Source organism: Stenella coeruleoalba (genome assembly GCF_951394435.1).
Source record: "Stenella coeruleoalba genome assembly, chromosome: 1".
NCBI lineage: Eukaryota > Metazoa > Chordata > Mammalia > Artiodactyla > Delphinidae > Stenella > Stenella coeruleoalba.
In genome coordinates, this window is record NC_137169.1 from 53,959,655 (window position 1) to 55,069,036 (window position 1,109,382).

A 1,109,382-nucleotide genomic window follows, 5' to 3' on the forward strand; every position below is an offset into this window, starting at 1 on the left:
AACATAATAGCCATAATTAAAAGCACGCTAACAATGCCATAAATTTATCACACAATTTTACTAGCTTTCTGCCCCTAACTGCTCTCTCATCGTTAATTAAACGTGTTGCCTTTTACAGAATGGATGTTTATACATTTCCAATATAAATAAATTCGAAGCCATCCTCTCTCCCTCTCTCTTCCTTTCCCTTTGGTCTCTCGCCATTACAAGGCACTTCTTGGCATGGGCCTTGAGTGGCGGACACCTTGTAAATAAATGAAGTTTTGAGATGCATGTACATTAAATTAATCTTTTTTCCCGCAACCCAAAGAGATCTGGAAAGGTATACAAGGGTGGAAATAGAAATAACTTGGATGCGTTGGGGACCCGGATATCATCTCACCCCTTCCCACCTCCCTTGGTGGCGGCCATCCAGGCCGAGGCTGATAATAGTTTCACACATCTGTGAAGATTGTCAAGAAAGAGCCGACTTTGGTTCTTGCGGGGTGAAGAGAGGGGTATATTCCAGATGGGCTCCACCCACGTTTTGTTTCCCCTGCAGCAGAGGGAGGGTGGCTGCTCTCTGTGGGAGTCGCGCCCCTCACTGCGCTGAACGTGGTCCTTTCTCCCCGTATTGCAAGAAAAGCGCACACGCGCGCGGGCGTAAAGATTTATCTCACCTCGGGCCAACGATTTATTCAAACCATTGGCATAGTCTCTGACTTAAAGGAGTCGGAAGAGGGCACCTGGGTTCGCTTGGGCCTGGTGAGGGGTAGGTGGGCCATTGCAGCTTTCCGCAGACTCTGACCGTGCCCCTTGTCCTGTGTTGACCACTTAAGAACCCAAATTGAGTTGTAATTAATTTCCCCTTCTCCGTCATAAACTGTTCCATCCACTATGTCTCCCCCACCCCCATCTCACCCCCCAGGACACACATTCTAAATCTCCCCTCCCCCAGACGTCTCAATTTCCTTCCAATCGATCCGAACTCCACTTTTCCTGTTTCCTGTTGCTAGAACCTCGGTCCGCTCCACCACCACTACCAACCCCCGCCCCCAACGGCCTCGCTCTTGGCGGCTTCCGCAGCTGGGTACCACGGACTCTGCCCGCCCCAGGAGAAACGGAGGGAGCCTCATTACATTCTCTTTGGCTGAAACGTTTCAAACATTTGAACAGGTGAGACAGCTGGCTGCCATCTTCTTTAAATCCCTCCGGGGAAGTTTGCTTGTTGTGACCCAAGTAGTCACTCTCACTCACAGTAATTGTTTGTGCTTGTGTGTTTTCATTCTACCTCCCCAGTAACCCTCTGAGACTCAGAAAATGTTTATCCACATTTCTCTTTCCTTCCCCCCCCCCCACTAATATTTCCGTTCCCTCTATCACATCTTTCTTCCCCCCACAAATGTTTCCCTGTCTTTCTGTATCCGTCTCACTTCTCCCATCTCTGTCTTTTCTAAAGTTTGGCGGTAACTGACGACCTGTGGGCTTTTAGCTGCAAGCTGAGATTACGCGGCAAACAGGCTTTACTCAGCCCGGAATCTAGTCGGCCTAGGACAGGACCCTGCACCTCGTCTGGCTCGGGTCCTTCCGCCCTGGCGGCGTCCCGCGGCGATGGCAGCGGGAACCTTCCTGCCTCCCACCTGGGCTGCCGCTTAGCCTCCTTCCAACAACGGGAGGTTGCGCGGCGCTACTGTCCGCCGGGAAGGAGGAAAGGGCGGCCGGCTCCCTAGCCTAGAGAGGTCGCGGGAAAATCCGCCGCCTCCGCTGGAAATCGATATTCAGCCGTTGGGCCCGCACGGGTGCAGGACGTCGGGGCCGCAGCCAGTAGGTCCCGCACGTCTCATCATTTAGCTAATCGAGTCGAAAAGTTTCTGTAAGGGCCAGACCCGGCATCAGATGGTAACACTGATTGAACAAGAGATTAGCACAATAGATCGCTAACCGAGGGGAAGCGTTGCTTTTCACGCTACGCCCCGTAATTAATGGTATGAATCAATTAATTTGACTTTTATTGTGTCGAAGAATAAAAGCGCAACAAATGGAACTGGCGGCTGGGAGCTGTTCACCTCCCACCCCTTCCCCCAGGGAGGTTCCAGAGACACCGGGGAATGGACGGATTGGGCCAGGTCTTGGCCGAGGGAGGCTGAGAGGCAGAAACAGCGGCGCCGAGGGAGTCCTGAGAGCCAGCCCTGACGGGCAAAGAAATCGAAATTAGGCTCATTTGGAGGATACTTCAAGAACACTGCGGAGGGCAGCCCCTGGAGCCGTCACCCTCCTGCACGCACACACACACACGCGCGCGCACGCGTCCACGCGGGCCCAGCCTCCTAGGCTGCGGTAGGGCTCCTGCTGCGGCCCGCGCCTGCCTCTGGGGCTCTACAACCGAAGCTGAGCAAAAGGAATTTGTGAATTTGCGAATTTCGCTTTCTTTTTCGTGTCCTTCCGACCTTCCTTTTGTAATTATTGGTTTACTGGGACAGTTGCAGCCGGGACCAACGCTGCCGGGGGGATCGGTGGGCAGCCAGCTCGCCGCTCCGGTCGGTTTCGCTGGAAGCTGTCTAGGTGGTATTGTAAACGGTTCGGAGCCTGCGGGCCACAAAGCGGTGCAGCTGCGGAAATGAACCCAGATGCATTTTAGGGTCAGGTGCAATCGGGGTTTCATTTAGATACAGAAAAACCTTGGAGTTTCGTGGGCGTCTCAAGTTGGAGTAACTGCCCCAGCTTCAACCAGAAACATGCTGCGAAGTGGGGATCCAACGTGCTAGTGTTTTAACCGGGAAATTATCTAATGAAAATTAAAGTCAATCTGTGTGTCGCACTGCCTATAATGAAGAAAGTTTACGTGTGTGTCTAGGCTAAGGAAAGAGGGGGGTCGTAGGTGAGAGACAGGGAATCAGAAGTACTACTGTTCGCCAGGAAATGTATCAGTTTCTTAGTGTCTTCTGTAAATTTTTCTCTCGGACCATCTGCCCTTGTGCTCCTTCTGGTGAGGCCTGCATTCCCCTCGCAGGCCTCAGCGGCCAGACTGAGCTTGGGTTCCAAGAGCCCGCCACACCCGGTAGGCACTCGCGGCTCGCAAGGAGGCTGCCTAAAAATGCGGGAGGGGAAGAGGCGGCCCATCGCGGATTCACCCGGTCAGGAGCACTATTTTGAAGTGCGAGGTCCACGCGCCCCAGCAATGCAACGCACTCGGGTAGGTTTGCGCCCCCGCCAATCCCAGTTAAATGCCCACAGTCTTTCCTACCATCACTGACTTTCCTTGCCAAAGAAACTCGGTGCTCAATGGCCGCATCCTCCTCCACCTCCTCTGTTGCCGGTTTCTGAGGAAGTTAAATCTTGGAGGGTTTGTTTATGCCCTGAGGAAAAAGAATCCACGTTAGTTAGCAGCAGTGAGAGCCTAGCCCGCTGGCAAGCTCGGGGCCGGCCCCGCTCCCAGGAGGCTGGGCCTGGGCGCCTGCGAAGTCACACCACCCGCTCCCCGCGTTGTCTGCCCTCGCAACCTGGGCGCGGCGTCTAACCTAGAGGCCCGAAGCCTCTTCCCGGCCCCACTCGACTTACCCAGGCCTCCTTCCCCAGCGCCTCATTTCCGACTTTTTCACATGCTAAGTCGTTTAACAACTCCGAGCAGCTAGTTAGGGCTTCTTTATTTATAGGTTCCCTGTTATTTTACGTCTTTTTTATTTCTCTCGGCAACTATTCTAATAGATTAATCAATAGCCATTTTCTGACCTTCGGGAACCCCAACTGATGCTGCTGTGGCCGAGCGGGGAAAAAAAAAAAAATATATATATATATATATACATATAAACACGCCCACATCGAGCCTGGAAAGCGAAGGCAGGACCGGGTGGTTTGACTTTACGGGGAGGAGGAGCGCCTCCCCTCAGTAGGTGTCTCCGCCGACCAAGCACTGAGGCAGGAGGGGCTCTTAAGTCTAATTAGCAAGACAGAGCCGGGGCGCAGCCCTTACTCTTTAGAGCTAAAAAGAATCAAACAAAAAACAAAACAGAGACTACTAAGTTTTTCTTTAAAAAAATAATAATAACAACGGGATGGGAATCTTGTCCTATGTTCTACGCCCAGCCCTTGCCTAGGGAGCGTTGGCAAATGGGGGAGAAGGGAGAGGGGGCGGGTAGGGCAGGGCAGCGGAGCCTCGGGGTTCGGCGGACGCTCACAGGCCCACACCCTCACTCGTTCACACGCACCCATCCGCACTCACACCCACAGGCTCCCTCGACCCCCGCGCCGGGCTGCAGCCCAAGGTGGGGTCTCAGGGCGGACCGGGGCGCCCTCGGGACCCGCGGGATGCTGGCGCACGGTGCGGCGCAGAGTTGCGCGTCCCTCGTCCCTTTGTTGACAATTCTCTCAACCAACTTGAGTTTGGCCGGCTCGGCGGCGGCCCTGACGTCACGCACGGTCACGTGGCCCCGCCTCCCGCTGGATCTTTAAGTAGAAAGTAATCTATCAGGCCAGTCCTTAAAACGCGACTTTCGACTACGGGGGCTTCAGCGTCCCTGACACCCCCTCCCCCCGTTGCCCCTGCCCGCGCCCTCCCGAGCTGCTCGGCGCCCGGCGTCCCGCGCCCGCCAGCACTGCTCCTGCTCCCCACGCCCGGGCCAGGGGCAGAGAAAGGCGGGCGAAGTGAGGGGGCGCGGCGTGGAGAAGCCGCCGGGGCTGGCAGCGGCAGCGAGCGCCTAGTACCGAGCGCCAGGGACAGCTGGAGTTTGCAGAGCGCTGCCACTGGGGGCGGACGGCAGAGCCCGCTCCGCGCGATGCCGGGCCGCCGAGTGTGAGCCAAGCCCGGAGGGCCCCGAACCACCTACGCCCCCCTCCCCTCTCCCAATCCCCCATCTTTCGGGGGCGCCCAAAACCCCTTTTCTGAGGTTGGCGACAGCCCCTGAAGACGCCCATCGCGCACCGCTCCTTCCCCGCCGCCGCCACCAACCCCGAGGAGGGATGACCCTCTCCGGCGGCGGCAGCGCCAGCGACATGTCCGGCCAGACGGTGCTGACGGCCGAGGACGTGGACATCGATGTGGTGGGCGAGGGCGATGACGGGCTGGAGGAGAAGGACAGCGACGCGGGCTGCGATAGCCCCGCGGGGCCGCCCGAGCTGCGCCTGGACGAGGCGGACGAGGTGACGCTGGCGGCCCCCCACCATGGGCAGCCTCAGCCGCCGCACCAGCAGCCCCTGGCACTGCCCAAGGAGGCCGCTGGAGCCGGGGCCGGGCCAGGGGGCGAGGCGGGCGCGTCCGAGGCCGACGGCTGCAAGGGCGGCGTTGGCGGCGAGGAGAGCGGCGGGAGCGGTGGCGGGCCTGGCTCGGGCAGCGGTGCGGCGGGAGGCCTGGCTCCGAACAAGCCCAAGAACAGCCTGGTGAAGCCGCCCTACTCGTACATCGCGCTCATCACTATGGCTATCCTGCAGAGCCCGCAGAAGAAGCTGACCCTGAGTGGCATCTGCGAGTTCATCAGCAACCGCTTCCCCTACTACCGGGAGAAGTTCCCCGCCTGGCAGAACAGCATCCGCCACAATCTCTCGCTCAACGACTGCTTCGTCAAGATCCCCCGTGAACCGGGCAACCCGGGGAAGGGCAACTACTGGACCCTGGACCCGCAGTCCGAGGACATGTTCGACAACGGCAGCTTCCTGCGGCGCCGGAAACGCTTCAAGCGCCACCAGCAGGAGCACCTGCGTGAGCAGACGGCGCTCATGATGCAGAGCTTCGGCGCCTACAGCCTGGCGGCGGCGGCCGGCGCCGCGGGGCCCTACGGCCGCCCCTACGGCCTGCACCCTGCGGCCGCGGCCGGCGCCTACTCGCACCCTGCTGCTGCGGCAGCCGCGGCGGCGGCCGCGGCGCTCCAGTACCCGTACGCTCTGCCGCCGGTGGCACCCGTGCTGCCGCCCGCCGTGCCGCTGCTGCCCTCGGGCGAGTTGGGCCGCAAAGCGGCCGCGTTCGGCTCGCAGCTCGGCCCGGGCCTGCAGCTGCAGCTCAACAGTTTGGGCGCCGCCGCGGCCGCCGCCGGCACGGCGGGCACCGCTGGCACCACGGCGTCGCTCATTAAGTCCGAGCCGAGTGCGCGACCGTCGTTCAGCATCGAGAACATCATCGGTGGGGGCCCCGCAGCGCCCGGGGGCTCGGCTGGGGGCGCCGGGGTAACTGGGGGCACCGGGGGTAGCGGGGGCGGCGGGGCGGCGCAGTCCTTTCTGCGGCCGCCCGGGACCGTGCAGTCAGCAGCGCTCATAGCCACGCATCAGCCTCTCTCTCTGAGTCGGACGACGGCGACCATCGCGCCCATCCTGAGCGTGCCGCTCTCTGGACAGTTTCTGCAGCCTGCAGCCTCGGCCGCCGCCGCTGCCGCCGCCGCAGCGCAGGCCAAGTGGCCCGCTCAATAGGGACGTGCCGGTGGCCGGGATGCTGGGCCCGGCGGCGGCCTCGAGCGTCGGCTGCATTTGCAAGCTGCGCGCCCCGCCCCGCTCCTGGCCCCCCTGCCCAATCCTGGACTTTGCCTCTCTTCCATTTCCTCCCTCCAACCCGTCGACACCGACTTTCGGCGGCCTCCCCCCGGTCCTGCATACCTAGGCTGGCGGAGCAAACTCTCACCGCGCACCCGCGGGGAATAGCTTTCCGTACAGGTAAAACCGAAAACCGAATTTCCGAAAATGTACCCCGACGGCACCTGCTCTCAGTACCTTGGGGATGGGAGGGAAATTCTTTGTATATATTTGTATAAAAATTATTGACTTTCCTTTTGGGGTTTTTATTTTTTTAAGAAAAAAACAAATTCAGTAGATTTAAAGCTCTGAACTTTCATTTTTTCTGAAGGTTCACTCTCCGCAGTTTTATGTGAGAAAAAAATGTATAGAGATGTTGGGAGATTTTAAATATTAAAAAATTTTCACAAGGCGAAAAGTGTCATTCTATTATAAAAGTCTGTTTATATATGAATGAATATATATGGTATTCTAAATGTTATTCCATCGTGTTGTACACAACTTTGTAAATAAAATTTTTAAAGGCTCAGCCTAGTGTTTTATTTAGGTGTCTGAGATAAATGACAAGATTTTAAAATAGTATTTGCATTTTATTTTTCCCAGATATTAGAGGAGTTTCAAGGAATGACCTTTTCAAACTTTGCTAATTCAGAATTTGGGTGTAAGAAATTTTAATTGGAGAAAGAATATACCTAATTTAAATTGTATTAATATTTTCTTTTAGTTTTCATATAAAATCGGGATGTTGGTGGTGATCTCCTTCCTATCAATTCATTAAATCAAAATGACTAGATATTTCTGAAGATAAAGTAAGCTGCCATTTAAAAAAACCAACCTAATTCTAAACATCAGCACAATTTAAATATTTTTTAAATACAAGACTTTATCTTTCACAATGAAAACTTCTCAAATGAGAATTCTTAGTCGTTTCAATTATCCTTTCAAAAGAATGTTAATTCCAAACATCTCCCTCATTTTAACATTTAAAGCCTTGATTTTTCAAACTGTTTATTTTCATCCCCTAAGTGGAAATGGTAATAAACTCAATTAACTTTTTAAATATATGTATGGCATTTTAAATTTTGCAGTGGAGTTATATTACCTATATTAACCTGATAGATGATACATAGTTGTTTTATTCTTTCATAATATTTTCAAATCAGGTACCTCTTTTCTATGATAGTAGTCACAACATAATTTGGATTTCTGAAGGATTCCTGTAGATGCCTCCTCCAACCCGCAGCTTTTCGGAAGGCCAAGAAATAGTGGCCTTAATATCCTTTGAAAAACAGATGCACATCACCCCGTTTTTTAACCTTTTTAAAAATACCTTAGGCTAGTTTAGTGTGAAATGCGAGATCACAGAGCAGGAATGGGGAGATGTCCTTGCGGATTATTTTTAATGTGCATTTCAGCTGTTGCAACCTTAAGTATTAAGGTAGAAATGAAACATCTAGACGCGGGAAGCCGGTTCCCATCACCAATAACATATTCTCAAATGGCATCAATTCTAATTATTTCTTAATTAATTTAGCTGTTACAATTACGTATGCGAAATCACTTTTTTAAACTGGAGCGGATAGCAGTACTGTCAGCTTGGCCCTATGCGCGTGCTGTTTGCAAAACACCGCCAGTCCCTGGCGCTGGCGTCCACCTCGCCTCCCTGGTCGCGGAGATGCCTCCCGGCTGCTGATCCGAGCCTTATTTCCCTGCTGTCGGCGTGGGCTAGGGAGTCGCTTTAAAAGACCCTTCTTCGCAAAAACCGAATCGGTCTTCCTGGTAAACAGTAAACATTATTGTGTCCTGAGTAAACATTCCTTCTGGATCAGAGTCCTAAAATAAAACAAGCTGCCGGGGGTGAGATCGTTTAACCTGATAAACAAGAACTTGATAATCAACCGCCACAGAGAGGAGCAACAGTTACCTTCACGGAGAAGAGATTATGGACCACACAGTCTCCGGGTGGGTCCCTTCTAATCTCTTTTTACAAGGAAAAATAAACGGATCTAAATTTGTTTGTGTGTTGCAGCTATAAAAGTAACAAGTTGTTTCACAGTTGTGTCTGGCTAATCGGTTTTTACACAAACAGCAAATGGTACATGATTTGTGCAAACACATAGAGGTTATTTCTAAATTTAGCTGACACCCCTGGGAAAAGGGAAAGGCAGGGCTTCTTGAATTCACTTTTAGCCTCAAGAAGCTGCTGATCCAAGGCTTCTAAATGACATTGGATAACAGGGGCCTCATTCCATCCCTGATCCTTTGTTACTTATAAAATTACTCGCTCATATTTCCGCGCATAGCAGCAATACCGGCCGAGCCTGCGCCCGCAGCGTGACACTCGGCCACAAGCTGCCGCTTGAGATTCGCAGAGCTTCCCACCCCACTCCCCCGATGCATTAGGCGGTGGAGTGTGGAGGAGAGATCCTCCGGCAACTTTCCTTACAGACACTTATCAACCTTGAACTAGAGCCTGAAGATGGTCCCCCTCCTTTATTTCTTGGAGGGTAGGAGACTCTTAGACGCAGACCCCAAACCGACCAGCGGCTGTTTAAAGTCCCGGCAGATGTCAGGGAGATAGATAGGCCTAGCCATAGCTCAGCTGAAAAGCTCTTTTCGGTTTAAGCTTGTTAAACCACGAAAGCTTAGAACAGAAGGAAAAAATGCAAATATTGTATATAATGAACGCAAGCATTTGGGGAAGGGAGGGCTTGAAACCCACATTTGATATGAGCGGACGCGGGCAGCAGCGAGGAAAGGCACTGAAATCTCCTTTTACACTGAGATTTAAAGACAACACGACTGATATCGGCTTTTTATTTCACTTAGGCAGATTTATTTGTAATAAAAAGAAGAAACGGGTTATTTTTTATGGGGAGGATTTTAGCTTTCGGCTACACACGAATTTAAACTGGTTTCCACTTCTTCCGGCATTCATTTCTAGAAAGTCCATCCAGTTCCAAGGCCTGTGGCCCTTAGAGTATCCCCTGGACGAAGTCCCTGAGTGGGGTCCCGGTACTCAGTCCCTCAGGGAATGGAGGGTGGATTCGGAGGTCCAGGGAAAGGCGAACGAAGGCTAGAATACACGCACGGGCTCTGCAGGGCTCTTGCTGCGATGGCGGACGTGGCCTGTAGGGGGCGACGAGCAGATGGAAAACTTCCGCGTTTTGTCTCCGAGGGTCCACTCCCAACCCTGAGAGACCTCTGCTTCCCTCCCAGGCTCTGAGCACACTGACACCCTTCTTGTGCTCATCCTCCCGTCCTGGGACACCCAGGTCGAATCTCGGAAAAACTGTTTTTCTCGGCCTCTCTCCTGGAAGGGACAAAGTCCCGAGGGAAGTTTGCCCTAAAGATTGGGAAGCAATAAAGTTTAGTGATGGGGAAACATGGACTTGGAAGCAATTAAGAGTTATGTTTGAGGTTATTTATTTTATATGGTTTATAGGACGAGTCTTGGCAGTGAGGGGACTATGAAAGGCTGGTGTGTGTGTGCGCGCACGTTTTAACGTGGGTTCCTTGAAGAACTGTACTGAAGAGACTATAATGTGAAGGAAAGCCAGTTCCAGAGCCATGTGTCTGTTAGACACATGCTGCAAACTGCAGCATAATTAGTAAATGAACGCCTCTCTGGGAGGTGAATGGGGAGGCTGGAAGGTGTTCTCAGAGTGCCCAGGTCGCGTGGCGGTTGTGTGTGTGTCTATTTCATGGGAAGGAATGACAGGAAGCAGTGGAATGAGACATGCCTTCCAGAGGCGGGGAGGCGTCCCGATCAGGGAATGGGTACTTCCTGACTGTGACCTTGGACAAACTGCTTGGTTTCTTTCTCTCCATTCCCTTGCCTCTACAATGAGAATGAGGAGTCTATTTGTCACTTGGGCTTGCAGGATTAGGTGAGTTGGTTTCAGTGAAAAATGTTTTATAAACTGTAGAGACCTAAGGGGATGTAAGGAGTTAATTTGTTTGTTAATGGCTTCTAGAAAGACAAACAACTCTGTTACAAACACTTGCAGTGTTTGGCTTGGTTTTGAACAACTAGATTTTAGGTATAAAAAAACGGGTTTTTCTATGAGGGGTTGCATAACCTATTCCAGTCCCTTGCTATCTGAAAGGATGGAGCAAAAGAGAGTCTAATCAGAAGGGGTTTTTCAAAGGTGGGGTCTCCTCCTGGTCTTGAGTCCTTCAGCCCAGCCCTGGGCCTGAGGAGAAGCCCGTGGTGCCCACTAACTCTGTGTCCGCACCCCCTGCTCCAGAGGCCTGGCATATTTCTTTCTGGTTGAGTGGTCTACTTTGCTTTTTGCCCCTTTGCTTCCACTGCCCGAGGCAAGTGGGGAAACCTGAGCCCTCCGCTGACAGATGCCCATTAACGCAACACGCAGTCTCAGGGCGAATTAAAGGCAACCAGATCTCAGACCCGCGTAAAAGACCACCCTCCCTTTGCCTCCCTCCAACAGTTGGCATAGTTACACCCAGAGCCAACTTCTCTCTTAACCATCACTACACCCTCCCCTTGCCCTCTCAGGAATGTACCAGCCATTCTTTGCTCCCCGAGGGCAGCACCAGACAAGGGAGGCGAGTATGCAGAACAAAATTTGGAAATAAATGTTGCAAAATCAGCGAAGGAGTCGTAGAAAACATCACCTTATTTTTATTTCCCAATAGGGTGTCTTACATCCGAATTTTTCAAAATAAGAATTAAGTTAGTCACCTCCCTTATTTTAATATAAAACTCGTACCAAAAGCCCTCCTTTTTCAGATGATTTTGTGCTTATGCACACAGCTCCGTCCTATCAGTGGTGAGATGGGGAGGGAGAGGGAACACCTTCATTCCCTTGAGTCCTCTGGGGCTAAATTTCGGAGGCATCTTCAGAAAAACAGCCCTAGAGAGCACCCTTCCCTCTTTTCACACAGTTCCTGAAAGTTCAGTGACTTCCCCAAGGTCACTCAGCGGCCCAAGGATAAGCCATGGAAATACTCAGCGGAGGAAAAATTGTTCTCTACCCAGGAAGGATGCCCCCCTTGAGGAAAGAAAAAAAAAGCGAACAGTGGGGCAAAGAAGGTTGGGAAGAGTGGAGAGAAAAAAAAAAAAAAAAAGACAAACGCAGAGAAATACTGGGCCGAGCGGGACTCAGCTCGCGGAAGACCAAGACCTAGCCCGTGGGTGGCCCCGCGGCCCTGGGCGCCCGATCCGCCCCAACCCGCCCGGGCCTCGCCGCTCTGCTCGCCCAGGGCTGAGCGGTTCTCCGGGGACCGACGGCTAGATCTCCTTCTTGCCTCAGGATTTGGGAGGGGAAGAACGAAGAAGGGAAATCCAGGCCCGAAGCTCCGCTCACCCCGAGGGTCAGAGGTCCAGCCTCAACGCCCGGGTGTCGGGAGTCGGCCTCCATGGGCGTCTCCACCCCCTCCCACTCCGGGTCCACCTTTGCGCCAGCCACTAGGGCTTGGCCTGCGGGACTCCAGCTCCCTCTGCCTGGGGGTGATGCAGGGGGCCGGGGTTGGGGGGGGGGGTAGAGAATTTGAATTGCTTAGGGAGGAAACCCATCCGTAAAACGACACCCGCTCCCGCGGCGCCCCGGGGCCCGCGCTGGGTAAGCTCCCGACGGGAACAAATCTCCGCGGTGTGAACCAGGGCGGCCGAGACTCCCCAACCCAGGATCTCTGGGGAATCAGGGACAGCGCTACTAGGTTCTAGTTAAGCCACAGCCTTAAGGAGGGTCGTGAGAACTCGGGCGACAAGGCCAGGGTCTTGGGACGGGAGTGCCCCTCGACTTGGGCCTGTTCGCCTGGCCGCCAACGCGTGGCAAGAAGTCTCCTCTCCGCCATCACCGCCCAGCTGCTCCCGCTTCAGCGGAGCGGGCATTTGGAACGCTCCTTCCCGGGATCCGGCAACAGGAGCTGCAGTGCACGTCTTATCGAAGAAGGGAGCTTTGGTTCTTTTCCTCCCTCCATTCCTTCCACTCTCTCCTCTCGACAGATGGTAAGCGAGACTCAGTTTTCTCCAAAAGACCAACAACACATTTTCGCCGTTACCCTAGCAAGAGGCGCATGCCGGGGATCACAGCAACCTAGCAACCCCAAACCTTAAATTTTCTCTTTGCTTTCAAGCTCCATCTGGGAGGCACCGCCTCCTCCGGGAAGCCTTCCTGAGCCTCCCAGCTCAGGTCACTTGCGCCTTCTTGGAGCCCACGGTGCCAACTAGTGAGCCGTTGTCTACGATGCTCTGTGAGCTCCTTACCGTCTAACATTGCTGAGCACAAAGGGGACGATCAAAAGTATTTGTCTAGTAAAAGACAGACTAGGACCATGGGAGTGGGGATGAGGAATCTTGAAGGTGCTTATTGATCGAATGAGGTTCTTCTCGAGTTTGGGGGACTGTTTTCTTCCCATTCCTTTCCTTCAGTCCCCCCTTTTTACAATAAATGCTTTTATAAACACCGTGTTAATTTTTAATGAAGGAATTTAAAAAGCATTTATTAGAGATTTAAAAAGTATAACACATTTCAACGTTCATAATATAATTGGATTTTCTGCGATATTTTTTCTGCCACTGTGAAATTAGTTGAAAACTCCTTGGCCTAGCCTAAAGTACCAGCAGACAGTTCCCCCTCCAACCTAATGAAGAAAACTCCTCTAGAGTACCTCAGGGGTTTCAGCCAGCCTCTGCTTCAGTTCTCCCAGTAGAAGAGGAATCGCTACCTCACAAAACATCCATTGCACGCAGGGGCAGCTTTATTTGTTAGAGTGTCTTTCTTTTATAGAACTTTTATTTCCTTAGTAAAGTATAGAGAATTTGAGAGTCATTTGCTTAGATTTCAATACTAAAGATGTTATATTGTCGTGTGTTGGGTTTCTTTATCTTGACACACAAAGAATTCAACGTGGTTTGGCCTCTATGTTAAGACTACTGTTTGTGGAGAAAACTGAGCAAAAGCTATAGCTTTGAGAAAGTATCAGGATTCTGTATTTAGTATACATGTTCCAGGACTGTCTACAGGGCCTGCTCTGAGATCTATTTGGAGATCCCTAGTTATTTACCACCTCTCCCAGGGTTGGGTTCAGACTATACTGGTGGTAAAATTTTTGTGGGATAGTTGTCAGAATCTCATTCTTTCTTTTAATGAGAAAAAAAAAAAAAGCATTTTTAAAAGCTTAAACAGTTATATAATTTATCCTTCATTGCTGTGAACATTGGCATAAACGTTAATCTCTCACCTGTCAGTTATCCAAACCATTCACCATACGAAACTAGGACCTTTGATGGCTTCCCTGAAAGATATTCATACAGATTCTAGTATTTAATATAGAGAAGAAGAAAGTAAATCCCAGATTATTTTGTCATTGCCCTCCAATTGGGATCAAGATAATATGCTCTTTAGTGTTATACACTTAATGCATTTTTTTTTTTTGCAAATTTATATCTAGTTTGTGTGGTCCCTATTGATTTAGGTGGGTTTTTTTTTTATTATTACTGAAGTATAGTTGATTTACTGATTTAGTCTTTATATAGCTCAGTTAGCTTCTTTCTTTGCCATTGTTACAGATTATATCAGTAAACCATCTCTCAAATTCTACCATTTTACAAATGTAAATGTTGGTTACAAGAGCAAGGTGGTATCAAGATCAGCACAAATTAATCACAACCACTGTGAAACATCTGCTTTATTGATGGTACTTCAACAGCATCACCTTTCCACATACATCAGGAATTATGATTTTATGATAAAAGTTGCTCTTGCTGCTGGAGGGAATCGAGTATAAGAGTTAACAGATTGGATTAAAGGACAAGGCTAATTCTTAGTCCTAGGCCTGACATTGAACTTGGAAGTATCTGATGGAGTCTGCCCACATAAAGACCACTATTTTTTTTTTATTATAGAATATTGGCTATATTTTTCCTGTGTTATACAATATATCCTTGTAGCTTTTTTTTTTTCTTTTCTTTTAATTTGGCTGAGCTGGGTCTTAGTTGTGGCATGCGGGATCTTTTAGTTGCAGCATGTGGAATCTAGTTCCCTGACTAGGGATGGAACCCAGGCCCCCTGTATTGGGAGCAAGGAGTCTTAGCCACTGGACCACCAGGGAATTCCCCTTGGTTTTTTTTTTTTTTAAGATTTTTTTGATGTGGACCATTTTTAAAGTCTTTATTGAATTTGTTACAATTTTGCTTCTGTCTTATGTGCTTTGGTTTTTTGGCCTCGAGGCATGTGGGATCTTAGCTCCCCAACCAGGGTTCAAACCCACACCCCCTGCATTGGAAGGGGAAGTCTTAACCACTGGATGATCAGGGAAGTCCCTTCTTGTAGATTATTTTATACATAATAGTGTGTACTTAATCCTGTACTCCTGTATTGCCCCCCCTTCCCTCTCCCCACTGGTAACCACTAACTTTGTTCTCTTTATCTGTGAGTCTGTTTCTTTTTAGTTATATTCACTAGTTTGTTGTATTTTTTAGATTCCAAATATAAGTGATATCATACAGTATTTGTCTTTCTCTGTAAAGACTACTATTGAAAATTTAGCTGAGAGAAAGAAAGGAAACAGAGGAATTATACTATTATAACTATCATTTCAACATTTCCGGTAACAGATATTTTTCAGTAACTATTTAAACATTTAGAGATTTTTTTTAAACCTTAATTTCACTTTTGTCTTGATTTAAGATATCTGATATTCCAAGGTATCTGTCGTTCAAGCCTCCGGCAGTTTGATGACTCCTGCCCTCTGATATTGATAGTGTATATTGTAGTTCAGGCGAGGAGACTGAATCACCCTCCTCTACCACCACCACCTATGGGGCCCCATGAATAAAGTGAAGAAGCCCCACAGGAGACTGAGCGAATCTGCTCTCTACTTTGGGAACCATATTCTAGTACAGAATATTCAATATATATACTTAATGGGTTACTTTTTTTTTTTTGGCCGCACAGTGTGTCACTTGGGATCTTAGTTTCCCGACCAGGGATCGAACCCGTGCCCCCTGCAGTGGAAGTGCAAAGTCTTAAGTACTGGACCACCAGGGAAGTCTTAATAGGTTACATTTATTTATCTATTGCTTTTAAATATTCTTGCATAAATGAGATGAAGTGTGAGAAAAAAAGTATTAAATTATAAGAGCTAAAAACTTACTGTGTAAGAGATAGCTATACTGTATTTTCAAAATTCTAGGGAGGGTTTGAGACGCAGAATAATTATCTGGAAAGAGCATGGGCTTTGGATCTGATAGTCCTACAGTCAATCAAATCCTGGCTCTGTCACTTCTGAAATGATTTTGATCAAAGGTATTTGGCCTCTCTGAATCTCAGTTTTCTTATCTATGAAATGGGAAACATAATATGAAGATTTACTATGATAATGCATTTGGAGTGCTCAACACTGGTGGCTATTATTACTTTACAGTTTTGCTGACTTAATAGCAGTCATATTTTCATGAGGCTAGCTTTTTTTTTCTTCTGATATTATATACCCACGGTTGTCACATTTCATATTTTAAAATGACATTGCTGATACCACTGCCCCTTCCATCTGTGTGAGCTAGGTATCATTTTTGTGTTCTCACAACTTAACAAATGTGAAACAATTTACTCTGTAGTGCCACTTGGTAAATCACTTTTTCACTTTCAGGGTATTTTTCAGTCTTGTGGATGAGAGGTCTTGACAATAGTCATTAAAGATATGATAGCACTTTCACAAGAGCAAGGACATGTGCCTTATGTCTTTGCTGAGCTCTGGTCTAGGTAGACTAATTTTAACATTTTTCTATATCTACACTAAGATTATACTAAAAGAAGTTACTATCTGCCTAGATTGTATCTGATCAGGCAAATACCTAATTTTCAGCTTGTAAAGACTACCTCAGTTATACTGTCTGGTTAATGGGAGGATGTGATGTTGCATAGTTAAAAGAAGATGGGGTAGAAGTCAGCTGATTGACTTTTGCTGCCTGATGATTTTGGCTAAGTTACTTGAAACTGTAAACCTCAGATTATGATAATCTAGTGGGGACATTCTATGTCTATTTAGCTTAAGTTAAACCAAACATCACTTTAAAAGTATGAGAAAGAAACAGAGATGGAGAGAAAAAAGGCAAAAGAGAGAATGAAAAATCATTTAAATGTGAAGTTGCCATGAATTCCATTCAGTGGGCATGGACAGAGGGAAATGAAGAAAGGGTGGCATGAAGTTGCTGGATGCAGTTAGTCTCCATTCCCTTATGCATTTTACAATGTAAGCATCTTGCTACAGAAAATGGGATGACATCTCTATGGTTAAATACACTGCCCTTATATTTTTGTACAACATGGACTCTAAACACAAGCAAGTTCTTACATCTAGAGTTCAACCAAAGAGGTATCAACCTGTTCCAACAGTGGAAAAGCTGACAATTAGATTAAGGGAGCGATGGTATGCTTCTATACTGTAAGGGCAAATTGAAGGGAGTTTGTGACTAATTTTTATTATATTTGATTTTTTTTTACCTTACATGTTACTTTAGCTCCTGGACAAAATGCAATTTCCATTGTAATACCTGCCTTACCAGGGCTGTTCTGGGAATCAAATGAGATAATATATGTTAAAGTGCTTTGCAAAATTCACAGTGCTATAAAATGTAAAATGTTTCTTTTCTCTGGACAAAACTTGGCCAGGAATCCACTTAAATGGTTTTATTCTGTGTTGCATACAGAAAGTGAATTGTGGTTGAGTACAGAACAATAAGCACAATAATAATAATAAGGATAGGAGCTAAGAAGATGAGTTGACCACTTACCACCTGCCAGGAAATGTGTTTCCTTCTTCAAGTATATTATCTCAATTAGATACTGCTTTGGGAGGAGTTTTTCCTCTTGGATTTCTATCCTTCTAGGCTCTCCTAAGGCTCTGCAATTTCAAATATTTTGTACACTTTCTGGGATGCCTCCACATTACGTGTGTGTGTGTGTGTGTGTGTGTGTATGTGTGTGTATAACCAATTTTTTTTTCCCTTCTCATATTGCTGAATTTAATAACTAAGAAGTGCTAGGTGAGAAAATACTTATTTCCTATTCAATATGTTTCCATGGGAAGGACTTTTTACTAGAGGACATGTGAGCCTTTCCCTCTAACTCCCTCCTCTCCTGAGGGAGGGAGGATGACTTCTCTCATTGGTGAGTTTAGAAGAATGAACCAGGCATTTGTGAATCAGCCCCACTCCTGCGCATTTTAGACTTGCTTGCTCACAGAGAGGATGCCTTCTGGCTTTCAGCCTCTGCCATGCCATGACCTTAGCAGAACATAGAACATGCTCTGTGCTTGTGGTTGAGGTCTGCAACTGTTTAGTACTTCCTATGACTGGGTAGGAAAGTCTGACTAGTTCAGCAACTATAAGCAAGTCCATTTGGTTGCACATCATTTAATTTAGATTTCATTAGAAATAAAGCTAGTACTTCTTATCTCTGATTCCTGTGTCTACTTCTCAGTTGGTTTTAAATTTAGGTAGGAAAGAGAAGGGTTATGAATTAACCGCTTAAAACCCTAACAAGAGACAGTATAAGGGAGTGAGTGGTTAAGGCCACAAGTGTGGAAATGAGATTGCCTAATTTCAAACTCTGGCTGCATTACTTTTCAGCTGTGTTACCTTGTGCAGGTTACTTAAACTCTCTGTGGCTTAGTTACCTTATCTGTAAATCGGGGACAATAATAGTACCTACCCTCCTAGAGTTGGTGAGAGGATTAAATAAGTTAATACACGTAAAATGTTTAGAATAGTCCTTGGTATACAATAAGCATTCAACAAATGTTAACTTTTCTTATTATTAATACTAGTAACCCAAAGATACAATCTAAAATTTGCAAATAATTTGCATTCAGCTTCTAACTTCCCTCCTTAAAGATGTTGATTTACTGATTGTCTTCACAGGGGCTTTCTACTGGTTGATTCTCTAGGCTAAACATAATAATTTAGTCTTTTATCTCTACTTGTCACAATCTATAGCAATGTGACTCACAGCGACATTCCTTAGGGACACTTTTAGACTTCTTCCTCGAGGTCTTCAGGCTAGCCTGCTGTGCTTGCTCTTATTTCAGAGTCACTTTGCCTATCCTATACAATTTAGCAATAAAATATGTGCTGTCATATGTAATGGGGTGCTGGATAGAGTAGAATTTTAAAAAAAGACAGAAGCACCTGAGCTGCCCTTCTTAGGGTACAAATGTGCTGCAGTTATTTGGGGGAGATGTTCAACATTTTGCCATGGAAAATTTCAAGCATACAGAAAAGTTGAAAGACTTTTGCAATAAACACCTGTATACTCATCATTTTACCATTAACATTTTAATACACTTGCTCCATCATGTAGTTGATCCAGCCATTCATTCTTGATCCATCCATCATTCCATTTTACTTTTCTGATGCATTTCAAGGAGAGTGTTGCAGCAATATTCAGAAATGCCAACCACTGATTCTTTCCTTGACATTTCCTGCAACTCCTCTATTTCCTCTCAGAGGCAGAAGCAGTGTGGCATAGAGAATGGATCTGAATCCTGACTGCTTGAAATACATCCCTGCCACTTACTAGTCATGTGACTGTGTAACCTTACTGTTACTTAGTGTCTTCATCTGGAATAAGAGGATAATAATAGTACCTACCTCATGAAGTTGCTGTGAGAATACATGCGAAGTGCTTACAACAGTGCTTGGCCAGCAAACACTTGTAGGGTACTAACTCCTGTTAGACAATGTCAGCATCTAATTCTCTTCCACTGGGCTTCCCTGGTGGCGCAGTGGTTGAGAGTCAGCCTGCTGATGCAGAGGACACGGGTTCGTGCCCCAGTCCGGGAAGATCCCGCATGCCGTGGAACGGCTAGGCCTGTGAGTCACGGCCGCTGGGCCTGCGCGTCCGGAGTCTGTGCTCCGCAACGGGAGAGGCCACAACAGTGAGAGGCCCACTTACCGCAAAAAAAAAAAATGATTCTCTTCCATTTTGGTACCACCTAAAGTCCATGGGGTAGTACCATTATTATTAACTATATGGTATATTAGCTGTTATTATTTGTTATAGCAGAAAAAAATTCAGAGGGAAAAAGTGTCTGCTTAGTTTTGAGTTTTAAAACAGACATTTTGAAGTTGATGGCAAAAAGGAAGGAAGGCTTTTGGAAAGAAACTGGGCTCCTTGCCTGTCAAAAATCAAAGTACTGGGGGGGGGGGGTGGGGGAAATTTACATCATTAACATTTGATTTTGGAACAATAGGTAAAGACTCACAGCTGGCCAAATTGTATAAACTTTCTTAGCCTTGAAGAGGAGAGAGGAGAAGCAACCAGGGAGAAGCTGATGGGGGTAAATGGGACCTTCCCCAAGCCAGGCTGATTCCAGAGTTGGGATAAATGTCCCTGTGGATGAGAATTTTGTTTCCTGTTAATATTTTTTGGACTCCTGAGATGTAATCTTTTATTTTTAAATCCCATCCCTCTCTCCAGTTCAAACTAGGATATCATCCACTGCCACAGGAAAAGGAAACCATAAGAAACAAAATGTTAAATATTTAGCTTTTGAGCACCAAAACCCAAAGATGTGGCAAAACAAAAAAAGCGAAAAACGTGTTTGGATGAGTACAGTTGTTTCTGGTTCCAGAGGAGATGCAAATTTTCTGGACTAGAAGAGAACTCAAGGACAGCCCCAGGCAAACCAGGACAGTTGGTCATTCTAGTTGGGGAGGGGAGTGAATCTTCTGTTTTCAACTATACTTGATATTTACAAAATGAATTACAAATTTCCTGGACTAGAAGAGAGGAACAGTCCTAGGCAAACTGGGACAGTTGGTCATCCTAGTTGGGGGTGGTCTTCTGTTTCCAATTATACTTGATATTTACCAAAAAAATTAAGTGTTGTTAGGGTACATTGAGGACTCTAATTTAGTATTCTACTAATAAAGGCAAGACTCGGCAATATTTCAGTGTTTCCATTATATATGACATAAGTAGATAGCTGGAACTCCCCAAATTTTTAGGAGGGATGCTTTATTCGTGCACTACTGACTTGAGTTGGCTATAATTTTCAATTCTATTTTTCCTTTTTAATTGAGAATTAGTTCTAAGCACTTTACGTGAATAAGCTATACAATATAATTCATACGTATTATTTTCCAGTTGTTTTTGTATAACCATGTTTATTTACAACATAAATAAATTGGAAATGACTATAATAAGTATAAGCTATGTTGAGTTAGAATTAAGAGCATAGGCTTAGAGCCAGACTATTTGAGTTTGATTCGTAGCCTTGCCTCTTACTAGCTGTGTGATATTAGGCAGGTTCCATTTCTTCATCTGCAAAACGGGAATTGAAATAGTATCTACCTAATAAGGTGGTGTGAGGATGAATTTAGTTAATATATGTAAGGTGTTTGTAACAGTACCTGGCACATACTAGGCACTCAAGGATTGTTAGGTGATTTGCAAGTTCTTTTGCCCTATTAATGAAAAAAGAGTTTATCGCTAATTATTTTCATAATTAAGACTTCATTAAGAGTTGAGAAGGCAGGTGAAATTGTTTTTCTGAGATGACAGACTGTTTTTTGGGTTTTTTTTTGAATTTTATTTTATTTATTTTTTATGCAGCAGGTTGTTATTAGTTATCTATTTTATATATATTAGTGTATACATGTCAATCCCAATCTCCCAATTCATCCCACCACCCCCACCCCTCCCCGCCGCCACTTTCTCCCCTTGGTGTCCATACGTTTGTTCTCTACATCTGTGTCTCTATTTCTGCCCTGCAAACCAGTTCATCTGTACCATTTTTCTAGGTTCCACATACATGTGTTAATATGCGATATTTGTTTTTCTGACTTCACTCTTTATGACAGTCTCTAGATCCATCCACGTCTCTACAGATGACCCAATTTCGTTCCTTTTTATGGCTGACACATTGGTTTTTTCCTAACTTTTAATGAGGTCATGCTGTGGACTGCACTGTATCCCATTCAACATTCATGTGTTAAGTTGTAACCTCAAAATGACTGTATTTGGAGACAGGGTATCTGGGAGATAAAGTTACATGAGGTCATAAGGGTGAGGCAACAGTCATCCAAGTTTTCTTTTCCCATTCTGCCCTACACAAAGGTGCCTGATGGAGCAGAATGATGAAGTAGAAAGAAGGCCTGACATCTTGGCCCAGGCCTGCCCCTCATCAACTGAACGATTTGGTGTAAGTCTTTTAACCTCTTCATGTCTCAGTTTTTTCATTAGTAGAAAATGACGTGCAGGAGATTAGTGTATTAATTGGGTTGAATTACACATCTGAATTGATGACAAGGCTGCAATGAAGGAGAAGCAACAATATAGAGACCAACAACTTGGAAGACAAAGTAGTTAGAGCCAGAAGCAGCTTCCATGAGGATGAGTACCTAGGTTTTTTCAGTGATGTTGGGAAGGGCATTCGATATTCCATAGCAGGTGGAGTGGAAGTTTGAGTCCATTTTGCTTGGTCTTAAGAGGCAGGGAGACTTTGGCTGCCATCTGGGTTATGAAGAGCTTTTGACTAGAAGCTCTATAACTCGTCTTCCAATTCTTGGGTTCTATTAGTTAATGACTATAGGGGGTGAAAATGGAGCAAAGAGCGAGGATGAGGTCTCATTTATGTAAAAAATGAAATGAAATATATAATTGGTCCCCAAGTTCCCTTTCACTCCTGCAGGCTACAGGGGTCTGTCTTCCTTCTTTCACATATGTTTTTCTCTACCAGCCCTTGATATCCATTTTAACTTGACTGAAGTACCTTGTCTGGGTCCTCAGCATTCCCTGGAACAGCCCTGGTCCTGTAGGTCACTAGGGGCAGTGTTATCCCCTTTCAGCTTACTTCTCATCTATACTTGCAGCATGCATATTAGATTAGGGCTAGGCTTCCGAGATAAACCTTGAATTCCAGCTCTGCCACTCACTACCATGAGCAAGTCACTTAAGCACTCTATGCTATGTGGCATTTTATGTTTTAATCTATTAGGTAGGGATAAATAAAATACCTATGTCATATTGTGGTTGAAAGGATTAAATGAGATAATACTTGTAAACTCTTCAAATATTAACTGCCTTGGGAACAGGAACCATATCTTTCTTTTTCTCCTGCCTAGCATGTAGTAGGTGCTCAGTAACTGTTTTTTAAATGAAAAAAAATGGCTTAGCCTGGTGTCTGGAATATAGTAAGTGCTCAAGAAAAGAACGCTTTATGTATCACCTTCTCTAGTAATCTTCAGTTGCTTTTGCTGCCCAGCATCTATTTGCTGATTTTCTAGTAGCAAAGCCCCAGTTCTCCTTTGTGAAAGTTCCCCTTCTTTATTCTCAGTTCTTGAGGTTCTGGTGGGGCTGACCCCATATCTCTGCTCCATGAGTTGGTATGTGGCCCAGGCCTGGCTCAATTTAGGACAGTGAGAGTCAGGCCAGATCTTTTTCTGGACCTAATGTGAGAGAGATTCTCTCTTTCCATCTAGGCTGCGAAGTTGGTAAAAGGTAATCTTGAAGCTACTGGTGGCCATCTTGTTCTATGTGGAAGAATCTGCCCAGGAATCACGTTAAATCTTGCACAATGAAAACAATGTACCAGTTAGAATGTGTTCAGTTGCAAGAAAATGAAAACCCAATTAATGGTGACTTAAGCAATGAAGACATTTTACTACGTAGAGGTATACAGCCCAGGACTGGTACTGTGATTCTGTAACGTCATCAAGCATGTGGGCTCTTCTATCTTTCTGTTTTATCATCTTCAGCTTTTGGTCATTATGCATATTACTTTTGGTAGAGAGAATAAAAACTCCCCAAAGATGTCCACATCCATATACTCAAAACCTATGAATATATAACTTTTGATGGCCAAAGGGACTTTGTAGATGTGATTTAGTTAAGAATCTTGAGATGGGAAGAGTAATCTGGTTTATCCAGGTAGGTCTAATGTAAACAATGGTCCTTATAAGAGGGAGGCAAGAGAGTCAGAGTCAGAGAAGGAAATGTGTTGAAAGAAGCAGAGGTCAGAGAAACAGAGATTTGAAGCTATTATGCTGCTGATTTTGAAGATGGAGGAAGGGGCTGTGAGCCAAGGAATGCAGGCAGCTTTTAAAAGGTGGCAAAGATCTAACTTCTAGAACTGTAATATAATAAATTTGTCTTTTTTTTAAGCTACTAAGTTTGTGGTAATTTGGCAATAGAAAATTAATACATCACCCATGGTTGCAAAATGGCTGTCAGAGCTCCAGGTATTTTTGTATTTAATGCAGGAAGAAGAGATAGGAGCTAGAAGGGCAGAGCACACTGCATTTATCCCCTTTGTTAGAAAAGGAAAAAACGTTCACAGATGCCCTACCAGCTGACTTCCCCATACACATCACTGACCAGAACTTGGACACAATGGCTACTTGTACCTGCAAGGGAGGGTAGGAAAGTATCTCACTTTCCAGCTTCATTCGTTTTGTAGATGGGTTCTTCATTATTTTATTTTATTTTTTTGCGGTACGCGGGCCTCTCACTGCCGTGGCCTCTCCCACTGCGGAGCACAGGCTCTGGACGCGCAGGCTCAGCGGCCATGGCTCACGGGCCCAGCTGCTCCGTGGCATGTGGGAGCCTCCTGGACCGGGGCACGAACCTGCGTCCTCTGCATCGGCAGGTGGACTCTCAACCACTTCCCTGTGCCATCAGGGAAGCCCGGTTCAGTTCATGATTAATGAAAGCATAAGAGGTTATGTTGGGGTGTAGAACCTGGGAGCATATGATTGAAGGTGCCTTTCATCTGGGAGCAAGGGCCATGGGAAAATCTTGGTCCTATGTGCTGCGTGTCATTCACCCACAGCAGCCTGAGGCACAGTGATGGAGTGTCTCAGAAACTGGTCTTCTCATAATCCGAGGTTCAAGTATTTTTGGAAAATGATAATGGAGAGCATTTGAGAGCCTTTGGCTGGAGAGTACCGGTGTGTGCCTTGAACCAGAGCACGGGAAGCCAGTGTTCTTCATAAGTGGATTCTTCCCATCAGGCATTTGTGGAGAGGGTCAAGCCTGCTCCAAAACTGTAAGAACGAGTGAAAGCTGAAAACTTAGTCAGAAGAAGGGCCCTAGAAAGCACAAAAGAAGGTGAGAGCTGAAGTGGAGAGGGGAAAGAGAGGCAAAATCAAGTATCTTATGAGGGATATAATGCAGAGAAATCTAGGTATGATTTTTATCAGTGTTTACCTGCTTGATAGTTCTCTTGTGGGGACAGGCTTTCCTCAGTGAGAGGCAGTGATGAGATTGGTGATTATAGCCAGAAGCTTAGATAGACTCCCTAGCATACAATGGATATCTGGGCAAAGTATATAGCAACTGCAGCTTTTGACAAAAGTTCAGAAGCCTGCTGTGGTATACCAGAAGAAACACACAGCACTGAGAACAACAGAGTGACTTTGACAGAGCGATAAAAGCTAAAAAAAAAAAAAAAAAGTTGGCTTTAGTAGGGATCACCCTCATTGGCATTGACTGGACAGTAGGATTGCCTTACTAGTCCTGCCTGTTGGATAGAAGTTTGTTTGTTGGTGTGGACTTTCCACATATCTGAGTGAGGGAGTACCATCCTCGATCCCCATCCCCACCTCCTAAAGAAATATAGGTATACATGTATGCATAGATGTATATGCACAAAGATGATCATTGTATCAATGTTTGTAAATAACAAAAAAGCAGAAACTGCCTAAATGTCTATCTGAAGGGAACTGGTTAAGTGAATTATGCTATATTATCCATATAATGGAATGCTCCAATGCTATTTATATGGCTGATATAAATTCCATATTATATTAAAGGAATCAAGCAAGATGCAGAGCAGTGTGCAGAATATGTTCCCATTGTGGGGACTTTGTCTCTGGGGATGGGAACTCAGGCTTTTGGGAGGAAGGAAGACATATTTTTGCTTGTTCTGATTTTTTTTTTTTTTTTTTGGCGTTATGCGGGCCTCTCACTGCTGTGGCCTCTGCCGTCGCGGAGCACAGGCTCCGGACGCACAGGCTCAGCGGCCGTGGATCACGGACCCAGCCGCTCCGCGGCACGTGGGATCCTCCTGGACCGGGGCACGAACCTGCGTCCCCTGCATCGGCAGGCGGACTCCCAACCACTGCGCCACCAGGGAAGCCCTCTGATTTTTTTTTTTAACTGGTGGTATTATACTAGTTATCTATTGCTATATATAACAAATCACTTCAAAACTTAGTGACTAAACACCCATTTTCTTTCGTAACAATTCTAAGGGTGAGCAAGTTAGGGCTGGGCTCACCAGGTAGTTCTCCTGGTCTTCTCTTGGTCATGTGGCTGCAGGAGTCTGGTGATTGGACAAGTCCACGTTATGATTTAACGTGGACTCATTTAGGTGTCTGGCTGTGGATGCTGGCTGTCATGTGTGCCATCTGCCTCTAGCAGGTCAGCCTCAGCTTCTTGACATGATGCCTGTGTTCAAGGAGAGCAAGAGCTGAAGTTGCAAGGCCTCTTGAGGCCTAGACTCACAGGAACTCACACAACACTTCTGCCATATTCTGTTAGTCAAAGAAAGTCACATGGCCAGCCCAGCTTCAAGGACTGAGGAAATAGACTCTATCTCTTACAGGGAGGAGCATCGAAGAATTTGTGGCCAATTTTAATCTACCACACACACATATTACTCTTTCCAATAAAAGACTACTTAATTAAAAAAATAAGTATGTAAACAAGTGGGACCTAATCAAATGTATGAGCTTTTGCACAGCAGAGGAAACCATAAACTAAATGAAAAGACAACCTACAGACTGGAAGAAAATAATTGCAAACGATGTGACTGACAAGGGATTAATTTCCAAAATATACAAACAGCTCATGCAACTCAATATCAAAAAAACAAACAACCCAATCAAAAAAATGGGCAGAAGACCTAAATAGACATTTCTCCAAAGAAGACACACAGATGGCTAACAAATACATGAAAAGATGCTCAACATCACAAATTGTTACAGAAATGCAAATCAAAACTACAATGAGATATCACCTCACACCACTCAGAATGGCCACCATCAAAAAGTCTACAAATAGTAAATGCTGGAGAGCATGTGGAGAAAAGGGAGCCCTCCTACACTGTTGGTGGGAATGTAAATTGGTGCAACCACTATGGAAAACAGTTTGGAGGTTCCTTAAAAACTAAAAATAGTTACCATATGATCTAGCAATCCCACTCCTGGGCATATATCCAGAGAAAACTCTAATTCAGAAAGATACATGGACCCCAATGTTCATAGCAGCACTATTTACAATAGCCAAGACATGGAAGAAACCTAAGTGTCCATCAACATATGAATGGATAAAGAAGATGTGGTACATATATATAATGGAATATTACTCAGCCATAAAAAGAATGAAATAATGCCATCTGTAGCAATATGGATGAACCTAGAGGTTATCATACTAAATGAAGTAAGTCAGAAAAGAGAAATATCATATGATATCACTTATATATGGAATCTAAAAAACAGTACGAATGAACTTTTCTGCAAAACAGAAAGAGACTGACAGACATAGAAAACAAACTTATGGTTACCACAGGGGACGCGGCGGAAGGGATAAATTGGGAGTATAGGATTAACAGACACACACTACTGTATATGAAATAGACAGCAAGGATTTACTGTATAGCACAGGAGACTATATATATATAGTCACTTTGCTGTACAACCTGAAACTAACACAATATTGTAAATCAACTATACTTCAATAAAAAAATAAGTATCAATGCTATTTGTAATAAATTTAGAGTATTTTAATAATTTGGTGGAACTTTGGAGATTAGTATAAAAACCGTCTAATTGTATAAAAAAGGAAACTGTGGTCAGAAAGGTAAAGTATTTTGGATAAGATAACATAGTAACAGCACCAGGAGTAGAACCAGGTCTCTGACTTCCAGGCGTGTACTCTTAATTCCACAATAGGATTTCTTTTTGCAAACAAAGCTTATTAGTGATCTTTGTTCTAGAGAACCTGACAACATAGCTCTACTGCTTTTATACTTAAGAACTTTAAAGTTTATAGCTCAACCAAGCAAAGGAAAAGACTAAAGAAAGAATCCAAGAAACAATTCTGAGAAAAGTAAAATGGGAATTTGAATTATCTAGGTTATCTAGTCTCATTGCTCCATTTTTTTTTTAAGAAACATAACCTTAGTGTATCTGTAGAATAAATAATTCACCAAGTCATAAATAACTTGGTTAAAATTGCTTTATGAAATGTTCAAATGGGTCTAGATGATTTTTCCTCTTGGGATATTTTTAAAAACAAATGTACTGGGACTTCCCTGGTGGCAGAGTGGTTAAGAATCCACCTGCCAATGCAGGGGACACGGGTTCGAGCCCTGGGTCAGGAAGATCCCCCATGCCACGGAGCTACTAAGCCCCAGCGCCACCACTACTGAGCCTGCGCTCTAGAGCCTGTGAGCCACAACTACTGAGCTCGCATGCCACAACTACTGAAGCCAACGTGCCTAGAGCCCATGCTCTGCATCAAAGAGAAGTTACCACAATGAGAAGCCCATGCACTGCAAGAAAGAGTAGCCCCTGCTCGCCACAACCTGAGAAAGCCCACGTGCAGCAACGAAGACCCAATGCAGCCAAAAATAAATAAATAAATTAAAAAACAAACAAAAAACCAAATGTACTGTCAAGTATATTCAAGTTATTCTTGTTGATTCCACTGGGAATTTAAGTGTTCTCTAACAGCTCTGCTTAGTCTTTAATTAATGTAATCTTTATTATTAATTGGTTGGTTAATGAATTTTTAATTAATTTAGCAAAATGTTTATTGTGAACCCACTAATTCAAAATATTGTGCTGACAATTGTAAAGAATATAAAATAGAATAAGGTATTTAATCTCCTCTTAAGAAGCTTAACTTCTTGTTGGGGGCAAACATGTATATAGCTAACTATAACACAAAGAGGAATGAATTAGATGCTGTAAGGGAGATATTAGCAAAGTGGAATAAGAATATAGCAGAACAATTGAAGTAATGCCAGCTGGGCAGAGTGGTAAAGGCTATATCATTTGTGGCAGAAAGGAAGAAGAACCAAAAGAAACTTTTTCTATATATAGAGTGGTTAATAGAATTTCTTCACAGGAAGTGGAAGTTGGGGAATTTAAAAGGCTTAAGTGCTTAAGATGCATGTCTGGGTTATTGGGAACCCTCAGAACAGATAGCCATTTTTTCCCTATAAGGGGATTTTTGGGGTACATAAAGTTCTGAATTGAAGAATCCCTGTAATCATTATTACGTATGGATATCTGGATTAGATGGAGTCTACCGAACAATTAAAATCAAAGTTCTGGCATGCCACAGAAGGAAAAGCAGGTAAGTAGCCTTTCTAACAGAATTCTCCATTAACAGACTTACTTCTTTTTGGGTTTGCTAACACAGTACAATAGATTGTAAACTTTGATGAAAGAGGGGGAGACACAGGAAGATAACTTCTTAATTTATGTAAGTTGTTTTTTTTTTTTGGCGGTACGCGGGCCTCTCACTGTTGTGGCCTCTCCCACTGCAGAGCATAGGCTCCGGACGCACAGGCTCAGCGGCCATGGCTCACGGGCCCAGCCGCTCCACGGCATGTGGGATCCTCCTGGACCGAGGCACGAACCCGTGTCCCCTGCATCGGCAGGCGGACTCTCAACCACTGCGCCACATAGGGAAGCCCTATGTAAGTATTTTTAATTTTTATATTAAAGGTTTATCTTATGTTCATTCATTGACATTTTCTTTTGTGTTCAAAGATCACCTAAATAAAAAGGCAAACAGCCAGGCAGAAGTTCCTTAAAAGACAACAAGAGAAAAATGCTCAAGGTGGCCCAAGTTGCAGTAAGAATGAGTGGTAAAATATTTCTGTTCATTAGAAGCCCATAAACTACTCCTTTCAGAGCCTTGAAATCCTGAGAACAAGTTGAGTTGATGTGAGGATGCAGTTTTAACCAGTTATTGTTGCTTTTTTGGTTTAAATAAGACTTGGAGACTCATTTTATGAGTGCCTATGTTATTTTTTCAACATCTGGTCACCTTATGATATGCAGCAGCTAATGGAGCACAGGATGTATATCATTGGATAAATAAGAACACTGTATTTTTCTTGAGGGACAACACATATTCTTGGGACTTTTATTGAGTTATGTTTTACTAGTCCTAAAATATTAAGAGTTATATACTTAAAAGATACAGAGCATAGGTATTACATCCACAGAAAGTATTTTAGTCAGTGAATGTTCAATGTAGCAGGTAGAGATGAACTTAGCACGTCTTGTAGACTGAACTGGGAACAGACTCTTCAGCCATAAAATGCACTTAACAGTCTATTTAATAGTGGTGAGGTCCTTGAAAATGCAATATCCATGCTAATCTCACCTTTTTCTAAATCACAGATGAAAAATAGGTCAGTTAAGCAGAGCCTTCTCTTTCTATTTAAAGTGTGACGTTTAATCTATTTAAACAACTACCAAAACTTTATTAATTCAATGTAAGATAAGCGTGCTGAGAAAGTAGAGAAGTTTATTAAGAACACAAAGTTTTCCAAAATTTGATCTGGATGTCTTAGGTTTTAGGACTCGATAAAAATCTCTGCTTGGTGGTTTTGATCAAATCGGTAACACCAAGGAGAGCCCAGGAAAAAAGCAAACCAGAAGGTAATTAAATCTTACACTGTGAAATGGCTTAAAGGAACTGAGTATTTCACAAAAAGTAAGGCAAAAATTAAAAAAGGAGCCTCCAGAGAAAGACTTTCCACTTCCCTGATGCCTCTAGGGAAAATTCATTTGGGAAGAGAAGTATACACAGACAGGAAAGCTTCCCACAGAGAACAAACCAAGGAGTCAAATTAGGGCTTAATGTAACTAGATACCAGCCTTGGTGCATTTCATTTAAACCACAGTGTTCTGTAGAAGTCTATGGAGAGGAAAAGGCAGGGTATCTGATAAATCCTAATTGCACTTCACTGGGGTCTATTTTGGAGAATCACTGTTCACACATTTCTTCTCCAGCCCCCTCATTTATTTGAATAGGATTTAGTACTCTCTGGCCCCAACCTCGCAATCAGCCCAAATGCATACCTATGGTAATGCAATAGTTCCAGTCTTTCCCAAGAACAATTATAAAGAACAAGAGCTCCATTATTTGGATAGTAAACACAATGATACTCTACTACAGCTTTGTATAGGGGTTTTGGGAAAAACTTGCGGCTGTTTTTTGTTTGTTTGTTTTTAATTTTTCTTATCATATGTTCTTGGGTTGCAGGTGTCAACTGAAGGGAGAGAATGTTTTCCTTTTCCTAGCCCTCTTCTCCAGATCCTGAAAGAAATCCTAGAGGAGGAGAAAGGGCACCCAGAGGTTACGAACTGACTACTGTGGATTCAATAATAGTTTAGTTCTGTTCAGTTCAGCTCTTATTCCAGAAAACTAACTCCATCAATTATAGGAAATAACTTTTTATAGATAGTTTTTTCCAAACCTGCCTTCACTGCATATCCAGAAAGGATTATTTTCCTTCACACCATCAAAGCACCTAGGTTCTTCCCTTCATTTTATGAGAATCATTCAGGTGATTTATGTAGTAGCTACTATTATTGGGCACATGTGTTATCTCATTTAGATTTTTAAATCCAAGTTCCTAGAGGCAGAGTGCTACTACTGACAATATCTGCCATCCCTTTCTCATTAAAACCAAACCCAAAACCCACTGTAAAACAAAATGGTGATTAAAAAAAAAAAATCACATCCTATGTATTTTGGGTCCTGCCCCTCTCCTCAGAGCTCTTTTTTAGTTTGGTAATCTTTTTAAAAAAATTGGTGAGCAAAAGCTAGGAAGCAAGGCTTTATTTTGTGACTTACCTGTTTTTCTGGTATGGACTTTCATTCTTTACTACAAATAAAAATTTACTTAAAAATCTGACTTTACATCTTGATGTATTTACTGTAAAATTTACAAGTTGGAACCTCCTACCATCTTGATTTATATGATTTTAAAACGGAGTTCTTATCATTTCCCTTGGGGAGACTTTTTGGTTTGAATAGTTCTTACTGGCAGGTTGCCTCCTTTATATTTAGCCCAAATTTTCATTTTCAAAGACCATTTTAGACAAGTACCATGATAGCTCTAGCCAGTGGATCTGTGGGCCACATAATAGAGTGTGACAGTCCACTCAGTTGTGAAAGACACTGAAGATAAAGTAATAAAATTGCATTTGTGTTATCACATTGGCTTTACAAATCTGCTTAAACATCGGCCCATCAGTGTTTCTCATTATTGGAAATTATAGATGTTTGTAATTCTCCAAAATATGTTGGGCTAAGTTATGTCATATATTTAAATTTAAATTCAAAGTCCTGGACTGAGAGAGATGTAGATTTATGACACTCCTTGAAGGTGTGGGGGTCCATGAACCCATGAATATATTGCATTGCCACATTAAAGATCTCTTTTTATCTGTAAAGACATAAGCACCATCCTATATTTTAATAACTTTTAAAAACAGAATTTTAAAATCTTATGAGTTTATAAAGCTTCGACTTCCATACCAAATTATACCTGTGGACCTTTATACATTTCTATTTCTTCTGTCTTATTTAAATAACATCTGGATAAAAATAAAGATATAAAAATGATGTTCTTAGAATTGTTCCTAGATTCTGTGACAGTAACACCATTCCAACTATATGGCAGGAACGTGTATTATTTATTTTATGGCCCAAATTGACAAAATTATATGTATGATTATGTACATATATACAGTTGAAAAATCTGTATTTGTATGAGAGTAATTCCAAGTGGCATCTGAAATTGACAGCAAAAATAACAATAATTTATATTCTCCTGGGCTGTCTACAATACTGGTCTATAAACACCTTAAGGGCAGGTTATTTATTCAAAAACTATTTGTTGAATAAATGAATATATCCATAAGTAATTATAGATGAGCCTGATTAGCTTCATTTAAGCAGTAAAGAAATTTAAATAATTATACTTTTACAGCAGATAATGCAGTTTTATGTTGATTCCACTTTGGTCTCTTTCAAATAGGGGCTTAGTTTCTGAAGTTTCCAAAACATTTCATCTCATCTATAAGGCTATTTGGTGGTTTGAAACAAGGGTGATTCTGTGCGTGTGCGTGTGCGTGTGCGTGTGTGTGTGTGTGTGTGTGTGTGTGTGTAAAAAGGGAGAGGGAAGGGAAGGGAGAGGAAGGAAAGGGAGAGGGAAGAGAAAGGTAAGTTGAATACTCTATAAAGAGAATCTTTCCCGTATCAACTATTTGGCTACCCACCGGAATAATTTATATAACAAAGACAGAATAACTACTTGATTCTTTTTCTTTATTTACCAGTTTTCAAAATAATGAGTGGTTTGCTAGCTTCCTCCACTGGTGACCTTTTCTTTTTTTAAAGTATCTTTACGAGCGCATGGACAATGTGACAGACAATTCACGTTTGATGTGTTTCAATCCATTGCAGTTATTATGCTTACTGATGCTCAGTGTGTCCCATCCGTGGCCCTCGGGAGTCTCTTCAAGGTGGCTCTGGAGTCTTTCTGACATTGACCCTAGTAGTCTTTGATAGTTTCCTTGATACCTGGTGAACAAAAGTTTCCAGATTTATTTTTATGTATTTCTTTTCCAAACCTGTAATTAGCTACTTCTCCTGTGATCTCCCTTTCCTTTTTAGTAGAAATGGTGTTTCAAGACTACAGTCTGTATGCTAAGGATGCTCATTGTTATTGAATTGGACTTTGTTTTTAGTCTTTTCAGTAAAAAGAGCTAGGAAATATTTCCTCCCTCCCTCCCTCCCATTCCCTCCCTTTTTTCTCTTCAGTAATTAGGTAAAATAAATCATAAGTTCATATTGATACTTAACTTCTATCTTACACCTTTTACTCCTTTCCCACACCAAGAATCCTGGTATCAAAATACCAGGATGGTAGAGTCTGAATACCACATAAATCTTCATTTTCTTTACCCCACTTTACACATACAGTAGTCTTAGAATAATCACACTAATCCTAATGCTAACAACATGAGTTATTAACAACAATCATTTAATTTTTTTTAACAGATCTTTTTTTTCTTAGGGTATATTGCACTTGGGATACATCATTAAATTACAGTGTTTTAAAGTCACTTGGGGGAATTCCCTAGTGGTCCAGTGGTTAGGACTCCACACTTCCACTGCTGGGGGCCCGTTTTCGATCTCTGGTTGGGGAACTAAGATCCCTCAAGCCACGCAGCATGGCCAAAAGGAAGAAATAATAAAGTCACTTGGAACATTTATTCTCTGTGTAGTTGAGCCACCAACTGGTTACACATTGTATCCAAATTTGTTTCATTCTATTTCTGGTTTTGGGGGATTTATTTTTTTCCACTTAATTTTGTTTTATAATTAATTTTCAAAGTTCATAATCATACTAAGGACAGTCTTCATCAATATTTTGTCTTTTTTTAGGGGTGCAAAAAATGAAAATGACTTGAAAATGAATGAAAGTAACTAAGATTCATGTTTAAGTATAGTCCTGACATCTATTTGCTGTATTTCTTAGGGAAATTACACCAGGTCTCAAACCAGCATTTCCAAAAAGTGTGTTTCATGAACCACTCTGTAGGGTGGGATGTCAGAGTGGGGTTGGGGTGTGGGGATAGGATTTCATGGTTAATGTCTGAAAATTCTGTATTCTCTTAGAGAGTCATGACTTACAATAACACACAAAAGCCTCTGAGAAAACCTGGAGTAAAGAATCCTTTTTTAGATTTGTGTAACCCATTGTTTTCAAACTTATCTCTGTATCAAAAGATGGTCCCCATACTTTTCTTTTACCTTTTTTTTTCTTTGACAATAGGTATCACACTGAATGACAGTTCTGTGGAACATTGGGAAATGTTGATGTCAAGTTTTCTTGTATGTCCAAAAAGGATAATAATACCTGTTCTACCATTCTCAGGGTTATTGTGAGGATCAAGTGAATTGGATATGAACAACTTTTAGCATATAAAAGACAAGACTATTTTGCCAATGGCTACATGGAAATTTGGAGGTTCACTCTAACTCTATGCTGCTTAGGTGGACTTATTCCCCGGAGTAGGCAAAGGTATGATGAAACCTGGAGATTTCAGAAGAATGGCAAATGACATATAAGGGTCAATTGAGGAAGATGTACAGAGAAGAAAAAATTATTTCAGAAAACAGCTATGATCAGATGAATGGTTTTCACCTAGAATCAGGGAAGTGCTGGGCTTGATATAGAAAAGGGTTTGTTTTCTTAATAAGTGGAAGTGATCTGGGGACGGGACTAGAAACTACTATAAAAGTATGATTTGTGTGAGGAAGTTTGCCTAGTACATTGAGTATTCAGAGTACCTTTGATAAGGTATGTACTGATTTGTTAGGGCTGCCACACAGAAAACCAGAGACTGGGTGGCTTAAACAACAGAAATGTATACTCTCATACTTCTGGAGGCTAGAAGTCTGAGATCAAGGTGTCAGCGGGGTTGGTTTCTTCTGAGACTTCGCTCCTTGGCTTGTAGACTGCCATCTTCTCCATGTCTTCACATTGTCCTCTGCGCGTGGGCATGTCCGTCGCCAAATTTCCTCATCTTATAAGGATAACAGTCATAAAGAATTTGGTTCTACCCTAATGACCTCATTCAAAACGCATTTACTGAGCATCTGTTATATATAGGCACTGGACATTCAGAGGTGGTAGTACCTAGTGGAGGGAAAGAGCAGGAGTAGGTATATAAATGTAATGGTGGGGTAGTTCAGGTATGAATTAGAGGCTTTGACGTTCCTTCCACTATTTATTCAATGAACATTTTAAGCATCAACTTTGTTCTAAATACTGTGTCAGAAGCTATTGGGTTGGGAGGCAGAAAGGAGACTGATACCAACTGTAATCATTTGAAGATACATCTTTTATCATGTATTGATATTTCTGAAATTATATGTGTTTTACAATCATAGGAAGTTTAGATGGTAACTTTTGTTTCTCTCAGTGGTGCATAAAATAGTGGTGCTTCTTACAACTGACAGAGCCAATTAGATTTAATAAAACATGATTTTTGGGGCTTCCCTGGTGGCGTAGTGGTTGAGAGTCCGCCTGCCGATGCAGAGGACGCGGGTTCGTGCCCCGGTCCGGGAAGATGCCGCGTGCCGCGGAGCGGCTGGGCCCGTGAGCCATGGCCGCTGAGCCTGCGCGTCCGGAGCCTGTGCTCCGCGACGGGAGAGGCCACAACAGTGAGAGGCCCGCGTACCGCAAAAAAAAAAAAAAAAAAATGGCTGTACGTTCAATACTCTTTCTTCCATGAATTGACTTCCCAGCCTTAATACCTTCTTCTTCGCAGGCATGTAGCCTGAGGAAAGTAAAGCAGGACTAGCCATGGGGCTGTTCACTGTGGGAAGCGAGCCAGGACGCGCCCCTGACAGGAATCCGTGGACTAAGCAGGCTTTCAGGCCTTGGCCCCGATCCCAGGAAAGAAGAGCAAGGGGCTTTCCACCTGCCCCAAGCCTCACCCGGACACCAGGCCTCTCGGGTTCCAGCCGCTGGGACTCCGCCTCCAAAGCCGGCCACCTCCTCTCCGCGCCTTTTCCCCGCCCCTCCCCTCACGCTCGACGGGCTCGCTCCCGCGCAGGGCACGCGGGCGGCGCGCGAGCACGCGGACGCGGAAGGAAGGCCGGCAGGGCACTCCACCGCGGTGGCGAGCGCGCAGGCGCCTTCCTGGGACCCGCAGCGGCGCGAATCCCCGCGTTCCGCGGGCGGCGGGGTAAGGGGTCGGGTCACTGCTGTTCTGGGGCGCGCGGCCGGGGTGGGGAGAGACTGGGGCTGGCGGCCCGGCTCCCGGCACCGCTTCGCTCAGAGGAACGGCACGCGAGGCCTCCGCAGACCAGCCCGCAGGCTCGCTTGGGAGTCGGCTGGGGGACGCGGTGATGGTGGGGGGACCCTGGGCTGGAGCGGCTTGGCACCCTTGTTCCTGCGGTCCTGAGGGTCTGGCCCGCCGGAGAAAGGGAGAGACACATCAGGAGGGGTCCCTTTGGCGAGACGTGCTCACCTGGGATAGCAGTAGTCCCTGGCTGTGGTGTCCACCTGGGGGAGGCACCTTTCAGGCTGAAAGGAGCAAGTTCAGCCCTGGGACGTGGACGGCAGACTTTTTTTTTCTGTCCAGACGCACCCTCGGGGCAAAGTAGGACGGAAAACTCCTCTGCTGCCCGCGTGGCAACTTCGTGGCGCGAGGATGGGTTAGGAAGTTACTGTGCTTTGCTTTACAGATGGGAAAAGTAATAACCCTTTTTACTGTTCAAGGAGAAGAGATCGGTTAAAAGTCTCACAGAATATCTTTGACCATAAAGGGCTCAGTAAAATTAGGTACTTCCCTTCACACACGAAGATCTCCATTCAGCAAATATAATACTTTATGAGTACCTGCTTTCTGCCAACATTGTTCTAAGCGCAGGGAACCCAGCCACGACTAAGGTAGGAGAATCCCTCCTTGCCTGGAGCTTATATTCTAGTTGGCAAATAAAGGTAATTTCCTTTATACTTTTTAATTGGAATATAACATGTACAAGAAAATACTGTACACAAATCATAAATTGTAACTAGTTGATTTATCATTAAGTAAACACATCTTTTAACCACCACTCAAATCAGGAAGCAACATTCACAGCGTCTTCTCAGAAGACCTTCCTGGAGACCTTTCCTCCCCAAAGGTAACCTCTTTCCTGATTTCTAACGCCACAGATTAGTTTTGCCTATTTATGAGCCTTTTGTAAATGGAACCATATGGTGTGCATTCTTTGGTGTCTAGCTTTTTAAACTCAAGATTATGTTTGTGAGATTGTTTCATGTTGTGTGAAAATATAATTTCTGATAGTGAAAAGAATTAGGAAGAAAATAAAAGAAGGTAACGGTACAAACAGTAAGAAGTGGAAACCTTAGTAAGGGTGGTCAGGGATGAACTTTCTGAGGGGATGACTTGAGGTATAAGATGAATGACAAAAGATTGGCCAGTGAGCTGACTTAAGAGCATTCCAAGCAAAGGGAATAGAATTGGAAAGGAACTGAGGTATGAATGAAATGGGCAGGTTCTAGAAAGAGGGAAGACCTTGTGGGAAAGTGGGAGGAGATGAAATTGGAGAGGTAGGCAGGATCTTATGGCTGAGGTACTTGGATTTTATTCTAAGCGTAATATATTAGGCCAGGAAGAGATGTTTTTTGTTTTTTGTGGTACGCGGGCCTCTCACTGTTGTGGCCTCTCCCGTTGTGGAGCACAGGCTGCAGACGCGCAGGCTCAGTGGCCGTGGCTCACGCGCCTAGCCGCTCCGCGGCATATGGGATCTTCCCGGACCGGGGCACGAACCCGTGTCCCCTGCATTGGCAGGCGGACTCTCAACCACTGCGCCACCAGGGAAGCCCAGGAAGAGATGTTTTTGATGTCCTTCAGTTTCTAACATGAGCCACTTGTGGAGGATGTGAAGGCCTACCCATTTTACTCATTAAAGAAACCCTACAAAAGTGGCAATACTTGTCACTTACTGGGGATTAGGACATGTTGGGAGACGAAATCATCTTTTGTATTGTCAGGATTTATATTAATTCAGATACATAATATGCATCCAAAAATCAGATTTAAAACACAGTTTAGAAATTAGTTATCTGTTCTCCTCTCTAAAATATTCTTTTCAGGTTGTTGCTTAGCTTCTGCTTGAACCTTTCAAAGAGAAACTCCTTTCTCAAGAAGAAGCTCATTTAATTTTTGGACGGCTCTAGTTGTTAGAAAAGTTTTTCTAATATTTAATATAATATTGGTCATCAGTTCTGGATCCATACAGAACTGATAATTATCATCTGTTATTTGTTGCCTCCCTTTAAATACTCAAGCAGTTGATTTTTGTTGGTTTTTTCTCATTTAAGTGCAGAACTTTGAATTTATTTGAATTTATCCCTGTAATGATTTCTGGAGTTAGATTTGGTCCATCATAGATGTTGTCCAAATCTTCTTGGATATGATTCTTTCATCTGCCAGCTGTTCCACCTTTGTGCTTTTTAATTTTTAAATTTTTTTTATTTTTTAATTTATTTGTTTATTTTTGGCTGTGTTGGGTCTTTGTTGCTGTGCGCTGGCTTCCTCTACTTGGGGCTACTCTTTTTTTGTTGTTGTTCAGGTGTGCAGGCTTCTCACTGAGGTGGCTTCTCTTGTTGCAGAGCATGGGCTCTAGGCACACAGGCTTCAGTCGTTGTGGCTTGCGGGCTCTAGAGCGCAGGCTCAGTAGTTGTGGTGCACGGGCTCAGCTGCTCCGTGGCATGTGGGATCTTCCCAGACCAGGGCTCGAACCCATGTCCCCTGCATTGGCAGGTGGACTCCTAACCACTGCACCACCAGGGAAGCCCCATCTTTGTGCTTTTAACAAACTTGATCAGAAAAGTTCCGTGGTGGCCTAGTGGTTAGGATTCCTTGCTTTCACTGCCGGGGGCCTGGGTTCAATCCCTGGTTGGGGAACTGAGATCCCGCAAGCCACGCGGTGCAGCCAAAAGACAAAAAAACTTGATCAGCATGTTATTAGTTAAGCATTATGTTCTTTTAAAGTTTATTATGATTATTACATGTTGTGGATTATTGATTTAACTTGTTTGTATTAGTGATTTAAATTTCCAAGATGGAATATTAGTTAAGCTGTATTTTTAAATCCAGGAATTAGCATTTGTAAAGTCAATTTTAAACTTGATATCTCAGCAGAAAATAGAGTGTTGTATTGCAATTCTGAAATATATAGTGCAATGCGTTGTTAAAAGGGGCTTTTCGAGTTAGACTAAAAAAGGATTTGAAAAGTTTATAAATGGCCTATAAACTGTGTCAAACCTGAAATCAACATTGGAAAGTGATTTAATTTTAATTTTTCCTCCTACCTTGCCTCTGTGTTGGAATTTCTAATGAACAGTGGAATGATCAAAGGTGGATGCAGTAGGAGGGAGGAAAGAAAAAGGGAATTTACATAAACCAAATTTGAATAATATAGTCACATAGCCTTATTAAATGCTTTGAGTCATTCTACCTGATTGAGATGCTAGACTTATTAGTTCTAGAGTTGTCCCTTGCTATTTTTAAGTAAGAAAATACTTTTTTGACCTGTAGGTAGAATATGCCAATTTTTCCCTAAAATTTTCATTTATATATTAATTGCATTTTTCTGAATATATGTAAATTAAATTATATCCTGTGGTTAAAACGGCCCATGATTTTTCAAATCTTTGAACTTTTAGAACCCCGACCCAATAGGGAAAAAGTAAAAAAAAATGAAGCATGTAAGTGGTTAATTATATTTTACTGCTTTTGTATTTTCTCTTAAGAGTTGGGGCTATTCTTATTGATTCTGACAAAGGTTCATTCTCTAGAATGGAAAGTAGGTGTAGTTAGTTCAACTATATTTTGGAAGAAAAGAAAAATCAAACTACATAAATTACTTTAGTGGAAGATTTTCTCAAGCTGAATATAAAGATAAAAGTCCTCTTTCTGTCTACACCAAAGGTAAAATCACCCCTTTGTTTATCTTTGTGGTCTTGTTTTTACCTGTAGGTAAAAATTCTCTGTTTAGAACTGACCTACTATCTATGTTGTTTTTCTTCACTCAGAAATATTTCCTTGTGAGAGCAGATCCTTACTATATCTTTAGATATATTGAGTCACATTTAATAGGGAGAGCTACATTTTGAGGTACATTTCCCAACTAGAGGACTAGGGGATAAGGAACTTAAAATTATCCCCTTTCCTCGATTCCCCGCCTCCGCTTCCCCCACTTCTCCATCTTTCTACTTGGTTTAATGGGTTTGTTGTTGTAGGTACTATGCTCAGCTAACTCTTGGTATCTTTTGTCTTTTTTTCTGCAGGCTACTTCTTCATAGACAGAAAAATCAGTATTTGACTGGAAACAAAGCATCACTTAAAATCCTCTCAAATTCCTGATTCCAAAGAATTGATAACATTTCTCTGATCGAGAAAAGAAGTGATTGACTGCGTGTTAAAAGTATTCCAGCATTGGTCCTGGTATTTTTCCTCTCCCTAAATTCGAGAAGAAATATGGAGAAATGCTACTTGATGACAGCTGTTGTCTTACTAGGACTAACAGTACGGTGGACAGTTTCTCTTAATTCTTACTCAGGTAATGCATTTGTCGTTTAAGATAGGTAAATAATTTTTTGAATCATTTTTCTTGTTTGTTTTTTGAGGTTTTTAGTTTTTGGTAATAGTTTATAGTCTTCTGACCGGGACAGAGAAGAATTTTAGGTTTTATTGGTGTAGTCAAGAAAATACACTTAAGCATCTAATTCTAATAAATAGAATTTGTATAAGAGCTAAATAGAAGCATGGGCTTTGTGATAATGATAAAACAAAGATGTGTTTTAACTGGGAAGATGACAGGTTGAGAAACAATTATCTATTAGGCATTGAAGAGAGAAATGAGCTAGTACTTCAAAGGGGGAGCAGAATCAAAAGAGGCTTTTTTGTTTGTTTAGGGTAGAGAAGGCATGTTACTACACTGAAAGGAAGAGATCAGTGGAGAATAAGATTGGGGACGATGTGAGAGAAAAGGAGGAGGAATTGATGGAGTGTGGTCCTGGAGGCTGGGGATGTGATTAAATTTAACCTTGTGAGTATTTATTTAATACTTCTCATGTTCCAGGCATTATGCTAAGTGCTAGAAATTCCAGGTGAATACTTAAATATTTAACGGATCCAGTACTTAAAGAGTCCACATTTTAGTAGATAAGTAGTCACAATACAATGTGATAATTATAATGTTGAAGTATGTGTGAGGTTCAAAGGTAACATAGAGAAATGAGTGATCAGGATGCACTGGAGAAAACTTTTCAGAGAAGATGATTTTTGAGTTCAAGGTTTGAAGGATGAGTTGGAATTTGCTAGGCAAATGAAATGGGGAAGATATTCTAGACAGCAGAACATGTGCAAAGACGTGGTAGATGGCATGAGAGCATGGTTAGAAGTGTTTGGTATTGGATAGCATAAAAAGAAGGAATGAAAAGGATGGGGAGGGATGGCTAGAGGTTTGGCTATACAGTTAGCTCGGGAAATTATTTGTGTCTTAGAAAAATAACTTTCATTGTAATAAAAAATGATTGTAGCAAGAAGGTTGGGTGTAAAGAGACAAATGAGACAATCTTAATAATAGAAGTAAGAGCTACTCTTTTTTAAGTATTTACCAAATGCTAGACACTGAGCATTTTCCTTAATACCACACCACTGAAGATAGGTATTATCTCTAATTTACAAGTGGAAAATGAGACAACCAATAAATGACAACTGGGACTCAAATATAGTTACATTTTATTCCAGAGTCAGTGCTTTAACTCTGCTCTCTGGCCTCTGAGAAAGAAGTCTTGAACTAAGGCAGTTAGTTGAAAGATGGAGAAATGAATTTAAGGAATATTGAGGAAGTAAAGTCACTTGAATGCAGCCATAGACTTGGGTTCAAATCTTAGTCCTTTCACCTGTTGGCTGCCTGATCTTGGAGAAGGTTCTTAATCTTCATGAACCTTGTGTACCTCTTCTACAAAGTATGAATATTAATATGTACTTTAACAGAGTTGTTGTGAGGATTGAGGTAATATGTATGGATTGTGCTTTATTTTTAGTAATGTAGGAATATAATCAGCACATTAGTGGTTCTTAACTGTTTTCTCATTTGATCCTGACATCAGATCATTTAACTCGAAAATATTTACCGAGTGTCTGCTGTGCAGCAATAATAGGTCTTGCTGGTGATCATATCTTTAGGTCTGGTCTTTAGGGTGACCAAGAACAATACATGGTATGTACCTGTGATATTGTGATTCATAATAAGACATATATATTTGGTCTTCATCTGTGGTTTTGGCACAGAGCTCCTAAAACTGCTGGAATTTTCTAAGTGAGATGATAAAGTTGTTTTTTGTTATGTTAATGAGGTGGCTTTGGGTCCCCCACTTAAGGATGGAGGCTGGTTGCTAGGCAAACCAACCTTATGCTTAGAGGGTGGGAACTTTCAATCCCACTCCCTGATTTCTGGGGAGGGGAGGGGAAGGGTTAGAGATTGAATCATTGCCTATGGCCAGTGATTTAATTAGTTATGCTTATGTAATGAAGCCTCTATTAAAACCCAAAAGGACTGAATTTGGAGAGCTTCTGGGTTGGTGAACACGTGGAGATGCGGGTAGAGTGGCATGCCTGGAGAGGGCATGGAAGCTCTGCTCTCCTTTCCCCACATCTTGCTCTATGCATCTCTTCCATCTGGCTGTTCCCAACTTACATCCTTTTATAATAAACCAGTAATCTAGTTAAGAAAAATGTTTCTCTGAGTTCTGTGAGCCACTCTAGCAAATTGATCGAACCTAAAGAGGAGATTGTGGGTACCTCTGATCTATAGCCTGTCAGTCAGAAGTACGTGTGATAACCTGGATTTGCCATTGACACCCTGAGTTGGAGGGGGCAACCTGCAACCTGTAGGCAGTGGGTCTTGACAGTGGTGTCTGAAGTGGGTGTGGGGTGTGGGATGCAGTCTTGTAGGACTGAACCCATAACTTACAGGATCTAATGCTATCTCCAGGTAGAGAGTGTCAGAATTTAGTTGAGATATAGGATACCCAGGTGGTGTCCAGAGAATTGCTTGCTGGATGTGTGTGGGAACCCCCCCCCCGAAATGTTGTAATTGGGTTTTAGAATCACACTTTTACTTCCCTAGAGAAGTTCACAGTCTAGTGGGTAGGGCAGACATGTAGGTATATATTACATTAAAATATAGTGTGGTATAAACAAAGTAGACTGGGAGCACAAGGGACTTCTAATTCAGATGAGAAAGGCTTAGAATGCAGTAAGTTCCCTACATACGAACCTTCAAATTGTGAACTTTCAAAGATGCGGACGTGTGTTCACCTGTCCAATCATGTAAATTAGTTCACGTGACTGGCGTACCTTATCACGTGTGTGCATCCTCTACAAGTGGTTGTGCTTTTGTGTACTTTACTGTACAGTACTGTATGGAGTACAGTAGTACAGTATCTTTATTTCAAGCCCAGGATGTCCAGAAGCAAGTGTAAAAGCAGCAGTGACATAGCTGGTACTGCTAAGAAGTGCCAGGAATTGGAGGCCCAGAGAAAGGACGGAGAGAGACAAGAGGAAGAAGAAGTAACTGAAGCACCGAAGAGATTCACGACGCAGGAAGTGGCAAGGGGATTTTCTTTATTTGAGGAGGCAGTTAGTTTTGAGGCACAGAACCTGAACGTAGAATGGTACACGAAGGTTGCAACAGCCATTCAGAATGCAATTCAGTGCTACCGTGTCATCTATGACGAGAAAAAAAGAGCTACTGCCCAGACATCACTGGATTGTTTCTTCAAGAGGGTAGGTAGAATTGAATCCAGCAAGGAACCAGAACCTGTGCCGTCAACGTAAGGGCTGAGTGAAATTGCAGCTTGCCCTCCGTCTCCTATCACTGACGATCCTTCAGCTCTCCCATCTCCCAGCTCCTCTCCCTCCTCCAGTCAGTAACTCTTCTTGCCTGTTCACTCGATGCCAGCCCCTGTATGCCGGCTGTTGTACTGTACTACTGTACTTTTCAAGGTACTGTACTGTAAGATTAAAAATGTTTTCTTTATTTTTTGTGTTCGTTTGCTTTTTATGTATTATTTGTGTGAAAAGTATTATACCTATTACAGCACAGTACTATATAGCCGATTGTGTTAGTTGGGTACCTAGGCTAACTTTGTTGGACTTAACGAACGTGCTCTCGGAATGGAACTCATTAGTGTGTAGGGGATTTGCTGTATAACATTAAAGTTTGTTCTAAAAAGGAGGGAAGAATTTTACTAGGCAGAAAAGGAGGTGAGGAGAGTACTCCAGTAAGAGGAAATAGCATGACCAAGGGATTAGAGTTCTTTGAGGTTTGGTGAGGATGTAGGTGTGACTGGAATACAGGGTGCACGGTAAGTGGAACAGTAAGAGATGGGGTGGCAGAAATAAATTTGAGGCAGACTGTGAGCTGAAGTAACGTGTGAGGGATTTATCTTTTGGGCAATAGAGGTTTTTAAGCCGGGAATTCACATAATCAGATTTGTTTTTTACGAAGACAGCTTTAGAGGCAGCATGGTGTTTGGAGTAGAACGTGTAGAGACTGATGGTAGCATCTATGTGCAGTGGCCTCATGTATGTTTATAATGCTTATTTGAAGTTGTTATGCATAGCTGGTTTCAGTGGTCTTGGAAAGGGATGATGAGGGCCTGGACTAAGTGACTAAATTTGAGAGCCATATTAGGTAAAAATCAGCAAAATTTAATGACTAATTGTATGCAAGGATAAATAAGAAGGAAGAGTTTGAGAATGAGTCTGGTTTCTAAGTTTAGAGATACTGAGACTGAAAACTGAGAGGTAGGGCAGATTCAGTGGGGGAAGGTAATGAATTCTCTTTTGGTTATGTTAAGATTTGGGTGCATTTTAGTCATATAAAAAAGCGGGAATTTTGGGAGATGCACTTTGTCTGGGGGCACAGGAACACATAAATCCATCTTCAGCTGGTCACAGAGAACACTTTGTTATTAGAGTTAGTTTCTAGCTTCATACTCCAAATGCAGCCTGGTGGTGACCTTGGCAGGGCCAATAGCAGGACTTCTTTTTCTTGGCTAGAATCAAAGTAGACAGATCGTATTTTGTCCAATTTCTCTTTAAGCTCATGCCTAACCTCAGAGCTAGAACAAAGCAAGTGCAAGAGATGAACCAGAAATCATTTGTGCCAATTCCTAGAGTCAATTTTATGTAGATGGTCCATTCTGAGCCTTTCTAGTATTGAGGCACTTCCCAAGTGGGAGGGTTCCTATTACTCCACATTCTTCACAGCATTTGGTAGTGTTAAACTTCTGAATTTTTGCCAGGCTGGAGTGTGTGAAATGATATTTTATTGTGATTTTAATTTTAATTTCCTTCATTGCTGAATTCATTTATTTATTTTGAATTTCATTTCTAAAAGATTGAGCATACTTTTGTGTTTATTAGTCATTTGTATTTCCTTCTCTGTGATATTTGCTTATGTCATTTGTACATTTATATTAGTTTTCTTCTTATGTATTCTATATTTTGTCTTTTGTTTTTTTCCTATGTGTTCTGTATTCTGGAAGCTAACCTTTGTACAAGTTGCAGATATCTTCTCCCAGGTAATGGCTTATCTTTTCACACTTTACAGTGTCTTTTGGTGAACAAGAATTTTTGACTTTAAAATAATGAAATTTACCAATCTTTTTCCTTTACGATTTGTGCTTTTGTATCTTTAAGAAATCCTTCCCTACTTCTGGGTCACAAAGATATTTTTCTAAAATTTTCTTCTAAAAATTGTAAGATTTGGAAATTCCCTGGTGGTCCAGTGGTTAGGACTCTGCGCTTTCAATGCTGAGGGCGTGGGTTCAATCCCTGGTCAGGGAACTAAGATCCTGCAAGCCGTGTTAAGTGGCCCACAAAAAAAAAAAAAAAAAAAAAAAAGTAAGATTTGTCCTTCCTGTTTAAGTCTTTATCTCCTTAGAACTGAACTTTATGTATAACATGTGAGTTAGGGAGCCATTAAAAATTTTTTTTTTCACATGGATAAAAACAGTTGTTTCAGCTCGTTTATTGAATAGTCCATCCTTTCCCATAAATCTGCACTACCAGCTCTGTCTATATCAGGTTTTCATACACACAAGGGTCTGTTTCTGGCTCTCCATTCTGATCCATTGTTTCATCACTGCCATGTCTTATTACTATAATTTTACCTTGTCTTGATACGTTGTGAGGCAAGTTCTCCCACCTGATAGTTCCACTTCACTGGTGTCTGAGCTATTCTGGGCTTTTCTCTTTCATATTGTAGTAGGAAGAATTTCTTAAATGGTCCCCCAAAGATGTTCTGCCTTAATCCCCAGAACCTGTGAAAATGATGAGATCTATTTGGGAGTGATTATGTTATGTCATATGACATAATTGACTTTAAGATAGATTGCATTGGATTATCCAGGTTTGCCCACTGTAATCACATGAGACCTTAAAAGCAGAGAACTTGCTCCAGTTGACAGTAGAAGAGAACCCTGGAGAGATTCAGATCGTAAGGACTCAGCACTTTTTCTGGTTTGACAATGGAGGGGGCCATGTGATAAGGAATAGGAGTGACCTCTAGTTGCAGAGAGTAGCCCCCAGCAAGATACAGCGACCTCAGACCTGCAGCCAATCGCCTGAATGAACTTGGAACTGAATTCTTTCCCCAGGCCTCCAGGTAAGCGTCTAGACTGGCTGACACCGTATTTTGGCCTTGTGAGCCCTGAACAGAGAACCAAGTTATGCCCACCCAGACTTCTGACCTGTAGAACTATTAGTTTACAAAAGAATATTGTTTTAAGCTGCTAATTTTGTAATAATTGTTATGCAGCAATAGAAAGCTAGTACACACGTGTCCTTTTTTTGGGCTGATGGGATCTTAGTTCCCTGACCAGGGATTGAATGGCAGTGAAAGCGCCAAGTCACAACCACTGGACCATCAGGGAATTCCCCATATATGTCTTTTTTAAAAATCAGATTGTTAAAGTCCTATGAAAAACCCTGTTGGGATTTTTTTTTTTTTTTTAACATCTTTATTGGGGTATAATTGCTTTACAATGGTGTGTTAGTCCCTGTTGGGATTTTGACTGGAATTATATTCTATACTATTGATTAATTTGGGTGGAATTGACAATCATTACCATAGTAGGTAGGGCTTCTGATTCATTAAGATGGTATGCTTCTCCATTTATTTGTCTTCTTTAATGTCTTTCAACAAAATTTTATATTTTCTACATGAAAGTCTTATACATCCTTTCTTAGATGTATTCCTAGGTGTCTTAAATATCTTTTCTTCCTCACCATTGTAGATGGTATCTTTTAAAAAATTGCTTTTCTAAATGCTTTTTCCAGGGGTATAAAAATGTGGTTTATTTTTTAATATTTGGTAACTTTCCTAAACTTGTAATTCTAATAATTTCTCTGAAGTATTTTTTGGATCTTCTGTGTAAAATAAAGTGATCTATGAATAATGACAGTATTATTTCTTCTTTTCTACTTCCTACCCTTTTTATTTCCTTTTTCTTGTCTTCTTAATTCTAGGACCTTATTACAGTGTTGAATAGAAGTAGTGATTCTGGCTTCTTTCTCTTGTTCCTAATTTTAATAGATGCTTTTAATATACCATTGAGTATGTTTTTGTTCTTTCTAGCATTGCACCAACCTTGCATTCCTAGAATAACTCTATTTGTGTTATATTATCTTTTTTTAAAGTATATTGATAGATTTGGCTTATTAATTTTTTATGATTTTAGCATCCATGCTTACAAATAAAATTGGCCTGCAATTTTACTTCCTTAAAATGCCTTTGTCAGATTTGTTATCAAGGGTGTGCTAGCCACATAAAATGAATTAGGGAGTATACCCTCTTTCCTAAAATCTGGAATAGTACTCAAGACTGGAATTGTTTTTGGTTTAAAATATATATTCTCCAGTTTAATAGTCTGCATATATCCATTTACTTAATATCAGTTGTTTTGATTCAAATTTTTTATATTCTTACTGATTTTTGCCCATTTGATCTACCAGTTATTGAGAGAGCTGCAGTTTCTTTTTGTAGTTCTGTCAATTTTTGTTGGAATATTTTGAATCTATATTATTAGGTGATTTAGAATATTTTTCCTTGTGACTTGAATTTCATGACATCATTGTCATGTCCCTGTTTATTTACAGTAATGCTTTTGTCTTAAAGTCTATTTCCTGTAAAATTAATATAGCTTTACTAGTTTTCTTTAGGTTAATTTTTGCTTGGTATATCTGTTCTCTTACCCTCTACCTCTGAATCCCTGTGATTTAAATATGTCTAACCAATTCCCCTCCCTAATTCCATTTTCTCTCCCCTACTGATTTGGAAGCTATACTTTATTTTGTTCTTTCAGGGCTTACTCTGGAGATTTTCACATACATATTTAACTTAACAAAACCTAAAATTCGTATTTATATCCTCTTTTTGAACAACACTAGGACCTTAGAATGTTTTAACTCTAGTTACAGATCTTCACCTCCTGCCTCAAATTAAAACGGTATTATTGCCTAGGATTTCAGTTCTTTCATGATTTTAGATGTTAGTCACTGTTATTTTATACAATTTATAGTTACCCAGTTTTACCCTCATTTTCTTTTTACCCTTCCTTCTTACATAGTACATCTTCCTTTGAGATCATTTTCTTTCTTCCTGGGAGGTATTTTTTGGGAGGTATTTTTTTTTTTAGTGAGAGTCTGTTGCTGGCAAACTCCATTTTTGTCTGAAAATACCTTTATTTTGCTCTTTGTTAAGTTTTTCTGGGTATGGAATTCTGTATTGACAGTTATTTTCTGTTAATACTTTGAAAATCTTCTCTCATTGTTTTTTAGTTTCTGTTGCTTATGTTCAGACATCAGCTGTCATTTTAATTGTTATTCCTTAGTGGGTGATTTGTCTTTTCTCTCTTGCTGCAATTTCACTATGGTATATCTACATGTGAATATTAAAAATTTTATCTTAGGATTTTTTGGGATTTCTGGCTCTAAGGAATGGTACCTTGTGTCTGTTTAGAAACTGCTCAGCCAACCGTCTCTTTTCATACTTTTTCTTCCTTGTAGAACTCTGGTTAGATATATGTTATATCTTTGTTCTTTTAACCATTCAGCAGGTGTGTGTAGGACACTCACTTTATGCCAAGGGTAGGTGATATAGCAGAGAATAAAATAGACAACAGTTTCTTCACCTCATTGACTTCATAATTTTGTTATCTCTTCAGATATTGCATCTCTCTCATTTCTATTCTCCTTGTTCAAACTATGTTGGGTCTTTTCATTCTCTCTATACCTCATAATTGCTTGTCTTTCCCTTCTCATAGTTTCTTCATACTGCTTTCTGTATAATCATCAGATCTGTCTTCCTGTTCATTACTTTTCTCTTTAGCTGTGTTTAATCTGTTTTTTTTAACCTGTCTATTGAGTTTTCAAATTTCAACTATTATATTTTTAATTTCCAGAACTTCTACCTGTTTCCTTTTCAGATCTTTTTGATCATTTCTGAAGATCTCTTGTTCTTCAACATACTCTTAATGTCTTCTCTTATATCTTTAAACATACTAAACATGCTTATTTTATATTACCTATCAGAAAATTCTAATACCTGCAGTCTGATTTCATAGTTTGTTGTTGACTCTTGCTTATGTTATTTTGTTTCTTCATGAGTTTAGTGATTTTTTAAAATTGTGAGCTCATGTTACTTAGAACTTTTATCTGTGGGAATTCTTTGAGGCCTCAGTTTACTGTGTATTTCTCCACAGAGGGTTTGGGTTGCCTCCTCCCAGGCACCTGGGGCACTTTTAACAAAAGTCAAAGTGAATTCTCATCTTAAGATTCCTTTGGCAAATACTTGATGTAAATTCAGGCCCCAAACTGGGTGAGTGCAGGCTTATGGTTAGGAATTTTTGGGAGACTTCTTTTTTCCTGTAATACCAAGAGCCAAGGCAGAGATAAATACTATCTTCACCATCTCCTCAGAGGCTTTGTATTTTTAATCCTAGTAGAGATTTTTCTGACATTGAATTCCTACTTGTTCAAGTACTCAGGGCTTTGCCTCCTTACTTATGGCATAGAGCTTTTCAGTACCTAGGGTATAGGCCACCAAAGATCATTGGATTCCCTCAGGACAAATGCTTACTCTTCTGGGTCTACGCTTTTTTTGTTGTTTCTGGCCTCTAAGGAATTCTCTTATTTTGCTGCTGATTCAGCCATATATTAAAATTGTACATGTATAATATATAAAATAAATAATTAAAAAATACATACTTTTCCTGTATTGGAGGTGTTTTTCTGACCTTTTGAGTCTGCCATGTTGCTGGAAACTAGTTTCATCTGTATTTTTTAAAGCTCCACAGGTTATTCTGATTTTTACAAAAGGTTGATAGAGATGATGGTTGAAGCCACAGAGTTGGGAGCATCTGTAGTACAGAAGAAAACGGGTTTAACCACTGATCATCTTCACAGAGAAGGGGTAATGATTAAAGGAGACTGAGAAGGAATCATGTAACAGTAGAGCCCAGAGAAGTTATTATCCTGGAAGCTGGGGAATTAGAGAATTTTAAGAAATAAGGACTGGCCAGCAGTGTCAAGTTCTAGACATGTCAAGTAGAATGAAAATTTAAAATAGACAAAGGATCACTAGGATGCCATTGTGAGCTTCCTAACTACCAGACCATAATGGACTAAATGGGAGTTAATAAGTGGACATAGCAACTTTTAGGAAGTTTGTTAGTGAATGGAAGGAGGGAGTTAATTGGTAGCTGGAATGGGATAAAGGAGTGCTGAGGAAAAGCCCAGTTAAAAGTTGTCATATGAAATATGTAATTTGTGTTACCTTTGCTTTCAATCCATAACTGGTCCTTTGGATAGTCATTCCCTTTTCTTACTTCAGGCTGTATTACTCCTGATCATTATTTAGTTTGCAATCCTATGTCTTCTAATTTTCCTTTAGTCTTCTAATTTTGACAGATATATTATTTTCTTTGCACTCTTTATCTCAAGAGAAAGTTAAATTAATATCAGGGTATAGAGTTAAATAATTAAAAAAAAATCACACCATTTCAGTATTACTAGTGTACATAATCAAATGCTTAATGGGAATCAAGTAGAGGACAGCATGCGTATATAATACTTTTCTATCCCTGTGGCTTACATACATTACTTATTCTAACATTTCTCTCCTAAAGTCTGAGTTTACTCAGTTACTTCCCTCATCTGAAAACAGGACTCCTGTTACTTATTTTATTTAATTAATTAATTAATTTATTTATTTATTTTTGGCTGTGTTGGGTCTTCGTTGCTGCTGCGGGCTTTCTCTAGTTGCTGCGAGCGGGGTCTACTCTTCGTTGTGGTGCGCGGGCTTCTCCTTGCGGTGGCTTCTCTTGTTGCAGAGCGTGGGCTCTAGGTGCACGGGCTTCAGTAGTTGTGACATGCAGGCTCAGTAGTTGTGGCTCGTGGACTCTAGAGCGCAGGCTCAGTAGTTGTGGCACACGGGCTTAGTTGCTCTGTGGCATGTGAGATCTTCCCGGAGCAGGGCTCAAACCTGTGTTCCCTGCATTGGCAGGCGGATTCTTAACCACTGCGCCACCAGGAAAGTCCTGTTACTTATTTTAGACCTTACTCTTAACAGTATAGAGTTTACTTAAAAAACTAAAAATAGAGTTACTGTATGATCCAGCGATCCCACTCCTGGGCATATATCTGGTGAAAACTATAATTTGAAAAGATACATGCACCCCAGTGTTCATTGCAGTAGTATATACGATGGAAGGAACCTAAATGTCCATTGACAGATGAATGGTTAAAGAATATGTACAATAGACTATTACTCAGTCAAAAAAAGAATGAAATAATGCTGTTTGCAGCAATATGGATGGACCTAGAGATTATCGTACTAAGTGAAGTAAGCCTGACAGACGAATATCATGATATTGCTTGTGTATGGAATCTAAAAAAAATGATACAAATGAACTTCCTTATAAAACAGAAATAGACTCACAGACATAGAAAACAAATTTGTGGTTACCAAAGGGGAAAGGGAGAGGAGGGATAAATTAGGAGTTTGGGATTAACATACACACTACTATATATATATAAAATAGATAACCAACAAGGACCTACTGTATAGCACAGGGACCTATACTAAATATCTTGTGATAATCTATAAGGGAAAAGAATTTTTAAAAGCATAGATATATATGTATGTATAAGTGAATCACTTTGCTGTATACCTGAAACTAACACCTCATTGTAGGTCAACTATACTTCAAAAACAAAAAAGTTAAACCTTACTCTTAAATTGTCTTCTAAGAAAGTCAACAGAACAGGAGTATTTTTGGATCACTATGTAAGAGGAGTATTGTTATTGCATATTAAAATATTTGTAGCATCTTTTGTAGGTGGTTGTTGTATATTTTTGTCGTTTTTCAGATAAGAAAAATAAAAATGCTAAATACTAAGAAAAATGGTGATTCTGTCAGAGTTCTCAACTCCATCGTAAACAGTGTGACATTTAGTGTTCACGTGTGACGAACTTCTATATCAGAGGAGGCTGGGAAGATTACTGAATGAGTGTAACATCTGTGACTCCGTTGAGATTTTTTTCCCTCTATTAATTAAAATACTTATTTTGGTTATAATTTGCTTTTAACATGCTTATTTTAGTTTGCTTTCTGTTTTTCTTGTTTTAAGATTGTAATTAGGAAGCACTGGAGTGAGGAAGCTCAGGTGAGCTTTGTTAGTATTAGTCCGTTATTTCTTCTTTTGAAATGCACATACTGTATAGTTTCTCAGCTTACCCATTGTTATTTGTAATGTTTCTTCTCACTCACTAAGAATATATAAAAGGGGGATTATTATGGAAAATTTTAACCAAATTCTCTTCCCTTAGAATGTTTAAAGTTTCAATGTAAAGGCAATTAGTATGTATTGTTATCAAAGAAACTACTTGTTTTTTAAATTCTAACATAGTTCTGAATAGTTCAGCAATTAATAAAATGAACATTTAAGTGGTGCTTAAGCCCATTTTCCTAAGAATGAGACAAAATTGAAGCTTTGTAAATGTACATTAATACGTTTTCTTTATGTAATTCTGAATCTCATGTAAATGAATTTGTAGAATTAATCACAGTAGAAGGAATCCATTTTGCCCTTCCCAAGTGAAGCTCCCATAGGTACAGTTGGGTTGGTCTTCTGGGTTGCTTTAAGGGCACTTTAGCAGTTTTAAAAACTTAAGTACTAATTTCATAGCCAGTGTCAGCTGCATTTACTGAAGTAGGTCAGACTCTGGATAGAAACTTGTTTCTCAACCCTGAAGAGAGTCATTATCCACTCTTCTCTTTGTTAGAGAATGGTAATAAATTCTTCCACACTGACCCCAAGTCTAGAGCAATTTCAGAAAATCTAGATAGTTGGATTTTTTCAGGTGTAGGAAACTACTTAAGATCCTCTATGACTTAAGTAGTTTCCTGTGCCCACTGTATAGGTATTATCCCAGTGGGCTAAAAACTACTTAAGATCCTCTATGACTTAAGTAGTTTCCTGTGCCCACTGTATAGGTATTATCCCAGTGGGCTATCCCAGTGGGCTAAAAAAGCAAACAAAAGCAAAAGAAAAAAAATAAAAATCAATTCCTTTCTCCCTGTAGATAGCAGCTGTATCACCGAAAAGAGAAACTACCCCCACAGCACACACACATCTATGAAGTGCACGCGTAAAGATGCAGTTAATTCAGTGGGAAATTATTTTCCTTCTTTAAAAAAATTGTAAGTTAATCCCCCCCTCCTGTTCAGTTAACTGAGCAAGTTTTAACTGAAAGTATGTACTATATGCCTAGCAATATGTTTCCTGTGAACTCTGGAAAAATCACATTCTATGTCCACTGGAATTAAAATTCTTATTTGGGTAGCTATTAGAAAATAGTATAATCATGTGACAAAATATATGATACTGAAAATATAAGTATTATGAGAAGTCAATAATTTTTTTTTCCTTTTTAAAATCTACTTGACTTAACTATTTTGATTTCTACATTTTTTCACATGCTGTTTATTAAACAGAAGGAGGAGATATAGCTCTGAGATACTGTGGTAATGGGTTTTCAATTCACTAAACAATTGATATATTTCAAGTTTGGTATTTATTTCTTGTTATGGCTATTGTCTTCTTTTTCCTATTCAAATCATGGCTCTACTGTTTACTCTCTGACAAGGACACAGGTATTGAGATTTAACGCCGGTGGGTTTGAATGTTACTAGCTGTGTCTTATTGGCTGTGTGACACTGGGCAAGTTATTTTAAAATTTCAGGGTCTCAGTCTCCTCATCAGTAAAATGCTGGTAAAATCATAGGTTGCAGATCAAATGAGTTACATCTAAAGCTCTTGGCATTTTATTTTGCTCTTAAGTACTTAATAAAGTTTTCACTACTGCAGTTGCTAATAATTCTTTTTCCTTAATCACTCTGACAATCCCTAGCCTAATATGAAGAAAATAAGTATTTCAACACTTGCTTGTTAGACTTACTGTAATGAATAATAAAATAATATGTATAAATATGATGTCTGTAGTTTGCCCTTAATAAAGATTAGTTCTAAGAAGTCAATAATTAATGATCAGTATGTTTTTAATTTACAAGGGAAGGTTTTGTGGAGAATTTGGCAGTTGGGATGGTTCTTAAAGGTTGGATACGAGTTGATAAAAGAGGTGTCTGAATAGGGAGAGGAAGTAAGCAGCATGAGCAGAGGCTTGGAATTTCAAAATGCCAGATAGTAACTTAAAGATGTTTTGAGACAAGAACCAGTATATGGGCATTGTGTTAAAGTAGCCTTCGCATAATTAATTGGTCTGCCATCACAAACTGCTTAGTGTTGCACATTCAGTAAGTGGAAAATCAGGGACTCAAAAATTCAAATCTTTTTGAACTAAAAATCCTTGCTATATCATACTGATAATATTGACATCCTTCCTACATCATCATTCACTGAGAATCTGCTAGGTACAGTTACATCCTGAGAATGCAAAAATGAATAAGATATGGTACTTTCTAAGAGAGAGACAGCGGTAGGTTTGTGTGTGTGTATACATGTGCCTGTACTGTGGGTAATGTTTTGCGGCAGTCACTCAATGTGTATGTGCTTTGGAGATGTTAATCTGCTTTTCCCATGATTATCTCATACTTGGGAGTATCTCCTTGGGTGGAGATGCTAGCATTTAAAGAATAGTGGAATAATACAGCTGTTAAATGCAAAAAATCTACTTAATGTAGTGTTCTAACGCTGGAGGACGTCTGGGTTAGAGTTCGGTGATTGATAACATATCATTCACCAATGTGGCACACCTTCCCAATGGATTAATGAATATATTTGACTATATGTGATTTTCACTTGCTCATTAAGAAACCTGTGTCTGTAGTGTACCTATTTGGGCCTTCTCACAGTTTTGTAGTCAACTGCTAGCTAAATAGTGGTTGTTTACTATTTACTAAATGGAATTACCTTTATATCATTTAAAATGATTTAAGGTTAACAACCTACCTTAACCAAGTTGTGAGGCAATACACAGTAGGAGCCCAGAACATGGATTATGGAGCCAGTCTGCCTGGGTTCCAGTCCAGACTCTGCTATTCATTACCTGGGTGACCATTGCCTCTGTTTTGCTAGCTGTAAAGTGGGGATGATAATAATAACTGCTCCATTGTTGTATTTGGTATGTAGTAGACACTGTCAATTGTTAGTTATTAAAGATCCATTATCCCTTATTTGTAATTTTGAAGTAAAAAAAAAACTATAAAGTGGCAGTTTTTGTTTGATTTTTGTTTTTGTTTTTTTTTTTTGCGGTACGCGGGCCTCTCACTGTTGTGGCCTCTCCCGTTGCGGAGCACAGATTCCGGACGCGCAGCCTCAGCGGCCATGGCTCACGGTCCCAGCCGCTCCGCGGCACGTGGGATCTTCCCAGATCGGGGCACGAACCCGTGTCCCCTGCATCGGCAGGCGGACTCTCAGCCACTGTGCCACCAGGGAAGCCCGTGGCAGTTTTTATATAACTCATTTGACATCAAAGCCTGACCTAACCAATGTCTTTGCAATATATAGTCCGTTTTTGGTTCTGTACTTGACCTTAAGTTATTTATATTTAGCTTGTAAAAGTCCTTGGTAAAGTATAGACATTTGTTATTATTATTGTTTTATGATACTTATTGGACAGTATAGTTGACAGTCTTTCTCATGAAGTAAAAATAAACTTGGATATCTTATGATTAGTATTATCAACTAATTAATTAAAAACTAATTAAGGGACTTCCCTGGTGGTCCAGTGGTTAAGACTCTGTGCTTGCAATGCAGGGGGTGCAGGTCTGATCCCTGGTTGGGGAACTAAGATCCCACGTGCCACGCGGCATGGCCAAAAAAAAAAAAAAACTGATGTTAATAACTAATTAATGTTAACAATCTTTATTGAATGTTTATGTGTGCCAGGTACTATACAGGTTATTTTATGTTCATTATTTTCTTTATTCCAACAGTCCTTTAGGTGACAGTATTGATTCTGTTTTTAATGTACTGAGGCTTAGGGAGGTTAAGTCATTTGCTTAGGGTTACACAGTCACTCAGTGTGCTAGCAGTGCTAGGATTCAGACCTCATCTCTCTGACTTTTTAGGTAACTTCTGTGTTCTTTTCCTCCACCTATACTATCTCTATAATTTAGAAAAATTTCATAAGGATTTTATTTCATAAGGAAATAAAATCACTGATATACTAAAGTGTATTTTTATTTTGCTTTTTTTACCTTTCATCTTAGGTGCTGGAAAGCCCCCTATGTTTGGTGATTATGAAGCTCAGAGACACTGGCAGGAGATTACTATTAATTTACCGATCAAACAATGGTATGGATAATTTTAACTTGATTTTATTGTTTATCGGTCAGTTAATGTAGATTATTTGAAGATACTTAAAAGGAAAATATGCTATTTCTTCATCTTCAGAATCCTCATCTTCCTGTATACTGATGTCACATATATTACCCTGTGTATTGTCGGTTCATTTTGAAATTTCATCCTCCTGAAAGTTACCCATATATTTAGTTACCAGCTGGAATCTGGTGCTGAACTAGAACTTTGAGGATAGGACACTGTATGCCATGGAAGCTCCTCAGGACATAAACGGTGGAAGTTTATGGACTAAGAGTATTTCTTCTGGAGGTTTCGCAAAGCTTCCTCCTGTAAGGAATGTATGAGATGAAAAAAAAGCAGTAGCTTAGTGGTGAAGAGTGTAGGGCTAGAGTCAGACTGCCAGACTTCAGATCAAGGCTTGTACCCTTTACTAGCAGTGTGAGCTTTTGCAAGTTATTTAACTATCTCTGCCACAGTTTTATCACTCATAGAATGGAAATAATAGAATACATATTTCACTGGGTTATTGTGAGGATTGACTAAAATGATTCATTTAAAGCACTTTAGATCAGTGCCTGAAGTGTAATGAGTTCTCAATAAATGTTAGCTGTAGTTATATCTCACAGAAATCCATGCACTGTCATTTTTGTTGAACACATTCTGATAACAATTGATGACAGTATTTTTTTACTTATTAGGTGCCTGGTAGATTATTGATTAAACCTGGCTATACAAACTGTTTATATTGTTCTGTTGATTGCTTTGGTCACTGCTTTTTTTTTTTTGCGGCACGTGGGCCTCTCACCGCCGTGGCCTCTCCCGCCGTGGAGCACAGGCTCCAGACACACAGGCCCAGCGGCCATGGCTCACGGGCCCAGCCACTCCGCGGCATGCGGGACCCCTGGGGCACGAACCCGCGTCCCCTGCGTCGGCAGGCGGACTCTCAACCACTGCGCCACCAGGGAAGCCCTGGTCACTGCTTTTATATAACTCCTTTCTGAGAGAGTTACATACAAGAACTTCATATTAAACTCTCTATTAATAGGTTGGCTGTACCCTAGTCCAAGTTTGGAGTATTTAAAATAGAGGTCAGCTGAATATTTGATACTATTCTTTTTTTTTAATAGGTGTGTGCATGTTTGTTTATTTATTTACTTGACCTCACTGCGCAGCTTGTGGGGTCTTAGTTCCCTGATCCGGTACTGAACCTGGCCATGGCAGTGAAAGTGCCAAGTTCTAATGTTTAAATGGTGTGATTTCTTTTTTTCCCCCTAGTTTGAAGTTCATTGCTGTATGATTGATAATGACTATCATTGAAAAAGATAAATGACACAGTTTATAAAACAGAAAATATATCCTTGGGACAGGTTCACTGTTATCAACAGTGGATATAAATCTATATTGGAAATAACATTTCTAATATTCTGAATTTTTTGGCTAATTTTGTCAAACTTGGTTAGTTTACCATTATTGTTACCTAGCAATGTGGCTGAGGAATGGTTTCTCATTTAACTTCAGTTTTCCAAGAGTGGGGACTTCCCTGGTGGTCCACTGGTTAAGACTCCGTGCTCCCAATGCAGGGGGCCCCTGGTTCAATCCCTGGTCAGGGAACTAGATCCCACATGATGCAACTAAGAGCCCACATGCCACAACTAAAAATCCTGCATGCCGCAACTAAAGATACCGCATGCGGCAACTTAAAATGCCGCGCAGCCAAATAAATTAATATTAAAAATTTTTTTTTCCAAGAGTGAAATCTTTCTGTCTTCATCTAGAAAGTTAGCCATAGTGTACTCAAAACTTTCAAGTGACAAAGTTGTCTAAAATGTGAAATCAGGATCTATGAGGTAAACTTTTAAAATGTCAGTTTTGGGACTTTACTGGGGGCACAGTGGTTAAGAATCTGCCTGCCAACGCAGGGGACACAGGTTCGAGCCCTGGTCCGGGAAGATCCCACATGCTGCGGAGCAGCTAAGCCCATGCACCACAACTATTGAGCCTGCACTCTAGAGCCTGAGAGCCACAACTACTGAGCCCATCTGCCACAACTACTGAAGCCCACGTGCCTAGAGACTGTGCTCCACAACAAGAGAAGCCACCGCAGTGAGAAGCCTGTGCACTGCAACAAAGACACAATGCACCAAAAATAAATAAATAAATAAATTTGTAAAAAAAAAAGTCAGTTTTATAATTCTAAATTTAAACATTTATTCCATGTCAATACACATAGCTATAAGTAATAGAGGAAAGTTGAACTTTTTTTCTTTAATTTTATAATGACAATTCCTTATGTGTGAAGTCAGGAGTACTTTTGGCATCAAGTAGTAGAAAGCCTAAGTAATAGTAGTTTAAGCAATAAAATAATTAACTTAATAAGTAGGTCTTTGCAGGCCTGGTAAACTGGCTCAATGATAGCAATTAAGGGACTTCCCTGGTGGTCCAGTGGTCAAGACTCCGCACTCCCAATGCAGGGGGCCTGGGTTCGATCCCTGGTCAGGGAACTAGAGCCTACATGCCTCAACGAAGATCCTGCGTGCTGCAACTAAGACTCAGCACAGCCAAATAAATATTTAAAAAATAATAGCAATCAAAGACTCAGGCTTTTCCATTTTTCTTCTCTTTCATTCATTCTTCTTGGCATGTTGGCTTTTCAGCCTGAGGCTTTTCACCCCATGATCAATAGATGACTGCCAGGGCTATCAGCACTGTGACTTTGTACAACCATATTCAAGGCAGGAATAATAGGAATACCTTATTTTTTTTATTTTTATTTTTTTTGCAGTACGCGGGCCTCTTACTGTTGTGGCCTCTGCCATTGCGGAGCACAGGCTCCGGACGCGCAGGCTCAGCGGCCATGGCTCACAGGCCCAGCCGCTCCGTGGCATGTGGGATCCTCCCGGACCGGGGCACAAACCCGTGTCCCCTGCATCGGCAGGTGGACTCTCAACCACTGCGCCACCAGGGAAGCCCGAGCATGTTGCTTTTTAAAAAAAATCACAGGTTTATAAGTCAGGAATTGTGGGAATGACTTTATTTCAGCATTGTTTATAATTATGAGAAGCCTGAAACACTCTAAATATCTTTTAGTAGGTGAATGATAAAGTACATTTCTCCTGTGTACATGTGTACGTGTTTTTCCTAGGTAGATTCCTAGAAGTGGAATCTCTAAAGTAGCCAGTTTTAATGGATACCAACACAAGAATATCTCTTTCCATATATCCTTACCAATATTTAATAATAACAATTAACACTAGACTTCTAAAATTTCCATTTCCTTGAGTACTTGTGTTGTTATCTTTTAATATATTTACTGACCATCATATTTTTTCTCAAATTTGCATATTTATATATTTCCCCCATGTTTCTGATGGATTGCTGATCTTTTTTGTAATGATTTATGATTTTAAAATAAACAATTACATTAATTTTCTATGCTGTGTTAACAAGTGACCATAAATGGTACTTACTTAAACACACATTTATTATTGTAGTTTCTTTAGGTTAGAAGTCTGGGCACAGCTTAGTTCAATATTATGATCAGGGAGGGTCTCAGGAGGTTGCAGTCTAGTTGTCATCTGAGGCTGCAGTCTTATCAGAGGCTCAACTGGGGAAGGAACTGTTTCCAAGTTCCCTCAAGTTATTGGCAGAATTAATTTCCTTGCATTTACAAGACTAAGGGCTTTGGTTTCTTGTTGGAAGCTACCCTTATTTCCTAGGGTCTACTTGCAGTTTCTTGCCATGTGGCTTCTCCAGTATGCCCACTTACTAAAACATGACAGCTTGATTCTTCCAAGTCAGTGAAAGGGAGTCTCTGTAGCTTAGCCAGCAAGATGGAATCTTACATATACATAAAACATAAGCACAGGCGTGACCATCCTATCACGTTTGTTGTATTTTGTTGTTTACAAGCAAGTCACAGGTCTTGCCCACACTTGAGGGGAGGGGATTGATTGTACACACTTAAGGCAGGAACACCAGGAGATGGGTTCATGGGAATGACCTTAAAGTCTGTCTGCCACAGTATTCAACAGTATACAATAGTATTCTATATTTTAATCAGTTTTTGGTGTGTGTATATGTATAAAATAAATAGCTTCTTCCTGTTCTTGTCTTTGAATTTTTCTTATGGTGTCTTTTGTTAAATAAATTTTTACATTTGATGTACAGAAGCTCTTTGAACTGTTCTTGAAACTTTTAAGTTTGGAGCTATTTATTTATTTTTAAATTTTATTTATTATTAATAAAAATTTTTTTTGGCTGTGTTGGGTCTTCATTGCTGCGCACGGGATTTCTCTAGTTGTGATGGGTGAGGGCTTCTCTTCGTTGCAGTGTGTGCGCTTCTGATTGCAGTGGCTTCTCGTTGCGGAGCACGGTTTCTAGGCGCGCAGGCTTCAGTAGTTGTGGCACGCAGACTCAATAGTTGTGGCTCGTGGGCTCTAGAGCGCAGGCTCAGTAGTTGTGGTGCACAGGCTTAGTTGCTCCATGGCATGTGGGATCTTCCTGGACCAGGGCTCGAACCCATGTCCCCTGCATTGGCAGGTGGATTCTTAACCACTGTGCCACCAGGGAAGTCCTGGAACTATTTTAAATTAAAGTTTTTTTTTGTAAAAAGCAAAAATACCCATGATATGTTAGAAAAAATTACATTTTGAAGTTAATGATAACACTCTTGAATATAATTTCGTTCCTTCCCATTCTGAGCAGTTAGAGGAGTCTGTTAAGTTATGAACATTAGATCTAGCTTTCTTCCTTAATTCACAGAATTTTGCATGTAATAGGCTCTCATTACATGTTGGTTGAATTGTGTTCAAAGTGTTATTAAGAAAAGCATACCTGTTTCATGCAATATTTCTTTCTTTGTAAACCAAATCTTTACGTCGTCTTTGACATTGATTTTTTATTTAAATTGTTATTTCATATTGTTTCTTTAATTTTTTAGACTGTCAGAAGCAAATTCTCTTTCTGTTGCATATTTTCTTTTGTATAAGTGTTGGTCATTAAGTTTACTAATAGTAGAGTGATAACAAGTTCCGGTTTGCCTGCGAGAATCTTGGTTTGCCTCTATTGTTATGGCTTAATTATTTACAGCTTCTTTCTTAAGAGTACCTTGGTTTAGACAATAAATTATTTAGTCACACTACTCAATAACAACTTTTAATTGTGAGTTCACAAAAATTTTTAGGAGAGGGGAGAAGTTTAGATGAATTTTTTTTAACCTTGTATAACATTTTTTCATGTTAATTAAGTTAAATGAAGTGAGATGTTAAATATAAGTATTTCTTGAATATTGATTGTTGGAATGGTGCTTTCTTTTTCCTTTTTCTTCAGGTATTTTAACGGCAGTGATAACAACTTACAGTATTGGGGATTGGACTATCCACCTCTTACAGCTTATCATAGTCTTTTATGTGCATATGTGTAAGTTTTTCTTCCTTAACATAACTTTAAATATTTATGCCCTTAGCAGATGTAGTAAGGAAGAGTTTGTTGAATAGAGAAGAAATCGTTTGTAGCTATTATTGTATTATGGTTTGTAGAGCACCATACCTTTATAATTGGATTATAGGAAAGTTTATCAGAGTTTGACTATTTTCATAATTTTTTTGGAGGAAAGTCTAGAAAGAGATGCAAAAATCTAGCTTTGTTTTGAAGTAGAGATGTTACCAACTACGCATGGATTACTGAGAAATACATCTAATATGGTTAGTTGTGCATAGAAAAGCTTTTTTCCTGGAATGACCCAAAGTAAATGAGAAATAAAGGTCTAAATGGTATTCTGACTAACCTGTCAAGTAAGAAACCAGAAGTACCGTAGTGTTTCACTTATGATTTAAGATCGGGATTGGAATTCCTTTTTCTTTTACAGAACTGGAATGGTTTATGGAAGATTAGGTGCTTCTATTTAGTGGAGAACCAGTTCTACTCTGTCCTGGTATTCCAATTCAGACTTGAAGTGTATCAGCAGAAATTTGAGGAACTTCTTCACATTATCTTCTGAACTCATTTTATTTGTTCTATTTTGTAAAAATTAGCATCCTGGATTAAAAATAAGCTTCCAAACTTCAGGATAATCAGATATACTTTGCAGTGTTCTGGAGAATGTAATATGATTGAAAACTTAATTTATCTTTAATAATTATGTTCAGTTTTATGCAATGATTTATGATTAATAGCTATTTATTGTAGCCTATTATGATAACTGAAAAGATTATAAAACTATGATCCTCTTGTCAATATTAGTGTATTGCTCTTTACAAAGTATATGTTTAATAAATGAAATGTGACATCAGATTGTTTTCACACTGGAAGAATCATGAAGGTAGGGCTTTTAGTTAACACGCTACATGGGTTTGTTGGAAGATAAGCATGGCAGATTCTGATAGCGTTAGTCAGTTTCACATGGTTAAATACAAAGAGTAAAGCTTAAGCCTTAACTCCATTGCTTTATAGGAGCAATGGCAACTTCTCAAAATAGATTCATATGTCCTCAGATGTCCTTATTGCTAAAAGTAATGGGGAATAAAGTGCATGTACATATGTTTGATTTGCAGGGCAAAGTTTATAAATCCAGACTGGATTGCTCTCCATACATCACGTGGATATGAGAGTCAGGCACATAAGCTCTTCATGCGTGCAACAGGTAAAAGAGCAATAGGCATTGAGTGTAAAATTTGATTAAAATTTTTTTTGAACTGATGACAGGTTCTATTATTGTCCTTACTTTTATAGTTGTGTAACTAGAAATATGCATATATATGTATAATATGTGAGCAAATGTATATGTAAGCTAAAAAACGAAAGGGTAGAAACTAATAATTCTGGGTGCTTTACATTTACTATTATCTCTCTTAATAATTTGGACACGCAAATGAGGTAAATACTGTTGTTATCCTTACTTTAAGCTGAGGAAACCGAGGCCTAGTAAAGTGAGGCTAATATTAATAGCTCACCTGAAGTTGGTTAGCTCTAAATTAAAGTTTTATTTGTTTAGGCTGTTGCTTTAATAAATCCCTTTCACTTTTACAGTGAATTACAGCTGTATGTCATATATTGTATTGCTTTGCAGTGTTGCTAAATTAATCCTTACAACAAATGTTTATTGAGCATTTATTGTGTGCCGTTTAAAAGTTGAAAGTAATAAGCTTAAATTTCTTTAAAAGCTTTACAAGACTTAGGCTTTAATGCTAGCCTGGGTCTTTTCTTTAATTAGTCTAAATCTAGTCAGGGTTTCTTCTCTTTACTATTCATCAAGTCATGGAATATCAGGCCCAAGAGATAACCTGTATTGCCTGTCTTTCCCTCTCCCACACCACTCCCTCTTCCCAATGCTTTAATCCTTTTTGAACCACATACTCACCACATGATATTTAGCTTCTGAGCCAATACCTGTATCTGCAGGGAACTTACAGCCTTTAGAGACTCTATTCTATTTTCAGAGAGCCCCAGTCATTAGAAATTTCCTTCTTATATTGAACCTTCACTAGTCATTTTAGGTTCTGTTTCCTTGGGCTACATAGAACAAGTCCGATCCTTTATATATCTAACACCCTCCAGACATTTGAAGTCATCCCTTCTCGAGGTTGAACATTCGTAAATACTTTAGCTGTTTCTTAGACGACCAGTTTCTTGAATGTGATTATGGTTTTGAGGCCTCCGGTTGTGCTCCTTCAAATATGTTACAGTTTGTCAGTGTCATCTAAAATGTGGCATCTGGAGCTGAAAATAGGATTGCATGCATCTGACACTGACAGTTTACTATCACTTATCTTATTGTGCACAAATATATATGTGTGGTACAAGAAAAAAATAGGCTTTTTGGATAGCTATGTTGTACTGTTGAAGAACTTAATATATTAGTTTTTCTTTGTTCTAAAAGGACTGAACATTCAGAATTATGAATTGCTTTATTTTTTTCCCCACTTTTTTTCAGTTTCCTCCTCACCTGGACCTATCAAGCTCTTTGTAGGCATTAATTAGCAAAAATTTATGAATTTTTATAAATATTCACATTAAAAAAGATTCTCCTATGCATCTCCACATTTGAGGTATTGTTCACATCAGAAAACTTGGAGTATACAGATATTGAGGGGAAAATAAAAGTTTCCTTCCCTTGCTTTGAGTATTCTTAATTTTTATGTCCAAGTCAGAGCAAAGAGAGAACTGGTTTTAGATACAGCTAATTGATTTAATATGTGAATTTGTTAGAGAAAATTAAGAGACTCTAGTACTGTATCAGTTGAAATTAGGCACAGGTGAAGGGAATGGAAAGTGCTCAACATGGAAAGGACTAGTCCAGCGTGGGTAGGAACCTCGTGTTAATAGAATTCCCACTCCGGGTTGGAGGAAGGCTGCTAATAGGTTATAGTAGACCCTGATGGACTCAACACATAAAATCATTTGCTTGTTTTTTCAGTGTTAATTGCTGATTTGCTGATTTACATACCTGCAGTGGTTTTGTACTGCTGTTGTTTAAAAGAAATCTCAACTAAGAAAAAGGTATGTTTTGAAGTAACCTGACATTTCATCTCTGAAATGTTTTATTGCCTTAACTATTAAGTGTAGAGCTTAGGGAAGTCATGCTTTTGGGAATAGATAATAGGGAACAGTATATCTTCTGTCAATTTTCATTTAGAAACATTAACTTAGAGTAATTATTTTAATGTCCAAATATAGTAATAAGATGCACTGAATTTTAGAAGTTATATACTGCTGAATTGCACAGCATGCTAAATTTATTGCTTAACTGGTAAATCTGAATTTTGAGTTGGCTTGTGAGAATGACAACTGAAAGTCATTTTGAAAAGTTGCGATATATTCTCATATTCACAGTTAACAAATATGCTCTTTTTTTAAAAAAAATCAAACGGTTTGTGTTAGAATTTTATTTATTTATTATTTATTGGCTGCGTTGGGTCTTTGTTGCTGCGTGCAGGCTTTCTCTAGTTGCGGTGAGCGGGGGCTACTCTTCGTTGCAGTGTGCGGGCTTCTCATTGTGGTGGCTTCACTTTGTTGCAGAGCACGGGCTCTAGGTGTGCAGGCTCAGTAGTTGTGGCTCTTGGGCTCTAAGTGTGCAGGCTCAGTATAGTTGTGGCTCATGGGCTCAGCAGTTGTGGCTTGTGGGCTCTAGAGTGTAAGCTCGGGAGTTGTGGCGCACGGGCTTAGTTGCTCCGCAGCATGTGGGATCTTCCTGCACCAGGGCTCGAAGCCGTGTCCCCTGCACTGGCAGGCTGATTCTTAAACACTGAGCCACCACGGAAGTCCCATGACTATTCTCTTTGGTCATTTTATATAGATTAATCATTAGATTAATTTATCTGATTTATATATCTAAAAGTGCTTTCTCAGACAAACACCTTTTAGGGATTTTTTTCCTTTTTACTGAAGTATACTATGTCACTTCCATGAAGACTTTAGTGTTTAAAGAGTTGCTTTATAAAAATGGAGTATTTTGATAAATAGAAGGTAAGAGGGGAACATTTGCTACTGTGTTAAATGAAACTACACTTTTACCCGGTTTGATTCAAGTAACAGATTACTTTCTTATTTCACAATAATTTTCTTTACAGATTGCTAATGCATTATGCATATTGCTGTATCCAGGCCTTATTCTTATCGACTATGGACATTTTCAGTATCCTTTACTAATTTAGAAATGAAGTCAGATGCATATCATGAAATCTAGGCTCAGTTTGTATAATGTTGTCATCTAGTTATGTCTTATTTACTAGGGTTCTTGCTTATATAAACCATTTTTAAAATGGTAAAAGAATCTCTTCAGCAAGTGTTTAGTTGAAGGGTAAAGTACAAATTAAAAGTAGCAATGTTTTTTCACAACTGTTTGGATTGGGAACAGAATGTTGGTAACTGATCAGCTGTTCTGGAGCTAATTCTGAAAAGGTGAAACATTTTCTATCTTTTGTAAATGTTTTCTGCTGCTGACAAAAACAGTCTTCCAGTTTTTGAGTTTTAAAACAAAATGTTTCTCTAACAGATAGTGGTAGCTGGGAGCTTTAGGAAACTAAAATTGAATAAATCTATGTGGATTTTATGTGCGTAATTTTTGATACCTAAAATAAGGAACATTCAAATAAACAAATTATAGAGGAAAGTTGATAAAATCTGTACATGGCTCTCCAGTTTGTCTTCTAATGTATTAAATATTACTATCTGTCCCAAAGGAAAATAAATAATCCACACCATAATTGCTTAATTAATATCTTTTCCTTTTGGTGCCAATCTGTTTTACTTATAAAATTAAAATGTGTATCTGTCAAAGGACTTGCAAAAATATTCAAATAGGTAGTTATTTCCATCATATTTTTTATTCAGTCCTCTTTCCTAATTGAGACCTTTTTTTTGGCATTATAGGATCATGGCTTTTAGATAGTTTGATAATATCAAGAACACTGATAATAAAGAAAAGAAAAAAGTTGTTTACAAGATTTTTTTTTTTTTTTTTTTGCGGTACGCGGGCCTCTCACTGTTGTGGCCTCTCCCGTTGCGGAGCACAGGCTCCAGATGCGCAGGCTCAGCGGCCATGGCTCACGGGCCCAGCCGCTCCACGGCATGTGGGATCTTCCCGGGGCACGAAACCGTGTCCCCTGCATTGGCAGGCGGACTCCCAGCCACTGCGCCACCAGGGAAGCCCTACAAGATTTTTTTAATACTATGTTTACTTTGAAATATTCTCATACAGAGAAGTACACAAAATGTAAATGAATTGGCTATTATCCATGTCGAGAAATAGAACATTGCCAGTATCCAAAACCACACCTGTACGCATCCCAAGTAGTTCTCCCTCCTCCTTTCTCAAAGATAGCCACGTAACTGACTGCTAGTACTATAGTTTGGTTCTCCCCCTTTTTTGAACTTTCTATGAAAAAGACAACACAGGGCTTCCCTGGTGGCGCAGTGGTTGAGAGTCCGCCTGCCGATGCAGGGGACACGGGTTCGTGCCCCGGTCCGGGAAGATCCCACATGCCGCGGAGTGGCTGGGCCCGTGAGCCATGGCTGCTGAGCCTGCGCGTCCAGAGCCTGTGCTCCGCAACGGGAGACTCCACAACAGTGAGAGGCCTGCGTACCGCAAAAAAAAAAAAAAAAAAAAAGACAACACAGTAGGTATTCCTTTGTGCTTGGTTTTTTTGGTTCAACATTCTGTTTGTGAGTTATTCGTGTAGTTGTATGTAGCTGTAGTTCGTTCTCTTTCATTGCTTTATAATATTCTATTGCATGAATACACATGATTTTATTAGATAGACATTGGAGTGTTTCCAGGTTTTGGCTATGATGACTATGTTGCTTTGACCTTTCTTGTAAATATCTCTTTGTACACATGTAAATATATTTCTTATGAGTGGAATTGCTGAATTATAGGGTGTGCACTTGCTTAATTTTAGATATTCCCATATGGTTTTTAAGCATGATCTACCAGTTAATACTCCTGTTAGCAATGGTGTAGGAGTCCCAGGTGTTCACCTTCACCAGTTGTCAGTTATTTTCCTTTTAACCATTCTGGTAAATTCGTAGTGGTATCTTCTCTGTGATTTGAATCAAACTCTGGAAGCTTTGGGGATTATGTCATTTTGTAGGGACACCTTTTTTTAACCACTGTTTACTTTACTTTCCTCATTTGTAAAATGGAGATGATATTAACCCTTACTTTTTAAGCTTTTTGAGAATTAAATGAATTCATATTTGTAAAGCATTTAAAGCAGTACTTGGGAGGTACTAAGCACTACATAAGTATTTATCGCTATTACTAACTGTTACTGCTGCTGCTGCTTTTGTTGTTCCTATTTGTTACTTTTCGGGCTCTGAAGTTTTATAACGATTTGTTTGGGCAAAGGTATTTTTGACAGTTGTTTTGGAAACTATGGGTCATTCATTTTGAAGACTCATGTTCTTCAGTTCTGGGAAATTCTCATAAATTATTTTTTTTGATAATTCTCTCCCTTCTTTCTTGAGCTTATTAGACAGATATTAGATCTTTCAGCTCCATCTTGAGCATCTCTTTGTCATTTTGTTTTATAGTTTTGAAGATTGTCTTGCTTTATGAGTAACACTTCTATTAAATTTCATTTGTTCTGTTAAGCATTTAATATCTTAAATTTCAGTTTACTCTTTTTTTCCCGCACTGTTCCCTGAATTATTTCCATTCTCCTAGGGGTCAGTCTTTTCTCCTCTTTACTTTGGTCCTTTTTCTGTCATAGGTGTTCCTTATATGTCTATTTGATCCTGGTGTATTTATTCTAAGAATAAGGCAGAAGAGAAAGCTGCATGTGAGCTTTCTATACATTTGGTCCACTATAGGGTACATGGCAGGATTCTGGCCCGTACTCTGGGATCCTTAAATGTCACAATGTGGAGGAATTTGCACTATAGTGTTGACTTCTACACTAGTTGCTCAGATAGTTTATTCCATTTCTTTGGAGAAATATTCCTTCTTTTGTTCCTTCTTTTGTATTCCTCCTTTTAAACCTAAATGTTTTGGCTGCCAGATAATCTTTGCAAAGGAGTGAGGTGGGATTTGACATCTCCATCTAGGAGTTTTCAGTGCATCCTCTTGTTTTCTCTTCAACATACTCAAGCACTCCAACCTGCTTGTTTCCACAGTTCTCTGGGGCTTGTAGGGTGGATTGGCTCCTTGCTAGCCTGAGCTTCCTCTGTGCATTCACTGAGCTGTGGCTTCTTCTTGTTTATTTGTTGCCACTTCTCTGTCCTCTTTCCATCTTCTAGAAATGTGTTGAAATCTTCATCTCTTGTAATGCGTCTTCCTGTTCCCTTTATGGCTGTGAATTTATACTTTAAAAAATTCCCTATCGTTTTAAGGGGGTCTCAGGAAGGAGAGGAGGTAAACATGAGTACTCAGCTCACCGGTTTCAACTGAAAATCTAGTTGTGATATTGTTTTCATATAAGTGTTATTAGTTTCTAATCAAGCACATATATTAATTTATATTATTGATGCATATTATAGAGGAAAAATAGTGATATCAGTAAGTTTGGTGTTTTTTTTTTTAACTTTTGGAGCATTGATTTTGGTATGTGTTATAGTAATATTGTGAAATAGCCTAGCAGAAAACAAAGCTATGTGTTAATTATTTAGAGCTCTTTTAAACCTAAACAAATCAGTTGCTCTGTTTAGTAGTAGATTTAATATATTTGAAGGCACTACATATAATTTCAAATTTGTTTATCAATTCAATACTTTTCAGCTTTTATTTAGAAATCGTTTTCATTATAATGTATCATTACAAAATCACATAAGAAAAATGTTCTATAAAATGCAAAATCTATCTCTTTTAATTATTGAGATAATTCCTTGACACAGGAACATATATAATTCTGTGAGTCTTGGCTTTGCCTTGTGGGGTGTTCTTGGAGTATCTTACGACTGGGACCTGCTGGGGTCCCTGGCGTTTTGCTTAGCTATAAATTATAAGCAGATGGAACTTTACCACTCCTTGCCATTTTTTTGTTTTTTACTTGGCAAGTGTTTTAAGAAAGGCCTCAAAGGAAAAGGGTGAGTGTCTTTTAAACAACAGAATTCAAAAAATTACTTCAGATAATTTATTTGGCATACTTACCTTTGCCTTCTGGTGATTTCTCATTAATGTGTTGGTGGCTATGGAGTAAATGGAAAGAGAGATCAAGTCATGTTCTATATTATTGTATTTTAAATCTTCCTAACTAGAGAAATATTTTGACCGATGTATATTTACTGGAGGTAATGTGAATTGGCTTGTTAGAACATTGCTGTAGGATTTCATCCCTTTAGAGCATATTACATTATATACTTATTAGAAATACATCCCAATTTGACATTTTTCTTCATAACTGCATAGGAATGGCATCTAAGTTAAATGTTAAGAAGGATGGTGATAGTCTTCTTGTTGGGGAATTGCACATCTTAATAGCTGTGAATTTCTTAACTCTGATTTAAGTAGACTCTCATCTTAAACCCGTATCGGTGGCATAGATTTTTACTATACATTTTTACTATGCATTACTATACGTTTGCATTTATTATATTTATAGTAATGAGACGCGATTGATTTCTCAGAATTACTAACCTCTCCCTATCTTACCAGTTCCCTTTGTTTTTGTTCTAGGTTTGTGTTGTTGATTAAACTGGCTTGTACTGTTGTGGCTTCCTTCATTCTCTGCTGGCTGCCATTCTTTACAGAAAGGGAACAAACCCTGCAAGTTCTAAGAAGACTCTTCCCAGTTGATCGTGGATTATTTGAGGCATGTTTAAAAACTTCTCTCGCTCCTTTCTGTTACAGTACCTTCCCTGTGACCTTTGGGGATTTCATGTAGAAGCACTTCAGCTGCTCTTCTGCAGTCATTCCTTGCCAGTTATTTAATCTGGTACATAAGCTGTAGCTCATCTGGCATTTTCCAGTACATTGTACAAATAGGTAATATTTATGTCATCCTGAGATCCATAATTCATTTATACATTTTTCTAATGAAATAGGGTTCATAATGAAAGACAGCATGAGAAGTTGCAGCTACAAAGCTAACAGCTTTGTGGGGTTTTTTTGGTTTATATTCTTTTTTTAGTCCTAGGAAATTATTTATTAAACTAATAATCATGTTTGCTTCAGAAAGATCTCATAATTCCTTATGAGGTATATAGCTTTCATCCATAGTAATTTTTAATGAGAATCATTCATTTCATTTCATTTAATGCCAGCTTAATCACTCTTGTTAAATTTTTATTGCATGGATAATTTGATTTAGAGTTAGTAATTAAATTAAACAAACCATTTTTCTGAAACAAAAAGGTCTTTTAATAAAGTTAGACAGAGACAACATATTTATAGATAATTTGCTTTTGAATAAATATTTCTTTTAAAAAGAATTGGAAAAGCATATATATCTTTCTAGTTTTTGAGTATATGAAATGCTATAGAGTATCTTTCAGTGGATCTGTGGGAGGATGGAACCAGCATTTTGAAAGAGGCTAAGAAAGAATTTGGTGTTGTGAAGGAACAGAAATGTGTGCCGTGTATGTCAATGGGGATGATGATAGTGATAGTACTGATAATCATAAATAACCACTATTGCTATCACCACCACTTTCTTACTAGGTACCAGGCACTTCACATGTAATTTTATTTGATCCTTAACCATAGTGCTGAAGTAGCTGTTATACCCACTTTACAGATCAGAAAACTGAGGTCAGAGATTCATATAGCTTTTGCATGGCAGAGCTGTAATTTGAACTTTGAGAATTGTGCTCCTAACTTCTTTATATATCCTCTCACCTTAATACCTATATAAAGAAGAGTTTAGTTCTCCATGTAAGCTGCCTGGTTATTTGCCTTGCCTTCTTTTGGGTTGGCCAAAAAGTTTGTTCAGGGTTTTCCATAATATTTTACAGAAAAGCCAAACGAACTTTTTGGCTAACCTAGTATTTCAGAAATGGTATTTATCATGATAAGTATAAAAATGAGTGTCATACACTTTTGATGGTGCTGTTGGTTACCTTCACTCACTTGTTGCCCTCAAAATCTGAAGAGCAATTTCATTGGCCCGACAGAGGGAAGTAGGATGGTACAGTTGCCGGTGATAGTTACTTTCTTTTTATTTATTTGTTTTTAATTGGAGTATAATTGCTTTACAATGTTGTGTTAGTTTCTGTTGCACAATGAAGTGAGTCAGCTATATGTATACCTGTATCCCCTCCCTCTTGTACCTCTTTCCCACTCTCCCCACAATCCCACCTATCTGGGTCGTCACAGAGCACTGAGCTGAGCTTCCTGTGCTTTATAGCATATTCCCACTAGCTATCTGTTTTACCCATGGTAGTGTATATATGTCAATCCTAATCTCCCAATTTGTCCCTCCCCTTCCCCTCTGTGTCCACATGTCCATTCTCTATGTCTGTGTCTCTATTCCTGCCCTGCAAATAGTTTCATCTGTACCATTTTTCTAGATTCCACATATATGTGTTAATATACAGTATTTGTTTTTCTTTCTGGCTTACTTCACTCTGTATAACAGACTCTAGGTCCATCCACATCTTTACAAATGATGCAACTTCATTCCTTTTTATAGCTGAGTAATACTCCATTGTATATATGTATCTTCTTTATCCATTCATCTGTCATTGGATATTTAGGTTGTTTCCATGTCCTGGCTACTGTAAATAGTGCTGCAATGAACATTGGGGTACATGTGTTCTTTTTTTGCGGTACGTGGGCCTCTCACTGCTGGCGCCTCTCCCGTTGCAAAGCACAGGCTCCAGACACGCAGGCTCAGCGGCCATGGCTCACGGGCCCAGCCGCTCCGCGGCACATGTGTTCTTTTGAATTATGGTCTTCTCTGGGTATATGCCCAGTAGTGGGATTGCTGGGTCATATGGTAGTTCTACTTTTAGTTTTTTAAGGAACCTCCATACTGTTCTCCGCAGTGGCTGTATCAATTTACATTCCCACCAACAGTGCAAGAGGTTTCCCTTTTCTCCACACCCTCTCTAGCATTTACTGTTTTTAGGTTTCTTGATGATGGCCATTCTGACTGGTGTGAGGTGATAACCTCATTGTAGTTTTGATTTGCATTTCTGTAATAATTAGTGATGTTGAGCATCTTTTCATGTGCCTCTTGGCCATCTGTATGTCTTCTTTGGTGAAATGTCTGTTTAGGTCTTCTGCCCATTTTTTAATTGGGTTGTTTGTTTTTTTGATATTGAGCTCCATGAGCTGTTTGTATATTTTGGAGATTAGCTAATAGATTACTCTGATTTCAGGTGTGTGGTAAAATGGGTCAAACAATATGTGTTCTACATTAAATGAAGTAAAGATTTCTTAGAAACTAATTTCCAAAGATGAATAACTTCAGTATTTAGGAATAATGTGCTGCTCTTCGAAAAATATTAAGTATTTCTTGGGCGCATCTAAATTATGGTTGGCTAGATCACCTCCTATTGCGAAAAATGTGTGTGTATGTGTTCCTTAGAGAGTTTAATCAACTTAGTTATGAAATTGTGAACAAGTGCTTCTCATGACCCCAAAGTTTACCTATTTAGAAATTATGGGCTGTACTTCATGGAGTTTAATATTTCTTTCAATTATACTAGAATGTAAAACTAACAAATTTCTTTTAAGGATAAAGTAGCCAATATTTGGTGCACCTTCAGTGTCTTTCTGAAGATCAGGGATATTTTGCCACATCACATCCAGTTAATGATCAGGTAAGAGACACCAAGTTTGTATATAGTGTTTTATAAGCTACTCTAAAAGTGTCGTGGCAATACCTCATTTATCTGGCATCATAGGGAGTAAGGTAGTCTTCATTAGTGAATATTCCACATAATGTAAACTCATTGCTCTGTATAACAGAACTTTTTTATTTGAAACATTTTATGTGAAAGTTACTGTTACCTACTTCCGTCTTCCTTAAACAGTATATTAAACATGATTTAACATAACATTGAAGAGTCATAATTTTCAGCGCTGTATCAGTCAGGGTCGACCAGAGAAGGAGAATGAGTAGGAGATCACTGTGTGTGTGTATGTGTGTGTGAATTTATTATGAGGAATTGGCTTATACAATTGTGGGGGACTGGCTAAGCAAACTGAATGCCAGTCCATAAGACAGACATTCAGGAGGGGCAATCTAGAGGGAAGGAAGAGCTGTACTGACCCCACTGCTGTTTGGAGTCTGATCTCAGGGAAGGCCTAAGCCTTTTAAAGGGCTTCCAGGTGATTCAGGCACCACCCAAGGCCACACCCTTTTGATTAACTTAAAATCAATTGAATAGGGACTTTAATTACATCTGCAGATCTCTTCACAGCAGCACCAACATTAGTGTTTGAATAACTGGGAGGTGTGTGTATGTGTGTGTGTGCTGCCTTTCTCTTTCCTCCAGTTCTTTTGGTTGGAGAGTATCCTTTGTAGCCCACCGTAACAGGAAGCAGACTAGTCGAGCTGAAGCCACAAAGCCTCCTCAAGTGGGAAAATTAGTTATTGTTTTGCATTATAATACTTGTTTTCAGGGCTTTCAAAGACTGTTTGCCTTGGTACTAAGTGGCTCCAGACTCCTCTGCTCGTTGAGTTCTTTTTTCCTCCTTGCCCATCAACCATCACAAGGAGAAGCTCTAGCAGCTTCCCACTCTCTTTCTAGCTTGTTCTTTCTGATTTGTCATGGGCTTGAAAATCAGATAATCAACTTTTGTGAAATTGAGGGCCAAAGAGGTTCTCTTGTGAGTAACTTTTATGAATGTTTGTGTTACAAATATAGCATTGTCTCTTTATACCTGGTTATGTTTTCTTGTTTGATAATTGACTTTTAACTATCTTTGTATCTTTTCCATAATTGATACTAAATACTAAAAAAAAAAAAGCAATATTTAGTTCTATAATATTTTGTTCTATTTTATATAATCATGTATATATTAAAGTGTGTACATATTTCAGTGTATGGATTTTATTAAAATGTTATTTGGTCTTGAATTTATTATTTAATACATAAAAAACTTTAATTTGAAATCAGCTTAAGTTGATAAGTAATGTGACCCTTACATTAAAAAATTGTTTCTTTGTTTTAGCTATATACCTTTATAAAGAAAACAAATGTCTAATTTTTATTAATTTTTTAGCTTTTGTTTTACATTTTTGAGCCTGCTTCCTGCATGTATAAAATTGACACTTCACCCCTCTCCCAGAGGATTCAGATTTACTCTGGTAAGTTTCTCATTACTTTAGATACTTAATTCTTGCTGCAATTGATCCTTTAAAAATACAGATAATTATTTTCCTGCTTTGAACAGGATTATTGGATTGAGACATAAGACATTCATTTATTTGGCAAACACTGAGTGTCTGACATACTTAGGTGCTGTTTTGCACTAGGCTGAGCAATCAGAATCTTTCAGTTTAATTCAACAACTATTTAATTTCTTTGTGGTGGTCAGTGGGGGAATACAAAGAAGAAAACAGTGGTGATAGACATGTTTAAATTATTATGCTCTAAAGCAGACGGTATTAAGTTCTGTCAGGTACAATGGAGTGCTGTGATAGTGTGGGAAAAGGAGATATTGCTTTGAGGGCAGATTTTAGCCTATTTCTTAAAGCAAGTGGGATCAGAGCCAAATTTTGAAAGCTGGGCAAGATTTGGAATAGGTGGTTATGTAACAGGAGAGTTCGAGACAGGAGGAAGAGCTTGAAGGTACAGATGTGGGAGGGGATAGGGAATGATCTGGGAACAGCTATTAACCAATGAAATTTGTGTAACTTTTACGTGGGTATGTGTGTGTTGAGGTTAGGAGAGGATATAGTGAGAGAGAAGAGTCAGAAAGAATCAAATTATGTAAGAGCTTGGATGCTGGGCTGAAAAATTTGGAGTCTGATTTGTGTGCTAGAGGAGCAAAAAAGATTTTGGAGAAGGAGCGGGAACAGATCTCTGTTTTAGGAACATGACTTGCATCAGTTGGAACATGGATCGGGTATATATTTTATATTTTAGGGTTTCTCTGCGTGGGTTTACAGATTCCTCCTGGTTGTATTTCTGTGGTATTTAGAATTTGTTCCTGTGTACCTTGGTCTATAAAATGACATTTAAAGGATATCCTTTTAAAATATCAAGAAGAGTTAGTTTATGAAAACAGTCAGTCTTAGTGGACTTATAAAGGGACAACCTTTTATTTTTTATTATTTAAAAAAAATTTTTGGCCATGCCACGCAGCTTGCGAGATCTTAGTTCCCCTCACCAGGGATTGAACCCAGGCCCTCGGCAGTGAAAGTACGGAGTCCTAATCACTGAACTGCCAGGAAATTCCCTAAAGGGACAACATTTTAGAAATTGGGGTTTCAATTCTGGGACTGCCACTTATTTATATTGCATTCTAAAAACAAGCCAGAACAGAGCATGTCAGTCAAATATTTCAAAAGTGCTTATCGGTTCCACAGTGCAAAAAAATTCATGTTCCTCTTTTTTAAAGTTACCTTTTTATTGATGATGTCTGTTGTTTCATTCTGTGAATGAACTCTGAGCATAGTAAGTCATCTATAGTTAATATTCTGTAGAATGTTTAGAATAGGAGGGATGTGGTTAGTAATATTTTGACGTCTTCAGTAGCCCTAACTTGAAATATTTGCAAGCTTATGTAAAATGGTTATTTATCATGCTAAATAAAGGTATATTTCAAAGATGATGGAATGGAATTTCAGAGTTTCGGTAACTAGCAGTGTTAGAGATGATTACTTTTAGGATTATAAAGCAGAAAAAGCATTTTCTTTCTCTTAACTTCCTAATTTTATTTAGTTTGTTGTGTTTTAATACCAGACATTGTGTTTAAAAAATAGAAAAGACATATTAATGACTTATTTTTGTTGATAATGTTTTAAATTCTTATTGAATACTTCTGAGAGCTTTAAAACATTTCCCATTATAATTATTTTAAAGTTTTTTTTCCTTTCAATTTAGATTGAATTATTTCTTAATATAGGTCTATAATTAAGGTAATTGATAGTATGAATACTAATATATCTATAGCAGCAAAGTTACTTTTATGTATATCTTTTCAAGTAGTATTTATTAAGTGCCCTCTAATGTGTCAGGTCCTCTTCTAGGAATTGGCATATAAATGAATGACAGCTAATATCCCTGCTCTCTTAATTGGGGGACATTCATGCTAGTGGCAGGAGAAGAACAATAAACAAAATAAATCAGTTAACAGGAAAATATCTGGGAGTGATGAGGATTATGAAGAAAATAGTATTATGTGAAAAGAGGGCTGGTGGGGTTTGGTTAGGGGGGTACTACTTCAGATTGAGTAAGGGAAAGCCTCTCTAGGGAAGTGACATTTCATCCTGGAACTGAATGATTCATTGATCAGAAGGAACCAATTACAAGAAGATTTGGGCTCTGACTTGACAAAAGCAAGTTTTTTCTCCAGGCAGGAACACATTTGGCATGTTCAAAGCATTAAAGGGACAAATATGAAGTGGCTGGTGTGAAATGAGTGAGGGAGACAGTAAGAAAGACTGGAAGAGGAAGGCGGGACCCAGATTATGTAGGAGTTTGGATTTTATTCTAAGTGTAATGGGAAGCTATTGGAGGATTTTAAACAGGGAAATTACATGATCTGATATGGTGGCTAAATGGAGAATGGATTGTCGGGGGCAGGAGCGTTACCAGTTGGGAGGTTATTGCAGTGGCCCAGCAGAAAGGTGGGCGTGGCTTAGACCACTCCTCTGCCACCATCAGCAGAGGGGAGTGGAGAGAAGTCAGTGGATATTGTATTTGGGAGACGGTGTAGATAGGGTTTGCTGATGGATTGGATGTATAGCATGTACAAGATAGTGATCCAGGTTTTTTGTTTGAGCAACTAACTAGATTGGATGTATATAGATAAATGTCTAATATGCAGAATATAAACTCCTGAAAATAGATCTAAGTCATTATTAATTTAAAATCCCAAATAGCAAGTGATTACTTTATAGAACATTGAATATATTTTATTGAAGTGCACATTTTAAAAACACTAAAATGGATTTACTTTGCCAGTTTTAGATTTTGACTTACTTGTCCTTCATGCTTTTTAATTTAAATTGTCAGAGTTTCCAAGGGAGGATGAAGGTATGATTGTCGTGTCTGGATTATTTAGTAGTTTTGTTATTAATAACTGAGACTCAATGAACTTGTTGTAGATGGTTAGGTATAGCCTTATAATAATTATTTTTCAAAATATTTTGATTATTAAATTTGAATAAAATATTATGCACATTAGAGTTGTGTATATATTTTCCTTCTAGCTACAAGCTATATTAAACTTTAAAATTTTACTTGAAATGATTTTTAGTCAGATTCATAATTAAATTGATATTATATTTTGTAAGTTGTTATATCTGATTTTGTCCCCTTTTTCCTTAAGGTTAGCTGTGCACTGTCATTCTTTCTATTTTCTTTCCAAGTACATGAAAAGTCCATTCTTTTGGTATCATTGTAAGTAAAAATGTTTCAAGTATATTTTATTTGTTTATTGTGATGTGTTTATAATATGTAAATAGATTTATTACTTACATTTAATCACCTAAGTGCAAATCAAAACTATGCAAATGTTACATAATTTCATAAAATTATTTCATAAAATCACATGTTTTCCAGAATGATGATCTCTTACAATTTTACTTCTTTATGATATATTTTAAACTGATGAAATTTTATGGAATAATTTCTGATATCTTATTTCTTCCTATTTTTTTCATTTATATTTTCTATATGCTAATAAAAACTGTCTTCCAAAGAGGCTCTACTTAGGTTGGAGCCTGTGTGTCTTCTTTGCCTTTTTCATTTCATTCATTTCCACATCTATTCAATGGCCTGTTCTCTCCATCAACCTCTTTAGAGGCTTTTATATGTTGCCTCCTTTTTAGTTCTTCTGTCAAAACCTTTGTTTAGACCCTATTGGCAATCCCTAACCACACTCCTTTTTTTTAGGAGCATTAAAATTTTTTCCTGTTCTTCATAGAAATTGAGTGGCAGTTGGGGGTATATTATCCCAATATTAAAATAGTATTTGCCCAGAACACATTGGAATACTTGAATCCTGCCCAAGATCAGTCCCACCCATGCCTGCCACACCCCTCACCCTGTGTTTGCTAGGTTCCTGTGGAAGATGCATGTATGAAATGACTAATGACAAATGGAAGGGTGTATTGCTTTTATTAGGTGGAGCTTTGAACTAAAACCTTAGTGCAGAGCTTTATAGTAGGTGGGGCTGGCCTATGGGGAAGCCTTCTTTCCTCCGAAAAAAATAGTCTCGTACCATTGCAGACTGGGAGGGCAGCTTAATTTCATCCCCTGAAGTCTAAACTTGAGTTAGATCTGACCACTGTTACGTGAGGCTAGGCTGACCCTATGCAAATCCCTAGTGCCAGGGGATGGAACTGTGGAGAGGTATTGCTTTCAAACATGTATAATCTTCCCCAGGATTCCTACTCCAGAGAAAGGAGCTCGATCAGTGAGTGACCTTAATCTGACCATTCAGATTAGCTCGTGGGCCCTGAATTTCTGGAAGTTCATACTCTACAACTGTACCTAGATTATTCATAACAGTGCATGACTTTAATATAATTTTGATCAAATATTTTAAAGTTCCTCTTGACCTGGTTCCAGCTAAGCTATCATTAAACAAATATTTCACCCAATAAATATTTATTGAGGGCCTACTATTTGCCAGATACTGTTCTATGCACCTGGGATATATCTGTGAACAAAACAGACAAAAATCCCTACTTTCTTAGCTTTCATTCTCAAGGTCAGACACTAATAATTAAATAAAAATAAGAAATTAAATAATGTGTTAGCAGGTAATAAAAGTCATGAAGGATACATAAAAGAGGATAAGGGAAGTTGGGGGTACTGGAGCTGGGGTTACAGGAGTAAGTGCAGGTTGCAGTTTTAAACAAGGATGTCAAGGTAGGCCTTGTTGAGGAGACACTTGAGTGGACTGGAGGAGGTGAGGGTTAGCCAAGTAGATATCTGGGAGAATAACATTCTAGACAGCCAGTGCCAAGGCCCTAAGATGGGAGTATGACTGATATGTTTAGGGAACAACAGAATGGCCAGTGTGGCCAGAGTGCAGTGGTCAATGTAGGAAGTAATAGGAGGTGAAGTTAAAGAGGTAACAGGCATGTAAATTATATAGGATCTTGTAGGCCATATTGGGAACTTTGGCTTTTATTCTGAAGGAAACGGGGAGCCATGGAAGGATTTTGAGGAAGACGCATGATCTGACTTGATGTGTTTTTTTTTTGTTTTGTTTATTTTTTATTTTTGGCTGCGTTGGGTCTTTGTTGCTGCACACAGGATTTCTCTCTAGTTGCAGCGAGCAGGGGCTACTCTTTGTTGCGGTGCATGGACTTCTCATTAAGGTGGCTTCTCTTTGTTGCAGAGCACGGGCTCCAGGGTGCGCGGGCTTCAGTAGTTGTGTCACGTGGGCTCAGTAGTTGTGGCGTGCGGGCTTAGTAGCTCCACAGCATGTGGGATCTTCCTGGACCAGGGATTGAAACGTGTGTCCCCTGCATTGGCAGGCGGATTCTGAACCACTGCACCACCAAGGAAGTCCCGTGACTTGATGTTTTAAAAGGATCACTTTGCTTATCAAATTATCCATGTTAAATATGTATAGTTAATTGTATATCAGTTATACCTCAATAAAGCTGTTAAAAAATAAAATGATCATTCTGGTGGCAGGTCAAGAACAGATTGTACAGAGCAAGGGTAGAAAACACAGAGACCATTTAGAAGGCAATCACCATTATCCAGGTTGAGAGATGGTGGCGATGGGGACCAAGATCGTAATAGTGGAAGAGGTGAGAAGTGGTCACTAGAGCCTGAATGTTTCCCAATGATTTGGATACAGCATGTGAGAGAAAGAGAAAAATCAAAGGTGTGTTCATGGATTTTGGCCTGGAACGGGAAGGATGGAGTGGCCATTGACTGAAATGGGGAAGACTGCAAGTGGAGCAGGATTACACTAGATGTGAACAAGGTGGGAGGTTCCCAAGTTCAGTGTTGGACGTGTCTTTGGACATCAAGTGGAGGTGTTGAGTTAGTATTTAAATACAAGTCTGGGTTGGATATATGAGTGGAGTCCAGAGAGAGACTGAGCCAGAGACATAAAATTAGTAATTTCTCAGTAGAGATGACATTTAAAGTCATGAGACTAGATGAGATAACCAAGGAAGTGAGTATAGACAGAGAAGAATACCAGAGACTGAGTTCTGGGCCACACAATATTAAGAGGCGGGCTTCCCTGGTGGTGCAGTGGTTGAGAGTCCACCTGCCGATACAGGGGACACGGGTTCGTGCCCCGGTCCGGGAGGATCCCACATGCTGCGGAGTGGCTGGGCCCGTGAGCCATGGCCCCTGAGCCTGTGTGTCCGGAGCCTGTGCTCCGCAATGGGAGAGGCCACAACAGTGAGAGGCCCGCATAACGCAAAAAAAAAAAAAAAAAAAAGGAAAAAAAAAATGAAAAGGCAACCTGTGGAATGGCAGAAAATATTTGTAAATCATGTATCTGATAAAGGGTTAATTATCCAAAATATATAATGAACTTACACAACTCAGTAGTAGAAAAAACAAATAATCCAAAGGACCTGAATAGATATTTTTCTAAAGAAGGCATACAGATGGCCAACAGGTACATGAGAAGGTGCTCAACATCACTAATCATTGGGGAAATGCAAATCAAAACCACAGTGAGATATCACCTCACACCTGTTAGAATGGCTCTTATCAAAAGGACAAGAGGGACTTCCCTGGTGGTGCAGTGGTTAAGAATCTGCCTGCCAATACAGAGGACATGGGTTCAAGCACTGATCTGAGAAGATCCCACATGCCACGGAGCAACTAAGCCCGTGCGCCACAACTACTGAGCCTGTGCTCTAGAGCCTGTGAGCCACAACTGCTGAGCCCAAGTGCCACAGCTACTGAAGCCTGCATGCCTAAAGCCCGTGCTCTGCAACAAGAGAAGCCACCGCAATGAGAAGCCCGCATACCGCAACGAAGAGTAGCCCCCACTCGCGCAACTAGAGAAAGCCCACACACAGCAACAAAGACCCAACGCAGCCAAAAATCAATCAATCAATCAATAAATTTATTAAAAAAAAAGACAAGAGATAACAAGTGCTGATGAGGATGTGGAGAAAAGAGAACCCTGTGCACTACTGGTGGGAATGTAAATTGGCGCAGTCACTATGGAAAACAGTATGGAGGTTTTTCAGAAAATTAAAAATAGAGCTACCATATGACCCAGCAATGTTTCTGAAGTAAATGAAATTACTGTCTTGAAGAGACATCTTTACCCCCTAGTTCTTCACAGCATTACTTGCAACAGCTGAGACATGGAAACATGGAAGTGCCTGTCAACAGATGAATACAGAAAGTGGCGTATTACTCCCCCCTCCAACACACACAAAGGAATATGATTCAGCCATAGAAAAGGAAGGAAATCCTGGGGACTTCCTTCCTCCAGTGGTTAAGACTCCACGTTTCCACTGCAGGGGGCACAGTTCCAATCCCTGGTTGGGGAAGCAAGATCCCACTGCCATGCTGTGGCGCGGCCAAAGAAAAAAAATGGAAGGACATTTGCAACAACATGGATGAACCTTGAGGGCATTATGCTAAATGAAGTAAGTCAGACAGAGAGAAAGACAAATACTGTATGAGCTCACTTAAATGAGGAATGTTAAGACATAGAAGCATTGAAACTAAACTCACAGGAACAGAGTAAGTTGGTGGTTGCCTGAGTTGGGGTGGCGGGGAAATGGGTGAAGGTGGTTAAAGAGTACAAACTTACAGTTATGAGATGAATAAGTTCTGGGGATCTAATGTGCAGCATACACTGTAGCTGGCTGTAGTTAGCAAAAGTTAACAAGTCCCCTACATACGAACCTTCAAGTTGCGAACTTTCAAGGATGCGAATGTGCATTCCTTCAGCGTCACGTGTGAGTGAAATTGCAGCTTGCCCTCTGTCTCCTGTTGCTGACGATCCTTCAGCTCTACCATCTCCCACCTTTGCTCCCTCCTCCAGTCAGTAACTCTTCTTGCCTGTTCACTCGATGCCAGCCCCTGGATGCCGGCTGTTGTACTGTACTACTGTACTTTTCAAGGTACTGTACTGTAAGATTAAAAATATTTTCCTTATTTTTTGTGTTTTTTTAATGTATTATTTGTGTGAAAAGTATTATAAACCTATTATAGTATGGTACTATATAGCCGATTGTGTTAGTTGGGTACCTAGGCTAACTTTGTTGGACCTAACAAACAAATCGGACTACAAACGCGCTCTCACTGTGGAACTTGTTCGTATGTAGGGGACTTACTGTATTGTATACTTGAAAGTTGCCAGGAGAGTAGATCTTAAAAGTTGTCACCACAGACACACACAAGGGCACACACACACACAAAAGGTAACTTTAAGTTGATGGATGTGTTACCTTATTGTGGTAATCATTTTGCAATATATACCTATATCATCACATTGTACACTTTGTTCACATTGTGCAATGTTATACGTCAGTTACATCTCAATAAAACTGGGGAAAAAAGGACATGATGTGATCAGTTGTATCAGATGCTGTTAATAGGTCAAATAAGATGAGGGTTAAGAATAGACTATTTGCCATAGTGAAATGGAAGTCACTGATGAAAAGTGACTTTTCTAGGTCACTTAGAAAAGGCTAGTGTTGGTAGAGTGATGCAGGGAAGAGCCTGACTGGGGTGGGTTTAAGACATAATGAGAAGAGAAGAATTGAAGATAAGTATAGATGATTCTTTAAAATATATATATATATATATATATATATATATATATTTAAGTATATTATATATATATATAAAATGGTGAAATACACTATTAGTACATTCACAATGTTGTATAACCACCACCACTGTCTACTTACAGAATATTTTCGTCACCCTAGAAGGAAACCCCGTACCCAGTAAGCAGTCATTCCCCGTTCTCCCCTTCCCCTAATCCTTGTAACCACTAATCTACTTTGTCTCTGTGGATTTGCCTGATTTGGATATTTCATATAAATGGACTCATAAAATATGTGGCCTTTTGTTTCTGACCTGTTTCACTTAGCATAATATTTTCAGAGTTCATCCATGTTGTACTATGTATTGGTACTTCATTTTTATGCCTGAATAATATTGCATCATATGGATATACTACATTTTGTTTGTCCATGCATCAGTTGATGGACATTTTGAGTTGTTTTCACCTTTTGGCTATTGGGAATAGTGCCACTATGAACATTCATGTATACGTTTTTGTTTGAACACTTGTTTTCAGTTCTCTTGGGTCTCCAGGAGTGGAATTTCTGGGTCATATAATAATTCTGTAAACTTACTGTGGAACCACCAAACTAATTTCCACAGTAGCTATCCCATTTTATATTGTCACCAGTAATTATAAGTGTTCCAATTTCTCTGCATCCTTGTCAGCACTTGTTATTGTCTGTTATTGTTTTTGCCATCCTAGTAGGTGTGAAGTAGTATCTCATTCTGGTTCTCATTTGCGTTTCTCTAAAGACTAATGATGTTGAGCATCTTTTTATGTCCTTGTTGGCAATATGTATATCCTCTTCAGAGAAATGCCTAATACTTAAATCCTTTGTCCAATTTTTAAGTGGTTGTTTCTCTTTCTTGTTGAGTTTTAGAAGTTCTTTATATATTCTGAATATTAAACCTTTATCAGATATATGATTAACAAATACTTTCTTCCATTCTTTGGATTTTCTTGATAGTGTTCTTTGATGCACAGAATTTTTAATTTGATGAAATCCAATTTATCTATTCTTTCTTTTGTTGCTTGTGCTTTTGATGTTGTATCTAACAAACTATTGCCAAATCCAAGGTAATATTTACCCTCATATTTCTTCTAAGAACTTATGGATTTAGCTCTTATATTTAGGTTTTTGATCCATTTTGAGTTGTTTTGTATATGGTGTGAGATAGGTAGGCAGTTCTTTAGATGAGTTTTGCCAAAAAGGAGAGCAGAGAAATTAAGCAATAACTGGTAGAGAAAGTGGGGTCAAAGAGGTTTGTTATTTGTTTTCAGATAGGAGAGATAATGGCATGGGAATGGTCAGTAAGAGGGAACATTGATGATACAGGAGAGGTAAGAGTTGCTGGAGCAGTGTCCTTCAGAGACAGAGGTGGAGTAGGATCTAGAGCACAAATGGAAGGATTGGCTGTGGACAGATGCATGAATCATGCATCTTAATAAAAAGAGGGAACACACTGTATCAGTACAGATGCTGGGAAGAGAGTAGATGTGATGCTGACATCTGTGAAAGTTCTCTTTTAATTGCTTTAGTTTTCTTATTGAAATGGAGGACAAAGTCATTAGGAAAGAGTGGGTTAGAGCTGTTCGGAATATGAGAAGAGAGGAGAAGGTGGAATTATCTTTGTAAGGAGACACAGAGTATGAACAGACTAGGGAAATATATACTAATTGCTGGACACTTGAATATCATGATCATGTATTTAAAGTGAGAATAGTTAGTGTGGGTAAATGTTTTCCTCCAGAGCAGTTGCTCAGTAAGGCCAGAGTAAGTGCAGGTGGAGAGTTGGGTATTTCCAGGTTTATGGTTTTGTCTAGTGAGGATAACTCATTTGCTTGGGATTTGAGATTGAATACATGGGAGTGATTATGATTGATCTTAGAATTTAACCTGGGTAAGAAGGGAAAAGGCCATTAAAATAGGCAAAGTGAAAATGTGCTAGGAACAATGGATCGAAGGTCTTGGGGGAGATTGTTGGAGTACTGAAAAGGTAGGAGATAGTAGTCAGAATGCAACTGATGAGTTGTGATTATGGAGGGCTTACAGTCTAGCATATGACCCTAAGTGCAGGACTGAAGATGAGATCACTAGAAGAGAAGAGTTCCAGCAAATGAGAGGTCTGGGTGTTGGAAGATCATCTATGTGTACGTTAAAATTGCCAAGAATTGAGATGAGTAGGGTTGTAGACAGTGACAGTGTGTAAGAAGTTGAAATTATTGAGTAATGAGTGAAGTGATCCTTGAGGCTGGTGGATGATAACAAAGATGAGGAATAATAGGGGATATACAGCCAGATGACAGGAGATTCAAAGCTGGAAATTGTTAAGGTGGGGAGAGGGAGAGTAGTGTGGAAGTACTGATGAAGAGCAAAGAGGTTATGTCCCTTCTCAGGGCCTTTAAATTGTTTGAAGGCTGTGGAAACAATAGCAGAACAGGCACAATGGACAGGGCAGAGGGGCAGCATTTTCCTTAGCGGGAGAGAACCAGGATTTGTTTTGAACAAGGTGGTGAAAGGAAGGGTTCAGAGAAGAGGTTGAGGTTGTAGGCGATTTTGCAGCTTGATTATAAATATTAAGTACCTAGAAGTTAAGGGCTGAGTTACATTCATCACTGCATTCCTTTCAGAGCAGTGCTTTTACATACTACATTTTCAATAAATGCTTATGTTCAGTAAATGAATACCGAATGATTAAGTGGGAAAGAATTAAGACCTAGAAACAGAAAATAATGTTTATTGAACACCTACTGTGTGCTTGTAATTAACAAAAATACATTCCAATTATAAAAGCATAAAGCAATGAAATTGAAAGTCCTCTAGTATTTTCTTTTAGTGCAGTAGTTTTCAATCAGTTTATAAACCTAGGCCTCCCATCTCGTACTCTAGCTGACATGAGGAAGAGTCATCCTTCTAAGAAAGGAGAATACTTAAACCTTTTAAAATAAGGAGACGAATAATAATAACAACAAAAATAATTATTCAACAACTACCACCATTAGTAAAAAGTTATTTTATTCTTGTTTTACTAAAAAATAAACACTAGATAATACTCACAGAAGAGTTCTTTCAACTACTTAACAATCCAAGGTATTGTTATTATTTCCATTTACACATAAGAAAAAGGTTAAATTAATCATTTGTTCAAAGTCAAACAGTAAGTAAGTGGCAGGGATGGGACTAGGTAGGACTTAAGTCTTCTGACTAGACCCTTCTTTTGGAGCATTGCCACAGTTGAATCCAGAAGGTAATGCAACCTGGGGTAGTACCAAGGAGGTCACAGAGCTTGGACCTATGACCCTACACAGCTTTCTGATAAAGCCAGTGGTTCCATCTACTGGTGTTATGCTTCCTCTTCCTACACTATTGTTCTTTTCATGTAGCCTCTTCCTACTCATTTTGTCCTTTTTTCTTTTATTCTACCATCATCAACCCTTTATAATTCTTCCTTGCCTCTGTTGTCCTCTCTGCAGTGGCAGATGATGATCCTGTCTTTTAGTTTTTAACTTAGCTGAGCATTATGTCATATGGAAGATCATAAAAAAGAAGTTTGAAAACCACTGTACCAAGTAGGATATTCATGTTTACCAAGTAGGATGAAATATGTGAAAAAGCTCTTTTTCTCTGAATGTTCAGTTCTGTTTGATCCTTTCTTTGAGCTGCGTTTGTATGATAGGGAAAAAATGTTTCATTAATGGATACTGGAAGTTTTCCAGTTATTATGAGGAGTTGACACCTTCTCTGTGTCTAGATTCATTTAGTTTGCATTGATAGTTATAAAAAACTGAATCAGTAGTCCCTATGGAGTATTTTGTGTGTGTGTGTATGTGTGTTTTTCTTACTACCTCAAAAATCAGACAGGTAAAATGTATTCATATTTTTACATATAAGCACTGAAATTATATTCTCTAAGATTAACATATTTTTCTTTGTCATTTTAGACCAGTCTGCTTAGTTTTAAGGGAAATTCCTTTTATGTCTACTTGGTTTTTACTTGTGTCAACATTTAGGTGAGTCAAACCAATTTCCAGTATAATATTTTCAGTGTAGTACTTATAAACTCATTTAAAACTTTTTTACAAAGTGATTATGGTTTGAATTGACAATTCTCTTTTTAACGTTTTTTCTGTTTTCCCATATAGTATGCTGCCTCTTCTATTGAAGGATGAACTCCTAATGCCCTCAGTTGTGACAGTGATAGCATTTTTCATAGCTTGTGCAACCTCCTTTTCAATATTTGAAAAGACTTCTGAAGAAGAACTGCAGTTGAAATCCTTTTCCATTTCTGTTAGGAAATATTTTCCATGTTTTACATTTCTTCCCAGAATTATACAACATTTGGTAAGTTGTTCAGTTTTTAAGATACTATTTTAAAAAAGTTATTATAATATCTTTTTTCTTTTATAGCATTTTTGAGATATAATTCCCATAAAATTCACCCATTTAAAGCATGCAACTCCGTGTTTTAAGTATGTACACAGAGTTTTACAACCATCCTCCTAACCTAGTTTTAGATTATTTTCCATCACCCCAAAAAGAAACCCTGTGTCCTTTAGCAGTCATTTCCCATTCCACCCTCACCCCTAACCTCAGCCTTGGACAGCCACCCAATTACTTTCAGTCTCCATAGATTTGCCTATTTGGACATTTCTTATAAATGGAATGCATTAGTCCCTTAGGGCTGATATAGCAAAATACCACATCAGATAGCTTAAACAACAGAAATTTATTTTCTCACAATTCTGGAGGCTAGAAGTCCAAGATCAGGGTGACATCAGCATTGGTTTCTGGTGAGGCCTGTCTTCCTGATTTGTAGGTGACCTTGCCGTCTCCTCATATGGCCTCTTGTGTGTGTGTGTGTGTGTGTGTGTGTGTGTGTGTGTGTGTGTGTGTGTGTGTGTGTGTGTGTAGAGAGAGAGAATTCTTTGGTGTCTTTTTCTCTTCTTATAAGGACATCAGTCCTATCAGATTAGGGCCCCAGCCTTAGGACTTCATTTAACCTTAATTTAATCTCATCTCTAAATGCAGTCACATTGGGGCTTAGGGCTTCAACATATGAATTTTGTGGGGACACAGTTCAGTCTGTAACATGGAATCATACACAATGTTGTCTTTGATGACTGGCCTCTTCCACTTAGCACATTTTTGATTTTCATCTGTGTGGTAGCACGTATCAATACTTCATTCCTTTTATTGCCAATTCCATTATATGGATATACCACATTTTGTTTATCTGTTCTTCAGTAGATGCTTGCTTCCACTGTTTGGCTGTTATAAATAATGCTGCCCTGAAGATTTGTGTATTAAGTTTACCAGTGCACATATGTTTTCATTTCCTTCAAGTATATACCTAGGAGTGGTAATTCTGTGTTTAACATTTTGAGAAACTGCCTGTCTTCCAAAGTGCTGCATGATTCTACATTCCCCCCAGCAATATATGAGGATTCCAATTTCTCCACATCCTTGACAGCACTGGTTATTGGCTTTTTTTTTATTATACCCCTCCATTATTATAGCCATACAAAGTGGGTGTGAAATGGTATCTCATTGTGGTTTTTGCATTTCCCTAGTGACTCCCTAGTGACTAATGATATTGAGTATCTTTTTTTTTTTTTTTTGAGTATCTTTTTGTAATTTCTTTGGAGAAATGCCTATTCAAGTCCGTCTCCCATTTTTTTTTTTTTTTTTGGCCACACTGCACGGGTTGTAGCACCTTACCTCCCCAACCAGGGATTGAACCCAGGCCCTTGGCATTGAGAGCATGGAGTCCTAACCACTGGGATGCCAGGGAATTCCCATCCTTTGTTCATTTTTAGTTGTCTTTTTTTTTTTTTGAATTGTAAGAGTTCTCTATACATTCTTGATACAGGTCTCTTACTAAATTGCAAATATTGTCCCCCATTCTGTGGGTTGCTCTTTGACTTTCTTGATGGTATTGTTTGTAGCACAAACGTTTTCATTTTTATGAAGTTTAATATATCTAGTATTTCTTTTGTTGTTTGTGCTTTTGGTGTCATATCTCAGAATCTGTATATAACCAAAGGTCATGAAGATTTACTCTGATGTTTTTTTTAAGAGTTTTATAATTTTAATTCTCTTTAGGACATTGATTCATTTCGAATTAATTTTTGTGTATGGTATGAGGTAGGAGTCCAACTTTATTCAGTTGTTCCAGCACCAATGAATTGTGTTTGCACCCTTGTAGAAAATCAACAGATCCTAAACGTAAGGGTTTATTTCTGGACTCTCAATTCTATTTCACTGATCTATATTATCCTTATGCTGCTACCACAGTCTTGATTACTGTGGTTTTATAGTTAGTTTTGGGATTGAAAATTGAGTCCTCTTAGTCCTCTAAAAAATTAGTCCTCTAACTAATTCATTTTCAAGATTGTTTTAGCTATTGTGTCCCTTGCATTTCCATATTCTTTTTAGGATCAGCTCATCAATTTCTCCGAAAAACAAGCTGAGATTTTGATAGGGGTTGCTTTGAATATGTATTTAAATTTGTGGAGTATTGCCATCTTAGCAAGATTTAGTCTTCCAAACCTATGAACATAGGATGTATTTCCATTTATTTATTCTTTAATTTCCTTCAACAATGTTCTGTAGTTTTCAATGTACAGGTCTCGCACTTCTTTTGTTAAATTCATTTCTAAGTATTTTATTCTTTACGCTTTTGTAAGTGGAATTTTCTTAATTTTGTTTTCATAATGTTCATTGCTACTGCATAAAAATACAATTGATTTTTTTATTCTGAACTTGTATTCTGTACTATGTTTTTAGTGAATTCCTTATGATCTTCTATATACAAGATCATGTCATCTGTAAATCATGATAGTTTTATGTCTTCCCTTTAAAACTGGATGCCTTTTATTTCTTTTCCTTGCTTAATTACCTGGCTAGACAGCTCCAGTACAGTGTTGACTACAACTGGCAAGAGTGGATATCTTCGTTTCTTCAGATTTTAGGGGAAATCATCCAGTCTTTCAACATTAACTATGATGTAGTTGTGGGATTTTTATAGATGGCCTTTATTTGGTTAGGGAGTTCTCTTCTGTTCCTAGTTTGAATGTTTTTTCATGAAAAGCTGTTGGATTTTGTCAAATGCTTTTCCTGTGTCTAACGATATTATGTGTTTTCCTTTATTCTATCAATATGGTATATTACATTGATTTTTGTATATTGAACTAACCTTGCATTCTTGGGATAAGTTCCACTTGATCATGGTATATAACCTTACTTATATGCCACTTGCTCGGGTTTGCTAGTATTTTGTAGAAGACGTTTGCATCTTATATTCATAGGGGATATTGGTCTGTAGTTTTCTTTTTGTGATGTCTTCGTATGGTTTTGTAAATCAGGCTTAGTACTTGCCTCATTGAATGAGTTAGGAAGTGTTCCTTTTCTACTTTTTGGAAGAGTTTACGAAGGACTGGTATTAGTTCTAGAAACATTTGGTATAATTTACCAGCGAAGCCATCCGCCTGTTCCTGGACCTTTCTTCGTGGGATCTTAAAGATGACTAATTCAGGAGAGAGGGATAAAATAGGAGTATGGCATTAACAGATACAAACTACCATACATAAAATAGAGGAGCAACAAGGATTTACTGTATAGCACAGGGAGCTATAGTCAATGTCTTGTAATAACCTATAATGGAAAAGAATCTGAAAAAACTATATATAACTGAATCTCTTTGCTCTACACCTGAAACTAACAATATTGTAAATCAACTGTACTTCAATTAAAAATGATTAATTCAATCTCTTGTTATAGGTCTATTCAGACTTTCTGTATTTCTTGACACAATTTCAGTGGTGTGTCTAAGAATTTGTCCATTTCATCTATGTTATCTAATTTGTTGGCATACAGTTGTTCATAATATTCCCTTATAATCCTTTTTATTTTTATGTATGGTAAGGAGTGATGTTCCTTTTTCATTCCTGACTTGGGAAATTTGTACCTTCTCTCTTGGCCTTGGTTAGTCTAGCTAAATTTTGATAGTTTCATTGATATTTTTGCAGAACCAACTTTTGGTCATTGATTTTCTCTCGTTTTTCTGTTTTCTATGTCACTGATTTTATATACCCTTTTTATATACCCTTTTATATACCCTTTTTTATATACCCTTTTTCATGCTTGGGTTTGGTTTACTCTTTTTTAAAAAAATATTTATGTATTTGCCTGCGCTGGGTCTTAGCTGTGGCACGTGGGATCTTTGTTGTGGTGTGTGGGGTATGTGGGATCTTTAGTTGCGGCATGCAGGATCTTCAGTTGCAACATGTGGACTCTTAGTTGTGGCACGTGGGATCTAGTTCCCTGACCAGGGATCGAACCTGGGTCCCCTGCATTGGGAGTGCAGAGTCTCAACCGGCAGACCACCAGGGAAGTCCCTGGTTTACTTTTTTACCTAGTTTCTTAAAGTTCAGGTGGTTGATTTTAGACCTTTCTTCCATTTTTATATAGTCATTCAAACCCATATATAACCCCTGTGCCATTCTTAAGCAGTATTCCATAAACTTTGAAATATATGTTTTTTAATTTAGTTAAAAATATAGTCCATTTCTTCTGATTTCTTCTTTGGCTCATGAATTATTTAGGCATTTGTTGTTCAGTTTCCAAATATTTGGGAATTTCCTTGACTACTTCATGTTTTTCTATTCTAATTTAATTCTAATGTACTTAGAGAACATACTTTGTATTATTTCAGTATTTTCAAATGTATTGACTTTGTTTTGTTAATTTCTCCTTCAGTTTTGAAGGGTATTTCTTTTAGCAATTTGAATATCGTCCATCCTACTGTCTTGTGGCATCCATATTTTCTGATAAGTCAATTGTTAATCTTATTGAGGATAGTTTATATACATACATACATACATATATATATATATATATATATATATATATATATATATATATATACACACACACACATACACACTTACTTTTAGGTGCTTATTAGATACCCAAGTGGAGATTTTAAGGAGAACTTGGATATATGAGTCTGGAGTTTAGGGGAGAGGTCCAGGCTGGAGACAGTAATTTGAGTCTTCAGTATATAGACGGTGACTAAAGTCACTGTGACTAAAGTCATCACTGGATGAGCTCACCAAAGGTGTGATCATACATTGAGAAGGAACCAGCGAAGTTGTCTGAGAAAGATTAACTAGTGAGGTGGGAGGAAACCAGGAGAGTATGATGTCATGGAAGCCAAAGGAAGGGTTTCAAGATGGCAGTGATGTATTATTTCAAATGCTGCTGAGAGATCAAATAAGGCAATAAGAATTGACCACTGGGTTTAGTTTAGTGGAGGTCATCATGGATCTTTCATTGGAGTGATTGGAGTGAAAGCCTAGTTGGTGCAGGTTCACTAATGAAAGGGAGAATTGGACACAGCAAGTTATAGTTAACTCTTTTAGGAAACTTTTTTCTAAACAGGAGCAGACAAATGGGGTAATGGCTGGAGTTTGACACTGATTCAGGATCATAGTATCATGACATTTCATTCAGTCCCATATTTCTTAAGTTTGAAACTTTTGATGATTTCACTTCAGACATTTTCATTCGTCACTAAGATTGACTCATATTTTCCGTTTGGAGGATATTTGCAGCCTATTTATACCTGTTTGTAAGCCTTTTTGGCTTCCATCCTTCCCATTCTTCCATCTGGAATGATCACTGCATTACTCTCTTTACAGGTCTTACCAATTCTGTCATAATCTAGCCATTAAAGCATCTTTCAGGGTTCCATTTATGTCCCACTTCCTTCATGGAAGTCACTACTGTTTCTCACTGCTTGTTTTCTACATTTACTTAAGCAGCTTCCATGTCCTTGTCTGGCTGGTCCTTGTTTCACAGTCTACAGCTATATTGTCCAATATGGTAGACACTAGACACACGTGGATTTAAGCTTAGTAAAGTTAAAAATTCAGCTCCTCAGTTACAGCAGGCATATTTCAAATGCTCAGTAGCCGTTATGTGGTTAGCAGCTACTCTTTTGGAGTACACAGATATAGAACATTTCCATCATTGTAGAAAGTTCTATGGTGCGGTGCGCTGGTCTAGAGAAGGAAACTGACTGCTGCACAATTACAGTAAATGCAGTAATTATGTCTACTGCTTATCTTGGCATTTAATAAACTGTGACTCTGTGATTTTATTTCATTCATTCCCCTAAATTGGAAACTCTTCGAGGCCAGAGGACATTTTCTTTCACGTGCCCCACCATGCTTTACTATAGCACTGGCTCACTGAGTGTGTTCAGTGAATATGAAATGTAATTTTGCATTTTCTGTAGAAAACTTTTTCATAGATGAATTCTTAGATTAACTTAGAATTTTAGATCCTGTAGGACCCTGGAGCATGCCATGAATTTAACCCTGACTAGCAATATTATCTATTTCAGATACCTTTTTTCAGTGCTTGGGTGATAAGAAGTATTAGATAGGGGTTCTCAGGTTTTGGCTACACATGGGAATCACTTGGAGAGCCTACCCCAGAAGCTCTGATTTAATTGGTCTGGGATGTGGTCTGAGGATTGAGATTTTTTTAAAACCCCCAGATGACTCTTCCATACAGCCGAGGTTGAGATTCATTAGTAGAAGAGACTGAACCCCCAGCTCTCCCCTTCAATTCTGCTCATTTACAACTATAAATCAATGTTACCAGTACATTTAAATGTTATCTTTTATCCTATGCAGTAACATTTTTTTTTCCCTCCTTATAGTTTCTTATCTCAGTAATCACTATGGTCCTTCTGACACTGATGACTGTCACACTGGATCCTCCTCAGAAACTACCGGACTTATTTTCTGTATTGGTGTGTTTTGTATCCTGCTTAAACTTCCTGTTCTTCTTGGTATACTTCAACATTATAATCATGTGGGATTCCAAAAACGGAAGAAATCAGAAGAAAATCAACTAGCTATATGCCCAAAGAAATGTGAAAATGTTAATAGTGCTACAAGCTTTTGTGAAATTTTTGCCGTGTATAAAAAGAAATGATCATTTTGAGAATCATGGAATTATAGGAAAGGAGATGGTGAAAAGTCATTGTTGTCTACACAAAATAAATGTATGTGGGGACCAGAGCAATCAATGGAGGCTTTTATTTTCTAACTACTGGGTGGCCAAGAAATATTGTAGTTTTATTAAATTCACAGTTATTATTCAAATGGGAAAATAAGAGAAACATGTCCTTAATCTCAGTGTTTACTTAGGAAATGTACTCTGTAATTTGTTGTCTTGAAAAAAATCTGCAAATATAGTGAGTTTAATGGGAGAATTTAGCCCCTTATTTTTGAAGGAAATCACTAATTTTGGTATTCAGATTTAGTTTTCTTTACAGTTTAGAATGCTTTAGAAATTATATCTCAGGGATTAAATTTGTGATAATCTTTTATATTACTATGAGAAGGCAATTTAAACTATTTAAAGTTTGAACATGCCTCATTACATGTGCAAATTTGAATTTTTTTAGCAAGGCAGAGATTAAACTGTGTTCTTATTTATTTCCAAGAACTCTTGATTTCCCTGAATGCAATTAAACAATGAATTTTCCTAAATTTAAATCTAAGTGGTTTGAATGAAGTCTTTTTAATTACTTATGATCATTAGTTCTAAACTTTCAGGATCATTCTGTTTAAGTTAAGTGGCCTTATACTGGGTTCATCCTTCTGTTTTTCTTTGTTATGACATGGTTCAAGGTTACCAATGCCATATGCATTGATCCATATCATGCTTCATGTTAACGTAGCCCTGTTAATAACTATATATCACTCTATATTAGAAGAAGCCCATCTTTACTATAGTTCAGTTGGTAAAAATAATTTATTGTAGCCATGTTGTAGATTCTCATGTAAAGATATGTTTTCTTCAGTCTCTGTAATAAAAATAACCATTTCCCCATCAACCCATGTTTTTAATGAATATATTTCTTTAATAAGCCATTAAAGCATAATAACTAAGTGGTGGTATATTTTAAAACAATGCAAGCCAAACACATATACTCAAAGAAAATTTGGTTCTAGACACGGACACCTACAGGCTGATGCAACAAGGTATATGTTTTTAAGTCTGATAAAGGAAGTGGGTTTAGACAAAGCAAAAAATCAAGAAGTATTTCCTTCTCAAAGCAAATGTGCATAAAGACTCAAAGGGCAGGTCAGCACAGAAAAGCAGCCTTGAATCGCTGCCGAATCAGCAGGAACATCGCTGTCCATGGTCACCATCTGTAATCACTGTGCCCAAATGTCAGCATCTTGGCTGGCTGGTGTCGTCTTTTTTATTTTTTGTAATAGAAAACTTGCATTTAATACAGGATGTTGATTTAATTCAATGATGAGGAAGTTCTGACAACTTCTAAATAGCTGGAGTAGAGAAACATTATTTGAAAATGAAAGTATTATTTAAACATTAGTAAAATGGAATGCACCCATATTCAAGGTATCTTATAGGTGAATTCTAAATAAAAATACATTTCCAGGTGATTTAATCTAGTCATATGGAGTTACACTGTAGCTTTAATGGAGACTTGTAGCAATTATCTCATAAGTCAAGGATCTCATATCTATTAGAAACCGGTTTAAGAACAGTCCACTTTGAACTTTGAGGGATTAAGTACCAAAATAACAAAAATGTCCAGTGATGAATTAAGATCAGAAATAGGCAATTCCAAAGCATTTCTCTCAGCTATATTCAGGATTACAGGGGTATTTTAATATAAAGATATTTAGCTTATACAAAAAAATTAAAGACTTCTCACTTTATTCACTGATATACCTGTCAAAAAATGATCTGTTATTTTCCAGTTCATTTTAGAGGGAAGGGCTGTTTCTGAAAAATGCAGTTTTCTTTGTTGCCAATAAACTTAGGTATGCGTCTTAAAATGAAGAGAACAGGGTGTATGTTCATGTATCAAATATGAGGCAACAGAAGTCATTTTGTCTTGAAGCCTTAGGGAGGGGAGAAAAATCCCCGATGTAGCATTCTGTCCAAATGATAAAACACAACTAAGTGAGTGAAACATTTACAAAAGTCAAGGCAGCCAAAGGAGCCTCTCTGTTCAAGGGAAAGAGAGTAAGAGATGGATAGGATGTAACTAAATAATGGTTGGAGTAACACAATGGTTTCAAGTCTCAATTGGTCTCTCTCTTCTGTTATGTTCATTGGAAGATCAGGGCCAAGTGTATCCCACGCCTTCTGCCCCCCCCCCCCCGCCCCCCTGCCCATATAAACATTAGTTTTGTGTGTGGATCTTTCTGCTTTGTCCTTCATGTGGCCTCCAAGGGTGATAAAGCGAGAGTCATCTGATCTACAATGAACAGAACTGGGAAGGGATTCTTAGCCGACCCAGCTGTTCTGAAAGGCAAAAGCTTAGTATATCAAGAGGTCAAACATACAGTAACTGATTTAATAGCATTAAGCAAATAGCTACATAACTTGGATTACATATGAAACCAATCTACTTCTTAACCCTTTATTTCCTGACTAATGTAGGTTTCTTTATATGTTTTGGCTTACATTCTAAGGTAAGTTTTCAATGGTAGAGCACAAAGGAATTATCCTTTTTGGTATATTTTAGGCAATGTTCTATTAGCACTGTATCACAAAGTATCCTTAATATTTAGCAGATTCTCTAAAAACCTTATTTAAGTAGTACCAATAAAATCACTAGTGAAGGCAATTAGTTTTATTGAGTTACTGTTTAGTATCATTTCAATGAATAGTTTTTAAAAAATAACTCATTTTCATTTTAAGAGGTGAATCTGAAATTTCTGTAAATGGAAAATTAGTTATTTTCAACCTTAATTTGTTAAAAATTTTGTTTCAAATTTTTCATAGTATTTTTATTTTCATGATACAGTGAATTAAATGACATGGTAATACCTTACACAAATTTTGTCAAGACAGTTTGTATAAGATATTATACAAGGGAATAGCATTTTTTTTCCCTGTGGAAATGGTCAAAGAAAAGTATATAAGGTTTAAAAAAACGTGCTATCAATTCTGTGATTCTCTCTTCCCCTTTATTTTGTGACAGCACAAATGATACAAAAAAAACTAGAAAATTAAAAATTTAAAATAATGCTTCAAAGTAATTTGGAGGGGATCTCTCATTGCTCCATGAGATATGTCTTTTCTTTAAATTCAGTAGAGTCTGTGTAGTTCAGTTTAAAAACAACTTCATATTTAAAAGTCTATACTGAAAAATACATTCCAATATTTTATAAAAGGAGATGTGGAAATTTTAAAAGTTTGAAAATACTTTTTCTCTACAAGCATAAGAATAACTAGAATATAATGAAGACTCATCCCTGAGATAGCTAAAATAAACTTATAAATTTTAAAAGCTTTCAAAAGAATCTAATAAATACACATCTGGAGCTTTAAATGGGAAAACTGGTACCTAATACCACTATTAGATTTAATCTGAGTTTTAAAATATATAGCTCTACCAAAGGTGCCATTTTTATTAATGCTTTATTAAGTCTACCCACAAATGCTAAAAGTATATAGAAGCATATGAGATACAAAATATAAGTCAAGATCCTCTTCTACATGTTGGCTTACTTTAAAGGGTCAAGAAGAAATGTATTATTTACGTTGAGATTATCTACTGGTGCGTGTAGAAAGTTTAAATTAGCTGCAAGAAATTTTATCTAGACATGCACCTGCCTGTGCTATGATCTGGTATTTATTGGGCAGATTAATTACAAACATTTCTTCTGTTCCTTTAAATATGATCAGGCAGATACAGAAGTTGGCGTTTTCATAGTGAGTGCATTTCTTCTAAATGCCTGCAGGATAAAAAAGATGCTTATTAAATCATCAAGAATTAGTTTCCAAATTAACATGCATCTCATACATGATTTAAGAAATGATTTAAACACCCGTTTACTATGTAATTTGGTACCTAGTTTAGTTAGGTACTGGTCATCTCTCATTTACTTATTTTTGAGTCTTCAAAGCGAGATTCACCTTCACAAATAATTGTCAATATGACTACTCTGACATAGCACTCTTCACTTTATGTGAATATGGATTTGAGATACTTCGAGAGGGTTCTAAAACTCCAACATGACCTAATGAAAACACCAAATCTTACATGCCTTTTGTCTATAAGCCTTCAGTGCCTTTCAGCAGGTGTTTCCTCCAACAGCTGCCCCCGCAAAAAAGAGTCTTTACTGACATTCCTATTCAGAGTATGTCCCTCTGGGGACTCCTAGTGGTGATAGAAGTTCTTGTCTATTTGGCCTTAGGACACTTGTGTGAGAGGAAGGAAGCCTTTGAAAAAAGCACCCAATGGCAACTGATGGCATATATTCCCATAGGGCATGTGGACCCTTTACTTCCTTAAATATCCCTTCCTTGCTTATATTGGCAGCTATGAATAAGTAATACATGGTGGGCCCCTATATTTCCCTATTCATGACAGTCCACCTATATTCTTCTTGTCCTACAAGTAGATAGGTTGCCAACTTGACAACCAACTTTTGCCAACTCATGAGCTGAGTCTGATCTGAATACTAGTAGAAGATTTTAAGCATCCTAGGGTTCACTTAATATCCTTATAGGTTATTGATACACAGTTATCAGAACTAATGATAATACTGTGGAGGAAAGGAAGACTGCCATTTATTAAAAAGTTACTGTGGGAAAGGTACTAATTAAGCTAATTAATTAATTTGACTTTTATTTTATTTTTGTTTTTTTTGCCACACCGCGCAGCTTGCAGGATCTTAGTTCCCTGACCAGGGACTGAACCGGGGCCCTGGCAGTGAAAGTGCCAAGTCCTAACCACAGGACCACCAGGGAATTCCCTAAGCTATTTTATATAATCCACAAGGTAAACAGCATCGGTCCCATTTTATAATTAAGGTTTTGGGAACCGAGTGCCTTGTTTAAGGCCACTAGCTAAAGTAGGTAGTAGAGCTGGTGCTGGACATCTAATCCAAATCCCATTCTCTGTTACAATGCCAGGCCCTGCAAAGAAGTCTCATCAGTTGATCATGGCTGCCAGGACAGTTGTGTTGAGAAAGATTCTGAGGCCAAATTTAGGATCCAGCAAAAATCAGTACTTCGATCAATGTGATGTATATCATAGCACAAGAGTAAGGAACAGCAGCATGTTTGTTTTCTCTACACTGTCTTACTGGTTCTGGAGATGAAGATCTCAGAACACAAATGAAAAGAAATTTACATACAGTGGTGCAGTTCATGAGTAGTATTTTGACAGAATTCATCCTTTATATAGCAATTATATTCTTTCTAAAGCATATTTTGGATTGTTACTTCCTTAATAATCTTCACTGGTCCATTTCCGCCTAATGAATAAAGTCTGAGCTAATTTATTAGCCTGGTGATCATAACTGTCAATGATATATCTGGAATCTACTGTTCAATCATTCTGCTTCTCTGCCTTTTTTCTTCATGCTGTTATCTCTGCCTAGTATGTTTACACAGCCCATCAACATTACCCATTTTTCAAATTCCAGCTTCCTAGTAAAATACAAACATTTCTATTACTAGGGTCTTGGATGGCCCTCTGTTAGAGATTATGTACAGTGGAATAACTAAAACTGATTTTAAAATCATGAACCCTTAAATAATGACCTAATCACTCTATCCTAAAGGCGGTCTATGTTGTGTATTCCTATACTACTGCTTATTCTTCATTTCGTACTTAGAGTGGGAAAGAATGTTTACTCTCCTCAGTCTGAAGAGGAAGAAATTTCTGTCAACTATTCTGCTCCCTACAGCCCATGGAAAAGTGACAAATTTGACTGAAGTCCCGAACAGTAGTCCACATTTTACCAGTCATATTCGGCCACTATTCTTACACACACTCTTCTTCCCCACTATTCAGCTTCCCCTTCACCGTCTGTCTACTCTCAAGTCCAGCTGGCCTTCATGCTTTGTAATTTCATGTTGTAAGGAGACCAGCCCATTTTCTCTCTCTCTTCTGCAACCAAGCATGTAAGGTAGGTCTGTGGTCTTTACTGTTATAGACACACGTGGACTTGCGTCTATTTCAAGGATCCAGCTTTCTCCTCAGGTTCAGGAGAGCATATGGGATTCAAGATCTAGATTCAGTATGGGAGAGGGGAGGTTCCACTTCTGCCTTAGTCCACATTAGTTACCCCAACCTTCTACCAGAGGGCCTGCCATGTTGGAGGTTAATTCCTCCACTAATCAAGTTGACACTTTGATCCTCGTTGGATTCATAATCTTTTTTTGTACTTGCTATTGTACAGAATCCTAGAAAGAAGAAGGGTCTGAACTTGTATCACTTATCATAGCTTGCCTTATATTATTATTATTTCATGTATATAATATGAATCTTATATCCTTAGCTTGAATACTAGGTTGGCATTAAGCAAAGCGCTTTGTTTATACTAACCCTCACACTTTTGTTAACCAAGTGATTTATTTACCCTGTTTCTAGGAAATGTATCTCAATATCGCTCGTCGACATTAGCCCAAATCATGCTTTCTCCGCCTCTTTTGCTGGTCTTCATACTGTCTGTGGCCTATGGGTTGCTGTCTCCCTTATGCAGTCTCTCTTATTGTAACATTATTTTATAAAGGCTCCATTTTCTAAAGGCTCTGGGAGCGAATGCATATGGGGTGCTTACCCCCAATGAATAATATAGGTCAGGAGGAATAATAACTGAAGTGTGACAGAGGGCAGAAGTGATGTGCAGACAGGGAATCTGGCCACAGTGGTGTCAGGGGCATTGTGACTGTCAGAGGTTTCTAGGGCATAGGACAAGATCAGGGAGTTTAATATCCTCCCTTAGTCATACCAGTTAGGCAGCTGTGACAAATGTATAAAAGAACATGGAAGAGAGGGATCTAAGGAAGCCTTGTGTAAGGTAAGTTATAAGCAGGTTTTGAAAGACAGGTAACATTTTGATGATGGGGGAAAAGGTATGCCAAGTAGAGGAGACAAGAACAAAGATAAGGAAATGAGAAAGGTGCTTTCTGAGGAATGTGTCTAGGTATGAATGGCAAATAATCTGGAGTGACTGAGGCACAAAGACAAATTAGAAAGGTAAGCTGGGGTCAGATCAGGGAAGAGTTCTGAATGATGGTATACATTTGGATTTTACTATGAATATGGTGGAGTGATACCTTCGAAAGCATAATTTGTTCAGGAGCAGGACAGGCTGTAGGGAAACGAGATCGAAGAGCAGAGAGGCAGGTTACAGTGAGGATGCAGATAACCTGGATGAGAGGTAACGAAGGAATAAACCAGCGCAGTGGACATGGGAAGAAGTAAACGTTTTGGGAAGTGATATGCCTTGGCAGCAGTTTGGATGTGGGGACAACTGGATCAGACAGAATTGTAAGGTTTTCAGCCTTATCACTGGATGAATGTAATCCCTAGAAAGATAATATGAGGGATAATATGAGGGGGGGATGAAATCAGCATATTAGGGGAATAATGTATGGGAGCTGAGATTGTTTACAGCTCAGGAGGAGGGTGACTTATACACTAAGGTGAGAACTAAAGTCAAGGAATGGATGAGATCATGAGGAAAGCACCCAAGGTGAGAAGAAAACATGATCAAAAACCCAGGGAAATGTCTCAAAGGTAGTCAAGTACATTTCACTGTTATTTCTCTCTGTTGCTTCCCACTAAAAGGGAAGTTGACTAGTAGGTCAACCTTAATTCTATCAAGTTTTTTGAAGGTACTACTCAAAATAAAGACTGAAAAACATCCCTAACATGTGATGATGTTTACTAGAATCCATGAACACAAAGCTATTCTCAGTACTCTTAAGTTTCCCAAAAGTTCATTAATGAGACTGTCATATATTAAATGTGTATATTCATTTGCCAAATGTATGACTGTGAATATTTATGTGTGTATATAACTGTGTATTTATGACAACGATCTAATAGTTTGCTGCTGGATTTCCATAGGTCAGAAATTGTATAAAACATTTTACCCTATAATGAATGAATGTATGCATTTGTATATATATTGTATACGTAAAGCTTAATAGGATCTAAAACCTTTGAGCAGTCATGAAACCTGACATTCACTGATTACTACCACGTAGTGGGCAAGAGCACAGGCTCTGGCACCAGACTACTCTGGTTAGTATACTGGCTCTGTCCCTTAAGTGATTCTCGTACAAGGTACTTAACCTCTGTGTCTCAGCTTCCTTACCTGTAAAATAAAGATAATAACTATCTACTTCACATAAGTTGTTGTGAAGGTTAAATGGGATGCGTATAAAGTGCTTATAACAGTGTCCGTCATTGAAAGTGCTCAATAAATGTTAGCTATTATTATAAGCTATTATTTATTGTATAATACAGAATGAACATTTTAAGGAGTGAAAGTGATACAATTTTCTGTAGAAGATGCTTTGCAAATATTTTAAAAACAGCTAGTTAAGAAGATAATATTAATCACTTGAGATACCATTTCCAAAGAAACGTATTTTCAGTATAGAATTCTTTTTTTGCATTAATTTTTTTCTGAGAGAAAACAGGCAACATCTGGTTAGCTTCTAAGAATCTTAATATTGATGCCACTAAGTCTGGGATAATGCTAGTTTTTACTGTGAACCTTCAGTTGCAGGTACACTAAACACTAATGTTACATCATGACTCATAATGCTTCTAGCTAATATGTTATAGTAAGCTATTTATAAATATATCATTTTTACTTGTATTGCTGAATCCACAGGAATTGTTTTGAAGGAAAGGTACAACTAATTAATATGTAATTATTTACTTAATTCAGCACATTTCCAAATTCACTGACTTGTTATGTCTTTGTTCAGTCAGATGTGCCCTACAGAAACTATAACCTACCTCTCACTATTTAGTTAGCTATTTTTACTAAAGGTACTCAATTAAGGGCCCTCTTTATATTCACTAAAAAATATGCCCTCTCTGAAAGCTAGCCCGGTAAGCTCAACAGTGTTCTCTTTCAACAGCCCCTAACTCACAGATCTTGTTAGACTGCCTTCCTATTATTTATAAGAATAGATAAAATATACTTTCAACTAATGTCCCTATTTTCTTTACAGACAGACAATACCAAGTTTGATAATATAATTAAAATGTTTCCACCTGGAAAATAAACAGTGAAATCTAACAAGGCTAAACCTAATTATAAAGGTGAAACAGTACCTCGGTTTAAAATGGTTTTAAGGAATTCATAGCTATCAAGATCATATAATTAATTCTATATGAAAGAAAAAAGACTTTTTTTTTCAGAAAACAGTGCAAAGTAAGTTGTCATAGTAATGATGCAGAATAAATGCTTAGAATGAAATTAAAGAACCTACACATAAAGTTTTATTTTACATTATAAATAACAGCTTTGGGGCTATAAATTCTTGTTTCAACAGCCTACAGATTTGCCTGATTCTGTTTCAGAACGTACATTTAAAAATTTAGGATGAAAACTGCCAAGAAACATTATTATAATGTGTGCTTATGTTTTATTATAATTATTCATCTTTTGTGCTAGGTTCTATAATCCTGAGGGCAGGACTATGTCTGTCTTGTTTATTAGTGTATCCCCAGTGCTAGAATAGTGCCTGGCTCCTAGTAGGCATTCAATAAATATTAAATGAATGAGGCATGTAAGGAAATAGCAATTTATAAGTATTTGAAAATATCTAAATAATTCCTTTAAAAAATTCTTAAGAGTGGCCATTTGTTTTTATTCATTCACTGAATATGCATTATGGACCTTCTATCCAGGTTCTATACTAAACTCCGGGACTATAGTATAGAGATAAGACTTTTGTTTGTTTGCCAAGGAGAAGCCCAGAGAGAGCCCTGTAACCAGACAATTACAATACACTATCACATGATACATTTATAATCATTCAGACAAGTGTTGTAGAAGCCTAGAAGATGAAGCAACTTAGCCTTTTACCTAGGCGAGCTGGGGAGAGTTTCAAATGATGTGACACTGAAGGCTGACCTTAAGGAATGAGCAGGAGTTTGCTAGACAAAGAAGGAAGCAAGTACAATCCAGGCAGAGAGAGAAGTAGTAGAGAAGCCTGGCGTCCTGAGAGAGAGAGAGATTCCAGAGGACTGAAGCATATGGTATGAACAGTGTGAATGAAAAAGACTACTTTCTGCCTATGTGAGGTCTGAGCTGGAGTAAGAAAAACACCTAATATGTACTGATTGCCCAAGTCCTGCTTTTAACTACATAATTAGTTATATAACACTATAAATATCTGCTTTATTATTATATACATGTGTTTAAAATACAAAAACCACTTAGAGAATTTATCTAACACTTTGAGGAGCTTTTCTGACTACTCTAAGAGTTAAAATGGGAAAAAAATGTTCACCTGTCAGGTGACATAAAACCGATTCCTACTAAATGTGCCAGAATAATTTTTCTCCACCTCAAGAACAGTTAGTCTTCAGTCTGTTCATTACTGTCTTTTTATAGTATTTTTATTTAATAAAACCTATTAAGACTACCATACAAATCTCTTTACTTATGCTTTTATCTTTTAACTGATCAATTTTTATATTGCTGACATCCCTTCTTCACCATTTGCTCATTTAAAAATTCATAGTATATGAAATATGTCTCTGGAGAAAATGTCTATAAAATTTGTTACAGCTGGCAAATGTGTATGAGTCAGTGATAGCACATGACTAAATGCTTCACAGAAAATAAAATTTGTTTCTGTAGTAAGCAGAACTGTTTAAATGTTATTTATTTTTATGTTTCAAAGAAAATATATTGTGAAGTGCTGCATTGATTTAATACGCAACAATGTCTGTGTACACGCTGTAGAAGGAAAATTTATGAAACCTTTGCACAACTCCTTTAATTGAATTTTCCAAATCTCTCACCACACACAAATAATCAATATCTTCTGCAGAGAAAACCAGTCAGAATTATTACTGTCTTTCGTTTCAATTTTGTTGTCATCAGCACATACAGAGCACCTGGATATTTGTAATGCCTGATAGCAAGTTATTTACTATATTTACACCTCTTAAACACATAATTGCTATTAAATGAGTTAAAATCTATGGTTTAAATTATTTTACCTAATTATTTAAAAGATAAAAGCATCATACTTCTAGTAAAGTATAAAAAAAATTAAATCTTGGAAGAAATTATTTAAAAGGCTTTGAAAAGTAATAAACCAGTTTGTTTTTCCTTAAATCCTAGACAAATCTCAAGTAAGCAGTCGAAATGTAGCTCTAAAAGTGATGAATAGTGTAAAGCAAAAGCATGAACATTTATTAATAGGAAAAGGTATGACCCACATACAGCATATGTGACAACTGAATCCTTATAAAGAGCTGAGGACTACAGTTGTACATTAATGTGTACTTGTGTCACCAAAACTAACATCTCTATTTTTTATCTCCAGATAAACTAATGTTTATCTGGTGATAAACATAAGAGTGTTAACATAAACATAAGAATGTTAAAGCATAGGGGAATTTTTGTTGTTTCTCCTAAAATTCATCATGTCTAAACCTCAGTGCTTTTAATATTGGAGTATTTGTTTGAAAAAAGATATTGCTTAATGTTAAGATATAACAGAAAAAAAAGGGTAGAAGTTTTCTAGTAGTAAAATTATTTAGCTGATATGATGAATACTTTTTCAAGACTGAGTGGGGGAAAGAACAACATATTTTTAAGCTAAAAAATACTTCAGTGGGTGGTTAGAATGAAAAGGCAATATCAAACTATTTTATAGTCTTAGAACAGAAGGAGTTTAAAATTTGTCCTGTGGTCCAAGAATTTGAAAACTTCAAAATCCTATAACCAAGATGAATTTTACAATGCAAGAAGACAGTAAGTTAGCTAAAGAAAGCCAGAACATGATAGTTTGTGCTTTTTTCTTTTTAAGGCCAGAGCTAGAAATTCTGAAATATTTTGTATTATAAACAGCTGAAACAATCAACTTTTTTGAACAATGTAAAGTTCAGATGGTTACATTTCATTTAAATTATGCATACTTCAACCTACACAATTATTCTCAAAACAGATAAAATATGTTTTGGACTGAAGCTAAGTGTCTAGATTTCATATCTTAAGTGTCTAGATTTCATATCTTGGCAACTGCTCTATAATTTGCTTACATTCTTTTAAAAAACATTTTGTTTACTGGAAGTACTAGTCACAGACAAACAATGCTGGTATTTTCTAATATCTCCAGAAAAAATGAAAATACCAAGTACAATATAATGCCATCTATTGTCTCAGGAATATTTGTATCAAGTTGTTTTATGTAGGGGTTGATTATGCAAAGTAAATAAATTTCATGCCTTCCCATGTGATGATAATGTGACATTCCATCTGTATCAACCCATTGAATGGTCATGTTTTAAATCTTCAGTATAACAAATTAAAAATAATTTTGAAAATTCACATCCAAATATAACAGAAAAAGAACCTTTCATTTCATTATTTTTCTAATAGTCATAAAGCCAATATTATTAAGGAAAGTGAAGTTAGGCTTACTTCCTAAGTAACTGAAAAAAGAAAGAAGCCTTCCTTTGTTTAGGAAATTTGTAGTTAGCAAAGGAGGTCCTCTTTATTCATATGCTCTATCAAGGCATTCCCTAATGTGTAAGGTCCAGTTCTGAAAACTATGAAAATCTCAGTGTACCTTTTCATGTTACTGTGTATATTTTAAATTTCCCTGGAATAGTTTATATAAAGCCTTAGAATGTGTGTCAGATGTCTATTTAATTAAAACAATAGAGTCTTATCTTTACAATTATACTTCTCTGCCTGTAATAAAGACTGCAACTGATGCTAAACAAACAAGCACTGAAATGAAATAAAATAAACAGAACTAAAGGACCAATTCAAAGGTGCAATGACAGCATAAATGTTGGAATTCTTCTGTTATTGTGTATTTTAACTATTCTGGGAAAATTTGATAAGAATCTGAAGGACATTCTTTTTTTTTTTTTTTTTTTTTTTTTTTGCAGTACGTGGGCCTCTTACTGCCGTGGCCTCTCCCGCGGAGCACAGGCTCCGGAAGCGCAGGCCCAGCGGCCATGGCTCATGGGCCCAGCCGCTCCGCAGCATGTGGGATCTTCCTGGACCGGGGCATGAACCCATGTCCCCTGCATCAGCAGGCGGACTCTCAACCACTGTGCCACCAGGGAAGCCCTGAAGGACATTCTTTTGATAGTGAAACAAGTAATCTGTTTATTTTCATTTTCATAATTACCTAATAAAACAAATCCAAAACATAGGGCTGATTTTTATATTATGTAATTTGTGACTATATAGTTTCTAATATTATGGAGATTCTCAAAACATTTTAAAATTTAAATAATTCTGGGTAACAGCATAGTAAAAGAAAAGATTAATTAGAAATTTTTATAAAAAGATGAAGGCTAGATCCCCAAATAAGGAATATATAAAGCAAATAGTTTGAACTGTCAAAAAAACTAACAAAGCCCTCTTAAATTATAAATGTATGAATAGAAGGGGGTGAAAGTTAACTTAGCAAAGAAATTTACATATAACATGCATGTGTTTGGTGTCCATCACCTTTAACCGAAAAAAAAAAATCCCACTAATATTAAAAAATACACATATTAGGAACCAGAGAAAAAAACAGGGAAAAGTATTCCGTAAAAATATTTAGCTCAAATTCAAATTAAAAAATTCAATCTATTTTTCAGGCAATATTACTTTAAAAAATAAGTTGATACACTAATGAAGATTTGAATACCTCAGTAAATATTAAGAGCTAATGTAGCTCTTGCCAAGAAACAGAAATGGAAAATGACATATATTTTCATATATATATTTCTATATAATTTATATAAATATTATATATTTAATATATCTTAGCTCAGTTTTCATTTAAACCACAACAAATAATCAATGCTTATTAGAAACTTTAAAGCATGATTTAGTGATAGAATCTCCTCTATGCATGAACACTCAGTTCTTAGGGAACACCTGGTAATGGGCAAGTCAGTTTTAATGCCTAAAATACTAGAAAATGGTTTTAAGGCGATCATGCAGACACACACAAAGAATCAGTATGTACTGGATAACTGAAAGGAGATGACTGTTTTAACATGTGGAAATAACTTTAATGTCTTAATCAATGTTTAGGGAAGGAAACAATACTTTTGGGAAATTTTTTCCCATTAATTATTAGCAGTGACAGTTCACCTATTTGTTCTACAATTTTCCCTTCCTCACAAGCCTAATGTAAAGCCTAATTCTAATTAATTCTAGGAAATTACAGATTAAAAAAAAATTACACCATTGCCACAGAATATATAGAAGAAAGATTTCCTCTAGTTGGGAAATAATAAATATTCCAATTTCCCATTATGATCCTCTAAAACTTGTCAAGTTAGTAGAGATTAAAACCACTGAAAACCAGTTACACATTATAATCCAGTTACACAGCATCAGAAGAGATCTCAAGCCTTTTCTAAGGAAAGAGCTGCCTTCATGCTCTTAAATTCTATGGACCCTAATGGGAGTTAGCTGCCCAACTGAATGGCTCAGGAAGCCTGCTCAGTTCCTTTCCCACATGAGTTTTGGAGGAGTTTTTCCATGGCTGCTGCCCTGCCATGACCCAGTTGGCCTTTGGAACTGACCAGCAGGGAATCTAGCTCTTTCCACTGCAAACTCATTGCTGGCTTTGTTAAAGATCCTAAACACAGACTAACATACTAGAATGGTTGAACCAGTTTCAGTTATGCCTTATGTTTGAATCTGAGAGCAGGGATGACTGGATGATTCATTTGTTTTAGGAAGAGACAACATGGAAAAATGCAAAGACCATACTTTTTGAGTAAGACTGGTCTTTAGTTGGAATCCCTGCTCTGACACTTAAGTAGCAGTGTCTTTGGGCAAGTTACTTAATATTTTTCTGTGTCTTTGCTGCTTACCTATAATGACAATAATAGCTATCTTGCAGGGTTGTTGTCATGATCTGCTGATTCTAGTATTGGGAACACAGTAATTATTAGTCCTCAACAAATGGTTGTCATTGGTACTCAAAAATGGTAGACTAAAACATGGCTATCCACTTCAGGGCTACCTCTATCTGCAGAGATTGCCAAATGGCACTCATGTCAGTAATATTAAAATCATCCCTCTTAAGTTGGTCTAATGGTTTTAATATTTTATAGTATTTTGCTTACTGAGGTATGAATGTGCATGTGTTATGAGAACTTAAAATCTGCTAATTTAGTTTCCCATACTGTGAAATGCCCCAAGGTGTGAGTTCACAGTAGATCAAATGTCATTAATAATCTGAAAGTTTTCAGAACACTGGTTACAAAGTAACTTTTTATGTTTTGTGGATCTTTCTAATTCACCATTAAAAGCTGCCATATATTAATGCATTGTTGCCCCATTTGTCTGTATTCTCAAAAAGAACTTTTAATAGAAGAAAAAATTTAACTCTTGAACTGGAAATTGTATTTCAAAAGTTCAGTCATCAGGGAAGCTGATCTTACCAGACACGGTCTTTTGCTAAATGCAATATAATGTTTTTCAAATGAGATTCGTGGTCTTTTAAAAAAAGGGCCCATGATAATTGGTTGAAATGGTAAAATGAGATGAAAGGATCTCTTTATGTAATAAATTAAAACACAACTCTCACCTTTGTTGGGAAGTCCTGAATTCTTCTTTTCAAATAGTTTTTGTTTTGTTACTTTTGTCACTAAAGGAAAAAAAATCTCACATTAAAAATTAATACAGAATATTAAATAATTTCTCATTTTGGAAGAAACTTCATAAGAAATAATTTCAAGCAATACATACTTATAAATATCAAGTATAAAATGCAATACCTTATATCTTTTGTAAAGAATGAGAACTGCATTAAAAAAAAGCCTAATACCAGTTACCAAGGTACATTCTTTCCCAAGAAGAATCCCTGAAATAACATATCCTGGCAAAAGATATGTGGCTTCCTGTTCTAAGTTTGCAAACAAGTAATAGAGAGACACGATCAAAAACTCATAAATTTCTCTTACGTAGGTCTTTTGTTTTCTGCATTTCTCTTTTTAAGACACCTGATGTATGGGAGATACCAATGAGATTTTCAAGCTCTCTACTGTCCTCCAAAGCCTAAAAGAAAGTCATCTTAAATGAGTTAAGTTCTCTACAAATATAATACTACTGACAAGTCTAGTGAAAATACAGTATACTGCTTCCTTCATATGAAAAACTTAAACTCTATGATAATGAAATTTAACTTTTTCTGTTAGGTTAACTACTGCAAGCCTTAAAATACCTGAATAAAAACAATTCATTAACTAAAAAGACTAAACATAATTAATAAATTTACTTTTAAATGTGAAGAAGCCAGATATTACTAAAATATTATGGTTAATTAATGTTCATACATGAAAAGAAGTTCCCATGAAAAGTAAATTGAACATATCCCCTGTAAGTTCTTTCTGGGACTGGATTCTCCTATTCTTTTTCAAATAGGGTAATAGAATATGAAAAATTATATGCCAAAAAAAGCAAACCTGTATATTACTTAAATTTTGCATTATTTCCATGAATTCGTCTGATGATTTCTCAACTTTAGATAGCAACACCATGAATCTATGAATGAAGAAAAAAGTATTCAGCAAGATCAGGCACTTTCAGAGCTTTAATTCTTTTGAAAGCATCTTTGATTCAGTTTTCTAATCCTTTTCTTTATATTTTTCAAAGTGGTAAAAGATGTAAATGCTCCTCCTTCATGCTTTCATTCCTTTACAAACAGTATATTTTACCAACCATCCTGTCCTTTGGTGTTTCACTTTCTCATTCCCACTTTGCAGTGGGAGAGAAGATATAGCTGGCTTGTCCTTTCTCCCCCATACCACTTTGAGAAAACTAATACACCCCCATCTCCTTATTGACCTAGATCTAAGCCTATGAATCAGTGTTACCCAGTGATCTTCTTTAATAAAAAACCAAGTGTTTTAGCTTTAATATATCTCAATGTGACAAAGACACAAAGGCACTCTTTTAAATTTGAAAACAAAGAAAACTTCACTTTGTAATTCTACCTTCCTTCTAAACATATCTCTAGTTAGCATATTAGCATTCTGGAAAAATCTTAGGTTTTTAAAATATTTTTATAACTTTATACCACACTTTCTTGCCTTAATATAACATTACACACACACAAACACACACATATTCATGTGTCTATAATTTTAAAAGCTGCACAATATTGTACCTAGTGAATACACCAAAGATGATTTAACCATTTCCTTATGGCTGCAATTTTAGTTTCTTTTTCAATTTTAAGATCTCATAGCTGTGTATGATAATCTATACCAGTGCAGTCTAACAAAAATATAATGCAAGCCACATATGTAATTAAAAATTTTCTAGTAGCCACATTAAAAGAAGTAAAAAGAAATAGGTGAACTTAATTTTAATGATATATTTAACTCAATATATCCAAGGTATTACCATTTCAACATGTAATCAGTATAAAAATTATTCGAGATATTTTATACTTACTTTTTTTTTTCAAAATTCAGTGTATACTTTACACGCATAGCACAGCTCATTTCAGAATAGTCACATTTCAAATGCTCATTAGCCATGTGTGGCTGGCTAGTGACTACTGTTTCGGAGAGCACAAATCTATACTATCGATTTTATGAGAGAAACTAGATATTCTCTTTAAATGCTTTTCAAAATCACATCAGTGTTATCCATTAACATTTGTGTGCTATTAAAAAATAAGACAAATGTGATGTTAAATGTACATACACAATGAATATGAACAGTATGTTTTTCTTTTTTTAATTAATTTTTTGCTGCATTGGGCCTTCGTTGCTGCACGTGGGCTTTCTCTAGTTGCGGCGAGCGGGGGCTGCTCTTCGTTGCGGTGTGCGGGCTTCTCATTGCAGTGGCTTCTCTTGTTGCGGAGCACGGGCTCTAGGCGCGCAGGCTTCAGTAGTTGTGGCATGAGGGCTCAGTAGTTGTGGCTCACAGGCTCTAGAGTACAGGCTCAGTAGTTGTGGTGCACGGGCTTAGTTGCCCCGTGGCATGTGGGATCTTCCTGGCCGAGGGCTCAAACCCGTGTCCCCTGCATTGGAAGGCGGATTCTTAACCACTGTGCCACCAGGGAAGTCCTTGAACAGTATGTTTCAACTAAGTAAAATATATATCTAAGTATACAACAAGGAATGGAGAGAAAGCATTATGCAAAAGCTAAAAATTATGTGAGGACAGTGGAATTACAGGTCATATTCTTTCCTTAAAAATTTTCCTTTATTATTACGCATTTTAAATTAGAAGTCATCTATCTGTCTGAGGCCTCAACTGCTCACCACTGGAACCTCAGTTTGTGACAGAGTATCATAAAAGGATTCCAGCTCCTCCAGTTGAGCTCCAAAAGCCTGAAGGAGCAAGACGACTTAAGTGACTCCCACCCAGGGCTGGGAACCTCCAGCTTCCCCTATATTATACGTAAGCCTACTAAGTGCTTCAGAAGTGCAAAGCTGAGGCAATTAAGCTACTCTGCTATGAGGAGGAGTCCTAGGGGCTCTTTTCCTTGCATCCCTTTCCTGGGAGGATTGGAGGGGCAGAGCCTCTCCACACTGTCTTATCATACCTTAAGGAACTGATGCTGTTCCCTGTCTACCCTCAGGGAATTGTGTGGGAAGGGCTAGGTCCTGCAGGATTGCCATCTTGAATAACTCAAAGGAGCTCTGTTCAGATAGAGTAAGATGTGAATGGTGCCCCCAGGAGCTGTGCTATGTAGCATCCCCAACAATCCTATTAGTAAATCTCTCTCCCAAGTTAAGATAGTTATCCAGCAGCTAAGCAAACTGTTTGTAACCTTGGAGTTTTTGGACTGAGTATCAATTCTCTGACTATCAAGATATTCTTCACATGCCTAAGCTACTTTTGCAGGGAAACTTGCCTCCACTGCAGGACCAAGTAGAGTAGTGGACACTCCATCACCCTTGTAATTTTTATTTTAATTTCCTTTCCTTTCCTCCTCCTCGTCCTTTTACTTCTTCCTAGGTGAAATCAACTCCTTTTCCCATCTCGGTTGCAACCAAATTCACAGAACGGTTTTAAAACTGTCATCCAACTGTTAAATTTTGAGAAATTCAGGAAGTGTGTTCTCCATTTCTACATCTTCTGACTCAGTGGACACGGCTTCATAATCTTTGGAGATAAACTACTTGCTGAGCAGCTTTTGGGAGAAAAATGGTTGCCACTGTCTTCATCCTAGACAAAACGGCAATTTTTATATTTAATCCCATTTGTGCTGGAGACTGGATTTTTATTGCTGCTAATAGCATTTTCTATATTTTCAATGGATGGTTCAAACTGTACTTTGTTGCCTTAAGACAGCATCACTGTTTGCTTTAATATCATCTCGATGTCCCTTCACTAATTTACTTATTTCTGAAAACCAACCATCTTTTATTCCTGCCTGCAGAATACATTTGTTACAAAATTTCCAAGTTATTGTTGCTCCCTCTTTCAAGTTGGTGAGTGAAAGTGTCATCAGTAGGTGCCGTTCAGATTTTATAGAACACTACTCCTTTCTTAAACAGATTTACCTCTGGCTGGACTAAATTGGATCAAATCCTTCATCTTATAATGACCATTGCAAGCTATGCAGATGTTGATGGGTACTGCATCCCGATATCTAGTGACTGCTGCCAGCTTCATGGCATCCTTATAAGATTTGATCACATCCTATATTATGGCCAAAGACCACTGTAGTACAACTTGAGAAATCTGAAATCTTGGTCCTCCTTGAATGAATCTTTTTTTGTTTGTCAATAGAGTAAAAGTCCAGCATCATCTTTTTTTACCAACGGGTATTTTTAAAGTGTCTGGGTTAGTCCTCTAAGATACCTTTAAAAAGAAACTATGATCCAGTTGCTCCTGCACAACAGAAAGTTGTTCACGTTTTGACATGTTTTTGCCAGACTGCCTTACGTCAGGGCAGATCCTTATGGTATGTTCACTATGAATATCTCTTTTTCTCTTGAGAATGCCACATGCCAAAAACTCAGGGTTTTCGGTGCCTTTTCCAGTTTGCCTAGAAAAGTCTCACTGTGAAATTCAGAGTTCTCTCATTTTCGCCAAAGAGAAAGTCTTATTATTCTGAAGAACAACTGAAATTAGATGCTTCGACCACATAAAATCCATGGAGGGATGTATCCATTAATTATACTTTAAATTTCTTCCACAGAAATTTCTTCAGTTTCAAGCAAGTCATATGTAATGTAACTTTCAAAACTATCATTCTGCTCCAATTCTGTTTTTTTCCCATCTTGACTGCTTTCAATTATTTTCCATTCTTACCTTCAAATTTAGCTTCATCATTTTCCTTTTCTCCATAAAGTTCCTCAGATATATTCTGAGGGGAGAACTAAAAGAATAAGGAGAAACTATCGTTAAATTGGTGGGTCTGACTAAAAATTGCTGATACAGGTGGTTAGCAAGCATTAACTCAGCTGTTGCTGTGCCATTCTAGATGTGGAAGAAGGGAGGCAAAGGAGATAGGAAAGGAGCCCACTAATGTCTTCAAGATTCCCTGGCATGCGCCTCATGGTGCCTACTGTATTAACTGTGCAGGCACTGTGGGTGTAGTGAGAGAAGAGGAGAAACGTCTAAAAGCCATAATGGTCTTTAAAGATCCTGATTTCCCCCTTTCTGTAACTTCCAATTGTTTGGCATCTGTCTTCCTCACCAGACTGTAAGTTCCATGAAGGCAAGGACAGGCTCTACTTGTTTACGTTATAAACCAAGTTACCTAGCATGGTGTCTGTAGTATGGTAGATATTATCTGATGGATCAATGAATAAAATAAAAAAGACCTAGTCCATTAAAGATCCATTCCTAGATCCAAGTGAAATATGCTCATCTTTTATTTTTTTCTTTCTTTTACGTCCTTCTAATCATAGACTTCATAGTTCATGTTTGTTGCATCACTGAGAAAGCTGGGTGGGGGAAACAGGGAGATGCTGGTCAAAGTGTACAAGTCTTCATGTATAAGATGAATAAGTTCTGGGGATCTAATGTACAGCACGGTAGCTATAGTTAAAAAATACTATATTGTATACTTCAAATTGATAAGAAGAGTAGATCTTAAGCATTCTCACCACCAAGAAAACAAGGTAACTATGTGAGATGGTAAATATGTTAATTAACCTTACTGTCATAATTATTTCACAATGTATACATATATCAAATCATCATGTTATACACTTTAAATATATATATTTTATTTGCCAATTATACTTCAATTAAGCTGGAAAAAACTTGAAGAATAAGAAAATTTTCTCAGTCCCTTAACCTTCTGCCACACACATGGGTGTCTAATACGTAATCCTGGATTTCCTACCTATTTGTTTTCTTCATTCCTGGCCCAAGCTGTGAGTGCTAGAGAAAACTTACAGCACTACTGTTGGTCAATATTACGAGTACATATATGATTTTGCTGGGCCCCTGATGCTTTTAACTCTTTTACTTAATGAATATTCTCTCTTTTACAAACCATTGCTCAAAATAATGGTCTAGATCAATCTCCACTTCCTCCATCCTGAAATTAAATTCAAATATTCAGATTTCTGCCTTACTCCTCTACTAACACTATACTCTCAAAGGCCACAAGTGAACTCTTAATTAATTCCATTACTAAAAACTTATCTGAAAGTCACTACCCATAAGAGACTGTATTTTTATAAAATCTCAAGAAACCTGAGAACTGCATGTACATAACAGGGATAAAATCCTCAAGATTTTCTTTTTATAAAATTTATTTTAATTTTTCTTTCAATTTTATTGAGATATAACTGACATGCAGCACTATTTAAGTATAAGGTGTACAGCATAATGATTTGACCTTCCTACATAATGAAACGATTACCACAATAAGTTTAATGAACAAGTTTTTCTTCATTCTCACAATATTATATATACACTACCAAATGTAAAATAGATAACTAGTGGGAAGCAGCTGCATAGCACAGGGAGATCAGGTGGGTGCTTTGTGACCACCTAGAGGGGTGGGATAGGGAGGGTGGGAGGGAGACGCAAGAGGGAGGAGATGTGGGGATATATGTATAGCTGATTCACTTTGTTATAAAGCAGAAACTAACACACCATTGTAAAGCAATTATACTCCAATAAAGATGTTAAAAAAATGTCTTATACAGAAAAAGGTTAATCCATCACTGAACCTCTACTTACCTAACTCTATTCATCTAAATTATTTTGGATGATGATAGCTGGATTATAAAAATGAAATATATTGCTAACATTTTTTGAGTTCTTTCCAAATACAAGGCATTGTATTTATTACTTTACAAGCTGTATCCTGTTTAATCTTTAAAACAACTCTCTGGGGACTTCCCTGGTGGTGCAGTGGTTAAGAATCCGCCTGCCAATGCAGGGGACACGGGTTCGAACTCTGATCCGGGAAGATCCCACATGCCGTGGAGCAACTAAGCCCGTGCACCACAACTACTAAGCCTGTGCTCTAGAGCCCGCGAGCCACAACTATAGAGTCCACAAGCCACAACTACTGAAGCCAGCACGCCTAGAGCCCATGCTCCGCAACGAGAAGCCACTGCAATGAGAAGCCCTCAAACTGCAACGAAAAGTAGCCCCTGCTCACCCTAACTAGAGAAAGCCCACGCGTAGCAACGAAGACCCAACACAGCCAAAAATAAATAAAAGTAAATAAATTAAAACAACAACAACAAAAAAGCAACTCTCTGTGGTAAATATTATCTCCATTTTATTGGTATGGAAACTGAAGCACAAATAAATTATTTAATTATTCAAGGGTACACAATAAGGAGCACAGTCAGGACTTGAACCCAGGTGGTTTTTTTTCTCTTTACTTTGAGGTAATATTGGTTTATAAAATTATATGTTTCATGTGTACAACCTTATACTTCCACTTCTGTATTCACTACAGTGTGCTTACCACCAAAAATTTAGTTTCCATCTGTCACCATACAGTTGATTCCCTTTATCCATTTTGCCCTCCCTCTGTCCCTCCCTTCTGGTAACCACTACTCTGTTCTCTGTATCTACATGTTTGTTTTGTTTAGTTCATTTATTCTGGTTTTTTGTTTCTCTGTCTTTTATATTCCACATATGAGTGAAATCATGTTGTATTTGTCTTTCTCTGACTTATTTCACTTACTATATACCCTCAAGGTCCATCCATGTTATCACAAATGGCAAGACTTCATCTTTTTATTTTATGGCTGAGTAGTATTCCATTGTATATATATATATATATATATGCTATGCCACATCTTCTTTATCCATTCATCCACTGATGGGCACTTAAGTTATTTCTATAGCTTGGCTACTGTAAAATAATGCTGTAATGAACATAAGGGTGCATATATTTTTTTTAACTAGTATTTTTGTATTCTTTGGTTAAATACTCAGAAATGGGATAACTGGATCCTATGGTAGTCCTATTCTTAATTTTCTGAGGAATCGCCATACTGTTTTCCAAAGTGGCTACACCAATTTACATTCCCACCAACTGTGTATTAGACAGTATACTCTTTTGACATCGGTCTTAGCAATATCTTTCTAGATATATCTTCTCTGGCAAGGGAAACAAAAGCAAAAACACATCAATGGGACTACATCAAACTAAAAAGCTTCTGCACACCAAAGGAAACCATCAACAAAATGAAAATGCAGCCTACTGAATGTGAGAAGATATTTGTAAATCATATATTCAATAAGGGGTTAATATCCAAAATATATAAAGAACGCATATAACTCAACAACAACAAAAAACTGATTAAAAAATGAGCAGAGAAGCTGAATAGACATTTTTTCAAAGAAGACACAGATGTCCAACTGGCACATGAAAAGATGCTGAACTGAGGTGTTTCTGACCTATGTTTATAATAATATTTCCCAAAGTGTAACTCACCACTGGCATCAAAATTCCTTGGTGAGACTGGTAAAGATACAACTTTTTAAAAAAGAGGCTGCATTCAAGATCTACTAATCAAGAATATCATTAGATGGGGCCTAGAAATACGTTTTCCAGGAGATTCTTATGCACATCAAAATTAATTAATGGCATTTTTCTCTGAAGAAAGACTGGTTAAATAAAAAATCTAGACAATATAAAAAATTGGACATTTCTTATCAAAAGAATTTTTTTCCTGTATTTAGGTCTATTTATTCCATTATATTCGCAAAAGCTTTCTCAGGAAGGTTTTCTTTAGCTGTTCCTGTAGCTGTTTTTCTCTTTTTAAATTTTATTTTGGAGTATAGTTGATTAACAATGTTGTGTTAGTTTCAGGTTTACAGCAAAGTGATTCAGTTATACATACACATGCATCTATTCTTTTTCAAATTCTTTTCCCATTTAGGTTATTACAGAATACTGAGCAGAGTTCCCTGTGCTATACAGTAGGTCCTGGTGGGTTATCTATTTTATTTTTAATTTTTAAATTTTATTTATATTTTTATACAGCAGGTTCTTATTAGTCATCCACTTTATACACATCAGTGTATACATGTCAATCCCAATCGCCCAATTCATCACACCCCCACCCCCACCGCTTTCCCCCCTTGGTGTCCATACGTTTGTTTGTTCTCTACATCTGTGTCTCAATTTCTGCCCTGCAAGCCAATTCACCTGTACCATTTTTCTAGGTTCCACATATATGTGCTAATATACAATATTTGTTTTTCTCTTTCTGACTTACTTCACTCTGTATGACGGTCTCTAGATCCAACCATGTCGCAACAAATGACCCAATTTCGTTCCTTTTTATGGCTGAGTAATATTCCACTGTATATATGTACCACATCATCTTTATCCATTCGTCTGTCAATGGGCATTTAGGTTGCTTCCACGACCTGGCTATTGTAAACAGTGCTGCAATAAACATTGGGGTGCATGTGTCTTTTTGAATTATGGTTTTCTCTGGGTATATGCCCAGTAGTGGGATTGCTGGGTCATATGGTCATTCTATTTTTAGTTTTTTAAGGAACCTCCATACTGTTCTTCATAGTGGCTGTATCAATTTACATTCCCACCAACAGTGCAAGATGGTTCCCTTTTCTCCACACCCTCTCCAGCATTTGTTGTTTGTAGATTTTCTGATGATGCCCATTCTAACTGGTGTGAGGTGATACCTCATTGTAGTTTTGTTTGTTTTTTATAAATTTACTTATTTATTTAATTTATTTTTGGCTGCTTTGGGTCTTTGTTGCTGTGCGTGGGTTTTCTCTAGTTGCGGCGAGCGGGGGCTACTCTTTGTTGCCATGCACAGGCTTCTCATTGTGGTGGCTTCTCTTGTTGCGGAGCACAGGCTCTAGGCTTCAGTAGTTGTGGCTCGCGGGCTCTAGAGTGCAGGCTCAGGAGTTGTGGCGCCTGGGCTTAGTTGCTCCGCGGCATGTGGGATCTTCCCAGACTAGGGCTTGAACCCATGTCCCCTGCATTGGCAGGTGGATTCTTAACCATTGCACCACCAGGGAAGCCTACCTCACTGTAGATTTTTTTTTTTTTTTTTTTTTTTGGTACGTGAGCCTCTCACTGCTGTGGCCTCTCCCATTGCGGAGCACAGGCTCTGGATGTGCAGGCTCAGCGGCCATGGCTCACGGGCCCAGCCACTCTGTGGCACGTGGGATCCTCCCGGACCGGGGCACGAACCCGTGTCCCCTTCATCAGCAGGAGGACTCTCAACCACTGCGCCACCAGGGAAGCCCCTCACTGTAGTTTTGATTTGCATTTCTCTAATAATTAGTGATGTTGAGCAGCTTTTCATGTGCTGTCTTCTTTGGAGAAATGTCTATTTAGGTCTTCTGCCCATTTTTGGATTGGGTTGTTTGTTTTTTTAATATTGAGCTGCATGAGCTATTTATATATTTTGAAGATTAATCCTTTGTCCATTGATTCGATTGCAAATATTTTCTCCCATTCTGAGGGCTGTCTTTTCGTCTTGTTTATGGTTTCCTTTGCTGTGCAAAAGCTTTGAAGTTTCATTAGGTCCCATTTGTTTATTTTTGTTTTTATTTCCATTACTCTAGGAGGTGGATCCAAAAATATCTTGCTGTGATTTATGTCAAAGAGTATTCTTCCTATATTTTCCTCTAAGAGTTTTATAGTGTCTGGTCTTACATTTAGTGTCTTACATTTAGTGTCTGGTCTTACATTTAGTGTCTTACATATAGTGTCTGGTCTTACATTTAGTTCTCTAATCCATTTTGAGTTTATTTTTGTGTATGGTGTTAGGGAGTGTTCTAATTTCATTCTTTTACATGTAGCCATCCAGTTTTCCCAGCACCACTTACTGAAGAGACTGTCTTTTCTCCATTGTATATCCTTGCCTCCTCTGTCATAGATTAGCTGACCAAGGTTATCCATTTTAAATATAGCAGTGTGTACATGTCAGTCTCAAATTCCCAATCTATCCCTCCCTCCTATCCTTCTGCCCTGGTAACCATAAGTTCTCTCTCTAGGTCTGTGAGTCTGTTTCTGTTTTATAAATAAGTTCATTTGTATCATTTTTTTTTAGTTTCTGCATATCAGCAATTTCATATGATACTTGTCTTTCTCTGTCTGACTTACTTCACTTAGTATGATAATCTCCAGGTCCATCCATGTTGCTGCAAATGGCATTATTTCATTCTTTTTAATGGCTGAATAATATTCCATTGTATATATGTACCACACCTACTTTATCCATTCATCTGTCAATGGACATTTAGGTTGCTTCCATGTCTTGGCTATTGTAAATAGCACTGCAATGAACACTGTGGCGCATGTATCCTTTCAAACCATGTTCTTCTCTGGATATATGCCCAGGAGTGGGATTGCTAGATCATATGGTAGCTCTATTTTTAGTTTTTTAAGGAACCTCTATACTGTTCTCCATAGCAGCTGTACCACTTTACATTCCCACCAACAGTGTAGGAGGGTTCCTTTTCTCCACACCCTCTCCAGCATTTATTACTTGTAGACTTTCTGATGATGGCCATTCTGACCAGTGTGAGGTGATTTCTCATTGTAGTTTTGATGTGCATTTCTCTAGTATTAGCGATGTTGAGCATCTTTTCATGTGTCTCTTGGTCATCTGTATGTCTTCTTTGAAGAAATGTCTATTTAGGTCTTCTGCCCATTTTTTGATTGGGTTGTTTGTTTTGTTATTGAGCCACATGAGCTCTTTGTAAATTTTGGAGACAATCTTTTGTTGGTCGCATTGTTTGCAAATATTTTCTCCCATTCTGTGGGTTGTCTTTTCGTATTGTTTATGGTTTCCTTTGCTGTGAAAAAGCTTTTAGGTTTAATTAGGTCCCATTTGTTTATTTTAGTTTTTATTTCCATTACACTAGGAGTCAGCTCAAAAAAGATATTGCTGCAATTTATGTCAAAGAGTGTACTGCCTATGTTTTCCTCTAAGAGTTTTATAGTACCCAGTCTTACATTTAGGTCTTTAATTCATTTTGAGTTTATTTTTGTATATGGTGTTGGAGAATGTCCTAATTTCATTTTTTTATATGTTGCTGTCCAGTTTTCCCAGCATCATTTATTGAAGAGACTATCTTTCCTCCATTGTATAGTTTTGCCTCCTCTGTCATAGATTAATCGACTATAAGTGTGTGGTTTATTTCTGGGCTTTCTATCCTGTTCCATTGACCTATATTTCTGTTTTTGTGCTAGTACTATACTGCTTTGATGACTGTACCTTTGTAGTATAGTCTGAAGTCTGGGAGACTGATTCCTCCAGCTCTGTTTTTCTTTCTCAAGATTGCTTTGGGGCTTCCCTGGTGGTGCAGTGGTTGAGAGTCCGCCTGCCAATGCGAGGGGCGCGGGTTCGTGCCCCGGTCCGGGAGGATCCCACATGCCGCGGAGCGGCTGGGCCCATGAGCCATGGCCGCTGGGCCTGCGCGTCCGGAGCCTGTGCTCCGCAACGGGAGAGGCCACAGCAGTGAGAGGCCCACGTACCACAAAAAAAAAAAAAAAAAGATTGCTTTGGCTATTCAGGGTCTTTTGTGTCTCCATACAAATTTTAAGATTTTTTGATTCTAGTTCTGTGAAAAATGCTATTGGTAATTTGATAGGGATTGCACTGAATCTGTAGATTGCCTTGGATAGTATAATCATTTTGATAATATCGATTCTTCCAATCCAAGTACGTGGTATATATTTCCATCTGTTTATGCCACCTTTGATTTCTTTCATCAGCTTCTTATAGCTTTCAGACTACATGTCTTTTGTCTCCTTAGGTAGGTTTATTGGTTCTTGCCCTCTTGTGGGCAGGGCCGTGCTCAGGAAGACTTTAAGCAGCCTGACTGCTGGTGGGTGGGGCTACGTTCCTGCCCTGTTGGTTGTATGGCCTAGTGTGTCCCAGCACTAGAACCTATGGGCTGTTGGGTGGGGCTAGGTCTTGGGGAGGAAATGGCGACCTCCAGGAGGGCGCATGGTAATATGTACTTGCCAGAACTGCTGCTGCCAGTGTCTTTGTCCCTGCAGTGAGCTACAGTCACCCCCCGCCTTGGCGGGAGACACTCCAACACTAGCAGGTAGGTCTGGCCCAGTCTCTTATGAGGTTACTGCTTTTTTTCCCTGGCTCCTGGTGCATGAGACCTTGTGTGTGCCCTCCAAGAGTGGAATTTCTGTTTCCCCCAGTCCTGTGGAATTCCTGCGATCAAAACCCACTGGTCTTCAAAGCCAGATTCTCCTCCCGTTGCCAGACCCCCAGGCTGGGAAGCCTGACGTGGGGCTCAGGACTTCCACTCCTGTGGGAGAACTTCTGTGGTATAATTATTTTCCAGTTTGTGGGTCACCCACCAGGAAGGTTTAGAATTTGATTTTATCGTGATTGTGCCCTTCCTACCATCTTGTTGTGGCATATTCTTTGTCTTTGGATGTACGGTATCCTTTTTGGTAGGTTCCAGCATTTTTTGTTGATGGTTGTTCAGCAGTTAGTTGTGATTTTGATGTTTTTGTAAGAAGGCGTGAGTTCACATCCTTCTACTCTGCTTTCTTGCCAGACAATGCATATTCAAGTAGTCCCTGTAGCTGGTTTTAAATGGAAAAATTTTTTTCTTATTGTGGCAAAATATATATAAGATTTGCCATTTTCATCATTTTAAAGTCTACAATTCAGTGGTACTAGTTACATTCACAACATCGTACAACCATCACTACTATCTATTTTCAAAACTATTCTATTACCACAAACAGAAACTCTGTAACATTAAGCAATAACCCTTAGCCTCTGGTAATCTCTGATCTACTTTCTGTCTCTTTGAAGTTGTCTATTCTAGATATTGCATATAATTGGAATTGTATAATGTTTGTCCTTTTGCATTTGGCTTATTTCACTTACAATATGCTTTCAAGGTTCATTGTGTTTGTAGCATGTATCAGAACCTCATTGCTTTTTATGACTGAATAATTTTTGTACATGGTGTAGAATTTTGATAGGCATTACACTGAATCTGTAGATCACTTTGGGTAGAGGTATTGACATCTTAACAAATTAAATCTTCTGCCCATGAACACAGGCTGTCTTTCCATTTATTTAGGTCTTCTTTAATTTCTCTCAGCAATACTTTGCAGTTTCCAGTGTACAAGTCTTTCACCTCTTTGGTTAAACTTATTCCTAGGTATTTTATTCTTTTAAATGCTACTGTAAATAGAATTGCCTCCTTCATTTCCTTTTCAAATTGTTTACTGCAGGTGTATAGAAACACAATTGATTTTTGTGTGTTGATCATATACCCTGTAATTTTGCTGAATTTGTTTATTAATACTAGCAGTTTCTTGTGCATTCTTCGGGAGTCTCTCTCTATAGGATCATGTCATCTGCAAATAGAGATAGTTTTATTTCTTCTTTTCCAGTTGGATGCCTTTTCATTCTTTTTCTTATCTAATTGCTCTGGCTAGAATTTTCAGTAAAATATTGAATACCAGTGGGGAAAGTGACCATGGTTGTCTTGTTACTGATGTTTGGAGGAAAGTTTTCATTCTTTCCTTTCAAGAATTTTAAACAGTTGAAAATAAAAGTAAATACTGGTTTCCTCTTAGTCTTTGATCACCTACAGAATATAGGCATAACTATATCTTCATCCTAAGCTTTTGATAAACATTTTCAACTAACTTACCCCCAGAGACCCTCATTTAAGCAGAAAATGATCCATAAGTCAGTATTCTTGCTCTTTGATTAAATACTTAAAATACAGTAAAGAGAAAATTAGAATTCTGAAATGTGGTTACTTGCCACAATTAAATTGTATAGATAAAAAACAAAAAACAAAACCCATTTCTGGTGTAACATTACTTTTAAAAAGGTCTTATTTGGATTAGTATAGAAATAAAAGTTACTCTTCTGCCTATAAGAGAATAAAATAAAATAAATAAAATATTTTATTAAATAAAATAAAAGTGATTAAAAATACACTTTATACAGCAGGAGGGATCCTTGTGGTGACAGGACTATTCTGTATCTTGACTGTGGTGGTGGATACGTGAACCTACATATGTGATAAAATTGCACAGAACATATACACACATATACAAATGAATATGTATTGTAAAATTTAGAAAACTGAACAAAGATTGGTGCATTGTATCAACATCAATTTCCTGGTTCTGATATTGTACTACAGCTTTGGAAGATGTTATCATGTCAGGAAAGTGGGTAAAAGGTACACATGATCTATGTTTTACTTCTCAAAATGAAAAACCTACAATTATATGAAAACAAACTTTATAGAAGGACAGTCACCATTACTGCATTTTTTGTAGCAGTGCCAGCAGCAGCAAAAATTGCGAAGAGGAAGAAAAACCAATGGCAGTGAATTATATATTTTCCTTTTAGAGAATAAAGAATATAGAAGTTCACATGAAATATTAATGTGTAGGTGTTTGTTTAATTTATAAACAAATTTTATTGACATATTGAGCTTTATTGACATGTCACTAATTGCTTGTTTTCTGGGGAAAAAAAATTTACATGGAAATTTTAAAACATGGAACTATATTTTCCTGCTGGAGAATTCTTACATTTAAAACTTGCCAAGTCGATTAACAGGCAGTGATTTCAGGACATATTTGTAAGTGGAAAGAGCGAAGTATGAAAGAGTATAAATTGTATGCCATCTTTGTATAAGAAGAGAAATGAGATAAAATAAATGAAATGGCTTAATTTTATAAAAATAAACATATGAAAGGTAAACCAGAAACTAATTAATTTGGTTACTTATAGGGACTACACAGAAGGAATGCAGCAGGGAATAGTAACACATCTCTATGTATACGTTTTTGTAAAGTTTTGACTTTTGGAACCATATCAGTTGTTTTACACAGTCAAAAAACAAAAATAAAAAAGGATGAGAAAAAAATATCAAAATTGCATATAAACATCAACAAGCTAACCTTACTACTTCATATGGAAGTAGTTCATATGGAGAACTAATCCAAGTAGTTCTGAACACAGTAATTTGACTATATACCTTCAAACTAAAGACAAAAAAGAATGCAAACAAAAATGCTTTTGCAGGTTTGTTTTTATCAGTGCAGGAATTTTGAAATCATTTTGTATATACTGTAGGAATAAGCAAGTGTGCAAATGGACTGCTGCTAATAGAAGCCAGAGATCTACTGTTTGAAAAGGAGTGCAAATATGGAAAGGGGGAAGGCAAGGAAAGACACTATATCACTATGAACTCATGACTTTCAAAAAGGCCAGCTAACAGAAAAGAATGATGGGATTAGAAAATCACTGCTATGCAACCGTCTTAGTAATTAATACTGGCTCAGTAAATTGCCTTCCCCAATGTGGGTGGGCATCATACAATCCACTGAGGGTCTGAATAGAAGAAAAAGCAGAGGAAGGGAGGATGGGTTCCCTGCTTGCCTGCTGTAGCTGGGATATTGCTCTTCTGCCCTTGAACTGAGATTTTACACCATTGGCTTCCCTGGTCGTCAGGCCTTTAGTCTTAGACTGAAATTATACCACTGGCTTTCCTGGACCTCCAGCTTGCTGATGGTACATGGTAGGACTTAACCTCCATAATTGTATGAGTCAATTCCTCATAATAAATCTATCTATATAGGTAATTGTATATATAATTCATTATTAATCTATTATTAATTAATAATTATTACATCATTAATAATTTTTATTGTTATTATTATATTACTATATGTATGTACATTTGCTATTGGTTCTGTTTCTCTGGAAAACCATAACCTAATGCAATTGCCAAAACAAAACATAAAATGTTATAATCATTTAAAATTGATCTAAAAGTACAAAATGTTTGGTTTAATTTCAGGTTTTAAAAAATCCAAGTCTTTGGAATGGTTTTACAAAATAATAAAACAAATCTAAACAAATGGAATAAATAAAGAGCTTATTACTAAAGCTAATAAAACAGCTCTATTGACTAGGTCTGAGTAATTTTATGATGGGTGGAAAAAAACAATCAGAAACACATAATTTTTATACATTGTAAGATATCTTGGCTTGTACTTAAATTCATTAATTCTAACACCAAGTCATGGAGTGATATACATAAATAACAGGGATCTTTAGAAACAAATATTGAGGGAAATTAAATAAATACTGGCAAATTCCTAAGTGACCCATAACAAAGTTTCTTGCTCCTCCCTTGCTACTTGAAAGCTCACTGCTATGGGAGCTACTGTGTATATGTATAACTGAATCACTCTGTTGTACTAACACAACATTGTTAATCAACTATACTCCAATATAAAATAAAAAGTTAAAAAAAATGTCAAGCTGTAAGCAGATTGATGGGTTCAGAAGAAAAAAGGAAAAACACTATGAAAACTTAGGATAGCTTGAGTGGAGCTGATTCAGGGGAAAGCAACAGGTAAGTCTGGTTTGCTTACATGGTATCACTACTGTCCAAAAATACTTTCTCATTTCCTGTCTACTTTTACTTCTAAGTTTGTTATACTTCATACAACTGTATCAGAGATTAATTTGGTTTAGCAGGTAACTGCTTTCAAACACAAGATTATATATGTGATTCAAAAATTGTTACTTGCTTTCTATATATCCCTTTGTACAGTTTGAGTTCTTATTATGTACATCTACTGTCTCTTTCAAAATATATTAAATGAGTTGAACAAAAAAATAATGCTTCTCACTTAATATCTAGTTGAGATTGGTTTCACCAAGGAAACTGGAACTTCGGTTAGAGGAAGGAGGAATGGTAATTGACAACAAAAATATCTGTGGGATAGGGCACATGAAAATATTTGGAACTGGGGGGAGTATGGCTAGGGAAAGCAGCTATAAAAACAGATAAAGGGGTACAGGTGATAGATGAAGCTGTCAAAGAAGGACACCTCTTTGAGAAAACTCTTCCCTTTGTCCCTACTGTACTCTAAGTGGCACTCTCCATATCTTTTTATCTAGACTACTACTGATTAATACTATACTTCACCTACATTATGAAAAAAATAGACTTGTAGCCCTGACTTGAGGTTATAACCTCAAATAACAACACAATTTGTATGGAAAATGCATTCTAAGGTTCACTCAAATGATTTAAAAAACACACAGACCCAAGATTGAACCAGAAAGAAATAGAAAATATGAACAGACCAATCACAACTACTGAAATTGAAACAGTAATTTAAAAACTACCAAAAAACAAAAGTCCAGCATCAGATGGCTTCATAGGCAAATTCTACCAAACATCTGGACAAGAGTTAAAACTGACCCTTTTGAAATCATTCAAAAAATTGCAGAGGAAGGAACACTACTGAACTCATTCTATGAAGTCAATGTAACTCTGATACCAAAACCAGACAAACATATCACAAAAAAAGAAAATTACATGCCAATACACACATGTAAATATCTTCAACAAAATATGAGCAAACCAAATCCAATGATACATTAAAAGGATCATACATCATGATCAAGTGGAATTTATCCCAGGGATGCAAGGATTTTTCAATATCAGCAAATCAATCAACATGAAACACATTAACAAATGAATAATAAAAAGCATGTGATCATCTCAATAGATGCAGAAAAAGCTTTTGATAAAATTCAACATCCATTTATGATAAAAACTCTCCAGAAAGTGGGCGTAGAGGGAATATACCTCAACATAATACAGGCCACATATGACAAACCCACAGCTAATATCATACTCAACAGTGAAAAGCTGGAAGCATTTCCTCTAAGATCAGGAAGAAGACAAGGATGCCCTCTCTTGCCACTTTTATTCAACATAATTTTGGAAGTCCTAGCCACAGCAATCAGAGAAGAAAAACAAATAAAAGTAATCCAAATTGGAAATGAAGTAAAAGAAGTAAAACTGTCACTGTTTACAGATGACATGATACTATACCTAGAAAATCCTAAAGATGCCACCATAAAACTACTAGAGCTCATCAATAAATTGGTAAAGTTGCAGGATACAAAATTAATATACAGAAATTTGTTGCATTTCTATACACTAACAATGAAAGAGAAATTAAACAATCCCATTTACCAGCACATCCAACAGAATAAAATACCCAGGAATAAACCTACCAAAGGAGGAAAAAGACCTGTACTCCAAAAACAATAAGACCCTGATGAAAGAAACTGAAGATGACACAAACAGAAACACATACTGTACACCTGGATTGGAAGACTCAATATTGCTAAAATGACCATACTACCCAAGGAAATCTACAGATTCAGAGCAATCCCTATCAAATTACCAATAGCATTTTTCACAGAACTAGAACAAGTAATTTAAAAATTTGTATGGAAACACAAAAGACTCTGAAGAGCCAAAACAATCCTGAGAAAGAATGGAGCTGGAGGAAGCAGGCTCCCTGACTTCAGGCTATACTGTAAAGCTACAGTCATCAAAACAGTATAGTACTGGCACAAAAACAGACACACAGATCAATGGAACAGGAGAGACCAGAAATAAACCCACGCACGTATGATCAATTAATCTACAACAAAGGAGGCAAGAATATACAATGGAGAAAAGACAGTCTCTTCAATGAGTGGTGATGAGAAAACCGAACAACTACATGTAAAAAGATGAAATTAGGACATTCTCTAACACCATATACAAAACTAAAATGTATTTATGATCTAAATGTAAGACTGGATACTATAAAACTCACAGAGGAAAACACAGGCAGAACACTCTTTGACATAAATCGCAGCAGTATCTTTTTCAAGCTGACTCCTAGTGTAATGGTAATAAAAACTAAATTAAACAAATGGGACCTAATTAAACCTAAAAGCTTTTGCACAGCAAAGGAAACCATAAACAATACGAAAAGACAACCCACAGAATGGGAGAAAATATTTGCAAACAATGCGACCAACAAGGGATTAGTCTCCAAAATTTGCAAAGAGCTCATGTGGCTCAATAACAAAAAAACAAACAACCCAATCAAAAAAGGGGCAGAAGACTTAAATAGACATTTCTCCAAAGAAGACATACAGATGACGAAGAGGCACATGAAAAGATGCTCAACATCGCTAATCACTAGAGAAATGCACATCAAAACTACAATGAGAAAGCACCTCACACCGGTCAGAATGGCCATCATCAGAAAGTCTACAAGTAATAAATGCTGGAGAGGGTGTGGAGAAAAGGGACCCTCCTACACTGTTGGTGGGAATGTAAAGTGGTATAGCTGCTATGGAGAACAGTATGGAGGTTCCTTAAAAAACTAAAAATGGAGCTACCATATGATCTAGCAATCCCATTCCTGGACATATATACAGATAAAAACATGGTTTGAAAGGATACATGCGCCCCAATGTTCATTGCAGTGCTATTTACAATAGCCAAGACACCAAAGCAACCTAAATGTCCATTGACAGATGAATGGATAAACAAGGTGTGGTGTATATACACAATGGGATATTACTTAGCCATAAAAAGAATGAAATAATGCCATTTGCAGCAACATGAAAGGACCTAGAGATGATACTAAGTAAAGTAAGTCAGACAGAGAAATACAAATATCATATGATATGACTTATATGTGGAATCTAAAAAAACATGATACAAATGAACTTGCTTACAAAACAGAAACAGACTCACAGACATAGAAAACAAACTTATGGATACCAAGCGAAAAGTGGGGGGAAGGGAGGGATAAATTAGCAGTTTGGGATTAACAGATTCACATTACTCAATATAAAATAAACAACAAGGGCCTACTGTATAGCACAGGGAACTATATTCAATATCTTGTAATAACCTATAGGTTGTAATAACATATATACACACACACACACATATATGTATATAAAATTCAATTGCTTTGCTGTACACCTGAAACTAACACAACATTGTAAATCAACTATACTTCAATTTAAATAAATAAATAAATAACATTTCGAAACATAACCCATAACCCATTTCTAAGTTAGAGTAGATATATTAACTTACAACATGAGACCATAAGCTCCCAATGGGTAGATGTTTTATTTTCCTCATCTTTACCCATCCATCCATCATATTGTATGGCACACAGAAGATACAGTTGGAAAGGTAAATGAGCTGAACATATGAAGTACTTTAAAACTTGAACCCCCTGTTCTGCTTATTTCAATTTTTTCAGCCTCAGTGGATAGATATAAATATTCTTCCCAGAATACATAGGCAGTAGCTTTTTACACATAATGACTTCATTCAAGGCACCCTTGACAGGCCAATATGAAAATAACTGATGGCCAATAAGCCTTCTAGGTTCCTCTAGATTCCTTACTCTGCTGGCTTCACTGTGTTCCTAGCTCTTGAACCAGCAATTATGTTCCAAGACAATGTATTACTTGTCCATCCATGTAAATCCAAAGAGGGTGTTTCCCTCAGTTTTACCCTAAGCTAGTCTCTTAAGCATAGGCTGGGGAAACTGGGCTAAATGGGTATTAAAATAAAGGTATCATATATCACCATCATATGAACATGGCAAAACACATCATAAATAAAGAATTTTACTTCTTTAAGAAAAAATACTTCTACTCAGGTATAAACTATTCATTTCTGCAAAGAAATGATTTATCTTAAATCATCACTTTAACAAATATGACCTTTTTCTTTTAAGACACACGAGTATATTATTTCAGCAACAACGAACTTACTCATCATTGTCTTCTGTAGTAGATTCCTTTCTTTCGGTTATACTGAGGTGATTCCAGTTTTTCCTCTTTCCTATATGTGTGCAATAAAAAGAACGTAAAGTTAAGGCAAAAACTGTCAAATTTTAAATAGAATTTAAATCACCAACTTTTCAACAGAAAATAAAAGGGTTGACAAATGAAAGAAGAGTAGGTAAAGAAAAAGTATCCTGAAATTTGTTACGAGAAAATTTTTTCACTATTGTGGATAACTTTTCAATAGGTAGGTTTTTTTTAAATTTGCCAGTCTCCTAATGTTTTATTCATGATTACATTATATAGAAGAAATAACCTTTTGAATAAAATTTCCACTGGGGCTTGGTATATTAAAAAGAAAAACTAGATAAACCCACTTTGATAATATAATTAGTTTAAAATACATTAGTTTTTCATCAAATATTTTCATGAGGAGGGACCCTCAAGATGGTAGAGGAGTAAGACATGGAGATCATCTTTCTACCCACAAATACATCAGAAATACATCTACACGTGGAACAACTCCTACAGAACACCTACTGAACGCTGGCAGAAGACCTCAAGTTTCCCAAAAGGCAAGAAATTCCCCACATACCTGCGTAGGGCAAAAGGAAAAACAGAGACAAAAGAATAGGGACGAGACCTGCACCTCTGGCAGGGAGCTGTGAAAGAGGAAAAGTTTCCACACACTAGGAAGCCCCTTCACTGGCGGAGACAGGGCGTGCCAGGGGTAAGCTTCGGAGCCACGGAGGAGAGCACAGCAACAGGGGTGCAGAGGGCAAAGCAGAGAGATTCCCGCACAGAGGGTCAATGCCGACAGCACTCACCAGCCCAAGAGGCTTGTCTGCTCACCCACCAGGGCAGGTGGGGCTGGGACCTTCAGCTTCGGCTTCAGAGGTCAGATCCCAGGGAGAGGACTGGGGTTGGCTGTGTGAACACAGCCTGAGGGGGGCTAGTGCAACACAGCTAGCTGGGAGTCCAGGAAAAGTCTGGAACTGCCTAAGAGTCAAAAGACCATTGTTTCGGGGTGCGCAAGGAGAGGAGATTCAGAGCACTGACTAAATGAACTTCAGAGACAGGTGCAAGCCACGGCTATCAGCCCGGACACCAGGGACAGCCCGGACACTAACGCTGCTGCTGCAGTCACCAAGAATCCTATGTGCAAGCACAGGTCAATATCCACACCCATGCCCCAGGGAGCCTGTGCAGCCCACCACTGCCAGGATCCCATGATCCAGGGACAACTTCCCCAGGAGAACACATGGCATGCCTCGGGCTGTTGCAGCGTCATGCTGGCCTCTGCCACCCCAGGCTCACCACACATTCTGTACCCTTCCCTCCCCACAGCCTGAGTGAGCCAGAGCCCCCAAATCAGCTGCTCCTTTAACCCCCTCCTTTCTGGGCAAAGAACAGATGCCAGAGGGCGACATACATGCAGAGGCAGGGCCAAATCCAAAGCTGAACCCTAGGAGCTGTGCGAACAAAGAAGAGAAAGGGAAATTTCTCTGTTCAGCCTCAGGAGTAGCGGATTAAATCTCCACAATCAACTTGATGTACCCTGCATCTGTGGAATACCTGAATAGACAACAAATCATCCCAAAATTGAGGCAGTGGACTTTGGAAGCAACTACAGACTTGGGGTTTGCTGTATGTGACTGACTAGTTTCTGATTTTTATGTTTATCTTAGTTTTCAGCACTTGTTATCTTTGGTAGATTTGTTTACTGATTTTGCTGCTTTCTTCTTTTTTCTTAATTACCTTTCTTATTTTAATAATTAAAAAAAATTTTAATTTTAGTAACTTTATTTTATTTCATTAAAAAAATTATTTTTTCTTACTTTCTTTTTTTTTCTCCCCTTTCTTCTGAGCTATGTTGCTGACAGGGTCTTGGTGCTCTGGCCGGGTGTCAGGCCCGAGCCCTGAGGTGGGAGAGCCGAGTTCACGGCATTGGACCATCAGAGACCTCATAGCCACACATAATATCAATTGGCAAGAGCTCTCCCAGAGATCTCCATCTCAACACTAAGACCCAGCTCCACTCAATGACCAGCAAGCTACAGTGCTGGACACCCCATGCCAAACAACTAGCAAGACAGGAACACAACCCCACCCATTAGCAGAGAGGCTGCCTAAACTCATAATAAGTTCACAGATACTCCAAAACATACCACTGGATGCAGTCCTGCTCACCAGAAAGACAAGATCCAGCCTCATCCACCAGAACCAGTCCCCTCCACCAGGAAGCCTACACAACCCACTGAACCAACCTTACCCACTGGGGGCAGACACCAAAAACAATGGGAACTAAGAACCCCTGAAGCCTGCAAAATGGAGACCCCAAACACAGTAAGTTAAGCAAAATGAGAAGACAGAAAAATAAATACACAGATGAAGGAGCAAGGTAAAAATCCACCAGACCAAACAAATGAAGAGGAAATAGGCAGTCTACCTGAAAAAGAATCCAGAGTAATGATAGTAAAGATGAACCAAAATCTTGGAAATAGAATGGAGAAAATACAAGAAACGTTTAACAAGGACCTAGAAGAACTAAAGAGCAAACAAACAATGATGAACAACAAAATAAATGAAATTAAAAATTCTCTAGAAGGAATCAATAGCAGAATAACTGAGGCAAAAGAATGGATAAGTGACCAGGAAGATAAAATAGTAGAAATAACTACTGCAGAGCAGAATAAAGAAAAAAAATGAAAAGAATTGAGGACAGTGTCAGAGACCTCTGGGACAACATTAAATGCACAAACATTCGAATTCTAGGGGTCCCAGAAGAAGAAGGGAAAAAGAAAGGGACTGAGAGAGATTATAGTTGAAAACAGAGAGTCCCATACAGGATAAATCCAAGGAGAAACACACCAAAACACCTATTAATCAAGTTATCAAAAATTAAATACAGGGCTTCCCTGGTGGCGCAGTGGTTGATAGTCCGCCTGCTGATGCAGGGGACACGGGTTCGTGCCCCAGTTCGGGAAGATCCCACATGCCATGGAGCGGCTAGGACCGTGAGCCATGGGCGCTGAGTCTGCGCGTCCGGAGCCTGTGCTCTGCAATGGGAGAGGCCACAACAGTGACAGGCCCACATACCGCATAAACAAAACAAAACAAAAATTAAATACAAAGAAAAACTATTAAAAGCAGCAAGGGAAAAGCAACAAATAACATACAAGGGAATCCGCATAAGGTTAACAGCTGATCTTCCAGCAGAAACTCTACAAGCCAGAAGGGAGTGGCAGGACATATTTAAAGTGATGGAAGGGAAAAACCTACAACCAAGATTACTCTACCCAGCAAGGATCTCAGATTTGACGGAGAAATTAAAACTTTACAGACAAGCAAAAGCTAAGAGAATTCAGCACCAGCAACCAGCTTTACAACAAATGCTAAAAGAACTTCTCTAGGCAGGAAACACAAGAGAAGGAAAAGACCTACAATAACAAACCCCAAACAATTAAGAAAATGGTAATAGGAACATACTTATTGATAATTACCATAAATGTATATGGATTAAATGCTCTAACCAAAAAGACACAGACTGGCTGAATGGATACAAAAACAAGACCTGTATACATGCTGTCTACAAGAGATCCACTTCAGACCTAGGGACACATACAGACTGAAAGTGAGGGAATGGAAAAAGATATTCCATGCAAATGGAAATCAAAAGAAAGCTGGAGCAGCAATTCTCATATCAGACAAAATAGACTTTAAAATAAAGACTATTAGAAGAGACAAAGAAGGACACTACATAATGATCAAGGGATCAATCCAAGAAGATGATATAACAATTGTAAATACTTATGCACCCAACATAGGAGCACCTCAATACATAAGGCAAATGCTAACAGCTACAGAAGGGGAAATTGACAGTAACACAATCATACTGGGGGACTATAACACCCCACTTTCACCAATGGACAGATCATCCAAAATGAAAATAAATACGGAAACACAAGCTTTAAATAACACAGTAAACAAGATGGACTTTATTTTTATTTATAGGACATTCCATCCAAAACCAACAGAATACACTTTCTTCTCAAGTGCTCATGGAACATTCTCCAGGATAGATGATATCTTGGGTCACAAATCAAGCCTTGGTAAATTTAAGAAAATTGAAATCATATCAAGTATCTTTTCCAACCACAATGCTATGAGACTAGATATCAAGTACAGGAAAAAAATGGTAAAAAATACAAACACATGGAGGCTAAACAATACACTACTAAATAACCAAGAGATCACTGAAGAAATCAAAGAGGAAATAAAAAAATACCCAGAAACAGGGCTTCCCTGGTGGTGCAGTGGTTAAGAATCCACCTGCCAATGCAGGGGACATGGGTTCAAGCCCTGGTCTGGGAAGATCCCACATGCTGTGGAGCAACTAAGCCTGTGCTGTGTTCCACAACTACTGAGCCTGTGCTCTACAGCCCACGAGCCACAACTACTGAGCCCATGAGCCACAGCTACTGATGCCTGTGCAACTAGAGCCTGTGCTCCGCAACAAGAGAAGCCACCGCAGTGAGAAGCCCATACACCACAACGAAGAGTAGATCCTGCTTGTCGCAACCAGAGAAAGCCCACGTGTAGCAACGAAGACCCAACACAGCCTAAAATAAATAAAATAAAATAAATTTTTTAAAAAAAGGTTTTAACAAACATGAAGTTCTAAACAAAAAAACCTAGAAATAAATGACAATGAAAACACAATGATCCAAAACCTATGGGATGCAGCAAAAGCAGTTCTAATAGGGAAGTTTAGAGCAGCACAATCCTCCCTCAAGAAACAAGAAAAATCTCAAATAAACAATATAACCTTACACCTAAAGCAATGAGAGAAACAAGAACAATAAAACCCCAAAGTTATTAGAAGGAAAGAAATCATAAAGATCAGATCCGAAATAAATGAAAAAGAAATGAAGGAAACAATGGCAAAGATAAATAAAACTAAGAGCTGGTTCTTTGAGAAGATAAACAAAATTGATAAACCATTAGCCAGACTCATCAAAAAGAAAAGTGCGAAGACTCAAATCAACAGAATTAGAAATGAAAAAGGAGAAGTAACAACTGACACTGCAGAAATACAAAGGATCATGAGAGATTACTACAAGCAACTATATGCCAATAAAAGGGACGACCTGGAAGAAATGGACAATTTCTTACAAAACCACAACCTTCTGAGACTGAATCAGGAAGAAACAGAAAGTATAAACAGACCAGTCACAATCACTGAAATTGAAACTGTGATTAAAAATCTTCCAACAAACAAAAGCCCAGGACCAGATGGCTTCACAGGCAAATTCTATCAAACGTTTAGAGAAGAGCTAACACCTATCCTTCTCAAACTCTTCCAAAATATAGCAAAGGGAGGAACACTCCCCAACAAATTCTACCAGGCCACCATCACCCTGATACCAAAACCAGACAAAGATCTCACAAACAAAGAAAACTACAGGCCAATATCACTGATAAACATAGATGCAAAAATCCTCAATAAAATACTAGCAAAGAGAATCCAACAGCACATTATAAGGATCATACACCATGATCAAGTGGGGTTTATCCCAGGAATGCAAGGATTCTTCAATATAGGCCAATCAATCAATGTGATACACAATATTAACAAATTGAAGGATAAAACCATATGATAATCTCAATAGATATAGAAAAAGCTTTCTACAAAATTCATCACCCATTTATGATAAAAACTCTCCAGAAAGTAAGCATAGAGGGAACTTACCTCAACAAAACAAAGGCCATATATGACAAATCCATGGCTAACATCATTCTCAGTGGTGTAAATCTGAAACCACTTCCACTAAGATCAGGAACAAGACAAGGTTGCCCAATCTTACCTCTATTATACAACACAGTTTTGGAAGTTTTAGCCACAGCAATCAGAGAAGAAAAAGAAATAAAAGGAATCCAAATTGGAAAGGAAGAAGTAAAACTGTCACTGTTTGCAGATGACATGATACTATACATGGAGAATCCTAAAGATGCTACCAGAAAACTACTAGAGTTAATCAATGATTTGGTAAAGGAGCAGGATACAAAATTAATGCACAGAAATCTCTTGTATTCCTATACACTAATGATGAAAAATATGAAAGAGAAATTAAGGAAACACTCCCATTTACCATTGCAACAAAAAGAATAAAATAACTAGGAATAAACCTACCTAAAAAGGTAAAAGACCTATACTCAGAAAACTGTAAGACACTGATGAAATAAGTTAAAGATGATACAAACAGATGAAGAGATATACCACTTGACTAGAAGAATCAACATTGTGAAAATGACTATACTACCCAAAGCAATCTACAGTTTCAATGCAATCCCTATCAAACTACCAAAACCATTTTTCACAGAACTAGAATAAAAAATTTCACAATTTGTATGGAAACACAAAAGACCCCAAATAGCCAAAGCAATCTTGAGAAAGAAAATCAGAGCTGGAGGAATCAGGCTCCCTGACTTCAGACTATACTACAAAGCACAGTAATCAAGACAGTATGGTACTGGCACAAAAAACAGAAATATAGATCAATGGAACAGGACAGAAAGCCCAGAGATAAACCCATGCACACATGGTCACCTTATCTTTGATAAAGGAGGCAAGAATATACAATGGAGAAAAGACAGCCTCTTCAGTCAGTGGTGCTGGGAAAACTGGACAGCTACATGTAAAAGAATAAAATTAGAATACTCCCTAACACCATACACAAAAATAAACTCAAAATGGATTGAAGACCTAAATGTAAGGCCAGACACTATCAAACTCTTAGAGGAAAATATAGGCAGAACACTCTATGACATAAATCACAGCAACATCCTATTTGACCCAACTCCTAGAGAAATGGAAATAAAAATAAACAAATGCGACCTAATGAAACTTCAAAGCTTTTGCACAGCAAAGGAAACCATAAACAAGATGAAAAGACAACCCTCAGAATGGGAGAAAATATTTGCAAATGAAGCAACTGACAAAGGATTAATCTCCAAAATATACAAGCAGCTTATGCAGCTCAATATCAAAAATAGAAACAACCCAATCCAAAAATGGGCAGAAGACCTAAACAGACACTTCTCCAAAGAAGATATCAGATTGTCAACAAACACATGAAAGGATGCTCAACATCACTAATCATTAGAGAAATGCAAATTAAAACTACAATGAGGTATCACCTCACACTAGTCAGAATGGCTGTCATCAAAAAATCTACAAACAATAAATGCTGGAGAGGGTGTGGAGAAAAGGGAACCCTCTTGCACTGTTGGTGGGAATGTAAATTGATACAGTCACTATGGAGAACAGTATGGAGGTTCCTTAAAAAACTATAAATAGAACTACCATATGACCCAGCAATCCCACTACTGGGCATATACCTGGAGAAAACCATAATTCAAAGAGTCATGGGAGAAGCAGCTTCTCAACTCCTCGAGTCTCTGTCTGCTTCGGCCTCCTCGCCTCCTCTCCAGCCTCCACCATGTCCATCAGGGTGACCCAGAAGTTCTACAAGGTGTCCACCTCCAGCCCCCGGTCCTTCAGCAGCCGCTCCTATACCAGTGGGTCGGTGCCCACATCAGCTCCTCGGCCTTCTCCCGGGTGGGCAGCAGCAGCAACTTCCGGGGTGGCCTGGGCACCAGCATGAGTCTGGCTCGAGGTTATGGCGGGGCCCTGGGTTTGGGGGGCATCACAGCTGCCACAGTGAACCAGGGCCTGCTGAGCCCCCTCAAGCTGGAGGTGGACCCTAACATCTAGGCCATGCGCACCCAGGAGAAGGAGCAGATCAAGACTCTGAACAACAAATCTGCCTCCTTCATCGACAAGGTGCGACACCTGGAGCAGCAGAATAAGATTTTGGAGACCAAATGGAACCTCCTGCAGCAGCAGAAGACAGCCCGGAGCAACACAGACAACGTGTTTGAAAGCTACATCAACAACCTCTGGCATCAGTTGGAAACCGTGGCCCAGGTGAAGCTGAAGCTGGAGGTGGATTTTGGCAAAATGCAGGGGCTGGTGGAGGACTTCAAGACCAAGTACAAGGAAGAGATCCAAAAGCACACAGACATGGAGAATGAATGTGTCATCACCAAGAAGGATGTGGATGAAGCTTACATGAACAAGGTAGAGCTGGAGTCCCACCTGGAAGGGCTGACTGAATAGATCAACTTCTACAGGCAACTGTATGGAGAGGAGATGCAGCCGCAGATTTCTGACACCTCCATGGTGCTGTCCATGGACAACAGCCACTCTCTGGACCTGGACGGCATCATCGCCGAGGTCAAGACCCAGTATGAGGATATCACCAACTGCAGCCAGGCCGAGGCTGAGACCATGTACCAGATCAAGTATGAGGAGCTGCAGACATTGGCTGGGAAGCACGGGGATGACCTCCGTCACACGAAGACAGAGATTTCTGAGATGAACCGGAACATCAACCGACTCCAGGCTGAGATTGAGGGCCTCAAAGGCCAGAGGGCTTCCCTGGAGGCTGCCATTGCTGATGCTGAGCAGTGTGGTGAGCCGGCCATCAAGGATGCTCAGGCCAAGCTGGCTGAGCTGGAGGCTGCTGTGAGAACTGCCACGCAGGACATGGCACAGCAGCTGCGTGAGTACCAGGAGCTGATGAACATCAAGCTGGCCCTGGACGTGGAGATTGCCACCTACCACAAGCTGCTGGAGGGCAAGGCGAGCCGGCTGGAGTCTGGGATGCAGAACATGAGTATCCACACCAAGACCACCAGTGGGTATTCAGGTGGACTGACCTCAGCCTACGGGACCCCTCGCCTCAACTACAGCCTGAGCTCCTACCAGTCCAGCTTGGGCTCTGGAGGGGGCTCTGGCTCCTTCAGCTGTACCAGTTCTAAGACTGTGGTTGTGAAGAAGATTGAGACCCATGATGGGAAGCTGGTGTCTGAGTCCTCTGACGTCCTGACCAAGTGAAAGCCTCCTGCGATCCCTCTCAGCCTCCCCACTCACTTGCTCCTGCAAGAAGGAGCTGTGCGGGGGAGTGTCAGAACCAGAGACCTGAGGCTCAGCCCCGTCCTTAGCCCACCCTGGGGGAAGTCAACTGCCTGGGGCTCCCTATCTTGCTCACGCCCCCAACTAAAAGCCAATCCAAGAGTAAAGCTTCAGCTGGCTCTGCCAACACACACACACACACACAAAAGAGTCATGTACCACAATGTATATTGCAGCACTATTTACAACAGCCAGGACATGGAAGCAAGCTAAGTGTCCATCAACAGATGAATGGATAAAGAAGATGTGGCACATATACACAATGGAATATTACTCAGTCATAAAAAGAAACAAAATTGAGTTATTTGTAGTGGGGTGGATGGACCTAGAGTCTGTCATACAGTGAAGTAAGTCAGAAAGAGAAAAACAAATATTGTATGCTAACACATATATATGGAATCTAAAAAAAAAAAAAGGTTCTAACGAACCTAGGGGCAGGACAGGAATAAAGATGCAGACGTAGAAAATGGACTTGAGGACGTGGGGAGGGGGAAGGGTAAGCTGGGACGAAGTGAGAGAGTAGCATGGACATATATACACTACCAAATGTAAAACAGACAGCTAGTGGGAAGCAGCCGCATAGCACAGGGAGATCAGCTCCGTGCTTTGTGACCACCTAGTGGGGTGGAATAGGGAGGGTGGGAGGGAGACGCAAGAGGGAGGGGATATGGGGATATATGTATATGTATAACTGATTCACTTTGTTATACAGCAGAAACTAACACAATTGTAAAGCAATTATACTCCAATAAAGATGCTGAAAAAAAAAAGGGATTTCACGAGAGCAACCAACTGGTTCCTTAAAAAAAAAAAATATATATATATATATATATATATATTTAAAATCAAAGTATATTAAAGTTTCCAGCTTGCATTATTTAACCCCTATTTTTTTGTCTCAGAGTTGACAACAAGGGATTGTTGATACTAATATCTAGAAAATAGTGAGTTCCTCAGGATATCACAGTAAAATAAATACGATTTTAGAGGTAAAAGTACCTGACTGTTTAAATGCATATTGATTTAGTAAATTCTTGGAAAGATCTTTAGTGCCTATGAAAATATTTCAAATACTGTATGGTATCACTTATAAGTCAAATCTAAAAAAATAATACAAATGAATGTATATGCAAAACAAAACAAAAAAAAGTAATTTTTTTTGATATTATCTCCTCAGGCAAGGAAAACAAAAGCAAAAATAAACAGGACTACATCAAACCAAAAAAGTTTTGCATAGCGAAGCAAACTATCAACACAACAAAAAGGCCACCTACTGAATGGGAGAAGATATTTACAAATGATATGCCTGGTAAGGAGTTAATATCCAAAATATATAAAGAACTTATACAACTCAACATCAAAAAACCAAACAACCTGATTAAAAAATGGGCAGAGGATCTCAACAGACATTTTTCCAAAGAAGACATACAGATGGCCAGCAGGCACATGAAAAGATGCTCAACATGACTAATCATCAGGGAAATGCAAATCAAAATCACCTCATACATGTCAGAATGGCTATTATCAAAAAGACAAGAAATAACAAGTGTTGGCAAGGATGTAGAGAAAAGAGAATCCTTGTGCACTGTTAGTGGGAATGTAAATTGGTGCAGCCACTATGGAATACAGTGTGAAGGTTCCTCAAAAATGTAAAAATAGAACTACCATATGACCCAGCAATTCCACTCCTGGGTATTTATCCAAAGAAAATGAAAACACTAATTAGAAAGGATATATGCATCCCTACGTTCACTGCAGCATTATTTATGATAGCCAAGATATGAAAAGCAACATAAGTGCTCATCAATAGATAATGTGGTATATATATATACAATGGAATATTACTCAGCCATTAAAAAAGAATGAAACTGCCACTTGTGACAACATTAATGGACCTAGAGGGTATTATGCTAAGTGAATTAAGTCAGAGAAAAAAAGACAAGTGTCATGATTTCTTTTATATGTGGGATCTAAAAAACCAAATAAATGAACAAATGTAACAAAACAGAAACTGTCATAGATACAGAGAACAAACAGGTGGTTGCCAGAGGGGAGGGAAATGGAGGGATGAGAGAAAATGGTGAGGGAGATTAAGAGTAAAAACTTCCAGTTATAAAATAAGTAAGTCCCAGGCATGAAATGTACATTTTGGGAATATAATCAATAGTAATGGGATATTTTTTTATGGTGATAGATCGTAACTAGACTCATGGTGGTGATCATTATGTGATGTATAGAAATATCGAATCTCGATGTTGTACACCAGGAACTAACATAGTGTTGTATGTCAATTATACCTCCAAACCAAACAAACACATAGAAAAAGAGATCAGATTTGTGGTTACTAGAGGCACAGGGTAGCGGGGAGGAGGAATGAGATGAAGGTAGTCAAAAGGTACAAACTTCAGTTATAAGATAAATAAATGCTAGGGATGTAATGTACAACACAATAAATATAATTAATACTGTGATATGTTATATATGAAAATTGTTGAGAGAAATCCTAAGAGTTCCCATCACAGGGAAAAAATTTTTTTCCTTTTTCTTTTATTTTGCTTCCATATGAAATGATGGATGTTCACTAAACTTACTGTGGTAATCATTTCATGATGTATGTAAGTCAAATCATTATGCTGCACACCTTAAACTTAAACAGTGCTATATGTCAATTATAGCTCAATAAAACTGGAAGAAAAGAAATTGGTTGAATGACAATAAAAAACAAACTGTCTGTATCTTTCCTAATTTTTTTTTATCCATTTTATCAGTTTCTGAAAGAGGTAGTTTAAAATCTCCTATGATGATTAGGGATTTGTGAGTTTCTCCTTGCAATCCTGTCCTATTTCGTCATGTTTTGAGTTTTTATTTTTGATGCACAAAGGTCAGGATCCTTTTTCTGGTAGTGAATCTTTCCTTCTCTCATTATGTAAAAATTCGTATTATCTTCAATAAAGCCTTTTTGTCTTAAAGTCTATTTTGGTCTATATTAATATTAATATTCTTGTACCAACTCTTAGCTTTTTTAAAAAGCTAATATTCACTGTTTTTTTATCCTTTTACATTAAATCATCTGACGTCTTTTCTTAAAGTATAATAATAATATTTTAAAGTATAGCTAAAATATGTATTGAACACTTACTATATGCCAGGCATTGTTCTAAGTCTTTTTTGTACATTAATTCTTTTAATTCTCACAACAATCCTGAGGTAGATATTATTATTTTCCCCATTTTACAGGCAAGTAAACAAAAATACCATTAAAAAGTGAAGTGACAGATATTCCATCTGCTCCCTGAAAATTATAAGGACCTTAAAATTTTTAATTCCTTTCTGCTTCCTCATATATCTCCCATGCTATTATGGTCTATTAGTATTTGTTTTCAACCCCCTATCAAGTTGTTTTTGTTTTGCTTTATAGTCAGCAAGATTTGTAATCACAGTTTTATAACTAGATTTATAGATCTACCAACATGTTTGCTAATTTACTTTTTTTACCATTGCTCTTTGCATTTCATTCCTTTATTTGAGGCTCAATTATGAGCATGTACTTACAGAAGTACATTCTTTAGTAATCCTTTCAGGGAATATCTGTGAATGGTAAATTCTCTCAGACTGTCTGAAAATACCTTTACTTCATTCTTACTTCCTGAATAAAAAGTTCAGCTGTGACTTTCAGTTGGTATTATTACTCCATTTCCTGCTGCAGCCCATAGATACTGATGAGAAGTCTACTGTCAAGCTGTCATTAAAATTTTCTCTTTGTCTTTGATGTTCTGCATTTTTACCATGATACGATTAGGTGTGAATTTGTTTTAATTTGTTTTATTTCATCCTGCTCAGATGAAGCATGCCAGTCTGATCTGGAAATTCCTGTCTTCCCTCAATTATGAAAAGCCGATAGTCCATATATCTTAGCTACCTCTGCTCCATTCTATTTCCTCCTTGTAGAACTCCTATTTGACATATGTTGGATCTTACTCTATCCATTATTTCTCTTTACTGTTTTATCATATACTCCATCTCTTTATCTCTCTGTGCTGTTACACTGCTACAGTCTGGGTGATCTTTACAGATCTATTGTCTAATTTACAAGTACTCTCTTTGACTATGCAAATTTGTTGTTTATCCTTTTACCCCAACTATTAAAAAATAAGTCTGATGCAATCTTGGGAGTAAAAGAACAGAAAATTTTACCATCTTTCCTCTCCTCTGAAAAGGATACTAGTTTGGAAAAATTTGCTAAGGGGTAGGGGAGGGGATAGCAATATAATGATACACACACACAAACATACATAAATGTAATCAATATATATGATGATAAATAAATAAGAGTGTGTGTGTGTGTGTATCTTTTTTTTTTTTTTTTTAAGCAGGATTTCAGGCACCTTTATTCACGGCAGGTATTTTTGGTCAGGGGAGCTTTCTCTGAAACCTTCCTGTTACTTAAGGAAGACAACTGCTTACATCCTGATGGTCCACTTGCCATTTCCCAGGCTTGGAAGCATCTTGCACGCGGTTCCACCCAGTCCCTGAGTCCAGCTGGCTCTGGGCTTTCAGGGCCACACCTCGCAGCACAACCTACCGGCCCAGTGAGGGAGTTTCTGCAGCTCGGTGATAACAGTGGGGAATTCATTTTATCCCAGAAGAAATCGACTCCTTTGTGTTCCCCATATAATTTATAAATAGGACAAATTATTCCTTAATATTATTATATATTTGCAGTACAAACAATAAAGACTAGTGACATAGGAAACTTTGAAAAAATCATGCTGTGTTGACTACGGGTTTCCCTCTCCAAAGCACTGTTCCATTCCTCAGCTTCTTCCATATTCTCTATACAAAATCATCCTGCTGTGACAGTTGCATGGGTCTCCTTCCCATCAACACTGCCTCTGGGCTCAGCACTCCTGACACTGTACGGCTGAGCCGTAGGAGTTATTTTCCCTGTCTTCCATCATCAATTATAAAGCCACTACTCTCCTCGAATTTAGGTAAGAAACAGTTTAAAGAAACAGTATTTCTTAAAAACCCAAGCCTACTGCTAGTTATTTAGTAGGCATGGATTTAACATGGTCTGTTTTCTTTTTCTGTTTCTTTTCCCAGCCACTAGCTCAAAAGATGGAGTAGCTTAGTTGTAAAGTCCTGCCAGATTTCCTATGGTAACTGCTGTAGATGGACAAGGTAAGGTCCTACTGAAGGTTCAAACCTCATGCAAAACTCTAACTGCTGAAAACCTCATCACATCAGACAACTCTGTCATTGTCTGTATTTAAAAATGCTAACCGTAAAGTGGCTTGTGGTCACTCTTTGTTACTGTAGCATCTGACCTCAGGGACTCAGACATAAAATCGTGGTTCCATTCCGAGTTTTGGCGACAGAGTAGTGCCAGATATTTCTGAATACACAATGTTAAATGTTTTTAACCACTTGGAAAGTATCACCAACACACTATTTGGTGTTTACTCAGTCACTCTGAGGATCAAAGAACCTTAACTATCAATGCCTTACTTCACAAAATCTTATTATAACCAAGGATCTACCCTATGTCCAATAAAAAAATTACACAGCAACTTTTATCAAACAGCAACTACTACAAAGGGAATGATAGGAAAAAAATGACTTCACAAAAATACACTAAAAAATTTGACAATTGTGTGCAGGAACTGCCAAAGTTTTAGTGTTTAATAGCACAACTGACCAAGGTCCAAGACGTGAAGTTACCATGTTCAGGAAACATGGGGGGCAGGGGAGGGAAATTACTCTATAAACCAACTCTATAGTATGTGGTAAGAAGAATGCACACTTTATAATATAAAACCTGTCTACACAGAGTAGTTAGTTGCAAAAAGCTATCCGGCTTCTCTTGGTTTGTAAAAAGGGTGTTCCAGATTCCAGAGCAGATGAGCAACCTTCAAGTCTTCTGTGTGGCAGCAATCCTGCTTTCCCCGTCCAGCTTTTCCATCCCGGCCTGTGTCATGAGGTCTGCGATGTTTTTCTCCAGGCCATCAATGTGACTGCTCATGTCATCAATGCTTCCAATGATCTGGTCAGACATGGTCTGAAATTTATCTTGCATCTGTTGCAGGAATGTCTGCACCACCGAGGTGAGATCCTGCATGGTCTTGGGCTCAGCCTCTGCCATCTCCCGGGTTCCCAGCTTGGCGGTGCTGTCTCAGACCGTCACCTACACTTCCATTTGTCTGCGCAGATGCCCCGTATGTGTGTATATTAAATGTATAAACTGGAAGCATTCACGCCATTTGTGGGCCATGTAGAGTCTAAGTAGAGGGAAGACTTAGAACCACATTTTCTTCCTTTTATAATTATAAATAGATTTAAAGTTAATATTGTCACCTGTTCACATAGTATGTGATTCAAATGAATATAGAAAGTACATATAAATACCTGGAGGAAGAATATTCGAGATTGAGAAAAGTGCAAGTGCAGTTCTTGTGAAGGCAACAGGCTCAGCACGATTGACAAATAGCCAGAAAGTAAGAGTGGCTAAAGTACTGTAAACATCGGAAGGGCAGCAGAAAATGAGGCAGGTGAGGTAGTCAGGTATTAGATGACATATAGCCCTGAAAGTCATGATAAAGTTTTGACTTATATATCCTAAGTGTGATGGGAAGTGAGTAGCACCTAAAATGTCCTTGAAAATGCTATTTAAGTAAAAGTGCTTATTTAAATTGTACCTTATGTTTTGTACAATATTCAAAAAGTGAGAATTGTTAACAGAAGTTATGACTTCATTTGGAACTTAAATTACTTTATAAGACCCAGGCTTTCCTATTTCTAAAACATATATAAGATGACATATTAGGAAAAGCAATGTAATGATTACAAATGACATAATCCGATATAAGATTCTAGACAGAATTCTATTTTGAGATTTCTGTATGTGTGATCTATATATCAAAGAGTACATAAAACACGTATGTGCAGTTTAATGAATAATTATAGCGTGAACTCGCATAACCATCACATAGAAATAGAATATTACCAGCACCCCAGGAACCCTTGCTATATGACTTTTTAAAAAAGAGCTTACCTAGTACTATAATCTGTGATAATTATCCACTTAAATGTCAACCGAGATCATGTGACCAATCTTTTTATGGGCAAAAGAAATGTTCCCATAAGTCCATATTTAATTTCAATATGGAAATTGAGTATGTATCCACTTGAAATCTGTTCACATTCCAGGATAGAGATGTTCTATCTCTAAGGCACTAATTTTTAATTTTAAACAAAAGATATATCAAGCAAATGAAAAAACCCCCAGAACTATATAGAGCTTGAAGAAAACACATAAATCTTCATATATTTTTGTGAAAGCAAACCTAGTAGTGATAGCTTTAAGATTAAAAGCACCTGATTAAAGTAAAATAAAAGTCATTCAAAAGTTTAAGATCTCATTATAGGTTTCATTACAACAAATTAGGTAAAATGAGGAGACTTCTTTGTTTCTCTGTAGTTTCTAGTACATGCTTAGCACTCAAATATTAAATAGTAAATATGAATCAGGCTAATCACAGCATATCTAAAATATATTTTATTAAATTTAAACCTATTTAATATTTTATATTATAAAAACTTGACATGTCACTGATTCATGACCTTTTACAATATTAAAAATTAAACCTATGAAATCTAGATTTCTATATCTTTATTTTTCTCAGCTCAAGTTTAATAAAACTACAGAAGACCAAAAGTGATACCCTACTACTATACACATCAGTTTGCCTGCCCCATAATACAGCTCAGGCCATTCCCTCCAGAGGAAGAAAGGCTGGCCTCCCCAACCGCTGCAGGAAAGGCCTGTCCTGTCCCACACCACATCTGGGCTGAGTGTAAGATCTTGTGTTTTAAGCATGACAATAGTACAAAAGAGGTTTTGTTCTCATGGCCATCTACTTCAGCCTGGCCCTAAAATGGCCCAGTGCTCACTTCTGCTTAGAGAAATATCCTTTGCTTTTCTGGACATCAGGCTGGATGGTATCACTGCCAGGCTTCCAGCCAGCTGGGCACACTTTCCCATGTTTGTCAATAAACTGGAAAGCCTGATCTAGTCTCAGTGTCTCATCCACAGAACGGCCAACAGGAAGGTCATTTATGGTGATCTGTCGAAGGATACCTTTATCATCAATAATAAAAAGGCCCCTGAATGAGATGCCTCTATCGGCTTTTAAGACCCCATAGTCCTGAGCAATGGTGCGCTTGGGGTCTGGTATCAAGGGAATGTTCATGGGTCCTAGTCCTCCTTGTTTCTTGGGTGTGTTGATCCATGCCAGGTTTCAGAAGTGCGAATCCACAGAAGCACGAATCACTTGGCAGTTGAGTTTCTTAAATTCTTCTGCCCTATCATTGAAAGCAATGATCTCCGTGGGGCACACAAAGGTGAAGTCAAGAGGGTAAAAGAAGAACACAGCATATTTTCCTTTGTAGTCAGATAGGCTGATATCTTTGAACTGACCATCTGGCATTACAGAAGTTGCTTTGAACTGGGGGGCACGGTGCCCAATTTTGGCATTTCCTGAAGACATATTGCTATCAGCAGTTCTCACAGACAAACTACAGAGGACAGTCAGGAAGGAGACACGCCTAGATTTCTATCTTTTAAATGAATATTTTAGAAATAAACTACCAGAGAATAAGAAATATGTGTGGTCAAAATTAAACTAACAATATTTTAGAATAAAGAATTTCATATTAAAATTAGGTTACTCTCTAATGGAAAATTCTAAAAACCTTTTGCAAATGCATTTAAAATAGTAAAGAGGATGAAATATAATAAATAAAAGCAAGCTATAAAGACACAGGAAATGTGGAAAAACTAAACGGATAACATGGATAAAAATAACATTCAGAAGTATCATTCTTAAATTGTAGTGTAGCATTACCTGAATTATGTGCCCTTTAATTTATGCACATGATGGATAGCTTGTTAAGGGGCTATACCATTATAATTGATAGTGGCTGAAGGCAGTCAGGCCATAATTTCTATTTAATGGATGGGACAGTAAGAGAACAAAGTCTGCAGTAGCATTTTAAAATAACTGCCTATAAAGTTTACATTTATGTCCCAAGTGTTACCTATATTCTAGTCTTTTCTATGTTGAATTCTTTAAGAAAAAAGAGAAAAATCAGCTGCAGCAAGATCCACATATTATTAAATCAAAATTCTGATTTAACCAATAACTAGAAAAATCTCACAATAAATGGAAAAGAATTTTCAACTAACCATCTGATGGTCCATTTTTGTTCTCTTGTTCTTTAGAGCTTGTGGGAGAAGCAAATGGGCTAATTTGACAGGTTCCAGTTGTTGGAGAATAGGCTGTAACACTTATCTTCCTTGTGATTTTTGAAGAATCAAATGACTAGAAATAAATATTAATTTGGGACAAAAATACTTATGTTTAGTTACAGATCTTTGGAAATACATTTGAAAAACTCGCAAAATTCAAACTAATACTCTTTTCCTTGATCTTTCTTTTCGGATTTTAAATATACACAATTATTATCTTCAAAGTGAACACTGTTATTTCAAGGTATGTACATTTTCCTGGTCTCCATACTGATTAGGGCATCTCAATTTGATTTTATGAAATTTTAACATTAAATGGTTACTACATTCTGAGATGGTATTTCCAAACAAGTAGAGATAGCTGACTCTCCCAATTACATCCTGACATTTGTTGTTAGCTGAACGTGAAGTATAATTATGGGCCTAGACCAGAGAAAATCTCAGAAGTGTCTCTTAGTAAGACCCACAGGGAAACCCTAGGAAGGATTAGTGGTGTCCTTAACCTTCACAAAGTTGCTCTGACACAGTATCTTAATGATAAAACAAAAAGAATGTTCAAACAATTGAGTATGGCATTTAAGGCCTTTGAGAATTTGATCTATTCTACACAATTCTCTCTGCAGCTTCCTCCTCTGTGTTCCCATAGACCTTGTTCATACCTCTTACTGGAGTTAGTAAATTCTAATAATTTATTACATTTCTGTATACCCCATTAGTATTTAAGTTTCTGAAAATACATATTACTTCATCCTTGTACTATAGAACTCAAAAATGTATGATGAATGAATGATTTAAAAGAAACAGCCCAGTAAACTTAGCCAGGCCACTCTATTCAGAATACACTCATTTGGGGCTTCCCTGGTGGCGCAGTGGTTGAGAGTCCACCTGCCGATGCAGGGGACATGGGTTCGTGCCCCGGTCCGGGAAGATCCCACATGCCGTGAAGCGGCTGGGCCCGTGAGCCATGGCCACTGAGCCTGCACATTCAGAGCCTGTGCTCCGCAACGGGAGAGGCCTGATACCGCAAAAAAAAAAAAAAAAAAAAAAAAAAGAATATACTCATTTGTTCACTGGTTCATTCATCTATTATTAACTGACGCCTTTAGTCCCAGTCACTTAGGTTATGCACATTTGGGTCTCAGCTAGTCTTTCTTTGGTTTGGGGCCTCATTCATAATCCACTTCCTCCAAACACCCATTATCACACTATTAATTGCTTGCTCTTCTGAATTCTTTTTAAACGTATTTTCTATAATGCTTACTAATCACCCAGCATTTGCTAACTAATGTGTATACAGGAAGAGAACAAATTGCTCTGGCCTCATAAACAGCAGAGGACAGGTCTAAAGGTAGTATGCTTGTTACAGAAATTCAGAGAAGAGGGAAAACCAAAGTGGGCTGCAGTAATCTCACAGAAGGATTCTTGTGAAGAGGAAGGGTAAGGCTTAGATAACTGAAAATAAAAGGTATGAAAAACCTGAAATCTAGAGGTGAAACAGACAGCACAGGGTGGATTTAGGGATAAAGGAAAGGTCTGAAGGTTCAGGATATGTTGCCAACACTGTAGAATTAAACTTTAGCTTGGCTGCTGACTTGAAATAGTTATATAATTCTCCATTGTCACCTATTCTTTATTTTCAAGACACCATGGCAGAAATAGTGGCTATGTCACCTTTTTCAATAATCTTGGTATTAGTTCCAGAATCTATAGCATCAATTTTTTTTTTTTACAGGTAAGATTTTAAATGATAGATACTTCTTTGTATTGGGGGAAAAAAGGCATTATATTTTTTATTTTATGTATCCACAGTAGCCACAAATATAACCAATATTTAAAAAAAATCAAACTACAATATCAAGTTATAGCTTCAAAGTAATCTTTTTTGTAAGGTGAAAGGGTTTTAAGTCTCTTTAACAGGTGGTTATTATTACCTCTCCATCTTGAGTTTTCAGCTGCTTATAAGTATTCAGTCATAAACTATTGGACATTTATCCAATCCAACCCCACTTTTCTAAGAATTTATTGCCCAGAAATATTTCACTGTGTATGTACAAGAAATGAAAGTCACTACCCTAATGTACATTTATGTCAATCTGTTTTCCTATTTTCACCAAAAATTATTTTTCCAATTGCCAAATATCTAAATATTGCAACTGCAGATCATACATTTCTCCTTGAAAACAATTTTCTAGCTTTTGTAAAATAAGTCTTGGTGTGTGTGTGCGCACGCGCGCGTGTGTGTGTGTGTGTGTGTGTGTGTGTGTGTGTATATATATATATAAATTTTTCCCCCTCACCTTAAAAATACTGTCTTCTCTTTTGCTTTCTTTCTTTCTTTTTTTTTTTTTGGTTATCTGTGTTGATTAAAAAGGAAAATATATGTCTACAATCGTAATGTACTTAGAGGGAAAAAAGAAAATCTACCTTTTCCTACTATCCCACTAAATATTCTTCAGTAAATAATGCATTTTTATATGTCTGCCTACTGATACACACAAATGCATAGTCTTACTTCTTTAAGTTCTTTTTCTCTCAAAGTTTAACCAAGGTCCTCTAATTTTTAAACTCTGAAGATGCTTAAAAGTGATCCTAGAATCCTAAGAATTTCCATTCTGCCAACGCCCAAACGTTGAAGGACTTGGTCTTCTTATTAGTCTCCTACAAAAGGAAGAGTTAAGAAGACTGGGATTTGAGAGAAGACTGAGCTACTAATTGAGAAGTCTGGAACTCTTTCCATTTGGCAATGATGAGTGCTACCTACCAGGTCCTTTAGAAAAATAGAGGAAGAAAAAGTGAGAAGAACAGATTTGGCTAGAGAAAGGAAAGAATTCAGGATGCAAACAAAATATAAGGATATAGAAATCAGATAAGTCACAACTACTTTCTATAATAATTTACAACTGCTTGTAATATTTATTGACAACATTATTTAATACCACACTAAAAAAAAAAAAAAAGATTCTGTCTAGGATCAGTCCAAATGCCACTGTACTTTCTGTAAGGTCAAACCTTGTACATTAGCAAAACTAAAATTTGGTCATTGATTTTTCTGCCCAGAAAAAAAGAAATCAATGTTCTCTCCAGAATTTCAAATATATGTGACATTCTCCTTCAATATGTTTCACAAATTGTAGCTTGCTTCATCACCTTGTTTAAAGCATATTCTACCAAAAAGGTACCTGTATTTTATATATTTTTACCTATTATAGTCTAGAAAGTACTAACTAAGGGTTCTTTCAGGATGAAATGTGGGATATAATGGATCTGCTATTATTATTATGAACTACTAGACTATGCTAACACTGAAATATTTAAAAATACAGGTACTGTAGGTATTTGGACAACCAGAAGCAAAAGAAAAATTAGGGTAGCTAAAGGGAGACAATTCTTTATAATCTTATACTGGTTAATTAGGTTATTGGAATGTTTCACCTAAGGCAGTATTATACATCACTAGTACTTATTATAGAATTTACATTAGAAAATTTTAAATACTAGCTGTCTCAGGGATTTGTCACGATTTGGGCCTAGGGTTCCTAGAAGAGTCCTAAATATCAACTAACTTTTTATCAGTTGCCACAATTATCACCCTTAATGACTCTAATAATATTTAGGTTTTGTTATTTCTAATGGTAGTTATAGAGAACAAAAGCATTTTGCACTTATCCCGTGATCTTACAGGGACATCAGGGAAAGGATATAACCAATATATTAGATCTGTGCTGATGACAATGTTCTATTTCTTGATTGGGTGTTTGATACCCAGGGATATACATTTGTTAAAACTCATTGAACTGTACACTCAAGATCTGTGAATTTCACAATCTATAAATTTTACTTTGATAAAAATATTTTAACAGGAAAAATAAAACATTGGCTAAAAAGTTGATACACTGGTGTTTCTATTTGTGCACACTACTGTTCCACAATTTTAAGACATTAAAATATTAATTTTAATATTAAAGACATGACCATTTTGTTACTCTCTTGCACTGTAGTCTTCAATAAGTTTTTAAAGATATATTTTCATGGCTATTATCATTCCTTCATATGTCCTTCTATTTTTTCAGAATAGAAAGTGAATCCTACCTCAAATATATTTTTGTTTATTGAAGTATGATTTACTTACAATAAAATACACAGATCTTAAGTTGTCTGGCTTGCTGAGTTCTGATAACTGTATATATACACTGATGCCACCACCACCCAAGATGAAGAACATTTCTGTCATCCCAGAAGATTCCCTTGTACCCATTTCCACTCAATTCCCACTCTGCAGCCCAGAAGCAACCACTTTCTAATTCCTATAACCATAGCTATTTTTGCCTATTCTTGAACTTCATATAAATTAAATACATAACTCTTGTGTTTGGCTTCTTCTTTTCAATGTGTTTTTGAGATCATCTATGTTGTTGTGAGTGGTAAGATTGTGTTCCTTTTAATTTTACTATTCCTTTGTATAAATGTACCAGAATTTGTTTTTCTAATCTCCTGTTGAAGGACATTTGGGTTATTTCCAGTTTGGGGCTATTACGAATTAAGGGGCTAAAGAACATTTTTGTATATGTCTTTTGTGGATATATGATTTTATTTATTTAGGAAGCCCAGGAATGAAATTGCCAGACTATAGGATGGATACAGATTTATTTTCTATATATAAAATAAAGGCTAAATAGTTCTCTAAAGTGTTTGTATCATTTTAAATTACAATCAATAAATGAGAGTTCCAAATGCTGCACATCCTCACCAACCCTTAGGTTGTTTTAGACATTCCAGGGTTGATTTTTAAAGCCATTCTGTTTTGTTGTTGTTATTTAGCTATTCAAGTGAGTGGGAATGGTATTTCTTTGTGGTTTTAATTTGTATTTCCAATGACTAATGATGTTGAACATTTTTTCATGTGCTAATTTTCCATTTAAACATTTTATTTGTCTTAGATTTATAAAGCTGGACAGTTGCTGATTTGGTGATCGTTAGGTCACTCAGACTATGTAAATACAATGTATTGATCTTTCTAAATGTTCTTCTGGGTTTTTAATTGTTTACAAATTTCTTTTTGTATTGAAAGCAAAAAAGACAAAGTATCTTTCAGAGGACTGTATACCAGCCAAAGGGATCTGGAATATCATCTTAGGGCCACTCTTCTTAAAGTGGGAAATCCTGTTATTAGTGACAACATGGATGAACCTGGAGGACATTATGCTGAGTGAAATAAGACAGAGACAGAAAGACAAACACTGCATGGTATCACTTAATAGGGGAAAAAAATAAAGTCCAACTCACAGAAATAGAGAGTAAAAAAGTGGTTGTTAGTGGCTGGGGGATGGGGGAAATAAAAAGAGGTTGATAAAGGGTACAAACTTTCAGTTATAAGATGAATACATCTGAGAATCTAATGTATAACATGGTGACTATAACTGATAACACTGTATCATACAGTAACTGAAATTTGCTAAAAGGGTAGAACTTAAACGTTCTCACCAAAAAAGAAAAAGAAAAAAAGAAAAATTTGAAGTGATGGATGCATTAATTAATTTGATGGGAGGAATCCTTTTACGATGTGTGTGTGTGTGTGTGTGTGTGTGTGTGTGTATATTCACAATATATACATCAAATCATCACATTGTACATTTTAAATATCTTATATTTTGGTCAATTATAACTCAATAAAGCTGAAAAAAAGGGAAAGACTTAGATCATCCTTTTTTTTTTTTTGTTCTCCTTTCCCTATTTCCTATTTTAGACCAGATCTTCTGTCCTAAAAACTTGACTCCTACACTACACAGACATACTCATTAGATTCTTGAGTGTCTCCATAACTCCTGAATGATTTGTATAAAAAAACCTGAAGAAGTTAGGAAGATGTCATCCCTTGTGCCAAACCTTGTGAGTCAAGACTATTCCTTGATAAGATTCATGCAAAACACTTACACTGGCATATGGATGGACCAAACCTACTTAATCTCCTATTACAGATTGAGAGAAGCAATGGGGGGCTTTCATGTAGAAAGATGGGGTAGGAAACCAAGAGAGGGAAGATGAATGTATATATCCAAGTCACTCGGGAGCTTTTATACAGATGCAAAAAAATTAAGTCAAAACTTATGTTTAATAAGAGATGGACAAATGTAACTCCATGTTTACTACTAGAAACCAAAGCTTTGTGCTAACTGTTGAATTTATAAGGAGGGAAAGATAGCATGAACCTGTTTGTTCTTTCCCTGATACCCTCCTCTCATTCCTGAACTACAGAAGACTGAGCTCCCTTGGGCTTTGGTGAATCTATCACCAGTGTGTGTTTATGGTTTTAATGGATACTTGCTTCCCTTTCTGCTATACTTTTGCTATATACTTCTGCTATATGCTGATCCTTTCCCCTTCCTCTTCTTTTCTCCAAGAAAACACAATGAATAAAGACTTACTGATACTGAAAAAAAGAAGATATAACAATTATAAACACACACACACATACACATCTAACAAGACAGCCCCAAAATACAAGGAGCAAAAACAGGCAGAATTGAGGGAAAAAATAGAAAATTCAACCATAATAGTTGGAAACTTCAGTGTCCCACTTTCAACAATGGATAGACCAACTAGACAGAAAATCAGCAAGGAAACAGAAGACTTGAACAACACTATATACCAATAAGACCTAATAGACATCTATCGAACCCTCCACCCAACGAAAGCAGAATACACATTCTTTTCAAGTACATATGTAACATTAGCCAGGATAGAAGGTATGTTAGGCCATAAAACAAATCTCAGTAAATTTAAAAAGATTTGGATCATGTGAAGAATGTTTTCTAATCACAATGGAATAAAATCAGAAATTAAAGAAAGAAGGACATTTGGAAAATACAAAAATACATGGAAATTAACAAACTCCTAGATAACCAATCAAAAGGGAAATTAGAAATACTCTGAGGAGAATGAAAATGAAACACAACACATGTAAAAACTTACGGGATGAAGAGAAAGCAGTACTCAGAGAGAAAGTTAAACACTTACATTAAGAAAGAAGAAAGCTCTCAAATCAATAACTTATCCTTCCACCTTAAGAAACCAGAGCAAACTAAAACCAAAGGAAGCAGAAGGAAAGAAATAATAAATACTAATATTAAAGAGAAAACAAATGAAATGTAAAATAAGAAAATAGAGAAGATCAATGAATCTAAAAGTTGCTTCTTTGAAAAGAAAATTGACAAACCTTTATCTAGACTGACTAAGAAAGAAATGAGAATCAAATTACTAAAATCAGGAATGGGGGGCGGATATTACAGCTGACCTTGGAGAGATAAAAGGTATTATAAGGGGATACTATGAACAACTGTATACCAACAAATTAGATAATCTAGATGAAATGGACAAATTCCCCAAAATACACAGCCTACCAGGACTGAATCATGAAGAAATGGAAAATTGGAATCCATCAATAGCAAGTAAAGAGATTAGATCAATTCAGAAAACTTGTCAAAAAGAAAAGCGTGGGACTGGAGAGCTTCACTGGTGAATCCTACCAACATTTAAAGAAGAATTGACACCAATTCTTCTCAGACTCTATCAAAAACAGGGAACACTTCCTAACGCATTCTATGAGACCACATTACTCTGATACCAGAACCAGACAAACACCTTAAAAGAAAACTACAGACTAATCTCCCTTATGAATACAGATGCAAAAATCCTCAACATTCCTGCAAACTGAAACCAGAGAAAAATAAGAATTATATATTGCAACCAAGTGGGATTTATCCTGTGAAAGCAAGGTTGGTTCAATATATAAAAACCAATCAATATAATACATCATATTAATAGAATAAAGGAAAAAAACCCACACGATCATCTCAATAGATGCAAAAAAGCATTTGACAAAAATACAATTCTTTCATAATAAAAAATAATCATCAAACTAGGAATAGAAGGGAAGTGTCTCAATCTGACAGAGGGCATTTAGGAAAAACTCACAGCTAACATCATATTTAATGGTAAAAGACTGGATGCTTTCCCCCTAAGATCAGGAACAAGGCAATGATATCTGTTCTTGCCACTCTACTCAACATTGTTCTGGAGGTTCAAGCCAGGGCAATAAGCAAGAATAAGAAAAAAATGCATCCGATGGGAAAGAAAAATGACATGATCTGATATATAGAATACCCTAAAAAATCTATAAGAAAGTATTAGAGCTAATACACGAGTTCAGCAAAGTTACACAATACATGATCAATATACAAAAATTAGCTGTGTATCTATACACTAGCAATGACTGATCTAAAGGGAAATTATAAAAACATTTACAGGGCTTCCCTGGCGGCACAGTGGTTGAGAGTCCGCCTGCCAATGCAGGGGACACGGGTTTGTGCCCCGGTCCGGGAAGATCCCACATGCCGCGGAGCGGCTAGGCCCGTGAGCCATAGCTGCTGAGCCTGTGTGTCCGGAGCTTGTGCTCCGCAATGGGAGAGGCCACAAGAGTGAGAGGCCCACGTACCACACACAAAAAAACAAAAAACCATTTACATTATCACCAAAAACAATAAAACACTGAGGAATAAATATAACCCAAAAGTATAAGACTTGTATACTGAAAACTACAAAACATTGTTGAAAAAAATTAAAGAAAATCAAAATAAATAGAAATAGATCCTGTGTTCATGGTTCAGAAGAATTACTAATTTTAAAATGGCAGATTCAGTGTAATTCCTATCAAAAGTATAAATTTTTCTTTTTCAGAAATGAGAAGGTGACCCTAAAATTCACCAGGAATTGCAAGGCATATGGAACAACAGAAGCAATCTTGAAAAAGAACAAAGTTGGAGGACTCACACTTCCTAATTTCAAATTTATAGTAATTAAAAACTTTCTTTTTGAAAACTTATAGTAATCAACACAGCATGGTAGTGGCAAAAGTTCAGCTCTACAACCAAATGGAATAGATTTGACAGTCCAGAAATAAATCCATGAATTTATAATCAACTGATCTTCAACAAGGGTTCTAAGGCCATTCAACGGGGGAAATAATAGCTTTTCAACAATGCTAGGACAAATGAATATCCACATGCCCCTAACCTCATACCATGTTCAAAAATGAACTCAATAAGGTCTTAAATGTAACATAAGTGCTAAAACTATAAAACTCTTAGAAAGAAACATAGTGAAAGTTTGCATTACCATAGACTGCACAACAGTTTCTTAGATATGACACCAAAAGCACAAGCAATCAAAGAAAAAGTAAATTGGACTTCATCAAAATTTAAGACTTTTGTGTATCAAAGGATACTATCAAGAAAGTGAAAAGACAACACACAGAATTGATGAAAGTATATGCAAATCATATATCTGACAAGGTAACAGTATAAAGAATTCTTACAATTCAACAGTAAAAAGACAACCCAATTAAAATATGGGCAAAAGTTGTGAACAGATATTTCTCCAAAAAAAATATACAGATGGCCAATAAGTACATGGAAAGATGTTCAACATCATCAGGGAAATGCAAATTAAAACCACAATAAGATAGCACTTCACATCCAGTAGGGTGGCTAGAATCAAAAATTCAGAAAATAACAAGTGTTGTTGAGGATGTGGAGAAAGTGGAACTCTCATACACTGATAGTGGGAATGTAAAATGGTGTAGCTGCTGTAGAAAAGAGTTTGGCAATTTTGCAAAAAGTTAGAATTACCGTATGACCCACCAATTCCACCCCTAGGTATGTAATCAAGAAAACTGAAAACATGTTCATACAAAACATTGTACAAGAATGTTATATACAACATTATTCATAATAGTTAAAAAGTGGAAACAACCCAAATGTCCTTCAGCTGAGGAATGGATAAACAGAAGGTGATATACCCATACAAAAGAATATGATTCAGCCATAAAAAGGAATAAAGTACTGTTACATGTGACAACATGGATAAACCCTGAAAATGTTATGCTAAATGAAAGTCAGTCACATATTGTACCATTCCATTTATATAATATGTACAGAATAGGCAAATCCATAAGGACAGCAAATAAATTATTAGTTGCCAGGGACTGGGGGGGTAGGGAGGAGGAAATTGAGACTAACTGCTAATAGGTATGGATTTCTTTTTGGGGTGATGGAAATGTTCTAAAATCAGATAGTGGTGATGGCTGCACAATGTAATGAGTATATAATAAACCACGGGTGTATACTTTAAAATTATGAATTTTATATTACATGAATTATATCTCAATTAAAAACGCTAAAATTAAAAAAAGAGAACTGAACTGTCAAAAAGTGTATGAGATAATTGGGAATTTGAACAAAGATGTCCATTTGATGATTAAGGAATTCATTCTGAGAGATATAATACTTTTTTTTAAAAAAAATTTATTTATTTATTTTTGGCTGTGTTGGGTCTTCGTTTCCGTGTGTGGGCTTTCTCTCGTTGAGGCGAGCGGGGGCCACTCTTCATCACGGTGTGCAGGACTCTCACTGTCGCGGCCTCTCTTGTTGCGGAGCACAAACTCCAGATGCACAGGCTCAGTAGTTGTGGCTCACGGGCCTAGTTGCTCCGCGGCATGTGGGATCTTCCCAGACCAGGGCTCAAACCCATGTCCCCTGCATTGGCAGGCAGATTCTCAACCACTGCGCCACCAGGGAAGCCCTGATAATACTATTATAGTTTTTTTAAAGTCTATCTTTTAGAAATAATTACTGAAGTATTTAGGATGATATGGATGATGTTTGAGATTTGCTTCAAATCATCTAGTATGGGGGATACTGAAGTATGCGTGGGAATATAAATGAAATAAGATTAGACTTGTGTTGATAATTACTGAAGCTGGGTAATGGGCAGTGCATTCTCCATAATCAAAATTCTCCAAAATCAAAAGGTAAAAAAAAAAGGAATCAATATTTGATAACTGTAGTGAAATAAGGAATCTATAAAATAATCATCAAGGCATTTAAAAAAAATTAGGAGAAAGATTGACGGAGAATTTTATTATGGGTGGATCAGGCTGGTAAAACCAAGACCATTTTGTGCCTCCTGAGGTGATGAGACAGGAACTACACAGACTACCTATGAGGCATTCTTATCAAAATATGAACCACAATCTAACCAAGCCTCTAGTTTTAACTATGAGTTTTATAGGAAATATGAAGATTAGAGAAATCACTTAAAGGACACCACAAGAAAACAATCAACCAAATCTAGAATGTGAAATATGGAAAAAATATTTCAGTTTTTTCCAAAAAATAAATTACAAGAAAAAGAGTGAGATTTTAAAAGATTTAAAAGGAGTTGGGGGAAAAAAAACTCTCAAGGTTCTTAAGAACCACTACAATGTGTAAACCTTGTTTGGATCCTGATTTTAATAAGCCAACTGTAAAAGGACATTTTGAAGCAACTATAGAAATGTGAATATAAACTGGGTGAAAGATATTATTGGGACTTCCCTGGTGGTGCAGTGGTAAAGACTCTGTGCTCCCAATGCAGGGGCCCCGGGTTCGATCCTGGCCGGGGAACTAGATCCCACACGTATGTCGCAACTAAGAGTTTGCATGCCACAACTAAGGAGCCCATGCACTGCAACTAAGGAGCCCATGAGCCACAACTAAGACCTGGCACAACCAAATAAATAAATAATAATTTTAAAAAGATTTTATTAAGGAACTACTTCTTATTTTGTAAGGTATGATAATGGCTCTATAGTTATGAAAGAAGTCATTATCTGTTAGAAATGCATACTGAAGAATATTCTGATGAAATAACATGTCTGGGATTTGCTAAATTCCAGGAAAAAAAATACAGATACATACACACATATATACATTAATATATGTGTACATATATATATAAATAGATGAAGCAAAATGTTAATAATTTTTGAAGCTGGGTGATGGTTACATGGTAGTTCACTGTATTATTGTCTCTACTTTTGTGTATGTTTGAAAGTTTCCATAATAAAAAGGTAAGGAAGGAAGGGAAGAAGAGGGAGGGAGGGGGAGAAAAAGGAGCAGATGAGCCAAATCAATAAGTAAGCCTACAGAATATGAGCTATAATATTTCCTAATGCCCTGAAGTCCCAAGTTCTTTCTAATTTCAGGAGTCAGTAAAAGCCTTATCTCAGAGAGATAAGGTTAGGCCATGGGAATAATCAGACTTAGAACTATCCTACTAACGGTAAGGGAATAATTTCGACTGGGTATGTATGTCCAAATCAGCAAACCTCCCCCAAACTTGCACTGCATTCATTCTAGCAGCATGCCTATTGAGTTGGCCTTGGTAGGAAATATGCTCCTTCCCTTCCCAATCTGCAGCATCTGCTTCTCCCATTCCTTCTCTGAAGTAGCCTGAAAGAGATTAGGTCAAGCTGGCTAGGTATATAACCAGGTAGCCAGCTGTCCCTATAAATTCATCTGGACTGCCATTGGCAACAGTTTGTAATAAATAATTCAACTTTGTTTCTGAAAATTCATCTAGAAACAGTGCTTGGAGGGCAATAACTTCAGCAACCCCAATATTGCAGGTAATGATAAATCAAAACCTTCATCACTCATTACCCCCCAACAATTTGAGAGGTTCAGCAAGTAGTGGTACTCATAGTATATACTCTATATATATTAAAGGAAGATAACAGGGAATGATCCATACCCCTGTTTTCCCTATTAGGGGAATCATAAGGAAAATTACTTTTGCAGACTTGCCCTAACATCATGGAGCATTAATCTCCATGAAGGTCTGTAGCCACATTGGGAACACTGGTATTTGGTAGTTCTAATTATTGCTGGGAGAGAAAACACCAGTTGTTTAGAATGAACAGGCTCCACTTCAACCAACTGGCATATAAAAGCCATCTCCTTTCCTTGGACACCAGAGCCTTCTTCCTTCAGCATCATATGGGTAAGGCAAAATGACCACAAAGTTACTACTAGTTCCTCTATAGCTTCACAGCAATTAGGTGCTCTTAGAGTTATAGGTAATTTTCCTTTGTACGGACTAAGGCAGCCTCAGTGGGATCACTGGCATGTAGGCAGATTCTTGGGAACCAGGCTGCTTCAGGGCTTAGCTGTTACTGGGAATGGATAGAAGCATAAATGTAGCTAAAGAGAGAAGCCTAGATTTAGCACCAGAGCCAAAGCTGTCAGATCTAAGAGCTGCAAACAAATTATGAGGCAAGATACAAAAGCTGAAAATATCAGAAATAATAATAAATATTAGAAATAGGTTAGAAAACAGAAATGTTGAAGGCCCAGGATAGGATGCTAGGAACCTGCATTTAGCAGTTGGTGGCCATGTGGTACCAAGCTAAGTCAACTGGTTTAAAGGTACAGAATTGGGCCAAACATAACAATGTATTTTTCTAATACAGGATATTAGCTGTGTCACTGGCTACCTTGACACATCCTAATCTGGAGAAAAAATGGATAGAAAGCTTGCCATGACGACAACTGTACTTTATGAAAAGGATGAATTCCTAAATGGCCATTCTCTTCCATTCAAATGATGTTACCACCTCCCAAAGAACAGTTTTGGGGCAGGAAAGAACAGTATTTCATTTCAAGCTGGACTACTCATCTACCAAAATACCATTCTGACCAAAGAAACAGATGCAAAATTACAGTCACAGCTGCATTCTGTACAGAACAAGTTGGATAATAGTGTTCTAAATTGCTAATTACACTGCTAATGATTTTTTTAGTGGCATTGCAGTATTCTGCCACCTTTGTTTAAATTTTTAAAAAAAGCATCTAGGAATTTTTAAAAATGGTAAATTGTTAAATACCAGTGAGTCTTCTGAAGAGAAATTCCATATAAAACCCATTTCTTGAAATGGCATTCTCACATAGGAGCCCATTTACTGACTAGCTATTTGTTTTAATTTACTTTCTCACCAATTTACTTGCATTTAAGATTACTAAGGCCATAAGTATCCCAGTATTAGTGTCTGTATCTAGATCCAATATTGGTAATGAAAAGATAATAAACTAGCATATGTCATGATATGCTGGTATTGGTAATGTGCTATGATGAGATTTACAAAAAGTAATAGCAACAGTACAATTTTATTCTTGTTGTGACAACCACAGTGAAATTTATTACAGTGTTAGTATTTAATTGTTTATTCATGCCAGCGTAGCTGAGGGGGTAATTACCTTTTTGATATAAAAATGTTGTTAATGCTTTTATTTCATTTTAGCAGATTAGAGAATGCAGATTAAAGCACTGCCACTGTTCCATCTTTATTTATCTGCATTTAAGTGGCAGAGCATTTTTTTTCTACAAATAGTGAATTAATTTCTACTAAATTATTTCATTAAGGCTTCAAATAATTTGCCCTTTAAATAAAAACCTCAAGCTGGCCAGGAATTTCCATATATTAGATTACAAATTTTATATGTAGAAAATGGTGTACCAATAACAATTATGTCACAGTGGGTTTTTTTGATACTTTTTACATTTAGTATAAGGGTAAATTAGCTGTCAAAAAATTAAAAACACAATCTTATTATGCAATTACAAACTCATAAGTAAATACTTACATTTGCTTTTAACAGATCATCCAATTTCAGTGATCTTTTAACACTGCAAACAAAATAGTTAAAGACATCTTAGATTTAATATGCTTTAAGTAGCCAAGTATTTAAGAGTAATCTATATAAACAAAGATTCTAAGTTACTTTCACCAACTAAAGTAGAATACCTATGAAGAAAGCAATTTTCACAATGATGAAACTGATTTTTTGATAGCATATATCAAGATGAAATCATAATTAAATATTTAGATGGATTTTTATATATGTAGTTTTATATATATGCACCATTATACAATTCAAACACTAAAGTTATATTATAAAATAATCTTAGTAAAAAATTAATATATTTGTGTGTTTTAAAATACCACTAACAAAAATTATACATAAAAGGAAAATAATTTACATACCTTCAATGGAGATGTTGAAAGTATATTATTTGCAGAAATAATACACTAGCTATTAAAATAAAAGTATGAGCAAGGTGAAAAAGTTTTGCACCTTATTCTAGCTTTAAACATGATTCAGTGCTACCAGACTATGACTTAACTGAGGAACAGATGCTCTATGTCTTTATAAGTCCCCAATCCATAAGAAACTATTTTTTGTCTCCTTCACTAAACTGATTCAGGAACATGCCAGGCTCTCTCTGTGCAAAATCTGTTCTGCTAAACTGGATGCCCAGCTGTTGGTGACAATGCTTAGAAAGGAAAGCTGAATATTTATAATACTTTATTTCGTACAGCTGTCTTCTAAAGAGCAGTCATCAACATTTTATTGAACACAGACTAAATGCTCAAAGGAGAAAAAGGTCAATATAAATTAAAACTAGTTTTCCCAGTGACAAATGCAACGTTAAAAGTACTTTCTCGATCTCTGAGAAAAAGAAATTAAGTTATTTAAAATATTAGAAAATTTGAGCATAAAGCAAACAAATTTTATTATAAAGGTTGTACTACAAAAAACAAAACAAAATTTATAGATCCTAGAAAATGACTATACATAAATAAGTGACTACTGACTTTCAAACAAGTGACAGAAGCAGGAATAGAAGAGATGGACAATTTATAAAAATTACTCAGCAATAAATATTAAATACAAAAATTTAATCTATTTAAAATAGTTCACTTAATTTTGCTATTATATCTACATTAGCCTATCACATAACATTATTTCTTAAAATTAACTAAATTGGTTTAAAGAATTACTCATATCTTTTAGAAGTCCACTTGAAATCAATTTAATGTGAATTCTCAATGAAGCAAGAAGAGAACAGAGGTTATGAACAAAAATGGCAGCTAATCAAAAAAAGTACTATATTTAGCTTTGGAATATATATTACCCTATTCAGGTGTGTGAGATGTTTTTTGTATTTATAAAACTTCAAAAGTAGAAATCAAAAACTAAAAGTACACAGTACAGCATTTTTCAGCCTTTGTTTTTAAATGCTGTTAAGATGCAATACTACTTTTTAGAAGTAAATAACCCCCACCCCCGATATTAACCATTCAAAATATTCTTGCTTTATTAGTGATGGCTAATTCGTAGAGAAACTAAATATTTGTATTTAAAAGGTTTCCAGTTTAGGTCCTAGGTTGATCTAAGAAGCCCAAGGAGATATGTAAAAGTAAATAAGAAAGTGATCTGAGTTAGACTGTTATCTCTCACTCTAACAGTTTAGTGAGAATCTAAAAACATGATTTATTGTGGGTAATGTGGTTCTCAGATAATTCAGGCATCTAATATCCAAAAGCTGGTAATAGTTACAAGAATCATAAAGACATTTACTAGACAAGACTAGGAGAAACCTAAGAGATTACTTAGGTCATCCAATAGAGAAGAGTTTAGTGTGATTTGCCCCCTATCACACAGGTTGAGTGAGAGAAACTCAGATTTTACACCCTGTTCATAATAAATCCTTGTTGAATTGAGGGGGAGGAGCTAAAGAGGTAAAGAAAAACAAACCTACTAGAAATTTATGACCATCTATTCTTACCATTCTGGTAGAACTGGGCCCAGTGTCAAGATATCAGTTATTAAATTAAGCACCTACTAAATGCTTTTACCCTTTTTAAAAAACTCACAAACAACTGTAGCATAGATGATGCTAAGTGGATTAGGATGATGTTAACAGAAACAGAGAGAAAGAGACGGATGAAACACACAAAGGAAGGACAGGCAAAACTTGATTAGATATGTGGGACAAATATTTTCCTAAAGTTCTTACTTATTTGCTACCAGTATTAGTTAGCAATTAAAAGTGATATATCTCTGGTAGTTCTGTAAAGTAATAGCAGCTCTTGTGGTTACTACCTTGATTTTAAAAAAATGGGCACCCCCAAATAGGCAAAGAACTCAAATTGACAGTTCTCCAAAGAAGATATACAAATGGCTGGTAAACACAAGAAACGATGCTCAACATCGCTAGTATTAGGGAAATGCAAATCAGAACCACAGACACACAAATCAGAACCACAAGATACCACTTTACAACCATCAGGATGGCTACTATCAAAAAATCCAGAAAATAAGTGTTGGCCAGGATAGAGAAACTGGAACTCTTGTCCTGTGGGACTGTAAAATGGTACAGCTGCTATGGAAATAGTTTGGCAGTTCCTCAAAAAATTAAACCTAGAATGAACATATAATCCAGTAATCCCGCTTATGAATATATATATATACCCAAAAGAACTGAAAGTAGGGACACAAACAGATATTTGTACACCCATGTTCATAACAGCAGTATTCACAATAGCCAAAAGGTGAAAGCAATGCAAGTGTCTGTGGACAGAGGAATAAGTAATAAATTTGGTATATACACATACAAGAGAATATTATTCAGCCTTCAAAGGAAAGAAAGTCCACATGCTACAACATGGATAAACCTTGAAGACATTATGCTAAGTGAAATAAGCCAAGCAAAAAAGGACAAATACTATATAATTCCACTCAAATGAGGTGCTTAAAGCAGTCATGCACCCCAGTGTTCACTGCAGCACTATTTACAATAGCCAGGACATGGAAGCAACCTGTCCATCAACAAAGGAATGGATAAAGAAGATGTGGTACACATATACAGTGGAATATTACTCAGCCATAAAAGGAACGAAATTGGGTCATTTGTAGAGACATGGATGGACCTAGGGACTGTCATACAGAGTGAAGTAAGTCAGAAAGGGAAAAACAAATATTGTATATTAACGCGTATACATGGAATCTGAATAAACTGGTATAGACGATCTTATTTACAAAGCAGAAATAGAGACACAGACATTTATGTATGGATACCAAGGGGGAAGCGGGGGGGGGCGTGGAATGAATTGGGAGATTGGGACTGACATATATACACTACTGATACTATGTATAAAATAGATAACTAATGAGAACCTACTGTATAGCACAGGGAACTCAGTGCTCTGTGGTGACCTAAATGAGAAGGAAATCCAAAAAAGAGGGGATGTATCTATACGTATAGCTGATTCACTTTGCTGTACAGTATAAACTAACACATTGTAAAGCAACTATACTCCAATAAAAATTAAAAGTATATATATATTATAGAAAAGAAAATAGATAGTTGCCAGGGGCTAGGAGGAGGGGTGAATAGGGAGTTACTGTTCAATGGATAGGAAGTTTCAGTTTTGCAAGATGAAAAAAGTTTTGGAGTTGGACGATGGTAATTGTTGTACAACGATGTGAATGTACAGTTGACCCTTGAACAACACGAATTTGAACTGCAAGGGTCCACCTATTCTCAAGTTTTTTTTTTTCAAGAAATACATACTACAGTACTACACAACCTGCAGTTGGTTGGATCCGTGGATGCGGTACCAGGGATACAGAATGCTGACTGTAAAGTTATAGGTGGACTATAACTAGAGTAAATCCCCAATTTACTCAAGGGTTACCTGAACTTAAGTGCCACAGAACTGTATACTTTAAAATGGTAAATTTTATGCTATGTATATTTCACAATTAAAAATAAATAAATAAATTTTAAATGGGCACCTCCCTATTATAACCTAATTACCTCCCTCTTATGGGTAACCTTATAATCTCTATGGCAGGGGTCTCCAACCCCCAGGCCATGGACCGGTACCAGTCTGAGGCCTGTTAGGAACTGGGCTGCACAAGTGGGCAGTGGCGGGCAAGTGAGTGAAGCTTCATCTGCCGCTTCCCATCGCTTGCATTACTGCCTGAACCATCATATCCCCCCACACACACCCTCACCCTGGTCCGTGGAAAAACTGTCTTCCACGAAACCGGTTCCTGGTGCCAAAAAGGTTGGGGACCGCTGCTCTACAGGTTACTTCTCACTTTCAACTTAACCCAAATTTACACCAGTGCCCACAATTTGAATACTACAGTACCCCTAGTACACTTAGGTGTACTAGGTTTAGCTTCACTGGGATCAAAATTCTGGTTGCTACCAGCATTATTGCTAGTGAGAATTTAAGAAAGATAAAGATATGTAGTTTTATATCAACAGGAAAAGAAAAGAAAGTAACCATGTAGAATTAGCCATATTACTCTCTAAGACCATCTTCCACTATTTTATTTAGCTTACCACATGGTAGTATCCTGAATAGGATTCTCTAACTCATCAGAACAGAACAAGTGCATGAGTTTTAGTATGTAACATTAATAACAGCAGTTACAATATTAAAAAAACTATTTTAGAAAAAATAAACTATCATTTGATTCCTAATTAAGAACCAGGAATGACACCTCCAAGACTCATGAAGCAACATGATTTGAGGTTCCCTTAGAGGACTTTTTTTTTTTATATTAAAAAATATATTGCTTAATGGATTATTATAAGGCAACCACCCTTGTAACCATCACCCAGGATCAAGAAATAGAAGTTTGCCAGCTCTCCCCCAAAACCTTCCATTTGTCCCATCTTGTTCACCCCTCCTTTCTCCCACATAAGTAACCACAATCATGACTAATAGTAATACCTCATCCCTTACAGGACTTTTAAAACATTGGATTAAATATGATTTTCAATAGAGCTGAGGGTAAGAGTGTATGTGTGTGGGGAGGAGATAAAATTAGTAAGGCATATAAGACTCAGGAGCCTTGATGTTATGCCAAAATCTTCCCCTAAGGTTGGGCAAATCACATAATCTCACTAAGCTTCATAAAGGTGATAAATAATACTGGCCTGTAAACCAGTGGTAAATTTCTGAATGGAAGATAAAAATATCACTTAGTATATCAGTGCTTCCATTTACTTCTCTCTATAATGGAGATAATAATATTGCCAGCTACAACTACACAAACAGTTTTTAGAGGATTATGGAATATGCTTATGAGATGCTTAGAAATCCTTTGATGAAAGGCAATGGCCAAATTCACAACCCATGTGACTCTTTAGGTACAAATTGAGAAATCTAAAATGATACATTTTCCATTCCATGTATGGGAATGAGCAAAGAAGGGAGAAGAATCTCCTATATCCTTTTGCATTCTCCCTTTCATTCAAGCCTATGCTTTTTTGTGTTCAACACTGACAGAGGTCACATAATAATTCACTAACACAGCATGGGTAAGTGGGATTATTACTCCACTGCATGGAGAAATATGGTCACCACGTGAAAGCAACTAAATAAAAGATTAATCTTGTTATTCTTCATGATAAAACTAGCCAAAACCTTAACCAGTTATTGGGCAACACGTTTATGGTGTCAAAAGTTGCTTTATCAAAAGATTAATAAAGAATTAGCTAAAGAATTTTTACAGACCTAAAGGGATATATTTGGGAATACTGAACCCAGAAGATATATGGATGGAGGTGAGATGTTCTTTGGGTTGAATAAAATGAGAAATGCCATAAGATCATTTCATTCTTAAATGGGTACTCTCAAAAATGAACATTAATAAAACATTCATTACTATTACCTTCTGTGAGAAACATATACATATGTGTATCATCACACATACATATATAAAGGACATGAATAAGTCTTTTAAAAGATTCTATTAAAAGGGGCTAAACAGGTTTATCAGAATTAAATGTGGTAGACTGGTGATATTTTATATACCTTTTTGTATGTATAATATTTTACAACATAAAAATTAACAATAATAAACTAACACTGATGTCGACCTTTTCTCTGAGATTCCAGCAGAGTCATATTTAATTTTTCCCTGACACTGTCCAGATTGCACTAAGGGTTTTTCCATTCCACACCTATAATACTTGTACATGTTCTTCTCATTAAACTTATCAAGTTGCAATAGTATATTTCCTCCCTAGACTAATGTATTTATATCATTAGCATCTTGTCTGTTAACTGGTAAATTATTAGTTCTAAAAATACTTGTTGAACTATCTCTCCCACTAAAATGCAAACTAGAGAGTGTAACATCTGTTCATATTTGAATCCCCAAAGCCCGACACAGTGATTGGCACAAAGGTGTTATATTATATAAATTAATAATCAATTTAATTTTTTTTTACTTAAAACATCAGTCTTAAATTCAAGAACATATTTGAACTCTTGAATTCAAGAACTTGAACTCTTAAATTCAAGAACATATTTAATTCCTTACATTTTTTATAATCCTTCAATTCTATTTAAGGTGCTTTAAATGCAAGTTCCCAAAGGATGTCATATTAACACTGTCTTATCTCTAAGGCAGTCTCTTATATGGATTTGTGTTTTATCAGTTCTGGAAAAATCTAAGCCATAATTTCTCCAAATATTGGCTCTCCTTGATTCTACCTTTCTGAGACTCCCTCTAGAAGAAATTTTAGATTTTCTATTCCATTTTCCACATCTCTAAACATCTATTTCTTATCATTGATCTCTATGCTGTCAGGCAATTTCTTCAGGTCTATCTTTAGTTGTGTAATTCTTTCTTTAATTGTGTGTAATTTACTGTTTAATCCATCCATTAGCATTTTTTAAAACAATTTGATGGGTATTTTGGGGGAACTTTTAATTTTTACATATTTTTAAAGTTAAAAAATATTCTACGAATAACAGTTTTTGATAACCTTTACCCAGACTTAATACCTGTTTACATTTTGTCCCAGTTGCTCTATCATTCTCTATAGAAACATACACACACACATACATATACAATGCAAAATCTTTTTTATGATCCATTGAAAATAAGTTGGAGACACTGTATACCTTTATCCACAAATATTTGTGTGTTTTTCTAAGAACAAGGATATTCTCTTACATAATCACAATACAATCATCAAAATCAGGAAAAGTTTTTGAAATATAATATTAATTTCAGATGTACTACATGATTCAATATATGTATATATTGTGAAATGATCATCATAGTAAGTCTAGGTAAAATCCATCAATCACCACACATAGTTATGATTTTTTCTCTTGTGATAAGAACTTTTGAGATCTAATCTCTTAGCAACTTTCAAACATACAATATAGTATTATTAACTATAGTAACCCTGCTGTACATTACATCCCCAGGACTTAATTTATTACATAACTAGAAGTTTGTACCTTTTGGCCACCTTCCTCTAATTCCTCCTTCCCTATCCCCCATCACTGGTAAACACAAGTCTGATCTCCTTTTCTATGAGTTTGTTCTTTTTAAAGATTCCAAATATAAGTGAGATCATATGGTATTCACCTTTTTCTTTCTGACTTATTTCATTTAGCATAATACCCTCAAGGTCCATCCATATTGCAAATGGAAGGATTTTCTTCTTTGTTATAGCTGAATAATATTCCATATGTATGTATACATATATATATATATATTTCTTTATCCATTCATCCATTGGTGGATATTTGGCTATTGTAAATAATACTGTAATGAACATGGGAGTGCATGTATCTTTTGTTAATGTTTTGATTTCCTTCAGATAAATACCCAGAAGTGGAGTTTCTGGATCATATAGAAGTTCTGTATTTTGAGGAACCTCCTTATTGTTTTCCATAGTGGCTGCAGCCGTTTACATTCCCACCAACACTGCACAGGCTTCCCCTTTCTCCATATCCTTACCAGAACTTGCTATCTCTTGTTTTTTTGATAAGAGCCATTCTAACAGGTGTGAGGTGACATCTCATTGTGGTTTTGATTTGCATTTCCTTGCTGATTAGTGACGTTGAGCACCTTTTCACGTACCTGTTAGCCATCTGTATGTCTTCTCTGGAAAAAATGTCTATTCAGGTCCTCTGCCCAGTTTTTTAACACTTTTATTGGAGTATAATTGCTTTACAATGGTGTGTTAGTCTCTGCTTTATAACAAACTGAATCAGCTATACATATACATATATCCTCATATCTCTTCCCTCTTGCATCTCCCTCCCTCCCACCCTCCCTATCCTACCCCTCTAGGTGGTCACAAAGCACCGAGCTGATCTCCCTGTGCTATGTGGCTGCTTTCCACCAGCTATTTTACATTTGGTAGTGTATATATGTCCATGCCACTCTCTGTGTCTTTTTTCCCGTCTTGCCCCTAGGTTCTTCATGACTATTTTTTTTTTTTTAGATTCCATATATATGCGTTACCATACGGTATTTGTTTTTCTCTTTCTGACTTACTTCACTCTGTATGACAGACTCTAGCTCCATCCACCTCACTACAAATAACTCAATTTCATTTCTTTTTATGGCTGAGTAATATTCCACTATATATATGTGCCACATCTTCTTTATCCATTCATCTGTCTATGGACACTTAGGTTGCTTCCATGTCCTGATTATTGTAAATAGAGCTGCAATGAACATTGTGGTACATGACTGTTTTTGAATTACGGTTTTCTCAGGGTATATGCCCAGTAGTGGGATTGCTGGGTCGTATGGTAGCTCTATTTTTAGTTTTTTAAGAAACCTCCATACTGTTCTCCACAGTGGCTGTATCAATTTACACTCCCACCAACAGTGCAAGAGGGTTCCCTTTCCACACCCTCGCCAGCATTTATTGTTTGTAGATTTTTTGATGATGGCCATTCTGACTGGTGTGAGATGATATCTCACTGTAGTTTTGATTTGCATTTCTCTAATGATTAATGATGTTGAGCATTCTTTCATGTGTTTGTTGGCAATCTGTATATCCTCTTTGGAGAACTGTCTATTTAGGTCTTCTGCCCATTTTTGGATTGGGTTGTTTGTTTTTTTGATATTGAGCTGCATGAGCTGCTTGTAAATTTTGCAGATTAAATTGACAAAGGATTAATCTCCAAAATTTACAAGCAGCTCTGCCCAGTTTTTAAATTGGATTGTTTGGGGTTTTTTTTTGCTATTGAGTTGTATGAGTTCTTTGTGTATTAATCCCTTATCAGATACACGATTTGCAATTACTTTCTCCCATTCTGTAGACTGCCTTTTCATTTTGTTGATTTCCTTTGCTGTGCAGAAGCTTTTTGCTTTGATGTAGTCCCACTTATTTTTGCTGCTATGGCCTTTGCTTTTGATGTCAGATCCAAAAAATCATTGCCAAGACCAGTGTTAAGGAGCTTATGGCTTATGTTTTCTTCAAGAGGTTTATGATCTTAGGTATTACCTTCAAGTCTTTAATCCATTTTGAGTTGATTTTTTGTGTATGGTGTAAGATAGGGGTCCAGTTTCATTCTTTTACATTGGCCTGTCAGTTTTCCCAACACCATTTATTGAAGAGACTGTCCTTCATATTGTATTGTATATTCTTGGCTCCTTTGTTGTAAATTAATTGACAAATATGTGTGGGTTTATTTTTGGAGTCACTATTCTGTTCCATTAATCTATGTGCCTGTTTTTATGTGAATACCATACTGTTTTGATTTTTTATACTTTGTAATATAGTGTGAAATCAGCACGATGCTTTCAAACTTTGCTTTGCTCTTTCTCAAGACTGCTTTGGCTATTCAGGGTCTTTTGTGGTTTCATACAAATTTTAGGATTGTTTGTTCTATTTCTGTGAAAAATACTGTTGGAATTTTGATAAGGACTGCATTGAATCTATAGACTGCTTTGGGTAGTATGGACATTTTAACAATGTTAATCCTTCCAATCCATAAAAATGGAATATCTTTGTGTTTATTTCTGTCTTCTTCATTTTCTTTTATCAATGTCTTATAGTCTTCAGTGTACAGATCTTTTGCCTCCTTGGTTAAATTTATTCCTAGGAATGTTATTCTTTTTTGATGCAATTGTAAAGAGAATTGTTTTCTTAATTTGTTTTTCTGGTAGTTGGTTACTAAAGAAATGCAACTGATTTCTGCATATTGATCGAAATCAGGAAATTTATCATTGATACAATACTACTATCAAGAGACCATATTCAAATTTTACAACTTGCTCCAAAAATGCCCCTTATAGCCAATCCCCCCACCCCTGCCGCCAAGTCTAGGATCCAATCCTGGATCACTCATTGCATTTTATTGTCCCATCTCTTTAGTCTCCCTTACCTAGAACAGCTCCTCCTCAACCTTTCTTTTGTTTGACCTTGACATTTTTCAAGAGCACAGGCTAGTTATCTTTGTAGAAATATCTGTCAATTTGGGTTTATCTGACATTTTCTCATGATGAGGCTATGTGGGTTTTTTGCCATAAGTATTACAAAAATGATGCTGTATCCTTTTGAGAGCATGATAACTTGAGGCACATGATGTTGGTTTCTCACAATATCAGTGATATGTATTTTGATCATTGATTAAGATGTTATCTGCCAGTTTTCTCCAATGTAATATATAAGAAATCTTATATGTAAATATCTTGTTTCCTATCAAACTTTGTCCTAATACTTTTAAAGAACCATTGATGATTTTCTAATCCTATCACTTATATTTATTAATTAGCATTCCACTCCAAGGAATAGCTTTCCTTTCTCTCCTCTTTATTCATTTATTTATATCACTATAGAATCATGGAATTTTATTTAATCCAATGGATTATAATCAATTCCTACCATTTATGTTGATCTTAATTGTCCCAGATTTGGCAATTGGATCATTCCCCTTTCACACTGCCTCCAATGTACCTTATGTACCTGTAATTCTTTGAGCACTTCATTATATTTCCTTATTTGCACATGCACACTCACTCACACAAAATGTTCTCTGCTCCAGCACTGGAATTAGCTTTTGCTTTAAAGAAACTTGGTTCTTTTTAGTGGACAATGGCATTTATAAATCAAAATCTCAGCACTAGGTGTGTTCATTGATACTTATGTCATTGCTTAAAGGCAAGGGACAGAGCTAGAACAGAAAACACACACACATACTTTTCTATCTACCTGGAGTTTAATACATATATTTAAAAATCCATGATTTCATATTGATACCTCCAATGCAAAGGCAACATATTTTAAATTCCTCAGCCTACAGTGAAAGCCTAGCTCACGTTATCTGCAATAAACTTATTCTCTCAAGCGTAGAGCACACAGAAACTAGTTGAAGAAGTGCTAACCCATACTTCTGTGCAAAGCAAATCTATTTACTAAGATTCATTATTCACCTAGTATTCTCAAAATGTATAATGAATACACAGTTGACTCTTGAACAATGTGGAGGGTTAGGGGTGCTGAACCCCCTGCAGTCAAAAATCCACGTATAGGGACTTCCCTGGCGGTCGAGTGGTTAGGACTTTGCCTTCCGGTGTGGGGCTGGGGTGGGGGTGGGGGTGGGCGGAGGGCAGCGGGGTGGGTTCGATCCCCGGTTGGGAAGCTAGGATCCCTCATGCCTCGTGGCCAAAAGGCCAAAACATAAAACAGAAGCAATATTGTAACAAATTCAATAAAGACTTTAAAAATGGTCCACATCAAAAAAAAAAAAAAAATCCATGCACAACTTTATACTCGGTCTTCTATATCTTTGGTTCCACATCCACAGATTCAATCAACCACAGATTATGCAGTACTGTAGGACACATTTACTGAAAAGAGTGGGCATGTAAGTGAACACTCACAGTTCAAATCCATGTTGTTCAAGGGTCAACTGTACAGCTATTTTACTGGGTGTTATATAGTATTTCAATTTAATTTTAACTTGTATTTCCCTGATGTCTAACAAAATGCTTATTTGCCATTCACGTAACTTCTTTTATTAAGTATTGGATCAAGTCTTTGGACCACTATTTTAATAAGGTTTTAATCTTTTTACTGTTGAGTTGTAAGAGTTCTTCATATATTCTTTTTTTTTTTTTTGGCTACTCCACGCGGCATGTGGGATCTTAGTTCCCTGACCAGAGATCGAATCTGTGCCCCATGCAGTGGAAGCACAGAGTCTTAATCACTGGACCACCAGGAAAGTCCCAAGTGTTCTTTATATATTCTAAACTTATATTTAGAATATATAAATTAGATGTAGTCTGATTTATCAATTTTATTCCTTTATGGTTGCTTTATGTACCTTGCCTGAAATTTTATCTACCCCATGTTGTAACAATATTCTCATGTATTTCCTTCCAGAAATTTTACTGGTTACATTTAAGACTATGCTACATCTCAAATTAAGTTTTGTATATGGTATAAGGTGGAAGTCAAGGTTGTTTGGTTTGTTTTTCCACATGGTGTTCCAGAACCAGTTGGAAAGATTTCTCTTTCCCCAACTGAATTACTTTGGTACTTGGTTTGGTTCTACTTCTGGGCTTTTTATTCTTTTCCATTTTGTCTATTTGCCATTAGGCCCAAACCACATTGATTTCATTGCCACTTTACATAGTATAGTTAAGTCTAGGTAGTGTACATACTTTGTACATACACTAAGTCTAGTTAGTCTATGTACTCCAACTTCATTCTTCTTTTTTAAGATTGTTTGGACTACTGTAAGTCCTCAGCCTTTCTATAAAATTTTTGAAATCAGTTTTTCTATTCCTTTAAAATGTTTGCCAGGATTGACAGGAATTGCATTGAATCTGAAGATCAATTGGAGGGCTTCCCTGGTGGCGCAGTGGTTTAGAATCTGCCTGCCATTGCAGGGGACACAGGTTCAAGCCCTGGTCCAGGAAGATCCCACATGCTGCAGAGCAACTAAGCCCGTGCACTACAACTACTGAGCCTGCGCTCTAGAGCTTGCAAGCCACAACTACTGAGCCCACGTTCCACAACTACTGAAACCCGTGTGCCTAGAGCCCATGCTCTGCAACAAGAGAAGCCATTCCAATCAGAAGCCTGCGCACTGCAATGAAGAGTAGCCCCCACTCGCGGCAAGTAGAGAAAGCCCACAAGCAGCAACAAAGACCCAATGCAGCCAAAAATAAATAAATAAATAAATTTATTAAAAAAATAAATATCAATTGGAGAGAACCAACATTTTAATATAGAGTCTTCCAATCCATACATGCCCCTATTTATTTAAATCTTTATGTTCTCTAAGCAACATTTTGTAATTTTCACAGTAGAAATCTTCCATGTCTTCTGTTAAACTTATTATATTTTTTTTTACATAATTATAAATGGAAAAACTTAAGCTTCATTTTCCAGGTGTTCATTGCTAACATGTAGAAATAGAATTGATTTTTGTACACTGACTTTGTGCTCTGCATCTTTGCTAAATAGTTCTAATAACTGTTTTGCAGCTTCCTTAGGATATTCTATGTTCATGATCATATCATCAGCAGATCATCAATTTTACTTTCTCCTTTCCAACATTTATGCATTTCCTTTTTTTTTAGTGCTTTGTTGAATAGAAGTTGTGAGTGGGCGCATTCTTGCCTTGTTCCTAATCTTAGAAAAAGTGTTCAATACTGAGTATGATATTTGTAGGTTTTTCATAGGAAGGAGTTCCCTTCTATCCTAGTTTGCTAAGTTTTTATTTTATCATAAATGGGTGTGTTCTTCGTAGAACTATTAATATGATCTTCTTTAGTATGTACCTATCTATCCACCTATCTATCTATCAATCCACCCAACCAGGAGTCTTTTATTGGTCATTTATATGTCAAGTACCAATATTAGCAAAAAAACCCCAACAAAGGTCAATGTTTCCATCTAACAGAGCCTGTACTCTCCTAGCTTGCCTCTTCCCATAGCGATTCTTTCCCAACTCTGTAGAGCCACAATCACAGTTTAAGACAAATCTTATTCTAAAGCACGGCTCCAGCAACAAGCTGGTATCTTCAAGATTCTTCAGTTCAGACACTGCCAGGAAAACTTTGGGGCAACCAGGTCCTGAGGCTGTTGTGTTCCATCACTGTCATGATCCCAGAGTCCTCACTCACCAGAAAGCTCAATCTTCAGCTGGCACAGCTGAGAAATGACAGGTACAATGGGAACTGTCTTTTCCTGAAATGCTGTAGATCAGTTACAGCAAACAGAACAGTGATCATCAAGGAAAACTGTCACTTTGGAATCCTTTTTGACCAGAGCAGTTATGTAGAAGCAGCTGCATCTTCGATTAGGACCATCTTTTATTCTTTTAAAAACAATAATTGATTTTCAAATATTGAAAAAACTGCATTCTTGGGATAAATCCTACTTGGACATGATGTATTGTCTCTTTTACAACTGCTGAATTAGATTTGCTAATCTTCTGCTGAGGATTTTTGATTCTATGTTCATGAAATACATTGGTCAGCAATGTTCTTATAATTCTTTTATTGTATTTTGGTATCCAGTTAGGGTGGTATCAGTGTTATGAGGATTAAATGAGTTGGGATATATACATATATACATATAAACATATATATATGTCAATCTATATATATTTAAATCCAGTCTGATATTCTGTACCTTTTCGTTGGTGTCTTTATTGCACTTAAACTTAATGTAATCATTATACAGTTGGGTCTACATTTTGCTACTTGTTTTCTATCTGTCTCATTTGTTTTTTAGTCCTCTGATCTTCCTTTCCTGCTTTCTTTTGATTAAACATTTTTTAGTATAGCACCTCAATTCTTCTGTTGTTTTTTATGTATTTTGGGGGTTATGTATTATTTTTCTTTGTATTTTTTATTAGTTACTCTGGGGCATTACAATATGCCTTTTTAACCCATCACAGTTCATTTAGAGTTAATACAATACTACTTTACATAAATATAAGAATCTTACAATGTTACTGTCCATTTCCTCTGTCCTTTGTGCTATACTGTTATACATATACATGTTATAAAACCCACAATAAGTGTTATAAGTTTTGCTTTAAACACTCACATCTATTCAAGAAGTTACAAGCAAAAAATATACACAGTTGATCCTTGAACAACATGCGTTTGAACTGTGCTGGTCTACTTACACACAGATTTTTTTTTCGATAAATATACAGTCAACCCTCCATATTCATGGGTTTCACATCTGTGGATCAAGATTTCCATCCATGGTTGGTTGACTCTGTGGAGAGAAAACCCTCGGATACGGAGGACCAACTGTTTTCATTGTACTATACCATTTTATATAAGGGACTTGAGCATAAAATCTGTGTGATTTTAGTATAAGTGGGGCCTCCTGGAACCAATCCTCCACAGATACTGATGGACAACTATAGTCTTTTATATCTTATCACATATCTACCATTCCCAGTATTCTTCAAATAGATGTAAATTTGTACTTGATATCATTTCCCTTCAGCTCAAAGAATTTTTTTTTTAGCATTTCTTCTATGCAGGTCTGCTGGTAACAAATATTGTTTTTATCTGATAATATCTTTATTTTACCTTCATTTTGAAGGATAAGTGTCTACATATAGAATTCTGGGTTGAGGTTTTTTTCCTTTTAGCACCTTAAAATGTCATTCTACTGTCTTCTGACCTCCATGGTTTCTGATGAGAAGTCAGCTTTCATTTGAATAGTTTCCCCTACAGGTAAAGCATCAATTTTCTCTGGCTGCTTTGAAGATTTTCACTTCATTTTTAATTTTTATCAGTTTGACTATGGCATGTATATGTACATGTGCATAGACAAACACATATTTTTTATCTCGACTGGAGTTTGCTGAGCTTCTTGGATCTGTACTTTATGTTTTTCAGCAAAAGTGAGAAATTTAGGAGCCATTATTTCTTAAAATACATATATTTTTTCATTCCCATTCTCTTCTATTTCTAGGACTCACTTACATATATTAGACCACTTGATATTGTCCCAAAAGTCACTAAGGCTCTGTATTTTATTTTTTCAATTAGATCATTTCTATTATTCTATCTTCAAGTTCTTTTCTTGCACTATAAAGCCCACACAGTAAATATTTTCATTCTACGTATTGTACTTTTCAAATACAGAATTTCCATTGCGTCTTTTTCTCTTCTGAGATTCCCCATGTGTCCTTTCATTATGACCATTTTTTTCCCTTTAAGTTCTTGAACATATTTATAGTGGGTGCTTTAAAGTCTTTGTCTGCTAATTCTAAAATCTAGGTCATCTTGGGGTCAATTTCAATTGACTCTCTCTCAACGAGTCATATTTTGTTTCTTTGCTTGTCTGGTATTATTTTATTGCATCTTGTACATTGTAGATGATGTGACATCGAGACTCTGAATTCTGCTTTCTTACTCTTAACAGTGTTGTTTTGTTCTAGCAGGCATTTAACTTGAATAAACTCAGACTCTAAAATCTGTCTCCCCAGTGATGGACAGCAGCTGAAATCACTGTTCAATTCTTTCAGCATCCCAGCTGTTACTTCTTGCCAGGCTTCATGGAGAATCCCTAATCCATGTGCAGTTAAGGAATCCATCAAGGATTCTGGCAGTTTATAACCAGATTTTGGGGCTACCCTCTTTTTAAGATTTTCCCTTTACTTGCCAGCAATTCTGGTAATCCCAAGCTCTTAACCCAGCTCTTCAAACAAGTAAAACTGGAGCTTTCTCGTTGAGTTTAGCTGTACTACATCATATGGACTGCCCTTGGATAAAACAATATAAATGCAAATTTTGCACATTGTAGTTCTCTTCTTTCAAGGGTCAACTCCCCTCCAATTTCTGCCTAGTATGGTTGCTTTCCAGTGCCTTCAAGAAGTTACTTTTAATATCTTGCCCAGAGTTTAAAATTGTTATCTATGGAAGGTTCAGTTCAACACAATCTACTATGACATGTAAGTCCATCTACTGAGCTTTTATTTCAACAATTATATATTTTTTGTTTCTAAACATTTTAATCATCCTAGTTTAAAATTTGCCTGGTCATTTTGGGTAGTCTCATTACTTGCTAATTTTTGTGATTCAACTTTTTATTTAAGTATTCTGTTCAATTATTTCATATTGTATCTCAGATAATTCCATTTTGTAAAGTCTTTGGGATCTAAATCCATTGATTACTATGTGTTTTAACTTTCACTCATGGTAGTTTGTTTCCTTTTATGCTTGTTTATCTAGATTTTGGATATTCGGTTGATCTTAACCTGTGAAAAAGTAGGGGCCTAAACAGAGGATGCTTCCTCCAAAGATGTACATTTAATTTCACTACTAGCCAAGGGATCCATACCAACTAGAGATCATTTCAGCTCCCTTCCCAGCTTAAATGTAGTCTCAAGTTTAACTTCCTTACCTTGCCTATAGCCCAAGGCTTAGTCTATCAAGCACAACATGGATATCAGTATTTATATTCAGGGTACTCTGCCTTTCATCTGTGCTTACTGATTACGGATCTGGTTTTGGCTATTTTTGTTTCACCTCTTGAGATTTAACTTCCTCCAAGTCCAAGGAGGCAATAAAAAATATGATTTATGCAGGCTCAAGTTGCTTTTTTTTTTTTTTTTTTTTTTTGCAGTACGCGGGCCTCTCACTGTTGTGGCCTCTCCCATTGGCTCCGGACGCGCAGGCTCACCGGCCATGGCTCACGGGTCCAGCCGCTCTGCGGCATGTGGGATCTTCCCGGACCAGGGCACGAACCCGCGTCCCCTGCATCGGCAGGCGTACTCTCAACCACTGCGCCACCAGGGAAGCCCTCAAGTTGCTTTTGACTGATAGAGTCTGAGAGATTCTTGTCTGCCATATGCGGGGAGTCCTTCATGTCACTATTACAAGGCTGTATTATAGCTTCCTCATTTCTGTCCTTACATTTTCGGCTGACTTTTACAAGCAGGAAAGAATTGTATTTAAAATTCATGTTTTTCATACTTATAGCAAGTACTAACAACTTCAATCTTCTTTTAAAATGTACTTATAATTTTAAAGTAAATGAATTAATAGAACTTTGAATATCTACTATGATTCAAAGGGTGTTTATTAAATGGTTAACTTTTACTTAACCTGACACATCACTTCACCCCCCACAACAATAAAAATCATTGTACTTGGCGCTATCATCAGCATGACTACAAACCCAAATAGGTGCAATAAAATAGCTTATCAGACCCAGAATATTCTTATATTCATTTTCCTTTATCAAGGAAAATAAAACGTATTTTAAAGTTCTCTCAGAAAACTCCCAGATTTTTATGAATACATCATCAGAATGGACCCCACAGGAATACTGTTAGCCGTTTCCTCCAACACTAAAGCTATTCCAACTTTATAACCTTAACTCAGTCTATAGCTTGGAACAGAATAAAATTAACTCTTACAGGAATAGATGGAATGTCCTTGGCTGAATTAGCATGATAATTCACACTAATTAGAAAGATTAAGCAAGTGATACGAGGAATCTTTATAAAGGAAAAAATATAAGGGGGGAAAAAGCACTAGAAGGGGATTTGATTATTTACAGAAACAGCTATCACAAAAGTATGTTTCACTTTAGTATTATGCAAATATAAACATGGTGTGAAATTTGTCTATAAAGATGAAATCTCTTACAAGCAGCAAATTTATAATTCAATTACTATTTAATGAGTAACTACACTAATCCACGAACTCACTGAGTAACAATCTAAGGGTCACACAGCTAGTAAAGTAGCAGAACCAAGATTCAAACCCTGGTTTGTCTCATTTCAAAGTCTTAAAATGCAAAAAATAAATAAAAAAATTTTTAATTAAGGTTTCAACCTAGATAGAGAAATGATGATGCCACTAATTTTATAATGTACACAGAGGAGGAGCAAATTTGAAAGGGATGATGATTAGCCTAATGAAACCAGGAAGAGCATTTATCCAATTCATTTGTTTTCCCAGTTCCAAGATAGCATCTGCCTTACAGAACCAAAGAGAAGGCAGAGAAAACTATACTTATTGAGAATGTAATTCAAGATAAGTAATCTCTAAATCCTTTAAAAACATTTTAGGTAGTATTTGATGCATACTAAAGAATACATGTATAATGATCAAGTTATGAAGCATAATAAGAAAATAAACACCCATAAACTCACCACACAATTTAAGAACTAGATCATTACCAATATGGATGGGTACACCTGTATGCTCCTTCTCTATTATGTCTGCTTTCCCGAGAAGGCAACCATTAAACAAAATTTTGTATTTATCATTTCCCTGTTTTTCTGCCCTTAATAATCTTATCATATAGATACAGAATCCCAAATTAAAGTTTTTCTTGCTTGTTCTTAAGCTTTATAAAGATAATATGCTATATGTAGTTTTCTACAAATTGGTTCTTTCACCCAGTATATTTTTAAGATTCATCCATCCACTCTATTGGTATTGGACATTTGTTGTTTATTACTCATTTTAGATTAATTTAGGCCATGTATATTTTCACAGTTACTTATTATATTTTTTTCCTGTCAAGGTTTAAAGAAATTAGAAAAGAGATATATCACACAATCCAATACCCAAAATACCAAGTACCAAAAAGCCAACATCTCAACATCACTTAAAAACCATACGACTTTCACATGTAACTTGCCAAGATGACTTTTTGCACCACCATTTGTGACCCTGCAGTTTAACCACATTGAAAAATAAAAGTTTACTAACAATTGTGGAGATCCTCTACTAAAATACTTTTGCATTATTTAACCATTAATTTGGTCTTATATCACTTTGCCAAAATAAACTCAGTGAAGTTGCTATATATTTAAGATGTCAACCTCAACTTTAAAGTTATGTATTTATTGCCAAAATTACTGCAGACACTCCTAATATAACATGTGTCTGTTAATATGTTAAGAAAACAGTTGTCCAAAAGGTCCCCATTTAACAGTTTTTTTTGGGTTCCCTACTATCTACAGCAGAACAGGAGCATAGTTCAGAAAGTATCACTACTTGTTAAGCAAACACACATGAGTTTCCATTGTATTCCTATTTGGCAGGGACTTTGTTACACTTTCCTCACAGCTTTGTATAAGTGCTAACTGGGTTATTTTTCTAGTGCAAGAGTAGTGAGGCAAGTCTTTTAGCTTCATTTTGGGGAAAGGAAAACCTCTTTAATAATCCATACCTTTTAAGGGTATAAGTGAAACATATATTTATTGATACCTATGTGTAGGACAGGTTATTAGGTGCTGAGTTCCCTAATCTGGAAAGTAGAGATAACAGCAGCGCCTACCTCCCAAGGTCCTTTTTAGGATTCAATGAGAAAATGTAGGGAAATTGCTAAACACAGTACCCAAATCATAATTAAACATTCAACAAATGTAGGTTATTATTTCTGCAAATCTTTCCACTTTCATGTCAGTTCCTATTTGATACAGATGTCCCTCCTCCCACCCTGTGTTACTTTGCCTTTGCTCAAACCTGAATGTAACGGAGAAATAAGTTACTCTAGAAGCACGCAAGAGAGGGTACCTAAATCAGCCTGGGGACAAGAGGCAGCCAGAGAATTTCATGTGTTATATATTATCCCCACCCCCACCCCAAAGAAAAAGTTCTTTACAGAGCTTAAAAAAAAAAAGTCTCTATTGGGCAGTGATAAGCAAGAAAACTGAAGCCCGGAGGTAATAAAGCGATTCGCTCAACGTTGGATAGCTCTTTACAGAATGGGCTATGCTGCCTCATTTGAGAGCTGGAGTTCAGGTCTCTTGGGACCCGGTCCATGAGTTCTGCCACAAGTTTATATGAGCTCACGACACTAATCTAGGCATTAAATGGCTTTATCAAATTATACGGCGTGATGCAGTCTACCCTGTCCTATTCTCGGTATGTTAACCATATTTGAAATTATTTCAAGCAATACATCACTAAATATAACTCACAGCCTATAAAATCTGTCAGAAGCCTTGTGGAATCAGAATTAAAGTGGAGAAATACTACTGGATAAGTAAGGCTGGAAGGGAAGCAGACGTAGGTTGAGGGAACCAAGCACTAGGAACTGTCGGAGGAAAAGATAAAGAAAAAGTACAAAAACTAGGAAAAGAGAAAAGGTTATTGGGCTACATAATATCTATTCTTCTTGCTCACAGAGGGGCCCAAACACAGCAACACCCGGGGAGGAGATACTTACGGCATTTCGACATTCAGGGACGCACCCCTGTCGCTGGATAAAACCACTGAGCAACCTCTTACGAAAACAGAGAACCTTCGGAGAGAAACACTGAAGCCTGAAAAGCGCGGGCGAACGGTCACTCGACGCTGTGCCACACTCCACGCGGCCCGCCGGAAACACTCCCCCAGCTACAAGGGATCCCAGTGTATGCCGGGAAGGGGGGAGGAGAGTCTACGCCTAGGACAGCTCTCAGCCCTGCCAGGGCAATGCAGGACACTCTCTCACGACTCTGACCAGAAGGCCCCCGATAGATGAGAGGCAGAGCCATCTCCGTTAGCTCTGGAGTAACTATCCCTAGGTTTCTAGCCGGACCATTTGGGTAGGTACTCCGTATCTTCTTTCCGGTAGCGGAGAGGTGCAGTTGCCATGGTAATTAAAAGAAGGCCAAGGACCTTCCGGCCGCTGTGAGAGGGTTGCGGAATCCGTGAGGAGAATTGGCTGCGCTTCCTCGTTTGTGACCTGCAGTTAGGTAGCAAGCAGCTCGCTGTCTGTCTCTTCGCCCGCTCCGTTCGTCACTGTTCGGCTTCCCTTTCGCCACCTGCATCTTTTATCTCTCTGTCATACGTACACTTGCTCCATGTCTGTACTTAAAAATGTAAATATAAATGCAGTTTTATTCCCAGAGGAATACAAAAAAATAGATGTTGCCGGAGATCAGCTGTGAAGGTATTTTACTATGTAGGGACGGTGACTGGATGGCTGTTTTCCCTTGGCCCTTTAGAAGCCTTAGGTGCTTGTAAACAGTTTATTTTTCTTGCTATTGTGCGACTGCTTATTTATGGAGCGGTTCGCTGCAATGTACTCTCTAGGCCCTTGTCTTGGTCTTGGGCTGGAGTTTTAGATGCAGGAGGTTTCCAAGCCTGAGGGGCGCAATTATATATTTAATTATATATTTAAGCTTCAGTTTAGTCTCTCGTTACAGAGAGGGAAAAAATAGCATTCTGGAACATTTCAACCATGGGATTTCCACGTGAGGGAGTCACCTTATTTGGAAAGAGCATTTGAGGACACTCTTAAAAAAATATTTACATTTTTAAATTGCTGGCTGCAAAACGAACGTTCATTCTCCCTTACTTATTGGAACAGTTTTCTTTCACATTTGTGAGGAGATGTGTGCATGCGTATGTGTTTAAAACTGTGATGCTTAATTATAGTGATACCAATTTGCAGTAACCAGACTGTGACACCACATCCCTTCGGGGTCCTTCTAAATGTGGTGTAAGATGAAAGTGTCAGGCAGGCCGTCTGTGTATTATAAATAGGGTACTTCATCCATGATAAGCGATTATTATCTATCTTTCCCAAGTGTAAAAGACCTATATAATTCAAGAAGGTGCAAGTGATTTAGGCCTCCTGAGTAAGAATCCAATGAGTCCTGAAGGGGACCCTACCTGTGTCGTCTTATTGTTAAACTTGAAATATTCAATTTATTAGGTTGGAATGTATTTTTGGAAATCAGAGCTGGGTAAAATAATGTTGGAAGCTGTTAGACCTCCAGCACAATTTAGGGCCTCATAGTAACTGTTGTACAAGAAGCCTTCATTCACATTAAAAAACGAAGAAACTGTTATCGAAATTTGCTGCCTTTTGCTACTTACTATTAGCTGGATGACTCTCTGTCTCTCAATTTCCTTATCTGTAAAATGGGCAAAAAATATCTGACCACTGTAGTAGGTATAAATCAAGATGTATGACAGTTTTTTAAGCTCTTATGAGCAGAGGTGCTATATAAACCCCCCAAATTATTATTATTAACATTATTATTGGTAGTAATGGAACACAGTAAAACCTCAGGATAATGCTATAAATGACTGGATTTTTTAAATTCAGTCATTTAAAATGTGGGGCTGAATTACTGAGATGTTAGTGAAATGACCTGGTTGATGCTGCTGTGGAGATGGATGCCAACTGCCAATCACATTATAGTCAAATTCTCATTATGGTGGCGATTCACTCTATCTACAGTTTATTTAGCACTTATTATGTGCCAGGCACTGTTCTATATGCTTCACATGTGTTAATTTACTTAATCCTCATTACAATCCTATGAAGAGTCTTAACTGACTGTCCTCTAATTTTGAGAAAATAGATGAATGCTTTTCCTTTGCCCTGTGATTCTTCTTTTGTATTTATGTTACACCTTTGTTTTGGCTTTGTTCTTTTGGCTCTCTTATATATATATTTAGAAAGCAACTGCCAAAGGCTTATTCTAGCTTAACATATGATAATATAACTGTATGCATATTATAATGTACATCTTTTTTCCACATATAAAAACCTTGATGTCTTGATTCCCCCTCGCCCCAGTTTGAAAGGTAAAGTGACACTTGAATTTTAGGATTAACACTGACTAAAATAAAATTTTAAATTATTTTCTAATAGAATGGCCATCAGTCCAGGAAGTGATGCAGCTTTCTCCAGTCAGAAATCAACGCTTTCAGAGAGTCCTCGATCAAAGAAATTTCCACTAACTGAAGAGGAGATATTTTATATGAATTGTAGAGCTGCCTACTTAACTGTTTTCAAAAGCAGCTTAGATAACATTATTTCTAAAGATCAACTTTGCTTAGGTAATTTTTTTTAACTTAAGTAGCTTGCCTTATTTGTTGAAAGTTAATAGATCAGAAAGACTGCAATTAGAATTACATTGTTGAATCATTCCAATTTCTTAGTTAAGCTTGAGCAGTGGAACTACCTTATGCTATTGTGCCATTTTATATAGCTACATAGTCTAAGAGGTTCAAAATAAAACTTTCAGTGTTCAAATAGACTAGATTAGTATTTTTAAAGCTTCCATCAATTACTTGCTTAAAATTATTTTTAAAATTCTTATCTTGGTACTTTAAGATTCATAAATTCTTATGTTGGTACTTTAAGATTTATAATGATAGAATTAAAACACTTCTGGCAACTGAATTACTAGTCTGAATTTGACCTACACTGGGGAAAATGTAAAGGGAATATATATATATATATATATATATATATATATATATATATATATATGTATATATATATGGTTGAATGATTATAAAAGAGTAGTATTAGAAAATAAGTGAAACTTTAAAAGAAAATTAAGAATTTTGGGTTTTGTCCTGTTCTTTAGGGGTGAGGGCTCGAGAGAGTTGATCTTTTTTTGCTTTTTTCCATTATATTTTTTTATTTTATTTTTTATTGAGGTAGAGTTGAATTACAATGTTGTGTTTATTACTGCTGTACAGCTAAGTGACTCAGTTATATATGTACATTCTTTTTCATATTCTTTTCCATTATGGTTTATCACAGGATATTGAATATATTTCCCTGCCCTATACAGTAGGACCTTGTTGTCTATCTATTCTATATATACCAGTTTGCAACTGCTAATCTCAAACTCCCAATCCAACCCTCTCCCACCCTCCTCCCCCTTAGCAAGCACCAGTCTATTCTCTATGTCTGTGATTCTGTTTCTGTTTCATAAGTAGGTTCATTTGTATCATATTTTAGATTCATATAATGATATATAAGTGATATAATATATTTGTCTTTCTCATTTAGTATGATAATCTCTAGTTGCATCCATGTTGCTGCAAATGGCATTATTTTGTTCTTTTTATGGTTGAGTAGTATTCCATTGTTTATATGTACCACATCTTCTTTATCCATTCATCTTTCGATGAACATTTAGGTTGTTTCATATCTTGGCTGCTGTGAATAGTGCTGCTATGAACATAGGCGTGCATGTATCTTTTTGAATTATAGTTTTTGTCTAGATATATGCCCAGAAGTGGGATTACTGGATCACATGGTAATTCTATTTTTAGTTTTCTTTTTTTTTTTTTTTTTTGGCTGTACGTGGGCCTCTCACTGTTGTGGCCTCTCCTGTTGCAGAGCACAGGCTCCGGATGCACAGGCTCAGTGGCCATGGCTCACGGGCCCAGCCGCTTCACGGCAGGTGGGATCCTCCCGGACCGGGGCACGAACCCGGGTCCCCTGCATCGGCAGGCGGACTCTCAACCACTGCACCACCAGGGAAGCCCAGTTTTCTTTTTTTAAAATAAATTTATTTATTTTATTTATTTATTTTTGTCTGCGTTGGGTCTTTGTTGCTGCACACAGGCTTTGTCTGGTTGCAGTGAGTGGGAGCTACTCTTCGTTGCACTGTGCGTGCATCTCATTGCAGTGGCTTCTCTTGTTGCGGAGTATGGGCTCTAGGTGCGCAGGCTTCAGTAGTTGTGGCACGTGGGCTCAGTAGTTGTGGCTTGCAGGCTCTAGAGCACAGGCCCAGTAGTTAGGCGCACGGGCTTAGTTGCTCTGTGGCATGTGGGATCTTCCTGGACCAGGGCTTGAACCCATGTTTCGTGCATTGGCAGGTTGATTCTTAACCACTGCACCACCCGGGAAGCCCTATTTTTAGTTCTCTGAGGAACCTCCATACTGTTTTCCACAGTGGCTGCACAAACTTTACACTGCCACCAACAGTGTAGGAGGGTTCCCTTTTCTCCACACCCTCTCCAACATTTATTATTTGTTTAATGATGGCCATTCTGACCAGCCTGAGGTGGTACCTCATTGTAGTTTTGATTTGAAGTTCTCTAATAATTAGTGATGTGAAGCATCTTTTCATGTGCCTATTGGCCATTTGTATTTCTTCTTTGTAGAAATGTCTCTTTAGGTCTTCTTCCCATTTCTCAATTGGGTGGTTTGTTTTGTTTTGTTTTGTTTTGTTTTGCGGTACAAGGGCCTCTCACTGTTGTGGCCTCTCCCGTTGCGGAGCACAGGCTCTGGACGCGCAGGCTCAGCAGCCATGGCTCACGGGCCCAGCTGATCAGTGGCATGTGGGATCTTCCTGGACTGGGTCACGAACCTGTGTCCCCTGCATCGGCAGGCGGACTCTCAACCACTGCGCCACCAGGGAAGCCTGGGTGGTTTGTTTTTTCGTTGTTGAGTTGTATGAGCTGTTTGTATATTTTGGAAATTAAGCCCTTGTCAGTCGCATCATTTGCAAATATTTTCTCCTATTCTGTGAGTTGTCTTTTCATTTTGTTTGTGGTTTCCTTTGCTGTGCAAAAGCTTGTAAATTTGATTAGGTCCCATTTGTTTATTTTTGTTTTTATTTCTATTGCCTTGTGAGACTGACCTAAGGAAACATTGGTACAATTTATGTCAGAGAATGTTTTGCCTGTGTTCTCTTCTAGGAGTTTTATGGAGTCATGTCTTATGTTTAAGTCTTTAAGCCATTTTGAGTTTATTTTTGTGTATGGTGAGAGGGTGTGTTAACTTCATTGATTTACATGCAGCTGTCCAACTTTCCCAACACCACTTGCTGAAGAGACTATCTTTTTCCTATTGTGTATTCTTGCCTCCTTTGCCAAAGATTCATTGACCATAGGCGTGTGGGTTTATTTTTGGGCTCTCCATTCTGTTCCATTGGTCCATATGTCTGTTTCTGTACCAGTACCACACTGTTTTGATTACTGTAGCTTTGTATTCTGTCTGAGGTCTGGGATGGCTATGTCTCCTGCTTTGTTTTTTTTCTTCAGCATTGCTTTGGCAATTCTGGGTCTTTTATGGTTCCATATGAATTTTAGGATTATTTTTTCTAGTTCTGTGGAAAAGGTCATGGGAATTTGATAGGGATCACATTAAATCTGTAGATTGCTTTGGGTAGTATAGCCATTTTAACAATGTTAATTCTTGCAATCTGAGAGCATGGGATATCTTCCATTTCTTTGAATCATCTTCAATTTCCTTCATTAATGCTTTATACTTATCACATATAAATCTTTCACCTCCTTGGTGAGGTTTATTCCTAATATTTTATTTTTTGAGTTGTGATTTTAAAAGGTATTGTTTTTTACATTCCCTTTCTGATATTTCATTGTTGGTGTAAAGAAATGCAACCAGTTTCTGTATGTTAAACTTGTATCCTGCTATCTTGCTGAATTTGTTTATCAGTTCTAGTAGTTTTTGTGTGGAGTCTTTAGGGTGTTCTGTCTATAGTGTCATATCATCTGCGTATAATGACAATTTTACCTCTTCCCTTCCAACTTGGATACCTTTTGTTTCTTTTTCTTGTCTGATTGCTGTGGCTAGGACTCCCAATACTATGTTGAGAGAAATTGTGAGAGTGGGCATCCTTGTCTTGTTCCAGATTTTAGCAGAAAGCCTTTTAATTTTTCACCATTGAGTATTATATTGGCTGTGGGTTTGTCATATATAGCTTTTACTATTTTGAGATATGTTCCCTCTATACCCACTTTGGTAAGAGTTTTTATCATAAATGGATGTTGGATTTTGTCAAGTGCTTTTTTTGCATCTATTGAGATGATGATGTGGTTTTTGAGTTTTCTTTTGTTTATGTGGTGTATCATAAACAAAATTGATTGATTTGCATATGTTGAGCCATCCTTGTGAACTTGGGATGAATCCCACTTGGTTGTGGTGTATGATCTTTTTTATGCATTGTTGGATTTGGTTTGCTAATATTTTGTTGAGAATTTTTGCATCTATATTCATCAAAGGTATTGGCCTGCAATTTTCTTATTTCGTGGTGTCTTTGTCTGGTTTTGGTATCAGGGTGATGGTGGCTTCATTGAATGACCTTGGGAGTGTTCCCTCCTCTTCAACGTTTTGAAAGAGTTTGAGAAGGATCAGTATAAGTTCTTCTTTGTATGTTTGGTAGAATTTGCCTGTGAAACCATCTGGTCCTGGACTTTTGTTGGTAGGGAGTTTTTAAATTACAGATTCTATTTCAGTTCTAGTGATCCATCTGTTCAAATTATCTGTTTCTTCTTGATTTAATTTTGGTGGGCTGTATGTTTCTAGAAACTTGTCCATTTCTTCTAGGTTGTCAAATTTGTTGGCATATGATTTTTCATACTATTCCCGTGTGGTATTTTTGTTTTTCTGTGGCATCAGTTCTTATGTCTCCTTTTTCATTTCTTACTTTGTTTATTTGTGTTCTCTCTTCTTGGTGAGCCTGGCCAGAGGTTTGTCAGTCTTGTTTATCCTTTCAAAAACCAGCTTTTGGTTTTATCGACTTTTTCTATTGTTTTTTTTTTAAGCTCTGTTTTATTTATTTCCTGTCTGATCTTTCTTCCTTCCTTCCTCTGCTGACTTTAGGTTTTGTTTGTTCTTTTTCTAATCCTTTTAAGTGGTAGTTTAGGTTGTTTATTTGAGATTTTTCTTTTTTTTTGAGGAAGGCCTGTATCGCTATGAACTTTACTCTAATAACTGCTTTTTCTGCATCCCATAGATTTTGTATGGTTGTGTTTTCCATTATATTTTAAACCTTCTGGTGCAAATATCCCCCAAACCAGTGAATTTGGTCCTTACTAGGTGTGTCAAATGACTTAGAGGTCTTTAGTCTTAAGAAAGTGGGAAACAACAATACCAGATAATACTATACTCATGTCGGTTTCATCAAGGCTAATAACTTTATGAGTAGAAAAACTGAGTTTTTTTGCCAACTTTAGAAGCAGTTTCCTGAAATAAAAAATCTGACATATTCTTGCAACAGTGTCTTGGATTTGTATGCAATAAGATATCTATTTGAGGAAACCCATTTTGGGAAATATAAAAATTGAAAAGATTAAAATTTATATTTTATTATAAACTATAATTTTAGTTTTTTCTCTCTATTCTTTTGGATATTGGTTGAGATCATGAATCTACTAAGTGTAAAAGTTTAACATGTTTTCTGCTACTATGGCATTTAGTTTAAATCAATGAGTATGTATTACTAAGGTGTTATCAGTCGTATAGAATTATCTGGGAAGACAATAATGCAGTGTTCATCTCTTCAACTTTTGATTTTATGGTGGAATATTCTTTGTAAAATTGTAATGATTGATTTCAGATAATCTAGATTTTAAAAAACTGGTTGTGTGAACCAGTGATTCTCTTTCTTAAACTTTTATGCCTTTCATCTATAACCTTCTGCCACTTATGCACATACATGTGCTTTGACATTCCATTTTGAAATAGGATAAAGCAGTACTTTAGCTTATTTGGAAATGGAAAGTCAAAGAGAACTTTAGAGTTCCTTTTTTTCCCAGCTTACAAATAATACAGGTATTATAAACTCATGTCAAAGCTTAAAGTAAACCCTGGCAGAAGATCAGTATTTTGGTGTAAACCTTTAAACATCTACAATTACATTGTGTTTTCACTGTTATTGGACTTAATAATGGGCTCCAACTAATTCTAAAACTAAAGATTAAAGTTTGGTTAGTATTGTACCTATTTCTTAGATATGGGAATGTTTAGTTAATACCATGTTTTGGGGAAAATAATTTTATTCTGAGAAAGTTGTTCTTTTAGACAACAGTAATTTAAAAAATAGTTTAAAAAATTTTGTTATTGAAGATAGCAACAAGCATTTGAGCTGCCACTTGTGGGAAAGAGTTACATATCTGTTTTTCCAGAGCTGGACAGAAAATACCATTTTTTTCACATGGACTTTTGACTTTAAATCACAACTTCATTTAGGTCCTACTTGTATTCCCAGATTTTAAAGGGAGGAGGCTGACTGGGAATGGAATCCTAAAACACATATGCCCTTTTTGTGATTATCTTGATAGATGAATTAAGGAATTGTCCACTTATACACTAGGCAGAGTACTTATCTTTTATTCCTGGGCAACATGGTAATTAGGGCTTTTGTTTACTTCCAAAATAAATGTGTGGAAATTTAAGAAGCCATGTTATCTCCACTGTTACAAATTTCCACAAAGGCTTTCTAGGTGAATGGAAGATGGCAATTGCTATAGCTATAACTTTTGGTAACTCTGAGAGTCACCTCTAGTTGATGATCTTGTTTCTGTTTCTTTGCCAAAGTTTATGTTATCTAGGTACAATGCACTGGCATAATGTGGAAGATGGGAACATTCATCTTAGTCAGTTAACTTCTAATATGTTATTAACCATAAATCTTGACCACCAGTAGCAACTTTACACTTAAGGTGTGGACTTACTATTTAGATTATAAAACTTCTTAGGAACCAAGAAGCTTATATCTTTAAAAATAAAAAGTCACCTCATATTATTCTTGTGTACAATGAATGTTCAATATAATGGACTCACAAATGTCTGCATTTTATTGCCTTGATCTGGTTTCTATTTCCTTGAGGATATTTCTTTAGTTAAATTGTTTTTTATATATTATTCCTTATTACATTAAATTGTAGAATATCTAGATTATCAGTTTTTAATGGTGATTGACAATGCATAGATCTTGTGAAATCTCACCTAAGATAGTTGGAAATATCCAACATAAAGTTTTATAATAGAAGTTTGTAGTATAATTCAGGACAGTTACACCTTTTAAAATTCTGTTAATTTTGTCTGTGGTGCTTAGGAAACTTACTATTGCATCATTTTAGATAGTGTTAAGATATTAAAGCCTTAATATGAAGAGATTAGTCTATTTGCAAATTACCAAGTTACTCCTATTCAACTGTACAGAATATCTACAATTGTTTAAAACCATTATATTTTAGTGTGATATGACCTGCAAATATACAAAGCCTTTCTCACATTGTAATTCTTTGCTTCTCATAGTTATAAGGGCATAGCTTTTAAAATAGGAATGTCTTATAAATAACTGGTTATAGGACTATTTTTAAATGTTCTGGTTAAAAATGAAAAGTAATTTGAGCATTGCATCTCTATAATAGAGTTCTCTCAAAGTTTGTTGACATTCTTGATTTTTAACAGGGCTGTAACTGCAAGTAGGATACATTTTGTGCATGTATTTGACATTTGGGACATGATTCATGTTCTTGAAACTAATAGCTGGCAGTGATGAACATTTTAAATATCATGACTTGTTGCCAGTGATATTCTCAAACTAATGATTTACTCATTTCATTAAGATATTTGTTGAGCCAGAAAAAGTAATAATTTATGCTTTTTTTTATTCCTATGTCCTCAAAACAATTAAGTGAATGGTTGTTATTAGATCTTTTTTTTTCTCCAGGCACTCTTATGAAGTAACTCAGATATTGTCAGTTAATTAAACTATGTAAGTTGAGAACCAACTCTCAGAATAGGAAAAATCTATTTAATTCTGGCATTTTAATATATTTGAGAATCTTTAGCTGGTAACATATATGTATATTGTCATTTTTGAAAGTTAGGCATACATTGATAGCACTAGATTATCAACATCAAAGGTAATGTATTGGTATGTGTGTACTTTCGTGTAATATTGTAGTACATAATGATTTTTTTTAAAATGCACTTAAATACCAATTCCAAATGTTACTGTAACAAATAATACTTGTTTTATTGGGCAGCTCTTCAGCATGCAGGAAGAAATCCATCCCAAAAGACCATTAATAAGTATTGGACTCCTCAAACTGCCAAACTGAATTTTGATGATTTTTGTTTAATTTTAAGAAAGGAAAAACCTACTTCAAAAGCAGAATTGCTAAAATCATTTAAGCAATTAGATGTAAATGATGATGGCTCTATTTTACACACTGATCTTTATAAACTTCTAACAAAGGTAAGATCTGTGAAACAGTTTTGTAATATGCATGTTTTGCAGAACAACTTGGAATCGAGCTTTGGCTACCAAAGTCCACATCAGAAATAACTATTTCACTGGCAGGTGAAATGAATCACATATATGTTGTTTGTAAAGTACTTAAGGATCCTTCTGGATGAAAGGTGCTTTATAAATAAAAGATAAAGTATAAAATTGAGCCTGTGTTGTAATCCTCTTGTGCTCCTTTGCAATTCTTTCCTGCCAGAACTCTTTGTAAATCAGTGATAGGTTCATATGTGATAAGTAAAAGAGAACTAAAGTATAAATGAGATTCAGAAACCATTCTGTTTCTTGGTACAGCATGAGAAAGTATTGTTACTCTGAATTTAATAGTAGTTATTACTGAATCTATGATATATATTGTTGAAATTTAGTAAACTGAAATTCAGCACACTTTTATACAATTTAATTGTGAAAATTGTGAAATTTTATTTCATATAATAGGTTCATTTTTGCTTGACATAATACTCATTCTGAGATTTTTAATGAAATCATATATTCAAATTTACTTGTAGAAAAGATTAAAATTAATTTCCACTCTCCCCGTGCATAACAAAGTGATAGACATGTTGCTTTAAAATAAATCTTTTTTTTCCAGAGAGGTGAGAAGATGACTCGAGAAGAGGTAAATGCCATAATAAATTTGGCTGACGTAAATGCTGATGGCAAATTTGACTACATCAAGGTACATAAGCTCATACTGATGTAAATTTGTTTACTGTATAGAAGTATTTTTAAATGCACACATCTTTTAAATATTGACAATGATATATTTATATATTAAGTACTAATTGTACTTGAAATTTAATCTCTCCAGTCCCACAATTGTAATCTGAATGACTACCTGAAAAATAATGTAACCAAGTTAAAATACATGCATGTGCTCACACATACACACACACACACACACACACACACACACTCCTCTTTGAATATGCCTCTTCTGGAGTGGAAGAATCATAAAAATTATTTAGAACAAACGCAAGTCTACACATGTCTTGTAAAAAAATAATAATAAATCACCTTTCTTTGTGTAACATTTTATTTTCACTCAGGGTATGGCCTCCTTATTGAATCATGGCTGCATTTCACTAGGTCACTTGAGGGTGGTCAATCTGATTCAAGAAAATAAAATGAGTAACCTAGTTCAATAGGAAATATATTTCATCTATCAGTCTATCCCTTGCCTACTAATGTGCATTTTCTTTCTCCTCCCAAATGTATGATTGAATGTTTTACCCACTGGAGTACTTGTTTCCTATAGTTTTGTAAATTATATATGACAACCAATGAACAATGTCTCAAAACCACGCTAGAAAAATTGGAGGTTGACAGTAAACTGAGGCGTCAACAGTTTGGAAGCCACATGGAAGGGTCCCCTGAAAGGGACCCATCACCAGTACCAAAACCATCACCCAACATCATAAGAAAAACTGATCAGGAATCATTCTCAAATAAAGGTATTTACCTTTCTTGTTCAAGAATTAAGGATCATATTCAGATAAATTTTTCTTTCCATCTTAGCTTATCAGTGATAAAACAAACTTTTGTTAGCTACTGTTTCTAGACTCACTTAGCTATAAAAATCTATTGAAGTAAAATTTTATTATGGAACTTGACTTGGCTTTGCTCATTATATTTTATTGAAAGTAAAATTTCAGGCTAAAAGATGACAGATTGAAATAAAGAATCTTATTAGTAGATCAGAAATTAGGAGCCATTAAAGTCTGATAAATATAAAACTTTTGAGTTTATTTCAATAGGAAGAACAAAGAGAATGAAATTAATACATAGTCCTTTCATACTACACTGTGTTCAGAAACAGACTTCTTATTGACAGCTTTTCATAATGTGAGACTGAATAACTATTACTTGTTACAGGAGACACCAGGAGTTCTTCACTGACAACAACTAGAGAGTTCAGAACATCTGTTTCTTTCACAATTACCATGGGTGCTAGTAGTAAGCAAAACTCAAAGTTAACTGAGCCAAACTCAATAAAGGTATAGTATTTTAAATGAATAGGTATGACTTTTTCTGAAAACAAATTTGACATTAAGTTTATTAATAACTTTTTGGTGTTTACAGAGAACAAGTAAAGTTTATGAAGTAATTCTTTGAGGTTTTCTGTGGATTGTAGCATTTCTACCTATAAGCCAGTTTTAATAAATTTAAAGTGAAAATGATGGATAAGAATATTATTAAATGGTCTTCAGTTTAAAAATGATGACTCTTCAGTTTTTGAACTTGATGAATAGATTATGCAATTATGTACTTTGCCAAGCAATTTTTTGGTTTTGTTTAACAAATACTTTTCATAGGTGTTTCTTATAAATAAATCATTCATTCAATATCAGTTCCTTTGAGAGAAAGACAACAAAGTCACTTTGCTAAGTCAATATTTGTAGAGTGTTAATATTGATCTTCCTTTGTTTTCCCTTTCTAGACTCAACCTTTACTAGTTTTCTTTCAACAGAAAATAATAGCTACAGACATATAAAACATCAACTGGAAACTGCTAGGATACATTAAAAATGTGTACCTAGGGGGAAAAATGGTTATGACCACATACTATAACTGCTGTTAGAAAACTGAACTGATTTTTCTCAAGAGCTACATTTTTGTTTCAAATAACAACTCTGTATTTGATATTGAACTCTGAAGTCCCTTATATCTTTAAATTGCTAGACAGTGACATTTGTTCTATATTAAAATTTTAAAACATTATCTCCAAGGAATTTTGTTCAGACTGTTTAGGAATCTATACACCCTAAGCAATTTGGTGTGCATGTCCAACATGTTCACACACAATATTTAGTGTTCCAACAATATTATTTTCCACCAGTGGAAACTTTCTGTATTTTGCAACTAAATTAAATGCTAACTAATAAAATCAACTTAAATAATTGTTGCTTACCCGATTCAAAAGTGTAAATAAATATAATTTTATAAAATATAAAGGAATATTAATATGGGTTATATTAAAGCCATAATAAAACTTTTTCTCTGTTTCATGCTCTTATTAATTGGGTACATACCAGTACAGTTCCTTTAATTTAGTTCAGCTCAACAAATATTCATTAAAAAGGTAACATATGCGAGCTATTTTGCTTAGTGTAATGGGCCCTGAATTAAAAAAATAAAAATTTTCATTTCATTATTAACAATATACCAAGTTAGTATAGCATTTCATTTATTCAACAAATATTTATTTATTTATTTAGGCCGCACCAAGCAGTGTGGCTTGTGGGATCTTAGTTCCCCGACCAGGAATTGAACTCGGGCCCTCAGCAGTGAAAACGTGAAGTCCTAACCACTGGACCACCAGGGAATTCCCACACCAACAAATATTTATTGAATGACTACTTTGTGCAAAGCACTGTTCTAAGGTGCTGATTAAAACCTTTGAATAGACAGACCTGTGTTTAACTTTTAGCTTTATCACTTAATAACTGTGTGACCTTTGGTAAGTTAGTCAGCAGCCCCTCTGAGTTTTAGTTTCCTTATCTATAAATTGGGAATAATTATATTTAGTGTGTTTTTGAAAGATTTAAATCATCTAACATATATAAATAATTTAGCACAATGCCAGGGACATAGTTTTACTTTAATAAATAATATTGTTATTAATATTATTATGGAACTAAGAAATTACTGTAGATCTTTATGTGGGAATAACATGATGAAAGTAGAGTTTAAGAAAAGTTATTATACTGTTGTATATTGTATATGGAGACTTCAAATTAGGGAGACTATAGAGAGGCTGATAGAGTTATTCAGATATAAAGTAAGTACAGCTAGGCCAAGGGTAGTACCTGAACATAGTAAGGAAGGGACAACTCTAATAGACAACACCAAAATTAATCTGTAGGCCATAGTGATTGTATAACAAAAGACTAAAGTTTTGCATCTAAGACATCAAGAGCAAGGAAAGGTACTGATGATAATTAGGAATTAGGTAAAAGATAGTAGGAGAATTTAACGATTAAAAGAAGATGGTGTACTGTCAACTCGTAAATTCTGTGACTTTCATATAAAATTTAACGTCTTTTAGAAATACTTCATAGCTTTCGTATTACTTACCTTTTTATGTCCTTTTTCTGATCTTGATATTGCCCACTGTTTGTACTCGCTGATATTTCTTAGATGAGCTGAAATGATTTTTTTTAAAAATCTGTGATCCTTTTGCTATTCAGCAGGGTTCAGTTCTTTGTTTGCATTTTACCTTGAAGTTATTTTTTAAAATTTCTTAAATTTTATATATTTCTTAAGTTTCACAACAACTCTAAGAAGTATTTGGTTAGGAATACAATTATTGTATAATTTGTTTTAATTGAGATTGATAGAATAAGTTACTAAAAGAATTATTAAATTAATTTTCTTCAAATACTTTATATCTATTTTAAACAAGTTTGGGTACCTCAGTTTCATGTGGAGTGGAGAAGTATGGAATTGGGACAGAAAAGAAAGGTCTTTTCAGAAATTAGAAAATTATTGTAATGGGGTACACATAAGCCAGATTTTAAATCATAAATCTATACAAATGGTAAAAGACCTGAATTATGAGAGGAAAGTACGACCTTCACAGGGATTATACATGTGTTACTTTCTGTATACCATATGTAGGTACTGTATCACTATTCTTTTTTTAATCCTGAATTTTCTCTATTTACTTAGGTTTCATAATGTACAAGGAGTGTCAGAAATTTTTCTTTGAGAGAAATATAGCTTCAGTTGCCAGTCATGACTAAAATTAGAGAAAGCCATGAGTTGTAAGCTCCAGAGATGCAATACTATATCCAGATTCCTAGTTAGAGTATGTCTACATATATTTTACATATATATGTGTTGTGTAACATATATATAATACAACATATGTGTTATATGTGAATATGTTGTGTAACATGTAGGTTATATATGTCTATATATGTAAAACAATACAAATATAAACATTTTAGACTTGAGATGGTTGTCTAACTTAATTTTTGTGAAGGCTCCAAATAGTAATTTTCTTATAAAAGTCTCTCATTTTCAAAATGTTGATCAATTCAAATTGTCAATTAGGTGAGCAATCTATATCAAATTTTCCCCTTATAAATCATCTATTTTACCTCCTGTTTTTAAGTATGTACAGTTTTTAAGTATGTACAGTTTATAATTCTTTAATAACAAAAAGTTCAATAGCAGTCTGTTTACCTACTTAACAAAAAGTAAATAGCCTTCTAATAGCGTGACATACGGTATCTTTATAGAAAACAACGTGATGATGATGATGATAATGATGACATAGAAGTTCCTCCTTTGACTAAGTCTATGGCAGATCTACTGCTTAATAATTCTACCTCACCTAAAACTTTAATAATACAGAATTGTGTGTCAAACAAATCATGTTCTCTACAGTGTTCCAAGAAAAATGTAACTTTACTGATATATTTAAGTTTTGAGAGCTAGAATTTTCAACTTTACTATTTTTAATTTATGCTTTTAAGCATTTCCTTATGCATTGTGAATGAAAATAAATAATATTTGTATATGACAAATGAATTAACAGTTTTTTCCTTTTATATGAATTTACTTGAATTGGTAGATTATAGCACCACCTTATGCCCTATATAAGAATTACAAGCTACTATTTTATTTCTGCTTTATATTGTCAAAAATTATATCATACATGGAATTTCTTACTCTATCATTCTAAGAATTTTTAAAAAACTCAACCTTCTTCCATTTTTCTCATAATACTCAAACTGTCAACTTAATCTATAATCCTTTCAAGTTGATTTATTTGAATGAGCCAGCCAATTTGTCAGTACTTTTTTCCTTTTAATTCATAACATTTTAGTCTAGGTCCTAGAGAAAAAGCTCTGTGTGATTGAAAGTCTATTTGTTTTAAAGTAAATTTGGGGTTGAATAAGCATTGTGTGTTTAATAACTCTGACAGATCTTAAGAATTTGAATTCTTCCTTTCAAACAAGAGAGCTACAAATTCTCCTAGTGGTGTTATTTAATATTCAAAGTAAACTGATTATCACATTGAAGTTTGGTTGATATATATAATATATAGGTTTTCTTCTATTTAATAATAGCTGTTTTCTTACCATTTTCCAGCCTTATTAACCATGTGTTGTATTCAGAGTGATTGTCTTTCAAAGAAACTTGTAAATTCCCTTCTACCTGTACCTTTTCTAAAATTGGAACTTAGGAAAGACGTCTAATAAAAATACTTAATTCGCTCCCCAGCTAAATTTTATAAAGCATCTCCTATCATCCAGAGATACCATAAGCACATGGAGAAACTCTTCCATTTTTGAGTTTCCCAAATGCCACAAGTACTTTTCACTATGTGTACCAGGCAAAATGCATTGTTTTTTAGTTTCATTTAAACATTTTTTAACCGGAGAGTAGGAGGCTGCTATACCCATGGTTCCAATACAAATTTAAGAAATTTTTTAGATACTAAAATCTACATTTTTTTAGTAAGAAAACCAAATAATTATGTTTATCTTAACACTTCAGTATATGTATAATTCTGAATGATAATGAGTTATCATACTTATGATAATTTTATAAACATGAAGTTTTAAAAATATTAGCTTTAGAAAAATCATGGCAGATATTTAAATGTGGGGAAAAAAAGAATTTTGAATATAGCTGGTAGTTTGGAGAGAAAGTAAGGATACTTAGGTTCAGGTCTGGTTCTGCAATCAACGAGGATTGTGAATTAAGCATATCATTTTATTTTTCAGAGTTTCATCAGTCAAAAGAGAAGTCTGACTGAATTGCTTTTTAGACTTCTACCTTTAATATTCTGTAATTCTAAACTAGTATCTTTTACCATTCCAGTTGGGTAAATGTAAAAAATATATTCATAAGTTATATTAGATTAAATTCCATGCGTGCTGCAACTAAGGAGCCTGCCTGCTGCAACTGAGACCTGGTGCAACCAAATAAATAAATAAATAATTATTTTTTAAAAATTGATTGAAAGGAAAACAGTTTAAGTGTTTTCCGTTTGATGTCAGAATCTTAGTTCAAACTGTCTCAAAATTCCATATGATTGTATCTTTCCTTTCTTATCTGTGGCAGTCATCATCCAAGGTCATGTTGATTATGTTCAGGACAATTGGCTTTGAAATAATGCCAGCATCTGTTGTTAGTCAATAATACATTCCCATCCAAGAGATTTACAGGGAGGCTAAATGAAAATCTGTACATACTCTTACTCATCATTAACAGTTGAACTTTTGACTCAAGCCCAACTTTGAACCTCATTGTGTTATAAAAATTTTGAATTTAGTACCTTGAGTATATTTTCTTTTAGAAACATGATTTAATGGTAAAGCTTTGATCCAGAAGTCTTAGACTCTACACCTAATATTTCTACAAACTCCTTGTATAACTCTGAACCCATATAATCTATGGGTATCTCAATTTGTCTGTTTATTAAAATGACTAATTTATATCTACCCCATATTGTCTTATAGGGATGTTGTTGAAATATCATGTATAATGACTTGTTTCTGTCATGGGCAATATACTTGTGAAGATGAATTCCTATAATTTAAGGTCACATTTTAATTTCTCAGAATTAAAAGTACACATATCTTTTTTTTTTTTTTTTTTTTTTTTTTGCGGTACGTGGGCCTCTCACTATTGTGGCCTCTCCCGTTGCGGAGCGCAGGGTCCGGACGCGCTCAGCAGGCATGGCTTACGGGCCCAGCTGCTCCGCGGCATGTGGGATCTTCCCGGACCGGGGCACGAACCCGTGTCCCCTGCATCGGCAGGTGGACTCCCAACCACTGCACCACCAGGGAAGCCCAATACACATATCTTTTAGACCCCAAAGGTGTGACAGTGCATGTGACTAATGACTGACTAAAAGCTTGAGTAATAGTTTAGCAATAATGATAATTTCTTAAAATTCAGTTTAAGAAGAAATCTCTAAAGAAAAGATGAATATAAAAATGGTAAACTTACATAATTGAAAAATAACCAAAACTAAAATTAAAGGAAATAGAGAAAATACATGCAACAAAGTTTACAAAGGTGATTAATATCTAAAATAATCAAAATAACTTATTAAAATACGTAAGAAAAATACCAAGTCCACAATAGATCTATGACAATAAGGGATAAATAGGCAGTTCACACAGAAGGAGACAAAATTATAAACACATGGGGAAATGTTCAACCTTGCTAGTAATTAGGGAAATTAATGCAAAAATCATTACAATACCATTTTAATTTATTATATTTTATTACATTAATATAAATTATTGTAAAAAATCATTAACAATACCATATACAAAAATATATGGAATACTATAATGAATATTTTATGTACTCACACCTAGCTTAAGAAAGCATCCCCAACCACTAACCAATTTTTTAATGGTAACACTACTGACCAAGTTATGGTAATAACAAATTATCAAATTATCACAACTGTAAAGTTGCATCACTTTTATAAAGCGGTATGAACATATGTCATTAGCCTTAAAAATACACATACTTTTTAAAAAGTTTGTTTATTTTTATTTTATTTATTTTTGGCTGCGTTGGGTCTTCGTTGCTGCACATGGACTTCCTCTAGTTGTGGCAAGTGGGGGCTACTTTTCCCTGGGGTGCACAGGCCTCTCATTGCGCTGGTCTCTCCTGTTGCGGAGCACAGGCTCTAGGCATGTGGGCCTCAGTAGTTGTGGCACATGGGCTCAGCAGCTGTGGCTCGTGGGCTCCAGAGCGCAGGCTCAGTAGTTGTGGCACATGGGCTTAGTTGCTCCACGGCATGTGGGATCTTCCCGGACCAGGGCTTGAACCTGTGTCCCCTGCATTGGCAGGCGGAATCCCAACCACTGCACCACCAGGGAAGTCCCCACATACTTCTTGCTTAGAAATTCTTCTAAAGGATATTCATCAGAAGAAAAGCATTTAGACAAAATAGTATTCATTTTAGCATTATCTATACTGATAACCTACATGTCCAACACTTTAGAAATAGTTAAGTAAGTAATGGTATACAAACTCAATGGGTAATAAAAGAACCAGCTAAATTGAAATTTTGAATATTGCTTAGCAAAATTTTTTTTATCGTGCTAAAATACACATAACATAAAATTTACCATTTTAACCATTTTTAAATGTATGAGTCTGTGGCCTTAAATACATTTGTGTTGTTGTAAGACCACTACCACCATCCATGTCCAGAACTTTTTCATCATCTCCACTTGAAACTGTACCCATTAAACAATAACTCCTCATTTCCTCCTGCCCTCAGCTCCTGGCAAATGCCGTTCTACTTTCTGTCTCTGAATTTAACCATCCTAGCTACCTCATATCAGTGAAAGCATACAATATTTGTCCTTTTGCTTTTGTTTTGGCATACATCACTTAGCATATGTCCTCAAGGTTCATCCATGTGTAGCATGTGTCAGAATTTCATTCCTTTTTAAAGCTGAATGATATCCCATTGTAGGTATATACCATATTTTGTTTATCCATTCATTTGTCAATGGACATTTTATATATTTGAGTCTTTGCTTTCAGTTCTTTTGGATATGTACCCAGAAGTAGAATTGCTAGATCATATGGTAATTCTATGTTTAATTTTTGGGGAGGAACTGTCAAACATTTTCCACAGTGGCTTCTTCACTTTACATTCCTATGAGCAATGCACAAGTGTTCCAATTTCTCCACGTCCTTGTCAGCACTTGTTATTATCTGTTTTTTTTTTTTAATAGACATCCTAGGGGGTATGAGGTGGTAACTCATTGTGGTTCTGATTTGCATTTCTCTAATGATAATGCTGAGCATCTTTTCATATGCTTATTGGCCATCTGTGTATCTTCTTCGGAGAAATATCTGTTCAAGCCCTATGGTCATTTTTTAGTTGGTTTCTTTTTTTTGGTTTCTTGTTGTTGAGTTGCAGGAGTTTTTAGTATAATCTGGATAATACTCCATTTCAGATATATGATTTGCAGATATTTTCTCCCACTATGTGGGTTGCCTTTTCACTGTGTTGATAGTGTCCTTTGATGCACAAAAGGTTTTTAATTTTTTTTTTTAATTTTTTTTTTTTTTTTTTTTGCGCTATGCAGGCCTTTCACTGTTGTGGCCTCTCCTGTTGCGGAGCACAGGCTCTGGACGCGCAGGCTCAGCGGCCATGGCTCATGGGCCTAGCCGCTCCACGGCACGTGGGATCTTCCTGGACCGGGGCACGAACCCGCGTCCCCTGCATCAGCAGGCAGACTCTCAATGACTGTGCCACCAGGGAAGCCCGGGTTTTTTAATTTTGATGAATTCAGTTTATCTATATATTTTTGTTGTTGCCTGTGCTTTTGGAGTGTCATATCCAAGAAATCATTGCCAAATCTATGTCATGAAGCTTTCGCCCTATGTTTTCTTCTCAGAGTTTTGTAATTTTAGTACTTACATTTAAGTCTTAGATCCATTTTGTGTTAATTTTAGTTTATGGTATAAGGTAAGGGTTCAAAGTGATTATTTTGCACAGGGATATCCAGTTTTCGCAGCCCCGTTTGTTGAAATTTGAATTGCCTTGGCACCCTTGTTGAAAATCATTTGACCATATTTGTGAGAGTTTATTTCTGGTTTATCTTTTCTGTTCCATTGGTCTACATGTTTGTCTTTATGCCAGTATCACACTGTGTTGATTAATGTAGCTTTGTAGTAAAATCAGGAAATGTGAGCTCTTCAACTTTGTTCCTTTTCAATAGCACAATGTTTCAGATATAACATTAAATGAAAAAGGCAGGACATAAAATAATATTAATTAGAATGTAAAAAAATAGGTTTTTATATAAAGTCAGTATTAGGAATGATTACATAAGAATCAAACTAGGGTGGTAGAACTATGGGGACTTTTTTTCCTTATTTTTAAATTTCTAATTTTAAATGTATTTTGGTACCAGTAAAATAATATAAAATATAAATGTAATTATAATTTACATAGTAGAAAAATGGTGTGTAAGTATATAAGATAGTTTAGCCTTTAAAAATGTGAGTAAGATATCAATATCAATGTAAATAATGTTTGTTCTTGACTCTTCAGTGCCATAGTAAATCCTTCTAAAATGGATTAATAATATTTTTTTAAAAAATATTTATTTACTTGGTTGTGCCAGGTCTTAGTTGCGGCACGTGGGCTCCTTAGTTGTGGCACATGAACTTTTAGTTGCAGCATGCATGTGGGATCCAGTTCCCTGGCCAGAGATCGAACCCAGGTGCCCTGCATTGGGAGAGTGGAGTCTTAATTACTGTGCCACCAGGGAAGTCCCAGGATTAATAATATTTTTGATATTATTGTTACATAGCTAATGCATGCCTTTTCAGTTGTTATCTTAATATTATTAAAGCCTTGAGCTTATTATTTAAATATACTAACAGATAATTTTTCAAAATCATCCTTTATATAGTCACTTCAAAACCTCATTAATATTCTATTTTTGGAAGCCATTACGAGTGGAACAGAAATATGTCTTATAGGTAGGCAAGCCTACTAATGATAAAGTGGAAAGCATATTTTTGCTCACATCTATGGTAATGGAACAATTTCTCATACCTTCAACAAAGAATCCTTTACTTTCTGCAGAAAGTGCCATCTTCAAGTAAAACCTGTTATGAAGTTCTAGTTATGAGATCACATGTAAGCATGTTGGTTTGGAACTAGGAGAAGGAATTTGAGACCAAGAGATAGTAGAGCTAATTTTATAGAGATGTCTTTCTCAAAACTGGTATTTATCAGCATTTTGCTATAGCTGTGAAATGAATTCAGTCTTTAGTTACCTAGACTTGAAACAATTATTCTGGTTTATTATACTTTATCTTTTAAATATAAAGTCCTTTCACTTTTTCTTTCAACATGTCAGTTTTAACAATCCTTACTTCTTCATTCTTAGTATGCTCTAAGCACTAATCTCACCCTGATTATTGCAGCAGCATGTTCATTTATTACTTTGTTTCAGTACTTTTCCAACTCTCATGACCTGTATTTTTCATATTTCTCCTCTCCATTATATCTTTTCCTAACTTTTTGTAATCTAAATGCTGCCTCTTAATGATGTTGCAAATTCCTGGAGGGCACTGGCTCTAGTTGACATTTCTTTTATATGTTCCCTAGGTTTTTTCTCATTGCTCTGCATGCTGGAAACTTGTAATAAATATTGTTTGAAAAAAGTTTTCCTTCATTTCAGGAGTGGCAATGTGTACAATCAAAAGGTTGCTTTTTCTTAGAAGAAGATGGTGAAATCATTAGTCATCAATATAGGATGCAAATAGCTCAGAGATCCCTGGTTTATCTAACAATTAAGCCATTAAACCTGAGTCAAGCTGAAGGCAAGTTTAAATTTTCTGTATTTTTTAAAAAATATCAATTTATGCCCACTTTGAAAATACTTATGTATTTGGTGGTTCTAATTAGTGAAGAAAATGATCTGCCTAAGAAACATGTGGTTACATATTGCAATACACTTAAAGAAAGTCGTTTGTACATTGACTGTGTTGTCATATTATGCAAAGAAAGTAAATTGTTTTGGACATGTTTAAAGTATTTTTCTTTTAATTTATTTAAAAATGAGAACAAACTGTTACCTGGTTTCCTTTTGACATAGAATTAACTTTTTATCTGCTAATAAGTCCTTAGTTTTTTCCATTTATCAATTTTTTAAATTAATATGCATGAGACAACTTCTATAGGAGCATAATTTGGGACAAATATGAACTGCAGGTATTTTTGAATACCTTCAAAGTGCCATGTCATATGACTTAGACAATCCTTATTAATAATTTTCATATCCGTGGTAATATTCTTTTTCTATACATCAATGCTAGATAAAAATTAATAATTTCCTAGTGTCTACATTGGTTATTACATAATTTTTAATTAGTGAAAAATGGCTATATGGGTGCTTTCCCTAGATATCCTTTTAATGTTATTGTTCTAAGTATCAATCTTTATTTTTCTTTTATTATGTTTACATATAAACATCTACTTACTAGAGGATTCTTCCCCACTTACATTACTTTTCCATCTTAAAGTAGAGATTCTGAAAGTTTTCACTGTATATATTGTAGGACACTTACAACATTTGGTTAATGATACTTATAATTTTTTAATTTTTTTATAAATTTATTTATTTATGGCTGCATTGGGCCTTTGTTGCTGCACACGGGCTTTCTCTAGTTGTGGCGAGTGGGAGCTACTCTTCGTTGAGGTGCGTGGGCTTCTCATTGCGGTGGCTTCTCTTGTTGCCGAGCACAGGCTCTAGGTGTGTGGCGAGCGGGAGCTACTCTTCGTTGAGGTGCGTTGGCTTCTCATTGCGGTGGCTTCTCTTGTTGCCAAGCACGGGCTCTAGGTGCGCGGACTTCAGTAGATATGGCACGCGGGCTCAGTAGTTGTGGCTCATGGGCTCTAGAGCGCAGACTCAGTAGTTGTGGCACCCAGGCTTAATCGCTCTGCTGCATGTGGGATCTTCCCGGACCAGAGCTCGAACCCATGTCCCCTGCATTGGCAGGTGGATTCTTAACCACTGCGCCACCAGGGAAGCCCTGGTAATTGATACTTCTAAATGACAATTACAATAGTCATTTTTCAGATAGAAGTATCAAGATAGGTCTGCAAATTCAATGTAGTTGTTTATTCTCTGTATTCTTATGAAGAAGATTTTTTTTCATTTATTTATCAAATATTTATTGAAGACCTTATAAACCAAGTATCATTTTAGGTGCTTAAGATACAGATACATCAGAGTACAAAAAATACAAAATCCCTGCCCTTATGAACTTACATTCTAGTGGAGGAAATAAACAATAAATAATAAACGTAATAAATAGTAGGGGATTCCCTGGTGGCGCAGTGGTTGAGAGTCCGCCTGCTGATGCAGGGGACACGGGTTCGTGCCCCGGTCTGGGAAGATCCCACATGCTGCGGAGCGGCTGGGCCCATGAGCCATGGCCGCTGAGCCTGTGTGTCCGGAGCCTGTGCTCTGCAACGGGAGAGGCCACAACAGTGAGAGGCCCGCCTACCGCAAAAAAACAAAACAAACAAACAAAAAAAACCCCATAATAAATAGTAAATGACATGGTGTGTTAGAAAGTGATAAGTGCTATGGGAAAAACGTAGAGGAAAAGGGACATTGTGAATACGAGGGAATATGAGTTGCCATTGAAAGGGCGTATTAGTGTATGCTTCATTAGAGGTTGACATTTGAGCAGACTTTGAAAGAGGTGTATTAATTATCAACTGCTGTGTAACAAACTACCCCAAAACTCAGTGACTTAAAACAATTAAACGTTTGTTTGCTTATGAGCAGTTCTTTTGGTCTGAGCTGGGCTTGGCTTTTCTCTATAGGGCTTACTCATGCATCTTTGGTCAGCTGCAGGTTAGCTGGTGGCTGGCTTTAACTGATCTTGGCTGGGCCCTTTCCTTTGTATGGGTTTCAGCTGAGACAACTTGATTCAGCCTTTTATAGTCTCTTACCCTCTAGTAAGTTAGCCTGGACTTGTTCTTATGGTATAACAGGACTCTAAGAGAGAAAGCAGAAGCACCATAGGCCTGGGCTCAGAACCAGCTCATTACTTCTGTTACATTCTGTTGTGCACAGCAAGTCAAAAGGCAAGTACAGATTTACAAGGTGGAGAAATAGATTTGATATCTTGATGGAAGAGCTACAAAGTCACATTGCAAGGGGTTGTGGATACAGAGAGGGATGGCCATTTTTGCTGTCTTCCACAGGAGGCAAGGGAGTAAGTTTTGTGGATGTAGGGCTGGTGGAAGGGGATGGGTGAAGAGTGGAGGAAGTGACAGGTAGAGGGAATCCTGTTCAGAGGCTCTGAGATGAGAGTGTGCTTGGTGTTAGAAGAACAAGGTGGCTAGACTTGGTATATTGAAGTAAGTAAGGAGAGAGTGTAGGGGCTGAAGACAGGGAGAAACAGGGACAAAAATCAGGTACAGTTTTGTTTTGTTTTTTGCCATAATGAGAACTTGGACTTTTACTCTGAGAGAAAAGAGGAACCCTTAGGAGGCTGCCATCAAGATTTTCTCTTCATCTTTGATTTTCAGTAGCTTGAATATGTGTCTTGGTGTTTTGGGTTTTTTTGTTGTTGTTGTTGTTGATGCTGTTTTTGACTTTTGGGGAGGTTTTTTGTTTTTTGGTTGTTTGTTTGTTTGTGTTTATCTTTTTGGTATTTATCCTACTAACGGCTCTCTGAGTTTCTTAGATGTATGGCTTGTTGTCTCATTATTTTTAGATAATTTTCCATCTTTATCTCTTCTGCTCTCTCTTTTCTTCCACTTATACACCTGACATCTCGTTCTCCTGTGCGCCACCACCAATAAGCCAGTGCTTGCATCTCATCTCTCCTTGGAGGGGTCTGTCTTTCCTTGGATTTCAGGCTGCTTGGTTGTCCTGTGACCTCAGCTCTGACAGGTTCAAGAAATGTTATAATTTTGTATTTCATGCATTTTTTCTCATTGTTAGGGTGGAAGCAACATTCTTCCAACTTTCAACTGCATTAGAGGATTTTTAAATAGAGATGGAACATAATCTGACATATTTTAACAAGAGCAGTCAGGTTGCTGTATTGAAAACAGATTGAAGGTACAGAAAGCAAGGGGTCCAGCTAGGACTCTATTGCAGAATTCTAAGAGGGGACTGGTGTTGCTTTGAACTGGGTTGTAGAGGGTATAAGAAGTAGAGATTCTGGATATATTTTGAAGGTCAAACCATAGCATTTCCTGAGGCTTCGTTATGATACGTGAGAGAAGGGAAAAGTTAAAGATGATTCAAGGATTTGGGGTTTTAGCAACTGGAAGGAATGAGTTACTCTTATCTGAGATAGAAAAGAGTATAGATGGACAGTTTTTTTTTTTTTCAGATGTTTGGGAAAGCCAGTTTTAGACATAGAAATCCAAGTGGAAATGTCAAATAGGCAGTTGGGTATATGGGTCTAATGTTCAGAGGAAAGGTCCTAGCAGGAGATACAAATTTTGGAGTTAACAGCATATAGATGATGTCTAACATCTCTTCCTCCTATGCTCCTTTACAGGTAAGCCAGTGCTTGCATCTTCTCTCTTCTTGAAAGGGTTTGTTTGTCCTTGGATTTCAGCCTACATGGTTACCTTGCAACCTTAGCTTTCTGATGAGTTTAAGAAAAGTTATGATTTTTAGAAAGTGTGTATATAGAGAATGTTTCTAACAATTTCATTGTGTATAGGTATATGCCTTATTGCAAATGCTATGATATTTATAAAAATGGATGTGTATTTCTAAAAAAGAAATCCGAATGGGAAAGAAACCACCACTTTTTTAAATAGGAAAGAGTAAGTAGTGATTGCTTATTTTAAGATGTTTGGGTTTTTTTGTTTATAGGAAAACCATCCCCTTGGTTATCAGTTGATACTGCCTTGTATATTCTTAAGGAAAATGAGAGTCAAGCAAATCTACAGCTCATGTGTTTTACTGAACTACGAAATAGAGAGGTATGCATATTTATTTTCTAATGTTTAGTTAAAAATATAGTATGACCTCAAGTTTGAGGGAAATAATCGTTTTTCTATATATTTTAAAACTTTTTATCTTCCCTTCCAATTAAGGTATATACAGTAATCACTGTTCATATTACATATGTTTTATTAATTGTGAAGGACTTTTTCTTATTTGCTGAGATTTAAAAATTGAGGATTGATTGGCCATTTTGGCTTCATAACTTATAAGTTGTGTGACATTGTACTTCACTTTCCTCTTTTCTAATGCCCTGATACCGCACATGTGAATATTTTTTTGTTATACTCAATAAAAATGATTGATGCCAGTGGATTTTTTTCCCCTAAATACAAGCAATTCAAGGCTTTGAAAAAGTTCCTCTAGATGTTTGTCTTACTTATACTACTATTGCAAAAAAGAAAAACTTCAAGATTACTATCCTCAGGCTTGACTCATAGGGTCCAAAAATAGATTGATCTGAAGAAATGCTTTCAAATGATTTTATATGTTGCCCATGGGGTTGTTCTGATCTTTTCTAATTATATATTTACTCAGAGGCCAAATATGTGAGGCAGATACATAAATGTGGCTATTTGTTTTATGAGGACTACAAAATATATCTGCTACACAATAACAGGAATAATACTATTCAAGGGCTTACTGCAATATCATATTTAATCTTTATATAGGCCCAACGACAGACAAACATTTCCCTGATGGAATGTTATATAAAAGTCTTTATTGTTGGCTTCCAACAGACAAGAATAGTTATAGGCAAGAAACAAATAAAATGACAGCAGTTAATGTTTTGAAAAAACTCTTCTTCAAAACTGACTACAAAGTTAAATTCAAGATAAAGCATTGTCTAAAACAATAGCTTTCCCACTTTGTTTTGCTTAAAATTACTTTCTTACGAGATTACATGTATAAAAATGTTAGTACATAGCAAGCCTATAATAAAATTTGAATGAGTTTCTATTTACCTCTTTCCTATAGGCCTCTGTTTATCTTTAATATGTCATATTTACAAAGGATTTTTAGTTTTAGTTTCACAATTATTTTCTTTAAGAAGAGTTTTGTGCCCACGAAAGACTTTCCATTATCCAACCACTGTGGCAGTTCAAGTTTATATGTAGAGATAAGGGAGGTTCAAGGGATAACATATATTAGGAAACAGCAAGAACTGCTTTTCATTCCTGGATATCAGTCAACATCTGGCCAATCTAAAAGATTATGATTTCCAAAAGATGGGTTTGGTCAATCTTTAGTTTTCAAAATGGCCCTCACTTTTATAGGATTGCTTCTTTTATCAAAATAGGACATGGTCACTTTAGGATGATTATGGTTCCTCTGACTTGTGAGGGTAGAAATAGGGCCGAACCCAGAATTTGGATGAGCAACTTTGTTTTGTATATGAGTCCCCAGGATGACCTAAAATAAACCTGGGATTTGAAAGGAGTTTTAGACACAATACCAGACAGAATTCCCTAGGGTTATTCTGTGCTGAAGGGCAAATGGCTACTTGCTTAGATATTATACACGACTAGGAAATGCTTAGGTTTAATATATTGGACAGAGACAATCCCTAGGTTTTATAGGAAGACATTGGGCTCCAGAAAGCACCTAGAAGGTTCATAGAGGGATGCCATTTTGCTTTTTCTTATAGAACAGGAGAATAAAATGTTTTCCTATACAAATGTCTTGGCACTCATTATAAATATCCTGTGATGGAAAAGAATTTTGTATAAGGTAGGTTTATCTGGGACTCTGCCTTCTTGTTTTATAGTCCATATTACATAAATAGTAGTAAAATTCCAGTGCTTTTGTCCACATAATTGTATTTTTACAAATATGGTTAATTCATACAAATAGTGAACTCTTTTAAAATATATTTAATTTTTATGTTGTGTCATAGCAATCTGAATTACAAATCATATGTTTATATTTGAATCAAATTAGGCAACTATAACCCAGAAAAATTCCTCTAAGATTTTTCTCTTTGCTTCCTGTTGAAATATTTGCATAAAAAACATTTTTGAGAATTATTGGGAAGATTTAGAAGTTATATAACTTCTAACCTGTTACAGTTTTAGGCATTTGTTTTTAAAATATATAAAGTAATACATCTAATATTATTAGCCTTACCATTAACAAAAAGATTTTGAAGCCTATAAAACATTGATAGAACCATAATAGAATTGGTGAATATTGGTATAAAGAGAAACTGTTTCTAATGCTCCCTTTCATAAGAAAGATTAAAAGTCATTAAGACTCATGGTGGTTGTTTGTTTGTTTGTTTTTAAAATTCTTTTGGAAAAGATGTTTGGGTGGACTGGTGAACTAGGACCTGGAATTTACTGGTTAATTCCTTCCACAACTGGCTGCAGGCTAAAGAAAGAAATAAAACCAATAACAGAAGAAGCCCAACTTGTACATAGAGATGAAACAGGGGAATTATTTCTCACAAAGGAATTTAGGTAAGTTTTGTTTATTAAAGTTAAGAGCTATAACATCTAGACTGTATATATATCAGTAGCCTGTCTTCCATCCTTTCCTTTGGCTAGCTGCAAATCCCAACCCCACATTCTAATCAATAGCTCAACTCATCCACTAGGCATCTGAAAGTGACCTTCTACTCATAGGTCTGGGATTGCCATTCATTTCTGGGTTCCATACATTTGGCAAGTCAACTTTAGTTGCGTATCTACTGATTTCTCATCCACTAGAAATAGGTCCTGCTAGTTGCACTATTAACTTAGATAGCTATCAAATATGAAATCCAAATAGGGTAGTTCTCCCATACCATACATGTACACAGTAAGATCTGGCTGCAGGTAGAGAGGAAGAAGAAAGTAGATGGACAAAGGAGAAAAGAAGAAGGGAACTTCTCTCTGAGTTCCTACTACATGTTGACATGCTGGGGTTGCTTTGGAAACTTGTTTATGTCATGTAATACTAGACTGAGTAACATATATATTTGGATACATTAATTTTATCATTCACAAATATTGTTTTTTATTTTATTCTTTTGCATTATGGTTTATTATAGGATATTGAATATAGTTCCCTGTGCTATACAATAGGACCTTGTTGTTTATCCATTCTATATGTAATAGTTTGCATCTGCTAGTCCCAAACTCCCAATCCAACCCTCCCCCACTCTCCCTCTCCCTTGACAACCATAAGTCTGTTCTCTGTGTCTGTGAATCTGTTTCTGTTTCGTAGATAAGATCATTACAAATATTGTTTAATGCCTTTATATTACTTCCTTTTGAAAGTTATCCTCATAGAAACCTTTTTCAGTCTAGTTGCCTTAGAGACAAATAATTTGCTATTTTTTGTAATTTTAGGTCAACTTTATCAGATATATTTGAAGTAATTGATTTAGATGGAAATGGTCTTCTCAGCCTTGAAGAATATAATTTTTTTGAACTGAGAACAAGTGGTGAGAAATGTGATGAAGATGCTTGGGCTGTCTGCAGAGGTAAGCACTTTTCGTTTTCTTAATGGTTATGTAAAACATATATATATATATACATACACACACCCTTTCATCCTTAAGAAGTGAAATGTCAAATTTCTCCATGGAATATTGTAGCAATTGGGACAGTTTAAAAGTAGTAGTATTGTTTGTAGACCATAAAAAATTAAACATTTATTTTCCTTAAATTGGTAGTTGGTGTAGTACTCAAGTTAAAAGAAAATGTGAATTAATTAATCATAATTTCTATGTTCTTTGGAGCTTAGAATGTAAAAAACTTTGTCTTACCTCTGATAGCAAAGGGACTGAAGTGGTTGAGAGACGCAAACTGTGCCCAGGAGAGGGCAGCAAAGAGCTAATAGGCTAGAGTTTTACTAAAAATTAAGAGGTTTCCAGGAAGTCGTTTATATATGTTAAGAATTCTTTTGTTTTTTGTATTTGAGTTGAATTAAGAAAGTCCATCGATGGACGTATAAAAGCCAAAAATGCTAAGATAGGCAAAGAAAAATACTGAGAGCGAGGTGAAGTCAGTTGTCACTTGCGAGGAGTCTGGGAAGAGGGTAGAGCTTGTATATTTAAGCCAAGGACTAAAAGGTCAAAGCTTGTATATTTAAGCCAAGGACTAAAAGGTCAAGGACTAAAAGGACTAAAAGCCAAGGACTAAAAGGTCAAAAGAGCTTGTATATTTAAGCCAAGGACTAAAAGGTAGAGCTTGTATATTTAAGCCAAGGACTAAAAGGTCAAAGGGGAAAGCCAGAAAGCCACAGCCAACTATAGATCACAGAACAAGAAGTTGAGGAGGCTAGAATGCAGTCAGGAGAGAGATTAACTCACATGTTGCTGTCACTGGGGTAGTAATGTGTCCTAATCCTCTGGTTCTTGAAATGGTCTAAGCTTGGCAGTCAGTGAGCCAGAGAGGAGTCTGATAAGTCTGTTTATCTAAACAGCAAGTAAGGTAGAAATATTATTAATATAAAGGTTTTTAAAAATACATCTCTTTTTAACTGACAGTTTATATACTGTAATCAGTAACAAGAAATGTATATTGATTTATAATAGTATACTTCAATTAACAAGATTGATAACACCCATAATAGAGTATTATTTTTAGGAGGATGTAATCATCCTGTAACTTTAATGATATAATATTTTGATTCTCTTTGTTCCCTTGTCATATATCAGTTGAATATATTTGTATGAGTATTTTCTGAGTTCTCTATTCCACTGATCTGTTTGTCTCATCTGTCACCAGTACCACACTGTCTTGCTTACTGTAGCTTTAATGTAATTCTTGAAGTTGGGTTTTAATAAACTTTAAAAACTTAATGGAGAATTGATCATTTTAAGTTTTAAAAGTAGACTATTGATAGTCTCTATAGCATAGTATCTAGGTACATTTTTCTTGAAAGTAATAATTTCTTTGTATTATATATCAAATATTAATTTTTTTCATCTTGCTTTTCTACTTAGTAGCTCCAGCTTCCATTTTAGTGGCTACCATGTCTTTCTATGATCTAATTTAATCTACATTTACTTTTTTTCCTTACAAAAGTTATGAGTCACTTTCCAAACTCTAAACATTTTAAACTATTAATCAGTCAACCAGTTTTAAGCAGTTATGTCTCTGCCTCTTTTCTCACAGTAATGTGTACAAAAGAGATATCTCAAATAAGAGTACCCATTTTCCTTGGGTATATTACAGATGGGAGTTGGAAAATAAGATCTTTCTTTGTTGTAGGACAATTAACAGAATGTAATCTAAAATGAGTAGCTGTTTATTGTCTATATTATAGAAACATTCAGGAATTATATATATCTAGATATTTCTTCATGAATTTATGCTTATAAACAATGTTAAAATGGGTACTTAGATTTGTCTGGGACATTCGTGGACTTCAAAGTGTTCCCATTATCTAACAGTTTTTTAAGGACCAGTGGACAATTCAGTTAAAATTAAAGCAATTAAGAATATAGCAGTCTCCTTAAACCTGGCACCATCCACATTTCCCTTTTGAAACACCAGTAGTTTGGGAGGTATTACATCAAATTCATTTGGGTTTAAGTAGCAAATATATAAGAAGCATTTTAATTTTTGAAATACAGCACTGGCTTTGGCAGCACATATACTAATTTTTGAAATATATGTCAGTATATACTTTAGATAAGCAGGCAGGTTGGAATTTACCCAGAAAAATTAAAGTTTCCTCTGATTTTGGAATATATTTGCACTATTTTTGACTTCAGATCTTGTTGAAAAACTAAATCATGCACTGTGACAGTGCTTATGCTGAGTTGTGGAAAATTAGAACAGTATCTCTCAAACATGTTTTGAGTTATTCTTATTTCACTTTTGTAGTGCTCACAGTGCTCCTTTAAAATAAACATTTGTGAATACTAATATATAATAGACGTTTTAGTAAGTGTATGGATTTTTAAATTATGTAAGAAAGAAACTTCTGGTTGTTTTGACAGAGAATTTCGATACAAAGAAGAATGAACTAACAAGACAGGGCTTTATGGATCTGAATCTAATGGAAGCCAATGATGGAGAAGGAGATCCTCGTGACCTTTGGGTAACTCTACACTCAATGGGCTACAATAAAGCTCTGGAACTGACAGAGGTAAAACAATCTTGAAGTTTTTCAGTGGGTTTAATGTACATAATATTTTACCCCATGAGCATTTTCCTGACACAGGACTTTTGAATTGGGCTCTAAAATCCTTGAACTTCAATACATGAATGAATCCTGGGTACAACAGTATGTTTCTGCTAGTTTATACAAGTTCTTACCTGAAATTTAGTTACTGCCAACATTTAAGTAATTCAGGAACAACAGGAGTTTGAGCATATGATATGCAGGAAAAAGACTGGTAATATAAAAAATTATATTTCTTAATTGGCGATGGCTATTTGAGTTGCTAAAATTTCATTTCTATTCAGAGACTCTTTGTCCTAATAGAATAAAGGCTCTCATATAATAAGGAGAATATGTCTGGATGAGAACTGGAATTCTGATCTTTTTACAGAGGTACTCCTTGGGTTAATATTTGTAAAACACTTGGAGCAGCACTTGGCTCATAGAAAGCACTGTGTATGTATTAGCTCTCATTATTATTATTTATTAACATGGTAAGGTATAAAAGTTGAATAAGACTCACAATAAACCAGAGGAATAATAAAAATTAGGCCTATTTCTTAAATTTTATCTTTTTGTGTCCTTTAATAAAGTTTAGAATAAAGGATTTAATAGTTTTAGACCACACAATTAGATAACAATACATTTGTTTATAAATTAAAAATAGTATCTGTCCTTTCTATAAATAAATCAACCTCAGAGGGTAACACTACCACCAACAAATTTTAAGTTTTGGGTGTATTGAGTCTTTGGTTTAGTTCCTAGTTTTGACATCATTTAACATTCCTCATAAATTTGTTTTCTAAGAAGTTCTCTATAATTTTTTTTGCCATTTCTATTAATAAGAGGTGAATAGTTCCAGTAACTTTTTACATCCTACTTTAACCTAACATTTAGTGAATATCACATTTTTAAGCATGGTGCAAAATCAGCATCTAATCTGTGAATAATATTGTGTCTGCTACACATGCTTTCACTTAACAAAGGAATTAGTTAAGAGCAAATTAAGACATTTTATAACATTTGCTGATGTCATTGACTTCTGAAGTCATAGGCAAGAAGGATTTCTGAGATAAAGATCTTTTTATTTAAATTTTATTTTTTTTATTGAATAGGTAATATATTCATATCACTGAACGTTCCAAAGCTTAAAAAAAAATTTATACAGTGAAAATGTCAAAGGATGATGAGACCACCACTCAGTAGCTGGAGTAAAAGGACAAAAATGAATTGATTGCTTACTACAAGGGAGAGCTATCTGGTCAGGTGTAGTTTCTCTATGCAAAGCAGAATGTTCATCTTATTTATAAAGTGTTTTGGGGAAGCATGGTTACTCAGGTGAGACTGTTGACTGGTTGGCACTCAGTGGTATATTTATTTACATGAGTCTGTCTGTGATTGCTTGACTTTCAAAAGTAAGGAGCCAACACTGGCTGACTTACAAAAGTGTGTTTATTGAAGTGAGTTGTTGCAGATCAACTGAACAGTTTTAAAACAAGTTTCTGGGGAGAGAGATCAAGATGGCAGAATAGAAGGACGTGGATCTCACCTCCTCCCACAAATACATCAAAAATACATTTACATGTGGGCAATTCTCACAGAATACCTACTGGACACTGGCAGATCTCATACAACCAAGAAAGATCACCACGTAACTGGGTAGGATGAAAGAAAAAATAAAAAGGAATCAGGATGGGACCTGTACCCCTGGGAGGGAGCTGTAGAGAGAAAAGGTTCCCTCACCCTGGGAACCCCCTTCACCAGCTGGGAGATCAGCCGGGACAGAAAGGGAGATTCAGAGGCTCAGAGGAGAGTGCAGCAATAGGCTTGCAGTAGGCAGAGCAGAAAGAGAACAGCACAGATGGTCCTGGCCACCTTGCTGAACACTCCAGTCTGAGATGCGCACCTGTTGGTGTGCACAGTGACTGGGTGCTGAAACTTGGGCTTCAGTGGACAGACCTGGGGAGGGGACTGGGGTTGGCTGCATGGAGACAGCCCAAAGGGGCTGGAGTGTGGCCTGGGCCGCAAATGGGGGTGTGCACGGGATGAAGCCTAGGTCCGCCATAGAAGCCCCGTTGTTAATGCATGCAAAGGGAGGGGCAGGGCCCTACACTAGCAGCCTCATTCTCCAGTGACCTCACAGCAGGCGCAGCCCCACCTCCATGAGCTCTGGGAGCACCAAGCTGCAGTTGCCCACATGCAGAGGCAGAGCTGAAATCTGAGCCAATCTCCAGGGGCTGCTCGACTTCAGAAGCCGGGCTGAAATCTGAGCCTTGTCCAGAGGCTTTGCAACTTTGGTGGGTGTATGCTGCCAGCACCTTTGTAAGCTCAGCACCTGTGGGACATCTGTGAGGATTACTGGTGCTCCCATGGCTGGGGCAGGTCTGGAGTTAGCAGCTGTGGGCTTTGCAGGCACGCACATGCGAAGGCAGGGCCAGCGTCTGCGCTGATTCCCTAGTCCCCACAGTGGGTTCAGAGGCACGACTATATGTGACTACTGTGGGTCCTGGTGCCTATGAACACAGTACCTGAGGGACATCCGGGTTGATTGCCTGCAATCCCATGGCTGAGGTGGGGCAGAGGGCAATGCCAACAACAGTGTACTTTGTGAGCACACAACAACTGACACACGACACCAGAGCACACTACCTTGTGGACAGCTCCCACAGAGGAATACTCAGTGGCTCTCCCAGCAGAGGTACTTCAACCCCACCTACCCCACACCACAGCTCAGAAATGGATCTGGGGACTTCTAACTTCAACAACTGAAGAGCAGACCTTGACCCTGACAGGGCTATGACAGCCACAGAGCAAAGAGGAGGCCCTGCTCAATATCCAGTGAAGGCTTTGGTCACCACAAGTCCAATCACACCCCCTATCAAGGGGATAACAGCCAGCACACACTGAGGAAAAATGTGGCAGGCATCCATACTAAAAACATCCCTCGCACCAAAACTATTAGACTCATGTAGGCTACACAGGAATACTCCCACATAAAAACAGCCCTTCATGACCACAGTAGATACCTGTTTCTCCTAAATTCAGAGTCAGAGAAATATAAGTAGAATGAAGAATCAGAGGAACGACTCCCAATGAAAAGAACAAGAGAAAGTCCCTGAAAGGACAAACAATGAAACGGACCTCTCCAGTCTACTAGATCCCAAGTTCAAAGAGGAGGTAATAACAGCACTGAAGGGGGAGTTCCCTGGTGGTCTAGCGGTTAGGATTCAGCACTTCACTGCCACGGCCTGGGTTCAATCCCTGGTTAGGGAACTGAGATCCTGCAAGCCTCATGGTGCAGCCAAAATAAACAAAACAAAGCAACAACAAACACTGAAGGAATTAAGAAAGCCTATTGGTAGAAATGCAGATCACTGTGACAAGGAACTAGAAACTATAAAAGAGGAGCCAATTAAAATTAGAAAACTCACTTGCTGAGATGAAAGCCAAGGTAAAGGCAGTAAATAGCAAACTAAGTAATGCAGAAGAACAAATAAGTTATCTGGAAGACAGAATAATGGAAATCACCCAACCAGAACAGCAGACAGAAAGCTAAACAGCAAAAAAAAAAAAAAAAAAAAAAAAAAGAAAGAAAGAAAGAAAGCAATATATGAGACCTATAGGATAATATAAAGCAAGCCAATCTACGCATAATAGGGATCCTAGGAGAAAAAGAAAGAGAAAAAGAGATTGAAAATGTATTTGAGGAAATTTTGGCTGAAAAATTCCCAAACCTAAAGAAAGAAACATATCCAGGTACAGGAAGCACAGAGGGTCCCAAACAGGATAAGCCCAAACAGAACTATATCAAGACATATTATATAATTAAAATGGCAAACCTCAAAGATAAAGAGCGGATTCTAAAAACAGCAAGATAAAAACAAAGAGTTAGTTACAAGGGAGGCCCCAAAAGGCTGATTTCTCTACAGAAACATTGCAGGCCAGAAGGGAGTGGCAAGACATATTCCAAGTCCTGAAAGGGAAAAACCTGCAACCTAGGATACTCTACCCAGAAAAATTATCATTTAGAATAGAAGGAGAGATAATGAATTTTTCAGATAAGCAAAAACTAAAAGAATACAGCAATACTAAACCTATCCTAAAAGAAATATTGAATGGTCTTCTCTAAATAGAAAAGAAACAAGAATCTATAGGAAAGAAAAAAATCACAGTCAAATCAGGCATTACACAGAAAAACAGTTTCTTTGTGAAAGCAGTGATAACTACAATGAACAGCAAAAGCATAAACATGAATATGAAAAAGAGGACATCAAAATAAAATGTGGCAGAGAGGAGTAAGAAAATTTAGGGGTTTTTTTTAAGAATGTGTTGGAGCCTATATGACTACCAGTCTAAAGCAATTAGATATACTAATGGGTTAACATACTTGAAAAACAGGGTAACCACAAATCAAAAAACATATAATAGATTCACAAAAAAACAAAAACAAAAGAACTCAAGCATAACACAAAAGAAAACCATCAAACCACCAAAGGAGAAGCAAAAAGAGAAAGAAAGGAACAAAGAAGAAATTGAAAATCTACTGGAAAACAAGGTTTACAATGGCAGTAAATGCATATCTATCAATAATTACCTTAAATGTCAATGGACTAAATGCACCAGTCAAAAGACATAGAGTGGCAGGTTGGATAATAAAACAAGAGCCTACAATATGCTGCCTACAAGAGACCCGCTTTAGGGTGAAGTACGCACACAGATTGAAAGTGAGGGGATGGAAAAAGATATTTCATGCAAACTGAAATGACAAGAAAGCAGGGGTAGATAGCAATATTCAGACGAAAGAGACTGTAAAATAAAGGCCATAAAGAAAGATAAAGAAGGACACTATATAATGATAAAAGGATCAATACAAGAAGAGGACATAACACCCATTAACATATATGCACCCAATATAGGAGCACCTAAATACATAAAACAAATACTAACAGACATAAAGGGAAAAATTGATGGGAATACAATAATTGTAGAAGACTTTAACACCCTACTGATATCAATGAACAGATCATCCAGACAGAAAATCAATAAGGCAACAGAGATCCTAAATGATATAATAGACCAGTTAGACTTAATTGCTATTTTCAGGACATTACATCCAAAAAACAGAATACACATTCTTTTCAAGTGCATATGGAACATTCTTTAGGATAGACCGTATACTAGGACACAAGTCTCAGCAAATTTAAGAGGACAGAAATTATTTCAAGCATCTATTCTGACCACAATGGCATGAAACTAGAAATCAACCACAGAAAGAGAAATGAGAAAAAAATGATTACATGGAGACTAAACAACATGCTACTGAAAAACCAATGGGTCAACAATGAATTAAATAAACAACTTAACCTATTACCTACCACCTTCTTAGAAAAAGAAGAACAAACAAAAATTAAGGTCAACACAAGGAAGGAAATAATAAAGATCAGAGAGTAAATAAATAAAATAGAGATAAAACACATTAGGAAAAATCAATAAAACGAAGAGCTGGCTTTTTGCAAGGGTAAGAAAAATCAACAAACCTCTGGCCAGGCTAACCAAGAAGAAAAGAGAGGACCCAAATAAACAAAATAAGAAATGAAAAAGGAGAAATAACCGCTGATACTGCAGAAATACAAAAAACCATAAGAGTATACTATGAACAATTATTTGCCAACAAATTGGACAACCAAGAAGAAATGGACAAGTTTTTAGAAGCATAAAGCCCACCAAAACTGAATCAAAAAGAAATAGGTAATTTGAACAGACCAATCACTAGAAGTGAAATAGAATCTATAAAAAAAAAAACAAAAAAACTCCCTGCAAACGAAAGTCCAGAATCAATGGCTTCACTGGGGAATTCTACCAAACATACAAAGAAGAACTTATACCAAACCTTCTCAAACTCTTCCAAAAAGTTGAAGAGGAAGGGACACTCCCAAAGTCATTCTATGAAGCCACCATCACCCTGATACCAAAACCAGACACTACCAAGAAAGAAAATTACAGGCCAATATCTTTGATGAATATAGAGGCAAAAATTCTAACAACACATAAAAAAGATCATACACTGTGATCAAATATATTCATCCCAGGGCGACAGGGATGGTTCAACATACGCAAATCAATCAATGTGGTACACCACATCAACAAAAGCAAAGACAAAGCACGTGATCATTACAATAGATGCAGAAAAAGCATTTGATAAAATTCAACATCCATTCATGATAAAAAAACTCTTACCAAAATGTGGTTAGAGGGAACATATCTCAACATTGTAAAAGCTATTTATGACAAACCCACAGCCAACATAATATTCAATGATAAAAGCTGAAAGCCTTCCCACTAAAATCTGGAACAAGACAAGGATGCCCACTCTCACCACTTCTCTTCAGCATAGTATTGGAAGTCCTAGCCACAGCAATCAGACAAGAAAATGAAACAAAAGGTATCCAAATTGGAAGGGAAGAGGTAAAATTGTCATTATATGTAGATGACATGATACTATATGTAGAAAATCCTAAAGACTCCACGCAAAAACTACTAGAACTGATAACAAATTCAGCAAGGTATCAGGATACAAGATTAACATACAGAAATCTGTTGCATTTCTTTACACTGACAATGAAATATAAGAAAGGAAAGTGAAAAAAAATCCCTTTTAAAATCACATCAAATAATTAAATACTTAGCAATAAACCTGACCAAGGAGGTAAAAGACTTATATGCTGAGAACTATAAAACATTGGTAAAGGAAAGTGAAGATGATTCAAAGAAATGGAAAGATATTCCATGCTCTTGAATTGGAAGAATTAATATTGTTTAAATGGCCATACTTCCCAAAGCAATCTGTAGACTTAATGAGATCCCTTTCATGACATTTTTCACAGAAATAGAACAAATAACCCTAAAATTTATATGGAATCACAAAAGACCCAGAATTGCCAAAACAATCCTGAGGAAAAAACAAAGCTGGAAGCATAATCCTCCCAGACTTCTGACAATACTACAAGGGTACAGTAATCAAAAGAGTATGGTGTTGGCACAGAAACAGACATATGGATCAATGGAACAGAATAGAAAGCCCAGAAATAAACAAACACACCTACAGACTATTAATCTTTGACAAAGGAGACAAGGATATACAATGGAGAAAAGACAGTCTCTTCAGCAAGTGGTGTTGGGAAAGCTGGACAGCTGCATGTAAATCAGTGAAGTTAGAGCACTCCCTCACACCATACACAAAAATAAACTCAAAATGGCTTAAAGACTTAAATATAAGACATGACACCATAAAACTCCTAGAGGAAAACATAGGCAGAACAGTCTTTGACATAAATTGAAGCAATATTTTTTTTGATTCGTCTCTTAGAGTAATGGAGACAAAAGCAAAAATTAATAAATGGGACATAATTAAACTTAAAAGCTTTGCACAGCAAAGGAAGCCATAAACAAAGTGAAAAGACAACCTATGGACTGGGATAAAACATTTTCAAATGATGTGACCAACAAGGGATTAATCTCCAAAATATCAAACAGCTCATATAGCTCAATATCAAAAAAAAAAAAAAAAAGCAATGCAATCAAAAAACAGGAGACCTAAATAGACATTTCTCCAAAGAAGACATATAGATGGCCAACACACACATGAAAAGATGCTCCACATCACTAATTATTAGAGAAATGCAAATCAAAACTACAATGAGGTACCACCTCACACTGGTCAGAATGGCCATCATCAGAAAGTCTGCAAATAATAAACGCTGGAGAGCGTGTGGAGAAAAGGGACCCTCCTACACTGTTGGTGGGAATGTAAATTGGTGCATACACTATGGAGAACTGTGGAGGTTCCTTAAAAAACTAAAAATAGAGTTACCATATGATCCAGCAATCGTGCTCCTGGGCACATATCCAGAGAAAACTCTAATTCAAAAAGATACATGCACCCCAGTGTTCATAGCAGTGCTGTTTATAATAGCGAAGACATGGAAGCAAACCTAAAAATCCATCAACAGAGGAATGAATGAAGAAGATGTGGTATATACATACATACACACAATGGAATACACACACACACACACACACACACACACACACACACACACAATGGAATGCTACTCAACCATAAAAAAGAATGAAATAATGCCATTTGCAGCAACGTGGATGGACCTATAGATTATCATAGTAAGTGTAGTAAGTCAGACAGAGAAAGACAAATATTATATGATATCACTTATATGTGGAATCTAAAATATGATGCAAATGAACTTATTTACAAAACAGAAACAGATTCACAGACATAGAACAAAACCTTACGGTTACCAAAGGGGAAAGGGGGGTAGGGATAAATTATTAGGAGTTTGGGGTTAGCAAACTACTATATATATAAAATAGATAAACCACTGCATATAAAATAGATAAACAGCAAGGTCCTACTGTATAGAACAAAGAATTCTATTCAATATCTTGTAATAAACTATAACAGAAAAGAATATGAAAAAAATATATATAATATATACGTACATATCTGTGGGTTTATATATATACATACGTATATAACTGAATCACTTTGCTGTACACAAGAATCTAGCACAACATTGTATATTAACTATTTTACTTATAAAAATTAAATATATATTAAAGAAAAAACCAAGTTCTGATGACTGCTCATTACCATAATGACAGAATAGTCAGTTTTTTCATAAGTTTATGGGCACTTTTTTATTCCCAGTCTTTCCTTTTGATTTTCATCCAGCTAAGGCTGCAGAAAAAACCATCAACGATTCACTCAACCACTGATGTTGATTCTCTTTGAAGAGGTTTCCTCTGTGGAGATCTAATTTTCAGTTTGTGCATGTATCATGATTTCATCCTGTTTTTGCCTTTAAGTCATCTGTTGGGAAAGTAACTTTTTAAGTTACTGAAGCATTTTAAGATTCTGGACAACAGTTAAACTCTGAGACAAGTACAACTAGAAGTATTATAAGAAAGGGCTGAAGGGCACTCCAGAATCATGACCCCAGATTTTCCAGACTTGGCCAAGAAAAGTCCCAAGGACTCCTTAAGTCTATTTTTTATAGCCTTTTGTAGTTTTAGTTAGTTTTACTTCTAGTGTTAATCCAGGTACAACCTGAAGTATTAACATTAGTGCAGACTCCTCCCTGATAGTTCAAAAGAAAGTCGAGGCTTTTTTATTATCTATACCCGTTCGTGTTAAAGAATTTAACTCAACTGGCTTGTTGTGCCCCCAGGGCTTAGGCTATATTAATTACTGTGTCAACCAAAATGAAGGAGCAATGTTTTGATGATCATGTGGAGTGGCATAACTGCTGCGAATCGGCTTACTATCTTCAGAAGTCTTTTGCAGAAAGGGTTTTATAATTTTGGGGTGTATGTCAGGAAATATAACCCACTGAGGGTATTGGAGAGTCATACCCTTGTAATGGCCTAACTAATAGCTGTACAAAATAATTTACCTTGGTTCTGGGTTGGCATTAAATAGTCTGATTTCCACATAGAAGCTGCACAAGTCATGTAATCATCCTTTGTGGGATTGTAGGTATATTGTTTCTTGGTGTTTCTTGGTGCTGTGACTAATAATAAATATTGCATTTTTATTTCTCATAGTTCAAACATATTTTCCTTAAAGCCTAGACTTAGGAAAGTCAGTATTACTAATAAGGAGAACATGATAGGCTAAGTCAGACATATATACCCTTAAATCAGTAAAGAGGAAAGCTATGAATAAACAAGAGTGTTCAAAGAAGACTGTAACCTATAGAAGAATCTTGCTCCAGTGGTCTCAAGAGGAAGCTTCTTACTTCATATGGTCATGTGCTTATTGAAAGGTTTCTGGGTTAGCAGTTAATTCTGTGTACTGCTGGCTTCTGGAGGTTCTCTGGCAAACCTCACTTTAGGATCTTTAAAGGATGTGTCTTTCTAATTCTGTTAAGGCCCTTATCGTTTTCCCAGAGATTTGGGAACGATAAAGACAAAAATGTTTTTGAGTACATAATCCAAATTTATGAATAATTGTTCCAGTTAAATGTGTCCCTTGTCACGGGATCAGTAATTTGGAATGTCCTAGGCAGTCATGATGGTTGTGACCTTTCAACAGGGAAATATTTTGATCCATTCTGAAAAGAAAGGTGCTATTATTAGTACGACATATTCAGAAACCATGGCAGGAGAGGCAACTGTATAAATTCAATTTGGACATGCCCAGAGTCTTTTAGAGCATAGTCTCAGTTCATGTCCCTCAATTTTTTTAGGTTAATTTAGTTACAAATAAAGCATGGACCGACTTTATCCTTCATCATCCTAGGAAGGTTCTTTCCTTAGTGTTTGATATTATAGCCAGTTTGTCCCTATTGGAATGAATTGTTTCACAGAGGATTTTATCCTTTATTTTTGTAGTCCAGGTGGCTATTTTGGTTTTGTCAGATCTTAATCCTCGTGGTTCTTATACCCTGATTGTACCCATTGTTTCTTTTCAGAATTTGGGAGGCCAAAGTTTGTATATCTACAATGCAATCCTTGAACTTTTCCATGGATTTTATTTTATTATTCTTACAATGCTTTTACATAAGGACTTTAGTCAGAGTAGTGTGTTTAATATAATGGTCTGTTAAAAGTATTTGTATAGTACTTCTAAAGTATTTCTGTGGTATCTATAGTATAGATATTAGCTTCTATAGAACTTCTTTTACTGTCTCTTCCTTTATGATAGCAATTACTTTAGGTATCAAATCAGGTATTTGTTGTTCATTTTTAAAGAGTACTTGAGAAAGTGCAAAAAAAACCTTGTTTTTTTCTATAACATTTTTTAAAAGTCAATTATTCTAAAAGCATACTAGCTGTTAGCTAGTATGTGTATTTTACTCTCTTCTTCTAGTGATTTGATATGCCTTAGAGAGAGCCATAATTTAATCATTTGAGCTAAGCTATTTCATGGTAAGGAAATAGATTTTACAAAAGAGACTAGGCTACTTATTATGTCAAGCCTGGTATTGTCCTTTTAATTTTTTTTAATATAACCCCATCAACAAACAATATTAAGTCAGGATTTGGTATTGAAGCATCCAAAATTTTTTTCTGGGTATGGATACTTCTTGATTTACAGAATCATAATGAGGAGATTCTCCTCATTCAGTAAGGGTTATAGAGTTGTTGGGTTGAAAGTATTGAATCAGCAGATGGTAATAGAGGGAGAAAGTAATAATTCATAATTAATTAATTGGTATAAAAATATTGAATACTTCCATTAATGATAGGGATATACACATGTGATAACATTTTATTTAAAGGATTCATACAAAATCTGAAGGTATTTGGACTGATTTAGTTTTGACTGATACCTGTAAGTGCTCTGAGACAATGAGCTTGTTCAGTTAAGGTATTAGCTTTGATAGGCAATGGTTCTTTGATGTGTGCTATGTTACTGAGTTAATATACCTAGAGCATGACCTAACATTTTCATGTTTGTAAAAAAAAAAAAATTTATGATAATCTAGGAAGAATCCATTTAAAATCTTATGAGCTGTGTTCTAATTGGTTTGAATATGTCTGTAGAGTCTTTTGCCCGTAAGGATTCAGGAACCGTTTTTTTGGCAATTTCTTGAGTCGTATATTATGTAAGTAATCTAACGTCTACATGAGCTATATTTTGATCCCACCTATTAAATTAGTAGGTATTGTGTCACAAAGACTAACCAAAGTATCAGTTACAGGTTAGGATTTAGGAAAGGGCTTAGGTTTTTTTGAAATCTCATTAATTGAATGGTTTTAGTAAACCAAAGTTTATTTTAAGCATTCTATAAGTTACTATATACTCTCAGTTTGTCTTATTTTTTTCCTCTACAATCAGGCACAGCCAGTCACTTTTACTTTATTTTTTCTTATGAAACCCCCTAATTCGGTTTTAGAATTATAGGTTATCCACTGTCTCTATCAACTTATAAAGGCAGATCCTCTTTCAAAGAGCTGCATAACTTCTTTATTATTCCTCCTGCAAGAGCATTGCCCCTATGTCACCATAACAATCATTTGTTCTTTATTGGACGTTGATAAGCAAAACGTATGCCTAGTTTTTTTCCTTTTTTTCCTTCTCTTTTTAAAAAAAGAATTTCATGGTATAAATTCCTTTTGGAATTCACAACTGGGAAAAATTTCCTTCATTTTTTTAGATATTGAGAGCTATGTAATACACTCTCTTTCACTTTATCTTGGCTAACAGGTAGCTAAGAGCCACACTTTGTGTAAAATTTTAGTAGCATGCCTTAATCTAGGTTTTTTTTATTACAATCTTCCCCGTCTTCCTTATTATATATTGTTAATATTTTTACAATTACCAATTTACAATGAATTGTTTTCTTCCTTATTATATGCTTCCTATATTAACTTAGTAGGATAAAAAAGATAAGTAAATAAAAGATCAAGTCCATGAACAGAAAAAAGTAATACGGTTAAAGGGCACCATTTTTAGAGTAGGTAAGATTTTATTTAAAAATTTTAGGGAATATGTCTTTAACAAAGACTTTAAGATGTTTACAGTCAGTGATATCTGAATGTAATATTGATACTCTTTGGTTGAATAAGACAAATAAGCAAGACTTGAAAAATGGTAGAATAATACCAGAATCTATTCAGTACTGAAAAAATAAATTAAACCTTTAAAATGCCATAATCATAATTATTACAATTTTTTTTAGAATTCTATATTGTGAAATATTTTGACACATATTACTATTAGATATTTCTAGCAACTCTTGGCAGGATATATACTGTTTATCCCCACCTTCTCAATGAAGAAACCCAGCCTCATAGAAGTGAAGTGACTTCCCCAGATCACGAAGCTAGTAAATGGCAAAACCCAATTACAAACTCAGATCTTCTGCTTTCTTTTCCAGTGATTTTTCAGACTACTATCTCTTAAAAAGGTGACTTTATTATTGCCAAAGGTTGGAGTCATTAAATGTTTTTAAACTTTTTTTAAAAAAATAAAAATGTATATTGTTCTACTAAGTTCAGACTTTTATCTTTTGTCCCCATAATAAAAAGTTGATCATCAATGTGTGTGAATTCATTCATTTACTCAACGAATACACTTTAATGCCTACATAAAGTAAGCTTGTAATAAAGAGGCACAGTGATGAATAAAATAGTCAAAAATTCTGCCCTCATGGACATTCCATGAAGGAAGATGACTGATTAAATGCAAAATTAATAAAATCATTTCAAAAGTGTTTTGAAGGGAACAAACCAGTGGCCAAAGTAGAGAACAGTGGGGGAGTGAAGGAGATTGGGGGACCAGAGCCACTGTCTCTGCAGAAGTGACACTTAAGCTTAAACTTGAAAGAGGAGGATGAGATATATATGTGAAAAGGTATGAATCTTCTAAGCAGTGAGAATACTACATACGAAATCCCTGACACAGGAAAGAGCTTTATTTGTTCTAGGATATGAAAAAGCAGAGTAACTGGAACATGTCCTGCAAGGCAGGGGACTGGGCTGTATAGAGAGGCTACCGTGTACAGTATCTTGTAGGCTATGGTAGAGACTAAAGAGTAGACATTAGAAAAATCTATTTCCAAATGCAGAAAATCTCCTTAGATCTCAGATTTTTAAAGGTGCTTTTACACTAACTATAAACTGTGTGAATTAATTTTTCTACACTTAGTTATTTTTGGTGCTGTATATTCGTGTATTGAGTTTCACATAATTTCTTTAGAGCCTGTTGATGAATTCTTTCTGTAGTCTTTCTGTAGTTAGGAAAGGAAATTAAGTAACATGACATGAGTTAGCTTTAGAGCAAATGGAGGGGTTGGCGTAAAGGAGGTTTCTTTCCTTTTCTATGAACATTATCAGTTAATATGCAACCAAAAAATCAGAATTTCATGCTTTTTTATTAATCAATTCATAGTACTAAAATTTTCCTCATAAATGTGTATCAGAAGGACAAGCTAGAAAGTATGTTCTTAAGTCATATGATAAACATATTAATAATAAATAATTTAAATTCTATCAAAAGGCTAAAACAAGGTTTGATTTATTTTTCATTTCAGGCATGCCCATTTGTCATCGATATCTATGCAGACAAATGCAAGCCAAGAATTAAAACTGTCCATATGGAGGCATGCAGTGGGCAACTTGAGAAGGCCATTTGTAAATCTGTTCTTAACAAAGGCGACGCCAAAGTAATGGATGGCTATGAAAATATAATTGTACATACTTATAAGTGTGACACCTGGATAACATCAGTTATTGAAAACAAGGTATCAGTTATGAGGTGGTTCTCCTCATAACAGCAATGTTTGCTACTATGTTCCATCTTCTTTCTCACCCTATTCTTGCATAGTAATTAAATACCCCATTACATTAATAATATCTATAATAGTCAATTTATTCTTTTTTCTTTTTGAGTTTCTAACTCAAACTGGGCATGATAATTTTTATATATTTTTAAGGTATATATTTACTTTATGTATTAGATATTTATTTTTTGTGTTTCTTTATGAGACAATTGTTTTTCTATTAAAATATTATGAAAATTAAATATTTGGAGATCTGTGAAGATAGAGCATAATCTGAGTACAAAGTATTTTATTTAGTTTGTTACTAAAAGTCTTCACACATACATAGCTATTTTAAACAATGGACATCATGTGTTAAAGAAATATAAACAAAGTAAAGAAAAGAATTTAGCCCAACTGTTTTATACAAACTTTGCAGTATCAGAAATCCTACAGATTATCATCATTTTATCTAATTAAATATATTCTACTGTCCAGGACCTGTTTTTATCAAGCCAATTATTTCTGGCTTTTGGCCATCTTCTTTGCTACTATTGATATTGCTGGTCAAGAGAATACACGCATAAATTCTTAAAGTCAGATATACTGAGTTTTCTAGAAATTATAAATTTTTATAAAATCTTACTCAAAATGGCTAGGTTTTTAGAACTGTTGGCTTATTTCTTTTAGTTCCTGGGTGAGATTTACATTATTTTTATGCCTGTCATAAATTTCTTAAAGTGCTTAAGATTTGGCTGAGTATTGAGTCAATGTGAATATATATTATGTAACTCTCATGGTCACCATAGGGGCCACTAGAAAGTATAACATGGTCTCTGCTGTCAAGGAGTTTATGGGCTAGTTGTAAAGGCAAAATTAATACTCTCGAAATAACAGTTAAATGTTAAATTACGTAATACTGTTTGTATGTGCAATAGGAATTCAACTGTATTTGTATCTCTTGTACTTGACGTTAGTTTGGACTATAGAAGTTGGGGAAGGGTTTGTGATTAGGGGGAAGGGAACTGATGTGGGATTTAAACATGTGTATAGGATTTGAAGGATAACTCGGATTTAGATACGCAGAGAGGCAGCCTTTAGAAGCAGGAGAAACAGTGTAAGGAGAAATATGAGTAAGAGTTAATGTGAACTATAGACGAAAAAGTGAGAATATCTCCTTTGCAGAAACAGAGAGCTTTATTTGGAGAAGTATTTGAAAGGTAAATAACATAGGTTGAATGGGTCCAGATTATATATGTTATCTTGAAAACAAGATAGAAGAGTTTAGACTTGATGAAATAAGATAGGTTCCCCAGCCAGTAGATTGCAGTCTTCAAATGGATCATAACACTTTGTAGAGTGGTTCCTAAGATCCAGCATGTTTCTGTTTCTGCCCTCTATGTTTTCTTGTTTGTTTGGTTTTGGTTGTGTGTGTGTGAGCCCTCTATGTTTCATTAGAATTAAAAGGGTGGAAGAGAGCCACTACTTTACCCCAATTCCTCTGCTCTATTACCTTCATTTCTCAACCCTCCACCTCCTTTTCCCTCAAGGAAAGTTAAATTTCCCTTCACCAAAATGAGGTAATAATAATATTTTAGAGCTTACCATGTGCCAGGCACTTTAACGCTTTTACTTCTCACAACAATCCAATGAGGTAAGTATTATACTATTCCTATTTTCCTATTCCTAAGTATTATACTATTCCTATTTTACACACAAGGAAACTTGTGCACAGGGATGTTAAACTTGTGCACAGGGATGTTAAATAATTTACAGAAGGTCGCAGAGCTAAGTAGTAGAAGAGATGAGAGATGAATCCAAGTAGTCTAATGTTATATTGCCCCTTTGTAGTCATTAGAGAATGATTACAGGTTCTTTAGCAGGGGAATACTTTGACTCCTACATTTCTCTTATTTATCAGCTTCATTCTGCTTTCTCTTGTTTGCTATCCATCCTAGAGGCTATCGTTATTAATGATATATTATCTCCAGTATCACTTCTTCCATAAGGTCTTCCATGATACCCCAGTCTGAGCTAATGTTTCTGTGTTTCTATAATGTCTTCTTTGTTTCTATAGAACCCTGTGAATATCTCTATCACAAGACTTGCAAAGTGTTTTGCAATTATCATTTTGTTTGTATGTATTTAGTAAAGAAAGGACTAGCAACTTATAAAATCTTTTTTTTATAGTCAGATAATAAAGTGATTATTCACATCAACAACGAGCTGAGTAAAAACTGTGTAAACAACAGAGGACTTGACATATTTGCAGTAGAAGTGGCACCAAAATCTACAATGGTAATGCATTGTTTTCTAATTAAAGCCTTTTGTTTTATCAATTTGAAAAAAACATTTTTGCTATTAATGTTATGGATAAATATGTAGATATGAAATAAAGTAGAAAATTATTTTAAGTATGATATTTGTATTAGTACCATCCTGTACTACGAGATAGACTGGTTCTAATCCAGTTCTCACTATTTGGTTCAGTGATTATGGGACATTCACTTAACTTCTCTGTTTCAGTCTCTTTTTTGTTTGTTTCAGTCTCTTTAAGTATAAAATTAATGTAATGTCACCAGTTTTAGGTACTTCACAAAATTAATGTAAAGATAAAAATATAATGATATATGTGAAAGCACTATTGAATATTATATAGAAATACAAAGTAGTGTTAATAGTAATAGGACTTTTGATAACTCAAAATATTTTTATCTACATTATTAAGATTTTCTGAGGTAACCTAAAAGAGAAAATGCCTGTGAGTTTTAGATAACCAACTAAGTCAAGAGCTAGGAATAGCTGAAGTTCTGGTGTTAGCAGAACTCTGGGTTTCTGATTTAGCCAGGAGTTCAAAGGCAGGGAGAGATCAGTAGACCCTGAAACTAGTTTAGTCAATGGAAAAAGGAAAAAACTTTCTATTCTTTCCCTTTTTTTCTCCATACTGTCAGTGAAATCCTAAAACATGCTAAAACAGGATAAGAAGAGTTTATCTTTTCTGTTATCCCAATCATGTTTTTTTTTAATGTTCTAGGCTTAGTGAGGAAAGAATATTTACTTCCCTTTCTACCACTCCTCTTTACCCACATTGACAAATACCAACTACCAAATACTATATTACGTAGAATTTAGGCTGGATTATCCTGTTAGACATCATATCGTAGATTGCAGGTCCCTGCTAAGGATAAATATTAAAGAATTTTATCTGCACAGAGATATTTTTTACATAGGTTCTAGAAATGTTGTCCTATTGAAAAATAGCCCCAAATTACAGTATATAAAAGGAAGGTAAAGGCTTTCTATTTTTATATGCAGGTTTGTCAACATGTAATGCCTCTGAATGAACGACAAGAATGGATATATTATTGTGTGTATTCCCTTATATCTTAAACACTGTTTTTAGGAAATAATTTTGCTTGAGCCTATCAAACTAAGAAGAATTATTTCAAGTTTAGTCTATTATTTGTTGATCAACAAAATGCTAATCAATTTAACTGATGTACATAATAATCTATTTAATTTGTATGCATTTACATTTCATGTCCATATTATATACTTTATTATTAAAATAGAAATAATTTTTTAATGTGTGGCCTTCTTATTAATTTAATGGGAAATCTGGGCATATTTCATTTATGACTAGTAAATTGAAATCAAAGTACAGGTAAGCTTTTAAAAAGTAATACTCAATGAATTCTATAAAATCCTATACACTTTTGATTTATCAAAAAAATCCTGGAATAAAATGTAAATGGGCAAGCTGCAGTGAGTGCCTTGTGCTTTATCCCTGTGCTCTGGCCTGTCCAAGGAGCCCAGTGGATCCAGGACTCCTATCCTCACCGGTATAGTCACAGGCATGTGGCTGTGAGAGGACCAGGAGTCCTTCTTCCCGCTGCTGCTGCTGTGGCTGGTGACGTGCAGCCCTTCACTGCTTGCTTCTTCACCGGCAGCCTCTATCTCCTGCTGCGCCTCTTCAGCCTTGAGCATGTGCCCTCCCACAGGGCTCTGCTGGTGCTCAAGCCCCAGGACCGAGTTTCTGCCATTGGCAGTGGCAGTCACAATGAGTCAGAGAACAGTTGGATGTTGCATTTACTTCTGATGAGATTGCTATCTTAATGCACAATAGTACAAGTAGATACAATAGCACAAGTAGACTGATGGGACTGGTCGATGTGTGATTTGACACTTGAACAAATTAGAAAGTTTAATCCTGCAGTAGATCACAGATTCAGGAATAATTTCCCTGATGAGAAGATCCCTGCCCTGAGGGAAGCTGGAGCAGAGTGCCTGAACCATAACATCACAGTCTTCCTTGATGTCAAAGGCCATGCAAATATGGCTACTGATGTTCTAAAGAAAATGTGTATGGAATTTCCTCAACTATACAATAGTAGTAGTATTTGCTCTTTCTTGCCAGAAGTTATCTATGAGACAAACAGATGACAGTGTAGTAATGGCTTTAACTCACAGACCTTGGAACCTTAGCCATACAGCAGATGGGACTATGATACTCTCTGGATACAATCCATGTTTGCGGTAATAGATGTTTCATTTGCTTGGAGCATACGTAATACCTTATGGTACCTGTGTGGAATTTCAGGTTTCCTCATGCAAAAGGATTTTGTATCCCCAAACTACTTGAAGAAGTGGTCAACTAAAGGCATTCAGGTTGTTGCTTGGACGGTTAATACCTTTGATGAAAAAAAGTTACTATGAATCCCATCTTGGTTCCAGCTCTGTCAGACAGTGTGTCGGAAGACTGCACATCAGTTCTAGAATCTCCCCCAACCCCCTCCCCAAGGAAACATGTACAGAAACTGCCTGCTGGTCTCATGCAGGGATATCAAAATACCCCTTGTGCTAGCCCAAACCCTGGGAGATCAGGTAGCTCACACAAGTAATAGGAACCAAAGCAAAGTCTGGTGTTGCCAACATGCTCCGTGGAATGCCTGGGTTCAACACTTGCTCTTGAAAGTCTGGGTCTGCAAAAAGGCACAACAGGGCTTCCCTGGTGGCGCAGTGGTTGAGGGTCCGCCTGCCGATGCAGGGGACACGGGTTCGTGCCCCGGTCCGGGAGGATCCCACATGCTGCGGAGTGGCTGGGCCTGTGGGCCGTGGCCGCTGGGCCTGCGCATCTGGAGCCTGTGCTACGCAGCGGGAGAGGCCACAACAGTGAGAGAGAGGCCCGCGTACCGCAAAAAAAAAAAAAAAAGGCAGAACAGCTCCTGCCCTGACCTAAGTGAGACATACACCTTAACCTGGTGAGGATAAGCACAGACCGAGTTGTGAAATTTGGGGGTACAGATGCAAATATATGGGAAATGCACCATCACTCAGAGTTGACATTTTAAAACTTGCCACGCTTTTGTAACATTTATTTCAATATTGTATTCAGCTATGTTATCAATGTATTGTGGCTGTCAAACTTGTGACCACACTAAAAATCATTAAAAGGAATAAAAAAGTGAATGCAGAAACAGCCATTTAATTATATACTGTATTTAGTTTTCCCATGAGGAAATATAATTAAAGCAAAATTTGGAGAAATTAATTTTTGTATTAAAGAAGCCAAAATCTAATCACAACAGTAGGAATATTTTGTTCTGACAGTAAATTGTTTAATGGATTTACCTGTGGAGTATTTTTAATTAAATTGTATTTTGAAATAATAGAAATTAAATCAAATAGCAATTAATGAAGTAGTACAGTGCATGAAATACTATATTAAGCAATTAAGAACTGTGTAACCATATCAGTAACAGAATACTTGGCTAGTAAATGTCAGCTTTTGAAATATGAATACCAGTATAGCAGTATATTATTTTTACCCAGCACGTGCTAGCACATAGTTTAACTGTCACTTGGATTTTTGGCCCTTGGTTAGATGTCTGTAAAATGGGTTGTCATTATCTAGCAGTTTGAATTCTTCAGATGATATCTTAAAAAGTAATGCAATGTGAAAGCATTTTATTAATTACCGGATGCTTTCTAAGTCAAATAAATGTGGCCCTATATTCTATTTCACAAAGTATTGAGTTGCAGGAAATAAATTATCTGGCTTTGTTACCAAAAGCATATGATAAAGTTGCTATCTTTGCCGCAAGTTGTAAAAAGGTTTTTAATAATAGAATGATAGGTGACATAACGTGGTATCATTGGAACATGGAGACTCAAGAAAGAATAGTGAGCACTTAAGCCTTATCTTCCACCACTGTCACCACTTAGACATACCAAGCCTTTTTTCTTCTTCCCATTAATCACTTATTAGAGGGGAAAAACTCCAGCTATCTTATGGTCCCATTTTCAATTACTCAGTAGAAAAGAAAGATATTTTGTTTCAAGTTAAACTTTCTTCCAAGCAAATGAAAATCCAAGGGAATCAGCTAGTTAATGATTATAATAAGCTGGGTTCCATTTTTGGACCTTTAAGTAAATGATTTTTTAAGAATTACCTCAGTACTGTGATACTAGAATATCCAGAAAAAATTAATTCAAGTCCTGAAATACCAGACTCATAGGTTGATAACGATTCTTTATTCAACTAAAATAAAGTTGATTAACATGTAAGAATGTTTTCTTTAAATTCAAGAGGTGCTACGCTTTTTCAGGGTAGTTTTGTGCAGATTGACTATTACATTTTCAAAGGTAACTTTTCATGTTGTTTAATTTTAAAAGCACAAGGATTCAACTGACGAAAAAGACATCTAAATGCCCCAAGTCTCTCCTGTGCCCTTCCTATCTTCATGGTATCTACATTAAAGCTCCCCATGAAAAAATTTTATCTACAAACACTTTCTCGAAATTAGCTTTTTTTATTATTATTTATATATGTTCTAGACTTTTCATCTTTAAGAAACCTCTCATTCCCCAACTATCTCTATCATTATTCTGTCCTCCCCTTCACACCAAAAAGACATGAACGAATTGTTTGCTATACCTACTTTTTTGACTCCCATTCATTCTTTCCAGTTAATTCAACTAAGTGGTTGTTTTTCCAGGGACATAAATAACTTCCTTATCATTAAACACAGTGGATATTTTGAAGTCTTCTCTCCAGTGTTAGATATTGTTGATCTCTCTGACACCATATTCTCCAGATTTTCTTCCAACTTCTGACCATTCCTTTTCAGGCTTCTTCCAACCATACTTCCGTACCTTCTCTCAGTTTCTGCATTCTCTCTCACCTCAGGCCCTTTGGATGTAATATTTCCTTCTTGCCCATAGAATAAGTCTTACTTCCCCTTTTCCTCTTCTTCCTTCAGGTCTCATCAAATATGTCAGTTTTCCCAAGAATCCTTTCTTGATTACTCCCCCCCACCAAGACAACTTTGATGGCCCTATTACTTTGTGCTCACTCTTTGTGGTCACACTCAGCATCCTATACAGGAATTACTGTTTTATCTATACTCCTCACTAGGCTGAAAGCAGGGATAGTTACAATTCCAGCATATACCATTGGAACCATAAAATACAATAAATATTTTTTGGATGATTGAATAAAGTGGGCAGAAAATTTAAACTTACATGTGGTATAATTTTTTCCTAGTTCTTGGGCTATTTGTAAGTTAAAAATAGAAACATAAGAAAAGAAACACAAGGTCTCATTACTATCCAATTCCACTTATACAGATTTTGTTTTTCATGTAATTAATTACATGAAACAGATTAAACAACTAAAACAAAATGAAATATTTTTTCATTATCTAAGTTTTAAATGGGAGGGGAAATGGCTAAATGATCGCTGTAATTCCTTCCTACTCTAAAATTCTACAGTTCCAATATTTTAAAGCCAAATTAGTGTTAATTATCAAATGCTGTCATAAGTAATTCTTAAATTACTATATTTAATAAGTTTGTTGATTTTTCCATTACATATTGTAGTAGACCTGTGTTGTTTTTTTTTTTTAAGCCAGTGGCCTTCTTTTAGATCTATTTTTGGTGTAAGTTAAATAGGAAGCAGAAACTTAATATACCACAGTGATCATATTTTGGATATAATCCAGGAAAATGGAAATGTATTTCTGGTTTTGACCACCAGAGGGTGAGCATATTATTTCATTATTCATTAGTGCACACATATGCCCCAGAGAGAGAGAGACTGATAATATTTCTCAGCAGTGGATTAAGTCCTTTATGACTTCTAAGACTGCTTTGGGGAAATATATTGTATATTGTGGATACATCCATACACAGGCATATACACCCATTCTTATTAGAGAATATATAAAAATTATTTCTAACTTGTAAAGTGGATACTAAATCTTCAGCTCTTAAAAGGCTCTTCACTTATTCATGAATTTACAAGTATTATATAAGGACATATAGAGATAGCCCTGCTAGCTTTACATAGGATTATAAAGCCTATCTTTGCTACTCAGCCTTGCTTAATTTCTGGAAAAAATAAACTACATAAAGATTTGAGGAAAAATAAGGCAAATAATGGATTGATTTAGGGAAAGTAGATGCGATTCATGTGGAGACACAATTTAGAGGCCAGGGACTAGGAATTGTTGCTGAAAATCTAAGAGGTAAAGGATTTTGATTAAAGTGTCTGTACTTATTAGCTATGGCTAATTCTTGTCTAAGGAAGATGAAGAATAGGCATTCTCAATTCTTATGAATAATTCACAAGCTGCATATATTTGCAATATTTGACCACAGTTGATTTATAGATATATATGAATGTTAAAAAGAAGACCAACATAAAGTGGTTAGAAGTATGGTTCCATTCCCTCCAAATTTAAAACCAATATTTTAAAATTTCTTTTAGATACAGTTGGTAAACATCCAACATTTTATACATATTCTTAACTTTATTCTTTCCTCTGCAATTTAACACAAGATCATCTAAATTAAATTCAAGACCAGCTTAAGTTCAATCATCCGTATGAGGCTAATGTCAACATATAATATCAATGCAATAGTGCCAGTTACAGAATACCAGCATTGTAACCTTTCTGGCAATTATAGATATGAATATGCAGCATTACTAAAACATACATTTCTCTGTGCCGTTTCTAAACATCTGTTGTAAAAATTGTTTGGATTTAGCTTCTTCAGAAAGACTTGTTTTCTTCCTTGCAGAGCAGTAACAATTTTGGAAGACAAGTAGACTGGTGAATGGTATACAAGGACATAAAATTAACAAGTATCTAGCACACATGGCATTAGTTACAAGGCCGAAGTAGTAGACATGATCTCTGTCCTCAGGAGAAGAAAGAGCTGTTATCCTACTAAGGAATGATATTAAGTCTTAAATTACTGTAGTAAACACTGATCATTAAGCATAAACTAGGGATGAGTTAGGGTACAGGAGCAGAAAAGGAAGGGAAGACTTGCCCAATTTGAGGGGAGAGGGGTGATAAGATTCTCTTGGAGGACTGAAGGAATGAAAGAAGTGTGGTTTGAAGCCGACAAGTGCTTTGATTTGTTTTTAGTCATGCAATACAATGTATTTTAAAATTTAAATAATGGAAAAAGGCACATTTTAATAACTATTAAAGGAAATGAGTCATAGGCTTTAAAATATTGAGAAGTACTACACTAAAATATTAGACCATGTTTGGTAGAACCAGTTTGGACAAGTTAGAAAGATTAGTGTGGCTGGAAGAATCAGGGAGATGAGCTAGAACTTTAACTGAACTTGAAGGGATAAAAGGGATTTAGAAGGGGGAGGAGGAAATTTCAGGCATTTTCTCATGTTTTTCACTTTTCCTACAATTTCCTGTATTGTATCTCTGCCTATTAATATCATAGGCAATAAGTCAATAATCATACACTTATTGATTGCCGAATATGTATAGAGCACTGCTTTATTTACTGCATGTACACAGGTGATCAAACTAGACATTGTTCCTGCTCTCATTATTTATAGTCTATCAGAGAAGATAGATTGTGAACAAGTATTACACACTGGGCCTTTAACATATATTTTTTATATGCTTCATTCTTCATGAAGCCTTTAAACCTTTCCCCAATGGAGAAGAAACTATTCTGCTTCTTGAGCTTCTATTTTAAATCTAATACTTTTTTTTTCTGTGAGTTTTTTTTAAATAAATTTATTTATTTATCTTTGGCTGCGTTGGGTCTTCATTGCTGCACGCGGGCTTTCTCTAGTTTCGGCGAGCGGGGGCTACTCTTCACTGCAGTGCGCGGGCTTCTCATTGCGGTGGCTTCTCTTGTTGCGGAGCACAGGCTCTAGGCACGCGGACTTCAGTAGTTGTGGCATGCAGGCTTCAGTAGTTTTGGCTCGAGGTCTCTAGAGCACAGGCTCAGTAGTTGTGGCGCACGGGCTTAGTAGCTCCGCGGCATGTGGGATCTTCCCGGACCAGGGCTCAAACCCGTGTGCCCTGCATTGGCAGGCGGATTCTTAACCACTGCACCACCAGGGAATCCCTCTGTGTGGTTCTAATTCCATATTAAAATAATTGTTATACAATAAATTTGACCTTTTGTGGGGGAGGAGGTGAGGTTATGTATTTCTATTGGCTTAACACATGTATAGATTCATTTGACTACCACTGCAATCAGGATCCAGAGCAGTTCCCTCACCAATAAACTCCCTTGTCACATCCTCCTCTCCTCCTAGCTCCATACTGCCAGCTCCTGGCAATCCCTGATCTGTCTTCCATCACTATGGTTTTCTCTTTTTGAGAATGTCATATAAATGGGATCATGTATCAACCTTTTGAGACTGAATTTTTTCACTCAGCATAATGCCTTTGAGAATTATCCAAATTGGTGTATCAATAGTTTGTTCCTTTTACTGCTGAGTAGTTTTTCATCATAAAGATTTACACAATTTGTTTATTCATTCATCTGCTAGGTTGTTTCCAGTTTTGGGCAATATTAACAGAGCTGCTGTAACATTCAAGTATAGGTTCCTACGTGAACATAAGTTTTCATTTCTGTAGGGTAGATACCCGAACGTGAGATTACTGGATCATATGTTTAAGTGTATGTTTGACTTTTTAAGAAACTGTTTCAGTGTTTTCCAGAGTGGCTGTACCAGTTTGCATTTCTACCTGCAATGTATGAGAGTTCCAGTTGTTCTGAATCCTTGTTAGCACTTAGTTTGTCAGTATTTTTTATTTTAGTCATTCTAATAGATATGCAGTGTTATCTCATAGTGGTTTTAATTTGCATTCCCCTAATGGCCAATGATATTGAGCAACATTTCATATGCTTCTTTACTATCTATATATATCCTCTTCAGTGAGGTATCTCTTTAAGTCTTTTGCCCATTTTAAATTGGGTTGTTTTCTTACTGTTGAGTTTTGGGATTTTTTTTTGTAATTATGTAATTTTTTTTTGAATTTTATTTATTTTTTATACAGCAGGTTCTTATTACTCATCAATTTTATACACATCAGTGTATACACGTCAATCCCAATTTCCCAATTCATCACACCACCACCACCACCACACCCCCGGGGCTTTCCCCCCTTGGTGTTCATACGTTTGTTCTCTACATCTGTGTCTCAATTTCTGCCCTGAATACCGGTTCATCTGTACCATTTTTCTAGGTTCCACATATATGCGTTAATATACGGTATTTGTTTTTCTCTTTCTGCCTTACTTCACTCTGTATGACAGTCTCTAGATCCATCCACGTCTCTACAAATGACCCAATTTCATTCCTTTTTATGGCTGAGTAATATTCCACTGTATATATGTACCATATCTTCTTCATCCATTCAACTGTTGATGGGCATTTAGGTTGCTTCCATGACCTGGCTATTGTAAATAGTGCTGCAATGAACATTGGAGTGCATGTGTCTTTTTGAATTATGGTTTTCTCTGGGTATATGCCTAGTAGTGGGATTGCTGGGTCATATGGTAATTCTATTTTTAGTTTTTTAAGGAACCTCCATACTGTTCTTCATAGTGGCTGTATCAATTTACATTCCCACCAACAGTGCAAGAGGGTTCCCTTTGCTCCACACCCTCTCCAGCATTTGTTGTTTGTAGATTTTCAGATGATGCCCATTCTAACTGGTGTGAGGTGATACCTCACTGTAGTTTTGATTTGCAGTTCTCTAATAATTAGTGATGTTTTCATGTGCTTCTTGGCCATCTATATGTCCTCTTTGGAGAAATGTCTATTTAGGTCTTCTGCCCATTTTTTAATTGGGTTGTTTGTTTTTTTTAATATTGAGCTGCATGAGCTGTTTATATATTTTGGAGATTAATCCTTTGTCCGTTGATTCTTTTGCAAATATTTTTTCCCATTCTGAGGGTTGTCTTTTCGTCTTGTTTGTAGATTCCTTTGCTTTGCAAAAGCTTTTAAGTTTCATTAGGTCCAATTTGTTTATTTTTGTTTTTATTTCCATTACTCTAGGAGGTGGATCAAAAAAGATCTTGCTGTGATTTATGTCAAAGGGTGTTCTTCGTATATTTTCCTCTAAGAGTTTTATAGTGTCCAGTCTTACATTTAGGTCTCGATTCCATTTTTGAGTTTATTTTTGTGTAAGGTGTTAGGGAGTGCTCTAATTTCATTCTTTTACATGTAGCTGTCCAGTTTTCCCAGCACCACTTATTGAAGAGACTGTCTTTTCTCCATTGTATATCCTTGCCTCTTTTGTCATAGATCAGTTGACCATAGGTGCGTGGGTTTATCTCTGGGCTTTCTATCCTTTTCCAGTGATCTATATTTCTGTTTTTGTGCCAGTACCATATTGTCTTGATTACTGTAGCTTTGTAGTATAAAGTCAGGGAGTCTGATTCCTCCAGCTCCGTTTTTTTCCCTCAAGACTGATTTGGCTATTCGGGGTCTTTTGTGTTTCCATAAAAATTGTGAAATTTTTTGTTCTAGTTCTGTGAAAAATGCCAGTGGTAGTTTGATAGGGATTGCGTTGAATCTGTAGATTGCTTTGGGTAGTAGAGTCATTTTCACAATGTTGATTCTTCCAATTCAAGAACATGGAATATCTCTCCATCTGTTGGTATCACCTTTAATTTCTTTCAACAGTGTCTTATAGTTTTCTGCATACAGGTCTTTTGTCTCCCTAGGTAGGTTTATTCCTAGGTATTTTATTCTTTTTGTTTCAATGGTAAATGGGAGTGTTTCCTTAATTTCTCCTTCAGATTTTTCATCATTAGTGTATAGGAATGCAAGAGATTTCTGTGCATTAACTTTGTATCCTGCAACTTTACCAAATTTATTGATTAGCTCTAGTAGTTTTCTGGTAGCATCTTTAGGATTCTCTACGTATAGTATCATGTCATCTGCAAACAGTGACAGTTTTACTTCTTCTTTTCCAATGTGTATTCCTTTTATTTCTTTTTCTTCTCTGATTGCCGTGGCTAAGACTTCCAAAACTATGTTGAATAACAGTGATGAGAGTGGACATCCTTGTCTTGTTCCTGATCTTAGAGGAAATGGTTTCAGTTTTTCACCATTCAGAATGATGTTTGCTGTGTGTTTGTCGTATATGGCCTTTAGTATTTGAGGTAGGTTCCCTCTATGCCCACTTTCTGGAGCATTTTTATCATAAATGGGTGTTGAATTTTGTCAGAAGCTTTTTCTGCATCTATTGAGATGATCATATGATTTTTATCCTTCAATTTGTTAATATGCTGTATCACATTGATTCGCATATATTGAAGAATCCTTGCATCCTGGAATAAATCCCACTTGATCATGGTGTATGATCCTTTTAATGTGTTGTTGGATCCTGTTTGCTTGTATTTTGTTGATGATTTTTGCATCTATATTCATCAGTGATATTGGTCTGAAGTTTTCTTTTTTTGTAGTATCTTTGTCTGGTTTTGGTATCAGGGTGATGGTGGCCTCAAAGAATGAGTTTGGGAGTGTTCCTTCCTCTGAAATTTTTTGGAAGAGTTTGAGAAGGATGGGTGTTAGCTCTTCTCTAAGTGTTTGATAGAACTCATCTGTGAAGCCATCTGGTCCTGGACTTTTGTTTGTTGGAAGATTTTTAGTCACACTTTCAGTTTCATTACTTGTGATTGGTCTGTTCATATTTTCTTTTTTTCTATTTTTTCTATTTCCTGGTTCAGTCTTGGAAGGTTATAGCTTTCTAAGAATTTGTCCATTTCTTCCAGGTTGTCCATTTTATTGGCATATAGTTGTTTGTAGTAATCTCTTATAATCCTTTGTATTTCTGCAGTGTCAGTTGTGATTTCTTCTTTTTCATTTCTAATTTTATTGAGTCCTCTCCCTCTTTTTCTTGATGAGTCTGGCTAATGGTTTATCAATTTGTTTATCTTCTGAAAGAACCAGCTTTCAGTTTTATTGATCTTTGCTATTGTTTTCTTTGTTTCTATTTATTTCTGCTTTGATCTTTATGATTTCTTTCCTTCTGCTAACTTTGGGTTTTGTTTGTTCTTCTTGCTCTAGTTCCTTTAGGTGTAATGTTAGATTGTTAATTTGAGATTTTTCTTGTTTCTTGAGGTAGGCTTGTATAGCTATAAACTTCCCTCTTAGAACTGCTTTTGCTGCATCCCATAGGTTTTGGATTGTCGTGTTTTCATTATCATTTGTCTCTAGGTATTTTTTGATAGCCTCTTTGATTTCTTCAGTGATCTCTTGGTTATTTAGTAATGTATTGTTTAGCCTCCATGTGTTTGTGCTTTTTACGTTTTTTTCCCTGTCATTGATTTCTAATCTCATAGCGTTGTGTCCAGAAAAGATGCTTGATATGATTTCAATTTTCTTAAATTTACTGAGGCTTGATTTGTGACCCAAGATGTGATCTATCCTGGAGAATGTTCCATATGCACTTGAAAAGAAAGAGTAATCTGCTGTTTTTGGATGGAATGCCCTATAAATATCAATTAAATCCTTCTGGTCTATTGTGTCATTTAAAGCTTGTGTTTCCTTATTAATTTTCTGTTTGGATGAGCTGTCCATTGGTGTAAGTGAGGTGTTAAAGTCCCCCACTATTGTGTTACTGTCAATTTCCTCTTTTAGAGTTGTTAGCAGTTGCCTTATGTATTGAGGTGCTCCTATGTTGGGTGCATATATATTTATAATTGTTATATCTTCTTGGATTGATCCCTTGATCATTATGTAGTGTCCTTCCTTGTCTCTTGTAACATTCTTTATTTTAAAGTCTGTTTTATCTGATATGAGTATTGCTACTCCAGCTTTCTTTTCAATTCCATTTGCAAGGAATATCTTTTTCCATCCCCTCACTTTCAGTCTGTATGTGTCCCTAGGTCTGAAGTGGGTCTCTTGTAGACAGCATATATATAGGTCTTGTTTTTGTATCCATTCAGCAAGCCTGTGTCTTTTGGTTGGAGCATTTAATCCATTCGCGTTTAAGGTATTTATTGATATGTATGTTCCTATGACCATTTTCTTAATTGTTTTGGGTTTGTTTTTGTAGGTCCTTTTCTTCTCTTGTGTTTCCCACTTAGAGAAGTTCCTTTAGCATTTGTTGTAGAGCTGGTTTGGTGGTGCTGAATTCTCTTAGCTTTTGCTTGTCTGTAAAGCTTTTGATTTCTCCATTGAATCTGAATGAGATCCTTGCTGGGTAGAGTAATCTTGGTTGTAGTTTCTTCCCTTTCATCACTTTAAGTATATCATGTCACTCCCTTCTGGCTTGTAGAGTTTCTGCTAAGAAATCAGCTGTTAACCTTATAGGAGTTCCCTTGTATGTTATTTGTCGCTTTTCCCTCGCTGCTTTCAATAATTTTTCTTTGTCTCTAATTTTTGCCAATTTGATTACTATGTGCCTCGGTGTGTTTGTCCTTGGGTTTATCCTGCATGGGACTCTCTGCACTTCCTGGACTTGGGTCGCTATTTCCTTCCCCATGTTAGGGAAGTTTTCAACTATAATCTCTTTAAATATTTTCTCGGGTCCTTTCTGTCTCTCTTCTCCTTCTGGGACCTCTATAATGCAAATGTTGTTGCATTTAATGTTGTCCCAGAGGTCTCTTAGACGGTCTTCATTTCTTTTCATTCTTTTTTCTTTATTCTGTTCCACAGCAGTGAATTCCACTATTCTGTCTTCAAGGTCACTTATCTGTTCTTCTGCCTCAGTTATTCTGCTATTGATTCCTTTTAGAGCATTTTAAATTTCATTTATTGTGTTGTTCATATCTGTTTGTTTGTTCTTTAATTTTTCTAGATCTTTTTTAAACATTTCTTGTGTCTTCTCGATCTTTGCCTCCATTCTTTTTCTGAGGTCCTGGATCATCTTCATTATCATTATTCTGAAATCTTTTTCTGGAAGGTTGCCTATCTCCACTTCATTTAGTTGTTTTTCTGGGGTTTTATCTTGTTCCTTCATCTGATACATAGCCCTCTGCCTTTTCATCTTGTGTATCTTTCTGTGAATGTGTTTTTTGTTCCACAGGCTGCAGGACTGTAGTTCTTCTTGCTTTTTCTGTCTTCCCTCTGATCTGCTAGTGTTGGAGGGTCTCCTGCAGAGGCGGGGCAGGGCTGTGTGTTACCATGAGGACAAGGACAGCAGCAGCAGAAGTTCTGGGAAGTACTCCTTGGTGTGAGCCCTCCCAGGGTCTGTCATTAGCCCTACCAAAGAGCCTGGGTAGGCCGAGTTTTGGGATTCTTTATAAATTCTGGTACATCTTTTGTTGGAGATGTGATTTGAAAATATTGTCTCTAGGCTATAGTTTGTCTTTCATTCTCTCAATTGTGTCATATGGAGAGCAAGTGTTTAACTTTGATTAACTCCAATTCATCAGTTTTTCCTTTAATGGATCATGCATTTGGTGTCAAATTTAAGAAGTTGTTGCCTAACCCCAAGTCACAAAGATTTCCTTTTGTTCTAAAAATTTTATAGTTTTACTTTGTACATTTATATCTATGATCTTTTTTTCCCCATTTTAATTAAATATTTGACTTAGCTCTTTATTTTTTTTTTTTTTGTGATCTATTTTGAATTAATTTTTGTGTGTGCTGTGAGGTTTAGGTTGAGGTTCATTTTTCTTTTTTTCCATATGGATTTCAATTATCCTGGCACCATTTGCTGAAAAGATTATTCTTTCTCCGTTAAATTGCTCTTTTATTTCTGGACTCTATTCTGTTACATTGATCTGTCTGTAGTTCCCCTAACCAATACTACACTGTCTTGTTAGTGTAGCTTTATATATAGGAAGCCTTTTAATCAGATAATGTGATTCCTCCAATTTTATTGTGCTTTTCCAAAGTCATCTAGTTTCTTTACCTTTCTAAGGAAATTTTAGGACTAGTCTACAAAACGTTTATATATCTACAAAAAGTTTTGCTGGAATTTTGATTGATATTGTGTTAAATGTATTGATCATTTGGGGCAATTGCCATGTTTATTATGTTGATGCTTCCAATCCATGAACATGGCATAACTCTTCATTTATTTAGGCTTTATTTATTTCATAAGCATTTTATAGTTTTTAGCATACAAATCCTATACATTCTTTATTAGATTTGCATCTAAGTATTTTATTTTTATGAGCTATTGTAAATCTATTTTTTAAAATTTCAGTTTAAACAGTTGTACATTGCTAGTATATAAAAATATGATTGATTTTTCTGTATTGGTCTTATATCCTGAGGCTCTTGCTAAACTAATATATTAGTCCTAGGAGTTTTTTGTTTGTAGATTTCTTAGGATTTTTTTCATAGAAAAACATGTCATCTGCAATAAGGACACTTTCATTTCTTTCTTTTCAATCTGTATGCCTTTTCTTTTTTCTTTCTTTATTGTATTGGCTAAGACTTCCATAATTATGTTGAATAAGTATGATAAAAGTGGATATCCTTACCTTGCTCCCAGTCTTAGGGAATAAAGCATTTATTCCTACACCATTAATGTAATGTTAGCTGAAAATTTTTTGTAGAAGCCCTTTATTAGATTTGGGAAGTTTCCTTCTATTCCTAGTTTGCTGAGAGTTTTTATCAGGATCCTGAATTCTGTGAAATATTTTTTCTGCATCATCCTATGGTTTTTCTTCTTTAGACTGTTAATATAGTGGATTACACTGATTGATTTTCAAATATTGAATCACCCTTTCATTCTCAGGATAAACCCCACTTGGTTGTGATACATTATTCTTTTTATATATTATGGATTCAATTGACTAGTATATTACTGAGCATATTTTTGACTATGTATATGAGGGATATTGGTCTGTAGTTTTCTTGATTTGTAATGTCTTTGTCTGGTTTGGGTATCAGAGCTATGCTGGCTTCATAAAATGAGTCTGGAATGTTCACTCCTCTTATTTTCTGGGAGAGATTGTAGGGAACTGGTGTTATTTCTTCTTTAAATATTTGAATTTGCCATTAAAACCATCTGGGTGTGGAGATTTTTCAAGGTTTAATTATTAATTCAATTTTTTTTAACAGTTATGGGACCATTCTGTTTATCTCTTTCATCTCGGGTGGGGGGTAGTTGGTAGTTTGTGGGTTTTGAGGAATTGGTCCATTTTATCAAGCTGTCAAATTCATGCACACAGAGTTTTTAAAAGTTGTTTATGGGGTCTGTGGTAATATCCCCTTTTTAATTCCTAATATTAGTAAAATGTGTCTTCTTTGCCACTGGCTGCAGGTTTATCGATTTTATTGATCTTTTCAAAGAGCCAACTTTAAGTTTCATTAATTTTTCCCTATTTTTATGTTTTCAATTTCATTGAATCTGTTCTTATCTTTATCATTTTCTTCTTTCTGCTTGCCTTGGGTTTATTTGTTCTTTTTCTAGTTTGTTAAGGTAAAAGCTTAGGTTATTGATTTGGGACTTTTCTACTCTAATACTAGCTTTAAAAATCAATACCTTTTTTTGTGCCTCATGCTTTTTTCTTGTATTTTATTAATTTGTATACATGTCTGTACTCTCCTATTTTAAACGCCTTGAGTACAAGGATCTTATCTTACATGACAAATCTGGGCCTACCTAAGTATCTTATACTATATGTTTAGTAAGTATTTCATAGAAGCCTTGAATGGAAGGATGGATGGATGAAAGGAGAGTTAGTGAAGACAATGAATATAAATTATTTCAAAGTTATCTTCGATATTAAGAAAATATACAGCAGGAGCTACAGGAGTCAGGAGTGTCAAGGGAAGGAAACAAAACAATTCACTCTGAGGAAAAATTGCTAAAGCCAATCTAAGCTACTTCTGATAGGGAGTATTCAGAATCTCAGTGTGGTATACAGGACACTCACAGTATGTTATGTTCAATTCTACATAGTGGATGAAACAGAGACTCTGTTTCCTAGACAATTCAACAAAATATTTTAATTTGTTAGATAATTTAAGCAAAACAATAATTTGGAAATAATTACATCCATGATTTTCTCAATTCCTTTTTTATTTGTGATATACCTGACATACTTTCCTCTGTTATTAATTCATTGGTAGAGCCTCAGGATAGCCTTCTTTTCTTATTCTGTCTCTTGCTGACCACCTGAAGTCACACTTTAGGCCTCTAGAGAATCAGGCCATGAGTTTCTTGTCTAGACTTCTCCATAAAGTTAAAGCATCTGTGTTAGTTTCCTATGGTTGTTGTAACAAATTACCACAAATTTGGTGGCTTAATACAACATAAATTTTCTCCCACAGTTTTGGAGGCCAGAAGTCCAAAATCAGTAACACTGAGCAAAATCAAGTTGTCATCAGGCTGTGCTCTTTCCAGAGGTTCTAGAGGAGAAAGCATTTCTTGCCTTTTCCAGCTTTTGGTGGCTGCTGGCATTCCTTGGTGTGTGGCTGCATCACTCCAAGTTCTGCCTTTATGGTCATATTGTTTCTCCTCTTCTGTAGTCAAAATCTCCCTCCTTCTCCCACTTGTAAGGACACTTGTGATTGCATTTAGAGCCTGCCTGATTAATCCAAGATAATCTCCCATCTCAAGATTCTTAATTATATCTGCAAAGTCCTTTTTTTGCCAAAAAAGATAACATTCATGGGTATCTTTTGGGGGGGCATTATTTAGCCTACCATAGCATCTTGATTTCTTAATCGAGAACACTGATGAGGGCCTCCCTGGTGGCGCAGTGGTTGAGAGTCCGCCTGCTGACGCAGGGGACACGGGTTCGTGCCCCGATCTGCGAAGATCCCACATGCCGCGGAGCGGCTGGGCCCGTGAGTCATGGCCGCTGAGCCTGCGCGTCCGGAGGCTGTGCTCCGCAACGGGAGAGGCCACAACAGTGAGAGGCCCGTGTACCGCAAAAAAAAAAAAAGAACACTGATGAAATGGGATAACAGAAGACATTCATTATCTCTTTAAAAATGTCTTTCATAATCTGTATTTTAAAAAGCTTATCTTTTTGTCATTTATATTAATATTTGCATATCAAATATTCATATAAATTAATTCAGACTGATATCCTTTATAGTAGATTCCAAAAATGAATTCTAAGGGAAAAGTCCAATTTATCATATATCCATCTTTTTCACATAAAACTTCATGAATAACCATCTGACACTGAAACATGAGTGCAGAAACTATTATTATTTTGGCAAGGAACAAACAATTTCAGAATCGCTGACTACAGATATCCATTAAGTTTTATTCAAATAAGTTTTAAGCACCTGAATAACTTACAGGTGCAGATAGAATAGATATTGAATGGTTTTATACTACTTACACATGTAGGAACAAGTCATTTCAGCAAATTATAAATAGATCAAAATTTAACATAATGAACTAAATCTACAGCCACAAAGAACCTATGATTTAGGTTTAACAAAAGAACAAAAATGACATTTGCGGTGTTGTTCAGTAATAATTTGTATGGGGATATGGAATCATCAATTAGTTATTTGACAGCTACAGATAATTGAAAATTCTTGTAAAGATTATCTACGACTTACGTATTCCATCAGATTTCTCATAATTGAGAGACCTCCTTACAGGCCTAGTAGAACACTTGGGTAGGAGAGAGATTTGGGTGACCATTCTAGGCCTAAATTGGAGACCATTCCGATATTCCTCAATATATACTGCCCTGCTATCACTTGACACCACCAGATAGGAAATTGAGTGCACAAAAATAATGAGTTGTTTTGTTTTTAACTACAATATGATACACGTTTTTATTGTATGCCATATAGGGTCTTTCTAAGGCCTTGTCTACATGCTGTTAGTTACTTTTCAGTGTTTTTTATTTTCATAATCAGCTTCTGTATTAGCCATATAACCAGTGTTAAATGGCTAATGCCACTAGATCACCCACTTCACCACCCAGTGTTTCCACTATAAATTCCATACATGTCTTTTTCATTATAAAATGCGTACCATCTGCCATTTGTTGAAGTCATCAAAGATTGATATCCTATGGTAAACACATTTCTTTAAATCATTATAGTTGGAATGCAAATGATGATTTGTGGGCTTCCCTGGTGGCGCAGTGGTTGAGAGTCCGCCTGCCGATGCAGGGGACACGGGTTCGTGCCCCGGTCCGGGAAGATCCCACATGCCGCGGAGCGGCTGGGCCCGTGAGCCATGGCCGCTGAGTCTGTGCGTCCAGAGCCTGTGCTCTGCAACAGGAGAGGCCATAACAGTGAGAGGCCCGCGTACCGCAAAAAAAAAAAAAAAAAAAAAAAACACAAAAACAAAAACAACAAATGATGATTTGTGAAGGGTGAAGGTAAAGCTGCTTTAATGAACACTGTATTTGGAAATGGGATTTGACCAAGCATTATATACTTATCTAGCAACGATTTAACCTACCTTCCATTTATACACACTTGTATATGTAGACAGAGAAATCATTCAACTCTTTCACAAAATCGCCCACTGCTTGTCCCTTGACCTAGATCAAACTTAACAAAATTCTGGATACTTTGGTTTATAGGAAGGCTCCTAAATGGCATATTAATAACTTACGTAAAAAGCAAATCTTCCTTGCCTTTGAATGTAACCTAATAGGTTTGAACTCAGGTTTATGGAAGGCTGGATAACATACAGAAGAAACACATTTAAATCTTCCTGCTAGGTCAATGTTCCTAAAGAAGTTGTTTTTCAAAGGTAGAAAAGCCTAACTTTTTCACACTGCAGTTCTTGGCCTTTAAATGTTGGGGTTTCTCAGAGCTTGGTGTTGGACTCTCTTTTTTTTTTTCTGTACTCTATATTCTCTCCCTGGGTGATCTCATTCACTCTCATGTTTTCAAATGCCATCTATATGCTAATGGGTTATAAGTTCATATCACTTGGCCAAGTCTCTTTTCTAAGCTCTAGACCTCTATATCTAACACATTATTCTATAACTCCTCTTGGATGCATGACAGGCACCTCAGACCTTACATATCTAAAACAGAATTCATGATTATACTGCACTACCCTCCAACCCCACATTTCTTATAATAGTCCCAGTCCCAGATTGCCAGGAGATACCACTCCTTTTCACTTACCCTATACATACAGTCTATCAGCAAGTTCTGTTGACTCTACTTTCTGAAAATATCTTGAGTCCATTCACTCCTATATATCTCCTTTGACTTCAACCTAGTACAATCCACTATAGTTTTCCACTTGCCTATTTGGTTTCACTTCATCCACTTTCTTTCATTCATACACACAGGAGCCAGAGTGATCTCTTAAAAATGCTATTATGATCATAGTATTCCTCTGCTTAAAACCCTTTTGGCATGCTACAACAGGATGAACCTTGAAGACATTATGCTAAGTGAAATAAGCCAGACACAAAAGGACAAGTGTTGTATGATTCCACATATATGAGAATAGAATAGTTAACTTCATAGAGACAAAGTAGAATGGTGGTTCCCAAGTGCTGAGAGAGGGAGGAATGAGAGGCTATTATTTAAGTGGTACAGTGGTTCAGTTTGGGGTGATGAAAAGGTTCTGGAGATAGTGGTAATGGTTGCACAATGAATGTATTTAATGCCACTGAACGTACTTAAAAATGGTTAAAGTGGTAATTTTTATATTATGTATATTCTACCACAATTAAAAAAAACCTTTTGGTTGCTCATTGCTATTATGATAAAGATCCTAATGTTTGGCACCATCCAGAAGGCCTGACATGATTAGACCCTCTACCCCTCAGTTTCTATGCTACAGTTACACTGATTGCTCTTTAAATCCTCGATGGCACAAATTTTCCTTCTTACTTCAAACCTGCCCCCTTAACATTCCTTCTCATGGAATGAAATGTTCTTTCCTCCCTTTTCACCTGGCCAACTACTGCTCATCCTTCCAGTTCTCAGCTTGTACATCAGCTCCTCCAGGATATTTTCCCTGACTGCTCCAATGATAGATCCTCCTATTTACATTTTAAAGCACCACTATGTATTTGTAGCACTTATCACAGTTATGATTTGTTATTCAGTATTTGTCTCCTCTAACATATGGAAAACTCCGTGGGATCAGGGACCATTCTGACTTGTTCACCTAACACCTTTTAAAGAGCTGGTGCTCAGTAGCAGTTCAAAACGTATTTGAAGGATGAATGAACCAATACATGAATGAATGAATGCCATCTAAAGGATAACTCATTAATGAAATAACATGAGAATTACCATTTAAAAGAGGTAATAAAAAGAAAAAATGTGTTTTTATTATTATAAAAACAATACAAATTCCCTACAGAAATTCCCTATGGAATACAAATTCCCTATGGAAGATACAAATACAAATTCCCTATGGAAGATCCTGATAAAGCATAAAGGAATATATAAGAATTACCCTATCGCACAACCCAGAAGTAATCATTGTTATATATGTTGATCTATTTACTTTTAGTCCTTTGCATGTATTATGTGTTTCTAAAAGAAAGAAATGAAAACACTCAAGTAGGATAATACTATATACACAATTTTGTTTCTTTTACATTACACTATTTACTTAAACCCATAATATAAGTAATGCTGAGTTAGAATATCCTTTTTTTTTTTTTTTTTTTTTTGCAGTACGCGGGCCTTTCCCTGTTGTGGCCTCTCCCGTTGCAGAGCACAGGCTCCGGACGCGCAGGCTCAGCGGCCATGGCTCCCGGGCCCAGCCGCTCCGCGGCATGTGGGATCTTCCTGGACTGGGGCACGAACCCACGTCCCCTGCATCGGCAGGCGGACTCTCAACCACTGCGCCACCAGGGAAGCCCTAGAATATCTTTTGATAAATCTTTGACAGCATTTTGGATTTTTATTAGGATTAATTAGTGAAAGTAGATACATTGTATGAACATGAAAAAATATGGATCAGAAAAAAGATGAAAGGGGCACATATCTCATTATAATCTAACTGCAAGGAAGACAACTTACTTTTTCTATAACAACTTAATGTTTTCTAAACTCCATTCTGCTCAGGTGGCAGAGACTTAGATTTCTATGAGTAGATACAAATCTTAGTCCACAGAGTTAGGTGTTCAGGAAATAATATTTATTTCTCTAGAATTCATCTTGATTTCTATTTCATTTGCCTGAGATAATCCATCTGGGACTATCATTAGGTACAGTTAGCTTATATGGCACCAAACATTGGGGAAGAATACCTGGCCTCTGATACCAAATGTCTTTGGAGGCACACAATCATCCTGTCGAATTCTTGACCATTGGTCCACACTGCCAAGAATTCTCATTTCTATTTGTATGGGCACTTCAGGTCCAATGGCTTCTTTTCCCACTTCACTTGCCACCCAGGAGGGAACAGGAATCATTCTGCTGCTTTTCTCAATACTACAACTTGGAAATCTGTAAGTCAGTTTTTGAGTGCAGGTAGAATATTCGAACATGATGGGATATAACTTCCATGATTGTTACATTATGTGGCAAAATGGAGGTTATCCAGGTATTCTGATCTAATCACACAAGCCCTTTACAAAGCAGTAGTTTTCTCTGGCTGATGGTTGAAGAGGGAGTCAGAGATTGCAGCCATGAGAAGGACTCACTGTAGGTGGCCTCTAGGAGCAGAGAGTGGAGCCTGGCTGACAGCCACCAAAGAAACAAGGACCTCAGACATACAACTGCAGGGAAATGGATCCTGCAACAATTTGAATGAACTTGGAAGCAGATTCTTCCCAGAGCCTCCAGGTAAGAGCCCAGCCTAGCCAATACCTCGATTTCAGCCTTGTTGTACAGGTACTATGAACATTCAACCCAGCCAAACCACCCCCCCCAAGACATCTGACCTGTAGAACTGTGATAATAAATGGGCGTTAAGTTGCTGACTCTGTGGTAATGTGTTACACAGCAAGACAAATAATATAAGGGGATTACATAAAAGCATGATTACCAGGAGGAGGGGATCGTGGGGACCACCATCTACAGGAGCCCAGTCAAGATCCGCAGAACCACCCAGTTAACTCATAAAATCATGGGCAATGAGAATAAATGGTGATTGTCTAAGTTTAAGAGTGGTTTGTTATATAGCTAAAGCTAATTGTTACAACTTCTGAGGTGAGAGAAGTATGGAACAAGTCCTCTGAAATGAAAAGCCCCATCCTAGTTCCAAAGATAGGGAAGAATAGAGAAAGAGCATGAGATCTGAAGTTGAGCCCACCACTTTATAATAACGAGTTACCATTTACTGAGCAGCTATCAGTACTGTGCGAGGAGCTCTATGTTCAGTATGTCATTTAATCCATACAACTCTGAGAGGTTCGTATTTCTAAGACGCAGTGATTCTATGCTATATTTTCATTTTGTGGAGTCAGGTAACCTTGATTACATTCACCATTCTATTCTCAATCTTCTAGTCTATAAAATGAGTTTGATTATACTACTTAATTCACAAGATGATACTACTCTATAAGCATCATGCTGCTTTACTTACATCAGCTGATTATGATTGAATCTGTTTGGATCAGAACATGGCTAGTTTCTAAAGGGTCTCAGGTGAGTCTACTGTGTATGCATGATTGAGAACTAGGGACATACAAAACCCCATTAATTCTTGCAGAAATTCTCTAAGATAGGTTTTGTGTCCATTTTATAGTAAAGAAACATATGCCCACAGATATTAACTAGCTTTCCCTGGTTAACGCATCTTGTAAATGACACATTTCTCAAGCAGAGGAGACAACCACTCTCACCAAATCAAGGGAGATGCTGAACCTAAAAGACAGAAGATTCCTACTTAACAATCGAGCCTCTTTCATTGACTCTGTATCCTCCAACCCTCTGTGGCCACCTCAGTTCTTTTTGATCTCTTCACCAATTCTGAACTACATAAATAACTGGTGGTAGTAACACTCAGCCTTACCGTGTATTTGTACATATGTTTATCAACGCTTCCCCATACATTTCCTAGTTCTCAAACCTGGTGACATGCAGGCAAATCATGGTAAGAGCCCTGGCTTGGGAGCCACATCCACCTGAGTTGGCCTCCTGCATATACTTATCTCTGTGGCCTTGACTAGTTTTTATTCCTCCCTCCCTCCCTCCCTCCCTCCCTCCCTTCCTCCCTTCCTCCCTTCCTCCCTTCCTCCCTTCCTCCCTTCCTTCCTTCCTTCCTTCCTTCCTTCCTTCCTTCCTTCCGTATGCGAGCCTCTTACTGTTGTGGCCTCTCCCGTTGCAGAGCACAGGCTCCGGACACGCAGGCTCAGGGGCCATGGCTCACGAGCCCAGCCGCTCCGCGGCATGTGGGATCTTCGCGGACCGGGTCACGAACCCGTGTTCCCTGCATCGGCAGGCGACTCTCAACCACTGTGCCACCAGGGAAGCCCCCATTTTATTTTTTGAATCTCAGTTTTGTGAGCATGAAATAGGGGAAAAAATAAAACCTGTACTTTAGAAACGTTATACTCAGTAAACATTATATTCAATAATTACCTATTAGTACACCCACCCTAACCAAATGAAGTGTGGGCCATCAGTAAACAGGTGGAAAGTAGTAGGTTGAATTAGACCTTTGAATTAGACACAAATACCCTAATATTTAGAGAATAGAAAAAATGAGTCAAAATCTAGCTAAGGCTGACACTTCCATCCCTCAGAACGTGTTTCCGGAAAGTTATTTACACATGAAACTCCAGCTTAACCACAGGAAATGTTGTACAGATCTTCTTCCACTTAGGGTTTCCTCCTGATAAACCCACCGTTAGGTGAAACTATCATAAGGGGAAAACGCATTTAATACACCTAACCTAGCAAACACTGTAGCTCAGCTTAGCTTACCTATAAGAGTACTTACTTTACCCTGCAGTTGGGCCAATTCATCTAACACAAAGCCTATTTTATACTAAAGTGTTGAATGTCTCATGCAATTTATTGAATACTGTACTGAAAGTGAAAAACAGAATGGTTGTATGGATACAGAGTGGTTCCACGTGTATTGGTTGTTTACCCTCCTGATCAAGTGGCTGACTGGGAGCTGGGGCTGGGTTTGCTGTCACAGCTCAGCATCTCCAGTGTACAGAGTACCTACTGCATATTGCTAGCCCAGGAAAAGATCAAAAATCAAAATTAGAAGTATGGCTTCTACTGAATGCTTATTGCTTTCGCACCATCATAAAGCGGAAAAATCCTAAGTTGGAACCTTCCCAAGTCTTCTAAGTCCGGCTGTCCCTACTCTATTTTTCCCACTCTGCCTCAAGTCCTTGCCCTGTGACCCGGTCCCTACCCCAAGCTCTGCTCTTCCACTTATGGGAGGAGTTCCGGATTTCATTTTACAGCGGATGGGTTTACGAGGGGAGGGTAAATCAGAGAGGCTCCACCCATCACACTGGTGGCCTAGGGGTGGGCGCACCCCATTCCCCTCCCTCTCGGACCTGCAAGGAGGTGGGCTGGCCGCGAAGGGAGGGCCCTGTCCCCTGTCCCTTTAAGGAGGAGGGACGAGCACCGCTGAGAGAGCCTGCATTGCCCCGACCCGTCAGCGGCCTCACCACACAGAAGCTGCAGCCACAGCTCCGGTCGCCCCTCGCTTAGCAGAGTCCGCTCGGGCCCCAGGAAGCTAGTCGCCACCATGGTGAAGATCGTGACCGTTAAGACCAAGGCGTACCAAGACCAGAAGCCGGGCACGAGCGGGCTGCGGAAGCGGGTGAAGGTGTTTCAGAGCAGCGCCAACTATGCCGAGAATTTCATCCAGAGTATCATCTCCACCGTGGAGACGGCAAAGCGGCAGGAGGCCACCCTGGTGGTGGGCGGTGACGGCAGGTTCTACATGAAGGAGGCCATCCAGCTCATCGTCCGCATCGCCGCCGCCAACGGGGTAAGGGACGCGCCCGCTCCTCGGTCGCCCCCGTCGCCCGCCCGCCTTCTGCCTCACTCTTGCGGGGCCACTTCCGCGCGCGCCGCTTCAGTCTCCACCCCCACAATTCTCTGCGCTCGCTCTTCCTGGCCTAGCGGGCCGGGCAGAGGTGGCCTAGGGCCGGACAGTGGCCACGGGGCACCGCAGAGCTGCTCTTCCGCCAGCTCCTCCCATCCCTCGTCTCCCCCCCGCCCCCGCGGGCGGGGGGGCGCGAGGCGAAGGGCAGGGCTTGACCTTGGGAGGCCCGCCCCTCCGCCTCCTGCGCCTCCCTTCTCTCTCCTCCTCCCTCCCTCCCCTCCCCCCCGCCGCCGTCCAGGCCTCTGACCTTTACGTTAACCTTTTCTGCCGGTGAAGATGCAGTTACCGAGCAGAGTGCAGTCGCCTTAACCGGGAAAGGTTAGAGGTCGCCGCCTTGCTCAGAACCCCTTTGCATCCCGCCGGGTTGCCTGCTATTCTCGTCCGGGACTGGCGCTTCCCGCTGGCTGCGAGCTCAAGGCTTTGGGCACCCGCCCCGCTGGTGGTCAAGCGCTCAGTTCTGAGGAGGCGGTCGCAAAGTCCCTTTCCCCGTCCCCTAAGTTTGCTGGGACGGAGCTTCTGCCTCTGCCCTGGAGCGGCCTGGTTGCTGGGGGGCAGGCTTTTGAAAACGGTAGTCTTTGCTCGTTGTTGCTACTGGATCTGTTCCACCGAGGGGGCTGGAGCTGAATTTCCATTAGAACAGAAACCACCTACCCAAGGGCGCTCTTGTGTAAGCAGTCGTGGCAGGCCAGGAAATTAACGCAATACCTTGGTTCTGCCACCACAGCTAAGGAACGTTAAATGAGTTAATGGGGCAGGTCCACTTAGGTGAAACCTTGAAGTAGACTTTTCAGTCAACCTGGTACGTTTGCGAAAATGCGGCTTTATAAAATAGGTAAATTGGGGTAATTGTTTACTCTTATAAAAAAGTTTTCTAACGAGTTTTTTTTTAAGTTTTCTTTTTTCTTTCTATATTTAACATAAGATTTGACTTACACTCACCTCTTCTGGAACTCAGTAATATTTAGTAATATTTTTATCCATTTTAGCAGTACTTTATTTCTCTTATTAACATATTGAGTGCCATTTTGCCAAGCCCTGTGAAAAATGCTTCCCTGCAGTATCTCATTTATCCTCCTGTAGCCTTATGAGGTAGATGCTATTATGGGCATCTTCAAGATGCCAATTAGAAAACTGAAGCTTAGGCAGGTTCAACAGGAACTCTAATGGCAGCACTGAGAATCTAGTATACACCTGCTAGTTCCAAGGACTTGAACAGTTTCTGGGAATGAAGAGACCCTGAGTCTAAAGATATATTTTCCAGCTGTCTCTCAAATCTAAACTGGGAACAATCTACATCTGCCTCTCTGGGTCAAACATTTATAAGCATCGGTGAGAGAAGATTGTCTGGATTTGTTTTCTTTATAATCCTGAGTTTTCAGACAACCTCACATTCCCTTGAAAGAAGAACGAAGAATGAACAAGACCTGTATCCCAGTACAGCTCTTGTTCATTTCCCTGTTATCACCTGTGTTGAATTTGCATTTCTTCAGCAAATACTGAGCCTATACTATGTCAGAGAAATGGGTGGAATAAAAAGATGATTTAGAAGCAAGATTTGTCCTTAAGGGGCTTACAGCATAGTGGGAATTTAAGGGGTCCAACTGGAAAACTGTCCATTTGAGAGTAGCGTGGGGTGAAAGAAAAGAATTGGTTAAGACTAAAAATATATGTTCTTAAAACCTCTTCACCCTTTTGCTTCTACCCTGTTGCTTTCCCCGCCCCCTTTTAGCCAATCTTTGTAAAGGTTGTGTGCATTCACCATCACAGATTTCTTAACTCCCGTTCACTCACCGCCTTACTGCAGTCTGGCTTCTGTTTATTCCACCACTCCACTGACGTTGCTCTTGCCAAGGTTACTGATGACTTTCTGGTTGCTAAATCCATTGCACACTGTTTAGGCCTTATCTTATCTGACCTGCCTGTTGCATTTGGCACTGCTGACTTCGTACTCATTAAAAATTCTCATTCCCTTGCCTTGGTCACTGTCTCCCGATTCTACTCACACTTTTTGAGAGTTCCTTCATGGACTGCTTACTCTACCCACATCCTAGCTATTCCCTAGGTTTCCATCCTCAGCTCACTGTTCTCTGATTTGATTCTCTCTCTCTCTCATCCCTCACCAGGGATTTAAATATGCTGCTCTTTCTCTTCTGGTGCAATCCAGATAGCATCTTCAGAAAGCGTTTCCCGGGAGCCCCTGTCTGCCACTCTTCTCCCTTAACTGACCTTTCCCCATAGATACCGCTAGGATAGATGAAATTGTCAGTTTACATGTGACACTCCCTCGTACCTAAGGCAATGCAGCATTCAATGAATCCTTGTTCTGTTGCCCTGAATTATGAAGTATATGGAAAATACTTCAAGTATATTCCAGCACTTAAAGCCAGCATATAGTTTATGACCCATACATTTATTCTCATTAAACATTTATTATGTGCTTACTTCTTATCAGTCATTGCACTTAGTACTTGGGATATAATACATTCCTGCCCTCAGTAAGTACATAGCCTAGAAGGGGAGGTAGACAGGAATAAGCAGACAGCACAGTGTGTTAGGTGTTGTGAGGGAGTTATGTGCCAGATGCTGAAGGGATAAGAGCATGGCAGGCTGTACTTGGGCGCGGAAGGGGAAGCGAAAAAGTTTTCACAGAGGGGTGGTAGCAGGATTGAGGCTTACAGGATGAGTTGGAGTTTCTAAGATGGATTTGTTGGGGGAGGAATTCTAGGCAGAAAGAATAAAAATCATAGGAGTTGGGGACAGTTCTCTTGGGCAAGTTATTCAATTTCTGATCCTTTTTCCCCCTTGTCTGTGAAGACAGGAAATGATAATATGCACGCAGTGAGGCTCTTGTGAGGATTAAATGAAACAACATATTTAAAAGTGCCTGGCAGCCCCTTTTCACCTGGAAACTGTTTGAATGACACTTGTAGGGAAACCTCAGGATGAGCCTGAGGGCAGGACTTTCTGTTATCAATGTTCTGCTAATATAGGGACACTAAGTTAATCATACCCAGCCTGAGGCACATATTAATGCCCACACCCCATAGATCTCAGCGTTGTCTCCTACCTTCCTCTTACCCTCCATGGCCCCAACCAAAATAGAGTGATACCTTGTTAGTCAGAACCCAATTGGGTACAAGTGACAAAAACTTAGATTAGCCCAAGCGAAAAAGGAGGGAATTTGGGATACCTTCCAAATGGCTCATTTACTGCTTAAAGCTTTACCCAGACTGGAGAGGGGGAAGGGTAAGCTGGGACGAAGTGAGAGAATGGCATTGACATATACACACTACCAAATGTAAAACAGATAGCTAGTGGGAAGCAGCCGCATAGCACAGGGAGATCAGCTTTGTGACCACCTAGAGGGGTGGGATAGGGAGGGTGGGAGGGAGACACAAGAGGGAGGCGATATGGGGATATATGTATACATATAGCTGATTCACTTTGTTATAAAGCAGAAACTAACACAACAATGTAGAGCAATTATACTCCAATAAAGATGTTAAAAAAAAAAACCTTTACCCAGACTGAGAGTGTCCTCAGCCACTCCCTGCGGGAATCTAGTATTTGGAACACAGTCCTGGCATATCTGTGTTTGCTACTGTGTAACATCTCTTGCATTCCAGGAACAGAGGGGGCAATTCCCAGTCTCTTTTCCTGACTCTGTGAGTGTGGGCCAGGGACGCCTGAAATGTTTGCTGTAGTGAGAAAATAAAGCAGTATGTGTGGAAGTATCTCGTAAAATATAAAACGTGAGGGGTTTTTAGTGTGGTTGCTTCCTGTAGAGCGTGAAACAATAGAGTTGGAGGATGGGGCTCTCTCCAACCAGCCTCTTCAACCTACTTCTTCAACGTGCTCTACTCTCTCACATCTGGTTCCACCTGGAGCGTTCTTCTCGCCCCTTCACCTTCAGGTCTGGGTTTAGTTGGCACTTCTCTGCTCCCAATCCCTGAATCAGGTGCACCACTTTTCTGCTCTCGTAGCCTGTCTTGCTCACCTCCATAACAGCGCTGACTGCATCTTATAGTGGTTGTTGGGTTGCTTGTCTGTAACCCACCTGGCCTCCAACACAAACCTTCTTGACTGTAGGTCTCAAGTGGATGAAGCCTGGGCTTGTCTTGTTCTCTGCTTTATCCCAGGAGACCATTCAGATGAACTGCGAGTTCATCTTGAGCTCCCGCCAGTGTTTGTGGTCCTCACGCTGGTTGGTTTGGCCCCAGAATGGCTACTCACCCTGCTGATTAAGCCCGTGGGACTCACACAATGTAGTGACCATTTCAGCTCACTCTTTAGCAACACAGGTGTTTGTAAGCATATTAGAGCTCAGTATAAGAGACTAATATTTGGGCTTCCCTGGTGGCACAGTGGTTGAGAGTCCGCCTGCCGATGCAGGGGACGCGGGTTCGTGCCCCGGTCCGGGAGGATCCCACATGCCGCGGAGCGGCTGGGCCCGTGAGCCATGGCCGCTGAGCCTGCGCGTCCGGAGCCTGTGCTCCGCAACGGGAGTGGCCAGAACAGTGAGAGGCCCGAGTACCGCAAAAAAAAAAAAAGACTAATATTTATTCAGAATCAAATCCTTACCCCCAGATCCTACCATGTGGTGACTCAGGAGGAAAGTTACCCCAAATCCTACCCCCAAATCCTTATCCCCAAATCCTACCAGGCAGTGTGACCTGGGAGGAAAGTACTCCTTGGGCAGAATCATTCACACTCAACAGCAGGCAAAAACAGATTCATTTGTCAGTTGCCAAAATGAGCCGTACGGTATAATCTGTAGGAAAACAGGATCTCACCCTCCCTGTATGCCACTAACAGCAGTTTAAAAGGAAGAGGCCAAACTTAACCCTGGGAAGATTTTTATAATGTATGGATAGTCATATCAACCCTGGGGTGGTGGAAATTGATATTTCCCAATATCATTCTGGGCCCTCTTGCAATCTCACATGACTCTTTTGTATATTAAAAGCTCTGAAAGTCCTACTTAACATTGCCCAATCCAGTTTTCCCAAGCTTTTAAGTAAGATATAACAATCCCTGAAACTGCTTGCTTTGGGATATACTTATTTATGGAAACGATCAACTGGATGAAATATCAGAAGACCAGAGTCCTGATTCCAGCTCCACCATTTCTAGCAGGTTGGACAAGTCAATCAAGTCTTTCTGTACCACCACCTACCTGTCACGTTTCTTCTTTTCAGAAACACTTTGGGGCACTCATGAAGAGGAAAAAGGGAAGAAATTGTTTCCAGTACGAAAACGTAGTGTTCAAAGTGTTTCAGCCTCATTGGCCTGAGCTGATTGACATTCCTCACTGTATTTATTCAGGGCTTCATTCACCTTTTCTATCTTGTGCCTCAGGGACTCATCTGAATGGTGACTGGGATAAGCATTGGGAAGGGAGACTTCCAACAGTTGAAGTTAAAAAAGCAACAAAACCCTGAGGCAAAGGCAGCCCCTTTTCACCCTTTCCAAACATCCCCCCCACCCCTAGGGCTACCCCATTTGTGGTCCATCCAGTTTGAGGACACCAGGTAAGAAAACTCTTCTCCAAATTCTCCCAACTGAAGGTAAGCCCTCGATTACTTGGCACACTCAGGAGCCATTTAAAATTTTTTTTTTATTTTTTAATTTGTGTGTGTGTGTGTGTGTGTGTGTGTGTGTGTTTTCACATCTTTATTGGAGTATAAATGCTTTACAATGTCGTGTTAGTTTCTGCTGTATAACAGAGTGAATCAGCTATATGCATACGTATATCCCCATATCTCCTCCCTCTCGCATCTCCCTCCCACCTTCCCTATCCCATCCCTTTAGGGGGTCACAAAGCACCGAGCTGATCTCCCTGTGTTATCCCTGTGCTATGCGGCTGCTTCCCACTAGCCATCCACTTTACATTTGGTAGTGTATATACGTCAGTGCTTCAGTAGCCATTTTTAAAAGGTGATTCCCCACTTTAACCACAGCTCCAATGGCCACAGAATGACTGGGTATGTCTGTGTCAAGTTCAAGGAAATTTAAGGGAGAATGAATGGATCATAGAAACTTGCCTGCTTAACTTTCTTAGAGGTGTAGCCCACTCAAATCATTCTTCTGAAAGCTTTTCTGAAGTCTGAAGGGGTCCAGAATACATCACTGTGGCATAAAAACTATTTCGAGCTGAAGGCCTTTGAGAATAGGCATTTTTCTGAACCCCTTTCTCTGCCTAAAAGCAGAGCCTCCTCAGTTGTCATAAATCCCGTCCCTGGGAGAGAGTTTCTGGAAACCAAGGAAAATTGACTCAGCACCACACCTAAACAGACATTATCACAAAATTATAATATCCCCTACCCATTCCTTTAAGGCCCCATTTATCTTTCCTAAAAGTCCTTTGTTTCTCCAACACTGATAACCACAGTGAAAGTTCTCACCTAGATGGAGTTTAGAAGCCTGAAAACATTAGCTTTTAGTTTTTGGCCTCTATGCTTTGTCCCTCCCCTGATTTCTCTGTCACTGATGGTCACTTTAAGACAGTAGGAAAAGCTAGGCTGGGTAAGAAGACAGTATCCTTAATGGGTTATTTGCTGGTAGGCTAGTTCCCACTGTGTGGCAGAGAATCTCGGGAAAGATTTAAGCCTTTTCTGCTACACCTGCTGCTTCATGGGTAGCTGCTTTAGCGTAGGTATACAAATGATCTTCATCTCAACTCTGCAGTGTACAAATTACTGGACTTGGGCAACATGGTGTACAAGCCACAAAGAAAACTTTCCTTAGCAGAACCATCACCTCCATTTCTGCTTGCAGGATGCCTAGTCCTTGCCTGAGCTCCTCTCTGTATTGTGGCAAGAAGCAGCCAACAAACACTCCTGTTCTGAATTCTCCTAACCATTTGCCTAGAGCTACAGGTTTGGTTGGCCCGTGGTCTGCCTTCCAGGGTAGTGGTGGTAAAAATTTTGCCATGGCCATAAAAAGTATGCCAATGCTGCATATTTTGGATTCTGTTTTGGTACAGAACACCAAATTTTATCATTAGTTAAAACTTAGGTTTTGGCTGCTATAGCAGAGTTCTAAAATAAGTTACTTAAAATAAAAGTTCATAGTAATAGGTTCAAAAGTATTACGCTTTCTGTAATAAGACTGGGTGTGGGCAGTCCAGGCCTAGGGTCGGGGCTCCACTGTGTCAGAGGATGCATGTTTTTCTTTTGTTGCTCAGCCTTCCCCAGTGAATTGCCCTTATCTGCATAGTCCAACGTGGCTGCCTACCACCATATGGTCATTCCAGCCAACAGGAAGGGGAGAAAAGGGAGGAAGGCACACCTTTCTCAGAGGCTGCACGTAATCGATTTCACTCCTGTTCCATTGGCTGAAACTTAGGCTAAGGCCTCCTCAAGCAGCAAGGGAGGCTGGGAAACACAGGTATGCCTCATTTTATTGCCCTTTGCTTTTTTGCACTTCACGGATACTGTATTTTTTGCAAATTGAAGATTTGTGGCAACTCTGTGACGAGTTTTTTTCCAGCAACATTTGCTCATTTCATGTCTTTGTGTCAAATTTTGGTAATTCTCGCAATATTTCCAACTTTTTCATCATTATTATATTTGTTATGTGATCAATGATCTTTGAAGTTGCTAGTGCAAAAAGATGATAACTCACTGAAGGCTCAGATGATGCTTAACATTTTATTTTACCAATAAAATATTTTAAAATTAAGGTATATACAATTTTTTTAGACATGATGCTATTGTACACTAAACAGACTGCAGAATAATGTAAACATAACTTTTATATGCACTGAGAAGCCAAAAAATTCGTATGACTTGCTTTATTGTGATATTCACTTTATTGCAGTTGTCTGGAACTGCAATATCTCTGAGGTATGCCTATATCGATGTTATTCTGGGTACTATGTGTTAGGCTAAATATTGTGGGTGTCAGTCTAAATGAAGGGGAGTATTAATCTTGGGGAATACCCCACAGTCCTCATTATCGTAAACATGCTTTCCAAATTTAGTGAAAACCACTCAGTCATTTTCAAGTGATAGATTTACAGAGGGAACATAAAGACCTAATTTTATATCGGTACCTAGATTTTTTTAAAAGACCTTGACTATCATTTATTCCAACTACAGGCTTAGAAAGGAACCTAGGCAACAATCATTCTCATTGTGGAGGACTTTTAAAATAAAACTATTTTATTGAGATATAATTCACACACCACACAATTTATCCATTTAAAGTGTACAACTCAGTATTTTTTAGTGTATTTACAGAGTTATGCAACCATCACCACAATCTGATTTTAAAATATTTCCATCACCCTAAAAGAAGCCCTGTGCATTAACAGTCAATCCTTCTTGCTCCCCTACACCTTCAGCCCTAAGCAGCCACTAACTCTACCTTAGGCCTCCATAAATTTGTATGGGTGGATTTTACACAGACTGAATGTCCAGTTTTGCTTGCCAGGCAGAAGAAATTATATTTGGCAGGCGAAGCCCTGGGAACGTGAGAAGCAAAGGCAAAGGGTCCGCCTCCAGAACAGGGATTAGTGTCCTGTGCTTCTGTGCACATTGTCCGAGCATTGGAGATACAGGATCAAAATAATGTCCTCATTCTCAAGGAGCCTCTAGTTGAAGGAGGTAGATTGACACAAAAACAGACAATCACCACTAAGTTTTATAAGTGCTAATACCTGAGGGAAAAGAGATGGCTGTGGACGCTCAGAGCCGGGATGCCTGCCCCAGCTTGAGGCGGGGGTTATGTGTGGGAGGGGGTAGTGTGTCCAACGAAGACTTTCTGCAGGAGATGAGTCTATTTTTCTCAGCACACTCCTTGTCCAAAGCCAACCAGGCTGTCAAAAAAAGGAGGAGAAATTTCTCCAGGAGAATAGCTTCTTCATTTTCATGAGTGTAAGCAATCAGATTTCTTTTTTTTACAAACATATTTGAACTTATATATTCCAAATTAGTATTGTACCCTGCCAAATCACCACTCTGGGAATCATACACTTATTCCAGTGATGCATCTAGTGCTCAAAGCATTTTGAAACTCCTCTACGGGAATTATTTTTCAGCTAGTCGGTTTATGGGTCACCTAGGGGAACCAGTCACATTATTTTATAGTCATGCCTCATTTTTCACCTAAAATGATGTAACGAGATTTGATTACCCACTTTATTCATTAGACATGGCTCCAACCAATTTTCTTCTGTTTCCAAAGTTCACATCTATTCTCAAAGGATGAAATTTGTTAAGACTGAAGACTTTCAAAGAAAGTACCACAGACGGTAAAAACAGCTGCCTGAAAAAGAGTTCCAGAAATGTTAGTGCAATGTCAGCATTGTTTGAATACATACGTTGCTACCCAGGGTGTTTTGAAGGAGATAATATTAATTTAGATGAAAATACTCTGGTATAACTGTTGAAAATGAGTTACATTTTATACTGTTCAAGCACACTGCCCTGTCGAGAAGGTCTTAGAAGACAGTTCATGCTGAGGGAGATTCTGGCATTCTGCTTTCCTTCTGCAGTTTACCGCAGTGGGCTGGGGATCCAGTTCTCGTCCATCCTGGTAAGCATCTCAACATGCTTTGGTGCATTTAGAAATTGTACACAGTAGAAAGTTTTGTGAAAGCCCAAGTAGACAAAATGACCCTGACCTTGGAAGGCAGTACTATCAGCTCAAAGCCACAAAAACCAGAAACCTAGGTGTTAAGCCTGTGTCCACCTCAACTCTGAGAGATCATCCCATGATTGCAAAGAGGCCAGAAAATGGAGCTGGGTTGGCATAACTGGGTGGGGATGGGGAAAGATCTTTTGCTTTGGTAATAAAACTATTATGTTACGCTGCCCCATGGGGACTTTGAAAGAAATGCGTTCTGTGGAGCCAAATGAAATCCATTTAAAAATGAAGCAAAAGGGAAATAAGCGTAGGAAACTCAGATGGAATTGGGAGTGAGGTTGCCTCCTGTCACAAAAGACAGCTGCCTCTCTGGGTTGGGCCATGCAGTTGGCGCCAAGCCCTCTGAGGTCAAATTCACTAGAAACATGCTTATCACACAGTTCACCATAGCCTTTCACCGTGTAAGTAGATTTGGTATAAAGGGAGTAAAAATATCTGCCTTAACAATTAATGTGAGAACAAAGTAAAATTTGTGAAGCACTCACCATAGTGCCTGACATTGGAAGTATGTAGCTAGCAAACAGAAGATTCTGATGATTCTAATGATTATTCCAAACTCTGAAGCCAGTGGAGGGGCAGAGGGGAAGGTCTTCTATGTCTGTCACCTCCACTGCCTACATGTCCTATCCTGTCTCTGTCCATACGTTGTCCCTTGAATTTGATCTGTGAGGCAGAGGTTCACAGTTGCTCTAAGTGTCAGTCACAAGGCCGTTGATTTGAGGCCTTCACCTTACTGGAGTCATGAGCTAGCAGTGCATAGTTGAAGATGGGTATTTTGGGATGGATCTGTGGCATGGTTACCTGGCCCAGGCCACTGTCATGCTACAGATGGGAAGCTGCACGAAATGCGTGCAGGCATTACTGTGCACCTCCTGGACCACATGTATTTTCTCATTCAACAAGCATTGCTGAGCACTCTTTAAGTGCCAGGCACTGTGTGAGATAGTTGCAGGTACAAAGATAAATAAGACAAAATCTTCATTCTCATACCAGGATTCATGCTGGTAGAGGAGAATCCATAAGTAGTTACAAAAATATGGTGTGAATACTAGTGTATTAGTTTCCTGTTGCTGCTGTGATAAATGACTCCAAACTGGGTGGCTTAAAACTACAGAAATTTATTTTCTTACCGTTCTGGAGACGAGAAGTCTGAAATCAAGGTATTGGCAGGGTTGCACTCCCTCTGAATCTCCAGGGGAGAAGTTCAGGGAATCAAAGGATCACAGAGTCACTCAACCCAACCTTGAAGGGGAAGGAAAGAATGAGGATGTTTTCTCTGCCCAGACAAGGTGTTTTTTGAGGCAAGTGCAGGATGATGAAGAGGAATCAGGGAGACCTTAGCCGAGAGTGAAGTGAGGGTGGAGGCAGGGCACAGTAGCTGCTTTAATGCATATACCTAATACAGTTGTTGTCCTATTTAAAACTATACTAATGGTAATAATTGACGAGAAGATTCCAGTGCTCCATAATCCACACTGCTTCTGTAGACTTCTGACATAATGTCAAACGGAAGACAGGCCACTTGGTGGCTCCTTGCATCTTACCAGATAACTTTAGTTCATAGTGATGGGTTAGAATTGAAGATTTTGGTTCAAATCTCAGTTGTACCATTTACTGTGCAATATCATGTATTCTGCTTAACCGATATAAATCTCAGTTTTCACACTTGTAAAATGGAATCGATTCTAGCAGCTGCCCTATTGGAGAGTTTTATGAGAATTAATTTAAATAATGGGCATACAAAGGTTTGGAGGACTCTAAGGTGCAGTCATTGGTGCAGAGAACTCCAATCTCTGTCTCTGTCTTCACTGGCTTTCTTCCCTATGTGTCTGTCTCTGAATCTCCCTCTCCTTATAAAGACACCAGTGATTGGATTTATGGCCCATTCTAATCCAGTATGACCTCGTCTTAATTTGATCGCATCTGCAAAGACGCTTTTTCCAAATAAGGTCACATTCACAGGTATCTGGGGTTCAGAATTTAACATATCTTTTTTTTTTTTTGGTGGGATGCTCAGTTCAACACACAACACCTGTGCTCTGTCTACCAAGTGCAGTGGGTTGTACAGGCATCAAAACTCATATACTTTGCACTTGCCCAGTATCCCGATGAGAGTCACCTGGAATCTATTTCCTCTTAATTTTTTCCAAGTTCAAATGCACTTGATCATCCAAAGGAGCCATACAGCCTAAGCACCAGCTTTGGCGTTAAAACTGGCGTCGAAGCCTGCCTTCCAGTTTATTAGTTGTGAGGCTTTGAGCGAGTCATTTATTCCCTAAGCCTCAGTTTCCTCATCTGTAAAATGGGGATTGTGAGGATACCTATATCGCAGGGTTGTTATTAAATAAACCTGCCTGAGAACCTACATGTAATCCTGTGTACCATGATAAGCCCTTTACATGATCTCCTTTTATCCTGTCAACAACTCTTAAGAAGTTGGTATTTAGACCTCTGTTTTACTGATGAGGAAATAGAGGGTAAGTGATTTGCCCAAGATCACCAAGATACTAAAAATTATCAAGAGTAAGGATGCAGGGCTTCCCTGGTGGCGCAGTGGTTGAGAGTCCGCCTGCCGATGCAGGGGACACGGGTTCGTGCCCCGGTCCGGGAAGATCCCACATGCTGCGGAGCGGCTGGGCCCGTGAGCCATGGCCGCTGAGCCTGCGCGTCCGGAGCCTGTGCTCCGCAACAGGAGAGGCCACAATAGTGAGAGGCCCACGTACCACCAAAAAAAAAAACTAAAACAAAGAGTAAGGATGCAAACCTAGATTTCCACTATGCTGAATTCCTCAAGGTAGACATTTTTAATAGTTATCTAGAGCTGTAGTCTAAGGGGTTCCCGAATCTTTTATGTTGTGGTGCAACTTTTGATTTTCCTAAAGCCTTGTTCTCACTTAAATCTTAAAACCCAGTGAGAGTGTCCTGCCTCTGCCCACTTGGGCTACTGTTTATCCCAGGAATTCCCATAAATGGTGTAGAGTGGGAAAATGACCACATCTCTTTAGATCGCTGTTTTAAAAGCTATTGCATATTGTGTATTTGCCACATAGTACAGTAAGAGGCAACACGGCATGATGGTTAAGAGGGTGGGTTCTGGAGCCAGATACCCTGGGTTCAAAACCCATCTCCACAATTTCCCAGCTATTTGACCTTGGGCAGATGACATAACCAGTGTTCTTATACCTAAGATAGGGGCTGAGAATAATAGTATTGATCTCATAGGGTTGTTATAAAGATTAAGTGGGTTAATGCTTGTAAAGCTCTTGGAACACTGCCCAGCACATCGTCACCTACTGCAATTATCTCCTACTGTACAACAGCCTTTAAAGCAGTGTCGTTGTCCCTGTTTTACAAATAAGAAAAATGAGACCAGAAAGGCCATACACAGCCAGAAGCTGGCAAAGGCAGGATTCGGACCCAGGCCTGTCTGAAGTCCTCTGGTTAGAGCAGGGACTGTAGATTCCCCTTCCTCCACCTTTACCCTGGCCCATCGTAGGTGTTTAATCTATCCCACAGGCCGACCCAGAGCATTGATTCTCTCCTGCCTGGGCCCACGTGCTTTAGAGATCAGGGGTTGTGTTAGAAGGATGGGATCAGTCCTTCTCAGTATCTCTATTTTGGTAGTTTATATAACATTTACTGAGTGGCTACTCTACAGGCTGGCATTGTGATAAGCACTTTACACGCCTTTCCTCATTTGCTGTCAGAACCTTTAAAGGAAGTTTTACTATCCCCATTTTACAGAAACTCAGACTCACAAAGACCCCATAGAAAAAGATGTCCCCTCTCTGTGGCCACCTTCATTCAGTTTCTTTACAGCTGGACATCCTAGTTTGGCCAGACCGTGCAATTGGAAAAATCCTTAGTGAGGAGACAGAATAATGTAACGTCTCTTCTTCTTAAAAGTCAAGAAATCTGGCACATTTTAATTATTTGACAGAGGGCCAATCACTGTCTGCCACAGAATTCCAAGGGACTTGATTCTCATTGTATTCCAGGTGAATGGTACCCCCGAGAGTTGTGTAATGCTGCTCCAGGCAGGTAGCCCACCCATTCTGAGGCTGTAGGAAATCTTGCTTGTGATTCCATTTTCTAACACAAGAGGGAAGCATACAGCTATGAATGATTTGAAATAAAGCAATTCTTTATAGATAGACCTCTTTTTACCAAAGGATTTTAATACATAGTTCCTGGTAATAGCCAGAATATGGGACAATATTCTGCTAACTCCAAATGATTGTTCTTCACGGATTTAAACGAAAAAAAATTTAAGGATGCTCCAAAAAGGAAATAAGATAAAAATACATATAAAAATTTTATATAAACCATATTCATTGTTTTTTTAGGTCAGAATGATTGAATATTGGTGATTTCTTATTAAACAGGAGTCTTCTTGACATGTGCATTTTGTATGAAAGTAATTCCTAAGCCTTGAGCATCTTCAAGTTGGAGAGACTGTTTTTAGATTTAACCATACAAGCTAAGAATGGTATTTGTGGAGTGGGCAATGCCTTCCAAAAATTTTCTCTCTCCTCTGAACACTCAGAGCACCCTTGCAAGCTCCCAGATTTTACTCCTTTAAAAATGATTTATTGACTTATTAATCTCTCCTTTTAGATCAGGAGTTTGACAACTTGAGTCTGTCATCTTCCCGTGGTGCACAGTGCCTGATGATCTGAATGGAAAAAGTCAGTTTACATAGTTACTGTTGGACATATGGGTGTAAGCAGAGGGCCAACAGACTGGCAGATGCTCAAGGATGTACACGGTCCTAGGCAGCGGTTTTGTTTATTTTTAACTTCAAAATATGCTTCAGGAGTATTTTTTGAGCCTGGGATTCTGTACAACTCTAAGCAAACCATTTGGTCCTTGTAATTCTTCTGGCCTTGTACCTTTATAGTTTAATGTAGTTTCTCCTTTTCTTTAAAGGACACTTCCTAACTCTATTAAAACATATGTACTCATAGATAGCTATTAAACGCAGCTACATATTTTCAGATTGGTTCAGGGTAGTCATAAAAGCTAACTCTTATGTAGGACTCACAGGGCACTAGAACCAGCCAGTGCTAAGCTCTTTATACTTATTAGCTCATTGTACCTTTATACAACAAACCTGTGCTGTAGGTACTATATCTTTCTTTTCTTAACTCTCTTTAAGAGATGCATTTTTTAAAAAATTGAGGTATAATCAACATATAACATTGTGTTAGTTTCAGGTGTACAAGCTAATGATTCTAGATTGCAATACTATGAAATGATCGCCACAGTAAGTCTAAGGAGGTGCTGTTATCAGTCCCCGTTTCAAAGATGAGAAAATGGGGGCGCCGAGAGGTTAAATACTTTGCCCAAGGTCTCCTTGCTGTTGGCTGAGGTTGCTCAAAGTGTGAAGGCAGGAGGTTTCTTTTCTTCCTCTTCTTGCCTGGATGGGACAGCAGGTGGAGCCTGCCTCAGAGCTGGCAAATGGAGGCCATGCACTGCAGAGCCCTGCTCAACACACTGAAGCGTGCAAGTGTGGCAAGTAATAGAAACCCAGTCTGACACACTGAGCCTCTAAGAGGACTGTATCGTAAGGCCAGAGGGTCTCCTGAAAGCCAAGGGCAGGGTGGGCACTTGGGCCTCACAAGAGCCTGAGGCAAGAGGAGCCCAGGCAGCTAGCCTCTGTCTCTCCTCTCTGTTTATCTCAGCACATCTGCTTCGTTTTCCTCTCTCTGCTGACTCCATTGTCAGTGTAAGTTGGTGCGGGGTATGTGTGTGTGTGTGTGTGTGTGTGTGTGTGTGTGAGAGAGATCTTAGCTATATACTCAAACTCCTGTGAATATTTCAAGTTTATAAATCAAATGTTTATTTACTTTTTACAGCCTTTGTCTAACAAGCAAAACTTTGAAAATATTCCCATTGTTCTCATATAATCTAATAATGATAATAGCAGATACTTGTGTAGGGTACCTTATGCCAGCAATGGTTTTAGAATTTTCTGTATATTACTTCATTCAGTCATGACTGCAACAATAAGTGAGATAGGGGGACTGTTGTTCTCCCCATTTTTACAGATGGGGCAATGTAAGCCCAAAGAGGTTAAGTAACTTGTCTGAGGTCACACAGCCAGTGACTGGCAGAACTAGGTTCCAACTCTTGTCAGTCTGGCCTTAGAATCCATTCCCTGAAATATTGCAGTAAACGCTCTGCATCTGATGATTTAAACATATAAGTATGGTGCATTCAAAGTTTTCTTGAATGATCCAATAATGTGTATAACTTTTATAAAATTCTCTTACTTGAAATCATAAGTCAAAATAAGTTACTCACCTATATCTTATAAATTGGAATCACAGGGCCGATCTATTAGATAAACCAATATCCCAGAGTCTCTTAATATACTTAAATATAGATTTTCTCCCAAGCTTATTGCAAAAATATTAATACTATGATTTATTATCTCTCTACTACGAGTTTGATTTACTTCATGTCTACACTTAATTCTAAATCTTTTTATGTTAAGAAGTGCCCAATCCCTGACTTTAAACTATATCACAAAACTACAGTAATCAAGACAGTATGGTACTGGTACAAAAACAGAAACATAGATCAATGGTACAGGATAGAATACCCAGAGATAAACCCACACACATATGGTCACCTAATTTATGACAAGGGAGGCAAGAACATACAGTGGAGAAAGGACAGCCTCTTCAGTAAGTGGTGCTGGGAAAACTGGACAGTTACATGTAAAAGAATGAAATTAGAATGGTACCTAACAACATACACAAAAATAAACTCCAAATGGATTAAAGAGCTAAATGTAAGACCAGACACTATAAAACTCTTAGAGGAAAACATAGGAAAAACACTCTGACATAAACTACAGCAATATCTTTTTTGACCCACCTCCTAGACAAAGGGAAATAAAAACAAAAATAAACAAATGGGACCTAATGAAACGTAAAAGCTTTTGCACAGCAAAGGAAACCATAAACAAGAGAAAAAGACAACCCTCAGAATGGGAGAAAATATTTGCAAATGAAACAACAGACAAAGGATTAATCTCCAAAATATACAAACAGCTCATGGAGCTCAATATCAAAAAAACAAACAATCCAATTAAAAAATGGGCAGAAGACCTAAATAGACATTTCACCAAGGAAGACATACAGGTGGCCAAGAGGCACATGAAAATATGCTCACCATCACTAATTATTAGAGAAATGCAAATGAAAGCTACAATGAGGTATCACCTCTTGCCAGTCAGAATGGCTATTATCAAAAAATCTAGAAACAAAAAATGCTGGAAAGGGTGTGGTGAAAAGGGAACCCTCCTGCACTGTTGGTGGGAATGTAAATAGATACAACCACTATGGAAAACAGTATGGAGGTTCGTTAAAAAACTAAAAATAGAACTACCATATGACCCAGCAATCCCACTACTGGGCATATACCCTGAGAAAACCATAATTCAAAAAGAGACATGTACCACAACGTTCATTGAAGCTCTATTTACAATAGCCAGGACATGGAACCAACCTAAATGTCCATCGACAGATGAATGGATAAAGATGTGGCACATATATACAATGGAATATTACTCAGCCATAAAAAGAAAGAAAATTGAGTTATTTGTAGTGAGGTGGATGGACCTAGAGACTGTCATACAGAGTGAAGTAAGTCAGAAAGAGGAAAACAAATGCCATATGCTAACACATATATGGAATCTAAAAAAAAAATTGGTACCGATGAACCTAGTTGCAGGGCAGGAATAAAGATGTAGACATAGAGAATGGACTTGAGGACCCGGGATGGGAGGGGGAGGCTGGGGTGAAGTGAGAGTAGCATCGACATATGTACACTACCGATGTAAAATAGTTAGCTAGTGGGAAGCAGCAGCATAGCACAGGGAGATCAGCTTGATGCTTTGCCATGACCTAGAGGGGTGGGATAGGGAGGGTGGGAGGGAGGCTCTAGAGGGAGGGGATATGGGGACATATGTATGCATATGGCTGATTCACCTTGGTGTACACCAGAAACTAACACAGTATTGTGAAACAATTATACTCCAATAAAGATCTGTTTTTTAAAACAAATTCTTTTATCCCAAGCAATTAGGAGTTACCTTTCCAATGGAATTGGGGGTGACACTGACTGGAAATCTGGCTATGGAAGCACCCCAGTCCAGAATGCCAGTGCCACCAGGGGAGTCTCAAGTGGCTTGTGTTCAAAGACCACAATCCCCAACTCTCATGTCTCACGTGTCTGCAACCCTTACCCACTTGAGAAGATTCATCTAACCTATATTCTGCCTGAATCTCCTCTGAATTCTTTTCCAGTTCTTCCTATACATCAGGCCCTCAGCTCTTAGGGATGCCTGAGTGGTCCAGAGTTGGATCCTGCATAATATTGTCTCATATTCTCATGTATCATCTGGCTGCCAGTTACAATTCTATAGATATTCTCATGACACGACATCCCTGCCCCACAGCGCCTGAGTTTACCTGTATTCCCAGTTCAAGAACTAACTGAATCTGACTGGCACACTTTTGAATTCTAATTCTAGATTCCTAGGAGAAAAAATATGAGTGATCCAGCTTTGGTCAGGTGTCTGCCGTTGGTGATCATGGCCTGCCATCAGGGTTCTGCAGTAGAAACTTGGCCCTAGGTATCCACTGTTGTGGGGTGGGATAAGGGACAGTTCTCAGAGAAGAGAGAGAGTGAACTGAAGGGGTCAGAGGAAAGAGCTTGTTCGGGTAGTGTCTTCGTATTGGAGGAAAATAACTTAAAAGGGCCCGAACTGGCCAAGACTGAAAGTTGAAGTCCTTTGTAAGAGGAGCAGCTTTTGACAGGATCACAGAGACCAGGATCCTCAGAGCCACCTCAGCTGCAGAGGCAATCCTTTTTTGCAAGCCTTGATTCATCTTTTTCCAGTCTCTCCTCCAAGCTATTTGATGTACCACTGGCAGCCATTCAACTTTCCAAAAAATAGCAGTTTGTATTCCTCTGGCTTAAAAATTTCCATAGCTTTTGGTGTCTGCAGAATAAACTTTATTGTGATTCATGAGACTCTATAATCTTGCCCCAACCACTTTTCAGCCTTACCCCATCACTGCAACCTCTTGCGAGCCATGGCTCTGTCCATGCACCTCCAGGACAGCACCGAGGCCACCAGGCTGTGATGGCTCCTCCAAAAAGAACTTCTTAAGAACAAAAGTCCGTTCGCCTGTTTTTCCTATCCCTATCACCCCTCAGAATGTGAAAAAAATTCATATCTTTACATCATTTTCTAGTTCACAAAGGCTTTCACAGACATTCTGGGAAGTCATCGTCCCCCAAACCTTGTGAGGCAGGTATCATTATCCCATTTTAGAGATGAGGACATTAAGGATGGAAGGGTGAGTGAGGGGCTGACATTTACTGATAATCTGCTGTATGCCAGACACAGGTACTAAGTGTTTTCACACCTGTTGCCTGATTCAGTTCTCAGAACAACCTTGACAGCTATCCCCATCTTACAGGCTCAAGTCAGTTAACTTGCTCGAGATTATACCTCCTCATACATTTTAGAGTGCAAGATATGAGCCTTGGGGCTTCCCTGGTGGCGCAGTGGTTGAGAGTCCGCCTGCCGATGCAGCGGGCATGGGTTCGTGCCCCGGTCCGGGAGGATCCCACATGCTGCGGAGCGGCTGGGCCTGTGAGCCATGGCCGCTGGGCCTGCGTGTCCGGAGCCTGTGCTCCGCCACGGGAGAGGCCACAGCAGTGACAGGCCCACGTACCGCAAAAAAAAAAAAAAAAAGATATGAGCCCTGGTTGTGTCTGGCTCCTGAACCTGTGGTTTTTGCATTATCCTGCAGTGCCTCTCCTGGGGCTGACATTCACTACATGCCTACTTACTGTTGGTTGGAGAAATGAATGACTTACCCCAACTTTTGTTTCCTGTCACTGGGATCAAACACGCCAAGCACTCAGGCAGGCACCTGCAGCTGTCACAAGCGCAGGGCTTTGGGCTGGGGGTCTAATGAGCCCTGCTGCTTTCAGCCCAGTTAGTAGCTTTCTTTCTAGTGCTTGTGCTGAGAGAAAGCGTTACCAGTTCTATCCACTATGCCCACACCTGTGGCATTTTCTAAAGAATAATTCTTGGTGTGAAGAGGCGAACCTTTTCAGGCCCTGGGTCTAGCCCTCCCACTGGCCCTGGGGCACAGCAGTTAGTAACCCAGTAAATATTTGTCAATGGCAAAAAACAAAGAAAGGTAGAATGAATAAAGGATTGGCAAGTCTTCAGTTTCTGCTGTGTTCTACTAGGAAGGCATCATTGCTGATCAGAGTGGGAGCTGGAGTCTTTGCGAGGCTGGGAGCGAAGGGGTTCATAACTCTGCCATTGTGAAATTGATTGGACCCAAGACCAGTATGAAAGTTCCTTGTCTGAAGGGAATAATCCTTAAATCCCCTGCATGGTTTAAATGTAATTTGTGTCATTGTGAAGGAGTACTGGCAAGGCAGGCGAATTCATTAGGCTAAATTGGGTTCGCTATGCTCGACAGTAACGTTTCCGAAGATGAAGTTCAACCTTTGCTGGAGAGCTCAGACAAATGAGTTTCTTAATAGCTAGCCCACTTAGTCTGAGCGTCTTCGGAAGCTTAATGTTTTTAATGCTGCTTCTTTTTTACCACACTTCACAGTCCATCTAACATTGCTGCTTCTGGTAATATTTTTATGTGGGGTTGAATTCTATAGTGTCCATAAAATTATGACCCAGGCCCATCTTTAGAACAGAAGCTTTTCTAGGGCAAGGATTATATCTTTTTGGTTTAGTTTTGCATGTTGACAAACACCATGCTGACGCGTGTAGTTGGTGAAAACATAGCTCTTCATTTGGGGGTACAGAACTCTCTCCTTCGGAGCCTTAGATTTGATGTGCACTTAAATTGCTGGATATTCATTGGCACGTGCAGGGGCCATGAGAGATGAGGTCTTTTCCAGTCCATGCCTCGCCGTAAAGCTGGCTCACAGACAGTGAAGTAAAAAAGTGTATGTGCCCACACGGACATTCCCATCCAGGAAGGGGGCGCTGGGTTCACCTAGTGACCTGATTCCCCAGGTTTCACAGGTAGGACTTCCCGGTGCTCAAACACTGCTGTCTATTTCCATTTGTGTTCAATAATGTTTTAAATATGAAGATGTTCCGCTGGGGAGCTATATTTAAAAACCTTGGAAGTGAGAGGCCATCAAATAATGAACCCCAAAGTGGCATATCAGCTAATTGGAGAGTTAGGAGTAGAAGACCACCAGCATTATTGTTTGCAATGATTCTTCTAAACTACTTTAGAATATATATTTTTTAACCTTTAAGAATCAGAATACTTACGTTTGGAATACTTTCTGTATCAGTCAGTTTTTAGGTGGTTAGAAACTGGTACTAGGCCTAGGGACAGGCTTAATCCTGGAGAAGTGTAGCTCTTACGACACTTTCAATGTGAAAAATATTTTTAGAAACAAATTTTAGTTCATATGAAAACACACTGCTAAGCTGAGGTGTCCTAGTATATGATGTGGCCACTGTCTTTAAAAAAAAAAACAAACAAGCATTTGCCATCCTTTGAAATAACACCTGTTGGATCTTATACTGCAAACAAACCCATTTTGATGCTTGTGGGGTTTTTGTGTTGAACATCTATCGATTTTGAATTTTCATAGTTATGCCTTGATTCTTCATCATTTCTCATTTTACGAAATTGATTTGCATTGACCATAAACTGTAAATAAAATAAGTGAATGTGTGGGAAAAGCCCCCAACAAAACATTACTCTTCTAGTTCTGGCTTCAGAAAGAGCTTCGAGAGAGAGCGGTCGATCACCAGCAGAGAACATGCTGGAAAGTGTGGGCAGAGAAGCTTTAGTGGGGATATTGGAGCCCCTTTTCAACGAAGTGTCCCTGAATCTATGCTGGGCTTTCAAGACCTTGTTAAGGACACTACCAATTACATGGTTGGTTGCTCTGTTATTCTCAATGAAAAGACTGTTGAGTTGATATTTCATGAATGCGGATCTATTATTAAATATGTCAAGACACACAGACTGGCATAATTTGCGAGCCTATCTAAAACCAGAGAAAAATGGCCACGGAACTTAATAAATATGAATTAAAAAAATGCATTTGTAGTAAGTTGAAAAACACTGGGTGTGTAAACTACTGTTCATAAAGGAAGCTTACTTCCTAAGAATTTTGCTTTTAAACTTGAAATAAGAGGGAAAAATAAGCTATAAAAAGCAATTGTCTTTTGGCTGACTGGTTTTCAGCTTAATAGACGTGTCTTGTGAATTGCTATAATGTTATGTCTCGAGGTCCTCTTTTCAGGTGGGCCAGCCCCGTTTGCCATTTGAAGGAGACTAGGCTTCCTTGGTAGTGGCCTGCTTTCCGCTCATGAGCCCGTTAGCTCTCCTGGTCCAGTATGTGTAGCCCCTGGAGCACAGAGACGTTCTTGCCTCACAGAGGGCAGTCTGCTGCTCTCAGGGCCTGTCTGCTTTTGGAACTGGCTCGACAAATTGTTAGAAAAATACTCAGATTTTGTTTCTCAAGAGATTACTACTTTTCCCTTGAAAACCTGACTTTTATGTGCACATCAAACTCCCCAGACACGTGGCCTAACTAGTCTTGATTTACTTTTTAAGCCTTGTTAACAAGTTCACCAAAACCTTGACAACGGAGCTTCGTAATTGACAACTTTCGCTGAGCCAGATAAAGAACACGACATGTATGTACCGAAATAGATTATTAATAAAATCTCAGGGATCAAATGGGATGAGGTAGAACGTTTTTAAACATCTTAGGTTCTTCAAATGCAAAGGACTTAAACTGCTTCACTAAAAATGTTTTCTTAAAAGTCAAGTCTACTTAAAGCTGAGAATATGAATATACAAATTTTAATCTTATGTTCATAGTATTTTTCCAAATAATAACTTGATCAAGCCTCATGCATTCAGAAAAACTTACTTCCCTCTCCCCCTACCACACGCACACTATTCTGCTTATGTTTTCAAGGATGTGGTGCATCTTCATCCCTACTTTTCTATAAGTTCAAGGGAATGACCAAGCTGTTGGTCATTCAGGGCATATTTCTGAATCTATTCTTCTAGAACTGAATACTTTTTTGTTAAATCTTTGGTGGCCAGTGAATAAATCTGTTCTGTTAGATGCTTTTTTTCCTTCTAACTGGGATTGCATGTGGGAAGTAAAAAAAAAATCACTTGAGTATCAAATACTTAAGTATCAAAAATGACAGTGATGAAAGGAAACCAGAGGTAACTGAGATCCTTCACTTCCATTTTAAGATTGACCTTTAACTTGTGAGATGGCCTGGAACAACTTTAGCTGCAGATGGCCTTCTCAGTGATGCCTGCCCAGAGAGGCTCTGTTTTAAGGGGTGTCGGTAGCAGAGAGCCTGGTGGGAGCCACACCAGGGTGTCTTGTTAATGATCCTGCCTCTTAGGACTGCACTTGCTCCGTCTTTGTCTGGCTCTGAGAGTGGAGTCTGGAGGCCACCTGGTGTTTGTAACTGAAGTCTGCTGCATGCAACACCCTCTGGACCCATCTCCACCCTAACAGGGAAACGAGGCAAAAATAATTGAAGGGTATTTGGCTTGGTTATGTGGGCAGACTGTCCTCATCAAAACAACTTTGAAGATCTGTGGATGTGGGTGGGTGTTTGGTCCGTAACTTTTTCACACGGGGTGACGACAACAGGAATTAACTCTGCTTCGTCATTGAGAGTGATCTTCCAGGCAAGACCTCTATTTTAGTTACTCGGCCAACACTGTTGCAGCTTCAGTTTGGACAGACTATTTGGGGGACCCTTGGCTGCTTTCTGGGCACCCTCACTGAGCCAACTGGTGGAAGTGAAAGATGAGTGATCCTGATGAATGGATTTCCGGGAAATACAGAAAAATGGAAGAAGGTCCTCTCCCTCTGTTGACTTTTGCTACAGCTCCCTACTACGACCAGAAACCAGGAACTAGTGGATTACGGAAGAAAACCTATTATTTCGAGGCAAAGCCATGCTATCTGGAGAATTTCATCCAGAGTGTATTCTTTTCCATAGACCTAAAAGATCGCCAGGGATCCTCACTGGTGGTTGGTGGAGATGGGCGGTATTTTAATAAATCAGCAATAGAGACAATAGTGCAGATGGCAGCTGCCAATGGGGTTGGTATACGATAAGTATTGCTATGCTTCTGGCTCTCCACATAACCTCTTGATTTTGCAGAAATATACACAAGTACAAAGATTTGTATATTGCAAACACCTCAATGCTACTAGCATCCAATTAAGTTTCATTGTGACTTCAGAGATTGTATATTGTGATATTACCCCTGAAATTACATGAGTCACATTGGGATATGGGAATGTAAGCTTAATTTCTTATGTTGTGCTCTGTGCCTGTTGCTTGAAAAAGTACCTGTTGCTTTTAGACATTCAAAGCGTACCCCAGGCTTAAGCTGTCTTATCTACATTCAACTAGTTTTGAGGGACACTCTGTCCTGTGTATGAGGCTCTAATGAGCAGCGGAGAGAAGAAGATTTTGTTTTCTTTCAATGGCTTCCTTGTTGAAGTTCAGTCACTTGTCAAACAGGAAAACAAAAGCCAGGGCACGCTGTTATTTGTGGATCCCAGTAGTTGTGCAGAAATGCTAGGAGGGAATTGGAAAATGTTAGGTGTGAGCTTTCCAAGAGGACCTGTTACAGGGGAACCCACTTATAATGACCTTGAACACAAAGAAGCCCTGTGTGTGGTGAATTTGTGCAGCAGGGTAGAGATAATAACTCCTGTAAGACTATAATATATGGAGGCTCTGCTAAAGCTCTGCATCGTGAAAAACTGTGTTGCCTGAATTAACCAAATCAGAAGGAATCTTGCACCAGGAAGCATTGATCTTGATAATCTAACAATTTGCACAGCCTTACTGATTTACAGGAAGGCAGGCATCAGGACATTGGTGTTTTTTGCTCCGCAAATTCCTCTGTGGGACCAAAAATATATTTTTAGATTTTAGATTACACTTAGCAATAATTTGGAGCACACAGTCCTTCAGTACTTATAAATTTTAAAAATCTGTTTTATTTCCTTTCTGGAAGCAATTCTGATTCTGAGAACAGAAAAATTTAGCATTGTAGCCAAATGTGTTGGGCATTCATTTTCAGTCTGTTTTAACAACACACTAAGAAGGTGTGATCACAAAAGCCAAATTAAAAAAAGAGCATACGTTATCAAATTTAGAAGAGTTTGTAGTCCTACTGTTTACGTGAGGTTTCCTTTATACCCAGTTTCAGAATGTGAATGCCTCTTATGTAAAATTTGCTGATAAAGTACTCAAATATGAAATTATGACACATACACATTTTTAAGATAAGATGTGACATGCTGTCCATTTGAGGAGAGCTGCAAAGGGAACGAACGGTATTAAGATGCTTTTAATCTTTGGGGGGAGAACGAATGGAACATTATTTCTCCGAATATATCTAGATTGTTGAGTGGATCTGGTACACTGTCCCCTTTGCTGTGATATATTGGGCTTCATTTCATTTTTGTGCAAAGCAGAAGGATGTGGAAGATGTGGTAGGAATGTGTAATTCAGGCAGACGCTATAGACTTTCTCAGATTTACCATCTGAAGGTTTGCTAAATAATGCAATTAAGTGATAATACTTGACTAAATATGGTAACTGCCTATTTGTTAGAGCTGTGACAGCCCCAGCAATATTTTCAAGTCTTTCCAAGGACATTCCTCATTAAAAATAGTGTTGCATTTAAACGTCACACTACCCAGCTGACTTACATAAAACGTTTAGTGGACCCATAAAGCACTTTCATCTGATAAAACCTATCAAATCCTATATAGTTTGATTTCTTTTTCTAGCGTATCCTAAATTCTGACTATTTTAACATTCCTTTGATTGTGGGCAGAACTTTAGGGAGGCAATCTAAACGAAAGAAAATTTATTGCCACAGATTTTGGTAGAAGTCAATGTTCCTTCCTCAGCTTTGTCAGTACCCACTCCACCCGTGAGCCGATTCTAGGAGAGCTTCTCAGCCTAGTGAGCTACCTGGAGATTATTTCATTTCTCCCCTTTAGTACAGTTTTATCTGGTACATTTACAGATAATGGAATACACTCTGCCTTTGTTTTTATTTGCACAGAGCTGTCTGCATTTACAGGCAATTTTAATGTACAAAATAAAACATTGGTGGGGCCCCGTTTATAGTACGGGTATGTCATTCAGTCCCCCGAGCTTTAAACCTAGAGATAATTTTAGAAATGAGAATAGAACCTGTGTGTATGACTGGCAGAGCAAAGAAAGTGGAACTTGTTTTTTTGTTTGTTTTTGTGTGAAACATAAAACACCAGGCCCTATTTTCAATTAAAAGGAATATTTTAAAGTTTGCTCCCTGTCATGGTTAACTATCAAATGTGGGGTTGGGGGGAGAGTGAGGTATCCAGCTTGGCAGCAGGATGTGAGTCTTACGGAAGGGAGTAGAGGGCCAGGAGGAAGGGCAGGAAAGGCTGCTTGGTGAAGGACTCTCAGTGTGGCATGAAGGGGTATCTCTAAGTTGGTAGACACTTGGGACCCAGGGAAGGTTTTTTTTTTTTTAATTTTCTTTTTTGTGGTAGAGTATACGTAACAAAATTTGCTGTTTTAACCATTTTTAAGTGTACAATTCATTGGTATTCATTACATTCACAATGTTCTGCAACCATCACCACTATCTAGTTCCAGAACCTTTTCATCATCTCATCCAAAACTCTGTACCCACGAAACAAGAAGTCCCCATTCTCTTCTCCCCCCAGCCCCTGGCAACTTTGGTTTTACTTTCTGTGAATTTGCCTGTTCTGTGTCCTTCATATAAGTGGAACCATACAATACTTGCCCTTTTGTGTCTGGCTTATTTTACTTAGTATAATGTTTTCAAGGTACATCCATATTGTAGCATGTATCAGATTTCCTTCCTTTTTGAGGCTGAATAATATTCCATTGTATGTGTATGCCACATTTTGTTTATCCATTCATCTTTTAACGGACATTTGGGTTGTTTCCACTTTGGGCTATTGTGTATAATGCTGCTGTGAACATGGGTGTGCAAATATCTGTTTGAGTCCCTGCTTTCTTTTGGTGTCTATACCTAGAAGTGGAATTTCTGGATCATATGGTACAGGGAAGGTTTTTGAGTAGGGGAGGGACACAGTTAGAACTATGGTTTAGAAAGATGAACTAAGTGGGCCTGAGTAGGTCAGATAGATTCAGCCAGGGTGGGGCAAGGGAGGTACAGGTGGGAGAGAGGCAGGGGAGGTTGAGTCAGGAGCTGTTACAATGCTCCAGACATCCTTAAGGGGAGGAAGATAATAGAGTAATTTCTCCCCAATATCAGGTTGAGGATTAATATTGCTGAGGATAATTCGTGGAAAAGAGTCTGCTCTGGAAGGGAATATTTTGGCCAGCTGTACCTATTCTTGGGCTCAGGAGAAGGAACCTACCGTGGACTTCCCTTGCTTCTCTTGACTTTCTCTCTTACTCTTACCTTCTGGTATAGTCCTCTCAGTCTTGGACCATTCCTGACAGCAGATTTCACCGTAAGGAATGGTAGAATTAAGGGGTGACTTGGGTGGCATAGCTTGATATTCATTTATCAGTTTCCCCTTCCACATTAAGAACATACAGAATCCAAGTAAAAGTCAGTGTGCTTGATGGGGAAACACTGTTTCCAGATAACTCCAGCAGCCACTCTGGCTAATTAAACTGCCATCTGTAAGCTCCTCTCATCGAAATTATGGAACTGCTCAGCCATAGGCTTTTATTTTCATCAGAACCACACCCGGAAACTGCTGGAAGGGTGAGATGTTACCATTACCACTGTATTGAGTCAGGCAGCTACCACTTCCTGAGGGAGGCAGAATGTAAGATATATATTAGGATAACAGAAATTGTTCAGAGAGAGACACATGAGAGCCAAGTTGTGCCTGCAATGAAGTGGCTGCCTCCTGAGAGGTGGGTGGTAGTGGAGAGCGTTAATTATAAGGCAGTCGAGCCGTTAGTGACCTGCGGGAAGGTGGCAAAGCTAACAGTCCCAGAAAAACTTCCCCAGGGAATCCAGGTATCTCATTGGCATTGTCAACATTAGAAATGCATCTTCCACCATCAAGTCATTTCTTCAACCATGTTTATCTTGGGTGGGGCAAGAAGAAATAACAACTGGAAAACTTAAAAACATCCTCGTCCCTTCCTTCTTTCAGAGGGGAGAATGGAGGAAGGGCACAAACTCCTTGTTTTTTAAATCTTTTCATGTAGCAGTCACCTCTTCTCTAGTCAGAGGAACGGACAGAACTTCTTCCTTCTTTTCCAACTTGCGTCGTGTTGAAACAGATATAAATTACTCTCATTTTAGCAAAGGAGCTGTGCTGATACCATCTGTGAGAGATATGGGAAGGTGAGTTAAGAACGCAACAGAAGTACCACCTGTAGCTCTTTCATGTAGGTGTTCTGGCTGGTTTACCCAGTAACACTCCCAGCATTCCCTGCCTTAGGCCCAGGAAGTAGCTCAGGTACACCCTAACATGGGTAGGTGTGTCCTGCTTTGAGGAACCCCCAAATCCACGCTTGACTGGAAACATAAATTTATGAGATACATTTTGTAACATTTCTTCATGTAAAGTTTGCCCCTTTTACTTTGTCAGATATTTTAGTTTACAGAAACCTTGTGTTTGGGTTAGAATTCCTTTAACTAGTTAAATTTATATTCTTTTTCCCAATGTGGATTGAAAGTATGATTATAGTGGATAAAAATGTGGGTTTTCTCACAAATTTTTAATGTATCCAAATTATGAACCTAGTCTGGAAAGGCTGTGTTTTGTTTTCTTGCCAAAGCCTTACAGCGTCCCTGGATCATACACTACAAAGTCCCAAAAAGCTATCTGAAGGAATGGCTTTGTTCAACAATGCTGATTCTACTTCAGTAATAATATTACTCAACAACAGCAATAAAATACTCTACTTCGATATAATAATACTATTAATCCAAGCTGTTAGATGTTCATTAAAGGACATCTTTTCTTGTCCAGTAGACTATTTCTTTGTCCATCTGGCTGTTCTGGCATTTCTGTGCAGTAGCTCTGGATTTATTAACATTAAAGTGTGTGTTCTGGATTTCTTCTCCTAGATTGGTCGCTTGGTTATTGGACAGAATGGAATCCTCTCCACCCCTGCTGTATCCTGCATCATTAGAAAGATCAAAGCCATTGGTGGGATCATTCTGACAGCCAGCCACAACCCAGGAGGACCCAATGGAGATTTTGGAATCAAATTCAATATTTCCAATGGAGGTGAGTTTGCTGTCATTTTGAGTATAGCCAATTTTATGTTCTGTAGGACACACTGATAACCAAGGCCTTGGGAGGTCCGGGTTCCCGTTCTGATCCTTAGCAAGGGAGCTTTTTGTTTCCTTTTGGTGAAAATGAGATGCTTCTCATTTTGCTGTACCTGAGTATGAGGAGCCGTGCATGAATGATCATTAACATAATATTTCCTTTTAGAAAATTCCGACACTTTGCTGCTTGAATGGTGGCATGGCAGATGTGCTAGTAAGGAGGAGTTGATGAGCTTTTTGCCCTTTGTATTTCCATGTCAACTGTACAAAATGACCCACTGTTTGCTGTTTGATTTCCAGGTCCTGCCCCGGAAGCAATAACTGATAAAATTTTCCAAATCAGCAAGACAATCGAAGACTATGCAATTTGTCCTGACCTGCATGTAGACCTTGGGGTTCTGGGAAAGCAGCAGTTTGACCTGGAAAACAAGTTCAAACCCTTCACAGGCATGTTTACTCTTCTCCTCTGTTGCCCACTCCTAGTTCCAACTTGAGGGATTTGCCTTTCAAGGTTTTAATAACATGGGTCTTTATCTTTGGAAAGATTGTGGTCACCAAGCTTTGCATGCATTAATTAGCAGGTCTGGAAGTCTAGAGACCTGGGCTCTTTGGGCCCTGCTGGGGATCAGCTATGTGACCTTGGGTGAGTTGTTTCCAAATCTCTCGGCTTCAGTTTCCATACCTATAAAACGAACAGCCTTGAGGAGAAGACCTGTAAGATCATGTTCATAGCTATCTTTTATTGAGCTTTTATTATGTGCCAAGCTCTTCACATGCATTATCTCATTTTATTCTTACAGTAGCCCTGTGAGGGCAGCACTGTCAGTATTCACTTTTTCCAGATGAGGAAACAAAGGCTGAGAGAGCTTAAGTAACAGGCTCCAGGTCACATAGTCAGTGAGTGGTAAGCCAGGATTCAGACACAGGTGTGAATGATTCCAAAGCCTGGGCTTTGATTTCCTTTTCAGTAAAATCAACTTAGACCGTTTTGGGGGCTACATTGAAACTCCCTGTGTAGCAGCTGTGGTAAACATTTTGTTGTTGAATGCCAAGTTTTGACAATAATTGATGGAATAAATGTTTATAAAATTATTCATATTAATAAACGAGGATGAGATGGGTTAGCAATGTGACTTGCATTTCAACTTTGCTCTAACATGTATTCTTTCCTCTGGGCTGCAAGTTTATGGGAGGCATTTTTTTGTTTGAACCTACCCATAAGGAGCTGACAGTTGCATCCCAACAAAGAGGAAGGGGTGCTTTGGTACATTCTGAAGACATTCTTAGGGTTTAGAAAACACCAGTAGAGAATTTCTTAAACACTTCATGTTTTGAAAATGTTCAGACCCGTGAAAATTCAACAAGAACGATACTTAGTTCTTACATTTGTTTTATTCCTTTAGCAGTGCATGTGAAAAGTGATTCATTAAAAATTATTTTCTCTGGGGCTTCCCGGGTGGCGCAGTGGTTGAGAGTCCGCCTGCCGATGCAGGGGACACGGGCTCGTGCCCCGGTCCGGGAGGATCCCACATGCCGCGGAGCGGCTGGGCCCATGAGCCATGGCTGCTGAGCCTGCGCGTCCAGAACCTGTGCTCCGCAACGGGAGAGGCCACAACAGTGAGAGGCCTGCGTACTGCAAAAAAAATAAAAAATAAAAAAAATTAATTTTCTCTGCTTTTTACTAATATGTCTTGATGGCAAGGGGCCTGGAAAAAGTAAAATAAAGTAAGGTGTTACATTTTCTGTTATTTTTGACACCAAAATACACTTCTCATGGAGACTGATAGGGAATCAACGTGGCAGCAGAACAGAGTTTAGCATCAGGCAAAACTCTGTCAAAATTCCCCTCTGTGCCCCATCCCAGGTGTGTGGGCAAGTTACTTAATCTTTCAGAACTTGAACTTGCTCATCTATAAAATAGAACTGATAACATTTACCTCTCAGGAAATTTGTTAGCATCGAATAAGAGATCATGTAACGCGGCCCTGGCACATTGGAGCTGCTCCGTAAATGTCCTTTTAAAATAGCAATTGCACGTTTACAGCAATATGAGCATTTCAGAGGAGAATATTTCTAAATGTATTTAGTTTCTCCATCTTTAATGTTGCTTGTTCTCACAGTGGAAATTGTGGATTCGGTGGAAGCTTATGCTACGATGCTGAGAAGCATCTTTGATTTCAATGCACTGAAAGAACTGCTTTCTGGTCCAAACCGACTAAAGATCCGTATAGACGCCATGCATGGAGGTATGGAGCCATTTGTTTTCTGTTCCCTTCCCTCAAAGACATGAAGCAGCTCTCGACTTTGTGTATTATGATGCTTTAATAAACCTTTTCTTAAGACTCTCTCTGTTGGACGGTTTTTAAACAGTTACGTTGCAGAAATTTCAGAGTAATATTCACGCAGATAAAAATCTAATTGTATGCAGGAAAGATTCCTAATGGTAAGGTAGTGTGAAGGTCAGCGTTTCCACATTAAGCATCAGGTTTTGAGTAACAGGCAACTATTTTTGTGTACTCTCCCTCCCCCTCAGAAGATGCCTTACATTCTTCTTAAATGCCCCCATCTATTTCTGAGCTGGCCTGTGGTTTGCTAGATGCGATAAACGTGCTTCTGACCCCACACCCCACTAGCCTGCTCCCACATAAGCCTTTACTTAGAAGATGACCAGAGCAGGCTGAGGATTAAATTCAGGAACAACAGGATGTATGTCTCTCCCTCTTCTTCCTCTGTGGGTTGTGTGGCCAGGTCAGTAGAGAGAGCAGCTGTCACTGAACCAGAACCATGAGGTTCTCTTGCATGTAGGGAATTCCTGAGCACTTGAGTTTATTTGTTTTGTAATAATTTACAATTTTAGACTCTTTGAGTCACGGGGATTTTCCCTGGCGTTGGAATCCATCTGCCTTTCTGGAAGGCAGGACTTTCTGCCTGTGGAAGACTTTCTGCCTGTGCTTGAACCCTTTCCATGATGCTGTCAGGGCCTTCTGTTACACTGCAAAACCACAGTTAGAAAACTTCTCCTGGTGGGCTGAAATCTTCTGTCTCTGGAACTTCTCCCATTGGGTCCTAACTTGCCTCTGGAGTCCCATAGAATGAGTCTCCTTCTTGATTCAGACAAAGGCTATTCTGACTTTTCAAAGCATTCAACAGACATGTATTGAGTAGCTACTACATGTATGCTTGGGGGTAGGCAGGGGTTCAGTAGAGACTCTCTTCAAAGAGCTCTGCGATGCTTGGAGAGATGAGGTAGGTAAGAAACCAACCATAGCCAGGCCAGCAAAATGAGGGTTAGGTAGAATTTCAAGTATTCTCCTTGGGGCGTGGAAGAAGGCATAGTTTGACCAAAGGTACCAAGAAAGGTTTCCTGGAAAAAGTGGCAACCAACTCATCTTTTATGAAAGAAAGACGTAGGGTGGTGGAGAGTCAAGTGATGGTCATTCCCAGCTGAGGCAGTTGGCTGTAGCAAATGCATGAAAGCTTAAAGATAGAAGTCACGTTAGGGGAATGAGCAGAAGCCTGGGCTGGCTTGAGGACGGAGCCTGTGATGAGGTATTTGCTAGTCGCTGCTGGTCACGAAGCTGACCTCTTTCTCCAGGCCTTTAAGTTGTTCCTCGAAAGCCTCAGTTGCTATACGCCTCACAGCCCTGGCTGCCTCGGCCTCATTCTGTGGTGTGTCAGTAGCCTCCTTAACGGGAGGCTCCTAATGGGAGACACGTATTCTATACTGTTCTGACCTCTGTCGCATATATTGGTGTCGGTACATTCCTTGGTGAAAAAACATTCTCAGCATTTTAGAGATGAACATTCTTGATCGTTACACTAAGTATCACTGTAAAGTATGTGACTGGTTTTTCCTGTTGTTCATTGTTACTGTTTTTTGTTTGTCTGTATTCTTTTGATCAGTTTTTCGGATAGCTTGATAGAGGAGAAGGATTAGGGCTCTGAATCCTAGCTCCCACTCCTACTATCTGTGTAAGTCTGGGCAAATAACTTCCTTTCAGAACCTCAGTTTTCTTATCTATAAATTGGAGGAAATAATCGTAATACAAAATTTATAAAATGTGCGCTGGTACTGTTCTCAGTGCCTCATATCTATTAACTCATTTAATTCTCACATCAACTATTATTATCCTCATTTTGCAGGTGGGGTAGACGGAGGCACAGCAAAGAGATTACATAGCTTTCCCCAAATGGCACAGCCAGTAATTGGCAGAGCTGAGATTTGAACCCAGACACTCTGATTCCAGAGTCCAGGTTCTTAAGCACTATGCTGTACCAGCTCATGGGCCTTTTTTGAAGGACTGAGTGAGAAAACAGTTGAGAAGCACCTGGCACAGGTGTGTAGCAGGGCCTTCATAATGGTTCGCTCCCTTCCCTTCCCCCACTCTTTCCTTCAACAAATGGCCCCACCCTTTCCAACCTAATCTCTCAATATTCCTGTTTGTAGAACTTTCTACTCCAGACTTATCTCTCCACAAGCCCTTGAATACAGTTTGCATGTTCTCTTTGCCATTCTCCCTAGAACACCTGCACCTTATGTAGTAAGTCCTCACCTCCTGTAGTAAGTTTTATTTTCTGGTTCTTTATTTCACGCTCTGCATAGTTGTGGGACCGTACGTGAAGAAGATCCTCTGTGAAGAACTCGGAGCCCCCGCAAACTCAGCAGTTAACTGTGTTCCCCTGGAGGACTTTGGAGGCCACCACCCTGACCCCAACCTCACCTATGCCGCTGACCTGGTGGAGACTATGAAGACAGGAGAGCATGATTTTGGGGCTGCCTTTGATGGAGATGGGGTGGGTACGAGTGTTTTTAAGTGAACTCTGATGCAGGGCAGGCCTGATCCTAAAGACGGGGGAAAAAGCAGACTGCTTCTACCAGGCCCTGTGGGCCTAGGAGTGCCAGTCAACCTCCTTCATTGCACCTGGAGTCAGGGCTCAGTTATTAGAAGACCCTCTTGAACAGAATGAGTCCTTGAAATGGAACCCATGTGTTTAATGTCTGCTAAGAGGGGCAGGGTAATTGGGGCCTGGTTATGATGTCATGACTGGTGCTTCATGAGCTAGTTGGGTTCTAGGTACCTGTCCTGAGGTAGGTTTTTGCTCTAAACGAGCAGCTAGCTACTTAATCTCTGGCAAGGGTCTTGGCCTTATAATATACCCACCTGTTCATTCACATTAGCTGAAAGATGAAACTATAATGAGAGAATTAGCATTTTATTCTTTAGCTACAATTAATATTTTAAATGAACACGCACTTTTATTTACATTGGTGAGTACATGACAGACGAGGAGGGAAGCTGTCTTAGGTTTGTATACTTGATATCTCAGAGATAGTAAACACTACACATATTTACTTAGCCGAAAATATATTTTGGTGGTTGTTATTATTCTTTAACATCATCTAGAATTCATTGTTTCCTAAAAATAGATATTCCAATATCAAAATTTGGAGAAATTAGAAGGGTCCCTAGCAGACATCATTTGCAATGCATCTTTCTGTGGCAGTGCATGATGGGAGTTTTTCCCTCCATACTCTCAGTTACTTGAGTACTTCCAGTATGTCAGGCACCAGGAGAGCAGTGAGGTGGCAGCATGTTCTGTTGGGTCCTGCACCACATGGAGGGCCCAAGATTTAGAAGCCTTTCCTTGAGGGAATCTGCTTTGTTCCTTGAAGGATGCCTGGTAGACCTACCAGACTCTAAAGAGCCCATATTTCCTCTCATTGTGATCTCTCCTCTCTTTTGGGAGAGAAGAGAGGTGATTAGTTCCAGAGTTTGGAAAAGGTCAGGGAGGTTACAGTCAGCTGGCCTCTGGAGGGAGAACAGAGGATTCGGCCCAGAAGGAGTTTGTGCCTGCACTTTAATTTAAAACAGTTTTAGCTCTTCGGCACGGAGGTGCCACTGGCCCAGTGGTACTGTACAGATCCATTAGGAATAAAATCCAGTGTTTAGAAGCCAGTATGAATAAATGTATCATAGTTTTAAATTTTATAAAACCTCCATGTAAGATAGTTTGGTTTCTTCAGCACTTTGATTAAAAGATCTTCCTTTGAATTCCCCTTCTCCCAAAGGATCGAAACATGATTCTGGGCAAGCATGGGTTCTTTGTGAACCCTTCAGACTCTGTGGCTGTCATTGCTGCCAACATCTTCAGCATTCCATATTTCCAGCAAACCGGGGTCCGCGGCTTTGCACGCAGCATGCCCACCAGTGGTGCCCTGGACCGGTACGTCTCTCCATTCCCTTGGCTCCCGCCAGGCCCTTCACAATGCTGGGAACATCCTTCTTCCCTTTTCAGCTAGGGCATCTGATGCATAGTATGTGCTATGGAAGTGTTTATTTTATGAAGGAATGGATGAACTTTTTTCTGGATTGATTGTCTCCCCTCTGTGCTCCCTTAGCACCCTGCATTTCTTCCATCCTGGCACTTACCACACTGTGTCCTGATAGCCTGTTTACTTGACTATCTGCCCTGTAAGACTAGAAACTTCTACAGAGAAAAGAATGTCTTATTCACTGTCCTAAACTCTTCCTGATCATGGTGTGCCTCACACACACACACACACACACACACACACACACACACACACACACATCATTTTTAAAAATGAATGATTGAATGTTAATGAATAAATGAATGGATAGCACTTCGTTGTAGTCAAGACATCATTCTAGAGACTCACTTTCCCTTAGCAGTGTACACAGAGTTTGGATGAAAGAGCAGTTGGATGTAAGATCAGTGTTTCAGCAGAACTTTCAAAAAACATCCCTCATCCAGCCCCCATCAGATGCCCATACACACACAAGCATAGTAAATGTTCATTTGTCCAAAATCTGAGTAAACGTAAAGCTAGAATAGTTAAAAAAAAAGTGCATTCAGTTTTTGAGAAAGGCGGTACCAGTGACAGTAAACAGTTGATATCTCTGACTTGCTTATTTATTGATTGATTGTATTTCATCTCACTTGGAAAGGCTTTAGGGTAGCTTACGGGATCACATCTAAAACATCTGAAAAATATAAGTTATAAATGAGGACCAACCAGGGAGAGTATTAACTAGACCATGTTAGGTGTCCAATAAATGTTTCCTGAATGAATAGATAAAGAACAAGTGAATGAATAAAAGGTCGAGGCCAGGGAGGAAAGCAGAATGTATGTATCTAGGCGCTTACAATCATAATTAATATTAATTGAACATTACCTTATGCTAGACACTAGATATGTTTTAAGTCATTTAATTGTCAGACTGACCCCATGAAGTAAATGCTATATTTAACTCCTCTTTACAGGTGGGAAAACAAAAGAACAAAGAAATTAACTAATTTGCCCAAGGTCACCCAGCTAGTCAATGATGGAGCAGAATTTGAACCCAGAACCTTTGCTCCCAACCACTGAGCTATACAGTAGTTTTCTATTTCGTGTGTGTGTGTGTGTGTGTGTTATAGAACTAGTGCTGACTTCAGCTAACAAAGTAGTGGCTAATATTCATATAGTAGTTTGTAGTTGACACAGCGCCTTTTTACATTCACCATCTCAATTGATCCTCATAGCAGTCCTTATTTTAAAGAGGAGGAAACCAAAAGAGTAGTTAGCAGTCTTGCCCGGGACCCCACAGCTACATCAGAGCTAGAATTAGAACCTGGTACTTCTGCCTTCACATCCTCCATCCGAAGTCGTGAGCTGGTGTGTGGCCACGCTCTTGTACATTAGACTGATCAGGTCCTGAAATACCTTCTGTGTAATCCAAAACAGTTTAATTCCAAGTTCTGAAAAAATTGATAATCCACATATAGAATCACAATGGAAAATACCTCATTACCCAGAAAAAAGTTCATTGTACTTTCACAGGTTTCAAAATCGTAGATCTAATTTTCCTCAAATATTAGAATTGAAATATGATATTGTGTTGCTAGTGATAAGACAAGCATTTTGGAAAGCAAATCTCACTAAAAGAGTAAATGAATTGTAGGTAACTTTTCCTGTTCAAAGGGCAAGGGTTTAAAAAAACAGTCACTCAAAGGTTTCAAATAGGCTAAGGATAATATAGGGAGAGGTAAAAGATATATTGGGGGGGACAGGGGACCATGCATCAGTGTGGGTGCAGCTGGTGCACACGGGAGACTGCACTGGGCACTGTCCTTGGGGGGTCTTCCAGGGAAATGAAAGGAGCACTGACTGGGCAGCTGGATAGCAGGCATTGGTCATCCTGGCCTTGTGACCTCGGGCTGATCACATAACATTCTGGGTCCTGTTTCCTTCTCAGTAAAATACTGACCTCCCGGACCCAATATTCTATGTCTCTATGACTATAGGTGCATCAAAACATCACTCTTTTATTCACTATGGAATGGTTATAAATATTGTCTGTATCCAAAACATGTGGGTTTAAATGGTCCCCCCAAACAGCCTTGCCCATTTTGCCACTGTTGCTTCTTCTAAAATGTTAAACTCAGTGACCTGAATTAATTCTTTCTTCGTCCCCTTTTCCCCCCTCCGCTGACTCCACATATAATAGCACATTGTGTGCAAGTTTTCTCATATGATTTTTCACCAATCTTAGAATTATGTGTACCTCTGAGGAATACTAAACGGGACCCTTGATACAATAATGGTTGCTGTTTTCCATCCCTCACATGGCTATGCTAGCAGTCCTGCTGTGATGTAACTTTGATTTCATGCCTTTGAAGGGTGGCTAATGCTACAAAGATCACTTTGTATGAAACCCCAACTGGCTGGAAGTTTTTTGGGAATCTGATGGATGCAAGCAGACTGTCCCTTTGTGGGGAGGAGAGCTTCGGGACCGGTAAGTGTGCAGTCCTGAGCCACCGATTTCTTTCCTGTAAATGCTATTTGCAGTGAAAGAAAGCTTAGACTGCTAAAGGCAGCACTGAAATAGCAACGGTAGCTGATGTGTCCTAAATCAAGATACAGCTTATTTATAACAACCCTGATGGAGTGTACACATTTGAAAAGCAATGAGCACGTTCTGCCAGGGAGGGCTAATTTTACTTTCAGAGGATCACATCTACTGAGGCAGGAAGTTTGATCCTTGAGTCTGTGGGGATTAAACAGTGATAAACACATTTTTCTTCCCTCGGTGGTCAAGGAAACCTTTATAAATGTTTTCATTTCTAAGAAGAAATATGGTAGAGTGAGTCAGTTTCTTGTTTTTATTTAAGCGAAGGTTTCACCACAGCATTACATCTTCCTCTTTAATAGGCACACATTTTCCTTAGCAACAGGTTGTGATTTATTAAGGTTAAGTGGAGGGAGACCATTAGGGTGGAACTAAGTTGCTAGGTGATCAAGAAGTTGACGACAAGGATCTATATGTAAATTGTGGTATGATGAAAGAGTAGAACATGGTACGCTTTGGGAGATGTCCCAAGACCCCTAGATCCCACTTTCTATGCTCTCTCTCCTCTTCTATGTCTGTCCAATAACGACCTGAATTCCCACCTCCATGACCTTTCCTGTAACCCATCCTACATCAGTCTCTTTCTTTTCTAAACATTCATTCAGGCGTGTGGCCCTTTCCCTCATGTTGTCTCCAGCAGCCAGGTTACAAGGTACTTCAGTGGCCCTACTTCCTCTCCTCCTATTTCCTCTACCCAATATTTTGAAGTAAAAGGACCCGTCTTCTGGGTCCTTCAGTACTATTCTTCCATCCTTTAGCAAAGAAAAGGTCAAAATCTAGCATTCTATCAGCCTTGCCATTAAGTTGCAAGTCATGCTAGTTAAACAGAATAGAATGCTGATTTCTTTTCCTACCAGTCCTAGGGCAGGGTGGGTAGAATGAGCTGGTAAATTTGAGACACCCATTGACAAAATTCTAAGCAGTTTAATATCCTTGAGGGAGTGGCAATACTTCTTGGTAATGAATTGGCTTGATGGAATCGGAGAGTATTAAGAAAGATGGATGAGTCTGGGGGGTTGAACAATGTCTACAAAAAAGGCTACATGGTTTCCCAAGGTTCTAGGTCTTTGGTAAGAGGTAACAAGTCTACTGCTTAGTCCTTTCCTACCTCATAAATTATGGATGGTGCCATGTTACTCCATGGGATACTAGATGAATACCCAGTGGACCTATGAGGTGGTCTTCTCCCATGAAATCTCCTCAGTGTTATCCAGTGCAGACTTGGTGTCAATAATTCTTCCCTATGGATGAAGCTGTCTTTGAAGGCAGGCACCGTGTCTAAACCTTTGGTTTCCTGACCCCATGTACCTATTTCAGTGCTGAGCCTAGCGAAAAGAGAAAAGTCTAGAACAGGTCTTTCCAGGGTGTTTGGATGTGTGGAAAGATACTAGTTCCATGAAAGAGCTCTGAGTTCAATACAGATTGGGAAACTTGGAATATACCTTTCTGTCTTGGATATTCATGATGATGTTATCATTTGAAGATTCCAAAACATTCTGCTATAAGGAATCCTGTTTGTACAGTTTTACCTAAGCATAGTTAACTGCGATATCTCTTTTTTGTGGTATATCTAGTAACGTATTGCCCCACAGACCCATGTGGGTAGCATTGGTCAAGGTGGGTCAGAGTCTTAGCTGCTCCTCCCTCGCATGACAGGCCTTCAAGATGCCAGAGGGCAGTTCTCAGGTCCTCTCTTCTCTGGCCACCCATCCCTAGTCCTCCAGTCATCCCCCACCTCACGTTGGTTATATACCCAGCATGAGTTTCTTGATGCTTCCCTGTTCACCAATGCCCTTTGGAGAAGATCGTGTCTAGAACTGAGCCCAAATCCTCCACGATTGACCTGACAAGTAAAGAGTAGATGGGATGACTATTTCTAGAAAACTGGACCCTGTAGTTTTCTTGATGTAACTTTCATTTATGTTAGGACATTTCATAATACTGTTTAGCCCATGTCATGTTGTAGATAATTAAACCCCCTTAAGCTTTTACTTAGGAACATTGGCCAAGGAAAGTCCCCATGTTACGTTTGTGGAACTGATTTCTTTGAATCCAAGTATTAGATTTTAAATTATTTCTTGTTAAAGCTTGTTCTTATTTGTTTACTTATTAACCCACTCATCAAATACTAAGTACCAACCATGGTTTTATCTTCCCTTTGATATCTTTTATATCAAAAGAGAGAATTCATCATAAGAACAATCCACAAACTCATTCTCTCTCTCTCTGAAAAAAAGACAATTGTTCTGCAATATTTCTGAGATAAGCATTTAAAACACCAGGCTGCATAGCCATGGGTCTCCACTGCTAAGTGAGTGCAGCTGAACTTATTTAACTGAACTTCTGATCTCCTTATTTATAGAGGAGTTAATTTCCACCTACTATGTCCCTTGTTGGCAGATGCTTCCAGCGGTTCCTTTACAGAGCTTCTCTGTAAAGGAGAAGTGATTCTACAAGCTTTGAAATATTTAAATTCTGTAGCTTAATTGAGTACAGGGTCATTTATGTGTGTATTTTTCTAGGCAAGAGCAGAGGCAATTTCTCAGGAAAGCCTTCCTAACCTCCCAGAGTGGGTCCAATCCCCTTATTATTGGACTTCATGGCACCGCATACTTCTTCCTTGCACGTATTACAGCTGTAACTTTACAATTATTTATGATTACTTGAATAACGTCTGTTGGTTCCACTAGATTGTAAGCTCCATGAGGACAGGAGTCACATCTGTCTTGTTCTCCGTCATATCCCCAGAGCCTCCTATAAATCCCAGAATGGACCAGGTGCTCAGCAAACACTTGTTGAATGAATGGGAGAACACGCTCTTTACTTGGCATCCTCCATTCAGACCAACAGAATCCTGCTGTTGGAAAGGAAAGAACTTTAAACGTTGTCCGACATAATTTTCTGTGTGTTGCTGGAGTCATAAATAACCAGTCAGTGCTCTTCTGCTTAAACACCCACCTCCGTGGAGAATGCCCACCTCACCTCTGGCTGCAGTCTGGGACTCTTGTGGGGACTCACCATCATTCCCTCTCCATAGTCCAGAGCTGAGGACCCAAGGTCTTTGTGAGACGAGATGACCTTTCATGAAAGAAAAGGAGAAGTTTACTGGCAAAGAGGTGCATAGGAGTCAGACTTCAGAACTGGCTCGCCAAATAAAACAAACTACTAGCATTTGAAAGCACAAGCCATAATATGACTCTTACCAGGTATACGTTAGTCTGTTCCTGGTGGAGAAACAGCGACTGTCTAACATGATTACTGTAGCCACCAAGGCTATGACGCTTCCTCAGACATCAGCATTACAAATGCCAGGGATAAAGGTGTTTTTTTTTTTTTTTTTTTTTTTTTTGGTGGTACGCGGGCCTCTCACTGCTGCGGCCTCTCCCGTTGCAGAGCACAGGCTCCTGACGTGCAGGCTCAGAGGCCATGGCTCACGGGCCCAGCCGCTCCGTGGCATGTGGGATCTTCCCGGACCAGGGCACGAACCTGTGTCCCCTGCATCGGCAGGCGGACCCCCAACCACTGCGCCACCAGGGAAGCCCGATAAAGGTGTTTTTGTTAGGGCACCAGAACTAGACAGGGTGAACCTGCTGTTTTTGGTTGATCTAATGGAGCAGTTACTTGCCCCCCTAACTGTGGATGCTGGTGCACGTGTTCATGCACAAGGGTGGAGGGAAACCTTGAATTCTTGGGAAACTGGGAAGGAAATAGAAAGTGAAGTCACTGAATAGAATAGAATGTCACTGCTTTTTAAACTCTTCCTTGGGAAAAGTGGGGGGTCCTGGGAAAGAGGGATGGGAAACCAGGTTGAGGATTAACTTGGTATCATGTAGAAATATGCCAGTAAATTCTGATCTGGTTGGGTCCAAAGGTTAGCAATATTTTTCCCCCATCCCATCTTGAAAAGGTCCTAGTGATGATATATTATATAGGAGTGATATCTTGAAGAAGTACAGCATTCATGCTTTGCAGATTTCTTTTAATTTTAATTTCTTATGAAAAGTCCTTCACATTTATACCTCTTTTCATCAACTCATTCCTCAAATGTTTATTGAGCTTTGACTGTAACCCAGATACTGAATTAGGTTCTGGGAACGCAGTGTTAAGCATAACCTCCCTGTGGAGGACTCCGTGGAGGCCACATTCGGGGAAGGAAATCGGACCCCGGCCAGGCTCTTACAAGTATAATAGAAAGTGATAGAAACTGAAGTACAGGATGCTCTGTGAACTGTATAGTCAGGGCGCCTAACCTGGTTCTGTGGTGTAGGGGATTAGATGTCCTATCTACTTCTCTGCCTGCCCTGATTTGCATACCTACTGAGTACATTTTCCTGTAGGTAAACCCCCCCAGGAAGGTTAGAGCATCCCATCTCTGGAAATTTCCCAGGCAGAACACCCCAGTAGAACTAGGCTGATACCCTAATTATAACTAACTCAGTTAAACTGTTACCTGCATGTCTGTCTCCCTCATCTGTACATCTGTGCTCTTCTGTGAGGGCAGGGAACGTATCTTATTCATCTTAGTATTTTCTCATATACTTGGAACATGGTAGGCACTGATTCAAATTTGTTGAGTATCAAATGGAGTTTGGGTTAAGACACGTTTCTTGCCTGTCAGGCACTTACCAATTTCCTCCAAAGGAAACAAAGTTCCAGGGGCAGTCATGAAGCAGCACAGGATGAATTGATAAGTGGAAAGTTTGGGGGTTACTGAGGAGGAGCCCCCTTGAAGGCCGGCGTGGTCTGGAAAAGGCTTCCTGAGGAGCTTATCTGCCCTTTCACAGGGAAGTCATTTGTGCAGTGGAAGCCAAAGAGGACAGCACTGTGGACAGAGCAGGTCTGCTGGACCTCCCAGCCAGTCAGCTGAGGTCTGGGCATTCTCTGGGCAAGCCTGTATTGAGAGCTGACTGCACACCAGGCATGAGCTGGGGATACAATTCTTGGCGTAGGTTGGGGTAAGAGCAGACAGGGTGTGATAGAATAGGGGTAAGGACAGAGGGTAACAAGTAAGGCATCCTAGATAAGGAAGAAGTTGAAAGTAGTTGCAGGAGATGTTGGCCAGGCTAATAGGTATATGTGGGGTGGACATTTCCAGGCATGTTTAGGAGACTGAAGGAGAGATAGAGGTGGTCAGAGAAAGAGAGAGAGGCAGAGAGACAGAGGCAGACAGATGGATGCTAGGGTTTTCAGAGAACTCTGTGGAGCTCTTTTTCTGCTGCCGTGGTCCATCCACAGGCCTTGGCCTGGCAGAGGCAGGAGCCCGGGCACTCCTGAGATGCTCGTACTGGTAAATGAAACCTAATCCCCAAACTATTGGCTCTTGGCTCCCTGAACAAAGGTTGGCATTTTTCTTGGCTGAGACCAGAGTGTGCCCTGACTGAGCAGTTTATACATGTCACAAGGTGCTGATTAAGTCAAAGTCAAGTGACAGGTGTTTGGAGATGCTGAAAGGGCAGAATCCCCATAGGCTTAGTTGGTCCCTGACCTGGACTAAGTATGAAAAGACCTGAGGCAAAACTCCTGTCAGCTGGGATCAGTGGTGCTTGCTGATAGCTTTCCCTTTCCTTACACTTCAGTGGGATTGGCTTTTTTTTTTAATTAAAAAAATGATACCAGTAATTCACATTCATAACTGGAAAAAATTAGATAAGGAAGAAGAGAAAAGCACTGTAATCACACTGCCCAGAAATAAAGAACATATTGGGTTATATTCCATTTTCTTTCCCATTATGTAGAGTTAAGGGACGTTATTTTTTTATTTTATTTTATTTTTATTTTTTTATCAAGCACCATACCTTCTGAAATTTCTATTCTACCTAATTCAGATTTCTCTGATTCTATATTCTTTTTTTTTTTTTACATCTTATTGGAGTATAATTGCTTTACAATCGTGTGCCAGTTTCTGCTTCACAACAAAGTGAAAAAGTTATACATATACATATGTTCCCATATCTCTTCCCTCTTGCGTCTCCCTCCCCCCCACCCCACCCCCATCCCACCCCTCTAGGTGGTCACAAAGCACCGAGCTGATCTCCCTGTGCTATGTGGCTGCTTCCCACTAGCTATCCATTCCACACTTGGTAGTATATATATGTCCATGCCACCCTCCTGCCCTGTCACAGCTTACCCTTCCCCCTCCCCATATCCCCAAGTCCATTCCCCAGCAGGTCCGCGTCTCCATTCCCGTCCTACCCCCAGGTTCTTCATGACTTTTTTTTCTTTTTTTTCTTAAATTCCATATATATGTGTTAGTATATGGTATTTGTCTTTCTCTTTCTGACTTACTTCACTCTGTATGACAGACTCTAGGTCCATCCACCTCATTACAAATAGCTCAATTTCGTTTCTTTTTATGGCTGAGTAATATTCCATTGTATATATGTGCCACATCTTCTTTATGCATTCATCCAATGATGGACACTTAGGTTGTTTCCATCTCTGGGCTATTGTAAATAGAGCTGCAGTGAACATTTTGGTACATGACTCTTTTTGAATTATGGTTTTCTCAGGGTATATGCCCACTAGTGGGATTGCTGGGTCATATGGTAGTTCTATTTGTAGTTTTTTTAAGAAACCTCCATACTGTTCTCCATAATGGCTGTACCAATTCACATTCCCACCAGCAGTGCAAGAGTGTTCCCTTTTCTCCACACCCTCTCCAGCATTTATTGTTTCTAGATTTTTTGATGATGGCCATTCTGACTGGTGTGAGATGATATCTCATTGTAGTTTTGATTTGCATTTCTCTAATGATTAATGATGTTGAGCATTCTTTCATGTGTTTGTTGGCAGTCTGTATATCTTCTTTGGAGAAATGTCTATTTAGGTCTTCTGCCCATTTTTGGATTGGGTTGTTTGTTTTTTTGTTATTGAGCTGCAAGGGACGTTATTTTTGAAAGCTTAATGAGGTAGTAGAAAATGTTAATTTTCCCTAAAAGTTTTTTTATTTTCCCTTATTAATAATGGTATCTTGCATTTATATTATACTTAACAATTTATAAACTATTTCTACTCTCTATCGCAGTAAAGTCTTAAAATTGTGTGAGAAAGGTGGCATCATCCCCATTTTACAGTTGAAGAAACTGAGGCTTGGAAAAGTTAAGTAACTTGTCCAAATTCAAGCAGCTTATAAGTAAGTTTCAGATTCAGGTTTTCTGACTCTTAAGCATAAAACATTTTCCATTGAACAACAACTGCCACAACTGCAAAAACAACAGTAGCTTGAGAAACACATACACACACCATTGCCTTTTTTCACTACTAACTTGTCATCATTCATTAGAACCCTAAAGAAAATGAAACTTACCCAGACTTCCTGAGTATTAGTCAGAGTTACCTAGAGTTTTGATACATCCAAGGTGATTAGTGAAATTAATGAGAATTTTCAAAGAGACTGGGGATTGTGTAAATGGAATAGAATATTTATTTATATTATCCAAGGCAGATGATTTGTTTATAATATTAGGTGTGTGATTTAGTTATCTCCAAGTAACTTGGTCAGAGTTGGGTGAGATTTTTAGATTTTATTGTCATTTCTACATAAAGGAAAAAGCCAGTTCATTACTTAGAATAGGAAAAGCACAAAGGAACACTGCCCCCTATGCTTTCAGTCTAGCCACCTCCCTTCCGCCTCTCTGCACCCCACCCCCAAGAAAAAAGAAAAGAAAAAGGAGGGAAGGACAGGAAAAAAAAACCAAACCTAGGGGTTCACAGATGAATAATTCCAAGCTGTACACTTCTATCATGAATTCTCAGTATACTGGGGAAGCTGCTAGGACCTTACTGCTCAGGGTAAACTATTGCCAAAACATATCATCATTTGCAAAAGCTGTAGGAGCCAGAGAGCTAACTTTCTGTTCCTTGAAATAGCACTAAAGGCAAATAAAAGTCCATAGCTAATAAAATTAGGTTAACATTTCTTCAATTTGTTATATAAAGTGCTAAAAGTATTGCCTGATATTTCTAGTTTGTCAGCATCCAGGTTTTGAGAACTGCTGTTTCTAAAAGTAGTGTCTTACTGAAGAGGGACTCCTTTGGGGGAAAAAGTTGTATATTTTTATGAACCAAAAAGAGAAAGAGAAGATGTTGGAGTAGAATATTAATTGATTAATTCATTTATGAACTCCTTCACAATTAGTTATTTAATATATTCCATGTGCTATGCTAGCCACCAGACTAAGTTACAAAGATATGAGATGCCTCGAAGACATACGTGGATAGTGGGGTAAAAGGCTCATAAATAGATGGCCGAGGCTCAAGGAGTATGGTGCCGCACCACATGTTTTGAGCAGTTGCTATACGAGAAGAACAAGTAGCTCATCACTGTCCAGGGAAGCTGGGAGCTAGTCTCAGATAGGAGAGGATATTTGAGCTGGGTCAAAAAGGATGAAGAGAGGAAGGAAACAAACTAACCTCATCCTCATCGCCAGCATTGTGCTGGATACTCTCACAGTTGTAAGGAGAATAAGACCCAGTGGGAAGTCAAGAAGGACAGAGAGGTACATAAAAAAGTTCAAGGCATGATAACATGCAAAACATTATTGGAGGGATTGTATCGAGTCCTATTCAGAAATCAGAAAGTAAAGCTCAATATCGTCCGCTCTTTTTAGAATAAGGAAGTTAAAGGCAAAAAAATGAGAGTTCTGTTCCCCATCAGGCTCTTGGGAAAGGGTCTCCATGCATATAAGCACATCCAAAGGAGCCAATTTGTTATTTTTGATAAAGAGTTTAGCAAGGACCTTAGCAGGAGACAGATGTGCCAGAGTTTATTTGACCAAACCCCTTTTGGTTAAAGAAAGATATCCTAGGATTGGAGGAGGATCCAGGAGGATCCACAAGTAGGTCTATTTTTAAGCCTTTCATACTTTTTGCCAAATTGCTCTCTGGAAGGACTGTACCCCTCCCAGCAGCAGCATGTTGGAATCCCATTTCCCTTATGCCTCTTCTGATGCTAGGTGTTTGCATTTTTAAATCTATGGCCATTTGTCAAACAAGCAGCAGTTTCTTATTGTGATTTTAACTTTAATTTGTCTTCTTAAAAATACAGCTTTTTATTATGTAAATTGGGTACCTATATTTATTCTTCGATGAATTGCCTATTTATATCCTTGGCCTGTTTTTCTATCAAGATTTTACTTTTTTCTTATTAATATATAAGAATTTTTTCTATATTGAGTGTTTTAAATATCTACTGTATATTGCAAATGTGTATTTTTTTTTTTAAGTTTACCAATGGCCTTTAAATTTTTTTTTTTTTTTTTTTTTGGTGGTACGCGGGTGTCTCACTGCTGTGGCCTCTCCCGTTGCGGAGCACAGGCTCCGGACGCGCAGGCCCAGCGGCCACGGCTCACGGGCCCAGCCGCTCCGTGGCACGCGGGATCCCCCCGGACCGGGGCACGAGCCCGCGTCCCCTGCATCGGCAGGCGGACCCCCAACCACTGCACCACCAGGGAAGCCCTAGCCTTTTAATTTTATCTATAGTAGTTTTGCTGATAGAAATGCTAATTTTTATGTAGAAAAATACATAGATTTTTTTCTTTATGAATTCTGAATTTATATGTATTTGCCATCTCTAAGATTTAAAAAAATATATATATCTTCTAATATTTAAAGGTTTTCAGTTTTTATATTTGAATGTATAATTCATCTGGAATTCATTTTGTATGGTGTTTTATAGGGAAAAAAACTGATTTTTTCCCAACTGTTTAGCTAGTTAGACAAATACTACTTAAAAAGTAATCCAGGGGCTTCCCTGGTGGCGCAGTGGTTGAGAGTCCGCCTGCCGATTCAGGGGATACGGGTTCGTGACCCGGTCCGGGAAGATCCCACATGCCGCGGAGCGGCTGGGCCCGTGAGCCATGGCCGCTGAGCCTGCGCGTCTGGAGCCTGTGTTCCACAACGGGAGAGGCCACAACACGTACTGCAAAAAAAAAAAAAAAAGTAATCCATTCTTTCCTACAGCCTTAAAGTGACACCTTTATCATTTATTCAAGTCTCATATGTGTTTGGGTCTATTTCTGGGTGCTCTCTTTTGTTCCGTTAAGCTACCAGACTATTTTAGTTATTAAAAATTCACAGTGGTCATGTTCTTTTGTTTTTTCCACTCACATTCATACTTCATAATTGATACATCAAGTTCCACCAAATTATTCTGCTGACATTTTTATTGGCATTTGCCTTAAATTTCTAAAATTACTTCGGGAAGCATCACTTTCTTTTCAATAGTATGTGGCTTTATTCAATACGTGGTTTCTTCCATGTATTCAAGTTCCTCAGTAAAGTTTTATGACTTTTTTGGTTGAGTTATATACTGTTGAGGAGTTTATTCCCAAATATTTTGGAGAAGTCACGTTTCTCACAGCCGCATGCTGTCCCCCGACCAGGTTCTGACCACATCCGTGAGAAAGACGGACTCTGGGCTGTCCTTGCTTGGCTCTCTATCCTAGCTACCCGCAAACAGAGTGTGGAGGACATCCTCAAAGATCACTGGCAAAAGTATGGCCGGAATTTCTTCACCAGGTAAGCCACAGCCTGGCTGCGTACAGAGGTAGCATGGGGAAGTAGATAGAGAGAATTCTCATGTGTACAAATGTTTTACTTCCTGTCTTAAGTGATAATAAAACCTCAGTTCCTTCAGCCTCTATCAACTGAGGATTTTTAATATAATTCAGTCAGGGTCAAGATGAAGTCAACTTTTATGTTAGTCGTAAAGAACGAGGCTTAAAACTTTTAGTTAACATATTCAAAAGAATGAATGTTTTGTCAGCCTTTTAAATGTACCTATCAGGTGGACATGATAATAACATTGGATTTGGATTCAGAAGAACGGATTAGAATTTTATTTCTGCCCCCTAGTAGATTGGGAAGTCATTTAACCTCTTTCTGTACTCAGTTTTCTCATTTGTAGAAATGGAAATAACAGTCTAGCTATTGACTGGATTAAATGAAATATGAGTCTGAAAGTGTTCTATAAACTCTGGGACACTGAAAGTATGGAAACTTTTTCTGAAATTATGGAAACAATTATACTTAGTCTAAATCAACTTTTCTGACTCATTAAAATAGGTCCCCAAAGGCTGTGTAGTTATCAATACTTCATTCATTGATTCAATATATATTGACTGTGTACCTACTTTCTGCCAAGCACTGGGATTCATCAGTGGACAAAATACTTAGACTAGTTAGTAAGTCTTCTTTACCATACATACTTCTATGGTTTTTTTTGTTTGTTTGTTTGTTTTTTTGCGGTACGCTGGCCTCTCACTGTTGTGGCTTCTCCCGTTGTGGAGCACAGGCTCCGGACGCACAGGCCCTGTGGCCCTGGCTCACAGGCCCAGCCGCTCCGCGGCATGTGGGATCTTCCCGGACCGGGGCACGAGCCCATGTCCCCTGCATCGGCAGGCGGACTCTCAACCACTGCGCCACCAGGGAAGCCCCGTACTTCTATTTTTAAGAAGCATTAACATTTTTTTCCAGTTGTACTTTTCACTAATTTCAATTTGCCTTTCCCACAGTAAGTGTAAAAATCTAATAATTTTTTTCCTGAACCTCACTATTCTAATTATGGAAAATAAATATGAGGAAAAGCATATTAAATAAATTATTTATGTAAGAAATACAAAGGTGTTATTTCTCTGAGCCTCAGTTGCCTTCTCTATAAAATAGGTGAGTTAGACTAGAGAATTTTTAAAATATGTCACAGATTTAATGGTCCATGATCTTTGGATAGTCAGGAAAAGAATTCAGCCTTCAGGAACTTGGCCTCCTTAATCAGAATCCTTTTTTTGACTTTGGACAAGTATATTGCTATCTTTCTCCCTCAGGTTATTTTTTGTGGAAGGTATAAGTAGTAACTGCCACGTGGTACCACACAGTAGCCCTGGTAACCAATGCAAGAATCTCTACTTTCTAAGAACCAGAAAAATCTGGTAATTTAGAACAGCAGTCATGAACTCTCTAGAGCCTAAAGGATCATGAAGGCAGGACCATATCTGTTTTTGTAATCCATGGTATCACCAAACACTCATATGTCATAGTGACATTGTGTAAATATGCTTTGAATAGATAAATGAATGAGTTAACAAATGAAAAGTAACCAGAATGGAATAAGGTTAGGAGGGTTTGTTCAGAGAGGGTCACTCTTGAATCAGTTAGGAGTCTCCATCTAAAAACTATCTTAACACATTTTTATTCATTTCAAATAACTGCTCACCAAGTATTACAAATAAAGTCCTCAGAAACTGAATTTATGGTTAGTTAAGACTCCATTATACCCTCCATTTATTTAACAAAAGTGCTTTTTGCATGCATTGTTTCACATCAGCTTCGAAAACAGTTATTGATAAGGCAGCTGAGGTTCTAAGACATGAAGCAGCTTTCCCATAGTTGCACAGTTAGTAACCAATAAAGGCTGGGTTCATAGCTCATTCTGATTCCAAAGCCCAGATTCTTTCCATTATACCCTTCTGTGCCTAGGATTTATAGAACATTTCCCTCAAACACCCAAAGGTCACAGATGTAAAGCACAAACACCTGGTTGTAATTTTTTGCTGTTTATCATTTTAACTGGGGGAAAGAGCTGACTTCAGGATTAAGGGGACTGCTGTCCTTGATTCATAGAATCCTGGAGCCAGAATAGTTGGCCTTAATCCCCTGGTATTTCTCATGTCTCAGAGGTGTCTGCTTGCGCATATCATATTTGTTTCAATATTGCAAATAAATATAGACTCTGCTATCTTGAGCCTCTAAAAAAGAACGCTCTCAAGAGGGTGTGTGCCACTAGGACAGGAAAAGCCACCTGTAAGAGTCTTTAACCTCATAAGAAAGAAGCCAAGAACAATTCTTGGAGGAAAAGTAACAGTCATAGAATTTCATTTGTGATGGACTTTTTTTTCTTGGCCCTTTTGCATCCACACCAGGCCTCCTCTGTCAGGGTGAATGCTGTGGACCGGAATCCACTCTCACTGAGAGGAGGGAGGCATTTCAGGTGTAAAGAGTTAGGGCTTAAAAAAAAAAAAAGAGTTAGGGCTTGGCTCCTTCATTTAGTCAATGAAGAATTGGCCTTGGGCTTCCCTGGTGGCGCAGTGGTTGGGAGTCCACCTGTCGATGCAGGGGACGCGGGTTCGTGCCCCAGTCCGGGAGGATCCTGCATGCCGCGGAGCGGCTGCGCCCGTGGGCCATGGCCGCTGGGGCTGCGCATCTGGAGCCTGTTGCAACGCAACAGGAGGGGCCGCAGTAGTGAGAGGCCCGCGTACCGGAAAAAAAAAAAAAAAGAATTGGCCTTACTTGAGGAAGCTCCTGTGGAGACTGGAACTCTCCTTATCCAAAATCTCAGCAGCCTCAGGCAGGTCCCAGACTGGGAGCCTTCCCGGCATTTATCCCATAGAAGCTCCAGCAGTTTGGAAGAGCAGTGCCTGAGTCACGTGTGCATTTATGCAGATAACGTTGCTTTTGTTTCTACATCCTCAGGATGTGGTGATTAAATGTTAGATAATCTCTCTCAAAAGCCTTTGAAGCTTCTAAGAGCTTTATTCTGTAGAAGAGCCAAGATGGGAGTTTTCTGCTTATTCAGAAGCTCCTAACCCTTTCCTGAAACCCTCCAAACCCTTCTTTTCATCCCTCGTCTGCTCCATCCCCAGAGAATGACACGCTCATATTTTTGCCAGCTTCTTCTGAAGTTAGATGGTTTGGGGGAGGGCCAAACAAAGGCTGTAGAAAGTGGTGATATAAGTTGGTGTGATCTGAAGTCAGCCCGCAGGCCTCAACTTTGTGATTTCTTCCAGGTATGATTACGAGGAGGTGGAAGCCGAGGGCGCAAACAAAATGATGAAGGACTTGGAGGCCCTGATCTCTGATCGCTCCTTCGTGGGGAAACAGTTCCCAGTGGGAGATAAAGTTTACACTGTGGTGAAAATTGATAACTTTGAATACAATGATCCGGTGGATGGAAGTGTTTCAAGAAATCAGGTAGGAACGGACGTATGTGCGATGTGGGAGAGAAGCCTCGGAGCTTCATCTCTGAAATCTCAAGAGAAAAAAGAAAAAGGCTTCTTGGTCATTTGTCCTTTGCTGCCCTGTTTTCTCAAGTGGCTTTCTGCTGAGTCACACATGATTTGCACAGGTACTTGTAGGGAACATGGTTTTTGCCCTGATTCTACGTACACCCCTATGCCCTCATTCTGGGATTCTTAGTGTAGGCTCCAGAAAGACTTTTTACATTCTCCAGGATTCTATGCAAGAGGTCATGTTGTGAGTGTGTGCAGAAAAGAGCCCTAGAATCTTAAAAAGATGGAGAACTGCTGCCTTAGACCTCAACCTGCTTCTTCTCTCTCAAGAGCTTGTAGCAGATGCCGGCGTGGCATGAGAGTAGCCTCTTCATAGACATTTCTGTGATATGTTCTGATTTCTAAAAAAGAAGAAAAAAACAGACAAGCCATTTACAGACTTAGAAACATTCACTGTTATTACCTGTAGCACGTGACTCGCAGCTGACCCTAACACAGCAGCGCGTAGGAGGACATCACAGTTGAGACCCTGGACCGTGTCTGGATATGTACAGAACTGTTAGCGTTTCCCTCACTGGGCACCAGGCGCCCAGGGTGCAGGCTGGGTCAGCCCTTCTCACTAACACCCGGGCTCAGGCTCCTCTCTCCTCTGGTTCTGTTGTTGTTGTCACAGAATGGACTCATAACTTAGAAACAAAGATAATAAAGAGGGAGGTAATATTATGCTATAGCTGTCCAGTTAGCTTTTTTTCTGATCCAGACCCAGATTTTTGGCTGGGTCCTTCTCAAGGCATCCAGCAAGCTTTGAAGGAATTGGGCTGCAGGACTTATTTAAAGTCTCTCTCTGGAGAGCAGGTAGTGGACGAGTGGATGGAGCATGGCCACAGTGACCCTCAGTGCCTGGAATCTCCCTTTGTCAAACTTCTGGCCCCGTGGCTTTTCTTCCTTATGCTTTTTCACCATCTGTGAGAACTTTGGGTCTAGTATGGATGATCGTAAATGATGTCTGAGATAATTAGAAAAAGAGAGGCCTGGGATTGAGGAGAGGGTGGGTGTAGGAAAGCGGAGGGTGGGGTCCGGGGGGCGCAGAGCAGAGCAGAAGATTTTGTGGTGAGGCTTCAGAGAGAGAACAGACCCTTAGGCAAAGTAAACCCCGACTCTGCGCCGCATCCGGCATGTACCAGGAGAGAGGCGGGATGCTGAGGTATGCATGGGACGGGCCCTGTGCTCTGTGCTCAGAGGAGGAAGTCAGCAGCTCCACGTTTTATAATCAGAAAGTCTGAGCATTTAGATGGAAGACCGGGGAGGGGGGAAAATCTTCTGAAGTAGATATAGCATCTGCAGTCAAGTGAAAAAAATTTAAGAGGCTTCAAGTTGAAAGTTGTGGGAGACGGAGGCCAACCCTGGTATGTGTCTAGAGAGCAGGAAATGGTAAACGGGTATTAACTGTATCCTCCCCATGTTGACTAAGTGGGAATGTACTCTGTGTATTTCATCCGCTGTCTTCAGTGCTGAGTGGCATGATTAAACCCTGGGTTGGGTCTGGTGACAAATAGTAGATGAGAGGTAGTACCTTTCCTTTTGGTAGGCCATCAGCTTTAGGCAAAGTTCTTTTTATGGAAGAATTGACAGCCTCATCAAGACTGAAGGGTCTTCAGATAACTGTCTTGCTCAGCCTTCTTACCTCAAGAGTCCCCAGCCTTTTTTCCCTGAATCAAGATTATTGAGGACAAGAGATGCGGCCAGAGAGGGAAGGGGGAGGGCAGGAGATAGAGGGGCGGGGCTTGGCATTGCCCCCACATGGGCCCTGCTCTGAGTCATCAGGCACTGGTGGAGACTGACCACTGGATCTGGCTCAATAGGTCGGAATAGCTGGCCTCTGCCATTTGGGGCACATGGCCCCCTGTTCTACTCTGAGGCTCTCCATCAGTGTTTTGCAAAGAGTTCTTCCTCTGTTTCACCTGAAACCTCCTCTGCTCTGGTTTCAGCCCATTCTGTCCGTGTTTCCCTCCTGATTTGGAAATCGGATTTCCGTACCTAGCAGCTTATTTATTTATTAACTTATTTATTAGGCTTCAAACTGGAATGGTTAGTCCATAAATCACAGGGAAGCGGGATGGAGAGGGCAGGGCTTGTGTCAGCCAGCCTCCCCAGGATCCTGTCTCCCGCCTGACCCTGGGGATGTTTCTCCCCCATGAGCCCAACCCCCATTGGCTGGATGCAGTGACAGGCTGACCGAGGGCAGACTCACGGGGCTCAACTGTGGCCGTTTCTCAAGGATCTAATCCTCCAACTGATCAAGTACGGATGAAATTAGATCTCCAAATAGACCCCTCATAATTTGTCAGCCTTCAATCTTTCTTCCAGCATGTGAGGAAAAAAGAAACTCTGTTACCTTTCCCAGGGCTTGCGGCTCATTTTTGCAGACGGTTCTCGCATCATCTTTCGACTGAGCGGCACCGGGAGTGCAGGCGCCACCGTTCGACTGTACGTCGACAGCTATGAGAAGGACATCGCCAAGATCTACCAGGACCCCCAGGTAATGCCCAGGCCCTGCGCCCCGGCTAGTTCTTTCTGTTGGAGGGAAGGGTAGTGGCTCCATTGCGCCTGTCATCACAACCCGTTTCTCAAATGATCAGACAGGTGGGCTCAATTTCCTCCACGTCTTCTTCAGTGCATCAGAAAGCAATAATAGCTAATAATTATCTGAGCATTTTCTATTCACCAAGCTCTGTTCTAAACCCATTACCCAAGTGGATATACTCATTTCATTCTCAAATCTGTTATTCTTATCTACTAATACCCCTTCTACAGATAAGGAAACGGAGGCTCAGAAAGGTTAAATAATAGTTAATAGGTTCACACGCCTGGTTAAGTGGCAGATTCAAGAGAACTAATCTTTCAGACCAGCCCCTGATCTGGTATTCTGGTCTGTCACTGATTATTTGCCACTTTGCTTGGTCTCATCACCTGCCCTGGCAGAACGTACACTGGCTCTAGATTTGGTCAGGGCTAGGGGGTAGGCAGGGAGAGACTGTTTCGTGGCCCAGAAAGAAAGGTCTTTATGGGAGAGTCTTCGGACTTGCAACCTGTATTTTGGGGTCCCAGCCCCACCCAGAGTGTCTCCAGAGGTATGTTAGAGTGAGGAGGGGCCCTAGGAACCAGAGGTGGAACAGAGAACTTGGAGGCCAACCACCCAAATGGGGAAGCAGGGACGCACAGGGGAGAGTTTCCCCACGGGTGTTCCTTGTTTTGGAAACTGCTCCCCAACCAGAGCTCCAGAGCCAAAACCAGTTTAGGAAGTGCTGGGGTACGTTAGCCCCGTCTTAGCAGCTCACAACACACACCTCGCCTTAAAGCTCGGAGCAGACTTGCAGTACATATGCCAGTTCGCCATGTCTCTTCTCCCACAAAGCCTTTTTCCTTCTGACACCTAATTAGAATCCTGTGAAACTCATTTGGAAACCCCTGGCATAGTGATTTTGATCTCTCTAACCCATTTTGGAGTTAGATCTTGTTTTAAATTCAGTTCCTTTATAACTGTGTGTCCCTGGGTAAGTCTTTTCAATGTTCTGAGCTTTGGTTTCTTTGTCTGTAAAATGGCAGAATGCTACTTACCTCACAGAGTTGTCACCGGGATTTAAGGAGATAATGAAGGCAAAATTCTGAACACTGCCTGACATATGGAACTAGCTTTTGAGGAAAAGTGGCTCTTACAACTGTTTTTATTACAAAAAGAGAGAAATGAAAGGGTGCTTCAAGTTTACAGTTTTTCCAGTGGCCAGGCATTAGCTCCAGTTATCGCCAGATTGCTGTGGTGTTGAGACATCCCTAAAACTAAAATCAAAGGCGATGGTGTCTACGTTGTAGATTCACAGAATAATAGCACAAGAGCAAAAGAGGAAGGAAGTTGTGTTTCTCTGTCGTAATACCTGACACATGGTAAATACAAAGAATGAGTGAGAGTTGTTTCGTCTGAACCATAGTCCTCAGGAAGTGGGAGGGCCCTGAAGGATGCAAGGTGCCCTCATGCCCAGGCGTACCACCATTCTATCTGGGGACGTGCCTTTCCCCTGGGCCTCAGCCTCAGCACTTCATTGGGACTGTTGGAGCCCCAAGGGGGATGGCAAGTGGTATGTCAGTGCGTGCAGTGGTTCTCCAACTTTCTTCCAGGTGTAATGAGTTGGTAGAGATTTAGACGAGGGAAAGCCACAGTGGTCAATAGAAAATGTACTACTTTTGGCTCTGCCCTTGAATCACTTGGCTAAATCACTTCACTTCTTTGGGTATCAGTTTCCTCATCTATAAAATGGGCAGTTCAACTAGATACATAGTTTTCTTTTTTTAATATTAGAATATTTATTTATTCAAGCAACAGCAGCATTCTTTTTTTCCCTTAAGTGAGAGGTAGATGGGAGGGCGGTGTATTTTGAAAAGAGTTCTTTGGGTAGAGTGTGGGAAACAAATAGGAGGATGCAGAAGCGGATGTGGAAGCACAGTTGTTCCAGGTAAGAGGGAGGACTTGGTTTAGCGAGAGCTGTGGCACTGGGATGGAGAGAACTGGGTGACAATGGGAGAGAGGTAGAAGATAAGTCACTTAGGCTGCTGGTGGGTTGGACAACAGGAATATGAGGGAGGAAGGTGTCAAGAATGACTCCTAGTCATTCATTTGCTTTATGTAATAGATCATTGACTGAAATAGGGAATGCTGGAACTGGGTTTTTTTGTGAAGAAAGAACATGTCTTTGTTTTTAGACTTACAGAGTTTGAGGAGCCTTTGGGTTATCGGAGTAGTCAGACATGGGTCTGGAGTCAGACATGATCAGAGTAGTCAGACATGGGTATCAGAGTAGTCAGACATGGGTCTGGAGCTCGAGGCCTACTCAGGGCTGGAGCTATGGATCCGTATCTAGAGAAAGTGATGGCAAAGGTTTTTCTCTTTGTGTCTCCCTCAGGTCATGTTGGCCCCCCTTATTTCTATTGCCCTGAAGTTATCCCATCTCCAGGAAAGGACAGGACGCACTGCACCCACTGTTATCACCTAAGAAGACAGGCCAGATGCGGTACATCCCTCCACCCCAGGCCCTCCGAGTCATCTGATTGAAGAGCATGAACAGAAACAAAGTGTATTCACCCAGGCTTTTTAGGATGCGGTTTTTCCACTAACCAGTCATTGACAAATGGTACAATTCCAAGGCATTGCCCATTGATATGCCCGTAGGAGCCATGCGGGAAAGAGAAAAAAAGGGACCCACGGGCTTATACTACCGTCAGTTCCTTTTTGTGTCCTCGTGCACCACTGGTGTTTGGGTGTTTGTCTCCTTAGCACCAGGTCCTGTTTACACTACAGTGGAAGATGGAGGTCGAGCATCAGCTCATGAGGCTAATTTCCATCCTTAGGATCCACCTGTGAAATGACAGCGCAAGTTCCTTTCTCCTTTGTGAGCCTTTCCCCCCATTTACTGTTTACATATAATCCAGCAAAATGCAGTTTCTGGTGCCTTCTCTCCAATCAGTTCTTTCCTCAGAGTGAGACGTGCTTGTCTACAGAGTTCTGCCTTGTTCTGCAGCGTAGTCCCATTCACACAAATATTTTGGGATATTAAAGCAAAATAAGCTACTATTTCTATCTGTCTTTTTTCTTTCCTACAAAACGCTCTTTTGATTTCAGAAAGAAACCAGATTTTTTTAGAGGGGGTGGGTGGTATTGTATTTTGTTTGGATGTCCTAGCTAGAAAAAAAATGTTCTCTGTGCTTGGTTTAAAATTTGACTCAAGAACTATAATTTCAAATCTTAGCAGGGTCAGCTGGGCCCTGGCTCCTTCTGAGGTGGATAAATTAACCTCGACATGGTTAACTTGGAACAAGGAAAAGGAAGATAGTTTTCAGGAGACCTGAAATAGCAAAGCACCGTCTTGTGCCTTGCGGTGCTGAGATGCCACCCTGCCTGTTGAGGGGACAGAAACGGAACTCTCGGAATCTGAGAGCAGGATTTCTGGCATTTGGCTGGAAATCTTGAGCCCGTTGGCATCTTATTCATCTTAGACTATATTCAGTCCACGAGCGTAACTTAGTAGTTAAAAGCATAGTCCTGGGAGCCAACAGACCTGAGTTTGAATACCACTTGAGACCTTGAGTGATCTTGGAATGTCATTCTCCTTATCTTTAAAATGGGCTTGAAAAATAGTTCTAACTTTGTAGGGTCATTGAGAATACAAAGCAAGTAAGTCTGTGAAAAGCCATGGGCACAGCATCTTATTCATGGTAGGTTATCAGATAAATGGGAACTAGGATTATGTTTACAATATTGTTTCTAGATTTTAAAGAATCAGAAAAACAAAAACTATAAAACAAATATTTGAAATGCATTTTATGGTTTGGAAGGCACTTCCCATAGTCACCTGCCGTGTGGACTGTTCCAGAGAGACAGCCCAGCTCTGCACCCCTCCCCGACCCAGGGTGGAATCCCCATTCCAGGTGGCAGGGTCTTTATCTGGGGTGAGATTTCCAGTGTTGCCATTTAACCGGGGAGTCCAGCCCAGCAAACCGAACTGAGCTTTGACAATGATGAGGTGAAGACGAATACTTGCTGAACATTAATCCTATGCCAGGCGCTGTGCTGAGTGCTTTCCATATACTCTGTAAATGCTCCCAATAACTATGAGGTAAGTACTCTGAATATCCCCGCTTTAGAGATGAGGTTCAGCTCATCACCGAAGCTCGCACCACGGGAGGGTGGTGGCATGTACCCCGCCCGGCGGGGCAGCCCTAGTCCTGCATGGTTTACCAATGCTTTGTATTGCCTCTAGTACTAACTGGCTACTTCTCAACTACTTCTAACAGGTGGAAGAAAGGCGTGCAAATGCCCCTGTATTTTGGTGATTAAAGGGTGATGCCTTGGGTGCCAGAAACTCTATTAATTTTGGCATTGTTGTCCAACCCCTACCCTGGGGATATGGATACCTGGGTGTATCAGTCAGCCAGGAAACACGTATTGACCACCTTAAGTGTGAGATGCCTTGGGAAGGAAAGGATGTGAAACACACTTGCTGCCCTCCAGCTGCCTGTGAGACTAGCTAGGAGAATGGAGTCCCACACAAATAGAAGGCTGTGTAGGACTCATAGACATAGAGAACAGACTTGTGGTTGCCAAGGAGGAGCGGGGGAGGGAGAGGGATGGACTGGGAGCTTGGGGTTGGTAGATGCAAACTATTACATTTAGAATGGCTAAACAACAAGGTCCTACTGTATAGCACAGGGAACTATATTCAATACCCTGGGATAAACCATAATGGAAAAGAATATTAAAAAAAAGAATATATAGATGTGTATATCTGAGACACTTTGCTGTACAGCAGAGATTGGCAGAGCACTGTAAATCAACTATACTTCAATAAAAAAAAAAAAAAAAGAAAGAAAGGCTGTGTAGGATAAGTGCCTTAGGAGTTGTATAGGCAACACATGCTGTTAGAATCCAAATTTTCCAAGCACCTCTTCTGTTTCAGAAGATGGTTTCCAGTAACCCTCCAAGCAAGACATTCTTGTGCCCGTTTTAGAGCTGAGGCAACTGAAACTCAACAGAAGCTTAAGTAATTTGCCCCGGGTTTTCAGCTACCATGTGGTAGAAGTGGAATTTTGACCCTGAATCTCGCTCATTTTCCATGACCCTTTGCTGCACCCCCCATCTGTTGAATCAGCTGCACACAGATCTGGGTCTATGGCCCCTGGAGCGGCTTCAAGAATTTCCTCCTCAAACCTGATCATAACTGAGCTGCTTTCCCTGATCCACTTGGCTATAGGTTTGGGAGCTGTTAGCTCAAAGGAGGAAGAGGGAGGTGTCTGGGGCCGTGGAGCAGTGGGATGGGCTAGGGTATGGGCTGCCCTTCCTCCCTCTGTGGCCTCTAGAGAGACACCCCAACACGTGCCCCCAGGCGTGCAGGGAGACGGAACCCTGAGACGCCGGCCAGCAGCGCACAGCCAAGCTTCCCTGCCTCCCAGGATTGATGTGGTCCGTGAGTCAGGCCTGTTTTCTTTAGGGTGTGGTGAGGACTACAGCGAGATAATTGGGTTTCAACTGTCTGGGCCCCAACTCTGAAATTTCAACTTTTCCCCTCCCTCTTGACATTCAGCTCTGATTTCAGAGAAGGAGGTTCCTGTTCAGGGATGTTCCTCAGGCCCAGGGAATGGCGGGGCTTCCAGGGGGTGGGCCCTGCCTCATGGAGGATGACAGCAAAGGCCGAGCTCACTGCAGTGCCCGGGAGGCCAGCTCTGGGGCCTGGGGCCTTCTGCCCCCTCTGCCTCAGAGCTCATCCCACGCTGCTTCTACTGCATTTCCTGTTTACTCATCGGACAGAACGTGGCCTTACTGTGTTAGAATCTTCCAGAAAACATAATATGTAAAAGACACACCCTTCATCTTTCTATGTTCTGAACCCCCAGCAAAAGGAGTTGGAAATGAGTAGCAGCTCATGCACAGAATCATTGCATCCTGGGTTACAGCAGAGGCCTCCTCACGGCCCCTGGCCTTCATTCTTGTCCCCTCTCATCCGCTATTCTCATCACTGGCTAAGTGCTCTTTCCAACGCTGACTCCTTCAAGTGCTCTTTCTCCAATGCCTTATGTAGCCTACAAGACCCATGCAAACTTGCCTGCCGCTTCCCATCCCACCCCCCGCTCCTCTTCTACCTTCTGCTTTATGTTGGATGCTTCAGCCACGTGAAACCACCTGCAGTTCTCTGGAAATACCGTGCTCCCTTGTCTCCAGGCCTTCGGACCTGCTTGCATCACCCTTCTCCTCCGCCCCACCCTCCCCCATATTCCCCAACTCCTACTCCTTCCTCAGGCCTCAGAAGCTTCTGAGCTTCCAATCTCTGGCTTGGGAGCTTTTTCTAGTGTTCCCGTAGCAGCATCCTCTTCACAGCACTTATTGCACTCTACCTGTTTATTTTCCATTTCTCCTACTGCCCTGGAACTCCCAGAAGGCAGGGGCTGCCTTTTTCACCAATGTTTACCCAGGGTCTAGCCCCATGCCTGCCACATCGTAAAAGTTCAATAAACGTTTTTTTTAAAGAGTGCATCTCACACTGGTCAGAATGGCCATCATCAAAAAACCTACAAACAATAAATGCTGGAGAGGGTGTGGAGAAAAGGGAACCCTCCTGCACTGTTGGTGGGAATGTAAATTGATACAACTACTATGGAGAACAGTATGGAGGTTCGTTAAAAAACTAAAAATAGAACTACCATACGACCTAGCAATCCCACTACTGGGCATATACCCTGAGAAAACCATAATTCAAAAAGAGTCATGTACCAAAATGTTCATGGCAGCTCTATTTACAATAGCCAGGACATGGAAGCAACCTAGGTGTCCATCAACAGATGAATGGATAAAGAAGATGTGGCACATATACACAATGGAATATTAGCCATAAAAAGCAACGAAATTGAGTTATTTGTAGTGAGGTGGATGGACCTAGAGTCTGTCATACAGAGTGAAGTAAGAGAAAAACAAATACCGTATGCTAACACATATATATGGAATCTAAGAAAAAAAAATGTCATGAAGAACCTAGGGGCAAGACAGGAATAAAAACACAGACCTACTAGAGAATAGACTTGAGGATATGGGGAGGGGGAAGGGTAAGCTGGGACGAAGTGAGAGAGTGGCATGGACATATATACACTATGAAACGTAAAATAGATAGCTAGTGGGAAGCAGCTGCATAGCACAGGGAGATCAGCTTGGTGGTTTGTGACCACCTAGAGGGATGGGATAGGGAGGGTGGAAGGGAGGGAGACGCAAGAGGGAAGAGATATGGGAACATATGTATAACTGATTCACTTTGTTATACAGCAGAAACTAACACACCATTGTAAAGCAATTATACTCCAATAAAAATGTTTAAAAAAAAAAGAGTGAATGAAATGTTTGTTGCATGGCAGAGTGTTTCCTTATGCCGTGACCTCCCCAACCTGTGAGGTATGATTAGCTTCATTTTACAGGTGACCAGTGAGTTGACCAACTTTTGCAGCTAGTGACTGGCTAGCCAAGAACTCTTTCCTAAAGCTTTAGAGGCTGAAGGGGAGAAGCACCCAGGACAGAGGGTCGGGGTGCGGGGGGATGCTGGCAGGAGATGGGAGATACGTATCTTGGTCACTTTGAATAAAACTAGATTTACATGTTAAAAAGTATTTTATCTCCCATTGCTACAAAAGTTAATTGGGGGTATAGCTGGAGGAGGATTCTACCAACTTAGCCTGAATCCAAAAGGAGTTATTTTTCTTTAAGGAATAGACTCAACAGAGGCAGGCCCAAGCCCCAAAGCCCCACCTCAAGCAGGTTCTCGGAAGGGCAGTCATGATGGGACTAGGTGGGCAGGCTGGCCCTGGGCCTCGCACTGGAAGGGCACACAGCATGTACTTCTGGGAGGCTGAGAGGCTCTTCTCCATTCTTATTATCAGGGGCAAGAAGCAGTCCCACAACTTGGCGTGTCATTATCTAAGAGAAGTGAGGTCACCGCCAGCAAGAGTATGTCTCATGTCTGCTTGTCATGTGGGAATTTTTGAGGGCTTTGGTTTGGTTTTTACCAAATGTGAAAGTTCTACCTAGATCCATTAAGTTGGATTTGTGGAAGTGGGATAATAACTATTTTCCCAAAGGCACGTCTTTCGTGATTCAGAGTGCCACTCTCCAGTCGACGGAAAGGCTAGTCAAGAGTAGCAATCGTTTGCTCTTCAGGACGGTGTTGTTTCATAAACACTCTGTCTCATAAAAGCTCAGTCTCTATTGGTTTCTGACTTCATTTTTGTACTGTGATAGGAAGGCTATTATTATCCCAGATAAAGGAATGGAAACTTTGAGAGTTTTCCTGTCCTGTGCAGATTCTCACAATCAAGATGAAGGAAAAAGCAGACCCGCCACCAGCACCCACCCTCGGTGTTTGGGATGCTTCTTCTGGTTTACCATTGCTGTGTAACAAAGCACCCCAAATCTAGTGGTGTTAAACTTTTGCATGATATTTTTATGCTCACAGATTCTGTGGGTCAGGAAGGCAGACACAGAGGAGATAGCTTGTCTCTGCTCCACGACGTCTGAGCCCTTACCTGGGAAGGCCAGAACAGCTGGGAATGACTCAAAGGCCATGGGCAGGAATCATCTGGAGCCTCTCAGAATTGAAGGCTGGGTTCAGCTGGGAATGTCGACAGCTTGACCTGCACATGATCTCCTGTGTAGCTTGCTTTTCTTACAGCACGGTGCTGGCTTCCCAGAGGAAGCTTCCCAAGAGCAGGTATGCCAAGAGAGCCAGGCAGAAGCTGGGATTCCTTTCCTACCTAGCTTCGGGAGTCAGGCAGCCTCACTTCTGCTATATCCAATTGGTTATGACCCACTCAGGCCAGCCAAGATTGAAGGGACGGGGCATTACACTCTACCTCTTGGAGGAGTGGCAAGGTCACATTGCAGAAGAGCACGTGAGCTGGAAGCTCTGTAGCCATCTTATGGAAAACACAATCTGTCATAATACTCAAATATTCCACCCCCTCCCACTGCTAAATATACCATTCTGAGTCAGGTGGGCAGGAGAATGAATTTAATCTTGAAATTATTTTCACCAAGAGCATCCATTTGTCAATTTTCTAAGTATAGACATGTGCTATTATTTCACATTCTCATGCCCATGACAGACATAACTAATCAATTGCAGCACTATTTCTACTAAGTCCAGATAGGGCCCCAGACACCCCAATACAATGCACTGGACGAGATATATTAATCAATGGTAGTGGGAATGTCAATGAAAACTTATTTGCTACTTCTGAGGAATATTCCTACTTTCTTTCACAAATGTTTAATTAACATTTGTGGGTGTGAAAGCCTATTTGAAAATAGACCAGCCAATCTGTAAATTGATAAAAAATATGTGCCCAATATACAGACAATTAGTAGTTACTATTAAATGAGATAAATCACAATTGATTTCAGAAATAGTACAAAACATATTAATAAAATAGTTGTACAGATATTTTTAAACTCAGAAGTGAATTAAAGATTGATTTCAGTAGTTTAAGTTCACGGCCCCAGCTTTTTTCTACACTTCGGCTTTTTCCATCTGCCACTTTGCAGCCTCGCCTGTAACAGTTCCCCGTGTCTGACTTCATGATTCCTAAAGCTGTACGGCACTTTCAAAGCACTCAACTCGCCTCTTTAATTTAATCTTCACAACAGTGCTGTCAAATAGGTAGATTTGCAGTAAATATGACATTTTGCAATCAGATTATTTGCCCCAAATCATACAAGCCACCACTACTACTAATATGTATTGATCACCTTTTTGGTACCAGATACCATTTAATCACTTTATATACACCATGTCATTGAATCCTTATCATAACCCTAAAGGTGGGTATTATTAGTTCCATTTTACAGATGAGGAAATGGAGGCCAAGAGATTAAGTAATTTGCCTGAGGTTAAAGTTAGCCAGTGGTGGAACAGAGATTTAAACCAGAGTTGATCAGATTATAACAGTCAAGTAAAACCTAGAAGAAGAAACAAGGCCTCAATTACTTCCTTTGGGAAATAAAATTTTATTCAGATCTAATTTTTTAAATGATGATTTTAGCAAGACGAACTGATGATAAAATTTGATGTATAATTTGATATTATGTTTCTGACAGATGGGTGGTGGTGGTAGGGAGATATTTACACAACTGATACTTGGGGAGAAGTCAAGCCTAGTCTGCACAGAAGCCCAGGTTCAGGGGTTCCAAGTGTTATCAGGAGAGAGCCCCTTGCAACGTGGCTGATTACAGAAGGCAGGAAAGACCTGGGGGTCTGCCGCATCTGTGCAGTCTCCCTGAACCAGTCTAGCCTGGTTGTTGTGCTAGGGAAGTGCTTGGCATCATAAGAGCAGTTCCTCTCAGGGCCCCTAAGTTCATGTTTATGCTCCCACCTCCATGCTCAAGGCAGATTTATGTCCTATTATATAGCAGTTTCCAGCAAATGAAGGGTTGCCTTCAAAATGTCTTTTTGGGGGGTGGGTGGGGAGGGGACCTCTGACAACAGTGGCAGGGGTTCCCACTCTAGTGCCCACTGTGATCTCTGACCCAGACTGGGACCACAGTGAGCGTTTATGGGATAATGATGTTTACCACCATCACTCCTGCCCTGCAGTGAAAGAATGTCCTGACTTCCAGAGAAAGGGGACGATGTTCACCCCAGCTGCTCTTCCCCAGCCTCCCTTTCCAGTTTTATCTCCAATCACACTCCAACTTCTCCACCCTCCACCCTCACAGTTCCCCAAATATCTCATACTTTTCCACACTGGTCTGACTTTGCATGTGCTGTTACATCTGTTGGAAAAATTTTCCCTGTTATGCTAATGTCACACTGTCTGCTCCACCCAATTCCCCTTCTAAGGGAAACTAGCTTCTGCTGGGGAGGAGGATATGGCCATGACTTGAACATGATCCACCCTCAGATTTCCTGGCCACAGCTGATTAGACCAGGGGTGAGCACCTGACTCAAGGGCAGCCAATCCACTGGCCTGTCAACAACTTATCACCTCTGACCTACGGCTTGGTTCCAAAAGATAAGCTGGAATGATCAGGCTCTCTCTTGGGAATCTGAGGTAAGACAAGAACAAATTTGCTCAATCTACCTAGCCAGGAGTAAGACAGACCCTCTCCTTCAGATGAACACAACGCTTCATACTCCTTACAATAGTCTCTGAAGGAGAAAAATGATGTCTTGCATTGTATCCACAGGGTCTAGTTCAATGTCTGGCCCACTGTAGGGGCTCAGTAAATGTGTAGTGAGTCCATGAACTCAGATGGGCCAGAAAAAGTCACATTTCTTATTATCTCAAGGCAACTTGAATCTGGCTGTGAGCCCCATTCCACTAGGCTGTCAGGATTTTATTTTTTTAATTGGACAATTTATGTTACTCATGTAATGCTCACAGCAATGGAAGATTTTTATTCCCATTTTCTACATGAAAAAGCAAAGGTGCAGAATGTTTAGGTAACTTGCTCGAGGTCACAGTGCTAACAAGTGACAGGTCTCAGATAAAACACAGTCAAGTCCTTACTCTTAATCAGATTTCATCTTTTAAAAAAAAATTGTATTGAAGTATAGTTCATTTACAATGTTGTGTTAACTTCTGCTGTATAGCAAAGTGATTCAGTTATACACATATATACATTATTTTTCATATTCTTTTCCATTATGGTCTATCACAGGATATTGAAGATAGTTCCCTGTGCTATACAGTAGGACCTTGTTGTATATCCATCCTGTATATAATAGTTTGCATCATATTTCATCTTAGCCAATGTTGCTACTCACCAATGAATGAACGAATAAGATGCTCTGACCTACAACTCCTTTCCACCATTAGTTGGTCCCTCTTTTTTTCATGTTTCTTCAGCATTTATTTCATTCATATTTAATTTATTCACATCCTTTGCAGAGAAATTCCCGTAGTGTAATAATCAGAGCTAACAGTGAGTACTTGCCTTATGCCAGGTACCGTTCCAGGGAATGTGGAGAAAAAGTTGATTAAATATGGCTGAAAATTATTTGTCTTGAAATATTAATTCAAGTTGCTGTTAGTTCAAGAAGGGGTTCTTTTTTACTGCCCAGATGCTTTCCTCTTGAAAATTTGAACTTTAGAGTAAAAAGTTTCAGATCCTCGAGTCAAGCCCTTGTTTGCTTTCCTTTGGAAAAGCTTAAGTCATGGAATGGTATAGGTTCCAAATACTCTGGAAGTTTTCTGCAGATCATGTGATGTGTGATGTGACAAAACCCAAGCAGTATGTTTATAAAAGTTTATTTTTTATTTAATTAATTTTTTAATGGATCTTACTCTTGTCTGGTTGGCAATTTGGAACTATTGTGTGATCTTATAAATTAAAATAACACTGGTAAAGTCAGCGTGGTGACTGAGCTGTTTTCCCCAGTATTCCACCAGATGGTGATTATTATCCCCATTTTACTGATGAGTAAACTGAGGCCCAGAGACGTTGTGTAACTTCTCCAAGGTCCAGTAGCTATAAGTAGCAAGCAGTTAGACTCTAGAGCCCTTTAAAAAATTGTTATAACTCACATACATGAAATTCTCCCTTTTAAAGTGTACATTGGTTTCTGTGTATTCACAAGGTTGTGCAGGTTGTGTAACCATTGCCACTATTCAATTCTAAAACATCTTTGCCCCTAAAAAAACTGGTACCCACTAGAGCCACTCCCAATTCTCCCCTCCCTTCAGCCCCTGGCAACCACAAATCTACTTTCTGTTTCTATGGATTTGCCCCATCTGGACATTTCATATACATGGAATTGTATAATATATGGCATTTTGTGTCTGTAGAGCTCTTATTTTAACACAAAGCAAATGCCCCTAAACTATGAAGTCCTCCAGTGTGAAGACTTTCTGTTCATTTTTGTCTTCACAATGCCCTGAATCCACTGTGATGATTAAATGAATGACTGAATGTGCAAATGAATTATGAAATAAATATATGTAGACACTAAATAAGCTCAGAGTCTGACGTTTGCTGAGTGCCCACTATGGACCTGGCAGGGTGCTAAGTGCTTTGCAAAAGTGACCTCACTTCACCTTCATAACACCCCCACGAGATGATTACTGTAACATGCCCATTTTACAGATGGAAGACAAGGAGGTTAAAAAACTTGCTGCAAGTCCAAGACAGTGGGTGGTGGAGCCAGACTGCACTCGTGTCCTCAGTCTCTGAGTCTGCACTTCTAAATTGTATGCAAAGGAAAGTCCTTTAGAGATAGGGTCTAACATCCTCTGTCTGCAGCAAGAAAATGGAGATCTATAATGCATTTACAGCAAGTCCCCTACATACAAATCTTCAAGTTGTGAACTTCCAAAGATGTGAACGTGTGTTTGCATGTCCAATCACATAAGCTGTAAGTGAAATTGCAGCTTGCCCTCTGTCTCCTATCGCTGACGATCCTTCAGCTCTACCATCTCCCACCTCCTCTCCCTCCTCCAGTCAGTGACTCTTCTTGCCTGTTCACTCGATACCAGCCCCTGGATGCCAGCTGTTGTACTGTACTACTGTACTTTTCAAGGTACTGCACTGTAAGATTAAAAATGTTTTCTTTATTTTCCATGTTTGTTTGATGTTTATGTATTATTTGTGTGAAAAGTACTATAAACCTATTACAGTACAGTACTATATAGTCAATTGTGTTAGTTGGGTGCCTAGGCTAACTTTGTTGGACTTAAGAACAAATCGCACTTACAAACGGACTCTCAGAACAGAATCCGTTTGTATGTAGGGCACCTAACATTCCTTGAGCCCATGCTATGTGCCAGCCACCACATTACGTTGGAGATCACGTGCTAGTCAAGAACAAAGGTAATTAAACCAACAACAGCAATTCCCTGCAACGGGCACTAGGTAGAGGTATATGTGCACGGAGAGCTGCGGGAATGGTGGGTCCAAGGTGCCTGCGCGGGTGCACATCCCAGGGCCTGAGCCAGTTTCTACCCAGTGCTGTTAGCAAAGCACATCCCCATGCATGAGCTCATGGGGCCCATTGTCACCCTCCTCCACACCTTGAGGGCTGCCTTGAGGGTTGGGTGTGCTTATTCTCCTGGCCTGTCAGGGCTGTCAAGGCCCTTGTCTCTCAGGACAGCAGGTGAGTGGGCCTTTCCTCCTCACTGTGGGGCTGCAGGACAGGGTGCAGCTGGCAGCCCACTCCCTTAGTGTTTCTGGCCTGCTGGTGGCTTTTCTCTTCTCACAAAGACTGCTGTGTTGGATCTGTTTTGAGTCAGATAGTTATTTGATTTCCACCTCAGAACTCTGTGCCAGTGTTCTGTGTTGCCAGCCTCACTGCCACAGGCCATGGTGTGGGAAGGAATTCAGGTTCTGGAGCACTGTCTGGGCACTCCTCAGTTGGGGGGCGGAGTCAGGAGAGACTCCCACACCCACCATCTGACTCGGGCCTGGTCAGCAAGAGGGCAAAGGGGCTCTGTGTCAGGAGGAGCCCAGGCCACACTACCTCCACGAGATGCCACAGACTGGGATGAAGACCAACCCAGAGCCTGTCCTGGTTCATTTCTCCTTTTCTCCTGTTCCCTCTGTCTTTGTCCAGCAAGCAGGGTCAGAACAAACTGAGAGGGGCATAGTGCACATGGGGTCATGCCAGTGTGTAAGATCTCAAAGCCAGGCTGGGCCTAAGAGGTGGAGAAAAACTGTCACTGGGGGGCAGTCAGGGGCTTCATAACTAAAGGAAACCCCAGACTAGGTTGAGAAGAAGACAGAAGTTCCAAACCAGAGAAATGATGCAAAGATCAGGGCTATAGTGGGTTCAGTTCAGCCATAGGCAGGAAGAGGAACCATGAGGACAGACACTAGGAAGGTCAGAAGCAGATTGGGAAGGGGTCAGGATGCTCCAGTGGCCACTGGCCAGCTAACGGCCCATGTGGTCATCACAGGGGAAAAAAGATGGCTGAAAACCTCAGCATGGGATGGTGAGCACATGTTCAGTGGAATTTCTCCGGGTGCATCCTAGATTGAGGGTCTCTAGAGAAATTTGTGTTTGTTTCTTCCAGGTACCCCGCTGGGTTTGACTTGTTTGGAATCCCTTTAAAGTTGAAGATTTCAGGACCACGCCAGCAGAATAAATTTCAACCCCAAACCCATGAGAAGACTCGTATCTATACACTCTCAAAGGGGATGGCTTTTTTTCTACCCAGAGGCCAGGCCAAGATGCAAATACTTTCTTATTCTCTCTCCTTGATGGTGGGTGCATTTTTTCCCCTGGTTCATTATTTCACCATTCACTGAAATTCCCAGCTTTATGTGGGGTATGGGCACGAGTAGGAAGGTTCTCAGATCTAATGCCCATCTCATTTAGGCCTGAGACCCTCTCTCCTTTCCCCATGCGGCTGTTAAAACATAAGTCTCTTGGTTATCTAAGACTGGAAGAACTTCCAAGGGAAAGCAGATTCAGGTACTCACTTAACACTTATTTTTCAGTTTCCTCCTTGTCATTGCCCCCGAGAGGATTTCTCGTACTTTCCTGCAAGTACTACTGTGCATTTAAAAGGATATTTGCTATGATTTATTGAGCATTTCTAGATAATTTCCAGGTAGCTGGGAGGTGTTTCAGTTGGCCTAGAATCTGAAGTCCCTTCTGCTTCTACCCTTTTCCTTCCATTCCAGTCTTACAATAGCCAGTGTGATCTTTCAAAAAAATACACCTTATCTTGTTTTTCACTTGCATACAAACTTTCAGTCGCATAGCTTTTTGTTAATTATGATTTTGTTTTGCCAATGTTTTTGTATATCCCACATTTTTTCCCATTTCCCTTCTATAATCAGCACCACTTTTCTTTGGGGGAAGTCTCCTCCCATATTCCATATGGCCCTACGTCTGTCAGTCATGGTGCCTCCCCTTTTCCTTTATTCACCCTCCACCCTCATTCTAGCTACAGTGGTAGGAACGTGGCCCAGGTTAGGCTGATCATTATACTGCCTCCCTATGGACATAGTGATTGGTCCAGTGAGTCTAATGGTTCCAGCATGTGACCAAAGCTGAGCCAGTTAGAGTTTTTCCCCGATTTTTCTTTTCAAAATGGAGATAGAGGGGTAACTTTCTCTTCCTTTTGGATTATAGGTTGTAAAGATATAGGCCTGGAATATCAGCCTATTTTCCTACCAGATGGACAGAATATGTCAGTGCAAGAGAAAATTAGAACTAATAACAAACGCAGAAACAAGCAAAGATAACTAATTCATTGAAAAGGAAGTCTTGATGATACTATCTGAACTCCTGGATTCAGCCATACCTGAAGCTTTAATGCCAGATTTTCCAATTATATGAACCAATAAATTGCCTTTTCAACTTAAACTAGTTTGCATTAGGTCTTGTCATGTGTAACAAAAAGAGACTTGACCGATAAAGGGCCAAATCCTTAACATGGCATTCCAAGGCCCTGTGTGACCTGTTGGCTGCCTACTTCCGCAGCCTCACCTCACACCACTCTTTTGCTCTCCCTTGATGGCCCGTCAATACAGAGCTTCTTTTAGTTCTTCAAATGCACCAGGCTCCTTCCTGTATCAGGGCCTTCACACATGTTGTTCTCCTAAATCACTTTGCTTTGCTAATTCCTACACATCCTTCAGGTGTCTGCATATAGAGCATGTCCTTAGGGAAGGCTTTCCCGACTGACTGACCAGGCCAGGGTCCTCCTCTCCCCTTCCACATTATGTACTCCTACAGCATCCTGTGCTTTTCCTTCTAAACACTTGTCACAGTAATAATGCACAAATTCCTTGTTTGCAATAAGACAATTCCTTGTTTATAGCCCATCCTTTCCATGGGACTAGAAAATTCATGAAGTTAGGAACCATATGCCTGGATCATCATTGTGCATTCAATGCCTAGCACAGTGTTTGGCACAAAATAGGTACCCCGTAAATATTTGTTGAATGAAAAAAAGTGAAATGAATAGGTCAGTGTTTGACTTGGAAGCCCATACTTTCCATCTCTGTGGGTTTTGTTAACTAATAAATAAACACTGGCAGTCCAGATTCATAATGTGATCACTGAAGGCTCCCTGGGGGAAGCAGAGAAACTAACATGTAATTTAGTCAGGTATTCATTCTGAGCTAGATTTCTGCCTGGCCAGACCAGATGGACCTTGTTCCCAGGAGAGGGCAGTGTTGTACAGTCTTTGGCTCCTCAAGCCTCCCAAACACTTCTCTGAGGCCGTGGGAGCTCCTGGGCTTGGCCTTGACACCCAGTGCCCCAGAAGCCAAAGCTCATGGCCCTTTCAAAGAGCTGCATGTTCAAAGCAGCTCAGTAGCAGAGCCTTTGTTTCAGAGCCTGGCTGTCCCCCAATCCAAGATAAACAATCTTGATTGATCGACTGATTGCTCTGGTTTGGTTCCTCTGTTCAAGAACTCCATCTTTCTCAGGGTGGCCCAAAGGCTTCCCTTATGCTCTACAATCTCCCAGGAGAGAAGACTTCAAGTCACAGAGTTGGTACCTCCTGAGGCTGTGGAAGATTCTCCCTATTCATAATTTCTCTCCAATCCAGAGGCTGCTACTGAGGGTGCAAAATAGCCCAACTACCAATGTAGACCCACAGGTGGACAGTCCTCTGCTCAGATCCTGGCTCTGTCACTCACTGGATGACCCAGGATAAACGCCTTACCTCCTCCCAATGAGAGAATAGTAGTATCTCCTTCTCAGGCTTGTGCTGGTGATGGAGCCAGCAGTGTGGAGACTGCCTGGCGCCCTGCCTGGAGCACAGTAGGTGCTCAGTGAACATCGGTTCCCTTCCTTGTCCCCCTCCCACCACCCCGGGGCAGCCATGTGCACAGGGAGAAAAGATAAGAAGTCCTCCTCAGCAGGTTTTTACTGGCAAAGGCCTAAAAACAACAACCTTCTTCACTTCCCCGAAGCACCTACCTATCCCCAGTGTGACTATGGAGCCAGGTTAAGAAGTTCCCGTGGACACCGGAACACACCCCAGTCAGATAACCCATGTCACTCATCCACGTGAGCCTTGCTTCTGCCACTCCCTACTGTGGGGAACCAGGTGTTCCCTGGAATCCTGAGAGCCACCCTGACCCAAAGGCCCTGGCTCCTTTTCAGTTCATTTCTTTCGTGGTGGAGCGGCTGGGCCATAGCGCTGGAAGTATTTTGGCTCTGAGGCTGGAGCCCTTATCTCTGTGCTGTGTGAGTGCCATTCCTGCCATGTCAGAACCCATTAGCGGCCACTCTGCTGAGGCTTTTGAAGGAGTAATCGGTTTGTAGAGGGAAGGGGCCGTGCCAAAGCCAGGCCAGATGGAGTAAGTAATGAAGGCCCCAGATTAATCTCACTTGTCTCTTTTTTTCCAATATGAAGGCTCAGCCCAAGAGCTTGGCAGTCTCAAGACAAATTATACTTGTCAGCTTCAAAGCACAAGTTCCCTTCCAAGTCAGAATGTTTGCGCTTTCTCTCTCTCTCTCTCTCCCTGTCTCCTTCTCCCTCTCTCTTAAAATAAAAAAACTGGAGTAAAAAATGGGGTGCAAATGAAATGTTGTGACACTTTTGCCTCATTGTAATAAGAAGAGCCTCCACTGGGCATTTACTATGTACTAGGCAACATACCACGTCCTCTACTTGCATTCAACTCATTTATTTCTCACCATAAGCCTCCAAAATAGGGTTATGGTGGACAGTCCTCTGCTCAGATCCTGGCTCTGTCACTTACTGGGTGACCCATGATAAACGCCTCACCTTCTCTCTATGAGAGAATAATAATATCTCCTTCTCAGGCTTGTGCTGGTGATGGAGCCAGCAGTGTGGAGTATCCCCATTTTACAGATTAAGAAACCAAGGTTTAGAAAGGATGACTGACTTGAAGTCATACGGTTAGTAAATTGTGGAGCAAGGACACAAACTTAGGTTTGTGTTATTCCAACCATTACACTTTACACACTCTTTTGTCTTAAGAGCTGCTAATCTCTCTGGTGTAAGTCTTTACCTGAAGGGAGAGTCCAGCACTGAAGCCAAGAACACAGTTTCCTGTTCTTTCTTATTGTTAAAAACTCTCCCTGGAGTCTTGGGCAGAAAGCAAAGGGTAAGGATTGGGTTCCCAGAGAAGCATTTCCTGAGGTATACTTTATAAAATCCTAGTCTTTGACGTATATGGGAACACATATCCTGTGGTCAAATAATGTGGGAACCACTACTTATATCAGTCTCCAAGAGTCACAAGGCATGTGAGCAGGCAAGAAGTCCTGAAAGTAAGGGAACCTGTAGAACTTTGCTATGCTCGCTCTTTCCCCAAAGAATTTGGCCCAGTTATGTTTTTCAAGGCACACCTAGAAAGAAGACATACAGATGACCAAAAAGTACATGAAAAGATGCTCAACATCACTAATTATTAGAGAAATGCAAATCAAAACTACAATGAGGTATCACCTCATACCAGTCAGAATGGCCATCATCAAAAAAATCTATTTACAAACAATAAATGCTGGAGAGGGTGTGGCGAAAAGGGAATCCTCCTACACTGTAGGTGGGAACGTAAATTGGTACAGCCTCTACGGAGAACAGTATGGAGGTTCCTTAAAAAACTAAATATAGAACTACCATATTATCTAGCAATCCCACTCCTGGGCATATATCTGGAGAAAACCATAATTTGAAAAGATACATGCACCCCAATGTTCATTGCAGCTGTATTTACAATAGCCAGGACAGGGAAGTAACCTAAGTGTCCATTGACAGATGAATGGATAAAGAAGATGTAGTACATGTATACAATGGAATGTTACTCAGCCATAAAAATAGAATGAAATAATGCCATTTGCAGCAACATGGATGGACCTAGAGATTGTAATACTGAGTGAAGTTAAGTAAGACAGAGAAAGACAAACATCATATGATATAATTTATATGGGGAATCTAAAAAAAATGGTAGTCATGAACTTATATATAAAACAGAAATAGAGTGATGGATGTAGAAAACAAACTTATGGTTACCAGCGGGGAGGGGGCGGGAGGGATAAATTGGGAGATTGGGGTTGACATATACACTCTACCGTATGTAAAATAGGTAGCTAATAAAGACACTGTATAGCACAGAGAACTCTCCTCAATGCTCTGTAATGACCTATATGGGAATAGAAGGTAAAAAGAGTGGATCTATGTATATGTATAACTGACTCACTTTACTGTAGACCTGAAACTAACACAAGATTGTAAATCAACTACACTCCAATAAAAATTAAAGAAAAAAAGGGCACACCTAGAAACATCCATGGAACTGAGTCCTCAGAAACTCTTCTGCTCCAGAGCCCTGCTACTGAAAGCACTGTGCTCAGACCAGCAGAGCCGCATCACCTGAGAGCTCGCTGGAAATGCCGAATCTCAGGCCATACGCCACTGAATTCTCTGGTGACTTCACAGCATTCACCCCCGGGAAGCCCTGCTCTAGGTTAGAGTACGGCCAAACTACTGTCACTAGACCAGGAAGCTCACTGAGTAGACAGACCTCATTTGGCCACCCAAGTTTTGAAAGATGGCAACACGAGTGCTATTTGGAAAACCAAATTAGAAAGAAAGCCCAGTTTCTTCTTTGTCCCATCAGTCCCAGCCCCCCAACTAAACATAAATAGGACATGGAGTAAGAATGCCATATTTAACTAGGGCCCTGGCCCACCTATAAGATTCTGGTAATTCCTCATTAGGAAGAATTAACTCTATGAATGATCGTTTTCTCCTTCTTTTCATCCATGCTGCCTCAGAATCAAGATCCTATCATTTTGCTTAAAAATTTCTAGACGTTTGAGCAGAGCCATATCTGGCAGCCCCACCATCTGCCACATTCACAGACCTGCCCAAGTGAAGGGGTTCTCCCCATAGCCTCCGAGGAAGACACAGTCCTACGTGCTCCAGGGACATACGGTGTGATCGTCCTACATCTCTGTTGGACGAGGGGCCACTGGACCACAGATGGGCACTTGGCTTAAGGGAAGCCAACCTATATGCTGTCCAGCAAACTGTGTGCCCTGGGGCAGAATGCGAACTATAGGAGGCAGTGAAAAGAGCAGTGGGTCCCAAAGCTGAAAGGTTCTAATACAGACAGGAGCCAGAGAGGACAGGGACAGGCTAAGCGTAAGCCAACGCTATGAGAGAGCAGAAACGGTGAGGAAGCAGGGGCTCTGAGGTGGAGAAAAGATACAGCGGAAGGTGGGAACAAGGGTGAGAGTAGAGCAGATGCGTGCAGAGCTGCGGCCTGCTCCAGGCAGAGCAGCAGGCAGTGAACCGCACCTTGTGTTGGTTTCCTGTGGCTGCTATAACAAATGACTACAAACTTGGCAGTTTAAAACAACAGAGATTTATTCTCTCACAGTCCTGGAGGGCAGAAATCTGGAATAAAGGTGCCTGACGGTTGTGTTCTCTCTTGAGGCTCTGGGGGAGAATCCTTCCTTGCCTCTCCTGTCTTCCGGTGGCTGCACCACTCCAATCTCTGTCTCTGTGGTTATATTGTCTTCTCTTCTGTGTCAAATATCCTTCCGGTTCTCTCTTTTTTTTTTTTTTTTTTTAACATCTTTATTGGAGTATAATTGCTTTACAATGGTATGTTAGTTTCAGCTTCACAACAAAATGAATCAGTTATATATATACATATATTCCCATATCTCTTCCCGCTTGCGTCTCCCTCCCTCCCACCCTCCCTATCCCACCCCTCCAGGCGGTCCCAAAGCACCGAGCTGATCTCCCTGTGCTATGCGGCTGCTTCCCACTAGCTATCTACCTTACGTTTGGTAGTGTATATATGTCCATGCCTCTTTATCGCTTTGTCACCGTTTACACTTCCCCCTCCCCATAGCCTCAAGTCCATTCTCTAGTAAGTCTGTGTCTTTATTCCTGTTACACCCCTAGGTTTTTCATGACATTTTTTTTTTTAAATTCCATATATATGTGTTAGCATACGGTATTTGTCTCTCTCTTTCTGACTTACTTCACTCTGTATGACAGACTCTAGGTCTATCCACCTCATTACAAATAGCTCAATTTCGTCTCTTTTTATGGCTGAGTAATATTCCATTGTATATATGTGCCACATCTTCTTTATCCATTCATCCGATGATGGACACTTAGGTTGTTTCCATCTCTGGGCTATTGTAAATAGAGCTGCAATGAACATTTTGGTACATGACTCTTTTTGAATTATGGTTTTCTCAGGGTATATGCCCAGTAGTGGGATTGCTGGGTCATATGGTAGTTCTATTTGTAGCTTTTTAAGGAACCTCCATACTGTTCTCCACAGTGGCTGTATCAATTTACATTCCCACCAACAGTGTAAGAGTGTTCCCTTTTCTCCACACCCTCTCCAGCATTTATTGTTTCTAGATTTTTTGATGATAGCCATTCTGACTGGTGTGAGATGATATCTCATTGTAGTTTTGATTTGCATTTCTCTCATGATTAGTGATGTTGAGCATTCTTTCATGTGTTTGTTGGCACTCTGTATATCTTCTTTGGAGAAATGTCTATGTAGGTCTTCTGCCCATTTTTGGATTGGGTTGTTTGTTTTTTTGTTATTAAGCTGCATGAGCTGCTTATAAATTTTGGAGATCAATCCTTTGTCAGTTGCTTCATTTGCAAATATTTTCTCCCATTCTGAGGGTTGTCTTTTGGTCTTCTTTATGGTTTCCTTTGCTGCGCAAAAGCTTTTAAGTTTCATTAGGTCCCATTTGTTTACTCTTGTTTTTATTTCCATTACTCTAGGAGGTGGGTCAGAAAGAATCTTGCTGTGATTTATGTCATAGAGTGTTCTGCCTATGTTTTCCTCTAAGAGTTTGATAGTTTCTGGCCTTACATTTAGGTCTTTAATCCATTTTGAGCTTATTTTTGTGTATGGTGTTAGGGAGTGATCTAACTTCATACTTTTACATGTAGCTGTCCAGTTTTCCCAGCACCACTTATTGAATAGGCTGTCCTTTCTCCACGGTACATTTCTGCCTCCTTTGTCAAAGATAAGGTGACCATATGTGCGTGGGTTTATCTCTGGGCTTTCTATCCTGTTCCATTGATCTATCTTTCTGTTTTTGTGCCAGTACCATACCGTTTTGATAACTGTAGCTTTGTAGTATAGTCTGAAGTCTGGGAGCCTGATTCCTCCAGTTCCTTCTTTCGTTCTCAAGATTGCTTTGGCTATTCGGGGTCTTTTGTGTTTCCATACAAATTGCAAAATTTTTTGTTCTAGTTCTGTGAAAAATGCCAGTGGTAGTTTGATAGGGATTGCATTGAATCTATAGATTGCTTTCGGTAGTAGAGTCATTTTCACAATGTTGATTCTTCCAATCCAAGAACATGGTATATCTCTCCATCTATTTGTATCATCTTTAATTTCTTTCATCAGTGTCTTATAATTTTCTGCATACAGATCTTTTGTCTCCTTAGGTAGGTTTATTCCTAGATATTTTATTCTTTTTGTTGCAATGGTAAATGGGAGTGTTTTCTTGATTTCACTTTCAGATTTTTCATCATTAGTATATAGGAATGCCAGAGATTTCTGTGCATTAATTTTGTATCCTGCCACTTTACCAAATTCATTGATTAGCTCTAGTAGTTTTCTGGTAGCATCTTTAGGGTTCTCTATGTATAGGATCATGTCATCTGCAAACAGTGACAGCTTTACTTCTTCTTTTCCGATTTGGATTCCTTTTATTTCCTTTTCTTCTCTGATTGCTGTGGCTAAAACTTCCAAAACTATGTTGAATAAGAGTGGTGAGAGTGGGCAACCTTGTCTTGTTCCTGATCTTAGTGGAAATGCTTTCAGTTTTTCACCATTGAGGATGATGTTTGCTGTGGGCTTGTCGTATATGGCCTTTATTATGTTGAGGAAAGTTCCCTCTATGCCTACTTTCTGCAGGGTTTTTATCATAAATGGGTGTTGAATTTTGTCAAAAGCTTTCTCTGCATCTATTGAGATGATCATATGGTTTTTCTCCTTCAGTTTGTTAATATGGTTTATCACATTGATAGATTTGCGTATATTGAAGAATCCTTGCATTCCTGGAATAAACCCCACTTGATCATGGTGTATGATCCTTTTAATGTGCTGTTGGATTCTATTTGCTAGTATTTTGTTGAGGATTTTTGCATCTATGTTCATCAGTGATATTGGCCTGTAGTTTTCTTTCTTTGTGACATCCTTGTCTGGTTTTGGTATCAAGGTGATGGTGGCCTTGTAGAAGGAGTTTGGGAGTGTTCCTCCCTCTGCTATATTTTGGAAGAGTTTGAGAAGGATAGGTGTTAGCTCTTCTCTAAATGTTTGATAGAATTCGCCTGTGAAGCCATCTGGTCCTGGGCTTTTCTTTGTTGGAAGATTTTTAATCACAGTTTCAATTTCAGTGCTTGTGATTGGTCTGTTCATATTTTCTATTTCTTCCTGATTCAGTCTTGGCAGGTTGTGCATTTCTAAGAATTTGTCCATTTCTTCCAGATTGTCCATTTTATTGGCATAGAGTTGCTTGTAGTAATCTCTCATGATCTCTTTTATTTCTGCAGTGTCAGTTGTTACCTCTCCTTTTTCATTTCTAATTCTATTGATTTGAGTCTTCTCCCTTTTTTTCTTAATGAGTCTGGTTAGTGGTTTATCTATTTTGTTTATCTTCTCAAAGAACCAGCTTTTAGTTTTATTGATCTTTGCTATTGTTTCCTTCATTTCTTTTTCATTTATTTCTGATCTGATTTTTATGATTTCTTTCCTTCTGCTAGCTTTGGGGTTTTTTTGTTCTTCTTTCTCTAATTGCTTGAGGTGCAAGGTTAGGTTGTTTATTCGAGATGTTTCCTGCTTCTTAAGGTGGGCTTGTATTGCTATAAACTTCCCCCTTAGAACTGCTTTTGCTGCATCCCACAGGTTTTGGGTCGTTGTGTCTCCATTGTCATTTGTTTCTAGGTATTTTTTGATTTCCTCTTTGATTTCTTCAGTGATCACTTCATTATTAAGTAGTGTATTGTTTAGCCTCCATGTGTTTGTATTTTTTACAGATCTTTTCCTGTAATTGATATCTAGTCTCATGGCGTTGTGGTCAGAAAAGATACTTGATACAATTTCAATTTTCTTAAATTTACCAAGGCTTGATTTGTGACCCAAGATATGATCTATCCTGGAGAATGTTCCATGAGCACTTGAGAAAAATGTGTATTCTGTTGTTTTTGGATGGAATGTCCTATAAATATCAATTAACTCCATCTCGTTTAATGTATCATTTAAAGCTTGTGTTTCCTTATTTATTTTCATTTTGGATGATCTGTCCATTGGTGAAAGTGGGGTGTTAAAGTCCCCTACTATGAATGTGTTACTGTCGATTTCCCCTTTTATGGTTGTCAGTATTTGCCTTATGTATTGAGGTGCACCTATGTTGGGTGCATAAATATTTACAATTGTTATATCTTCCTCTTGGATCGATCCCTTGATCATTATGTAGTGTCCTTCTTTGTCTCTTCTAATAGTCTTTGTTTTAAAGTCTATTTTGTCTGATATGAGAATTGCTACTCCAGCTTTCTTTTGGTTTCCATTTGCATGAAATACCTTTTTCCATCCCCTTACTTTCAGTCTGTATGTGTCTCTAGGTCTGAAGTGGGTCTCTTGTAGACAGCAAATATATGGGTCTTGTTTTTGTATCCATTCAGCCAATCTGTGTCTTTTGGTGGGAGCATTTAGTCCATTTACATTTAAGGTAATTATCGATATGTGTGTTCCTATTCCCATTTTCTTAATTGTTTTGGGTTCGTTATTGTAGGTCCTTTCCTTCTTTTGTGTTTCTTGCCTAGAGAAGTTCCTTTAGCAGTTGTTGTAGAGCTGGTTTGGTGGTGCTGAGCTCTCTCAGCTTTTGCTTGTCTGTAAAGGTTTTAATTTCTCCATCAAATCTGAATGAGATCCTTGCTGGGTAGAGTAATCTTGGTTGCAGGTTTTTCTCCTTCAACACTTTCAATATGTCCTGCCACTCCCTTCTGGCTTGCAGAGTTTCTGCTGAAAGATCAGCTGTTAACCTTATGGGGATTCCCTTGTGTGTTATTTGTTGTTTTTCCCTTGCTGCTTTTAATATGTTTTCTTTGTATTTAATTTTTGACAATTTGATTAATATGTGTCTTGGCGTATTTCTCCTTGGATTTATCCTGTATGGGACTCTCTGTGCTTCCTGGACTTGATTAACGATTTCTTTTCCCATATTAGGGAAGTTTTCAACTATAATCTCTTCAAATATTTTCTCAGTCCCTTTCTTTTTCTCTTCTTCTTCTGGAACCCCTATAATTCGAATGTTGGTGCGTTTAATGTTGTCCCAGAGGTCTCTGAGACTGTCCTCAGTTCTTTTCATTCTTTTTTCTTTATTCTGCTCTGCAGTAGTTATTTCCACTATTTTATCTTCCAGGTCACTTATCCGTTCTTCTGCCTCAGTTATTCTGCTATTGATCCCATCTAGAGTACTTTTAATTTCATTTATTGTGTTGTTCATCGTTGCTTGCTTCATCTTTAGTTCTTCTAGGTCCTTGTTAACTGATTCTTGCAATTTGTCCATTCTATTGTCCATTCTATCTCCAAGATTTCGGATCAACCTTACTATCATTATTCTGAATTCTTTTTCAGGTAGACTGCCTATTTCCTCTTCATTTGTTAGGTCTGATGGGTTTTTATCTTGCTCCTTCATCTGCGGTGTGTTTTTCTGTCTTTTCATTTTGCTTATCTTACTGTGTTTGGGGTCTCCTTTTTTGCAGGCTGAAGGTTCGTAGTTCCTGTTGTTTTTTGTGTCTGTCCCCAGTGGCTAAGGTTGGTTCAGTGGGATGTGTAGGCTTCCTGGTGGAGGGTACTAGTGCCTGTGTTCTGGTGTATGAGGCTGGATCTTGTCTTTCTGGTGGGCAGGTCCACGTCTGGTGGTGTGTTTTGGGGTGTCTGTAGACTTACTATGATTTTGGGCAGCCTCTCTGCTAATGGGTGGTGTTGTGTTCCTGTCTTGCTAGCTGTTTGGCATAGGATGTCCAGCACTGTAGCTTGCTGGTCGTTGAGTGAAGCTGGGTGCTGGCGTTGAGATGGAGATCTCTCGGAGATTTTTGCTGTTTGATATTATGTGCAGCTGGGAGGCCTCTTGTGGACCAGTGTCCTGAAGTTGGCTCTCCCACCTCAGAGGCACAGCACTGACTCCTGGCTGCAGCACCAAGAGCCTTTCATCCACAGGGCTCCTTAATTTGGGATGATTCGTTGTCTATTCAGGTATTCCACAGATGCAGGGTATATCAAGTTGATTGTGGAGCTTTAATCCGCTGCTTCTGAGGCTGCTGGGAGAGATTTCCCTTTCTCTTCTTTGTTCTGACAGTTCCCAGGGGCTCAGCTTTGGATTTGGCCTCGCCTGTGCGTGTAGGTCGCCGGAGGGCGTCTGTTCTTTGCTCAGACAGGACGAGGTTAAAGGAGCCGCTGATTCGGAGGCTCTGGCTCACCCAGGCCGGGGGGTAGGGAGGGTCACGGAGTGCGGGGCGGGCCTGCAGCGGCAGAGGCCGGCGTGACGTTGCAGCCTGAGGTGCGGCGTGCGCTCTCCCGGGGAGCCGTCCCTGGATCCCGGGACCCTGGCAGTGGCGGGCTGCACAGGCTCCCCGGAAGGGCGCGTGGCTAGTGACCTGTGTTCGCACACAGGCCTCCTGGCGGCGGCAGCAGCGGCCTTAGCGTCCCATGTCCGTCTCTGGGCTCCGCACTCTTAGCCGCGGCTCGCGCCCGTCCCTGGAGCTCTCTCAAGCAGCGTTCTTAATCCCCTCTCCTCGTGCACCAGGAAACAAAGAGGGACGTAAAAGTCTCTTGCCTCTTCGGTAGGTCCAGACCCCTCCCCGGACTCTCTCCCGGCCAGCCGCGGCGCACCAACGCCCTGCAGGCTGTGTTCACGCCGCCAACCTCAGTCCTCTCTCGGCGCTCCGACGAAAGCCGGAGCCTCAGCTCCCAGTCCCGCCCCGGCGGGCGAGCAGACAAGCCTCTCGGCTGGTGAGTGCCGGTCGGCCCGATCCTCTGCGCTGGAGTCTGTCCGCTTTGCCCTCCGCACCCCTGTTGCTGTGCTCTCCTCCGCGGCTCCCAAGCTCCCCCACTCCGCCTCCCGAATCTCCACCCCCGAAGGGGCTTCCTAGTGTGTGGACACTTTTCCTCCTTCACAGCTCTCTCCTGCTGGTGCAGGACACGTCCCTATCCTTTTGTCTCTGTTTAGTTTTTTCTTTTGCCCTAACCAGGTACGTGGGGGGTTCCTTGCCTTTTGGGAGGTCTGAGGTCTTCTGCCAGCGTTCAGTAGGTGTTCTGTAGGAGTTGTTCCACGCGTAGATGTATTTCTGGTGTATCTGTGGAGAGGAAGGTGATCTCCGCGTCTTACTCTTCTGCCATCTTCCCGGAACTCCGGTTCTCTCTTATAAAGATACTTGTAATTGCATTTTGGACCTACTTGGGTGACCCCGAGTAATCTCCCCATCTTGAGATCCTTAGTTTACTCATATCTGCAAAGTCCTTTTGCCAAATAAGGTAACCTCTATGAACTGCTTTTGTGTGGGCGAAAGGGGGACCCATTCCAACGTTGATGCCTCAACTCTCAATGTGACTATATTTGGAGATTGGGCTTTTAGGAGGCAATTAAGATTAAATGAGGTCATAAGGGTGGGGTCCTAATCAATAGGACTGGTGGCCTCATAAGAAGAAGAGAAATCTCTCTCTCTCTCCACGTGCACACGCTGAGAAAAGCCCACGAGAGAACACAGAGAGAAGGCGTCATCTGCAAGCCGGCTTGGAAGAAGACAGCTCTGACCAGGAATCAAATTGACCAGCACCTTGATCTTGAACTCCACAGCCTCCAGAAATGTAGCAAATACATTTCTACTGTTTAAGCCAGCCAGTGTATGGTATTTTGTAATGGCAGCCTGAGCTGACTAATGGTAACAGTTACAGGTTACAGACCTGATGTCTCTGGGGGTCATTATCCAGCCCACCGCATACCTCAAGCCCAGGGTCCTAGCCTTGGGTCTACAATGGCTTTCTGATGTCTGACTGTGCTGGATCCTGGGGTCAGCTCTTCTTATTTTATTCTAGTGTTTCGATTTGGGGCTCACTTGGAGCAAGTGCCTGTTCTTTGTGATCTAAGAGGCCAGTTGACCCAGAAGACTCACACACCTACTTAAATGATGTGTTATGAGAAGCCAGCAGTCCTAAATCTCCCCTCTTCTGTAAAGTAAAATCCCGGTATTTCATTCCTCTGTGATATACAGTGCCCTCAGCCTATATTTTTCTTTTAAAATGATCAGACGCCTGGGAAAGATAACAGATTAACCCTATATTTGCCAGAGTCCAGTCAGGAAATAGAACTCAATAGAGTGGTTTTAATTTAGGGAATTTGTTACAGAGGTGTCGAAAGGGCTGAAAGGACAACCAGAGGAAGGTGAGGTGACCCAGAAATGAATGAGTTTAGGAGGAGGAGATGTATTACCAGAGACTAGGACCAGAGTTGCCTGGTGGGAGCTGGAACCTTGGGGGAAGGGCTGTGTGAGGGGCCCCGTGGCCTGGGTCATCAGGTAAGAGTCCACAGCAGGGGTTGCTTGACAAGAGCTGAGACCACCGAGAGAAGGGTGCTTAGTGGGAAGTGGAACCACAGAGATGTGACCACTGTTAAAGATGCTGCCTGGAGCTGAGAGAAAGGGAGCGAAACACCCTGGCTTCTTCCCAACCCAAGCCCTCCATCGCCCACTGGTGCCTCCGCTGAACCTGGCCAGAATCCTTCGGACAAAGGAGCTTAAGGATCATTGACAAGGATGGTCATGAGATTCAGGGTAGAGCAGGAGAAGGGTGGGGATGGATCAGACAGCCAGCAGGCAAGTGACTGGCGCAAAGCCCTAGATACCCACGTGGGTGAGGGCACCAGCTCTTTTCTTCCTTGAGAACGGGCTGCAGCAGGGAACAAAGGGAATCTGGTGGGGAGAGGATGAGACCACTCATGGAGCAGAGAAGAACCACGTGAAGAGTGGAGCGCCTATACCCCAGCACTGCCTGACTTTCACTCTGACCTTTGCATGCTTCCGGCATATCCAGCTGTTGTACTGCCAGAAGCCCCTGCAGGCCCTGCTGGGAACAGTCCAGGATCCATGCAGACCTCCTCCCCTGCCTTATATAGACACCCACCCCCCATCACTTGTTCGCTCTTCCTGCCTTTCTGACCCCCTTGGTTCCAGATACCCCAGCTCCTGACACCCACTTCAGGCCACTCTTGTTAGGGAGCTTGAGGATATGCCTCTGTGGGTTTGGTTCCAGGCCCTCTCCTGGACCCGCTTGAACATCTTCCGCTACTCATTTCCCCACAGGCTGATGCAGAGGTGCTGCCAAAAGGAGCATCACAATGGCTGATTCTAAAACCGTCCTTTTGGGAAATCTGAAGTCTTGGTCTTACGTGGGGACCTAGGCATTCTAATGATCTGAACTGGCAGGGTGAAGTACCGAGCAATTATTGAGTGGCTGCCGTATGCTCCTTGCTGTATTTGGGATCCTGTGAAATGCACGCAGGCCATGGAACACCAGCATATCCCTTTTTTTTCTAGATAATCCTTTCTCAAAGTTCACTGAGAAATTAACTCCCTTCCTTCCCTCCTTCTTTCCTCCTTTCCTTCCTTCCTCTTATATATCATCAAATATTTATGTGCCAATTGGGATGCAATGGTGAGCAAGGAGGGACGTGGCCTCTGTCCTTAAGGAAGCTCCGTTTGCTGAGGGAGAAAGAAGGGCAATTATAGTTCAATGAAGAAGGCCTGGGGCAGGGAGAGAAGAAAGGCATGGAGGGAGGAGTGACGTCACCATGATGTTGACATAGGTCGATCCTGACCTCGCTCCCCCTCACAAGAATAAGTAACGTCTATTCAAGAACAAGACACCACCAAGAGGATCCTAGAGCATGCGGTGAGGCTGAAGCACCCCCCTGCACCTCAGAGACCAAGACAGACCGCGTTTGAAGGTAAAAGAAGCCGGTACACGTTGGCCGCGTTGCCCCTCCCCCAGCACGCGGAGAGCTCTCCCATGAGCCTCCAGGTCCCCCAGTGGGAAAAGAGAACCCAGGGGGCAGCCAGCCCTCCCAGCGCTGTGGGTCACTTTGCGGGAGCCCCTACTCTGATCTTGCACCATGGAGACTGCAGGGGAGACTGCGGGGCTCAGTCACTGCCTGCATCCTCTGCTCTGAGTAAATCCCCTCGTGCCTCCGCACTGCGGTCACACTCTGGTTGCAACGACCGCAGCCCATGGGGTCCAGGTGGATAGATGCGATTCTCTCCCATTCGCAGCCCACTGATTTTCCATTAAGTAAACAACAGCTGTGTTCAGATTTCAAAATGACTACCTCTGAAGGCTCTGTGCTGTTGAACTATCTTCTAGATTTTAGGAGCTTGGCTCCCAATTCTGGTCTCTGGTCTGTCATGTGTTTGTTTAGAAACTCTAATTAGCGTTCTTTGGACTAGACTATTTCTGTCTCCCTGAAAATACTTTTAATAAATAATAAGTCTTGCATGTTAGGTAGGCTCCTGGCCACAAAAAGCCCCAGGTTAATCAACCCCATGGTATTTACTTATTTTGAAAGTTTCTTTACCTTTTATTGAATGCCAGGTACTATGTTAAGAGCTTTACATGGACTGGTTCATTTATCCCTTTGAAGAGTGCTGTAAGGTATTATTCTTATTATATAGATGAAGAAACCAAGGCCCAGAGAAGTTAAGAAACTTTCCCAAAGTCACACAGCTAGGAAATAGTGAAATACAAATTGAAATCAAGTTAGGAAATAGTGAAATACAAATTGAAATCAAGTTAGGAAATAGTGAAATACAAATTGAAATCTTAACTACCTTAACTACCTTAACTACCTTTGACCTTAACTCTCTTAATTCTTAAGGCAGGTGAACCCCTCCTGGTAATATGTTTACAGGCTCTCTGAGCTGACCCATTTGAGAGACAACAGTGGTTTTCAAATTGACATCTTGATATGCATATTAAAAATCATTCCTATTTCTGTATTCATGTTTTATAAGTGACTATCATGTCTTATATGTAGTGGCATCCATCCATCCATTCCTTCCCCTGCCCATCTGCCCACTCTTCCATCCATTCCTTCCTTCAACCATTCACATTCCAACCTACCTATTCATCCACTCATCCACCTACCCACCTACTCATCCACTTACCCCTCCATCTGTCCACCCACCCATCTATCCATTCCTCCATCCATCCATGAATCCATCCATCCATCCATCCATCCTACAGCTTTCCATGTAACAGACTCTATTCCAGGTGCTGAACACCCCATGACACATCACCTTCATATTATTTCCCACACTCAAAGCGACTTCCCTCTTCCTCTCTGCCTATCCAAATCCTCCCCTGCTCTAATACCCAATTCAAATCCTTCATCTCCCTTAAAGACTTCTCTCACTATGTTCATCCAAATGAACTCAGTCTAACTCTGGATGGAATGTCACATTAAAGAACACAAGGCTTAGAATGTGACAGACATGGGCTCAAATCCCAGCTCTGCCCTCTCCATAACTATGTAACCAAATTGTTCTTTTTTGAGCCTCTGCCTTCCTCATTTGTGAAATGGAAATCATGGTAATGAGAATAGTAATAATGATAATATCTACCTCCTAAGGTGGTTGGATGATTAACTGAGAAACTGAATTTAAATTATATAGTAGGTAGTAGGTGCTTAATAGAAGTTATTTCTTCTCCTCTCCGCATTGCCCCTCCCTCTCCCAAAATTGGACCAATGGTCTGTACTATAGCCATCAGATTCATGCTGTTAAGTTTAATTAATTTAATTAAATTCTAATTAAATTAATTTGATTAAATTCTAACTGATTTAATTAGTTAAAAATTAATTGTTTAATTCACGTTAATCGTTTCCTTGGTAAGAAGCCTATAAATTCCTTCAATGCATAGACCACACCTTGGACATCTTTAGCATCCTTTCCCTCCACGGGGTTTCATATGGTGCTAGGGGCATAGTAGGTGCTCCATAAATAATTGTCAGGCCAAATTGAGTTAGTGTTTCACCCACTTCTCTCAGTTGTCAAGAAAAAAAAAAGGAGTCAGGAACACTCAGGAAGTCCTCAAGAACCTGCCGCAGGCTGGGGCTCCCGTGTGCCTACTTGCTCTGAAGCCCCAGCAAGACTGTTCACATCCTGGGGTTCTCTCCATCACTGTGACTTCCAGATTGTTCTGGCAGCAGGATAGCTCCCACCCAGGGTCTGGGGAAGGAGTATGGACAGGGGTGGAGAGGAAAGCAGCCGCAGAAGCCATGTCCTAAGTCACAGTGACATGCAGTAGAGCTCACCTTAGCTTCTGGCCGTGGAGCCTGCAAACTTTTGCCAATTAGGGTCTCTTAACGCCAAGAAGTAAGGGCAGCAAAAGGAAATCAGTGCAGACTGAGCACTGTGGAGGTGGACGGAGGTGAATGAAGGCGCAGGCCAGGCAGCGGCCAGCCAGGACGCTCATCTATACGGGGCACTGGGACGTCACTAGACAAAATTGGCAAAATATAAATTGGTCCTGTTCCCCTTGAGGGAGATGGCATCTGTCATTGGGAATGAAAAACGCTCCTGGCTAGCCCTGGCCAATCTCTGTTGAGTTTTTGTGAAACTCACAATGGTCGCGCTCTGATGAAATTCTGAAAACCATACAAGGAATGCATGGTTAGTGCTCTTTCCTGGGAACTTATGACTCATTTTATCATCTAAATTTAAAAATCCTCTGAAGTGCCTCCTTAAGAAGTCCACTTCAGGAAGTCAGCAAAGAAAACTGAAGACAGAATCAGAATTCTGAAAGGTAGGAAATTTTGTCAGATTTTCCTGAACATTGATTCTGCTTCAGCCAGGTAGACAAGAACTAGTAATTAAGTTGTTTCTGTAAATAGTATTTATTCATAGGAAATCGGTGTTTATTCATAGCATTTTTCCATAGGAAATTGCAACCTTCACTTAATAACTATTGAATAAATAATCAGAGAAGAGTGATTTGAAGGCACAGCAAGTGACTGCTGCCTGAGTGTGTCCCCGAGGGCAGGATGTGAGCTTTGCGTACAGCTGGCCCTGATTGGGGTTTCCTCAAAGGCTGACTCCAAGACTGGGAAAGTGTAGACAGTTTATTTAGGAGGTGCCCAGCACCAGCAGGGGGTTGTGGAGGTGAGGCAGAGAAGAAAAGAAAGCAAAGGGGGAACGTGTTTTCAATCACCTTACCATTGTGGGAAACTGGAGCCTGACCCCACTGGGGACTCTGGGAGCCAATGTAGAATACCTGCCTTTGACAGGAGCCCAGGAGCTGGAGTATTTATATACCAACTGCCAGAATTCACCAGAGTCCCACCCCTCTGGAGTATGGATTCTGGGACTTGTCGGTCCTGCCTTGTAGCAGGCAGAGCCATTTTCCTCCACTGAAAAACAAAAGAACAGAAAAACAAAGAAAAGTCCCTAAGGCAAAGAGGTGCACATGTTGTCTGTGGGCCAGCTCACCCCGAGATGGGAAAGCCTTTGAGTATTGGTTTCTCTCTCTCTCTCTTCTTTTGTTTTTTAACTGTTACAGATGAACCCCAAAATAGGGTGTTTTCTGGTTTCAAATAAAAGTCACCCCTACCTGGAAAAAAAATGTGGGTACCAGCAGCATCTGTTACCCTAAGGTATTGCCAGGCCCCAGGCAGTGCCTGGCCACAGCTGACGCTCAGTGTTTTCCCACTAAATTGATGAATCCAAGCTGCGCCCATTTTAGCAAGGCCACAGCGAAGGCTGAAGAGGTAACCCGCTGGTGCAGCAGGCAACAGTAGGGCACCCAGGTGCGGTAACTTCTCCACACCTCAGGCGTTCGGATATAACCGTAAGACGACCTCGACTGGAGGACTTGGCCCTCCACCGGGCTGGGGATGAAGAGAGGACTTGAAAATTCTAAAACCAGCTCAAGCTGGAGAGGCAGAATAATACCTAGGGCCAAAACGCTTCCCACGGATCTCTAGGAAATGCTGCCAGACCAATGCTCTGCTGCATCTTAGACCCGGAATTACAAGGAGTTCTCTGATTTAGGAACCAGACTGTTTGGGGGGGTAGGCAATGTTTTATCAAATCAGAGTTGGATGATGAAAGAGGTGAGGTTGTGGCAGGGCCGGGAGAAGCCAGGGGGTTGGGAAGGAGGCCTCAAAGCTCGGGTGGCCCCGAGGAAAGCTTCCAGCCCACCATGCTGACATATGGTGACAGCTGAGCATGCTGGTTAGCTTATCCGGATTCCAAACCTAGTTTCGTCGTCTACTAGCCGTTGACTTTGGACAATTGCTGGACTCTCAGCCCAGTTCTCTCATGTACGTGTAGAGTTAATCCCCATCTCGTGGTTCTGTGAGAATGACATGAGAGAACACGGGCAAGTGACTTTCCGCCTGCAGGTAACGGTGCTGAATACACTGTCTGTCAGGCTCTCTTCAGGATCCCCAGCAGCTAGCCGAGTAACTGGCACAGAGCAGGTGCATGAGAAATAATGTTAATTGAAATAATCATTTGCATTCTCCCTGTGTCTGCTAATTCATCACCTTTCCCCCTTGTATCCGAGGCTTGTCGGAGTTTACTTCCAACGTCCTGAGAGTGTGAAACTTGAATTGAAAAAATTCTGCTAGAACTTAGGTTGGGGACAGATTTACTGATCTTACCTTGTGCCAGGCACTGCGGTAAGCACTTTCTGTGGATAATTTTATTCAATCCTGTACAAGTATTCCATTGAACCACATGGAGTTGTCATTTCCGTTAAGTCAAAATGGTTAAATATGGACAATTTCACGTGCCTGTGTCCTATACGTGCATTAGGTCTTATGATTGTTATTCTCGTTGTACAGATGAAAAATCTGAGACTTGGCAGGGTAAGTAACTTAACCACGGTCTCAGAGACCTGTGCTTCTCAAACTGTATTGTGCAAACCAATCACTGGGGACCTTGTTAAAGTGCAGATTCTGACTCGGTCTGAGAGTCTGCATTCTCCAAGTTCCCAGGTGATTCCTGCTGGTCTGTGGACTGCAGACTTTGAGTCGTAAGGACAAATTAATAGCTGACTTGAGTTTACCTGATCCCTACAGGACCCCTAGAGCTGAGGTGGGGATCAGGTAAGGAGACTACCAGACAAGCATCTTACACTATATTAAACTTTATAAAGGAACTTTCCTTGCATTCAACGTTATTTACTGCCCACTATGCATTGAGCAGCGGTTAGGCACCCATTTTGACAACCAGAAAAGGACTCCCCTCTCCTTTTCTTTACCTTCCCTTCCTCCCTCCCTCCCTCCCTCCCTCCCTCCCTTCCTCCCTTCTTTCCTCCCTCCCTTCCTTCCTTCCTTCCTTCCTTCCTTCTCTCTCTTTTGTCTTCGCTTTTCCCTTTGATTCCTATTGTATTAGTTAATTTTTTTTCAGATGCAAGTGATAGAAACTGACTCTGGTTTCACTGAGTCAAAAAGGATTTGATTGGAAGACTATGTGGGCTCATGGAATTTCCAGAAAGTCTGGAGGACCACGCTTGGAAGAGAGGCTACAACTGAGACAGCTCCAGAGGTCCAAGAAGTCAGCCCCTGAGCCCCACTGTCTAGAGGGACCTGTGGCTGAGACACAGCCTCCTGATGTAGACATGGCCACCCCAGCCATAGATGCCCTTCTGCCAACCAGCATAACTGCTACTATAAAAGAATTTTAATGACTTGCCATTTTCCCACCGTCCCTACAGGAGTCCAAGCGCAGGGCAAGAATGTTCAACTGGCTGATCTTGGGTTCCATGCCAGGACCATGGCTGCCAGGGGACCAGGCGGAGACAGGGTCCTACCCCTCCCAGGCTACTCCCAGCAGGCATTCCCCTAACAGAAAGGGGAACTGACACTGGATAGCCCAACCTGCAGATGTTCACCACAGCCATGCAGGGCTAGTCTCCTTTATTCTCCCTTCTAGAAAAGGGAAAACACCTAAGCCGCCCTGTAATTACTGAGAACCTCAAGAAAAAAGTGAGAAGTACAGCCTGTGAGTCGAGAGCCTAATGACCACAATTCAAACAATACCAGGCTTTTGTCTGCTCAGCTATAGGAGAAAGGAAGAAAGGAAAGAAGTTTTTATTCTGTTTTTTAGAATCTGCTGGTGAAAGTTCTGAAGCCCTTGTTGTTGACTAAATGAGTCTGTAAACCCAGTGTGGCTCTCTGTAGTTCACCATGAGCTGAGGGGCTTGTAGAAAATGTCTTTCCTCCCTCCCTCTTTCCCATCGTCTCAGGCATTCATTATTAAGCATACCTGTTTTTAATGAACTTTTATTGAGTACCTACTATGTCTCAAAACCTGTGCTAAGTGCAGAGGAAACAAAGATGAACAAAACAGAAATCCTCAGGAGCAGCCCTGAGAGAATGAGGTTGTAGGGTATGGGTATGAAAAAAATGAAAGTAAGTGTTAATCGTACAGTTAGTTCTGGAGGGCTCTGAGAATTGGGAAAAGCTTTTATTTATTTATTATTTAGGTAAGTGTAACATGTCTACCTCTGGCTGGCAGATTCATTATTGAAAACAAAACTTTCTTAGCTGCAAAAGCATGGGGGTGTTTTCAAGGCAAGAAGCTTCCAGCCCTAACCCAACAGAGCAAGTCACCCTCCATTTGTCACCAGTAGGGGGCAGCAACACAATGGATTAAAGCTGGAGTTTAGAGGAGGAAACCTACAGAAAACATGTAACCTCCTCATGTAGGAGCTGGGAAAATAAAGTATGGGAGTAAAAAAAAAATCTACATTTTTTTTTTGTAGAAAGCTGTTTCAAAACTTTATAGTCTGTTCTGAGGGAGTAGGTCCTTAGGTCAGTAAGAGGAGAAATTCACATAATCAGGTCCAGTATAAAATCAATGCGATTTAAGTTATATTACAAGAGTCTAGGGGTCCAAAAAATCTAACAAAAATAGTCCTCAGTGTTAAGATATAATGTGTCTTTATGGACCAGTTGATCAGAAGTATTTATAGTGGTGGCTCTAGGGACAAGAGTGGCATTCAAAGAAGGCAACCTGCCTTCAAGAGAAATATAAATTTCAATATTTTTTAAATTGAGCACATGACAATAAGCTTAACATTTTTATTTTTATTTTATTTTTTTTGCGATACTCGGGCCTCTCACTGTTGTGGCCTCTCCCGTTGCGGAGCGCAGGCTCCGGACGCGCAGGTTCAGCGGCCATGGCTCACGGGCCCAGCCGCTCCGCGGCATGTGGATCTTCCCGGACCGGGGCATGAACCCGTGTCCCCTGCATCGGCAGGCGGACTCTCAACCACTGCGCCACCAGGGAAGCCCAAGCTTAACCTGTTTGTTCTGGGATCTACTTTATAATGTTTGAAAAGTAGATGGAATCTGTAGTCACTGCTTCTGTAATAACTTTGGGCTACTGGCTTCCACAAACCTCTCCATACTTGAGAAAATACAACATGACTTCCGTCGTTGGGTTGTCTTACCGATCAATCAGTTACTCAGTCATAAACACCCATGAATTAGTGGCACTTTGTTGGGGTCCTGAGGGATACTGAGATCTCAAAGGCATATTCTCTGTCCGGAAGGCACTAGCAATCCAGTTAGAGAAGTAAAACACAGGAACAAGCATGCTGTTTAGTAGCAATGGAGAGAGCCAGATGGGTGATTTGGATGGACAGTTGGGGCAACAGAGGACTATCCAGCACAGGGGGTGAAGTGTGGGTTTCCGGTCAGCTGGTACCCCGGCTCTGCCTTTGCTGGGGTGACCCGAAGCAAGTCCTCACCTCACTGGGAAGCCAGTGGGACTCCAGAGACAGGATGCTGGGTTTGATTCTGGAACCAGCCCCTCATCCCTGTGCGAACTTGGACAAGTTCAGCTTTCTGAGCCTCACTTTTCTCATCAGTCAAGTGAAATTATAGTAACAGTGCCACGTAATGGGGTTGTGCTGTGGATAATCTAGGTAATCCATGAAAAGTATTTAGTCGACTGTCCGGTGTACTGTTAGCTTTTAGTATATTGCTGGTGCCTCTTTCCTTTTCTGAAAATGAGGGATAACAATGACACGTATTTCACAAGGCTGTTGTGAGGATTAAGTATAGTAGAGGTTGTAAATTACCCAGCACAGTTCTTGGCACATAAGAAGTATTCAAGAACTACTACAAGTGTAAGAGAAGATCACTTTATGCCAGGGTAGTCAGAGGAGGCTTCCCGGAGGAAAAGAGCCTTGAAGGATGGATACTCTTTGGAAAGAACACAGGATGGGGCGTTCAGGCAGGGCCACCGACCTATAAGCAAGGAGTGGAGGTGGAAATATGAAAGGTGTGCTCAGTAGGAGGTAGAGTTCCTGAATGGAGCACCTGATCAAATCAGAAACTTAGGCCACTAGACTCAAGGAGAGCCACACTACAGCAGCCCAAACTGACTGGCCCCTGAGACAAAGCCCTTCAGCAAGCCACTTCCCTCCCTGGGCCTCAGCTTCTGGGCTGGTTGGGTTGGACAGGAATGATTCCCCATCAGGGATTCTTCCAGTGCTAATGTTCTCTAAGTCCAAGTTTGTTCCACAGTGAATTCTAATAAATATGTGAGCATACATGTTTACACAACTCCAGAGGACGTTGACATTCACGTGCAGTGTCCCAGTGCTTACCCAGGAAAAAAGTTTCCTTCAAGTTCTTCATACATTCTTCCACTTCTCCTTTCAACTAATGTCCATCAGATGTTTACTGAGCACCTACTATGTGCCAAACACCGTTCTAGATGTCAGGGCTTTCTTTCTAAAACCAAGATCTGACCACGTCACAGCCTCACTGCTTTCAATGACTTCCCATTGCCAAGTGCAAACTCCAGGCCACATACACCATGTACTTGCCCACCTGCATGCTTCTGTTCACGCAGTTTCCCTCTCTGGATTATCCCTCCTCATGGTCCAGACGCTTTGAAATGTCCCTTCCTCTCTGAAGTTGCCACCAAACTTACCTTGGTTCCCTTCCCTGCTTTACACCGGCATAATGCTCTCCCCTCTGTGCTCACACAGCACTTTGCACCAGCTCTGTTACTGCGCCTGTTGCTTTTTAATTTTAGTACATTGTTTGCATGGCTTTCTCTCCTGCTAGATTTTTAATTTAATGAGGCAGGAACAGTGTTTTATTCATCTTGGTAACCTCAGAATCTAGCCTACCGCTTGACACGTGAGAGATGATTAAACATTTGATGAATTCACTTGTTGAAACATCGGAAGTGGATGAGAATGGTGAGATGAATTATAATGACAATGATAGTAACTATGTTGTATATTTCTTACACGCTGAACGCTGAGCCCAGAGCTTTACATCCTTCTGTGCTCTGTTTAGTTTTAATCCTCACAATGCCCTGTGAGGTGAGGGGCACAGCGTCTCTGGAGTCAGAGAGGCCAGGGTTTGAATTCTGGCTCTCTGAGTGCCTACACACTCCTGTACTTTGTGTTCTGCATGAGGGGCTTGCCTAGGGGGCAAGTGCGGCCAGCTGCTCCTTCCACTTGCCAAAACACGCACTCTGGAATGGGGCTGCATCTGACTTCTCCAAAAGTAAATAAAAGGCATCCTGCAGGCAAGCACTAGCCTCGTCTGTCTCCACCCCTTGCCGGTGGTGGCCTGGCACAAGTTCCTTACCTATGGTTTTTGCCTAGACTTTCTCATCTGTAGAATGGGGCTATAGCACCACCAACCTCAGAGGGCTCTTGTTAGGGTGAGGTGGGATAACGTATGTGATATGCGTGGCACTTGTCTGACACTTGTATTCAATATATGTTAGTTATTGTTATTATTATTAAGTAGCCTTATGTGTCAAACAAGAGAATTTCAAGAAAAAAGAGTTGGCAGAGAGCAGAACATGGGGGCCTTCGTCCATTTAGGGGCATCAGAAGGAACTAGGAGGGAGGAGGGCTGCAAACATTAAGCAAGAGTGAGTTAGAGGAGAAGTTGAGCAAGTGTCAAGTGCTTCTGAGAAATTAAGCTGGAAGAGGCTGAGAAGAATCCCCTGGACCTGACAGTTAGAGGTCAACAGCGACCTTTGAATGAAAAGTATCAGGATAACAGTGGGAGAGGAAACTAGGTTTCTGTGGGTTAAGGAATCAATGAGTGATAAGGTAGAAATAGTAACTGGCTTATTCATCAGGAATTAGGTACTAAAGGGTCAGAGACAAATAGGTTGGTTGCTTTAGGGAGATGCAGGATGGATAAGCAGCTCGCTTTCACAGACTTTATTTCAGGAGATAGGCACCCCCTTCAAAGGGCCAGATCAATGGAGCTCTCAGGAAATGTGGACCCTCTGTCCCCACCTAAATCTGTTTGGAAAATCTGACAGTCTCTCCAGACTCCTGGGATGACGAGGAGGATGACTTGCCTCAAGTACCCAGCTTCTAGATGGGACTCTCTTTCATTTAAGGAAAGAGGAGAGTTCAATGTATTTTTTTTGTTTTAGGCAGAGGACAATCAACAGAATGCAGGTGCAAAACAGATAGGGGGATGTGATCAAGCACCTGGTGGATGGATTCACCCTGGGGGGTGGTGGGGATGGACAAGGAAAGGGTGAAGACACACAGACGAGTCAGGGATATAGCAGAAGGAAGTTGGACTCTCTGGATGGTTTGTCTTTCTTGGAACAGAAAGTGGCAATGCCTGCCAAGAGCGCTATGAGTAAAAGGCGAAGGGCTGTGCATTAGTCAGGATGGGTTGAGTGCTGCGACAAACAAGCCCTGAGTTTTAGTGGCTTCACACAATGAACGTGTATTTCTCTTCCCATTAAATCCAGTCAGCCTGGGGTTCAGAGAGGCCTCTGTTGTGTGCAGTGATCAGGGACTCAGTCTCCATACATTTTATGGCTCCTCGAGGATCTCTGAGTCTTTTTCTGGATCGTCTGCTCTACTGGCAAACACAGGAAAAGAGAAAGACTGTGGAGGATTGTGTAGGAGACTTTAAAGGCCACACCTGGAAGTGTTGCACATCACTTTTGCTAGTGTTCCACTGGCCAAACCTCAGTCCCGTGGCTACTCCTAACCACAAAGGAGGCTGGGAAATATCATCGAAGCACGTGTAGCATCCTGTCCTGACTGCATGCCCAGTGCCTGACAGGGCCAGGGTAGAGTGGGTGCTCAGTAAGCATCATTGAATAAATGTGTAGATGAACTTTATCTTCTTTCTCCTCATGAATTCATACTCTCTGCACCTGTATGCTGGCTACCTGGAGTTAGGTGAACCTGGCAGAGTGAGGATGACTTGCTTTCAGGGAGATAAAGATCAAGGTGTTTCTTCCAAAGCCTGCTGCTATAACAAGTTGAGCTAATCAGCCAGAAAAACATATTAATCAAGCCCTGAGCTACAATTTCCAATCCAAATATGAACTACCCAGCCCATGGTTTTGCTAACCAGATCCTACATGAACTAGCCAGTCCCAAGATGAATAGACAAGTCACTGAGATAACCATCCTCCAGTTAAGCTAACTAGTTCCTATTCAAACGAATTGGTCACAAGTTATCACTGATTCAACTGTGTCCTGGAGAAAATGTTTAAAGCCCAGGACTGGGATTAGTCTTCTCCATGACCTTCATAATGGCCATTTTAATGGATAACACAAGCTCTAGAAAGGGAAGGAAAGCTGGTGATGTGAGTCATAACTTCCCCAAAGGGCAAGTAAAGGACTCCTTATAGGGCTGGTAAAGCTCACCTGCAAGTGGAGCGTGACACGGAGCTGCACAGGGCAGGGAACGCCAGGGATTTTTTTTTTTTTTTTAAAGGCTTCAAATGCTGGGTTTTTGTTTTTGTTTTTGTTTTTGTTTTTAATTTTTGGCTGTGTTGGGTCTTCCTTTCTGTACGAGGGCTTTATCTAATTGTGGCAAGCGGGGGCCACTCTTCATCGCAGTGCGCGGGCCTCTCACTATTGCAGCCTCTCTTGTTGCAGAGCACAGGCTCCAGACGTGCAGGCTCAGTAGTTGTGGCTCACGGGCTCTAGAGCACAGGCTCAGTAGTTGTGGCACACGGGCCCAGTTGCTCCACGGCATGTGGGATCCTCCCAGACCAGGGCTCGAACCCGTGTCCCCTGCAGTAGCAGGCAGATTCTCAACCACTGCGCCACCAGGGAAGCCCGCCAGGGATACTTTTATAAACAACTCCAGAGATGTCAACAATGTGGGACTGGTGCATAGATTCCCCTATTTGCAGATGAGATTTCATGAGCAAGGGTGCCCTCGAATGAGAGTCAATGCCAACAAGCCCAAGAAGGAAGAAGGAAGCAGAAGCAGATGGTTATGAGACAAGTCAGTGTTTCAGACTTGGGGAGACACGGAGGTCATTACCAACATCTCTGACTCAGCCAGCCTGGCCCGGGGCTGCAGAGGTGGGTCTGGGTGGCTGGGTGCCGGGTCACGCGAAGGGCGGTAGGGTGCCCAGTGCCAGAGACCCTGCCCAGACTGAAACATGAGGGCCCCAATGGCGAGGAGATGGGCATCTTCTTGAAAGGGCCACATCAGTGGAGCCCTTGGGGATCATGGACTCTTCTTCCCCACTGGAATCCCAAATGTGTCTGGAGAATCTGGTTATCTCTCCAGACTCCTGAGATGACAGGAAGGATGACTAGTCTCAACTACCCAACTCAACAGGACCTCATTGAGCTGCTCATGATAAAGTAACTCATTATAAAACAACAGTCGTGGTGTCACCGAAAGATGCCGGTCTTTGGGTCAGTGAGTTCTTTTTTTTTTTTTTAATTGATTTTTATCGGAGTATAGTTGCTTTACAATGTTGTGTTAGTTTCTACTGTACAGCAAAGTGAATCAGCTATACATATACGTATATCCCCTCTTTTTTTGGATTTCCTTCCCATTTAGGTCACCACAGAACACTGAGTAGAGTTCCCTGAGCTATACAGTACGTTCTCATTATTTTATCCATAGTATCAATAGTGTATATATGTCAATCCCAACCTCCCAATTCATCCCACCCACTACCCCGTTCCCCCCTTGGTGGTCAGTGAGTTCTAATGCTTCCAGTTACCTCTTAATAGCAATGTGGCATTGGGCAGTTTATTCAGCCTCTCTGGACCCCAGTTTCCTTTTCTATAGAACAGTAATTCTATTTTTCAGGTTAGCGAGGATTTAATGTGATTGTGCATGAAAAGAGCCTAACCCGCTGCCTAGAAAACACGAGGTGCTTAATAATGTTCCCTCCCTTCTCTCCAAGCCCTACTCAGTGCTCTCTGGGCCAGGCTTAAGCCTTGTCACAGTGCAGCCCTGGACCAGCCCATCGTATCCTTCCTACAGTGTCCACCCTGACCGGCCTGCCCTGGCCCACGCGGGCCCGCTAATGGCTCCAGCCCACGGGCTAGCGGTTCCAACGGCTCCCAGGCTGCGATCAAGATCCAGACCGCACATTCTTGGAAAATAGTAGGCAAGAGTCTGGTAGGCAAGGGCTCAAGGCTGAGAACCTCTGTCAGACCTCACATAACAAACCACAGTCTGCCTCATGAATAAGGGCAGCAGTGGCTGGGCTGCCCAGGCCCTCATGTCTGTATCTAACAATGTCCACACTAACGTCCAGTTCTGCAGGTGAAATTTTCTAAAACACAGTGGCTTGACCTAAAGGAGGGCTGAAAGTCAGGCACATTTAAGCCATGTAATTCACATGAGCTGAGCTGGTGTAAATGGGAACATGTTCATGGGCAACCAGAGGTCATATGCATTCTTTTTTTTTTTTTAATAAATTTATTTATTTATTTTTGGCTGCATTGGGTCTCCGTTGCTATGTGCGGGCTTTCTCTAGTTGCGGCAAGGGGGGGCTACTCTTCGATACGGTGCGCGGGCTTCTCATTGCGGTGGCTTCTCTTGTCGCAGAGCATGGGCTCTAGGCTTGTGGGCTTCTGTAGTTGTGGCACGAGGGCTCAGTAGTTGTGGCTCGTAGGCTGTAGAGCGCAGGTTCAGTAGCTGTGGCTCACAGGCTTAGTTGCTCCACAGCATGTGGGATCTTCCCAGACCACGGCTCGAACCCGTGTCCCCTGCATTGTCAGGTGGATTCTTCACCACGGCACCACCAGGGAAGGCCTCGTGTGCGTTCTTGAGTCAGGTTGGGATGGTGTTTCCTGTGGCCCAGGGAGCCCTTTGCACACGCTCGACTCCAGGCTAGTGCTTAGTACACAGGAGCATCTCTGGATCACATTTCCTGGCACCTCCAGGGATGCTTACACACACTAAATTTGGGGAACACCATCCTTCCTCCTTGATCCTGTCTCCCGTCCCTCTCCACTCTTTCACTGTGCTCCAGTCACCCTACTCTTCCTACTTGAACACTCCAAGCTTTACCACCTGGAGCCTTGTTACCACTCTTCCTCCTGCCTGGGACTCTCTTCCCTTACATCCTCCAAGACTCACCATATCAGAGAGCCTCTTACGGACCACCCTTTAGAAAAAGGTGACCCACTCCCATCATCCTCTGTTTCCTTATCATGATAATTTTTCTCCTTAGAACTTAGCATCAGACCTATTACTTATGTTTTATTTATCACGTCTGCTCCCCACTGAAATGCAAGCTCCATGAGGACAGGATTTCCTTCTGTTCACTGCTGTCTTTTCAGTTCCTAGAATAGCCAGGCCCCTGGTAGGCCTTTAATAAATACTTGATGGAGAGATATTGGATGTGACCTTTAATTTGGTCTGTTGTCCGTATAGTGAATTAGGTAAAATGATATCATTAGTCACACTATACAGATTAGGAGACTGAAGTTCAGAGAGGTTAAGTGACTTGCCCAAGGTCACCAGCTAGTTGGAGGCAAGGTCAGGACCAGAACCCAGACACCCTGAGTCTCAAGCTGAGGCACATGCTGAGAACCACATGTGTCTCCTTAACTCTTCGGCCCATTTCCTAAAGCAGGGCATGTTGTCTTGTCTTAAAGACCACCCCTGCACGGAGCACTGCCTCCATTTAAGCTTGACTGATTTTTTTCATGGACTGGTCAGAAACTGGAATCTAGAGATAATAGGCAGAGACTAGGGTTTTTTAGTAAAAACCACTTTTCAGTTTACCCAGCCTCTACTCGGAGCTCTGTTTATTCCAGGTCTAATGGAGAAAATATAAGCACTAAAAAGCAAATTAAAAATAAATGGTAAGTGAGTTAGAAACTGCCCAGGGCTGTCAGGAACTTACGTGCCATGCTATGTGGGTTTTGAGTAAACATTTGCTTTGCAAGCCAAGAAGCACTATGTATTTACCGAGGCCATCTCCGGCCGAGGGCACATATGCTGCTTCTGGGATTTGGAAGTTTCTCCAGAGAAGTGTACACACAGGCCTAAGTACCATGGTGATCTGAGAAGAGGAGGCAACTTGGCATCGGGGGACCTGGGTTCTCGTTTGAGGTCTGCCCCTCTCTTGTTTGGTAAATTCGGGCCACGTGGTACCCTTTCTGGACCCTTTTGCCCTTAGCAGAATCCTATGACTTCAAGAGGAAATATCAGTAGTTTTCTGCTCAGCAAATTACTGAGATGACAGAGAGGGAGCGGGGGAGGGAGGGGGAGAGAGAGTTCTGTGTACTTTAGCTGTCTCTGTCTTCTGTTTTTTCCACTGAGTCAACTTTTTCTTCATTTTTTCCCCAGCACAAGCATCTCTCTTCCCAAGAGCTTGCAACCAGTGCCAGAACCTTCTGCGGGTTTCTGCTTTGCTCTTGAACAAGAGCTAGTACCTGTGCCCAGGTCCGTCTGGCTTGTAGTAAGTGGTTGGCTATGCAGGGAGGTGGGACGGGGGCTGCGTAGCTCCTCTGTCTGAAAGCATTACTTGTCCAATCCCACAAGGGGAAAGACGTTCATTGCACATCTGCACACATTCAGAGCCTATTTATTGACCTTCTGCCACCGGGACACGCTAGGGAACAAAGCCCACGAAGCTTCAGGTCTGGTGACGGAGAGATGGCTGAAGAACCAGGCACATCTCATGCTCCCGTGACACAGCTACAGGGAGCTGTATCCATAGGAGGGCTAATTAACTCAGACCTGTCTTGAGGGGGAAGATTCTAGCAAACCTTCCCAAAGTAAACGACATGTAAACCAAGATGTGAAACTGGGAGAGTAGAAGTTATTCAGGCAAGGGTGAGGAGGGAGGAAGTGTCTGAGGCTGAGAGTATAAATGTGTGTAAATGCAGAGGCCAGAGTGGGGGGCCATGGGTGTTGGGATTGTTTCTAAATAAGGCAGGAAGCCCAGGAGCTGGAGTAGAGAGTGAGGGGGAGGGGCAGGGGATGAGGTCTGAGAGGAAAGGGGATGGGGGAGGTCTTGCCTAGAGCTCTGTGAGCCTCTGCAAAGAGTTTGGATTTTGTGCCCAGGGCAGTGGGGGAGGGGGTAGGGTTCTGGAGTTGGGTAGCATGAAGTTCCGATTTGCATTTTGGAACGCTCACTCCAACTGCAGTGTGGAGCCCCCTCGGGAGGGAGGCAAGGCGGGAGCACCAGACACTGGGCGACCAAGTAAGAACAGTAAGAATGCAGAAGGCTTTGGAATTCCTAGAACAAGTTTTGACTCCTGTCTTTTCTCAGACCCCTGTGGTTCCTTTTCTCCATGCACCACAGCATTCTACAATTTAATTCTAATTAATTCTGGGACTTCTGTCACATTAGAGCAGTGGAATCTAACCCTTTCGAGCAAGAGGACCCTTTGTTAACATAAAAGACCTCACCCGCATGGCACAGTCGTTTTGCTCTTAGTATCTGTTCATTGAGAAAATACCTAAAGAACACAGCCTCTGTAGATGCCTGCACACTTGAAAATTATGCCTACATATATGTGGGAGCCAGTATTTAGCCAGCCTATTGACATGGCTGCTATAACAGATGAACCTCTAGAACCATCTGAAAGAGGCCTGCATCCCCCCGAGGGGTTGGGAACCGCTGTCCTGGAACGTGTGTGTTAAGAAGCCACATAGCCATCTGTCCCCAGAGCGCAGTGCACGGCTGCCTTCTCCGTAAACCGTGGGGCGCATAAACTCAGCTGGTTCTAATTGCACAGGGCATGCCGTATTGTTGCCCGATGTAATGTCAATTTTTATTTATTTGTGTTTGTGAAAAGCAGGGCTGATTAGACCACTTAAAACTACACAGGCTAGTTAGAGCCAGGCTGGCGTTAGTGATTTCAGCTGCCCTCCCTACAGTCCTCGTTGCTCCCAGCTCGTGGCCTCTCTCTGAGAATGTAAACTTGGGGCCTTGTGCTATCATGATTTCTATTTCACCCTGACTCTTATAAACTACCATATAAAAAGCAGCCGCTGAAGATTTTTTTTTTTCAATTTCATTTTGAGGCTTGGAAAATCACAAAATAAAAATAGCCCTGAGAGTGGAAAGTTTGGGGGAGTTTGTTTAGCTTTCTTTGAAATGCACTTTGTGAAGGAATAAGTAAGTCATAAGATCCCTCTTTGTGGAGTGCTTTACGGTCTACATAATTTTTTCACATTCCTTTTTTCCTATTTGATCCTTATGGAGACCCTGTGAGGTGTGGATTATAAATGTCTCCACTTTGCAAGTCAGACAGAAGCTCCGGGAGATTAAAAGATGGGCCTGGCCCAAGATTACATGACCAGGTAATGGCAGAGTCAGGCCAGGTAGGTCCTCACTCCAAATGCTGGCCTTCCCCTGCCCTTCTTGGTCTCTCCAAGAGTCCCCTCACTCAGGCCCAGCTCCTGTCTTCCTCCTTCTTCATGTCCATTCTCATGAAGAAAAGGTGTCCAGGCCATGTCTGGACAAGCACAGGCTCCTGGCTGGTCACCAAGTATCTCTCTCCCCGAGGGACTCAGTATAATATCTACTTATAGACCTGTCTGAGTCTCCTCACAGGCTGCCAGCTCCTTGAGTGCAGGGCCTTTGCCTTGGTCATCTCTGTGTCCTTAGGGTCCAGAACAGGGTCCAGTGGACAGTAGATGCTCTGTAAATGTCTTCCAAAGTGAAACATCATTGAATAAGAAAGTTCAACCATCCTTCTATTTCATTCCATTTCTCTCCTGACGATGAATCGGCCATTAGAAGACTGATTAAAGTCTTCAAGTTATTACTTGGCTCCACATTTCCTAAACTGTGTTTCGAGGAGTGTTCTGAGACACATCAAAAGATATTCCAAAAAATTAAAACTTCCATGGTCATACAAATTTGGAAAATACTGATTCAATAGGGTCAACAGAGTTTTTTGATTGAAAATTTTCTCCAAGCACAGATTCTCTTCCAGGTCTGGTTCCCTTCAAGCTCTCCCCATCTGTATGAGTTTTAGGCATACCTCTCCATTCTCATGATTATTTAATGAATAACTTTTAAACACACACATCTACCCTCATACACAGAACTATTTTCCCAAATGGTCCATAGCTTTCAGGGCTGCTTCTCTTACGGTGTCATCAGTACTCAGCAAAGGGAGAATCTTCCTTCTAATTTTCCCTGCATCCTACCCACCACCAGGCCACAGACCTCCTGATGGCTGAAAAACTCCCTTTCCTCTAGTTCCTTCCTTTTAGCCTAAAAAGCGATAACATCTTTTTTCATTTAAGGAACTCCTTCCTTGACTATACCATGTCCTCACGCTGTGGCTCCATCGTTCCTTCTCTTTGACTTGAAACTTTTGTGAACAGTTGCTTTCATCCAGGGTCACCCCCACACACCTTCCTGAGGGCAGTCAGCCTCCAGTGAGTGGTGAATGTATAGGAATCAAGCCAGCCTCCTTGCCTAGATTCAGGATTATTCTTCAAGTCTGTCCAAGCTCCAGTGGTCCACCTGGGATTAGCTGAGAACTGCTGTGAGTGCTTCAATACCCTACCTTCTCCTTCTGTTCAATTCTGTTCCTCCATGTCCTTCAAGGTGTTTATTCTGAGAATATTCTCCAAAAAGTTTCCAATATGCAAATGTTCATCCCAAAATCTGCTTCCCGGGAAATCTGACCTGCAGTAGTTGGTTCCTGGAGTGTCCAAGAATGCAGATGTTAATATAAAATTTCTGAGCTGGCTGCACGCAGTAAGAATGTTATCACTGGTGGTGGATGGAACACAGATGATTCTTGGCACAAGGTAGCGGTGAAATGGCTAAAATTTTCACTGTGGTAAACTGGGAAGGTGTACAAGTGTATTTCCGTACAGTGGTGGGTCAGATGTTTGAGTAATATGGAGGAAATGCTCTATAAGGAGGATGGAATTGGATGAGTGTGGCAGGGAGCAATTGATGCTCCAGAGAAAGATAATGAAAGACTGAGGGTAAGTATTAAGCAGCTTATATGGAGACTCCCATCACCTGAACTCTGGAACAGAAAGAGCTCAGTTGACCCAGCATTTAAGCATAAGAGTAACAGAGATTCTAAACTCAGGCAGGGTTAGTCTACCAATGTTGAGCCCTGATTGGAAAGGAAGGGGACCCTGAGATGTGGCAGAAGGACATCTGTGTTGACGTACTTGAATATCTTGAGTCTCCAGATTGCTCTGAATTTTCTGGGTCTGCAGCAATAGCCTACCACTCCCCGTTAAAGGCTAGTGTTTCCCCCTCATTTGAAGACAATGCAGAGGCCTTTGCCTTGTGAGCTAACACATGACACCCCTATTTGCCCTCCTTTTAGCCACCAGAAAAATATAGGATTAAATCACAACATATTCCAGCTAGGGAAGTGCCAGGCCTGGTAAAGGAAGAAAGGAACTATAACCCAGAGGAACTGCAGGACAGAGCCAGCATGTACCAGCAGAAGCGAGAGTGTGTATAGACCTAGATTCTGAGACTGCTGAACCAAGATGGGGTTCAGACCATAAAACTGGATACGGAAAAGTTTAAAGATATGGCAGCACTCTCCCTGACTAGGACCCTGGGAGACAGTGCTAACACACTTTCAGGATGACTCTTAAATGTTTGGAGAATGCTTATAGCCCACAGTCAGTGAGGTTGAAATACCATAGTTGCTATGGAAGATGTTGGAAGAGGAGATAAAATGGCTCAGAGAAGTGTGCAAACTAAGGCTGGGAAATCCACCAGAAGACCATGTTGCACAGGTGGGCCCAAAAGACACACCACTTGCCAAATCAATAAGGAACACACTGACCAGAGGAGGATCAGCATCACCAAGAAGCTCAGTGATGGCTGTTCCCTATAGACCAGAGCTCATGGTAGGAGAATTGGGATACTAATAACAATGGAGATGACATGATCCCCAAAACAGAGGTGAGATTTCAGCATTTAATTGTCAAAATCATAGTAGTTGTAATTATCTTAATGAGCGCCAAGACAGAAGAGTGAGCCTGATCTGAAGAAAGCTATGGAGGTGATGTGCTGTCCCCAGTAGGCTGGGGATACATGGATCTGGAAACCAAGGGGTTTATGTAGGAGTAGCCTCCTTGCCAACATTCCCAATTATCCACTTGGGGAATTTGTGCTTCATCCCCATGACTCTGGGCTCTACATAGGTTTATTTACAGAAAGGGAAATGCTTCTGGAAAGAATTCCATTAACTTTTCAGCTACCTCTTGCTCTCTCATCCCTTCAGGCTCCTGGAAGGGGTAACTGATTCTGATTAGCAGGAAGAGGTAGAGCTGATGTTACACAGTGGGGGCAGGGAAGAATATGTTTGGCACCCAGGCGATTTATTTGAGTGTTTCTTGGTACTTCTTCACCTAATTTTGATGGTAAATAGATAAGTGCAAAAGTCATTGCCTGAGAAGGCCAGGGTGACCAAGAGTTCAGATCCTTCAGAGATGAGAGCCTGGGTCACCCCTCCAGGTAAGCTGTTTAAACCTTCAGAGGCACTAGCTGAGGATGAGGGGTCTGGAGAGTAGAGGAAGGAGATGATGAGTATCTGCTTTGTCCTGCAGCAGTCAGTGCAGTAGTTTATACCATTAACCTTATTTTTAAGTTTTTCCAGAAAAAGAGTCCAGTAAATTCCTGAAAGATATGCTTCTAGGACATATTCCAACAAGTAGATCTGAATATCATGAGGGGTGGACTGTAGTGGATGCTCTGGTGTTCCAGCCCAATTCTGTTTCCTACCCCCATCAGGACCAGCTACTAAGAGTGTTGGCAATTGACAAGGTACAGCTGAAGAGAGTTGCCTTGCCCAATGTCACACACCTCTCTTGAGGGCCGCCTCAGTCCAATGAGTCATTGCTGTGAAATTGTAAAGGCTCAGCTACATTGGCCCAGTTTGAGACAATGCTTCTGATTCTGGCCATCTAAGTGCCAGAGTCCCCCACAGGATGAGCTGATGATGCTGTTTTTGTGACTACATCACAACCCAATTTCATCCTGTTCCAATCCTATTCCTTTACTTTATGGACATTGATCCTGAGAACTCTCTTCAAAAAGCTTTCTGCATGCCAATCTTTTACTCAGAGTCTATTTTCCAGAGAATAAGGCATACAACAGAAACCAATTCTCAGATCCAAAATAACAACAAATTACATACACACACACACACACACACACACACACACACACACACACACACAAATACAAATAATGGCAAACTCCAGAAAATCAAAAAAGGTATTTGGAGGTGGGATGAAAGAGAAGATAAGTTGGAAAGAAAAGATAAGACTTTTCTCAAAGGATCAGCAATGTGTCTGATGGCTGACTTCTCTAGAGAAAAAATATATATATATTTTACTATATTATCTCAGTTTTTATGCGGAGTCTCCTTGGGTTGCCATAACAAAGTAACACAGACTGGGTGACTTAAACAACAGAAAATTTTTTTCTCAGTTCTGGAGACAGGAAGTCTAAGATCAGGGAGCAAGCATGGTTGGGTTCTGGTGAGGGCTCTCTCCCTGGCTTGCTGACAGCCACCTTCTGGCCATGTCTTCACATGGCAGAGAGAAAGGACGAGCACTCTGGTGTCTCTTCTTCTTCTTCTTTTTCTTTTTTAAATTGGAGTAGAGTTGATTTACAATGTTGTGTTAATTTCTGCTGTACAGCAAAGTGATTCAGTTATACATATATGTATATTCATATATACATTCTTTTCCTTTTTAAAAAATTTTTATTGAAAAAAATTTTTTATTGGATTATAGTTGATTTACAATGTGTTAGTTTCAGGTGTACAGCAAAGTGAATCAGTTATACATATATGTATATCAACTCTTTTTTAGTTTTTTCCCATACAGGCCATTACAGAGTATTGAGTATACATTCTTTTTCATATCTGTTTCCATTATGGTTTATCACAGGATGCTGAATATAGTTCCCTGTGCTATACAGTAGGACCTTGTTGTTTATCCATTCTATATATAATAGATTGCATCTGCTAATCCCAAACTCCCAATCCACCCCCTCCCCTACTCCTCTCCCCCTTGGCAACCACAAGCCTTTTCTCTATGTCTGTGAGTCTGTTTCTGTTTTGTAGATAGGCTCATTTGTGTCATATTTTAGATTCTACATACGAGTGATATCATATGGTATTTGTCTTTCTCTTTGACTTACTTAACTTAGTATGATCATCTCTGGGTCCCTCCATGTTGCTGCAAATGGCATTATTTCATTCTTTGTTATGGCTGAGTAGTATTCCATTGTATATATGTGCCACATCTTCTTTATCCATTCATCTGTCAATGGACATTTAGGTTGCTTCAGTGTCTTGGCTATTGGGACTAGTGCTGCTATGAACATAGGGGTGCATGGATCTTTTCAAATTACAGTTTTCTCTGGATATATACCCAAGAGTGGGATTGCAGGGTCATATGGCAACTCTATTTTTAGTTTTGTGACGAACCTCCATACTGTTTTCCAGAGTGACTGCACCAACTTACATTCCCACCAACAGTGAAGGAGGGTTCTCTTTTCTCCACACCCTCTCCAGCATTTGTCATTTGTAGACTTTTTAATGTTGGCCATTCTGACCGGTGTGAAATGGTAGCTCATTGTAGTTTTGTTTTGCATTTCTCTAGAGAAAATATGGAAGCCAGAAAATGGTGAATTGATATCTTCAATGTGCTGAAATAAAATAACCCACAATTCCATACCCAGGAAAACTACCCATCAAGAATAAGGGTAAAATACAGAAATTTGCAGAAAAACAAAAACTGAGAAAGTTTACTAACAGCAGATAATTATTAAGGAAAATGATGAAATGTTCAAGGAGATATGGTGAGTGGGGATTTTGGTAAATTTGTAGACGAAACTAAGAAAACTAAAATAATGATAATATCTAGTGTCTGGGGCAAAAAGCCAAGAACTGAAATATGGACAAAAATAGTACATGAGTTTGGAGGAGGAGGTGATCAGATTTAAGGCATTCTAAGGTCACGGTATTTTCTGAGAAAAAAGTGAAAATGCTATTTATACTTTGTTGATAAGAATAGACTTGGAGCATTTAATTTCCAAACAAGTACAGGGAGAAGTAGGATGAGGAAGAGGAAAAATGCAGTCAGTTCAAAGAAGGTAATAAGAGTGGGTGTAAAACAGTAAAGACAGTAAGAATAGAAAAGAGAAATAGAAATAAGAGGGCAGGGGCTTCCCTGGTGGTGCAGTGGTTGAGAGTCCACCTGCCGATGCAGGGGACGTGGGTTCGTGCCCTGGCCCGTTAAGATCCCACGTGCCGCGGAGCGGCTGGGCCCGTGAGCCATGGCCGCTGAGCCTGAGCGTCTGGAGCCTGTGCTCCACAACGGGAGAGGCCACAACAGTGAGAGGCCCGTGTACCGCAAACAAACAAAACAAAACAAAACAAAAAAACAAATAAGAGGGCAGAAATAATCCAAATCAATCAGTGATCACAATATATGTAAATGGATAAAACTCTCCTGTTAAAACACAAAGATTCTTAGGCTATATAGAAACCAATTTAACTATATGATTTCTATGGGATGTTCAACTATAATGTATGAATACAGAAAATTTTAAAGTCAAAGGCTAGAAGAAATAAAGCAGGAAAATATTAACCTAAAAAAGCAGCTACAGCTAAATCAATGCAAAACAAAATAGAGTTCAAGGGGCAAAGCTTTAAGAAAAATAAAGAGAATCACAGCATCATGCTAAGAGGTTCAATTTATCAGGAAGGTAACAGTATAAAACATATTCACCTAATAGCATAGCTTCAAAATTATATATTATATATATTGTTAGATCTACAAAGAATTATTAACAGATCCTTCACTATTTTAATACAGCTTTCTCAGTTATTGATAGATCAAGCAGAAAACAACATTGGCAAAGATATTTAAGATTTGAATAGCACAATTTAAAAACTTCTAGGAAATTATACTGGTTTACATCACCCTCCCTCCCTGCAGTTTTCTCCTTTACTCCACATATACTCCCATTACTCTTCCTCTGGACTTTTGCATTTGTTCATTTCAGGGAAGCTCTTGATTCGTTGTTCTGTGCCTCAGTTTGTTATTTGCCTCTGATTTGAGGCTCTACTCATACCCTCATTTGGCTTCTTAAGCAGGCTCTCTCTTCTAGTATCTGAGCTGGGAAAGGCCCCTGGTGGGCAGGACCAGACTTTGACCACTTGCCTTCCTCATATTACAAAGTGAGTTGGGGAGGCTAGGTTCAGACACCAAATAAATGTTGGCACATGTTGGGTAAGGGCTCATAAATGTATGTAGAATGAAAACATTAAATACTAGCTTATTTGAAGTGTTTTCTTCCAGCAGCCTTTACCTCTAGACCAAAGTACATAGTCAAATCAGATCCTAATTCCTAAATGCAGAGAGCTTTATCAACCTTCACTCTCCCAGCCCTGCATCCCTACACATTCCACTTTCTTCTATATTTAGTCCATATTTCCTACCACTTTGTGCCAATTGCAGGATGAAAGTCTGAGAATGATTTCTCCAGTAAGGCTTTTGACAGGAACAGCAGTGGCAGACAGAAACCACCCATAATATCTACCACAAATGCTGGGCTGTCCCAGCTGAAAGCCTTCTTAGAAAATGAGAATTCATCTGGCAACAAATAACAAGGGCTACAAAGAAGATTCTATTCTTCAATCCAGTAATTCTACTTCTGGGAATTTACTCCAGGGAAATCCCTTAAGGGGGGAAAAAGTCATCTGTGTAAAGATGTTTATAGCAATCCAATTCATAAGAAAAGAAAACTAGAAACCATCCCCACTACCACCATTGGGGAAATGGCAGAGCAAATTGTGGCACATTATCACAATAGAACAGCTATTTCAAATGACAAATATACACACGAGGCCAATTCTTAGAAACGGACTTTTGAAGCAACGTTCAGTGAGAGGCAGCAGACTGGAAAATGTTTATTGTCTGTAGCATGTAAGACCCTCCAAATCCAGAAAGGTGATAGGATCACCTGGTTCTGAGGATGAGGAAACTGAGGCTCAAGGGGTGTGTGAAACTGAGTCAAGGGGTTTACTGTCCTTCCTAGAGAGGACCTGGAATTCGAGCCTGGGTCTCTCTGATTCCAAAGTCCATGTCCTCCTGTAAATGCAGCTCCCAGCTGTGCCTAATTTTCTGGCAATGATATAAAGGAAACATAGAGCTCCAAGGAGACTAGAGTTTATTTTTAATTGTCTTATTAATGAAAAATTGTGTAAATTTAAGTTAGAAGAAAACAAAGGACTAAAATGAGATCTGTCCCATGAAGACCAGGTCTGAACATTAGGATCCTTGTAGAGTAGAAGCCCATACTATTTATCTCTCCATGATGTATCCAAATCACCTGCGGGCTTGTCCAGCCCACACATGCCCTCTTCTCTCTGCCCCCAACCCTGCATTTAAACTCTATGTCTATGCCATAGTGAGCTACTGCTCCCAGTGGAAGCATGAATATTTATTTTTTATTTGTTTGGAGCAAAAAAGACAGACTAGAAATCACTGGTTAAAGCATTGCCTTCCAAAGGTTCCTGTGAAACCCCAGGAGCCTGTGTCTCAGATGGGAGGAATAAGCATTTTCTTATTTTAAACATATCACCCATGCAGGTGACATTGTATTAAACGAAGGGTACATTGGTGTTTGTGTGGATTTGGGAGTAAGGATGATTTGGGTTCAAGTCTTGAACCAGCTATAATTGTAAGTAAGACCTATTTTACACACACACACACACACACACACACACACACACACACGCACACACTGCCTTGGCTTGTCCTTAGAAACTCTTAGAACTGCATGTTTATCTTGCTCTTTACTAAAGTTGAATTTTGTAACCAAGGAAATGTCCTGGTTCTTGGGCTAAAGATGTCTCAGCAAAAGATAAGGATTAGAAATACTTTTTTCCTAAAGGTCTTTTGTTTCTTGGCTGCTATAGATTAAGTATTTCTTCTGTCCCCTCAGGATTCATGTGTTGAAACCTGATCCCCAACGTGATGGTATTTGGAGGTAGGGTCTTTGAGAGGCAGTTAGGTGATAATGGCAGAGCTCTCCTGAATGGGATTAGTGTCCTTATAAAAGAGACTCCAGAGAGCTCCTTCCTCTCCTTCAGCTGTATGAAGACTTAGTGAGAAGACAGCCATCTATGAACGAAGAAGTGGGCTCTCACCAGACACTGAATCTGCCAGCACCATGATCCTGGAAGTCCCATCCTCTAGAACTCTGAGAAATAAAATTCTGTTGTTATAAGCTACCCAGTCTTTGGTACTTATTACTGCAGCCCGAACAAACTAAGACATTGGCTGATGCTTGTGGTTTTACTCCTTGTCCTCCCCTAGCGTACCTGTCAATTAAAGCTGCAATGACAGGGCTTCCCTGGTGGCGCAGTGGTTGAGAGTCCGCCTGCTGATGCAGGGGACGCGGGTTCGTTCCCCGGTCCGGGAAGATCCCACATGCCGCGGAGCGGCTGGGCCCGTGAGCCATGGCCGCTGAGCCTGCGCGTCCGGAGCCTGTACTCCGCAACGGGAGAGGCCACAGCAGTGAGAGGCCCGCTTACTGCAAAAAAAAAAAAAAAAGCTGCAATGACAGCAGTCCTTTGGACTCTTCCTAAGGGCCACCCTGCCGCTGCAGTTGAGCTGGATGACTTCACCACCTCCTTCTTAAATGCTCCTGATTGGAGAAGCAGTTGGATCACATGCATGAACTGACCAATGAATAAAAGGCAAGGGACCATTTTGAAGTAGCAACCTCCTGGTCCTAAAGAAACTGTAAAAGCAAGCCAGGCAGAGAAATGGTAGAGGTCTCCAAGCTCAAGGGCAATAGACCTAGAAGACATCTTGCCATCAGAGTACCAGCTTCTGAATTGCCTTTCTTGGGTGCTGTTCAGAGCCAGGGGCTATTTCTTTAATGGCTTTGGAGTAGCAAGATGAGGTGGTGGGAGAAGACAAGGGACATGGGTTTGTGAGAGCCTTGCAATCAGCTGATCTACCTGCCCTGCTTGCTTCCTGCTGCCATGACCATGTCCTTTGAGTTAAAAATATCAATAATATTTTTTCTTTTTATTAAGTGGCAGATGGTTGGGATTTTTTACTTTGCTATTGCAAACACGTAGGAAGGAAAAAATAGCTGTAAGGCTAAGGAGCAGACAGAATAGCTCAGATATTAAAGTCAGGAACTTGGTTACGGGGCAGGAATTAGAAGATGAGGCTGTGATGTACAGACCTCTCAGAGCCACCAGCTGATACAATGACTTACTCTCAGTATACGTCATCTCTCTGATCCTGAGGTTCCTTATCTGTACAATGGGGCTCATTCTCCTATGTTGCAGAGTTGTATAAAGGTTAGAGAGAATGTATCTAACATGCCTGGCTAGCAGTAGCCACTAACTGAATGAGAGTTACTTCCATCGTTGACATACATTAGTCTGTTGGATTCCCTTCCTCTCGTTTTTGCTTCCCAAGCTGAACTGGCTGTGAATCAATGGGAAAGCAGTCAGGACAAGTGTCACCATCCATGATGGTTAATGTTACGTATCAAGGTGACTGGGCCAGGGATGCCCAGACACTTGGTCAGACATTATTCTGGGTGTGTCTGTAAGACTGTTTCTGGATGAAGATTAACATTTGCTTTTTTTTTTTAAACTTTTTATTTTATATTGGAGTACAGTTGATTAACAATGTTGTGTTAGTTTCAGGTGTACAACAAACCAGTAGACTGAGTAAAGCAGATGCCCTCCCTGATGTGAGTGGGCCTCATCCAATCAACTGAAGACCTAAATAGAACAAAACTGACTGGGTAAGAGGGAATGCCTGCTGTTTGACGGGCTTGAACTGGGACATCAGTCTTTTCCTTCCTTTGGACTCAAACTGAAAAATCACTCTTCTTGGGTCTCAGGCCTGCAGGCTTTCAGACTGGAATTTATACCATTATCTCTCCTGATTCTCAGGCCTTTGGACTTGGACTAGAACCACATCATGGGCAATCCTGCGTCTCAGACTTTTTAAAAAATTTTTATTTATTTATTTTTGCAGTACGCGGGCCTCTCACTGTTGTGGCCTCTCGCGTTGCGGAGCACAGGCTCTGGACGCGCAGGCCCAGCGGCCATGGCTCACGGGCCCAGCCGCTCCGCGGCATGTGGGATTTTCCCGGACCAGGGCACGAACCCGCGTCCCCTGCATCGGCAGGCGGACTCCCAACCACTGCGCCACCAGGGAAGCCCAGTCTCAGACTTCTTGATTGCCGATCTTGGGACTTCTCAGCCTCCATAACTGTGTGAGCCAATTCCTTAGCATTAATAAAGAAATAAACAAACAAACACGTATCTGGTTCTGTTTCTCTGGAGAATCCTGACTAATACACCACTTAGGGCTCTGATTTAGAGGACTGGCCAAGAGGAGGACCTGCAGAGCCAGGGGAGGCCTTCCACACCAGGAAAGAGGAGCCTGCATGCACAAGCCAAGAGGAAGCGCGATAAGGAGGGAAGGGAAACTTTGCTCCTTGCCTTGTTCGCCCGCTTTAACTACTAGAGACAGTCTGACCTAGGCTGGCTCCTGTGAGTGTTCTAGGAGCGGCTCCTGTTGGGCTGAGCCCAGAGTGACCTTAACATAGGAGCAGGCAGGAGGCAGTGTTCCACCCTATGTGTGCCCTGAGCACTTCGTACGTAGTAGAACTCCAGCCATCGCAGCATCCCATCATGTTTTAATAACACGCCTGTCTCACTGGTCTGTGAGCTCTGTGCGGAGAGGGATTGATTCAGATTCATTCCAATTCCCTCAGGGCCCAGCTTGGGACCTGGCACCATGCTTGGCTCATGGCGGACACTTTCGTACTTTGAAATTGTAGATTAGTCTTTGGGTGGTGGAAACACTTTATTCTTTCCCTCTTTCCTGTACATTTGCCTCATCTATTTCTCGGAGGTAAAGGAATTTGAAGCAAACAGGCTTTTTGGGATCAGGTTGGGCTAGGCCGTGTTGCAGTAACAACCCACTCTCAGATCTCAGTGACTTAACACAAGTTAATTTCTGACTCATGCAAAGTCCCCTGTGGTTCTGGGCAGCTCTTCAGAGCAGCTGCTCTCCATCCAGCGGCTCGGCAATCCCAGACTCCTGCGATTTGGTGTCTCCATAACCTCAGCCCCCAGGCAGGGCAGGGTCTCGTGGAGAACACACACCCTCTCAGCCGCTTCAGCCCAGATATGCTAGCGTCAATTTCCCTCAGAGCCCTGGGGCTAGATCTACTCCCACGGCCACACCTAACCACATGGTTATTGGGATGAGTGGTCTTCTGTGTGCCCAGGAAGGAGGGGCGAACTGGATATTGATGGGTACTAACCATACCTACCAAGCTGAAATATAGGACAGCTCAAATTAAAAGTGGGAAAACTACCAAAATTTGTTGTTCTTGTTATGATACATATATTCACTTATTTATTCATTCGACAATTATTTATTGAGCACCTCCTAGGTGTTAAGCATGGTTCTAGGTACTGGGGCACAGCAGTAAGTAAAACAAAGTCTCTGACATCATGAGCTTACATTCTAATGGAGAGAGACATACAAATCGGTATATACACTCTCAGAGGGTTATATGCGCTATGAAGGAAAATAAAAGAGAGTAAAAGGCTAGAGAGAGATAGAGGAAGTTGCTGTTTGGGATACGGTGGTAGAGGAAGTCTACCCCCAAGCCCCAGGGTATTTCCCTCATCTCTTTACCATAAGCTCTCCCCCAGGGTACTTCAAGGCCCTCCCCCATAAAACTTCCTAAGCAGAAAAGTCCTTTGGGAATACAAGTGATGGTTATGCATCAGGAGAAGGATGGGGACACTCCAGTTCATCACTTAGGACACCTTCCTTGGGGTAAGGGTTGGCAGGGGTGTCCTTCACAAGGGTATTTTATTGAGGGATTTCTTCTTTTGTTTTGTTATATGTGTAATGTTCTTAAAGTCCAAAATATTTCCTTATTGCGTCCGCTGTAGTGTTTGTCAGCTCTGTCTGGCTGAGAGAGGCTCAAGGCTTAGTTCAGATTCTCTCCTAGACATTTTAGAAATACTCCCTTTTTTTCTGGTTTCAAGATATTTGCATCAAGTTTCAGTCTTGCGGCCACTCACTGTGTTCTGGTGGCAATGACCTGGGAAGTGATCCGTTCATAGAGCACCTACTGAATGTGTCCTGTGAGCCAGGAGCTGTGCTAGACCCGGGAAGCAGAGAGCAGTGAGAGAGGCCTCAGCCCAAGGAGCTCAGTCTAGTGAAAGCCACACCTCTGGCAAAGGGCCCTTCTTGTCCTCAGAAAGGCTGGTTAACCTATATGTACCTTATTGATTTATTGCCTACCTGAGAGGTAGAGTGAATTATGTTCTACAACAACCCAAAGCCTAGCACTCATCTGCCATATTTAGTTAGCCTAATGCTAGATGCTGTAACAGGTAAACCCCCAAATGTATGATGGACCAACAGAACAGAAGTTCATTTCTTGCTCACATCCAGCCCAAATGTGAGATTCTGTTTACCCAACTGTTCTTCTCCCAGCAGGGATGTCTGCAGTGTCTGTGGTGAGACCCTCTGTTTTCTACCAGTGGATGGGAAAAGTGGGAATAAAGAAGGCATAACCGCTTCTTAAACACACTGCCCCAAAGTGACATGCACGACTTCTGTTCTCATCCCATTGGTGATGACAGATTCCACAGCCACATCGAGATGCAAGGACAAAGGGAGGCCTTGGCTTGACAGTCATTTCCTAGCAACATGGCTCGACTATGGAAGGGGAACACCATGCTTTGCTGGACAACTAGCTGTCTTAGTTATTTCTGCCTTCCATGGGTAGGTAAAAAATCTGTAATGACCTGCCCATTGATTTGCCTGTCTCACCCTTTTTTCTCTGCTTGCTTTGCTCCTGTGTTTTACTCCAGGATCTTATAATTCCCTTTCTAGTATGATGGAATTAAAAGAGCTGTGAACTGGATGTCAGATGATCTGGGTTCTAGAATTACAAACACTATCTCACAGGCTCATCTTGAGCAAGTCATCTTCCCACCGTGTGCTTCCCTTTATCCGTAAAATAAAGGTACTAGTACATACCATACGGGGGTGTTAGGAAGATTAAATGTGATTCACATCCAAAGTGCCTAGCACAGCACTTGACAAATAAGAGGAAACTACGCATATTTATGTATAATTGAGTGAATGATGAAAGACATTTTTATCAGCCATTTTCCTGCTAGCTTCCACTGGTTCCTGTGGCCATGTTTCTTGCCACAGCTACTCAGTAAAGTCACCGAAGGCAGGGACCGTGTGTGAGCTCCCTCATGTACATGCCTCCCCTCCCCCTAGGGTGTGTCTCTGGAGGGGATGCCTAGTAAGCCGATGCTGGGTGAGTGAGTTTTGTTGAATTACAGAGGCGTGATTACACTATTGCCTCCAAGGGGCTAAATGCTAGGGTGACCACAGTTATGGCCATAGACCAGGGCTGGGGTTGCCCAACCTCTAAAACTCAAATTATTTTTGTTCTTCTGTTTTCAAGGCGTGAGGCGACATTTCCAAGGTGGGAAAGTCAACATTGGTCCTTTCCTGACTGAAAATGTGAGAGGACCCTTCTGTTCACCAGGTAGATGGCTTTTGGCCTCCAGGCTGACTTTGGAAGCCAAATCGCCCACTCGAGTATTCAAAGCAATGAGTCTTTCTGGCAAACCATAAGCAACTGGTGCTGGGCTTGAGTTAGACATTGGCAGACTTGGTTTCAAGTCCTGAATGTTCCATTCACTAACTGAACGGGACTGAACGACAGAGTGGAAAGGGAATGAGCTTCACAGTTCACTAGCTCTGGCTTCAAATTTGGGTTTGGCAGGGAGGTTTTCGGCACCTTATTCCACTCTCTGAGCCTCAGTTTCCTCATCTGCAAAATGGAGACCATAATCCTGTCACCTTCCTTTCCTGTCTCCTTTCCTTACAGGGTTGTTGAGAGACAGATTAGTATTGCATAAAGGTTGAATAATTAGGCTCTGGTGGCAGACGCCCTGGGCTCCCTGGACAAGTTATAATCTTTCCATATCTCAATTTCCCAATAGGGACAATAGTACTTCCTACCCTATATGCTTATTGTGAGGATTAACTGGGTTAATTTATGTGAAGTGCTTAGAAGAGTGCCTGGCACAAAATAAGCAGCCCACTGCAATACGTAATAACAGCTATCACATTATTATTATTATTACTATTACCAAGAGAATTAAATGAATGTAGAGTCATCTGATAACTCTAAAGCCACAAATCTTAGCTTTTATTTCTAAAGCAATAGGTCTTCTCCTGTCCCCACCCAGATCTATTTTCTGGTCTCTTTGGAACTGTGGGAAATTCCTCAGCATCAAGGGGGCACTTGCTTGATTTTTATGCTTCCGTTTCCTGTGGCCGAGAGCTGGTGGGCTTCTTCCCCATCAGAGCCTGTGCTCTGGTGTTTTTGCCCTGCTGTGTTTGGAGTACGCGTTCCCTTCAGCGCAGCTCCTAATTGTACTAACCAAAGCATTTCCTACCATGATTTTACACTGTCCATGGGGTGGGAGGGAACTGGCCCCAGGCCAGCACCACGGAGGAGAAATTGGGGTACCAGGACCTCTCTTAGCGTAAGCCAGCTTCTGATGGTCCGCCCTGGGAAGCAGGGTGGGACATGAGGTCAGTGGAGGAGAGACCACACGCTAGGAGGCTGAGAGCGTGGGGCTCGTGGTCTGACCAACCCGCGTTTGAATCTCGGCTTTCCCTTTCCGTAGTTGTATTACTTGACTTGACCTATTTGAGCCTCGGTATGTTCATCTATAAACTGGGGAATATAATACCTACTCCCTAAAGTGGTGGTGAGCATTGGATGTGATCGTTCAGTGTCTGGCACATAGCAAGCATTCAGAAACTGTGAACTAAAGCCAGAGGGCTAGGGGTCAGCAGAACTGGCTCTGGAAAAAACATCTGCTACAAAGGTTCTGCGAGGCATTGGGCAAGTCAGGTCATTTCTCTGGGCCTTAATTTTCTTCATCTGTAAACTGGGTGTGGTGGCTTTATACCATGTCAATTTAGCTACACTGGAATCATTTTTCCCAGAATTCCCTTCCCTGTGTGGATCTCATTTCGAGTTGGCTACAAGACAAATCTGTGCTAGATTTGGAAGGTGGCAGCGAAGCAGGAACTATTTTTATGCTATAACAGGCACTGTGGCAACACACACACACACACACACACGCACTCTCACATTGTTGCTGATCTGCTAGCTCAGCTCATTGGTGTGGCGCTGCACCTGGACCTTCAGCTCCTATTACATCCTCCTGTAGCCCTTTCAAGTCCTGGGTCAGAGTGTGTGCAGTTGCACGTAAAGGGCACGGCTTCTCCTGTAGGTCGTCTGTGACATTGAGGTTGGAGGTGATGGGAGATGGACACAGGCTCTGGTTCATGTTCATGGGGTCCCTATTTTCCATGGGGATTCTAGCATGTCCTTGCTCTCCATCACTTCATGTCCAGCTTTCCCTCCCGACTTCCAGTATCAACTGTAGGCACAACACCTGACACAGACCCTTCTCCATGAGCTTACCCATGGCAGAAGGTCTAATTTCTATGGTAAACCCCTTATTCTATATCAAACCATAGTGATTCCACTTGTCCAATCAAATCATGATGCAGTGGGGAAAATAGCAGCAACCTCACAAGGCTGCTTTAAGGATCAAATGAGATAACGGACAAGCAATTTCTTTGAATATTATAATGTGTGTATGGATGTGTGTGCCTTTTCAAAAAATCACATGTGGATAAATGTTTTACTAAAACTCCCAGGCGTAATTCTTTTCTTTTTTTAAGAGATACTTTTTTTTTTTTTTTTTGGCGGTACGCGGGCCTCTCACTGCTGTGGCCTCTCCCGCTGCAGAGCACAGGCTCCGAACGCGCAGGCCCAGCGGCCACGGCCCACGGGCCCAGCCGCTCCGTGGCACGTGGGATCCTCCCGGACCGGGCCACGAACCCACGTCCCCCGCATCGGGAGGCAGACTCCCAACCACTGCGCCACCAGGGAAGCCCTAATAGATACTTTTAAAATTTATTTACTTATTTATTTTTGGCTGTGTTGGGTCTTCGTTGCTGCGCGTGGGCTTTCTCTAGTTGCGGCGAGCGGGGGCTACACTTCGTTGCGGCGCACAGGCTTCTCATTGCGGTGGCTTCTCTTGTTGTGGCTCACGGGCTCTAGGTGCACAGGCTCAGTAGCTGTGGCGCAGGGGCTTAGTTGCTCTGCGGCATGTGGGACCTTTCCGGACCAAGGCTCGAACCCGTGACCCCTGCATTGGCAGGCGGATTCTTAACCACTACGCCATCAGGGAAGTCCCCCAAATGTAATTCTTCAAAATAGTCCTTAAAGCAGAACTCCTGGGCTCCCCAACACCTGCTGCACTGTCTTCTTTGCAGATGCTTGGGCCCAAATCTTGGATCCTCCTGGACATCATGTTCTCCTACACGTCCTTTCTATGTCCAGCACCAAGTCACTACTTACTACCTCCATCACTAACTCCCTGGTCCAACCCACCAGGCCCCTCGTCAGGGTTAAGGTCTCCTTGCTGGCCTCCCCACTTCCACTCTGGCCCTGAAATGATCCAGTTGGAACCTGAGTTCGATCACAGCCTCCTTTGCTCACACAGGTCCTGTCTCTCACTGCTTCTCTGAGCTCATTGCCCCTACTCACTCTGTTCTAGCCACTGGCTTCCTCATCACTCGTCAGATGTGCCTAGTGTGGGCCAATTCTGCAAACAGGACAAAGTGTTTCAGAGAGAAGGAACCAGACTGGAATGATGGCTACCGGGTGTTACTGTTGGCTTAGACACATCTGGGGACGTCGCTTGCCACCCGTGCACAAGTATTTACTAGTAAGCTCTATGACTGCAGACCAAAGCTGGATGACATTCTGGAAAGTGCTTTTCACCAGGAATTAAACACAAATTGAGGTTACTGTTAGATTTCCAGTTAACAATGACAACTCCGATTTTAATTATTACAATCCACAATAAGATCTCACGTCTCTGTGGATACCCAGGGTTTTAAAAGTGCTTTCATGTCCTTTATTTTATTTAGTCCTCACAACAGCTCTAGCAGTTGGGTGTTACCCTCCCCCACCAACTCTTTACAGGTAGGAAAACTGAGGCTCAGCCTCGCCCAGAGTCAAAGAGCCAGTAGTGGACAAGGTTCAATCTCAAAGGCAGATTTGCTGGTATTCTTCTCTTTGTGCTACAATTCAGAGCTACTTCTAGGGCCAACCTGATACATAAGTAGGGTCAGATGGAGTGAAAAAAAAGTTGTGTTTTTTCCCACTGCCATCATCTACAATTCAAAATATGCCCACTATGCCCAAACTTTCCAAAATTTTACACTTACTTTTAATGCAGATATCCCTGAGATTTGCGTGAAGAGTACCTCCGCAGAGAAAATGGCATTCTTTGTTTTGTGGGAATTAGGAAGGGAGAGAACGGAGGAGTACTGGGAAGCACGTTGTTCAGGTAATTGAACAAGTATATTATTATCCTCATTTTATGAATCAGCAGTATGACTCAAAGTGTTCAAAGTAGCTGCTGGCAGGGAGCAAATCCATCATATCACGTTTGCCTTGTAAATTAGGGATGTTGGATGCAAATATTGCTAAATTCTCTTCTAATGTGTGCCTAACTTGCTGAACCTTTGCAGTGAAGTTGTGATGAGGGGCCTCCAAAAAAGTTTGAGTGTGGTACACTCATTTTTTAAAGAAAAATGAGAGAAGGTGCACATGTCTCAGCATTGAGAGCATGCCCTATAAAAGCAAACAAGTGTTTCCAAAAGCACACGATTTTCTGTCACTCAGGCAGGAACCCTGATTACATTGCTGGGCCATTTGTCATGACCCTGGAAGTGCAGTGTTCCTGGTATTTGGAGCCAATAATCCCTGAGTTTGTATTGTGGTTCTGATGCTTACCATTTATTCTAATAAGCATTGCCTTTTATTGGACACTGATGTCAGGTGTTGTGCTTTACCTGCATTATGTCCCTTAACTAACCACCCCCAATAGCCCCATTAGGGAGGTTGTGTTTATCTCCGTTTTATGTATGAAGAAACTAAGACTTGGGATAACAAAGCTGCTACAGCTGCCATGTGGAAGAGCTGGGATTCAGATAGTCTCCTGCACTCTAAAATCCATGTTCTTTGCGATATGGCAGTTTAAAGCAGAGGGGGAAAGGCACAAGCCCAGGCGATTGCCTTAATTGAGATTAAGAGACAACACGCAAAGCCTGCTTGACTCCAAAAGGTTACTTAGTACTATGGGATACAGCCTCCTTCACAGGTTGTTTTGGGATTAAAGAAACCTGTATAAAGGCTCCACCATAATGCCTGGCACATAGTAGGTATGAGTGAATGGCACAGGAGGTAGTGTAGGATGATACTTGGGAATCCTGTTCTAGTCCAAATCCCACCTCCTCCACTTAATAACTATGTGACCTTGGGCACGTCACATAACCTCTCTAAGCCCAAATTTCCTCGTGGATAAAATGGGGATAATAACTAACTTGTTCCAAGGATTAATTGAGATGATCCTCATAAAGGACCTAGCACGGCATAAAGGACTTGGCTCATCGTCATCATCAAGAAATGTTGACTGTTATTATTACTATGGTTATTTTTTCAGTCCTTATGTGTGCTGCTTTCGCTCCAAGAGCAAGGATAGTGATGGGAGTTGTGGTGAGTAAGGAATGGGGAAGGAGGTGAAACCCCCATTTCCTCGGGGCCCCTCACATTCAGTAAGCCCATCTGTATAACGAGGAGGCCTCCCAGAAGTCAGCCGGATCTGCCGCCTCCCCATTTTCTATCAGCTCATGTTCTCTCACGTGGTTTGGGTGAGGAAGCTGATGAACAGTGAGGAGAGCAGCTCAGGGCCCTGAAGTGGGTTAGGGGGAGGAGGGAGGAGAGTTCTGGGTGCCTGCAGGTGGAGAAGACGGAGGCCCCCACGCTGCTTGTTGGATACCAAGAAGGTCGGTGGCTTCTATATTTACATTCCAGTGTGGGAGGCCAGGGGGCTTAGAGGGAGTGAAGCTCCAGGCTGACCATAACAAAAGGCCAGAGTGACCAGCTAGGGGCTGCCATCTTGTTTCTTCTAGTGGCCCGAGGGGCGGAACAGACTGTCTAGAGATTTTGTGCTCTTTCCTTGGGACAAAGAGATCAAGGCCCCAGGTCAGCAGAGGTGAGAAGGTGAAGGAGGTGTGGAGTGGAAGGTCCTCCTCTCAGGGAGGACAATTCTCCTTCCCTGTCAAGGGCCCAGATGTGACAGGGCGGATAGGTCTGCCTAGAGGTAAGTGACCACCAGTGCTCTTGGAGCAGCTAAGACAGCCCCCTCCCCTGGGCACAAATGAACGAGAAACAACTAGACTATGGACCCTGAGTTACTTCCCACACAGAGTAAATGCCAAGATACTCCCAGGACATCACCTCAGACTTCAGGAATGGAGTTTAATTTTGACGGGTTTTATGTTGCCTTTTTCTTTTCTGTTGCTAGAAATATAAGCCGTCTGTATTATTCAGTGAAAACAAGGGAAAAGATGGTGTTTACCGCGATGACGACGACAATGAAAAAGAACAGCGTTCGACACATAGAAGTAGTTGCTCAATAAATATTTGTTGAATGGATGAATAAAGCCCATACAGAGGGAAAAAGAACTTGCAGGGGGAAAAAAAACCCCCTGGAAACTGTTATTGGTTGGTGATAGGATTAGTGGTGATTTTTATATTTTCTTAATCCTCTACAGTTTTATATTGTGGTAATGAGAATATTATAATAACAGGTAATTATGACCAAAAGGAAATCAGAGCAAAACTAAGGGGTCATTTTCATATGAAGCAGAAGGTGGCTTGTAGAATCAGCAGTTCAGCTGTGGGAACCAAGTCCTGCTGAGGAGGGATACTTTTTTTTTTTTTTTCCCCGGTACGCGGGCCTCTCACTGTTGTGGCCTCTCCCGTTGCGGAGCACAGGCTCCGGACGCGCAGGCTCAGCGGCCATGGCTCACGGGCCCAGCCGCTCCGCGGCATGTGGGATCTTCCCAGACCGGGACACGAACCCGCGTCCCCTGCATCGGCAGGTGGACTCTCAACCACTGCGCCACCAGGGAAGCCCGAGGGATACATTTTTACATCTATTTCACCTCTGCTCTTTCTCCTCAGGAAGTACGAAATCTCTCCCTACTCCAAGTGAGTGCATGCCAATCCCCTTCTCCCCCAAATTAATTAACACCCAGTCTAAAATCCTGCCAGGGTTCCAGAGGCCAGATTTTGTAGTCATTAAGACATGAGGCTTTAGAGGAGACAAATGATTTGAGTGCCTTAAATTCTACTGTTAATTCTTAAAAAAAAAAAAAAAAACTCATGGTATGTAGTTTTTCAAAAAGCATTTTCTCCTGATTTTAACACTGGGTTGAGAACTATATAAAATTTGCAGTAAACAGTTAGCCCTTTTACTGTGAACTGGCACAGTCCACAGGACACAGATTGACTGTTGTCCAACCAGGGCTAGATTAGATTTGGGGAAATCCTCTCCCAGGCCTCCCTGTTCTTTTATGAGGAGTTGGTCCTAAAATATTTACCCATTATCTTCTAACCCCATAGTCCTCTAGGCTAAAATAAAGCCTGCCAAAGGAGATACGGCAGTTTTAGGATTAGGCCAGAAGAGACTGGCTCCTGTGCTATCGGGTGACAAGATTCAGAGACCAGATGGGATTGTCCTCTTCATCTCCTAAGACCTGGTCACAAAGGAGATATGATCGCTCTGGCTGACATAGGCACACCACGAGCACAGAGGCATTTATAAAATAACTCTACCACTTGTCCTTAAACTACCTGGAAACCCTCTTAGTCACAGGGCCAGGTTGAAGCATTTGAACTTTGGGGTAAGGACTAGGTCTGAGAATTCCTAATATAGGAGATTCCTGGAATGCATTCTCCATGCCAGGGAATTCCCATTCCATCCTTATTGGGCAGTTGCCATGGGGATCTGAGTTCTATTCCTGGCTCTGCCATTGACTTACTGGGTGACATTCCTCAAGCTGCTTTGCTTCTTTGGACCTCCGTTTCTTCAGCTGTAAAATGGGAACAATAATCCTCACCTCATAAGTTTGTTGTGCTGATGAAATCAGATACGGTAGATGAGAGCATCTGACTGGTAGAGGAGGTTCAATGATTTTAACTCCCTTTTTTCTTTCTCTACAAAGAATCAGGACAGTGCCTGGTGTACTCAAGGTTGTCAACAGCTGCAGCAACCTATGCTGAGTCCCTCCGTATATACCACCTGAGTCAGAGCTTTAAATTAATGCCAGGTGAACTCTGGGTCGGCTCTAACAGTTCAGGAGCTCTGAGTCAAGCTTCATCAAGGAATTATTGCAGGAGCACTTTGGGAAGAACTCGTGCTGCTCTGGGTGATGGGGAGCTACACCCCGGTGCTTGGAAGTTGGTGGCGGTGGTTGCATTTCGTTGTTAGTTTGTTTGATTTAAAATATCCACATCCTGTCCCACAGCTGGGGCATAAAATCAAGCTTTAGTTGTGGGATTTTTGTTTACCTTATTCACTAGCTGGGCTGGTCAGGAGTTTAACCGAGGTCAGTGATTTTACGTTGCTTGGATTCTGCAAAGAGACTCCAGCAGTTTTCTGGCTACTAAATCTGCTGGTATAAAAAAAGGAACTAAAAAAATAATGGTTGACCTACACAGTCTAATTGCTTTTAGGGCACATTCATTTTTGTTTTGCTTAAAAAATTACAACAAACTTCTAAATGTTTATATGTTTTCATTTTGCCCAGGCAGCTTTGGCAATGAGGAGGTTTGGTAGAAAAAAAATCATTAAAGAAATAAATGTGGCAACTCTCACAGCTGCAAATCATTGATTCAGCTCCACTTAGAAAGAGGGAAGGAAAAAGGGAAGAGAAAAAGAAAAAGAGCGATTAGACTTCTTGCCAGAGGATGACTCCCTGTCAGTTCCCATAAAGTCTTCCTCACGTCCTTTCTCTCGTAACATTTCAGAGGTCTGGAAAGTATTTGATTTGTAAAGGGTGAGAGTAGACAAAATAGAGCTTCCCAAAAACATTTTTTAAAATTTAATAAGACTGGATGCTATTTCCGTGGTAAACATAATACATGTTCATTAAAGAAAAATGAGAAAATATTGCAAAGAAGAAAGGGAAAGAACTCCTGGCTGTCCAAACACAACTATTACTGACATTTTCACATCCTTTCTAGCATATGTTTCTTCATTTGTTTCTCATAGATATAATGATGGGGTGTGTATGCTTTTGCACTCTTTCACTTAACAGATAATAGCATTTATGGAAGCCTTGCTCTGTGCCAGGTACTGTCTGCCACTGCTCAGTATCTCTAAGCCAGCCTGACATTCTCACGTGTCCATCATCGCCATCAGCTACATAAACGTGGTTAAGTTCCTGTCTGTCTCTTTGGCATCACAGTGCGTGAAAACAGCTGGATGAAGTTTCACTCAGTTTGAAGGTGAGGATGGTCTTCATTTGAGGATGGTCTTACTTCAAATATGAGCTACAGGACATAAAATTTCCACCATAGGACACTTCGGGTGGAGGGGGGTGGGGCTCAGCTTTTTTGTTTCTACCCGGAGGGAGTACTGTGACACTTCATTTCGAAGATTTCACTGAGTCAAGTTTAGACATTTACATTTTAAGAATCTTTCCATGATTTTATGGATGGGCTCAATGTATTTCAAAATAGTCACCGTTTTTCCCCTGTGCATACAAGTACATATAAGAAATTATACCTGACCTAATGCCCTCTAAAGGCATTAATTCACTGTCAGGAAGAATTTTTTTGAAAGAGAACTTTAAAAGAATCTAGCACATCAGTCAGAACGGGATAGATGTTTGAAATCCAAAGAGGAGAGATGCAATGAAACGTCTCATGGCAGTTGTCCAAGGGCATCTGGGGCAGATGTCCAACCCGGGGATGTTGAAACACCTATGTTGATAGGTGCTCATCCTTCAGAGCAATGAAACTGAGGTACAAAGAGAAGTACCTGTGATGCCAATTGGGAGAGACAGGTCATTGGGTTAAGCTGCTATGGATATAAAACCAACAGTGGTTTCAAATATGAAGCTTAACCCTAAGTTGCCTGTGGGCGGATACTCTAAGATAGAACAATGAAGCTGCCTCTCACTTGGCAACTCTACATTACGGATGATTCAGGGTGAGAGATGAAGATGTGTTCCTATATATCCCAATCCATAGGACAACAAGTGTGTGTATGAAAACGTTTTTTTTTACCAAGTTGAAAATTGTTAAAGACCTGTTTGAATTATTACAACTCTAAGCATTAGTTTTCAAATAGCTTCTATCAAACAATGATGCTTCTGATCAGTTTCATATAATAGAGCTTGAAATGATAATAAGGGCTAGAGTTGTTAAGTTAAAACCCTCCCTGATACTCAGAAATATGCCAGATGGCATGCTTAGTACCGCATGCTTCATTTCAAATCATCTCTACTATAATCATTGTTATCATGAGATAGATATCATTATTATCCCTATTTTCTAGATCTGGGTCAGGGCTAGGGTGAGGCAAGTCCATTTCCCAGAGTACAAAGTTAAGGAGGCACTCTCAGGCTCCTTAAATTTTGCCAAGTCTACAAGTGAGTGCCTCACTTGCCTCCCCTTAGTCCTGATGCTTTTATAGATGAAGGAACTGAGGCTCTAAGAGGTTAATTGGCTAAGGTCCTCATCTAATAAGGGGCAGAGTGAGAAACTGAGCCTGGTCTTGATCAGCCCCAGGTGATTTCAGTTCTTCATGTACTGAATAGTGACTGGATATCTTCTATGATGGGCACTGTGGAAATACAACATCTACTCTTAAGGAATGAACAGACCAAGGGGGGGAAGGAAAACAGATGTATGTGTAAGAAGATGACTTGTGTATTATCTTAACAGTGGATCTCAATTGACATCCTTTTAGGGAATGAACATTCTTTGTTTACAAAAATGTCTTAATAAATTACTAAGGATAGGATGAAACTTTGTGTGTTGGCAGAAAAATAAAGACCAAATAAAGCGGTTAAACTGTTCATGGAAAAATGAGAGAAGGAGGGGAGAGAGAGAGGGGGAGAGGAAGAATAAGAAGTTGGAGGTGGAGGGAAGAGGAGGGGAGGGGAGATGGAGGGATGAGAGGATCCAATGAGTTGATGTGAAGTTGGGGATTATGTAAGAAGAAATGGCACTAAAATTTGTCTGGTAAAGAGGTTACTAAACCATAGTTTAAGAATAGAAATGCCACCGCCTCCATCTCTCCTGTCCCCCCACCCCCGCCCGCCTGGATTCAAGTTGTCATCTGTATCACAAACCCTTGTTATAAGGAGGGGCACAGGACCACCACTATCCCACGTTGTACATTTTCGTAAATTAGTAAATGGAACCTCTTATTGGTGGATGTTGAAAGTGAGCAGGGCACAGGCTGGTTTTCAGACCTCCCTGCCCCTATAGTTTGATGTCCTTCAGCAGAGCACAATCTATATAGCCCTACGTGATGGCCTTTGTCACACCTGCGTCAACATTGTAGACTAGAAGCACCAGGTGTAGAACCAGGAGCTGCAGATGGGGGACAAGGGAAATATAGATCCCCTGGGAATTCACAAAAGCCATAGGAAAGGCTTTGGACTTCCACACGTCGTAGAATTGGAATTCAATGGGCCTTTTCCAGCTCTGGGGGACTAGGATCTGGATTGCCTGTATAGACACACAACTACACTGTAATATAGTGAGTGTGCTGATGGAAGTAGGTACAAAGTGCTGTGGAGTCCAACAACTAAGCCTGCTTGGGGGAGCTGGGGAGGCTTCCTGGAGGAGGTGACATTTAAGATGCTATCAAAGGCTGAGGTTGGTTAGAAGAGAGATGAGGAAGAGACATTTCATGGGAGAGGGCATTGTGTATTAGGAGCATGGAGAGGAGTTCAATTTGGTTGCTGCAAGGCTTGTGTACAGGGAAGTGGCATGGCATGGGGATGGAGGAAAGCCACAGCTGAAGTTTTAAGGGTCTTAAGTGCAAGGTTTTGACTATTCTGTAGGGGCCAGGGAACCACTGAAAAATGGCTAAGTTATTCGCAAGCTTTCTCTGGCATTGAGGAAGAGGATGGAGCAGGGAGGAAACATTTGCCAGGTTCCAGGTGACTCAGGATGAGATCAGAACTAAGGTAAGAGCAGTAGCAATGGGGGAGACTGTGCTGCTATGAGCAGATGTCTGTTAATTAGGGTTGCCAGGACTTGGTAGGTGGACTTATAAGGGATGAGTCACAGCTAAATCAAAATTTCTAGTTTGGTCATCAAAGCATCTACAAACAACAAATGCTGGAGAGGGTGTGGAGAAAAGGGAACCCTCTTGCACTGTTGGTGGGAATGTAAATTGATACAGCTACTATGGAGAACAGTATGGAGGTTCCTTAAAAAACTACAAATAGAACTACCACATGACCCAGCAATCCCACTCCTGGGCACATACCCTGAGAAAACCATGATTCAAAAAGACACATGCAAAAAAAAAAAAAAAAAGACACATGCACCCCAATGTTCATTGCAGCACTATTTACAATAACCAGGAGATGGAAGCAACCTAAATGTCCATCAACAGAGGAATGGATAAAGAAGATGTGGCACATATATACAATGGAATATTACTCAGCCATAAAAAGGAACGAAATTGTGCCATTTGCAGAGACATGGATGGACCTAGAGACTGTCATACAGAGTGAAGTGAGTCAGAAAGAGAAAACAAATATCATATAATATTGCTTAAATGTGGAATCTAGAAAAATGGTACATATGAACTTATTTGCAAAGAGACACAGATGTAGAGAGCAGACGTATGGCTACCAAGGGGGAAAGGGGGGAGGTGGGATGAATTGGGAGATTGGGACTGACATATATACACTACTATGTATGAAGTAGATAACTAATGAAAACCTATTGTGCAGCACAGGAAACTTTACTCAATGATCTGTGGTGACCTAAATGGGAAGGAAATCCAAAAAAGAGGGGATATAATATATATATGTATAGCTGATTCACTTTACTGTACAGCAGAAACTAACAACACTGTAAAGCAACTATACTCCAATAAAAATTAATTTAAAAAAATTTCTAGTTTGGGCAGCTAGGCCCATTATTGCTTTCCAGTCCTCAAACCAGAATGTGCATTGCTGTATTTTGAGGGCCTCACCCCCATACCTTGTCTTGAGGACAAAAAAGAAGTTGTTTCTCCCAGGCCCAGGTTCAAAGAAGTGAGGGCACCAGGAGGGAAAGACTCCAAGGGCAGGGAAGCCGTGTACAACTTGGCTTTTTCTTACATGTTCAGGAGCAGTGTGGCCACAGGTCAACTGGGGCAGATGTCCTGTCTTTCAGATGGTGGCTGAGGGAGCAGGGAGTGGTCCCTCCATGCCCTCCACCAGCTTCCCTGGAACAGAGCAATGAGCTGCAATAGCACCTAGCATGCACATGGAAGGGTACTGCTGGCGCTGAATCAGTGAGATGGATGAGGAAGTAAAACTAGCAGAAGAATGATGAAATCCCTCTCTCACTCTTGCAGGTGCCCTATCTTTGTGGGTCAGCCTGAGCCAAGCCTTGGTTTCAGGGGCTCTCAGGGGCAGGAAAGCCCATCTGAGGTCTGAAGTTGAAGGATCCATAAGGTAGTATTGCTCTCATTTTACAGATGATGATATTCAGGCCAGAGAGGTTACGGTTCTTCAGGCAACAAGGGTCAGAGCCAATAATGACAGGTAGTATTTTGGTGGTGGATACCCTGTGCGGGCCTTGTTCTCAGCATCTTTTTTTTTTTCCTTTCCAGTTTTATTGGCATATATATAATTGGCATATAACATCATATTACTCCAAGGTATAAAACATAATGATTTGATATCTGTATATAGTTATCAGTTGGTCTTCTTGTGATAAGAAATTTTAAGATCTACTCTCAGCAACTTTCAAATCTACAATATTGTTAAGTATAGCCACTGTGCTGTACATGACCTCCCCAGGACTTGTTATCTTATGACTAGAAGTTTATACCTTTTGACCACCTTCAACCATCACTCTTCCTCCCCCGACTCCGGCAACCACCGGTCTATTCTCTGTATCTATGGGGTTTAGTTTTTTTAGAGTCCACATATAAGTAAGATCATACAGTACGTCTTTCTCTGTCTGACTTATTTCACTTAGCATAATGATCTCAAGGTCTATCCATGTTGTCACAAATGGCAGGATTTCCTTCTTTTGTGGCTGAATAATATTCCACTGTATACAAATACCACGACTTCTTTATCCATTCCTCTGTTGATGGACACTTAGGTTGTTTCCATGTCTTGGCTGTGGTTAATAGTGTTGCTGTGAAAGTGGGGGTGTGGATTTCATTTCCTTGTTCTCAGCATCTTATTTGAATTATGTCATCCCTGTGATGTTGGAACTTGTATTATCCCCATTTTACAGATAGGGAAACTGAGATACAGAGAGTTCAAGTAACCTGTTTCAGGTTACAAAGCATATATGATTGTGCTAGACTTCAATTCCAGGCAGTCTGACATCAGAGCAGGGGCCTGACCACAATGCTCCTTTGAGTTCAGCACCAGCCAGGTCTTCTGATTTCAAGCCCACTGCTCTTTCTAATGCAGTGTAACAGCCAGTTCTTGGCATACAAATGTCAAATATCAGGCCAATAATCTCATATGTAAGGATTTCAAAGGTGTACCTCTGGGGAATCTATGATCTCAGCCACATTGTAGGAAATAAATCGCTGGAGTTTACTATCTTAAATTCAGATCACAAACCTAGGAATAGCAGTATGGTAGAAGTACTAGTAAAAATTTATCTTATTAAACGAACATCTGTTTCCTGGAATTTGACAGCGTTCCCATACACTTATGGCTAGGTTGGGATGGCTCACTGAAAAAGTTTATTTTCTAGTGCAAGCTGTCTAGTTATAAAATCTTTACAGATGAAGTCCGTGGACAAGCAGTCTGAATTTTAGTACCCCGAAAAAAGGAAGGCATTCTTTTATCTGCCTAATTCTAGAGCCATTGTATCTCCCCAGCCAATAAGATGCAGAAAGACTGTGCAAGGAAGTGGCATTTAGAGGAGAAAAGGCAGGGAAGTGGGCATGGTCCAGAATATTAGAAAATGCCACTGCCCTTCGTCTGCTTTTGGGAATGGGGCTGAATCTTGTAGTAGACTGACTGCAAAAAAATGTCTGCAGTTCTCTAAGCACTTTGCAGTGTGACTCTGCCAGCCATCAGGAGACAGAGTCTATTTCCCCACCTCTTGAATCTGGGGGCTGTATTCTGACTTGCCAGTGAAATGTGGCAGAAGAGATGGTATGTCTAAGGTCTTGCACACATCTACTCTCTCTTGTTCCTCTGCCTTCACCATGAGAACAATCCTGAACTGGCCTGCTGGGTGATGAGATATTGTGTGGAGCAGAGCTGAGTCATCCTAGATTAACCATCCCCAGAAGACCTTCCACCCCGTGGCAGACACATGAGCAAGCCCAGCTGACATCATCTGAGCCCGTCCCAGATCAGCATAGTTACTCTGCCAGCCCCTAAATGCATGAGAAATAATAACTGGTTGTGGTTTTAAATCACTTTAATACTGGCCTTTTTTGTTATGCGGCATTATTATGGCAACAGATAATTGATAAAAACACCAAAGGCAAATCTCAGCAGTGGCAGGATGTCTGTTCCCCTCCATCATGCCTTCTTTCCTATGTCCCTGCTGGCTTGTTTGGCATTTGCTTCCAGTAGTGGTTGCAGCCCCACCCTCACCCAAGCCCATATAAAATCTGAAGTCAGGCCATGAGTTACCTACTTGGGAAAGGTGGCCAACTCTTAGATTACAAATGTACACACACATGCTCCCCTGCCTACAAAACCAAGTCGCCAACATGGAAGACATCCAGTCCTTCCTCCCTTGTTCCCATCATGCTTGTACTTTGATCCATCTCCATTTGGTTCCCAGCCATGGCTCCACTTCCCATTTAGAGAGGGGTACAACAGAGTTTAGAATCAAGAAACCTGGGGTTGCACAGATCTGCATTCAAACTCTGGCTTTGTCACTTACCAGCTCCGTACCCTTAAAAAGTCCCTTAACTCATTGAGCCTCAGTTTCTTTGTCCATAAAATAGGAGTAATAATCTGCCTATAGAGTTATTGTGAGGATTGAATGACATGTTAAATGTCCATTAAATAGTAGTTTTGACTCTTTCGTTGATAATCCAACCCCATTCTCTCCAGTTCCTAACTCTGGTTTGGGTCCCTACTGCCTCCTCCACCCCCAGCAGTACTTCCGTGGAACCAGTACTTTCATGGACTCTCTCAGGAGCTGAGAGTCCAGTCTCTGGTCCCTGTGGGCACCCAGATGGATGGCCTAGAATGCCCACTGCAGCTTCACTGTGGAGCGGGACAGAACCCAGAGTCCAGGCCCTTTTGCCCGTGGGTCAGTGGACAAGCCCACCTCCCCGGCCCTCAAGCTCTGCTGACCGCTTTCGATGATTTTCACATGATGCAATGCTCCCTCTCCACTCAGCAGCAGTATTAGGTTTCCTCCCATTCCCATGCACTTCAGAGACTGCTGCCCCTCTCACATTTCAGACGCTGACCCGCTCCTCTGCACTTTTCCCCTCTGCTTGTCTAGAGACCGCATAATGAAAGTCAGACAGCAGTGAATGCTGTGCTCTGTCTGACTGACCCTCCAAACGGGGTGACGAGGCCGGGGCTCCCCGCCTTGCAGGGAGCTTGCTTCTCCCATGGCTTTGACGCAAAACTGGGTGAGAGGAGCAAGTCCGGTGACTTCTTTTCTTTTCGTCAACTCATAGGTTCCTTTTTTTTTGACCTGCCTGTGGGGGTAGGGTGTGGGGTGGAGGATACATGGGATACATAAAATGAAACAAGCTTTCCAAAAACAACAAGGCTGAATCATAACAACTTACATTTGTGGGACACTGTAGTTTCCAAAGCTGTTTCACACGCATTGTCTCATTGGATTCTCACAGCAGGCCTGGGAGACAGACAGGACAATGATTAACATCCCTGTTTGACCGTGAGATCACACGGTGAGTAGGTGACAGAGTCCTGGCCTGCACACTGGTCTGAGGACTGCACACCCAGTGTTCCATCCTCTGCGTGAGGCTGTCTTCTCTCTCACACTTCACACCACGACTGAGGCCCAACATTGGTACAAATTTCCCAGAGAAACATCCCTTATGGCAGAGGGAACGAACAAAATTACTACCACGTCCTGTGTTTCGTCCAGAAAACATTCACTCAAAATATGAATTCTGATTAATTATGTCATTTATATTAAATAGATCTTATATTCTTAATGTAAAAGTAAGGTTTTATTTTAGCTTTCTTCAGCTAAAATAGATATTTCAGGAAGATGGCTTTGCTTAACCCCGGGTAACTTTAGGGATATGTGGCACCAGGTTCTAGATGCTTCCAACCAGAGTGCCAGATGAGTGTGTAACACACATGCATACGACCATGGCAGCCACCCGAAGAAATGCTTAATTTTAGCCCCTATCTCAGGAAGAATGTCTTTTTTTTTAACAAGCGTTGTTGACTGGGGCTTCCTTTAAACCATCTGCCCCAAACATTCCATCCTGCATTCTTTGACAGTGGAAAGACACATATTTATAAGGTATGTTTAGCGTCTGAGAGGCTGAAGGAGTGAGCTTTCCAGCATTCCCAGATGCACTGAGTGCATTGCAGAGCGGAAAACACGGGCCCTAGGCAGGAACCCAGAGCGGAGAGCAAGCAGAGCTAAGGGACTAACTGTGGGGGGCTCAGCTGAAGGGCCTGAACCCAAACTTTAGGTTCTCAGAATTGTTGTCACTCTCTGCAGTACCTTACATCCGCCTCCCGGCAGCTCTCTCTTGGCGGAGCCTTGAAGAGGAGTCCCACTGTCAACCAGGAGTACTTTCCTCTCCACTCCAAGGAGAGGAAAGGATCCGAGAGGGGGATCCCTAAATCCCCCAAGGATCCCTAAATCATAACTCCAATTCCAAAGGGAATCCATAGCTCTGACTAACCTTGCCAACCTTTGCTGCCCATCCCAGAGCCCTTGCTAGTGGACTGTTTGCTCCAGAGAAGCCTCTAGGGACTGGTAATTGGTACAGGTGGCGGGACGATTTCAGCGCACTCGTCAGAGCAAATGGGATGCAACCCCGAGTCAGAGGTGGGGAAACCATCCTGAGAGCTGGCTCCTTTGGTGTGGGTTTGAAACAAATAGGAATATATTCAAAGTGCTCTTGCAATGGGTTGCAACCATGGAGTTGAGATTTACTGAAGGAAGGAGAGGGAACATGATCTCAACAGCCAGCACGTACGAGAGCTTCCTGTGGGCCAAGCACGGATCCATGCGTCGTCACTGCATGAGCTCAGTGTCTTCTCACCACAGTCCTCCAAGGTAGGGGCTCTTGTGCTCACTCCCTTTCACAGGTAGACACTGAGGCAGAGAGGGGGTAAGCAACTTGCCCGGGATTAACAACCAGTGTGTGGCAGAGCTGGGATTTGAAGCCACACTTTTAACCACCATGCTGTGCTGCCTCTCACTGCCTGCACAGTGTACCCAAGAGTAAGAGTAACAGAGTCTTCTTTAGTCCCTTTATGGCAGGCACTTGCTGAATGCTTCTTGACTTGCACTGTCCTCCACTCTCCTTACAGTGTTCCTGGAGAGAAAGTGCTGTCATTACTTCCATTTTCTAATTGAGGAATCTGAGGCCCAGCGATGTGAACTGGCTAAGACATGACTTGAAAGCCCATTCTGTTTTGCTGCCTTCCCTGTAAACTGCATTAACTGTAAATAGCACAAAACAAAGGAAAGAGTTTTGCAGAGAAACTCCTTTGTATTCCGGAACACGAAATAGGTACAAATTCACTTCCAAGAAAATTGTACAGGATTTGAGGTCTGGGAGTCAGGCCATATGGTGAAAAGCAAAGAACCCCGAGCTTGTGGTTAGCAGATCCAGGTTCAAGTCCCATCTTTGGTGCCCACATCCCAGAGCTGCTCATTTTCCTCATTTGTAAAATGGAGGTCACGGCAAGACCTGCACGTGGGACTTGAGTGGTAAGACACGTGGTACTGTTGTTGTTTAACACATGAAAGGTGGGTTTGTTTTTGTTTTTTACATTACTGTTCACTTTTTGTGTTATACATTCTAAGGATTTTGAAAAATATATAATGACATACCCACCATTATATCGATAGTATCATAAAGACTAGTTTCCCTAAAAATCCAGTGTTTTGCCTATTTATCCCTCCCTCCCCCAACCCTTGCAACCACTGATCTTCTTACTGTCTCCATAGTTTTGCCTTTTCCAGAATGTCATATGGTTGGAATCATACAGTGTGTAGCCTTTTCAGATTCGCTTCTCTCACTTAGTAATATGCGTTTAAGTTTCCTCCATGTCTTTTAATGGCTTGATAGCCCCCTTTTTTTTTCAGTGCTGAATAATATCCCATTGTCTGGATTGTCACAGTTTATTCAGGGGTTATTATTTTTAGCCCAAATCTCTTCCTATTATAGATGAGAAAACTGAATCCTAGAGAGGTTAGAAAAACACGCTAGGGCTTCCCTGGTGGCACAGTGGTTAAGAATCTGCCTGCCAATGCAGGAGACACGGGTTCGAGCCCTGATCCAGGAAGATCCCACATGCCGCGGAGCAACTAAGCCCGTGTGCCACAACTACTGAGCCTGCGCTCTGGAGCCCGCAATCCACAACTACTGAAGCCCGCGTGCCACGACTACTGAAGGCCGCGCGCCTAGAGCTCATGCTCCACGACAAGAGAAGCCACCACAATGAGAAACCCATGCACCAAAATGAAGAGTAGCCCCCGCTCGCCGCAACTAGAGAAAGCCCTCGCACAGCAACGAAGACCCAATGCAGCCAAAAATAAATAAAATAAAATAAACAAACAAACAAAAATAACATGCTCAAGTGTCCCAGCTGGTTTGTGACAGAGTCAGGACTCGAAAGCAGCTCTTTAACCTCCAGTCCAGCACTTTTGCTACTTTGATGGGCTGATTTTCTGACATTCTCTAGAGCTTGCGTTTTAGGATTCCCCTCTCATTTCCTTGCAGTCATTTGCTAAACTTCCACTTATCTCACTTGTATTTCTGGAATTAGAGGTCAAAGAGAGTTTGGATAATGCAGATACACAATCTCTACAACCATCTAGTCGGTTAACAGCTTCCGTTTCCTTCCTCATGTAGGAGTTTTAAAAGAGCAGCTGAAAAGTAGTAAAATTGGTAGAGGGGTTTCCATCTCCCCTGTCTCCTGCTCATCTTTGGAGAATGTGCCACCTAGTGATGATGTAAATGGGAGACAGGGAAGGCATGGTAGAGTTCTTTAGGGTAGTCTTGTCTGCTGCAAAGGCAGGTATGGAGCTGTGGGAAGAGGGAATCACTAAAGAAGAAATCCAATAGGGATCAACACAGACCCCTACACTTAGGTTCAAAAAGTCAACTGTACCCGATGCAGGCTATAGTAGAATAAGCCACACAAAAATGGCTTTGGAGTTTAGCTGTGTAAGCGCAATAAGAAGCAATATTGCTATGGGTAGCCTAAAATGTGACTGCACTCCTAGGGTGCATTTTGAATAGAGTTGACTTCTAGTCCTGACCTGTCACAAACAGACTGGGAGACTCAGCTTTTTAAGTTTATTAAATGTTTCAGAGTGACGAATGTTACAGTCCCTCTGTATTCTATATTTAAGTAGAGACGCATAGGAAGGCCCATTTGTGGACATCACTTCTAAACTTGGTACTGACGGGCTGGAGCATAGCAAGAAGCTGCTGACTGGGCACTGGAAAGGGACTCACCTTTGTGGGGACCATCCGTGTACTAGACACTAGGGCTTTATCTACATGGTTTCAGTTAATCTTCACACCAAACCTGAAACGTAGGTTTATTAATCTCGTATTTCTTAGAGGAAGAAACGTGCCCACGATCACTCCTCTTTCAGGTGTCAGTGCTTTCTCCTAACTCTATGTTCTTTTCAGCTTAAAAATAGTGAAAGTCCTAAAAACCATTTCATAAGAGGACAGCTGTAGAAATCAGGCACACACAACCATCCAAAATATTTGAAGGACTTTTCAAGTGGAACAGGGAATTAGATTTATTCCTCCTGGTCGCAGAGAAAACTAGAGCCAGAAGATGAGTGTTACAGCGAAGTCTTACATGGAAGTCGATGTCGGGGAGAACTTTCTGTTAGAGGATGGCTCAGCAAAGGACCCAGCTGCTTTAACTCATCCCGAGTGCCTCCTCACTAGAGGAGCGTTCAAGGAGAAGCAGATTGGGCAATGGTCAGGGATGCTATTCATTCAGTCAGTCAATATTTAATGAGTAGCCATGATGTGTCATCACTAGCTTAGGACTTGGGGGTTCAGCAATGAACAAAACAGACCAATAAAAAAATTCTCATCTTCGTGGGGTTTATATAGCAATGGAATACTGTACAGTGGTAGAGGGAATTGTAACGTTCTCTGGTACATCATAATAGTGGACCCCCCAAGATGCCAGTCATAGATGCTGTCTGTGCCTGCCACTGTTCCCTCAGCTGGTACCACTGCTGGGCATGCTAGCTCCACCTCCAATTGCCAAATCTGCGAATCTATGCCTAAGGGCATGCTCTGGTCATTGCATGCTGCGTGCTGGTAAAACAAGAGCATTGGATTAGATAAAATATATGTGTGTCATCTAGATTCATATCCATAAGCATACCTAGCACTTAAACGTGTAGACTCCTTTACCTGCTTCTGAAAGACCCTTCACATCCGTGTTTGATTTGATCCTCAAAATACCTCTGTGAATTAGACTGGGTACAGACAACTTTGCCGGTTTAAGAGATTAGACAATTCTTCACCATAAAAACTTAGTTTCCTTCTTTCTCTTCTAAACATTTTAACCAATGCTGTCCTGGAGTTTGAGTGATTCCCATCTGTATTCTCCTATTCTCCATCTCCAGTCCTGATGTACAGAACAGGTTTCCTATTTCTTGATTCTCTGAAAAGTAGGTTATAACCAGGAAATGGCTGGAATTGTGACTAAAATAAGAAGGGATCCAGAGGGCATTCCCTGGTGGTCCAATGGTTAGGACTCCATGCTTTCACTGCCGAGGGCCCAGGTTCAATCCCTGGTCAGGTAACTAAGATTCCACAAGCTGCATGGTGCGGCTGGAAGAAAAAAAGAAGGGGTCCAGAGCCTTTGGAATATAAAAAATTCCACCTTCAACAGCTCATCTGTATGGTGCTATGTGGGACAAGAACATGGGGGTAAGCACAGACCCTGAGCTAGATGCAGATGTATTTGTGAATTGTGTATACACCCTCTGATAAGAGACAGCATGAGATACATATATATATTTCTCTGTGGTTTACAGAAGCACTTTCATATCTTTTATCTCACTTGATTCCCACTAGTCCTGTGAGATACTATAATATTTGTATTATTCCCATTTTGATGGGGAAATAGGCTGAGAGAGGTTGAGTGGATGTGGTAAGTGTAATGTATACTTGAAAATGTTAAGGCAGATGCTGGTGGAGGTCATCATGCCCAGCCCTGTCTAATGGAAAGCTGTTGTTATGAGTTCTCACGTAGCTGTGTAGATCCAGTTGCAGGGTGCATTCCAGAATAAGACAGGAGGACTCAGTCATAAAGAACGGAAGAGTAAAGACAGCGACCCTACAGACTCCTTGAGTTATTACTAGAGAGATGACCCATGTCCCTATGCAGAGAGGGAAGTCAGACTTTGGCATTCCACTGAATCTTTAGGGATCTTTCTGGTCCAAATTCTTCTGTGGTCCAGAGAGGGGAGGTAACTTTGTTTAAGGTTGTACAACTTGTAGGGTGAACAACCATCCTGGTGTGCACTGAAATTCCCACTTTCCAGGAAACCCCAAGCCAACTAGGACAGTGGGTGACGCTACAACTGGTAAATAAATGTCTTTGAGACTCCCAAGGCTGTCTGACTTCAAAAGGCTGCTTGTGTAACCACACTGGCACTGACTAATAATGAGTGAGGCACTTTGCCCCGCCAAGCTTCGATTTTCTCATCTGTAAAATGGAAACAATAATACCAGACTCAAAAAGTTTGTGGATTAAATCAGAAAATGCATGTAAAGTGCTCACTAAATGACAGATGCTATTATCATTACTTACGAAGACTAGAAACAGGTTATCCTGGCTTTTTACCCACCTCTCATTCTAGGACTCTAGCAAGATTCACAGATCGCTATGAGGGGCTTTTCTACACATGAAATGAAGTCTCCATATTATGACTGGAAATTTTGGTAAATTTAGATGCACGGGAAGCATAGTTCTTTTTAGTGAACAAAAAGCTTTTGCTTTCTGTACCAAAAGTTACATCTTCCAAGAGGAATTTTGGAATGTAGTTCAACTGTACCCTAACGATTTCTTTTTCAGGTTGTGAGAATAAGCTATTATCAAATACGCAATAAAATGGAAGGATTTAGATGTATCTGGCATCGAGGGTTTAACTAATGTTTGTGGTAGGAAAGAATGACTATATTTTTTAAGTCACATCCAGTTATGTAGAATAAGACTGTATTGGCTATAGCTGCCATTTGATCATATTTTTTCTGTTGCTACCATCCCTGCCCACACAAATATGCTCTAGTGCATTATATAGAGAGAATAACAAAATCCAGCATTTCATGCTAGATTTAGAAGGCTGTCTCGTTCCCCTGTTGTAGTGTTCCGAGTATGCGTTTGAACTCTGAAACCTTGAAGACTGAGCCCCTCAGACAGGCTCTTTCTGCGTCTCAGTGGGAAACTCTTTGCTTCTCTTCTTCAGTTTCTTCAGCTGTAAAACAGGAATCCAAATAATTCCCTCTAGCCCAGGGATTCTCTGAGCTAGTCTGTAAAATTACACAGAGATGAAAAACCCTGTAGTGACAATACACGCCTAACATTGTTATGAGTTTAGAGCTCAGAGTTCAATGAGGTTAAAAAAAAAAAAAGATCCAACATCCAAGAGGAAAACCCCAAAGTGCTCTCTGCTCAAACGGGTATTTTGTGCATAACTTTTGGGGATCAATTTCTGTGCAACTTCCTGGGGTGACCTTGCAAATGTTTTTCTACTCTTTTCCCTAAAGAAAGCCCTCTCTGTCATAGTTTTAGGATTCCCCATCTCCTTATTTCTCTTTTAACTGTAGTAAAGGAAGAAGATTGAGCGCAGCTTCCTTGCTGATTGTGGAGAGCAAATCTGTATCTCTTTGGAAGCTTGTTGATCAAAAGATTTGTGTCATCTGTGTGTAGTACATTTCTCTGAGGGGAAAAGGCAGAGTAATCATGCATGCTCCTCTTCTGAGAGGGAAACAGATGCACTGTGCGTGTAATGGGACTGCGTTTAAAAAACAAAGTCAAGAGCCTGGGAGAATTAAAATGGTGCTGCCTCTGCAAATGTGTGGAGATAATGGGGGCTCAAAAAGAGACCTCACATTCCAGAGCTTTTGGTGTGTATGGCAAGAAGCAGATGAAATGTGTCAATAAAATCTGGCATTTATTAGAGAGATAAGGAAGTCTGGAGCAAAGGGTGTTCTCTGAGTAAGACGAGAAAACAGAAACATTTCTGTACCATGATACTAACTTCTAACTTGGGTCTGGGGGCACCCGGGTTTATTATTTAGAATTTTTAACATATTCCCTTCAAATGATTACTAGTTTTTGGAGTGCTCTCCTCTTGGTTGATGGTGTTTACAAATTACAGCAGGCAATAGATCTTTAATTCTATTATTAAAAAACAGTAATAAAAAACGGGTTGCTTGTCATGCATTTTCTCTAGGGGAATGAAATCCGCAAAAGTATTAACCACCAGCGTTTTCACTGTTTGAAAAAGCAAAACAAAACAAACCATAGACACACAGAGAGTCAGCTGATTCTCCTCCCATGGGTGGCTCTTCCATAGCTGTAGCTAACTGTCTAAGGCAATTACCCTCATGATGACCTGTGTTTCATAATGGCAGCATCAAATATAATCAGAATACTGAAAACTTCAAGGTATTCTTCATATTTTGTAATTAGGAGAGACAAATGAGAAGATGTATCTATTTCCAGATTTTGGTTTTCAAAAATGTTTTTCAGGTGGACTAGTACTAGTTAGTTCATTACAGGCTTCCTGATTCAGTGTTTAGGTTGAAAGAGGAAAAATATTTTGGACTGACAGAAAATCAAGAGCAGATGTATGTCAGTGTTTTTGTGGGTTATCTGTTGGTTTTCCCCTTTCTCATCCTGAATATGTTTTGTGTGTTTACTTCATGGGCTCATTTCAGGTTTAATGCGGAGCTGTCACCATGACCTGGGCAGCACTGGTTTTGACACCCATCGGTTTCCTTGGGAGACTGAATGTGGTTATAGAATCACTTAAAGTTGTGGCTATTGGAACACAGGTCTGTGGAAACAGGGAAGTTCCAGGTCAGTTTGATCAAGGTAGGATGTCAAATTGGATCATTTGAGACTCGGGACCCCCAAAGTATATCCACTTGGGTGTCCAAAAAAGTCCAGATTGAATATCTACACTGCTCAAATATGCTGGAAGGTTGCCAGATCTCTGCTTCAGTTGGTGTGTGTGGAAACTGCTGACACATGCAGCCGCCAGGGAGTCAGTTCTGTTGAATGACTGTCTGAATGTCAACACAGCTCATCGTCATTTCTAGATGACAAATCATAAACATCGTTGGCCCTCTGGAAAGGGTGGTTAACTGTGTGAGGTGGAATGGTGGAGAACACAAGTTGCACATGTAAATGCCTGTGGGTCCAGGTTTATATTATTAATATAAGAAGTGAGGCAGGCCTGGAGTTAGGGTGTGAGAGATGGTAGGGACCATGGAGACCTGAGGGCACCCATCCCATCTGAAGGCTCTCCACTGCCCTGCCTCAGTGGAGGCTCAGTGTTGCCAGATCTGCTAACATTTTTCAAGCCAAGCAGGAAATTCAGATTTTTTATGTGAAATCTCTCAAGCTTTAAATGTTGGCTTAAATTTCTTAAAACACTACCCATTCAGATTCTAAATACTTCAGAAGGCCGGATATGGCCCCAGGCTACTATTTTGAGATCTCTGAATTAAGTGATTCTTTGAGAAGAACCTCCCTACTCTCCATCTATAGACTTTTTCCAGTAACCTCGGGGGTGTCCGTTCTTACAAAAAAACACTGGACTGGGAACTGGGAGACTGGGTAAGCCAACTCTATCTTTCCTAACTGCATGATCAGGGGCAAACCCTTAACTTCACTCATCTTCAGCTTTATATCAATTCATAATACATGTCCCACCCATCTATCTCACAGATTAAATTTGTTAACCTAACTAATATTTATTGAAAATTTACTTGAGCATATCCTGTTTTATTTACTCCTCAAGAAGACCTTATGAGGTAGATATTCTTAACATGAATGTAGAGATGAAGAAACTGAGATTCCACAAATTTTAAGGAAACTGCTCAAGGTCGTGGAGCTAATTAGTGATTGAGTGGAGATTGAGACCAGATCTTCTCATATTAAACTCTAGTTTCCACTGGGAGAGCAAATCTTAAAATAGATAAGGAGCCATAATCCATTTAAAGATTTTTTTGATGTGGACCTTTTTTAAAAAATTAATTAATTTATTTATATTTATTTTTGGCTGTGTTGGCTCTTCGTTTCTGTGCAAGGGCTTTCTCCAGTTGCGGCGAGAGAGGGCCACTCTTCATCACGGTGCGCGGGCCTCTCACTGTCGCGGCCTCTCCCGTTGCGGAGCACAGGCTCCAGATGCGCAGGCTCAGTAGTTGTGGCTCACGGGCTTAGTTGCTCCGCGGCATGTGGGATCTTCCCGGACCAGGGCTCGAATCCGTGTCCCCTGCATTGGCAGGCAGATTCTTAACCACTGCGCCACCAGGGAAGCCCCATAATCCATTTAAATCATCATTTTCATCAACAACATTATTATGGTGTTTTCTTATCTAGCCCCTAGACACAGGGTTTACAAATAGAATCTTACCTGGGCACGTTGCTTTATCTCTCTAGGTCTCAGTTTTCTTACTTCTTAAGCTGGAGAAGTAAGACTTGAGAAGAGGTGCAAATTGGTATTTCAAGGGCTGTATTTAGCTCAGAGATGTCTTTGGTTGGGCCTAAATAATTTTTTCTGTTTTTAAAAAAACCTTGTTATTGAGGTAATACAACTGACATAAAATAAAGAATACATATATTTAAGTGTATGATTTGATAAAATTTGACATATGAACACAACCATAAAAACCATCACAAAAATCAAGATAATGAGCATACCCATCACCCCCGAAACTTTCCTCATGCCCCTTTGTAATCTATGCACTCCTTGCCCCAGGTAAACACTGATCTGCTTTATTTTACTATACATTTGTTTGCATTTCCTAGAATTTTATATAAATGGAATTATAAAGAATATACTTTTGTGGAGGGCGTCTGTTTTCTTTCATTCCTTCCATTATATGGATATACCATGGTTTGTTTTGTTACTCACCTGTTGATAGACATTTGGGCTGTTCTAGATTGGGGCTACTACAAATATACCTGCCCTGACTATCCATGTATAAGTCTTTGTATGAACATATGCTTTCATTTCTCTGGGTTAAAAGCCTAGGAGTGGTATGGCTACGTCCTAGGTAGTGTATGTTTAACTTTTTAAGAAACTGTCAATTGCTTTCCAAAGTTGTATCATTTTACACGCCCACCAGCAGTGTATGAGAGTTCCAGTTTCTCCTCATCCTTGTCAACACTTGAATAAGCAATCTTTAAAATTTTTATTCTAATATGTAGGTAGTGGTATTTTAATTTGGTTTTTTTTTTTTACATCTTTATTGGAGTATAATTGCTTTACAATGGTGTGTTAGTTTCTGCTTTATAACAAAGTCAATCAGTTATACATATACATATGTTACCATATCTCTTCCCTCTTGTATCTCCCTCCCTCCCACCCTCCCTACCGCACCCCTCCAGGCGGTCACAAAGCACTGAGCTGATCTCCCTGTGCTATGTGGCTGCTTCCCACTAGCTATCTACCTTACGTCTGGTAGTGTATATATGTCCATGCCACTCTCTCACTTTGTCACAGCTTACCCTCCCCCCTCCCCATATCCTCAAGTCCATTCTCTAGTAGGTCTGTGTCTTTATTCCTGTCTTACCCCTAGGTTCTTCATGACATTTTGTTTTCTTAAATTCCATATATATGTGTTAGCATATGGTATTTGTCTTTCTCTTTCTGACTTACTTCACTCTGTATAATTTGGTTTTAATTTGAAGTTCCTTCATGACTAATGATGTTGAACATCTTTTCATGTGCTTATTTGTCAACTTCATATCTTCTTTGGTGATGTGTCTGAGTCTTTTGCTCATTTTTATTGTGTTGTTTTTTTTCTTACTATTGAGTTTCGAGTGTCCTTTATATACTCTGGATATAAGTCCTTTATCAGATATATGACTTGCAAATATTCTCTCTCTCAGTCTGTGGGCTGTCTTTGCATTCTCTCAACAGTGTCCTTTGAAGAGCAAGAGTTTTTAATTTTGATAACATCAAATTCATTTATTCTTTTATGGATTGTGCTTTTGGTTATTAATTTAAAAAATATTTGCCTACTCCAAGATCAAAAGATTTTCCCCTATATTTTCTACATGATTTTTCTACTTAATTTTATATAACTTGAAAATTATTTGCCAGCATTTAAAAGTTGGAAGATTTTATGTAAGAAATTTGAATTTCCAGTTTCTCTTAGAAAGGGAAGAGCTGGGTATACTGGCCTGCATTCCTGCAGGAAGATGCTCCATTGGACCTAAATGATCCAGTCTACCAAGGTACCATTGCACTGGCCTCACTCCTTTACGTTCCCAACCTTGCTACTCTGTGTGCACAGACCTACCATCCCATGGCTAGGAGCCCTCTAAGACCCTTTGCAGTTTTAAGCTTTGGTGATTCTACAAATCTTCCTTTTATTATTACATATGAACCTCCTTCCAGAGGCTAAGAGAGTGAGCTACCCTGCAATGGATCTGGAATCAACTTGGAGATTCTGGAAGAATCACAGTAGTTACTGTCTTTAACAATCTGGGGAAATTTTAAAAATAGGTTAAATCTGAAAGCTGTAATTTGACTCAGCTTTGGACATTTGCCTACTCCTACATTTGTCTTTCTCATTTGCTTTCTGCTGTATATTAAAACAATTTATATATGGTAAGTATATAACATAAAATACACATATCTTAATATGTACAGTTTGATGAATTTTCAAAACTATAACTACCACTCCAATTATGATATACAGCATTCTCATCACTGAGAATTTCCTTTCTGTCCCTCTCCAGTCTATCCACGGGGGAGAGAGAGGGATGCAAGTTCCCCCTCTAGAGTCAGCCACTAATATATCTACTGCAGCTGAATCTTCTCTGTTCTTGAAATTCATAAAAACTGAACCATAGAGTAAGTACTCTTTTCTGTCTGGCTTCTTCCTCTGAGCATAGTATTCTTGGGATTCACCCACCAGTAGTTGTCATTACATCCACCAGATGTCATTACATCCACCAGTAGTTTGTTCCTTTGTATTGTGAGTCGTATTCCATAAAACAAATATGCCACATTTTACTTATTCATTCTCCTGTTGGTGAACATTTGGTTGTTTCCAGTGTTTTGCTTTCATGAATAAAGCTGCAATGAACATTGCTGTACAAATCTTGTACATAGATTTTTATTTCCTTTTGGGTAAATATCTCAGAGTGAAATTGTTGGGTCATAAGGTAGGGGTATTTTTACCTTCTTAAGAAACTTTTAAGAAGTTACCACAGTGGTTGTAACATTTTCTACTCTCACCAGCAATGTATGAGAAACACAATGGCTCTCCATCTTCTCAATATTTGGTGTTTTTGTCTCTTTAATTTTAGCCATTCTCATGGATATGAAATGGTAGCTAATTGTGATTTTTTAAATTAATTAATTAATTTTTGGCTGTGTTGGGTCTTCGTTGCTGTGCACGGGCTTTCTCTAGTTGTGGTGAGCAGGGGCTGCTCTTCATTGCGGTGCGCGGGCTCTAGGCACGCAGGCGTCAGTAGTTGTGGCACGTGGGCTCAGTAGTTGTGGCTCGCAGGCTCTAGAGTGAAGGCTCAGTAGTTGTGGTGCATGGGCTTAGTTGCTCCGCGGCATGTGGGATCTTCCTGGACCAGGGCTCGAACCCGTGTCTCCTGCATTGGCAGGCGGATTCTTAACCACGTGCCACCAGGGAAGCCCTCTCATTGTGACTTTAATTTGCATTTCCCTGATGAGTAATGATGTTGAACATTTTTTCTGTGAGTTTATTGACATTCAGTTAAAGGTGTTTTTTTGATGAGCAGATGCTTTTAATTTAAATTCTAATTTATTAATTTACTCATTTACAATTACTGCTTTCAGTGTCCTAAGAAATCTTTGCTAGCCTCTATTCACAAAGATACTCATGTATATTTTATTCTAGGAGCTTTACAGTTTTAATTTACATGTAAGCCTTAATTCATCTCAAATTATTTTTTCTTTATGGTATAAAATGCAGATTAAAGTTCACTTTTTCTCCAGTTGGTACAGCACTATTTGATAGACCTCCTTTTTTTCATTGAATTATATCAGTGCCTTTATAAAAAGGAAGAAAAAAATCAATTGTTGGTATTTGTGAGAGAGCCTATTTCTGGATTCTCTATTCTGTTCCATTTGTATATTTTTCTGCCTTTATGACATATCTATAGTATTGAGTTTTTCAGTTCATGAGCATAATATACCTCTCCATCTATTTAGGTTTTTTGTAATTTCTCTCAATAATATTTTGTAGTTTTTTAGTGTAGAGGTCTTTTTATTTCCTTCATTAAATTTATTCATAGGTATGTGTTTTGGTGCTATTATCAATGGAATTTATTTTTAAATTTTATTCCCAGTTGTTTATTACTAATACATAGACATTCAATGGATTTTTGTATATGGTCATGTATACCTTGCTAAATTAACTTATCACATTTATTTGTAGGATCTTAAAATTGTTGTTGTTAACTCTTGGGTTTTCTACATCCACCATCATGTTATCTCCAAATAAAGACAATTTTATTTTCTTTTTTCCCAATATTTATGCCTTTTATTTCCCTTTCTTGTCATCATTGGCAAGTACTTAATGTGATATTAAATAGAAATGGTGAGAGTGCACATCCTTGCCTTGTCCCCCACATTAAGGGAACATGCTTAATATTCCATTATTAATCATGATATTTTTCTTAGATACCTTTTATGGATTGAGGAGGTTCTCTTTCATTTCTAGTTTTATGAGATCTTTCTTTTAAAATCATAAATAGGTGTTGGATTTATTTATTTATTTTTTACATCTTTATTGGAGTAAAATTGCTTTACAATGGTGTGTTAGTTTCTGCTTTATAACAAAGTGAGTCAGTTATACATATACATATGTTCCCATATCTCTTCCCTCTTACATCTCCCTCCCTCCCACCCTCCCTATCCCACCCCTCCAGGCGGTCACAAAGCACTGAGCTGATCTCCCTGTGCTATGCAGCTGCTTCCCACTAGCTATCTATTTTACGTTTCGTAGTGTATATATGTCCATGCCACTCTCTCACTTTGTCACAGCTTACCCTTCCCCCTCCTCATATCCTCAAGTCCATTCTCTAGTAGGTCTGTGTCTTTATTCCCATCTTACCCCCAGGTTCTTCATGACCTTTTTTTTTTTTTTTCTTAGATTCCATATATATGTGTTAGCATATGGTATTTGTTTTTCTCTTTCTGACTTACTTCACTCTGTACGACAGACTCTAGGTCCATCCACCTCACTACAAATAACTCAATTTCGTTTCTTTTTATGGCTGAGTAATATTCCATTGTATATATGTGCCACATCTTCTTTATCCATTCATCTGTTGATGGACACTTAGGTTGCTTCTATGTCCTGGCTATTGTAAATAGAGCTGCAATGAACATTTTGGTACATGACTCTTTATGAATTATGGTTTTCTCAGGGTATATGTCCAGTAGTGGGATTGCTGGGTTGTATGGTAATTTTTTCAAGTGCTTTTTCTTAACTATTGAGCTCGTTAGATGATTTTATCTTCAAACCTGTTAATTATGTTGATTAGCTTTGTGAATTACATTGTTTTAGAATGTCAAAATAACTTACATTACTGGGATAAACACAACTTGGTCACAATATATTATTCTTTTTATATTCCTGAATTTATTTTGCCAATATTTTGTTAAAGAGTTTTGTATATAATTCATGAGATATATTGGTTTGAATATCTCTTTTCTTGAAATATCTTTTATCAGGTTTTGGTATTAGGGTCATCGTAGCTTATAAAATGACTTAGAAAGTGTTTTCTCCTGTATTTTTAAAAAGAGTTTGTGTAATATTGGTGTTATTTCTTCCTTAAATGTTTAATAGAATTCCCCTGTAAAGTCATCTGGACTAGGGGGTTTCTTTGTGGAGGCGTCTTAAATTAAGAATTCAGGGCTCCCCTGGTGGCACAATGGTTGAGAGTCTGCCTGCCAATCCAGGGGACACGGGTTCGTGCCCCAGTCCGGGAAGATCCCATATGCCACAGAGAGGCTAGGCCCGTGAGTCATGGCCGCTGAGCCTGCGCGTCCGGAGCCTGTGCTCCGCAACGGGAGAGGCCGCAGCAGTGAGAGGCCCGTGTACCGCGCGCAAAAAAAAAAAAAAAAATTAAATTTTCTTTCATAGTTACACAGCTATTTAAGTCTTCTATCAGTTGTAAGTTGTGTTTTTCAAGGAATTTGTCTATTTCATCTACATTGTTTAATGTATTGATAGGACCTATGGTTATAGTCTCTCTTTCATTGTTTTTTTTGTTTTGTTTTGGTTTTTTCGCCACACTGCAGCTTGTGGGATCTTAGTTCCCCCACCAAGGATCGATTGAATAGAACCAGGCCACTCACAGTGAGAGTGCTTAGTCCTAACCACTGGACTGCCAGGGAATTCCTTCTCTTTCATTCTTGATGTTGGTAATTTGTGGGTTTTTTCCTCTTATTTTTATTAATCAATATTACTAGGGGTTTATCAACTGTATTAATATTTTCAAAGAACTAAATTTGGCTTTGTTGATTTCTCTATTATTTGTTTTCTATTTCATTAATTTACTTTTTCTTATCCTCATTTCTTCTGCTAACTTTGGGCTTATTTTGCTCTTTCTTTTCCAGCTTGCTAATAGGGAAGCTTAGATCATAATTTTAGAGATTGTTTCCTTATATAAACATTTAAAGTTATGAATTTCCTCTTTATACCACTGTAGCTATATCCCCTAAATTTTTTTTTTTTTTTTTTTTCCGGTACATTACGCGGGCCTCTCACTGTTGTGGCCTCTCCCGTTGCGGAGCACAGGCTCCGGACACGCAGGCTCAGCGGCCATGGCTCACGGGCCTAGCCGCTCCGCGGCATATGGGATCTTCCCGGACTGGGACACGAACCCGTGTCCCCTGCATCAGCAGGTAGACTCTCAACCACTGTGCCACCAGGGAAGCCCTCCTCTAAATTTGAATATGTTGTGTTTTCCTTGTCATTTAGTTCAACATATTCTCTAATTTTCCTTGTGAATTGTTCTTTGATTTCAGAGTTATTAAAAAATGTTAATTAATTCTCAAATCTCTATGGATGGTCTACATGCATTTTATTATTGGTTTCTAATTTATTTGACTTGTGGTTAGAGCATATACTCTGTATGATTTCGGTCTTTTGAAATTTATTGCGATTTATTTTATTGCTTAGCATATAGTCCTTCTTAATGACTATTCTATTAATGCTTGAAAAGAATATGTATTCTTTAGTTTTTGGATATAGGGTTCCATAAACATCTACTACCTCAAGTTGGTTAATAGTGTTCAAGTTTTTTATATCCTTACCAATTATATTTTTTTCTATCGATTACTAAGAAGTATTTGTCTCCAATTATGATTGTTCGTTTTCTATTCTATCTTTAGTTTTATCAATTTTTGCTTCCCACATACTTTTAAGCTCTATTATTAGGAGCATACACATTTAGGAGCATATATGCATAAACACAAAAAAATTTAGAATTTTTATGTGTTCTTGATGAATTGATTCTTAGCATTATGAAACATCCCATTTTATCTCTAGCAATACTCTTTGTTTTGAAGACTATTTTGTCTGACGATATTAAAGCCACACCAATTTTCTTATAATTACTATTGGTGTGGTGTACCTTTTTTTAATGCTTTTTCTTTCAACCTGTATTTTTATATTTCAACTATGTGTATCTCTTGAATATTGCAAATATGAAATTTGAGTTTCCCTTCCTCATAACCTTGGACTTTGCCCCCATAGAAGGAATTCTTCCACTAAGCTCACAATAAGAGTCCCATTAAATTTTAAGCTACTGTCCAGTTATTTTGGGTTCCTCATACCAAAGGGCTGGTAGGCAAGTAAAGGAGTTATCATCCTGGCAGGAGTAATTGGCCCTGATCATCAGGAAAAGGATGCTGTTTATTTTAATTTAATTTTTATTTTATATTGGAGTATAGTTGATTTATAATATTGTGTTAGTTTCAGGTGTACAGCAAAGTGATTCAGTTATAAATACATATATATCCATTTTTTTCAGATTCTTTTCCATATAGGTTATTACAGAATATTGAGTAGAGTTCCCTGTGCTATACAGTAGGTCCTTGTTGATTATCTACTTTATATATAGTAGTATGTATATGTTAATCTCAAATTTATCCCTCCCCCATACCTTTCTCCTTTTGTAACAATAAGTTTGTTTTCGAAGTCTGTGAGTCTGTTTCTGTTTTGTAAATAATTCATCTGTATCATTTTAAAAAGATTTCACATATAAGTGATATCATATGATATTTGTCTTTCTTTGTCTGACTTAATTTACTTAGTATGATAATCTAATAGTCAAGACTGGGAAGCAAACTAAATGTCCATTGATAGAGGAATGAATAAAGAAGATGTGGTACATACAATGGAATATTACTCAGCCATAAAAAAGAATGAAATAATACCATTTACAGCAATGTGGGTGGACCTAGAGAGTATCATAAAGATGCTGTTTTTTGAATAGTGTGTAACACTTTTCTACACATGGCAGGGCCACACAGAACCCTAAAAGTCTATCCTGTGATTCTTCTACTGAAGGTTGCTATTAATTCCACACAATTTTTCCCACCACAGACACCTTCAAATAATACAGGATCTACTGAGTCATATGGGCCCAAGCAGCAGGGCCACTTGTACCCTACTTGGGCAAGAGCTCTTTCTTTTATAATTGCTGTACTGTTGTAGGGACTTTCTTCCTGAGGATCTGCCTCTCCTTTAGTCAACTGAGTTCTGATCAGAAAACTGGTCCTGGCCTGGAACCTAGCAAAGTACCATGATTTTTTTTTTTTTACTGGGGAAGCTGCCTTCCACCTCTTGATCATCCATCCTTGATTAATTTTGGCTGAATGGTTTGAACAATGCCCTTGTTGCCTGCCCACATAATTTGCTCCTAGTGATGCTGTGTTCTTTTAAACATCTCCATAACTCTGTGAGCCAGGTTTCCCTGGCTGCCCCTCTAGCCTCACTACTCATCACAATAATTGTGTCCATGTTGCGTCTTTGGTTAAGCACTTCCACCTGGCCTTTATTTTGGGATATTATCATCCCTATTACCATCAACAATCCATTTTCTAACAGCATCTCTTAACATCTGCTCTGGCCTTGCAGAAGAGGGCCACTACTGAGCGTCTCATTGATTCTGGTGTCCTCCCATCATCCACCCCCCTTTCCCACACCTACTTCTTGATTTCAATTCTTTCAATCCTTTCTTTCAGTATTTCTCTTCATGATCTTAAATAACATATAGCTGCATCTTGATATTTTAGTTTTAGTCATTATCTATTTATTTTTTATTTTTAATTGAAGTATAGTTGATTTACAAAGTTGTGTTAGTTTCTGCTGTGCAGCAAAGTGATTCAGTTTTACATATACATATATATACACACACAAATATACACACACACACACACACGCATTCTTTTTCTTATTGGGGTATAGTTGTTTTACAATGTTGTATTAGTTTCTGCTGTACAACGAAGTGAATCAGCTATATGTATACATATATCCCCTCCCTCTTGGACCTCTCTCCTACCGCCCACCCCATCCCACCCATCTAGGTCATCAAAGAGCACCGAGCTGAGCTCCTTGCACTACACAGCAGGTTCCCACTAGCTATCTGTTTTACACACGGTAGTGTATATATGTCAATCCCAATCTCCCAATTCATCCCACTCCTCCTTCCCACCCCTGTGTTCACACATCTGTTCTCCATGTCTGTGCCTCTATTCCTGCCCTGCAAATAGGTTCATCTGTACCATTTTTCTAGATTCCACATATATGAGTTAATATATGATATTTGTTTTTCTTTTTCTGACTTACTTCACTCTGTATGACAGACTCTAGGTCCATACACGCCTCTACAAATGACCCAATTTTGTTCCTTTTTATGGCTGAGTAATATTCCATTGCATATATATACCACATCTTCTTTATCCATTCATCTGTTGATGGACATTTAAGTTGCTTCCATGTCCTGGTTATAGTAAATAGTGCTGCAATGAACATTGGGGTGCACGTGTCTTTTTGAGTTATTGTTTTTTCTGGGTATATGCCCATTAGTGGGATTGCAGGATCATATAGTAGTTCTAGTTTTAGGTTTTTAAGGAATCTCCAAACTGTTCTCCATAGTGGCTGTATCAATTTACATTCCCACCAACAGTGCAAGAAGGTTCCCTTTTCTCTACACCCTCTCCAGCACTTATTGTTTGTAGATTTTTTGATGATGGCCATTCTGACTGGTGTGAGGTGATAACTCATTGTAGTTTTGATTTGCATTTCTCTAATGATTAGTGATGTCGAGCAGCTTTTCATGTGCCTCTTGGCCATCTGTATGTCTTCTTTGGAGAACTGTCTATTTCGGTCTTCTGCCCATTTTTTATTGTGCTGTTTGTTTTTTAAAATATTCTTTTCTATTATGGTTATCATAAGATATTGAATATAGTTTTCTGTGCTATACAGTAGGACCTTGTGGTTAGTCGTTATCTATTAAATTCCACTATGAAATATGAGCTCTCTTTCATAGTCACCACCCCCCCAACTCTATACTTCCCATCCTCCCACTCTCTCATAATTGATTGTAATTTTGATTAGATTCAGTGTTTGTGGAATTATGTCTGTGTAATCTCTAGCTACAGCTAAACCATGTAACATACTATGTTTATTTTTCCTTTTTTTACAACTTTTTTTGTATTTCATGGAGTTAATCATTGTTTGTATTTGTTTGTTTGGTTTTCTATATGCTTCTCATCAATTCATCCCAAAACTTTTCCTCAAAAGCAAAAGTTTTTCCTAGACCTAAATCCACCTGAGATTCTATCTCCTAGAGTCTTCAGACCTGTTCCAATCTTGGCTAATTCTCCCTGTTCAATTATTCAGTTTTGCTCCTGGAACACGCTTTCATTAACATCCTGAAAATTCCTCTCCCCTTTTTCCTAGATTCCAAGTGTCCATTTTTTTTTTTCTTTCTTTCTTTCTTTTTTTTTTTGGTTTACTTTCTGAATAGCTGCCATATATTCTCTGATAGTGTCCTTGGAGAGGGTATGTGGTAGGCTGAGTAATGGCTTCCCAAAGACCCCATATCCTAATCCCCAGAACCTGTGAATTTGTTTCTTTACATAGCAAAAGAGACTTTGCAGATGTGATTAATTTAAGAATTTTGTGATGAGGAGATTATCCTGGATTATCCAAGTGGGTCCTGTGTAATCACAAAGGTCCTTATAAGAGAGAAGATAAGAAGACGAAGTGGAGAGAGATTTGAAGATGCTACACTGCTGGCTTTGAAGATGGAGGAAGGGGCCATGAGCCAAGGAATGCAGCTCTAGAAGTTGGAAAAACCGTATTCTCCCCTAGAGCCTCCAGAAGGAACCAGCCCCGTTGATACCTTGACAATAGCCCTGTAAAACTGATTTTGGACTTCGGGCCTACCAAACTAAGAGAATAGATTGGTATTGTTTTAAATCACCAAGTTTGTGGTAATTTGTTACAGAGGCCATAAGAAACTAACACAGGGTACATGGAAGACACTTCTGAGGATTTGCATGTCAGCAGATGTTGTTCTCTCACTTCAAATGATAGTTTAGCTGAGTATAGAATTCTAAGTAAAAAGTAATTTTCCTTCAGAATTTTGAAAGCATTTCTCCAAGGCTTTTCTTTTTATTTCAGACATAATAATTATTTTTAATTTCCAGGACTATTGTTCACTACATCTTTCTCCCTGTCCTCATCCCCTGCAAACTGTTCTTATTCTATAAGAACAATCTCTTCACTTATCCTTCTGAATGTGTGAATGATAGAATGTGTGTGTGTGTATGTGTGTGTGTGTATAAGTTTTCTTCTATCTAAATAGTCTATTTCTTCCAAGGTATTTTTTCTTATTTATTTTTCTCTCTTATGTTTAGAACCTTTCTCCAAATGGTATTATTTGGCTGTCAGCATGTATTACTTAATTTGAAAGTTTATTGAGGTGTAACTGACATACAGACTTTAAATTGAATATATTTAAGGTGTACATTTTTTTAAAAATTTATTAAATTGTAGTTGATTTACAATATTGTGTTAGTTTTAGGTGTACCACATCAGATTCTTTTCCATTATTGTTTATTACAAGATACTGAATATAGTCCCATGTGCTATACAGTAAATCCTAGTCGTTTATCTGTTTTATATATAGTGGTGTATATCTATTAATCTCATACTCCTAATTTATCCCTCCCTCATTCCCCATTTTATAACCATAAATTTGTTTTCTATGCTGTGAGTCTGTTTCTATTTGGTAAATAAGTTGATTTGCATTATTCTTTAGATTCCACATATAAGTGATATCATAATATTTATCTTTCTCTGACTTACTTCACTTAGTGTAATAAACTGTAGGTCCATCCATGATTGCTGCAAATGGCAATATTTCATTCTTTTTTATGGCTGTGTAATATTCCATTGTACATGTATGCCACATCTTCTTTATCCATTCATCTGTTGATGTACACTTAGGTTGCTTCCATGTCTTGCCTATTGTAAATAGTGCTGCTATGAACAATGGGGTGCATATATCTTTCTGAATTAGAGTTTCTGTATATTCCCAGGAGTGGGATTGCTGGATCATATGTTAACTCTATTTTTAGTTTTTTAAGGAACCTCCAGACTGTTTTCCATAGTGGCTGCACCAATTTACATTCCCACCAACAGTATAGAAGGGTTCTCATTTCTCCATACCCTCTCCAGCATTTGATTATTTATAGACTTTTTAAAAAATTTTATTTATTTTTGGCTGCGTTGGGTCTTTGTTGCTGCGCGTGGGCTTTCTCTAGTTGCAGCGAGCGGGGGCTACTCTTCGTTGCAGTGCGCGGGCTTCTCATTGTGGTGGCTTCTCTTGTTGAGGAGCACGGGCTCTAGGCGTGCGGGCTCAGTAGTTGTGGCTCGTGGGCTCTAGAGCACAGGCTCAGTAGTTGTAGCTTGTGGGCTCTAGAGCGCAGGCTCAGTATTTGTGGTGCACAGGGTTAGTTGCTCTGCGGCATGTGGGATCTTCTCGGACCAGGGCTAGAACCCGTGTCCCCTGCATTGGCAGGCGGATTCTTAACCACTGCGCCACCAGGGAAGCCCCTATAGACTTTTTGATGATGGCCATTCTTACTGGTGTGAGGTGATATCTCATTCTCGTTTTGATTTGCATTTCTCTAGTAATTAGCGATGTTGGAGCATATTTTCATGTGCCTGTTGGCCATCTGTATGTCTTTCTTGGAGAAATGTCTATTTAGGTCTTCTGCCCACTTTTTGATTGTGTTGTCTGGCTTTTTGATATTGAGTTGCATGAACTGTTAAAGTGTACAATTTGATGAGCATGTCAGTTATCAACTTATTGTTCTCAGTTCTGAGTGCACCCTTCAATATATGCTATATACTAAATAATGGAATTTCTTTAAGTGTTTGTCCTTTAAAGTGAGCTTTTTCCATAGCCAGGTCTGGGGGGACATTGCAGGAGGAAGAGGCTTCTTGCAGTTCCCAGCATGGGCCAAGTGGTGTGGGTGTGAGAACACAGGTGGTGGCTGCCCCAGCTCAGAACTCCATCTCTCTGCCACCTTCTAGCCTTGGCCTGGTGATAATCTTTCTCATAGCCTTCTCAGCATGGAAACCAAAGCCCCTGTGTGGCTTGTATGCAGTCACCTGTGGCTAAGATGGTCACACACTGAGCAGATGTTCCTTTTGTAAGTCCCCACAGCCCACCTGTGGCTCCAAGTGGTAGAGGGGTACACACAGAGCTGCAGCTCCCTCTGAAAACCCCTCACTGGTCACATGTTCTGAAAGCCTCCTGTCCACACTAGCACCCAGACTCCCACTGCACACTCATGCCATTAGTTGCTCTCAAGAAGGGGGCCTATTGCTTGCTTTAGTCTGGACGAGTCGGTGAACATCACTGCTGCCTGGTGGGCTGAACCATACCTTCTCCAATGAGGTCTGAACCTCTTTTAAGTTTGTAACATATCTAGTGTCCTTATATCTTATAGTTACTCTTTTATCACAGTTATTAATTCATAGAAATAATTAGAATTAAACTTCTCCTGCTTAGTCTATGGTGTGGTTTCTATCACATGATTGGATCTAGACTGCTGCAATGAGTTTTGACATATGTATACATCTATAAAACCATAACCACAAACAAGATAATAAACATATCCATAACTCCCAAAAGTGTTGTTATGCCTGTTTGTCATCCATCCTTCCAATTCTCTGTCCCCAGGTAAACAGTAATATATTTTTTGTCATTATAGATTAGTTTGCATTTTCTAGAATTTTATATAAATTGAATCATGTAGTATATATTATTTTTAAAAATCTAGCTTCTTTTACTCAGCATAATTATTTTTATATTCATCCATGTCATTATATGTATTAATAATTCATTCCTTTTTACTGATGAGTAGTATTTCATTGTATGGACACTAGAGTTTGTCCTTTCACCAGTTGATGGACATTTGGGTTGTTTCCAATTTTTGGCAATTACAAATAAAGCTGCTATAAATTTTCATGCGAAAGTCTTTGGAAATATGTTTTCATTTGTCTTGGTTAAATACCTAGAAGTGGAACGGCTGGATCAAATGGTAGATGTACATTTAGCTCTTAACTGCAAAACTGTTTTCCAAAGTGATTGTACCATTTTACATTCCCATCAGCAATGTATGAACGTTTTAGTTGCTCTACATCCTTGGCAACACTTTTTACCTTTAGCCACTCTAGTAGGTATGCAGTAGTATCTCAACATGGGTTTACATTGCATTTCCTTGATTATTGATGATGCTGAACATCTTTTCATGTGTTTCTTTGCCATCTGTATATCTTCTTTGGTGGTTTTTGTTCAAATACTTTGCCCATTTTTAGAATTAGGTTGTTTCTCTTCTTAACAATGAGTTGTAAGAGTGCTTTGTATCAAGTCCCTAGTCAGGCATATGCTTCGCTAATATTTTACCCTAGGCTGTGGCTTACCTTTTTATTTTCATAACAATGTCTTTCAAAAAGCAATAGCTTTGGGCTTCCCTGGTGGCGCAGTGGTTGAGAGTCCGCCTGCCGATGCAGGGGACACGGGTTCGTGCCCCGGTCTGGGAGGATCCCACATGCCGTGGAGGGGCTGGGCCCGTGAGCCATGGCCGCTGAGCCTGCGCGTCCGGAGCCTGTGCTCCGTAGCGGGAGAGGCCGCAACAGTGAGAGGCCGGCGTACCAAAAAAAAAAAAAAAAAAAAAGCAATAGCTTTTAATTTTGAAGAAGTCCAACCTATCAATATTTTCTTTTACAATTCATGGCTTTTGTGTCTTCTATAATAAATCTTCACCAAACCCAAGACTAAGATTTTCTCCTGTTTTCTTTCAGAAGATTTTATAGGCTGTAACATCTTGGTATTAGTTACTAACAGTACTTTACTGTTCTTGAATTTCTTGTTAATGAAATTCTGATGGTGATACTAGGTTGAGGAGATGTTTTACACACACACACACACACACACACACACACACACACACACGGTATCTCAAAGGTATAGCATGGACATGAAGAGCACAACATTGGGGTGAAACAGGGAAGCACATCTGTCTTTTTATCATCTTTTTTACCCCTATACGAATGGACCTGTGAAGCTAATGGATAAAAATATATGAAATCAAGATTGTGCTAGAAATCCAGGCTGTATGATCAACAAATTAATGCCCCTCTCCCACCCCATAATGTAGAACTTTGGAGAAAAAAATAATAAACAATTCATTGAATAGGCACCATGCTAAACACTGTGTTGAGACCTTTATATTCAGGGTATATAGTATATTATTTTATAATCAAAATAACTTTATAGGATTCGGTCTATTATCTTTTTTTTCAGATGAGAAAATTACATCATAAAAAAGTAAAATTGTTTGTTCAGGTCATCCAGCCAGGTCTAACGCTAGGGCCCCTGATCTTAATCACTAATTGTAATAGCTTATACAAGTGTTAACTAATTTAATCTTCAGAGCAAAGTAAGATGCTAAGTATTACTACTATGCTTCTTTACAGAGATTCAAGCTCTCGCAGCTATTAAGTGCAAAGCCAGGATTTGAATCCATGTAATCTGGCTCCTGAGTCCTCACTTGTAACCATCACGCTCCTTGGTTTCTCCAAGACGAAAAATTAATGGCTATATTTGTTGGGTATATCAAGCAAATGCCCCCAATGAATCTCTCTCTCCAACAACTTTCTGAAATGTAAGGTAGTTTCTTTTACATTCTCCTTGGCACTTGACCCCATTGATTTGCCACTATCCTGCTCCTTTTCCACCTTCGCACTATGACTTACCCATAGTTGTGCCTTCTAAGTGTCCACAGTGATAATAAACAGAGCCATGAGTGTGTGCTTGTGGGAGAGGCCATGGTGGATGGTGGCCTCCTTCAGCAGCAGGAACCTCAGCTGGTACCTCATAGCTGGAGCCAGGACTCTGAAGAGAGTGGCTCCTCCTGGATTATCTGATCCATTTGCGTCAATTACTGGAGTGGTTAAGGAAGAGGGCAGGTCCATAGAAGGCCTGCAAGAGGAACATTTCTATTGCTTATATCTTTTCACACATCCCATCACTTGGGTATAATGTAGAGAGATTTGACTTAGGCTTGACTCCTACCTTTTTGCCTTAATTTTATGGCTTTGGGCAAGTTTGTTTCCTTTTTTTTTTGAGAGTGATAAAAACATTTATTAAGCAGCAGCTCAGTATCAGGCCCTGTGCTAAGCACGTCACATTTTTTATTTAATTAAAATTTCCCATTCTGTGAAGTATATATTTGTATTTTCTTTTAACTAATGAAAGAGGTTAAGCAACTTTGGGGCCAGTTTCTTAACCTCATTTTAGATTAATTTCTTCGTCTGTGAAAAATAAAGATGACACCGACCTCATGGGAATTTTGATGGCCTAAGTAAGCTCGTGTATGTAAATAATAAAATAATAGTGTTATTATATCTATAACATTTTTAAGTGCCTACTCTGTGCCAGATTCTCATAAAAGCACTTTATGTGAGTTACCTTATTTAACATTCATAGCAGTATGGAATAGGTACTATTATTATCATCACCACTTTGAAGACGAGAGCCTGAAGCACAGACGGACTGCGATATTTGTCCAGGTCACTCAGCAGAGACAAGAAAAGCTAGAGCATGCACCCACGCAGCCTGTACTCATCAGCATTGGCATTTACTGAACTTGCATAAATATTTCCTTTGTCTTTTTTTTAAACAGGAAGAGCCTTTTTCTAGCCTATCCTTTGGGAACTAGTATGTTACAGCTAAACTTCCAGGGATCTGGGATGACTGAGGGAGTGCTTACCTGGGTCTGGACTTGTTGGTGCAGGTTCCACTTTTGGCTCTGACCAGCTGTGGGACCTTGGGCCAGGAAGTTTCACCTCTCTGACTCCCATGTTTCTCCCCTATAAAATGTTAAGGGGGGTAATTTCCAGGGCCCTTTCCAGCTGTCACATTCCTCACGTCTATGATTCTGTGATTAAGTTCCTGGAAGGTTTAAGTACTGATAAAAGTGCCATTAAGTTCTGTATACTCAGCACTGGCAGCCGTCTGTTACCTAAGATACCTGGGCCAAGCTGTTATGGGTTGGAGTTTGGGGGTGGGTAGAACAGAAAAGGCTCCTTGTCTGGCAACTAAGTGTTGTTCTGTAGACGACGGAAGACTGTTCAGCAATGTGCAGTGTCCTGAGATTCCTCTGATTTCTGGACCATGGTGTATTGAGGCCGACCATCAAAGACAGTTTTCTAACAAGAGAACCTTGTGCAGTAAGTTCCTCAGGCAAGTGACAGGAGATAATTGAGACAGGATTGAATGGGTCTCAGGCAGAGAAACTTGAGGACAGACCTATTTGGGCGATAAACTGGTTGACCCAAGGCCTCTCTGTCCATCATTCCTTGACCTCAGGTCAGAGTGATAGAAAGGGGAAAAGCTATCAAGGCAGCTGGGGACACTCCTGCCCTGAAGTCCTGAGAAGAATAAGTGACTGTTTGTCCCACATGGGTTAGTCATTCACCTGCCTGAAGGCAGAGGGCCACGAGCCTAGAGTCTAGGACCTGCTGGGACAGGATGTGGGCTACAAAGTCCTTGCCTTCAATGAGGTGACTGCTCATTATAAAATCCTGAAGCTAGGTACTTAGAGGCTATTGCTGCAGCAATAATAACCACTGCCACTCATCGAGTGCTTGTTATATGCTAGGCTCTGGCCAAGAACTTTTAGGCCCATCATGGCAAAGAGACTGAGTCTTGGCTTGGCCATCCATTGTCTGTGTGACTGTGGGCAAGTCACTTACTCGTTTTTGCATTTCAATCTCCAGAATTGTATTATGAGGATAATCTATGTAAAAGTGCAAAGAGATGTAAAAATTTGTAATGACTTTTTTTTTTTTTTAAACTGTCAATGGAAGATTCAGGAGCTAAATGCACACAAAGCACTAGGCAAACAGGAGGCATTCAAGAAACGATTACCTATACTGTGGGCTTCTCGGTGTTCCTCTAGGCCAAGACTGACTGGTGTCTCTTTTTGCTCTTGCATCCTCATAGCCTAAATCAGGGCCTGGAACCCAGCAGGTGCTCACCATTCCATATGATCAAAGGTCCTCTCTACAAGGTCATGAGTATTTATGTACCACAAAATTCATAACGCTTAACCAGGAGAAATGGACAAAAACATACTGTTAGTAGGAGACTTTAATGACCCCTTTGGCCGAGCAACCGGACGAAAAAATATGCAAAGACACAGAAGGCCTAAGAAACATAATATAAAGGTCAAATTGAGATAGTCACCTATCTCCACATTCTGAAGACAGAAAAACACCTTTCAAGAGACCAAGGGGACATTGACAAAAACTGACCACAGAGAAATCCTCAATACATCTCCATAAAGAAACAGTACAGATGACATTGATTTCGATGCAGTGAAACTAGAAATTGAAGACAAAATGGGAACGCATAAATCACTTGGGTCAAAGAGAAACTCAGAAGGGAAATTGCATGATATCACTAAACGTTCTATTACCCGGGGTCACACAGCTAACAGTGGTAGAGCTGAGGCCGCTAGAATCTGGGTCTCCTAAGTCATTCAGCCACGAACCGGTTTGCGAAGCCCGACAAGTGTCCCTGAGCCTCGGTTTCCCTTTCTGCCAAATGGTCCCAAGGGCCCGCTGGGCTCAAGTCCCGCCACCGGTTTGAGCTGTCGCGGGGCAGGGGAGGCGCGGGAGCAACGACTTTTGGGACGTCTGGGAGGGTGCGGGTGTTGAGAGGCAGCAGCAGAGGGCGCTGGGTCGCCGGCCTGGGCTCGCCTCTGCCATTGGTCGGGGCCCGGCCGCTGGGCTGGAGAGTTGGTGGAAAGTGACAAGTTGAGGGAGGCTGAGAGCAAGAGAGCGAGCGCGCAGAGCAGGAGGAGCCGCCGCGGCCGCCACGGAGTGAGCCCCGGGACGGCAGCCGCCGGACGCAGGGCGCGCTCTTCTCAGAGCCCAAGCCGGCGAGACTCTCAGTCCGCGAGTGCGACCCCGACAGCCCGGGACTGAACTGACCGTCCGGACGCGGCGAGGCTGCAGCCAGAGGGCTGGGGAGGGACCGCGTTTACGGGGTCCTGAGCGGCCGGGCGGAGGCGAAGGAGCAGGTTAGAGGGAACAAAGAACTTCTCAGACGCCCCCGGCATCCTGTGGGGAGAGCGGCCGGGACGAGGTGGCCGGGACGCCGGGCAGAGCCCGTGGATGTTCTGCGCGCGGCCTGGGAGCCGCCGCCGCCGCCGCCGCCGCCGCCGCCGCCGCGAGAGGAGGAATGCACCGGCCGCGCCGCCGCGGGGCGCGCCCGCTGCTCCTGGCGCTTCTGGCCGCGCTGCTGCTGGCGGCGCGTGGGGCCGCTGCCCAAGGTAAGAGGAGCATCGGCCGGCTCGCGGGCCCGCCCGGCCCCGGCCACCCTCCCGCCGGCCCGCCCGGCGCTGGCAGACAGGAAGCGTCGCGCCCGCCTCGGGGGGCGGCCGGCGCCCCGTCGGGGGTCTTGCCAGCGCGACTCCAGGCGCCGGTGAGGCAGGCGAGGGGATTCACCCGGGAGCCCCGCTGTGGGCCGGGGGTGCGCCCGGGGACTTCTTCCTCGGCGCCCAGCCGCAGTTGTCAGCGCTGACAGGAAGCGTGGAGGGGTTGGGGGTCGTGGGGCGATGGGATGCTTTTCGTCCCCCCCACATCTCGCCGGACCCCTAACGCACTCCAACCGGTGTTCAGGCAAGTCCATCCTGCTCCCAAACCGCAGACGCCTTGGAGAGCGTGGTCCAGAAGGGAGTTTGTATTTTCAGGGGTGCCTGCGAGAGCCCAGGCTGTCCGCAGACCGACCCAAACAAAAGCCCTGTTCTCCTGGGGCTCGGGCGGCTTCGCATCTCCACCGTCCCCGGCTCGCCGGCCTTCTGGAGGGTCACGATGGAGGCCACAACGTGTGCGCTGCCGCCGCCGCCACTTTGTGCAAAATGTGCTGTCAGAGGAGGCCTGCTGCTCCAGAGTGCGTGTATGTGTGCGTGTGTGTGTGTTACAAACAAGGGGGGAAAAGACAGCTAATGCATACTTGATTTTGGTAATCTCCAAAGACAATCGCAACAGTTAGAGAAAGACTTCACCGAAAGCCAGAGCGTCTTAGCTCGCTGCGGGAAGCTGGGATCCTTGCTGCGTCTAAGCCGGTACACAATGAGAGGGAAGAGCCCGGCTGCGCCTGTGGAGACAGCCGATTCATTCTTTGGAGGTTGGAGGGGGAAAGTTGATTAAAGTCTCCAGGGTCTTGGGCCTCACTTTTAACATGCATCCCTTGAGGGGGTGCTGGAGCCCCTGGATTCTTCCCTCCCCCACTCGCCGCCCCAACCCATGCTCTTTTATCATGCATCTTTCATTTTTAAGTTAACGCTGGCTTTAGGAAAAAAAGGCTCTGGGCTATTTAGCAGTTGAGGGGAAAAGATCTATTCGCTACATGGACTAAGCAGAATTAGTTCAGACTAAAATCTAGCTAATATTTTTCGTAGTAGAAAACACACTCTGGAAGGAAGTTGTGGGTGAATTTTGATTTCTTAGAGATGACTTTGGGGAAGTGGGAACCACATTTTCCGAGGATGATTCTGAAATTGATCCTATAGTGTGGTTGGGCTAATCTGGAGGCTCCTCGGGGTAAATACAGCTCCTAATTGTAATTAAGATGTACATCAGCAGGGAGTGCACCTTCTTGATGAAAAATCCTAATGAAATGTAAACAGCTTGGTCACATGGATGTTTGCTTCGTTGATGCCAAACATCTGGTTCCATGCCACACACCTGGGTGAAAAGTAAAGAAGGGGCCATGCTGCCTAAAACATTGTAAACATCCTTCTGATGTCAGGTTGCCCGGTGAATTGAGGTGGAGATAACCAGGGTGATTCTAGCTAAGGCAAGGAAGGCTCCTAGCGTGGGGCCTTGATTACTTCGGTTATATCCTCTGTTCACTCTACTTCTACATAAGCTTTCAGAGGTGGTTGCTTTTAGATCATGGGGAAGGAGGGGAAGGGGGGAGGGAGGGTACAGTCCACCTTTCCTTGGTTATCTGCCTTTAAATAAATGTACAGGCAATGATTTTGCTGAGTGTAAGACAATTTTGTTATCGGCAGTCACCCAAATTCTGTCTTGTTTAATTGTCTACAGGCTTAAAAAAACTTAAAAAAAATCCTCACAAATTTATTGTTTCTTTGTCTAAAAAGTATAAAAGCTGCCAGCTTTGACCACTTCTTAGGTCCCATTTCTGTGGGACCTCCATGCGTATGAATTAAAATTGTTTCTTTTTCTCCCATGAAATTTTTTTTTTAAAGAAAGAGTATTGCCTATTCTGAGCTCTTCAATATTGAGCTAAAATCAGTTATTACTGTCTTATTTATTGTCTAATAAATCCCTTTCTATTTCTGTGAATGCTTGATATCTTCTCTGGGGAGAAGCCTTCTAGTGGAACTCAGATTTACCTTGTCTGATCCAAGATTCTTAAGGTAACTCAGCCAGAGGCTCAGGAAATCAGCCTAAGGGGAGATATGTTTCATTTATTTATTTATTTTAAAAGTGCTCAGCATTTCTCCCATCATTTCTCTATTTTGTTAGCCAGGAGGAGCAAACCTTTACATTTGCTTTTTCTGGTCTGTTCATTGTTTTCTCCCCATCTTCCTCTTACCAACCGGAGCTAAACCTCTCTAAGAAGCTGAAGCCGTGATAACTGTACCCAGAGCTCAGGGCCTTTAGAACCCACCTAGGCCTCTCAGAATCCTGTAGATTCTGTGGTTTGGCTGCTTGGAGTCAGAGAGGGGTGGCCTGCTACTGTTTGCTGTCATTTTGTAAACTTTCCAATGATGTTTTAATAGGTGCCTGTCCTGTTGGCTTCTAGAATCAGAATCTCTTGAGGGCAACAGGACTGTTAGCTTTCCTGGTGAAAACACTGGAGACCAAGTCATCCAGCTGCATCTTTATTAGAGACACCTGAAAATCCTACCTGGGGGAGCCACACAGAGGCCTAATTAACAAGGGGTGTGGTCCAACTGCCTCTGGCAGTGTGTTGGGAATATTTAATTTTTAATATTGATTCAGTATACCTGATGGCTGTATTGCTATTCTGATACCTGGGATTATCTTTCTGGTATTTAGTTAGGAGTCCTTTTACAAACTTAACTTTGGTCTGTATTTTCCTCTCTCCATCTCCTGCATGGTGAGCATAGGCCTCAAATGAGACTTGAAAGTTTCTAAGTGGTGTGTTACTTGCATTCATTAGTGTTCAACTTGGCTGTGGTTTGGCGGTACCACATACCCCATTTCAAGTATTTTTGAAAATTGTACCCAGCATCCTATGGAGAAAGGAATGCTCTGTAGACTATATATTATGTACATATATATCTATATAAATGGCATATGTTTATACACGTATATAGTAAGTGGGCCATAGATTTTTGTTGAATGAATGGAGAATAACTTTTTTGGTTGTATGTAAAATTGTTGTGTTATTTGCTTTTCCTAGTTAAAAACTCAACATGGCGTATTTTCAAGGATTTTTCCTTTTCTTGTCTCATCTTCTAGTATGAAGGGAGTATAGTAGAACTGAACAGTAGAGCTTCATGGTTATGAGCACAGGTGTTGGAGTTAACAGACATGGGTTTGAATCTTTTCTCTGCCACATACTGGGTATGGTGATTAGTTTTTCTCAGCCTTACCTGAGTGTTATGAGATCTCAATGAAACCATGTATGGCAAGTACTGGAGAAGAGCACCCAGCCTAGAGGGTCTTAACTTGGGGTACCTGAAATTAAGGCTAGGAAACCCCCCAGAAATAATACACAAAATTTAATATGCATTGTTGTGGTTGTATGTTTCTAGCTATAATCTGATTTTTTAAGGAAACTGCAATCCCCCCAAAATAGGAACCATTGATTTGGAGTGTTTGGTGCTTGGGGCAATGAGTTGCCTTCCTGGGTAGGTTGCAAAAGGTTGACGGTTGGTGTGGGGGGGTCCTGGGCCTTAGCCCAGATCTGCACAAGCCATGGGGCCTCTATCTCTCCTCACTTTCTGCTTTCTCTCCCACCAGGCCGGCTGTTATTGGGCCTGAGAGAAGCTGAAGAATGGTGTCAAATCCTTTGACCTCTACCAGGAATGTATTTCCCTGAACCCAAGCATTCTGAGATGCTGGTGTTTGCACAATTTATTTAACAGACACTTGCATAATCCTTACAATAGGCCAGTCACCGTTCTAAGCATTTTTCAAGTATTAACTCACTGAATCCTCACAACAACCCTATGAGGGAGGTGGCATAATTAGCTCATTTTGATTTAGGCACAGAGAGGTTAAATTACTTTCTCAAGGTCACATGGCTAGGAAGTGGCGTTGCTGGCCTTACAGAGGCTAAGAGTTCATGCTCTTATCTAACTGCTGCCCTAGACAGTCTCTCCTGGTTTAAGTCTCAAAATTTACACTATTTTTATGTTATGTAGGAGCCAAAGGTGCCTTTTCCCCAGGTTTTCTAAGAGCAGCAAAGGGATGTTCTCTTAGCCATATCTAGGGGTTATAATAAATGACTGGAGACAGCCAATTTCAGTTTTCCTTCCTGTGCTGGAGTTGCCTGAGCAAGACCTGCTGTAACTCAGAGATAGACCGGAATGGCCTCTATCGTCTGCACTTCTGATCAGGAGGAATTATATTGTTGTAATGAACTGCACCTTGGATGCGGTTTGAGGAGTGTGTCTGGCAATTCCTTCCAACCAGCGATGAGATGTATTTTGATGAAGTGCCTCTGTATTTGCATCTTGGTGTACAACTTGGGGTGTAGGCTGAAAAGGGGTGATTTATTAGAGTGTTCTCTAGTGGGAGAGCTGGCTTGCCAACTCCAAGTTCCTGATGTGGATCAGACCCTCGCAAATCCAGCCCCATCTGGGAAACACTCAAGTCTCCGAGGACTCTTTCTCAAACAGAAGAGCCTCAGCTTGGCCTTACCTAGTCCCCAAGGTGTGTCAGGAGAGTCTGTTCTGTAGACAGACGGAAAGGAATAGTCTTCTGTGATTCTGAGAAAGTTCTCTGGAGTTGAAGGGGGGGATGATGGGGTGGGGGCTTTGGGTTGGGGGAACTCTTCGAGATCCTTAACTAAATGCAGCTGCTTGTTACACGGAGCCTGACTTGCATGCCAGGAATATCTAAAAAGCTAACGAATACAAAATAAAAATAAACAGCAGTAAAAAGGCTCTCTCTTTGTTGCAGTAAGCTCGGTTGGGGTTTTCAGTTTGTTTAGGAATGGGATAATTGTGGCATCCACTTTATTTTGGTAAGGCAGTGAAACGTGGATTGATGTTATGTCATTGGGATGCTACCACCACCTGAACTTTTTCCTTCACACCTCCCCCCTCAGAACGCCCAGGCATGAACAGCCACAGGGCCTGAGTCTCAAACTGTTGCCCCTGAGTGAATTACATTGAAAGAGGGCAGATAATTTAATGGGATAATGTTGGCAGGGCCAGCAAATTTCACACCCCATCTCTCACTAATAGAAAGGCAGTAGAAGGCTACAATATCCTCAGATGAAAAGGTTGTATAAAAAGGTTCTGCGTAACAGTCACTGTCTGTCCATAAATAAGGTTCTGTAGAGTTTTGATCCAAAAGCTGTTATGAAATACTGATAAGCCAACCCTCATAATGTTTGGCCTGCTTACATTTCCTTTTTTTTTCCTTCTCTCATAGAACCATAGATTTTTTTTTTTTTAAGAGGGGGAAGGGACCTAAAGATCAACCAGTCCAAACTGTTTATTTTCTGAAGTATTTCTGTACAGAAAGAACCTTCTTTTATAGCCTTTTAAAGAGGCAGTATGGAGTAACAGAAATGGAATGGGATTTGAACCTGATAGACTAGAGTTTGAAATGGGGCTTTGCTGCTTGCTGGCTGCGTGACCTTAGGCAAAGTTCTTTGACCTTCAGAGCCTCAGTTTCCTTCTCTGCAAAATGGGGATAACAGCAATATCTGACTCACAGGGTTTTTGTAAGAATTAGAGGAGATAATTGACATAAAGCACCTTACACAGCACCACAGACCTAGTAGCTGCTATCATCAGCAGGGTTTGCTGGAGAAATCAGAACAAGTGGTTCCAAAACAATGAGCATTGTGCTGTGAGATACAAACCAAGACTCAGAGAGCAGCAATTTTTTCAAGATGGTAGGACTCTTGAGTGTTCTTTTTTACAGGGAGCATACAGATACTCTAGATGTGAGCAGTCCCAGGCTAGTGCTGGGGACCTGGACTGGAGAAGATTCCACAGGGCAAAGCCTTAAAACAAAGGCTTTTTTCAGAACAGTGAGCTCTTTGGGGAAGAGCAACCCCTCCCTGGTGCTTGGTGTAATTCCAGAATCCTGCAATGGGGAATGTTACATTTCAGGGACCTCCACTTGTAATCTGACCGTTTTTAGCTCCAATATCCAAATAATCTTGCTGAGCACAACTTGAAAGAGAAGGATAATGGCCGGAGGAAAGAATCCTGAGGTGCTCTGTTAGCCATTTAAAATTTCTGAGTACAAAAAAAAAAAAGTTCACGTTACGCAAAGAGAGAAGAGTAAAGAAGTGTGTGGGAAGGGGGAGGGGAGATAAAAACGAACCCGGTCTAAAGACCAAGACCGGGCTTGTGGTTTTATTTTTATTTTTCAACAGTAAAGCTTGTCATTTAATGCATTTCAACTTACATTTGTTTTATATTTATTATATGCAAGATATGGTGTTTGTGCCCAGGAGTAAAACATTATCACTGCCCTCAAGGAGAGATAGAGGAGGGACATTCTTACTTTTTAAAGAACCTACTATGTGCCAGGCATAGTTCTTTACAGGTATTAGGTTTATATGTCCCAACATCCCCTTGAGGTTGGACTTCTGACCCCATTTGTCAGATAAGGAAATCGAGGCCCAAGTATTGAGGTAAGCGTCGTAGCCAACCTCACAAAACTATTAAGTTGGGTTTGGCATTTGAACTTAGGTATTTGGACTCTCAAGTGTATGCTATTTACACTGTCCTTGAAGTGTAATTGGAGAGGCAAGATGAACAGATATGTACCTCCACATGCCAACTGGCTCTCCCATAAGTGAATTATAGGAAAGGGTCGTGAAAAAAGGACTTTGGGAACACAGGGGTGGAAGACATTAATTCTCACTCACGGAATTGGAGGGTCAGAGGGAGAAATCTGTGCCCTTCAGTGGCTTATTGTGAGGATGCAATGAGATAATGTATGGAAGGTGCTCAGCGTGCTGAGTGTTCAGCTGTAGTTCTGTAGCCAGAGAGAGGCCTGGTCAGGATTAATCTGCCTCGAAAGCCTGTGTGCTCTTAATTGTTCTGATGCGCACCTTCTCAACAGGTGTGTGGTTTGTAGGAAGAGTAAGTGGCTATGCAGCCCCCAAACAGAAGGGAACACAGTTTCTCTGGTCTCTTCCCCACCTGCCCTAATCCAGATTTTTGGATTCAGCTCTGCTTTGGGCAGGGTGTGTGTGGGGGTGGATTTGCACAGGCGTGAGTTTGGAGAAAATCACGGAGCCTAATCATAAACCATAACACTTCTGGAACTCTAGCCGGGACCTGCCATGTTCCCCATTCATTCTCTGATCATACATTTTTCTATGCACTTACTTTGAGCCAAATATTCTCCTAGTCACTAGAGACATAAAGGTGAATAAGTCTAGGTCCTTCTCTTGGAGGGTTTTTCAAATGGCAAGTCTGTGGCAGAGATTGCTAGCTGATCATCAGATCTGTTTCATCTCTTCCTGGGCACATGGCTAGACTACATTTCCCAGGTCCCTTGCAGTTAAATGGAGGCCATGTGACTAAATATTAGCCAGTGGAATGAGGTTGAAATCAATGAGTGTCACCTGTACACCTGATCCATAAAAAAACTTCCCAGGCAGGATTGCTATGATCCTGTATGTGGGAACTCTAGAAGTCATGTGTTGAAGACACCACAAAATGGAAACAGCTTGGAACCCACCCTAATGACTGCCCGGTGGAAGCCACCTGCCTGTCCACACTTGTTTAGGTTTTATGTGAGTAAGAAATGAACTTCTATTGAAGTGAAGGCTATTTCAGGGCTTATCAGTTACAGCTGCTAATGGTATCTTAACATTATTTCTATAACTAACATTTTATATCTATCATATAGTTGTAAACCATAGTGCACCATGAGATGAATTTTGTGGGTCTGAATCACTATTTTTAGATAGAATATAATAGGAAATATCAGAGTGCATTACATTAATCTGGTGAGTATTTTGGGAAACTTTAGCTTCAGTTTGGTAAGTGCTGATTTGGGTTATTATTGAGCTCTCATGATCAAAATTTTGAAAGTCACTGTTTTACTGAAGGCATACAAGTCAACAGCTCTGTACAGCAGAGTGTGGTAGTTATGATAATAGTGGTAAAGTCCCAGTGCTATAGAGACTCAGTTAACGAGTGCCTAGGAAGCAGAAATGGCAAAAGGGGTTCATCTTTCCAGTCCATTTGTATTGGCTGCCTGTGGTGCAGTGTTGAAAAGGATTCTGAGGTTTCTTCCAGGGTCTCTGGGAGGGAAGGCTGTGATCTGATAGCAGCATCTGCCATGGGCTTGGGAGGAGGAGTAGAGGCTCAGACCTAGCTTGCATCTGACCACTTTGCAGGGAGTCTGAGCTCCTTCCAGTGAATTCAACCCCTTCCCCAATTATTTATGGCACACAAACGGGGTCTGTAGCGCTGTGCGCAGCACTGTGGGGATTTTAGAAGAACTATGACTAGCCCTTGTAGAGTTTACCTTTTAGGGGCAATAAAATAGACATTTGTGAAATAACTTTGCAGCCAGAGAGCGCAGAGTTGGCAATTACAGATGCAGAATGCCTAGGAAAGAGGGCTTTGAGTGGTGCCTTCGTGGTTTCTTTGCGTATGAAAGGAGCAGGGGAAGGGAGGAAGAAGCAGGGCTTTACTGGAAGCCTGATAACTTACTTTTCTCTCCAAAAGAGAGTCCCAGAGAATTAAAAATCCAGTACATTTCAGGGCTGCTTGTCAAAGGTATCATGTATCTTATTCCCTCTGCTGCAGCAGTTTTGTTTTGTAGTGAAGGTTACTAAATCGCAGTCCACCTTTTGCCTGCGTGATGAACATCATAATAGTTGAGTAATACACATCAAGAATCCTGTGTGCCAAGAAATATTTTAAGTTCTTTAACTATTTTAACTTGAATTGTCTTCGGGGAAACCCAATGAGGTAGGCACTAATTATTAGCTCCATTTTCCAGATAAGAAAATTGAGGTACAGAGAAGGTAGGTAACTTGATCAGTATCAAACAGCAAGTTAAGTGGGAGAGCCAGGATTTGAATGTAGTTGTCCCGAGTCCGGGGCTTTGTCCTTGATCATTAGGCTATTTTACATCTCATTAGAAAAAAAAAATGCGGGCTTCCCTGGTGGCGCAGTGGTTGACAGTCCGCCTGCCGATGCAGGGGACACGGGTTCGTGCCCCGGTCCGGGAAAATCCCACATGCCGCGGAGCAGTTAGGCCCGTGAGCCATGGCTGCTGGGCCTGCATGTTGGGAGCCTGTGCTCCGCAGCGGGGAGGCCACAACAGTGAGAGGCCCACGTACCACCAAAAAAAAAAAAAAAAAAAAAAAAATGCTACCTGATGATTCAAATTCTCTGTAAGATCCCAGTCAAATAGCTGAGTCAAAATAATTATAATTGAAGCCTCCATTTGCACAGGGCTTTGCAGCTTACAAAATTATTTCATGTATATTACCATTAATTTTTCAAATATTCCAATGAAATAGAATTTCTTTCTTTCTCTCTCCCTTTTAAAATTAGGCCTGTGAGGTTTGCAGTTCACCTAAAGTCACTACAGCTGGTGGAGCCTGCCTGAAACCCAGCCTCTTTTTTTTTTTTTTCTCTCTTGCGGTACGCGGGCCTCTCACTGTTGTGGCCTCTCCCGTTTGCGGAGCACAGGCTCCTGACTCGCAGGCCCAGCGGCCATGGCTCACGGGCCCAGCCGCTCCGCGGCATGTGGGATCTTCACAGACCAGGGCACGAACCCGTGTCCCCTGCATCGGTAGGCGGACTCTCAACCACTGCGCCACCAGGGAAGCCCCCAGCCTCTTTGACTTAAGGCTTTTAGTGCTTTCTGCTCTAAATAACTGGGGGAATTTCCTGATGGTCCAGTGGTTAGGACTCTGCGCTTTCACTACCAAGAGTGCGAGTTCGATCCCTGGGCAGGGAACCTGCAAGCCGCGTAGCCAAAAAAAAATTAAGAAACTGGAATTCGTGACTCTACGTCTTGTCACTGCAGTTTTACCAGTAAATGAATTTGCCTGATTCTCCTCAAATCAGCTATGGTTTTTGGAAATAGTTGTGAGGCATTTGTGGGTGGAACCTGGAGCTAGAGTTCCTGTAATCTAAGAAAGTTCACTTGCAAACAGACTGAGAGAAGTTACTTAAAAACAAGGAGTTTCCTAAGTGGTTGGTGATTGCAGCATGCAGTGGAGCCAGTAATTGAAGGGCTTTGGCATCAGAAGGTCTTGCTGTGAAACTGGGCTCACCATTTCTGGCCAGGTCAGCAAATGACTTGACCTCCCTGAGACTCGCCTTCCTCACCTGTAAAACAGGAAGCATAACGGTGCCCACCTGCATGGGGTGGGGAGGACCATGGGAAGTGCATGTACAATGCCTGGGTGGTGTTCAGTACGTGCTTGCAGCTACTCCTGTGAATTAAATGGAGAGCAGCAAGAGTGCACTGCCTCCTTTGAGATTTTCCCAGGACATGACGGAGCAAAATTTCTAAACCTCAGAACCTTTCTTTTATAATATAACCATCCCTGGGGCAGACCTTCCTAGCACCTAGAACTTTTAGGTTATAATTATATTAATATTTCTTCAGGATGGGGACCTTTCTTAAGCTTCGTGAAGATTGAACATCCTGAGGTAAGAACAGATCCTGCTGCCTGAAATCCTAGATTTCCTGGAAGGCTCCTATCTGTTCTTCCAGGAAAATTGACACCATTTCCTGATGGCGTTAGGCATCCGTCACAGCAACTCATTTCACTTTTTCTCCACGAGAGAGATTATATCCTCACCTCTTGGATTTCACTCTGATCTGGTATGTCATAGTTTTTACATAATTTTCACATTTCCTGCACAGGATTTGTTGTTTTTCTTTTCCCTACCTGAATGTTCAGTGTGGTGCTTCTCCATATGGGCTCCCCTGAAAGGCGTGCCTTAAGAAAGTAGTGCTTAGGGCTTCCCTGGTGGCGCAGGGGTTGAGAGTCCGCCTGCTGATGCAGGGGACACGGGTTCGTGCCCTGGTCCTGGAGGATCCCACATGCGGCGGAGCGGCTGGGCCCGTGAGCCATGGCTGCTGAGCCTACGCGTCCGGAGCCTGTGCTCCGCAACGGGAGAGGCCACAACAGTGAGAGGCCCGCGTACCGCAAAAAAAAAAAAAGAAAAAATAGTGTTGAAGAAAGTAATGCTTAGTTCCATGGTGGCTATTTACCTCCTTCCTTCAGAGAATTGCCGTGTGTCATCTAGGAACTTTCAGTCGCAAAATATTGCCTATTTGGGATTAGCTGTGTAGACTGCTGACACCAAGCAGTAACAATTTGTGACGATGTTCTTAATCTACTGGTGAGTTACCTTCTCTTGCTCTAGGCTGCTCATAGCATGCTCTGCCCACTCACATCTGGTGTCCCTAAGCCAAGGAGTCAGGTGCTTTGCTTGTGGCCAGGTAGTCTTCAGATGGTCAGAACCTGCAATGGGGGCCTCCCAGGGGCCACCTGGTAAAGGGCATCTCTCCTACCCAGTGAGCAAGGGAGGATCTGAGCTGAGCATGCCCAGTTTGTTCTACCAGCTGTCAGCAAGTCACCGTATCCGACTGTGCCTTGCAAGGAGTAGTTAAGTCAAGGGGTAGAGAGAGTCCAGCACTTCCAGCACTGATTGGTTTCCCTCCCCAAGATGAAAGTAATGCATTGCTCCCTTACACTGGCTGCAACTTGATTTTTTCTTAAAGGAGTAATTGTCAGATTTTATGGATGTGTTGGGATTAAAACTATATATACATTAGTCAAAACGTTTTATAAATAACCCTCCTACCTCTCAGCCTCAGGGCTCAGGTTTAGAAAGTTTCTTGACCAGTCCAGGATGCTGGTGAAGGTGGCTTCCCTCAGACTCACGGAATCAAATCAACAGGCCAGTGGCTCTGTCTGCTGAGTGTTGGTGAGGAGGAGAGAAGGAAAGAAGGGACCCAGGAGGCACAGCTCGTTACCCGCCAAGTGACATGTCCTGTGTAAACTCCCAGGAAGTCACCGGCGATTCCACTTGGTTAAATATTTGTTTAGCAACTAAAGTGGATGCAGGAGAAATACATGGCTAGATTCTCTTCTGTAGGAAGTTTACTGTTTTTGTCAGGGAGACAAGATTGATATCCCCATATGGCATGAGAATAACTCATTGAATCAAACTCACTGTTCTGGCCTTTGTTTAGGCCCCTTTCTCTATCATGCAGCCTCTAGAATCTGTGTACTTAGCACCCTCCCTCCCCCCCTCAACACATCTGGCTCAAGCTCTTTCCTGTCCATCTCTCCTCCCTGAAATCTTTTTTTTTTTTGGCGTACGCGGGCCTCTCACTACTGTGGCCTCTCCCGTTGTGGAGCACAGGCTCTGGATGCGCAGGCTCAGCGGCCATGGCTCACAGGCCCAGCCGCTCTGCGGCATGTGGGATCCTCCTGGACCGGGGCACGAACCCGTGTCCCCTGCATCAGCAGGCGGACTCTCAACCACTGCGCCACCAGGGAAGTCCAGGTCACACTTTTATTCCCAAGAGAAACTGAGGCTCAGAGATATTACGCAACTTCCCCAGTGTCATAGAACCGGCCACTTTCCATTCTACCCACTTCTTCACGAGCAGGGACCAGATCTTTGTTAGTTAACAGCTGTCTAGTTGAGCATGTTTTACTTGATAGGAAATCACCAAATATGGGTTGAGGGAAGGCTAAAATCAATGTAATTAAGTGCCACGAGGAAGGTGTACACAGTAAGTTTTGTAGATCAAGGAGGAGAGAGGAGTGCATTGTTCGGAATTACTGGGAGGGTTTCTGAAGGAGGTGGAGCTTGACACGGAGAGCCGATATTAATTTGCTTTTCTCCAATATGCAGTGTCCTCAGTGGTCCAAGTCAGCAAGCGGGGACACCAGAGCGCTTCCCACTGCTAGGGTTGGGCACTGCCCAAGACATACTGATTACATTTGAGCTGTTCTGAAAATGCAAAAGGTCAAAATGAAAATGTGTCCATGGCAAAGAGGAAGAGAGGTATAGTATCCAGCAGGAAGTTCACAGCGGTTGGTGCAATAGGAAATGAAGACCTAAAGACTTTGTCTTAAAGAAATTAAGTGGGGGGAGGGAAAGGGTGAGGGTATCCCCAAACATATTATCAAGGAGCCTCTGACAGGGCTTTCAGGCGGGCCTTCCCAGTCTGTCTGCCGCCCCCTCTCGGGTGTCATGGGACCCCTTTGCAACACAGTGGCTTCTCTATGGGCTGTCCCCTCCCACAGAAACATCCTTCCCCAGCCCATCAGTCCTTCGGCCCTGGCTTAAACGTCACTTCCCTGACTGACCAGACTAGATTGGGCTCCCACCCTACTTGCTTTCATAGCACCCTGTATTTAAAAATATTCATCATTACGAGTTTTAGTTAGGTATTTATTTGTGCAGTTATTATTTTTGTGATATCTCCTCTATCACCGGATCAGACACTCCATAGGGTAGGGTTTGAGTCTGCATCACAGCCAGCACAGTGCCTAGGGGCCAACTGAATCAACTCTACTTACTTTTACTAAGCTTTGTCCTTACTTCCTAGAGACTGGGAACATTCCAATTGGTTTTGCTATTACCGTCTAGCAATTTGAAAAGGCATCTTTGAACAGCTGAAAATCTCAAGGCGATCTCTTCCAAAAGATGAGGAATCTAACCCCATAAAAAGCCAATCTGGACTCAATCAAACCTGCTGTGGGCTCTATTTTGCAGGAGAGAAGTGGGCAGCCGAGAGCTGAGCTGTTTTCCCAAGATGGAAGATCTGTGATAACTCTGGCTTCCGCTGCCATAAATTAGGGTCACTCTGTCCTTAATTGGCAACAAATTAAAATTCTCCCTTAAGGTCCTCCTCTTTCTCTTCTTTCATGTATACTCTGAGAGAAGATGTGGGAAATACTGGCATCCTGCCACAGGGGAGAGGGCACAGTGCCTGAGGCCACAGGCAGGTCAGGGCTATGAGGGCCGCCTGAGGATGGGGGCGGCCAGTGATTCTTCCCTGACTGAGCATCCTTCTTCTCCCTCCCCTGGTCCCCTTTCTTGACCTTCTGCTCTCCCCTCCCCTTTCTTTCTCCAGGAAATTTGAAAGTTCTCATTCCTAGGGAAATATCCCCTGGGGAGCTCTTACTTTCTCTTCTTTCTCTTCGTAAGCAGAGGGGAAAAAAATCCTCTAAATTTTGAACTCGCAAGCAATTTGGGTGCAAATATGGCCAGAAAGGCCTGCCTGTCTTTGCATTTCCCACAGCACCTCTTCTTAAATCCCTAGAACCATCTGCTTCAGGCCAGGCCTCCTTTCCTTCAAGCAGGAGAGAGAAAAGAGAGCTGAACAAAAAACTTCAGCTGGGTTTCTTGGGGCGGGAGGCAGCAGTGAAGGAGGAGAAAGGCCTGGGCTGTTTTATTTCTTGCCCTGCTGGGTGGCTTTCCTGGGGGTAGTTGGTCCGCATGCACACGGAGTTCTGCCGGGAGTCAGGAACTGGGTCGGGGCCTGGGACTCAGGCATTTCTCCTGGGAGCTTGTCTTGTGGCTGGCCTTGAAAGCTGATGGCTGTGAAGTAAGGCAGGGGCACAGGTCCTGGAAGTGTGGAGGACGGAGCCGCTAAGCAAGGCGCTGGGTTGGATTGGCAGAGGGGGGAGTCAGGAAAGGTGTCTCGGGGGGGTGGTGCTCCCCTGGAAAACATGTGTCTGGGAGGCCCTAAAACAATAACCCATAGTGCATTTTTTATATTATTGATAATAATAGATGGGTTTATTTTGACAAATGTGTTTGCAAAAGTCTACCTTCTGTGATATCTGGTGCTCGACTAGGTGATAAAAGCCGTTTCCCGGGCCCGTCTCTGTAAGCCAGCCCTTCTTGGGAGCCTCAGTTGCTCCATCATGGCCAGAACAACTCAGAGGGAGGCTGAGACCCACCACATTTAAGTGCTGGATGGAGATAGGGCTCAGGAGCCAGCCCAGGCCTCTGCCTCTCCGGAAAGTTGCTCTGCTCTGAGGTCTGGGGTCTCAGTTTCTTCATCTCGGCAGTGGGGATTATAACTCCATCCCTGAAGATTATGGAAGACTAAAGGAGATGAAGAAAGTAAAAATATATTGTAAACTTTAAAGTCTTATCTGAGATTGAAGGGTCAGATAACAAGCAAGAATTCGTCTCCATTCCTTGGTGAATGGATCCAGGAGGCTTCCTTTATTCACTCAACAAATATTTATGTGGCTGGCGTTGTTTTAGATGCCAGGGGTGAAGCAGTGAGTAAAACAAAGACCCTATTCAGGAGGGAGTCTGAAAATAAAGAAATAAATGCTTTATCAGGTGAGAGAAAGTGCTAAGAAAAATGAAACAGAGTAAAAGAACTTGTGATGGGGTGTGTGATGGGGTGGGGTGGGCCCTGTCGTATAGGTTGGTAGGGAAGGCTCTATAATAAAGTGTCTCTTGAGCAGAGACCTGCAGGTGGTGAAGGAATGAGCACTGTGGCCGTGTGTGTGTTTGGCGGGGGAGGGATGACATCCAGGAGGGGACTCGTGTGTACAAAAGCTTTGGAGTGGGAGTGTGTTCTCAATGAACAATCCAACAGCAATTGCTTCTGTTACCACTAGTAACATTTGTGTGCCAGGCAATATTCAAGCATCACTTAACAATGACCCCATTAGGTACGCCCTATTATTATACCCATTTCTTAGATGAGGAAACTAAGGCATCCTCAGCAACAAGTCAAGCGTTCAGATAACTGGGGAAGAAGAAGTAGCTCTCATTTATATGAGGGTGTATGAGGCAGCCCTGCACAGAGGAAAGACTGCATGGTTTGGAGAGAAAAAAAGTCTGGATTTGGGCCTGGCCTGCCACTCATCTGCTGTGCAATTTTGGGCAAGGTGCTTAACCTCTCTGGGCCTCAGTTTCCTGATTTGTAAAATGGGCTGATAAAATCTCAGATGATTGCTGTGTATATTGAGAAATATGTATATTGTTACATATATTGTATATGGTGAAATGATGTTGCGAACTGCATATCACCAGGCATAGCACCATGAAAATGTTCCATTATTATTATTACTACTACTACCACTACTACACTAGTATACCAATTCTCCTTCCTAACCTCTTGAAAAGAGAGTGAATGAGAGAGAAATAGAAGCTTGCAACTTATATAATTTCCTCTGTTCCCTCTCTGAAATTTCATTTTCTGCTGATGTCTTCGATGGTGAATCAATTTCAGTATCCAATAGAACTGGCAAGCATTTTCCTGAAAGATTAAGGAACTCAGAGGTGAAGTTGGTGGCGAGGCTTCTCACATTCCTAAAGAAATCAGTTGAGGTCCTAGAACTTCCAGTCCACTGTCTTCCATAATCCCAGGCTTCTTGTCATCCCCAAACCTAGAATTTTATGGCAGTTTTCTCTAATTTTGCATCGTGTCGATAGTAGGTGCTCAGTAACTTCTAAGTAAGTGACCCTAAATAACTGTACCTTTAAAAATTATTCTGTGCCTTTCTTAGAGAGTCCTGTGGGATGAATGGGTAAATCCCGGGGGATTTGGAGAGATGCATGTTATTATTTGGGGCTGTAGAATGGGAAAACTGAGGAGAAGGAACTTATCTCAAATCGAATAATTGCTGGTGAGCCTGGGTACTCACTTTTATTTCTGGTGAGGAATGCTTTGCTTCCACAACTATGGCGGTGGGTCAGTAAGTTCATCTGTTTTTCAACTGATGGAACGCCTGCTCTGGTCCAGGCACAGCGCCAGATGTTGGGAATTTGCTCTCGGGAATGCTCTTAGGACATGCTCAGGATATGATCTCTAATTTGAGTGCTTGCTGCTGTCCTACTTGGCACCTCCAGACGATGCAGAGGTGGTAGTTGCTTCATTGTCACCTGCTGACGACTGGCAGGTGTGCACCCGTCCGGTTGGCATCACATCCAGTGCCTGTGATCACACCCGAGTTGTGCAGTCTGCGTTTTATTTCCCCCAGCGTGACAGTGGCTTCCTGTGATAAGCTCCGTCCTTCCCTGGGGTTGGGATAACAGCCTCCTGGGGATGGTGGCTAATCTCAGGAGAAGCGGGAGCCCCAGGGAAAGAATGCTGTCTCTCACTGTGTGCACCTAGGATTAGGCAGAACTGCCGCTAATGCAATTAGGTAAGGGCGAGGACTGATTGCTGGGACAGGAAGCATGGGGGTGAGCCTCCTGTTTGCCCCATGAAGGCCTTCCTCACTGTCATAGCTTCTTATAGTTAAAGGGGCCCCTGAGAAAGTGAAATGAGACAGAAGTCAAAATACTGGCCTGGGAGTCAGGTAAACCCATTCAGCTCACCGTGACCTTGGGCAAACCTCAAAGCCCCAGTTTCCCCATCTATAAAACTTAGGTGCTAATCATATCTACCTCATGGCCTTTGGTGAGGATGAACTAACACACTGCTCCCGGACGCCTGGCAAGTACTGAGCCCACACAGTAAACATCAATAACTCTGAGGTCAGATTGCCATGTTATAGGTGAGAAGCCTGAGGCCCACGCTGACGTTGGTCAGAATTAACCCTTTAAAATTCCTCAGTGCTGGAGTCTGGAGTGGAACTCGGCTTTCCTGCCCTCCAGCACTGGGCCACGAACGAACAAATCTCCTTCTCTGCCGGGTGGGGTGGTGGCCCACCAGCCCTGCTCCCTGGCCTGGAGGCAGGGAATGAGGAGGGACTGGGGTAGGTCTGCCACGGACGGCAGAGGCTGGAGAGGCTCTGTCCAGCTGGACCGCTAACTGGGACACCGCATCCCTTGAAGGTTGAGCTGAATTTCCTCATCTGTAAAATAAGATGGCCTGACTGCCCTTTCTAGCTCTAAAACCTTTTTAAGATGCCTACTGGAGGAAGCAGAGAGCCAGAAGGGAGAAGTGGAGGAAACATACCAATATTATCTGATAAAAGAGTTAGCATTTTCTAAATCCTGACTACTCGCCAGGGATTGTGCTGGGCTCCGGGGATACATCAGGAGCAAAACATGATCCAGTTTCTAGGGGCTCCTGGACGTGGAACCCATGGCGGTGGGCAGAGGGGATGCGGAGAGACAACTAACCAGAGGAAGTAGAATCCGTCTTGGTTTATGCCTTCACAGAAATATGAACAGTGAGTGGTGGCCCCTAGACGAGGCTGTCATTTGCTGTCATGAGGCCGCCTGGACATGTGCAGAACCGTCAGAACACTGGCCCCGATGGTGTACAGTGAAGGGGAGCCAGAGCCCTGCGTGCCAGGAAGGGGAGTTTGTGGTTGAAAGGGCAGGTTCAGGAAGGTTGAGTGGGTGGGTTGGCAGCCAGGCCAGAGCTCCAGGGGGCTGATGGATTACATTCCTCCAGTGAGAAACCATCAGAAGCCCCACTGAGAGGAGCTCTTGAGGCTTGGGAGCTTTGCTGCTGTTTCTTCTTGCAAGGGGGAAAATTAGTTTTACCTTTAAGTGTTACCTTTCTGTCCTCTTGGTTTCCTAAGTGTGGCAAGACCCAAACCCAAAGTATTTGCACTAAACTTGTTAATTTTAACCAAGTGGTAGAATATAATCAGAATGTGAGACAGCCGAAATGCTGCCAATTTTTCTTCCCTTTGAGGTTATGTTTTCTGTCCTTTTAAACAAAGTTCTGTTGAAAACCTGGAGAACGTGTGACTCTAGGTGGTGGATGCGACACTTTCATGGACGTACTATGTACTTGGGCCTGTGCTAAGTAATTTCATGGAGCAAGATTTCTCGAACTTTTCAGATTGTTAAAATACAGTTGAAAGCCCCAGGAGGCTTGTGAGTGATTTCTGAACGGGGGGAGGGCGGGGGAGGCTTTAAAGCCATCCTGTTTGAACACTTAGGCTGCTAAGTGCAACTCTTCAAACACTTCATGTGCCTTAAATGGTCCAGTGCAAAGGATATTCAAGGGACATAAAATCCCTGCTGGTATTGGGATAAAAACCCCTTAGCTCCTCCCTAAATGTTGATTTAGAATAATAGCTTGTTTTGAACTTTCTCCCAGTAAATTAATTTTTAATTTAGAAAAGTACCTCTAGGGAAAACTTAGAGAGTATATAGGTACAGACAATTTTAGAGACATGGGTTAGCTGATCAGAAGCGTGTCTTTAAAGAAATCAAAAAGGGGAAAAAAGGTAAAGACATTAATTAGAATATGGCTCTCCACCCCATCAGATTAACCCACTGACACAGATTATTTTGAGTATCTTTTGTTTGTAAGACTCTGAGCTGGAAACTGAGGGAGAGACTATGATCTAGCCTCTGTCCTCTAGGGAATGTGTGTGTGTGTGTGTGTGTGTGTGTGTGTGTGTGTGTGCGCGCGCGTGTGTGTCTATTTATATGTGTGTGTGTGGTGTAAGAAAATGAGATTTTTTTAGTAACTTGTTTTTTGGGGAGGGAGAAAGGATGACATTAGGGCATAGCAGAAAGAGCTCTGGCCTAAAAGTCAACAAACTTGAATTCATCTCCTAGCCCTGCCTTTAACTAGCTGTGTGATTGCAGACAAGACATTTGCCTTCTCTGATCCTCAAGTTCTCTTCTTCAAAGTAGTGGGACTGGACCCTGCTCTGTGGACCAGCAGCATCTGTGTCACCTGGGAGCTTGTTAGGTAGGAATGGAGAGTCTAAGGCTCTTCTCCAGAACTATTGGATCAGAATCTGCATTTTAACAAGATCCCCAGGTGATTTGTATGCAAATTAAAATTGAATAAGCATTGCTTTAAAGAACGATTCCTGTTCTAATATTCTAGTATTTTGTATTTTTTCCTAATATATAGTAAAATCCAATTATGAAGAGTTTGCTCAGGACTGGGCCAAAAATTTTTACCCTGGAAAAGTGTACTTTGTGAGAAAAAAAGATTTAAAGGCAGAAACATGGGCAAATAGTTATCTATTCAGCTCCAAAAGCTGTATACACATATTTCTCTTTTTGCCTTGTATTTTAGATCTTGGTAGTATGGTAAGAGCAGTGAGAGAGGGGAAGAGGAGCTGGGAAGTCAAGGTGATTGAAGGTGGGGTTTGGGTTGGCAATGGACTGGACCTTCTGAGCTGGCAGGTGGCACAGGGCACTCAGCTCAGGTCCTCAGAATCATCCTAAGGGTTCTGAGAATCAGGAATCATCAATGATTGCCAAATAATATTTCATATTTTTCAAGCACCACATATGAATGGTGCTCTGATGAACTGAATAAAAATTCATAGTGACTTTTTGATATTCCATATTTTCCTAATTAATTGATACTAAATGTTAAACCTATTAGATGGGAGGGGGAGTCTCCATGATTTTTTGCATTAAAAGGAGTCTTCCGACTTGAAACTGTTGGGAACTACTGGAATAGGGAATAATAATTGATAACAATATGATGAAAACAACTAAGAAACATTGAGAACTTTCTAGATGCCAGGCATTGTGCCTTACAAAGAAGGACCTTAGGTATCTGCTGATAAATTTATGGATAAGGAAACTGCAGCTCAGAGTGGTGTGATGATTTGTTTCAACTCATACCTTGAGGGAGTGATGAGTAGACCTAGGACTAGACCTCAGGTGTCTGGGCTGCCGGCCAGGTTTATATCTGCTGTGCTAGACTTCGTGGCTTGTCCATCTAATGCTCTGGGGTAGCACATGCAGGAATGTTGAGTGGAGAGGAGGACACTCTCCTGCATTCCTGCAGAAGGAGTCACAGACTTGCAGAATCAGGAGGACCTCTGGGCATCTGGGCCACTCACCTTATTTACAGGTGAGCACACCTGGCCCAGCAAGGGAAAGGGACTTGTTCAAGGTCAAACAAGTAGTTGGGTTTGTTTGCTTATATGGCTCTCCCTCCACCTGAAACTCAGCTCTTTATAGATAAACTTTTTCACAAAAGAGATGGGTGAGTGAAACAAGCCCTTCTGTGAAAGCAAGTGAGCGTGGTTTCTAATATTGCATCTAAGGTTTTTGTGAAAATTTATGAATCTTTGTAAAGGTTTTAGAGTAGTCGCTGGTAGTTAGTTATAGTACTTACATAATAATAATTTTAGTTTGTTATTGTTCTTATTGTTTTTTGAACAAGCTTTGTATGTTAAATTTAATAGCAGTTTTTTTTTTTTTTTTTGTAAAGTTGGGCTGATTATAGCCTTGACTTTTTCTCACCATGTTCTCTGTCTTAACAATGACCTTTCGGAGGGCAGACTACCAAAATCTTTTCCGCTGAAAACAGTACCACGTAATCATCGGAAATCATTTAACAGAAAGGGAAAAAGTCAGCATTGGCTATTGGGGCAGCTTCATCCATCTTACGAGCCCACAACTTACTGACTCTCATTAAACAGAGAAGCTGTCTCCTAAGCAGTAGGTCTCCTGATCCTTAGAAAATAAGAACAGAAGAATCATTGTCCAGGAAGCTGTCAAGCACCTTTCTGTGTCTTGTACAATTGTTACTGATCTAGGGAAGTAGAAGCTAGGTTAGAATCAGGATCGGCTTTGTGGGTATGCAACCTGTGCAACTGAATAGGGCCCCTGCCCCCTGCCTCCACGGTGGGTTTAATGCTCTGCTGTTGCAGTCCCGAAATTCTTAATATTATTTTGAACAAGGGACATGCTGTTTTATTTTGCACTAGGCCTTGCAAATTATGTATCTGGTCTTGGTTAAAATAATCCAGAATCGGGACCAAGAGCCCCTGAGGAACAAGTCAAGTGGGGACTGCAGCCTTTTGGGGGAAGTTGAGGGGGAAGGGGAGGTGGAGGAGGAGTAAGAGGGGGAAGAGGAGGGGGAGGGGAGGAGGTCTGACCCCTTGTGGTGGTGTCCAAGATTGCGTGCTTAAAACAGGCAGCCTAGAACCTAAATAGACATTTCTCCAAAAAAGATATACAGATTGCCAACAAACACATGAAAGAATGCTCAACATCATTAATCATTAGAGAACTGCAAATCAAAACTATCATCTCACACCAGTCAGAATGGCCATCATCAAAAAATCTAGAAACAATAAATGCTGGAGAGGGTGTGAAGAAAAGGGAACCCACTTGCACTGTTGGTGGGAATGTAAATTGATACAGCCACTGTGGAGAACAGTATGGAGGTTCCTTAAAAAACTACAAATAGGGGGCTTCCCTGGTGGCTCAGTGGTTGAGAGTCCGCCTGCCGATGCAGGGGATACGGGTTCGTACCCCGGTTCGGGAAGATCCCACATGGCGTGGAGCCGCTGGGCCCGTGAGCCATGGCTACTGAGCCTGCGCGTCCGGAGCCTGTGCTCCGCAACGGGAGAGGCCGCAACGGTGAGAGGCCCGCATACCACAAAAAACAAAACAAAACAAAAAAAACTACAAATAGAACTACCATATGACCCAGCAATCCGACTACTGGGCATATACCCTGAGAAAACCATAATTCAAAAAGAGTCATGTACCAAAATGTTCATTGCAGCTCTATTTACAATAGCCTGGAGATGGAAACAACCTAAGTGTCCATCATCGGATGAATGGATAAAGATGTGACACATATATACAGTGGAATATTACTCAGCCATAAAAAGAAACGAAATTGAGCTATTTGTAATGAGGTGGATAGACCTAGAGTCTGTCATACAGAGTGAAGTAAGTCAGAAAGAGAAAGACAAATACCGTATGCTAACACATATATATGGAATTTAAGAAAAAAAAAATGTCATGAAGAACCTAGGGGTAAGACAGGAATAAAGACACAGACCTACTAGAGAATGGACTTGAGGATATGGGGAGGGGGAACGGTAAGCTGTGATGAGGCGAGAGAGTGCCATGGACATATATACACTACCAAGCGTAAGATAGATAGCTAGTGGGAGGCAGCCGCAGAGCACAGGGAGATCAGCTCGGTGCTTTGTGACCACCTGGAGGGGTGGGATAGGGAGGGTGGGAGGGAGGGAGACGTAAGAGGGAAGAGATATGGGAACATATGTATATGTATAACTGATTCACTTTGTTATAAAGCAGAAACTAACACACCATTGTAAAGCAATTATACTCCAATAAATATGTAAAAAAAAAAGTCTATGTGAAGAAAAAAAAAAAGCGCAGGATTGAGCTTCCTCTGATTGGCTGGGTAAGAAGCCTGAGACTCTCTCTGGGATCCAGAGGGACTAGATTAAAACAAAAATGAATCCACCTGCCAGTGCAGGGGACACAAGTTCAATTCCTGGTCCAGGAAGATCCCACATGCCATGGAGCAGCTAAGCCCCTGCGCCGCAACTACTGAGCCTGCGCTCTAGGGCCTGTGAGCCACAACTACTGAAGCCTGCATGCCTGGAGCCCGTGCTCCGCAACAAGGGAAGCCACCACAATAAGAAACCCGAGCACTGCAAATAGTAGGTCCTGACACATTGTGACAAATAACATTGTTTACGTTATTGCTGCCCTGCAGTGCACCATCCATAGGTAACTTTGAAAAAAGTAGGTGAAGCTCTTTGTGTGAGTTGCATTATAAATTTTTCTGTTTTCAGTGTCATCACCATACCGCATCTCTGGATGATCCAGGGGCCTTACACTACTTTCCCTGCTGGTAATCTCTTCCTTATATTAATCCAACTAGCTGGATGAACTTTCCCCGATCCATTACTAACTAGCCATGTGACCTTAGCACTTCCTTCATGTTTCTAAGTCTCAGTTCCCTCATCTCTGGAAAAGAGATGATCATGTTTACCTTGAAGGGCTATCAGGAAGTTTGAAGATAATACATGTAAAGCCCAAGGAATAATAGTGACTGACATAATACATGGTCAATAAAGTAGTATTTCTTATTATAAAATCACAAGATTTTAAGATTATATATGATTATATATGATGTATGAATGATATACAAACAGCTTTCATCATGTTACTTCCCTGCCTCAAAGAAACCTTCAATGGCTCCCTATTGCCATGGAGGGTCAAGGCTCTGCATAATTTAGCCACAGTCTATATTGCCTGACTTCCCCCATTAGTGTTTTAAGTACTTCTAGAATACTAGTTGTGGTTGTTGTTTTTACTCTTTCTATATTGTTTCGTAAGGGCATTGGCAGTAGAATTCTATGTCATCTCTCTAGTGCCCAGGAGAGTGGTGGGCATACAGTGTCTGTGTGGTTGTTGATTGCTGACCACATGTATTTCAGGAATGTACTGTAACATTGCTTGTTTTCCATCTGTTTATACCTCTTGGCTCCTTCAAATTGGAAATGGATTATGATTTTGCATTTGAATCCGGAGGTGGAAAAAACACCCTTCCTTCATCTCCTGTTTTTGTTGTTTTTTAAACAGCCCCTGTCACTCTCTATTGGGATTGTTTGTTTACATGTTTGTCTCCCCTTCTGAACTGTGAGCTCTGTGTAGGGAGGAATGGTATTTAATTCTCTTTTATACCTTCAATGACTGGCACAAATAAAAAAGACATTCATTAAATATTTGTCAAATCAATGAATATTGGAAAGCTCAAATTTTTATGGCAGACAAGGGAGACAGTGGGAGCCTTCTTTTCACTGGAAAAACATTGTTTATTAGATCTGAATGGATCATTTAGAAAATATGCAGTTGAATATCTTTTACAGTCAAAGAAGAAAATCAGTATAAAATGCTTAATTAAAAGCAAAGGCTAACATTTCTCCTTGTAAGGAAGGCAGGATTGTGAATATTTTCCTTTCCTCAGCCCAGTTGGGCAGGCAGCGAGGCTCAAAGACAGGGATGCTGTGCAGACAGATAAGAAGATTTGACATTAGGAGGGCTGGGTCCTGGGATTACCTGGGATTACCCTGGGTCCATCTTTCCTTCAGTGTTTCTCCTCAGGGATGTTGAAAGTTTGAAAGGCATTAACTCCTTTAAGATACTCCGAAGACATTGTCAACTCCTTAGGATGTTTTGTTCTGTTACCTATGAAATTACCACTTGTTTGTGAACTTATAATGGCATGTTTTTCAGGAGTATGTTCTGGATTTGAGGTTAAAAGGCCCAAGAGGTGTGGGTCTTTTTCCTTGTTCTTCTAGGTGCTCCTGGTCCTGGCTCTTAATAAATGGGATGCCTGAAGCTCTTACTCACCCAGCATCTGCAGGGTTGGCCCTGTCCTGGGTGTAAGAAGCTGTTGAGGACCAGGATTTATGGAGGCAGGGAGGGCGATGATGTTCTGAATGACCTCTGCCACCTGGAGGAAAACGGTGAGTGGAGGTGCTCTAGGATAGGACCTTGCTACTTAGTGTGGTCTAAGGACCAGTAGCATCAGCATCACCTGGGAGCTTGGTAGAAAGGCAGAATCTCAGACACCCCCCACACATTAAATCAGATTCTGCATTTTACCAGAATTCCCAGGTGATTCATATGCACATTAACATTTTAGAAGCACTGCCCTGCTGAGAACATCTTTCTCATCCTTGAGGTTTGATTGTCTGGATTTTTGTAATTCTAGGGTGTAGCATGATCCTTGATCCCAGAACTGCCTTAAATCCCAGAACTGCCACCGTGGAGGTATTACTTGGCCCTTTTTAATCTTAGATTGTTTTCATCAGTAATATGTATATGTTGTGTGTTTTGCTAGTTTGTGTGTTAAATGAAATAATGTAATGCTCAGCATATAGTAGGAACTTAATAAATATTGATATTACTTGTTGCCGACACTTTTTAAATCTGGTTTTATTTTTTATATATTTTTAACAGATTATTTTACCTGAACCCTAATGCAAACAGTTCAACTATTTATTATGAGGGGAGAATTGCTGTGCTATCATTACTAAAATGTTGTAATTTTGTATTAACTTTGTCTTTTGCATGAATTAATCAGTGGTTAAAGAATCAATAGCTTCTGAATCCTCACTTTTTTAACCTGTTTTTGTATTTTTCTACTCTTTTTTTTTTTTTTGATGTTGGGGGTAGGAGTTTATTAGTTAATTTATTTTTGGTGTGTTGGGTCTTCGTTTCTGTGCAAGGGCTTTCTCTAGTTGTGGCAAGCGGGGGCCACTCTTCATCGCGGTGTGGGGGCCTCTCACTATCGCGATCTCTCTTGTTGCGGAGCACAGACTCCAGACGCGCAGGCTCAGTAGTTGTGGCTCACAGGCCTAGTTGCTCCACGGCATGTGGGATCCTCCCAGACCAGGGTTCGAACCCGTGTCCCCTGCATTAGCAGGCAGATTCTCAACCATGTACTTTTCTACTCTTAACGTGGACATGTGTTATGTAACTCTGTTTATGGCCATCATCTAGTTTTAAAATATGACTGAATCACTTACATTTTCTTTTTGAGGTTCCTTTCCCCCTTCATTCTGATGATAATAATTAAGCAGAAGTCTTTTTATCCGCAGTAGTTAGACAGTTAATGAAAAAGGTCAGTTAAAGCAGGGAGTGAAGAAATAAAAGCAACCATTTTATTTCACTTTAATGCCTAGATGTCCATTCTTTTAATATCATGGTTTAGGGCCAAGGCTTTTCCTTTGAGCCTGGGTCTGATATTTGGAAGTCCTTTCATGTCCGCACCTTACTTAAAATACATCTTCTACGGGCTTCCCTGGTGGCGCGGTGGTTGAGAGTCCGCCTGCCGATGCAGAGGACATGGGTTCGTGCCCCGGTTTGGGAAGATCCTACATGTCGCAGAGTGGCTGGGCCTGTGAGCCATGGCCGCTGAGCCTGCGCGTCCAGATCCTGTGCTCCGCAACGGGAGAGGCCACAACAGTGAGAGGCCCGCGTACCGCAAAAAAAACCAAAAACCAAAAAACATCTTCTATGATACCCAGTTTGGATTTCTCTAAAGTGGATTAGAAATTTAAAGACATGTAAAGCAATTCAAATGGAGAATTCTTGTACATATTTACCCCCTTCTCTTTTTATCCTTACCTTACAGTTAATACAGTGGGTTTTTTTTTCTTAAGGGGGAGTTATTTTTATTTTACTTTTCCAAAGAATTTGACCTAGTTTTCATAAAAGTAACAGCTCTCTTTTCATACTCTTGTTTCATCAATTTACATCCTGTACAAAGTCATAATTACTAAAAATATATATATATATGTGTGTGTGTGTAATGAGCTTTGGGACCAAACTCTATTGATTCTCGTTAGAATAAAACTCAAGAGGGCTTCCCTCCCTGGTGGCGCAGTGTTTGAGAGTCCGCCTGCCGACACAGGGGACACGGGTTCGTGCCCCGGTCCGGGAAGATCCCACATGCCGCGGAGCGGCTGGGCCCGTGAGCCATGGCCGCTGAGCCTGCGCGTCCGGAGCCTGTGCTCCGCAACGGGAGAGGCCACAGCAGTTAGAGATCCGCGTACTGCAAAAAACAAAACAAAACAAAAACCTCAAGAAGTGGGCGCAGCACGTCGCTTGTCCAGGAGCACCCGTGGACTGCAGGCAGATACTTCATAGTGGGGATGGAGAGAAGTGACTAACCCAGTGAGTCAGTCGTGTGGGGTTGGTTAAAAAAAACGTTTGCATTTCTATTTATGTGCGTGCTGCTTTACAGTTGTCAGAGCGCTTCCAAATGGATTATCCCGTTTAATTTTCACAATACTCTTGTGAAATAGGCAAAGCAAGAATTTAGAGGTGAGGAAATGGAGGTTCGTAGAAGTTGAATTCTGTGAATGGGAGTAAATCACTTCATTGAGGATGAGTTAGGAATAGAATTCTGACTTTTTGGAGTCGCCAACCAGATCTCTATCTGTTCTTCTCTATTGCCTCTTTTTATGCAATTTGAAAGCAGTGATGAGACTTCGGCTTTCTTCAGATAATTACCATTTTCTTACAGCATTATGTTCATGCTCTAGGGCCTGTCAGTAACAGTAATATACTGTGTATGGCAATGTTAGACAATAATCACCTCTAGCAACCTAGATATATACAAATAAACAGAAAGATAAGCAAAATCCCTCTGGACCAGTGCTGTCCAATAACATTATAATGTGAGCCACGTATGTAATTAAAAATTTTCTAGTAGCCACATTTAAGAAGTAAGAAGAAACAAATGAAATTAATTTTATAGTATACTTTATGTCTAAAATAATCATCATTTCAATATGTAATCAGTATAAAAATTATTGAGATATTTCACATTCTTTTTGTACTAAGTCTTCAAAATCAGGTATGAATATTTTACATATTTTACATTTACAGCATGGTTCAATCTGGCTTTTCCACATTTCAGGTGCTCTGTAGCCACGTATATGAGCAGCATACCCTTAAACTTTGGGGAGAATGATTGTAACAAATACAGGAATGGGAGCACTTTGAGATAAAAACTTATAATATTGGGTTGGCCAGACAGTTCATTCAGCGTTTTCCATAAGATGCGATGACAAACCCGAACGAACTTTTTGGCCAATCCAATACTTTGGGGCCATTCAGTTTACAAATAGTTCTGTAGATTTCAGTGGCTCATAATAATGGCTCCAAGTAATTAAAAATAAGATTAAATGATTTACGTCGTACCATAATTAAGAGGGCAGAGTAGCATGTGACATGCATGGTTTTAGAAAACTCCATTGAAAATTTTTTGAAATAAAGGTTTTACATATGACTCAGCAGTTGTACTCTTGTACCTTTATCCCAGATATATGAAAACTTATGTCCACAACAGCATTATTTGTAATAGTCAAAATTTGGAAACAGTTCATATGTCTTTCAATGGGTGAATGGTTAAATAAAGTGTGGTACCTCTGTATCATGAAATACTACTCAGCAGTAAGAAGAAATGAACGGTTGTTACATGCAGCAATTTGGAGAGATGTCAAGGGAGTTATGCTGAATGAACAAAAACTAATCTTAAAAATATGTTTATATAACATTCTGAAAATTACAAAATTATGGAGACGGCAAACAGATTAATGGTTGCCAGGTGTTAGGGACTGGGTTGGGGATACTGGGAGGGGGATGACTATGATGATAAAATGGTAGCATGAGAACCTTGTTCTGTATCTTGATGGCGATGGTGGTTATGCGAATCTACGTGTGATGAAACTGCATGGACCATACATGCACACTCACAACTGAGCACACGTAAAACTGGTAAAGTCTGAGTAAAGCCTAGGGATGTACCGAAGTCAATTTCCTGATTTTTCTCTTACAGTTATGTAGGATGTCACCACTGTGGAAACTTGTGGGAGGGGACATGAGACCTCTCTGTTCTATTTTTGCAGCTTCCTCTGAATCTACGATTATTTTAAATAAAAAAAGTTTGGCGCTTGAATGAATGTTTAAGGCATACCTCATTTTGTGCTTTACTTTATTGCTCTTTGCAGGTGTGTTTTTTCAAATTGAAGGTTTGTGGCAACACTGTGTTGAAGCAAGTCTATCAACGTCATTTTTTTTTTTTTTTACATCTTTATTGGAGTATAATTGCTTTACAGTGGTGTGTATCAACATCATTTGTCCAGCAGCATTTGTTTACTTCCTGTCTGTGTCACATTTTGGTACTTCTTGCAATATTTCAAACTTTTTCTTTATTATTTGTTATGGTGATTTGTGATCAGGATCTTTGATATTAATGTCGCAAAAAACTACGACTCGCTGAAGGCTCAGATGATGGTTAGCATTTTTTTTGCCACAAACTATTTTTCAATTAAGGTATGCACATTGGTGTTTTTTTAGACATAGTGCTCTTGCACACCAAATAGGCTACAGTATAATGTAAATATAACTTTTATATACACTGGGAAACTGAAAAATTCCTGTGACTCGTTTTACTGCGATATTCGCTTTATTGTGGAAGTCTGGAACCAACCCGCGGTGTCCCCAAGGTATGCCTGTGTTTGGAAAGCATCCTGCCCTGAACTCCTAGTGATGGGCCCTAGTGAAGCTGAATAAATGAAGTACACAGACCTTTGCTCAGGACTCCCTTTTCCATGCCTTCGGGGCTGGACTCACCTCTATGCAGGGGGGTGTGGTCATGGCCCAGCTGCACACTCTCACCTGCAAGGAGGCGCTCCTCTATTGATCACTCCCAAGGGCATTCTTGTTCTGGCTGTCTCTTGAGCTCACTGCAGTGGACAGTGCTAGCACTGAGTGCTCATCCGAAGGTATCCTGAGCAGGCCCCTGGACCTGAATGTCCCCTGAGCTGACCCCACCTTGGGAATGCTGGAGACACAGTCTTGGCAGTCTGAGACCTCGTCCCTCCTGGCTGAGCTCGCGATTCACGTTTTCGTATTAATGAGTCACTGGCTTTCAGCAGTTGCCTCTCAGTAATGCAGTTAGTCCCTGGGGAACATTCCATAGCCAGATGAACTTTAATCCCTGAATGCTCCGAAAAGGAGGGTTCTTGTTCCTCTTTTGAAATTTCTGTTTCCCTATAAGAAAAGTGCATGATTTAATTAATGGATGAAAGAAAAGGGCCCAAACGGAGCCAGAAGGGAGTCAGCAGCATTGCCATCCACCTGCAGACACACAATAAGATAAAGGCAGCCCTTGATCAGGGAGGGGAAGGACTGGAGGGAGAGGGCTGCAGCCCAGAGTTGGGAAGCCTGTGCTCCAACCAGCCTGGTCATTGACTAAGTGTGACCTTGAAGCTCAGTTTCTGGGGGATTCTTTTTTTTCATCCTTTAAAAATGGGGATGAGAATATAGATCCTTCCTACCTCCAGAAATGTGTAGATAACAGAAAGAGGAAAGGAGAAAGTCCACTGCAAAGTGGAAAATGCCCTACAGTGCAGTCATTTATATTGCTAATAATGCATTACCTAGAATGAAACTACCAAGCCAATTTAAGAGAGGAAAGATGAGAGGATACTTGTTCATGTTTCTTAAAAAAAAAGCAAAAAAGATGATCTCTTGGTAAAGAGTAGTAGTCTGTCTTTTCTTATAATGATAATAATAAAATTATAGTAGTGGTTGTCCATTCCTCTATAGGGGCATTTCTCAAAGTGCAAATACGTGCTCCTTAGCTTATAAGTAAGGCATATTGTGCTGCTCTTTGGAGATTTATGATGAACATATTAAAAGATCCTGCAACAAAGAAATCTGTTTGACTTTTGTTTAGTCCAGTAATTCCTCAGTTTATTATCCATGGAATCCCTGCCTGCCCCCTGACTTTTTCTTAACTTTTTACATAGCTGGTTTAAGTACCCTGGAACTAGTATTCAGCTCAGCAAAACTTTGAACTGAGTTCTTGAGGGGTTAGCTTGTTTGTGCCTTTCATACGTTATAAATTTTGTAAATAATTTAGTTTTTCTTTCTCTACATTGGCTTCAAGGAAACTCAGAGGAAATTCATAACTCAGCGTTAGCTTCTGTTTTAGACTATTGTGACCTTCCTATTTTTGTACTATATTTTCCTGGTTTTCTTGCCTTGTCCTATTGGTATATTTATGGACTCTGACTTAAATACTTGTTATTATCTTATTTGTGTATTGTCAGCCACTTCAAGTTTTCTCTGGGTTGAAGTGGGCTATGAATACAGATAAAGAAACAACAAACTAATAATAATATAAATAATCTAAAAAAGATGCTAACAAGTCTTTATTGAAGCACTGTTATTTGTCAGGCACTGTACTGGGTCCTTGGCATTAAATGATTTCTTCTTCATTTGATCGAGGTGTTCCTTACTTTTACCCTAGGAAGTTTCAGATCTCAGGATTCCAATTTAGATTCTCAGAATCTTACAACTAGGAGGGACTTTTGAGAGCCTCCAACCTTAAGCAATAACCCTGAGGGAGGTGAAAGTCTAACCATCCAGGACAGATGGTCTTCTGAGACTCTCCATGGCAACCTGCAGCTAATCTCTGCCCTCCTGCCACTTCTGGGAAAATTGCTTTAGAGAAATGCTGTTTTAACTGGGACCATGAAATCATTAATGACAGGCAAGGTGGGGTTTGGGTGGCTTGTGCTTGGAATATGGAGATTCAACGCCTGTCTCTCTGGGGGAAGCAGCAGCTGTGTGCTGGGATTGTCTAGGACACTTTCTGCCTGGTGAAAGAAGAGGGCAATGTCTTCCTCCACCCAGCTGGGCTTTGCAGGGCTCTCTCACATGCTGAGCTGGTGCCAGCATTGGTCTGCTAGTTCCCCTGCCTTCATGTAGCCCAACATCTCATTCAAGATCTGTCCTGTGGGCATGAGTCAACTGATGTCATCCTTCCTCCTCCAGGGCCATTTCTGGCCGTCCTAGGCTTCAGAGAGCTTCTCCTCATTTGCCACCCGGCTTTGCAATTCCTTGCTGCATCATCTTTCCATGCGTTAGTGCCCTCTGGACTCCTTGACTAGACTGGACCCTCCTGAGGGCAGGGATGATGCCATAGCCACAGTTGTTTCCCAAGTCCCAGGGCATATTGGTCCTGGGTGGGGTATTTACTCTTCCTACTGATTGACATCAACACACAGTTGCTAAACATCAGTAGAGTGCAGGGCTCCTAGCTGGCCTCTGGTGATACAAAGGTGCAGGGACGCTTTTCAGGTTGTAGTACTAACACTGAGCTCTTTGAGGGGAAGGGCTAGGATTTATTCATCTATGCCTCCAGTACCTAGCACAGTGCCTGGCATATGGAAGTGTGCAGAGGCTGCTACTTGTTCCTTCTAATGTTTGTGGCTGTTCCTCCCCACCTTCTTCCTCCTCTTCCTCCTTCTACAGTAATAGGAGCTTTCTCTGGACATGTTTCCCGGCTTTCCTTGTAGCTGAATATGGTCATGTGACCAGGTTTTGGCCAAAGGAGTGTGAACAGAGGTAATATGGTTTAACTTCTGAGTTGTGCTCTTAGAAGTAGACGAGTGGGCCATCTCTTACCCTTTTTTCTCCTCCTTGGGCTGGAATGTATGCAGGCCATCTTCAACTATATGAATAAAGGTGACACTTTCAGAATGGCAGAGCAATGAGATGGAAGGATCCTGGGTCCTCGTCACCCCTGAGCTGTCATCCTAGCCATGGACTGAATAACTGGACTTTTTATCTCAAAAAGAATGTGGGGCTTCCCTGGTGGTGCAGTGGTTGAGAGTCCACCTGCCGATGCAGGGGACACATGTTCGTGCCCCGGTCCGGGAGGATCCCACGTGCCGCGGAGCGGCTGGGCCTGTGAGCCATGGCCGCTGAGCCTGCGCGTCCAGAGCCTGTGCTCTGCAACGGGAGAGGCCACAGCAGTGAGAGGCCCGCGTACCGCAAAAAAAAAAAAAAAGAATGTGTATGTGAGAAACAAACTTTTACCTCGTTTAAGTTTTTGTAACTTTGGGTTTCTTGGTACAGCAGTCTAGTTTTATTCTAATTAATTCAGTAATTCAGTGTTTAGTAAATGCCTGTTGAATGAATGAATGACTATCTGCCTTACCTTTATTACATTATAGTTTTAGCAGCAGTCAGTGCACATATTTATATTGGGAAGGAGTCTTTCAAGTGACTTTCATCTACATTTCATTGGCCAGAACTATGTCAGATGTGTCTCTAGCTGCAGAGGGGGCTGTAAATTTGAGTTTCATTCTCTAGTCTCTATATTTGAAGGAGGGAAAAAAAGGGGGTAGGAAAGGGGAGGAATGAATGAACCAATCTATAGTGCCTCTCAGTCACATATGGGAAAATTAGCTTTGACTTATGTTGTTTAGAACTACAGGACTTAAAAAAAATTTTTTTTAATTAAAGAAGAATATAAGCCACCTAATTTGAGTATTGCCAGGAAGAGATACAGTTCTTATCCCAGATGAACCGGATAAGACGTCTTCAAAAGAATACAGATAATTATCAGTAGGGACCCTGGGGCTAGATGTGGTCATCTTGTCATACAACTTGATCCATGGCCACCTGGAACTGACTACAAAGGGGTATTGATGTGAGGCCACCTGCTGTATTCAGTGTCCTAAATGCTTTCTTTGGGGCCATAGCCAGTCCCAGGTAAGGCCTGGCCATCCCAGAGTCTGCAGGTAAGCTGGAAAAGGTAGTGTCACAGCGGTCAGAAATGTTCAGCAGATACTTACTAAACACTTCCGTGTACCAGCCAAACTGGGCTCTGGGGACCCAGAAACAAGCTGTCTGCCATCTAGAGGGAGATGGAGAGGCAAAACTGACGATTACAGTGTAACGAAGGCCACGTATAAAATGTCTGTACATATTGGAAGCAAAGGAGAAAACAAGACAGAAGGTCTTCCAGGAAGAGCAGCAGGAAGTACCTGGAGCTGAAATTTCTCTATTTCAGTGCAAAAGAGACTCCAAAACAGTGGATCTCAAATACCTTGTGTGCTTCCAAATTGTGTCTGAATTAGTATCTTGTGTGTCACATATGCATTGTGCTTGTTACTCTGTGGGGAATGTTTCAAAGCAGTCTTGAATTGAGGCACTGTCCCCCTCTGTGGCTAGGATAGGCACTTCAGAAAATCTGAGACCATTTCCCGTCTGACTCCTGGGCCCTTCCTCCCATGGAAGGGCCAAGTTTCATCAAATGAGTTTTTCATCTTTTAACTAAAGAGAGAAAGTTGCTCATGAGTATCTTTCACTTCAGGCAGTGGGTATGGAATCTGGAAAATATCTGGGTAAGAAAATCTTGGTAAACTAAAATCATGTGCTTGTACCTTTCCAAAGGCAAGAATACATTGGACATTTAGCTTTTTAGACTTTAGATATTCTTAAAGCCAGGCACACAAAAAGATCAAAGAAGGTGCTCTGAGATGCTGACAAAGAAGGTACACAGAATTCAATGCTGGTTAACTCATCTTACCAGGGGAAATTTCAGAAAACAAAGAAAACTCATCAACAGTTTAACTCACCAACACTTGGATTCCAATGCTACAAACAGACTGGATGCAGGCAACTTGCCCAGGTTCTGCGGAGTTTAAAGCCGGGTGTTTGTGTAGGGGAGGAAAAACATTCAAAATTTTTTCAGGAAAAATGTATTCAGTTAAGACCAGAGAAGCCCATTTTGAGAACGTAGTGCATATGTTCATTTTATAGGTGTGTTGGGAAATTATCAGCAGGTGAATGGATTTGGTCACAAAGCCTTTGGGTTGATTTGGAGGAAGAATGTTGCTTCTTGGGAAGCGTCCAGAGGAGTCAAGAGATATTTTGGGAACATTCTCTATTCTCCTTTTTGTTGATGCCTTCCCAGTTGTCTAGCCCTGAATCTCTTCTGTGAGTTAGGAAATCACGTAGAAGTAGAAGGTGTACTTCATTTCTTTACTTGACTATGTGTCCAGAACCAGTGCTGAGTTCTGGAGATGAAAAGACACAGTTCCAGCCTTTAACGAACTCAAAAGCGGGGGTGGAGACCCATCCATATCGTGTAAATAATGTAATGTAGCACAATAAATGGTACGTAGTGTTGTGGGTTTGGAGGACAGTTAATTACCTTGAGGACATCATAGAGAAAATGGATTTAAGTTTGCTGCTGAAGAGTCTTGAAGGTGATTTCCAGGAAGAAGATGAGGAAAGGACAGACCACGTGGAGGGATCAGCCTGTGCAAAGGCATAGAGGCGTGAGACAGATGGCGCCCCTGGGGGAGTAGCTGGTGGTTCATTTAGCTGGAGGAAGGGTTTGGGGAGGCCCATGGAGGGTGCTTTGGGAGGTAATACCAGACTACCAATGGCTTGATACCCTAGCCTAGGAAATCTAAACTTAAACTTTTAGGAGGTAAGTAACTTCTCTGTAGGAAAATAACTGTAAGTGATAGTTATACATTATGTTTGCTAAAAAAAAAAGCCAGGACTTCAGGACTCACAGGTACTGTCTGGTTTCTTCTTGGTTCCAATATGTTGTCAGAAACCTGAATCGTGCCTGAAAACTGACCCTAAGAGAGATGGGAAGTGCTGAGAGGCTGCAGAGCCAACCGACTATACAAGGCTGTGGGATTGAGGTTAATATATAATTTGTTTTAACTTGGCTGAATGTAGCTTGGGGAGAGTGACAGGAAGATAAATTCATGCCCATCTGATTATAGTTGTGTGACTTGAGCACCTCTTCCTTTAAAATGGGTTGGGCATGGAAAGGGATGAACATGCCTTCAACAGAGCAGTGCCTGAGAAATCTGCATGAGGACTGGCCAGGAGCTGAGCTGCCAGTTGCTGGAAACCCCCTGAAAGGACATAAGTTAATGATCAGCGCTCCTAAAACTGTCAGATAGGTAATTGATTGTGAAAAATTGGTCCAGGTGTTGAGGTTACTTTTTTTTTTTTTTTTTTGGCGGTACGCGGGCCTCTCACTGTTGTGGCCTCTCCCGCTGCGGAGCACAGCCTCCGGACGCGCAGGCTCAGCGACCATGGCTCACGGGCCCAGCCGCTCCGCAGCACATGGGATCTTCCTGGACCGGGGCACGAACCCGTGTCCCCTGCATCGGCAGGCGGACTCTCAACCACTGCGCCACCAGGGAAGCCCGAGGTTACTTTTTAAATCAAGATTTTGTGTCTCCTCAGAGAGTCAGTTGTCACGAAACCCCCTTTGGCCAAGGAGAGCCTTGTGGCCTGTCCTTTTTGCTAAAATCCCGCAGGCTTCTGTGAGCAGCTGCTTTTGGTAGACTTTACAGGGGAACCCCTCCCTCCTCCATCTTCAGTTTTTCCATCTGGAAAAGAACACTGAGGTGTAATAGGAAGGACCCTGGTCTTTGGGACTGGAGGCTGGGTTCTGACTCTAGTTATGCTGGTTGCCTAGTGACTGGGGACACACAATGGCACTTCTTTTCTCTGGCCCTCAGTTTCTTCATCTGTGAGGTGAGGGCACTGGAAATGCAAGGTTTGTCATGACTCTGATAAGTTAAGGTTGTGCCTGCCTTCATGGCCTGTTTTGGGTTCACTGCACTCACCGAGTGGCAATGATCTAGAAGGGTCTGGATGGCTCAGGCAGTTGGTATGGGAAGAACTGCCTTACCTTTGGCTCTGCCTCCTCAGGTCCAAGTTGGAATCAATTTCAATAAATAAAGAAGGCTTTCAGGAAGTAAAACCAGACTCTTTTAGATTAGGAGCTGGCAAACTAAGGCCTCCTGGCCAAATGTGGCCTGTGGCTTGTTTTTATAAATAAAGTTTTATTGGAACACACCCACACACATTCATTTACACATTGTCTATGGGGGTTTCTGTGCTACAATGCCAGAGCTGAGTAGTAGCAACAAAGACTGTATGGCCTGAAAAGCCTAAAATATTTACTATGTGGCCGTTTATAGAAGCATTTTGTTAATTCCTATTTAGATCATAAGCTCTAGGAGGGCTGGGGACATAGCAAGCACTCAATATGTTTTGGCTGAATGAATGAGTGAGTGGATGGATAAATAGAGAGAAAAATCTGAATTTATTAAGTACATAACTTTACAATCAACTTTTTGTGACACACTTCAGGTCCCAGTTTCCCTTTAAATAGAATAAGAACAGGAATACTTATGAAATAGGCAGTCCTTAGGAGGATTATTTCCCATAATACAACTTTGAGTGTTTAAATGCTATTAAAAATATAACTACTATCTATTAAGCTTTATATGTGTTGAGCACTCTATGAAGGGCTTTATTTTTATTACCTCATTTAATTCTCATGACCGCTTACTAAGAGGGGAGGAATTACTGACCCCGATTTATAAATGTAGGAATTCAGCCCAGAGAGGCTAAGTCATTTGCCGAGGTCACACAGCTGGGAAGGGATTGAGCTGAGTCCAACTCCAGTGTGACTGGTTCCAAAGCCTTTCCACCATGCCCCACTGCCTCTGAGTGCTGTTAAGTGCTCCTGCCCCCTTCTTAAATAAGAGAAGCAGATATTGGTCTTGAGGGGGTTTCAAGATAGAAAATAGTAAAATGAAAAAGAAAAAGATTGGTTTTCAAATTTTTTTCTTTTTCTTTTTAATTGAAGTTTAGTTGATGTACAATATTGTATAAGTTACAGGTGTACCATATAGTGATTCACAATTTTAGAGGTTATATTCCATTTATAGTTATTATAAAATATTGGCTATATTCCCTGTGCTGTACAATATCTCCTTGTGGCTTATCTTATACATAATAATTTGTACCTCTTAATTACTTTCCCCTATAATTGCTCCTCCCTCCTTCCCTCTCCCCACTGGTGACTACTAGTTTTTTCTCTGTATCTGCAAGTCTGTTTCTTTTTTGTTACATTCACTAGTTTGTTGTATTTTTTTAGATTCCACATATAAATGATATCATACACTATTTGTTTTTCTCTCTCTGACATATTTCACTTAGCATAATACCCTCCAAGTCCATCCATGTTGTTACAAGTGGCAACATTTCATTCTTTTTTATGGCTGAGTAGTATTTCATTGTGTGTGTGTGTGTATGCACACCACATCTTCTTTATCCATTCACCTGTTGAGGAATCACATTCCCTGACATCAGATTATACTACAAAGCTACAGTCATCAAAACAGTATGTACTGGCACAAAAACAGACTCATCGATCAGTGGAACAGAATAGAGAGCCCAGAAATTAACCCATGCACTTATGGCTGATTAATCTATGACAAAGGCGGCAAGAATATACAACAGAGAAAAGACAGTCTCTTTAGTAAGTGGTGCTGGGAAAACTGGGCAGCTACATGTAAAAGAATGAACTTAGAACATTCTCTAACATCATATACAAAAATAAACTCAAAATGGACTAAAGACCTAACTGTAAGATCAGAAACCATAAAACTCCTAGAAGAAAACATAGGCAGAACACTCTTTGACATAAATCGCAGCAATATTTTTTTTTGATCTGTCTCCTAAAGGAAAGAAAATAAAAGCAAAAATAAACAGATGGAACCTAATTAAACTTAAAAGCTTTTGCATAGCAAAGGAAACCATTGACAGAATGAAAAGATAACCTACCAAATGGGAGAAAATATTTGCAAATGATATGACCAATAAGGGGTTAATATCCAACATATATAAATAGCTCATACAACTCAACATCAAAAAAACAAACAACCTGATTTACAAATGGCAGAAGACCTGAATAGATATTTTTCCAAAGAGGACATGCAGATGGCCAACAGGCACATGAAAAGATGCTCAACACTGCTAGTCATCAGGAAAACGAAAATCAAAACCACAATGAGATATCACCTCACACCTGTCAGAATGGCTATCATCAAAAAGACAAGAAATAACGAATGTTGGCGAGGGTGTGGAGAAAAGGGAACTCTAGTACAGTGTTGGTGGGAATATAAATTGGTGCAGCCACTGTGGAAAGCAGTATGGCGGTTTCTCAAAAAATGGTTTTCAAAGTTTTTAACCTTTTAAATAATTTAGAAAACAATGAGGTTGTTTCATCATTAAAAACACACTTTAGAAAACTCTCCTTAAAATTCAGCTGAGTTATATGGAGAAAGCTAAGTAAAAGATCATGTTTCTCCCTTGGAAAGACAAATTTTGCAAGTTTCAGGGATTTGGAAAATTTTCATTTGTTTAGCAATGTTGTATGTAGTGGTAATATGCATTTAAATGCTGCCTTGTTCTAGAAACCTTTTGCCGCATTTGAAAGGACCTCCCTCAGAACCCTGTGCCCAGCACACAGCAGACATTCAATAAATGTTGGTTGAATGAATGAATGAATGAATGAATGAATGCATTCCAGCACTTCATACATACTGCCTTCCAGTATAATTGGATGCATGTGTGTGTCCTTACTTATTACAGAGTAAGCACCAGTGCCCTCACCACATCCTTGTACCCCTACAGAACCTACCTACCACAGTGCCTGGCACTAAACAGATGCTTAATAAACATTTGTGGCATTAAAGTGATGGACAGTCTGTGCCCCCAAAGCTTTGGGGACTTAGTGAATGACATGTCAGAAACTAGTGTGAAGATCAGATGGACTTCTCTCTGTATCAGAGGAATGATTTAAACCCACAATTATATTGAGGGTAAAAAGTCCAATAAACAAAGGCAAAAAGTATTTGTTGCTTTAGATAGAAATCATATTTGTTTCTTTTATTCTGGAAAATATATTTATGAAAGGTCATTGAGCTTGCGCTTTTTTCCCCTACTTAGCTGCCAGTTTGTGGGTTTAACGCGTATACTTAACTTTTAAATGAAACTTTCGTAATACATGTGGCCCTGAATCAGGATTTTTTCCCCATCTGCCCCTTCTGTTGCTAATTTCTCTCTTTTGTGATTTACATACGACCCATTATTTTGTGTGCTGTTTTGGATTGCTGAAGCAGCGACACCTGAAACAATACCCGTGACCATTTTAGCTTTGGGGAGTCAGGCAGCTGCCCTGGGACTGTCAGGTCAGGGTCAGAAATGCTCATCTGCTTTTGTTTCCATGGAAGAAGTTGTCCTGGAGCTCTGGAGAGACACAGGTATCTTCTATGCCCTTCAACAAACACAACAAGCAGGCAAAGTCATGCATCACAACCCTAGTCTGGGGTGACCCCTTAAAAACACATTCCCCAGCTTTTACTCTTTTTTTGGCTTGTTGAGCTTGCCTATGATTTTATGCAACTCCTTTAAAACACAAATGCAGCTATTCAGGTTGCTTAAAGGATCAGGGCATTGGCCGGTGCCTTTTTGCAGCCTCTTACTACTTCTGTATTTTACTGGAATGTCTCTATTCCCCTCAGCTAGGAGTTTGGATCTATTTTGCCCAGTTCCCCCCTCTCCACCAACCTTTTTCCTCTCACTTAATTTGTTTCCGCCTACAGCTTTGATCTCTTTGGAAAAAAAGCACCAGGGCACTGGAATATTATTACTGGCCTCTGTTTATTTTTACAAATGTACTATAATTGGTGGTTGGTCTTTTGGCCAGCCTGATACCACCTGACCCTCAGCAGCCCTAGTTCCTCCAGGGCATTCTGTGGCAGAAAAATTAGTTTTACCCATTTTTTTCACTGATGTTGGTGAGAGTCTCTAAGTGATGATGACTTTTTGGATATGGAAAAAAGCAGAGCCAAGGGAATACCAGTAATTATGCTAATCTGAGAGCATTAAATCTTCAAATATTATGCATTTTTGGATAAGTAATTCTGTTGTTTTTGAAGTGTGGTTGTCTTTTTGTTTCTTGGGTGGTGGCCTGTAATTTTGTATTAAGGAAAAATGCCTAATCCTTCTATGTTGACTTGCTGTGGAAATAGGACTGGCTTCTTTGTTGTTTTCTTTTGTGTGTGTGTGTGTGTGTGTGTGTGTGTGTGTGTGTGTTTGGAGTGTTCATGAAAGGAAGCTAGGAGGATGTGTGGGTCTAATAATATACTACTTTGTGTATGAAGATGAAACAAATAATAATAATAATAGTTTTGTCAGGGGTGAAAGGCTTTTAACTTTCAAAGCATAATTCCTTTTATGAACTTATTTTATCAGTCAAGGTGATTTCAGCTACTTTCCCTACGTGATGATAGGTCTGTGGGAGCTTATCTGACTGTTCAAGTGAGTTTGAGAGACTCCATCCCAGTGGTTCTTAATCAGGGGGGAGTACAGAATCACCTGGGGGCCCACTATAATTTATCCATGCACAGATCCTACCCAGGACCTACAGACACAGACAGTCCAGAGGGAGGGGAGACCTGCTTATTTGGAAAATGCTTCCTGGGTGATTAAGGGCCACCGCATCAGTCCACTCCCTCTACTGGACCCCTTCGGGAGTTGTGGTCATCTGTCGTGGGTAGGGGGTGGGGATGCCATGCCATCTGTGATTGGAAGCCAAGGAGAGTGATTACTAATCTGGGGATTCTGTAGAATCCCCAATGGCAGTCACTCTTGGAAGCTGGCCACAGGCAGAACTTTATTAACTGTTCTAACCATTGAATATTTGTATTGTACCCAGTGACCTTCTATAGAGGGTCCTTGCATATACTGTCTCACGTAACCATTTAAACCAGTTCTATCACCAGAGAACTGTGTCAGCAGCCCCTTGAAAGAAAATGAGCTTTCAGCTCGATTCAGGAGGTGTGGTCTGAGGAGAGTGATTTAATGGATTTTCACCAATAGGGCTTTCTTGAACCTCAGTTTCTTTGTCCGTGGTATGGGGCTAATGCTCTGCGCCTTACCGGACTGGGGAAGAAGTGAGAGTGATGGGCTCAGGGGCTGCCTCTGTTCCATGCAAACCTCACTTAGCCTCCCTGAGTATCCTTGTCTTCATTTGCAGGATGAGGCTAAGAACGCGTACCGTATGGGCTTGCCGTGAGGGCTGCATGTGGCACAGTAAGAGAGACGACTTGCCTTCTGCTTGGTACGTGCAGATGTTTAATCCATGGCAGGTAGCTTCCTTGCTGCTTGGTATTAGAGGTCCATGAGGATGGCAGGGGTGTGTTTTGCACAGCTGTCATCCTGAAAAGTTCTGCCTAATGCCTTGCACTCCTGACAGTTGTGAAGCAAATGATGGTCCTAATGACGGTAGAAAGAGCTCCCTTTTACTGAGTGCTTTTATCGAGTACCAGGCACTGTGCTGGGCATTGGGCATACAATGGGGAGAAAAAGATGGACATGGTTCCTACCTCATTGAGCTTAACAACAAGAAGGCCCTAAAGAGAAAGTTTTCAAAGCATTACTCTTCTCTGTGTGTATAAGAGGAAAGCTTTAATGTGATAGGATGGCTTCTAAATGTCTATTTCATAACATAGTGGGTAGAGTGTGGAACATGTCTACTGGGAGGAAACTGGAGTTTTGCATTTCCTGCCTGCTTGTGCTTTTGAATTTGTGGCTGTAATGCTCCCCTGCCTGAGGTTTCGGCAGTTAATATTTCCCAGGGCGGCATGATGTAAATGCCCTGTGGTCTGTACATACTAGAAGGATATACCCAGGGCAGAATAGGGGGAAAGGACCATTTTCAAGGTCTCTCTTGAAGAACTTTGTTGAGTTTTAACTTGAATTTCTCCCCATCTCCTTCCTCAAAAGTTCCTAGTGCTTGATACACGTAAACCATGCCAATGTTTTGGAAGATTCAGGTTTGGCCACCGTAAATTGGTTCATATTTCCAGCAGGGCAGTTATTTAATTTCCTGTTGGAAGTCTACAAATGTTGGCACTGTTCACTCTTTGGCAAAGGACCAAAACCCAGTACAGTATCATTAGCGTGCTCTGGTGTATAGATTAAAGCACGATTGTCTTTAATAAGAGGCCATCCCTGTTTAGGATGGGGCTTCGGGGGCTGCAAGGGCATGGGGAAGCATAACCGAGCTTTCTAATCAAAACCAAAGTGTAGTAAGTGGGACTCACTCAAGAGAAGGGTTAGGAGGAGGGCAGAACTCTGTTTTCTTGTCTCAATTTCATTTGTTTGGGTTATTTTTCTCTAGACCCTGGGAGAGTTTGGGAGGCTGAGGCTGGCCAGCTTTGTGCCATGTCCTCATGAAGGCCTGTGCTTCTGCCTGACCCCCTCCTCTCTTTTGGCTGTACTGTTTCTGGGAGCCACCCACCTCCAGAGGGCCCAGGGAAGAAACATGGAGTGTCTCCACAGAGCCCATTGTAATAACTGAAATGTGCTAGAGCCGGTATTCATTGGTATTCATTGAGGCTTTGAAATGGGTGAGGCACTTTACATACGTTCTTTCCAACCTTCACAATAACCTTGTGAGATATGAATTATTATTGATGCATTGAGGATGAGATTGTTGAGGTGCAAAGAGCTTAAGTTACCTGCAGCCAGTGAGTATCTGAGCTGGGGTTCGAACCCAGTTTTATCTCTTTGAAAGGTTCTTCCTCTTTCCATATGCTGTGTCTATATCCTAGTAGGGTTCTGGGGAAAGAAAAGGTTTGGGTTTTTGGAGGGAAGGGTGAGAAGTTTGAAAATTTGCCTGGAGCAAATTTGAACTGGAGCTTGGAGGATTATTTCTAGATGCTTCTTACCATGTTAGCTCTGTCTTTCATTAGCAGGGATCCTTAAGTGTTGGCTCCTTGGTAGACTCAGCACAGAGACGTAATTTTTCCCCTCCAAACATTGTATCATGAAAAATGTCAAACATTGAAAAGTTGATAATGGTGAATATTTAAATTCTACTAATTCTTCTTCTCTTCTCTGTGGCAGACACCATGCTAACTGCTTTTTCACCTTATCTCATTTATTCTTTCAGCATTCCCGATTTATACATGAGCAAACTGAGCCTTAGAGTGGTTAAGTTCCTGAGTTTCTATAGTTAGTAAATTGTACAGCTGGGATTTGAAACTGGTGCGTGGAGACAGTGGTGTGATTTCTTTGCATTTCACTGTTTTCTTCTCGGTGTTTCTATTCTTCTTCAATATCATGTTATTTAGAAAATCAGAGTCTAGTTGGGTTGTCCTAGAAGGTTACTAATAAGGCAAACTTGCTAAAACCCCATAAACTGAAGGCTTCCAGAAGCTTCCAGGAGCCTTTGGGGGGCAAGACCTAGTTCCTCTGAGAATCTTCGCCAGACTTCCTCCAGGGAAGGGGCAGAAGTTCTGCTCCCCCCAGAGAGGCCTTTGGAGTTTTTTATGATTGACTCACATCTTCCTTTCACCCGTTAAAAAAATCCAAACTCTTACCTTGGGTCATAGGTCAGTTAATTTTTTAATGGTGGGATTATCTATGGCCTCCTCAGACCTACAGACAAGACATCTCTCTTTCCTGGGGTAGAAGATGGCATTTGTAGGCACTGAGTCATGGGAGCAAGTACAACTGTGTATGTGCCTTTTGTAGGGGACCAAGTTTGAAAGGTAATTGGTGCTTTTGGCATATTTATGCTTGAACCTGCTTCATTGCTGATTGGATGTGCCCTTGGGCAAGTCACATAACCTTCTTAAATTCTGGGCCTCCCTGCAACAGCAGTTATTGTCAGGAGGATAGAGAAAATGGACAGGCAGGGTTCCTTCCATCAGAAAATTTAATCTTCTTGAGTCAAGACACATATCCATGAAAAAGGTGCTGCTGAAGAGGTAGGGCATAGCATAGGCAGGAATTGCTCTAGAAAGGCAGCAACGAGACAAAATAACTATTGGTGGGCATAGTTGAGGGGAGGAAGAGAAAGTGCCTGGGGCTTAAAGTTGGGTTCAGATCACAGCGCTGTCACTCGTTAGGTGCATAATTTTAGACTCTTCGGTCCTCAAGTTTTCATCATAAAATGGAGTTAATAATACCTGTATCATAGTATCATTGTGAGGATTAAGCTTACGTAACATAGGTAGAGCTCCTAACATAGTAGTTCATAGCAGTTGGCAATTGAGATATCTTCAAGGAGTAGGAAATGGGAAAACTGAGGTAGGTCTTGACACCTGAATATGATTTGGATATGTGAAATGACTCAGTTCTGAAAGTATCTTACAAATTACTATATTATCAAGAAGCATGGTTGAAACCCCAAACTCTTCCTTCTCTTAATAAGGCAAATTTGTTTACTTAAATATGTTTACTTGTTTGGTAAAATGCCATTGGTAAGATGTCAAAATGTCGGACAGTTGGGAGTTCTTCCTCCTGCCACCCGTACCCTGCAATCCGCTGTATTTTTCTACACACCTGTTTGGTTATTTAATGAAATCTATGCCTCTGTACTGCCACAGGTACAAAGAACCAGTGTTGAGTAAGAATCACGTTGGAAATTGAGGCTGTAATTGCACTATTGAAAATTTTTTTTTTTTGCTTTGTTTTTAGTTGAGAGGTCAGGGGGAGGAAAATTGCCCCAGAAGAATCGAAATCCTGGTCTAGCACTTTGAGAGAGTGCATTTTTTCCTCGCTTTCTTCTGTCCTACCTTGTGGTCATTTCCACTGTCTGCAGATTAAAGTTTGATGTGAATTTTGAGTTTAGCTGGAATTAGTTCTTTTATGGCCTTGAGGAGTGTATGAATAAAGAACTTAAAGCATACCAGGGGTTGACAGTAAAGTTCAAAGGTCAGATGAGGTTCTAAATATGTCACTTTCTTGGAGTGGTTCTGTAGTGGTAGTATTAGAACTTTATAAACATCTTCTCATGTAATCTTTCTAAGAACACTTTGTTATAAAATAGGTATTGTTCAGTGTTATTAAGTCATCTGTTCATTTCTTGCTAGGTATTGTTTTTATTGCTATTGTACAGATGGGGACAGAGGGGACACAGATGAGGGAATAATTTGTGTGAGGTGATGCAGCTAGGAAGTAGCTGGGATTTGAACCCAGGTCTCTGACTCCAAGCCCTTCCTCTGCATCTCAGTGGAATACACTCTTTCCTCTCTTCTGTAGTAAGTAGTGCTTGCTTGTGCTTTGTAAGGAGGCCCTGGGAGAAAAGGAAGGGGAAAGAGGACTTCTTTGTATTCACTTTAAATCCAACTAAGCTTTTTTATGCTCAAGATTATAACGAGGAAAGAAGCGCCAGAACTACCATGTGTTAAGTAGTCTTTTTGTGCCTGGATCAGAGCAAGGTGCTTTGCATAACTCACCTTGAACCAGGATATCATTATCCTTGTTTTATTGATGAGCTTCAAAAAAAAATAACAAACAAGTACCTTCACCCCGGGAGAACATGCTGGTGTTAAGATTTGAATACAGGACTTCCCTCATGGCGCAGTGGTTAAGAATCTGCCTGCCAATGCAGGGGACACGGGTTCGAGCCCTGGTCCAGGAAGATCCCACATACCGCGGAGCAACTAAGCCCGTGTGCCACAACTACTGAGCTTGCACTCTAGAGCCCACAAGCTATAACTACTGAAGCCCGTGAACCACAGCTACTAAAGCCTGTGCACCTAGAGCCTGTGCTCCACAGCAAGAGAAGCCACCGCAGTGAGAAGCCCGCGCACCGCAACAAAGAGTAGCCCTAGCTCACCGCAACTAGAGAAAGCCCGAATGCAGCAACAAAGACCCAACGCAGCCAAAAATAATAATAATAAAAAAAATAAATTTATATATAAAAAAAGATTCGAATACAGGTGTTGAGTACACCATCTTGCCTCCCTATCCAGTTTTTAATGACCTCTGCCTGACAATCACATGATGGTGATTGTGGCTTTAATTTCAAAGACCTTTTAGATTGTTGCATGGTTGAAATATTTGGTATCTACTGGAAACTGCTGAAACTTATCACTGCTACATTTGGAAGAAAGTGGCAGTGAGTTGACGTGTTTGTGATTCAGGACTTCTGGGAAACTGAAAACGCCCGTGTATACTTGTTTTGCGTCAATACGTTGCTAACGACTCTGGCCCAAAAGGAGAGATATCTGTCTTCTGAAATTGAATGCATGTCTCTTAGTGGCTTACCCCAGCAGGGAGCCAGTTATTACATAAGCTGAATACCAGGTCCGTGGGTTTCCCTAGACCTGAAAAAGAAGCAGCGTCTGCAGTTATGAGGAAAACAGAAAGACCCATTTCTCTGTGGAGTGATATTGAACAGGCAGCTTCAGCCATGAGGATATTCTGGCCAGAGGAAAATGTAGCTTAAGAAAAGCCCCAGCTGGTTCAAGTAACTTAAGCCTAGCTATTCATGAAATATTATCTGACAGCCTCCCCCTCCCCAAGTGGCAGGGGACTGAGTCAGAATTGCTCCAGGAACCTGTGTTCTCATTTTGGCATTAAAGGTTTACCCACTTTCCGCACTAGTTTTGAGAAAAGCTGTATTTAGATCAAACCTTTTTTTCTTTTTCTGTGAACATAAAAGCATTTAATAAACGTACTGGGAGGCTTGCTGTGATGAATCCTTTTATTAAGAAATGAACCAACACTGGGCTTCCCTGGTGACACAGTGGTTAAGAATCCGCCTGCCAATGCAGGGGACACGGGTTCGAGCCCTGGTCCAGGAAGATCCCACATGCTGCAGAGCAACTAAGCTGGTGCACCACAACTCCTGAGCCCGTGCACCTAACGCCTGTGCTCTGGAACAAGAGAAGCCATCACAGTGAGAAGCCCGTGCACCGCAATGAAGAGTAGCCCCCGCTGGCCGCAACTATAGAAAGCCCGCACAGCAACGAAGACCCAAAGCAGCCAAAAAAATAAAAATGAAAATAAATAAGTAAAATAAATAAATTAAATAAATAAATAAATAAAAATGTTAAAGTAAAAACAGGGCATGCCTTTGCTGCAGGCCCTAAACAGTTAAAAAAAAAAATTAAGTAACAACTGATTTCTAAATGAGGGCTTTCACATGTGTCCAGCACTGTGCTTGCTGATGTGGTAGATACAGACAGATGAGACATGTAAAACACTAGAATGGAAGCGCCACGAAAGCAGGGATCTCTTTTGTTTATTAATGAAATCTTGGTATTTGGAAGAGTGTCTGGCACATAGTGGATGCTAACTCGATATTTGTTGAATGAATGAGTATAGGTTTCTGCCTCTAAGAGCTTACACCATTAATTAATTAAGTAGCGCTTGTAGCCTAGTTTGTTTGCATTATAATTAATTAATTAATATCAATGAGTAATTTAATTCCTTTATTCTACTCGTGTGAGTATCCTGGAGTCCTCAGTCTTATTGGATCTTTAATTCCTTTTATTTTAATTTTGTTTAAAAATTAAACCAGTGATGTGTTTATTGTAGAAAGTGAGAAAAGAGCAGATAAGTAAACAGAAAAATAATGAATTAATAATTATTTTCATTTAAGCTCATATCCTTCAAAACCTTTTCTATGTAAATAAACATTTTTTTAAAAAAAAAATGGGCTCATCCCCATGCAAGTTGATTTTATGACTTGCTTTTTCCCTTACTTACCAGTGTCACTGTGAGCAACTTTCTATATCAGAATACTTAACACTCAAATAATCAGTTTTTAATCATTGCAAAATTTAATATTATGTGTGATTATATCACAATTTTCTTAAGCCCTATTGTTAGACATTAGATTTTTTTTCCCCTTTCTCTCTCTTTCTAGTTTAAACAATGCTCTGATTGTCTGTAAACTTTTCCACATATCCATGATGATTTTCTTGGCAATAATTCTTAGAAGTGGAATTACTGTGTCAAAGGTCAAAGGCTTTTGATACATATAATCACATTGCTCACCATAAAGACGGGGAAAATGCATACCCCTCTCTATTGAAAGAAAGTGTTTTTTCCTTTACCTATATTGACACTGTGTATTGTCATTTTAAAATACTTGACTGTCTTCTAGGTTAAAAAAGTGAACATTATTATTGTTGATGTCCAGGTACTTTTGATTTGCTAGTGATGTTAAACATCTTTTTCATATGGTTTTGGGTCATTTGTATTTATTCTTTTGCGAGTTACCAGTGTCTTACTCAGAAAGTCATGAGGATAGATCTTCTTTTCTTGGACCCTCCTGACCCAAATGGGACTTGCTATGGCACTTATGCCATAGTTAGACCTCAAGAACTGTTGACTTCATTCACCCATCTACCCATCTACCCATCCATCGTTCATCTACCCATCTATTTATTTGTTGATTTATTCAACAAGTATTGAAGACTAAGTAGGTGCCAGGCAGAGAAATACAGCCTTATAATTGAAAATAGTGCTTTGAAAGTTTTTGATATTGTTGCTCTCAGCTACAAATCCTATATTTTTAGGAAAGACCTTAATATGAATTAATGCAATGAGTGACTAATCCAAAAGTTTTTTCCCTAATGAATTTTCTTTAGGATAATAGAACTGAGTTTGGCTTTTCTAAGCACCCATCAGGGGTAGGTAGACAGAGGCCAACAAACTTTTTCTGTAATGGGCCAGATAGTAAATATTTTAGGCCATGTAGTCTCTGTGGCAACTACTCAGCTCTGCTCCGAGAGTGCAAAAGCAGTCATAGACAGACAGGTGAGCTGTGTTCCAGTAAAAGTTTACAGCCACTGAAATTTGAATTGCATTTAACTTTCACGTGTCACAAAATATTATTATTCCTTAATTTTTTTCAATTATTTAAGAATGTAAAAACCTTTCTTAGCCTGTATGTCCTATGAAAATAGGCAGTGAGCTGGATTTGGTCTGGGTTTGTAGTTTGCCATCCCCTGGAGTAGAATGCTTTAAGGCAGAGAGGAGCCATCCTGGTTTTGCAAATTTGCTACAAACACCCCCATAATTCATGAAGGGAGAACTGAGTTGACTTTAGCTGGGGCTGGGGAATATCCTGACTCTTAGTGATGTGCAATGTGTAGTTTTTAGTGTTTTAGCAATATTTAAATTTTTAAAATGTATTTTAATTATATATTTACTCATACCAAAAATTCACAGTTAAGTGTAAAGAAAAAATGCTCTCATATCCTTTGGCAAGGATAGGAGATGTGTTTTTGATGTCTTTCAGGTCTTCATAAATGTGTAGGGCTCACATATGTGTGACGCCATTCTATATAAACACTTTTTTTTTTTTTTTTCGCTACGCGGGCCTCTCACTGCTGTGGCCTCTCCCGTTGCGGAGCACAGGCTCCGGATGCGCAGGCTCAGCGGCCATGGCTCACGGGCCCAGCCGCTCCGTGGCATGTGGGATCTTTCCAGACCGGGGCACGAACCTGTGTCCCCTGCATCGGCAGGCGGACTCTCAACCACTGCGCCACCAGGGAAGCCCTATATAAACACTTTTAAATCCTGCTTTTTTTCTTTTCATATTAGATGGTAATATTTTTCAGTGCTGTTAAATATTTTAATGTAAACTAAAACTGCAATAAGATACCACTACACTCTATGCACCGCTACACGCAGAATGGCTATAATAATAATAAAACCCCAAACTATTGATAACTTATCCAAGAGAAATGAAACCATGTGTCTACACGAAGACATGTATGCAAACGTTTGAAAAAGCATTATTTATAATAGCCCAAAAGTGGAAACAACCCAAATCTTTATCAACTGGTGAATAGATAGACAAAATATGGTATATCCATATAATAGAATACTGTCTAACAATAAAAAAGAGCAAGATACTGATATAGATTACAACAAGGATAAACCTCAGAAACATTATGCTAGGTGAAAGAATGCAGACACAAAAGAACATATATGATTATATGATATTTCCAGAAAAGGCAAAAAATTAGACAGAAAGCAGGTTAGTTTTTGCCTGGGGGCCGGGTGGGAGGGGAAGCTCACTGAGACAGCAGAACTCTTTTGGGGTGATGCACATGTTCTAAAAGTGGAATGTGGTGAGGATTGCTCAACTAGGAGCATTTACTAGAAACCACTGGGCTGCACGCTTACAATGCACAAATTGTATGGCATGTAAATTATACCTCAGTAAAACTGTTAAAAGTATTCTTTGGAGACTCAGTTTTTAAGGGCATCATTCCATTGTGTGAATGTTCCATTTCTTTATCCTGTGTGACTTGGGAGAAATGTTCAGGGTTTATTTCCTTTTTAGCCAAAATCTATAATCAGTAGGTTAGATTTGAGCCATTAGCTGTAAAGAAGAATGATTTAGTGGAATGACCCCTAATCCAATGGGCAAGGAACCTAGTATGGTGTCAACTCTGCCTCCTCCTGAATGGACCTCAGTCCCCTCATCTGTAAAATCTAGAAGAGAAGTGGGCATAAGGAAATACTGGGCCCTAAGAGGATGGAGGAATGAAATAGAAAACATAGAAGTGGTGGTAATAAAAAAGACTGATTTCCCCGGAAGTCTGGGGCCAGAGACTGATTACTGACCCGAGTGTTTCCACCTCCCCTCCACCCCTGCTTTCTTGTGCTGGGGGGAAGTCAGTGGGAACTGTGTGCAGGGTTCTGAGGTAGGTGATCATTACCAAGGAGAACATAAGAAATTGGAGGAGACTCTGGAGAGACTGCAGTGATGACAAGGAATAGGGTGGGATCTGCTCTGTAAACTGGAATGTTCTGCTTGGCCTCGGTCCGCGTCACAGTGATGGAGCACCGTTTGGGTGATTCAGTCACTGGGAACTATCTAGGTTTTGTGCTCCCAGGTAGGAGCGTAGATCTCATTATAGGAAGACCGAGGTTAGAAATACTTTTGGAGTCAAGAGTTTAGAAATGTCGCCATGAAATAACAGGTCATCGTGTTTGCTTTCCAAGGGAGAGCTTAAACTGGTTGAGATTGAACTGGTCTGTGACGCCTTGTGTGCTCTGTCGCCAGCCGAATTCCAGGGTTTCCTAGAGTATAGCCAGCAGCCTCTGTACCAGAGAACACAAAAGAAAAGCTGTGGAAACCTAACTTGTAAATGTTTTTTTCATTAGCTCCAGGCTCCCAGCCACCAATAAACTCTATGCTTTTAAAAATCCTTTATTATTTCATGAGTTAAAAAAAAAAAACTGTTTTTTTCCCCCTTGTTCATGGGCTTTTCTTAAAATGTTACTTATCAACCATTTATCTGTTTAGTCCTTCCAAAAGGTAAAACAGCACTCTAAGTTTTTGCTTAAAAGAAAAAAAAAAAAAAAAAACCATTTAATAAACTTGCTGTAACTTGAGCCTGTTGGTGGTCTTGGAACCAAACCCAAATCCAGGTTTGGTTGATACTGTGTAATGTGAATGCAATTAGTAGTGGTTTTCCTAAAGTAGAAAGAGATGTAGAAAAATAACGCACAGCAAATTTAGGTCAGAGCTGGGAAGCTTATAAATCCTTATTTTTGTTTTCATTACCTTAAGTAATAGGGAAGCTTTTGTCTTTATTACGTAATTTCCGTAGCAGTAATAAGTTTTAAAACATTTTTGAGTTAATTTCGTCTGTTTGATCAGAAAGCCACAGTTCATAACCCTGTGATGTGGCTGCTGGCACTGTTTATGTACAGATTTCTTGTTCATCCCTAGGCAGCCAACACTAAAATCACTGATGGGGGCAATGTTCACCACCTGTTTCTTCATTCAGGAGAAGGTCCGACAAAGCAGTTTTCAAGTGATCAGCATCCTCCTGCTAGGTGAAGGAGTGAACTGACCTGTGTATCGGTGTTGTCGTATTTCAGAGGATGTGATTTGATTCTAGCATATTTAAACCTGTGTGACCAGATCGTGAAGTCTTCAAGGATGGGGGCTGTGTTTTCCTGATGATGCTCAGGAAATAATAGCTCTTCGTAGTCTTACCCTCCAGATTCGAGATGCAGTTTTCACTCCTCCCAGCTGCACCATCCTCCGTGCTTCTCCTTGAAATTGCCAGGCCTACTCCTGCTTCAGTACCTTAGCATTTTCTATTTCCTCTGCCTGAAGGCCAGATACCAACCTGGACCACTCCCTCACCTCTTCCAGGTCTTTGTTCAAAGGACACCATCTCAGGGAGGCCCTACCTCTCTCCTTTCTTTGCTTTATTTTTTTCATAGTATCATCACCATCTGATAAACTGATAGGCTAATGGATTGTATATCCTATTTATTTATTTGGTTTATTGTTTGTCCTTCCACCACTAGAATGTGAGCTCCCGGGCAAGGGTTTCTGTCTGATTTGGTCATTGCTGTGCACCCAGTGCCTGGAACATAGGAGTTGCTACAACTTGAATGAATGAATGAATGTTCCACTCTTTGCTAGTTATGTGGCAATGGCAGGTGCATTTGTTCTCTTGGATCCTTTGCTTGATTCCCCATTTGTTCCATAGAATGGCACGTGTGGGTCACATGAACGCTCGTTCATGCTATGTCATGCACATGCATTCATTCGTGTTTTTCATTTAACAAGCCAGACACCAATCCTGCCTTCACAGAGCTTAGTCTTATGAGGGAATTGGACAAATACATGAGTAATTCTAGTAAAGTGGGCTAGCAGCCATGATAGGGAAGGTGTGATGAGCTATGGGAGCACCTGTGAGGGACTCCTAACCCCGTTAAGACCAGGGAAGGCTTCCAGAAGGAAGGGGCATTGAAGCTGAGATCTGGAGGTGGAATAGGCATTGAACAGGCAGAGTCAGGGTGATGTGATGGGTGGTATGAAAAGTATTCCAGGCAGGAAGAAGAATGTGTAGAGCCTGGAAGTGAGGAACCATGAAGTATGGGGAGAACTGAAAGTCATCCAGTCTGTCTGGAGCAGGCAATGTGGAGGTGGCAAGTGGACAGAGGTATGGCTTGAGATATAGTCTGGGGACAGATCAGGGAGAGCCTAGCAGGCCATGCCAGGGAGCTTGGGTTTGATCCTAAGGGCAGTGTGGATCCATGGAAGGGTTCCAGGGACAGGAGTGTCTTGTCAGACACAACAGTCATTTTATGGAGTAAGACAGTTTTTTCTCCCTCGATGAGGAACTTGAATACAAGCTCCCTAGAAGAGAGATTGCGAAAATAAAAAAGCCAGAAAGTGAATCTTTAGGCTCCATGAAATCTGCTGAAATTCTGTTGAATTTGACTGGTGAGTTTCACAGCAATAAGTTTAGAGATGCCTCCCCCCCAACCGACACACACACAAATACTTAAGAAGATTAATTATCTTTGGGTGAATAGCTCATAGCTTAAGTTAGGGGACATGGTGTTGCTGCAGACATAGATACTGCCATTGAACTTCACATCACTGTGGGGCTGACAAATACAGTAAGAGTGGAGGAAGCAGAGAAGGTTCTAATCTTAGAATTTTGACCCAGAGGAGTGAGGGTACCTCCTGCTCAGCACTAGTTGCCAAACGAAAAAAAAGAAAAGGTGGCACCTTTAGGGGATAAAGTGGTGGAGGAGACAGCTGGCAGATCTTGGTCCCATCCTTGCAACTTACGTATCACGAATGATGTGGCTTTGGGAACCACGTAACCTCTCTGAGCCTCGGTTTCTTTTTCCGGAAAATGGAGTTAATACTACCTGTCTTTCAAGGTAGCATTAGGATTCAGTGAGATAAAGTACAGTCAGTTCTGCTGTAACACTTGTTTTAAAAACACAAATTTATTCCAGCCTGATTGATATATTAGGGAAAAATTTGAGGATAATACAGATTTCGCGTTTGTTTATGATGGATTTTATCCATGAGAAGTGCTAGGTGAACTCAGAAAACTGCGCCCAGCAGAAGTGAGCTGTGTAGGAATATGTAGAACACAAACCTCAGACACCTACCGGCTCCATGGTTCACACGGTGAACACAGTTCACCACGTGTGTTCCGAGCCACACCCCTCCACATCTGGTGTGACAATTTTCTGTCTGATTTCCAATAACCCTCCTTCCACCACTTCTCAATAACTCACAAGCGGCAACCCTTCCAGCACCCACTTACACAAGCAAACTTCAGGTCTTTCCCAAGATAAAGTGTCGTATTCATTTTTTTTTTTTTGTGGTACGCGGTCCTCTCACTGCTGTGGCCTCTCCCGTTGCAGCTCCCTTGGCTCACAGGCCCAGCTGCTCCGCAGCATGTGGGATCTTCCCAGACTGGGGCACGAACCCGTTTCCTCTGCATCGGCAGGCGGACTCTCAATCACTGCGCCACCAGGGAAGCCCCGTATTCATTCTTAATGTATGTCAACCATTTAACATGCAATACTATGCTACTGTGTTTATTTGATTCCTATCTTTTATTCTGTGTCACTAATAAAAGTTTTTGAGTGGTGGTCCCCAATCCTATTTTCCAATAAGCTGTGTGGTTTTTATTTCATGATTTTGCATAGTGTGGTGATTTTTTAGAACTAGTATTTTCTGTTATAGCGGAACCATCTATATCTATTTTCTGTTATAGCTAATGCAACTCCTGGCAGACAATGGGCACTTAGGAAAAGATCGTACTTTCATTATCAATATTAATCCACCTAAATACGATGTTGGATTGGGGCAGGGATGAGTAGTTAGACCATTTACAATAACTGCTTGATTGTGAGCATAAGTGAAATGGAATGGCTGGGTGGAAAGGTTTTGGTGCTTCTGTTTTTTCTGAGTGTGTGGTGGACAGATTGGTGACAAACCAAGTATGTCCAGAAAAGAGCAAGCCGGGAAGAGAGAAGGCATGAAAATGGTCTTTAAACAATGTAGAGTGCTGCCCTGGGGAAGAAGGGTTGCTTTGTTTTGTAGGGTTCCAGGTCCCCTGAGCAGAAGCTCCCAGAGGTCAGGGTTCTGCTTTGCCCAGAGAAGTGGTGGCTACTATGAGACAGGTGACGAGTCAAGAGAAGTCAGGCGTGGGTTTGGAGGTTCTACCTTTAAAGTTCCTTTTTAAAAAAAAAACAATGTGCAAAGACAGATAACTGCAAGGCTTACCAGAATAAATTTTACACAAAAACAACCCAAAGTTTTCCAGCAGTACTTGGACTTTTGCTTGCCTTTTTTTTAGTGGTCTAAAGGAATAGTTCGCACATGGACGTATTTACACACTGATTTCTTTAGTTATGCTCTTGAACTGGCAACATAAAGACTCTGCTTTACCTATACTTATGCTCCTGGCATGCTTAGGAATAGTGAAATCACATCAGCGCTTTTTCCATCCAGAGCTCTGTTTTCCCTCTTCTTTTTTAAAATTTTTTTACTTTTTGGCTTTTGTTTGTTTTTGTTGTTTTTTTCAACTTAGGGAGAAAGGGCAACTAGTTGCTGATCTGGATTTAATTTCTCTCTAACATCCTGTTTAGCTTTGGCCCTGCCCACTCTGGCCAGGCTGTTAAACTCTTGTAATAGTAAGATGTTACCCTAGTCTTGGATGCTGTCAGCCAAGCTACGAGGGAGAAGCACCAGGGCATTTGAGTTGGGAGTGGGCAGAGTCCGCCTCAGGTACTTAAAATGGGATACTTTGAGCCTTCAAACTAGAGGCCTTAGGGTAATATCTCTAGGAGAATTATTTTTGGACTTCCAGATGAGTTAAAATGTAATTCTATTGAGCATTCTGTCTATATACTGATATATAAGATTCTAGGTTTCTATTTGATGTTACTTTATTAAGAATAGAAGATATTTCAAACATACTTGATTTTGTTCAGTTAGTTTTCCCTCTAATCATAGAAGGGGTACTATTATTCACATGCCAAAGCTTAACAAAACCATAAAAAAAACTTAAAATGCCATATTTTTTATGGCATTGCTCTTGCTCTGATGCTTTAAAAATAATGTTATCTTTCTTTTTGTTTCTACGAAGAGTACATGGGATCTAGACTTGCTCTTAAATTGATTTTTCCAAAACTAACGGTTATTAAATTTTTTCATCTGAAATCCGTTCTCCTCCCCTTCTAGCTCTCTGAAAAATGTGGTTGGTCTTTCCACATGGGAGTTTTTGAGCTATGCTTGTTGGCTCTAAGAACACATGGGAAATGGACTGCTGTGTCTGACATCCAAGGCTGAGGTATTCTGATGGGCTGGCCTGGACTGGTAGATAATGACCAGAAGGAATTGGGCTAGCATCGCCGTTTTCCCCAGCCACTAGCCTAGATAAATGATCCTGCTTGGCAGATGACTCTAATCAACATTTCTAGCCTTGCTGGACATGGTTTCAGTGGCAAACATATAAGTCAATCATTGACTGGGGCAGGTGGCCCCATCTGGTCAACCTCCTTCCTTAAGACTGACTCACCAGTTGTTTTCACCTCCTTCCTCTCCTAAAGCCATATAACTTCAAATAAGTTGGTCCCATCTATTTTGGTGCTTTTCCCTCTTCCTTAGTCTTACATAATAGAAAGAGCATGGGCTCTAGAAGTGTGGGTTTAAATCCAAGCTCTGTTATTTTTTGGCTTTGCAATTTTGGGCAAGTGACTTAATCTCTCTAAGCCTTTGCTTACTCATTTAAAGAATGGTATCAATCATCCCTCCCTCCCAGGGCTGTTAGGAAAATATGTAAAGTGTCCAACACCGTGCCAGGCACACAGAAGGCCTTCCGGAACTGGAATCCACTCAGATTTTACCAATTACTTTTTTATGAGTAGGCTAATTGCTTTAATCCCAGTTGACATGCCTCCAGAGCAAAAAGATTCATTGATCCTGCTTTCTTCTTTGTGCCAGGCTCAGTCCTAGGCCCAGGGGCTTCAGAGATGAGTAAGAAAGCGGAGTGTCTAGGAAGAGGCACTCCCAGCTTTACTCACATCCATTCATTCAACAAACATATTTTGACACCTAATGTGTGCAAAACCCTGTACCCTTGGGGAAGATGCTAAGATGACTCAGTGACGAATTTATTCCACATTTATAGGTTGTCTGTTGTGTGCCAGATACTGTTACAAACACTAGGGGTAGAAAAAGCATGTAGGACAGCCTTTTCCTTTGAGAAGCTCACAGTGCAGTAAAATATACCTAATGGTGGGAAAAGCAGATAGAAAGAGAATATGATCTGGTTGTGAAAAGGCACTTGCTTTGCTGAGTAATACAGGCTGCACACAGCAATATAAGTTGCATTTTTCCCCAATATTCAGGTCTTGAAACTTAGGGCTTCACTGAGGCAGTAAGCTTTTATTTCACAGCTGGGGAAACAGCCCAGGAATGGTTACTACATCACAAATTTCAAGTAAAAGTAAAGCTGAGACCAGCCTCCAGAATCTTTTATCTATGTAGTGACTGAAGTTGAACCCACTCTTTTTTCTTAATCCTATTGTTATCAGTAGCAGATCTGCCATTTGCCTTTTGTAAATGATCCCATTCCATCCTTCCAACAGCTCCACTGGTATCAGGATCATGATGGGCTTAAGGAACTTGCTCAAGGTCACACAACTTGACATAGAAAGTCAGGATTTGAACTCGGGTTTATCTGATTCCAGAATCCTAGCCCTTAACCTCTATCCCATACCCTATTGATGATTCATCCTCATTGAAGTATCTGAAGGCTATTTTTTCGGGACAGTGTGTAGAAAAGACAACACCATGAATCATTTCTTAGGACTTGCTTATCTGAACCAGTGGGAAACCTAAATTTATGAACAATAAAAAGAGTCTATAGGTGTTCGCATGCCAAGTGGGGCCGGATGTAAGCAGGAAGAAAAGCTATCATCAAAAAAGTTCTCCTATACCCAGTTTCTTAAGATTTCATAATCAGAGGGGTAATTTTGTGCAAATGAGTATAAAAAGACCTCTGCAGGTGGTCTAAGAGATGATGCCCAAGTTCAGAGATCATAATAGGAAAGAGGAACAGGCACTGGAGATTTTCCTCTCCTCCACAATGTCTTATTGCAGAATTTCTGCTTTTGGCGCAGATCATACCTAAAGTTAATTTCTTAAAATCATTGATGCCTTATTTAAAGAGCTTAAAATTCTGAAGATGGCTGCTCCACAGCCAAACAAAAACATCCCCTGGTTCCTTTGTGACTGCTAATGCAATTGACTTTCCACCGCCTCCTTGTCTTCCAATTAATTCATGTTTATTTTATAAAAAATTTATGGGCCTGTTGAGTTGATAATGGTAAAGGCTGAGAACCACACAGAGGTACATCTTACAGCGATGAAGTGTGTGAGCGTGTTTGAATTTTCTTTTAACCAGCATCAAAGACACTGAAGCTCTGTCCTGGATGAGTGGCAGAGGAGACCAGGCTTCATTTGGCCAAAGCAGCAGGGATCTAATAGAATGTTTCTGCTCCCCTTAAAGAAAGGTAGTCAAGCATCTGTACTTCCCACTGAACTCCAATTTCCATTCTGCTTTGAAATCCTTTTAGCTCTGTCAGTGAGAGCCATATGACAAATGTTCAGTATGTCAGATTTGTTTTCCTTTTAAACTGCATGTGAATTTGACCTCCACAGTAGGGCTATGTTAATTTCCCAAAGCTCTTTCAATAATTGTCTGCTTTTAAAAAAAGTGCATACTATTATTCTTTTTTTGGGTTGCATTATGACTGGTGTTTTGAAAGTGGTTAGAGGATCACTGGTTTCATATGAGGTAGTGTGAGCATGCTGCATGTTCCCAGATGTAAACAGCCATTAAGATCATTATCTAGTTTGTATAACTACTCTACTCATTTCACCAGACTCAATTTTAGTAATATCCGGCTAGCAGAGTAGGTTTTTTTCCTTCAGCAAAGTTAAGTTTGCATAAGCTTTTCTAAAAAGCAGCATTAGTTTTGTCATATTGATATTTATATTGATAATTAATTGCTTGTGGCTGCCAGAAGAAAGGGTGTATCTAATTGTGGGTGGACCAAGTCACTCTTCTTGTCGTGTTTGTATGGTGACTAGTTCGTACATAATCAGTTACCTGTACCATCCATTCGGAATTTCAAAGGTTGAATCTATATATCTAGGATGTTTGTAAGTTTCTCTTACCTTAAAAAGTCAGTTGGTTAGTTTAGAGAAGAGGGAGACAGCCTAGGTGGACCGGGAAGCAAGGTCTTGACTATACTTCTAAGAGGAACCATTCTGGAATGCTTTTGGTAAAATATGTCTGTCTCTATATCATTTACCCATCTATCTATCTTTATCTATCTATCTATCCATCTGTCTATCTACCTATCAATCATCTATCCATTAATCTCTCTGTAAAACAAACATTCAATACATTTAAGAAATATAAGAAGTAGTATAGATCTTGAAAGAGATTAATACTTTCAGCAAAGAAAGGGACAAGTAGAGACAGAGTATTAGCTGTCTGGTCTCTTCCATCTCTCCATTCTTCTTCTCCTTCTTCTTCTTCTTTTAATTTGCTTACTGCAATTAAAAGTGTGCAAATAACGTTATGTCCATTAAAGAAAACAGAAGAGTATTGAGAAAGTGAAAAACTATTCGATCTCCCTTAGGCTCATATTACAAACATAAATAATCACTTTTAACATTTTCATATATTTCCTTCCAGCCTCTTTTGCGTATGCATACATATTGATATTTAAAAATTCCATAAATGTGATCATCTTGTATACACTATTCTGTATCAAGTTTTCTCACTTAACATGAAAATATTATTTTTTCCAAGTCTTTATAAATGTTGTCTTTTATGTCTGTGTGATGTTACACACAATGGGCATAGTCTACATAGTTTATTGAACCATCGCTTGATGGTTGGCGATTGGGTATTCCACCTCCACTGTCTTCGAAAATGAGACAACAGTAACGACAACAACAAACTTGGTTGAAGTCCAGGGTGGCCCAACACCTTGGCTATACATCTTAGCCATCTGCTACATTATTCACATGGAAATGAGGGGAAAAACCCTCTGCATCTTTGAGAAGGGTATATTAAACTAATCAAGGAAGTGTTTATGAACAGCCAACAGATCAGTAAGAAATGAGGGTTGGTAAATGGAGTCATTTTATTTCATAAAGTTACCTCAGAGCTTTAAGGCCCACACCTCTCAATTTTGAGTCAGTTTAGATTTCATGGGTCAGTACACTAACGCACTGTGATTTTGCCTTACATGGTATTGAGTGTGAGACATTAACTCTTCCTTACTCAGTTTTCAGAATCTATAAAATAGGCCTGCAGCCAGCCTGGAAAAGTCTACTTGTCTGTTTAGATATCTATGAATCATCTTTCAATACTGAGTAGAAGACTATTAGTAGTTGTCGACTGAAGGTACATGCTTCCAAAGATCCCTGTTCTTTTCTTTTAAAGTATAAATTGTAAAAAGTGCATTCCTTTTCTCCCTGAGGAGGCAATTGGCCTTGACTCTGGAGCCAGACAGCCTGGATTGACTTCCTGCTCTACCACTGTCTGCCGGGTGACCTTGGGCAAGTTATCTGACTTGTGTAGGTGTCCATTTTCTCATCTGGAAAATGGGAATAATACTACTCATTCATAGGTGTGTTGGAATGGTTTATATTAGTTAAAAGACAGTAGGCACTCAGTAGTGTTAACTATTATTGTTTTCCTAAAGTTGTGCATTTCTAGTGCTTTAGGCCACTTCAGTGCATTTGTAATGTTCTTCAAGATCCCTCAGTGAGTGGCTTTTCTCCGAGTACTTCTTCCCCAGCTGGCTTACGATAATGGTAATAATTCTAGCTACCACTTTGAAGGAGTACGAATGCCAGGTGCTCTACATGTATTATCAAGTGTAATTCTCATCACCGTTTATGAAGTACACATTTTTGATTATCCCCTTTTCACACGTGAGGAAATGAAAGGTTATAAAGGTTAAGTAACTTGCTCAAGGTCAGAAAATTGCTAAATGTGGGTCTAGGAACTAAATTCTGGTCTGGCTTATTTGCTGCCACTCTACTTTTGTAAATTCCTTTAAGGAGGGAAATTTTATACTTTTAAAATCCCTTACAGCTTTTAGTGCAGTTCCTTGAACAAATGTAGTAGGTCCTCAGTGAGTCTTTTTTTAAACAAACGAATGAAGAAGTGGTATCGCGGCTAAGAGAACTTGGAACTCTCCTCTAGTAAGAAAACCAACAGTACTGCTTTTTAATGACCATGAAACTCTGAATCTTAGAATTGTGTTCTGCTTCCGAACAGAACATTGCACATGAGAGAATGATAGATTTGTAATTATTTGCATATGAAACTGGCTGTATTTCATGTGAAACAAATTTAGACACTCTGAGATCCTGATGTGAGAAAATCTAGATTAGCATCACAGAGATAGTTGTTGAAGCAACTTTAAAGCTAATTCTAGGTCTGGTTTGGCCATTTTTTGAACAGGCATTTATTTAGCACGTGCACTGTGTCAAGCCCTCTGCTGGGCACTAAGGAGTGTAAGGATGAATAGCATGAATAAGATGGCTCCTTTGAATGCTCTGCCTGGGCACACGGAGGGTCCAGCAGTCTTTTTATATGTTGGATAGAGGATTTTATGTGTGCTCATGGTTTCAGCTACCCCCGATGCTAATGGCCCCTATACCTATATCTTTAACATAGCCCCTCCCCTTTTGGCTCAATCAACCAGCTGTTTGCTAGATATGTCCACATAGAGGTCTCAGAGGCCACGAAACTGAATTTATCCTCGAATCCCCAGGCCCCCTGTGCCCCAACCTTGTACTGGTTATATATTTTATCTTAGTTGGTGACACCACTGTCCTCCACTTCATCCAAATTAAAACACCTGAAGGAATCTTTGATTCCTTTTTCTCCCTCACCTTCTGCGTTTAGCCCATCACCAATTTTCCTGCCTAAATAAATCCTCAGCTGTGAGGGATTTGAGATTTTTACCCTATTTGTAAATAAATTAGTCTGCCAGTTTCATGGATACTGGCAGAAGGCATGAGACTCCTGGGTTAGAGACAAAGGAATTTATTGTTCATAACAATACCAGTAGCCAGAGTGTCAGCATCTTGGGGTGACAATTCCCATAGGGTAACATGAAGAGGGCCAGATGACACCTATATATGCAGGAACCCTGAGCTTAGGGAACCCAAATCTTTTATATTGGGCAATAAACATGCTTTCCCTTTGCTCCAGAGGAAGACTATATCTTCCAAGTCTGTCATCCATACAAACATCTTTGAAAGGATAATCTGTGACCAAAGGCAGCCAGTGCTTTGCTCATGATTTGTATAGAAACTCAAGAGACCCACGGAGAATTGTCTCCCAACAAATGCATGTTGCATCTGTTCCCTCTGCTCTTTCCTTACACCATTAGGTCAGGTCACCCGATCACTCATGGGAATATTGCAACAGCTTCTTATCTGGTCTCCGCAGCCCTTCAAATCAGTCCCTCACACCTTGCTGGAGTAGCCTTTTGTACCCAACCTGACTGTGTCACCCTCTTGCTTAAAACTATTCACTGTCTCCTCATTGTCTATGGGAAAAGCCCAAGCTCCTTAGCATGACACTAATGGGGTTCTCAGAGCAGCCCCTGCTGACCCTTGTAGCCTCAGGAATAGGCAGCATATCAGAGGAGTTACCGCCCTTACTGTTCAAGTTGCTTTACCTGTGTGGCCCCAGTTTCCTCATCGGTAACATCAGGGTTATGGGAACTCCCTCATGGGGTTATTGGGAGGATTAAGTCAGCCTCACATGCAGTAAGCCCTCAGTCAGTGCTGCCTGTTATGATTGTGTTTTTCCACCCTGCCTCACACTTTAAGGTCTGGCCATGGCTTTCTGTTCTCTCTGTGTTGCTTTTCGCCACAGGGAGGGCCTTTGCCTTCACCGCCCCCCAATCCTTAATGCCTGGGTTTGGCTGGTTAGACACAGCCTCTCTCCTTTCTCCTGGATACATTGTGTGTGTCCCATCCATTGAGCTGGAGGTATCTGTTAATTAGTCAGTTATTGTCACTGGACTATGAACTTTGTGAGACTGGGGCTGTCTTATTTATCTTTGCGTTGCTCGTACATAGCCCGTGTTAGAAAATCGTTGAATAAATAAATGAAAGAATAAAAGGAGTTCACATTCTACTGGTGTGTTTGGGGGCTGGGAATGAGGGATGGAAGGCAGTTGAGTAGCTTGATAACAGTGCCGGGGATCTGAGGAAGTATTGGGCTGAGGTGAAAATTAGGCCCTGTAGGAGTCCAGTGCAGGAAGTTTGCTTGTTCGTGGGATTTGGAAGCCTGTTTAAAGTTATCTGTTAAATGAAAGAAAGCGGCCCAGTCTACGTGATTCTAATTATTCCCTTTCCTGAAAGAAGCTATTGCAAATGGAAGGTCATGCAATCCGCCTTCCTGTAAGATTTTCAGTTCCTCAGAATACAATGCATTCTCTGTTACCTGGTGGAGTGGGTAGAATGGAACTTATTTTTAATTAAATCGTCTCTGCAACAGAAAGTGTGTGACCTTATCCTTCCTTCTGAAGTCTCCTAGGTCTTCAAGGCCTGGCTCAAATCACCCTCCCTGAATTTACTGTCCCATTGGTGCACCTTGCATTGTGAGTTATAATTTTATGTGGGCATGTCTAGTTCCCTGATGAGACTGGGGCTTTTGGGAATTTATTTATTTTTCCTGAACTATTTTTTTTTTTTGCGGTACACGGGCCTCTCACTGCTGTGGCCTCTCCCGTTGCGGAGCACAGGCTCCGGACGTGCAGGCTCAGCGGCCATGGCTCACGGGCCCAGCTGCTCCGCGGCATGTGGGATCTTCCCGGACCGGGGCACGAACCCGTGTCCCCTGCATTGGCAGGTGGACTCTCAATCACTGCGCCACCAGTTCAGGAAGCCCCTTTCCTGAACTATTTAATGTCATGCTTTTGAATTAAGAAGGCCCTCCACATACATTTATTGACTGACTGGGATTCTCCGTATATGTGATAACATCTTTTGAATAGTTAGAACACAGCCCTAATCTCAGAATGTCAGCCATCTTCTCCAGGACTTCAGGTTCCCCGCCATAGCTACTTCTCAAAGCATGTTATAAATGTTTAATTTACAACTTTTATTAATTTTGAAATAAGAAAAACTGATGTCTATAAAAAGCTATTTAGAAAATATTGATAAACAAAAACCCTTGAAATAGCCCAGTATCCAAACCTAGTGATAATGACTTTTTGTATTTAATATGTCTCTCTTCCTTTGCTTTACATTATTGTGTCTCTCTCTCTCTCAACATACATTGGGTCATAGTTTACCACTCATCTGGCAATCTGCTTATTTCCTCCTAACTTCAGTAGACATTTATTAGAAGTGATGGTGCTGAACGCTTTCTTGTAGCTACTGTTCCAGCCCTTGACCCACCATGTTGCCTAGGTTGTCACTGCCTGTCCTTTTTGGATTTCTTTTTATCTCTCTGGAATGACCAGCTATTACTTTCTGCTCTTTGACACCTACATGCATCTTGGTAATAAGTTCCTGCTTTTTGGAGTGTCTGCTGTGTCATGCCAAATACTGTGTGTGTTGTACACACTTTAAAAATCTGTTTTCTGATAGACTGAACATTAGTAATGTCCATTTTATAGATGAGGCATTTGGTTTAGGGAGTTAATAACTGTAAAAGATCATGAAGGTGGACCTTAATCTTAGAATCTTTATGTCCAGCACCCTCTCCAGTATGAAAATTGCCACACACACACACCTCCCCTTCACACTACTTACTTAGCTTCAAATTCCTTCTGGAAAACTGGATTTTAGGGGCTGTGTCTGATCAGCTTTTGGCTTTACAGTGTCCCTCCTACAACCCACGCCCCTGGGCCAACGTAGTGAATTTCATAGGCTTTACTTGAGAGAATGTGTGCGTGTGTGTGTGTTTGAGAAATGTTGTGGCTCTTGCTTTCATCCCTCATGGTGCTGAGGTGCACTGCCCCTCACATCTGTTTTCAACCCCCAGCCCCAGTACCACAGTTATATTTTATTAACTCGATGCACCTTTTCTTTGTAATTCATGTCAGTTTTCCTCCCAGCCACCTGCACAGTCACTGTCCCTCTCTCTGGCTTGCTCTCAAGGCTGTAAGTTCTTTGTGTATTTGCTGTTTTTGATAACCTCAGCCCAAGATTTAATGTCAAGGTGGGGCCCCTATTAAAGATGTTATTAATCATCCCGTATCTGTTTGAAGATTTCCGTGTTGGCAAGCGGGCAGATAGAAGTCGTTGTATGTTTCCCAACCAGCTGGACTGGTAGCTCGGGTGGCGGCATTCAGCTGAAGCACATTCCTATCATTATTTGGCAGAGAAAGGGCCACTGAGATTAACAGAATAATCCTTGCTTGTGATCCAGATTCATCGGCTGAATCATAGAGCCTCAGTGCTGTAGAGGACGTTGAAACCATCCACTCCAACGGCATGATTTTATACTTGAGGAAACTGAGGCAACAGATAAAGGAAATGGTTGAACATTACGGAAGGCCAAGGCTGTGAAGGACTTCTGACACGACTGAGCCTTGCTCTCTTATTCTTTGGGGAAGGCTAGTGAGGCCTTGAGAAGTTCAGTTACACCCCTCAAGTCACAGCTTGTTACTGTGGAGCAAGGATTCTTGCATTCCTGACCTCAGGCCCAGGAGGGGTGACCTGGAGGCCAAGCCACCGTCCATCAGTTTCTAGGGTGGATCTGTGGTTTTTGGCTGGTACAGGAGCGTTCTTCTCTCTCACGTTCCTTGTGCAGTGGTGCACGTTGAGTGCTGGTTGGTGAGACAGAAGTTCCTTTTGGTGAGGGTACAGGTGGGTGGAGTTCCCTGATGTTTGCTTCAAGTTGACTCCCAAGGGTCTCTGGTTGAACTCTCAGTCCAGTGTTCTTGCCTCACCCCCGCAGCCCCGCGGAGGTCTTTTTCTACCTGGACAGTTGGAACTGCCTTCTCCAGTATGTCAGGAGTGAGGGAATCAGTGAGGGGAAACCCAGGAGAGAAGAAGCCAGGGAGTGGGGCAGGAGGTGCCAGCAGTTCAGAGGTGCTGATTGCTTGCTGTGGGGTTATGGGTATTTATTTATTTATTTATATTTATTTATTTATTTTTTGTGGTACGCGGGCCTCTCATTGTTGTGGCCTCTCCCGTTACAGAGCACAGGCTCTGGACGCGCAGGCTCAGCGGCCATGGCTAACGGGCCCAACCGCTCCGCGGCATGTGGGATCTTCCCGGACTGGGGCACGAACCCGTGTCCCCTGCCTCGGCAGGCAGACTCTCAACCACTGCGCCACCAGGGAAGCCCCCGGTTCACTCTTTTGCTGTTTTTCAGGGTTCAAGCCTATGGATTGAGTTAGGAGAAAGATGAGGTTTATAAAGAGGTCTTTCTGGTCCTTCCAGTACTAAAGCCCCTTGGATAAGGGCCAGGGAGATTCATCCCCCAGAGTCTAGGTGGTGGTGATGGAGGCTTCCTGCCAGAAGGATCTGAGGCAGAGGGCATGGATGCTGCCATGCTGGCGTCTCCATGCCTCTGGCAATGAAACAAAGAACTTCTGTCTGCCCTACAAGGTTAGGTCGGTAAAACCCACTTCAAATGAAAGCCACCATAATTTTGCAACTTGATAATTAAAATTCTAATATATGAATTACACAAAACATAGGGCTACGTTATCGAAACCCTAAAATACAGCCGCAGTGACTCTACTGTTGTTCCTCCTGCAGATCTGTGGCTTTCCCACACACCTTCTTTGTTTCAAGCCTTGATTCAGGCTTAATCACGTCAGGAAATAAGTCCCATGTGACTACCCCATGGTTGGGCAGTGCGTGCAATGATGCTTTTGTGACGGGGAGAAATAAAAGAGAGTGTCTTCAGATAGGTGGCATCTCAACAGCCCAGGTAAACAAAACTCCCGGGAAAGGTACTTCCGGAGCTCTGCTTTTGTTTTCCTGGCGATTACAAATATGAAGGCCGAAGAGAAGAGAAATAAGAGGCAGTCTTGCCGAGGTGGACCATCAACCTGAACTTATGGATTGATTTATTTCCTTGCATGCTCTGAGAAAATGGCCACTTGTCGCTTTCTGCTATTAATAAAGAGGTCACTTTATCATTAGGCCTTTGAATCTGCATTTGATGGCTAAAGCAGATGGTTATAATTTCTGGCTTCGTGTGGCCACCTTATTAATAAAAAAGAACTGATGGAAAGGAAAAGGCTTCTTCATTTTTAACTCCAGAAGCGTAACACAAATGTCTTCCAGCCTTTCTTTGTGTGGAGAGCAGACCTAGTGACTGCAGTAAGATCCTGTTACACATTTGAAAAAAGACTTTTGTAGAGTGGAGGTAACTCCATTTGAATCCTTCTTTTGTTAAACTTTAAAGAGACACTATGAATACATGCCCCTGCTTCATGGAAAAGGTATTTTGAAGGAAGCTCCAGGATTATATTTAAAAGTAAATTAATATTTTAATAACATAAAGAAGAAAGTAGAAAACATCCACCTCATTTCAGAGAGTGGAGGTCTGTGGTAGTTTCTGAAATTAGTCTCTTTGCTTACATTATTTTAAACTGCTTTTTCGGATTTAATTACTGGGTTTGGGTGAATATATCATGTATCTTATTTTGGTTCTTTTAAAATTCAACTGAATTTTTGTGCAAAAAATAATGGCGAAAATGTATGGTAGTGAATGTCTGCTTGGTTTCACTGAGTCTGTATATTCCCCTATAATGGTCAGGAATTTGAAATCACAGTGATCACACTGGCAGCAGCTTTTTGTTACATTCTAGCATTTTGAGGACAGGTTGGGAACAACTTCCAGTCGTGAAGACAGCATGACTTAGAATCCTAATGCACCTGGTAAACAGGGCAGAGAAATGCGGAGAATTCTATACAGAAGGCTCAGAAGAGTGCTTTAATCAATGCATTTACCCTACAGCTTATATATATTTCAGGCTGTTGGTCATATCCTGGGGTCTGTTATGACAATGAACTTCTGCTCCTTTAGATGAATAGAATGTGATGAGTGTTCAGTGGGTGCCTCTGAGATACGGAAAAAGCAGTGAATTCTAGGGATAGAAAAATCTTCAAAGGTTACTTTGTGTACTTGTTTTCAGTTTTTTTTTTTTTTCTACTAATGATGCCTTTAAGAAGAGCCCTACATTGACCCATATGTAGAAATAGTTTGAATTTCAAATTAGTAGCAATAATTATTTTTTTCCATTTTTATTAATCAAAGACATGTGTAACAACCCATTCAGTTCATTTGGTCATTTATTGGTTCACTTGTTGGTTCATTCATTCATTAACGTTTAGTCTGTATTTACTTTTGACTAAGCACTGTGCTTGGACATGGGGATACAAAGGAGTTTGTGATGGCCATTAGACTCGTTAAAGTGCCCCAAATTGTGGATGGACCATTGTTATTTCTACCTTCTCAGACTCCTGGATACCCAGATACCAATACATGGCCAATCCTCATGCTTTGTTTTCTGTTTTCAATTTTGAAATATCTTAAGTATACAGAAAAAACAGAAAAAAAATTGACAAATTCTTTTTCAAACATCTTACCATACTTGCTTCAGATTTTTTGAAGAAATAAAGCAGCTGAACCTCCCTTCCTAAATCCTGTTTCTTTTCTTCTCCAGAGATAATCTCTCAACTAAATATAATGTTTTTTCATTCCTATGCATGTTTCTGTGCTTTTGCTATGGATGTATAAATCCACTAATGATGCATGTTATTACGTTGCTGATTTTTAAACCTTATGTAAATAGTAACTTATCGTACCTGACCTTCCACAGCTTGCTCTTTTTAGCTCAATATTATGCTTTTGTTATTTAGCCTTGTTAATATAGGAATTGCATGTTAATCTAGGAAGTTATTTTAGCTGTTGTGCGGTAACTATTCTACTATGTGACCATTTCACAACTAAAGTACTCCTTCTCCTGTTTTCCTTTTTTTCTGTATTATAAGCAATGCTGCTGTGAAGAATTTTGGCCTTTTTTTTTTGTGAACATGTGGGGAAATTTCTTTAGGCTCTATACCTAGGAATACGGTATGGTGTGCATGTCTTCATCTTACCTAGATATTGCTGAATTGCACCCCAAATGCCTTGTGCCAGTGTGAACTCCCGCCTATTATGAGTTCCTGTTGCTCCTCACCTTTTTCAGCTCTTGGTATTGAAAGTATTTTTAGTTTTCGCTTATTTGATGTGTATGAAATAAACTGTCTTAATTTGGATGTATAAAGATACGTCAAAATTTGAGTAAAGACGTCAAGCAAAGACTGGAGATTTTTCCCTTCCCTCCTGTTTGAGCTGTATTGTAGGGCAGGTTTGAGTTTCTGGTTGGGGAGGGTCGTCCTCATCAAAGCCTATTTGGGCCTTAATCATCTTGCTATGCACCCATTGTACACAGAACTTATCCTTATATATCTTTCTAAGGAGAGTGAAGATATACAATCCAAACTCATAGAAACTGTGTTGGGTGGGAAGCAGTGGTCGCTATGGCCTTATTTACAGTGGATTTAATGGAAAGGGCCCTGGTCTCTGCTCTAGCAGAGGCTGCTGCCAGCTCGTTACTAGCTGATGCACCCTCATCCATAAAATGAGGGGTTGCATTACTCATTCTTTCTTCAAGTGCTGATTTTTTTTTTTTGTTCCAAAATTCCATATTTCTCAATAGTAATGTCCCTTGGTACTTTAAAATGTTTTTGAATCACTGCTACTCAATTTTTCTTGAGAACAGAGGAACTTGATGCAGGAACCATCACTCAGTGAAGAGCAGTTAAAATTGCTAAGAAGTCCCCTTTGAAATTACAATCTAAATGAAAATTATGTAGAAAAAGATCCATGCATGAAGGTGATAGGGAAGAAATAATAATATATAGACTGAGTGATTATTCCCCTCACTGCCCCATTTTCCTGTTTTCCAAATTTTCTTTAATGGTCATAGAGTAATATTCTTGGAATAAAATAATAAACATATGCAAACAATTATAAGCTCATTTGGTAGGAAAAAAGAATGTGATTTACACAAAACATGTGTTGGGCAAAGGGGGGAACACCTGTATATGAAAAATGATTTGTAATAATTTCTTAGGTAATTCCTGTAATCCTTTCCTGGGTTAAAGTTGGTGGATGATAAGTGTCTTTCTTTATGTATTGCTGTTGGAAGGATCCAGGGAAGATGGAAAACAAGTAGATTAGCATCTTAACGTAAGAGCAGCGGCAAAGCTGAGTGTAGAACAATTTGAGCTTCTCTCAGTTGGTTTTAAGACCAAAAGAGAATGTGGAAAGCAGAACTAGAGAGATTTTAACCAATGGGTCATGTAGATTATCCTGTTTCAAAGGTGTCTAACAAATCCACACTGTTTATCAGAGGTAAAAATAAGAGTGAAAATAATCATGCCAACTACGTATTCAGTGTCAGATACGTGTGTTTTCTTTCAATTCTGGGGCGACCCCGGAATGTCGGAATAGCTGTTCTGATTGATAGTTGAGGGCTCAGATAGCTTAAGAAAACTGCCCCATGTGAAGAGCTAATCAATGGTGCAGCCTGGATTTGCCCCAGTCTGTTTGACTCTGTGGAGGCACGCGTGTGTGTGCACCCTTGCCCTGGGAGGTTCTCCTTATATAGAGCTGAAAGCTGCCCCCCTGCAACTTTTCCACACATTGCTTCTCATTCTGTCTTCCTGAGTGCTCAACATCAGAAGTCCGCTCCCTCTTTCACCTGACAGCCCTTCAGATCATTGAAGAGCGTTATCGTGTCCATTTTCCTATCACCCCCGCTGTCCCCCGACCCCTTACCTCACTCTGTCATTTCTGAGAAGCTTAGAGAGGTGCTTTTATTCACAGATGCCTTGGGAAATTTCATGGTTTTTAGACTCATGCTGAGTTTGTCCAGATGTGCCAATATTTGTCTTATATGATATAAATTAATTGTTCAGAAGAGGAAGAAACCTTTGTAGGCACTTACTCACTAATTCAAACCAGTTCCTTTGGGAAGGGAAAAAAAGTTAAAAATGAACCAGATCATTTCCATTGGGAGAATGTAGTCGTTGAATTCACATCCTACGTTTAGGACAAATCTGTAGCGTGGCAGTTCAGTGTTACCACATATTTTAACCAAGGGAAGCTCGGGCTGACACTTGTAATAGAGCCCAGCTTTTACGTGAAGACGTTGCAGTGATGGAGAAAGTGTGATATTCTCATATTTTATTACCCAGCTCTATGGCCCAGTGTTTACAGCCCGGTGGCAAAGAAATTAGCACCTCTCAGACTTACCAGAGTAACTATTATTATTATAAGATAATTGTGACAGTGTTGAGTAAGGTTTAAATTTATGGAAAAGCACAAACTTTTAAGGAGAGGAATTCTAAGAATAAAATGTTGTCACGTTGTAATATGCACCTGAGTTCTCTTCATGATCCAGAATGAAAAAAATATGTCCAGTATGGGTGAACCTCAAGATCTTGATCATAATCATGAGTCCCCCACCATCATAGTCACCAACTATAGCAACAGCTGCTTCTAATATTTTTTGAACTCCTGTGATGTGCCTGGCAGTGTGCTTTGCATTAGTTATCTCATTGAATTCTCAGAACTTAGGACGTCGGTACTATTGTGAGTCTCATTTTACAGATGAGAAAACAGAGAGCTTAAATATCCTGCCCAAGTTCATATATCTCGTGTGTAGCAGAGCGAGAGTCCTAGCCTATGCTTTACTTCTATACCTTGTTTCTTTTCTCTGCAACATAGACTATAAATTGAACATTAAACAATGCACTGGGGACACATTAAGGAATCTTTCACTGTAAATGGAACACGAATGAAAATTTTCCCATTATGAGGTTTTCTTAGTGAGACACTCATTCTTAGTAAAACTAAAATTAAACCAAGGTTTATTGTAAAGCATCCATTTCCACATCCAAATATTCCTTTCCTATATTAGTATAATTCTCTATGAAAACCACAGCACAAATTAGATCACTCGAAGAGATGGATAAATGCAACGTGATTTGATGTAAAGATCACCAGCTTCCCAGAGGTGAAATGACATGAATTTTAACTAGTGCTGCCACTAACCCTCTCTGGGGTCTTGGTCCAGCCTCATACTCAGTCTGGGTTTCAGTGTTCCCGTCTGCAAAATGTGTGTTGTGCTCTGATTGTGAAACTTCCTTTTAGCTCTGCATAATGCATAGTGTATAATGACTGCTAACTTCAGGAAAAATAAAATGCCTTTCTTCTTTAATGAAAATATCAAATAGCCAACCTCAAGCCAATTGCTTTGAACTTTTTACTCACTAAGGCTTTATTCTGAAAATATGTGACATATTGCTATCCTGCTGCCCATCTATTTAAGTCATTCTCCAACAAACTTGTCAAGGCTTATCTGAATCTTAGCACCGTTTAGGTGTGGTTGATTGCCTGGAAGGAGAAGTTTCCTGACTTCTTTCTTACATGGATTAGTGCAGTGAAAACTAGTGAAAAACTGGCTTCCCTCTTCTTTCTTTTGAGGACTCTGCCACTTATTTTCCAGCAGCAATTTTTGGAAGCCAAATCTGGAGCAGGAAGGGATGGAGATATTAGACATAGGTGACAGTTGTCTGTCTCGTGAATTTCTTCTTTTCTTTTCTTTTCTATTTTTTTCTTTTCTCTTGCTGAGTGAGTTGCTCCCTTCTCAAAACACTTGAACACACTTCCTGTAGAGCATATCTTGCAGGGTGGCCAGTAGTGTTTTCTCTCTTTTGCCTCCTCTGCATTATAAACCCATCAGAAGTAGAGACAGAACATGTCTGTGCTTAGCTAGTATCTGACACATAGATGCTGCTCAATAAAAGGTGAATGAATGAATAAGGCAGAAAGAGTGGCATTTCTAAATATATACTAATGAGCAATGCTTTAAGTTACATGAAAATATCCATTTATGAAACAGACAGTTCAAATGTTTCCTCTTTGACCATTCTTAACCTGATCTTTCATCCCGAGCATGAAATAATTTGTTCTTCTCCTCTAAAGAATTTTGTGTTCCATTTGTTTGGTAAGTAACTATGTAGTGCCTCAGGACATTTTTTCTGTTCTTATAATATTTGCGGTTTTCAAATATTTTATGACCTTATTGTCTTTTTTTATCAAAATTTGTTTCCACATAAAGGTTGTAAATTATTTGAAGATAGGGATTAATATTAATATGTATTAATATAATAATGTATTAATCATCTAAATAATTATATTTAATAATATAGTTAAATATAATATTTCTCTGTTGATTTTTAAAATTCTATTTTCCCTGTGTTTCATTTTGAATAGTCCTGTTATTTGTGTTTTTAAGTTCACTAATCTTTATCTTCTATGATATCTAATCTGATGTTAATCTGATCCAGTGTATTTTTCATCTCATACATTGTAGATTTCAACTCTAGAAGTTTGATTTAGGTCTTTTTTTATGTCTTCAATGTCTCCACTTAATTTTTGAACTTATGGAATGTAGTTGTAAGAGCTGTTTTAATGTTCTTGTCTGCTAATTCTGACATCTGTGTCAGTTCTGGGTCAGCTTTGATTGATATTTCTCCTCATCAGGGGCCATCTTTTCCTGCTTTTTGCATGCTGTGTAATTTTTGATTGAATGCCAGACATTGTGAATTTTACCTTGTTGGATGCTGCCTATTTTTGTATTCCTGTAAATGTTCTTTACTTGTTTTAGGATGTAGTTAAGTTGCTTAGAAACAGTTTGATTCTTTTGGGTCTTGCTACTAAGATTTGTTAGGCAGGACTGGAATAGTACTCAGTCTAGGGCCAGTTATTCCCCATGTCAGAGGAGAGACCTTTCTATGTGCTCTCCCAATGCCTAAGGAATCATGAAGTTTTCTAGTTAGAAACATCCTTTCGGATTTGTTCCCCCAGCCTTGAGTGATTGCCTCACACACATTCACTGATCAATATTCCACTCAAAATTCACTCCCTGTTAGTCTCTGTGAAGCTCTCTCCCCTATCTGGTATTCTCTCTCTCTCTCTTTTTTTTTTAAACAATTAACACTTTTATTTATTGGTAAAATATAAAAATCCAGGTCTCTTAAATCAACACAATCTCTCCAGATATTTGGCTCAGGTCCTCTGTCTTATGGATTCTAGTTGCCTTGGTCTCCCCGGACTGTTAGCTGCATTTACTCACCTCAGGAGGTCCACTCGAGTTTTCCCTGCCCCCGCACACCTCGGCCTGGAGACTCCCTCAGGTAGTAAGCTGTGGGACTCATAGGACTCGCTTATTTTGTTTCCCTTCTCTCAGAGATCATTGCCCTTGGTAGCCTGTTATCCAGGTCTTGACAACTGTCCCTGTTACTCCGTCTTGGCCAGAAGTGGAAGTGATCCATTTTATTCTTTCTATCTAGAATTATCCTCCATCCCCAGCTTCCAAAGCTCACCATCCCTCACCCCATGAGATTGGGTAAGGAGCCCTTCCATTTTGTCCCCATTATACCTGTGCTTACACTAGCTTAGCACAGCACTCAGCTCTCTGTATTGTTATGGCAGTCTTTACTCTCTTTCTTTATTATATTTTATTTTCTTGAAGGCAGGGAATATCTTTTACGTCTGGATTTTCAACACCTAATATAGTCCCAGGCATTTAACAGTTGCTTCTAAGCATTTGTGGAATGAATGAATGAATGAATGAACAAATAAGATTCCACTTACAAAGTATCAGTTTATGAACAACTTTCAGAAGCTTTTTTTTTTTTAAAAAAACACGAAACAAGAATGAGATTAATGGTGTGTTTTCGTGTATGCAGTTTAAGACTAACATTTCTAGGTTATCAATTGTTTATGATGGCTTAGACCTGGTTTTTATCTGTTTATTTTCTGTAGCCTCTCATTAAAAGGTGGATAATGAAAGTCACCCTAATTAATGCTTGAAATAAAATGTGGAAAGTAAAGGGACTAAGAATAGAATAACTATATTTTGTAGATATACACAATGAAGACTCACTTTTCGGTAACCCACTTTATGGTTGTGGTGTATCCCAAGTCTGAAATTTACTGAGATGGTGTTCTTATCTCAAGTGCCTTTTCCATGTTTGATGTACTTGGATATCTGTTATCCAAGTAGACTACAGCTGGTCTGCAAATAGCTGTGAGTCTGTGCATTCTTATCAACTGGAGACAATTGACAGTGGATATGTGCCATGGTCAAGTACAAGTCCATACTATATTTGGGTCTTTTAGAGTCGGTAGAGTGAACTATATTTGGTAAGCCTCTTAAGACTATCTTGTTCTGTTTCCTCAGCACCTCTTGGTTACCAAAGGCACCTTCGGAGTCTCCCTATTCTTTTGTCACCATTCCACAGTTGACATGATGGAAGTAGCTTGAAGGCTTGTGTTCTTCTAGACTCAGTGTTTTTTTGTTTTTTGTTTTCCCTGTGCATTAGGGATAATGAAATTTAAGGCAGGTTGCTTTGAGGATTAAATGAAGTAATAAATGTAAGTTTCCTATCACAGTTCCGGGCACATAGGACCCCCCTCCCACTTCTCCCCAACCTAATTTAAAAGGTAGCTATCTGCCCCTGAAGTTGAACTATACTGGCTGGCTACTAACGTACAGACACATGGAGTTATTCTATCTGTATCTCTCACTTACCAGCTTTTCCTTTTAGGTTTAATGTGTGTTCCTTTGCTTTCAGGCCAAATGCTGATTTTCCTAAAACAGTGTTTTCTTGACTTAAGCACAGTCTTCTGCTTTTTTTTTTTGTTTTTACTGCTCTTGCCTGGTGATCAAATTGTTTAAAGCCATCTTTGTCCTTCCTCCTTCTAATCCATGGCCAAGGCAGGGGGTGGCTTTAATTAACAGGAACACTCTGTATTAGCTAAGCAATTTCTCATTCTACCTCTCAGGTATTGATTACATCTCTTGCTGATGCACAAATGAAGACTGGATGTATTTTGCATATTTTCCTAGAATGGCACAGTGATTCTGTGGCTAAACCAAGATTAGACCTTGCTAGTTCTAAAAAATCTGACTTTTTGCTTTAAAGAAACTGTGTTGCCTCCAGAACTGCGAGTTGAGTTTACCTTTCAAGTGTACTTTGTATTTAAATCTGATGATAGTCTTGTTTTCCATTTGTCTTATTTAGATGAGGGTCTTGGATTCTTTTCTTTACTGGGCTGGTACAGCTGCCCTGACCGTGACCTAGACGGCATGTTTCTTGATGCTGTCAAGAATGCTAATTAAGATAGTTATTCTCTTTTGTCCTACTGTTTATGAAACTTGCAATTATGTCTATTAGATGGTAAGCTCTGTTATCTCCCACTATAATGAGCGTGGCTCTCCGTACACAAAGAAATGTTTGAATGTGTGAGCGTGTGAGCGAATAAATCAATATGTTTATATTGTTACTGGTTTAAAAAAGCCTCCGGGTTACTGGTTTAAATATATACAGTCTTAGGATGGGGGGTGGGATGACAGAACAAGAAATGAGACTGTTTGTTAGGATAGCCACGGGCCTTAGGGTGCCTAGGTACAGATTAGAAAAGGTGCCCCTTCCAGTGCATGTCTGCCATCCCATGTCAGGATGCTCAGTGTGGCTGGAGGAGGGCTGGATGGATTTTTGTCCTCACCTCCTCCCTGGGTTGGGTGCCCTACTGCAGGGCCCAGCCAGCACAGTTGTATGAGGACCTTCTGATTTTTGTCTCAGTAGGGGCGTTGGTGTCAAGTGGTCTTCAGGAGGGCAGTTACTCTTATCCTAGTCAACGTTTCCTTGAAGAGCAGGTCCCAGGAAGATGGAGATGGCTCCCCCCGACCCCACCGCTCCATTCTGTCTTTGGGACTCTTTTGTGATGCTTCTGTCTGCCTCCTCATCTTCCAAATCAGTTTCTCTGTGACGTTTGTCTGTTCTATTGAAGACTTGGAGCAGAATGCTGTTGTCAACGTGCCTTCCTGCTACCTGCGGCTTCATGAGTTTCTCCCATTTTGGTGGAATCAAGGCCAATCGCCCATGCTGGTGTTTGAGGTCCCACTTGTCCTGGCCTTACTCTAGCCATCAAATCACATTTCTTTCTGTTCTTCTTCAGACACTTCTTCTCAAGCCATTGATGGCAACGGGCTTACCACTCACACCTTGTGGCCATGGCCCACGTGGTTCCCTTTGTCTGGATGTCCTCTTCTGCCCCTACACATTCTGTAGAATACTTTGCGTTCTTGTAAGCCCACTTTGGGTAGCTGTTCTTTGATGAGGATATACCGTTCCTTCTCCTTGGCCCCTTGAATCATTCTACAAAGCCTACTTGATTTTTTAAACTAAATATTAAACATTAAATATATAGTCAATGTTAATGGATATTAACTCCTTAGATCGAGGCCCTGCACATAGTTTATGCTCAGTATTTAGCTATTGTTATACTCTTTTTGAATCACTTTAGCCATTCATTCACTCATTTATTCAACAAACAGACATCCCCCCTGCAGGTACTGCTCCAGGTCTGGGGATTCAGAAATGTGTAAGACCTGGAGCTTGTGTGCAAAAGCAGGGGTGATGGCCTCCAGTTCCCTGGAGGGAGATGCTGTCGTAGAAGGTGGGACAGTGTCTTCAAGGCTCTCCCCATAGTCATACTCTAGACTTCTAACGTGACTTCCTCCGATGTTCTGGTCAGCGTGAGGCAGTAGAAATGAAGGGTTCACACTGGGTGGATGTACTAACTCTGACCTTCAGTCTCCACCTCTTAAAATAGGGAGAACAGGGTACGTGCCACATATCATTATGAACTAGGCCCTGGGTTAAGTGCTTTATGTTTGTAATTTAATGGAATTCTCAAAATATCCCTATGAGATAGATCCTGTTAATATGCTTATTTTACAGATGAGGAACCCGGGACACAGAAGGGTTAAGAAAATGGCTTGCATGGTAGAGCTTTGAGCTGAACCCAGGTCTGTCAGAGAGCAGAAGCCACATTCTCATTATCATGTAGCATCATGCTATGTCATGTGTTAAGAACCCAGGCACACAAGGTCAGAGTAAATAGCTATTATTATTAATATTATTACTATTATAATTCTAAAATTCAGGTCTTTCTTCACCACACCAAGTAATGTACATCATAGCGGTTCAATAAAACTTTATTCAGTTTAATTAGTTGTGGATTTTGTGTGTGGGGAGGTGGGTAACTGCCATCTCTAAAGAAATTCTTAATAGGAAAATCTCTTAAAATGGGGAAAGTTAACCACAAAATATAGCAAGCAGCCAGAGAAGCAAACCAGTTAATGAGATTCTGTATTGGAAAGTTGGAAAGAAGCTAAAAAGAAATGAAGGGTACAATCTGGTGGTTGACAACATTTGAAAATACTCTGACCAGCAGACAGTGTTTTGAGCGAAAGAAATAGAGATGAGTCAGTTACATGGTTGTCCCTTACAATAATGACAGAGAGGAGGTGGGGCACAGTCTTTCAAGTTTAAAAAAGGATTTGTCCTTCTGCCATCTCTTCCCTTACCTTGACACAAATCTGGTCATGGCCAAAAGATTCTGCTCTGTCTGATGAGGTTTTGAGGGAATTAGGTTAGGTTTTCTTGAAGATGGCTGGACCAGAAAATAAAAGATTTTCTCTCTTTGGAGAGGAGCTTTACTCCGGGGAAGAGCACAAGCTGTCCAGGAGGAATCTGGGGCGGTAGAGGCCAGGAACTCCCATCCTTCCCCCACCTCCTCCCAGTGTTTCACCAGCAGAATGAGGACATTATTAAAGCTTTGTGATGAGACAAAGCCACACACTGAGACGTGGCTGCCAGCACGTTTATCTCGAGTTTGGGAGTGAAATGAATGCTGCTACGTATGCAAATTGAGAGCAACATTTTCCACTTTGGTAATAGTCCTTTGGTTTTCTTTTGGATTTCAGCCATTTCTCTCTCCTGTTGGGTATTGCTCTGTCCCAGCCTGCATGAGTACTGAATCTTCAGGAGGGCCTGAAAGCCAAGTCTGGATCCTAGATAGCCAAGAACATTCTGCAACAATGCCTAGTTACATTCTGAGCCAGCTCTAGAGAGAATACCACTGCCCTGCTGTCCAGCATCTTGGGCTGACTGTGCTCAGGAAGAAGATACCAGAAGCCCCACCAGAGCCCACACTGCATCGACAGCCTTGCTGGAAGATTACCTTCCAGGAAGCAGTTTCCGCTTCCCTTGACTCCTTTTCCAGCACCCGTGTTTTGCAGAGGGGCTTATGATCGCTTTGCCATAGGACCCCTGGGAAATACAGTTTTTTGGATTCTACTTTGACTTAATGGCCTTCATCAATAAAGTGGGAAACTATCAGGATGTTGAGAAGGTGTTCAAAAGACTTGGGGGAATCTTGAAATACGAGTGTCCACTCCAGTCAGCCAGGAGGTCAGTCCTGGGGTTTTCGTGATAACATGGGGCTTGTGGGTGGAGCGGCCCCTTCTGACAAGTCTAGAGTTGATTTTCTGTATTTGCTAAAGTTTGCTAAAATAAAAATTCTAAATGGCATATTCTGTAAAGAAAGTGAATGTTAATGACATTTTAATTCAGCTGAAGTAATACAATTGGTGTCATATAATTTCTGTTTATTACAATTTTTCACATTTCAGGATCTTTCTTCCTGTGAAGTTTCAATAAAACGCTTAGAAATACATTTTGCTTTGTTGTAGGCAGGATGCGTTTCAAGAGGCCTTCTTCGCCTCTGTGTCTGATCCATTTGCCAAATGTCTTGACTTTATATCTCCCGTGACCCATTTGATCTTTCTGTGGTTGCGGGAGAGACGTACCTTTGAAAGTAGAATTTCGAGTAAAGAAAGCTAGCAGTTAGGGGTTGATGGCTAGGCTCTTTGGCTCCTTGTTAATTCTAGCTGGAAGCTACGTGCTGTCACTTCTTAGGCCCCTTGATCTGCCACTGAGCATATCTTTTTCTTTCTTAGTGTGGATTCTGTCCCTTGGTGTAGATGGTATTTGTCATTTAACTCTGATATAAACATGTAGCCCCTCTGTGCCTCAGTGTCATTATCTGTAAAATGGGGCTATAGCATATTTCCTGACCTTCTTCATGGTTACTGTAAAGCTTGAGTGGTAGCATACAAGGAAACCTTTTTAAGAATTATTAAGTGTAATATAAACATAAAGTGACATACAGTTAATTACAGGCTTTATGATTTCATTCTATTTTGTGACCTCATCAAATTGGGCTCCTTTCAGCTCTATCAAGGCTGTCTCGTCATCTTCTTTTCTTTTATTTTTTTAAACAGATTTATTTATTTATTTTTGGCTGCATTGGGTCTGCATTGCTGCCTGTGGGCTTTCTCTAGTTGCAGCGAGTGGAGGCTACTCCTTGTTGTGGTGCACGGGCTTCTCATCGCGGTGACATCCCTTATTGCAGAGCACGGACTCTAGGCGTGCAGGCTTCAGTAGTTGCAGCAAGTGGGCTCAGTAGTTGTGGCTCGCAGGCTCTAGAGCACAGGCTCAGTAGCTGCAGCACACGGGCTTAGTTGCTCCACGACGTGTGGGATCTTCCTGGACCAGGGTTCAAACCCGTGTCCCCTGCATTGGCAGGCGGATTCTTTTTTTTTTATAATTGACTTACAATATTATATTAGTTTCAGGTGTACAACATAGTGATTCAATATTTCTATACATTATAAAATAATCACCACAATAAGTGTAGTTACCATCTGTTACCATACAGAGATATTCCAATAATATTGAGTATATTCTCTATACTGTGTATTACATCCTTATGACTTATAACTGGAAGTTGTATTTCTTTTTTTTAATTTAATATAATTTATTTTGTTATACAGCAGGTTCTTATTAGTTAACCATTTTATACATATTAGTGTATATATGTCAATCCCAATCTCCCAAATCATCACACCACCAACACCACCCCTGCCTCTTTCCCCACTTGGCGTCCATACATTTGTTCTCTACATTTGTGTCTCAATTTCTGCCCTGCAAACCAGTTCATCTATACCATTTTTCTAGGTTCCACATATATGTGTTAATATGTGATATTTGTTTCTCTTTTTCTGACTTACTTCCCTCTGTATGACAATCTCTAGATTCATCCACGTCTCTACAAATGACCCAATTTCATTCCTTTTAATGGCTGAGTAATATTCCGTTGTATATATGTACCACATCTTCTTTATCCATTCATCTGTTGATGGGCATTTAGGTTGCTACCATGACCTGGCTATTGTAAATAGTGCTGCAGTGAACATTGGGGTGCATGTGTCTTTTTGAATTATGGTTTTCTCTGGGTATATGCCCAGTACTGGGATTGCTGGGTCATATGGTAATTCTATTTTTAGATTTTTAAGGAACCTCCATACTGTTCTCCATAGTGGCTGTATCAATTTACATTCCCACGAACAGTGCAAGAGGGTTCCCTTTTCTCCATACCCTCTCTAGAATTTGTTGTTTGTAGATTTTCTGATGATGCCCATTTGAACTGGTATGAGGTGATACCTCACTGTAGTTTTGATTTGCATTTCTCTAATAATTAGTGATGTTGATCAGCTTTTCATGTGCTTCTTGGCCATCTGTATGTCTTCTATGGAGAAATGTCTGTTTAGATCTTCTGCCCATTTTTGCATTGTGTTGTTTGTTTTTCTAATATTGAGCTGCACGAGCTGTTAATATATTTTGGAGATTAATCCTTGGTCTGTTGATTCATTTACAAATATTTTCTCCCATTCTGAGGGTTGTCTTTTCATCTTGTTTGTAGTTTCCTTTGCTGTGCAAAAGCTTTTAAGTTTCATTAGGTCTCATTTGTTTATTTCTGTTTTTATTTCCATTACTCTAGGAGGTGGATCAAAAAAGATCTTGCTGTGATTTATGTCAAAGGGTGTTCTTCCTGTGTTTTCCTCTAAGAGTTTTATAGCGTCTGGTCTTACATTTAGGTCTCTAATCCATTTTGAATTTATTTTTGTGTATGGTGTTAGGGTGTGTTCTAATTTCATTCTTTTACATGTAGCTGTCCAGTTTTCCCAGCACCACTTATTGAAGAGACTGTCTTTTCTCCATTGTATATCCTTGCCTCCTTTGTCATAGATCAGTTGGCCATAGGTGCGTGGATTTATCTCTGGGCTTTGTCTCCTGTTCCAGTGATCTATATTTCTGTTTTTGTGCCAGTACCATATTGTCTTGATTACTGTAGCTTTGTAGTATAGTCTGAAGTCAGGGAGTCTGATTCTTCCAGCTCTGTTTTTTTCCCTCAAGACTGCTTTGGCTATTCGGGGTCTTTTGTGTCTCCATACAAATTTTAAGATTTTTTTGTTCTAGGTCCGTAAAAACTGCCATTAGTAATTTGATAGGGATTGCATTGAATCTGTAGATTGCTGTAGTACAGTCATTTTCACAATATTGATTCTTCCAATCCAAGAACATGGTATATCTCTCCATCTGTTGGTATCATCTTTAATTTCTTTCATCAGTGTCTTATAGTTTTCTGCATACAGGCCTTTTGTCTCTCTAGGTAGGTTTATTCCTAGGTATTTTATTCTTTTTGTTGCAATGGTAGATGGGAGTGTTTCCTTAATTTCTCTTTCATGTTTTTCATCTTTAGTGTATAGGAATGCAAGAGATTTCTGTGCATTAATTTTGTATCCTGCAACTTTACCAAATTTATTGATTAGCTCTAGTAGTTTTCTGTTGGCATCTTTAGGATTCTCTATGTATAGTATATCATCTGCAAACAGTGACAGTTTTACTTCTTCTTTACCAGTTCATATTCCTTTTATTTCTTTTTCTTCTCTGAGTGCCATGGCTAGGACTTCCAATACTATGTTGAATAATAGTGGCGAGAGTGGACATCTTTGTCTTGTTCCTGATCTTAGAGGAAATGCTTTCAGTTTTTCACCATTGAGAATGATGTTTGCTGTGGGTTTCTCATATATGGACTTTATTATGTTGAGGTAGGTTCCCTCTATGCCCACTTTCTGGAGAGTTTTTATGATAAATGGGTATTTAATTTTGTCAAAAGCTTTTTCTGCATCTATTGAGATGATCATATGGTTTTTCTTCTTCAGTTTGTTAATATGGTGTGTCACATTGATTGATTTGCATATATTGAAGAATCCTTGCATCCCTGGGATAAATCCCACTTGATTATGGTGTATGATCCTTTTAATGTGTTGTTGGATCCTGTTTGCTAATATTTTGTTGAGGATTTTTGCATCTGTATTCATCAGTGATATTGGTCTGTAATTTTCTTTTTCTTGTAGTATCTTTGTCTGGTTTTGGTATCAGGGTGATGGTGGCCTCATAGAATGAGTTTGGGAGTGTTCCTTCCTCTGCAATTTTTTGGAAGAGTTTTAGAAGGATGGGTGTTAGCTCATCTCTAAATGTTTGATAGAATTCACCTGTGGAGCCATCTGGTCCTAGACTTTTGTTTGTTGGAAGATTTTTAATCACAGTTTCAATTTCATTACTTGTGATTGGTCTGTTCATATTTTCCATTTCTTCCTGGTTCAGTCTTGGAAGGTTATACCTTTCTAAAAATTTGTCCATTTCTTCCAGGTTGTCCATTTTATTGGCATAGAGTTGCTTGTAGTAGTCTCTTAGGATGCTTTGTATTTCTGCAGTATCTATTGTAACTTCTCCTTTTTCATTTCTAATTTTATTGATTTGAGTCCTCTCTCTGTTTTTGTTGATGAGTCTGGATAATGGTTTATCAATTTTATTTATCTTCTGAAAGAACCAGCTTTTAATTTTATTGATCTTTGCTATTGTTTTCTTTGTTTCTATTTCATTTATTTCTGCTCTGATCTTTATGATTTCTTTCCTTCTGCAAACTTTGGTTTTTGCTTGTTCTTCTTTCTCTAGTTCCTTTAGGTGTAAGGTTAGATTGTTTATTTGAGATTTTTCTTATTTCTTGAGGTAGGCTTGTATTGATATAAATTTCCCTCTTAGAACTGCTTTTGCTGCCTCCCATAGGTTTTAGGTCGTCGTGTCTCCATTGTCATTTGTCTCTAGGTATTTTTTGATTTCCTCTTTGATTTCTTCAGTGATCTCTTGGTTATTTAATAACGTATTGTTTAGCCTCCATGTGTTTGTGTTTTTTACGTTTCCTTCCCTGTAATTCATTTCTAATCTCATAGCCTTGTGGTCAGAAAACATGCTTGATACGATTTCAATTTTCTTAAATTTACTGAGGCTTGATTTGTGACCCAAGATGTGATCTGTCCTGGAGAATGTTCCATGCACAGTTGAAAAGAAAGTGTAATCTGCTGTTTTGGGATGGAATGTCCTATTAATATCAATTAAATCTATCTGGTCTATTGTGTCATTTAAAGCTTGTGTGTCCTTTTTAATTTTCTGTTTGGATGACCTGTCCATTGGTGTAAGTGAAGTGTTAAAGTCCCCCACTATTATTGTGTTACTGTTGATTTCCTCCTTTATACCTGTTGGCAGTTGCCTTATGTATTGAGGTGCCCCTTTTTTGGGTGCATATATATTTATAATTGTTATATCTTCTTCTTGGATTAGTCCGTTGATCATTATGTAGTGTCCTTCCTCGTCTCTTGTAACATTTTTTATTTTAAAGTCTATTTTATCTGATGTGAGTATTGCTACTTATATCAGGTAAAATATGAACTTCCTTTTGATTTCCATTTGCATGGAATATCTTTTTCCATCCCCTCACTTTCAGTCTATATGTGTCCCTAGGTCTGAAGTGAGTCTTTTGTAGACAGCATATATATGGGTCTTGTTTTTGTATCTATTCAGCGAGCCTGTGTCTTGTGGTTGGAGCATTTAATCCATTCACGTTTAAGGTAATTATCGATACATATGTTCCTATGACCACTTTCTTAATTGTTTTGGGTTTGTTTTTGTAGGTCCTTTTCTTCTCTTGTGTTTCCCACTTAGAGAAGTTCCTTTAGCATTTGTTGTAGAGCTGGTCTGGTGGTGCTGAATTCTCTTAGCTTTTGCTTGTCTGTAAAGCTTTTGATTTCTCTGTAGAATCTGAATGAGATTCTTGCTGGGTAGAGTAATCTTGGCTGTAGGTTCTTCCCTTTCATCGCTTTAAATATGTCATGCCACTCCCTTCTGGCTTGTAGAGTTTCTGCTGAGAAATCATCTGTTAACCTTATGGGGGTTCCCTTGTATGTTATTTATCGTTTTTCCCTTGCTGATTTCAATAATTTCTCTGTCTTTAATTTTTGCCAATTTGATTACTATGTGTCTTGGCGTGTTTCTCCTTGGGTTTATCCTGTATGGGACTCTCTGCGCTTCCTGGACTTGGGTGGCTATTTCCTTTCCCATGTTAGGGAAGTTTTTGACTATAATCTCTTCACATATTTTCTCAGGTCCTTTCTCTCTCTCTTCTCCTTCTGGGACCCCTATAATGTGAATGTTGTTGTGTTTCATGTTGTCCCAGAGGTCTCTTAGGCTATCTTCATTTCTTTTCATTCTTTTTTCTTTGTTCTGTTCCACAGCAGTGAATCCCACCATTCTGTATTCCAGGTCACTTATCTGTTCTTCTGCCTCAGTCATTCTGCTATTGATTCCTTCTAGTGTATTTTTCATTTCAGTTATTGTATTGTTCATCTCTGTTTGTTTGTTGTTTAATTTTTCTAGGTCTTTGTTAAACATTTCTTGCATCTTCTCGATCTTTGCCTCCATTCTTTTTCCGAGTTCCTGGATCATCTTCACTATCATTATTCTGAATTCTGTTTCTGGTAGGTTGCTATCTCCATTTCATTTAGTTGTTTTTCTGGGGTTTTATCTTGTTCCTTCATCTGGTACATAACCCTCTGCCTTTTCATCTTGTCTATCTTTCTGTGAATGTGGTTTTTGTTCCATGGGCTGCAGTATTGTATTTCTTCTTGCTTCTGCTGTCTGCCCTCTGGTGGATTAGGCTAAGAGGCTTGTGCATGTTTCCTAAAGGGAGGGACTGGTGGTGGGTAGGTCTGGCGGTTGATCAGGTGGACAGAGCTCAGTAAAACTGTAATCTGCTTGTCTGCTAATGGGTGGGGCTGGCTTCACTCCCTCTTGGTTGTTTGGCCTGAGGTGACCCAACATTGGAGCCTACCCCGCTCTTTGGTGGGGCTAATGGCAGACTCTAAGAGGGCTCATGCCAAGGAGTATGTCCCAGAACTCCTGCTGCCAGTGTCCTTGTCCTTGCGGTTAGCCACAGCCACCCCCCACCTCTGCAGGAGACCCTCCGATACTAGCAGGTAGGTCTGGTTCAGTCTCCTATGGGGTCACTGCTCCTTCCCCTGGGTCCTGATTCTCACACTACTTTGTCTGTGCCCTCCAAGAGTGGAGTCTCTGTTTCCCCCAGTCCTGTCGAAGTCCTGCAATCAAATCCCGCTAGCCTTCTAAGTCTGATTCGGAATTCCTCCTCCCATTTCTGGACCCCCAGATTGGGAAGCCTGATGTGGGGCTCAGAACCTTCACTCCAGTGGGTGGACTTCTGTGGTATAAGTGTTCTCCAGTTTGTAAGTCATCCACCCAGCAGTTATGGGATTTGATTTTATTGTGATTGTGCCCCTGTACCGTCTCATTGCGGCTTCTCCTTTGTCTTTGGATGTGGGGTATCTTTTTTGGTGAGATCCAGTGTCTTCCTGTTGATGATTGTTCAGCAGTTAGTTGTGATTGGCAGGTGGATTCTTAACCACTGTGCCACCAGGGAAGTCCCGCATCATCTTCTTTTAGAAAAGTTAAATGCTTATTGAATTTCACAAAGCAAGTTAGCACAAGAGCTCAGGTCTTCTGACTCACAGACCAGCAGAATGCTTAGATTTGATTTCTGCTTTGCTTTATCATTTGTGTCATCTTTTCAGTGAATGAGGATACCTATCTCTTTTGGAGGGTTAAAATAGTACCTTAGAAGTAGCAAAGAGTACTGCATCACTTTGGTTCTTTTTAACCCTCATTTCTTGTTGCCTTCTTTGTCTACATATCCTGGGCTGTCATGAAGGTAGAAAGACATTAATGACTAGGTTCTGGGCTCCAGGGGTTGACAATCTAGTGGAAGGAGGCCAACGAACAAATAAACCCCCAAGAATTTGAGTTCTTGGCTCTGCTACTTACTTGCAGGGTCTACCTGGGCAAGTCATGCACGTCTCTGGGTTCAGGTTTCCCAGCTGCCCAGTGAGAGTACTGGACTAGATGTCCAGGATAGCCATGCTCATTAAGGCCTCTTCTAATTTGTCACCATCTATGGTCTATGAGAGTGCAAAGCTATGTGCCGGCCAAGTCTTCACAAGCTGAAATAAAGGAAAGCTATTAATCTGATTGCATATTTTTCTTAATTATTATTTGTGATAAAGTTCTCAGGCTGACTACATTTTCTAACACCCAACACTCCCATTGTATTGAGATACAGGTGGTGATACTTGTTCAGTTAACCAAATGTCAACTTTGCCAAGATAGCAGACATGAACATCTGATGATTTAATAAAGGACATTAATTAATTAATGCCAGCATTCACTACTATTTCTGCAGTTCTCTAGTGCTTTTCTAGCATGAATTTTTATTATATTAGGTCATCTTCCTTTTTTCCTAAAAAGGACCATAGCTAACATTTTTTAGCTAATTTTTTAGCTAATAACATAATTATAGCTAACATTTATTTTGTGTTTGCCTATGTACTAGGTAGAGGTTGCTCTAAGTGCTTTCCTTATAAAGACTCATTTAATCTCTCCTACATTTTGAAGCAGGTTTTATTATCAATCCCTGTCTTATAGATAAGGGAACTGAGGTACAGAGGAATAAGTAAAACCTGTTCCAAGATTACACCACAATGAAGAGACAGAGGCAGGATTGGAACTTGGGCAGTCGGCCTCTAGCAGCTACTGTTTTCATGGCTGGACCATTGCCTACATACATGAAAGCTGCTTGCCCTCAGCTCATGTCAGAGAAGCTGGAGAGACTCACCTGTTAAGAAGCCACAAAATAAGAAAGCAATTGAATCATCTTATCTGCAGCTGTATACTTGGCCAGCCCCTCAAGTGTAACGTCTCTTTCTATGTGCCAGGGTTCTCAGTCTGGATTCTGTGTCTCAGGCGACTCATGAACGTTTGGAAACTTGTGTTAATTGTATTTATGTGTCCATGTGTGTTGTTATGGTGTGAGTTGGGGGGTAGACTGCTTGTTGGTTTCCTGCACATTACCAGAGGGGGCTCCCTAACCTGTTTCTGGCAGCATTCTAGCTGTGCAGGTCCTCCTCAGCCCTAAATCTGGATTAATGTTCTGGGACTGGAAGTTTGAGCGTAACTACCCATTGAACGATTGAGTGGCTGTAGGAACCTAGGAGGACCAGACTTTCCAAAAGTCCCTCTGCCCCTCAGAGCTGTGTTGCCTAGGTGCAGTTGGACAATGCCTTTTTCACTCCTTGAAGCCTTCCAAAATTTTAAATCATTTTTTTCCCTCTCAGAATTTTGGAACCTCAAGGTTTTGAGATGTTTTGTTTTGTTTCATTTTATCTCTTCCTTACTGGCTTTATTCAGAAATCAGATGTTCATAAGCTTTTTATTACTTATCCAATTCATGAGTTCAGTTTCCCATTTAACTTTTATGAATGTTTTCTTTGTCAATATGGGTCCTTTCAAAACCTTGTAAAGAATGTTTTACCACATACTAACATAAGAATGGAGTGGTAAAGCTAGAAAATCCGACAGGAAACACACACAGACGCGAGCATCCCCATAGGCAATTTAGCTTCAGTTCACAGAAATTGAGTTTACCTATTAAGGAAAAAATTTAAAGATGTTATCATTTTGATAGTTGTGTTAATTTGTATTCCCTATTCTGTCCTAGTCTCTGATTATAGTTGATTATGAAGTTCTTTTTAGGGGTGAAAATGGGTCACACGTATTATGCTGGTCTGGATATTCGAGAGATGATGCCATTCTACTACATAATAGTAGAATACTACATACTACATACTACTATATACTACTTTTGTTATGTTTTGGGTTCAGATGAGTAATACAACTAGCCTGTTTCTTTTGCTGTAATCTGGAAAACTTTACCATCTGTCTCATTCTTTTGCACTACAACAAACTTTTAATGTTGTTTCAGTGTGATTTCCTTTAATCATGTTAAGGCTTTGCCTTTGCAGACAGGCTGGGGTTCAGATCCCAGCTCTGTCATTTACAAGCTGTATTACTTTGGGCAAGTTTGCTTAATCTCTTAGAATCCTCTTTTCTGCATCTCTAAAAGGGGAAAGTAATAATTGTATGTTGCTTAAAGGGTTGTGAGGAGTAATATCAGCCTATACATTTACCAAAGGCTTTTCACACAGTAAGCATTTGCTAGATGATTTTGTTGATTGGTTGACTGTTATTATTGTTGGTGTTGTTGTGGTCATTATAACAATATATCGTAATATAATATAATCATTATTGTTATCATCATCATCATTCTATCTATATAATATGCCTGGTATACTGCCTGGCACATAGTAGGCACCAAACAAATATTTTATTGGCTTTGACTGGACATAGCGAGCTTTGGTGACTGAATCAGAGGTGACCAGTGGTCCTGTTTTATTTATTAGATTAGCTAGGATGAAATTGTGGAATGGAATGAATGATGGCTCTACCTTTAAGTCCCCGAACTTCATAGCGAGGTGATCTTGACAGCAAACAATGAAACGTTGCAAGTCTGGTGGAGAAAAGAAACAACTCGGACTTCCCTGGTGGTCCAATGGTAAAGAATCTGCCTTACAGTGCAGGGGACGTGGGTTCGATCCGTGGTCGGGGAACTAAGATCCCACAAGCCACGGGGCAACTAAGCCCGCATGCCACAACTACTGAGTTTGCATGCCTCAATGAGCAAGCCCACGTGCCACAAACTGCACAGCCCACGCGCCCTGGAGCCCGCGCGCCACAACTAGAGAGGGGAAACCCGCACGCCGCAATGAAGAGCTCGCGCACCACAACAAAAGATCCCGCGTGCCTCAGTAAAGATCCCACTTGCCACAACTAAGACCGGATGCAGCCAAGAATAAATAAAATAAATAAATAAATAATAAATCTTAAAAAAAATAAAACCAACAACTACCTTGACGCTATTTCAAGGAGCAGCAGTTGTCTATCACCCCAATTGCTGACATTTTGCTTCTCTCCCTTGAACGAGGAAAGTGGAGTGGGGTAGAAAGGTTACTGGTCGTGTTCATTAATTTTCTTTCCCGAGCTGCCACGTGTCACCAGATTGCCCCCCGGCACCAGTGCTGTTTGGCGGTCTTCTCTTTGCCCACAAGAAGCCAAAATGTTAAATTGGTGGAGCTGACTAGATCTGACAGAGAAATGCTTCACGTCTGGCCTGGGTGTCTAAGTGAATTTAGTGTACTCCTTGTGGTCTGGGGCAAATGCTGGAAGCTATTAGAATTCTGAACAAAACCCTCCATTCAAACACTGCTCGTTTCCTGCTGGGGTAATCCAAGTATCAAACATGAAGAAATCTGGGCACGGAGAATGTGGCAGCTCCGTGCAGAACTCACCGAGGTGTCTACGACAGCTCCCCCAGTGACTGAGACTGTTACTTCCACTTGATTATCTCAAACCAGAAGTTTCTTTTGAAAATCAGAGCGCCACGTTTCCTACATCAAGTACGGATGAGAACTGGTTGAATTTCTTGTCAGTCAAATATAGGACAGGGAAGCTTTCTCCTTCCCTTGAAGTTCTAGAGACCTCAGTTTTAGTTTTAGTTTTTTTGTTTTCTAATTCTTTCAAGTTTCCTTCCAAAATCAGAGAGTATCGTTAGCTACAGAATCTACTTTTTTAGACTTGGCCTGGTCAGTGGCTGGAAACTATTTTATTTAGAAACCTTTATGGAGAAGCTATGGTTTATCTCATGAAATATCTGAGTTTGTCATATACTGTTTCCTTTCTGTACCGAAGTTTATTTTCTGTGAAATTCCAGGTGTTCTTTTGCATAGACTTGAAAGGAATAGAGTTGATAGTCAGTTCAGGGTTTTTTCCTAAGAAGAATATTTTCTTGTGATGGATTAATTGAGGATGAAATCAGATAACATAGGTGAAATCACTGGGTATGCATAGTGAAAACCATTACTGTAATGAATTTTAGTTACACTCTGTTGTACAGCCGGTTTTGAATGGTGTGATGTTGAAGCTGGTAAACTGTTCTGCTTCTGCACTTATCAGACTGATGGGAATTCCTTTCTTAGACACTCTCACTCCTGCTAGACTGGAAACTTCTGGAGAACAGGGACAAAGGCTTATTCACCATTGTATCCCTAGTTCACAGCACCACATTAGACACACAATTAATGCTTTTTAAAAATGAATGAATGAATAAGACATTTTTACAAAACTTGAATGTTCAGCCAGGTGATTGGACAAAATAAAGCATTAGAGTCAGTTTATGGGACTTCCTCTTATGTATTCAACGTCATTTTCAGCTTCTATCTATGCTTTGATTCCTTCTACTAGGTGGTTTATGTAGCGAGTCTGGTTTTCTTTCATCGTTAAGGAATTCAGCTACATTAATTAATAGTCCCAGTCATGTTCCTTTCCCCAAAGAATCTGTCTGAGATGTGAAATACATGAAACGATAACGTCAAGTGGGAAAAATTAACCTATTCTGATGACTTTTAAGGAGTTCTAACTAGCAAGCAGCTCCCTTGTCAGTAGACAGCAGTCCTGTGTTATGTCAGGGGTAACATGGTCGTTTGCTTTCAGAGAGCTTTTTGTCTTTTCCTCCAAGTTATGCTGACCTCTCAGATGAAAATATTCCCCTTCGAATAAAAGTCAGAGCAAATTGATGAACCTGCTCTTGACCACTTGTCCTTTACGCTTTAAAGGAAAAAATAAATCTAGATTAAGATTCGTAGGTTACTGTTGGACCATGTAAATGGTGGTCAGGGGCCAAATATTCCAATATTTCTTGGTTTGCCTATCTTTCCCTGCTTCGGGCTGTTGGGGGGTGTATCAAAAAGCTTGTGGGATGAAGGCTGCTGCAGGGAATGGTAATGTAGTTAGTTCTCTTTACAGGTACAAGCTGTTGTTCTCATGCTCTGGTACCACACAGGAGGCCCCAGGTTGGGTTGAGGTGAGGCCGCGGATGGGAGAGTCAGGACGAATCAAGGTGGGCCGTGTGAAAAGGAAGACATTCTGTAATTAAAGGTCCAGAAAAATATTAGTGGTATCTTATGTTACTATGACAATTGCCCTTTCTACCTGTCCCCATGGGTTTTCTGTCATTTTATCATTCATTCAACAAGGATTCGTTCAATACATACTCTGTATTCTGTTTGCCATATATTTCAGGGATTACTTAAATGGCTCATAAATGAGTGTGTGATGACTCAGACATGGGTCTGGTCCTCCAGGATCTTGTCACCTAGGAAGAGAGATAAATATGAAGTAGAGAGTAACCAGGCCACAGGGTATGACAGGATGCAGAACAAAGGGCTTTGGAATCTAGAAGACTTGCATTCAAGTTCAGGAGCTACCACTGTTTAGCTCTTTTGGCTTTGGGCAAGTTACTCAGTCTGATTCAAGTTTGGTTTCTCAACCTTTAAGTTGTGACTAATACATTCCATTCCTGGAATGGTTGCTTTAGGATTTGAAAAAGCTATGCAGAGGGCTTGGTTCAGAGCAGGCCCTCGATGAATGGCAGCTCTCATTATCTTATTATAATAGGCCGGATACAAATACGTGAGCTTAGAGGAGACGGTCACCACCCACTAGATGGCGGGGAGAGAAGTGAGAGTATCAGAGGGCGGACCAGGAGTTTCAGGGGGGACAGGTGTCTGAGCTGAGCTTGGGAAGATGAGTAGGATTTGGGCATGTGGTGAGGGGAACAGAGAAGAAACAGAATTTAAGACTTGTTATGTATTTTTACACATTTTTGTTTGTTTTAAGCAAAGAGGCACTCATTTTGCATCACTTTTATTTGCAGTATGTGAATCAAATCATCATGTTACTGAAACCTTACCATGAATCCCAGTGCCAAGAACTGTGTATTTCTTCTGTTTTCTTTTGTGATCCCCTAGAGCCCTCTATACACAGCATCTACTGAATGACTGCAGAGGTTCACGAGCTGGCTGTTTTGAAATCTCTGCATTAGTGGGAACGTCCCTCTGAATCCACTGTACCAACAGAGGTGTTTTGGAAAAGATGCTCAGCTCCTAAATTCTAGTTGTTTCTTAGAACAGTGAAAGCCTAGAGGTATTAGAGCAGGATCATAACCTGTGAGCTCACGCAGGGCTAAACCTCGACTATGATAATGATGGTTGTGGTTATTATTAATTATTTGGAACTTCTAATAATCCAGAATTTTAATTTGTCAAGGATACCTCACTCCTCGGTGAATCTGAATACACTGCCCTCAGCCCAGTGTTCTTTCACACTGACCTGCAACCCATTTTGACTAGGCCGGCTTTGGCCTTTCTGCCCAAAGCTGTGTGTCTGTGTGTCTGCGTGTCTGCGTGCCTGGCCTCTGTGCCATCCTGCCAAGTCCTTGAGATAAACTGCGCTTTACTATCTCTTGTCAGGCCTGCTAAGAGAGGGACTTGTGCCCTACAGAAAAGTATAGAAAGAAGGTCTTCGCTGCAAATCTGATTCACAGTGTTCTCTCCTCTTTGCATGCTGTGAACTACATCTTGCTCTTCCCCACATATTTTTAATAATAATAATTTTTTTTTTTTCCAGTACACAGCTTAGCTTCGTGGTGCTGGGTTGTTAGGAATCCAATGTTTGTTCACCGTGATTGTAATTTTGCTGTTTTTCTCCGCAGAGTAGGAAAGCAGTACTTGTGGAATACCTCCATTCTATTATTTTAGAACACTTGTCAAGCTCCCAAAAGATATAGTGTGCTGTCCATAAGATTTGGGCCTAGAGGCATGATCAAAAGGAACCTTGCCACTGGACATAGTTCCTTTTGAGGTGGAGAGAGGTAAGTGAGTAACCCCAGATAGGCATCCTAACTCAGAATTTTCTAAATGACTGATGCTTGGCTGGTATGTTATAAAGCTAATTTGTTTATACTTGTGTCACATAATTATATACTCTGTTTATAATATACTCTTGAATGATTATTTATTTCACACAAATATTATAACAGAAACTGAAAACACAAGGAAAAGTGTGTGGAGGTTCATCATTTGTAGAAATCAAACTTTTGTTTTGTAGAAATCAAACTTCCAACCATACTGTTATGATCCCGGGGTGTTCTACTCTCCCCAGCTTCCCCCTCCACACACATCATTATATTATTCACATATGCTTTCAAAAATAAGTATATCTACATGCAGACATTTAGGTCTCTTATAGAACCTGTGGTTTAAATTCTGAACATCTAGAGGAGGCTCCCACCACGACCGCACCCAGGTACTTTCTCTTTTCTCCTGGTAGTGAGAAGAGGAATTAGGGGCAGTGGCAAGAGGGAACTACCCAGAGTTTATTGTCCGTGGCTGTCTTTGGTGCTTTCATCAGAAACCTAGAGGCATCCTCTGTCAGAGTGAAACCTCTTTGCCTTTCATATTCAAAGAAAAGACTTTAGAAGGGAATATTTGAGGGGCTCTGGGACATTCAGGAGGTAGTTTCCTACATTATTACTTGGAGCGGAGGAAGTTAGGTGCAGGTAAATGGTGACTAAGGGAACCAGTACCTTCGCTTATTTGGCAATGCTTTTGCGCTTGGATTTCAATACTTGTGATGCTGTAGGTGTTCTCTCTCTCTCCCTCTCTCTCCCCTAAGAATGTGCAGCATCACTTTAGAGACTGTTGATACGGATGTCAGGGGAATAAGATGATAACTTGAAACTTTCCAAAAGTTCCCAAGGTGGCCACAGTGCATATGATATTTTCCAAAGGGAGTGGGAAGGAGCTAGAAATGCAGTTGGGGGTGACAGAGAGGGGAACCAGTGGAGTGGAGAAGAGAAGTGGCTTTGAAGTCAGACAGTGGGTAGAGTTCAAATCTTTGCTCTGCCACTGGTTTGGTGGCCTTGGGCAAATTTCTCAATGTTTCTAAATCCTTCTAAGAGGAAGCTAATTACTGTGCCCACCTCACAAGGTTGTGGTGAGGATTAAATTGGATAATGTAAGTAATGCACAATGCCTGATGTAAATAGTAAGCACTCAGTGAACGGGAAGCATTATTACTATTGTTAGTTCCTGTTTCACGTTATAATCTTATAACTTTCCAAACTGGTATCTCTGGACTAAGGTAGTAATGGGGTTTGTAAATCATTTTTGGTGTTTCAGAGTCTGAGAAAAGTACACAGTTCTGCTCATTGTAATAAGCACATGGGAGAGTTTTTTGAAATATGGTATCCATGGGGGAAGAATACTGGAAGGGGTCCTTGGTGTTGAAAAAGTTGAGGCTTCTGACTGAGGAAGTTAGCAAGTTTTTAAATAAAACTTGTGGTTTTCTAGTATTAGTGGGAGTAAATAGAGGATGACTTGCGCAAAGACCTTGATTGATTGGTACAAACGATCATCCCCTGTGGAACATCAGAAGTCTCTGGAATCCCCAGTGCTCAGTTGTGTTAACTGGCTTGTTGAACATGTTGTCACTGCCAAGTGTGTTCTTGGAAACTGGAACCACTGAGAAAACTGCTAGGCAAATGGAAACCGGTTTCTCTATCCAACTTGGTAGAGCATTTGCTCTAGGCAACCAGACAGACTCCAGGAGACGTTTGTCTTTATAGTGCCTTTTTTTAAAGCTGTAATTTAAACTGACATCACTTGACTTTGACATTGCAATAAGGTCTCTGTAGACAACGTTATGTTCATTTTCCCAGGCACATCCTCACTGGAGATTGATGGATTTACACCAAAATGGAAACTGGTTGGAACAGAAACCATCCAGAAAATGGTTAGGGAGCTTGAAGCTTTTTGAAACTGGGCACAGCATGCATTAAGTCATTATTGTTTTAATGAATCTTGTCTTAGCTGAGGTCTCTTAACCACTTGTTTTCTAGTTTTAATATTGAGTCACTAATTTACACTAATGAGATGCTGTCAAGATTAAACACCAATCTTATATGGTGTTTGCCAAAGCGTAAGATCTAACCTGAGATGTGGCTTTGCAAAATCCTTTGTATTAAACTTGTGGAGAAATAGAAACAAACAAACCGCCTGGCTTCAACAGAAACTGTCAACATCCACATCTGGGAAGAAATTCATGGTAAATATGTTTTATATTATAACAGGGTGGTCTACAGTAGGGTCCCATCAGTAAACAACTAAATATCACCCTTCCCTCAATTTGCATACTTACGAGTCTGCTGTGAAATGCTTTTCCCATCAGCTTTTGATGATCTTGTCTGTGGATCATCCACTATGAGAAGTGTCTCTTAAAAAAGGGAAGCAGCAGACAGCAAGGCAGAATAGAAACAACATAGGTGTTGGCGCCAAACACATGTAGGCCCAAGTCCCAGGTCCCTTCTTTTCCAGTTGTGTGGCCACATAAATTTCTTACCCTCCATTTGCCTTGAGTTTTCTTCATGGTGGTGATATTTATGGGGCACTGCTGTTGAAAGGTTTAGTAGAGGAGATTCAAGTAGACAATGCAGCACCTCACATATAGTTGGTGCTCACTTAAAGGTCAGTTTAAACACACACACATTAGCCAATGGAGTTCTTCCCAGATCTGTCCAAGGCCACCCAGACTTTCTTGGCCTTCTCTCCCATTATCAGTTAATGTATATTCTTGAAGGCAGACTGATTTCCTCATTGGTTTGGAGGGAGGAAAATAATTAGGAAGGCAAGCCTACTGCAAGGGAACCTATCTATCTTGCTGCAGGATCATATACAAAAGGTTTTCAGACTGCCAGTTATTTCTCTTTCACTTCTTCCTGTCATTAGTGGTGCTAATGGAGACATAATTATCATCTTACTCTGTTAGTCATAATCTCTTGGTCTCTTCAAATCCCACAATAGTGGAAATATGTTGTCTTTTTATGATCTCTTTTGGCTTCCCAAACCCAAAGAAAGCGGGAGAGAGATGATGACCTGAGAGGTTTCCATTCCCAAGGTTATCAGGGTATATTTATGACTTTTGTTTGTATGAAGACCATATTCCTATAGAGAACTATTCTCTCTGACTCTCTCTGTCCCAACTGGAATTGGAGATAATGGTAAGTGATGGGAGATAGACACTCTGAACTGCTTTCATCAAATCCTGCTATGATTTCTCTTTGCACTTAGTTCTGAGGTCATTGGTGCTCCATGGAGACTTGCCCTCCACTGATACGTTTGCTCCTAGATTCAGGGTGGAGTTGGATGCTTCTGTCTGAGTGATTCTAGCTCCTGCTAAATGGTGTTTCTGTTTCAAATAGTATTGTAAAATTTGGAGTAAGATATTTTTTTTGCCGGGAGATCTTGTTTCTTTTCTTAGTGTATTCTCCACTTTCACTCCTCCAAACCATTCTTTAAAAAACAAAACAAAACAAACAAAAGCCTATATCGAGAAAACATCCTGAAAGAGTGAGCAGCCTAGGTCCAAGCCTTTTCCTGATACATGGTAGAATCCTGTTACCATCCTTTTGATTGGCTAATTTCAATTGTTTTAGACTGATTCATGCCAATCTCTCAGTCACATTGATGGGGACAAAAAGAAAAAAGGTATCATTAAAAACTCTCAGAATTGGTTCAGGAAAAATATTCTTTACCTATGGAAAATTCATTATCCTGTCTAGAAGAATGCCTTGAAAGAGCATAAGATTTTTAGGCCTTTTATACCTTTTACCAAATAATACATTGTTCAAAAAAGAAAAAAGCTTTAATAACATCATACTAATAGTAGTACTGAAAATACATATGCATCTTTGTTTTAACAAGGAATGCTGTAGTTCATGGGAAGTATTGTCTGACTTAAATTTAAAACCATTGCCGTGGTTCTGATTGCTTTTTTCACTGAGAAGGGCTCAGATTCTGGAATGTGTTTATAGATCTTGACCTCAGATGTTTCTCCTGACTCAGAAACTGGAAAACATTTTGTTGGAGGGACCAACAGCGAGTGGCCTCCGCTGCTATAAACTGGGCCCAGGGCTGACGTGGTCCAGGGAGACCCAGGAGGCTGATGCCACAGTTTCTTACTCAGTGTAAAAACATGAAAAACAAACAAGACACACCCTAGGAAAAAGACAACTCTGTGAGATAGGCTAATAAATTCATTAATCAAAGAGGAATTTGAGGAGGAAGTGGAGGAGAGAAATCGCATTTTTAAAAAAAGTAATTACTCTCTTGCTTTAGAACGCAATAGTTGTTTGGCTTATTTTCTAAGTGTGGTATGTTTTACCTTTGTTCAAACTTGTCAGATTCTCAACATAAAGCCCACTGAAAACATTTTTTCTTCCTTTTTGCAGGGGAGGGGTGTGGCGCTGCTTCTTTTGTAATTTGTGAGGATTTCTATGGCAGATTTTGATAGTGGTGGTGCAAGACGGGATAAATGGATCAGAGCAGAGGCTCGCAGGTCACCTGTCCAGTGTTCCATGCAGTGCAAGAATCATATCTGCCCACAGTTCTTCCCACCTCTGGTGGATCTCACTGATCAGAGCACAGATCTACCACTTCTGAAATGCAAGAGTAATAGATTAAGCTAGGGAACATTTCCTTTATCTGATACTTGTTGACTACTCCGTAAAAATTGGTGAACAAATGAATGATGAACAGTTAGGTCCAAGGCTGCTTCCCACATCTTCTTAGGGTAGTCAGGGCCCTCTTGACATTTTGGGAAAATGGTATGTGTACTCTTGGAATTTCCCGTCCAGGCCAAACAGCCCCAATTACTCCATAGTTTTAAGACCTTGTTTCCCTATTTCTCCCCTTCTTGCTGTCTGCTGGAAAGTTCCAATTTGTCAATGTGTTCCTTAAAATATTGTGAAAACACTTGAATGAAATGCCCCACCTAAAGTCAGATGAGCACAGAGTATAAGTGGAACATTTCTTTTTTGGTTCTGGACTCTGTTATTCTTATTAACGGAGCCAGAACCTCCTGGACCTCTTGGGGTCACCATGCTTTGACAGATGGATAGCACAGTGTCAAAGAGAACAGCCTGAGCCAGCTGCCTGGGTTTGAATTTAGACTCTACTACTTATGAAAGGTGTGACCCTGGGCAAGTTGCTCAGCCTCTCTGTGCCTCAGTTTCCTCATCTATTTTATAAAGTTGGGGATAATCATAGTACTTCCTTCAGAGGGTTATTATAAAGAGCAAATGAATTAATTTATGCCAAGTGCTTATAACAGTTCCTGGAAAAAAATAAGCTTTTATTGAACTAACAATGGGAACTAACAATGGGTCTTTCTATCTGAAGTGCAGTTAACTTTCTCAATGAGGCTTTAGAATTAGACAGGCTATGTTTAAATTCTAGCTCTGTTACCCTCTGTGTGTCCTTGGGTAAGTTAGTTACTTTACCTTTCTAAGCTTGTTTCCTCATCTGCAGACTGGGCATATACAAGGGTAAAAATAGTATCTTCCATGTAGGATTGTTGGGAAGGTTAAATGAGATAGCATGCATAGTGCTTGACACATTGTAAGTGCCCTGGAAAGATTTGCTAATATTATCGTCTGAACTTCTGAGCCCTAATTAAGATTCTTGAGGGCAGTGGCCATGGTTTACACTGCTTTGCTTGCTTTTTTTTTTTTTTTAAACTCTACCTAGTATGCCATGTGTAGAAGCACTGCTGAAGTAAAAGAATAAATATTTAAATCGAGTTTTCCCTTTGGGTCTTACCTTGGGTAAGTGGAAAAATGAAATTCTTCCAAGCTACTTAAAACTGTGCTCTCAGTTCATGGTGGTGTTTGTCCTGGTTGTTCTGAAGAGTGTACTTTCTTTGCTGCCATGCACAGCCTCATTTTCTTGGACTTCAGTATAAATAGACTTCCTTGATCACTTCTCTCCTCATTAACTGCTGTCTAGAATTTCTAGGGAATATTTAGGCTGGTAGCTGTGCTGCCCACTAGCTGGAGGCCTCTCTTGCCTTTCAAATGGCCCATGAGGTGGGTAAGTAATCGGGTGAGTGACAAAGGTTATAGGCAATTTTCTAGGGACTCTGGGAACCATTTTTCTTGTGTCCTTGAAGTTTTAAGCAAGTGACTTTTATGGTTGTTGAGAAAGTGGGAGATAGTTTATAGTTATTAATGGTTTATAGTTATTAATGTTTTCAAATCTTGGTTGGATTTTAAAGGCGGGTTAAACTGCTAAAGTGAATATAAATTAAAACCAGTTAAACAGAGGAGTCCCTCGTCCATTCTGTCTTTAGTGTGCTTAAAATTCCATAAATTTTATGGGTTTCAAAATACTTGCCTTGTTTTGAATGTTTCTAATAAGATGGAGTGAAGTGGCTTACACCTCGTGAGATATGGAACCGTTACCCAGGAATGCTGTTTGGCGCACATATAAAGAAAGCTCTGGTCTCTTGATTCATAAAAAATGTGTGGCTCGTTTCCCTGGGACATGTGTATTATTTTCACAGGAATTTCATTTTTCACTCCCTCCCACCCAGTGCATCACTTGTACATGTTTGCAATTCATCAACTGTGATTTCCCAGATTTCTGCCCCACCTCTTTCAAATCCACCTCCATCCAACTACCCAAAGAGAAAGAGATTATGTGGGGGAAATTTTTCTTAAATGCCTCATCTTCCTGCATGCGAAGAACATGATGAATTTGAGAAAGGGTCTGATTGTTAGCCCAGATGACTCAGTGCAATTATGAAACAAATTGGAAACTGTTTCCATGAAAGAGAAAAAGAGAGAGAGAAACAGAAATGTGTTTCTATGAGCTCTTTCTTTCATTCTCTCATTCTCTCTCTCTCTGTTTCTGTCTCTTCCTCTTTTTTTTTTTTTTTTTTTTTTTTTTTTTTTGCAGTCTCAAGGCTATCTTTTAGGTTGCCTGTAGGAAATGAGGTTGTGCTGCACAGACTCACCCTCTACACCAAAATATACCAAGTGGAAGACTGCGTAACTCATCCAATGAGAATCTTGTGTACTGCACTCTTACTTGTCAGTGAGGTTGCCAGAAAAAAGAAAATAGCTAGCTTTGGCTAAGAGAGCAGTGGCTCTTTTCTGCAATGAAAATAGCACTTTTTTTCCTTCTGAAGTTTTTCTTAGAAAATGAGAGTATGCAAGGATTAGTGCTGACTTGTCTAGTTTGGACGTCCAGCTTTTGATTTTCTAGTGAAGCCGGGTCATTTCCCTTTGGATGCTTGATGTAGTGGAAAGAGCAGTGACGTCCAGTTCTGTTCTTATTCAGCCATCAAGATCTAAAGAGCTAATAGGTTTGCCCAAAGTTGAAAGAAAAATTCCCCTGGGAGGACAGTTAAAGTTCCCTGGGTGGAAAGCCAGAGTGGTTAAAAATTTGGCCTTTGGAGCTAGATCGACATGGAGTTCAATTCTGGCTCTGCCACTCAGTGTGCGAGTAGGGCAGATTGCTTAATCTAAGTCTCAGTTTTCTCATCTGTAGGATGGGTATAATAGTGCACACCACCTGATGTTATAGCCATGAGTTAGTGACAGTGTATGTTAAGTCAGGAGTGTAGAATCTGGCACGTGGAAAGAGGAAAGAAAAGACATAGTAACGTATAATTTTTATTCTTCCTTCATTTGTGGTTATGCTGAGAAGACTGGCCTTGGAGGGAGTAGGGTGAGGAGCAGTTTGTGGAAAGGTGGGGTGGGAGTGTGAGGAAGAGAAGAGAAAATTCCGGATATACTGTGACTGGAGACTTGGTACGTAGTAGCCTTTCCTCTTACTGCAGGTCAGGGGAGATTTCTATATTTTTCTCTCCTATTTCTAGAGAAAATTTAGGGGATATTGATTTTTACGGAAGATTTAGACTTCCAATTTAAAGAGGAAGATTTATCAGCTCCTATATTTAGAAGAAACGATTTATTAGAATTTTTGTGGGGTGGCGGCAGGGAACCATTAAAAGAATGAGACGGGGACCCTTTGCTATGTGCTGTCAAAGCTGATAAACTATCTGGTGAATGTGGTACGAACATGTCACATAAGACAGACTCCTTGCCGAGATGCAGGAGGGCTGTGCACAGGTGCGGATTTCCAGCCTGCTTTGGGGTGTGCGGAAAGTCTTTCTCACCCTGGAGCCTGGATTCTCACCGTGGAAGCTTCTCTCCTGAGATGCAGAGTGCTTCCCGAGTGCTTGCATCGAAGGACCTCTCTGACGTCTTGCTGAATTTCATACCATCCTTTTTACTTTGCATCTGCGTCCTTGCCTCACTTTGGCACACAGCCAGAGAGAGGGTGGGCAGATGGTGTGGCCCCGGGCACTCCAGAACGCCCTTGCTGCCCTTCTCTGCCAACAAGGACTATGTAGCGGGGTCCACCTGTGGGGAATCAGGGAGAGGAAGGGGTCTTTACAGGACTTTATCTTTATGGGACTCATGCGGAATGCTTGCGAAGGCTTGATTTCCAAACATACCTAAGCATTCTCAAGCATTAGGTTCTTGCATTTCCCTTTTGCTTTGGAAACACCATTACCATTCCTTGGCAACGTGGAAAGATTGGAAATAAACCTAATTGTTATTTACTTGACCGTTTCAGGCCATGCAGCTTGTAGCAGCCTCCTGTCTCTGTACATTTTCCCTATGCCCTTCTAATCTATTCTCCACATGGTAGCTGGAAAGATTTTTTTTTTTCAGAAACAGAAATCCGATCGTGAGCCTTCCTTGTTTAAAACCCTTTAATGGCTGCCATTTCTTTATAGGCTAAGGGCTGAAGTCCTTACTGTGGCTTGGCTTCCTGTACTCTGTGGGTCTGGCCTCTGCCTACTTTGCTTGTCAGCATTAGCCTTTTTCATCCTTCATCCTTCCCTCTTCCGGAACACCTCATCTGAAGGTGCAGCCCCCTCCACCCCCCAGTCCTCTCCTGGTTATTCTCACTCATAACATTCTCTCTTTTCCTAAGCACTAATAACATTCTCTCTTTTCCTAAACACTAATAAGCATTTGTCACAATTCATTACTATTGTATAGTCGTGTGTTTATTTCTTATTAGTATCTCCTCTAAGGCTATAAACTCAAACAGAAAGAAAGTTACAAGTGTGGGTGAGGATGTGAAGAAAAGAGAAAGCTTATGTACTGTTGGTGGGATTGTAAATTGGTGCAGCCACTATGGAACAGTACGGAGGTTCCTCAAAAACTTAAATATAGAACTACCATATGAGCCAGCAGTTTCTCTTTTGGGTATTTACCTGAAGAAAACAAGAACGCTAATTCAAAAAGATACATGCGGGCTTCCCTGGTGACCCAGTGGTTGAGAGTCTGCCTGCCGATGCAGGGGACATGGGTTCGTGTCCCGGTCCGGGAAGATCCCACGTGCCGCGGAGTGGCTGGGCCCGTGAGCCATGGCCGCTGAGCCTGAGCATCTGGAGCCTGTGCTCCACAACGGGAGAGGCCACAACAGTGAGAGGCCCGCGTACCGCAAACAACAACAACAACAACAACAAAATGGTCCACATCAAAAAAAAAAAAAAAAAATCTTAAAAAAGAAAAGTGTTCGCTAGTCAGGTACCTTTATAAAATACTACACATGATATCCTGGCCTTCTTTTGAAGCTGTTTGCTGCACATCAACAAATAAAGACCTTGAGAAGTATTACAGCAGGGAGGTATTGTTTAGCTGCTTAATCCACCATTTTTCAATCTTATTTGACCACAGAAAATATTATTATGGGACTCCCCTCAGAACAGACCTGGGGAAATGTTCTGTTCTTTTCTTTTCTTTTCTTTTTTTCTGGCTGCACTGCATGGCATGTGGGATATTAGTTCCCCAACCAGATATTGAACCCATGCGCCCTGCATTGGAAGTGCAGAGTTTTAACCACTGGACCGCCAGGGAAGTCCCGGGAAATGTAATTTAGGAGTTAGGGGGAGAAAGAAGAACAGCATATGAGATGAGGTAAATTTTCTGCTTTGTTGAGAAATATTTTTATTTATTTATTTATTTTTTTTGCGGTACGCGGACCTCCCCTTGCAGAGCACAGGCTCCGGACGCGCAGGCTCAGTGGCCATGGCTCACGGGCCCAGCCGCTCCGCGGCATGTGGGATCTTCCCGGACCGGGGCACAAACCCGCGTCCCCTGCATCGGCAGGCGGACTCTCAACCACTGCACCACCAGGGAAGCCCCCCCTTTTTTTTAAATTTAAAAAATTTTTAAGTGCAGTTGTGGGTGGTGTGGAGATGTCTAACTAATAAGGGCTAGGGAGTGAGGGTCTTTCCTTTATGAAGATGGTGGGGGGCACACTCATTTCATTGAGGGCTCTGATCATTAGGAAGACAGGTTGCTGGTGTGAATTCAGGCTCTACCATGTCTCAGGTGGGTAACACAAGAAATTACCTAACATCTGGATGCCTACTTCCTCATCTATTCTTTTGTGAGTTAAAAGTGATGATGCTTGTGTAATGCTGAGTACACTACCTGGTTCAAAGTAAGAGCTTAATGAATATTGGCTATGTTATTAGTCTTGCTGATTAAATGAAGCCAAGGAATTAATAAGCTCTTTACACAGAACAAAATCTAGGAACTTCTGATAGCCAACTTTTTCTTCTCACTGGGCCTTTTCTAACTTGAGAGAGTAACTATTTTTAGAAGCTGATGCGGTACCAGTTTCCCAGCTGGGAAAACCCTAGGCTCCATGATGGATATAGAGGACTGCATTATGTGGTCCTACAGTATTGCTATGGCAGTCATGCTATATACAAGTACATCCAAGTCAGTAATCATAATTAGCCCTGGTGGCAGAATCTAAGTCTTCCTTGGTAATCTCTTGAATTATATATTCAAAGGATACTTTCCCTGGAAAATAATTTGAGCCTAGTAAGTTTACTTATGACTTAACTTGAGTTCTGTTTGAAGTGTTGGCTCTCTTGTTGATTTTGCCAGGTTCTTTTTGGTTTCTAGGAAATTGAATCAAGAGATAGGATGTCTTGTTTTCTAGCTACTCCACAGGTAAAATTACAGGCCATCTTTCCATCCACCTACCCATCCATCCATCCATCCAACCATTCATCCATCCATCCATCCAATCATCTAAACATCCATCCATCCAGTAAACATTTATTGATCACCTACCTCCAGCTAAGTACTACTAGCTGCTTCCATTTTACAAAGCACCTTCACAAAGCCCCAGAATGTGGTTTGGATATAGGAATTCTGATGAGGCCTCTGAAAGTTACTTATGGAAACAAGGGGGACTTTGCTCTATCTTAACTTTCTTAGCCTCTGCAGGTTCTGTTCTATGCACATTGTGACTCTGCAAGAGTAACATTAGAGATTTGATTAAGTTTAAGATCTGAAATATCCATTTGATAGAGATACACAAAGAAGGGATAATTAATAAAAAATTAAGTGATGATGCCAGCCCTAATTTGACCTTTACATAACTGCAGCTGCCCCTAGACTTGTTCCAGGGGCTATATATATATTTTTTTTTTAATTCATTTTATTTATTTATTTTTGACTGCATTGGGTCTTTGCTGCTACGCGTGGGTTTTCTCTAGTTGTGGCGAGCAGGGGCTACTCTGTTGCAGTGCGTGGGCTTCTCACTGCAGTGGCCTCTCCTGTTGAGGAGCACGGGCTCTAGGCACATGGACTTCAGTAGTTGTGGCACGTGGGCTCAGCAGTTGTGGCTCTAGGACTCCAGAGCACAGGCTCAGTAGCCGTGGCGCACGGGCCTAGCTGCTCCGCGGCATGTGGGATCTTCCCGGACCAGGGATCGAACCCGTGTCCCCTGCATTGGCAGGTGGATTCTTAACCACTGTGCCACCAGGGAAGTCCCCAGGGGCTATCTTTAACAAACCTTGAGTGTGATAATAAATTAGTCTCTAGGAATTTTTTCTTTTTGGTTCAAGTGGCTGTCTCTGAAGAGTGTTCCATGGGGAAGCAATCTTCATGATACAGATTTCTTGTAGATAAAACTTTGGCAGACCTGTTTTCAACCCTGGCATTTAGACCTCCTAAAATTACTATCAGCTAATGGATATTTAGGAGACATAAAACTGGGAAGGCAGTCAATGACTCCAGGCCTCTAAGGCCATACATGTTATATGTATCAAATGGGGGCTGTGACTACCAAGACCAATCAGGCCAGCCTCCTCAGGGAGCTCTGTTCAGAAACAGGAGGAGAAAGTTCTTAAGTAGTGGTCAATTATTATTCTCTAATGTTAATCACAATTCTTGCAGTTGACCAGCTCTTGCCACTACCGGAATTATATTGTTTATGAGGATCTTATATGAACACGAGAAAATTTATTTTTTAAGTGCTAACTCACTGGTAAACAAAGTCATTATTCAACAGGCATTTACTGAGTTAATTTAAGCCAGTTACTTTGCCCTAGGCCTAGCAATACAAAGGTGAATGAGGCATGGTTTCTTCCCTTAAGGAAATTAGAAAATAGTATAGGGTTTCAACTTGAGTTTCAGATCCAATCAATTGGTAGTGGCTGCCTGGAGGGTTGTGTTGGGAAGAATTCTGAGGCTTCATCTGGACTCAGTGATCAATTAACACAATCTTCCATGAAGGTAGGAGAGGGATCATGGCACATGTGCCACCCGTTTGCTGTCCCTGGTCTTCTGGGAGACACAGGCAGTTGTAGACTAGTATGTTGGGTACTTTAGTTGAGGATTATATGGGATGCTCTGGGAACACCTAATTCTGCCTGTGAAGCAGAGAATAGCTTCATAGGCAGGTGACACTTGGAGCTAAGACGTGAAAAATCAATAGGAGTTTACCAGATGAACAAGCAGGGAATGGGCACCCTAGGCAAAGGACGCGGAATTAAAACTTGGAGGCAAGGGAAAGTAGATGTCCTTGGGGAAAGGCAAAGTGTTCTCTGTAACAGGGAGAGTGAAGAGCTTTGCAAAGGCCAGATCACACTGAGTAGTTTGCATGTTCAAGGCCAGGAGGACAATGAGACGGCGCCAAAGAATACTGACTCCTTGATAAATATTAATCTGGAAAGAAGGCTCTAGTGGCACCCGTTTGAGCTCTGGCCTCTAGCCTGTTCTGTTCAACTTTTATATCAATGAGTTGAATAGACAAGGGTGACATACATGCTGATCAAATTAGTAGAAGACCCAATGTTTGGAAGGTCTGTGAATCTGGATGACTTAATCTGAAGCTAGATGTCTCAAACAGCTTGAATGATTCTAACCAGAGGATACTTAATAGGGAAAAATAGAAAATTCTGAACTTTGGTTCAAACAACCAATTGCACAAGAACAGGATGGAGGAATGCTTGGCCTGGAGATAATATATGCGAAAAGGGTCAAATCTGGGTTGCAAACATTACTAGTCCACAGTGTGATATGGCCACACATGGGCATAGAATGTTCAAAAGAGGAATAGCAGCCCTGTACTCTTCTATCGTGTTCAGACCACAGAGGGAATGTTCATTTTTATAAAGAATTTAAAGATAAAAGTCAGCTGGCCTGTGTCTAGAGGAAAACAACCAAGCTGGAGACAGGTATTTTGGGTGATAACTTAGAGGTTGCTAAACCTGGAAAGAGAAAACACAAGAACTGTCCTAAAATTTTTTGAATTTTATTAATAGCATGAGAATTGGGTTTATGTCATATGGAATGATAAACAGTTGGGCCCAATTTCAGCTCAGTTTCTCTATGAATCCTCCAATGTTAAGATCTCCAAAGTAGGAAGGGAAAATAGTTCCCTCTCCCAGAAGTGATGATGCAGAGAATGGGTTAGCTCTTGCTGGGGATACTATAGAAGGGATTTCTATGGTAGATAGGGGTCTGGGCCCGTAGACCCTTCCAACTCTGAAATATTTTATGTTCTAGAGAAAAAAAAATATCTCAACACTGTACTGTCTTTGCTAAAGCTAGAAAATGAGCATCCACAAATCTGAGCCCAACCTTTACGTTGAATCTCTTGGTGGAACTGACTTCTCGTTGGGGAAGTTTTTTTGATCTGCTGTGATGACAGCAGAGCCTTTCTGCCTTTCATCCAGTCCTTCCTGGTTCCATTCTTAGACTCTCCATCCTCTTTTTCTTTTTTTTTAACTTCTCTTTCCCTTGCTTTTGGGGCCACTCATGTCAAAGACACTCCATAAAATATTTGCCTGGAAGAGAAGGCACCTTCCTATAAAAGTACGTACCTAGGGCTTCCCTGGTGGTGCAGTGGTTGAGAATCTGCCTGCCAATGCAGGGGACACGCGTTCGAGCCCTGGTCTGGGAAGATCCCACATGCCGCGGAGCAACTAGGCCTGTGAGCCACAACTACTGAGCCTGCGCGTCTGGAGCCTGTGCTCCGCAGCAAGAGAGGCCCACGCACTGCGATGAAGAGTGGCCCCCACTTGCCGCAACTAGAGAAAGCCCACGCACAGAAACGAAGACCCAACACAGCCAAAAATAAATTAAAAAAAAAAAAAAAACAGTACGTACCTATAACTTAGAGGACAAGGTGCAAAACGCCCAATTTACCAGCTCTGAGCATTTGTTAAAACTGGTGTTATGACTGAGTGAAATGAGCTGGCCTCAGAGAGGAGGCCAGACAACACGAGGGAGTCCTTTTGATGACTGGGGGGCATTCTCTGCCACCTGCAAGTCTACAGAACCCATGTTGTCTCTGGCCGCTGACACCCCGTCAGATGTTTTGCCAGCTTCAGTTCTGAGTCTGATTTCTCATGCCAGGTTCATTTTGCTGCTGAATAAACGAGATTCCCCCCATCAAGATACTCCTTCCCCCTCCTCTAGGAGAAATCTTCATCCGAGGGATCTGCAGCCATTATGGACGAGGTGAAGGAGGGGGGAAAGCAAAAAATGTCTATGCTGTGCACCCATCCAGCTCGTGCTCCCAGTTTCCTCCAAAACCTGCCCGTTAATCACCTGTTTACATTGCCAAGAATGCTTGACTGGGTAATGATAACAGGGGGAAAAGCAATGAAAGGAACATCACAGGTCTTGCTCAGATGGAGTAATCCCTTCCTGAGTTCCTGGCGTTCGGTGACTTTCATGCAGACAGAGTGGCTGCTCTCATGCTTTTTGCACTGATGGCCAGCGGCCCCCAGAAGGCAGCTGGACTCTTTGACCCCTTAGGCTGCCCCCTCTGTGGTGCTTTCCACGTGGGGAGTGGTGCTACTGGGCTTGGTGCCGTCTTCTGCCTCACCCCTTCTCAGTTAGCCTTCCTGCCTGCTGTCCTGGTGACTGTCTGTAAAGTCAGACTGGTGGAGTTGCACCTCTGCCTGTGATGTGAGGGACTCACAAACACTAGCTCGCCTCTAGTCTCTTCTCTCGATGGCCTGCCCCAATGCCACAGTCCTAAAATATTGCAGCTGAAAGGGAACTCAGAGGTCGTTAAGCCCAACCCATTCACTTTGGTAGTGAGGAAACTGAGAACCAGAGAGGTAAAGAAGTTGCTCAAAGGTCACACAGCTAGTTGGTAATGGGACCTGAAACTTCTGCCTCTTGATTCACAATCCAGGGATTTTTTTTAGCATTAAATTTTTTTCTTTACATATATAATATATAACATATATGTAATATATATAATTGAAACATTAAAAAAATGTATATTTCCCAGTTTTATTGAGTTATAATTGACATACATCACTATATAATTTTAAGGTATACAGCATAATGGTTTGCATAAATTGTGAACTAATACACTTATTGTTTATTAGTTTAGTTAACACCCATCAGTAAGTTTAGTTAACACCCATCATCTCATATAGATACAATAAAAAAAGCAAAAGTAAAAGAAAAATTTTTTTTCTTCTTGTGACGAGAACTCTTAGGATTTAATTTCCTAACAACTTTCCTGTATACCATACAACAGTGTTAACTATCGTCATCATGTTGTACATTACATTCCTAGTACTTATTTATCTTACAGCTGGAAGTTTGTGCCTTTTGAGCACCTTCCTCCAATTCCCCTTCCCCCCAAGCTCCAGTTCTGGCAACCACAAGTCTGATCTCTTTTCCAATGAATTTGGTTTGTTTTTTATCTTTGTGTTTATTTTAAGATTCCACATGTAAGTGAGATCATATAGTATTTGTCTTTCTCTGTCTGACTTATTTCATTTAGTAGGATGCCCTCAGTGGGGTCCATCCATGTTATCATGAATGACAAGATCTCCTTCTTTTTAGTGGCTGAATAATATTCAGACATAGATAGATCACATTTTCTTTATCTATTCATCCATCAATGCACACTTAGGTTGTTTCTGTGTCTTGGCTATTGTAAATAAGGCTGCTATGAACGTGAGGGTTTTTATGTTTTTTAGTTAGTGTTTTCATTACCTTCGGGTATACTCCCCAAAGTGGAATTGCTGGATGAGATGGTAGTTCTATTTGTAATTTTTTTGAGGATTCTCCATACTGTTTTCCACAGTGGCTGCACCAATTTACAGTCTCACCAACAGTGGCACAAGGGTTCACTTTTCTCCACATCCATGCCAGCACTTGCTATCTCTTCTCTTTTTGATAATAACCATTCTAACAGGCATGAGGTGATATCTCATTGTGGTTTTGATTTGCATTTCCCTAATAACTAGTGATGTTGAGCATCTTTTTTCGTGTGACCATTTATACATCTTCTTTGGAAAAATGTTTATTCAGGGCCTTTGCTCATTTTTAAATTGGATTATTTTTTGTTTTGTTTTATTTTGTTTTTTACTATTGAGCTGTATGAGTTCTCTATATTTTTTGATATTAACCCCTTATCAGATATATGGTTTGCAAATATTTGTCCCGTTCCATAGGTTGTCTTTTCACTTTATTAGTGGTTTATTTTGATGGAGTCCCACGTGTTTATTTTTTATTTTGTTGCTTGTGCTTTAGCTGTTATATCCAATCATTGCCAAGTCTGAAGCCAAGAAGCTTTTTTCCTGTGTTTTCTTCTAAGAGTCTCATGGTTTCAGGCTAATTTTTGTAAGTGATGTAAGATAGGGGTCTAGTTTCATTCTTTTACTAGAATAAATAGCTAGTAAATACATTTAGCTTATAAACTGGATATTCTAGTGAATATCCAATTTTCCCAGCAGTATTTTTTGAATAGACTCTCTTTTCTCCATTGAATATACTTGGCTCCTTTGTCAAATATTAGTTGACCATAAATGCTTGGGTTTATTGCTGATCCAAAGGTCTTTATCCTCTCTCAGATTAAAGCATCGCCCCTTTTGAAATGGACATATTCATTCATTTATTTATTCAGAGATTCAGCAAATATTTACTGAACTGTGACAGAGATGAATAAAGTCTGTCTCCATAAGCTACTTGTAGTGGAGTGGAGAAGACAAGCGCTTACCCAGACAATTTTGATTCAGTGTGGAAAGTGCTGGCAGATAAGGGTAAGAACAAAATGCTCTGAGAACATAGACGGGGAAATGCCTGACTGAATTTGGGGGCGGGGAGGGAAGGAAAAAGCACCAAGGTAATCTGGAGAGCTATATAGTATAGTGGTGACCAAGAGACTGGCTCTAGAACCAGACTACCTGCACTTGAATCCAGGCTCTGCCACTTACCCACTGAGTAACCTTGGCTAAGTTGCCTAATCGCTTTATGCCTCACCTTGCCACTCTGGAAAGTGGGAAAATTAATAGTACTTATCTCCTAGGGTTATTGCAGGAGTATTAATGCATTAATACTCGCAATGTGCTTTGAAAGTGTGCTAGAAGAGAGTAAAACCCGTATGTTAGCTATTATTATTATTGACTAAAAGCTGTATTCAAGTGATTGTATGCTAAGAAATGGGACAGACCCCGTGTTTCATTGGTGACCAGAGATCCAGAAATGTTAGCACAGATGCCAAAGAGAGACAGTGGTTTCCATTGGGGCTGCTCAGAGGGGAACCAGGCACTTGGGTTGGAAATGCCAGGTATCATGTGGAGGCAGTGAACAAGAAGGGATTTAGAGGAGAAGGAATTTGGAAGGCTGGGATTTCCCTTCTTCATGGCTTTGTCTAAGTTGAGGCCACAGAGGGGTGAGCATCATTCAGTGGAACAAACAGGGGGTATTGGCAGTGTCTGAGGCTTTGGGGGACCAGCAGTGGTTCTGGGCATGGCCCTTGATTTGAAGGGGCTTCCTTCCAGAGGTGGAGACGAATGAGCCCACAGGTGCTCTGCCCTGGAGAGGTGCTGCCCAGGGCAATGGGGGAGAGAGGAGGGAGAGCAGGAGCTTAGGATGTTGTCATCTGGTCCCAGTTTCTACTCCTGTCTAAAGTATTTGTTTGCTGCCTGAAAGCTTTCCTTCCCAGGGATAGCTACACAGAGACACCCATGGATACAGAATCAATGCAACAGAGTGGACTTGATTCTTCTGGGTGTGAACCCTCCTATGTGTTATGGGCTACATTCTCTTTTGGAAGACAAGATGGTCAAGGTAGATGGTTTCTAAAGTTTCTTCTGGCTGTAACAATCTCGTCCTTGGGCCTTCGCATTATGAATTTTACACACATTGTTTTCACCACCCACCAGGAATCTGGGAAAGCTTACAACATATGGTCATTGCAATTTTGCTGGGGCAAGTGTTTGACAAGAATGGGTCACATAGCTGGTGAGTAAACCTTGCTGACCACCCAGTCTCCACACTTCAGTTCATGGCACTCATAAACTGTGGGTGAAAAGGGCTCTGGGTCTTCTCCTGCACAGTGTTGAAGGCCAGCTGCTTCACCATTTTTCCTCGGATTTAGAGAAGGAAAATGTCTTCCTCCTAGGGCTCACATGTCTCTCTTCTCCAAAAGAGACTTTTATTTTTAAAATTAGAGAAAAGCCTCACATACTCAACCACTCACTTCTACCCTAGCACAGATCCTGCTGAAATGTGGAGCCCTGAGCTACCCAAGCCCTGCTGCCTCACCACCAGGCAGGTGGGATGGAAGCCAGACTTGAAGTTTGAGCAACTTTGAATTATTACAGTTACCTGGTTATATGATGTTTTTCTACTGTGTATAAAGAAGGATGGAGGGATCCTGAGCTTCCACACTCCCTCCTTCTCCCAACTGAATTTCTTGTTTGTTTGAGGGGCTAGATAGACAGCCAGGGAAACTGAGGGCTTCTGTCTCCACCTGAGCAGGTCAGGCAGTGACCCAGGTGGGTGGCTCAGAGCATGTCTCTGGGGAATGGGCACAGACCACCTCTGAGGGAGAAAGGGGAGGTTGTCTGAGGGCCCATTGAGAGCCTTCACCTTCCTTTGCCCTATTGTTTCCTGTTTGGTTTGGGTTTTATTTTGTGGGGGGGAGTGCATGGCAGGCTATACCTGTCCACTCCGAGGTCCTGGCCTTTCTTCTGTAAGTAATATACAAAAGGAAGAAGAGGAGAGTGGGCTTGAGCCCATGACAGGGGACCAAACCTTTATTTGGTTACGTAAGGTAATTTTTTGGGGTTTATTTTTATCATTTTTTTTGAAGTATAATTAACATAGATGAATTTTATGTGTTCAACTCCATTTGTTTTAACGAAGCAAGTGATAGAACATTTCATCATTCCAGAGAGTTCCCTTGTACCCCTTCCGGTCAATCCTGTTCCGTGTCTCTACTCCCACCCTCCCACCTAGAGGCAATCACTTTCTGACTTCTATCGTCAGAGATTACACACAGGACCATTTTTGAAAACATGTATTCGCTGCAACCTGTATAAATCCAAGAAGGGTTACATTTTATTCAGGACTGTGCCTTAAAAAATCAGAAGGTGGAGTTAGGAGCAGATTTCCCCTTTCCGTGAGCAAATCCTTTGACATGCTGGGCCTTGATGACCTCATCTCTAAAGTGAGTACGATCACAGTAATCCCTACCACACAGCAGAAGGTGGAAATAGCACACATTTATCAACCACTGACTATGTGCCAGACTCTCTTCTAAACACTTCACTTCATTATCTTATTTAATCCTCAAAACAACACACTGAGATAAGTACTGACTTTCCTGTTTTACACATGACAAACTGAAGCTTGAAGATGTGAAGTAACTTGCTTAGTGATGATTCTAAGTCAAGAGCCTCTGTGTCCGGGACTTTAACCCACAGCAGGTCTATGAATAAAGGACTCTCCTTAACTAATGTAACAGCTAAGCAGAGGACACTATTAATTTAAAGGCAGTATCTATGGGTCAGGTAGTACAGTCTTCCTTTTTTCTTTTTCATTTAAATATTTGCATTAAAAAAATTTCATAGCTCCTCAAGGATGGTTAACATCAATGGGCATCTGTAACTTAGAACTGTAGGTGCTAAGATTAAACCTTGTGTCAACAACAGGAAATATGAAAAAAAAACAAACCAGCATTAGGATTGATGACCCTTCTACTAGTTTCTTTCCCACAGGAAAACATTACAGTGAATCTATAATAAAATATTTCTTGTTTTATTTTACACTTATAATTATTAACAATAAAATAATAATTATTAATTGATAGTAAAATTTATTAATATAATTTAAAATTTTATAGCTACCATTTGAGTGCCTAATATGTGCCAAGCGTATGCTCAGCATTTGCTATGTATTATTTCTGATCCTCACTATAACTTTGCACAACAGGCATTGTATTAGTTATTTATTGCTGCATAACAAACAACCCCCAAATTTAGCAGTTTAAAACACCAAATGTTTATTATCCCACACAGTTTCTAAGGATCAGGAATCTGTGAGAGGATTAGCTTAGTGGTGCAATCCACGAGATTGCAGTCGAGCTGTTGGCTGGTTCTGCAGCCCCTGAAGGCTTGACTGGGGCTGGGAGTTCTGCTTCCAGGCTCACTCAGTGGCACATGGTCATCTGTACATGGCTGCTCACAACGTGGCTTCCCCCAGAGTGAGTGAGAGAGAAAGCCCAAGATGGAAGCCGTAGTCTTTTATAACCTAATCTCAGAAGTGACATAGCATCCCTTCTGCTGTATGCTATTGGTCATAGAGGTCCACCCTGGTAAAATGGTAAAAGGTGGGAGGGGGCTACACAGAGTGTGAAAACCAGGAGGTGGGAAACTTTGGGGCCATCTTGGAGGCTGGCTGCCGTAGTAGGCATCATTAACCCTATTTTACTGATGAGAAATGGATGTTCACAGAGGTTCAATAAACTCCCAAATTATGTATCTAGGAAGTGGGTAAGCTGGCATTTGAACACTGATCTGGTTGATGGCATTGTCTGTATGCTTTTCAGAATGCCCGATGCAAGGAACACTGAAGAGAAAACACAGCCCATGCAGACCTGGCTATGGGTATCCTAGCTCATCCCTGAGGGTGCCTCAGATTGCTGTTTGCTCATAGATACCTACCTTTATAGAGTTAGTATGTCCCTGAAGAACTGGGCACAAACCAAAGACTGGCAAATTCAATTTTATTTAAAATGTGTTATGTGACTTCAATATTTAAAAGACATTTGCTTACATCATCTCTATCACTCTGCTGGTAATTTGTAATTGTTTTTTTTCTTTCTTTCTTGATTTTTCCTTTTCTTTAGTTTTGTCTTCCAGTTTTATTGAGATATAATTAACATACAGTACTATATAAATTTAAGGTGTACAGCATAATGATTTGACTTATATACATCATGAAATGATTACCACCATAAGTTTAGTGAACATTCATTATCTCATATAGATACAATATTAAGCAAATAGAAAATAATTTTTTCCTTGTGATTTGAACTCTTAGGATTTACTCTCAAAGGCTTTCATATATAACGTACAGTAATGTTAATTATACTTATGCTGTATATTACGTCCCCAGTACTTATTTATCTTGTAACTAGAAGTTTGTACCTTTTGTCTACCTTCATCCAATTCCCCATCCCCTCACCCCCCTGCCTCTGGTAATCACAAATCTGATCTCTTTTTCTATGAGTTTGTTTGTTTGTTTTTGGAGTATAATTTACCTACAACACTATGTTAGTTCCTGGTACACTACATAGTGATTTGATATTTCTATACATTTCAAAATGATCACCATAAGTATAGTTGTCATCTGTCACCACACAAAGTATTACATAATTATTGACTGTATTCCCCATACTCTACATTTCATACCTGTGACTCATTTATTTTGTAATTGGAAGTTTGTACCTCATAATCTCCCTCAACTATTTCTCTCCTTCCCTCACCCACCTTCTTCCCACACCCACCTCCTTCCCCAACCCACCTCCCACCTTCCCCCACCCACCTTCCTGTTCCATGTATCTTTGACTCTGTTTCTCTTTAGTTACGTTTGTTCATTTGTTTTTTAGATTCCACATATAAGTGAAATCATATGGTATTTGTCCTTCTCTGTCTGATTTATTTCACTTAGCATAATACCCTCTAGGTTCATCCATGTTGTTGCAAATGGAAAGATTTCATTCTTTTTTATGGCTGAGTAATATTCCATTGTACACACACACACACACACACACACACACGTACACACATGCACGCATGCACACACTTAGGCACTTAAGGTTGTTTCCATATCTTGGCTATTGTAAATAATGCTATGGTGAACATAGGGGAGCATATATCTTTTCAAATTAGTGTTTTTGTTTTCTTTGGATAAATACCCAGGAGTGGAATTGCTGGATCATATGGTGGTTCTATTTTTAATTTTTTGAGGAATCTTTATACTGTTTTCCACAGTGGCTGCACCAATTTACATTCCCACCAACAGTGAATGAGGGTTACCTTTTCCCTACATCCTCACCAACGCTCATTATTTGTTGTCTTTTTGATAATAGCCATTCTGACAAGTGTGAGGTGGTAGCTCATTGTGGTTTTGGTTTACATTTCCCCGACGACTAGTGATGTTGAACATCTTTTCGTGAGCCTGTTGGCCATCTGTATGTCTTTTTGGGAAAATGTCTATTCAGGTCCTCTGCCCATTTTTCAATTAGGTTGTTTGTTTTTTTGATGTTGAGTTGTTATAAGTTCTTTGTCTATTTTGAATATTAACCCTTTATTGGATATATCATTTGCAAATCTTTTCCCATTCAGTAGGCGACCTTTTCATTCTGTTGATAGTTTCCTTTGCTGTGTAAGAGCTTTTTTGTTTGATGTAGTCCCATCTGTTTATTTTTGCTTTTGTTTTCCTTGCCTGTGGACACATCCAAAAAAATATTGCTAAGGCTGATGTTAAAGAGTGTACTGCCTATGTTTTCTTCTAGATGTTTTATGGTTTCAAGTCTTACATTTAAGTCTTTAACCCATATTGGTTTTTAAATAAATGTTCAGATATTGGAGTACACCAGTAGTATTCTAATTACATATGAATGAAGCTACCATGAGGGGAAGATTTTGCTTTTCTCTTCTAGGGTAAATGTGGTACTAAGTCCCATTTTAAAATATTTTGAGATCTGTGGAGGACACTAATAAACTACATGAAAGTCTAGTCCTGTTAAAATTCTAGAGGATTGGTGTGTAGATGGTGTTTTCCCAGACCATCCCAAGCCACCCTGGCTTACCACATCCAGAAAAGGACATTTTTATAGTTGCCCCCTCTGCAAGAGGACATGACCACTGAGATAAATCTCCCTGTCATGACCTACTTAAGGAAATTTCATTTTAGGGAAAGAATTCAGGGAGATTATATGGTCTCTAGCTGGACCATTAAAAAATGCAAACATTTATTCACTTTTTCATGTCCATACCAAGCAAATAATAAAAGTTACACGTACTTCGCAAGCTCCTTTTCTTTGGAGAGCTCAGAATATTTTACAGAAATAGGAAGATGTCACCTTTCTTATCTTGTTCACCAATTCCTTCTTTTTATTTTTGATTTGCCAAATTGTCCTACTATTTTAAGGGAACTCTTTATTCATTCTACTCATTCATTCATTTAATATTTATTTAATACCTACTCTGTGCTAGAAGTAATAGGTATAAAATTCCGTGATAGATACTGGGAATAAAAAGGTGAAAAAGGTAAATTTCCTGCCTTCAGTGTGCTCACAGTCCAAAGGGAGATTCAAACAAAGAGAAAGATGGTTACAGTGCAAGGGGATTTTTCATTTATTATAAATCATAGGTGAAAGAGTACTTTATTCTGGATAGGAAATGCTGGAAGATTTCCCAGAGGTGATGAGGAGTTTGCTAAAAAGAAACAATGTCGGGAAAGTGGAAGATTAGGATGGTGGTGGAAGAATTCCAGGTAGAGGGAATCATTCATAAAGACACAAAAGTGAGAGACAGAATGGCCCACTTGGGAATAACAAGTTGTCTGGACCCTAACTGATGACTCTATCTTCCATAGAGATATCAGAATGTTGTATTTCTTTAGAACTGTTCCAAATACAATTGTGTCATTTACCCCAAGGGATACAGTGTATAGTAAAGAACTCAAAAGATGACATCTTTTATTATTATCCTATCACCATGACTGATGATATTTAAAACTGCATTTTGTGCTTGGTGTTCATCATGGCCCTTGGGAACAGACATCTGGGCTTACCATGAGTCAAATACGGGAGCAGCTCATAGCCCACTGCTTCCTGTTAATCAGACCCACCAAATGCTGATTCTCTCAATGTTCCTCAGAGTTGCAGCAGTCACAGGTTCCAGTTTGGGAAGAAATTCTGTGTTTGATTTATAACATTATTTCCATCTCTTTGCATCTTGAGGGCCCTCTTAAAAATAGCAACATAAAAAACTTTCTCTTTTTTGTGGTAAGTTAGAAATACCCCAGAGACTGTCAAAGAGTGATACATGTAAAAGATACTTTGGTATAATTATAACAAATCAAGTGACTGGAGGGTGGTGGTGTGGAGTCCTTTGTCTGAGGCATTCAGAGCTGATGGAGGTGTGTTACCTGTAAAAACACCTCAGAGGAAGACTTGCAGGTGTGAGTGGTTGCCTAGGACTTTCATTTCAGAATTTGCAAGTCAGAGAAAGTATGGTCACCTTTAGTTTGTTTCAAGTCACTTTGCCCATTAGTGATTTTTTTCTTTTTATTATTTTTAAAAAAGAAAACAATTTCATTTTTTATGGGCCCAGAATTGTACTAGGTGCTAAAGATGCAAAGATGATTAAGACATGGTCCATTTTCTTGAGACTCTCACAACCTAATGGGGAAAAAAGCACAAAGAATCATTATAATATAGGGCAAAAATAGATGTGTGCAGGGCAAGCTTCGCCCCTCACTACATCTGGAAGGACAGAGGAGGCTCTGCAGAAGATGAGAGCAGGTTGAGTCTGAAAAGATGAGGAAAAATCCATCTGACCCAGAGGCCTAATGGATCTTTAAACACAAGAAGAAAACTTGCTGTGGTTTATGAAGAATGATTTGTCAAGAGCAGTAACATTTTATATTCCTATAAGCACCTTTAAATATATTCTCAGAGATGAACATCTCCCTTGTGAGCTGTAGCTGTATTTATTGTTTATTTTACAGACGAGAAAGCCTGAGAAGGCATGGATGGGGAAATGTTATTTCCCCAATGTCACCAACCAGTGAGCAGTGACTCTAGGACTGAAACCCAGCATTCTTTTTCTTACTGTAAAACCCACGCTTGTGCAAATCTATATTGGACTCGTACCAGCAGTCCTGGGTTTGGCCCAGCTCTGCCACCACTAATGAGCACCATGAACTTGGACAAGTTGCCAAAGTTCTCTAAACTTTTGTTTTCTCATCTGCAAAATGGAGAGAGTAGGACTTGTAGTGTACCTCCCCTCACCTCCCCCAGCTATGCAGCCTGAGATTCCTAGAAATAGAACCAGGAAGGGTACGATGGGTGGGTGGGTGGGGGGTGACAGGAGAGACCAGCAGCTGCTGTCACAAAGACTAGCTTTGTGGCAAGCCTGGATTCCCAAAGGCACAGTCCCTCCCCCCTGCCCCTCTCTGCTAGGTGCTATGAAACCACTGTGTTTGGTTCATCACTTGCCTTTGCCAAGCACCAACTGGCAGAAGAAAGCAAAAAGCAGCACGGCATATTTCAAGATGGAGGGGTTTCTATGGGGTCAGCCGCAGAGTGTACGATTTCCCTGCCTCAACAGTGGTGGACACAGTGTACAGCGGGGAGAGTGTTTCTTTGAGGGGCGATTGGCTGTGCGCTTAGGCAGTAAACATCTTCTGGGCACAGTGTCACTGGGAGGATTTTGTATTGAGAGGGCAGTGAGGCGTGAAACCTCAGACTTCTGTGGTACTTCCTGCTACCAAAGTGATGTCAGAGTCTTGCTGTTCAGAGTTTCCAGATCTGGTCCTGATTTCTCAAGTTCTGCTTCCACGGTATGGCGAGAGGAAGAGGAGGCATGGTAAACTCTAATTCCTAGGAGGGTACATATAAAGGTGGGGTTGAGAGAAGGAAAAAAGGATGCATTAAATTTGGTCTTAAAGATAATTATTCACTTGTTTGTGACGACTTGTATTTCAGGTGAAAAGAGGCTGATTTTTGGCAATTTTATTTCAAATATATCTCCATGATGTCTAAATAAAAGAGTTTGGGTTTTTTCTTTCTTTCTTTCTGTGCGTGTAGGTTTCGTCTTTTTTTTTTTTTTTTTTTGGCCGTACGTGAGCCTCTCACTGTTGTGGGCTCTCCCGTTGCGGAGCACAGGCTCCGGACGCGCAGGCTCAGCGGCCATGGCTCACGGGCCCAGCCACTCCGCGGCATGTGGGATCTTCCCGGACCAGGACACGAACCCGTGTCCCCTGCATCGGCAGGCGGACTCTCAACCACTGCGCCACCAGGGAAGCCCCCTCGTCTTTGGATTTTTACTGACTGGGTAGGGACTTTCCTCTACCGCCCTCCATCCACACACACCCCCACCCCACCCCCCGCCTTCATCTTCTTCACTAGATTTATAGGCTTCAATGTTTCTAGGAAATAAGGGAAACAGTGGTCTTTTCTCTCAATTAATGACATCAAAAGTATTGGTAATCTCTGGTAGTGCTATCCCATGTGGGTCAACATTTGTGTTCTAAAAGTTTATAAGAGAAAGCCCTTTGATGGTGATGGTAAATGCCAGTGTGCTGCTCTCTGCAGTAACCATTCTCATTCATTCATTCATATACGTATAACCCCCCACCCCCTGAACACATTACACACATCTTACATTTGCATGATGAATTTTGTGAGCCTGGTGTTCATTCCTATCATGTTTAGGCTTGGGCTTCTTTAGCACAGGGGAGACTTCTGGGCTAGGTGAGTTAAAAAAAAAAAGGGAAGGAGGAACAAAGAGGATCTGATTCTTCATTGTTCACACATAGAAACCACTGCCACTGCCCTGTGTATAATCCCTCCTTCAGGGCAATGGATTAGTGAGTCGGCAAAGTGGGGAAGACGGAAATGGTAGTTACAAATATTCTGCAAATTGTAGAATAAAAGCTGGTTTTCATTTGAGTTGGCCATTAGCTTGGAATGTGTTTGGCTAGAAGGTCAAAACCCTTTCTCTGGCAAGAGCATTACATCTTAAATGTATTTTCTTTATTTGCCAAGTAGACTAAAGTCCTTCAAATCCTTGAAGGGAGTGTGGGAAATCCTACAGTACTTGTTTTCCCTTGGTCCAAAAAACTCTTAGACATAAATTATGGGAGGTTTTAGGTCACGTTATTTAAGCCGGCTTTGAATACCTTTATTAAAACATATTTGAAGAAGGGGCTTCCCTGGTGGCGCAGTGGTTGAGAGTCCGCCTGCCGATGCAGGGGACACGGGTTCGTGCCCCAGTCCGGGAAGATCCCACATGCCGCAGAGCGGCTGGGCCTGTGAGCCATGGCCGCTGAGCCTGCGCGTCCGGAGCCTATGCTCCGCAGCGGGAGAGGCCACGGCATTGGGAGGCCCGTGTACCGCAAAAAAAAAAAAAAAAATAAAACATATTTGAAGGACACATAACATTGATAGTCTTATAGAATGATCGTATTTTATATGTAAGCATATGATTTGACCAGAATTTGGGGAAAGTTATAAAGCATTTTAGATAAAATCTCATAATCCCTCAAGGTAGAGGTGACAACCAACAGCATGTTAGATGGCTGATGAAGATCCTTGGACAGAATGAACAGTGTTGCATTCTTATAATATATTCGTGTTCTTCGAACACAGGCCTATTACTCAGATTTAGAAATATAAATAATAGTTATCCACATTCTTCTTCATTGTCTCTGGTTAGGTAGTGGATATAATCTTGTCTTTAAGTTGGCTGCATTTCTGGACTTGACACTTTGAGTAAAGGCTAACACCCACCACCCACAAATAAACCCTGTATCTTGGTCTCATTAAAAAGATGGTTAGACCTTAGAAAGAGGACCATCTAGGTTTACCAAGTTGGAGTTTAAAGTTGAGGCAGATGGAGTCAGACTGAGATTCTGGCATGTGGTTCCCATATAGAAAATGTGACAACCAAGAATAGATATCTACTCGTTTCAGTTAGGCACCCAATGTACCATTAGCCTCTTTCTGAAGTCACTGAGTCACCGCCTCAGCTAATAGAGAATTTTGAGGTGCTCTGTCAGTCTCTTTCCCCTCTCATTTTACCATAAGGGATCCAAGACTCAGGAAGATGGAATCGTTGGTCCTGAACACTTAGCTATTAGACTTTTTCTTTTGAACATTGTTGGAAATTTTTAGACTTTTTTCTTTTCATCTTGATCCTAGATACATTATGATTTTCCTTCTATTTTATCATACCTTTCCTTATTTCCTTTGAGACTGGGTATGTTTTCTGCTCAGAAAGTGATACCCAGAGATGTCATGGAGATGGCATTTATGAGATTAGAGCTATGACTCCTCTGGGTCTGGGATGACCTCTGTTCAACACAGATGATCACAGGGTCTCTAGGTGGACTTTAGAGGTCATGACATCCAACCTCCTGCATGATGCATGCTTCCATCCACAGTATCCTAGATAGGTGAATCCTTGATCCTCCATTCACGGTATGCTTCCTCTTTAACCAAACCAGCCAATCCCATTTTTAAACAGGTTTCATATTATGTCATAATCATTCAATAACCTCTACCATACTGTTAAAGAAACATACAAGTAAATAACACGTGTACACTATCTAAAGTTGTTTTGATAGCAGATAGAATTTTAAAAGGACTTCTTTGGCACCTGGATCACCAGAGCTTTGCTTGAATTATGGTAGCATTTCTGGGAATATGAGCAGGAATCCTCCAGTGTTGTTTTATGTTCAATAACTTGAACTCTATGCTATCTGAAACCGTCTCCAATATATACTGGTTCCTCTTTTATGCTGAATGATTTCCTTAACACTTGGTAGGCACTAAAGAATGCTTCCTCCTCCTTCCCCTTCATTTTATTTTATTTTTTACACATTTATTTATTTATTTATTTGGCTGCGTTGGGTCTTTGTTGCTGCACACGGGCTTTCTCTAGTTGTGGCGAGCGGGGGCTACTCTTCGTTGCGGTGCACAGGCTTCTCATTGCGGTGGCTTCTCTTGTTGCGGAGCACAGGCTCTAAGTGCGCAGGCTTCAGTAGTTGTGGCTCGCTGGCTCTAGAGCGCAGACTCAGTAGTTGTGGCACACGGGCTTAGTTGCTGCGCGGCATGTGGGATCTTCCCGGACCAGGGCTCGAACCCGTGTCCCCTGCACTGGCAGGTGGATTCTTAACCACTGTGCCACCAGGGAAGTCCCTTCCCCTTCATTTTAAATTGACTTGTTGAACTTAAGTGTTCCTTCCTCATCTAATCAAGGAACTGGATTTTGTTGCCTAATGATGAAATCAGGGTAAGGTGGTGATGTTAGCGAAGCAGCCGAACTGATTGGCAGGATGCTGGGGAAAAACTGACGAGTCCCTGGTTCCTTTATGAGACAGCTTGAAATTTCTTATAAGCAGAGGTGAGCCAGTCACTGGAAATGTTGAGTGGTATGTAAGCACATTTAACCCTGTGCTCCAAGGGAGCTGCTGTCTGCAAAGCCCCTAAAATTTGCTTCACACATTCCCACCTCACCTTGGAGCCTTATTCCAAGATGCAGAATAAAAGGACAAGAGTTCGAATTCTGGCTCTCTATTAATTATTAGCCGTTGAGCTTGGGTAAATCCCTTAATCTCTTTGAGGTTAATAATAGCTACCCTAGAGAGCTATTAAATGTGCCAAATGAAGTAATAGATGTGGGAATGCTTCGTAAGCTCTACAAGGCCATAAAAAAGCAAGCTGTTATTAACGGTATTTTCTGTACAATTTTCCTGACTTACTTCAGCTCTCAGGCTTTTGCCTTTGTCTGCACTCACTATTGGTACTGCCCCTTGACCCTTTTATCTACCCATCCATGATGCTGGCTAACCCATCCCCTGGGTAGAACTACTCTCTCTGGCAAGTCTATAGTTCTAATATTTTAAAACTAATTTTGTAATATTTTTAGGAATATAAAATATCCTTTGATAAAATAAAAGGATATGCCATATGCCTAACATATATAAATTTTAGAGAATAAAACCGTGTTTTAGTCAACATTTATTGAGTGCTTATGAAATGCTTGACATTGTGCCAGGTCCTGGAGATATCCAGACAAATAAGACCATCCCTGTCAGGAAGTAACTCCCTATCTGGTGTCGGGGGGCAGAGGGCAGGGTTAGTATTGAACGAACAGACAAAGAGGGAGAGAGGCTTTTCTACCTGGCCAAATTCAGGCTACATTCTGAAAGTATTCTTATTCTAGATTGTTCAGTCATTTGCTATTTTAAATTATTTTGGGGCTCTGTTTACCTGTTTCTCAGTCCCCCCACTCTCTTCTAAAATGCAAACTCAGTGAGTCTTGGAGCTATACCTTCAATAAATATTTTTTGAGCACCTACCATTATGCTGGGTACTCAGTAGAATATCAACTCCAGAAGGGCAGAGATTTTTGTCTCTCTTGTTCACTGATATATCCCTAGAATAATATCTGGCATATAACATATAAAAATTATATATATTATTATATTAATATTTTAGTATTAATAAATATTTGTCAAATGAACTGTCACACTATTAGTTAAGATAGTACTAGCTGTCATAACTGAATCCTTGAAAATTCAGGGGCTTAACACAATAAAAGTATATTTCTTGCTATCTGAAGACCAGTTTGCAGTGGGTTGGGAGACTCTGCTCTGCATAGTCATTCAGGGACCCAGGCTGATGGAGGTTCTGCCACCCTCAACTTGCAGCTTCTACCGTTCGTTACCTTAACATACTGTCTGTCAATCTCCAGCCAGCAGATGGGAGAGGGAGAATGTGAAGGGTTACAAGGAGGGTATTTTTGGCTACAGCTTACTTTGTTACCTGACCACATTTAGACAACTGGGGTGGGGCTGGGACAAGACATGTAGATCCTTGCTGGCCACTTCCCAGCAATAACTCTGCATCTTGAAAGGCACACACAATTCTCTGGACAGCCAGCCATCTCTGCCTTATAGACTAAATAACATGTCTCCTGTTCACATGTGGGTCTCCCGTAACCTGTGAGCTCCTTGGTGGCAAAGGCTATGTCTTATTCAATTCTCTATCCCTAGTTCCCAGCATACTATGATAGTTCGAAAATATTTTCTGAATTGAAATTAATTGTTTTTCTATTGGGTACCTGGCACCATAATAGATGCTTCAATTTTTTGGTTGAAAGAATTTATAAAAGGAAAGAATAAAGGACTAAGAAGCCATTTGCTACAATATTGGTGCGCCAAGTCTGGTACCTGGTGCTAATATGGTAGGTATTCAGTAAAGAATTATTGGAAAAAGAAAGGGAAAAGAGAAAAAGAGAAGGAGAAGGAAGGAGAGAGAGTAGGAAGGAGAGAGAAGAAAGGAGGGGTGAGAGGGGAGGGGAGGAGAGAGGAAGGGGCCTGGAGTGAGTGGGAGAAGGAGGGAGACAGAAAAAGTGAGAGAGGGAGAAAGAGAGGGAGAGAAAGAGGGAGAGGGACAGAAGAAGGAGGAGAGAAAGAAAGAGAACGCAACGTATGTGACTTTATGATCTGCCCACCCTAACCCAGGACAGAAATATCTCCCTGTCCTCTGATGGGGAAATGAAGTTCATAAATCTCCCGGCAAGTTTGTGCTTCTCTATGGAAACGGTACATAAAGTACCCCCGCCACCCACGGAGAAGCACCGGGAGGGGCAGAGCGCTCAGTCACACGTGACCTCACACGCGACCTCACACGCGACCGGCTCCCCCCAGCACACTCCCCTTCCCCCTTGGTCACAGGTCGGAAGGTGCAGATCTAGGGTGTAGGGCTGCTAGTCTCCGAGATCCCGGGAATACAGTGTTTATTTTGCCTCTTTAATCAGTCTCTCTCGCTTCTGGCTCATTGAGTTTTCCCTACAAGATCCACATTGAGAAGTTTTTCGGGATGTGATTGATGGCAGCTGCACACACAGGCGAGGGTGTACCGCGCTCAGATGCCTAGCAGAGTCCCCGACCCAGCGCTGTTAGTTGCAGCCTTGGCGGGTACACCCACTGCAAGCGTTTGCCTTTTGTTTCCTTTTGTGCTTTTAACATTTTTCCCTCTTTGTGCCTCTTGAATTTGCACATTTATGGAGTGCGATACATTTTATCAAGTGCTTTCACACCCGCTTTTGCAGAATTCTTCAAAAGTTATATTAATATGCCTGTTTTATAGATGAGGGAATTGAGGCCCAGAAAGGTTGAGCATCTTGTGCATGGTGCCTGGCATCAGGCCACATTGTTCAGAGTCTTCATCCAATCCTCCTTTTAACAACGAACAATGCTGTGGTCCTGCTGTCACCGATGTAGTCCTGAGTTCTGAAGGGCGCTCATGGATATGGGTTCCGTTGGCACCAGGAAACCTAGCTGGGTTTGGATGACTGGAGTCTAAGAGTAAATTTAACTCCAAGAGGAGGAAAGGCAATGTTCTCTGTGCTCTGTACAGGTACCCTCTTCTGCTTACCTGAGTTTTACAAAATTCTAATTTCTCTGTAGGACTGGACAGAGCTTTTGATACCGCTGTAAAATTGCTAAAACCATAAATGGTTACTCTTGGTTTTAAATATCAAACCAGGTGAAGGGGTGGAGGAACTTCTCAGTGTTAGAGAAGGGAAAATCACTTAAATAGCAGAATGGACACCATGTGGTAGGTTTTTTTTTTTTTTTTTTTTTTTTTTTTTGAGAGAGTGTTATTTCTTTCCTCTAGATTCCAGTAACTGTCTGTCACCACGTAATCCAGGGCTAGGAGAAGTATCGAGGGATTTAGGATTTAGTGAGACTGGCGTTGCTGAAATTAACTTTGTAAAACAAGTCTGTTTACTCTTTATACTAATTTCCATGCTTGCCATTGACTCTGATTTGGTTTGAAGAAAGATATTCTAAGAGGCATTCTTACCATTCTGGAAAGGAAATGTAACGGTGTGTGACTTCATTTTCTTTGGTTGAGCATCTGATAACCATGTATCAGAGGGCAAAGCTGTGGATTCTGAGAGCCGTGCTGCCTCCATCCCAGGGATCAGGAAACTGAGGGCTGTGTTATTAAAATGAATGAAATTGTTGCTTTTCTTATGGTAAAATTTATATAGAAAACGATAGAGAAAATAGATAAAAGCAAAACAACCTGTAATCCCACATCTAAGAGGAAATCACTATTAATATTTTTATCCTCAAATATTCTATCAGTTAGTTGGGCTTTATATTAATTTCCAGGATTGCTTTATGAATTAGGGGCCAGGTATGATTTAAATATATTAAAATTCATCCATTTTGAAAAAAAATTATCTTCTACCAGAGTATTTTCTATTCTTACACGTTATATGTTAAGTTGACATCTTACTGTATACATCTGTTTTGAAATGTCATTTTAAAATTTGAATATATCATGAATATTTACTCATGTTATCATTTCTTCATTCTTCCTTCATTCGCTATTGATAATAACTAACACTTGGACGTGGCTCTCTGTGTGCCAGGCACTCTTCAATATACTTTACAAACAGAAACTCGTTTCATCCTTACAACAACCCTGTGAGGTAGTAGTACTATTATTACCCCCATTTTACAGATGAGGATGCTGAGGCACAGTGGGGTTATACAGCCTGCAGGGTCGTACAGGTAGGGAGGGGCAGAGTCAGAACAGGCACCCGTGGGGTGTGGCTTCTCTGTCCCCTGGGACCCAGTACGGCTCCTGGCCTGCAGGAAGCTAGCAACCCTGAGTGCTGAATAAGTGTTGGTGATTAGAAGACTGACTTGATGAAGGAGATTAGGGAGTCTTGGTTTTGGGAATGGTGATGATAGATAATTGACATGTGAATTACTTTTGTATGGTTCTATGACAGCCGAGCTCAATGCCAACAAGGATTCTGAACCAGCAGCTGATTACCTACAGGTTTGCAGAACTGTAACACAGCAGCTTTACATTTGGCCTTGGGTGTTGTTGGCTGGCTCATCTTGACCCCCAATTTACACTTCTTTACTAAGTCAGTCAGTAGCTGTAATAGAGGATGTAATGCCAGTAGGCTTAAGGGCCTGTGGCACTCCTTGATGTGTTTTGGGGTTTCTAGCTAGCCAAATGGACTCAGCAAAAATTAATCCCACTTTTCAGATTCTAATAATGCTTTTAAATATTTCAGTGAGAATATATTGTCTTAAGCAGTGAACAGAATCTGATTCCAAATGAATTTTCTAATTCCAAAAAAACCTCCAAATACTCTTTCCTAATTTTAGAATAAACTCTTTTTATTAATTTTTTTTTTTCTGAAGGACACACAATTAAGCTTATTAATTACAAGCATACCTTGGAGGTATTGTGGGTTTGATTTCAGACCACCACAGTAAAGCAAATATTGCAATAAAATGAGTCAAGTGAATTTTTTGGTTTCCCAGTGCAGATTGCCAACAAACACATGAAAGGATGCTCAACATCACTAATCATTAGAGAAATGCAAATCAAAACTACAATGAGGTATCATATCACACCAGTCAGAATGGCCATCATCAAAAAATCTACAAACAATAAATGCTGGAGAGGGTGTGGAGAAAAGGGAACCCTCTTGCACTGTTGGTGGGAATGTGAATTGATACAGCCACTGTGGAGAACAGTATGGAGGTTCCATAAAAAACTAAAAATAGAACTACCATATAACCCAGCAATCCCACTACTGGGCATATACCCTGAGAAAACCATAATTCAAAAAGAGTCATGTACCGCAGTGTTCATTGCAGCACTATTTACAATAGCTAGGACATGGCAGCATCCTAAGTGTCCATCGACAGATGAATGGATAAAGAAGATGTGGCACATATATACAATGGAATATTATTCAGCCATTAAAAGAAACAAAATTGAGTTATTTGTAGTGAGGATGATGGGCCTAGAGTCTGTCATACAGAGTGAAGTAAGTCAGAAAGAGAAAAACAAATACCATATGCTAACACATATATACGGAATCTAAAAAAGAAAAAAAAATGGTGCTGAAGAACTTAGGGGCAGGGCAGGAATAAAGATGCAGACGTAGAGAATGGACTTGAGGGGACACAGGGAGAGGGAAGGGTAAGCTGAGACGAAGTGAGAGAGTGGCATGGACATATATACACTACCAAATGTAAAATAGATAGCTAGTGGGAAGCAGCTGCATAGCACAGGGAGATCAGCTAGGTGCTTTGTGACCACCTAGAGTGGTGGGATAGGGAGGGTGGGAGGGAGAAGCAAGAGGGAGGGGATATGGGGATATATGTATACATATAGCTGATTCACTTTGTTATACAGCAGCAACTGACACAACAATGTAAAGCAATTATACCTCAATAAAGATGTTTAAAAAAAAGTTATGTTTACATTATACTGTTGTCTATTTAGTGTGCAATAGCGTTATGTCTAAAAAACAGTGTATATACCTAATTAAATACTTTATTCCTAAATAATGGTATCATCTGAGCCTTTGGTGAGTTGTGGTAGTAACATCAAAGGTCACTGATCACAGATCACCATAATGAATATAATAATAATGAAAAAGTTTGAAATATGTTGAGAATTACCAAAATGTGACACAGAGACATGAAGTAAGAAAATGCTGTTGGACTAAATGATGCCAATAGGCTTTCTTGCCACAGGGTTCCTGCAGACATTCAATGTGTAAAAAAAATGCAATATCTATAAAGTACAATAAAGCAAAACACAATACAATGAGGTATGCCTATGTGTATTTTGCTTCTCTGAGGTCCAGAATAGTTCATTCGTCTTTCCGTCCATTTGTTAATGAAGATAACTCCCACGACGTGGAGGTTGTGCTAGATAGTGGATGTACTAGACCTAATGCCCTGCCCTCAAGAAGCTAGCAACCTAGTGAGGAAGGCAGATAAATAACGAAGAATCGCAACACAGTGTTCTAAACACTGGGGCAAATACAGAGGGGCAAGATGCGTGTGAAAGTGGTAAAATAAAAGACCACTTTATAGTGCGATGTTACCAAAACATCCAAACCATGTTATATTCAAGTGATACGTTCAAGGGTTAGACTTCAAGGCTTTCCTAAATATATTCAGTCTGAGTCAGTAAGTGTAAGAAAAGAGCTTATCCTTAGCTTAAAAAAAAAAAAATCCTTTGTCTATTACCTAGTTAAACGGAAAAGAAGAAAGAGTTGTCATATGCACAGTTTTAAAAGTAATTCAAAGAGTTTCATCTGAATTAATGGAATCAATAGCAACCAGGGAAACTTTCCAATCCCAGCTTAGTTGGACTTGAGAATGCAATAATAGACTCTTATTTTCTTGGATAGATAGGAGGGATGAATCTGTGCAGTGCTGGAGATGTAACGGGAGCTTAGGGATTACTTGTAAGTGGCACATGTGGTTGAAAATACCCTGAACTGGGAGTTAAGAGGTGTGGATTCTAAATCTGGCTCTGTCACTAGTCTCAGCTGTGTCAGAATCTGTATTCAGCCGTGTGTTACAGAGGCCTGAAAAATATTGGTTTAAAATGTTATGGAGAAACACGTTGTTTAATTTTCTCATGTAATGAAAAGGCAAGATTTCATTAGAGATTTTAGAGAACTGACATTTCCATTCCACAGTGTCTTCTGGGACCCAGACACCTCTTCTCTCTCCCTCAGTCATCCTTAGTGTATGCTCATCATCTTGTGGTCATAAGGTAGCTGACCTACCCTCTGCCTCACGTTCATGTTCTTGATGGCTAGAAGGGGATGGGCAAAAGTGTCGTCACCAGCTGAGTCAGCCCCCTTTAAAAAGCTTCCTCAGGACCCCACCACCCTCACCCTAGTTATGTCCAGGTTCATCTCACTGGCCAAACCAATGTCACATGACCACCCCCAGCTATCTGTAAGGGAGGCTAGGAAAAGATCTCAGATGATCCCGTTGGTGCCCCCAATAAAAACAGGGTTCTATTATAAGAGGGGAAAAGGGAGACTGGATAGTGGGAAGAAATCTAACAGTCTCTGTTATATCAACTATGAAACAAATGAACTAAATTAGTGGTTAGCTAACTTTTTTTTTTTTTTTTTTTTTTAATGCACGCTCCTCTCCTTTTCTTCATTAAATCTTCACGGGTCCAGTTCCAAATCCAGGTAAAAGTTGGTTGAAGTTGGAGTTGGGATACCAAGGTTATTTTCCCCTCCTATTTCCCTCTTCGTGATATCATTCATTTGAATTTTAAGTGGGTTCATTTTTGTAGTTGCATTCCATTTTAGGTTTATTTTTACCCATCCTTATTGATTTTGCTTATTTATTTATATGTTTGCTTATGTGTGAAACATTAATATGGTTTTAGAAGTCAGAACTGTACAGAAAAGAATACTCAAAGACATGTCCCTTCTCACCATCCTTCTACCCCATTCCCACCCTCCCATCATGTCCACTCCTATCCCCTAGGCAATCAATCTCATTAGCTTCTGATTTAACCTTCCTGTATTCCCTTTTGCACCAGTGTGCAGGAACATGTATATTTTATCCTTTCCCATTATGAAAAGTAAGATATTATAGTTGTCGTTTGCACTTGAGAGTGTGTAGATAGTTATAAGAAATGAAATACTGTTGAGGCCAGGGAGAATGACACATGTACAGTAAGGGAGGTGAAACCAAACCATACAGGGAGAGGAAAGGTTTTGTGAAGGAGGCTGCATTCAAGCAGGGTCTTAAGAATGGGTGATGTAGCAGGGAAGGGAGGGATTTCTCTACACATCAATTAAGGAGAGGAGAAAAATAGCCAGTAGACTAGTTGGATGGCAGAGAAGGGTACCAGGGCAAGGGGCATCAGTTCAGCGGAGCCCTGCAGCGGAGTGCATGGATGTCCAGCTGAAGAATGTGAATCTTTGGGGGAGTAATGTGATAGGTTTGCGATTATGCAGGAAGCAAGACCCAAGTGTTGTGTGCCTTTTTCGTTTATAGGGTTCATAGAGGTTTTAGAGATCATCTAGCAATTCGTTTTAAACTGACATGGTGCCCACCTGTTATAAAGGAGGAAACTGAGGCCTAGGGAAATAAGGGGACTTACCTAAAGTCTCACAGCCAGGTGGTGGCAGAGTTGGAAATGGCCATGCTCGTGACTCACAGTCCCATAATCTATTCCTCAGGATCTAAGATTTCAAAAAGAACACGAAGCAGCCCTATGCCTCTCAGAGCTGGTGATTGTTTCCTTTGCCGGATTGGGTTGGACCTTTCAGTTCATTTAATCCCAAATCTCAGAATTCAACCAGACTAACAGCAAACTTAAACCAACCTGTTATGGGCTGAGTTGTGTCCCCTTTAAAAATTCATATATTGAAGTCCTAATCCCCAGTACCACAGAATGTGGCTGTATTTGGGAATAGGGCTTTTAAAGAGGAAATTAAGTTAAAATGAGGTTACTAGGGAAAGTCCTAATCCAGTATGACTGGTGTCCTGATAAGAAGAGGAGATTCAGACACAGACATGCACAGAGAAGGGACCAAGTGAAGATAACGGGGAGAAGACAGCCATCTGCCAGCCAAGGAGAGAGGCCTCAGCAGAAAGCAACCCTGCAGACACCTGATCAGGCCTGATCTAGACCTTCGAAGCCTCCAGAAGTGTGAGAAAATACATTTCTGTTGTTTAAACCCCCCAGTCTGTGGTACTTTGCTAGGGCAGCCTGAGCAAACTAAGACACAGCCTTAACCTGTGCTTTGGGGTGGCTGGTGGGGTCTCATGGCCAGCCTGTGGCGTCTTCACTCCTGGTGGTTGTAGCTCCTTCTTGTTGCTGAGAGCCCTCGTTGGGCCCTATCTTACGTTACCCACTCAGTTACCTTGCTTCAAAGGCAAAGGAATAGTGGAGGGGAGTCTGTTGTAATGCAGAGAAGAGCAAAGGGCAGGTCAGGAGCCTGACGGAACCGTTCATGGCCAGCAAATCCTTAACCTTCTGGGCTCCAGGGATGGGGGAATCTAGCCATTTCCAACTGCTAGATTCTATAAGCAATATGGAAAGAAAAACTATTTGTTGGTTTTAAAGACATACTTAGGGATTTAAAGGTATTTTTTAAATTATATGTTTTTAATTAAAACCTTTTTTTTAAAATGCTCTGCCTTACTACAGACTTTAATGCGTAAGGATATTAAGATTTTAAAATAAGGTGGTAGGATTATGAGTTGTTTTAATATTCGTTTTCAAGCATTTCTATATTTTCAGTTTTCTTTAATAAATGTATGTGACTTTATGGGGAAGTATGGGTCATAAAGGTGAAAAAAATTCTAATCCTGTGTTAGAGCCAAACAACAGTAAATGATGGGTGAATAAAAAAAAATCTTAATTTCAAGGAGTTCCAAAAGAAATAGCATATTTCTAAATGAATGGATAATGAAAATAGTTGTAGGGCAGGGGTGTATACAACTCCTGACATCATGAATATTTAATATTTTAAAAATTCCTCCGTTTGTGGAAAAACTAATCTTTCTAACACAAATGGTAAAGAAACAAGGCGTATACAATTTTATATTAATTGACATATAGAGTATAGAAGGGGATGTAGATCTAAAAATAATAAAATATGAAAATATTAGTCAAGTTGAAGATGGAAAAGCTATCACGAGATGTCTATTCATGATCTGTTAATTGGGTCATGGCAAAGCATATGTGATAATAGACTCCCACCATCATGGAAAAACTCATTCTGTTGACATTTTGGCTTGGCCTCGATTGTACTTGGGAAGAAGATGGTGAAGATGAGACTGTAATTTAAAATTAGAAAATAGAATGGGATTCAGAAACTATAGACATAACCAACTAGTCTCATAATAAAAATGAGAAAATTTCACCGTAATTTATAGCCTAATTCCCCAAGTAATTAAGCTGCTTTTTATTTAAGTCACTAATGATCAAAATAAAATAATTCCCTTGAGAATACTGGGACTATGTAGATAAGAGAGTATTATAATAATTAATGATTACTAGCCTCTACTTCCCATTTAAAATGCCCTTCAATAATCTGGATTCTTGTCATTTCCTATAGACCTTTGCCAAACACAGGTCAGATATACAACATCTTTATAATATGGGCAAGAACAGATCTCAGCAAATGGGATTGCTTCGAGACCTTTTTCTAGGTCACTAAGTAAAACAAACTTGTGATGGAAATCCATCCACCTCTATGCACATTTCCGAGTAAACTGCCTGTTGGAACACGGGCCCGTCCTCATAGGTGCAGGTCCTGACAACCTGAGACCTCCTCTCTGGCAGTGATTACAGGAGTGATCACGCCTCCGATGTCCTCTTTTGTAGAAAGCCAGGACCATTTTGGGAACATATGGTTTCATCTCAAGAGCACATGTGCTATCAAGATTTGTGTGTATATGTGTATTTGTAAAAGACATTCTATGTATGCCTTGAGTGACCTTTTCAAGAACTGCACAGCTTGTGGATATTCAGACCTGTTCCACGGATTTCTCTTGAATGCAAATCCAGCTGTGTCAGTTCCCTTAACCCGTCCTGTACCTGCTCAAGGTTAAGCGTTGCAGGCAGCTCCTTAGTGAGTGTCCAGAGCCTAGTTACCCAGATGCACCTGGCTGGGGTTTAACCCCTTGTATCCCCACCCTCCTGCCAGAGTCACGGGGGAGATTCAGATGTTCAAGAGAGGCAGGGTTAGTGAAATCGCTTCCCTCTCTTGAGGTAACTTGATCTTGTCAAGCAATGCTTTTTATAGAGCATATGTGCTTTAGTTTGATTTTAAGGTTCTGAAATGACATTCTCCATTTTGCTCACCACCGAGGCATATGCACAAAGAAGAAAACCCTCTTTTGGTTACACATGAAACTTTTTTTATTTTTATTTTTGTCAAAAGAAAAGCCATACATTTTCCCAAGTTAAAATAAAAGTGAATCCTGCAATGTCACTTTATCCAGAGCCAAAGGCAGGAGAGAAAAGTTGTGAAAATTGAATTTAGGGAAGAGCAGGAGGAAACCGAAATGACTTTCCCAGAAATGGATATCTAGCTGTTTTTCCTTGGCTGTATTTTGGGAGAAGAGAAGAGTTATTTTTTAAAAATAAAAGTTAAACTGCTCAGATATGAACAGCTCTCTCCAGATGCCCTGGGTCTCATTTATGCTGCACATGAGGTCTTGTCTCAGGCATGGGATGTTCTAGGTGGAGGGTAGTTGTGGGCTTGCCCAGGACCATGATGCAATAGCAGCACGTCGGACAGGGACTTGAGGAGGCCCCTGGATGTGGAGTCTCACAGGGGAAGAACTTAGACTTTGGTGGCCTACTGTTGGGTCTGTTGTACAACCTCTGGCAAATTGCTTAAGCTTCCTGAGTCTCAGTTTCTCTCTCTAAAAAGGGTCCATCGATGCTCCCTCATCGAGTTCTTTCAAAAATGAAATGAAACCAACTATGTCAAGTGTTTAGTGCATGCCAGGCACGTTACAAACATTCACGTGAACACTGTTTTATGATTACAAAAGGCAGTTCTGTCACAAAGATATGTGACCCTGGGTGAGTCATGCTGGGTAGATGACTGAGCTTTGCTTTTCTTATCTATACAATGTGAAATTTTAAGCTGCAATGCTTCTAGTTCTAAAATTTGGTGAGTCTTTGAATCCCCTCTTGAACCTTGGTAAATTCTAAGAGTATTTTCTGTGCCTAGCCATGGACAGAGTTGCCAAAGTTCACAGTTAAGTTCTTGCCAGGTAACTAGAACTTGTCTTAAGTGTCAGGCAGTTTTCTTCATCCTGGCACCAAGGCAAGGGAAAGAAATCTGTTCTAATTGCTCCTTAGTCTTATTATGAACCTAAAAACCCTCTCATATCCAAAATCTATATTCTCCTACATCTCAGACTTTCCTGATCTTCCTTATTACTTTAAGATAATGCACAGTAGTGCACTGTTGCTTCCAGACTGTTTTGATTTATGTTCTGACACTGACTCCTCAGAACCATTCCATGGGGGTAGATCTATTATCACCTCCAATTTACAGATAAGGAAACTGAGGTCTGGATTTGCCGAGATCACATAGCCAAGAATTTGCAGATATGTAGTGCATACTCAGGTCTTTTTACTGCAGAAACACATGTTTCTCACCCTGAGCTAGGCTCCCTTCTAAAGTGCTGGAGCCTTTTGTTTACAGATGAAGAAAAGAGGCAAAGAAAAGGATGAGGTCACAACTAGAAATAGTACATAGAAATGCTGATTCCTTCATGACTCATGAGTTTAGGCCTGTGACTCCCAACATCTTTTTACATGAGGACCTATTTTTCTTTTGCAAATAGAAGTTTATTGTTTTATTATATAGGTAAAATACAGATGAGCAAAAGAGAGGATAATAAAAAGCATTCGTACACCAGTGATAACCACTGTTAACATTTTGATGTAATAACTTTCCAGAGATTCTTTTCATATTTATATATTGATGTGTTTATGAATGTGTATTCAAAAAAGTGTCCTTCATTTACACATACTGTTTAAGAACTGATCGTTAGTAACAAAAAATGATATAGGTTGCCCAGCGATAGTTGCATGGAACCCAGATTATGCATTTCCCCAGGATGGCTCATCCACCTGCCTCTTGGGCCCTAGGTTGCTTGCCCTGTGGAGAGCTGGTTGTCATTACTACCACTTCATTCCCTGGGGCAAGCCTGCAACTCAGCCTCTGTAGCTCCTGCTGCAATGGAGTCCGGCAGCATTGGCACCCAGACCTGGCTCAACCTGTACCGCAGAAGCCCTGGCATCTCCCACCGTGCCAGGACTCACCTGAAGCTCTGTGGGCACTGGCGTCTCTGGGAACTCTCCTTAGGGACTACTGGATACGACCAAGAAGTGCAGGGGGTTTAAGACCCACAGGTGAACCTTGGCCAAGGGGAGGCAGGAGATGGGGAGGCTGTTCTGGGCCGTGGTGGGTTCTACACAGCCTTGTCCTGGTGAGCCAGCAGCCAGCAGTTTCTTGTGAGGTTGTGACAGCTTGGTAACTACCTAATGAGTTGCCTTGTATCTGCTTTATCTCCTTTCCTACCTCACCTCTCTTATTCCCTCTTGCCTTCCACTCTGGGATTATACTGTCCTCTCCTCATAAAGCTTTAGCATGTATACTTTTCCTCAGGTCCTTTTTTTTTTTAACCTAGAAAACTGAACAGATGATGGTCATTACATTTATAGTATCTCTCTGTTCAGTAAGTGCATATGAAAGAATACCCCCAAATCAAGCACTTTTCGTGGATGTGGATTTTATTAATGACAATAGTATCTTATGGACTTGAAGAAAAGTAGTATATTGAAGTTGTCTTCAGGTACCATATGGTGATAGGTGGATTAAAGGACCCCTTGAAGTCACTCCATGCCTCTCCCAACCCTCTTGTCCCCAAGAAGGTCTGAAAGCCATGGTTGGAATTTTAGGTGAGACAGAGATCATCACAGCTATTTTGCCTTTCGCTTGACCTTCTTGCTGCAGTGGAAGACTCGCAGCCATAAACGTCAACCTTCCCCTGCTGCCTTTCAAGTGTGTGAAGTCTCGAGGCCTGCACACGTTTTCCCAGAGCGAGGCGCTGTACACATCTGGGTCAACTTTATTCCAGTTTTCTTTTCTCTCTTTTTTTAAAGTCAATCAGTGTGAGTAACTGCTACATGAAACCATGAAGAAAATGGAATAAATATGTTGGAAACACTAGAAAGTGATCTGCAGTTGTTTATTCTCCTCAGTTTTACTTCCTGGGCTTATTTTTAAGCATTCAAAGAGTTTCAGCAATCTTGAAGAGTGTTTGGCATGCTGCAAAAAAAATATGGTCTGTTCTCTAATAGGAAAGAACTTTTACACTGTGCTTCCTGGTTTGGAAATGTGTGGGAGAGTGAGGGGGAAACTAGTCTCAAGGGACGGGGCCTCTCGTGTGCTGACTCAAGTTCTCTTAATAAGACACTTACTCTATTACATAATTCAGTGCATTTAATCTATTAAGAAGTATTCACTGGGTTCCCCTTTGTTTCTTGAAGGCAGGGATTCTGTCTTATAAGTTTCCATGTTCCGCAACAATGCTGACACCTAATAGGCACTGCCTAAACTCCTTGAATCATGAGATGGGCAGCGAATTTCTCCATCGGATGAGTAAATAATAGTGATTTGCACAAGATGCCCATGTTTCAAAGAGCAAATGTTAAAAACATAATTTAATGTGAGCAATTAGTGAACAAGACAGTGTATTTGTTTGCACACTGCACTATTTTCAGACAGAGCTCATTGGCTGTATTCACAGAAAGGGCTCTTTTGGCTGGTTTGGGCAGAAATGGAGAGACAGATCTGTGAAGTCAGGAATGGTGAAGGAAGGCTTGCGTACCAGGATCTCGTGGGGGTGGAAGGGGACGAGGTAGTGGACTTCCAGACTCAGAATTCTGAGTTCCAGTCTTGCCTCTTGAAATCTGGTCTAGCCTTTGGGGCCTGCCCCCTCCACGAAGCTTTTCCTGATCCTTGAATCTAACCTAATGTCCTGTGACGTCATAGGCCTCTGTTGGGACCTTTCTCTTGGCTCTGCTTCTGGATGGCCATTTGTGGTCTTACGTGATACCTTCCACTAGATTACTAAATAAGGGCTGGACTCTTTGTGACTCATCCATTTGACCCCCAGAGTGTTTAGCATCGTGCCTTCCACTCAGGCCACTGCACAAATGCTTGTAGAAGCAGACTTGCCGACCCCGAGTTTCAGAATGAAAAGGACCTGCATCCCATGCAGGGCTTTAGTTGTGTAGTGGGTTGAATAGTGGCTCCTAGAAAGATATGTCCACATCCTGGAACCTATGAACGTGACCTTATTTAGAGAAAGGATCTTGCAAACGTGAGTTGAGGGTTTGTGCCTTTGGATTTTTTCTCTATGGCATTTATCCTTATAATGCATAATCATAGATTTAATGATGCTTATTTTGAATGGCTCACAGTGAAATAATTAATTACACTTAGTATCAATGGAAGTTATGAGTGATGATGCTGAATACCTTGCTACCACAATGGACGATGATCTGGGTCTGTTAGTTTATCATTATAGTGAGTTGCATGGTGGCTCCCATCCTAACCCCTGGAATCTGTGATTGTGATCTCATTTAGAAAAAGGGCCTTTGCAGATATAACTAAGTTAAGACTCTCTCAAGATGAGATAGATCATCCTGAATTACCTGGGTAGGCCCTGAAACCAATGGTGTGTCTTTATGAGAGACAGAAGAGGAGAAGACAGAAGAGAAGGCCATGGGAAGCCAGGCAGAGATTGGAGTGTTGCAGCCACATGCCAAGGAGTGACTCGAGCTACCCAATGCTGGGAGAGGCAGGGAAGGAATCTCCTCTGGAACCTCAGGAGGAAGTGTGGCCCAGTGGACACCTTGCTTTCAGGCTTCTCACACCCAGAACTGAGACAGAATAAACTTCTGTTGTTTTAAGCTACCACATTTATGATTATTTGTTATGGCAGCCCTAGGAAGCTAGTACTATGTGGATTTGTCTAGAATTTCGATTCTACCCCTAACTAGCTGTAAACTCCTGAAGGGCAGGGACTCTGTCTGTCTTGTTCCCAGTGGGGCCCCCAGTGCCCAATGGAGCAACAGACACGTCATAGGCCTTCATGAAATGTTAATTCCCTTTCCCTTCCTTCCCACCCTGTTGTCCAGGGTTACCTCTTTGCTAGTAAGAGCAGAGGTGGTTCCAGAACACACTTCCACTCTTCCTTAATTTCCTATTTGTGACGGAGGTTGTTAGTTATCTCCCAATGTTTGTTCTCCTTTTCTTTGACTGGCCTCCTTTGGCAGCTGGGTGTGGCTGTGCACCTGTGCTCTGGCAAGCTGTAAGTGGCAATGTTATGAGGTAGCTTCTGGGAGCCTTCCCTATAAGACAGCTGGTAGTTGCCGTTTACTCCTTCTCCTGCCTGTTTCTCCCTCTGTCTGCCTGGAATGAGGAGCTACCATTTTGGACCATGAGAGCAGGAACACTCCCTGGGGATGGAGAGTAGTGATTTGGGCAAGGCCAGCATCCCTGTGTGGAGCAGAGACAGTATACCAGCCCTGGGCTGCAAGCTTCTGGATTTTTGTGTAAGAGGGAAATAAAGCTCTTGTGTAAGCCATTGTTCATGAATGTGTGTGTGTGTGTGTGTGTGTGTGTGTGTGTGTGTGTGTGTGTGTGTGAAATTTATCAGCATCTACAACTTTGGGACTCCAAGGGGATTATTTGCTCATTACATGGACTGTTACCTTCAGTTGTCTGAGGGGACAGAAATCGAACGAGAGATACTTCAAGCCTTTTCCTCACTGTGATGTTTCAAACTGTGGCCTCCATTTTTTAACCGAGGAAGCCCATGGCATAACTTCTGGAGTTAAACAGACTTGGGTTGAAACCTTGACTTGGTTGCACACTCCTGTGGAGTGGCCTAACCTCAGTTTTCTCATCTATGCAATGGAGGTAACAGGTAATACCTAGAGTCATTGTTCCATTGCAGCAGGAGCTACAGAGGCTGAGTTGCAGGCTTGCCCCAGGGAATGAGGTGGTAATAATGATAACCAGCTCTCTACAGAGCAAGCAACCTAGGGCCCAAGAGGCAGGTGGATGAGCCATCCTGGGGAGATGCATAATCTGGGTTCCATGCAACTATCGCTGGGCAACCTATATCATTTTTTGTTACTAACGATCAGTTCTTAAACAGTATGTGTAAATTAAGGACACTTTTTTGAATACACATTCATAAACACATCAATATATAAATATGAAAAAAACTCTGGGAAGTTATTACATCAAAATGTTAACAGTGGTTAGGCGTTAGAATGATACTGTGTCTATTATTAGATACTGTTAGTTGTAGTGTTGTATCTTTATTTTGTTTGAACTAGTGAAATCACTAAGGTTGAAAGGAGGAAACACAAAACTGAATGCATAAAAAGTTTAAGCCATAAAGCATTAAAGGAACACTTTGAAACAAGAAAAATCTTAAACAACCTAGCATTTCACCTCAAGGGAGTAGAAAAAGAGCAAATGAAGTCCAAACTTAGTAGAAAGAAGGAAGTAACAAAGATTGGAGTTGAAATAAATGAAATAGAGATGAAAAAGACCAATGTAACTAAAAGCTGGTTCTTTGAAAGAATAAAAAAAATTGACAAACCGTTAGTTAGACTTGCTAAGAAAAGAAAGAGAGGGTGCTCAAATAAAATCAGAATGAAAGAAGAGACATTACAACTGGTACCGCAGAAATACAAAGGATCACAACAGAGTACTATGAACAATTATATGCCAACAAGTTTGACAACCTAGAAGAAATGGAAAGTTCCTGGAAGCATACAACCTTCGAAGACTGAATCATGAAGAAATAGAAAATCTACTGATAAGGAGGTTGAATCAGTAATCCAAAACCTCCCCAAAAAAGTCCAGGACCAGTTGGCTTCATTGGTGAATTCTGACAAACATTCAAAGAATTAATACCAATCCTTCTCAAACTCCTCCGAAAACAGAAGAGGAAGGAACACTTGTAAATTCATTTTAGGAGGCTAGCATTACCCTGATACCAAAACCAGACAAGGACACCACAAGAAAAGAAAATTCCAGGCCAATATCCCTGATTAACACAGATGCAAAAATCTTCAACAAAATATTAGCAAACTGAATTCAACAATATATTAAAAGGGTCACACACCTCAATCAAGTGGGATTTATTCTAGGAATGCAGAGATGGTTCAACATCTGCAAATCAATCAACATGATACATCATGTTAAGAAAACAAAGGATAAAAATCATATAATCATCTCAATAGATGCAGAAAAAAACACTTGACAAGATCCAACATCGATTTATGATAAAAACTCTCGACAAACTGGGTATAGAGGGAATGTACCTCAACATAATAGAAGGAACGTTTTGACCTATACAAGAGATGTGCCGAGGGAACTGGGTAAGGAATTCCTGGTCAAGCTGTCAATATCAGGTTTTGGCCGTGAGGATGAGACTGGATTTTTAAATTCATTCAGCAAACGTTTCTTGAACTCCTACCATGTATCATGTGTTCCTTGGGGGTATCCAGAGGTAAGTTAAGACATGGTCTTGATCTGTACCCTCAGGAGTTCACCGTCTAGTGGGAAAGATAAAGATTATTATAATGCATGGAGAAAACTGTTCAAATGCAGTATTCACAAAGTGCTGAGGGACCACAGGGGTCTATCTGAGGGAAATGGAGAAAGCCATACCTGGTCCCATTTAGGCTGGGTCTTGAAGAATGAACTGGAGTTCAGCAGAAGAGGAGAACATCCTAGAAAGGATAGCTCACATGTACAAAGGCAAAGAGACACAAAAGAACAAGGACATGCCATTGGTTGTGCTGGCATATTACATGTTAGGGATGGGAGAGGAGGGTTAGTGGGACATGAGGCCAAAGATGTATCCTTGACCTTGCTGTCTAAGAAGATGGATTGCTTCTTTTTAGTTTGGGGGAGACCAGGGACCTTTTTAAGGAAGGAAATGATGTGGGCAGTTCTCATCTGATGCTTCTCTTCTCCCTGTCTTTTGAGTTGGAATGCCCATTCAAGGGCAGAGGAGGAGAAATCTTCTGGTAGTCTTGGGGAGACACAGATATCCTCTACCTTGGTTGAGATTAACAAAACAAATTAACCTTGGTGTGAGGAGAAACCCTTCAGATAAGAAATGGGCAAACTCTGCTGGGGTCACTGATAGTGCCACCAAATCTTCCTTGCTTTAACTTGGCTGGGCCATTTACTTTTAGTTTACTCCCCTCTCTTTAAAAACTGTTGTATTTCTAGTAAAAAAAAAAAAAAAAAAAAAAAAGGCTCCATCTTAAGGAATGCAGTGTGGTTTTACTTCTGGTAAGAAGTGAAGGAAATTTAGGTTCTGAATTTTTCTATGCTTGATAGAGGGCATAGTGTGTAAATGTAGGTTACAAGATTATATCTCCAACTTGAGCTCAGATTTATAAAAGAAACTATATGCATATACAATATAAATTGCCCTTTGGGTTACAGAATTTTCTTCTGTATTTTCCACATCTTCTTTTTCAGAGAGCAAATAAATCTTAAATATTTTTAACAAAAGTTCTCAGTGTAATCCCTGCACTCAACCTCAGAAACAAAAAACAAATTTCTTGGGAGGAGGAAGGATAGAATTAGGGGTAGGCTGTGTGTTTTGGAAAGAGTTTGACTCCTCTCTTGCTGATACCTTTTACTGGGCTATTGGTGAAGATTTCAAAGCTTCTTTCCTTATTCAGTCAATGTGTGTTTACTGAGCAGCTACTCAGCAACCAGCTACACCTTACTGGGCAGGCATTTTTGAGACCAAAGGCCAATCCCTGCCTATCTCCCTGAGATTTTCTTAGCTGGGCTCCATGTGGCCACAATGCCCTGTGATTCTGTCATTGCCTCTTGGGCTGTAAGGGGCCACTCCAGAGCCCTTCATAAACAAGCTGTCCAGGCTGTTTCGAAAAGAGCAGAGAAAAGGCGATAATAAACTCGGGAGGATGGCACAGCCAAGGTGGTTCATACTGACCAGTTTTCATGTTTTTTCACAAACGATGAGCTCTTTCTTGTCAGCACTTCACAGTGCTGCCCTCACACAGCCACCCTGTAAATGCCAGCCTCTGCTGGGGAGCCTTCCATAACCTAGCAGCCTCAAGTTCAAGGGAAGGCTCTGGTTCTTTCTTCTGAGAGCAGACATCAATATCAGAAGTCTCCCTGCCTGTGTCTGGGGCTGTAGGTTAGGTGTGCAGAAATGATGGCTAAGTTTTAGAAGCCATGTTAGGTGTTCTAAAAACAGGATTTTGAGAAAATCTCTAAGATTAAAAAAAAAAAAAGATTAGACGTTACTAGCTGCCAGTTTTTCTTTTCCAGCACCAGCTGAATAACCAGAACCCTGAAATGAACCAGAGTATTCAGGAAGGTCAAGCACAGAGGGAAATGTTTTATTAGAAACAGGCTTTCTGGTTGTGACGAATTATATGTGAAATTTCAGGTAGAGACCCACAAGGCTGTGATGGCTTCAAGCATGTTCAAGTGTGGTCAGAAGGAGAGACCTGCCCTGCTTGGTTTCTCGTGTGGTTTTGCTTGTTTCGGGAGAGGGTAGGCAGGGGGAGAGAGGAAGGGGAACACAGCATTCAGGCTGTGGCCCTCCCCGGCATCCCAGTTCCTACCAGGGTCAGAAGACTTTTCAGGAGAAGGGAGAGAGAGAGAAAGAGATTTAGAGAGAGGTCTAGCTGTTAGGCAGAGCCGGGAATCTGTAAGTTGAGCTAGAAGACAGTCCAAATCGCCTTGATGACTCTCAAGGCTTTTTAATAGTCTGATCCTTTCCAGATTGTTCTACTAACCTGTCCTAGTAGCAAATGTTTGTGCATAACCTGACCCTCAGACCCCTCTTCTCTGCTGGCAAACTCCAAATCCTCCTTCAAGCATTGAGTTCAAGTGATCAGTGAAGTCTGAGCCATTTTTAAAAATGGGTTTACATCTGCTCCCTTCTTTCTCTTCACTGCTCCATCATTCCCCAGGGCAGAATCAATTGCTCTTCTGTGTGGCTTCCATGTGACCTGGCTCATGAACACTGTGCGAATTGACAGTCACAGCACCGGGTAGCAGATGGGTTCTGGGAGAGCCTCTCAGGGAACTGGCACCGGATCTCATGAGATAATATGTCGCAGGTTGTTTGTTAATCGTAAAGCACTAACGTGCCAGTGTGGTCATCACTGCCCTTTATTGAGTAGGTCGTGCTTGGCATTTTCTCATTAAATCCTCACAATAATCACTGGAAGGATCACCTTCCTTTTAAAGATGAGGAAACTCAGAGAGATGTTAAGTGGCCTGCCCAAGTCCACGTAAATGAAAGCAGCAAAGTTGGAATGTCAACCCCGTTCTGACTTCATAGTCTTGACCCACGACACCATCTTGCTGGGCCCGTGGGGAACTCAGATGGGAAGGAGACGTGTGTATGCCATCAAAGCTTCCAAGTCTGGGTGGAGAAGTAAGACAGTCACTGCCAGCTGGGAGACAGTGTAGGGTGGGACAAGGGTTCTAGGAAGGTGAATGTGAAAAGGTGATCTGAGTTATTCTTCAGGGAGTAAAAGAGGCTGTGTGGAGAGGGCTCACTTCCCCTGCACCTTGACGACTGGGTAGGGTTTTTACAGTAGAGTTAGAGAATAGGGAGTGGAAGAAATTGCATGAATAAAGGCTTGGGGGAGTGTGTGTATGGGATGGGGAGCATGAGAATGAGTCTCTCTCGGTCACGTGTTATTACAAGGACTCAGGGCTCATAACATTTCCCACCCGCCCCTTACCTCCCTTTGTCAAGATAGAAGATGGTTGCTAGCCAGCACGTAGGAAGAGCTGCTCTTCCAGTAGTCCTCACCCGAGGGGGTACCACTGCCCTGTGCTTGGAAACGTTTTTTTTTTTTTTTTTGCTGTACGTGAGCCTCTCACTGTTGTGGGCTCTCCCGTTGCAGAGCACAGGCTCCGGACGCGCAGGCTCAGTGGCCATGGATCACAGGCCCAGCCTCTCCGCGGCAAGTGGGATCTTCCCGGACCGGGGCACGAACCTGCGTCCCCTGCATCGGCAGGCGGACTCTCAACCACTGCGCCACCAGGGAAGCCCAGGAAATGTTTTTTTGATTGTCACAATGATTGGCAGAGTGGGGTGTGTCGGTTATGTATGAAGCAATGTGCTTCTATCGCTACTCGGTGCCCTCTGAACCACATATGCTAAATATCTTGCAGTGGATGGATCAGTCCTGCCCAAGGAAGAATCCTCCCACCCCAAAGGCCAGTATGTCCCGCAGAGAAGCAGTGGGCAATCTCTCTCTAAGAGTACATGTGCTGACTCTCCCCCCACCCCTGGCCACTGCAGTGTCTCTGTGGGAAGCCTGATTCTGTTCCTGGCATCCCTCCCCTATCACATACACTAGCATGGTCTAATTTTATCCCCAGTCTATACCTAACCTCCAGGACCTGCTATTTATGCTGCTTCCACAGCTTATAACTGAAAATAAAAATTCCTACCCTGTTTTTCTTCCCCTGCAGTATCCTCTGCAGCTGAGACCATTTAAGGAAAAGGCTGCCTTGGTAGGTTTTCATAGCCTTCCTCTTAGCGTGAACAATTACTGCAAAATGATCCATCCGATCTGGCTACCATTGTGGAGGGGAAGAGGATGAAAAGAGTTATTAGTTGGGTCAGGCATTTCTCAACAAGGGCTCATCAAAGTGGAAAGCCAAGTGGCACATACTTGTGGAGCAAGTATGAAAGTAGTAGGGGTGGGGGAGTGGTAGGGATTGAGGAAAACCCTAATAACATGGTAATAAGAGATAACAGACTACAAAACCCCAGTGAAGCTGGGAATAAAAGAGCCCAGTGCCTCACAAATACAGGATTGAATGAGTTTCATGTTTAATGTAAACACACCTGCCATTTGTTCTCTGAAGCGCTGGTTACAGGTTTTAAGGTAAAATAGAGTTCTGAACACCGTGCCAGTGTAATTTGATTTTGCCCCTGCACTGACTGTACACTTTGTTCCGAAACAGTCTCTAGAGACAAAATACTGCTCTGGCCACAGCTCGAAGGTCTCACCTCCTGCTGTTGTCCCTCAGTCACCTCTGCTTCTGCCTGACCTTCGTCTTAGACTCCTGAGCTGCTGACAGAGCAGAGAGAAGGGAGAGAGTCGGCCAGGAGTCATACGTGCTCATTGCCAGAGCAGATCATTTTACTCCAAAGTTTCCCACTGCGTTAAGGATAAAGACCGAAACTCACAATCTTTCCTACAAAGCCCCTGCCTGCTTTTTGCCTCCAATCTCACCATACTCTCCTTAGTCTCTTGGCCCCAGTGATCAGACCTGCTTTTAGTTCCTGGACTCTTAAGTGCAGCATCCAGCCTCAGGGCCTTTGCTGGCTCTCCCCCTGCAGAGCCCTCCCTGTGCCCTCCCTTTCCCCTTTCCCCCTTCCCTTCCTCTTTCCATAAGCCAGCATTAGATAGCTCCTCCTTAGGGCTGCTTTCCCTGAGCCCACCCTCACAACAGAAGAGATCAGATCCCCTCTTACATTTGCTCGTGGTGCCCTATACTTTTCCTTTGTGGCTCTTGTCCCAGTTTATAATTATATATTTGTGCGATTACTTGATTAATATCTCCCTCTTGCACCGGACTGTGGGTTCCGTGATTGTAATTACTATGTTCTCCATAGTAATTCTGGCACCCAGCACCATCCTGATGTGTGGAATGTACTCAATCAGTATTTGTTTAATGAAGGAATTATTGACAGTATTATAAATAAATTAAAAAATGCAAAGAAGCAAAATGGAAGAAAAAATATAAAAAGTGGTAATCAAAGAAAGGAAAAGCACTTTCAACTTTTTGACATATACCTTTTCTGATTTTTTTCTCATCTATAAAATAATATGATGATTTTTCAACTTAATAATATTGTAGACAGGATGAAATATCCATGAAGTTAGTTTACCATCATTTTATTTAATTAATCCTTTATTGTTAGACCCCAGTTTGACAGTATGATTTATGCTTCCTGGAAACTGATGGAAAATAATTTAATAATTATATCATGTTTACTCAACCAATCAACATTTTACTTTATCCAAAAGTAGTGTATAATGTGAAATTGGGACTGGCTGTCTGGGAAAATGGAGACATATGGCAGATGGAACTCTAGGCTGCATGGGGAGAGCCCTGGCCACTGGAAATGGCTGTGGTTGGTGGAGGGGAAAGTGGTGGGTCTGTTAGGAGTCGCCACCTGCCCCGGTGGAAGGCACATCGCTGTGGGGAAGCCACGGTGTGTTATGGCGGGATCTCTGCCGGCTCAGTGAGGCGGGCGAGCAAAATGGCTGCCTTGGGGTTATCTGGGAGCTTCTAGGGCTGAAGGGGTGGTGACTGAGGGTGAGTGGAGAATACCTTAGTGCTGCTTTCCTAGCTTACTGCTGGGTAAAAAGAGGATGAGAAACCTGGTCCTGGGGAAGGGACTGTTGTTCCAAAGCCAGGAATCGGCCCCATCACCGCTCTCTCTGACTCTTGTTTAGCGCCCCTAGTGGCTGCCCCTGTTGTTAACCCTGACTAGGGTGCCTTGGCGCCTGTGGTAAACCAAGCCAGACGCAGCTTGGATTTGGGTGACTGGAACGGGACGAGGTTTCAGAAATTTGTATTCAAGATCCACCATTTTGCACTTGCTGTGGAAGGGTCCCTCCAAGAGTCAGGGTAGTAGAAGGCTGACTGTATTTCAGCCACCACACATTGAATGCTTATCATCAGTAGACATACTACATAAATCTCACCACAATCTCGTGAGGTGCTTACCGCGGTTATCCCCCATTTGTAGACTAAGTACCTGAGATTGGAGAGAGTCAAAACAGAATTTGAACGCAGGTCCGTTTGACTCCAGACCCTGTGCTTTTCCAGCCCCTACTTCTGAAGAATCTCAGTAGATTCTGAAGCACTAGGCATGTTACTCTCTAGAGCATTTGTGACCCAACCGTATGAATTGAAACAAGGCAAGCTCTGTGCTCCCATTTGGGGAAAGTTAATATTTCACATGCTCTCGAGAATTTAGGAGCTTGGTAGAAACTTACTATTAAACAGGGATTTTCTTTAATTCCTTTTGTTTAAAGATTTTCATGTGAAACACTCTATGTACTGTGCCTCCCTCTGAGACGTCAGTGGTGCCAGAGACCGTTAGGGAGTTTGTGTAAATAGAGAGCAGGCCAAGGGCTGCCCACACAAGTAGTGAGGCTCAAGGCTGTGTGTGCAGAACAGTTTCACAGTTATCCCGGGACTCCGTGGGTCTCCGTGCAGACTCATCCCGGTCTGCAGATCTGTGGGTACACAGTGCCATCAGGGGCCCCGTGGGCTTTGTTCTGTAGGTGCCTCAGACTCTAGCCGGCCAGGAGACCAAGACCAGCATGAGGAAATATCTTTCCGCATTGATGTTAAAACAATTAAGTTTGCCAAGGAGATAAAACCAGTTAGTCTCAAAAGATCAATATTATATGTATAACTGATTCACTTTGTTATAAATCAGAAACTAACATACCATTGTAAAGCAATTATACCCCAATAAAGATGTTAAAAAAAAAAGATCAGTATTAACTAATGCCAACACATATCTTGATTTAGAAAAAAAAAAACCTGACACTTCCTACAAAAGGCAGAAATAGAGTAAATAACAGGACAAAAATGCTTTGAAACATCTTTGAAATGATGGTTAATGCACAGGGTCAAAGGATAGAACTGGTTCTTGTCAGGTATTTTTTAAAATGCCTCATTTTTGTCCGTCTGCCGATGCAGGGGACACAGGTTCATGCCCCGGTCTGGGAAGATCCCACATGCCGCGGAGCGGCTGGGCCCGTGAGCCATGCCCGCTGGGCCTGCGCGTCCGGAGCCTGTGTTCCGCAACGGGAGAGGCCGCAACAGTGAGAGGCCCGCGTAGCGCAAAAAAAAAAAAATAAATAAATAAAATAAATAAAATAAAATACCTCATTTTTATTTAACATTGTTTTGGGAAGGATTGCACTCTATCGATACATTGAGAAAAAAATTACTTGTTGTTTTTCTAAAACTAATAGGAGCTTAGGCATTATGATTAAGGACCAAAAGAGAGCCAACTCTGATGAATGCCCCCTTTCTTCAGTTACAAAATTTAATAGCTGCCACAGAGAGTTTTTTCTTTTAATCAGCAAAAATTTATTTTGTCCTTGACATTTTATGCCAAAAATCAGCCTAGAGAGTGTGTTTTATAGCCTGAGCTGAATTGCCTTACAGGTAGAGTTTTCCTGTGAGCAGCCTTTGTTGAATTGGCTTTTTTGCATTAGATAACAAACCAATATCAATTTATTAGATAATCCTTTCAGTGTTTCTGAAAGACAAAGGAAACTTAAGCAGAGCATTATGGGTAAGCATTATAGGTTCTTATGGGAGACTGAGTTGTAGGTTCCATTGGCCCCACTAGTTCCTAGCTCTGTGACCTTGAGTAAATTACTATCCCAGAGCCTGTTTCTTCTTTCATTTGGGGATCATAATAGTGCTAGCATCATAACATTGTTGCAATGATTAATGCACCTAAACATTCAGCACAACCTTGACCCTTAATGATGTCCGCAAAATATTAGTGATGCACCGCTGTATATAACTTAAAACTTTGCCTCGGAGAAGGCCTTCTTATGATTTGACAACAATAGGAATGAGCAGAAAATATGATGGTTTGACTAGCTAGAAAAACTACCCAGTGTAAGTTTAGCACAGGCAAAATCAATGTAGCTTAAAATGCTGAAAGCTGATTTTGCTTCCTAAATGTTATAGAATTGCAGTTATGTTATTAAAAGTGATAGGAGATCTATCCAAAATCTCCTGTCCTTGTTGTATCTATAAAAACAGCTGGGGTGATCCAGAAACACTGAGTAGCTGTTCAGGGCAAGGGACAGTGTTAGGCATATAAGATAGGGCAGAGAAATGTAAGGTGCAATCCCTGCCTTGGTGGAGTTTTTAGTGTAACTTGGGAAGTTAAAAAATAATAAATAAAAAATCACCTAGCTCCCAAATAAGTAAGTAAGGAAAGACCCCCAGGCCGAAGCATTGGTAATGAAGCGGGGATGGATTTGAGCTGATTTTTACAGGATGGAAAGGAGAAGCAAGAAAGCCTCTTAGAGGTATTGGTTTATGGCAAGAGCAAAGGCAGTAAGGTGGGAAAGAACAAGGAATGAGGGAAGGGACTGGTTAGCAATTGAAGGCTCACAACATTTAAGGCTACCTTTGAACCTGAAGTGTCTGTCTGACTGGATTGAGTAGACCTGTCCGTCAAGCCGTTCTCCACCACCAGGATTCACTACCTCGGGGTATCTTATTTTCATATCAAAAGTAAGACAGATACAGATATGAGGAAGTACTTTGCTTTTCACTCCTGTGCCAAACATAGTTTACATAGCAACACTGATAATCTGTCAGCCCACCTCTCCTGGACAGTTAATCATTTCCCTGGAATCCACTGGAATAATTTTTCTACGCATTACAAAGTATGTTTCTGAGAGTCTGTTTCCTAAGATAAGTTTGTATTCCTTCAAGTGGTATTCCTATGCATTTCTTCTCAAAGCCCAAGTGGGCAAGTTATGAATGCAGCTACCTCCATGGCCTGTTAATAATAATGTCTGACACTTATTGAGCACTTACTATGTGCCAGGCACTGTTCTAAGTCCTTCATGTGTACTCATTCATTTAATTGTCTAGACTGGAGAGCAGTAGGAGAAAAGGAAGATGGGCAGATGTTACACATGCTCTGATTAAATAATTAATCATCCATTAGTTCTACAAATATTGATATAGTGTCTGTTATGTTCCAGGCGCCATGATTCAATGCTGGTGAAATGAATGAATAGACAATTGAAGGTTGAAGTAAGTTAGTAATTGCATGCTAACTGCCCGTATGGTTATTTTATCAGCATCCTACATTCTGCATTGACTGTTTATTGAACACATATTGAGTTTTTGAGAGCAGTGCTTATTCACATTTTCATGTGCATATGAACCACCTGGGAATCATGTTCAAATACAGGTTCTGATTTGGAATCTCTGTGCTGGAACCTGAGAGTTTGCATTTCAAACAAGCTCCTGGGGGATAGTGATGCTGCCCATCTTGTTTGCTCTTTAAGTAGCAAGATTTTAGGGACCTGAGTAAATGGCAGAAGGAAACACAAGAAAAGTAAAGACAGGACCAAATTGTCACTTTCACACGAGAAGAGGCAGCAAACCTGGGTTTGGCCACAGATCCCAGCAGAGGACTTAGCTTGATTGTTATTGTCATTGTCATTCCCATTAGATTCTTGTGCACCTGCAAAGAATCTAAGAGATTGGACCCTCAAGGCCCAATGGCTCGCTTTATAACTCCTAACACACATCAAAGTTAAAGGAGCAGTGTGAGCTCTTCTTCTTAGGGACACGATTTGTAAGGTGTGGCAGAGAAGGTGGTGGATTGGAAGCCAGGAAACCTGTGTTCTCTTCAGAGTTCATTTACAGACTCGCCGTGTGACCCTAGTTAAGTCACAGAGCCTTTCTGTGCCTTGGTTTCCTCACCTGTAAAACAGACTAATAACATCTGTCTCGCCCACCCCCGGGCTGTGGACATTAGTAGATGAGGTAGGATGTGCAGAAGCTCGTGGAAAAGCCAAAGGAGTGCTCCAAATATGCATTTTCACAACTAAAAATTACAGGGTCCCCAGCAGTAGGCAGGAAAGAGGGGTTGTCTCATGGGCTCCTACTGTGGTTTATCTATCTCTCTCTCTTTTTTTTTTTTTTTAATTTAATGACTCTCAGCTTATTCTGTATTCACAAGACATGTAGACCTTCTGGGAAGCTAGCTTTGATTTGAGAACAGGCATCTCAGCCTCTACTTGACCGATAGAAACCTCTGGACTATCATTGCTTGTCCTTCCCGACCCTGAGTGGTGGAGGGAAGGTGACATTTACTGGGCAATTTGTGCGAGTTATTTTACTTAATCCTCACAGCACTCCTCGGAGGAAGGTATTATTGCAGTGTCTCAGATGAAACACCTAAAGCTTAGCCGGGCTCATTTGCCTGTTTCATTTTGTCCCTCACAGTGAAAGAGTATCCTTCTCCACTTTGTAGCTCTCGAGATGTGATTACTTCACTTTCACAAGACTATAAAGTTAGCAAGCTCTGGGATCTGGTTAACAGTTCATCTTGGGCTTCTTATTCCAAGGGTCCATATGATGAGTTTAGGGTGAAGCCAGGAATTTTGTGCTCAACACCCAACAGCCCCATGAAGTTGGCTGTTTTGTTACCCATGTTTTAGAGAAGAAGCAGCTGGAGACTTAGTGAGTTAAGAAACTTCTGCAAGGCCTAGTACCCCCAAGGCAGGTCAGCCGGGACCTCAGTCCTGGTCTTTCGGACTGCAGCACTCATACAACCATGTCCAATGGATTAACCACTGTCGTTGACCATCCAGGTTTAGAAATTGGCAATGGCTCTCAGTGGAAAAGAGCTACCTGAAACTAATAATAATAATAACAATATTAATGACAGACTGCCAGCTTGCTCTGCTGCTGGTAGGGTCTCCTCTGTTGGCCCTGTCACATCTCATTATGTCACAGGGCATATGAGATCACAGGGCTGAAATAACCCTGGGTGACGGATGTACGGCAGATGGCATGTGACACCTGCCCTTGGATTTCCCAGCATGGTGCTTCAGCCCCGCTTAGTTTACCAGCTGAGTGCTTGGATCCCTGAAAGAGCTGCAGTGTAACTCTGCAGCTTCCACTGGGACAGGATCCCAGACCCTGCGGAATCTTGAAAGGCACAGATCATTGGAGGAACAAAGTCCTGTTAGTTTGAACTAGTTACTTAATCTCTCCAAACCCTAGTTTTTTCATCGGTAAATGGGAATAATGGTAGCACCTCCCTCAGAACTGTGAGGGTTGCGATTGAACCAGTGGCGCTAGACTGTTGGTAGCACCAACGAAGAGGATCATCGTAGCTTACCTTCTCCTGGATCGCATCATCCTTGATTTTTCCCTTTCCCTCTCCTCTCATTTACAATCCATCAGCACATTCTGTCACTTCATCTCTAAGTTATACCTTGAATCTGTTTTCCATGCCTAGCTACCACCATCGTCCAGATCAGCCTCAGCTCTGGCCTGGATTACTATAATAGCCTCCTATCTGGTCCCCTGCTTATATTCCTGCTGGACAGAGCATCCGGAGTGATTTTATTAAAATATAAATAGTATCATTCATTCCTTTTCTTAAAGCCTTCTGGTGGTTTCCCATTGCATGTTGGACCAATCTGTACCCTTTACCCTACAAGTTGTTACCTGATCTGGTCTCTGCCCACTGCCCCACCTTCACCTCATGCCCCTTGTCCCCAGGCTCACTGTGCTTCAGTCATGGTGACCTTCTTTCTGTTCCATGGATGGGCCAAGCCTAGTGGTCTTCGGACCTTTACACTTGCTGTTTGTTCCTCTGCCAGGAATGATGTTCCTCAAGGTCTTTGCATGGCTGGAAATGTCTTATCATTTAGAGAAGTGTCCCAATTTCTCAATAGAAAGTCACCAGGTCCCCTCCTCCAATTACTTTCTAACATGCTACTCATGCTACTCGTTTTAATTTTCTTCATGTACTCATCACAGCCTGAAATTTTCTTGCTCGTTTGTTTAATAATTTGCAGTTTATCTTCTGCTAGAAGGTAAATTCCCTGACTCTATTCACGATTACATGTCTAACTCCTAGAAAAGGGCCTGGCATATGTGAGGCACTTAGCAAACATTTATTGACTGTGAATAAATGTGATCTTTATTGTAAATTAAAAATAAATACAAACAAGTTAAAAAAAATAAGAAGAAGGCTTTCAATATTTATCTTCAACCTGAGGCCTGGGATCCAGTGGTCATGGGTGGACCTAATGGGAAGTAGTGAGTGGTCGGATCAGCCCATCCTCAGAGCATTGCTATGGTAAGAGACCAGCTGCCTCAGCCCACTGCCTCCAAATGCTTTCATTTGTATCTTCAGTTATTCGGCAAGAGCTTGCTTCCTGCTGGACTCTGTGCTGAACTCTGGGCTTTAAGCAACTAACCATGAGAGGCCTAGGCTCCACCTTCATCAAGCTTAGAGTTTGCAGGGGAGACTGGCACTGACCGCAAGCATTTTCAGATGAAACAAGTATTTAGCAAGGAGAACAGTGCAGGGGGCCCAGGGAGCATTTTGTAGGACAGACTGTCCTGGAGAATTAGGGAGGCCTCCCTAAGGGAGTGATGTTCAAACCAAATCTAGAGGATGCTTCACTTTGCCCACATTTTCTCTTGAATTTCTTATCATCGGTCCTTGAGGAAGGACTGAGAATTGTGCAGGTTGTGCAGGTTGGCCAGCAAAGGGGATGCTTCTTTTGGAATTCCTTTACCCAGAGGACACCTGTTTCTCGCTTCTATTTATAAAGTAGCCCGTATGTAAATACTAGCAGCCGCCTTGGAGGGATGTTGATATCTTCATTATAGATGAGGAAGCTGAGGCTTCCTCAGCAGAGTGGAGGGGAATTTGTGGAGGAGGGGAATTTGTCCAGTCCATGCCCCTTGTAAGTAGTACATTAAGCCCATGTTTTCATGACTTCCAGGTCCTACACTCCTTTAGACACCTTTAGGCTCATCCGCCCCTTTGTGATCATGAGCAATTTAAGGCTCAGGACATTCCATCTTATTGGCTTTGTTCCCCCAGCCACTTGGCCTGTTCTGGATTTTTAAGAGTTAAAAAGTTGGCTGATGCTCGTTTCAGTCCTAACAAAATGTCTCAATAGTCACAGCCCTTTGAGATCTCTTGGCAAGTGAGAGACCAAAAGGCAAGTAGGTCATTTTTTTGCCAGCCAGCCTAATGACTTGGCACGCCGGAGCTGGGTGGTTTTGAACCTTCGGGCTACCTCTGAGTACCTGCATCCCCACCCTTCTGCAAGTCACAAAAACTCTCTGTAAAGTGGCCAATGCAGTCTTATAGAGCTGGTCGTGGAAATGCTCATGAAATTGATCTTGAAGTGCTCGGCAATTGCAAGCTTCATAAGAATTCCTGGTAAGAATAATTAACTTATTTTGGAGGATGGATTTACTTAAGAAAACTCCATCTGCAGTAAGGGTGGGCCCCTCTTTCCTGTTGCTCCTGGCACGTGTCCTTCTCCAAGTAACATTTGTTGCAGTCTGGGTGGTTAGTCTGCATAGAGCCATCCAGAAAAGTCGGTGGGAAAAGCCAACAGGCCGTTGGCACTGAGAGACTGGGGTTGGCACCAATCACAGTGAGAACATTGCTTTTATTAGCAACTTAGTCATTTTACAGCAGGCGAGGCAGAAGTGCCTCATGTGCAGACTCAAGATGCAAATGTGGCTCTGAGGGTGAGAGGAGCAGATACAGCCAGCATCCCACAGGACTCCCAAATTATAATAGGCAGAGCACACCTTCCACTAATGCGGTGGGAAGACTTGACGCAGAGGCTTGCTTCTAGAAAGACTTGCTGTCAGTCTCTCCTAGGCTCCGTGGTGTGGTGTTTGCATCCCAGTTCTGCCACTTATCAGCTCTGTGATTTTATGATCGCATGACCAACCTCTCTGTTCTCACCTGTAAAACTGGGATGTTAATGGCATCTATCTAGTTGTTTTAAGGACTAAGCAGGTTAATACACGTAAAGTGCTTAGAACAGTGTCTGGCACTTAGTGGGTGCTCAGTGATGATTGGTTCTCATTGTTATTAAGCTGCAGCTAAACCTCCATATTGCACCTCTCAGCTTCTCCGGCCTTTAAGTGATTCCTTGGGACTCCTTGGGAATCTGAGCCATGTGGCCCTCTACTCTTTACCTCCCCCTAACAATGAAAGGACACAGTGTACCCTCGGATCAGCCCCGGTTATAGACTAAACCTCATAAAAGTCAGAGGGAAGGGTTTGGAAATTTAACACAGCTGGGCATCCCAGATGAAAAGGATACGTTTTAAAAGACCCATTACAATTTATACAGGCAAACGTACAAATAGGCGGATTGACACTTCCTGCATCTGGGATGCAGGGTTGTGACCTGACACTTTCCAGTCTCCTGACCCCTTGTATGTTTTCTCTTTCTTCCTCTTTCTTGTTTAATATAATTTTTGCTTCCTAGGCTGTCAGTAAGCACTAAATATTGGGCATCTGTCCTGTGGATTGCAGGTGTGATAAGAGAGTCGTGGTTGCTAACGTGGGGAAATCTTGCAATGTCAAAATATATGCTTTTATGTGTGAGCACATTTACCCTGTCCAGATCCCATTCATTCTTTAAAGCCCATCTCAAATATCACCTCCTCTAGGAAGCCTTCCCAGAATTCTCCTTGCACAGTTAAAATTTTTCTTTCTTTTCTTTTTTGGTTGCTTCCATAAAACTTTGACTTTAACCTTATTAAGATTGTGATTGTCTGCTTGTCTGACTCATATATTAGACTGGACGTCCCTTGAGAGGAGAGACCACAGAAGCAACCTAGAGGGATATTATGTAGTTCTTATATATCTTTGTATCCTCTAGTACTTAGGCACTCAGTATATGTTTGTCGAATGAAATGGTAAACAAATGTAAATGGTAAATAGTAAACTAATAACACTTACTGAGTGTGTTGAAAAGCAGTTCTTAGTCCCTCTGTACTGTAATGGTAGCTGACATTTACTGAGGGCTTCCTTTAGCTCTTTGCAATTTTCTTACAGGAGCTTATTTGATCATCTTAACTGCCTTACGAGAAAGTATAATTAGTTGCCATTTTATAGGTGAAGAGACAGAGGCACGTAGAAGTTTGGGAACTCATGCTGGAATTCATACCCAGCAATCTGACCCAGAACCTGGCCTCTTAACAGCTACACTAAACTGCCTTCAGAGACTTCAAAAAGAGTTTTAGAATTTTTTATGGGTCCTCCCTTCCCTCAGTTTGAAGGCAGGGATTCTGGCTTATTGGACTCTGTTGCCAAATGAGCTAAGTCAATTTATCCGTTCAGTAGAGGTCAGGTTCCTTTTTGGTTAGTTTGGGAACTATATCCCCTCCCCAATAACCTATGTTACAATGAAAGCAAGTCATAGGCTAAATCTTCCACAAGTATAGCATTTTTTAGCCAGCAGGCATAAAAATACTCATAAATCTCTTTCCTTTAGGCTCTGTGAAATCCCTTCTCTCTGTCCTGGAGGTCAACCAACCATCATTGCCTAAAAAGTTCAGGCTGAGACCAGCATTATAATAGTCTAATGTCAGAGTTGGCCAGTCTTCTAGCTGCATCGGGTGATAGACTCCCTGTGTCAGGCACATAGGGCTTTCAGGACCCAAGTGCTACTCCCAAGTCCTCTTCTTGCTAGAGTAGAGACGCCCTTACAATGCTGCAAGCCAATCACATTTCTTGAATGTTGATCAATGAAAATTTTTTTCTAGTGCCCCTTATTAATTCATGTTTGTTAATGACTCCTCTAAGCAGATTTAGACAATATTTGATGTGCTTAGAGTTGCATCTTTTACATTCTAACTAACCACCTCTCAGTGTAAACTCCTAGTTAGGGTACTTGAAATGTTAATAACTGCTCCCCCGAGAATACAGACTTCTGTTTAGGCTATGTAAATAACCGTCCATCCCTCAGAGGTAGATTAAGTTTAATTTAGAAACATAGTGTCCATCTCATCATCAGTACTGCGGGGCTTTGAAGTAAATCACTGATAAAGTGACAGCCTTGCTCAAAGATTGTGTAGAATAGTGGAAAGAGGTGGGCTTAGAGGTCAGGCAGGATTTGAACCCTTGTCCAGCTGACTCTATGGCTGTTGCTGTGGAGGGGGGCTGTGCATGGGTGTTTCCCAGCCACCTTGGGGAAACCTGGCCATCTGCTGGGTTTTCAATCCACTGATTTTTACCTGAAGCTTGAAGACTGGACCTGGGTGATGGAAGAACAGGCTCTGGGGCCAGAAAGAACTGGCAGAGTGGGCAGGGCTGTTCACAGCCTTCGTTTCCCACCTGCCCTGAAGCCCTTTCTCTCTGCATCTCAGCAGTAATCACCAGCAGTCCCCAAAGATGCCTTTCCCCTGCCCAGTGGCAAGACCAGGGATCGTGCCACACTTAATTGACTTGTGTTGAAAGTTACAAGAACTGCTCTTCCCTTTAATTTTCCCTAAATTAAACACTGTGAAAGGATGAGATGATGGGAAATGATCAAGAATCCTGAGAGAGAGTCATTGTAGTGGTTGACTTGCGCTGTCTCTCATAGCTGTTGGACCTTGGCCAAGTGAGTCTCATTTTTTTAATGTATAAAACAGGGTTGATAACGTTGGCCTCAATGGTTGTGAGGGTCAATGAGATTCTCCATTTAAGTGCCTGCTGTTAGGCAGGAACTTAATCAATATTCCTTTACATTCCCAGAAATGAGCCTTGATAGCCTAGTGTGGGTTTCAAACCTTCATTCAAATGTCTGGCACATCATAGGTGCTCAGTATTGGATGACTGATGAATGTGGTTGCTTTGCTCTCTTTCCAGGCTTTTAGCTAGAGCACAGAAGGGTTAGGAGGCCATTAAAAGGTGCTACCATTTAAGGGGCAAAGATAGTAACGACTGTTGGACACCAGCTACCACCAAGTGCTTTCCATGTTATTTAATTACAATAATCTTGAATAACTTTATTATGCTTATTTTTAAATGAAGAAATTATGGCTCTGAGAGGTTCAGTGAGAAAGCCAAAGTCACCAACCTAAGTGGTGGGGCTGGAATCTGTATCCAGAGTTGATTCCAAATCCTGTGTTCCCACCCACCAAGCCCATGAGAATGTTTAGCCTGTGTATCTCAGGTGAGACATGCCATCTGCTTGAATTGAACATACAAGACCCAGAACAAGTTCCACATTTCAATATCTGGACATGGGGTAGGTGTGGCTTCTGTACAATGAGCTGCCGTGAGTGACGAAGTGGAGAGAAGCAGGGTGAGGGCTGTTTGGAACCTCAGTGCTTGGGAGCCAGGCTTTATCTCAGCTCCGGCCTCCGTTCAGCTGTGGCTTTGCAGGCACAGGACTCAGTGTGGGCTCAGGCTGTTGGTGAGGAGCTATGTCACAGAGAGTAAGAGGCAGTGATGGCAAACATAAGGGATTCAATGAGAAGAACAAGTTCAGGAGCCTGTGGGGGACCGATAGTGGTATGGACTGGGTGTCTGCCATGGAGCGAGGGGCCCTGGAGCTTTGCATTGAGGGTCCTTACTCTGAGCTATACCCTCCTGGTTTGAACCCAGGCCTGCCACTCACTGGTGACCTTGGTCAAGGCTCAGTCTGCTCATCTGTATAATGGGCATTATGCTAATGATATCAACCTCATCGCCTTGTCACGTCAAGTTGACAATTTTCAACACAGTATCTGGCTCTTGTATGCATATAAAGAAATGTTAGGTATTATCATTGACCAAAAGGCCACATTCTACCCTGAACTTTACTTATTTCCTGAATGGATCTTGTGGGATGATTTTGACAGATAAATCTATTTCCTGAATTCTTACCCTCTGACTTAGATTTAGAACTGCTGGGCAGAATCCAATTTAACACATATTTAAATTTCACAGAAAGAAAACATTTGGGTTGGCCTTGGTAGGGTTTCCTTTTTTAAAAAGTTTATTTAAAAATTTTTGTTTTTGCGGTGTCAGTGTCTTGAGTGACAGACAGACTGTGTCTAATGTCTGGGGCTGAGAAAATCTAGTGAGAGTCAGGCCCACAGGGTCAAATTGGCCTTTCAGACAGAGCCTGTCATAGACTTTCTGAGGATTTAGACGATGTAAAGGGGAGTTAACCCATCCCACATTGTAAATTATTTTTTCAAAGGAAAAACAAGGGAGCCAAGAAGCAATTTGTCATGATTCTTTTACATTTTGACTGGGTAAGAATTTAGCAATCTGCCATCCTTCTCCAGCTCTGTGTGATTTGGGAGAATTTCTATAAACCAAATGTTTAAGAGTAACCTGTTTGTTTTTTCATTGAAATGTAAAATATAATCCAATAATCCATGCAACCCCTCCCCCCACCGCTACCAAAACTATTGTCCATGTGTTAGCTAGACTGTCGTAGGGAAGGGATGGGGTTACAACAAAGTGTGCTTTGCTTGGCAGAAACTAACCATTCAATGGCAAAAAGTGCCAAACGCTTGATGTTTTGAAAAGGTTACAGTGCATTCCAGTCAACAAGATACCACAGTGCAAACAAACAACCCAGCGCCCACTTCCTTGCAGTTTTTTGACTGCCTAGAGTAACCTTCACCTCGTTATAATGATCGTGCCAACCCTGTCATGAATACGCATGCGTAAGACTTTCCCGGTCCAGCAGTTTGGGGAGACGGCTTTGAGAGCTATCTCCCTGTCTCCTTACTCGTCACAAGTAGTCAACGTTCCCTGTCTCCGTACTCGTCACAGGTAATAAATGCTTCTGCTTTGATTGAAAATACTTCGGTGTGTTCTTTGGCTATGCACCCCGAGTGACGGACCCATTGAGTCCAGTAACTCATGTTCCTTGACAGCAAAAGGTAATTTTCAGCCTTTGGTTAGAGAAACAGAGTGGAGGAACTTCATGCTTATAACTTAGCTTTACCAGTCCAGGAGATCATTTACTAGGATCAGGTGGGCAAAGACGTAATTCTGCAACTTCTGAAGTCCAGGCTCTGCTGGCTACTAGTAAAATCATCTTTGTCTCAAAATTCAGTGCAAATAATTGAGTACCTATATTCTCACAGTTCTAGGGGATGAAAGTACAATGATGTGGTGACATGGTTCCTGACGGGGCGTTAGAACTTAATAATATTGATGATGATGTTAATGATGATGGAGGAGGAGAAGCAGCAGTTGCAGCAGCTGCCGTTCACGCAGCATCTGTGCCACTCACTGTCTGCACCTTTTCTCATTTAATCATCTCATAACAGCAAATGCCTGCTTGAAGGAGGTTATTTTTAACCTCATTTAATAGATATGGTAAAGAAATTTCCCTGATATTAAGCAACTTGGTCGTCTCCAAAGAGAACAAGTAGATCAGCTTGTCTTCAGACCTGGATCTGCCTTTTCAAAGACTGTGCTTGAAACCAGGATGCTACACTTGTGCAGGGATTAAAGCCGATGTGTAAGAAGATCACCAGAATATGCTGTGGTGTGTGTGAAAGCAGGGGTATCCCAGGTGCTTTGGGAAAATGGATGAGAGACTCCCCTTTGCCTGGGATGCTGGGCATGGTCTCCTAGAGGAGGCTCCACTGGAGCTGGGTCTGGGGGTGATTGAGTAGGTGTTTCCACTGCTGAGGAAACGGAAAGAAGGCTTTGCCAGTAGGAGACACAGCTAATGGGAAGTTGTGGCACACTGGGCGGGGTGGGGAACGCAGGGAAATGGTCAGCTTCGTTGTACAGGAAGACACAATCAGGCCCACGTGTACTGGGACTAGAGAAAATCAAGTTTCTCTAACTAAAACCTCCAATGTGGTTAAAACATTCTAATCATTTACCACTTGTTTTTTTCATGCTATGGTTTGGTTACTGAGAAGGCCTCTTCTCTGGATTATATATAATGTTCACATACCTGATCACTGAGAAAGGAAGCCAAGACCATATTTAATCACAAACTGTACAGTGTCAGAAAAGGTCCTGGTACCCTGTCTTGTCACTGCCAAGAGTGGTAGTAATTTACAGCTTGAAACGGCAGCTGGAGCAGGAGGGAGCCTTGAAAACAGTCAGATTTGTTGGTTCACTTCGGTTAACACAGAGGTCAGAGCAGTTTCTGTCTAGCACATGAGATAACTTTTGAAATGTTTGACAAGTTGCAGGTAGCATTACAGGAACATCCACACTTGTGATAAAAAGGAGTTATTTATGAGGTAGCTAAGGTTTCAAATGTAAAAGAAAAATAAAAGTCCTGTAAATTATGAAGACTTTGGTAACAAACCCCAGTTGAATGTTGCTGGCATTTCTGAGAGTGGGAAAGCAAGATTTGCCAGGAATAAAATGGGAATGTCCCTTTAAGTACTCGCTGGAATTCCAATGGCATTACCTGCTGATTGAAAATGACAGTCCAAAGAAATGTAAGCGACCATCATGGAGAAAAGATTAATGCCTTGAGCCTTCCGATTGGATGTCTTTTGTGTTATGAGTTACTATGGAAAAGTCTACTGGTGTTTTCCAGCTGATCTAGTATTGTCTAGAAATAAGTGAGAAAAATCGATTGGTTCCAAAGACATCATCACAAAGCATATATAATCTGTTAGTTTCCTGTCTTGACTTATCAAAGCTAAGAAAGAAAGAGGGTGCTCTAAAGTAAAAAAAAGTAGACACCTCAGATTCAGCTGCTCTCTGAAGTCTTTTTTTTTTTTTTTTTATCCCCTACAGAGAGTTCATTGTTGTATTTAGCAATAGAGTACATGCTTAGGGGGGAAATAAGGATTGTATTTTAAATACCCTTACCTCAAATGCTGGAATTTTAGCCTTCTGGAGGATACATGACTAAGTCAAGAATTGTTTTTCTACACACATATGGCTGCTGGAAAAGTAGAAATTAATTAGGAAGAAAAAAAATTGTAATTAGCTCTATTTAGTACAAAATATTTCTTCTTTCCTTCTTTGTCTGTTGGCGTACATGCATGCCACATACAACGGGAGATAACAACCTGGGAACTGGCCTTGGAATAACACATCCTGCCGATGCCACTTCCAGCTAGAGATCTGGGGAAAGTGCTATAACCTTTCTGAGCCTCAGGGACTGATAAGCACCTACTTTAGGTCCTTACTAAGGTTCTTATCAGGATCAAATGTAGTTCTCTGCCCATTTGTAAAGTACCAAGCATGTATGGTGATGAAAGTAAACTCTCTGAGGGCAAGGATTGTAGCTGATTTAGGCGCCTTTATATCCCTGTTACCAAGCGCAGGGCCCTTTGTTGAATAAATGAGACGATCAGCCATTAGACAGCTTTATCTCGTTGACGGCACAGTTTTTATTACACGCCCAACGTGTTTCGTGTCTGAACCTTTAGTTGATGGTTTTATCCAGAGCAAATGATGTGGTCTCTGAATTAGGAGATGCCTCTTAATTGGCCAAGGAAATGAGGGAGGATGTTATTCATTTTCTGCTTCCTTCACTTGACTATAGGCTCCTGCAGAGCGAGGGTCAGGTGTCATTCATCTTTCTAGCTCTTAGCCACTGAGGTTTAGCACAATGTTGTGCATTTGTCAGTGAGCAAGAAGTATTTCCTGGATGGAATTTTTGATGGCCCTGGGCAATCCATTCCTGCCATCTCGGCCCTGTTCTCACTTCCTGTTCTGGATTGGAATTTGGAGCTCGTGCAGAACCTTGGGGCAGGCTTGTGGGCATGCCCTTCTCCCACTCCAGGAATATCCTATCAGGTGCCAACACTGTTCTAGGTGGGCCCTTCCACATGCTGCACCCTGTTTGTTATATAATCACTAATTGCTCACTCGAGAGCCCATTCTTCTAACTTCCGCAGATGTTACCAAAGATTTTTTTTTTAAATCACTTCCGCATGTGCGGTGATCACTTCTCACTTTCTAGTGCAAGCTGCCTCAGATGGCCATCTTGGGCATCTTACTCCGGGAAGGGAGTAATCCTAATCCTGTCTAGGAAGAGGGAGAGGCCACATTGGCAGTACAGTTGTAAGTCAGAGTCCTAAGTTGTCCTTGGAAGGTGGGAGATACCTGAACTTAGAGGCAAGAAATATGACAGAGGAGGAAGCTAGTATTCTTTTAGTGTGTTTTTAATGTTCATGTGACACAGATTACAAAGGAAGCTGTTAAGTCTGAATTTTGACTAGTTGCTTCTTCTAGTAATTAAGTCGTTTCTGTTACCTTAGGGCCCATTTAGACAGGTAGAGTGTGGCTCAGACACCCAGAAGGCTCACAGTTGGTCTCCTGCAATGCTCTTCTGCTCAAATACTAACCACCAGCAGCTTCTATTCATCTCTCCTCCCAGGTCTTAACTCCTTCTTTTCTTCCCAGCCTCAGCTGGGATTTTACCTGCTCAAGGAAGCCTTCCATGATATCCCACAGGGCATATGCCTTGCTTGGTCCTCCTAGAGCCCCCTGCACTCCCCTTAGTGATTTTCCCCAGTGACCCCCATTAATGGTACTTGAGGCCCCGAGTGTGTCCACCTGCTCTCCACTGTATTCCCAGAGCCCTGGCTGATGCCTTGTTCTGAGCTGCTCCACAAAAACTGTTGGGATTGTTTTTCCATGAAATCTCGATTTTGCCCATAATTTTTTTTTTTTTTTTTGCGGTACGCGGGCCTCTCTGTTGTGGCCTCTCCCGTTGCGGAGCGCAGGCTCCGGACGCTCAGGCTGAGCGGCCATGGCTCACGGGCCCAGCGCCTCCGCGGCATGTGGGATCTTCCCGGACCGGGGCATGAGCCCGTGTCCCCTGCATCGGCAAGCGGACTCTCAACCACTGCGCCACCAGGGAAGCCCTGCCCATAATTTTAATCACTTCTTTCACTAAACTAGGTTTTAAGTTTTTGTATGTTGTTAAGTTTCGTTTTATTTTTAAAGTTTATAATTTTATTAAGAAATAAATTTTGGACTTAATTTCATTTTCTAGAATATCCTGGATCATCATAGCCTGAGGGAGAAGGGTCAGGTTGATTTCCAGAATGCCTTAGAGAAGTTATTGCCTTTCCCATTTTATTTTCATTGTGTCTGGCAGTGGTTCTCTAACTTTGCTGCATATTAGAATAATCTGGGGGTCTTTTAAAAATCACGCTGCCCAGCTCAGCTTCAAGCCAATTAAATCAGACACCTGGGGACATGAGTGTCAGCATTTTTAAAGATCCTAGGAGACCCCAATGTGTCTCAAAGTTAGGGTATACTAGTGTATAGGTTTTTTTGTTGTTATTTTTATGAAGGTGGTCTATCAGGTAAATAACTAAGGAGTGAAAACTTTTCTTTTTTTCCTGAAATCCACAGAAACAGATCAAATAAACAATTGGGGGGGGAATACATTCTGCATTTTACTTTAATGAAAAAGAAAATGTCCAGATGTAAACTTATTATTCAGAATATCAGAAAATTATTATTTGTAAAGAAAACAATGTAGGTTAAAAGTAAAGATACAAATGGGAGGAAAATCTACCAAATGAGCTTCTGTGTTGTATCTCGAAGCATATGCTTTGGAGTCAGGTGGTCCTGGATTTGAGTTCTGATTTTACAGCTCACCAGCTTTGTGATCCTGAATGTTACACCTCCCTGAGCTGCATATACGAAAACAGAGATGAAAATACCTTGCATTGGGGAGAGTTGTAAAAATTACAAATAATGTCCTTAGAAGGTCTGGTGCCAAATGTTGACTCCATTTCCCATTCACTTTCCTGTATGTTTTGAGTTGGTGGACTCGGCTCTCTTTCCTAAACCTTTTCACCTGTAACAGGTCTCTAAGAATCCCTGAGGTTTAGAGAGAGTCACTTACGTAAGTGCTTTCTGAATTACCAAGGATGATTCAGTGAGTTTCTGCACCCATTTTATTGTAAAGGGTGAAAGCATGAGTGGCAAAGGAAGAGGTTAATAGTTAGACTTGTGTGTCCTGCAGGCAGGAGTGGATTATAGGCTCCGTTCTGATATAACCATCTTTCAGGAAAAGTCAGATGACAATTTCCTGGCTCTGCAGTGATTCATGAACCCTGCAGGGCAGGCAGATTTTCATTCATTCAGTCATTCATTCAATGACTACGTACCAGACTAAAAATAGAAGTGTCAGCTTATATACTAGTCCCCCCTACAAAGAATCCTTTTCTCAAGGGATCCTTGAGAAAAAAGGCTGATTCCCTTGCTGGGGCAAGGAAGGTACAAATTAAGCCTGGAACATTTTTTTTTTTTTTTTTTTTTTGGCGGTACGCGGGCCTCTCACTGTTGTGGCCTCTCCCGTTGCGGAGCACAGGCTCCGGACGCGCAGGCTCAGCGGTCATGGCTCACGGGTCCAGCCGCTCCGTGGCATGTGGGATCTTCCCGGATTGGGGCACGAACCTGTGTCCCCTGCATCGGCAGGCGGACTCTCAAACACTGCGCCACCAGGGAAGCCCCAAGCCTGGAACATTTTGTTGTGCTAGAAAGTAAGCCAACTAATCGGTGATGTCACGAAGATACATGAACCAGTTTGAAGGGGCTTCAGCTGGCCAAACTAGGACAATTTGAGTGATAAAATAAATAAGGACAGTAATGGATTGTAAACCATTGATTGAAATAGGAATCCATGAGTCAGTTCTGTGATAGATAGGTAGATAGATAGATAGATAGATAGGTATGTGGGGAAAAGGGAAGAGCTCTTCCTTGCAGTGTAATGCCAACTGATGTGGAAGAAGTGGTAGAATTGGAAAAGTCACCATTTTGCAACCCTAGAATCACTTGGGCAAGAATCATCAATGGATGTTAAATCTGGGGCAGGGGGAGGTTTGATAAGCAACAGATATTTGTATGGTCCTGAAGTGTCTCCCCACATATAGCTTATTGGTTATTAGTGGGCAAATGGTAACTGTACTATGGAAAAGAGGGACAACATCTTGGCCAGATGATTAGTCTAATACCACCAGTGAGGAGCAGACAGACATCATGAGGCTTCCAGATATACAGATCCAGGTATGTGACACACCAAGAAGGGCACAGCACCACTTAGGTGGTATTCTGGCCAACAGTGCATCACCTGAATCTAATCAAGAAGAAATAGACAAATGCAAGCAAGAGACATTCTATAAAAGAACTTGCCTGTTTTCTTCACAGGCCAGTGTTATGACAGACAAAGGACAAGGAACTGTCCAAGTTAAGGGTGACTGAAGAGACACAGCTATTAATTGCACTAAGTGATCCTAGACTGGGTCTTGTACTGGAGGGAAAAAATGCTATGAAGGACATTATTGAGACAGTTGACAAATTGGAATATAGCCTCTGGATTAGATGAAAGTATATATCAATATGAAATTTTCTGAATTTGTTCACTTATTTTAGAATGTTTAAATATTGAGATATAATTGACATATAACATTGTGTAAGTTTAAGGCATACAAAGTGTTGATTGGACACATTTATATACTGTGATGTGATTTCCACCATAGCAGTAGCTATCACCTCTATCACATCACATATATTATTATTTCTCTTATGTGGTGAGAACATTTAAAATCTAGTCTCTTAGCAACTTTGAAGTATATAACACAGTACTGTTGACCGTAATCACTGTGCTGTGCATTAGATCTCCCGAACTTATTCATCTTCTAATCGCAGGAATATTCTTATTCTTAAAAAATACATACTGGGGCATGATGTGTGCACATCCTCTTCAATAGTTCAGAAATAGATAAGTATACACACGATAGAGCAGCTGTGGTGAAATGCTGAAAATTGACCCATTGGGTAAAAAAAGGGCACCAGGGAATTCTCTAGAAAAAGTATTTGCAATACAGTCAAGAAGTGGAGGCCAGCCATCTGCCTCTGCTTAGCTGTGTTAGTTTAGGCAAGTCATTTATCATCTCTGAGCCTCAGTTTCCTTGCCTTTCAAATGGGAATAACATAATACCAGTCTTTTTTGCTTTAGGGTTTTATGTGTGAAAGGTCTGACTGCAAAGAGCTGTAGACAGATTTTGGGACGTTTTAATTTACACACTTCCTTGCCTCCAGGGCTCTGGATCAATCTCAAGTGTTTGGCTCCTTCTGCTTTATATACCAGCTACTCGTGTTTATAACATAGCCCCTCCGTCACTAAACTGTGAGATAATGGTACCGCTATCACCACTACCACTAATAATACTACTAATATCTAATGCCTGCAGAGCTCTCTATAGCTTGTATAGTGCTTTCTGTGTGCCTGGCATCTTTCCAATTACTTTGCCTGTATTATCTCATGTAATCCTTACCAATAACCTGGTAGGTAGGTACCGTTATCTCCATTTTACAGAGGAGGAAACTGAGACAAGAAGAAGAGCAGAGGTAGGATTCAAACCCAGAGCTGCACCTGAGCAAAGGGAGTGCCTTTTTCTAAAAAGTGTGATAGGGGCTGGCAGTGGCCCTGGGATTCAAACCCAGGCAGACTACCCTCAGTTTATGTTCTCAGCTAGGATCCTCTACTGAATCAGCCTCTCCTGTGCCCAGCATCCTTCCTGGCATAGACCCAATACATGTCTGTGGAATGACTAGTGGGGAGCAGAGTGTTTTGGAAAGTACAAGGGTTTGGAAATGGAAGGACCTGACTTAGAGTCTTCACTCTGCCTTTACTAGCTACACTCAGCTTCTCTGCGCCTCAGGTCCTGTGTTTGGTAAGAACAGTCTTAGCACGCGGGGAGCGTGCACTAAATGGTCACGATTCTCTTCCTCCTCCTTCTCCTTTGCCTTTTCTTCTTATCTCTCTTTCTGAACCTTTCACTGTGGACAGCATTAATATTGCTTTTAAACAGGCAGTCTTTCTCCCTTGCTTCTATTATGATTTTTTCATACCATGTTTATAGTAATTGTGATCTTATTGTAGTTATTCGTTTTCTGTCTTCACTTAGATTGATTTTCTTGAGGACAAAGACTCATGCTATTTTCTTCTTTATATCACCATTGCCCAGCACCGTGCATGGCCCTGGGAGCAGAGCCATTGCTAGCTCCTATCACACTTTTGTGAAATTTAGAAAAGGCATGCCCTCTGGCCAGGTGCAGCTCTGCAGGCATAAGGCTTGGTCAGTCTCCACATGAAGAAGAGACCCCCGGCCATAGTCCTCTGATGGAGGCACAGCTTGGCAAGTGGAGCTGTATTTCACTCCCCACAATTCCCTGCCCCTGAGCACTTTGTGCAGTCCACAAAGTAATGACTGTCTGCAGCAGCCATGCCTATGGGCTACTCAGAAAATGTTTGTTGAATGAATGAGCGAATGAACAGACAAACAGGTGACACATCCCTTCCTGGGTTCCTTTCCCCTCTCAGCCATGACTCAGCCAGAGAAGTGATTCCACGGCTGCTTTTTACGCAACCCCAGAGCCCAACCATTATCTTCTTAGTCAGACTTTTCAGGTGTAATGATGCTGCCACGGGATTTCTCCCTTCCTTAAATTCTTAATCTGACTGTGAAGATGGTTGCTCCTCTGCCACAGCCTTTGAGCAGAAGCCCAGTGGAGGCCCAAACCCAGGTTGGAGCACAGTACCCAATCCCAAATTGCCCTTCCCAGGTCAGAACAGATGGTCTCTGCATGGATGCAGCTCAGGGCCGGCCCCTGGGCTTCACAGCTTTGGTCTTTAAGATGTGCACAGAGAAACAGGTTTCCCCTTCGCTTCCCCAGTGTGATCTCCAAGTGCAGGAAGGGAAAGAACTTCACTTGGGCCATTGCCAGCACTGCCAGTGCGGATGCCAGGCGAGAGCTCTGCTCCGCAGGCTGGAGCCCTGTGGCTAATTGACCCGAGCTGGTAGGTCACATTTGCAGAGAGAACCTTGACCTTGTCATGTGATTACAGGTAGTCATTTCTCCTTTTTACTTGTGATTTATGATTATTCTTTCTCAGTTAAAATACTTTTCTTTTAAGATAGCAAAGTGCTAAAGCATTTGTTACAGAAAAGCTATGATAATACAGACCAAAAAAAGGAAAGAAATACTCGTAACCCCACTCAGCCATAACCACTGTAAATACCCGAGTTTACTCTATCTCCCGCTCTCTCTTTCTCTCCCCTCCAATACACACACACACACACACACACACCATAGCCTCACCTCCATTCATTCATCATGTTTTGGAACAGGTTGGAAATTTAGAGATTATACTGATCTGTTAAAGCAACAAAGTGATCTACAAATGTAAAGTATTATTAATATGTTAGGAATGGAGGTGAGCTTATACCTTAAGTTCCATCATGCCTGAAATAAACTTACTGGAATGTGAGCCTTTCTTTTATGCCGAGCATACGCTAACCAAAGAACCTACTTCCCAGGAGATGGGCTAAACCAAGCATGTTGTGTTCCATTTTTATGATGAAATGCAGATTTCCCATTAAAAGGAAATCTCTTCCTTTCAGAAGGTTGAAAAAGATGATACTTACAAAAAAAAGGAGGCAGAAAAAAGAATCCCAGCTGGTTAAATTTAGGGCGCTGAAAGAAATCCAATTGGCAGATAATCCCTGGCCGTGGGCCCACAACATTTTCATTTGATTGTGCATTGGATACATTTTCATTCATTTTAAGCCCTTGCCTTTCAATGTTTTGTTCCTTGGAGACAGGCAAACTAGTATCAATAGCTCTCTAGGCCTCCATCAAATGGCTTGATTTACTTAAGTGGTCTATTTCGTTATTCCAGTAAGGAGGGACTTGTATTTGTTGACGCATTTCTGAGAATGATTGTGCAAAGAAATTCTGAGATTTGAATTGTTTTTGCCTCTCCTCTCATTGGTAGACTTGTTTTAAACTGAAAGAAGATGTTGGGGTAAGTGGTGAGTGTGGGACACAGGGAAGAGGGCACTCTGGACCCAGGGTCAGGAGCCTTGACTTCTCAGCTCTGACACTGACATATAGATATGGCCTTGGCTAAATCTCCTAATGGCCTTGAATCTTAATTTCTTCATCTGTAAAGCAGGGATAATCGTCTCTTCTCTGCTTTTCCCTCAGGGATGTTGTAAGGGTGAAATGACCTAATCCAGTGGCTCTCGACCTCAGTTGCACGTTAGAATTACCTGGGGAGGTTGTGAGAAATAAACTTGGCTAGACCTCACCCAGACCAATTAGATCAGACTCCATGGGTGTGGACCCTGGGCACTGGTAATTTTTTATATCCCAAGAGATTCTATTGTGGAATCAGGGTTGAAAGCCATTGAAATCAAGGAGATAATATATTGGAAGGCCTGAGAACACAAGGCATGAGATAATATTGAAACCATCCACATTAGTATGGTGCTAGGCAGTTTTCAAGTGGTTGTCACCTGGAGACTTATTAAGGGACTGTAAGACAGTGGATTTCAAACTTTTTGGAGTGTAACCTAAAAAAAAAAAAAAAAACACATCTCGGTAAACACAGACAAGTAACACATAAATATACTCAGCCTCGTGTAAACACAAGTTTCAGGGAACAGTGCTTTCCCTTCCTATGTACGAGTCAATCTAATATTGTTTTCTTCTTTTTCTATTCCATTGCAGTGTACACTACTCTATTTCATTTTTTTCTTTTTATGCTGGTGGAAAGCCACAGAATTGATTCAGTGATCTGCTAATGAGTGCTGACTTGTAGTTTGAAAAACAGCGATAAAGAGCGGAGTATTCTGGGAAGCAGACTCACCCACTCTCTGATGCTTGTTCCCTCTAGTTCACGTTGAGTCTCAGTGGTGCTCAGATCCACTTCCTTGCTCTCCCTCCCGCCTCCACCTTTACTTGCTGCTTCAAACATACCCACCAGGGCTGTCCTGGTTCTAAACAAATTTGGCCCTGAATTGGGTGACTTGGAGACCTGTTTTCTCTTCCACATTTTAATCCCTGAAATGGTAGACCTTCTACGTTAAAAATTACACTTTACACCTCACCCAGAATTCGTGAAACGAACTCAACCCACATTGTCAATTGAATTATATGTAGTTTGCTAAAGAGGTTCCTTAGCATAAATACAAGAAATTACAGTTAATGGGTAGCTCTAGCTACAACGTGGTGCTGATGATAATTCCCATCTCTCTAGGGAACCGGGGAGCCCCCTAGGTCACATGGGGTGAACAAAACCATCTCCCTCTTGTTCTGCCCAGATCCTCTTTGTTCATGATGCCTGCCCCTCCTCTGCGTATCCTACTGTTCTAAGTAGCTTCGCTTCAGCTACAGAGAATTCTCAGCTTCTGTCTCTGCGCTCATTAGCAGTTTGGCTGTCACAGCCCAGAGTCAGCCTCTATCACATGTCTTTAGCCCTGGTTTGTGACGGCATCTCTTTGCTGGTGTGCGGTGTTGGGCAGGCACTTACAGCTCAAGAGTTCTCTGCCAGGACATACTCGCTAATAGACAATCTAGTCAGATGTCTACTGGTTCCTTCTCTCTGCTTTATTCCTGAAAGGGAGATTTGGGCAGGAAGAGAACATTTCCAGGTATAACTATTTCTAAAAATGTTTCCCAGTGCCTGTTTAACTTTTGGGGGGGAGGGGGGAGCTCTGCTCAATTTGTGTTGTATTGCCTCTAACTTTGACAATGGCACAAAATCAAATGTACTCAAATTTCAACAGATAACAATTGAACATATTGACTTCTGTTATTCTTACTTAGTGTCTAAAGTAGTCTCTGACGAGAGGTGTTAACAGTTTCCGCTGTGTAGAGGGGATAACAGACTCAGAGCGGTGAGGTGACTTACTAGGCTCTTAAGTGTCAGAGTGGGATTCAAACCCAGGTCTAGAGCCTAAGTCATGGCCCCTGTCTTCCACATCAGGGCTCTGTATATCTGTGACAGGCAGTCCTTCCTTCCTCAAGGCATGTCTGACCCAAGACAGAAAGACTTGTAGAAAGGGTGCCCTAATGCCAGGCGTGAGCTTGGCAAGGGTTGAAGTGGTGAGCCCTGCAGTATGCCTGGTTCCCAGAGTCGATAGTTAGCCTTCACCAGAGCTGTCACTCTTCTGAAGACTTACTTTTGGGGGTCAGGCTTGCCTGGGGCCACCGTGACTGACCAACATACCAAATCTTTCCTGGCAGAGGGGGCTGAGTTAGGCTGGGAAAGGAATCTAGTGAAAAAAGAGATCCACCTCGCCTCACCCATGCCCTGCAGGGGATGCAGGCAGCCTTCTCTCAGACGGCTGTCTCGGTTCCACGGTGATAGGCATCCTGAGTAAATACTCTGATAGACTAAACACACGTTACCCGCATTGGCCCAGGGAGCAGCCATCCCGGGAGCGCTCCCAGTATAGTCCCCTGCGTGGCAGGCCAACCTGTTAATCATTGCACTGGCAGGCTGGCCAGGATGGAGATATTTAGCTTGGGCCCTGTGCGTTACCCTGTATGCTAATGTGAGCATTCTTAGAACTGTAATTTCCGTTCTGACCTCCATGGACAGTCTTTATAGGGAACACAGACATAAAACAATTTGTGAAATGTCAGGGAGAAATTGCATCCAATGTGGGGTAGCTCTGCCAAGGAAAACATAGGCTAGTTTTAAAGCGTTCCCATCCATGCAGGGATGTTTGAAAACGACTCATGCATCTGCACTGGGGCCTGAGCGCTTTTCCATGTCCTTTAATAAGTTATAATGCATATACCAGCCAGCTCCACTGCAGGCTCCCCACGGACAAAGGCGGCCTGTGAAGGAGATGGGGTAGTAGGCTGGAGGTGACAGCTGAGACCTGTGTGAACTGGCATCAGCCAGAGATCCTTCCTGGAGGTCAAGACAAGAAGATTTACAATGGGAAAAAACACTATGTACCATAATGATTTACCTGCATCTGTTACAATGGAGAATATGATTCCCAGTTGGGTCTTGAACCCTTGGCCTTCCTGATACCTGATGCCAATGGCTGAGAAGCATGACCTCCACCATTTAGAGTCTTGTATTAGGAGACACACTGTCTGTCTTCTAAAATTGGGCTTATGTTTCCTTAGTAATCTCTAAAATATACAAACAGCTCATGCAGCTCAATATCAAAAAAACAAACAACCCAATCAAAAAATCGGCAGAAGACCTAAATAGACATCTCTCCAAAGAAGACAAACAGATGGCTAACAAACGCATGAAAAGATGCTCAACATCACTAATCATTAGAGAAATGCAAATCAAAACTACAATGAGGTATCACCTCACACCGGTCAGAATGGCCATCATCACAAAATCTACAAATAATAAATGCTGGAGAGAGTGTGGAGAAAACGGAACCCTCTTGTACTGTTGGTGGGAATGTAAGTTGATACAGCCACTATGGAGAACAGTTTGGAGGCTCCTTAAAAAACTAAAAATAGAACTACCATATGACCCAGCAATCCCACTCCTGGGCATATACCCTGAGAAAACCATAATTCAAAGACACATGTACCCCAATGTTCACTGCAGCACTATTTACAATAGCCAGGACATGGAAACAACCTAAATGTCCATCAACAGAGGAAAGGATAAAGAAGATGTGGCACATATATACAATGGAATATTACTCAGCCGTAAAAAGGAACGAAATTGGGTCATTTGTAGAGACGTGGATGGACTTAGAGACTGTCATACAGAGTGAAATAAGTCAGAAAGAGAAAAACAAATATCATATATTAACACATCTGAAAAAATTGGTATAGACGATCTTATTTACAAAGCAGAAATAGAGACACAGATGCAGAGAACAAATGTATGGATACCAAGGGGGAAGGAGGGCGTGGGATGAATTGGGAGATTGTGATTGACATATATACACTATTGATACTGTGTATAAAATAGATGACTAATGAGAACCTACTGTATAGCACAGGAAACTCTACTCAATGCTCTGTGTTGACCTCAATGGGAAGGAAATGCAAAAGAGAGGGGATATATATATATATATACATATAGCTGATTCACTTTGCTGTACAGTAGAAACTAACACAACGTTGTAAAGCAACTATACGCCAATAAAAATTTTTAAAAAATATATACAAAGAGCTCCTAAGAATCAGACAGATGAATATCCAATAGAAGGATTGGCAAGCAAAAGAGGAAAAAAAATTAAAATAACAATAAAAATATTCATCCATGAATATATAAAAATTGTATAAAGCTCCACTAATCTCACTGAGTTGCATTTCCAATAAAATACTTTCTTATATTTAATAACTATCAAAAATAAAATAAAATTGTGCTTGTGAAGAGAGACCACTTAGAAATAATAATAATAATATATTGATAATACTTGCTATTATTATGAGTGTTTATAATATGCCAGGAATATGTCCTCTTAACTAAATGATCTCATTTTAACCTTTTCAATAACACTGCAAGGTAGGTGTTGCTGTTACTCTCAATTTTACAGAGAAAACTGAAGCGCAGAAATTGTCCAAGATCACACAGGTAGTTAATGGCTGACCTGGAATTTGAAAATCATGCCCTAGACCTGTGCAAGATGGTCCACTGGGATAACATAAGGAAAAAACAAAAAAAAGAAATATTAGAACTTATATTTATACTTAGTTTTTATCTCATCCTTTACTCATTTCTGTTTTGTATATATGTTTTATAAAATATAGCATTATAGTACAGAACTACATGTATATAAGTTCTGAATAAATTAATATGCATATTAATGTAGAATCATGGTCAAATATTTTTACCTGTAGCTCAGACAAATTTGGAGATCACTGCATTTAACCACTAAGTCCAACTGAGAAAATTTCTTTTCCTGATAAGTAGATGATATTGATAATATCATGGGAAATCTGATATTTCCAGAGAACGTAAGCTTCTTTTTTTTACATCTTTATTGGAGTATAATTGCTTTACAATGGTGTGTTAGTTTCTGGTTTATAACAAAGTGAATCAGTTATACATATACATATGTTCCCATATCTCTTCCCTCTTTCGTCTCTCTCCCTCCCACCCTCCCTATCTCACCCCTCTAGCTGGTCACAAAGCACTGAGCTGATCTCCCTGTGATATGTGGCTGCTTCCCACTAGCTATCTATTTTACGTTTGGTACTGTATATATGTCCATGCCACTCTCTAACTTTGTCACAGCTTACCCTTTCCCCTCCCCATATCCTCAAGTCCATTCTCTAGTAGGTTTGTGTTTTATTCCTGGCTTACCCCTAGGTTCTTCATGACATTTTTTTTTCTTAAATTCCATATATGTGTTAGCATACGGTATTTGTCTTTCTCTTTCTGACTTACTTCACTCTGTATGACAGACTCGAGGTCCATCCACCTCATTACAAATAGCTAAATTTCATTTCGTTTTATGGTTGAGTAATATTCCATTGAATATATGTGCCACATCTTCTTTATGCATTCATCCGATGATGGACACTTAGGTTGTATCCATCTCCTTGCTATTGTAAATAGGGCTGCAATGAACATTTTGGTACATGACTCTTTTTGAATTATGGTTTTCTCAGGGTATATGCCCAGTAGTGGGATTGCTGGGTCGTATGGTAGTTCTATTTGTAGTTTTTTAAGGAACCTCCATGCTGTTCTCCATAGTGGCTGTACCAGTTCACATTCCCACAATCAGTGCAAGAGGGTTCCCTTTTCTCCACACCCTTTCCAGCATTTATTGTTTCTAGATTTTTTGATGATGGCCATTCTGACGGGTGTGAGATGATATCTCATTGTAGTTTGATTTGCATTTCTCTAATGATTAATGATGTTGAGCATTCTTTCATGTGTTTGTTGGCAGTCTGTATATCTTCTTTGGAGAAATGTCTATTTAGGTCTTCTGCCCATTTTTGGATTGGGTTGTTTGTTTTTTTGTTATTGAGCTGCATGAGCTGCTTGTAAATTTTGGAGATTAATCCTTTGTCAGTTGCTTAATTTGCAAATATTTTCTCCCTTTCTGAGGGTTGTCTTTTGGTCTTGTTTATGGTTTCCTTTGCTGTGCAAAAGCTTTTAAGTTTCATTAGGTCCCATTTGTTTATTTTTGTTTTTATGTCCATTTCTCTAGGAGGTGGGTCAAAAAGGATCTTCCTGTGATTTATGTCATAAGAGTGTTCTCCTTATATTTTCCTCTAAGAGTTTGATAGTTTCTGGCCTTACATTTAGGTCTTTAATCCATTTTGAGCTTATTTTTGTGTATGGTGTTAGGGAGTGACCTAACCACATACTTTTATGTGTACCAGTCCAGTTTTCCCAGCACCAGTTATTGAAGAGGCTGTCCTTTCTCCACTGTACATTCCTGCCTCCTTCATCAAAGATAAGGTGACCATATGTGTATGGGTTTATCTCTGGGCTTTCTATCCTGTTCCTTTGATCTATATATCTGGTTTTGTGCCAGTACCATACTGTCTTGATTACTGTAGCTTTGTAGTATAGTCTGAAGTCAGGGAGCCTGATTCCTCCAGCTCCGTTTTTCGTTCTCAAGATTGCTTTGGCTGTTCAGGGTCTTTTGTGTTTCCATACAAATTGTTCTAGTTCTGTGAAAAATGCCAGTGGTAGTTTGATGGGGATTGCATTGAATCTGTAGATTGCTTTGGGTAGTACAGTCATTTTCACAATGTTGATTCTTCCAATCCAAGAACATGGTATATCTCTCCATCTATTTGTATCATATTTAATTTCCTTCATCAGTGTCTCATAATGTTCTGCACACAGGTCTTTTGTCTCCTTATGTAGGTTTATTCCTAGATATTTTATTCTTTTTGTTGCAATGGTAAATGGAGTGTTTTCTTGATTTCACTTTCAGATTTTTCATCATTAGTGTATAGGAATGCCAGAGATTTCTGTGCATTAATTTTGTATCCTGCTACTTTACCAAATTCATTGATTAGCTCTAGTAGTTTTCTGGTCGCATCCTTAGGATTCTCTATGTATAGTATCATGTCATCTGCAAACAGTGACAGCTTTACTTCTTGTTTTCCGATTTGGATTTCTTTTATTTCCTTTTCTTCTCCGATTGCTGTGGCTAGGACTTCCAAAACTATGTTGAATAAGAGTAGTGAGAGTGGGCAACCTTGTCTTGTTCCTGATCTTAGTGGAAATGCTTTCAGTTTTTCACCATTGAGGACGATGTTGGCTGTGGGTTTGTCATATATGGCCTTTATCATGTTGAGGAAAGTTCCCTCTATGCCTACTTTCTGCAGGGTTTTTATCATAAATGGGTGTTGAATTTTGTCGAAAGCTTTTTCTGCATCTATTGAGATGACCATATGGTTTTTCTCCTTCGATTTGTTAATATGGTGTATCACATTGATTGATTTGCATATATTGAAGAATCCTTGCATTCCTGAAATAAACCCCACTTGATCATGTTGTATGACCCTTTTAATGTGCTGTTGGATTCTGTTTGCTGGTATTTTGTTGAGGATTTTTGCATCTATGTTCATCAGTGATATTAGCCTATAGTTTTCTTTCTTTGTGACATCCTTGTCTGGTTTTGGTATCAGGGTGATGGTGGCCTCGTAGAATGAGTTTGGGAGTGTTCCCCCCTCTGCTATATTTTGGAAGAGTTTGAGAAGGATAGGTATTAGCTCTTCTCTAAATGTTTGATAGAATTTGCCTGTGAAGCCATCTGGTCCTGGGTTTTTGTTTGTTGGAAGATTTTTAGTCACAGTTTCAATTTCAGTGCTTGTGATTGGTCTGTTCATATTTTCTATTTCTTCCTGATTCAGTCTTGGCAAGTTGTGCCTTTCTAAGAATTTGTCGATTTCTTCCAGGTTGTCCATTTTATTGGCATAGAGTTGCTTGTAGTAATCTCTCATGAACTTTTGTATTTCTGCAGTGTCAGTTGTTACTTCTCCTTTTTCATTTCTAATTCTATTGATTTGAGCCTTCTCCCTTTTTTTCTTGATGAGTCTGGCTAATGGTTTATCAATTTTATCTTCTCAAAGAACCAGCTTTTAGTTTTATTGATCTTTACTATCGTTTCCTTCATTTCTTTTTCATTTATTTCTGATCTGATCTTTATGATTTCTTTCCTTCTGCTAACTTTGGGGTTTTTTTGTTCTTCTTTCTCTAATGGCTTTAGGTGCAAGGTTAGATTGTTTATTCAAGATATTTCCTGTTTCTTAAGGTGGGCTTGTATTGCTATAAACTTCCCTCTTAGAACTGCTTTTGCTGCCTCCCATAGGTTTTAGGTCGTCGTGTCTCCATTGTCATTTGTTTCTAGGTATTTTTTGATTTCCTCTTTGATTTCTTCAGTGATCACTTCGTTATTAAGTAGTGTATTGTTTAGCCTCCGTGTGTTTGTATTTTTTACAGAACTTTTCCTGTAATTGATATCTAGTCTCATAGCGCTGCGGTCGGAAAAGATACTTGATACAATTTCAGTTTTCTTAAATTTACCAAGGCTTGATTTCTGACCCAAGATAGGATCTGTCCTGGAGAGTGTTCCATGAGCACTTGAGAAAAATGTGTATTCTGTTGTTTTTGGATGGAATGTCCTATAAATATCAATTAAGTCCATCTTGTTTAATGTGTCATTTAAAGCTTGTGTTTCCTTATTTATTTTCATTTTGTATGATCTGTCCATGGGTGAAAGTGGGGTGTTAAAGTCCCCTACTATGAATGTGTTACTGTCGATTTCCCCTTTTATGGCTGTTAGTATTTGCCTTATGTATTGAGGCGCTCCCATGTTGGGTGCATAAATATTTACAATTGTTATATCTTCTTCTTGGATCAATCCGTTGATCATTATGTAGTGTCCTTCTTTGTCTCTTCTGATAGTCTTTATTTTAAAGTCTATTTTGTCTGATATGAGAATTGCTACTCCAGCTTTCTTTTGATTTTCATTTGCATGGAGTATCTTTTTCCATCCCCTCATTTTAAGTCTGTACAGTGTCTCTTGTAGACAGCATATACATGTATCTTGTTTTTGTATCCATTTAGCCAGTCTGTGTCTTTTGGTGGGCGCATTTAATCCATTTACATTTAAGGTAATTATTGATATGTATGTTCCTATTCCCATTTTCTTAATTGTTTTGGGTTTGTTATTATAGGTCCTTTCCTTCTCTTGTGTTTCTTGCCTAGAGAAGATCCTTTAGCATTTGTTGTAAAGCTGATTTGGTGGTGCTGAACTCTCTCAGCTTTTGCTTTTCTGTAAAGGTTTTAATTTCTCCATCAAATCTGAATGAGATCCTTGCTGGGTGGAGTAATCTTGGTTGTAGGTTTTTCTCCTTCATCACTTTAAATATGTCCTGCCAGTCCCTTCTGGCTTGCAGAGTTTCTGCTGAAAGATCAGCTGCTAACCTTATGGGGATTCCCTTGTGTGTTATTTGTTGTTTTTCCCTTGCTGCTTTTAATATGTTTTCTTTGTATTTAATTTTGACAGTTTGATTAATATGTGTCTTGGCGTGTTTCTCCTTGGATTTATCCTGTATGGGACTCTCTGTGCTTCCTGGACTTGATTAACTATTTCCTTTCCCATATTAGGGAAGTTTTCAACTATAATCTCTTCAAATATTTTCTCAGTCCCTTTCTTTTTCTCTTCTTCTTCTGGAACCCCTATAATTCGAATGTTGGTGCATTTAATGTTGTCCCAGAGGTCTCGGAGACTGTCCTCAGTTCTTTTCATTCTTTTTTCTGTGTTCTGCTCTGCAGTAGTTATTTCCACTATTTTATCTTCCAACTCACTTATCCCTTCTTCTGCCTCAGTTATTCTGCTATTGATTCCTTCTAGAGTATTTTTAATTTCATTTATTGTGTTGTTCATCATTGCTTGTTTCCTCTTTAGTTCTTCTAGGTCCTTGTTAAATGTTTCTTGCTTTTTGTGTATTCTATTTCCAAGATTTTGGATATCTTTACTATCATTATTCTGAATTCTTTTTCAGGTAGACTGCCAATTTCCTCTTCATTTGTTAGGTCTGGTGGGTTTTTACCTTGCTCCTTCATCTGCTGTGTGTTTTTCTGTCTTTTCATTTTGCTTATCTTACTGTGTTTGGGGTCTCCTTTTTGCAGGCTGCAGGTTCGTAGTTCCCATTGTTTTTTGTGTTTGTCCTCAGTGGCTAAGGTTGGTTCAGTGGGTTGTGTAGGTTTACTGGTGGAGGGGACTAGTTCCTGTGTTCTGGTGGATGAGGCTGGATCTTGTCTTTCTGGTGGGCAGTTCCACGTCTGGTGGTGTGTTTTGGGGTGTATGTGGACTTATTATGATTTTAGGCAGTCTCTCTGCTACTGGGTGGTGTTGTGTTCCTGTCTTGTTAGTTGTTTGGTATAGGCTGTCCAGCACTCTAGCTTGCTGGTCGTTGAGTGAAGCTGGATGTTGGTGTTGAGATGGAGATCTCTGGGAGATTTTCGACGTTTGATATTACATGGAGCTGGGAGGTCTCTTGTGGACCAGTGTCCTGAAGTTGGCTCTCCCACCTCAGAGGCACAGCACTGACTCCTGGCTGCATCACCAAGATTCTTTCATCCACACGGTTCTGAATAAAAGGGAGAAAAAGTAGAAAGAAAGAGGATAAAGGAAAATAAAATAAAGTAAGGGAAAATAAAGTAAAGTTATTAAAATAAAAAAATAATTATTAAGAAAAAATTTTTTTAAAAAGTAAAAAAAGAAAAACAGACGGATAGAACCCTAGGACAAATGGTGAAAGCGAAGCTATACAGACAAAATCTCACACAGAAGCATACACATACATACTCACAAAAAGAGGAAAAGGGGAAAAAATAATAAATCTTGCTCTGAAAGTCCACCTCCTCAATTTGGGATGATTCGTTGTCTATTCAGGTATTCCACAGATGCAGGGTACATCAAGTTGATCGTGGAGATTGAATCCTCTGCTCCTGAGGCTGCTGGGAGAGATTTCCGTTTCTCTTCTTTGTTTGCACAGCTTTGGATTTGGCCCCGCCTCTGCGTGTAGGTCGCTGGAGGGCGTCTGTTCTTCGCTCAGACAGGACAGGGTTAAAGGAGCCGCTGGTTCTGGGGCTCTGGCTCACTCAGGCCTGGGGGAGGGAGGGGTACGGAGTGCTGGGCGAGCCTGCGGTGGCAGAGGCCGGCATGACGTTGCACCAGCCTGAGGGGGCTGTGCGTTCTCCCGGGGAAGTTGTCCCTGGATCCCGGGACCCTGCCGGTGGCGGGCTGCACAGGCTCCCAGAATGGAGGTGTGGATAGTGACCTGTGCTCGCACACAGGCTTCTTGGTGGCGGCAGCAGCAGCCTTAGTGTCTCATGTCTGTCTCTGGGGTCCGCGCTTTTAGCCGCGGCTCACGCCCGTCTCTGGAGCTCCTTTAAGCAGCGCTCTTAATCCCCTCTCCTTGCGCACCAGGAAACAAAGAGGGAAGAAAAAGTCTCTTGCCTCTTCGGCAGGCCCAGACTTTTTCCCGGACTCCCTCCCGGCTAGCCGTGGTGCACTAACCCCCTGCAGGCTGTGTTCACGCCGCCAACCCCAGTCCTCTCCCTGCGCTCCGACCGAAGCCCGAGCCTCAGCTTCCAGCCCTGCCCGCCCTGGCGGATGAGCAGACAAGCCTCTCGGGCTGGTGAGTGCCGGTCGGCCCTGATCCTCTGTGCAGGAATCTCTCCGCTTTGCCCTCCGCACCCCTGTTGCTGTGCTCTCCTCCACGGCTCCGAAGCTTTCCCCCGCCGCCACCCGCAGTCTCCGCCCGCGAAGGGGCTTCCTAGTGTGTGGAAACCTTTCCTCCTTCACAGCTCCCTCCCACTGGTGCAGGTCCCGTCCCTATTCTATTGTCTCTGTTTTTGTCTTTTTTCTTTTGCCCTACCGAGGTACGAGGGGACTTTCTTGCCTTTTGGGAGGCCTGAGGTCTTCTGCCAACGTTCAGTAGGTGTTCTGTAGGAGTTGTTCCACATGTAGATGTATTTCTGATGTATCTGTGGGGAGGCAGGTGATCTCTGCATCTTACTCTTCCGCCATCTTGCCCCTCTCGGCAACTCGGATGCAAGCTTCTTGAAGGCAGACATTTTTGTCTGATTTGTTCACTGCCATATTCTCAGTACCAGACCTATTGCCTCATTGGCATTCAATATGAAAGGCGGCCATGAAGTCTGGAACCACAGGTGAACACACACAATGAATAGGTTATTGCTATCACATTATAACACATGGTATGTTCAGTGGTATCGCACGGCGTGTGAATGAATCATCCTTCACTAACGATGCAGAACCCAGTGTTCTGTGCAGAACTGCAGGGAATGTGGTGTGATTTCATCAATCCCTGCACAAGCATGAACCTTTCCACATAATGAAGGCAGGAGTGAGGGCTTTAGTAGAGAAGGGGCTTATGATGAGTCAGGAGCGTGGAGCATAGGAGAAGGGAAAGCCAAAATAAATGAAATCAGATCCAAATTCAGTTTCACGAAGTGATTTTCACGGATCACCTGTTCCTCTCTACCTGCCTGCTGAGGAACTGCTTTCTTTTTGCCCACCACATCCCCACAGAGAAAAGAAGGCTTTTGGCTGAGCTGAGGTAATGGGGGAAGATTCCAGTGAGGAAGTAAGGTTTGAGCCTGGCTTTGGATCGTTGGGGAGGGGAATAGACATGTTTGAATAGCGTTTAGTGCAGTGGTCGCCAACCTTTTTGGCACCAGGGACCAGTTGCGTGGAAGACCATTTTTGCACAGACTGGAGGGCGGGGGTGATGGTTTCGGGATGATTCAAGTGCATTACATTTATTGTGCACTTTATTTCTACTATTACATTGTAATATATAACGATTATATAATATATAATGAAACAATTATACAACTCACCATAATGCTGACAGGAGGTGGAGCTCAGGCGGTAATGCCAGCGATGGGGAGCGGCTGTAAATACAGATGAAGCTTCGCTCACTCACCCGCCACTCACCTTCTGCTGTGTAGCCCAGTTCCTAACAGGCCACGGACTGATAGGGGTCTGTGGCCCGGGGGTTGGGGACCCCTGGTCTAGTGTACAAATCCAAACTTGTTTCCTTCTGTGAGGTAGCCTGGTTTTACACCCATTTTATAAATGAAGAAACTGAGGCTCAGGGTGGTGAAGCAGCTTGCCATGTTCACACAGCAGGTGTTCTGATTATGGCTCTATTCTCTTCTTGCCACACTCCACCATGGGCTTAGACAACATTTCCAGGATCTGCTAGAATTTTTCTAGGTGCTAAGGGCTTAGTGGTTCACTCCTTCAGTGATCTGTTTATTTCTCTTAAAAATGGAAAGATTTCACATCACTTCTAGAAGTGCTTAAGTTTCTTAAAGGGGATAACCTGGGAATTTAAAGATCTTAGTAATTTTCTCCTTCTTCAGTACCCCAGTCCAGCCAGTGTCCTAACTTGTACAGATCAAGGAAAATTGGGTGTGTGTGTGTGTGTGTGTGTGTGTGTGTTTGCAGTGGTGGTGGATGTTTTCGTTTTTCATTAGACAACATTTGTAAAAGTACTTATTTTTCCTGAGTTGGTCCAGTCGTTTTGACCTTTGACCTGTAGCTATCTTGAAGATGCCTTCATTAGCTGAATCTCTGGGAATCTGCATAATGGTTTCCAAACTTGGCTGCCCGTAAGAATCATCTGAGGTACTTGTTAAACACACAGAATGCCTTGCCATCTTCTGGAGATTCTGATTAAATAGATGTAGGTCAAGGACCTCAAATGTATAATAGTCACAAGCATTACAGGTGAATTTGAAGATAGCCAGATACGGGAACCAGTAGGCTATCCTACACTTTCAAAGGAAATAATAAGGGGTGCCTCACAGGGGTTAAACTGTTTTGAAACCAGACTGAAGGAAGCAGAAAATGGCACTGAAATTTCATCAAAGCCTTAAACTGAGTTGGGGGAGATGACCACTCATCATGGGGAAGGATGATGAAAAGATAGCCAAGAGCCTTCACTGAACAAACAAACAAGCAAGAAACATCATTAAATTTACTAGGAAGTCCTAGCATCTCCAAAGACAGTATGTAAAATAAAGCCCCAAACTTTGCATCCTTTCTGAGCAAGAAGTTCTCTCTGGGTTATTCTGCCAAGCTTTTTTAGGTTAGAAATAGAAGGGACCCACTGAGAGGCACGAAGCGATTTGCTGTCTGTCATTAGCCATAAAATGGTCATGGCCCATCTTCTCAGAGGTCACAAGTCATGGAAAAGAGGACCGTTAACCACCCAGTTTCCTTGCTCTGATCCCATTTATCATTTGGGTTTTCAGAGAATGTAGGAGATGGCTGTTGGGCTCATTTTATCACACAGCAGATCTTTTCAGAGCACAGCTATGTGGCAAACATCGTTCCAGGCCCCATGCGCTGTTGAACGAGACCAAGTCTCTCAAGTGCTGATATTCTTGTGGGAAAGACAGACAAGAAATAGGTAGTAGAAATATTAAAAGATCATTTAAAAATGAAAAAGATCATATCAGTGAATGTGAAGGGACATGGAAATATAACAGGGTGATGGAGGGAACTGAAGAGAACACTTCTCTGAGGAGAGGATAACTTTGAAGGGAGGCCTGGCTGCCAAGGCAAGCGCCATCTGAAGATTGCAGTGATCCAGGCGAAGGGAATGTGATTCAGGATCTCTCCGGAAGCGACTGAAGGTGATGCTCTGGGCTCTGTCCTAGGGCTTTACTTCACATACTGTCTTTGGAGATGCTAGGACTTTCTGGTAAATTTAATGATGTTTATTGTTTGCTTGTTTGGTGAGCGCTCTTGGCTGTATCTCATCGTCCTCTCCATGATGAGTGGTGATCTCCCCCAACTAAATTCATAGCTTTGATGATATTTCTGCATGGGAGGGGGCCTTAGCTATTTTGCATGTGAAAGTTCTTTTAAAGACACAACCCACATACCTACCCACCCCTGTTATATAAGCTTCAAGCTCCACAAAACCTAGATCTGTCCCTGGCAACATGGAGTACAAAGGTGCTGAAGTAGGGAGGAACTCGGAAGGACCTAAAGGAAAAAAGAAAGTTAGTGTGGAGAGCTAGACTCAAGGTGGAGTGTGGTACTAGATTCATTCATTCAACATTAGTTCACTGGGTAACGGACACTGACAACCAAAAAAAAACAGAAAAGAAAAAGAAATTGAGTCCCTGTCTTAATGGAGTTTCCATTCTAGTGGAAAGGAACAGAAAATAAAGAAATATATATAAAATGTGCCAGTGGTGAAAAATAGGCAGCCAAGGGGGAAACAGAGTGTGTGTGCGGGGGTGAGGGGAGGTTGGAGGGTTTGCTGTTTCATCAGGGGTAAGGAAGGGAGGCCTCTCTCGCAGTTCCCATTTGAACTGAGATCTAGAGGAAGTAAGAGAGTGGGCCATATGGGGGAAGAATATTCTAGGTAGGGGAATGGCAAATACAAAGACCCCGAAGCAGGAACTTGCTGGGTCTTTTGGGGAAAGGTCCTAGAGGTAGAGGAGAGCAGGGGTAGGTAATGGAGGCCCTTGGTAAGGAATCTGGATTCCATTCTAAGAGCAGTGGGCAGCCTTTGGACGACCAGTGCTTTAGGAGTCTAGGGAAGGAGAGAACATTGGGTATCAGAGGTCTCGGAGCTCATTTCAAAGTGGACCTGTAAGGATCCAATAGGATAGGCAGAGCATAGCATAAAGAGAAGACCTAGCAGGAGCCCAGGCAAGGAGCTGGAAAAGGAGACCTTTCTGTGGGCCAGGTGACAGGTGAGCACTGACTGGGCTGGAGTTTTATTCTGGGAGAGTGCTGGGGATGAGGTAGGACAGGCTAGATTTGCCTGAATCATGGAGAGCCTTGCAGCCAGGCCAAGGAACTTGATATTCGTAATGTGGGTTCCTGGATGCCACAAGTAGTACAGTGATGACTCCAAAGTTTCTGTCTAGGAATATTTTGGGGATGGCTCCCTGGTCAGAGACAGGAGTGATGGAGAGGGGCTGAGGGTGTGTCTTAGAGCTAGCAAGTAAAAGGTTTTACCTAGATTGCATGTTTACTTGAGGGTGGCTTTGGGGTAGGGGTGGTGGTAACGATTTGCGGTCTTGCCCTAAAGCGACATCGTGTAGCAACCACACTGTTCTTACTTATTTGGGGCTATTAAGGGGTGGGGGACAATGAAAAGTAGGGGGCCTAACCCTTGGCTCTGTCTTAGGAGAATGAAAATTACATGATGGAAGCTGTGACTTAGGAAGTTTGACAAGAGTGAGTGTGGAGAGGCATTCATTCTTCCATCCATTCGACAGTTATTTATTGAATGCTCTAATGGGCCAGGTGGCAGAATGGAACTTGGATATCCCTGAGTTCAAATCCTATTTCTACCACTTACTAGCTGTGTGACCTTGGACAGCTTTTATTGAATCTCCTAGAACCTCAGTTTCCTTATCATTAAAATAGCAATAACAATATCTACCTTAGCAGTTGTTGTGATTAGAGGTAATGTGTATACACTGCCCACCCCAGAGCCTGGTACCCAGTATTATGTGTTCAACACATGGTAACTCCTACTGGTGTGCAGTAGATGGGGGACACTGGAGGCAGGAAGCAGTTACTATGGCAGCAGAGATTTGCCACAAGGGCCTCCATTAGGGTGAGGGTGGGGACTGTAGAGCAGGGGATAATTTTGAGAGGCTTCGAAGACCACCTTAAATAGAACTTGGGACCGGAAGGACAGGGTGCATTCAAAGATAACGTGAAGGTTTTCAGCACCCCCAACAGACACACACACACACACACACACACACACACACACACACACACACACACACCAGTAACTGGGAAGAAAGTGGACTGGATAACAAGTTACAGTTTAGGTTGAATCTGTGGTAGTAGCCAAGTAGAGATAGTCTCTAAACTTGGGGAGTTACAGTGGATTTCAAGAGTGAGACCTGAGCTAAGCAAATGCATTTAGTATAATCATCGCTGTGACAAAGTACTAGTCAGGATATAAATTGGGTTGCTATAACAAAGACCCCAAGGAACAGTGGCTTGTGTAAGAGAGAAGTCAGAGCAGAAGTCATTCGGGGCTTTCCAGTCTCGTCTCTTGTTGCTCCATCTTTACTAATTTGTTGTCTTCATTCTTATGGTCCAAGATGGCTTATCTGCATGCCTGCATTCCATCCAGAAGGACAGAGAAATGGGGGTAAAAGTGGGCGTACCCACTTCTCACATTTCATTGGCCAAACTTTGTCATAGAGTCACACCTAGCTGCAAAGGAGGCTGGGAGATGCAGCCTTCTTCTGGGAATCCAGATTCCTAGCTACAATTCTATTATTTTGGAAGAGGTGTTCAGGGTGGCTAGCAATCTCTGCCAAAGCAGTATTAAATAAAGACCTGAGGATGTGTGAGATCATGGAGAAAAGGAGTGAGATAGGAGTTAGGAGGTGGACTTTAGGAAGACCCTCTGTTATGGCAATGGGAGGGCTTAAGAAGTTAACAAAACAACATAGAGGTTAGACCAGCAGGCAAAGGAGGCTGGTGTCGGTTGAGGGATGGGACAATGGACAGCTGTGTCAGATCCTGCAGGGTCCAAGGGAATTGGATTGGTGATTAGTAACTCACTAGGGAAGGTTCTCAGTGGTGAGGGGTGAGGGCAAGCAGAGGCCAGCCTGCAGAGGGGGTAAGGCTTGGACGAGCGGGAGCAGTGGGTGTGGGTCCCCCTGGAGAGGTTTGGCAGGCAGCTAGAAGGACCTCGGAAGAAGGTGGAACCCCAGGGGCCAGCCAGGTTAAGTGAAATGAAGTTCACATGTCTGAAAGAGTTTACAGATATACTTTTACTTTTTTTTTTTTTTTGAATTGAGAAGTGGCCTTTTAAAGAAAGAAAAAATTCTCTTAACTGAAAAGGACTAATCCTTTTAGGGAGTTTGCTAATGTAGGCATACATTTTTTTTCTTTGGCAGTTCTTTTTTTCTTCTTCCTCGCATCTCCCTCAGATAATCTTATCTCAATTTAGAGTCAGAAATCTTATTTATAGCATTTCTAAAGAGAATTATTTCAATGAGGGCAGATTCTTTACCCTTTGGACTTATTTTCTTTTTAAAAACAGATAAGTTATCCCTCCTTTTTCTCGAGAGAGACAGTGAAATTATTAATTGAGAAACAATGATTGTGAGCTAAAAGGGGGCGTAAATCAAAGGAGGAGGAAGAAATTCAGCTGACTTCCTGTTTTTGTGTTTCTTTTTCTTTTTTTTGGAGGGAAAGTAAAAATGCCAAAATTCCATCCTTCCCTCAGGACTAGAAGAGAGCTTCGCACAGCTTACATCCTTAACAGACCTGGAATAAAGTGGGGAATGGTGTGGTCTTCTCATGCTCTTTCCTCCACCTCTGCCTCCCTTCCCTCCACCATATCTGATTTAGAGGCACAGCTTGGCGTTCAAGACTCTGAGATAAGCTGGTCATACATACTTTTAATAGCTATAGTAATTGTAGTTCCTCTTGCCTGCATGCTACTATGTGCATTACAGTGTGTTGTGGGCTTACATACTTTCTCACAGCAGCCTCACTTCTTGCTGTTATCTCAAGTTCAACAATAAGGAAACTGTGGCTCAGAGGCGCTCTCAGCTAGAAAGGCAGCTGAACCTGGTCTTGAAGCCCATCTGAGTCCTAGGCCTGTGTGCTTTGGTCATTGAGTACTTGTGCTGTAAGAGAAGGCATAGGGGCAGCTCCAGCTGTCCCAGTATTCTTGTGAAATGCTCTGCTGTCCTGGCCCCATGGGCACCGTGGCTCCTGATGACGGTTTTAGGACTGGTGATGCCAGCCATCCTAGGGCATGTGTGGTGTCGAGCTTGGATGAGATGATACCTGAAGCCTCTTCAAGCTCTAGCATACTCTGGACCTTAGGAAAAGGAACTGTCACCAATATTCTGAAGGCATGAGGAGGGCATCTAGACCAAGGCGCAGAATCAGTCCCTGTCTCTGGATAAGTTCTTTCTGCATCACTCTGGCGGGATGGCTGGTCCTCCAGTTTGATCACTGCCAGCATCAGAAAGGCAAAGCTCATTCCTAAAGAGGCCAGGGGATCACTGATCAACAGAGCATAGCTCTCAGAAAGCTGAAGAGGAAGGTGGATGTAAACAGGGGCCCCAAGAACAAAGAGTCCCAGATTTTTACCCAGAGTCCCTGAATCTTATTCATAGGGTTGTTGAAGAGTAGATGCATCAATACAGGTGAAATGCTTGACGTGGTGCTTAACACGTTAGTAAGGATTCGGTAACATTGGCTGCTATTTATTATTAGATGGGCCCAAGGCAATGGCCCAGATTCCACCCCAGTTCCCTTAACTCCCACCGACTCAGTGTATCTGAGGGGTCCTGTATCATTATCAAGTATGTACTGTATGAGTCACTCATCAACATCCTGATACTTTGTGGAGAAAGCTTGTGGAACCCACTCCACTGAGAAATAGTTTTAAAACTAATTTCAAACATTTAAAAATTAATAGAAGGCTGTAGTGAAAGAATTCAAACCTGACTGAAAAGTATAAAGCTAAGAAGTAAGGCTTCCTCCCACTCTCCCCAGAATTCCCAGTCCCATTTCTTTTTTTCTTTTTTTTTTTCTTTTTTTTTTCGCGGTACGCGGGCCTCTCACTGTTGTGGCCTCTCCCGTTGCGGAGCACAGGCTCCGGACGCGCAGGCTCAGCGGCCATGGCTCACGGGCCCAGCCACTCCGCGGCATGTGGGATCTTCCCGGACCGGGGCACGAACCCGTGTCCCCTGCATCTGCAGGCGGACTCTCAACCACTGCACCACCAGGGAAGCCCCCCCAGTCCCATTTCTTAAAGGTCAAAATGGTTACCATTTTCTTGGCTATCCTTCCAGAACTTTAAAAAATGCATATGCAAATGTAAGGGAGTTGAAAGCACTACCTCTGCGATGTACTAGAAAATGTAATGTCTTTTTTATTAATTAGCTAGTCTTGTTCCACCTTGCCTCCTTCCTGGAGGGGGAGATAGACTTGGATTCAAGCCCTGGCTTCTTCACGTTCTCTGCTTTGGGTTTGGCTGGGCCAGTTGTGGGCTGGTGTTTATTGACGAAGTCTGTGGCTGGTGAACTTGTAGGCAGTTCTCTTGGTGGAAACGTGGTCCAGATTATAAATCACGACACCCGTCTACTGTCGCCTGTCTACTGTCACGACTGCTTCTTGCAACATCTTCCTGAGAGTCAAGGACAGCTTGGAGTGCCCTCCTGCAGCTCAGGTGTGCCAGTGTTACTGTGCTGTCGCAATTTCAGGTCACGACAGAGCCTCTGGGTGTAGATGTCCCCCTGCCCTCCAAGAGTTCCTGGCGGGAAGTGTAGTGCCTGTTCTGAGCGGCTTTTGCTTTCCCCCTAAAGTGCAGAACTCTGTCGTCCTTCATCTTTGTGGAATTTCAGCCCAGTGTGGAGGATGAGGGTCCACGATGCCAACAAGCATCTTCCTTCTCCTTCTCGTACTTCCCCAAAGGCAGCAGGGTGGGTGGGGCTCCTCTTACATCCTCTTCTCCTCATGCCCTACCCTTCCCATCACCTGAGGTCAGAGTAGTGGAATGGCTGCCGGGAAGGAAATGGAAAGCATATTCTCAGAACATTGTATCCACGGCATAAGTCAGTTTGTCTGTCAGTCATTCTGGCCACTCATTCATTCATTTAACTTTACGAAGTGTTTTGCAACTTGCTTTTTCACTGATCAATGGCCCTTGATAATCTTTCTATTGTAGCACTTACAAGAGTATCTACCTCATCCCTTCTAATTCTGTTGTATGGCTCTATCAAGATTTATTTACTCATTTTCTTATTGATTGAATAGATTTATGATTGTGTAACTATATCTGAAAAACACTTCACGCTCTCTGCTCACATTTTCTTTCCTCTTCCTTTGCAAATTCCTTTACTTGTCACCTAGTACATAAGCAACAGTCTGCCTGTCAAGAGCTTCTCTTTCCTTGTGAGTCCTCCAGCTGCTAGCTGCTGTCCATTCTTCCTTTATAGTACTTGTTTTCCTTTGCTTGACTATTTTGACAACAGAAACATGGGATTGTGGTTTCAGGGGAAGGAGCGGCAGCAATGTCATATGAGTGTTCAAATCCCCAGGTGCATATTTTTTCAGTAAGTGCATATTCGGTGTCCCAAGTAGGAGAAGCACATTTTCAGAAAGGATAAGCATTTCTTCTTCTTTGCCCAGAGACAAGGGAGGAGAGTAGAATTATATGGCTGATCAGTTAGGATAAACCTGAGTATAGTAGCTTTTACAATTTGAAGTTTTATTCTCTTATATAGAAAAGGTCTGAAAGTAGGTGGTGATCCAAGGCTCATATGGTGGCTCCATGAAGTTATCAGGACTTTCTGCTCCATCTGTGTATGTTACACCCACAGCATGTAGTTTCTATCCTCAGGTTCTATCCTCAGGTCCTCAAGATGGCTGCTGGAGCTTCCTGCATCACATCATGTTCCAGGCAGGGAAAAGTAGAAGGTACAGGACAAATGAGGCAAGTTTCAGTTGTCTACCTTTGTAGGAGCTTCCTTTACATCCCACATAACACTTATATTTATATCTCATTGGCCAAAATTTGTCATATGGCTATACCTAGCCACACTGGGGTTCTGTTAGTAAGGAACAAGGAAAGAGTTGATACTGGATAGGCAGCTCGCTGTCTCTGTCTCATGTGGTTTGATCCATGGCTTGGATTTCTCATTTCACCAAGTGCTGACACATGGAATAGTAGTTGCTGCTCACAGCAGAGATGTGAAGTAGCTTAAGTTTCTTTGCTCTTTGCCATCATCTGAGTTTCTGCCTTGTTCCTCCTAAGGATCTCATCACAAACTGTTCCTTCCTGAATGAGCAGGGAACTCTGGTGAAGCGTATCACACGTTCAAAATTTCCTTTCCCCAACCTTCCCTTCAAAACTTACATGTTCTGTGTCTCCTCTTTGCTGGGCACAATTAGGCAGCGGGTTTACTCACTGAAACAATATGAGCTGAGGAGCTAGGAATCAGTAGTTTAACATTCCAATTCCAGTTCCCAATGCCCTCCTTACATTTCCAAATTCTTAACCTCCAACTGTGCTGAATCCCTTCCTTGTATCCTTTAATGAGTCCGGACATTTGCACAACAGCCTCTTCTGCCTCAAGTGTCCTCCTCATCCCTGTATTCCTTCTCCAGCCCCGTCCCTAGCAAATACTGCTCATTTTAAATGACCCAATTCAAACATCACTCCTGCAAGAAGCCTCTTCTAATTCCTTGGCATTGATATCCTCCTGTCTGAGCTCACAGAGTCCCTCAAGTGCCCTGCTGTCAGAGTTTATCACACTGAGTCATCAGTGTTGATGTATGGGGTGCCTTCCCCCACCAAATGCTGAGCTCCTTGAGGGCAGGGCAGTGAATTTACCACTCACCTCTTATGTCTAGAAGGATCCTTTTTACCGTTTGTCGAATGAATGTGAATGACAACGTTCAGTGCTTTGATCCAGAGAGAGAGTAAGTATGAATTTCCTCGATGGAGAGATCTTTTGTTGATGGGAGATCGTCACACAACCATATCATGATGATGGCATCTTCCTGCTTCATCAAAGCACAAAGCATGCCTGGAATTGCTGCGATATTAAACTTCTTAATGGTGTCTCTGTGGTCAAGATTGTCAAGGGAGAAGGTCTTAGCTTGTGCAGCTGAAAGGATTCATGAAACTCCATCAGCCGCTTGAATAAAATGCTGGGCTTTCTATAATGGTTTATTTTTGAATAGGAACAGGTCTGTAGCACTAATCCTGTTTGAATCCTGGGGCTCTGTTTAGCAGAAAGATGAGCTGGAGACCTCAAGTTACATTTGTTGTTAAAGTTTGACCAGACACTTGGTGTAAGTGTTTGTCATGCTTGACTTTGCTTAAGTAATTAACATTCCTGTCAAGGCTTCTTAAAGGGGCTTGTGTTAGAGAGCCCCTCAAAAGACTGGTTTAAACCTTTGAACTTCTAGCCTTTCCGTTTATTGCCAATTACTGATATGCTTAAGTTTCATTTTTCTAAAAAATACAAAAAAGGATTAGATCTTCTAGGAGAAATGTTTATTATTAGGAGAAGCAAGCTTGGAAAGTGGGGCATTTCAAAATGAAGAGGTTAGCCTAAAAGTGGTATTAGAGAATGTGTTGGGGGAAAAAAGCCTAAAAACACTTTTTTAAGTTAGGAAAAGAGAAGAATTAATGTGAATGTGACAACAGCTTTCAAATATTTTAGTGACTGTCTGCAGGCAAAGCAATTTGATGCACCAGAGGGCCGAGTTAGCATTTAATTACCTCTCTCTTTTCTTTCTTCCCTTTCATCTTTCTTCCTCTCTCCTTTTCCTTTCTTCCTTTACTTTCCTTCCTCCCTCCCTCCTTCCTTCAATCCTTCCCTCCTTTTCTTCATTCCTTTCTTTCCTTTTAAAACATTGACATTACAGTCTGAATTCAGTTCCTATTAGGTGCCTTTAAGATTCTAAGGTCTGTGAGAGTAGGAGATGGATCTCACTTGTTCATAGAGGTCCTCTTGAATGAAGGAAGGAAGGAATGGCTGCTCAAATGTGCCAAGCACTGGGAATACTCAAATGAAAGACATAAAGGTGAAGGGAAAGGTAACACAGTTCACTTCTACGTAGAGACATAAGCACATGGAGATGTACACACAGGGGCTGCTAAGGGAGCAGAAGGAGAGTGTGGCATCCACTCCTAGCTGTGGAAGGGGGAAGGAGATGGGGGCAGAAAAGCCTCCTAGAGTTGGTGATGACCTAACTGTGTCTTGAATAATGATCAAGTGACGTTCAGATAGGTGCATGGAGAGAGTGCCTTAGGTAGGACCAAGCAGGAAGAAAGACGTGGAGGTGAGAGTATCGTGACATAGGCTGTGATCCCAAACTATCTCTGTGCTGTCTGTGGGCAGGGGCAGGGCAGGGGTGGTGGGTCATGGTGCTCGGAGAGGTCAGTGGGGCCACACGATGTATGGCAAGTGAAAGAATGCAGGTTCTGTCTGGATGTGATGGGACACGTGATGGATTTAAAGCAGGAAGCTCAAGGGTGTCTTTGAGGAGAAAAAGAAAATTCAGAAGTTGTTCATTAGACCAGAATAAGATGGTTCAATAAAACCAGGTGAAGGCCCAAACTTGGATATGGTAGAGGATGGAGGGAGGGGATGGATTTGAGAAATATTGGGACTTGTTGCCTAATCACATTGGCTGACTGGTTAGATAATAGTGCCTTGCATACTAGACAGTGAGTTTCTTAATAATAGGTGCCACGTATTATCTTTATACCCTTAATGCCTAGGTCAGTATCTGGTTGCCTAGTAAAGTTTAAATTTCAATAATGTTTGTGTAATGAATGCTTTAATTAATTAATTATCTAATTATAGTAACCTACATACCGTATGTGTCAAAGAGTGCTAGTTGCCTCCCAGTATCTTTTCCTCTTTTAGAAAAAGAACTCTGATTTGTAACTGCATACGTTGCCTCCCAGGTAAAAATATATACATTTCCCAGTTGCCTTTACAGCTAGGTGTGGTCGTGTGACTAATTCCTAGCCAATGAGATCCAAGTGTAAGTGCTACTTGGAACTTAAAGGAAGACTTCTAAGAGGAGGAAGCACCCTTGATTCCTTCCCTTCCACTATCTGCTTTTTCCATCCAGTTATCTAGAATGCAGATTCAGTGCCTGGAGTACCAGTATCCATCTTTCTAAGGATGGTAGAGCAGTAAGATGGATGGAATCTGGGTCCCTTCTGTAAAAACTGACATTACAGCCTGAATTCAGTTTTTCATTTCACCCATTCTTTATCACATATTTGAGTTTTATTAGATGTTAGTGCTATGCCAGGAGCAGGGGAATAAAATAATTAAATCACACTTCTTGTCCCATAAGGAACTTACAGTTGATCTTTGAGGATTCTGAAGGAAACATTTCCTTCCCTTCCTAATTTCTGAGGTGATGTAAATCGACTTGTGGATTTCATCAGTTTGTGTGAAATTAGTTGTGCTAATTCACAGAAAGCTTGGACCCTCAGCAGTGGGGCACTTTTGATTGTTCACCCGTGCAGTGTCAGTAACACATGGTGGTCTGATTTCGGTTGTGATTGATTCCTGGTTTCTGAATGTGTGGTCGTGCACTTCACCTCCTGAGTCTGAGCACCTCTATGTATGGGCTAGAGGCATGACCTGAAGCTCTTTTTAAAACAAGATGAGTTTCTCAGCTGGACATGAAGAGGCTTACAGTTGAAAACCTAGGGAACGGGTTTATTAAGGGTTCCCTTAGGGGTTAACTTTGTGTTCAAATTTCCCCATGGTCTTTCTGCCCCCATAGGTACCAGGAAATCGAAAGTTATCTAGTATTAATTGCTACCATTTATTGAGCACTTTTTAGTATGCCATGCGCTTTATGTACCATGAGTTATCTCATTCTAACAACTCCATGAAGAAGAATCATTCTCTATATTTTACAGATAAAGAAGCTGAGGTTTGGAGAAGTTAAGAAAGCCCAGGTCTAAATGCGTCCAGAGCTCCCCACTGCACTCTCCTGCCTCCCTTGGTGACTTTAGGTGTGTACACTTACACTCTTTCCCTGGTGAAGCTGGACAGGAAGGCTTAGACCACCTGGTTTCTCAGCACTTGCTCATGGAAAGAGTGGCTATACTGGCTGCTGATTAGCATAAATAGTGTTGCCATTGGAAACTTCAATAACAGTGTTTCTCCACATAACATTTTCCCAGACATTTCATTTGTTTAGGAAAACACCCAATGTGTTAAACCTATCTGAGCAAACTGACCACAGCTTGTAATATTTTCTTTAAAAGAAGAAAAATTGAACCCTGAGTTTCCAAAAGCCCATCAGGGCAATGCGAGGACCCTTTCCCCAGGGGCTTGCACAGTTGTAAGTCACAGCTGCTGAGAATCACAAGTGTTTCGAGAGATTATTTTATACTAATGTGCTGTTGTTGCCTCATTCAGTGTAATCCCAGTGTTAGTCTGTTAGGGTGGCTATAACAAAATACCATAACCTGGGTGTCTGGGGACTGAAAGTCCAAGATCAAGGCACTGGCAGGTTCTGGAGGGCCTCCTTCGGGAGGGATTCACAGGTGACCGTCTTTTCGCTGTAACTTTTCATTGCAGAGGGGGCTAGCTAGCTCTCTGGGGTCTCCTTTATAAGGGCACTGATTCCAATCATGAGGACTCCACCTTCATGACCTAATCACCCCCAAAGGCCCCCCCTCCTAATACCATCACATTGGACATTAGGTTTTACCATAGGAATTTGAGGGGGACACAAATATCCAGTCCACAGCACAGAGAGTTCTAAGCTTTTATTATATCATTGCATATTAAGAGGATAAGTCCTTTTTGGAGACTTGGGTTTCAAATTAATTGACAAAATACTAAATTAAGCTTGAGGTGCTCCTAAACGAAGCATGGGAGGCAGTGGTCACCCCAGTGAATACCACAGACAGACCTGGACTCTAATTCCATCTTCCTTATTAACCAGCTCTGTGACCTTGGGCAAGTCGCTAAACTTCTCAGCCTCAGTTTATTCCTCTTTAATAATGACCATTACTGACAGTAACCCCCCTCAGGATTGCTAGGGGGGACTAAATCCTATATTGTCAGTAAAGCTTGAGTGCAGTGCCTGACACAGGATAAACGCTGGATACCTGCCACCCACAACCAGTTATCATTCTGATCCTCGTGCTATGTCATGTAATGTCTCAGATGTGGTAAAAGCCAGTTAGCTTCTTTGGAAGTTGCCAAACAAGTAAGTAGCCATAAAGCACACTGGAGACGCTGCGTAAAATAGATAGCTAGTGGGAAGCAGCCGCATAGCACAGGGAGATCAGCTCCGTGCTTTGTGACCACCTAGAGGGGTGGGATAGGGAGGGTGGGAGGGAGGGAGACGCAAGAGGGAAGAGATATGGGAACATATGTATAACTGATTCACTTTGTTATAAAGCAGAAACTAACACACCATTGTAAAGCAATTATACTCCAATAAAGATGTAAAAAAACAAAAACCAAAAAAACTTACCTAGTCTGAGGTGAGCTAAGGAAAGGCTGAATGAGTCTCTGTTGGTGTCCTGCCCAAGCCGCATACCCTCACCTTGCACTCTTCCCTCTAAGTGACACTTCCTGCCCATCTCAACCAAGCAGTCCTGATTAAGAGCCTCTTTTTTTCTTTTTTGTAATTAGTTACTTTTTCTAATTATTTTCCTGCCTCTGAAAACCTCTCAGTAATTGAGAACTAAGTATTGTTTCAGGTTAGTCAAATTTTAGTTTCCACTTTGACTGAGGGAACTGGCATTACGTATTGTGGGGCTAATCTCCTTAACTGGAGCATGAACAAGCATTGAACCAATTGGTCTAAAAGCTTCTTACTTCAGATCAATTCCTGGGCTAGCAGATAGCAGCTTTCCAGGAGGGCTTCACACCTTGTTTTTCAGTGACCTTGTTTTCCAACTTACCTGCTTAACATTCCACTTTGATTCGGTGCTGCCTTATCAGAAGGGCTTCTCTAAGCTCTATGGGATTTAATTTATTTGGCCTCATCAGGTTTGGGATTTTCTCAAATGAGTTCTTAAGGGGACTTGCTATGATTTCGTAGAGGCTCAGCCTAAACGAATTACAGCTGACCCTTGAACAAGGGTTTGAGCTGTGTGGGTCCACTTCGACGCTGATCTCTGTCAGTATTAAATAGTACAGTACTGGGCTTCCCTGGTGGTGCAGTGGTTGAGAGTCCACCTGCTGATGCAGGGGACACGGGTTCGTGCCCCGGTCCGGGAGGATCCCACGTGCCGCGGAGCGGCTGGGCCCGTGAGCCATGGCCGCTGAGCCTGCGCGTCCGGAGCCTGTGCTCCGCAACGGGAGAGGCCACAACAGTGAGAGGCCCGCGTACCGCAAAGAAAAAAAAAAATAGTACAGTACTCCATGATCCATGGTTGGTTGAATCTGAGGATGTGGAACCTTAGATACAGAGGAACTGTGAACATAGAGGGCTTGGCTGACTATAAATTGTAAGTGGATTTTCGACTGTTTGGAATGTCGGTGCCCCTAACACCCACGTAGTTCAACAGTCAACTGTATTATAAGTGAAGGGCTTAGAATAGTGCTCGGCACATAGTAACTATTCAATAAACAAAGCAGTTGTGGAGGTGGTTGTTATTAGTCTAATATTTTATAAAACCTGGCGGATATAATTATTTATGTCCTGTCTCCAATTTTTGGAATAAGTTTCGATTCCTTCTTAAGAAATAACATCATTAGAACCCAAGTTGAGAAGAAACAATACCTGCATAAAATGGAAGATAGGGTAGTAAAGATACTATCCTACAGGGGAAAATAAACACAGTTCCCTTTCATAACTCCTCCTGTTAGTTCTCCTCTTTCTATCTTCTACCATCTTTATCGACCCTGCTGTAGGCACCTCTGTATTTCCACACTTAATACAGTACCTGGCATGTGCAAGAAGTTCAGTAAGCATTGAAGTGACCTAAAGCCACCTGCCCTCATGCTAATTCTGTCATTTACTATTTTATTTGTGTGACTTTATCACTAAAGTGGATGATGAAATCATCCTTTCTGTCTGGTCCTCAGCTTCCTCATTCATACAATGGGAGTTTGGACTAGAGGATGTTCTGGTCCCTCCTGACCCTGACACTTCATGATACTCTGTGGCATTTGGGTTCCTGTGGCTGGTGGTGTGCTATGACAAGTTATGAGTGAACATCTATGTGAGGGTGAGGTCGTCTTACACAAGTTTTTTTTTTTTTTTTTTTTTTTGGTACACGGGCCTCTCACTGTTGTGGCCTCTCCCGTTGCGGAGCACAGGCTCCGGACGCACAGCCTCAGCGGCCATGGCTCACGGGCCCAGCCGCTCCACGGCATGTGGGATCTTCCCAGACCGGGGCACGAACCCGTGTCCCCTGCACCGGCAGGCGGACTCTCAACCACTGCGCCACCAAGGAAGCCCTACACAAGTTTTTTAACACAAGTTTTTTTTTTTAAAATCCTGGAAAATGAATTAGGCCAAAGTCTGCTTAGGAAGTTCCTCTTACAACTGACGCATAATTCCATATTACATTTTGTACTCTTTAGGCCTTTAGAAATTGGTAAGGGTATATGTGTGTATGACTGCATGAGTGTATGTCTATGTATAATTTACGTCTGCATCTGTTAATAATTTACAGGTAGATGGTAAGAAGTTTTTCTGTCAAAGAAGGTTATATGATAATTACATTGTATTTGACCTAGTAATTCATTTTTAGGAATCTGTTCTAGAGAAATGGCCTAGAATACAGATAATTTATAGACAAAGTTATTAATAACAAACTTACAGTACTGAAAAGACAAATACAAAGTAAATGCTTAGCAATAAGAGAATAATTTTATAAATTTGGTATATACATAAAATAGAATATTATATTAAGAAGAAATGTACATAGTTATTTTATTCAATCTCAGCTATTTAAAGCAGTGTATAGAAAAGGAGTGGAGGTAACCCTAAATGACAATAATGATTATTTCTGGACAGTAGGATTATGAAATATTTTTATTCTCTCATTAACATTTCTCTTTCTGTTTTTTTTTAGCAATGCCTATTATTTTTCTTATGAGAAATCTAAAATATAGAAACCTATCCAAATGTCTAAATATCTAGATACTTATATATTTATTTAGGTATTTAAATATTTACATAAACCTAATTTAAATGTTTATATATTTAGATAAACTTCTAAATATAGAACCTTATCTAAAATATAGATATTTCTGTAATGAACGCTAAAAATAACAGTGCCAGTTTCTTTGCTGTGTGGGAAATACCATAACAGAAAAGAGTGAGATGAATCAAACTATCCCACCCTCAAGTTTATTGTACACATCCACTAGTTCTCTAAAAGGTCCTGACCGTAGCATCCGGTGAACTGCCTGGCTGGGATCCATGTCCGTTGCACAGGCAGAAAGAGAAGGTCCCCTGTAAACCGTTCTGCCAGTGACCATGATAGCATAGCCATCAAGTCTGCAGGAATTCACTCACAAAGTTCAGTGTTTACAGAAGGTGGTGCAGACCCAGGAAATAATAAAATGAATGAATAATTTCCCATTAAGTGTTTTGTGACAAGGAGCATTAGACAAGAGCATCCTTGGAATTCTAGAATTATAGAGCTATCGGGGAACCTTACATATCACTTTTCTCTTTACTCCAGATTCTGGACTTTCTCAGCACACAGTGGGAGAAATCCTGTTTGGAGTCATCCCAACTACTGTGGCTTTCTGGTTGTGTGAACTTAGACAATTTACTCATTCATTCAAGAAATATTTACTGAGTTGTTGCTTTGCGCCAGGCTCCGTGCCTGGTGCCGGGAATAAAATACTGAACAAGGTGGAGAACCTGCCCTTATGAAGTTTAATGCCCTCGGGGGTGGAGGAAGATACAGACAAGCTATTTCACTTCTTTAGCAACTCCTGCCTTCTTTACGTTTCCATTAAATTCTGCTGCTTCTCATGGTTTGGTACCAGGTTTGGTCTTCTCTCACATTCCATGGTCTCACTTGAGAGTTTCATCCCCTCCCATCATTCTAGACAATACCTGTTGAGTGATGGCTTCCCATCTGTATTTCCAGTCTGGGTTGCTCTTCTGAGCTACAGACTCAGAGCCGATTGTTAGCTCCCATTGGGAGTCTAAGAGCCACCTAAAACTCAGCTTGTCCAAGACCGAGTTTGGTGTCATCTTCTCCCCCGATCCCCACCCAAACCAGCTTCTCTCCTGTGTTTCCTCTCTCTCCATGAAGAGTCCTCTTGTCCACCCAGTGTCCGAGCCAGAAATCTCTCTTCCTCCATTTCCTTTCCTGCTGTCCAGTCCACATCTATTGAACCACCCAGGTCTGTTGATTACCCCTCCTATGGAGACATTGTTCATTTCAGTCCCCTTCTCTTTACCCTAATCCCTGCTACTTTCCTCAGGTTTTCCAGCCCCCAGTCACTTCTTCACATTCCAGACACTTAATCTTTCTTTGTGTAACTCTGATTACATCATTCCCCTGCATAGCACCTCCTTCGTGGCTCCCTCCTGCCCTTAGAATACAGAATAAAATCTAGTCTCTTTGCCATGGCCCTGCTGACTTCTCCAGTCTCATTGCCTGCCCCCTTTTTCCTTAAATCTTAAAGCGCCAGCCACCCCTTCCCTCACTTGTTTGGACCATTCCATTTTATTCCTTAGATCTTGAGTCAGATATTACTTCCTCCAGGAAATCTTCCCCAAATTCCCAAGTGTGGGTTGGGCACTCCTGCTGCCTGTTCCCATAGCCCCCCATCCATTGCTCCCCTTCATTGCTGTTAGGACATTGCCTGGCTCCTCTCTTACCAGAAGACCATGGGCTCTGTGAGGGCAGGGACCATTACCTTTTGTGTTTCTAGAATCTAGTGCAATAATAGGTAATGGTAGGTACTTAATAAATTGATTAAAAAAAAGGCATTTTTTTATTTCTTCAGATCACATTAATATGGGCATAAAGAGAAGATCAAAATAATAATGATAACAGAACGATTGTTTTGTTCTCTTGGTCCTTCCTTGGCTCAAACCCTGGTTGTTAACTCTTTCTTCCCTTAAGAGGTGCTCCAATCTCTCTGGCAAACTGCCCCCGGGTGGTCCACTCCATGAGCTCATAGGCCCTGCCTGGGGGTGACTAAACTCTAAGCTCAGCCACACTTAGAACTGGAATAAAACTAGCCCCACGTGGAGCCGCTTTGTTAGATTCTGATCAGAAAGAGGGAAATGCCGCAATAAGAACAATAGCTAAGCTTGGTTGAGAGCTTCTTATATGCCGGACGCCATTCTAACTGCTTTTATGAATTAGTTTGATCTTCTCAACAGCTCTATGAGGTAAATATGATTATTTCCATTGAACAGATGAGAAAACTGAGGTCTTGAGAAGTTAAGTAACCTGCCTCAGGGCACAGAGCAGAGAGTGATGGAACCAACTCGGGCAGTATGATTCCAGGGCCCTCACTCTTAGCCACTGCACTTACTGCTTCCCTAGCTGAGGTCTAAAGGACTTTAGCTCTGACCTTCTGTGTCTGTGGGCAATAAGGCATTCACTATTAAGGGGTCTTCTTCTCTCTCAAGCACTATCCGTTGTTGCCCTTGGGTGCAGACAATCCAGATGGAGTCAATCCTTCTCTCAAAGCCCTCTGTGACTCCTTCCTTACTTCCTGCAGAGATCTTCATATTCTTCATGAGAGGCAGAGTAGCATATTGGTTAAGGAGTAGATTCTGGGCCCAAACCACAGCTCTGTCATCTATTAGGTACATGACCTTGGACAAATTATTTAACCCTTCTATGCCTTACTTTCCTCATCTATAAAATGAGGATAATTATAATCTTGCATAACCTATAGGCTGTTGTAAAGATTAAGGGAGTTAATATATGTAATGCACTTAGAACAGGGCTTGGCACATAATAAGCAATATGTTTGCATTAGCATTTTCATAATTGAAATAATCTTGTTAATATTTACTCCAACTGGTAGTAGGATGCTTTGATTATTAAGTACCAGGGTAGTTCTACTACCGTTCAAGATGTAGAAACCTACCAGTTCTTTCGTCTCATTTTGGATTTTAAAAATATATATCACCCAGCAAGATAAAAATAAATCATCTGCAAAACCTCACATGAAAGGTTTTCATAAATCTTGTAAAAGTTGGGCCAAGTTTAAAGTTCACCACTTAGATTGATTTAAAGCCCTTCATTGTGAACATTCTAATGGCAGTGCTTATAAAAGGAGGATCTGGAACGGCCTGACTAACGGTACATGTGTGCCTGTGTGTGTGTGTGCGTGTGTGTGTGCATGTGTGTGTGTGTGGGGTCACTGGAATCATGACCTTTTATCTACCTGATGGGTGTGAGTAAGAGGAGTTAGCTCAGGCGCAAGGAGAGTCTGCAGATGATAAAACCTTATTCTCAGTCACGCTCACGCCCACGATGGGTGGGTAGTAGCCTGTGTGAATCGGGTTTGCGGTCCTTTGCATGGCATTCATGGGCTACCCTCGATGTCCAGATCAAACCCATCTTTCTACTCTGTACCCTTCCACTCTTACCCTTTTTTCTGCCTAGAATTTTCTCACTCATCTCTCAGTAAGACCTGATCCTGTGTGTATCTCAAGGCCCAGATTACAACCCATTTCCTTCCTGGAGCTTTTTCTGAACCCCTCAACCTACTGTGTACGTTTCCTTCTTTGCCCTATGCTTCCCTCTCTGTTGCATATCTTCACCTTCTTAACTTTGGTGTACTTACAGGGAATTTCCCTTTAGCCTGGGCTCTCAAATACATTCTTTCATTTAACCCTTCAAACAACCTTGTGAGGTCTAATATCCTTACTTTCCTGATGAGGAACCCAAGGCTCAGAGAGGTTAAGTGATTTGCCCAAAGACACCAGCCAAATCAGACCAACTCTGGTGCCCTTTTTTCTGCCCCAGACTCCCTCTTTGAAGTCCTGTGCATGTCGTGCTCACTTTTGTATCATCCCCTGAGATGCCTAGCACAGCTTTAGGCTCAATAAATTTCTTTATTCATCAACTCATGTTTATTGAACATATGAGGTATTAGTTAGGTCTTGGGCCCTGGCATTTTACAAATATAGAGGTTTGGGAAAGAAAGAAGATAATGTGGTAGTGGCATCTGTATTTCACTCAGTAAAGTGGGATTCATGTGGTTTACCAACTCCATTGCCAACAGGGCAGGTAGGTGTTTGGGTGAACAAGGTTGGATATAATCCGTTGAAGAGTGATGTGGACATCACAACTGGATATCAGTACTTTGTCTAATGGAAATGGTCACTATGTAACTCTAGCCAATTGTTGACACATTGGATTATGGACCTAGTGTTATGAGATTGTCCATGTTTTCAAAAAAACCAGAAATCCAGACTTGTACAATTTGCTTTTATTCAACGTTGGCAGCTAATTAATTTTTTTTTTAAAGACTGAAGATCTAAACAACACATAGCTGGTTGTTACCACTTTCTGCCTTGAAATGCTGAGTATTGAGCTAACCGTGCAGCTGACAGTGCCCACATTCGTGGTCAGGGAGCCCGTGCTGAGGATGGGCGGGGTCTCTCCTCTTCTCCTGGTCTCGCTCACCTGCTGGCCCACCTGGCTTTGCCACAATCACTCCACCTCCTTGCCCCCTGCCCTCTTGGCCTGTCCCACGGTGACGGCTGTCCTGTCTCCTCCGCAGAGATCCCCAACACTGGATCTTGCTCTCTAATTTAGCTCCTTGTCTTTATTGTGATGAATGAGGCTGAGCAGATGACAAGCAGAGATCACTGGGCAGAAGATCAAACGCTCCCCCTGGGCTGCCCGGGGCATATTTATGACTTCACTGCTTTGGGATATTCCACCCATGAAAATGCGAGGCCTGAAGAGAGTGAACTTCTATCCCCCAGATATCTCTACTCTGTCCCAGTGGGAAAAGAGAGATTCGCACAGGGGCTGCCAAAGGAGGACCTCTGAAAACAAAGCTGATGACAACCCGTTTGGGATTTTTTGTGGCTGGAGCACTTCATAGAAATAGGGTCCAAATTAAGGCACCTGTGGAGTCACTTCAGCTTTGTGATCTGGTGACTCCAAAATAATATCAAGGCTTGTTTAAAGTGTTGATGGAGGTCGTTATGCTAAGTGACTCCTGCTTCGGTCAATGGTATAGTCCCCAATATCGTGTTACGGGGTTTCTAGGAATATGACTTAAGCATCAGAAGCAGACATTCTGGATGTTTGTTTATAAAGTCAGTTCCTGGCCTTCATCCCAGATCCAGAAACAGGGTCTGAGAATATGCATTTTAAAAGGTATCCCTGGGGGCTTCCCTGGTGGTGCAGTGATTAAGAATCCGCCTGCCAATGCAGGGGACATGGGTTCGATCCCTGGTCGGGGAAGATCCCACATGCTGCAGAGCAACTAAGCCCATGTGCCACAACTACTGAGCCTGCGCTCTAGAGCCCGCGAGCCACAACTACTGAGCCCACGTGCCACAGCTACTGAAGCCCGCGTGCCTAGAGCCCGTGCTCCGCAATAAGAGAAGCCACCGCAATGAGAAGCCCGCGCACCGCAGTGAAGGGTAGCCCCCGCTCGCCGCAACTAGAGAAAGCCTGCAAAGACCCAAAATCCAGCCAAAAATAAATGAAAATTTAAAAAATTAGAAACTTTAAACAAAAAGTATCTCAGGAGATTCTCATGGGAGCGAGGATTAGGAAGCTTTGACTAATGATGATAATATAACGATGGCCACAGCGCCCTAAGTGTTCTAAGTGCTATATATTTATTCCTTACAACATGCCTATGAGGTCCCTGTTTCTCAAAGTGTGAAGTAGTTGGCCGTTTGCAGTTGAAATTTCAGATGCCATAAAGATGAATTTTTAAAAAATTTTTTTAAGTTTTATGTTTAACTTATGTGTATAACTCATGTATTTAATCCACTAAACTCATGATATCATGGGTACTACATCTTAAGTGAAGGCTAAATTTATTTGAGTAAAAACAGTGTATCAACTAAGGAAATATAAATCAGCAATAGTTCTGGTAACAAAATACTGGGAAAGTGGAATATGAATATTTGAAGTTTGTGAAGTACTGAAATGAGTGAAAAAGCTCTGTACTGAGCCAGAAAACTTGGATTTAAATCTAGAATTAAATCCTTACTAGCCGTGTGCCCTTGAGCAAATCTCTTTGCCTCTCTGAGCCTTAGCTTCCTTCTCAGCAAAAAGGAAACATTAAAATCAACTTTACTGGGCTGTGCTGAAGAGTAAATGAGAAAACGTAAAATAAAAGAGCACATAGTAGGCGGTCAAGAAATACTGAATATCAGTATTAGTTGAATTTTCCTAAAATACTAATTGAATATGTCTTTCATGTGGACATTACTTGAATCTTCCTAAGAATGTGTTAGATACATAAACTCTTATTTTCTCACGTCTTTTTCTGAGCCTGTGTCTTTACCACACTTACTAAAACGTTTAAGGGGAAAGCACTGAACTGAGAGTCTAAAGATTTGGATTCTTATTTCAGCTCTGCCTCTGGCTACCTATGTGACCTCCAGCAAGGCATTTTGCCTCCTTGTACCTCAGTTTTATAATCTATAAAGCGTGTTTGCAGTAGAAGGCTTCCAAAGTTTCTCCCAGCACCAACATTCTATTCGCATCAGAGCTGTTTCTTTATTATCTGCAACAAAAGAAGAACAGTCAAAGCACAGATTAAATGTCATTTTAGCCCAGTAGCTGATCGGCCAGAACTGCTGTCCAGTGGCCTGGCTTCCTGGTTTTTTTCTCACATTCCTTTGGAGGGGCTAATGAACATTAAAATCAAATGGTTGGCAGAGGAAGAGGAAAAAAGACGATACTGGAGCAAGGACTCTGGATTCCCCACAAGCTAGAAATATCTCCCAAATGAATAAAAATTGATTATAAGTTTACGGTACTGTATTTTGACAATATGGTATAGCTTGTTAATGAATCATGCTAGCATTCGACTAGTGAGTGACCCATCATTAAATTGTGTCTCTCTGTTTCTTCCTGCCTTAGAAATAGTGATAATATGGATTTTTAAAGTGGAAGATTAGTCTTTAAAAAGTGAATCAATAATTAGCTGTGATGGTATAATTAGCTGCCTGGGTGAGTTCTCTGAAATGAACTCTTTGGGGGTCAGCTATCTACCAGTTAAGCAGTTACACAGAATTCTTTCTATTTCATGCCCAGAAGTATGAAACAGAAAAATCATGGGATGCTGAAATTGCTGAACACACACGAAGCGGTGCCACAGTGCCCCCACTCTGTGCCAAAGCACATTTCTGAGTGTTTTATAATTTCTCCCTGGCTTTGAGATCCCACAGTCCCGTCTGAGGTTGATGCTGTGTAATCCGCTGAGACAGTATTCCATTAGGCACTTCCTTGGTGGTTGGTACCTCATCCACCTTAGGGACCTGTGAATGGGATTGGGAAAGAGGCTTCCATCGTTTCAGCCACAAGCAGCAGCTTGCCACCTTCCAGAATTCATGCTGAGGATTGCTAAAAAGGATAGCATTTAATTGGCTGAAGCATAAATCATGGCTTGCCAGGGTGCATTCATTCATTTGGAAACTGTTTTTGATCATCCACTGGGCTAATAGTGCTGTGGAATTTGAAAAAAATGTATTTTATATGGTTTCAAGAACAAAGTATATGGTAGAGGTTTTGCCCTCAAGGAATTAACAGTCCTTTGGAGAGCCAAGACATGCGTTCATAAGTTAAACAGCAACACGCAGGAAAACTAGATACCCCTGCGATGCACTCCTGGTAGAGTTGACAAAAGGTAATGTCATGGAATGTGAATGCTGGTTGGGTGACCTTGTCTAATCCTTTTATGTTCCTGATAAGGAAACTGAAGTGCAGAGAAGTAAAAAATATAACCCTTAGGAAACAGCCAGGAAAGGATTGAATTGGGGCTTGAATGCAGATCTTCTAATGCCCTCTGACTCTGTTTTCTGCTCTTCTAAGACTGTTTAAGCATGAAATTAGGGATTTCAGAAAGCTATAGATGCTCAGAGGGGGAAAAGTGGCCCACTTTAAAAATCAAACTTCCAGTATTACTTCAGGAAGTAACAGAGACATACAATTTGATTTAATACGATGCACATACTCTCTAGTCCAATGGCAACATCATGCCATTAACTAGATACACACTATTGTCAAACTGTGGTACTGTAACACCATCATTGACTTTTCACCATTTAGGAGAGAGTTCCAGCCTGAGGAGAATCTAGATCCCTGGTTTCTCAATGTCTTGTTTTTTTTCCCCCTCTTCCTTCCATCAGCTATTTGGCTTTATTCATTAGCACCTTCAAAGGTATATAAGAAAATGAACCTAGTAAGTTGGCTGTCATTCTGAAGCTCTGGAAGATTGCCCGTCATCACTGAATTTCCTCATCAGTAACGGAGACGGTAACAGCATTGACCTCGTAGAATTGTTCTAAGAATCAAATGAGTTCATACGACTTAGAACAGTGTCCAGAACATGGCAGAGGCACTCTCCACTATATTATCATCTCCACCATCATCCCTATGTGTCTCTACCTTGCTTGTCCTTGCCTCTGACACATGCTCCCCACAAGCTATACCGCTGTGGTATGCACACTGTTCCAAAATGCTCACCTCTTTTGTAGAAGGAAAATATTCATATCCTCTCTTCCCCATCTAAGATCTTAGCAAGAGTGCTTAAATTCAACCTCCTAAGAAACTGCCATTTTTGTTGCTGATAATTTCCCTGAACAGATTTTCATACCAGTTTGTGTTGGAGTGCGTTAGCAATCGTCAACCATTGCCCTTTCATTTACAGATGTTGTAGAAGTTATGTCCATCTGTGGTGGATGTACACTGGGGGTTGTGATCAGCCCAGTGAGATTAGAATTAGGGGATCTTGATTTTAATCCCAAACCACCGCTTTTATTTCTGCATTCAGGGAGGGGAAGAGGAAATACAAGACATGATTTATAGAGATAGTTGATGTTGGCTTCCTGAAAGAACCACCCTAATGACCTGTTGAAAGCCCAAAGCTGCAGTTATTATTGTGATAAGGGAGAACACTACCTTGAAAGAGGAGAAAGGGAAAAGCTGTGATATTTATTATGTTTGGGGATTTGGGTTAAGACAGTTCTTTGAATGCAGGGACTTGGGCGGATTGTGTAAGGATCAAGATATAATTGTTCAGAATTAGTGAACACAACTATCAGTGAGAATGTTGGAGAATGAACAGTCATTTTATGCTATCTATGGAAAAGTTGATCAATTTGATGTTTATTAAATGGGGTTTTCAGGAAGTTATTTGCAACCTTTATCTTCCTGGCCAAGAATTTCCTGGAATAGTAAAATCAAGTTGATGAAGATTAATGGAACAATAAAGTCATATGGACAAAAAGCTGTGGTGTAGATAATTTTGGCCTCAGTGATAATTACACATTTCTTAGGCACCAACAGTCTGCCAGATCATTTATATACTTTTTTGCTGAAAGTTCAGTATGGGCAAGGATGATTTTGTAGATTATTCTGTTGCTAGTTCCCACACATTGTGTCTGGCACATGGTAAACACTCTCTAAATAATTGTGAAATGTTTTAATTTTGTTATAGCATTATGGTTTATAACACCATACAGTTGATATCATTCCATGACCCCGAAATTTTACCTCTGGGTATATAAACCAAAGAAACTCTCATACACTTCTGTAAGGGAACATGTAAAGGGTCTTCATCACAGCACTGTTGGTGGTAGCTGGGAATTGGAGACAATTTGGGTGCACATCTTTATTAGTCAGGGTTCTCCAGAGAAACAGAACCAGTTGGACATATATCAATATATATATAAGGAGTTAAGAAATTGACTCATGGCATTCTGGAGGCTGACCAGTCTCAGATCTGCAGAGTGGGATGGCAGGCTGGAGACCAGGGAAGAGCTGGCGCTGCAATTCAAGGTAGAAGAGGTCAGCCTCAGGGGCACAGGTCTAGGGGAAAATGACCAAACAGCCCAGAAAGGACCAAGGACAAAAGACCAGCATAAATAGGTTGCAGCACTTAGAAGTAATGAAGTAGATACGCTGATAATGACATGGATGAATCTGAAAGTACAATGCTGGGTAAAAATGATAAGAAACAGATCTAAAACTCAATTCCAATTAAAAAATTAAAAATGCATACACACAAAATGACAATGCACATTTGCAAGAATGTTTGGGAACGAAAGCATATACATGAAGTCTGTGGGGTGTGTACCTATGGTAGGGGAGAGGAATGTGGATTAAAGGGAATAAACAGAAAAATAAATAAAAGAGGGATTTTTCCTGGACCAGTGTTGATAATGAACCATGAATGAAGAAAGGGATTAATTAACTCAACCCTTTGCATCAAAGGTCCAACTTTTTTACAAAAAGAAAAAATCTAGTTGGTATTAGTTTCTCTGATATAAGAATGTGCCAGCTAAGGCCTGAGGATTTTGGTGAAACAGCCAGAGGTTGTGAAGGTGGTGGGAGGTCCCTCCAGGAAACGAGAGGCCAGGAACATCCTTGATGCAGACCCTTCTCTTAAGTTACACTGCCAGGACCCTACCTTCGTGAGACATTTAATCCCTGTAATACAGTGATTGACCTGTGTGAACTCATATCGCTGCCATACCTTTTTTGGGCTCCTGCCTGGCAACCAGCGAAGAATATTAATACTTCTCCAAATACTAAGGTCCCACTTTCAGAGTTTGAGAACTTACTTTAGAAAAGTACCACCATCGGCCTTATACCTATCATTAACCAAATCTTCTGTAAATGGCATCATTTTCGCGGCAAGGTAACTGTCAGGTTGGGCCTGGGCAGACACAGACCTCAGCTGTTATCTACAAAGTCGCTTTCAATCTCTTGCCCTTTTCCATCTGTCAACAGGCGTCTCACTTGGTTTATGTTAAGCTTAGAAAATGGGGTTTGGGTTTAGCCAGAAGGCATAGATGGCCTCAGCCACCTGGCTCTGGGACGGAAGGAGGTGGGGATGGTTTTAGCCACCCTGGGGCTCTGTGTAAGGGGGCCAACCAGCACTTGCCCCTCAAAGGATGCTTGTTGCAGGAGCCAGAGTGCTATCTGCCCACAAACAAAATCCTCTCCACTGGAGAGCTCCCCAGTCTGGGTTTTCAGGAAAGGGCAATCATGGGCATGGCCCCAGGAAGCTGTAGTGATCACATTAGCAGATTGTGAGAGGAAGACAGACAGCCTTTGGATTCTGCGAGTTATTAGAAGAACAAATACACACTTGTCTGGATCACTCACGTTGCCAGGTCAGAGAAACCTGCATCACTTCGGTGTAATTAATAACGATAACAGCGGAGACAGTAATTATAAAATCGACCACCATCATTTATTTTTTCATCTACTCTACAGGAGGTATGGTGCTCAGGGCTGACATCCATGGTCACATTTCATTCTCGTGACAATCGTTTTTTACTGACGGGGAGACCGAAGTCAAACAGGTTAAGTAGCCTCCTGAGCCCAGAATGGAGCCAGAAGAGGATTCAGTTCCCACAGGCTCCTCCATCTCTGCTCCTTCCTCACAGAGGTTCAGCTCCAACCCCAGTAGTCTAGTCTGTCCTGGGGTAGGCTGGGGTGGGCTAGGGCTGGAAGCCCAGAGAAGGTTAAAGCTTCCCATGTGGGGCTAAGGGAGACCTCCCAGAGGCTAGGATTGATGCTTGCCTTTAAGGCAGGGTCTGATTCTTGGGGTTGTTTTTCCTCTCCCCACCTAGAGAGTATTCCTTTTTACCTTCGGAAAGGACCACTCTGATAGGAAGGGAGTTCATCCAATGGCACAATCAGGATATAGAACCTGCCAGACTGGGCTGATGCATGGCTCCCTCGTGGTGTCTTGAGAACCTGGGGTCCTGGGATCCTCTGGCTGGGCTGGAAGGCTCAGCCTGGTCCCGGCCACTGGGAAAATGGGTGGAAGGCAGGGGAGGGTGGGCCTGGCCCAGGGCTTCAGGTTTGCTCTGAGCAAGCCAAGGTCCCTGGCACCAAAGTGAGGGCTCCTGGGCTGTTCCTGGGCTGTCAAAGTGAGCTAGTGTTCATTTCCCTTCCTCTGGTCCTCTTCATGGATAACATGACTGAAGTCACATGCTCCCTTCCTTGGCAACCAGTGCCCGAAAGGGGATAAAAGCCCACTTTGCCCAATTCGTTTTCAGGACTTTGTTCTCACTGCCTCCTTTTTGGTTTTCTTTTTTTTAATGATGTTTTGTCTAGTAACAAATAATACTAAAACTAAAGAATTAAATAATTAATAATAATGATAATAAAATAATTGGTGACAGGCACTGTTCTAATTGTTTTACACTGACGACCTCATTTGATCCTCTGCATAACCTTGTAAATTCTTCTGCCCAATTGGCAGATGAAGAAACTGAAGCTTGGAAGGGTTAGGAAACTAGTTCAAGGTCACACAGCTAGAATATTGAGGAGCAAGGAACAGAACTCTATTCTGTTTTCCTTCAAAGCCCAGGATACTTTCTGCTTGAGCACATTGACTATAAAATGGGGCTGGTTATAATAGTAGCCCTGCTTGCTTTGCAAGCCTGCGGTGAGGATCAAATGAGACAGTAATTGGGAAAGCACTTTGAAAATTGCAAAGCACTGTGTAAATATATGGTATTATTCTAATGTATCACTGGCCTACAAAAACACTGCTCCAACATTTCATTTAGGAGAAGACACACCAGACCATTATTCAATAAGATAACACCACATGTGATCCTTTTATCATTCTAAGAATGTTTACGAAGTCTACAAAACCAAAGCCATTAAGAAGGTTTTGTTTTCTGGGTAGACTCAGTAAACTTGGAGCAAACTCAAGACATCTTTAAATAGCCAGGAAGTTAAACTGAAGAGACTGCATTAAGTGTCAGAGAATTGAATGCCCTTTCAGACTCTGGGAGTTTAAGATATATGCTATTGATAAATTAGAGTATTCCTAGGAACTGCTTTCAAGGGGTTAGATGAGAATTCCTTTGGGACTAAAGGGAGCTATGATAATTGTACAAAATAATAGCAAAAGTAGTTACAACACGTGGAGTAGCGGGACATCCAACCAGACTCCCTAGTTAACTTGATATATAACCTGGGCAAATTCATCTGTGCCTTAGTGTTCTTACTGGTAAAACGGGAATAAAAGTAGTACCTACCTTTTAACATTATTACGATGATTAAATAGTAATTGAAACAGTGCCTGGCACGTAGTAGGCACTCAGTAAATGTTGCCTCATGCCATTATTGTGATTTCTGAAGCTCACAAAATATTTATGAACAGCACAAGAAGAGAATGTTAAAGATACTAAGTTCAGCTGACTGATGATTAAGAGCCTCCAGTGTGCCAGGCATTATGCTCTATAATTTATATGCATTATCTCTTTGATTGCTATAACAACCACCAGAAAGAAATTTTACCACCCTCCCCCATCTTACAGATATGGAAACTAAGGTCCAGGGGATACTGTGTGATAGTCTGAATTGCTCTCTAAAATTTCTTTATTCTTTGCTACTTCCCAGACTACCAAAGCCTGGTCGCTGGTAGCAAGTCCTCTGCTTGATATTGATGATATTGGTTGATACTGAGATTGGGGAGAAAGACTGTCCAGTGTCCTAACCTCTCTGCCCACACTGCTGAGAAATGGGCAACAAGGGGAAGGAAGACCCCTCTAGAAGTGATGGCTAAGAAAGTTGAAGTTGGCCTTTCCACACCTTTCAGGGTTCTGGAGCTATGATTACATTCCCCAGTTAGGACTGTTCTTGAAGCTTCTTCGAACAAGGTTTTAAGGTTTTAGAAATATTCAGTAAGGCAGGCATATGGGGCTGGTACCTTGTAGTCCCTCAGGATTTCCAAATGGGTTGGTTTAGGATATTATCACATCAGATCACAGCTCTAAAACTTCCTTTAGCTCCCCATTGTTGAAAGGGCAAATGTCCTGATTCTTTAATAAAAATGGTAGAGTGGAGTAAGTTAGGCCTTCAAGGTCCAACAGACCTAAGTCTGAATCCAGGCTCTAGCTAGAGACACCAACCAGCTGCATGATTTTGAGCTGAGATTAATTTCTCAGAGCCACAGTTTCCTCATCTTCCTTGCCAGGTTATTGTAAAGATCAAATAAGAAACAAAGGGATACTAAGTACCCCACCCCGTGTGGCTTACTGTAGGTGATTACTAAATAATAGTTCCCGCTCTGTCTTTTAGCAAGGGACACGTAAGCCTTTCTAAACAGACCTCAGTCTATGAATTAATATACTCTCTCTCTATGTGCCCTATAGTTCATGAAGACGAAGTTGAAACATGTCGTTTTCAAATCTGTCACATAAATGAGTTCATTTATGTGGAACTGCCTAGCTTAATGCCTGGGCAAGGTGTGGGTTCTAAATAAGGTGGAATGAATGAGGGTGGCCGAATAGGAGGAAGTAGGGGTATTGGGAATGTTTTCTTTCAAGGGGTCCCCAGACTGAACCTCAAACTCAGGGAAGTCTCTAAGGGGGAGAGGGGAATGGGGGGAAGGGAAAATGGTCAATGAAAGACAGAGCTTTGGGACCTGTATACTGCTGCCCACTCCCCCATCCACCACAGTATTTGCCCCCCTCTCTCTCCGCGAAGCCAGACCACAGCCCATCACATTTAAAGTTTGCTATTTGTCCATCCTGGAAAGGGTGCTGCATGGCACAGGATTAAAGTCAGTGCATAGTGATTGCTTTGTGCAGAGAATTGTCCCCGGCTAAATCTGCATTCATGACTAGTCCTGTAAATGTCATTAGGGTGTTCAAGTTAGCTGCTCCTGTTGACTTCATGTTGACTTTCTTTGTATCAGACGTAAGCTCCTGAAAGAGTTTCTGTGCAGAGGGCCATTTAAGGCCATGCAGTTGGTTTGGGATTGCCTGGGAATACAGCCTCTCCTGGAATTGCATTTAGGACCCTAACTTAAAGTGTATTTTCATGCTGATGTTTCCCTTGGTCCATTTCCATGTGTCGAGTATCTGGAAATGGACAGATTACACGATATGAAGTCTCTTTGGTTTCTATAGGAGCACATTTTATGTCTGGCATTGTCAGCTCATTAGCTGTTCTACCTAAGTGAATTTTCCAACTAATCAAAGCATTCCCCATTGAATGCCAAATGCTTTGCTGTTTAGTGGAAATCTTCCTTAAGGGATTGCCCATACACCTCTGTCTTCGTAAAAAGGGATACCTTTTCACAATAATGCACGGTCACCATTGTGAGCTATTGGACGGTGCTGCCGTATAGTACAGACCCAGGGTCTGTTGGAGTTTAGACTGATTGCCCCAAGCTGTCCTTGGGTCCCCTCTCTTTCTCCTCAGAGTGCTTTCTAGTTTATCTGCCTCCATCTCCTTTCCTGCTGTCCATTCGTTGTGTCTAGTCAACTCTGGACTGGGAAATCTGATAACTAAGCTTGTGAAAAGTGTGTATAAACCGCTTCTGAGGGGAGACCTTTAGAGCTTTCTAAGGAGGAAGAGCTTCAGTGCGTAAATCTAGGTTGGCTCTTGAAAACAGAAAGAGTCCTTACTTGGACCATATTTTGTCAGATGGTTGTTTACCCGGTCTGCCAAACTTGAATCACAGGGACCCGATCCAGATATTGCCTGAGGGCTTCCCTGGTGGCGCAGTGGTTGAGAGTCCGCCTGCCGATGCAGGGGACACGGCTTAGTGCCCCGGTCCGGGAAGATCCCACATGCCGCGGAGCGGCTGGGCCCGTGAGCCATGGCCGCTGAGCCTGCGCGTCCAGAGCCTGTGCTCCGCAACGGGAGAGGCCACAACAGTGAGAGGCCCGCGTAGCGCAAAAAAAACAAAAACAAAGCAAACAAAAAAATGTTGCCTGAGACTTCCACGTTACTACCAGCTAAAGTAATTCCTTTAAGTGGGATTTATAAGAACTTCAAAAAGATTCATTCAGTCATTTCTTGTTTACTGCCGGGCACTGAGTTAAGCATTGGCTATCTAGAAAAACACAGTCCTTGCCTTTGGGTTGCTGAGAGTCTAGATGGGGAGAAAGCATAGCAATAGATAAGCTTGGAGAACAGTGTAAAGGGGTGTATGACTACGTTCTGTATAGCTTAGAGGAGGGAATGGCTTGGAAGGATGAAAGACAAGAGACAATTTGCTCCCTCTCTACCTCCCTCCTTTATTTATGTCTTTCTTTATCTCCCTCACTCTTACATTCAATAAACATTTACTTAGCACCAACTCTATTCCTTGCACTGAGATTACAGTAGTAAATAAGAAAGATATAATCCCTGTCCTGATTTGAATATCGAAGAATGAATTAGAGGAGGGCAGAGGGATGGAAATGAGCATCCCAGTAAGGAGAATCAGGGCATGAAAGGGTGAAGTGTCTTTGGAATGGTGAGCTATGGTTTAGCATGGCTGGAATAATGGCAGACTAGATTATAAAGGACTTTGCATGCTCTGCTGAGGGCTTTAGACTTCATCTCATGTGAAATAGATGCCCAGTGAAGGTTCTAACCAGGGGGTTCTTAGAAAAGTATGGCCATATGGTGTGGGGATTATGGCATGGAAGATGGACAGTAGCAGAGGAGAACCAAACCCACACCATCTAATAAATTATATATACTTTTGAACTTCACCTTTAGGCCTTAAATTCCAGGTTTTCTGCCTCAATTACCTAGAATCCATCAATGGCTTTTCTGTTGTCCCTGCCTTGGCTTTTTTTACCCCTTGAATGCTGTTACACAGACCCAAGTAATCAGAACATGTCAGAGGTCCGAGAGCCTGCCTGCCTCTGGAAATGAGCTAATAGATGAGTCCACCATGGGTTTGCTGTGGAATGATTTCAGCGGAATTTATTATATAAATAAATGTTATTCTGGTTTTTAACGTACATCATGAGGACTAAATGAGACAATGAGTGTGAAACTCTCATGTCTGACCCATAAACGGTAACTAAACAACAGCTGTTTTTAACCATGCTTATTTCACTTTTCACACTGGCTGCCTGTTTAACACACTTTCAGCTCTTCCCCACTATTCTATTAGCTCTTCAGCCGTGGGGACTGGGAATGTTAATCTTTGTGTCATACTGACTTTTAATTTATATTTAACCTGTCATACCCTGATTCAGTAATGCAGAGACATACGCCTGCTTTCAGAGAGCAGCAGAAATTCAGTTTTAATTTATCATGGCATTTAAACTGGAAGAAAACCTGAGGGTAGTATTCCTGGAGGTTTTAATGAGAACAACATTCTCTTTGCATTATCAATGTTCCTCAGACCCCACTTGGCTGGAGCCACTACCTCTGGCTTCAGTTAGCTCTTTACATTCCTCTATTTTTATATAAATTGTGCTATATTAGCATATATTTCACACTGTGGCCTAGTGTTTCCCAGATCCTTTAAGCCAGGCTATTTGTACAGTACTCAACGGCAACGGAAGTAAAATTGAAAACTAAGTGCACACTATAGTCCTGCTACATCGCCCACTCTGTCATGCTGAAATGGATCCCTTGTTCTAAGAAGACTTGCAGTGAAATACAGTCTATTTACATTAAGGAGACCCTTGTATATTTAAGGCGTAATTGTTTCAGGGCCTTCATTAATTCTTGAACTGCAAGACCTAGGTTTTCTTTTCTTGTATCTTTTCTATAACAATGGAAGTCAGGGGTTTCCAAAAAAATAACAAACTGGTCCTCATTAAAATGGAGCTGGAAATGGTTTGCTGGTAATATGCTTTACGAAAATGAGAGAATCTGATTGTAAACCAACTCTAAGACCCAGCTGTCTCAGGGTCCAGGCTGGGAAGCTCCAGGATAAAAAGTAGTCTGTCTTTTGGGGGAAAAATAAAACAGGTTTTTACTTCTGTCATTGATGAAGTGCTTATCTTGTCAGAGAATTTTAGAGTTGGAAGGAATCTCAGAGTTCTCTTAACCCAGCCCCTTCCTGGAATAATAATCCCTTCCTCAGCATCTCTGACATATGGACATCTTGTCTCCACTTGAACACTTCTAGCCATGAACATCTCACTCCTTTTAAAAAATATTGTGGTTAAATATACATAACACAAAATTAGCCATTTTAACCATCCTTATGTGTACAGTTCAGTGGCGTTAAATTCACTTGTTTGGTGACCATCACCACCCTTCAGCTGCAGAACTTTTTCATCTTTCCACGCTGAAACTCTGTACCCATTAAACAAGAATGCTCCATCCCTTCCACCCCTCAGCCTGTGGCAACCACCATTCTACTTTCTGTCTCCATGAATTTGACTGCTCTAGGTACTTCATGTAATTGGAATCATACAGTATTTGTCCTTTGTGGTCTGGCTTGTTTTACTTAGCATAATGACTTCAGAGTTCACCCATGTTGTAGTATGTGTCAGAATTTCCTTCCTTTTTTTTTTTTTTTTTTTTTTGCGGTACGCGGGCCTCTCACTGTTGTGGCCTCTCCCGTTGCGGACCATAGGCTCTGGAGGCGCAGGCTCAGCAGCCATGGCTCACAGGCCCAGCCTTTCCGTGGCGTGTGGGATCTTCCCGGACCGGGACACAAACCCGTGTCCCCTGCATCGGCAGGTGAACCACTGCGCCACCAGGGAAGCCCTCCTTCCTTTTTAAGGTTTAATAATATTCCATTGTATATATGTACCACATCTTATTTATCCATTCATCTGAAGATGGGCACTTGGGTTGCATCCACCTTTTAGCTATTGTGAATAATGCTGCCATGAACATGTGTGTACAAATACATGTTTCAGTTCTTTTCTTTTTTCTTTTTTTTATTGTGGTAAAATACACATAACATAAAATTAATCATTAAGTGTACAATTCAGTGACATTAAGTACATTCATAATGTTGTGCAACCATTACCACAATCTATTTCCAGAATATATGTTTAAGTTCTTGCTTTCAATTCTTTTGGGTATATACCCAGAAATAGAATTTCTGGATCATATGGTAATTCTATGTTTAATTTTTTGAGGAACTGCCATACCATTTTCCACAACAACTGGACCATTTTACATTCCCACTAACAATGCACAAGGGTTCCAATTTCTCTACATTCTCACCAACACTTGTTATTTTCTGATTTTTTAACTCCTTTTTAAACAGTATAATATAATTGTAATAGCTTGGACTCTGGCTTTGAAACCTGCCTCAGCCACATACTTGTGTGAGTTTGGACAAATTATTTAATCTCTCTTATTTATTTTTTTATTCTGTCCATTTTTTTGTGAAATATGAATAGTAAGGGAGATGATAATAATAACCTTATAAAATTATGAGGAGAAAATGAGACAATTCATTTAAAACTTTTTTCAGTGTCTGAAAATAGTAGACTATCAGTGAATGTTTGCTTTTGGATTTTTGGTGGAAGTTGATTAGTTCATTCTATTTGGGGCCACTCTGATTGTTAGATTATCTTCTTTATTTTCAGTTAAAACCTGCTTTGGTGTAACTTCTGTGACTTTTATAATGGTTGCCTTCAATCCATTGGTCCTGATTCTGCTCTTTATAGCCTTACAGAATAGATCATATCTTCCTTATGTATCCCTTCTCTGATATTTGAAAACAGCCATCAGTCATTCACTAGTCTGCTTTGGCCAAGCATTCTGGGTTTCTTCTACTGTTTCTTAAGTGATGTGGTTTCTAGATCTCTCATCATGTGTCTCAACCAATTCTGGACCACAGTTTATCTGGTAGAATAGAGTGACTAGAAATTTCATCACCCCCCATTCTTTTGAGTTTACTCCCTAACAGTGATGTCCATATGGAAGAATGGGTCTGTGGATACTGGAATCAGTTCAATAGATTAAGCTACCCCTCATTCCTTCCCAGCATTTCTTCTTCATTGCTTAGAATGCCTGAGGTCTGTAGCACTTACTTTTTTTTTTTTTTTATAATGTATTTATTTATTTATTTATGGCTGTGTTGGGTCTTCGTTTCTGTGCATGGGCTTTCTCTAGTTGTGGCAAGCGGGGGCCACTCTTCATTGCGGTGTGCAGGCCTCTCACTATCACGGCCTCTGTTGTTGCAGAGCACAGGCTCCAGACGCGCAGGCTCAGTAATTGTGGCTCATGGGCCCAGTTGCTCCGCAGCATGTGGGATCTTCCCAGACCAGGGCTCGAACCCGTGTCCCCTGCATTGGCAGGCAGACTCTCAACCACTGCGCCACCAGGGAAGCCCTGTAGCACTTACTTTTATTCAGTTTAGGATCAGTCTTGCATCGTTTCACATATTCCCCATTTGTTTTTCCTCTCCTGGCTGTCAGCTCCTTAAGAGGGAGCAGGTAGTCCCTGCTTCCATATACCTTCTTCATGGTCACACCAGCACCCAGAGGGTACTCGGGCTGTACTTTTGAAATAAAATTTAATTGTACTCTTAGATATGGAGCTGTGTCTTCTGACACAGTCACAGGATCCATTGAGGGCATGGACTGAAGTATAGGCCTTTTCATTATTAAGCTGAAAACCCAAAGACTTGCTCAGGAAGAGAAGTCTGGGGTGGGAGGATATTTTGGCTGAAACTCCAAGAAGCACTTTGAACTTGGGTCTTCAAATATGAAAACCTAGAGAAGGCTTGCTTACCCCACCCCACCATGTTCTGTAATGCACTGACTCTCTAATGCCCAGCTAAATTGTCAGTTTCCAAATTTGCCCTTGGGAGGATGAATGGAGTGCCTTGGAAATACTGGTGCTGTTTTTGAAAGTTCCCAAGGAGTCGGATATATCCTGCGTATTTCTGATTTACAGGCCTAACTCATCTAAATATCTTTTCATTATGAGCTCTTTGCCATACAAGAAGACTTTTCAGTTTTATTTCGAACCTTTATACACTTACAGACAAAATTCTAAACCCCTTTTCAAGAGAAGGGAAATTGTATTTTTACAGAGGATAAAACAGTTGAATGGCATTCTCTCTCAGAAACTCAGCTGTGTGTTTGAAAACCTAATTCCTGATGTATCATCCTCCCAAGCACATGTCATATGTTTATATTTTAAAAAGGTAAAAGCCAGAGTCTCTTCCTTTCTATAAAAACAAAAACAGTGAAGGGGAAGGGAGAACGACTCACTTTCTTGGCATTTTAATAGAGTACCCAGAATATTCCCAACATAAGTCACTATTCTAGTTGAAAGGCATGTTAAAACTATGTGTAAACTAAAAACCCTGGCTTTGGTATAGGACTAGTAGATTCACTTACAATGGACGTACATGAGCTTTATGGTATAGGTTTTATAAATTCTACTTTAACCACTCAAAACATTAAAAAAATATTTATCTATAGTTATGGCTATTTTTCAAATATTTGGGGTTGCCAGATTGCTGACATGCAGCTAAATAAGGTCTTATTTTGCAAAGTCACATCCATGTGGTCACTTCTTAGTTAGCCTGTTTGCCATATATGCATTTGGAATGATGTCATCCATCCCTGGTGGTGAGCATCCCAACACAGGCATTCCACACCTGGCAGTGTATCTGCCAATCACCAGTGAACAGCAGGGAGAAACAGCTCTTCTTCACCCTTTTGGTCACCATTCTTTCCCACATCTAATTTGGGTTGTGTATCCGGTGCAGCAGATTTTACTTTCGTTGCTTTGTTTGTGATTTAGTTGCTATATCCATTGAAATCTGCTACCTGAAGATGTTGGCAGACATCACGAATTAATGCTTTTGAGTTTCTTTAAGGTAAAGAAAGGAAGACTTAGAAGTATCTTTGCACATAAAAGGAACACCCTGTTGGTAGCTGTTAACATCTAAGCATATTAAGGAAGTCGGTCCACCATCATCAACACGGTTGTCATGAAACGTGATGACCCTTCTCTCCTCTGGATCACTTGTCTCGCTTGACTAACTCTACCTCTCACAGTTCCCATTCCAGTGTGGAGAACATGGTATGACAATAGGAAAGGAGAATGTAAAAGATGATGGCTGCTCAGTGTGATCCAATTTCCCTGACCTTGTCTTTTAACATTGTAACTTTTATATATATCGCATATATCCACAAATATAAAAGCACAAGCATTTTTTTCTTTTTATACAAAAGATATTTTTCTATATACACAATCAGTACCTTCCTTTTTAAATATAACTTAAGGATATATTTTGGTGATTTCTTTCCAAATCAGTACATACAGAGCTTCTTTATTCTTTTCAACAGGTGCATTGTGTTCCATTGCAAATTTTGGATAGGCCATAATTTATTTTGCCAGTAACCCTGTAGCTGGACAAGTAGGTTGTTTCCAATCTTTTTCTGTTATAAACAATACTACATTGAGAATCTTGTGTAAGTAGCATTTCATACATGTTTGAGGACATCTGTAAGATAAATTCCTAAAAGTGGAATTGCTATTGACAGGGTATTTGTATTTAAACTTTTCATAGATGTTGCCAAGTTGTACCAGTTTACGTTCATACCTATCAATATAAGGGTCCCTGTTTCTTCATATCCTTCTTAATATAGAGAGATATCAAGCTCTTTTTAAATTCCTAATCTGATTGGAGGGAAATGACATCACATTGACATTTTAATTTGCATTTTTAATATTATCAGTGAGCTTAGTATGGTTTCATGTGTTTAAGAACCACGTTTCCTTATTTATAAGTTGTCTAGGGCTTCCCTGGTGGCGCAGTGGTTGCGAGTCCGTCTGCCGATGCAGGGGACACGGCTTCGTGCCCCGGTCCGGGAAGATCCCACATGCCGCGGAGCGGCTGGGCCCGTGAGCCATGGCCGCTGAGCCTGCGCGTCCGGAGCCTGTGCTCCGCAGCGGGAGGGGCCACAACAGTGAGAGGCCCGCGTACCGCAAAAAAAAAAAAAAAAAAAAAAAAAAAAAATTGTCTATTTATTCCCTTTGCCCACTTATCTATTGCATTCTTGCTTTTCTTCCTTGCTTATTTGTAGGAGGTTTTGCTTACTATATTATGGCAGTTAGCCTTTGCCTTTTGAGTTGCAATAATTTTTTCTTCCCAGTTTCTGCTTTTTTTCCTTGTAGAATTTTTAATGCAATCAAATGTATCGTCTTTTTATGGCTTTTAGATTTTGTGTCCAACTTCGAAAAACCTTTTTTACTCAAGATTGCTAAATAAAATAATCCTGTGTGCTGAGGCTACACTTGCTTGATGGGGACCTTGAGGCAGCAGGTGAGGAAAAACAAGGGCAGCAGGAAGGGCTTATGGGGAAGGCCTACAGAAGTGGGAGGCCTTCTGTTGGCTGACGGCACAGCCATGGAACCTCAACTGTGACCTCAAGGGGGAGGCAGTGAAACAGGACCTGTCAGCTTACTTCCTTCTCTCAAGCTGCTCCACCAGCTGCAACAAATTCTCCCAAATACCTTGGTCATCCCTGACTGAAAATGGATGCCCACATTCCATACAGGGGAAGTATACACCTTTTCTGAGCAAAGCAGCTGTTAAGAACATTCTCTTATCAGCCGGAGATCAAGGAGCCCATCGTGGTAGGTGACACACATGAGCGAACAGGCCACCCCATCTATCATGTGCACAGTAGCACTGGTCGTTCCTGTTCATTGCTGGTGATTAGAAAGGCCTCCTGAAATGCTGCTGCTTGTCGGCTCTGGGAGAAGGAAGAACCCTCCCTTTTCACCTAAGAGAGGCTCTTTGGCAAATCCAAAGCATGCTCTTGCATTGTTGTGAAAAGTTCCCATGCCTGCAGCCACAAATACCCAGGCTGTTTAAAGGCTGCAGGTAGAACTACATTTCAGATGCAGATGTTGACACCTGGGAACCAACTCAAACAGTTTCCATCAGATTTGAAAACCGAAACAGACATGGCAGATTGATGGTGGAAGAGAATAGTCACAAAATTAACTACGTGCAAAATTATTTTCTTTCTGTTAAGAGGATGAAGAAAAAGTATATTGCAAGAGGGAATGACCAAATCACCAAGTTTGAGTAGCAATCGCTATAAGTTGAGTCTGTGTTTATGGATGCATGAATATCATTCCTTCCAGATCATTGTGTAAAAGGATCCTGTACTTTTGCATCTCTTTAATCTGATCAGATGAGCTGCGCACACGCACACGGGACCCTGTCTGACAGAGGTAGCTCACTCTGGTGGGGGGTTCTCCATCCTGCTTCACAGCAAGGAAAGGAAGCTCCTCCCCCATTTGTCTCTTGCTTTTAGTTTCTCAAACTTATTTCTGAATGCCCAAGAATATTTCAGATTTGGTCAGTTTATTTAGTGGAAAGACTGTGGGCTTTGGAAACGGAAAGACTGGATTCAAATCCTGGCTTTTTCATTCTATGGCATTAGGCTAGTTCCTAACCTCATTGAGCCTTAGTGTTCTCATCTGTAAATGGGTATCTGTTACCCACAAATAATGCACATAACACACCACCCCAAAATATGGTGACCAGAAACAATAAACATTTATTTAACTCGTGAGTCAGTGTGTTGGCTGTGTGGTTCTTTGGTCTGGACCAGGCCAAGCTGGTCTCAGCACATTCTGTTAGCCAAAGCAAGTCACAAAGGCCAGACCAGATTCAAGTTGGGGAAGTAGACTGTATCTCTTCATGGGAAAAGCTGCAAAAAGTTGTGGGTACGGGGAGGAATGAACTGTGGCATTTTGCAATCTACCCCACTACCTTATACAAATAAATGTGGTAAAACATGGAGAGTGTGCAGCTATTATATCACCTGTACATTCAGAAAACATTTGTTGAGTGCCTACTACGTGTACAATTCAACAGCTGCTGCTGTGCGTAATGTAGAGATAAATAAGTCAGACCTCATCTCCAGCCTTGAGAAGTGTGCGATTTTAGTCAAGGACACTGAAGCAATTGTAGGTCACCTTACAATTGTAAAGTGTTGTAAGAGAGGAATTGATAAAACACTATGGGATCTCAGAAGAGGGAGAGATTAAACTAAGAGGCTCTGGGAAGGGATTCTGGCCCCAGCTTATGCTCTGCTTAATGTTTCCCTCTATTTAATTTTAATTATTGATCTCCCAGGCTATCAATAATGACATGGTGCAGGAAACCCAGTCCAGACGGGCAAAGCATTTTAAACTGGAGCAATTTGAGGCAAATTAAGTATTTGAAAATTGCCAGCCATCTGGATCCTACACGCGTAGGCTAACATGGCTGGAGCAAAACCATCTTACTATCTTGCAGGATAATAGTAATCCTCCTAAATTTACCTCTCTGATTAAGATAATTTCCACTAACCCAGGCATCCCTCAATCTCATTAACTTAAACACTTGGTTTCCAGGGACAGGCAGAAAATACAAATTATACTTTCAATAGATTTTTTTCTGAAAATAGTTTAAAAAAATGTTTGCTCCACAGTCTTTGGAACTTTGAAATGATTGAATTAACAGTGTGCTAGAGGGGCTTAGAAAAAAAACAAACCTTAATACTGGAAAAGAGATTTCACCAGCGGTGTAACAGAGAGCCTGTGTGGAGCCAGGTTTGGGTGAGGGAAGACGGTGCTTATGTTCTCCTGCCACTTCATGACATGCCAGGGGACTTTAGGCAAGTCCTCTGGCTGAATCTGGGTTTCTTCAATTCCAACCAGGGTATGATTATCTCAGGCCTTGATCCTTCACATGTGGAGTCATGAGCTAATGTCTGTTCTGTGTACAGGCTTTCTTGAAAGGAAAAGTGCTACCTAAATACAAGGTACTTGTATTACTGTGAGGTGCTTGGAATCTTAATAGCTTTTTCAACTGCATCCAAAGTGGCCTCCTCTTTGTAAATGCTTTAAGTGGCTGAGACTCAAAGCTGAAAAGGGTTTTGTTTCTTCCTCCTTGTAGGGAGTCCTGCCTAAAGTAGGAGGACTACATATTTTTAGAGTGTGCCCAATTTGCCCATTGGGTGGAGAGCTCCACAAACGTAAAATTCCCAGCCACTGAGATCCTATGTAATGGAGATACTGGTGGAGACAAAACTGCCCTGCTCTTTACAGGATGATAATTTTCCTCCTAAGAGTCTAATTGACTAAATTGTTGGTCAACCAATTAAGAGGACCTTCTAGTTAAACATAAATACTTCGCTTTGAAAGATATTCAAGTGGTATCAATTTTGCCCTTGGTTAGTATTCACTGGGCTGTCTCAATATTGAGATTGCTGGCTGCTTTGGGATTTTATGACAAAAACAAGAGTTAAGTTTTAGTCTGCCAACTCCCTCTCCCCTAGATTCTTAAATTACATTAAACTTCTCAGTTCATTTAAACCTTTTTGTGTTGTTTGGGCTTTTTGGCAGGCATATCATTATATGAGTTTCCCTAAACTAGTGGGTTGTAGAGAACCAGTACTAGGCTAGTTATATAAGACCCACCTCGGGAGATTTGGTAGTTTAGAGATAGGGGCTCCAAGGATCTGTATTTGTCTAACATACTCCCCAGCTGGGTTTGGGAATCACTGCATTAAATACCCCTGAAGTTGTATCTATAGTAAGTAAAAAAGTCTTTACCAATTAGTTATAGCTGCTACTTTGCTGGGCACTGTACTCATCTTCAAATATTTTTCTAGTAATCCTCATTGCAGTCCTGCAAGCTCATTACTATTGTTCCCATTTTACGAATGAGGAACTGAGGTTTAGAGGTATGAAGTACTTTGTCCGAGGTCATAAGCTAGTATGTGACAGACCCAGGATTTGAACATGTCTGGTTCTAAATTCAGTTTGACCCTTTCATCCCTCTGCTATGCTGTTTCTCATCTGGCGTGTTCCAGGATCGTGTAGGAACCAGGTAGGACACAAAGGAAGCATAAGACATGATCCTTTCCCTCAAGAAGTTTACTATACAAGCAGAGTGAAAGGAAGAACCCTTACTCACTGATGGCCAAAGAATATGTGGACCATAGCATTGAGTGCAAACTGTAAAAGTAGAAAATTAGAGTAATTCTAGTCTTTCTGTCTTTTCAGTAGAAAACAGAATATCACTGAGTTAGCAGATTTATTATATTTTACTATTGAACTGCAGTTGTTTTGCTGTGATTTAAACATAGCTTGAAGTAGGAAACAGAGGTATCCTATTTGAGGTTCGAACACGAGAAAAATTTTATTGATGTCAGTATTACGCTATTTCAAGGAGATGAAATTTGTGCATCAAATATTTTGTTTGATATATTCCATTTTTTCACTGATCTGGCTAGAGCAGAAGTCATTCAGCTCATGCGTAGTATCGTGTTGAATGGACAGTTATTTTCTCTCATTCCAGAGCCAAGTGTAAATTAGAAAGGTAAAAGGAACTTAGAAACTCTTAGACAGGTTACACTAACCCTCCATTCCCAGCAGATATATACGTTGCTAAGGAGACAAAGGCACAAAAGATCCAGTCCTGGTCGAAGAATCAATTTAGGAAGTATACAGGGCTGGAGCTAAATCACTCAAGCTGGGAGAGACATTCCCCGTTTCTAGTAGAAGACTCATTTTAGTAGCCAAGCTCTGCAAGTAAGGGCAGTTATGTGATTACGGCGAGCGAAGACATACCCACTGTAGAGGTCTCAGTCTTTGTTCACTTTTTGCATAAATAAATTCTGTTCTATTCAAAGAAAAAAATTAGATTATGTGGGCTCCTCGTGTCTATCTAAGCATGTGGCTCTCCATAAACCACATGAATTTCATCACCAAAATCTTTGGCCCAGGACAGGATCTTCCAAGACCGTGCTGAGTCCCTTTACTTCCCCACCTCCCTAGCCTCCACCCCATCACAGCATTTATCATAGTGTACTTTAATTCTTTATTTACTTCTCTGTGTCCCTACCACACAGTGAGTTCCATGAAGTAAGGAATGGTCTTTTGTTCACTAGTATATCCCAGCACCTAGCTAGCACTTAACTAGTCTGGAACAGAGTAAGTACTTCATAAATATTTGTTGAATGAATGGATGGATGGATGGATGGATGAATTAATGAACAAACAAGTGAATATGATCACATTAAAATCCAGGTGAAAGTAAGGAGTTTTTAAAGAAATCCTTTTTGGCCATCTAGTTTTCCAAACTGTATACTAATACACTATGGCTTTAGGAAGCACCCAGCACACCTTAACTTCCTTCCCACTGTATATAGGACTTAACCAAGGCTTCATTTGTTTTGCAAGACTCAAGAATAAACTCTCAGCTGTCATTGAACTGCAGCGAGGAAAGCATCTTTTTTGGATCTCATGTTTCTTTTGAGAGGCAGGTGACTTTGAATTGACCAGGGGCAATTACAGGGTAATAGACCTTTATTGCAAAATGGATTATAGAATATGAAAGTGTGCGTGGGCCATACAAAGGGGGAAACTAAATGGCAAACCCCAGAACACAAAGACAAACGATGCAGCAGGATGAGTAAGAAGGAAGAATTGCCAGGAGGCACTTTTGAGGGGAAAATCATATAAGAAAGATCAGTCAAGTGGAAACCAGAAGAAAAGAGGGAAGTTTGTTGATGTCATTGGAAATCTGAAGTGTCTGCAACACCCGAAAGGAAATGAAATAAAACCCGTGTAGGGAGATAAGACCAATTTCTGGGCTAAGCATTTTTCAGCAGGCTTTCTCCTTTCTTTACTCTGTCTTTGCCCACTTATTCTGAAGACAGAAATAAACTAGTTGTTTTGTTGCACTAAGCGTCCATGGATGAATGAGGGAGCTAACTCTGGGTCCATTCATTTGAACTTCTCCTTGGGGAAGATCAAGGTTAGAGTCATCTGGAAATTTCTCTTAGGACTTTGCACTGACCCTAAGAAGATCATTCCTCCCCAGTAATTAGCTGAGGTGTTTCCTTTTCTCTTTAAGGGGGGGAAGAAACCAAAAAAACTAGAAGTCCCTGGATTTTGAAATTACTGTTAGTTTCCCTCTTGGAAAAAGCTGCTCCTGTATAGTTGAGTATGACCATTATTGATTTATGTGCACTTCCGTTAGTGTACCATAGTATTTCTAATACACAGGCCTCCTCTCAGATTGGAGCAGTCTTTCCCACTCTCTGATCCTTTAGGTTTCCCCTCTCCAAACTGGATGTTGTACTCTTCCTCGGTGCTGCCTTGGAACCTTCTGTTTACTTCTGTTGTACCTCTTAGCACAGATTTATGTTTAGAGTCAAGGCTTATTTAACATATTTTCTAACTTGTTTGATTATTGTTGCTTCCTTGCGTTATTGCCCCTTCCTTCTAGATCCAGCTTCCCTCTTACTGAAATAAAGAATTTATTTAGCACAAAAGGCTATGAGTTGGGCTTCCCTGGTGGCGCAGTGGTTGAGAGTCCACCTGCCGTTGCAGGGGACACGAGTTTGTGCCTCGCTCTGGGAAGATCCCACATGCCGCGCAGCAGTTAGGCCCGTGAGCCATGGCAGCTGGACCTGCACGTCTGGAGCCTGTGCTCTGCAACGGGAGAGGCCACAACAGTGAGAGGCCTGTGTACCGCAAAAAAAAAAAAAAAAAAAAAAAAAAAAAAAAAAAAAGGCTATGAGTGCATTTAAAACAGTTTTATTTTTAATACACAGAAAATGGAAACAACCAAATGTCTGAGGTGAATGGTTTCAGTGTGATAGTACCTCTATACTATGCAATACTACTCAGCAGTAAAAAAGAACACGCCATTGATACACACAACAAATTGGGTGGATCTCAAGGGCATTGTATGAGTTCATTTATATCACATTCTTGAAACAACAAAATTATAGAGATGGAGAGCAGATTAGTGGTTGCCAGGGGTTAGGAACGGTTTGGAGGAGAGGGATGGGTGTGACCCTAAAGGGGTGGTATGAGGGATATCTTTGTGGTGATGACATAGTTCTTCATCTAGATTGCAGTGATGGTTATACGAATCTACACCTGTAATGAAATGACAGAGAACTGTACACATACATTATAACAATGTTGAATTCCAGGTTTGAATACCGTAATTACATAAGCTTAATTGGAGAGAAACTGGGGGAAGGGCACATGCGACGTCTCTGGTCTTTACATACCCTTTTGATTTTTTGTGGGGACGTTTCCCCCCACCCTACCCATGTCCTGGGTGGACTCAAGGGTTCTAGCAGCTTCTCCGGACTTTGGGGGAAGTATTTCCAGCCCCTTCCCACAGATGGGGGAGCTCTCCCAGGCTCTCATAAAGGCTTTAGGCGAGAACCCAGATCTCCCTCTGGCCACATGTTGGTTTTCCAGTGAGCGTTGCTATTTCAGCCCCCAGCCTGGAGGACCTGTATTTACAGGTATCTTCCGCATCAGCTTCTACTTACTGTTCTCTTCCTTTCTGACACCTGAGAATGTCCTTTTCTTTCAGTCTCAGCTCTGCATTATATTCTTTTCTTGTGGTATTTTATTCAATACTCTTGGTGTTTGTAGCCTGATGGGGGCGAGATGGGAGGAATGACTTGTGGGAAGGGGAGACCATTTCTGTCCATTTCTGTAGTTGCCCTGGGACACTGTTTATAATTGTGTTCCTGCACTCCTCTCCCACTAGACTGTAAGTTCTCAAAAAATGTTAGCGATCAGGTCAAGCTTCTTCATCCCAGTTTTTATGCATAGAAAGTGCTAATATACACGTGTATTGAATGAATGAATGGGTAAATGAGTGAGTGAATCTCCAGAGTTCCATGGTAAGGAGCCCAACTATGGTGGCTTTTAAGTAAGATAGTTTTCAAGAATATTTCTATTCATTTTAAAGAAGATATGTGTCATTAGGTGCTTTGTGTAACATAATTCCTTTAAATACAAGAACTGTGTATGATCCGTAATATTAATTCAACAGATTTAAAGAAGGAAATAATATTTCCAAAGGAAAAAAGACATTTAAGTGTGTTTCAAGAAGTATTTCCTCTCCTCCCTTTGTGTCTCTCACCATCTTTTGGGGGTTTTAGAATTAGGGAACCAAGCATTGATGGGAGAGGAGTGTGGCCTCTGGTACTGGTTCTCGAGCGATGTTTTGCTGAACTTAGGGTTCACTGGGGTCCTCTGGGGCTGAAGGGGGCTTAAGCTGGAGAGCAGTGGGTACATCTTTTGGCATTGCCTCTCTCCCACTCCCATTTTGGCACAATTGGAGACACTGGCTCTGCTGTCAGACCTCCTGGGTTTGACCATAATTCCCATCCCCCCCCAACAAGCTGAGTAGGCAAGTGCCTTAATATCTCTGCCTCAGGCTGTCCAATCTTAGAATGGAGTTAATAATGGTACCTACCTTATGGAATTGTTGAGAAGATCTCTGAGTGTTATCCTCTCAGACATTGGGAAAACCTGGACAGATTTTGTTTTTCGTTTTTGTTTTTTTTGCAATTCTCTCTCTATAAAAATATGAATAATACCACAAATTTTGGTATATTTTAAATTTCTCTTCAACAAATTAGTGGCTTTGTCACATGAACAGTAATGGTGCTACTTACGAAGTCATTATAGGTTTTATAAAAAGATATCATTTCATAGTGCGGTGTAGGTGGTGTGATTGGGTATTTGAACAGTTTAAGGTTGCAGGACTGTGCTGTCTTCTTTCTTGGTGATTGTACTGAAAACTTATTTTGAAGATTACATCAGACATCCAAATCTGAGGTCACTGCGGATTAGGTCGTTGTAGACACTGAGCATAGTAATTCTCCACTCCTGATTTTCCCACAGCGGGTAAGGGAGGCTCTCACTTCCCTCTCCTCAGTAAATAAACTGAGTCCCAGAGTGGAGGGGCCCCCTCATTCAGGACCCTAGATGTGGGGTGATTGTGAACCCAGGGCCAGAGCAATGCCCAGGCTGACTAACCCCTGGCGCTGTTGGGGAATGTGGCCTGCCTGCCCTTCTAAGGAGAGCAGGCTCTGACTTTCCCAAACAGGTGCTTTTGGTGAAGGTGTCGTACCTGGCTATGGGCTTCTCCTCCACCGAGGCGCTGGGGAGAGGAAGGAACCAAGTCTGAGATCCTTGTGTCTAAAGTAACGCTGCCTACCAGAGAACTTGAAGCCATTGCACCCTCGCCTCCTTCCCACCCTCTTTCCCCAGATGATCACGAGCAGAGACCTTCTTTTACCACAGAAGAAAGTGTGCCCCTTTTGTGTGACTCACGCCAGCTGTTTAGATATTCCCTGTGCGTCTCTCTGAACTCGGCTTCTAAGGAGACATATCATCTCTTACGGGCACAGACAAAGGAAGATTAAGGGCAATGAGAAGGCAGCATGCATTTATTTCTTTTCTTTTAAATTTATTTTATTGAAGCATGCATTTACTTCTAAGCCATCTCTAAGGCCTGGCTCTGTCTTAGGACTGTGATTTTGGCCAAGTCACTTGACTGCTGTGGGCCTCACTTTCTTCATCTGTCAGATGAGGAGACTGTACCAGATAAGAGGCTTAAAATTTTTTTGTTTAAAGCGTCGGCGCATTTTCCCACGACACCTGAATATGTAACACAGAGAAATGTAGAGTTGTTCCTGTTGAAGGAGGAGCTATAGCCTGGGCCCCTTGTCCTCTGTACCCCCAGATCCTCCAAGGTCCCCTATAAGGACACCTCCAGAAGTCCTTAGGTTTGAGTCATGAGCTACTTGAACTTGTAAGAAATTAAAATACTGCATATAACACCACATGACACTTCTACTTTATATCTAAGGAGAGAAGGATCCACATACGATTGCCACATTAAGACATGCACCCCTTTTTAAAAAGTTATAAATTTGTTAACTCTGTGGGGAAAACGCCCCACAGTGGTTATTAAAGTTTGACTCACAAGCAGCAAAAAAACCCCACTAACAAACAACATAGTTTGCTAAATAAGTCCTGGGCCTCTACGGCCCACTCAGATATAACACTGCAGGACTCAGTGTCACTGGTCATGAAGGGCATTGGGGCAGCCACTTGTCCCTCACCCTTGGCCTTTGTGACCACTGGGCTGGCCACCAGTCTCGTGAGAATGCTGGTTTGTGCCTGTGTAACCTCAGCTTGTTACTGGATGAGAATACGGGATGTGGCATGGCCAGGGGCTTCTTGGAAGAGCCTCTGCATCCTGTGAACATGGGGTTGTTCCCTGCCAACTGCTGAGACAAACCAGTGATCCTCGTGGAGAGCACAGGCTTTTATCAATGAGGAGGATTCAAGGCTTATTATTTTTTCCCCTCCCTCCAAGTGACACTCCCACTGTTCAGGCTTAAATACCAAAACCTTATGTTTGCAGAATCAGTGCCAAAAAGTCACTCATCAGTGAAACTGCAAAGATAATAGCTCCTATTGATCAACTTGGGAGAAGAATGTCTTGCCCTCCTGCGGAGGTCAGGAAAGATAAGAGCTGGAGTTTTCTCAAACATGCTGGATTTGCTTAAATTGGATAAAACCACATAAAAACACTGATGTTCTAAGAGAACTGGTGACCGATTCAGGAAAACCTCACAAAATGAAAAGATTGGCTTGGATTAGTAAGGCATGCAAAACAGGGTCTTTCTAAAAGCACAGCAAATGCGTCATTTCAAACCTAGACAGTGACATAGCTGCTAACTGGAGTATGTCCACACGGCATATGCCCGTTTGCCTTGCTAGACAGAAGGGGAGGCATGAAAGATCTTGAGTATCCACTCTATGCTGGGCACCCTTTTGGTGCGGGACCCTTTTGGTCCATAATGTGATTTAGTCCTTACCACATTCCTGTGAGATGGCTTTTATTGTCCCCATTTTACAGATGAGAAAATAGTGGTCAAAGGATGTTAAGTAACTTGGTCCTGATCACAAAATTAGTAAGTGGCAGAAATTAGTATCTTAATGTAGGTGTGTATTTCCATTAAATATTCTACTGTCTCCCAGTTGGCACATACAAATTTGCCATTACCACAATAAATTTTACACACAGAGAGGCTGCTAGTCTGGTATTAAATATCTCATCCTTTTGCCACGGTGAAGAAAATAAGAGAGGAGCTGAATCCATTAGTGGAGATCCTGCAGGGTCAAGACTAGCGGTCGCATCTCTCTAACGCTGCTGCTGACCCTGGAATCGAGGGCTCTCAAATTGAGATGTGCTCAATTTTTCTTGCTTAAAATTCAGCCTGCTTTTCGGGAGGTGAGGGGGGAACCTTATTAAACATCATTTTTGTGAGGGGCTACATTTAACTACTAACATTAAACTTTTCACATTAAATAATCAGCCTTTCTTTCAAAAAAAAGTGGCCTCAGAAGACAATATTTTTCAGGGAGATTATTCATATTTTAAGATATTTTATCTATTTTATCTGTTTTTATTATCATTTTATCTGAAAAGTTGAACATGTGGTTATCTCGAGGAATAGATCTGGAGTCTGAGAACAAAATTCCTCAGAAGCATCACAATCACTTAATGAGCTTGTGAATTGAAATTATCTTTGCTGTAGCCTAAGAACCCAGTGGTAATTAGTGTCCAGGGACACATGGGGAACAATTTCAACTGTTAGCAGTGCCAAGAATCCATTCATTTGTCATCAGTCTCAAATTATATTCAATCAGCAATTCAAATTCAGACTAGAAAAACCAAGTGACATGTAGCTAACTTTCTATAAAATTAACACTGTAAAGTGAAACCTATGTTTCTGGCAATTTAGCTGTGAGCAGCAGTAAGATGAAGCTATGAAAATATTGAATGTAAATGCTGTCAAAATCTGTCTTAATCCCACCACTTCCCCACTCTTTGCTTCCTTGCCTGAATTGCTGCCGTGGCTGCCATGCTTCTATTCCCAAGCTCCCCGAAGTTCTGAGTATTGGAGTGCTTGATGAGCCTTTTTATAAGAGGAACCACAGCAATCCAAAATACTGCCGACAAGGGGCCTTTATTCAAAGAGCCAAAGTGGGTGGCAGCAGGATGGGGGTCAGCGTGGAGCTGCAGTTGGAATCACACATGGAAGGCTCCAAAACGTAGACAATTAGCACTTCCTGGTGAAATCACCTGCATGAAATACCCGTTCCGAGGACAAGTGGTTGATGACAGAAGCACTGTCTTCCACTGTGGTTTTGCGCTAAGCATTTTTCTTACCTGGGCAGATTTTCCTTTTTGGCTTCATAGTTTGGAATTCTCTGTGCTGTAAGGTCCCTGCTATACTGCCCATCTGACTTCAGTTCCCCTTAAAAGAGTCTATGCTGTTGTCGGCTCAGGATGGAGCAGGTGACTGGGGCTGTTTGGGGTGGGAAGGGTACGTGTGGCTTGTGTACTTTCTTTCCCACCTGCTTTCTTTTCCCACCTGAACAGGGGAAGCGACAAGCCAAGGAGGCCTGCACAGACCAAACAACCTTTTGTCTCTGCTGTACGTGGCAGGTTGATTGGAGACCCAGTAGACAAGCTAGAAGTGGCCTCTGCAGGGTCTCAGTGGGTAAACATCCTGTCCTCGGCAAAGCTCACTGCTGACGGGTTGTGGCTTCTATGGCCACGTGGCAGACGGTCCCCATCAGTAAATAAGGAAATGTAGAGAGTGTGCTTATCTAGGTGAAAAGGTGAAGCCAGAGAGAGGTAAGGTGAAAAACAAGTCAGGTTTCACAGACTTGAGGACTGGGCAGCATGGGCTGCCAGGAGGTATGTGCCTGGTGGAGTCAAGCGGACCTGGATGTGAATCCAGTTCTTCCACTTACTAAAGTTTATCTTGCATTCTGACACAGATCCATTTTCAGTGACTACCTAGAGTACTGTGTTGAAAAGGCTGTAAGGCAGACCCCAGGTTTAATAAGCAAAAAGGGCCATAATTGACTAATGATGTCTGAAGGAAGGGGAAGTGATGGCATGGGTGCCACGGATCTAACGACCCAGGCTCTGGGCTCTCTGAGATCCTGCCTAGCACTAAAGTTCTGTAATGCAGTGAGTGTGTGTGTGCGCGTGTGTGTGTGTGTGTAACCTAACAATTGGTTAGTGCAGTCCTATTAGAATGTGCTAGTAGGATGGTGTCATGGGTTAAATTTTCAAAAACAAAGACATCATTTGTATATTACAGTATATCACTGAAGAGTTTTAAAATTTTAATAGTGTATCATGTCCCTTAGACTATTGATTTGCACATTTGCTTTAATTTATAGTGGTTTTGAAAATTATCTTTGAATTTAGGTTACCACGAATGACTCTCCATATTCAAATACTTAGCTTTCATTTGTCTTGACTTAAAGTTTCAATATAGAGAAATCGATTTCTCTATTAATAGAAATGCTATCAGTTCACAAACACAAATGAAGCCAGCAGCAGGAACGATGCTGTTCTCATGTTTCATGGGAAGACTATTGACTATATTAATCTAAGACTTGTCTTCTAACAAGAAAAGGAAGAGTTTGTGTTGGATGGTATTTGGTCATTTCTGTAGGTTTGGTTTTTCGTCAATGAAATATTTGTATTTTAATTTTCAAGCCTGTGCTTTAAAGAAAAACAGCTTGGAATCTGGCCTCCAGTGTGTTTGTCTGGATGGCCTCTATGGTGCAGGCACCCCTGCCAGGCAAGTAGAGCAGACATTCAAGTTTACTAAGCTGTGGGACCGCGTGGTTTCTCTTGGAAGGCAGGGCCTTTGGAAATCTCCTGTGATGCTTCTAACAGCCCATATGTTACTATATTTAATATTGCCCTCGTCTTTTTCCCCTCCCTTCTTTGTCTTTTCAGAAACAGAGTTGTCAGTCACTGCTGACTTAGTGCCTACCTCATCGTGGAACATTTCAAGTGAGCTCGACAGAGGTACACAGTGGGGACACGTAGGGGTGGAGGTGGAAGAGGGGAGGCATGAAATGCCAGGTTTACTCCTGGCATGGCTGTCTTTGAAATCAACTGCTTTTTAGATCACTAGAAGGAGGCGGGGGCCAAAATAAATTCCCTGCTTACTGTGATCATTTAACATTTAATTACTTGGAATTCTATTATTTCTGGAAAGGTTTGTTGTTGTTGTTTTTTCCTCTCTCTCTCTCTCTCTCTCTCTCTGTCTCTCTCTCTCTCTTTCCTTTCCCTTCTTCCCCTAAAATGTTCCACATGCTAAAAATGCTTCAAGATGTGGAAAAGGGTAGTTTCTGACCTTCCTGACACTGCATCTAGTGGATCTTATTTAGAGGATTTGATTCTGCCTGAGCCAGGACTGATCAGAGCTGTTTGCTGGGTGACCTTTTACAGTGAGTATTTGATGTGCTTGCAGGGTTCAGGGCAGAGTATTTGGAATGTTTGTAATTGCCTGTGTGTACAGATGGCAGCTTCCTGTGTGCACGTGGAGGACAGGTTCCTGCTATGAGTCTGTTGTAGCATTAATTAAGTCCTGCCGTATGCTAAGCACTGGCTACTCTGTAGAGATCCTATGTCCTGGAAGATAAATCAGGACACATTCAGAATCCCTGAAATTGGCTCATCCTACCCTTCAGGCTTATTTCTCTTTAGTCCCCTTTATGCCCTTTTATGCATTTCCAGCCCGATTTCTATTTCATCTTATATGTCCTGTGCTTTTTTGCTTCTCTACTTTTCTCTTAGCTGTTCTTTCCATCTGAACTGCCCTTCCTTCCTTGCCAGTCTCCATTCTCTCCCCTCTACAGGGCAACAAATTACTTCTCCTTTAAGTCTGAGCATATAGTCTATATTAGCCACAGTCTTATCTAATCCCTCAGCAGGAAGTGGCCTTTCTGTATTTGGAACCCCCATAGTCTTTTTCTCTGTTCTTCTCTTAGCATTTTCTATGTTATATCATGGTGATTTACATACTTGTCTATCTCACCCTTAAACCTGGAAGTTCCTTGTAGGTAGGATATCTATTTTGTTCTTTTTTTTTTTTTTTTCCTTTCTCTATTAAAAAATCTAGTAGAGACTCTCATTCATAGGAAATCCTCAATAAATATGTATGGAATGACAGGTGAGTCACACTGTAGTCATATAGATGGATGGGCCACATCCATATATATATATATACAGATACCTTCAACAATCTTACTGAGTTTCTACTTTAGTTCAGGCATGATTTTAGGTTCTGGGATTATAGTGATAAAAGGAGCTCAAAAATCATTGTCAAAAATTGCCTTTTATGATCCGCTGTCTTTTGTCTGCTCGTGTATTCACTGGGAGTTAGATTTCCTCTCAGAGGAATGAGAATGTTACTTTATAAAACAGGAATGGGAAGATCTACTTTGTTGGTTATGCTCTTCAGGCATTTTAGGGTGGCGGGATGAGGTGAGATGTCTTTTCACCTTAAATCAAAGGACATTTAGGATCATTTGTTATCAAATTTGATCTGGACATTCTTTTTCTAATTAAGGATTAAAACAGGGACTGCACGTTATGCCTCTGCATCTCCAGCACCAAGCACAATGCTGCGGAGGCAGTAGTTTCTCAACAGATATTCGTGGATTTTTTTTTTTAACGGAAAAGAAGAAATAAAGCATACTAAATGTTAAAGCAGTGCTTATTCTGTGCCATGCAGTGTGCCAGGGGCTTTCAAGTATGTGAACTTACTTGGCAAGCTCCTTATAGCACCAACAGAAAAAAATACATCATTGCACACTACCTGTTACTGATCAAGTTCCAGTTACGGCTCTAGAAGGACATCAGTATGTGCTGAAAAGGCAGCAGAGCCACCAGTCAACTACCTAGCCTGCCAGACTTTGAATTTCTAGCAGACCAGCACTGCAATTAGCAGCTGTTGCCCTTCAAGAAAGTAGTGTCAAGTAGTAGAACCTACTGGCCAAAGGGTGGAACCTACTGGCCAAAGGGTGGAACTAAGGCAGTCCCGAAACTCCTTTGATTGTTTAGCATGGCCTTCCAGAGAGCATGGATGGCTTTCCAGGGGTTCTTGGTGTCTTCTTTCTCTAGAAGGTAATTAGTATGTGGTCTTTACTTCCCACTTAGAATGAAAGCGAAAGCTGATTGATTCATTTATTCACTCATTTTGATCAATTCTTTATTGCTTCCGACTCTGATCTGGGCACAGTCTGAAGACTCAGGATCAAAGGATGAATCAGGGACTTCCCTGGTGGCGCAGTGGTAATCCACCTGCTAATGCAGGGGACACGGGTTCAAGCCCTGGTCCGGGAAGATCCCACATGCCGCAGAGCAACTAAGCCCATAAGCTACAACTACTGAGCCCACATGCCACAACTATTGAAGCCCACGTGCCTAGAGCCCATGCTCCGCAACAAGAAAAGCCACCACAATGAGAAGCCCATGCACCGCAACCAAGCGTAACCCCTGCTTGCCGCAACTAGAGAGAAAGCCCGCGTGCAGCAATGAAGACCCAACGCAGCCGAGAAAACAAAACAAAAAAAGATGAGTCAGACCAGGGTCTCTGTCCTCCTTGAACTCAGAGCCAAGAGAGAAGGACTGATATCTAAAGGCATAAGAAAAACTTTCTGGTCAGATTGAGTTGTCAAGGGACATTCCTCCCAATCACAGAGAGATGCTAGTGTAAATACACAAGGGAAAAAAAAATCCATCACCAGTCTGGTATGCAGAAAGGAGAAATCTCCAGGTGCCCGAATTGAAGAACAAGCAGTGTTCAGCAGGAAGGAATGAAACAAAAGGTCCTATGAAAACATGGGAAGTATGTATGGTTCTTAGGGGCTGGAGTTTCAGAATCCTATAGGGATGAGAGCTGAGGCCATAGGAAACAAACTCCTTTCCAAGGCTGTCAATGAGGAATGACAGACCTGAGCATGAAATAAGGAAAATTCTGCCAAGGATCTGGTATGGAAGTCTATCAACCACCCTGGGCCACTGGGATCACCCACAAGAAATCAAAACCCCAACCTGTGTTCTCCATGGGTATGGGGTTGGTATACTTCTCTTATAGTGCACAAGCCACAAACCAAAAAGATAATGTAAAAACTTGGTCTGGAATTGATTAAACTATGAGATCCTGACAGGGGACAGCCTAAAGCCAAAAATCATCGTCAAAAAACGTCTCAACAGCCCAGCACGTATGGGTCTCCCACCAAAAACAAAATTTAAAAACTCAAAACCACAAAACAACAGAACTCCTGATGTTAAGTAATTTTAAATATTATAGTGTGTTCAAGAGAGGGAAAAAAAGCCACCATTAGTGAGAGTCAGACAAAACACATGGAGAAGTTCATATCTTAGGAACTAAAAGCAATAGACCAATTTGAGAGAGTAGATATGTTTAAAATGTTTCCTGGTGAAAGAGGAAATAGAAACCATAGGCCAAGTACAGGATAATATGACCAAAAAGTAGACATTTTACAAGAACTAAATAGAAATTCTATAATTGAAAAATAGAATTATAGAAATTAAAAATTCATCAAGTGGGTTGAACGGTGGCTGCACTCAGCTGAAGAGAGAAATGGCGAACTAGAAGACAGATTGAAGATAATATGGTAGTTCAGAGAATGGACCCTGGAGCCAAGGTGACTAAGTTTGAATCCTGACTCTGCTACCTGCATGCTGTGTGACTTTGGGCAAGCCACTCCACCTCTCAGTGCTTTGGTCTTCTCATTTGTAAGATGAGATAATAACAGTACCTACCTCACATGGTGGTTGTGAAAATTGATCTGGCTAACAAATCTGATAAACTAATCAGTTAAGAAGTAACAGCTGTTTTTGGTTAATACAGTTATTACTTTGGGCTTGGTAGTTAAAAAAAAAATCATTGGTATTTTGGCAGGCTTGTAAGGAAAGCGTATATTAGGGTTGGAGTGAATGTTTCAGATCCTGTTAAATCAGCCCATGTCAGCAGCCACCCACTCTGGCCTCCCCCACATGGCTGTTCACCCACACCAGCACCATATTTAGTTTGGTAAACAAGGTTCTCTATGGTCTTACCCTTGCCAGGTCCTCTCACCTCACCCCTACACTCCATACTTTGTACTCTTTGTTTCAACAACCTGCCTCTCTAATTCCCTAAGTATATCCTTCTATACTTCCAGTCTCTCTGCCTTTGTTCCTACAGTTCCTTTTGATTGTATTGTCCTTAACCTTATTCTTCACTTGGCTGACTCCTTTATTTAAGCATCACCTTAACCATTGCCTCACCCCCTTCTCCCCGCAGTGCTTCTAATGGGCATAGTGCTGAATAAGACCACCAGGGTTCCTGTTTTGGTGGACCTTGCATTCTAGAGGGAGAGGCAGATAATTACGAATCCTTTCATCAACCCCATTGACCATGCCATCCACAGTGCCCCGAAACATTTAATATGTGGGGTACCATATGACCCCATGCCTGTCTTGCTCAGAATCCTTACCAGACTGTATTGACATCATCGATTCCGTGCCCATCTCTTTAAAGTCAGGTCTCTCTTATCCATTGGCAGCTCTTATTGCCCAACCAAGTGCCTGGTGTGTAGTGGAAAACGTGTTAAATGGTAGGGGTTCCAATGCCATCTGTGCCAACTAGTGTGAATTCCTACTAGGTGTGAGGCACCTGCTGAGCATGTGAAGGCATCATTTGAATTCGCACCACCGTGGGCAGCAGAACAGATAGGCAGCTGAGGCTCATGAGGGTTAAAGGAAGGGCATAGCTGGTGAGTGGCGGTGCCAGGATTCCCACCAGGGCCTCCACACCAAGTCCAGGGATCCATGTCCAACATGGCAGTTGACTGCACTGTCTCCCCTGCATTCACATCCCTCCTCCAGTGGGACCATTTCCCTCACATGGAGAAACAGTAAAATAAAAGTCCGTCACTTGGTATTCTTTAATGCCTTTCTCTTCACCGACCTGCTCTGTTCCACCCATCAATCCCATTCTGGCTCCCCAGCCTCACGCTGGTGCTGGTTTTCTGTTAAATGAGTCCAGTCAGTGGCATTAAACAGTTACCTGTTTATCCTTTCCAACAGGAAATGAAATTTAAAAGAGACAAGGCCACCCGGGAAGAGCCGTTGAAAGCTACTATTGACAGGGCATGGGGGTAATTTCTGAAACAAATGCTTCAGAAGCAAGAGCCTTCTAAAATAAATCGATCTACAGGGGCCCAACCTCAGCTTCCCTGTGGAGGTTTCGGGGTGGGGCATGATGAGGGCCTCTTTCCCCCTCTTCCATTTTCAGTCACATGAGGTCTCAGAGGTTCTCTATAGAAAGCCAAATGTTTCTTTTGGAGAAAGCCCTGGAAATTGCACCCGTAGGTAGCAGAAAGGGAGGGAGCCTACAACTTAAAAAAATACTGAGGCCTCATTCCAACTGCAAACAGTTCTCTGTGCTGACAGGCTAGATTTGGGGGTATTTTCGTCCTGCTCTGCTTTTCTAAGAGCTGGCTTTCTCTACCAGCTCAGAGCTTTACACATGGTAGGGAAGCGTGTAGCAAGGTTCTTATGAGCATAAACTCTGGAGTTACTATGACTCTGAGCTTCCTTTCGCTCACCTGTGGAGCAGAGGCCTTCATCTCTATCACTAAGATTGTTTTCCTGGCCAACAAACACATCTGTGGGTTCCATTTGTGCTGTGCCCTAGGACAGCTGCTTGCGTGGTCGCAATAGACAGATACATGCTGGCCTCTACCCCTTAGCTCACCATCAAGGGTTGTGACCAGGTTTTCTAGTTCAGGAGTGGTTGCTTCCTCTGTCCCCCCTCTCTGTTACTTGATTTGTCTTTGGTACATAAAGAGGCTATTTAAATAGCATTGACTGGTCTATACCTTGGAGCTTGGTTCACAGCTAGTCCTCATGGGACAGCTGAGTCCTTTCTTTGTACTCCTAATAGTATGTATCAGGAGCAGGGACAGTGGGTGTAGGGGTAAGAGGGGGATGGACTAGATCAGGAGACTTGGTACTTGGCAAGCTAAAGAGTAGTCCTCCTGGGACTGGTAGGTGGTTGGAGGAATTTCTGGGGGAATTGCTGGGGGTAGTTTTGTGGTGTTTGAAACAGCCCGAGTTCAGCAGCCTTTGGCCTTCTGCAATGTCTTCTTAATATTGATAGCATCATTTTCTTTAAAGGACTGATATCATACTGCCACTATTAATCGCAAAAGCACTTGGAGCCTCTGTAACCTTATATGGAAAATGGGAGAAGCGGTATCACTCCAAAGCATAAAATAGAGTCTAAAGTCCCACCACAGTCTCTAGAACAGATAGTTGCTCATTTCAGGTAATTCTCTTACCCCCACCCCTTCTTATTCCCAAGGGGAGGGTAGTATGATCCAGTGAATGAGCACTTGACAAAGAACCTAGATTCTAGTCCCAGCTCAAGTGCACAACCAGGTCAGTGACCTGTCATTTAAGCTCTGGGCCTCAGTGTTCTCATCTGTAAGAAGGGAGTTATCGATTCTTGTTCTGTGAGGCTTCAGTGCTGCAGGTCCATTATGGTAGCCACCTGTAGCTGTTGAGTACTTAAAATGTGGCCAGTCCAAAATGAGATTAGTGTGACTGTAAAACCCAAACCAGCTTTCAATGGCTTATTCCATTGAAAAAGGACTTAAAATATCTTATTAGTAATTTTTATATTGATTATATGTTAAAAGATAATTTTTCATATATTGAATTAAGTGAAATATATTATTAAAATTAATTTTACTTGATCCTTTTAATGTGGCTACTAAACAATTAAAAATTACACATGTCGCTTGCATTATAATTCTATTCAAAGGTACTTCTCTAATGAAACAACAGCTAGAACTTCAGGTAAATCTAACCTGTGTTTCCTACTTGCAACATGAGGCCATGTTCTCATATCTATGCGAGGTTTAACATTCTAGGAACTGCTTTTTATTGAAAGAAATTTTTTGAAAACTGAATTTTTGTGTGTGTGTGATGCTTAAAAATATATCAAGTACTTTATGTGTAAGGGATAAGCATTATTGATTCTAAGCTGATCATTAACTCTCAGAGAAAGGCAATATCTCAAGTAATCTCCCTCCTTTGGAGAAAAACTTTGTAGGTTAGAAGTCCAAAGCACGGAAGGTTTATACTTCGATAATGGTTACATAAATGACAGCAATGGGACCCCAGAACAAGTCAGGAAACCCCAGCTTTGGGGCAGTAGTTGGGTATATTCAAACAGGGCCCTGATGATCCAGTGTTGCCTCTGTCTCTCAGACTTCACCTTGCACTATTCTTTCCTGCTGGCTATGCTCCACCAGCCACACTGGCTTCCTTTATGTGCCTCTAGCAAGCCAAGTGCTTTCCTGACCAAGGGCACTACCCAGAATCCCCTTCTCTTGCTTTTCCCCTCCTTCAGATCTTGATGTAATGGTCATCTCCTCAGAGAAGCTTTTCCTGATCATCCAAAGTTAGTTTCCTTTTCCTTTATAGTGATTTTAAAAAGAAAGAAAAAAATCTGGTCTAGGCCTGGAAGCAGTGAGAAAAATCCCTTCTTGATAAGAAAGCGGGGAAGCTTCTTGCCAGCTCTGCTGTGTCCACTTTATCCCTCACTAACTCACAACAAGTTTTCAGTCCCTTTGCCTGGAACCCAGCGTGGAAGCACGTGACATGGAAATCATTTTCTCTTCAACCAAGCTGCTCTCTCCAGCACTCTTGTTAATCCTCTTTACCTGACAAGTCCATTCACTTTAGGGAGGGGAACCGCCAAGATGAGAACTACGCAATTTTGTCATAAAATGGAGGGGAAACGAACCTTTATGGTCAATCTTGATCCTTCAAAGCCTGCTCCAAGGGGAGGAGTTGGCCATTGGGCACCACCACTGGGGCAGAGAGGGTCAGCCTCCCCACTCAGTACTCCATCCAGCCCATCATTCCAGCTCTAGCTCCAGCTCTTGGTACCACCAGTCCCTCCCAGCAGCCCTCCCTCCCCTCCCCTGTGTGCTGCTGTCAGTGGGGCCTTCCGCGTAGAGGCCTGGGGCCCAAGGGTGTTCTGCAAATGGCCAAGCTTAGCTGAGTGGGGAGCACAGAGCTCCCCCTTCCCGGCAGGCACCACCCAGTTGAGACAGAGGGGCAATCGAACAAGCTTGGAAATGTTTACGCTCCTGTTTTTACCATTTAGAATCAGGATAGAGATTTATCTACCTCCCATCATGGGTCTCAGATTCCTTACTCCCTTGGTACCATCTTCACTAATTCCTGGCAAAACAAGGCACAATCTTGGACTCATAAATAATCAGGAAGCAGCAGAAAGGGCATTTCTCGATGCTCCCAGGCAAGCTTTGTCCTTGCCTGGTATCTTAGTTTCGATTTAAACCTGCCTGCCGAGAGAACCTCCCTGAGTACCCACTTCAGAAATGGCTTTGGAGTTTGGCCTCAAGGTGCTTCTAGAAACTTGTGGACTAAAGTCCTGCTCACAGGGATTATAGGAGGTCTTTGTAGTACTGGGCCTATGGCTCTGGTCAACCCTTGCTCAAAGACTCACAGGGACTTTTGGACATAGAGGCCTCTTGACAAGGAAGGGAGAAGAGATTATACCAAGTGCCCTCTGGCTCCTGCCTTAGCGTCCACCACTCTGCCCCCTCCACTCTTGCTTGCTGTGCACGAGAACCAGCTGCTCATTGTTCCCCATCCTATTTCAGGCCGCTCTGCAAACTCTGCTGTTTGCTATGATGAGAGTACCCTCCCCACCCTTTTGTCATCCTTAAAGGCCCTGTACAGATTGATCACTTGGAGGAAACCTTTCCTGACCCCACCTGCCCCTATAGGAAATCACATCTTACTCTGTGGAGGAAGTGGTTCTGCCCACCACACTGCTAGGGGATGCTGATTTCTGTGTATATTTTCTTTCTCTCTCCCCTTCTTCTTCTCTCTTGCAAGAAATATGCATTAAGCATCTTCTTCATGTCAAGCAAAGCCCTCACGGCTCACCCACTCTAGCAGGAGGGTCAACCTGGAAGGGCACTGTGGAGAGTGCTTTGAGAGCCACGGGAACAGCTTGCCAGGCTGAGAACGTCTTGAGATCAAGAATTAGGTCTTTTTTCTGCATCCCTGTAGCTCTAGTAACAGGTATTTGAATAAATAAATAAATGAGTGAGTGGTAAAAATCAGAACATCAGAGTTGAAAGGTACTTTAGAGTCACAGTCCTCTAACACTGCTGGTCTCAGAATCACCTGAAGAGACCCAGGCTCGTTGAAGCAGACTAGACTCTAAGCCTCTGTATTTTTACTGACTTCCCAGATGATTCTGATTCTCACCCAAGTTTGAGACCCACTGATAGAGCAGTAGGTCTTAACCTCAGCTGTGATTGGAATCACCTGTGGAGTTTTAAAAATTACTAATGCCTGGGTCTATTCCCCATTCCACGCCACCCCCCCATTCTCATTTCACTGTTCTTCTATACAATCTGGGATTTGAGGGCTTTAAAAGCTCTCTAGGTGATTCTAATGTGCAGCAAAGTTTGAGAGCCACTATTACAGAGTTCTAGGCTAATCTACCCTGTAGTCTTACCATGGTGTTCTAACAAGTGATTTATCCAGGTACAGATGGTTGGAACTTTCTCCATTTCTGTCCTTAATTTTCTGAGGTAATATAGAAAAAAGAACGGGGGTTGGAGTCCTTGGTTTATATTTGAGCGCTGTGGCTAACTCCGGTTCTCAAAAATTGAGCTTTACTTTTTTGGGGTTTTTTTTTTGTTTTTTTTTTCATCTGCCAGGGTTGTCATGAATATGAATGTAATGACATAGGTAAGAGGGCTGAGCTAGGTCCCATTCTGAAAATGTCTGAATGAGTTGGTGTAACTCCATCACTTTTTTTATGCGGCCATGAGGAGTAATACTTTCCTACCTTATGAAGTGATATCAGCTATTACCAGTTGCCAACTATTGAGAGTTTTTTAATGTGCCATGAACACATAAAGTGATTTACATGCGTTGTTGTATTTAATCCTCATAACAATTCTAAGAGATAGTACATCTATTTTATGGATGAAAAGACCAAGCCTTAGACAAATGTAATGGGCTGTCCGTGTCCTAATCCCCAGATCCTGTGAACTTTATCTTATTTAGAAAAAGGTTGTTTGCACGTGTGATTAAATGACGGTAAGGATCTTGAGATGAGATCACCCTACATATCCGGGTGGACCCTAACTGTCTACAGGTATCCTTAGAAGATAGTGGCAGAGGGAGATTTCATACAGGCCCACAGAGGAGCCAGTGATGTGAAGATGGAAACAGAGACAGGAGTGATGGAGCCACAAGCCCAGCAATGCCAGGGCAGCCCCCAGAAAGTGGAAGAGGCAGGGAATGGATTCTTGCCTAGAGTCCCCAGAGGGAGCAGGGTTCTGCCTGCTCTTGGACTGTAGCCTCCAGAATTGGGTCAAAATAAATTTCTGTTGTTTTAAGCCACCGAGTTTGTAGTAATTTGCTACAGCAACACCAGGAAACTAATAAAAGCAGTTTCAACAATTTGCCCAAAGTCACGAAGCTGTGAAACCAGAATTCAAACACATGTCCTTACCCAATATAGTCTATGGCCTCCAAACGGAATTGAAATTCGTAATAAAATATCTCAGATTCATTTACTCAACAAATGTATATTGCATCCTACCGTGGACAAGCCCTCTTCTAGGATCTGAAGATGTAATAGTGAACAAAACAGAAACAGTCCTGCCTTCAGATACCCTAAATTCAGTGGAAGAGAGAGACTTTAACAATTAATTTTACACAGGCACATATAATAAAAATCATTTAATTGCAGCAGTGATAGGTGCTTTAAAGGAGAAGTATGACAACATAGCTGTATAAAAACAGACAGTTACCCTAGAACAACAGGTTCTCACACCCTCCCTCACTAGGCCCAGCTAATAGCCACCTGAAGTAGGGGTCAGCACTGCAGTTTTTTCTGGCCAGTTTCTTGGGAGGTTACATGTCTACAACTCCATTTGAGCCCTCCTGCACTTTAGAAGTCAGTCTAGAAACAGGGCAAATCCCTTGCTTGGGATAAGGACCCACAATAGGAGGAGGGCAATAAGGCCTTCAGCAGGCAGTGAGCTCTGCAACCGATTACGAACATCATTCTGAGGCAGTGGCGTGTGGGGAAACTGCTCTTAGACAAGGTTGGAAATTTGTGCATTCCTGTGCCAGACAAGATTTCCTGTAGGGCCCTGAGAAGCTCACTAATCATCTCCTTAGTTCCAAGCGATATTACTTCAGGGCAGTTCCTGTCAGGGCCCCATGCTTAAATATCTCTTTGCTTGGGTTTATTCCATCAAATGCTTCATTTGCTTTGAAAAACTGCTCTGACCCTTAGCTGGGTCCAGCTGCTTAGGAAGTTCAACTCACCACATGCCTCAGAGGGCTCCTAGCTTTGACCCCAGTTGCTGCAACTAAGACTAACTTATTTTCTGCAAATGATTTCATTTTGGGGGCCCTAAGTCAGTCGTGATCCACTCCAGTCATTGGAATATGGTTGTGTAGAATTCCAGCTGACTCGCAAGAATTCTCTCTATCCATGGCCTTTACTTGTCTTCTGAACTCAGAAAGCTGTGTTTTCCTGGAGATCCTTCCCAGGTCTCTAATCCTTTTCCCATCACCTATATACACTGATTCATTCAACAGGTTCGTGTAGAGTGCCAACTGTGCACCAGGCACTGTGCTAAAGATGGAGTGGTGAAAACACAAAGCTCCTCTCTCACGAGCCTCACTTCCTGGTGGTATTAGCACATCCCTGTGTGGGAAGTACTATTCCGGCCAATCCTTCCTGAATGCCTCTTCTGTTCTAGGCATTGTGTGAGACATTTTGCTCACAATGCCATCCCATTTAATGTACCATCAAAACCCTGTGAGGTAGGTACTATTATGCCCATTTTCTAGCCATGAAAACAAGCTGAGAGATGTAAAGTGACTCAGCTAGTAAATGGCAGAACTAGGATTCAGATCCGGATTTTTCTGACTACAAAGTCCATATTCTCAAAGTCCATATTCACTGCCTGCTGAAGGCCTTATTGCCTAGTTCTAAACTAATAATCCATGTTTATCGGGAGGAAAGAAAAAATTGGGTTATAAGTTTATAGAATATCCTTTCTGGAGGAGGAGATTTTTAATTACCCTTAGGCGATTTTTCTTATTTGTGTTTTTCCTTTCATTTCCACATTTTCTTCAATAAATATCCTGTGCTCTTGTAGTTAGATATAAGTAAAATATGTAAGAAAATAAGGAAACTCATGTATGCCCCCAAAGAATTGAAAACAGGTACTCAAACTTGCAAACATGCAAGTACTTGCATGTTCTTTTTTTAAATTTATTTTTGGCTGTGTTGGGTCTTCGTTTCTGTGCGAGGGCTTTCTCCAGTTGCGGCAAGCGGGGGTCACTCTTCATCGCGGTGCGCGGGCCTCTCACTGTCGCGGCCTCTCTTGTTGCGGAGCACAAGCTCCAGACGCGCAGGCTCAGTAGTTGTGGCTCACGGGCCCAGTTGCTCCGTGGCATGTGGGATCTTCCCAGATCAGGGCTCCGTGTCCCCTGCATTGGCAGGCAGATTCTCAACCACTGCGCCACCAGGGAAACCCTACTTGCATGTTCTTAGTAGCAGTATTTATGATAGCCAGAAGGTGGAAACAGCCCAAATGTCCATTAGTGGATGACTACACTGACATATTGTGGGGTACACATACAGTGGAATATTATTCAGCCATAAGAAGGAATGGAATACTGATACATGCGACAAAGTGGATGAACCTCGAAAATGTTATACTAAGTGAAAGAAGTCAGATACAAAAAGTTCCATGTTGCATTCATGTAAAAAATTCCAGAATAGTTCAGTGCCTAGAGATAGAAAGCGAATAGATGATTGCCAGGGGCTGGCATGAGGGGGAATAAGGAGCAACTGCTTAGTGAGTCTGGGGTTCTCTTTGGGATGGGGTGCATATTTTGAAACTAGATAGAAGTGGTGGTTGTGTAACATTGTGAATGTACTAAATGACACTGAATTTTGTAATTCACTTTAAAATGGTTCATTTCACATTGTGTGAATTTCACCTAAATAAAAGTAAGAAGACTCAAAATAAATAAAATAGGCACATTGATAAGCTTTTATCCTGCTACTCTTCTTTACTGCTAGTGATGTGAGGACTATAAAAATGGATTTGACATCTCCACGCCAGGACTATTTTTACTTAGTGCCTCAGCCCCTAACCCAAGTAAGAGCCCTGGCCTGGCCACTAACTAAAATAACCTTGGGCCGGTCACTTAATGTCTTAGAACTTCAGTGCTCTCAGCTGTCACACAGAATTAATAATGTCCACTGAGGTCGTTATCAGATCCTAATATGATAATGTGGTGCTCTGTAAACTATAAAGTGACTTGCATATATTTTTCCAGTCTTTATTTTTATATCAAGAACCACTAAGTAATCAGAAATCATCTCCAGCTGCTTACCAAGTGCGTGTGTTAAAAGAACCATTAAAAGTAAGTGGTGAAATCTTGATAATGTGTGTATTCAAAGACCATGCTTTTTGTTGTTGCTGACGTTGTTTTTTTTATTTGTGGGTGTTTTGTTTTTGCCTTTATAACAAAGTCTATTCCGATAACAAAGGATGTTTGGGCTGGGGATGGGGAGGAGAATAGGTTGGGATAATGAGATACATGGACCCCAGTGTTCATAGCAGCACTATTTACAATAACCAAGACATGGAAGCAACCTAAACGTCTACCAACAGATGATGTGGTACATATATACCATGGAATATTACTCAGCCATAAAAAAGAATGAAATAATGCCATTTACAGCAACATGGATGGACCTAGAGATTATCATACTAAGTGAAGTAAGTCAGAGAAAGGCAAATATATGATATCACTTATATGTGGAATCTAAAAAACTGATACAAATGAACTTACGGACAAAGCAGAAACAGACTCACAGACATAGAAAACAAATTTATGGTTACCAAAGGGGAAAGGGGTGGGGGAGATATAAATTAGGAGTTTGGGATTAACATATACATACTGCTATGTATAAAATAGATAATGAACAAGGACCTACTGTATATCACAAGGCACTATACTCAATACTTTGTAATAGCCTATAAGGGAAAAGAATCTGAAAAAGAATGGGTGTGTGTGTGTGTGTAGCTGAATCACTTTGCTCTACACCTGAAACTAACTCAACATTGTAAATCAACTGTACTTCAATTTAAAGAAATCCATCTGCATATTTACAGTTCCTAGCAACAGTGTAGGAGAAGGCACCATTCTACTTATTTTCACTAGTACTAAGTATTATCATTTTCTTAGTCATTGTCAATTTTAAAAGCAAAAATGGTATGTCATTTTTATTTTAACTTTCATTTCTTTGATAACTAAGTAAGGCTGAATTTTTTTCTATGTTCAGTGCCCATTTTTTTCTCTGATGAATATTCATTCCTTATTCTCATTCTATTAGTGTATATATCTTTTTTTACTGCTTTGAAATCCACATTTTTAAAACTAGCTTAGCTTTTAACTTTGCTTATGGAATGTGTATCTTTTCATATAGATAACTTTTAATTTTACAAAATCAAATCTATCAATTATTTTCTTTTATGATTTTGTACTTTGGTGTCATGGTTAGGAAAGCCTTCCCTTCCCCAGGATGATAGAAGCACTTATATTTTCTTGAAGATATTATTAAGTAAAGACTTCCTTTTCAAAATCTGGATCAAGTTGAGCAGTATTTCCAGCCCTAGAGAGGGCAGCAAATTAATCTGATGCCAGTCAGCTATATCTCCACAACCTATACGCAGAGTATCTCTCAGATGAATGACCCTTAGAAGGTAATATAATCCAACCTTCTAGCTGATTCGTGACTCTCCTTCTAAAAGCCTCATATGTCATTCTACACTAACCTTCTATATGAACGGTTTCTCTCTGATTAGAAAGCTTTCACATGAACACTTTCTTTAGTGACATTATAGAAGTCTACCCTACTCTTCCTTTTGAGAATCCTAAGGTTAGGATGGTCTTTCTTATGCTGAGCCAATTGGTCTTTGTTTTCACTCTTTCTGCCATGTCTACTCCTTCTCAGAAAGTGGATGAAAGCTGTTCTTGGGACTTCGTAGTCATATTGGCCTGGTTCCTGCCCTGGTGTTCAGGAGCTGTATGGTCTTCAGTAAATTACTTAACCTCTTTGAGCCCCAGTTTCATCATCTATAAAATGAGGATTCAAAAATTCCTATTATTACACATTCTAACTTTGAGACAGAGTTAAATGCTGGAGCACTTAACAAGCTTAGCAGCTGTGTACTGTCATTTCAGACTTGATTATGACTCAAGGTTTTCTTTAGTTCTAAGCTTCTAAGATGTGTATGCAGTGTTTGAAGCAGTGTTTTATAGCCTATGATTAATAAAGAAAGCCAAAATACATCTCCAGGTAAATTTGTAAGTACATTGAAAAGAGGCAAGAGTCAGAATCAATGTCATAATATATTAATGCCAGTAATCTGTTATGAAACTTATTGTTACATAGATGTCTTCATTACTTTCAGTATTCCTTTGAACTTTGGAATAAAATGACAGATAGCCTCTGGGAGTCTTTTCTGTTCTTAGATAGAGGACCTGGCATATGGACACCTGGACCTCATGAGATGATCTTAAGGATTAGGGGAGTTCATACATGACTGTGGTAGTACATTATCATTATCATATTATTGACCACAGAATCTTCCCTTTCTTGGGATAAACAGTTACCATTCTTTTCATTATTTTTCCTCCTAACTTGTTTTCTAGATCCTTCCCCCATAAGAGGTAGCCTTCTGGAGTGAGCACACAATACTCCAGGTAGACCTGGACCACATAAGGTGCAGCAGGACCATCTCCTGTTTCTTTTGCATTTTTATTCTTGCAACCAAAATTCTAAGTCTCTGGGTAGCATCATCTTGTTGTTAACTTTTGAAAAACTTTCAGTTAGCTAAATCTCCTATGAGTTTCTCATAATTTTTGCCATTTACCTGCATCTCTCCTTTCTCATACTTGTATGGTCAGTATTTTACATCCCAGTACTTGCTATAAGCTATTCCTATTATATTTCAACATGTTTAATTTATCATATTATTTGATGCTATCACTTAGCATACTTAAAATCTTCCAACTTTGTATCTTATTAATTTGGTCCTCATCTAAGACATTGATATGACTGTTGGCTGGGAAAGGATATAGACAGAGTCCCCATTATGATTATATCTTGTCTTGTTGCCAGTATAGAGAACCATCTCTCTTACAAGTGTATATAATTCAGGTCTTGTTTTTGAGAGTCTACAGACTTATTTTAACATCTTTCTGTTTCTCTGAACTTTTTAAAGTCAGCATTCCTATTTTGTCCCATTAATGCCTTTCAAAAGCATTTGTTGAACTATGTACCAGACACTGTGGCAAGTAGTATGTGCCTGTCTTCAAGATGCTCACAGTCTCATGGGGGAAACAGACTGAAAGGAGAGGGTGTATAATAGAAGAAATGGGGGAGTTGTAGATAAAGATTTATGGAGGTGGTGACATTTGAGCTGGGTATTACACAATATATAGAAGTTTGCATAGCAGAAAGTAGATCAAGGACACATCTGGCCATGCCCCAAATCCCCTTTCCTTAGACCACATGAATGCCAAAATTGCATGTTCATTTTCTCTCATGGTTCCTGCTGTTCTTCTGCAAACAGTATTTCCTTGTTCAGAATTAGATTTCTATTACTGGCATTCTAGGAGATGCAACTGCTCTCCAGGATTGCTAAGAATAGAGAATATGTACCATCTTTTAGCTGGTGGATACTTTTAAGAAGTATTCAGATCATTGAACATCCTATATCTCTCTAATGTCTTACCTCAGTACCAGTGTTGTGATCAGCAATTATTACAATAATGTAATGATAATTGCTAACATTTATAAAGTACCTGCCGTATGCCAGGCATGTTCAGTGGTACTTACATATATTATCTCTTTCTGCCTTTAACAAAGAAGAGTTTTAAGCTCAGAGAGGTTGAGTAACTAGCCTAAGGTCACACAACTAATAAAGCAGCAAAACTGAGACTTGAACATTGGTCTCTCTGTCTCCAAAGCCTGACCATTTACATTTCCTCATTCTGGTCATTTGGTCAATATACCCATCCACTCTCCCCTTAGGTCTTTACTCATTGATTTTTCTCCTCAGTAGCTGCCCTTTGTTTAAGTCTACTATAGGGCTGCTATAACAAATTCCATAGACTGTGTGCTTGAACAAAAGAAAGTTATTTCCTCACAGTTCTAGAGGCTGGAAAGTCTAAGAGCAAGGTCCGAGAGGGATCAGCTCCTGGTGACAGTGCTCCTCTTGGTTTGCAGATGGTAGCCTTCTCACCCTGCCATCAAATGTCAGAGAGAGGGAAAGAGAATGAGAGAGAGGGAGAGGGAGAAGGAGGGAGACAGAGGACAGAGGTTCCTCTTCTTATAAGTTCGCCAGTCCTTTTTGATGAAGGCCCCATCCTTAAGACTTCATTTAACCTTAATTACTTCCTAAAAGCCCTATCTCTAAATACAGTCACACTGGGAGTTAAAGCTTCAACATATGAATTTTAGGAGGACCCAAGTCATTCCATAGCACCCTTCTTTAAACATTTTATACATTTTTAATTCTCCATGCTTTTGTTTATGCTATTCCCCAGCATAAGCTTTCTGCCTTTCAAAATCCTTCTAGTTTTTGAGTATCCAACTCAAATATCACTTCCCATGAAGGCTTCTCTGGTTTTCCCATTAAATTTAGTTGCTTCTTCTTCTACACAATAATAGTAATACATTGATTTAGCCCCTGTTTTACCCAGATTATGTTATATATTCAGGCTCCTTAAAAGCAGTGACCCTGCCTTAATATGCTCCCAATTGACCTGACATGTTCCCAATTGACCTGCCTCTAATTCTATTGGTACTCCCTAAAGGTATGACTTACGTTATTCATCAGTTCTAAGGAATGGCAGAGACCATCAGGTAGGTTTAGGCTGGAGAAGAGAAGACTGCAGGAAGCCTCATGACTGTCTTCAGATGTTGGAGTGATGTCTTACAGTGGAGAGAGGAAATGGTTTTATGTTCCCTGAGAGGTTTGAATTGAGGCTACCAGGTGAAAGTTACAAAGAAACAGATTTCAGCCTAATACATGGAAGACCTTTTTAGTAATAAATGGAAAGGGGAAGAAAGCTAACATTAACTGATAACCAAGAGCTAAACTGTTGCTCTACACACATTATTCCTCCTCCCCCACAGCCTTATAAAATAGTTCCCTTCTTTTATACATGATAAAACCAAAGTTCCAATAGGCTAAAGTCCTAGTGTAATTTCATGTGATTAGTCTATCTCCTTTACCGATTCTTCATGAAGAATCGGTCTCCCTCCCCCTAAAGGTATTGAAGCAGACTGTATGACCATTTTTTTCAGGAATGTTGTATCAGAAATGCTCTGGGGGAATTGATATAATTAATATTTCAGTTTTCTTCCATCTCTGAAATCCTATGACTCAGGAATTCTCAGTCTCTGACATTGGTTTAATGGGAATAGACCCATAAAATCTATCTTGTATCATACTTTCTTGGAAAAGATACATTATAAAACTCTTATTAAGATTATTACAAATTATCATTTCAGTATTGCATGTGTCATTGGTCCCATTAGTTCATATTTATGAAGCTGTTTGAAGGACACAGATTTGGAAATATCCATGCTAATAAAATTGACTTGATCCAAGCCATTAGTGGCTACAGTTTCAAACAAGGTCTGTTCTATCGAGGAAAGAATGATCCTATACATAAGTTGTCACCTGGCTCTAGAAGTCAGATGCATGAGGTACTTAGTTTTGCTCTCCTGATTACATTCCATGCTGAAGGTGGGTTCCTGTAGACTGAACCCCTCCATAGTCAGCTTCTGGGGCAGGCAGCCAATGTTCTGAAGCAGCTGCCACTTTTGCAGGGTGATTCATGTGTGAAAGTGCCTCCTCCATAAGAATTTGGGTCATCTTGTTCTTCCCAGAACCAGGCTCTTATCAGACCAGAAGTGTCTCCTCATACAAACACATCCAAGTTGGGAAGTTTACAAATGATAAGGATAGTCGTTCACTCCAAATATGTAGCTCTTTTGGTCTATGACATCTTATATTTGGCTACACTGTTTCTGTAGTCAACAGTATTAGGTCTTAGAATCCTGGTGATGGTGTACATTTTGTTGTGACGTTAGAGATAATTTTTAAATGATCATATATCTCTACCTTCTCAATTCAGATGGTTTAACTCAGTGTTTCTCTTTCCTGTATGAAGTCATCGTCTTGAATTTGAGCAAAGGCTTTGCTCCTGTGTGTGTATGTGCATGTATGCATGTTTTAAATAATATTTTGGCATGTGCTATGAAAATCCTCTCTACTCTGTTTTTTCCCCCAACCCCTCCATCTCACCCTGGTCAGAGGAGCAATGACAACACTGAATGAACTGCCAGGAACATCTAAAAGCAGTTCAATTTTTCGTTGTTGTTTATTTAGTTTTTCTTTGCCCCTGCTTTATTTTCCCAGGAAAAATATCACAGGTATCCTCCTCTTCTTCCACTTTTATTATACAAAATATGGTGTTCCTTGATGGAGGTGGAGAGAGAGAATGATATTTTGTAGTAACTGGCAAGGCAAGAATGTCATCAAAACATTTAAATATGAGGTTTACACTACTTTGGAATCATTTAACCCAGTCAGCCTCAAGTTAAACAGATATGACTCAGAGAGGAGTGTGATTCAATCAATATCAAACAGTACTTTTGTGGTGGAAGTGGGACCAGACCCCATTCCCTGGTCCTCATTGCATAGCCTTAAAATATCATAGCTTCCAAGAAGTCTCCCAAAATTGCAGTTGAGACCAGACTGAGTCATCAGCCCCATCAGGCTTGAAGGATGCTATCTGGGCAGTGTGTCTTTGTTCCTAAATCACAGTTGGGTTGCAAATCTCAAGGATTTGGAACCCACAAAATGAAATCCTCAATTAACTGCCATTGTTCTCTGCATGCAACGTTTAAAGACAAAGATGGAAAAGGTAAGAAAATAGATAAGGGATTTATTGAAAAGGCAATATCCTGTTATGTCTCCACTTATATGAGGGACCTTGAGTAGTCAAATTGATAGCAACAGAAAGTAGAATGGGGGTTGCCAGAGACTGGGAGGAAGGGAGAATGGGGAACTGTCGTATAATGGGTACTAACTCTTAGTTGGGGAATATGAAAAAAGTTCTGTGGGTGGATGGGAGTGATGGCTGCACATACTATGAATGTACTTAATGTCACTGAAATGTACACTTAAAATGGTCAATTTTATGTTACATATATTTTACCACAATTAGAACAACAGCAACATCCTTGGTACAATCTAGAATCTTTTTTTTTTAATTTATTTTTATTTATTTTTGGCCGTGTTGGGCCAATGTTTCTGTGCGAGGGCTTTCTCTAGTTGCAGCAAGAGGGGGCCACTCTTCATCGCGGTGTGCGGCCCTTTCACTATCGCGGCCTCTCTTGTTGCGGAGCACAGGCTCCAGACGGGCAGGCTCAGTAGTTGTGGCTCATGGGCCTAGTTGCTCCACGGCATGTGGGATCTTCCCAGACCAGGGCTCGAACCCGTGTCCCCTGCATTGGCAGGCAGATTCTCAACCACTGCGCCACCAGGGAAGCCCCAATCTAGAATCTTTATACGCTGTGTGTATGCATCCCCAGAAACAGGCTATGGTGTCCTAAAGAACAGTAATAACAAATTTATACTATCTTTATTGGCCTTGCATTTTTTGTTTTCAAAGTAATTTTACTTAATTAAATTTTATAGTCACCAAAACTATCATGGGAAAAGCATGACAGGTATCCTCATCCTTATTTACAGATGAGTAAACTGAGGCCCAAAGTTACACAGCTGACAGACATAAGAGTTGGTATTAGAATCCAGGGCTTCTGATGTGTGTTCCTGGAGTCATGCAAGGTCCAGTGTAAAAAGTTTTAAATTGATACTTTACCTATTATACTCACTAACCCTGGAAAGTAGCTTAATATATTTTAAAAGGATTTTCAACAACTTGGAACACTGAAGAGGTTTGGAGGAGGGTTTTAAGATGAGAATAAATTAACTTCATCACCCCATTGTCTAAACATTCTGATTAACTGAAGTTTTACTGTATACTAATAATATTGACACTTACATAGATTTTACTATGTACCAGGTACTATTCTAAGTGCTTTAACTATACAAATGCATGGAACAAAGTGTATTATTTATAATTTATAACAGAATTTATTGAGACTAACTTGTGCTGAACACCCTCCCAAGTGCTTTATATACTTTATATCATTTAATCCACAGAGCAATCTGAGGCAGCAGGTATTACTAGAGCCTGGAGGTGTTAAATAATTTGCCCGAGGGCACCTGATAGCAATTGACACAGGCAGGACTCAAACCCAGGTCTGCCTACCTCTTTACTGCCACTCAAACCCATGGTGTGGTGTGCATCTTTCCAATCACTGTCATCTCCAAATATTAATTATGTCACTCAGGCATGCTGGGGCAATGTCTGAGTGGGGATGCTGGCTGGCTCATCATTTGCTTCTTGAGGGACTTCTAAGTTTAACCCTGAAATTCTGGCTGGAAATTTGATTCCGTTCCTGAAAGTGTAAGAAATACAGCTTTCATGTTCATGCACAATTTGCTTTTTCATTTTCCATTATTATCCTGAGACTTACTGTAAATCACACTTTCCCATCAGTCCTGGAGGTTCTGATTATATTCATGGGGTCCAGCTAAGAGCAAGGGCAGTAAATTACTGCCACTTTGTTTGAAAATTTTTTTAGCCACAGTACATTAGCTGCTTTTGTTTGCTTTTCCACTGGTGGTGTGTACGTTTTTATTTCAGAATTGGTGTCTCTTGAATGTCTCATTTGTGAATAATGTAGCTTGCAAAGTGGAAGGATTGGAGAAAAACTATGCAAGAGGGCGTCCTGTTGGCATCTGTAAGATTTTAAAGCATTTATAGCTAAAATGTGTTATCGAGTTCTCTTTTTCTCTCTTTCGCGCGCACACATACATACACTCATAGACACTCATTCTCTGCCTTCTCTTGTTCTCTCCACTCTACATTTCACCCAAAGCAATTGTGAGGTTATGACCAATATAGTGACTAATATCAGGTAACTACCAAGAAATGCCTTCTTCCAGGCTTCTCTAAATATTTTTGTTTATATAAAAGATCGATAGATCAGAGGGCCAGTAGACATGTTTTACTGTAAGTTTCTGTTCTAAATTTCCTGATATTTTCAGTAAGAAAAAAAAAAGAAAGAAAAAAGAGAAGAAAACCTTTTAAAGGCAAAAATGGGGCTAATAAGAACCAGACCTGAAAGTGATTGTCAAAAATAACTGCTTTTCCTTTTTGCAATAGCATTAATCTTCAGGCACCTACCTTTCCGTAGACTCTCCCTAATGGTTTGACTTAATTCTCTTGCTGGGCCATCCACAAATAGAGTGGTTTCTAAAGTGATACTCTAGGTATTTTTAAATTTCTTCTTTGATTTCTTGGTTATTTAGCAGCACACTGTTTAGCCTCCATGTATTTGTGTTTTTTGTGGGTTTTTTCCTGTAACTGATTTCTAATCTCATAGCATTGTGGTCGGAAAAGATGCTTGATACAATTTCAATTTTCTTAAATTTTCCAAGGCTTGATTTGTGACACAAGATGTTATCTATTCTGGAGAATGTTCCATGTGCACTTGAGAAGAAAGTGTATTCTTCACTTTCGGGTGGAATGTCCTAAAAATATCAATTAAGTCTATCTGGTCTATTGTGTCATTTAAAGCTTGTGTTTCCTTATTTATTTTCTGTCTAGATGATCTGTCTATTGGTATAAGTGGGGTGTTACAGTCCCCCACTATTATTGTATTACTGTCGATTTCTCCTTTCATGGCTGTTAGCATTTGCCTATGTATTGAGGTGCTCCTATGTTGGGTGCATAAATATTTATAATTGCTATGTTTTCTTCTTTGACTGATCCCTTGATCATTATGTAGTGTCCTTCCTTATCTCTTGTAACATTCTTTATTTTAAAGTGTATTTTATCTGATACGAGTACTGCTACTCCAGCATTTTTGTGATTTCCATTTGCATGGAATATCTTTTTCCATCCCCTCACTTTCAGTCTGTATGTGTCCCTAGGTCTGAAGTGGGTTTCTTGTAGATGGCATATATATGGGTCTTGTTTTTGTATCCATTCAGCCAGTCTGTGTCTTTTGGTTGGAGCATTTAATCCATTTACATTCAAGGTGATTATCAATATGTATATTCCTATTACCATTTTCTTAATTGATTTGGGTTTGTTTTTGTGGGTCTTTTTCTTCTCTTGTGTTTCCTGCTTAGAGAAGTTCCTTTAGCATTTGTTGTAAAGCTGGTTTGGTGGTGCTGAATTCTCTTAGCTTTTGCTTGTCTGTAAAGCTTTTGATTTCTCTGGGAATCTGAATGAGATCCTTGCTGGGTAGAGTAATCTTGGTTGTAGGTTTTTCCCTTTCATCACTTTAAATATATCCTGCCACTCCCTTCTGACCTGTAGAGTTTCTGCTGAGAAATCAGCTGATAACCTTATGGGGATTCCCTTGCTTGTTATTTTTTGCTTTTCCCTTGCTGCTTTTAATATTTTTTCTTTGAATTTAATTTTTGATAGTTTGATTAATGTGTGTGTTGGAGTGTTTCTCCTAGGGTTTATCCTGTATGGGACTCTCTGTGCTTCCTGGACTTGAGTGGCTATTTCCTTTCCCATGTTAGGGAAGCTTTCAACTATAATCTCTTCAAATATTTTCTCAGAACTTTTCTCTTTCTCTTCTTCTTCTGGGGCCCCTATAAGTTGAATGTTGGTGCATTTAATGTTGTTCCAGAGGTCTCTGAGACTGTCCTGTCCTCAATTCTTTTCATTCTTTTTTCTTTATTCTGCTCTGTGGTAGTTATTTCCACTATTTTATCTTCCAGGTCAATTATCCATTCTTCTGCCTCAGTTATTCTGATATTGATTCCTTCTAGAGAATTCTTAATTTCATTTATTGTGTTGTTCATCATTGTTTGTTTGCTCTTTAGTTCTTCTAGGTCCTTGTTAAATGTTTTTTGTATTTTCTCCATTCTATTTCCAAGATTTTGGTTCATCTTTACTATCATTACTCTGAATTCTTTTTCAGGTAGGTTGCCTAGTTCATCTTCATTTATTTGGTCTTATAGGTTTTTACCTTGCTCGTTCATCTGTAACATATTTTTTTGTCGTTTCTTTTTTTTTTTTTTTTTGATGGTTGGGGCGGTATTTGTATTCCTGTCTTACTGGTTGTTTGGACTGAGACCACTGGAATTTGCATGTGGTTGGGTTGATCTGGGTCTTGGTGCTGAGATGAGGACCTCCAGGGGGTCTGAGGTTCTCTGTTAGTCCAGCAGTTTGGACTCGGTGCTCCCACTACAGGAGCTTAGTCCTGACCTCCAGCCTGGGAATCAAGATCTTGCAAGCTGTGCAGTGTGGTAAAAACAAGAAAAAAAGGATCAGTACAATAACAAAGAATAAAAAATAAAATAAAGTAAAATTAGAAAGATAAAAAATATATTAGGAAAAATAAAAATATAATTGAAACAATTGCAACAAGGTAAAACAAAACCACAACAGAAAAAAAGAAAAAAAAGTGGGGGGGGGGGAAACAAGTCAAAAGGAGCAGAACAATAACAAAGTATAAAGAATAAAATGAAATTAGAAAAATAAAAGATTTATTAGAAAAAAATATATAAATGAATCAACAAGGTAAAACAGAGCCCCAACCTAAAAGAAGAAGAAAAAAAAGAAAAAGAAAAAAAAGGCCAGAAAAGGCCTTGGCTATGGGGGAGCTGAGCTTGGGGGGCGTGAGACTTAGGCAGGGGCGGGGTTTAGTGTGGGGCAGGGTCTAGGGGTGACGTTTAAGCATGGGGCGGGGCCTAGGCACAGGACCCATGCAACCAGAAGAGTCCTTGGGGGTGGGATCTAGGCGGGGTGAGGTTCAAGTGTGGGGCATAGCCTGGGCTTAGGACCTGCAAGGGGAGAGGCAGTACGTCCAGAGGGGGGCCTCTGAGGGTGTGGAGCTCCAGGAGTTTGGAGGTAGGGCCCTGGGTGAGGGTGTGTGGGTGGGGTTTAGGCCCATCGCGGTTGCAGGGGGTCTCAGAGGGGGTCTCCGAGTGTAGAGGTAGGGCCCTGGGTGGGGGTGTAGGGGCGGGGCTTGAGCTCTGCACAGCAGGAGGGAGGCTCTGAGGGCAGGATTAGGCCCGGGAGCCCAACAGGCTCCCTGGTGCCCAAGTGGGCAGGGAAAGCGCTGGCTGCGTTCCCGTTCTGTTCCTCCGCACCCCCCCCCCGGGGGTCTCTCCCCTTTGCCACTGGACCCTTAACCGTGGGTGGGTCCTGCTGGGTGTAGGAACTCCTCCCCTCCCCCAGCCGCCCCTCAGGGGTGCTAGTCCCATAAGTCCGGCCTTTACTTTTGCTCCCCCATCCCACCCTCCCACTCCCTGAGGCCCCACGCAGCTAGAGGGGCCTCAGTGGGCAGAGGATCAGGCCCAGGATGTCAGCAGGCTCCTGGGGGCCCAAGTGGGCACGGGAAACCTGGCCACACTCCCTTTTGATCCTCTGCCCTCCCAGTGGTCCCCCCCTTTCCCCCTCGGGGCGCAGGATCCCTTCCCCTCCCCCAGCCGCCCCTCAGGGGCGCCGGTCCTTTCCTGCCTCCACTTCTCCTCCCCCCTCACTCCCCCCACACCCCATGTCCTACCAGTCACTGGGGGTTCCTCCCATCCCCTTAGGTGTCCGTGGTACCCCACTGGTGCCTGGTAGGTGCACTAGTTGTGCGGAGGTGCGAATTCCGTGTCCTCCTAGTCCGCCATCTTGACTCCACCCCTAAAGTGATACTCAGATCCTCAGTAGCTTGCAGTAATTGGCGTGGAAGTTCAGAGGAGATATTTGTTTATGTTGTTCAAATCACATCTTTTGATAAAATGGTGAGAAAGGAGGCCCTGGCAACCCCGAGTCTGAAGGTCTCATGAGCTGGCATTGCCCTAATGTTCACAGGATCATCCTAAAGGCGCTAGAAAATAATGATAATTATGCAGGGCCTAGGTGAGGGTGAAAAGTAACTGTTTATTCATGAAATTCGTCAGAGTTTCTGAAGTGGCTTTGGAAAGGATTTCAGTGCATATGATGAGGGAGCTTAAGTTAGAGAATTTTCATCCTTATTGATAATCTATACAATGGTTCTTTCATTTTTTGGACTTTGTAATAGACACCTCTGAAGGAGGCTGCCTGCTTTACAATAACTCCCCCATTGTGTGAAAACTGCCCCCTGGACCCACTGTGATGGGCCTTTGGCAGCCATGTTTATATTATGTAACCCACCTCTCTGGGGAGAGTTGATTGGATCAGGGAGAAGACACCTGACCCAGGTTAGGCCAAGAGAGTCTCTTTCCAGAGAGTTTAGAATTGGGATTCAGAGACAACCAGTCAGCGTTTATGAGTTGCTGGTAGTAGGGCCATGAGATTAACTTGGGGGCCGTGAAATGACCTTCTGCTCTGTGTGTAGAGAAGCCAAGAAAGCCAGTTTGCAAAAGAGAGGAGATTTAAGCAGGTTCATAGAGAAAACCAGAGACTGGTGGTGGGAGGGAGAGTGTTCACCTGGTTCCCAGCAGCTTTCCAGTCCTGGTTCCTGTTCCTCTGGACTCCTTGTCATAATTCTACAAAAAACCCTTGCATCCTATGTTAAATTCCCTGTCCACCTCACCAGTCCCTCCTCACCCTCTTAAACTAGCTTGAGCTAGCTTCTGCTACATGCAGAGTCTTAACAAAGATGGTTTGACTCTCTCAAGCATGTGTTTGTTTGATTACAGAGATGGCCAAGTGAACAACTAGGTGAATGTTCATACTTTCTCTTTCATGATCTTGAAGGTTTGAATTGGAAATGAATCTCAGAGATCTCTCAGTCCTATCCTCTCATTAGACAGATGGGGAAACTGAAGACTATAGATGTGAATTGATTTACCCAGGATCACACAGCCAAGACTGGAGCCTGGACCTCCATTTCTCAGATAGGCCAGTGCTCTTTCTAGGCTGGTCCCCTGGTGCCATCCGTCTATCCATCCAACAAATACGTAATGCACAAGCTCCTACTATATGGCAGGTCATGGGATCATGCTTTCTGTGTTCAACGAACTGACTGTGTGGTAGGATCAAAATTCTATACACTTATTTTCACTTCATTCCATGGGGTTTCCCATCTGAAGGGCACCTGGCTACCTTTGCCAGCCTATCATCAGAGCAAATTCATCCAGGACTCTCTCAGAGTATACTCCTGCCATGTATTCTCTGCCTCTCTTTTTAAATATCTGTAATAATCTGTGTTCATCTCCTATCTCCCTTGGAAGCCCCTTGAAAGCAGGAGCTGTGTATGAATCATTACCTTCACTTCCTAGCACAGACTCTGTCACAAGGCATGTCTACAACAGACATCTGCTATCCTGGAGAATTTATTTCACTCCTTAGAATCTCAAGTGGGGACTGTGTATCAGTTATCTATTGCTGGGTAAAAAAACGATCTAAAAATTGATGCCTTCCACAGCCATCACTTATTTTTAATATCTCTCATGGTTCTGGGAGTTGACTGGGCTCCGTAGCTGGTTCTTGTTCAGGGTCTCTCTAGTGGTCACAGTCAGATGGTACCTGAGGCTGGGGTTACCTTGAAGGCTTTGTCATTCTCATATCTGGTGTCTGGACTGAGAGGATTTAAACAGCTGGTGGTTGGAACAGCTGGGGCTCCAAGGGGCTCTTTCTCTCTCTCCACGGACTCTCCACATGGTGGCCTCAGAGTAACTGGACTTCTTACATGGCAGCTGAAGGCTCCCAGAGGAACTACCCCAAGAGAGACTAGCAGAAACTAAGTAGCCTTTTCTAACCTGGCCTCAGAAGTCACTCACACGTGTCACAGAGGCCCCACCAGGGACAAGGAATGGAGACACAGACTCTACCTTTTGATGAGAGGAGTGTCAGTGGATTTGCAGACGTTTCTGCATCTCTGCTTTCTACTTCTTCACATATTGGAGATGTGAAAGGATGCTTTATCCCTGGCCTCAAGGAGCTTGCATTTGAGTCTGGAGCCATGGTTTTCTGGCAACTGCTAGTTTCTGACCCCACTGACAGCTACATCCTTTCCAACTATTTTCCCACTCCTAGCCACAGTCACTCACAAGGTTTGCTAATCATGGACTGGTGGCCTAGGAGTTAGTCTAAGTCGGCAGGGAGGGTCAGGGTGTCATTTTGTCATGACATTTTTATGTGCTGGGAAATATGTTAGGCACTCTGGAAGAAGAGACAAAAGGCTCACATTTGGGCCCTGCCAAGAAAGAGTGTACATTTATAGAAGTGTAACTTATGGAAATCGTACAAAGGGGGAAAAGATTTAAACATAAAGGTGTACACTGAAGCATTATTTTTTAAAAGCAAAGAAATAGAAGGGGGAGCTAAATACTCATCTTTTGGGGTAATCCTTTCATTGTGATTTCTACAGCTGGATGTGCTCGCCTCCCTCCGGAGCAGATCACAGCATTTTTTCTGGCATCTTCCCTTGTTCCACTTATTTTTATCAGTCTCTTTGCCATCAATACTCTGTGAAGTCCAGGAGAGGTGGGACGGGTACCTCCCTAGTACCTACACAGGTGTTTCATAAGTATTTGCTTATTTTTCTTCTGTTTTCCCCTTCTCTGGACTCCTTCCCTCCCCCAAATGCTTGCAGATTCCCAGCAAGAGGACAGGAAATCTGGGGTTTCTCTCCCCATCCACTGTGCTCTGGCTCTTGCCCATTCTGCCTGACAAAACACAGGGGACCATCGTGCCCCTCTGCCACAGTCACACAGTTCCCACAGCCAGCCCATTTTAAACTCACCTCCCTTCTCCCGAACGCCTTCAACGCCACTGTCTTGACCACACACTTAGCTTTTTTTTTTTTTTTTTTTTTTGCGGTACGCGGGCCCCCGACTGCTGTGGGCTCTCCCGCTGCGGAGCACAGGCTCCGGACGCGCAGGCTCAGCGGCCATGGCTCACGGGCCCAGCCGCTCCGCGGCACGCGGGATCCTCCCAGACCGGGGCACGAACCCGCGTCCCCTGCACCGGCAGGCGGACTCCCAACCACTGCGCCACCAGGGAAGCCCCACACACTTAGCTTTTACGCTCACTCTGACTTGTACTTTCAAATTAGATCCCTCTTCCTTCCTTCAGGATCTTAGGGGCTCCTGAAGGACAGGGACCATATCTCTTCCTTTTAAAAAATCTTACCTATTACTAAGCATCACCTCCTTTGGAAACTCTTCTCTGACACCTCTGTCCCAGAAAGCAGGTTAAGTTTCCCTCTCTTGTGGTCCTCTGTCACGCTAAATGTACTCGGATCACACTGGATCATGATTGTTACTTTCACTGTTTGATTCTATAGCCGGGCGGAGACATATTTGAGCATAGGCGCTTAAATCCATTGGTTCATTTAGTCATCAAACATTTTCTACATCTCTCCAGAGCAAACCTGTGCTTGATTTAAGGTGCTTATAACAATGAAAAAAGCGTGATCTGATCCCCAGTGTTCAGTCTTGTGTGTTTGATTGTTGCCACTTGCTACTAAGAAAATATTACCCGCTTCAGTTTTCATTCCAGATGGCTTAGTACTTTTCTGGTTTCTGGAAAAAGCCAGAGAGCCAATAATCTCTAATGTTTGAGGAATTTGGTTCCAAATTTGAGGGCAAAACCACTCCATTCAGAACAGAGGACATTCGGGTGACAAGAACTTCTCTGATGCACTGCCCTACTAACAGGAGATCTGAGATGTGGTTAGGTCAGCAGATGCTTTCAAAATTTGAAACATAAATCCTGGACAGTGAATGGAGAGGGGAGGAAAGAGTGGTTTGCGTGCCCTTTCATGTTCCCCGAAGTTTATTTTCTGGGGAAACCTGAGACTGGGATATTGGCCTTCGTGGAATGGAGTTGGAAGGCTGACTGGCACACACAGGGACTCGGGTCCTGTTCAGTTAAGATGTGACTTTAGGAAACTGAGAGGGTATAGCTGTGTGGTCCCCATAGGAAGAGAAACTCCTTGGCCAGAATGGCAACCTATTTTTTGGAAAACCACTCAGGCTCTACTTAGAGCCATTGAATGCTTGAGAATTTGTTCTGACTGGCCAAGCTGCTCTTCACAGCACGACAGTGGACATACACAGTGACTCGGTCTCGGAAGGCCCTGAATGTGGCTTGGTTCTTCCTCACACAGGGCTCCCTAGCAGGGCTGAAAGTGCATCTGTTGCCTTTGCAACGGGCCCGAGCCCAAGAGTCAAAAGTTTTTCTTTTTGTTGTTTTTAAGTTAGAGCCTTACTAAGTTATAGTGAAATGAGGTAATAGCTGGTGGTTTTGCTGGTATTATTTGGTTTGGTTTTGGAGGGCTGGGAGAAGCTGCTAGGGATGCCTTGGGATGTAGATCTATCCTGTACCTGAAGAATTCTTAGGCCTGTGAATTACTTACCGTTGTAGCATTCAGCTGAAAATGGGTGGCGGGGGAGGAAGGACAGGAGAGGCGGGTTAGTTAAAAAAAAATGACCATGTTACAGTTGAAATGGATGAAGACCTAGGGAGTCAGAAACAAGACTGGGACTATTTCTCTAAGATGCAGGGACCAGTTCTCAAGCCAGAAACCTTGTATCCTTGTGAATTTCAGTTAGAAGAGGATAATCATATCAAAATCAAGTCATTGTTCTTATGGTTAAGTGTGTTTCTGCTCATCATTTCTAAGTATTCGTATTATTTCCAAATTTAAATGAAATATGCACACAGGATCAACATGAAGTAATAAAGTGATACCCCCAAATAATAAAAATGGTTCAAACATCACGGTCAAGAAGAATGGATACTCAAATGAACCACCAAAGTCCACAAAAGTTTATAACCAAAAAAAAAAAAGTCGCTAGAGTACCTTCGTTGGCAGTGATCCCATCAGATAACCTGCTCCAGGAGTAAAAATGAGGGAAGGTAATGATCACAGCATCTTTGCATGACAAGGAGGTATCATCCAGATGGATTCAGGTGAGTTGATGGTGGAAGAAGTTCTTACTGATACTAGGGTATAAAACAGTAAATTGAGATGGGACAAGTTGGGAGTGGGAACAGAAGGAGGATGTTGGGGAGAACGGGGTCCAATCCCAGCCCTGACCTAGTTATGTTAAAACCTCTATAAGCCTTGGTGTCTTCTTTAGGCGAGGCTAGAAAAACCTACAGACATGACAGGGTTTTGGAAAGGATAAAATACAGTAATATATGTAAAGTGCCTGATAGAATCAGTGTTCAGCACATGTTTATTCCCCTCTCCTCCTACCTTTATTAATTATAGCTGGGACACAAAGTAATCTAAAGCCTGGAGGCCAGCCACTCTCATTCTTTGTAAATCTTAACTACTTAAGAGGAAAATGTAGTTTCCCTGAGCTTTTAAGGGTCTATTTACATACAATTGACCTACTTGTAAAAATGACCTATTCTTTAAAACAAGCCTCTAAATAGTAGGTGTAGTTTCTGTGCTTCCTAAGGAAGAACCTATAAAGGTGGCTCCTTTTTCGTTAGTCCAGATTTACAGGTTTGCTCTAAGTGCACATTTGCAGAACCATTTCTGATGTATGTGAGTTTCCTCCCCCAGAAGGAGCTGCTTCGTTGACCATTTGTTCTCTTTGGTGCTATGGACATGCTTTTTGTTTGTTTGTTTGTCATAAGCTTAATTTATTCCCCTTAGAGTCCTCTTCTTTATTCTGAGATAATGCCCCCACCTACTGCTTTTGCTTTTTAAAGGTACCTGGTTCACTGTAGCTATGGACACTCTTTAAACCTGCCCGTGTTACATAGAGGTCACAAGGCTGAGCTCAGCTTGATGCTTTAGTACTTGAACTTTTAAGAAAATGTGAGTGTTGGCTTTGCTGGGGTTTTTTTTTTTTTTTTTTTTTTTGACTTTTAACCATCATGCCCCCTGGTCTACAGCAGCTTTGTTCAGCCAGAAAATGTTTATCTTCATCGAGCCATCTCTTTCCCTGACTGAAGACGTAGGCTTGAAGACTGGCCAGTTCAAGGCAAAAGTCTTGGTTGGAGATGTGGTTTCACTCTTGATCAGTCATGTGACCTTAGGCAACGTGCTTAATGTCTCAGCGCTGGTTTCTTCTTCTGGACAATGAGGAATGTAGTAGAGAATCTTCCTGGAGGTTTTGAGCAGTAAAAACAGGGCTTAGCAGGAAGCCAGGTAAGAATCAGTGGTCAGAAAGTGGTAGCTATAATTGCTCTAGCCAAGTGTTCTACATTGACATTGCCTGCTGAGGAGAATCATTTGGGGAGCATCTAAGAAAATGCTAATACCTGAACTCCACCCAGGATCAATTAAATGTGAACTTCTAGGGGTCAGACCCAGGTGTCAGTGGAGTTTTTTTTATTATTATTCCTTAGGTGATAGCGATGTTCCATGAGGGTTGAGAATCTCTGGCTCTAGCTCCCTGTAGTGAATGTGTTTGATGTTTCAGAGAAGGATGATCTCATTTAACCTCAGCAACACTTTAGGGTAACTAGAGAGTTATTAGCCCCATTTTACAGTTGAGGAAACTGAGGCTAAGGGAGGTTAAAAAAAACAGCAAGTGAGAGGTGGTACTCAGATGTGGGGCCAAGCAGTCCAACTCCAGAGCCATGTTCTTAATTACCATGCCGCATTTCATTGTCCCGAATAGCGCCTCGAGTGAAGCTCATCAGTGGAAATTAAGATCCACCAAGTGGGGTCATCCGGTGGTCTCTGGCTCTCTCCATACCTTCAGCTTACCGACCTCCTGCTCTCCGTGTGTTCGAAACTTCCCAGCAGCCTCCTGTCAGATAACGAACTGCGGTTATTCAGAAGTCCCCTGCTATTTCCACTGATTTTTATTAAATGCAGCTTGTGGCTCTGAGTCAAGAATGTGCAAGCCGATTTAGATTATGTTTTGCATTGAGTTTATTAAGATAAAAAATATTTCCTGAGATAGTGAGTCAGAAATATTTATGGTGAAGTGTGCTGAAAGTGAATGCAGGTTGATAGCATGAACAGAATGTTCTCTCAAAGTCAAATGCGATGACCTAACCATGTTTGGCAGCCTTCCTTTATGTTTAGCTAAGCATTTTATTTCATGTCAGGACCCCCCTCCCTCTTCTGAATAGGATCGGTCCTGAAGGGGACTAGCATTCGGCATGTGCCTCTTTGATACTGAGATGCAGGCCCTGAGCCTAATTGTGACTGGCTCCCTGGCTGACTGGCTGGGTTGCCATGGCAAAGGACTGTTAAACTTTTTATATCTGGGTTTCTCTCACCTGTCAGAATGGCAATATAACTCTTGGCCCCGCCTCCCTCCCGGGGAGTGGGGGGGGGAGGGGAGGGCACTTTGAAAATTAAGTAATAAATGTTGGGAGGGATTTGTGAATGTGACGTCTTGTCAAATGGGTGAGTAATAAATGGGGTGTCTCCAAAGCTCATTTGCCTGAAATACACTTGAGCCTTCCATTTACTTAATCAACCAGCATTTATTAAATGCCTACGAAGTTCACCATCTAACACGTGGAGTGCTGGGGGGACTACGAAAAGGAGGAAGTAGAGTCTCAATTCCCAGAGAGCTCATAAACTAACTTCTTTTTTCTCGCAGTTCACTTCTTAAGTTGATTAAGCGTCAGGATGAACAATGCCTGTGGTGTATTTAAAAAGCTCCTTCTCCATGATGGCTTCCACTTACAACATAAGAAACTGGTAGTGATTAGTTGTTCTCAGTACCAGTGGGTACTGTCTCCTGCTGGATGGACTCATTAAAAAGGGCAAGACTATTCCATAGTCCTGGTCAGGGGTAATAGGAAACAATGAAAGACTAAAGTGTGGGTTTACTGGGAAACGGTGCATTGGCTAATATTACGGTCTCTTGTGTCCAAAGGTCTGGGTTTGGGTCCTGGCTCTGCCACTTTCTAACTGCATGACTTTGGGCAATTGCTTAACCTCTCTGTGTCTCATTTCCTTATCTCTGAAAAAAGGGTAAGAATAGTGTCTACCTCAGGATTGTTTTCAAGATTAAATAAGTTAATGTGTACAAGGTGCTTAAAATGGTGCCTGGAACCTTGTAAATTCTCAGAAAAATGTTAGCTATGATCATCACTTTCTGTGGGTAATGGAGGAGATGGTGGTACTGAAAGAATCCTGGCATTTTCTTTTCATACATTTTAAAAAGCGTAAATATCTTTTTTTTTTATTCAGAGTCCCAAACTTTTGCCCAGACCTACAAAAATCACTTAGGATTGCCCCCAAATCCCAAGTTGCTTATTCAGAAATAGAAAACAGACCATGCAAGCCTAGCTTATGGTATTCAGGACTTGAGCTAAATCATTTTGTTCTGAGAACCTCACACTGGTCCAATACCCATAGGGGTGGCAGAGGGCAGCTGTGGAGTGTGAAGGAAAGAGCACTGAGCTTGGAGTCCAAATCCTGGATTTAGCTTTGATTAGTTGGGACAGGTCTAGGATAGGTCTTTAAGTTCTCTGAACTGCAGTTTACCCATCCTGATTGTGTAAAAGCAATGGTAGGTAAAAATTCTGGGGCCTAAGCATGAGTCAAAACAGTGGTAACAAACTGTACTAAACTGTACTAGAAATTACTGTATTCTCCACCACCACACACTTATAGTTTAGAAAAAAAAAAGCCAAAATTGTGAATCACTGTATTGTACACCTGTAACTTATATAATGTTGTACATCAACTATACTTCAATTTTAAAAAAAGAAAAGCCAATTGCACTTAAGAATATCTTTGATGAAGCAGCAAAAATTGTTAACTAAATCTTGACCCATGAGGTACATGTCTTTTTTAATATTTTGTATGGCAAAATGGGAAGTATACAGAAGCAGTCGTGCTGACTGGTGAAACACTATGGTTGTCACAAAGAAAAGCATTTTATTACTTGAAAGAATGATTGGCAATCAAACTATGGTTAATTATTCTTGAAAATAAACAAAACGAGCCTGACACTTGAAGGAAACAGGAGATAGTATTAGTTGCCAATAATAAAATTTGAGCTTTCCAGCAAAAATTTAAAATTTGGAAAACTTTCAGCCACCACCAAGAGCTTGACAGTTTCCCAATCTTTACTAATGAGATAGATGGTGATACTAATGAATGTGATTTTTCTATATTACATGATTAAATGTGTTCATATCTGGAAGATCTATGTAACTCTGAACCAATGTTTTCTAAATGAACAGGGCATGGTGTTAAAAAATCACACATGGATAAAAGATCTGTTCAACGTGCAAGATAAATCAATCCATTTTAATATAACAGATTATGAAAAATTCACTAGTATGGTTTCAGATTTCACATCACAACTATTCTTTAAGAAACTACCATTTGTCTGCTGGAGAGGGTGTGGAGAAAAGGGAACCCTCCTGCACTGTTGATGGGAATGTATTGGTTGGTGCAACCGCTATGGAAAACAGTGTGGAAGTTCCTTAAAAAACAAAAAATAGAGTTACCATATGATCCAGCAATCCCACTCCTGGGCCTATATCCGGAAAAGATACATGCACCTCAATGTTCATAGCAGCACTGTTTACAATAACCAAGACATGGAAGCAACCTAAATATACACTGACAGATGATGGATAAAGATGTGGAATATATGTACAATGGAATATTACTCAGCCATTAAAAAAGAAAGAAATAATGCCATCTGCAACAACATGGATGAACCTAGAGATTATCATACTAAGTGAAGTAAACCAAACAGAGAAAGATAAATATCATATGATGTCACTTATATGTGGAATCTAAAAAAATGATACGAATGAACTTATTTACAAAACAGAAATAGACTCACAAACATAGAAAACAAACTTATGGTTACCAAAAGGGAAGGCGGGGAGGGATAAATTAGGAGTTTGGGATTAACATATACACACTACTGTATATAAAATAAACAACAAGGACTTACTGTATAACACAGCATACTATATTCAATATTTTGTAATAACCTATAATGGAAAAAACTGAAAAAGAATATATATATATATAACTGAATCACTTTGCTGTACACCTGAAACATTGTAAATCAACTATACTTCAATTTAAAAATGTCAAAAAAAAAAAGAAACTACCATTTGTCAAATTTTGGTTTAGTATCAAAGAATACTATCCTAAATTATCTGAGAAGGCTATAAAAATACCCCTCTCTTTTCCAACTATATGAAGCCAGATTTTCTTCCTATACTTCAACCAAAACAACATATCTCAAAAGATTGAATGCAGAAAGAGGAGAGTCCAGCTGTCTGGTCTTAAGCCAAATGATAGATCAATGACAATAGAAAACAGTGCCACTCTTCTCACTATTTGCATGTGTATCAGGAGGTGCAGGGGGGAATATAGTTATTTTTCATGACAATATTTGTTAACAAGTAATGAGATTATTTTCAAATAAATTAGTAAACAAATATTTTAAAATTTTCTCTTGGGGGTCCTCAATATTTTAAAGAGTGTATAGGGGGTTCTGAAACCAAGGGGTTTGAGAACTTCTGTCCTGGAACAAGGACTCTGGAGCCAAAATAATTTTTTAAAGATTTTTTTTTTTAAAGAATTACTGTTTTTTAAATTAAGTAATTAAAATTTATTTTTGGCTGCATTAGGTTTTCATTACTGCACGTGGGCTTTCTTTTAGCTGCATTGAGCGGGGGCTACTCTTTGTTGCGGTGCACGGGCTTCTCATTGCGGTGGCTTCTCTTGTTGCGGAGCACGGGCTCTAGGCGTGTGGGCTTCAGTAGTTGTGGCATGTGGACTCCGTAGTTGTGGCACACGGGATCTAGAGCGCAGGCTCAGTAGTTGTGGCGCACGGGCTTAGTTGCTCCGCGGCAGGTGGGATCTTCCCGGACCAGGGCTCGAAACTGTGTCCCCTGCGTTGGCAGATGGATTCTTAACCACTGCGCCACCAGGGAAGCCCTCAAGATTTTCTTTTAGAGAAGTTTTAGGTTCACAGCAAAATTGAAGGGACGATACAGAGATTTTTTTGTATACACCCTGCCCCTTTACATGCATAATCTCTCCCGTTATCAACATTCCCCACCAGAGTCGTACATCTGTTAAAACTGGTGAAATTACATTGACACATCATAATCACCCAAAGTTCATAGTTTACATTATAGCTCACTCTTGTGTTGTACGTTCCATGGATTTATACAAATGTATAATGACATGTATCCACCATTATAGAATCAGAGAGAGTATTTTCACTGCCCTAAAAATCCTCTGTGCTCTGCCCATTCATTCCCCCCACCCCAGTCTCTGGTAACCATTGATATTTCTACTGTCTAAAGTTTTACCTTTTCCAGAATGTCCTATAATTGGAATCATGCCATATGTAGCCTTTTAAGATTGGCTTCTTTCACTTAGTAATATGTATTTATGCTTCCTTTATGTGTTTTCATGGCTTGATAGCTCATTTCCTTTTAGCACTGAATAATATTCCATAGTCTAGATGTACTACAGTTTATCCATTTACCTACTGAAGGACAGCTTGTTTGCTTCCAGCTTTTGGCAATTGTGAATAAAGCTACAAACATCCATGTGCAGGGTTTTGTGTGGACATGTTTTCAACTACTTCGGGTAAACACCAAGGAGTGAGATTGCTGGATCATATGGTATGAGTATTTTTATTTTTGTAAGAAACTGCCAAACTATCTTCCAAAGTAGCTGTAACATTTTGCATTCCCACCAGCAATGAGAGAGAGTTCCTGTTGCTCCATGTCTTCATCAGCATTCGGTAATGTCAATGTTCTGGATTTTGATCATTCTAATGGGTGTTTAGTGTAACTCATTGTTTTAATTTGCGTTTCCCTGATGACATATGATGTGGAACATCTTTTCATATGTCTCTTTGCCATTTTTCTTCTTTGGTGAGGTATCTGTTAAAGTATTGGCCCATTTTTTATTGGGGTTGCTTTCTTATGGTTGAGTTTTAAGAGTTCTTTGTATATTTTGGTACTTTACCAGATGTGTCTTTTGCAAATGTTTTCTCTCAGTCTGTGGCTTGTCTTCTCATTCTGTTGATATTGTCTTTTGCAGAACAGACATGTTAAATTTTAATAAAGTCCAGTTTATCATTTATTTATTTCATAGATCATGTCTTTGTTATCATATCTAAAAAGTCATTTCCATACTCAAGATCATCTTGGTTTTCTCCTATGTTATCTTCCAGGAATTTTGTAATTTTGCATCTTATGTTTAGGTCCGTGATCCATTTTGAGTTAATTTTTGTGAAGGGTGTAAGGGCTGTGTCTAGCTTCATTTTTGCATGTGGATGTACAGTTGTTTCAGCACTATTTGTTGAGAAGACTGTCTTTGCTCCTTTGTGGTGACTTTGCTTCTTTGTCAAAGATCAGTTGATTATATATAGGTAGTCCACTGGATTCTATTTCTGGGCTGTCTGTTCTCTTTCATCGGTCTATTTGTCTATTCTTTCACCAGTATCACACTGTCTTGATTACTGTAGCTTTATAGCAAGTCTTGAAGTTGGGTAGTGTCAGTCCTCCAGCTTTGTTCTTCTCCTTCAGTATTATGTTGGCTATTCTGGCTCTTTTGCCTCTCATATAAACTTTAGAATCAGTTTGTCAATATTCACAAAATAATTTGCTGGGATTTAGACTGAAATCTAAATCAATCTAAATCTGAATCAATAATTGTTTTGTCTCACTTCTACTTACTATGTGATCTTGGATGGCTTTTTTACCATCCCTGTGCCTTAGATATCTCATGTATAAAATGAGGACAATAATAATGGTTTGTAACAACACCTGCCGTGGTAATAAGTACCCTTTAGATGTTAACTATTATCATCATTATATTGTATCATCATCATTGTCATTGTCACCATCATCATTATTACTAGTACCCCCACTGGGAGACAGTTCATTCAGAGACACAGAGCTAGAGGTGGAGTCAGCAGAACTGGAATTTTTTCTCTCTCCAGCCAGATTATATCCCACCTCCCACTCACCAGTCTGCCATCTCAACATTTGTGGTCCACAAAAGCAGGGAAAGAAGGATGAGAAAGCTTCCACAGCTCAAGCACACATTGTCAGAGGTATTGAATAAAGCCACTGAAAAAAATATTGTTAAAAAACAAAATTCAAGTGAACAAATTTTTTAAATCTTACTGGTTTTATTCAACAATTCATGAATCAGGCAGCATCCCATCTAGCAGATAGAAAGGAGTTCTGAAGAGCTGTACAAAATGAAAGACTTGTGTAGGCAGAAAGGGGCAGAACAGGGTTGTTTGTGGCCAGGTCACTTTTAGGGCACAGCAGGGGTCTATCAGGCAGATCACCTCACTAGTGCTGACTAGGTAATTCCAGATTGATTGGTTTAAGAGTCCATTCCTGGGAGAGGTTGAAAGTGTAATTAAGTTAGGTATTAAGTCCCGGTTTGGTGATGTGGACTTAGCACAAGTGACTCCACTTTGGGCCTTTTTTTTTTTTTTTTCCTTGCAGTACGTGGGCCTCTCACCGCTGTGGCCTCTCCCGTTGCAGAGCACAGGCTGCGGATGCGCAGGCTCAGCGGCCATGGCTCACGGGCCCAGCCGCTCCGCGGCATGTGGGATCTTCCCAGACCGGGGCATGAACCCACGTCCCCTGCATCAGCAGGCGGACTCTCAACCACTGCACCACCAGGGAAGCCCTGGGCCTTTTTTAACAGTATGAATAGCCAGGCTTAAACGTATAGGCCAAAATGCTTTTTATGGCATTCAGACTCAGTCAGTACCTGCTGTCTGCTGTCGACTGAAAAAACTGCACAACCTAAAAGCTGACAATTGTTTTATTTGGCAGACTTACTGAAGACTTAAGCCCAGGATACAGCCTCTTAGGTAGCTCTCAGGGACAGTTTCAGAGGTATGGGAGGAGCCAGGACATATAGGAACTTTCCCCAAAAAAAAAAGAAAAAGCCCCCCAAAACCAAATGAACAACAACAACAAAACCAGATAGTCAGAACATCAAAAGATTACTGCTAATTAAAGAAAAACCAGATATCTCAAGTTAATGAATGAATTTAGTGCTTTTCTATAGGGGAAGATGCAAGAGCCTGGACTTAATGAAATTATTCCTTTGCTATGCAGCTTAACTATCTAGGGCCAGTAATCTCTTTTTTTTCTCCATCCTGAATCCTTTCAGGATGTACCATTGGGGTTGGGGGGGTGGTAGAGGAATTCAGCTGTAGTGGCTGACGGCTCAATGGCCGCCACATCTTGTTTACTGATATGGCAGGCGGCATTCTTAGTCCACACTGCCATCCAGTGCTTCTGTAGCTGAGGCCCATATGGAAATTTACACTATTTCAGGAGGTGCAGACCGCACAAGCCCATCTAATAGATCATGACTCCAAAGCCCAGTTGCAGCTAGGTGGTGGCAAACTGGTATCAGGTCCAGTTTACAGATTTCCTCTGCCCTGGGCTGCTTCGCTGGGATGCCCAGGTGTTCTCTGAAAGAAATGACTAGTCCATAACCTGCAATGGTCACGCCAGTGCTGGGTGTAGAACAGAGAGTGGGTCCCCTAGTTTGGCCCATGAGGCTGCTCCAGGAGGATCCAGATAGTTCTGGGAAGAGAATGGATCACGGCCAGAGGCTTGTTAACAGCAAGGCTGATAGCAATGATTCAGACATGCGTTTTTATTTTATTTTATTCCAGTCACAAAATGCTTTCGTGTTGTTTAGGCCAAATGTGTTTCTGATGCTTCCAGTCTTTGCCAAACTGAGGACCAGATCATTTGCTTGTTTTACTTATTAAGTGAGCAGCTACAGATGGCAAATAAATTGAACATTATTCTTTATCACTAAAAAGTTAGAACCAAATTCCCTGTGTTTATGGCAAGGCTCCTTTGTTCAGTAGACACAAAGATTTGTTTACATTTCCTTTGTTCTCCCTGGAAACATACTGCCTGAGCCAGCTATTACACTGATTTCAAGATGCCCTGTAACCCTTGTTTTTTTTTTTGTTTTTTTTTTTTGCGGTATGCGGGCCTCTCACTGTTGTGGCCTCTCCCGTTGCAGAGCACAGGCTCCGGATGCGCAGGCTCAGTGGCCATGGCTCACGGGCCTAGCTGCTCTGCAGCATGTGGGATCTTCCCGGACCGGGGCATGAAGCCATGTCCCCTGCATCGGCAGACAGACTCGCAACCACTGCACCACCAGGGAAGCCCCCTTGTTTTTGTTTTAGGTAGATATGATATAGAACTTCACGGACAAATTAACCACTCTGTCCTGCAGTGTGTTAGTTATGTGATCTTGGGCAGGTGGCCTCATCCCTCGGATCTGTTCTGTAAAGGCAGGACTGGACATGGCCAGGAAACCAATCAGTTCGATGGATAATCATTCCCCATTTTTAGGCATAAGTTATTTGTGAGGAAAAAGAAAAGAAAAAAATAGCTAATATAATAGCAGAAACTTTCACATGCTGTTTGCTCCATGCCAGACCCTATTCAAAGTACTTTCCATGTATTAATTAATATAATCCTCACAGTAGCCCTATGAGGGAGATATAATTATTGTACTAATTTCACAGGTAACAAAATTTGAGACACAGAGAGGTTGAATAACTTGCCCAAGGTCACACAGCTGATAAGTAGCAGAACCAGGATGCGAATTCAGACATTCTAGCTTCAGAGTTTGTGAGGGTTGATTTCATCTGGTGGATCAACCCGTACTAATTTGTTTTCAAGAAATCTGAGTACACCTTCAGAGAATACTTGAAATACTCCACCCAGTTATAGAGCTCTCTGTCTCTGGGCTAATTTATGTTCCTAGAAGAAAAAATTTGAAGAACTGTGTGTCTGTGATTGTAGTATCATGCAAAGTAACTGGGGTTTGGAGGCAAAAGAAACAGTTTAAAGTTCCAGCTCATCCTTTTATATTTTACGCTATGAGGGCTTGGCCAAAAAGCTTGCTGGGATTTCAGTAGCAACTTCCTATGGGGGAAGAACCAAAGAAATAAAGTAGAATTGACTTTTGTTTTCTTGACGAAAACTCAACAGTCATGTCAACCCCTGAGATGCACAGGTAGACACTGTCATCCTGGCCTCTGGGGAGTGTGGTTGATGTTGGCTGGCTTTGATATTTAAAGGAGGTAGAAATCTGGGAGAGGGAGCCAGGCTGTGGGAGTACCTGAGTGACGGCACCTCTTGCCACTGTGGAGACCTCTCTGAAACCGTGCAACTCAGATTGGGACTCGAACCCACACACCAGGACTCGAACCCTGCCAAACCCAGGTTAGGACTTGAAACACAGTCTTTTAATTGAGATCACACACCTGGTCCCAGGACTTAATGAAGCTCAGGTTCTTGATGTCTTGTCGCAGAAAGACTTCAGTGAGAGACAAAGTGATAGGTGAGAAGTGGATTTGTTTAGAGAGAAACAGACTTCACAGACAGAGTGTGGGCCATCTCAGAAGGTGAGAGGACCCGATACATGGGGTGGTTAGTTTTTATGGGCTGGGTAATTTTATATGCTAATGAGCGGGAGGATTATTCCAACTATTTTCGGAGAAGGGGCAGGGATTTCCAGGAATTGGGCCACCGCCCATTTTTTGGCCTTTTACGGTTAGCCTCAGAACTGTCATGGCACTGGTGGGTGTGTCATTTAGATGGTAATATATTACAACGAGCGTATAATGAGGCTCTAGGTCCACTGGAAGTCGAATCTTCTGCCATCTTGGACCTAGTTGTTTCTAACCAGTTTTTGTCATGTCCTATGGCTATGTCATTCTTTTAAAGGCTGTGCCCTGCCCCCTTCCCTCCTGTTTCACCTCCAACTCAAAGCTGGACCCATGCTACAGAAAGGACAGGAAACAGGAGGTAGCCTCAAGGAGAAGGGCCTATCAGAGGATATCAGGTCAGTGAGGTACCTGGCTTCTGGAGGGAAACCATAACACCAGCCAGAACACATAGCTAAAGGTTAGACCCATGAACCAGACAATCCTGGCTGGAGTTAGGGGAAGATCACAGCCCTGTGGGTGTGTGGATATGTGTAAACCCCAGCTCTTCTTTAAGGAAGAAGTTTGAATTCTGTCTCCCCTCCTCAGTGTGACTCAGGCTACCAAAGCAATCGGATGGGGTGGAAAGAGCTAGGTTTTTGAGCCAGAGAGAGCTGAACCAGCCCTTGGCTCAGCTGTGTGGCCTTGGGCAAGTCACTTAACCTCTCTGATCCTAGGTCTCCTCATTGTTGAGCAGCGATGACAATTCCTCCTCCCTTGTGGGGTTATAGGGCAGGTAAATACTAAAGTAAAGCCCCTGGCATATGGCAGGACTTAGAGTCTATCTGTTCTTACTACTGTACTAACCAGCTTGGCTCAGTTGAACTTTGTTTAGGTGCTAGGCTGAGCCTGAGGACACAAAGTCGTTAGTGCTAGAAGCTTTGGGCACAATGTACATCTTACTGTGTGACCACAGGGCAAGTCAGCTAATCTCTGAGACATCTCCCCTGCAGCTGGGCATCATGATACTTCCTGTGCCTTTCCTACCTCACGGGGTTATTAGAGGATAACAGGAGACAGAGTAAAAGGCATTGCACAGAAGTTGTTATTATTATAAAAATAATAGAACACTGATTAATATATATGAGTGCTTACTTTTCGCCATATACTAGTTTAAATGCTTCCCATGCCTTGCCTGATTTAATTTTAATTTTTTTTTTTTTTTTTGCTTTTCATCTGATTTAATTTTAATCCTCTCACAGTTTTGCCAGGTAGAGGGGGTGGAGCAGGGATTCACTACTAAGGATCTTGGGGGTACTTTCTGGGATACTGATGATGTTCTGTTGTTCTATATCTTGATAGGGGCATCGGTTACATAGGTACATGCATTTGTCAAGGCTCGTGGGACTGTGCAATTAAGACTGATACATTTCATAGAATATAAATTATATCTCAGTTAAAAATTGAATGCATAGAATAATATATTGTAATGTGTTGCGGTTGACATGAGTAACATTATGGAAATAATTTCATTGCCTCTCACCACTTTGTCTGCCAGCAGCCTGGCCTTCATAACCCTTATTATATCATCACTGACAGGAAGATTTTCAGCATTCTTCCCAGTCTTGGGCCATGTGGATATAAATATATTACTCCTACCTTTCCAGTTTTTCATACTTTCTCTCTTATCAAAAGTGAACAAACTGGTAGGATCTTTGCCAGAATGTTAAGAGGGATGTCATTTCGGGATGATGTAAATTTTACTTCTTTTTCTTTTTCACTGTATTGTTTGAGTTTGTAACAAGAAGCATGCATTTTTTTTTTTATACTCCGAAACACAAAAGCTCATCTTGTCTTGGCCGAGAAATTTATCCATGGGTACCACATTGTCATTTGAAAACTTTGGGTTTTATACCATGGTTAGTAACAAATTTCCTTCCAAGCAGCAGACTCTGTGGGTGATTGTTTAGTAGTCACAGGGTCTCGGTAAAGGGATGATTTCAACCATCCCTTGTCTGTCTCCACCATGCCGCTCCTGTTCAGTCTCTCTGTGGTCTGGGGCACACAGAGTGAGTTTGGGTTGCTTGGAGGTACTCTCCAGCAGTCTGCCCCTCTCACCTGCCTGCTTCTCCCTGTGCAGAGTCTTACCTGGCCCTCGATGAACCGATGAATAACATCACCACGTCCCTGGGGCAGACGGCAGAACTGCACTGCAAAGTCTCTGGGAATCCGCCTCCCACTATCCGCTGGTTCAAAAATGATGCACCTGTGGTCCAGGAGCCCCGGAGGATCTCCTTTCGGGCAACCAACTATGGCTCTCGGCTACGGATTAGAAACCTCGACACCACAGACACGGGCTACTTCCAGTGCGTGGCGACGAACGGCAAGAAGGTGGTTTCTACCACTGGAGTCTTGTTTGTCAAGTTCGGTAAGCGGCTTCCTACTGGGGATGGCCTTTGGCCCTCAGCCTCCGCGGGGGTGAGGAGGTCCTGGGTGTGCCCAGCAACACAGAAGCTGGTCCTCTTGTACCCATTTTAGAAATAAATAAACCAAGGCCCAGCATTTAAGTACTATGTTCACGGTCACCCAGCCAGTAAACTGCAGAGCAGCAGGGTCCAGATAGGGCTGACCTCAGCCCCAATTCTAAGTCACCGCATCAGTGAATTCTCAACAAGAATGTTCCTTGTCCAGAGAAGTTGGGAAGATTTCCAGCACACAGGCTCCTTTTCTGTCCAGCTGCCATCACAGACCCCTGCCTGCTGTTGCAATGAACGTCCTCATGCTCATTCAGCCTCCCACTGAAACTCGCTGCATCTCGAGAGGATGCCTACTCTGACTCATTTTTTAGCCCTTGTCTTAGCATTTTTCAGGCTCTGAACTGTGGGATATAGACACAGTCTCACTGGTATGTTTTTTCATAGAGGTGGTTGGGGGAGCTGGAGCAAAATAATAAATTCCAGAAAAATAAATATCACCTCGGGGTGGCTGAGAACTTTGGTCCGTAATGGTTTGACTGTCCTGATGTTCACCCTCCAATAACCCAGACTGACTGTTTCTTTTGTTTTTCTTTCATTTCTTCAGGCCCCCCTCCCACTGCAAGTCCAGGGTCCTCGTAAGTACTTAGATCTTCTTTCTTGTCTTTTTTAAGCGCTTCTCCAGAGTTGCTAGGGCAAAGACAATGTTGTCCTCTGCTTGGGTCAAAACACTGTGTTTCCAGATTTCATTCCATTTTGCCCTGCCCTCATTCCATTTTGCTTTTTCTTTGATATGAAGATTCATAGGAGACCAGCACTGGCAGTAATCTCAAGCATGGTAATGTTGATTCTGAGCAATCAAAGCAAAAAGTCTACTTACATGTACTATTTTAAAATTAAGCTAACATTTAGTTACAATGGGTTTGGTAAAATCAAACAAAAAAAATGAAACACTGCTGGCTTAGGAACCTATACTCTAGTCTTTGCTTAAAAGGCTCTGTTCTCCGTTTCTGCAAATATTTCTGATGCTTTAGTTATTGAACAGGTCATCTGTTGGGTGATCACTTTATTTTTATTCCCTTTAAAAAACTCAGGGAGAAGTTCTGACTCACCTAGGAGAAGAAAGCCCTGTGTCTGGATGAGAGTTACATGGAAGTTTGATTCATTTTGAGTCCCTTATTAATAGAGTCTCAAGATTCAGTTTCTTTAACTGACACTATTGTTGATACATTTTTCCTTTTCTGGCTAAGGGAATCTCTTCTTTCATTGTAGGAGCATTCACTTGGGATATTTTTATTTATGTATAATTTTTATTTTGGGGGGGAGACCCATTTATTAAAACCCTTGCTCTGCAAGAAAATATATTCCATATTTTGTAGATTTCTGAAGTAAAACTTGCCGGGTTCTGCCATGAGAGCATCAAAATGCCTGGCCTTGACTAAACCAATGGCAAGTACAACAGCAGCTTAATTTGTTCTAATCCTCTCTGCGCCTCTTAATTACAGTGTGGGATATTTAAATATATTTGTGTGTTCCTGGAGGCCCAGTGGCCCACAATCCCATTAATAAAACAGGCAACGGGTAAAAATAAACATTGGCTTTCAGCCACACGGTTCTGCTATTTCATCAGCCAATTAAAGGCAACTGTTAAAGAGTCTTTAAAATCACCCAAGTGCTAACTGCATTCTACTTGCTCAGGTAGAAAATGCTGATTCATCTTAAAACAGATCAGAAGTGTGGTCACTGTGCCTTGCATTTCTTTCTCCTTTTTTTAAAATAAATTTATTTATTTATTTTTGGCTGCGTTGGGTCTTCGTTGCTGTGCGCGGGCTTTCTTTTTAGTTGCGGCGAGCGGGGGCTACTCTTCGTTGCGGTGCACAGTCCTCTCATTACGGTGGCTTCTCTTGTTGCGGAGCACAGGCTCTAGTTTCGCGGGCTTCAGTAGTTGTGGCACGTGGGCTCAGTAGTTGTGGCATGTGGGCTCAGTAGTTGTGGCTCGTGGGCTCTAGAGCGCACGCTCAGTAGTCGTGGCACGAGGGCCCAGTTGCTCCGCGGCATGTGGGATCTTCCTGGACCAGGGCACTCACCTGTGTCCCCTGCCTTGGCGGCAGACTCCTAACCACTGCTCCACCAGGGAAGCCCTGCCTTGCATTTCTTAAAGTTAATCTTTTTTTTTTTTTTTGGTGAACTCACTTATTGGTTGATATGTGGAATCCTTTTGAAGTCTTATTTAAGCAAAGATGAAAACTTTTGTTACTGGCTGTAAAAATGCTTCCCACTCTGGTACCTTATTTGTTCCTGTTAATCTGAGTTTCAAATGTTGTTGATAATCTGTATCCTAGGTTGATTAATGTGGTTCACTAGTCTGCCTTTGCTATTAAGCACTGGGCTGTTGACTTTCTACCTGTTGTATTTGTATCAGAGTTCCTTTTTTTAGTATCAGAATTATTTTTAAACCCTTTTATGTCCTTACTTGAAGTTTTCATTCTTTCTTTGCTGCTACCTTTCTGATGAACCCAGTCTATCTTCCATGGTTTTTAATTTCATACAAAGATAGCATTCTGCTTTTCTGAGCTGCTATCTATGGAAAGGGTATTGAAGTTCCTTAAGGATGCTCAACCGTAGCTAAAAGTATCCTTTGATGTCAGGAACTCTGTTTTATGTTAGCTGTCCATTTATCCATCATGTTAATCGGCAATAGCATGAAATGTACACTTGCCATGTTTTCTTGGAGGGAGCTGCAAAAAAAATACAATCAAAGTTGGAAATCCTGCAGGGCCTTCTGCAGCTCAATCTTTATCCTCAGTTTGGCATTTTGATACCCTTTTCTCTCATTCCCTTAGAAACTGGCGATGTATCCTGCTTTTTTCTCCTTTCTCAGCTGCCACCACTTACCCTATCTCTAAGAGTTCCTTTCTTCCTAAGGCTTTCTCCCAGATGGAATGCTAGTTCCCTTCTGTATCCTCATAGCCCTCAACCAGCAGCCAAACCTCCCTACAAGGGGACAGGCAGGACGTAACAACATAATAGCCATGGGGAATATCACCGCATTGAGGAGTGCTCTGAAAGCCTTTCGTCAAACTGCACCGTCCTTTCCCAATGCAGGAGTGAAGTGCAGTTGTAAGATTGCTCTGTTTACTTAAAGGCGGCACCGCAAGAATTACTGCAAGGAAACCAAATGCAAGTTCATGACGCACCCTGGCATTTGGAACAGTGAAATATATCAGGTGTATGAAACCTGGTGAGAGCTGAGTGCCCACTGAGGCCACAGGGCTATATACCCCTGGACTGGGATGGGCTTGTAGGGCCCTGGGGACTATGGCCCAGGAAGGCAAAGTATGTGAGGCACTCACCACTCCCTCTAGGGACTGCATCAGGTCCTCACATGAAGCTTCCAGGATGGCATTTTAGTTGTAGTAGGAGCAAGTTAGAGCTGTTGGTTTGGCTTCTGTTCATAGCTGCAGGCTAGCTTTCTTCTGTCATTGCTGGGCCCTGCCCACCTCTAACAATGATCGGACCTGGGGCATGAGCACAAGTGGAGGCCCACATACCACACATGTACGTATTTAAATGTTGTAAATCAAGCTAGCAAACTGCTCAGTGAAATATGTTCTGTCCTCCCACATTGACACATATACCTTCATAATGACAAAAGTTAAAAATACATGCAAAATTATGGTTTGTATATGACTGGAAGCCGGGTGCTATCAAAAATGACTACTTAAATCATTCTTCTTCATGCCTGGATATTCGGTAAAGGGGGCCAGAGATATTATATGTAATTCATAGATTGTTATATATTAGTTCCATTAAAGCTTTTTTTATTGCCTTCATTTCAGCAGAATGAATACCTAATGTTGTTCTAAACGAGATTTTCACATAGTGTGTATTCTTTTGACATTCTTTGACTTGTAGGTGCATCACCCCATTTTCTGCTTTGATACTCGCATGGCATTCTCCTTGTGTGTGTCTCCAAATTTCCTCTTTCCATAAGGACACCAGTCATATTGTATTTGGACCCATCCCAATGACCCCTTTTAAGCATGATTACAGGGGTAACAGATTACCTCTGTAATCAAGTTACCCTGTTTCCAAATAAGATCGCATTCTGAGCTGTTGGGGATTATGATGTCAACATGTGAATTTAAGGGCACACAATTTGACTCATAACGTGTAATATTACAAAATTTTTCTTAGCCATGTGAAACTGTTGCAAATATACTCTCATTTGTGAGAACTTTCAGAAGCACTGATTGGAATACAAAGCAAAACAGGCAAATGGATGCTCGGTTATACTGGGAATGATAGTTTGTTGTACAAGAATCTATTGCATTCAGACTGGGAAGAAGAATTTGACAAGTTGATTAACTTATCATTTTTCTTACTGAAGTGCTTTTTTTTTTCGTTTAAGCTACTATTTTTTTTAACATCTTTATTGGAGTATAATTGCTTTACAATGGTGTGTTAGTTTCTGCTTTATAACAAAGTGTATCAGTTATACATATACATATGTCCCCATATCCCCTCCCTCTTGCATGCCCCTCCCTCCCACCCTCCCGATACCATCCCTCTAGGTGGTCATAAAGCACCGAGCTGATCTCCCTGTGCTATGCGGCTGCTTCCCACTAGCTATCTATTTTATGTTTGGTACTGTATATATGTCCATGCCACTCTCTCACTTTGTCACAGCTTACCCTTCTCCCTTCCCCCTCCCCATATCCTCAAGTCCATTCTCTAGTAGGTCTGTGTCTTTATTCCCGTCTTGCCCCTAGTTTCTTCATGACCTTTTTTTTTTCTTAGATTCCATATATATGTGTTAGCATACGGTATTTGTTTTTCTCTTTCTGACTTACTTCACTCTGTATGACAGATTCTAGGTCCATCCACCTCACTACAAATAACTCAATTTCATTTCTTTTAATGGCTGAATAATATTCCATTGTATATATGTGCCACATCTTCTTTATCCATTCATCCGATGATGGACACTTAGGTTGCTTCCATGTCCTGGCTATTGTAAATAGTGCTGCAATGAACATTGCGATACATGACTCTTTTTGAATTATGGTTTTCTCAGGGTATATGTCCAGTAGTGGGATTGCTGGATCATATAGTAGTTCTATTTTTAGTTTTTTATGGAACCTCCGTACTGTTCTCCACAGTGGCTGTATCAATTTACATTCCCACCAACAGTGCAAGAGGGTTCCCTTTTCTCCACACCCTCTCCAGCATTTATTGTTTGGAGATTTTTTGATGATGGCCATTCTGACCAGTGTGAGATGATATCTCATTGTAGTTTTGATTTGCATTTCTCTAATGAGTAGTGATGTTGAGCATCCTTTCATGTGTTTGTTGGCAATCTGCATATCTGCTGTGGAGAAATGTCTGTTTAGGTCTTCTGCCCATGTTTGGATTGGGTTGTTTGTTTTTTTGTTATTGAGCTGCATGAGCTGCTTGTAAATTTTGGATATTAATCCTTTGTCAGTTGCTTCATTTGCAAATATTTTCTCCCATTCTGAGGGTTGTCTTCTGGTCTTGTTTATGGTTTCCTTTGCTGTGCAAAAGCTTTTAAGTTTCATTAGGTCCCATTTGTTTATTTTTGGTTTTATTTCCATTTCTCTAGGAGGTGGGTCAAAAAGGATCTTGCTGTGATTTATGTCATAGAGCGTTCTGCCTATGTTTTCCTCTAAGAGTTTGATAGTGTCTGGCCTTACATTTAGGTCTTTAATCCATTTTGAGTTTATTTTTGTGTAGGTGTTAGGGAGTGTTCTAATTTCATACTTTTACATGTACCTGTCCAGTTTTCCCAGCACCACTTATTGAAGAGGCCGTCTTTTCTCCACTGTATATTCTTGCCTCCTTTATCAAAGATAAGGTGACCTGAAGTGCTTTTGCCACCACAACCCTTCCTGCTCTCCAAGCAGTGTCCATCACTTCCACTGGCAGTGGCACAACTCACAAACCTTCACAGTATACAATCATCGTTGTCTTCTGTTTCAAGGACATAGGGTAAGAGATGTTAGAGAAGGGGTCCCTAGGACCAGAACAGTGTTAGTCGGTCACGGGAGTGGATGTTTAAGGCTTGGATCACTGTGCCAGCACTTAGTGCCAGATCCCAGAGAGTCCCATGTGTACTCTACACTTATTCAGTTTATTTTCTATGTACTTTTGGTATGTGGGCCCGGGACAGGGGCCTTCTTCTTCTTTTTCTGTTTTTTTTAATAACAATTTTACTGAGATATAGTTCATATGCCATAAAATTCACAATTTTAAACTATAAAATTCAGTGTTTCTAATATATTCACAGTGTGGTGTAACCTTCACTACTATCTTATTTGAGGATATTTTCACCGTCTCATAAAGAATCTCCTCCCAGTCCCTGATAACCTCTAGTGTGCTTTCTGTCTCTATGAATTTACCTGGTCTAGATAGTTCATATAAGTAGAATCATACAATATTTGTCCCTTTGTGTCTGGCTTCTTTTATCTAGCATACTGGTTCCAGGGTTCATCCACATTATAGCATGTGTCGGTACTCCATCCTTTTTTATGGCTGAATAATGTTCCATTGTATTCCATGTTTTGTTTATCCATTCATCTCTTGGTGGACTTTGGGCTTACTGCCACTTTTTGCCTATTCTGAGTAATGCTGCAATGTTCATGTACAAGTTTTTGTGGAGTGTGTGTTTTCTGTTCTCTTGAATGTATACCTAGGAATGGAATTCCAGGGGCATATGGTATTTCTATGTTTAACTTTCTGAAGAACTACAAAACTCTTTTTTAAAGGGCTCTACCATTTTATGTACCCTTTTATACTCCTACAAAGAATGTATGAAGGTTCCAATTTCTCCTATGTTCCTTCTATTTATTTTTAATTATTATAACCATCCTAGTGGATGTGCAGCTGTTATTTTTTTTTCATTGTGATTTTGATTTGCATTTTTGTAATGCCTAATGATGTTGATCATCTTTTTATCTGCTCATTAGCCATTTGTATGACTTCTTTGGAGAAATGGCTGTTCAAAGTCTTTGCCCATTTTTAAATTGGGGTTTTTGCCTTTTTATTCTTGAGTTGTAAGAGTTCTTCACATATTGTGGCTACTGTACCCTTATCAGATATATGACTTGCCAGTATTTTCTCCCACTCTGTGGGTGTCTTTTCATTTTCTTAATAGTGTTCTTTGAAACAAAAAAAGTTTTAAATTTTGATGAAGTTCAATTTATTATTATTTTTATTTGGTTGCTTGTGCTTTTGAGAAACCATTGCCTGATACAAGAGCACAAAGATTTATTCCTATCTTTTCTTCTTACTTTTATAGTTTTATTCTTATATTTAGGTTTTTGGTTCACTTTGAGTTAAATTTTGTCTATGGTATGAGGTAGGAATCCAGATTCATTCTTTTGCACATGGAAATCCAGTCTTCTCAACACCATTTGTGGAAAAGACTATTCTTTACTTATTGAGTTGTCTTGGCACCCTGTTAAGAACCAATTGACCATAAATGCATGTGTTTACTTCTGGACTCTCAATTCTACTCCATTGATCAATGTCAATATTCTTTATGCCAGTTCCACACAGTCTTGATTACTGCAGTTTTGTAGTAGGTTTTGAAATCAGGAAATGTGAGTCCTCTCTTTCTGTCAGTGTTCTACTGGAAAAACAGAGCCAGAGATTTATTGCAAGGAGTTGGCTTGTGATTGTGTGGGCTTGCTAGCCAGGTCTGAAATCCATAGGGTAGGGTAGGGTGTCAGGAGGAGCAGGCTAGACTCTCCTCGCCAGGTACTCATGCTGCAATCTATAGATATAATTTCCTCTTCATCAAGGAAGCCTTACTTCTGTGCTAAAGGCCTTTCAACTGATTGGCTCGAGCTCACTCATTTATGGAGGATGATTTCCTACAGTTAGTCAACTGACTGTAGATGTTAATCACATCTACCAAGTACCTTCACAGCAACACCTAGACTAGTGTTTGAATAACTGGGAACTGTACCTTGCCAAGTTGACACATAAAACTGACCATCACATCCTCCAAAATTGTTCTTCTTTTTGAAGATTTTTTTCCCCTATTCTGAATTCCCTTGCATTTCCATATGAATTTTAGGGACAGCTTGTTAATTTCTGCCAAGAGGCCAGCTGGGTTTTTGATACAGATAGCATTGAGTCTATAGATCAATTCGTAGAGTATTGTCATCTAAAGAATATTGAATCTTCCAGTGCATGAACGTGAGGTGTCTTTCTACTTAATTTCTTTCAATAATGTTTTGTAGATTTCAGTGTACAAGTTTTACTCTTTTATGTTAAATTTATTCCTAAATATTTTATTATTTTTCTTGCTATTGTATATGGAATTGTTTTCTTAATTTAGTTTTCAGATTATTCATTGCTACTCTGTAAAGATACAACTGATTTTTGTAAGTCGATTTTATATCTTATACCCTTACTAAACTCATTTATTAGCTCTCTGTGTATATGTGTGTGTGTGTGTGTGTGTGTGTAGCTTCCTTAGTATTTTCTATCATACGATCATGTCATCTGCAAATAGAAACTGTTTTAGTTCTTTCTTTTCAATCTAGATGCCTTTTATTTCTTTTTCTTGTCTAATTGCTGTGACTAGAGCCTCCTGTACAATGTTAAATAGAATTCGTGAGAACAGATATTGTTTTTTCCCTGATCTTAAGGGAAAATCTTTCATGATGCTAGCAGTGGGTTTTTTGTAGATACCTTTTATCAGGCTGAGGAAGTTCTGTCCTTTTCCTATTTTGTTGACTATTTTTTATTATGAAAGGGTGTTGGATTTTGTCAAATGCTTTTTCTGTGTCTATTGAGATGATCACAATTTTTTGGTCCTTTATTATATATTAGTGTGGTGTACTACATCGATTAATTTTTAATGTTAAACCAAGCTTACATTCCTGGAATAATTTCCAGTTAGTCATGATGTATAATTCCTTTTTATATGTTGCTGGATTGAGTTTGCTAGTAATGTTTTTGAGAATATTTGCATCTATGTTTATAAAAGGTATTGGTCTGTAGTTTTCTTTTTGTATGATGTCTTTGTCTAATTCTGATGTCAGGATAATACTGACCTCTTAGAATGAGAAGTATTCTCTTCTATTTCTGAGGAAGAGTTTGTGAAAATTCTTCCTTAAGTGTTTGGTTAAAATTTACCAGTAAAACCATTTGGGCCTGAACTTTTCTTTGTGGGAAGTTTCAAAATTACTGATTCGACTTCTTTACTTGTTATAGGTCTATTCCAGGTTTTCTATTTCTTTATGAGTCAGTTTTAGTGGTTTGTGTCTTTCTAGGAATTTGTCCATTTCATCTAGATTATCTAAGTTGTTGGCATATAGTTGTTTATAGTTTCTCTTATGTTTTTTAAAATTTCTGTAATATCAGTTGTGATTTTGCTCCTTTCATACCTAATTTTAGTAACTTGTATTTTCTTTTTCTTTATTTTCTTGGTGAAACTAGCTAGTCTAGCTAAAGGTTTGTCAATTTTATCAATCTTTTCAAAGAACTGCCTTTTGTTGAAAGCTGGGCATTTAAATAATGTAATGTGGCAACTCTAGAAATCAGATCACCTCCCTTCTGATGTTGCTGTGTGTTGTTGTTGTTCCTGTTTGTTTAGTGACTTTCCTGCAATAATTCTGAATAGTCTATATTACCCCATCATGTGTGGCTACTGAAGTCTCTGCTCAGTTAGCTCAGTGATCAGCTAACAATTGGACAGAGATTTCTTTAAACCCATGTCTCCCATCCTTTGCTGAGGCGCCCCATATGTGTTTGGGGGGATTACCCTTAGCACTCCAGCAGTTTATAATTCTGCCTTTGCTTTCATTTCCTTCTTGAGCATGGCCTCAAAGTTAGCCAGGGCTTTCTCAGGTCTTTCCTGGGCATGCACACAACCCCTCACATGAGTGCATCCTTCTACATCCCCAGGAGTATGTCAGAGGTTTTCAAAGCCTGCCTATAAACATCTCATTCCTTAGATCCTCCCTTTGAGCTTTTGAGCTTTTTGGCCAGGCTCTTCTTTTCCCCAACTGGTATTGTTACCCCAGACAACTATGAGTTTTTTCCAGCAAATGTCCTGGAGCTAGGGCTTTTCCACCGAGAAGCTCTGAGTCCAGTCAAAAGAAATAATCAAGCCCTGTGAATGGGGCTTTTCCACAATGCTGCTGGACAGGGCAAGTCATGCCGGTTCTCTGGAGATGTGGCTTTTGAGGCGCTCCAACCCGTCTGCCTCCTCCAGTGATCGCTAGGCTGCTGGCATTCACAGCTGCTGTTGGGGGGAAGCTGCTGCTTTTCAAGGCTACTGCGGAACTCAGAAGAGGGAGATGAGAATAGGGCAAGTTAAAATTCCATAGGGCTCTGATCTTACCAAATTTAAGTGTTTTTTCTTGAATAAATGCTCCTCAGAGTATTACAAGCCTTTGGCTAATTTCCAGAGTTATGAAAATGTTGATTTTCACAATTTTTTTTGCCACTATTGATGCTTTTATGGAGGAACAGAGTTTTGGAGGTCCTTACTCTGTCATTCCATATTTCTGCCTTCACCTGGGCATCTTATTGATGTCACAGACAGTACAGGGTGGGTGCTGTCTCAGGAGGCCAGTGAGGCCCCAGGGTATGTTCCATTTGATGACAGCTTCCCTTTGTTGAATTTCTTCCCCCAGTAAGGCAACGGATGGGATTTTTTTACATGCATCACCTCTCTGCCCCAAAACAGCTCTCCAGGGAACATGTTTTGAGCCCCTTATTATTGAAAAGACTCAAAAAAGTAAAATGACTTTATTTCGACTTAGTTCATATTCGACTTCTTCAGTTTTAATCTTTTGGGATCATTATATTTATTAGTTGACCCCAGTGAGGCCTGGGGAGCACCAATCCTGTATCACTCATGTTTGCCTGAGGTCTCCTGGTATATATCTTGAGCCTTCTAACAGGCAAACAGATCCAATACAGCAAACACTAAGCATCAGTTCAGTCCAACAAATAGTTATCAGTCACCCACAAAATGCCAGGCTCTTGTCCAAGCTCTGTGGAAACTACAAAGACCAAGCTTTTCCCTGCAACTGCTTAGCCAGTGTGCTGGGGCCTTCCGCTGCCTCAGCAAGTGCTTCTGACCCCTCCAACCTCTCTTCCCCATCTCCCCTGCCACCCTCCTCTCCGCCACTCTCATATCCCATTTGAATTTCGTACTAAGGCCGCTTAACCTTCTTCCGCCCTTGTCTCCTACAGGCGATTTCTCATCACAGAAACCAGAGTAGCTTTTAAAAATAACTTCTGCCCTGTTAGGCCCCTCACCCCCCAGGACTCCCCATTTGGATTGATTCCCAACTTCTTGCCCTGATGTGTAAGGCTCCCTGCCTCCCTCTGTGGCCTCCCACCTCTGACATTCAACTCCAGCCACGCTGGCTGTGGTTCTGTTCCTTGGACTCTCCAGGTGTGTTCTGCAGGCCTTAGGATTTCTGTGTTACCCCTTCTCTCTACCTGGAAGGCTTTGTTCCAAGATCTTGGCGTGACTCGCTCCTTCTTGTCATTCAGTGCTCATCTAAAATGTCACCTCCTCAGAAATGACCCCTGAATCTGAAGTAGCCCCCGGCATTTTCTATCATATAACCCTGCTTCATTTATATCAGAGTTTTTATCACTACCTAACATTTTCCTTTTTTATTTATTTGTTTGTCTACAGACTAAGCTTCATGAGGTCAGGGCACTGGTTGCTTCATGTACCAGTCTATCCCAGTCCTAGAACATAGCCAGCATTCAGTAAATAGTCACTAAAAAAAAAGGGGGGGGGTGGGGAGAAAAACAGGATGTAAGCATCCTTTTCTACAAGGTGGCGATAACAGTACCTATCCTATAGGATTATCATTGGCAGTAATGAGACTATGACTATGGAGTACTTAACACCTAGTAGAACTCAATAAGTATTCCTCCAATGAGTGAGATAATATTTGTTGACTGACTGACTATACTGTTCCACTATCTTCTGACACATGAAAAATCCCAGCATGGGGCCTGGTAGATAATTAAAGTGCAATGAATTTAAGTTGTATTTCTTTTCTTTAATCCTGTCAGGTCTCCTGCAGAATAAGTCTGTAGAAAGATCATGATTTTAAAAAAAGTATCTCATAGAGTTGTTGTAAAGGTTAAATAATAAGATGATGTGTGTAACGTAGGTAGCACTGTACCTGGCGCATATTAGAAGCTTCATAATATTGACTGATGTCACCATCATCATCACTGCTATTTTAGCAAAGAGGCTATGCCTTCTTTCCAGGTAGAGTCCCTCTGGACGGTATATCTTGCTGTGAACACCAACCAGGTACCTTGAAACCTTTATCCCCTTTCCTCTCGTTGGCCTTTGGCTTAAGTCCCTTTCTGCAGAAAGACAAAGTGACCAGCTTTTGATGAATTTTTTCCTTCTCTTATCTCAGCCACAGTGAAGAAGTGTAGCTGGGTGCCGGCCCAGCCCAGGAAGTGTTAATGTAATTTTCAATTCAAGATAAACTTAAGGCTAACTTTCAACACAGTTACTCAGGCAGTTCAAAGGTGGAGGTGCCCTGCAGAGGGGAGACAGGGAAGTCCCTCAGCAGCTGGCCCAGGACACAGGGGGCCACGGCTCCAAGTGAAGTAGCTAACCTCCATCTCTTCATCAAACCGCTTGAGACACAGTGCTCTGCAGAGAAGGGCCAGAGGGAGGGAATGTGGAGAGATTAGATAAGAAGGATTTACCGATCCCACTGGGGGATGGATCCAAAAGTACAGGAGGTTGAGAAGCCAAGCTCTTATATCCCAATCCACCCCCATCACTCAACAATTCCACTGTATGACTAAGGTGTGGAAAGCTTCCAATTAGAACGATACTTGTGAACATTGGCAAAGTGTATCTGTGTGTGCAGGGCACATTTAAAGGGAGAAGAGGGAAGATAAGTCCTTGCTTTCTAGGAGCACATGCTCTGAAATGAGCTTCTCAGTCTATGTGTTAGTCATAAGTGTATCCCCACACCTAACACAGCACCTAGCACATAGTAGGTGCTCAACAAATGTGTATTAAATTGAATATCTAAGAGTCTCTGTTCTGAAATACTTTCTCCACATATGGCAAGGTTTTATTAATTTACTTGACACATTTTTATCTAGTTCCTTCTATGTTCCAGTCTTCTGATTCTTAGAAGCTGTTTTTAAGTCATACAAGTGGATGCCAGGCAACAAAACCAATCTAAAAGTCCTCATTCAACATGATTTATACTTTCCTTTCCTGTATTTATGAGCTCTAATATCAGCTTCTGCTATAAGTTACAGAGCAAGTACTTTTCTCAAGAAATAGTAAACATCTCTACCCCAATTCTGGCTGTGGGTGAACAGGAAGCCCCAGAGGAATCAGAGTGTGGTTTCGAGCACTACTTCTTAAATTAATGTACTTTAATTTAATGTAAATTCTTAAATTAATTTACTTCTTAAATTAATGTAATGTAGATGTAAGTCACCTGGGGTCTTGTTAAAATGTAGATTCAAAAGGTGTAGGTCCAGGGGCTTCCCTGGTGGCGCAGTGGTTGAGAGTCCGCCTGCCGATGCAGGGGACACGGGTTCGTGCCCCGGTCCGGGAAGATCCCACATGCCGTGGAGCGGCTAGGCCCGTGAGCCACGGCCGCTGAGCCTGCGCGTCCGGAGCCTGTGCTCCGCAATGGGAGAGGCCACAACAGAGAGAGGCCCGCGTACCGCAAAAAATAAAAAAGGTGTAGGTCTGGGGTGCGGCCTGAGGTTCTGCATTGCTAGCAGGCTCCTAGCAGGTACAGGTTCTGGTGCTGCTGGTCCACAAACTTTGAGAGAAGCAAGGGTCTAGAGAAAAGGCTGCTGTCTGGATTCTAGTCCTTTCTGTGTCATTCACTAACCAGTGACCCTAGAAAGAATGCTTACCTCCTTTGGGCCTCAGTTTCTTTATTTGCAAACTGAAGAACCTGAGTTCAGTGTGATCCAAGAGTTCTTCTAACTCTTAATTTTATGGCTCATTGGCTCAATTTGCTGTTTCCTTTATTATAGTACGATCTCTTCGAGTTCTGAATGTCATGCAGTTTGCTCTTGCGTTCTCTTTCTCTGCTTTGAGATGTTAATTGTCCTCTTTTTATCTGACATGTACATCCATCCTGCCCATTCCAAGCATGATGGTGTATAGTTAGATCAATCAGTGAGAATGATTTTGCAGAGAACTTCCACATAGGAACCCTCACCATCACCACCACCAGATTCTGCAGTGGTGTGATACTGTGCCCTTCTGGGTGAAGAGGAAATAACTATTCGTTCTGCTGGTCAGTATCAGGCTCTGCTCGCCTCGGTTAAATAGAGCAGCATTTTCCTGCCATATTTCTTCACTAGGCTCCTGCCTTGAGGGCTGAGTTCCTCTGCTTAAAGTTAAGCAAGGGGTTCACAGCAGGAAACAGTGTGATGTAGTATTGGAGACAGCCCTCTGGTGTCTTCACGTGGGCATTTTTTTTTTTTTTTTTTTTTTTTTTTTGCGGTACGCGGGCCTCTCACTGTTGTGGCCTCTCCCGTTGCGGAGCACAGGCTCCGGACGCGCAGGCTCAGCGGCCATGGCTCACGGGCCCAGCCGCTCCGTGGCATGTGGGATCTTCCCGGACCGGGGCATGAACCCGTGTCCTCTGCATCGGCAGGCGGACTCTCAACCACTGTGTCACCGGGGAAGCCCCACATGGGCATTTTTAAAGCACTGATCAGATGACCTTGTTGCCTGACTGGCAGGCCCTGAAGGCTCATAGGAAAATAAGGACACTGGTTTGCATGTGTGACTTGTGAATACAGGGTCATTACTGATTCATATACTCATAGAGCTTTACAAGAGAAACAACCAAATCTTACAACAAACACAATAAATGAAATGTGATGAATAATCTTGACTCTGCTAAAGGTTGATGATGCTACTCAAAGATCAGCAATAGATAGAAGCTGCAGCCATGCCTAGACTGGCAGGACAAAGGGTAGAGGCAGTTTTACCGGAGCCTGGGAATAGGGTCATCTGTGAAGGTCGAGATATTGGCAAGCCTGTCCCGTGGGCACTGGGGCTCCCCCGATCTCCCAGGGCAGAAAGAAGGGGGAAGGCAACTTGGCTTCTCCCTTCCTCCCCACTTCCAAATGCCAGCCAGTGCCTCCCATTAGGGGAACTCTACAAGAAGCCAGCTGACACAGGAAGCCTGAGAATTGCAGCCTGCAGAGGTTGCCTCCCTTGTGCATGCTGAGCTGAGCAGGGGAAGGGCGAGGAATGAATCTGAGGGCACATAGCACCACCATTAATACCCCAGATTGATTTCCATGCCACTGGAAAGCTGGGGTGGAGGCAGGCTAGGAGGCAACTCTGAGTCAAAGATAGCATATCCAAAGTTGCTGTCCCTGCCTGATCTTTGGGTAGAACCATCCAGTGGACAGTTTGGGTTGTGGAACTGGGACCTGGGATAGAAATCAGGACTGAAGGGGTAGACATGGTAGTCATTTTGCCTAAGCTGATGGGCAAAGCTTTGCAGGAGGTGAAATTCCCAAGAGAGATTGTAAAAACGAATAAGAATAAGAAGATACGTTACATTTATATGACTGTAATTTTCAGAACCTTTTTTCCTATGTCTTTTGACCTTACAGCCATCCAATAGCTTTGACAGCATAGCCTGGTGCTCTACTTTCCTGCCTAGAAATATAGACAAATTGAAAAATGATCATGTCTCTGCTTTTTCTTATCATAGTAAGTTCTTTTAAATTGTGTAGAGAGGTGCTCAGAGTCTAGACCTCAATGTTTATGAACTCCTGGAGGCTAAAAACAGAGACAGAAAACTTCTAGAAATTTGCTTCTTGGGACTCTACAGACAGAATTTGCTAATAACTGGGGTAAACACGTACTGAGTGCTATTCTGTTGAAGAAACTATTGCTCTGACTGAACTTTCTCTGAACTTACAACATCCTTCTCATGATTTACTGACTTCTGAACATTGACACTTAGGTCTCTGAAGAGGGTATAAAGAATTGTTTTCAGTTAAACAAAAACAAAACAAAACCAACCACAGCAAAAAACAGAGTGCTATTCTGTGCCAGGCATCTTTCTAAAACCTTGCATGAGGATGCGCTCATCAAATCCTTCGGTGTAGGCATTATTAGTTCCCTATTATACAGATTAAGTAACTCACTGTGTCTTAGTCAGTCCAGGCTGATGTAACAAAGCACCATAGACTGGGTGGTCTTTAAGCAACAGAAGTCTATTTCTTACAGCTCTGGAGGCTGGAAGTCCGAGATCTATTGATAGTTGCTAACATGGTCAGGTTCCGGTGAGAGCTCTTTTGCAGGTTGAAGACTGCTGTCTTCTTGTTGTATCCTCCTATGGTGGAAAGAGAGCAAGAGAGCTCTCTGGAGTCCCTTTTGTAAGGGCACTAATTCTATTCATGAGGGCTTCACTCTCATGGCTTAATTACCTCCCCAAAGCCTTACCTTCTAATAACATCCCTTTGGAGGTTAGATTCCAACACATGAATTTTGCCAGGACGCAAACATTTAGGCAATGCACTCACTCAAGGAGATACAGCTAGCACAGGTTGAAGCCTCACTCTGAGCCCAGGCAAGTGGACCCCAGGGCTCAGGCTTTAGCCAGTCAACTATATACTTCCTCTGTGGGGAGACAATCCTTTGATGAACTCTTACATGAATCACACATTAGCTACCTGACATGTCTGACTGCTAAAAGGACTCCCGGCACTCAGTTTACCCTCATGAAACAGTCTTATTACAGGCAAGGGATACAGCACAACAACAGCAGGACGTGGATATGCAATGCAGGGGGTCCAGAGATCTCAGGCGTAAGTTTTGTCTTACAACTGGTTGCACAGGACACCCTTTGTCTCAAGGTCTCAAACCTCTACTGGCCTGCATGTGAAGCACCTGGGTACCAAGAAGCCCAAAGTCAGCTCGTCGTAGAGGCCCTTTCTTAGTGAGCTGGTCACATAGGCCCATTCCAGCCACGTGACACAACTCAACCAATGAAACCCCAAGACTCCACTGAAACCAGGTGCAAATCATAAATCCAATTATTTTTACTAAATGATGCTGACAGGCCAATATACCCTGCCCTAAGTTGAACTCATGGTTACAGACCATCATTTATCTTTAGTAAATACATTCTATAGTGATTGCCAGTGGCTGGTAGCTTTAGAAAATTAGCCGGGATCAATTCAGACCAGCTGAGATTAACCCATGCTCTTCAACCCTCTTGGCTTTGCTTAGTGCATAAGTCAGGAACCTACTGCTACAACTTGGACAATGGTGAAGTAACCTAAATGTGAATGCTTGCCATTGGGATGGGAATTATTCTATAGAGAATGGAAAAGCCATCATTGGTCAGTTCTTGCAAACATCTGTTACTTCAGCAGATGGCCTAGTATTTCTGTAGCCAACTTCTAATGTCCCTACCCTTTGCTGAGTATTCCAAGACTGTACCAGGTAGCCATTCTGTGTGCTTGCATGAAACCCTAGCTTTGTCTCAAGGCCATTAGAATATAATATGATGAGTGCTGTGATATTTATCTGTGTCTCTAGAGCAATGCTGCCCATCAGAAACATAATGCAAGTTATATATGTAATTTTAAACTTACTAGTAGCATTTTAAAAATGTTTAAAAGAAACAAATGAAATTAAATTGAATAAATAAGTTATTCATCCAACATGTCCAAAATATTGTAATTTCAACATGAAATCAGTATAAAAATCATTAATGAAACATTTTGCATTCTTTTTTCTAAATTTTCAAAATCTAGTGTGTAACTTATATTTGCAACCCATCTTAATTTGGATACTAAATTTTCATCAGAAATACTTGATCTGGGGAATTCCCTGCCGTCCAGTGGTTAGGACTCCACGCTTTCATTGCCAGGGGCATGGGTTCAATCCCTGGTTGAGGAACTAAGATCCTGCAAGTTTATGCTTTATAAAATTAACAATTAAAACCATAGATTCACATTCCCAAGTTGTTCCAAATATGCTTAGTTTTCCAATAACCAATAACCAAATCAAATCCAATAACCAAAAAAATCATTTTTCCTTAATATTCACATCCACATTAAAAAACTGGTTTATCATTTTTAGAAGAAATGATTTGACTTTGAACCATAAGGATATCAGTTTCTAAACTATGTCTATCCACATTAAGTAAATTCACTAAATCTTATATCAGCTCAGTATTAATAATATTGAATTCAAAGGTGTAGTTATGCAACTCTAAATTTATCAATACCAACAAAGCATTCTTCAAATTTTTCTTGTAGTTTTTGCAGTAAATTTATAAAACTCTGTCAATTACAGTTAAAATCTTCTGCATATCAATTCATGTTAAATATATAAAAATCATGACTGTTGACTTGTATTATGAAAAGTCTCGTTTATAACATGCATTCTCATACTTGACTACTTAGGTTGCAATAAGCTTTTCCTTTCCTTGGAGATGCAAGTTTAGCTTGTTCACATCCAATGGGGTATTGGCAAAAAATGTAAATCATTCTGCCATTTTCTTGTCTTTGATTATTGAGTATTTGGCAAGCATCCCTTAAATTTCAAGAAAGTCTTGAATTGGAGTTAACAGCAAAGTAAATCTTTGTAAAATTCTTCCAAAATTCAATCAACAAGCACTGGCAATGAACACAAGATCATTACATTGATTGCCTTTAACTTCTTTCACCATTTCTGTAAACTGGCAATGATTCCATTTGCATGTATATATGAAACAATTTTAACAATTTTATGATGATGCTTTTCATAGAGCCTGCTTAACAAAACTGAGCACAGATATTTTCAATATGTTTCAAACAGAACTAAGCAATAAGGAAACCATCAGTCATTTTAAGATTCCACTAAGTCTAAATTTTTGACCTAACAGCTGGAATACCGTCCATCGTGGGAGAAACTAATTTCTTCATACATAGCTAAAATTCTTTGACAAATGTAAAAGATTAAAAACTACCTACTCCAGGAGTTCCATTTTATGGGCTACAAATTGACATTTCTTTGTGAATATGGAAGTCATTTAAAGTAAAATGCACCCAAAGTATTAATTGGCCAGTTTTATAACTTTCGACTCATCTAAAGCAAAAGAAAAGTTCCTACTATTTTTCAAGTTATGAGTCAATTTGTCTTTGACTTTGTTAGAAAAGTTTTACATTCTACAGCCTACCCATAACTAAAACAAAGTGGTTTTATACTCTCTCCACCTCAAAGTGGTTTCATAATTTGGCCAAAGTCACAACTCAGATTCTGTTAAAACTGTGTAAAAGGGCTTCCCTGGTGGCGCAGTGGTTGAGAGTCCGCCTGCCGATGCAGGGGACACGGGTTCGTGCCCCGGTCCGCGAAGATCCCACATGCCGCGGAGCGGCTGGGCCCGTGAGCCATGGCCACTGAGCCTGCGCGTCCGGAGCCTGTGCTCTGCAACGGGAGAGGCCGCAGCAGTGAGAGGCCTGCGTACCGCAAAAAAAAAAAAAAAAAAAAAAACTGTGTAAAAAAAACTTTTGTACAACATTTAATTCTGACTTCAGGTGACCAGTTTCATTGATTCTTTTTTGACTATTGAGAGGGACCTATTTTAAAATCAAAATCACTGTGTAATTGCTGAAAATGCCACATTAATATTGTCTACTTTATTATCTTTAATTTTTTAACACAATAAACAACTTTTTTTATTTGGCTTTGCACAGTTGGCATTCATCATGAAATTTGCAACATCCTTTATTCCAGTCTCTTTTCCCCATTACTGTTCTGGTCTTAGTCCTATCTTCCAAATCACTACTCAATTCTGCATCAGTAGTATGCCTTCATTTTAAACTTCAAAATTTGTCTGTAGTTATTTTTTAACTAGAAAAATAAATTAACTATATTATAATGAAAATAATAGTATTTGAAATTAGTCACCAACTATGATTTACATAGGTTTCACCATAATTCATGCTCTCTGCATAAAATACTCAAAACGAGCAAATTACATTGTTACATAGTGTACAGAAAAAAATCATCAGAAATTACTCTGTTTTTACCTTATAGATTGGTGATGTGTTAATATGGAATGTTGGAAGCAATGTACTTGCTTGACACATGAAACATAGTAAAAGAATAAAATCTTAGGTGATACAGCAGTTAAAGTAAAATGTAGTCCTACCAGAACAAATAAAGTTGTGTTGAACAGAAAAATATTTTACACTGCTTCAGTTTTTAATTAAAATTAATTAAAATTGAGTGCAATTAAAATTCCGTTTTCTCAACCGCATTAGCCGTATTTTAACTGTTCAATGGCCACATGTGTTTTGTGGCCACCATCTTGGACAGTGCAGCTCTAGAGTCTACAGAGATCATCACCTCTGGCAGCAGCGAACTTGTTTACCTTGTTCACTCTTTATTCTCAGTGCACAGTAGGAGTTGAGTAATAACTTGTTCCATTAAAATGAAATAATGGGTTTAGCACAGTGACTGGCACTTAGTAGGCATTTGTTGAAGTGCTGATTGAATAAATGATGTGCCCTTTACTCATTCATTTACCAGTGACCTGGACCCAGGCAGTCTCTCTAAGCCGACTCTGCCCAGGTGACCCAAAAAGGCAGTGAACAGTCACACCGTGGCCTCATTCCAAACAGTCCTGAAAACACCATCTTACCAGTGTTGTCCAGCCTATTTCGTTGAATTCAGGGGAAAAACCAAGAAGTTAGCATTTCTAACCCTGATAAACCACTCTAATGGTTAGAGCATGGGGAGATTTGATATTTGGGAGCAAAATGAGAAGCGTTCAGTTAAACTTGGGGACTGGATAATGTTCCAGCCTTGGGGTTAGAAAGATGTTTCAGGCATCTTCCAGCACGGAGCACCACCCCAGTCCCCACTGCATCCCCTCTCAGTTCTGTTTGAGAGAGACTTTCCTTGGTAAAAACACTACAGAACTCACCACTTCTCCAGAATAATATTTGTTTGAGTCAGTTTTCTGTTTAGGGCTAAAAATAGAAACTCAAATATTGAGAGCGGCAGTCGGACAGGATTTCAGATCAGCATTCGGCAGGCTACATTGTCTCTTGGATTAAAAACAAATTATATGTATATACGATTGTTTGGGTGATCATCCTGATTAAAGAGAAAGGGTAAATTACAAAGAGAAGCACTACGAAGTCGCAGAGTAAAATGTTATTCTTTTAGATTAGGGTTAATTGTGAAACAGTCCACCTCGCTGTCAGGCAGATCCTGCAGAAGGTCAGGACAATGACATCTGCAGCCAGCACCACGTGGGGGTCGAGGGGACCACGGCTTGGAGTGGGTTCCTGGCTCAACTTCCAAATGGCTGTGGGTACCTGGCTCTCCTGGGGAATCTTCCTTGTTTTTGTTTTTGTTTTTTTGCGGTACTCGGACATCTCACTGTTGTGGCCTCTCCCGTTGCGGAGCACAGGCTCTGGACGCGCAGGCTCAGCGGCCATGGCTCACAGGCCCAGCCACTCCGCGGCATGTGGGATCTTCTCAGACCGGGGCACGAACCCGCGTTCCCTGCATCGGCAGGCGGACTCTCAACCACTGCGCCACCAGAGAAGCCCATTCCTTGCTTTTATTATTATTACCATTACAAAATATACGTAACACTAAATTTACCTTTTTAACCATTTTTAAGTGTACAGTTCAGTGGCACTTAGTATATTCACAGTGTTGCGCAATCATCGCTGCTATCTAATTGCAGAACATTTTCATCACCCCAAAGAGAAACTCTGTACCCATTAAGCACTCACTCTCCGTCTCCCCCTGCCCTCAGCCTCTGACAACCACTAGTCCGCTTTCTGTCTCCCTGGGTTTGCCTTTTCTGGACATTTTATATAAATGGAATCATGCAGGATGAAGCCTTTTCTGTCTGCTTTCATTTAAGCATGTTTTCAAGGTTCATCCATGGTGTAGCCTGCCTCTTGTATTTTAATGGCCTTGGGAGACTACCTGGCATAGTTACGAGAGGCCTGGCATAGGAGCTGTGCAGACCTGGGTTTGAATCCCAGGCCTGCCCTAAGCTTCGGTTTCTTGAGCTACAGAATAAGAATGTCCTGAGATGTCCGCCTTGGGAGTCCTTGGGAGGGTTCGTTTGTTAATATTGCTAATTCAGCAAATATTAATGGGGCAACTACGGTGTGCCAGGCCAAGGCTTTGGGAACACATTGGCAAGCAGTACCAGGCAAGTTCTTTGTCCTAATGAAGCTTGGTTCTAGTAGAAGACTGACAACAAACACAGAAACAAATAAGTTAAATAGGAAGAATATTGAGTGATGTGCAATTTTCTGGGGGTAGGAAAGGGGCTGCTTTCACAGCTTGGTGAGCAAAAGTTTTCCCCCAAGGAGTTGGCATTTGAGCTGACATCTAATGAATGGGACGAGCCAGCCTTGAGAAGAGCTGGGGAAAGAGAGACTATCCTAAGCAAAAGCACAGCAAGAGGAAAGGCCCTGGAGTGGGAAAGGATTTGGCACAATCATGGAACGGAAAGAAGGTCAATGTGGCTGAAATTGGGTGAGTAGGGGTGGAAGGAGTGACGTGAGGTTGGAAAGGTAAGTAGGAGCTGAGTCTTGCGGTGCGACGTGGACATCTAAATCCAAGAGTGACTGAAGCCGTGGGAGGCTTTAGCTGAAGGAGTGGCATGTTCTAACTTATAACCAGAGGAGTACCCTGGCAGCTGTGTGGAGGCTGAGGCAGTACGAGCAGGAGCTGGAAGGCTAGTAAGGAGGCTGCTGTATTAGTCCCTATGGGAAAAATCGGTGGTTTGGTGACTTGGTCTAGGATGGAAGTAGATAGGTTGTAAAGAACTAAAAAGATCTGAGATGGCCTAGAGAAGAGGGAAGTGTAAAAGATTAAGTTCAATAAATAAAAGTAAACTGAATGAAATCAAATGAGAAAATGCATGCAAAATGCCAAACAGTGCCTAGGACAGAGCTGGTATTTAACTCATGCCCCCTTCCCCACCCCACCCCACCTTCACACCCCCCATGCACATACTCATAAACTTTGGTGGCTTTTTAAAATTTATTTATTTATTTTTGGCTGCATTGAGTCTTCGATGCTGCATGCGGGCTTTCTCTACTTGTGGCAAGCCGGGGCTACTCTTCGTTGAGGTGTACAGGCTTCTCATTGCGGTGGCTTCTCTTGTTGCGGAGCACGGGCTCTAAGTGCGCGGGCTTCAGTAGTTGTGACAAGCAGGCTCTAGAGCACAGGCTCAGTAGTTGTGGCACACGGCCTTAGTTGTTCCACAGCATGTGGGATCTTCCCACACCAGGGCTCGAACCCATATCCCCTGCATTGGCGGGCGGATTCTTAACAACTGCGCCACCAGGGAAACCCAACCTTGGTGGCTCTTTGATGAAGTATACTATGGGCCTCATCCTCACCTGGATTTTTCCATCATCAGTGATGAGTGGTAACTGCAGGGAGAGTGGCATGGATGTGTCTCTGGCTTTCATGGGAAAATCATCTTCGTGTCCTCTACCACTGGCACAGAGAGGGCATTTGATGAATATCTAAACAATCAACTGGGGAGTCACGGACACTCCGACACTGCCTGGCTCAGAGCAGAGAAACTTCTGGGGATGCAGACTAACCTGTGAGGTTTTCTCTTCCGTAAAAATGGGGATCGTCATAGCATCTACTCAAGGGATTTTGCAGATTAAGTGTGATAATGTGTGTGAATCATTGCACACAGTGCTTGGCCCGTAACAAACCCTCAATGGAAGTTTGCTATTATCCCAGTTATTAAGGGTTTGCTTCCTGTGGATTCTTCATTAGGGTTGTTGAATGTAAATGGCCCATGGAGACTCTCTTTGGGGCCCTGGATTAAGTGGGGAATATGAGCCAGTCTCTAGGAAAGCAGGGCTCTGGTGCAGGAGTCTGACCGTGCTCTCCTATGCTCACTGGCCCCGGGAGGCGTGAAAGTGGAATTAATAAAGTGCCGTAGGTTTACTGCTGGTTCCTTTACAGCCTGACTTCCTGCGTGTTGTCTACCAGATGAGACATAAGGGATTGCAAATGCAAATGGAAAGTGGGATATTTTTAGCTGGGGCCAATATAAATATATTTGTGGGGGAGGGCAGAACAAAGGCCTGAGGGCCTGATGTTGACAGAGACCATGTTATTGTTAATATGACTTCATCCTAGTAAAAATGATAGCTCCCCCAGGCCTGCCAGGGAATGGGAGAGCTGGGTTATCTGTACCTACACATGCCAGGAACCTTGGGGGGGGTGGTGCGGCAACCTGCATGTGACCCTGACCCATCCCCCCAGCAACCCTCTTGGCATGTCTGGGGCAGGGGCTCAGCAAATGGTACTCACCTTGGAATCAGAAGTCTGGATCCCAGCTCTGCAGGGCACCAGCTACAGCCAAGGCTTCAGCTGGGAGCCTCGGTTCACCCTGATAGAAATTCAGAGAACGGTTGAACCCTCACAGAGTAGTTGTGATGAATAAACAAGATAAATAAGGTCCACAAAGTTTAAGAGAAATGCTAAATTAAAGAGAGCCTCTGGTATTTGCGTTAACCTCACCGGCCCTGTCTGCCTGTCTCCCGCCACCACAGGAAGCATCGCAATTCCAGGCTCTGTCTCCAGCCTTCCCTCCCCACCCTTCCCCCACTCTGCTTAGCTTATCTCCTCTCCATAAATCTGTTTTATTTCATTAGACCCGTTGCAAGATGTATAAATGTTGCCGGGCTAAGAAAGCAGAAGGCCCGGGAAACCTCTAAGAAAAGATTGGCCACTTGGGGTCCTTATTCTTGCCCAGCCAGTGGGAAGATGCCAGCTACTGCTCTGCCTGCCCCTTTATTCCTGCCCCGTTTCCTCCATCATAAATGGAAGCGTGAGGCTTTGACGCCACAAGGGGAACCTCCGTGAGTGGAAATTCTTAGGCTGTCAGTTGAGGAATCTCTTCAATTTTAGGAACACTAGGGCCCAAGAAGTGGACTTGAAGCTCCCCACTTGGCCACTCTGTACCTTCCATTTTCTTCCCCTGAAAGTTTCCACCGGACATTCCCCAGCTTTGGTTTGAGTACTTGGCTCTGTAATCTTGGAGACATTCAGCATACACCCCGCAATTAAGACTTTGCAACTCCGTGCAGCGTTTCTTAAGAGAAAGTTAGAGTCAATTAGATCATCTGAAGATGGATTAGCCTGCCGTCTGCACAATATTAAGAAAAATCACGTTGGCAAATGACGGAGCCTCTTTGAAGAGCTCTGAAGGAAAGCCACTAATGAGCTCTACACAGGGTTTCCCCCCTGTTCCCGAAGGGTTAACACAATTTGTGGGAAAGGAAAAAAATCCCCTGTGGTATTAAAATGCTGTGTCAGAGATTTGTAAGCTCTCCTTTGTAGCTCTGCCCCTAGGCCTGGCTCACTTCAGTTGAGATCAGGTTAATAAGACCTCTGTCGCTGCCTAGCAGTTCCAAATGGGGTTCCAGTCTGGTGCCTGACCAGAGAAGAACAGTTATTATTATTGGTATTAAAGTGCCGAGGAATTTGATTCAATAAGGTAAGGGACATCTGCTGTTCTTGCCTGCCCGGTATCCCTTCATCCTTTTGGACAAGAGCAGCTTGTTTTTCCTTTGGGGAAGACTGTCTCATGTCCACTATCCGTCTGGATGGAGCTGGCCCAGTCTCCAAGTGGGGTAGCCACGTGCCCAAGCCAGATCAATTGGTATATTGGAGAACCCAGCCGTGCACCAAGCCGTGGGACTTGTCAGTTACATGAACCTCTAAACACCTCTTCCCTCTACCCTCGCTTTTTCGTTTTTAGCTTCTGCCAAGTGGAGTTAAGTTTTCTGTTATTTGCAACTGAGAGTCCCGAGTAATACAAATACTAAAGGAACTTGTACTATACTAGGCACTCTGAAGGGACAGAAAAAGAAACATATATAAAACTGTCTTACTCTTAGGAACCACCAACTTCAAAGAGTCAAGTCTTAGATACATTAACTATTTAAAGGATTGAACAGCGTGGAATATAATTAAATGACCAAAAAATATGTTCTGTGGGAAGTCAAGAGAGGGAGAAATTGATGTGGGCATGTGGGCTTCCTGGCAGAGGCTGAATTTGAACTGGGTCCTAAAGGATGGAGAGGATTAGGTGAGACCATGAGAATGCAGTGCTCTGCAGGAGGTGCTGGGAGAACTCAGAAGGAAGTTCCTTTGCGGATAAGAAATGGAAATGGATTTTGACACAGCGTCAGGACAGATACCAGAGGACTTGGAATCCCTGGATATTTCTCCGTTGTGGACTTACGTACAAGTAGGGGGATCCACACGGGTTTGGGCTTCCGGTTTAGGCAAGTGTATGGCACCATATATGTTTCACCTGTGCTGGAGAGAAGCTGGTACGGGGGAGGGGAAGCACCACTGGGCTTGGCTCTACCACTTAGTAACTGAGGAACAATGGGTGAGTTCCTTAACCTTTCTGAATCTCAGTTTCCTCATCTGCAAAATGGAGATAATAATAACTAAACACTCAGGGTGTTTGTGAGGGGCACTTAGGACAGTACCCGGCACATGATAATAACAGCAGATAATATCTGTTGAGTGTTTACTATTGTCCCTCCGACACTATGCTAAGCACCTGCTTTATTTCGTGTACTCCTCTCTATAGCCAGGGCTCAAAGAATGTCTGCTGAATCTGATTCGGGGTAACATTTTCATTTCTGTGCTTCATCAAGCAATAAGACTTACCAGAGTTCAAATTCACTGTCCAATGGGAAATGAGTATATTATCTGAACATTCTCGGAAGTTATGAGTTCTAATTTAATACACATTTTTAAATGTTTTAAATTTAATATAATCACACTACAGAACATTTGGAAAATAGGTTAAAAGAAAAAAATGTATACATAGCTCCCGTACCTACAATAAAACCGTAATTTCCTAATAGAGAGAGGTTGAGTATCTGCTTCCAACAATTAACCGCAGTGAGATCTTAGGCGAGTTACTTTAACTTCTCTCAGCCTGTTTTCTCATCCTATCAAGAAGCATCTTGATAGACGCTTCCTCATAGAATTTTTTGGTAAGGATGAAATGAGATTATTCATGCTTTATTGGGCACCTGGCACATAATACACACTCAATCAATGTTATCAGTACCTTTGGGTCATTTCCCCCATATGTCTTTCATATGATTGCAATAGCCACGTATGTACAATTGCTTCCATCTTTTTTTTCCCACTTAACATTGTACCTTAGATATTTTCCACGTAGTGACTTGATCTCCCTATCTCTCATCACTAACGTGTATGTTCTTCTAACTAAAATCACTGTCATTTGTCAACTTGTTCCCCTTTTTAAACATTTATTTATAAATAATGCTGCACCTCACATCTTTACACAAGTGGCGCTTTGTAAAGGTTTAAGTCTCAATCCACTGTTTCTTTGAGCTCAGACCATGAGTCTGTCCATACCTTTTCAGAAAGTGGTGAGTAAGTGTCACACCCATGTTAGCAACGACCTTTGACAAATTGTGGATTATGCTGGTTTGATGGACTGCCACCAGAAGACAGGATTGTCATTATTTTTCCATCAGTGAATTCCCTGCAGTGTGATATTCTGTGCCTCATCTTTAAGGAGGTTTTATTATGGGTCTGAGTGTCAGCTCAGTCTCTGCCTTTCTTGCTGACAGAGCAAAAGGAATCCCAGCATCTTTTAGCTGGAAGTTATTACCCTGGTCTCTCTGAATCTTGTTTCTTGGAGTAGAATGGACTCTGCAAAACAATTCAAAGCTGTCTTTCTGTTGCAAATCAAAGCCTCAACCCCTTATTTGGGTCCTGGAGTAAGAATTTCCTAAGGACTTTGAAATCGGACCCTCCTGCTTACACCTGGAGTCACCAGTAAGCCTGGCCCCCAGATCCCCTGGCTGATGGACACACAAAGTTAAGGGCAAAGGTGAGCTTTTCATTTCTTCCCCAGGTCCTAAAATTCCTTTGAAATCTTTATGATCTGTACCTCCAGGGATCATGCAAACAGCTTGAGGAAATCCTAAAATTGTGTTTTCTCCAGATAAGCATTGAGGTCAAAGGAAAGACCTTTGCATGCCTTCCCGTTGGACAGAATCTTGCCTAAGTTTAGAAAAGGCCACCAAGAACAAAAATGGCATTCAGCATTTATGCAGTACATTGAGAAATCGTTTTCAAAGGGCAAGCAGCAGAGAATAATACCCTAGAGCAGTGACACCTAGAAGTGACATCCTATAAGTCTCAGACCCCACAGACACTTGGAGTGAGTAGTAAAACTCCAAGAACTATTTGTGAAATTTCAAAAGTCCTACTGTTGTGTATTATTATTATTACTTTTTTAAACAGCACAGGATAACTAGAGCCAGAAGTTTATTCGTCTCAAATTAGATCAATTAAATGAAAAAACATTTGCATTCTCATGCTAATTAGAGGCTTTAATTGGAAATAGTATTTTTATATACCTAGTGTATTTATATGTTGTATTTTAATACATTTTGGTTAATTATTTTTGTATTTTACAAAGATAATTATTTTTGTAACAGTAAGGGGAACAGTTACTTTTTTACTTAATTAGCTGTTCGTTAATTGAGATCCTTTAAAAAACTGTGTGTCCTTAGACAAACTGACTACAAGTAAGATCTTTTATAAGGTGTGTGGCCCTGAACAAGTTACTTAAACTACCTGAGCCTCACTTTCCTCATTTATAAAATAGAAATAATAGACTCTCCCCATAGGGTTATTATAAGGAATAAAAGACAATATGCACATAGTACAGAGGCAAAGTACCTGGCATACACTAAGAGTTCAATATATAAATATTTTCCCCATCAAAACTTCAAATTTTTATATTCGACAAAAATATGTAAAGCATAGGTCTTTGGCGGCAGGTGGATGTAAGACTCCTTTTTATGATGGTGAAAAAGTTAGAGGACAGCTCTTTGGCTCTGACTAGTGTATACTTAAATAAAACAACTAGCCACACCATGACCAGAATGAAACGTCCAGAAAAATTCATCTCCACTTGGTAGCTACCAAGCAACATTCCTTCAAGCGCTTTCACACCTGGCATAAACATACCTTTTCTCCCTGTACTTGGTGGCTGCCATTACCCCAGTTCTTGAAGGCAGAGGTGGAACCGAGTGCTGTGTCTGGAAGAGAGAAGCTGACAAACAAGTCCTCTGATCATTGCCCAAGAGCCCGCTTTGAGCGGTGGCAACAATGCCACTTTTTTTTTTTTTAACATCATTATTGGAGTATAATTGCTTTACAATGTCGTGTTAGTTTCTGCTGTATAACAAAGTGAATCAGCTATACATATACATATATCCCCATATATCCGCCCTCTTGAGCCTCCCTCCCACCCTCCCTATGCCACCCGTCTAGGTGGTCACAAAGCACCGAGCTGATCTCCCTGTGCTATGCAGCTGCTTCCCACTAGCTATCTATTTTACATTTGGTAGTGTATATATGTCCATGCCACTCTCTCACTTTGTCCCAGCAATGCCACTTTTGTTCCGCCTTCAGTGTTTTGCCCACAGCTGAACCTGGAGAGGCTGGCCGTTAGGGCAACCATGACTCTCCAAGGGCAGACAGCACCAGCCAGGACCAAGAATTCATTCGGCCCCCAAGATCCAGCACGGTGGTTCCCCCCACTAGGGAATCAGTCTCAGGGAACGCTAACCCGCTCTTTGGCATTCAAATCCATTCCAAGCTTCATGGACGTAAATTGGAGTTTTGAAATGTGATATCACTGCTGAAAAGGCCAGAACCAGTATACCCTTGTTAATCATAAGACATGATAATTACCTTGTACTCATGCAAGTGAATTGTCATTCACTCATTCATCAGATATGAGTTCCTACCAGGTACTAAGCGTTATGCTCAGTGTTAGGTACATATAAATGAAAAAATGGTGTCCCTGCCCTTAGATTTGCAGACTGGTGGAGAACTTGTCACCTGCTTAGACAAATGCAACGTAATGTCCTGGAGAAGATAAGGGATACCTAGAGAAAAAAAACGGAACCTGCCTAAGAGGCTAATAATAATAGCTGCAATTTATCAAGCATTTATCCTGTGCCAATCACTGCACCAAGCACTTGGTATATATTATTTTAATTCTTTTTTTTAAATTTATTTATTTTTGGCTGCATTGGGTCTTCGTTGCTGTGCACGGGCTTTCTCTAGTTGTGGTGAGTGGGAGCTACTCTTCATTGTGGTACGTGGGCTTCTCATTACAGTGGCTTCTCTTGTTGCTGAGCACGGGCTCTAGGCACACGGGCTTCAGTAGTTGTGGCTCGTGGGCTCTAGAGCACAGGCTTAGTAGTTGTGGCGCACGGGCTTAGTTTCTCCGCGGCGTGTGGGATCTTCCCAGACCAGGGATCGAACCCATGTCCCCTGCATTGGCAGGCGTATTCTTAACCACTGCACCACCAGGGAAGCTCTATTTTATTTAATTCTTAAAACACACCTATAAAACTGACTATGTGGTGGTCTGATTATCTTTCTACCTCTCTAGGGAAGGCCATGCAAAGGAGATGGCATCTGAGGGTCTTAAAAAAAAAATGAGTTTGCTAACTGGACAAGGGAGATATCATTCCAGGCACAGAAAACAAAATGGTTTTCAGATCCCTTGGTATGTGTGGAGCAAAGGGAGTATTCTGATATGAGGATGCTAATTGTAGTGAAGTAAGAAATAAATGAGATAAGGCTTCAGATATGGATGACCCTTAGCAGAGCCAAGATGTAGAGGGAGGTGGCTCTGTACTGTGGTGCTCTAGTTACAGGGAGGAATGGCCATGTTTGTTGGTTGGTTTTGAAAGGGAAAGCCTACACATATAGGTAGGCTGTGAGAAGGGGAGAATGAGAGGGAAAAAGTAAAAACACAGACTAGGAAGAATGATTGGTGGAGACAGATCTTTATCCTCAGATTGGAGGAGAAATAAGAAGAGACCTAAAGACATAGGTAAGTTGGTAAGAATAAGTCTGGGAGGGAGGACCCAGGTAGGAGGCAGAAGGAAAGGATATATGATCTTGAGAGTTGTATCCATACGATGCCTGTTCTGTCTGTGAGACCAAAGACAAGTCTTCTGAGGGGAATGAGAGGTAAAGGAGTATGTTAGGGCCTTGATGACGGGAGTGAGAGTTTAGCATCATTGTTGACTGCAATTATGAGGTGCTGGCGAGACCCCTTTGGATCCTGAGGAAGGAATCAGTGGTCAGAGGAGGAAGAAGAGAGTGACTGGTGATGAGACAGGTGATGATGGCATGTGAAAAACAGTTGAACGTACTGGGAATGGTTGACTGCAGTGGAGAAGAGACTTTGAAGAAAAGACCTAATAGGTGACTTCAGGGTCTACTTTCAAACATCTAAATGAGGGAGTGGACTTATTGCAACAAATGGTCATTTCTCAGAGGCAGATTGTAACCCCCAACATGAAAACTGGTAAGTAAGTAGTGCTGTCCAATGATGGAATAACCTGCCTTGTGAAAGGTTTCCATCATCTGTCAAGGATCTTGTGCAGGAAATTTGGTAAGCTTAATTAAATAGCTTCATAGATACTTTCAATACTACGATTTTATGGTTATGTAGCAAGTAAAGTATTAAAATAGAGGGAAGCCAGTCTAGCATCCTTGCAGGTTGTCTCACTTTCTGAGCATGAGAATCTTGATTGTGATGTTCAGTAGGGTTTATGCAGTTCAAAAATTATAGAAACAATCTTGGAACTTTTGTTAATTCCAGGAGGATTTTTGTTAAGATTGGCAGAAGCCGTGCTCTGGAGAAGACCCTTAGCTGGGGTGACTAAAGGAGGACCTTCTGTTCTTATCTGATTTGAAGTCCTCTGCTCAAAAGATGTTTTGTATATCTTCCATGTCAAATAACTTTCTTTTTATTTGCCCCCCACATTGGGATTGGCTGCTTTCTTTTTTGGAAACTATTAGTTTATTCAGTGATTCTCAGCAGGGGTGATTTTGACCCTCAGAAGACATTGACATTATCCGGAGACAGTTTTGATTGTGATGACTGGAGAGGGGTGCTAGTGGCATCTGGTGGGTAGAGTGCAGGAATGCTGCTAAACCACTACAATGCACAGGACAGCCCCACAATAAAGAATTGTCCAGCTCAAAATGTCAGTAGTGCGGAGGCTGAGAAACCCTGGTCTATTTTTAAATTTTCTTCTAAATCACTTGCTATCATCACCTTCTGTAAAACCCTAGATGCCTCCTTTTATCTTCTAATTTAAGAATTGTTGCATGGCTGAATGTTCTGTCTCTGTGAACTGCACACCCCACCCATTCCTTTCTTCATGTTGTAGCAAAAAGAGGGGCATTTTTAACTCTCTTTGGCCGGAAAAGTCACTTCTTGGTTAGGGTCCAAACAAGAAACAGATCTCACCCTGGATAAAGGCAGGGATGCCATGACTTTTGGGGTAAGAGCATCAGGTATCTCCTAACTGCAGCAGCTCTGGGCCAAGGGTACGGATGGAGGACAAGCTACAGATACAGCTGCATGGCACCATTTGTTTGACTTTAAGTAAGAGCTCATATCCTTTTTAGAAGACTGGGTATTAGAGCTCAGTCATGAAGGACCCCTGCAGCCTTTCCAAGCCCGGACAAGACCAAGACAGCAATACTGATACAAATGTAACTACAGCACAAATACACCCTGAGAAAATAGTAGGTTACTCCTAATCTTCTGATTCTCATGCTACCTGTACCTACACATCTGAATCCCAGATCACGCTGAAGCTTTAAGGGAATTAGATTGTAAGTTATCCCTTTGTAGCTCCCAGACCTTCTACCCCCTAAAGAATCCTAGGACAGCATCCCTTCATGACCCTGCAGGGGTAGCCTGACCCAATACAAATAACTTAGGGCTGAGATTTCCCTTTTCATCCCTTACCTTTTACAGGCTGGATGGCCTTGGGGAAATTATTCAAATTCCTAGAACCTAGGTTTTCTCATCATTGAAATGAAGATATATATACTTTCCCATTTCTGGAAATCCATTCTGAGGAAATACTCTTTAATTTGGATGAAACTTTATGTACAGAGTGATTTATTGCTTTATTATTTAACATTAGACATCATTAGAAAATAGATTAATTATGACACATCTACAGAATGAAATGTGCCAATGAAAAAATAATGTGCATGAAGAGTTTTATTGACTAAGAAAATGCTTGTGCTCTAATGTCAAGAATCAGAAACAAGATACAATATACACATAGGCACATATAATATGATCTCAGCCATGTAAAATATGTGTAGAAAAAAGTCTGGAAGGAAACCAAACTATTACCAAAAGTTTATACTTAGTTTTATGTTAGCACATATATCACATGTTTAATAAAATTTAATGCTAGGGTATACAATAATTTTTTTTTTCCTTTTGGATGCGAGCGTATAACACTCGAGTCTGAGAAACATTGATTTAGAGTTCTGGACAGAACTGGGCCTGGAGATAAAAAATTTTGGAGTCATGGGTATTTCAGGAGAGGTTGATTAATGGATAAAGTCATCGAGGATGAGCCTGTTGTGTGATAGGAGACAAGAGTTAAGGGCTGAATCCTGGGAAACCACAACATTTAGGGAGTGAGTGAGAAAGATGAGCCAGGGAGAGCAATAAGCAAGTTTAATCAATATGCAATATGCAGTCTTTACGGAATAGTGGCACTGAGAAGAAAGATGGAATGGTAATGCTGAGAAGCATTTTAGAAGAATTTCAGAGTTCCAAATTGGATATAAGCAATAAGGGTATTGGAGAACCCAAAGATCACTTGAAGTTATCTGGTTTGGAAGATGGAAGAACGCTGATACCAAAGGCAGAGATGGGATCATTTGAAAGCGTATAAGGTGGGAGAGGAGGAAGGAAAAGCTTAGTTTTGCATGGATTGTGTTTGAGATCTCCTTTTGAGAGAGATCCTGCTGTAAGAAATGCAGAACCTGCCGTAAGAATTGCAGTTAGCTGACAGCCTCCGGCTCTAGCGCCTTGGGCATCTTCCATAGCACGCAAGCAAGGTCACACTCTCCCCAGGCAGCTCACAATCAACCAGTGACTAAGCTCCTAAGGGGTGATAGAGCTGAGCCTTTCTGTCCCACGTTGGCCTCCTCCCATAGGCAGTCAGTGCTCTGGGGCTCTCCACTGGGCTGGCCCAGACTCTGAGCTGCACCTTCCTAAATCCTCCTTCCCTCCCCCTCTCTTTACTAAGATGTCAGGACTGCATCACAGTCTGAAGCCTCTCTCTGTGTGTTTTACTCTTTTTCCCCTTTTTCATCCACAAACAACACCCCCAATAAATCTCTTGTACTTTTAACTCCATCTTAGCATCTGCTTCCTGAGGACTGGAACTGAACCACGTGATGGTTTGTACATCCAAATGCAATTATGCTGGAGGGAAAATAGGATGGGTCTTGAAGACAATCAGATTGGAGAGATAAGTGAATTCCAAGGGCCTTCCCAAGAGCATGACCAGAAGGAGGAAGGGAAAAGCAAGGTTTGAGCGTTAAGTGACACTCACCTTTGGGAGGGGGTATAGGAGATCATTATGGGAGCGGAAAAGTTATTAGAGATTTAGAAGAAAAACCAGGAAGTACAAGATCATAGAAACCATGGAGGAGAGAGAGAGCTTTTGGGGAGTAGGGGATAAACAGAGTGTTTCAAAGGAAAATGAGTGGGGCCTAAGATTGTGCATTTAGAAGCCAAAATTGTGGTTGGCCATCGAGAGATCACTTCAGAGAAAGAATGGTGCCTTATGTACAGTAATCAGGAAGAAACACCGGGAGTTCCCTGGTGGTCTAGTGGTTAGGACTCAGCGCTTTCACTGCCGTAGCCCGGGTTCGATCCCTGATGGGAGCTGAGATCCTGCAAACTGTGTGATGTGGCCAAAATTAAAATAAAAGAAAAAGAAAGAAAGAAACACAGCGAGAAGTTACTGGAGGTAATGACAGTAGACCTCACATTTAAAATGTTTGTGAGTGAAAGGAGGAAAATTGGGCTCAGGAGAAGTAAGACTGTGTGTGTCTTTAGGAAGATCTGACCATTTCTGGAAGAGGTCTTTGAAGACACTAAGGGGGAAAAACAACCATTGTGGGGTTAAAATCCTGGAGGTAATGGGAAGAGAAAAGCTACCCAGGACAGGTAGAGGGGTTAGATGTCAATAGGGAGAGAGAAGCTTCTTCTCTGGAACTTGGAGGGAAGAAAGAGAACATGGCTGGAATGACAGAGAGACGGATGAGAATAATGGGTGAGAATGAGGAACGTCATACTCACTATGTCTTCCAATAATTGAAATGACCAGGAAAGCCTCTGAAATTAAGGGAATCGGTTGGGGAAACTATTTGAAGGTGGGAAAAGTCAGGAACAGCTAATGTGCACACTCACTAGGTTATCCCTCGAGAAATGTGATGGGGTGAAGAAAATTCTTGTTTTTTGGCCGCCCCACACGGCTTGTAGAATCTTAGCTCCCTGACCAGGGATCGAACCTGTGCCCTTGGCAGTGAAAGCACAGAGTCCTAACCCCTGGACTGCCAGGGAATTCCCAAGGGAAATTCTTGCCTTAGATGCATGAAGCTTGGTCCCTGTAAAAGTACTGGACCAAAGGACTGTGACTCTAATTGGCAAGAAAGGACAAAGAAGTACTGACATTTCTCTTAGAGTTTGAGTGTTCCCAGCTCAGATGGAACTTGAGTGTTCAGGGAAAGGGACTCACACTGTGAGATCTACTATTGTAATTATCGACATGCATAGAAAAAGAACTGGTCCGTAGATACCCATTTGCTTTGTTTGGGTGGCATTGTACTTTATTCTTCATAACGATGGATGATAAAGATGATGAGAATGACTGAGAATCACCGTGCTCTATGTGAGACCTAGTATGATCAGAGAAGAAATGTTGGTCTCCTGAGCAAAAGCTGTATATCATCAGTCTGGATTTGCATGGTGTTTAGGCTTTATATCTTTATCCTGGTCCCTCAACTCCTTGGGCTATAAAGGAAACCTTTATTATTGACATTCCTACAAGGAAAAAAATCACTGTTGTTAAGTGTGAAAGTGCCTAACTCCCAAGTATTTTTTCTGTTGAAATAATTGTTTCAATAACATAATATCTGCAAACTTGTGATATCTTAGGAACATGACTATACATTTAGAGCAGAGCAGAGCCCAGAACAGTAGCCTGAAATCATCTGAGTGGCAGCATCCACAGCAACTGTCATTCGTATGAGCCAGATGTGGCTCTAAGAGCCAGTTCATGGAGAGGCCTCTACACTGTTCTTACGAAGAGAAAAGCAATGCAAAACAAAGAAACGAGCCAGGCATGTCAGTTTCTCCAAAGCTGCCAACTGGTATGTCTGCAAGGATGACTTATGCTTGCTAATTACCCCCAAAGCCCTGCACCAAGACAAAGCTCTTGATTCGTCTGACTTTGAAGCCAAAGTTGGAGACACCTTGAGAAGGTCAAATGATAGGCCAGCGTTTGCCTTGTAGTGGGCTGTGCAGGTGCTGCCTGTTGGCTTCCAAGCCTATTTTAGTCCCAGCCTGGCAAAGTTTACAGGAATGTCATGTGAAGAGATTTATAATACTTTCTGATTCCACCCAGCTCCAAATCACTATATGAATAATCTTTCTCAGAGCATATGAGTAATTCTTTGAACAGTCTTAGCCAAAATCAACGGAATGAGCAAGCTTAAGGAAATACTTTCTTTTTCCTTTTAAAGAAATTGTTTTGCTGAAGTTTTACAAACCTCATAAAAATTAAGGGTTCATTTGAATTTGGGGAAGACTCACTTTATCTAGGTTCATTTGCCAAAAATATTTAAATGAGCACATGCTGGATATAAAATCGCCAAAGAAATAGTATCAGTTCTGCATTCTCAACCTTCCAGACTCTCCAGAGCCCTTAAAGCGCAGCGTTTTCCTACAGGTGTTAATGGGATCCTGCAAAAAGGAAGGCGATTTCCGGTAGGGTTGTGACACAGACGCTCATGCGGTGGGTGCTCTGGAACCCGCTGAGGGCTCCTGACCGCCATCCCATTCAAAGCTGACAATAGCACCCGTTGTTACAAGCAAGTGTCAGTCACAAAAGAGCTGCCATTACGGAGTGGAGCCCAGGTTTCCATATTCCCAACATGGCCAGAGGTTTCATTCCTCGAGAATGTGTTTATTCAGCCTAGTAAAAACATTAAAAAAGAGAATAAATCTCTGCTGACCCCAGAATGCTTTTCACCACAGCTGTAAACCATAAAACATTTAGAAAGGTAAGCAGGACCAAAGATAATATAGTTCCCCCAAGCAGCATGGACGTGGAGGTGGCCCTTGCAAAGACAGCTGCAGTGCACAAGCTTCCCTGCAAAATCATTAAGAGAGGGACAGGTTCTATAAGGTGTTAAATTATTAGTAGTCATTTTGTTTCTTTTTAAGGTGGGGAGGGCACTAATAAAAACCACGTGCTCAGCAGCCTGCTTAGCCATATAAAATAGAGAGGCCTGTGACTTTAAGTGTTGTTGTAAAAGGGGTTAATTGTCGATTTCTGAATGTGCCAAGTTTATTGATCTTGTTAACAGCAATGAAGCATGTGCTGTTGGTTACCATGGAGGGAAAGAAAAACAGTCTTCCATCCTGTTATTCTGTGGACACCCTCACTGGTTTTGGAGCCCAAGTTAAGGGACATAGGGGTAAATGCAGCATTAAAATTGCTTTCTTTCTACCTATCCGAATTTGTGCCCCATCTTTATGGTTCCAGTTCCTCCTTACAACTACATTTGTACTGCCATTTGTCAAGTGCTCTCTGTGGATCAGTGCCTTTCACAGAAAATGTGTTATTTATCTGTATGACAAATGCACATAGTGGATGGGGATTAGATAGCCATTTTACAGATAAGGCAACTGAGGTTCAGAGAGGTTAAGGAAGTTCTCCAGTAATACAGAGCTATTGAGCAGGGATCCCAATCAAGTCTTCGTATTCCAAGTCCAGAGCGTTCCCACTAATTATTTAAACAATTCATTCATCTATTCACTAGATAGGTATTTATTGACCACCCACTAAGAGCCAGGCACTGATCTAGGTACTATGGATAGAACAATGGACAAGACTGACAGCATCTGTGCCATTGCAGTGTCTATATTTTCGAAGCCATTAATCCCAGCTTTCAAGACCCACCCTCTGTTCTAAACTACTTTCATATGCACAGTCAACATCTGTAATTTTATATTTTTTGCCGTTGAGTATTGTTCTGTTGTTATTTCATGTGTGTGTATTCCCTTTGGCTCCCCTCCAGCTAGACAATAAACCGTCTGAGGGCAGGGCTATTATCTAATGCTTCTCTTTTTCACACTCCATCCTGTACAGACCATTAGATAAAGGGCATGTGGCTTGTTCTCTGCTGCAGAAAATCCTTATTACTCTGATCTTAATATCATTTAGGGCTTTATTTAGGGCTTAACTATTGCCACTTCGGTGACTGAGCACTTTGCTAAATGTGATACTTACATTGTCATATTAATGCTGGAACAATCCAACTATAAGTACCATTTTCAACTGAGGAAATTGTGGCTTATGAAGGCTAAGAAACTTACTCAAGATTTCACTATCAATAAGAAGCAGACCTGGGATCTCCGGTGGCTCCAGCTGGGTTCTGTTTCATAGCAGTTGGCTCATGCCCTGGCTTTGTCCCATCATCTTTTCTCCGAATGGATGTCGACTGCTGATGTACTATGGTGGTTCAGACCCCATTCGTTGTGCTAATGCTACTGGGATCCTGGACACTACGTGAAGGCTGACCCTTGCTTTTCAGTTTTGATGGCATAGTTTCCACCTTAAGTAATGTGGGCTTAATGTTCATTTACATTCTCTGATCTGCACAGAAATGTATTCGTTATTGTTTTGTGATAAGCAGTAATGATGTAAAGCAGGGCTCCCTGAAACTGCCTGCAGTTTCCAGGATCTGGACATAAAGACACAAAAATGTAGTGAGGAGAGAGCCCTGCTGCATGACAGAGTTTATTAAAATAAAAACAAAACAAAACAAAACAAAACAACCTGAAAGAAATGAATGCTAATCCTTTTGGAACTTTTATCAATCAGTCTGTCAACAAGTAACTGATAATTGCTGAATGTGAAGATTTGGATAACAAATGAGTTACATGTGTAACTAGGTTTTGTTTGGTTTTTGCATGCGGATAATGACTCCATTGGTGAGGACAGTCAGAGATCGGCAGGCTAGGAGACTGGGTCTCCTGTGAATTCTGTGTTTATTTAATGAAAGGCTACTGTTTACACTGGGGCTTGCTGCAAGAGTGATACCTGGCCAAGCTGCATTTTTGCTAGTTGTGGTTTTGAGATAATGATTTAAAATTGTGCGCCCAACTTAAAATCCACGGTCTTTTTCATGTAGACACAATTCAATTCAGTCTCCTTAAAAGAATATGACAGTAATTATTGCTTCTCAATATTATTGAGCATAAGATAATATAAGGAATGATGCAGAAAGGAGTGATCTCTTAGTAGTATGCCCTCGCATGAAAGGATCATGGGCATGCATTGTTTTGTATGTCCAAAATCGCTCCTCTTAATTTGGAGGAAATATGTCCCTTCTCACTAACTATATGAGTCTTATGGGCATGCTCACCAGAGTGCTTCACACTCAGACCACAGAGACTGGTCCAAGGATGGGCAGATGACACGAGCCAGGCCAATCCTCATCCTTCCACAAAACTTTTCTAATATGGAGCAGACAAAAATAGCTCTCTTGTGTTTCTAGATGTGTTACTGCAGTATAAATCTGGATTTGCCTGTGGCTATAAAACCAGAAAGTTAAGATGAGAGACAGGTAGGAGTATCTGATTCCTTGGATCCAGTCTTTCCTGAGCCAGCTGCACCCCTGCTCTTCCTAGACATTGGCTAGTGAGCCAATAAATATTCTTTTATTGCTTAAAGTAGATCAGGTTGGGCTTCTGTCATTTTCAACCAAGAGTCCTGAGAGATACAAATGACTAGAAAGATCAGCCCCAGAGAAATATGATCTTTAGTAACCTGATAATTGGCAAAAGCATTCAGGCAAGCCTTACATTAAATGAAATAAGGAGAATGCATATGCAAAAGACAGTACACTTTAAGACATTAAGGGCAGTTTGAAACCTTTGAGGAGACATACAGGCTGCAGAATATATATCTTGTCAAGAGAACCAATCTCTACAATGTTTTCTGTAGAACTGAGAGAACAGAGCTTAAAAATGACAGATCTCAAAAAAAAAAAAAGTGACAGATCTCATTTGTTCTGGATACAGGTTTTCAAGAACATTTTTTACTATGTCTTAAAATATATTTCCATTGTGACTAAATACTGTTACTGGTATTTTTCAGGAGGATTACTCCATAAGTGAAAAGAAATTATTGTACTCAAAATTATGATACAGGGCTTCCCTGGTAGCGCAGTGGTTGAGAGTCCGCCTGCCAGTGCATGGGACACGGGTTCGTGCCCCGGTCCAGGAAGATCCCACATGCCCGCGGAGCGGGTAGGCCCGTGAGCCATGGCCGCTGAGCCTGCGCGTCCGGAGCCTGTGCTCCGCAACGGGAGAGGCCACAACAGTGAGAGGCCCGCGTACAGAAAAAAAAAAAAAAAAATTATGATACCTTTCACCTTTGGTACACTGTTTTATTTCCCAAGTTAATGCTTACCATTTTAGCTGGCCTTGATAATAATAACTAAACAATCAAACCAGTAGGTTAAGAAGTATGAGTATGGACAGGCTCTGTTGAGGGATATTAACCAGAGAATAAACAGACTGGAATGTACACATCAAACTCATTTTTCTTCTTTGAAAATGTTAACAATGAGGGGTACATTTCTATGTCTATAGCTATACTTTTCATAAATGAGAAAAAAATATGTGAAAATCTGGCCACAACTTATAGTTTTTGGAGGCAGGAAAATATTTGATATTCACAGTGGAATAAGGGAAATGTAACAACTCTTCTGCACATTGAAGAGAAAGTGCTTGTTGTATTCTCCACGTCCAGATCAATTGCATTTATCCCACATTTAGGTATGTCTCATGGCTCATTCAAGGAACACCCATGGTGGGTCACGTTACAGGCCTTTGGGGAGAAACAGAACCATGTTCATAAGTATCTATTCAAAAGAGCAGAGGATCTCAGAAGTCACATTTGGATGAACTTTAGTTGATTCATTGAAACATTAATTATGTCAAATATCTCATGCACCTTAAGCTGCCTTAGTAAAAACTCTCTGATGTTCTGTTTAGTCAGTACATAAGTACCTCCAATAGTTGTTGAATGTACATAGAGCAATAATTAAAGATGAATAAATAAACAAGTTGGGATATGATGTCATCAGAGTGCAAGGAAATGACCCAAAAGCTCGATGTTCTAGAATTGTTTTCCAAGAGGAAATCAGTTCCTACCCCATATGGCGATAGTTACAGACTAGAATCTGGATTTTGTTTGCACTTGACTACACAGAGGAGGAAGGAAAAAATATGTTGTCCTGGTGAGAAGCAAACAGTTGGGTGGTTTTCCTCAGTGAAAATCAACGTGAAATCTTACTCCCAGGCCTAGAAAAAGGTGAGGGAGTGGGAGAAGGCATGCTATTTAGCTCACCAATATCATTAAAGTTCTCTTTTTTCCCTGCTGAACATCCTTTTTCTGATTGCATAGCTTAGTTCTATCCAGGGGCTCTCACATGAATTTCTCACTTATATGGGCCTGTTGTAGTAATGGCCATTTCACGTATTCAAGCAATTTTCAGAGCAACCCTATTAGTTTGATACATTTGTTCTCATCCCCACTGGGACTCAGAAAAGTTAAATACTTGTCCAGAGATCCTGTAGATGGTTAGAGGCAGCTAGGATTTGAATACCCGTCTGTCTGAGTCTAAAGCCCATGTCTTAACACTAAACCTATTGAAACATGCAGTTCACTCCCATGTATGCAGGGTTGCTGCTTCTGACTCATGAATGCTTCAAAAGTTATCAAGGATGAGCTAGGGGGTGCTTCCTCCACACCCCAGACAGGCGCACATTAGCATAGTGGTATAAGTTTGTGCAAGGTCTAGAGTATGAAATACAGGTTGGGCCCTGCCACCAAACAAACCCGGAAGCATGTTTCTTTCACATTTTGCGTTAGCACACCTAGACAGCTGACCAGAGACCATGATACTAGCATTATAGACTGAAGAGGTCAATAAACTCCTTTCAACGTATTAAATTTCAGCATATTTATAATCGCATTTTATAGATGAGGTCACTGGGAGGAAAGGAAAATGACAAACTTTGATCCCTTTGTGTCCTGGGATGCGGTACACGGGCCTCTCACTGTTGTGGCCTCTCCCATTGCGGAGCACAGGCTCCGGACGCGCAGGCTCAGTGGCCATGGCTCACGGGCCCAGCCGCTCCACGGCACGTGGGATCCTCCCGGACCGGGGCACGAACCCGTGTCCCCTGCATTGGCAGGCGGACTCTCAACCACTGCACCACCAGGGAAGCCCCAGAAATACTCTCTTTTAAGCTCTGTCCTCCCACGTGCAATGCCTACCTGGGATTCTTCCTTCTCATCCCCAACCACTGACCACCATAATATTCTTGCCTCTCCTCTTCTCTCTTCCCCTGCCTCTCTCTCCCTTCCTCTCTGTCTCTTTCTTTTCCCCATCCTATTCCCATCATAAGATTTAGCATCAAGCCATGCCTTTTCTCCTCAAAACTGAGTTTCTTGAAGTCTGGGGTCATTCACTCCCCGTATCCCAGCCGCAAGTGATATCTCTGTAAAGAGTCTGTGAGTTGGATGGATGAGACGATGGAGGGATGGAGCCTTGGACCATTTAGTTCCTTCAAGGCTCATTGAAGTCATTGAATTTAGTAAGCAAAGAATCATTTTGATATCATATTTTCTCCCCTTGCAAATTACTTATCCATAGTTTTGATTGGGACTCTAGGAAGGGTGGGGTAGTTGCCCGTGCTTTTAATGTTGAAATTTAATTCTCTCTTCCCTCCCTTCCTCTTTCCCTACCCCCCTCCTTTCCTCTCTCCCTTCTTTCCTGCCAAGTATCCTTTAGACAAGCGATGAAAAAAAACTTCATTGAGAATTTAAACAGTTTGTATCTGACTGTGTGACTCCTATGAAGTGAACTGCAGATGGTTTCAGACACCTTGTTAGAATGACTCCATATTATATAATGGCAAGAACACTGGGCTGGATATCAAGAGGCCTGGATTTAGCCCTGGTCTTCCCTTTCATTATGCCCTGAATTCTGAGCAAGTCACTGGCCTCTCTGTGCCTAGTTTTGTCATCGATAAATAGGGAAGGTAGGACTAGTGAGTGATTTTCAAACTGTTCCTGGGAGCCCTCAGGTATTCACGGAGGTGCCTTGGGGTCTGACTCAAGAGGATACTGGCATAGAGAAGCAGAAGGTTGTAGAGAATAGGCAGGCTTATCCCTCCCTACCCCTCATCTCTACTTCAATCAGAATAAACCTTCTTGTTTTCAACTCCATTACTTTTTGTTTTTTTTCCTCAGTACGCGGGCCTCTCACCGTTGTGGCCTCTCCCGTCGCGGAGCACAGGCTCTGGACGCGCAGGCTCAGCAGCCATGGCTCACGGGCCCAGCTGCTCCGCGGCATGTGGGATCTTCCCGGACCAGGGCACGAACCCGTGTCCCCTGCATCGGCAGGCGGACTCTCAACCACTGCGCCACCAGGGAAGCCCACTCCATCACATTTTTGAGCTTCTGCTAGAAAATCTATTCCAAAAGAGTTTGAAAACTACTGCCATAGATTAATATCTGATTTCAATATATAAATTATCTGCTTATGGTCTTCATTTACAGAAAGAATGGAAACTTTTCCTCCTGTGATTGTTTCTCTAAGAATGAATTTCTTATCACAAGAATAATCTCCTTTTCATCCTGCTTCCTACCTGGCTCAATACAGCACAAAATGCACCAGCTAGATCCATTATCCCCTGTGGAATACCTTCTATGTAGACACATTTGTCAATGGTGGCTTTGTGAAAGACGTGTTTTCACAGTTGCCACACGGGGCCAACTGTTTAGGTAAGAATGACCACGTAGGACAGCTTTGCACTCTTGAGCTGTCCTCTGTTAGCTGGGAAGTCACAAGCCATCATCAAAGCAGAGCCCAGGTTGTTCATCCACTTTAAAAGAGACATCTTTATGGTCCTGCTGACATTTCCTTTACTATATTAATAATGCGTTTTGAGAGGGGGTGTTTGGTTTGTTTTCTGGACAAGTTGGATGAGTCTCTCTCTATTTCAGCCATGGCCCTTTGTACGGTTTGTTTTTCCTGCTGTCCCAAGACAGACACCTTAATGGGTTGCTGAAAATGTCCAGGCTGCTTCTGGCTCTGGAGGTAGCTGGGCTCCAACAGTGGAAGGCATTTAGCAGAGCCTCTATGTTTTCGAACAGGAAAAACTCCAGAGGGCATGTCATCTGGTGTTTTTCAAGATGCTTTTAAATTTTTTAAGCAGCTCACTTTTCCCCCCCTAAACAAATCTGATGCAAAACCTCAAATTATAAAACAGATAAAAGAAAGAGATGGAAGTAGGGGAGTTCTACCAAACTGCACTTCCCTTGCTATTTGCCCTCTCCCACACCCAGCAACACCTAAGCACTTGGGGAACCCTCCGACTTCTAGAAGCAGTTATAACTTCACTGATACAGCCCTGTCCTAAACCCCTTTTTCATTTGTCAAGAAAATGAGACCCAGTGAGTTTTAGTGGCTTGTCTAAGACCCCACAGCTATAGATGCCAGAGTCAGATTACAATGCTTCTGATTCTAGTTCAATCTCCCCACCCCAATTCCTACCAGTGCCTCGACTTTACTATATGCCACCTGACCTTTAACACTGGAAAAGAGTGGGGGAAAAGATTTATGGACCAGGCAGCGTGCTTGATGCTTATACATCTGTCTTTAATTCTCAGAGTAACTTTATGAGGTGGGCATTATTATTATTCCCATTTTACCGATGGGGGACATGGACAAATAGAGGTTAAGTAACTTATCCAATGAAACTCAGCCAGAAGTGGTGAACTTGGATTGAAGCTAGTCCTATCTGATTTCAAAAGCTGCTCTTTCTCCTACACCACAGGATAAAGAATGCAGACTAGGGCTTGGCCGGAATAAAGCCCTTTCTTAATATGGCAAGTTTAGGTAATAAAGCCGGACTCAATTTCATGAGCTACTTTGTAGCTCTCCTTTTTTTTATTTTTGATGTGGACCATTTTTAAAGTTTTTATTGAATTTGTTACAATATTGCTTCTGTTTTTTGTTTTGGCTTTTTGCCCTCGAGGCATGTGGGACCTTAGCTCCCCGACCAGGGATCCAACCCACAACCCCTGCATTGGAAGGCGAAGGTCCCAACCACTGGGCCTCCAGGGAAGTCCCTGTAGCTCTTCTTAAATAACTACTGTCGCTGCCCCTCTCCAAAGTTTGTGTGTCTATTGTTAGCACCTTGGAGGGGGTTTTCCCAAACCTTAGCCAACAACACCCCTACTCTAGGAACCATTCCCTGTCATTCCTCAAACTCACACCATCCAGAAATTGGGGCTTCCAGAAGCCATAATTTTAACGTTTGATTCAAGTCAGCTCTTGAGTGGGCCAAGCTAGGAACGAGGACCAAGAGAGAGTCAGCATGGAAAATCAAGAGGCTTACTTGCCATGTGTAGTGAACGTTGGAAAGAAAACCAGAGATAGAAATGGAAAGACATCCTGTGGTGGCTTATATCTTGGTTCTATTTCTGTCCTTCAGTTCAGTGAGACACCCTTCTCACCATGTAATGCAGTCTGTCATTCCTTTCTGAAGCTGCGGTTTCTATTACACAAAACAAAACAGTCCTATTGACTATATCAAATCCAGGGGTCTGAAAATTCTTCAGGTGGGTTCAGACTACCTTCCTATTGCAGTCATGCTTATTGTACATACAAACCATCCAGTGCTGGCATTATTAGAGGCCTCAGCAATCAGCTGTTTCATTCCTCTTTGTCTACAGAGAATCAAGTGAGTCTGTAAAAATCCCTTTTCAGAGAGATAAGGTGTAATATGCAGAGAAAGTTGACCTTGCTCTGGCCCAGTTGACTTTGTCTCTTAGAGGTCTCTCTGCCGGACAGAACATGGAAAATACATATGTTCAAAATAAATTAAAAGTAGAATAAAATGCTTTCTATTTTACAAACAGATTAACTTGAGAAGCAAAATCAAAGTTATTATAGTGTCCAAATGGAAATAGCCCAAATTTCCATGAACAATAGAATAGATAAATAAATTATGGTATGATATAGTCATAGCATATTGGATAACAGCAAAAAGAAAATTACTGCGTAGCAGCAAGACATAATGAATTATAGCTACAGGCAACAACATGGATGAATCCCACAGACATGTTGAAAGAAAGTCGAGTGCAAAGAAGTAGAAATTATATAATTCAGTTGCTCTAAAGTTTAAAAAGATGAAAAACTAACATAAGGTGATAGAAGTCAGAACAATGGTTACTTTTGTGGGAAATGACCAAGAGAGCCATAGGGGAAGTTTCTGGTTTCTGTAAAGTTCTATATCTTACTTAGATGGTAGTTATGTGGGTGTATTCACTTTGTGAAAATTCACTAGTCTCTATATTTATGGTTTGTCTAGATTTCTGTATGTATATTATACTTCAATTTTAAAAGCTTATTCCCCCAAAAGTCTGAATTATTAGAATTCAGGCACAAAACTTACTTCTGTTGGGTCTTGGTCTCACATTATATAAAACAGAAATTAGACTCAGCATTCTTAAACCTGGAAGAGATCTAAGAAAGAGTTATCTAGTTCACTCATCAAGTATTTTACCAGAAGAGAGACCAGGGCCAAAGAAGTGAAGTGATATGCTATAAATTTTACAGCTTATAATTCGCGGAGCTAAATTTAAGGCTTAGATCTTTTAGCTATGTTAACAAAGATATTCCAGATAAACTTCTTAAAGAATAATATGCTAAAATCAATTCACTCTGAAGTGTACTTTTTTATTGGCAACAAAGTGTTTGTAAAATAAATAAATAATGTGAAAAATGCTATCAGTGTTTGCATAGAAACAATACGATAGCATTCCTAAAGATAAAATCCTTCTGCAACCCCCTCATGAGAGAGCCATCTGGTTTCGTTTCTGAGAATTTTGCCAAAATTATATATTGCTAGAAATCTCATTCCCAGGCTCATACTTGAAATAAAGCCTTGATGATGACAATGTCAACAATGATCCGTTTTCTAATTTGCTCACTTTCCTAATTGCTGCTGTGACAAATGACCACAAACTTGTTGGCTTAAAACAACATAAATGTATTACCTTGCAGTTCTGGAGGTCAGAAGTCTGAAGTAAGTCTCATCGGGCTAAAATCAGGGTTCCTTCTAGAGGCTCCAAAGGAGAATGCATTTCTTTGCCTTTTCCAGCTTTTAGAGGCTGCCTGCCTTCCTTGGCTCCTGGCCCCTTGTATCTCCAAACCCAGCAACAGGCAGTAGAATCTTTCTTACACTGCATTACCCTGACATTGACTTTTCTGCCTCCTTCTCACACATTTAAAGGATGCTTCTGATTACATTGGACCCACCCAGATAATCCAGGATAATCTCTTTAAGGTCAGTTGATTACTGATCTTAATTCCATCTGCAACCTTAGTTTCCCCTTGCCATGTAATGTAATGTATTCAAAAGTTCTGGGGATTAGGATATGAATATTTGACAAGGTGGGGCTGGGGGGAGAGGAGGGCATTATTCTGTCTACCACAGGTAGGATTGTATTTGTGCATTTTCCAAACACTTTTACATCTTTTTTCTTTATTAAGCCTCAAAACAATGCCTTGCCTACAACAAAGTTATTCTGCTCTGGGTACAATTATTCTCTTTTTCTTCTCCTTTATTTTTGGGTGCGTTGGGTCTTCGTTGCTGCGCGGGGGCTTTTTTTTTTTTCTCTCTAGTTGCGGTGAGCGGGGGCTACTCTTCGTTGCGGTGAGCGGGCTTCTCGTTGCGGTGGCTTCTCTTGTTGCAGAGCATGGGCTCTAGGTGCACAGGCTTCAGTAGTTATGGCACGCAGGCTCAGTAATTGTGGCTCACGGGCTGTAGAACACAGGCTCAGTAGTTGTGGCGCACGGGCTTAGTTGCTCCGCGGCATGTGGGATCTTCCCAGACCAGGGATTGAGCCCGTGTCCCCTGCATTGGCAGGTGGATTCTTATCCACTGCACCACCAGGGAAGTCCCCGATTATCCTGATTTTACCAAGAAAAAAAAGAGAGAGAGAGAGAATCGAAGTGAATTGCCTACATTTCTGCAGCTGGTTAAGGCAAAATCAGTACTAGAAGAAGCCAGATTCCCAAACTCATTACCTGTGTCCTTATTCAGTGACAAGTGGTACTCTGAATCCATCTCTTGGTTCCTTCAAGCTCCAGAACCTCTTGAGCCATGGTGGACAGTTTGAAGCATTTGAGTTGTGAAGGCTGCATAGTAATTGCTACTTGATGGACAAATTTTTGGAAAAATAGTGCATTCTCATTCAATCTATACACAATTGCTACTCATCTACAAGGCTTAACATCTGCCTCACTGTTTCTTATATTTAACTCTCAGCCCAAGTCACGTACTGATCACAAAGCAATATTTCTCTGGCTCTAGGAAAACTTCAGCCCTTGCAGGTTTGTTCCAGGTAATTGGGGGAGGCCCCAAGGCAGTGTTGAAATTGAGTGAAAGCTGCCAATTGACTGGACCCAAAGGCATGCACGGTGGGTGAGAAGTCCACACGGTGTGGTCAGGGAGAAAGACTCTTATTACGAGCATTTAGGTTTTTAGATGTGCTGTGCTTCTGTGCAGAGGCAGCTAGCCTGCAAGCTCATTCCCCAAACCCCCTCTGAAATGGTGGGAGAAGGGGTCAGGTTGTGCAATTCAAGCAGCTCAACGTCTTCACTCTCTCAGGGGTAAATAGAAAAGTGATGTTCCTGACCCTTCTCTTAGCTCAAGGTCTCTTACAGCGATGCGGCTGGCTCACCTCTACCATTCCTCCTCAGGCCAGTATTCTCAGGTGTGCCGAGCCGTGGGACAAACTGGGACTCCAGGCTAAACAAAAACAGCACAACTGGAAGTGAAAACACTTTATTAGTGCAGGCCTGGCTTTATCATCACTCTCTGTAACTTGTTCAGGTTTCTTCCCAGTGATCGCCCCTCAGTGTTTTTGACGATGCGATCTCAGTTTCCGTGATCCTTCAGCACCCCTCCTGCAGGGTCCAGCCAGAGGGGATCTCTGTTCACAAATGTGCTATGTGCCTGATTCTTTCATCCCAGCTGTATGTGGGGCAGAATTTTTGTAAGGTTGTTACAGAGCTAAAGCAGACCCCGTTTGACTTCAGGATTTCATCAGCCTAGAATAGTTTTCTCTTAGTCGTAAGTAAATCATTTCCTCAAGAACCGTGAGAAATAAATATTAGGGCTCTGGGTGAAATAGGTTGCGGAAGAGAATTAACGTTATAAATAATAATAAAGGAATCTTGCATGTTTTACCGTTCCTAAAGCACTTTCACATATATTATCCACTTACTCAAGAAATGTTTACGGGTGGGGCCCCAGGGCTATGGATACATCAGGAAGTGAGGCATAGTTTATGCTCACAGGAGACTTATACACTTCTGGAATTATCCGGTGAGTTTGCTGAGGAATGGACCTATGATCCTGAATATCAGAGTATACCTCCAGCCTTAAGCTATAATTCCATGAGGCAGGCAGAGTCTTTTACATCCATCACAAGGATGAAGAAACTAAATCTCAGTGTGGTTAAGAGTCTTGCCAGAGCCCCACACATTTGTGTGTTAGATCTGCCTTAAACTCCAGTGGTCCTTCCAGTGCATTGGTTTGTTGTGACGCACAGTGCTTGGCCCTTAGGAAGCTCTCTGTAAACGTTCATGGCTACTAAGTGCTCAATGTCAGTGGCCATTATAATTGTTATTGTAGCATGAGAAGGATGAGGAAACTCATTTGAGCATCTGAACTCATCAGAGGCCACTGAAGGAACATTCTGCCCTGGAGCATTTGCATTCTAACCGAAAACTGTAAAAGCAGAAATATAGTGTTTGTATTTTCTAGTGGATCGTAAATCGAGAAATAATGATTAAAAACAAATTAATTGCCTGACCCAATGTTTTAAAGTTTGCATATAGGCTAATATTTTTTCCCTGAATTAAATAATTAAGATAATTAGAATTTCAAGCAACACATGCTCATTTTTGCTAAAAGAAGTTTGTGGGTTTATTGTTGCAAATAAATTAGGTGTTTACTGAACCGAATATTTTAAAAATTGGAAAAAGATTTCTGAAAAAAGTTTTAAAATGTTACCACAGTAGATACTTAATAACTGTATCTTGAACTAAATTGAATTCGATTGAATCTTTTGATTTTTAAAAATAATTAAAAGTGATTTTTTAAAATGTCTATCAGTAATGTCCCAAAATATTAACATGGATACCTTGATTTAGAGATAGCTGCCTTCCAGTGATTTCATATCAGCATCACTTAATTTTAATAAATAAATACTCCAAACATCCATTCTGTTTTTAAGTCCAGTTGTAAAATAAAGCTGGACAAATATCAAAACCCCTGCTGGTGCATGCCCTCCAGTGATCAAGGCTACACATATCTGAGTCAAAACAAATCTGTTTTAAGGGTATCATGAACACTAGTGATCCACCCTCCACAAGAAAACATCTAATTCTGTGGAGTCCAGAGTTAGCCCAGAGTCAAAATCCAGACACCCTGGGGCCTGTAATTCAACCTAGGTAGGTGCCCTCTCTGTGCCTGGACCGTGGAATAGATCGCTTCATAAGATTGCCACATCTCAAGAGACAAGTCTTTTCAGGGGCGCTCAGTGATTAGGCCAAGTTATTTGGGAAAACCAGTCGCTGTATTTATTTTTACAAGCCAGATGCCTGCACATAGTGCATTCTTTTACAAAAATAAAAGGGGATTGAAAAAAAGAAAGGTTTGGGGTCACAGATGAAACCATGAGAGTGTTTTACAGTTTTATGGGTAGAAAGTCTCCTTTATTTTTACCTTCTATGGTGGTTCTGAGAAAAACAGTTCAGCTGAACTTTATGAAAAGTAAAGTAGGAAGGAGTTTTAAGTTATGCCCAGAGTATGATAAAGACCTTAAAACCCAGACTTCAAGGGACTCTGTGCCTGAGGGTGTGGAGAGGGTGTCAGTGCCATGGCGGGTGGGGAGGGACAGGGGATAGGGAGTCTCTGCTCACCGTGAGCCTGTCTCCTTCCTAAGGAGTCTTCGGGAGCCCTTAGTTAAGCTGTTTTGATAAAAACTAAATAATAACCAGCTGGAGTGTGTGGAATTGATTTAGAGACGAGGGTTTAACTAATGCACTAAATAACCCCTCACATGCTGGTGGAGTGGGGGAAAGGTGGAAGTGGTCATGGTACAAGTTCCTGACCAAGACTGGCCAGGAGACTTTCCCATACTCCACAGGTATTCACTGAGCAGCTGTAGGAGCCAGTGACTGCTCTAAGAACTATGGATAAAACAGCGGAAGAAATAGGCAGAGATTCTGCTCTTTCTCTTATGGAGCGTGCTTACATTCTTGACGGGGGAGCCAACGACGCGAGGAAGGAATGACAGCTTAAGAAGAAATAGAGGGCTTCCCTGGTGGCGCAGTGGTTGAGAGTCTGCCTGCCGATGTAGGGGACACGGGTTCGTGCCCCGGTCTGGGAAGATCCCACATGCCGCGGAGCGGCTGGGCCCGTGAGCCGTGGCCGCTGAGCCTGCGCGTCCGGAGCCTGTGCTCCGCAACGGGAGAGGCCACAACAGTGAGAGGCCCGCGTACTGAAAAAAAAAAAAGAAGAAGAAGAAGAAATAGAAAGCAGTGTAGAGGAAATCAAGTGATGTGGTCGAGGGCTGCTACCTTACTTAGGTTGGCTAGCGAAGGCCTTTCTAATCAGGTGACATTTGGGCAAATGCCTGAATGAAGGAGTGAGCCACTAGCCTATCTGAAAGAAGAGTATTCCAGACAAAGGGGACAGCCGGTGTAAAGGCTTCTTGACAGAAGTGTGCTTGGCCTAATCAAGAAGTAGCAAAGAACCTTAGAAGTTGATTGAATACAACTTGAAGATCAACTGTCATCTTTTTATCAACCTTTTGGAAACTTCTGTATGCTGCATAGTTATCGGTCAGACATGAAGAGCTGGAGCCCATCCATAACTGTAGCACCTCCGATATTCAGGCAATGAGGAGAAGAAGACGGTGCCCTCGAGAAGCGCAGAGTGGGGCTGGGGAGAGGTTGGGGAGGACGGGAGGCTGAGGCATAAATGGCTAACAAGACTTCAAGTAGCAGAGCCCTGACTCCCACATTCCTCCTGTTTGTTTTAACAGCTCTACTTAGCAGCACCACACGAAGGAGTGTGGAAAGTGTGGAATCAGATCTGTTTGTTCAGTTTTTACATTTCAGACGATTAAGTGAAATGTTAAATGAAACCAAATCTATATTCCTGTCAGTGTGAGGCAGAGAAGGAAAATAAATTCCAACTCCTGGTGTAGACAAGGGAAGAGTGACACAAGCAAACCCAGCTCCTTTACACCCTCTCCCCCTTCACGTTACCAAGAGCAGCCCCTCAGAGGCTCTCAGAGCTTACAGTAGATGTGTCCAGAGGGGATGTCAGGTGACCTCTGAGAGCCCCAAGAACTCAAGGACCCATTGTTGGATCCCATAGCTGTGCATGTATGCAGCCATCTTTTATTACATGTCCACCATCAGCCAGCATTGTGCTAAGTGCTATGATGGGGGATGTACACAGGCCCATGGTGTCCAGAGGGGGGACTTCCAAATATCAGATTAGAAAAGGCTCCCTGAAGAAGGCAACATGTATCTCAAAGCCAGACAATCAGGATTTGATTGACTTTGTTTCTTTTCTTTTTAACAGTTTATTCATTGTTCATGTGCTAAAATCATCTCAGAGCTGTGGTATAGAATGGGATTTCTCAGCCTCGACACTACTGACATTTGGGGCTAGATAGTTCTTTGCTGTGGGTTGGCTGCCCTGGACATTGTAGAATGTTTAGCAGTGACTCTGGCCTCTGTCCACTAGATGCCAGTAGCCCCTTAGCCCCCAGTTGCAACGAAAACCAAAAATATCTCCAGACATTGCCAGATGTCCCCCGGGGTGCAAACTTGGCCCCTGTTGAGAAACACGGGTCCGGAAGTGGAAGTCCCAGGCCAGGCCTGAAGTTACTTAGAATCTCCAGGTATAAAGGAATGAATCTCTTCTGATAAACAGCTGGTCTCATGTTCCACTGAAGCTTGAACAATGGAAAACAGGCTTAAAGAGGCAGCAGGAAGATGTTAGGTTAGCTATGCAAAAGAATTCCCTGCTTTAAAAGTCAGTAAGAACTTAGAAAACCTCAATGGAATAGTTGTAAAATATCCTTGACTTTAGGTATGTGGAGTGAAACAAAACATCATTAACCTGCTTATTAAAAGGGAAGATTAATCTGCATTAGAGGACAGTCAGAAAACAAGTTGTTTTAAAAAATATTCCCATTTCAGTTCTTTTAAGTGTAGTTATCAGTTTAAATTCGCTTGAAAATTGTTGGCAGTAGATGTGGAGTTTTTTGATAAATGTTTAAGAATTGTTTGTATTTAATATAGAAATTGAATGTAAATGACTTTCCCGTGAGTGTTTATAAACAGTATGTTTTCATGAGTGAATTCAGTGTCCTCTGGATTATTATGGACACTGCTAACTTTTTTCATGTTGCTGAAACTATGGGCTTCAGTTCTGCCATTATTTAAATGAACACAGCTTCCAAATTAGTTGGGTCTCATCTCACCAAAAAATTATGAGGCTTTATCCAAAAGGAGGGAAAGAATTAACATTTATTGAGCACCTATTATATTCCAGGCACTGGACTAGGCCGGTGGTTCTCAACCAGGGGTGATTTTTGCCCTCCAGGGAACATTTGTCAATGTCTAGAGATATTTTTGGTTATCACACCTGGAGGGGTACTGCAGGCATCCAGTGGGCAGAGGCCAAGGATGCCACTTAACATCTCACAATGCACAGGGCAGCCCCCGACAGCAAAGAATTATCCAGCCCAGAATATCAATAGCGCTGACATTGAGAAATCCTGGACTAGTTATGTATGTTATCTCATATAATCCTTCTAACATTCCTTACAACATCCTTTGAATTATTAACCTAGATGAAGAAACGGAGGCTCAGAGGGGTGATATAACTTGGTCAAGATCCTAAAACTAGTAAATGCAGGAGTCAGGGTTCATCTCCACCTGGATCCTGTGGTCAGTCATCTCTACTATAGCCAGCTGCCCTCCTGAAGGTAGGTTTTAATTTATTATGGTTCTTATTTTTACTTAAAGCCACGTGTGGTGGGACTTTGCAAGGAGGACGCTGATAAGTCAGAAAAGAAAAGTCACAGATCTTGTGCCCAGTGCTGTACTAGGCAACATAGCTCCATATGTCTTATTCCCTCCCAGATAATCAGTTCTTGGTGCACAGTTGTGGTCCTTTGTTCCACTCTGTTTTCTTCTGTTTCCTAAATGTGCCGTTTTTGTTCTGCCTCTCGCCTTTGTGCATGTGCCAAAAGTCTGGAAGGCTTTGCCCTCCATCAGTCCATCTTCCCAGAGCCTCCCCGCTGCCACGGAGGTGGAGCAGGCAGGTGACAAATCATGCTGCCTAATGAACTCCAGTTTTCTCATTTGAAACAGGGACAATGACACTTTTCTCATGCGGTCGTTGAAATGATGTGAGAATAATAATAGAGGAGCCATTTATTACATGCGTGTATGCACTCGATATTATATTAGGTGCTTTACATGTATTATCTCATTTAATTTTTAGAATAACCTTTACAAGTAGAGCTGAAGCACAGAGAGGTTATGTAGTTTGCTCGAGCACACACAGTGAGTCAATAGCACAGCCAGCATTTGAACTTGGGATGTCTAGTTGTAAGGCCCAGGCTCTCTTAACCACAAAGCCCTCTGTCGAGGATTACACAGATGTGAGAATCATTAGGGGTAATGATAACTAGTTTAGGTGATTAGAAAGCCGTTGTGGGTGCCAGAGCCTCTCCACGGAGCAATCATAACCAGTTCCTCTTCTAGTTTTATCACTGAGATGATCTTTGTAAGGTGCCTATTATATTTCACTTTTGTGTTTTCCCAACTTTAAATAGGGAAACTAGGGGCCTTTTTAAAAAACAAATCTGGCTTTGTTAATAAGTTTTCAAAGCACATGTTAAAGTGCCAGCAAATTAAATGCTGTTCTTGATTTGTACAAATTTTTTTCATCAATTCACTTTTTAGATTTCTATTTTAAGCCCTCCACTTAGAGCTGATTACAATAACCCTTATTCATAAATGTAATTGTACTGGGCCTCACCTCTGATGTATTTTCAAATTTGGTCTCACTCACTATATTACTAAGTAAAATAATCATTCATCAAGTGGAGGTAGGGTAGAGAAAAAGCATATTTCTGTAGCCCCCTCTGTGTCCTGAGGGAGCCAGCCATAAATATTCAGCATCGGTGGCCAAAGTTTGGCCCTGTGCTAAATCATAATCATTTTAATGGCAAATAAATGACATGTTTCATTGTATTATACAGTTGTATAAATTGGGGGTTTGATTTGAGCATCACATTTTTGCCATCTGTTTTTCTTTTTTAACCACTTTTTAGTTCTAAGCCATAAAACATGAGGTCACTGCAGGCTAGCAAAATCTCAAATAACCGGAACTTTCAAATAACCCCATGTTTGTAGCTCTCCGCTTCTAAGCTAAAGAGGTAAGCGACGTGGGCAGAAGCTGGCAATGGGAATTGCTATGGGGCTCCTGAACCCTGGGCAAGTTATGTTGTGTGAGCCTCCACTGTACCCACCACACACACACACACACACACACACACACACACACACACACACCCCAATATAACATTTTAAAATAAAAAAGTGAATATTAGTGATATTAGTGATGCTGATCACTAATGACAGTTTTGAAGGAAAGAACCAGGGAGAAGAAGTCTCCCGGGGATGTCCTGTGTCCCGGGGTTTATGCACAGAGAAGCATGGGAGGAAGTTGTTTGGCAACTACTTTCAATGAGCTTCTGTTATACGGGTCACCATTACGAGATCATGAGTACCCCTTGGGGGAACTGTTAAAAATAATGTTTAGGAGTCATACTAAATCCAAATTTCTAGAAGCACTAGGGGAAATGAAGTTTTTAAAGGGCCTCAGGAATCTGGGACCCACTCCAGACCTACTGAATCAGACTCTAAGGCTGAGGCCAGGGTACAGGACTGTGGATGAAGCTCCGCGGATGGTTCTGATATAAACCCCTGCTTTACAGCAACCTCGGGGTCCCTCTCTTCCTGAACTCTGTGTGGGAGGGTGGCACCTTCCTCCCTAATGTTTCTCAAGGTCTGGTGGGCAGTCCACATGCAGTTTGTTAAAAGTGTACATTCCTGGATCTCTTTTGAATCAGACCTCCGGGGGTGGCTCCTGGCCGTCTGCATCTTTAGCGTATCCTCTTAGGTGAATCTTATGGACACCCCAGTTTTAGTAGCACTGCACCAAGGATTGTTCTGACTTTTATCAGAACAGGGGCAGCCTAAACTCCTACACTTTGTAGGTCGGCTCCAATGAACAGCATTGATGTGAAAACAGCCTTTATTACAGTCTACACAACACTTACACATTTCCTTTTTTCTTTTTTTTTTGTGGTACGCGGGCCTCTCACTGTTGTGGCCTCTCCCATTGCAGAGCACAGGCTCCGGACGCGCAGGCTCAGCAGCCATGGCTCACGGGCCCAGCCGCTCTGCGGCATGTGGGATCTTCCCGGACCGGGGCACGAACCCGTGTCCCCTGCATCAGCAGGCGGACTCTCAACCACTGCGCCACCAGGGAAGCCCCACATTTCCTATTTCTTTTGGTACTCAAAGTCCGAACGGGCTGCTGTACCTGGAATTATACGAAGTAAATGAGGTTCAGAGAAGATAAGTGACTTCTCCAGGCTCATCATCACACACTCTGAGCAGTGGCCCTATACATCTTTTTGACTCAAGTCCTAAGCTCCATTCCCTACGTTAATGATTTTGTACACAGTGCTTATAACTGTACTTTCACACACAAGACCTCCTTTGAGCTATAGAAGACCCCTGCAAGATAGGCAAAGCAGGTATTATCTCCACTTAAAATAGTAAAGTGCTATCACTAAGAGATTAAGTTCTTTATTCAGGGTTGTATGGTGCACCATTGATAAATCTGATATTGGCACTGACATCTGGTTCTTACTTCCCATGCAGAAACACACTCATAGGTTGTATAAGGTCCACAGCTAGCAAAGATGATTCTGTTATATTCAATGACCCTATTACCAAAGCAAGAAGAAAAGCCCATTGATAGAGCAACAAATTTCATTCTTCACTTTATGCCACTCATTGTACTACAGCCCAGTGGGAAGAAGAGGTTCAGGAAGGGTCCCAACATTGATGAAAAGACATTATTTCCTTTCCTCAAGGAGGTCACAGTCAAGTGGAAAGTAGACTTAAACATTTTAGAAAAAATTCAACCTAAAGGGTTCAATATAACTTTCACTTCCTACTACCAAATATAATAAACTAGAATATTCCATTCAGTTGACAACCAATAGTTTGCAACACCCCCTGTGTGCCAAGCACTGTAGTAAACCCCAGGCATACAAAGGTCACTAGAACTGTCACTACACCCAAGAAGAGACCAACTGTTTAAGCTTTGGGGATGTGTGGTACCTAATGAGAGTAATTTCTAAAGAGGGAAACTTCTTCCCATCCAGAATCTCTGCAGCTAGTCCCAGATTTCCCAGTAGACAAAGTACTTCCTTAGGGAAATAGCAGTACAGGAGGAGCATTAAAGATAATCATTGGGAAAGAATGTGATATTTTTAAAACATTGCAGTGATCATTATGGGAGAAAGTAGACTTTTGTGGAACTTGCTGGCATTTCTCCCTCCCTCCCTCCCTCCCTTCCTTTATTCCTCCCTCCCTTTCATTCATTCATTCATTCATTCATTCTATAGTGGGGTGGGATGGGCAAGGAATACATTGTCTTTTTTGGGCTTCTGACATCCAAGGGTCTTACTCTGGCCTTTGAGCCAATATAACTCAGACCAGAGATAACCCAACAGATCTCTCACATGTACATACTTGAAACATGTTTCCGTCTGCTACCACTAAATAATATCTCTGAATGGCATTTAGAATATGGGCTGCAGTTAGCAAATCATTAGTGCCTTTGAGCTGGGCAGGGCCAAAGGCTCAAAAGGATTTGTTCAATTTTAAACACTGGAAGTACTTATCGTAAGCACTTACTTATCACTTGTAGGTGTGAGGCATACTGTACTAAGACACCTATTTCCCTCATGTTATTGGATCATAAGATTGAATCATAATCATTACAGACCTGCATTCTATGGGTTGCCCTTGGGTTAAGAGGAGAGACCAAACCAGTTGCCATGAGCTCTAGACCTTAAAGTCACTCCCAGCTGCAAAATGATCGTGTTTAAAATCTTTCTGCGTTTTTCTTTTGCACTCAGGATGAAGTACAGACTCCTTTCCTTGATTTAGAAAGCCATTCCTAATCTGTTCTGTCCTTCTCCACCACTGTAGCCTCTTCTGCCCTAATCCCCAACCCTAATCTCTCTCTACACTAATCCTGAACTACTCTAGCTCTTTCTCGCTCAACAGTGTTTGCATGTGCTGTTCTTTCCATGGGGAACTTTCTCACTCCTGCTCTTTCCCTTCAGCTCTGTTTAGACATCAATTCCTCTGGGGAGCCTTCCCTACAGCCCCCAGTCCAAGGTCACATGCCCTCCTCTGTACTCCCCAGGCTCCCTGTCTTTATGTCCTCCATATGGGACTGACTGACTGTCTTCTGAGGCTAAGTATTCTCCATATACACAACAGGCACCCACAAACACTTAACTAAGTATTTGTGGAATGAAAGAATGACTGAGTAAGTGTAATTAGAAGCAGTGGGTAAATCCTTCTAATGTCCAAGATCATGAAGGCAACTCACTTTCCTCCTATGCCTGTTCTAAAATCCAACCATCCTTCTCTTATCCATATTGTCAGATTTTGTGTGCGTAAATACATGGTAATGTGGGAAGAGAGACTACCAGAGGCAAGTACTACTTCCTGCATTTGACATTGAGGAAACTGAAGGTCAGAGACAGCAAGTGACTTTCCCAAGGTCACACAGCCTATCAGGTATAGAGCTGGGATTTGAATCCAAATCTGTCTCATTTCAAACCACCCCAAGGACAGATAACTAGTATCACAGCTGGGATTAGAACTCAGGTCTTCTGATTCCCATTCTCTTTATTCTACTTGATTCCTGCATGAAAAAAATAATAACTAATGAGGGTTGTTTTTGTTTTAATGATTTCTAGGTTAGTACTCAATATAGTTCAAGGATATCTTAATGGAAAATCATATGGTACTCATTGGCTACATATTCCTTCATCTCCTGCAAGGGTTAAGCTCTGGTCCCCCTTATTTTACCAGATGAGAAATGAAGGCAAGGAAGTTTAACACTCTCACAAGCTCCTCAGAGGCTTATGTATCTTGAAAGTAGAATACAGAGTAGCATTAGAGGGACCAAGAGTAGATAAGGATTAAGGGAATATGTCAGGAGAAGTGGGATAAAGACCTTTAACTTGACACCATTAAATATATATATACTTTCACACCATATGTTTATAAGCCCAGGTAGTATCTGAGTCTCTGATCCAAATCCTTTTCCACAAAATGAGTGCTAGGAAACTCGAGGTGGGGACTCGGTGGGGGGGGGCGGGGGGCGGGGAGAAAGAAAAGAAAGGACAATGATGCCATTCAGAAACTTGTTCCAAATCCTTGTCTCTTTCTTCTATCAGAAATCCTCTGTTGTTAGTCCCTGGCATTCCCAGGAGATTTCCTTCACAGTGGCATTCTTGTGTTCTTACTAAACTCCTCCTATAAGAGAATGTTTTGCTTTTAAGAGCCAGACTTAAGAAAGCAAATCGGTGTAAAAATACATTTGGTTGTAATTTTTGTCAGTGCTGCCATCTGACAGGATTTGAGGATGCTTCCATCTCTGCCGGGATAATAGCTTTGTTATCTGCTGAGATCTGCAAGAGCTCTACAGCACGGGAAATCTGTGTCTTGGCCCCCTGCTCCAAATTTAGCTCATGCATTACCCTAAAATTGGGTTTACACAAGGAAAATTACTTTAGTGCTAATCCAGTTGACTTGTAAGTAAATTTAGCCTCCCCAGATTCCTATTTCCACCATCTAAACTGATTGCAAAGGCAGCTTTAGTAGTCTTCCCACATTTCTCAAGAACACACAGGAGCACAGGTTCCCAACATGCCGGTCACTGTCTCCTGGTCCGTTGCGAAGCCTTGGGGAGATGTTCTTTAAGCTGGTGACACTCACAGCCGTGGCACACATCCATGACCCCACAATTACACACTGCAGGGTGGGCCTGGGAGTGGGCTGAGAGAAGATAGCTTTCAGCTTAGTCATTTCACATTTCTGTGAAACACTGGTGACAGATGAGGTGCCACACAGAAGGGAAAAAGCAGATCACATTCTTTGAACCCATTAACAGGAAACAATGGAATAAAAACCTATGATTAAAAGTAACAAAATCGGGCTTCCCTGGTGGCGCAGTGGTTGAGAGTCCGCCTGCCGATGCAGGGGACACGGGTTTGTGCCCCGGTCTGGGAGGATCCCACATGCCGTGGAGGGGCTGGGCCCGTGAGCCATGGCCGCTGAGCCTGCGCGTCCAGAGCCTGTGCTCTGCAATGGGAGAGGCCGCAGCGGTTAGAGGCCCGGGTACCGCAAAAAAAAAAAGTAACAAAATCTCCCTATTTTTTTTTCCTTGTTACCACGTGTTAGATCTGGGTTCACTTTCCACAACTTACAAGCCAGTCAAATGTGATGGTTTTTCAGACTTGTTTACAGTGGTTTACCCAAAGCTCATCCATAGAAAGTCTTCACATTTCCAAATCCTGGTCAGCTTGACAGCAACAGTCCCAGAAAACGGCATAGTTAACATAACGTGCCTTCCCAAGAATTCCGCCCCAGAGCCTCGGGTTCCATCACAAAGCAGTGTGTGTCCTGCATGACTGGGGGCCTACCAGGGGGATGGAGAGGTTGATCTGATCTGTGGTCTCTCAATTCAGAAGCCATGAGCTTTTGAGAAATGGGCCTTTCTAGGTGGATTGGCCTGTGTGTAGTAGCAAACACCCACTGATTGCTTACCGTGCGGCAAGAATTGTTCTAAACGCTATTGTGTTTATTGAGTCCTCATAATAATCACAGGAATCGAGGAAAGGTGTTGGCCCCAACCCAGGCACAGAAAGAAAGATTAAGTTGTCCAAATCACACAGCTAATAAGTGGCAGCGCTGGGACTCAAATCCAGGCACTCCATCGTGGTTACTAGTGGCCAGGAATCAGATGATTACAGTAACTTGTCCTGGATGTGGGAGACCTGTGTGCTGACCCAGGAGCACCAAAAATCTCCTAATTGAAAAGTCCAGTGGTTCCGTCTCAGTTGCCGACGTACATGATCTTCGTGGAACGGTCTGCGGCTGCGGCTGATTACGCTTTCTTCTCAGTATTTTTTTCACCCTTCTCTCCACTCTCCGAGACTGTCTTTTTAGTCGGCTCTGCTAATTCCTCTTTTCCTTTCAACCCCATATTTGTGGACCATCACCCAAGTTTCTCTCCCTGCCCTTCCTCCTTCCTCCACCATCTAATCTCACCTGTATACCTGGATGAGCTCACCAGTTCCTACAGCTTCAGTTGCCAGCTCTAGAAGGATGACTGAAGTTTGTCAATCAACCCCGACTCTGCTGAACTGAAGACCTGCATTTCCAAGTTCCCATTGGACGTTTCCCCATAGACAGCCTGCCAGCATTTCTCATTCAGCCTGTCTACGTTGCCCCAGTAACTTCCATGGTAACCAGCACATGATAAGCATGTGCTAAATGTTTAGTGGATGAATAAATGCATAAGTTAATGAGACGAGTTTCATAGATTTTATCTCCCAGATTGCTCTTAATATGCTGGCTTCTTCCATTTTCCTAAAGCCCCCTCGAGTATCCTTCTCTCAGGCTCCTAGCATCTTATGTTTCTCTTTGTTCTGGTGCCTATTTTTTTCCCCTACATTCTGTTATAGTTATTCATGTAAACATCTTTTCAAGAATGTACATACTTTAAGGGCAGAAATCATATTTTATTCATTTGTATCCACCAAATAGCCTGACAATGTGCTTTTCACAAAGAAGCACTTAATATTTATCGAAAGAATGAATCAGTTAGTAAAAGTGGATCTAGCGCTTTGCAGTTGACAGAGGGCTTTCACATATACCTTTTTGAAAATTCCACAGTATGTTAAGAAGGTAGGTGGTTGAGTCACAGGCCCCATTTTACAGATGAAGACGCTAAAGGTCAATGTAGTGTTACTGGCCCAGGAGCTCACTGGTCAGAAGGCACCAAGCTGGTCTAAACTGGAAGACGGATTAACCCCTCATCATGACTTTCTCCTCCATGTAATCAGGAAAAATGAGGGACAAGGAAAAGAGAAGTTTGGGGGGAAAACATGCACTGCGGACAAATTTGGACTTACACATTTGTCCAGCTTGGTACCTGAGATGTCACAGCCACTTACCCAAGTTCCATATGTCTTTCAAGAACCCCCATTTAAAGCTCCTAAGAGTAGCTCACTTCAGAGGAGACCCAAGTACAAGTAATTCTGGGGAGTTCCAGGATTTAGTCTCTGATAAGAAAAGCATGAAGTTAAAAATATCCAAGGATTTTTCTTTTGAAATCAGACAGATCTGGATTGGAGATCCAGCTTGAACATTTAACAACTTTCTCTTCATCCTTACCCTCCACCACCCATCTATAAAATGAAGATAATGACACTCTGGCTCGTGGGACATGTGCAGATTCAAAGGGGGAAGTTTTAAAGTGCTTGGCATGGCTCCTGGCATGGGGAACCCAACCCATCCTCTTCTTCTTTCCCCGAATTATGCCTCTGTGCCTTTAATTCTTTCTACATGTGCGACCCTAACCAGTGAACTTGGGCCCAAGATGAGTCTCACCTACTGGGAGGAAAGAGAAGAAAAGAACAAACTAAGGACTGAAGCACAAGATGGAACTGGGAAATGTCAGCTGCTTCTTGCTCGCTCATTTGTCACAGCGTTTTAGCAGCTCGAGACCATCTGCAACTTGCAAATGACTGACACACAGCTGAGTCAGACCAGCAGAATTCCTCAGCCTAGTAGTCCACTTGTTAAGACAGTTAGCGCCCGTTGGATACTGCCTGTGAAACGTTGAGAAGCAAAAGGGGAGAGAGTGGTTTCCAGAGGAGTGACTGAAGTGGGGAGGGGCCCGGCCATTGAGAGAGCAAAGGTGCCTGTGGCAGGTGTGAACACAAAGCTGGCTTCCTTGGGAGGTTAGTACTGAAAGAAAGCCTGGCCCCATGGCCTTGCAGCTCCTTTAAAGAAAGGGTGGGAGAGACAAGCTTGGGTAGTCTTTTCTGCTGTACAACAAGGGCCCAGGGTATCAACGGTGTTGACAGATCAACTGAGAAGTGGTTTAAGGTGGCATTAACAACACTGGCACATTGCCTTTTCTGATTGACAAGATTCAGAAAGGCATCAACTACCTTTCAGTCCCATTGAGAAGTGGTGAGCGATGAGGGGATCGGAGAGCCATTCCAGGGAATTCCTGGCTGGGACCGTGAACCATCTTTATTTAGATCCATCTCTTTGCACGAGTGAGACATCATTAGATAAGTGATAAACTCTCCATTCACAGGAACATTTCAGCAAAAAGCTAAACGAATTTTTAAAAAGAATTGTTTGCCTTTTATTTTGTGATGGTCCAGCTTTTGTTAAGTAAGGGTAAATTAGGCAAAAATAAGATGGTTGGGATTTTTTTTTTTTTTTTTTTTGAGAAAAGTAATTTTAAGTAATGTACAGTTTCCTGTCTGGGGCTTTGCGCCACTACTTACTAACTAGGTGACCTTGGATGAGTTTCTTAAATTCTTGAATCTCTCTCATTTTACTCATCTGTATGAGGGGATAAATAGAACTGACCTCTTAAGTGTTGTAATGATAATTAGAAGAGATAGAGCCTGATCACTTACAAAGTGCACATACTTGATAAATATTAGCTAGTTTTAATAATACTGCTTTTGTTCTCTGCTTTTGCTATCTCTCTATTCCCACCTGATACACACATCAAGGTTGAGTGGCTTTGTAAACAGAGGCTGGTATCATGTGGGCCTGGCTATGAACTTGGCCAAACTGCTTCATTTCCCTAAGCCTCAGTCTCCTGTCTATTAAATGAGAGTAGTAATATCTGCCTCTCTTGTTTGTTATATGGTGCGAATAAGGTCATCTTTCTAAAGTGCTGAGCCGTCCACGTGCCTGCAAATGGTCAATGTGACGATGTTTTTAACAAGGACTCTCAAAGCGCTATAAAGTACAAAATCATCCAAGAAAGCATCTCTTCATCCATTCACCATTTATTTCTTACGTACTTACTCTGTGCCAAACACAGAGTTTGGCACTGGGGACACAGATTTACAATGTGTTGGAACAAGTAGGGAGTTTCTCGTGAACTCTCGGTCACTAAGGAAACAAGGCCATCCCATTCCCCTCGCACTTTCAAGCTAATCCACACTCTTCTGCAGAATCCTTACATTCCAGCTACGGGATGGCTGGGTTTCATATCTCCTCAGATCAAAAAGTATTTCTATGAGCAGTGATGTCTAATATTAAAACTGGCTACATCAAACTTGATAGTGCAGCCATTTCGTGTTTTGTGTCACAATTTTTTAAATGCCATGCCTGGTGGATCTGCACGTGGTAGTTATAAAGGAGGTTTCAAAGAGGGAAGCTTTACTACTTGGGCTTTTACATTGCCAGGCTGCATTTTTGCGAAAGCCACAGGAAAGAAAGCTTTTTTTTTTTTTTAATGAGTATTACCTCGGAAGGTATAGCTCTTTCACAAAAGCAGTATGCCATTCTGAGCACTGCCCTCAATTGATTTTACTGGTATTGTGATGGTCATTTCGACTAACATATGAATCAACATCTTAGACCGCAAACATTCACAAATAGACGATCTGCTTGCCACAGCTTATGTCCCCCAAACAAGTAACACATGAGTGTGTTTGCATATGTGTGTGTGTTTAAAGTCAAAGGGTATTTTTAATGTAAGATCTAAAAAAAAAGTAAGAGCTGCTCTTCCCTTTGGTGCCAATCTTCATAGTAAGAAGAATACTTGTCTGAGACTCAGGATCTGGCCTCTAGCCTCCATTCTGCCATGACTACGAGAAGAAGCTCAAGTTCTACCTACTCCAGGAAGTCTTCCCTGACCACCCAGCTTCTGGGGGCATTTTCCTGCACTGAAACTATTACACTTAGATTCTGTACCATAAGATTTAATACACTTTCTCCCTAGTTGTTTCAACATTTGATATCTTATCTGTCTAGAAAGTTTACGTGCTCCCTGGGGGTAGAGGTCACGTCTTTTGAACTCTCTGAGATAAAGGACAGTGCTGGAAAGTAAATATTCTCCTCGACTAACACCTGATTAACCAAGACCAGTGACTGATCAGTGAGGTTAAATTCTATTCTGCTAAACATTTCTTGGCAGGGAATAGAGGGAGACAGTAGGATGGAGGTTGGGCTCAGAGGATACTGAATGAAGAAGAAAGGGCATTCGATTCAACATCAAGACCTGGTATCAAGTCCCATCTTGCCAGTTAATAACCAAGGATCAGACAGAAGCTACTCGATCTCTTCAATCTCATATTCCTCAACTTTAAAACATCCACCTCATAGAGTCACTTTGATGATCAAACGAGACAATGCATGGAAAATGCTTTGTAAGCAGGAACCCACTTTGCAATGTTATTTTTTAATTCAATTTACAATTTGGTTTGGGTTTTTAAAAATGGATAACTTTCTTTCCTCAAACCAATGAGGGAGGGAAGAAGTGATAAAAATCACATTTTCCGAAATTACAGAGAAGTCTTACAGAAAAGTCAGATCTCCCTAATCTTTGCCTTTGTGTCACACCAAGCCACCCACTGCATCCATTGATTAGTCTGGTACATTCTTGTAGGGTTTTGTAGCTCACAAAAGCATTTTCACATGCATTGTCATACAAAAATCCTGTGATCCAGGCCATTCGGAGGTAAGTCATCCCGTTTAATAAGCAAAGTGAGACTCCAGGAGCCTTACAAAATTCCCCCACGTCACCGGAGGGGTCTTGAAGCCTTGCCTTCCTCCCAGTTCTGCCCTCTTCCCATGGTACCACCTCGGCTCTGCGGTGCACACATCCTACCCAAGGCCTTTTCAATCACCAGCATGGTTACATGTGCATCGTAGCCAGGGAGACTGGTTCCCTAGCATTTGTCTCCATAAAAATAATTAAGGGGCTTCCGTAGTGGTCCAGTGGTAAAGAATCCACCTTCCAACGCAGTGGACGCAGGTTCCATCCCTGGTCGGGGGAGCTGGGATCCCACATGCCGCGGGGCAACTAAGCCCGTGTGCCACAACTAGAGAGAAGCCCAGGCGCCGCAACGAAGAGCCCACACCACGGTGAAAGATCCCGCACGCCTCAACGAAGATTCCGCGTGCCGCAACTAAGACCCGACGCAGCTAAAAAAATAGATAAATAAAACAAAATAATTAAGACATTCAAGCTAGAATTCCATCCAATTTATAAGTCTTTGATATTGCATAATGAATGTACACATCGTGCTCCTGGCCTTTCTGTATTGGTAGCAGCATGGCAGCCTTGTTAAGAATTAGATGGAGCTGATTCTAGCGCTCGTTCTGATACTCGCCGGATCAGGGGGACATTGAGAAGCCTGTCTGGACCTCGGTGAATTCGGGTTAATACCCAGCTCCCAGCGTTGCGGTGAGGACGCACATAAAGCCCTTACTCCCCTGTGTGACTCAGGGAGGAAAGCCGCTGGGATTTCAGCTGCTCCCAGCTCTGTGAAGTAAGGTCAGGTTTATGTCTGAGCAACACGCGAAAGGCGCAGCATTTGAACCCGTAAATGCCGTCATGCTTTGACAGTGTTAATGAAACACTTCATCGTGCATCAGGCAGCATCACCTTGACAGGCAATCTCTGGCTGACGTAACCCGAGGGCCAATGTGAAAAGGACATTTCACCAAGGACAAACCAGGTTGCTTTGTTTTTCTTCCTTCTTTAAGAACTATTTCAATTAATTTTTTTCATGCATAGGCCTGACCCCTTAGCCTCCAGGTAGAACCCTGTACGTGCATGATGGGAATTTTGACGTATATTGTGTGCACTCAGTGGGAACGTGGTTCTCCTTTTACTGCCTTTCCCAGCCCTCCCCCCAATGGCAGAATTTTTCCGTGAGGCAATGAAGCAAAGGTGATTCATACCCCTGTAGTCATATTTTTTTTTACCTTTCTTCCTAATTCTGAACAGCTCCTTAAAAGGGATGGCTGGGGGGCTGGGGTCTATCACCCATGCGTTGGCCTGCATCCATGGCACGTGTGTTATAGGTGGAACCATGGTGTGAGGTGTGGGTAATGATATCCTGGCTTCAGAGATGAAGAAATGGATGCGTGAAATGGTTCAATAATTATTCAAAGGCCACACGGCTAGGGAAGGGCAGAGCTAGGATGTGAACCTGGTTTATCTGACTCCAAAGCCCTTGCTCTTGTATATTACAGCTTTAGAGTTTTTCAAATGCCACTTTTTTAACAAGGGCCTTCTAGAAACAAACACTTTGAACATCAAGGCCAGCCTTTCATGGGGGAAGTTTGTGTACTCTGGCAGTCCAGTTGGGAAAGGGTGTGTTCTTTTGAAAGGCAAAAGAAAGCCTTTTGGGCCTTCTCGACCGCTCTCCAAAGAGGATGCTGGGTACTCTGCCCACATGTAGGGACCTCCATTCCTGGGTCTTTAAAGGATCCCACTGAATAATCACAATAATTCTTGATAAATCCTAACACCCAGAGAGCAGGACTCTCCCCCATGAACAGGACCCTGGAGAGCTGGGACTGGGGGGCCTGGGGAAGCAATGACACGGCAGAGTCAGCAGGCCAGGGGAGAACTGGGTGGGAGGAATATGAGGGGTAACTGGTAGGTGGTAAAGCAGCACCAGCCAGTAGAAATATCACGTGAGCCACGACTACGAGCCACATGTGTAATTTTAAATTTTCCAGGGGCCACATTTTAAAAAGTAAGAACACCGAAATTAATTTCAACTGTTTACATTTTAGTGTATTATACTTTAACGATATGTTTTATTTAACCCAGTAGATCTAAAATATTATCATTTTGACATGTAATCAATATACAAATATTAATGAGATATTTTACATGTATTTTTGTTTGTTTGTTTTAAGTCTTTGAAACCCAGAGTATATTTTACACATCTCAGCTGTCCACATTCAAGTGCTCAAAACAAGCACGTGTGGCTAGTGACAATTGTCTTGGAGCGTGGGGGTCTTAACAGCAACACTGACGTTGCAGCCTCCCTCACCTGCCAGGCCTCACTCTCCCCCACCCCTGCTTTATTTTTCTGCGTACCAGTTATCACTGGACAGACTATGCATTCCCTTTCTTTGTTTATAGTCTATCTCTCGGTATTCATTAGGATACAGTCTAGGCTGGTGTAATAAATGAATAGATAGATAGCTAGATAGCTGAAGATACAGTGGCTTAGACAAGATAGAAACTGATTTCTCCTCAGTCCTGAGGAGGCTGCTGAGAGCTGGAAAGGTAGCTCTGTTCCCCATGCTCGCCCTGAGACCCAGGCTCAGTCTGTATTACTCTCCTGCCAGCCCCAACATGTGTCATCTGTCTTGTTCTAGATGGCTTCTTCAGCATCTTCACGGCCACACTCCAGTCAGGAACACATTCTTTCTTTTTTTTTTTTTAATCTGAAGAAACAACAATCTTTATTTTTTTTTTTTTACTTTTTATTTTATATTGGAGTATAGCCAATTAACAATGTTGTGATAGTTTCAGGTGCACAGCAAAGCAACTCAGCCATACATATACATGTATCCACTCTCCCCCAGACTCCCCTCCCATCCAAACTGCCGCATAACATTGAGCAGAGTTCCCTGTGCTATACAGTAGGTCCTTGTTGGTTATTCTTTTTAAATATAGCAAGCACATTCTATCTTTTCTTTTATAAGGACAGAGCCCTCTCTTCTTCCTTTCTTCATCCCTTCCTTCCTCCTTTCCTCCCTTCCTTCCTTCCTTCCTTCTTTCCTTCTGCCTTCTCTCCCTCCCTCTCTGTCCCTTTCTTTCTCTCTGCAGGGCCTGACCCAGAGGTAGTACACTTCACTTCTGCTCACATCTCTTTAGCCGGAACATAGCCACATGCCACCTCTAGCTGAGGTCTCCTGCTAAGTGAGCCGGTGGCCAGCTGATATGGGCGCAGCTCTATTACTAAAGGAGAGAGGAGCCATCACCCTCCCCTACTGGCATGTCAGCTCCATGAGGGCAGTGACTGGGGGAAGTTTTGTTCACGATCGTAGCCCCAGCAATGGTGTACGAAGGGCAGGGCAGTGGGAGCATCTCCCTGGTGGATAGGAGTGTTTCATAGGAGGTTGTGTGAATCGCAGACACAATATGGTAATCACAGCAGACTAACAGAGAGTTGTTTTCATGATTGTTTTAAAATTCTCCGCAGACCCTAAACCCCGTATTGGCCGCACTGAGTAGACTGCTCCCCTGCCCTGCCCTTGGTTCACCACTGAGCCCTGGCACCTAGAATAGTGGCGGGCATGCAGCGGACACTCAGTATCTGCAGAATGAATGAATAGAAGAAGTACTGCTGCCTCCATTCCTGCCATTTCCTCCTCACCAGGTCGTAGCCCTTATGACGTGTCGCCACAGTTTCTTTACACTGTGAGCTCCTCGAGCACCAGGACCTGCACCCACTGCCACACCGTGGCTGACGCTCAGCTGGTGCTGGTTGGTTGAAGGAACCGATAACGTTCATTGAAGGCTGCCCCCCTGGGCTGCCCTAGCCTGCACTCAGCCACTTGCACGTCCCTCCCTGATTTCAGAGAGCATGCTCCTAGTCACAAGTGCCCCTACCATCAACCAGCTTTTTTGGTAGCTACCTTCCCTCCCTCCTGTGACCAGTGGCATAGACCATCAACCAGTACACCATCCCCATACACACCATACACACCAATACACTGTCACCTTCCTCAGCATCTCTCCTCACATCTCTGCCTACAGGTTTACTTTAAGTCTACCAATCTGGAGGGAAGAGCTCATTCAAATAAAACACATTAGAAACATGGTTCTTAGGCTATTGCCATTTCTCTGCAAATATTCTAATAAGCACACAACTCAGTGACTGTAATTAAAGACCAAAGAGATATTCGATACTCCTCATGAGGGGCTCTGCACCTTGTGTACTATTGTGGATTTTCTTGATTTTATTTATTGTGGTTTCAGTGGATTTTGTTTTGCTGTGTTGGACTTAGGATATTATCATCCTTGGGATTTATAAAAGAACACTGTGCCTAGCATGACATGAAGCAGACTTAAAAACCAAATTTGCCACTTTACTATGTGATCTTGAACAAGTTGTCTCTCAAAATCTCAATCTCTTCATCTAATAAGAATACTAATACCAACAGTAGAATGGACAGAGAAAATGCATAAAACATGTGAGCATATGAAAAATATGTTTAACTTCACTATGGATAAAAATGAGGTATGATCTTAAAAAGCGATAATACCTCGTAGGTACCTTAGCAGGTATTTGTTAGCAGCAAGTGCAGAGAAATAGACACCATTCTGTACTGATGGTAGAAATATTCATTAGAACAATTTTCTTAGAAGATTACTTGGAAATATATGTAAAAAGCCTTAAAGAGCTGCATACCTTTGACTTAGAAAATAATTCCACTCATTGTTTGTAGCCTAGAGCAATATCATAGATGTGTGTGAAGATTCATACGCAAGGATATTCATCTCAACATTTTATAAATAACAGAAAGTTGGATACAACCTGAATGTTTCACTGCAACCACTAAAAACCATGTTTTAGAAGAATAATGATGGGGAAAATACATATTCCATTCAAAACAAGAAATTATGTCTAGTATAATTCCAAGTTGTAAAAAGAATTCCTTCGTGTGTTTATATGTATGCATGCATATATTTGTTAAGAGTGATTATCGGTAGGTCCTGGATGTATGGTGATTTTAATTTTCTTCTTCGTGCTTCTATTTTTCAAAATTTCCACAACAGCCATTGCTTTTTCAAGGGTAGATTAAGAATGCCCTTACATATCTTACAAGAATGTGATCAGACTCTAAACTTAAGTTATGGGTGTTGAAAGGTCATGTGAATTTATTTCATCATCATGAGATGTTGTATTAATCCCCTATTTTGCATTTCTTTCACACTTCTTTTTTGTCCTCCGTCCATCTCTCTGCCAAAGCCTTTACTTTCCTTCCCTTTCACTCTCTCCCTTCTCTCTAGGCTCTGCCTTACTCACTTTCCTGTCTCGTGGGCATTGCTCCACTGCCTCTAGGAGCAAGGGTCAAACACTTGCTGACCCTGATCTGAAGCTCAGTTGATCCAAACCGAGCAAGAAGTGAACACGTTTCTTGCATTTCCTTTCAGAACTCTAGTAGCCCTGACACACATCCTGGACTAATTGAGACTGTGTGAAACGGACGTCTCTCAGTTCAGAGTTGAGCTCTTGTCATCTAGGACTGAATTACCAACTTCTCAAACACTGCTGGGAAGGTTGGGGGCAGGGTTGCTCTTTTCTCCTCCATCCCAAATGTTGGATGCCCCTGCCTTCCAACACGACTCGAAAATAGCTTTGTCAAGCAAAGCATGAACACGAGGAGTTTCCTGACATTTTCATAACTACGAGCATATGATTGGCAGTTCATATTGAATAACGATGTAAGAAATCTGCCAAGAAATCTCCCAATACTATTTCCAGTACTGGTTCATAACCAGTTCCAGCTGCCTCACCACAGAGTAGGAGCACAGTAGACTACCAGGTTCCATGGTTCGCCCATTTGCAAAGTTTGTGTTGAGTTACTGGGAGTCATGCTAATGGGGGGAGTCACTCTCCCGGAAAGCATTTAAGATGAATAAAGCTGAGGGTTTGATGTACTAATGAAAAAATTTGTCAATATTTAAATCAAACGTGTGAACACTAAGTGTTTTTACATATGTTTGCCGCAGAGGTTTCAAGGCAGTCTTTGGCCTTCCAGACATGAATAAAGTAGATAGATGCACTGTTAGACTTTTGAACAATGACAAAGAAAAACAGGGAGTAATTGCTTCACTCGAAGCCTGCCAGGAAATTAATTGCCTAAGAGATGTATTTTATGCAGTGTCTAGAAAACTGCAGAGTCTACGGGAGTGGCTTGCCTTCACTAGGAGAAAACATATGTCACCTCTCACCAAAGATGTTTATGTCTTCTCACAAACCTGTCTTTTTTCAGCCTAAAGACATTCCAACTGGAAGTGACTACAAAGCCAGGAGTTGATAGGTTAGGGGTGTTTAGTAATGCTTAAAATAATACCCTCATGGCAGCAGATACGATTCTGTCCTGTGAGCCCTGTGGAACAGCAACCCGGATGCCTGGTACCTGGACGTCTTTTTGTTTCTGCTTAGAGAAATTGGTGGGGCTGGGTGGGGAATGGTGAGCCTGCCTTTGACTGCCAACTCTGAAACTCACGGATCTGAGCAGGGCTCTAGAGGAGCTATAGCTAAATGCACTTAAGAAATAGGGATGGAACCTGCCTTGGTCCCCCTTTGGGATTGTATTCCAAGGAGTGCTTGCAGAAGGCTGCTGGTTGAAGGCTGAAGGAAGTCTCTGCAATTCCGTAAACATTTCTTGGGCACCTTCTGCAAACCAGGTTAAATGGACTGGGCTCTGCTGGGAGTGAGATTGGGGACCTCACTCAGAGACTACAAAGAAAACTAAGAAAAGCTGCTGCACTTTAGGAACCTTCTGCCTGGTAGAGGAACAGATATCTCAATAAAGAATCCTAGACTAATGAAGTAAGTGCGGGAGGGTGGAGAGAGCAAACCTACTCATGGACTAATCTGGGGGTTTCAGGAAAGCATCTTAATAGAGCTAAGACTGAACTAGAACTGGAAGGATAAAGGACGGTGAGCCAGGTGGAGAAAGGTAAGAATGGATTTCTTGGAAGGAAATAGCCAAGGCATAAATGTCAGTAACAGTGTGGTGTGTGCAGAAACTACCAGCTGTTCTTTATTACTAGGGCCTGGAGTTCGAGAAGGGCAATGGTAGGAGATGGGGCTGAAGAGATGTATGGGGCTGGACATTCAGGGGCCTTGTGACCTCTGTTAATGTGATAGGACTGTCACCAGGAGACTTTATGCAGTGGAGAGTAACTGCAGTTGTAAGAAAGAGATGATCTGATCTAGCTATCAGATAGCTCATTCTGCAGCAGTGTGAAATATCAATTTACAGCATCAAGAATGGAGGTCAAGAGACCAGTTAGGAGGATACTGCAATCGTCTTGGTGGGACAGGATGAGAGCTAAGACTAGAACAACCATAAAAGGTTAGAATTGGAAAGAACATATCAGATAGTTCAACTTCTATATTATACAAATGGAATAACTGAGGAAAAAAGAGGGTAAGTGACCTCTCCAAGTTACATAGAAATAAGCTTGTTGGCAGCCAAATCAGCACCAAGGACCCTGGTCCTCTGATTTCCAGCCCAGTGACTTTTCCACTCAGCAGTGCCAAGACCAGTCCCAGCATCCTGCTTGTTAGGTAATGCCCTAGAGAAATTTGAAACTTACTTGGCCAGCATTTTTCCTATCAATTTCTGGGAAGTGGGAACAGTCCTTGCTGAATAGAGAGAACCTGTGTCAAGCCAGAGCACCTGGGAGGGATCTTTTCTGTTCATCTTCCTCCTCTCTGGCTTTAGACATCTCCTTAATATTTGCCTCCTTCCTCTCCTCCTCCAGAAAACCGAATACTGCTTATGAAATTCTCTCGCCTCTGCTAAGTCTAGGAAGTATACACACAATTGAGCACTTTTTCTCGAGCTTGTTTTCTCAGTGTTACTCTAACTACTATATCACTGCTAAGCACTGGGACAATTTGGAAGACACGTGGTTCAATAAAATCAAGACTGACTATTTCCATCTAAACTCCTTCCTTGTCTATGTACATATAACCATTTTACATAGCAGCATCATTTTACATAACCCTAACCCCACATAGCAGCGTCATATGTGCAAATACTCTTCGGTGTTTCTTTTTCATTAAATCATGTGTGTACATATTTTCATATATTTATATTAGCTTTATAGTATTTCTTATAGTGGAAACAGCAGGAAATTTGGAGTGAGGCCCAAGGCTTTGGGCAAGAGACTTAGTCTCTGAACCTCAGTTTCTTCAACTAGAAAATGCAGGTAATTCTACTACCTTGACGGTTCCTGGCACATAGTCAGTGTACAGAAAGCATCCATCCTCCCTTCCTGCCTTTTTGGGGGTTGTTTCTGGGGCAATATACTATGTTCATAAACATCTGGGTATGGTTACAAATCATACCCATAGCTAAAAGTCAAAGGTCATGCTTCCTTTTTTAATCTACCTCAATGCTGAGAATCTTGTTGAGGAAAGAGTACAATCTTGATAACTTGTGAAGGTAAGTGGAAGAAATGAGGAAGAGAAGAGGAAGCCACTTGAACTTGAAAATTAAATTAACAAAAGTTTGTGGCCTTCTCATCTTATAAACATTGAAGTAACCAGTATTTATTGTGCACCTGACGATGGCAGCGTGGCTTATGGAATGCACCAGCCACAGGGATGACACAGATGTCCATTTTAGATGGCCCTTTGGCAGCTTCACGAAGGGTGGGTTTGGAAGAAAAGAAGACTGGAGGCTGGTCTCCCAGTTAGGGGAGTCATCAGCTGAGGGGGGTGATGGGCTGAGCCTGGAGGGAGGAGAGGGGTCAAATTCAAGCAGTGCTTTGGAAGCCAATTTAGTTTTCAAGTTAAACTGTTGCTCCTCTTAAAGGTCGCCCCTTCTCCTCTCCTTCCCATCTTCGTTTCTTCCATTCAGTGGAACTAAGTGCATGGGGAGCTTGAGTGTCTGGGCTGAGCAAGGGGAGAAATTGTCAATTTCAGGCTGTGAGATGAACTCAGTTTCCCTCTTTGCTGCCACCACACAGAAGTTAAAGTAAAAAGTGGGAGAGATTTAATTCACTCACTAAACATGTATGTATGTATGTACTAAGTGTCAACAGCTTGATACTCACTAGGCAGTGTTCTAGGCAATGGGGACACAGCTGTGACCAAACCAAAGTTCCTGTCCCCATGAAGTTTGTATATAAACAATAAACAATTAAATGTATCAATACAGAGCATATATCTGATGATACTAAATGGAATAGGTAATAATCAGTTAGATAAGGGCAAGGGAACAGTGGTAGGCATGAGGTCAAAGAGGTGGTGGGAGCAGCAGAAGACTATGTAGGGACATTGTAAGGACTCCAGTGTTTCCTTAACACAAGAAGGGAAGTCTTTGGAGGAGTTTGAGCAGGGGAGGGACATAAACAAGGATTCTTCCAGCTGCTGTGCTGAGAATAGACTGGGGAAGGTGGCCAAGAGTGGGAGTGGCAAGACCAGTTGTGAGGCTACTGGAAAAAAAAATCATGCAGAGATAATGGTGGCCTGAACCAGAGGGTAGCAGTAAAGGTAGGTTTGGGATCGGTTTTGAAGGAGGAGGTGGAAGCATGGGCTGCTGGTTTGCATATGGTTGTGAGAGAAAGTGTAAAATCAAGGAGAACACAAAGTTTTCGTTGTGAGCGGATGAAGGAATCGGTATCTACTGGGATGGTGGAAGAGTTCCAGAGTGGTCTTGGAGGGAAATAAAGATTTCAGTTTTAGACATGTTGAGTTTGAATTCCTTTTGCATACCCAAGTGGAGATAGGAAGGCTGAAGTTCAGAGAGTTGTCTCAGCTGGAGATAAGAGTATGGGAGTCTTCAGTACAGAAATAGTCATTTAAAGCTTAGGAGGCAGGAAGATCAGGTAGGGAGAGAGAGTACAAGGAAGAGGTCTGAGGACTGAGACTTAGGGCTCTCAATGACTAAAATTTTGAACTAGCACAGGAGACCAAGAAAGCACAGCCAAAGATGTAAAAGGAAAACCAAGAGAGAAACCCTGTCCTGGAAGCTGAGTGAAAAAAGTATTTCAAGAGCTGTGTCAGATGCTGCTGCTGGGTCAATAACGATAAAGACTGGACGTTCACTGTTGGATTTAGTAATGGAGACCACTGACCTTGACATGAGCTCTTTCAATGGAATGGCAAGGCAAAGGCCTGATTGGGGTGGGTCCAAGAGCCAATGAGGGAACTGGAGAAAGCAGGTACAGACATCCTTGAGAGGAGTATTCCTATAAAAGGGAGTACAGAAACGTGGAGGTAGCTGAATGGGGACACAGTCTGAAGAGAATTTACGGTGGGAGGTATTATAGTACATTGATCTATTGATGGGAATGATCCAGTAGAGATGGGGGGAAATGACAATATAGAAGAGAAAAGGGACAATTACCAGAGCAATATCCATGGATAGGTGAGAGCGGGTGGGGTCCATGCGCTCAATGGTTGCTGGGCCTTAAAGTGGAGCACAGAGCGTCTACCCACAGTAATGGGAAAGGAGGCAGAGTCTATGGAGCAGACCAAGGAGGGGTGGTTTAATCAAACTTCTCTTCTTAAAGGCTAACGCCTAAGTCTTGCGCTTTCTGATTCATAAGCCATACCTACTTCTGTCCCCAACATGTTCAGAGTTCACACACATGCATGATTTTATGTATGACTTATCTTTGGTCCAATGAGAAGGAACTGCAAGATGCAAATTATAAAAAAGGGAGTGAGAGAAAGAGCTTCCAGCTAGAAATCGAAGCGAATGTCAGCACTACAAGGGTGGGGATTTTTGTCTGCTTTCTTCTCTCCAGTGCCTACAATAGTACCTGGTAAATCGGTACACCTATTTCTAGAATAAATAGAGCAAAAAAGGAACTTATACTTCATAAACAACTACCATGATTGAATAGTTTGTATACACGATCTTATTTAACACACCAGTTTTACAGATGAGGAGATTACACACCTAGCCCCAGGCCACGCACAGCTGGAAGGCAGCTGTCAGGACTGCACCCAGTTCTGTGGGTCTCCAAAGCCCAGGTCTTGCCCGGACACTGCACTTTGACCATCCAACTACTTGGTGAACTTGGTCAAGTCATATAGCCACTCACTCTTGATTCTTTCAGCCTTAGAAGGGGTTGGACCAGAGGTCGGAAAAGTCCCGTTCCAAAGGAATGACTCCATTAGACAATAAACAGACCCAGGGGACAGCCACGAGGCTTGGTGCCTGCCCTGAGTTCACAGTCCCCCTCCACACACACCAGTTCTGCCAGCGGGCCCCTTACCATTTTCTGCCGGCTCTGACATAGACTCAGCTCTCTCCATGAAACAGCTGGATGTTCTGTACTCTGTGTCTTGCATGTATTACCCTTGGGCCAGGTTGTAGACAAGTTGAACCTGCCATCTTGGGCCCTAATCCCCAGCCTTAGCTCTCCAGCCATTTGCCAGACTGTCACTAATCACATCACTTTCTGGTGTCCCCTTGTCTTCACTATAAAATCCCTTCCCATTTTTTCCTACTCTTATAATTTTGAGGTAGCAGATTGAAATAAGACTACGTTAAAAAGACTTTAAAGGAACATGAAAGTAGGATTTGAGTCCACAGAGAAGTCCCCTTGGGCCTGTCCTGCCCCACTCCCCCCATTACTCCATGAACCCTCACTCTGTCTTCGACTCCACTTATCTTGGTAGCATCCCATTTAATCCACGATCTGTGGAATTATTCCTTTTTGAAGCTGTCACCTCCTCCAGAAGCCTTCCCAGCCTCAGTTGGATGTGCTTTCTTTTATTCTCAGCACAAGGTTTCAGCAAACTTGGTTGAAAAGAAAGAGGAATGGGGAGAAGGAGAGAAGGAGGCAAAGGGTAACAGAGGTGATGTTTCTCACACTCACGTTTCTCCCCCATAGAATGTAAAGTCCTAGTGAACAGGGATCATATCGTTGGTATCCCAACACCGAGAACATAAGGCCTCCCCTTTCTCTGCTCTGCACTTTCCCGTTCTAGTTAAAGCAGCCCCACAAATCCACCCTCATTCCTCATTTCTCCTTAAAGAGTCCACTGGATTTCACAGCTCTGTCCCAGAGACCCCCTTGTCTAACAGATACCGCTTGTCCAGTTACAATATTCCCATTTGGTGCCTTGCAAATCAAACCTTATTTTACTGGGAATTTCTGCCTCTTTACATTTTTTTTTGAATGTGTACATTTTTTTGATGCTTGACATGGGCACCTCTGTGTTGCCTTATTTGGGGCTGGGGGTTGGGAGAGGCATCGTACTCACCACTGCTCTTTATGGAGGCTAGTATCTTTCCTAACTGCCCTCAGCAGAAGGAATGGGAAACAAAGCTGAGATGAAACAGAAAAGCAAAATGGGGAGTTGGGTTTCACCCCATTTCTGAGTAGTAAGATGAAATCAAAACCCTCCTAAGAAGTCCCTAAGTTCCCTTTACCACTCTTTCCACAAACCCCCTTTTTTCAATCCACGGCCATAGGCATAAAAGGAAAGTGAAAAAAGTATCAAAGCAATCCTAGTAACACTTGTGGTAAAAAATCTGACCAGATTGGTATGTGTGCATGTCATATTATTCTAAACTTCCATTATTCTCAATGGGCAAATTGAGGGGGTAATTGGAATGCCTGATATTTGAAGAACTGCCAAAGAACATCCAAAGGGTTTCTAATGAGAACTCGGGGCCCCAAGACCCATCTGTACATTCCCAGTGACAGCCTAAGCTTAGGAGCAAAGTAGGCCCTTCATAGGAGGAAAAGTCAAAACACCCCAGGGCTTCTCAGAAGGTACAAGCCTACTCCACCACGGAAACCTCAGTAAATTGGAGGGAGCAAAAGTCACTCATCCTTTTTATTAGTGACCTTCCATATTCTTACAAATACTGTCGTGTACAGTCCTATCATTCCAAATGCATGTCTGAATAGGAATAAAATCTATCACACACATAATTTCCCCTTAAGTTACATTTGTGAGATACAAGCCTGGGTAATTCTCCTTTTCCAAAGTGAAATAAAACCCTTGTGTTCCTAAACATCGCTATGAAGCAAAGCCAGTACCTTCTCATTTCTAAGTTAGACACAAGTAACTATTACGTGCTGCTCTGGAAACTATGACAGAACGTTATTCATCTGTTTGTTTTCATGGTTCACAGCCAAGGGGAAAAAAAAACTTTAAAATTTTAATTTAATTTTTCAAAGCAAAAAAGTGGTGTGAGAGAGCGGACTCTTTTGCTGAGGAAATAAAAGTTAACAATTGTCTGGGTCCAGGTGTGGGAAACAGCACGTGATACTTGACACAGTTGCCTCACAATTGCTCGTGCTCACAAAGGCATTCCAGGAAGAGAAGGGCTATTAGGATGGGCTGATTTCTCAGCCTTGTAGATTGAAGTCTTCTCTGGGAGTCATCACCTCTCTGGATTGATGTACCTTGACTGGGTCACTTTGAAAGCTGATCTTAAAGGTCAAGTGTGTTTACACGTTACCCTCTTTGATGCCCACTTTCAGGTTGGTCTTTAAAAACAGTTTGGACGATAACGTTGGGATCCCGCATTTGACCTGTAATCTCTCCACCGCAGGCAGCCTGAGGCAAAGTATACTTTCGGTGCCCCCGACAGCTCTCCTTCCAAGATGCCCACCTTCTCTCTTTCACTCCAGCCAGCTCTTTCCATGTCTCCACCTATGTTTATCCTGATACCTCTTCTCCAAGGGCCTTTTCTTCCAAGCTGGTATGACTTAAACTATTTTCCCTCCTCCTGGTTGGCAGTTAACCAAGGATGCTTCAGGGCTCAAAGCTGTTTCAGGAAAAGGAAGGAGGTGGCTTTGAAGAAGTGGTGACTTTTTTAGACCACACCAGATTATATTCTGTTCTTAAAATTTCTGTGTCTCTGAGTGTTTATCCATGTTGGGTAATTCTGCATCCTTTATGCAAATTCTTAATTTTATCATGTATCCCCCTTTTTAATGAAAAGACAGAGCTGATTTTCACCTTTAAGAGATCTGACTGCACCTCCCAAGGGAGAACCTGCCTATGAGGTGGGGAGCTTTGCACCCAGCCCCAAGCTTACTAGTGCCAGCCCTGGGAAGCACCATCAGGGTAATATGTGGCCTGATTTGCAAATTTAAAAAGGGATACCTTCCGTCATTTATGTCCATGATGGTCTTTGGGGAAGCAAATGTAACTTACCAGTTATATTTGCATTGGTGAAGTGAAATTACCTCCCACGTGAGAGGAAATAACCCGAACTTTGCTAAATTGCTAACTGGAGCACACCTAGGGATACTACTTCTCTTTGAACTGCATGATGGATTTCCTTCAAACCAAGATTCAGGGCTCTGGGGACAGGCATCTTGATGGGATTTCATCTCCATGGCTCAAAATGGGGCTTGTAAGAGGCACCGAGTGGGGTAAATTCAGAAGTGTTGGAAGATGCCACTCAAGGCGGTCAGCCCCCCATGAGGCTGCCAGGTTGTGGGCTTGCGGAGCACTGTCTCTGGCATTCCAGCTGAAGAACCATGAGAATCAGAACAAAAAAACCTGCTGGGACTGTGTAAAATGCCAGCGCTTTTGGCCAGCGAGTGTGCTTGGAAACACGTCCCAAAATCTCTCCCCAGCTCTGAAGCTTAAAATTCCCACTTACTGCTCCTCTCTGTTGCTCCCTCTACCTTGTCCCTTGTGTATAAATGAGATTTTTCATAAAAATTGAGGTGACATTCACATAACTTAAAATTAACTATTTAAAAGTGAGCGATCCCATAGCAGTTAATACATTTACGATGCTGTGCAACCACCATCTCTCTCTAGTTCCGAAACATTTTTATCACAACGAAATAAAACTCTATACCCATTGAGTAGCTATTCCCTATTCCTTCCTTCCTACAGCTCCTGGTTACCACCAGTCTGCTTCCTGTCTTCATGGATTTATTCATTCATGTCAATGGAATCGTATACTATGTGGCCTTTCTCATCTGGTTCATTTCATTTACCATAAAGGTTTGGAGATTCTTCCACAGTGTAGCATGTTTCAGTACTTCGTCCCTTTTTCGTGGTGAATAATACTCCACCGTAAGGATCTACCACATTTTGTCTATCCATTCAACTGTTGGTGAGCCTTTGGGGTTGTTTCTACTATTGTGAATAGTGCTGCTATGAACATTTGTGTACAAGTATTTGTTTGAGTCTCTTGAGATCCTTTTGTTTGAGATTTTATAGTTAGCAAAGTCCCTTCATGTCCATTCTCTTCCTATTAAGGAGGAGCATGCATTTTGACTAGTCGTATTACCCCAAAGGGGAACATGTGAGGGCCTCACTCATCAGTAAGAATCACTTCGGCTTGACTAAGCCTGTCAGGCCCCAGTGTAAAATCTGGTGCAGAAGAAAGTGGTTTCCAGTTTGGAGGGTCCTCCTGGTATGGAGAGGGTCCATGTCTGAGAGCTAGCCTAGGTCATCTCCATGTCTGTTATGTCTATTACAGCTCTGTTGGTCAGTCTGTGCACAGTGGGGTGGGGGTAGAAACAGCTCTCAGCAGCAACCTCTCCCTCATTCAGCTCTTATTTACTGAGCTGTGCACTGTGCCAGGCCCTGGATTTACGAAGCCAAATCAGACCTGGTCCTTGCCTTAGAGTGGTGGTGAAGTGGGCACTACATAACATGAAGTCAGAAATGTGTAGGAGTGGTGTGATAAAGGTGCTGGACGGGGGGCCGGGGGGAATGGAGTGGGCGGTGACTAACTTTCCTGGGGGAGTTGGAGCACTGGGTTCTTAAAGACATAAAGGCAACCACAAGGTGAGAAAGAGGATGGAGGGAGCGCTGGGTCCCAGGAAGAGAACAGGCAAAGCCAGGAGAGCAGCAAAGTGCATTCCTTGTTTGGAGACTACCAAGGTCAATAGCATGGCTAGTCTCATTAAGTTCACAGGCTCATCAGGCCAGGAACCAGGCTGGAAAAATGGGCAGGAACTAGGGAAAGACCTTGTGTACTACAGTCAAGAAACTGTGGTGAGTCAGAAACTAGGATGAATTTTAGGCAGGAAATGACCTGATCAAGTCTGTGTTTTGAAAAGATCCCTTTGTAACAAGTGACTGATGAACCAGTCTCCCATACCCTCCCTCCTGGTCTGCCTTCCTCTGTCATCTCACTGGCCGTAGGCTGGCCCTGGACTGAAGTGCAAGGCCAGGAAGATTGCCTTCCTCTTCACACACGGACCTCTCATCAATTGCCCCACCCTCCTTGTATACAACTTTCAACAAAGATGAAAGTACCAACAGCAGTTAATAAAAAATCCATCTATACTGAGCCCTTCCTGACCAAGTATGTCCTCTCTCCTGGAAGTATTTGAATTTCGAAGTAGGCCAAGCTCAAACAAATGAGTGAACTGTTCATGACGGGAATTCAGCCACGCAGGGATAGGCCCAGATAGATTCTGATAAAGTTGTTTGGAAGATTAAATGAGGTCATTCGAGGGCCTTCCCGATACCCTCACGCCATAGCCCCTCCTGCTCATCTGTATACAGTAAGGTTGCCACCCCCACCCCCCGCCATCCTGTAACACTTTCTTTCTTTTTCTTTTTTTACTTTTTCTTTTGAAATATTTATATTTAAGAAAAGTGGCACAAGTAGTCCAGAGTTTCCCTATGCTCTTATCCCATTACCCCTAATGTTAATGTCTTGCATCAACATCGTACTGTTATCAAGAGTAAGAAATTAATATTGGTACAACGCTACTAACTAATCTACAGACTTCATTCCGTTTTCACCAGTTTTTCTACGAATATTAAGGGTTTCTTTGGAAATCCTGTGTCTAAGACAACAGTTGAGTTTGCTCTCTTGTCTGCCTTAAATTGAGGCACGCTTCAGAAACCCTGCTCTCCCTGGAAACACTAAAGAGAGCGCCAGCAGGCCTCTGGTGATCCAAACTTGGCACATCTCCATTTTGGCATCCATTTGGGTATTCTGCGTCCTTTTACTCCCCATACCCCACCTACCCACCCATCCTTTCTCCTCCTTTCCTGCTCCCCACTCTCAAAAAACTACATCGTGGGCTTCCCAGACCCCACACTACACAATGCGTTGTTTTCATTTTCGGAGAGCTCTCGAGAGCCTTGTTCCAGACCCGAGAGGTTTGCCAAGGAATGTGTAGCTGTTGACTCCCACTGTCACTGTCAAACTCCCGTGGGCAGTGTTTCCCAATTCTCGATCCGTGGTGCTTCCTGAGTAGATACTCCTACTGCTGCCACATTGGTCATCATTGCCGTCAGCTCGCGTGACCATCCCTCATAAGCTCCTTGCTCTGGGGAAGGGGGAGACCCCAGAGGTGGAGGGCAAACTGTTTGCTTTTCCCTATCACATGACAGAGACTTCGGAAGGTTGAAGGGCTGGTAACACAGTCACTAAATTACCTTTATGAAAAGCAGGAGTGCCCATCACAAAACTCCCGGGCATCCTGACATCACGATGAGGTAGCTGGCACATGTCTGTGCCAGCTGCTGTGATAAATAGCCAGGATTCCGTTTGCCCTCTCCTAGTGCGCTTTTCTTCTCCCTAGAACGCAGCCTCGGGCACGCTCGCGGCAAGTGCCCTTGCACTCTTTCTGCCTTGCTGCTTCATGTTTTCAATTTGCTGAGCATGGAGGGCATCAACGATGAAAGAAGAGAAAAGCATAAAGCTGATTAATGTTGGAGGAGCGTTTGTTCCCCTCCAGCCACAGCCAGCAGGGAAAATGGAAAGGATGAAAGGTGATTGCGACTTGATGTTTAAAAGAAAATCTTTTTGCTACCCAGCAGATACCAAAACATCTTCACAGTAGAAGGCCCCTGTAAGCAATGCAAAAATGTCTATAGCCAGCCATTTGAAAGGAAGCTGTATACCATGGTTACAAGTGACAGTCTGGGGCAAATCTAGTTCTTCTGCTTGCTGTGTCACATTAGACAAGTTCTTTGCTCTTTCTGACCCTATAGTTTTCTCATCTGTAAAATGAGAATAATTACACCTTCACCTTCTGTATAAGACTGTTGTCAGGATTAAATGACTTAATATTGATTTTATACATCAATGAAATTGAACAGTGCCTGGCACAGAGTAAAGGCTCATTACAAAGCCTCTTATTATTAGGCTGATTTAATTTAAAGTAGTATTGAAAAGTAGGACATCATTACAGATCCAACAGCCTGGTATTCAAGCTTCAGTTTGAATTTTGAGTTTAAATCCTAGCTCCACAACTTACTGGCTTTGTGAATCTGAGCCAGTTACTTAACTTCTCTGAACCTGAGTTTCTCCCTCTGATAAATAAGGATAATAACACCGCACAAGGGGCTACTTTGACGAAAGCACTTAGCATAGTACTCAGCACAAAGAGTGGCAGACACTTCATACATGTTTATTTTTCTAGTGCTGTGGTTCTCCACCACATTCAAATCACCTGAGACCTTTTTAGAACGCATGAATACCTAAGCTGCATCCCCAGAGACTGACTTAATAGGTCCGAGGTGGGGGTTGGGCACTGGTATTTTCGAAAGCTTCCTAAGGAGATTGTATAAGCAAACAGGACTGAGAACTACTCGCTAGCAGGTGACATTACATACTGTTTTTTTTAAATTTTGTTTGTTTTGTTTTTTATATCTGTCCCCAAGAGACTAGCCAGAATATCAAGAATTCTGGGCACAGTCAAAAATTTAATACACCTGCAGCTCTAAGCCCTTGATAAGAGATATGCCGCCAAGGAATCGCATTCCATTTTATTCCGAGAAACTGTATTCAAAGGGTCTGCTTAGAATCTTGAACTGGAAAGGTGGTAAGAAGTTTAGCCTAAGCCTCACACATAAAATATGGAAACTCCCAGTAGGTCAGGGATTTATATCTGGGGGTAATTCCAGGGTTTTGTCCTCCCAAGAGATATAAATTGAGGCCTTGAGGGTTTAATGCGGGGGAGGAAGAAGTGTTCTCATAATGACACCTTAAAAATCCAGAGCTCTGCTAATGCCTAGGGATAGAAAAGCATCGTCTGTAATAGTGGGGATGGGAGTTGGGGGGTGCATTCTGGTCTCCGGACTTCAGTCTCCAAGATCCCAAGGCTGGGTCATCGAGAAACTTCTTTCTCCCCATAGGTTTATGATTAGCTACCCAATAAAAGTGGGGCTAATTTTACAACCCAAGTAAAATTTAAGCCAAAAAGGCTTCAACATTAGGATTTATGAAAGTAAACATTTAGAGTGCTTGCAGGATTTTGCAACATTAAAATTTCAGTGTCTTTATGTCAGGTATATGATATATTCATTTGTACGTGTACTTAAAGATTACAATTTTAAGAGCTTTGCACTGCGAACTATTTGGAGGACTACACTGAAGATACTGCTCCCATCTCCACCTTCAGAATGACTGTTTTAGTGAATAGGGAGTAGAAAGCAACTGAAAACCAGTGTCTTTGAAGGATCAGTTCTATCAGATTTTTTCACCTGGTTTCCTATTCTAGTGGGCTTTCTAGACTCCCTCACTGAACCCTCAGGTGTGGAAGTCCAGGGTCACAGCACTGACCACAGTCGCTTTTACAAAGTAGAAGCTTAGTAAATAATTCTCCTTTAAATAAATGACTTCTTCGGTAACTGTAAGTGCTTTAATAATAATTGTATGTTACCTCAGTGTAGCGCTTTTTAAAAGCTTTTACACGACTTGATAGGATCCTCATGACTGTGACTTACAGGGTCGAGAGGTCAATTATTAGCTTCATCTTACAGATAAGAAAACCATAGCTCAGAGGACTTGGGAGGTTGCCTAAGGATATGCAAACGTTAAATGTAGAAGGAGAATTTTGTTCTCCCGATTTTTGCTCTAAAGTACTTTAACTTAGAAGCTAAAGAGGAAAAATGATGCTTTGTTCAGATGATGTGTTGATTCCAGCCAGGTTAACGGGGGAGGAGCATCTAGACTAGAAGTCCGCCCGTAAACCTGGCAGATAGCCTTCTGCTTGGCTGTGGTCTGCCTTTCAGAAGCAGATTGATATTCTGTACTCTGGTGTCTTGAGCTTATCATAGGCCCTTGTGGGAGGTTTTGGCCTCTGTCCTTTCAAGCTGAACCTGCCATCTTGGGTCCTAATCTCCAGCCTTAGCTCTCCAGCCATTTGCCAGACTGTCACTAATCACATCACTTTCTGGTATCCCCTTGTCTTCAGAATAAAATCTCTGCCCTCCCTTTTATTATTGTCATTTGAGGCAGCAAAAATTTTTTAAAGATTATTTTTTTTTAAGTTTTAGGGGATTATGAAAGCAAGCATCCATTGGCATTTGCTCTGGATTTCCTGGGATTTAGTGACTCATTTGAAATTGTCCGGTCCGTGGTTTGCCATGGACCTCTCTCTGCAGGGTGGAGAGAATAGGTCTCGAGCAGGAGCCTCGTAACTGGACTGCCCTCTGGTTTCTTTCCAGCTGCCCCCAGCTTCTCACCCCGTGGAGCCTCCTAACTGACATATCAGTCCGAGTGTACCTTGGTGATAACGCGCCCACGCCTTTGTAGCAAATGAAGAGGAAATAATCTGTGCTTAAAAAACGAAAAACTGTAGAACATGTGCCCAGATTTCCAACTCATTCCCTCTTTACTCTTACAACTACATCATCTTCCAGCCCACCACCAGCTGCGAAAATAAAAGTGTTTTCTCCCATATTTAAGGATGATTTTGTGCTTCAGGATGATTTTTCTGGGGGTGAAGGAAACTTGACCGACGTGACCAACAGATGTTTTAAACGATGGAGGGAACTGAGGAAAAAGTCGGATTCCTTAGCCCACTCTTTAGGATACTGCGCCCGACTGCGCCCCCTAGTGACTGTCTGGGGCATCGCGCAGTCAGAGCCAACTGCAAGTGTGTACTGCACCCTCTAATGTCTGTGCTCTGTTTTTAGAGATGAGTACGAAGAAGATGGATTCTGTCAGCCGTACAGAGGGATTGCGTGTGCAAGATTTATTGGCAACCGCACTGTCTATATGGAGTCTCTGCATATGCAAGGGGAAATAGAAAATCAGATCACAGGTAGGTAGCAATGAAATTATATTTATACTTTGCATAACAATTTTTCTCGCCAGAAGTTTTACAGAGCTCTTCTCTTGACAAAGGATTAGGCTAAGCATAGGGGTTAGGAGCAGGGCCATAAAAAAGCAGGAGATGCAATCTCTGCTCTGGAATTTATATTAGAATAATTTATTGAGTTTGCCCTTAGAGGAAAAGGAGGCTTTGAGAAGTCTCACATTCATTCAAACACTCAATAAATATTATTGGGTGCCTTTGGCATACCAGGACCTGGGCTGGGCACTGGGGATGTGATGCTGTGGGGAATAAGCCAGGTACGTTTCTGCCCTCACAGAGCTTACTGTTTGGAAGCAACGTTGTGTCGACTGAAAGCAGGTGAATTTAGAGTCCATAATTCTGGATGCTAATCCCAATATTGCCATTACTGTGACTTTGGGGAAAGTCTCTTACTCTCCATGGAAATCTCTTTCTTTCCCTGTGAAGTGAGCGAGGAGGCAGGATGATCATAGGTCTCTTCCTGGTCTAGCTTTCTCTATTTTACCCTTCACTTTCCTGAATTGAAAGTATCTTTTTCATGGAAATCTGATAGTGAGGCACTACCTAGCACGCGTGAGGTACGTAGTGTCGGCCACCTTGCACGATTTCGTACACCTAGTCCTGGTGGTTGCGGCCGCCTGTGCCTCTCCCATTAGTGTAGTTATTATGCCTCTGCGCCCCGTACCCTGGCAACACATTAAAATGGCCTTTCTGAAATTCTAATAAGGTTGCCAGCTTTAGCACTGAAAAATACAAGACACCCAGTTATATTTGATAATTTTTTAGTATATGTCCCAAATGTTTATCTGAAGTTCACGTGTAACTGGGTCCTTTGTAGTTTATCTGGCAACTCTAGGATCTAAGAGAGGCAAGAACAAACCCAAGGCAGGCACACAGAACAGCCAACAGTCCAGAAACTATGTCCCGTGAGGACTTTGAAGGAGCTGAGAGAGGGCCAGGGGAGCTATTTAACCCGAAGAAGCAGCTGTAGGAAGATGTATTTGCCCATTGCGAAAGCCCTCAGGCTTTCAAGCGGAAAGACTCTGTGAAATTCCAGAGCGGAAGCAGGACTGTTGGGGAGGGGCTATTGAAGAAACCTTTCAACCTAGTAAAAGAACATTTGAACATACTTTTTACTAAGTATTCACAAAAATAAATGGGAGTTCTGATATAAATATTTGGTCACCCAATTATATTAATCCTCTCTTGGACATTTTCAATGGATATCAGCTTACTGGAAAGTATTAACATTTTTTTTTTAATCCATTTAACTTTTTTAACACAGCATTTCCCAAACTTGTTTGCTTATGGAACCCCAACTTCTCAAACACTTTTAACATTCTACAGAATTAATGTTCTGAGGAACATACTTTGGGAAACTGTACTAACAACCTCTTAGGCTGCCTTGTGAGTATAAGCTCCTTGTCAGTAGAGTTATGCAAAGGCTAGTGCCCTTTTTGTACAGGGATAAGAGGTTAGGCTAAGTGACCACTAATATTCTATAATACACACTGAAACAACTGAGTTGTGCTCTTCGAGAACTTCCAGATGAGTTGCCTCATTTTCAGAAGATGGAATAGAAAGTATTCAAGCCACAAAGAAATTAAACAAGTTACCCAGAGTCATCCAGCAACTCAGAGGCAAGACACAGAACTAAATCCTGTGATGGGGCTCAGTCACTGCATAAAGCAAGTTCTGCCCTGCAGCTGTCACATGTTTTAGAAGCCTCACAAAACTAATAAAAAGTACCGGATGAAACGCAAAGTTCTGTTGCTTTGTAGTAAAAATGAAAAATATATTGTACTTTAACCTAATTAATTCTTTTTATTAGGAAACGGTACATATGTAACTTAATCCTGTTTTTTTAACTTTGTAGTCAAAATTATTTTTTTCAAGCCAGTGAAAGTAAGCTGCTTAGACATCTGAAATGAATCTCCTTCTCTTGGCCTTGTCTGTTTGAGCACAGCAGATTCTTTCCAATGTGTGTTTACATCTGATATCTGTTGACTAGATAACCGGGAGAGATAAACCCTGCCCCTGGGAGTTAATAACTGTGTTTGTTTTCCAGCTGCCTTCACCATGATCGGCACCTCCAGTCACTTGTCTGATAAGTGTTCTCAGTTCGCCATTCCTTCCCTGTGCCACTACGCCTTCCCGTACTGTGACGAAACCTCATCTGTCCCAAAGCCCCGGGACTTGTGTCGCGATGAATGTGAAATCCTGGAAAATGTCCTGTGTCAGACAGAATACATTTTTGCGAGATCAAATCCCATGATTCTGATGAGGCTGAAACTGCCGAACTGTGAAGATCTCCCCCAGCCAGAGAGCCCCGAAGCTGCAAATTGTATCCGGATTGGAATTCCCATGGCGGATCCTATAAATAAAAGTAAGTGGTAGCCCCTGACCTTCTGTGCTGCCTCGGGGGCCGGCAGCCACCTGAAAACTGGATCTTGATCCCTAGTGATGGTTCGTGTTGATAGATTACCTTCCGATGGGCCAAATACCGTGTGGGGCTGAGCATTCAGCGGTGGGTGAGAGGCAGTGCCTATCTTCAAGAAGTTGCATGACGATGATAATTTTAAAATATGGTTTCTGGTTCCTTAATAACTTAAAAATAGAATTGCCATACGTCCCAGCAGTGCCACTCCTGGCTATATACCCGAAAGAATTGAAAACAGGTGTTCAGACAAAAACTTGTACAGAAAGGTTCATGACAGCTCTATTCACCACAGCTAAAAGGTGGAAGCAGCCCAAGTGTCCATCAGTAGGTGAGGAGATAAATACATTGTGGTATATCCACATAATGAAATAGTATTCATCCATGAAAAGGAGTAAGATCCTGTTACATGGTACAACATGGCATGAACCTTGAAGATACTGTCATAGAAAGAAGCCAGACACCATTGTATGAGTCCATTTATATGAAATATCCATAGTAGACAACTCTATAGTGATAGAAAGCAGATTAATGGTGGCCAGGGGCCGGGGGAAGGGGAGAGTGGGCAGTGACTGCTTAAGGAGCATAGAGTTTCTTTGGGGGATAATGTAAGTGTTCTAGGATGAGAGAGAGGTGAAGGTTGCACAATATTTTGAATGTTCTAAATGCACTAATGGTAAATTGTACGATATGTGTGTTGTGCCACAATTTAAAAAATATGTATATGGAGGCTTACCTCCATCCTCCTTCGTCTCACCTCCATGAGACAAAAGACTTTTTCTGTGCATTTCCCATGTGCACTGGCATGGCAATGGCCCTAACCCCTGGCAGAAACCCATAGTGCCCTGCCGCTAACTAACATTTTCTGAGAACTAGATTCTTTATCACAGGACTCATGTGCAGAAATGGAAGAAACAGTCCCTGCACCATTCACTAGGAAATGACTCCAGTGCCCCCAGGTCCCACCCCCGTTCTGATTCTTTTCTGTGTTCAATATCAAAAATACTTGTGGAGGACTGGTTCTCTTCCTGAAGCATAAGCTGTAAATCCTCCCAGGAATGTCACTGCAAGGCCCGCTCTGTGTCCCATCAGGGAAGCCTCGGCCGTGAGGGTAATCGCACGTCCTCCCTCCAGAAACTGCTGGCCGGGAGCTCCTGCGCCTCCTCTGCTTCTCTCTCACAGTTTGGGCTCTTCTTCTGTGTTTTTCAGATCACAAGTGCTATAACAGCACAGGTGTGGACTACCGGGGAACTGTCAGTGTGACCAAATCAGGGCGCCAGTGCCAGCCGTGGAATTCCCAGTACCCACACACACACACCTTCACCGCCCTCCGCTTCCCAGAGCTGAACGGAGGGCACTCCTACTGCCGCAACCCAGGGAATCAGAAGGAAGCTCCCTGGTGCTTCACCTTGGATGAAAACTATAAGTCTGACCTGTGCGACATCCCAGCATGTGGTAAATACCGTCATTGCCTTTAAAGGATTCAGTTACTTTAAAAGATCCGCACTCCATGCCCCTTCCCTTAGGAGAATCGTGTAAGGGGGCAAAGGAGACTGATAGTGTTTGTTTGATCTCAAACTGTTTCTAGGATAGATAAACCTTGCTGCTTCGACATAAAACACGTTTTAGGGTACCAAAGCACACTCTCAAGGAGGAAACTGCTTTTATCCCTGCAGCCATTGTGTTAGTGTGTATAACAGGCACCGTCTCCCCAGAAGTACAGCTTATCACCATCATTCATGTAGTGAAATGTGTTACCCACGACGGTCTGTGTCCAGGTGTACCTTTTTTAGCACAACAGGTGTATTGGAAGCAGAAAGAGAATTGTTTTCCCTGTGTCCTTGAGAACACCCACAGGGGAGGATGAATCTATAGCCATTACTCAGTGATCCAAGGCAACCTGTGGATAAACTGTGTCCTTCATCTCATCCTTTTATACTGCAGAAGTATAGAAAGAAAATGAAGTCTCTGAATCAGTTTGTTCCTTTTTCTAGAAAATGTTTGGAAGGTAGGAGAAAGAGAATGGAAATGCTGCTGATACCTGGAGTCTCAGACTTTTTTGGAACTGATTCAACATCCTTATCCTAGTTCTACTGATAATGTCATCTGGGTTTCCCAGGCGTAGTGGGAGAGTCAGGATGTCACAGGAAAGCCACACCAAGTAAAATGGAGCTAATAATGATATACATCCAGGGTTTATTGAGAGAATAAATGAGTTGATACCTGGAAAACTCTACAATGTCTGGAAGATAATAAATGTTTAATAAATATTTTCTAATGTAATTATTATATAGTCAATATATAAAGAGGAATTTATTATAATTAGTATGTAGTCTTCACATATAGAGGAATGCTTGCTCTCAGTTTAGCAAATATTGTTTGAGCCCACTATGGAGTCAGGAGTGTGAAAAAGGAAGAAAATACGATTCATGTTACAATCGCAATGCAGTGTGTGATATAGAAGTTAGCACAAATGCTGTGGAGTAAAGAAGAGGAAGCTAAAACATACTACAGAGGTCATTAGGAAAAAGTAATAAAAATATTAAAAGAACCCTTAGTGATAAAAATTTGGGAAACTATTATACTACAGTTTCATTCTTGCATGTTACCTGTTACCACGGTATCTTTTCCTGCAAAATGATTTTATAAATGGTTAAACATACTCAGTTTGAGAAAGAGGTAAGCAGACCCTTTTTGTGTCGCTAGGCTTTAAAATGCCTTCATATGCAGCATAAAGAACAAATTATGAAGTTAACTCTTCCAGAGCCACCATTGGAAACATCAAAGCAAATTATCCTGTATTTTTTAAATGGTTTGCACTTAAAATTTATGACTTTTCCCAATGTTGCTATATTCAACATTAATAGGAAAGGAATAAAATAAAATGTAGATTTATAATCATTTACTTAGTTGCCTCATCCCTTCTCCTACACCAGGTAGGTGTGAAGATTTGCAAGAGAGCCAGGTATAAAAGCAATACTTACTGAGCATTTCCCATGTGCCAGGCGTCATTCTTAGAGTTTCAGAGGCTTTATTTAAGATAAGGGGGTTAAGAGGGTTAAGAATACCCTCACGTTGTGACAGGTATTCTTAACCCTATGCTGCCAAGGAAGAAACAGAGGCTCAGAGAGCAACAGAGTCACCCCGCTAGTCTGACTCCAAACTCATCTTCCTGCTACTTCACTGTGCTATCTCAGGAGACTGACGTATGTCCTTAAGGAAACCAAATGAATTATTTTAAGGAAGAAACACATTGTTTACTCGACTCTGGGTGAACACCGTTGTCCTTTAGGTGACTTCTGACCCTTAATTTCCAACTATAATCCTCATCAGAAGTAGGGAGATAATCAGACATAGCGAACATACTTGTGGTTGCCAGGGGGGAGGGGGATGGGGGAGGGAAGAATTGGGAGTTTGGGATTAGCAGATGCAAACTAGTATACATAGGGTTGGATAAACAACAAGGTCCTACTCTGTAGCACCAGGAACTATATTCAATACCCTATGAAAAAGAATGTATACCAAGATATGTATATCTGAGTTACTTTGCTATAGAGCAGAAATTAACACATTGTAAATCAACTATGCTTGAAAACAATTTTTAAAAATAATATAAAAATAAAGAAGTAGGGAGATAATTTGCTCATAAACTGGAAGATTTGTTGATAATCAGATTCAAGCTTTATTACAATTAGTTTAAGTCAAGATTCGAAATGATACCTAAAAAATGTATTGCTTTCCATTTCAACGGTGTTCCTAAAGCAGTCAGACAAACACACTCTCCAAAAGATGAAAGAAACCCTTGAACAGTCTTTCAGACTGTGGACACAGAAAGAACGACCACCTATACTACCTACCATGTGCCTGCACGGTGCTTTGTACTTTACGTCTTCATCTCCATTTAAAACTCATCACCACGCTATGGGATAGATGTTATTACCATATTCCACCAAGGTTCAGAAGGGTTAAAGGACTAGTCTAAATGAGACAACTCATGGGATTGGACCTTGAACCCTCGTCTACTTGCACATAGCTCTGACCAAACTCAAAGCTTGCACTCTTTCCCCAGACACTCTGCTGTTTCCCATTTAAAGATTTTTCAGAAATAAATAAAAGAGTGACAATAGGGTCAACCTCTGGATTTCAGTATACTGAGTCCCATAACATGATACGACAACTAAACATGTTCCCTTGCTGATGAAGAATTCCATCATAGTATTGCTCAGTATATTATTATTGTATTAATCAGTACAGTGATGTTGGAAACCCTAAGATATTTCTTTTTGAATATCAATCTGCATAATTCTGAGGACAGGTTAATTCTAGTCCTATGAGGGATAAATTTAGATGAAAGTTAAATCTGCAGATAACAAGCCAGTTTTCACCACTTACAGTAATACTTTTTTTAAAAAGAAATTTTCATTTCATTTGGAAAGAAAACAGTTCCTTTTGAATTCTTCAGGCCAAACCACAAATACATCCATTAAAGGAACAGGGAATCCTTGACATGTGATCAATAAGAAGCTGCTGAGAGGCCAGCGGCTCCCCAGGGTATGAAATAAAGAAGAGAGCAGGTCGGCATCAACTGTTGCTCCAAGGCAAGCCTTCTTGTAATTGCCCCTTCATAGCCCACCTCTAACAAAATAATCATACTAGAATCCTACTTTTCTTTTTTTTTTTTGCGGTACGTGGGCCTCTCACTGCTGTGGCCTCTCCGTTGTGGAGCACAGGCTCTGGACACGCAGGCTCAGCGGCCACGGCTCACGGGCCCAGCGGCTCCGGGGCACGTGACATCCTCCCAGACCGGGGCACGAACCCGCGTCCCCTGCGTCGGCAGGCGGACTCTCAACCACTGCACCACCAGGGAAGCCCGTAGAATCCTACTTTTATAACATTTCATTAGAGCATATGATTTTTTTTCTCATTTCATCCTTACAAAAATCATAAAAGATAAAGCAGGAATTTCCTGCCCTACTTTAACATATGAGACAACCAAGGCCCAGGGAAGTGGTAGGACTGACCCAAGAACACAAATTAGTTAACAGAAACCAGGTCTCCTATCCCTAGGGCCACTCACTGCTGTTTGTTCTGTACCAGTGGTTCTCAAACAGGGAAAGTTTTGCCTTCCAGGGTGCATTTGGCAATATCTAGAGATGTTTTGGTCATCGCATCTGGGTGGGGGTGGGGGATGCTACTGGCATCTATTGTGTAGAGGCCAGGGGTGCTGCTACTCATCCCAGAGTGCACGGAACAGCCCTCACAAAGGATTATCCAACCCAGAACGCCAGTAGTGCCAGGTTTGGGGAGCGCTGAGACTGAATAAGAATTATACAGTTTAGACTACAGAATATAGCATATTGTATATACTGTATAAATTATACAATTTAGACTATAGAATAACAATATTAAACAACAGTTAACATTTACTGAGTGCTTACAGAAAGCCACTATGCAAAGAGGTTTTTATGCATTATCTCATATGTAATAGTTCTATAACTGTATGAGTTGAGTTTTATTCTACCCAAGAAGAGAAAAATGGGACATAGGTTAAATAACTTGTCCAAGGCCGCATGGTTAATAAGAAGTAGACCCAGGACTCAGAACTATAGCCAGTCTTGTAAATTCTATGATTTATATATATGTGTATTTGTGTGTTTATGTATACAAATAGGTAGGTAGATGGATGGATAGATAGATGATAAATAGATTGATAGAGATACTGAGGATAAGTTTGCGTCTTATAATGAGGTGTAAGCTGTGGGGCATATCTGAAATGAGTTATTTTCCTCCTTCCTCTCAAATGGGATGGAGTCTCATGGGAATGTTCCTGCATTCTTTGTTAAGTCAAAGTTAAGGAGGTTTCAAAATCTCCACGGGGTTTCTCATTTTCCTACTGATATCTTTTGTTTTCATTTCAACTAAGTAAGGCTAAAAGAAGTATAGACCTAATTAAATGCAGAATGTGAGCATTTGTTGTACTTTCTAGAATAAAGGCACTTGAGAACAGTCTGCCCCAGATTGTTTTATCTGTGAACTTTTACTCTAAGACAGAACATAAAATTAAACACAACCAAATATGTCTGCTGTGAATTCTGGGAATTGGCTCAGTGAGGGCTGTGTGCGTGTGCCCAGGCAGTGCCTGGGAAAAGCTAAAGAACAAAAGATAGTTTGAGCCAGACTTGACCTCTCATATTCCCTGTCCTTTCTTTCCTATCCCAGGCATCCAGCAATTAGAATGGTTATTATTTATTAATTCACTTACTAAAACCAATATGTGTTGAACTTCTACTACACTTTAGACTTTGCTAACAAGCCACACCCTCGTGTAGCTTACAATCTAGTGGAAGAATCAGATGAAAAAAATACAAATCACGTTAAGCACTGTCTTACAGTTCCCAGCGTTAATGTGTGCTGTTATGTGCTTTTCTGTTTGTGCCGTGATGTCTGCTGTTGGTTGAACACTGTGCTAAGTTCTTTACAGCAGCATCTGGCCTACGACTTAGCTGATGCTCAATAAAATGTGCTGAGTTAACCCTCATAATAACCCCATGTTAAAGGTATCTCCTCCATTTTACTGATGCAGAAGCTGAGACAATGTTATTTTTACTAAAGCCAAGATCAGATCCACGGGACTCAAGGTCCAGCCTCTGTCCACCATACTACAACTACTTAAAGGACACATTCTAGCTTATTCAGAGGAATAAACATTCCTTTATAATTTTCCTCTTCCCTTTGATCCTTATGAGCTCTCTAGGTCTTTGATTTTCTTATCTGAAGCTGCACAGATGCAGGGATGGAGCCCCCAGCCACAAGACATCTACTCTGAGACCCCAGGGTGCTCTAGTTAGCCTCAGCCTGATAGGGACTAGGTCCCCCAGCAGCTCCACCCAGGCCTCACAGCGTTTGTCCTTTTCCCATTAAGCCCTAGATCTCCTCCCTTCCTGGCAGCCCCAGGTGCCCAGTCCTCAGAGTTGGCCATCTTCTGTGAGATCCTGCCTGCAAACCTTCATTCACTACGCTCTCACCTCTAGTCACTGTGGCCACCTTCCAAGCCAAATACTGTGGGCTGGGTGGAAACAAAGTTGAAAAAGAAACATTTGCCTCTGTTCTTTCCAGCTGGCACCTAGGCACACCTCCCAGCTTCACAGCTTCCCTGTAGCCCTTATCATTGCTTTTCTGTGCAGCCCTGAGTGGTGAACCATGGAAAATATCTGTTTCTTTGGGAGCTCCTTTTGCAATGACCTAGCCATTTGCCCTTGTCCGTATTCTACCACATAGCTTATATTCTGTCTCCCCAACTAATTGAGATCCCCTATTTCCTTCTTTCTTGAATTGTATGGTGAGGCGGAACCTTGATTACATTCATGTTTTCATATTCAAACCTTGGCCCTTTATTTCACTCTAGATAAGTCCTGAGCCATAGTTCTTCCACTAGCCAGGCCAGCATGTCCGATTCACCTCTAATTAAAGGTCTCTCCATCTCCCAAACAACCAGAACTTCCAAACAGCAGTAGTCTAAGTCCCTTACGTACGAACCTTCAGGTTGCGAACTTTCAAAGATGCAAACTCACGTTCCATCAGCGTCAGGCATGAGTGAAATTGCAGCTTGCCCTCCGTCTCCTATCGCTGACGATCCTTCAGCTCTATCATCTCCCACCTCCTCTCCCTTCTCCAGTCAGTAATTCTTCTTGCCTGTTCACTCGATGCCAGCCCCTGGATGCCAGCTGTTGAACTGTACTACTGTACTTTTCAAGGTACTGTACTGTAAGATTAAAAATGTTTTCTTTATTTTCTGTGTTTGTTTTTAATATATTATTTGTGTGAAAAGTATTATAAACCTATTACAGTACAGTACCATATAGCCGATTGTGTTAGTTGGGTACCTAAGCTAACTTTGTCGGACTTACGTACAAATTGGACTTACGAACGTGCTCTCAGAACGGAACACGTTCGCATGTAGGGGACTTACTGTGTTGTTTTTACACCTAAACCAGCTTCACTGAAGAGTACCCATTGATAAGAAAGTAGCGAACCATTTGGCTCAATTTGGAGTTTTCATACCTGGCCTGTTGCTTTTGTATTTCCTTTTAAGTCCTTGCCTTGCAACGGTTTGCCAAAGGGCATGTTGCCCAGTTCTGTGCCTAAATAGCCCTGACTTGTCCCATAACCTTACAAACACCCGCCCTGGGTTCTGCTTTGTCACAAACCATTTTCTCCAACGTGGTGGTTTACAGTTTGGGGCAAGGCAGATGCTTTCCAGATTGCGAACATTGCAGTTTTTAACTCACTCTGTCAGCAGCCTTCTCCCATATTTCACAGAAGACCTGTTGTAAGGCAATTTGTCTTTCAGCCATTTCTTCAAACCAAAATTGAACATTACAGTGAATTGGATGGTGGGGGGGGGGGGAGGAGGTAGGAGGAAGGAATAGAGTACTGCTTTGTATAGTCTGAAGTTTTCCGGAAGAGTTATTTTTGTGCTACAGAGATTTTCAAGATGTACTTTGGTCTCCAGTCTTTATATATTTTCGACAAAGTAAAGAACAATAGTTACCGAAAACTTATAACTGAGTCATGTTCTATAAACATTTTTCACCAGGAAATAATTTTCTCTCGAAAGTTTTTTTATTGTCCCCAGTATGCATTAAGTCATTTACGCAGTGTGTCAGCTACTCTAGCAATAAGCTTTTGGAAGCCCTTAACCCTTCGGGCCCAGTACCACGCCAATAGGAAATGCTGCTCGTCATCTTGGACTTTTGGTGACAGAATTCTGCTATAACACCACAATGATTGTTGTTATTGGCTTTGCATCAGTCAAGATTCTGGCAGGAAACAAAAGGCACAGGCAAATAGACTAAGAATTTTATAAAGAGATTGTTTTTAAAGGTGTTGGCAGAGTTGGGGTAAACCAATGAGGTATAGGACCTGGGGCTAGCAGGAGTGAGAAGCATTACCATTCTAGGCCTGGAGAGTCAAGGGAATGATCGGTTACCCCTCCCCATAGAGTACAGCTGAGGCTGAAGAGAGGGCTGTCCAGTGTGTGCTGTGGCCTTTGGTGGAGGGATGCAGAACACACCAACCCTACTCTCTCTTCTTGCCCTGGGGTTCTTCTTATCATACCAATGCCTCCTATCAGCTAGACATAACTGGAAGCCAGAGTCCATTACTCCTGTACATAGAGGTCAGCCTCAGCATAGATCTGGATAGAAAAGGACTAAGACTGGATCTGGTGAGCTGAGGACACTCAGGGAAAATATTCATCACTGGCTTGAAAACAATTGCTTCGTAAGAGAGTCCGAAGTTCAGTAGGGGTCTAAATAAGGTACGTCAGTCAACTCAGTTTATAAGATCAGAGAATCTTGAGAGGAGCGTAGAAGTCAACCAGCCTCTGCTTGAACATGCCAGAGACCTCCAGAGACAGGGATATCTCTCTACACCAAAGTGATTATGGGGTGGCTCCCCCCGCTCAAAATCTGCCTTTGTATGCCAGAAACTAAAACTTGTATGTGAAATCTCCTGAATATTTTTTTAAAATGTGAGCCACTAATTCAAACTGGGGGGGAAAAAAGCCTAGTAAGGAACAAGTGTATTTACTAGATCTGGTTTTTAACCTCTTGTGTCATTTCTCATCCAAATGTGAAGACATCTATTGCATCCTTCATTCGATTTTTTTCTTTGGTCTAGAGAGCATGTAGCTCTTCCCACCTTTCCTTCCCCATCCTCTTTCTCTTCCTCTGGATGTTTCCTGCTCCTTCAAAGTCCTTCTTAAAAACATGACTCTTAGAGTAGAAAACTTTTGATGTCTTTTAACCAGAACCGACCAGAAGAGGACCATGATGTTCTTGACCATGACTCAGTCCTGCCAATGAAGGGTGTTTCGTGCCCTTCATTGCCATCTATGAAATGCCATCTATGAAAATTTTTTGAGCAATTTCATCATGCTGTTGTTGGGTCCAACTGAGCCTTCAAGTCTTCACTAAAACTTATTAGTCTTCTTTTGTTTGTTCATTTGTCTTTAATTTGGTTACCTCCGAAATTATTTAGTAGATTTGCTGAATCATGGACTTCTCTAAGCAAGGTCTTTAACCTAACTCCAAGCTATCATATTTATTTGTAAAATTTCAGCTGTTGGTTTAAGGGTCATTATTTTAGCCTGTTGTGTATGAATCTCGAAAATTTTATTTCTATAGTCAATTAGGTATCTTTCCTAGATTCAGGCCATTTTCAAGTTTGATAAACATATCACCATCAAGTAGTTGATGACAATGTTGAACAGGAAGGTTCTCTCAAGGATAGCCTTCTATAATTTGATGTTGTTTTGCTGATTAACACTGTTAGGGTACAGCCATGTGGTGAAGTACAAAACCATCTATTGATATGATTATCTAGCCCCCCATCTTTTGTCCATAAGGATATCATGCATCACCTGATCAAATGCTTTGCTAAAGTTTAACTGTGCTTGGTCTACCACTCCAAAATAATCCTATCAAAGATGCAAGACATTTAATTTTACAAAACTTATTGGATTTTGGAACTTAAAGAATTAGCTCAACTAAAAAGTGGGCAAAGGACTTAAATAGACATTCCTCCAAAGATGATATACAAATGGACAACAAGCATATAAGGATATGCTCAGCATCACTTATAAAGATTAAAGTAATTAAAGAAATCAAAGCTACAATAAGATCTCACCTCATACCCATTAAGATGGCCACTATCAAAAAATAGAACATAGCAAATGTTAGCAAAGATGTGGAGAAATTAGAACCATTTTGCACTGTAGGTAGGAAGGCAAAATGTTGTAGCTACTATAGAAAACAGTATGGATATTTCTCAAAGAGTAAAAAAGAGAATTACCATATGATCCAGCAACCCCACTTCTGGGTATACAACTAAAAGAACTGAAAGCAGGATCTCAAAAAGATATTTGCACACCCACGTCCATTGCAGCATTATTCACAATAGCCGAGAGTAGGAAGCAAGTCACATGCCCACCAGTGGACGAATGGATTAAAAAAAATGTGGTGTACACATACAATGGAGCATTATTCAGCCTTAAAAAAGAAGGAAGTCTTGTCACATGTAACAACATGGATGAACCTTGAGGAGATTATACTGAGTGAAACAAGCCAACAAAAAGACAAATACTATGATTCCACTTATATGAGGTATCTAAAGGAGTCAAATTCCTAGAAACAAAAAGTTGAATGGTGGTTGCCAGGGTCTTGGCGGAGGGGGAAATGGAGAGTTGCTGTTCAATGAGTATGGAGTTTCAGTTTTGCAAAATGAAAAAGTTCTGGAGACCTTCTGTACAACAGTGTGACTATACTTCACACTACTGAAATGTACACTTAAAAATGGTTAGGATGGTAAATTTTGTCATGTGTTTTTTACCATAATTAAAAATTTGTTTTTGATTAAAAAGAAAAGTTTAGCCCACTCTTTCCTTTTATAGAGGAGAAAACTGAGGTCCTGAGATTTAAGGCCCTGAGATTTAAAGAAACTTTTAGTGAACTCGTGTGGATTCTAGTTGCTAAGGTTTTTTCTCAAGTGCTCACAAATGAGTTACTGCCCCTAACTTAATGTGGTTAAAACATTTTCCAAAGAGAAAAATGTTAATCACTGTATATGGGCTATTCAGAGTCTTTTAAAGAATTCGTTTGAGAATACATAAGGCAATAGATCATCTACTTAGTATTTCCATTATCAAGTCAAGAGAGCGAATGGCTGGACCCAGCATGCCAACTGAAGGCCTAATTACCACCTTTTCTCCTTTGGCTTCCAGGTATATGCCTAAATATCACTAACGCAGGCCCCTATCTGCCACAGACCTGCTTATTTTGCAGTTTTCAGATAATAAATGGTGACGATTCCTGTTTGTTTTCTATGGTTTTAAAATTTTTTTCAGACAAGATCATAATGCAACTTGTTTAATTTCATTTGAATTCTAAGGTTCTATAAGACTCCTTCCCACCTTTGCCAGATTTAAGATCTGAGCACTTTCATGTTTTAACTCAAAGTAATATCCCAGATATGTTTCACTTCATAAAAGTACCTCTTGAATGAGAAATTGTGTTTACCTTGCTTTAAGCCCCAGGAGAAGAAAGAAGTATTTTTTCTCCATTATATTTAATTACTAATCAAAGTATTGAATATCATTGTAAAAATAAAATAGGAATGTCAGATGTGAACTGTGATACCAAATTGTTGATTTTTAAAAGGAAATTAATCATGTGGTCTGGACTAAATTGTTGGTTTCAAAAATCCCAAGTATTTAACTTGATGTAACTAAATATGTGCATTTAACTTTTAAACAGTTATTCCAAAGTATTAAAAATCTTCCCCATTTTAATTTTCAGCCAATTTGCTTTGCAGTGCCTCGGAAGTGTCCATTACCCTTTAAAGTGAATAGTAAGAATAATGTCCATTGTTCTTATGTGATTCTTTTTAATAGTATAGTTCCCACTAGATATTAGTCCTTACTGAGAAGGAATCTTGGAATCTTAAGGAGAATGATGAAAAACAATTCCATATAGTATTTTAATTTTTATTAGCCATATAATTTAAAAAGCACAGAGGCATCGAAGACAGACTCGCATTCCAACCCTGACTCTACCACTTCCTAGCTTTGGCAAATTTATCCTTTCTCAGCCTCAGTTTCTCTGTTTGTGAAATCAAGATAACCCAAAGTGCTGGGTTAAAATGAAGAATAAAAATGCTCGGATATTAAAAAGGAGTTGGTCAAATGTTAGTTTTCTAATTTTCCATGAGTAAGGTTTAGTTGTTCTGTGGAATGTTTTGTTTTGGGGGGGTTTTTAATATTTTTTTTAATTAATTTATTTTTGGATGCATTGGGTCTTTGTTGCTGCGCGCAGGCTTTCTTTAGTTGCGGTGAGCAGGGGCTACTCTTCATTGCAGTGCGCGGGCTGCTCATTGCAGTGGCCTCTCGTTGCAGAGCACAGGCTCTAGGCACGTGGGCTTCAGTAGTTGTGGCACGTGGGCTCAGTAGTTGTGGCTTATGGACTCTAGAGCTCAGGCTCAGTAGTTGTGACACACGGGCTTAGTTGCTCCGCAGCATGTGGGATCTTCCCGGACCAGGGATCGAACCCGTGTCCCCTGCATTGGCAGGTGGATTCTTAACCACAGCACCATCAGGGAAGCCCCTATGAAATGTTTTTATATGAAGTTTTTTGAGCCAGACACCGACTCCCCTTCTGGCCAAATGCAGAGAGCTGTGTGGGAAAGGAAGCATGTCATCAGTAAGACTTACAATGGGCCTGAATTTGTTTTCTGTCACTTCCAACATGACCACGTAGTGTTCTGCTTGATTATTTCACTTGGCAAGAAGACATTGTGCTAGTTTTGCATATCCTCACTGCAATCAGAAGGAGCCAAGTTTGACGATGTTTAAAGGATTTAGCTTCTTGAAGTTTGTTCTCCTGCAGACCTACAGGGGGATTTGTCCCAGACCTCCCGTTTACAGTCAAAGGCGTTCTGTGAATAATCTGATACGGACTAAGTACAGAATAGACTCCTTTGTTTGCCAGACAGGTGAGAGCCCTACATTCTCTTGTTGCTAAAAACGTCGGCCAGAAAAATGACTAGCATTACATTCGTACTAAATTAGCCTCGTTCCTTTTGTAATCTTACCCTCATAATGATTTCACTGAGAATCCAAGAATAACAAGAAGAGCTTACCCCCCTAGGGTCCTGAGAAATTTGAAAGTATTTTATAATGTTAACGCTAAGCATAACATCCAACAACTATGCAGCAGTTTTAGATTTTCCGAGGTTCTTTTGTGAACATCCTCTCTCACGTGAACTAAACAAGATGGGCAGAGCAGGTACCATTATCCTGCTTAAATAACTGAGGAGATGGAGGTCAGTGAGGTGACTCTTGCTTAAGGTTATTTAGAATTTCCTGCCCCAAACTTTTATTTCCTACTCTGAGGGTGGGGGGTAAACATTGGGTGATTGAGTTGTAACAGGTACTAGAATAGATAGTTTCTATGTTACTTCACTTATGGTTTACAACAGTTCTATGAAATAATCCCATTTTACAGATGAGTTTGCTCAGAGTGGCCAAGTGCCTACTCAAGGTTACATAGATAATGTCAAAGGCAGTCTTCAGAGGTTTCTCACTCTAAAACGTAATCTTCCTTTATTCTGCTACATTGTCTACATAGATATAGCAATCTCTCTCTCTCTATCTGTCCACCCACCCACAGACATGCAGACACAATTGTTACTAAAGCACCCGAGACCCAGCTCCTAATGACTAGAATGATTAGAGTAGCCTCCAGAGATGCCTGGGTTATATGTCTACCTGCCACGGCGTACAAGGCGGGGAGTTCAAAAGCAGGGTACCTGGCAAAGCTTTTGTGTTATTCCCCACCTTTCAGACTTCCTTCATTCTTCCTACCTGTGTGAAACAAGAAAAATCCTACCATGAGAAAATAGGTGCAAGACAACAGCCACTCTCAAAGTACTGGCGGTCTAGTGTAGTAGCTGGAACAGGACCAACAGGAGAGGAATCCAAGCGTTGAATTACAGGTCCTTGGGCAAGTAAATTAACCACTCTGCCCCTCAGCTTCCTCACCTGTAAAAATGGGGACGAGGATGGCGCCTACCTCATGGGTAAGGATAAAATGAATGAGTTTTGAAAAGTGCTTAGAATAATACTTAGCCCATATTAGTAATAACAGCTAACATGATTTTCTGCTGGTAGAAAACACTCAAGAAATATTAAAACGATCATTTTTATTATACTCAGTCAGCAGATTTTACCCGTCCCCAGCCCCTCTGAGGGTCAACCCACAGATCACAGTCCCAGCACCCAGGTTTTGGTACCCCTTCCTAATTTCTCGTGTTGAGTCTGTTTCTGTGGGGAGTGTGATTAATTACTGCCATATCTCACTGAACAGGTTCCCGAAGAAGGTGTTGTGCGAGTAAAGACTATGTACAAGTATATTCTCACTTACCAAGCTTTGCTGGGTATGTGGCTTTTGACCTCCGCACTTTGTATGCTGTGTCAGGGAAGAGGGACTGTTGGGCTCTCTTCACCACTCTATCCATACTTCCCTTGTAGTATTTCCAATAGCATATTTTAATTACCTTTTCTCTGTTTTCCTTAGCAGATCACGAGGTCCTTAAGGGCAAAGGATATGTCTTAATTCATTTTATATTCCCAGTACCTAGTGGAGTGCTTGGCAGTAGTAGCTGTTTGTTTATTGACTGACTGAAACAAATGGGGGGATGAGGGAATGGATGCATGGTTAATTCTTTTAAGTAAATAATCATCTCTGAATTTTGTGTCAATCTGAATTTTCACACTTTGGATTTTCTTAAAGCTAGATAGCTGATGAGGTTACTGGTGATCAGGACATGTCATTATGCATCCCCTCTAATTACTGTCCCATAATGCTTGCATTGTTTTACCAGTCAAATAATTCATTCATTTTAGTCTATGCCCAGGATATTTAGTTTAATGGTCAGACTCAAGCCAAAAAAAAGAAAAGTATGTGTCCTTGTGTCCTTCTATACATGTTATATTCTTTTCCAAGCAATGGTAACAGTGGATGTATAAGATTTCAAAAATATACTTCAGAGGGTTAGCACTCATAATTATTGAGTTCATATGAAACCATTTAAGAAGACTTCTTGGGTTTCAAAAAAGTGTCAAGTTATACAGTGATGCTGTGCAAGAGGGAACTGTAGACACCATCCAAAACAGATACTTCACTTTTGTGGATGAGAAAAAGTGAGACACAAAGAGGTGAATGATTTGTTCAAAGTCATACAGCTCATCAGAGACTGAGCTGGCCCTGGCTTCAGGTCCCCATATTCTCAGGCCAGTGGCTTTGTGGACCCTGGGCCAGGATTCTTTGGTGATATTGCTTCTGGAAGATGCAGGACTGGCCCTATATGTCCAAGCCAGCCAAGACAAGGGCATGATTTCTGGAACACCACGCAGTGTTTGATTTGGGCTGGCAGCCAATGGAAGAAGACCCCTGGGGTCCACATTAATGCTCTTAGATGTATACAGTCCATCCATGTGGCGTTTAACTTTTAAGGTGTTGGAGAAATGCAGGTCTGCTGCTGAAGAGAGGCAACATCAGAGGGGGGACCCACACACACGCGAAGTCTTCACAATGTCCCTCTGCAATTTTTAAACGTTTGAACTTTAAACTTTTCAACTTTGATAAACTACACTGAAGGTTTGATGGAAACAAATTGTAATAAGCAAGGGTTCTTTTTTCTCACAGTAGATTTGTGTGTATAGAAGAATAGGAGGCCATTTTAAGCTCTGCCATGTAATATTATTCCATGTTATTTGAACTAGTATAACTTTTGCTCTTTTCCATTTTCTACACCCAGATTCAAAGGATTCCAAGGAGAAGAATAAAATGGAAATCCTGTACATACTGGTGCCTAGTGTTGCCATCCCCCTGGCCATTGCTTTGCTCTTCTTCTTCATTTGTGTCTGTCGCAATAACCAGAAGTCATCGTCACCGCCTGTCCAGAGGCAGCCAAAACACGTCAGAGGTCAAAACGTGGAGATGTCAATGTTGAATGCGTATAAACCCAAGGTAAAACTAGCAGTCCTGAGCTGCGCTTATTCTATAGACTTCAAGTTAAAGCAACATTTATAACCCACCCAAGCTTAGAAATCAAATGATACAGAATCAGAAATTTTATCAGTGCTAGAGTTCATTTTCAGCATAGTCATGCATTTCTAACTTTGTCCAAGGCAGCTTGAGTATACTTTCATCAGTGTGACCAGTTCGGTGCTGGGCCCGTCCTAGCACTACCTTACGTAGAGTTTGGGCTGGAAGGAATTCTTATGAGATCATCTCTTCCAGCCCCTGGGGACTCAGAATGTGGACTATTTTTCCACATTTTAAAGAAGGAAATTCCATTCTCTTCCAATCAAACTGAAAGAGATGAACAGAGAGAGAGAAATCAGACATTGTTTACTAACTTCACTTTCAAAAAATCCTTTTGTTTGCACAGCAGTGCGCAGGTATTAATACTACTGTACTGTACACTTAAAATGGTCAATTTTATGTTATGTGTTTTTTACCACAATTTAAAAAATCCTTTTCATGCCTAACCTAAATCCCTTTCTCTTTGGTTTAAACATATTTTAAGAGAAGTGTTGTCCTTCCCACAATCTTTGAATGCTGTTTTATAATAGCCCACCTTAGCCTTCTCCTCTCTTTGCTAAATCAATCCACTTCCTTTTAGTTTGTCCTCAACATCTTTCAACATTTGGGTTGCTCGGGGTCCTGGCAAGGAACCCAGGGTCACTGGCCCTTTCCTTAAATGGAGCACACACCACATCTTGAGGCTGAAATACAACAGAGGCTTTCTCTCCGGAAAGCCAGCACCCCAATCCCAGGCCTCTCGGGAAAGAGATTTCATTTAAATAACTTAGGATTCTTGCATCCACAGAAGCCTGCCTTTTCATTGTGTTCCAACTCCATAGGAACATTCATTCAACAAATATTTATCTTCTCTGTGGGTTAGTGACCATATTATTCTTTTGACCCTCATAAAGAGGAGATGCATCACTTTTTATACAATTTTAGGAAAAGAAATTGCCTTCACACTCAAATCAATCCTTTTACCCAATAAAAAAAGTAGCATAATTGGGCCTGACACATAGTCCTCATTTGATTTTATTTTGCTTTGCTGTTGAATTTTTTTTTAATTTAAAAAGTCTTAAAATATTTTTCTATTGCAAAGTCATACTTGTTGGTAAGGTTTTGGGGTTTCTTAAATGCTAAAAGAACTCATTTTTTAAGTATTCTGTTCCAAGCAAAACCACTGTTCTCTCTCTTTTTTAAAAAATTTATTTATTTTATTTATTTATTTTTGGCTGTGTTGGGTCTTCGTTGCTGCGCGCGGGCTTCTTCTAATTGTGGCGAGCAGGGGCTACTCTTCATTGCGGTGCGCGGGCTTCTCATTGCGGTGGCTTCTCTTCTTGCAGAGCATGGGCTCTAGGCACACGGGCTTCAGTAGTTGTGGCTCGCAGGCTCTAGAGTGCAGGCTCAGTAGTTGTGGCACGTGGGCTCAGTAGTTGTGATGCATGGGCTTCGTTGCTCCACGGTATATGGGAACTTCCTGGACCAGGGCTCGAACCCGTGTCCCCTGCATTGGCAGGTGGATTCTTAACCACTGAGTTCACTCGGTGGCTTGGGGAATGGGTGGCGGTGGAGGTTTAACTTGTGATATCCTAGCTGCTAGCTAGCCAACTTACATACATTACAGCGTGTTACATAATAGCACGGTTAATCCTTATAAATGTAATAGGAGAAAATAGAAGGGTTAACATTATTGCACATTCATGTAGTCACACCTAGTTGTCTGTTTACATATCCCATGACTTCAAACTTCTAGCACAATAGTCTTTGTTCTGTGAGAATCTTTCCCTGTCATTTCTGTTATTAAGTTCTGAGAAGCCTTACAAATGCTGGAGCTCTGGGTGGGAGAGAGGGCCAGATCAGTTTGGTTCTAGTAGTCACTGTGCTGCAGCCACCATCCTGGGGAGGTGGGCTCCTCGTTGCTGTGGCAGGAATTATAGGAAGAATCATTTCCATTCGGAAAAATTACCCGTGTTGTAGGTCAGCCTCAATCTGCAATTCAATTCCATTCTAAGTGGAGGTTTATTTTGCAACACATGATATGTCCAACAGGCACGGTGTTTTGGATTTATGTTGTCTTTCAAATAAAGATCTCAGAGGGCTCCGTGGCACAAATAGAGAAAACTAATATATACTGAATGATACACATCATCAGGAACTATTCCAGTTCCTGGAATATTCATTATCTCATTTAATCCTCACACCTATTATATAAGGTAGGTATTATTATCACTCTCATACAACCAGGGTAACTGAGACTCCAAACCAGTTAAGTAACTTGCCTAAGGTCAAAGAGCTAGTAGTTGGAAGAGATAAAATGTGAATAGAGATTTTTCAGCTCTAGGGAGAGCCCTTGAACTTGCCCATGCCATGATAACTTTTTCACAGGACAAATCATGCTGGGAAGGGGGTATGGGGGCAGGCAAATAATTAAATATGACACTCCATTTGTCAGTCTGGGCTGAACACTAACCACAGGATTCACCTGGCTCTGACAGACCTCCTGAAGAGGCCTGGATAACAGTTGTAAGCTTGAGTTACATAGCCCCGGTCCTGCCAGGGACATGTGAAATTTGGCCAGAGCAACAATAGTCCTCCATCCTCCATGGTCATGGAGACAAATGTAAAATATATGGGGAGAAATTTTTCCTAAGACTTGGTGAAGCAAAACATTGTTTTCATCATTTCTGGACCGTTTCCGAAATGTGCCTTGCGAAATCTCCCAGTGTCAAGATTTCTCCAACACAGGGCTTAGAGTTTAGCCTTAAACAGCTCACAAGCAATTCTGAATCAGACTAGAAGTAGGAATGGCTCAAGAATGTGTGACTGGGTTGAGGAGGGGAAAGGAAACAACAAAAACAAATGCTAACTTTTTTTTCTTACTCTCCTAAGAAGTTTGGCTCCAATCAAATTTGACTTATTCAGCTGTTTGTTTTGGTTCTTACTGAGTGCCTTTCCTGGAAAAAGCACAAAGAACTTTGTAGACCTTAAAGAAAATTCCCAAATGTAAACAGTCAATCTCTAAAACTGCTTTGAGAGGTCACTGACACATAAATATTACCCGTACCTATAAAATCTAAAAGGAAGGGACACACATAAGAAAGAAAGAGAAAAAAACAAAACAAAAAAAGTCTTGGGAGAAAAACACCCTACCAGAGTAAAATCAAAAGGATATTTGGAGGTTGGGATGAAAAAGGAATGAAGGATAGAAGCTGGTCTGCCCTGGCCTCATTCTTATTTATCCAAATGAATGTGCCCTTCAGGGTTTAACCTATCTCTGTCCATCTCTCTCCACTTGCTGAGCTGATTTTACCCGCCGTCCCCACCCCCTGCTGCCCCACCAACCTCAAGTGTTTGTATTAAGAAGAGGCTCCTCTGGGAGATTAGAAATCCATACCCTTCAGAGGTGACAATAGGCAGCTGCAGACAGACTGGCTGACGGGATCTGGCTTGAGTCCCCAGAGAGGTGAACGGTACAGTTGGAAGTTAAAACTTTTGAGGAGGCGTGAGTCTCCTTCTGATCTGTGGGGAAAGGAAGCCACTGGACCAGACAGGCATCTTACGTCTGAGCCTTGAACAGTCAGGAAATGGAGATGCTCCCCTGGCTCCACCTCTAACTGCCCTGTGACCCCGAGTAGCCACTTAGCCCCTCTGTGTCTCAATTTTCTCGGCTGTTCAGAGAAAGAGGTCGACTGTGTTCATGCAAAGGACGGTTTGTTTATTTTTCTTTTATTTTGCTCAGCAAAAGATTTCAAGCCATTCAGTTGGATTAGTTAATCTCCTATCTTTTCCATCTTTAAAATCTTCTGACAGTACTCTGGTGATGCAGGAACTACGTAGGGTTTTTCTATCTTGCATTACAAATTTTACCATCTGAGTAAGGGTTTTTTTTTTAAAGTACTGTGGAAAATGAACCTTCTCCAAGAAGCCTGGAAACTCTAACTTGCCGTCTCTCCGATTCTTTCCCTCTGCCTCCCGCCCCGCCCCCCCCGCCCCAAGCTGTCACATCGGAAACACTGAGCAGTCTCGCTGAGGGAGGGAAGCTGTGGAGCTTGCCTCCTGGGGACTTAGAAGGGGAGCAGAGCCTCTCCGTCAAGCACAGGGTGAGCCAGTTCTGTCCTTCCCTATGTGACGCACCTATGTGGGATTTAGACCCTCAAAGAGGTTAGGGGTGGAGGAATTTGAGAATGAGGGTCAGGAAACCTAAATAAGCCTTTGGGTCAAACTCCTGCAGCTCCTGGCTGATGTAAGGAAGATTGGGGGGAAAGCAAAATTGGCCTATAGCTTTCTGAAACTGGTGGCTGTATTTTATTTCTCAACTAACCCTCATCTCTTGCCCGCTTCTCTGTTTCTCCACTTCCAGGCTATTCTTCTCACCTTTTCCTTTCCAGCCAAGGTATTCAGCCATTGCTGAATGTACTGACAATTATGTTCCCTGGGCCTGTCCCTTTTGCTAGCAACATGCTTCCATCTAAAAATCCCTGCTGTGGTCAAGCCACCCCTTTGAAATCCCTGTTCTTATCCACTGTCACTACACTTAGTGCTAAAACGTCCTCAATAACGTTTCCACTCACTCCTTAAAGCCATTGTCTCCAAGCCTTCTGAGCTATCATTCTATTCACATGGCCTCTGGGGAATCACCAGTGATATAATTTAATCCGATGGCCTTTCCCAAGTCTTCATCCTCTTTAATTTCTCTGGAGCATTCGATATTCTTAACCACCATGTTGAAACACTTTCTCTTGGCTCTCCTACTATCTCCTCCCCTTTTCTTCACTAGCTCTTCCCAAACAGGAGCCTCCTCTGATGTTTGTCAGTTCTCTTTCCTCTTTCTCTCTCTCATGCTGATTTCATCCTCTGGCATTGCTTTAGCTCCCACTTGACATAATGATTCCCCAATCTGGAAGGACCAAATCTCAAGTTATAAAATTCTTCCTCCCAGTATATAGGAGTCCACAGTCTCTGGGCCTAAGTTACCTTTCCAGCCACATTTGTTCTTAGTTTATTTCTAAGAGGTAGTATAATATACTTCAAAGATCAAGGATTTAGAGGCAGAGAGATATGATTACAAATCTTGCCTCCATTGTTTACTGGCCATGAGATCTTTGTTTTCTCATTTATAAAACAAGGATACAAATAGTACTTAAAAGAGATTTTTAAATGTATTTTTATTGCAGTATAATTCACACACATTACATTAGTTTCGGGTGTATAACATAATGATTCAATATTTTTATATAGTGCAAAATGATCTGCCAACATGCATCATTACAAAATTTTTTTTCTTGTGACGAGAAGGTTTAAGATTTATTCTCTTAACAACTTGCAAATATACAATCAGTATTACGAACTATATTGACCATGCTGCACATCCCCATAACTTACTTATTTTATAACTGGAAGTTCGTACCTTTTGACTCCTTTCCCTGTTTTGCCTACCCCTTCCCTCCCCACTCTCCACCACTAGCAGCCACCAATCTATTCTAAACGAGCTGTTTCTGACACTTCAAGATAGTGTGCCTGGCACCTCACAGGTCCTCAACAGCTAGAAGTTACTGTTATTTTTTTGTTACAGTGATGATATGAACAATCACAAACCTTTTAAATCAACCACCAAATGCTGTGTACCAGATACTGTGGGCTGGGGAGGAAGCTATAGGATTCAGCAACCCACAGCATTAACTGGGGTGAGGGCAAGGCAATTAGAGCAGAGATTATAGAGGTAGCTCTTTAGATAGCTCTGGTATTCCTGTGCCCATCCAGTGAGCATAAATCCTCTGCCCCACACCCTGTTCACACCCTGGATAAAATCCCTCAGGGCAGAGAGGGTCTGATAGTGAAGACTGGGGGACTGTCCAGTACAGAGATCAGCTTACAGCTATGTCTTTAGAAGTTTTACTTCTAGGGAGAATGAGTATTATGAATGGATATTATGAATAAGCTGAAGTACTTCACATGCGTTACCTCAATACAGTCTTTACAGTAACCCTCTGAAGTTGGTACTAATTTGAGCCTGACTTTGGGCGGTCAGAAAACTGGAGTTTGAGATTAAGAGTCTGCCCAAAGTCACACAGTTAGTGAGTGGGAGAGCCAAAACTCAAAGCCAGGTCTCTCCAGGTCCAGAGCCCAAGTGTTCCCTATTTCAGCAGTCCCCAACCTTTTTGGCGCCAGGGACCGGTTTCGTGGAAGACAATTTTTCCACAAACGGGGAGCGGGGGGATGGTTCAGACGTTCATGTGAGCGATGGGAAGTGGCAGATGAAGCTTCGCTTGCTCGCGGACCAGTACCCGTCCGCAGCCCAGTGGTTGGGGACCCCTGCCCTGTTTCACTCTACTGCCTTAATTTTCAGGCTGACTGAAACACACAAGCCCAAGTTATGAGCACATGGTAGCTCATGCTGACATTAAAATTACTGGCATCTGTTCTGCCTGTTTCCAGGCAGAATAGAACATCTCCTGTTGACATTATAAAGTAACTCCACCACAGAGTCAATCCTGGTCACCACCAAACATTCAAACTAACTATCAGAAAGTTAACATTATAGAGAAAAGGACTGTTTCTGAAGTTAAATCACTTCCAGAGAAGTGCAGCTGAACTCTGAGCAAATATGGCGAACTATTGGTTGGAACTCCCTCTAGAATTTGATTGCATAAACCAGAAGGCACTTAGTTCAGCTGTAGTCTTTGAAAATGTCCATAATCTCCCAAAATCAAATGGTTGTGGCCTTTAAGCTTTTAGAATGTAATCATTTCCATTTATGAGTGGAGTCAGTTGTTTCACAATTCTAACACTGTTTACCTAAGAACCAGTAAAATGCACAGGAAAGGAAAATAGGCCTTAGAGTCAAGCAGATTCCTGTCAACAGCCAAGGCCAGATACTAAAAACATCTCAATTTCACGTACTCTCCAGGGCTCTTGTCCCAACTCAGGTACAGCCTGCTGTTGAATGGTTTTGTTCACTTACCCCAGTCAACTAATGGGAGCAACAAAGGATCAGCCAGAGTAAGGTCTAGGTCATCAGAGGCCAGAGAGTAATTACACCTTGACATTCCACTTTTATGCCAGTGGGCCTCATGCTTTTTAAAATTGTGGAGCCTTCTGAGGGTCAAATGAAAACTACCTCTTCTTCCCAGAAAAGTGCTTCATCTTTGGAGCCAGACACAGCTGGAGCTGAATCTTGACATCACTACCTAATAGTTGTGCTTCCATAGGCAAGCTACTTAACCATTGAAGGCCTTAATTTCTTGGTCCATAAAGTGGGGAAATCATAGTATGAATCTCACGGATTTGGGTTGAGGGTTAAATGAGTTGATGCATTGAACACTGAGAGACCCCACAAGGGAGTGTAGTGTAGTCATGGGGAAGACAGACCCTGGAGTCTGAATTTACAACCTTCTAGTTGTGGGATCGCTTAACCACTGTTCCTCAGGTTCTCCATCTGTAAAATGGGGATAATAGTCACAGTGACCAATTTCATAGCGTTATTGTGAGGATGAAAAGAATTAATATGTATAAAGCATTTATAACCTAACACATAAACAGCCCCCCGTCCCCAAATCGTAGCCATTATTATGATCTCAGTGTCTGGTACGTGGCAAATATTCAATACATGGTAGTTATTACTAAGCTCAAATTACAAACATCTAGGATAGGAGTTGTGTCCTCTCTCCTCATGGTTCTTAAATGGTCTCTCATATACTATCCTGTGTGTATACTCTTTGGTACACAGTGTATATAGTATCAATTGACTGACTGAGGTAACCAGCTATGAAAATATATCCCACACAGTTGGCTGCACATGAAAATATAATAAACTGATGACATGGCCCAAGCTACAACGTGATTTCTATTTCAAAACCTTGAATCTCTCTGACAGTAGCCATGCAGAATATAACCCCGTGAAATACCAGTCGACGGCTCTTACATTTCTCTCTAGCTGGCATTTCCAAAGCATCTTCCGGAGCACAGTGTATAGTCTCTGTCTCGTGTAAGTCAGAATCATTCAATCAGGTTCTACAGACACACTGTGGTCATTCGTCATGCCGGGAGCAGGGACCAGACACTCAGTAACTGTCTGATCCAGAAAGTTGTATTCTTTTCTCTCTTTTTTTTTTTTTTGAAAGTCATATTCATTTATTCTAGTGGTTCTCTCATTTATTCCAGTCCCAGAGCATCCTTATCACCTGGCAAGTTGTCAGAACTGCAGAATCTGACTTACAGAATTAGAAACTCTAGGAGTGAGGCCTAGCAGTCTGTGTTTTAACAGGCCCTCTGGGGGATTCCAGTGCCTGCTCTGGTGTAGACTCTGCTGATCAACTTGAGATGCAGAGAGTAAGTCCACAAGGAATACAGTTCTCAGAGAAAATTGTGCTTTCAAAGAGAAACAGACCTGGTCATGTCCTCCTATTACCCAAACTTACCCCCTAACTTCAGTAGGGCCTGCTTCATTATTCCTCTAATAGGGTGAGGACAAATGTCACTGTGTGGGACCCACTCTTCTCCTACAGATACTTGTATACAGCTAGAATCGGCAAATGTGTATAGCAAAAGAGATTTGTAAAAGGGCAGCAGCCTTGGGACGTGAGGAATGGGAAAGGAACAGGTATAGGGGCTGCAAGGACTATAGGAGGAGGTTTGGATCCATTGTAGGAACATGAACTTCAGTCCTTTTCCAGCACCTGCTGCTGGAGCCAACTTCCTGTCCCAGAGCACCGCCCTGAGCTCTGGTTCCCTCCACCGTCATGTGGCTCTGCTTTTCATCTGTGTGTCTACTTCAAATTGGACTCAAAAGTAGAGCCATCAGTCATGCCCTGTTCAGGTTAGAGGTGAAAAGTCACAGAGCGGGATCTGTGCTGCACGCCGATGTTGATGGCCATCACAGAATACTCATCTCATTTCCTGTGGTAGTCACTTAGGAAAAGTGAGCAGGAAATGGCAGCTTAGTCGCAAGCAGTGTCCTCCAGAGGAGTCATTTCAAGTGTATCATCACCTAAGGTGTAACTTCCCAGAGGTGGAAAGACATAAAGTCACGGAGTCTGTCCGCCTTATCCATCTGCCATCTACATAATTACAATTTTTAAAAACTACCCATGGTTCATTGCTTTCATACCTAAAGTTAATGGATCTAAAAGGGGCACATGTCCCCACTTAGTATTCATCACTCAGGTGAGAGAAGCCACCAACATCCGCCTGGCCTCTCTAGCAGCTGTTTAGACAGGACTGCAATACTCACAGCGACTCACATCTAAGGACTCACATCTAAAATATTCTCCCTTCATTTTCCTCCAGTGAAGAGCTCATTTAAACCTGAATACAGTTGTTCTTCAAAAACTTCTAGGGGAAGAAGCACAATTGGATTTTAGAATAATGTATCAACTTCTACATCAACTTTGCTTTTTCTCCGCCCCGAAAAAATTATATAATTTTTTAAACCGCACTGAGGCAGATGTGTGTTTACTTTGAGAAGTAAAAATGTTAACATTTAAACTGAAAGCCTGTTTCAGTTTTAAGGTACTTAATTGCCTTACAGCATATAATAAACGGAGCCCATCTTGTCATTCAACTAATGGAGGGAGTGATAAAGAGATAGGAGCCCAGGACCCTATTCATTCCAGTTTTCCTTTGTACTTGGTTTACTTTGGCATCGTGCCTCATGTGTATTTTACACTTCTTTACATTTTGTACATCCCTGTATGACAAATACTTGTCAAACAAAAACTAAACAGATTTATAACCCCTTAACTTGAAATGAGCCAAAATTGAACTGCCAAAACTTTATGACTTCATTTTCTTTCATAGTTTTCCACTACATTGGTTCAAGCAGACAAACCCCACTTGAGGTCAAGCAGAGGTCATTTCACTTTCATTACCAAAATATAATTTACAATATGCCAGACCTAAACAAGTTTAGCCTAAAGGGTCTGTATAATGTAAACCATCTGTTCCTCAACAATACAGCTAATTTCCTGCCGTCACCATACAGTCTACTGACTGCTTCTTTAAGGGTTTTTATGATTTTTTAACTAGGTCAGGATTTATGTAAAATTTGAAAATGAGTCTATAGTTAAGACTCATTTGTACCAAATAACTTGAGCATTTAAAAACTGCAAATCACTGTGTAAATTGTTCCTCTGAAACCAAGCTCCGAGCAGTTTTTTCCTGGGTATTTCTACGCTGGCTGATGCACAGGTGTTCCGAGGAAAGGTTTTGTGAAATTGGTCGTTTTGGTTACTTTCCGTGCTTTTTTTCCAAAGCAAATCCCCAAATTTGGTTCTGACTAGCTCTGATGAACTATTCCTTCCTTCTGTCGGCTGGAGATGATTTGGGACTCTATGCCGTCTGGCCCACCAGGTATTGGTGAGCTATGACAAGACACACTTTGGGTCAAAACATACTTTTTCATGTGTCTGAACAGAGAGAAAGAAGAACAATTATCATTCCACAGAGTGACCACACACTGAAGGCTGACCTCACAGCCCTGCAAGGTGTCAGGCCCCAGGCCGGGCCTCCAGAGACATGCTGTGTCCAACTGGGGTTGCCGGCCAGCCAGCTTCTCTGGTTTCAAACAGAAGGCCTTGTACACACAAGGGCAGCAATATTGGCTCTCCTAAAAATTCTTGATACTTTTCTAAGCCTCTTTCTCCATCTGTAAAATGGCAAGAGTAAGAGTTCTTCTTCCAAAGGTGAATACCAGAGAACTAATTTTCTTACCTCAGTGTATGGGAATGCAGCCGGCTTTCTTAGCCGTGAAGCCCCAGGGGCCATGTGTCAGGCCAGCGCCAAGGTCCCATCCACCTCCTCTTCTCTTCCAGTCCCCACCAGTTTGGCCTGCTTGCTTCCTTTCCCATCTGCCACCATCCACTCTTCCACGTGGGTCTTTGCTCCCTCCACCTCCATCTGCATTTTCCAGAGTCCTCAGAGAGCAGACCACAGGCCACTCAAATTCTTACCCGCCCTCGGGTTCCAAAACAGAGTCTCTGTCATTTTCAAAGAATTTTTTTAAAAACCAGCAACTACAGGAGAACAGAGAAAGATTAACAAGAAGAAATTTAAACATTCGTTTTTTAAACATAGAATTATAGATGACTATCTAGAGCTATTTAAGGCTGAAATGGATCTAAATCATTTGCATTGACTCCACTTTCTGGATTACTTCCCTAAGAAGGATAATAAAATTGATTTAAAGAGCACTTATTAGGTGGAAATTACTTTCATACATTGTTGCATTTAATCCCTACTGTAATTATGGAAGCTAGATATTATATTATTTTATAGATATGGAAATAGAGGTTCAGAAAAGTTAGGAAACTCACCCAAGGTCAGCCACCTAATATATAGGACTTATCCCACGGGGTTGTTATAGTAAATGAGTTAATATTTGTCAAGTGCTCAGAACAGTGTCTGGCGCATAGTAAGTGCTATATAAATATTAACTATTAATAATAGAAAGCGGCAGGTCCAAGATGCAAATTCAGATTTGTATGAGTCCAAAGGTTACATGGTTTGAATTACCCCACACTGCCTATGGGTTAAGCTTCAGCAGGGGAAGGGGGAAGAGTCCTAACGCCTCATTAGATCAGTCTAATATTCCTTGGGTTTAGTTCCTCATTCCCACTTTCCCTCAAAAGTAGTTTATTACTCAGTCCCATACCCTTCTCTATCACCAAAAGCATGGGGGATCCTGTTTAAATAAAAAAGTAAGGGCTTCCCTGGTGGCGCAGTGGTTGAGAGTCCGCCTGCTGATGCAGGGGACACGGGTTCGTGCCCCGGTCTGGGAAGATCCCACATGCCGCAGAGCGGCTGGGCCCGTGAGCCATAGCCACTGGGCCTGTGCGTCTGGAGCCTGCGCTCCGCAACGGAAGAGGCCACAACAGTGAGAGGCCCACGTACCACAAAAAAATTAAAAAATAATAAAAAATAAATTTAAAAAAAAGGTAAGTAATACCTACCATGCCATTCAAGGCACTTTCACATAAATTGGATTCATTTACATCATTAGGTAAAGTTCTGATGGAAATCCCTGTCGTAATGTCATGTGGGAAAAATTCACTTTGGATTACTCTGGCCACGAAAGTACAATCAATCTGAGGGCTGCAAGAGTTACAAAGTAGGCGTGGTTACTCTTCCCATCACCTACATTCTGTTCTCCCAAAGGAACTCCATAGCAACCACAGAATCCTGACCTTAGAAGCAAAAGGAAAAACAGTGAAGGAATTGTGATTGCAGAATAAATTTCCTGGATTCAGTCAGATAGAAAGATGGGTCATATGTTTTTAAATTATTCATTTTTTTTGAATTGATACTATATTCACCTGGTTCATAAATTCAAAAGTATAAAAAAGCAGTGCTTCCCTGGTGGCGCAGTGGTTGAGAGTCCGCCTGCCGATGCAGGGGACACGGGTTTGTGCCACGGTCCAGGAAGATCCCACATGCCGCAGAGCGGCTGGGCCCGTGAGCCATGGCCGCTGAGCCTGCGCGTCCGGAGCCTGTGCTCCGCAACGGGAGAGGCCACAACGGCGAGAGGCCCGCGTACCGCAAAAACAAAAACAAAAAAGTATAAAAAAGCATAAAGTGAAAAATCTCCCACCTCTGCCCCCTCCCCCCAGTTCCCACCTCCATATCCTCCCAATAACCACTGCTGTTTCTTGAGTATCCTTTCAGAGTTTCTTTATGCCTATGGGCAGAAATATGAATATATTCATTCTTTTTCTCCTCCTCTTTCACACAAAAGCAGCATACAGCATTAACTGTTCTTTTGCTTTTTATTTTTAACTTAGTAGTAGGATTTTGGATATCAGTACATAGAAAGTGTCCTCATTTGTTCTTACAACTGTATAATATTCTTACAAATGTATAACATTGTTTTTACTAGCTCCCTCACAATTAATTTAATCAGTTTCCACTAAGTAGACATTTAGGTTATTTCTAATGTTACAAACAATACTATAATTAATAGGACTGTATTAATAAGCTTCAATTGCCTAAATGTTTAAAGCAAGAAGTTGCCATTACTTTCAGCAGAAGTAACTTTACTGTAAGACATTTATAAATACAAACCCCATAAAATCTGCTTTAACAAATTAGTGAGACCTATAGATGATAAGAAATATTATTTGCATGGAGGAATTAATGTTTCAAAATTCTCAGTTCTATTTTGTCCTCTTAAGTGGGTATTTTGCTGCAAGTTTATTTACACTTATAATTAGGTTAATGGGCATTTTGCCTCACAAAAATTAGCCTAGAACAGAGCTAATCATCATGAATTCTAGATTAGTAGAGTTTGGGTTAGAGAAAATTTTTAGTTAATTTTCTAAACTGTTGATTTAAACTGTGTACAGAGAGCTCTGAATTCCATATGTATTTGCAAAATTATCAGCTTCAATTGGGATACTCACAGCAGTACTTTTTTCTAAAAAAATAAGGATTTAAAGTGCATTTCAAGGGATTATTTAAAAAATCAGTTTAGGTACAAATGCATTGCTTTTATGACTTTTTCCCTAACAAATTAGATTAAATGTCAGGATAGATCAGAGGTGAATTTCAAAAATAGTAAAAACACATGACATAATAGATGTTTACTGTCAAGATCAAATGTCACAATTTAATATTTATTTTCATTGTGAGCTAGATGCTTTCTCCTGTCTGTTTTCAGGTCAATCAGTAAATAACCCACTTGTAAAGCCATAGAGATAATCGGTTGGTTCGAAAGGCAATAGCTCCCTTCAAAAAACTGAAATCTGGGGGACTTCCTGGAAGTCCAGTGGTTAAGACTTTGTGCTCCCAATGCAGGGGGCATGGGTTCAATCCCTGGTCGGGGAACTAAGATACCGCATGCCACACGGTGCAGCCAAAAAAAAAAAAAAAAAAACTTGAAGTGTGATTGAGAGGACAAAGTGTATTCGTAAAAAGAGCAGCAATAGCAAGGTAATAATAGCTAAAAGTTCAATAGCCCTTACCATGTGCCAGACATCATGCTGAACACTTGACAAATGTTAACTTACTAAAAGTTCACAAGAACCCTATGAGATAAGTACGATTATCATCCCATTTTATAGATGAGGGGATTGAAGCACAGAGTGGTTAAATATTGTACCCAGGGTCACACGGCCGGTAAGTGGAGAGGGCAGGATTCCAATTTGAACTGTGGCTGTGGAGGTCAGCGTGTAGCCAGTCACCTCACTGCATCCTGCACATAGTGGCATTCAGACGGTAAAGCCAGAGGGATTCCACAGGAGGCAAAGAACAGAGTGGTCAGGGAGAGTTTCATAGCAAGGATTCGATAGGTAGAGAGAAGCACATTCCAAACCTCCCCACCTCTACTATGAGCACCTCAGAACAGCCTTTTGTTTTGGTTTCTCTGGCTTTTAGCTCAATATATACCTTAGAAATAGGAGAGCATTGGAAGAACAAAGGTATTAGGCAAGAACATGCATGCCATTTGCATGTGGACAATGAGGAGACCTATTCAGCCTAAGTGATGCCATCATGTGGAGGCGTAGCAAGGGTAAGACCAGGTCACAAATACTCTTAGGTCCCAGGCTAAGGATTAAGGCTGTATCCTCAGCAGCAGTGCTTCTCACACTCTAACATTCACCAGAATCACCTGGGGTCTTGTTAAATGCACATCGTGATTCAGTAGGTCCGAGGTGGGTCCAAGAGTCTGCATTTGTAGTGAGCTTCAATGTTGCTCTTCCCAAGACCACTCTTTGAGTAGCAAGATTCTAGGTAACAGCAGGAAACCATTGTTGGAGCAGGGGGTATGCATGGAGGGATAGGGGAGCGGTGGACAAAACTCTGCCTATGCCTAAGTTGCAGCCAACAATTCTAAAGACTTCTAGATGTACAATGTCGTAATTAATTTGATGTACAGAACCTTTCTCCATATGCCTCACCCCTCCTTTCAGATGCCAGGATGTCTTGCCTTAGAAAATGTTTTAAACCACACTTTGCCTTTCTTTCCTACAGAGCAAGGCTAAAGAGCTGCCTCTTTCTGCTGTACGTTTTATGGAAGAATTGGGTGAATGTGCCTTTGGAAAGATCTATAAGGGCCATCTCTATCTCCCAGGCATGGACCATGCTCAGTTAGTTGCTATAAAGACCTTGAAAGACTATAACAACCCCCAGCAATGGACAGAATTTCAACAGGAAGCCTCCCTGATGGCCGAACTACACCACCCCAATATTGTCTGCCTTCTAGGGGCTGTCACTCAGGAACAACCTGTGTGTATGCTTTTTGAGTATATGAATCAGGGGGATCTCCACGAGTTCCTCATCATGCGGTCCCCACATTCAGATGTTGGCTGTAGCAGTGATGAAGATGGGACTGTAAAATCCAGCCTGGATCATGGAGATTTTCTACACATTGCAATTCAGATTGCAGCCGGCATGGAATACCTGTCTAGTCACTTCTTTGTCCATAAGGACCTTGCAGCTCGCAATATTTTAATCGGAGAGCAACTTCACGTAAAGATTTCAGACCTTGGGCTTTCCAGAGAAATATACTCCGCTGATTACTACAGGGTGCAGAGTAAGTCTTTGCTGCCTATTCGCTGGATGCCCCCTGAAGCCATCATGTATGGCAAATTCTCTTCTGATTCAGATATCTGGTCTTTCGGGGTTGTCTTGTGGGAGATATTCAGTTTTGGACTCCAGCCATATTATGGATTTAGTAACCAGGAAGTGATCGAAATGGTGAGAAAACGACAGCTGTTACCATGCTCCGAAGACTGCCCCCCAAGAATGTACAGCCTCATGACAGAGTGTTGGAATGAGATTCCTTCCAGGAGACCAAGATTTAAAGATATTCACGTCCGGCTTCGGTCCTGGGAGGGACTCTCAAGTCATACCAGCTCTACTACTCCTTCCGGCGGAAATGCCACCACGCAGACAACCTCCCTTAGTGCCAGCCCAGTGAGTAATCTCAGTAACCCCAGATATCCCAATTACATGTTCCCGAGCCAGGGTATTACACCACAGGGCCAGATTGCTGGTTTCATCAGCCCACCAATACCTCAGAACCAGCGATTCATCCCCATCAATGGATACCCAATACCTCCCGGATATGCAGCATTTCCAGCTGCCCACTATCAGCCAGCAGGTCCTCCCAGAGTGATTCAGCACTGCCCACCTCCCAAGAGTCGGTCCCCGAGCAGTGCCAGTGGGTCGACTAGCACTGGTCATGTGACCAGCCTACCTTCATCAGGATCAAATCAGGAAGCAAATATTCCCTTACTACCACACATGTCGATTCCAAATCATCCCGGTGGAATGGGTATCACCGTTTTTGGCAACAAGTCTCAAAAACCCTACAAAATAGACTCAAAGCAACCATCTTTGCTAGGAGACTCCAACATTCATGGACACACCGAATCTATGATTTCTGCAGAACTGTAAAATGCACAACTTTTGTAAATGTGGTATACAGGAAAAACTAGAAAGTCGTAGAAAAGATTTATATTCAAATGTTTTTATTAAAGTAAGGTTCTCATTTAGCAGACATTGCAACAAGTATCTTCTGTGAAGTTTAACTGTGTCTTACCAACCAGGGCAAACACCAGCCAGAAAAAAAACATTGTGGGATTAACACTCCATCAGGGTGTAGGCCATGCCACTGGGATTGGTACATCTGGTTTCAAGTACTGAAAACTGCAAACCAGTGAAGAGGAAACGAACCTTATGACTAAGTATCAAACCAAAAAGGAAAGTCAAACGGTGCTTTGTGTATTCACCTTTGGCTGCCATGACTGTTCTCTCCCCAAAATGTATATACCATAGCATTTGTCTACCTGCTGTCTTTTCTTCAGGACAGATGTTCAGGAATTATGTTGATTCAATTTAGACTCTATGCATGTTTGTATGGAAGTGATGTTCAGAATCAGTGAGGAAACTTTAGGCCAGATTTAAAATCCCAGATGGAAACGAGCCATAAGTGTAAGTTTCCCTGAAGCCTTCTGCACGGTGGGGCTTCTTTGGGAACGTGAAAAGTGTGCCTCTTTGTGAGTCTCCTCTGTTGATCATGAAGGCTTTTTCCACAGTGTGTTTACACAAGCCCTTGAAATAACATAGGGCATCAGATCATAAGGTTAGATGTGGATGCTGAAATTGACCGCTGGTTGATAGTTCACTGTGTTGCATTAGAAATGAGGCACCAAAGGCAGCACAGTCAGGAAAATGGCCCCTTGGCCTCGATCAGCATCCATGGGAAAGGAACAAGGGTTCCCATGGGGACAGCCTCACAGGAGCTTCCCTGGACCAATAACATTGAAGAATAGGGGTGTGGCTACAGACCAGCCCATCCATGCTTGCATCCTCCTGCTTATGAGCTGTCTAAGGTATGGGGGTGCATATGATCAGTGGACTCTGGGGAAGGAGGAAACCCTCTGACACCAGTATCTAGTTAATTTAAAGTTTCTCTCACTTTTTTTTTTTTTCTGATCTGGAAATGTTCACAGATTTTATTCTAGCACCAAGAGTTATGACAATGTATTCATAGTGTTAGTTGGAATCCAAAGACTGTGAATTCTATTTGCAAAATGTTACAGTATTTTTAAAAAAACAAGTACTGAGTTCTCACTTCAAAGATAACCATGAACTGAAATTTTTAAGCTGGTAACTAGAAGCAACGTGATCATTTTTGCCTTAGTTAGAGGAAGGAAGGTATCAAATGTGCACCTCATGCCTTACCTGCTAGCCATCTTCTGCCAAGTTTAGAATTCTTATGGGTTTCAAGTTCTATATAGAAAGGAATGTTATGATTGATTTTTCTCCTGTTAAAAGAATAACTCATTTATTCTAAGAGCAATGTCTCAAAGTCTCATTTTTTTATTTTACAGCTGAAGAGACTTATAAAGAGACTTACAGGATATAAAGTAATTCCTGGAAATGATATTTGATGAGGAGGGTGTAAGAGACTTAGAAGCACGTTGACATTTCAATTTTGTAAAACAAAAAATTCAATTAGGATGAGAAATCAAAGAAATATGTTTACCAAAATGTGTTGCAATTTTTCCCAAACACTGAATCTTCAGACAACAAATGTGGACTTATAGGTACTGTGAACACAAAGAATTGGCTATATTCAGATTTATTCAGAAATAAATTAAGACATATTTTTATGGCATAAATAAGCTGATTCAGAAGTTACATTTCTTAACTTTAGGTAGAGGAGAATATTTGTATCCTTTTGTTGCTATGCAACTGTTTAATGATGAAGATTCAAACCACAGTTTTGTATATCATACGACAATCAATTGTTTTCCAAGAATATTTATTATTTTAAGTAAACACAATTTCAGTGAACCTGAGTTTTTCTAGGAGTCCCTTAAAGGGAAAGTAGCATTCCATGAGCCAGTAAGATATCTACTCTGGAAAAACATTACTATGGGTAAAAAATAAATTCAAATTAGTTTTTTATAAAGAACTATAACATTTATTTTAAACATTTTATAATTACTGAAGTCATTAAGGTGAGCGAACTAAATTTCAAAACCACTTGTAATAATGTATTTTATAATAGCACTGTGATACTACATAACACAGTCCCTTTTGTATTAAAATAGTATTTTTTTCACAGACTGAAAAATATCTTTTGCTTTGTGGACAATGTTTTGTAAGATGACTTTATTTTCAGATCTTTTCTCTTTTTTGCACAAAACTATGTTTATGGTTTGTATCACAGAAGTGAAATATATCTCTGCATTTTTATAGCTGGTCTGGTTCCTTGTTTCCTTTGTTTGTTTTTAACTCGGTATAGATTTTCTTCAAATATATAATGGCAGTATTCAGATATCTCGCCCTATCATATCTTTCCTTATTTTCACTGCATGCATTTAATCACTGTATTACTTAATGTTTGATTTGTTATTATGGGCATTTCAAATAGACAAGCATGGAATTGTAATGACAAGAAGCTTATTTTATACTGAGGATATATGCATTTGTATTTCACACACCAGAGATGATATTAAACACTGATTATTTTATGCTGCTGTTTATTAAAAATGTTTACCATAAAATATTATTTCCTGAATATTGCTATCATGGAGGTATTTGGGAACTTTAATATTATCTCTCCTAATGTTTGACATTTCATAGAAAGAGGAATCATAATTCGTATTTACTGCTATTTCATTGAAATGATTATTTTTAAGTAAGCTTTTAAAATAGACTTGGACATTCTTTTGCTAGTGACCATAGGTGGAAGGCAGAATCCCAATGACTTTATGACCATATATCACCCACCTATATATGGCAAGATTCTAATTTTTAAAATCAAAATAATATATTGAATAATTACTTAACAATCAAATGTAATGTGAAAATTGGTTTTTAAAGTTGCATCTTTTTCTGCCTTGATGTTTCCATGTGAACTTAGACATCAAAAATCATCTTAGAATTCTGAAGAAGAAAAAGCTGTGTACATCTTATATTCAACTTAGACTCCAACCATATTGATAAAATAAAAGAAATGTGGCCATTTAATTGTCACAGCTTATCTTTATGACCTTATTTGCCCAAAAGAAAGAGCTCCCCATCTGGCGATTAATACACACTGTCAAGGAAAATGAGTATCATTATGAAAGTTCAAAGAACTTGTCCATTTCTGCTATTTAATACAGAAGGGGATACAATAAAACCTTCAGGGCCTTATCCATCTGTTTTAGGTACAGCTCTTGTCACCGCCTCAGCGATCAAACTCAATAAAGCAATCACTTCACATGGCAGTGAGATCGGTGTCAGGCTGGGTTTCTCCCTCTCACTTGAATTCCTCAATCTGCCCTTCACTCCCATTTCCTTCTTATGTCTCCAGGCTCTTCCCCTCCCATCATCCCTAACTCAACTCTGTGATTGGGACCTTACCCTTAATTCCTTAATCACCAACATCTGCAGGCTCACAGCACCACCTCGGATAATACCTCCTACACACCACTCAATACTGATTAAAGATGGGCTCTTTATCTACACACCTTCAAAGACGGTTACCTATCTCAGGGGTTCTCAAAGTGTGGTCCCCAGACCAGCAGATTTGGAACTTGTTAGACATGCAGATTCTCAGGCCTCACTTCAAAGTACTGAATCAGAAATTCTGGGGTGGGATCCAGCAATAAGTGAGAATTACAGGCCAGCCTAAAGGCCTGGGAGTGGAAGGTGGGAGGATGGTCATTTACATCCTTAGCAATGTGTATATAAACATTTAAGAACATTTCAGCCACTTTAGTCCCCTTAAAGGTAGTCAGGTTTTACTTCATCAAAAATTCAACACTAAAAACTTTTGCATTAACCATTTGGCAATTGGTTATATTTTCTGTAGTTGTTCACTTGGATAGAAAAGTAACAGCACCTAGATTTGCCAAGAATATACTCCTTGTCTAGTTCACTCAAGACCACATTGTTGGAAGGTGACCAAAAGCTTTTTCTTTCATATGGACAAGCACAAAAGAGTTGGTCTCTTAGTGTACCTTTTTTTTTTTTTTGACTCCTTGCATTGCTGATTAACACAACTAAAGGAACTCTCCTCTGCTTTGCAACTTGAGGTCAAGGATAGGCTAGTCCTTCTTGGGAGGGGGGAAGGCCCAGCTCCCAGTAAACAGCAAGCAGAAGCAGCTGCAGAGGCTGCCCGCCTCCCCTGAGCTTCCTGTGACAACCTGACCCAGTTGGCTGCATGCAGTCACCTGTGGCTGGTCCCACTGTGTTCCTTTGCCAGCTGCAGTCTGTCAGTCCCCACTGGCTGGCCTTGAGTACTCCTCTGCTCCGCTGTGCTCCCCTCTGCCTCTGGAGGGCGGAAAGCTCTGGGGGAGGTACGAGAGGTGAAGCTCAGACTCTTCATTTATAGAGCATTTTTTTCAACCAAGAGTTCAAACGCTAAGGAGGAAACGCTATATTAGAGGAGCAGAAGGAACGAGGGAGCACACACATAAGAGGAAAAGTTTTGCTGCTACAAGATGCCTGCACCTGAAGTTTGTTACCATAAATGCCAAGAGTGTTAGGAAGCTGGTAACTCAGAGGAAGGAGAGCCTTACAAACCATCAAAGCACCCAAGGTCAGCATAATCCTCTGGGAAATTAGGCTGGGAACGCTTCAAGACAGAGCCGTACAGGGAGAAGAAGGTCTGCTTACCTATTTATGACTACTTGGATCCTAGGCACCTATGAATTGGTTATTCACACGAGGACTATGACATTTGCTGACCAGGCGGACATGACACTGATCCTCACCCAAGTGACCAGGTTAGTAGCTGTTCTTATCCCAAAATGGTTAAATTAGGAGAACGACTCCTAAGATCAGATAGGGCATTACTGTACTTACATGTACTTACACTTGTTAAAAGGTCAATATCTCAAGAGCTCAACATGCTGAAATAAGGGGATATTCAATTTGCAGGAAAGTGGTTCTAAAGGTCAAGCTTCATGGACCTATGTTCTTGAATGTAAATTCAAAGACACACACGAAACTACAGAACTGGCTGCACAAAGACATAGATTAATGCTCAAGCTCTCCATGGCCGTAGAGGCACATGTAATTTGCAACAGAAATAGGTGGAGATCAGGCTCCATTCTATGACACGTGCTCCTCAGCCATTGCAGCCCTTGGGCGTTAGGGATGTAACTCCAGTTATCATTGGGGTCCATCCTAACACAGTTCCCTGAAAGGTTTCTTTTGAGTCTCTGCCCCTTAGAATCTCTTGAAAGGAGTTGCAACTCCCCAATGGCATGATCTAGGTAGTTTACTAAGAGTCAACCTGATAAGACTAAAACTAATATTAAGGCAAATGACAGTTTAGGACTGAATTGTACTTCCAGAGTTCACTCTGGAAATGGAGTGTATTAGTCAGCCTGGCTGCAATAATAACTGCAAAATCTCAGCAGCTTGCCTTGTAGGAGCCAATGTTCATTTCTCACTCATGTCAGTCAGCAGAGGCGGGTCAGCTGCTGTAGCTGCTCCCAGGTCCCTGCAGGACACACCGTTCTCATGGCACAGGGGAAAGAGCAAGAGGCAGAACTGAAACAGTCACTCATAAAACTCGCGCTCAGACATGCTGTATATCACGTCCACCTCTCACGTTCTCTTGGTCAACACAAATTCTGAGGCCAAAGCTGACCGTAGGACATGGATGAATCTTGACCTACTGAGAGGCACCGCAAGCCACACCGTCACAGTCAGGGGCAAGGAGGCAGAAACTTCTTCCAGGGAAGGGGGTGAATAGTTGGGAACAATAACACAATCCCCAGCCCAGCTGAAGCCCTGAGTACATAGAGTCAGTATAGCAAACCCAGGACACCAGCGCCCTTGTCTCTTGTGTGTGCGGCTAATCACTCACTGGTGCTCTTCCCAGCTGAGCTCAGAGTTAGCCTGAACAGTTTCAACATGCTGCTCTAGATAACCTACTAATCAGTCAAGAATGGCACCAGGAATGAAACTTATTAGCCAGCCCTACAGTAGGGCAACAGTTGCCAGACCTGGTCATTATCACAACGGTCTGGGGAGATTTTAAAAATTCTAAGTTCTCAAGACCACCCCAGAATGTGCCATAAAAGTGACCATAAAATCTATAAATTCCTCAGACATAGCATCTGACACTATATGTCCACCGCCCGCCCCCCCTTCACGGACCCTGGATGAGGAGAATGGCGCAGGCACATGTACTTTTCAACTGCTCCAGCCCGTGATCCGGATGACCTTGAGTAAGTAAAGCAATCTCTACTTCCTTATCCGTAAAACGGTATAAATGTAGCACAGAGGTTGAGAGTAAAGGTTCTAATGTCAGACAGCCTGGGTTTAAATCTTGCCTTCACCTTTTGGTAACCATGTGAATGTACACAAGTTACTGAACTGCTGTTTCTTCATCTGAAAATGTATCCACTTCATAGGATTGAAGCTAAGTAACGTACATGAGTTGCAGAGAAGACTGCCTGACACAAAAGTTCTCAAAAACATAGTATATACAATTTTATCCGTTTTCTCTAATACCTGTCTTTCAGAGTTGATATAAGCATTTAATGAGAACATATACAAATAAATGAGAAGTATCTGGCACATAGGAGGTGCTCAAAAAGTGACAATGTTGCTATCATTATTCAATGTGTTTTAAACAATTTTTATAAAGCGACACATTATTTTCTAATGTGGTAAAATATTTAGAGCACAAATATCCTACTTAATTATTCATGCACATGCCATAACGTAGAACACTCCATACTGGTGCCAGTGAAGTGGGAGTGGGCTTAACCCATGAATGTTTCATCATCTCCCTTCAAACCACCCCTAATAAACACACACTAAGTAAAAACAGCTTCAAGACACATCGCTAAGCTATCCGTAAACCATATGTCATCCCTTACACCCCCTCCAAGCTGATTGCCACCTCAAAGCTTCTCCCATGTTGAAATTCTGGAACTCCCCAGGGGGCAACTGAGAGCGCTATGCAAAGGTATATTAAAAGCTTGGTCCGCCTTTGTAGATATACATGTGAAAGAAGCCTAGAATAATTATATCCTTTAACCAGTTCCCCTGCCCCCAACACACACACACACACACTTAACAGTCACAGTCGTACTTAGATATTATGAAATGCATTATCTCTCAGTGATTGGTGTTCCCATGTTGGGAACAAAGTGAAAGGAGACATGATTCTCCTAAAACACTTCAGCGCAAATAAAGTACCCAAGCAGGCACTGCATTCCTTCATCATAGGCATTGCTAATATCCTCTCCTGATGTAATTCTGGGCATGATGTTTCAGAACTATGATTACGAGGTCTGGGCACCAGCCTGCCATGAAAAACAAATAGACACAAACCTTTAAACACCAACTCCAAAAACAAACAGCTGTTACCAAATTGTCTACGCAACTCCCACCCTAAAAAGGTTCTTGAAGCCCAAGCTAGGATAGCCAGGGGTGCCAGTTTACCAGGGATTATGCCAGTTTTAGCCCTGAAAGTCCTTTTTCCTACGAATTCCCCCAGTCCCAGGCAAACCTGGACTCTGGGTCGCCCTAGCTAAAGCAAAGAAGGTGAAGTAAAAGCCAGCATGTACTGATTTTGTGTCCCCCTCTGTTAGGTAGACACAAATATAGGTATAAATAGTGATCCATGGGCCCCTGCATCTCAGGTACCTGACAGGGAGAGACCAAATTATTTTACAGCTAACAGAATTCTGTAGTTTGGGGGAGCCTGCAACTTCAACTTTACAAAGGGGAACCAAGCGTTTCTTTGAGCCTAGACTTTTATAAGCTAAAATAAAATTTTTAAATGAGAAATTTCAGGAATTCAAGTCACTGAACTATGCTGCCTACCTCTTTCTTCCTGTTTGATCTTTGAAGATTAGCATTCAGTATTTTTCATGACATTTATATTGAGGAAGGAATATAAGATTATTAAAAGCAGAGAAACTCAATATTGGGAACACACATCAAAAGGTCTTCAAGACAAAGAAGGGATCATATGATTTGAAACCAGAGTTACTAGAAGCATGTGTGCTGCACTTCATTTTCTAGTTAACAGTGTAACATACGTCAAAATATGATTTAAAACGCTTCTCACAGCTGAGCTGACATTTGGCGATCCTCAGCCTTCTTTTGCTCTTGAGGATGGGGGTTCAAATCCAAATGAGGTTAACACTTTGTACTGGTACATATTCCTGGTGGATGAGAAAAACAGTCTTTTAGTTTAAGTAAAACGAAAACATCTGTTCCACTCCTGAGGGAAAGAATTGTTTTTAAAAAGAGGGGGAGGGGATTCTTGGTTGTTAAAGCTGGAGATGGCCTCAGTAACTTTGCAAATGTTTAATAAAATAGACTGTCAGGTGCCTTGCTCACCGAGGATGATGAAAACTTGTGCATGAGCCTTGGTTCACTTCAGTTTTCAGGATGCCATACCCATGTTATCCCCTAACCCTGTCTAAAGCCATATGTTAATGTCTATCGACTGGTCCCAAGTTCTTTCCACACTGAATCAGGTAAATCCAGCTCAGTAAGTGACTGACCTTGTGCCACAAAGCTTGTCTTGGTCAGTAGCTGTGCACTCTGGGTAAGAAGTAGTATAAGTTAGCTTATTGCTGCATAACAAAATACCACAGACTTAATATCTTTAAACAATACCATTTATTAGCCCACAACTCTCTCGGTCAGACCTCGGTATGGCATGACTGAGGGTCTCACAAGTATTGGCCAGGTTATGTTCTAATTTGAAGTTCAGGTCCTCTTCCAAGCTCATGTGTTTGTCCCACAATTCAGTTGCTATGGTTGTAGGACTGGGGCCCTGATTCTCTTGCTGGCTGTCAGCCAGCAGCCACTCTCAGCTCCTAGAGGCTGCCCAAATTCCTTGCCTCCTGGCCCCTTCCATTTTCAAAAGTGTCGACAGAGGATCTCCCTCACGTGGAATCCCTCTCATGCTTTCAATTACTCGCCTTAGGAAGAGCCCAGTCCCATTTAAGGGCTCACCAGATGAGGTCAGGCTCACCCAGGATAATCTCCCTTTCTTAAAGTCAACTATGCCACATAAGTCAACTTAATCACAGGAGAAAAATCTATCATATTCACAGTCCTGAGGATTATGCAGGGGGTGGAGCTCTTGGAGGTCATCTTAGAATTCTGCCTACCATAAGAAATATAATGCAACATTTCTCTTTTCAGTCCTTTGTACTGTAGTGCATAGTTTCTTAAGCTTTTTACATCACAGGCTATTATTAAAATGAATGAATTCCGTGGCCCCTGTTCTACCAAAAAAAAAAAAAGTCTATGTGCACACACATACACATAGATATACAGACACATACAAAGTTGTCCACAATTTCAGCCACCCTACCCACACCCTGAGAAGTCAATCCACATTTAAAACTCTGTAGATGGAGGCAGAATAAGCTGGAGAGATGAAGGGGATTCCTTGAAGTATTTTAAGCAGAGAATTACATGATCACATGTTTAGTTTAAATAATTACTGTCAAGTTTTATGACAGGAAAGTGTGGAGACAGGGAATATAGTATAAAGATGTTCTGTGTTCTAGCAAGAGATCGCAAGGCTGTGCGCTTGGGCACTGGTGGTAAGGTGTGAGAAGAAGCTAGAAAAGCAGCAGGTCTTGGTAAGTGATTAAATGTAAGTCATGAGGAAGAGGAGGAGTCAGAGCGAACTTCAAGTTTCCAGCTTGAGAAACTGGGTAAAACAAACAGGATAGAAGGCTGCTTGAGAGGATGGGCGGTAATGAGTTTATTTTTGGATATTTTGAGTTTGAAATGTCCTTGAGACAGCCTGGTGAGAACCAGGCAGCTGGGTGTACTAGTCTGAAGTCCCAAGGAGAGGGCAAGGCTAGCAATAGATTTGAGGGGTCATAGGAGAATATACCAGCTTGATTTTCACTGCACTAAAGTACCATATGTATAACAATTTCTAAAACTTCAGAACAAAGAATGCTTTAATTTTATCTTTCTCTCTTACTTTAACATAATTTCTCCTAGAGTAAAATTTTACACAAAAAAACAAAGGAGTCTGCATTTATTATCACAGTTTTCCCCTATCAGAGTAGGGGAAGGAGGGACCACAGGGCCACCACAGTATCATCAAGAAACCTAGTTAATATCCCCAAATTGGGTCCATTACTTTCTCACAGAAGCAGCCCTTTCTTCACTTTCACCATCCATTGCCAGTCCTACATAAACCCAAGTGAAAATCTGATGGCATCCGAAGGAGAGCCCCCCAAAATTCAATCTCAGGTCCTAGTTGATATTTTAATAGAAAAAAACCCTTTGTATTCAGTTCTATGAAACACAGAATCAAATCATTTTATTGTGCCAAATGTCAGTAAAGTTAAGATGTTGTTGGGAATGTCTAAGCTACCCTACCTGGACATGAAATTGACCATGGGAACCTTCTGAATGGTCTCCTGCACAATCCATTCTCCACAAGGCAGCCAGAGTAACTTTGTAAATGTAAAGCAGAGCATGACACTCTCATGCTTAAAGCCATTCAATGTTTCCCATTTCTATTCAAATAAAACCCAGACTTCTCACCGTGTAGGGCTCCATCCTAATCACATCTCCGCCATGTTCTCTCAGGCCCTCCCTGGTTCCCTTTTGAAGCCTAGCTTTTTCTTGACTGAGAACAATTGTGTTTTCCTCTTCCCGGAACTCTTTGCCCTCAACATTTCTTATAGCTGGCTCCTTCTCACCTTACCTTTCATGTATCACCTCAAAGTCTGCTCCTGACCAAGGCCTTCCCTGACCACCATTTCTAACTCTTAACTACCTACTCTCTATCACATTACTGTTTTATTGTCTATATACACTTGTGATCTGAAATTATGATTTTTGTTTTGTACACTTGTTTTAGTTTTGTATATTTACTTACTGAATATGGAGCCAAAAGGGCAGTCACTTCATTATTGTTCCATGGCATATGAGAAGTGCTAAATAAATATTTGTGGAATGAATGAACTAATTGAACTCATGTCCTGTTTCCATAAAATTAGTAAATAAATAGTAAGAAAAAATAGCACTCTGAGCAGGGATGCCAGTTTCTGTAGTTGACACCGTCAGATTAAAGCCTTTAAGTAGCTCACAGTGGGCTGGAGAATGCCATGAGCAATTGTGATACAGCCTGATAAATACTAACAGGGTCCTCTAGGATCACAAGAAAGGAGCCTAATCTTGTCTTAGGGGATTCCATAAGGAATCATAGGCAAAGGTAAATGTGAACGATGAGTGAAGGAAAAATGTGGGGAGGAAGGATTGAAGGAACGTCGTGAGTGTCTAGACAGAAGGGTCTAGCAGCAGGTGCAAAACTCTGCAGCAAGAGATGGGAATCTGAGAAATTTTAAGTAGTTCCCTGTTGTGGAGCATTCTCCCAGAGTAACTGCAGGATTCGATGACATAATAAGGTATGCGAACATATCGTGAACGCTAACGTGCCATATAAGTTATTATAAATAAGTGCAGACCTGTACTACTGGTCACTTATTACCTGATGGTTTCTGATATTCAAAGAAAAAGTAAACATTATTTCGGAGGACTTCGAGTGAACGCTTCTCTGACTTACAGACTTACATGCTAGATCCTCTGACTTCCCCTCTCCTTCCCCCCACCCCAGCTGGGTAGAGTCAAAAAGTTGGTGGAGCTCGCCGGCGCACGGGCAGCGGGGGTGGAGGGGGCCTCAACAACGACTCTCATTGGCCTTTCAAACTGAACCGGTTGGACGATTGGCTGCGGAGGTTTCCAGAGGCCGTCCTACGTCGCTGATTGGATGAGGAGCGGAGAAGCTCCCACCTCCTTCACTCTAGACCCCCCCCTCGGTCCAGTTGCTTGGCAACCGATTGGCATCCTCCGGCCGAGCCGGCACCCAGTTAGTTACACCTGTGAAGCGGAGACAACAAAGGGCTACGACCGCCCTACGCTTACGCCTTTCACGCCCACTTCACGCACAAGCAGCACGGGTGGTCCCAGGAGCTCATCCAGGTTTGCCTTCAGATGGGCTGTGGGCTGGCCCTGCAGTGACACACCGCAGTTGAGAAAGTGCTCACGTCTTCCTTCTGAAGTCCTCCTTCGGAAGAGTCAGAGGAGAAAAAAAGTCACTGTTATATGTCCAACTTAGAGCCACTTATCTTGGGAGCACGCAGCGTTCTGAGGCTCGGTCGAGAAAGCGAGTAACTTATGTCAGTTAACTAGGTGCGGGAAGGTGACCCATAACCTCAGACACCTGCCTCAGAGCGAACCCTAGGAGTGCGGGGACAAGTGCCAGACTCTGCTGCCTTATCATGTACAGCAGAGCCTACATCTTGCTGCAAAGAGAATTCCAAGAGTTGAAGAAAAACAATTATGAGGTGAGTACTGGAGACCTGGAGGGTGTGTTTCATTGGAGTACCAATTTTTAAAAGCAGTTTAATCTGTGTTTATTCTATAAGGCATAATTTAGTTAAACATACTTTGCCACTACAGACTTGTTTAATGAACCTATTTCAGTATAATTATCTGCTTCATAATAATAACAACTATTTGCACTTCATGATAATAGTTAACAATATTGAGCACACTATGCTGAGTAATTTATGGGCATTTAAGCCCTGAATATCAGGATCCATCAGGTAGTAAGTGACTAGTAGGTCCAGGGTTGCACTCATTAATTACAATACTACAAAATAAGTTCGTAGTATTTTGTTTTACCTACCAGAAACCTAAGCCGCAGAAAGGGTCAGTAAATATTTGGCCGCAGGATTCCATCACAGGGTTTTCTACTACTTCCTGTCTAGTGCACTTTTTGCCAACTTCTGTCACATATAATACAGAAGCACCTTTCCCTTATAATTTTAACACAGAGCAAGGCTTTGCCCCGAATGCCACCAATGAGGTTTCAGTGTTCATAGGCTGTTCAGTGGTTGTCATAGGCTGTTTCATCACATACAATATGGAGAATTTAAAAATGGAAGGGGCGAGGGTGTACTTAGAAAGAATAGAAAGCCGTGCATAGAAAGAGGGTGTAGCATGCTTACCAACAGCTGCATAGGGTGTAGTTCAATGGCATTGCTCTCTTTTCACTCCTGCCGTAGAAGTATTGCCTTAACAGGAGATGTCGGGAACAATTATTGAGTTCAACAACAAACATTCGAGAGGTATGAAAGTAACATTTGATGTTGTTTCTGCTCCACCTGAATTTTGTGGCTTTCTGTTGAAAGAAAATCTGTTGAAGGGAGAAGTGTTAGGTAAATATAGATAATGTAGGTAATAGAGATGTAATGGTTATCCAGACTAGCACTTAACATACCTAATAACTATGTGGTTGCTCAGAAGTATTTATCGACTATATTTAAGTGTATTCCTCAGCATAACCAATAACCTTATTCTATGAAATCCATTCTTGTCCCTCCATTGGAATAATGCCTCAAGTGTAGGAAAATTTTATTTTTATATATGAGCATAATTTTAGAGTTGTGTTTTTCTTAATGAAAATTTTCTTACTTCATGGCTTATATAGCATCCATATGGTTTTTAAAATCTTTGAAGAAATGCAAGCTTTCCAACTATTTCTTTCATTTTGAATTTGAGTCTTAAATTGTCTGTTGTCTTACATAGGCCACACATTCTAGTCTTGACCTTACTGTCCCACTTGTGATTTGCACACTACACTACTGATTTATTTAAAATTTGCTATCGCATGTTTTTCTGGAATCTATCTTCTCTGTAATAAGGCGATATATAACACCTTCCCAAAATCAAAAAAAAATTATCAGAAAAAGAAAACGTAGAGCTTTTGGAATTCATTGTAATCTAATATCTGATTTTCCAAGCTGCAATAAATATTTAATCTTTTTTCTGCTTTAATTTTTCTTAATTAAAGGGTATTACTGGCTTTCCTGTAAGTGAAGATATGATGCAATGGGAAGCTGATATTGAAGGTCTACAGAATACAGTTTGGCATGGTTTGTGCTTTCAGAACTAATTTACTTTTTTAAAAGTCTTTGTATTATTAGCCTATTTTCTTTAAGGTTGCATTGTATAAATTTTCTAGAATTCTTAAAGTATTTACATGTTATTTTTTTATTATATGGTTTAATTTTTTGCCATTTGTCAACATGGATGGAAATTTCAGGTTTGAATTTTTCTTTATGCCCAATCTTAATGTTATCATGATTTTAAGAAGCACACACAGGAAAGCATTATCAATTGAGAATATCATCTGACAGTCTTCTATGAAGTCAGAGAATAGCTAACAAAATGCCTGTTGGCAGAAAAATCCCACAATTATGTCTCATTTTTTTCCTCTATGATTTTCCCATAAATTTCCATAAATCAAATTCTCAAGCAAACTAGGCAACTATAAGCTTTAATGACCACGCACTCTTACAGCTGCGGATTAACAAGATACATTTGTTTAGTGAGGTAGGGGAGAAAAGCATGTAAGTGGATAATTACAATAAAATATAACATGTTCTATTATGGATTTTGAATGGAATACCGAGGAGGCAGTGATTAGTTAATTTTGCCTTGGAGAGTCAGGAACGGCTTCCCAAGGAAGTGACCCTTGAGTTGGGTCCTAAAAAATGTGTGAGAATTCACCAGGTTTAGAATCAGAAGGAAATCCAGGCAGAGTAAACAGCCTGACATGAGGTGGCAAGAGAGGGTTCTGGAGCAGTGAGTTCAGTAAAGATGAGATACACAGTGAAGGGGCCGGGTGTTAGGGGGACAGGGTCAGTGGGTAGAAAGGACTAGTGGGAATGTGGCTGAAAACATGGAATTAGATTGTGAGGAGTCTGTTACACCATCTAGAGGAGTCTAGGCATCCTATAATCCAATTTACTTATTAATATAATAAAACTCTAGGGACCTTGGGGAGGCTAAACTGTAGGAATAAACTTCAGTGTTAGGTTACAGTTAATCAGTTCAACATGACACTTTAGTAAAAATGTTTCTTTTTGTATCACAGGATCATTCTTCCAACTGAGAATAAATTTTACATCGGAGTATAATTTTGTCCCTCCAGTTGTGAAATTTAGAACAATTCCTTTTCATCCAAATGGTAAGGAACAAATGAAATTTTTATCATCACGAGTTCTGTCCCCATTAACCTTGTTCTTTGTTAGTGTTTAATAATGTTTCTTTTTAATCACTTTGTTACGATTATAAAAGTAAGCACGCTTATTGGGGAAAATATTAAAAGGCAGAAAAAAATTATCACCTGAATCCTAATTCAGAGAGATACTATTCTCTATATTTAACCAAATTTATTTCCTTCTTCTATGTATGCATTTTATCTACATAGTTGAGTTATTATACAAAGTTTTATATATTTTTACTTAAAATGACATAATACGTTTATTTCTGCAATATTAAACATTCTTCAAAATATAATTTTTGATGACTGAATGATAAACTTAATTCCTGTATTGTTCAGTATTTTAGTTGGACCTAATTTTTTACTATAAAAATAATGCACAGACAAATTAACAGTTTAGAAAGAAGTAAGTTAGATTGCTACCTCAAGTCATATGCGAAGTAAATTCTTGATCGATTACAAATGCAAAAAATTTTAATGCTAAAAAGAAAATCTAATAGAACTTTTATGGGTGTGGTGAGAAAGGCTTTTCTAAAAACAACAAATCCTAGAAACCATGAGAAAAGCATGACACATTAAACTACATAAACTTTTTAAGACTTCTCTATAGCTAACGACATTATAAACAGAGATAAAAATACACTGACTTTTGCAAACTGAGGGAAAATATTTGCAATGCATAAAACAGAATATTTATAATATGTAAAGACCACTTGTGGATCAGTAAGAAAAAACAGAAAGCAACAGAAAAATGGGCAAAGGTTATAAACAAGCGCTTTTTTTTTTTAGTGTGTTTTTGTTTTATATTGAGGTATAGTTGATTTACAATGTTGTGTTATTTTCAGGTGTACCATAAAGTGATTCTGTTATATATGTAGTCTTTTTAAGATTCTTTTCCCTTATATGTTATTACAAAATATCGAGTATAGTTCTCTGCACTATACGGTAGGTCCTTGTTACTTATCTGTTTTATATACAGTAGTGTGTATATGTTAATCCCAAATGCCTAATTTGTCCCTCCCCCTGCTTTCCCTTTTGGTAACTGTAAGTTTGTTTTCTATGTCTATGGGTCTATTTCTGTTTTGAATATAAGTTCATTTGTACTGTTTTTTTTTAAGATTCCACATATAAGTGATATCATATGATATTTGTCTTTCTCTGTCTTGCTTACTTCACTTAGTATGATAATCTCTAGGTCCATCCATGTTGCTGCAAATGGCATTATTTCATTCTTTTTTAATGGCCGAGTAGTATTCTATTGTATATGTATGCCACATCTTCTTTATCCATTCATCTCTTTTTTTTTTTTTTTTTTGGCGGTACACGGGCCTCTCACTGCTATGGCCTCTCCCGTTGCAGAGCACAGGCTCAGGACGCGCAGGCTCAGCGGCCATTGCTCATGGGCCTAGCCGCTCCGCGGCATGTGGGTTCTTCCCGGACCGGGCCACGAACCCGTGTCCCCTGCATCGGCAGGCGGACTCTCAACCACTGCGCCACCAGGGAAGCCCTATCCATTCATCTCTTGATGGACATTTAAGTTACTTCCATGTCTTGGCTATTGTAAATAGTGCTGCAGTGAACATTGGGGTGCATGTATCTTTTTGAATTATAATTTTCTCTGGGTATATGCCCAGGAGTGGGATTACAGGATCATATGGTAGCCCTATTTTTAGTTTTTTAAAGGAAGCAGCATACATTTCTCCATAGTTGCTGTACCAATGTACATTCCCAACAACAGTGTAGGAGGGTTCCTTTTTCTCCACACCTTCTCCAGCATTTATTGTTTGTACACTTTTTCATGATGATCATTCTGACTGGTGTGAGGTGATACCTCAACATAGCTTTGATTTGCATTTCTCTAATAATTAGCAATGTGGAGCAGTTTTCATGTGCGTGTTGGCCATATATAAGTCTTCTTTGGAGAACTGTCTATTTAGATCTCATGCCCATTTTTTGATTGGGTTTTTTTTTTTTTTTTGATGTTGAACTGTATAGCTGTTTGTATACTTTTACGATTAATCCCTTTTTGCTCACATCATTTGCAAAATTTTCTCCCATTCTGTAGGTTCTCTTTTTGTTTTGCTTATGGTTTCCTTTGCCTTTAAGTTTAATTAGGTCCCATTTTTTTATTTTTTTTATTTTTTATTTTGCTGTACACGGGCCTCTCACTGTTGTGGCCTCTCCCGTTGCGGAGCACAGGCTCCGGACGCACAGGCTCAGTGGCTATGGCTCATGGGCCTAGCCGCTCCGTGGCATGTGGGATCTTCCCAGACCAGGGCATGAACCCATGTCCCCTGCATCAGCAGGCGGACTCTCAACGACTGCGCCACCAGGGAAGCCCCCATTTGTTTATTTTTGTTTTTATTTCCATTACTCTAGAAGACAGATCCAAAAAGATATTGCTGTGATTTATGTCAGAGTATTCCGCCTATGTTTTCCTCTAGGAGTTTAAGAGTATCCAGTTTTACATTAGGTCTTTAATCCATTTTGACTTTATTTTTGTGTATGGTGTTAGAGAGTGTTCTAATCTGATTCTTTTACATGTAGCTGTCCAGTTTTCCAAGCACCACTTATCAAAGAGACTATCTTTTCTCCATTGTATATTCGTGACTCCTTTGTCATAGATTAATTGACCATATGTGTGTGGGTTTATTTCTGGGCTTTCTATCCTGTTCCACTGATCTGTATTTCTGTTTTTGTGCCAGTCTGATACTGTTTTGATGATTGTAGCTTTGTAGTATAGTCTGAAGTCAGGGAGCCTGATTCCTCCACCTCTGTTTTTCTTTCTCAAGATTACTTTGGCTATTTTGGGTCTCTTGTGTTTCCATACAAATTTAAAAATTTTTTTGTTCTAGTTCTGTGAAAAATGCCATTAGTAATTTGATAGGGATTGCATTAAATCTGTAGACTGCCTTGGGTACTATAGTCATTTTGACAGTATTGATTCTTCCAGTCCAAGAACACATCTGTTTGTGTCATCTTCAATTTCTTTCATCAGCGTCTTATAATTTTCAGAGTACAGGTCTTTTGCCTCCTTAGGTAGGTTTATTCCTAGGTATTTTATCCTTTTTGATGTGATGGTAAATGGGATTATTTCCTTAGTTTCTCTCTGATTTTTCATTGTTAGTGAATAGAAATGCAACATATTTCTGTGTATACATTTTGTATCCTGCAACTTTACTGAATGCATTGATGAGCTCTAGTAGTTTTCTGGTAGTGTCTTTAGGATTTTTTATGTATAGCATCATGTCATCTGCAAACAGTGAAAGTTTTACTTCTTCTTTTCCAATTCGTATTCCTTTTTTTTTGCGGTACGCGGGCCTCTCAGTGTTGTGGCCTCTCCCATTGCGGAGCACAGGCTCGGGACGCGCAGGCTCAGCGGCCATGGCTCACGGGCCCAGCTGCTCCGCGGCACGTGGGATCTTCCCAGACTGGGGCACGAACCCATGTCCCCTGCATCGGCAGGCAGACTCTCAACCACTGCGCCACCAGGGAAGCCCTATGTTGACTAAAAGTGGCGAGAGTGGACATCCTTGTCTTGTTCCTGATCTTAGAGGAAATGCTTTCAGCTTTTCACCGCTGAGTATGATGTTGTTAGCTGTGGGTTTGTTATATATGGCCATTATTATGTTGAGGTAGGTTCCCTCTATGCCCACTTTATGGAGAGTTTGTATCATAATTCGATGTTGAATTTTATCAAAAGCTTTTTCTGCATCTATTGATATGATTATATGGTTTTTATTCTTCGATTTGTTGATGTGGTGTATCACACTGAATGATTTGTGGATATTGAAAAATCCTTGCATCCCTGGGATAAATCCCACTTGATCGGTGTATGATCTTTTTAAAGTATTGTTGGATTCAATTTGCCGGTATTTTGTTAAGGATTTTTGCGTCTAGGTTCATCAGTGATATTGGCCTGTAATTTTCTTTTTTTGTGAAATCTTTGCCTGATTTTGGTGTCACAGTGATGGTGGCCTCATAGAATGAGTTTGGAAGTGTTCCTTCCTCTGCAGTTTTTGGAATAGTTTCAAAAGGAAAGGTGTTAACTCTTCTGTAAGTGTTTAATAGACTTCGCCTGTGAAGCCATCTGGTCCTAGACTCTTGTTTGTTGGGAGTTTTTAAGTCACAGTTTCAATTTCAGTACTTGTAATTGGTCTGTTAATATTTTCTATTTCTTCCTCGTTCAGTCTTGGGAGATTGTACCTTTCTAAGGTTTGTTCATTTCTTCTAAGTTGTCCATTTTATTGACATATTGTTTCTTGTAGTAGTCTCTTATGGTCCTTTGTATTGCTGTGGTGTCGGTTGTAACTTCTCCTTTTTCATTTCTGATTTTACTGATTTGGGCCCTCTCCCTTTTTTCTTGATGAGTCTGACTAAAGGTTTATCCATTTTGTTTATCTTTTCAAAGAAGCAGATTTTAGTTTCATTGATATTTTCTATTGTTTTCTTAGTTACTATTCCATTTATTTCTGCTCTGATCTTTATGATTTCTTTCCTTCTGCTAACTTCGGGTTTTGTTTGTTCTTCTTTCTTTAGTTGCTTTAGGTGTAAGGTTAGGTTGTTTATTTGAGATTTTTCTTGTTTCCTGAGCTCAGGTTGTATCACTGTAAATTTCCCTCTTAGAACTGTTTTTGCTACATTCCATAGGTTTTGGATCATTGTGTTTTCATTTTCATTTGTCTCTAGGTACTTTTTTGATTTCCTCTTTGGTTTCTTCAGTGATCCATTGGTTGTTTAGTAGAATACTGTTTAGCCTCCACATGTTTATGTTTTTTTGAAGTTATTTTCTTGTAGTTGATTTCTAATCTCATAGTCTTATGGTTGAAAAAGATGCTTGATATGATTCCAGTTTTCTTAAATTTACCGAGACTTGATTTGTGCCCCAGCAAGTGATCTATCCTGGAGATGGTTCCATGTGTACTTGAAAAGACTGTGTATTCTGCTGCTTTCAGATGGAATGCTCTATAGATATCAATTAAGTCCATCCGGTCTAATTTGTCATTTAAGGCCTGTGTTTCCTTATTGATTTTCTATCTGGATGATCTGTCCATTTATGTAAGTGGGGTGTTAAGCTCTCCCACTATTATTATGTTACTGTCAAGTTCTCCTTTTATGTCTGTTAACGTTTGCCTTATATATTGAGGTGCTCCTGTGTTGGATGCATATATATATATACAATTGTTATATCTTCTTCTTGGATTGTTCCTTTGGTCATTAGGTACTGTCCTTCTTTGTCTCTTACAACAGTCTTTATTTTAACGTCTATTTTGTCTGATATAAGTATTGCAACTCCAGCTTTCTTTTGATTTCCATTTGCATGGAATACCTTTTTCCATCCCCTCATTTTCAGTCTGTATGCATCTCTAGATCTGAAGCGCGTCTCTTATAGACAGCATATATTTGAGTCTTAATTTTTGTACCCATTCAGCCAGTCTGTGTCTTTTGGCTGGAGCATTTAATCTATTTACATTTAAGGTAATTATCAGTATGTATGTTCTTATTGTCATTTTGTTAATTGTTTTGCATTTGTTTTTATAGGTCTTCTTTCTTCCTTTCCTCTTTTTTTAAATATTTTATTGAAGTATAGTTGATTTAAATGTTGTTAATTTCTGCTGTACAGCAAAGTTATTCAGTTATGCATTTATATATTCTTTTGCTTACTGTTTTCTATTATGGTTTATCACAGGATATTGAATATAGTGCCCAGTGCTATACAATAGGACCTTGTTCTTTATTTTCTTTCTTCTTTTGTGCTCTTCTCTTGTGATTTGATTATCTTTAGTGTTATGTTTGGTTATCTTATTTTTTGTGTATATATATATATATATATATATATAAAATAGATTTTTGATTTGTGGTTCCATGAGGTTTCGATATAGCATTCTGTACATATACATGATTATCTTAAGTTGCTGATCTCCTAATTTCAATGCATTCAAATGTCTTGCATTTGTACTCTTCTTCTCTCATGATTACTAGTTTACATATCATATTTATGTGTGGATGATTTCCTATCTTTACTGTATGCTTGCCTTTATGGGTGAGCGTTCCCATTTTGTAATTTTCTTGTTTCTAGTTGTGGTCTTTTCTTTTCCACCTAGAGAAGTTTCTTTAGGATTTGTTTTAAACCTGGTTTGGTGGTACTGAATTCTTTTAGCTTTTGCTTGTCTGTAAAGCTGTTGATTTCTCAGTAAAATCTGAACAAGAGCCTTGCTGGGTAGAGTATTCTTGGTTGTAGGTTTTCCCCTTTCATCACTTTAAATGTATTGTGCCACTCCCTTCTGGCCTGCAGAGTTTCTGCTGAAAAGTCAGCTCATAACCTTATGGGGATTCCCTTGTTGCTTTTAATATTTTCTCTTTATCTTTAATTTTGGTCAGTTTGATTACTATGTGTCTTGGTGTATTTATCCTTGAGTTAATCCTATATGGGCCTCTGTGCTTCCTGGACTTGGGTGCTGTTTCCTTTCCCATATTAGGGAAGTTTTCAGTTGTTACCTCTTCAAATATTTTCTCAGTCCCTTATTCTCTCTCTTCTTCTGGGACCCCTATAATGCAAATGTTGGTGCATTTGACATTGTCCTAGAGGTCTCTTAAACTGTCCTCATTTCTTTTCATTCTCTTTTCTTTATTCTGTTCTGCGGCAGTGATTTCCACCACTCTGTCTTCCAGCTCACTTATCTGTTCTTCTGCCTCATTTATTCTGCTATTGACTCCTTCTAGTGTATTTTCCATTTCAGTTATTGTATTCTTCAATACAATATTGTATTCTTCTTGGTTGGTCTTTATATTTTCTAATTCTTTGTTAACACCTTCCTGTAACTTCTCACGCTGTGCATCCATTCTTTTCCTGAGCTCTTGGATCGTCTTTGTGATCAGTACTCTGAACTCTTCCTGGTGTAGATTGCCTATCTCCGTGTCACTTAATTCTTCTTCTGGGGTTTTATCTTTTGCTTTCATCTGGAACCTCTTCCTCTGCTGTCTCATTTTGTCTAAATTTCTATTTCTATTTTTATGTATGTGGAAGGTTGGTTATGTTTCTCAACCTTGGAGAAGTGGCCCTCTGTAAGGGATGCCCTTTGTGTCCCAGAAGTACACTCCCCTCTTGTCTTCCAAGGGCCAGGGACCAGCTGGTCCCAGGGTAGTTTCTGACTTGCATTTGTGGACTTAGTTCCGCAGGCTGCCGGATCATTGTTTTCTTGTTTCTTGTGTCCACTCCCTGGTGGGTGAGGCTGTTGATGGACACTTGGATTGCTTCTGTATCTTGGCTATTGTAAATAGTGCTGCTGTGAATATTGGGGTGCGTGTATCTTTTTAAATTAGTGTTTTCATTTTTTCTGGATATATACCCAGGAGTAGAATTGCTGGATCATATGGTAGCTCTGCTTTTAGTTTTGTGACGAACCTTCATACTCTTTTCCATAGTGGCTGTACCAATTTACATTCCCACCAACAGTGTATAAGGGTTCCCTTTTCTCCACATCCTTGCCAACATTTGTGATTTTTAGACTTGATGATAACCATTCTGACAGATGTGAGGTGATATCTCGTTTTTTTTTTTTTATCTCGTTGTTTTGATTTGCATTTCTCTAATAATTAGTGATTTGAACATCTTTTCATGTGCCTGTTAGCCATTTGTATGTCTTCTTTGAAAAGATGTCTGTTCAGGTCTTCTGCCCATTTTTTGATTGGTTTGTTTGTTTTTGATATTGAACCATGTGAACTGTTTGTATATTGTAGGTATTAACCCCTTGTTGGTAGCATCATTTGCAAATACTTTCTCTGATTCCGTAGGTTGTCTTTTCATTTTGTCAGTGGTTTCCTTTGCTATGCAAAAGCTTTTAAGTTTAAATAGGTCCCATTTGTTTATTTTTGCTCTTATTTCTTTTGCCTTAGGAGACTGATCCAAGAAAATATTGCTATAATTTATTTCAAAGAGTATTCCACCTATGTTCTCTTCTAGGAGTTTTATGGTTTCTGGTCTTACATTTAGCTCTTTAAACCATCTTGAATTTAATTTGTATGTGGTGTGAGGGAATGTTCTAATCTCATTGTTTTGCATGTGGCTACCCAATTTTCCCAGCACCACTTGTTGAAGAAACTGTCTTTTCTCCATTGTATATTCTTGACTCCTTTGTTGTAGATGAATTGACCATAGTGCACGGATTTATTTTGGGGCTCTCTGTTCTGTTCCATTGATTTATGTGTCTGTTTTTGTGTCAATACCATGATGTTTTGATTACTGTAGCTTTCTAGTATAGTCTAAAGTCTGGGAGGGTTATACTTCCAGCTTTGTTCTTTTTTCTCAAGATTGCTTTGTGGCTCCATATGAATTTTATGATTATTTGTTCTAGTTCTGTGAAAAATGTCCAGGGTATTTTGATAGGGATTGCATTAAATCTGTAAATTGCTTTGGGTAGTATGGCCATTTTAACAATATTAATTCTTCCAATCCAAGGGCATGGGATATTGTTCCATTTCTTTGAATCATCTTCATTTTCCTTCGTCAGTGTTTCATAGTTTTCAGGGTATTGGTCCTTCACCTCCTTGCTTAAATTTATTTCTAAGGGTTTTTCTTGCTGCTATTTTAAATGGGATTTTTTTTCTTTTTTACTTTCTCTTTCTGATATTTCATCATCAGTGTATAGAAATGCAATAGATTTCTGTATATTAATCTTTTATCCTGCAACCTTGCCGAATTCATTTACTAGTTCTAATAGTTTTGGGGTGGAGACTTTAGGGATCTGTATAAAGAATATGCTTAATATTCTTATTAATATTTAATTAATAAAGATTTTGTTTCCAGTAACAATGTTGCAAATAAGGAAAAGAGAAATAACTCCAATGTCCATTAATATAGGAATTTTTAAGTAAAATATCTTACAGGTATATACATTGCTTTTAAACATAGCAAGGAAGATATATGAAGACTTTACTCTTTGGTCATTCTTGTGCCCTGGAATCTTCACTACCTGGCATATTGTTAGTGCTCAAATATTTTTTGAATAAACATGTCCAGAAATATGTTGTCAATTTACTATTAAATGAAAAAATACTTTGAAGAATAAAATGTAAAATATAATTCTATTTAATAAAAAAACCCAAAAACTACACACACACACACGTGTGTGTGTGTGTGTGTGTGTGTGTGTGTGTGTGTATGTGTATTTTTTTCCAAATACTGACTTAGTTAATTAACTGTGTTAGGGCATAGGCCAACCTTTCATATATCTTTCCAATTTATATATTGATGTAATGGAACAAAGCTGGCAGGGAGGTTTTGCCATCCTCAGTGTGTGGGTTCAATTTCTGGACCTAAGACATTTACTCTGTCACTATTTCCAGCCAGTGGTAAAGGGAGAGAAAAAGAGAAGAGGGCAGAACAACTTCCTTAAGAAAATATGATCCAGAAGGTGCACACTTTACTTCTGCCAATGTCTCATGATTAAGACTTAGTCACACGGCCACATCTTGTTAGAGGAAAGACTGGGAAAATGTGGGCAACTATGTATTCATCTAAAACCACATGGGGCAATGGGGATGGGGCAGGCATCAAGTTTCTTATTATAGAGAGAAGAAATGGAGGAAAGAGAGAGCAAATACTGGAGGACCATGAATAGTGTGCACAAAACTTTCTATACCATCATCTTTTCTTTCACCACTGAGTCATAATTTCACTTGTAACTTACAACAGTTTTAATACCAACTAGGATTTGTTTCTAAATTCTTTTATTGCATTGTTCACTCAAATCTTGTGTCCATTGCGCTGTTACTATTATGGTAGTTTACAGTACAATGTACCAAATCAAACACCCCTCTTTTCACCTTTTCAAAATTTTCTTCCCAGGTCTTACCTTTTTATTGCAAGATTTTTCTATTGGAATATAAATGTTTTTCTTATTCATTTACAAAAATTATTTATACATTAATAAAAGTATTATTAATAATGATAGCTATCATTTTTTGAGGATCCACTATGTGCCAGGTACTCTATTAAGGGCTTTATTTTTTAAATTCTTTTCAGTGAAAGTAGGTACTTCAATCATATCCCCATTTCATATACTAAGCAAGTGAGACCTAGAGAGGTAAAGTTAATTGCTCAACGTCACACAGCTGATAAGTGGAGGGGTCAACTGTCAAATCTGTGTGTCTGACACCAAAGTCCATGCTCTAACAGCTGCTCTGTATTAAGTGTCTGTCACATGCAATGCAAATAATTTTCCTGCTTTGTCATTTGCTTTCTAACTTTGCTATGACCTGTTGATGTTCATAAGTTTTAAATAATAATTTTATGTATTAATATTAATGTATTATTTTAATACAGTAGACCCACATACTGGCCGTCCCTGTATAGATTTTTTGGACAACACTCATAAGTGGAATAGAAGCTATACATTGAGCAGCATCTTACTTACCCTCCAGGTAAGAACAGATTAATATAATGCTGTCTTTAATACTTTTAATTACCCCAGTTACTCAAAATATAACGAATAAAATGTACAATGCATAGTTAAATGTTTAAAGGATTTGAGTAAGCTTATATAAATCAATAACATTTCTACGTCAAGACTGTAAAATGGAACTTCAATTATAAAGACGATTATTTTTAAAGTGAAATCGATAGATTAGGCCCTTCCCAGCCAAAGAATATGTATTTTATAAAAGAAGAAAAGAACTGTTTGGATGGTGTCAACTCTGGAAATACAGTCTTAGGTTTGCTTTTGGCTCCTAACTTCACTTTATAATGTTGAACAGGCCTTTTGGATCTTTCCGCATTCATGAACCCTGCCTTCCTCCGAGAGGTGAATCAAGTGACTACAACGTAAAATGTTCAGCTTTATCCTTTGTTTCTGACAGTACTAGAGACCTGCTTTTATAAGCTTTCATATCAAACCCCGTGAACAATTAAACCAGGAATTTCCTCCTCTCCTCAGTAGATGCCTGTTTCTAGAATGCACCCTTCACCTCCTAGATCCATGGTCTTTAGAAGCATGCCTCCATGTTGTGTTATTCCCGACCCTCAAACAGCCTCCCTTCTCATCCTGAAATGCTAAGATAAATGATTTGAGTGACACTTGCTTTGACCACTTACATCTGGCTCAGCAAGATTCTATCCACTAGAGTCTGTCCACGATATTCTATCTATTTATCATTGATAATATATGGAGATAAACTATTAAATTTTGATCATCTGGAATACCTGGAGAATAAAGTATTCTGGCTTAATTGAATTTTCTCTGTAACATAGAATTATAACACAAATTTCATCTCTCCCATTTCTTGTTTTTGAAAATAAAACTAATCATTAACTTTCTATCTAGTCATCTTAGTATGCTGAGTAAAATTTAATATTTTTAAAAATTCAATGTTCAATTTATTTATTCATTCATTCTACAAATATGTGTTGAGCATATATAGCAGTGCCAGGCCATGTTCTGGGAGAGAGATTGGAGCAAAAACTTTGAGGAAGTAAGTGAGCGTGTTGTGCAGAGATTTGTGATTGATCTTCTGGATTCCTTCAAACTGAGTCATCCTGTCTCTTCTACCTAAATAGGGTTGGCCTTAAAAATAGTAAAAATGAATGTTCTCAGGAATGTAATGAGTGAGGGCAAACCAGAATGAAATGGTGAAAAATTTGAATAGCAGAATAATTTAATAAAAGGTACATTGAGGGCTGTAATTTTAGATAGCTTGGCTTCACATCTTGGTTCTGCCACTTAATACCTTTGCACTGTTGGACAAGTTTCTTCACTTCTCATTGCCTCAGTTTCTTCATCAGTAAAATGGAGCTGTTAGTAGCTACCTCATATAACTTGTGAGGACTAAATGAATAAATAACATGTAAAGTACTTAGAACCATGAGTTGTCCAAGAAAAGAATTCAATAAAATCTAGTTAATATTTTGATTGTTCTTAGTTTTAACCTGTAATACAAAATGACAACAAAGTGTTGCCAAATACATCATGGAAAGCCAGTAGATTACACAGTTGTTTTTATTTTTCAAATAGATTTATAAAACAAATATGCCCACATTAGAGAAGATTTTTAAGATAGTGGAAAGGAAAAGAAAATCACTGGTAATCATAAAGAAAATTCCTTACCCTATTGTTATTAGCATTTTCTTCTAATTTTGTCTCCTTTGTTTCAGTTTTAAATCTTCAGTTCCACATTTCCTGCAGGGTCAAGCCCAAATTCTGTTGCCTGACAAATGATGATCTACTTCTCACACCTCGGCTTTAACTCTCCCAAACACACTGTGGGATCCCGCTCCTATTGAAATATTGATATCTTCTTTTTTTTTTTTTTTTTCCACTCACAGTGCTTGGTTCAATTCATGTTAAAAAGCATTTATAGAGTTCTAAACTCTAAAGTTACAAACCTAAGTCAGTCTTGCACTTTAAAAAGTGCTCAGTCCAGTTCCGCATCTGACTAGCAGCCCATTTTATTCCCTCTTTCTCAGTCTGTTCAGCAAGCAGCTGCTCACATTGTAAGAGTCGGGTCAATAGAGCCCTCCTCTGCAATGCCTTTCCTGATTTCCTTTCCTAGGTGAAATTGATGGCTTTGGTTTTGGCGGGAAGGAGGTTTTCTTTGCAAAGTGGTACCCTAAGCAAATCTCTATGAGAGCGCTATAATGCTCTAACGCATATACCGTTTCCTTATCTGTCTTCCCCTGTTGGACTGTAAGCTCCCTGAGGTCAGGAAACAAGTCTAATTTGTGTGATAGGTACTAAGTAACATGATTGAAGCAACAAATCTGAATTTTTACATCGTTGCAATGATGGTATATATGTTCAAATTATATAGCCTATTTCTTTTTCACTTCACATTTTATCTCAAGTAATTCCAGATTGCTACAATTAATATTTTAATGGCTATTTAATAGTACTTTGAAGGTCAGTGCTGCCCAATAGAACTTTCCGTGCTTACGGAAATGTTCAATATCTGTGCTGTCCGATATAGTAGCCTCTAGTCTCATGTTCTGCTGAGCACTTGAAATGTGGCCACTGTAACTGAGGAACTGAGTTTTTCATTTTATTTAAGTAATTTAAATTGAGATTGCTTTCTGACTACTACCTTTTGAATAACAGGTGAGACACATTTATAATTATCACATTGTTATACAAGGGGGTGGTACTTGAAATGGTGCTTAAAATACTTTAAAGTCTAAATATGCTAATCATCTCCTCCTAAAATTTTTATAATCTTGATTTCTTTGAAAACTTGTACTTCCATATACAATGAAAAAGTAAGTACCAACACTCATCCACAGAAGAAATTCCAATTTCATGGGCTATAACTAATTGGATATTACAACATGTACCCACTGGTACAGTTGTTTATTGATGCTTCAGATGTTTGTATTTATCCTCCAGATGGCTTTTTATATTATTTCATACTATCACATGGTGACTTTAAAAGTTGGACTGTTATTTTATTTTTTTACTATTTTAGCAGGGTGTCTGATTTATATATTTTAATTATTCCTTACATTCTAGTTCTTAAAAAATCATTAAATATACTTAATAGCTTGTGTGTATATTATATGAAAAGGTCTTAGGCACAGTGGTCAATGCAAAGACTATTGAATAAACTTTACCAGATGTGCCTCTCTGAGTAAGATTATCTCTCCAGCCAAAGAGCAAAAGCTCGCTCTTGAAGAAAAGTTTCATCTGCTTCCCACCCACTTTGAAAGATATAGTGCAATCCTTATTTAAGCAATTATAATATTCTGAGAAATATAGCCCAAGGTGTTTTCCAAATAGAAAAAAAAAAAACAGCAGAAAATTCTTGTTGGATTTGAAATACCAGATGTCAGATTACTGCTTTTATTAGTGAAAGATTGCTATCATTTCCATGACTCTTAAGCCACAGTAATCCACTCTGACCTGTATCTACACTGAAGACATTCTGGTAGTTGTTCTTTTGGCTATATTTTATTATCTAATTTGTATGTTATAACGTAAGATTCAGTATACTGAATTATTGAATAAATTTTTCAAATTTGGGCTAATATTAATTTTGAGATGCCAGATAAACAAGATCATGGTCTAGCAGAACTATTAAGTTTTAGTTACTACTGGTCACCTATTTCGTCCAGATGTGCAAATACTATTGAAGGCAGAATTTTGAAGATGTCCCCCAAGACTCCCATTCTCTGGTTACTCAGTCAAACACTAATCTAGGTGTGAAGGAACTTTGCAGATGGAACTATGGTTACTAATCAGCTCACCTTAAAATAGAAAGGTTATTCCTGAAATATGCAGGGGGCCCAAAGTAATCCCATGAGCTCTTAACAACAGAAAAGGAAGACAGAAGAGTCACTCAGAGAAATACAGTAAAGACGGAGAAAGGATATGACAGGAGGGGAGCAAACACGAGAAGGATTTTTCACACCTTTGCCTCTGACACGTAGGGGTCCAAGTGTAAGGACTGGCGAGAGACATCTCAGGGTTGAGGGTAGCCCCCAGTTAATCACCAGGAAAGAAACGGGAAACTCAGTCTTACAAATACTGAAGTCAGGAACTGAATTCAGCGAACAGACAGCCTGAATGAGTTGGGAGGCATGTTCTTCCCAGAGCCTCTGGTAAGAGCTCAGCCAATTGACGACTTGATTTCAGTCTTGTTCAGTCTGGAAGAGAAAAACCAGCCCAATCAACCTTGACTTCCTACTTGTAGAAATGTGAGATAATAAATTTGTGTTGATTTAGTTGCTAAATTTGTGGTAATTTGTTATAGCAGCAATAGAAAACTACTACAGATACCAAGTTAAGTATTCAGTGATCTAGAGGGATATTGAATTGCATGCAAGTTTTTAATACATGTGTTTGTTTATTCACGATCTAAATATGATCTCATGTTAAAATGTAATGTATTTTTAATGGAAATGTTTCAATGTTTTCTAATGTTTACTTCCCTTTCCATAAAAAATCAATTTAAATTTATGTGATAGGAAGAAATAAGTTACAGGAAGGAACTTGTAACTTGCTTTGATCCTAATGTTTGGCTCATGAATGTACAGTATAAAACCAAGATAGATCAAGTGTTTCTTGAGAGTAGGGACCATGTCTCTTTTGTCTTTGTCTCTATCTCCAGGTGGATACATTGTAGGCATTTAATGAATGCTTCTTGAATGTTGTATGTATTGGTTTGTCTTTTTGCTCTAAGAAAAAAGTTACTTTAAAAACTCTATGTTCTATATGTTTTCCTATAGGTTATGCTTTCTAATCCAGTGCTAGAAAATCCAGTGAATTTGGAAGCAGCCCATATACTGAATAAAGATGAAACTCTGTACAGGCAAATAATTCTAAGACGTTTCCACCAGCCATTACAATGTAAGAAGTGCCTACTTATTGTTATTTGCCAGTTATTATTTATACCAAGTAAATGATCTAGCAAGTAACTTGTATACGGCAATATTTTCTGTATCCATTTTCAGTAATGAAGTCATACTAAGATCTCTCCTACTGTACCTCTTTTTCAAATCCATCAGTGTGATCCCTTTTTTTCCTAATTGAAGAATAGTTGATTTACAATGTTGTGTTAGTTTCAGGTGTACAGCAAAGTGATTCAGTTATACATACATATATATCTATTTTATATATCTGTTTTTTCAGATTCTTTTCCCTTATAGGTTATTACAAAATATTGAGTAGAGTTCCCTGTGCTATACAGTAGGTCCTTGTTATCTGTTTTATATATAGTAGTGTGTACATATTAATTCCAAACTTCTAATTTACCCCTGCCCACCCCCTTTCCCCTTTGGTAACCATAAGTTTGTTTTCTATGTCTGTGGGTCTATTTCTGTTCTGTATGTAAGTTCATTTCTATCATTTTTTTTAGATTCAACATATAAGCAATATCATAAGATATTTGTCTTTCTCTGGCTGGTTTAGTGTGGTCCTTTTTAAAAGATTACCAAAAATCATAAGCTTAGTATCTTTAAAAGTAATGGTCAGGCCTCCCTGGTGGCGCAGTGGTTGAGGGTCTGCCTGCCAATGCGGGGGACATGGGTTCGTGCCCCGGTCTGGGGGGATCCCACATGCCGCGGAGTGGCTGGGCCTGTGAGCCATGGCCGCTGAGCCTGCAGGTCTGGAGCTTGTGCTCCACAACGGGAGAGGCCACAACAGTGAGAGGCCCACGTACTGCAAAAATAAATAAATAAATAAATAAATAAAAGTAATGGTCATATGGGTGAATGGTGCTGATCAAAACTAGTCTACCCATCATAAAGATATGACACCAGTTTTAACTCTCTGATCTGTAATGGATATTTTTCAGACTTCACCTTTAGCACCCCCCAGATCTTACTGATCTGGGACTCCTTTCCCCTTGATTAGGAAAGCTTTCAGCATTTTTCTTTCTGGAGAGTTCTTCCTCCAGGTATTCCTTCAAAGAATCCATGTGGAAATGACATCTGAGCCTTTTCAGTCTTTCTGCTCTATTGACCAATGTTTTCCTGATACCGTTGGTCTGCTCCCTCTCATCCTGCCAGGAACCTTTTCTTGACTCTTAATTCCATCACCTCTATTGCTCCTGTGCTCTCTCTGCAGTTAGCAGAGCAATGCTGTTGGCTCCTTATGCCCAGGGGTGTTTGCCACAAGTGAAGGTTGGGATCCTAGTGACATAGCTCTTTCCTTTACATTCTGCCCCTCCTTTCGGCAGTGCACAGCAGCCTCACACGGTAACTGGCATTATTAGCTCCCCAATCAGCAGGACTCGCTGTTCAGACTCACTCTGCCAAACTGATGTCTCTTGTGCTTTTTCTCTCCATTAGATGTCCACGATCTCTTCGTCCATCCCCTTCTAGGACCTGACAGCCCATTAGTCAGGTCTGTACAGTTTGTGGCCAAGTTCAAGTCCTCCTCCACAGGGCATCTGGGTCAGATGCAATATTGATCAGGCATCTTTTCCAGTATCTTCAAATATGTCATGATTGTCGCGGAGTTCCTCAAAATTCCCTGACAGTTTTGAGGCTGGTTTGTCCACAGAGGAATGGTACCGCTTCACTCTGATCATATTTCTGACCAACCAGAATACTGTAGCATCCCCTGCTGTGTCCTCTGCACTCAGGAAGTGTTTGTGGAATGAGCAAATGAACGACATGTATCCCTTCTGTCATGCACTACAATACTGTCATTACCCAGAAATATTCTGTACAAAGCTATGTCCATATTCTGGTGAATGCAAATTTTAAAACTGGTTTTAAAGAATTTTCTATGGTAAATGACTTTGGTTTTGCCCTGCAGAGAGAAGGATGAGAAGAAACTGCAAGACAAATTGGCCCTTCCTTTTCTTCTTTTCTCTCAGGCTGACATCACCCTTCACTCCTTTCAGTCCTCCTGCTTTGCCAACAAACCAGACAGGAAAGCTGTCCACATTGCCAAATCACCCAACAAATGAGTGACAAAGCAAATAGTGCTTTGGTAGGTTTTCACTATATGCTTTATTTGTGTTGGTGAAATATGTGGGAATCCAAGAGAGCAAATCGTTTTCAGCTTGCCTGCCATCACAGCAGGACTGGAGTGGTACCTATAGTGCCAGGAAGAAAATGATTTTCTGTGCTTCATAGAGAAAGAGTGCCGTGATACAGCAGAGGCAGCTGCTGTGGTGGGAAATGAAGTGCGGAAAAATGCGTTCACTCTAACTTAGATGGTAGCATAGTACCATGTGGTTTTCTGTGAAAAACTGCATCCAATGAGAATTAATTTCCTGTAACAACTTTGAAAAGAAAAGGTCTCCACTACAGTGCTGCAAGAATCAGCTTTCATGTACGTTTAATACATTAATAAGAAGGTCTGGAAAATGCAAAGGAGAAATTATCCCATTTTTGGATAACACAAAAGTGGAACAGATAGTTACTTGTATACATGAGAAACTCAAGAGGCAGGTAATTGTATCATATCCGTAGGCATTAATTTTCGGCTACAGCAATATCCTCAGTGCCCAGGTAGCAGTCTCTGGCTATAAGTATTGAATAAAAATTTGTAGATTGAATGAATGAAAAAATACACATAAAGGGCTTCCCTGGTGGCACAGTGGTTGAGAGTCCGCCTGCCGATGCAGGGGACGCAGGTTCGTGCCCCGGTCCGAGAGGATCCCACATGCTGCGGAGCGGCTGGGCCCGTGAGCCATGGCTGCTGAGCCTGTGTGTCCGGAGCCTGTGCTCCGTAGCGGGAGAGGCCCGCCTACTGCAAAAAAAACCCCATAAATTTAGATCCTGATTTTACTTCATAGTTTACAGAATGCTTTCACATACATTTATTCATCTGATCCTTAGCCTCTTCCCCTGAGGCAGCTGAGGATGGTGATGAAGGGATTAGCCCAAGGCCACACACAGCAAGCTGCAGGGCCAGAGATCCACCCTGGGCATTCCCCCTGCCGCCCTCCCCACCCCCCACCCTCCGCTCCGTGCCTCCAATTTAATGAGGTGAACATAAAGTCATTCATGTGGGATCAAAGAATTAAAATTTCCAAGTACTGAAGAGAAGAGACCTGACTTCATAGCAGACCTTTAGTCTATGAAAAATTCTTAGGAAGCTATTTGAACACAAGCTTAATGTGAAAAGCAAGTGCCCTTCTACCAAGCATGTGCGAAATGATAACTTGCCCGACTCTGGTTAGGTGGGCCCTTCTCTGGAATACCAGCCTTTTCCTTGGCGTGTTGACAAGAATGCACAAACTCTGAGTTCAAACCCGATTGGTGGGGACTTCCCTGGTGGCGCAGTGGTTAGGAATCCGCCAGCCAATGCAGGGGACATGGGTTCAATCCCTGGTCCGGGAAGATCCCACATGCGGCGGAGCAACTAAGCCCATGTGACACAACTACTGAGCCTGCGCTCTAGAGCCCACGTGCCACAACGACTTAAGCCCACACTCCTAGAGCCCATGCTCCGCAACAAGAGAAGCCATCGCAATGAGAAGCACATGCAGCACAATGAAGAATAAGCCCCCACTCACCACAACTAGAGGAACCCTGTGTGCAGCAGTGAAGACCCGACACAGACAAAAAAAAAAAAAAAAAAACGATTGGTGGAGGTCCTGATGACCTTCCCATGTCCTGCAAGCCTCTTCTCCTTGTGGTCTGGACCCTGACTCCCTTACTTATAGTTTGGGTGCTCACACATACCAGACTGCCTGGGACAGGCTAGGCCCGTGAGCCATGGCCGCTGAGCCTGAGCGTCCGGAGCCTGTGCTCTGCAACGGGAGAGGCCACAACAGTGAGAGGCCCGCGTACTGCAAAAAAAAAAAAAAAACTATAATATAATTACTGACAGATATTATGACAGTCAAAATACAAGAATAGAGAAGAATTATAAAAATATTAGGGAGATTATACAACTAATTCATATTGGGTACTTTTAAAAAAACCCTGATGATTGTGCAAATCCATCCCATCCTCCTTGCAGTTAGGAAGATGTTGTGATAAGCATTTGATTCTTCTTCAATTTAAGTTCTCAATTTGTTCACTTTTTTTTTTAAAGTTCTCTTAACAATAGAACAATTTTAGAGGAACTTGTTTCTACAATTGAAGCAGGTGATGTCTCGTAGGATTTCAGGTGTTGGGTTTTTTTTCTCTTAGAGGGAGTACTGGTTGTTAGGTGTAGGAATACCCTTTCCTTTGGAAAAGATTCTTTCTTGATGTCAGGAGAAAGAGAAATTTAGTCCAGTAGCTTCTCATGAAAGAACATGAGCTTTAGCACCATCATTCAGAGCCAGTTTTGTTGTTGATGATTACAGTATTACTCCAGATATTCTGCTGTCTACAGATGTCAGGAGATGTGGAAAACCTGACTTTCACAGGATGGCCTGTATGGATCTGTTTGCTGGAGTTACAGACCTCTTTTGTCCTTTTTTGTATTTCACTGCACCAGATGTTCCAGGAACTTTTCAGCAAAGTCTCTGCTAAAGATGTTAAGTATTTATTTTCTATCAAAGAAATATTTGTGCATAGCTTTAAAGGACAGGTAACACCAATCGGTTTTTAAGGAAATACAGCAGACCTTGGAAGCCACACCTTCCATGGCTGAGAGCCGTCCCCACCCCGACAAGGTACCAACAGCTTTCAACACGTTTATCTGTTTCTTTTGGAATTCACCACTATATTGCTAAATTTATTCTGTACTAAATTTCTGGGGTTTTCAGTTTAGATATTACTTATGGGCTTCTTCTGAGAGATAAAGATTTAGTTTTTATGTGCCATTTCCACTCACGTTTTCTCTCCCCCATTCTCCTAGTATTGTTCGTTTACATTGATATGACTTAGTAAATATTCGTCATAGGTGAGCCACGAATGATTATTTTTCTTGTACAAATGGCCTGTTTTTTCATTCCCTTGCTTTTGTTTTCTGGATTTTTATTTGTTCTTTTTAAAAATATCTACCATTTATTTTTCCCCTAAGCTTTCTGACAGAGCTGTAAAGACAAACAAACAAACAAACAAAACACACACACCAGGTATTCAGTCAGTTTCATTTTTTCCCCTGGAAGACGTCTTTGCTGAGGCCCTCATGCGCCTCCTCCTTTTCTGAATTGGCAGTTCTCTCGTAGGGATCCTGGAGTGACCTTTTGGTCTGCCTCTTGGATTGGAGCTCTTGCTTGATCCCTCCTTTTCCTCTTGGTTGGTTTGCTCCTTCATTTTGTTGGAACACTTCCTCCAGGAGCTTCCAAGTACATGAAAGCTAAATCTTTTATTACTTCACATGCCTAAAAATGTATTTTTTCCACTCTCATATGTTCATAATTTGGTTAAACTTTAGTCTGAAAATGTTTTTCCTCCTCATTCATCATGTAGGGCATTTCATAGGCTGTTTAAATCTCAAACTCTAATTCTTTAGTTCTGGACTTTTTTCTTATATGATTTCTCTTATAATACCTGTCCCCTCCAGTTTCCCTGTTCTCTCTTCTAAATCTCCAAAGATTTAGACGTGGGATCTACTGATCTGTTACTCTGATTTTTTAAAATCTATTTTCTCCTATTATCCATCTCTTTGTTTTTCTGTTCTGTATTCTGGAAAATGTCCAGAAAAGTATGTTCCTAGTTCCTATTTTCTTCCTGCTTATTTGTTTTGGTTGTCATCCTTCATGATAATGACTTTACTCAGATATCTACTGATCTTTGACTGTGTGTCTGTATGATGGACACACGATGAATGAAAATCATTCACTGAAAAGGTTGGAAATTTTGGATACAGATTGGACTTGTTGATGGTTTTGTTTCATTATAGGGTTATTCAGTGGGGACCTGACCTTACCTTTAGCTAGGCTTGACTATTTTTTCTGAGACACATCCTCCAGTCTTATGCCTGAAGAGAGAGGTGTTAACTACTTACACTCTAGGAGCTGGACAGAGAGTGAGAATAAGGAACCTTTCTTATCCAATACGATTTATTTGATTTATTCCCTGCCTTCAGTCGCTTACCATACTCTTGTTCTGCTATCTCCTGAATCTCTCTGGTTCACTTTCTCCAGAATTAGGCATACTCCCTCCTGCCTGGGCAGTGGTGGTCTTCTGGTTGCATAGGATGAAGGCTATGTCTTTGGGGTCCATGCTATACCTGTCAGTTTTCAGAGGTCTCTGGTACCTCCAATTCCTGAGTGTTTCTCAAGTTCTGAAGTGTAAATCTGCTTGCTTTTTATTGGCCTCCCCTCATCAGGTCGTTAGGTTTCAAGTTTCTATGGCCTGTTAAGATAGTTACCACTTGACATCTGCTTTCCATCTTGAAAATTTTTCTTGCCATCTTTCTTTTGAGCTCCTTGAGGTTTTATACTTTATTTTTATTCCTTTCTTACCATCTTATTGAGGCTTTGGAAAGAATGCACATAAGGCCATATATTCAGTCTTCCGAGTAAACCAGAATCTTTTCATATTTTTCTTTACAGCAAAAGATGACAGTTCTGAGTCACCTAAAGAGCCAGATAAATTTAACAGGTAAGTTTTTCTTTATACAATTTTTGGCCAATTTATACACTAAAAGAACTATTGATTTAACCTGTGTTTTCTATCATAATTGTATTTTCATTTTTTTAACTTAGAAAAATTATTTTTCATTTAAATATATTTTCCCTTCCAATACCTTTTAAAAATGATGTTTTCAGGAAGAATATGGAGAATCTTGAATTCTTTCTAGTCTATTGAATTAAAATTGATGTAACTATGTTAGTTGCCTATTCTTTTAGTTTTTATTTCTGAAAAGGAAAAAAAATGTTGTCTACATTATAGATCCAACCATTATAGATCATAAAAATCCAAGCAATTTAGGAGACAATAAAGTCCTGGAGGAAAATGGTGAGAGTTAGGGCTAAAGCCATTGCACACTTGGGAGACCACCTGACAATGTGACATCAATTCAGCCTTGAACACCTGGACAAGGTGTAGGTTCTGCAGCATTCAGCTTCTCTAGCATTTCCATCAGCCTTATTTTGATAGTTAATCAGATGCAGAAAACAGCCAGCTTACTAGTGTTGACATAATACTTGATCTATCTTGGTTTTATACTATACATGCTCCAAAACAAGGATCCTCTTAGTGGATTAATAATAGTAAAATGTTCCCAAAGGACTGAAATCAAAAGGAACCCTCAGATTGGGGCTCTGTCCCAGAATGTGAGACAATGTTATGTCAAGGGGCTCTGTGCCTGGAAGTGTTAGAAGCTCAGAATTAGAAGACCCAGAAAAACCGACAGAATGATTAATTGGGACCTGACAGGAAGAACGTTGACCTTGTCTGTCCCCTAGCACTCAGATGAAGACCAGCCAGTAGCAGTGGTGGGGTCTGTCTCAGGCAGGAGCAGGAGGAAGGGCAAATCCTATTACAGGGAGAAAACTTTGGCCCTTTGGTTCTTTGTCTGGGGCAATGAGTCCCTCATCAGACAGGCAGCAAGGTAACCAGACGGCACCATAAGGATCCAGCACTGATCACAGGATTATAAAATCTGGAGTCTGGGAGAAAGACTTTAACTATAACTTTAGTCAGAAACAACTCGAGAGCCATGGTGAGATAAACTTGTAAATGGTGTTATCTTGAAAAATCGAGATTCGTGACAATGAAAGGAAAAAAAGGGGGGTGAAAAGTTGGGAGAGAGTGATGTTTTAACAGGTACAGTGAGATTCAGGGCAGAGGGAGTAACTAGGGTATTGATTCTAAATTGGATGTGAGAGTGGTGTGTTAGAGGCTCCGAAGGAAGGCCAATGCAGCTGGAACACAGCAGGGGGGAAAGAAGAGATGGGTAGGAGATAGAGTAAGAGATGTAGACAGGGCCAGATCACCTAGAGCTTTATAAACCAGGTAAGGAATTTGCATTTCATTAACCTTTCAGTGGGAATTGGGACACAGCTGGACAGCTTTTAAGAAGGGGAAAGACATAATCAGATTTACATTTTAAAAGGACTACTTTAACTGCGATGTGGGGAATCAATTGTGAAGGATCTAAGGCGGAAGCAAGGAGAAGAATTATTGGGTTATTTTAGTAGACCAGGGGAGAGGTGGGGTGGTATGAGCTAGGGCTGAGGACATAGATATGGAGAGGGAGATAAGTGGATGAATTGGATGGATTCAAGACTTAGTTTGATTGATGTGGGGAATGAGAGAAAGTGGAACCAAGGGTTATTACTAGATTGTAGTTTGAACTGGATGGGTACTGCGGTGACTTACTGAGATGGGAGAGATTGGAAGATCACACCACTGGCTGAAACTAACAATCCCAGTTATTGATGAGGCTGTGATTGCACTGTAGCTCTCCTACATTGCTGTGTACATTGTTGTACCATTTGACACGCCCACAGCCAGTCTGGAAAACAGTTTAGCAGTTTCTTATAATGTCAAACATTCGCCTGCCCTCTAACCCACTCCTAAAGTATTTATCTTAGAGAAATGAAAGTATATATTCACCAAAAGACTTGCACACAAATGTTCATAGGAGCTTTATTCGTAATATCCCAAACTGAAAACAACTAAAATGTCCATCAACAATCAACATTATATATTCAACAGTTGAACATTATATATTCAACAGTCGAATATATAAATAAATTGTGTTATAGTTATGAATTGAATACTCTCAGCAATAGAACTGTTGATACATGCAACAACATGGAATAATAATGCAGACATTATGTTAAGAAAAAAAAAAACCAGAGTTATAAAAGAGTACGTGCTGTACAATTCAATGTATATGAAGTTCTAGGACAGGCAAAACTAATCTATGGTGATAGAGATTGGATCAGTGATTACCCAAAGTGTCAAGGGAGATTGACTGGGAAGGGGCAGTAGGGAACTTTCAGGACTAATGAAAATATTCTATATCTTGTTTGGGCTTATGGTAATGCAGGGGTCTGCTTTTATTAAAACTCATCAATCTGTACTCAACCTATGCATTTTATTGAATGTAAATTACACTTTAATAAAGTTGAATTTTGAAGGTATTCAACTAACTTTACAACTCTTTTAGAAATCTAAATTTACTTCAAATAAAATCTTTTTTAGAAAGGCATTCAAACTCTTCCAATAAATAGAGACAGTGAGTATGCTACCAAACTTCCAAACTCTGATTCTAAAATCAGAGATCATTACAAGAAAGGAAAATTATAGGTCAATACCTCTTAAATCTGAAATGTATAAATCATAACCAAAATATTAGCAAATTGAACCCACTGATATATAAAAAGGGATAGTACATCATGACTAAGTGGGCTTTATTTCAGGAAAGCCAGGTTGGTTTAAAATTTGAAAATCAATCCTTGTAACTCACCTAGTTAACCAAATAAAGAGAAAAAAACCATAGACTTATCTAGGTGAACCAGGAGACACATTTAATACCCATTCATGATAAAAATTCTCAGCAAACTAAGAGTAGAAGAGAATTTCCTTATTTCAATAAAAGGAGTCTACAGAAATCCAACAGCTAACTTCACACTTAAATGTGAAATGTTGAGTGCTTTTCTCCTGAGTTTAGGAACAATGCAAATATGCCCATTATCACCATTTCTATCCAACATTGTACTGGAGTCCTAGCCAGTGCAATGAGGGAAGGAAAAAAAAACAAGTTATAAAATGTGGAAAGGGTAAAGTAAACCATCTTTATTCACAGACAACACAACTATATACATAGTAAAATCCAAATAAATATACAAAGCTTGAAAATTTGAAAATTAATCAGTAAATTTAGCAGGGATCCTGGATACAAGATGAATATTTAAAAATCAACTATATTTTTATATACTAGCAATCAACACATAGAAAATGAAATTTTAAAAATACCATTACAACAGCATCAAAATGTAACAAAAGATGAATAAGGTATCCATACTGAAAAAGCACAAAATATGAGAGAAATTTTAAAAGACATAAAGAAATAGAGATATACAAAGTTTATGGCTTGGGAAAGACTCAATATTCTTACAGTGTCAACTCTTCCCAAATTATAGATTCAATTCAGTCTCAGTCAAAATCTCAGCAGCCTTATTTTTTTCTGAAAACTGACAAGTGGTCTAAAATGTATCTAGAAATGCAAAGGGTTTAGAATAACAAGGCAATCTTGAAGAAGAACAGAGGGGATCAACACTCTCAGAGATCAAGATGTATTAGAAAGCTAGAATAAGTTTCACTCTGATTGGAGCTATTTAGGTCAGATTCCTGTCCCTAAACTAGTTATCACTCAACTGGCTTAGAGCCAGGGGTGGGGTCAGTCCCATCAGACCACAGGGCATGTACAGAATGGGAGAAGAATGGAACAGCTATCGGGGAGGCAACCACAATATCCACTGTGACAATCTTCATGTCTGTATTATTTTTATTGTACCTGAACTTTAATAAGTAAGACTTTGACAGGCACAGAGGGCAAAAGACTCTCTAATAGAACTGCTTGCACAGACATGGAAATGTAATATTTTGGTACACTCAGGATCACCAGGAAGTTCCATGTGACGGAGCCTCTGGATGTGGAGATGAATGACGGGAGAAAAGGCTGGAAATGGCCAGATGATGAAGAACCTCAAGTTCTATTTAAAAGTTGTTTATATGTCATCCTATAGAACTATTTACCAACTGTGGCTTTCAAGCAGAGGCATGATAACCTGGAATAGGGAGAGACTGAGGTAAATGAACAATTAGGAAGCTGTTTAGCATTTACAGGAGAAAAATGATGAGCTACTTACCCAAGGCAGTTGAGGAGACCAGCTGACACTGAGTGCTGAGGGATGCTAAACCCTTCCTTGGCTGTTTTTATGCATGTTCACAACCACCACTGGAGAAAGTTCTATCTCTGGAAACGTGGAGAGGTTAGGCTACGTGCCCGGAGTTACACAGCTAATAAGAAATGGTGCCAGAGTGTTTTAACCCAGGCCAGCTGATTCCAGAGCCTGTGCTCTTGGTCATGATACTGTTGACTACGTGACTAAATATCCAGAGATATTTAAGAATTTAGTCATTAGGCTTTGGCGATGGTTGGGATGTTGCTTCCATGAAATAGCGCTGCCATGATTCTCTTCTTCCCTTAATGATCCTTTTGGTTTCTTTCACAGGTCCCCCTTAACTGTGAATTGGTTTCTGCTCACTCTTTTCTAAACACTTACTTACTCTTTTGGAGTTTGTTTTCCCTAATGGCATCATCTATCAACCTTTGTGTTGATTTGACCTACATTTCTTATTTCCAGTCCCAATTTCTCAGTCACACTCCTGAAGGTCATCACCTACAACCCATGTTTAAAATTAAACTCATATTTTACTTCGGTTTCTCTAGACGCTTTCTATTAATAGCAAAGCTAAGTGGTCTTCTGGGTTTTAGGAGAATATTTGACCCTCAAATTCCTTCACTTTTCACACCCTATCAGGCAACTGGTTCAGTCAATTCTTTAGCATTCTCGTAGATTCATCTCCTCCCCTTCCTGATCTTTGCTCCCACCCGAGTTTTAGCTCTCAGAATCTCTTGCCTGCGTTACTGAATTTATTTCCTAACTGGTCCCCCTACATTTAATCTCTCACATAATCCTCTCTGCATGCTAATGCCAGAGAAAACTCTTACTCAATCACTGATTTCATAGTTTACTTGCCTTATTTGAGAACTTCTGATTACTGTCTATCACCTAATAAATCAAGGTTACTGAATCGAGTCTAATCCATTCTCTGCCTAAATTTGAAGAGCCAGCATTGCCTAGTTTCACCTATTTTTATCAAATTCCAATCCCCCCGAAACTGGAACTCTCTACTCTAGTCAATTATCTTGTTACTCTCACCTCTTCCCCCAACATCCTCTGTACGTAGGCATGCACACACCATGCTCCTTGCCATCTAAGCTATTGCTAATACTGATTCCCTGGCCTAAAATGCCTCCTTCCTTTGTCCCAGGTCCATATCCAGGTGACACTTTCCCTAATGGCTCCAAAACAAAGTTACAGCTCCCTCCTCCAAATTTTTTTTGCTTATTGCCACTGCCAAAGAAGTATCTGTCATTGTAGTCTCCAAATGTCTATGTTAAATGATGTAACAGTTTATTATGTTAATATATAAAGCTATTCTATTTACTAGTTCAGATATATATCTTATTTTCCCAACAGAATAATAATAAGCAGTGAGGTTCAGTTTAAAATTATGTCTTCTACTTTTTCATATTCATAATGCCAACAATAATACTCAATAAATTCCTATTATTGGTTGAAACTATAAACACATGTATTTTTTTATGCTGTACACATCCCTTCATATTTTATCTGAATAATAGTAAATAGTTACTGTTCTCTTATTTTAAGAGGCTATTTCCTTTATAGAATTGAAAGTGCAGATACTCCCAAATGTTTGAGGCATTCTGTTTTGTATATTCAAACTATACTAAAGTTATACCTTTTAGAGTAATATTTTTAATTATTCTAGGGGAATAAAAGAAAGCCCCTGAAGGCTAACAGCTTGAAATTGAACAGGACACCATTGGGAAGGGAGAGGGTCATGGGTCATCGTCAAACAGACAAAAAACAATGGAGACGATTGTGCCTGAAGATGGTGTATTTTTTTTTCATGAGACAGTATGTTGACAGTTTCCTTCCTCTTGGGTCATTGTTGTCTGCTAAGTGATCTGTGACAGCAAATTGATCACAAGCTTTTTCATGCAGGAGATATAATGCAACCTTTCATTTTGTTACCTCCGTTGCCAAATGCTGAAACATTTCATTGGCAAATTAATGTTAGTTTAGTATATCATTTAGTAGTATAAAGCACGCATGTAGCTCTGGAAGCAATAATAGTAGTGATTAATTTATCTTTACCAAGTTTCAGATTTCTACTTAAGTGTGATTACAAAAGCAATAACACACTTGAAAAATGTTAGTCTTAAAATTAGGTGTCCGTAATTATCATTTAAATAAATGAATGCATTAACAAATTTAGATATTGCCCCCATTAATTTCAAAATTGAGTCAGATATTAAGGTACCTATGATTTACCTATAAAAATTAATGCTAATAACCTATTATAACTGAAAATTTGCTTCTTCCTCCAAAGAGCTAGGAATTTAAAATTAAAACAGACATAAAGTCTTTTATATTTGATGTTTAAGCATCTGTTTAAGTCAGTTAATAGATGATTTCACATGTCTGAAAAATATCTGAAAGTAATGTTTTGTTTGTGGAGTGTTGAGAATCTCTGCATTCAAGAAGATTGTAAGAAAAAAATTGGAAATGCAGTTATTTAAGAGTAAGAGACTGTTTCATAGGTCCTGTTTAATACTTTGTAACAGTCTTCGCTCTCCCATTAGGATTTGGTAATATTAGCACTGGGAAGGAAATGTGCTGGCAGTAATATTAGAAAAGAGTTGTTTATTTTCCCTCATTGAAAGTGGCCAGATTCTGTGTAAAGATTAAACTAATCTCAATTCTGGTGTTTCATTTCTCCTCATAATAAAAAGAAAATAAAGGTGATTTTACTAAAATTTGGCATAGAAATTTAAGAAAGTTGTTTATCGTAGAAAGAGAAAATGTACAGCTATGATGTTTTATTTAAAGTTCTTTTCAATGTTAGTCACGAAAGGCACAGTTATCTTAAACCTATATTTTTCTTTTTATAATATACACGTGGATGCACATTTACACTTATTATAGAAAACTGGTTTGGATGGACCTTTTTTTGTGATTTGCATGTATTCGTGGAAAATTATGTTAGATTCATTTGTTAGAAATAACTATGTGAGAATTTGCAGATCACCCTAATGTCTTGTGACAAGGTATCTGAAAGAGTCCGCTCTGATAAAAATAATTTTAAAAAGCAAACTTTCATGCTACTCACTGTCTGATCTTATTTTGTATTTTCAGATCAATTAAATCAGTCTCATTTTATGATTACTACAAGACATGGTCTAGAATAGCCACATCAAAAGCCACAGAATATTACAGAACTCCATGTAAGGTGATCTAACCTTGTCTTATTTTTGCGGGGAGGGGGGTTGGTATATTAATCTCAACATCCTCAGCTTGTCTTGCTTTCAAAGACTAATTGACACATATTTGGAATCTGAGGGTGATAAACTTCTTTGTTGGCTCTATATACTAATCATTCAACAACTGTTCATTTAGTCCCTCTTTTGTAAAGAGTCCTGGACTGAAGTCTGATTAAAAGCCCAAAGGAAAGATAGGCAATTGGATGAATAAAAGACAAAGTTCTCGGTCTTTTGAGCTTTACTTTACGCCCTTTACCCCAGAAGGAAACCTTCATAGCAGGAGGAAACTTTCTGGTGCTAAACACAATTATCCCCAAAGCCAGAGATATTATTAAGTAGAAAGACAGCAAGAAAACCTGGGGATGCTCAATTATATCAGTCGAAGGAAAAATCATCTGTTACCATCATACATTAAGAACCAGAAAGATGGAATAGGAGAGCTGGACAACTTTTTGGTCCCATTTAATCTAATCTTTAGAGTACTGTTTCATTATTTGTATCAAAGTATGTTAGCCAGTCTGCACACGTTTACTGAAATACGACTTTGCTTCAGCTATCCTGCAAAATGGTACATTCTGAAGTTATCAGTGACTTCCGAATTCCCAGATTCAGTGATTACATTTTTTTAGTCTTTATCTTACTTGAAATCCTATTGGCTATGCTCTCCTTGAGTTAGAAGACACCATGTATCCATGGTTTTCCTCTTACCTTCCTAAGCACTCCTCTGCCTCTTTCCTTAGCAATAACTTCTTCATTCAGTATTCTCTGCCCAGCTCTCTTTAAGAGACCTCATCCATCACTATGATTTTCATTAGCCCACATGCCAGTAATTCCTAAAGCCTCATCTCTAGCCAGGCTCTCTTCTGAATTCTGAATGCATATTTACAATTGTGTAATAAGGCACCTCATACCCAAGATGTCCCAAAGTGAATTCATTATGTTGCTCCAAAACCTATTCTCCCTCCTTCATTACCTCTCTTGGTTAGTGGTAGATCACCGTTCTTGCATTTACTTGCCAAGCCAGAATCATAGACACTTCCTAGTCCTCTTTATCTCCCTTATTAAGCCTTATTGATTTTATCTCCTGCAACATTACAAATGTTTCCCCTCTACTCCACCTCCATGACCACAGCCTTAATTTGTGGTCTCATTGTGTTTCATCTCATCATTGTGATAGTCTACTAATTGGTTTTAAGAGAACAAAATATCACCCAGAAAAAAAAAATCATATCTAGTTTTAAGACACAAATTAGAGCAAAAAGGAGTACTAAGCTTAATAAATATAAAAATGTGAGGTCAATAATTTCTAAGAAATTACTTGTTCTTTCAGGATGTTGGTTATTAGTTATTTTGTGATTATACATTATCTTCCTCACTGACTCGTAGATTAGTGATTAAGAAAAATAACTCGTTCAAGGTGCTTTAAGGAGTAGCCTTTAACAACACTATCAGTGTAAAAGAGTTTTCTTGATTTTGATACCAGATTACATGAATGTTTACTTCATTTAAAAGATTTTGATGAGTGCTTCTTAGTCAATTCAGCAAACACATCTTGAGTACTTGCTATGTAAGAGGCTCTGAGGAGCTCAGATGGGTTCCAGGAGGTGATAACCCTTAACAGATGTGGTGTCAAGAGGCAGTTGGCATGCTCCAGGGAATGATTCAGCGTCCAACTCCTTCAACCAAAAAACAAACAGATTGTTATAGGTTGGTGCTTTATGGAATAACGTGTAAATATATGAAGGCTCTTGGAAACTCCAAACTGCTAGGAAAAAAACAGAAGCACATGCCCAAACAAAGAAATTCCAAAATGATTGTCTTATAATAAAGAATCATTTTAAAATGGAAGTAATAATGAAGTATCACTGGCTACAGTTTCTTCTTCAAAAGAGTTTGACACCAAAATATTTAAGTTGGTTCTTGTTTCTACATCTGTCACTAACCTAGTATGTAATTCATTTCTCTTTATGAAGGCAATAGCTGGTAATGGTTACCTCTAGCCCAGAAGAATTTCAGAGACTTTGATTCTAGCCCTTGGTGCAAGATTTCACAATCACTGCCTCTCTTTCCTACAGAGATTTGTCATAAGAATGTTTCAAAAGCTTTCCTTCAATAATAACCAGCACTTAATTAAAAAAAATTAAATGTAAACCTTACATGTGCTGCTGGCCAATTTTGTCTTTGGATAGTTCAACTGGATGAGATCCAATACTATCTTTTTTAATGGCTTAATTTCCTGGCAATAAGAAAGATGAAGCTGTTAGATTATAGAATGCTTCTTTAACTACTCAAAAATAAAGGGGGAACTTCTAATAACTTCATTTTCTACAGTTATATTTTTATCACTGGAAAGATTATTAAACTCTTGTGCATATTTTTAAAAGCTTTTTATTTTACGAATAGTGATGAGTAAGGTTATATTATGATTTTTTTTTTCGGTACGCGGGCCTTTCACTGTTGTGGCCTCTCCCGTTGCGGGATGCGCAGGCTCAGCGGCCATGGCTCACGGGCCTAGTTGCTCCGCGGCATGTGGGATCTTCCCGGACCGGGGCACGAACCCGTGTCCCCTGCATCGGCAGGCGGACTCTCAACCACTGCGCCACCAGGGAAGCCCTATGTTATGCTTTTGAGTATTAACTCTATTGCATATCTTTGTGCCACAAATCTATACATAGTCATGTATGCCATAATACTAGTAAGTTTATTCTTGTATAACACAGTTTACAGAGTATACTCCGTACTGTTTTTCTTATGTATTTTTAATTGAGGTATAGTTGATGTACAATCTTATGTAAGTTTCAGGCATACAACTTAGTGATTCACAATTCTTAAAGGTTACGGTCCGCTTATAGTTATTATAAAATACTGGCTATATTCCCTGTGTTGTACAATATATCCTTGTAGCTTATTTATTTTATGCATAGTGGTTTGTACCTCTTAATCTGTATTTTTTTAATCATCCCAATCTTATTGTCCTTTCATTCACTTACCAAAGGTGTTCAATATTTATTGAACACCTAGTATATGTCATGCAGAGTTGTATATCAACCCAATGAGCTCGGCATTGTTATTACTCTGTTTTACACATGAGAAAACCAAGACCAAAGGAAGCTAAGTAATTTACCCTAAGGTCACACATGGAATATCATATATTGGTAAGAGTGTAAATTCTGGATACATATTGCCAGGGTTTAATCCTGGCTCTGCAATTTACTAGCTGTGTGACCTTGGATAAGTTTCTTAACCTCTCTATGTCCCAGTTCTCTCATCTGTAAAATGAGAATAATCACAGAACGTACATCATAACGTTGAAGCGCTATAATGGTGCCTAGTGCATAGTGAGTGCTCAGTAAGTGTGGCTAATATTTATTAGTACAAGTGGGCTGTGGCCCAAAGACTTGAACCAAGTCCTCTGACTCCATATTTGTTCTTTCCTCTATATTATATTGCCTCCATAATATGATATAAAATTGTAATTTCTGTATAACTTGAGATTTAAATTCAAACTCTGAAGTATGTGCAGTACATTTTCAGTAATTACAATGATTTGCTCATAATCATAGACAATCATATGGGAAAATGTACTGATGATCCACTGTTCTCTGTCCATCACTACAGAATGGCAAATTAAAAGTTTGGCAAAGAACAAACCAATACATCTGGCTGTGGGGCAACAGCACCTTAATGACAGAATATGATCCCCATAAGGAAATGTTTATGTTATACGAAAAGAATTCCTTCAGACCAGTGTACCCTGTAATAGTGAGCGGAGGCTTCCTGATGTTTCTTTGCTGTCATCAGGACAGACCAACCAGCCTGAAGCATCATGGGAATGCTTGCTTTCACCTTAGGATACTTTCATTCCTTGAGTCTTTGAGCCAGCAGTGAGGGCAAGTGTCTCCAGAAATGCATTTAGATGCAAGAAGCAGTATCATCGGCTTCTAATGCAGTGGTCTCAGTCTTGACTGCTCCTTAGAACCACCAGAGGAGCTCGTGCACATTCCCCGTGTAAAGGGTGCACCCCTAGACCAATTACGGTAGGATCTTTGGGAGCAGGACCAGGGGGTAGTAGTTTTTACGGCTGCCCAGGTGGTTACAGTGTGCAAGCCAATGGAAAAGCCCTGGTGGGAAGAACCTGATATCAGAAATTAGAGACTCCTAGCCTTATACTAGTTTTGCAGACACAGTTAAGTGAATTTAGGTTAGTCATTTAACCTAATTTAAGTTAGTCTTTGTACCTCATTTTTCATTTCTATTCATTGACAAAAATATTCAATTCTATTTTAAGTTCCTCTATGGTTAGCATAAGATAGTATATGTGAAAATAAAACATGCCAAGGTAAGTTAGTGCTTATATATTTCTTTGGACATGACAGTCCCAGAGTGGAAGAAAATTTTTCAGATCAACCTATACAGATGTTGGACAATAGGTGTGTCATAGAAAAAGCAGAGTAGAAGCAATGTCCAGTAATCCTCAGAAGGAAAGGAAGGAAGAAATATACTATGGAGGCAGTAGAGGATGCTTTTCTACACAGATTACAAAACTGCCACAAGGGCAAGGTATGATAGTGATGGGGGGGATTTTAACTTCAAGAAGTTCTGACAAAATTTCACTGGTCCTCATTTCTTCATTATTTCCCTCCCATCAACATCATCCACTGAGCATCTTCTATGTCTATCAATGGGCTTTGTTGAAGACAAGAACATAAGTATTATGATAAGCTTTTTGAGGCATTTACAGTCAGATGGTAGGAGACGAGTGAAAAAATTATGGGGATAAAATAGGAAGTGTTAAAAGTTTGTACAGATACTGTGGCATATTTCGTCTCTTGGATAATAGAGAAAGCGTTGGAGAAAATGAGTCAATAATATAAAAGAAATGAGAATACAGTAAGTCCCCTACATACAAACGAGTTCCGTTCCGAGAGCGTGTTCGTAAGTCCAGTTTGTTCATAAGTCCAACAAAGTTAGCCTAGGTACCCAACTAACACAATCAGCTACATACTGCTGCTTTTATGCTTGCCTCCAGATATTCTGGGCTTGAAATAAAGATACTGTATTACTGTACTCTACGCCAAAAGTACACAGGAAAGTACACAAAAGCACAACCACTTGTAGAGTATGCACGCATGTGACAGTGTACACCAGACACATGAACTAACTTACATGATTGGACATGCGAATGCATGTTTGCATCTTTGAAAGTTCCCAACTTGAAGGTTCGTATGTAGGGGACTTACTGTATTCAGGAAAGATAATCATGCCATTTGGGGTTTCATAATATATAAGGAAGAGACTGCCATACATATTCAAATAGAAAATGTAGGAACAGCAATTCCAAAAAATTAAGGAAAGACATGGATTATCCTTGAATAGAAACATCGAGTAAATTTCAGGAGTTCCCTAGTGGCCTAGTGGTTAGGATTTGGCTCTTTCACTGCTATGGCCTGGGTTCAATACCTGGTCAGGGAACTTAACATCAAATAAATTTTAAATTTTGTTTAGGTAGTAATAGATAGTACATGTGAGAACACATTACTCAACCTTTCTGTGTCTGTCTGTTCATCTGTGAAGTGGGTATTATAATGGTAAGCACTGCATATCTACTTTACAAGTACCCCCATATATAGTAAGAATTCTATTAATATTAATTATTATAATCATCTAAAGGAAATAATGAATCCTGCTAAGAACTCTGGGGAGTACAGATTTGCTTCCTTAAAGGAAGGAAGGAATATATTCCAAATAATAATAAAGAGTATTAATTAATTCTATAAGAATATGTATGTATGTGTGTTTGTGTGTGTTTGAAGAAGATAAAGAATAGATTGGAACATTGCTGGTGAATATCATGTAATATTAATAGAAGAAAAGGAGAATTATTCAGTTTAAATGTTTTCTCTATCAATGACAAATTTCATCAAGCTGGAAGGGGTTAATTTATCATTGTTAAGAAGTAAGCTCCAGGGCTTCCCTGGTGGCGCAGTGGTTGGGAGTCCACCTGCCGATGCAGGGGACACAGGTTCGAGCCCCGGTCTGGGAAGATCCCACATGCCACGGAGCGGCTGGGCCCGTGAGCCATGGCCTGCGCGTCCGGAGCCTGTGGCCTGCGTAACGCAAAAAAAAAAAAAAAAAAAAAAGAAGCTCTAGGTAGAGACAGGACTGGTGGGGAGCATCTGGTTGGTTAAATAGATCAGGACTATAAACCCAGGACAATTAGAAGGAGAAGAGAGAGCGAGAAAGAGAGAGAGAAAGCACACAAGTGAACAGGGGAGGGAGCGGGGAGAAAAGGAAGGATGTATATGTGCATGTGTGAATGATCTGAATTAATAGTATTTTGTGTAAAAACTACCAGTGCTTAAGCATAGTAGTTTTTCCGTAAATTGTATGTGAATTTGATTGAAGGCCTAAGGCTTATAATTAACCACAAACATATGAGCCGGTGGTATAATGTGATTTCCAGAAAATACTAATGCATATCTGAGCTAAATTGAGAGAAGTCCAGCACACAGATCGAGGGAGGTAGCAATCCCACCTGTATCTTGCTATTGATATGAAATCAAGATTCTCAGCCAGTTCGGGATGAAAACTTTAATAGGAATATCAACAAAGTTCACCACCAGGTTGAGGATGGTTAGGTCTCTAGAAAATCATGACTTAAGAAAAAGTTGAAGGAACTGAGGCTGCCCTGAGAGCTATCTTTAAATATTAGAGGGATCCTTTCCATAGGGGAGGGATAAATTTACTCAGAATTGCTGAGGAGGTCAGAAGGAGGAGCAGTGGAAACTCAGCCCTCAGATTAAGGAAGGACATTGTGACCTTGGTAACTGTCAATGAAACCGGCAGTCTCCCAATAACAAAGAGACAAGGGGGCTTCCCTGGTGGCGCAGTGGTTGAGAGTCCGCCTGCCGATGCAGGGGACACGGGTTCGTGCCCTGGTCCGGGAAGATCCCACATGCCACGGAGCGGCTGGGCCCGTGAGCCATGGCCGCTGAGCCTGTGCATCCGGAGCCTGTGCTCCGCAACGGGAGAGGCCACAACAGTGAGAGGCCCGTGTACCGCAAAAAAAAAAAAAAAAAAAAAAGAGAGACAAGGGATTCATTTAGCGGCTGAATGATCATCTGTTGCAGATTCTTGCTTTGTAGAAGATCAAGATCTGTAATGTCACTTTCAAACTCCCTGATTTTATTTTTTCCCTTGAAGTGCTGCATTAGAATTTTGTTAAACGATGGTATCAGTTTCTGTATGAGTTATTTTAAAACTATCCTCGTTTCTATAAATGATATATAAACAAATATCATGATAAGTTACAAAGTCACAATCTGTTTGTTTCAAACAATATCCAGTATCACAAAGTTTAAATTAAAAGAAGAAATTTGGAGAGTGTCTGAGGATCGTAATGTGACTTGAACGATAATAGTATGTGTTATTGCCACATACTAACTTAAGGAGAAATAAATTATTGTAAACTTTAAACTATTATTAAAGAATGTATGCATAGCTCCTTTTTAAAATATTCTAATTTCAGTGCTTGAAGATCCAGATTTCATTGGAGAGTATTACAAATGGAAGAAAAATGAGCTAAGACGACCTAAAGAATGGGGTTTAAAGTAAGTAATTTTAACTGTCTAGAATATTATCCTATGAACTTGAAATATCTATTATTCACTTTCTACTAACTGAACTATCAGAAGAAACCCATTGGATTTCTTTTAAACATAAGAACAAAAATAAGAGGTATCATTTTGTCCTTTCACATGAACCCAGGTGGGAAACAGCTTTGCTATCTCGCGGCTGCCAAAGGTGGGGATAGAACATGAGCCACAGTGAAGGAATACCACAATACCTTTCCTATTAATCTTCTTATTTCCATTCTTAACCTTATCAACATAGAACTTAGAAACAGGAAAAAAGAAAAACCAGCCTGTTTACATATCAGCAGTTAGTATTTCTTTCTTCTCCTGGTTCCAAACACCTTTTCCTCTTTTCACAGATGGATTTCTCACTCAGGAACCAAATATATTAAATCTAGTGAGGAAGTCTGTAATTAAATACAAAGGTAAATTATTACAATATCTTTTGGAATGATTGACTCTTGGACCACATTAAGGAAGGGACCTTAATCTCATCTTCAGTCTCTTGACTCCTAAAGGCAGTTTTTCTGCTTCATCCTGTTAGAGCACAGATTCCGTCTCAGCTCTGTGGTACTGGCTGTGTTGCAGTCGTCATTTATTCTGGAGGGCTTATTGCAAAGCATTCAGTGAATGTGCTACCACAAAGCTAGGGGAATTAAAGTTCCTATTTTTTGTATTTACATCATTTTTATTAGCTCCTTGTTAGCATTGTGACCTCTTTTCTAGGTGAAAATAATAGGATTAATAAAAACAATGTGCTGTATTTTGAATTTGTGTAGAAATCAAGGCTCTTAAAATAGACTTTCCTATCCTTTAATATCATAGTTCAGATTGGGTTTTTTGGTTAGATATTCTTTTTTCAGTTGATTTCTGCAGCAACTTTCCTTCAAGCCAAAGGGGAGGAAAGCTTTTGCATTAGAAACTTTTCTGCTTTCAGAGTAAATTATAAGCAGTAGAAAAGTTTTTATGAAGCAGAAGTTGAAGTGTCAGCATGGTTTTTTCTTGAAGGCATGTTTCAAGTTTCATTTAAAGAAACCTACTTAGAATATAAGGTTAATTTTGCTGTGACATGACTTCCTTTTTGATTTCCTTTAACAGAACTGCTTTGTTTTATTTGTTTGATTATTGATTCATTATGTAAGGCCAGCATCCCACAGAACCCCAAAATGTAGAAAAAGTAGGACCATGTCATTTTCAACTTATCCACCCACTTCTCCATATGGCTGAAATAATTGTGAACTGTTTGAATGCTAGAACATTTTCCTAAATACATTATTTTGAAGTTATAGGTCAAATTATCATGTGCATGGTGACCCTGTCAGACTAAAACTCTCACACCTTATGCCATCTGGTGGTTGATGAGAATATATTTAGATCAGATGATAACAAAACATTAATTTAAACATTATTTAAATAAAGTGTCTAAAAGATATTACATTTATCTACATAATTTTATTACAGCATAAATATTTGAGCATGCAAAAATATAAAGTATGGTGGAATCAACTTCTTTTTAAATAATTATTAAAAGTCTCATGTTCATCAAATACATGAGGTATAGCAAAGTGGTCAATTCAGAGTTTCAAGTAGGAAATGTTTGGGAATCTATGCAAGTGAGTAATTGGTCTATGTGTACATGCAATATAATACCTTTTGCATCTCTCTGTTTTTAATATTTGAAAACAGAGAAAACTTTCCTCGCGCTGAAATGTCCCCTTTAAAAAAAACCCAGCAAATGCAAATTGAGAGCATTTCATCTGCAGAGCCTTCAGGAAAAAGAGAGACATATCTCTCCTGCCTCACACCCCTCCTCCTACTGTCCTCCCATCCCCTCATCAATCAAGACCCGATTCTTAAGCTACCCTAAATTCCTTTTTTTTCCCCCCACTATTGTTTGGGAACATAAGATCTTCTCACCACGTTGTGCTTTCTGTCAGGGATATCTTTCCCAGCAGAGTCTCAAGTTAGGATTCAGTCTGAGTTAAAAGGTGGAACATGGGGCGCTTAAATGCAGGGACACAGGAGCAAGACTCTTTGCATCTGAATCCTGGCTCTGCCAATTACCAACTCTGTGACCTCGGGCATGTTATCTGACTGCTTTGTCCCTCAGTTTCCTTATCTGTTAAATGGCAGTAATAACTCTACCCACCTCCCAAGGAGATTGTGACAATTAAATACACTATTTTATACATAAATACACTACACTACACATAAATTGCTTCAAACAGTATCTGGTACATAGGAAGTACTCGAGGTTCGCTATTATTCATGCTTTTCCTACTGTGGCCCTAGTTCAGTTCTCACAAGGAAAATCTATCTTTGGAGGCAACATGGGAAAGGGCATGGGCTGTAGTGTCAGATAGATCTTGGAGAAATTCTTACCCTCTCTGAGCTTGTCTCCTTATCTGTTCAAAGGAGATATTACCTACCTTGCAAACTTGTTTTGTATTGGATCTCTTGAATGAGATCATATAGATATATATATATATAAACCACATAGTGTTGGCGCATGGACATTCAATAAATATTAGTTCCCAAGGAGAGGGGGTGACAAAAGCCCATGTCCCCCAATGTTTTCAGAGAATAAAAATAGAAATGTAAACAATTGTGACATTTTCTCAGTCTAGAAAACAGCACCTATCATAACCACATTTATTTTAGCCCCATTATGCCCTTGGTTCTTTTCCCTTCTCCGTCCTGTCATCTTTTCAGCCTGGCAGAGTGCTCCACAAGGAGGGCAGGAAGATCCAGCTCCACTGTGTTTTGTGGAATGGTCCATGATTCAGGCTCCCATGTCCCCCCATCCTCTCCTTCTGTAGCAGTCTGTTCCTGTCTCTTTCAGCGTCTGTGGTGGGGAGATTCATCTGTTCATGCAGAGTGACCAGGGCAAGACTGTTCTTCTAGCTTTGTATTCTCTGCACTTAGCCTGGTACCTGGCACTCAATTAGTGTTTCTTGAGTGATGCATACTTACCCTGTTTCCCCACTTAATAGGAGGATTAGATGTGAAGACAGTTACTTTTAGGAACAGTAAAATGAAGGTGCCCATTCTAATGTAGAGATTATGATTATACTTTGGGTATAGTCATAGAACAGTGATTGAAAACTGGAAATATAAATGACTGTCATGAATATTTTATGCAAATTCTTAAGTTTTACACATGTTTTTAGTTAGTATTAATAGGAACTCATTGGCATTATAAGCAACTCATAAATATTCATGAACTGATCATTTGGTTTGGCATTCATTTCTAAGGCCTTTTTTTTCTTTCCTATTGCCTTGCCGGTCTTTTGGCTATTCATGCAAATACTTTATTTCTACCAAGACATGGGAAAGAATATGAATCTAGAATCTAATCAATAGTTCATATTTATTTTCTCAGGAGAAAGTGAAAGATACAAAGTCAGAAAGCAGTGGAGGCTATTCTTTTGACTATCCTTACTTAAGCACATGTAACACTACTTTTACATCATACTCTATACCCAGTGATTGGTAATATGGTCGTGGAAAGAACCATGCCGGTCGTCTAAGCTTTGTCAGGCAGCAAGTTATCTAAATAAAAGTTATCAATTCTGGAGAAGTTTTACATTCTATGTAGCTTCAGGAAAGAATATTGCCCTTGTCCCTACTTTGAAGTATCTATACAAAGGAAACCAGAACTAATATGGCGAAGCACCTACTGTGTGCCAGGCATTCTCCCTTCATTTCCTAACGTAATACTGGCCACACTGTGGAGTGGACAGTTATACTTCTAAGTGTAAGCACACGCCTCTAAGTGTAACCCACAAGACTATCTATCAGCCTCCTTCAAAGACACAACAAATCAACCTACACTCAAAGTCAGACCACTTCCCTTATTATACAGACATAGCTTCAAGAGAAGGTTCCTGGCCTCCCTTTTCAACTGGATTGTCACCCCTAGGTCTCTGTACAGAAATTGTGGAAAACTAGAGGTAGCTCTATCTGTAGTTTACTAATGAGAGAAACATGAGGCACAAAGAGATTAACCAGCTTACCCAGTTATTGATAAACACATATTGTTTTTGAAAACTAAAACTTTATTTCCTATCTGCCATTAATATGTGCTTATTAAAAGCTTAAGTTTTTCAGGTAAATGTAAAAATATTGCCCACCCAGTTGCTAGCACAAAGTCTGCTTTTGTGGAAAAGTTTTGCAGTTTTTCAATCTTAAATTCTATTATTAAGCAATGTTATTTCCCTTTTCCTTCTATATAAAATAATTAGCATGTGTTATATCAAATACCAACATAAAATATTCTTATATTTATAAAATAAACTCTTAGTTGTACTGTGTTTTAAATTAAGGAGTTAATATATATTATTTCTAAGTTCCTGTAATGTCTGCTTTTTTTTTTTTTTTAGTGTCTGATTTTTGAGTGTGTGTTTTAACTCAGATCACAAAAATATGTGATCTTCCTCTAGCATAGCTATGTTTGATTCCAATTTCTCCAATTATATAGAAAATATTTATGATGAGTACATTAACTTAATGTATGTTTATGCTATCCTTTCAGGGCTATTGAAGTTAAACATTGTTTTTGTAGGTTTACATAATTATATATTTAATGCATTTTTAAGGAGAAATGCTAGTTTTTTATTCCCCAAAGATTAAACCTTGAATGCCATCTAGTGGTTAAAGAGAGAATTGGCATTAGAATGAGCATGGGAAATGTCCCTTTTAAAATAAAGACATGCATACAGAGTGAAGTCAGAAAGAGAAAAACAAATACCGTATGCTAACACATATATATGGAATCTAAGAAAAAAAAATGGTTCTGAAGAACCTAGGGGCAGGACAGGAATAAAGACGCAGATGTAGAGAATGGAATTGAGGACACGGGGAGTGGGAAGGGTAAGCTGGGATGAAGTGAGAGTGGCATGGACGTATATACACTACCAAATGTAAAATAGATAGCTAGTGGGAAGCAGCCGCAGAGCACAGGGAGATCAGCTCGGTGCTTTGTGACTACCTGAGGGGGGGCGGGATAGGGAGGGTGGGTGGGAGACGCAAGAGGAAGGGGATATGGGGATATATGTATATGTATAGCTGATTCACTTTGTTATAAAGCAGAAACTAACACACCATTGTAAAGCAATTATACTCAAAGATGTTAAAAAAATAAAAATAAATAAAAAATAAAATAAAGACATGGAACAAATTAGACAAAGAGGAAAATTCCTTTTAAAAAATAATTTTGCTTAATCTCTGCTTAGATGTTTTTAGAGACAGGAAGCTCAGTACTTCAGGAGCATTCAAATAGCTCTAATCTTCCTTATTTCTAGCTTAAATCCAGCACCTTGTGATAGTCAACCATTCCACATTTCTTTCATTCATTTAACAGACTTTCTTGAACACCTACCATGTGCTTTTACATTTGTCTGCAAAACCATCCAGAAAATGAGAAATTATCTCCATTTGATAAAGAATATTTTAACAGAAAAAATTAAAAAACAAACTCCCTAAGGTCACACACTCAGTAAGTGACAGAGCTGAAATTCAAATCCAGGACTACCAGATGCTACAGTGAATGCTTTGTTTGATTAGATCCAGAATCAGCTCAGACACTGAGGATCCAGGCTTGGCTTTGGATATGGGTAGAAGACATGATTCAAGGGGTGCTGCTGTGGCAGAAAAGAAAGTACTGCCTCTTGTCCTGGGAAACAACACAAATAAGGCTCTTCTGTTTTGTGGACTTGCCCTTTAAGTCTCAGAAAATAGCCATCATGTCTTTCTCCCACCTCCTCTTAAGTTTTCTATTTTTAGAATAAACACACCCAGTTCTCTCAACTATTTTTTTTCAATGAATTTAATACTCTTTATTGTTTCCCTCTTATGGATATGATTCATTTAATCAATGTTTCTCTCAGAATGTTGCCCTCACATTTTACCATGGATTTCTGGTTGTAGCACAGAATCTGCTGGATCCTCCTTTATTACCAACAGCATGGCTTAAGGCTGCGTCCCCTTACATCTCTCTTCAGAATGAGGGGTTTTGAGTCAAAAACACAAAAACCTTGGTGGCTTCCCCCCACCAAGGGAATCTCTTCTTTGGCTCTGCTCCCACGTAGAATACTCTTTTGAGGGAGGGGTCTCTCTGTCTCTTGCTCTCTCTCCCTCTCCCCTTTGCCCACCCCTGCAACAACCTACCCCATTCCCCCCATTTCCCCTGACACCTCCCACTCCTCGTGGCCACAGAAATGCGATACATGGATGGGCTTAGGCCTTGGTCTGAGCAGGGCTGAGAGTGAGGAGAGCTAAGGTTCCCTACAGGCATATTAGATTATATTTTACCTGAAGGGAAGAATAAAAAGGAGGCCAAGAAGTTCCCTTAGAACATGTTACCAGAAGTCTGGTTACTAGATGCAATAAGTTTTATGATGCTTGTTATGTTCATAGAGTGACTTCTCAAGAACGGGTAGCAGTTTACAGAGCCCCCAAAATGATATGAGAATTGAATATGAACAAGCGTTAGGGTTTTCTCTTTTACTTTTAACTTAATAATTATGGCACCTTCCCTTATAGTCATTTTAATTGCAATTTAAACATTGTGACAATAAACAGTTTTGTTTTTATAATTTATGTTTTCAGTTAGAAAAAGACAAATGTTTGAATGAAAAAGGAAATATCAATAGTATGTAGTGTTTTGAGGACAAAGAGTTATCATTGGAGAAAAGATATAGATCAAGTAATATTGTTTTCTAACTAAAGTCATGTTTGGCTCGAGGAAAATAAGATTCTAATGATTTTGTTTGTTTTGGAATTCACACAAGGCTGGCAGAGGCTAGAAATAGTTTGCGTTCCTGCTAGTTAGAGTGGCAAGAACTCTTAATTCAAAGGGCGTTGGATGGAGACTTCAGAAGGGTCATGCCTTAGGAGTAGGGCTGTATCTGTCTCCAAATAAAGGCTATTTTAGACACATATGGAAGGCTAAACACAAACCTTGCAGTACTAAACTGATTTGTAAGATACTGAACTTCATGCCAGAACAATGGACAACTATATATAAAGGAAAATAACAAAATTCAGCACCCAGCAACATAAAATTTACATTGTCCATCACCCCATCAAAAATGACATCATACAAAAAAACAGGAAAATATAATCTATATATTATATATATATATATCTTATATATCAATATAAATAGATTCATAAATAATAGAGATGATAGAATTAGCAGATATGGACCTTAACGCATCTTTTATACATCTTATAAAATATACTCAAAGATCTAAAGAAAGTCATGAATGTGATGAAAAGTAATGGCAGATATACAAAAGACTGATGGAACAGCTAGAGATAAAATAAATAAAAAATGTTTTAAATACACAGTGTATGGAAAGAACAGCAAGTTAGATACTGAAGAAGAAATGACTCATGAACCTGAAAATGTAGCAATATAAACTCTTGAAAATAAGCGTAGAGAGAAAAAAGACTAAGAAAAAAAGCCTCAGTGAGCTATGGGACATAGTTTAGTGGTGTGTGATACATGTAATTGGTGTTCCAAAGAAACTGACAGAAAATAATATATGAAGAAATAATCATGGCTGAAAATTTTCCAAATTTGATAAAAAATGTAAACTCAGAGACCAAGAAGCTCAATAAGTCCCAAGAAGCAAAAGTACAAAGAAACCATTCCAAGGCACATTGTAATCATATTGCTGTAACTCAGTGATAAAGAGAAAAATCTCAAAAGCAATAAAGGATAAAAACACATACACATGTAGAGGAACAAAAATAAGAACAACCAATAGCTTCATGTCAGAAAACTTGGAAGCCAAGAGGTAATGGATGGCAACTTTAAAGTGCTTAAAAGAAAGAACAATTGGGGAATCTGGGTGTAGGGTATATGGGAGTTGGTAGTATTCTTGCAACATGCTTGTAAGTTTGAAATTATTTCTGAAGAAAATAAAGGTCATTATTCTTCCATGGTTAAATAAATAAATAAAAGAAATGGTTAACCTAGAGTTTTATACACAGTGAAAATCTCTCTAAAACAAAGATAAAAACTTTTTCATACCAATAAATTCAACCACATAGATGAACAAATTTCTTGACATCTACCAATGCTCACTTAAAAAGAAATGGATAACCTAACTAATCCTATGTCTAATAAGGAAATAGAATTGATAGCTAAAAGCCTTCACACAAAGACAAGTCCAAGGCCAGATGGCTTCACTGGAGAATTTTCCAGACATTTAAGGAAAACATAATACCAATGTACACAAACTGTTTCAGAAAATGGAAGAGAAGGGAGTACTTCCCAATACATGTTATAAAGTCAGCATTACCTCAATAACAAAACCAAAGACACTATAAGAAAAGCAAAAACAAATGAAGAAAACTACAAATCAGTACACCCTCTATACATAGATGAAAACAGTTTAGCAAACTGAATATAAATAAATACATTTTAAACATGGTTTAAACATTTTAAATATTGATTTTTAAAAAATGTTAAATCAAGGTTACATTTCTGGTGTAAGCCCACTTGGTCACAATTAATTATAATAAATAATTATGATGATTATACATGACCAAGTGAGGTTTATGCTAGGAATGTAACCTTGGTTTAATATTTTTAAAATTCAAACAGTGTAAAATAGAATAAGAAAGAAGAACCATATGATCATCTCAATAGGTGAAGAAAATTTCAACACCAAATTCTGATTAAAAAAAAAAAACACCTCTCAGTAAGTTAAGAATAGGAAAGAACTTCCTCAACCTGTTAAAGCACATCTATGAAAATACTACAGCCAACATGCGTAATAGTAAAAGACTGAATGTTTTGACCCTCATGTCAGGAGCAATGCAAGGACGTCTGCTTTCAGCACCTCCATACAGCATGTTATTGGAGGTTTTATTTTCATCATAGTACATATCACTGCTGATATATCTTGATTTTCACATCCGCTTATTTTTTTCTCCTCTCAATGGGGCCAGGGACCTTGTCTGTCTTGTTCTTCCTGTATCATTAGCTCCTAGAACAGTGCCTGGCACAAGGTATGTGCTCAATGAATATTTTTCAAATGAATGAACTTTTCAGAAGTATTGTGTAAGTGAGGTACACCTGTGAGACAAAAGCAGTTCTATTCCACTTTAATTTCAATTACAATAAACAATATTTTCACCAAAAGTTTTCTTGTCATAATATATTAAAAAATTTAGTCAGCCCCAAAAGAAATTTTTGTAAAAATTTTCATTTCCATATATGAACTCCTTCTCTAAGGAAATGCTGTTGTAGCTTGACTTGGGCTCCTTGATATCTCCTACCAGGTGGTGGGTTTTTTCCAGGATATGTCATGAATTTTTCTGGTAGAATTTTTCCCTTGTGTAAGGGTTGCAGTGTTCTCCCGAAACTCGTGTCCACCCAGAACCTCAGATTATGACCTTATTTTGAAATAGGATCTTTGGAGATGTAATTAGTTAAGATGATCTATAGCAGATTAAGTTGGGCTCTAAGTCCAGTAACTGGTGTCCTTCTAAGAAGAGGAGGGCAGGGAGACACCAGGAAGAAGGCCATGTGGCAGTGGAGGCCGAGATCCGAGTGACGAAGCTGCAAGCCAAGGGTTGCTGGGAGCCAGTAGAAGCCAGGAAGAGGCAAAGAAGGGTTCTCTCCTAAAGCCTCCAGGGGAAGCATGGTCCTGCCAACACCGTGGGTCTAGACTTTAGCCTCCGAAACTGGGAGAGATTAAATTTCTGTTATTTTAAGTCGCCATGTTTGTGGTAATTGGTTATGGCACTCCCAGGAAGCTAACATACCTTGCTCTACCAAATGGTGTTTTTATTACTCTTAAAATATTAATCTAACGCCATATTTGTTTACTTTTCTAAGTACTAGTCTGTTGGAAAACACATACTGGAATCATTTCAGTTTACCATTGCCTTAGTCAATACTCAGCATGGTACCATTGTCAAAGCCCATTGCTCTGCTTGTCTGTTTCGTTTGATTTGTCTTATTTTTCTCAAAAGTAATATACGCTTCCCAAAATTCATTCTTCTTCTTCCGCTTCTCCTTCTCCTCCTTCTTCTTCCTCTTCCTTTTGTTCTTCTTCTTCTTCTTCTTTACTAAGTACAAATGTTTTTAATAGGTGTTTTCTACCTAACTTTCAAACCTTATACATACTCTTTGAGAAAACAGGGAGAAAAACTCACTAACTCATTCAACACATTGACATCAAAACTTAACAATGATGCGATTTTTTATAGTATTTTTCTAAAAATTGTGTTTGGCCTTTCCATTTATATCCATAGGTGATAATTTCTTCTTTTTGTTATTCTAGGTATGCTGCTGCCATGGCTCAGATTGCTAGAGAAAATAAAAAGCCTCACAAAACCAGTTATCCAACTGAAAGAAGTTATCTCTGTACAACTCCGGGTAAACTGAGTTCAATCTATTTGTTTTACTTTGTTTTTAGAAGTGAAATACTAGTCATAATAATAAATTTAAATTTTTATTCAGTTCAAATAAGTTTTAGATATGTGAGGCCTAATCTTGTGTTCCCTTTTTAAAGCTGCTTTAACTCTCTCTAACAAAATAAATTCAGTAAGTTACTTACATAAGAATTGGAACTCTGAAAAAAATGAATTAGTTATACTTTCAAGTTTTGTAGCCTTTGATAGGTGAATACACAATTTGAAAATCTAAGGCTAAGTTTCAAATGTATAAAAGCAGCAAAAATAAGCAAAACACTAAATAAACTGATTCCCAGAACTCATTTTAAATTCAGAGATACATGCAACATGGTTGAAAAGAAAGGAATAATATTAGTTGAGATGTTTCAGGTACTATTTTTAGAATTAAAATTTTTTCAAAGAAACATTTGGTACAGATTGGGGGTAGGTCTTGAGCAGGAAGAGAGAGCTGGTAACTTATGGAAATCAGCTACTATAGAAGGGAGAGCAAAACATTCGGGGTCAGAGAACTTGGGTTTAGATACCACATCTATGTAATTATAGGAGAGTCTCTTAACCTCTGAGCTTCAGTTTCTTCATCCTCAGCTAGTACTGGGTACATGGAAGATGTTCAGTAAATATTTGTTTCTAACATCCTTCCCTATGTCAGAGGATTCTTGTGACTAAATGACTCCATGGAGGTAAAAATTCTTTGTGAACTGCGAAGTCCTCTGAACTATTCGTTGCTGCTTTTGCTGTTGCCTGTCTTTGAAACACAACAGCCTACAAACGCCAGACACAGGCAACAACCTTCATTCAGTGATTGTTCAAGGTCCTGCCCCCCATCTCTTTCTTTTCCCCACTCAATATCTACTTCTCTTGCTCCTACTTGTTTTGGTGTGTCATGCAGATTCATCCTCTAAATTACCAGCCTCAGTCTTCTCCATTCAACTGTGCCTTATTCCAGATTCAAGGTGCCTGGAAGAATTGGTAAGAAGTGTTGCTTTCTCCAGCCTTACTCTCTGCTTCCTCCATGAATTCTCTACTCCTCTCTGCAGTTCTCTCCTCCAACATCCTCCCACCCCCATCTTCACCAGTGGAAGAGATCATTTCGTTAAGTTGATGATTGCAACAATTTCTGTCCATGCTTTGTCAGACTGCTTTCTATAGCTCAAATCTGCTTATGTTTTAAGCGAATCTAAAATTATTTGTCCTACTTACACCCTAAACACCACACTGACCTAGTAGGTCATGGTTGTTTATTCCCTCCTTCATTTCAAAAAAATTTGAGAGGTGCTCTGTGTTTTCTCATATACCCACCCCCCAGTTCCCAACATCATTCCCTCCTTTTTCTTCCTTTCTAGTACCTACTCATTCTGAGATTCAGCTCAGGTATTACCTTCTCTAGGAAACTTTCCCTGTAAGCCATCATAGCACACTATCATGTCTTATCATGCTCTATTAGTTTTCTATTGCTATGTAATAAATTACCACACACTAAATGGCTTAAAACAGCACACACTTGTTATTTCACAGTTTATATGTGCCCACAGTCAAGGCACGATGTAGCAGGATCCTCTGCTTGGGATCTCATAAGGCTGTGATCAAGGCGTCAGCTGGGTTGCATTCTCATCTGGCGGCTGGAACAGGGAAGAATTTGCTTGCTGTAAGCTCACTGAAGTTGCTGACAAAATTCACTTCCTTTTGTCTTTAGGACCGAGGGCCCAGCTTCTTGCTGGCTGTATGCTGGAGGCCTCGCTCTGCTCTTAAGGCTTCCGGCAGTTCATCGCCTTGTGGGCTTTCCCAGCGTAGTCTCCTACTTCAGCCAGCTAGCAAGGAAATTCTTTAGAACAAGTATGATAGTAAGGTAGAAACTTATATAACATAATCATGAGAGTGAGGTTCCATTACCTTTGTCATATTCGATTGATTAGAAGCAAGTAGCAAGTCCTACCCATACTCAAAAGGGAGGAGATTACACAAAGGTGTGAACAGCAGAATGTGGGGATCATGACAGGCCAGCTTAGAGTCTGTCCACCACACGTGCTATGTTATAGTGGTCTCTTTACTGCCAGTCTCCTTTAAAAGAACGTGACCTCCTTGAGGGAAGGGGCTGTTTACCTCTCAGCATGGTGCCTGGCATATAGTAGTCATTCAATGCTCATGAACAAATGAGTGAATGATAGGATGGGGTAGAGTTGTCACTGTTTCAGCAACCCTGTGATTTTGGAAAAAGGGGGGATAAACTCATGATAAATGAGAAAAAGTAAGAAAAGTGAGCTGGAAGAGAACATTTTAAGGAATGTCCAGAAACTCTTTGATTTCTAGTTCTGAGTCATGTCCTCTTTGAAATTGGAATAGACTCTCCTTTGTGTCTAATCTTACTGCTGAGAGAAGAGACTGTACCTAAGAGGTTGTGGCCAATTAGATTAGTGTTCAGAAATATTCACTCCCTATCCTGTTCCACCACCGTGGGCAAAATGTACTCCCTTGACCCTTGACTTTGAGCTTTGCCATGTGACTGTTTTGACCTGTGGAATATTAGTGGGTATGATGTGCTCAGGGTTTGGGAAGGGTTTGTGCAATTTGGCTTGCTCTTTTTCACTCCTGCCATCATCACAAGAACATGCCTGGACTAGCCCTCTGGTCACCAAGCTTCCCAGCCAAGCTTCCCAGCCATCCGCAACCCACAGAAGCTTACCCACAGCTGACCTGCAGATGCGTGACCTAAACAAATGCTTGCTGTCCTATGTCACTGAGATCTTGTGATTGTTTATTATATAGCAAGAGTGAACTTGTACAGGATACCAAAGGAAAATATGACTCAGCTGGAAAAGGAATGAACTCTGTGCTTCCCTTTTGCAGAGAGGGTTAGCATGTCATAGTTTGCCAATGTGAAAAAATTCATCTGAGATTTTGGAGGTGGGAGTGGAGAAAAGGCCGTCATTCTTGAGAAGTGTGTATCATACATGGCAGCTTCCTCAGACACAAAAGTTTCATGCAACTCTTCACAAACTCTCACTTTACAGATGTGATGGCTTCACAGAAATCTCCATGAGCTCACAATGTTTGTCCCACTTGGGATGGTTAGATGTGTGCAGCATCTTGTGCTGGTTTCCCCACTCATAGTGCATCAGGCTAACATAGGCAGTGATATTCCTCTCGTTCTCCAGCTATGGCCTTCCACACCTCACTGCTCCAGGTCTTCCCACACGTGTATAGTCCTTGTTTCATATATTGAACCTCTCACTCTTGTATTACTTGTAAGGGCTCTGTTTTTCTTTTTCTTTTTTTTTCTCACATCTTTATTGGAGTATAAATGCCTTAAAATATTGTGTTAGTTTCTACTGTACAACAAAGTGAATCCGCTATATGTATACATATATCCCCATATCCCCTCCCTCTTGAGGCTCCCTCCCACCCTCCCTATCCCATCCCTCTAGGTCATCACAAAGCACCGAGCTGATCTCCCTGTGCTATGCAGCAGCTTCCCACTAGCTGTCTGTTTTACATTTGGTAGTGTATATACATCAATGCTACTTTCTCACTTCATCCCAGCTTCCCCTTCCCCGCTATGCCTTCAAGTCCGTTCTCTACGTCTGTGTCTTTATTCTTGCCCCACCACTAGGTTCATCAGTACCGCTTTTAAAAATTCCATATATATGCGTTAGCATATAGTATTTGTTTTTCTCTTTCTGACTTACTTCACTCTGTGTGACAGATTCTAGGTCCATCCACCTCACTACAAATAACTCAATTTCGTTCCTTTTTATGGCTGAGTTATATTCCCTTGTATACATGTGCCACATCTTCTTTATCTATTTCATCTGTTGATGGACACTTAGGTTACTCATCTCCTGGCTATTGTAAATAGACCTGCAATGAACATTTTGGTACATGACTCTTTTTGAATTATGGTTTTCTCAGGATATACTCCCAGTAGTGGGATTGCTGGATCATATGGTAATTCTATTTTTAGTTTTTTAAGGAACCTCCATACTGTTCTCCATAGTGGCTGTATTAATTTACATTCCCACCAACAGTGCATGAGGGTTCCCTTTTCTCCACACCCTCTCCAGCATTTATTGTTTGTAGATTTTTTGATGATGGCCATTCTGATCAGTGTGAGGTGATACCTCATTGTGGTTTTGATTTGCATTTCTCTAATAAATAGTGATATTGAGCATCTTTTCATGCATTTGTTGGCCATCTGTATATCTTCTTTGGAGAAATGTCTATTTAGGTCTTCTGCCCATTTTTGGTTAGGGTTGTTTGTTTTTGTGATATTGAGATGCATGAGCTGCTTGTATATTTTGGAGATTAATCCTTTGTCCATTGCTTCGTTTGCAAATATTTTCTCCCATTCTTTTCATCTCGTTTATGGCTTCCTTTGCTGTGCAAAAGCTTTTAAGTATCATTAGGTCCCATTTGTTTATTTTTGTTTTTATTTCCCTTACTCTAGGAGGTGGGTCAAAAAGGATCTTGCTGTGATTTATGTCATAGAGTGTCCTGACTATGATTTCCTCTAAGAGTTTTATAGTGTCTGGCCTTACATTTAGGTCTTTAATCCATTTTAAGTTTATTTTTATGTATGGTGTTAGGGTGTGTTCTAATTTCATTCTTTTACATGTAGCTGTCCAGTTTTTCCCACACCACTTATTGAAGAGACTGTCTTTCTCCATTGTATATCCTTGCCTCCTTTGTCATACATTAGTTGACCATAGGTGCGTGAGTTTACCTCTGGGCTTTCTATCCTGTTCCATTGATCTATATTTCTGTTTTCGTGCCAGTACCATACTGTAGCTTTGTAGTATAGTCTGAAGTCAGGGAGTCTGATTCCTCCAGGTCCAATTTTCTTTCTCAAGATTGCTTTGGCTATTCGGGATCTTTTGTGTTTCCATACAAATTGTAAAATTTATTGTTCTAGTTCTGTGAAAAATTCCATTGGTAATTTGATAGGGATTGCATTGAACCTGTAGATTGCTTTGGGTAGTATAGTCATTTTCACAATATTGATTCTTCCAATCCAGGAGCATGGTATATCTCTCCATCTATTTATGTTACCTTTGATTTCTTTCATCAGTGTTTTATAGTTTTCTGAATACAGGTCTTTTGCCTCCTTAGGTAGGTTTATTCCTAGGTATTTTATTATTTTTGTTGCAGTGGTAAATGGGCGTGTTTCCTTAATTTCTCTTTCTGATCTTTAGTTGTTAGTGTATAAGAATGCAAGAGATTTCTGTGCATTAATTTTGTATCCTGCAACCTTACCAAATTCATTCATTAGTTCTAGTAGCTTTCTGGTGGCATCTTTAGGATTTTCTATGTATCATATCATATCATCTGCAAACAGTGACAGTTTTACTTCTTCTTTTCCAATTTGTATTCCCTTTCTTTTTCTTCTCTGATTGCTATGGCTAGGACTTCCAAAACTATGTTGAATAATAGTGGTGAGAGTGGACATCCTTCTGTTGTTCCTGATCGTAGAGGAAATGCTTTCAGTTTTTCACCATTGAGAATGTTGTTTGCTGTGGTTTGTCACATATGGCTTTTATTAGGTAGGTAGCTTCCCTCTCTGCCCACTTGCTGGAAGGTTCTTATCATAAATGGGTGCCGAATTTTGTCAAAAACTTTTTCTGCATCTAGTGAGATGATCATATGGTTTTTATTCTTCACTTTGTTAATTGTGTAATAATTGTATAACAAATTTGTTAGTATGGTGTATCACATTGATTGATTTGTGTATATTGAAGAATCCTTGCATCCTGGGATAAATCCCACTTGATCATGGTGTATGATCCTTTTAATGTGTTGTTGGATTCTGTTTGCTAGTATTTTGTAAGGATTTTTGTGTCTATGTTCATCAGTGATACTGGTCTATAATTTTCTTTTTTTGTGATATCTTTGTCTGGTTTTGGTATCAGGGTGATTGTGGCCTCATAGAACGAGTTTGGGAGTGTTCCTCCCACCACAGTTTTTTGGAAGAGTTTGAGAAGGTTAGGTGTTAACTCTTCTCTAAATGTTTGATAGAATTCGCCTGTGAGGCCATCTGGTCCTGGACTTTTGTTTGTTGGAAGATTTTTTTTTTTTATAAATTTACTTATTTTTTATTTATTTGTGGCTGTGTTGGGTCTTTGTGGCTGTGTATGCATGGGCTTTCTCCAGTTGCAGCGAGCGGGGTCCACCCTTGGCCGCGGTGCGCAGGCCTCTCACTGCGGTGGCCTCCCGCTGCTGAGCACAGGCTCCAGGCACACGGGCCTCAGCAGCTGTGGCTCGCGGGCTCAGTAGTTGTGTCACATGGGCTCTGCCGCTCCGTGGCATGTGGGATCCTCCCGGACCAGGGCTCAAACCTGTGTTCCCTGCATTGGCAGGCGGATTCCCAACCACTGCGCTGCCAGGGAAGTCCCATGTTGGAAGATTTTAAATCACAGTTTCAATTTCATTACCTGTGATTTGTTTGTTTATATTTTCTAATTCTTCCTGGTTTAATCTTGGAAACTTGTACTTTTCCAAGAATTTGTCCATTTCTTCCAGGTTGTCCATTTTACTGGCATACAGTTGCTTGTAGTAGTCTCTTATGGCCTTTTGTATTTCTGTGGTGTCAGTTGTATTCTCTCCTTTTTCATTGCTAATTTTATTGATATGAGTCCTCTCCCTTTTTTTCTTGATGAATCTGGCTAAAGGTTTATCAATTTTGTTTATCTTCTCAAAGAACCAGCTTTTAGTTTTATTGATCTTTGCTATTGTTTTCTTTGTTTCTGTTTCATTTATTTCTGCTCTGATCTTTTTTATTTCTTTCCTTCTACTAATTTTGGGTTTTCTTTGTTCTTTTTCTAGTTGCTTTAGGTGTAAGGTTAGTTTGTTTATTTGAGATTTTTCTTGTTTCTTGAGGTGAGCTTGAATTGCTATGAACGTCCCTCTTAGAACTGCTTTGCTGCATCCCGTAGGTTTTGGATCATTGTGTTTTTGTTGTCATTTGTTTCTAAGTATTTTTTAATTTCCTCTTTGAGTTCTTCAGTGGTCTCTTGGTTATTTAGCAGAGCGCTGTTTAGCCTTTATGTATTTGTGATTTTTACTGGTTTTTTCCCTATAATTGATTTGTAATCTCATAACGTTGTGGTTGGAAAAGATGCTTGATACGATTTCACTTTCTTAAATTTTCCAAGGTTTGATCTGTGACCCAAGATGTGCTCTATTCTCAAGAAAGTTCCTTATGCACTTGAGAAGAAAGCGTATTTTTCCGCTTTTGGGTGGATTGTCCTAAAAATATCAATTAAGTCTATCAGATCTATTGTGTCATTTAAAGCTTGTGTTTCCTTATTTACTTTCTGTATGGATTATCTGTCTGTTGGTATAAGTGGGGTGTTAGAGTCCCCCACTATTACTGTGTTACTGTCTACTCCTTTTATGGCTATTAGCATTTGCCTTATGTGTTGAGGTGCTTCTATGTTGGGTGCATAAATATTTACAATTGTTATGTTTTCTTCTTGGATTGATCCCTTGATCATTATGTAGTGTCCTTCCTTATCTCTTGTAACAGTCTTTATTTTTAAGTCTATTTTATCTGATATGAGTGTTGCTACTCCAACTTTCTTGTGATTTCCATTTGCATGGAATGGCTTTTTCCATCCCCTCACTTTCAGTCTGTATGTGTGCCTAGGTCTGAAGTGGGTTTCTTGTAGCATATATAAAGGCCTTGTTTTTGTATCCATTCAGCCAGTCTGTGTCTTTTGGTTGGAGCATTTAATCCATTTATATTCAAGGTGATTATCGATATGTATGTTCCTATTACCATTTTCTTAATTGATTTGGGTTTGTTTTTGTGGGTCTTTTTCTACTCTTGTGTTTCCCACTTAGAGAAGTTCCTTTAGCACTTGTTGTAAAGCTGGCTTGGTGGTGCTGAATTCTTATAGCTTTTGCTTGTCTGTAAAGCTTTTGATTTTTCCATCGAATCTGAATAAGATCCTTGCTGGGGAGAGTAATCTTGGTTCTAGGTTTTTCCCTTTCATCACTTTAAATATGTCCTGCCACTCCCTTCTTTTTTTTTTTTTTTTTTGTTTCTGCCACAATGAGTGATTAGCCTAAGACTGTGGATTAATTATGTGTGTGTGTCACATATACATATAATACACACAAACATATATATGTGTGTGTGTATATACATTTTTTAGCATGAGTTGACACATGGGACTTCTGCCGTATCAAAAGAGTACAAACTGCCTCTTGGTGCTCTTTTTTTTTTTTCATTTTAACATCTTTATTGGAGTATAATTGCTTTACAATGGTATGTTAGTTTCAGCTTCACAACAAAATGAATCAGTTATATATATACATATGTTCCCATATCTCTTCCCGCTTCCGTCTCCCTCCCTCCCACCCTCCCTATCCCACCCCTCCAGGCGGTCACAAAGCACCGAGCTGATCTCCCTGTGCTATGCGGCTGCTTCCCACTAGCTATCTACCTAACGTTTGGTAGTGTATATATGTCCATGCCTCTCTCTCGCTTTGTCACCGTTTACCCTTCCCCCTCCCCATAGCCTCAAGTCCATTCTCTAGTAAGTCTGTGTCTTTATTCCTGTTTCATGCCTAGGTTTTTCATGACATTTTTTTTCTTAAATTCCATATATATGTGTTAGTATACGGTATTTGTCTCTCTCTTTCTGACTTACTTCACTCTGTATGACAGACTCTAGGTCTATCCACCTCATTACAAATAGCTCAATTTCGTTTCTTTTTATGGCTTAGTAATATTCCATTGTATATATGTGCCACATCTTCTTTATCCATTCATCCGATGATGGACACTTAGGTTGTTTCCATCTCTGGGCTATTGTAAATAGAGCTGCAATGAACATTTTGGTACATGACTCTTTTTGAATTATGGTTTTCTCAGGGTATATGCCCAGTAGTGGGATTGCTGGGTCATATGGTAGTTCTATTTGTAGTTTTTTAAGGAACCTCCATACTGTTCTCCATAGTGGCTGCATCAATTTACATTCCCACCAACAGTGCAAGAGGGTTCCCTTTTCTCCACACCCTCTGCAGCATTTATTGTTTCTAGATTTTTTGATGATGGCCATTCTGACTGGTGTGAGATGATATCTCATTGTAGTTTTGATTTGCATTTCTCTAATGATTAGTGATGTTGAGCATTCTTTCATGTGTTTGTTGGCACTCTGTATATCTTCTTTGGAGAAATGTCTATTTAGGTCTTCTGCCCACTTTTGGATTGGGTTGTTTGTTTTTTTGTTATTAAGCTGCATGAGCTGCTTATAAATTTTGGAGATTAATCCTTTGTCAGTTGCTTCATTTGCAAATATTTTCTCCCATTCTGAGGGTTGTCTTTTGGTCTTCTTTATGGTTTCCTTTGCTGTGCAAAAGCTTTTAAGTTTCATTAGGTCCCATTTGTTTACTTTTGTTTTTATTTCCATTTCCCTAGGAGGTGGGTCAAAAAGGACCGTGCTGTGATTTATGTCATAGAGTGTCCTGCCTATGTTTTCCTCTAAGAGTTTGATAGTTTCTGGCCTTACATTTAGGTCTTTAATCCATTTTGAGCTTATTTTTGTGTATGGTGTTAGGGAGTGATCTAATCTCATACTTTTACATGTAGCTGTCCAGTTTTCCCAGCACCACTTATTGAATAGGCTGTCCTTTCTCCACTGTACATTCCTGCCTCCTTTGTCAAAGATAAGGTGACCATATGTGCGTGGGTTTATCTCTGGGCTTTCTATCCTGTTCCATTGATCTATATTTCTCTTTTTGTGCCAGTACCATACTGTCTTGATTACTGTAGCTTTGTAGTATAGTCTGAAGTGAGGAAGCCTGATTCCTCCAGCTCCATTTTTCATTCTCAAGATTGCTTTGGCTATTCGGGGTCTTTTGTGTTTCCATACAAATTGTGAAATTTTTTGTTCTAGTTCTGTGAAAAATGCCAGTGGTAGTTTGATAGGGATTGCATTGAATCTGTAGATTGCTTTGGGTAGTAGAGTCATTTTCACAATGTTGATTCTTCCAATCCAAGAACATGGTATATCTCTCCATCTATTTGTATCATCTTTAATTTCTTTCATCAGTGTCATAATTTTCTGCATACAGGTCTTTTGTCTCCTTAGGTAGGTTTATTCCTAGATATTTTATTCTTTTTGTTGCAATGGTAAATGGGAGTGTTTTCTTGATTTCACTTTCAGATTTTTCATCCTTAGTGTATAGGAATGCCAGAGATTTCTGTGCATTAACTTGGTATCCTGCTAAATTCATTGATTAGCTCTAGTAGAGCTACTACAATACTTTCAGTCTAGAGCTACTACAATAAACTACTAGATTAGCTCTAGTAGTTTTCTGGTAGCATCTTTAGGATTCTCTATGTATAGTATCATGTCACATGCAAAGAGTGACAGCTTTACTTCTTCTTTTCCGATTTGGATTCCTTTTATTTCCTTTTCTTCTCTGATTACTGTGGCTAAAACTTCCAAAACTACGTTGAATAAGAGTGGTGAGAGTGGGCAACCTTGTCTTGTTCCTGATCTTAGTGGAAATGCTTTCAGTTTTTCACCATTGAGGACGATGTTGGCTGTGAGTTTGTCATATATGGCCTTTATTATGTTGAGGAAAGTTCCCTCTATGCCTACTTTCTGCAGGTTTTTATCATAAATGGGTGTTGAATTTTGTCAAAAGCTTTCTCTGCATCTATTGAGATGATCATATGGTTTTTCTCCTTCAATTTGTTAATATGGTTTATCACATTGATAGATTTGTGTATATTGAAGAATCCTTGCATTCCTGGGATAAACCCCACTTGATCATGGTGTATGATCCGTTTAATGTGCTGTTGGATTCTGTTTGCTAGTATTTTGTTGAGGATTTTTGCATCTATGTTCATCAGTGATATTAGCCTATAGTTTTCTTTCTTTGTGACATCCTTGTCTGGTTTTGGTATCAAGGTGATGGTGGCCTCGTAGAAGGAGTTTGGGAGTGTTCCTCCCTCTGCTCTATTTTGGAAGAGTTTGAGAAGGATAGGTGTTAGCTCTTCTCTAAATGTTTGATAGAATTCGCCTGTGAAGCCATCTGGTCCTGGGCTTTTGCTTGTTGGAAGATTTTTAATCACAGTTTCAATTTCAGTGCTTGTGATTGGTCTGTTCATATATTTCTTCCTGATTCAGTCTTGGCAGGTTGTGCATTTCTAAGAATTTGTCCATTTCTTCCAGGTTGTCCATTTTATTGGCATAGAGTTGCTTGTAGTAATCTCTCATGATCTCTTTTATTTCTGCAGTGTCAGTTGTTACCTCTCCTTTTTCATTTCTAATTCTATTGATTTGAGTCTTCTCCCTTTTTTTCTTGATGAGTCTGGCTAATGGTTTATCTATTTTGTTTATTCTTCTCAAAGAACCAGCTTTTAGTTTTATTGATTTTTGCTATCATTTTCTTCGTTTCTTTTTCATTTATTTCTGATCTGATTTTTATGATTTCTCTCCTTCTGCTAACTTTGGGGTTTTTTTGTTCTTCTTTCTCTAATTGCTTTAGGTGCAAGGTTAGATTGTTTATTTGAGATGTTTCCTGTTTTAAGGTAGGATTGTATTGCTATAAACTTCCCTCTTAGAACTGCTTTTGCTGCATCCCATAGATTTCGAGTCATCGTATCTCCATTGTCATTTGTTTCTAGGTATTTTTTGATTTCCTCTTTGATTTCTTCAGTGATCACTTCGTTATTAAGTAGTGTATTGTTTAGCCTCCATGTGTTTGCATTTTTTGCAGATCTTTTCCTGTAATTAATATCTAGTCTCATAGCGTTGTGGTCAGAAAAGATACTTGATACAATTTCAATTTTCTTAAATTTACCAAGGCTTGATTTGTGACCCAAGATATGATCTATCCTGGAGAATGTTCCATGAGCACTTGAGAAAAATGTGTATTCTGTTGTTTTTGGATGGAATGTCCTATAAATATCAATTAAGTCCATCTTGTTTAATGTATCATTTAAAGCTTGTGTTTCCTTATTTATTTTCATTTTGGATGATCTGTCCATGGGTGAAAGTGGGGTGTTAAAGTCCCCTACTATGAATGTGTTACTGTCGATTTCCCCTTTTATGGCTGTCAGTATTTGCCTTATGTATTGAGGTGCTCCTATTTGGGTGCATAAATATTTACAATTGTTATATCTTCTTCTTGGATCGATCCCTTGATCATTATGTAGTGTCCTTCTTTGTCTCTTCTAATAGTCTTTGTTTTAAAGTCTATTTTGTCTGATATGAGAATTGCTACTCCAGCTTTCTTTTGGTTTCCATTTGCATGAAATACCTTTTTCCATCCCCTTACTTTCAGTCTGTATGTGTCTCTAGGTCTGAAGTGGGTCTCTTGTAGACAGCAAATATATACGTCTTGTTTTTGTATCCATTCAGCCAATCTGTGTCTTTTGGTGGGAGCATTTAATCCATTTACATTTAAGGTAATTATCGATATGTGTGTTCCCATTCCCATTTTCTTAACTGTTTTGGGTTTGTTATTGTAGGTCTTTTCCTTCTTTTGTGTTTCCTGCCTAGAGAAGTTCCTTTAGCAGTTGTTGTAGAGCTGGTTTGGTGGCGCTGAACTCTCTCAGCTTTTGCTTGTCTGTAAAGGTTTTAATTTCTCCATCAAATCTGAATGAGATCCTTGCTGGGTAGAGTAATCTTGGTTGCAGGTTTTTCTCCTTCAACACTTTCAATATGTCCTGCCACTCCCTTCTGGCTTGCAGAGTTTCTGCTGAAAGATCAGCTGTTAACCTTATGGGGATTCCCTTATGTGTTATTTGTTGTTTTTCCCTTGCTGCTTTTAATATGTTTTCTTTGTATTTAATTTTTGACAGTTTGATTAATATGTGTCTTGGCGTATTTCTCCTTGGATTTATCCTGTATGGGACTCTCTGTGCCTCCTGGACTTGATTAACTATTTCCTTTCCCATATTAGGGAAGTTTTCAACTATAATCTCTTCAAATATTTTCACAGTCCCTTTCTTTTTCTCTTCTTCTTCTGGAACCCCTATAATTCGAATGTTGGTGCGTTTAATGTTGTCCCAGAGGTCTCTGAGACTGTCCTCAGTTCTTTTCATTCTTTTTTCTTTATTCTGCTCTGCAGTAGTTATTTCCACTATTTTATCTTCCAGGTCACTTATCCGTTCTTCTGCCTCAGTTATTCTGCTATTGATCCCATCTGGAGTACTTTTAATTTCCTTTATTGTGTTGTTCATCGTTGCTTGTTTCAGCTTTAGTTCTTCTAGGTCCTTGTTAACTGATTCTTGCATTTTGTCCATTCTACTGTCCATTCTATCTCCAAGATTTTGGTTCAACCTTACTATCATTATTCTGAATTCTTTTTCAGGTAGACTGCCTATTTCCTCTTCATTTGTTAGGTCTGGTGGGTTTTTATCTTGCTCCTTCATCTGCTGTGTGTTTTTCTGTCTTTTCATTTTGCTTATCTTACTGTGTTTGGGGTCTCCTTTTTTGCAGGCTGAAGGTTCGTAGTTCCTGTTGTTTTTTGTGTCTGTCCCCAGTGGCTAAGGTTGGTTCAGTGGGTTGTGTAGGCTTCCTGGTGGAGGGTACTATTGCCTGTGTTCTGGTGGATGAGGCTGGATCTTGTCTTTCTGGTAGGCAGGTCCACGTCTGGTGGTGTGTTTTGGGGTGTCTGTAGACTTATTATGATTTTGGGCAGCCTCTCTGCTAATGGGTGGGGTTGTGTTCCTGTCTTGCTAGTTGTTTGGCATAGGATGTCCAGCACTGTAGCTTGCTGGTCGTTGAGTGAGGCTGGGTGCTGGTGTTGAGATGGAGATCTCTGGGAGATTTTCGCTGTTTGATATTATGTGCAGCTGGGAGGTCTCTTGTGGACCAGTGTCCTGAAGTTGGCTCTCCCACCTCAGAGGCACAGCACTGACTCCTGGCTGCAGCACCAAGAGCCTTTCATCCACACCGCTCCTTAATTTGGGATGATTCGTTGTCTATTCAGGTATTCCACAGATGCAGGGTATATCAAGTTGATTGTGGAGCTTTAATCCGCTGCTCCTGAGGCTGCTGGGAGAGATTTCCCTTTCTCTTCTTTGTTCTGACAGTTCCCAGGGGCTCAGCTTTGGATTTGGCCCCGCCTGTGCGTGTAGGTCGCCGGAGGGCGTCTGTTCTTTGCTCAGACAGGACGGGGTTAAAGGAGCCGCTGATTTGGAGGCTCTGGCTCACTCAGGCCGGGGGGTAGGGAGGGTCACGGAGTGTGGGGCGGGCCTGCGGCGGCAGAGGCCGGCGTGACGTTGCAGCCTGAGGCGTGCCGTGCGTTCTCCCGGGGGAGTTGTCCCTGGATCCCGGGACCCTGGCAGTGGCGGGCTGCACAGGCTCCCCGGAAGGGCGTGTGGCTAGTGACCTGTGTTCGCACGCAGGCCTCCTGGTGGCGGCAGCAGCGGCCTTAGCGTCTCATGTCTGTCTCTGGGCTCCGCACTTTTAGCCGCGGCTCGCGCCCGTCCCTGGAGCTCCTTTAAGCAGCGTTCTTAATCCCCTCTCCTCGCGCACCAGGAAACAAAGAGGGACGTAAAAGTCTCTTGCCTCTTCGGCAGGTCCAGACTTTTCCCCGGACTCTCTCCCGGCTAGCCGCGGTGCACTAACGCCCTGCAGGCTGTGTTCACGCCGCCAACCTCGGTCCTCTCCCGGCGCTCCGACAAAAGCCGGAGCCTCAGCTCCCAGTCCCGCCCGCCCCGGCGGGCGAGCAGACAAGCCTCTCGGCTGGTGAGTGCCGGTCGGCCCGATCCTCTGCGCTGGAGTCTGTCCGCTTTCCCCTCCGCACCCCTGTTGCTGTGCTCTCCTCCGCGGCTCCCAAGCTCCCCCACTCCGCCTCCCGAAGTCTCCACCCGCGAAGGGGCTTCCTAGTGTGTGGACACTTTTCCTCCTTCACAGCTCTCTCCCGCTGGTGCAGGACCCGTCCCTATCCTTTTGTCTCTGTTTAGTTTTTTCTTTTGCCCTAACCTGGTACGTGGGGGGGTTCCTTGCCTTTTGGGAGGTCTGAGGTCTTCTGCCAGCGTTCAGTAGGTGCTCCGTAGGAATTGTTCCACGTGTAGATGTATTTCTGGTGTATCTGTGGGGAGGAAGGTGATCTCTGCGTCTTACTCTTCCGCCATCTTCCCGGAAGTCCCTGCCACTCCCTTCTGGCTTGCAGAGTTTCTGCTTAAAGATCAGCTGTTAACCTCATGGGGATTCCCTTGTATGTTATTTGTTGATTTTCCTTTTCTGCTTTTTTTTTTTTGCTCTACACAGGCCTCTCACTGTTGTGGCCTCTCCCGTTGAGGAGCACAGGCTCTGGACGCACAGGCTCAGCAGCCATGGCTCATGGGCCCAGCCACTCCGCGGCATGTGAGATCTTCCCGGACCGGGACATGAACCCATGTTCCCTGCATCGGCAGGCGGACTCTCAACCACTGTGCTACCAGGGAAGCCCCTACCTTGCTGCTTTTAATATTTTTTCTTTATATTTAATTTTTGATAGTTTGATTAATATGTGTCTCGGCATGTTTCTCTTTGGGTTTATCCTGTATGGGACTCTCTGCACTTCCTGGACTTGATTGACTATTTCCTCTCCCATGTTTGGGAAGTTTTTAACTATAATCTCTTCAAATATTTTCTCACACCTTTTCTTTTTTCTTCTTCTTCTGGGACCCCTATAATTCGAATGTTGGTGTGTTTAGTGTTGTCCCCAAGGTCTCTGAGACTGTCATCAATTCTTTTCATTGTTTTTTCTTTATTTTGCTCCCTGGCCATTATTTCCACCATTTTATCTTCCAGCTTACTTATCCGTTCTTCTGCCTCACTTATTCTGCTGTTGATTCCTTTTAGAGTATTTTTAATTTCAGTTGTTGTGTTGTTCATCACTGTTTGTTTCCTCTTTAGTTCTTCTAGATCCTTGTTAAATATTTCTCGTATTTTCTTCATTCTGTTTCCGAGATTTTGGATCATTTTTAATATCATTACTCTGAATACTTTTTTAGGTAGGTTGCCTATTTGGTCTTCATTTATTTGGTCTTGTAGGTTTTTACCTTGCTCCTTCAGCTGTAACGTATTTTTTTGTCATTTCATTTTTTTTTGATGGGTGGTGCTGTATTCCTGTCTTAGTGGTTGTTTGGCCTGAGGCGTCCAGCAGTGGAGTTTGCAGACAGTTGTACAGAGCCAGGTCTTGGTGCCAAGATGAGGACCTCTGGGAGGCCTCACTCCAATGAATATTCCCAGGGGTCTGAGGTTCTTGTTAGTCCAGCAGTTTGGACTCAGAGCTCCCACCACAGGAGCTCAGGCCCGACCTCCAGCCTGGAAACCACGATCCTGCAAGCTGTGTGGTGAGGCAAAAAAAAAAAAAAAAAAAAAAAAGCAAAAAAGGAGCAGTACAATAACAAAGAATAAAAAACAAAATAAAATTAGAAAGATAAAAAATATATTAGGAAAAATAAAAATATAATTGAAACAACTGGTTGTTGGGGGTTCCTCCCATCCTCTTAAGTTTCTGTGGTCCCCCACCAGTGACTGGTAGGTGCCCTAGTTGTGCAGAGACACGAATTCTGCATCCTCCTAGTCCACCATCTTGACTCCACCCTCCAGGGCTTTGTTTTTCTAACTGAACTCAAACTAATACAGAAGTGAATGGAAATAAACCATTGGGCAATAATCAGAGCCCACCAATCAGAACAGAACTTAGTATCTTCACTAACTAAATTATTTTAGGATTAGAGAAAATTTTAAGAAGCAGGGTTTTGAGGATCCGTCCCAAGAAAGGCATACAAACCGTAAGGCAATTAGAATTTGTGTTTCTGTAACTTATTTTAACATAGTAACAAAAGTTATTATTATTGATTCCAATCAGTAAATCCAAGGTTTCTCAGAGCGATTTGTAATGCTTAAGATTTTCTGGAGGAAAAAGGTTCAAAATAATGTTTACTTCTTCTATGTCATGAGGAAACATTTTTATGTTTGTTTTGCATTATGCTCTGCTAATCTAGCTGGGATTTCTTTTTATGCTTCCTAGGAGTGTTGTTTTGTTTTGTTTTTTTTAGCAGCACAGGAACTAAGAGGGCAAATGGTCAAGGTCATTGACTCCCAACATTCATTCCACTCCAACAACTGACTACCCAATCATGGTAATCCCATTTCCATTGCCAGTGACTAGTTTAGGAGTAGGGTGTGACACAACTCAGCCTGAGAGGAAATATACTAGGTCCTTCCAGGGGTAGTTTTCCTACTCTTAAAAATGAGACCCTGGAGAAAAGACCCCTTTATTCCTCTGGATGTTGCTGTGTCTGATATGAGTACTAGAATGGCCACATGTCTCTTGCTGTGACTCTGAAGATGAAGACAATGCCAGAGATGGTAAAGCAGAGTAGTGGAAAGAACTTGTCCTGAATGACATTGTTGAGTCACTGTATCATTCAGTCCTGCCCTACCTCTGATCTCCTTCTGTGAGATAAGACATTTCTCTGTTGTTTAAACTGGTTTGAATTGGGCTCTGTATTTCTTGTGACCAAAAGCATATGCATTTAGAACAGCTCAAACATGGTTAGAAAGAAGTATCATTAGTCCATCAATGATATGTTCATAGAGAAGATTATCTCAAGGGAAAGACAGAATTTAATTTTAAATTAATAACAGCTAGAAGATATATTATTTTTTCCCCCTTTCCTCCTTTTGTGAGTTTGTATGTGTATGCTTCTGTGTGAGATTTTGTCTGTATAACTTTGCTTTCACCATTTGTCCTAGGGTTCTGACTGTCTGGGTTTTTTTCTTTTTTTACTTAAAAAATTTTTTTTTCCTTAGTAATTATTTTTTATTTTAATAACTTTATTTTATCTTACTTTATTTTATTTTATCCTCTTTCTTTCTATTTTTTCTCCCTTTTATTCTGAGCCATGTGGAGGACAGGCTCTTTGTGCTCCAGCCAGGCATCAGGGCTGTGCCACTGAGGTGGGAGAGCCAACTTCAGGACACTGGTCCACAAGAGACCTCCCAGCTCCACATAATATCAAATGGCGAAAATCTCTCAGAGATCTCCATCTCAACACCAAGACCCAGCTTCACTCAACGACCAGCAAGCTACAGTGCTGGACACCCTATGCCAAACAACTAGTAAGACAGGAACACAGCCCCATCCATTAGCAGAGAGGCTGCCTAAAATCATAATAAGGCTACAGACACCCCAAAACACACCACCAGACATGGACCTGCCCACCAGAAAGACAAGATCCAGCCTCATCCACCAGAACACAGGCACTAGTCCCCTCCACCAGGAAACCAACAAAACCCACTGAACCAACCTTAGCCACTGGGGACAGACACCAAAAACAACGGGAACTACGAACCTGCAGCCTGCGAAAAGGAGACCCCAAACACAGTAAGATAAACAAAATGAAAAGACAGAAAAACACACAGCAGATGAAGGAGCAAGGTAAAAACCCACCAGACCTAACAAATGAAGAAGAAATAGGCAGTCTACCTGAAAAAGAATTCAGATAATGATAGTAAAGATGATCCAAAATCTTGGAAATAGAATAGAGAAAATGCAAGAAACATTTAACAAGGACCTAGAAGAACTAAAGATGAAACAAGCAATGATGAACAACACAATAAATGAAATTAAAAATACTCTAGAAGGGATCAATAGCAGAATGACTGAGGGAGAAGAACAGATAAGTGACCTGGAAGATAAAATAGTGGAAGTAACTACTGCAGAGCAGAATAAAGAAAAAAGAATGAAAAGAACTGAGGACAGTCTCAGAGACCTCTGGGACAACATTAAATGCACCAACATTTGAATTATAGGGGTCCCAGAAGAAGAAGAGAAAAAGAAAGGGACTGAGAAAATATTTGAAGAGATTATAGTGGAAAACTTCCCTAATATGGGAAAGGAAATAGTTAATCAAGTCCAGGAGGCACAGAGAGTCCCATACAGGATAAATCTAAGGAGAAACACGCCAAGACACATATTAATCAAACTATCAAAAATTAAATACAAAGGAAACATATTAAAAGCAGCAAGGGAAAAACAACAAATAACACACAAGGGAATCCCCATAAGGTTAGCAGCTGATCTTTCAGCAGAAACTCTGCAAGCCAGAAGGGAGTGGCAAGACATATTTAAAATGATGAAGGAGAAAATACTACAAACAAGATTACTCTACCCAGCAAGGATCTCATTCAGATTTGATGGAGAAATTAAAACCTTTACAGAGAAGCAAAAGCTGAGACAAAGTTCAGCACCACCAAACCAGCTTCAAAACAAATGCTAAAGGAACTTCTCTAGGCAAGAAACACAAGAGAATGAAAAGACCTACGATAACAAACCCAAAACAGTTAAGAAAATGGGAATAGGAACACACATATCGATAATTACCTTAAATGTAAATGGATTAAATGCTCCCACCAAAAGACACAGATTGGCTGAATGGATACAAAAACAAGACGTATATATTTTCTGTCTACAAGACACCCACTTCAGACCTAGGCACACATACAGACTGAAAGTGAGGGGATGGAAAAAGATATTCCATGCAAATGGAAATCAGAAAAAAGCTGGAGTAGCAATTCTCATATCAGACAAAATAGACTTTAAAATAAAGACTATTACAAGAGACAAAGAAGGACACTACGTAATGATCAAGGGATCGATCCAAGAAGAAGATATAACAATTGTAAATATTTATGCACCCAACATAGGAGCACCTCAATACATAAGGCAAATACTAACAGCCATAAAAGGGGAAATCGACAGTAACACAATCATAGTAGGGGACTTTAACACCCCGCTTTCACCAATGGACAGATCATCCAAAATGAAAATAAATAAGGAAACATGAGCTTTAAATAATACATTAAACAAGATGGACTTAATTGATATTTATAGGACATTCCATCCAAAAACAACAGAATACACATTTTTCTCAAGTGTTCATGGAACATTCTCCAGGATAGATCCTATCTTGGATCGCAAATCTAGCCTTGGTAAATTTAAGAAAATTGAAATCGTACCAAGTATCTTTTCTGACCACAACGCTATGAGACTAGATGTCAATTACAGGAAAAGATCTGTAAAAAATACGAACACATGGAGGCTAAACAATACACTACTTAATAACGAAGTGATCACTGAAGAAATCAAAGAGGAAATTAAAAACTACCTAGAAGCAAATGACAATGGAGACACGACGACCCAAAACCTATGGGATGCAGCAAAAGCAGTTCTAAGAGGGGAGTTTATAGCAATACAATCCTACCTTTAGAAACAGGAAACATCTCAAATAAACAACTTAACCTTGCACCTAAAGCAATTAGAGAAAGAAGAACAACAAAAAAAAAAACCAAATTTAGCGGAAGGAAAGAAATAATAAAGATCAGATCAGAAATAAATGAAAAAGAAATGAAGGAAACGATAGCAAAATCAATAAAACTAAAAGCTGGTTGTTTGAGAAGATAAACAAAATTGATAAACCATTAGCCAGTCTCATCAAGAAAAAAAGGAAGAAGAATCAAATCAATAGAATTAAAAATGAAAACGGAGAAATAACAACTGACACTGCAGAAATACAAAAGATAATGAGAGATTACTACAAGCAACTCTATGCCAATAAAATGGACAACCTGGAAGAAATGGACAAATTCTTAGAAATGCACAACCTGCCAATACTGAACCAGGAAGAAATAGAAAATATGAACAGGCCAATCACAAGCACTGAAATTGAAACTGTGATTAAAAATCTTCCAACAGGACTTCCCTGGTGGCACAGTGGTTGAGAGTCCACCTGCTGATGCAGGGGACGCGGGTTCATGCCCTGGTCCGGGAAGATGCCACATGCCATGGAGCGGCTGGGCCTGTGAGCCATGGCCGCAGAGCCTGCGCGTCTGGAGCCTGTGCTCCGCAATGGGAGAGGCCACAACAGTGAGAGGCCCGCATACCGCAAAAAAAAAAAAAAAAAAAAAAAAATCTTCCAACAAACAATAGCCCAGGACCAGATGGCTTCACAGGCGATTTCTACCAAACATTTAGAGAAGAGCTAACGCCTATCCTTCTCAAACTCTTCCAAAATATAGCAGAGGGAGGAACACTCCCAAACTCATTCTATGAGGCCACCATCACCCTGATACCATAACCAGACAAAGATGTCACAAAGAAAGAAAACTACAGGCCAATATCACGGATGAACATAGATGCAAAAATCCTCAACAAAATACTAGCAAAAGAGTCCAACGGCACATTAAAAGGATCATACAACATGTTCAGGTGGGGTTTATTCCAGGAATGCAAGGATTCTTCAATATACACAGATCAGTCAACGTGATACACCATAATAACAACTGAAGGAGAAAACCCATATGATCATCTCAATAGATGCAGAGAAAGCTTTCGACAAAATTCAACACCCATTTATGATAAAAACCCTCCAGAAAGTAGGCATAGAGGGAACTTTCCTCAACATAATAAAGGCCATATATGACAAACCCACAGCCAACATTGTCCTCAATGGTGAAAAACTAAAAGCATTTCCACTAAGATCAGGAACAAGACTAGGTTGCCCACTCTCACCACTCTTATTCAACATAGTTTTGGAAGTCCTAGCCACAGCAATCAGAGAAGAAAAAGAAATAAAAGGAATCCAAATCGGAAAGAAGAAGTAAAGCTGTCACTGTTTTCAGATGACATGACACTATACATAGAGAATCCTAAGGATGCTACCAGAAAACTACTAGAGCTAATCAATGAATTTGGTAAAGTAGCAGGATACAAAATTAATGCACAGAATACTCTGGCATTCTTATACACTAATAATGAAAAATCTGAAAGTGAAATGAAGAAAACACTCCCACTTACCACTGCAACAAAAAGAATAAAATATCTAGGAATAAACCTACCTAAGGAGACAAAAGACCAGTGTGCAGAAAACTATAAGACACTGATGAAAGAAATTAAAGATGATACAAATAGATTGAGAGATATTCCATGTTCTTGGATTGGAAGAATCAACATTGTGAAAATGACTCTACTACCCAAAGCAATCTACAGATTCAATGCAATCCCTATCAAATTACCACTGGCATTTTTCACAGAACTAGAACAAAAAATTTCACAATTTGTATGGAAACACAAAAGACCCCATATAACCAAAGCAATATTGAGAACGAAAAATGGAGCTGGAGGAATCAGGCTCCCTGACTTCAGACTATACTACAAAGCTACAGTAATCAAGGCAGTATGGTACTGGCACAAAAAGAGAAATATAGATCAATGGGACAGGATAGAAAGCCCAGAGATAAACCCACGCACATATGGTCACCTTATCTTTGATAAAGGAGGCAAGAATATACAGTGGAGAAAAGACAGCCTATTCAATAAGTGGTGCTGGGAAAACTGGACAGGTACATGTAAAGGTATGAAATTAGAGCACTCCCTAACACCATACACAAAAATAAACTCAAAATGGATTAAAGACCTAAATGTAAGGCCAGGAACTATAAAACTCTTCAAGGAAAACATACGCAGAACACTCTGTGACATAAATCATAGCAAGAACTTTTTTGACCCACCTCCTAGAGAAATGGAAATAAAAACAAAAATAAAGAAGTGGGACCTAATGAAACTTAAAAGCTTTTGCACAGCAAAGGAAACCATAAACAAGACCAAAAGACAGCCCTCAGAATAGGAGAAAATATTTGCAAATGAAGCAACTGACAAAGGATTAATCTCCAAAATTTACAAGCAGCTCATGCAGCTCAATATCAAAAAAACAAACAACCGAATCCAAAAATTGGCAGAAGACCTAAATAGACATTTCTCCAAAGAAGATATACAGATTGACAACAAACACATGAAAGAATGCTCAACATCATTAATCATTAGAGAAATGCAAATCAAAACTACAATGAGATATCATCTCACACCAGTCAGAATGGCCATCATCAAAAAATCTAGAAACAATAAATGCTGCAGAGGGTGTGGAGAAAAGGGAACCCTCTTGCACTGTTGGTGGGAATGTAAATTGATGCAGCCACTATGGAGAACAGTATGGAGGTTCCTTAAAAAACTACAAATAGAACTACCATACGACCCAGCAATCCCTCTACTGGGCGTATACCCTGAGAAAACCATAATTCAAAAAGAGTCATGTACCAAAATATTCACTGCAGCTCTATTTACAATAGCCAGGACATGGAAGCAACCTAAGTGTCCATCATCGGATGAATGGATAAAGAAGATGTGGCACATATATACAATGGAATATTACTAAGCCATAAAACGAAACGTAATTGAGTTATTTGTAGTGAGGTGGATAGACTTAGAGTCTGTCATACAGAATGAAGTAAATCAGAAGGAGAAAAACAAATACCGTGTGCTAACACATATACATGGAATCTAAGAAAAAAAATGTCATGAAGAACCTAGGGGTAAGACGGGAATAAAGACACAGACCTACTAGAGAATGGACTTGAGGATATGGGGAGGGGGAAGGGTAAGCTGTGACAAAGTGAGAGAGTGGCATGGACATATATACACTACCAAACGTAAGGTAGATAGCTAGTGGGAAGCAGCCGCATAGCACAGGGAGATCAGCTAGGTGGTTTGTGACCACCTAGAGGGGTGGGATAGGGAGGGTGGAAGGGAGGGAGATGCAAGAGGGAAGAGATATGGGTACATATATATATGTATAACTGATTCAGTTTGTTATAAAGCAGAAACTAACAAAAAAAATAGCTAGAGATTAATATTAAAGTATAAAAATAAGAACTCAATCTTTAGAGACCTCAGGCCTCTTATAGGCTGATGGCAGCTGTCTAAACTCAAATCCCTCTATAAATCTTTCCATAAACCAAAGAGACCGAGAGAACAATTCATTCATAACCCTTGTCTATAGCACAACTGGAAGACAATGGATATTACAAGGTTCATTTGGTACATAATTGGGGAAATAAACATATGAAACCAACAGAATTTGTCCTTGACTGCATGCTGGGCAATGAATTAGGTGACAATAATTATGCAGGGAGGGGAGAGTACAGTGGGGTTTTAGGGGTAGCAGAATATAAATAGCACCAACTAGGGTTCACCCCTAGAAAGCAAGTTCCCCTCGGTGAGTGGAAGTATTGAGAAATATAGATACTTTATCTATATTCTTCTTTTAAAATATAATCAATTTATTTCCCTGTTTACAAGACCCATGCAAGAAAGATGAAACTTCTTTGTGTGATAAATGAGGCTTTCCTAACCTGGTCTGAGCCTGACTAGCCAGCTCCACTGAACTGTCCACACACTGTAACACAGTGATTTTGGATCCTTTGGACCTAGAATTAACTATTATTAACTGGACGTCCTTGGGCAAGTTACTGCAGGCCACTCAGTCTCAATTTCCTCATCTTTAAAATAAAGGTAATAATTACCTGCCCATCATAAGCATTGTGTCTAAGTTATATTTTACATGTAGCACATGCTTAGCACAGCACCTGGCAGAGCATAAATACTGAAGCGTCACCTCTGTTTACCTCCAAAGCTGTCAGGTTCTCTCATGCCTTTGTGCCTTGGTCTGTGCCGTGTCCTTGATCTAAAGCGCTCCCATCTCCCTTCTCTGCCCCTCTCTGTTTAGCAAATTTCTCCTTCCCTGTCAAAGTCCAAGTCTTTTTTCACTTAGACATGGTGATTCCATCCTTGTGCTGCCGAATCACTCATGGACACCTTTTCCCTGACACATCTACTGGCACTTAGCAGGGGCTCAGTACATGTATGAGCATAGAAAGATTGACCCAAAGGGAAAGAATGATTCATGACAAATAAGTTCATTGCAAAATGTGAAATTTAGAAACTTTAAAAAGGTTACTTGCATTCATTTAGATGATCTTAGGCATTATGCTACAAATGCAGGGACACTTTCTTTTTATTGTTTTTCCTGCCCATGTCTATTAAATTGCTGTTTTTTGTATTTCCCATTATAGTTCAAACTTTTCCTGATTCACAAACTGAAACAGATATCGTCACAAAGACAGATGAAACAAAGGAGCGGTGGAAGAGAAAAGTTTTACCAGTTGATGTTAGCATAAATGAGCCATGGGAAGAAGAAGTGGAAGATCTGGTTGCCTGGACCAACACTCTTGATACAGATGCTTTGGAAGACTAAGCCTAATGCTCGAGGATTTAAAAAATTACCAGCCTCAACCACAGCTCAGCTTCATGGAGCAACTTTGGAAGGCTCTCACAGCTTGGATTCCATTTTCTTTTCAAGTTGGTCTCATCCTATCACTGCAAGAACAAATTAGAAATATAAGTGCAAATCAGCGAATATGTTGTTTTAGATTTTTTGAGCTCTCCTTCATTGTTTGACCCTAAGTTAGCCAAGCAGCAGTGTTCATTGTGGTTTTCCAATCAGGGGTGTTATACCCAGCATTGTTAGGCTACTGGACACACATTTTTGCAGGCAGAACTTGGGTGAGGAAGAGGCTGGTATTGGAGGGGAACATTCAGGAGCTTCAGAGGCTGGACATTAACCCAAGTAGGGGATCTATACCTTGATCTCCATGTGCCTGAAGTATCTTGTTTCCTCTGTATTCAAGGGACAAGATGTCACCTGTCCAGTCCACCAGTGTTCCTCTTCTGTTTTCTCCCAGAGTCCATGCTCTATTTTCTCTTCGACCTTAACTAACCATCCCCTCCGATTCTCATATCTTTATTTTCTCTCTCTCTTTTTGCTGTGTTACCCCAATCTGCAAATATACTTGGTTCTCTCCTATTCTAAACTGTGTCTCTACCTTTGACCCTGCATTTCTACTTCCTTCAACACTATATCATTCATAATTTCTCAGATTAATAGTAATCTATCATTTGCTCTCTGTATTTCTGTAGTTCACTTCATGTTTGCACCCAATGCACAATAAAATCTATCTTCTGCTTATACTACTAGGTTAAAATTCACTATGATCACCAAAAACTTCCATATTGCTCCAGTTCACAGATTCTGTATCTTACTGGGCCTCTAGGCTATATTGGATATTATTGATCACTTTTCTCTCTCTTTTTTAATGTTTATGGCCTTGCCTTAAGAGAGACTTATTTTGAGGTTTACCTACCTACACACGCAGTTCTCCCTACAACACCACAAATTTATCTATCTATCCATCCATCCATCCAACCTTGGATCTAGGTATTAAATAGCTCTCTCCCTCATTTCTAGAGAAACTGATTTTAGTATTTATGGAAAAAAAGACAGAAGCTCTTATACATACTTTGATGTCTGGGCACTTCCCTGGCCGGTAGATATTTCCAAGTCTGCCTGTGGTAGTTCAGAAAATAAGGCCTCAACAGGTTGTAGTGCCGGACAGTTGTTATCCTCCCCAACCAGGACCACAAAATTCCGGCAGCCATCTTGGATCTCCCCCTCCTTTTATCAGAGTCAAAGTACAGTCAAAAGACAATTTCACAACCCCCACCCAGCTCGGTAACAGTTACAGTTCTTTCTACATCCAATAAAAGAGCCACTGTGAATGGCCTATCTCGTACCTCAGTGAAACTATAGACCGTAGCTCAAAGATGCATCTTGCTGACGGTCACAACAAGAGAGGCTGGGCCTCTGACTCCTCTGGTGGTTTTCTAGGAGGACAAGCATGTGGAGTGTCAACAGGTAAATAGCAGTCACTGAGGAATCAAACCCGAAAAGACCAGAACAGTCAACGAAAAATATTTCTGTGATATCAGCTGCTGCATATTGTATTTTGTCTTGTCTATTTAATCTTTTCTTTCAGGACAAAGAAGTTACATTTGTTGCTGACTTTTCCTGCAACCAGAAGACTGGGAGCAAAAGTGCGTGGTGGGGGGAGGTAGGGAGAGAACAAGTCTTTGGAATGGAGACATTAGTTAACAGAACAGGATAGTTAATTTAGTTATCTTCACTGTATCTCTGGCCGTTCATTGGGGGTCTTCAGTAGGGATTTCCCTTCTACCCCTAGCCCTTAGTGGAAGGCTTTTTGGGCTCTAGTCCAATGCTCTTCTCTACACATTTTTCTGGGACAGTCCCGCCACCATGAGAGTTGTACCACCCATGCGTATTCTCATTCTCTGACCTTTTTCTCCCTGCCTTAAAAGGCATCTTTGCTTCAACTTCTCGATGCATCTGAAACTCAATAAGCCCAGCTTAAACTCATTTCTTTCTCTTCATCCCACCCCAGAAGACCTCCTTCTGCCTCTTGTGCTCCTCTTTTCAGTTAATGGAAGGACCCCAAGATAAAACCTTGGGGATCACTATAGACTTCTCTCTTTCACTTATGGCCAGTTGATCACGAGGACTTACAAAATATTGTAAGCCCTTTAGATGTCTTAAATCCATCTTCTCATTCCGGTCCTTACCATCACTGTGTATTACCAAGTCCTTTTCGTCCACAGATGAGATTATTCTTTTCTTCGGTGATATCATTTACCTGCCTAAAATTCTTCAGAGTGCTGAAATTTTCTGCCTGAAAGGTAATGTCCAAATCATAATGTCCATCATGTCAGCCATCACCCACCCTCTCCAACCTGATCCACCACAACTCCCCACCTTGTGCCTAAATTCCTTCTGCTTTCCCATGTGTAACATGCTCTTTCCTGCTTCCTTGCTGTTGCTTATGCCATTTTCTGTACCTGGAATGCCTTTTCCCTTCTTCACTTGGCCAACTGCCATTCATCCCCTGAAACTTAATTCAGGCGCTGTCTCCACAAAGTCTTCTCTGCACACCACATACCCACCCCAGGCTCTCCATAGAGTGTGTGTTGGTGTGTGCAGTTATATTATATTGAAGTTGTCCATCTGCACATCTGACTCTCCCACTAAACCTTCAGAGTATAAGCCAACCAGATAGACTCCATTTCCGGATATCTCATAAGACTCACATAGCAACAGTTGCCACAGTTTTTCCACCTCAAACAAAAGCTCCTGTTTCACTGTCTTAGAATCTGCTGTAAAAAGTAAATTTGGAAAACTTAGCAAATTGGTAATTTAAAAGTGACAAAAAGGGAAGCTTTTATTAGCAAGCAGGAATATCTTGAGAGAATTGATTCTGGAAGAAGATGTTAGAGATTTTTTTGGTTTGTTTTTTAAACAGCTTCAGTAAGGTATGGTTGACATACAATTAATTGAACTATTTATTTAATATTTATTTATTTGGCTAGCTGAGTCTTAGCTGCGGTACGTGGGATCTTCATTGCCAGTTGCGGGATCCTTAGTAGCAGTGTGCGGGATCTTTTTTTTTTTTTAGTTGCTGCATGCAGGATCAAGTGTACAGTTTGATAAGTTTTGATATATGATACAGCCATGTAATCATCACTGCTATTCAGATTGTGAAGATATCTGTCACCCCCCAAAGTTTCTTCCTTCCTCTTTGTAATGTCTCTCTCCTGTCTGGGCACTTCCTGCCCTTGATTCTCATTCCTGGTTGATCCCTGATCTGCTTTCTGTCATTATAGATTAGTGTGTGTTTTTCAGATTTTTATATAAATGGAATCACACTGTAAATACTTGGTTTTTTCTAGCTTCTTTCACTCAGCACAATTATTTTGAGATTGATTCATGTTTTGTGTATATCATTCTTCTTTATTGCTGGGTAGTATTCTACTATATAGATATACCACAATTTGTTTATCCATTCACCTGTTAATGGACATTTGAGTTGTTTCCAACTGGAGACTGTTACAAATATAAAAACTGCTGTGGAATTTCACCCTAAGATGACACAGTGAGTCATGCTCTCGTATAATCCCTTCTCCTTGAGTGTGAACAGAACCTGTGACTTTTTTCTAGCCAATAGAATATGACAAAGGTGATTGGATAGCCACCTTTGTCAATTATGTTACATTATATAGGACTCCATTTTAGCAGACTGGAGAGAGATTCTCCTGCTGGCTTTGAGGAAGTAAGCTGCCATGTTGTAAAAATAAGAAGGCTGCATGGCCAGGAACTGCTCACTGCTTCTAGGAGCTGAGAGTAGCCTCTGGGTGACAGCCAGCAATAAAATAGTGACCTTGGCCTTATAACCACAAGAAATTGAATCTGTCAACAACCATGTGAGTTAGGAAAAATGCCTGAGTTCCAGAAAGGACTGCAGCACGACCAACACCTTGGTTGCAGCTTTGTGAGATCCTGAGCATCCAGCTAAGCCATGACTGGACTCCCGACTCATGGAAACTGAGATAAGTGTATGTTGTTTTTAAGCTGCTAAAATTCGTGGGCATTTGTCATGCAGCAATAGAAAATTAATATAGCCTATAGAAACACTTACATATCCTTGTATGGACACAAGCTTTATTTTCTCTTGGGTAAATACCTCGAATGGAAATGGCTGGGTCATATGGTGTATAAGTTTTTGAGAAATGGCCAACTATTTTTCAAAAGGATTTTACTATTTTACATTCCCACCAGCAGTGTATGAGAGTTCTAGTTCCTCTACATCCTGGTCAACTCTCGGTATGCCCCGTCTTTCGAATGTTAGTCATTCCAAAAGGTGTGTATTAGTATCTCATTGTTGTTTTAATTTGCATTTCCCTAAAGACTATGATGATAAGCATCGTTGCGTGTGCTTATTTGCCATCCTTATATCTTCTCTGATGAAGTATCTGTTCAAATCTTTTACCCATTTTTTATTGTTTTTTTTTCCTGTTATTAAGTTTTGAAAGTTCTTTAGGTATTCTGCATACAAATTCTTTATCAGATAAATTACAGACTTATCATTAACAAACTAGTAACTAGTCTGCCACTTGGTTTTTCATTATCTTAACAGGGTCTTCAAACAGCAGACGTTTTTAATTTTGATAAAGTCCAACATGTATTTTTTTTCTTTCATAGATTGTGCTTTTGGTGTTGTGTCTAAAAAACTCTTGCCTAACCCAAGGTCACAAAGATTTTCTCTTACTATTTCTTGTAGGAATTTTACAGTTTTAGGTTTTATGTTTAGGTCTATGATGCATTTTGAGTTAACTTTTGTATATGGTACAAGGAATGGATTAAAGTTGTGTGTGTGTTCCTTCCTCCTTCCTCCCTACCTCTTTTCTTCCTTCCTTCTTTCCTTCCTTCCTTCCTTCCTTCCTTCCTTCCTTCCTTTCCTCCTTCCCTTCTACCTCTTTCTTTCCCTTTCTTTCTTCTTTCTTTCTTTCCTTCACCATTTGCTCAAAACACTATCCTTTCTCCACTGAATTATTTTAGTACCTTTGTCAGAAATCAGTTAATCATATATATGTGGGTCTATTTCTGGACTCTGTGATCCACTGACCTGTGTATCTTTACATCAATACCATATTGTCTTAATTATACTATAGTTTTAATTTCTTGTCTTAAAATAAGTTAATGTTCGATAAGAATAAAAATATTCTTATTTTTAGAATAAGCCCATCAATTTCTACCAAAAATATCATGTGAAGATTTTTATTGGGATTGCAGTGACTCTATGGGTCAATGTGTTGAATATGGAAGTTAGATTTTGTCAGATGATTTTCCTGTGTCTATTGAGATAAGCATATGATTTTTCTTTTTCAGTCTATTAGTATGGTAAAATACATTGATTTATTTTATAAAATATTGCACCAAATTTGCATTCCTAGGGTAAACTCCACTTGGTCATGGTATGTTATCCTTGTATATGCGGTTAATTTGATTTGTTAACATTTCATTTAGAATATTTATATCTATGTTCATGAGGAAAATCAGCTGTAGTTTCCTTCAAATATCTTTGTCTAGATTTGGTATCAGAGTAATGCTTGCCTCATAGAATGAACTGGGGAGAATTCCCTTCTTTTTAATTTTCTGGAAGCGTTTTTGAAGAATTGGTATTATTTCTTCCTTGTATGTTTGGTATAATTCACCAGTGTAGCCATTTGGGCCTGTAGTTTTCTTTGTGGGATGTCATTTAATTACAATTCATTTTTGTATTGGCTTTATGGCTCGTTAGGTTATCCATTTCTTCTTGAGTGACCTTTGGTAGTTTGCATCTTTCATGTAATTTATCCATTTCATCAAAGGGGTCTAATTTGTTTAGCATAAGGTAATTAATAATATTCCCTTATTGTCCTTTTAATATCTGTAAACTCTGTAATTATGTCACTTATATCTTCTCTCTTTTCCCTATCGGTCTCGCTAGAGAGTTATCAGTTTTATTGATCTCAAAGAACTAGCTTTTGGTGTAATTTATGTACTCTATTGTTTTCTGTTTTCTATTTTACTGATTTCCATTATAATATTTATTATTTCCTGTCTTCTGCTTACTTTGGGTTTAATTTACTCTTTTTTCCCTTTAATTTGTTAAGATGGAAATGGAGGTCATTGATTTGAGATCTTCTTTTCTAATATAGAAATTTCATACCATGCATTTCCCTCTAAGTACTGCTTTGGCAGCTTCCCATTAGTTTTTATGTGTTACATTTTCATTTTCATTCAATTGAAAATACTTCTAATTTCCTTTTTGACTTTTCTTTGATCCATATATTATTTTAAGGTATTTTATTTACTTTCCATATATTTGGAGATTTTCCAGAGATCTTTCTCCTGTTGACTTCTACTGTAATTCCACGTGGAAAGAGAACATGCTTGTGTATGATATGAATCCCTTTAAATTTATTGATACTTGTTTAATGGCTCATAGTATGATCTATCTTGGCAAATGTTCCCTGTACATTTGAAAAACATGTATATTCTGCTACTGCTGAGTAGATAGTTCTATGAATGTCAGTTAGGTCAAGTTGGTTGATTGTGTTGTTCAAGTTTTCTATATCTTCACTGATTTTCTGTCTGCTTGTTTTATCATTTATTGAGAGACATGTTGAACCCTCTGACTATAACTGTTGGTTAATCTATTTCTTCCATCAGTTCTATCAGTTGTTGCTTCATGTATTTTGCAGCTTTGTTATTAGGTTTGTAAACATTTAGGATTATTGTGTCTTCTTGATGAGTGGGCCCACTTATCATTATGAACTGACCTTTGCTTTGAAATCTCTTTTGTCTGATAATCATATAGCCACTTCAGTTTCCTTGTGATTAGTATTAACATGGTATATCTTTTTCTATTCTATTACTTTTAACCTATCTGTTACAATAGTACCTATCTCTAGAACACTCAAAAAAATTAAATAAATTACTAACAGATGTCCTTTCCCTTCTCCATATTCTATTGGTTAGAAGCAAGTCACTAGACCCAGCCCACACTCAAGGGGAGGGCATAAACATTTTTAAAAATAAATTGCTTACAACAGAACATAAAACATGGTGAATATTCAGTGTATGTTAATTACTATAACCAATTGCTATTTCTCGTCACTATATTCAAGGCAATGAGAACAGTCCCTAATATATCAGTATGTTTTCATTACTTGGGTACAGTTGTATTTATATTTTCTATTTTTAGATGCAAATAGAAAAAATATACTAAAATTATGTGAAGGCCAAAATAGAAGTGTTTAAAAAAATCCAAATGAGAATATTTCCTATTATTTAACCTAAGTGAGGCAGCCTGGGATGGTAGTTAGGAGCTCATATTCCGGAGCCAGAATGCCTGAATGGATCCCCTATGTGCTTACTAGCCATGTGACCTTGGGGAAGTTACTTAACCTCCCTGCATCTTGGTTTTCCCATCATCAGTCAGGGATGGATAATAATAGCACCTAGATTCCTACAGTTGTTGAGAAGACCTCATGCATTGATACATTAATATTTGTAAAGGGCTCAGAACAGTGCCAAACCCATAACAAGTGCTCTCTATATAAATGTTTGATAAAATGAGAAAACAAACTTTACTTCCTTCCACTGATCATTCTAATAAAGTATGAAAGAAATTCATATTCAGAAGGCCTAAACTGAAGCCCATGAATCTGCAGTTTTATTAAATACTCCAGGTGATTCTGATGGAAATTATCAGTGGATGACACTTTGAGACACGGTATAATTCCAAGATTTATTTCAAATATGATTAACAGGGCACAACAAGTGGTATCAGTTGGTAATGGGAGTGTCACCGTGTGTGATGAAGACCCATGACTGAGTGCAGAGCCTGATTTGGAGAAAGATATCTAGTTTAATGTTGAGGTCCCCTAGCCCCCTTGTGACTGGTACAGGTGCATTCAGAGAAGGAAGGAGAAAAGCAGGAAATTCTCTTCAAATTTTTTATTCCTAGAAAGAAAAAAAATTGTTTTCCTATAATGTTTGGACTTACAGGCATGCGTCATTTTATTGTGCTTTGCTTAATTACACTTTACAGATAATTTTTTTTTTAACAAACTGAAGGTTTGTGGCAACCCTGCATTGTCAGATGATGGTTAGTACTTTTTAGCAACAAAGTTTTTTTTTAAATCTCTGGGAGTTCTTTATTAAAATTTTTTTCTTCTAGCTTTATTGAGATATAGTTGACACAGAGCATTGTATAAGTTTAAGGTGTACAGCATAATGATTTGATTTATATACAGCATGAAATGATTACCATAATAAGTTTAGTGAACATCCATCATGTCATACAGATACAAAATTAAAGAAATAGAAAAAAATTTTTCCTTGTGATGAGAACTCAAGATTTACTCTCTTAACTTTCAGATATAATGTACAGCAGTGTTAATTATCTTTATCGTGTTGTACATTATATCCCTAGTACTTATTTCTCTTATAACTAGAAGTTTGTACCATTTGATCACCTTCATCCAGTTCCTCCTCCCCCGACTCCCTGCCTCTGGTAACCACACATCTGATCTCTTATGAGTGTGTTTGTTTGTTTTTGTGGTATAATTGACCTACAGCACTGTGTTAGTTCCTAGTACACAATATAGTGATTCGGTATTTCTGTACATTTCAAAATAATCATCGTGATAAGTCTAGTTACCATAATAAGGTATTTTTAATTAATTATGTACATTGCTTTCTCAGACATAACGCTATTGCACACTTAATAGGCTACAGTATAAACATAACTTTTATATGCACTGAGAAACCAAAAAATTCATGTGACTTGCTGTATTGCATCACTCGCTTTATTGCGGTGGTCTGGAACCTGCAATATCTCGGAGGTATGTCTCTATGTCATATTTTTAGTTAAGTTTTTCAAATTTTCTTTATTGTTTAGACTCCTCTTTCCCTCCAGATGGCGCCAGTTAACTGTTATTTTATGTACTCAAGTCAAGGTGCACTGACATTTTCCCTGGAAGTCAGGCACCCAGCCTTCCTTGAGACTTTAAAGGTTTGCATAGCACATGAACATAATTTGAGAGTGGCAATATTTTGCTTTCCCTCCCCAGCAAGATGTTTACTCAATACTAGGAAAGGTTTACTAAGAGGAAAGTAATCCAGAGCTTACAAATTATGCGTGTTGATAAAATCACAGAACCATCCTGGAGAAATCAGTCAGTTCTGACCAATACCTTCAGGCAGGACCACACAGACACCACCCTCTCAGAGATGAGACTGAGTGCAGAGAGAGAACTAGAGAAGCTCAGGGTTTTGTTTAATGACTTCAGACACCAGTGCATCCACTGAGAGCTGCTTTACCTCCTACCTGAGGAAAGGGGCAGTTCTCTAGGGGCTGGCAGAGAGCCAAAAGGCTTCAAGGCCTGTCTCCCACCTTAGATGGCCTTTGCCTCCTTGCTTCTTACTTACAGACCCTGGGTGTCCCTAAAGAATAAATGCTCAGCATCTTTGCATGTGATGGGGGTCATGGGAGACCCTATCCTATGCATCCCTGTTTACTTGTTTATTAATAAAAGGTATAAGGAGACCCAGAATTTAATTGCTTTTGGTTTTTTTTTTTTTTTTTGGAGAATCAATTAAATTTAAGCCACTATCTCCAGAGAGTAAGATCCAAATCTTATCTAAATATTCAATTCCAGGAGGAATATTCAATATTCACCTTCCAAGAGGGAGTACTTTTTGGCTACTCTGAATTCCAGATGCAAAAACATAAGCCCACTTGATAGGGGGTTTTCATCATAAAAGACAGAGAACAGCTGACTCTCATTTTCTGAACAATATCCCTTAATAGATCTGAAGGCTAATTTTAAGTGTTCCACACTCATCTACTATCTGTACTAACCAACCCCAGCCCTTTTTGCTTTTTGTCGTGACCTGAATGTCCAAACCCTGCCTCAGACTCTTCACTTTCCTTTTAAGTTCTAGAGACACGACTAGAATTCAAATGAAAAGTGATCGCTCTAACAACCAAGGATAATTATATTTACAAGTTGAATTCCATTTCAACAAAAACAATGACAACATCCAATCTGATCTCTTGAGGCTTTTTTGCATGTCTCAACAACTAGATCATGTTAATAGTGCATTACTGATAGAGAAAAATGTTTCCTGTAGAGGAGAAAATCATATATAATAGATGTGTTCAAAAGTTGTTATACATGTTGAGGTCAAACTACATAATTAAGGTATCGTTCTGGTTAAGTGTATGTATAATAATTAATTTATAATATGCCTAAAATAAACCTCAGTCTATGTCACCAGTGAGGGCTATTAATAAAATACCACTTTAATGTTCAAATCATAACTGATTCCTAACATTGTGTGACCACTAGAAGTAAAAATTTCCCTATATTCAGCTGCAAATAACAGAAGACCTAACAGAGGATTAAAGAAATAGAGTTCATTTTTCTCACAAAACAAGGAATCCTGAGGTGGGAAGTTGCTGGCAGTGGTCCAGTTAGTTGTGCAATGATGCCATCCAAGACCACGCATTTTCTGTGTTTCCTCCCTGCCATTTTTAGTGTTGGCATTTGTCTCCATACTTTTTGTTTCATGATTACAAGATGGCTTCTAATGCTCCAGACTGCATCTCTGTGTTTAAGAGAGAAAGAAGGGGAGGAAAAGAAAGGCGAGTGATGCTGGCTGCTACCTCTGTTCCAGAGCAGAGGGCTACCTCAAGATGACTCAGTGTCTTCAATGCTAGAAAATAAAACTGCTGGCAAATTTACAGTCAGTTCTGTTAATAATACAATTTATCTATACATTCCCTTTTTCATTCACGGTTGATTCAATAGGTAGTTCACAGTATCTTTTGCCACATTTTAAAATGCATAAATTGATAAGGAAGGAAATGGTTGATGCTATATATCAATTTTTATTTTTATAATTTTGTACTTGGAAAAATGTCCTTCTCACTTGGAAGCAAATGAGAGACTGGCAATTGAGACTGCAGAAAATCTAGGCATTTATATCTTGGTTGGGTAACCAAATACCCTGGGTGGCCTAGGACAGGAGCTTTTAACATTTTCTGTGAAACCAGCAGATATAAAAAGAGTCCTAATACTGGGTCCTCCTTGAAGTAATTTCTTCTCAGTCATAAAATAGCTTGGAATGAAGGGATCATGAGATGATTAGGCCCATTCTGTATTTCAGAATTTGTAGGCTACGATGATGTAGACAGTCCACTGACATCTCATAAACTAGGGTGTGCTTAGAACTTGGCACACTGCAACACATGTAACAGCAGTTAGGGATGGTCAGGTCCAGGATGGCCCCAGAAAGAGGTGACCATATCAGCATCCACTATAAACTGCAGTCTAGAATTCAAGAGACCTAGATAGGGCCCAGGGAGAACAACGTACTGGTGCTCAAGAGCAATTTAGATAGTTATCTAAGAGCAGTAAACTACAATGTCCTGGAGCTGCGGAATTGATGCAGGAGTGGAGAAGAGTAGGATTCAGCATTTAAGACATTGACATGCAGAACTGATGTCACTCTATAAATAAAAGCATTCTGACACTTACATATCCAACCCCTCCAGCTTTGGGCCTTCAGTTGATTACTTTAGTGATCAAATAAGTCCAGTGCCATTGTTCCATATTAAAAAAAAAGTCTGATTTGTACAAAGAGAGAACTAAAAGAGCTCAAGAATTCTTCTTTATCTTTAACTTGGAATTGAATATAATTTGGCCAAAAATTAAAAGAGAACTTTATCAAAGAAAATCTAAAGAATGTTCAGACTCTCAAGATAGCTAAATGGAAGTGAACTTTTACTTAACTTATAAAGACGTAAACTCAAGGAATGTGCTATCTTGTTTTGGTCAGAGCACTTAAAAGATATCCTATCTTTGGCAAAAATAAGTAAATAAACACAATTACTATTAAAGTAAAGGATTTAGGAATGAGGAAACAAAGGCTGAATTTCATCTAGAAGCTTGGTAAATGTAGATCCAAATAGATACAGTCTTCCAAATTCAATTTGTCTTCCAATTTAAAAAGAGATATGTGAATTTAAAGAAAAATATGAATTTCTGCACTTTAAAACGGCAGCTCATGATTTTGCCAAAATCTGTTAGTTCCATTTGTTCTGAAGTCAAGTTATGAGTACAGTCTTTCTATGGACCAGGGCTATCTATTTTTGCATACAGATGGTATCCCCATTGTAGCCATCCTAACATCTGTAAGAATGTGGTAGTTGATTTGTTGCTCACAAGAGGAAGGAACCAAATAGTGTATCAGTTAGCTTCTGCTGTGTAACAAACTACCGTAAAACTCTGTGGCTCAAACCAACAGCCATTTATTTAGCTCACAGTTCTTCATAGCAGTTTGGGTTGGGCTTAGCTTCTCAGTTCTTCTCATAGCATTGGGGCTCACTCATGTGTATCTGCAGTCAGCATCTAGCTTAGCTGAGGTCTGTCTAATCTACAGGACCCCAGCTGGGATAGCTTGTCTTGTTCTTTTTGGCCTTTCATCCTTAGTTGACTGGCACAGTCTTGTTTACACAGCAGCTGGACAGGTTTCCAGAGTGAGTGGAAATGTTCAAGGTCTCTTGTCACCTGGGTTCAGAACTGGCACACCATTACTTCCACTGAGTTTTATTAGCCAAAACAGGTCACAAGTTCAGCCCAGATCTGAGGGGAGGACAAATTGACTCCATCTCTTAATGGGAAGGGCTGCGAAGACACATTGAACAGGACGTGAATACGGGGAGGAGTGAGGAATTGTGGTCGTTTGTGCAATCTACTACAGAAAGGATAGATAAATCAATACAAGTCTTTCTACTACCAGAAAAAGAAGTCTTCACGTGCCAGGCATCGTGCTGCGTAATAGAGATTTTGCAGGAGATGCTCTAGTAGCTATACTATGTCACGTGAAATATGGAAGGATAGGCCTGAGCTAGATAAGTGGAAGGTGTTTGCCCCAAGTTTTTATGCCAGGAGCAGTTTCTTTGGTAAAAAGTAAGCACTAGCATGCTATAATGTAAATAGATTGATTTTTTAAAGAATCAATCAGAATAATCAGATCTGGAGATTTACCTTCCCTATATGTTCCATAAAGACTTGGATTTTGTCTGTGTTCTTCCCTGCTGTATCACTCAGGCCTTGACCAGTGCCTGCCACATAGTAGACACTCAATAAGTGTTTGAACATTGATTTAAAGTCTCTTGGTAGAGGGAGGAGGTAATGGGGATATAAGTATATGTATAGCTGATTCACTTTGTTATAAAGCAGAAACTAACACACCACTGTAAAGCATTTATACCCCAATAAAGATGTTTAAAAATAAATAAAGTCTCTTGGTAATATAACTATGTGAACAGAAGGACAGAAGAAGGCAGATAACAATGGTGCTTTTGTGCTGGGGACAAAATCATTCTGGGTGTTCTCACTGGTGTACACAGGTATCTCTGGGTTTTTTTGTTGCATATTTAACCTTTTCTGTTGGTATTTAACAGGAGGGAAGTGTAGTAGAGTAGATGTTGCCCACCTGGTGCAGTGATCACCATTCCCAGGTATGGTTGGAAGTGGAGTGGGATTGAGGTGGGAGTTGGGGGTTGACCTCATACTTTTTTGGAATTTGAATCAGTATGTTTGCAGACAAAAGAGAATAGGGCAATCAAAGCAGAGAACTACCAGAAGAGCAGACACTCCATTTTTATTCTTCAGCTACTAAAAGTCTAGATCTTACCTTCCCCACTGCTGACCAATGGCAGTGACTTTGGCGGGAGAGAACAAAGGAGTTGCGTACAGTTAGCTGGGGACCAGTAGAGAATACTGGGACCATTTGCTCATTCTTTATTCATTTATTCATTCATTCATTCACTCACTCATGTATTGTGATGGTTAATTTTATGTGTCAACTTGACTGGGTCACAGGGGGCCCATATATTTAGTCAAACATTCTGGATGTTTCTGTGAGGGTGTTTTTGGATGAGATTAATGTATAAACCAGTAGACTGAGTGAAGTAAAGTAAATCCCTAATGTGGTGGGCCTTACCCAATCAGTTGAAGACCTGAATAGCTCAAAAAGGCTGACCTTCCCCTGACTAAGAGAATTATTCCCATCTGTGGACTTGTACTGAGATATCAGCTCTTCCTGGGTCTTAAGCCTGCTGGCCTTCAACTGGAACCACACCATCAGCTCTCTGGGTTTCCAGCTTGCTGACTCACCCTGTAGATTTGGGGACATGAAAACCTCCGTAATCATGTAAGCCAGTTCCTCATAATAAATGTACCTCTCTCTATATACATTCCATTGGTTCTGTTTGTCTAGCGAATCCTAATACATGTATATATTCATTCATTCCACAAATATCTATTGCGTTAAGTACTGGGGACAGTGATGAACCCTGCCGTCACTGAGCTTTTAATTTAAGGGCAAATATAAACGAATAAATGGACATGGTATGATGGGTGACGTTCAAGCTAGGTGGGTGTTACAGGAACCCTTAACTGAGACTTGGGGGACTAAGCAAAAGCTTCTCAGAGGAAGTAACATCTAAGCTGAGCCCTGAAAAATTAGTGGGGTTAGCCAGGCAACGAGGAGAACTGTGGGAAAGTGCATGGGCAGAGGGAACAGTTTATCTAGCGACCTGCATGAGACAGGTGACAGGACACAACATCTGAGAAGACCTCGAAGTGGTTCAGTATAACTGTTTCATAGAGTAGATGGGCGAGAGGTAAGAAAAGAGGCAAGAGAAAGAGGCAGAGGCCAGATCATGCAGGAGGCAGCAGGCCAGGTGAGAAGGGATGATGACCTGACCAGAGCAGAGAGCAGACAAAGAAGTGGGTGGATTCAGGGGTTACATAGGAGGCTGAATTGACAAGAGTGGATGATGAATTACGCTTGAGGATAGAGGGGTCAGGGTTTCTGGATGGCCTGAGGCATACTGGGGTCATTTACTGAGATGGGAGATTAAGAAATTTGGGCTGGGATGTTGCTAATAATCCCCACAGGTTTTCTCACTTTTTTTTCCTTCCAAGGTCAAACTTAATATACATTTTAATCTGATCTCAAATGGATAAAACTGGGTTCTGGAGGAAGCCAGCCTCGACTCAAACCTGTGCTCCCTGCCTGTGGGCTAGAGATGTGACCTTGGGCAAATCTCTTAACCTCTTTGAGCCTCATCTTGCTCATCATACACTGGAGAAAATAATAGTGCATATTTCATAGAGTCGCTGTTGGAGTCAAATAATAAATGGTATACACAGTGCTTCACACAGTGTTGAGTTCCGTAAACGCTAACGACAATTCTTGTGTTGGAAATGGTAGAAAGAAAGGAAGAAATCTAGACCCAGAGGCCCTTCAGAAAATCCGGAGGAGTCAGCTAGGCAGGAGCCTGGAGGAGAGGGAAACTCAGGGTCTGAGGAAATGTAGTGGACACAGGCCTAGACCATTGTCTTAATCTCGGCTGACACACTTCATCCCAGTGAGAGGCTGACCATAGATGCCTTTGCTCCCTGCCCCAGAAACACATTCCGACCTGCTTCTTTCTGTCCCTTATTGTTCCTCAGTAGTGTTCTTTCATTTGTTTCCCAAATTCCCAGCACCACATTAGATGCTAATATTCTGAAATTACATATTAAAAACTTCCTTCGACAAGAGAGAGCACAGGTCCTGTGGCACTGCCCTTATGCATCTGGCCCTGAAACCCAACCTGGACCCCCTTCTGATTACCAGCCAACACTGGCTTTGGTCAAGTGACTTAACCCCGCTGTGCCCTGGCTTCCTAACCTGTAAGGTAAAGACGAGAGTAGTAACCACCTCAGAGGGGATCTGTGAGGATTCAAAGTGGGTAGAACAATTGCTGGTCCAAGTACACCTTCAGAAAATGTTAGCCATCATTACAGGGCCAGCAGAAAGACTAGCGAGCCAGGCCGGTGCCTCCTGAGGCCCTTAGGTCCTGAACGGAGCAGTGTCCAAACCCATGGGTAATAAGAGAGGCCAGTTGTCCTGGGTACCCCGCTGCTGGGGTGATAACAACAGCAATACTTGTCAGTTATTAGGTGTTCTTTCATTTCTGTTCACAATTCATGGGGGGTGGGTATCGGAAGTTAAAGAACTCTATTGGGCTTAGAACCCAAGACTCCATGAAGGTCTTAGTAACATTTTATTCTGTTGGAGAAAAGCTGCAAGTAGACCACAGGTAAGTTAAAATATAGGTTGGGAGCCCACCAATAGCCACGATCCACACATGGCACTCCCTAGAAAACCTGGGAATTAAAAAGAGTAATTCTGGTGTCCTAGGAGAAGCTGCAGGGAGATTCTTTTATCTGCACGATGACAGCTGCCTCTCCAGCCCCTGCGGTGCCCCCCAGCCCGGCAGGAGGATCCCATCTGCTGGCTTCCTCCTCCTCTCCCAGCCAGGCTTATCTGGCAGGCAGCCAGCCTAAGCCAGGGCATCTGAGGAGGCCTGATTTTAATAAATTTCTATTTCCTGTAGAAAACCGGTTTTTTCAGTGGCTTTGTAACTCAACCATTCTTGATCACATCAGGACTAAAACCGGCAGCCAGCGTGGCAGCTCGTGGGCACCCTGTACACAATGGTGCATTGTTTAGCCTTTATTATAATCCAGAGCAACGTAAGGAAAAGGGAGGAAGGGAAAGCAAAGAAAGAAAAAAGTGAAAGAAAAGAAAAATATTCAAACCTCTTGTATAATTTCATAGTACAGCAGGGAGGTCCCCATTCTCTTTGAGGAAAATACAGAATCAATTAGCCTGTCTCTCTCTCTCTCTCTCTCTCTCTCTCTCTCTCTCTCTCTCTCTCTCTCTCTCTCTCTCTCTCTCACACACACACACACACACACACACACACACACATCACCTATAGAACAGACAAATGATGGATTCTAAGTTGATGCCTTTTTTCCTGTCTTTTTCTTCTTGACCAACACATCTCACATCCAAGGAGAGTTGAAGGAGTGAAAATCAAGGCCTGAGGAGCAATAGCATGTTTAAAGGGTCCTAGAGACAAGGCAGTGAAAAGAGAGTGGGTCTGAGAGGGCCAAGGAGAGGATGAAAAAAACAGATGCGTAACAAGTATCAGCATATTGAAATTATTGGGTTGAGGGAGAACCTGAAGTTAGAAATTATATAAACTGAATGGTCAGACAGTCTCCTATTTCATTCCTGTGTTCTCAGAAAAAGTGTTGCACGTGAGCTATGTTTTGGGCCTCCCTTTTCCAGCCTCATCAAATATCTCTGCCCTTTTCTACACCCGTCTTGGGTGGTCACAAATACAAGTATTTCAGGGTGTCTTGTCTGAGTCCCTGCCCTCCAGTGCTAGACAGACCAGCCTTCTCTTCTGCCATCTAACAAAGCTCACTAGACCCATGTTCTGTCCTCATGATCTACTTCTGAAATTACTGGAGAAACTAGTGAGCGTTTATGGATGTTAATATGCTCCATGTTATGTTTACATTGTTCTGAAGGTAAGAACATGTACGGTTGTTCTATTAGAAATTCTAGGCACCCGGGCAGGTCTGTTGGGGAGAATTTTTCTCGGTGAGCAGTCCTCCTCCTATGTCCAATCAGTCCTATCACAAGGAGACCCAGGATTCATTTACAGTAGAATTGAAATTGTTGGGTATATATCATTACCAAGGGCGGGGCAGAAGTTTGCTGGCAGCCAGGGTATGCTTCAAATGTGATGCAGGGCTTACGTCAGTAGTCTGAATAGATCAGAATGTACTGATTGAAAGGATGTAGGATTCTAATGAGGGTAGGTTTTGAAGTCACTTACCATGGATTCCAGTGTAGAGAGATAGCTAAGCAGGCAAATGAAAAGACACAAGTAAATTAAACCAGGAATAGGTTTGGATACATGGTAGGGTCAAAAGCTAGTTAGATGGGAAATGGAGTATGGATAAGGGAATGGAATAGACCTTCTAATTCAACTAAACAATTTCCTATGGAACACCATTATGTCCTTGGCATTGTGTTGGATTCAAAATTATGGGTCATGATACTTATCATCAATATTTTAGTCTCTTTTGGGGTGGGGGGGTGAAGGATTGCACATCATAGTGCATAACCCAATGAGAAATGGGTTCTAACTGAGGCAGGAGTTGGAAAGGAAAGCATAGGAATCATCTAAGAAGCTTCTTCAAAACATAGTCTAGATTTCATGAATCAGAATCTCTGAGATGGGTGGAGTTGAAAATGGGCTTGCCTGGTGTGAAAAGCTTCCCAAGACATTCAGGTGTGTACCCTGGTTAACAGCCATTGAATTAGACCAGCCCTTCTCAGTCTTACCTGATCATGAGAATCACCTGCTCTGCTTGTTGAGCATAGATTCCCTGGCTCCACCCACCTCCAGAGCTGCTGATTCAGCAGGCCTGGCACAGGGCACAGAAATGTTTCTAACAGTTGCTCCAATTTATATAAATGTGTAAAGTTGAAGAATACCAAATTAGTTAATACTTACTTATTCAAGAACTGCTCATTGAGCACCTTCTGTTGTGCTGAATGCTGGGAAAACAGAGGAATTCAATCCTTCTGGCCTGCAGGAGCCCACAGAGAAGACAGATACAAGGTAAGTGCAATGAAGTGCTGGGCTAGGGATGAATGGAGGTTTCAATAGGGACTGTGGTCAAAGGAGATTTGTTGAAAAGGCTGAGAGTTGAACTGGGCTGTGAAGGATTTGGCTCTGTGGAAAGGAACGAAGAAGAGATCAGACGGATGGGAGGTAGGGATGAGTGTGGCAAAGTTCTGAAACTCTGAGAGGGGAGCGCTGCCTGAATGGCTGTCACAAAGAGACAGCAGAGTGGCGAAAGCGTGGGCTCGAGGACTGGAGCCTGTGCTGGACCCTCAGCTCAGCCACTGTCGCTGTGTCCCTAGGATGCATTAGAACCCATGTGTACCTGGTTATCTTACTGGCAAAGTGGAAATAGTAATAGGCGTCCTAGGTTGTTGTGGGACTTAGTAAGCAAGTACACCACCTAGCATTTCGTTCAAGTGCTCAATAAATATTACTGCTATTATATTTTACAATGTTTGCTGCTTACAGAGGGCTTTCACCAGCACAAGTTCATTTGCTCCTCACAATAATCTTGAGAGGTAGATATTATTATTAATCCCCCTTTACAAATGAGAAAATTGAAGCTAAAAGAGGTCAAGAAATCCAAACAAGCTAATCAGCTTTAACTTGAACCCGAGTCTCTTAACAGGGCATAATCTACTCTTTCTCTTATGGCAAACTGCGGTATTCAGGTTACAGAGGAGTCCTTGAGTGCCAGTTTTAAGCAAGTTAGACTGACTCCTGCACGTCGTAGGAGGCATTTAAGCAGAAGATGGACATGTTGAAAATGTGTTATGAAAAGTTGAATATTCTGGATAAGATGGGAAATTGGGGGCCCTGAGAGAGAGAAAACTGAGTCATCTGCAGTATTTTAGGAGTAAACTGAACCTTAAGCATAATGAGGTTGGTGAGGAAAGGAAGAACAGGGGGACAGGGACTGAAAAGAAAAGGAAACACACCCTAATAAGCAGTGACAATTGATATACAAAATGCTTGGAAGGGGACGGTCCAACATTCAAAAATTATAGAGGCTGTTTTCACTTCTAATTGCTAGGATCAAGAGCTGGGAGCATTCGATTCTGTTTCTCGTGTTCATTCCGCGTGCTTGAGCATTCTTTCTACAACTTTGCACAAAGCTTTATATTTGCCAAGCGCTGCAGTCATTATTATTTATTGTTTCTCACATCAAGGATCCAAGGTCTCAGCACTTAACTCTAGAAAGTGGTATTAGAATGCCCTGGGGACCTGACTGTGGAGGGGGAAGAGTTTCAGCATCCTAAACATAAATATCTTCCAAGTAAAAGCATCGATTGAGAAGCCTGGATGGATAAAATTAACTGCTGCAATCTTAAAGACGTCTGGTTCACATCCTGGGTAAAAAGGGGAAGAGCTTTATGGAGCCTGTTAACGTCAATATCCAATGACATGAAACAGCATTATGCTAACCCTCTCCCCAAATCCCATCTCGTCCGTTATCTACTGCTCCTTAGTGTGTGGCTCACTGTCCAAGAAAGTCCCCCTTCGTACAGCCAGGTGGGAGTCATACGCTGTCTGCTTCCTTGTCAAGGAACGGATTTGATTTCTGGACAGGTTACATTGACTGCTGAAGGTCACAAGCTAGTAAGTTGCAGAGCCAAGGTTCAGACAAGTCTTCGTATCTATCTTCGTTGCTCTTTTAGGCTTTTCTGGGAAATATGGCACTTGAAAATAATTTTTAAATAAAGCAGGTGTTGATGGAAAAATTCAAATAGCACAGAAGTGCTTGAATCAGGAAGCAAAGTCACCTCCCCACTCCCCCTCAGAGATAATCACTGCTCCAGTTTGATGACATCCTACCAGGTACCGTCTGGTGCACGTAAGCATGCACACATGTAAATCTGCACATGTAAGTCTGCATCATGTCTTCTCTGAAAAAGTAAGAAGGCTCATTCTATTCAGACAATTCTGTAACCTACTATTTTTCCCCTCAACAACACATCCCAGGTAGCTTTAACATATAGATCAGCCTTGCTGACCTTCAAAGCTATGTTCCAAGGCACCGAAACCTATTTAACCAATTCCTTACTAATGAGCATGAAGCTTGTTTTGATTTCTTTTACCCTTTTTTTAGTTGAAGTATAGTTGATTTACAATATCATGTCAGTTTCAGGTGTACAGCACAGTGATTCAATTATACATACACATATATATATTCTTTTTCAGATTCTTTTCCCTTATAGGTTATTACAAAATATTGAGTATAATTCTCTGTGCTATACAGTAGGTCCTTGTTCATTATCTATTTTATACATAGTAGTGTGTATTTGTTCATCCCAAATTCCTAATTTATCTCCCCCCCCTTCCTCGTTGGTAACCATCAGTTTGTTTTCTGTGTCTGTGAGTCTATTTCTGTTTTGTAAATAAGTTCATTTGTATATTTTAATTTTTAGATTAGTGGTTAGTCTGTGTTGTGATTTATTTTATTCTTTTAAAAAAGTACTTCTTTAATTATTTTTGGCCATATATCTTTGTGAACTAGTATTGTTATGGGGGAAATTCCTAGAAATTGAGTTGCTGGAGCAAAAGGAATATTTATCTTTTATTTTGATGGGTATTTCCAAGTGCCAAATAGCTCTCTAAAGTGTTTGTCTCAATTTATCCTTCCACCAACAGAGTATGATGCTATTGCCTCATATCCTCACCACCACTAAGTATTACTAATCTTTTTAAGTTTTCCAGTGTGATAAGTGAGATGTTCATTCACTGACTCTTCTTCATTCATTCAATCAACACAAATGTACTGAGTGCCTACCATGTGCCAGATACCATTCTAGTTCCTGGAGATACTTTAGTGTAAAACACAATGTCTCTGACCACACAAAGATTAACTCTGTTTTAGAGGTGAAAGGCGTAATAAATGTAATAACAAATATATACTGGGTACATAATAGGTCGGGGGTATTAAGTGTTGTGGAGAAAAATACAACTGTGTAAGGGTGATAGGGAGCGAGGGAGAGAGGGTTAGCATTTAGTAGAGTGTGCACAGGGAAGCCGTCTCTCACCAGAGACGCTTGAGCAGACACCTGAATGATGTAAGGGACTAAGCCAAGCCTTTGCCAAAGGGAAGAAACTTCCTGCCTCAGAGCAAAGAAAGCCCCTGGGGCAAGAGCCCGCTTGGATTCTTTGAGAACAGTGAAAAGGGAGTATGTCTAGGGTCGAGTGAGCAGGCTGAGTGAGGGTAGGGGTCATGTAAAAAGTCTTTGGTTTTAACTCCAAATGAAAACTTTGGGAGTGTTTTGAGTCAAGGCAGGGAGCATTTTAAAGGATTGCCCTGGGTCCTGGGTGGTGAATAGACCATCCAGGCAAAGGGGGTGGCTATGAGATGAGTGAGGACATGATGCAAAAATCTAAGGGAAGTGTGGTGGTGGCTTAGCCCATGGTAGTAACAGGGAAGGCAAGGAGAAGGCAAGGTCAGATAACGTTGAATGTAGTTTACAGGATTTGCTGATGGTTTGGATGTAGGGTGTGAGAAAAATAGGTACATCAAGAATGCCCCCGGGGTTTTTGCCCTGAGCAACTAAAAAAATATAATTGCCATTTCCTGAGATGGGGCAATTGTGGGAAGAGCAGGTTCGGGGTTGGGGGAGAAATCAAGAGTTTAGTTTTGGTCATGGTGAGTCTGTGAAGAGACAAACAAGATGGCCAGCCAGATGACCCCCAGAGGTTCTCTCTGAGTTGCCTGGTGATGAGCTAGGCTGGGATGGGTGGCCCCCAGTGCCCCCATCAGGAAGATCAGGGTTCCAGATGCTACCAGTACAACACCACTTTCTTAAGGAAGCAGGGAACAATAAAAGGAGATGGGACTAACTGGCCATCGGGAGAGTGGAAGAGTAACTGGAGAAGAGAAATGTAGTAGTGGGATTTCTCTCTTCGTCATATGCATCATTTGCATTAGTAGCGAAGTTCAGCTCTGTGTGTATATGTGTGTGTGTGAGTGTGACTACGTGTGAGATCATCATACTTTAAGACTGGCCTAGACAATCTTTGGGTTCCATCTACCTCTAATTATCTGCTTCTAGGAACAAAGCATCTTTGAGTGAAACTTTTTATAATATTACTCTTCTCTTTTAATAAAAGCATAATTCACTTTTTTCAACATTTCAGGCTGTCTTTATTTAGTTGTCTCCTAAGTGACATGGGCAGGTCAGCCTTCCCCAGACAGGGCAAATGCACATATAATATTATCGGACTTAACATTATTTAAAGAGAACTCACTAATGCCCTGCCCTTTCATACTATATAAGAAAAGCAGAATAATACCGCAAATCAAGTGAAGGACTTGGAGCCTGACTCCTCTTCCTATTTGCCGTATGAACTTGGGCTAGTCAACAACTCTGAACCACAATTTCCTCATCTGTAAAACTGGGATAATAATCTTCATATACTTCATGGAATTTTTGTGAGATCCAAATGAAAAATCATGCACATAAAGTCCTTTTGTAAGTGGTAAAAGTACAATTCAAATGAAAGTTGCTGTAGTTCCTTAATACACAGTACTCTATAATAGCAGTTTTCATGCAACCCCATATATCAATGTTATTTATGTATGCTATTTGTCTTTATTATACTACGAGAGCCTAGAAGCATTTATTCATCCTTATGCCCTTATAATGTGTTGCATCTTGTTTGATATTGACTGTGTAGGTGCTTAAACAATGTTTATTGAATTGAATTGATGTTGGTGGTCACTTATCTTCCTTGTTGCTAAATTTTATAATGTAACACCTAGAGCATAGAAGGTAAGTCTAAGTAGTACATACAATAGTTCTCAGATGTTTCCAGGGAAAACAAGTCTTATGCATTTGTTCATTTGGCTTTCTGTTTAGAATTAATTCTCTCCCTCCTATCAAGAACGTATGAGGCATCTTGCACAATTAAACAAAATGTTAAGGGATGATGAACATCAGAAACAAAATTAATCGCATTAAAATGAACAAAGGAATTCAAAGAGTAGAGGAATATTATCAAGCACATGGAATGGGTTAGTTACTGCATTTAAGACCATTAGTGCTGAAAGCATCAGTGTTCCTGTTTTCTTTTTTTTAATAGACATTTATTGGAGTATAATTGCTTTACAGTGTTGTATTAGTTTCTGCTGTACAACCAAGTGAATCATCCATGTGCATACATATATCCCCATATCCCCTCCCTGTTGAGCCTCCCTCCCACCCTCCCTATCCCATCCCTCTAGGTGGTCACAAAACACTGAGCTGATCTCCCTGTGCTATGCGGCTTCTTCCCACTAGCCATCCATTTTACATTTGGTAGTGTATATGTGTCGATGCTACTCTCACTTCGCTCCAGCTTCCCCCTCACCCCTGTGTCTTCAAGTCCATTCTCTATGTCTACGTCTTTTTTCCATAGTGGACAGTAGTTTTCAGGGAGGGGAAGAAAGCCGTTGTTTCATCTCACATGCCAGCACCTCAGATTTGTTTTGTTCCAGGTGCTGATCAATTTAATCTCCATATTCCACCACAAGTCTGTGGAAAGTGTCTTGGTGAACTTCCTGTCACTGGCCCTTGAAATTGGCATCTCTGGTATTGAGCTGCACTCACTCTTGAGGCAATGTTGCCTTAAAATCATGGTACGTTGCTACAGCGCTGCAGAACTCCCTTGGAAAAACATATTACAGCCTCATTAAAACCACATTAGTTTATCATAATTTACAGTGAGAGAACTAGAAGATGAATTATTGAGTAACTTCTTATTAATACAAAAGAAGTCTGTTACACTAAATTATAAACTGTAGTTTAAGGCATCAGTTACAGGCCTCAGAGGCAGAATATATAAAGATGCTCTTCAAACCAAATGCCCCCACTACCCAAGAATGGTCATAGGCCTCCTGAATGTCAGTATCTGCAGAAAGAAGATGTGGTTCCTACTAGGCCCTTCACAGATTATTTAAACATAAATGCGACTTAACTACACAAAGTTGTTATGAGATAAATAATGTGTGTAGGGCCTGGTACATTTCTATGGAAGGGAAACAATGAGGTTCCAGTTTGCTTAACACTTCTAAGAATCAAGTTCCTATTGACAGAACTGGAAAATCCACGGAAAGGAAAACAAGCCACAGCTATGGAGCACCTACTAGCTGTCAGCACAGCATTTACATCTAACCCACTCTTCACAACTACGGCTCAGCAACCTGTTTTTGAGATGAAGAAACTGAGGCTCAGGGGGGTAAAGAACTTGCTCAAGTTAGTTAGGGACAGAGTCTGTCTGACCTCAGTCTGACTTCAAAGAACATCTACTTCACCGTACAGCTTTTATACTGAAATAGCTCTTTTATCCCTCATGCTTGGGAGGAGAGGTATACAAGATAACTAAAGTTTTCCCCTTAGGCACAGAAAATCTTAAATGGAAACGTTTCTAGAATATGTTGTTTTGCTACCTTAAAAATCAGGATATGCTGAATGTAGATTAACCCTTTTTTAAAAATAAAGGACTATTATATAATAATTCACTTATTATGCTGTAGGTGTAGGTTGACTGCAACTTACATGACCCCTTCCCCATGGCTGTGGTGCAGACCCCACGGTGGGCCATTTTGTACCCTACGGACAGGATCAGCATCTTAAGGAAGGTCAAGTGACAAGATAGAAAGATTCTGAGCCCCAGAAGACTTCACAGAGCAGAGTTACCATAAGTGCTTATATGTTTACAGAAAAGAAAAATGACTATACCAGGGGTTGGCAAATTTTTTCTGTAAAGGATCATGCGGTAAATATTTTCAGCTTTGCAAGCCATATGATTGGTGTTGTGACTACTAACTCTGCTGTCATAGCACAAAAGCAGCCATAGATGATTCATAAATAAATGGGTGTGGGTATGTTCTAATAAAACTTTATTTACAAAAACAGGTGGTGGGCCAGATCTGGCCCCAAGGCCATGGTTTTCTCACTCCTGATTTATATAATTGAAAGCATGCTATTTTAGGTCTGTCAGAACAACTGAACCTATATTCTAAGTTATTTAAGTGCTAACCTGAAATTTTTAAACCTGTTTTCCTTACCATCTGGTTGCTACCTAGTCATTTTTCTTTTTTCTCATGAAAATAGAGAGAAACAATTTCAGTTGCGTGACCTCCTAAAAAAAGTAATATGACCATCTTTCTATGAATTTATTCATTGTATGAAAGATCAAAGTAGCTTGTCCCTTCAGTCAAAAGAATCATCATCGTCACAGTTTTTATCAATTTATTTTTTTATTTTGACAGAGCTCAAGCATTATGCTTTTTTCTATATCAGAATCCTCTTTACAGCCTAGTCAGTTTCAACCCATTTTCCTTTATTTATTTTATAAATATTTTCCGGTGCACATGTGTCAGGCAATGAGTTAATTCTCTTTCTTTCACTTATTGTTCTGCAAAGTGAGAAATTTAATTATGTGTAAAAAATTTACTCTTTATGAATTTTTAAAGGATTTGTACTAAAACAGAGCCATTTTGGGTACTATAGCATCAATAGACTTCCCATTTTAGTTTCCATTTATGGGGCTTAGTTTTTTGGGTTTTTTCTGCGGTACGTGGGCCTCTCACTGTTGTGGCCTTTCCCGTTGCGGAGCACAGGCTCCGGACGCGCAGGCTCAGCGGCCATGGCTCACGGGCCTAGCCGCTCCGCGGCATGTGGGATCTTCCCGGACTGGGGCACGAACCCGTGTCCCCTGTATTGGCAGGCGGACTCTCAACCACTGTGCCACCAGGGAAGCCCTGGGGCTTAGTTATTTGAGCCTCTGTGGTTATGTCCAAGTTCATTATAATAACCTGAGAATTTAAGATTTTTTTATATGTATAACTGAGGTTTTATTGTAAAGCAGAACTAATATATGACTTTATGAGAAAATGTATGATTCCTGTATGTGGAATCTTTTCTACTTTTAAAATTAAATTAACAGTGGCTTTGATGGAGTAACTTGTAGCAGAACAAACAAATAAGCAGAAAAGCTAGAAAAAAAACAAAAGAAAACCCAACCAGATAAGTAGGAAATCTAGATTAAAAACAAAAACAAACAAACAAAAATCTGCAGGAAGCTATAGAGATACAGAGGCAGCTAGGATATAAGGGATCAAGATTCCAGAGAGAAGGAAACATTACTGTTTCATGAATAAGTTCATTTGTGTCATATTTTAGATTCCACATATAAGTGATATCATATGATATTTGTCTTTCTCTTTCTGACTCACTTTGCTTAGTATGATAATCTCTAGGTCCATCAGTGTTGCTGCAAATGGCATTAATTCATTCATTTTATGGCTAATATTCCATTGTATGTATGTGTGTATATATATATATATATATATATACACACACACACACCACATCTTATTTATCAATTCATCTGTCAATGGACATTTAGGTTTCTTCCACATCTTGGCTATCGTAAATAGTGCTGCTATGAACATTGGGGTGCATGTATCTTTTTAAATTAGAGTTTTCTCTAGATATATGCCCAGGAGTGGGATTGCTGGATCATATGGCAACTCTATTTTTAGTTTTTTAAGGAACCTCCATACTGTTTTCCACAGTGGCTGCACCAATTTATATTCCCACCAACAGTATGGGAGGGTTTCCTTCTTTCCACACCCTCTCCAGCATTTATTATCTGTAAACATTTTAATAATGGCCATTCTAATTGGTGTGAGGTGGTACCTCATTGTAGTTTTGACTTGCATTTCTCTAATAATTAGTGATGTTGAGCAACTTTTCATGTGTCTCTTGGTCATCTGTATTTCTTCTTTGGAGAAATGTCTATTTAGGTCTCCTGCCCATTTTTTGATTGGATTGTTTGGGTTTTTTTGTTATTGAGTTGTATGAGCGGATTGCATCTTTTAGAAATTAATCCCCTTTCAATCGTATTGTTTGAAAATATTTTCTCCCAGTCCATAAGTTGTCTTTTCATTTTTGTTTATGGTTTCCTTTGCTGTGCAGAAGTTTATAACTTTGATTAGGTCCCATTTGTTCATTTTTGTTTTCATTTCTATTGCCATGGCAGACTGACCTAAAAACATTGGTATGATTTATGTCAGAGAATGTTTTGCCTATAATCTCTTCAGGCAGTATCAGTTTTGATTTCTCGTCTTTCTTATTTTGTTTATTTGGGTACACTCTCTTTTCTTCTTGGTGAGCCTGGCCAGAGGTTTGTCTGTTTTGTTTACCCTTTCAAAGAATCAGCTCTTGGTGTTTTTTGGTTTTTGGTTTTTTTTGAACAAAGTTGGTTTATTGCTGGATGCAACAAACAGCTCTTGGTTTTACTGATTTTTTTCTATTGTTTGTTTAATCTCAATTTTATTTACTTCCTCTCTGATCTTTATTATTTCCTTCCTTCTGCTGACTCTAGGTTTTGTTCATTCTTCTTTTTCTAATTCTTTTAGGTGGTAAGTTAGGTTGTTTATTTGAGATTTTTCTTGTTTTTTTTTGAGGAAAGCATGTATCACTATGAACTTCCCTCTAAGAACTGCCTTTGTTTTACCCCATAGATTTTGTGTGGTTGTGTTTTCATTGTCATTTGTCTCAATATATTTTTAAATTTCCTCTTTGATTTCATCATCGACCCATTGGTTTTTAGTAGCCTGTTGTTTAGTCTCCATGTAATCATTTTTTTCTCATTTCTCTTTCTGTGGTTGATTTCTAATTTCATGCCATTGTAGTCAGAAAAGATGCTTGAAATGACTTCTATCCTCTTGAATTTGTTGAGACTTCTTTTGTGTCCTAGTATGTGGTCAATCCTAGAGAATGTTCCATGTGTGCTTGAAAAGAATGTGTATTCTGGGATCTTCCCTGGTGGTGCAGTGTTTAAGAATCTGCCTGCCAATGCAGCAGGCATGGGTTTGAGCCCTGCTCTGGGAAGATCCCACATGCCGCAGAGCAACTAAGCCCATGCGCCACAACTACCGAGCCTGTGCTCTAGAGCCCACAAGTCACAACTACTGAAGCCTGCGTGCCACAACTACTGAAGCCACGTGCCTAGAGCCCATGCTCCACAACAAGAGAAGTCACTGCAATGAGAAGCCCGTGCACCACAACAAAGAGTAGCACCCGCTCGCTGCAACTAGAAAAAGCCTGCGCGCAGCAACATAGGCACAATACAGCCAAAAATAAAATAAATAAATTTATTTTAAAAAAAAGAATGTGTATTCTGGTTTTTTGGGGATGTGTTTTCCTGAAAACGTCAATCAAATCTAACTCTTCTGTTGTGTCATTTAGGATCTCTGTTGCCTCACTGATTTTCCATCTGGAAGATCTGTCCATTGATGTGAGTGGGGTTTTAAAGTCTCATACTATTATTTTGTTCTCATCAATTACTCCCTTTATGTCTGTTAGTATTTGTTTTATGTATTAGGTGTTCCTATAATGGGTGCATATATGTTAACGAGTGTTATGTCCTCTTCTTGTATCAATCCTTTTATCATTATATAGTGTCCTTCTTTATCTTTCGTTATGGCCTTTGTTTTAAAGTCTATTTTGTCTGATATGAGTATTGCTACCCCACTTTCTTGTCATCTTTTTCCATCCCCTCACTTTCAATCTATGTGTGTCCTTTACCCTAAAGTGAGTCTCTTGTAGGCAGCATATTGTAAGCTCTTGCTTTTTGGTCAAATCTGCTGCTCTCTGTCTTTTGATTGGAGCATTTAGTCCATTGACATTTAAGATAATTACTGATAGATATGTATTTATTGTCATTTTAAACCTTGTTTTTCACTTGATTTTGTATTTCTTCTTTCTTTTTGTTTCTATTTTTCTATTGTATGTTTTTGCTTTATGGTTACCCTGCTTTTCAAGTATGTTAACCTATTATTTATCTATTTGCTTTAGACTGGTCAAACACATTCTGAAAAATAATCTACATTTTCATACTCTTTTCCCCAACATTTTATGATTTTGATGTCCTCTTTTATATCTTCATGTTTATCTTTTTGCTGTTCTTTGTAGTTACCATCACTCTCACAAATTTTTTTAATTTTTTTTTTAAATCTGTGTACTGGCTTATTTAAGTGATTTACTTTCCAATTATGATTTTCTCTTTCCTATACATTCTTGCTTCTTTTAGAGAAGACCTTTCAATATTTATTTTAGGATAGGTTTAGTATTGCTGTATTCTTTTAGTTTTTGCTTGTCTGAAAAATTCTTTCTCTTTCCTTCTATTCTAAATGATAATCTTGCTGGGTAGAGTATCCTAGGTTGCAGGTTTTTCCCTTTCAGGACTTTAAATATATCTTGCCACTCCCTTCTGTCCTGCAACATTTCTGTAGAGAAACCAGCTGATATAGCATTATGGGGGTTCCCTTGTAATTAACTCTTTGTTTTTTTTCTTGATGCCTTTAGAATCATCTCTTTAACTTTTGCCATTTTAATTAAAATATGTCTTGGTGTAGGTCTGTTTGGGTTCATCTTGTTTGGAAACTTCTGTGCTTCCTGTATTTGGATATCTGTTTCCTTCTTTAGGTTTGGAAAGTTTTCAGCCTTAATTTCTTCACAGACAAAGACCTTTACATTGCTAATTATTTTGGTCCAAGAAATTGATGTCAAGATAGAGAATTTCATTTAAAAAATATGTTCGATTTTAAAAATAAAATGGCTTTTCTAGTTCAAGTAAATACAATAAGTGAAATTAAAAACTCAGTGGATGGATTTAACAGCAGATTAGACAGAGCTAAAGAAAGCTAAGTGGCGCTTCCCTGGTGGCGCAGTGGTTGAGAGTCTGCCTGCCGATGCAGGGGACATGGGTTCATGCCCTGGTCCGGGAAGATCCCACATGCTGCGGAGCGGCTAGGCCTGTGAGCCATGGCTGCTGAGCCTGAGCGTCTGGAGCCTGTGCTCCGCAACGGGAGAGGCCACAACAGTGAGAGGCCCGCGTACCGCAAAAAAAAAAAAAAAAAAAAGAAAGCTAAGTGACTTGGAATATAGGTCAATAGAAAATATTCAAACTGAAGCATGGAGAGCAAAAAGTGTGGGAAATGCAGAAAATAACTTAGGAGACATATGGCATGGTAAAATTTTACTGAGTGGAAAAACAACCCCAACTCAGACGCTAGGACTTGAGGAACAGACACTATAAGTAATGTGATGCCAATAAATTTGAAATTGTAAGTAAAACAACAAAAATCTTTGAAGCACACAGCTTAAGAAACTGATACAAGAGGAAATAAAAAATCCAAATAGTCTTTTTCCTAATAAAGAAGTTAATTTTGTTATTAGAAACCTTCCTACAAGGAAATCTCCAGGCCCACATGGTTTCACTGATAAATTCTCTAATCATTTTAGGAAGAAATACACCAATCTTGCACAAAGTCTCCCATATATATCAGTATATATATTTTTAATGCTAGCATAGCTTTGAGATAAAAAATTGACAAGAACATTGCACTATAAGATATGAAAGTTCAGGCCAATCTCTCTCATTAACATAAATACAAAAAAATCTTAAAAGTATTAGCAAATAAAATCTAGCAATATATTTAAAAGATAATATATCATTACCAAATTGGATTTATTCCAGGATTGCAGAGGTAGTTTAGTATAGAAAATCATTCAATGTAATTCACTATATTAACAGAGTAAAGGAGGAAAATCATATTGTATCCATAAATAAAGAAAAAGCATTTGACAAAATTTCATATCCATTCAAGATTAAGTTTATATATATATATATATATATATATATATAAAGAGAGAGAGAGAGAGGAATAGAAGGGAATTGCCTTAATCTGATGTAGTATTTGCAAAACAAAGAGAAAACTACCCCCTACAATATTTAAGGCTTTTACTCTGAGATTAAGAATGAATCATGGATGTCTGCTATTCCTATTTAGTCAACATTACCAGGTAAAAGGCAACGGGTTAGAAGAAAGAGCATGTGACAATATCTCTAGAATCATGAGTGACATAACCATTTTCCATCCCTATTTTATGCCTCCAACATTATTCCATACCTACTGCTATCACAGTACCCAAATCACTTGGTAGTATTTATATTTATTTGCAAGTTGGCTTCCATTAAGTGATCTATAAACTTCTTGAAAATAGGAATCTTGTTGACTCTTTGCTATAATCCCCAGAACCTTATACAGTGCCTCACCCATGGAAGACATGGTATTAGTTGAATATTTTGTTAAATTATAATGTTCCCCAAAGCTCCTTGTCCAAGTTACTACTGGTGTGAAATTTCAAGTTAGAAGATTAAAACATTAACCATTTTATATATATATAAACCATTTATATATTATATAACCATTTTTATATATATATAAAATCATACAGGAAGTACTTGGAATTAACTAAACCATACTCTTAATAAAAACTGGACTTCCCTGGTGGCACAGTGGTTAAGAATCCGCCTGCCAATGCAGGAAATGCCGGTTTGAGCCCTGGTCCAGGAAGATCCCACATGCCGTGGAGCAACTAAGCCTGTGCGCCACAACTACTGAGCCCGTGCGCCACAACTACTGAAGCCCACATGCCTAGAGCCTGTGCTCTGCAACAAGAGAAACCACCACAAATGAGAAGGCCACACACCGCAATGAAGAGTAACCCGTGCTCGCTGCAACTAGAGAAAGCCCGCGTGCAGCAACGAAGACCCAATGCACCTAAAAAAATAATAATAATAATAAAAAATAAAAACTTATATCCTCTAAGAATTAGACTGTAAGGGCAGCACATCTTCATCACTGCCCCTTCTCTATTAGGAATTTGACCTAGCACCAATATAATGGAAGCTCTGCGAAGCCCGATTTTTTTCTTCGCTCTCTTCAGGACCAGAGTCTCATGTTGTTGTACCTGATGTCTAGCTGTTGAATACAAGGAAACCTGGGGATTTGAGCTTTGACTTCAACACTGGGGAGGCTGGACTCATAACTTAGGAATTCTGAATTGTAAAAAAGTTATTCAAACTATGATGGCACCCATGACTGTGAATGCAAATGTTCACTGTATAGAGTTAGGATCTTTTTTTTTAAAACAGCATTTTTATTGAGATGTAATTCACACACCATAAAATTCACCCTCTTAAAGTGTACAGTTCAGTGATTTTTAGTATATACACTGAGTTGTGTAGCCATCTATCTAGTTTTGGAACATTTTAATCACCACCAAAGAAGCCCCATCACATTAGCAGTCACTCCCCATTTTTCCTTCCCCTCAGCCCCTGACAACCACTGATCTACTTTCTGTCTCAATGGATTTGCCTATTCTGAACATTTCATATAAATAGAATCGTATAATATGGATCTTTTGTAACTGGCTTCTTTCATTTAGCGTAATGTTTTCAATGTTCATCCACGTTGTAGCATGTATCAGTACTTCATTCCTTTTAGTGACCAAATAATATTCCACTGTATGGATATACCACATTTTGTTTATTTACTCATCATCTGGTAGACATATTTGTTGTTTCCACTTTTGGGCTATTATGAATAATGCTGACATGAACAGTCATGTATAATGACTTGTGTGAACATAAGATTTCATTTCTCTTGGGTATATATCTAGGAGTGGAATTGCTGGATCATATAGTATAAAGATCTTAATCATTTTTCTGCCTTATATTTTTCAAAGACTTTTCCTAAGTTTGTCTTTTCCCTTTTGATCTTACTGATTTTTTGTTTGGGGTTTTAGTTTTTTACATAGAGAAATTTATATCTTTCTCTAGTCATAGTTATTTATTATTTCTTTGTGCTTTCTTACTGAGAACTTTTAGAATATGTTTGAATTCCTAACTGGTTTATCTACAGAGAGAAATTACCTCATCATGTCCATTGGATGTATTCTGATCCATACTCTCCAGCATTTTATTTCCAATGGTTAGTACCATACTGATATGCTTTTGTTGTTATTGTTCAGTGTGTGGAAACAGGAATTATAAACTAAAAACTTTGTTTCAGCCTTCATTACAATTAAATTAAAATGCAAACCTTAAAGCACAATGGTATTTAATCAGAAGTCTTTGAGAGGGAATAATCTTGTTGACATGTCCTTTGATATTTCAAAGCACTGGGCTACTCATTACCTTCCTCATGAGATAAGGAAAGGAAGCTGGAAACATTTACATTTCTGTGCCCTCAGAAGCACAAGGACCAAAGGGTCTAGACAGGTGGGGGAAAAGGGCAATTGAACTGTAACATATCCTGTTTGCTCACATATGCATAAAATACCTCTGAAAGAATGGGATAAGAAACTAACAATAGTGGTTTTCCCTAAGGAAGGGAAGTGGGAGACTGTGAGATGTGGGTGGGAAGTCTCTTCACTATTACACTATTATGCTTTCTGAGTTTTTAACCATCTGCCTCTGCTACCTACATAATAAATAATAGAGAGATAAAAAATAATACCTTTAAATAAATACAGATTTCTTAAAGTCTTGTTATGTTATTGAGAAGTAGCAAGAAGCTTCTTGTGATAGTCAAGGTTTTAAAAAATTCTTCCGGGACCGTTCAATGCAGGCTTTCTGTTTAATCTCACGGGAATGTAACCTCCAACTGTAGAACATGGATTGACCACAAAAGCTTATAAATATCTTATTGTTCATTTAACCTCTAGCATGTTTGTTGTAGGAAAGAGAATTTGTTCTCTTAAATTGCAAAGCTACCATCCAGTCTTTTGTTAAACCAACCCATCAGTATATAAATCAGGTAAGCTCTTCCAGTATTAACAAAGACCTTAGATCCTTGGTCTAAGTTTTCTCCTTTTTTCTTTTTTTTTTTAACAATTGAGGCAGTCACATTTCTCTCAATAAATCAACAGATTGATATTTGGATTTATATTTCAGCCTTCTATGAATTTGATTAATATGAATAAATTCCTGAGAGGTTGATAATGCAAACCTGGTACTTGGCAGCCAGACAGCCAGTGCCTCCTGGTATCAAAAATTCGGTCAAAAATTCTATATATAAATAAACTCTTCCTTCAACTATATAAAAATTTGGATGCCTATAAACAAGAGCTAAAAGATAATAGGGGAATATAATAATAACAAAGATATTAATAGCTACCATTAACTGAAAACGTACCCTGTGCCAGGTGTCACACGAAGACCTTTACACATATTATATTCTCACTTTCAAAATAACATTAAACAGAATTGTTACCTTTTGCGTGAGGAAAATGAGGCTTAGAGAGGCTGTGGAACTGGCCATGGTCATGTAGCTGGCAGAGCTGGGATTCAAACCCGTGGCTATCCTGAGACTGTGATCTCAACCAGTAACTACTTCTGACAAAATAACAGGTAGAATGAAGGAATTATGGGAAATGTTTTGCTTCTTAGGAAAACTTTTTTAAAATTTTAAGATATTTTTAAGTTTAAAATTCAAAAGGAAAGAAATCTATTCTACTGTGTTCCCAGTAAAACTGTAAATACGTTTAGGAAATGGGTAATAGGTACACTCAGCAGGAACTGTAATAGACTACTACCATCTGGTTATTCTGGTAACTCAGTATCAGCATCAGAAGCTGGGATGGGGCTGCTGAAGGCCTGGAGCCCCATGAGGCCACAGCTGAATTAGGAGGTGAAGGAAGGTCCCCAGAGCAGGTGACCATGGCGAGGGCGGGTGCTTCTTCCAGGGGACTTCTGCATGTATGAGACAGGGGAAGGAGAAATGGGACAGAACAGAAATCAAACTGCAGCCTTTGGGAGTGTGACCCAGTGAGTCTTGCCTCTGTCCTTCCCTTCCCTCTATCCAGAACACCCCCATGCCCCAGGTCCACAGACACTGTGCTGAAGTGGGAATGGCCACAGCCCGGTAACATCTGCCCAACTGAGGCTTCCGATGGGTCAGAATGAGAAGAGGAGGCCTTGAGCCTGTCCGTACCTGCAGCCAGAATCTCTGGCCTTAGGATGTATCTCTTGTTTACTCCATCATTCATTCTTTCAGAGATGAAGTACTTTTTATTATGAAAAATTTCAAACATGCAGCAAAGTGAAATAATTTTACAATGAACTCTCATACACCCACCACATAGATTTTATCATTAACATTTTGCTATACTTGCCTATCAGTTATCTATTAATCCTTGTATTCACTCATGTTTGAGTCTTGATTCTGGAAGTTCAGGATGGAGCAGAGGAGAGGGCTAGCCTCAGAGAGGAAGCAGCCTCTAGTCTCACCGTGCAATGAAATCTGCCCCAATGACTTGTTTGTCTGGGGTCTTATTCCCTTCCCAGCTCCTCAGTTCTAGCTGCTCTCAGACATTCTTCCTTATTTTTCTCACCATCAACACTAGTTCTCAGCATCTGTATTCATAAGATGTGGGTTCCATAAAATCTTCAGCAGTGAAAGGGATTTTATAGGTCAGTAATGTCCAACTCCTACAGCGTAAATAAACTTCTCCCTTGGACATTTATATCCTCACCGGGATACGTTCTGTATAATAATAACTACTTTCCTTGGAATAACGGCTTGGAGTTACAAAAGGACCTTCACGTACAACCTGGCACACAGAGAAAATGATTGCATCTCTGAAGCACATTGAGGTAAACCAAGACAACTAGTTCATGATTTTGGGCACCCCAGACTCTGCTGCCCTGGTTTAAGGGAACTGGGATCTCAGCATATCAGTAACCTATTCCAGGCACGGGTGAGAAGTTCCTTTGCTCTAGGAATTTACAGCCTGGGACTCTTACTAATCAGGGAAGTTGCCCAACGTCCCTCAGTCTCAATTTTTTCTGAAGAATGGGTTTACTGTTATTAACTACCCTGAAGAATAACTGTGGAAAAAAAAAATTCACTGAGCCCTTTGCTAACCAGTATATTTCCTTTATATTAGGTAATCATCTCACTAACCCCTAGTAGTAGGTACTGTTGTTTTCTGCATTCTAAAGATGAGAAAACCGAGGACTAAAAATGTTAATAATAACTTTCATAAGGTGACAAGTGGGGTTCAATGCCAGGACTTGAATCCTGGTTGGCCGGCTGCAATGCTCACCCTTTTAACCTCTGCACCAGTCGTTCTCCATCTGGGGCAGTTTTGCCTCCAGGAGCATCTGATAATATCTGGAAATATTTTTGGTTGTCACAACTGAGGGAAATGCTACCAGCATCTAGTGTGTAGACAACAGGGATGCTTCTAAGTATCCTATCATGTGCACGACTGCCCCTCACGGGCAAAGCATTATCCAGCCCAAATGTCAATTGTGCAGAGGTTGAGAAGCCATGTTCCATATTTATTGTCTCCAACTAGTGGAAAAACAAAAATCCCCAAATGAAGCATGGGTTTGGAAGCTTTGACTGTTGTTTTAGGGTAACCCACCGAGGAGGGGCTCAGGGCCCCATCAGGACAAACACTCCGGTGGGGACGCTGATGGCAGGCCCACCCATCAGGCATTATCCCTGTTGCCTGAGAAGCCACAACTCTCATTTGGCAATAGTCTGTGTGTCCATAAGCCGCATTCATTCCTTTTTCTATAGTGTCTTTTGTGCCAAAGATCCTAAACTCCCCTGACAAATTGTGTGAAGCATAGCGTCCTCTCAGCCACAGCTTTGCTCTGAAGCTCTGGGTGCTAGATAATTAGGGACAAACCGAGAATTCCGTGAAGAAGGAAAGAGACAAGCCAGCCAAGGAGCCAAAAGAAAATTCTGTTGTCACTTTTCCTTCACTGTGATTTCCCCAGCAGCTTCTCCTTCCAAAGCCTCAGCAGGGAGGTTGTGGATGAGGAGGGCAGAGCAGCCTCTGGGCCACGGGCAGCCGCTGTGGCGCCCAGCCCCGAGTCTGCAGAAGCTTTTGTTCAATTATTGATGTCTGGGGAGGGAAGTGGTGGGCTGGCTGGGCTAGGAGGGCTGACACAATCCAACTGAAGCAGGAAAACCATCAGGAAGGGAGAAGAGGGGGCCTAGTCAGGTCTGTCTGTGTTGATCGACATGAAAACATGTCCAGGAGAGGTGATTAAGTGAAAAAGCAGCTTACAGAACAGCTCCAAGGGTGAGATTATTAAATTTTAGCATGTGTGTGTGAGAGAGAGATTTGAGAGACATTCACCCAAAAAGTGAGTGGGGTTTATTTCTGAGTGGTAGGATTTTAAATAATTTCTAGGTTCTTTAGGCTTTCTGGATTTCTTTACTATTAATAATAAGTTAATATGATATTAATATTAGCTTAATGATATTAATAATATCATTAATATTGTATTAATATTAATTAATATTAATATGTCATTGATGTAATTAATATAACACTGATATAATTATAATATTAATTATAATAATATAATTAATATTGATTAATATTAATATAACATTGATATAATTAATATATCATTGATATAATTAATATAACATTGATATAATTAATTAATTAATTACATTGATATAAATATAATAGTAATTATAATAATATAATTACTATTAATATAACATTTATATAATTAATTAATATAACATTGATATAATTAATCGATAATATAATATTAATATAATTAATATTATAATTAATATTACTATTAATAAGTAATTCCTATTTTCAGAACCTGAAACACCAGTTCTATTCCTGGAGGGGGTGGGGAGAGGAAGGAGGCGCAGACAGAGGTATGTGGAGCAGCAGCCAGTCCCCAGACTTTCAGAGGCTTAGTTGCCCTTGAGGGGCTCACGCCTGGCGAGAAGCTCATTAACATGTCCAAGGAACTGGCTGGCCCATCATGGCAGGTCGGGGTTGGGGGGAGGGGTGAAGAAATCTCGTTTACTGAGACAAGAAAGGCCTGGCTCCTGTGTCAGCCTTCATAGTGCAGGGACCTAGGAAGCCAGCTGTCTCCCCACAGAGCCTCTCCCACTGAAACCAACGTTCCCTTAGGCGGATGGTACTTTGTTTCCTCACCAGAAACAAAGCCCTGCCTGAAAAATGTCCGGGGTCCCAATGCAGAGTCACAGAGTCACACAACCGCAGGGTGGAAGCATCCCCAGAAAGTCATCACCTCGTCCAGCTCCTCCTCCTGAAGTCTGAAGTCCCTCTGTCATGTGGTTGATTATTCTGGGCCTGTGCCACCCACAGGCCAGGGGACCCCCAATTTAGGGTTCCAATGGCTCTGTTTTTGGATAGTGTTAGGAACTTCATCATTCGTTTGAGCTCAAATCGGCCCCCCTCTAACCTCCACACTTTGGTCCAGACAAAACAGTTTTAACTCCCCCCACTCACCTTCCCTGCTTTTTCATCGTTCTGTGGGCTTCCATCACCTTCATATCAAGTTTAAACTCTTTTTCTGGGTGTACAGAATCCCTCAGACTTTGGGTTATAAGGACCACAAGTTGACGGGCCCTAACGTAAGCAGGAAATGATGGAAACAGGGGAACCTCATCGAGTCAAAGAGCAGGAATCTGGGGAGCTGCTGGGACCGAGAACAGAGGGCATCTTGGAGACCTGCCTTCCATCTTCTCTGTTCTCCTTTGCATCTATACATCCTTTTTCTCAGTCTCTTAAGGCCACACGGTGGGCAGGACTTGGGCCCTCACAGCTCCTGAGTTTATTTCTTCCAGTCTGGACCAATCTGGAATCTCTCACTCCCAATTCCAAACTCCTGAAAGACCATTAGTGGCCCAGATTGGATCCAGTTCAACCAAGGGGATCAGGGGAAAGGGGTAAAGTGTGTATACATAACTCCTGAGAGCGTATAGTTGGAGGAAGCACTTAAAGAGGTTATGTGACCTGTACAGACACCCCCAAAAGTGCCCACTTCAGATTCATTATGATCTGGGCCCTGTTGACCTCTCTTACATCATCCCTTAACTCCTTTCCTTTTGCCACTTCTCCATCTGTTGCTTCTTCCTCCACCACTTCCTCTTCTTCTTAGAAAGTCAGTAAAGTGTAGTCATTAGATTACCAGTTCTATAGCCAGATTCCCTGGGTGCAAATCCAGTTTTGTCATTGTAGGCTGTGTGTCCTTGGGTAAGTTACTTACCTTACCTGTACCTCCAATTCAGTTTTTATAAACAGATATAATTTAAAATGCCTACTTCATAGGATTGGTATGTTAATTAAGTGAGTTAGTAGAGGTGAAGCACTTAGAACAGTGCCTGGGGTATAATAATAACTTGATCTGTGTTGCGATGGTTCCCTCTACCCAGCCCACTACTCCAGGAATACTAGGTGCATTAGCCAGGGTACTCCAGAGGAACTGAACCAATAGGATACATATATGCATTTATATTTATAAGGAGATTTATTAATTATAAGGAATTGGCTCATGAAATTATGAGGGCTAAGAAGTCCCCAAATCTACAGTTGGCACGCTTGAGACCAAGGAGAGCTGGTAGTGTAGTTCCAGTCCAAATCTGAAGGCCTGAGAACCGGGAGAGCCAATGGTGTAAGTTCTAGTCTCAAGGCAATCAGGCAGAAGGCCTCTTAGCCTTTCTTTTCTATTTAGATCTTCAGTTGATTGGATGAGGCCCATCACAGAAGGCAATCTGCTTTACTCAGTTTACCATTCAAATGTTAATCTCATCCAGATACAACCTCGCAGACATGTCCAGAATAATGTTTGACCAAATATCTGGCCACTCTGTGGCCGAGTCAAGCTCACACACAAAATTATCTGTCATAGTAGACAACCAGCATTCCCTCAAACATGCAAGAAATAAAAGTCCCACAAAACAATGCTTACCTTATATTATACATTTTTAGAATGGCCACGTATTTTGCAGCCCCTACCATCAAGTTCATTTCTCCACTGCTTGAATCTGGGTTTGGTTACATGACTTGCTTTGGCCATTTGGGAATTAACAAATGAACTGCAAACAGATAATGGAAAAGTGCTTGCCCTCTGTTGCTGCTTTTTTTTTTTTTTAATTTCATTGGAGTATAGTTGATTTACAATGTTGTGTTAGTTTTAGGTGTACAGCAAAGAGATTCAGTTATACATATACATATATTCATTCTTTTTCAGATTCTTTTCTCATATAAGTTATCACAGAATATTAAGTAGAGTTCCCTGTGCTGTATGTAGGTCCTTGTTGGTTATCTATCTTATATATAGTAGTGTGTGTATGTTAATCCTAAGCTCCTGATTTATCCCTTCCCTCCATGTTTTCCCTTTGGTAAACATAAGTTTGTTTTCGATATCTGTAAGTCTGTTTCTGTTTTGTAAATAAGTTCATTTGCATCATTTTTTAAAAAATTAGATTCCACATATCAGTGATACCATATGATATTTGTCTTTCTCTGTCTGACTTACTTCACTTAGTATGATAATCTCTAGGTCCATCTGTGTTGCTGCAAATGGCATTATTTCATTCTTTTTTATGGCTGAGTAATATTCCATTGTATATATGTACCACATCTTCCTTATCCATTCTTCTTTTGATGGACATTTAGGTTGCTTCAATGTCTTGGCTATTTAAATAGTACTTTAATGAACACTAGGGTTCATGTATCGTTTCTAATCATGGTCTTTCCTCCGGATATATATATGCCCAGGATTGGGATTGCTGGATCATATGGTAGCTCTATTTTTAGTTTTTTTAAGGAACCCCATACTGTTCTCCATAGCGGTTGTACCAATTTACATTCCCACCAACAGTGTAATAGGGTTCCGTTTTCTCCACACCCTCTCCAGGATTTATTGTTTGTAGACTTTTTGATGATGGCCATTCTGACTGGTGTGAGGTGATACCTCACTGTAGTTTTGATTTGCATTTCTCTGATAATTAATGACATTGATATTGCTGCTTTTGGAACCCAGCCTACATGTTTAGAAGCCTGGGCTAGCATGCTGGATGCTGCAAATGTCCTATTGTTCTAGCTTATCACCAGATATGTGACTGGGCATCAGCGATTCTCCAGCCCCAGTCCTGCCAGCCCAGATCAGAAAAATCACTCAGCCCAGCCATAGCATCTTAAGAAATTTTTTTTAAAGCATTATTTTTTTTAAAGCCAGTAAGTTTTCTGGTTTTTTACACAATAATAGATAACTGATGCCTACCGGAAGTGGGATGTAGCTATAACAGAAACCTAAAACAAAGACATTGACAATGGGACTGGCTAGTGAGAAGCTGGAAATGTGGTGAGGAAGCTGTTAGCAAAAACTGGGAAAATGATGAGCACATCATTAGCGGAGACTGGAAAACCATCGAGGGAGCTAGTATAGCAGGCTGGAAAAAGGATGACCCATGTTATGCCGTAACAAAACCATTGACAAACTGTTGCCTACGGTAACCTGAAAGATAGAAAATTACTAATCAGCGGATCTGGCTAAAGAGACATCCAAGTAGATGGTGAAAGTGTAAGTTGGGTGTTTTCAGCTGTAACAAAGAGATGAGCTGAAGAAAGACCTGTTTTGTTCACAGCAGAATTCACAGGAAATTTAGAGAAACCAAGACTTACTAGGTTGGAAAATAAAAGTTTCACATTTTTAGTCTCTCCAGAGGGCCAGAGAGTTTCAAAGAAATGGCTCAGAGCGAAGAACAAATCTAGATATGGCTATAAGACTCTTTGCTGAGACTTCCAAAATATTTAATTTAAGGTGATGCCAAGTGTGAAATAATAAAAAATATCTATGTTGGCCGGAACTCAGTCACACGGTCACGCAAGGAGGGCCTGGGGAGGTGAACTAGCTGGGTGCCCAGGAGGAAGGGGAAATGGGCAGGTGTGGAGGTGAGAGGCAATTGGAGGAAGTTCTGAATGACAATGGAGTTGAGAGAGTATCAAAGTTATCATGATTGTTATTATATTTTTAGTACTGGAGATTTAAAAAAAATACTATATTAGAACCCAAATATACAAAGTATGTAAAATCAGAGTGTTCTCTTTGAAACACAGGCTTTGGAATAAGGCAAAATTGGGCTCATGTCTAGCATGTTGCGGCTACGCATCCAACCCAGGCTTAGAAGACCCTGAACCCAGTGGTTAAGAGCAGGCATTTGCAGCCACCCAGCTCTGGGGTAAAAGCCAGTTCTGCTATTTATTAACTGTGGGATCTTTCTTTACTTTTCTGAGCCTCAGTAGTCGTATCTATAAAGTGGGGATTATATTACTTATCTCATAGGCTATCTGGGAGAATTAAATGAATCTTATTATGTAAACTGCTTACTACCTGCCTGATGCATGGTAGGGTAATCCATAAGTGATAATATGTTTATTATTGTTCTTCCAAGAAGGCATCTCCAAAGATGTCAGTTCCCCGGGAGTTGGCTCCCCAGGCATGAAAGCTGAATGCCTAGGTGGGGATGTACACAAACACTAGCAAGTCCACCAAAAGAATGTCCTATGCCAGTAAAAGAAATAAAAGGCATTCTTGACATTTCAACAACAGAGGGCAGCTCATGCAGGTGCCTGTGACAGCCTGTGACTAGAATTATACTGGAAACCTCAGCCAGATTCTCAGACCCCATCCCAGATGGCCTCAAGAGCGGCGTCTAATGCTTCTCATTAAAAACACAGCCAGTCGGCACTTTATGAACCTTCCTCTTTTCACTGTGAAATTCCTAGCTCCTCTCCACTCTTCCTGCTTTCAAATGAAATGTATTTTCAATGAATAAAATGAGACCCTATGTGTTCTGGCTTTTTAAAATGCAACATCTTATTTGCTGTATCGTGATACAAAGCTAAAATTGGGAAGGAGATGGAAATAATTACCAAGAAGCACAGGAATATGGGAGATTTTGAAAACATAGAGATATTAATCTCCTTGGACTGGTTAATATTAGGACCGGAAGGATCCTTAGCAATCAGTCAGTTGGATGCTGGAATTTCAAGCCAGGGTATTTAAACTTGAATCCTGATTCTACCACTTAATAGCAACGTGACCTTGGGCTAGCCTCATTTTCCTCAACCATAAAATGGAAGTAATAATAATACTTCTTGCTTACAGTTGTCCTGAGGGTCAAATGAGATCACATGTGGGAAAACTACAATGTAAACTATAAAGATATAGATGGACATTAGATGTTGTTTTTATTGTGTATCATCTCAGTTCCACAAATACGGTGAATCCTTAAGATACTTTGTTCAGCACAGGAGATGCAAAGATGGACAAGGAACTCCCAGTCTGGTGTGGAAGACATGTAACTAATTTGACAAAATGCCAGAAAGGATGAGTACCAGAGTGGCTTTCCCATCCTGCCCTTACCACACTCCTGCCTAGGAAAGGGACTGGCCTCCACTGTAGGATCACTACTCACAGCTGCTAAGAACAAGGAGGACATGTGACTGTAGCTGGGCCAGTCAGACTTCCTTCCCAAGATTTTGGAATTGGGCACGAATTGAGTTACTGGGCTGTAAGAACTGTGCTGTGAAATGCGTAAACTTGGGAGCCAAGGTAGGCATTTTGGTGAGGGCTGCATGTTGGGGGGCTTTGTATGCTGAAGAGCAAGCAGAGGACTTGTCTGCAAAGAGAAATAAGAGACGGGAGCAGATGTGTAGCAAGAAAAAGAGACAAAAGAGCAGGTGAAAGAAAGATTGAGAGAATCCCCTTTGGGTCTCTCCAGGTATGAGGCCCGAATACATTCCACTCATGGGTAAAAGTGAGGTCCTCTTGGGTAAAATACAATATTCTTGTATTATACCCCTCCCTACCTTCCCTTCTCCCTTCTAAATTAATTTTGATTGGGTTTCTCTTACTTAAAATCAACAAGCCAAAGTAAAACAAAGTCACTGCACATACTGTCCTGGGCACCTGAGAACAGAGCATTCTCCCAGGACAAGGTGGCATTGAGAGGAGCCTTACAGTCTCATGCCCTCGTTTCACAGAACTGGAGACTGAGACCCAGGTCACGGTGATGACCCCGAGCTCACACAGCTGATGGGTGTAGAGCCAGGGCTTCAACCGAATCTGAACTCCTCATTTGAGAGGAAGACCTGACTCCAGGCTATCAGTCAACCAAGAAGATAAATGCAAACAAGAAGGCAGGCCCCTTCTCCCTCCTCTGCTTGTCAAATCTCAATTTAAGCCCAACTGACACCTCCCCTCATCTCTACGTGCCTCTAGTACTTCCTTCTTCTACTCTTATTTGGGCACTTAGCCCATACTTCCTCTCATTGCTCTTTGATGCTCCATTTATCTCCCTACCTGTCCTGTCAGGGAAAAACCACATCCTGAACCTCATACTCAGCTGGGAGGCAAAGTTCTAGAGTGGAAAAAGCAGAGGGCTTTTTAAGTTTCTCTGGGGTCAAATCTTGACTCTGCCTTTAGTTAATGATAATGATTAATTATTTACTGAGCATCCACAATGTACCCAATACCACATTATGTGCTTTATATGTGATCTGTGTAATATTCACACCAACTCCAGGAAATAGGGGTGGTTATTCTATGCCTACAGAAGAAGAAACTGAGCTTGACAGAGTGTCGAAGAGAACGTGAGTACACAGTTAACAAGAGACAGAGTTGTGGTTAACAGTACCAGCTCTGCAACTTCTATTCAGGGTTAGGGGTTGCAGCCTGACGATGAAAGGGTGCTTGTGAACTTGATTTAAATTTAAGTTTGCATAACACACACATTACTTTAAGTTAGAATGTTTTACGTATTAATAGAAATAGCAAAAAAAAAAAATCTACAAATGCATAATTTTTATAGAAGATTGAGAAAAGATCAAGTGCCCATATCAAAAACTAAGGACATGCAAGGTGGTGGCTTTGGGGTGCTGATGACCTAGATGTAGCCCTTTCAGGAGTGTGGCCATGAATCCCTGCTCTCCTTGGGGCAGCGCCGTGTCCCATGCCTACCTGACATGTGCCTGATGGAGCTGCTGTCCCCACAGGGAAAGACAGGAACAGTGAAGGTCTGAGCCTGTTTCTTGTGGAATAAACAAAGGGAAACATCATAAAATCAGTTGAAATAGTTACTCTCTGTTTAATATATGGGAATATTTTTAAAATTCCCCAAATAATTACACTAAGTTAAGGGACCCAGCAAAGCCCACAGTCTCTGCTCTTCATCTGTTTGTTATAAAAAATGGTGCCCCAGAATCCTCTGCAGCTAGAGCTGAGGCCGAAGAAAAGTTCCAGTGTTTACATTTTCTGTTGTAATATTTGGCAAAAAAGAGTATCTAAACCCACGCTCATCATTCAGATGTGAGCATTCAGAGCCTTTATAGATGTTTAGTGCTTGTTTGTGTTTCCTATTCTCTGGTTTAAACAATCACCAAAGGGAGACTGTTGACAAGACGGTAGGTGTGCCAGCTCCGGCTGGGCGTTCACCCAGGAGCCAGCCGGCCAGCTCCCACCCCAGTCCTTGATTGTGGTTCCTGCCTCTGGGGTTTTCCTATTGCCTTTTGGATCCTCTCCCAAACTCATGTCTCCCACTCTTCCCCCCTCTCTTCTTTATCCCATGTCCCTTCCTAACTGGACGTGTCATATGAGGTCATGTGTGCTGAGGTGTTTGTAAATGGCAGTAGTGTGACAAGCCCTACATAAACCGCATTATTTCCATGGCTGGGTGGGGTGTCAGCACTGAGACTGACTACTGGCTTATCCAGAATTCATGGGGTGAACCACGGAGTAAGTGAGGCCGGTTGACGATAGTGGCCAGTACCTATTAAGATGGGAAGGATGCTGATTATAACCTTGCTGTGCAAGAGTGCTGTACTTTTGAGAACCCCATCATTTAAGACAATTATCTCTGAAAGGGCAGTTTTTAAAGAAATGATGCCATGAACCATAACCAGAGGGGACTGTATTGTTACAGGCACTGGGCTGGTACTGCCATGGTTTGAAGGAATTAGAAGTTGATACTCAGAGTATCTGACAGCTGATAATGGCATGAGCACCTAGAAGGGGTGATCAAAATGCAGACCGTACTGGCTGAGAGCATTCCTGAGAAAAGAGTCTAAAATGGGATGACTTAATCACCTGCCATATGGTTCCCCCGCCATGATGAGGGCAACGAACAAACTATCTGGTGAAGAAGTGATCTGAAATCATGTGACCTCCGTTTTCTTTATCAGATGGTTTGGTATTTTCTATTTGGCAACTGTAGTCTATAATGTGGCAATTAAGAGGTAAAACAGTTTAGACTTATCACCAGTTTTCATGTCACCTTGAAATGAATGGTGGGGGTAGTGAGGGAAACGGCAATTTCAAATTGCCCAGGTGATGAATAAAATACACAACTTCACACACACACACACAAACACAATATTGGATACCAATAGTTTCCACTGCTTAAGTATTTATTGAGTTCCCAGCCTTGTGCTGAGTAGTTTACATGTTTGACTTCATTTAATCTTCACAAGAAGCCTATGAGGGACAGTCTATGATCCCCATCCTACAGATGAGAAATTGAGAAGTAGAGAAATTAAATAGCTTCCTTGAGGTCACAGACCAGGTATTCACACCTAGGATTTTAGAATCCTGAAACCCATAATCAGAATGACTCTGCTATTACTATCATTATGAATAACAATGACTGCTAAAAATAGTTAACGTTTTTGAAGATAAGACTAATAATTCTTTTTCAGACTTTAGCTATCTATCGCTTGAGTTGTTAGCCCTCCAAAGAATATTGCATGATAATAAGCAAATGCAGGTTCCCTGAAGATCAGCCATGATCATGGAAGAGTTGATTGACTGGGACTCCTACACTTACTTACAGATTCCTTGACAGTGAGCACCAGTCTCCCCTTCCTTGCCCCCAGCCCTTCCAATGGCTGTGTAGCCTCTATCTCCCTAGATTAAACTCTTTTCCACCCTGAAATACCTAGAGTAGCTTGTTTTCCTGGCAGAACACTGAGATATACTTCCCACTAACCATTACCTGTTCGTAACCATTAATAGGTAATGAACTGTTACTAATAAAATCAAAGCAATTAATAAACAAATACATATTGATTACCTACTGTGTTCAAGACATTATTTTTTGATGTTGGGACAGCATAAATAAGAAATAATTCTTTCCCTTGAAAAATGTATGCTATTATATTTTGTAAATATTCATTGAATGAATGAATACAAACAACAAGAAAAATAGAAATTTAGAAACAATAGTATAGACAGAACAACAGAATGAGAGGGCAAGATACACTTGGGTTCTGTAATCCACTTACTGTTTAATTGTTAACCATCATTGCAGAGCCTCTTAATACATTTTCCTAATTTTAATTTCACCCTGTGGAAGCCACATGGGTTTGGGATTTGCATAGACAAAGAGCAGCCAATCCTTTTTTTAAATTTTTTTTTTAATTTTTATTTTATACTGGAGTATAGTTGATTAACAATGTTATGTTAGTTTCAGGTGTACAGCAAAGTGTTTCAGTTATACATGTACATGAATCTATTCTTTTTCAAATTATTTTCCCATTTAGGTTATTACAGAGTATTGAGCAGTGTTCCCTGTGCTATACAGTAGGTCCTTGTTGGTTATCGATTTTAAATGTGGCAGTGTATACATGTCAATCCCAAACTCCGAATCTATCCCTCCCCCTGACTCTTCCCCCCGGTAACCATAAGTTCCTTCTCTAAGTCTGTGAGTCTGCTTCTGTTTTATAAATAAGTTCATTTGTATCATATAAGTGATATCATATGATATTTGACTTTCTCTGTCTGACTTACTTCACTTAGTATGATAATCTCCAGGTCCCTCCATGTTGCCCAAAATGGCATTATTTCATATCTTTTTGGCTGAGTAATATTCCGTTGTATATTTGTACCACATCTTCTTTATCCATTCATCTGTCAGTGGACATTTAGGTTGCTTCCAGGTCTTGGCTATTGTAAATAGTGCTGCTATGAACATTGGGGCACATGTATCCTTTTGAACCATTTTTTTCTCCAGATATATGCCCAGGAGTGAGATTGCAGGATCATATGGTAGCTCTATTTTTAGTTTTTCAAGGAACGTCCATACTATTCTCCTTAGTGGCTGCACTGATTTACATTCCCACCAACAGTATAGGAGGGTTCCCAAGAGTAGTCCATCCTTCATGGCTATTGGCCTAGGGTAATATTTTCTGTCCATAAAATGAGTTTTTAAAGCACATAAACCAGGACTCAAAATTCTTCAGTCCCTTCCTGAGAAGCAAAACACTTAGTGAATGTAGCCCAGAGTGGGCTTTTTAAAAAATCTTTCTTCCTATGTTCCTCCAACATGTAAGGGTGTCTCTTGGTAGCTGGCCTCCAAGATGGCCCCAGTGATTCTCATTTCCTGGTGTTCATGTTCTTGCATATGTTCTCCCCACACCAAATGGCTGACCTGTGTAACTGATTGGATACTGCTGAAAGGACTGTGACTTCTGACACTGCAGTGTCCATCTCTCTGTGGGGTCATGCACTCGGGGAAGCCAGTTACCATGTCATACTCAGTGGAAGGGTCCATGTGGTGAGGAACAGAGGGCTCCTGCCCATAGCCATGCGAATGGGCTATCGTGAAAGTGACTCTTCTGGGCCTCATGCTTTCAGAGGATGCAGCCCAGCCAACACCTTGACTGCTACCTCATGATGGACCTGGAGCCAGAGCCACCCTGCTAAGCCACTCCCAAATTCCTGAACTACTGAAATTTTGTGAGATTTATGTTTATTGTTGTTTTAGGCCACTAAGTTTTGAGGAAATTTGTTAAGTTACACAGCAGTCAATAACTGATACAGGGCTCAGAAATTCACTCACAGAAGTACATCAAATCCCTTGCCCTCTCCTCTCCTCTCCTCTAGCACTCCAGACTCCTGGGAGTCTCTTACTCTCTACTTTAACAGAAACTTCTCACCAGCCTTCCCTATTCCATTAAGTTATACCTACACCCCTTTCTCCTCACCACAGCCACAGAAAACAGCCTCTCAGGAGTCATCTTTCTCCTGTTCTCATTGCCTTTACTCCTAAAAAATCTGTCTCTGCCATGTTTATCTTTTCTATTCTCAGAGATAAGAAGGAGGAATAGCGAAAGATGCTAAGTGAGCAAAAGAGAAGGGATGGCCGTAAATAAGTTTATCCCATCACATAACGCATTGGGTTATGAATTAAATAAGGTGATACGTGACGATGCCCAGTTCAGTGGATGACAAATGACCATCTAGTCTATCTTAGTTCCCTCCTTTCTCTTCATGCCCCACTTCACCTCTCTTCTAGCCACACAGATCCTTTTGGGGCTCACCTAAATCCTTCACTTCTATTTGCATTAGCATTTTATGTTCCCTCTGATAGGAATGCCATGTGTCTTCTGAACTATTTGGTGACCTCTTACTCAATCTACGAAATCAGCTCAAGTTGTAACTGTTCTGGAAAGCCTTCTGTGTCCTCCCCGGGGCAACTCCTTTCTTCTTCTCTGCACCCTTCAACCTCTTTTTGGCATCCATCCATTGCTATAATTATTGCTTTCATGTCACTCCCTGCCCACCCTGAAGGGCCTCAAGGGCAGGGAATGTGTTCTCATGTTTGTAGCCATAGAAGAGAGAAGGAAAGAAGGTGAGAAAGAAAGAGAAGGGAAAGAAGGGAAGGAGGTAGTAGAGGTTGATTGGTCAGTTCTCAGCATCCATTTCCCACTTCTCTGACTTCCTGTGAGGGAATAACCTTCCCCTGTTCTCAGTCCTGGTGTCAAGGTGTGATTGACCCCCCCCGAAGAGTGGGCCTGAATGACCCAAAGAAATCACAGTATTCCAAGTCTCTGGCTACAGATGGGTTCAGATATGGGTCTATAACCCAGTCAGAGACATTTTCGGAGTCTTCAGGGAAAGACAAGCCTCCTTCTATAAGAGGTACCAGAGACACTTCTCTCTTCCTGATTGACATGAATAAGGACTAAGGAATGAATGAATAAGGAAGAGTGTATCCCTGGGGGCTGCTGGCACCCTCTTTTACTTCAAAGGGAAAATCTGTCTGAGAATGAAACAAATGTTTAGGAGACAGAGACCAGAAATGGAGAGAGTAAAAAAAAAGAAAAAAACCTACATCTTGATCACATTGTCTGCACCCTGGATCAAGCCACATCTAAAAGTGTAACCCTTCCTATTCAGATAGGAAAATACTTTTTATTATTAAAGCCAATTGAAATTAGAATACTGGCAACATAAAGAGTCCTACCTGCTACAAGAAGAAAAGAACAGGGACTTCCAGGGTGGCACAGTGGTTAAGAATCCACCTGTCAATTCAGGGGACACGGGTTCAAGCCCTAGTCCGGGAAGATCTCACATGCCGCGGAGCAACTAAGCCAGTGTGCCACAACTACTGAACATGGGCTCTAGAGCCCGCGAGCCACAACTACTGAGACTGCGTGCCGCACTACTGAAACCCGCGTGCCTAGAGCCTGTGCTCCACAGCAAGAGAAGCCGCCACAATGAGAAGCCTGCACACCGCAAAGAAGAGTAGCCCCCATTCACCACAACTAGAGAAAGCCCGCGTGCAGAAACGAAGACCCAACGCAGCCACAAATTAATTAATTAATTAATTTTGAAAAAGAAGAAGAAAAGAACAGAAGGAGTTAAATATTCTCATCTAAAATGTTTAAGATAAGTATAATTTTGTATTCAAATGCATGTGCTTCATTTATCTGGAAATTTATTTATCTAGGAGTTTTTATTCCCCAGTGATGTCAGATGAGAAAGACATTGCTGTACCTCTCTGCCTGACTAGATAACAAGCTCGTTAAAGGCAGAAACTATTTACTCATTCATGTGACAAATATTGAGCAGCTTCCAAAAGTCAGGTGCTGCGCTAACACAAGAAGAAGATAAGGTCCTTGTCAGATGGAGGAGACAGCCACATCTGCTCTTCCTCTATGGTATCTAGCTCAGAGCTCTGCATATCAAGAGTGGGCAATAAAAATCAGTGAACTATTTCATGACTTCTTAAGTGCAGCTGCACAGCAGCTGAGAGTTTGTTACCAAGAAAAAGAAGAGTAGGAAATGGGAGACTGGAAAGAATGCTCATTTGGTCCAGGTTGAAGGAACTGTAAAGCGAGTCATCAAAGAGAATACCATTTGAGAGACCAGGTCAGTTAGAAAAGAGTTGAATTAAGGGGCTGGCCAAAAGAAAAGCTGATGAGTTATGGACTTGCTGGGACACTGGGAGGAGCCTAGAGAGAAAGGCCAGTGGGTTCCCTAGGCCCAGAGTGAAGGAAGCGTGAGCGACCAGGTCATGGAGGAAGAGGCAAGAACTCTTTTTTTTTTTTAATTTTTATTGGGGTATAGTTGATTTACAATGTTGTGTTAGTTTCAGGTGTACAGCAAAGTGAATCAGTTATACATACACCTATATCCACTCTATTTTAGATTCTTTTCCCATATAGGCCACTACAAAGTATTGAGTAGAGTTCCCTGTGCTATACAGTAGGTCCTTATTAGTTATCTCTTTTATACACAGTAATGTGTATATATATCAATCTCCCAATTTATCCCTTCTCCCCCTTATCCCACCCCCTTTGACCATAAGTTTATTTTCTACATCTGTAACTCTATTTCTGTTTTGTAGATAAGATCATTTGTAGCCTTTATTTAGATTCCACATATAAGCAATATCATATATTTGTCTTTCTCTCTCTGACTTACTTCATTCAGTATGACAGTCTCTAGGTTCATCCATGTTGCTGCAAATGGCATTATTTCGTCCTTTTTTATGGCTAATATTCCATTGTATATATGTAGCACATCTTCTTTATTCCTCTGCTGATGGACATTTAGGTTGCTTCCATGTCCCGAGCCAAGAACTATTAACCCCTGACCATCCTGATGAACCAAGTCAGGCGGAGTCAAAGAAGATTCTCTCTGGACTCCTTCCTCCCAGCTCTCCTTGAAGGCACCTCCCCCTGGTACCTTATAGCCCTACCTAAAGCCCTCTCTGGCCCTGCCCTGCCTACAGAATAAACTTTTTAACTCTTTAATGCTTGCCCACATCCGTTTCTCCCAATTTCTAGACTCATTTCTCACCTTCAATCCAAGTAGAACTTGGACAATCCTATTATTAAACTTTGTTTACATTTTTATCTCTCCCACTGTTTTCTGGACAGGGACTATATTGTATTCATCCCTGTGGCCCCAGCACCTAGCTCCACTACTGGTATCTAAGCTCTTGCTAAATGACTGGTGAGGTATTGTGTTCAGATGGCCAAATGGTTAGGCAAGGGGGCCCAGGTTTGCTGCCTGGTTCCTGCACTTACTCACTGTGGAATTTGGGGCAAGTTATCTGATTTCTCTGCACTTGAATTCCTCATCACCCACATAAGGATCTTAGTGGTAGATACCTCTGGTTGTTATGAGGGTTACATGAAATAACCCTTGTAAAACAGAGACACCAGGGCACAAAAGGCTCAATTTAAAGCTAAGTCTTATTACTGCCTGAACTTGGGAAATTCAGGGTTAAGCTCCAACAACTTCTAAAATCCCAACCCAACTTTAAGAGTCAGATTCTGTAAAATCAATCATCAGAACAGCGAATGCGGTACATTTGCACGTGGAGCACCCTGTGTTTCACAAGGCATGCTTTGTCCTTTCCCAGCATCCCCAGTCCAGCACTGGGAGCAGACTTTTAATAAATGTCCACACAACAGGATGCAGGAACCAGCTGGCCTTTTCTTAGTATGGGTGGATACCAGGTATTAGTGTCCTAGGCTGGCTGTAATATTACTGCCAACTGGGTAGCTTAAAACAGCAAAACTTGGGCTTCCCTGGTAGTGCAGTGGTTGAGACTCCGCCTGCCGATGCAGGGGACACGGGTTCGTGCCCCGGTCCGGGAAGATCCCACATGCCGCGGAGCGGCTGGGCCAGTGAGCCATGGCCGCTGAGCCTGTGCGTCCGGAGCCTGTGCTCCACAACGGGAGAGGCCACAACAGTGAGAGGCCCACGTACCACAACAACAAAAAAAGTTATTCTCTCAGAGTCTGGAGGCTAGAAGTCTGAAATCAAGGTGTCCACACAGCCGCCATTTCTCCGGAGGCTCTAAAGGAGACTCCTCCTCACCTCTTCCACCTTCTGGGGGTCCAGGTGTTTCTTGGCTGTGGTGGCACCACTTCAGTCTCTGCATCCATCTTCACATGACCACTGCCTCTGTGTGTCTGCATCTTCTTCTTGTCTGTCTCCTATAAAACACTTGTCATTGGATTTAGGGTCCATTGGGTAATCCAGGGCGATGTTGTTGCAAGATTCTTAAATTAATTACGGCTACAAAGATCCTTTTTCCAAATAAGGACACTTTCACAGGTCCCAGGTAGACATATATGTTGGGTGGGCATATTTGTTGGGTGGGCCACCATTCTACTCACCATGCCAAGCATGGCCTCAGAGGAGGCTACCTCTGCTCTGGCAGGAACCACTGGGTCCTCTTGGACTCGCAGAAGTAAGGGGAGCCGGCACTGCTTGCCTTGGGGAAATGCACAGCAAGGCCACCCCTCCCTGCCAGACTTTGGCTGCTGGGTTGAGGGGAAGGAAGCTGCTATGAACCCAAACCTGAGAGTCCCAGGGTGTGGAGGATGGAAGTTAGAGCCTGCTCAAGGTTACCACAGCAGAAGGGCACAGCGAGGGTTCTCACCAGGAGGGCTCAACCTTGCATCCCCTGGACCTGAGGCTGGAGAACAGCAAGTGTTCTCACCAGGAGGGCTCAACCTTGCATCAGCCTTGCATCCCCTGGACCTGAGGCTGGAGAACCCTCAGCCTCCCAACAGGGGGTTCTGATTTGAGAAGTTACGAGTGTGAACTAAGAGAGTAAAATTTTGGAGCCAAAAGAAGGGGCACTACCGATGTGTTGGCCAGGGTCTCAGTGGCAAAGGTATCCCTGGGGCGGATGAGCATCTGAGTGACAGTGCAAGACCAGGCAGCAAGGTGAGGGTGAAAAGTATGAGCAACTAAGGCCTGATCGGATTCTCTTGCTTACTGTCTCTGCTGGGCATTTGGAAGCAGCTGGTCTGGGGATGTTCTGAGCTCACTGGGCAATGGACTGAGAGTCAGGTGGGAGAGCACAGGTTAGGAAGGACCCATGAGGGAAACAACAAATAAGTGTATGTGAGAATTTTTTTTTAAACATCTTTATTGGAGTATAATTGCTTTACAATGGTGTGTTAGTTTCTGCTTTACAACAAAATGAATCAGTTACACATATACATATGTTCCCATATCTCTTCCCTCTTGCATCTCCCTCCCTCCCACCCTCCCTATCCCACCCCTCCAGGTGATCACAAAGCACCGAGCTGACCTCCCTGTGCTATGCGGCTGCTTCCCGTATGTGAGAATTTAAGTTGGGAAAAACTTACTCTCTAAGCTAGCTGGCTGGCATTGGATTGAGCACTTACTCTTGGGCACTGTTCTAAACATATCACATGAATTCTTGTAGTCTTAAGTCATCATCTTATGGGGTAATAATATCATCCCCATTTTACAGATGAGGAAAGTGAGGCAAGAGAGTCTAAGTAACGCCCAAGGTCATGCGGCTACTAGGTAAGTATTTGAACTAGATTAGAACCCAGGGGGTCTGGCTCTAGTCCACTACACACTGGTTGCCAATTGTGCTGGTTATGTTGGAGGGAAGGAAGGAATCTCATGGAATCTTGAGACCTTCCCTGTAAAGTAGGCAAGGCAGGGATTATTGTTCACTTTGCAGATTAGAAAACTGGTGCTCAGAGAAAGTCAGTGACTTGGTTGATTTCAACCAGCTAGACGGTAGCAAAGCCACTGTTTGAACCTGGATCATCTGGGCCTAGTCCAGTGCCATTTCTAATTTTCCATGCTGCCTTCAGCAGAAGTGCTTTTGTACCCTAAGTGCCTGCCTGAGCATATATTCTTCAGTCTTGGGGCATGCCCAAGAAAAAGAAAGAGGGAAGGCTGAGTTTGAAGCATTGCTGTGTTTAGTGCTGAAACCCGTGCTTTTTCTCAGGGGCATACAAAGTTATTGATTCAATTAAACCAACATATAATTGAGCCCCTGCTGTCACCAGGAATGTGGAGGGATGCGGAGCTCCATCTCTGGTGATATTCTGGTCACTAGACCCCCCCCACCCCCTGCCCCAACACAGAACCAGCACCCTCTCCAAAGTGTGCAAATGCTCAGTCCCGGCTGAGGCCTTATCACCAACTGAGAATGATGCCTGGATGAGTGAGAAAGCCCAGGGATGCTAGATTTCAGCTGCAGCGCTGGTCTAATAAGCTGTGTAAACTTTCTGGGCCTCAATTTCCTTCTCCATAAAATGTGAAAGCTGGGCTGAGCCATTTCTAAGATGCCACCATATACTAACTCTCTAGGAGTCTGTGATTTCCTAGAGTCCACGCCTTAATCTGTGATGGAAACAGACCTGTTATGATAATAACACTTGTGTGGTTCTGATAAGAGTATTATCTCACATAGTCTCAGAGTCACTCTGGGAGATAAGTATGCTTCTCCCCATTTTGCGAGGGCTGGGGGGAAGTAGGACGGAGACGTGGAGACTTGACGTTCGGCGCTGTAACCCCACAGCTAGCAAGATTTGTACTCAGGCCTGACTGATGCCACAGCCCTTGCCCTGGCTCAGAACAATTGCATCCTGCCCACCACCACCTCCCATATGGCCCTGCATGGGCTGGGTCCACACAGAGCAGTCTGGGCCTATGGGGGCATTGCCAGTCTTGTCGGGCTCAGCCTGCCTTCTTGCTGAGCTAGGAAAATAAGACAGGTGTGTGGGGTGCTTGTCAGGACTGTGGGCACCTCAGGTTGCTGAGAGAGAACTCACGACATTAAGGAGGTGAAAGCTTCCATTCCTGACTTCTGCTGGGCTAGAGACCCACGCCAGACCAGGCCTGATGTTTTCCTGCTGCCAGTTCCAGGGGGTTACCAACCAGTGGGTTTTTGAGGTTTGCTCAGCTTTCAAGTCTGGCCACATACAGTCCCTTGCCAGACCTCGGACCAGCCCCGGCAAATGCCTCTGGCTGTTGTAGCTGCATCCAAACGAAAACGACTCTTTGATGAGCAGCATCTATATCCTGGGGCTCCAGGGGTGGGAGGAGATCCAGAACCCTCAGAAAACCGGTAGCCCGAGGTTCAGCCTGAGGTGCCGGGAGCCAGGCTCCCCTGGGGCTGCCAATTTAGGAAAACTCAGACCCAGCTAGAATCATACACACACAGAGAACCGGAGCCACACAATGTCCCGTGACCCCCTTCTTTACCGTTCACTGCTGGGCCAAGTTGTTGACGGCCTACAAGGTACTGTTCACTACTCATTCATCCCTGTCCTGCCACGTACTAGCTCATGGCCTTCAGGAACTTATTTGACCTCTCTGTGCCTCTGCTTTCCTTATCTATACAGCAAGGATAGTGGTTGTACCTCACAGGGTTGTTATATGATTAAATGAGAAGATGTATTTTCATTGTGCTTGGCACAATGCCTGGCACATAAGCATACAGCCTCTGGTGTTAGCTATGAGTAATCTACAGATAACAATTGAATCATTCAATAATTAAATATACACATTCTAAATATGAATACTTGCCAAGGCTATTGTGCGCCAGGCTCTGTGCTTGGTGATGGGAGTGCAGCTACGAAGGTCACTTCTGTAGCATTTGCCAATTTCCATGGTGTAAATATTCCCACTGTGGTAAATTCCAAGCTACATTGTCATGTCCCTGAATGCAGAGTTGGGAAGAGATACACACAAGAGCTCTCACAAACCAGTGCCAGCACAGAGCCACTTCTGGTGGACATCTAGCCAGCTTCCTGGGAACTGAGCTGGAGGCAGAGAAATCAGGAACGGAAGCTCTCCATGTCTGGGTTGCTGCCTGTCCCTCTCACTTCTGCTTTTCTCCACATCCTTTCCCTAGAGAGTTTTTCTGTTTACTTCTGACACACATGGCCCAGGCTGGAGGTTTCAGATCTTAAGGCCACCAAAGGTTTCATAGCTCACTGACTCAGCATCCCAGTGCACAATTCCAAAAATCGGATCACTCATCTTTTCTTCCAGAGTCTGGCTATACAAATCACTCTTTCGTCTCTTACCTTGCTTTACATTCCTTATGACATAACATCTATTTATTTATTATCTGTCTTCCCATTTGAATGTCAGGTCCATGAAGGCAGAGACACTATATACCTGGTGCCTAGAACAGTGCCTGTCACTTGATAAATATTTGTTGAATTGATGGATCGATGAATGAATGAATTCACAGACCACTGATGAGATAACAGGTTGCCCAGTCTCAGGTCAGCTCAGCGGTGGCCCCTGGTCCATTCACCTTTGGTGAGAAAAAACCATGTGGCTCACAGGGGCAGGCTGTCTCACATATATCTACTACAGTTATCACTTAGATTAGACTAGCACTCTCCAGGGAAATAACACACATCCCTAGAACATTGCACCACAGGAATTTAGATTTACCTATAAGATAGTCCATGAATATTCAGATAGGACATCTTACCTGCAGAGTGTAGACTGGTTTGAGAAATTCTAGCTTGAGTGTGATCAGTCTAGCATACTGTTGGTGGAATTTATACTTCCTATAGAAGGCATCTATTGCTTTATCTGTCTGGCACCCTTCTGTTTTATTCTAGAAACAGAATTCCCTTTTTTCTGGGAAATCTTCTTATCCCAACTCCATCCACTTATTCTAAGTGGACATCACCATGTTCTTGCAAACCCCATTTCAAGTCACAATTGAATAGACCAAGGGCAAGCAAATCACTCAAGCTGAGTCCCCTGTTTTTATTCTTGACACTAGTGAGAGAGGGTGGATCAGTCTTTCTCAGGTGGTGAAAAGAAGCCACAAGCTATGAAACTTGGAAACTATAGCCAGGATCTCCATCAAGCAAAGAAAACCCATCTGTGGTGAAAGGTAATGACATAATATGCAGAAAAATGGAAATAAAATATGGAGGACAAGAGTCCTGACAGCATTTGATTGAGATCCAGATGAATCTCTATTCTTACTGTCATTTGTTCAGTGCTTCCACCAGTCATTTATGATAGAACTTCCCCAGCCCCAGCCCTTTCACAATTCCTTTTTTGATATAAAGGAGTTCTAAGTTTGATTCTCTGCCACTTTTGCTGGGTTTGTGCTGACACAAATGTCCATCACCGCTTCCTATGTATATAGTTGAACACCCCTGAAGGCAAGCAGAAAGGTCCCTTGCAGATAGCTTTCTAGAAATTAAAACCCTGAAATTATAGAGCTAGAAGCAGCCTTATAGCCAATATTTGAGGTGGGGGATTGTGGTGGGGAGGGGTACTTAGGGGGACAAAGTTAGGAAGGAAAGAGAAAGAAAACTACTCAGAGAATATCTATTTTATGCCATATATGTTAATTTATTATGTTATGTAAACCTCACAATAATCATAATAACTGTAATAGAAGTTGTTCCCATTTTATAGAAGATAAAACTGATGCTTGGACAGATTAACTAATTTGCCTAAGGACATCCGTGGTTGAAGGGAGCTAGGATTTTAACTCAGTCTTCTCCACTCTACTCTCCCTGGAGTTGACTCAACAGTAGGAAACCAAGAGTCTCTGAAGGCAGAAGATTCTCTCCCTGCCCTTCAAAGCCAGCGTTTCCCTTGCTGGCTGGTCCTGCCTGACAAAAGAGGAGAGTCAGTGCCCCATTCTCTTTGCTCTCACCCTTCTGTTCCATGGGTTTCCCTATCTCCCTACTCTTTTTTTAAAATTTATATTTTTATTGGGAAAACAATATTTTAAAAAATATTCAAAAATATTTATTCATAATACCCCACACTTGAGCTAACCCAAATGTCTATTATTAAGAGAATGGATAAATATTTTGTGATATATTCTTTTTTTCAAATTTGTATTATAGTTGATTTACAATGTTGTGTCAGTTTCAGGTGTACAACAAAGTTAATCAGTTATACATACACATATATCAACTCTTTTTAAGATTCTTTTCCCATATAGGTCATTACAGAGTATTGAGCAGAATTCCCTGTGCTATATGATAGGTCCTTATTAGTTATCTCTTTTATATATGGTAGTGTGTCAATCCCAATCTCCCAATTTATCCCTCCCCCTCTTTCCTCCCTGGTAACCATAAGTTTGTTTTGTATGTAAGTTCATTTGTACCATCTTTTAGATTCCACATATAAGTGATATCATATGGTATTTGTCTTTCTCTGTCTGACTTACTTCACTCAGTATGACAATCTCTAGGTCCATCCATGTTGCTGGGGAAGGCAATATTAAGACAAAGTATCTTGTATATATGTACAATGACTGTTCCTTCTTACGTTAAGTCTGGAAAATAATACATCTGTTTAACATCATGGCTGCTCTGGAATTCTCGTTGAAAACTTTTTTAACAGAGTATCCAAGAACATCCTGTTTCCTCTAACTGGGTAATTTTTTATTCCAGTTTTATTGAGAAATAGTTGACATACATCACTGTATAAGATTAAGGTGTACAGCATAGTGGTTTGATTTACATATACTGTGAAATGATTATCACAATAGTTTCAGCTAACATCCATCATCTTACGTAGATACAATAAAAAGAAAGGAAGAAAAATGTTCTCCTTGTGATGAGGACTCTTAGGATTTCCTCTCTTAACAACTTTCATGTATAATGTACAGCCATGTTCATTATCTTTATCATGTTGTACACGACACCCCTAGGACTTATTTGTCTTATAGCTGGAAGTTTGTACCTTTTGACCGCCTTCCTCCAATTCCTTCTTCCCCCACTCTCCACCTCTGGTAACCACATGTCTGATCTCTTTTTTTATGAGTTTACTTTTTTCCTGTTTCCATATATAAGTGAGCTCATACAGTATTTGTCTTTCTCTGTCTGACTTACTACACTTAGCATAATGCCTTCAAGGTCTATCCATGTTGGTGCAAATGGTAGGATTTCCTCACCTTTTTATGGCTGAATAATATTCCATTGTATATATAATATAAATTCTTTATCCATTCATCCATTCATGGACACTTAGGTTGTTTCCATGTCTTGACTATTATAAATAATGCTACTATGTACATGGGGGTTCGGTATCTCTTCAACATAGTGTTTTCATTTCCTTCAGATATATTCCCAGAAGGGAAATTGCTGGATCATATGATAGTTCTATTTTCAACTTTTTGAGAAACCTCTGTACTGTTTTCCACAGTGGCTGCATCAATTTACAATTTCACCAACAGTGCACAAGTGTTCCCTTTTCTCTACATCTGCTCCAGCATTTGTTGTCTCTTGTCTTTTTGTTGGTGGCCATTCTAACAGGCTGAGGTGATATCTTATTGTGGTTTAATTTGCATTTCCCTAATGACTAGTGAGGTTGAGCATCTTTTCGTGTACCTGTTAGCCTTTTGTATATCTTCTTTGGAAAAATGTCTATTCTGTTCCTTGCCATTTTTTAATTGGGTTATTTGGCTCTTTGCTATTGAGTTATATGAGTTCTTTATATATTTGGATATTAACCCCTTATCAGATGTATGGCTTGCATATATATTCACTTTGTTAATGGTTTCTTTTTTATTATTAATTTTTATTGGAGTATAGTGGCTTTACAATGTTGTGTTAGTTTCTGCTGTATAGCAAAGTGGTCAGTTATACATATATCCACTCTTTCTTTAGATTCCCTTCACATTTAGGTCACCACAGAGCAGTGAGTAGAGTTCCCTGTGCTATACAGTAGGTTCTCATTATCGATTTTATATAAAGTAGTGTATATATGTCAATCTCAATCTCTCAGTTCATCCCTCTCCCCATCCCCGCTTGGTAACCATAAATTTCTTTTCTATCTGTAACTCTATTTCTGCTTTGCAAATAAGTTCATCTGTACCATTTTTCTAGTTCCACATATAAGCCATATTATATGATATTTGTCTTTCTCTTTCTGACTTCACTCTGTATGACAATCCCTAGGTCCATCCATGTCACTGCAAATGGCATTATTTCATTCCTTTTTATGGCTGAGTAATATTCCATTGTATATATGTACCACATCTTCCTTATCCATTCCTCTGCTGATGGACATTTAGGTTGCTTCCATGTCCTGGCTATTGTAAATAGTACTGCTATGAATATTGAGGTGTCTGTATCTTTTGAATTAGAGTTTTCTCTGGATATATGCCCAGGAGTGGGATTGCTGGGTGATATGGCAACTCTATTTTTAGTTTTTTGAGGAACCCCCATACTGACTGCACCAATTTACATTCCTACCAACAGAATAGGAGGGTTTCCTTCTCTCCACACCCTCTCCAGCATTTGTTATCTGTAGACATTTAAATCATGGCCATTCTAACTGGTGTGAGGTGGTACCTCATTGTAGTTTTTTTAAAATTAATTAATTAATTAATTAATTAATTTGGCTGCATCGGGTCTTCGTTGTTGCGCGCGGGCTTTCTCTAGTTGCAGCGAGTGGCGGCTACTCTTCGTTGTGCTGTGCGGGCTTCTCATTGCGGTGGCTTCTCTTGTTGCAGAGCACGGGCTCTAGGTGAGCAGGCTTCAGTAGTTGTGGTGTGCAGGCTCAGTAGTTGTGGCACATGGGCTTAGTTGCTCCGCGGCATGTGGGATCTTCCCGGACCAGGGCTTGAACCCGTGTCCCCTGCATTGGCAGGCGGATTCTTTTTTTTTTTTTTTTGCGGTACTCGGGCCTCTCACTGTTGTGGCCTCTCCCATTGAGAAGCACAGGCTCCGGACGTGCAGGCTCAGCGGCCATGGCTCACGGGCCCAGCCGCTCCACGGCATGTGGGATCTTCCCAGACCGGGGCACGAACCCGTGTCCCCTGTATCGGCAGGCAGACTCTCAACCACTGCACCACCAGGGAAGCCCCTCACTGTAGTTTTGGTTTCCATTTCTCTAATAATTAGTGATGTTGAACATCTTTTCATGTGCCTATTGGCCATCTGTATCTCTGATGACTTTTTTTAAACCTCGAAACCAAGTTGGCTTTCAAGCCTAAGTGGAGGAAACCACTTCCCCCCCAAACAAGTCTTGGCTCTAGCCCGTCTATCTATATGGGACTGATGTCTTCTTCTAAGAATATTCTAAAGCAGTAACTTTCATACTTATAATTTTATTGGTGGAATCCTTCAATCAAATTAAAACGTATGGAGAACTGCAATATCTAAACCATGAATTCATTGATTTACTGAGTGCCTATTTCTGCCAGACTCTCTTCAAGGCCCTGATCAAAACACTGGAACTTCTTGGAGTCAAGGTGATGAATCCCTGAAACCTGCCTATTTATTTGTCTTCCCATCTTCATCCCCACCTGTTCTTGATCCCTGAGATATCTTCATAGTTCCCAGGGGCTCTATGTCTCAGAAAACTACTGCCCCACATCACCTTTGGAATGTAACTTCTCAGAACACTAAGAGTTGGAGGGAGGAAATTTATGCAGCTTCCAGTGACTGTGAAGGGGAACTCTCAGCTTTGTTCCCACTAGAAGGTAGAGTCTGGAATTGGCAAATGATTTTCTAGAATGTTCTGCATGAAGCTATTGAGTTGAAACCTTGCCCCCATCCTTTCTGCCACTTCCAACGATCTGTGCCTCTCCCCTCTGATTTGTGGCTTGTGTGCCATCTGCTTCCTAGAACTGGAGTCCTGTGCTGACCTTTAGACCATTTGCTCAAGCTCTGCTCTCTAGCCCATCTCCTGTTGGATATTGAACTCTCCAGCCATGGGCCATGCTCCAACTAAATGACTGTTAATCACAAATAAGGAGGCTAACCACTGTTGGCTGATCTACCCTTTGGAGATTTTTCTATCAAATACCACTGCCATAACCACATTGACCACACTGGGTATTGCTGCCCCTTTGATACTGCAACTCAAATGTGGGCCCCGGCAGGAGTTGTCCCATAAGTCTCACTAGCCAAGGCTGGCACATTCAAGGTCACTTTTCCTTATGACTTGTAAGAACAAAAGAGAAATCCAAACAGAGACTGGCATATAGCTTTATAGCCTGGCTTACAATATGTGGTCCATTCTTCACAGTTAAGAACCCCTACAACACACCTCTGCCTGGCTCTCAGCAGGCTCCTTGGAGCAGAAACCCTCCCCCTCACCACTTCTAAGCTCTTTGACATCCAGATCTTTGAGAGTAAGAACCCAAGAGAATCAACCATTCTCATTTCTTATCTTCCTAACTGCTTACAGGCCTACCTTCTCAGTTCTGATTTCCTGTACCATGCTCTGTCTCTACCCCAAAATTATATAGGATATGCCTCCTCATACACCCACAGGGGGTAGTGTTACCTAGGTCCTTAACAGAAAAACCACATCTAAGTAAAATGCAGAAATATCAGTGCTATACAAAAGCTGTACTACACATATACACTATAGAGTTTGCATTGTGGTAGGGGTTGGGATGGTCTTTTATACTAGTCTGACGTGAAGGGGGGATGGAATTTATGTTTCTTAGGAGCCTACTATAGATTAGGCATTGAGCTTCCTATTCCCACCTATTTTAAATAGTTTAAAGTAATCCTCAGAGTAATCCCACATAGCAGATACTATTATTAATCCTCTTTTTATAGTGGAGAAAATCAAGGTTTAGACAGGTTGAGAAACTTACCCAAGTCCCTTGCTGGGAAGTGACAAAATAGAATGTTAAGGCCATGTCACTCTAACTCCAGAACCAAGGCTCCAAATGTTAATACTGCCCAGAATCTCCTGTCACTAGGTTGCCAGTTCTGCCCTGGTTGTGTGAGTGGACACTAGTTGAGGCCCCAGAGGCCATTCCAAGTATGCAAGAGTAACCACATTACCAGTGACTGGTCCAGGGAGGGACAGGTCTAAGCCATTTTGAGCCAATGATACGGGAGGAGAAATTCACTGGGAGTTTTTGGGAAAAACATGTCTTCAGTCTTAAGAGAAAATCATAGGAAGCCAACCTCTCTCTTTCATACTGAGTGAAAATAAGGAAGCATGTACCCTTGATTGCTAGTGACAGCAACCCTACAAGGAAGAGGGACCCCATCCTTGGGATGAAGCCAACACTGTGGACCTAAGAGCATGCACTGGGTCCTTGCCAAGGCCACTGAACCTCTTGCTCACCCAACCCGAAGCCTCCCTGCCTCAGGGCTCCTCCTCTGTCAGCTAATACTGCTTAAGCCATTTGGAGTTGGATTTTCTGCTGCCCAAGGGTAAAACCATCTTCAGTGATACAGATACTAATACCAGTGATGTTGTGCCCTGTCATTTGGCCTCTAGACTGTGTCTAGCATAAGGGCCACTATGTTTTCTGGTTAACCTCAGCATCAATATAGTAATTAAAATATCTAGTTCTGGAGTCTGAGTTTGGACTCCATCTCTTCCATTTAATAGCTAGGCAAAGTTGCTTGAGCAATTTTTTTTTTTTTTTTTTTTTTTTTTTTGCGGTACGCGGGCCTCTCACCGTTGTGGCCTCTCCCATCGCGGAGCACAGGCTCCGGATGCGCAGGCCCAGCAGCCATGGCTCACGGGCCCAGCCACTCCACGGCATGTGGGATCTTCCCAGACCGGGGCACGAACCCGTGTCCCCTGCATCGGCAGGCAGACTCTCAACCACTGCGCCACCAGGGAAGCCCCAGTTTGCTTAATTTTATTTCTGTTTCCTCGTCTGTAAACATAGTAGTACTGTTGCCCTTGAAGGATTGTTATGAGGATTAAGTGAGATACAGAACATGAAGCAGTTAGTACAGGGCCTGATATATAGTAAATACTAGAAATTGCAGTGCTATATTAAGGTCAACCCCATCTGTTTCCATCTTTTCCTCCATCTCGCAGTATGCTTTGCAGCATAAAACAAGTGGATAACCACTAGGATGACCATATAATTTGTTACCAAAGTCAGGATGTTTTGTCTGAGATAAATGCTAAACTAGAACAGGGTTGACCTGTCCTGGGGAAACCTGGATGCATGGTCACTTTAGGAATATCAAGAATGGATGTTGGACAGCAATTTTTCCAGCGAAAGTCATCACCCTAAGGTACGATTATTGAGTTCAGTAGCAACTTCTCAGAGAATCAAAAAGTTTAAAAGTGTGGTCCATGATGAATGAGAGTTCTTTACAAGGAGACCATTCTTAGAAGAGCTGGACTGCCCCATAAAGCTAATGTCTAGCATATTCCCTTTCTGCATGTATAACAATGGAAACCTTTTTTTTAAATAAATTTATTTTATTTATTTATTTTTGGCTGCATTGGGCTTTCGTTGCTGTGCGCGGGCTTTCTCTTCGTTGCAGTGCACAGGCTTCTCATTGCAGTGGCTTCTCTTGTTGCGGAGCATGGGCTCTAGGCGTGCGGGCTTCAGGAGTTGTGGCACGTGGGCTCAGTAGTTGTGGCTCGTTGCTCTAAAGCACAGGCTCAGTAGTTGTGGCACATGGGCTTCGTTGCTCCTCAACATGTGGGATCTTCCCTGACCAGGGCTCGAGCCCATGTCCCCTGTACTGGCAGGCAGATTCTTAAACACTGTGCCACCAGGGAAGCCCCAAAGGAAACTTTTTAGAAGCTCTTTGCAGACAGCACTCGGCTTTCTTCTAGTCCCATACCTGTAATGCATTTCAAAGAGATGGTGGAGACAGAGCATTTGAGTAACCATCTTAATGTAATTAATATGAGACGGATTATTGCCCCAAGTTGAAAAGATGACTCTCTTTTTCTTTATTGTGTGCCAAAAGAAATTTCAGGAAATGAGTTCAAGCTGGAATCTTCCCTGCTGTCACCTCAGCATTGGGGTGACAGAGTCCCAGGACCCAAGAGCACATGCCCTGTGGTCAGCAGTACCAGGCTCGCTTTAGCCATGAGAAATCCTTTAGATGATGTGATGACCAGATGAGATTCTTTAGACCTCAGTGAGGCTCTTCTTTTTTAAACCTGCAAGCTTTAGGGGAAAAGCTGCCTGACTCCTTGTGTAGTCTGGGAGGAAATAGTCTTTCTTATGAACCCATGAGGTTGTATGTCCTTAGGGGCACACCACCGGGAAGTATACTTGGTCTTTCTCAACAGGTACCTCCAGCTTGACAAGGGATTACAAAACTTGACCCTGGGGATTTTCCCTTGATACTACTGGATCAGAAGGGACCTGCCTCTGGGAAGGATCGGATTCAATCCCCTACTATACTGAACAGGTATTTGCCTCCACAGTATCCATTCCACACAAACACACACCCATGATGTTGCAGCCATGCTATTTGGATAGACTTAACCCCATCCAGCTCTGGGGGTCCAAGCCACTAGAGTCATCTCATGGCCCTTGCTACTGTGGTTCAGGAGTGGACATGTGACCTAGCTTGGCCCAAACAGAAGCTTGGGTTTTTCTTTGAATATTTATAAGAGCATTTCTCTCCCCCGACTGTGAACAAGGAAACATGTAGCTCCAGGAGATGCTGTCAACCATCTTCATACCTTAAGGGAAGCTTGAAGATGAAGAGCGGTCCAGAGTTGAAAAATGATACAGCGAAATGAAACCAAGTCCCTGAACGAACCATACCTAAAGTCCTCCACACCACATCTTTCAATCATGTGTGCCTATAAGTATCATTTAATGTTAAATTGGTTTGAATTAGATTTCCTCTTGCTTGCAATTGAAGGCCTCCTAGGTTGAACATTGCTTTGCAAGCATTTATATAGGTGGAAGGTTCCTTCTGGCTCCCAATTCTGGCCATTAAGGAAAATCATAGCAGCATGATTGGCATAGAACGTTAGAGAAATGATTAGCTTGTTTCATATGAAATTGCCAATATTTGCTCATTTCTGACCTGTGACATGGCAATTTCATGTGGCTCAACCAATTAGCAACAAGCAGCTGCTTTTTAAAAAGCTAGGAAGCTTGGCTCTACCTCCAAAATGTGTTTCCTACCATTCCACTGTTCTTCATCCTTATTACCGTCATCCTGGCCTATATCAATGCCATCTCCTACCTGGATGGTGTCTATGAACTCCTAAATCATCCCCTGTCACCACTCCTGTCCCCTCCAATCCACTCTCCATGAGAAGAGAGAAGTGACCTCTCCAAGGTGGAAATAAGTTTGAATCCTCCATGCTTGAAATCCTTTCCTGGCTTCCCATTGAATACCCATAAAAAGCTCCCAGGGCTTTCTGCACCCTGAACTCCTACCTCACCCTGAGAGTTTCTTAGCTACCTCTCACTTCCTTAGTCACACCATGCCCACTCTTACCTCCCCACCTCTGCGCATGCTGCATCATCAGCCTAGAACCTTCTCCCCCAGCAACTGCTGAGCGAGGTTATCTGTGGTCAACATGGTACAGCCGTGTCTGGCTAAGATTAGGAACTACACTCGTAGCGTTCCCTTCCCCCCGGCAATGAGGGGAACTCACGTGAGACTGGGAAAGTGGAGATGAAGCATTCCTTTATTCGCCCCAAGTCATGGCAGCCAAAAATGATGGCGGTTTAACGATGGTCAGACAGAGCTAGGTCAGGGGCAGTGGATGGACAGGCTTCTCGGACCTCGTCGCATCTCCTGCCTCACAGTTTGACTTTGGCAGCCAGATGGACACAACTCAGATTTCCCGGCCAACTGCAGCTTCTTCACCCACACCATTGCTTCAGGCTGAAGTGATTAGTACCTGCTCCTCCAGTGCTATGAGTCCTCTTCCAGACTTTCACTCCCCCAGCTTCTCCCACATTCACAGAACTCTTAATTCCTACATTAAACCCCGTATTCCTGTAGTGCTTAAAGGGACTCTTTTCCGGACCAGAGCCACTTGTGTCAACGGAAGTGTCATTTTCTCAGGGAGGGCGTTCATGACTGAGGCTAGATTCAGCCTCCCTTTTATATGTCCCCAGAGCTCCTGACATCCCTTTCTTAACAGACTGTATTAGTCTGCTTGAGCTACCATAATAAAAATACCGTACACTGGTGCCTTAAGTAACAAATATTATTTCTCACAGTTCTGGAGGCTGAGAAGTGCAAGGTCAAGGTCCTGGCTCATCCAGTTCCTGGTGAAAGTCCTCTTCCTGGCTTGCAGATGGCCACTTTCTTATTATGTCCTCACATGGCATGGAGTAGGAGGCAAGACAGAGAGAGGGAGAGTAAGAGGGAGAGAGGAAGAAGGAGACAGAGAGAGAGGGAGAAAGCAAGCAAGCTCTAGCCTCTCTTTTAATTCTTAGAGGACCCTAATACCATCATGGGGGCCCCACCCTCATGACCTCACCTCAACCTAATCACCTTCTGAAGGCCCCACCTCCAAAACCATCACATTGGTATTATTATTAGGGATTAGGGATTTAATGTATGAATTTTGGGGGGACACAAACACCCTCCATTGGGTGTCCATAACACCCTCCTCACATTCAGATTACTTTTGGATGTCTGCTGATCTTCCCTGTTAGACTCTAAGCAACTGAGAAAAATAGGGGATAATTTGGATGTGTGAATAACATTCCTCATTACTGAATCCCTAATGCTCAATAGAGCGCAAGAAACATAGTAGCTGCTCAATAAATACTTGTCAATGAATAACTGAATGAACGAATGGAAGAGAGAAACATTGTATTCTACCAGAACTTTCTATGATCTACAAATGAACTTTGGCTTGTGCAGAATGCTTGCATGTTCTTAGTTATTTGACTCTAACGGTTTAGAGTTATACAAGCATCCAGCGGGTGCGCTTTATGCTTTTCAACTCTGGGTGAAAAGAAATGGTTAATTCCAGTAGGAAGTGGGAATTTTTATGTTCCTAAATGGGGAGTTTCTACTAGGCAGGCAGAATTAACTGTGAACTTTATTGTTGGAAGATCTCCCTCCCCCTCCCCCTTGCCACCCAGAGAGCCAAAGCACTTGCTTTTGGGGAAGAAGAACTGGGAATAATTTTGGCAAGTGAAAACCATTTATCACCCATCCACAGACCACTCAACACTCTATGTCTCTACCGTTAAGAATAGAGAAATGGAAGCCTCAGCCTTCATATTTACACACGTCTATTAAAAATCACTCAGCGACTGAAACATGCCCATCCGTCAGGGCTCTATCAGGGTGAAGTGGTAGCAGAGACAGTAGGAGAATATTTTGCTTCAGTAGTCAAAAGCAATCCATTTGAGAGCTGTTCCATGCCTTTGGTATTTCACAGGACACTGTGATTTTTTTTTAGTTCACTGGCTCTCTTTCATTTTGTAGGTATGTATTGAACATCTACCAGGCACAGACCCTGTCCTAGGTTCTGGGGAAACAAAATTCAGTAGGTCCTGGTTCCACTCCCCAAGGAAACTCTGAGTCTTCTGAGAAAGATGGACAAGTAAACAGGAAGTTACAGTATAGTTTAGAACCATATATTGGATTAGTTATGGCGAAAGTCTAAATATCTCAAACAAAGAGCCAACGAAACAGTGGCTTAAGGAAGAAAGAAGTGTGTTTCTCTCTTATGTAATAGTCCCAGGAAGGAAGGCATTTTCTGCCCCGCACTGTCATTCAGGATCTAGGTTCCTTCCATCCTGTCATTCTACAGCCCACCTGTGGTATTGTCCTCATCTGAATGGCTGAAGCTGGGTGGCAGCACGTCTGTACTCCCACCAGCAGGGAGGAAAAGATTAGGAAGGAGCATGAGTGACACATTTGAAGGCCCAAGAATGACGTGCACATATAAATGACATGACCTTAACATAAACTTAGTCATATAAACACACCTAACTGCTGTGAGGCTGGACCATGCAGTTTCTGGTGTCAGGTACCACATGTCCAGATACCACTCTACTGTCATAGAAGAAGGAGAAAAGAGATGCTGTGAGCAACTAACCGTCTCCACCAGATAAGTGAAGATATCACTGGAACACAGATGAAAAGTGCCTTCCGCAGTGTGAGAGTGCCAGGGAGGGAGTCTCTGAAGAAGTGTCTCTCCAGCTGTGCCTTGAAGGATGAGTAGGACACAGTCACTCAGATGGGGTGCAGAGTACTCCAGGCTTCAGGAACAGCATGTGCAAAGACAACTAGTCCAGTGGGGCTGTGATTTGAGGGGAATGGATGAAACCACCATCATATCTGATGGCTTTTCAGCTCTTTCTGAGGTGACACAAAGTCCAGCCCAATCTAGTCCGGTATATAATCAAAACTCCAGACGCATCCACTGTAAACTTCTCCCCTGCCCTAGACGTGGAGGCCTGTACAGGAGACAGGGGCATGGCTGCCGCTTCCCTCTCTCCTCATTCTACTTCTTTCCCCTCTGGTTGGTGGCTGCTTTGGGCCCCTGAAGGCTCAGAAAGAAGGAAGAAAGAATTTAGGGATACGAGTGGTCTTACTTTACTACTACTGTTGTGCTCTGACTTTGGGCTTTCTTTATACGGCAGAGGCGCGATTGCTGGCTCTTTCTCCTGTGAGCACTTTATTCTCCCTTGGAGATTCCTTGCTAGACCTCCTTTCTAAAGTTCTCCTGGGACAGGCATCACCTCTTCCAGCTGGCTATAGGGTGGTCCATCCCTCTGTCGAGTCACATCACCACTTCAGGTAGTTTTCTTGGGAAGGCTCCCTTTTAAGATGACCCCAGACTGGCCCTTCCACGAGGCCTTTATCTAGTCCACAAGAAACACCCCACTTGGCTTGCCGTAGGTGGTGGTACAGAGTTGGGACAGTGCTTTCTGCATTTTGCTCTGCCACATGCATCAGTCTTTAGATTTCTCTCTTGAGAGTCCCTGGGTCCTCAAAATTCCAGGGAACACATGTCAGTCCCTCTGAATGATTCTCTCAAAACACTCTCTTCACGTGGTTCAAGGTAAAGGGAAAGAAGAAAATTAGTATACCTAGCCTTTTGGTTCTCTAACTCCCAAGAAAACAGGAGCAGTCTCATTTAACATCCTGTTAACATATACAATGAAGTGGTTTTTTTTTTTAATGAGTGGTATTTAAAGTTTTTCAACATTGCGTTTATGGTCTATTTTCTAATTCATTGCTTCATCAAAATAGTAGGTTATTGTTTCAAAGAGAGATCACTGTTAAACAGATACTTTAAAAATGACAGTAAGAATGAAGATGACTCACATTCTAACCCACTGTGATAGAGGACACTTGCTAGTTCCTAGTCGGCAACTGGCACCAAGCCCCTTTCTGGTCCTCCCCCCAATCTACCTCCAGTCTCAGGGACGGTCATTCATCTAACGAATACTTACCAAGAGCCCACACCGTGCTGGGCACTGTCCTATGTGCTGAGGACACATTTCTCTACAAAACCGTTAAAGTACCTGCACTCAGGAGCCTGCATTTCAGTTGGAGGGAAGAAAGACAACAGACAAAATAAATAAGTGAAATGTATAGTGTAGTAGCTTGTGATCAGTGCCTGGCAAAGCACTTTCTAGGTGGTGTTCCAAGGGGTGAGTGGAGAGATTTGTAAGGTAGGACGCAGTAGTCCTGGGAGCTGTCATTCTAGTGAAGGAAAGCGGAATGTAAACACAATTATAGTACGATGTGCTTAAATGAGTCAGAGAGAAGGGTGTGTATAGGTTGCTAAGTGACTAGCTCTGCTCAAGGGCACTAGGGAAGATTTCACTGGCTTTCCGTTTGAGAACGCGGGTATTGTATTTTAGAAAAGTAGCGAGAACTATCTTCAAACGTTAGCTGCTGCCCCACCCAGTGCTTGCTTCATCTTGTGCGTTCAGTTCTTTCTCCCGTTCAGCACGGAGGCCGGGAGCAGGTCTAGGTGGAGAGCTCCTTCTCCCAAAGGGCCAGCATTCTGAAAAAAAGACTTTGAGGAAGTGGAAGGAAACATGCTGGAGATACCCATGATCAGTCCATGAGACCCACAGAAGAGGTGGTCAGTAGACCGTGTTCTCCCAGCTGCTCCATCTGACCCCCAGCCTAAGGCTTCCTCCCTGTGAAGTTAGATCCTGGCTGGGCCTCGGACCATGGACGTATTCTTCTATGTATTTTTTTAGATAGGGAAGTACTCACTCTAGCTTATATACATCTTTGCATGTGTCCCCAAAGCCTAGCTTCCCCCCCACCCCGCCACCTCCAAAACCATGGCAGTGGCTTAGTAAGCAAAGCCTAATTGTAATGAAATGAAATACTTCAAAGGCAAAGATTCTGCTTCTGGGAGACATTTGTTGCTTATTGGGATAATTTTGGAGTCAGACAGACTAGAATTCTAATCCTGATCTCTTCTGTGTGATACTGGGCAAATTACCCAATCTCTCTGAGTTTCTTCCCTGAACTTCTAGATAAGAGTTTGAAGATGAAACAAGGGTAATAAGAGAATGCTTAGCACAGAGTCAGGCACATAATACTTGTTCAGTACAGGGCCACCATCACTCATATCAGGGAGCTACAAGGAGGGTAGTTGGAGCCCAGTAAAGGGAAAAAATAAATAAATAAATAATCATTATAGCTCACCAACGATCTACATGGCTCCCTTGGTGGGTAGTGAGCCCCCCATCACTGGTGGGATTCAACTAGTAAGGTTGGATGGCAGTTTCTCCATCAGAAATTTCTGCACTTGTGAAAGGTGGGACTAGGTATGCTTCATATGCCTTCCAAAGGTAAGGTCTGCCAAGGTTGAATTTGCAGGACAGGGTAACAATCAGATCATGGGCTTTGGAGGCAGGCAGGTTGGGTTCTAATCCCAACTCTCTCACTTTACTAGCTCTGTAATCCTAGGAAAATTTTTTACTTGTGGAGCCTTAGTTTCCTTATTTGTGATAGTAATAGAACCCAGCATGCAGAATTGTCATAATGATTAAATGAGTCAATACTCATTTAGTAAGCTCTTAGTAAGTCCTCAGGAAATACTAGTCATTATTTTGTGGACAGTGACTCTTCTGGTCTCAGGCAGACAGTGTCATCTGACATCTGCATAGTGACCTGCTCCAGGATTCAATGGATCATGACTTGCTTGAAGTCTCAGCTAGTCTCCCTCCCACAAATAATCCATACTTTGATTCAATTGAATTATTAGAGAGAAAGTGAATACAATAGTATCAGTGCTTCTGGGCAAGTAACAAGAATCTATATTGAAAGTTTCGAGCTCTGGAAAATGCAGGATGATAGCGGTTGTCCAATGCCCCTCAAGTCTCCTGATGGTCAGCGTGGGTTAATGCAGTACCTGTCCGAGCTCCCCCACTCCCCCTCACTTAGCTTGTTCATCCCATGGGATCTTGCCAAATGTGTTTGCAGTGCAGTCTTACAGTTAAAGGGTCCCAAGGAAAAAGCTCCTTTATACAAAGTCAGGAGACATGGGCGCGCACAGACACACACACACACACACACACACACACACATCTCGAGTACCACTCATATCACCCACCTAGTTGAAGGAAAATATAACCAGCTTAGACAGAATCCTTCTGTCTTTGAAGTACATCTGAGTATCCTTTGCCTCCTTTTTTTAAATCCTTCTTTCTCCATGACACAAGGAAACCATCACCACACTTCAGGTCCTTCTATCTTCCTGCTGTCTGCATCCTCTTTCTCTGGAAGAACAGAGAAGGATTTGCAATTAAACATTACAGTATGTTATTGATTGGCAGAAAATGCACCTGAAACTCACACGCATGAAGGTGTTCTCTCAGCTGGGTGTTTGGATGGTATAGGGGCTTAGTGTTTCTGTGGGCCCTGCATCCAATTCCACTTCTCTGGGAAGAATTTCCCTATTTTCCATTAGAGACCCACTTCTCCTCAACCCCAGGCCACATGGGTCAGGGAAACCTCACTTTACCCCCCTGAATTCAAATGTGGACACATTTGACACATTACTCAAATGTACACACATTACTTATGACCAATAAGAGTACCACAGGCCTTTGGCCACAGTGATAAGTCAAGGGGCTGGTACAAGACCCAACCTGGTCAAGGAGAGCTAATGAACATTAGCATTAGGACTTTTGCTTATAGGATGTCATCCTAAAGCTGCTGGGCATGAAGAGAGTGGTTACCCTGTGGCTAAAGCTAACTTGAAGAATGAAGCCAGCACCAAGGAAAACTGATCTGAGAGATACACCAGCACTAAGTAATAATGGCATTACTTGAGCTCCTAGGTCCAGCCGTACCTGAAGCTGACTAGTCTTGAAATTTTCGCTGTATGAGCCAATAAATCCTCCTTTTGCAACTGAAAGCCTCCTGACTACCATACATGAAATTTTTTTCAACTTTTTTCTAATGGAGGTCTATTCTCTCTGCTAAAATAAATTTAAATTTTAGGGGGACTATAGAAGTTATTTTTTAAATGGAGATATACAGTGGTAGGGCACCAGGTATTTCACACTGGCTGAGAGAAGAAATCTATCTTAAAGAAATAGCATTAAGCAAGACCCAAGGGCTGAGTAGGAACTGGGCATTGGAACACATTGTCCAATGGGGAGTACTGGGGCTCAAATAAGGGCCATTAGAGAAGGTAGAGAAAACCAAGGAGGAATATCTAGGATCATGGGCAGGCAGACTCTGTTCATAAGATAATCACTCTCCCCTTTACCCCCAAGTGTCTAGAAAATATCTGACCCATTGTAGCGGTGCAATATTTATTACTATCACTATATTTATTATTATTTATGGATAGTGGCAGGGGAGAGGCAACCCAAGACCGTACAGGAGTACATTAGTCAGAACTCGTTTGAGTTCAGGTGAATAAAACCCAGCTCAAATAGCTTAAGCAGAAGGGGAGAGAATTCCTTAAAGGCTCAGAGTGAGGGTTTAGCTGGATCTCAAGGCAGCTGGAATCGTGGATTAGAACCCAATAGAATGCTCTCCTCCACTCACGTTCACTTCTCTTGGTGTGTCGGCCTCATTTTCTCCCATAGCAGCTTGGATTTATTCAAACAGTGAGGAATGGTGGGCCTCATAACCAGAGAAGAACTGACGCTCACTCTGTATCTTCATTTCCAAGTTCTAAAACATCAAGGAAGGCGTGTGACTGGCCTGTTTCGAGTCAGGTGTGGAAAGCTGAGGAAGGAGCCAGGCGTGGCAACCTATGGCAGACACCATCAGTGCCCACCCAGATCTCTCAAACCCTTCACCTTCCAATTGCCAGCATCTGCATCCCCGTGCCCGAGGGCTTCATTTCCCAGTACCACGTAAAGATGCTCTGTGTCTATGAGTGGCAGGCCAGAAGCTCTGGGGAATTCTCAGTCCCCAGAAATAGTCCTCAACCAAAGACTATCTGGAATTGGTGTATAACTCTCCAGCTCCCTTGCTCCTTGGGGAGGGTAATTCTGAGGTATGTGGTTTGCACTATTTCCCAGAGCTTCCCCACAGGACAGTGATCCAGTTGCTTTCTGGAGTAACATAAGGCACACTTTGCTGTCTGTCTTCCCCTCCTACCAAGGTCCTGCATCTCCCACATAAACTACGAGCTCAGGCTCTGCTTCTGGAAAAACTCAAACTAAGACATAAGCCAAGTCTAGAGGATTACCATCAATGTATGTCCGTGTGTGTGAGCGCACACACGTGTGTGCCCGTGCACCTGTACCTGCGTGTGCAACAATTCAAATCTTCAGTCTGTGAACACAGACACCTCCAACTTTACAAAGCCAACAAAACAATTTTCAAAACAACTGTGGAAGACAAAGTGTTAATGCAGTCATTCGTTGAATACCTTAAAATGACGAAAAGAAACCGAGGACTCCAAGAGCCTCACTGACAAGGAGAAGCGGAGCTGCTGGAGGAAACGATCTGTTAGACAAACACAGGGAGTGCTCATCTCCCCCGCTCCGCCCCAGGAATGAAATAAATGCAATCTGTAAAATGAAACAACAAAAGGATGCTATTACAAGAATTTCAAATATTGAATATGGATTATGCCTTTTTGCCCACAATGTAGCCTAGGATACATTTATTTTATTATGTTTTGTGTATTACATATACTATATACCTTGTATCATGTTTACATTATTACACTTTGACGTGATATATTATGTCTCAAAAAAAAAAAAAAGAAAAAGACATAAGCTAAGGAGGACCAAAACTGGGTATCAAGAGGCGAAATACAAAATTAAGAAAATGAGGATGACAGGCTGGGTAAATAAAAGAGGAGGTGGTCTTGGGCAAAATGCCGGGACAGGGGCTGCTCACCTGGCCGGCTCTACAGCTCTGCGGTGAGGGGGGGCAAAGTCCAGGACAGGGAGGGGTGCAGTGACATGGGCAATGATAGAGACATTGCAGTGCGTTTTCTTCCACTGAATTCTAGAACTAGGAGTTCCCACCAAGCCTCCGTGAATGGAGTGTGTTTCTGGCATGCTTTGTGGGCTGTGCGTATGTATGCGGCTGTGGCTGTATTGGGAGTGGGGGGTGTGCAGGTGGTCCACATTCCCTCCCTCCTGGCTTCCTCCTAGGAGGGAGAGGGAAAGTAGACCACCTCCCTGTGGGCTCTGTCTGCACACACGGCAGCACGTTTCTATGTGACTCAGTCATTTCCTCAGGAAGCAAGAAAGTGAGGCCCTGGAGACGGATAGGGACTTTGAAGGGTGCAGTTGTGCTCCATCTACCTGTCAGAGAAACCTTTAATAAATAAAAAGGGAATGAGCTATATGGAAAAGAATCTAAAAAAGAGTGGATATATGTATAACTGATTCACTTCACTATACAGCAGAAACTAAGACAACACTGTACATCAACTATACTCCAGTAAAAATTATGAATAAATAAATAACGGAAAGGGGGAGATGTGGGATCACAGTTACAGAGAGAGAAACATGAAATGGGAAGGCTTCTGTCCCTGGCTCTAAACCAATGCATTTTGGGTCCTGAGATGAGAGACAGCAGAAATAGTCCATGGCCAGGCCTCCTCTCTGCTCTGCAGCCCCCAGACCAATGGGTGTGAGGCCCTCACCTTCCTGCTCACAGGAAGGGAAACTATAGGGAACATAGGACAGTCCCCAGGCATGCTGGTAGTGTGAGTGTGTGTGTGTGTGTGTGTGTGTGTGTGTGTGTGTGTGCATGTACATATGTGAATGTCAGGGAATAGGTCTGAGGTAGAGCTGCTTTTAGCTGCTTCTCCAAAGTAGGCCACTGTATAGGATTTCAAGAGCCCAAACTAACTACCCACCATGGGGGGAAAAAAATAGGTTACATATTCCTGTCTTTGGAAAATTCCAGAGAACATTCTGGGGAAGTAGTTGATCATCCCACCTCTCTTCAGAAATAAAATATTTCCAAATGAACAGATAATGTGTTGTATATATCAGGCTACTCCCAGCCCTCCCCTTTTTAACGACTTTTCTAGAATCACAATTGTACGGTGTAGTGAAAAGCCCAGCTTCTTTTTTATTTAACTTTTTAGAAAATTATAGTATAGCTGATTTACAATATTGTGTTACTTTTAGGTGTACAGCAAAGTGCTTCAGTTATGTGTATATACATATTTTTTTTCTGATTATTTTCCATTATAGGTTGTTATAAAATATTGAATACTGTTTCCTGTATTGTACAGAAAATCCTTGCTGCTTATCTATATGTATAGTAGTTTGTATCTGTTAATCCCATACTTCTAATTTAACCCTCTGCCACCCCCTTTCCCCTTTGGTAACCATAAGTTTGTTTTCTATGGGAGTCTGTTTCTGTTTTGTATATAGATTCATTTGTATTGTTTTTTAGGTTCCACATATAAGTGATATCATACAATATTTGTCTTTCTCTGTCTGACTTCACTTAGTATGATCTTATCTAGTTCCATCCATGTTGCTGCAAATGGCAATATTTCATTCTTTTTTATGGCTGAATAATATTCTGTTGTATAGATAGAGAGAGCGAGCTAGCTAGCTAGACAGATAGATATCAAAGCCCAACTTCTTAAATACAGCATTTTCTGTACCTGTCTTATGACTTTCGACTTTCTCCTCTCTGGGACTGATTTTTCATCTGTTAAACAAGGAGGCTGGCTAAGAAAGTGATTTCCAATGTTTTGTTTTAACCTAAAACTCTTATTCCTATCAAAATCTCATACAGAACTTCAGTAAATAAAATAAAGCACTGGTTAAAGAGCAATGAGGGACATAGGCCCCACTTGCCTAGCCTTCCTCTTAGGCCAAAAACAGTTCCAAAGCCGTCTGTGTGGAATCCTGAAACCCTGGGGAACCAGTTTGAAAACCACCTAACTTTGGGCTTTTCCAGCTCTAAGGTTCTAGGTCTCGTATAAGCTATGGGCTGCTGGGTTGTGTTTGATGAACCAAAGATGATTACATTTCTTTGTGTTAGGGTCACACTTTTCATCCAACAGCTGCATACAGCCAGAATTCTACCACCTTTGTTCCCATAGCTCATGAGCACCTCAAGGTCAGTTTGGCCTGCATGGGGTGGCCCAGCCACTGCGAGATCAGCCCCAGAATCCCTGTGTCTTACTTCCCAGGTAAGCCCCAAGAGGATAGGACTCAAAAAAACAAAACAAATATTCTTCTAAATTCCTATATGGTTCAATGGGATGCGTTCTGATACAATTGCCATCTAAAGAATGTCACTTGGGGCTTCCCTGGTGGTGCAGTGGTTGGGAGTCCGCCTGCAGATGCAGGGGACATGGGTTCGTGCCCCGGTCCGGGAAGATCCCACATGCCGTGGAGCGGCTGGGCCCGTGAGCCATGGCCGCTGAGCCTGCGTGTCCAGAGCCTGCGCTCTGCAACGGGAGAGGCCACAACAGTGAGAGGCCCGTGTACCGCAAAAAAAAAAAAAAAAAAAAAAAAGAATGTCACTTGCCATCTGGCTCTACAAAGATTAGGTCATTAGCCACTGTAGTCGCTGACCTTTAACACACCCTGAAAGGAGTTCAGGGTGGAGATCAGGAATGAGGCACTCTGTGCTCTGGGAAAAACTGGCAGAACAGGCCTTCAGATAGTTAGCTATTTTCAGAAGAAAATTTTATGAACCCAATTTCTTGCATCTTATACCTAGAAAAACACTGAAATCATTAACAGAGACATCTATGCCTTGTGACTTGGAGCAACCTTCTACCGAGATGTATGCTTGATGGCCTGGACCCCCTTCACCAAAATCATATATACACTGACCGCCACCCCCCGCCCTTTGCAGCAGTTCCTCAGAGCTGTGTGAGAGGCTGTCTCCCAGGCGATAGTCCTCAGTGAGTCCCCATATAAAACTGAACTCACAGCCCTCATGTTGTATGCTTTTTTCAGTCAACAAAATCATTTTCTGTTTTCATGCTCATATTGCCCCAGATTTGAGCAGTGAAAGGTCAATAAAGCTACCATAATTTAACAAAAGGAGGGAAAAAAAAAAAGAGGACAAGACTCAATCCCTCCCAATGGCCCCCACCAAGCCTGTTTTCAGCGGAAAACACTCCAGAGACATCAAGAGCTCTTAGCCCTCCAGAGAATCCCAAGAACCTTGGTCTTCAAGAAAAAGGGAGATGGGAAAAGGAAGTGATCTTCCCGTCACTTGCACCTCCTCTCTCTCCACCCTGTATGACTTCCAGTATAAGGGGAAACTCTTCGCTGGATCACCTAAGACCCTTGGTCCCTGCGTCCTCTGGCTCATGCCATGCACGCCCCCACCCCCAAATCCTACATTTAGCCACAGTTGCCCACTGGCCGTACTCATCTGCAAGCCTTTCTCTGATTCGATTCCAGCTCCTGAGAGCACTTCCCTCACCCCAGAGCCAACCACCCCATCAAAGCCAACAGGTTTCTGCAGCTTCGCCTCTCTTCTTCAACGTTGATCCATACTTCCCCTCCCTTGACCACTGCCCCTCACCCCTACATTCACACACAAGCCTTGCCTTGGAGGGTGCCTCTCCTGCCATCCCTGGCACCCTATTAGGTCCCCTAGGACACTGCTCTCAGTGTCCCCAGCACATAACAAAACTAGCTACCATGTGCCACATGCTGGACCTTATCCTAAGGACTTTGCAGGAAGAAACTCATTTATTCCTTGCAGCAATTCCAGGAGTCAGGTCTTATTTTCATTACCATTTTACAGATGGGAAAGTCCCAGGCACAGAATAACCTGTGCAAAGCCACAGAAGCAGGAGCAGAGCCAGGCTTTTTCTCAGGCAATCCGATGGCACTCATGCTCTTAGCGTCTATACCCCAGGCCTGATACAGAGCAGGAAACAGATTTCAATTGAATGAATTGATTTGGACAGATTGTCTAACTTGGTCTGTGTCCTAAGAACCCCAAGATTCTCAACGGTGCCTCAGCAGTGGCCAAGGCCCTGGGGTGACAGGACCAGCCCCTCTCTTCTCATTTCTTCAACCAGGGCGGCTCAACCTTGATCTGCTTTATATATTGGGTTTTGTGTTAAAGGTTGTTGAAGAAGGACTTCTACTGCAAAGGGAAGGGAATAAAAGAAAAGAAGAAGGAAGCTAGATATTTATTCAGTTCAAGTAATAATAGTTAATATTTATTGACTATTAAGGTGGGTCAAGTGTTCTACATGCATTAATTTTTAACCCACTCAACAATCCCATGAGATAGCGACTTTATCATCCATACTTCCATTTCACAGATGAGGAAACTGAGTCATTGAATGTAAAGTGACTTGTCCCTGGCTGACATGAGCAAAGCCAGGATTTGACTCAGATCATCAGACTCCAGGTTCTTAATCACTGTGGAAGGCTGAATAATGCCCCCCAAAGATCAAAAAACCCTAATTCCTAGAACCTGTGAATGCAACCCTGTATGGCAAAAGGGACTTTGCTGCTGTAATAAACTTAAGGATCTTGAGATGTGACGATTATCCTGGATTATCTAGGTGAGCTCTAAATGGAGTCAAGTGTCTTTATAAGGGAGAGTCACAGGGAGATTTGACTGCAGACAAGGAGAAGGTAATGTGATCACAGAGGCAGAGATAGGAGTGGGGTGGCCAAAAGCCAAGGAATGCAGGCAGCCTCCAGAAGCCGGAAGAGGCAAGGAAGAGGTTTTTCTCCTAGAGCCCGCAGAGGAAGCCGACACCTGCCGACACCTTGACCTCAACTGACTTTGGACTTCTTCCCCCCAGAACTGTATAAGAACAAATGTGTTGTTTTAAGTCACCAAGCTTGTGTTCATTTGGTACAGCAGCCATAGGACAGTAATAGAACCAGCAAAGGATGCTGCTTTCCAAAGGAAGAGGACTCTAAAGGGTCAGAGCCAGTGGACTGAGGAGATTTGAGGCTGCAGGGCAGAGGGCTTCGCTTCACGACTCCAATCGCATCTCAGGGAGTCTTCACCCACCTCTGCTGACCTGCTGCCGACACTGACAACATGTGTCTGTGTGTGCTTCTGGGCGGTCTCTAGGTGAGGCTCTGGAGCCTGAACAATGTGAGACAGCATTTGGCAGTTCCTGCTTTAGTGTTTTTGAATTTTTTTTTTTTTACATTTTTACAGAGAAGGTGGTTAGAAGGATACTTCCTTAAGCCCTAAGTATCCCTTGTCACCTTGAAGACCACACTTCTTCTTTCCCCCAAATCAGAAAGAAGGTGGGGAGATTATTCCACCTGGCATTGTGCTGAAGACAGCTCTGCTGCTCCTCTCCGCCACACAAACAGGGTCGTTCGAGCATCTGCACTTTGATCCTTAGCTGGCTGTGGGACTTGGAAGCTGAGCATTTTCCTTTATTCTAGTTGTTTCCTCATTGGTAAAATGTGGGTTAGGACACCTGGCCTCCTCCCTCTTAAGACTGGTGTGAGGATGACAATGAGATACCACTAGCAAAGGCACTTTTTGAACAGTAAAGCTGCTCAGCACTCCAGCTGTTTCCTGTGTAGGGGGTCCGCCTCCCCCCCAAATTAGAAACACTCCTCATTGCTACTAATAATAGGAATAAGAAAAGGTGCAATTTATTGACAGCTTACTCTGCACTAGATACGTTTCATTCGTCCATCATTTATTCATTAATTCGTTTGAAAAATATTGCTTGAACCTAAGTTCCAGGCATTATGTGAGTATACAGTGGATTAAGAACAAAATTGGTAGCAATCCCTGCTCTCCAAGAGACTGCACTTTTTTTTTTTTTGCTGTACGCGGGCCTCTCAGTCGTGGCCTCTCCCGTTGCGGAGCACAGGCTCTGGACGCGCAGGCTCAGCGGGCATGGCTCACGGGCCCAGCCGCTCCGCGGCATGTGGGATCTTCCTGGACCGGGGCACGAACCCATGTCCCCTGCATCGGCAGGCGGACTCTCAACCACTGCGCCACCAGGGAAGCCCGAGACTGCACTTTTATAGGAGAGGCAAACAATAACTAAGAGAACAAATAAACACCTGTATAATCACAAATAATGATAATTCTATGAAGAGATAGAGCAGGGTGTGGTGTGCAGACTATTGAGCATGGAGGTGGTCTGTATTGGTGTTGGAAGGGTCAGGGTCTTGTTAAACTTTTTAACATTTTTTTATCCCAACTGTGGTGAAGGAACATTTGAGAGCTTTAAGCATGGGTGTCATGATCTAATTTAAGTTTTCAAGAATGGCAAGCAAAAGAGAGACATTTAAATATATATAACATCCTCTGTGATAGGTATTATTATTCTCGTTGCCATAGGAAACAGGCTCAGAGAAGTGAATTGAGTCACCCAAACTTTTCTAGAAGTGTCATAACTGGAACTCAGAGCCAGATCTGTCTCATATTTGAGCCCAGACTGGCATATTCACCAACAGCTCTAAATTCTTATCAGTTCTTTTTACCACATTTTTACCACCCTTTCTATGCCTGTACCTACTCATTTTTAATACCCAATACAGTGGGGAGATTTGTTGGGCTTAGCTTACTTTTGTTTTGTCTTTCCATCTCAGTTTCCAAAAGAAAATCCTGAAGTCACCGCCCCCCCCCACCCCCGCAGCTCTCTCTGGGTCCAGCTCCTCGCCCCCTCCAACTCCCCCTCTCGCCCCCACTGAGGCACTCACTTCCCGCTGTGGACTAGTGGGGAGGGGCCTTCCTGGGGACTGCTGCCCTCTCCCCCATCCAACCCTTCACAGAGCTTTGAAATGCTAATGAAATCATAAAATCTCACAGAATCTGTTCGACTTCCGTTCCTTTTCATATGCCTCTCCATGGATATTCAAGTGTCAGACCTCAGTAGGTTGTAAATCTCCGTGGCTGCAATCAGAGCAATTTCACAAGCTGGAGAGAAATTCTTCCTTCCAGGGAGCCTGGCCCTCCCCACCTTGGCCAGCCGCCTGGGCGACGAGAGTGAACGCATTCTCGTCGTTAGGCTGACAATTTCCCCATCTGAACCGGGGGAGGATGGGGTCCCCTAGCCTGAACCAGGGGAGGATGGGGTCCAACACCACATGTGGAAAACCCGCTGGGAAGCAGTAGCCTTGAGCCCAGTGCCTGCCTCCCTGGGCCTCGGTTTCTCCATCAGAACCTCAGCAATGTCTCCTGGGCTCCCACAGGGCCTCACAGACAGGAGGAGGAATATTTATTGAATGAATGAATTATTGGCTATGTAAAACAGGAAATAACAGTGCATATCTCGCGCTGTTGTCAAGGTGATTAAGCGAAGTAACAGCACGTGGAAACTCCTAGCGGAGAAAGGACACCATAAACAGAAGGGAGTTGCTTTCCTCCCTCCCTCCCCGCTCCGTCCCTCCCTTCCTTTCCCCCTTGGCTCCGTTAGCCCCTTTCTGCCTGCTGCTTTCCAACCTCTTTCTCCTCCTTCTATTTTTAGCAGGAGACATCTCTACCTTGCAAGCTGGCAGGAGAGTGGAGAGCAAAACTTTTCAGAGCAAGCTCCTAGAGCCAGGGACCTGGTAACAGTCCTCCAGCCCAGTGTGGGGAGATCTGAGAGGTCAAGATGAGACTTCCCACAGCTAGTAGGGCTCTCACATAGCAAAAAACTGAACTATTTCATGGGCCTTTCTTTCCTTCTGGAACTCTTTCAAGGAGAGTGAAGGCACGGTGAGGTTTCTAACTAGGTTTGCCAGTGGGAAGACACAGATCTGACCTCTGCCCAGCACCCTCACCTCCAAACACAAAGAATTGTAAATTAAGCTGCATTAGCCACTGTGCATTCTACTCATATCCATCAACACCAGCTCTCTATTTTATTAGCATTTATGACTGGAACTGTATTTTTATTGTTGGCTTATAGTTTATAATAGATGCTGTCTCCCCTACTAACTCAGAGCTTCTCCAGGATAAAGAGCTCTGTATTAGCATCCGGCCTCAAAAAAAAAAAAAAAACCTGTGGAATAAATAAGTTTATTTTGTGCTTACTACATGCAAGTCCTTGCCATATAGAGATGAATGAAAAAGGGTGCAAAACTCAAGAAATTCACAACCTACCAGTGAAGACACATGTACGTATGCAAAGCGGTTGTCATTTTGTAACAGTAGATGCTATGTCACAGAATCCAGTATTCAGTATTAATCAGTCCATCCATCATTCCTTACCCCTTAAAATATAGTCAGTGCCTTAATAAAACCATTTTTTATCAGCAAGAACAGAAAAGACATCATGTGAGTTAATCGTTTTACAGTTTTCATTATGCAGATGAGTCCAAGCTAAACTGACACCTTTCTGCCAGGTGAGCTGGCCCTCCAGTATTTATTACCATTTCTTTGGTATTATTTATAACATGGGTAACAATGTTGCCAAGGAATGCAGTGATAGACATAAGTCAGGTTTAAAGCTACCTACATGCATTATCTTTCCCAAGGTCTTCTTTGAGTCTGTACTTAATGATTTCTCTCTCCCCTCCTCCCATTACATCACCATCACTTTGAAAATAAATCAGAAGTTCCAAGTGCTGTCAGAAGCCTGCTGGGGAACTGTCTGCCCACTTTTTACTGCTCTTTTCCTTTACAGTTTCAATGTAATCTTTAGTTGCTGTCACTCTAAGAGGAAAAATATCAACACTATATTATATTGAAATCCATAAGGACATTTTTCAGTTGCCTCCTTAGAGATTGGGTCTACAGGTTGGAAATGGACCATGATGCAGTTACACACTCCAATTTTCAACTGGGGACTCATATCTCACATTATGATCTGTGATATGTGACAGGAAAGCTTGAGCTATAAGGAACATATTAAATACAGGACATGAAAATGTAATAACAGTGGATTCTTCCCTCTGCAAAACTAATCAGGGATCTTTGAAAGGCTTGGCATTGTAATAGCAAAAAAATCCAAAACTAAAACCAAAACCACTAAGGTATCCAGACATGAAAAACTTGTGTAATCTCCTATCTAGTAGGAGTAAAATCTTGATTCCAGGATGGACCCCACCTAACAGTCATGGACACCAATTGTTATGAATATCAAATAAAAGCTTGCAGTTAAAGAACCATCTAGAAACCTGGCCAAGATCAATTATCTATCTATTTCTTCATCGCTAGGGATGCCAAATAGTAACACATTTGCCTCCCAGCTGCTATCATGTTTTGTATCAAGAGCATTTTAGTCTGAAGCCAGTGACTTTTCTGGGAACAAGCCATTTCCATTTGATATAAGACCTTCCAACTTTTCACTGCTTACACTATTACTCTTCCCTTTTCCCTGGTTTGCATCATGGTAGCTGCCCTCTTCCATTCCAACTCTGAGACTGCTCTCTTGACCTAACCCAGGCAGATATTTTAAGAATAAAATACTTAGGAATAAACTTAATGAAGGAGGAGAGAGACTTGTACACTGAAAACAACAAAACATTACCAAAAGAAATGAAAGAGACACCAATAAATGAAGACATCCATGTTCATGGATTGGAAGACTTAATATTCTTAAGATGTCCATACTGCCCAAAGGGATGGAAAGATTCAGTGCAAGCCCTATCAAAATCCCAATGACATTTTTTTACAGAAATAGAAAATCTTTCCTAAAATTCATATGGATTCTCAAGTGACTCCAAATAGCCAAAGTAATCCTGAAAAAGAAGAATATTGGTGGTCTCACACCCCTGATTTCAATACTAACTGCAAAGCTACAGTAATCAAAGCAGTGTGTACTGGCATAAAGGCAGACATATAGACCAATTGAATAGAATAGAGCGTCCAGAAGTACACCCTTGCATATATGATCAAATGATTTTTAACAAGGGTGCCAGGATCATTCAGTGGGGAAAGGACAGTCTTTTCAACAAATTGTGTTGGGAAAACTGAATATCCACATGTAGAAAAATGAAGTTGCACCCATATCTATGCCATATACAAACATTAGCTCAAAATGGATTAAAGATCTAAACATAAAAGCTAAAACTATAAAATTCTAAGAAGAAGATAGAAGAGAAATTCTTTGTAACATTGGATTTGGCAATGATTTCTTAAATATGATGCCAAGAACAGGCAGCAAAAGAAAAAATAGATAAATTGGATATCATCAAAATTAAAAATTATTATGCATCAAAGAACACTATCAACAGAGTGAAAAGGCTACTCACAAGAATGGGAAAACATATTTGCAAATCATGTATCTGGTAAGGGATTAATATCCAAACTATACAAAGAGCTTCTACAACTTAACATCAAGAAAACCAAATAAATTGATTTAAAAATGGGCAAAGGACTTGAACAGACATTTCTCCGAAGAAGACATACAACTGGCCAATAAGCATATGAAAAGGTGCTCAACACCAATAACCAGGAAGGAAAAAGCAAATCAAAACCATAATAGATAGTACTTCACACCTTTTAGAATGGCTTCTTTAGAATGGCTTTAGGTGGCTTCTCCACCTTTTAGAATGGCTATGACCAGAAAACAGAAAATAACAATTGTTGCCAAGCATGTGGAGAAATTGGAGCCCAGTGCATTGCTGGTGGGAATGTAAAATGGTGCAGCCACTGTGGAAAACAGTATGAGAGTTCCTGAAAAAACTAGACATATAATTACTATATGGTCCAGTAATTACACTTCTGGATATATATCCAAAATTATTGATAGCAGGAACTTGAACAGATATTTGTACACCCATGTTCATACAGCATTACTCACAGTAACCAAATTGGGTGGAAACAACCCAAATGTCCATCAGTGGATGAATGGATAAAGAGAATGTGGGGGGTGTGTATACACACACACACACACACACACACACACACACACAATGGAATATCATTTGGCTCTAAAAAGGAGGGAAATTCTGACAAATGATACAACATGGATGAACCTTGAGGACATTATGCAAAGTGAAATAATCCAGTCACAAAAGGGCAAATAGTGTATGATTTCTCTTATATGAGGTACCTAGATTAGTAAAATTCAGAAAGACGGAAAGTAGAATGGTGATTGCCAGGGGCTGTGGGAAGATGGGAATGGACAGTTATTATTTATTTGGTACAAAGTCTCAGTTTAAGAAGGTGAAAAAATTTGAAGATGGTTGGTGGTGATGGTTGCACAACAATGTGAATGTACTTAATGCCACTGAACAGAACATTTAAAAATAATTTAAATGGTAGATTTTATGGTACGTCTATTTGACCACGGTTTTTTTCTAGAAAGATAACGTTATCATCTGGAAAGGAAAACCTGCTCAGGCTATCGCCACTCCTGGACAAGGACAAATTCTGATAATAATGAGAAATTTGAGTGTTATCTTGGGACCCAATTTCCCCAGATATATCTGTTCCTGAGAATTATGTGAATTATGCCTTTGCAAAACTAATTTAACTGCATTTAATGAGTTCTATTGTGACTAGGTAGGACAGTGGGTGCCCAGGTTGAGAACAAGGTAGAATATTTATTTTCTTTTTAAAAAGATAGTGTTTACTAAACAAGAAATTCTGCAGAAAATCAGATTCTTTATAGGAGTGGGTGAGAATACTCTTTAGAAATACTAAAACAAATCATAGATTATAATGGCCAGAGGGGAATCTAATAGATTAAATAGTCCAAGTCCTCCTTTTTTAAAAGAAAAGATTATTTACATAGGAAGAAGGATAAAAAGAGAAATCCTGTCTGAAGGTATGGGAAGGGCAGGGCACAGTCACTAGCTTTGCCCACACATGAAGCAATTCATGGACACACGCACTTTTCTCGTGGGAACAGGTAGCCTCCCAAGGGGCCTGACTGTTTGGCATTCATCAGCTTCGTGTGATCTCCAAGAGCCAGCCTCTGGCCCCAGCCTTACCAGCTTAGACATGTGATGTGCTCCCACACTGACAGCAGGCCAGCTCTCAGGAGCTGACTCACATTAACTCTATTCACAGGATGGATATAGGGAAAAGAGAAGGCCAGTTCAGGAATTCACGGTGAGATTTATAAATGCCACAGGACCAAAAATATCCAGTCATTTTGACCAGCACATTTTCTTCCCTGTTAAATATTTGTAGGTAGCCAAATATTAATCAGAGAAGACTGCTTGGTGAACATGAAATCAGAAGTCAGGCATTCAGGCTACCTCAGTGTTTCCCAAGCCCGGGAGAGTTTAATTGTTCTGGTTTCACCCTGGACATAGGTGTAGCTTCAAAAACTGCTCAGGTGATTTTAATGTACAACCCAGGCTGTGAACCACTGGGGTAGTGTAAGCTGATGTATCACAAGTCTAGAGACTATCTTGCAGATGCCCTTTGGTGAAGGTCCCCTCTCTGAATAGTGGTTGAGTACTGCCAATATCTGCCCCAGAGACTCTACTTTTATTTCCTAGGTGACCATCCCCCATTTTTTTCCTTCCAAGTTCTCATTTTACAGAAAAACAGGTGAAGTGACTTGCCTAAGGTTATACAATTAGAGGCAGAGTCAAAACTAAAATTATAGTTTTTCTCAACTTCTCCACAGCCTTCCCACTTCACCAGGCCTTCTGAGGGACCTACAGGGACTATATAATATAGGATTGCCTTGAAGGAACTTAGGTTCTCACAGATCTTGTCAGGTCCTCATAGTTTGCATGTCAACGGCTTTTAGTTTCTTGAAGTATGACTTTGGGTGGGGGACAGTTAATGAGTTCAATTGAGACATAGTTAGAGTCCTTGACGTCTACACAGATTGGCTATCCCTCCTCTGTGCTCCCTACCATACTGTGTGTTTACCTCTCTCTAACCAACTAGTTTAATTGTCTAATTATATGTCCATCTCCTCCACTATCTTATTTATTTTGGCACCTCTAATTTCTGACATATGCCAGACACATAAATATGAATAATATAAAATTATGTTAAATCATCACGTAGTAGATGGGAAGTTCTAGAGCTCAGAGAAGCGTCCAGGCTAAAGATGTCAATACATGCAGGCAATGAATAATGTGACAAAGAGTCCCTCAGGGAAAGTTCCCATCTTCCAGGCCCTGAAGAGCTAATTCTGCTCCAGTCTCTGAGCCTATATTACACAGCTAGAGAACATTCATGCCTTTGTGGGTCATTTTTTAGAGAGGCGAAGTGGGGCAAACACCTCGTTCACATGATGGCAAAGTAATGTGCACTCATTGTTTGGACGTGATGCACCTCTAAATTGTTATGATAGGAGATTTTTTTATAAAGGACAGTCCCTGAAAAAATTGAATTAAAAATGTGGGCATTCTGTTAATAAAAGGTACAGTAAACTTGTTATAAGGAATCTAAAAACTTCAAATCTATCTCTATTTCCTGCATGCTACTTTTTTGAAAACTGACAAATAAAATGTCCCTTATTTCTCCAATTGTATATCGAGATACGGAGTCAGGAAAGATTCAGGCCGACCACCTACACCTTCTGTTAAAGGGTAGGGATTGCTGGTTTGACTTACTAGCCCAGAGGCACTGTAAAATCTTGGAGTGTATTCAAACCACCAGAGCAAGATTAAATTTTATTCGGAATAGTTTTCATGTCAATTATACTCTCATATTCCAAATTTTTGAAAATTAGTAATTCGTGCATGACATGTAAACTGTCAGTTAAACTATTTACCCTTTTTTCTACCACTTTTGGTAGGTGGGTGTTTATTTTATTTCTATTTAGGTGTTGATCCCTCTAAACCACTCTCCTCAGGCACAGGACCTGAAAAGTTTCCATAGTTTTAGTTTCTCCATTGTATTCATTTCAAAGTGAGAATCTTTAGATTGTTTTTTAATTTCATTTTTATTAAATTAACATTCGAGGGTCATTCTTTAAGTCAGAATTTTGTCCATAATGGCCTGGTGCGTGAAATGGAGCTAAGCATTATCTTCTACATTTTAGGACGAGGAAAACAAAGGCTTTGTCTAACAAAAGAATCCATCTTCTCCAGTTTCTGCAGCTCATTAAAATGTTTTGGTTCAAAGAAAAGCAGTAGTCCAGATTTCTGGGTTTTCATTACTCAAAGGACAGGAGGACCAATCTTTTGGAGGACGGATTTTTTTCTGTTCCTTCCCTTCATTCCCACTGGCACAAAGGCAAATACTTGAAACATGTAGATTAAATTGAGATAGATCCCGATAGCAGTTGTATAAGATTCTAGAATCAAAGAAATCTAAAATTGGGAATAATTAGTAGAGCATTTAGCTTAAAGATGGCAGATATGATTGGTGATACAGCTGCCCCTCACCTCCCATCTGTAGCAAACATCATTAATCAATTATCGAGCCTAAATGTGGCCCAGCAGTTGTTTTCTACACAAGTCCCCCAGCAGCCATTACCAAGTAACTGGAGTTGCCAGTGAGTCCCTACCTAAGCTAATCTAATCATCTTACTTTATGAGAACATTGAGGCCCACCATGGTAAGGTGAAGCTCTCTCAGGGAGCCTCTGGGGACTTGAAACCAAGGCCTTGGGTGCATTGAAAGGACTGGGGGAAAAGGCAGCAATGGGGCAAAGGCAGACTGAATGTAATTCTTTTTTATTCAGGCTTACTTGCCTCCTAAAAAGTGCCTCTGAACCTCTCTTGACAGAAATAAGCTTTAAGATGTAAACAAAGCAGCAGTCTGAGGCACTGAGAGAGAATTAGAAGCAACTGGGGAGAAAGATGTGAAAGACTTTGAACAGTAAGACCAGATTTTCCTTCCTAAAACGGGGTGGGTAAGAAGAAACACTGTTTCTAGCTGGGATAGTCTACATACGCTACTCACCTTCCCTCGGAATTCAATGATTGGCAAATATAATGGCTGTGAGATTGAATAAAAGGAAGGGAGTTTCTTTAAATCCAACGGACAAAGATGGTTGTTTACAGGCCTGTGGGCATTTCATGCCAGTTGATACACAGCCTTTTGGTTTGCCAACAGAACTCATCTGAATCTCAGAAAAGGAACAATGATTCCATAGACTTTGTCAGTCTTCTGTTAGGAGTCCCTTTGGGGGTTGTCTCTTTCCCTCAACAAGTTTGGAAAGACCAGAAACTAATTTAATATGCAACCGGGACAAGGGCATTTGCTGATTTGTTGTTATTTTTATGAAAATATTACCATGTGCCAAGTGCATAGTGCTTTACATGGACGTTCTCATGATCACCCACAAGCAACCCCCAAGATAGATAATCCTCCCATTTGCCAGTGAGAAGAGTGAGGCTCAGAGGATCAGGTCCCCTGCCCAAGATCCCACAGCTGGTGAGAGTCAGAGTCGAGATTAGAAGGCAGGTCAGCCTGACACCACACCCAGCCCCTGACCAGGGATGGTCACCCAGCAGGTCACATCCATTCAGCGGTCCCATCAGGAAGATCAATTTAGTGGGAGAAACCAGCACCTTGTAGTAACATGAAATGAAATAGAAAACAATGGAGGACATCTTATATAAAGGGTAAGGATTGGTTTGTGTTACATTTGTTTTAATTCTATATATATGTACATGGGGTCCTTGGTAGTGATATAAAATTGATTTCTTTTTTAAAAATTTTATTATTTCTTTTATTTATTTTTGTCTGCGTTGGGTCTTAGTTGTGGCTCTCAGGATCTTTCATTGAAGCGTGCGGGCTTCTCTCTAACTGTGACACATGGATTCTGTAGTTGCAGCACATGGGCTCTCTAGTTGTGGTGCCTGGGCTCAGTAGTTGCAGCACACGGACTTAGTTGCCCCACAGCATGTGGGAATCTTAGTTCCCCGACCAGGGATCGAACCTGCGTCCCCTGCATTGGAAGGTGGAGTTTTAACCACTGGACCACCAGGGAAGTCCCTAAAATTGATTTCTTACTATGGATTAGCATCAGAAAAGTTTGAAGACCACTGCTCTAAACCAGTCAGTAATCCTGCCTCCATGTGTAGTTGGGAGGTGTTCGACCCTCTTACTGGGCTTTTAAAGATTTGTGGAGAGAGAGCAAAGGGTGGACCGCTTAGACAGCACTGAAGATAGAAATATCAAGAACTCTTTATTAGTTTTTGCCTCTTGAGTCAACAAACTTTTTTTCTGTTTTCTTGTGGGCCACTTGCTTTATTTTTTTTTCCATATCTTTATTGGAGTATAAATGCTTTACAGTGTTGTGTTAGTTTCTGCTGTATAGCAAAGTGAATCAGCTATATGTATACATATATCCCCATATCCCCTCCCCCTTGAACCTCCTCCCATCCTCCCTATCCCATCTCTCCTCTAGGTCATCACAAAGCGCTGACCTGATCTCCCTGTGCTATGCAGCAGCTTCCCACTAGCCATCCATTTTACATATGGTAGTGTATATATGTCAATGTTACTCTCTCACTTCATCCCAGCTTCCCCTTCCCTCCTATACCCTCAAGTCCATTCTCTATGTCTGCGTCTTTACTCCTGTCCTGCCCCTAGGTTCATCAGTACAGCTTTTTAAAATTCCATATATATGCATTAGCATATAGTATTTGTTTTTCTCTTTCTGACTTACTTCACTCTGTATGACAGATTCTAGGTCCATCCACCTCACTAAAAATAATTCAATTTCGTTCCCTTTTATGGCCGAGTAATAGTCCATTGTATATATGTGCCTCGTCTTTATCCATTCATCTGTCGATGGACATTTAGATTGGTTCCATGTCCTGGGTATTGTAAATAGTGCTGCAATGAACACTGTGGTACATGACTCTTTTTGAATTATGGTTTTCTCAGGGTATATGCCCAGTAGTGGGATTGCTGGGTCATATGGTAGTTCTATTTGTAGTTTTTTAAAGAACCTCCATACTGTTCTCCACAGTGGCTGTATCAATTTACATTCCCACCAACAGTGCAAGAGGGTTCCCTTTTCTCCACACCCTTTCCAGCATTTATTGTTTGTCGATTTTTTGATGATGGCCATTCTGACAGGTATGAGGTGAAACCTCATTGTGCTTTTGATTTGCATTTCTCTAATGATTAGTGATGTTGAGCATCTTTTCATGTGTTTGTTGGCAATCTGCATGTCTTCTTTGGAGAAACGTCTATTTAGGTCTTCCGCCCATTTTTGGATTGGGTTGTAACAAACTTTTTCTTAAAGGGCTAGATAGTAAAAACTTGAGGCTTGCTGGCCAGATGGTCCCTATCACCACTACTCAATTCTGCAAAAGTAGCCACAGACAATGTTTTAAGTAAATGAGTGTGTCTGTGTTCCATAAAATTTATTCACAAAAAACAGAGAGCTGGCCTGTGAGCTGTAGTTTGCTGATGCTTGCTTTAGAACATTGAATAAAGAAAGTACCTGAATTGCCATAGTCTAAGCCTATAGTACTTGAATGGTCCCAAATTATAAGGACAGCCCCACTTTCAAATGATCATTCCCCGATAAAGTGTTCAGATTTCTGTTTCTTAAGACATGGTCATCATCCTTGTGTTATTAGGTGTATTCGTTATGCAACACTACATAAAAAATTTACCCCATGACTTATAGCTTAAAATGGCAAATGTTATTTCATAGTTTCTATGGGTGAGGGATCTGGGCCTGGCTTTGGGTGACTCAGCTTCAAGGTCTCTCACAAGGCTTCAATCTAAATGTCACCTGGGGCTGTGGTCTCATCTGAAAGTTTGACCAAGGGAAGATCTTCTTCCAAGCTCACCACATGGTTGTCAGCAAGATTGAGTTTTTTACAGGCCTCCCTCAGTTCCTTGACATGTGGGCCTCTCCATGGGACAGCTCACAACATGGCAGCTGTCTTCCACCAGAGTCAGCAAGTGAGAGAGCAAGAGAGGGCAAAGCCTGAAGCCAGAGTCCTTTCATAACCTGATCTTGGAAGTGACATTCTTTCACTTTTCTTGCACTATTGTTATACACTAGAAGGAAGTTGCTAGGTATAACCCATACTCAAGGGGAGGGGAGTACACAAGAGTGTGAATGCCAGGAATCAGGAATCATTTTAGAGGCTGCCTACCACATGTGGGCTAGGTATTTCATTCAGTCATTTAACAATTATTTACTGAGCACCTACTAAACGCCAAGAACTGTTGTAGGCAGTAAACAGAACAGACAAAAATTCCTGTCCTCCTTCTGGTGTTCTGCCCCACTCCAAATTCACATGTTGAATCCTTAACCACCAGTGTTGCTGAATTTGGAGATGGGGCCTTTAAGAAGTAATAAGTTTAAATGAGGTTAAAATGGTGGGGCCCTGATCCAATAGGATTAGCCTTGCACTCTCTGTCCTCCCTCCCCCTCTGTGTACAAGCACCCAGGAAAAGCCATGTGAGGACAGAGGGAGAGGCAGCCAGGAAGAGAGACCTCACTAGATACAGAAACAGAATTTCCTGGCACCTTGGTCATGACTTCTAGCCTCCAGAACTGTGAGAAAATACCTTTCTGTTGTTTAAGCTGCCCAGTCTGTGGTATTTTGTTATGGCAGGCCTGAGATGACTTATATATGGCGATAAGTGCCATGGAGAGAAAGAAAACAGGGAAGTGCTGGGAATGGCTTTGCAGCTTTAGACTGGGTGGTCAGTGTAGGCCTCACAGAGGTGACAGCTGAGTAAAGCTTACGGGGAGGTAAAGGAGTGAGGCGGCAAATACGGGAAAGAGTGTCAGTGCGCTGGGAGCATGCTGTTCAAGGAACAGCAAGGGCACCATCATATGTGGAACAAAATGTATGTGGAGAATGGCGAGGAGAAGGTGTAGGGTTCATCAGCCATTTCAGGAATTTGGACTCTTACTCGGAAGTGGAGAGTCATAACAGGGTTTTGAACTCAGCAGTACTATGATGTAACTGATATTTTAATATATTCCTCTGGCTTCTGTGTGAAGAAAAGATTAGTAGGAAAGGCAAGGTTGGGCACAGGAGGGCCAGTTAAGAGATGATGGGGTTGAGGGTGCTGGTGGTGGCCAATGGCGGTAAAGAGAAGTCAACCTCTTTGACTTTCCGGAGCAGGACGCTGGTGCGTCAGTCTCTTCATCAGCAGGGCTTCCTCAAAACACTTTTTTTTTTTTTATTGCTGTACGCGGGCCTCTCACTGCTGCAGCCTCTCCCGTTGCGGAGCACAGGTTCCGGACGCGCAGGCTCAGCGGCCATGGCTCACGGGCCCAGCCGCTCCACGGCATGTGGGATCTTCCCGGACCGGGGCACGAACCTATGTCCCCTGCATCGGCAGGTGGACTCTCAACCACTGCGCCACCAGGGAAGCCCAACACTTTTTGTTTGTAGTGGGTGAAGTGCAAAGAGTACTAGACAGAAGCCAGGAGACCAGGTTAGTGGAGAGATAAGAGGCAAAGCAGTTAACCACTGGGTCTCAGACTTAGTCCTCCCTAAGTCTAAAGTTACAATTTAATGAGACTGTCTGTGGAAGGTGGATTTAGGACAAATGAACAGTTAGGTTACAGTTCATTTTAAGCTTGATCTTTGCTTGCAAGAGGGAAAAAAACATAGGAAATTACAGAGCTGGGCCTGCAGAAAAATTAAGAAAAAAAAAAAAAACCAATTACAGGCAAATTGGTATCATTGAGGAAAACCCCATGTTTCATCTTTAGGCAGCCTGGGGCCTGAGAAGACTGATGGATGTGTATCACTCTGTTCTCTTAACACAGATGAACAAAACAGAATTCAACCCCAAATCTGACAAGACCCTATTCCTTAGGGAGTGAAATGATGTTACATTTTTAGAGCGAGTTCAATCACTCTAATCTCTCTCCAAGTACCCACATGTCAAGTCCAATGTGCCATGACAAGGCATTGCCCCTCAAATAGAGGCGTTAAGGAGTATTATTTGCCATCTTCACCACCCACTGGAAATGTACCAGGGGAGGTTAGTAGAAGCCAAATAAGGCATCCTTAAACATTCACGTCAAACAGGTTGAAACTTGGTGACAATTGCTTCCAGAACCCATCAGGCAGTTTGTCCAAGAGAAAAATGCATATATACCACCAAATACATTTTTTAGTAACAAAATTACAATCTTTAATAGGTCAGGGCAGTGCAAGGGGTTAGTATTTTTGGACTGTCCGTAGCCTACCAGGTGCCCACAAATGTTAACTCATTTATTCCTCAAAATGACCTCGGAAGACAAATATTATTATGCCTGTTTTGCAGACGAGGGAACTGAGCCTGACTTGCCTGAGGACATGTGGCTAGTGAGGGCAGAGCTGGGCTCCCACCCACAATGCTGCCATGTAAAGGGTTTTGTCTCAGGGCTTGGCTCTGATCACTACATCTTAATATTCAATGAGTCCCAAATTGAACATTAGTCACATTTTATCCACATTCTAGTTGTCTTCATTCTAAGAGCTAATCTCATCAGTGTACTGGGGAATTTAAGAGCACCAGGTAAGTTCAGAAACTATACCAAGCTGGTTAGGGCTGCAAAATAGGTTATGACTGTAGAGAGTTTACAGGGTGGTAGTGGCCTCTGCAGCCCAACTAGTCTAGATTCAAACCTTGACTCCACACGCAGTATTTGGGTGACCTTGTTTGGGCAAGTTACTTAACCCCTCTGAGCTTCAGTTTCTTCATGTGTAAACTGGGAACAATAATTTTGTCTACCTCATTAAGTGTTGTGTGTGTTAAATGTGAAAATTCACAAGAATCACTTAGAACGATGCCTAATGCATAGTAAATGCTCAATAAATGTTATATGGTATTGCTGTTTACCTAAAAAAAATCTTCCTTGAGCTGTTGAAGCTATTTCCTTGTCCCTGCTGACTTTTCAGGCTGTAAGTTTTTGTGCATTTGTTTGTTTTCAAATAACAAATCTCAGAGAGTGACTGGCGTAATTTTCTTTCCCCAAAGTTATAGCTGGTCTTGAACTTCATAGTCTATTTCCCAGCGAATTGGTGGTATATTGCTTGTCAGTTCAAATCCTGGCATAGAAAAATAAGTTTATATCTGCTCCATGTCTGTCCCAGAACTCTGGCTTTTAAAGCCATCACGGCTAGACCATGTGCAAACTTCTCTTTAAGTAGACTCCACAATGTTGATGCTCTACATGGCCTCCCAGAAATGTGTTCTTATTTTTTCAGAGACTTTTCTGGTCACAGAAATAAGTGTAATGGTCGGGTGGAGAGGTTGCTGACTGAGGGAGGGCGAGAATTGTCAAAAAGATGTGGTTGCGGTTTACTTCTGATCAGTCTTTGCCCTACAAGATCCAGTGTTTCAAGAAAAGCAGAAAACGCAGACGTTGAATTTCTTTCTTTCTTTTTTGGTGGTAAAAATGCTTTTCAGATGTTGACAGCCAATTCAGGGGGGAGTCATGGGCGACTAATCAAATATTGATAAGTAATTAAATGTTGGCAACTAATCCAGATGGGGTCCATAGGACAATATTTTTTTTTTCTTTTTGTCTCTGGTCTAGTATATCTCCCTCCTTTGAAAGTTTGAGATTAGTAACAAACGAATAAAAGTTAGAGAATGCAAATAGTCTCAGGGGGAAAAAGTCTTTTGGGAATGTTTTGTGATTTGCCGCCAAGAGCCTATTACCCAGCATATAGGTTTAGACCGGCCCAAAATATTGCCTATAGGGCAAGATTTTCCTTCAGATTAATTCACTAGTGCCAAACTGCTTGAAACCACGTGATAGGGGATGACCTTGAACTTGTAGAAGATAGCTGTCCACCCGCCCCCCATAGTTCCCAACTTAACTTTGGAAGCAGAATGGATTTTGGAACAGCTGATCTAAAGCAGGCCTATGGAGACCTGTTGCCACTTAAAATTAGAATCTCAAAAATATTTCATAGCCCGTGTGGAACTCTTGCCATGTTAACTTGCATTTTAAAAGCATCAAATATTGTTCTTTGTATCTGTGTTAGTCAGAACATACTAGGTTATTGCAGTAATAAATCAATAGATGGGTAACTCTGAAGCATGTTCTGCATTGTCTCCCAGGGTTCTCCAAAGGTATTTGCCCCCAGTGGTTAATGGTTTTATAATGTGCCCTGTATTAGCTTCCTTTTTTCTCTGTCTCACTTTCTTGTGCCTCTAATGAAACTTCCTCAGATTACCTCCCAAATAAACACAAATCTTTGAGTCGCGGTCTGCTTATGCAGAGCTCAAGGAAAGACAGCCACCTTGCACTTATCTGCATGGCAGCATCTTATGTTTGTCACATTATTTGTGGATATCTAGAAGTGTACCTAGACTGCAATGAAACTGTTTTATGTGCAAGAAAATTTGCGGGTATACAATTCAGCTTAGGAAACCATTCTCTTTATATTGTAGCTGGCTTGTACCAATTAATCCGTCGGTGGCTGCTGGCAGAGGATATACACTAATGAGCAATGATTTTCGTCAGGCATCAAATTAGTTTCAAAGTAGAGGCATGAAAAGTTGGAATCAACCTAATATTTCATTTACACAGATATTAGGACCCCTAGGTCCTAATTTAGTTTCTCTATAACTTTTTGCAGTAGGTAAGACTTTCGTGTGAGTTAGGACTGTAACTTACCTTATTTTAAAAAATAAATAAACAGACTGAGGGATGGAGAATTTATTGATTTACATAACTAGGAAGCCCAGGGGTAGATTTGGCCTTAGTTATGACTAAATTCAAGAGCTTAGTTAATGTTGTCAGACTCTTCTGTCTCTCTAAATAGCTTAGACCCTTACTTTGATGACTCCCCTTTGCCCAAGGAATCAAGTCTCCAGTATCCATGCCCTTGTATAGACTCTGGGCTTGACCATGAGTATTGCTTTGACCAATGGGACATTAGCAGAGTTTGAGAAAACAGTGGGACTTGCCCTCTTGAAATTCTGCCACCGCCATATGAAGAAACTGAATCTAGCCTCCTTGAAGAAAAAAGACCACATAGATCATTCCCTGGTTTCATAAGCCCAGCAGTCCTAGCTGACTTACCAGAGAGTAGGGACCTTGTGTTAACTTTTCTGTCACTCCTAGACCACCTAGAGAGACATGGGGTAGGTGTTTGATAAACACTTGCCGACAGATTGATTGATTGGACTTAGAAGGAAATCTCCTTTAAATCTCTGGGTAATCAAAACTACTCCTTAATGGGGAGACGATGAAGGAAGATACATTTTTGAGGACAGATACGTGCCAGGTCACATGGCCCTCAATGGTCATCAATATCAAGTTGAATTTGTTTGCATTCCCTTTCCTTAATCTTCAGATTGTTAAAAGGCATATTTGGTGTTACTTGGTTAGTAAATCAAATAAGTAATTTCATAACTAACTGCCTCCAGGTTTAACCATTAACAGATAAATGAGTATTCAGACAGGACAGATCTCACAATGAGGTAGAATGAGCTTCTACTAAATGAATAATAAATTGATAGATGCCATAGAACCACAGAGTCTATGTCTCATTCATTCAACAAACACTCAGGCACCTACTATGTGCCAGCCACTTTTAGTCCTGGAAAGAACAGCAATCATCTAGTCTACCCACCTGAACACCTCACTGCCCAGTTAACAGATGAGAAAACCAAGGCTGAGAGAGAGAAGTAAACTTCCCTACATATCAAACCAAGGACTAGAATTCAGTTGTCTTCCTTCACGGGCTAGTATATTATCTCAGGATGCCTAAACACCAGACCAGCTTTGTCTCTAGTTATGTGGCCTTAACTCAATAATTCATCCTCTTAAATTTCATTGTCTGTAAAATGATGGGAATGGGCCAGATGAGGTCTAACACTTTCTTCCGGTTCAATCTCCATATAACCCTATCTATCTCCTGAAGGAAAGTTACTATAAATGTGTTTGGAAGTTTGGGCTTTTAAATGGGAGCCACGGATGCCAGCCCTGAAGGAGTAGCCTTTGTCTATGTATAGTCCCTATTTAACCCACAGTCATAAAAAGGGATTTTTCTGTAGGCTGGATTTGATGGTCCCTGAGGTGGAGAAGGAAGATTTTAGTATGAAGTCCCATAGTTGACAATATTTCTAGCTATAATCTGATTTGAAAAACAATCTATTCTGAATGTGTGGGAGGAGGAAAAAGCACTTTAAAAAAATATTATTTTGGTAAAAAATACATACATAAACTTTACCATCTTAATCATTTTGAGTGTGCAGTTCAGAAGTGTTAAGTATATTCACATTGTTGTGAAATGGATCTCTAGAATTTTTTCGTCTTGCAAATCTGAAACTCTATACCCATTCAACAATTCCCCCTTTCCCCTCCCCCTATCTGGTAACCACCATTCTACTTTCTGTTAGCACGAATGTGACTACTTTAGATACCTCATATAAGTGGAATCATACAGTATTTGTCTATTTGTGTCAAGTTTATTTCACTTAGCATAATGTCCCAAAGATTTCTGCATGATGTAGTATGTGAGAGGACCTCTTTCTTTTTTAAGGCTGAATAATATTCCACTCTATGTATATACCATATTTTCTTTATCCATTCATCCATTGATGGACATTTAAGTTGCTTCCCCTTCTTGGCTGTTGTGAATAGTGCTGCTATGAACATGGATGTGAAAATATTTCTTCAATATCCTGCTTTCAATTATTTTGGGTATATACAGGAGTAGGATTGCTGGATCATATGATAGTTCTATTTTTTTGTTTTTTGAGAAACTGCCATACAGTTTCCATAGCAGTCACACCACTTTGCAATCCCACCAATGGTGTATAAGTGTTTCAATTTCTCTGCATCCTCAGCAACACTTGTTATTTTCTGTTTTTTTTTTTTTAAATACTAGCCATCCTAAGGGATGTGAGGTGATATCTCATTGTGGTTTTGAGTTGTATTTCTCTGATGATTAGTGATGTTGAGATTTTCATATGTTTATTGGCCATTTGTGTACCATCTTTGGAGAAATGTCTATTCAAGCCATTTCCCCATTTTTTTTTTTTTTTTTTTTTTTTTTGCGGTACGCAGGCCTCTCACTGTTGTGGCCTCTCCCATTGCAGAGCACAGGCTCCAGACGCGCAGCTTCAGCGGCCATGGCTCATGGGTCCAACCACTCTGTGGCATGTGGGATCTTCCCAGACCGGGGCACGAACCCATGTCCTCTGCATCGGCAGGCAGACTCTCAACCACTGAACCACCAGGGAAGCCCCATTTCCCCATTTTTTAATTGGAGGTTATTTGATATTTTTATTGTTGAGTTGTAGGAGCTCTTTATATATTCTGGTTATTAACCTCTTATCAGATGTACGATTTGAAATATTTTCTCCCATTCTGTAGATTGCCTTTTCACTCTGTTGATTGTGTCCTTTGATGCACAAAAGTTTTTAAGTTTGATGGAGTCTCATATGTCTATTTTTGCTTTTATTACTTGTGCTTTTGGTGTAATAGTCAAGAAATCATTGCCAAGTCCACTATTCTTAAGCTTTTCCCCTGTGTTTTCTTTTAGGAATTGTGTGTGTGTGTGTGTGTGTGTGTGTGTGTGTGTGCATATACATATAGATAACAGAGAATGTTATTCAGCCATTTCAAAAAGAATGAAATCTTGCCATTTGCAACAACATGGATGGACTTAGAGGGTATTATGCTAAGTGAAATAAGTCAGAAAGAGAAAGACAAATATTGTATAATCTCACTTATATGTGGAATCTAAAAAATGAAACAAACAAAACAAAACAAAAACAGACTCATAGAGAGAACAAATGGGTAGTTGCTAGAGGGGAGCAATGGGGGGATGGGAAAAATAGGTGAAGGGTATTAAGAGGTTAAAACTTCCAAATATAAAATTTAAAAGTTACAGGGATGTTATATAGTATGGGAAATAATGTCAGTGGTACTCTAATAGCATTCTATGGGGACAAGTGTTTACTAGACTAATCATGGTGAACATTTCACAATGTATATAAATTTTGAATCACTATGTTGTACAGCTGCAACAAACATAATATTGTACATCAACTATATTTCAATAAAAATAACTTTAAAATATATTTTAATCAAAGACGTTAGTAAAAGACAAAGAAGGGCCTTATATAATGATAAAGGGATCAATCCAGCAAGAGAATATAACATTTTTAAATGTGTACACATCCAAAAAAGGAGCACCAAGATAAAGCAAATATTAATGGATTTAAAGGGAAAAAGTGAAAACAATACAATAATAGTAGGGGACTTTAAAACCCCACTTACATCAATGGATAGATCATCTAGACAGAAAATCAATAAGGAAACTTTTGACTTAAATGACACATTAGATCATATAGACTTAATAGGTATATGCAGAACATTTCATTGACAGCAGCAGAATATACATTCATCTCAAGTGCACGTGGAACATTCTCCAGGATAAATCACATGCTAGGACACAAAACAAGCCTCAATAAATTTAAGAAGATTGAAATCATATTAAGCATTTCTGACCACAGTGTTATGAAACTAGAAATCAATGACAAGAAAAAAAAGAAAAAGAACACAGAAATGTAGAGATTAAATAACACGCTATTGAACAACCAATGGGTCATCAAAGAAATTGAAGAAGAAATCAAAAAGTATGAAGAGACAAATGAAAACAAATACAACATACCAAAATTTATGGGATACTGCAAAAGCAGTTCTAAGAGGAAAGTGCATAGCAATATAGGCCTACCTCAAGAAACAAGAAAAATCCCAAATAAACAATCTAACTTTACACCTAAAGGAACTAGAAAAAGAAGAACAAATGGTGCCCCAAATTAGTAGATGGAAGGAAAAATTAAAGATCAGAGTGGAAATAAATGAAATAGAGACAAAAAAAAAAAAAAAAGAAAGAAAAGAAAGATTAATGAAACTGAAAGTGTATCTCTGTCAAAGATAAACAAAATTGACAAAGCTTTAGCTAGACTAACCAAGAAAAAAAGAGAGTGTTCAAATAAATAAAATCAGAAATGAAAGAGGAGAAGTTACAACTGATGTCATAGAAATACAAAAGATCATAAGAGACTTCATAGACTGATTACTAGTAAGGAGATTGAAACAGTAATCCAAAATCTACCAACAAACAAAAGCCCAAGATCAGATGACTTCACTAGCAAATTCTACAAAACATTCAAAGAGGACTTAATACCTATTCTTGTCAATTTTTTTCAAAAAAATTGAAGAGGAGGGAAACCTTCCAAACACATTTTACAAAACCAACGTTATCGTGATACCAAAACCAGACAAGGACACCACAAGAAAAGAAAATTAAAGGCCAATATCTTTGATGAACATAGATGCAAAAATCCTCGACAAGATGTTAGCAACAACACATTAAAGGATCATACATCATGATCAAGTGGGATTTATTCCAAGGATAAAAGAATGGCTTATCTGCAAAGAAATCAACATGATATATCACATTAACCAAGTGAAGGATAAAAATCATATTATCATCTCAATAGATGCAGAAAAAACATCTGACAAAATTCAACATCCATTTATGATTAAAAAAAAAAACACCCAGTAAGAACTTCCCAGTCCAGTGGTTGACTCCATGCTTCCACTGCAGGGGATGCAGGTTCAATCCCTGGTTGTGGAACTAAGATCCTGTAAGCAGTGCAGCATTGCCCAAAAAAAGCAAAAAAACAAAAAGAAACAAACAAACAAAAAAACAACGCTCAACAGAATGGCTCTAGAGGGAATGTAACAACATAATAAAGGATATGTATGACAAACTCACAGCTTACATCATAGTCAATGGTGAAAAGATGAAAGCTTTTCCTCTAAGATGAGGAACAAGACAAGGATGTCCACTCTTGCCACTTTTTTTCAACATAGTCTCAGAAGTCCTAGCCACAACAATCAGACGGGAAAAATAAAGCACCCAAATCAGAAAGAAAAAAGTAAAACCACCACTATTTGTAGGTAACATGATACTACATAGAGAGAAATTTAAAGACTCCATCAAAAAAACTCTTAGAACTAATAAGTAAATTCAGTATATTTGTAGGTTACAAAATCAACACACAGAAATCTCTGTCATTTCTATACACCAATAATGAATTAACAGAAAGAGAAATTAAGAAAACAATACCATTTAGAAACAAACAGAATAAAATACCTTGGAATGAATTTAACCAAGGAGATAAAGACCTGTACACTGAAAATTATGACTCTCTTGAAAGAAATTGAAGAAGATTTAAATACGTGGAAAGATATTCTGTGTTCATGGATTGGAAGAATTAATATTGTTAAAATGTCCATATGACTCAAAGCAATTGACAGATTTAATGCAATCCATATCAAAATTCCAATGACATATTTCACAGAACTAGAAGAAATAATTCTAAAATTTGTATGGAAACACAGAGACCTTGAATAGCTAAAATAATCTCAAGAAAGAAGACAAACTGGAGGTATTACGCTTCCTGATTTCAAACATCAAACCTAATTGAAATATTATGTACTGTACAGAAACAGACACACAGATCAGTGAAACAGAACTGAGAGCCCAAAAATAATCCCATATATATATGGACTATTAATTTATGAAAAAAGAGCAAAAAACATCAATGGAGAAACAATAGACCCTTCACTTTTTTTAATTGAAGTATAGTTGATTTACTATGGTGTGTTAATTTCTGCTGTCCAGCAAAGTGACAATTTATAAAAAAAAAAAAAAGAACAAAGAACATACAATGGTGAAAGGATAATCCCTTCACTTTTTTTAAAATTGAAGTATAGTTGATTTACAATGTTGTGTTAATTTCAGCTGTACAGCAAAGTAATTCAGTTATACATATATATACATTCTTTTTTCGATATATCCTTTTCCATTATGGTTTATCATAGGGTAATGAATATAGTTCTCTGTGCTATACAGTAAGACCTTGTTGTTTATCCATTCTATATATGAAAGCTTGCATCTGCTAACCCCAAACTCCCACTTCATACCTCCCCCAACCCCCTCCCCCTCGACAACCACCAGTCTGTTCTCTATGTCCAAGATTCTGTTTCTGTTTCCTAGATAGGTTCATCTGTGTCATATTTTAGATTCCACATATAAGTAATACTATATGGTATTTCTCATTCTCTTTCTCGTTCTCTTTCTTACTTCACTGAGTATGATAATCTCTAGTTGCATCCTTGTTGTTTCAAATGGTATCATTTTCTCCTTTTTTATGGATGAGTAGTATTCATATAAATATATATGAAGATGTAGTATATATACAGTATATGTAGTATATATATATATATATATATATATACAGTATATATATATATATACTACATCTTCATTATCCATTCATCTGTTGATGAACATTTAGGTTATTTCCATGTCTTGGCTATTGTGAATAGTGCTGCTAGGAACATAGGGGTGTGTGTATCTTTTTGAATTATAGTTTTGTCTGAATATATGCCCTGGAGTGGGATTGCTATACCTCCTTGGTCAGGTTTATTCCTAAGTATTTTATTTTTGGGGTGCAATTTTAAAAGTGATTTATTTTTACATTTCCTTTCTGATATTTCATTGTTGGTGTAAAGAAATACAACTGATTTCTTTATGTTAATCTTGTATCCTGCTACCTTGCTGAATTCATTTATCAGTTCTAGTAGTTTTCGTATGGAGTCTTTAGGGTTTTCTATATATAGTATCATATCATCTGCATATATGACAATTTTACCTCTTCTCTTCCAATCTGGATACATTTTATTTCTTTTTCTTGTCTAATAGCTGTGGCTAGAACTTCCAATACTGTGTTGAATAGAAGAGGTGAGAGTGGGAGTCCTTGTCTTGTTCCAGATTTTAGCAGGAAGGCTTTCAGCTTTTCACCATTGAGTATTATATTAGCTGTGGTTTTGTCATAAATAGCTTTTATTATCTTGAGATATGTTCCTTCCATACCCACTTTCGTAAGAGTTTTTGTCATGAATGGATGTTAAGTTTTGTCATATGCTTTTTCTGCATCTGTTGAGATGATCATATGGTTTTTGTCTTTTTTTTTTGTTGATGTGGTGTATCACATTGATTGATTTGCATATGTTGAACCATCCTTGTGAATTGGGATGAATCCCACTTCGTCATGGTGTATGATCTTTTTATGTGTTATTGGATTCATTTTGTTAATAATTTGTTGAGAATTTTTGCATCTGTATTCATCAACGATATTGGCCTGTAATTTTGGTTTTTGGTGGTGTCTTTGTATGGTTTTGGTATCAGGGTCATAGTGGCCTCATAGAATGTCTTTGGGAATGTTGCCTCCTCTTCAATTTTTTGGAAGAGTTTGAGAAGGACTGGTATAAGTTCTTCTTTGTATGTTTGGTAGGTTTCACCTATGAAGCCATCTGGTCCTGAACTTTTGTTTACAGGGAGTTTTTAAATTACAGATTCCATTTCATTTCTAGTGATTTGTCTGTTCAAATTATCTATTTCTTCTTGATTCGATTTTGTTGGGCTGTCTGTTTCTAGAAACTTGTGCATTTTTACTAGGCTGTCAAATTTGTTGGCATATAATTGATCACAGTATTCCTTTATGGTTTTTTGTATTTCTGTGGTATCGGTTGTTATGTCTCCTTTTTCACTTCTTATTTATTTATTTGTGTTCTCTCTCTTTTCTTCTTGGTGAGCCTGGCCAGAGGTTTGTCAGTCTTGTTTATGAGAAAGGATAGTCTCTTCAATAGATGGTGTTGGGAAAACTGGACAGCCTCATACCAAAGGATGAAACTAGGCCATTATCTTATATCATACAAAAAAATTAACTCAAAATGAATTAAAGAGTTGAATGTAAGATCTGACACCATTAAATTCCTAGAAGAAAACGTAGGCAGTAACCTCACTGACATTGGTCTTAGTGATATTTTTTTGGATTTGAATCAAAAGGCAAGGGAAACAAAAGCAAAAATAAACAAACGGTACTACATCCAACTGAAAAGCTTCTGCACAGTGAAGGAAACCATTATCGAAATTAAAGGCAAAAAAAAAAAAAATTAAAGGCAGTCTACTGAATAGGAGAAGGTATTTGTAAATCATATATCAAATAAGGGATGGGCAAAATGGGTGAAGAGGGTCAACTGTATGGTGATGGCTGGTAACTAGACTAGTGGTGATGATCACTTTGTAGGTATACAAAGGTCAAGTTATAATGCTATGCACCTGGAATACATATACATATTTAAAAAACAATAAGTAATTTCTCTGGGAAAAAAAGCATAGGTAGCAACAAGAAGGGTTAACAAGGTGATTCATTGTAATAACTTCCTGACCTTTCAGGGACAAAGGGAAAGAGATTCAATTAATCCCAGAAACGCAACCCATCGGAAGAATGGCAAAACAATGAGGCTTTCATTAGGCTGCAACTGATTTTCTCCAAAAAAAAAGCTAAAACCAGTGCAATACCCAACCACAAATATTCTTTATTTTTTGATGACACAATCTAACCACCATGAGAAATTCATATTACTAATATTAAGGATATTGATCTTATTTCTTGTGAAATAATAATCCTGGCCATTATTATGCTAAAATTGATACATTTTTCCCCCCTCCCACCCCTGTCCTGGATTCCATTACAAATCTTGCTAACATTCACTGACAATGAATAGTGCCATGATAAAAATTTCTTCTTCCTAGTCCCTAGATTTCTTCTCTAACCATGGAGAGAGTTATGGGGGTAGGTAGGAGAAAGCTAAGTTCTCCCCAGTAAAGATGTGTAGAGAAATAGGAAAGCTCATAGCTTGGTGGGTTGGGTGGGATGGGGTGGTGTAGTTTCATGTAGAACTGAGAAAGGTAGACTACTTCTTTCCCAAGACCTTGTTCTTATAATTCCACTTATTACAGGTCCTTATAACCTCTCTAAAATTCCAAGTTCCTTGTCTACATTTCTCAGTTTGGTCCTGTGCTCAGTTTACCTGTCATCTTTCAGCCCACAACTTTTTTTCTCTCTTTGACTCTATAATTCTGAACCTGAGGGTCTGCATACTACTTTTCCCAGGACTCCTTGACAACTGGCTTCCTGTTATTTTTCTTCTAGTAGGGGTCACTGACAGGACATAGAATGTAAGAAAATGGAGAAGTTATTCTCCATCCTCCCTCTCTGCTTCATCTTGGAAGTGGCTGCATCCTTCTTGCAATCCCTACCTTCTCCATAGTGGCAGCATCAGCCAGGAGGCCTCTTAGCCATTGTTCCAGCATAACCAAAGAGCCCTTCTACTCTCCATATCTGGGCTCTGGTAATATCATCTTCATCCCTTTGTCACTAGCCATACTGATTATAGTTGCTTCATGTAGTTACTTAAACTGTAGCCATCCCCTTTGCATTCTCTCTCTATCTTTCTCTGACATGCCATTACTCATGTAACCAATTCCCTGTGTTAAATTCCTCCTATTTGAAATAGCTACAGAGGTTTCTGTTTTCTTGACTTGGACTCTGATTAATACAGACCCCAACAAACCTTTCCAGTATTATCTCCTTCTTACCACTAGAATCAGTCACTACCTCTCACCCTGACTCACATGTCATATGCTCTAGTCACACTCTATTTGCTCCCTCCTCACCTAAGTCATATGAAAAAGACCATCAGTGGGCAACTTTGGCCAAACAAATCTAAGTTTATTAGACTTACTGAAAGAAGAGAGAACACTTGCTAGAGTCCTAGTAACATCTCAGAGGGGAAGTCAGAGAAGGAGCAATATAAGCTTTTAGAGCTGGGTGAGGTGATTTTAAAAAGTCTTTTGATATAAGAAGCTAGTTGGGATTGGGCAGAGTTTTTAATATAAAAGCTTTGAATACCAATCTACAGTGAGATGAAGGCCTTAAAGTGACTACGTTAGTTCGTTCACAGTGTTATCTTCCAGAGGCAAGTATTTTCCAGAGCAGGTAGCTAAGTTATTTTGATTGATCTTAGTATTGTCTATCATAGGGGCTAGGAAGTGTACATGGTTCATGTTTTGTTTAACACAGAGAGAGAAATTACACTTATTTCAGTTCTAACTAAACCAGTCTTCCCGTGGTTTTATTTATCTGTCTTTATTTATAATGTTTCTTGCCCTTTGAATATATCTTATCTTTCATTGCACACTTATTCATCCATTAAATATCCATTTATTGAGGACTTATACAGCATGCATTATTATAGGCACTGGAGGATGGTTCTTATGATATATTACACTTTATTTGGAGAGAGAGACAATCAAGAAACGATACAGTTTCAGGCAGCAATAAATCCTATGAAGAAAAATAAGTTAGAGTAAGCAGAGAAAATGTGACTGTGAAGGGTTTTAAATAATGTGTTGAAATCATGCCCATCTTTTTCACACCAACAAAATTAGTAATTCTTCAATAAGTCATTGTCAACCACTACATATATTGAGATGATATCTTGATATATTGACTCAGGTTTTTGTCCTCTCAGTAATTTTTTTTTCATCCTCCAGAACTTCCACTATAAAACTCTACCTTTAGACTAAATTTATTGTCTGAGCAAGAACAAAGAGTTAAAATCTTGACTTTGAGTTCCAAAATATCAAAAGTAAACTTGAAGAATTCAGATGATATATAGTTTATATTATAAATCGATAGATGGATAGATTGTGTGGTGGCATAAGATCATAGACAGGATATAAGAATGCTTTCTGGGCTAGGGATTGGGGGTGCTGCTGGGAGGCAGAAGTAGGGGGACAGAAGTGAGCTTAGTGGTGAGAGAGGGCTCTGGTCCCTTATCCTTTGGAGGATCAATCTTACAGTGTCTGTGTCACCAACCACAGATAAGTCTGGGGAGATATCAGAGCAGGGGGCTTGTACCTCACCTCCCTAAAGAGGCCTCAAGCCTCTTGGAGAAGTTCCTGAGCCAGCATGCAATGGCTATAGGGTGGATGTAAACATTCTCAGAGATTCCAGGGTACTCCTTAGTGGTACAATGTGCAGCCAAATTGTCCCATGTCCTAAGAGGCAGAGAGGACTAGAGGAGGAAAGGGGCTTCCTAGACACCACTGGTGACCCAGTCAATAGGTTATATGTGGATCATCCAGATTGAAGGAACCTGGCGGGACCTCATAGACCAGTAACAGTGGACATGCAAGAGAAGACAACATTCAAAGGCCAGACAAGAAACCTAGATCTCAGAGGGGTCCAGCAATGTCATATGACCCCAGATGCCCCTCTCCCAATGCTCTATATATTAGTTTGCTAGGGCTGAAAACAAAGTATCACAAATTGAATGGCTTAAACAAGAGAAATTTCTTGTCTCACAGTTTGGGAAGCTAGATATCTTAGATCACGATGTTGGCATGGTTGGTTCCTTCCAGAAGCTGTGTTCCCTCCCTGCCTTCTGGTGATTTACTGGCAATCTTTGGCATTCCTTGGCTTTTGGAAGCATCACCCATACCTCTGCGTTCACCTTCACATGGTATTCTCTCTGCATACATGTCTATCTCCAAATTTCCAATTTTTATAAGGACACCATTCACATTGGATTAGGGCCCACCCTAATGACTATTTTAACTTGATTACCTCTGTAAAGAACCAAATTACCTTTTGAGGTGTTGGATGGTAGGACTTCAACATATGATTTGGAAGAGGGAGACACAATTCAAGCCATAGTACCATTTATATAAACCCTTGGGTGAATAGAAGAAAGAATCTGAATTTGACTGAAAAGTTAACCAAGAGACTGAGTTAAAACTGGTACAATTGAGTTACCTTATGTGTCAAACAAGTCTTGGCAGAGAATGTCAATTGTCCATATCAAAGAACCCTATTATTATTACTGTTATTAATTAGGTGTCTTGGAAGGGGATTTTTAGAAAGCAGAGGGGAGAGTTTACTCCTTGCTGCTATTACTGCTAGCAGACCACCCAGAATCCAGAGCTCAATGTGGCTTTTTTGTTCTCTTCTCATTATCAAGTATATAGTAACTCTGGGGACATAACAGAAACGTTCTTTGTGAGAAGAAATCCAACTGATAGTGCTAATGATGGCAATAAAGAGAAACTAAAGAAGTCTAAGAAAGTGAAGGTCTTTGCATTTTAAAGATTAGCAACTGTTTTAGGATATGTCCCCTGTGCATGTCAAGAATCTACTCTAAATTATACCAATTGTAGAAAATTTGAAAAGGAAATACACTAACAGGGAGGAGCATACCCATACTTTTATTAGCCCCAAATAACAAAATTAACATTTCAGAATACATATTTCCAGTCCTTTTCCTGTGTTTTAAATCTAATTGAAATGAATAGCACCCTAATTTTTCCTCTAACATTTGAAAGGCAAGTTCCCATACCAATTAAAAAAACTTCCAATAAACGTATTTTAACAAATGCATTCTATTCTATTACATTAGAGTAACATAATTTTGTAACATAACTTACTTAGTAATCTCCTAATTATCCATTATTTTTCCAGTTTCATTATTATTATAAAACCACTGTCATGAACATTTTATAAATAAATTTTTTTAACATCTTTATTGGAGTAAAATTGCTTTACAAGGTTGTGTTAGTTTCTACTGTACAACAAAGTGAATCAGCTATATGTATACATATATCCCCATATCCCCTCCCTCTTGTGTCTCCCTCTTACCCTCCCTATCCCACCCCTCTAGGTGGTCACAAAGCACCAAGCTGATCTCCCTGTGATATGCAGAAGCTTCCCACTAGCCATCTATTTTAGAGTTGGTAGTGTATATATGTCAGTGCTACTCTCTCACTTTGTCCCAGCTTACCCTTCCCCCCCCCCATGTCCTCAAGTCCATTCTCTATGTCTGCATCTTTATTCCTGTCCTGCCCCTAGGTTCATGAGAAACATTTTTTTTTTAGATTCCATATATATGTGTTAGCATACGGTATTTGTTTTTCTCTTTTTGACTTACTTCACACTGTATGACAGACTCTAGGTCCATCCAGCTCACTAAAATAACTCAGTTTTGTTTCCTTTTATGGCTGAGTAATATTCCATTGTATATATGTGCCATATCTTCTTTATCCATTCATCTGTCGATGGACACTTAGGTTGCTTCCATGTCCTGCCTATTGTAAATAGAACTGCAATGAACATTGTGGTACATGACTCTTTTTGAAGTATGGTTTTCTCAGGGTATATGCCCAGTAGTGGGATTGCTGCGTCATATGGTAGTTCTAGTTTTAGTTTTTTAAGGAACCTCCATACTGTTTTCCACAGTGGCTGTATCAATTTACATTCCCACCAACAGTGCACGAGGGTTCCGTTTTCTCCACACCCTCTCCAGCATTATAAATAAATTTTAACTGAAGTTTTATTCTTAAAGATGAGTGTATATATAATATTTTTATATCTCTGTGTGTGTATATGTTTATCTAGAAGTAGAATTACTGAATCAGAATACTATGAACATTTTAAAATCTGTTAATTCATATTACAAAATGCTTTCCAAAAAGGTTGGTCTAGTTTGTACCCCTACTAGCTGTGTAAAACAGTATCCATCTTACCACAGCCTTGCTAGCACTTTTAATAATTTGATCTTAGTGGTGATATGAGAGAAGGATCTAATGCCTTTTGATCCAAATCTGCTTTGCAATGTTTTAAGAACTATTTGTTGAATAAACTTTCCCTTTACCACTGATTTACTTTAGCTCCTTCATTGTTAAATGATGATATATGATAGTCTTTTTCTGGGCTTTCTCTTTCCGTTTTGTCTGTCTAATTTTTGCATCTGTACCACATATACTGATTTGCTATAATTTCATAATGTGTTTTAATATCTGGTGGACCAAGTCTATGTCATTAGTCTTTTTTGTATGGCTCTAAACTAATTTCACCTTTTTGGAATACGTTTGGTTTTAAGCTCTGCTATAGCACCAACCATATTTTACCTTAAATTATGGCTACATAACTATCCCCCTGAAGAAACGGAAAGCTCCTTAAAGTTGGATATTTTTAAATCTTCTTTTTTTTACGCCCCCCTTTCTGTACTACAATTATTTACTCATAAAATATAGTGAAGGTCACTCAATGGCAGGCAATTGGTCTCAGTCAGAGCCACCTCCAAAACTGGCCATATTCTTCTCCTCTCTGAATATCCTGGAACCTTGATGCACCTCCTCTGTCCCCTTTATTTCTTGCTTTTCTCAGTCACAGCCCAGTCACATCCAGAGATCCCTTAAGCAGACAGCATAAAGAATTGACAACTACTATTGAGAGTAATTTGTTTGGCATACTGTCCTATGTACTTCCTCCCTACCCATAGGCACTATTGAAAAATGAACTAATGGGTCATTATCATTATACAGGATGACTGAAGATGCAGCTAAATATTAATGAATTTTATTCAGTAATTGCCCACATAAGTGACAAAATTAACATTTAAAAGAACTGTAGTTACTAATTAGGCTCATTACTCCTTCAAGGGTTCCACTGAGCAGAGGTTATTACACCTTGGTCTAAACTAAAACTAATTCTACCTATCACTGGTGATTTTTTTGGTGTTTCTAAAAATGGTACAGAAGTTAACTAGGGATATTTTTAAACCAAATAAGTGGCTTTTTATTTGTTTAATAAATGCATTTAGTCAAAGCAATAATTCCTAAATCAAACTGTGCTTTATAAACACTTGGGGATTGAAAATGCAGATTCTTTTGTACCCTTATACAGGGAGTATGACTCTGTAAGGCCAGGCCTGGAACCAGGAATCTGGGTTCTTTTTCTTTTTGGTTTTTTTAATTCCCTTGGTGCCCCTGATACAACCTTTTGGGAGCTACTAGGCTAAAACATGTTGTTAACAAGGCTGAGATCATTGCAAATATACACTCATTTTCTACAAGACATAAATATTCTACAGAATTCTAGGCAAGACCATTGGGTGTTGCTGGGGACCCAAAGGAGTTGATTTATAAGTAACTTGACATTCACGTGGAAGTGATGAGAAAAATACATACGGAGCCTCTACGTTAGGATCACTGAGCTTTTCAAAACTGAACTTTTAATTCTTAGATCAGAAAGGGATGCCCAAGGCTGGCCTTCATGTGAGCAGAGGAGAGAATTCCAAGTTGAGGAACAAACTTAAGGACATCAGGTAGGTACCATCCCTTCTTATCCTCTCCCACCCAACCAGCCCTTTGGCAAATTATCTCCCTACTGCCACTGTAACTGCCTAAAATCTTTTACTTACAAATTAATCCCTTTGAGTCACTCCTTATTATTCCATTCATTCTGCATGATAACTGAGCATCCAGAATTACTAGACAGGTTGCTAATCTCTGGCAAGTGGGAGATGAGAGATTCAGTCTCCGACCTTGGGGAATTTAAGTCTATTGTGGGAAGCAGCCCTATTCACTTATAATACAGCATGATATGTGCTGTCAGAGAAGAGGCCTCGGAGCCCAGAAGAGAAGGTTAAATGACGAAGTGAAAATCTCTCAGCCCTGCTGTTAAAGTCCTCAAAATTCTAGCCATGTTATCAGGAAGTCAACAGGGTTATCACTGCACACAAAGCAACACAGTCTCTTTGATGCTGTTGTTACTGCAATTAGAGGGTTCAAGCGTATGGGCCGGAATCCCAGCTGTTGGCTCTTTTTCTGTGTTCCCGGTCTCCAAGGCTGCCTGGCTACAACCCCCGGGGCAAAGCCCTCTCTGACCAGGTACATGGTCAGAGGCTACTGGGATAGGCCAGTTACATTTTTATCAGGGCACCCAGCTGCATGAATTTAGGAGCTGGACTTGAATGGCTTAGGGGCAATTGTAGCCACAGCAGGAAGTCTGTGAGGAGATTCATGGGGGCAGAGGGTTCACAAAGACAGTGTCAAATTATAGCAGGTCACCAGGGTGGTGGGGTGACAGGAAGGGTGAGATCACCAAGTCTTCACAGACTCCATGAACATTACAAATGAAGGGATAGGTGTCCGTCAGGTGATAGCTTGCCCCAAATTGTTCTGGATCCTTGTCTATTCGCTATTTTCTAGGTTTTTGGCTTCCAAATGATATGCAAAAACTGGGCTCTAATCGAATCCGTTGTCTTCTCCGGGGATGTAACCAGAACATCACTCTGCTGTAACACAATTCTAGTACAGCCATCCCAGACCATACTCTGTTTTCCTTGGGCATCCTTATCTGCATAAACATTCTGAGCTGCCTTTTTATCTGACCCAGATGGTCTACCATAATTGCCTATGATTAGTTCTATATTCCTTTTATCTTTTATTTCCATCCAAATATATTTCGTCCCACTGCCAACTTATTTATTATGTGACATTCTTTCCCCCTTCAGACACAATATCCTCCTTGACCCATGTTGGCATAATTCCCCCTCGCCTGTTGTGTCTATCTCTTATATAAACTTTCCATCTCCAAATTATTCCGAATCTGTTTCTGGTTTTAGCCTCTCCTTAGTAATCCTTGTTACATAATGTGTCTATTATATCTCTTGGTATTTGTTTTCTTTCAGTTCACTTCTTACCATGCATATGAAAGTCATTTGTAAGGGGAGCTGTTTAGAATTTGCTTTTATTTTTTCTTTGGTTTCTTTAAGTGTTCTGACTCCATCCTTTGAGTTCTTTTAATCTCTGACCCTCCTCCCTTTCTTCAGCCCCCTTCATTTCCCTACAACACACTAGTTTATACCTTCCTCCCAGATGCAGGCAATTTTTACCATTGTGGCTTTGTGTATTGCTGTGCGGTTTTCCAGAAGAGTTGGCTGTCTTTCATGTAACATTCCAGTCTCCACCATTCATTCGTTTAGCAGGAACTCCATTCAAAATCAGTCTTATCCCAATCATTAGCATGTGCCTAGAGCATGAAGGAAGTCTGATAGACTTAAAAAAAAGTGCAATAAACTCATTTTATGTTTTCATGAGACTTTAGCTATCTATAAAAAGTCCAAACAACCAATTGAAAGTGAAAATAGTTTAACCCATTGCCTATTCTATTTGGCCTACAGGGAGTTGAATAGTTTGAATTATTTTTCCTCATTAAATTCTTAACTCAATTTCCCTACTTCCTCACCTAAATGTCGTTTTTGTTGTTGTTGTTGTTTTGTCTGTAGGTGTACGTGGGAGTTTGCGTCACTTACACACTCTCTTCACGTTTATGGAAAAGCTATCAGATAGGATGTCACAGATATAACTATACTTCTAATACCACTGAATACAGCCAGCAGTAGTGAGGGCTCATGGTAGAAGGAGTGAGATAAAGCAGTGACCTTGACTGAAAGTCTAGTGACAATACTTAAATATTTTCATGAAATGTAAATTTCCTTGGGGATGAGGTGTCTTTAGTCATCTTTGCTACTCAGCTACCTTGGGCCTCAGTTCCCTCATTTGAAAATAAGGACAATATTAACAATACTTCCTCAATGGGACTCTTCTGAAGATTATCAAAATACTGTCTAGGAAGAAACATTTTATTAATGGTGAGCAAAATAATCAGATGTGACTAGAAAGTCACCTGGGTATCAGTCAGTAAGTTTTTGTGCCAGGGAGCTAGTGAGTTATTCAATAACCTTAAAAAGAAAGTACATTTTTCTTATGGGAGTAATTTAGTGCCTAGGAGAATACAGATGAGCGTAATTACCACATCTCATTGTTTAAAGTACCTGAAGGCAAAGTTCCCCATGCTGAGATCCCATCCTGGCAATAATGTGGTTTCGACAGAGACTTTGAATGTAAAATGTATTTTTCCACTTTCCCCTTGCTCACCCATAAGCTTCCCTCACCCACCCATTGTTCTCCCTTCCCTGTGATCCTCTATGGCTTCTTTTCTTTTTCCCAAAAAGAGTAATATATGCAGGACAAAACAAAACTTAAATATGTTTTAGAATAGATATTCTAAATACATGCCTTGTTTCTCCAGGAATCTCTTCACTTTAAACATTATGAGCACTTTTTTCATAATTTTGCTACACTGTGAATTGTTGCTTATAAGAAAATGGATGGCATATTCTTGGGAGATATGAGTTATTTCCTCGTCATCAAGTATCTAAATGTTTGCTCCATATTGTTTGTATCTTGCTGTTGTAATTATTCCCTGAACTCTTTGAAAACATCCCCAATGATAGAAAGAAATTTAGAGATTCAGTATGTATCTATCACTAATATATGAGGCGCCACTATAGAATAATGGGAATGATTTCAAAATTTACACAGATCTTTCTTTCAATATGTCCTACCTGTGTTTATGCATAAATGTAACCGATACATAGTGTGTGGACTACATTGGTAACAGATCTGAATAAAATGCAGTCGTGGTTAAAAGCACATGCTGTGCAAGCACACAGAAATGAGGATGAGTTGTATTCACTTCTTACCACTGTAACTTCAGGTGAAACACTTTCATCTCTAGACATCCTGTTTTCTTGCCATACTGTTGGGGGGTGGGGGGCATAAGGTCTCCTTTATAAAACTTTTGTTAGAATTAAATGAGAAAACATAAACCTGTAAAACTGTTAATGCAGTATCTGGCTGGCAAAATAAATACTCAATAAAAAAATAATAATAATGTGGTTTCAAGTTTAGAGAGGACAGAAACCAGGAGAGGGAGCTCTGATTGGAACATTCCACTGTTCAGATCCAACTGTTGTTGACCTAAATTTAGTCAACAAAACTTTCCCAATAGTTTTGCTTTTAAAATTCTTGAGCCAATTGCATTTTAAGCTTATTCATAAACATGAAATTTAGAGGGAAAGAAATGTTTAAGTTTACATTATTTGGATTAGGAGCACAGGTTCTGGAGTCATGCAGCTTCCATGAAAATAGCAGTGAAACTATTTAGTGGCTATGTGATCTCAGGCGGGTTACTTAAACTCCCTGAGCCTCAGTTTTCTCAATTGTAAAATAAAGAAAATAATAATACTTTCCAAATAGAGCAGCTGTGAGGATTTTTTTTTTAATGTATGGAAAACCCTTATCACTGTGCTTGACACGTAATAAGCATTAATAAAAGCTTGAGTGCTTTTTTATTTTAGAAAGCTGAGGGCCAAAGAGAATTTCATTTGCCCAAAATCTCACATATATGCTCTGCAAAGAGTGAAGTCAAGATTCATTCAGTTGATGTCAATAATTTGGCTTTTTCTACCACACACTAGGCTCTCCATATTTGTTCTTTGTTCTTTGTACTCACCCTCTTCACGTCTAGCAATCTTTTATCTTTTATCATTATGTAAATTATTCATAGAAAAGAGAATCCTTATTATTTAGGCAGACATTTTAGTCAAAGGTAGAAGGCCATTGATTCAGGTAGACAAGTTTGACATATCTATAGTTGACAGTCATATGTTCTCTTACCTGTTAGTCATCACTGTTCCCCCTCTCCTATCAAATGGTATGCTTACTGAAGCAGGGCCCATGTCTTATTTATTTGTACAGGTCCCAGCCTTGACAAATTCTAATCATTACCCATATCTTCGAAGTATGCTAGAAATAAAAAAACTTGGTAGTATTAGTAATCACATATTACAAATTATTTCTAGCATTTTTATTATATATTTTTCCCTTTTATTTCACACTGCATCCCATTTTACAATAGAGGACACCAACACTCAAAAGAGGTAAGTAGCTTGTCCAAGATCATACCACTCATAACTGCCTAGCAGGAACACAGACCCTGGGTGACTGACACCAAAATCTCCACTATCGGAAGAAAAAGAGGTGGGGGTAGGGAATTCACACATTGACTGTACCTGGTCAGACACAATTTAATCTGATTAAAAATCCATTTCTATGAGAATACTCACACATTTTATGAGAGAAGAACAAATTTTACATGGCTCAATTATCTCAAGCATAGGTGAGCTTATTTGTTGACAAAAAAATTAGCTATTCCTTAACCAATACCATCTATGTATTTCTTTTTTTCAAATAATAGGTTCTGACTGATTTTGCAGCACAAGAGATCAGATCAGTTTCAGACTAGAGTTTAATTCGTGGTAGGATAGTGTGTGTTTAGCCCAACCCATAGCACCATTTAATTGTAGAAAAATCAAAGTTATCTTTTGTTTTTTGATGTGGACCATTTTTAAAGTCTTTATTGAATTTGTTACAATATTGCTTCTGCTTTATGTTTTGGTTTTTTGGTCCCGAGGCATGTGGGATCTTGGCTCCCTGATCAGGGATCAAACCCACACCCCCTGCATTGGAAGGCGAAGTCTTAACTACTGGACCACCAGGGAAGTCCCCATAGTTATCTTTTATGTGACATTCTTTCTCTTTTCAAATACTACATCTGTTTGAATCCATCTAGGCTTCATGTTAGGGTTAGGTTTAGAAATTGTCAAAAACACTTTTAACAAGCTTGTTATAAACCACTACTCCAAGAGAATCAGCTGAGTAAATTATGTCTCAACAAAAGAAAATATTCTATGATTATTATAGTGTTTGAAAACAAAGACCATGAGAGAGATCGAAAAAAGAGAAAGGGGAGCAAAGTATAGTGAATTCATTACAAGTTTATTTACATCTGAAATTATTAATAATATGTATATTTTGTGAACAATCATTACCTTTTTCACCAGCCTTATTTTATGACTTCATGCAGTTATTAAAACATTCTTAAAATATTAAAGTCTATTCAAACATTGAGACTAAAGGGTTACATGTCAGATGAGTAATGAGAAAATCAATGGAAAAATAACTTGTCAACAAAAAGTCCTTATCACTTTATATTGAATATCAAGAAAATCAATGGAGAGTCTTTTTTACTTGTGATGAAAGTAGAGACACAGTCAATTTTAATCTTACTTAGAGCTTTACCTTGATCTGACTAGTCAGAATTTGAGTTGTTTTGTTTAGCAACTTGGATATTAAATATTCTATATTTTTGAGCTTTCTTATCAGTGCAGCAAAGATATTTCATAGCATAGTACTTTGACAAGTATTTTTCATATAAGAGATTTGCTACAGAGCTTTCCTTCAGTTAAAGCTGATTTTATTCTTGAAGAGAGACATTTTATTTCTGATTTAACATTTTCCTTCCCAAAACAAGGGTTTATACTATTCTATTTTCACCATCTTAACATGACACTGGGTCTTTAATGGGTTAGGTAACTCCATCAGGATTTTATCTTTTAGAAACTGTGCTATCTTTGGGGAATTGAGCCAAAGGACACTGAAGTGAGATACATCTCTGGCAGAGAAAAGGGAGCCCTATTACAGAATAATTAATGGGATTCCAGAAAAAAAGAGAGCTTAGATCCCACAGAGAGGCTTTAGTCTCCACTAAAATCTAGTACTCCTGATCTCCTGACTCCTTAGGCCTTAGCAAAGTGGATGGAAAGCAACACTTCGTTCTCAAACTATAGCTCAGAGAAATGAAAGCAAACTGACATCAGAGAAGATGGAAAGGGTGACACATGACAGATGGAAAGAAAGGGCATGGTAAATATGTCAACATAGGATGTTAAAAAAAAAAAAGATTAAAGTAAGAAGAAAAGAATATATCACGTGAAAGAAAAAATAATGTAGCGTTCATAAAAACACATAACACAAACAATATATATATGTCCTATGAGCACTTTAGGCCAGTAAAGGATTTAATAAAGCTCTTAATTCAGTAAAGGAAGAGATCAGTGGCAATATAATATACAATAAGAAAAAACGAATGGAGAGAATGCAAAGATAAGTAAACAGATTAGGAAATCAAAGCAACCATTATAGACCAAACAGTAGAAAGAGTAAAAAGAAAATTAATGTAACAGTAAAAAGCTTCAGATAATCAACATGAATGCAAAAGAAAAAGGCAAAGAGATTAAGGTAACTAGAAGAAGATGATAGGTGTGGAAAATAAAGAAGATCCAACATAAGAATAACTAGGATCATAATGATAGAACCAATCAAATAAAGCATTAAAATATGCAGGAATATAGTGTGAGAAATGTTTCTTGATCTAAAGGAAGAACTAAATTTACAGACTAAATTCCAAGAAACTGAAAAAAACAAGTTATGTAAAAATATTTTCTAGTGAAATCATTAAAATTCTAGAATTCTCTGGGATCCTAGACAAAAAAAAAAAAGTGAGGAAAATAAATCAGGCTATTATCCTCATTCACTGTTAAAAACACTGAATGCCAGAAGACAATGGAACAGTGTCTCTGATGTTCTGAGGGAAAGAAAAATATTACACTCATTCAAATGATGATTCAAAGATAAATGCAAATGACAGACATTCTAAGACATGAAAGTCCTCAGGGAATATAGCACACTATTCAACAACCTGCCAAAATTAAGGAGCCACAGTAAAAGGAGCACCTGTGATCATTGCATCCATTTAAATGTAGAACTGTGTTTAAACAAACAAAAGGATTATGACTACAAAATAAATAAATAAATTTATAGGCACTGACCAAATCAAAATAAGTCTGTAAGTAAAGGAGGAGAGGTGAGAAGAATTATAAGAAAGCTGATTTCCTCATCTTTCTTAACAAGTAGTCAATCTATCTTGTCTAAAGTTAACATGTAGGTATAAAAATAAATGATTTTCAACTCTTAGAGATTATTTCTTTCTGGCTATCCACCATTCAGCCATCCATCATTCCATCCATCCATCCGTCATCTTACATATAGACATATTTTTAATGGTGTTCAACAACTGTTAACATTACTTATTTATGAATGGTGAAATTTTAGGTGATATATAGCTTTCTTCTTTCACTCCTCTGTATTGCTTGAATTTTCAAGAAGCGATCATCACTGGAATGGATTAAAATTCTTTGCCGGTCTTCTCATCAGGAAATGGAGTCTATCTCCCACCCCTGGTACCTGAGATTGACTTGTGGCTGGTATTGACCAGTGAGACTCAACAGAAGCAATATACTGAGATTTCCACGCTTATCCTCTTGGAACCCTGAGACAAGCATGCTGCAAAGAAGTCCAAGATGTAAGACCACATGAAGATACAGTCCCAGCAATCCCAGCTGTTCCAACCATCCTAGATGAGGTCCGTGGCATGTGAGTGAGGCCATGTTAGACCAATTCATCCCACCTGAATTGCCAGATGACTACAGCTGCATGAGTGAGCCCAAGCAGAAATAGTAGAACATTCTAGTCAATCACAGACTTATGAGACACAGTAAGTCGTTTTTGTTTTAAGCTACTAAGTTTTGGAGTTAATTCTTACATACCAAAAATTACTGATTTATTCTCTTTTACAAAAAGAATAATTTCAGTACTCTTAAAAATCTAAATAGGGCTTCCCTGGTGGTGCAGTGGTTGAGAGATCGCCAGCCGATGTAGGGGACACGGATTCGTGCCCCGGTCCGGGATGGTCCCACATGCCGCAGAGTGGCTGGGCACGTGAGCCATGGCCACTGAGCCTGCGCGTCCAGGGCCTGTGCTCCGCAACGGGAGAGGCCACAACAGTGAGAGGCCCACGTACCGCAGAAAAAAAAAAAAAAAAAAAACTAAATAAGATGTAAAATTCCCCATTCTATATAAAAAGCAAAGTTCTCCTTAACCTGAAGTTTTCAAGGGGTTCATGATTTCCCTGTCAATATGTACTACAGCCCTCTTTCCCACTATTAACCACATTTGACATTCTCCATTACTGCCTTTGTCATTCTCTCACAAGCCCACTTCAACCCACACTGTAAATGACTGTAATTCCTCAGCTGCTCCAAAGTGCCACAAGCACAAAGCTTGTGTATGTCTCAGACTTTCACTAAAGGTAAAAGATAAGATAGTACAAACACTGTATTATTTATCTATTACTGTGCAATAAATTACTCCAAAACTTAGCAACTTACAATAAACATATATCAATCACATAGCTTCTGTGGGTCAAGCCTTTGGGAAGTGGCGTAAGTGGGTGGCTCTGGCTTAGGAACTCTCATGAGGGTGTATCAAAATGTTGGTAATGGCTGAAACCATCTGGAGACCTGACTGGGGTTAGAGGATCTGCTTTCAGATGACTCACACGGCTCTTGGTAGGAGCCCTTTTGGGGCTTCTTAAGAGGCTTCATGACATGACAACTCATTTCCCTCAGAGTGAACAAGTGATCCAGGAGAGCAAAAAAGAAGTTGCAATGTCTTTTATGGCCTACGCTTAGAAGTCTGTTATTTCTGTGATATTCTATTGGTTACAAAGTTAGCCCTATTCAGTGCAAGAAGGGACTACATAAACACATGAATACCAGGAACTGGGAATCATTGGGGACTGTCTATCTCAAGCCTCCTAGGATGAAAGTGATTCATACCATTAGGAATCAGTGTCTGAGGTCTTCATCTCATTAGTTTACAAAACCACACACACAAAAAAAATCAACAAAATTCCCCCAAACACAGTCATGATGGAAAGTTGTACAGGTTGTTGGCCATACCGATAAACCCAGTAGAGAGATCTGAGCCCTGCACCCTAATGCAGGGTTATGTCTGTCCGAAGAAAGGGGTGTCTTTTTCTGGATTCAAATTTACTTGAAAGCCTGAAATGTACCTTCAGTGCTAAAGAAAACAACAGAAGTAGAGCTTAAACCTTCATAATATTTTAAACAAAATCATGCCAATTCTGTAATCCCAAAATGAGACTTCTGAGAAATCACTGAAAAACTATTAATATTGAATTTTTTTCTAGTATTTGCTACAAATCAGCAACTTACTGAACTTGCTTTGCAAAATTTGGCAAATTCCAATCTTAACAACTCATCACAATGTCTAAATACCTCCTCATCTTTTTTAGTTCTGAGTTTGTATCACACTGGAAGTTTTCAATGCTTTGAGGAGATTTTTGTTTCTGGATTCCCCAGTGTAGTTCTATGTTTCTGGGATATTGTGTTCTAGGAATCAATAAGAGGTAAACTCACAGAAAAACTTCCTACAATCAGATTGTTTTGCAATCAGATATCCACGTGGAAAAAACTTGAAATGTGAATTCAGGGCTACCAAGACCTTTCAAGGCTATTGCATCAATATTTTTAGTCTCTGTCCTTCTAAACACAAGGTATCTGTAACACATAATGGTTTAATCCAACCAAATCAGTCTCTGAAACCTTTCTAGGGCTACTTAATATATACCATGTTCTTCCTGCATGGCAAAGAGCTATTGCTGTCATTTAATTGGCTCTATGGAAGAAGAACTATGTGGAGTTGAAGTCACCCCCTTAAGACAGGTCCTTAGAATAAGTGGTTGTAGTCTGTGCAAACTTCCTTTATTTTATTTTATTTCATTTTATTTTTTTAAAAAAAGATGTATTTATTATTTTTGGTTGCATTGGGTCTTAGTTGCAGCACATGGGCTCTTCGTTGTGGTGCGCCTGCTTCTCTCTAGTTGTGACGTGCGGGTTTTCTCTTCTCTAGTTGTGGCGTGCAGGCTCCAGGGCACGTGGGCTCTGTAGTTTGCAGTATGTGGGCTCTAGTTGAGGCCCACGAACTCAGTAGTTGTGGCTCGCAGCCTCAGTTCCCTGAGGCACGTGGGATCTTTGTTCCCTGACCAGGGATCGAACACGCGTCCTCTGCATTGTAAGGCGGATTCTTTACCACTGGACCACCAGGGAAGTCCCCTTCCTTTATTTTACATATCTCAATGTAATTTATTACTCTGAATCAAATTATTTTTTTTTCTCAGTCAAATTCAGTGTTGTTTTTCTGTTTTATCCCTCTTTTTTCTGTCTGTTTGGAAGGCCTTACATTTGTCTGGTTGCTCTAATATGGGGAGGCTTCTGGTCCATAGTCATCCTTTGTCTTCTGCTGGTGTCTGATAAGGTGCATCTCTTCCCCAGCATTTTTTGGTCCTTTATGTCCACCTGCATCTGGTAAGATTACCCTTGTCTTACCATGGCCTCCACCTGACAGGTCCTTGTACTCCTTATCCCAATCTCTAGGCTCCTTTGAGTCTACTGGCCTCTTTTAGAAAGATCCACACCCCTTTCATCAGCAAAGAGCTGGTTCCATGTTTCACACTGTGTGCTTATGAAATTGCCCTTAGACCCATCTGCAGAGTTGCTTCAATTGGCCACTGCTACTCTAGTGCTTAGCCTGACTCTTCCGAACCACATGCTAGGAGATGAAGACTAGGTTCCCTGTTTTTTGAGCTACTATCAAATATCTCTGGTGTTTCCACTGGCCCAGAGCAGAATAGGAGCACAGGATCCCTTCTGTGAGACAGTTTCTGATGTCTATTTCCTGTTTATTCTATACTGCCTCCTACACATTTATTTTGTCTTAGAGATAATTATTATTACCTTTAAAAATCCAACTTCTGTATTTATGGTATTAAATTTATGTACCAACTCTTAGACCATTTGTCTCTGGAGTTTTAAAATCGGGCTCTGAGCATGTGGAAAATCTTTTCTCTTTAAAGAATCCCAGATCTTACAAATCAAAAGCTCTGACTTTCAAGACTATTATCTCTGTTTAGGTTTCAAAATGTGTTAATTTTAGTTAGGGCTGCCCTAACAAATACCACAGACTGGGTGACTTAAATAACAAAAGTTTATTTTCTCACAGTTCTGAATGCTAGGAGTCCAAGATCAAGGTGTTGGCAAGGTTGGCTTTTCCTGAAGCCTCTCTCCTTGGTTTGCAGACAGCCACCTTCTTGCTGTGTCCTCACATGGCCTCCCTTTGTCTGTGTGTTATCTATGTCCCAATCTCCTCTCCTTATAAAAACACTAGTCATATTGGATTAAGGCCCACCCATATGACCTCATTTTAGCCAAATTCTCTTTAAAGGTGCTATCTCCAAATACAGTCACATTCTGATGTACTGGGGGTTAGGACGTTAATATATGAACTTGGCAGAGGAGGGGGATGGTGGGGGAGGGAGACGAAATTCAACCCATAATACAAAATAATCTATTTAGAAACTCAGTTGACTTCTAAGTTTTCTTTGGGCTCCTTTTTGTCCTCTTTTCTCTGGGGCAAATGAATACAAATTATGGCAATTATGCAATGGATGAAGGATCTAGAAATCTAATTTTCATGGCTTATAAAGCCCTTCATAAACTTTCACTAGTTCCTTCAATGTCTTCTTTCAGTTTTCCCCATACTTCACTTTCTCTCCTCTAGTTATACAGGAGTTCTTTTAGATTCTCAAAATCCCCACTGCATTTCTCACCTCTGGGTCTTCAAAAACTTTGTTCCCAGATCTGAAATGCCTTCTCTCACTCTACTTTCCTTTACCTTGCTAACTCCTACAAATCATTCATGTCTCCCTGTCTGCTTTTCCTGGGACCCGAAACTAGGTTAAGCTTCCCTATTTGTCAGGCTTCCCATAGCACATAACTGCAAGTTACCATTTTATAGAACTCCGTCACTAGCTTTTCATTATTTATGTAATATCTGTATTTTCTGCTAAGCTGTAAGCTCCATAATGACAAGGACAGTATCTATGCTGGTCACTGTTGTGTATCCAGAGTGTCTGCCACAATGTCTGGCACAAAGTAGAGGCCAATAAATATTCAGTGAATGAGTAAAAAACTAACTCAGAGGCATTATTGGCTTGGTACACAGGAGTGGTATCTCGTGGAATTACACTCACATTTTTTTAAGACACAGACCTTGCTCTATGTATCAGGCAGGATTATAACTTGTAAACAACAGAAACTTATTTAAGCAGAAAAAGATATTGAATAGCTTTCAGTGTCTTCCAGAAAACCAGAGAACCAGGTCTGGAGGTTACAATGCCAAGTACAATGCCCAAGTCACAGTGCAAAACTGCTGCTACCTCTGGGCACCCAATGCCACAGCTGGCAATGCCACCCAATGCCAGCATCACTAGACACTAGGCACTAGGGCTACTAGAACCAGTGTCCCTGCTGCCTCCAGAAAGCTGTACCTGCTGCATGACTGCCTCCACCACATCATCATTACTCCCTCCATAGACTCCACTGCCCAGTTAGCATCCCTAGACCCTGTCCTCACTGCCATGGCCACTCCCACTACACCGGGGCCACTGCTGCTGCCTGAATTGATCCTGGGCAGACAGCACTTATCCACATTATCAGCCTTCAATTCAATAATCTGTTTGGCAAGAGCCTAGGCCATGTGACCAAGGCCCTAGCTACAATTGAGGCTGGGGAAAAAATGTCTGCCATCTTAATGTCTATGGGACATATGGGCTATAACTTATAATGTAAGAAATTCCCAAACATCGGAAGGAAGTGACACTAGGAGGCCAAAAAGAATGACAAATGTCCACTGCATTGTTATCGCAAAAGTAAGAAGTTCCATGACCCCACAAAGAACTGTGTCTTTGTAATGTGTGTGTGTGTGTGTGTGTGTGTGTGTGTGTGTATTTAATGCATCTTTACAATTGTTGACACTAAACTTGCTAGAGCACAACTAAAAAAATATCCATTATGATGCTAACATCAGTGGTCAGCTTTGCACACTTGTAGCCCATCTGTTCCACCTGTGACTCACACTCAATGCTTGTGTCCATCCCAAGTACCCATTCCACAAATTCTTCCATCTCCACTTCCTTTTCTATAAACACCCTTTTCTTCACTATCTTGTCTTCTATCTTTTATGTACTTGAATCTTCTCATCTCAAGAGAGCAGAGGCTGTCAAATGATCATGGGGATGTCGTGTTTGTGTGGGGTTGTACACAGACTAGGCTCTCTCTCAGCAAAGAAGTGTTAAATGGAAACATAAAAGAGAAAACTACCTACCCCATGCCACCTCCCTGCAGACCTGGATTCTCCTCGATGCCTAGGATTTATCTTGTTCAATGGCTTAGGTAGCTATTTTTGGCATTGACTTGATTCCTTCACTGCCATAGATCCCAGATTCCCTTAAAACACTTTTTCTCAGGCAGTCTCAATATCAGGAAACCTCTTTGCCCCATGTCTTTGAACTGCTGGTCACACCTATATGTTCTTAGATCACAGCACATGGCCAACCTATCAGTCAGAATAGACCTTCTCCCTGCATCCCTTCCCTCAGCCTCCCTCTCTTAGACCTTCCATAGTTCCTTGGTCCTTTTTGTATTTTTATTAATTTTTATTGGAGTACAGTTGATTTACAATGCTGTTAGTTTCTGCTGTACAGCAAAGTGAATCAGTTATACATATACATACATCCACTCTTTTTAAGATTCTTTTCCCCTATGGGTCATTACAGAGTATTGAGTAGAGTTCCTTGTGCTATACAATAGGTCCTTATTAGTTATCTGTTTTATGTATAGTAGTGTGTGTATGTCAATCCCAATCTCCTAATTTATCCCTCCCCTCTCCTTTTCCTCTTGGTAACCATAAGTTTGTTTTCTACATCTGTGACTCTATTTCTGTTTTGTAAATAAGTTCATTTGTACCATTTTTTTAGATTCCACATGTAAACGATATCATATGATATTTGTCTTTCTCGGTCTAACTTACTTCACTCATTATGACAGTCTCTAGGTCCATCCATGTTGCTGCAAATGGCATTACTTCATTCTTTTTTTGGTTGGTCCTTTTAATGCCTGCTCCTTTGCACCAGAATCCTGCCTCCTCTGGTGTCCTGCCTGAGTCATCTTCTCTTTCAGATGCTGCTGATGAATATAGGAAGATGAAGAAATGGAGATCTGAAGAAATGACAGCAGAGAATTCCTCATAATGACCTGGGCTTTATTTGAAATATCTTTTTAAAAATGTAAATGCCTCTTATACTGAGATTAACCTCTTGCTAGCTTATTTCCCCCTCCCCGCCTTTTTTCTTTTGTCTTCTATGAGTTTTAAGGTTATATTTTCCATATCCATTCTTTTAGTAGTTACTCCAGGTATTTTAATATGCATACTTTAAAAAGTCAAATGTTAATCAATATCTTTCTATTTCTTTCCCAAAACAAAGACACTAGTGCTTCATATCTAATCCAACTTCTCAAATTATATGCTATTGTTGTCCAGTATTTGGTTTGTATTTTTTAATTTGACAAAATAGACATTATTACTTTATACAGTCAGTATTTGTTTAGATTTACCTACAAAAATATAGAAATCTTTGCTGGTAATTCCTTTCTGTATCTGAGACTTTCCATTTGGTAGTACTTTTACCTGAATCTGCTGGTAGTAAATTCTGTTATCTTGTTTTCTTCTAACGTGGTTATGTTATTCTTTCCCTCCTCTCTTGAACAATCATTTCACCACGTATTTCATTGTTGGTTGACAATTATATTCACTCAGCACTTTAAGGATACCACTCATTGTCTTCTAGTTTTCATTATTGTACAAAAATTACTCCATCAGGCTATTTGCAATGCCTTGTAGAAAGTCTTGGCTCTCTATTTGCTTTCCAAGTCTTCCCCTTGCCTTTGATGCTTTGTAGTTTCACTGTGATTTACATCTAAATGAGAATTTCTTTTTATTTATCTTTGCCTAGGATTTTTTGGAGTTCCAAATCTGAGGATTAATTTTGGTTTTTTTTAAGTTCTAGAAACTTTTGGTCATTATCTCCTAAATGATTGCTTCTTCCACATTCTCTTTATTATATCCTCCTGAAACTCCAATTAGAGAACTTTTCCATATGTTAGAGAAGTTAGAACTTCTAACTGTTAGAATTTCTCTCTCTTCCCTATGTCTTAATCCCTTTCTACCCTTATTTTTATGCTACAGAATGTATCCTTCACAACTTGCAGTAGCATTAAAAAAAATCCACTTCTAGCTAAATATAATTGGAAATACAAAGCTCCAGAAAGGGAGTTGGAAGTAACAAAATCTTGTTCTATCACAGGGCCAAAGCTCCATCTTCAGTCAGACCTGAGCAAGCTCATTAGCTGGCTTGCCCTCAGGGCCACCCTGGCACCTCTCTGGAAAAGGCACACCCACACAAAATCCCTTAGTCCTCTGCACAAAGGATATGACCCTGATCTTGAGGAAGAGGTAGGTCAGTCAAAAATAGCATATTGTTCTTGTTCTTTGTTCACCAATTAGAGCTTCTCTCTGCAGAGGTGGGAGATGGAGGGGGCATGTGGTCTTCCATATCAGCCTGAATTACCTGCTTCAAGCAGAGAATGTTATTATCGAAAAGTTGTAGAAGAATGTAATACATGCCAGTCTACCCAAAGCCTAGCCAAGATCCCATACTGACTCCTTTGATTTCCTTAAACATTGTGTGTTGAGGTCAATTCCATCTCCAAAAGGCTTTAAGAACTGCTGGTTCCATACCTAGCTTCTGTCACAACAGTCAAGCTCTGAGTGAATTGTTTGCAATACAGAGACGGCTGGACACCAAAATTATGACTTCCATTTTCAGATGCTGAATTTGATAGATTTGCCATCAGAAAATCTACCTACTTTTGTTTGAGCAGCCACCATGTTGATTCATTACCCTACTTCTAACGGGCAGACTTGAAGAATGACACGGTTTATCCTTAAAGTACTTTGTACCCATTGCCTGGTTTATCATGACTGCTCATGTCATTCCCTCAGAAGTCAATGCAACTGAATAATTGTCCTGGCCATCTCTCTCCAGGCTCCGATGACAATAAACAACAACAACACACAGACAAGTACACACACACCATTTCAAGTCCTTTCTGGAAATAGATATTTAAAATAAACAATAAAGGCTTTCTCTGGGTACTATTGTGTCCACAATATTAATTCACTTATACTATGTGTTAATTCACTTATACTGGTGTTAAATCACTTATACTATGACAGCGAGTCTGATCTCCTTAGCATTGAGTTGAGGTGGATTTTGTCTTTATTACTGAGTCCACAGGACAAATGTAACAAAAGTTCTAGAAAAGCATTTCTCAAAACACACTGCTCAGAACAAAAGAACCTCAGGAAATTAAGAGGTGTAATGTAAGAAAAGTGTTCCATAGTCCAGCAATTTTGAGTAACACTGCATTAAATGAGGATAATAAAGTTAAACAGGCTCTTTACTGCAGGACTTTTCAGAACCTTCACTATACAAATGTACATTGTAAATCATAAAGAAGAAGGTAATATGTAGCATTTTTTCAAATGTATTGGACCACGGAGTACTTTTTGTTAAGCATCTTACAAGAAGTGTTCCATGAAACAGACTTGAAAATCATGTTGGAGAGTACACATTGCTTTATTGCTCAACTTTCTTCCTCCTGAGGTAGAAAAAACCCAGCAAATCCAAGAGAAGCATCTCTTTTGGAGCCATCTGGTGTTGATTCTTTATGAGTCAGTTGGAATAGCTCTGTCACATCTGAAAGAGATGTTCCTTGCCACAAATTTTTTTGTCTGACCACTCTGAGCAATCACAGACCTCCCTGCCTTCTTCCCTACTTTTTCTCCCAAGATAACTCCAACCCAGCCCTGTTCCTGGCCTTTAGCCTTCACGTCTTCACTTGCCTCCCTTGGCTTTCAACCTCTATGATTTGCTATGTTCATTGCACTCTGTGCTTTGGCCTTTGGTGCTGCTGTTATTTCCCAAAATCCATTCTCTTTCTGGCTGTTAGACTTGGATCCTGCACTGTGTTTTGGGAGAACTCCACTTCCTCCCCCTAATAATATGCTCCTATTCTTATCCACCTACACTCAGCTACTAGTGGCCTCTTGCTTCTACTTCCCTATTCATCCCTCCCAGCTTCCCTGTAGAGGCTTATTCTAGCCGTGTCCTTGACCCTCACCTGTAGCATTGCCCACAGCTAGGAGGTAACATTGACTACTGACGCTTATCAGGACCACAAAATATTGGAAGGATTTCTCTTGCCACATAAAAGATCAACGCAGCTACAGAAGGAGTACACCTTGAGTGCTAAGGCTCAATATTAGTGTGTGGGTCCTTTTGAGTCCCCTGTGGTTTGCAGGTTATATAGCATTAGTCAGTGGGTATCTCACAGTCATTTTGTACCAATAAGCAATGGCATTATGACAACTTGTTCCTTCTGTATTTTTAATATCTTTTATCTGTTATACAACACTCCTTAAACTTTGCTTATTCACATGTTATTAGGAGTCATGGCAGCTCTCTGCTTATAGACCAGAGATTATCATCGGCCTGTCATTTTACTTCATCTTCTTTTGTTTTTAGTTATTTTTTCCGTTTAAGCTCCCAAAGCCCTACAGGCAGAAGTGCCTTCAAATTAAAATGCATTGTTAATATTCCAGACCACACACACTTGGTTCTTCATGTGGCTTTGAGTTTTACTGCTGAGATGATTGTGCATGATATTCTCATGGTGAGAAAATGTGCCCAACTCAGTCTATTTTGAAAACTCTTTTGTTCCCTCAGGCAAACTTGGCATGGTTTTATTATAAAGGTTCAGTTGGGATAACCCATATTCTTTCCCCAAGGTTACTTTTCAAATTCTTTGTCAATCAGTTTAATGAAAGGTAAATAAGTACCTGACTTCAGAGTAGTAGCCAAACAGAGTCAGTTTCTTGGGGCAAGTGTATGTGAGCATGTACATGAGTGTGTGTGTGTGTGTGTGTGTGTGTGTGTGTGTGTGAATGTGGTAGGGAGAGTTGAGAGGAGATTACAAGTCCCTCTTTCAGTGACATCATGGGGCAAGAACATTTAAATGTCTTAGAAAATTGACAAGATTATTAATTGAGAGACAGGTACCATCACAAACTTCAAAAAGATATCTCAGTGCTTATTTTCAATAACTGGGATGATTATGTTTACAAAAGATTTAGAGGATGTTGTAACTCATATTTTTAAATAATATGACTTCCGATGCTGAAGTAAACCAGATTCCAGAGCCGCCCTCAAGGACACTTGTTCTTGTCTGCCCAAGCCTGTCTGTATCTGTTCCTTAGAATCACTTCACCCTCCACAAGAACACTAATCTTCAAGCCTGGACCATGTGCTTGTTCCAGGCTGCTCTGTTACAACTTGGCTCATCTACCCTCTCTCTCTGGTTATATCCACACATTCTCACTTCTGAGTCAAGTGTACTTGGCAGTCATTTCCCTGCAGGGATTGGCTCTTCTTCTTCCTACACACTTAGCCAAAGCTTACTCATCTCTCAATGCCAAACTCACAATAGTTCAATTCTAAACTCCAAAAGGGTAGAGGCTATGTCTGCTTTCTTTCCAATCACTTACCCAGTGCCTGGCATATAATAAATTCTCAAAAAATAATTTTGAGTGAATAGCAAATGATTGAGTTTTAAACATGGGCTACAGAATCAGGAAATCCTGGGGTATTTAACAAAAGGTCCGGTTGATGCCTGCCCTGAGTGACCACTCCTGCAGAGGGTGGCTCTAATTATTCACCTGTTCATTCCCTTGTTATGTGTTAAGCCCCAACTCTGTACCAGCACTCTGCTAGGTTCTGTAGGAGATAAAGATAAATCAGACTAGACTCCTATTCTCCAGAAACCTGTAGTCTGGAAGGTGGAATTTGATATGCACGTCAATAACTGGAACACAAGGTTGAAAGTGACAAAAGCCAATAGAGAAAAAACTCTGATAGATGAGAAGAGGAAGGAGATTAATTATGTAGGAGGATGTTACAATGAGACTTTGCTGTCTCACTTTGAGAATCAGATAGGTGCCAAGTTCCTCACAGTGACTCCACTGCCCTTGAGCAAAGGGCCAGACCGTTTACCCATGGAATGCTGGGAGACCCACCTCAAGGCATGGAAGAGGTGATGTACTAGAGGCCAGACCAGGGGAGTTCTTTGGACAGAATGATCAGTGTGCTGTGCATTCCCCTCTCACTGGTCCACTGGGTGGAAGAAAAGGAGTTGGGGAACAAAGGAGTTGCTGTCCTTCATCTCAAGCCAAGTGAGGGGCTTCTAGGTGTATGTCAGAAGCTTGGGGAATGTGAGGACTTGTATCTTAACCTAATCTGGTGGTTTAAAGGTGAACAACCACCATCAGCTGAAGAGAGGAGAATGTATTGGGAGCAAGCTGCAGCTCCACAAACAACAGGACAAAGGTTCACGTGTTCCTGGAAGGAAAGATGTAGATTCCATGAGAAGGAGCTGATCTGGAGTCTTCTCAAAACAGAACATACTCAAGAAGATTCCCCAACAGGGTAAAAGGATCCCAACAGCAAGGGTCTATGTAGGGTGTTTGAAAGTCCAGGCCTGGAATCAGCTCATCGACAGCTGCCAGAGACAAGCATTGTGTACACTGGGGAGACTGCCATCTGAGGTCTCACTGGGAGGCTCTCCAGAAAACCCACAAAAGCACTTCATGAAAGCCAGCATCCAGGGGGAACCGATAGATCACCACAGCTGTTCCAGCCATATGAACTGATGCCATTTCCCCTAATCCCCTCTGCCTTGGCCCAACTCTAAGGGCTTAGACAAGCCAGCAGTGAGTGAACAGAAGGATGGACTGGGGACAAAGGAAGAAGACAAACAGGAACATTCTGCCTCCTCTGTAGGCTTCCAGGCCCAGGTCAGGACCCTGCTGCAGGAAGGGAAAAGCTTTATATTGGATAAAAGTTTGAAGTTTTGATGGTTACCCTGGACCAGGCTGAAGTTATGTGATTATGAGGCAAGAGTGGGCTTTTTAATGCCAAAGCAAAGGGACTATGTATTCATTACCTAAGTGTGACTGGAAAAGTCATATTGGGATATTGCCCAATATATCCCAGTATTGAGACCTACCCAATATTTCATCTAGGGAGGGTTTAAACCAAGCAACAGTAGAAAAAGAAAAATGTTGCTGTTTCGTTGCATCTATCTAGTGACAGTTCATTCAATAAAAGCAGTTATAGTTCTTCTAGCTGAGGACATGAGGGAAGGAAAAGATTATTTTTTAACTTTTTATTGAAATACACTTGCAGAAAGTGTACCTCTCATAAGTGTATAGCTTGATATACTTTCACAAGTTGAGCACATCCATGTACCCAGGACCCAGCTCAAGCTCTAATACCCCAGAAAAACCCCCTGGGATCCCTTTCAATCACTACTCCTCCCCCAGGGTAACCACTGTCCTGATTTCTAACAGCCTAGATGAGTTTTGGTTTTTTTGTACTTTAGGTAAATAGAATCATGCACTGTAAGGATGCTGTGTGTTCTTTTGTGGCTTCTTTTGTCAACATTCTGTCTGTGGGATTCATCCACATTGTTCTCTGTTGTCATAGATCTTTTATTTTCATTGCTCTGTAGTATCCCTTTGTGTGACTATAACAGACTTTATTTATCCATACTTCTGCAAGTGGGCATCTAAATAGCATTGTTATAAATGTTCTAGTATGTCTTTATTTCTGGTTATACACCCAGAAGTGGAATTGCTGGTCCATAGACTATGCATATATTTAGCTTGAGTAGATGTTGAAAAAAATGGTTGCATCAATTTCCACTCACACCACCAGCACATATGAGTTCTATTACTTCACAATCACATCAACACTTGGAATTTTCCTACCTTTTTACTTTATCCATTCAGATGGGAGCAGTGGTATTTCATGGTGGTTTTAGTTTGCTTTTTCCTGTAGACTAATAAAATTGAGCACTTTTTCATATGTTTATTGACCATTTTTCTACTCTCCTTTATGAGGTGACTGTTCAAGTTTTTGTCCTTTTTTCCCTAAATGGATTATTTCTCTTTTTTTTTTATTACTTTGTAGGAGTTCATTATAGAGGTTTGGTATGAGTCCTATGTCAGATATATGTATTGTGAATATCTTCTCTCAATCTGGGTTGCATTTTTACTCTTTTAAGATATTTTGATGAACAGATGTTATTAATTTTAACATAGCCCAATGTATAGTGTTGGGTACAGATCAGGGAAAAAAATTTTTTCATGTATATCTCCAATTCACTCAACACTGTTTACACAGAGAACTATGTTTTCCCTGCAGTACTGTGTTTGTTATATAAACTAGGTACCACATATGTGGACTCTATCTGTTCTGTTCTATTGGTCAGTTATCTATCCTTGTATCAATATCATACTGCTTTAATTATTTACTATAGTTTTCTAATAGATTGTGATATCTGTTAATGGAATTGTTTTTCAAGACTTCCTTAGAAATTCTGAACTCTTTTAGAGACGTACTTTATTAGATTAAGGAAGTTCCCTTATAGTCCTACTTTTCTGAGACTCTTATCAAGAAAATATGGCGAGGTACTTCCCAGAACTTCCACCTCCAGTGTCCTTGTCCAGGTGGTGAGCCACAGCCACCCCCCACCTCTTCAGGAGACCTTCCAACACTAGCAGCCGTGTGGCTGACAGGGTCTTGGTGCTCTGGCTGGGTGTCAGGCCTGAACCTCTGAGGTGGGAGAGCCAAGTTCAGGACAGTGGACCACCAGAGACCTCCCGGCCCCACGTAATATCAATTGGTGAGAACTCTCCCAGAGATCTTAGTCTCAATGCTAAGACCCTCCTCTCAATGACCAGCAAGCTCCAGTGCTGGACACCCGATGCCAAAAAACTAGCAAGACAGGAACACAACCCCACCCATTAGCAGAGAGGCTGCCTAAAATCATAAGTTCACAGACACCCCAAAACACACCACTGGATGCAGCCCTGCCTACCAGAAAGACAAGATCAAGCCTCATCCACCAGAATACAGGCACCAGTCCCCTCCACCAGGAAGCCTATATAACCCACTGAACCAACTTTAGCCACTGGGAACAGACACCAAAAACAACGGGAACTACAAACCTGAAGCCTGTGAAAAGGAGACCCCAAACACAGTAAGGTAAGCAAAATGAGAAGACAGAGAGGTATGCAACAGATGAAGGAACAAAGTAAAAACCCACCAGACCAAACAAATGAAGAGGAAATAGGCAGTCTACCAGAAAAAGAATTCAGAGTAGTGATAGTAAATATGATCCAAAATCTTGGAAATAAAATGAAGAAAATACAAGAAACGTTTAACAAGGACCTAGAAGAACTAAAGAGCAAACGAGCAATGATGAAGAACACAACAGATGAAATTAAAAATTGTCTAGAAGGAATAAAAAGCAGAATAACTGAAGAAGAAGAATGGATAAGTGACCTGGAAGATAAAATAGTGTAAATAACTACCACAGAGCAGAATACAGAAAAAATAAAGAAAAGAATTGAGGACAGCCTCAGAGACCTCTGGGACAACATTAAACGCATCAATATTCAAATTATAGGGGTCCCAGAAGAAGAATAGAAAAAGAAAGGGACTGAGAAAATATTTGAAGAGATTATAGTTGAAAATTTCCCTGATATGGGAAAGGAAATAGTCAATCAAGTCCAGGAAGTGCAGAGAGTCCCATACAGGATAAATCCAAGGAGAAACATGCCAGGACACATAATAATCAAACTATCAAAAATTAAATACAAAGAAAAAATATTAAAAACAGCAAGGGAAAAGCAACAAATAACATACAAGGGAATCCCCATGAGATTAAGTGCTGATCTTTCAGCCGAAACTCTGCAAGCCAGAAGGGAGTGGCAGAACATATTTAAAGTAATGAAAGGGCAAAACCTGCAACCAAGATTACTCTACCCAGTAAGGATCTCATTCAGATTAGATGGAGAAATTAAAACCTTTACAGACAAGCAAAAGCTAAGAGAATTCAGCATCACCAAACCAGCTTTACAACAAATGCTAAAGGAAATTCCTAGGCAGGAAACATTAGAGAAGGGAAAGACCTACAATAACAAACCCAAAACAATTAAGAAAACGGTAACAGGAACATACATATTGATAATTACCTTAAATGTAAATAGATTAAATGCTCCAGCCAAAAGACATAGGCTGGCTGAATGGATACAAAAACAAGACCCATCTATATGCTGTCTACAAGAGACCCACTTCAGACCTAGGGACACATACAGATGGAAAGTGATGGAATGGAAGAAGATATTCCATGCAAATGGAAATCAAAAGAAAGCTGGAGTAGCAATTCTCATATCAGACAAAATAGACTTTAAAGACTATTACAAGAGACAAAGAAGGACACTACATAATGATCAAGAGATCAATCCAAGAAGAAGATATAAAATTGTAAATATTTATGCACCAAACATAGGAGCACCTGACTACATAATGCAAATGCTAACAGCCATAAAAGGGGAAATTGACAGTAACACAGTCATAGTAGGGGACTATAACACCCCACTTTCACCAATGGACAGATCATCCAAAATGAAAATAAATAAGGAAACACAAGCTTTAAATTACACATTAAACAAGATGGACTTAACTGATATTTATAGGACATTCCATCCAAAAAAAAAAAAAAAAAGCCAGAATACAATTTCTTCTCAAGTGCTCATGGAACATTCTCCAGGATAGATCATATCTTGGGTCACAAATCTAGTCTTGGTAAATTTAAGAAAATTGAAACTGTATCAAGTAACTTTTCTGACCACAATGCTATGAAACTAGATATCAATTACAGGGAAAAAAACTGTAAAAAATACAAACACATGGAGGCTAAACAATGCACTACTAAATAACCAAGAGATCACTGAAGAAATCAAAGAGGAAATCAAAAAATACCTAGAAACAAATGACAATGAAAACACAATGACCCAAAACCTATGAGATGCAGCAAAAACAGTTCTAAGAGGGAAGTTTATAGCAATACAATCCTACCTCAAGAAACAAGAAAAATCTCAAACAAACAATCTAACCTTACACCTGAAGCAATTAGAGAGAGAAGAATAACAAAAAAACCCAGTTAGCAGAAGGAAAGAAATCATAAAATTCAGATCAGAAATAGATGAAAAAAAATGAAGGAAACAGTAGCAAAGATCAATAAAACTAAAAGCTACTTCTTTGAGAAGATGAAAAAATTGATAAATCATTAGCCAGACTCATCAAGAAAAAAAAGGGAAAAGACTGAAATCAACATAATTGGAAATGAAAAAGGAGAAGTAACAACTGACACTGCAGAAATACGAAGGATCGTGAGAGATTACTACAAGCAACTAAATGGCAATAAAATGAACAACCTGGAAGAAATAGACAAATTCCTAGAAAAGCACAGCCTTCTGAAACTGAACCAGGAAGAAATAGAAAATATAAACAGACCAATCACAAGCACTGAAATTGGAACTGTGATTAAAAATCTTCCGACAAACAAAAACCCAGGACCAGATGGCTTCACAGGAGAATTCTATCAAGCATTCAGAGAAGAGCTAACACCTATCCTTCTCAAACTCTTCCAAATAATAGCAGAGGGAGGAATACTCCCAAACTCATTCTACGAGGTCACCATCACCCTGATACCAAAACCAGACAAAGATGTCACCAAAAAAAGAAAACTACAGGCCAATATCACTGATGAACATAGATGTAAAAATCCTCAACAAAATACTAGCAAACAGAATCCAACAGCACATTAAAAGGATCATACACCATGATCAAGTGGGGTTTATCCCAGGAATGCAAGGATTCTTCAATATACACAAATCTATCAATGTGATAAACCATATTAACAAACTGAAGGATAAAAACAATGTGATAATCTCAACTGATGCAGAAAAAGCTTTTGACAAAATTCAACACCCATTTATGATAAAAAACCCTCCAGAACATAGGTATAGAGGGAACTTACCTCAACATAATAAAGGCCATATATGACAAACCCACAGCCAACATCGTTCTCAATGGTGAAAAACTGAAACCATTTCCTCTAAGGTCAGGAAGAAGACAAGGTTGCCCACTCTCACCACTCTTATTCAACATAGTTTTGGAAGTTTTAGCCACAGCAATCAGAGAAGAAAAATAAATAAAAGGAATCCAAACTGTAAAAGAAGAAGTAAAACTGTCACTCTTTGCAGATGACATGATACTATATACAGAGAATCCTAAAGATGCTACCAGAAAACTACTAGAGCTAATCAATGAATTCGGTAGAGTAGCAGGATACAAAATTAATGCACAGAAATCTCTTGCATTCCTATACGCTAATGATGAAAAATCTGAAAGAGAAGTTAAGGAAACACTCCCATTTACCATTGCAACAAAAAGAATAAAATAGGTAGGAATAAACCTACCTAGGAGGCAAAAGACCTGTATGCAGAAAATTATAAGACACTGATGAAAGAAATTAAAGATGATACAAACAGATTGAGAGATATATAGATAGCTAATGGGAAGCAGCTGCATAGCACAGGGAGATCAGCTCAGTGATTTATGTCTACCAAGAGGGGTGGGATAGGGAGGCTGGGAGGGAGATGCAAGGGGGAGGGAATATGGGGATATATGTATACATATAGCTGATTCACTTTGTTATACAGCAGAAAGTAACACAACATTGTAAAGCAATTGTACTCCAATAAAGTTGTTTAAAAAAGAGGGATGTATTTTTTCAAATGTTTTTTCTGCACCCAGAAAGATGATTATATTATTTTCATCTTTATTTAAGTAATGTGGTGAATCAAAATAACTCGTTTTTAAGTGTGAAACCAACCTTGCATTCCTTGGGATCAACCCCCTTGTTCATAATGTATTACCTTTTTTATATATTGCAAGAGTTCATTTGTTAATATCTTGTGAAGGATTTTTACATCTACTCTGCATGAAGGATATTAATTTTATTGTCTATTTTAGTACTTTCTTTGTCAGGTTTTGGGATTAGGATTTACTGGCCCCATAAAATAAGTCGGAAAAAGTTCTACCACTGTCTATTTTCAGGAGTAATTTGTGTGAAACTGTTAATATTTATTCTTTAAATGCACAACTGAGTTCATGCATACAGCCATGTGGGCCAAAGTTTTCTCTGTAGGAATGTTTTTATTACATACTCATTTTCTAGATGTAGGACCTTTCAGATTTTCTATTTCTTCTTTTGTAAGTTTTGGTAAGTGGTGATTTTTGAGAAATATGTCCATTTCTTAACAGTTGTTGAATTTATTAGCATACAATTCTTAATAGTATTCTCTTATTTCCTTTTAATGTCTGTAGGATCTCAAGTGATTCCATCTTTTTCATTCTTGATATTAATAATTTGTGTTTTTATTATTTTTTCTTTTGACTAATATTGGTAGGATTTATTTATTTTGTTAATCTTTTCAAAATATTAACTATTGGCTCTGTTAATTTTTTTATTGCTTGTCTATTTTCTCTTTTATTTTCATTCTTTTCTATTTCTTCTGTGTACTTTGTGTTTAATTTGATGTTCTTTTTCTAACATTTATGTGAAAATCTTAGATCATTGCTTTTAAAACTGTCTTCTTTTTCAATATATTCATTTAAAGCTGTAAATGTTTCTCTAATCACTTATTTAGCTGTATCCCACAAATTTTTAAAGTAGTGTTCTTATTAGCATTTAGCTCCAAGTAATTTCTATTTTCTTTGTGACTTTCTCTTGACCCATAATTTATTTAGAAATGTTTTACTCAATTTCTAAATATTTAGAATATTCTAGATATTTTTCATTATTAAATTCTGATTTAATTCTATTGTGGTCAGACAACATACTCTTTATGATATCTAACTTTTGAAATCTATTGAGTTTTGTTTTTTTTTTTTTTTTACAGGTTAAAATATGGTCTATCTTGGTAAATGTGCACTTGAAAAGAATGTATACACTGCAGATGCTCTGTATAGTGGTCAGTTAAGTCATGTTGGTTGTCTTACCACAGTCTGATTGATTTTTTCTACTACTTGTTTCATCAATTACTGAGAAGGGGGTATTAAAATCTTCAGCTATGATTATGATTTTTATCTATTTTTCTTTGTATTCTGACATATTTTGCTATTTGTTTTCTATTCATCCTGTCTGTTTATATTTTTCCTCCTTTTCTATCTTCTTTTGGGTTGAATATCATTATTTTATCTTATTTATTAGTTTTTTAGCTATAACTCTTCCTATGACTTTTTTATGTATAACGTACCTTACAACAGTATGAACTCATTCACTTCCTCTCCTGTGTAATTATTGCTTGTGCAATTATTGTTATATATTTTGCTTTTATATATTATAAACTTCCATAATACACTGTTATTATTTTTGCTTTAAAAGTTTAATCATCCTAAGAGAAATTAAGTGAAGAAAAAATAGTAATCTATATGTAGCCACATATTTACCATTTTGCTGTTCCAGAATCCTTCCTCTAGATCCAGATTTCCACCTGGTATCATTTCCTTTCAGACACAAGAATTTCTTTTAACTTTTTTTTTTTTTTTTTTTTTTTGCAGTACACGGGCCTCTCACTGTTGTGGCCTCTCCCATTGCAGAGCACAGGCTCTGGACATGCAGGCTCAGCAGCCATGGCTCACAGGCCCAGCCGCTCTGCGGCATGTGGGATCTTCCCAGACCGGGGCACAAACCCATGTCCCCTGCATCGGCAGGCAGACTCTCAACAACTGCGTCACCAGGGAAGCCCCTCACCATTCTTTTATCTGAAAAATCTCTATTCTTCTTCATTGTTGAAAGATATTTTTACTGGATATAGAATGCTAAGTTGATAGTTTTTCATTTCAGCACTTTAAAGATGTCATTCTATTTTGTTTAACGCCATTATTTTCTGATAAAAAATAAGATATTCTTATATATTTTCTCTGTTTTAAAAGTTTACTTTTTATCATTGGGTCTTAGCAGTTGGACTGTCATTTGCTTAGATGTGGTGTTCTTTGTATTTATCATTTTAGGAGTTCTCTGAGCTATTTGGATTTGTGGGTTGATGTATTTCCACTAAGTTAAGGAAATGTTTTATCTTATTTCTTAAGAAGAAAATTTCTACCCCATACTCTCTCCTTTTTTTCTGGCACTCCAATTACCCATGTGTCAATCAGTTTGTTGTCCCACAAGTCACTGCAGTTTGGCTAATTTTTTCAATTACTTTCTCTCTATTCTTCAGTTTGTATAATTTCTGTACTCTTGTCTTTAAATTGATTTGTCCATTTTTCTGCAGTATCCAGTCTTTTAAATTCTATTGATTAATTTTTTCTTTTTCTTTTTTTTTGTTTTTGGTTGTGTTGGGTCTTTGTTGCTGCACACAGGCTTTCTCTAGTTGCAGCAAGTTGGGGCTACTCTTCATTGCAGTGTGCAGGCTTCTCATTGCAGTGGCTTCTCTTGTTGCGGAGCACAGGTTATAGGTGTGCAGACTTTAGTAGTTGCAACATGCAGGCTTATTAGTTGCAACACGCAGGCCCTAGAGCACACGGGCTTCAGTAGTTGTGACGTGCAGGCTCAGTAGTTGTGACACATGGGCTTAGTTGCTCCATGGCATGTGGGATCTTCCCAGACCAGGGATCGAACCTGTGTCCCCTGCATTGGCAGATGGATTCTTAACCACTGCACCACCAGGGAAGTCCTAATGTTTTCTTTTTTGATATTGTATTTTTTCAGCTCTAGAATTTCAAGTTGATTCTTTTATAATTTTCATTTAGTTTTTGGGATTCCCTGTCTTTCACCCATTTTGCTCTTTTTTTTTTTTTTTTGGCTGCATTTGTTCTTCATTGCTGCACACAGTCTTTCTCTATTTGAGGCTAGCTGGGGTTATTCTTCATTGCAGCCTGCAGGCTTCTCATTGTGTTGGCTTCTCTTGTTGTGGAGTATAGGCTCTAGGCTCATGGGCTTCCGTAGTTGCAGCACACAGGCCCTAGAGCACATGGGCTTCACTAGTTGCAGTATGTGAGCTCAGTAGTTGTGACACACAGGCCTAGTTGCTCTGCAGCATGTGGGATCTTCCTGGACCAGGGATCGAACCCATGTCCCCTGTATTGGCAGGCAGATTCTTAACCACTGCACCACCAGGGAAGTCCAGCTCATCTTTTCTTTTTAATCCATTAACATATTTATAAAAGCTGTTTTTAAATTCCTGTCTCAATGCTAGCATAAAAGTCATCTATGGATTTGCTTCTCTTGACTGTGTTTTCTCTTTGATTGATTGCTTATATGTTCCTGTTTCTCCAAATTTCTAGTAATACCTTATTTTATCCTGGACAGTATGGATGAAACATTATAGAGATACTGTATTTTTGAAAGAAAGTTGAATTTGTACTAACAGAGAGTTAAGCTATTGGTGGATCACATTAATTTTTTTTTCAGTTTTATTGAGAAACAATTGGCATACATCACCAGATAAGTTTAAGGCATACAACATGATAGTTTGATTTACATATATTATGAAATGATTATCACAATAGGTTAAGGTAGAATCCATTATCTCATATAGATATAATATAAAGAAAAGAAGAAAGGGGAAAAGGAGGGGGGAAATTCTCCTTGTAATGAGAACTCCTAGGATTTACACTTAACAACTTTCCTGTGTATCAAGCAGTGTTAAATATAGTCATCATGTTCTACATTATGCCTCTAGTACTTATTTGTCTTTTTAGTGGAAATTTGTACCTTTTGATGACCTTGCTCCAATTCTCCCTCCTCCCACTCTCAGCCTCTAGTAACCACACATATGAATCATGTTAATCATAAGTGGAAGCTTGTTTTAAGTTCTGTTATAATGGATTTATTTTCATTTTGCATTTAATTCTAGACTGGAGCCCTTTAGTCCTGGGCTTACTTATAAGGTATGGCTTTTCTGAGGTTTTAGTGAAAAGTCTGAGATGTTCACCAAACCCTTCTAACTTGACAGAATTTGAATTTTGAACTCTTTCTCCCCAGCTCCATGCAGCTATTAAAATTTCTTCCTCCTAGTCACTTTTTGCTGGCCTTCTTGTATTCTCACTTTGTGAGTTTTTACTTTTGCAGCCACTAAAGGACTTTAGGAAATTTTGAATGCAAAATTTGAGGGGTGGTGCACAACCATTAATATAAAAATTTTGTACCTCATCATTCAGGATAGGCTAAGTTATTCTGTAATAAAAAGCAAAAAATCTCAGTTTTCAGCAGCTTAAAAGCAACAAGAGTTATAGCTTGCCTTGAACTAACACTCCAGGTAATAACAATTATGAACTCTACACTCTGGGTTTTATTTTTATTTTATTTATTTATTTTTTTTGCGGTACATGGGCCTCTCACTGTTGTGGCCTCTCCCATTGCGGAGCACAGGCTCCGGACGCGCAGGCTCAGCAGCCATGGCTCATGGGCCTAGCCGTTCCGCGGCATGTGGGATCTTCCCGGACCGGGGCATGAACCCATGTCCCCTGCATCGGCAGGCGGACTCTCAATCACTGCACCACCAGGGAAGCCCCTGGGTTTTATTTTAATGGTTATTTGAAAAATTACAGCTATCATACCAATCCCTTGACTTTAATCATATTATTACTTAAGTCAAGTTAATTAAAATAAAATTAGTCAATTTAAACAAAAATATGAAGAAAATAAAGTTGATGCTTGGAGATGGACAAAAATTTTGAAAGTGGTATCTCAGTCACTGATGTATGACAAATAAAGGTATAAAATATTCTCCTAAATCCAAAGCAAATTTAGATTAAGAAAAATAGTTTAAGATGGTTACCTGAACAATAAATATTAATTAAAGTAATATGATGCTTTCTATGGAAATTGACTATATTTTTGGTGCTGCATCACTAAGGAGGTATAGTCTTATAGAAATATTGGGTACATTCATAAATATTGAAAAATAAATATAACAGTAAATATTTAAACTCTTGTAACTTGATGCTTTACTAATACTACCATTAACTTTTCCATGACTTTAGGTAGATTTTGGATGAGGTAATGAGCTCTCTACTTTGGATTTCTTAGTGTCTAGTTTAAAGTTTGTACAATAAGCCATCATCGTACTACATTTTGAGATTTGTCAAAGATGAGTAAAAAGAATTAGGGTTCCTCAGTCAGCTTATATAATTTTGACTTTGGCCATGAATATTTTACTCCTTTTCAACTCCTCTTTCTGCTGTTTCTTAAATGGCATCCCGTGCAAGATTGTTGAAAGATGGCAGAGATCAACATGCCACTATTGTTTAAATGCAAGTCCATGACAACCTGAATCTAAAATGAATGCTCAAGTCAAGTGTTAATGAATCAGTACTTTCATAATTGGAAAATAAGCCTTTTTCTCCCTCCCCCCTGACTTGATAATACCTCTCATTATCTGGTGGTACTGAGAATGCCTGTGACAGGCATCTGAAGGCAAAGTTGGATGAAGAGCTATCCTAGCCCCATTGATAGCAGAAGAAAAGGGAAAGAAGCTGGGATTTCCCCACCCACTGTTTATAGCCTTTTAATTAAGCTAAGACTTTGTTGTGTCATTTACAACTAGGAGAACTGCACAGGCAGCTGCGTTTTACATATTGAGTGGGTATAAATAGAAGAATTAATATAGAAAAGATGAAAAAAACATGTGGATAATCGGTATCTGTTACCTCCTGAACACTATCATGCTTTTATTTTAAAAAGCCAGTCTGTGTACCTGCTATTTATTTATTTATTTTATTTTTGGCTGCATTGGATCTTTGTTGCTGCGTGCAGGCTTTCTCTAGTTGTGGCGAGAGAGGGCTAGTCTTCCTTTCGGTTCACAGGCTTCTCATTGTGGTGGCTTCTCTTGTTGCAGAGCATGGGCTCTAGGTGCGTGGGCTTCAGTAGTTGTGGCCAATGGGCTCAGTAGTTGTGGCTTGTCAGCTCTAGAGCTCAGACTCAGTAGTTGTGGCACACAGGCTTATTTGCTCCGCAGCATGTAGGATCTTCCTGGACCAGGGCTTGAACCCATGCCCCTTGCATTGGCAGGCAGATTCTTAACCACTGCCCCACCAAGGAAGTCCCTGATCCTGCTTTTCTAAAACTGGATTTTCTAAACTAGAAAGATTAGATCCAGAATTCCGAACCTGTGGACATGAGATGAACTCCCTTTAATTCTCACCTAAAACTCTCTAAGCCGATTTATTAACTGTACATTAATTGTATGACTTTTTATTTAAGGTCTCTCTTTTCCTAGATAGCTACAATATTATATTAATTTCAGGTGTACAACATAGTGATTTACAATTTTATTGATTATACTCCATTTAAAGTTATTATAAAATGTTAGCTATGTTTCTTCTGCTGTACAATATATCCTTGTAGCTTATTTATTTTATATATAGTAGTTTGTACCTCTTAATCTCCTACTCCATCTTTCCCCCACCTTCCTTCTCCCCACTGGTAACCACTAGATTGTTCTCTATATCTGTGAAACTGCTTCTTTTTTTTTATATTCGTTTGCTTTATTTTTTAGATTTCACATATAAGTGATAACATATAGTAGTTGTCTTTCTCTGTCTGACTTAGTTCACTAAGCATAATACCCTCCAGGATCATCCACGTTGCTGCAAATAGCAAAATTTCATTCTTTTTTATGGCTGAGTAGTATTCCACTGTATATATATACCACTTCTTCTTTATCCATTCATCTTCTGATGGACACTTCCATATCTTGGCTATTGTAAATAACGCTGCTATAAATATCAGGGTGCTTGTATATTTTTTGAATGAGTATTTTCAGTTTTTTCAAATACATACCCAGGAGTGGAATTGCAGATAGTTCTATTTTTAGTTTTTTGAGGAAATTTCATACTGTTTTCCGTAGTGGCTGCAAAAATTTACATTCCCACCAACAGTGTGCAAGTGTTCCCTTTTCTCCACATCCACACCAGGATTTGTTATCTGTGGTCATTTTGATGATAGACAGTCTGACAGGTGTGAGGTGATATCTCATTGTGGTTTTGATTTACATTTCTCTGATGATTAGCAATGTTGAATATATTTTCATGGACCTGTTGGCCATCTGTATGTCTTCTTCGAAAAAATGTCTATTCAGGTCTCTTGCCGATTTTTTAATCAGGTTGTATTTTTTTTTGATACTGAGTTGTATGAAGTGTTTGTAGATTTTGGATATTAACCCCTTATTGGTCATATCATTTGCGAATATGTTCTCCCATTCAGTAGGTTGTTTTTTTGTTTTGCCAATGGTTTCCTTCGGTATGCAAAAGCTTTTAAGCTTAATTAGGTCCCATTTGTTTATTTTCACTTTTGTTCCCTTTGCCATAGGAGACAGATACAAAAAATATTGCTACAATTTATGTCAAAGAGTGCTTTGCCTATGTTTTCTTCTAGAATTTTCATGGCTTCATGACTTACATTTAAGCAATTAATCCATTTTGAGTTTACTTTTGTAATGGTGTGATTTTATTGATGGTAAGCCATTAATCCATTTTGAGTTTATTTTTGTAATGGTGTGAGAAAGCAGTACAGTTTGATTCTTTTGCATGTAGCTGTCCAGTTTTCCCAACACCATTTGTCGAAGAGGCTTTTTTGCCTTTGTATATTCTTGCCTCCTTTGTAATAAATTGACCACATAAGTGAGTTCGTTTCTGGACTCTCTATTCCATTGATCTATATATCTCTTTTTGTGCCAGTACCATACTGTTTTGATTACTGCAGCTTTGTAGTATAGTATGAAGTCATGGAACATGATACCTCCAGCTCTGTTATTCTTTCTCAAGATTGTTTTAGCTATTCAGGGTCTTCTGTGTTTTGATACAAATTTAAAAATTATTTGTTCTGGTTCTGTGGAAAATGCCATTAGTATTTTGATAGGCATTGCATTGAACCTTTAGGTTGCGTTCAGTGGTATGGTCACTTTAACAATATCAGTTCTTCCAAACCATGAACGTGGTATATCTTTCCATCTGTTTGTGTTGTCTTCGATGTCATTCATCAGTGTCTTATAGTTTTCCAAGTACAGATCTTTAACTACCTATGTTAGATTTATTCCTAGGTATTTTATTCTTTTTGATACGATTGCAAATAGGATTGTTTCCTTAATTTCTCTTTCTGATACGTTGTTGTTGAAGTAGTGCAACAGATTTCTGTATATTAATTTTGTATCCTGCAACTTCACTAAATTCATTGATGAGCTCTAGTAGTTTTTTGGTGGCATCTTTATATTTTCTGTGTATAGTATTGTCATCAGCAAACAGTGACAGTTTAACATCTTCCTTTCCAATTTGGATTCTTTTTACTTATTTTTCTTGCCAGATTGCAGTGGCTAGCACTTCTAATAATATGTTGAGTAAAAGTGGCAAGAGTTGGCATCCTTGTCTTATTCCTGAACTTAGAGGAAATGCTTTCAGTTTTTCACCATTGAGTATGATGTTAGCTGTGTGCCTAAAGGCTCACATGCCTTTATTATTTTGAAGTATGTTCCTTCTATACCCACTTTCTGGAGACTTTTTAGAAAGTATGTTGACATACTTTTTAAGTATGTCATACATTATAAGCATGTTTATCAACATAAATTAATGTTGAATTTTGTCAAAAGCTTTTTCTGCTCTATTGAGAAGATCATACAATTTTTTTAACATCTTTATTGGAGTATAATTGCTTTACAGTGCTGTGTTAGTTTATTCTGTATAAAAAAGTGAATCAGCTATATGTATATGTATATCCCCATATCCCCTCCCTCTTGCATTTCCCTCCCACCCTCCTTATCCCAGCCCTCTAGGTGGCCACAAAGCACCAAGCTGATCTCCCTGTGCCATGAAGCTGCTTCCCACTAGCTATCTATTTTACATTTGATAGTGTATGTATGTCAGTTTTACTCTCTCACTTCATCCCAGCTTATCCTTCCCCCTCCCTGTGTCCTCAAGTCCATTCTCTACATCTGTGTCTTTATTCCTGTCTTGCCCCTAGGCTCTTCAGAAGCATTTTTTTTACATTCCATACATATGGGTTAGCATATTAGTTTTTCTCTTTCTGACTTACTTCATTCTGTATGACAGACTCTAGGTCCATCCACCTCACTACAAATAACTCAATTTCATTACTTTTTATGGCTGAGTAATATTCCATTGTATATATGTGCCACATCTTCTTTATCCATTCTCTGTTGATGAACAATTAGGTTGCTTCCACATCCTGGCTATTGTAAATAGTGCTGCAATGAACATTGTGGTACATGACTCTTTTTGAATTATGGTTTTCTCAAGGTATGTGCCCAGTAGTGGATTTCTGGGTCGTATGGTAGTTCTATTTTTAGTTTTTTAAGGAACCTCCATACAGGCCAATATCTCTGATGAACATAGCTGCAAAAATCCTCAACAAAATACTTGCAAACAGAATCCAACAGCACATTAAAAGGGTCATACACCATGATCAAGTTGGGTTTATCCCAGGAATGCAAGTATTCTTCAATATACACAAATCAAACAATGTGATACACCATATTAACAAACTGAAGGGTAAAAACCATGTGATAATCTCAACTGATGCAGAAAAAGCTTTTGACAATATTCAACACCCATTTATGATAAAAACCCTCCAGAAAGTAGGCATAGAGGGAACTTACCTCAACATAATAAAGGCCATATATGACAAACCCACAGCCAGCATCATTCTCAATGGTGAAAAACTGAAACCATTTCCTCTAAGGCCAGGAACAAGACAAGGTTGCCCACTCTCACCACTGTTATTCAACATAGTTTTGGAAGTTTTAGCCAGAGCAATCAGAGAAGAAAAAGAAATAAAAGGAATCCAAACCATAAAAGAAGAAGTAAAACTGTCACTCTTTGCAGATGACATGATACTATACACTGAGAATCCTAAAGATGCCTCCAGAAAACTACTAGAGCTAATCAATGAATTCGGTAGAGTAGCAGGATACAAAAATTAATGCACAGAAATTTCTTGCATTCCTATACACTAATGATGAAAAATCTGAAAGAGAAATTAAGGAAACTCTCTCATTTACCATTGCAAAAAAAGAATAAAGTACCTAGGAATAAACCTACCTAAGGAGACAAAAGACCTGTATGCAGAAAACTGTAAGACACTGATAAAAGAAATTAAAGATGATACAAACAGATGGATAGATATACCATGTTCTTGGATTGGAAGAATCAACATTGTGAACATGACTCTACTACCCAAAGCAAACTACAGATTCAATGCAATCCCTATCAAACTACCACTGGCACTTTTCACAGAACTAGGAACAAAAAATTTCACAATTTGTATGGAAACACAAAAAAACCCATATAACCAAAACAATCTTGAGAAGGAAAAACGGAGGTGGAGGAATCAGACTCCCTGACTTCAGACTATACTACAAAGCTACAATAAACAAGACAGTATGGTACTGGCACAAAAACAGAAATATAGATCAATGGAACAGGATAGAAAGCCCAGAGATAGACCCATGCACATTTGGTCACCTTATTTTTCAGAAAGGAGGCAAGAGTACATAATGGAGAAAAGACAGCCTCTTCAATAAGTGGTGCTGGGAAAACTGGGCAGCTACATGTAAAAGAATGGAATTAGAACACTCCCTAACACTGTATACAAAAATAAACTCAAAATGGATTAAAGACCTAAATGTAAGGCCAGACACTATAAAACTCTTAGAGGAAAACATAGGCAGAACACTCTATGACATGAATCACAGCAAGATCCTTTTTGACCTACCCCCTAAAGAAATGGAAATAAAAACAAAAATAAACAAATGGGACCTAATGAAACTTAAAAGCATTTGCACAGCAAAGGAAATCATAAAATAGATGAAAAGACAACCCTCAGAATGAGAGAAAATATTTGCAAATGAAGCAACTGACAAAGGATTAATCTCCAAAATATACAAGCAGCTCTTGCAGCTCAATATCAGAAAAATAAACAAACCAATCCAAAAATGGCAAAAGGCCTAAGCAGACATTTCTCCAAAGAAGATATACAGATATCCAACAAACACATGAAAAGATGCTCAATATCACTAATCATTAGAGAAATGCAAATCAAAACTACAATGAGGTATCACCTCACACCAGTCAGAATGGCCATCATCAAAAAATCTACAAACAATAAATGCTGGAGAGGGTGTGGGGAAAAGGGAAACCGCTTGTACTGTTTATGGGAATGTAAATTGATACAGCCACTATGGAGATCATATGATTTTTATTCTTCAAATAGTTAAGGTAATGTATCACACTGATTGGTTTGCAGATATTGAACCAGCCTTGCATCCCTGGGACAAATCCCACTTGATCATGGTGTATGATCCTTTTAATGTATTGTTAGATTCAGTTTGCTAATATTTTTTGAGAATTTTTGCATATATGTTTGTCAGGGACCCTGGTCTATAATTTTCTTTTTTGTGATGATATTTTTGTTTAGTTTTGGTATGAGGGTGATGCTGGCCTTGTAGAATGAGTTTGGAAGTACTCCTTTACTCTGCAATTTTTTGAAATAGTTTGAAAAGGATAGGTGTTAACTCTTCTTTAAATGTTTTGTGGAATTCACCTGTGAAACCGTCTGGTGCTGGACCTTTGTTTTTGTGAAATTGTTTAAATTACTGATTCAATTTCATTACTGGTAATTGGTCTGTTCATATTTTCTATTTAAACCTGGTTCAGTCATGGGAGACTGTAGATTTCTCAGAATTTGCCCATTTTTTCTGAATTGTCCATTTTGGTGGCATGTAATTGTTTGTAGTACTCTCTTGAGTCTTTTTATTTCTGTGATGTCAATTGCAAATTTTCCTTTTTCATTTCTGATTTTATTGATTTGAGTCATCACTCTATTTTTCTTGGTGAGTCTGGTTAAAGCCTTATCAATTTTATTTATCTTTTCAAAGAACAAGCTCTTAGTTACATTGGTCTTTTCTTTTCTTTTCTTTTTAGTCTCTATTTCATTTATTTTTGCTCTGATCTTTATGATCTCATTTCTTCTACTACTACCTCTGATCTTTATGATCTCTTTTCATTTATTTTTGCTCTGATCTTTATGATCTCTTTTCTTCTGCTTCTTCTGGGTTTTGTTTGTTCTTCTTTTTCTAATTCCTTTAGGTGTAAGGTTTGAAATTTTGAGATTTTTTTTGTTTCCAGAGGTAGACTTTATCACTCTAAATTTCCCTCTTAGAACTGATTTTGCTACATCCCATAGATTTTTTTTTTTCATGAAGCTGTTTATTCCTGTTATTAACCCTTAGACTCAAGTAATCCTGGTTATTCTGCAAAAAACACCTTGTTGTAGGAATCATTACATCTTCCCTTTCAATAATCACCTCTCCTTCCCTCACATTTACTGTTTTGACATCCTATTTTACATGTAATTGTTTTGTGTATCCCTTAACTGCTTATTGTAGATATAGATGATTTACTACCTTGACTGAATATTTGCCTTTACCAATGTGTTTTTCCTTTTGTAATTTTCATGCTTCTAGTTGTAGCCATATCCTGGGGCTAGTGCCGGCCCACTGGCAGGCAGAGCCAAGTCCTGGTGTCTCTGTCTGTAGGGCCCAGGGTACCCAGAGCTGTTATCAGACCACTGGTGTGTGGAGTCAGTTCCTGACACAGCTGGCTGAGGGGCCCAGGGTGTCAAGAAGCTTGTGTTGTCCTCCTGTTGAGTGGGGCCTGACCCCATGGTGGCTGGAGGGGACCAAGGTTTTTCAGATCTGATTTTGGCCTGCTGGTGGGCAGGGCTGGGGCCCATCATGTCCCAGGGCTGGTACCAGCCTGCTGATGGGTGAGCTGTTTCCTGCCATGGCAGGCTGAGGGGCTGCAATAGTCCTGGGGCTGGTGTCCGCCTGCTGCTTGGTGAGGCCAGGGCCCAGGTGGTCCTGGTGCTGATACCTCCCATTGGGAGTGGAACTGGGTCCCAGTTTCTCTGGCTGCAGGGCCCTGGGGTGGGGGAGTCTCAGTTCTAGTGCCTGCACACACATGTCCTGAGCCCTCTGGTGGACAGGGCCATGTCCAGGGACAGCTCTAAGCTCACAGAGTCTTAAAGCAACCTGCCTGCTGGTGGGTGGGGCTGTGTTCCTTCCCAGCTAGTTGCTTGGCCTGAGACATCTGACTCCTGGAACTTACAGGCTGGTGGGTAGGGGCTGGGCTGGGTCCAAAGGCTGATGAGCTCAAGGAAGGATTCCACATTGGTGCTTGCCAGCACCAGTGTCCACATGGTAGAATGAGTGCTCCACAATGTCTGCTGCTGGTGTCTGTGTCTCCAGGATGAGCTCTAGTTGCCTCTTGCCTCTCTGGGAGACTCTCCAAGATCAGCAGTTGGCTCTGACCCAAGCTCCTTTTGAATTATTGCTTCTGCCCTGAGTCCCAGAGCATGTGAGATTTTGTGTGTGCTCTTTAAGTGTGGAGTCTCTATTTCCCACAGTCCTCTCTATCTACCAAAAGTAAGCCCCACCGGACTTCAAAGGTAAACATTCTGGAGGCTTGTCTTCCTGGTGTAGGACCCCTATGCTGGGGAACCCAATGTGAAGCTTAGGCCCCTCGTGCCTCGGGGAGAACCTCTGCAATTGTAATTATTCTCTCGATTATAGGTTGCCCACCTGGGGGTATAAGTCTTTACTATACCACGATTCCACCCCCACAACTGTCTTGTTGTGGTTCCTTCTTTATATCTTTAGTTGTAGATGATCTATTCTGGTAGATTCTAGCCTTTCTCATCAATAGCTTCTCTGTAAATAGTTGTAATTTTGGTATGCCCAAGAGAGGAGGTGAGCTCAGGGTCTTCCTACTACACCATCTTGGCCAAGCCTCCAATATATTTATACTTCTTTTACTGATTATTTTTATAACTTTAAATAATATTTAAAATTCTCTTTCTATCAATATTAGTCAGTATCCTGACTCAACTCTGTAAGATGAAAAATGAGTTCTACCCTTTTCTTTATGTTCCTCCCCTGCCTCCCACTTTCCATCTTCTGTCAGTTACACTTTCACATTAGTTGTTTCTCAGCAACAACAAATCCATATCTTGTCTGAAGGCTGACTCTAAACATTAAAAACTAGTACATACTATTTTCATATTTATATGTATGTAAATATTTTTCTCCCATTTGTTCAAGTGCGCTAGGATTACATCTTTCTTTACGTGGTCACTATCTGATCTCTTGGCCACTTAAAAGAGATTATACTTATTAAAAATATTTAATGAACTCTATTTTCTTACACCATTATTTTATTTTGTTACATATTCCAAACATGATTTTATTGTACAGCTTTTGTTTTTCCTGGACTTTTAATTGCTATTATTTTCTCTTTCATTAAAAAAAAGTCCTTATCAGATTTTCAAGTTGTCCTGCCCTCTCAGTCATATCATCTAAAGCATGGAGTCCCAATTTCCCCCCCAGGGAACTTTGTCCCAAAGATCTCCTTCCTCCTTTAATGTGGCCTGGCTTTTCCTACAGCTGCTGGCAATGCTCATCCTAGAACTTCTCTTCACCACTAGGTAGGAGGGGTCCTATGGTCCAGTTGCCTATCATCTTCATCATTTCTCTTTGGAAAAAACCCCAAATTTTAACTGAGCATATTGCTGCCTGATGTAAAACACATTTCCCAGCCTTCCTCAGTTTGGTATGACTGTATGGCAGTTCTGGCCAATGAGGTGGAAACAAGTGTAGTGCAGGACTCCTCACAATACATTTGAAGGAAACTGACTCCGTAGCTTTTTTGCCTTCTGCATTTTCTCCTTGCTCAAGCCTATAACTATGACAGCTGGCATTCCACTGTCCATCTTGCAACATTATATGATGCTGAATGTGGGAGCAAAATGCTTAGGTGGTGGAACAGAAAGATAAGTCCCTAGATCCAAAATGATAATGGGTAGATAGCACATCAGTTCTACATTGCCTTTCTTTTATGTGAGAAAGTAATACAACTCTATCCTGTTTAAATTACTCATTTATTTTGTCTGTTACATGCAGCAAACCTAATTCTATCTGATATGGATTCACAGTTTCCATAATCCTATGTCTTCTTCTTCCTTGCTTTTCTGAGTATAGTACACTATGTTGTTGTAGCATTGATTATTTGTTTTATAGCCACTTTCTAAACCGTTTAGAGAATTTCCTACTTTATTAATCTTCATAGGAGAAAAGAGACCACTTCATTTTATAAGAGCTGAAAATGCCAAATAATTGCAGCTAAGTCATAAACATTTGCTAGAACATCATAGTTAATTGCATACAGAAGGTGGAAGAACAGAGAATGTGAAAAAAAGGCACAACCCAATTCTTAAAAGCCTTGCTCTAAGAGTGATAGACATCACTTTTTACTCACATTCCATTGATAGAGACCAGTCATATGAACCACCTAGAGAAAGGGTGTCTGAGAAAGGCAGTTTCTAACTAAAAAGCTGCTATAGGGACTTCCCTGGTGGCATGGTGGTTAAGAATCTGCCTGTTAATTCAGGGGACACAGGTTTGAGCTCTGGCCTGGGAAGATCCCACATACCACGGAGCAACTAAGTCCATGTGCCACAACTACTGAGCCTGTGCTCTAGATCCTGCGTGCCACAACTACTGAGCCTGTGCACCTAGAGCTCATGCTCCACAACAAGAGAGAAAGCCCGCTCACAACCACAAAGACCCAATGCAGCCAAAAATAAATAAATAAAATATATAAAATAAAAAGCTGCTATAAAGAAAAACCATAAATTTTAGAAGTCTGTTAGCCATCTCTGCCATAATTCATAACATGAAATATTTTAATACTGTAAACCATTGTCTTTTCTTTTTTCTTTTCCTTGTGTGTATGTATAAAGGTATATGAATTTACCATTGAAGTTCCTGACCCATCTTTCGAATGGGAGCTCATGCATTTTCTCATTAGCATCTATGAGCTCTCTATTTCAATGTACATTGATTTTTACCTGTCATGTTTTTGAAAATTTGTTCCCCAGTTTATTAGTTTCTTAATTAGATTTTATGGTTGGTTTTGGTTTACAATATAAACATCATATCAAATCTTTTGCTTTGCAATTTTTATTCTTCCTTGTTTTTAAGTTGAGTATATTCTACTTCTTCTCGGAGATCAAAAAACTATACATTAAAATGTGCCTACGGATTTTTATTTGTAGGTTTTTATAAGTTTCTAGTGTTCAAAATTATAATTTGGTATCTTTATACACTACAAAGTGATCAGCACCATATATCTAGTTAACATCCATCACCATAAAGTTGACCCCTTCACCCATTTCACCTCCCCGCAACCCCCTTCCCCTCTGGTAAACACTAATCTGATCTCTGTATCTATGAGTTTGTTTTTGTTTTATTTTATTTTAAAATTCCTTTTGTTTTTTTTAGCATTCTGCATATGAGTGAACTCATACTGTATTTGTCTTTCTCCATCTGATTTGTTTTGCTTAGAGTAGTACCTTCTAGATACATCCATGTTGTCATGATGACAGGATTTTTTCCTTTTTATGGCTGAATAATATTCCATTTTGTATATATCTTTCTTTATCCATTCATCCATCAGTGGATACTTAGGTTGCTTCCATGTCTTGGCTATCATAAATAATGCTGCAGTAAACACAGGGATGAATATAACTTTTTGAATTAGTGTTTTCGTGTTCTTTGAATAAAAACCCAGAAGTGGAATACCTGTGTCATATGGTAGTTCTATTCTTAGTATTTTGAGGAATCTCCATAGTATTTTCCATAGTGACTGCATCAATTTACAGTCCCACCAACAGTGTACAAGGGTTCCCTTTTCTCCACAAACTCTCCAACATTTATTTCTTGTCTTTTCAGTAATTGCCATTCTAACAGGTGTGAGAGATATCTCGTTGTGCTTTTGATTTACGTTTCCCTAGTAATTAGTGATATTGAACATCTTTTCAGGGGCTTGTTGGTCAACCATATGCTTTCTTTAAAAAAAATGTCTGTTCAGAACCTTTGCCTATTTTTTAATCAGATTGTTTGCTTTTGTTGTTGTTGAGGTCTTCATATGAGTTCTTTATATATTTTGGATATTAACCCTTTATTGAAGATACGATTTGCAAGTATCTTCACTCATTCAGTAGATGGCCTTTTAATTTTGTAAGTGGCTTCCTCTGCTGTGCAGAGGCTTCTCAGTTTGATGTAGTCCTATTGGTTTAATTTTGCTTTTGTTTCTGTTCCCCTTGGATTCAGATGTACAAAAATACCACAAAAACCAATGTCAATAAGGTTATCACTGATGTTTTCTTTTAGTAATTTTATGATTTCAGGTCCTACCTTCAAGTCTTTAATCCATTTTGAGTTAATTTTTGTGTGGTATAGTTTCATTTTTTTCATATGGATCTCCAGTTTTCCCAACATTTATTGAGGAAACTGTTGTTTCTCCATCGTATGTTCTTTACTCGTTTGCAGTAAACTAATTGTTCATATATGTGTGGGTACATTTCTGGGCTCTCAATTCTGTTTCATTAATCTATATGTCTGTTTTTGTGCCAGTGCAATACTGTTTGATTACTGTTGTTTTGTAGTATAGTTTGAAATCAGGGAGTGTGATACCTCCAGCTTTGTTCTTTTTCCTCAGGATTGTTTTCGTTATTCAGGATCTTTTGTGGTCCCATACAAATTTTAGAATTCTTTTACTTTTGTGAAATATGGCATTGGAATTTTGATAGGGATTTCATTAAATCTGTCAATTGCTTTGGGTAATATGGACATTTGAATAATATTAATTCTTCCAATCAATGAACATGGAATATCTTTTCATTTATTTGTGTCTTCTTCAATTTCTTTCATCATTTCTTGTAGTTTTCAGTGTACAGGTCTTTAAATTCCTTGGTTAAATTTATGCCTAGGTATTATATTCTTTTTGATGCAATTGTAAATAAGATTGTTTTCTTAATTTCTCATTTAGATAGTTGCTACATTGCCTTTCTTTTATGTGAGAGTGGAGTTTTGTGTATTGATTTTGTATGCTTCAACATTACTGAACTCTTTATTAGTTCTAACGTTTTCTTGGTAGAGTCTTTAGGATTCTCTATATACAGTATCATATTGTCTGCAAATCATGGCACTTTTACTTCTTCCTTTTCGATTTGGATAACTTTAATTTTTTTCCTACCTAATTGTTGTGGCTAGGACTTCCAATACTATATTGAATAAAAGTGGCTGGAGTGGGCATCCTTGTCTTGTTCCTGATCTTAGAGGAAATGCTTTCAGCTTTTCATCATTGACTATGATATTAGCTGTGGGCTTGTCATATATGGGCTTTCTGATGTTGAGTTACATTCTCTCTACAGCCACTGTTGAGAGTTTTTATCATAAATGGATATTGAATTTTGTCAAATGCTTTTTCTGCATCTATTGAGTTGATCATATGATTTTTATTCTTCATTTGGTTAATGTGATATATCATGTTGATTGATTTGCAGATGAACTATCCTTTTATCCCTGGAATAAATTCTGCTTGATCATGATGTATGATCCTTTTAATGTATTGTTGGATTTGGTTTGTTAATATTTTGTTGAGGATTTTTTCATCTATGTTCATCAAGGATATTGGCCTGTAATTTTTTGTTTTTTATTTGTGGTGTCCTTGTCTGGCTTTGGTATCAGGATAATGCTGGCTTCATAAAGTATGTTTTTAAGGTTTACATCCTCTTCAATTTTTTGAAAGAGTTTCACAAGGATAGGTATTAAATCTTCCTTAAATATTTTGTAGAATTTACCAGCAAAGTCTTCTAGGCCCGGGTTTTTCTTTGCTGGGAGACTTTTCAATACTGTTTCAGTCTGTTCAATTTTTTTTATGTTTCATAATTCAGTTTTGGAAAATTGTATGTTCCTAGGAATTTATCCTTTCTTTCTAGGTTGTCCAATTTGTTGGCATATGAGTGTTTGTAGTAATCTCTTACAATCCTTTGTATTTCTGTGGTATCACTTGTATTTCTTTTGTCATTTCTAATTTCATTTATTTGAGTCCTCTCTCTTTATTCTTCTGATCTGTCTAGTTTAAAGTTTGTCAATTTTTTTAAACTTTTTAAGGAATCAGCTCTTAGTTTCATTGATATTTTCAATCATTTTTAGTCTGTATTTCATTTATTCCCACTCTGATCTTTATTATTTCCTTCCTTCTACTAATTTTGGACTTCATTTGTGCGTCTTTTTCTAGTTCCTTTAGGTGTAAATTTAGATTGTTTATTTGGGATTTCTTATTTCTTGAGGTAGACCTATATCGCTCTGAACTTTCTTCTTAGAACTGCTTTTGCTGCATCCCATAGATTTTAGTATGTTGTATTTCTGTTTTCATTTGTCCCTAGGTATTTTTTAATTTCTCCTTTGATTTCTTTGATGATCCATTGATTGTTCAGTAGCATGGTGTTTAATCTCCACATGTTTGTGACTTTTCCTATTTATTTCTTGTGATTGATTTCTGGTTTCATATCACTGTGGTCTGAGAAAACGCTTGATATAATTTCAGTCTTCTTGAATGTATTAGGATTTGTTTTGTGACCTAACATGTAGTCTTTCCTAGAGGATGTTCCATGTGCACTTGAGAAGAATGTGTAATCTGATACTTTTGGATGGAATGTTCTATATTTATCTATTAATCCATTTGGTCTAACATGTCATTTAACTGCAATATTTTCTTATGGATTTTCTGTATAGATAATTTTTTCCATTGATGTGAGAGAGAGTGTTAAAGCCCTCTACTATATTGTACTGCTTTCAACTTCTTTAAGTCTGTTAATATACACTTCATGTATCTTGGTCCTCCTTTGTTGGGTGCATATACATTTACAAATGTTATATCTTCTTGTTGGATTGACCCCTTTATCATTATGTAATTCCCTTCTTTGTCTTTTATTTGTCTTTGCTTTAAAGTGTATTTTATCTGATAAGAATATAGCTACTCCATCTTTCTTTTCATTTCCATTGCATGGAATATCTTTTTCCAGTCCTTAACTTTCAGTTTGTGTGTTTCCTTTCTGTAGTGAGCCTCTTGTAGGCAGCATATAGATAGGTCTTTTTTTTAAAAAAAAAAATTCATTCCACCATTCTATGTCTTTTGATTGTCAAATTTAGCCCATTTTCATTTAAAGTAATTATTGACAGGTATGTACTTATTGCCAGTCTGTTAATAATTTTCTGGCAGTTTCTGTTCTTCTTCTCTTTTCCTCTTTCCTGAATTTTAGTGGTTTTCTTTAGTGTTATGTTTATATTTCTTATTTTCTTTTGTGTATTTACTATAAGTTTTTTCCTTGTGGCTACCATGAGGTTCACATATAATATTTTATGTAAATAGTAGCCTGTTTTAAGTTGGTAGCAACTTAAATTTGAACACATTCCAAAGTTTTGTCTTTTTTTTAACCCCCCCATGTTTTATCTTTAGATGATACATTTCACATCTTTTTATTTTATGCATATCTTAGCTAATTATTGTAATTTTAATTTTACTACTTTTGTCTCTTAACCTTCATGCTTGTTTTATAAGTGATTGATACACTACCTTTATTATATATTTACCTTTTCCTGTGAATTTGTTACTTTTGTATGTTTTCTTATTATTAATTAGTGCCATTTCTTTTCAGCTCTAAAGAAGTGCCTTTAGTATTTCTTGTAAGGATAGTTTAGTGGTGATGAATTCCTTTAGCTCTTGCTTACCTGGGAAACTCTTGATCTCTTCTTTAATTCTGAATGATAACCTTCCTGGGTAGAGAATCCTTGGTTGGAAGTTTTTTCCTTTCAGCACTTTGAATGTGTCATGCTACTCCCTTCTGGCCTGTAAAATTTCTGCTGAAAAATCTGCTGATAGCCTTATGCGGTTTCCCTTGTATATAACAAGTTGTTTTCCTCTTACTGCTTTTAGGATTCTCTCTTTTTCCTTAACTTTTACTATTTTAACTATAATATGTCTTGCTGTGTGTCCTTTTGGGTTCACCTTATATGGAACTCTCTGGGCTTCCTGGCCCTGGATGCCTATTTTCTTCCCCAGAATAGGAAAGTTTTCAGCCACTATTTGGCCAAGTACTTTTTCTGGCCTTTTCTCTCTCTCTTCTCCTTCTGGGACTCCTATAATGTGAATGTTATTCTGCTTGATGTTGCCCCGAATGTCTCATAAGGTATCTTCATTTTTTTAAAATTCTTTTTTCACTTTGCTTCTCTGTCCAAGATAGTTCATTATTTTGTCTTTCAGCTCACTTACTCATCCTTCTACCTCATCCAGTCTGCTGTTGAATCCCTCTAGTGTATTTTTCAGTTGAGCTGTAACTTCTGTTTCATACTTTCTTACATTTTCTATCTCTTTGTTGAAGTTCCCCGGAATTCTATGGACATGTTTATGACAATTACTTTGAACTCTTTATCAGGTTGATTTTTTATTTCCATTTTGTTTAGCTCTTTTTCTGAGGTTTTGTCTTATTCTCTTGATTGGAACGTATTTTCTGTTTCCTTATTTTACCTAATTCTCTGTGTTTATTTCTATGTATTGAGTAAATCAGCCATCTCTCCCAGTCTTAAAGGAGTGGCCTTATTTAGGAGATGTCCTGTGGGGCTCAGAAGTTCAATTATGCCTGGCCATTAGAGCCAGGCACTCAAGAGGTGTCCCCTATGTGGGCTGGATTCATCCTTCCTTTGTGGTGGCTGCAGCTACTACTGCAGTTCACTTGTAGACAGGGCTGGCCCCTGGACTGGCTATGGGACCTGGACACAGCTGCTGTGGTGCAATGGTGGGTGGGGCCATTTCCTAAATCAACTGCAGGTCCTGGCTCTGGCTGCTGTGTGGCATTGGTGGATGGGGCTGGCTCCCAGCTAAGCTTCGAGACCTGCCTGTGACTACTGTAGTATACTTGTGGCTGACCTATTGCTCCAGGCTGTGATACTTGGTCAAGGATCAGGAGTGAGTGGGGCTCTCAGTAGGGCCCCTCTAATAGGTTAGAGGGAGAATTCCAAAATGACACCTGCCAGCACCAGTATTATGGTAGCCTGAGATCTCAAAAATGTCTTCTGACAGTGTATCAGTTCCTGGGGAGCATCCCACTTGGTTTCTGCCTCTCTGCCAGATGCTTCAAGATTAATAAATGGGTTCCCTTCACCTATGGTCCATGCATTTTTCAATCTGGTGTTTTTGCACTGGCTTTCAGGTCAAGTGAATCTGCATGAGCCCTTTAGGAAGGAGTTTTTCATTTCCTGCAGTTCTATAGCTTTACTGGATGTATTCCTCATTGGTTTTCAAAGCCAAGTGTTTTGGGGGCTCATCTTTCCTGTGCAGGATCGAGGAGTTGAGATGCCTGATGTGGAGCTCAAATCCGTCACTCATTAGGGAAAAGATCCCTACCTTTTGTGATCCTTCCTGTTTATGGATTGCTATGGCTGGAGTGTGGTTTCTCCCTTGCTGAGACTGTCTCTGCCTCTTCTACCTGTCTGGATGTTGTCCTTTTACACTTTGCTGTGGAGGCTCTGTTCCTCCAGCTTTCAGGACACTTTCTGAGGGAATTATTCCATATGTAGCTGTAGACTTATTGTGTCTGTGGGAGGAGGGAAGATGGAACTTCCTACACCACCATCTTGAACTCTCTGTCTCTATCGTTTTTAAAACTATTAAACTTAATTTGTTTAATTTATTTTAATAAATAGCATGTGGTAAGAATGTTAATTAGTTTTTTCAGAGTATTCAATTTCTATAATACATTTGTTTCCTTACTCTTTATGTATTACGTTTTTATATACACCTGTGTCAGCTTCTGGGCTTTAAAGCTATTTAACTGATTTTCTGTCTATTTTGAATCAGTACTACTTATTTCACTTTAATTGTTAGTGAACAATTTTCTACCAATAGTGATCTTTCTCAGTAACTGCTTAGTTACTCTTGTCTATTCCTTTTTCCAGACATTTTCTAGAATTATTTGGATAAGTTCTTAAGAAGTACAATTTTGGTTAACATTTTATAAAATCCACAAGATCATTTGGAAAAAAAAGTGACATCTCTGAAATGCTTAGTTTATCTGTCAAGGAGAGAAATCTAAGTAAATGAGTAAGATTTTCCAAAACCTGAAACCCTTGACACAATGTTTCCTCCTTCTTCAAATTCCCTATTAAGCACTTATTTCTAAACTTCATTTATAAACAGTCCTCAAAATGGAAATGATTAGCCGGCAGAGTTCACTAGTATACAATTGAGGAAATGAGAAATCTGTGCTGCTTCAGTCCCATGAGCCAGTTCTCATTATCTCTATAAACTTGTGTTAGTAAACATTTACCAAAATCATTTTTCCTTAGTCAGAGATGGTAACATTTTCTCTTTAGCCAGCTTCTCTTTATATGCTGGAGTAAGAAGATTTCATCTTGGATGTTTAGTCTTTTATATATAGTTTAAAAGAGGATTAAATCTTAAAACCTTAACTCATAAACAAATATCAGACATAAGTTATACACTAAAACAACATAAAATACAAGTGAAGAGAAATTAGTGTGGTTTCAAAACCCAGGATCTAAGTAAGAAAATGAGTGAATGACTGTAGAGAAACTAAAACATGTAATCAACTTTCAGCCCAGCGACAAAGGGCGAACTTTTTCTTTTAATATGTCTCTATCCTTTGCAACTCCCCAGGGGAAGCACACTGCTTTGATTAACTACTTTGATAAAGAGGAGGACCTCCAATATCTTCCACTTGGCTCTTCCTCCCGTGATTGCGGTCATTTCATGGGACAGGGATCCAGTGTGGCGGGGAATTGCCAGAGATATTCATCTGAGATCAGAGACTTAGGAAATAACCATACAAATGGATTTGGATTCCACTGAACCTTCTATGATGTGAATTCAGATTGGAACTCAGCTTCAGACCATCTGTTCCCATAACACCCACAGTGGTATTTGTAGGTAGCCATGAACAAGTGTGGGTTTGAAGCCCAGATCCGATAGTACTCCTTCCCACTCCTCAATTTGGATATATCCTTCCTGAGTGAATAGTCACATAGACTGTAAGTTCCTTTGGGGAAAGGAGATGCATAGTAGGCACATGGTGTGTTATAATATGACCCTTACCTGTTTCCTCTTACTTGACCTTATTCTGTCTTCTCTTCATTCAAGGGTTTTAATTCTTGAAGATTACTCAGGTCTGCAAATGGATGAGAGGATGTGACCCTATAGCACAATGGCTCATATTAAGTCTCTGTTTACCAGACCTGATATGTTTTGGGTTATACAAATCAAGACTTTGGTGGGTCACTTGTTTAAATTATTTCTGTGAACCTATGATTAATTAAGCTTATCTGAGATATTCCTTTAGCAGTTTCTCTAACAGGGACTACTGAGCCCACATTATTCCCTATTTTAATGACCATGCTTACTTTGCCATATGAGCTTGGCCAATCTGGGCGCCAACTTCTCTCATAGTCAGAACTCTTTTGGTTGCAACGGACAGAAACACAGTTTGAAAAAACACAAGCAAAAAAGTGAATTGTTGTACTTCATGTACTAATGAAACTGAGAAAGGCTGAAGGCAATTGCAGCTGTGTCTTGATGTTTCTAGGAACCAGTCAAGCAATTCTGATTGTCTCCAACTGTCAAAGTCATTCTCCCTTATGGCAGACACATGGTGAGGAATGCGGTCGCTGATGCCCTTAGATTCACATCTTAACATCTTGGGGATGTGACAGTATTACCTGCCTCATCACAACTTGGAAAAATCCTAGGAAAGGACTCTGAATTGTCCAGCTTGAAACATTGAGGCCAGGAGGAGTTGAGAACCAAGCTGCCTGGGTTTGAACCCTAAAACATTTATTCACTTACTAGTTGTATCACATGGGGGAAATACTTGATCTCTGTATATCAAAGTACACTTATCTTTAGAGGAGTAGTTATCTCATAGAGTTATTTTGAAGATTGAATGAGTTGATTTGTGTAAAGCACCTAGAGCAGTGCCAAGTGCATATAATTTTTCAAGCATGAGTTGTGTGCCCACCCATTGGCTAGGGAGAAGGTCTGTTGCCAGAGTACCTGTGTAGAACAGATGAGGCTGCTGAGGCAGTCTCTGCAAGGAGAACCTGTCTTCCTACATCGATTTGTGAAGAAGTGTCTGCACAGCTGCATAACAATCAGAACCGAGGCTTAGCTTCCACCTGGGAGAAGAGAAGGCAGAAGAGATGTAGCCACAGCTCCTCAACAAAAGGAAAAAGAGTCCATGAACCTTATACAGTCTTAAAAGCAGGAAGCGACAGAAGGAAATGGCTAGTCCTGTCACTGAGGACCAGGCTCTGCCACAGTGTGTTTCAAACAAGGGAACAGTATGAGAGTGAAAGCTCAGCATATAGATACAGCAAGCTGGAGGAGAAGTTCCTGGTGTGTCCAGCAAAGATAGGCCCTCCTATAACATAAAAAATATAACAAAGAAAATGAGGAAAAGAGAGTTGGAAGCAACGGCTGGAGGTATGACTGCTGGTGTACACAGTAACCTCCTGTAATGGTAAACATGACCAGTGCCTGTCCAGGAGTCTAACCAATCAGAGTAGCAACTCTTCCACCATTGGAGAGGATGTAGTAAGGGGCGGAGATGGTGGTGGTGGTGGTAAAGTCTGAGGACTTTTTGTTGCGCAAATGTTTAAGATGCACATATGTTCAATCCATCTTGTCTCTGATAGCATCCATGAATCTCTCTTTCACATTTGGAATTTATGTATAGCAGCAGTCCCCAACCTTTTTGGTGCCAGGAACTAATTTCGTGGAAGACGATTTTTCCAACAATGTGTGTGGGAGGATGGTTTCGGGATGATTCAAGCACATTACATTTATTGTGCACTTTATTTCTATTATTATTACATTGTAATATATAATGAAATAATTATACAACTCACCATAATGCAGAATCAGTGGGAGCCCTCAGCTTGTTTTCACTTGCCACTCACTGATAGGGTTCTGATATGAGTCTGCAAGCAGTTGATTTATTATGGTCTCTGTGCAATCAAACCTCTCTGCTGATGATAATCTGTATTTGCAGCCGCTCCCCAGTGCTGGCATCACCGCCTCAGCTCCACCTCAGATCATCAGGCATTAGATTCTCATAAGGAGCGCGCAACCTGGATCCCTCGCATGCGCAGTTCACAGTAGGGTTCGTGCTCCTATGAGAATCTAATGCTTCCACTGATCTGACAGGAGGCGGAGCTCAGGCGGATATAAATATAAAGTTTTAAATATATATATCATATATCTTATTAAATATAATAAGAAACTCAATGGCACAGACGTTCTAAATCAGTTTCCTTTTTCTTGGTGCATGACTAAACTACATTTCCCAGCACCTTCTTGGTGGGTGGACCCATGTGACTCACTCCAGCCAATGGGATGTGGACAGGTCTAGTGTGATCCTCCATGTTCTCTCCCTTGGCTTGGCAGCTGGCTGAATACAAAAGATCCAGCAGAGGAATCTGAGGCCCTAAGGAAAGTGTACCACTGGATAGAATTTTCCCCCCTCCCCCCAATGCCTAAGTGGAACAGAGCCCTGCCCACTCCCCTTCCCACCACACCACATGCATACTATGCCATGTGTGATGTGAATGAGCAATAAAGCTGTGTTAAGCCACTGCATTTGGGAGTTGTTCATCATAGTGATTGCATAACCTCTGTAATTAACTTTCCAAACCAACTTTTTAAAAGTTTTCATCGAGAATAAAGAGTAAAGTTTACTGGATGACTTTTCAGCTACATTGAAGTTCTTATTTGATTCTTGTGGTATTTTCCAGTTAACATTGTATTGGCTAGTGTTTTCCTTTGGTATTTTAACCTTGCTTTCACCATGTGGTTGTATTAGATAATGCCTAAAATAAGTTATTTTCTGTTGCTAACATTTTAGCTGGGAGTATTTGTTATCTGTTTGTTTGTAATTCCCGTCCCTGAGAAGTAGTATGGCATATTAGGAAATGCATGGGTTTGGAGCCAGAAAGATCTCACACTGAATCCTATTTCAGCCAATGACCCCGTTGAGTTTGTCATTTAGCTGATCTAAATCTCAATTTTTTCATCTGGATAATAATGCCCGCCTTAGAAGATTTTTGTAAGTTTTAAACAAAACATTATATATAAAATACCTGATATATAGAGCATTAATAAATTGGAGTTATTATTATTATTCTTAATTTGACTATGATTAATCCTCTTCCTCCCTCCTTCTCTTTCTCTGTCTCTCCGTCTCTCCTCACTTGTGCCCTTTTTAAACTTGGAAATGTGTGTGTATAGAGAAGATAGGAACTATATTTATATCTAGTATTTCCTCACATCAACCAATTAGTGTTCTACTCCCTCTGATGAGTAACACTGTTTACCCTTAGAACAGGTGTTCAAAATCTGAAATCCATTTCTTGCTCATTGTAGCCCATTGACTTTATAAACTGCCTGAAATTGTGTGTGAATTTATAAACCTCCTGAAGTTGAATGTGCAGTATTTTCTGGAAATATATTTCCTTGGGAGAAGGATACATAGCTTCAATCAGATTCTCAAAGGTATCTCCAAGCCAAAAATATTAAAAATTTCTACCTTAGATTCAATAACCCATCACTTCTCTAACCCACCATTCCTTTAGCTCTGATCTTCATAATACATGTTCTTTGCCTCAGAAATGTAATCAATCAGTTTTTGGTAGCATCTGTATGCCAATCACCTGTTCCATTTGACGTTCTGTCTTTCCCTGATGTCTTGAAACTCTCTTTTTCCTTTACTTTCATCCTCCATCTACTTCTTTGACCATTGTTCTATCTCTATATCTGGTCTTGTTTTCTCTGGATAGCCTCTGAAATCAGCTAACGTTAAAATCTTTTTACTCCGACTATCTTTTCCCTTGACCATCTCTCCCTATGGCAAATTCATCTACTTTTACAGCTCCTAATCTCACCTCTTTGAAGATGACTTCTAAACTTGCCCTGCAGAAATAGTCTCTCTTCCCAGCTCTTATCCCCCCTACCAGTTTCCTGTTAAGCACTTTCATGTGGCTTTTCTGTTGATACTTTACCTGAACAAGTCCCAGACCAGACTCTTCAATAATCCCCAACCCCATTCTTTCTTCCGACTTCCTTGACTCTATTAATAGCATCACTTCCCCGCTGACATTTAGGATTGTAACTTTGGAGGCACCGTTTTCTCTTCACTCTTCTTCCTCCATTATATCAATCAATGGCCAATTCAGTAAATTCGAACTCCACAGTGTCTCTTAAATTCATTCCCTCTTTACCAGGAGGAGACACATTTCTTCTCATCTTTTCCATTCGAGTAGCAGCCACTCTATTTCTGACACACATTTTTGTCTCACTTTGACCATTATATGAGTTCCTGTGCTGGCATCACCCCCACCTAGACTTTCCTTCATCAATCTATCCCTTGCCAAAGAAACTCTCCTAAAGCATAACTATTTTTTTCATTTTCCTACTAAAAACCTATCAATGGCAGGTTATTACCTTTTTAAATTACATGAAAACTCATCACCTTGTCAGTCACATTAGACTGTGTTATATAGCTACTACATACCTTTTCAGCTTAGGCTCTACACTGAGGCAGGCTTGGGTTCAAATTCTGGCATTGACATTCCCTAAATAAATATGTGGAAGAGACCTTGTGCTATATTTATGAGCTTTAGCTTCAAGATGCCTTAAGGACTCCACTCTTTGTGCTTGAAAACCAAAGACTCTCTGGAGAATGAACTCAACGTAGCCTTCTGCAGCAGGCATGTGGAGGAGAACCACAGCTCCCCAGCTTGCCCGCCAACTGATTACCAACCACTAGACATGTAATTGAGGCCATCTTGGACCATCAAGCTCCAGCTCAACCACCAGCTGACTATAAGCTGCAGGAGTGAGTCCAGGCGAGACTAGCCAAAGAACCCCGCCCCCCTCCACCCAGTTGAGCCCAGTCCAAAATGCCAACCCACAGAATTGTGAGCTAATTGAAACCACTGTGTTTTGGGGTGGTGTGTTAAGCAGAAAAGTTAACTGATATCTCATAGGGTTGCTAGGAGAGTTGAATGAGACTCTACACATGAAATGGTGTCTCACAATAAAAGACAGTTATTACTCTATTATTGGCCCATTCCACATAGTCTATGGGCCAGTCTAACTTGACTATCCACTGTTACCTAAACTCATCCTATTTCTTATCTCTGTACTTTACTTATGAATCTTAAGCACTGGGGAACGTACAGGCATACTTCACAGATATTGTGGATTTGGTTCTAGACCACTGCAATAAAGCGAATATCACAATAAAGTGAGTCACATGAATTTTTTGGTTTCCCAGTGCGTATAATAGTTATGTTTTCACTATACTGTAGTCTATTAGGTGTGCAATATCATTACGTCTAAAAAAACAATGTACATACCTAAATTTTAAAATACTTTGTTGCTAAAATTTAAAAAAAAGGGACTTCCCTGGTGGTCCAGGAGTTAAGACTCTACACTCCCAATGCAGGAGGCTGGGTTCCATCCCTGGTAGGGAACTAGATCCCATATGCGGCAGCTAAAGATCTCGCATGCCGCAACTAAAAAAAAAGACCCTGCACGTGGCAACGAAGAGCCCATGTGCCACAAATAAGACCTGGCACAGCCAAATAAATATTTAAAAAAATAATAAAACCAAAAAGAAGCAGACTCACAGATATACAGAACAAACTAGTTGTTGCCAGTGAGGTTAGGGAAGGGGGAGGGCCAATATAGGGATAGGGGAAAAAAGGGTCATTATGGGATTATGTGAAATCATGTGTGTGAAACTTTTGAAAATTGCAAAGCACTATAGAATTTAAAGAATCTTTTATTCAATAAAAATATCAATTAAAAATAATAAAAATACCTTATTGCTAAAAATGCTAAACATCATTCGAGCCTTCAGCAAGTCATAGTATTAACATCAAAGATCACTAATCACAGATCACCATAACAAAGATAATAATAATGAATAAGTTTAAAATATTGCAAGAATTACCAAAACGTGACACAGAGACATGAAGTGAGCAAATGCTGTTGGAAAAAAATGGTGCCAATAGACTTGCTTGACTCAGGGTCGCCACAAATCTTCAGCTTGTAAAGAACACAATTATCTGCGAAGCGCAATAAAGTGAGACATGCCTGTATTCTCTCTCTCTAATGTATTTCATTCTACTCATGATTCGAGCCTCATCTCAAATGCCTCCTTCTTCATGAAAACTTTTTGAAATTTATAACTAGATAAGAGAAGCAGAAAGAATGGGACTTTGAAGCCAAACAGAGCTAGATTTAAATTCTATGCTACCACTTAATCAAGTATGCAATCTTGGTTCCTTTTTTTCTAAACATTTTTTTTTACCCTAACTTCCAACCTTATAAAATAAGTTTTTGTGGGGCTTCCCTGGTGGCGCAGTGGTTGAGAGTCTGCCTGCCAATGCAGGGGACACGGGTTCAAGCCGTGGTCTGGGAGGATCCCACATGCTGCGGAGCGACTGGGCCCATGAGCCACAACTACTGAGCCTGCGTGTCTGGAGCATGTGCTCCTCAACAAGAGAGGCCGCAACAGTGAGAGGCCCGCGCACCGCGATGAAGAGTGGCCCCCGCTCGCTGCAACTAGAGAAAGCCCACGCACAGAAACGAAGATCCAACACAGCCATAAATAAATAATAATTAAAAAAAAAAAAAAGTTGTTGTGAGGGTTAAATGACAATATAAAGTGTCCAGCATTTTCAGTCTAACCTGTAATACCCATTCCATAAATGTTAGCTCCTTTCTCCCCTTCCTTCTCCAAACCCCTACAGCTCTGTCTGACACGTCTCCTAGTACATAGCATGTTTTGCTTTTGGTTATAATTATGAGTACTTATTTTATACTCTACTTAGGTTAAAAGTGTTTTATTTATCTTGGAGTATCTTAGATGGTAATTTGCACGTGGTAAACAATAAATATTTATTGCACTGAAAATTTTTAATTGCCGAATTACACCAGCAGTATGAGTGGAGGAAGAGCTCATTTTCACTGGGTGGTGAGGGTTGAATTTGTAGAGGACTTGGATTCAAACAAGTTTTTTAAAACGGAAAGGATTTAGAGAGATGGAGAAGAGGGAAAGGGAATTCCAGGAAGCCGTGAGTAAAAACACAGAGCTGGAACATGCATGACAATTCAGGAGACAGTGGCTGTAGCAGAAGACTGATGGCAAGACAGAAATATTTTTCGTTCCATTATAAAAAGTGAGGTAAAGGGCTTGAGAGTCTGCCTGTGCGATATTGACCCTAGGATGGCTGGGAAGTTGGGATGGGGTGACCTAAAGACAGTGGATTGCTGACAATTCGACTAGGGCTATAATATCCAAAGATGAATGCCATCTACATGCTTTAGCTGTTCTTTAAGATTTATCTTCTTCCTAATTATTTTTCTTTTAACTTTCTCAAACTGATAGTACAACTGATGGAAATGGGTCTTTAAGTCAGTCTGCCTGTCTACATTTCAAGAGGAAAAGTAAACTCCCCCTTCAAGTTAAACTCTTACCCTACCCAGATAAGTCCTGGCCTGAAGCAAGAATGGGTAATGCACACTGAAGCTAACAGATATGTAAATTCCTTCTAGGAGCCTGGTTTAGGTTAAATGAAGCCAGGAGGGAAGCAGGGAAGGAAGGAGGGATTAGTGAACACAGCTTGCATGAGGCAGGTTGTAGGAGGAGGGATTTAAGAACCAAGGACAGACTGTCAGGGCTAGAGGAGCTACCCCTGAAGGGAGTGGTGTAGGCAGGAGACCAGGAAGGAGCCACAGCCTGGAGAGGCCTAAATGTGAACCACTTGCTAGCACATGACTGCAGGTACATGTACACAAGTAAGGCAGCAGATACCTACAATGCACGGAAAGGTCAGGGCACAGACCATGGACAAAAATGCTGAGAACAGGGTCTGATACATCATATTTGGGCCAGAAAACTTAGTTTTAGCCCCTTCTGACTTAGTTGCTATTTTTTCTACAATTTTCTTTCCCCCAAAAGTTAGAATTTGCCACCTCAATCCAGTTCTCCATTTGACCTGATTTGAGCATTCTGATAACCTCAGGGCTAGGATAAATCAGAAGAGAGTTGGTTAAACTGTTGGTGAATGCAAGACTACTACTCAGAGCATTTTATATTATTTCTGTTATTATAAGTCAGTTTTGCCATTGGAAACAATTTTTTTTTTCAGATTTCTGAAAAGCTTGGTGCGCATAATAGTTGTCTCAGTAGCAGACTGTGTAGAAAACACTCGTTTGATGCTGCCTCTCTAGTCCCAAGGCACTCCTAGGAAATACGGAAATCTATTTTTAATACAACATTTGTTGACAACTGTGCGTATCCATCAGAAATAAATGAATTCAGGAGGAAACTTGTGAAGGCAGGAGGCTGAGCGTACAGGGAAACAATACAGGCAGAGATTATGCTTATGAGAACATTTGCTTCCTCCTTGGCTGGATGTGACTGGAATACTTCTTTAGTGGATACTAGAATAATGACAGTTTCTAAGAAAACATTGTGTTCTGGAGTATAAGGACAGGGAGAAAATAAATGCAATTAAGACATTCACCAAAATCACCCTAAAAATCTCGCAAATAAAAATTAATGATTAAAAAAAAAGGCTGGGTTCTGAAAACCAGACACTGGAATCACTGAAGTAGCTGGAGGAGAAGAGGCTCTTTATGGAATACTAAGTAGTCCTGCTTCCTATAGTGTATCATTAGCCACATCTCTAGGGCTGAGGGAATGCACCTCCAGATTTGTCTGCTGTTTTCTGCACCTCAGACAGAACTGTGGTTGTTTAGTGGCTTGGTCAGCTGGCCTGCCCTGCCCAAATCAGTTGTCCTGCTCTGATCTGCACCTCCAAACCTTGCTTGGTATTCAAGACTGAACTTCAGTGTCACTTCTCTGACGATGTCAGCTGGAGTGATCTCTGCCATTTAGTAATCCCTTTGGCACAGAATGTAGGTCGGAATTACTGGGAGTCACCTTAGGAGCTGTGCACCACAGGTGACGCTCACGAGCATATGATTAGCAATCGAAAACAGCCACAGAGACCATAGACAGTATGATTCCCTTTATGTGAAATTCAAAGGCAGGCAAAACTAAGTTATGTGATAGAAGTCAGAATTTCTACTACTAGGGAGGAGTAGAAACTGGGAAAGAACATGAGGGAGTCTTCTGGGGTGTTGGGAATGTTTTAGATCTTGACTTGAATGGTAGGTGCATGAGTGTTAGTGTTTGTAAAAATTCATTGAGTTGTACACTTAAGATTTGGGTACTTTGTATGGATGTTCCTCAAAAAATTAAAGATAGAACTACCATATGATCCAGCAATTCCACTTCTGGGAATATATCCAAAGGAAACAAAAAGATTATGTCAAGGAGGTATCTCACCCCCATGTTCATAACAACATTATTTACAATAGCTAAGACATGGAAACAACCTAAGCACCCATCGACAGATGAATAAAGAAGTTGTGGTATGTGTACACAGTGGAATATTATTCAGCCATGATAAAGGGGGAAATCTGCCACTTGTGACAACATGGTAGACCTTGAGGGCCTTATGCTAAGTGAAATAAATCAGACAGAGAAAGACAAATACTGCATGATCTCACTTATATGTGGAAACCCAAACCAAACCAAACCAAACCGCATAGAAAAAGAGATCAAATTTACAGTTGCCAGAGGCAAATTGGATGAAGGTGGTCAAAAGGTACAAACTTCCAGTTATAAGATAAATAAGTACTAGGAATGTAATGTACAACATGATGATTATTGTTAGCACAGCTGTATGATTTATATGAAAGTTATTTGGAGAGTAAATCCTAAGGGCTCTTATCACAAGGAAAAAAATATTTTTTCTCTTTTTTTCTTTTTGTATCCAAATGAAATGATGGAGATGATGGATGATAGATGTTAAATAAACTGATTGGGGTAATCATTTCACAGTATATGTAAGTCAAATCAGTATGCTGTATACCTTAAACCTATACAGTGATGTATGTCGATTATATCTCAATAAAACAGGGGAAAAAAGATTTGGGCACTTCATGTATACTACTCATCAAATTCTTAAAATTTTTTAAACAAACTTCTTATTGACAGACTAACAAAGTCTTTAGGAGCATGACTTTGAAGCCAGACAAATTTTGGTTTGAATAATTCTACCACTTACCAGTGAACAGAACTTGTAGCCATTACTTTATATCTCTAAGTCTTGGTTTCCTTATGTGTGAGAAGAGATAATAGTAATGTTCACACAGGGTAACTGTAAGGATTAAATGAGTCAGTTGAGCAAAATTATTGGTATATTGTTGGGCAAAGGGTGAATTATGCTAGAAATGGTATCTAGTATTAGCAGTGCTATTGCTACTACTAAATAATAGTATTTGTTTTATTTATAATTATTAATGAAGAATTAATTATGTTAGTGAATTTTTCTATTGGTATACGACAGAAAAATAATTTGAGAAAGAATATCTTAGATTATACATGGATGGCAAATGCATAGAATAAGTTTCCCTTGTGCAGTGTAGATGGTAAGCATTACCGTTAGATCATAGCATTCTTTTCTGCTGAGTTGACTGACTTCAAATCCTTCCCAAATGCACTCCAGGCAGCTAATACCGATCAACTGGAAGTGGTAATGGAGATGAACCTCTCAGCCAATGCTGATGATAATCACCTAAAAGGCAAGAACAAGGCAATATGCAATTGAATGCTTGATAAATCTTGTCTGATGATGTATACTCTATACAGTCCTTGTTAAAGAAGAAAGTATCAAGGAACCAGGATTTACTGGTTATTAAAAGGCACTAGGTTTTCGTTAAAAGTAAGCTGTTAGGTAGATATTAACACTAGAGTCACAGGCAACCAGAGTCTGGGATATAGGACAAAGAGCTGCTGTTGTTGAGGAAAGCTAGAGCTACTTACCATGAAAAAGGAGCAAATAGAGGCAGAACCTGGAAGCCAATGGGGAAAGCAGAACTACAGGTCTAGAGCAGGTTGAAGTGAAGACAAGACCCTATGTGGAGGTCAATTTAAGGTTAGAGTCAAACATGTGGTTAAACCACAATGAGGGCATATAAAAGAAGTAGAGTCAAGGTAGTCATTAGACCAAAAACTAGAAAGATAGGTGGGGACCAGAAAAACATGCATTTGGGAAGTCTGGCTGAGGTGGACATATTAGGTTTGCGATGCCTCTTGAACACACAAGCAGAAAAGCCAGGTGAACTTGAATATTCAAGACTAAAGAGGCTGGAACTGGAGAAATGAATTTAGGACTTAGCAAAGTACCAGAAGGTGTAATGCTGACTAAGATCCCCTAGAACGTGAAAATAGAGAAGCCAGGGACTGAAATGTGGGTCCCTTCAACATTTCTTTTCAGAGAAAAAAGGATAGGAGAAGACCATAAATTTTAAAAATATAAGCAATAGATGACCAAAAACAAAGTGAAGAAAATGTTTTCAGAAAGTGTTTTTAGTGGTGTTGAGAGGTCAGTAAGATAATGACTCAATGTTCACCACTGGATTTTGCAAGATGGAGGTCACTGACGACCTTGATAAGAGCCACTATCAGTGGAGTAGTAGCTACAAAGGCTTGATTAGAATGGGTTATAGAGAGATCTGGGGTCGTTAAGAGATGAAATGTTAGAAAAATTCTGTGAACTGTAAAGTGGCATACATATGAGAATTTTGTCACAACTTATCATTGTGGTAAAAAGTACTTAACCTTAATTCTTAAGGCTTGTTGGTATAGATAAGTGAATGGGTGGTAAATAAAGATAGTCAGGTGATGACAGGCAGACAGTGACAGAGGCAAATCTTAAGAACACACTAAGGCAGCAAAATCAATTTGTTTTTCCCCCTCTGGTCCAAGTCTCTGTGTCTTATTAGGAAGTAGCTAAGAGTGGTTGACAAGTGCAGTAAACACAAGTAAGGCAGATCTTTGAAATGGAACTGATGCATCAGTAAATGCAGAATTTGTACATATGTAGGTTCAAGTATAAACTTAATCAATAATCACTATCTTCAGACATTAAATTTTGGTTAATTATAAAGCCATGGAAACTTCCATTAGCTGTGGATAGGGAATTTGATAATCCATGTAGCAATTAAGTGGGCAAAGGGAATTATGGATTCCTATTTCCCAAAATATTATTTCATGCCTACTACACGTAAGGTTCTCTGAACCAATCCCTACTAGTAAATATAGACCAGTCAAATATTTCATAGCATAAAATTCAGAATATGGGAGAAACTTGTAACTTTAAAATATTTTTTCTGATGAATTTAAAGTTCTTAATAGGCTCCATCCCATTGGTAAAAGGAAAAATATACTTAAGTGCATTCATCAACAATATCTCTTTCAGTTCAATTTGTCTATTTCGTTTAAACTTGCTCTCTTTAGGGTAACAACTCCCCTTTCAGGGGGCCTTCCTTTCCCTCTTCTCCCGAGGTTAGTCTTATTGGAGGATAACTTTCCTATTCTCCCAGTGACAGAAGGGCGCCTGCCCCCATCCTGTCTCCTGGGTCCTGGTCAGCCTCTGATGCAGTGTGGCTGCACTGCTCTCCTCACAAGCTGGCACCCACTGCTATAGTTTTTAGCCAAAGAAACATCTGGTCTATTCAGTGATGGCTCCAGCTGCTGATAGCCTCATATGTTCATGTCTCCAGTCCTGATGGCATCTTGCTGCCAACTCTATCAGGTGGCCCATTTTCTAGGGCCCTTTTGGGACTTTCCTCCCCAACTTGTAGGTTTTAGGAATTCTACAGAGGCAGAAACTTGCGCCCTCTGATTCCTAGTGGCAGGTCCCTACCACAACCTCTTGGGGAACTGATGGACATGGCTCATGCCCCTACGTCCTCCACAGCCTTCTCTAGGGAGACAGCAAATCTAGGAATCCTCTCCTTGCCAACCCGGGCTCCTTGAGAAAGCAGGGGAGATCTGTCTTCTACATTGTTATGCCTCTCTGCCATCTCTGAGTCACAGCGTGGTGGCACTGTGATCACTGCAGGGCCACCTGTATCAGACATATCTGCTTGTTTTCAAGTTTCTCCTTCCCCCTCACCCACTGGGGTTTCAGACCAGAGAAGACAGCCTGGTACACATCTTCCTTCCCTGCCTTAGCCTTCTCTCCTTTCCTCCGAGGCCCTACTTCTTGGTGTCAAAAGGACTATCTTTTCTTTTTCTTCCTCTACATCATTTTCTCCTCCTCCCCAAGGCAACTTATATGTTCCCTTTTCTGAGGGCAGAATGGCAAAAGAAAACTGGAAAACCAAGAAGGGAAACCCATTGGGAGATATTTTTTTAGAAAACAGTGTAATTGTTCCAAAGAACCGAGCATATGAGAGGTTGCTTGTCCTCAGGGACTCTATACCCTAATTGGAGAGGTAAGACAATACGTAAAACGTGAAGCAATGCAAAAGCTACCCTGGTGTTGCAGATGTTATAATCCATCCAGAGGTGGGTTCAGCTGGTAGAGCTGAGGTGGAGGGCAACCTAGGAAGCGCCCCCTCCCTAAATACTGACATAATGGATGATGCGGAGAACATTGGGTGGGGATTCAGTAGGTTAGCAAAAGGCCTTTAGAGAACTCTGGGCAGCAACTTTTAATTCCTTTTTTCTCCCAGAGTCATACTGCCCTGAGCAAAAGGAATTTTGGACAGACTATCATTTTGCAAACTGATAAATGTGAACTAATTCCAGCCTAGTGGAAAATATCCTTTGTTATTCACATTTTACTTTCAGCTGAAACTTAACAAGGACGGGGCACATTCTTTAATAGTTTTCCAGAAAGGAACTTGAGCCAGCAAGAAGCATTTAGGCTTTCCCTATGAAGGAATGTCCTTGTACAAAGCTATGTGTCTATGGCTTATGTTTCAATAATTTTCCCCTGGGTATTTGTTAGTGTGGTGAATACAGTCACAGATCCCAGCACTTAGATTTTCTTACTTTAATAATACATTAATTCTTCTGTTCATCTTTATTCTTTTATTCAGTAAGTTAGATCAATATAATGTCAAAAAGGAAAATAGAGAACCAAAGAAGATATGTATGTCTATATTTATATATATAATATAAATATAATTTTATATGTATACATATCTGTGTTTATTTATATGCAAATGCATAGTATATGTAATGTCTCTATAAAATATAGGTATGTAGTTAGAAGTGTGTGTGTATATATGTATGAAGTGCACGTAAAAATAAATATATATACATAAACATTATGTATACATACTTATAAATACACAGATACACACATACAGATATACATACTCTTGGGTAAATACAAAAGTACTGAGGCTCGTATTGGTGTGTAAGCTACATACCCACATTTGATGCAAATGAAATGGTTTATGCCTTTGAACCTTTGCATATCTTGGTTCCTTCAGTTTGAAATGTTCCTCCAATCCCCTTTGCCTCCCAACTCCTACTTATTCTTCAAGAACCAGCTCAAGATCCACACTTTCACTATGCTGTTATTGTGCTGGATTTCACCAAAGAATGCCTTCTCTGTGTGCTTTCATTATTTTATATACCAATCTCTCCTCCCAGACAATGAGCTCTTTAAGTGCAGGAGCTGAGTCACATTCATGTTTGCTCAGCCCCAGACCCTAGCCCTTGGGCACATACTAAGCACTCAGTAAACATTTTATGAATGAGTAAATGCAGCCCTGGAAGAATAATTAAGACTTTAATGTAAAGGGACAGAAAGCACCCTCCTCACCCAGGGTGGGAAGGGACTGGAAACTTTTTGTAAGGCAGAGGTTAAAGGACATTGGCTGCTTTGGGGATGTCTTAGAGGGTGGAGACCACCTACTTGGGTTACATGAAATGATGTCATACCAACAGTTTTTGTGTCTAGACCTTTGCAAAATAACAATAAATGATTGTTATTTACTGTTAATGATAAAAATGTTAATGATAAAAAATGATTACTTTTTGAAAGTCAGAAAAATCCAAAAGGAGGTCAAGCTCTCTGAAAGTTAGGCTGTTGTTAGTAGCTTTGGAGTTGGACACCCCTACACTTACCACGTGACCAGGGCTGGTCATGTAATGTTTCTGGGCCTCAGTTTCATCATTTGTAAGGGGAGGGGGACAGCAAAGAATAGTGCCTATCTTATAGGATGAGGAGGAAACGAGAAATTTTACCTGAAGTGTTTTCTATGATATTTTAGTGTGAGTCAGGGGCTGGTCAGGAAAACTGCAACTACTTTAAGTATTTAGAACAGAGGAAATGTAATATGGGGACTTGGTTAAATGGGGGATCAAAGAACTCAAAGCCAGAGAGGGAAGGTGAGGAGATCCAGAGATCAGCTGTAGCAGGAAGCTGTGACCATTCCTGTGCTAAAGAGATCAAGGGAGAGGCTAGTGTTACCAGATAGCAAGAGCTGAGGTCACCCAACAGAAGATGAAACCATGTCCAGCGGGGATTGGAGCCATGGAGGAGACACAGCTGCTGTTGGTGAAGCCACCGTCCAAGACAGAGAGCCGAGGAGAAATACCTTGGCTTCCTTTTCCTCTGCCTTCCTGTCTCCTACGACTACCCCCCACTGTCAGAACACAGGGCTCAGCCCCTTGGTAATATAGGGTTGGCCAAAAAGGTGGTTCAGGTTTTCCATAAGCTGTTACGGAAAAACCCAAACAAAATTTTTGGCCAGCCCAATAAAAAGCAAAGCAGGAAAATAGAGAGAAATGGATCTGAAAGGAAACACACAATTCATTAGCACAATTAGTTAGTATTCGTTTGGCCCATGAGGGACAGAAAATTCAATATAACAGCAGCTTAAATTAGATAGAAACTTGTATCTCTCTCATGTAAAAGCCCAGGTAGGTAATTTACAGTTATTATGATGTATTATATTATCAGAGACCCAGGTAGCTTCCATCTTGATGCTCCTTTGTGTGTGGCCTTGATCTCATGGTCCAAAGTGAAGGTACTTGTTTCAGGCATCGAGACGGTAGCGTAGACAAAGAAAAAAAGAAGAGTACGTATAATGTTTCTGGTAGAACAATGCTTTTTGAATTGTGGGTCATGACTCGCTAGTGGGTCATGACTCGCTAGTGGGTCCTAAAATCAATATAATGGATAACTTTTAAAAATGAAATAGAATAGAATAGACAATATCAGAGTGTTTACCACACAGTAAAGGTAAATATTTCTACTTAAAGCTTCTGTTTCAGAAATATATATGGACCTATAATATATGCAACATAATATAAAATGCATTTTGTATGTAGGATGCTATCAAAAGAGTTCAAAGCAATTGTTATAAAGTCCCTGGAAATGCTCCACTTCTGTGTCATCCCACTGGCCTGACCTTAGTCACATGGCTACAGAGAATTTCAAGAAGGGCTGGGAAATGTATTATTTTTATAGGCAGCCATTTGCCTGGCTAAACTAAGGATTTTACTACTATAAAACAAAGAATAGTCAAGGGCAACTAGGAGTCCCTACCCCATACAGAATCATCATTATTTTTTACGGCTGAATGTTATTATTGACTGAAAGAGCCGTCTCACTCCGAGGGTGATTCTTGGTAGTTTAACAGTGATGACCAGTTTGGTGACAGAACCCACACAGTCTGGCAGTCTTGATGTCTCTCTCATCAAGTTTTTGGAAGGATTGAATAAGGATGAAAGTCAATTGTTTAGTAGAGCACATGGTGCCTACAAAGAGCTCAGGGATGTTGGGTGTAGACATCAGCATTGGAGCCCAGAGGCAGAGTATGTGGGAGGACACCAGTGTGGTGGGACACTGTTTCCAGCCAACGTTGATTCTGAAGCAGTTGCTAAATTCATGGTAAATGACCTGTGGTTCATAGCAGCAGATGAACTGGGGCCAGGAATGGGATCTCAGTCAGCAATGAGGAACAGTGGAGAACATCACAACTATCCAGAACGATCTTGGAACTTGACCTTGGGCTAGTCACTGACCAGCAGCAGATTGTTGCCTACAAAAAGGGGCTCCAATTTTTGTACTTGGAATCCTCTACAAAGGGCTTCAAGACCTGGTTAGGGAAGCCCTTCATCCAGATCTTGTGTTTCTGCAACTGTCCAAGTTTGTCCTCCTTACTCAGAGCCGCTTTCTGGCAGACAGCTATCATTCGTTCGTCTCAGAAGAAAAATGAGGGGTGAACCAAAAGCAACTCCCAGGGTTCAAGTAGAATCTGAGTGATAACCACAGTGCCTGGCACATAGTAGGCCTAGATTATTTGTTGGATGAATGAATGAGTGAATGACCAAAATAGAGAAGATGTGAGCTAATTAGCTTGTTGACTATGATATAAACCTAACTTTTTCTCCTGTTGCTGATATAGCATGGAAAAAGACAAGGTCATATAAACAAGAAATCATGTTTAGGTTGAATACATTTTCAAAAGGAAAATAATTGTCACACTCTTTCATTAAAAACACCTAACTTTTTCTTTCACCTTCTGCATATTATGGTTACTCTTTTAACACGAATTAAACACCCACCATGTGCTAAGTGGTAAACAGAACATGTGAGCAATAGTGTTTCTGCTCTCATGGTGACGGGCAGAGAAACTTGGCAGAAAACTCAGTGAGAAGGATGAAAGGGAATTTGATGTTATAACATTAATCTTATTGGCATAGTACTTTCAGGGAAAGTTGGAAACCTCTTTATGTATGGGGAAAAAAAGATGAGTCTTCATCTACTGGCAGAAGGACAAAGTAGATGATTTTCCCAGGTTCCTTCTTCATCTCCAAAGAACATCATGTGCCCAAAGCAGAGGCCACTCTAGACAGGGCTAATGTCCCACATGGCCAGTTTAATGCCTTTACATTACTGCCTGGTCCTGGTAAGCATCTGAATGTGATATTTCTACAAATACCAAATAGTCTCCAGATCAGCAAGAAGGCTAAGTAGGAAGTAATAGATTCAAGGGTTCATTAATTGAATGAATGTTTATTAAGTCTCCACTATGTGTCATTTGTTGCTGAGAAGTAAGATATTTAAAGGCCAAAAACAAGTTGCTCTTCTCCTAAAGGAAGTGATTGCCCTCTGAAAAAAACAGTCAAGAGGTAACGGTTGCTATGCAGAGTGATAAAGGTGGTGCCTGGAACAGACTGAGGGAACATGGTGAAGAGACTTCTACCTCTACGTGGGGGAGAGGGCAGAGCGGTCAGGAAAGGTTTCCTAGAGGGAAGTGATTCTACCTGAATCTCCAAAAATAAGAATGCCTTAACCAGGTGGAAAGGTGAGGGAAGACATTCCAAGCAGATGAAATCCAAAGAGCAAAGACAGGGAAGGAACGAGGTAGAGCAAGGAAGGATTGTAGTCAGAGATTCAGGGGACTGATTTTGGCTGGTGATGTAGGTGTGTGCTGGGGGGGAGGGGAGTGGGGGGAATGGAGAGATGTGTTTGGGTCCAGATTATGCCAGTCCTTGTGTGCTAAGAATTTCCATTTCATCCTGAGGCTTATGTGGGATCCTTGATAAATAAATGTTGGGGAAATGAAATTATTTAACCAGATTTTTAAAAAATGGGACTTCAAGGATGACTCTCTAATTTCCATCTTGACGCCCTCAGGTTGTACTTGTGTGATGCCCTCCCCTGAGGTCAGGCAGGAAGCAAGTCTGCCCAGTCTGTGCTGTGAGTTCAGGGCAAGGACACCCAACATTAAGATGCCTAGTGCCAGAGAGTGAAAAATCCAAGTGTGTCCGAGGTGACATACTGAAGTAGTGGGTCCAATGGGGCTCATCAAACCCAGGGACACTGAAGGTGAAAATTTGGGTTTATGTGTGAACTTAATGGGCCAGGGAAATCTGGAGTGATGAATGGCAGGTGAAACAAGAGGTCTTCTAATTTGTTTTAGAGGCTTTGTTGCAGGTTTTTAGTATAACACTAGCAAGGTTTGCTCGGGCGTTTAAGAGTTGGTGGGGGTAGGAGGTACAAATAGGAAATACAAATAAGTGTGTTCCTTTCCTTTTCCTTTTCTTGACCCCTGGAGCTGTAGGGTGAGATCACAATGCTCAGTACACATATCCACTGCAGTAGGAATTCTAGAATTCTCTAACATCATGGAGTCAGCAGAACAAAAAGAGCACTGATCTGAAAGTGTCTGCCTTTTGTAAAATTCCTCACTTCCCATTACGTGTGTTTGCAGTTACTAGGTCAGTATCTGTCCTTGTCTAAGCCTATGCAGTACGCCTGCACAGCAGTGCTCCCTAGCATATGGCAAAGTCCCTGGTGTAAGTAAGCGACGAAAGTTTTAAAATCCGAATCCTGTTTGCCCCACTAAGTTCCTCATATTCAACTTGAACTCAGTTTAAGTCAGCTGGATGACACTGATAAAATATAAACTCTATGCCGTTTATGTTTCTGATGCGTCAAGATGTTTTGTGGTTAGGTTCCTATGTTTTGGCTTTCATTCAGACATGTGTTCATGACCCCACTTTTCTGAGCGTTACTTTTCTCCATTGGAAAATAGACTTGATAATAATACCTGCTTGTTATTATAAAGCAGGCGAGCACTGTAATTAAGAGTGGATTTAAATAATGACACCGTCGCATGTTACTTGTGAAAACTTGGGCAAAGAAATCAATCCTACTAAGCCTCAGTTTCCTGATCTGTAAATGGAGATGACTATACCTACTAAATAGGGTCTTTGCAAGGATAAAGTAAAATAATCCATTGAAAACACTTAGCATACTGTCTGGAACCTAGTGAGAGCTAAATAAATGTTAGCTATTATTATGATTGTGACTCATAGAATTCTAGGGATTAAAGGAGATAATTCGATAGAAAACCCGTAGCATCATGCCTAGAACCTAGTAAGCGCTCAGAAAGTGTTGGCTATCAATATTTTTTCCATATATAGTCATCTTTTCACTGTGCAAACCACTGTTTGTGTACTTCATTTGCTTTGTCCATCTCTCCTATTGCAGCCTTGATCTGTGGTTTAAATCTCTCATTGCTATTTCACTTTGTATATTTCTAGTCTTGCCTCCCTAGCCAAAGTATAAACTCAGAGCAAGCAGCACAGTTTCCCGCACATAGCAAATGCTCACCCTATAGTTGGTTTGATTTGGTTTATTGATAATTCTAGTACTCTTAAATAGTTTTCAGAAAAATTTTAAACCTTTGGTAAGATGGAAAAACTATACTGCTTATTATGTCCAATCAAGCCCATGGAAAGAAAGTGTCATCTGATTTCAGTATAACTAGCTGAGAGTTAATTCCAGCTCTTTGCTTTCTAAGGCTCCCTAAGTTATGTTTGCTTTCTAAGACTCCCTAGCTATGTTTAAGTTATCACTATTATGTTTATTAAAAATCGTGAGGAATCTTGCTAAAGCTCTGAATATTTTCAATTTTTGTCTTGTTTTGGGTTTTTTTTTTTTTTTTTTTTTTTGCGGTACGCGGGCCTCTCACTGTTGTGGCCTCTCCCTTTGCGGAGAACAGGCTCCGGACGCGCAGGCTCAGTGGCCATGGCTCACGGGCCTAGCCGCTCCGCGGCATGTGGGATCTTCCCAGACCAGGGCACGAACCCGTGTCCCCTGCATCAGCAGGCAGACTCTCAACCACTGTGCCACCAGGGAAGCCTCTTGTTTTGGTTTTTTAAACTGAAATCCTATGTCATACTTTTTCCTTAGAAATTTCAACATCCTAATTGGAAATATTTAGATATTTTGAGTTGCTATTTAGTTCAGTCAACCGGTCTGAGTCAAGAGTCCCTGCCTTAAATTCATCCCCCAAAGAACTATATATAGTGTGATCTTTCTAAAATATCACTCTCCTGCTTAAAACCCTCTGTGGCTCCCCATCTATCATGGAAGAAACTCCAAGTCCCTTGGCTAAGGACCAAGGCCTCTGTTTTCACCAACAGCCTCGCCCACTGCCCCTTCCCACTTAATGCTGTAGAAATCCCAAACTTACAGCTCCTTTCTTCACATAGTTTTGTTTTGGTCTTTGCAGATTTTAATGCTTTTCTCTACCAGGGTTGTTTTTTATGCCTGAGTGACACCTGCCTGTCTTTGGTGACCCTCCTCAGGTGACATCTTCTCTAGGGAACTTTCTCCGACCTAGCTTAGGTTAACTGTCCCTCCCATTGTACCTTCTCTAGAGCATTCCATATTATATCCATTCATTCAACAACTATTTCTTGAATACTTACTATGTGCCAGGTACTATTTCAGACACCGAGGATATGTTGACAAAACACATCAAAATCATTGCCTCCATCGAGTTTACAATAAACAAAATGAGAAAGTAAATATATATGTTGCTAGATGGTATAAGTCAACAGAGAGAGAAGATACAGGGAATTTCCAGAGAGGGGGTTATAGGGGTTACAGTCTTAAATGGAATGGTGAGGGAAGGCCTCCCCTCATATTTGAGTCCAGACTAGAGAAAGGCAATGTGGGGAGATAATTCTCCATGGGTTTCTTGCACTTTTACCTGTCTTGTGAGCAAGGTACTGTCTGCCCTATTGTTCTACACTATATTTTCAAGGATGTTTGTTTAGTGAACAACCTTGACAGGTAGAGACGGTGTCTTTCTTCAGAGCCTAGGGAAAACTTGCTTTCTGCCCAGTATATTAAAGATATCTCCCTCTGGAGCAAAGGGCAGTATTTTTTTGCATTTTATTATAAATAAGATTTGGGTTATCTAAGCTTGGGGTTCCTCTTCTTCCGTGGTACTTGATGTGTGCAGGTGTTAATGACCCTCTTCATGTTGCCAGTGAGAATTAGGGCTTGGAGAACTGGCACAAATGCTGACACTCAGGCTACTACTATTGATGTGAATAATGGAGGCATAAAGTCCTTTGTCTCTAACCCTGGAGGCTCGAGTCTTTTGCCAGCAGCTGTGAGGTTGTGGTAGGCTGACTTGTTGGTTTGCAAGTAGGGTAAAGACTCAGACTTCACAGTTCTTGACAGTGACATGCAGATATCTGGAAGAAGAGCATTCAAGACACAGGGAATGGCAAGTGCAAAGGCCCTGAGGCGTTTGCTGTGTGTGTTATTACCTGTCTTAAAATTCTCTGACTTTCTCAGTAACAGGAAAGTTCTTAAGGACCACCAATCTTATTCATCTGTGTATCCCTAGGACCCAGTAAAATTATTGGTTCATGGCAAATGCTCAATAGATGCTTGTTGAAATTAACAGGAAAGAAAAGTTGTTGTCTTAGAAATAAGGATGTTTCTCAGGCAGAGATCTATGGGTGTCAATAATTATTATTTCCTTTCTTTTTCCTTTCTTTTTGCATTCAGACAGGCACACAATAGAGCAGCAAAAGAATTGAGTTTGGAGTCATACAAACCTGGATTTCCAGCCCAGCTTTGCTGCTTACTAGCCTATAACTTTGGGCAAGTTGTTTAACTTTTCCAAGCCTCAGTTTCCCTGTGTATGAAATCATCATAATAATCTTGTCTTCTCTGCTTTGATGCTTAAATGATAGAACATAGGAAACACACTGAGTTCAAGAAATGATAAGTTGTGTGCCATAGATGCTATCCTACCCTTGGTAGGGTCTCGGTTACTTATATCAGTTACTGTTATTCTATCATTGCTAGCTCCCAATCTGAAGGGGAGTGGGAAACCTGATAATTTTTAAAATCAGCAGGAGGAATATGGAAACCAGGGAGGCTCTATGTTCTAGATGCTCTACACCGGTAGCTCTTTCCATCTATTTAATAAGGAGCACACTTGCTGAGATCTGAAGTCTTGTAGAAGTTAATGAGCAAATGCTAATTTCTGCCCTTGAAGTTACTGATTCTATTCTCCCGAGCTCCCTGAGTTCACAGATTCAATATAGTTTGCAGCCAGTTATTGTTTTGAACGGGAAGCCTGCCAGCAGCATTAGGCTGAGGATTTGTTGTTAACTTGGCCCTATTTCCACCTCAGAGCGTGCAAAGGGGAATCGCGGTGGCTTGGAAACTCCATACCACATTTTTGGAAATCTGACCAAGAATTCCTCAAAACCGTTTGACCTACAGGTTTTCTGTGGTGAGAAGCTTGGCCAGTGAGTGCCATGAGGCGGTTTCTTACTGAAGGGCTTTGCATCTTCCAAAGTAGGGAAGAGCAGCCAGTTTGATGACGAATCTCGGTCCATTCTTCTTTCGCAGTCAAGGAACAATATCGTTAGTGCTACTCTTTGCTCAGAGTTAATGACTCATGGATTTTCTTAATTTTTTCCCGGTTCTTTGGTCCAACATTTATTGGGTTTCTACTCTGGATCTAGAGTTGTGCTTGACAATGTGGCAAATGAATAAGACAGTTACAGTTCCTGATGGGTGATTCTGCTGTAGAAGCCTGTAGGCTACAGTTTGAGAAACATTACGTTGGAGAAAACAGACTTATAAATGGACATTTGCAAGGCTGCATGTTAAGTGCTAGAGCTCATGAAGAGGAAACATAATGAACAGGTGTCCAACTCGGTCACAAGCAAGGAGTACAGGGCACTCTAGGGAGAAGCTTAATCTATCAGACAGCTTTCACGGTGGTCTCTAGTCTTCTGGACAATTGTGGCCCACTTACCAGTCTTTTCCTCATTTTGTATTCAAATAGTTACATAGTCAATAGTGTTCTCTCTGTAAGAATGGATGATTGAACTTGATCCTTAGAATTACATCAAGACAGAGGGGAGAAAAGAAGAGTCTGTTATTAATAGAATATGTAGACTTGGACTGTAACTGGAAAGTTCTGAAATCAAGTTAGTTCTGAATCTGGGGGATGGCCTCTCTCAGGCCGCATGTTCTGTGTACTCCACTCTCTCTTCTCTCTGCTTGGCTTTCTTAGCTCCTTTGTAATGTTTGCTCCCTCATAACTTCAGCTTGCAGACAACCCCACTATTTATTGGGTGCTTCTACGTACCAGGTGATATGTGAAGTGTTTCATGTGCCTTTCCTCAAAAACTTTGGGTGTTAGTGTTTATAAAGTACAGATGACGAAACTGAAGCTAAGAGAAGTTAAGCTTTACAGAGATGACACAGCTAATAAGTACTGACCTTGGGATCTGAACCCAGGTTTTCTAATTCTAAAAACCCTGCTCTTAGCTGCCATGCTATATGGCTATGTATACACACATGCACACATACACATATATGGTTACATATACATCTTGGAATGTATGTGTAAAAATATTTATATATAAATCTATATCTGTATAGGTATTTATAGCTATACATTTCCTGTAGTATGTCTTATGGGACTCATGTCCCCTCTGACTTCTAATCATGTTTTTCTGTTTCAACTGCCACTTCTGATTGCTTTTTCCTCTCATTTTCCCTAAACTTTTTGAGAATGAAAAGTTGCTTGACCCAGCTAATTTTTTGCCATGGCTTGGGTGTGATAGATTGGCTACTTGATGTTATAAGCCTACCCAGGTCTAATCAGCTGCCCCTCAGAGAACAATCCGCTCTTGCTGAGAGGGGCTGATGGTAGGGCAATTTAATTAAATGCACTGGAGACATGAAGGATTACTAGTTTATCGGGCAACAAGCTTTTACTGGTCTGTCATGTGCCAGCACATATGTGTGTAAACCTTTTCTCTAACCCCAGACTAGTAGCTCAGAGCTTGCCATTTGAAGACGTGGGTTTGCACGCTGCCACCACCGTTTAAGAGTTGTTAGGCAACTGACTATTTCTGAGACTTTTACTTGTCAGTGGCCCTTTCTCGGTATTGAGACTCTATAGAGTGTAGGCACTGGACGAAGCGCCAGAGCTCCTGGATGAGTGAGTTTCCATCCCGGGGAGCTTGTTTGAAGCCTCTCAGCAGTTCATAAGACTCATGGTGGGCGGGGGGAAGGGGGGGTCTGTAAAATGCATATTCCAGGACCTAGCCCACCTCCAGAGATTCTGCTTCAGTGGACCTGAGATGGACCACAGGATTTGCAGTTTATTGAGTCTCCTAAAGCTGCAGGGGGTTGGTGGACCTAATGAGAAGCAGCGGGGTGGAGAAAACATGACTGTCCAATGGATAATCAGTGCTAAGAGAAGAAACAAGACTTAGAGGGACCCAAAGGAGGAGCAATCAGTTCTGTGGGGTTTGGTGTCAGAGAAGGCTTCACAGAGGTGACATCTCAGCTCAGTAGGGGCTTGTCAGGTGGGGAAAAGGGTAAGGCTTTCAATACCACCAGCAAACGTGTTTTCTGCGGTTTGTGAGGATTTGAGAGGCAGAGTGGCTTATGGAAGGCCAGAAAGGCAGATAAGCCAGAGCCCAGAAAGTCTTGTTTGTTGTGTTAAGCTTATTTCTCTGTGATGGGGCACCAGAAATGATTAGGTTAGTGAGAGACAAGTCCGGATTTGACTTTTAGAAAGGTGATTTTGGTTTTACCGTGGAGAATAGAAGGATGGAGGTGAGGTGGACTCCATGGAGTCCTGAGAGGAGACCGTGGTCGTGATCACAGGTGAGCTGTGATGAGAAGGCAGCCAGTGGGGTACAGATGGAGAGCAGGGGACGGATGTGGCGAGTGAGGTACCTGGTTTGGAGCATGCGTGACATCCACCCACATTCGCAGTAGGGTATAGATTTAAGTGGAGAGTGGGAGAAAGCAGGAATGAGTTTTAGTTCAAGTGTATCTAGTAGAGACGCCAGTGAACAGTTGGAATTTTGGAAATCCCACTGAAAAGGGAGATTGAGCTTTGTTTAGAAATTTGCAAAACTCTGCTGTCTTGGTGGTAATTGAAGGTGTGGGTGTAACATGAGAGTTCTCAAAAAAAAAACACTTAACGTAAAAAAAGGGGGACATAGGATTATAACCTCAAGAAATAGGACCCCAAGAAATAGCAAGATACAAAGGCTGGGCAAAGATGGAGAAGCCATCTGAAAGAGTTTCAGAAGGGTAGTTTAGAGATCTGTGACAATTTTGATGACAGTAACCTTGAAGAATCTAAGACAAAAAAATTAATGCTAGCTGCCCTTTATCATTTTTTTTTCTCTTCCACTTACCACAGGGACTGACATCAGTTTTGTATCACTGATTAACAATCATATGCAATGGTATAACAATGAAAAACAGAAGTTATAGGAGCATCTCGCAACCAAATGTCAAGTCAACTCTGGGGATAAAAGACAACAGATTTTTTTTATCTCATCATTAATTCAAGAATCGTTTTTACAGTATCTACTTTGTGCTTGGTACTGAGCTAAGTGTGGATGACGGAGAGGTGGATAGGTCCCTGCCCTCAATGAGGTTACCGTGGTTCCAGGACGTGTTATGCAAAAGGAGCATCGCACATAATAAATGATGGTGTTCCAAGAGTCCCATGTGCCTCTCTCAAGGGGGCACAGAATGGGGAGTGTCACAAAAGGAAAACATAGAGTATAGCAGAGATAACACTGATTGG

General features: G+C 40.5%; 8 protein-coding genes, 1 long non-coding RNA gene and 3 pseudogenes across 23 annotated transcripts; 8 read left to right on the forward strand and 4 right to left on the reverse strand.

Annotated features, from left to right (window-relative positions):
• Positions 1 to 2,091: 2,091 nt before the first annotated feature.
• On the reverse strand, positions 2,092 to 4,358 carry LOC307189540. Its single transcript, XR_013829205.1, has 3 exons — positions 4,199 to 4,358; positions 3,224 to 3,335; positions 2,092 to 2,588 (listed from the first exon to the last, which is right to left on the reverse strand). It is a non-coding gene; the product is annotated as an uncharacterized lncRNA (long non-coding RNA).
• A 466-nt stretch (positions 4,359 to 4,824) lies between these two features.
• Positions 4,825 to 6,879, forward strand: FOXD3 (forkhead box D3). The gene has a single exon (XM_079927724.1). It carries the CDS (start codon positions 4,936 to 4,938, stop codon positions 6,370 to 6,372), a length of 1,437 nt encoding a protein of 478 aa, XP_079783850.1. The 5' UTR covers positions 4,825 to 4,935; the 3' UTR covers positions 6,373 to 6,879.
• Positions 6,880 to 36,114: 29,235 nt separating this feature from the next.
• ALG6 (ALG6 alpha-1,3-glucosyltransferase) lies at positions 36,115 to 96,179 on the forward strand. Its single transcript, XM_079899493.1, has 15 exons — positions 36,115 to 36,241; positions 40,360 to 40,631; positions 56,884 to 56,968; positions 62,303 to 62,392; positions 63,526 to 63,614; positions 65,388 to 65,470; positions 66,541 to 66,605; positions 70,304 to 70,495; positions 71,085 to 71,220; positions 74,088 to 74,173; positions 75,582 to 75,666; positions 78,858 to 78,928; positions 88,218 to 88,286; positions 88,419 to 88,617; positions 95,006 to 96,179. Exons 2-15 carry the CDS (start codon positions 40,550 to 40,552, stop codon positions 95,201 to 95,203), a joined length of 1,530 nt encoding a protein of 509 aa, XP_079755619.1. The 5' UTR covers positions 36,115 to 36,241; positions 40,360 to 40,549; the 3' UTR covers positions 95,204 to 96,179.
• Positions 96,180 to 97,784: 1,605 nt separating this feature from the next.
• ITGB3BP (integrin subunit beta 3 binding protein) lies at positions 97,785 to 186,547 on the reverse strand. The gene is made up of 8 exons (XM_079899479.1): positions 186,427 to 186,547; positions 165,261 to 165,303; positions 150,682 to 150,817; positions 132,386 to 132,455; positions 111,776 to 111,854; positions 111,275 to 111,368; positions 110,899 to 110,958; positions 97,785 to 99,077 (listed from the first exon to the last, which is right to left on the reverse strand). Exons 1-8 carry the CDS (start codon positions 186,429 to 186,431, stop codon positions 99,070 to 99,072), a joined length of 495 nt encoding a protein of 164 aa, XP_079755605.1. The 5' UTR covers positions 186,432 to 186,547; the 3' UTR covers positions 97,785 to 99,069.
• LOC307174910 (keratin, type II cytoskeletal 8-like) lies at positions 139,900 to 141,359 on the forward strand (annotated as a pseudogene). Its single transcript has one exon. The product of its transcript is annotated as a keratin, type II cytoskeletal 8-like (transcript).
• LOC307174916 (heat shock factor-binding protein 1-like) lies at positions 146,878 to 147,625 on the reverse strand. Its single transcript, XM_079899480.1, has one exon. It carries the CDS (start codon positions 147,577 to 147,579, stop codon positions 147,349 to 147,351), a length of 231 nt encoding a protein of 76 aa, XP_079755606.1. The 5' UTR covers positions 147,580 to 147,625; the 3' UTR covers positions 146,878 to 147,348.
• Positions 149,328 to 150,096, reverse strand: LOC307174913 (peroxiredoxin-1-like; annotated as a pseudogene). Its single transcript has one exon. The product of its transcript is annotated as a peroxiredoxin-1-like (transcript).
• Positions 186,548 to 186,656: 109 nt separating the features above from the next.
• EFCAB7 (EF-hand calcium binding domain 7) lies at positions 186,657 to 237,435 on the forward strand (the record flags this gene model as incomplete). 4 transcript variants are annotated; one of them, XM_079936460.1, is made up of 14 exons in its annotated part: positions 186,657 to 186,787; positions 188,851 to 189,038; positions 196,749 to 196,960; positions 197,601 to 197,687; positions 198,267 to 198,462; positions 198,884 to 199,005; positions 209,209 to 209,350; positions 213,385 to 213,494; positions 215,818 to 215,975; positions 216,849 to 216,982; positions 219,452 to 219,600; positions 233,673 to 233,882; positions 236,091 to 236,198; positions 237,216 to 237,435. In XM_079936460.1, exons 1-14 carry the CDS (start codon positions 186,720 to 186,722, stop codon positions 237,288 to 237,290), a joined length of 1,959 nt encoding a protein of 652 aa, XP_079792586.1. In that variant the 5' UTR covers positions 186,657 to 186,719. The 4 variants fall into 4 exon arrangements, with proteins under 4 accessions (XP_079792586.1, XP_079792585.1, XP_079792587.1 ...); XM_079936461.1 differs by lacking the exon at positions 186,657 to 186,787 and adding an exon at positions 186,836 to 186,937; XM_079936462.1 differs by lacking the exon at positions 186,657 to 186,787 and adding an exon at positions 186,890 to 186,932.
• A 216-nt stretch (positions 237,436 to 237,651) lies between these two features.
• LOC307186913 (glycerophosphodiester phosphodiesterase 1-like) lies at positions 237,652 to 238,801 on the forward strand (annotated as a pseudogene). The gene is made up of 2 exons: positions 237,652 to 237,655; positions 237,770 to 238,801. The product of its transcript is annotated as a glycerophosphodiester phosphodiesterase 1-like (transcript).
• A 22,574-nt stretch (positions 238,802 to 261,375) lies between these two features.
• PGM1 (phosphoglucomutase 1) lies at positions 261,376 to 323,143 on the forward strand. 2 transcript variants are annotated; one of them, XM_079922373.1, is made up of 11 exons: positions 261,376 to 261,970; positions 290,923 to 291,085; positions 291,430 to 291,576; positions 293,250 to 293,375; positions 295,733 to 295,923; positions 297,200 to 297,354; positions 299,815 to 299,930; positions 310,427 to 310,562; positions 313,826 to 314,009; positions 316,452 to 316,586; positions 319,003 to 323,143. In XM_079922373.1, the coding sequence occupies exons 1-11, from the start codon at positions 261,725 to 261,727 to the stop codon at positions 319,090 to 319,092; spliced, it is 1,689 nt and encodes a 562-aa protein (XP_079778499.1). In that variant the 5' UTR covers positions 261,376 to 261,724; the 3' UTR covers positions 319,093 to 323,143. The 2 variants fall into 2 exon arrangements, with proteins under 2 accessions (XP_079778499.1, XP_079778500.1); XM_079922374.1 differs by lacking the exon at positions 261,376 to 261,970 and adding an exon at positions 285,435 to 285,919.
• Positions 323,144 to 424,938: 101,795 nt separating this feature from the next.
• ROR1 (receptor tyrosine kinase like orphan receptor 1) lies at positions 424,939 to 833,944 on the forward strand. 3 transcript variants are annotated; one of them, XM_079903186.1, is made up of 9 exons: positions 424,939 to 425,434; positions 662,897 to 662,968; positions 707,732 to 708,019; positions 708,673 to 708,703; positions 795,237 to 795,364; positions 797,466 to 797,783; positions 799,044 to 799,289; positions 814,209 to 814,420; positions 829,442 to 833,944. In XM_079903186.1, exons 1-9 carry the CDS (start codon positions 425,344 to 425,346, stop codon positions 830,867 to 830,869), a joined length of 2,814 nt encoding a protein of 937 aa, XP_079759312.1. In that variant the 5' UTR covers positions 424,939 to 425,343; the 3' UTR covers positions 830,870 to 833,944. The 3 variants fall into 3 exon arrangements, with proteins under 3 accessions (XP_079759312.1, XP_079759314.1, XP_079759313.1); XM_079903188.1 differs by lacking the exons at positions 814,209 to 814,420; positions 829,442 to 833,944 and adding an exon at positions 799,829 to 801,164; XM_079903187.1 differs by lacking the exons at positions 424,939 to 425,434; positions 662,897 to 662,968 and adding an exon at positions 688,049 to 688,153.
• A 1,101-nt stretch (positions 833,945 to 835,045) lies between these two features.
• Positions 835,046 to 931,859, forward strand: UBE2U (ubiquitin conjugating enzyme E2 U). Of its 6 annotated transcripts, none has more exons than XM_079933931.1 (11): positions 835,046 to 835,701; positions 837,037 to 837,156; positions 844,791 to 844,872; positions 845,877 to 845,969; positions 856,330 to 856,427; positions 861,217 to 861,337; positions 867,885 to 867,933; positions 875,298 to 875,386; positions 882,951 to 883,032; positions 893,361 to 893,455; positions 894,383 to 895,153. In XM_079933931.1, exons 3-11 carry the CDS (start codon positions 844,821 to 844,823, stop codon positions 894,640 to 894,642), a joined length of 939 nt encoding a protein of 312 aa, XP_079790057.1. In that variant the 5' UTR covers positions 835,046 to 835,701; positions 837,037 to 837,156; positions 844,791 to 844,820; the 3' UTR covers positions 894,643 to 895,153. The 6 variants fall into 6 exon arrangements, 5 of the variants coding, with proteins under 5 accessions (XP_079790057.1, XP_079790056.1, XP_079790058.1 ...); XR_013830156.1 differs by lacking the exons at positions 835,046 to 835,701; positions 837,037 to 837,156; positions 894,383 to 895,153 and adding exons at positions 841,401 to 843,279; positions 918,420 to 920,098; positions 920,220 to 931,859; XM_079933930.1 differs by lacking the exons at positions 835,046 to 835,701; positions 837,037 to 837,156; positions 894,383 to 895,153 and adding exons at positions 841,401 to 843,279; positions 918,420 to 931,859.
• Positions 931,860 to 1,109,382: the final 177,523 nt, after the last annotated feature.

Coding starts and splice junctions, on each gene's coding strand:
- FOXD3 (XM_079927724.1), top strand. CDS start 4,936: ATGACCCTCTCCGGCGGCGGCAGCGCCAGCGACATGTCCGGCCAGACG.
- ALG6 (XM_079899493.1), top strand. CDS start 40,550: ATGGAGAAATGCTACTTGATGACAGCTGTTGTCTTACTAGGACTAACA. Junction 56,969..62,302: donor AATTTACCGATCAAACAATG/GTATGGATAATT, acceptor CTTTTTCTTCAG/GTATTTTAACGGCAGTGATA. Junction 78,929..88,217: donor TCCATTCTTTTGGTATCATT/GTAAGTAAAAAT, acceptor TTGTCATTTTAG/ACCAGTCTGCTTAGTTTTAA.
- LOC307174916 (XM_079899480.1), bottom strand. CDS start 147,579: ATGGCAGAGGCTGAGCCCAAGACCATGCAGGATCTCACCTCGGTGGTG.
- ITGB3BP (XM_079899479.1), bottom strand. Junction 150,818..165,260: donor ATGATCTGTTAAAAGCAAAT/GTAAGTATTTAC, acceptor ATTTATTTCTAG/TCATTTGATTCTTCAAAAAT. Junction 110,959..111,274: donor GCAGAAAACAAAAGACCTAC/GTAAGAGAAATT, acceptor TTTTTCCTTTAG/TGACAAAAGTAACAAAACAA.
- PGM1 (XM_079922374.1), top strand. CDS start 285,620: ATGAGTGATCCTGATGAATGGATTTCCGGGAAATACAGAAAAATGGAA. Junction 293,376..295,732: donor TATAGACGCCATGCATGGAG/GTATGGAGCCAT, acceptor CGCTCTGCATAG/TTGTGGGACCGTACGTGAAG. Junction 316,587..319,002: donor AGATCTACCAGGACCCCCAG/GTAATGCCCAGG, acceptor TGTCTCCCTCAG/GTCATGTTGGCCCCCCTTAT.
- ROR1 (XM_079903186.1), top strand. CDS start 425,344: ATGCACCGGCCGCGCCGCCGCGGGGCGCGCCCGCTGCTCCTGGCGCTT. Junction 662,969..707,731: donor TTCAAGTGAGCTCGACAGAG/GTACACAGTGGG, acceptor CTCCCTGTGCAG/AGTCTTACCTGGCCCTCGAT. Junction 708,020..708,672: donor AGTCTTGTTTGTCAAGTTCG/GTAAGCGGCTTC, acceptor TCATTTCTTCAG/GCCCCCCTCCCACTGCAAGT.
- UBE2U (XM_079933928.1), top strand. CDS start 843,214: ATGTACAGCAGAGCCTACATCTTGCTGCAAAGAGAATTCCAAGAGTTG. Junction 843,280..844,790: donor TGAAGAAAAACAATTATGAG/GTGAGTACTGGA, acceptor TCTTAATTAAAG/GGTATTACTGGCTTTCCTGT. Junction 883,033..893,360: donor CCTAAAGAATGGGGTTTAAA/GTAAGTAATTTT, acceptor TTGTTATTCTAG/GTATGCTGCTGCCATGGCTC.